The 1,153,433-nt window shown below is 49.7% G+C and overlaps 4 protein-coding genes, 2 long non-coding RNA genes, 4 other non-coding genes and 5 pseudogenes across 12 annotated transcripts; 6 read left to right on the top strand and 9 right to left on the bottom strand.

Annotated features, from left to right (window-relative positions):
* Positions 1 to 23,813: 23,813 nt before the first annotated feature.
* Positions 23,814 to 576,014, top strand: LOC144273992 (uncharacterized). Its single transcript, XM_077832713.1, has 10 exons — positions 23,814 to 23,897; positions 28,605 to 28,731; positions 31,588 to 31,701; positions 32,031 to 32,310; positions 32,470 to 33,720; positions 224,255 to 224,265; positions 573,244 to 573,384; positions 573,467 to 573,874; positions 573,957 to 574,183; positions 574,851 to 576,014. The coding sequence occupies exons 1-10, from the start codon at positions 23,814 to 23,816 to the stop codon at positions 575,124 to 575,126; spliced, it is 2,919 nt and encodes a 972-aa protein (XP_077688839.1). The 3' UTR covers positions 575,127 to 576,014.
* On the top strand, positions 85,766 to 92,126 carry LOC144274242 (C-type lectin domain family 2 member D-like). The gene is made up of 5 exons (XM_077832902.1): positions 85,766 to 85,859; positions 86,448 to 86,546; positions 89,102 to 89,289; positions 90,222 to 90,325; positions 91,973 to 92,126. The coding sequence occupies exons 1-5, from the start codon at positions 85,766 to 85,768 to the stop codon at positions 92,124 to 92,126; spliced, it is 639 nt and encodes a 212-aa protein (XP_077689028.1).
* TRNAN-GUU (transfer RNA asparagine (anticodon GUU)) lies at positions 96,148 to 96,222 on the top strand. Its single transcript has one exon. It is a non-coding gene; the product is annotated as a tRNA-Asn (tRNA).
* LOC144274774 (C-type lectin domain family 2 member D-like) lies at positions 153,690 to 160,748 on the bottom strand (annotated as a pseudogene). The gene is made up of 6 exons (XR_013347953.1): positions 160,725 to 160,748; positions 158,941 to 159,197; positions 157,748 to 157,846; positions 156,420 to 156,610; positions 155,578 to 155,681; positions 153,690 to 153,944 (listed from the first exon to the last, which is right to left on the bottom strand). The product of XR_013347953.1 is annotated as a C-type lectin domain family 2 member D-like (transcript).
* On the bottom strand, positions 165,071 to 184,528 carry LOC144274855 (C-type lectin domain family 2 member D2-like). Its single transcript, XM_077833956.1, has 6 exons — positions 184,435 to 184,528; positions 183,749 to 183,847; positions 181,259 to 181,446; positions 180,393 to 180,496; positions 175,021 to 175,133; positions 165,071 to 165,282 (listed from the first exon to the last, which is right to left on the bottom strand). Exons 1-6 carry the CDS (start codon positions 184,526 to 184,528, stop codon positions 165,071 to 165,073), a joined length of 810 nt encoding a protein of 269 aa, XP_077690082.1.
* LOC144273965 (C-type lectin domain family 2 member D-like) lies at positions 319,137 to 325,511 on the top strand (annotated as a pseudogene).
* On the top strand, positions 329,541 to 329,615 carry TRNAN-GUU (transfer RNA asparagine (anticodon GUU)). The gene has a single exon. It is a non-coding gene; the product is annotated as a tRNA-Asn (tRNA).
* LOC144275080 (C-type lectin domain family 2 member D-like) lies at positions 365,022 to 370,525 on the bottom strand (annotated as a pseudogene).
* LOC144274856 (C-type lectin domain family 2 member D2-like) lies at positions 392,349 to 398,915 on the bottom strand. The gene is made up of 5 exons (XM_077833958.1): positions 398,867 to 398,915; positions 398,431 to 398,529; positions 395,687 to 395,874; positions 394,650 to 394,764; positions 392,349 to 393,002 (listed from the first exon to the last, which is right to left on the bottom strand). Exons 1-5 carry the CDS (start codon positions 398,913 to 398,915, stop codon positions 392,992 to 392,994), a joined length of 462 nt encoding a protein of 153 aa, XP_077690084.1. The 3' UTR covers positions 392,349 to 392,991.
* A 9,756-nt stretch (positions 576,015 to 585,770) lies between the features above and the next one.
* Positions 585,771 to 591,658, bottom strand: LOC144275328 (uncharacterized). The gene is made up of 3 exons (XR_013348012.1): positions 591,515 to 591,658; positions 586,969 to 587,123; positions 585,771 to 585,877 (listed from the first exon to the last, which is right to left on the bottom strand). It is a non-coding gene; the product is annotated as an uncharacterized LOC144275328 (long non-coding RNA).
* Positions 591,659 to 633,444: 41,786 nt separating this feature from the next.
* TRNAN-GUU (transfer RNA asparagine (anticodon GUU)) lies at positions 633,445 to 633,518 on the bottom strand. The gene has a single exon. It is a non-coding gene; the product is annotated as a tRNA-Asn (tRNA).
* A 3,560-nt stretch (positions 633,519 to 637,078) lies between these two features.
* On the bottom strand, positions 637,079 to 643,881 carry LOC144274840 (C-type lectin domain family 2 member D-like; annotated as a pseudogene).
* A 240,465-nt stretch (positions 643,882 to 884,346) lies between these two features.
* On the bottom strand, positions 884,347 to 888,389 carry LOC144274685 (uncharacterized). The gene is made up of 3 exons (XR_013347913.1): positions 888,313 to 888,389; positions 886,229 to 886,310; positions 884,347 to 884,383 (listed from the first exon to the last, which is right to left on the bottom strand). It is a non-coding gene; the product is annotated as an uncharacterized LOC144274685 (long non-coding RNA).
* A 122,682-nt stretch (positions 888,390 to 1,011,071) lies between these two features.
* On the top strand, positions 1,011,072 to 1,011,145 carry TRNAN-GUU (transfer RNA asparagine (anticodon GUU)). Its single transcript has one exon. It is a non-coding gene; the product is annotated as a tRNA-Asn (tRNA).
* A 57,270-nt stretch (positions 1,011,146 to 1,068,415) lies between these two features.
* LOC144274475 (uncharacterized) lies at positions 1,068,416 to 1,096,613 on the bottom strand (annotated as a pseudogene). The gene is made up of 3 exons (XR_013347883.1): positions 1,096,460 to 1,096,613; positions 1,071,890 to 1,072,003; positions 1,068,416 to 1,071,577 (listed from the first exon to the last, which is right to left on the bottom strand). The product of XR_013347883.1 is annotated as an uncharacterized LOC144274475 (transcript).
* Between the last annotated feature and the right edge of the window lie 56,820 nt (positions 1,096,614 to 1,153,433).

Raw genomic sequence — 1,153,433 nt, forward strand, 5'->3', positions numbered from 1 at the left:
TCGCTTTTGGCAGGTTTTACTGTAATTTCTTAAATATTCAGCGGCTGAGGCCCCTCCTCTTGGTGATCTCCTGAACCACTTCCTCTGCTTTGCCTTCCAGGTGCTTGGACATGTTCTTGCCTAGGGGAGAGCAGGGGATGGGGTCGCCAGAGCCATGCCCAGTGCAGTCACCCACTTCAGTCCCCAGCAGCAGCCATAGAGCCACCGCCAACTGTGCCATGTTTAAAGGTCTCAGTGCAACGAGGGAAGCCCAGGCAGCCCAGCCCCTTTGGGGCCCAGCCCAGTGCACACCCCACATGGGGGAGGAGCGCAGAGACCCCCGCTGCTGAGCACACGCTTCACCCAGGGGAGGACAGGGCAGCGGTAGAGGGGACAAGCCAGCCTGGGCTGAGGGAGCAGGTCTGACCCCCAAAATATGCCCCCAAACCATCCAATCACACTGTGCCTATCAAAAAACATCCATCCATGGCACCTCATTACCACCCACCAGGACCCATGGCTCCTCCATACACCCCCACGGCACATTCACCCACACCTATACACTCCCAATTCACACCCACCAGAACCCATAGCTCTAAATAGACCTATTACCTCCCCCTACACCCCAAGTCACACCCACCCTCTGTGTAGCCCCCATTCCCCACGAGAATCCTGGTTCCATTCATACCCCTCCACTCCAGCACCCCTCGCACCCCATGTCCCTCTGCCAACCCATCCACTCCCTGTCCCCTCCCCTCTGCCCCTAAAAGAATTCAATACATCCTAGACACACATCTCAGCCCATCATATAGCTCAGAACCCTGGGCCTCCATAGGCACCCAGACTACAGCCCCTACGCATGTACCCTGCCCATATCCAATCCCCCTCCCCCCCCACTGACTCACAGAGCTTCCACAACCCCTTGGACCCTCCATAACTTACTCTCCCCCCACCTGTCAGGGCAGGTACGGTTAGCCATGGCCCTGAGAGCGGAGCCAAACACGGCTCAAAGACGTCCTGGCAGGAGACTCAGTGTAGCCAACTGCTCCAACGGGATGCACTGACCCTCCCTCCGCTGCCTGATTGGTGCTCCCACTTGTCTATTGCACCTCCCCAGTCTCTGATTGGTGTGCAAGGGAACTTCCAGCCTCCCCCTATTGCACTTGAGCCATCCAAGTCAGAGTGGCTTCCTCCCAGAAAGGGTGTTTAAATGTGCGTCCGCTGGTCGCTGATTGGCCCGTGCAAAGAGCAACTGGTGCTGTGATTAGAGGCCAGACCAGGAGCTACCCTCCTTGCTAGGCTGTGCCATGTGGGTGAGAGTCCTGGATCCCTTGCCATATCCTCAGGTATTCCTCAGCCTCTGTGCAGGAGGTTGAAGTAGGTTGTACATACCCACTGCCAGCAGCCACCGCCCTCTCCACTCTGCCTTCAAAGGTGGGTGGCCGGAAAGGGGTGACTGCTTTGACCTTTGCACTGGGAGGGATGGCTATGGGGGGCTAAGGCAAATTGTGGGGTGGCTACACCTCCCCAATGCTGCCCATGTGTGTGTTGTTTCAGTGTGCTGTCCAGCTCTGCGCAGATAGCTGGTTCAGCAGACATCGATAGCACTAAGTGCTGAAGGCTGTAACGTCGTTGGCTTTGTAATGCTGCTTAGGCTGCCCAGTGTTTCTTCCCCTGGTTATTATTAACAGCAGGTATGGCACCCTGCTCTTTCAGCAGCCTTCGATGTTACTCATCAAGAAAGACCACAGGCCCGGTTCAGTGACAAAGGCACTGGGCCAGATTTGTTGCCCCCTAGGCACGGTCCTAGCACCCTGGCTCCGTGATTACAGGTACACTGACACATGACTGCGTAGTAGCCAGGAACGTCTCAGTCAGTGACCAGACTTTCCACTGCCCCCTCGGCCAAACAAGGATTCAAGGCAAAGTACCCTGACATTTATAGCCTGAAACAAACAACTAGAATACACAATTTATGCCCCACATTATGGGTGTCATGACAGCTGTTCATTACCTCCCCTTCCTCCTGCGCTCTTGGACAAAACATCCCTAACCATTGTTTTGTCAAACCATCCTACCTTGTACTACATTAGGATGTACCTGTACTAGCTGGAATATATTTACATAAATCTCTAGTGCCTAATACATTAGCAACAACTTTGCCAAGTTCATGTACTGGGCAGTGAACTTGTGAGCATCTGCTTTAATACATGGCCTGACTTTGGTTCACAGCCTCTGGTTCAGGCCTCAGCTCTTGCACCAGGCCCAATGCTCCAGGCTCTCTCTCTACTATACCCCATCTGTGGTAATTACTCAGGGCAAAAAGAAAAGGAGTACTTGTGGCACCTTAGAGACTAACCAATTTATTTGAGCATAAGCTTTCGTGAGCTACAGCTCACTTCATCGGATGCATACTGTGGAAACTGCCAGAAGACATTATATACACAGAGACCATGAAACAATACCTCCTCCCACCCCACTCTCCTGCTGGTAATAGCTTATCTAAAGTGATCATCAAGTTGGGCCATTTCCAGCACAAATCCAGGTTTGTCACCCTCCGCCCCCCTACACACAAACTCACTCTCCTGCTGGTAATAGCTTATCCAAAGTGACCACTCTCCTTACAATGTGTATGAAAATCAAGGTGGGCCATTTCCAGCACAAATCCAGGTTTTCTCACACCCCCACCCCATTACACACACAAACTCACTCTCCTGCTAATAATAGCTCATCCAAAGTGACCACTCTCCCTACAATGTGCATGATAATCAAGGTGGGCCATTTCCAGCACAAATCCAGGTTTTCTCACCACCACCCCCCTCCAAAAACCACACACACAAACTCACTCTCCTGCTGGTAATAGCTTATCCAAAGTGACCACTCTCCTTACAATGTGTATGAAAATCAAGGTGGGCCATTTCCAGGACAAATCCAGGTTTTCTCACCCCCCCACCCCCATACACACACAAACTCACTCTCCTGCTAATAATAGCTCATCCAAAGTGACCACTCTCCCTACAATGTGCATGATAATCAAGGTGGGCCATTTCCAGGACAAATCCAGGTTTTCTCAACCCCCCCCCCCCCCCCCCCACACACACACAAACTCACTCTCCTGCTGGCAATAGCTCATCCAAAGTGACCACTCTCCTTACAATGTGTATGATAATCAAGGTGGGCCATTTCCAGCATAAATCCAAGTTTAACCAGAACGGTGGGGGGGGGGGGGCGGGGTAGGAAAAAACAAGGGGAAATAGGCTACCTTGCATAATGACTTAGCCACTCAGTAATTCTTGTCCCAAAATGAGGGAATCTTACATTGTTCAGTAATTAGAGAGGGAACAAATCTGTGAACTTTGAGGAGACTTTACAGCAGCATTTGATAAATAAGGGGAAATGAGGAAAAATATGAGAAGATTTACACAGGGCCGTCCTTAGGCATACGCAGCATACACAGCTGTGTAGGGCACCATGAAATTTGGGGCACCATGAAATTTAGCGCAAGGGCCAGGGCCAGCCCTAGGGGGGTGTGGGGCCCCGGACAACTCCTTCCACCCCACCTCTTACCCTTCCCCCTTGCTCCGCCCCCAGCCCACCTCTTCCCCCAGCGACCCACACTCAGCGGCGGAAGCGGAGTAACCTGGCCCTAGCCTGCTCTACTCCACTAGCTCCCAGCCGCCTTGCTCCGCTTCCCACCACCGGTGAGTGCGGGGAGGCTGGGGAAAGGACACCCCCGCCACTCACCGGCGGCAGGAAGCGGAGCGACGTGGCCCCAGCCCGCTCCACTTTCCTTGCCCTAGCCCCGACCGTGTCGCTCGGGGGGTTAGGGAAAGGGTCCCCACCCCACTGGCGGCGGGAAGCGGAACCCTGCAGCTGGGAGCTGGCGGAGTAGAGCTGGTTGGTCCCGCGTCGCTCCGCTTCCCGCCACCTGTGAGTCGGGGAGGAAACCTTTCCTTAAACTCCCCGCCCCACCCCGAGCGATATGGCTGGGGCTGGGGCGAGGGAAGCAGAACGGGCTGGGGGTGCATCACTCTGCTTCCCGCCGCCTGTGAGTGCGGGGGGGCGTCCTTTCCCCAATCTCCCTGCACTCACTGGCGGTGGGAAGCGGAGCAACGTGGCTGGGAGCTGGCGGAGTAGAGCTGGCTGGGGCCGCGTCGCTCCGCTTCCCGCCGCCGGCCAGTCTGGGGAGAGAATCCCTTCCCCCAAACCCCTTCCCCAAGCGACACACCCAGCCCCCGCTAACCCTCTGGGCCTGTGGGGGCCTCAAAAGTGCCCCCCCAGCACCTGCCTCCCAGACTTGGGGGTGCGGGGCGGGGAGGCCTGGGCACCCGAATGGCTAGGGACGGCCCTGGATTTACACAAATTGGCTAAGCAGACAGGAAAAAGCAAAATCTGAAAGGTCTCATATCAAGTGGGTATTTAAAGCAAAAACACACAATCTTCATGCAGAGATTATATTAGTAACCCATCTACAGAGAGAAAGGGATCAGCCCCTGAGGGGGATGCAGTAAAATTCAGTAAGTGAAGAAAGGGGGAAATCTGTGCAGCAATATTTGATGATTGGAGAGAAAGGGGACAAGATTGGAGGGTAGAATATCTGCATATTAAACAATTATATGGTAGAGCAGGAAAATTGGAGGGGATTTATAACAACTTTACCCTCAAAAAATTACAATAAAAGCATGTTCTTGTTGCCGGCACCCAGTGCCCAGAGGCAAAACAACAGCAGGGGTTCGTTGCCCGGTATGCGTCACCCAATAAACACAACAGGGTGGAGAAGCAGAAAAGTTTATTTGGAATTCCAAAGAAAGGTACAGGGAGAGAAATCTCAAATCCTGCACACCAGAGCAGGTCATTACACACACTTTTATATTCCTTAATGCTACTGCACTACACATCAGCCAATCAAAGCTTTGCACAAATACTCTGCCTTCCTTATATGGGTTACAACAATGTTTATTTCCTACAACCTCTAACAAGCATTCCTAGCAACTTAAACAACCAGCAAATTCTGTCTGGCCTTGTAGCTGTCTCTCCTGTTATCTTTAACTTGGCATCAGCAAACCTTACACTATGAGGCATTTTCTACAACTGCAACATTGTTTTAAGGGCAAAAGAGCTTACTCAAACCAGCCAGGCCTGAGTTCTATTAAGGGGGGTTGAAAAGAAGCCCTTAGGCCTACAGCAGGGAGATTTCCTCGACCCTTATGGCCTTCCATCCCCTCGACTTAACTAGTGGCCATACCCTGGGGTCTCCAACATTCTTAAGGGTGCAAAGTCAAGCAGTCTCAGTTAGGCATTGTCAGAATCAAGGATGTCTGGGCCTTGTTAATTCAGCCCCCTTGTGTCTGTGCCTAATTATACAATCTTTTGTGACATAGGATCACAAACTGCAGCACTCATTAACACAGGTCCTGCCTCTTTCAGGGTATGTGAACACAGCAAAAAAAACCCCAAAAAACAGCCCCAAACCGAAACAAATACCACTGCAGCAGAGTCTCAGAGCCTGAGGGCAGCAGAGTCTCAGAGCCTGGGAGCAGCTGACTCAGGGTGGTGCAGGAGCTCAGGCTGCAGGGCTAAAAATAGCAATGTAGAGGCTCTAGCTGGAGTCTGGGGTCTGAGATCCTTCCCCCTTGCCAGGATTTAAAGCTCAGGCTCCAGCCCAAAGCCAAACATCGACATTGCTACGTATTTAGCCCCAAAGCCCAGTTAATTGCCTTAGTCTCTCAGATGTGTTGTCGTGGGTGTTTATTTGCAGTTGAGAAGAACCCTCAGTCTTTCTAGTCTCTGATGGAGCACACATGTCTCTGAACCATCTCTGTGGAATTCAGCAGCACGCCTTGGCTTGTCCCAGTGGCAGTAATGGGGTTAGATTAAATGGCTAATCACCCCCAAAATAAACATTCTCCCTTCTCCTCTGTGTTACCCTCTCTGGTCTGTCTTAATTACTCTGGGCAAAACACCCTGACTCCCTCAGACAAAACATGTGTGGCATTAGTTACATTTTCTGTCTGCAGGGACATCCCTAGATGGGTGTGGGACCTGGGACATAGGCGTAGCAATGTTGATGTTTGGCTTTGATTATCACTATAAAAGTTTTTTTTTTCTCCTGCTGATAATAGCCCACCTTAATTGATTAGTCTCCTTACAGTTGGTATGGCAACACCCATTTTTTCATGTTCTTTGTGTAGAAAAATCTTCCCACATACAGTGGAAAATACAGTATCCGATGAAGTGGGTTTTAGCCCACAAAAGCTTATGCCCCAATAAATTTGTCAGTCTCTAAGGTGCCACAAGTACTCCTCATTTTTTTTATACTCAATAGAGTCACCTTGGCTATTCAGTGGGCGGGGGGGGGGGGGGGGAGTTGTTAAACCATCAGCTCAACAGGGTGAGTCAGCTCTATTGTATTCAAAAAAAGAAAAGGAGTACTTGTGGCACCTTAGAGACTAACCAATTTATTTGAGCATAAGCTTTCATGAGCTACAGCTCACTTCATCGGATGCATACTGTGGAAAGTATAGAAGATCTTTGTATACACACAAAGCATGAAAAAATGGGTGTTTACCACTACAAAAGGTTTTCTCTCCCCCCACCCCACTCTCCTGCTGGTAATAGCTTATCTAAAGTGATCACTCTCCTTACAATGTGTATGATAATCAAGGTGGGCCATTTCCAGCACAAATCCAGGGTTTAACAAGAACATCTGGGGGGGGGGGAGGAAAAAACAAGGGGAAATAGGTTAGCTTGCACCTATTTCCCCTTGTTTTTTCCTACCCCCCCGCCCCCCTCAGACGTTCTTGTTAAACCCTGGATTTGTGCTGGAAATGGCCCACCTTGATTATCATACACATTGTAAGGAGAGTGATCACTTTAGATAAGGTATTACCAGCAGGAGAGTGGGGTGGGGGGAGAGAAAACCTTTTGTAGTGGTAAACACCCATTTTTTCATGCTTTGTGTGTATAAAAAGATCTTTTATACTTTCCACAGTATGCATCCGATGAAGTGAGCTGTAGCTCACGAAAGCTTATGCTCAGATAAATTGGTTAGTCTCTAAGGTGCCACAAGTACTCCTTTTCTTTTTGCGAATACAGACTAACACGGCTGTTACTCTGAAACCTGTCATTGTATTCAAACACATCTCAAACATCCCAGTTTTTAATAGAAGCCTTTTTTTTGCTTTTATTTTAAACACATTTTTGTGGGGGAGGAGGGTTCCCCACAAGATTCTACTACAGGCATTTCAGCTTTTTTGCTGTAAATGGGTCTCTTTTAGACAAAGACACAAGAGCTAGTTTTTCATGAACTATTTTTTTTATTTAAAAGACATACAGCCCCTTGAAAACAAACCAAGATGCTCCATCAAAACTTTTATGTTACTTAAGGGCCACACAGACCTTCTAACAGAAACACAGATAGTCACAAAGCCCTTTTCAATAGATATTTTTATTTACAGCTACCAAATTTTATATTGCATGTTTGTCCCCTCACCATTCTCTAACTTAATCCTTTTAGAATTCTTACAAATAGTCTTTTTCTTAAGCAGCGTTCTGTAACTTTTTCTGCGGACCAGATGGTCAATATAACGCTGTAAGCAGGCATCTTCCATAGAATATCAGGGTTGGAACGGACCTCAGGAGGTCATCTAGTCCAACCCCCTGCTGAAAGGAGGACCAATCCCAATCTAAATCATCCCAGCCAGGGCTTGGTTAAGCCGGACCTTAAAAACCTCAAAGGAAGGAGATTCCACCACTTCCCTAGGTAACCCATTCCAGTGCTTCACCACCCTCCTAATGAAAAAGTTTTTCCTAATATCCAACCTAAACCTCCCCCACTGCAACTTGAGACCATTACTCCTTGTTCTGTCATCAGCTACCACTGAGAACAGTCTAGATCCATCCTCTTTGGAACCCCCTTTCAGGTAGTTGAAAGCAGCTATCAAATCCCCCCTCATTCTTCTCTTCTGAAGACTAAACAATCCCAGTTCCCTCAGCCTCTCCTCATAGGTCATGTGTTCCAGTACCCTAATCATTTTTGTTGCCCTCCGCTGGACGCTTTCAATTTTTTCACATCCTTCTTGTAGTGTGGGGCCCAAAACTGGACACAGTACTCCAGATGGGGCCTCACCAATGCCGAATAGAGAGAAACGATCACATTGTTGGGGACACTGGGGCATGGCCACTAGGTAACTCGAGGGGATGGAAGACCACAAGTGTTGATGAAAACCCCTCGCACTAGGCCCAGGTGTCCTTGGCCCCCCCTCCCGCCTGGAGGCACTCGCAGCAGCTCTTCATACTAGGCCCAAGTGTCCTTGGCCCCCCCGCCTGGAGGCACACACAGCAGTTATGCTGAGGATCTGCAACAATATGTTGCAGAGACAGATTGCCTGAAACTAAGCAAGGCCAAACAGGGCAGATATGGAAGAACAATGCTGAATAAAGCAGCTTTATTATAGTTTAACAAATGATACAGAGAACCAGGGAACTAGCTGGGAACTGGATTGGCTGTCTGTATGGATACTTAGGGCAGCTTGCTATTGGATAAGTATGCTGGGGAAAAGGATGTATAAAAGCCTGTGTAACTTCCTGCTCTGGGTGCAGGATTTGAGATTTTATTCTCCCTGTACCTTTTTGCAGCTGCAAATAAACTTTTCTGCTTCTCCACCCCGTTGTGATTATTGGGTGTAGCACACCGGGTAATGAACCACTCAAGCTGTTGTTCAGCCTCTCGGCACTGGGTGCCGGCAACAATATCCCTCAATCTGCTAGCAATGCTCTACTTATACAGCCCAAAATGCCATTGGCCTTCTTGGCAACAAGGACACACTGTTGACTCATATCCAGCTTCTCGTCCACTGTAACCCCTAGGTCCTTTTCTGTAGAACGGCTGCCTAGCCATTCGGTCCCTAGTCTGTAGCGGTGCATGGGATTCTTCTGTCCCAAGTGCAGGACTCTGCACTTGTCCTTGTTGAACCTCATCAGATTTCTTTTGGCCCAATCCTCTAATTTGTCTAGGGCCCTCTGTATCCTATCCCTACCCTCCAGCATATCTACCTCTCCTCCCAGTTTAGTGTCATCTGCAAACTTGCTGAGGATGCAATCCACACCATCCTCTAGATCATGAATGAAGATATTAATGAAGAAACTAGGTTCACCGGGAGAAGGAGACCAAAGCCCTGAGGTAAGTGGGGAAGTGCGATACCGGGAGGAAGCACGAGCAGGAGCGTGCTAGAGGGCAGGGGTCTGGCCTCATACTGAGAAAGAGGGACGATCAGCGAGTTATCTCAAGTGCCTATACACACATGCAAGAAGCCTGGGAAGCAATCAGGAAGAACAGGAAGTCCTGGCACAGTCAAGGAATTATGATGTGATTGGAATAACAGAGACTTGGTGGGATAACTCACATGACTGGAGTAGTGTCATGGATGAATATAAACTGTTCAGGAAGGACAGGCAGGGCAGAAAAGGTGGGGGACTTGCACTGTATGTAAGGGAGCAGTATGACTGCTCAGAGCTCAAGTATGAAACTGCAGAAAAACCTGAGAGTCTCTGAATTAAGTTTAGAAGTGTGAGCAACAAGGATGATGTCGTGGTCGGAGTCTGCTATAGACCACCGGACCAGGGGGATGAGGTGGACGAGGCTTTCTTCCGGCAACTCACGGAAGTTACTAGATCACAGGCCCTGATTCTCATGGGAGACTTCAATCACCCTGATATCTGCTGGGAGAGCAATACAGCGGTGCACAGACAATCCAGGAAGATTATGGAAAGTGTAGGGGACAATTTCCTGGTGCAAGTGCTGGAGGAACCAACTAGGGGCAGAGCTCTTCTTGACCTGCTGCTCACAAACCGGGAAGAATTAGTAGGGGAAGCTAAAGTGGATGGGAACCTGGGAGGCAGTGACCATGAGATGGTCGAGTTCAGGATCCTGACACAGGGAAGAAAGGAGAGCAGCAGAATACGGACCCTGGACTTCAGAAAAGCAGACATTGATTCCCTCAGGGAACTGATGGGCAGGATCCCCTGGGAGAATAACATGAGGGGGAAAGGAGTCCAGGAGAGCTGGCTGTATTTTAAAGAATCCTTGTTGAGGTTACAGGGACAAACCATCCCAATGTGTAGAAAGAATAGTAAGTATGGCAGGCGACCAGCTTGGCTTAACAGTGAAATCCTTGCTGATCTTGAACACAAAAAAGAAGCTTACAAAAAGTGGAAGATTGGGCAAATGACTAAGGAGGAGTATAAAAATATTGCTCAGGCATGCAGGAGTGAAATCAGGAAGGCCAAATCACACCTGGAGTTGCAGCTAACAAGAGATGTTAAGAGTAACAAGAAGGGTTTCTTCAGGTATGTTAGCAACAAGAAGAAAGTCAAGGGAAGTGTGGGCCCCTTACTGAATTAGGGAGGCAACCTAGTGACAGAGAATGTGGAAAAAGCTAATGTACTCAATGCTTTTTTTGCCTCTGTCTTCACGAACAGGGTCAGTTCCCAGACTGCTGCACTGAGCAGCACAGTATGGGGAGGAGGTGACCAGCCTTCTGTGGAGAAAGAAGTGGTTCGGGACTATTTAGAAAAGCTGGACGAGCGCAAGTCCGTGGTGCCGGATGTGCTGCATCCAAGAGTGCTAAAGGAGTTGGCGGATGTGATTGCAGAGCCATAGGCCATTATCTTTGAAAACTCAAGGCGATCCGGGGAAGTACCGGCCGACTGGAAAAAGGCTAATGTAGTGCCCATCTTTAAAAAAGGGAAGAAGGAGGATCCGGGAACTACAGGACAGTCAGCCTCACCTCAGTCCCTGGAAAAATCATGGAGCAGGTCCTCAAGGAATCAATTCTGAAGCACTTAAAGGAGAGGAAAGTGATCAGGAACAGTCAGCATGGATTCACCAAGGGCAAGTCGTGCCTCACTAATCTCATTGCCTTCTATGACAAGATAACTGGCTCTGTGGATGAGGGGAAAGCAGTGGATGTGTTGTTCCTTGACTTTAGCAAAGCTTTTCACACGGTCTCCCACAGTATTCTTGCCAGCAAGTTAAAGAAGTATGGGCTGGATGAATGGACTAGAAGATGGATAGAAAGTTGGCTGGATTGTTGGGCTCAACGGGTAGTGATCAATGGCTCCATGTCTAGTTGGCAGCCGGTATCAAGTAGAGTGCCCCAAGGGTCGGTCCTCAGGCCGGTTTTGTTCAATATCTTCATAAATAGAGGATGGTGTGGATTGCACCCTCAGCAAGTTTGCAGATGACACTAAACTGGGAGGAGAGGTAGACATGCTGGAGGGTAGGGATAGGATATAGAGGGACCTAGACAAATTGGAGGATTGGGCCAAAAGAAATCTGATGAGGTTCAACAAGGACAAGTGCAGAGTCTTGCACTTAGGACGGAAGAATCCCATGCAGTGCTACAGACTAGGGACCGAATGGCTCGGCAGCAGTTCTGCAGAAAAGGACCTAGGGGTTACAGTGGACGAGAAGCTGGATATGAGTCAACAGTGTGCCCTTGTTGCCAAGAAGGCCAATGGCATTTTGGGATGTATAGGTAGGGGCATTGCCAGCAGATCGAGGGACGTGATCGTTCCCCTCTATTTGTCACTGGTGAGGCCTCATCTGGAGTGCTGTGTCCAGTTTTGGGCCCCACACTACAAGAAGGATTTGGAAAAATTGGAAAGAGTCCAGCGGAGAGCAACAAAAATGATTAGGGTACTGGAACACAAGACTTATGAGGAGAGGTTGAGGGACCTGGGATTGTTTAGTCTTCAGAAGAGAAGAATGAGGGGGGATTTGATAGCTGCTTTCAACTACCTGAAAGGGGGTTCCAAAGAGGATGGCTCTAGACTGTTCTCAATGGTAGCAGATGACAGAACGAGGAGTAATGGCCTCAAGTTGCAGTGGGGGAGGTTTAGGTTGGATATCAGAAAAAACTTTTTCACTAGAAGGGTGGTAAAACACTGGAATGTGTTACCTAGGGAGGTGGTGGAATCTCCTTCCTTAGAAGTTTTTAAGGTCAGGCTTGACAAAGCCCTGGCTGGGATGATTTAGCTGGGGATTGGTCCTGCTTTGAGCAGGGGGTTGGACTAGATGACCTCCTGAGGTCCCTTCCAACCCTGATATTCTGTGATTCTATATTGAACAAAACCGGCCCCAGGGGCACTCTGCTTGATACTGGCTGCCAACTAGACATGGAGCCATTGATCACTACTCGTTGAGCCCAATAATCTAGCCAGCTTTCTATCCACTTTATAGTCCATTTGTCCTACCCATACTTCTTTAACTTGCTGGCAAGAATACTGTGGGAGATGGTGTCAAAAGCTTTGCTAAAGTCAAGGAACAACACATCCACTGCTTTCCCCTCATCCACAGAGCCAGTTATCTCGTCATAGAAGGCAATTAGATTAGTCAGGCACGACTTGCCCTTGGTGAATCCATGCTGACTATTCCTGATCACTTTCCTCTCCTCTAAGTGCTTCAGAATTGATTCCTTGAGGACCTGCTCCATGATTTTTCCAGGGACTGAGGTGAGGCTGACTGGCCTGTAGTTTCCCAGATCCTCCTCCTTCCCTTTTTTAAAGATGGGCACTACATTAGCCTTTTTCCAGTCATCTGGGACCTCCCCCGATCACCGTGAGTTTTCAAAGATAATGGCCAATGGCTCTGCAATCACATCCGCCAACTCCTTTAGCACTCTCAGATGCAGCGCATCCGGCCCCATGGACTTGTGCTCATCCAACTTTTCTAAATAGTCCCGAACCACTTCCTTCTCCACAGAGGGCTGGTCACCTCCTCCCCATGCTGTGCTGCCGAGTGCAGTAGTCTGGGAGATGACCTTGTTCGTGAAGACAGAGGCAAAGAAAGCATTGAGTACATTAGCTTTTTCCACATCCCCTGTCACTAGGTTGCCTCCCTCATTCAGTAAGAGGCCCACACTTTCTTTGACCTTCTTCTTGTTGCTAACATACCTGTAGAAAACCTTCTTGTTACTCTTAACATCTCTTGCTAGCTGCAACTCCAAGTGTGATTTGGCCTTCCTGATTTCACTCCTGCATGCCTGAGCAATATTTTTATACTCCTCCTTAGTCATTTGTCCAAACTTCCACTTCTTGTAAGCTTCTTTTTTGTGTTTAAGATCAGCAAGGATTTGACTGTTAAGCCAAGCTGGTCGCCTGCCATATTTAGTATTCTTTCTACACATCGGGATGGTTTGTCCCTGTAACTCAGTAAGGATTCCAATTTGGTCATTTCCTTTAAAACACTGTCAGGGTCTCGACCAAATTGCACAGCATTTACCAAGGTCACCTCTTGTGCTAAATTTTCTTGGGTTAGGCACAGACATTGGAAAGCATAACCTATGGCAATGACAGCGTTTAATAAGCTTTCCAAACACAGGTCAGTGCATAGGTCCTGAAGCTTGCAGTTTATATCCTCCGAAGTCCAACTCACACAGAGTGCCGTTGGGCTGGCCCGTCTATGACACAGCCCTCACAATCTTCAAAAAGCTTTTCCCTAAGGCAGTGATTAAGGACAGCATAAAGAGCAACACGTACAATAGAACACATGACTTTTTAACACTCACAATGTGGCACTGTCTCAGTTCCATGCCAAGCCTCCTCCTTAAATCCATATAACCATCATCCTTTGCGTCCTCGTCAACGATTTGTTCCGGCATTGAGCAAAAACAAGATGGGCCCAGTTCATCTTCGTTATCTGATGCAATGCTGTCCAGGGCCTCTGGGTCCTCCAGAAAGGCATCGTTGAGCTGTCGAAACATTTTCAGAAAAGAAACAACTATAAGCCCACACTGCTTGTTTTTAGATTTACGCAGCTACGGGTCAGTTCCTAACCCCATTACAGCCCATCCTTGATCGTCACTTCTTAATCGTTCATTTACCTGAGCGACGTCTTTTCCATTCACCTTGTCCATCGGTGACTCCCATGAGCCGTGGTCACTTTCCTCCATAGGGGTGGTCTTTCTCACTAGTGGTTGGGTTTCGAGGTCAGGTTCCAGCATATCCATCAACGGCTGAGCTAAAGGGCTCCCCATGGTGCTCCCTCCTCCTCGGAACTGTCACTGATGTAGCACTTCCTCCACAGGTGGTCGAAGGACGTTGGAGCTAAAACAATGTCCAAAGTTCTCACGGGGGTGGAGAAGGAGTCCATGTTTCCTCTCAGCCTTTCCACGATTTCTAAATCGCGTTCTTGGAACGAAATGGTCAGAGGAGCCAGAGGGGGTTGGGAGTCGGAAGGGGGATGAAGAGAGGCAGGGGGCTCTGAGAGCCAGAGGGCATTGAGGGGGTGAACGAGGGGAGGAGAAGGGGGGCTGAGGGAATACCCAGGAATCAGGGGGAGGTTTCTGGGGCTCAGGGGAACAGAGCTGGAATAGAGGGAAATGGGAGGGGAGGGGGATAAAGGGAAGGAAAGGGGGGATGTGAGGAGAAGGGTTGTGGGGAGGCTGGAGGGAGAATATGAGAGCAAGCAGAGACCGGCTGGGGAAAGGACATCCAGAGGTAGGGGAAGGGAGAGGGATGGTGAGACATACAGTGGCAGCTCCCCCAGACCATGGGGTAGGAGAGGGGGAGGGGGCTGCCCGCCTAGCAGCTAGTGGTGAATCTTTGTCCTTAAAAATGGTCAAACAAGCATTGGGAGTGGGCAGGGGACTTCCCCCTAAGGGCTCAGCATATACAAGGCAAATACTCCCCCTCCCCCACCACACACACACCCTTCACAATTTAGTTTTTGATTTTCTCAAGACAATCTAATTATTTGGGGGTCTGACTCCTGAATGTTAAATGCTTGTGGCTGACAGAACTGAAGAGGGCCCTGCTCTGATTTCTGTGCAGGATTCTGTGTCAAACCAGAGTCACTGAGAGCAACAGCAGTTAAGAAGTCCAACTGAAACTTTTTTTTCTTCCTCTGTTCAGTTCAGGTTCAGTCAGTAAAACAAAATTAGGGTTCAGGTTCGGTTCCAGTTTAAGGACGAAATCCTGGTTTGAACTGGTTCTCTGGTTCCAGTGTGAATCCAGGTGGGCAAATGAGATCAGCAGCAGTCTGGCTGTCCCTGGCTGGCTGCAGGGGCAGCACAGGGAGACTCAGTCATTAGCTGCCCCCAGCAGAGGGCTCTGGTAATTGCTAAGGCAGAGGAGGCTGGTGTCAGTCTCTCTGTGCTCAGGATACTGCAACCCTAGAGCTAGCTGGGCTTCCTGGGGTAGACGCTGCTGCCTCCATTGTGATCTGGGAGCCTGGGCTGAGAGGCGGCTGCTGCCCAGTGGGGTCTGTGCTGGGATAGACCATCACTAATGCTCCCTTTATGCCCAGCAGAGGGGGGTACTTTCTCCTGTGACTGGAATCAGTGCTCTAGGTCTGCCCCAGGTTCTGCTGTGACCAGCTCCTGAGCTGAAGACTCCAGGTGATGATAGAGAATTTGGAGAAAGTGCTGGGGATGGACAGGAAAGTAACTACTCAAACGGCCCCTCCTCACTCCATCTCTGCTCCTAGCTGTTTTTGAGTCCCAGAGCTGCTGCCCTCGACACACCCAGGCCCACACTCCTGTTAGCAGTGGCAGTAGTTATGGGAGAGGAAACGCCCACAGGCTACAGGAATGGGAGGACAGTAACCAGCTCTTCCATGCAGAAAGGAGACAGGAGAGACTAAATGGGGCAGCAGAAGCAAGAAGTTGGATGGAAGGTTCCTGGCTCTCAGCCTTGCCCAACTCCATTTCCTGCAGCACCCCAGGGCAGATTGACTTACTTGGGGAAAAGGTGAGGAGCAGAGAGAGGAAAAGTGAGTTCCTGCCTCTGCTTATTCCCCATGCTGCTGGGGGGAATGTGCTGCCCTGGCGACAGTGTCAGGGGGATCCACCAAAGTGACTCCTTCAATTCTGCTCTTTTCTAGCATTTGGCTCAGAGATTGTGTTCTTATGGGGTTTAAAGTGTCTTGTGGGTTTAGTCCCGGTGGGAGAGGTCAGGTCCGTGTTGTAATAATGTAACTGAGGGTTTTCTCAGCATGGCAGAGTCTAGAGTGTCTGTCTGCAGGGAAAGAGCCTGGGGGGAATTGGGGTGTGAAGTGGACTAACGGTAATTCAGAAACCTCCCCAATTGTCCTTCTCACCCTGACAGGCTGCAGAATATATATATATGTAACCCTTCTGCCAGGCCAAGTTGATAGCAGCAAGGGCCGGGTTCAGTACACAGGGGCTCCCTCTCATCAAAGCAAATGCAAAACTGGCTCGAGCCCCCACCCAGTGACCTAGGAAAATCTTACATACCCCCTGGGCACCTCAAAGAGGCAATACTTCCCCTCTCGCAAGCACAGAGTCTCGGTGTAGTAGAGAATCTTTAATAACATGAGGTAAACAACATCAGCATTAAATTGGGGAAACACCACAACTAGTGTTCATTAACCAAACCATGAGCAAAGACCCACCCCAGAAAATTGGGCCACATCCTTTCCCTCGGGTTCTTGAGTCCCAGAACCCAAACGTCTCTTGAGTCCAGCAATCCACAAATCACCCAAAGTCCAAAAAAGTCCAGCCCCAGAGTTCAAAAGTTCATCTGCAGAGTGTTACTCCCCAGTCTGGCTAAAATGTGCCTGTGTGTGGGGGAAAGAGGTAAGGGGCACCTTACGTGTCCTGAAGCTGACTGCCCCACAGGGCTCTGCTCTGCTATGCTGTCTCACGAATGGCTCTGCTCCACCACGACCGGCTCTGCTCTGCACAGCTCGCCGTCTCACGAACAGCTCTGCTCAGCTCGCCGTCTCATGAACACACCGCTGTCTCACAAACAGCTCTGCTCTATCACAACCGGCTCCGCTCAGCTCACCGTCTCACGAACACACCGCTGTCTCATGAACAGCTCCGCTCCACCACGACCGGCTCCGCTCTGCACAGCTCGCTGTCTCACGAACACTCCACCAGCCTATCCACGAACAGCACTGCTGCACTCTAGATCTTCCAGTTCCCCACTACTTGACACAGTGCTCAGTGATTTCAGCTCATAGTAGTGGGAGCCTTAGTGCTGGTGCACCATAAGGCCAAAGTGAATGCAGCACAGTACCTGTAGCAAGACTCTTAATAGACCCAAAATTAGCTCTGACGTTCCACAGTGGAGAGAGACAGAGGTGCAATAGGTGTTTTAGGCCCTCACAAAGGGACCCATGCCACCAGGTACTAATACCTGTCTCAAGTCTCTCCCCATTCACAGTTTTGGAACCCAAGTCCCTTGCCTAGCGAGTGCTACTCAGTTGATGGTGAGTCCCTCCATCATAACAAAAGGCCAAGTACAGTTCCAAGCACAGTTCCCATAATCAGGGTAATAACAATTTATTCTTCCCGCCCCAATAACAGAGACACTGGGGTTCCCACAACAGCCAAAGTGACCATATGGGCAGTTATGGCCTCATTCTAGGCGGGGTGGGTGTGCCTATGCAAATGAGATCAGCCCCTGAAGTTCTTTTCCACAACTTGCCACACCTCACCACCAGATATCAGGGTGGAGCCCATCCTGACTCTGCTTACATCTCTATATATACACTATATGTTCCATTCTATGCATCCAATGAAGTGAGCTGTAGCTCACGAAAGCTTATGCTCTAATAAATTGGTTAGTCTCTAAGGTGCCACAAGTACTTCTGTTCTTTTTGCGGATACAGACTAATACGACTGCTACTCTGAAACCTGTCAGAAAAGCTTCAATGACAGATCACAACTCATTACACATCTGAGAACCCACACAGGAAAGAAACCGCATAAATGCTTGGATGATGGGAAAAGCTTCAGTTCCAGCTCATACCATCCCAGAATCCACATGGAACAGAATCTATAAATGCCTTGACAGCTCTTTCCCTCTAATTTTTCCCATACATGTGCAGAATGAATTTTGTTTTGTGCACCAATATGGAGTTGTTGTATGACAGGGGAGGGGTAGCTCAGTGGTTTGAGAGCTGGCCTGCTAAACCCAGGCTTGTGAGTTCAATCCTAGAGGGGGCCATTTAGGGATCTAGGGCAAAAATTGGGGATTGATCCTGTTTTGAGCAGGGGGTTGGACTAGATGACGTCCTGAGGTCCCTTCCAAGCCTGATGACTCACTGGTGTGGTGCCTCCTGCTGGTCATCTTGGGAATTAGCTCTTCACCTGCTCCAGACCCCCCTCTGCAATGCACCTGCCACTGGCCCCATGTCCCTCCTGGACCCTGGTGTCCTTTACCTTGGGGTTCTGCCCCAGCAGTACCCCCATGCTCTGGGTCTCCCCTTCCAGGGGAACCCCCAACCCTCTAAACCCACCTTGTCTCAGTGGCTACTACCAGTCATCATCTAGCCCCTGCTCACCAGGGTGGACTGCAGTCTGTAAACCACTCATCACGAGCAAGGGGGGTCAGACCAGCTGCCTCTGCCTAACCCCGAGCTGCACCTCTGCAACCTCACTACATGTTTTAGCATTTAGCAAGGCCCACAGCCTGGGGATTTGCTATGCTAGAGCTCCCTTTGCCTTTCCCCAGCACAGCTCTGCTTCAGGTACCTTGCTCTCAGGCAGCTAGCCCTTCTCCCTCTAAGGCTAGAGAGAGACTCCCTACCTTCTGGCTCACAGCCCTCTTAGGAGGGCCAGCTAGGGCCTGATTGAGCTGGCCACACCTGTGGTCAGCTAGTCACTCAGGTGTTCTCACTGCTTTTCCCAACCACAGCCACCTCCAGGGCTGCTTTTAACCCCCTACCGACCGGAGTGGGGCAGCTGCCCCACTACACCTTCATATTGGTGAACAAAACAAAAGTCATGTAGCGGGGTGGGATTGAGGGGTTCGGAGTGTGGGAGGGGGCTCAGGGCTAGGGCTGAGGGTTGAGGTGCGGGGGGGGTGAGGGCTCCGGCTGGGGGTTTGGGCTCTGGGGTGTGGCTGGGGATGAGGGGCTCAGGGCTGGGGAAGAGCGTTAGGGTGCAGGGGGTGAGGGCTCTGGGGTAGGGCCAGGTGTCAGGAGTTTGGTGTACAGGAGGATGCTCTGGGGCTACGGCGGGGAGAAAGGACTCTCCTAGCTCCCTCTCCCCACAGCAGCACCTGGGCTGAGGGGGAGAGGTGTCTCTCCCCGACTGCGGCAGGTCAGGCGGGGGCTGCATTTGGGCCACCCCTCCCCTAGCTGCAGCAGGTCCAGCTGGGGCTGCGTTTGGGCTGCCCTTCCCCTGGCCGGGAGGGTTCCCTGAGCACCATCACAGTGTTAAGTAGGCGGCTGCATGTTTGCGCAGCTTACACTGAACTTAGTTAGCATGACAGTAGAAAAAGTTTCATTCAAAGATCAAACTTTGTTTCACATCAGCACAAGGGAGAATCCATAAATATTTGGATTGTGGCAAAAGCTTTAATAACTGCAGAAACAGATAGTCTGAGCTCACACATTACTCCCCATCTGACAATTCACACAAGAAAGAGCTTGAATGTGGGGGAAGCTTCATTTGTTGCTCGCACAGCATCAAGCATCGGCAGATCCACATGGAGAAGACCCCTCTCAGATGTCCTTAGCATGGAAAATGCTTTCCTTGGAGCTAACAACACACTGGACATCAGACACTCCTCCACACAGGAGAGAAATTCTCTCAGTGCCTGACTAGGGCTAGCCATAGTGAAAACTGCATTTCCTAATTCCCACACACAGTAGTGGCATTTGGCTCTCACGTATCCAGCTGCCGATCTCTGGGGGCAGGTTCCAGCAGCAGCTGACCCGGAGATGATCAGTGAGCCTCCGGTTAGCCTGGTCTAAGCAAACTGCTGTCCTCGCTGCTGCAGGCCTGGCTGCTGAACTGATGGGCCTTCCTGCCTCCTGCTAACCTGTGGGGGAAGGAAGAGTGAAACTCCTCCAGAAGCTCCTTCGGCCTGGATGAAGTTCCCCCCTCCCTTCCCTTCCAAGTCATGATGCCCCTTCCGTGGAGACTAGGAGAAGGATACTTGGGCCAAGTCCTTCATTCACTTGGGACACCTGCCCCACCCCCCATTTTTCAGGAACCCCTGGACTGGGCTCCCCCGCTTACCTGGAGCTGGTCCCAGTAGGGTGAGTGTCCCTGGGGGCTAGCAAAACTTTCCCTCCCTAAATCCCCTGAGGTGCTGGGTTACAGGGGATCAAATGTGAATGGACCAGGAGGGATGGGTTTGGGGGAAGAAACTGGGGGATTGAATGGTTGGGTCTGGTGGATGTGGGATACAGAGGGTGCTGAGGAAATCAAGTATTAGGGGATCATGGGGTAAGAGAGGAGAGTACAGGGAAGAGAGGTGCTGCCTCTTATCACTCATCCCCTCTGCCCCTTTTCCCTGCCCCCTCTGCATTCAGAAAGCACCACTGAGAGGGACTGATTTCCACACGGTCTTTTGTGGGAGGTGTAAAGGCTTCAGGATCCCACCTCTGCCTACACAGCACCAGCTTCTGAGGATCTCTCTGTGGTGGGAAAATTGGTTGGGATTAGCTAGCAAATCTCCCCCGACCCTCCTCCACTTTTCTTAGTCAGACTGACCCCAACCATTTTATATAGTCTGATCCCCCCATTAGCAGAGTGATTGTTAAAGTCACTGAGTTGCCCCTTTGGGGAGAGATTGTCTCATTTCCACATAGTCTCACATTGCTCCAGGTTATGCCAAAAACATTTATTTTTTGTACACTGACTCCCTTTGAGACCAGAATTAAATAGATTCTAAAATTGCTGGAGCAGGGATAGGAAAAAGTGGTGTTTGGATTCTGTGTTATTTGAGGATGATGGGATGAGTTGGAGGGATTCTCTCTTCCCCCCTTCACCGTCACGCTCCATCCCAACACAGCAGCGTGTTTCAGCCTTGGATACTTTATCCTCTCCCCATTCTACCTTCCACCTCCCAGCACGGCACTTGCCACAATGTTCTTTATTCTCCATGCTTAGGAATCACACTTTGATTTTTTTGATCCTGACTCAGATTCCTGAGAGCTAGAGATGAAAGTGTCCCGGACTTGGAGGGGGAATTCAAATGAACCTGAAAACTCTGTTTCAGCTTTCTGAGCTTAAATCCCTGTTTCCATCTATTGGTAAAGTGTCTTCTGGCTTTTTCCAGCCAAGGCCAGAACATTTGTAGTTGGATAGATTTTAGCTTTGGTTTGTTTTTGTTTCTTTTTTTGCATTAGGACAATGCTAAAACTTTTGTAAATGACACAACCAAATAATGAGGAGGTGCTGAGTACTGCAGGTTTAGCCAGTTCAGAGGAAAATGGATACATTTGTTTTCCGTTTTTTGAGAGTTACGATTCTGTGGGATTTCACTTTATGAACCTGAAAGTGTTTTGTAGCCCATCTTGTAGTGTTGGCTTTTCTCTCTTCCTGAAGGCTGCTTGGTCACATAGTTTGATTTTAGTTTAGTTTGACAGGATGTAGAACAGTTTTATTGAAGACTTTACGAGACAAACGATCATTTGCCAGAAGAGTCTTTTTTATTTTATTTTAACCTTTCTTTACCCTTTGTCATGAGATTTTTGTGTGTTTGAACAATGAAAATTATCAATATCTCTCATAATGAATACCGAGGGTGAGTGCTAGATTCACACTCCGAGAGGCTGAGACTGAAGAGGGCATGGAGTTACTTTCTGACCCCTGCAGAGATGTGAGATGTAGTCAGGAGCGGGAGAGAGTGGGGAAACAGAGCTGGGAAACTGCAGACTTTTCTCTTGAGAACCAGAGAGCTGATGCCGAGAACTGTGAACTTGCTGTGCCAATGCCAGAGAGACACAGGAATTGCCCTGTGAGTGCTGGGTGAAGCCATCCCTGACATCTAGAGGCTACAGATTATGTCCCTAGATGAAATATGAGGGGAGGGGACAGCGTCTCCCGATTGCTGAGAGGATGAGGCTGGGCAGAGACAAGAAGGAAGTTGGGGAAGCCAACAATTCTGAGCCAGCCTTGAAGCCAGGCTGATCTCCACCATAGAGGCCAGAGGGAGATGAGGAGCCTGATAGCCCAGCTGATCACCCCCTCCCCATCTACCAGTGTCCTGTGTGGAGATGACAAACAGTCTGCTCACACTCTAATCTGAGCTCCTTGGATTCCCTGCTCTCGGAGTGTTTGCTTTATGACTGGGTCCCAGCATCTCTCCTGGATTTTCTGCACTTTTCTACCAGTTTGTAACTGTTGCTGGTGTACGTGGGATTTGGGCGCAGCAATGTGCTGGGTTGCGGATGTAAAGTACCAAGCTGAGCTGGGCTGAGAGTGGGGAAAGGAGTCTTTGTTAGTCCTTTGGAATAATAAAGTAGAATTTAGTTTCTCACACTCCCAAGTGTAGTTTGTCTTGCATTAAATACCCAGCAGATTCAGAGTGGAGATTAACGGTAAAAGCAATGCTAACATGGTCTGGTACGGAAATGCACAGTGAGGCCACCCATACAATCTCAACTCTGCCCTATCATAGCCTCAACTGCAGCCCTATACTCACAAATTTATATATGTATAATGTGGCTAAAGTGATTCTGGTCTCTGAGCTGTGTTTCAGCCCAAGATCCCCACTCTCTAAACTTTACCACCTGCTTAATTCTAGCTGAGACCCATTTAAATCATTGGGGCTATAGGTAGTAGTATAATTAAACCTGTGAATAAGGTCTTGCCACACTGGGAGTTTAGATTGGTAGGTTTGGGAGTCTCTCTCTGTTTATACTTGGCCTGTTCCTCATATCACACTTTCATCCAAATTCATTCTTGTCTGGTTGCAACATAATTGTATCTCAGTTAATATCATGATTATTTGTAATACACCAGCAGGCAGAGGCTCCACAGAAGACTACAGCCGTATTGTGCTAGGTACTGTATATACACATCATGGGAGACAGACAGCTCCTTAGGGAAAGAGTTTACAGTCTAAACATGCAGATCAGCCTATGTAATGATTTTGTAAATTTCAGGAGCAACCCTGAAATCTAAAGGGCTATGAGTGACATCCCAATAGGAATGATGAGGAGAGGGGGCAGCATCTTCTGATTGCTGAGAGAAGGAGGCTCTGCACTTCATTCACTTTCTATTATGTGTAAGAAACACAGATTGTTCTCCCCCAGAATTACAGCGCTTACCCCTAGAGTGCAGAACACATTTTCTGAGCAAAGTCAATCTGTTACTGGCTTTAGCAATAATCATTAACATTGGGCCTGTTCAGACATTTAGCATCGACAGTCAGACCCTGCCTTGTAGTGATACCATTCAAAGCTCCATATTATTCCGATTAAAGTATTTTAGTGCTTATGGGCCCCTATTATATTAAACTGATTTTTAAAGCCCATTAGCTTTTAGATAAGTTTTTCAAAAGCATCTTTCCCAAAATGACTTAGGGTTATATTTTTTAAGGTATTAGGCACCTGAGGATGCAGATAGGGGCTGAGTGGGGTTACCAAAGCAGGTTAGGCACCAGGGGCTAGATGCATAAAAAGATTTAGGTCCCCAGCTGCTACTTTCACTTTAGGTACCTGAATCTGACATTTAGGTGACATCGATCCTCAACTGCCCCCCAACCCCCCAGCCACTCAGCTGTTGCCTAACTCTGATGGTGTCTAAAGATCCTATGCACCTAAATTTCTGTCATTTAAATCATCCAAATGCCTACAAATCTGGTGCTGGGCATGCTCCCACTGGCTCAGGCTAGGCACACAGATCCCTATTTCATACCTAAGCACCAGCACGTGCCTCACACTATGGTTTCCCTGGCCTGCCTCTCATGTGGCTGCCCCCCTGCCCACTCTGCTTTGTCTCAGGCCCATGTCCCATTTCAGGTGGGGGGAGGGGAGGCTAAATTTGGTGTTTTAACTCCATGGCACAATGCCAGTGGCTCAATTTTGACCCCAGATGCTCCCCTGCCTCCCTCTCTTGCAACCAATGTGGGACATTCGGGCCTATCCAGAGTGCGTAGAGCAGCAGCCCTGGAACCAGACCAGCTGGTGCTTCACCACCAGCATCCAGGTGAAGCACGGGGAACTGCTGTCAGTGCCCACAGGGGGAGCCAGCCAGGAGAGGGGCAGAGGGGGACTGGCAGGGGGCAGAAATGGCCAGGTGTTGCCTAGTGCCCAGTGACAGGTTAATCCAGCCCTGCGAATAACCAGAGGAACCTGCAAAGCACTGACAGCTACATGGCCCGAGTTAGGGGAGCAGAGCTTGTAGCTCCGGCCCAGGGCTAGTAGCCAGTGAGCCTGGTATGGAGACAAGAGACCGTCTCTGACAAACTACTCCTTGTGCCAGTCTGTGATCAGAGTGACTCACACACAGAGTCAGTGTCACCGAGAAACGTGTCTCCTGCTGATCCCGGTTCTGGGCAGCCTGTCAAGGACCAGGACCCATATGTATCCCTGTTAATACTGGGGACTCTGTGGAACAACCCCCAGTCTTCATAGAAATGCCCCTTCTCCCCCCATCCTGGGATCTGCACGTCTCCTTTCTGCCCATTGATACAGTGGCTTCTGTACCTGATCCCCCCTTAATGCTGAGAGAAGCTGCCTGTGCCCAGGGGAACTGGGGCCCCGGAGGCAGTGTCTGGGGCAGGGGGCTTCAGTGTAATCCCTTGAACACTAGGACCCAGGAGCAGCTGGGATGCGGCTCTGGGAGCGATCGCTGGGGTCACTCAGTCCAGCAGCAGGAAGTGAATGGCTCTCGCTGCAGTGACTCTGGGGCGTTGTGAGGAGCCCGCGCTCATTGCAAGATCCCCGAGCCTTGGCAGCTGCTGCTGAGGACCCCGGAGCCCCGGCTGCAGCCGGGAGAGGGGAATTTCCAGCAGTAACATTCCCGCTGCTCCCAGGAGCCTCTCCCGGTGCAGAGACCCCAGCCTGGCCAGGACCCCCCTTCCCGGGCCCCAGCCCCTGCTCCCGGGGAGGGCACCGCTTGGAGGGAAGGTAAGAGAGACCTGCCCATCCCCCCAGGAAGAGGTGCCCCCCGATGCCATCCTGGCTGCAGGGGGAGGGTTTGGCCCCAGGCTGCTCCCAGCGGGGCTGGCTGCGATTCCCTGCCCTGGGCCCGGGAAAGCTGCCGCCAGCTCCCGGTGTTTGCAGGGCGGGTGAAGCCAGCGCGCGCCGTGGGGAGGGCTGGGACAGCGACACGTGGGAGGATAAAGGGGGGTGGGAGCCGGAAGGGGGCTGAAGTGGGGCAGGGGGGGATTGAGGCATGAAATGGGATGTGTGAGGGGTAGGAGGGGGCTGAACAGGGATGCAGGGGGCGGGATGGGAGTAGGGGGCAGTGGTTGCGTTGCAGGGAGGATGAGGCAATGCCGGAGAGTCAGGGGGCGGGAGGAGGATCCTGGAGCGGGTGGGAACAGGGGTGGGATAGAAGGAAAATGGTGCGGGGGGGGGCAGTGAGAAGGGGAGAAAGTGGGGGGGGTGAGACTTGGGGGGCTGGAGGGAGAATGGCGGTGCAAGCGGAGACTGGCTGGGGAATGGGGAGAGAGGCTAGTGATAAAGGAGAGCGATCGTGAGAGATACAATGGCAGCTCCCTCACCGCATCGTGCGGGGGGGCTGCCCTTCCCATCAGCCAGCTGGGGATTTTGTTTTCAGAGGAAATGGTCACGCTGGCGGGGGAGCAGGGGACTAACCCCTAAGGGCTCCAAAGTTACAAGGCAAATAGCCCCACAGAACTGGCCCCCAACAGACACACTCTTTCACTATTTTCTTAAGCCAAACTCACGATTTCTGGTCTCTGGCTCCTGACTGGGACCGTCTGGGGTGGCAGGATGGACCAGGGCCCCTCTTGGATTTCTGAGCAGGATTTATGGCTCAGAGTCACCGCCAGAACAGCAGGGGTAGATCCGAGTGAGCTAATGAGATCAGCCTGGGACTGCTGGAGGAGAGTGGGGTACTCAGTCGTCAGCTGCTGCCACCAGAGGGAGGAGAGGCTAGCGTCTGCCTCTCTCTGGCCTGAAGAAGCTATGTTGACTGTTCTCCAGCATATAATGTTTATTTATGTTTCTGATATTTCTGTTCTTTACTATAGATTCAACCAATTCAACTGAATTTAGTCTTACTGGCCTGTAATTGCCAGGATTGCCTCTGGAGATTACCTTAGGTATCGTCCAGTCTTCTGGTACAGATGCTGATTTTAGCAAACTATTACATACCACAGTTAGTAGTTCTGCCATTTCATATTTAATACAGTGTTACTGAAGCTGTGTCAGTCCCAGGATACAAGTCCCAGATACAAGGTGGGTCAGATAATATCTTTTATTGGACCAATTTCACCTTGAATGGTCTCTTGAAATATGTGTTATCTACTAATGCTAAACAATCTGTTCCATTTTGTATTTAGCTATGACACTCTGAGTACATTTCCCAGACCTGAAGAAGAGCTCTGTGTAGCTCAAATGAGTATCTCTTTCCCCAGCAGAAGTTGGTCCAGTAAATATATTACCTTGCCCACCTTGTCTCTCTCAAGACATCTAGACAGACTTATGTGTAGTTCTGGGGAGGAGCCGGTGGTGGTGGTACATGTAGGTACCAATTACATAGGGAAGGATAGGAAAAAGGTCCTGGATGCCAAATTCAGGCTGCTAGGTAAGAGATTGAAGTCCAGGACTTCCATAGTAGTGTTCTCTGAAATGCTTCCAGTTCCATGCACAGGGCCAGTTAGACAGGTAGAACTGCAGGGTCTCAATATGTGGATGAGACAATGGTGTAGGGAGGAGGGGTTTAGATTTATTAGGAAGTGGGGGACCTTTTGGGAAAGGGGGAACCTATACAGGAAGGATGGGCTCCACCTAAACCAAAATGGAACCAGATTGCTGGCACTTACAATTAAAAAGGTCATAGAGCAGTTTTTAAACCAAGAGCTAGGGGAAAGCTGACAGGTGCGGAGGAGCATGTGGTTCAGACAGAGACATCACTTAGGGGAGGATCTATAAATGGAAATTCCCTATGTCCTAGTAAGGAGGAGAGGATGGAAGATGATACAATATGGGAAGGATCAGATGAGAAACAGTCAAATGAAAAAAAAGTCCCATTCAATTACACCACATCATGGCAGACAGCTAGAAAGTGACAATTATTTTGTTTATATGCAAACGCTAGAAGTCTCAATAATAAGGTGGGTGAACTTGAGTGTCTGGTATTAAATGAGGATATTGATACAGTAGGTATCACAGAAACTTGGTGGAATGAGGATAATCAATGGGACACAGTAATACCAGGGTACAAAATATATCAGAATATCAGAACAGGTTGTGCTAGTGGGGCAGTGGCATTATATGTGAGAGAAAGCGTAGAATCAAATGAAGTAAAAATCTTAAATGAACCAAACTATACCATAGAATCGAGTAATTCCATGCTTGAACAACAAGAATATAGCAGTAGGGACCACCTGACCAGGATGGCGATAGTGACTGTGAAATGCTCAGGGAGATAAGAGAGGTTATAAACATAAAAAACTCAATAATAATGACAGGTTTCAGAGTAGCAGCCGTGTTAGTGTGTATTCGCAAAAAGAAAAGGAGTACTTGAGACTTAGAGACTAACAAATTTATTTGAGCATAAGCTTTCGTGAGCTACAGCTCACTGCATCGGATGCAATAATAATGGGGGATTTCAACTATCCCCATATTGACTGGGTACATGTCACCTCAGGACGGGATTCAGAGATAAAGTTTCTTGACACCTTAAATAACTAATTCTTGGAGCAGCTAGTCCTGGAACCCACAAGAGGAGAGGCAATTCTTGATGCAGTCGTCAGTGGAGCAGGTCCAAGAGGTGAATATAGCTGGACCTCTTAGTAATAGTGACCATAATATAATTAAATTTAACATCTCTGTGCGGGGGAAAACACCACAAGCAGCCCAACATGATAGCATTTAATTTCAAAAAGGGGAACTATACAAAAAATGAGGAAGTTAGTTAAACAGAAATAAAAGATACGTGCCACAAGTCAAATCTCTGAAAGCTGCATTGAAACCCTTTAAAAAACACCATAATAGAGGCTCAACTTAAATGCACCCCAAATTTAAAAGACACAATAAAAAGTGCCACAATGGCTAAACAACAAAGTAAAAGAAGAAGTGAGAGGCAAAAAGACATCCTTTAAAAAGTGGAAGTTAAATCCTATTGAGGAAAATAGAAAGGAGTATGAATTCTGGCAAATGAAGTGTAAAAATATAATTCGGAAGGCCAAAAAAGGCCAAATATAGGGTCAGGTAGAGAGGAGGAAAGGTCTGAAAAACCCACTGGGACTTGCTCAGGCTAAGGCCTGATTTATGAACAGGCCCATTGGGAGGTGAACATTCCCCCATTTCTAAAACAGGAACATCCCTCCCTCCCACCAGACAGGGCTGGGAAAACAGACCAGAGTTCCCCACCAAGAGTCTAGGCAGAGACTGCGGGGGAATACAAAGGAAAGGTGCTGGGATTCCTGTCCCTGTCCCCTACCCAAAGCTCTGCTTCCCACATCAGCCTGTGCCTCATAAGTTTGTGGTAAATTAGAAGACTCTGCCCTCCTCTGTCTGCTGGGAGGGACACGGAGCTCTCACTTTCTTGCCAACCCCTGAAGCTTTCTGGCTGCTCTAGCAGAATCTCACCCCCATCCTGCTCAATCTGTTCCTCCTCCCCCTCAGTGAGCTAGCTTGCTTTCTTCCTTCCTTCCCATGAATAGTGGGATTGTGACTGTGGCAGCAGGTGCTGAGTAGGGAACATTTGTTGTTTCAGATGCCGGTGACTTTCGAGGATGTGGCTGTGTATTTCACCAAGGGGCAGGGGGCCCTGCTGGACCCCAGTCAGAGAGCCCTGTACAGGGAAGTCATGGAGGAGAATTACGAGAATGTGACCTCACTGGGTAAGGCTTTCCTGGCCTCTCTCTTATTAGAAGCCATGGGGTCTTGCATTTCCAAATCTGTCAGGTACATCTTTGGTGAGATAGACTGGAGGTGAACGAACCCTATAATCCACAGCTGCTATGTGAGAGAGACTTTCAATGAGATAGGGATGTCAAAACCTAATGGACATTCTATCTCATCCCTACCCCTCCAGCTTTCAAGGGGGCAGAAGTCATACATTGTTTTGTCTGTATTATTTCTCAGGCACACACAGAATCCCTGTGTGACTGGTTCCTCCTGGGGTGCTACCTGGAACTGGGGTACCACTGAGCCCTCTGACCCACAAGGCCTGGGCTCCCTCTCACACTGTGCTACTGTGAGAAGCTGTATACCCACTCCTGGTCCCACACTTCCACCAGCATCCACGCAGGCAGGGACACACCCCGCTGCAGTTACATGCAGGCTCTCTGACCAACCCCTGCATGAACCAACAACAGAAATGCTACAACCAGGATAACTCCCAGCTCCCCAGACATGCACCCCTCTGGACTATGAACCCAAAATTATACCATATTGTGCTGCACAGGGAATTGTACAACATAAGGTCACAGAGTTCGCCTCCCCCCTCAGTGTGGGGAGGAAATGCAACAAACTTGTGTTAAATCAAGCTGAGATTTTTTTCCCAAGACACTTCACTTAAAGGCACACTGGATTTAGATTAAAACGTAAAACAAGTTTATTAACTACAAAAGATAGATTTTAAGGGATTATACGTGATAGCAAACAGATCAAAGCAGATTACCTAGCAAATAAACAAAACACAAACTAAGCTTAATATACTAAATACGTTGGATATGAACATGGGTGCCAGGTTTGTATAATTTTTGGTGGTGCCCAAGCAGAGCCGTCCCGTCCACAGGATGGACCGGGGCAATTGCCCCGCGTCCTGTGCTTTGGGAGGCCCCGTACTTCGGGGGGACGCAGGGTCCAGGGCAGCCTGGGGAGCTAGCGGGGAGCTTGGCACCAGCAGCAACGAGCACGGCCAGGCAGGTCTGCATCTGCAAGCAGGCACCCTGCCTCAGGTGCAGCTCCCATTGGCCGTTGCGGGGGAGGAGGAAGGCAAAGGAGGAGGTTGTAGGGAGCAGGGGAGGCAGTGGGGGAGGGGAGCTGTCTGGCACAAATGGGGGGCTCTCTGGAGAGGGGTGACGGGGGCATAGGTCTTTAGGGGGAGCACAGGGTTGTGTTGGTCTCTGTGGGGTGGGGAGGAGTGATGGACGGAGCCACTGCAGCCTGTGTCTGCTCTGCAGGGATGGGGTTGCTATAGCCCTGCCAGGAAACCCCCTCTGTACTCTGTATTTTATGCCAGCTCCGGGGTGCCCATTGCTGCTCCTTTCCCCCGCCCCCAGCTCTATCTGTCTCTCCTCACAACCCCCCGGCTGTGTCTGTCTGACAGTGACAGACTCCTGCTGCTCTCTCTGCCCGGGGCTAAGAGCCACTGTCTGTGGCTCCCTCCCCCTCCCTGCTGTGGAGGTGCGGCCAGGCAGCTCTGGCGCCGCCCCCAGCAGCTCCTGTTGGCCGGGTCAGCGCTGAGGGAGGAGGAGGGACGGAGGCAGCATGTGGAGCTGCCCTGCCTCTGCTGAGACTCTCCGCACAGGGGATGGGGGGAGCTGCTTGTGGGGAGGCAGGGGAAAGTGAGGTGAGAGTGCCCCATGTTGCCGACCCATGGTGAGGGGACCCCCAAAGGACAAGGCCTGGGGCCCAAACATTGGTGGAGCCGGGCCCACCATCACGAATATTGATGGAGCATGGGCACAGCGAGCCCATATAACTCGTTACCTATGAATATGAATTAGCAGATTCTCACCCTAAATGATGGTACAGGCAGACTTGTAGATTCTTAAGGCACAAGCTGCATTAGCTGTACAGCTTGTGTTTCTCAGGTCTTCATACACAAGCTAGAAATCCCTTTAGCCTGGATCCAGCACTTCCCCCAGTTCAATCTTTGTTCCTCAGGTGTTTCCAGGAGACTTCTTGTATGGGGAGTGCAGAACAGATGAATTCACTCCCTGCCTTATATAGCTTTAGCATACGGTGGAAACCCTTTGTTTCAAAACTTGGTTCCCAGACTGGTTTGTGGACAAATACTGACATCCCAAGATGTCCTTGTAGAGTTATAGCAGCCATTGCTTACTGGCTGGCCAAAATGCCCCCAGGAAGGTTAAGCTATTCCATGGTCCATTGTCTTTGCTGATGGACCATCAGCCTCGCATGGCTTTTTCATTGTTGTACCTGAAAGGCTGGCTGTGGGTGTTTTCCAGAGCAAGCCCATTTGAATTACAGATTCCTAGTCAATAATCAATACTTCAGATACAAAAATGATACATGCATACAAATTGGATATTCATACTCAGCAAATCATAACTTTTCCAATGACATCTTACATGACCCATCTTGCAAAAAAGGAATATTAATTACGCTATAATTATATCATAATAATATCACTATGAAGAATATGCGGTGCAGTGTCGCACCCTCTTCACCTCCTTTCTTGGGACTAGCTCCAGCCATGAGGAGGGGTCTGGGCGCTGCAGGTTTAGAAATAGACGGGGGTTAACTCTAGACCTGTGTGTGTGTCAGCAAGGCCCGCAGAGTGCACAGATCCTGAAAACTCCTATTGAGGGTGTAACAATTCCTCTCACCTCCCCAGACATTTGCCTCTCCCAAGGGGGTTCAATGACCATGTTCCTGTCCTCTTGGATTCCATGTTCCCCCAGCACAGCACAGGCACAGGTTCAACTCCAGGAATGTCCTTCGTGATAAATACTCTCCCTATTCTCCATGCACCCTGATCTTGTCTCTTTTCACCCCCTGAGCAGGATTTCCCATTCCCAAACCTGACCTGATCACCCGGCTGGAACGATGGGAAGAGCCGTGGGTACCCGATCTCCAGACCTGCCAGGAAAGGGAGATTCTGAGAGATACCCACATAGGTAAGGAGTTGGTGAAACTGACACAGAAACCATCTGACGATTGAGGAAAAACATTGAGAATCCCAAAAATGTGGTGTCAGCGAACACATCAGTTCTGCCTCATCTCATCCAGGTCAGGGCTGTACTCAATATATATCATTCATGGCTTTCCACCCGTCCTGCTAGCGGCAGGCATTTCCTTCCCTGTGAGTGTTTGGATGGGATGTGGAGGCAGAATCCAATTGTTCAGTCTTTGAAAATTTATTGTGTTGGATTTTCCCTTTCTGCTATACCTCTTTCTCCCTACCATAGACAATGACTCCTGCCCAGATTGTCTCTCTTTCTCCCAGCAGGTGATGAGCAAGAGAGTGAGAAAGAGGAGGAGACTCAACATCAGGAATTTCCTGGGAAAGTGGAACCACAGGGGACCTTTGGGAGAAGAGCTGAAGGGAATTTCTCGCAGTGCTTGGAACAAGGAAAAGCCTCTGGAAATCAGAACTGGTCAGAGAGGCTATTCAGAAAACAGCCTACCAAGAAAGTGGCTGAATCTATTAAATATGTGGGAGGATGCAAGGATCCTGAGGAAACCACAGCCCAGCAGACAAATCACAAGAAAGAGAGATCCAATCAGTGCCTCAAATGTGGGAAACAATTCATTCTGAGATCACACCTTCTTACACATCAGACAATCCATATGGGAGGGAAACCCCATAAATGCTTTGAGTGTGGGAAGAGCTTTAGCCACAGCTCATACCTCGCTGCACATTGGAGGACCCACACTGGAGAGAGACCCTATATATGCTTGGACTGTGGGAAAAGCTTCAGTAACAGCTCAAACCTCACTAAACATCGGAGAATCCACACAGGAGAAAGACCATATAAATGCCCAGACTGTGGGAAATGTTTCATTCAGAAGTCAAGCCTTGTTACACATCAGACAACCCACACTGGAGAAAGACCCCATAGGTGCTTAGACTGTGGGAAAAGCTTTAGCCACAGCTCATACCTCATTAGACATTGGGGGACCCACCTGGGAGAGAGACCCTATAAATGTCTCGAGTGTGGGAAAAGTTTCATTCGGAGCTCGCACCTTAGTAGACATCAGAGAATTCATACTGGAGATAAACTTCATCAATGCCTCCACTGTAGGAAAAGTTTCATTGAGAGACCAAACCTTATTAGACATCAGGTAATCCACACAGGAGAGAGCCCCCATAGGTGCTTGGAGTGTGGGAAAAGTTTCACACAGAGATCAGCTCTTGTTACACATCAAGCAATCCACACAGGAGAGAGACCTCATAAGTGCTTGGACTGTGGGAAAAGTTTCATTCAGAGAACAAACCTTATTTCACATCAGACAATACACACAGGAGAGAAACCACATAAATGCTTGGATTGTGGGAAAAGTTTTGCTTACAATTCAGGCCTTATTGTGCATCAGAGAATCCACACAGCAGAGAAGCCCTATAAATGTTTGGACTGTGGAAAAAGTTTCAGTCACAAATCAAATCTTACTAAACATCAGAGAATCCACATGGGAGAAAGGCCATATAAATGCCTGGACTGTGGGAAATGTTTCATTCAGAAATCAAGCCTTGTTATACATCAGACAACCCACACTGGAGAGAGACCCCATAAGTGCTTGGTCTGTGGGAAAAACTTTAGCCACAGCTCATACCTCACTAGACATTGGAGGACCCACACGGAGGAGAGACCCTATAAATGCCTTGAGTGTGGGAAAAGCTTCATTCAGAGCTCACACCTTATTAGACACCAGAAAATTCATACTGGAGATAAACCTGATAAATGCCTCCACTGTGGGAAACGTTTCACTGAGAGAACAAACCTTATTAGACATCAGGCAATCCACACAGGAGAGAGCTCCCATAAATGCTTGGAGTGCGGGAAAAGTTTCAATCAGCGATCAAACCTTATTATACATCAAAGAATCCACACAGGCTATAACGTTCATAAATGCCTTGACTGCGGGAAAAGCTTCAATATGAGCTCAGAGCTTACTAAACATCAGAGAATCCACAAGTGTGAGACCCTAGAAATAGCTTGACTGTGGGAAAAGATTCAATCTGAGTTCATGCATCAGTGAACCACACAACAGAGAGACCTTGAAAGTGGGGGAAGCTTCTATTGGTTGCTCCCATAGTATCAGGCATCAGCAAATCCACACAGGGAAGAAACCTCTGAGACGTTCCCAGGGTGGAAAATGCTCCAAGTGTAGATAACACCATATTAGACTGGTCTAAGCAAACCCAAGGCAGAGGATGGGAAGCCCCAATCAGCCCCATCTCTCTGCTGCAGTCTTGGTTGCTGAGCGAATGGGCCACAGGTGGGGGAAGGAAGAGAGAAAAACTTCCCCAGCGGCTCCCTCGGCCTGGCTGAAGTTTCCCCCTCTCCCATCCTTTCCAGATGGGATCCCCCTTCCATGGAGATTAAGAGAAGGACACTTGGGCTTGGCCCTACCTTCTGTCTAGACACCTTTCCCACCCCCGCATCTTCCACCAGCCCCTGGGCTGGGCTACTCCAATTACCTTGAGCTGTTCCCTGGAACAGGGGTGTCCAGAAAGGCTGGTAACGCCTTCCCTCCCCAAATCCCCCAAGGCACTGGGATCTGTGGGATATTGAGGGACCAGGAGGATCGTTTTGTGCAAGGAACTGGGGATTAAATGTTTGAAGCTTCTGGAACTAGGAAGCAGAGCAAGCTGGGTGCTGGGGCTATTGAATGTTTGAGGATCATGGGTTAAGGAGAGAGGGAGAGCACAGGGGATGGATTTCCACAGGGCTTTTTGTAGGAGGCCCAGAGATCCCACCTCTGCCTGCATAGCATCAGCCTCTGAGGTTCTCTTTATGGTAGGAAATGTGGTCGGGATTAGCCAGCGCATCTCTGTGACCCTCCATCAGATTCCTAGTATAAACTGACCCTGAGCATCTTATCCCCCTGTTAGCAGAGTGATGGCCAGTCCCTGAGTTCCCCTTTTGGGGCCAGATTGTCTCATTCTGGGAAATTCTCACATTAGTTCAGGCCGAGGTGAAAACCATTTATTGTTTGTACATTTTCTACCTTATGGACTAGAATTAACTAGATGTTAAAAAATTGGAACAGTGACAGTAAATGTTCTAGCTTCTGTGCTATTCGAGGGTGATGGGGTGAGTTGCAGGGATTCCCTCCTTCCCTCATCACTATCACACTCCACCTTTGGCACAGTAACTCTGTCCAAGCAATAGAGAGTTTTATCCTCTCCCCATTCTACCCCTCCATCTCCCAAAGGGTCACTTACCACAGTGGCCTTGGCTCTCCACGCTTAGGAATCACAGTTTGATTTCTGTGATCCTAAATCAGACTCCTGAAGGCTGGAGAAGAAAGTGTCACAGACCTGGGAGTGGGCAGGGAAATCCCAGTGACCCTCAAAGCACAGTTTGACCTGTCCAGTCTTATAGCCCTGTTTCCATCTATTGATAAAATTGCTTCTGGGCTTTTTCTAGGCTAATCCAGATCATTTGTAGATGGGAAGTTTGGGTGGGGATTTTTTTGTCTTTCTTTTAGCATAATGATGCTATAACTTTTGTAACTAATACACCCAAATAATGAGGCAAGAAGTAAAGCAGGTTTAGCCACTTCAGAAGAACATGGGTACATTTATTTTCCTGATTTTGAGTCTTAAAAGATTTTCTCAGATTTCAGTTTATGAATGTGAAAGTGTTTTATAGCCCAACATGTATTGTGGGTTTTTCTTTCTTTGTGAAGGCCGTTTGGTCACATACTTAAATATTAGTTTAATTTTACATGATGTAGCTCAGATTTGTTGAAGACTTCATGAGACAAATTATCATTGCCAGAAAGCCTTTTTTAAAAAATATTATTTTAACCTGTCTAACCCTTTGTCATGAGATCTTTTGTGTGTTGGAACAATGACAATCATCAATATCTCTCAGCACAAACACTGAAGGTGAGAGCAAGATTCACAGACTGAAACAGGGAAAGAAGTTATTTGCCTTATCCCTGCAGCGATGTGAGAAACAGTCAGGAGGGGGAGAAGGTGGGGGGATCAGAGCTAGGAAGCTGCTGGGTTTGCTCTTCAGAGCCAGACAACTGAGGCTGAGAACTGTGAACTCCCTGCATCAGAGCCAGAGAGAGACAAGAATAGGTCTATGAGTGTCGTGTGAAGCTGCCCCTGAACTCTAAAGGGTCATGAATGACACCGCACAAAGAATGATGGGGGCAGGGGGACAGTCTCTCTCGATTGCTGAAATGATGAAGTTGGGTGCAGGCAAGAAGTGATCTGGGGATGTCAACAGACCTGGCCAGCCTTGAAGCCAGGCTGACCCCAATCATTGAGGCCAGAGAGATATGAGGAGCCCTAAACCTGGCTGGTCATCTGTTAGGATGTCGATATTCAGGCCTGTCTGTAAAGGCCTATACTCTAAGAATTTAGGTGTATTCTTATCACTTAGCTAGTTACAGAGGTATAAAAGAAAGAATCAAAATCACTGTCTCCTGGTGTGAGGGCCTTCTCTCACAGTGACAGTCTGAGGCCCTGTTCTTAGGCTAAGGCCTTTGGCTAAGCAGCAGAGGCAGCCATAAGCTGGGAAGCGAACGGTCACCTCCTCACATTCCAGATTAGTCACACTGAAATAAGGCAATCTGGGGCTGTTAGAAAGGTGATCTGATCTATCACCTCCAGAGAAAAGGAAGAGCCTAGAGGATGTAAAAGGAAGTTCAGTTTGATAGTTTTCTGTTAGTTAAGAACTCACTTCACAATAGACACAGCTGGGAAACCCTTATGTCTTTATAGATGTAGTTGTGAAATCCTCACTTCTGTATTGTTTTGTCATTATAGTTCCCACTTTGCTATTGTTTATTTGCATGGTCTCTGTCTGCTTCTGTAATTGTTTCTGTCTGCTGTATAATTAATTTTGCTGGGTGTAAACTAATTAAGGTGGTAGGATATAATTGGTTAAATAATCATGTTACAGTATGTTAGGATTGGTTAGTTAAATTTCAGTAAAATGATTGGTTAAGGTATAGTGAAGCAGAACTCAAGTTTTACTATATAGTCTGCAGTCAATCAGGAAGTAAGGGGTGGGGGAATGGGAACAAAATGGGGGTGGGGAAATTGGAATCATGTTTTGCTAAGGGGGAGAATGGGAACAGGGACACAGGCAAGGTTCTGTGGTGTCAGAGCTGGGAAGGGGGACACTAAGGATGGAAATTGGAATCATTGCTTGCTGGAAGTTCACCCCAATAAACATCAAATTGTTTGCACCTTTGGACTTCGGGTATTGTTGCTCTCTGTTCATGTGAGCAGGACCAGGGAAGTGAGTGGGTGAAGGAATAAGCCCCTAACATCATCCCTCCCCACTGAATCTACTGCAGTGTCCTGTGTTGGGACAAGAGAGGCTGTCTCTGCCCCACTCACCCCACCCTGCATCCCTCCAACCTCAGCTTTTTGGGTTTCCTGCTTTTGGATTGTTTGCTTTTGTGACTGGGTCCCCGCATCTCTCATGGCTTCTTTGCACTCTTCTACCAGTTTGTAAATGTTGCTGTTGCTGGTGCATGAGGGAGTTGGGTGCAGCAATGTGCTGGGCTGGGACTGAAATGTGCTGAGCTGGGCTGCGGGTGGGGAAGGGAGTCTGTCTTTGTTCCTCCTTTGAAATAATAAAGTAGAATTTTGTTTCTCCCACTCTCAGTGTCCTTTGTTTTGCATTAAATGGCTACCAACTCCAGAGTTAGGTTAAAGTTAAAAACAATACAAACATGGTGTGGGATAGAAATGCACAGTGAGGTCACTCATACAACCTCATCCCTGCCCTGTCATAGGCTAGTCAAACTTCCCTTTGAGCTAAACCTAGCTGAAATCTTGTCCCCCTCTCCCTGACCCCAGCACAAATCAGTAGTAGTATGACTGGGTTCACAGGGTCATTCTCTCCCTCATTCTGGTGTAAACCAGAAGTAATCCCATTGGAACCCCTTAAACTGTCTACAACAGTGTGAAGTTGTTATGAGAGGAGAGTCAGACCACTGGTCTCTAAGCGTGTTAGCAGGAAATATACAGAGAGAGAGAGAGTCTGATCTCTGGAACGGATTTCAGCTCAAGATCCCTGTTGTCATAACCTTACCCTCTGCCTCATTCTAGCTCAAGCCCATTGAAATCAATGGGGCCTTTGGCAGTAGTACTGTGAAATACGTGTAAAATGTTGCAGGATTGGTAATTTAGATCCCTAGGCTGGGGAGTTTCTTCTGCTGATACTTGGCCTATTTCTCATACCACAACTTTCCCCATTTCATTCTTGTCTGACTACACAGTAATTGGACCTATTGATACCAGGATTATTTTTAATACAGTAGCAGCTAGAGGCTACACCCAAGAGTAAGGCCCTATTGTGCTTGGTATTGTATTCTACATACACATCATGAGAGACAACTAAGGGAAAGAGCTTCAAATCTAAATATACAAAACAGACAAAGTAATGATTCTGTAGCTGTCAGGAGCAACTCCATGATTAAGGCCATGCATTTAAAGCAGGTTTCCGATATATGTGAAAAAAAGATTTTTCTTCACCCAAATTATAGCACTTACACTTAGCCACTGGGAATGAGGAAAATGGGCTTCCCTAGCTTCAGTTATCTGTGTATGAGAGAGCTTGGAGGACTCCTCTCTATACAGTCTCTTGGTTCATCTCTATGACCCTGGAGGACTCACATTTACACAGTCTCCTGCAGAGACAACGTACCTGCTGAATCTGGGGCATGGGGGCACAATGTAAAGTGGGAGGGCACGTGACCACCCCACGTATTGCCTCCTGGAGGAATGTTCCAACCCCACCTCCCTGGGCCAGGGCATCCAAGCCCGCTGGCTTCTGTGGGCTGGGAAGCACTTGCCTCCATGCTGGCGGGGGCTCACAACAACACAGTTTCTCCCTGGAGCTCTTCAGCACTCATGGTCGCCTCAGCAGGGGAGGCATGGGATACAGGTGTGACATAGTACCCCATATTCATCATAGTGGTATCATTAGGATATGATTATGACATGATGCATCTTGTACAAAATGTGTCGTGAGGTGTCTATGGAAACGTTATGATTTGCTGAATATGATTATTCTGTTTGTCTGCACTTACCATTTTGTATCTGAAGTTATTAATATTAACTATGTGTCTGTATTTCAAATGTGCTTACTCTGGATAACACCCACAACTAGCCTTTCGGGTACAACAGTGAAAAAGCTAGACAGTGCTAATAGCTCATCAGCAAAGACAATGGACCATGGAAAAGGTTTGCCCTCACCGGGGAACATTTTAACCAGCCTATGAGTAATGGCTGCTATGACTCAGCAAGACATGCAAGGGCATGTGAGCAGACTACATGACACTAAATTCCATTTTGGTACCTACATTTTTCCACGAACAGGGCCTGGAACTTAGCTTGAAACAAAGGGTTCCCTCCATATGGAGAGACTATATAAAGTGGGGAGTGACATCATGATTTGTCTTCACTCCCCCACAACTCAACACCTGAAAGAAGCTCTGGAAGACAAAGGACTGGGATCGGGGAAGGGGAACCCAAGCTGCAAGGCAGATGCAGCTTGTGCCTTAAGAATCTGCAAGCCTGCTTGTATCATCAGTCAGGGTGAGACATTGCTAATTCAAATCCTATCTATCTGGTAATTTCGGCTTAGTTTGCAGTTTTGTTTATTTGCTAGGTAATCTGCTTTGATCTGTTTGCTATCACTTATAATCACTTAAAATCTTTCTGTAGTTAATAAACTTGTTTTTTAAGAACATAAGAATGGCCGTACTGGGTCAGACCAAAGGTCCATCTGGCCTAGTATCCTGTCTTCCAACAGTGGCCAATGCCAGGTGAATGAACACAACAGGTAATCATCAAGTGATCTATGCCCTGTCTCCCATTCTCAGCTTCTGCCAAACAGGCTAGGAACACCATCCCTGCCCATCCTGGCGAATACCATTGATGGATCAATAAGTTAAAGAAGTATGGGCTGGATGAATGGACTATAAGGTGGATAGAAAGCTGGCTAAATTGTTGGGCTCAACAGGTAGTGATCAATGGCTCCATGTCTAGTTGGCAGCCGGTATCAAGTGGAGTGCCCCAAGGGTCAGTCCTCGGGCCGGTTTTGTTCAATATCTTCATTAATGATCTGGAGGATGGTGTGGATTGCACCCTCAGCAAGTTTGCAGGTGACACTAAACTGGAAGGAGAGGTAGACATGCTGGAGGGTAGGGATAGGATACAGAGGGACCTAGAAAAATTAGAGGATTGGGCCAAAAAAAATCTGATGAGGTTCAACAAGGACAAGTGCAGAATCCTGCACTTAGGACAGAAGAATCCCATGCACTGCTACAGACTAGAGAACCAAATGGCTAGGCCGCAGTTCTGCAGAAAAGGACCTAGGGGTTACAGTGGAAGAGAAGCTGGATACGAGTCAACAGTGTGCTCTTGTTGCCAAGAAGGCCAATGGCATTATGGGATATAAAAGTAGGGGCATTGCCAGCAGATCGAGGGACGAGATCGTTCCCCTCTATTTGACATTGGTGAGGCCTTGTCTGGAGTACTGTGTCCAGTTTTGGGCCCCACACTAGAAGAAGGATATGGAAAAATTGGAAAACGTCCAGCAGAGTGCAACAAAAATGATTAGTGGACTGGAACACATGACTTATGAGGAGAGGCTGAGGGAACTGGGATTGTTTAGTCTTCAGAAGAGAAGAATGAGGGGGGATTTGATAGCTGCTTTCAACTACCTGAAAGGGGGTTCCAAAGAGGATGGATCTAGACTGTTCTCGGTGGTAGCAGATGACAGAGCGAGGAGTAATGGTCTCAAGTTGCAGTGGGGGAGGTTTAGGTTGGATATTAGGAAAAACTTTTTCACTAGGAGGGTTGTGAAACACTGGAATGCATTACCTAGGGAGGTGGTAGAATCTCCTTCCTTAGAAATTTTTAAGGTCAGGCTTGACAAAGCCCTGGCTGGGATGATTTAGTTGAGGACTGGTCCTGCTTTGAGCAGGGGGTTGGACTAGATGACCTCCTGAGGTCCCTTCCAACCCTGATATTCTATGATTCTATGATCCTCCATAAATTTATCTAGTTCTTTTCTGAATCCTGTTATAGTCTTGGCCTTCACAACATCCTCTGGCAAAGAGTTCCACAGATTGATTGTGTGTTTTGTGAAGAAATACTTGCTTTTGTTTGTTTTAAACCTGCTGCTTATTAATTTCATTTGGTGACCCCCTAGTTCTTGTGTTATGAGAAAGAGTAAATAACACTTCCTTATTTACTTTCTCCATACCAGTATTATTTTATAGACCTCAATCATATTCCATTTTAATAATCTCTTTTCCAAGATGAAAAGTCTCAGTCTTATTAATCTCTCCTCATACAGAAGCTGTTCCATACCCCTAGTCATTTTTGTTGCTCTTTTCTGAACCTTTTCCAATTCTAATATATCTTTTTTGAGATGGGGTGAACACATCTGCATAAAGTATTCAAGATGTGGGCGTTCCATGGATTTATATAGAGGCAATATGATATTTTCTGTCTTATCTATCCCTTTCTTAATGATTCTCAACATTCCATTTGCTTTTTTGACTTCCGCTGCACATTGAGTGTATGGTTTCAGAGAACTATCCGCAGTGACTCCAAGATCTCTTACTTCAGTGGTAACAGCTAATTTAGACCCCATCATTTTATATGTATAGTTGGGATTATGTTTTCCACTCTGCATTACTTTGCATTTAGCAACATTGAATTTCATCTGCCATTTTGTTGCCCTGTCACTCAGTTTTGAGAGACCCTTTTGTAGCTCTTCACAGTCTGCCTGGGTTACAACTATCTTTAGTAGTTTTGTATCATCTGCAAATTTTGCCACCTCACTGTTTACCCCTTTTTCCAGATCATTTATGAATATGTTGAATAGGACCGGTCCCAGTACTGACTCCTGGAGGACACCACTATTTACCTCTCTCCATTCTGAAAACTGACCATTTATTCCTACCCTTTGTTTCCTATCTTTTAACCAGTTACCAATCCATGAGAGGACCTTCCCTCTTATCCCATGACAGCTTACTTTGCTTAAGAGCCTTTGGTGAGGGACCTGCCAAAGGCTTTCTGAAAATCTAAGTACATTATATTCACTGGATCCCCCTTGTCTACATACTTGTTGACCCCCTAAAAGAATTATAGTAGATTGGTGAGGCATAATTTCCCTTTACAAAAAACATGTTGATTCTTCCTCAACAATTTATGTTCATCCTATGTGTCTGACAATTTTGTTCTTTACTATAGTTTCAACCAATTTGCCTGGTATTGAAGTCAGGCTTACCAGCCTGTAATTGCCAGGATCACCTCTGAAGCTCTTTTTAAAAATTGGCATCACATTAGCTATCCTCCAGTCATTTGGTACAGAAGCTGATTTAAATGATAGGTAACAGACTACTGTTAGTAGTTCTGCAAATTTCACATTTGAGTTCCTTCATAACTCTTGTGTGAATACCATCTGATCCTGGTGACTTATTACTGTTTAGTTTATCAATTTGTTCCAAGACATCCTCTAATGACACCTCAATTTGGGACAATTCCTCAGATTTGTCACCTAAAAAGAATGGCTCAGGTTTGGGAATCTCCCTCACATCCTCAGCCGTGAAGACAGAAGCAAAGAATGCATTTAGTTTCTCTGCAATGGCCTTATGGTCCTTGAGTGCTCCTTTAGCATCTCGATCGTCCAGTGGCCCCACTGGTTATTTAGCAGACTTTCTACTTCTGATGTACTTAAAAAAAAAATTGCTATCACTTGTTGAGTCTTCGGCTAGCTGTTCTTCAAATTCTTTTTTGGCCTTCCTAATTATATTTTTACACTTCATTTGCCAGAGTTTATACTCCTTTCTATTTTCCTCACTAGAATTTAACTTCTACTTTTTAAAGGATGCCTTTTGCCTCTCACTGCTTCTTTTACTTTGTTACTTACTACTTGGCCACGGTGACACTTTTTTGGTCCTCTTACTAAGTTTTTTTTAATTTGGGGTATAAATTTAAGTTGAGCCTCTATTATGGTGTCTTTAAAAAGTTTCCATGCAGCTTGCAGGGATTTCACTTTTTGCACCGTACCTTTTAATTTCTTTTTAACTAACCTCCTCATTTTTGTGTAGTTCCCCTTTGTGAAATTAAAAGCTACAGTGTTTGGCAATGACCCTAACTCAGGCTGAGCAGAGGGAACCTTCTCCGGGCACCTTCCCCGGCTACCGTGCACCCAGCCTAGGGCTGCTGTGCTCTCCTTGACAAAGTTACCTGCGGGGGGGGCTGTCCTTCTCCTGCTGTGCCTACCCCTGGCATGTTCCTGGCTTGCTTAGCCTCTCTTCCTAGCAGCCGGGCCCAAATGTGGAGTGGAGTGGACAAGACAGAGAAGCCTTTCACAGGTGAGGGTGGCCACTCTGGGTCGCTGCCTTTATGTAGACAGCCCCGCTGGGGAGGCAGCAGCCCTCCCCCTCTGATCCCTGCCTGGGCCTGGCTGCCGGGGGGAGGGAGCTGGTTGCAGGACCACAGCCTAGCCTAGTGCTATTGTTTTCACAAGAGCCTCCAGGGCTGTAATGTTACCAGGGGGCTCGTTCCAGCTCAGCAAACAGCAGGAGTCAGTTCCAGGAAGGGAAACACCCAGGTGCTGCTACAGGGGGGGCTTGTTTCTGAGCTCGGGAAAGTGAACCTTACCCTGTTACACTGTCCAGAGGGAGCCATGGCTGCAGGGAGCTCTGTGGAAAGTCTCCAGGATGAAGCTACTTGTCCCATCTGTCTGGAGTATTTCACAGAACCTGTCACTCTGGAGTGTGGGCACAATTTCTGCCGAGCCTGTGTCACCCAGTGCTGGGGAGAATCAGACACAGGCATCACCTGCCCTAAGTGCAGACAAGCTGTGCAACAGAGAAACCTCAGGCCAAACAGGCAGCTGGCGAATGTCCTAGAAATAGCCAAATGGCTGAGTGTCCAGGCAGCGAAGGGATCAGGAGGGGAGAAGGTGTGTATGGAACACCAGGAGGCTCTGACACTGTCCTGTGAAGAGGACTGAACCCCCATCTGTGTGGTTTGCAACATGTCCCGGACTCACTGAGCTCACACTGTGGCTCCCATAGAGGAGGTTGCCCAGGAGTACAAGGTAGGGAATTGCTGTCAAGTTCAATGAGTAACAGCTTTGGATTTTTATGACAGGTGCAAGTTGCCTGTCATAGGGGTGACTGCATCATTCAGCTCTGTAAGGCCTTCATTGCAGTAAATTAGATGGCTGGGTGGCAGGAAACACAAACAATGAAGACTTGAGAGATTTCTAATTTGGGAAACTTTTACCTGAGAAGCTGAATCCTTTTCAAACCCAGTTCCCTCTGGTGAATTAAGGGAACAATCTATGAAACAGATGCTGTTAAATGATTAGTGAGGTTTAAAACACAGTACTTGTAGGCCTGTCTATGTGAGACTGTTGCCTTCAGGCTGGAGAACATCAAGTTAAAAAGTTGGTGTTGTCATTACTGATTTGTATCGTAGCATTTATTATCATTGTTATTATTTGCATCCCAGTAGCCACTACAGATCCCAGATGAGATCTGACCTTGATTCTGCTGGACCCTGCATGAAACAGTGTGAGGGATAATCCCTGCTCTGAGCAAGGCTAATCCAATTTATAGGCTAATCTGAGAAGAAAAATGCAGAGCAGGAGGGGAAACTGAGGCCCAGAGTGGGGAAATTAATTGCCTAAGGTCACCCAGCAGGACAGCGGCAGGGTCAGAAATAGCACAAAGGTCTCTCAAGCCCCACACAAGTGCCCAACCCAAGAGACCATGCTGTTGTGACCCTAGCAGCACCTAGCAGGACTGAAGTCTGTTAGAAGGGAAAGACTCCTTGAGAAAGGTCCCAAGTCCAGCAAGGAGATGAAGTTTCTTCTTCAGACTGTGAATTCCCATGTTGTTCCATGGGTGGTTAAACTGAGATGCACTCTTACCCCTAAAAATAAAAATCAAACCACCCAAATAATTTCTGTCGAATCAAGATAAATCCAGATCTATTTGAAGATTCTGAGGGAAGAAAGAGAAAAGCTCCTGTGATTTAAATTGAGTAGAGATAAGAGAAACCAGGAGTATCTGGTAGGTTCCTCTTGTTATTAACCTGTATTGACAATGGGTGCAAGGTCTGTAGGCAGATTCCTTTGTGGCATTGGGGAATGTTGGCTTTTGTCTGTTACTCCATTATCATGGATGCTCTGTGTGTCTATGCACACACCTCCACACAGATGGCCTGAAAAATCATCTTCTTCTCCATCTTCAGATTCTAAACTTTCATTCTGGTTAATGAATTAATGTCCAGCTTTTGTGGCTTTGATGAAAATCTTGCCAAAATGACCTGAATATATCCAATGCAGAGCCCTGAGCCCGAGTCTGCACTTTTTTGTTGACTGGATTCATTCTTTTTTCCCCCCATCCATCTCTGTCAATGTACTTTGGTGTAGAGCTGGGCAAACAACAGAACTTTTCATTGACTGGAAATTGGGAAAAAATGAGTCAATCAAAAATGATTTTTAAAAAATTCAGCAAATCAATGTTTCGTTTTTTCTTGGGCAAAATGTTTTGTTTCAATTTTGAACATTAAAAAGAAGAACTATTTTTAACAAAATCTAATTTCAGATTGAAAAATAAAAACATTTTCTTGATTTCTTTTCAGGATTTTTTATTTATTAATGTATTTATTCAAAACATTGGGTGAAAATTTACAGGAATTCATGAAATATTTCAGAGACGACAAATCTGCACTTTCCCTGCATAAAAGTTTACTGCAAAAAATTTCACAAGCTCTAGTGCTGAGTCCTGACTCTGGCTACTTTGGATCTGCATTTCTAAAGGCCCTTGGTAATGCAGTGTCCTAACCATGTCAGACATGGGAATATCCCTTTAAGAGAGATAGGGGCCAAACGGGAAGGTGTGAGAAAATCCTCTTTCTAGTAACCACAGGTCACAGGCAAGTATTAGATGTCTGTTAGCCGATGGCCAAGGATGTTTGGTGAGGTGCCAGCTATAACCGTTTTATACCATCCGTGACTTTAACCGCTAGGACGCACTGTCCCTTCGCGGCGGGCAGCCCGGGCTAGGCTGACGGATGCCCCAAGGTCCTAACCACCCGTGACTTTAACCGCTAGAGCTCAGAGCTCCTTCGCAGCGGGCAGTCAACACTGACTGACAGGTGCCCCAATGGCAGCACTAAGAGCCTCTCCACACCCGTGACTTTAACTGCTAGAGCTCAGAGCTCCTTCACAGCGGGCAGTCAGGATTGACTGACAGGCGCCCCAAGAGTTTGCCCCGTGGAGGCGGCACAACTCAACGCTAGGCTCTTAGTACTCTCACCTAATGGCCAGGCTTTAGAGCCAAAACGGCTGAGGTTCTTTAAATGTGTTGGCTGCTTTACAGTAAACCAGAGAAACAAGTCAGGCTTATGCACAAATGGTTACCAAAATTTATTAAACTAGATTCTAATCATGTGGTTACAAAATTGCTAGTGCCTACTTATTTAAATGTAGAGATGTTACACACACAAACAAGTTACAGAGCTGAAGCCACAATCCCAAAGAAAGAAAACAAAGTATAGAGCTCTATTTCAAAATATGTGTACACTAAAGATAGGAGATCAGGTGTGGGTGCTTCTTACCCTCCTTGCATCTCTCGATTCCAGCGGTGCCAAGCCAGGATCGGTCACTCAATTCCGCGGAAAGACGAATAAGGGACAAGGCATAGGGACCCTCTTAGCTGCAGAAGCCTTGGGAGGCTGTCACTTATCTGACCAGCAGATAGATAGTGAAAAGCACTCAAAAATCATGGTGCTGTAGGTCCCCTACTTATACCTCTGTACTCCTTTATTCTCTTTCTCCTTTCTTATGCCAAATTGGGGCTGGTCTGTCTGGGTGACGCCAGCTCTCGCAAGAGTAGTTTACACTTGCAAGGGAGAGAAACAATACGTTTTGACTACTGGACATTCCTTTTATTAGGGTAAATATTTTCCCACCTAGGATGTTGGGGTGTGTGCATCACGCTATTTAGTAGGGGCTAAGAGCCATATCTGTCACAACTTCTCTGTCTGCTGGGAGCCTAATCGTTGTATATGTTCCCAGAGGCACATTGTAGCAGCACAACTGTGCTTCTCACAGCTTAAAGGCTGTGCTGGAATTGATGTTAAGTGCCCTGTTGTTTTGGCTCCCTTGTGTTCGCAGCAATGCTGGTCTGAGAGGGGGGGCTGGCTGTCTGGCTACAGATTGGAATAACTGGAGTAATGTTCCTTTTGCACAGAGTCTCAGCTCTTTGGAACCTCTGCAAACACTTTAGCCACGTGTTTAACTCCATCCGTAGGAGTAGCCTTGGATCGCAGTGGGAGGGCTCAGGTGCGTACGTGTTTGCAGGATGGGCGCTCAGGGCAGTCCCTGACGCCAGGGCAATGTGGATGTGAGGTGCCGCTGTCTGGATTTGGGAGCCTGCCTGCACACCGCACTCACTAGGCGCTGGGTGCATGACTGCAAGGCGCTGGGCCGGGGAAAATCAGCCCTGGGTGGTTATTTTGAGTAGAAAACCAGAGCCACTTCTGGGGTCTTTCAGCTTCTAATGCCCTTTCCCTTCTGCAGCTGGATTTCAGCGTATGATAAAATCCCTCTCAATGCCAAGTCAGTGCCATAAATCACTGGACTGGGTGCAGGAATCAGTAGGCGACATTCTCTGGCCTGGGTTATGCCAGGGCTCAGACTAAATTATTCTTCCCAAAACTTTTAAAAGCTGAGCCCCCTCCTCAAGGCAAAGAAACCAATCTTGCCCCTCACCCGTCAGCAATGTGTTAGCGACCCCACCCCCCATTTTCTTGTATACATCTTCAAACCCCACCCTTCCCACCATGGCTAGCCCTTCCCCACACTTCAGGAGACGCTGGAGTAGATGATCCTAACCATCCCCTCTAACCTTAAGACCTGAGGGACCCCATCCCGGAGCATCTTAAAAATCCCAGTTCCCAGACTCTGGAACATGGGCTGCTTTGCCGGGCTCACCTTTCTCCCTCCGTCAGGTTGGCCGATGGGGATAATGAGCCTGGAGATCTCATTCCCGCTGCTCTGAGTGGTGACCATGTGCACACGACCCAACTCAGCTCTTACTGTATCCCAGGAACGTCTTCATCTTCTGGGAGCCTCATGGCAGCAGTGGGATGATTTAACGGACTCCCTTAGTCATGGGGCCTTTCTCTCTTTTTTGTTTCAGAGCCAGAGTCCTGGAATCGTCTCCTGGTGCGTGGAGTGGTGGCAGTGGTGGGGGTGCTAGTCTCACTATACGAATGTGGGCTTTGGAAAGGTAGAGGGAAAGCGTTTGCCTACTCGCGACTCGTCTTCAGGAAGCTGCTGACTCATCCCTCCCAGCAGCCTGGAAGTCCGCAGGATTCACAGGAATCTGAGCTCCCCGCAGTGTGTGACAGGGACGGGGAACAGGCCCAGGGAACCAGAAACAGGAATCGAGACCCAGCCCTGGAGAATGGGGAAGGAGACCTGCTAATGGAGGACAGACGCTTGACCCAGGAACCCAGAGAAAGGGGTCCATTAGGTGGGGACACGGATGTGGCCCAGGAAACTGGAGTAGCATTGCCAATCCTCCAGGATGACCGGGATTCTGCAAGAATTAAAGATTAATTGTCATGTGATAAAATCTTCAGGAATATGTCCAATTAAAATTGGCAACCCTAAACCGGAGTGGGGGGAGGGACCCATTAAATGGAGACAGACTTGGGCTGGGGAACCAGCTAGAAGAGCTGATCCCTCTTACGATGCCCCTCAACGGTGGGGACTAGACTAGGCGAAACTTTTCATCTAAACCTATTTTAGATTCAGCAGTTTGCGAATTCATATCCGGTCTGCTGAATTGTTCACGTCCAGACCCTCCCCCGAGTTCTTAAAAAGTCGAAGTATTTCGTTTAGACACTTTCCAAACAATCCATTTTGATTTTTCAGTTTGAAACAATTTTTTGTTTAAAAATGTCCTTCAGTTTTATTTTAAAAATTCAAAAAGTTACAAATCTTGAATAGTTCCTGTGGTTTTTTTGGGGTTTTTTTTTAAAGCTTTTTGGTTCATCAAAAATTTGGAAAAATTTTAGTTTTGTTCAACCTGAAACCAGTTTTTTTCCATCTCTTTTTTTTGAATTTTCAGCGAACAAAAAATTCTGTTTGCCCAGCTCTTGGGGCAGGTGAGGATTTTAGTGGTTATATTGTGGGTCTCTGAGTCTCCTTGTTGCTCAAAGTTTTCTTACTGTAACAAATTGATTTGAGATGAGGGCAAGATGGGCAAAAACTTCCTAAAAGTGTGGGAGGGCTGCTGGCACCCAAACTGTGGCCCAGCCCCTGTGCCACCCCTTCTCCTCGAAGTCCGGCCCCCTCAAAACATCCCTTTCCGAAGCCCCCCCTCATGCCGCCTTTCTCCCTGAGCTCCCACTTCACGCTGCCCCTTGCCCCCAAAACACCGCCCCCCTCCCGCTCCCTTCTCTCCCCCCTCATCCAGTCGCTCACACTTATGGCCAGTAAAAACTGGTGGGCCCTGGTCTCCCCTGTTCCAGCACCCCTGGATGAGAGTGGGAGAGGATGAAGAACTCCTTTCAAATATAACTCCCCCCGACCTCAAAAAAGCACAATTTGCCAGCAACAACAAAACGGGCCAGTCATGCTGTGTTGTGTGTCACATTCCCGTCCTGGGGCGGTTTATGTCTTTGAGAATGTGAACCCTGCAGGCCTGGGTGTTTCTCTGCGTAATGTGACCTCAGTGCTCCTCACGAGAGCCATTGTTGTAAATGTTTCAGGAGCAGACATATTTATCATTCATGGACAGACAGACATTTATTCATAATTAGAACTGGTCAAAAATAGCAGGGGTGGAGAGGGTCATGAAAATGGAAGAAGAAACCAATTCCCCCCCGCCCCATATTCTTCAAACTTATTTGCAAATGTTTTTAATGATCAAATTTCTGTTTAGTTTTGGTGGGAAAAACTCCACGTTCTCTCTCAAGTGGGCAGGGAAATCCAAAATGTTTTTTTTAAAAAGGGAACTCTTTTCAAATGATCAAAGTAATCCAAAGTGGCATTTTTAGTTCAAAGGTTGCATTGTGAGGGTAAAACTGTTTTGAACCAGCTCTATTACTGAAGAACAAGATGAGTTTATTTTTCATGATGCATTGTTTGGGCCACGTTCCAAGTGGTATTTCAGTTTTTGCACCGCTCTTCTCTTCTTGTGTCTGCCCCTCTCATAAGCTGTGGCCTTAATCTCAGCCCTGGAAACACTTTAACGTGCATGTTTAACTTTAATTACTGCTGTGATAATTCCATTTCAATGGGACAACTCTGAGGTCGGGTTTACAATATGGCCCTATATCGGTGTAACTACGTCATTTATTTAATTTTCTTTCTTTTATATGTGAAAGTTATTGAGAGCTTAAAGCAGGTAAAATACATGAACAGGTTCGGACAGTCCAAGTTTATCAGTGCACAGTGACAGCAGAGATGAGGTATCTGCTAGTTTTCCATAAGTCTCTCAGGGTTACCCAGGATAACTTTGGGGAATCTCTCTCTTGCATCAGGAATGTTCCCTGAAAGTGTCCAAACAGCTCAGAGATGCAGAACCATTCCCTGGATCCATTCTTATAGCTGTCTTCCCCGGAAAGCAGTCTGGCAAGTGTTCCTGTCAGCTCTTTGCTAAGTTATCTGCCAAAACGCTAGAGTTTTCAGGTGCCGAAGTAGCCCTTTGAATCATGGTGAAATTATCCTCCCTGCCACCACCAAAATTTGAAATGGTGCCCCTGAGTGCACGGTACCCTGCATAAACAGGCAACTCTGCAAGTTCTCTGCATGCCTCTGCAAGAGACCCCCATGCCTCTCCATTTCCTTGGCCACATGTATCCTGTCCCCATGCTGGCGGCTAATCCAGAAAAAGAGGGAAAGAGCTCATCACTGCGACCACCTGAGGGATGTGTTGGGGTGAGGTCAGCTGGTCAAAGCAGGCAATAGGGACAGAATCGGAGACTTGAAGCTCCTCAAGTGACCTCTGACCTTTCCAGACCTGCCCTTCAATCAGACACAGCCATTGTCAAGTTGAATGTGATAGTAACTAGACCCATTTTAAACCCTTCACCACACAAGACAAAGCCTGTAGGATTCATCATGAACTATTTATTTCTCCTCCCCTGGATTCCTGCAGCCACCAGCCACCTTGGAGCTTTCCCTCGTCTCTCCCAGGCTGGGCTCACTTGATTGCAGGAGCTCAGCGGAGGGTCCAGCTTTCCTCTTTCGCTTCCATTCTTCACGTCTTTGAGTGGCTGCATTTGCAACTGAGCAGCCTGATGGAAACACTGAGTCCTCTATCCAAAGACTCCCTGAGAACAGGGGCAGGTTCGCCTGAACTCTCAGGAGTGGAGGCTTGGCCCATAGGGTAGGGTTACCATATTTGAACTTTCAAAAAAGAGGACACTCTGGGGGCGGGGGGGGGAGTTGTAGCCCTGCCCCCTATCTACTCCCTCCCACTTCCTGCCCCCTGACTGCCCCCCACAGAACTGCCAACCCATCTAACCCCTGCAGCTCCTTGTCCCCTGATCGCCCCCCCCAGGACCCCGCCCTCCATCTAAGCCTTCCTTCTCCCTGTCTCCAACTACCCCCTCCTTAGACCCCCCCACCCTAAATGCCCCCCTAGAACTTCCCCCCACCTGGCCCCTGACTGCTCCGACCCCTATTTGCACCCCCGCCCCCTGACAGACCCCTGGGTCTCCCACACCTATCCAACCACTCCCTGTCTCCTGACTGCCTGCGCAGAACCCCCGACCCATCTAACCCCCCCTGCTCCCTGCCCCTGACTTTGCCCCCAAACCTTCGCCCCATCCAACCCCCCCCTGCTCCCTGTCCCTTGTCTCCCCCGACCCCTCTCGATATGCCCACCCCCTGTCAGGCTCCCCCCAGAACCCCTGACCCATCCAACCCCTCCTGCTCCCTGTCCCCTGACTGCCCCTTGGGACCCCATGCCCCTTCTCCAGCCCCCCGGCCCCCCGTACCCTGCTGTTCAGAGCAGTGTGTCTGGGGTGCGGAGCCAGACACAGTGCCGTACTCCCCTGCAGAGCGCACAGCTCCCCACCCCCACCCGCAGAGTGCTGCATTGGGAGGGAAATCCCGGCCCTTTGGAGCGTTTTACAAATTCCTCCCGGAGGGCGATTTAAAACCCCAAAAGCCGGACAGGTCCGGGAAAATCCAGACGCATGGTAACCCGACCACAGGCGACTCCAGGATCTGCAGCTGCTGCCACCTCTATGGTGATTCCTCCAACTCATCACCAACCAGCTCTTCCCCATTCTGCCAGCCGGCCCCACGGTCTGATCGTGCAGAACAGAAACCCTTTGGGACAGCAGGAGAGTCTCCTCAATGCCGCACTCTTTGCATGGCTTCCCGCGGTCGCCGGGAAACACGACTACCCTGCCCGAGGAGTCTCTCAAGGAGCTGCCGGCGCAGTCACTGGGCACCCACTCGTAATGGTCTCGGGCAGTGGCATTGCAGAGGGAGCTGAGCAGACCGTCCCTTCCGTGACTTCCTGAATTGCTGCCAGGACTGATTCTCCTCTGCGCTAGGGAGAGTCCCAGAGGAAAAGCAGCTGTGGTAGGGGAGGGGGCAAGAAAAGCACTCCCCCTGAGCCCTTGAATAGCAGGCAAGCAGGACTCTGGGAGCCAAGGGATCGGGGTGTCTTGCTGGGAGAGCAGAGCTGGAGAGCAGAAAAGGGCACTCGAGGAATTGTAGAAAAGTCAGTGTCATGGCTGGGTCATGGGCAGCCAGACCTAGTGGTCAGAGGCAGAGTCCACACTCACGAGACAGGAGTCGAGAGTCAGCTGGGTCAGGACACGGGAAGAGCAGAAGCAAAAGACCAAATTGTGTTCAGCACCTCAAGTCAGATGAGTCACCCCGAGTGCGGATGCCAGGAAATCAAGCCTGGGGAGTGGGAGCAGGAACAGCTAACACACGGTCCACAGGGGGCGGGGAGGAGCTCGGGTGTTCAGACAGCTTCTTGTTCCTGCTGCTGGTTTAAGGAGGTCCTGGGGGCCGATTAGCTGCTCTGGGACTCTGCCAATAGGAGCCTCAAACTGGGTCTGGACTTCGTCAGTCCTAGGTAAGCAGTTTTTCGTAGGCTTCCAGGTGGCGTGCTGGAGGGTGGCTGCTCCCAGGAACCCTGCACACCCGGGTTAATGACCCATGGGTCATGACAGTGAGTGATCTCTCCCCGCTCAAACCTCCTGCACGAAACAGTCTCCAGAGTCCCAGACGCATCCTCTGAGGATAAAAAACATAGTCATGAGGACAAATAGGCTATGGAACAGGAGCCCCCTCTTCTTTGCAACAGCCCCAAGTGCCCAGAAGAGTGGACGGTTCTTACCTCCAGGAGATGCCTGGGATCTTCCATCTAAGCCTCACTGGGACCCCTGTCTCTTGGTCTGACAGGATGAGATCATCTGTCCCCACTGCTCCCTGCGCTGGGCTGGCTGCAGCACACATCTGTGTAAGAGGCTGGGCCAGAGAGATGTTACAGTCAGGGTCCAGGCAGCCCAGAAGGAGAACAGAGGGTCTGAAACCTGAAGACGAAGCAATCAAAACAGCGGATTCGAGAGAGTGGTTTTGTACCCGACAGGGACATCAAAGAAGGTCTGTTAGGAAAGCTGAGATGTTAGTCTGGAAACTGTTAAGGCAAAGATTGTGACTTGTTAAGGTTCAGTTTAAGTCACTACAAAGTACATTTTGTTTTCTTTGTCTGTTTGAAATTTGTCTTTTTCTCTTGCTTAGTTTCACTTAAATCTCTTCTTTGTTACTGTGCTTCCCAAAGCACCTCAGCGTTGTGTGTTCGAGTGAAGTGTGAGTCTCCAGCCTACCCAACAGGCTGAGCTGTGCCCTGTCTCTCTAAAGGTAGCGAAAAATTTCTGAGCGGTGCTGGGCCCAGAGTCCAAGGGCAGTTCACCAGACATCTCCTGTGAAGCCCAAAGAGACCAAAGGAGCAGGAGAGATTCAGGCCCCACTGATCCATGGGAACTTCCCACAGAAGAGGCTACACAGGGCTCCAGACACAGCCAGCAGGATCCCTCCCACAAGCTGGGCCATGTCCTTCCCCTGCCAGCCCCACAGCTTCCTCCCCACCCCAGCCTCAGGAACCCCTCCCACCCCCCTGCTCTCCCCACCCACTCTCCAATACCAGGCTGTTTCCAGAATGGAAGCAGGTGCGTACCAGAGTTCACTCACCGCTAGATGCTGGCCAGGCCTCGTGTCACCGCTTTCTAGCTGGGCTAGCAACCCCGCTGATACTCACTCTTGCAGTTTGTTGGCTGAGAACTCAGCCCTCCAACCAGATGACTGGCCTTTACTCCACTCCTTCCTGGGTCGTGCTCCTTCCAAACAAAGTCCAAAAATGTCTTGAACACAAACAAGGCCTTCCACCCTCGTGGGGAGTTCTGCCTCGGCCTGATTTCGGCTCGGCCTGCCCTTCTTGGGTTTCCATGGTCTTCTGTGTCCCCTTCCTTAGGGACGGTGAGAGAACCCAGTCCTACCCTGGACTCCAAATCCGGTCCAGCCCGGCTGACAGGTTTGCTGAGGGGATGGGGAAACCCCATTGCTGATCAGAAGGAGGTCAGAGTCTGTTCTCTAGGAGCTGAAGGTCCGTTTGTCCTGCTGTGGGAAGTGGAGCTGGAGAGCGGAGATGTTAGGTGAAAGAGACTGCATGATTGAGTTGGAGACTGAAGGATGGGAGCCTCCTCCCAGAAACGCTTCCAGAGAACAGGTTTGAGGAGTTCTCTGGGGAGCCTCCTGCAAGGAAAAAAACAAGGGTGGCACATTGATGGAGATGTCTCTGTCCCAGGGATGGGGGAAGCTCCCAGCCAGGCTATGCAGCAGGGATCCCATTTCTCCCCCAAGAAACCCATATGTCCAAAGAAGTCAATGGCTTTTACCTCCATGAGGGAACGGGGTCTTCCCTCTCAGCCTCTTTGAGAACTACTCACTGCTTGGTTTCCTCGGACAAGGGACCTGCCCCGACTGCTCCCTGAGGTGGTTCAGCTTCTGACTGCACCCATCTAGGAGGCTGTCACACACCCCAGGGCCTAGAAGACACGGGGGGAGGAGGCTCCTCTTCATGTCAGACTCTGAGAGCCCATAGAGGGGCCAAAGGAATAAAGGGCAGGAGATGAAGCTAGCCCTGAGCCTCTGTCCCATCCTCACCTCCGCAAATGTGGAGCTTCCTGAGCTTCAGTTGGGCAGACAGTCTGTAGCCCTGACCCAAAGGTCCTTCTGCGCCATATGGGGCAGGAAGATCTCTGCCTGGGAGCACGGGGAATGGGATGGGGGTGAGATCAAGGAAAGAGGGGAGGGGTATGGGTGGGAGGGAAAGAGCTCCTGCCCCAGATGAAGGAATTTGGGGGGCCGAGGGAAGGACCAGCTCCACAGAGAGGGGAGAGAATTTCTGTGAGTGCCAGGGGCCTCCATATCCGCTTCCACTAGCCCCGCATTTACAGTGAGACAGAGCAGTACCTGCAGCAGGGAGCGGGACTTGCTGAACAGGGAGGGGAACCTTTAAGAGCATCAGACGAGCCACAGCCCTTGCAGCGCCTCGGGCATCTGGTGCAAGTGCCTGATGATGTGAAGCTGGCCCATGACCTTGGCTGTGACATCCTCATGCTGCAGGGGAACGAGAACGTGTCAGAGACGGAGACACTCCCCAGGAATCAGGGAGGATTAAGGGCACCTGGAACCAGCACCATCATTTCCACCCAGCAACTGCTCATGTCTGAGTGGTGGATTCACCCTCCTGATGCCCAGGATGGAGGCTTGCTGTCCTCTCTAGTGACCTCCAGTGTCAACCCCCCTCCTTGTCGGGTGAGCTCTTGCCACCTCCCCATCAGTGCCCCTGACAGCTGTTCCACCTCCAACCCACCTGGGGACACCGCTCAAGTTCATAGAACCCTCTCCTCCACCCCTACTTCCATCCCCACCCAGGTAGGGCAGGGAGGGGGCTCTAGCAGGGTGGCGGGGGGCAGGAGAGATTCTGGCAGCAGTGAAGTGGGATGGGGAGAGGTTGAGACCTTTCCCCAAGTCACCCCAGTGACAAAAGCTAAAGCCACAGGATGGCAGCCCTGGTGAACGGGGCAGGTCAGCAGCCCCTGCTGACTGAATGCTCCCAATCTCTCTAGAGCGGGACCAGCCCGACCAGCAGCAAGACCAGCTTCCCACGCCCATGTGCCTCAGCCCTTCCTGCTCAGTCGCCAGCACCAGTCAGTCCTTGGCCTCCCAGGCTGCCGGGGAAGGGAACAACTCTCGATGGTGGCTCAGGTGACATAGACACTAGGCTATGGGGAAATGGGTGCAGTTCTGTGGGGAAGGAAAGGTTCCCAGAGGGCTCTTAGGGGACTCTCCTGTCCTTTCCAGGAGTGATAGCAGAACACCACATCCTAAGAAGAGAAGTCCATGAAGTCCAGAAGTCCCCACTAGGCTCCTTGCCACCAGGCCAGCGAAAGGCGATAGGATGGGAATGAGGCCCTGGCCCCCACCCCAAGCTCCTGAGTCGATTGCAGCCGCTTACCGTGACCCCCATCAGTTGCTGGGCTTCCCCCAGGAGGGAGTAGACGAGCACCAGCCCAGCCTGGCTGACACGCAGCACGGGGTCGTGGATAGCCAGCACTGCTGTCTGAAGGAAGGATCTTTTCTGACCGATGGAGAAGAATTTTCCAAAGACCTAAAACCAAGAGGACATGAGGCTCGAGCAGATTGGCCAGAGCCAGCCTCCAAGTCCTGGCGGTACAATGGCGTCTAGTGCCCCAAAGGGCGGGGAAGAGAGCTGCTGTGGCCAAGGCACTTCATTCCCCAGGAGGCTTTCAGGGTCCCAGGGCTCAGGGAAGCCCCTTTATTAAAAGGTCACAGATGCTGAGGGACCAAAGCCTCCAGTGGCTCTTTCGGGAGGGCAATTTCTGGCAGGGGCCAGGATGGGCTGGAAATGGATCTCTAATGTGTGTGAGCACGCCCACTCTGCTGTGCAGGGCACAGAGATGACAGGGGACCCTGTGTTGCTTCCAGCAGAGAGATCTCCTGCACCTCAGCGGCTAGAGGAGTGTGTGTGTGTTGTGGGGGGCGAGGGGGTTGGAGCTGACAGACCAAAGGTCTCTTCACCCCAGCTTAGTGATTTCTCTCGTTGCTGGGAATGGCCTCTGCATCTCCTTGGTTTCTTCACAGGGAATCCAACCTGCAGCCTGACAAGGACAAGGAGACTCATGGCCCAGTCCCCATCCCAGACGCTCCTCGGAGACTTTTCTTCCGCGGCAGCAATTCAGCTTGTGTGAGGCGGGACAAGCTCACACAGTCTCTCTCACGGGGCGTCTGTGGAGCAGCGTTCTGTCGATGCCCTTGTCGATCCAGGAGCCGCTCCAAGGCCTCCTCTGTGATGTTGTGGCAATCACCCATTTCACCTTTGACTCCAGGCTGGGGGCACTGTGTTACGGTGTGTTCGAAGGTTTGGATATTCTCACCACAGTTGTGAGACGGGGCGGGGGGGTGTCTTTGATTTTCTACTTGTGCAGCAAGTGGCTGCAACTTGGGTCAGTGACAATGTGCTTCTTTGGAACAGTGGCTGAGGTCCAGATACTCTGCCATTCCCTGGCCAGGGCTGGAGACATGAGGGGGGTGCATGTGGTCCATATTGGCTCTGGAGCTCACTATGTCCCCTACCCAGTTCCCAGGTTGGGGCATTCTGCTTCCTGACCAGCAATGGAATTGGCCAAAGCCCACCTCCTTTCTCTGCTTCTACAGGGTGCAGGGAATTAAACAAGGGTCTGATCAAGCAATCGTGACTGACTGACTCAGGGCTCTCCTCTCAGACACTTGGGGATCAGCCAGGGGGACAAGGAGCAGAGAGACACCCAGAGCTATAATCCTATATTAACTCACCCACCCGGGGATCTTCCTTATGCCACAGAGCAATGCAGCCATGTAAGACACTCAAATCACGGCAACTAGCGAGGTTCCAATGTGGGACCTTTAGCACCAGCCTGTCTCACTGGTTGCTGGATGAGGAACTCTGAGCTGGAAATAAGGAGTGGGCTCTTTTCCTGTCTCCAGGAGGCATCCACTGCAGGGAACCCAGCCAGCCACACTCCCTGAGCTGTGTCAGACCCTGGCACAGTGCCCTTACCTCCCCCACTCTGGCTGTATTCTTGTAGCCTAAGAGCCTTCTGTCCTGGTGCCAGTCATAGCACCAGAGATCTTCCGCATCAGGTATGGTCAGGCCTGGAAGAGAGAGAGAGAGAGAGACTTTTCTCCTCATTCTGGTTGCAGTTTCTGTGTCCTTCCAATCCCATTGGTGGCTCCACAGTGGAGTGGAGAAGAACAGAGGCAGAGAGAGACTTGTCCTCCAGCTGGGGTCAGTCTGAGAGAAATGGTCTGGGGTCCCATTATCCACCTGTGGTCACTCTCAGTCCCCTATTGGGTTCCGTGTCCCAGCTGGGTTCCTTACCCCTCTGTTGGAGCAGCAGTTGGTAGAGCCGGTAAGTCCCCTCCTTGGCCTGCCGGCTGATGTCCTTGTCTGGATTGCTGACAAATAGAGCCAGCTGGGCCACATGGTGACCCATCCTAGGGAACTCGGCTGAGATCTAATGGAAGGGAGAGGAGAGGGGACTCCATCAGCATTTTCCTGTCAGCTTCCCTGGGCCAGAGGGCTCCTTCCCCTTAGCTCCTCTGCAGGAGATGCTGGGGGAGACGAGCTTGAGATCGACCCTTCATTTGCTCTGCTGCCAAGGGAGCCCGGAGCTGCTTTGGGATACCAAGCAGGGGTGGAGCATGGGCTCCTTAAAGGCCCAGGGACAACACTGAACCAGGACAAGAAGAACTTGACTGAAGCCTAGCTCAGTCCCTGCTCTGACTCTGCCTCCCCATGAAGAACCCTCCTAAGCCACAGCCCTGGCAGCAGCAGATCCTGCAGCCCGCTGGAGCCAGCCCGCCTCCAGCTGGAGCCAGCAAGCTGGGGTCGGAGGTCACTTACGTCAAACTCAGGGAGGGAGACCGTGTATCTCAGCAGGGCTGTGCTGCTCCTGATGGCCCTGGCTCGCTCCTGCGACACCCTGGACACGACCCAGAGGTTGACATGCTGTGGGGAAAGGAGGCAGGTCAGACTCAGTGGCCAGGTGCACCTGCTTTGCAAATGAGCCCCCCACGCCCCCAGCCCCAGGGGCCTGAGACATTCTGCACAGGGGGGAATATCTGAGGCCTTGATGGCAGAACTTTAGAAGGGGATTCTTTCCCCCAGAACACAGCTTGTACCCTGCAGGTCACAACTTGTCAGCGTCTCTCTCGATTGGGACAATGTTCGGGGTAGGGGCTGGTCCTATCCTCCCAGAACTCCTGATTCCTGAACAGTTCACCAGAAAGGAGACTGAACCCTCGGCCCTTCCCTGCTATGAAAATCCTTGCGGGGATGGAGGGAGTGACTGAGAACACAATCCCCCCCAGGAATTTCAGAGCAGATCAGAGGGAAGGGCTGATTCCCTGGGCTCCTCCTGTTTCTCTAGGAAGGAGCGTGTGCCTCTTCTCTGAGAACCATATCCCAAATCTCACGGAGTGTGTGTGTTGGAGGGGTGGGGGAAGGGTTGGTTTTCAGACTCTCACTCCCCAAGACAGCCAGGAGCCCTGTGGTTAGTGCTCAGCAGAACCAGGCAGAGCTCTGGCTTGAAATCCCAGCTCTTTCCTCTGTCCCTCAAGAAGGAAGGACCTGACACTGCATTGCACTGACCTCCCCAACCAAGGACGGCCCACTGGGGACCCAGCTAGGAGGACACAGTAGAAAATGGATCTTCCAGTCTCTCCTTACCAGTCCCCCAAAGAGTTCAGGTGAAATGGGGCTCACCTCCAAGATGAAGTGGAGCCTGTCTGTGTCTGGGGACTCTGCCAGCAGGTTCCCCAGCATGGCATCCAGGACCTCTGGGATGACTTTGTGCAGAGCCTGCAAAGCATGGGTCAGAGTTAGGGAATCTGGGCCTACACCTGCCACAGGATGGGAAGAGGGGTCTCTGGGAAGCACTGGGGAGACTCCAAACACATCTCCTGGCCTCTCTCCTTCACATCCCACGGCAGGCAATTCGCAAGAATTGATGACCCCTGGACCTGTGATCCATGAGCTTAGCAGGTCTCTGCAGAGGGCCTTGTAGGCAGAAGAGTATGAAACAAGTTGCTATGGATGGAAGCTGGGCTTCTGGATAAAACATGGCTTATGAAAGAAAGAAAGAAAGAAAGAAAGAAAGAAAGAAAGAAAGAAAGAAAGAAATCCCCCAGGCAGGTGTAATCTCTTCCCTGCTGGAGGGAAGAATCCAACCCTGCAGCTTGTTCCAACTCTGTTACCCCACCCCTAAATCTGGAGCTCCAGCAAATCAAGGGAGCAGGGACCAAGGACCACTCTGGAAAAGTAAGAGGATGGAGGAGGAGGAGGTACCTGGATGTCGGTGGTGTCCTTCTCCGTGCCCAGGGTGAAGACGGAGTGAAGGGCGGCTCGCAAGAGGTGGGTCTCTAGGGCTGGCTCCAGGGCAGGTTTCATGGTGCTGGCAAGAGAGAGGAGCTGGTATTAGACTGTGCAGTATGGGAGTGGGACTGTCGCCAACAAGGACACCAACCCACAGGGATAGAGGCACAGGCTGGTGAGAATGGAAACTGAGGCACTTAGCTAGGGAATGACAAGGCCAAGGCGTCCCAGACAGACAGTGGCAGGACAGGAATAGCTCCTGTTCCCTGGAGCCTGCTGCCCCTCCTGTATCTGAGCCCAGGAGTGAGCCCCTCCCCAAGGCCCCTGTCATGTTATGGAAGTGAAAAGAAGAGCCCCGCCAGGAGAGAGTGACCCTTCCCACCCCACCATCTCTGCCAGAGGTGCCACTCTTGGGAGGTGACCTGGGAGGGACAGTGACGGTGACTCCCAGCCTTTGGCCTGAGCAGCACTGGGGTAAGGGGAGCCAGCGGGGTGTGGGGGTGGGGCTGTCTCGGTACCAGAGGTTGCCCACTGCAGCCAGGGAGTGGGCGAGGACGGCGCTGGGTGACGAGTCATCGGGAAGCTCCTCGATGAGCTCCTGTGAGACGCGAAGGAGACAAAGGAGCGTGTAAGATTCAGGCCCGACTGACACCTCCCAGTGAGGAGATGACACAGCCAGTGCCCCACATGGCCAGCAGGATCCCCCACCACCTCCCGCTCCTCCGATTCCTTCCTGCCCATCCGACTTGTCCCCCTTCCCGGATTCCTGCCCAGCTCACTCCCAATCCCCTTCTCTCCTCCTCCCTGTCAAAACGTCCCCCATTTAGCCCCATCCCGATGACCGAGCTGGGACCATGTGATTCCTTGTCCCCCACTCTCAGCTGCCCTCTAGTCCCACAATTCCCCCCCTGCCCACTACCCACCAATCTCAGAATTTCTCCCTTCTCTTCTCCCAAGTCTTCAGCGACAGCAATCCCTGCCCCCTGCTGCCCCCTCCAACAGTACCCAGCCCCCACCCATTAGCCTGGCCATACCCTTGCCAATCCCATGTCTCTCTCCTCTCGCCAGCTGCCGTATGGCGTGTCTCACTCACCACGATCCTCTTCACCACAGCCGCCTTGCAGCAGCGCGGCTCCAGCGTGTCCTCCCCTCTCTCCCGTGCAGCCAGACATGCGGGGTAGATGGCCTGAAGGAACAGGAGCTGCTGCCCCTCATCCTGGACCCACCAGGAGTGGGGTATAGCAAGAGAGAACCTGTTAGCGAGGGACCTTCCTGCCCCACCCAAACCAGCTCCAGGGCTCAGGCCTCAATGGGAGATTGTGGGGACCCGCCTATTGTCCAAATCCCCCACCACTCCTACGCAAGCAGGATCAGGAACTGGGACAGTGCCTGTGGGGGGAGACGACCTCGGCTGTTGTGGGACAAAGACCCCCATCTGGGGGTCCCACATCATGGATGTAAAAGGGCCCCATTAGGGGTGGTGGATCAGGAGGGACAAGACCCTCGGCAGGGGGTGGGGATGCTGGGAAGGGACAGGGCAATCTTGGTTCCAGCCCAGGTGGGGAACATTTGTACCTTATCTCTGCACTGGAGCTGCTCTCGGATGAGCTTGAGAGCAGCTTCATCTTTGGCCACGTCCACTCCTTCCTCCTGCTCCGAATCCAGGGGGGTCCCTGCACCAGTGTGGGAAGGACAGGGGCGTGGTGGGCAGAGCAGGATTCAAGACCCCCCTTCCCACCTCAGGCCCCCAGGGCAGATGGGGCCCCAAACCTCCCTCTCAGGGATGCCTTCAGCCCCCAACAGTTGCAGAAGCCCAGAGCAGAGCCCCCCTCCACTGCCCAGGACTCCAGGGGAGGTGCCTGTTCCCGCCGCCCGGAGCAGCAAGGACCAACTGGCAGCAGCTCTTCACGCCCCCACCCCCAGGTCCCCGTGCGGAAGGGGCAGCTGTGTGATGGCTGCTGCTGTCCGTGGGGTTCACGGGGCTCAGGCCAGACACCTGGGCTGGGGACCCCCCCTCCCCCGTATCCCTGGGAGAGCGTCTGGGCCCAGGGTGTTCACATCCCGTCCTCAGCCCTCCCTCAGCCCAGCCTGGCTCCTCACCTGGAACAAAGCAGTGGCGCCCGTCGGCCTGGCTGCTGCCAGAGGCCCAGGTGCTGCCGCTGTCCCAGGCTGAGCTGCCAGTGCTGGGACAGGGACCTTCCCCCTCCTGGCCGGCGGGGACTGGAAGCGCCTCAGAGACCGGGCAGGACGATGCCTCCTGATGGGAAGGAGGGCTGGGCTCCTGGGGCCGCTGCTGCCCACACAACAAGCCCCAGAGCCACCCTGCCCGGCGCCCCTCCTGGGCTGGGTCCTGTCTGCCAAACCGCAGCCTGGGCCAGCTCCACTGGGGCCTGGTCCGGGCCGCTCCCAGCTCGGCGGGAGCTGCTTCCCCGCCAACGAGGACGCAGGGCTTGCTCTGCCCCTTGGGAAGACGGCAGCTGCTTCCCTCAGGCTCTGGAGCCACCTGCAGAGCCTTCCTCCGCAACATCCGCAGGAGCCTGGCCATCCTGGAACCGAGCGGGGAGCAGGGGTGAGTCTGGGCTCAAGGCAGCCTTTCACGCCTGGGCCTTTTCCGTCCCTCCTCCTCCCTCCTCCAACCACAGCCGCCCCCTCTGCCCCCACAGGAGTGCAGGGAGTGCCATCTACACACACGGGCAGGAGTTCATTGCATGATCTGCTCCCAACGTTCCCCCTCGTAATCCCTGCTGCTGCAATAGCCAGGAAGTCTCATCCTTTTCCAGCAATGGGGTCAGTCCCGAAGACCATCGGTTACTCTGGACAAGCAGCCCCCTCCTGTCGTCCCAGGCCACTTTCCCGCCCAGGCTAGAGAAGGAACAGAACCCAGGAGCCCGGACTTCTCCTGCGAAACCATTCTCCACATCAAAGTCACAAAGACCATAAGCACAGGAAGACCAGGGCCCTCCTCGTTCCCCATTGATTTCCAGGCTTAGCAGCTCACAGGGTCTGGCCCAGCTCAGAGACTCTCAGCCTGGGGAACAGTGTCCCACAAGGGAAGGGCTGGGAGCCCCATTGCTGGAACCTTTCCAAACACACTGGAGACGGCTCTGGAGAAGCCTCTGCCTGGCCTAAGAGTGAGGGGCTCTTGCGGGTTGTTTGCAAATGAAATCCCTCTTTGGAGATAGTCTCTCCCCCTGTTTCTGCCTCTCCCCACACAGACAGGGGAAGCCACCGAGGAACCCGAATGCCCCTCACTTGCTCTCAGTGATGGTATGATGGATGGCGGATGTTCAGGGTCAGCAGACGTCCCTCGCCCTCCTCCTCACTCTCCAAGCCCAAGGCAGGCTGGAGAGGGTGGTGACCTCAGGAGTTACCCTGCCCAGCCAGCAGGCAGGGTGATGACACGAGGGCGATCGACTGGCTGTGAAAACAAGAGTCTGTCTGATTGCCAAGGGACGGAGAAACTCAGCCAGCAGCAGGAGGGTGCAGAGCACTGCCCTCATGCTGAGATGACAGCGCCTCCAGGATCCTGACATCCCAGCACTTTACACACCTTCCTGGAGTCTCCCAACCCCACTGGGCTGTAGTGATGGGACCCCAACCCTACTGATGGCAAACGGGCCTCAGCTACTGGCTCAAGGTCACACCGAGTGTCAGAGCCATGGATGGACCCCTTCACTAACCACTGCCGCACACTCCCTCCCACAGCTGGCAATTGCAACCAGGCCCTAATGGCTGGTCCCCTGCCTTTGAGAAGGAGGGTCACTCCTGCTTCCATTGCTGCCTATTGATCTGTGGGACTTTGGGCAAGTTGCTCCCCCTCTCTATGGCTCTCTGGGACTCACATCCCTGAATGGGCTTTAAAAAAGACAATGGTTAAAGTTTGGCCCCAACTAGTTCTTGTTTCTCGAGACGAGCCATTTTAGCAAAGTTTAGAAGTCTTGACATTCAACACCTGGAAACATCCCTTTCTCCTTCTCAGACGGCCTTAACATCCCTTATCTCACCCAGGCTCCCTGCTGCTTGGAGTTAGAGAATTGACCCTGTTCCCATTGGACCTAACCAAGGTGTCACACAGCAAAGCAGTTGACGGAGCCAGAAAGAGAAGACAACAGTCCTGACTCCTGTTCTAACTAACAGACAACAACCCCCCGGAGGCAGGGATAAAGCCCAGGAAATAAGGTGTGAACATTTTCATGGAAACCGTTTTCTGGCAGAAAATCCATTCAGACGAAACCATTTTGTTTCTTGAAATCGTAACAAGTAGGATGAAAATTCTTTCCAAAAATATTTGTTTGCAAAAGAAGAGCATCTCCTGTTTATCATAGTGCATTAAACTGTCTCATCGTACACAAAGGGAAGACACTGTGCTCTAGAAAATTAGATGAGATGCTTCAGTCTGAGCTAAGTAGTTGCTGCTCTTCACAATTTCAAAACAATAAAATACAAATCAAATCAAATATTAGGTCATAATCTGCTATGGCTCAGTGTGATAGGACACCCCCTAGTCTGCACTGCTCCGAGTGACACTCTTCAGTGCATCCCCATCATCCACCCATGGTGAGGTAGGTGGGAGAAGATTGTTATTCGTTCTTGACAGAAGGAGAAATGAAGGCTGAGAAAGGAGCAGTGACTTGTCTTAGCTGATGCAGCCAGTCAGTAGCAGAGTTGCTCTCAAATGAGCTACAGACCAACAATTGTTCCTAGTAATTATTCAGCAATTATTTCAGAAGAATTGGAATGTTCGAGAGGATCATGAACTGCTCCAAGACAATGAATGGAGAGCAGCATCCACATTGGTCAAACATCTAACTGGTTGTGACTTATTTGCTTGGTCATAAAAGAGAACAACAAAGACCAGAGTTTCCTCCCTGTCAATAGCCCCCTCCTCAGCCAATCAAGGTTGGGACTTTGAGGGGTGGGAGGCTAAGGTCTCTCATCAAATAGCCCAAAGAATGGCCCTGGTCACCACCGAGGGGATCACTCTCGGAGCACTAGTCCAGTCTCACCTCTCTGTGAGGGCCTCCCACAACCCCCGTGGCCCCCGCTCCACCCACAGAGCTCCTGGTGGTGGGAGGAGAGCAGGGGAATAGGACAAAGGAAGCAAGAAGAGAAAAGTAGGAGGGACAGAGGAAAAGGGAAAACAAAAAGGAGAAACCCCAATGTCCCCAGTAATTCTAAGGGACAAAGTCCTATGTTGGAAATAAAATACTGCCCCCACAATCTAATGTTTTCTTTTCCTAAAAATCAGCCGGCACCTCATGGATCAGACTGAGCAGGTTCCAAACTTCTCCGAGGCTCTTACCTTCTATACAGGGACGTCTGTTTTCGAGCAAAACCACTAAAAGAATAGGAGAAAACTCCGAAGAGGGTCCTCCTTACGCTCACGTACGTGCAAGTGAATGCTCTCTCAGTCCTCCAGGAGAGACCTCGAGAAGGAGACGTGCTGAAGCAAAGCCACAGGGATCTCCGAGGTTGCCCCTGTCCTGCACCCCTGTCCTGCCTGGCTGATGTCAAGATCTCTCTGTGAGGTCATCGCCTCCCCACCACCTTTGTCCAATAGGCTGAAGTCCTGCCAAAGGCCCTTGTGATGTCACTGCCACACCCACCCCTCCCCTGCAGTGCTGATGTCCTGCCCCTGTCCAACTACATTGGATGTTTGACTTGCTTCCCCTGGATCACCCCTCTCAATGAGCGTTCATTGTGGGCTCAAGCCGAACACAGTAAAACATCAGAGGCTTCTCCCCATGCTATGCTCAGTTTTTCATAAATTAGCAGACTTTATGGACAGAAGAGACAATTAGAGCATGTCATCTGACCCCCTGCACATCACATGCTTTCTGTAGAGCATAGGAGCTAGTTTTTGACTACACACGTTCCAGAAAGGCATCTAGTCTTCATTAGAAGACATCAAGAGGTGGGGAATTCCCACCACTTCCCTTTCTAGTTTGTTCCTTTGGTGATTCATCCTCACGGTTGAATATGTGTGCCCTCTTTCGAATACGAATTGGTCTCTTTTGAGTTTCCAGTCACTGGGTCTTGTTATGCTTTTCTCTGCTAGATTAATGAGCCCTTTAATACCTGATATTTTCTCTCCATGAAGTCACTTCAACACTTCAATGACGTCACCTCCCGATCTTTTTAATCATCTAAACAGGCTGAGCTCTTTCAATAGCTCACTCGCAGGCATTTTTCTCCAACCCTCAAAACGTTTAATTGCTTTTTGCTGCCCCATCTCCAAGATTTCAAAATCTTTTTTCAAAGGTGGAAGCCAAAACTGGATGCAGGATTCCATGATCAGTCTTCCTCATGGTGTTTCACCTCCCTATGTGCCTCACTGCTCTTTTCATACATCTAATGATGGCTTTAGCCCCCTTCACCAGAGCATCACCCTGAGTGCTCATGTTGAATGGCTTGCCCAGCATGGCCCCGAAATCCTCTTCACAGTCAGTGCTTTCCTGGATACACTTCCCCACTCTGTAGGTGTGGCCTGCATGCTTTGTCGCTAGCTATAGGACCCTTCATTTGGTTATTTTCAAACTTTTTTTCTTTGAATGGGTCCAGCTTCTCAAGGGATCCGATTGCTCTGTGTCACTGCCCTGTCCTCATCATTAATTACCACTCTACTTCTATTTTATCACCCACCAATGTTAGCAGCAGTGATTTTTTATTTGGGTTGCAGTTCATTGATATTTATTTTCAAGAATTAGTCCTTGAGAGCCTCTTCATATCCCTAGTGCCCAGAACCTGCTCCACACAGCACAGCGAGAAAAGGCCGCCCAGCCAAGCTGTGCCATAGGGGCTAAGCACAGAACAACCTTAGGAGCTTGTGTCATCCATAGCTTCTGAACAACATGTGGGGGTCATCAGCTTACAAATACACTCTAGACTGGTAGCGTAGACAGGCCCCAAATGTATCTAAGTGTCCCGCCTTGAGAAACAGGAGAGAAAAAAACAGAACCTTGATTAGCTTTATTTTATAGTTATGGAAACTGAGGCACAGAGAAGCAAAGAGATTCACTCATGGTCAAAAAGCCAGGTATAGAAAATTTCCATCCCACCATCAACCTCAGCCTGGACCAGTCCACACAAGAGTTCCACTTCCTGGACACTACGTTGCTAATAAGCGATGGTCACTTAAACACTTAAACACCAAATTTGTTAGTCTCTAAGGTGCCACAAGCCCTCCTTTTCTTTTTGCAGATACAGACTAACACTGCTTCTACTCTGAAACCTGTCATTAATTTCATTTAGTGACCCTTAGTTCTTGTGTTATGAGATGGAATAAATAACACTTCCTTATTTACTTTCTCCACACGTGTCATGATTTTATACACCTCTATCTTATCCCCCATTAGTTGTCTCTTTTCCAAGCTGAAAAGTCCCAGTCTTATTAATCTCTCCTCACAAGGAAGCTGTTCCAGACCCCTAATAATTTTTGTTGCCCTTTTCTGAACCTTTTCCAATTCCAATATCTCTTTTTTGAGTTGGAGCAACCACATCTGCATGCAGTATTCAAGATGTGGGCATACCATGGATTTCTATAGAGGCTGTGGTCTCAACACCCCAGTAACCTAACCAGTGTCAAGTTGATTTCAGATTTCCCGACACAGGAGAGGTTTTGAGGGGTGATTTGAAAGAGGGCAATGCGAAGGCTTTGCAAATGTTGATGGGGAGCTCCTCCTAGGTGTGATAGCGAATGAGAGAGGCCAAGTAGGGTGTGGATTGTGAAGACAAGGCTATGCATCGATCTATGGCACTTATGTCCCCCGCACTCCATCACTGTAGTACGGGAGCATCTCACAGTCTTTGGATGGATTTATCTTCCCAATGTCCCTGTGTATCTAACCTGAATTCTCCCCTTAGGAAAAACTCCACCTGATCCGGCTGGAGAACAGCCAGATGTTCCGCCTCCAAACTGCACCAGAGAACATCTGTACCCTCTCATGTTCATCCCACCCATGTCCTCGCCCTCACGTCCAGCTTCAACAGCGGGTGGCAGGGCCTGCTGCCCCCTGAGCGCCTGAGGAACCCCAGGGGGCCAGTACCGCTGTCCGGCACCACGGCCAGCCGAGGATACTAGTGGGTGGCTCCTCCCTGGAGCCAAAGCAGGGGTGTGTACCTGGCACAGCTCCTCAGCTCCCCCGGTGCCTCTCCGTTTTGTGGAGACAGAGACCCAGGCACACGGCATTTTTGTTGCAACCCCTCTTCTGGCTCCTCCAGAACCTCTCTGCATTTCTCCCTGCACCTCCTGAGCTGCACACATGCCCCGGCCGCCCCACAAAGCCATAAGATCCCCTCTTCAACCACCTCCTGGCGCTGGCCCGACAGCCATCTGTCACTCCAGGAGCAGAAAGCTGGATGGGGTTTGCCCTGCGACTGTGGGGCCTATTTCTGGTCCCTTGTCCGCTCCTGTCTCCGGGCAGAGTTCCTCTGGGCAGTGCCCACTGACTCCTGGACGCCTTGGAGGAGCGGTGGGGGCTGTTGGGGGTTCTCTGCTCGGCATCCCCCTCCGGATCCCTGATTTTCCACCTGAGACCAGGCTCCCATTCCTGTTTTCTCCTTTGTTGTCCCCCACCATCAACTGGAGCCTGGACTTAGTGGTTCCTCCCCCTTTGTCAAGGGACAGGGCCTTTAGTTTTGGGCAGGCCCAGCCCGGCCTGTCCTAATACTTCCCATCGCACAAGAACCCACAGGGAGTGACTCACCCTGGCATTGGCTCCCTTTACCCTGCCCAGGAGAGCGAGGGGCAGCTCTTCTGTGCTGCCTTTTCTCTGCCCCCCTAAAAGGGGATGGACCCCATAGGGAAGGAGTTGAATTCCCCAGAGGTTTCATACTTTGATTCCCCCGGGGTGGCCATAGTTTTGTACCACCAGGCAGAAGCAAACTCCCCCCCATCGTTTGCTCCTCTCTCCCCTCCCTCATGGACATGGAGTTGCCCCCTCCCCAAAATCTGAAATGGTGCCCCTGGATCCTCCCCACCACACCGAGCCTCTCCCTCAGGGCCTTGAACATGCCCCTCCCCCTTAGCCTCTCCCTCCTCCCCCCTCCATTCGGCCTTTCTGTTCATCATGCAGATCACCAGTTTCCCACCTTTTCAGGCTGGCAATCCCCCCTGCACAATAAAAAATGCCCCAACGCCCTGAGGTTTCCTGTCCAAGCCAGAGTAAACCCTGTGTCAGTGCTAACGACGCCAGGAGCCTGCACCCCGGCTACAGCGACGACATCGGATCTCGCCTTCGCCCCAGGGTTTGGCCACCCCAGTTTCACCCTGGAAAATTGTCTTTTCTTCACCTAAGATTGTAATAAAATTTGCAACACCTCACGCCCACACCCCCTCCCTCCGCTCTAGACTCCACCTATGGCGGTGGTGGGGGGGCAGGTGTCCTGTCAAAAAACTGCTCCCTGACAGAATTTGCTGCTTAGATAGTCCTGAGCATGCTCGGTAACATCTGCTGAAGCCGCAGTCCTCAGCCTCCCCTTACTTGGAAACAGATTCTGCTGCCTGCTCTTTACAAGGGCTACAAGGGGGCAAAGGGCAGCAGGGCTCGATCCGGTTTTATAGTGGGGGGTGCTGAAAGCCAGCTCATGCAACTGTGTGTTCAAAAGCAACGTGGAAAGGTGCAATTCCCGTTCCCACCGCATGGGTGGAGCACAGCTCCGGGATTTGAAATAATGCCAGCTTCCCTCTCACAGCCCCAGCAAACTTTTCACAGAGAAAGCTGGGGGCAGGGATTTCCCTACCCCCCACCCCCGAATTTTCCCAACCCCCCCCCCAGTTTTGTGAACTAGTTACCTGCAGCATTGCCACTTTCGTGATTGTTTGGAAATTTGAATTGAAATTTAAACATTAATACCCACTTTAAAAGCATATAGAGTGTATGATAAAATATGTATATCTGAAAAAAATACAATAGATTTGAAAAGTATGAACATGACTAGCTTCCTCATACAGCTGTTGTTTTTGGTGGCGATGTCAGCGCATTCATTTCAGTGAGGTTGGCCAACCTAGTAATTTCAAATGATGATTTGTAAGCAAAGTCTAAATGAGCTCTCCCTGAGAGCTAGTGATGAGCTGGGGACTGGGGGGAAAGGCTTCAGGACCAGATTGTATTTACATTCAAACCTAATCTACCTCGGTATCCAGCAAACAGAGCTGTGTTGCCCAAGTGATAGATTTTGGCTGGGGCTGGGTTACAAATCCCTTGAATGGGGGGGCGGGGGGGATGAAAGGTTGTTGTTCTCATTGCATGAGTAAAGGGCAGCAGAACTGTACTTAGCCTGCGCTGATTGAGGGCATCAAGAGAGAGGGTGGGGACCTGTCCCTCTCCACGGTTTAAAGACAGAGCTGATTAGGCTCCGTAGAGAGTCTTTTGTTCTGTTCAGTGACCACTGCAGCTGAAATCTCTGATAATCCGGTCTAAGTGCTCAGACCTGCTGTGGGACAGTGTTTCTGTGGAAGACACGGCCCAGCCTGCACTAGCAGGGAGGTTCCCCCACTGAGAGCTGGGTGGAACCGCGAGAGACCAACTCACAGAGGTCACAGTGGCAGGTGGCAGCAGACGGTGACAGCGCAGGGCCGTTGGGGCAGAGCAATAGGGTGAACGGTGGCCTGACAAACAACAGCAGCCAGAGCATTGGACTATGTTTTAGTGACCTTTCTCCAGAAGCTAGATTTGTGACTGGGAAACTTACATCAATATATCTTCCCTAGTAGGCCAAAATTTTTAAAATTTGTTATTTGCCAACGTCATTATCTCACATCATCGCTATCTCAAGAGGTCATTATCTTGGGCAGTTTCTGTACTAAACTTTTTTTTTATTATAATTATTTTTTATGTAAGAATGGTGATATTGGGTCAGATCAATGGTCCATATATCCCAGTGTCCTGTCTTCCGACAATGACTATTCCAGGTGCTTCAGAGGGAATTAACAGAGTAGGGAATCTTTGATTGATCCGTCCCCTGTCGTCCACTCCCAGCTTCTGGCGAACAAAGGCTAGAGACACTCAGATCATGATGTTGCATCCCTGCCCATCCTGGCTAATAGCCATTGATGGACCTAGCCTCCATGAACTGATCGAATTCTTTTTTGAACCCTGTTATAATTTTGGCCTTCACAAGATCCCTGGCAAAAAAGTGACTGTGCGTTGTGTGATGAAATACTTCCTTTTGTTTGTTTTAAACGTACTGCCCATTCATGTCATTGGGTGACCCCTGGGTCTTGCGTTAAATGAAGGGGTAATAACACTTCTTTATTCATTTTCTCCACATCAATCAAGATTTTATAAGACTCTATCCTATCCACGCTTTTCCAAGCTGAAAAGGCCCAGTCTTCTCTCCTCATATGGAATCTGTTCCATATCCCTAATCGTTTTTGTTCCCCTTCTCTGTACCTTCTCCAATTCCAATATATCTCTTTTTAGATGGGGTGACCAGAACTACATGCAGTATTTAAGATGTGGGCATGTCATGGATTTATATAGTAGAAGTGGAGGAGCTTGGTTTGCCAGACTGATCAGCTAAGCCAATGCTGACAACCGACATGAAAAGGCTGCCTCTGGACTGCGTCGACATGCACAAAGTCTTCTAAGCCAGTCCCTGTCAAAGCCAATTTTAGAAGAACTTAAGGAGGCTGTTAAGAATGCTGGAGACACAACTCAGTTTATGTGAACCAACATGGCTGTGGCATCATACTTTCTGTTTAAGCACGAGATACCACACACTACAAACTAGAGGCCTATGTTAAGCGCACTGTCACTTGTTAATCCTGAAGTTGGACACTGGTTCTGAACAAGACTGGCAAATGCTCACTATCTTTCTGCAAGAAGCTCATCTGACTCTCTAGAAGCATGCGGTGCAACAGGGAAAGACTCAGGAGCTGAAAAAATGAAGAACTCTCTCACTATATTCAAAATATGTGCATACATGGCTGGCGAATGCACCAATGCAAATAGGCATCAATTATTAAGTCATTGCATATGTTATCTTGATGTCTCTGGTAGGCCAGTAGATGCATTCTAGATGTTCAGGTTATAGAAGACACATCAGCTGCATCTGTGACATTTTAGAAGAGTTAAATGCTTGTCAACTGAACTCCAAAGAGATGGCTGCTTGTGCATTTGGTGGAGCTACAAACTTCTCTGGAAGACATAGTGGAGTACAAGCTCTGCTCAGAGAAAAGTGTCACCCTAATCTCTCTTACACACACTGTAGAGGCCATCTACGCCAACTAGCGCTAGTACAAGCTGCAGAATCTGCAAGACATTAAAAAGCCACAAATTTCACGGCTTTTTTATACTCTTTTTTCAGCAAGAGTCCAAAAGGATTGAACATTTTGGAAACAAATAGAAGATACACTGGGACTGAAGTTCAAATGAGTCCAACCTGGGAAAACCTGCTGGCTTTCTCATGAATGATTCTTGGCAGTTGTCTTAAAATTACTGCAACCGTTATGACTGGCTTTGGAAAGTATCCACCAAGAGAGGACAGATCTAAGTAGTGAGGCTGGGGGACTACTTTTGTTACTGAGGATATGCCTACACTACGAAATTAGGTCACTTTTATAGAAGTCGATTTTTCAGAACCAACTTTATTTCGTCGATTGTGTGTCCCCCCACTAAGCGCATTACATCGGGGAGTGCGTCCACAGTACAGTGGAGAGCATCAATTCTCGGAGCGGTGCACTGTGGGTAGCTACCCCCCAGTCCCCAGAGTCTCCACTGGAATTCTCATTGGAGTCTCCATTGGAATTCTGGGTTAAGCTCCCAATGCCTGATGGGACCAAACATTGTTGCGGGTGGTTTTGGGTACATGACATCAGTGTCCCCTCCCTTCCTCCCTGCCTCCGTGAAAGCAACGGCAGACAATCGTTTCGTGCCTTTTTTCCGGGATTACCCGTGCAGACGCCACAGTACTGCAAGCGTGGAGCCCGTTCAGCTCATCGCTGCAATTGTGAGCATTGTAAACACCTCACGCATTATCCTGCAGTACGTGCAGAACCTGCAAAAGCAGGCAAGGAGGCGACGGCAGCGCGGTGACGAGAGTGATGAGGACATGGACACGCACTTCTCTCAAAGCACGGACCCTGGCAATTTGGACATCATGGTGGCAATGGGGCAGGTTCATGCCGTGGAATGCCGATTCTGGGCCTGGGAAACAAGCACAGACTGGTGGGACCGCATAGTGTTGCAGGTATGGGATGATTCCCAGTGGCTGCAAAACTTTCTCATGCGTAAGGGCACTTTCATGGAACTTTGTGACTTGCTTTCCCCTGCTCTAAAGCGCAAGAATACCAAGATGGGAGGAGCCCTCACAGTTGAGAAACGAGTGGCGATAGCCCTTTGGAATCTTGCAACGCCTGACTGCTACCAGTCAGTTGGGAATTAATTTGGAGTGGGCAAATCAACTTTGGGGGCTGCTGGATCCAAGTAGCCAACGCAATCACTGAGCTGCTGCTATCAAGGGTAGTGACTCTGGGAAATGTGCAGGTCATAGTGGATGGCTTTGCTGCAATGGGGTTCCCCAACTGTGGTGGGGCGGGAGGACTGCATGAGCTCGGAAAACATGTCATCACGAGTGCGGATTTTTTGCCTTCTAATCTGGGATAGCCTCTGGGATGGAGATGATAGGGGGAGCGTAGAAACATTTGCACCTGTGGGAGGAAAAAAAGGGAGAGCAGAATTAAAAAAGATACATTTTAGAGAACAAAGGGGAGACTCTTTCAGAGTGAATCAAGCGATTCAAACCACACAGCACATGTTCTTTCGATACAAGGTCGCGTTTTGCCTGTTATATTGAGTGCCTGCTGGTTTGGTGTGAGACATCACACGCGGCTGGGCACCAGAATTTGGCTTGCAGGTAGCCCTAGTAATCCCAAGGGGCATGCGGAGTTTGGCTTCTTCCGCCTTGATATCATGTGGGAATGCTTTCGAACTGCAGTGCCCTCCTTTCCCATACCAAGCAATGCCTGGTGGGTTGGCCATTTAAAAGGAGAGGCTGCAGTTTTCAGGTGGATGTGCAACACAACACACCCCCCCTCAACCCAATTCTCTGGGATGATCGCTTCACCCCTTGCCCCACCGCGTGGCTGTCATCAGCCACACCCAAACAGCTCAGCAAGAACGGGCACCTCTGAATGTCCCCTTGAACAAATTCCCCTATTTCAACCAGGTGACCATGAATGATATCGCTCTCCTGAGGCTAACACAGAGAGATAATTGACAAATGTTGCTTGAATGCGCCCAAAACCCAGGAGCATTCGCTGCCATGCTCTGTGCTGCAATGATTCCAGACGACTTGCTACTGGCTTGGCGTGGTAAAATGTCCTACCGTGGAGGACGGAATAAGGCTGCCCCACGCAGAAACCTTCTTCTCCAGCAGAGCTTCACTGAGATGTCCCTGGAGGATTCCCGCTCCGTCCCCAGACACATGAACAGACTTTTCCAGTAGCTGTACTGGCCGCGAATGCATTCCAAGTCTTCAGGGCAAATGAATCACTAAACACACTTGCTTTTAAACCCTTATTGTATTTACAAAGGTTCGCTCACCAGAAGTGCCTTCTCTGGCTTCATGGGTCAGGAGCCTGCCTTGGGAGGTTGTGGAGGGTGTTGGTTGGGCCAGGAATCCCCACGTCTGAATCTCCTCCTCCTCCTGTCCCCCCATCTCCTCCACCTCCATCTCCTCATCCCCCCATCTCCTCCACCTCCATCTCCTCCTCCTCCCCTCCCCCCATCTCCTCCACCTCCTTCACGTTGCTGCTGTCGGGGTCCTCCTGGAGCTGGGGCTTCGCTGGGGCACTGCCCCCGTGACCGGCTGCTGCCCCACATTGACCCCCAGCAGCACCTCCCCTTAACACCGCAGCAGGTGCAATCCAAAGGCAGAGCACGGCCAGGGGAGAAGGCAGAGCGCACAGAGACTTGTGCTGCTCGCACGGGCAGGAGCAGGGAGGCGAAACCTCCCCCCAGTGACACTGGGCCTGGCTCTGCTGCCATGAGGAAGCCCCACGGGCTGCGTTGCCTGGGCAGGGGGAGAAGCCGATGGCTCCATCTGCCGCCGGAGTGCCAAAGCAGCCCAAGCATAGACCAACAGAGCCCGCCTCGCACAGGATCGGGGCCCTCGAAGCGGGCTAAAAGCGAGTCCCGCCAGGAGCCTGGCTTCAGCTGAAGCCCGCTGGGCTGCTCTCGCAGCTGGCTCTGTCAGGTCAATGATCCCAGGGCGATCGGTGGGGTCCGTAACGTCGCCTCCAGCTCCCTAGGAGCCGCTCCCATGATCAAATCAGCCCCACTCGCTAAGAGCAATTTAAAATCAGCTTTTCCATTAATACTTCAGTCACTTTCTAGGGGAAAGTGCGCGCTCCCTAGTTGACAGAACCTTTCAAACATCTTCATGTCCTACTAAAGCATTTACAACAAGCTGGGCCCGGCTCCCTAGCAGTGCCGAGCACCGCCCACAGTCGCGGCCCTAGCCTCGTGCGCCGCTCCACCACTGTGACAACGGGCTCAGTGCCAGCACGGGCTGCAGCCCCTTCTGCTAGGGAGGGACTAACTCCACCAGGAGCCAGGCCAGGCTCAAGGTGAATGATGCCAGGCAGCTCTGCATCCCTGGGGGAGTGACAGGGTCCCATAATATCAGTAGAGGTCAGGAGCCCAAATACTTTGTTGATCTGGGCCTGGGAGAAAGGAGACCAGGAGGAGCCTAGAGAGTGGAGTGTGTGAGGCTGATGAGAGATGGGGACAGGTGTGACACTTGTACCGGGACCCGGAGCTCAAAACATCTGTAACTGGGGTGGAATGGAAGGGGTGGGGTTCCAGCAAACATGATGGACCCCAGATTTCTATAGATAGGCATGTAGAGTGCATGTGTGTCAGCAGAAGGAGAGTGGGTGGGAGGGATAGGTCAGTGGTTTGAGCATTGGCCTGCTAAACCCAGAGTTGTGAGTTCAATCCTTGAGGGGGCCATTTACAGATCTGGGGCAAAAATTGGGGATTGGTCCTTCTTTGAGCAGGGGGTTGGACTAGATGAGGTCCCTTCCAACCTTGATATTCTACGTGACCTGATTTCATATTCTTGCAACTGCATCCATGTTTTCTTTAACTGTGGCCTCATAGCAGGTAGGAATTTCCTCCCTCCTGGGAGCGAGTGTAAGTTGGATCTTGCTGGGTAAAGCCAGTTTTTGGCCCCACCCTCCCACACTCCTGCTGCCTAAAGAGAGAACCAGTCTTGCTGCTCCCAGAGCATGAACAAATTCTGAAAAGTCCTCCCAAGGCAAGTTCCTTCCTGACCCTTGTTAGGTTGGATCGTGCCCTGAAGCATGAGGGTTTATAGCCCTTCCCAAATTTTTTAGTGATTGCTAAAACAACCTTTAGTTTCTAACTCTGGATACTCACCTCATCCAAATAAAATTATTCTGGGAATCTTGCCAAGTTCTTGGCCTCAACAACATCCTGGGGCAATGAGTTCCGCAGGCTAATTATGCATTATGTAGCAGAGCATTTCCTTTTATAGCATCATCTGCTTTTCATCTAATCCTTTATTCTACACTGATTTTTAAAACCCGATCCACGGTTTGTTCCTTTCCTGCACAGCTGTGTTCATGGCACACGCTTATGGACCCAGCTACCTTCCTCCTCCAGTCTCACCCACCTCAAAGGGAATGATTCCTACCATCAATCCCGCATGGGGCTAACAGTGCCACTCTCGCACAAGGGGCAGGGACTGGCTTTGTGTTCTGGGTTTGTACAGCACCTAGCACAACCCTGGTCCATGCATGGGGCTCCTAAGAGCTGATGTAATACAAAATCATAATAATAATAAATAGGGGGGCAGAAAAGTCTGATCGGATTCTCTCCTAAGCAGCTGGGAAATATCAGGCTTATTAATGTGCTAAAGAGATTGTGATGGCTTCATCAAACAAATTTAAAAAAAAAACTTTCAGAATGAACCTGTGGGTATTAAAAGGGAGGTGAATGGCTTGGAAAAGTGCTGTAATTTTCACTCAGTGGCAGGTAGTGGGCATGTGGTGCGGTGCCACAAGAACTGCATGCCCCAGACTGTTAGACACTAACTCCAGACACTGCTAGAACGTGATTCACTGTTTATTTAAAGGGGGGGCTTGTTTCTCGCGGGAGGAGACGGGTTAAACAAGAGAGAGACTCAAAATCAGTGTCTGAAATTTAACCCTTTCCGGGCCTTGAAGGAGAGGCAGTTGGGTCTCTTATAAATGACTGTGAGTGTTATGGTAGCACCTAGAGCTCAGCTCTTGAGGTCAGGGCTGCATTGTACTGAGCGCTGCACAGAGACACAGTGAGAGACAGTCCCATCCCCCGCTCGAGATCAGGGGCCCCTTATGCCAGGCTGGGGAGCGGGACCCCTTGCCTCCAAACCCCTCCGCAAATGAGTTGGCAGCGTGTGGAGCTGATTGATCCTTTTTGTTTCTTTTAGAGTAGCAGCCGTGTTAGTCTGTATTCGCAAAAAGAAAAGGAGGACTTGTGGCACCTTAGAGACTAACCAATTTATTTGAGCATAAGCTTTCGTGAGTTACACTCCGATGAAGTGAGCTGTAGCTCACGAAAGCTTATGCTCAAATAAATTGGTTAGTCTCTAAAGTGCCACAAGTCCTCCTTTTTTTTTGTTTGTTTCTTGTTTCAATTCAGTTCCTCCTGTGGGCGGGGGGAGGGAAATGGACAATTCATGAAATGGAGTCAGACTGATCTTTGAAAACAGCGTGAGAAAACTCAAACCCTGTAACCGCCATTTCTGGGTGGGATCTGGGGTCCCTCCCAGCTGAGGGCTAGGGGGCACAGGAGGAGGAGGAGGGGAGGGTGGCGTGGCGTTGATAGCCATGTAAACAGAGTATTAGGGAAGGTTTCTGGCTGTAACAACCATAGCACAAAATATCCACTGGAAACCAAAGGACAGCACATTGCTTACCACAGAGAGCAGGGTTCCCCTTGAAAGCCTCCTATCCCCACACCCAGAGAATGGGCTGCATGCAGAGCAGACTCAGGAAAGGGTTTGGGGAGAACACGGGGGGGGGGGGGGGAGGAGAGAGATTGAAATTGAGGTGAGGAAAGGAAGGAGGGAGGATTGAGAAAAGGGGGAACAGGAGAAACACAGGAAGGGGACGGAGGAGAGAAAGAACTGGGGTAGAAGCAGGAACTGGAGAAGGAAAGAGAGAGAAGAGAGGAGAGAGAAGAAGAAAAACCGAAAGAATCAGGGAGGGAAGGTGGGAGCAGCCCCCAGCGACTGCAATAAAGAAACCCCAGAGCTGGGAATGAACTCCGCAGTCACGGCCCCTGGAATCAATGTGCACCTCTGAGAGGTGAAACACTGATGGGGGGCTGGAGGGTCAGATTGCACCCTTCAGCCTAGCCCCCCTCCATGCACCATGTAACCTAAACCAGCGCCCCACATCTGCCTGGAATCAGGGCCTCAGCCTGCAAGCCCCAGCAGCCTCTCTCGTTCCCCTGCTCCCCACACACTGCCCCCTAGGTCAAGTGGCTGCAACGCGGCTGTAAGCCCATCCTGGGTCTTTGTCCCAGCCCTGCAGCCAGCCATGGGCCCTGCATAATCCAGCAGGTTTTGGTCATTGCCTGACTGCTGTGTATGATCTGCATGCTCTGGTCCTCTTTGGCTTCTGGCAACCAGCAAGCAAGAAGTGGCCATGAGCCAGGAGGCTCCTATCATGGCTTTAAATCATGTGCTTGACCCCCTGGGTCCTTTACTGCCGTGGCAGGTTGTTAGACACTGTAATGGCCCATGCTGTCTGTTCCCTGCTGCACACGTCGGAGGGGTAAACTAAAGAGCTCGGTCCCCTTTAAGGGATTTGGCGCACTTTGTGCTAATCTGATCAGTGTCATTACAAATGTCCCGCCACGCTGGTAAAGTTTCATTCATTTCAACAGCGGATGTAGTTACGGCTCTTGGTGCCTTGTCCAATCCAGGATCAGTATGCTAATATAGTATATGGCCACGCCCCTGTATATATTGCAGTCCCCTTGCGGCTGGCTTTTTTCGCGGGTTTTTCCTTGCACTAGCAATGGGGAAAGACATGATGTGTGTGAAGAGGGGAGTTCGGGCTCCCCCCCTCTGCTAATGCACAGAGAGGGGGACATGGAGCAGGGACCTGACCTGCAAGGAGTGCTGCAGCCATGGAGTCCCTGCACAAGGTAAGCTGTGATCTTCCTACGTAGCAGTGGCTTGTGAAACTGACTCCCAACCCCCTGCTCTGCAAAGGGGGACACGGGCTTGGGTGGAGATCAGAGGTTCTTTGGGAGACCCTGATATTGCAGCAGCCCTATTGTTGTTTTTACAGCCCCCAAAGGTGGGCTAAAGGGCCTCCCAGGACACATGAATGATGTACTATTATTTGCAGATTTAATAATTTTATTAAGATGATGTTTAAGTAAAAAGAAAACGGTACAGAGTTTAAGCATAGAAGTTTCTGGTTATCAGGGAATAAGGTACAGATTATCAAGGGGTGCGAAATTCGGTTTAGGAACAGATGGCGTAAGGAATACATAATCTGCAATGTCCCCGATTGCGGGTAAAAGCTTAACGGGTCAAAGTACAGACATTGAGATATGGGGGTATATTATTCATATAATGGCTATGTTCAGGTGTGGAGTATAATGAGTGGGTACGATGATGAGGATGGATTTACTCTCATTTGGTGGGATTTAATGTTCAGTGATTTATGGTTCCCAGCAGAACAGAGTCCCATTGTGCTCGGTGCTGTATCTGTGTGTAGTAAGAGACTGTCTCTGCCCTGAAGAGCTGTGCTAGGTGCTGTAGAGACACTTAGTTAGAACTGCATGGTCTCTACCCTGAAGCTGGTATGATCCAGTTTCACATGTGTCACCAGGAAAGGGATGAACAAAATACCTGAAAGGAGGATAGGTGTGTTACTGCCTCAGTTTCCATAGATACAGGTTTTTTAGGTCTACTTCTGAGTCCTCAGCTTGCCTAATCCCTATGGTATATCACAGCCCCAGTGCATGAAATGCAGCCACCTCTGGGTTGGGGCAGCTGGCAATAGCCATGCAGCAACGTTGCCCAGGGATTGCTTGCCAAGTACTGAAATATAACTGCCTCTGGGGTTGGGTGCAGCAGCTGGTTGACAGCCATGTCAACAATGCGCAGCGATCGCTCATCCAGTGCCGAAATGCAGCCATCTCTGGGGTGGGACTCATCAAATGTTTAAATGTATATCAACGTTTTTGCAAACATTTTTAGTTGCATTTTTTCACTTAGAACAAACTCAGGTTTTGGGTTAAAGGGGGTGGAGGCATGGAAGAGAGTATGTAGTGAACAAAAGATTGATTTTAAAAGTGTCAGAACAATATTGTGAAACCAGGAAATTCCTATAGTCTTGACAATCTTTCACGAAAAACCCTTGCATTCCAAAAATAGTCCCTTTTCTACAGACAATCCTTCCTTTGGAAAAGATTTCCAACCGTGTCTAGAAATCGCTCCCAGGTCAGTGTCTCTCTGAGTGTGGGGTGCACTCATTTGCCCTCCCCTTCCCCTGAGGATGTGTATGAAGCACTCCTTAGAGGGGTACAGAAGAGGTATAAATAAAGAGGATTAGGTCTTTAGGAATACACATGTGGAGGGTGTGGGGGTCGGGGGGGGCAGAGATATGACTGATTGTATTGTCCTGAAGCAGTGCACAGCTTCCAAAGATTTGGTGAATGCTTCTCTGGGGGAAGCAGTGAAACTGATGACACTGCAGAGTGCTGTCAGTTGCACAAGGATAAAATGGAGAAATGTTGTGTGTGTTTAACCTCTTTCAATCTGTGGGCTCTTAAAGGTTGCAAATAATGTCTAGCTCAACCAGAAGTTAGGGGCTTGAGGTCGGAGTCTCCCAGGCATGGTCTTCACTGCAAAAGTGTGTTTACACGAAGATAGCTAACTTGATGTACAATCCTAGTGGAGACAAGGCACCGGTGGCTTTAACCTCTGTGTCACTTGTCCAGGTAAATTCCAGGCTGAGCATATAGCATTCCTGGACTAGCTACATCCAGGTAAAAGACACCTCTCCCTCACCTCTACTAGTAGTTTACATTGAGTTCGCCAGCTGAATGTAAACACATACTTTTTGAGCTGGGAGGTTGATTTTTTTGTTTTTGTTTTGCTGCTTTTTGGTGGTGGTGGGGGGAAGGCACTGAAGCCATAATAGTGGCATTCTCTAGCCTGTGTTATTTGTATTACTGTAGCACATAGAAGCCCCAGTCATGGATCAGGACCCAATTGTGCTAGGTGCTGTACAAAATAGTACAAAAGACAGTCCCTGCCCCAAAGAGTTGACAATCTAAGTATAAGACAAGAGACAGATGGAGACAGACAGACAGACAGGGGAGTGGAAGGAAATAATGAGACTGTATTAGTCGGTATGATAGGCAGTGGTCTCAGCACCCCAGGAGACAGGCTGTTGAATTTTTGGTAGACCTCAGGGCAAAGAAGAGCTTTGATTTGGGAATTGGAGATGGATAATGAGGTAGGTTTGCAAATGTTTAAGGGGCTCTCCTCCCGAGCATGAAGGGCATGTGGCAGAAAGCACGAATGGGGTTGTCTGAAAATTTAACAAGTGGGTGTTGCTGGCAGCATGGACCAATTAGAGGTGGGAGTCAACCCCTTGGTAGAGTGAATGGGAGATGTCAGGCTGGGAGAGGACAGTACGGGAAGGGCCTTGAAAGCGAAGACAAGCAGCTTCTGTTTGATGCAATAGAGAAGGGGGAGCCAGTGGAGGGATGCAAAGAGGGGTGACATGGTGAAAGCAGTGGACTAGGAGAATGATCTTTGCAGCTTGCAGCAATATTCTGAATGGATCTGAGCTGGGCAAGAGGGAGAAGAGAAGCATGTGGCGGTAACTGAGATGTGATGTGATCAGAGCCTCGATGGGAATTTTAGCTGTGTGGATGGAGAGGAAAGGCTGTATCTTAGAGATGTTATGCAGGAAAACTCCACAAGACTTAAGCACAGCCCTGGATGTGAGGACCTAGAGCAGAGGTGGGCAAAGTACAGCCCGCGGGCCATCTGTCCTGCCCGGCCCCTGAGCTCCGGGCAGGGGAGGCTAGCCCCCGGTCCCTCCCCTGCTGTCCCCCCGCCCCTGCAGCCTCACCTCACTGAGCCGCCAGCGCTCTGGCCCGCTGCTGCTACCGGGCGGTGGGGCTGCGAGCTCCTGCTGCTCTGAGCAGCGTGGTAAGCGGGTGGGGGGGGGGGGGGGGTTGGATAAGGGGCAGTCAGGGGACAGGGGGCAGTTGGATGGGGTGCAGTTTCTGGGGTGGGCGGTCAGGGGATGGGGAACGGGGGGGTTGGATAGGTGTGGGATTCCTGGGGGGGGCTGTCAGGGAGCAGGGGTGTGGATAGGGGTCGGGGCACTCAGGGGACAGGGGTTGGTTAGGGGATGGGGTCCCAGAGGGGGCGGTTGGGGATGGGGGTCAGTCAGGGGGTGGGAAGTGGGAGGGGGTGGATAGGGGGTGGGGGCCAGGCTACTTGGGGAGTCACAGCCTTCCCTACCCAGCCCCCCATGCCGTTTTGCAACCCCGATGTGGCCCTTGGGCCAAAAAGTTTGCCCACCCCTGACCTACAGAGAGGTGTAGTGGAAGATGACAGGTTATGGGCCTGAGTGACAGGCAGGATGCTGGCGTTGTCCACAGCGATGGAGAAAAGAGGCAATAGAAAGGGCTTGGACAGGAGGGGAGAGACAGATTGCTCTGCTTTAGCCATGTTGGGCTTGAGCTGACAGCTAGGTAGGCACAAGGAGATGTCCCAGAGACAGGCTGAGGTGTTCATTTGGCCAGCAGGAGATGGGGCTGGTGCAGAGAGGCAAATGGGTGAGTTGTCAGCATCCAGAGGGGAGTTGAATTTGTGTTTACAGAGGAGACAACCCAGAGAGGAGGGGCAGAGGGAGAAGATAACAGAAGAGGGAGGCTGGCCATAAACCATGTCACATTTACTGGTGGTCTTTTTTTTCAAGACCTCCCCCCTCCTTGTAACACATTGTTATACCGAAAGAAACCATTAAGGACCCTCCCCGCCCTATGTGTTTATATACTATTTGGTCAGCCCCAGGGGACCAAGGACAGAGCCTGTGGAAGGGCCCTGGAGAGCTGGAAGGAGGGGGAAGCAGCGATCAGACGGGTGGGGGGAGCAGGGGAGGGCAGAGGGAGGACAAGGTTTCAGGAGGAGGGCGGGCAGGGCGGGCAGGCCAGGGAGGGCGAGGACTGAGCCCCGATCGGAGCTTTGCCCGGGGGCCGGGCGGACGCTGCTTGGGCACCAGGCCAGCCCGGGAGAGAGGGGGAAGGTTTGTCGGGAGCGGAGTGGCCGGGAGTCCAGTGGTTAAATGGAGCCGGGGCTGAGGGCGGGGATCGGCCGCTGTTGTGACACCCAGGCACTGACGTTTCCGCTGTTCAGACCCAGGTGGGAAACGAAGCTGGTGCAGTCGTCACAGGGAAGCCGGTCGCTCTTCGGCCGCTCTGTGGCTGCGAACTCACCCGGCGCGATCCGGCTGCGAGCCCGCCTGGCTGGTGGGACCTCAGCTCCTTCCCCCGGCTGCGGCACCAGGCGCTGCTCCCGCGGGTGAGACGCTCTGGGTCCCAGGGGTCCCTGCCCCGGCCGCGGCTGGGTGGGTGCTGCCGGCTGCTCGACGGTGGCTCTCTCACTGCGCGGCGGGATTTGCGGGCCGGTTCCAGCCACAGCCGGGCTGGGGCGAGGGGGGACCGCGGGCCCGAATGCGGGGGGGAAGGGGGGGGCTCGGGTGGGAGCCCGGAGGGGGAGGGGCTGGGGAGGGGCTGGGGACAGAATGGGCAGGGGGAGGGCTCGGGACCGGAGGGCTGGGCCTCGGGGCTGGGGCCCGAATGCGGGGCGGGGCTCCGGCCGGGTGGAGGGCAGCGCAGCGGCGGGGCCCGGTTCGTGGCCGAAGGGTGGGGATTCTGGGCAAAAGGGGGGTGATTTGGGGGGCGGGCCCTGGGCCGAAGGGCGGGGGGGGTTCACATGTGTCACCAGTCAAGGGATGAACAAAATACCTGAAAGGAGGATAGGTGCCTCAGTTTGCATAGATACAGTTTTGGAGGTGGGAGTCAACACCTTGGGACGGTGAATGAGAGATGTCCGGTTGGGAGAGGACAGTACGGGAAGGGCCTTGAAAGCGAAGACAAGCAGTTTGTGTCGGATGCAATAGAGAACGGGGAGCCGGGTTAAATGGAGGCGGGACTGAGGGCGGGGACTGGCCCTTGTTCTGATGAAACTTGGGAACCGAAGGCTCAGCTGTTCTCTTAGGTTGGCTCTGATTGGTTGCAAACTTAGCGGGTAACGGGGTCGAGCCTGGCTGGTGGGACCTCAGCTCCTTCCCCTGGCTTCGGCGCCGGGCGCTCTTCCCGCGGAGTGAGACGCTCCCAGTCCCCGGGCCGGTGGGTGCTGCTGGCTGCTCGGCGGTGGCTCGCTCGCTGCGCGGCGGGGTTTGCGGGCTGGTTCCAGCCACAGCCGGGCTGGGGCGAGGGGGGACCGCGGGCCCGAATGGGGAGGGGGCGGGCCGGGGACCCGGGGGGAGGGGGGGGCTGGGGACCGAATGGGGAGGGGCCGGAGGCCCAGAGCGGGAAGGGACCGAATGGGGAGGGCTCGGGGCCAGAGCCCGAATGGGGAGCGGGGCTCAGGGCTGGGGACCGGAGGGGGAGGGGCCGGGGACTGGAGGGGGAAGGGCTGGGGCCCGAATGGGTGGCGGGGCTCGGGCTCGGGGCTGGGGACCACATGGGGGGTGGGGCTCCGAATGGGGGCCGAGCTCGGGCGGGGGCTGGGGACCAAATCGAGGCGGGGCTCCGAATGGGGGGCGGGGCTCGGGCAGTGCCTGGGGACCGCATGGGGAGGGCAGCGCGGCGGCTGGTCCTTGGCCGAAGGGCGGGGATTCTGTGCCAAAGGGGGGCGATTTGGGGGGCGGGCCCCGGGCCGAAGGGGGGGGGTTGGGAGAGCCCCCCCCCGGAAGGGAAAGGAGGGGCTGGGCAGAGGAGCGCAGGACACTGGTTCAAGTCCTGTCCTTCAAGGAGGGGGCTGGGCCAGGGACAGGGCTGTTTTGAGCCCCATCCCCACCCCTTCTGATATCCGACTCACACTTATTTCCAGGAGGATTGTGTGAGTGAGGAGGGTCTTCTCCCCCACCCCCCAGCTGAGTGCCTGTCACGGGTGGGCGGGGCCTGTAGCAGATCAGGTCTCTGAGGCCCTGGGGGGCGGAGGGGCCGATGGGAGTGAAGGGGTTTTAATCATCATGGCACCGCCTCTGGCAGGGGGTTGGGCTGCTGGGCAGGGAACGAGAAACCACAAATCGCCTCCCCCACCCCTGACCTGTCCTGCTTGGTCCGTCTCGGTTTCAGATCGGCTGGAGAGCCTGGAGCAGGGACGGGGAGCCAGAGCCAGGACCTGCGCCTCGGCTTTGCTGCTGCCAAATCGGAATCACTCAGCCCGAGAGGAGCCGACCCCAGCCCAGCACCTGCTGCAGCGTCTGTGGCCTGAGTGTCGCTGAGAGAGACGATGGGGCCAGCAGCTAGGGCTGCTGAGAGTGAAGAGCCGCTGCAGGAGTTGTGTGTTAATGGCAATGGACACCGGGAGACTGGAGAGAACCCAGGTAATGGGGCATCTCTGCCTGGGGGCAGGCTGGAGAGAGACTCTGAGACTGCCCGGGGTGCTGGAAGGGGGCATGGCCCTCCCACTTTTTGTCACTGGCCCTGCCCCTCCCCCTTCTCTTCCCCCTCAGGTCCTCCCCACCCCGCCTCTGGCTGGCAGCTGGAGTCCAGCTGGGGAGTCCAGGCAGTTGCAGGGAGCCGTGGATGACCCTCCACTTGCCTGGGGTGGGGGGCCAAGAGCAGCCCCTGGTCTGTATCCCTCTCCCAGTCTCCCTGCCCAGAGCAGGGGGAGGGTCTGTAGTTCCCCACAGCTGCGGCTCTTACCATGGCCCGGCTGCTGCTCTGAGGCCCTGCTACCCAGCCAGAGCCGGATCTTGGTAACAGCCCCAGGGCAGCTCTGGGGAGCCATGGACCCTCCATCTGCCCTTGGGGGTGGGGGGGGGTCTGCCTGACCCTCCGGGCTCCTCTCCCAGAGCGTCTGAGGGAAGGATCAATCGACAGAACGGTGCATGTTCCAGGGCAGCTCCAGCCCTGGTCCTGTCAGTGAGACGTGTCCTCCCAGCCCTGCCTGACGGGTCTTTCTGTTTCAGACCCTCCTTGGAACTGCCAGAAAAGTCCAACCTGTGGAGTTGTGGCTGCACTGAGAGTTGTATCGTCTGCTTTGATCGCTGCCATCATTGCTCTGGCAGGTGAGTTCCCAGCTTCCGCCCTGCTCCCTTCCCCTCCATCTACGATCTCCGTGCATCCCATTCCCCCGTGACCTACCACGGTCCCTCTCTCCTCCTGACCTGTCTGGCTTCTGCCCCTGGGACAGAGGATTCCTGGGGGATGTTCCTCCACGACCCTCCTCCTGCTCCCTCCCAGACCCCTGCACCTGAGCACTCTCTGTGTCGGGACGATCTGACTGACATTAGCCCCCCCAGCCCACCTCTGAGCACTTTGGGTCCAAGTCACCTTTGCCACGCGCCGTGAAGCTGTCCCTGACCAGGGTGTCCAGTGGGACAGGGTGCAGTGCAACCCTGAGCCCTTTGCCTTCCCTGTGTTGCTCTGAGGTTACCAGCCTGGCCTTCCTGGATCTTCAGGTCACGCCTGTGGCCGGGCGGCAGGTGCTGCCGTGTTATTGAAAGGAGCCGGAGAACTCAGTCTAGACCCCTCCACCAGCACAGTGTGGAAACCCCCCAATCGCTGAGCGTGGCCATGAAGGGTCCCGTAGCACCATTCGCTCCCCCCGGCTGCACAGACGGCGTGTGCTCGTGCAGAGGGCTTCTGTTTGCCGTGAACATGAACCCTGCTGTATCCCCCGTCGTCTGGGGCAGGGGATGCTGGAGACTGTCAGGGATGGGATTTCTCTATTGCCCTGGGATCTGGTCACTAGGCCCCAGGAGGGTTTAGCAGCTGGCAGAGGGGATTGAATCCAGGTCTGTCTGCATTAGGAATCCTCTGTGCCGGTGTCATGACATCCGTGCAGTTGAATTGGGGCAAACCGCTAAAGGAGACGCACCGCACTGGTGCACAAAGCAGCTTGCCTTGGTGCAGTTCGCTGCAGGAAGTTACCAGAGCGAGCCGCACTGCTCCAGCGCATCTCCAGGAGGTGTTTGCCCTGATGTCACTGCGTCACTGTGATTATACCGGTGCAGATTGCTCGGATACAGATGGGCCCTGAATCCCAGCTCCCTGCTGTAATGGCAGGCTGTTGCAATGGGCAGCATTGACTCTCGCTGTGTAAGGTGGGAATCTGTGAGCTTAGGGTTGGTTACACACCTGCAGGTGCAGGGAGCTCTGCAGAACATGTGGCATCTGACCTGGAGATGGATGGTGGAGACAGCCTGTGCCATCAACTGTTAGTCACTGACTTCTCTGCTCAGTTCAGTAGGGGAGGGGTGTGGGCTACCGTGCACTGGACAGTGAAATCTACAGGGTCAGACATGCCTTGTGAGTGAGGTGAACACATGCTCGTTTTCTGATCACCGCTGACACGTTTCCTAACTCTTCCCGACTCAGAGTGTCTGTTCCACGCTGAGCGCCAACCACATGGGAAGGCTTGAAAACCAGCTACCGAGTTACTGTGGTGCAAAGAAAAGTGATGTGCTCAAAAGTGTCTGGAGGGGTTTGAGTCCGACTCCTCTCAACTAGACAGGCCTTTCAAATCCTCTTTGGTGTCACTTATGGGTGACCCCCCTGCTGCTCTTTCATGGCTCTGAAAGGGTTACAGTGCCGTGAGGGCTTCCAGAAAGTGCCTTTCTTGCTGCTGTGTTTGGGGAGAGAAAAGTCCGCAGGTAGGAGGTGAATAAAGTTACATCATTCCTGGCCCACAGTACAACAGGTCACTTCCCGTGGCTGTGGTTTCTGGCACCCCCTTGTGGCTTTCATGTCCCTGAGTGAAAGTTCCCACGTTCTTCTCAGTTGTTCACCTGCTGTTTGTTGCGAGGTTGAAGGTCCAGCTGTTGATCTTGTGCCTGGGGTGAAATGCTCTGAGCTGTGTCAGTCCCTCCCAGGCTGGGAGTGTCCCTGGAATCCTTCTTGCCAGGCAAATTTATTGTGACAAACGCCTCCGTCCCCCTGCGTCTGATTGCCCTGGACCAGCCCCAGCTGGGGATCCCAGTAGGCTTGGCAAGCCGGTCAATTGACTGCCTGTTTGGCCGCAATCAAATGCTCCAGCGAGAGCCCTGGGGGTAGGAGGCAACCTGCCTTTCGGATTGCGCCTTGGAGCCTCACTGGTGTTTTTCAGAACTTGGTTTCAGTGTTTTGCCTTTTTTTTGTAGTTAAAATAACTCAATGAAGTACAGGAGTACTTGTGGCACCTTAGAGTCTAACCAATTTATTTGAGCATGAGCTTTCATGAGCTACAGCTCACTTCATCGGATGCATACCGTGGAATATGCATCCGATGAAGTGAGCTGTAGCTCACGAAAGCTCATGCTCAAATAAATTGGTTAGTCTCTAAGGTGCCACAAGTACTCCTTTTCTTTTGGCGAATACAGACTAACACGGCTATTACTCTGAAACCTGTCAATGAAGTACATTTTTTAAAAAAAATTAGGTAGATCCGTATCTATCTAAAGCTAAACCTACTGGAGACAATGACGTCTTGCTCTTTTTAGTTACTGTTCTGATAAATTTAGTATTTTAAAATATCTGACCACTATCTGACACATTTGACTGGTCAATTGACCAATTTTTGTACCAGTCAAATGCCCAATTCTAGGTGCAACTCTTACCCTCCGTGTGACTGTCTCATTCTCAGTGCTGGCATCTAAGCTTTCATCAGCTGATCTGTGCCCCCCTGCTGGACCCTCGTGCCTGGATGGCTGGATGGGATACCGAGGGAAATGCTACTATCCCTCAGAGAGGGAAGGGAGCTGGACCGACACCCAGAGCCGCTGCTCTGCACCGGGTGCCTCCCTGGCTGGGATCGACAGTGAGCAGGAAATGGTGAGAGACTCTCGAATTGCCAGACACTGGCCTTGGCTCAGCGGCAGCTGCTGCAGTAGGACCTGGGCTCTGCCCCTGCGGGGTGAGGAGCAGCTCTGACACCTCCCGTGGCCGGGGTGAATGAACTTCCAGGATCTGAATCCCAGCCCTGGCTGGGCCCAGGGCCCTACTGTCAGTGTGTGATCACAGGGATTGCCCATTCTCCGCTCCCCCCTCCCCAAATAGGGAGACAGCTTCTGCCTAGGGTAGGGCTGGCTCAGGCATCTCCTGGCCTGCTGGCTGCTGGAGTGGGACCGAGAACCCAGCCAGTGCTCCTGTTGTGGGGATGGGAAAGGAGCAGCCAGCTGAGGAGGCGGGGGAGGAGGGGATCCTCTCACATTGACCCCTCCCACTTCAGCTTGACTTGCTCCCTCCTCCTACCCTGCTGTGGTGAGCGGGGGGCTGATCTGTGAGAAGAGACGTCTCTGCAGAGAGCTCAGAGCCAGCAGCTGCCCCCAGCCCAGGGAGACTTGGGGTGCGGGTGACTGGGAGCACCGGGGTGGGGCTGCTCTGTGCAGGGGGAGGGTTAATACTGCCTGGGTGATCTTGTACTTTGCAAAAGGGAGGGGAAACACCCCCGCCGAAAATAAACTGAGCACCCTTCAATATGGGGGGAGGGATAGCTCAGTGGTTTGAGCACTGGCCTGCTAAACCCAGGGTTGTGAGTTCAATTCTTGAGGGGGCCATTTAGGGATATGGGGCAAACATCTGTTGGATGATTTAATTGGGGATGGGGGTGGGACGAGAAGATCTCCTGAGGTCCCTTCCAACCCTGATACTCTATGAATATGCGACTGGGATTCTCTGCAGCACAGAGCCCTGGGGGGTGGGGGTGGGGGTGGGGAAGCACTGGAGCTGGGGCTGATACCTGCTGTCCCTCGGCTTTCTTTAAGGCGTTCCTGCTGCGCCATAAGGGTATCTATGACCACTGGATCGGCCTCCGGAGGGAGCAGGGTCAGCCCTGGAAATGGACCAACGGCAGCGAATTCAACCACCTGTGAGTCTCTCTCGCCCCTTTGTACTAATTCCCTGGGCTTGGGGATTCTGGTGTCTGAGCTGTTTGAGCTCAGGTAGATCAACCATTCAGTGCTAGTAAAACAACCAGACACGACCCTGGTCCGTTTGCGTCCTGCGTGTATCGGAGACCGATGGGAGCCGGCGTGTCCCTGAACTCTCGGCTCCTCCCCGCAGCACGGAGCTGGGCCGGAGACAGAGCCCGCCATAGCCAGAGGTGCCCTCGCAGCCCGCTGGGATTTCAGCTGGGACACTCGCTGTTCTCCCCCAGCCCTCTTCAGCAAGGTCCCTGGGGTGTCTGACCCCCCCTGCGGAAAGGAGGCAGCAGGGAGCTCAGGTTAACAGTGGCTGCTAGAGAGGGCAGCATGTCGAGCAGTGCATGGCAGGTGCAGGTCCCGCTGGCGATTTCAGCCGGCAGGTTTGAGTGACTTGGCTGGTGAGGCCTCTGAATCCGCAGCAAGGCACCGATGTTAAAGGAGCCTGCGGTTCACAGGTGCTGGACGCCTGGGGCTCCCACTGGAACGGGGTACAGTAGTGATGGTTGCCCAGCCAACACCCTGCGATGGGTTTCAGTGGGCTCCAAGTGTGATCACAAAACCTTGAGCCTGGAGCAGGGTTTGAACCCCGGAATTCAGCACTAGAAGCATGAGCCTCTGCCATAGGAGCGAAAAAATCCACTTCTTTAACTGAAACCCCCCCCGATTGATAAAGCTCTTATGCAGGCCAGCCATTAGAGGGGGATGGAGACCCCCCACTTCCCTGATCTGGGTTACTTCAGTACTTTGAAAACTCAGGCTGTTATGGCGCTGGGTCAGGGCTCCCCAATGGACAGTCCCCATTCTGCTGTATTGGACCCAACCTTTGGATCCCACCTGCTTCCAGCCTCACTGGGTCTGAATAGCCTCCAGACACTGTCCCGAGTTTGGGCCTCTATGGCCCTCTCCTGGGGTACAGACTCCCTGTCTGGTTCCCTCCTTAGGAGGTGGGACCCTGCAGATCAGCTGCTGTAGGACCCAAAACCAGGTCTGAACCCTCCCAAACCTCCCGAGAGGCATGTTGTCCCTAGAGCTCCACCCTCCACTCCAGAGGAACTCTGGGAGGGTCACGTGAGGATTACAAACAAGGCACACATGCTTTCACAAAGGAACTTCTTCAACACTCTCTTTTTCCCCCATCCCCAATGGAAAGCTCAAGAGTTATAGATCAATGGAAAAGGAAACCCCTGAATGCAATTTCCTCTTTCAGTGTCATCTTGGTTCTGCTCCGTGTGTTTCAAGGAAGTGAGATCCCTCCTGCCCCCCGCTTTTCCTGCTTGGTCGTCTGGTTCTGGTTCTGGTCTGCCCCTCTTGTTAGAGGACCGGTCCCTTTTGACAATCAATCTAACGAATTCTCTCCGTCCTGCTGGGGACTTTCCATTCTCCAGCACCCCTGTGGGCTGCTCAGCCTAGAGGGTCACGAACAGTCAGTGGTTCTGCAAAGCCCCCGCTGTCCTGAGCTCTGCTCCTGAGGGGCTGGGAGAATAGCTGCTCCGCACTCAGGCCTGCACTGTGGAGAACGGCTCCCCTGGCTGGGACTGGTGTGAAATGCCCGGCCTCTGCCTGACTGCAGCTCCCTGGCTTCTGTGTTGCAGGTTTCAGATAAGAGGAGGAGGTGACTGCGCGTATCTTAACAACGAGAAAGGGGTCAGCAGCTCACGGTGCTACATGGAAAGACGGTGGATCTGTAGCAAACCTGAGGTGTATGTGATGGGAAAAGAGACTGCACTGGAAGGGGGCTCGAAATGAGACTCCTAGAAGTGACACTGATCCAACTCACACCTACTTGAACGAGCCAAGTCCCCATTCGTCAGCCTGGCCAGGATCTCAAAATCAGGCAGCGGGGCCCTCAAGTATTAAGTGTGTCTCGTTTAAACTGTGGATTCTTCGTATGTGCCTTCTGCTTTTGAACCTTTAAACTCAGGGTCACATTGTCAAGCTTTTCTCTGCAGCTGAGAGGGAGTGATCTCATGAGAAGGAGTCTCAGCCACACGCTGGGGAAATGAGAGAAGGGAAGGCCTTGTTCGTTTAGACTCCAGAACAGCATTTCTCAAATGCAGCCACCAGCTGATTGTTTTGCAGCCACAAGAGCCTCCAAAGTGCCCCAAGAATCGCTGAGATGTTAAGTATTAAAGGTGCCTTCTAAATGCCATAAATCCTAATGCGCGCTCCCTTTTAAATAGTACCATGCCAGCAGAGCTGAGCTACATCGGTGTGGTTTTCTTTGAAGTCACAAAGTGTATTCTTTGGCTAAGAACATAAGAAGGGCCAGACTGGGTCAGAGCAAAGGTCCATCCAGCGTAGTATCCTGTCTGCCGACAGCGGCCAACGCCAGGTGCCCCAGAGGGAGTGAACCTAACAAGCAATGATCAAGTGATCTCTCTCCTGCCATCCATTTTCACCCTCTGACAAACAGAGGCTAGGGACACCATTCCTTACCCATCCTGGCTAATGGCCATTCATGGACTTAACTTCCATGAGTTTATCCAGTTCTCTTTTAAACCCTGTTATAGTCCTAGCCTTCACAACCTCCTCAGGCAAGGAGTTCCACAGGTTGGCTGTGCGCTGTGTAAAGAAGAACTTCCTTTTATTTGTTTTAAACCTGGTGCCCATTAATTTCATTTGGTGGCCCCTAGTTCTTGTGTTATGGGAACAAGTAAATAGCTTTTCCTTAGTCACTTTCTCCGCACCACTCATGATTTTATAGACCTCTAATCACTGTTTACATCTCATGTTACTGTAGCTCTGTAAGTGGCTATGGGCCATCTCACTGCATGCTGTTTGGGTAGGTTGCGATTGTTCATGGGGGGGAGGTGAAAGTTAAAAATGTGACTGGGTATCAGAAAGTATTTCAAATAATCTAGTGCCAGAAAATGACCTTGAATGTGACAGCAGGTGGCTCCTCTGGGACCTTCTGCTAAGAAAAGAAAACAGAGAAAGAAAAAGAAACACTTCAGCACCAGGGGGAAAGGCAGTTTCCTGTGTTTCTGAAGCTATCCGATTCCGTTTCTGAGCAAGTTGCAGGGTGAGAGAGAAATTCATCAAATTGAAATGTATGTTGTGCAACGTCCCTACAGCACTCGTGCAAGGGAAGTTGAACCAAATTACCATGGTGAGCTTCAGAGGCGCAAGCTGTTAAATGATGCAAAAACCAAGCTGAAAAGACAACAGCAATGGCTCAGATTTTGTTGTTGCTATTATCATTATTATTACTGGGCTAGGTTGATTGGGTTTTTTTGTCTGTGAAAGAAATTTTGGACATATTGGCAGATACATTCTTTCATTATTAGTCATTATTCTTTCTATTATGTAAAGGATTTTTAAATTTAGTTCAGAATTTTTGTACAGCCGTCCACCTTTGACCAAAAAAGCAAAAGAACAACAAAAAAGACAAGACTGTGCAAAGCACTGGTTTGTTCTGTGTTTAGGTCCAGTAAAGATAGGACACAACTGTACCTTATATTTATTATTGAGTCTGCAAAAATCCCTATGTAAATATGCACATGTAATTTATTTGTTTGTTTTTCCTACAGTTAGTTAAGTATTGTCAGAGCCGCATGCTGAGGCTGCCAAAAATTTGTGAGAACCCCGGCTCTAGAAAGTGTGAGGATTTGGTTTTCTATGTAACCATTACTTTCCAGTATTTATTTATTCACTCTCGCTTGCATCTCTGTTCTTTGATGATAAACTCATTCCTGTTTTCTGTATATCTAAGTGCTGGGTTCTCAATAGAGTGGTTGGCCTGAATTGAATCTTACAAGCTGCTGTGGGCCGCGCCTGAGGGAAGAGAGTCACAGTTCTGCGTGTGCTCAGTGGAACAGGCTGAGCACTCCCGAGGGACGCTCAGAGGCTTTAGGGGTGTCGATCGCTAACCTGTACACAGAGAGCGAGGCCTGCAGGGGGCTGGAAGGTCAGGCTTGCCCTGGCAGGGGTGGTGGCTTGAGAGAGCTGACCCATGGCAGGCCTGGACAAGGCTCCCCCAAAGGTGCCTCGTTTGCCTGCTATGAATCGCTCAAACGGGCACACGTCCCCGGCTCATTCCACCCCTGCACCCCCAGGTACAACCTGCACAAGGCATTCTGCCAGGGGCGAGGAGAACTCGTGAGCTTCTGCCCTTCTGTCCCATTCCTGCTGCTTGCCCGGAGCTAGGCTGCCTGCGATGGGTTTTCAGTGTTTGCCACTTTCAGGGGGTTTAGTGTGTGAGTGGCTGCGGGAGGGGAAAAGAGAGTCGGAAAGTTGTATCCCGAGGGTTTAGGGAAGCATCAACCTCCACCGTCCCATGAAAGCCGTGGCAAATCAAGTATGTGAGGCGGTGCAGGGCGGTAGTTCACACTCCACCGCGTATGTCAGCCTGCAATGCAAGGAGGGGGGTGCACCAGACGTCTCTCTTTTCCTTGCTCGCCTGGACCCAACCCCAGTGATGATAGGGGGGATTTCTGGTTGACTGTACCGGGCCTGCTACCCAGCAGTGTCTTGAGCCCACTCCCGGTGAAAATTCTCACCCTTCGTCTCACAAATAGGGTGCAGGCCGTATCAGGCCATACTGCGGTTGGCATTAGCTCCGCTCACCCCAGGGCCCTGGGCAGCAGATGGTTCAGATTCTCAGTTGGTTTTAAGAGCCGTGGCAGGAGAGGGGAGGTAGGAGCCCCTTAAAACTATATTGGGCACAGACAGGCTCCTGAGAAGTTTGATTTGTCCCATGGCCCCGTCCCCACTCTGCCCCTTCCCCCAAGGCCTCACCCTCGCGCCCCCTCTTCCTGCGCCCAGGGAGTCAGCGCCCACAGCAGATGTGTAAGACTAAGTGATGCATGTGTGTGTGACAGAGAGGGGGGGGGGGTTAGATAATTTCTGTATTGATAAACACAAGAGTTCAAAATGAGTCAGGCCTCAAAACCGTGAGACCCACTTAAAAATCATGAGACTTAAAATACTAAATGCAGAGTTTTTTTATCTGCTGGTTTGTGAGCCTTTGGCGGTCACGGTGTGGAACCAGGAAGAGTAGTGTCGTCCCCAGGGGGAGCCAGCAGGGCCGGGGCAGAGAAGGGTGTACAGTTCTGAGGGGGGGGGGCATGGCAGGGGGGCCCAGGCCCAGGCCCAGGCGAGTTCAGTTTCAACAGCTGGAGGTGGTGGTGCAGGGTGCGGGGAGACTGAGGCACATGTGCCGGGCTGGGCTACGTACACTCAGAGCCCTGGGTATAAACAGAGAGACTCAGCCTAAGCAATTGCTTGGGGTCCCCAGCAGTTCAAGGGGGGGGGGCCCTAGTCCCTTTTTTTATTATAAGAACTTGTCTGTTTTAGTATTGGGGGAGGGGCCAAAAGGCTACTTGGGGGGAGGGAGAGGAAGGGATGGGGCAGGTCAGAGCCTCTCCGCAAGCTAGGGAGAGAGAGAGAGATACAGACACCCCCCCCCAGTGCCTGTCTTCCCACTTCCACATTGTAAGGTGGGGGGGAGGACCGAGGGGACGGGGCCTCAGGGGAAAGGGTGGTGCAGGGGACGGGGCCCCGGTTCGGGCTCCAGTGGTCCCCCCGCCCCCCCAACACACACACTTTTAGGTACTTCCACTGCCCCGGAAAGCCGAGTGTGGGGGGACTGGGCTGTCGCCCCTCCGCAGCCAGCTGCTGCACACAGGGCCTGCTGGGGAGGGGCTGCGGCTCGCCTGGAAGCTGAGCCCAGGCAGGGATCGGGCTGCTGCTGCCGCCCCTCCCCAGCCAGGCTCTCCCCAGCAGCTGGCTATGGCCACTTGCTCCCTGACTGGGGCCTGGCTGCCCAGTCTCTGTGGCGCAATCGGTTTAGCGCATTCGGCTGTTAACCGAAAGGTTGGTGGTTCGAGCCCACCCAGGGACGCGGATCTGCTTTGGGCGGGGAAGGGATAGCTCAGTGATTTGAGCATTGGCCTGCTAAACCCAAGATTGAGAGTTCAATCCTTGAGGGGGCCATTTGGGATCTGGGGCAAAAAGTGGGGATTGGTCTTGCTTTGAGCAGGGGGTTGGACAAGATGACCGGCTGAGGTCCCTTCCAACCCTGATAGTCTATGAACAGGGGGAGGGGCGGAGCAGCAGGAGGACACAGCCCTGCCCCTCCCATCCACATGTCTGGAAGACGCGCCTAATATGGTATCATACGTCACTGGCCGACAGTCTATAGCGGGGGTGGTCAAACTACAGCCCGCAGGCCAGGGGACCCTCTTGTCCGGCCCCTGAGCTGCTGGCCCGGGAGACTCGCCCACTTCCCTGCAGCCTCAGGCCAGGCGCTCTCCCCGGCAGCTGGCTACGCTGCACTGCGCTGCGTCGGGGGAGGGCGGCTCTATCCCGCTCCCCGATGCACTTCATCATTCCATGTCGGTGTCCCCGGATCTCGTGGCGTGGCGTATTTAAGGAGGACACCCACGCCCAGCCCGAGCCATAAGCCCGGGAGGCAGCCACACAAGAGCGGAGAGCGCTGCGGGATCCTGACCGGCTAGAGCCTCTGCTCTTCGCCCGCTCCCCGGGGACAGACAGCTGGGTGCATTTCCCTTCGGTGTTGCTGACCTGCCCAGCTGAGCGGGGCTGCAGCCGCGGGACCCTCTCCCCGAGCCTGGCGGCTCCCGGCAGGGCAGCCCGTCCCCTCACTGCTCCCTCTGCCTGCCAGCCGGGTTCGCTCTGAGCCCGCTCCAGGGGACACGAGCCTGGGTAAGCTGCGAGCCAGGATCCAGGCGCCAGCTGCCCACGGAGTGATCAGGGGCTGGGGGTCTCCACCAGCAGGTGAGGAGGGGCTGGTGTTGTGCACGGATCGGGGAGGGGGCGAGCAGGGAGGTGCCGGGTGAGGTGGGGGAGGAGAAGACCTGGGCGGGTGCATCGATCACACTGGGGAACCCCGGGTCTATTGGGGAGGGGGCTGTGCGCTGACCAGATGGGGGAGGGGTCGGGCGGAGTCTATTGTGGAGGGGGCTGTGCTCTGATCGGGGGGGGCGGTATTTGGGAGGGGGCTGTGCGCTGACCAGATGGGGACGGGGGTGGGCGGGGTCTATTGGGGAGGGGGCTGTGCGCTGATCAGGCGGGGTCTATTGGGGAGGGGGCTGTGCGCTGACCAGATGGAAGGAGGGTTAAGGGGGGCAAAATAGGCGGGTAAACTGCAGGAGCTGAAGTTGCCTCCCCAGACAAGAACTCCGCTGCTGGGCAGCAAATCACGAGCGCGGATCGTTTTGGTGTGGAAGGGGAAATGATTTTTCTCTGCAGTGAGAGAAGATGTCTCCGTTGGTCCCCAGGGCAGACTTTGTTTCTTTGTCTTTTAACTGATGGGCCAAAGTGTCCTAACACCCGCTCTGAACCGTCGCGTGTCTCAGCCCGCCGTGTGGGGGGGTACGGGGCTGACCCTCACTTGGGGTCCCAAGCGAACCCTGGGGATGAGGCGCTGAAGGACGGGATCTTAGTGGAGGGCAGCTAAAGAGATTTTATTCTAGCAAAGCGCCAGCTCCCTGCCTAAAGCACCGATCTCCTGCCTGCTCTGAAATCCATCCACTGACTTGGAGCCTTGACAGTTTGTTTGCCTCCGGGCGGGGGGCCCACAGGGCCATTTGGACAAGGGATTTCTGAGATCCCCTCCTCCCCCAAACAAAGCCCCCAACCAGCTAAAATTGACCTGCTTTCCTTACAGCCAGGGCTGAGATCACTGCACCAGGGTTTTAAATGCATCCGACGCAGTGAGCTGTAGCTCCTGAAAGCTTATGCTCAGATAAATGTGTTCGTCTCTAAGGTGCCACAAGTCCTCCTGTTCTGTTTTTAGACGGCTGAGAGTTCTCCCAGCAGAGTGCAGGGCATCCCCCAGCCCTTTTGGGGAGATCAAATGACCATGTTATGAACCACTTTGATTCTAGGTTGGCCGGCTGCTCAGCCGGTGTGAGACTCACACGCCAAGCAAATCACGCTGTGCCCGTGCAGGGAGAGAGGGGAAGGAGCTTGAAAGCTAGTTATGACCCCAGGGGGAATGGTCCAGCCATTGAACCGCAGTGGGCACCATGAATTCATGCAGAACAGGTCCATCCATGGCTATGAGCCAAGATGGGCAGGGATGGTGTCCCTAGCCTCTGCCAGACGCTGGGAATGGGCAAGAGGGGATGGATCACTTGATGAGTCCCTGTTCTATTCATTCCCTCTGGGGCACCTGGCCCTGGCCACTGTTGGAAGACAGGACACTGGGCTGGATGGACCTTTGGGCTGACCCAGTGTGGGAGGTCTTATGCTCTTAGGAGTTCAAATCCAAGCCTTGGTAGGAAATCTGTATCTTAAAAAAAGGAGGCATCTTGCTCTAATCTGCCTCTCTCCAAGGGTTTTTATTATTATTATTATTTATTTTGGGGAAACGTAATCCAAATACAGCAGAATACTCAGAAGGTGCTAACCCTGTCTTTGAAATGACAATGAATTCCACATGCAAATGCTTGCTGGGAGCGGAGGATGAGAAGGACGGAATAGTGGCTGGGAATAGGGGCAGATAGGGGTTGAGGTTGGGGGCTAGGTGGGTTGGGGCACTGAGAAGGAAGGAGCGGGGGAGAGGGATGGGGACTGGGGGAGAATAGGAGCAGGGGTGTGTGGGCCGTGATCTGGCACCTCCCAGCCCATATATGGCTGACACCCCCATGGGACCTGGGAGCTGGAAGGCCTTGGCCTGTTCTTGTTGAGTCTGAGCCTGTTTCCCTAAAACTTCCCATGTGTGCCTGTCCCTTGTGCGAGTGGCAGGATCGGGGGGAGGGAGGAGGGCCCTTGCCAACTCTGTAGTTCTGACCCCACCCTCTGTGCCTTCCATCCTCATGTGAGCATGGTTCTGGGGGGCCATTGCTTTTGAGGGAGGGTCCTGTGCCCCTCCCTCCCAGTGATCCTCGACCCCCTCATGTGAGCTGGGCTCTGTGGGTCCCTGCCCCTCTGGGGGTGTCTGAGCACCTCTTCCTGCATCCCCTGTGAGCCAGTATGTGGGGAAGCCCTACCACTGTGGGTGTGGAGCGGAGAACAGGCATACTGGGAGCATGCTCCAACAACACACCGCTGACACCAGGGTGAGGAGCTGAGTCCGGGCACGCTTGGTGCATATCCCAGGCTCTCCAGCAGTGGGGATGAGAATATCCACGGCCATGAATAGAGCAGTTCCAGAATATCGAGTTCAGCAAATCTCAACCACCTAAAAGCCAGGAAATACAGGTACGTGCCCAGGTAGCCGTAACTCCGCCCTCTGAGTGATGTCCCAACAGGTCCATCATACGCTCACACTCGGCCTTTTCACTGTCATGGGCAGGAGCTGCCTCCGCTTGCCCAGTGCTCAAACACTAAGCATAATCCCTGCACAATACTGCACATGTGAAATGTACCAACCACTTCCCACTCACTCACTGGATACCATCTAACCTTAGACTTTCCCTTACCCACCATTCAACCCACAGCCTGCTCTGGCATCCCACCTCACTGCTGCCAATCCCCGTGGCAAGACCCCCCCAGTGCCTTGCTACTGAGACAACATACACAAGTTTGCAACAAAATGAGGCAGACTGGATCCTCAAGGTACAAGGCTTCCGGCGCTTTGATGGGGTGGGGGCAACCCCTGGTTTCCTCGTAGCCCAGTCACAGCTCGGACACTCCTCAAACTAACGCCTATCACCTCTCTCGACCTGCCCCACCCTTCAGTACAGCTACAGGTCCCACAGTGAGTGCAGCTGCTGTACATGCCGATAATCCCAGTGCCTATTGCCTGCTCCAGGGAGCAGCGTTGAGGTTGCCTGGGCATGGACCGTAACTCTGTAATTCCCAGGTTTCTGATGCTTGAGTTTTGCCGATGCCCATGTCCTGGAAGGGAAGGAGCTGTCCCTGCCTGGCAAGCCGGACCTCTGCCTGCATGAAGTCTCTGCTGTTTAACTGATTTCAGATTCCTGCCCCTGGTTGGAGCTGAATTCACACTGCTGCGGGGTGGCGGGGGGGGACAGTCTCTCGGAGCCCCACAAGTCTTGTCCATCCCAGCGGCCTTTCAACCCTCTGGCTCTCTTTCTGTGCATGCTCAGTGTAGTCCAGGGGTTCTCAAACTGGGGGTCATGAGGTTATTATGTGGGGGTTACGAGCTGTCAGCCTCCACCCCCAAACCCTGCTTCATCCCCAGCCATTATAACAGTGTTAAATATATTAAAGTGGTTTTTAATTTATAACGGGGGTCACACTCAGAGGCTTGCTGTGTGGAAGGGGTCACCAGGACAAAAGTTGGAGAACCACTGGATAATCCATTTGGTTCTTGGGCTGGAGGCACAACCCTAAAAGGAGACGCACGCGCTTTTGCTTCTCGTGTTCTCCGTTTTGCTCCGGCTGGTGGGGCTGCAGGGGTAGCTGCTGCCCCTGTCCCAGGCTGGCTAGGGGGAAGGGAGGGACAAGGACCCTGGGCTGGAAGCACTGGGAACGAATTCTCAGCCAATCAGATTGTGGGGCGTGACACCAGGAGCATGGGCGAGGGTATGAAGCCAGAGAACTGGGTGGGGAATGGAGGGGCAACAGCTCCGGAGCCCATTGGGGTGGCATTGGGACAGGGGTGCTTGGGAGAGACACCACTGGTCACAATCCTGTAAGTGGGGAGTGGATGAACACGAGTGAATGTCACCATGTGCCTGAGCGATCCCAGCAGGCCAGGGCCAAGGACTGAAGTGAGATCCCTCCATCTGGTCCCTCCAGGGCGTGGTGAGGGGATATAAGGGGGGAATCCTGATACGGGGACCCCACAACCGGTTCTAAACAATAGAGGCAATGTCGTGACTGACAGGTCTGGGAGGAACTGTCCGAGCTCCCCTTAGAGAGAAGCTTGCCACGTTCAGACAATCTGCATGGGGCCAGGAGGTGACCAGCCCTGCAAACCAGCTGCCCAGCCACCCCAGAGGGGCCTGATCCCAACCCAGCGCTCGCCTGGAGCCCAGATGGATCCAGCAGCTTCTCCCTCTGCCAAGGCACCGCAGCCCACAGGGCATCTTCATGGCAGGGATGGGCCTGGCACAGCCCCAGTTACCGCGCTTCTCTGCCCAGGACAGGGACAGGGAGAGGCTAAACATGACCCTGCAGGGCTGAGCAGCAGCAGGTGCAGCTGGCTGATCCCTGTGCGGATCCCCCCATTGGGATCTGATGCAGCTGCTCTTTGGGGGCAGGGAAGGGGCCCTATGGCCAGGCAGGGGGTGCAGCTGTGTGTGCAATGGGTGCAGGGGATGGAGTTGCGGGGGAGGTTGTGGGAACTGGAGTGGGTGGGATGAGGGATTTCACAACAGCTGTAACGAGTGGACTGAAATGGTTCCATTGATTTTTTTTTTAGGAAAAATTGGGTGTTTGATTCAAGGCAAGTTTTTGTGGAAAGTGTTGGCTTTAATAGAAAACATTCACTGTCTTCCTGGAAAATTCAAAAACCAAAAATTGTTCTGTTTTCAATCATTCTGGACTAATTTTTTCTGATTCTGGTAGAAGATTTTGGCAGGGTTGGCCATTTTTGTCGGAAGTTTTTCTTGTTCTAGCCCTCCTGGCTGGGGAGAAAAGCTTGAAAAGGTGACCCCTAAAGGCTCCACCACCAGGAGATCAAGAACAGAACCCAAAGTTGTTTTCAAAATCTCATCTTGTTTCAGCCAATCTGATGGTTTTGGGGGGCTCTGACTTGTGATTTTTGGTCACTGGGGGTTGGCCACATAGGCTAGAACCAGCTTGGCCAGGATCCAGATGTTAACCCCAGTGTAGAGCGCCCTGGCAGTGGCCCATACCCATCAGCTGTGGGGGACAGGAGAGAGATTTGATGTGTTCCCTGAAGTTCAAATTAGCAAGAGAAGCGGCCAGGGAGAAGCATTATAAACTGGGGGATCAGTGACATTCAGGACGAGGCAACATTGAAAATACTCCGCAGTGTTACAGTTACTTTGCTCTGACGCTCTCAGCCCTGGTGGAGCAGAGCCCCCGGCCCTTCCCTGAACACACCCACAGATACCCCTGCAATGGGGGTCCAGAGCTCGGAGCGGGGCAGGAGGACCCCTGGGCACCAACTCCTCACCGCACTCTCCTCTCCCTGTTCTCTCTCTCTCTCCAGATCCAGCCAGCCGGAGCGGGGTGGAAGCTCCTCCCGCCCCAGGGACCCCTTGCTGCAGCTGTCGTGAGTAAGTGTTGGGGAGCTAACCCCTCTCCCAGGCCGGGATCTCGGTGTCTGGGGGTGGGGGAATTTGCTGGGGGGTGTCTCTGTTCTGCGCTCTCACAGCCCCGGTTTCCTCTCTCTGTTAAATCTCCTGAGGTGGGATCCACCTTCCACCCCTCTGCTGACCTGCCTCTGCCCCTCTCCTCTCTCTGCCAGGCCCCTGCCTTCGCTTGGAGCTCTCGCCGGGGAGGGGCTGCTGCTGCTGACTCTGCTCTGAGCTCTGCCTGAGGCTGGGGGAGATGCACTCTGCTCCTGGAGGGGTCAGGAACCGAAGGTAGAGAGCATCTTGCAGGGGTTCCTGTTTCAAACCGATCGCTGCACCCAGGGCCTGCTGCACTGGGAGAGCCATCGAGGGCCTGATTCTGGGAGCTGCCTCCTCTGAGAATCGGCCCAGAGATGCCTGGGAACTAGTTCATGGTTTGAGATTGTCTAGCTCGGCATTTGTCCAACTGGGAGTCCTGACCCAAAAGGGGGTTGCAAGGCTTTGGCGGGGGGAGGGGGGGTCAAGAGATCACAAAAATATTCTCAGGGGAGGGGGGCAGGAGGGGAAGAGGGCTACAACAGCTGCCCCTCTCCAGCTGCCCAGCTCTGAGGGCAGTGCCCCACCCGTAGCAGCCCAGAAGTAAGGGTGGCAATACCATGCGTATGTTTCTATGAGTCCGTACATTAACTTGCTATGACTGTTTGGGGGTCGGGGGTTGTCATAGCCTGAAATACTTTCAAAGTGGGGCCAGCAAAAACAAAAGTTTGAGAAGCCCGGATCTAGCTTATTCTGATACTTGTTGCTCCCAGCCTTCCCCCAGCTGGTTTTATAGAGCTGGTGAGGCTCTTCCTCCTCATCTAGTGTCCGATGATAGAAAAGCAAGAGGGAAAAAAGTGATCCAGGCAACTACAGACCCATGCATCTAAGCAAAAAGAAAAGGAGGACTTGTGGCACCTTAGAGGCTAACCAATTTAGTAGAGCATAAGCTTTCGTGAGCTATAGCTCACTTCATCGGATGCATTCAGTGGAAAATACAGTGAGGAGATTTATATACACACAGAACGTGAAAAAATGGGTGTTATCATACACACTCACTTCAGATGAGCTATTACCAGCAGGAGAGTGGAGGAGCGGAAAGAAAACCTTTAGTAGTGATAATCAAGGTGGGCCATTTCACTCTCACAAATCTTGGGAGAGAGGCCAGTCCTTGACTACAGACAGCCCCCCAACCTGAAGCAAATACTCACCAGCAACCACACACCACACAACAGAACCACTAACCCAGGAACCTATCCTTGCAACAAAGCCCGTTGCCAACTGTGTCCACATATCTATTCAGGGGACACCATCATCGGGCCTAATCACATCAGCCACACTATCAGAGGCTCGTTCACCTACACATCTACCAATGTGATATATGCCATCATGTGCCAGCAATGCCCCCTGCCATGTGCATTGGCCAAACCGGACAGTCTCTCCGTAAAAGAATAAATGGACACAAATCAGATGTCAAGAATTATAACGTTCATAAACCAGTCGGAGAACACTTCAATCTCTCTGGTCACTCGATCTCTGACCTAAAAGTTGCTATATTACAACAAATGACTTCAAAATGACTTCAACAAAATGACTTCAAAAACAGACTCTAACGAGAGACTGCTGAATTGGAGCTAATTTGCAAACTGCATACAATTAATTTAGGCTTGAATAAAGACTGGGAATGGATGAGTCATTACACAAAGTAAAACTATTTCCCCGTGTTTATTCCCCCACCCCCACCCCCCACTATTCCTCAGAAGTTCTTGTTAACTGCTGGAAATAGCCCACCTTGATTATCACTACAAAAGGTTTTCTTCTCCCCCGCCCCACCACGCTGGTAATAGCTCATCTGAAGTGAGTGTGTATGAGAACACCCATTTTTTCACGTTCTGTGTGTATATAAATCTCCTCACTGTATTTTCCACTGAATGCATCCGATGAAGTGAAGTGAAGTGCATCCAACTATACTCTTAGCCCAGCAGAAGAATCTGTCCTATCTCGGGGCCTCTCCTTCTGCCCCTGCACTTATTCCCTTCACCTGGGGATAGGTTCAGTTCAGCTACTACTCCTTTCATGGCCATCTCACCCTGGGACAGCCTGAAACTGGAAACCTGTGTTCGAACAGAAACTGTTTGCTAGGAAAGGTGCTGAAGACACAATGGAAGAGGAAATCCTTTGGACTGGATTGAAACTATTCCAAAGGAAAGTGAATGAGAGAAAATGTCCAGCGTTACCCTCCTAGCGAAAGAAAAGAATTAAGGTCAGAAAGGACCATTCTGTCCATCTTCTGTGCAACACAGGCCCTAGAACGTCACCGAGTACTTCCTCCAGAAAACCTACGACATGGGACTGAGCCAGAGCACGTCTTCTGGAAAGACATCTCCATGCATTCGAGCCAGCTGGTCAGAAACAATCTTTCTTCTGCAGTGACGTGATGTTAAAGGACATGGAGACGAAGAAAACCTCGACTCGGATTGTTGCTGGAGCTGAAGCAGAGAGGCCAGGACAAACACGGCTAGGGCCCAGGCCTGACTATCAGCAGATCTGCCGTTTTCTATTCCTGGCTTTTTGACCATGAGCGAATCACTTTGCTTCTCTGTGCCTCAGCTTCCATCACTATAAAATAAAGCTAATCAAGGTTCTGTTTTTTTCTCTCCTGTTTTTCAAGGCGGGACACTTAGAAACATTTGGGGCCTGTCAACGCTACCGGACCAGAGTGTATTTGTAAGCTGATGACCCCCACATGTTGTTCAGAAGCTATGGATGACACAAACTCCTCAGGTTGTTCTGTGCTTAGCCCCTATGGCACAGCTGGGCCGGGCGGCCTTTTCTCACTGTGCTGTGTGGAGCAGGTTCTGGGCACTAGGGATATGAAGAGGCTCTCAAGGACTAATTCTTGAAAATAAATATCAATGCACTGCAACCCAAATAAAAAATCACTGCTGCTAACATTGGTGGGTGATGAAATAGTAGTAGCGTGGTAATTAATGATAAGGACAGGGCAGTGACACAGAGCAATCGGATCCCTTGAGAAGCTGGACCCATTCAAAGAAAACACGTTTGAAAATAACCAAAGGAAGGGTCCTATAGCTAGCAACAAAGCATGCAGGCCACACCTACAGAGTGGGGAAGTGTATCCAGGAAAGCACTGACTGTGAAGAGGATTTCGGGGCCATGCTGGGCAAGCCATTCAACATGAGCACCCGGGGCGATGCTGTGGTGAAGGGGGCTAACGCCATCATTAGATGTATGAAAAGAGCAGTGAGGCGCAGAGGGAGGTGACACACCATGAGGAAGACTGATCATGGAATCCTGCATCCAGTTTTGGCTTCCACCTTTGAAAAACGATTTTGAAATCTTGGAGATGGGGCAGCAAAAAGCAATGAAACATTTCGAGGGCTGGAGAAAAATGCCTGCTCGTGAGCCATTGAAAGAGCTCATCCTGTTTAGATGATAAAAAAGATCGGGAGGTGACGTCATTGAAGTGTTGAAGTGACTTCATGGAGAGAAAATATCGGGTATTAAAGGGCTCATTAATCTTGCAGAGAAAAGCATAACAAGACCCAGTGGCTGGAAACTCAAAAGAGACCAATTTGTATTCGAAAGAGGGCACACATATTCAACCGTGAGGATGAGTCACCAAAGCAACAAACTAGAAAGGGAAGTGGTGGGAATTCCCCACCTCTTGATTTCTTCTAATGAAGACTAGATGCCTTTCTGGAATGTGTGTAGTCAAAAACTAGCTCCTATGCTCTACAGAAAGCATGTGATATGCAGGGGGTCAGATGACATGCTCTAATTGTCTCTTCTGTCCATAAAGTCTGCTAATTTATGAAAAACTGAGCGTAGCATGGGGAGAAGCCTCTGATGTTTTACTGTGTGGTTGGTGTCATCCCCACAAGGAAGAGTCATTGAGTGGGGTGATCCAGGGGAAGCAGCTGAAACATCCAATGTGGCTGGACAGGGGCAGGACATCAGCACTGCAGGGGAGGCGTGGGTGTGGCAGTGACATCACAAGGGCCTTTGGCAGGACTTCAGCTTATTGGACAAAGGTGGCGGGGAGGCGATGATCTCACAGAGAGATCTTGACATCAGCCAGGCAGGACAGGGGTGCAGGACAGGGGCAACCTCGGAGATCCCTGTGGCTTTGCTTCAGCACGTCTCCTTCTCGAGGTCTCTCCTGGAGGACTGAGAGAGCATTCACTTGCACGTACGTGAGCGCAAGGAGGACCCTCTTCGGAGTTTTCTCCTTTTCTTTTAGTGGTTTTGCGAGAAAACAGACGTCCGTGTATAGAAGGTAAGAGCCTCGGAGAGGTTTGGAACCTGTTCAGTCTGATCCATGAGGTGCCGGCTGATTTTTAGGAAAGGAAAACACTAGATTGTGGGGGCAGCATTTTATTTCCGACCTAGGACTTTGTCCCTTAGAATTACTGGGGACATTGGGGTTTCTCCTTTTTGTTTTCCCTTTTCCTCTGTCCCTCCTACCTTTCTCTTCTTGCTTCCTTTGTCCTTTTCCTCTGTTCTCCTCCCACCACCAGGAGCTCTGTGGGTGGGGCGGGGGCGAGGGGGGGGTTGTGGGAGGCCCTCACAGAGAGGTGAGACTGGACTAGTGCTCCGAGAGTGATCCCCTCGGTGGTGACCAGGGCCATTCTTTGGGCTATTTGATGAGAACGCTTAGCCTCCCACCCCTCAAAGTCCCAACCTTGATTGGCTGAGGAGGGGGGTATTAACAGGGGGAAAACTCTGGTCTTTGTTGTTCTCTTTTATGACCAAGCAAATAAGTCACAACCAGTTAGATGTTTGACCAATGTGGACGCTGCTCTCCATTCATTGTCTCGGAGAAGTTCGTGATCCTCTCAAACATTCCAGTTCTTCTGAAATAATTGCTGAATAATTACTATGAACAATTGTTGGTCTGTAGCTTATTTGAGAGCAACTCTGCTACTGACTGGCTGCATCAGCTAAGACAAGTCACTGCTCCTTTCTCAGCCTTTGTTTCTCCTTCTGTCAAGTACGAATAACAATCCTCTCCCACCTACCTCACCATGGGTGGATGCTAGGGATCCACTGAAGAGTGTCACTCGGAGCAGTGCAGACTAGGGGGTGTCCTATCGCACTGAGCCATAGCAGATTATGACCTAATATTCGATTTGATTTCTCTTTTATTGTTTTGAAATTGTGAAGAGCAGCAACTACTTAGCTCAGACTGAAGCATCTCATCTAATTTTCTTGAGCACAGTGTCTCCCCTTTGTGTACGATGAGACAGTTTAATGCACTATGATAAACAGGAGATGCTCTTCTTTTGCAAACAAATATTTTTGCAAAGAATTTTACTCCTACTTGTTACGATTTCAAGAAACAAAGTGGTTTCGTCTGAATGGATTTTCTGACAGAAAACGGTTTCCATGCAAATGTTCATACCTTATTTCCTGGGCTTTATCCCTGCCTCCGGGGGGGGGTTGTTGTCTGTTAGTTAGAACAGGAGTTAGGACTGTTGTCTTCTCTTTCTGGCTCCGTCCCCATTTTGCTGAGTGACACCTTGGGTAGGTCCAACAGGAACAGAGTCAATTCTCTAACTCCAGACAGCAGGGAGCCTGGGTGAGATAAGGGATGTAAAGGCCGTCTGCGAAGGAGAAAGGGATGTTTTCAGGTGTTGAATGTCAAGAATTCTAAACTTTGCTAAAATGGCTAGTCTTGGGAAACAAGAACTAGTTGGGGCCAAACTTTAACCATTGTCTTTTTTAAAGCCCATTCAGGGATGTGAGTCCCAGAGAGCCATAGAGAGGGGGAGCAACTTGCCCAAAGTCCCACAGTTCAGTAGGCAGCAGTGGAAGCAGGAGTGACCCTCCCTCTCAAAGGCAGGGGGACCAGCCATTAGGGTCTGGTTGCAATTGCCAGCTGTGGGAGGGAGTGTGCAGCAGTGGTTAGTGAAGGGGTCCATCCATGGCTCTGACACTCAGTGTGACCCTGAGCTGGTAGCTGAGGCCCGTTTGCCGTCAGTAGGGTTGGGGTCCCATCACTACAGCCCAGTGGGGTTGGGAGACTCCAGGAAGGTGTGTAAAGTGCTGGGATGTCAGGATCCTGGAGGCGCTGTCACCTCCGCCCTAGGGCAGTGTTCTGCACCACCCTGCTGCTGGCTGAGTTTCTCCGTCCCTTGGCAATAAGACAAATTCTTGTTTTTACAGCCAGTCAATCGCCCTCGTGTCATCACCCTGCCTGCTGGCTGGGCAGGGTAACTCCTGAGGTCACCACCCTCTCCAGCCTGCCTTGGGCTTGGAGAGTGAGGAGGAGGGCGAGGGACGTCTGCTGACCCTGAACATCCGCCATCCATCATCCCATCACTGAGAGCAAGTGAGTGGCATTCAGGTTCCTAGGTGTCTTCCCCTGTCTGTGTGGGGAGAGGCAGAAACAGGGGAAGAGAATATCTCCAAAGGGGGATTTCATTTGCAAACAGCCCCCAAGAGCCCCTCACTCTTAGGCCAGGCAGGGGCTTCTCCAGAGCCGTCTCCAGTGTGTTTGGAAAGGTTCCAGCAATGGGGCTCCCAGCCCTTCCCTTGTGGGACACTGTTCCCCAGGCTGAGAGTCTCTGAGCTGGGCCAGACCCTGTGAGCTGCTGAGCCTGGAAATCAATGGGGAACGAGGAGGGCTCTGGTCTTCCTGTGCTTATGGTCTTTGTGACTTTGATGTGGAGAAGGTTTTCGCAGGAGAAGTCCGGGCTCCTGGGTTCTGTTCCTTCTCTAGCCTGGGTGGGAGAGTGGCCTGGGACGACAGGAGGAGGCTGCTTGTCCAGAGTAACCGGTGGTCTTTGGGACTGACCCCATTGCTGGAAAAGGATGAGACTTCCTGGTTATTGCAGCAGCAGGGATTACGAGGGGGAACGTTGGGAGCAGATCATGTAATGAACTCCGGCCCGTGTATGTAGATGGCACTCCCTGCACTCCTGTGGGGGCAGAGGGGGCGGCTGTGGTTGGAGCAGGGAGGAGGAGGAATGGAAAAGGGCCAGGAGTGAAAGGCTGCCTTGAGCCCAGACTCACCCGTACTCCCCACTCGGTTCCAGGATGGCCAGGCTCCTGCGGATGTTGCGGAGGAAGGCTCTGCAGGTGGCCCCAGAGCCTGAGGGAAGCAGCTGCCGTCTTCCCAAGGGGCAGAGCAACCCCTGCGTCCCCGCTGGCGGGGAAGCAGCTCCCGTCCAGGCCAGACGGCGGAAGTGCCCGGCCTTCTGGAAAAGGCCCCCGGCTCCCGGCGCAGGCGCCGAGCTGGGAGAGGCCCCGACCAGGCCCCAGTGGAGCTGGCCCAGGCTGCGGTTTGGCAGACAGGACCCAGCCCAGGAGGGGCACCGGGCAGGCTGGCTCTGGGGCTTGTTGTGTGGGCAGCAGCGGGCCCAGGAGCCCAGCCCTCCTTCCCATCAGGAGGCCTCGCCCTGCCTGGTCTCTGAGGCCCTTCCAGCCCCCGCCGGCCAGGAGGGGGAAGGTCCCTGTCCCAGCACCGGCAGCTCAGCAGGGGACAGCGGCAGCACCTGGGCCTCTGGCAGCAGCCAGGCCGACGGGCGCCACTGCTTTGTTCCAGGTGAGGAGCCAGGCTGGGCTGAGGGAGGGCTGAGGACGGGATGTGAACACGCTGGGCCCAGACGCTCTCCCAGGGATACGGGGGGGGGCGTTCCCAGCCCAGGTGTCTGGCCTGAGCCGCGCGAACCCCACGGACAGCAGCAGCCGTCACACAGCTGCCCCTTCCACACGGGGACCTGGGGGTGGGGGCGTGAAGAGCTGCTGCCAGTTGGTCCTTGCTGCTCCGGGCGGGGGGAACAGGCACCTCCCCTGGAGTCCTGGGCAGGGGACGGGGGCTCTGCTCTGGGCTTCGGCAGCTGTTGGGGGCTGAAGGCATCCCTGAGAGGGAGGTTTGGGGCCCCATCTGCCCTGGGGGCCTGAGGTGGGAAGGGGGGTCTTGAATCCTGCTCTTCCCACCACGCCCCTGTCCTTCCCTCCCTGATGCAGGGACCCCCCTGGATTCGGAGCAGGAGGAAGGGGTGGACGTGGCCAAAGATGAAGCTGCTCTCAAGGTCATCCGAGAGCAGCTCCAGTGCAGAGATAAGGTACAAATGTTCCCCACCTGGGCTGGAACCAAGATTGCCCTGTCCCTTCCCAGCATCCCCACCCCCTGCCGAGGGTCTTGTCCCTCCTGATCCACCACCCCTAATGGGGCCCTTTTACATCCATGATGTGGGACCCCCAAGATGGGGGTGTTTATCCCACAACAGCCGAGGTCGTCTCCCCCGACAGGCACTGTCCCAGTTCCTGATCCTGCTTGTGTAGGAGTGGTGGGGGATTTGGATAATCGGCGGGTCACCACAATTCCCCATTGAGGCCTGAGCCCTGGAGCTGGTGTGGGTGGGGCAGGAAGGTCCCTCGCTAACAGGTTCTCTCTCGCTATACCCCACTCCTGGTGGGTCCAGGATGAGGGGCAGCAGCTCCTGTTCCTTCAGGCCATCTACCCCGCATGTCTGGCTGCACGGGAGAGAGGGGAGGACACGCTGGAGCCGCGCTGCTGCAAGGCGGCTGTGGTGAAGAGGATCGTGGTGAGTGAGACACGCCATACGGCAGCTGGCGAGAGGAGTGAGACATGGGATTGGCAGGGGTATGGCCAGGCTAATGGGTGGGGGCTGGGTACTGTTGGAGGGGGCAGCAGAGTGCAGGGATTGCTGGGGCTGAAGACTTGGGAGAAGAGAAGGGAGAAATTCTGAGATTGGTGGGTAGTGGGCAGGGGGGGAATTGTGGGGCTGGAGGGCAGCTGAGAGTGGGGGACAAGGAATCACATGGTCCCAGCTCGGTCATCGGGATGGGGCTGAATGGGGGCAGTTTTGACAGGGAGGAGGAGAGAAGGGGATTGGGAGTGAGCTGGGCAGGAATCCGGGAAGGGGGACAAGTCGGATGGGCAGGAAGGAATCGGAGGAGCGGGAGGTTGTGGGGGATCCTGCTGGCCATGTGGGGCACTGGCTGTGTCATCTCCTCACTGGGAGGTGTCGGTCGGGCCTGAATCTTACACGCTCCTTTGTCTCCTTCGCGTCTCACAGGAGCTCATCGAGGAGCTTCCCGATGACTCGTCACCCAGCGCCGTCCTCGCCCACGCCCTGGCTGCAGTGGGCAACCTCTGGTACCGACACAGCCCCACCCCCGCACCCCGCTGGCTCCCGTCTCCCCAGTGCTGCTCAGGCCAAAGGCTGGGAGTCACCGTCACTGTCCCTCCCCGGTCACCTCCCAAGAGTGGCGCCTCTGGCAAGATGGTGGGGTGGGAAGGTTCACTCTCTCCTGGCAGGGCTCTTCTTTTCACTCCCATAACATGACAGGGGCCTTAGGGAGGGGCTCACTCCCGGGCTCAGATACATGAGGGGCTGTAGGCTCCAGGGAACAGGAGCTATTCCTGTCCTGCCACTGTCTGTCTGGGATGCCTTGGCCTTGCCATTCCCTAGCTCAGTGCCTCAGTTTCCATTCTCACCAGCCTGTGCCTCTATCCCTATGGGTTAGTGTCCGTGTTGGCGACAGTCCCACCCTCGTACTGCACAGTCTAATACCAGCTCCTCTCTCTTGCCAGCACCATGAAACCTGCCCTGGAGCCAGCCCTAGAGACCCACCTCTTGCGAGCTGCCCTTCACTCCGTCTTCACCCTGGGCACGGAGAAGGACACCACCTACATCCAGGTACCTCCTCCTCCTCCATCCTCTTACTTTTCCAGAGTGGTCCTTGGTCCCTGCTCCCTTGATTAGCTGGAGCTCCAGATTTAGGGGTGGGATAGCGGAGTTGGAACAAGCTGCAGGGTTGGATCCTTCCCTCCAGCAGGGAAGAGATTACCCCTCCCTGGGGGATTGATTGATTGATTGATTGATTGATTGATTGATTGATTGATTGATTGATTGATTTCTTTCTTTCTTTCTTTCTTTCTTTCTTTCTTTCTTTCTTTCTTTCTTTCTTTCTTTCTTTCTTTCTTTCATAAGCCATGTTTTACCCAGAAGCCCAGCTTCCATCCATAGCAACTTGGCTGTTTCATACTCTTCTGCCTACAAGGCCCTCTGCAGAGACCTGCTAAGCTCATGGATTAAAGGTCCAGGGGTCATCAATTCTTGCGAATTGCCTGCCGTGGGATGTGAAGGAGAGAGGCCAGGAGATGTGTTTGGAGTCTCCCCAGTGCTTCCCAGAGACCCCTCTTCCCATCCTGTGGCAGGTGTAGGCCCAGATTCCCTAACTCTGACCCATGCTTTGCAGGCTCTGCACAAAGTCATCCCAGAGGTCCTGGATGCCATGCTGGGGAACCTGCTGGCAGAGTCCCCAGACACAGACAGGCTCCACTTCATCTTGGAGGTGAGCCCCATTTCACCTGAACTCTTTGGGGGACTGGTAAGGAGAGACTGGAAGATCCATTTTCTACTGTGTCCTCCTAGCTGGGTCCCCAGTGGGCCGTCCTTGGTTGGGGAGGTCAAGGATCAAGCAATGCAGTGTCAGGTCCTTCCTTCTTGAGGGACAGAGGAAGGAGCTGGGACTTCAAGCCAGAGCTCTGCCTGGTTCTGCTGAGCACTAACCACAGGGCTCCTGGCTGTCTTGGGGAGTGAGAGTCTGAAAACCCACCCTTCCCCCACCCCTCCAACACACACACCCCATGAGATTTGGGAGATGGTTCTCAGAGAAGAGGCACAAGCTCCTTCCTAGGGAAAGAGGAGGAGCCCAGGGAATCAGCCCTTCCCTCTGATCTGCTCTGAAATTCCTGGGGGGATTTTGTTCTCAGTCACTCCCTACATTCCCCCAAGGATTTTCGTAGCAGGGAAGGGTCGAGGGTTCAGTCTCCTTTCTGGTGAACTGTTCAGGAATCAGGAGTTCTGGGAGGATGGGACCAGCCCCGACCCTGAACATTGTCCCAATCTAGAGAGAAGCTGACAAGTTGTGACCTGCAGGGTACAAGCTGCATCCTGGGGGAAAGAATCCCCTTCTAAAGCTCTGCCATCAAGGCCTCAGCTATTCCCCCCTGCGCAGAATGTCTCAGGCCCCTGGGGCTGTGGGCGTGGGGGGCTCATTTGCAAAGCAGGTGCACCTGACCACTGAGTCTGACCTGCCTCCTTTCCCCACAGGATATCAACTTGTGGGTCGTGTCCAGGGTGTCGCAGGAGTGAGCCAGGGCTATCAGGAGCAGCACAGCCCTGCTGAGATACACAGTCACCCTCCCTGAGTTTGATGTAAGTGACCTCCGAGCCCAGCTTGCTGGCTCCAGGCGGAGGTGGGCTGGCTCCAGCGGGCTGCAGGATCTGCTGCTGCCGGAGCTGTGGCTTAGGAGGTTTCTTCATGGGGAGGCAGAGTCAGAGCAGGGACTGAGCTAGGCTTGAGTCAAGTTCTTCTTGTCCTGGTTCAGTGTTGCCCCTGGGCCTTTAAGGAGCTCATGCTCCACCTCTGCTTGGCATCCCAAAGCAGCTCCATGCTCCCTTGGCAGCAGAGTAAATGAAGGGTCGATCTCAAGTTCCTCTCCCCCAGCATCTCCTGAAGAGGAGCTAAGGGGAAGGAGCCCTCTGGCCCAGGGGAGCTGACAGGAAAATGCTGATGGAGTCCCCTCTCCTCTCTCTTCCATTAGATCTCAGCCGAGTTCCCCAGGATGGGTCACCATGTGGCCCAGCTGGCTCTATTTGTCAGCGATCCAGACAAGGACATCAGCCGGCAGGCCAGGGAGGGGACTTACCAGCTCTACCAGCTGCTGCTCCAACAGAGGGGTAAGGAACCCAGCTGGGACACAGAACCCAATAGGGGACTGAGAGTGACCACAGGTGGATAATGGGACCCCAGACCATTTCTCTCCGACTGATCCCAGCTGGAGGACAAGTCTCTCTCTGCCTCTGTTCTTCTCCACTCCACTGTGGAGCCACCAATGGGATTGGAAGGACACAGAAACTGCAACCAGAATGAGGAGAAAAGTCTCTCTCTCTCTCTCTCTCTCTCTTCCAGGGCTGACCATACATGACGCGGAAGATCTCTGGTGCTATGACTGGCACCAGGACAGGAGGCTCTTAGGCTACAAGAATACAGCCAGAGTGGGGGAGGTAAGGGCACTGTGCCAGGGCATGACACAGCTCAGGGAGTGTAGCTGGCTGGGTTCCCTGCAGTGGATGCCTCCTGGAGACAGGAAAAGAGCCCACTCCTTATTTTCAGCTCAGAGTTCCTCATCCAGCAACCAGTGGGACAGGCTGGTGCTAAAGGTCCCACATTGGAACCTCACTAGTTGCCGTGATTTGAGTGTCTTACATGGCTGCATTGCTCTGTGGCATAAGAAGGATCCCCGGGTGGGTGAGTTAATATAGGATTATGGCTCTGAGTGTCTCTCTGCTCCTTGTCCCCCTGGCTGATCCCCAAGTGTCTGAGAGGAGAGCCCTGAGTCAGTCAGTCACGATTGCTTGATCAGACCCTTGTTTAATTCCCTGCACCCTGTAAAAGTAGAGAAAGGAGGTGGGCTTTGCCCAATTCCATTGCCGGTCAGGAAGCAGAATGCCCCAACCTGGGAACTGGGTAGGGGACATAGTTAGCTCCAGAGCCAATATGGACCACATGCGCCCCCGTCATGTCTCCAGCCCTGGCCAGGGAATGGCAGAGTATCTGGATCTCAGCCACTGTTCCAGAGAAGCACATTGTCACTGACCCAAGTTGCGGCTACTTCCTGCACAAGTAGAAAATCAAATACACCCTCCCACCCCCATCTCACAACTGTGGTGAGAATATCCAAACCTTCGAACACACTGTAACACAGTGCCCCCAGCCTGGAGTCAAAGGTGAAATGGGTGATTGCCACAACATCACAGAGGAGGCCTTGGAGTGGCTCCTGGATCGACAAGGGCATCGAAAGAACGCTGCTCCACAGATGCCCCGTGAGAGAGACTGTGTGAGCTTGTCCCGCCTCCCACAAGCTGAATTGCTGCCGCGGAAGAAACGTCTCCGAGGAGCGTCTGTGATGGGGACTGGGCCATGAGTCTCCTTGTCCTTGTCAGGCTGCAGGTTGGATTCCCTGTGAAGAAACCAAGGAGATGCAGAGGCCATTCCCAGCAACGAGAGAAATCACTAAGCTGGGGTGAAGAGACCTTTGGTCTGTCAGCTCCAACCCCCTCGCCCCACACAACACACACACACTCCTCTAGCCGCTGAGGTGCAGGGGATCTCTCTGCTGGAAGCAACACAGGGTCCCCTGTCATCTCTGTGCCCTGCACAGCAGAGTGGGCCTGCTCACACACATTAGAGATCCATTTCCAGCCCATTCTGGCCCCTGCCAGAAATTGCCCTCCCGAAAGAGCCACTGGAGGCTTTGGTCCCTCAGCATCTGCCACCTTTTAATAAAGGGGCTTCCCTGAGCTCTAGAACCCTGAAAGCCTCCTGGGGAATGAAGTGCCTTGGCCACAGCAGCTCTCTTCCCCGCCCTTTGGGGCACTAGACGCCATTGTACCGCCAGGACTTGGAGGCTGGCTCTGGCCAATCTGCTCGAGCCTCATGTCCTCTTGGTTTTAGGTCTTTGGAAAATTCTTCTCCATCGGTCAGAAAAGATCCTTCCTTCAGACAGCAGTGCTGGCCATCCACGACCCCCTGCTGCGTGTCAGCCAGGCTGGGCTGGTGCTCGTCTACTCCCTCCTGGGGGAAGCCCAGCAACTGATGGGGGTCACGGTAAGCAGCTGCAATCGACCCAGGAGCTTGGGGTGGGGGCCAGGGCCTCATTCCCATCATAGATTCATAGATTCATAGATATTTAGGTCAGAAGGGACCATTATGATCATCTAGTCTGACCTCCTGCACAACGCAGGCCACAGAATTTCACCCACCACTCTTACAAAAAAAACCTCACACCTATATCTGTGCTATTGAAGTCCTCAAATTGTAGTTTAAAGACCTCAAGGAGCAGAGAATCCTCCAGCAAGTGACCCGTGCCCCATGCTACAGAGGAAGGCGAAAAACCTCCAGGGCCTCTTCCAATCTGCCCTGGAGGAAAATTCCTTCCCGACCCCAAATATGGCGATCAGCTAAACCCTGAGCATATGGGCAAGATTCATCAGCCAGATACTACAGAAAATTCTTTCCCAGGTAACTTGGATCTTACCCCATCTAAAACCCATCACAGGCCATTGGGCCTATTTACCATGAATATTTAATTACCAAAACCATGTTATCCCATCATACCATCTCCTCCATAAACTTATCGAGTTTAATCTTAAAGCAAGATAGATCTTTTGCCCCCACTACTTCCCTCGGAAGGCTATTCCAAAACTTCACTCCTCTGATGGTTAGAAACCTTCGTCTAATTTCTAATCTAAATTTCCTAGTGGCCAGTTTATATCCATTTGTTCTTGTGTCCACATTGGTACTGAGTTTAAATAATTCCTCTCCCTCTCTGGTATTTATCCCTCTGATATATTTATAGAGAGCAATCATATCTCCCCTCAGCCTTCTTTTAGTTAGGCTAAACAAGCCAAGCTCCCTGAGTCATCCTATCGCCATTCGCTGGCCTGGTGGCAAGGAGCCTAGTGGGGACTTCTGGACTTCATGGACTTCTCTTCTTAGGATGTGGTGCTCTGCTATCACTCCTGGAAAGGACAGGAGAGTCCCCTAAGAGCCCTCTGGGAACCTTTCCTGCCCCACAGAGCTGCCCCCATTTCCCCATAGCCTAGTGTCCATGTCACCTGAGCCACCATCGAGAGTTGCTCCCTTCCCCGGCAGCCTGGGAGGCCAAGGACTGACTGGTGCTGGCGACTGAGCAGGAAGGGCACATGGGCGTGGGAAGCTGGTGTTGCTGCTGGTAGGCCTGGACCCGCTCTCGAGAGATTGGGAGGATACAGTCAGCAGGGGCTGCTGACCTGCCTCGTTCACCAGGGCTCCCATTCTGTGGCTTCAGCTTTTGTCACTAGGGTGACTTGGGGAAAGGTCTCAACCTCTCCCCATCCCACTTCACTGCTGCCAGAATCCCTCCTACCCCCCGCCACACTGCTAGAGCCCCCTCCCTGCCCTACCTGGGTGGGGATGGAGGTAGAGGTGGAGGATAGGGTTCTACGAACTTGAGCGGTGTCCCCAGGTGGGTTGGAGGTGGAACAGCTGTCAGGGGCACTGATGGGGAGGTGGCAGGAGCCCACCCGACAAGGAGGGGGGTTGGCACTGGAGGTCACTAGAGAGGACAGCAAGCCTCCATCCTGGGGTTCGGGAGGGTGAATCCACCACTCAGACATGAGCAGCTGCTGGGTGGAAATGATGGTGCTAGTTCCAGGTGCCCTTCTTCCTCCCTGATTCCTGGGCAGTGTCTCAGTCTCTGACACGTTCTCGTTCCCCTGCAGCACGAGGATGTCACAGCGAAGGTCATGGGCCAGCTTCACATCATCAGGCACTTGCACCAGATGCCCAAGGCGCTGCAAGGGCTGTGGCTCGTCTGATGCTCTTAAAGGTTCCCCTCCCTGTTCAGCAAGTCCCACTCCCTGCTGCAGGTACTGCTCTGTCTCACTGTAAATGCGGGGCTAGTGGAAGCGGAAATGGAGGCCCCTGGCACTCACAGAAATTCTCTCCCCTCTTTGTGAAGCCGGGTCCTTCCCTTGCCCCCCCCAGATTCCTTCATCTGGGGCAGGAGCTCTTTCCCTCCCACCCATACCCCTCCCCTCTTTCCTTGATCTCACCCCCATCCCATTCCCCGTTCTCCCAGGCAGAGATCTTCCTGCCCCATATGGCGCAGAAGGACCTTTGTGTCAGGGCTACAGACTGTCTGCCCAACTGAAGCTCAGGAAGCTCCACATTTGAGGAGGTGAGGATGGGACAGAGGCTCAGGGCTAGCTTCATCTCCTGCCCTTTGTTCTTCTTTGGGCTCTCAGAGTCTGACATGAAGAGGAACCTCCTCCCCCCACGTCTTCTAGGCCCTGGGGTGTGTGACAGCCTCCCAGATGGGTGCAGTCAGAAGCTGAACCACCTCAGGGAGCAGTGGGGGCAGGTCCCTTGTCCGAGGAAACCAAGCAGTGGTAGTTCTCAAAGAGGCTGAGAGGGAAGACCCCACTCCCTCATGGAGGTAAGAGCCATTGACTTCTTTGGGCATCTGGGTTTCTTGGGGGAGAAATGGGATCCCTGCTGCATAGCCTGGCTGGGAGCTTCCCCCATCCCTGGGACAGAGACATCTCCATCAATGTGCCACCCTTGTTTTTTTCCTAGCAAGAGACTCCCCAGAGAACTCCTCAAACCTGTTCTCCTGGGAGCGTTTCTGGGAGGAGGCCCCCGTCCCTCAGGCTCCAACTCCATCATGCAGTCTCTTTCACCTAACTTCTCCGCTCTCCAGCTCCACTTCCCGCAGCAGGACAAACGGACCTTCAGCTCCTAGAGAACAGACTCTGACCTCCTTCTGATCAGCAATGGGGTTTCCCCATCCCCTCAGCAAACCTGTCAGCCGGGCTGGACCAGATTTGAAGGAGGAGGGTATCTAACAGGGTGGCTTGGCCTATGGCTGCCTAGCCTGGGGCTAGGGCAAATTGATGACCAAGTGAGCCCCACCTGAGAGGAAACAAGGGAAAACAGCAGCAAAAGTACAGAAGCAGAGCGACCTGTTCAGTCGACGGCCTTGGGCCAAAACCTGGAGTCCAGGGTAGGACTGGGTTCTCTCACCGTCCCTAAGGAAGGGGACACAGAAGACCATAGAAACCCAAGAAGGGCAGGCCGAGCCGAAATCAGGCAGGGGAAGAACTCCCCACGAGGGTGGAAGGCCTTGTTTCTGTTCAAGACATTTTTGGACTTTGTTTGGAAGGAGCACGACCCAGGAAGGAGTGGAGTAAAGGCCAGTCACCTGGTTGGAGGGCTGAGTTCTCAGCCAACAAACTACAAGAGTGAGTATCAGAGGGGTTGCTAGCCCAGCTAGAAAGCGGTGACACGAGGCCTGGCCAGCATCTAGCGGTGAGCGAACTCTGGTACGCACCTGCTTCCATTCTGGAAACAGCCTGGTATTGGAGAATGGGTGGGGAGAGCAGGTGGGTGGGAGGGGTTCCTGAGGCTGGGGTCGGGAGGAAGCTGTGGGGCTGGGAGGGGAAGGACATGGCCCAGCTTGTGGGAGGGATTCTGCTGGCTGTGTCTGGAGCCCTGTGTAGCCTCTTCTGTGGGAAGTTCCCATGGATCAGTGGGGCCTGAATCTCTCCTGCTCCTTTGGTCTCTTTGGGCTTCACAGGAGATGTCTGGTGAACTGCCCTTGGACTCTGGGCCCAGCACCGCTCAGAAATTATTCGCTACCTTCAGAGAGACAGGGCACAGCTCAGCCTGTTGGGTAGGCTGGAGACTCACACTTCACTGGAACACACAACGCTGAGGTGCTTTGGGAAGCACAGTAACAAAGAAGAGATTTAAGTGAAACTAAGCAAGAGAAAAAGACAAATTTCAAACAGACAAACAAAACACAACACACTTTGTAGTTACTTAAACTGGATGTTAACAAGTCACAATCTTTGCCTTAACTGTTTCCAGACTAACATCTCAGCTTTCCTAACAGACCTTCTTTGATGTCCCTGTAGGGTACAAAAGTTCTCTCTTCAATCCGCGGATTTGATTGCTTCTTCTTCTGGTTTCAGACCCTCTGTTCTCCTTCTGGGCTGCCTGGACCCTGACTGTAACATCTCTCTGGCCCAGCCACTTACACAGATGTGTGCTGCAGCCAGCCCAATGCAGGGGGCAGTGGGGACAGATGATCTCATCCCGTCAGACCAAGCAACAGGGGTCCCAGTGAGGCTTAGATGGAAGATCCCAGGCATCTCCTGGAGGTAAGAACCGTCCACTCTTCTGGGCACTTGGGGCTGTTGCAACAAAGAGGGGGCTCCTGTTCCATAGCCTATTTGTCATCATGACTATGTTTTTTTATTCTCAGGGGATGCGTCCGGGACCCTGGAGACTATTACGTGCAGGAGGTTTGAGCGGGGAGAGATCACTCACTGTCATGACCCATGGGTCATTAACCCGGGTGTGCAGGGTTCCTGGGAGAAGCCACCCTCCAGCACGCCACCTGGAAGCCTACGAAAAACTGCTTACCTAGGACTGACGAAGCCCAGACCCAGTTTGAGGCTTTGTTGGGAGAGTCCCAGAGCAGCTAATCAGCCCCCAAGACCTCCTTAAACCAGCAGCAGGAACAAGAAGCTGTCTGAACACCCGAGCTCCCACCCGCCCCCTCTGAACCGTGTGTTAGCTGTTCCTGCTCCCACTCCCCAGGCTTGATTTCCTGGCATCCAGACTCAGGGTGACTCATCTGACTTGAGGTGCTGAACACAATTTGGTCTTTTGCTTCTGCTCTTCCAGTGTCCTGACCCAGCTGACTCTCGACTCCTCTCTCGTGAGTGTGGACTCTGCCTCTGACCACTAGATCTGGCTGCCCATGACTCGGCCATGACACTGACTTTTCTACAATTCCTCCAGTGCCCTTTTCTGCTCTCCAGCTCTGCTCTCCCAGCAAGACACACCGATCCCTGGCTCCCAGAATCCTGCTTGCCTACTAGTCAAGGTCTCAGGGGGAGAGCTTGTCTTGCTCCCTCCCCCACCACAGCTGCTTTTCCTCTGGGACTCTCCCTAGCGCAGAGGAGAATCAGTCCTGGCAGCAATTCAGGAAGTCACAGAAGGGACGGTCTGCTCAGCTCCCTCTGCAATGCCACTGCCCGAGACCATTACGAGTGGGTGCCCAGTGACTGCGCCGGCAGCTCCTTGAGAGACTCCTGGGGCAGGGTAGTCGTGTTTCCCGGCGACCGCGGGAAGTCATGCAAAGAGTGCGGCATTGAGGAGACTCTCCTGCTGTCCCAAAGGGTTTCTGTTCTCCTGCACGGTTAGACCGTGGGGCCGGCTGGCAGAATGGGGAAGAGCTGGTTGGTGATGAGTTGGAGGAATCACCATAGAGGTGGCAGCAGCTGCAGATCCTGGAGTCCCTGTGGTCGGGTTACCATGTGTCCGGATTTTCCCGGACATGTCCGGCTTTTGGGGTTTTAAATCGCCCTCCGGGAGGAATTTGTAAAACTCTCCAAAGGGCCGGGATTTCCCTCCCAATGCAGCACTCTGGGGGCAGGGGGCGGGGGAGCGCGGCACTGTGTCTGGCTCTGCACCCCAGACACACTGCTCTGAGCAGCAGGGTACGGGGGCCGGGGGGCTGGAGAAGGGGCATGGGGTCCAAGGGACAGTCAGGGGACAGTGAGCAGGAGGGGTTGGATGGGTCAGGGGTTTGGGGGGGAGCCTGTCAGGGGGTGGGCATATGGAGAGGGGTCAGGGGAGACAAGGGACAGGGAGCGGGGGGGTTGGATGGGGCGGAGGTTCGGGGGCAAAGTCAGGGGCAGGGAGCAGGGGGGGTTAGATGGGTCAGGGATTCTGCGGGGGCAGTCAGGGGACAGGGAGTGGTTGGATAGGTGTGGGAGACCTGGGGGTCTGTCACGGGGCGGGGGTGCGGATGGGGGAGGGGCAGTCAGGGGACAGGTACGGGGGGAAGTTCTAGGGGGGCAGTTAGGGTGGGGGGGTTTAAGGAGGAGGTAGTTGGAGACAGGGAGAAGAAAGGCTTAGACAGAGGGCGGGGTCCTGGGGGGGGCGATCAGGGGACAAGGAGCAGCAGGGGTTGGATGGGTTAGCAGTTCTGTGGGGGGCAGTCAGGAGGCAGGAAGTGGAAGAGAGTAGATAGGGGGCAGGGCTACAACTCCCCCCGCTGCCCCTCCTGGAGTGTCCTCTTTTTGGAAAGTTCAGATATGGTAACCCTACCCTATGCCCAGAGATTTATAGAACATCACTGAAGGTGAGACTGTCACTCATTAATTTCATATGTTACTTCCTTGACTTTGTTGCCATTTCAGTGTCATTAAAAAAATTGTTCCCGAAACCTGTGGGTCTGTTTTCCATTGGTGTGGGTATTGAAGCTAAAAGAAAAGGAGTACTTGTGGCACCTTAGAGACTAACCAATTTATTTGAGCATGAGCTTTCGTGAGCTACAGCTCACTTCATCGGATGCATACCGTGGAAACTGCAGCTGACTTTATATACACACAGAGAATATGAAACAATACCTCCTCCCACCCCACTGTCCTGCTGGTAATAGCTTATCTAAAGTGATCATCAAGTTGGGCCATTTCCAGCACAAATCCAGGTTTTCTCACCCTCCACCCCCCCACACACAAATTCACTCTCCTGCTGGTGATAGCCCATCCAAAGTGACAACTCTCTACACAATGTGCATGATAATCAAGCTGGGCCATTTCCTGCACAAATCCAGGTTCTCTCACCCCCTCACCCCCCTCCCAAAAACCACACACACAAACTCACTATCCTGCTGGTAATAGCTCATCCAAAGTGACCACTCTCCCTACAATGTCAAGGCCAGTCCTTGCCTACAGACAGCCCCGCAACCTGAAGCAAATACTCACCAACAACCACACACCACACAACAGAACCACTAACCCAGGAACTTATCCTTGCAACAAAGCCCGTTGCCAACTGTGCCCACATATCTATTCAGGGGACACCATCACAGGGCCTAATAACATCAGCCACACTATCAGAGGCTCGTTCACCTGTACATCCACCAATGTGATATATGCCATCATGTGCCAGCAATGCCCCTCTGCCATATACATTGGTCAAACTGGACAGTCTCTATGTAAAAGAATAAATGGACACAAATCAGATGTCAAGAATTATAACATTCATAAACCAGTCGGAGAACACTTCAATCTCTCTGGTCACGCAATCACAGACATGAAGGTCGCTATCTTAAAACAAAAAAACTTCAAATCCAGACTCCAGCGAGAAACTGCTGAATTGGAATTCATTTGCAAATTGGATACTATTAATTTAGGCTTAAATAGAGACTGGGAGTGGCTAAGTCATTATGCAAGGTAGCCTATTTCCCCTTGTTTTTTCCTACTCCCCCCCCCCAGATGTTCTGGTTTAACTTGGATTTAAACTTGAAGAGTGGTCAGTTTGGATGAGCTACTACCAGCAGGAGAGTGAATTTGTGTGTGTATGGGGGTGGGGGGGGTGAGAAAACCTGGATTTGTGCTGGAAATGGCCCACCTTGATTATCATGCACATTGTAGGAGAGTGGTCACTTTGGATGAGCTATTACCAGCAGGATAGTGAGTTTGTGTGTGTGGTTTTTGGGAGGGGGGTGAGGGGGTGAGAGAACCTGGATTTGTGCAGGAAATGGCCCAGCTTGATTATCATGCACATTGTGTAGAGAGTTGTCACTTTGGATGGGCTATCACCAGCAGGAGAGTGAATTTGTGTGGGGGGGTGGAGGGTGAGAAAACCTGGATTTGTGCTGGAAATGGCCCAACCTGATGATCACTTTAGATAAGCTATTACCAGCAGGACAGTGGGGTGGGAGGAGGTATTGTTTCATATTCTCTGTGTGTATATAAAGTCTGCTGCAGTTTCCACGGTATGCATCCGATGAAGTGAGCTGTAGCTCATGAAAGCTCATGCTCAAATAAATTGGTTAGTCTCTAAGGTGTCACAAGTACTCCTTTTCTTTTTGCGAATACAGACTAACACGGCTGTTACTCTAAAACCTGGTATTGAAGCTGTTTCTCAGCTCCTTTTCACTCTGATGGGGATTCATGGTAAATAAAGCATGAAAAACAATTCTGATTTGTCCCTTTTTAGTTTTCCAGCTGCAATTGTTGGGGGTAGAATTGTGGGATTTGCTTCCCTACTTGGTTGTGTCCCCCCAGCACCAGCAGGCATTATACCAGCATGTCCCCATGATGAGAGCTGGGGTTTTGCTGGGCTATGCTGCTATCCAGCCTGTGCTCTGTCTTGTGCTGTCTATAGCCATGTCAATCAGGAATTCCTCATCTGGGCTCTGTTGAGAGGGGGCTGAACACATGGTGCTGACTCTCCTCTTTGTTTCCAGAGGTGTTGAATTTATTCAGAGGTGGCTAAAGAGAGATGAACTTTGCTGTTCACATTTCTTCTGCCCATCAGCAATTGCTGTGGTGTCCAGGGCAGTGTTCATGGGATGGGACCTGCTCCGAGAGACAGTCTCTGGGGGTTTGTTTACACTAGGGCGCAGGTTTCTCTCTCTCATTGTACAATCGGTGTGTAGACAAGGCAAGTGGTGGTTTCACCTCAGGGTAACTGGTCAAGAAGAATTCTGTGGGTTGGGGGATGTTTGGAAGGGTTATCGGTCACCTTGATTAGCTACACTGAGGTGAAAGCATCACTTGCCTCACCTCCGCTAGGACCGTATAATGAGATCACTGACTCATGTTTGCTATTGCGTTGAAAAAAATACCCTTTCTCCTAGCGTGGACATGAACTAAAAGATGGGATCTAAAGGGAGACACCCCACTCTCGGCCAGGGCTGTGACTTTGTTTTCTGTGAGCTTCTAATTTCAATGACTAGGGGTAGCATCCATGAAGGGACTTAGATGTTGCAACTCTGGGCGTCACTGCACGTCATCTTTAGGTGCCTAAAACATCACAAGAACAACACTATGACCCACAAAGCCTGACTTAGGCACCTAGTCTCCCTATACGATGAACGGAGACAGACAGATACCTTACAATGCCATCCACAAGAGCCGGCATGCTCGGTGGGGAGCCATCTAAACTAGCCAATGGAAGATGCGAACAACAGGGGAGTGTCCTAAGCCCTGCCCCTCTCGCAAAGATAAGTGCCTAAGTCTGCATTGCTGGGGGGCCTCCACCTCTGCTTAGCAATCCACGAATGGGAACCCACCGCGTGAGGCATTTATTCTGGGAACGAGTTAGGCCCCTGCTGCGCTGCACACAACCTGTGGGTGGAGGGAAAGGAGGGGGTTGTTTTGGTGCTGCTGGCCACCTCATAACTTTAAGCCAGTGACAGCACACTTGCCTGGGACGTGGGAGACCCAGGTTCAATGCCCCCATCTTTGCTACAGGAGGAGAAAGGATTTAAACTGGGGTTACTCAGTTTCTAGGTGGGTGCTGTAACCACTGAGCTATGGTACAATCTGAAAGTGGGATTCTTCAGTCTCCCCTATTGCAGCTGGCTCATGGTGGTTAAATAATGAAGGAGCGACTAGAGCTGGGGGACTGGCCCCAGGAGCTCCCGCCCTCAGATGGGCTCCCTGACCACAGGACCCCAGAGTCATTCTCACTTTCTGGCCAGTATCCATTTAAGTGTTTATCTACCATGGAACAGTCACTGGGACAGAGAGAGAAAGAGAATGTCTCTGTAGTCCAATGGTTGGGGCACCCACCTGAGCAGGGGGAGACCCTGGATCCAACCCCTCTGTTCCCATCAGTCTGTCATTATTTATCCCAAGTGGAACACCTATAACAGGAGAGGCTGAAGGATCCTAATACTTGGCTTTTCTTCCCTCCCCTCCACCCCCATATCCCCCAAACAACTTGACACCTGGAGGAACGTTTGAAGAGCAAAGACTTTGAATGCGGGAAGAGGGTCCCGGGCTGGACAGCAATTCCAGCCTGTGTAGTGAGGATTGGTAGCCTGCTTGTACCATCTGTCAGGGTGAGACACTGGTTGACTGAAATCCTATTTAGTTTGTAGAACTCAGACTGCAAATTTATTTTTATTTCTTGAGAAACCAACTTTGATCTCTACACTTGCTACTTATAATCCCTTAAAATAATCTTTCTGTAGCTAATAAATCTCTTTTATATTTCACCTAAAACAGTGTGTTTTAGTTGAAGTGCTTGGGAAATCTCAGGTCAGTTTACAAAGGCTAGTGTGTGTCCTCTCCACATCAAGGGGGGACGGACTGGGTGAAATGAACTGACACTGGCCAGGCTTCTGTGCAAGATGGTAAGTTCTGCGGTGCAAGGCTGAGGAGCTGGGGGAATCAGCTGGAGCCTCTCTATTGTTGGTTCATGAGTTGCTTGCAAAAGCATTCGTGTAACTCGGTTGGGTGAGTCCCTGCCAGTGGATGGCAGAGTAAGGGCAGCACCTGCTAGAGATTTGTAGCTTCTCATCAGCATCACAGTGTAAGGGGAAGCTCAGGTTGGTGGGACAGAGGGCTCAGCAGTCTGGGGACCCCGTCACAGTGATGAACATGCCCGTCTGAGTGGTGGGAGACACACAGTTCAAATACTTCCTGGCAGGGAGGTGGGACTGAACTTGGGTTCCCCATATTCCAGCTCAGAGCTTTAACCACTGGGCTTGAAGTTATAAGGTGGGCACCACCACCTCTTCCATTGGACAGCTGTTTGAATGGGACCCAATCTGGTAGCCATGCTGGGAGGATCAGGCCTCACATGCAAGATCGGCAGCTGAATGCCAATCTTGCCTGGTCCATGGCTCACTTGGGGGCTTAGGTGGGAGATGGGCACCTCACACTCCCAGAATGGGGCAGCGGCATCTGGCCACATTATTTTTTTCCAAGAAAATAGGCTCAGTCCAGTGAGAACAAAGGAGAAAAGTTGCATTTCAAAATTAAGGGGAAAAGTTATCAAGACACCCTAGTTAATGTCTAGCTCTACCCACCATTCCCAGGGAATTCTAACCACACACTAACCTATAGAAAGCTTCCTACCAATAATACAAAAAGATTCTGCGTGGACTCCTCCTGAAGGTCGAAACAACAGACTGGACTTCTACATAGAGTGCTTCCGCTGATGTGCATGGTCTGAAATTGTGGAAAAGCAGCATCACTTGCCCCACAACCTCAGCTGTACCGAACACAACGCCATCCACAGCCTCAGAAACAACTCTGACATAATCAAAAAGGCTGACAAAGGAGGTGCTGTCGTCATCATGAATAGGTCAGAATATGAACAAGAGGCTGCTAGACAAATCTCTGACACCACATTCTACAGGCCATTATCCTCTGACCCCACTGAGGATTACCAAAAGAAACTACACCATCTGCTCAAAAAACTCCCTAAAGAAGCACAGGAACAAATCTACACTGACACACCCCTAGAGCCCTGACCAGGGGGATTCTATCAGCTACCCAAAATCCATAATCCTGGGAATCCTGGATGCCCCATCATCTCAGGCATTGGCACCCTGACAGCACGATTGTTTGGCTCTGTAGACTCTCTCCTCAGGCCCTACGCTACCAACACTCCCAGCTATCTTTGAGACACCACTGACTTCCTGAGGAAACTACAATCCATTGGTAATCTTCCAGAAAACACCATCCCAGCCACGATGGATGTAGAAGCCCTCTACACCAACATTCCACACATAGATGGACTACAAGCCGTCAGGAATAGCATCCCCGATACTATTATGGCAAACCTGGTGGCTGAACTTCGTGACTTTGTCCTCACCCACAACTATTTCAGATTTGGGGACAATTTATACCTTCAAGTCAGCGGGATTGCATTGGGTACCCTCATGGCCCCACAGTATGCCCACATTTTTATGGCTGACTTAGAACAACGCTTCCTCAGCTTCGTCCCCTAATGCCCCTTCTCTACTTGAGCTACACTGATGACATCTTCATCATCTGGACCCATGGAAAAGAAGCCCTTGAGGAATTCCACCATGATTTCAACAATTTCCATTACACCATCAACCTCAGCCTGGACCAGTCCACACAAGAGATCCACTTCCTGGACACTATGGTGCTAATAAGCGATGGTCACATAAACACCACCCTACTGACTGCTATACTTACCTACATGCCTCCAGCTTTCACCCAGATCACACCACACGATCCATTGTCTACAACCAAGCTCTACAATACAACCGCATTTGCTCCAATCCCTCAGGCAGAGACAAACACCTACAAGATCTCTATCAAGCATTCTTACAACCACAATACCCACCTGCTGAAGTAAAGAAACAGATTGACAGAGCCAGAAGAGTACCCAGAAGCCACCTACTACAGGACAGGCCCAACAAAGAAAATAACAGAACGCCACTAGCCATCACCTTCAGCCCCCAACTAAAACCTCTCCAACGCATCATCAAGGATCTACAACCTATCCTGAAGGACGCCCCATCACTCTCACAGATCTTGGGAGACAGGCCAATCCTTGCGTACAGACAGCCCCCCAACCTGAAGCAAATACTCACCAGCAACCACACACCACACAACAGAACCACTAACCCAGGATCCTATCCTTGCAACAAAGCCCGTTGCCAACTGTGTCCACATATCTATTCAGGGGACACCATCATAGGGCCTAATCACATCAGCCACACTATCAGAGGCTCGTTCACCTGCACATCTACCAGTGTGATATATGCCATCATGTGCAAGCAATGCCCCTCTGCCATGTACATTGGTCAAACTGGACAGTCTCTACGTAAAAGAATAAATGGACACAAATCAGACGTCAAGAATTATAACATTCAAAAACCAGTCGGAGAACACTTCAATCTCTCTGGTCACTCGAACTCAGACCTAAAAGTGGCAATTCTTCAACAACAGAAAACTTCAGAAACAGACTCCAAGGAGAGACTGCTGAATTGGAATTAATTTGCAAACTGGATACAATTAATTTAGTCTTGAATAAAGACTGGGCGTGGATGTGTCATTACACAAAGTGAAACTATTTCCCCATGTTTATTCTCCCCCCCCCCCACCCACTGTTCCTCAGCTGTTCTTGTTAACTGCTGAAAATGGCTCACTTTGATTATCACTACAAAAGGTTTTCTCCCCCCCCCCTTTTTTTTTTCTGGTAATAGCTCATCTTAAGTGATCACTTTCCTTACAGTGTGTATGGGAACACCCATTGTTTCATGTTCTGTGTGTATATAAATCTCCCCACTGTATTTGCAACTGAATGCATCCGATGAAGTGAGCTGTAGCTCACGAAATCTTATGCTCAAATAAATTGGTTAGTCTCTAAGGTGCCACAAGCCCTCCTTTTCTTTTGACAGCACTCTGTGTAATCAGTTTCACTGCTTTCCCCAGAGAAGCATTCATCAAATCTTTGGAAGCTGTGCACTGCTTCAGGACAATACAATCAGTCATGTCTCTCTCCCCCCACATCCTCCACATGTGTATTCATCAAGACCTAATCATCTTTATTTATACCTCCTCTGTACCCCTCTAACGAGTGCTTCATACACATCCCCAGGGGAAGGGGAGGGCAAATGAGTGCACCCCACGCTCCGAGAGACACTGACCTGGGAGCGATTTCTAGACACGGTTGAAAATCTTTTCCAAAGGAAGGATTGTCTGTAGAAAAGGGACTATTTTTGGAATGCAAGGGTTTTTCAGGAAAGATTGTCAAGACTGTAGGAATTTCCTGGTTTCACAATATTATTCTGACACTTTTAAAATCACTCTCTTCCATGCCTCCACCCCCTTTGACCCAAAACCTGAGTTTGTTCTAAGTGAAAAAATGCAATTAAAATTTTTTGCAAAAACGTTGATATACATTTAAACATTTGATGAGTCCCACCCCAGAGATGGCTGCGTTTCAGCACTGGACGAGCGATCGCTGCGCATTGTTACTATATGGCTGTCAACCAGCTGCTGCACCCAACCCCAGAGGCAGTTATATTTCAGTACTTGGCAAGCAATCCCTGGGCAACCTTGCTGCATGGCTATTGCCAGCTGCCCCAACCCAGAGGTGGCTGCATTTCATGCACTGGGGCTGTGATATACCATAGGGATTAGGCAAGCTGAGGACTCAGAAGTAGACCTAAAAAACCTGTATCTATGGAAACTGAGGCAGTAACACACCTTTCCTCCTTTCAGGTATTTTGTTCATCCCTTTCCTGGTGCCACATGTGAACCCCGCCCTCCCGCCCTTCGGCCCGGGGCCCGCCCCCCAAATCGCCCCCTTTGGCCCAGAATCCCCGCCCTTTAGCGAAGAACCGGCCACCGCCACCACGCTGCCTTCCCCATGCGGTCCCCAGCCCCCGCCCGAGCCCCGGCTCCCATTCGGGCCCGCGGTGCCCCCTTGCCCCAGCCCACCTGCGGCTGTAACCAGCCCGCAAAACCTGCCGCGCAGCGAGCGAGTCACCGCGGAGCAGCGAGCAGCACCCCCCTCCCACCCACCCACACCCTGGGTGGTCCGGGCAGGGACCCCTGGGACCGGGAGTGTCTCACCCTGCGGGAAGAGCGCCCGGCGCCGCAGCCGGGGGAAAGGAGCTGAGGTCCCGCGCACCAGCCAGACCGGCTCGCAGCCGGATCCCGCCGGGTGAGTTCACAGCCACAGCGCGACCTAAGAGAACAGCTGAGACGCCAGTGCCCGATGTCATCACAACAGCGGCCGATCCACGTGCGCCCCGCCCTCAGCCTCGCCTCCATTTAACCCGGCTCCCCCTTCTCTATTGCATCAAACAGAAGTTGCTTGTCTTCGCTTTCAAGGCCCTTCACGTCCTGTCCTCTCCCAACCGGACATCTCTCATTCACCGTACCAAGGTGTTGACTCCCACCTCCGATCGGTCCATGCTGCCAGCAACACCTACTTGTTAAATTTTCAGACAACCACCTTCATGCTTTCTGCCACATGCCCTACATGCTCGGGAGGAGAGCTCCTTAAACATTCGCAAACCTACCTCATTATCCATCTCCAATTCCCAAATCAAAGCTCTTCTTTGCCCTGGTGTCTATCAAAAATTCAACAGCCTGTCTCCTGGGGTGCTGAGATCACTGCCTATCATACCGACCAATACAGTCTCATTATTTCCTTTCACTCCCCTGTCTGTCTGTCTCCATCTGTCTCTTGTCTTATACTTAGATTGTCAACTCTTTGGGGCAGGGACTGTCTTTTGTACTGTTTTGTACAGCACCTAGCACAATCGGGTCCTGATCCATGACTGGGGCTCCTATGTGCTACAGTAATACAAATAACACAGGCTAGAGAATGTCACTATTATGGCTTCAGTGCCCTCCCCCCACCACCACCAAAAAGCAGCAAAACAAACAAAAAAAATCAGCCTCCCAGCTCAAAAAGTATGTGTTTACACTCAGCTGGTGAACTCAATGTAAAGTACTAGTAGAGGTGAGGGAGAGGTGTCTTTTACCTTGGTGTAGCTAGTCCAGGAATGCTATACGCTCAGCCTGGAATTTACCTGGAAAAGTGACACAGAGGTTAAAGCCACCTGTGCCTTGTCTCCACTCAGATTTTACATCAAGTTAGCTATCTCCATGTAAACCACTTTTGCAGTGAAGACAATGCCTGGGAGACTCCTACCTCAAGACCCGAACTTCTGGTTGAGCTAGAAATTATTTGGAACATTTAAGAGCCCACTGATTGAAAGAGGTTAAACACACACAACATTTCTCCATTTTATCTTTGTGCAACTGACAGCACTCTGTGTAGTCAGGTTTCAGAGTAGCAGCCGTGTTTGTCTGTATTCGCAAAAAGAAAAGGAGGACTTGTGGCACCTTAGAGACTAACCAATTTATTTGAGCATAAGCTTTCGTGAGCTACAGCTCACTTCATTGGATGCATAAAGTGGAAAATACAGTGAGGATGTTTTTATACACACAGATCACGAAAAAATGGGTGTTTATCACTTCAAAAGGTTTTCTCTCCCCCCACCCCACCCTCCTGCTGATAATAGCTTATCTAAAGTGATCACTCTCCTTACACTGTGTATGATAATCAAGGTGGGCCATTTCCAGCACAAATCCAGGGTTTAAGAAGAATGTCTGAGGAACCGGCGGGGGGGGGGGGGGGGAATAAACAAGGGGAAATAGGTTACCTTGTATAATGACTCAACCACTTCCACTCTCTATTCAAGCCTAAGTTAATTGTATCCAATTTGCAAATGAATTCCAATTCAGCAGTCTCTCGTTGGAGTCTGTTTCTGAAGTTTTTCTGTTGTAATATTGCAACTTTGGTCACGCGAGTACAGACATGAGAGAGTGAAGAAGAGTGAAGCCTGTTGATTGTTCTTTAGCCACTTGGATGTGCTGCAGTGCAGCTGCTCACAATGCACATAGAGGCAGGGGTAGGAAAATGGCAGTCCAGCCTTAGAGTTGCTCATGCCAAGCCACTGGCCAGGTGGCCTGGACATGAGGAGGGAGCAGGGCCTTGTCAAATGCACATCTGATGCTCCTGGAAGTTGGTTTGCAGAATCAGACCCCCACAGAAGCATTCACCAAACCTTCGGAAGCTGTGCACTGCTTCACGACAATACAATCAGTCATGTCTCTCTCCCCCGACACCCTCCACATGTGTATTTGTCAAGACCTAATCATCTTTATTTATACCTCTTCTGTACCCCTCTAACTAGTGCTTCATACGCATCCCCAGGGGAAGGGGAGGGCAAATGAGTGCACCCCACACTCAGAGAGACACTGACCTGGGAGCGATTTCTAGACACGGTTGGAAATCTTTTCCAAAGGAAGGATTGTCTGTAGAAAAGGGACTATTTTTGGAATGCAAGGGTTTTTCGTGAAAGATTGTCAAGACTATAGGAATTTCCTGGTTTCACAATATTGTTCTGACACTTTTAAAATCAATCTTTTGTTTGTACTCTCTTCCGTGCCTCTACCCCCTTTGACCCAAAACCTGAGTTTGTTTTGGGTTAAAGTGGGTGGAGGCATGGAAGAGTAGCAGCCGTGTTAGTCTGTATCTGCAAAAAGAAAAGGAGGACTTGTGGCACCTTAGAGACTAACAAATTTGTTTGAGCATAAGCTTTCATGAGCTACAGCTCACTTCATCGGATGCATGCAGTGGAAAATAGAGTGTGGAGATTTTATATACATAGAGAACATGAAAGAATGGGTGTTACCATACAGACTGTAACAAGAGTGATCAGGAAAGGTGAGCTATTACCAGCAGGAGAGCGGGGGCTGGGGGGGGAGGGGGCGAGGGGTGAAGAAAACCTTTTGTAGTGATAATCAAGGTGGGCCATTTCCAGCAGTTGACAAGAACAGTAGGGGGGGAAATAAGGGGAAATAGATTTACTTTGTGCAATGACACATCCACTCCCAGTCTTTATTCAAGCCTAAATTAATTGTCTCCAGTTTGCAAATTAATTCCAATTCAGCAGTCTCTCCTTGGAGTCTGTTTTTGAAGTTTATTGTTGTTGAAGAATTGCCACTTTTAGGTCTGAGTTCGAGTGACCAGAGAGATTGAAGTGTTCTCCGACTGCTTTTTGAATGTTATAATACTTGACGTCTGATTTGTGTCCATTTATTCTTTTACGTAGAGACTGTCCAGTTTGGCCAATGTACATGGCAGAGGGGCATTGCTGGCACATGATGGCATATATCACATTGGTAGATGTGCAGGTGAACTAGCCTCTGATAGTGTGGATGATGTGATTAGGCCCTATGATGGTGTCCCCTGAATAGATATGTGGACACAGTTGGCAACGGGCTTTGTTGCAAGGATAGGATCCTGGGTTAGTGGTTCTGTTGTGTGGTGTGTGGTTGCTGGTGAGTATTTGCTTCAGGTTGGGGGGCTGTCTGTACGCAAGGACTGGCCTGTCTCCCAAGATCTGTGAGAGTGATGGGGCGTCCTTCAGGATAGGTTGTAGATCCTTGATGATGCGTTGGAGAGGTTTTAGTTGGGGGCTGAAGGTGACAGCTAGTGGCGTTTTGTTATTTTCTTTGTTGGGCCTGTCCTGTAGTAGGTAACTTCTGGGTACTCTTTTGGCTCTGTCAGTCTGTTTCTTCACTTCAGCAGGTGTGTACTGTGGTTGTAAGAATGTTTGGTAGAGATCTTGTAGATATTTGTCTCTGCCTGAGGGGTTGGAGCAAATGCGGTTGTATCGTAGAGTTTGGCTGTAGACAATGGATCGTGTGGTGTGTCCTGGATGGAAGCTGGAGGCATGTAGGTAAGTATAGCGGTCAATAGGTTTCCAGTATAGGGTGGTGTTTATGTGACCATCGCTTATTAGCACCATTGTGTCCAGGAAGTGGATCTCTTGTGTGGACTGGTCCAGGCTAAGGATGATGGTGGGATGGAAATTGTTGAAATCATGGTGGAATTCCTCAAGGGCTTCTTTTCCACGGTCCAGATGATGAAGGTGTCATCAATGTAGCACAAGCAGAGTAGGGGCATTAGGGGACGAGAGCTGAGGAAGCGTTATTCTAAGTCAGCCATAAAAATATGGGCATACTGTGAGGCCATGCGGGTACCCAAAGCAGTGCCGCTGGTTTGAAGGTATACATTGTCCCCAAATGTGAAATAGTTATGGGTGACACACCATGAGGAAGACTGATCATGGAATCTTGCATCCAGTTTTGGCGTCCACCTTTGAAAAAAGATTTGGAAATATTGGAGATGGGGCAGCAAAAAGCAATGAAACGTTTTGAGGGCTGGAGAAAAATGCCTGCGAATGAGCTATTGAAAGAGCTCAGCCTGTTTAGATGATAAAAAAGAATGGGAGGTGACGTCATTGAAGTGTTGAAGTGACTTCATGGAGAGAAAATATCGGGTATGAAAGGGCTCATTAATCTAGCAGAGAAAAGAATAACAAGACCCAGTGGCTGGAAACTCAAAAGAGAACAATTCATATTAGAAAGAGGGCACACATATTCAACCGTGAGGATGAACCACCAAAGGAAGAAACTAGAAAGGGAAGTGGTGGGAATTCCCCACCTCTTGATGTCTTCTAATGAAGACTAGATGCCTTTCTGGAACATGTGTAGTCAAAAACTAGCTACTATGCTCTCCAGAAAGCATGTGATAGGCAGGGGGTCAGATGACATGCTTTAATTGTCTCTTCCGTCCATAAAGTCTGCTAATTTATGAAAAACTGAGCATAGCACGGGGAGAAGCCTCTGATGTTTTACTTTGTTCGACTTGAGCCCACAATGAACGCTCATTGCGTGGGGTGATCCAGGGGAAGCGGCTGAAACATCCAGTGTGGCTGGACAGGGGCAGGACATCAGCACTGCAAGGGAGGGGTGGGTGTGGCAGTGACATCACAAGGGCCTTTGGCAGGACCTCAGCTTATTGGACAAAGGTGGTGGGGAGGCGATGATCTCACAGAGAGATCTTGACATCAGCCAGGCAGGACAGGGGTGCAGGACAGGGGCAACCTCGGAGATCCCTGTGGCTTTGCTTCAGCATGTCTCCTTCTCGAGGTCTCTCCTGGAGGACTGAGAGAGCATTCACTTTCACATTCGTGAGTGCAAGGAGGACCCTCTTTGGAGTTTTCTCCTTTTCTTGTAGTGGTTTTGCTCGAAAACAGGCGTCCCTGTATAGAAGGTAAGAGCCTCAGAGAGGTTTGGAACCTGACCAATCTGATCCATCAGGTGCCGGCTGATTTTTAGGAAAGGAAAACACTAGATTGTGGGGGCAGCATTTTATTTCCAACCTAGGACTTTGTCCCTTAGAATCACTGGGGACATTGGGGTTTCTCCTTTTTGTTTTCCCTTTTCCTGTCTCTCCCTCCTTTCTCGTCTTCTCTTGCATCTTTGTCCTTTTCCCCTGCTTTCCTTTCACCACCAGGACCTGTCTGTGCGTGTGGAGTTGGGGATGGAGGGTTGCGCTCCAAATCTCATTGCGGGAGGCCCTCCCAAATCCATGTGGCTGGAATGGTGCTCTAAGAGTGACTCTCTCTGGCGGTGGCCTGGGACATCTGGTGAGGACTCTCAGCTTTCTGCTTCTCAGAGTCTCAGTGCTGATTGGGGGAGCTTGGGGCTATTGTGAGGGAGGAGACTCAGGTCCTCGTTACTCTCTTTTAAGACCAAGGAAATAAGCCATAACCAAACATGTATTTGATTGCTCTTGCCGCTTTTCTCCATTCATTGTCTTGGAGTAATTCATGATTCTCTCTCTAATCGGCTAGTTCTTCTAAAATACTTACTAAATAATTATGTTTTATTAAAGCCAAATGCAACCCCATAGCTTCAGTAACAAAGGAGTCAGGTGGCACCCTACAGAATGGGGGACAATCTGCTGGAAAGCAGTGACCCTGAAAAGGATTTCGGGGCCATAGTGGATGAGCTGCTCAGCATGGTCTGTCAAAGTGAAACTGTGGTAAAAAAGGTTAAAGCCATTCTTGGATGGATAGAGTAGTGAGAATGGAAAGGGAAGTGAAAGAACATTGGTGAGACTGATGCTGGAATGTTGAATCCAGTTCTTGTGTCCACATTTTGAATATTATGTTAAAACAATTGGAGAGGGTACAGAAAAGATTCGTAATTGAGTGATGGGGATGGTGCCTTCTAATGAGACATTGAAAAAGCTCAATCTGTTTAGTATACACAAAAGACAAATGAGAGGTGAATTGCTTGACTTCATGGAGAGAAAATATTGAGTATAAAAGGGCTCTTTTATGTAGCAGAGAAAGGCATGACAAGACCCCATGGATGGAAGCAGAAATCAGAAAAAGTATAATGACAATAAGACCTGGATTTGTAAGAGGGTGATTCGTCATTGGCACAAACTACCAAGAGAAATGGTGGATTCTCCATCTCTTGATCTCTTCAAATAAAGACTAGATGCCTTTCTGGAAAACATTTGAGTAAAAGAAAAGCCCAGCTCTTCTGATATACAGGAGGCCTTAGGATACGCAGGGGATGAGATTAAATGCTCTAACGGTTGCTTCTGGCCATAAAGTCGACTAACTTGTGAAAACCTAATTGCGGCCTGGGGAAGAACCTCTGTGTTCTACTGTGTAGTCGGTGTCACCCCACAAGGAAGAGTCATTGAGTGGGGTGATCCAGGGGAAGCAGCTGAAACATCCAATGTGGCTGGACAGGGGAAGGACATCAGCACTGCAGGGGAGGGGTGGGTGTGGCAGTTACATCACAAGGGCCTTTGGCAGGACCTCAGCCTATTGGACAAAGGTGGTGGGGAGGTGACGATCTCACAGAGAGATCTTGACATCAGCCAGGCAGGACAGGGGTGCAGGACAGGGGCAACCTCGGAGATCCCTGTGGCTTTGCTTCAGCACGTCTCCTTCTCGAGGTCTCTCCTGGAGGACTGAGAGAGCATTCACTTTCACATTCGTGAGCGCAAGGAGGACCCTCTTTGGAGTTTTCTCCTTTTCTTGTAGTGGTTTTGCTCGAAAACAGATGTCCCTGTATAGAAGGTAAGAGCCTCAGAGAGGTTTGCAACCTGTTCAGTCTGATCCATCAGGTGCCGGCTGATTTTTAGGAAAGGACCTAGGACTTTGTCCCTTAGAATTACTGGGGACATTGGGGTTTCTCCTTTTTGTTTTCCCTTTTCCTCTGTCCCTCCTACCTTTCTCTTCTTGCTTCCTTTGTCCTTTTCCTCTGCTCTCCTCCCACCACCAGCTCTGTTTGTGGATCAGGGGCCGGGTGGGTTCTGGGAGGCCCTCACAGAGAGGAGACTGGAATAGGGCTCCGAGAGTGATCGCCTCGGTGGTGATCAGGGCCATTCTTTGGGCTATTTGATGAGAACCCTTAGCCTCCCACCCCTCAAAGTCTCAACCTTGATCAGCTGAGGAGGGGGCTATTGACAGGGAGGAAACTCTGGTCTTTGTTGTTCTCTTTTATGACCAAGCAAATAAGTCACAACCAGTTATATGTCTGACCAATCTGGATGCTGCTCTCCATTCATTGTCTCAGAGCAGTTCATGATCCTCTCGAACATTCCAATTCTTCTCAAATACTTGCTGCATAATTACTAGGAACAATTGCTGGTCTGTAGCTCATTTGAGAGCAATTCTGCTACTGACTGGCTGCATCAGCTAAGACAATTCCCTGCTCCTTTCTCAGCCTTTGTTTCTCCTTCTGTCAAGTACGAAGAACAATCCTCTCCCACCTATCTCGCCATGGGTGGATGCTAGGGATCCACTAAAGAGTGTCACTCGGAGCAGTGCAGACTAGGAGGTGTCCGATCACATTGAGCCATATCCGATTATGACCTAATATTCTCTTTTATTTGTATTTTATTCTTTTGAAATTGTGAAGAGCAGCAACTACTTAGCTCAGACTGAAGCATCTCATCCAATTTTCTAGATCATAGTTGGTTTCAGAGTAGCAGCCATGTTAGTCTGTATTTGCAAAAAGAACAGGAGGACTTGTGGCATCTTAGAGACTAACCAATTTATTTGAGCAGAAGCTTTCGTGAGCTACAGCTGTCGAGAGCTACAGATGTATCCGATGAAGTGAGCTGGAGCTCACGAAAGCTTATGCTCAAATAAATTCGTTAGTCTCTAAGGTGCCACAAGTACTCCTTTTACTTTTTGCTAGATCATGGTGTCTCCCCTTTGTGTACGACGAGATAGTTGAATGCACTGTGACAAACAGGAGATGCTCTTGTTTTGCAAACAAATATTTTTGCAAAGAATTTTACTCCTACCTGTTATGATTTCAAGAAACAAAGTGGTTTTGTCTGAATGGATTTTCTGACAGAAAACGGTTTCCATGAAAATGTTCACACCTTATTTCCTGGGCTTTATCCCTGCCTCCGGGGGGCTGTTGTCTGTTAGTCAGAACAGGAGTCAGGACTGTTGTCTTCTCTTTCTGGCTCCGTCACCGCTTTGCTGTGTGACACCTTGGGTAGGTCCAATGGGAATAGGGTCAATTCTCTAATTCCAGGCAGCAGGGAGCCTGGGTGAGATAAGGGATGTTAAGGCCGTTTGCGAAGGAGAAAGGGATGTTTCCAGGTGTTGAATGTCAAGAATTCTAAACTTTGCTGAAACAAGAACTAGTTGGGGCCAAACTTGAACCATTGTTTTTTTTAAAGCCCATTCAGGGATGTGAGTCCCAGAGAGCCATAGAGAGTGGGAGCAACTTGCCCAAAGTCCCAAAGATCAATAGGCAGCAATGGAAGCAGGAGTGACACTCTCTCTCAAAGGCAGGGGGACCAAACATTAGGGCCTGGTTGCAATTGCCAGCTGTGGGAGGGAGTGTGCGGCAGTGGTTAGTGAAGGGGTCCATCCATGGCTCTGACACTCAGTGTGACCCTGTGCTTGTAGCTGAGGCCCGTTTGCCATCAGTAGGGTTGGGGTCCCATGGCTACAGTCCAGTGGGCTTGGGAGGCTCCAGAAAGGTGTGTAAAGTGCTGGGATGTCAGGATCCTGGAGGCGCTGTCACCTCCGCCCTAGGGCAGTGTTCTGCACGCCCCTGCTGCTGGCTGAGTTTCTCCATCCCTTGTTTTCACAGCCGGTCGATCGCCCTTGTGTCATCACCCTGCCTCCCTTGTTTTCACAGCCGGTCGATCGCCCTCGTGTCATCACCCTGCCTGCTGGCTGGGCAGGGTAACTCCTGAGGTCACCACCCTCTCCAGCCTGCCTTGGGCTTGGAGAGTGAGGAGGAGGGCGAGGGACGTCTGCTGACCCTGAACATCCGCCATCCATCATCCCATCACTGAGAGCAAGTGAGTGGCATTCGGGTTCCTCGGTGGCTTCCTCTGTCTGTCTGGGGAGAGGCAGAAACGGGGAGAGACTATCTCCAAAGGGAGATTTCCTTTGCAAACAGCCCCCAAGAGCCCCTCACTCTTAGGCCAGGCAGGGGCTTCTCCAGAGCCGTCTCCAGTGTGTTTGGAAAGGTTCCAGCAATGGGGCTCCCAGCCCTTCCCTTGTGGGACACTGTTCCCCAGGCTGAGAGTCTCGGAGCTGGGCCAGACCCTGTGAGCTGCTGAGTCTGGAAATCAATGGGGAATGAGGAGGGCCCTGGTCTTCCTGTGCCTAGGGTCTTTGTGTCTTTTTGTGGGGAATGGTTTCCCAGGAAAAGTCCGGACTCCTGGGTTCTGTTCCTTCTCTAGCCTGGGTGGGAGAGTGGCCTGGGACGTCAGGAGGGGGCTGCTTGTCCAGAGGAACCGATGGTCTTTGGGACTGACCTCATTGCTGGAAAAGGATGAGACTTCCTGGATATTGCAGCAGCAGGGATTACGAGGGGGAACGTTGGGAGCGGATCATGCAATGAACTCCTGCCCGTGTGTGTAGATGGCACTCCCTGGACTCCTGTGGGGGCAGAGGGGGCGGCTGTGGTTGGAGCAGGGAGGAGGAGGGATGGAAAAGGGCCAGGAGTGAAAGGCTGCCTTGAGCCCAGATTCACCCCTGCTCCCCGCTCGGTTCCAGGATGGCCAGGCTCCTGCGGATGTTGCGGAGGAAGGCTCTGCAGGTGGCCCCAGAGCCTGAGGGAAGCAGCTGCCGTCTTCCCAAGGGGCAGAGCAACCCCTGCGTCCCCGCTGGCGGGGAAGCAGCTCCCGTCCAGGCCAGACGGCGGAAGTGCCCGGCCTTCTGGAAAAGGACCCCGGCTCCCGGCGCAGGCGCCGAGCTGGGAGAGGCCCCAACCAGGCCCCAGTGGAGCTGGCCCAGGCTGCGGTTTGGCAGACAGGACCCAGCCCAGGAGGGGCACCGGGCAGGGTGGCTCTGGGGCTTGTTGTGTGGGCAGCAGCGGGCCCAGGAGCCCAGCCCTCCTTCCCATCAGGAGGCCTCGCCCTGCCTGGTCTCTGAGGCTCTTCCAGCCCCCGCCGGCCAGGAGGGGGAAGGTCCCTGTCCCAGCACCGGCAGCTCAGCAGGGGACAGCGGCAGCACCTGGGCCTCTGGCAGCAGCCAGGCCGACGGGCGCCACTGCTTTGCTCCAGGTGAGGCGCCAGGCTGGGCTGAGGGAGGGCTGAGGACGGGATGTGAACACGCTGGGCCCAGACGCTCTCCCAGGGATACGGGGGGGGGCGTTCCCAGCCCAGGTGTCTGGCCTAAGCCACGGGAACCCCACTGACAGCAGCAGCAGTCACACAGCTGCCCCTTCCGCACGGGGACCTGGGGGTGGGGCACGAAGAGCTGCTGCCACTTTGGTCCTTGCTGCTCCGGTGCCGGGGGAATCGGCACCTCCCCTGGAGTCCTGGCCAGTGGAGGGGGGCTCTGCTCTGGGCTTCTGCAGCTGTTGGGGGCTGAAGGCATCCCTGAGAGGGAGGTTTGGGGCCCGGTCTGCCCTGGGGGCCTGAGGTGGGAAGGGGGGTCTTGAATCCTGCTCTGCCCACCACGCCCCTGTCCTTCCCTCCCTGGTGCAGGGACCCCCCTGGATTCGGAGCAGGAGGAAGGGGTGGACATGGCCAAAGATGAAGCTGCTCTCAAGGTCATCCGAGAGCAGCTCCAGTGCAGAGATAAGGTACAAATGTTCCCCACTTGGGCTGGAACCAAGATTGCCCTGTCCCTTCCCAGCATCCCCACCCCCTGCCGAGGGTCTTGTCCCTCCTGATCCACCACCCCTAATGGGGCCCTTTTACATCCATGATGTGGGACCCCCAGATGGGGGTCTTTGTCCCACAACAGCCGAGGTCGTCTCCCCCAACAGGCACTGTCCCAGTTCCTGATCCTGCTTGTGTAGGAGTGGTGGGGGATTTGGACAATAGGCGGGTCCCCACAATCTCCCATTGAGGCCTGAGCCCTGGAGCTGGTTTGGGTGGGGCAGGAAGGTCCCTAGCTAACAGGTTCTCTCTCGCTATACCCCACTCCCGGTGGGTCCAGGATGAGGGGCAGCAGCTCCTGTTCCTTCAGGCCATCTACCCCGCATGTCTGGCTGCACAGGAGAGAGGGGAGGACACACTGGAGCCACGCTGCTGCAAGGCGGCTGTGGTGAAGAGGAGCTGGAGGGAGGAGAGAGACATGGGATTGGCAGGGGTATGGCCGGGCTCATGGGTGGGGGCTGGGTGGTGTTGGAGGGGGCAGCAGAGGACAAGGATTGCTGGGGTGAAGACTGGGGAGAAGAGAAAGGAGAAATTGTGAGATTGGTCAGTAGTGGGCAGGGGGGGAATTGTGTGGCTGGAGGGCAGCTGAGAGTGGAGGACAAGGAATCACATGGTCCCAGCTCGGTCATCGGGATGGGGCTGAATGGGGGCAGTTTTGACAGGGAGGAGGAGAGAAGGGGATTGGGAGTGAGCTGTGCAGGAATCCGGGAAGGGGAACAAGTCGGATGGGCAGGAAGGAATCGGAGGAGCGGGAGGTTATGGGGGATCCTGCTGGCCATGTGGGGCACTGGCTGTGTCATCTCCTCACTGGGAGGTGTCAGTCGGGCCTGAATCTTATACGCTCCTTTGTCTCCTTCGCGTCTCACAGGAGCTCATCGAGGAGCTTCCCGATGACTCGTCACCCAGCGCCGTCCTCGCCCACTCCCTGGCTGCAGTGGGCAACCTCTGGTACCGAGACAGCCCCACCCCGCCGGCTCCCCTCACCCCAGTGCTGCTCAGGCCCAAGGCTGGGAGTCACCGTCACTGTCCCACCCAGGTCACCTCCCAAGAGTGGTGCCTCTGGCAGAGATGGTGGGGTGGGGAGGGTCACTCTCTCCTGGCGGGGCTCTTCTCTTCACTCCCATAACATGACAGGGGCCTTGGGGAGGGGCTCACTCCCGGGCTCAGATACAGGAGGAGCAGCTGGCTCCAAGGAACAGGAGCTATTCCTGTCCTGCCACTGTCTGTCTGTGATGCCTTGGCCTTGTCATTCCCTAGCTAAGTGCCTCAGTTTCCATTCTCTCCAGCATGTGCCTCTATCCCTGTGGCTTGGTGTCCGTGTTGGCGACAGTCCCACCCCTGTACTGCACAGTCTAATACCAGCTCCTCTCTCTCGCCAGCACCATGAAACCTGCCCTGGAGCCAGCCCTAGAGACCCACCTCTTGCGAGCTGCCCTTCACTCCGTATTCACCCTGGGCACAGAGAAGGACGCCACCGGCATCCAGGTACCTCCTCCATCCTCCTCCTCTTCCAGAGTAGTCCTTGGTCCCTGCTCCTTTGATTCGCTGGAGCTCCAGATTTAGGGATGGGGTAGCAGAGATGGAACAAGCTGCAGGGTTGGATCCTTCCCTCCAGCAGGGAAGAGATTACCCCTCCCTGGGGGATTGCTTTCTTTCTTTCTTTCTTTCTTTCATAAGCTGTGTTTTGCCCAGAAGCCCAGCTTCCATCCATAGCAACTTGCCTGTTTCATACTCTTCTGCCTACAAGGCCCTCTGCAGAGACCTGCTAAGCTCATGGATCAAAGGTCCAGGGGTCATCAATTCTTGCGAATTGCCTGCAGTGGGATGTGAAGGAGAGAGGCCGGGAGATGTGTTTGGGAGTCTCCCCAGTGCTTCCCAGAGACCCCCTCTTCCCATCCTGTGGCAGGTGTAGGCCCAGGTTCCCTAACTCTGACCCATGCTTTGCAGGCTCTGCACAAAGTCATCCCAGAGGTCCTGGATGCCATGCTGGGGAACCTGCTGGCAGAGTCCCCAGACACAGACAGGCTCCACTTCATCTTGGAGGTGAGCCCCATTTGACCTGAACTCTTTGGGAGACTGGTAAGGGGAGACTGGAAGATGCATTTTCTACTCTGTCCTCCTAGCTGGGTCCCCAGTGGGCCGTCCGTGGTTGGGGAGGTCAGTGCAATGTAGTGTCGGGTCCTTCCTTCTTGAGGGACAGAGGAAGGAGCTGGGACTCCAAGCCAGAGCTCTGCCTGGTTCTGCTGAGCACTAAGCACAGGGCTCCTGGCTGTCTTGGGGAGTGAGAGTCTGAAAATCCACCCTTCCCCCACCCCTCCAACACACAGAGCCCATGAGATTGGGGAGATGGTTCTCAGAGAAGAGGCACATGCTCCTTCCTAGAGAAAGAGGAGGAGCCCAGGGAATCAGCCCTTCCCTCTGATGTGCTCTGAAATTCCTGGGGGGATTGTGCTCTCAGTCACTCCCTACATCCCCCCAAGGATTTGCGTAGCAGGGAAGGGTCGAGGGTTCAGTCTTCTTTCTGGTGAACTGTTCAGGAATCAGGAGTTCTGGGAGGATGGGACCAGCCCCGACCCCGAACATTGTCCCAATCTAGAGAGACGCTGAGAAGTTGTGACCTGCAGGGTACAAGCTGCGTCCTGGGGGAAAGAATCCCCTTCTAAAGCTCTGCCATCAATGACTCAGCTATTCCCCCCTGCGCAGAATGTCTCAGGCCCCTGGGGCTGGGGGCATGGGGCTCATTTGCAAAGCAGGAGCAGCTGGCCACTGAGTCTGACCTGCCTCCTTTCCCCACAGCATGTCAACCTCTGGGTCGTGTCCAGGGTGTCGCAGGAGCGAGCCAGGGCTATCAGGAGCAGCAGAGCCCTGCTGAGATACACGGTCACCCTCCCTGAGTTTGACGTAAGTGAGCTCCGAGCCCAGCTTGCTGGCTCCAGGCGGAGGCGGGCTGGCTCCAGCGGGCTGCAGGATCTGCTGCTGCTGCAGGGGCTGTGGCTTAGGAGGGTTCTTCATGGGGAGGCAGAGTCAGAGCAGAACTGAGCTAGGGTTGAGTCAAGTTCTTCTTGTCCTGGTTCAGTGTTGTCCCTGGGCCTTTAAGGGGACCATGCTCCAGCCCCTGCTTGGCATCCCAAAGCAGCTCCGTGCTCCCTTGGCAGCAGAGCAAATGAAGGGTCGATCTCAAGCTCCTCTCCCCCAGCATCTCCTGCAGAGGGGCTAAGAGGAAGGAGCCCTCTGGCCCAGGAGGGACAGGGAGCTGAGAGGAAAATGCTGATGGAGTGCCCTCTGCTCTCCCTTCCATTAGATCTCAGCCGAGTTCCCTTGGATGGGTCACCATGTGGCCCAGCTGGCTCTATTTGTCAGCGATCCAGACAAGGACATCAGCCGGCAGGCCAGGGAGGGGACTTACAGGCTCTACCAACTGCTGCTCCAACAGCGGGGTAAGGAACCGAGCTGGGACACGGAACCCATAAGGAGTTCTTCATCCTCTCCCATTCTCATCCAGGGGAGACCAGGGCCCACCACTTTTTACTGTCCATTAGTGGGAGCGACTGGATGAGGGGGGAGAGAAAGGAGCGGAGGGGGGGTGTTTTGGGGGCAAGGGGCAGCGTGAAGTGGGAGCTCAGGGAGAAAGACGGTGTGGGGGGGGGCGTCAGGGAAAGGGGCAGTTTGAGGGGGCAGGACCTCGAGGAGAAGGGGTGGCACAGGGACTGGGCCACAGTTTGGCTGCCAGCAGCCCCCACACTTTTAGGAAGCTTTTGCCCATCCTGCCCTCGTCCCAAATACATTTGTTACAGTAAGAAAACTTTGAGCAACAAGGAGACTCAGAGACCCACAATATAACCACTAAAATCCTCAACCGCCCCTAGAGCAGGGTGAACAAAACTAAAATTTTTCCAAGTTTTTGATGAACCAAAAAGCTTTAAAAAAAAAAAAAAGATCCAGGAACATTTCAAGGGTTGTAACTTTTTGAATTTTTAAAATAAAACTGAAGGACATTTTTAAACAAAAAATTGTTTCAAGCTGAAAAATCAAAATGGTTTGTTTGGAAAGTGTCTAAACGAAATGCTTCGACTGTTTAAGAACTGGGGGGAAGGGCTGGATGTGAACAATTCAGCAGACCAGACATGAATTCGCAAACTGCTGAATTGGTATTTTTCACCTAAAAAAGGTTTAGATGAAAAGTTTTGCCGAGTCTAATCCCCACCATTGAGGGGCATCGTAAGAGTGATCAGCTCTTCTAGCTGGTTCCCCAGCCCAAGTCTGTCTCCATTTAATGGGTCCCTCGCCCCACTCCGGTTTAGGGTTGCCAATTTTAATTGGACGTATTCCTGAAGATTTTATCATATGACATAATCGTTAATTAAAAATTAATCTTTAATTCCTGCAGACTCCCAGTCATCCTGGAGAATTGGCAATGCTACTCCAGTTTCCTGGGCCACACCCGTGTCCCCACCTAATGGATCCCTTCCTCTGGGTTCCTGGGTGAAGCATCTGTCCACCATTAGCAGGTCTCCTTCCCCATTCTCCAGGGCTGGGTCTCGATTCCTGTTTCTGGTTCCCTGGGCCTGGGACTCGTCCCTGTCACACACTGCGGGGAGCTCAGATTCCTGAGAATCCTGCGGACTTCCAGGCTGCTGGGAGGAATGAGTCAGCAGCTTCCTGAAGATGAGTCGTGAGTAGGCAAACGCTTTCCCTCTACCTTTCCAAAACCCACATCTGTATAGTGAGACTAGCACCCCCACCACTGCCACCACTGCACGCACCATGAGACGATTCCAGGACGCTGGCTCTGAAACAAAAAAAGAGAGAGAAAGGCCCCATGAATAAGGGACTCCGTTAAATCATCCCACTGCTGCCATGAGGATCCCAGAAGATGAAGACGTTCCTGGGACACAGTAAGAGCTGAGCTGGGTCGCGTGCACATGGTCACCACTCAGAGCAGCGGGAATGAGATCTCCAGGCTCATTATCCCCATCGGCCAACGTGACGGAGGGAGAAAGGTGAGCCCGGCAAAGCAGCCCCTGTTCCAGAGTCTGGGAACTGTGATTTTTAAGATGCTCTGGGATGAGATCCCTCAAGTCTTAAGGTTAGAGGGGACTGTTAGGATCATCTACTCCAGCGTCTCCTGAAGCGTGGGGAAGGGCTAGCCATGGTGGGAAGGGTGGGGTTTGAAGATGTAGACAGGAAAATGGGGGGTGAGGTCGCTAACACATTGCTGACAGGTGAGGGGCACGATTGGTTTCTTTGCCTTGAGGAGGGGGCTCAGCTTTTAAAAGTTTTGGGAAGAATAATTTAGTCTGAGCCCTGGCATAACCCAGGCCAGAGAACGTCACCTACTGATTCCTGCACCCAGTCCAGTGATTTATGGCACTGACTTGGCATTGAGAGGGATTTTATCATACGCTGAAATCCAGCTGCAGAAGGGAAAGGGCATTAGAAGCTGAAAGACCTCAGAAGTGGCTCTGGTTTTCTACTCAAACTAACCACCCAGGGCTGATTTTCCCCAGCCCAGCACCTTGCAGTCATGCACCCTGCACCTAGTGAGTTCGGTGTGCAGGCAGGCTCCCAAATCCAGACAGTGGCTCTTCACATCCCCTTTCCCCTGGCGTCAGGGACTGCCCTGAGCGCCCATCCTGCAAACACTTACGCACCTGAGCCCTCCCACTGCGATCCAAGGCTACTCCTGCTGATGGAGTTAAACACGTGGCTAAAGCGTTTGCAGAGGTTCCAAAGAGCTGAGGCTCTGTGCAAAAGGAACATGACTTCAGTTATTCCAATCTTGGGTTGAGGAGATGCTCCTGCCCACCCCCCCCCCCTTCACAGCTGAGCCTCCCACCCAGTGGAATTCTCCAAGGAACTTCCCACTCCAAGAGACAGAGGTGCCTGAAGTGGCCATTAGCCTTTTAAGTCCCTTTGGGAATCCAGCCCTAACCCTTCATCGGGACAAGTCCTCAGCTCCCTGCAGCTGTCCCGTTACCCAGGTTGCACGGTGCAGGTTCTCTCTCACCCATCAGACTTTGTTTTTAAAGGAAAGCTGAGATGCAGGAGATCAAGGTGGTGCTTCCAATGAACAAGTACCAGGTCACCCACCCCATGAGATTCAGCCTCGTATGGTCCTTGCTCCAGACCCCCTAACTCTGTGGTTCTCAAGCAGGGGTACATGTATCCCTGGGGTACACAGAGCTCTTCCCAGGAGTATGTCAACTCATCTACTTCTTGGCCTAGTTTTACAACGGGCTACATAAAAAGCACTAGCGAAGTCAGTGCAAACTAAAATTTCAGACAGACACTGACTTGTTTACACTCTTCTATATGCTACACCCGGACATGTAAGTACAATACATGTGGAGAAAGAGGTGGTTAGGGACTATTTAGAAAAGCTGGACGTACACAAGTCCATGCAGCAGGACGAGTTGCATCCGAGAGTGCTAAAGGAACTAGCGGCTGTGATTGCAGAGCCATTGGCAATTATCTTTGAAAACTCGTGGCGAATGGGGGAAGTCCCGGATGACTGGAAAAAGGCTAATGTAGTGCCAATCTTTAAAAAAAGGAAGAAGGAGAATCCTGGGAACTACAGGCCAGTCAGCCTCACTTCTGTCCCCAGAAAAATCATGGAGCAGGACCTCAAAGAATCAATCCTGAAGCACTTAGAGGAGAGGAAAGTGATCAGGAACAGTCAGCATGGATTCACCAAGGGAAGGTCATGCCTGACTAATCTAATCACCTTCTATGATGAGATTACTGGTTCTGTGGATGAAGGGAAAGCAGTGGATGTATTGTTTCTTGACTTTAGTAAAGCTTTTGACACGGTCTCCCACAGTATTCTTGTCAGCAAGTTAAAGAAGTACAGGCTGGATGAATGCACTATAAGGTGGGTAGAAAGTTGGCTAGATTGTCGGGCTCAATGGGTAGTGATCAATGGCTCCATGTCTAGTTGGCAGCCGGTGTCAAGTGGAGTGCCCCAGGGGTCGGTCCTGGGGCCAGTTTTGTTCAATATCTTCATAAATGATCTGGAGGATGGTGTGGATTGCACTCTCAGCAAATTTGCAGATGATACTAAACTGGGAGGAGTGGTAGATACGCTGGAGGGCAGGGATAGGATACAGAGGGACCTAGACAAATTGGAGGATTGGGCCAAAAGAAATCTGATGAGGTTCAATAAGGATAAGTGCAGGGTCCTGCACTTAGGACGGAAGAACCCAATGCACAGCTAGACTAGGGACCGAATGGCTAGGCAGCAATTCTGCAGAAAAGGACCTAGGGGTGACAGTGGACGAGAAGCTGGATATGAGTCAGCAGTGTGCCCTTGTTGCCAAGAAGGCCAATGGCATTTTGGGATGTATAAGTAGGGGCATAGCAAGCAGATCGAGGGACGTGATCGTCCCCCTCTATTCGACATTGGTGAGGCCTCATCTGGAGTACTGTGTCCAGTTTTGGGCCCCACACTACAAGAAGGATATGGATAAATTGGAGAGAGTCCAGCGAAGGGCAACAAAAATGATTAGGGGTCTGGAACACATGACTTATGAGGAGAGGCTGAGGGAACTGGGATTGTTTAGTCTGCAGAAGAGAAGAATGAGGGGGGATTTGATAGCTGCTTTCAACTACCTGAGAGGTGGTTCCAGAGAGGATGGTTCTAGACTATTCTCAGTGGTAGAAGAGGACAGGACAAGGAGTAATGGTCTCAAGTTGCAGTGGGGGAGGTATAGGTTGGATATTAGGAAAAACTTTTTCACTAGGAGGGTGGTGAAACACTGGAATGCGTTGCCTAGGGAGGTGGTGGAATCTCCTTCCTTAGAAGTTTTTAAGGTCAGGCTTGACAAAGCCCTGGCTGGGATGATTTAATTGGGGATTGGTCCTGCTTTTGAGCAGGGGGTTGGACTAGATGACCTCCTGAGGTCCCTTCCAACCCTGATATTCTATGATTCTATGAATACTTATTTCCAATGGGTTTATTTTATAATTGTATGGTACAAATGAGAGTCAGCAATTTTTCAGCAATAGTGGCTGTGGCAAAATTTGTATTTTTACGTCTGATTTTCGAAGCAAGTCGTTTTTAAGTCAGGAGAAACTTGGGGTACGGAAGACAAATCAGACTCCTGAAAGGGGTGCAGTGGTCTGGAAAGGTTGAGAGCCACTGCCCTAACTCACCTTACAGCCTGGGACGTCTTCTCGACTCATGCTCTGCAGGGAAGTTGGAGATGAAGGAAAACACCAGAGCCCAGCTTCCCATTAACGGGAGGGGGAGAAAAGACTCATCCCTGGGCCTTTCCTTGTTACAGGGACCCACAGTGACACGAACTCTCTCTCACTCTGCAACTTCTCAGGCTCTGCTGATGGGAACAGCTGTGGGTGGATAAAAGGCAGCCAGGTTCTGTCTGAGACGTGTGCCGCGGATCTCAAATGGATCTGCCAAAAAGAAGCAGCCGTGATAGAAACAGTGCAACTGAGGATCCACATTTGTGTAGCTGTAATGTGAAGTACCCCCTGTTTAGTCTCCTGGGTAGGGCCCTACCAAATTCATCCATCCAGTTTGGTAAATTTCATGGTCATGAGATTTTTAAGTCTTTTAAATTTTACAGTTTTAGCTATTTCAATCTGAAACGTCACCCTGTTGTAACTGTGTGGATCCCATCCCAGAAGAGGATCATGGTGGGGGTCTCAAGGCTATTGGGGGAGGGGTGTCACGGTATTGCGACCCTGACTTCGGCACTGCTCCTGGCAGTGGTGCTACCTTCAGAGCTGGGCTCCCGGCCGGCAGCCATGGAGCTTTCTGCTGCTGGGGGAGGTTCCTGGCGGTGGCTCTGATCTGGCCCTGGGAGCAGCCCATGCAGGGGATGAGGTCCTGTTCCTCCCCAGCCCAGCCCGAACTTGCAGCTAGAGCCTGGCACACGGTAGGAGCCCCTGCCCAGGACACTCCCAGCCCTGCCCCTCCCCCGTTTCAGGGTCCAGCACTCAGAGGTTAAAAGGGCCTGGAGCTGGCGGGTGGCGGGGTTCCCTCCTGACCACCGCGCTTGGGGCAGTTGCCCACATCACCCACCCATAAGGTTGGCCCCTCCCCCCCCAACCTCCCACCCTCACGTCTGCACTGTTGCTGGCAGCAGCGCTGCCTTCAGAGCTGGGCACCAGACCAGCAGCTGCTGCTCTCTGGCCGCCCAGCTCTGAAGGCAGCGTAGACGTAAGGGGGGCAGTACTGGGACATATTCCCCCCCTCCCCCGCCGAGCCAGATTTCACAGGGGAGACCAGATTTCACAGGCTGAGATGCATTTTTCATGGTCATGAATTTGGTAAAGCCCTACTCACGGGGCGGGACTGGGGCTTTAGGCAGAGCAGAACTCTGGGCGGTGCTGGGACTCAGGTGCCCCGCGCAGTCACAGTTCCTCTCCTCGGTCCTCCTCACTGGGCTGGGGCCTTGGGGTGTCATTTTTAACTGCCCCAAACCTTCAGTAAGTTAATACCCTGCAATGCTTCCCAGGGTACCCAGGGCTGGGAGGCACCTCGCCACCACCTGCCCTTTGCCTGAGGGAGCCTTGTCTCTGCCTGCCAGGGGTCAGCTCCCCAACTCCACTGGCCACACGCACTCGCTGCTGGGCCTGCCGTCACTGCAGGGTAGCAATAGGCCCACTCTGCCCTCAAGCCCTCTGAGCATCTGTCTGGAGCGAACAGTCCCTGGTCCCCTGGGCACTGGCAGGATTCACAGATTCACTATTTCCAAAGGAACAGTAACATCCTCGGCCCCAGCTTACCAGGTCCAGCTCCGATCACTGCTCCACTTAACACACAGCGCTGCCATAGGCTCACAGCGAAATCACCCCTCAGTTCAACAAAGCCAAGAGTCAAGTGGAAGTGTTGGAAACAAATGGTTACATATAACAAAGTCATAACATGTGTTCTAGAGCCTAGACCGAACTAATAAGGTATTCTCCTGTCTAACCAAGTACAGCTCACCCGAAATCCTTGCAGCACTTCACAGCCAGGCAGGCTCGGACCCTTCTTTCATGAGACACGTGTATGGTCAGTTTGTCTCCGAGGGGAAGGATCCAGTATGTCTCTGCACACCGAGAGAGATCAGACCGATCCTTTGTCTTTATGCTTCAACACCACAGATGGACACACACACAGCCCCCTGCTCTTAGTTTCTTCCTGTAGATTTCCCTTTTTTGTCGATTTTGCCATCTAATTTTGCACCTGGCTCAGTGCGCAAAGAGACATCCTACATCAGGCACACAATACACAGATGGCCAGGCAGGGAGGTAACCTCAGTTGCCTCCTGTCTGAAAGGAGCATCTGGGGTACATCACCTCCCGTGACCTGCCCTAACTCCAAGACCTTAAGGGCATCATTGTCCGTCTAGAGACACAGCTCCTTACATAGTATCCGCACAGAGGTCTTGCTCCGATTATGGTGACCATTGGGCTACTGGCCCTTGATACAGACCTCACATGCCCCCTTTGGTGAACTATTCCGTAGACCACTGGTTCTCAACCAGGGGAACATGTACTCCTGGCCGTATGCAGACGTCTTCCCGGGGATACATCAACTCATCCAGATATTTACCGAGTTTTAAAACAGGCTACATAAAAAGCACTAGCGAAGTCAGTACAAACTAAAATTTCAGATAGTGACTTGTTTACACTGCTCTATCCCCTATACACTGAAATGTAAGTACAATATTTGTATTTCCATTGATTTATTTTATGATATGGTAACAATGAGAACATCAGCCATTTTTCAGTAATAGTGGCTGTGACGATTCTGTATTTTTTATGTCTGATTTTGTAAGTGAGTAGTTTTTAAGTGAGGTGAAACGGAGTTTCACTTTTTAAGTGAGGTGACAAATCAGACTCCTGCAAGAGGTACAGTCATCTGGAAAGGTTTAAAACTACCGATGTAAAGATCAGACCCAGGGGATTCCTGTAAAACCTTCTGTGCTGCCTGCCACTTGGCACCAAGGGGTCCCTGGGTCACACACATCTTTCCCCCAAACTCCATCTCTGCGCAGGCTCAGCTCCTCTCTCCTGCAAGGACAGAACTGGAGCCAAGGCCGTGCAATAGCGCTGTCTGCAGTGTCTTGAGAGAGTGCGCGCCAACCTCAGGGCAGACTGCTGGAAACCAGGGCACAAATCCAAACTTCTAGACCTAGATTTCACCAACCAAACATGCAGGGTAACCTCCTCTGGCATCCTAACAGCCTAGCCATGCAGTCCCCTTGGGTACTCCGATCTGTCTCGCAACCCAGGTGAGCCTGCCTTTGAGAGACAGACGGTCTCTTACACTCAGAATCACAACAGTATTCAGGTTACTCCCAGTCCCACAGGTCCAGGCACCCCAGGTGAACTGCACCTTAGACATCACACCAAAGACCGCGCATGTAGCCAGTCTTATTATATGACACTTTATTAAAAAGGAAATAAGAATTATTTACAAGGCTAAAGCAGGTGAACATACATACACAACTAAGCTACAAAGTTTCAAAAGGTAACAGAAGCATCTATAGCAGACATGGGGACTTTGGCATGACCTGCCACCTGGTCTGTCTGTGTCACACCTACCCCCTCCCTGCCCTTTTCAAACCCACTGGGCTCCAGGAAGGGAGAGAACAGACATTTCTCCTCTTACTCCTACGTTCCAGGCCCTAGGTATCCCACGAGGAGTGTAACAGGGGTCCTACTCCCTTGGCAGGTGCAGCGCTCTTAAAACTAAAAATGGAAAATTAAAACCAGTTTAAAACGTTCATTCTTTCATCCAAAGCAATATCTGGCAACAAAAACCAGGAACTGGTGTGTAAACCTGCAAACTTCAAAATCAACTGGGTTTTCAAAACACCCCAAAAACTGACCCATAATAAAGTCTTGTTAAAAAGTTCCTTGGGGTGGGGAGGGAATGGAGAACATCCCCCCTCAGCTCTATTCCAGACCATAAAATGGGAATGATGAATATTTTTAAAAGATTCCATAGGTAATTTTCTAGAATAAAAAGCTTCTGTTGGGGAATGTCAGGGCAGTGAAAGCTGAGGCTGGTGCCTTGGCTCAGTTAGGCAGAGTTCCTGGTCCAGCTGAGGTAGGTTAGAAAGGCTGGATTTGAGCCGTTCCACTGGCAGAAAAAGAGACGGCACGGGTGGGGGGACAAGATGTGCAAATAGCATCTCTGGTTTTCACCTGAGTCCACAGTGCTTTGCCCAGTGATGCGCAGAGCATGCCCCGATATTCCGGAATTGCTCAGATGTGATCTTGTAAAGAGATCAGTCCAGCTTTTCCGGGACTAATTCCACAGTGCTCTCCTTACGAGCCCCCTATCACGGCAGCCTCCTGTGCCTCTGTAAATGCATTGGGTTTGGTGCAGATCCAGGGTATCTCACTGGTGTATCGCAAGCTGCTGACCGCACTCAGATCGTTCAGATACGCGCAGTCTCCTCCTCCTCCTATTGGAAACCTGCAAGAGAGAAGCCAGGGAGCTGGTGTCAGGTAGGAGTTGGACATTTCCCATCAGTCACAGGCAGGGAGAGACGCTCTCGCACAGTGCAGGGAGCTGCTGCACTCACAGCCCATCACGATTCCGCTTCCTGCACCTGCCACAGGCCCCAGCTAGAAAGCGGGCAGTGGGGCAGCAAGGCCAGGAAAGTTCTCATATCAACTGACCTCCATGGAGCATTTATGCTGGGAGGGTATTAACCCAGTTCCTACTCCCTCCCCGAGCCCCGCACACCCAGCTGGGTCTGGATGGGCCCCTGCAGGCCCAACCCACCCAAACTGCCCCGGGCGCAGGTTCCAGGTGACTCTCAGCGTGGCAAGGAGCAGCAGTAACTCCGCACAGAAGAGCTGGGTCCAGGGCTCCCTGGACAGTTTACATCAGCTCTCAGGCCAGAGGCCTGTCAGGACAGGCTGTATTGCAGGGGGCTGCTGGAGTGAAATGCCAGCAGCACAAACCCAGCGGCCATGGGGTGACCCCAGCCACTCACACAGAGCTTCCCGTGAGAGCTGGAGGCCAGCGCTTCCCACCTGGGAACAGGGTGGGATCCAGGCCCACAGGCAAATCCTCCCCCATGGTCCCATCCTGGCTACTCACAGTAGTCATGTGCTGGGCTGGGAGGAGGCCCAGCACTACTCTTTGGGCAGGCCAGGATCTCCCTGCCCTCAGGCCACCAGCCTCTGGCTCGGGGTGAGATCTGTCCCAGAGAAGGGAGAGCCCAGCTCACAGCCACCTGAGCAGATGGCTGTGGGTGGCTCCCCCACCAGCATCACCCCAGATGAGCTCTGAGGGGATGGCAATGATGCACCCAGAGCCTTCTGCTGGGGTGGGCGCCCGCAGGGTGGCAGATTTCAGGGTTAACACCCCACTGAGATGCCTGTTTACCCAGTTTGGGTAAATTGGCGTCACAATAGCCATCACGGATGGCGTCTAAAAATCGCATCTCTGCATCCCATCCAGAGGGGACATGTTCCCAGACAATATGGGGATAATTGAAAACCCCCATTATTATTCGGTTTTCTGCTTTTGTAGCCTCTCTAATCTCTGAATTTCACAGTCCCCATCCTGGTCAGTAGTATACTCCTCCTGCTAGATTCTTATTCTTCAAGTGTGGAATTTCTATTCTGAGAGATGCTAGGATACAGTTGGATTTGTTTAAGATTTTTACTCTAATTTACTCTATACTTTCCTGGACATGTAGTGCCACTCCCTGGCCAGTGTGACGTACTCTGCCGTTCTTTCAGTGCTGATGGTCCAGGGTCAAACCCTGCTATCGGCTCAGCTGGGGTTTGGTTATTTGATCACACCCACATCCCACTGAAATCCCTCTTGGGATGTCGTCTGGGCCATCTCTACTGTACCCCCGTTCTCATGGCAGCCCCAGGCACTCAGCGTTTGTGACTATCAGGCGTCTTTAACGCAGATGGCCCCACTAAAGCCAGACAGATCTGAAAGCTTTGGCCAGTCTCCCAGCAGACAACACTTGCTTCCACCCATCACTAATACGCAGAGTACATAGCACTGACTGGTGAGTCGGCTGAACTCGGTATCTCAGACACCAGGGACCCAAAGCCCAGGCAATTCACAGAGGACTTACAGGTTGTTGAATTTGGTGCCATTGGCCCATTTCCAGAGCTGCCCAAGGTCCCTCCGGAGGCCAATCCAGTGGTCAAATCTGCCTTTATAGCGCAGCAGGAAAGTCTAAAAACAGCAGAGGGAGAGGTGGGTTCAGAGCACAGGCTATGTGCACCAGAGACTCACAGGGATACACTGATGGGCTCTGTTTTCAGGGAACGGCTGGGGATTTTTGCCTCCCTCTTGCCCAGCTCTGGGTAATTCAGTATTAACTTTCCCATCCCAAACCCAGGTCCCCCTCACATCAATCCGCCCAGGGCTGGAGCAGCTCTTGGGTCTAAGCTGCCCCCACACCTCTCCATAGAAGGCCACATTCTGTGTCAAAGCCTCGCCTTACAGAACAACTGAGCTCCCCTCCCCATCACAGGGGAAGGGGAAGGGGAAGGAAAGAGCCAAGCTGAGCTCAATAAGGGATGCTGGGAAGGGCCAGGGATGAGAGAAGAGCCACCAAATCCTCAGTCAGAAGGGGCCAGGGCTAAGAGGAGCCCCCCCATCCTCATCTGGCTACCCAAGAGCACTGGCTCTTCAAGTCAATCTGGGATCTCAGTACCCCTTTGGCCCCATGCCACCCAGAAGACACTCAAGGCAGCCTAGCCCGAGAGAGGGGCGGTCTCCTTTTGAGAGGGCTGACAGTGAGTGATCCCTGCAATCAGACACGGACACTAGAGGTGCCCCGGGCCAGCCAGCAAGGCCTGGCATTCAGCAGCTGGAAGCTCATTTACTCAGAGCTGCTCCTCGAGCCCAGGTTCTCCTGCAGCAGCTGCTGAGCCAAGACCAGAACGTTGCAATTCGAGCATCTCTCACCATTTCCTGCTCACTGTTGATCTCAGCCAGGGAGGCACTGAGCACAGAGCAGTGGGTCAGGCTGCAGGTCCAGTTCCTTTCGGCCTCAGAGAAATAGTATCATTTCCCTCGGTATCCGATCCAGCCGTCTGGGCATGCGGGGCCAGCAACGGGCCCCGGTTCAGCTGACGGACACTTAGGTCTCCACACTGAGAATGAGACAGCGACACGTGGTGTGAGCGAGACCCGCCACCTGCCAACGAGGAGAACAGGGGGAGATCAGCCCCTGCGCCCCAGGCTTCTGAGACACCTCGAACCAGGGTGGGTACTGAAAGGCCGTGAGGGAGCCAGGAGGACTCTGGGAATCCAGCCCCAGAGGGGGGTTATCTGACTCTGCTCTCACTCTCTTGGGTTCGCATTCAACAGGGATGCAGCTGACAAACTGCTCATGCCATGAAGCCCAGGACAGAGAGCTGGGCCCAAGCTCAGCGTTACAACACGAAGTGGGCAGAGAGCTGCAGAGGGAGGGGACAGTTACCAGGGGGCCAGCAGGGGGGCAATAATTAATGGGTAGGAGATTAACTTCAACATGATTTGCCAGCTCTAGTACCCCAAGGAGTTCTGCTAGCCTGGACTGCTGCCCCCTCCCCCTGCTCTGCGCTTTGCTTCCCTGAAGAGGCAGTTTGAGATGAAGACGGGAACAAACTCCCTTCCCTTCAGGAGACCGAACGCCCGCTGCCCGGCTTCTCCAGCGCAGCCAGCCAGGTTCATGGTCACCATAAGCAGCTGCCATCTGCGCTCGCACACGCTGTCTGTGCAGGCGGGGACGTCAATAGCGCGACGAGACCCTGCCCTGCAGAGGTCACCAATGGGTGGGTTTCACGCTGCGTTAAGGGAGGTGTCCGTACTGCGTTCCACGGCTCCTTTCAGTGACACGCCAGCACCTGCCCAGCACTGGGCACCACCCGGGGATGCAGGAAGGCCAGGCTGGCACCTCAGGGCGACACGCTGCAGGCAGAGGGCCCAGCTCATTGCTGCCCTGCACTGTCAATCACCCCCACTCTGCATGGGTATCAGTGACCGTGCCTGGGGCCCGGCAACAGTGACTTGGACCCAGAGTGCTCAGAGATGGGCTGCAGGGAGCTAATGTCAGTCCCGACACAGAGAGTGCCTAGGTGCAGGGGTCTGGGAGGGAGCAGGAGGAGGGTCTTGGAGGAACATCCCCCAGGAATCCTCTGTCCCAGGGGCAGAAGCCAGACAGGCCAGGAGGAGAGACTGAGTGTGGTGGCTCCAGGGGGAATGGGATGTGCAGAGAGGGGGAAGGGAAGGGAAGGGCGAGAACTCATCTGCCAGGAGAATGATAAGAACTAAGAACATGATTGCGAGGGCGACTGCGAGCACAATTGTACATGTCTTGTAGTTACATTTCCTGCACTTACGACGAGGGTCTGAAACAGAAAGACCCTTCTGGCAGGGCCGCAAGGACACGTCTCCCCGACAGCCCCAGGGCTGGAGCTGCCTTAGAACAGTGGTTCTCACCCACCGGTTCATGTACCCCTGGGGGTAAGCGGAGCTCTTCCACGGGGCACATCAACTCATTGAGAGATTTGCCTCGTGTTACGACAGGCTACATAAAAAGCACTAAGTCAGTACAAGCTAAAATTTCCTACAGACAATGACTCGTTTATACTGCTTGATAGACTATACACGGAAAGGTACAGCGTTGATAGTCCAATTGATCTATTTCATAATTAAATACGCAACAATGAGAGAGTCAGCAATTTTTCAGGAATAGTGGCTGTGACATGTTTGTATTTCTATGTCCGATTTTGGAAGCAAGTTGTTTTTAAGTGAGATGAAACTTAGGAGAGTGCAAGACAAATCAGCCTCCTGACAGGGCGACAGTCCTCTGGAAAGGCTGAGAGCCACTGGACTCGAGCATGCACCGTTCTGTCGATTGCTCCTTCCCTCAGACGCTCTGGGAGAGGAGCCCGGAGGGCCTGCCAGGCTGGGGCTGGCCCCTCCTTCCCCTCAGCCCAGTGCCCTCCCCTGGGCACTCCCAGCCAGGCTGCCAGGAGGCCTGGTGAGCTCAGGGGCACAGAGATAAGGACCTGCATGTCCTGGTGGCAGTTGCTCCAACTGCCCCCCCACCATCCCCACCCCCATTCTGCCCCCTGCCGAGCGCTGGCTGGGCCCACACTGCCGAGTGCCCCTGTCCCCGCACACTGGGGTCTCACACTGGCCAGACACAGCAGAAGGAGGGAGAACGAACCAGGCAGAGATGGGCCAGGGCTGTCACAGGGGGTCTGACACACCCAGCCCAGGAGGGCCCTGCACAGTCCCACGACCTCCGCTGTGTGCGCCAGACAGCAGCTGTGAGCCAGGGATCGGTGCCCTGAGAGCCCCTGGGGGTGATCCAGTCCCTGCTACCCACAGACGGGGCGTTGCTGGGCACTGGCTGCTGCCATTGAGAGCCTGGCCCCATGTGGGGAAGCCTCAGTGTCTCTCTCCAGCCTGTTCCCAGGCAGCGACACCCCATTACCTGGCTCTCCTCCAGTCTCCAGGTCTCCATTGCCCTCAACAGGCCACTCCTGCAGTGGCTCTTCGCTCCCAGCAGGTCCAGCTGCTGGCCCCATCGTCTCTCTCAGCGACACTCGGGCTGCACACGCTGCTGGAGGCGCTGGGCTGGGGTAGGCTCCTCTCTGTGACTGGGTCCGATTCAGCAGCAGCGAAGCCGAGCTGGGGCGGGGGTCCTGGCCCTGCTTCCCGCCACACCCTGCTCTGGACTCTCCAGCCGATCTGAAAGTCGAGACGGACCCAGCAGGACAGGTCAGTGGGGCGGGGGGGGGAGGGGCGCGATTTGTGGTTTCTCGTTCCCTGCCCAGCAGCCCAACCCCCAGCCAGAGGCTGTGCCATGATGATTGAACCCCCTTAAACGCCATGGCCACTCCATCCCCCAGGGCTTCAGAGACCTGATCTGCTGAGGACCCCACCTGCCAGGCACCACCCACGCGTGGCAGGCACCCAGCTGGGGTTGACAGGAGGGAAAAACCCTCCCTCCCCACACATACCTCTCGCAATCAAGAGCAAGTCGAGAATCCTAACAGGAGTGGGGAGTTGGCGGGCGGGGGGAGAGAACCAGGATGGAATGAGTAAAATCAAGGCAATTAAATCACCAAGTCCAACGCCTCAATTTAAATAATCAATTTTAATCAACTTATCGATTCACACTTCAGTAATTTTCTAAGGCCAAGTGCCCACTCAGTGGGTGACAGAACCATTAAAACTTCATGTCCAAAACTTCCCCCACAGGGTGGGAGGAGGGGCGGGGAAATTGTGTGAGTGGCCCTTTCCTTCCCCCTTTTTCATTGGGAACGCAGGGAAGGGGAGGATGCCCGTGGGAAGCCCGGCCTGGGGCCCCCAAGGTTGGGGGCACAGGGAGCAACAGTGCGCTGATGCCCCCCCCCCCCCACTGGCTTGGGACCATGGGAGGGGAAGGGCCCAGGTAGCTCCATGCTGCACACAGGTGCCCCATCCCCAGCGAGCAGACCGAGGCGTGGGGAGAGCCACCAGACACCTAAGAGAGGCCCTGCCCCCAGAGGAGAAGGAAGGGGGGAAAATGAGAGCCCCCCCCACCAGCCCAGAGAGGAGAAGAAGGGAAGGGAGAGGAGGCACCCCCCCCCCGGAGCCCGGACAGGGGGAGGGGACAGGGGGGCGCGCCCTGTCACAGAGTGTGGGGGAGTCCAGGCCCTGCACCCCTCTTCCTGGGATTCACTGAGACTCTCAGCCAGCCAGTAAAACAGAAGGTTTATTGGACAACAGGAACACAGTCCAAAACAGAGCTTGAGGGGACACCCAGGACCCCTCAGTCAAGTCCTTCTGGGGGAGCAGGGAGCTTGGACCCCAGCCCTGGGGTTCCCTGTGTTCCTCCACCCAGCCCCAAACTGAACTAAACCCCCCCAGCCGGCTCCCTCCTGCAGCCTCTGTCCACATTCCCGGGCAGAGGTGTCACCTCCCCCTCCCCCTGCTAGCTCAGGTGACAGGCTCTCAGGTCTCCCATCCCCAGGGCACATTCCCAGGTCAACACTCCCCCCTCCCTGCTGCCTCACATCCTCACAGGCCTCCCCCCCGAGCCCAGATGAGGGGGGCGCGCCGCCTCCCGCCCGCCCCCCGGAGCCCAGACAGGGGGAAACTTCCCCAGAGTCATAGAATCACAGAATATCAGGGTTGGAAGGGACCCCTGAAGGTCATCTAGTCCAACCCCCTGCTCGAAGCAGGACCAATTCCCAGTTAAATCATCCCAGCCACGGCTTTGTCAAGCCTGACCTTAAAAACTTCCAAGGAAGGAGATTCCACCACCTCCCTGGCTTCACAGGGAGCTGTCCTGCCTGGCTTCACAGGGAGCAGTTCCAGAGCATCGCCCAGGGACTCCGGGACACCCCCCCAGCCCGGAAAGACAGGGGGGAGGGGGAGATTCCAGCCCCTGCCCCCCCTGTGTCCGGGCGCTCCCCCGACGAGCCCGGCGCGGGTGGCACGTTTCTCACCAGCTCAGCAGCGACCGTCACCGTCCGGAGCCTCCCCAGCCTCTGCGACCGCCCCCCGGCTGCGCTTTAAACCTCGCGCTGACTCCGCCCCCGCCCCGCCCCGCCCCGCCCCGTCCTGCCATAAAACATTTGAACATTTTGACCCCTGACTTCACTTGCTGACCCGCTTCCGCCCTCAGCAAAGGCTCGAGGGGGAGGGTCCTCCGGCCTGTCCGGAACCCAGCGCCCCGCCCGCTGGCTGGCTCGGACAGTCCAAAATGACGTGCCTGGTTCTCAGACTTGTCCCAGCTGCTGGGGATCAGCTCTCACAGCGGGGCGCCCCCCCGGCTTTCTCCGGGAGAAGCCCCCCCCGCCCCCCCCAGCTGCCTGCTGCCGGGTTCCCGATCCCTTCCCTCCAAGCAGCCGGGACTGGCCGCTCCCGGAGGCAGAAGACCCCGGGCTGGCCGGACCGAGTCAGACGCGGGACGGTTGTGCCCGAGGGGAGAGCGATAGTAATCCTGAACTTCAGCGAGTAGGAGCCAAGATAGCAATAAACAGGGTCCCACGTCATCGGGGTTGTAGTTGGGTTTGTAACCTCCCCCGCCCCGCCCGCTCCTCCACCCCCAGACAGATTTATTCCCTCTCCCTGGGGGCAGAACTTTATCTCCATGTGCCCAGCTCTTCTCTCCTGCCCACAGACCCCCCATCTCCACTGGTCTCACTGCAGAGCAGGTTGGTTCCTTGCTGGTTTGCCTCCCCCTCTGACTGTGGGCTGCTAAAGTGATCTCGGTTGGGCTGACAGCAAAGGGGGGGGGGCTCAGGCAGTGGGGGGGGGGGGGGCGGGTTGGATCTTAGTCCCAAGAGCTCCAATCTCCAGCTAGAGAAAGTTCCGCCGGGCAGGTGGGTGCTGACCCCCCTCTGCCCGCGCCCCGCTCCACCCCCGCCCCCTTTCCAACCCCTTCCCCAAAGTCTCCGCTTCAACTCCGCCCCCTCCCTGCCCCTATTCCGACTCCTTCCCCAAATCCCTGCCCCGGCACCTGAGCGCCCCACAGTCCCGCTCCTCCCCCTCCCTCCCAGCGCTTGCTACAGCGGTTTGGGGAGGGCAGAGAAGGGGCCGCTGGGAGGGGGAGGAGTGGAGGCGGTTGGGTGCGGGGGCGGGGAGCTTGGTTGCCAGTGGGTGCAGAGCACCCACTAATTTTTCCCCAACGGTGCTCCAGCCCCGGAGCACCCATGGGTGGGCCCAAACCTGCCCCCCGAAATCAAGAGATTAGCTTAAAAATCAGCAAGGTATTAAACAAGGATGCAGCCTGTTTCTCTCCTGTCTGGTTTTACAACCTGTGGGCACGTTTTCAGGCCTTTCTCCATGACGCTGAGGGCTACAAACTTCCTTTAATTTTTAAACCAAAGCTGAGATTCTCCCCCACTCACTTGTCTCTAGGAGCTGGGACTCCACATAAAACATGAAATATCCTCCGAGTTAGTGCTCTGGTCTGCAGGTCACCTGAGGATCAGCCCCCCCAGCACCTCCCCTCTGCCTGTGATCAGCTGTTCACCGGTGTGCAGGAGGTGCTGAGGGGGGAGGACGGGGCAAGCCTGGGGAGGGCGGGGTTGGGAAGAGGCGGGGCCTGAGGCAGAGCAGGGGTCAAGCCCCCTCCCCCCCCCCCCACGAAATCAGTGCCTCGGTTAAAGAGACACTCACGTCCAGCTCTGGCAGAAGCAGGGTGGCTTTGGGGGCATGACCATATGACTCAAAGGGTTGCCAGCTTTTATCTCTGGCACCAATAGCCCAAAGTTACTAGCCCAATCTATTGATGGAAACAGGGTGTTTTTTAAGCAACACTTTGGTCTATTTAACTGCAGCCAGGCTGTTCTGGTTGCCAGCGCTTGTCCCTCGCTCGTTTCCAGCAGGGAGCAAGGGGACTGGACTAGGAACTGTGCTACAGAGAAAGGAGAGGGGAGTGTAATTGTTTGAATTAAGCGTCAAAGCCCAAGCAGATGGTGGAGAGACAGGTGGGCAAAGGACAGAGCCGAATAAATAAGGTGACAGAACAAATAAAAGTGTATTTTTACACCTCAAAATAAAGAAATACATTCGTCTTAAAAGCATCTGGTTCAAAACCCTGGGTTTTCTACAACACAATCCCTTGCTTTCCAGTTTCAAAAATCATCAGAAGAATAGATACGTCTGATATGTAGCAATACTGCACAGACGTACAAATCACAGTGCATTCAGATCCCAATGCCAGGTTTTAATGCCCCTGCTAGGATATATCTTTTAAAACAACGAAGACTGTTAACAGTGTGGCCTCTAGTAGAGCTGGTCAAAATACAAAAAGCCATTTTCATGCACAGTGACAAAGTTGTTTTCATTTCAATGTGTTTGAAACAAACCCACTTTTCTTCATTTTTGTTCGAATGTTTAATCCAAAACAGTTATTTATTTTGTTTGCCAAAATCCACTTTTTCAGCAAACCAGTATTTTTGCTCTGCGTTTTGGAAATTATCAAAAAGTATTAAAATATTTATTTTTGGCAAACAAACAAAAAGGTCAACAACTGTGCATGAAAAATCTCACTGTTGGAAAAAAAAGCTTTTTATTGAAAAAACCATTGAAACATTTCGACCAGCTCTCATCTCCAGTGTTTCAAGAACAAGAATCCACCATTCAAACAGCTTTGCACAGTCAGGAGTGTTTACAGAGATATGTCCACTGTTGCACCCCCATTCCAGCTATTGTAACACCCTCCCTCTAGGGTTCAGCTGGGTAAGCAGATGGCACGGGCAGTGCTGGTTGGAAAAAGTGGGTCCCCCCACCATGGCAAACTGATGAAAATGCGGGGGGGGGGGGGGAAATAATTTTCACTGAAATTTTCTACAGAAAGAAAAGGAGTACTTGTGGCACCTTAGAGACTAACCAATTTATTTGAGCATGAGCTTTCGTGAGCTACAGCTCACTTCATCAGATGTATACCGTGGAAACTGCAGCAGACTTTATATATACACGGTATACATCTGATGAAGTGAGCTGTAGCTCACGAAAGCTCATGCTCAAATAAATTGGTTAGTCTCTAAGGTGCCACAAGTACTCCTTTTCTTTTTGCGAATACAGACTAACACGGCTGTTACTCTGAAACCTTTCTACAGAAAGTTACACTTTTAGGCAAAAAGTTGAAAACCAAAATATTTCAGTTCAATGTAATGCTGCCATGAGGCCACATGGTACCTTGGTAGGATTACATTGAACTGAAATATTTCATGACATGAAACAACATATAACATGGTGCATTTTTCTCAGGAGGCTTGGTGGTTTCTTGATCTGACTGCATCTCCCACAGTGCACCACAGTCTCTCCTCAAGGTGAGGGGAGCCAGCTGTATCGTGGGTATCTCTGACTATGGTGCATCATGGGAGATGTAGTCCAGCCAACCAGAATGAGGAGAGTCCCCCCCAGAGCAGAATGGGGACATGAGACACCTGGACCACAGCTCCCTTGCAGCATCCCAGCAGGCTCTACAGATTGAAATGTTTTTGGTTTAGTGCAAATATTTTGTTTTTCAGACATTGGGGGTGGTGGTAAAAAAAACAACAAAAAGAACTTTCCGCAGAAAACAGCCAATTTGTGAAAAATCTGAAGTCAGTCACATTCTGCCCCATTAAGTAACTCTGGGAGGCAAAGGGGATTTAAAATGGGTGTAAACAGCCCTTGAAAATTCCCCTGCACAAGGCATCTCCCTGGCTGTTGTGAAGGCTCGGCACGTGCTCTGCTCCTGGGCCTATGGGGAGCAGAATGTTACAGCAGCCTCAAGGCTGCTCTGACTCACACCAGGTCAGCACAAAGCCTGCCGGTCGTTCGTCTGCTCTCGGATCACGCTGTCTGGATTGAAGAGATTTGATGCACCTTACCCTACTGTACCCGTATCGTGTCCGAATCCCAGAGCTGTCGACACAGTGACATCACTGGAAACGGAACATTCATTAATCCCCAAATCTGCTCAAAGCTTGTAAGTGCAAAGGAGAACGTAATAATAAAATATATTTTAAAAAATCCCTGAGAGGTTTAGGTCTGTAAACAGTGCCCCTCCTATAGGGGCACATCCTTTGGTCCATACGCACATCCAGCACTATACAGATCAGATTCAGAGCGATGTTCTAATCCACGTCCATCTCCTCGTCCTCTTGTTCTCCCATCTCTTCCACTTCAATCTCCCCCACATCGCTGCTCTTGGGGTCATCCTGGGGCTCTGTCGGGAGCAGGGGACTGGCTCTTTGGCCATCCGCTGCTCTGTAGTGACCCCTAACAGCATCTCCCAATGGCAGCTGCAATGTGATGTTCACAGCAAGGCACGAAGCATGGTTGAAATCTACAATCCAAGCAGAGAGCCCCATGGCTGGGTTAAAGGGCCGAGTGCAGGGAAGTTTGTGCTGCCCACGCAGGCAGACGGATGAAGGCAAAAAGATTGAACAAGGAACCAAATTGGACAACCATGTCAGGCTATGAGCTGTCTCAGTGTAGACAAACACCTCATTGCCCCTCAAGCCCAACCTGCAGCTCCCGGCTATCCCAGGCCTTGGCTCCCTCCACCAGAGATTTGTCAATACTCCTCAATCCCACCTCACCCCCCTGCGGTTATGGCCCTAGGTTACCCCGGACAACTCTTGATTCTCGTCACTCCTTCTGTGGCAGATACAGGATACACAGTGGGGCGGTAAGCGGGTTCCTCTGACACTCACTTGGAGTGATCTCTATGGAGATGGAGTTCATCTGTGAGGCTCCATCACAGCCATTATGCCAATTTTATAGAAATTGCACCCGTCCTAAAGTCTCATAAATGCTTATCAAATTTCTTGCACTGCACAGGCCACAGGGGAAGTATTTTACTCAATATTCTAAGCCATCTAAAAAGTGGGGGAGGTGTGGTTTTGGGGTTTTTGGTTGTTTTTTTTTTCTGCCCCACTAGCCAGGTATCTCCATTCCTCAGGCAGCGATTTTCAGAGCTACCTAAGGGATCTGCATGCCCAGTTCATCATGAGCCATGAAATCCTCTTGAAAATGAACTTCCCAGTGCCCCCTGGCTGGGGGTCGTCTGCTGGGGCTGATCAGTGACCTCTGGAACTGGAAAGCAGGTGCCTCTAACAGAACTGATTAAGGGAGAGATACCCATTTGGTCCCAGCAAAGGATTTGCCCCCCGTACTGCAGAGGAAGGCTAAACACCCCCTAGCTCCCTGCCAATCTGATTTGGAGGAAAATTCCTTCCCAACCCCACATATGGCAATAACTGAGACCCTGAGCATGTGACCCAGCATTAGACCCAGCCACCCAAGCTCCTGAGAGAACGAAAGCTTGGTTCCACTCCAGAGAACTGGCCAACCCCATCCAGTGTCCCACCTCCAGCCAGGGCTAACTCTGATGCTTCAGAGGATGGAAACAAACAACAAACACCGCCCCCAACCCAGAATACATGGGGCGGGGGGGAGAGAAGTCCCTTCCTGACCCCTGCAGGTGACCAGCTGAAGCCCTGAAGCATGAGACTTGGGACTATAAGACATATGCCAGAAAAGACCCCAGAGTTGGCCAGTCCAACCCCCACCACCACAAGCAACCCTGTCTGCAAATCACACTCAAATGTGTCCAAAGCTATCTTAAAACTAATAAAGTTGTTTGCTCCACAACTCCTTTTGGAAGCTGATCCAGAACCTCCCTCCTTGGATGGTTAGAAACCTTCTAATCTCCAGCCTAAACTTCTTCTTGGCCATTTGATCCTCATTTGTTCTTGTGCCTACATTGTCCTTTATGTAGAACAGCTCTTCACCCTCTCTGGTGTCTACCCCCCGATGTATTTATGGAGAGCCATCAGATCCCCTCTCAGCCTTCCTTTTGCTAGACTAAACCAGCCCAGCTCTCCCTTTCTCCTCTCATAGGACAGACCCTCCATTCCAGATGAGGGCCCCCCAGTGCCATATACAATGTCATTAATGCTTCTCTATCTCTACTGGAAAGGCCTCAGCTGATACATCCTAGAGTCACATTTGCCTTCTTCATGGGTCACATCACATTGGTGGCTCCATCATCCTGTAATCGACCAACTCATGAAGGTCTCGCCCTTCCTCTGTCTCCTCCAACTGATGAGCTCCCAGCATACAACAGAAATTCTTACGATTAGACCCTAAGTGCAGGATCTTGCACCCGGTACTATTAAATTTCATCTTTTTTCTGTTACTCCAGTCTACAAGGTCATCCAGATCTTCCTGTGTAAGATTCCGACCCTCCTCTGTACTGACCACATTTCCCAGCTTTTTATCATCAGTAAGTTTTGTTATCACTCTCCTACTTTTCGTGTTAACACCATTAGTAAAGAGATTAATGAAGATGGATCCCAAAACAGATCCTTGAAGAACTCCATTAGGAACCTCCCTCTGGTCCCATAGTTCATCTTTCAGCCTTCTCCCCTTCAGTCGGTTCCTCACCCACCTTACAATTCTTGTGCTGATCCCCACCTTCCTTAATTTAGCTAATTATTTCCCATGTGGTACCATATCAAATGCTTTACTGAAGTCCAAGTATATTAGATCTGCTGCATTTCCCTTGTCTAAACAATCAGTTCTCGTCTCAAAGACAGAACTCGGGTTAGTCTGGCCCCATCTACCTTTGGTTACATCCCCCTTGCCATTTACCTCCATGAATTTCATCATCCTTCCCTCACAGCGTGTTCTACAGCCCCTTGCCTACTACTCAGCTAGGCTTCGATGAATGGGTCTGGAGTTGCTTGGATCAATTTTTTCCCTCTTGCTTTACTAGCATCGGACACTAGATGGGGAAGAAGAGCCTCACCAGCTCTATAAAACCAGCTGGGGGAAGGCTGGGAGCAACAGGTATCAGAATAAGCTAGACCCGGGCTTCTCAAACTTTTGGTTTTGCTGGCCCCACTTTGAAAGTATTTCAGGCTATGACAACCCCCGACCCCCAAACAGTCATAGCAAGTTACTGTACGGACTCATAGAAACATACGCACGGTATTGCCACCCTTACTTCTGGGCTGCTACGGGCGGGGCACTGCCCTCAGAGCTGGGCAGCTGGAGAGGGGCAGCTGTTGTAACCCTCTTCCCCTCCTGCCCCCCTCCCCTGAGAACATTTTTGTGATCACTTGACCCCTCCCTCCCCCCACCATAGCCTTGCAACCCCCTTTTGGGTCAGGACTCCCAGTTGGACAAATGCTGAGCTAGACAATCTCAAACCATGAACTAGTTCCCAGGCAACCCCTGCGAGATGCTCGCTCTACCTTCGGTTCCTGACCCCTCCAGGGGCCGAGTGCATCTCCCCCATCCTCAGGCAGAGCTCAGAGCAGAGTCAGCAGCAGCAGCCCCTCCCTGGCGAGAGCTCCAAGCGAAGGCAGGGGCCTGGCAGAGAGAGGAGAGGGGCACAGGCAGGTCAGCGGAGGGGTGGAAGGTGGATCCCACCCCAGGAGATTTAACAGAGAGAGGAAAGCGGGGCTGTGAAAGCGCAGAACAGCAAGGGGTCCCTGTGGGGCGGGAGGAGCTGCCACCCCGCTCCGGCTGCCTGAATCTGGAGAGAGAGAGAGAACAGGGAGAGGAGAGTGCGGTGAGGAGTTGGTGCCCAGGGATCCCCCTGCCCCGCTCCTAGCTCTGGACCCCCCTTGCAGGGGTATCTGTGGGTGTGTTCAGGGAAGGGCCGGGGGCTCTGCTCCACCAGGGCTGAGAGCGTCAGAGCAAAGCGACTGTAAAACCGCTGAGTATTTTCAATGTTGCCTCACCCTGAATGTCACTGATCCCCCAATTTATAATGTGTCTCCCCGGCCGCTTCTCTTGCTAATTTGAACTTCAGGGAACACATCAAATCTCTCTCCTGTCCCCCACAGCTGATGGGTATGGGCCACTGCCAGGGCGCTCTACACTGAGGTTAACATCTGGATCCTGGCCAAGCTGGTTCGAGTCCATGTGGCCAACCCCCAGTGACCAAAAATCACAAGTCAGAGCCCCCAAAACCATCAGATTGGCTTAAACAAGATGAGATTTTGAAAACAATTTTGGGTTCTGTTCTTGATCTCCTGGTGGGGCAGCCTTTAGGGGTTACCTTTTCAAGCTTTTCTCCCCATCCAGGAGGGCTAGAACAAGAAAAACTTCTGACAAAAATGGCCAACCCTGCCAAAATCTTAAACCAGAATCAGAAAAAATTAGTTCAGAATGATTGAAAACAGAACAATTTTTGGTTTTTGAATTTTCCAAGAAGACCGTGAATGTTTTCTATTAAAGCCGACACTTTCCACAAAAACTTGCCTTGAATCAAACACCCAATTTTTCCTAAAAAAAAAAAAAAAAAAAAAGTCAATGGAACCATTTCAGTCAACTTGTTACAGCTGCTCTGAAATCCCCCATCCCTCCCACCCCAGTTCCCACAACCTCCCCCCCAACTCCAGCCCCTGCACCCATTGCACACACAGCTGCGCCCCCTGCCTGGCCATAGGGCCCCTTCCCTGTCCCCCAAAGAGCAGCTGCAGAAGATCCCAATGGGGGGATCTGCACAGGGACCAGCCAGCTGCACCTGCTGCTGCTCAGCCCTGCAGGGTCTGTGTTTAGCCTCTCCCCGTCCCCGTCCCGGGCAGAGAAGTGCGGTAACTGGGGCTGTGCCAGGCCCATCCCTGCCATGAAGATGCCCTGTGGGCTGCGGTGCCCTGGCAGAGGGAGAAGCTGCTGGATCCATCTGGGCTCCAGGCGAGCGCTGGGTTGGGATCAGGCCCCTCTGGGGTGGCTGGGCAGCTGGTTTGCAGGGCTGGTCACCTCCTGGCCCCATGCAGATTGTCTGAACGGGGCAAGCTTCTCTCTAAGGGGAGCTCGGACAGTTCCTCCCAGACCTGTCAGTCAAGACATTGCCTCTATTGTTTAGAACCGGTTGTGGGGTCCCCATATCAGGATTCCCCCCTTATATCCCCACACCACGCCCTGGAGGGACCAGATGGAGGGATCTCATTTCAGTCCTTGGCCCTGGCCTGCTGGGATCCCTCAGGCACGTGGTGACATTCACTCGTGTTCATCCACTCCCCACTTACAGGATTGTGACCAGTGGTGTCTCTCCCAAGCAGCCCTGTCCCAATGCCACCCCAATGGGCTCCGGAGCTGTTGCCCCTCCATTCCCCACCCAGTTCTCTGGCTTCATGCCCTCGCCCATGCTCCTGGTGTCACGCCCCACAATCTGATTGGCTGAGAATTCGTTCCCAGTGCTTCCAGCCCAGGGTCCTTGTCCCTCCCTTCCCCCTAGCCAGCCTGGGACAGGGGCAGCAGCTACCCCTGCAGCCCCACCAGCCGGAGCAAAACGGAGAACACGAGAGACAAAAGCGCGTGCGTCTCCTTTTAGGGTTGTGCCTCCAGCCCAAGAACCAAATGGATTATCCAGTGGTTCTCCAACTTTTGTCCTGGTGACCCCTTCCACACAGCAAGCCTCTGAGTGTGACCCCCATTATAAATTGAAAACCACTTTAATATATTTAACACTGTTATAATGGCTGGGGATGAAGCAGGGTTTGGGGGTGGAGGCTGACAGCTCGTAACCCCCACATAATAACCTCATGACCCCCAGTTTGAGGACCCCTGGACTACACTGAGCATGCACAGACAGACAGACAGAGGGTTGAAAGGCCGCTGGGATGGACAAGACTCTGGGGCTCTGAGAGACTGCCCCCCCCTCCGCCCCGCCACCCCGCAGCAGTGTGAATTCAGCTCCAACCAGGGGCAGGAATCTGAAATCAGTTAAACAGCAGAGACTTCATGCAGGCAGAGGTCCGGCTTGCCAGGCAGGGACAGCTCCTTCCCTTCCAGAACGTGGGCATCGGCAAAAATCAAGCATCAGAAACCTGGGAATTACAGAGTTACGGTCCATGCCCAGGCAACCTCAACTCTGCTCCCTGGAGCAGGCAATAGGCACTGGGATTATCGGCATGTACAGCAGCTGCACTCACTGTGGGACCTGTAGCTGTACTGAAGGGTGGGGCAGGTCGAGAGAGGTGATAGGCGTTAGTTTGAGGAGTGTCCGAGCTGTGACTGGGCTACAAGGAAACCAGGGGTTGCCCCCACCCCATCAAAGCGCAGGAAGCCTTGTACCTTGAGGACCCAGTCTGCCTCATTTTGTTGCAAACTTGTGTATGTTGTCTCAGTAGCAAGGCACTGGGGGGGTCTTGCCATGGGGATTGGCAGCAGTGAGGTGGGATGCCAGAGCAGGCTGTGGGTTGAATGGTGGGTAAGGGAAAGTCTAAGGTTAGATGGTATCCAGTGAGTGAGTGGGAAGTGGTTGGTACATTTCACATGTGCAGTATTGTGCAGGGATTATGCTTAGTGTTTGAGCACTGGGCAAGCGGAGGCAGCTCCTGCCCATGACAGTGAAAAGGCCGAGTGTGAGCGTATGATGGACCTGTTGGGACATCACTCAGAGGGCGGAGTTACGGCAACCTGGGCACGTATCTGTATTTCCTGGCTTTTAGGTGGTTGAGATTTGCTGAACTCGATATTCTGGAACTGCTCCATTCATGGCCGTGGATATTCTCATCCCCACTGCTGGAGAGCCTGGGATATGCACCAAGCGTGCCCGGACTCAGCTCCTCACCCTGATGTCAGCGGTGTGTTGTTGGAGCATGCTCCCAGTATGCCTGTTCTCCGCTCCACACCCACAGTGGTAGGGCTTCCCCACATACTGGCTCACAGGGGATGCAGGAAGAGGTGCTCAGACACCCCCAGAGGGGCAGGGACCCACAGAGCCCAGCTCACATGAGGGGGTCAAGGATCATTGGGAGGGAGGGGACTCAGGACCCTCCCTCAAAAGCAATGGCCCCCCAGAACCATGCTCACATGAGGATGGAGGGCACAGAGGGTGGGGTCAGAACTACAGAGTTGGCCAGGGCCCTCCCCTCCCCCCCAGATCCTGCCACTCGCACAAGGGACAGGCACACATGGGAAGTTTTAGGGAAACAGGCTCAGACCCCTCAAGGACAGGCCAAGGCCTTCCAGCTCCCAGATCCCATGGGGGTGTCAGCCATATATGGGCTGGAAGGTGCCAGATCATGGCCCACACACCCCTGCTCCTATTCTCCCCCAGTCCCCATCCCTCTCCCCCACTCCTCCCTTCTCAGTGCCCCACCCCACCTAGCCCCTAACCTCAACCCCTCTCTGCCCCTGTTCCCAGCCACTCTTCCGTCCTTCTCACCCTCCGCTCCCAGCAAGCATTTGCATGTGGAATTCATTGTCATTTCAAAGTCAGGGTTAGCACCTTCTGAGTATTCTGCTGTATTTGGATTAAGTTTCCCCAAAATAAATAATAATAATGTAACCCTTCTGCCCGTCAGAGTTGGCAGCAACAAGGGCCGGGTTCAATATCTAGGGGATCCATTCCAATAACACAATGCAAACCGGCTCGAGCCCCCACCCAGTGACCTGGGACAAATATATACCACCCCCGCTGGGCGCCTCCAAGAGGCAATACTTCCCCTCTCGCAAGCACATAGCCTGAGTGTAGCAAAAGCCTTTTAATAACAGAGAGAAACAATGTGGCATTATGTTGGGGAAACACCACCAACAGGATTCATAACACAACCCATGAGCAAAAAAAAACCCACCCCAGGCAAATTGGGGCATGCCCTTTTCCCTTTGGTTCTTGAGTCCAGCAACCCCAAATCACCCAAAGTCCCAAAAGTCCAATGCCCCAAAAGTCTCTGTCCCTGGTCAGGGCAGCCCCAGAGTTCGAAAGTTTATCTGCGGAGCTTTACCTCCCAACCTGGGTGGAAATGGGACGGGGGTAAGAGGCACCTTACATGATCTGAAGCTGACCGCCCCATAGCTCCATAGCGGCGCTCCGCTCCGCCAGCTGCCCCACGAACTCCTTCACTCAGCTCCACGACCCACAAGCAGCTCCTGCCATCCACACACTGCTCCGCGTCGAACTGCTTCACCAGCCGTGCCGCAAACTGCTCCACAATATATCTTCAGGCTCCCCCACTACTTAACACAACACTCAGTGATTTCAGCTCTTAGGTGAATTCAGCTTGTAGTAGGGGAGCCCCAGAGCTGGTGCACTGTCAGCCCAAAGTGAGCTCAGCAGCCTATAACTAGACTTCTAATGAAATCAAAATTAGCTCTGATATTCCACACTGGAGAGAGGAGGAAGTGCAATTAGCATGGAAGGCCCTCACCAAGAGGCCCATGCCACCAAGTATTAATACTTGTCCCCAGCCTCTCTCTATTCACACAGTTTTGGAACCCATGACCCTTGCCTAGCGAGTGCTACTTAGTTGATGGTGAATCCCTCCATCATAACAAAAGGCCACGTACAGTTCCAAGCACAGTTCCCATAATCAGGGTAATAACAATTTATTCTTCCTGCCCCAATAACAGAGACGCTGGGGATCCCACAGTAGCCAAAGTGACCATTTGAGCAGCTATGGTCTCATTCTAGGCGTGGTGGGTGTGCCTATGCAAATGACATCGGCCCCTGAAGTTCTTTTCCACAACTTGCCACACCTCACCACCAGATGTCAGGGTGGAGCTCATCCTGACACTGCTTACAATAATAATAAAAACCCTTGGAGAGAGGCAGATTAGAGCAAGATGCCTCCTTTTTTTAAGATACAGATTTCCTACCAAGGCTTGGATTTGAACTCCTAAGAGCATAAGACCTCCCACACTGGGTCAGCCCAAAGGTCCATCCAGCCCAGTGTCCTGTCTTCTGACAGTGGCCAGGGCCAGGTGCCCCAGAGGGAATGAACAGAACAGGGAACCATCAAGTGATCCATCCCCTCTTGCCCATTCCCAGCGTCTGGCAGAGGCTAGGGACACCATCCCTGCCCATCTTGGCTCATAGCCATGGATGGACCTGGTCTGCATGAATTCATGGTGCCCACTGCGGTTCAATGGCTGGACCATTCCCCCTGGGGTCATAACTAGCTTTCAAGCTCCTTCCCCTCTCTCCCTGCACGGGCACAGCGTGATTTGCTTGGCGTGTGAGTCTCACACCGGCTGAGCAGCCGGCCAACCTAGAATCTAAGTGGTTCATAATGTGGTCATTTGATCTCCCCGAAAGGGCTGGGGGATGCCCTGCACTCTGCTGGGAGAACTCTCAGCCATCTAAAAACAGAACAGGAGGACTTGTGGCACCTTAGAGACGAACACATTTATCTGAGCATCAGCTTTCAGGAGCTACAGCTCACTGCATCGGATGCATTTAAAATCCTGGTGCAGTGATCTCAGCCCTGGCTGTAAGGAAAGCAGGTCAACTTTAGCTGGTTGGGGGCTTTGTTTGGGGGAGGAGGGGATCTCAGAAATCCCTTGTCCAAATGGCCCTGTGGGCCCCCCCCGAGGCAAACAAACTGTCAAGGCTCCAAGTCAGTGGATGGATTTCAGAGCAGGCAGGAGATCGGTGCTTTAGGCAGGGATCTGGCGCTTTGCTAGAATAAAATCTCTTTAGCTGCCCTCCACTAAGATCCCGTCCTTCAGCGCCTCGTCCCCAGGGCTCGCTTGGGACCCCAAGTGAGGGTCAGCCCCGGACCCCCCCCACACAGCGGGCTGAGACACGCGATGGTTCAGAGGGGGTGTTAGGACACTTTGGCCCATCAGTTAAAAGACAAAGAAACAAAGTCTGCCCTGGGGACCAACGGAGACGTCTTCTCTCACTGCAGAGAAAAATCATTTCCCCTTCCACCCCAAAACAATCCGCGCTTGTGATTTGCTGCCCAGCAGCGGAGTTCTTGTCTCGGGAGGCAACTTCAGCTCCTGCAGGTTACCCGCCTATTTTGCCCCCCTTAACCCTCCTTCCATCTGGTCAGCGCACAGCCCCCTCCCCAATAGACCCCGCCCGCCCCTGCCCCATCTGGTCAGCGCACAGCCCCCTCCCCAATACCGCCCCCCCCGATCAGAGCGCAGCCCCCTCCACAATAGACTCCGCCCGACCCCTCCCCCATCTGGTCAGCGCTCAGCCCCCACCCCAATAGACCCGGGGTTCCCCAGTGTGATCGATGCACCCACCCAGGTCTTCTCCCCCCCGCCCACCCGGCACCTCCCTGCTCGCCCCCTCCCCGATCTGTGCACAACACCAGCCCCTCCTCACCTGCTGGTGGAGACCCCCAGCCTCTGATCGCTCCGTGGGCAGCTGGCGCCTGGATCCTGGCTCGCAGCTCGCCCAGGCTCGTGTCCCCTGGAGCGGGCTCAGAGCGAACCTGGCTGGCAGGCAGAGGGAGCAGCGAGGGGCGGGCTGCCCCGCCGGGAGTGGGAGTGGCTAAGTCTTTATGCAAGGTAGCCTATTTCCCCTTGTTTTTCCTACCCCCGCCCCCAGACGTTCTGGTTAAACTTGGATTTAAACTTGGAGAGTGGTCAGTTTGGATGAGCTATTGCCAGCAGGAGAGTGAGTTTGTGTGTGTGTGTGTGTGTCCGGAAAAAAAAAAAAAAGGGGGGGGTGAGAAAGCCTGGATTTGTGCTGGACATGGCCCACCTTGATTATCATGCACATTGTAGGGAGAGTGGTCACTTTGGATGAGCTATTACCAGCAGGATAGTGAGTTTGTGTGTGAGGTTTTTGGAGGGGGGTGAGGGGGTGAGAGAACCTGGATTTGTGCAGGAAATGGCCCACCTTGATTATCATGCACATTGTGAAGAGAGTTGTCACTTTGGATGGGCTATTACCAGCAGGAGAGTGAGTTTGTGTGTGGGACGGGGGTGGAGGGTGAGAAAACCTGGATTTGTGCTGGAAATGGCCCAACTTGATGATCATTTTAGATAAGCTATTACCAGCAGGAGAGTGGGGTGGGAGGCGGTATTGTTTCATGGTCTCTGTGTGTATATAATGTCTGCTGCAGTTTCCACGGTATGCAACCGATGAAGTGAGCTGTAGCTCACAAAAGCTCATGCTCAAATAAATTGGTTAGTCTCTAAGGTGCCACAAGTACTCCTTTTCTTTTTGCCCTGAGTAATTACCACACATACAAACTAACACGGCTGTTACTCTGAAATCCCCCAATACTAAAACAGACAAGTTCTTATAATAAAAAAAAGGACTAGGGCCCCCCCCTTGAACTGCTGGGGGCCCCAAGCAATTGCTTAGGCTGAGTCTCTCTGTTTATACCCAGGGCTCTGAGTGTACGTAGCCCAGCCCGGCACATGTGCCTCAGTCTCCCCTTACCCTGCACCACCACCTCCAGCTGTTGAAACTGAACTCACCTGGGCCTAGGCCTGGGCCTGGGCCTGGGCCTGGGCCCCCCTGCCATGCCCCCCCCCTCAGAACTGTACACCCTTCTCTGCCCCGGCCCCGCTGGCTCCCCCTGGGGACGACACTACTCTTCCTGGTTCCACACCATGACCGCCAAAGGCTCACAAACCAGCAGATAAAAAACTCTGCATTTAGTATTTTAAGTCTCATGATTTTTAAGTGGGTCTCACGGTTTTGAGGCCTGACTCATTTTGAACTCTTGTGTTTATCAATACAGAAATTATCTAACCCCTCTCTCTCTCTCTCTCTGTCACACACACACGCGTAACTTAGTCTTACACACCTGCTGTGGGCGCTGACTCCCTGGGTGCAGGAAGAGGGGGAGCGAGGGTGAGGCCTTAGGGGAAGGGGCAGAGTGGGGACGGGGCCATGGGACAAATCAAACTTCCCAAGAGCCTGTCTGGGCCCAATATAGTTTTAAGGGGCTCCTACCTCCCCTCTCCTGCCATGGCTCTTAAAACCAACTGAGAATCTGAACCATCTGCTGCCCAGGGCCCTGGGGTGAGCGGTGCTAATGCCAACCCCAGTATGGCCTGATACGGCCTGCACCCTATTTGTGAGACGAAGGGTGAGAATTTTCACCGGGAGTGGGCTCAAGACCCTGCTGGGTAGCAGGCCCGGTACAGTCAACCAGAAATCCCCCCTATCATCACTGGGGTTGGGTCCAGGCGAGCAAGGAAAAGAGAGACGTCTGGTGCACCCCCCTCCTTGCATTGCAGGCTGACATACACGGTGGAGTGTGAACTACCGCCCTGCACCGCCTCACATACTTGATTTGCCACGGCTTTCATGGGACGGTGGAGGTTGATGCTTCCCTAAACCCTCGGGATACAACTTTCCGACTCTCTTTTCCCCTCCCGCAGCCACTCACACACTAAACCCCCTGAAAGTAGCAAACACTGAAAACCCATCGCAGGCAGCCTAGCTCCGGGCAAGCAGCAGGAATGGGACAGAAGGGCAGAAGCGCACGAGTTCTCCTCGCCCCTGGCAGAATGCCTTGTGCGGGTTGTACCTGGGGGGTGCAGGGGTGGAATGAGCCGGGGACGTGTGCCCGTTTGAGCAATTCATAGCAGGCAAACGAGGCACCTTTGGGGGAGCCTTGTCCAGGCCTGCCATGGGTCAGCTCTCTCAAACCACCACCCCTGCCAGGGCAGGCCTGACCTTCCAGCCCCCTGCAGGCCTCGCTCTCTGTGTACAGGTTAGCGATCGACACCCCCAAAGCCTCTGAGCGTCCCTCGGGAGTGCTCAGCCCGTTCCACTGAGCACACGCAGAACTGTGACTCTCTTCCCTCAGGCGCGGTCCACAGCAGCTTGTAAGATTCAATTCAGGCCAACCACTCTATTGAGAACCCAGCACTTAGATATACAGAAAACAGGAATGAGTTTATCATCAAAGAACAGAGATGCAAGCGAGAGTGAATAAATAAATACTGGAAAGTAATGGTTACATAGAAAACCAAATCCTCACACTTTCTAGAGCCGGGGTTCTCACAAATTTTTGGCAGCCTCAGCATGCGGCTCTGACAATACTTTACTAACTCTAGGAAAAACAAATAAATAAATTACATGTGCATATTTACATAGGGATTTTTTGCAGACTCAATAATAAATATAAGGTACAGTTGTGTCCTATCTTTACTGGACCTAAACACAGAACAAACCAGTGCTTTGCACAGTCTTGTCTTTTTTGTTGTTCTTTTGCTTTTTTGGTCAAAGGTGGACGGCTGTACAACAATTCTGAACTAAATTTAAAAATCCTTTACATAAGAGAAGTCCAAATATTAATGAGAGAATGTATCTGCCAATATGTCCAAAATTTCTTTCACAGACAAAAAAACCCAATCCACCTAGCCCAGTAATAATAATAATGATAATACTAACAACAAAATCTGAGCCGTTGCTGTTGTCTTTTCAGCTTGGTTTTTGCATCATTTAACAGCTTGCGCCTCTGAAACTCACCATGGTAATTTGGTTCAACTTCCCTTGCACGAGTGCTGTAGGGACGTTGCACGACATACGTTTCAATTTGATGAATTTCTCTCGCACACTGCAACTTGCTCATAAATGGAATCGGATAGCTTCAGAAACATAGGAAACTGCCTTTTCCCCTGGTGCTGAAGTGTTCCTTTTTCTTTCTCTGTTTTGCTTTTCTTAGCAGAAGGTCCCAGAGGAGCCACCTGCTGTCACATTCAAGGTCATTTTCTGGCACTAGATTATTTGAAATACTTTCTGATACCCAGTCACATTTTTAACTCTTTCACCTCCCCCACATGAACAATCGCAACCTACCCAAACAGCACGCAGTGAGATGGCCCATAGCCACTTACAGAGCTACAGTAACATGAGATGTAAACACAGTGATTAGAGGTCTATAAAATCATGAGTGGTGCGGAGAAAGTGACTAAGGAAAAGCTATTTACTTGTTCCCATAACACAAGAACTAGGGGTCACCAAATGAAATTAATGGGCACCAGGTTTAAAACAAATAAAAGGAAGTTCTTCTTTACACAGCGCACAGCCAACCTGTGGAACTCCTTGCCTGAGGGGGTTGTGAAGGCAAGGACTATAACAGGGTTTAAAAGAGAACTGGATAAACTCATGGAAGTTAAGTCCATGAATGGCCATTAGCCAGGATGGGTAAGGAATGGTGTCCCTAGCCTCTGTTCGTCAGAGGGTGGAGATGGATGGCAGGAGAGATATCGCTTGATCATTGCCTGTTAGGTTCACTCCCTCTGGGGCACCTGGTGTTGGCCGCTGTTGGCAGACAGGATACTGGGCTGGATGGACCTTTGCTCTGACCCAGTCTGGCCCTTCTTATGTTCATAGCCAAAGAATACACTTTGTGACTTCAAAGAAAACCACACCTATGTAGCTCAGCTCTGCCGGCATGGTACTATTTAAAAGGGAGCGCGCATTAGGATTTATGGCATTTAGAAGGCACCTTTAATACTTAACATCTCAGCGATTCTTGGGGCACTTTGGAGGCTCTTGTGGCTGCAAAACAATCAGCTGGTGGCTGCATTTGAGAAATGCTGTTCTGGAGTCTAAATGAACAAGGCCTTCCCTTCTCTCATTTCCCCAGCGTGTGGCTGAGACTCCTTCTCATGAGATCACTCTCTCTCAGCTGCAGAGAAAAGCTTGACAATGTGACCCTGAGTTTAAAGGTTCAAGAGCAGAAGGCACATACAAAGAATCCACAGTTTAAACGAGACACACTTATTGCTTGAGGGCTCCACTGCCTGATTTTGAGATCCTGGCCAGGCTGACGAATTGGGACTTGGCTCGTTCAAGTAGGCGTGAGTTGGATCAGTGTCATTTCTAGGAGTCCCATTTCGAGCCCCCTTCCAATGCAGTCTCTTTTCCCATCACATACACTGACCCAGCCCTGACCCAGCGCCATAACAGCCTGAGTTTTCAAAGTACTGAAGTAACCCAGACCAGGGAAGTGGGGGGTCTCCACCCCCCTCTAATGGCTGGCCTGCAGAGCTTTATCAATCGGGTGCGGGGGGGTTCAGTTAAAGAAGTGGATTCTCTCGCTCCTATGGAAGAGGCTCATGCTTCTACTGCTGAATTCCGGGGTTCAAACCCTGCTCCGGGCTCAAGGTTTTGTGATCGCACTTGGAGCCCACTGAAACCCATCGCGGGGTGTTGCCTGGGCAGCCATCACTACTGTACCCCATTCCAGTGGGAGCCCCAGGCGTCCAGCACCTGTGAACCGCAGGCTCCTTTAACATCGGTGCCTTGCTGCGGATTCAGAGGCCTCACCAGCCAAGTCACTCAAACCTGCCGGCTGAAATCCCCAGCGGGACCTGCACCTACCATGCACTGCTCGACATGCTGCCCTCTCTAGCAGCCACTGTTAACCTGAGCTCCCTGCTGCCTCCTTTCCCCAGGGGGAGTCAGACACCCCAGGGACCTTGCTGAAGAGGGCTGGGGGAGAACAGCGAGTGTCCCAGCTGAAATCCCAGTGGGCTGCGAGGGCACCTCTGGCTATGGTGGACTCTGTCTCCGCCCAGCACTGTGCTGCAGGGAGGAGCTGAGAGTTCAGGGACACGCCAGCTCCCATCGGTCTCCGATACACGCAGGACGCGAACGGACCAGGGTCGTGTCTGGTTGTTTCACTAGCACTGAATGGTGGATCTACCTGAGCTCAAACAGCTCAGACACCAGAATCCCCAAGCCCAGGGAATTAGTCCAGAGGGGTGAGAGAGACTCACAGGTCCTTGAATTTGGTGCCGTTGGCCCATGTCCAGGGATGACCCTGCTCCCTCTGGAGGCCGATCCAGTGGTCATAGACACCCATATGGCGCAGCAGGAACACCTTAAAGAAAGCTGAGGGACAGCAGGTATCAGCCCCAGCTCCCGTGCTCCCCCCACCGCCCCTCCAGGGCTCTGTGCTGCAGAGAATCCCAGTTGCATATTGAAGGGCGCTCAGTTTACTTTCAGGGGGGGGATTTTCCCCTCCCTCTTGCAAAGCACAAGACCACCCGGGCAGTCTTAACCCTCCCACCGCACACAGCAGCCCCGCCCCAGTGCTCCCAGTCACCCACACCCCAAGTCCCCCTGGGCTGGGGGCAGCTGCTGGGTCTGAACTCTCTGCAGAGACGTCTCTTCTCACAGAGCAGCCCCCACTCACCACAGCAGGGTAGGAGGAGGGAGCGAGTCAAACTGAAGTGGGAGGGGTCAATGTGACAGGTTCCCACCCCCACCCCACCCCCACCCCACCCCCCACATCCTCACCTGGCTGCTCCTTTCCCTTCCCCCAAACAGGAGCACTGGCTGGGTTCTCAGTCCCACTCCCACAGCCAGTAGATGCCTGAGCCAGCCCTGTCCTTGAGAGGGGCTGTCTCCCTATTTGGGGAGGGGGAAGCTGAGAATGGCCAATCCTCGTGATCACACACAGACAGTAGGGCCCTGGGCCCAGCCAGGGCTGGCGTTCAGCCGCTGGAAGTTCATTCACTCCGGCCTCCCAGCACGGGAGGGGTCAGAGCTGCTCCTCACCCCACAGGGGCAGAGCCCAGGTCCTACCGGAGCAGCCACCACTGTGCCAAGGCCAGTGTCTGGCAATTCGAGAGTCTCTCACCATTTCCTGCTCACTGTCGATCCCAGCCAGGGAGGCACCCAGTGAAGAGCAGCGGCTCTGGCTATCGGTCCAGCTCCTTTCCCTCTCTGAGGGATAGTAGCATTTCCCTCGGTATCCCAACCAGCCATCCAGGCACGAGGGGCCAGCAGGGGGGCACAGATCAGCTGATAAAAGCTTAGATGCCAGCACTGAGAATGAGACAGTCACATGGAGGGTAAGAGTTGCACCTAGAATTGGGCATTTGACTGGTACAAAAATTGGTTAACTGACCAGTCAAATGTGCCAGATAGTGGTCATATATTTTAAAATACCAATTTATCAGAACAGTAACAAAAAAGAGCAAGACGTCATTGTCTCCAGTAGCTTTAGCTTGATATGGATCTACCGAATTTTTTTTAAAAAATGTACTTCATTGAGTTATTTTAACTCAGAAAGCAAAGGCGAAACACTGAAACCAAATTCTGAAAAACACCAGCCAGGCTCCAAGACGCAATCCGAAAGGCAGGCTGCCTCCTGCCCCCAGGGCTCTCGCTGGAGTATTTGACTGCGGCCAAACAGGCAGTCAATTAACCCGCTTGCCAAGCCTACTGGGATCCCCAGCTGGGGCTAGTTCACAGCAATCAGACGCAGGGGGAGGGAGACGTTTGTCACAGTAAATTTGCCTGGCAAGAAGGATTCCAGGGACACTCCCAGCCTGGGAGGGACTGACACAGCTCAAAGCATTTCACCCCAGGCACAAGATCAACAGCTGGACCTTCAACCTCGCAACAAACAGCAGGTGAACAACTGAGAAGAACGTGGGAACTTTCACTCAGGGACATGAAAGCCACAAGGGGGCGCCAGAAACCACAGCCACGGGAAGTGACCTGTTGCACTGTGGGCCAGGAATGATGTAACTTTATTCACTTCCTACCTGCAGACTTTTCTTTCCCCAAACACAGCAGCAAGAAAGGCACTTTCTGGAAGCCCTCAGAGCAGCGTAACCCTTTCAGAGCCATGAAAGAGCAGCAGTGGGTCACCCACAAGTAACACCAAAGAGGATTTGAAAGGCCTGTCTAGTTGAGAGCAGTCGGACTCAAACCCCTCCAGACATTTTTGAGCACATCACTTTTGTTTGCACCACAGTAACTCGGTAGCTGGTTTTCAAGCCTTCCCATGTGGCTGGCGCTCAGCGTGGAACAGACACTCTGAGTCGGGAAGAGTTAGGAAACGTGGCAGCGGTGATCAGAAAACGAGCATGTGTTCACCTCACTCACAAGGCCCTGTAGATTTCACTGTCCAGTGCACGGTAGCCCACACCCCTGCCCTACTGAACTGAGCAGAGAAGTCAGTGACTAACAGTTGATGGCACAGGCTGTCTCCACCATCCATCTCCAGGTCAGATGCCACATGTTCTGCAGAGCTCCCTGCACCTGCAGGTGTGTAACCAACCCTAAGCTCACAGATTCCCACCTTACACAGTGAGAGCCAATGCTGCCCATTGCAACAGCCTGCCATTACAGCAGGGAGCTGGGATTCAGGGTCCATCTGTATCCGAGCAATCTGCACCGGTATAATCACAGTGACACAGTGACATCAGGGCAAACACCTCCTGGAGATGCGCTGGAGCAGTGCGGCTCGCTCTGGTAACTTCCTGCAGCGAACTGCACCAAGGCAAGCTGCTTTGTGCACCAGTGCGGTGCGTCTCCTTTAGCGGTTTGCCCCAATTCAACGGTACGGATGTCATGACATCGGCACAGAGGATTCCTAATGCAGACAGACCTGGATTCAATCCCCTCTGCCAGCTGCTAAACCCTCCTGGGGCCCAGTGATCAGATCCCAGGGCAATAGAGAAATCCCACCCCCAACAGTCTCCAGCAGCCCCTGCCCCAGACGACGGGGGGACACAGCAGGGTTCATGTTCACGGCAAACAGAAGCCCTCTGCACGAGCACACGCCGTCTGTGCAGCCGGGGGGAGTGAATGGTGCTACGGGAGCCTTCATGGCCACGCTCAGCGATTGGGGGGTTTCCACACTGCGCTGGTGGAGGAGTCTAGACTGAGTTCTCCGGCTCCTTTCAATAACACGGCAGCACCTGCCGCCCGACCACAGGCGTGACCTGAAGATCCAGGAAGGCCAGGCTGGTAACCTCAGAGCAGCACAGGGAAGGCAAAGGGCTCAGGGTTGCACTGCACCCTGTCCCACTGGACACCCTGGTCAGGGACTGCTTCACGGCGCGTGGCAAAGGTGACTTGGACCCAAAGTGCTCAGAGATGGGCTGGGGGGGCTAATGTCAGTCAGATCGTCCCGACACAGAGAGTGCCCAGGTGCAGGGGTCTGGGAGGGAGCAGGAGGAGGGTCGGGGAGGAACATCCCCCAGGAATCCTCTGTCCCAGGGGCAGAAGCCAGACAGGCCGGGAGGAGAGAGCGACCGTGGCAGGTCACGGGGAATGGGATGCACGGAGATCGTAGATGGAGGGGAAGGGAGCAGGGCGGAAGCTGGGAACTCACCTGCCAGAGCAATGATGGCAGCGATCAAAGCAGACAATACAACTCTCAGTGCAACCACAACTCCACAGGTTGGACTTTTCTGGCAGTTCCAAGGAGGGTCTGAAACAGAAAGACCCGTGAGGCAGGGCTGGGAGGACACGTCTCACTGACAGGACCAGGGCTGGAGCTGCCCTGGAACATGCACCGTTCTGTCGATTGCTCCTTCCCTCAGACGCTCTGGGAGAGGAGCCCGGAGGGTCAGGCAGACCTCCCCCACCCCCAAGGGCAGAGGGAGGGTCCATGGCTCCCCAGAGCTGCCCTGGGGCTGTTACCAAGATCCGGCTCTGGCTGGGTAGCAGGGCCTCAGAGCAGCAGCCAGGCCATGGTAAGAGCTGCAGCTGTGGGGAACTACAGACCCTCCCCCTGCTCTGGGCAGGGAGACTGGGAGAGGGAAACGGACCAGGGGCTGCTCTTGGCCCCCCACCCCAGGCAAGTGGAGGGTCATCCACGGCTCCCTGCAACTGCCTGGACTCCCCAGCTGGACTCCAGCTGCCAGCCAGAGGCGGGGTGGGGGGGACCTGAGGGGGAAGAGAAGGGGGAGGGGCAGGGCCAGTGACAAAAAGTGGGAGGGCCATGCCCCCTTCCAGCACCCCGGGCAGTCTCAGTGTCTCTCTCCAGCCTGCCCCCAGGCAGAGATGCCCCATTACCTGGGTTCTCTCCAGTCTCCAGGTGTCCATTGCCATTAACACACAACTCCTGCAGCGGCTCTTCGCTCTCAGCAGCCCCAGCTGCTGGCCCCATCGTCTCTCTCAGCGACACTCAGGCCACAGACGCTGCAGCAGGTGCTGGGCTGGGGTCGGCTCCTCTCGGGCTGAGTGGGTCCTATTTGGCAGCAGCAAAGCTGAGGCACAGGTCCTGGCCCTGGCTCCCCGTCCCTGCTCCAGACTCTCCAGCCGATCTGAAACCCAGACGGACCAAGCAGGACAGGTCAGGGGTGGGGGAGGCGATTTGTGGTTTCTCGTTCCCTGCCCAGCAGCCCAACCCCCTGCCAGAGGCGGTGCCATGATGATTAAAACCCCTTCACTCCCATCGGCCCCTCCGCCCCCCAGGGCCTCAGAGACCTGATCTGCTACAGGCCCCGCTCACCCGTGACAGGCACTCAGCTGGGGGGTGGGGGAGAAGACCCTCCTCACACACACAATCCTCCTGGAAGTAAGTGTGAGTCGGATATCAGAAGGGGAGGGGATGGGGCTCAAAACAGCCCTGTCCCTGGCCCAGCCCCCTCCTTGAAGGGCAGGACTTGAACCAGCGTCCTGCGCTCCTCTGCCCAGCCCCGCTCCTTTCCCTTCTGGGGGGGGGCTCTCCCGACCCCCCCCGCCCTTCGGCCCGGGGCCCGCCCCCCAAATCGCCCCCCTTTGGCCCAGAATCCCCGCCCTTCGGCCAAGGACCGCCCCCCCCAGCCGCGCTGCCCTCCCCATGCGGTCCGCAGGCACCGCCTGAGCCCCACCCCCCATTCGGAGCCCCGCCTCCATTTGGTCCCAAGCCCCTGCCCGAGCTCGGCCCCCATTCAGAGCCCTGCCCCCCATGCGGTCCCCAGCCCCGAGCCCGAGCCCCGCCACCCATTCGGGCCCTGGCCCCGAGTCCTCCAGTCCCCGGCCCCTCCCCCTCCCCCTCCCCATTCGGTCCCCGGCCCTGAGCCCCGCTCCCCATTCGGGCTCTGGCCCCGAGCCCTCCGGACTCCGGCCCTCCCCGTCCCCATTCGATCCATCCGGGCCTCCGGCCCCTCCCCCTCCCCATTCGGTCCCCAGCCCCTCCCCCTCTGGGTTCCCGGCCCGCCCCCTCCCCATTCGGGCCCGCGGTCCCCCCTCGCCCCAGCCCGGCTGTGGCTGGAACCAGCCCGCAAACCCCGCCGCGCAGCGAGCGAGCTACCGCCGAGCAGCCAGCAGCACCCACCGGCCCGGGTACCGGGAGCGTCTCACTCCGCGGGAAGAGCGCCCGGCGCTGAAGCCAGGGGAAGGAGCTGAGGTCCCACCAGCCAGGCTCGACCCCGTTACCCGCTAAGTTTGCAGCCAATCAGAGCCGACCTAAGAGAACAGCTGAGCCTTCGGTTCCCAAGTTTCATCACAACAAGGGCCAGTCCCCGCCCTCAGTCCCGCCTCCATTTAACCCGGCTCCCCCTTCTCTATTGCATCCGACACAAACTGCTTGTCTTCGCTTTCAAGGCCCTTCCCGTACTGTCCTCTCCCAACCGGACATCTCTCATTCACCGTCCCAAGGTGTTGACTCCCACCTCCAAAACTGTATCTATGCAAACTGAGGCACCTATCCTCCTTTCAGGTATTTTTTTCATCCCTTGACTGGTGACACATGTGAACCCCCCCCGCCCTTCGGCCCGGGGCCCGCCCCCCAAATCACCCCCCTTTTGCCCAGAATCCCCGCCCTTCGGCCACGAACCGGGCCCCGCCACCGCGCTGCCCTCCCCCCCGCCTGAGCCCCGCCCCGCATTCGGGCCCCAGGCCTGAGCCCTAGCCCTCCGGTCCTGAGCCCTCCCTCTGCCCATTCAGTCCCCAGCCCCTCCCCCTCCGGGCTCCCGCCCGAGCCCCCCCCCCACATTCGGGCCCGCGGTCCCCCCTCGCCCCAGCCCGGCTGTGACTGGAACCGGCCTGCAAACCCTGCCGCGCAGAGAGCGAGCCACCGCCGAGCAGCCAGCAGCACCCACCCACCCGCGGCCCGGGCAGGGACCCCTGGGACCCGGAGCGTCTCACCCGCGGGAACAGCGCCCGGCGCCGCAGCCGGGGGAAGGAGCTGAGGTCCCACCAGCCAGGTGGGCTCGCAGCCAGATCCCGCTAGGTGAGTTCGCAGCCACAGAGTGGCCGAAGAGCGACCGGCTTCCCTGTGACCACTGCACCAGCTTCGTTTCCACGTGGGTCTGAACAGCAGAAACGTCAGTGCCTGGGTGTCACAACAGCGGCCGATCCCCGCCCTCAGCCCCGGCTCCATTTAACCACTGGACTCCCGGCCGCTCCACTCCCCACAAACCTTCCCCCTCTCTCCCGGGCTGGCCTGGTGCCCAAGCAGCGTCCGCCCGGCCCCCGGGCAAAGCTCCGATCGGGGCTCAGTCCTCGCCCTCCCTGGCCTGCCCGCCCTGCCAGCCCTCCTCCTGAAACCTTGTCCTCCCTCTGCCCTCCCCTGCTCCCCCCACCCGTCTGATCGCTGCTTCCCCCTCCTTCCAGCTCTCCAGGGCCCTTCCACAGGCTCTGTCCTTGGTCCCCTGGGGCTGACCAAATAGTATATAAACACATGGGGTGGGGAGGGTCCTGAATGGTTTGTTTCGGTGTAACAATGTGTTACAAGGAGGGGGGAGGTCTTGAGAAAAAAAAAAAGTAAATGTGACATGGTTTATGGCCAGCCTCCCTCTTCTGTTCTCTTCTCCCTCTGTCCCTCCTCTCTGGGTTGTCTCCTCTGTAAACACAAATTGAACTCCCCTCTGGATGGTAACAACTCACCCATTTGCCTCTCTGCACCAGCCCCATCTCCTGCTGGCCAAATGAACACCTCAGCCTGTCTCTGGGACATCTCCTTGTGCCTACCTAGCTGTCAACTCAAGCCCAACATGGCTAAAGCAGAGCTCTCTATCTCTCCCCTCCTAGCCAAGCCCTCTCTATTGCCTCCTTTCTCCATCGCTGTGGACAACGCCAGCATCCTGCCTGTCACTCAGGCCCATAACCTGTCATCTTCCACTACACCTCTCTGTAGGTCAGGGGTGGGCAAACTTTTTGGCCCAAGGGCCACATCGGGGTTGCAAAACGGAATGGGGGGCTGGGTAGGGAAGGTTGTGACTCCCCAAGTAGCCTGACCCCCACCCCCTATCCGCCCCCTCCCACTTCCTACCTCCTGACTGACCCCCATCCCTAACCGCCCCCTCTGGGACCCCATCCCCTAACCAACCCCTGTCCCCTGAGTGCCCCGACCCCTATCCACACCCCTGCTCCCTGACAGCCTCCCCCCCAGGAATCCCACACCTATCCAACCCCCCTGTTCCCCATCCCCTGACCGCCCACCCCAGAAACTGCACCCCATCCAACTGCCCCCTGTCCCCTGACTGCCCCTTATCCAACCCCCCCCACCCCACCCGCTTACCACGCTGCTCAGAGCAGCAGGAGCTCGCAGCCCCACCGCCCGGTAGCAGCAGCGGGCCAGAGCGCTGGCGGCTCAGTGAGGTGAGGCTGCAGGGGCCGGGGGACAGCAGGGGAGGGACCGGGGGCTAGCCTCCCCTGCCCGGAGCTCAGGGCCTGGGCCAGACAGTCCCGCAGGCCGGATGTGGCCCGCGGGCCGTTCTTTGCCCACCTCTGCTCTAGGTCCTCACATCCAGGGCTGTGCTTAAGTCTTGTGGAGTTTTCCTGCATAACATCTCTAAGATACAGCCTTTCCTCTCCATCCACACAGCTAAAATTCCCATCGAGGCTCTGATCACATCACATCTCAGTTACCGCCACATGCTTCTCTTCTCCCTCTTGCCCAGCTCAGATCCATTCAGAATATTGCTGCAAGCTGCAAAGATCATTCTCCTAGTCCACTGCTTTCACCATGTCACCCCTCTTTGCATCCCTCCACTGGCTCCCCCTTCTCTATTGCATCAAACAGAAGCTGCTTGTCTTCGCTTTCAAGGCCCTTCCCGTACTGTCCTCTCCCAGCCTGACATATCTCATTCACTCTACCAAGGGGTTGACTCCCACCTCCAATTGGTCCATGCTGCCAGCAACACCCACTTGTTAAATTTTCAGACAACCCCATTTGTGCTTTCTGCCACATGCCCTTCATGCTCGGGAGGAGAGCCCCTTAAACATTTGCAAACCTACCTCATTATCCATCTCCAATTCCCAAATCAAAGCTCTTCTTTGCCCTGAGGTCTACCAAAAATTCAACAGCCTGTCTCCTGGGGTGCTGAGACCACTGCCTATCATACCAACCAATACAGTCTCATTATTTCCTTCCACTCCCCTGTCTGTCTGTCTGTCTCCATCTGTCTCTTGTCTTATACTTAGATTGTCAACTCTTTGGGGCAGGGACTGTCTTTTGTACTATTTTGTACAGCACCTAGCACAATCGGGTCCTGATCCATGACTGGGGCTCCTACGTGCTACAGTAATACAAATAACACAGGCTAGAGAATGCCACTATTATGGCTTCAGTGCCCTCCCCCCACCACCACCAAAAAGCAGCAAAACAAAAACAAAAACATCAACCTCCCAGCTCAAAAAGTATGTGTTTACACTCAGCTGGCGAACTCAATGTAAACTACTAGTAGAGGTGAGGGAGAGGTGTCTTTTACCTTGATGTAGCTAGTCCAGGAATGCTATACGCTCAGCCTGGAATTTACCTGGACAAGTGACACAGAGGTTAAAGCCACCGGTGCCTTGTCTCCACTAGGATTGTACATCAAGTTAGCTATCTCCGTGTAAACACACTTTTACAGTGACGACAATGCCTGGGAGACTCCGACCCCAAGCCCCTAACTTCTGGTTGAGCTAGACATTATTTGCAACCTTTAAGAGCCCACAGATTGAAAGAGGTTAAAAACACACAACATTTCCCCATTTTATCCTTGTGCAACTGACAGCACTCTGCAGTGTCGTCAGTTTCACTGCTTCCCCCAGAGAAGCATTCACTAAATCTTTGGAAGCTGTGCACTGCTTCAGGACAATACAATCAGTCATGTCTCTCCCCCCCCCGCCGCCACACCCTCCACATGTGTGTTCCTAAAGACCTAATCCTCTTTATTTATACCTCTTCTGTACCCCTCTAATGAGGGCTTCATACACATCCCCAGGGGGAGGGGAGGGCAAATGAGTGCACCCCACACTCAGAGAGACACTGACCTGGGAGCGATTTCTAGACATGGCTGAAAATCTTTTCCAAAGGAAGGATTGTTTGTAGAAAAGTGACTATTTTTGGAATGCAAGGGTTTTCTTGAAAGATTGTCAAGACTATAGGAATTTCCTGGTTTCACAATATTGTTCTGACACTTTTAAAATCAATCTTTTGTTCACTATATATTCTCTTCCATGCCTCCATCTCCTTTAAGCCAAAACCTGAGTTTGTTCTAAGTGAAAAAATGTCCAACTAAAAATGTTTGCAAAAACGTTGATATACATTTAAACATTTGATGAGTCCCACCCCAGAGATGGCTGCATTTCGGCACTGGATGAGCGATCGCTGCGCATTGTTACTATATGCCTGTCAGCCAGCTGCTGCACCCAACCCCAGAGGCAGTTATATTTCAGTACTTGGCAAGCAATCCCTGGGCAACGTTGCTGCACGGTTATTGCCAGCTGCCCCAACCCAGAGGTGGCTGCATTTCATGTACTGGGGCTGTGATATACCATAGGGATTAGGCAAGCTGAGGACTCAGAAGTAGACCTAAGAAACCTGTATCTATGGAAACTGAGGCAGTAACACACCTATCCTCCTTTCAGGTATTTTGTTCATCCCTTTCCTGGTGACACATGTGAAACTGGATCATACCAGCTTCAGGGTAGAGACCATGCAGTTCTAACTAAGTGTCTCTACAGCACCTAGCACAGCTCTTCAGGGCAGAGACAGTCTCTCACTACACACAGATACAGCACCGAGCACACTGGGACTCTGTTCTGCTGGGAGCCATAAATCACTGAACATTAAATCCCACCAAATGAGGGTAAATCTATCCTCATCATCGTATCCGCTCATTATACTCCACACCTGAACATAGCCATTATATGAATAATATACACCCATATCTCAATGTCTGTACTTTGACCCGTTAAACTTTTACCCTCAATCGGGGAGATTGCAGATTACGTATTCCTTACGCCATCTGTTCCTAAACCGAATTTCGCACCCCTTGAGAATCTGTACCTTATTCCCTGATAATTAGAAACTTCTATGCTTAAACTCTGTACCGTTTTCTTTTTACTTCAACATCATCTTAATAAAATTATTAAATCTGCAAATAATAGTACATCATTCATGTGTCCTGGGAAGCCCTTTAGCCCACCTTTGGGGGCCGTAAAAACAACAATAGGGCTGCTGCAATATCAGGGTCTCCCAAATAACCTCTGATCTCCACCCAAGCCCGTGTCCCCCTTTGCAGAGCAGGAGATTGGGAGTCAGTTTCACAAGCCACTGCTACGTAGGAAGATCACAGCTTACCTCGTCCAGGGACTTCATGGCTGCAGCACTCCTTGCAGGTCAGGTCCCTGCTCCATCTCCCCCTCTCTGTGCATTAGCGGAGGGGGAAGCCCGAACTCCCCTCTTCACACACATCATGTCTTCCCCCATTGCTAGTGCAAGGAAAAACCCGCGAAAAAAGCCAGCCGCAAGGGGACTGCAATACACACAGGGGCGTGGCCATACACTCTATTAGCATCCTGATCCTGGATTGGACAAGGCACCAAGAGCCGTAACTACATCCCCTATTGAAATGAGTGCGTGGCGGGACATTTGTAATGACACTGATCAGATTAGCACAAAGCGCGCCAAATCCCTTAAAGGGGACCGAGCCCTTTAGTTTACCCCTCCTACGTGTGCAGCAGGGAACAGACAGCATGGGCCATTGCAGTGTCTAACAACCTGCCACGGCAGTAAAGGACCCAGGGGGTCAAGCACGTGATTTAGAGCCATGATAGGAGCCTCGTGGCTCATGGCCACTTCTTGCTTGCTGGTTGCCAGAAGCCAAAGAGGACCAGAGCATGCAGATCATACACAGCAGTCAGGCAATGACCAAAACCTGCTGGATTATGCAGGGCCCATGGCTGGCTGGCTGCAGGGCTGGGACAAAGACCCAGGATGGGCTAACAGGCGCGGTGCGGTGCAGCCACTTGACCTAGGGGGCAGTGTGCAGGGAACGGGGGAGCGAGAGAGGCTGCTGGGGCTTGCAGGCTGAGGCCCTCATTCCAGGCAGATGTGGGGAGCTGGTTTAGGTTACATGGTGCATGGAGGGGGGCTAGGCTGAAGGGTGCAATCTGACCCTCCAGCCCCCCATCGGTGTTTCACCTCTCAGAGGTGCACATTGATTCCAGAGGCCGTGACTGCGGAGTTCATTCCCAGCTCTGGGGTTTCTTTATTGCAGTCGCTGGGGACTGCTCCCACCTTCCCTCCCTGATTCTTTCAGTTTTTCTTCTTCTCCCTCCTCTCTTCTCTCTCTTTCCTTCTCCAGTTCCTGCTTCTACCCCAGTTCTTTCTCTCCCCCATCCCCTTCCTGTGTTTCTTCTGTTCCCCCTTTTCTCAATCCTCCCTCCTTCCTTTCCTCACCTCAATTTCAATCTCTCTCCTCCCCGCCCCCCCGCCCCAGTGTTCTCCCCAAACCCTTTCCTGAGTCTGCTCTGCATGCAGCCCATTCTCTGGGTGTGGGGATAGGAGGCTTTCAAGGGGAACCCTGCTCTCTGTGATGAGCAATGTGCTGTCCTTTGGTTTCCAGTGGACATTTTGTGCTACGGTTGTTACAGCCAGAAACCTTCCCTAATACTCTGTTTACATGGCTATCAACGCCAGGCCACCCTCCCCTCCTCCTCCTCCTGTGCCCCCTGGCCCTCAGCTGGGAGGGACCCCAGATCCCACCCAGAAATGGCGGTTACAGGGTTTGAGTTTTCTCACGCTGTTTTCAAAGATCAGTCTGACTCCACTTCATGAATTGTCCATTTCCCTCCCCCCGCCCACAGGAGGAACTGAATTGAAACAAGAAACAAACAAAAAAACAGGAGGACTTGTGGCACCTTAGAGACTAACCAATTTATTTGAGCATAAGCTTTCGTGAGCTACAGCTCACTTCATCGGAGTGTAACTCACGAAAGCTTATGCTCAAATAAATTGGTTAGTCTCTAAGGTGCCACAAGTCCTCCTTTTCTTTTTGCGAATACAGACTAACATGGCTGCTACTCTAAAAGAAACAAAAAGGATCAATCAGCTCCACACGCTGCCAACTCATTTGCGGAGGGGTTTGGAGGCAAGGGGACCCGCTCCCCAGCCTGGCATAAGGGGCCCCTGATCTCGAGCGGGGGATGGGACTGTCTCTCACTGTGTCTCTGTGCAGCGCTCAGTACAATGCAGCCCTGACCTCAAGAGCTGAGCTCTAGGCGCTACCATAACACTCACAGTCATTTATAAGTGACCCAACTGCCTCTCCTTCAAGGCCCGGAAAGGGTTAAATTTCACACACTGATTTTGAGTCTCTCTCTTGTTTAACCCGTCTCCTCCCGCGAGAAACAAGCCCCCCCTTTAAATAAACGGTGAAACACGTTCTAGCAGTGTCTGGAGTTAGTGTCTAACAGTCTGGGGCATGCAGTTCTTGTGGCACCGCACCACATGCCCACTGCCTGCCACTGAGTGAAAATTACAGCACTTTTCCAAGCCATTCACCTCCCTTTTAATACCCACAGGTTCATTCTGAAAGGTTTTTTTTTAAATTTGTTTGATGAAGCCATCACAATCTCTTTAGCACATTAATAAGCCTGAAAGTTCCCAGCTGCTTAGGAGAGAATCTGATCAGACTTTCTGCCCCCTTATTTATTATTATTATTATGATTTTGTATTACTTCAGCTCTTAGGAGCCCCATGCATGGACCAGGGTTGTGCTAGGTGCTGTACAAACCCAGAACACAAAGCCAGTCCCTGCCCCTTGTGCAAGAGTGGCACTGTTAGCCCCATGCGGGATTGATGGTAGGAATCATTCCCTTTGAGGTGGGTGAGACTGGAGGAGGAAGGTAGCTGGGTCCATAAGCGTGTGCCATGAACACAGCTGTGCAGGAAAGGAACAAACCGTGGATCAGGGTTTTAAAAATCAGTGTAGAATAAAGGATTAGATGAAAAGCAGATGATGCTATAAAAGGAAATGCTCTGCTACATAATGCATAATTAGCCTGCGGAACTCATTGCCCCAGGATGTTGTTGAGGCCAAGAACTTGGCAAGATTCCCAGAATAATTTTATTTGGATGAGGTGAGTATCCAGAGTTAGATACTAAAGGTTGTTTTAGCAATCACTAAAAAATTTGGGAAGGGCTATAAACCCTCATGCTTCAGGGCACGATCCAACCTAACAAGGGTCAGGAAGGAACTTGCCTTGGGAGGACTTTTCAGAATTTGTTCATGCTCTGGGAGCAGCAAGACTGGTTCTCTCTTTAGGCAGCAGGAGTGTGGGAGGGTGGGGCCAAAAACTGGCTTTACCCAGCAAGATCCAACTTACACTCGCTCCCAGGAGGGAGGAAATTCCTACCTGCTATGAGGCCACAGTTAAAGAAAACATGGATGCAGTTGCAAGAATATGAAATCAGGTCACGTAGAATATCAAGGTTGGAAGGGACCTCATCTAGTCCAACCCCCTGCTCAAAGAAGGACCAATCCCCAATTTTTGCCCCAGGTCTGTAAATGGCCCCCTCAAGGATTGAACTCACAGCTCTGGGTTTAGCAGGCCAATGTTCAAACCACTGACCTATCCCTCCCACCCCCTTGCCTTCTGCTGACACACATGCACTCTACATGCCTGTCTATAGAAATCTGGGGTCCATCATGTTTGCTGGAACCCCACCCCTTCCATTCCACCCCAGTCACAGATGTTTTGAGCTCCGGGTCCCGGTACAAGTGTCACACCTGTCCCCATCTCTCATCAGCCTCACACACTCCACTCTCTAGGCTCCTCCTGGTCTCCTCTCTCCCAGGCCCAGATCAACAAGGTATTTGGGCTCCTGACCTCTACTGATATTATGGGACCCTGTCGCTCCCCCAGGGATGCAGAGCTGCCTGGCATCATTCACCTTCTAGCCTGGCCTGGGTCCTGGTGGAGTTAGTCCCTCCCTAGCAGAAGGGGCCGCGGCCCGTGCTGGCACTGAGCCCGTCGTCACAGTGGTGGAGCGGCCCACGAGGCTAGGGCCGCGACTGCGGGCGGTGCTCGGCGCTCCTAGGGAGCCGGGCCCAGCTTGTTGTAAATGCTTTGGTAGGACATGAGGATGTTTGAAAGGTTCTGTCAGCCAGGGAGTGAGCACTTTCCCCTAGAAAGTGACTGAAGTATTAATGGAAAAGCTGATTTTAAATTGCTCTTAGCGAGTGGGGCTGATTTGATCCTGGGAGCGGCTCCTAGGGAGCTGGACGCGACGTTACGGACCCCGCCGATCGCCCTGGGATCGTTGACCCGACAGAGCCAGCTGCAAGAGCAGCCCAGCGGGCTTCAGCTGAAGCCGGGCTCCTGGCGGGACTCGCTTTTAGCCCGCTTCGAGGGCCCCGATCCTGTGCGAGCCGGGCTCTGTTGGTCTATGCTCGGGCTAGTTTGGCACTCCGGCGGCAGATGGAGCCATCAGCTTCTCCCCCTGCCCAGGCAACGCAGCCCGTGGGGCTTCCTCATGGCAGCAGAGCCAGGCCCAGTGTCACTGGGGGGAGGTTTTCGCCTCCCTGCTCCTGCCCGTGCGAGCAGCACAAGTCTCTGTGCGCTCTGCCTTCTCCCCTGGCCGTGCTCTGCCTTTGGATTGCACCTGCTGCGGTGCTAAGGGGAGGTGCTGCTGGGGGTCAATGTGGGGCAGCAGCCGGTCATGGGGCCAGTGCCTCAGCGAAGCCCCAGCTCCAGGAGGACCCCAACAGCAGCAATGTGAAGGAGGTGGAGGAGATGGGGGGAGGGGAGGAGGAGGAGATGGAGGTGGAGGAGATTGGGGGATGGGGGGAGGAGGAGATGGAGGTGGAGGAGATGGGGGAACAGGAGGAGGAGGAGATTCAGACGTGGGGATTCCTGGCCCAACCAACACCCTCCACAACCTCCCAAGGCGGGCTCCTGACCCATGAAGCCAGAGAAGGCACTTCTGGTGAGCGAACCTTTGTAAATACAATAAGGGTTTAAAAGCAAGTGTGTTTAGTGATTCATTTGCCCTGAAGACTTGGGATGCATTTGCGGCCAGTACAGCTACTGGAAAAGTCTGTTCATGTGTCTGGGGACGGAGCGGGAATCCTCCAGGGACATCTCAGTGAAGCTCTGCTGGAGCTACTCTGAAAGCCTTTGCAGAAGGTTTCTGGGTGGGGCAGCCTTATTCCGTCCTCCACGGTAGGACACTTTACCACGCCAAGCCAGTAGCAAGTCGTCTGGAATCATTGCAGCACAGAGCATGGCAGCGAATGCTCCTGGGTTTTGGGCGCATTCAAGCAACATTTGTCATTTATCTCTCTGTGTTAGCCTCAGGAGAGCGATATCATTCATGGTCACCTGGTTGAAATAGGGGAATTTGTTCAAGGGGACATTCAGAGGTGCCCGTTCTTGCTGAGCTGTTTGCGTGTGGCTGATGATAGCCACGCGGTGGGGCGAGGGGTGAAGCGATCATCCCAGAGAATTGGGTTGAGGGGGGGTGTGTTGTGTTGCACATCCACCTGAAAACTGCAGCCTCTCCTTTTCAGTGGCCAACCCACCAGGCATTGCTTGGTATGGGAAAGGAGGGCACCGCAGTTCGAAAGCATTCCCACATGTTATGAAGGAGGAAGAAACCAAACTCCGCGTGCCCCTTGGGATTACTAGGGCTACCTGCAAGCCAAATTCTGGTGCCCAGCCACGTGTGATGTCTCACACCAAACCAGCAGGCACTCAATATAACAGGCAAAACGCGACCTTGTATCGAAAGAACATGTGCTGTGTGGTTTGAATCGCTTGATTCACTCTGAAAGAGTCTCCCCTTTGTTCTCTAAAATGTATCTTTTTTAATTCTGCTCTCCCTTTTTTTCCTCCCACAGGTGCAAATGTTTCTACGCTCCCCCTATCATCTCCATCCCAGAGGCTATCCCGGATTAGAAGGCAAAAAATCCACTCTCGTGATGACATGTTTTCCGAGCTCATGCAGTCCTCCCGCCCCACCACAGTTGGGGAACCCCATTGCAGCAAAGCCATCCACTATGACCTGCACATTTCCCAGAGTCACTACCGTTGGTAGCAGCAGCTCAGTGATTGCGTTGGCTACTTGGATCCAGCAGCCCCCAAAGTTGATTTGCCCACTCCAAATTAATTCCCAACTGACTGTGTAAGCAGTGTCAGGATGAGCTCCACCCTGACATCTGGTGGTGAGGTGTGGCAAGTTGTGGAAAAGAACTTCAGGGGCCAATCTCATTTGCATAGGCACACCCACCACGCCTAGAATGAGACCATAGCTGCCCAAATGGTCACTTTGGCTGCTGTGGGATCCCCAGTGTCTCTGTTATTGGGGCAGGAAGAATAAATTTTTATTACCCTGATTATGGGAACTGTGCTTGGAACTGTACGTGGCCTTTTGTTATGATGGAGGGATTCACCATCAACTAAGTAGCACTCGCTAGGGAAGGGTCATGGGTTCCAAAACTGTGTGAGAGGAGAGAGGCTGGGGACAAGTATTAATGCTTGGTGGTGTTGGCCCCTTGGTGAGGGCCTTACATGCTAATTGCACTTCCTTCTGTCTCCACTGTGGAATATCAGAGCTAATTTTGATTTCATTAGAAGTCTCGTTATAGGCTGCTGAGCTCACTTTGGGCTGACAGTGCACCAGCACTGGGGTTCTCCTACAAGCTGAATTCACCTAAGAGCTGAAATCACTGAGTGTTGTGTTAAGTGGTGGGGGAGCCTGAAGATATATTGTGGAGCAGTTTGCGGGACGGCTGGTGAAGCAGTTCGATGCAGAGCAGTTTGTGGATGGCAGGAGCTGCTTGTGGGCCGTGGAGCTGAGCGAAGGAGTTTGTGGGGTGGCTGGCGGAGCAGAGTGCAGTTGAGCGAAGGAGTTCGTGGGGCGATTGGCGGAGCGGAGCGCAGCTGAGCGAAGGAGTTCATGGGGCGGCTGGCGGAGCAGAGCGGAGCTGAGCGAAGGAGTTCGTGGGGCGGCTGGCAGAGCGGAGCGCCGCTATGGAGCTATGGGGCGGTCAGCTTCAGAACATGTAAGGTGCCTCTTACCCCCGTCCCATTTCCACCCAGGTTGGGAAGTAAAGCTCCGCAGATAAACTTTTGAACTCTGGGGCTGCCCTGACCAGGGACAGAGACTTTTTGGGGCATTGGACTTTTGGGACTTTGGGTGATTTGGGGTTGCTGAACTCAAGAACCAAGGGGAAAAGGGCATGCCCCAATTTGCTTGGGGTGGGTTTTTTTTGCTCATGGGTTGTGTTGTGTTGTGTGTTTTTTGCTCATGGGTTGTGTTATGGTGGTGTTTCCCCAACATAATGCCACATTGTTTCTCTCTGTTATTAAAAGGCTTTTGCTACACTCAGACTATGTGCTTGCGAGAGGGGAAGTATTGCCTCTTGGAGGCGCCCAGCGGGGGTGGTATATATTTGTCCCAGGTCACTGGGTGGGGGCTCGAGCCGGTTTGCATTGTGTTATTGGAATGGATCCCCTAGATATTGAACCCGGCCCTTGTTGCTGCCAACTCTGACGGGCAGAAGGGTTACAACTGGTAGCAGTCAGGCGTTGCAAGCTTCCAGAGGGCTATCGCCTCTCATTTCTCAACTGTGAGGGCTCCTCCCATCTTGGTATTCTTGTGCTTCAGAGCAGGGGAAAGCAAGTCACAAAGTTCCATGAAAGTGCCCTTATGCATGAGAAAGTTTTGCAGCCACTGGGAATCATCCCATACCTGCAACACTATGCGGTCCCACCAGTCTGTGCTTGTTTCCCAGGCCCAAAATCGGCGTTCCACGGCATGAACCTGCCCCATTGCCACCATGATGTCCAAATTGCCAGGGTCCGTGCTTTGAGAGAAGTGCGTGTCCATGTCCTCATCACTCTCGTCACCGCGCTGCCATCGCCTCCTCGCTTGCTTTTGCAGGTTCTGCACGTACTGCAGGATAATGCGTGAGGTGTTTACAATGCTCACAACTGCAGCGGTGAGCTGAACGGGCTCCACGCTTGCAGTACTGTGGCGTCTGCACGGGTAATCCCGGAAAAAAGGCACAAAACGATTGTCTGCCGTTGCTTTCATGGAGGCAGGGAGGAAGGGAGGGGACACTGACGACATGTACCCAAAACCACCCGCAACAATGTTTGGTCCCATCAGGCATTGGGAGCTTAACCCAGAATTCCAATGGGCAATGGAGACTCCGGGGACTGGGGGATAGCTACCCACAGTGCACCGCTCCAAGAATTGATGCTCCCCACTGTGCTGTGGACGCACTCCCGGATGTAATGCGCTTAGTGGGGGGACACAAAATCGACGAAATAAAGTTGATTCTGAAAAATCGACTTCTGTAAAAGCGACCTAATTTCGTAGTGTAGACATATCCTCAGTAACAAAAGTAGTCCCCCAGCCTCACTACTTAGATCTGTCCTCTCTTGGTGGATACTTTCCAAAGCCAGTCATAACGGTTGCAGTAATTTTAAGACAACTGCCAAGAATCACTCATGAGAAAGCCAGCAGGTTTTCCCAGGTTGGACTCATTTGAACTTCAATCCCAGTGTATCTTCTATTTGTTTCCAAAATGTTCAATCCTTTTGGACTCTTGCTGAAAAAAGAGTATAAAAAAGCCGTGAAATTTGTGGCTTTTTAATGTCTTGGAGATTCTGCAGCTTGTACTAGCGCTAGTTGGCGTAGATGGCCTCTACAGTGTGTGTAGGAGAGATCAGGGTGACACTTTTCTCTGAGCAGAGCTTGTACTCCACTAAGTCTTCCAGAGAAGTTTGTAGCTCCATCAAATGCACAAGCAGCCATCACTTTGGGGTTCAGTTGACAAGCATTTAACTCTTCTAAAATGTCACAGATGCAGCTGATGTGTCTCCTATAAACATCTGAACATCTAGAATGTACCTACTGGCCTACCAGAGACATCAAGATAACATATGCAATGACTTAATAATTGATGCCTATTTGCATTGGTGCATTCGCCAGCCATGTATGCACATATTTTGAATATAGTGAGAGAGTTCTTAACTTTTTCAGTTCCTGAGTCTTTCCCTGTTGCACCGCATGCTTCTAGAGAGTCAGATGAGCTTCTTGCAGAAAGATAGTGAGCATTTGCCAGTCTTGTTCAGGACCAGTGTCCAACTTCAGGATTAACAAGTGACAGTGCGCTTAACATAGGCCTCTAGTTTGTAGTGTGTGGTATCTCATGCTTAAATAGAAAATATGATGCCACAGCCATGTTGGTTCACATAAACTGAGTTGTGTCTCCAGCATTCTTAACAGCCTCCTTAAGTTCTTCTAAAATTGGCTTTGACAGGGACTGGCTTAGAAGGCTTTCTGCATGTCGACGCAGTCCAGAGGCAGCCTTTTCATGTCGGTTGTCAGCATTGGCTTAGCTGATCAGTCTGGCAAACCAAGCTCCTCTACTTCTACTATATAAATCCATGACATGCCCACATCTTAAATACTGCATGTAGTTCTGGTCACCCCATCTAAAAAGAGATATATTGGAATTGGAGAAGGTACAGAGAAGGGGAACAAAAACGATTAGGGATATGGAACAGATTCCATATGAGGAGAGAAGACTGGGCCTTTTCAGCTTGGAAAAGCGTGGATAGGATAGAGTCTTATAAAATCTTGATTGATGTGGAGAAAATGGATAAAGAAGTGTTATTACCCCTTCATTTAACGTAAGACAAGGGGTCACCCAATGACATGAATGGGCAGTACGTTTAAAACAAACAAAAGGAAGCATTTCATCACACAACGCACAGTCACTTTTTTGCCAGGGATCTTGTGAAGGCCAAAATTATAACAGGGTTCAAAAAAGAATTCGATCAGTTCATGGAGGCTAGGTCCATCAATGGCTATTAGCCAGGATGGGCAGGGATGCAACATCATAATCTGAGTGTCTCTAGCCTTTGTTCGCCAGAAGCTGGGAGTGGACGACAGGGGACAGATCAATCAAAGATTCCCTACTCTGTTAATTCCCTCTGAAGCACCTGGAATAGTCATTGTTGGAAGACAGGACACTGGGATAGATGGACCATTGATCTGACCCAATATCACCATTCTTACATAAAAAATAATTATAATAAAAAAAAAAGTTTAGTACAGAAACTGCCCAAGATAATGACCTCTTGAGATAGCGATGATGTGAGATAATGACGTTGGCAAATAACGCATTTTAAAAATCTTGGCCTACTAGGGAACATATATTGATGTAAGTTTCCCAGTCACAAATCTAGCTTCTGGAGAAAGGTCACTAAAACATAGTCCAGTGCTCTGGCTGCTGTTGTTTGTCAGGCCACCGTTCACCCGATTGCTCTGCCCCAACAGCCCTGCGCTGTCACCGTCTGCTGCCACCTGCCACTGTGACCTCTGTGAGTTGGTCTCTCGCGGTTCCACCCAGCTCTCAGTGGGGGAACCTCCCTGCTAGTGCAGGCTGGGCCGTGTCTTCCACAGAAACACTGTCCCACAGCAGGTCTGAGCACTTAGACCGGATTATCAGAGATTTCAGCTGCAGTGGTCACTGAACAGAACAAAAGACTCTCTACGGAGCCTAATCAGCTCTGTCTTTAAACAGTGGAGAGGGACAGGTCCCCACCCTCTCTTTTGATGCCCTCAATCAGCGCAGGCTAAGTACAGTTCTGCTGCCCTTTACTCATGCAATGAGAACAACAACCTTTCATCCCCCCCGCCCCCCCATTAAAGGGATTTGTAACCCAGCCCCAGCCAAAATCTATCACTTGGGCAACACAGCTCTGTTTGCTGGATACGGAGGTAGATTAGGTTTGAATTTAAATACAATCTAGTCCTGAAGCCTTTCCCCCCAGTCCCCAGCTCATCACTAGGTCTCAGGGAGAGCTCATTTAGACTTTGCTTACAAATCATCATTTGAAATTACTAGGTTGGCCAACCTAATTGAAATGAATGCGCTGACATCGCCACCAAAAACAACAGCTGTATGAGGAAGCTAGTCTATGTTCATACTTTTCAAATCTATTATATTTTTTTTCAGATACACGTATTTTCTCATACACTCTATATGCTTTTAGAGTGGGTATTAACGTTTCAATTTCAATTCAAATTTCCAAACAATCACTAAAGTGGCAACGCTGCAGTTCACAAAACTGTGTGTGTGTGTGGGGGGGGTGTTGGGAAAATTCGGGGGTGGGGGTGTAGGGAAATCCCTGCCCCCAGCTTTCTCTGTGAAAAGTTTGCTCGGGCTGTGGGAAGGAAGCTGGCATTATTTTGAATTCCGGAGCTGTGCTCACCCATGCGGTGGGAATGGGAATTGTACCTTTCCACGTTGCTTTTGAACACACAGTTGCATGAGCTCGCTTTCAGCACCTCCCACTATAAAACCTAATCGAGCCCCGCTGCCCTTTGCCCCCTTGTAGCCCCTGTAAAGAGCAGGCAGAAGAATCTGATTCCAAGTAAGGGCAGGCTGAGGACTGCGGCTTCAGCAGATGTTACCGAGCATGCTCAGGACTATCTAAGCAGCAAATTCTGTCAGGGAGCAGTTTTTTGACAGGACACCTACCCCCGCCCTCACCGCCATGGGTGGAGTCTAGAGGGGAGGGAGGGGGTGTGGGCGTGAGGTGTTGCAAATTTTATTACAATCTTAGGCAAAGAAAAGACAATTTCCAGGGTGAAACTGGGATGGCCAAACCCTGGGGCGTTGGCGAGATCCGATGTCGTCGCTGTAGCCGGGGTGCAGGCTCCTGGCGTCGGTAGCACTGACACAAGGTTTACTCTGACTTGGACAGGAAACCTCAGGGCGTTGGGGCATTTTTTATTGTGCAGGGGGGATCGCCAGCCTGAAAAGGTGGGAAACTGGTGGTCTGCATGATGAACAGAAAGGCCGAATGGAGGGGGGAGGAGGGAGCGGTTAATGGGGAGGGGCATGTTCAAGGCCGTGAGGGAGAGACTCGGTGTGGTAGGGAGGATCCAGGGGCACCATTTCAGATTTTGGGGAGGGGCAACTCCAAGTCCATGAGGGAGGGGGGAGAGGAGCAAACGATGGGGGTTTGCTTCTGCCTGGTGGTACAAAACTATGGCCACCCCGGGGGAATCAAAGTATGAAACCTCTGGGGAATTCAACTCCTTCCCTATGGGGTCCGTCCCCTTTTAGGGGGGCCGAGAAAAGGCAGCACAGAAGAGCTGCCCCTCACTCTCCTGGGCAGGGTAAAGGGAGCCGATGCCAGGGTGAGTCACTCCCTGTGGGTTCTTGTGCTGTGGGAAGTATTAGGACAGGCCGGGCTGGGCCTGCCCAAAACTAAAGACCCTGTCCCTTGACAAAGGGGGAGGAACCACTAAGTCCAGGCTCCAGTTGATGGTGGGGGACAACAAAGGAGAAAACAGGAACGGGAGCCTGGTCTCAGGTGGAAAATCAGGGATCTGCAGGGGGATGCCGAGCAGAGAACCCCCAACAGCCCCCACCGCTCCTCCAAGGCATCCAGGAGTCAGTGGGCACCGCCCAGAGGAACTCTGCCCGGAGACAGGAGCGGACAAGGGACCAGAAATAGGCCCCACAGTCGCAGGGCAAACCCCATCCAGCTTTCTGCTCCTGGAGTGACTGATGGCTGTCGGGCCAGCGCCAGGAGGTGGTTGAGGAGGGGATCTTATGGCTTTGTGGGGCGGCCGGGGCATGTGTGCAGCTCAGGAGGTGCAGAGAGAAATGCAGAGAGGTTCTGGAGGAGCCAGAAGAGGGGCTGCAACAAAAGTGCCATGTGCCTGGGTCTCTATCTCCACAAAAGGGAGAGGCACCGGGGGAGCTGGGGAGCTGTGCCAGGTACACACCCCTGCTTTGGCTCCAGGGAGGAGCCACCAACTAGTATCCTCGGCTGGCCGTGGGGCCGGACAGCGGTACTGGCCCCCTAGGATTCCTCATGCTCTCAGGTGGCAGCAGGCCCTGCCACCCGCTGTTGAAGCAGGATGCGAGGGCGAGGACATGGGTGGGGTGAACATGAGAGGGTACAGATGTTCTCTGGTGCAGTTTGGAGGCGGAACATCTGGCTGTTCTCCAGCCGGATCAGGTGGAGTTTTTCCTAAGGGGAGAATTCAGGTTAGATACACAGGGACATGGGGAAGATAAATCCATCCAAAGATTGTGAGATGCTCCCGTACTACAGTGATTGGGTGCGGGGGACATAAGTGCCATAGATCAATGTATAGCCTTCTCTTCACAATCCACACCCTACCTGGCCTCTCTCATTCGCTATCACACCTAGGAGGAGCTCCTCATCAACATTTGCAAAGCCTTCGCATTGCCCTCTTTCAAATTGCCCCTCAAAACCTTTCCTGTGCCGGGAAATCTGAAACCAACTTGACACTGGTTAGGTTACTGGGGTGTTGAGACCACAGCCTCTATAGAAATCCATGGTACGCCCACATCTTGAAAACTGCATGCAGATGTGGTCGCCCCAACTGAAAAAAGAGATATTGGAATTGGAAAAGGTTCAGAAAAGGGCAACAAAAATGATTAGGGGTATGGAACAGCTTCCTTGTGAGGAGAGATTAATAAGACTGGGACTTTTCAGCTTGGAAAAGAGACAACTAATGGGGGATAAGATAGAGGTGTATAAAATCATGACACGTGTGGAGAAAGTAAATAAGGAAGTGTTATTTATTCCATCTCATAACACAAGAACTAATGGTCACCAAATGAAATTAATGACAGGTTTCAGAGTAGCAGCCATGTTAGTCTGTATCCGCAAAAAGAAAAGGAGGGCTTGTGGCACCTTAGAGACTAACAAATTTGCTGTTTAAGTGTTTAAGTGACCATCACTTATTAGCAGCGTAGTGTCCAGGAAATGGATCTCTTGTGTGGACTGGTCCAGGCTGAGGTTGATGGTGGGATGGAAATTTTCTATTTTTGGCTTTTTGACCATGAGCGAATCTCTTTGCTTCTGTGTGCCTCAGTTTCCATGACGATGAAATAAAGCTAATCAAGGTTCTGTTTTTTTCTCTCCTGTTTTTCAAGGCGGGACATTTAGATACATTTGGGGCCTCTCTAAGCTACCAATCTAGAGTGTATTTGTAAGCTGATGACCCCCACATGTTGTTCAGAAGCTATGGATGACACAAGCTCCTAAGGTTGTTCTGTGCTTAGCCCCTATGGCACAGCTGGGCTGGGCGGCCTTGTCTCGCTGTGCTGTGTGGAGCAGGTTCTGGGCACTAGGGATATGAAGAGGTTCTCAAGGACTAATTCTTGAAAATAAATATCAGTGAACTGCAACCCAAATAAAAAATCACTGCTGTTAACATTGGTGGGTGATAAAATAGTAGCAGCATGGTAATTAATGATGAGGACAGGGCAGTGACACAGAGCAATCAGATCCCTTGAGAAGCTGGACCCATTCAAAGAAAACAAGTTTGAAAATAACCAAAGGAAGGGTCCTATAGCTAGCAACAAAGCATGCAGGCCACACCTACAGAGTGGGGAAGTGTATCCAGGAAAGCACTGAATGTGAAGAGGATTTCGGGGCCATGCTGGGCAAGCCATTCAACATGAGCACCCAGGGTGATGCTGTGGTGAAGGGGGCTAAAGCCATCATTAGATGTATGAAAAGAGCAGTGAGGTGCATAGGGAGGTGACACACCATGAGGAAGACTGATCATGGAATACTGCATCCAGTTTTGGCGTCCACCTTTGAAAAAAGATTTTGAAATCTTGGAGATGGGGCAGCAAAAAGCAATGAAACGTTTTGAGGGTTGGAGAAAAATGCCTGTGAGTGAGCTATTGAAAGAGCTCAGCCTGTTTAGATGATTAAAAAGATCGGGAGGTGACGTCATTCAAGTGCTGAAGTGACTTCATGGAGAGAAAATATCAGGTATTAAAGGGCTCATTAATCTAGCAGAGAAAAGCATAACAAGACATAAACATAACATAAACATAACAAGCTCATGCTCAAATAAATTGGTTAGTCTCTAAGGTGCCACAAGTACTCCTTTTCTTTTGCGAATACAGACTAACACGGCTGTTACTCTGAAACATAACAAGACCCAGTGGCTGGAAACTCAAAAGAGACCAATTCATATGAGAAAGAGGGCACACATATTCAACCGTGAGGATGAATCACCAAAGGAACAAACTAAAAAGGGAAGTGGTGGGAATACCCCATCTCTTGATGTCTTCTAATGAAGACTAGATGGCTTTCTGGAACGTGTGTAGTCAAAAACTAGGTCCTATGCTCTACAGAAAGCATGTGATATGCAGGGGGTCAGATGACATGCTCTAATTGTCTTTTCTGTCCATAAAGTCTGCAAATTTATGAAAAACTGAGCATAGCATGGGGAGAAGCCTCTGATGTTTTACTGTGTTCGGCTTGAGCCCAAAATGAATGCTCATTGAGAGGGGTGATCCAGGGGAAGCAGGTCAAACATCCAATGTAGCTGGACAGGGGCAGGACATCAGCACTGCAGGGGAGGGGTGGGTGTGGCAGTGACATCACAAGGGCCTTTGGCAGGACCTCAGCCTATTGGACAAAGGTGGTGGGGAGGCGATGACCTCACAGAGAGATCTTGACATCAGCCAGGCAGGACAGGGGCGCAGGACAGGGGCAACCTCGGAGATCCCTGTGGCTTTGCTTCAGCACGTCTCCTTCTCGAGGTCTCTCCTGGAGGACTGAGAGATCATTCACTTGCACGTATGTGAGCGCAAGGAGGACCCTCTTCGGAGTTTTCTCCTTTTCTTTTAGTGGTTTTGCTAGAAAACAGGCGTCCCTGTATAGAAGGTAAGAGCCTCGGAGAGGTTTGGAACTTGTTCAGTCTGATCCATGAGGTGCCGGCTGAATTCTAGGAATGGAAAACATTAGATTGTGGGGGCAACATTTTATTTCCGACCTAGGACTTTGTCCCTTAGAATTACTGGGGACATTGGGGTTTCTCCTTTTTGTTTTCCCTTTTCCTCTGTCCCTCCTACCTTTCTCTTCCTGCTTCCTTTGTCCTTTTCCTCTGCTCTCCTCCCACCACCAGGAGCTCTGTGTGTGGAGCGGGGGCCGGGGGGGGGGTTGTGGGAGGCCCTCACAGAGAGGTGAGACTGGACTAGTGCTCCGAGAGTGATCCCCTTGGTGGTGACCATGGCCATTCTTTGGGCTATTTCATGAGAACCCTTAGCCTCCCACCCCTCAAAGTCCCAACCTTGATTGGCTGAGGAGGGGGCTATTGACAGGAAGGAAACTCTGGTCTTTGTTGTTCTCTTTTATGACCAAGCAAATAAGTCACAACCAGTTAGATGTTTGACCAATGTGGACGCTGCTCTCCATTCATTGTCTCGGAGCAGTTCATGATCCTCTCGAACATTCCAATTCTTCTGAAATAATTGCTGAATAATTACTAGGAACAATTGTTGGTCTGTAGCTCATTTGAGAGCAACTCTGCTACTGACTGGCTGCATCAGCTAAGACAAGTCCCCGCTCCTTTCTCAGCCTTCGTTTCTCCTTCTGTCAAGTACAAATAACAATCCTCTCCCACCTACCTCTCCATGGGTGGATGCTGCGGATCCACTGAAGAGTGTCACTCGGAGCAGTGCAGACTAAGGGGTGTCCTATCACACTGAGCCATAGCAGATTATGACCTAATATTCAATCTCATTTGTATTTTATTGTTTTGAAATTGTGAAGAACAGCAACTACTTAGCTCAGACTGAAGCATCTCATCTAATTTTCTAGAGCACAGTGTCTCCCCTTTGTGTACGATGAGACAGTTTAATGCGCTGTGACGGACAGGAGATGCTCTTGTTTTGCAAACAAATATTTTTGCGAAGAATTTTCCTCCTACTTGTTACGATTTCAAGAAACAAAGTGGTTTCGTCTGAATGGATTTTCTGACAGAAAACGGTTTCCATGAAAATGTTCACACCTTATTTCCTGAGCTTTATCCCTGCCTCCGGGGGGGTTGTTGTCTGTTAGAACAGGAGTCAGGACTGTTGTCTTCTCTTTCTGGCTCCGTCACCGCTTTGCTGTGTGACACCTTGGGTAGGTCCAATGGGAACAGGGTCAATTCTCTAACTCCAGGCAGCAGGGAACCTGGGTGAGATAAGGGATGTTAAGGCCGTCTGCGAAGGAGAAAGGGATGTTTCCAGGTGCTGAATATCAAGAACTCTAAACTTTGCTAAAATGGCTAGACTCGAGAAACAAGAATTAGTTCGGGCCAAACTTTAACCATTGTCTTTTTTAAAGCCCATTCAGGGATGTGAGTTCCAGAGAGCCATAGAGAGGGGGAGCAACTTGCTCAAAGTCCCACAGATCAAGAGGCAGCAATGGAAGCAGGAGTGACCCTCCCTCTCAAAGGCAGGGGGACCAGCCATTAGGGCCTGGTTGCAATTGCCAGCTGTGGGAGGGAGTGTGCGGCAGTGGTTAGTGAAGGGGTCCATCCATGGCTCTGACACTCAGTGTGACCCTGAGCTGGTAGCTGAGGCCCGTTTGCCGTCAGTCGGGTTGGGGTCCCATCGCTCCAGCCCAGCGGGGTTGGGAGGCTCCAGGAAGGTGTGTAAAGTGCTGGGATGTCAGGATCCTGGAGGTGCTGACACCTCCGCCCTAGGGCCGTGTTCTGCACCCCCCTGCTGCTGGCTGAGTTTCTCCATCCCTTGGCAATAAGACAGACACTTCTTTTCACAGCCCGTCGATCGCCCTCGTGTCATCACCCTGCCTGCTGGCTGGGCAGGGTAACTCCTGAGGTCACCACCCTCTCCAGCCTGCCTTGGGCTTGGAGAGTGAGGAGGAGGGCGAGGGACGTCTGCTCACCCTGAACATCCGCCATCCATCATCCCATCACTGAGAGCAACTGAGTGGGATTCGGGTTCCTCTGTGTCTTCCCCTGTCTATCTGGGGAGAGGAGAAACAGGGGGAGAGACTATCTCCAAAGGGGGATTTCATTTGCAAACAGCCCCCAAGAGCCCCTCACTCTTAGGCCAGGCAAGGGCTTTTCCAGAGCCGTCTCCAGTGTGTTTGGAAAGGTTCCAGCAATGGGGCTCCCAGCCCTTCCCTTGTGGGACACTGTTCCGCAGGCTGAGAGTCTCTGAGCTGGGCCAGACCCTGTGAGCTGCTGAGCCTGGAAATCAATGGAGAATGAGGAGGGCCCTGGTCTTCCTGTGCCTAGGGTCTCTGTGACTTTGACATGGGGAATGGTTTCCCAGGAGAAGTCCAGGCTCCTGGGTTCTGTTCCTTCTCTAGCCTGGGCGGGAGAGTGGCCTGGGACGACAGGAGGGGGCTGCTTGTCCAGAGTAACCGATGGTCTTTGGGACTGACCCCATTGCTGGAAAAGGATGAGACTTCCTGGCTATTGCAGCAGCAGGGATTACGAGGGGGAATGTTGGGAGCAGATCATGCAATGAACTCCTGCCCATGTGTGTAGATGGCACTCCCTGCACTCCTGTGGGGGCAGAGGGGGCAGCTGTGGTTGGAGCAGGGAGGAGGAGGGACGGAAAAGGCCCAGGAGTGAAAGGCTGCCTTGAGCCCAGACTCACCCCTGCTCCCCGCTCGGTTCCAGGATGGCCAGGCTCCTGCGGATGTTGCGGAGGAAGGCTCTGCAGGTGGCTCCAGAGCCTGAGGGAAGCAGCTGCCGTCTTCCCAAGGGGCAGAGCAAGCCCTGCGTCCCCGCTGGCGGGGAAGCAGCTCCCGTCCAGGCCAGACGGCGGAAGTGCCCGGCCTTCTGGAAAAGGCCCCCGGCTCCCGGCGCAGGCGCCGAGCTGGGAGAGGCCCCGACCAGGCCCCGGTGGAGCTGGCCCAGGCTGAGGTTTGGCAGACAGGACCCAGCCCAGGAGGGGCGCCGGGCAGGGTGGCTCTGGGGCTTGTTGTGTGGGCAGCAGCGACCCCAGGAGCCCAGCCCTCCTTTCCATCAGGAGGCATCGCCCTGCCCGCTCTCTGAGGCCCTTCCAGCCCCCGCCGGCCAGAAGGGGGAAGGTCCCTGTCCCAGCACCGGCAGCTCAGCCTGGGACAGCGGCAGCACCTGGGCCTCTGGCAGCAGTCAGGCCGACGGGCGCCACTGCTTTGTTCCAGGTGAGAAGCCAGGCTGGGCTGAGGGAGGGCTGAGGACGGGATGTGAACACCCTGGGCCCAGACGCTCTCCCAGGGATACGGGGTGGGGGGTCCCCAGCCCAGGTGTCTGGCCTGAGCCCCGCGAACCCCACGGACAGCAGCAGCCGTCACACAGCTGCCCCTTCCGCACGGGGTCCTGGGGGTGGGGGCGTGAAGAGCTGCTGCCATGTTGGTCCTTGCTGCTCCGGGCGGGGGGAACAGGCACCTCCCCTGGAGTCCTGGGCAGGGGAGGGGGGCTCTGCTCTGGGCTTCGGCAGCTGTTGGGGGCTGAAGGCATCCCTGAGAGAGAGGTTTGCGGCCCCATGTGCCCGGGGTGCCTGAGGTGGGAAGGGGGGTCTTGAATCCTGCTCTGCCCACCACGCCCCTGTCCTTCCCTCCCTGGTGCAGGGACCCCCCTGGATTCGGAGCAGGAGGAAGGGCTGGACGTGGCCAAAGATGAAGCTGCTCTCAAGGTCATCCGAGAGCAGCTCCAGTGCAGAGATAAGGTACAAATGTTCCCCACCTGGGCTGGAACCAAGATTGCCCTGTCCCTTCCCAGCATCCCCACCCCCTGCCGAGGGTCTTGTCCCTCCTGATCCACCACCCCTAATGGGGCCCTTTTACATCCATGATGTGGGACCCCCAGATGGCGGTGTTTGTCCCACAACAGCCGAGGTCGTCTCCCCTGACAGGCACTGTCCCAGTTCCTGATCCTGCTTGCGTAGGAGTGGTGGGGGATTTGGACAATCGGCGGGTCCCCACAATCTCCCATTGAGGCCTGAGCCCTGGAGCTGGTTTGGGTGGGGAGGAAGGTCCCTCGCTAACAGGTTCTCTCTCGTTATACCCCACTCCTGGTGGGTCCAGGATGAGGGGCAGCAGCTCCTGTTCCTTCAGGCCATCTACCCAGCATGTCTGGCTGCACGGGAGATAGGGGAGGACACGCTGGAGCCGCGATGCTGCAAGGCAGCTGTGGTGAAGAGGATCGTGGTGAGTGAGACACGCCATATGGCAGCTGGCGAGAGGAGAGAGACATGGGATTGGCAGGGGTATGGCCAGGCTAATGGGTGGGGGTGTGGTACTGTTGGAGGGGGCAGCAGAGTGCAGGGATTGCTGTCGCTGAAGACTTGGGAGAAGAGAAGGGAGAAATTGTGAGATTGGTGGGTAGTGGGCAGGGGGGGAATTGTGGGGCTGGAGGGCAGCTGAGAGTGGGGGACAAGGAATCACATGGTCCCAGCTCGGTCATCGGGATGGGGCTAAATGGGGGAAGTTTTGACAGGGAGGAGGAAAGAAGGGGATTGGGAGTGAGCTGGGCAGGAATCCGGGAAGGGGAACAAGTCGGATGGGCAGGAAGGAATCGGAGGAGCGGGAGGTTATGGGGGATCCTGCTGGCCATGTGGGGCACTGGCTGTGTCATCTCCTCACTGGGAGGTGTCAGTCGGGCCTGAATCTTACACGCTCCTTTGTCTCCTTCGCGTCTCACAGGAGCTCATCGAGGAGCTTCCCGATGACTCGTCACCCAGCGCCGTCCTCGCCCACTCCCTGGCTGCAGTGGGAAACCTCTGGTACCGAGACAGCCCCACCCCACCACCCCACCGGCTCCCCTCACCCCAGTGCTGCTCAGGCCCAAGGCTGGGAGTCACCATCACTGTCCCTCCCAGGTCACCTCCCAAGAGTGGCGCCTCTGGCAGAGATGGTGGGGTGGGAAGGGTCACTCTCTCCTGGCAGGGCTCTTCTTTTCACTCCCATAACATGACAGGGGCCTTGGGGAGGGGCTCACTCCTGGGCTCAGATACAGGAGGGGCAGTAGGCTCCAGGGAACAGGAGTTATTTCTGTCCTGCCACTGTCTGTCTGGGATGCCGTGGCCTTGTCATTCCCTAGCTAAGTGCCTCAGTTTCCATTCTCTCCAGCATGTGCCTCTATCCCTGTGGGTTGGTGTCTGTGTTGGCGACAGTCCCACCCCCGTACTGCACAGTCTAATACCAGCTCCTCTCTCTTGCCAGCACCATGAAACCTGCCCTGGAGCCAGCCCTAGAGACCCACCTCTTGCGAGCTGCTCTTTACTCCGTCTTCACCCTGGGCACGGAGAAGGACACCACCGACATCCAGGTACCTCGTCCTCCTCCATCCTTTTACTTTTCCAGAGTGGTCCTTGGCCCCTGCTCCCTTGATTCGCTAGAGCTCCAGATTTAGGGGTGGGGTGACAGAGTTGGAACAAGCTGCAGGGTTGGATTCTTCCCTTCAGCAGGGAAGAGATTACCCCTCCCTGGGGGATTGATTGATTGATTGATTGATTGATTGATTGATTTCTTTCTTTCTTTCTTTCTTTCTTTCTTTCTTTCTTTCTTTCTTTCTTTCATAAGCCATGTTTTATCCAGAAGCCCAGCTTCCATCCATAGCAACTTGGCTGTTTCATACTCTTCTGCCTACAAGGTCCTCTGCAGAGACCTGCTAAGCTCATGGATCAAAGGTCCAGGGGTCATCAATTCTTGAGAATTGCCTGCAGTGGGATGTGAAGGAGAGAGGCCAGGAGATGTGTTTGGAGTCTCCCCAGTGCTTCCCAGAGACCCCTCTTCCCATCCTGTGGCAGGTGTAGGCCCAGGTTCCGTAACTCTGACCCATGCTTTGCAGGCTCTGCACAAAGTCATCCCAGACGTCCTGGATGCCATGCTGGGGAACCTGCTGGCAGAGTCCCCAGACACAGACAGGCTCCACTTCATCTTGGAGGTGAGCCCCATTTCACCTGAACTCTTTGGAGGACTGGTAAGGAGAGACTGGAAGATCCATTTTCTACTGTGTCCTCCTAGCTGGGTCCCCAGTGGGCCGTCCTTGGTTGGGGAGGTCAGTGCAATGCAGTGTCAGGTCCTTCCTTCTTGAGGGATAGAGGAAAGAGCTGGGATTTCAAGCCAGAGCTCTGCCTGGTTCTGCTGAGCACTAACCACAGGGCTCCTGGCTGTCTTGGGGAGTGAGAGTCTGAAAACCCACCCTTCCCCCACCCCTCCAACACACACACCCCGTGAGATTTGGGAGATGGTTCTCAGAGAAGAGGCACACGCTCCTTCCTAGAGAAAGAGGAGGAGCCCAGGGAATCAGCCCTTCCCTCTGATCTGCTCTGAAATTCCTGGGGGGATTGTGTTCTCAGTCACTCCCTGCATCCCCCCAAGGATTTTCGTAGCAGGGAAGGGCCAAGGGTTCAGTCTCCTTTCTGGTGAACTGTTCAGGAATCAGGAGTTCTGGGAGGATGGGACCAGCCCCGACCCCGAACATTGTCCCAATCGAGAGAGACGCTGACAAGTTGTGACCTGCAGGTACAAGCTGTGTCTTGGGGGAAAGAATCCCCTTCTAAAGCTCTCCCATCAAGGCCTCAGATATTCCCCCCTGTGCAGAATGTCTCAGGCCCCTGGGGCTGGGGGCGTGGGGGACTCATTTGCAAAGCAGGTGCACCTGGCCACTGAGTCATAGAATCATAGAATCATAGAATATCAGGGTTGGAAGGGACCCCTGAAGGTCATCTAGTCCAACCCCCTGCTCGAAGCAGGACCAATTCCCAGTTAAATCATCCCAGCCAGGGCTTTGTCAAGCCTGACCTTAGAAACTTCCAAGGAAGGAGATTCCACCACCTCCCTAGGCAACGCATTCCAGTGTTTCACCACCCTCTTCGTGAAAAAGTTTTTCCTAATATCCAATCTAAACCTCCCCCACTGCAACTTGAGACCATTACTCCTCGTTCTGTCATCTGCTACCATTGAGAACAGTCTAGAGCCATCCTCTTTGGAACCCCCTTTCAGGTAGTTGAAAGCAGCTATCAAATCCCCCCTCATTCTTCTCTTCTGCAGGCTAAACAATCCCAGCTCCCTCAGCCTCTCCTCATAAGTCATGTGTTCTAGACCCCTAATCATTTTTGTTGCCCTTCGCTGGACTCTCTCCAATTTATCCACATCCTTCTTGTAGTGTGGGGCCCAAAACTGGACACAGTACTCCAGATGAGGCCTCACCAATGTCGAATAGAGGGGGACGATCACGTCCCTCGATCTGCTCGCTATGCCCCTACGTATACATCCCAAAATGCCATTGGCCTTCTTGGCAACAAGGGCACACTGCTGACTCATATCCAGCTTCTCGTCCACTGTCACCCCTAGGTCCTTTTCCGCAGAACTGCTGCCTAGCCATTCGGTCCCTAGTCTGTAGCGGTGCATTGGATTCTTCCGTCCTAAGTGCAGGACCCTGCACTTATCCTTATTGAACCTCATCAGATTTCTTTTGGCCCAATCCTCCAATTTGTCTAGGTCCCTCTGAATCCTATCCCTCCCCTCCAGCGTATCTACCACTCCTCCCCGTTTAGTATCGTCCGCAAATTTGCTGAGAGTGCAATCCACACCATCCTCCAGATCATTTATGAAGATATTGAACAAAACCGGCCCCAGGACCGACCCCTGGGGCACTCCACTTGACACCGGCTGCCAACTAGACATGGAGCCATTGATCACTACCCGTTGAGCCCGACAATCTAGCCAGCTTTCTACCCACGTTATAGTGCATTCATCCAGCCCATACTTCCTTAACTTGCTGACAAGAATACTGTGGGAGACCGTGTCAAAAGCTTTGCTAAAGTCAAGAAACAATACATCCACTGCTTTCCCTTCATCCACAGAACCAGTAATCTCATGATAAAAGGCGATTAGATTAGTCAGGCATGGCCTTTCCTTGGTGAATCCATGCTGGCTGTTCCTGATCACTTTCCTCTCATGCAAGTACTTCAAGATTGATTCTTTGAGGACCTGCTCCATGATTTTTCCAGGGACTGAGGTGAGGCTGACTGGCCTGTAGTTCCCAGGATCCTCCTTCTTCCCTTTTTTAAAGATTGGCACTACATTAGCCTTTTTCCAGTCATCCAGGACTTCCCCGGTTCGCCACGAGTTTTCAAAGATAATGGCCAATGGCTCTGCAATCACAGCCGCCAATTCCTTTAGCACTCTCAGATGCAACTCATCTGGCCCCATGGACTTGTGCACGTCCAGCTTTTCTAAATAGTCCCTAACCACCTCTATCTCCACAGAGGGCTGGCCATCTCTTCCCCATTTTGTGATGCCCAGCGCAGCAGTCTGGGAGCTGACCTTGTTAGTGAAAACAGAGGCAAAAAAAGCATTGAGTACATTAGCTTTTTCCACATCCTCTGTCACTAGGTTGCCTCCCTCATTCAGTAAGGGGCCCACACTTTCATTGGCTTTCTTCTTGTTGCCAACATACCTGAAAAAACCCTTCTTGTTACTCTTGACATCTCTCGCTAGCTGCAGCTCCAGGTGCGATTTGGCCCTCCTGATTTCATTCCTACGTGCCCGAGCAATATTTTTATACTCTTCCCTGGTCATATGTCCAACCTTCCACTTCTTGTAAGCTTCTTTTTTATGTTTAAGATCCGCTAGGATTTCACCGTTAAGCCAAGCTGGTCGCCTGCCATATTTACTATTTTTTCGACTCATTGGGATGGTTTGTCCCTGTAACCTCAACAGGGATTCCTTGAAATACAGCCAGCTCTCCTGGACTCCTTTCCCCTTCAAGTTAGTCCCCCAGGGGATCCTGGCCATCCGTTCCCTGAGGGAGTCGAAGTCTGCTTTCCTGAAGTCCAGGGTTCGTATGCTGCTGCTTACCTTTCTTCCCTGCGTCAGGATCCTGAACTCAACCAACTCATGGTCACTGCCTCCCAGATTCCCATCCACTTTTGCTTCCTCCACTAATTCTACCCAGTTTGTGAGCAGCAGGTCAAGAAAAGCGCCCCCCCTAGTTGGCTCCTCTAGCACTTGCTCCAGGAAATTGTCCCCTACGCTTTCCAAAAACTTCCTGGATTGTCTATGCACCGCAGTATTGCTCTCCCAGCAGATATCAGGAAAATTAAAGTCACCCATGAGAATCAGGGCATGCGATCTAGTAGCTTCCGTGAGCTGCCGGAAGAAAGCCTCATCTACCTCATCCCCCTAGTCCGGTGGTCTATAGCAGACTCCCACCACTACATCACTCTTGTTGCACACACTTCTAAACTTAATCCAGAGACACTCAGGTTTTTCTACAGTTTCGTACCGGAGCTCTGTACCGGAGTCTGACCTGCCTCCTTTCCCCACAGGATATCAACTTGTGGGTCGTGTCCAGGGTGTCGCAGGAGCGAGCCAGGGCCATCAGGAGCAGCACAGCCCTGCTGAGATACACAGTCTCCCTCCCTGAGTTTGACGTAAGTGACCTCCGACCCCAGCTTGCTGGCTCCAGGTGGAGGCGGGCTGGCTCCAGCGGGCTGCAGGATTTGCTACTGCCGGGGCTGTGGCTTAGGAGGGTTCTTCATGGGGAGGCAGAGTCAGAGCAGGGACTGAGCTAGGCTTGAGTCAAGTTCTTCTTGTCCTGGTTCAGTGTTGTCCCTGGGCCTTTAAGGAGCCCATGCTGCACCCCTGCTTGGCATCCCAAAGCAGCTCCGGGCTCCCTTGGCAGCAGAGCAAATGAAGGGTCGATCTCAAGCTCCTCTCCCCCAGCATCTCCTGCAGAGGAGCTAAGGGGAAGGAGCCCTCTGGCCCAGGGGAGCTGACAGGAAAATGCTGATGGAGTCCCCTCTCCTCTCCCTTCCATTAGATCTCAGCTGAGTTCCCTAGGATGGGTCACCATGTGGCCCAGCTGGCTCTATTTGTCAGCGATCCAGACAAGGACATCAGCCGGCAGGCCAGGGAGGGGACTTACCAGCTCTACCAACTGCTGCTCCAACAGAGGGGTAAGGAACCCAGCTGGGACATGGAACCCAATAGGGGACTGAGAGTGACCACAGGTGGATAATGGGACCCCAGACCATTTCTCTCAGACTGACCCCAGCTGGAGGACAAGTCTCTCTCCGCCTCTGTTCTTCTCCACTCCACTGTGGAGCCACCAATGGGATTGGAAGGACACAGAAACTGCAACCAGAATGAGGAGAAAAGTCTCTCTCTCTCTCTTTCTTCCAGGCCTGACCATACATGATGCGGAAGATCTCTGGTGCTATGACTGGCACCAGGACAGAAGGCTCTTGGGCTACAAGAATACAGCCACAGTCGGGGAGGTAAGGGCACTGTGCCAGGGCATGACACAGCTCAGGGAGTGTGGCTGGCTGGGTTCCCTGCAGTGGACGCCTCCTGGAGACAGGAAAAGAGCCCACTCCTTATTTCCAGTTCAGAGTTCCTCATCCAGCAACCAGTGGGACAGGCTGGTGCTAAAGGTCCCACATTGGAACCTCGCTAGTTGCCGTGATTTGAGTGTCTTACATGGCTGCATTGCTCCGTGGCATAAGGAGGATCCCCGGGTGGGTGAGTTTATATAGGATTATGGCTCTGGGTGTCTCTCTGCTCCTTGTCCCCCTGGCTGATCCCCAAGTGTCTGAGAGGAGAGCCCTGAGTCAGTCATTCATGATTGCTTGATCAGACCCTTGTTTAATTCCCTGCACCCTGTAAAAGCAGAGAAAGGAGGTGGGCTTTGCCCAATTCCATTGCCGGTCAGGAAGTAGAATGCCCCAACCTGTGAACTGGGTAGGTGACATAGTGAGCTCCAGAGCCAATATGGACCACATGCGCCCCCGTCATGTCTCCAGCCCTGGCCAGGGAATGGCAGAGTATCTGGACCTCAGCCACTGTTCCAAAGAAGCACATTGTCACTGACCCAAGTTGCGGCTTCTTGCTGCACAAGTAGAAAATCAAAGACACCCCCCGGCCCCGTCTCACAACTGTGGTGAGAATATCCAAACCTTCGAACACACCGTAACACAGTGCCCCCAGCCTGGAGTCAAAGGTGAAATGGGTGATTGCCACAACATCACAGAGGAGGACCTGGAGCGGCTCCTGGATCGACAAGGGCATCGACAGAACGCTGCTCCACAGACGCCCCGTGAGAGAGACTGTGTGAGCTTGTCCTGCCTCACACAAGCTGAATTGCTGCAGCGGAAGAAAAGTCTCCAAGGAGCATCTGGGATGGGGACTGGGCCATGAGTCTGCTTGTCCTTGTCAGGCTGCAGGTTGGATTCCCCTTGAAGAAACCAAGGAGATGCAGAGGCCATTCCCAGCAATGAGAGAAATCACTAAGCTGGGGTGAAGAGACCTTTGGTCTGTCAGCTCCAACCCCCTCGCCCCACACAACACACACACACTCCTCTAGCCACTGAGGTGCAGGAGATCTCTCTGCTGGAAGCAACACAGGGTCCCATGTCGTCTCGGTGCCCTGCACAGCAGAGTGGGCCTGCTCACACACATTAGAGATCCATTTCCAGCCCATCCTTGCCCCTGCCAGAAATTGCCCTCCCGAAAGAACCACTGGAGGCTTTGGTCCCTCAGCATCTTTTAATAAAGGGGCTTCCCTGAGCCCTGGGACCCTGAAAGCCTCCTGGGGAATGAAGTGCCTTGGCCACAGCAGCTCTCTTCCCCGCCCTTTGGGGCACTAGACTCCATTGTACTGCCGGGACTTGGCCAATTCTGGCCAATCTGCTCGAGCCTCATGTCCTCTTGGTTTTAGGTCTTTGGAAAATTCTTCTCCATCAGTCAGAAAAGATCCTTCCTTCAGACAGCAGCACTGGCTATCCACGACCCCGTGCTACGTGTCAGCCAGGTTGGGCTGGTGCTTGTCTATTCCCTCCTGGGGGAAGCCCAGCAACTGATGGGGGTCACGGTAAGCAGCTGCAATCGACTCAGGAGCTTGGGGTGGGGGCCAGGGCCTCATTCCCATCCTATCGCCTTTCGCTGGCCTGGTGGCAAGAAGCCTAGTGGGGACTTCTGGACTTAATGGACTTCTCTTCTTAGGATGTGGTGCTCTGCTATCACTCCTGGAAAGGACAGGAGAGTCCCCTAAGAGCCCTCTGGGAACCTTTCCTGCCCCACAGGGATGCACCCATTTCCCCATAGCCGAGTGTCCATGTCACCTGAGCCACCATCGAGAGTTGCTCCCTTCCCCAGCAGCCTGGGAGGCCAAGGACTGACTGGTGATGGCAACTGAGCAGGAAGGGCTGAGGCACATGGGCGTGGGAAGCTGGTGTTGCTGCTGGTAGGGCTGGACCCGCTCTTGAGAGATTGGGAGGATTCAGTCAGCAGGGGCTGCTGACCTGCCCCGTTCACCAGGGCTGCCATCCTGTGGCTTCAGCTTTTGTCACTGGGGTGACTTGGGGAAAGGTCTCAACCTCTCCCCATCCCACTTCACTGCTGCCAGAATCCCTCCTGCCCCACGCTACCCTGCTAGAGCCCCCTCCCTGCCCTAAGTCACGGAAGGGACGGTCTGCTCAGCTCCCTCTGCAATGCCACTGCCCGAGACCATTACGAGTGGGTGCCCAGTGACTGCGCCGGCAGCTCCTTGAGAGACTCCTGGGGCAGGGTAGTCGTGTTTCCCGGCGACCGCGGGAAGCCATGCAAAGTGTGCGGCATTGAGGAGACTCTCCTGCTGTCCCAAAGGGTTTCTGTTCTCCTGCACGGTCAGACTGCGGGGCCGGCTGGCAGAATGGGGAAGAGCGGGTTGGTGATGAGTCGGAGGAATCACCATAGAGGTGGCAGCAGCTGCAGATCCTGGAGTCCCTGTGGTCGGGTTACCATGCGTCCAGATTTTCACAGGCATGTCCGGCTTTTTGGGTTTTCAATTGCCCACTCTGAGGGGCTGGGGGGGGAGCTGCGTGCTCTGCGGGGGAGCACGGCACTGTGTCTGGCTCCGCACCCCAGACACACTGCTCTGAGCAGCAGGGTATGGGGGCCGAGGGGCTGGAGAAGGGGCATGGGGTCCCAAGGGACAGTCAGGGGACAGGGAGCAGGAGGGATTGGATGGGTCAGGGGTTCTGGGGGGAGCCTGTTAGGGGGTGGGCATATGGAGAGGGGTCAGAGGAGTCAAGGGACAGGGAGCAGGGGGGGTTAGATGGGTTGGGGGTTCTCTGGGGGCAGTCAGGGGACAGGGAGTGGTTGGATAGGTGTGGGAGACCCAGAGGTCTGTCAGGGGGCGGGGGTGCGGATAGGGGGCAGGGCAGTCAGGGGACAGGTGGGGGGGGAAGTTCTAGGGGGGCAGTTAGGGTGGGGGGGTCTAAGGAGGGGGCAGTTGGAGACAGGGAGAAGGAAGGCTTAAATAGAGGGCAGGGTCCTGGGAGGGGGTGATCACGGGACAAGGAACAGCGGGGGTTGGATGGGTTGGCTGTTCTGGGGGGGGGGCAGTCAGGGGGGCAGGAAGTGGGAGGGAGTAGATAGGGGGCAGGGCTACAACTCCCCCCCGCCGGAGTGTCCTCTTTTTTGAAAGTTCAAATATGGTAACCCTACCCTATGGCCAAGCCTCCACTCCTGAGAGTTCAGGCGAACCTCCCCCTGTTCTCAGGGAGTCTTTGGCTTTCGCGGCTGGGCCTGCCTGCCGAGACAGAGGACTCAGTGTGTCCATCAGGCTGCTCAGCTGCAAATGCAGCCACCCAAAGGCATGAAGAATGGAAGCAAAAGAGCAAAGCTGGACCCTCCGCTGAGCTCCTGCCATCAAGTGAGCACAGCCTGGGAGACAAGGGAAAGCTCCAAGGTGGCTGGTGGCTGCAGGAATCCAGGGGAGGAGAAATAAATAGTTCATGAGGAATCCTACGGGCTTTGTCTTGTGTGGTGAAGGGTTTAAAATGGGTCTAGTTACTATCACATTCAACTTGACAATGGCTGTGTCTGATTGAAGGGCAGGTCTGGAAAGGTCAGAGGTCACTCCAGGAGCTTCAAGTCTCCGATTCTGTCCCTATTGCCTGCTTTGACCAGCTGATCTCACCCCAACACATCCCTCAGGTGGTCACAGTGGTGAGCTCTTTCCCTCTTTTTCTGGATTAGCCGCCAGCATGGGGACAGGATCCATGTGGCCAAGGAAATGGAGAGGCGTGGGGGTCACTTGCAGAGGCATGCAGAGAACTTGCAGAGTTGCCTGTGAATGCAGCTCCTATGGGGGAGCACGGTAGGGCACCGTGCACTCCGGGGCACCATTTCCAATTTTGGTGGTTGCGGGGAGGATAATTTTACCATGATTCAAAGGGCTGCTTCGGCACCTGAAAACTCTAGTGTTTTGGCAGATAACTTAGCAAAGAGCTGACAGGAACACTTGCCATTCTGCTTTCCGGGGAAGACAGCTATAAGAATGGATCCAGGGAATGGTTCTGTATCTCTGAGCTGTTTGGACACTTTCAGAGAACATTCCAGGTGCAAGACAGAGATCCCCAAAGTTATCCTGGGTAACCCTGAGAGACTTATGGAAAACTAGCAGATACCTCATCTCTGCTGTCACTTTGCACTGACAAACTTGGACTGTCCGAACCTGTTCATGTATTTTACCTGCTTTAAGCTCTCAAGAACTTTCATCTATATGTAACCCTTCTGCCAGGCCAAGTTGATAGCAGCAAGGGCCGGGTTCAGTACACAGGGGTTCCCTCTCATTAAAGCAAATGCAAAACTGGCTCGAGCCCCCACCCAGTGACCTGGGAAAATCTTACACACCCCCTGGGCGCCTCAAGGAGGCAATACTTCCCCTCTCGCAAGCACGGCGTCTCGGTGTAGTAGAGAATCTTTAATAACATGAGGTAAACAACATCAGCATTAAATTGGGGAAACACCACAACTAGTGTTCATTAACCAAACCATGAACACCGACCCACCCCAGAAAAATTGGGCCACATCCTTTCCCTTAGGCCCTTGAGTCCCAGAACCCAAACGTCTCTTGAGTCCAGCAATCCACAAATCACCCAAAGTCCAAAAAAGTCCAGCCCCGGAGTTCAAAAGTTCATCTGCAGAGTGTTACTCCCCAGTCTGGCCGGAATGTGCCTGGGGGCGGGGGGAAAGAGGTAAGGGGCACCTTACGTGTCCTGAAGCTGACTGCCCCACAGGGCTCTGCTCCGCTCCACCACGACCGGCTCCGCTCCGCTCAGCTCGCCGTCTCACGAACACACCGCTGTCTCACGACCGGCTCCGCTCAGCTCGCCGTCTCACGAACACACCGCTGTCTCACGACCAGCTCCGCTCAGCTCGCCGGCTCACGACCAGCTCCGCTGCACACTAGATCTTCCGACTCCCCACTACTTGACACAGTGCTCAGTGATTTCAGCTCTCAGTGATTTCAGCTCATAGTAGTGGGAGCCTTAGTGCTGGTGCACCATAAGGCTGAAGTGAATTCAGCACAGTACCTGTAACAAAACTCTTAATAGACCCAAAATTAGCTCTGACATTCCACAGTGGAGAGAGACAGAGGTGCAATTGGTGCTTCAGGCCCTCACAAAGGGGCCTACACCACAAGGCACTAATACCTGTCTCAAGTCTCTCTCAGTTCACAGAGTTTTGGAACCCATGTCCCTTGCCTAGCGAGTGCTACTCAGTTGATGGTGAGTCCTCCATCATAACAAAAAGGCCAAGTACAGTTCCAAGCACAGTTCCCATAATCAGGGTACTAACAATTTATTCTTCCCGCCCCAATAACAGAGACACTGGGGATCCCACAGCAGCCAAAGTGACCATTTGGGCAGTTATGGCCTCATTCTAGGCGGGGTGGGTGTGCCTATGCAAATGAGATCAGCCCCTGAAGTTCTTTTCCACAACTTGCCACACCTCACCACCAGATGTCAGGGTGGAGCCCACCCTGTCTCTGCTTACATATAAAAGAAAGAAAATTAAATAAATGACGTAGTTACACCGATATAGGGCCGTAGCGTAAACCCGACCTCAGAGTTGTCCCATTGAAATGGAATTATCACAGGAGTCATTAAAGTGAAACATGCATGTAAGGGTTTCCAGGGCCGAGATTAAGGCCACAGCGTAGGAGAGGAGCCGATGCAAGAAGAGAAGAGCTGTGCAAAAACTGAAATACCACTTGGAACCTGGCCCAAACAATGCATCATGACAAATAAACTCCTCTTGTTATACAGCAATAGAGCTGGTTCAAAATGGTTTTACACTCACAATGCAACCTTTTAATTAGAAATGCCACTTTGGATTACATTGATCATTTGAAAAAAGTTCCCTTTTTATAAAAAACATTTTGGATTTCTCTGCCCACTTGAGAGAGAACGTGGAGTTTTTCCCACCAAAACTAAACAGAAATTTGATCATTAAAAACATTTGCAAATAAGTTAGAAGAATATCGGGGTGGGGGGGGGAAGTGGTTTCTTCTTCAATTTTCATGACCGTCTCCACCCCCGCTATTTTTGACCAGTTCTAATTATGAATAAATGTCTGTCTGTCCATGAAAGATAAATATGTCTGCTTCTGAAACATTTACAAACAACGGCTCTCATCAGGAGCCCTGAGGTCACATTACGCAGAGAAACACCCAGGCCTGCGGGGTTCACATTCACAAAGACATAAACCGCCCCAGGACGGGAATGTCACACACAACACAGCGTGAGTGGCCCGGGTTGGTGAGGTGCATGTTTTGCTGTTGCTGGCAAATTGTGCTTTTTTGAGGTGGGGGGCGGGGGGGAGTTATATTTGCAAGGAGTTCTTCATCCTCTCCCACTCTCAGCCAGGGGTGCCTGAACAGGGGAGACCAGGGCCCACCACTTTTTACTGGCCATAAGTGTGAGCAACTGGATGAGGGGGGACAGACGGGAGCTGGGGAGGGACGGTGTTTTGGGGGCAAGGGGGGGGCATGAAGTGGCAGCTCAGAGAGAAAGGCGGCATGAGGGGTGGCCTCGGAAAGGGGCGGTTTGAGGGGGCCGGACCTCAAGGAGAAGGGCTGGCACAGGGGCTGGGCCACAGTTTGGGTGACAGCAGCCCCCCTCCCCCTTTTAGGAAGCTTTTGCCCATCTTGCCCTCATCTCAAATCAATTTGTTACAGTAAGAAAACTTTGAGCAACAAGGAGACTCAAAGACCCACAATATAACCGCTAAAATCCTCACCCACCCCTAGAGCTGGGCAAACAGAATTTTTTGGTCGCTGACAATTCCAAAAAAAAGAGATGGAAAAAAACTGGTTTCAGGTTGAACAAAAGTAACGTTTTTCCAAATTTTTGATGAACGAAAAAGCTTTAAAAAACAAAAACAAAAAGACCCAGGAACATTTCCAGGGTGGTAACTTTTTGAATTTTTTAAAAAAAACTAAAGGACATTTTTAAACAAAATATTGTTTCAAACTGAAAAATCAAAATGGTTTGTTTGGAAAGTGTCTAAACGAAATGCTTTGACTTTTTAACAACTGAGGGGAGGGGCTGGACGTGAACAATTCAGCAGAATGCATATGAATTCGCAAACTGCTGAACCTAAAATAGGTTTAGATGAAAGTTTTGCCCAGTTTAGTCCCCACCATTGAGGGGCATCGTAGGAGGGATCAGCTCTTCTAGCTGGTTTCCCAGCCCAAGTCTGTCTCCATTTAATGGGTCCCTCCCCCCCACTCCGGTTTAGGGTTGCCAATTTTAATTGGACCTATTCCTGAAGATTTTATCACGACATAAACTTTAATTAAAAATTAATCTTTAATTCCTGCAGACTCCCGGTCATCCTGGAGGATTGGCAATGCTACTCCAGTTTCCTGGGCCACACCCGTGTCCCCACCTAATGGATCCCTTCCTCTGGGTTCCTGGGTCAAGCGTCTGTCCACCATTAGCAGGTCTCCTTCCCCATTCTCCAGGGCTGGGTCTCGATTCCTGTTTCTAATTCCCTGGGTCTAGTCCCCGTCCCTGTTACACACTGCGGTGAGCTCAGATTCCTGTGAATCCTGCACACTTCCAGGCTGCTGGGAGGGATGAGTCAGCAGCTTCCTGAAGACGAGTCGCGGGTAGGCAAACACTTTCCTTCTACCTTTCCAAAACCCACATAGGTACAGTGAGACCAGCACCCCCACCACCCCCACCACTCCACGCACCATGAGATGATTCCAGGACGCTGGCTCTGAAAAAAAAGAGAGAGAAAGGCCCCATGACTAAGGGAGTCCGTTAAATCATCCCACTGCTGCCATGAGGATCCCAGAAGATGAAGACATTCCTGGGATACAGTAAGAGCTGAGCTGGGTCGCGTGCACATGGTCACCACTCAGAGCAGCGGGAATGAGATCTCCAGGCTCATTATCCCCATCGGCCAACCTGACGGAGGGAGAAAGGTGAGCCCGGCAAAGCAGCCCCTGTTCCAGAGTCTGGGAACTGTAATTTTTAAGATGCTCCAGGATGGGGTCCCTCAGGTCTTAAGGTTAGAGGGGACGGTTATGATCATGTACTCCAGCATCTCCTGAAGCGTGGGGAAGGGCTAGCCATGGTGGGAAGGGTGGGGTTTGAAGACGAGTACATGAAAATGGGGGGGTGGGGTCGCTAACACATTGCTGGTGGGTGAGGGGCACGATTAGTTTCTTTGCCTTGAGGAGGGGGCTCAGCTTTTAAAAGTTTTGGGAAGAATAATTTAGTCTGAGCCCTGGCATAACCCAGGCCAGAGAACGTTGCCTACTGATTCCAGCACCCAGTCCAGTGATTTATGGCACTGACTTGGCATTGAGAGGGATTTTATCATACGCTGAAATCCAGCTGCAGAAGGGAAAGGGCATTAGAAGCTGAAAGACCCCAGAAGTGGCTCTGGTTTTCTAATCAAAATAACCACCCAGGGCTGATTTTCCCTGGCCCAGCGCCTTGCAGTCATGCACCCAGCGCCTAGTGAGTGTGGTGTGCAGGCAGGCTCCCAAATCCAGACAGTGGCACTTCACATCCACTTTGCTCTGGCGTCAGGGACTGCCCTGAGTGCCCATCCTGCAAACACATACGCACCTGAGCCCTCCCACTGCGATCCAAGGCTACTCCTACGGATGGAGTTAAACATGTGGCTAAAGCGTTTGCAGAGGTTCCAAAGAGCTGAGGCTCTGTGAAAAAGGAACATTACTCCAGTTATTCCAATTTTGGGTTGATGAGATGCTCCTGCCTGTCCCCTCCCTTCACAGCTGAGTCTCCCACCCAGTGGAATTCTCCAAGGAACTTCCCACTCCAAGAGACAGAGGTGCCTGAAGTGGCCATTAGCCTCTTAAGTCCCTTTGTGAATCCAGCCCTAACCGTTCATCGGGACAAGTCCTCAGCTCCCTGCAGCTGTCCCGTTACCCAGGTCGCACGGTGCAGGTTTCCTCTCACCCATCAGACTTTGTTTTTAAAGGAAAGCTGAGATGCAGGAGATCAAGGTGGTGCTTCCAATGAACAAGTACCAGGTCACCCACCCCATGAGATTCAGCCTCGTATGGTCCTTGCTCCAGACCCCCTAACTCTCTGGTTCTCAAGCAGGGGTACAGGTATCCCTGGGGTACACAGAGCTCTTCCGAGGAGTAGGTCAACTCATCTAGATATTGGCCTCGTTTTACAACGGGCTACATAAAAAGCACTAGCGAAGTCAGTGCAAACTAAAATTTCAGACAGACACTGACTTGTTTATACTGTTCTATACGCCACACACGGACATGTAAGTACAATACTTATTTCCAAAGGGTTTATTTTATAATTGTATGGTACAAATGAGAGTCAGCAATTTTTCAGCAATAGTGGCTGTGGCAAAATTTGTATTTTTACGTCTGATTTTCGAAGCAAGTTGTTTTTAAGTCAGGAGAAACTTGGGGTACGGAAGACAAATCAGACTCCTGAAAGGGGTGCAGTGGTCTGGAAAGGTTGAGAGCCACTGCCCTAACTCACCTCACAGCCTGGGACGTCTTCTCGACTGACGATCTGCAGTGAAGTTGGAGATGAAGGAGAACACCAGAGCCCAGCTTCCCATTAGTGGGAGGGGGAGGAAAGACTCACCCCTGGGCCTTTCCTTGTTACAGGGACCCACAGTGACATGGACTCTCTCTCACTCTGCAGCTTCTCAGGCTCTGCTGATGGGAACAGCTGCGGGTGGATAAAAGGCAGCCAGGTTCTGTCTGAGACGTGTGCCGCGGAGCTCAAATGGATCTGCCAGAAAGAAGCGGCCGTGATAGAAACAGTGCAACTGAGGATCCACATTTGTGTAGCTGTAATGTGAAGTACCCCCGTTCAGTCTCCTGGGTACGGCCCTACCAAATTCACCCATCCAGTTTGGTAAATTTCATGGTCAGGAGATTTTTAAAAGTCTTTCCCAGGCTGGAGGGGAGGGGCCCTCTGTCCCCCCTCTCCCTTCCCCCACTTTCCCGGGCTGGGGAGGGGCCCCGTGACCCCCTCTCCCTTTCCCAGCTTTCTCAGGCTGGGCGGGGGCCCTGTGTCCCCCCTTCTCCCTTCCCCCCCTTTAATGGGCTTGGGGGGGGCCTGTGTCCCCCCTCTCCCTTCCCCCCCTTTCCCAGGCTGTGGAGGGCCCTGTGTGCCCCTTCCCCCCCTTTCCTGGGATGGGGGGCCCTCTGTCTCCCCATTACCTGGCCCCCTTTCCCGGGCTGGGGGGGGTCTCTGTAAACCCTTTCCCTTTCCCCCCTTTTCCGGGCTGGGGGGGCCTCTGTCCCCCATCTCCCTTCCCCCCCTTTCCCAGGCTGTGGAGGGCCCTGTGTGCCCCTTCCCCCCCTTTTCTGGGATGGGGGGGCCCTCTGTCTCCCCTTTACCTGCCCCCTTTCCCGGGATGGGGGGGACCCTGTGTCCCCCCTCCCTCCCCCCCTTTCCCGGGCTGGGGGGGCCTCTGTCCCCCCCTTTCCCTTCCCCCCCTTTCCCAGGCTTGGGGGGGCCCTCTGTCCCCTTCCCCCATTTACCAGGCTGGGGGGGGCCCTGTGTCCCCCCTCTCCATTCCCCCCTCTCCCTTGCTGGGGCGGTGCCCTCTGTCCCCCCTCTCCCTTCCCCCCTTTTCCCGGGCTGGGGGGGCCCCCTGTTCCCCTTCCCCCCTTTCCCTGGCTGGGGGGAGGCTCTGTGTGCCCCTTCCCCCCCCTTTCGTGGGCTGGGGGGGCCCTCTATCTCCCCTTTACCTGCCCCCCTTTCCCGGGCTGGGGGGCCCTGTGTCCCCCCTCTCCCTTCCCCCCCCTTTTCCGGGCTGGGGGGGCCCTATGTCTCCCTTCCCCCCCTTTCCCGGGCTGGGGAGGGGGGCCCTGTGTCCCCCTTCCCCCCTTTCCCGGGCTGGGGGGGGCCCTCTGTCCCCCTTCCCCTGCTTTCCCGGGCTGGGGGGAGCTCTGTGTCCCCCCTCTCCCTTCCCCCCTTTCTCGGGCTGGGGGGGCCCTCTGTCCCCCTTCCCCCACTTTCCCCGGGCTGGGGGGGGCCCTGTGTCCCCCCTCTCCCTTCCTACCCTTTCCCAGGCTGGGGGGGCCCTGTGTCCTCCCTCTCCCTTTCCCCCTTTCACGGGCTGGGGGGGTCCTCTGTCCCCCCTTTCCCTTTCCCCCCTTTCCCGGGCTGGGGGGAGAACCTGTGTGCCCCTTCCCCCCCTCTCCCGGGATGTGGGGGCCCTCTGTCTCCCCTTTACCTGCCCCCCTTTCCCGGGGGGGGGCTGTGTCCCCCTTCCCCTCCTTTCACAGGCTGAGGGGGCCCTCTGTCCCCCTTTCCCCCTTTCCCGGGCTGGGGGGGCCCTCTGTCCCTCATCTCCCTTCCCCCCCTTTCCCAGACTGGGGGGAGACCTGTGTCTCCCCTTTCCCTTCCCCCCCTTTCCCGAGCTGGGGGGGACCTGTGTCCCCCCCTCCCTTTCCCTCTTTCCCGGGCTGGGGGAGGCCCTGTGTCCCCCCTCTCCCTTCCCCCCCCTTTTTGAGGCTGGGGGGGCCCTATGTCTCCCTTCCCCCCCTTTCCCGGGCTGGGGGGGGCCCTGTTCCCCCTTGCCCCCCTTTCCCGGGCTGGGGGGGGCCCTGTGTCCCCCTCTCCCTTCCCCCCCTTTTCGAGGCTGGGGGGGCACTCTGTCCCCCCTCTGGCTTCCCCCTCTTTCCCGTGCTGGGGGAGGCTCTGTGTCCCCCTTCTCCCTTCCCCCCCTTTTCGAGGCTGGGGGGGCCCTGTGTCCCCCTTCCCCCGCTTTCTTGGGCTGGGGGGGGCCCTGTTCCCCCTTGCCCCCCTTTCCCGGGCTGGGAGGACCCTGTGTCCCCCCTCTCCCTTCCTCCTCTTTCCCATGCTGGGGGAAGCTCTGTGTCCCCCCTCTCCCTTCCCCCCCTTTTCGAGGCTGGGGGGGGCCCTGTGTCTCCCTTCCCCCCCTTTCCTGGGCTGGGGGGCCCTGTGTCCCCCTTTCCCCCTTTTCCTGGCGGGGGGGGGCTGAGTCCCCCTTTCCCGGGATGGGGGGGGGGGCTGTCTCCTGTTGTTTCCACTCCTGTTTTTCAAACAAACATTTTTCCTGTTTAGTTGAAGCCCTTTTGCACAAACACTTCTAAATCATGTTTCCTCTTAGTCATTCCCCAAAGCAACACATCAAATCAAATTCTGCTCCCCATTATATGGGAGTGAATCCAAAATAACTCATTGATCGCTATCCAAATTTACACCAGCGTAAGTGAGAGCAGAATTTGGGCCTATATAGTACAAATTGAAAAATACTGCTGTATTGTCTTGGGAGACAGCGGCTGTTTCTCTTAGAAGAACTATGGTATTGTCTTATGAAAACCTTCACGTGCAGAAGTGGTGAACAAAGATGAATGTGTGAAGCAATGTTTGAACCAAACATGCCAAACCCCCGGAAAAAAACACAGAAATTGGGCTTGTTTTTGGCTTAATTGGCTTGTGAGTTGCTTGTTGGCTAGGTTTTGGCTTGTAGCTTGTTGCCTGTTACTTTTTTTTTTAATCAGCTCCTGGCAATCAGCGGCAAGGAGGGGAAGAGAGTTGTGGACAGCGGGCCCACCACAGTCCCAGACTGCATGCTCGGGGGATCTAATCACATAGAGAGTTGGGATTCTTAAAAAATGGCTTGTTTTGACCTTGTTTTAAAATGGGATTAGCTTGATTTTTGGTTTATTGTGAAAGTTGCGGTGCTTATTTACTACATGAAAGTTGGCAACTGTGGTTTGAACTGATCCAAACAGCGATGACATTTACTCCACTCCCCTCTTCATTAGAAGCTCCAACTTTTCCTCAGTGTTTCCCCCTCCCCCATTTTCTTCCCTGTCATCAGCCATGAGAATGGAGAGTATGGCATGCCCACTTACATACCTATTCTGCCACATGCTATAAGGCTTTGTATGAAGCAGCATCTCCCAAAAAAACATGTTAAACATGCACGGCCAAAATGCAGCAGAACCAGCCAATCTGTTGAAATACTTTATGCCTCTGACATGGCTCATGTCTTGTAGGTAAATGATAATGTTCCCTGCAAATCTGTTCATTCAGTTCTTTGGGACTTAAGCACAGGTAAAGTCGCTATTCTTTTATTATTATTATTTTGTCTTTACAGTCATAAGCAACAAGATTCACTTGGCAGGTTCTTCCACTTTCTGGATCATTTCTGTTTTCACCTGTCTAGTTCCAGTTACTTTTCTGGCAGCATGGCACCACTGCCTGGGCATTACAGTCCAGCTTTATTTTTGGTCCCTGGAGAACATCCCATTTCCTTAAAAGCCTCATGGAATTCTGCCACCAAATTCTCTGTGTTATCTGTTTGTATCATGAGGCTACCTGATGAACATTAGCAATCCACATGCACAAGTGGGTGACTATCTAGTACTATAGCAAAGAGCAGTTTACTCACTTTTAGAGCCCTGGGCGGGTACACAAATGTGTATCCGCCTCCGAGCCGCGATCTGCAAAAATTATCTGTGGATATCCGGGGATTTTCAGGGCTGTACACCGGGGGCCGGACTCAGGCGCCGGGGCACACGCTCCCCTCTGGAGCCCGGTTAAGGAGAGACGCCCTGGCAGTTGTGGGGAGCCGCAGTGGATCCTGAGCAGCCCCCTGCCCAGTGTCCCAGCCCCCCACCCAGGGCAGGTGGAGGGACCCAGGCTCCCCCCAGCTGCCAGCGCTGCTCTCCCTGACCCGGTTCCGGCCCGGCCATGGTAAGAGCCAGGCAGACAGCTGTGTGGAGCTGCGGCAGACCCTCTACCTGCCCTGGGTGTGGGGCCCGAGCAGTCACTGGCCCCTGTCCCGGCCCCCCAGGCACCGCCCAGGGCAGCTCACAGCTGCCCGTCTGCTCTTACCGTCAAAGCCCTGCACGGATACAAAATTTGTATCCGCATCCATGCTCGTATCCGCAGAAATGGTCCATGGATAAAAAGCGGATACCCGCGGATTTGCAGGGCTCTACTCACTTTTTCTCCACTGCACTTTGATCAAGTCCATTCATGTTAAATCAGGCTTCCCTTTAGGGTATTGTAACAGACGTCCCTCTCACCTTGGACAAGCCTGAACCTGACCCCATGTAAACACCATTGGATGGACATTTAGTAAGGTGGGCAGTTGTAGCAACCATGCTACAAGCCTGAAGACCCTTGCTGTAGGTATTCCAATGGTTAGAGCCATGTGTCAGTCATGTCCATCTAACACTCAATGGACTGACCCAAAAATGACGCTCACAATCAGGGATCACAAATTTTAAGGCACCTTTATTCCCAATCTGGCTGAGACACAGCAAAAGATACAGGTTAGTTAGGATGCAGGGTACTTCAATTAAAGGGGTTACACTAAACAATATCAAACAGTGAATAACATGAGGGTATAACACAAGTCGTTCTAAGCCCTGTAGCCCCACATGTTCCGACTGATGACAGATATCTCTGGGTAACACCCAATATGATCCCCAGGAGGGTGAGAAATTAAGTTAATAAAAAGATCTATCTAGAATTTATTTAGCCATCCTGTAGCATTTCATAGCTATTAAATTTCTATTAAATTATATTATATTTCATAGGATGATTCAAACAAACCTGGAGAAAGGTAAAAATTTTCTATTCGATTTTATAGGAGTTCATAATGGGGAAGATGTTGACAAAGAAAAATTAAGGCAGAATATCAGGAAAAACTTGCTGATGGTGGGATACCAGCGTAAAGGATGAGGTGAAAGTCTTGGAACATTTAAAAATAAACCAGCCAAAATGTAAGCAAATGTACAATAGGGAACAATCCTGAAACAACAGTGAGATGGAGTAAATGAGAACTGCTGCATTAAGTCTTTTCCTTCTCGACCTTATCAGTTTATTTAAAGCTTTAGAATACACCCCATTCACAAGTTTGTTTGGGGAGTACATGGACTGCCCTGTATGTATGTCCTCAAGCAACTAAGGAGTACAAGTGTGATGCCTGGCAACTTGGCCAGCACACTAGGAATTGAATCAGGAGCCTCTAGAGGTGGTTCTCGGGCTGCCAGCTGCTTGCAGCCCAATCAACACATGGCTGCAGCCCATGTGATATCCTCAGGGCCATACAGGTAATATATAGTGTGGATGCAGCCCACCTAACACAGAGAGAGTTGCATATGTGGCCCACAATGGTAAATACTTTGAGAACTACTGTGAGCTAAAAGCATGAGCAACTACAGCTTGAGCTAAAGAGCCAGATTTCTGTTACAGACTTCTGTCTTCTGATTGGGCACACAAGGGCGACTGTGATACAGTACACAGTCACCAGTGGGTTACACGAGTTACATGAGTAAAACAAAACAAGCTCAAATTACAATCTGATCATTCATCCTTTTATTACTCTAATATATTTCTCTTAGACCCAGCAAGACAAGAACTGATATGGAACTATGTCCCCTTACATTAGGGTGAAGTAAACAAGTATCATAATGTGCATCACAGCAAAGGTTTAAAGCAAGTTCTAAAATTAACAAAGCAGGACAGAGAAACATGGAACACTTTTCCATGGATACACAAAACCTCTCTTTTTTATCAAGAGATTAGCTTACAAAATGTCTGCTTATCAGCAACAGAGAATGAAACAGCTTCTTTATCTGTGGACTAGGTGATACTGGAAAACAAAACAACAATGGAATTCTTTTTTTAGCACTTTAACTGTCCAATTCATGCCTAACCTAAAACTTGATGACTAGGAGAGTGATTTATCATATTGATTTATTCAATGCTTTTAGGACAACCGCCAGTCTGAACACCAACCTCACTTCATCTGAAATTCCCTTAAATTTACAACACATTGTAAGAAAAAGGAAGGTCATGGACTAATGGACAACTTTCTGTCCAAATAAAAGACTATGCTGTGGATCTAGTGCAGGAGGACCTGTGAACTGTTACATCCAGATGGTATTAAAATGTACTAGAAATATATCTTTTAAAAAAGCATAGAAAAACAGTAGCTTGATTTTCAAATAGTCTCATTCCCAGTCCAATCAAACAGTTTCATGGAGGTACAGATGCTTTCATACTCTGATGCCATAACTTGGATCCCTCAAATGGATTTTGCTGTCAGCCTGAACAAAATTATGGAATAACTACTTTGTAATGAGCTGGCCATTCATGCATTTAGTGAAAGAAATTCTTCCTCTATGAATTGGCAATGGGGAAATAAGCTAGATGTTCACGCTATTGCTATGAGAGAAAATTGGCCGCTTCCCAAACTACTTTGCTTTCAAACTAGACCACTTTAGCAGTCACAATGCACCAGAGAAATGTGCTTGAATACAGTGTGAGAGACTGTCATGTCACTAACCATACATTACTATTAAAAATGTAATACTTCTCTATGAATTATTTAAAATGTTAAAAAGCAAAACAGACTGTGGGCAGGGTGTACCAGGCCTTTGTGGCTCCCTTCTGGAGGCTCCTCTGCTCTGTTGCACCCAGCCTCCGGAGCAGTTCTCTGAGAGGAAAAGAGCAGCAAGTGTTAAACCTCCAGCCTTGCCTCAAGAGACATCCAGAGAGCAGCCATTTTAGGAACCATTGAGAGCTGGTCCTCCAGCAGCTAGAAAGGCTGGGGACCAGTTACAAACAATCAAGGCTCAGCAGGCCAAAATAAAAGGAACTGCCTGGGTTTAGCAATATGGTTCCTGGCTGGAGCCAATGGAGCAAGGTGGGATGTTCCCTATGCCACAGCTAAAGGAACTGGGCTGGGCCAAGCCTGGATCTGTTTCTGGTCACCAATGAGAGTAGGAGTGTGGAAGGAACCCTGCTGAGTTAATTCCACAAAGGGAGTTAAGTCGCAGGTGGGTAAGAAGCCATTTTTGTTATAATTAATCCTGAAGGGCAAGGAACTCTTTCTATTGGAGTTTGTTGTACCCTAGAAGGGGTTGGACAGTGTGAGCCAGCTAGAAGCCTGAGGCCACAGAGGCCAACTGATAGCTTATAGGAGACTGAGGGAGCTTAAGAAAACAGCAACACTCAAAAAGACCACCACACAGACATATGTCCATGTCTTTTTAATGGCAGTTTTCAGAAGTATTCTATATATGCTACAACAGTTGAGGTAATTGAGCTGGATTCTCTCCTGAAGCTGGAAGAAGGAGGAGGTACCAAGGAGGTGGCTCAAGCTGTCTGAATCTCAAGGCCATCTGTAGCCCCAACAAGAGTTGGAGCCACTTCTAGGCAGCTCTTAGTTGCACCACTGATGCACCATCCTTAATGGACCCCATACCAGTGCAGGATTGCTTTGACATGGCCCTTTCTAATGAATCAGCAGGTGCAGGACCTGGATCCAACACATTTTCACTTACAGGCAATTCCCCTCCAACAGAGCCATTTTCCAGCCTCTTTGTAACTCCTGAGTGGTGAAAAGATGCCAGCCCTAAGTAGAGTTTGCAGCCCATTATGTTCAAATTGGATTATTCCAATTCTCTCTGTGTGCAGCTGCACTTGAAAACTGCTGCAAAACTCCAGTTGGTTTTGCTTCTGGAATCATAGACTATCAGGGTTGGAAGGGACCTCAGGAGGTCATCTATTCCAACCCCCTGCTCAAAGCAGGACCAATCCCCAAATAAATCATCCCAGCCAGGGCTTTGTCAAGCCTGACCTTAAAAACCTCTCAGGAAGGAGATTCCACCACCTCCCTAGGTAACCCATTCCAGTACTTCACCACGCTCCTAGTGAAAAAGGTTTTCCTAACATCCAACCTAAACCTCCTCCTCTGCAACTTGAGACCATTACTCCTTGTTCTGTCATCTGCTACCACTGAGAACAGTCTAGATCCATCCTCTTTGGAACCCCCTTTCAGGTAGTTGAAAGTACCTGTCAAATCCCCCCTCATTCTTCTCTTCCACAGACTAAATAATCCCAGTTCCCTAAGCCTCGCCTCATAAGTCATGTGCTCCAGCCCCCTAATCATTTTTGTAGTCCTCTGCTGGACTCTTTCCAATTTTTCCACATCCTTTTAGTGTGGGGCCCAAAACTGGACACAATACTCCAGATGAGGCCGCAACAATGCCAAATAGAGGGGAATGATCACGTCCCTCAATCTGCTGGCAATGCTCCCACTTATACAGACCAAAATGCCGTTAGCCTTCCTGGCAACAAGGGCACACTGTTGACTCTTATCCAGCTTCTCATCCACTGTAACCCCTAAATCCTTTTCTGCAGAACTGCTGCCTAGCCACTTGGTCCCTAGTCTGTAGCAGTGCATGGGATTCTTCCGTCCTAAGTGCAGGATTCTGCACTTGTCCTTGTTGATTCTCATCAGATTTCTTTTGGCCCAATCCTCTAATTTGTCTAGGTCCCTCTGTATCCTATCCCTACCCTCTAGAATATCTTTCATTCCTCCCAGTTTAGTGTCATCTGCAAACTTGCTGAGGGTACAACCATGCCATTCTCCAGATCATTAATGAAGATATTGAACAAAACCAGCCCCAGGATTGACCCTTGGGGCACTTCGCTTGATACCGGCTACCAGCTAGACATGGATCACTAGACATGGATAGACATCACTAGACATGGATAGACATCACTAGACATGGATCAGCCATTGATCACTACCCATTGAGCCAAACGGTCTAGCCAGCTTTCTATCTACCTTACAGTCCATTCATCCAACCCATACTTCTTTAACTTGCTGGCAAGAATACTGGGAAGACTGTATCAAAAGCTTTGTTAAAGTCAAGGAATAACACGTTCCCTGCTGTCACCTCATCCACAGAACCAGTTATCTCGTCATAGAAGGCAATTAGATTAGTCAGGCATGACTTGCCCTTGGTGAATCCATGCTGACTGTTCCTGATCACTTTCCTCTCCTCTAAGTGCTTCAGAATTGATTCCTTGAGGACCTGTTCCATGACATTTCCAGGGACTGAGGTGAGGCTGACTGGCCTGTGATTCCCCAGATCCTCCTTCTTCCCTTTTTTAAAGATGGGCACTACATTAGCCTTTCTCCAGTTATCTGGGACCTCCCACAATCACCATGAGTTTTTAAGATAATGGCCAATTCTCTGCAATCACATCCGCCAACTCCTTTAGCACTCTCAGATGCAGTGCATCCGGCCCCATGGACTTGTGCTCGTCCAGCTTTTCTAAATAGTCCTGAATCTCTTCTTCCTCCACAGAGGACTTGTCACCTCCTCTCCATGTTGTGCTGCCCAGTGCAGTAATCTGGCTGCTGACCTTGTTCGTGAAGACAGAGGGAAAAAAGGCATTGAGTACATTAGCTTCTTCCACATCCTCTGTCACTAGGTTGCCTTCCTCATTCAGTAAGGGGCCCACACTTTCCTTGATCTTTTTCTTGTTGCTAACATACCTGAAGAAACCCTTCTTGTTACTCTTAACATCTCTTGCTAGCTTCAACTCCAAGTGTGATTTAGCCTTCCTGATTTCACTCCTGCATGCCCGAGCAATATTTTTATACTCCTCCCTGGTCATTTGTCCAATCTTCCACTTCTTGTAAGCTTCTTTTTTTGTGTTTAAGATCAGCAAGGATTTCACTGTTAAGCCAAGCTGATCACCTGCCGTATTTACTATTCTTTCTACACATCGGGGTGGTTTGTTCTTCAACCTCAATAAGGATCCTTTAAAATACAGCCAGCTCTCCTAGACTCCTTTCCCCTTCATGTTATTCTCCCAGGGGATCCTGCCCATCAGTTCCCTGAGGGAATCAAAGTCTTCTTTTCTGAAGTCCAGGGTCCGTATTCTGCTGCTCTCCTTTCTTCCTTGCGTCAGGATCCTGAACTCAACCATCTCATGGTCACTGCCTTCCAGGTCCCCATCCACTTGTGCTTCCCCTACTAATTCTTCCTGGTTTGTGAGCACAAGGTCAAGAAGAGCTCTCCCCTAGTTGGTTCCTCCAGCACTTGCACCAGGAAATTGTCCCCTACACTTTCCAAAAACTTCCTGGATTGTCTGTGCATGAGCCTTAGTGGTATCTCCCATAGCAAGTTCATTTGTAATAATGCTCATGGTTATCTGCTGGAAGCTGTTGGGTTTAACCTATATATCTCTGATGGTTTTAATATTGGTGCATTGAGACTACCTCTCATTCTGTGTGACACAACCATAGGTGAGATCTGCTGAGGCCTTTGAGATAACAACACCACAGGTTTAGCACTGGGGTGCTGATGAAAGAGAATTTTCATTGGCGGGACCATCAGTGAAGGGACTCAATCTATTCCTTAGTCCAACAGAGCCTGAATGCATTGAGCTGTGGGGCATGGTGCAAAGCTTATCTCATATCCCAGGCTTCTCATAAATGGGATTATGGGCATAGTGGGGCAGCGGGGGGAGAACTGTTCTGATATGGGAACCAGGCCAGTTGTATTTTTGTACATTGTTTATATATGCACCCAGAGTTGTAAGCCTAACAGGCGATGTCTCTATGCAGGAGTGAGTGAATTAGAGTACATTTCCTGTTCTTTCTGGCCTCTCAGCATGGTTTTATGTGGCAATGAAGTAGTGGTCCTGGCTATGATTTTTATGTGGGTTTTGCAGGTTTGTGCTTCACCAGCTTATGTATAGAGCAGGCAGTTTTGCAAACAGTTATGTTGCTGGCGTGTGAAATTCAGGCAACCATTAATGATGCTCTAGGATTGAGTCCTGCTCCCACTGAAGTCAACAGCATAATCCCTAGAGGATCAAATCCTGCCCTTTTCTCCATGGATGCAGAAGGGACACCTGGGAACAGAATCAATCAGCCCTGTTGAATAGGGGATAGGATATGGAGAACCATGCCGGGTGTGTGCAGACCTTAGCTCTGCTCAGCAGTAGCTCCCTATGTGTGCTAAAAGGAAAAAGAAGCAGTGGGCTAAGGGTGTGCCTGAGGATCCTCTTTTATGTGGATCCTTCTGTTCCCCACGGTCACACTCAGAGGGCGAGCTATGCTTTAGATGCCTTTGCAGTATCTCTTGAGTACACCCCTTCAAGTGACAGATCTAGGCCTGTCTTTTTCTCAGGGTAGAATTCTGCAGTTCACTCTGCTATTAGACTGGGTTTCTTACTGCAGTCCCCTTGTTTCCCAACCATGATAATTCCACACATCCAGCTGTATTTTGAACCTTCAATAACTATCCCTTTGGGAGCTTGTCATCAGTGTCTGATTCAAGCTTCTTCCCAACAAACACATTTGTTCATTAATCCAAAGGTACATAGCAATGAGAGAACAGGGTTTAAAAATCAGAAAAAGCCTATATGCATTTCGCTTTACCTAACTTAGCCTTTCCTTGACGGTTTAAGTAGTTCCACTTAACCCCGTCACTGGGCTGGGTGAGATGCGTTCCCCTGTAACTACTGCTCCTTGGACATCCCAGACAGCATCTCTCCCCTCTTAAGTCTCAGGTTGTCTTTTTAACCATTCTAAAGTCTCTTTGCTTCGTGTTTCTGACTAAAGATCTCCTGGGGTTTTGAGCAGGGCACCAAATTCACTTACGCACGTCTCCAGAGGGTACTGGAGGTGCTCTTCACAGAATGGATTGCTGGTATGGGCCCTCTGAACACCAGGAAATTGAATTCTATCTACTAGTGTTGTGTGTGGTTCCTGCAGGATTATCAACAAACTCACAGAGCTAGACAGAGATAGAAAACATTCAAAAAATTAGTATATATAATGTCCATGTTCTTCACAGCCACCCTCAGAGGAATGAAGTGTATTTGGACCACTGTGGCTAGTGCGTTTTCAGAGCTGCAATAATAGAAAGGTCCAGCAGCTACTTCATAGCCTGAGTATGGAAAACTCTTTTGCCCCAGTCTCAGGGCCAGCTCCAGGCACCAGTGTTCCAAGCTGGTGCTTGGGGCGGCAGTTAGAAAGGGGCGGCAGAGTTTCCGCCGCGGCGGCTATTCGGCAGCAGCTCCTCAGTCCTGCTGTCTGCAGTGGCAATTTGGCGGCAGCTTCTCCCCTTTGCCATCTGTGGCAGCAGTTTTTTTCACTGCTTGCGGCGGCAAAAACTTTAGAGCTGGCCCTGCCCAGTCTGCCATGGAGCTAGCTAGCATCCAGCCCAGCTACTGGGAAGAAGGATTTGGGAACAAAGTCAGATGTGCCACTTACTTCTAGACTCTCAGAATCTGACCCCATGAGTTAAGTTCCTTTGAAAACTAAAATGAATATGGGATGTTCCCCTATCTCCTCCGAGGAAACCCTACCAAGCAGAATCACTTGGTTCAAAAACAAACATAAAAACTCTGATGTGCATGTTCACTATCAGAACTGGACACAAACGCTTATACGAGTGCACATATTAAAACAAAAATTAAATTCAAGTACAAGTAATCTCTACTTTAGTTTACTTGAGTTTGTATTTGAAAAGAGAATTTATAAACTCAAATTACTTGCAAATTTTGAGAGAACCCTTGTCAAGGGCATGCGTAATAGAAACATTGGCCTGCCACTGCCCAGGAATGACTGGCATTGAGCCTAACTCATTATTTTATCAAGGATCTGGCAGTCAATCAATAGGAAATTATCTGTTCTGTATTGACGTAAATCATAGGTGGTTTCCCTTGAATGCTATGCCAAATCCTTGACAGAGTGAGTTATTGTGTGTTCTATGCCAGTTTTCTTTCTATATCAGTTCAACTACAAATTCTTCTTTGAATGCAATCAAATAGCAGTAGAATCCAAAACAGAACTATCTCATGGTAACACAGAAATTGCTATATCTAGTGCATCACCCTGCTTCCAGCTGAGGCCAATACCCAGTGCATCAGAGGTCTAGGAATTGCAGGGAGAAATGCACCTTTTCAGTTATGCAATGTGATGCATAAGAAGGGGCAGAATTCATTGGACCTCCATATTTCACCCTGAAATAGAAGATTAATTATTATTTTTAACTCCTCTACAATTTGTCTGTAGCACCTGTAACCCCAGCATGTAAGTGCCTTTCACCATAATATCTCATTTGGATCCACAAAGCATGATCCATGGGTGGTCTTCATAGTAATTATTACTCTTTGCTTCTCCACAGTTCTAGGGAAGCTCCCCTAGGTAGAGATTGCTTTGATTTAACCCCTTTCTCTCATGCTAGTGTTCACTGCATAGATGTAAAGGTTATTAAAGGTTATGAAATTATACAAGCCTCTTAAATGCTGTTAGTCCCACTCTGCTCTGCTCAGTTGATCAAGCTTCGAAGGAAATGTAGCTCAACACTAAGCCTGCTCTGCTTTGAAGCTCTGCTACACAATCAACGGAGGGATGGAATTTTCTCTGAAGCCAGGCTAATGCCAAGTGATGCCAGCAGATTTTCTTTCAAGCCCTGCTGTCGCTGTGCTGACCAGCACAGGATGGGGCCAGCACCAGCAGCCTGAGTTGCTTGTTCTGTGGAGCTCTGACTCTCTTCAGTTGAAAGGAGTGGGGTTGGCACTGGTGGCTATTCTGAAGTTCTGCTCAAGCCACTGCAGGATGAAAGAAGCGAGGAGGGAGAGAAAAATATGAGGGAGGAGACCACCAGAGAGAGGAGGAAGAGATGGGGGAAACGGAGAGGAGAGAAATGGGTGGGGAAGTATTTTTTTAGAATTGTCATTTACAATTGCCTCACAAACATGAAGCATTTTCACGTGGTCCCTATCTGGTTACAGACAGTGGGCTAGATTCCCTAGATCGCTTGGCTGCTTTGCCTCACTGGAGCTGCTTGTACAAGCTGAAGCATACCTGGCCCTATATAGTTATCCCTGAAAGTATAAACTAAATTCCTGAGTTACACCAGCTTTACACTGAAGTAACTCCACTGACTTCAATGGAGTCCTGCATAAAACTGAACTAACACAGCAGTGAATCACTCCCTGATTTTTATTTACACACTTTTGGTATGATGATATTTTACATACCATTTGATTGAGATTTTTGGTGGATTAACAATCCATAAATTCATTATCAACAGTCAGAAATCACTCGTATTCTTTTTGCAATAAAACATGCTATGAATGCAATGGCACATTCTGGAATGTACTTTTGCTCAACCAATATTAGCATACTCTGCATCTGTTGAGGCATGAGGCACACACCTAAAATTATATTATATTTACAAAATTACAAATACTTACATTATTAACCCACTAACAAACCCACACCCAGGGATAATTCCTTGCCATTCAAGGAGTACACATATTGAGATCCCAGCTGGACAGTTTATTGATTAAAAGCAAGTCAACTAAACCACTTGCAGATGTCTGTACTTTATGCAAAATAATTATTCAGATAGTTTCCCAGATTAAGTGGGGGGAAAACCAGCTCTTTTGCAAACTATCAATTTAGCAAAGAGGTTAAGATTACTACGTTATACACCCCATATTTGTAATATGTTTGTTGAGCTTCACAGATAGCAAAAACACAATGCTGCATAGTCCATTTTATCTTAAATGCTTGTTTTTCCTTGTCCTATTAGCTGGCATCGTCAGTGCAGACCCACAGAGCATGTGTGATTGGCACAACTTTTGCAAACTGGTGAGCCAGGCCTGAGGTTGTTTGAAATCAGTGTTCCTTCTCCTGGGTTCCCTGCCTGCCAGGGCTGACAAACCCCCGCTGCCAGATGGAAGCACAGAGGAGCGAAGTGACTTGCCCAAGGTCACCCAGTGGCAGAGTCGAGAATCTTGAATCCCAATACTTCACACTCTTCCCTGTACCATGCTGCCTTCTCTTGCCCCTCCCTATACACTCACATTTAATCTTAAATATCTTTCCTCGATGTTCATATTTCCCAAAGTTACTCTGGGGTTTAGGAATATGGTGATCACTGCTGCCTATTCTGAGCTCAAATAATGCTTTTAAAATCAGTCAGTTGAACTCTATTTTTCAATTTTTGCAAATTAAAAACAACATTGTTTTTTAACTTTCTAGAGAGCACAAAAAACTCATGCCAGGAAAGTATGCCAGTGTACAAACGAATCAGCTACATGTTCTCATCAAAGAAGTTACCAAGTGTTCAGACGCAATAACACTAGAGTTTTGAGACTATATTAATCACAATGAAGTGTGATGATAACTACAGACAGTAGAATGAAAAGGACGAGTAAAAGCGTGAAAAAGAACAGAAAAGGATTATGAAATACAAGAAAAATGAGATTCCTCACTACAAAATGTGGAACACATTTTCCCTTTCATTCTGCATGAGTACAACTCCCAGGATAGAAGTTATTTAATTTTGAGAGGCTGGTTTATAATAATGACTGTTTAGGAGTTGTAAAAGTTATTGTGAGGGAACCACAGAGCACAAGGAAGGAGTTGGAAGTGGGGTGGAGGGAGGGAGGGAGAAGGAAAGAGAAAAAAATATTAGATATTATAAAATCAGACTAAAGGAAACAGACACAACTCTGGAGGCAGGTTAGTGAGTGACGATCTGTTGAGGTGTGTATATATTCACAAAATAACAGTTACCAGTAATTTGTCTCTTGTCCAGAGACATCCTGCCAGAACAGATACCCAGTCTTGGGTACTAAAATATTCCGGAGAAGTCTTTGAAACAATAAAAATGCAACACTACAAGAGGTACTGTAAGCAGCAACAGGAGGTAATAGAATGTAAAAACACACCTTCCACATAGTGTCAATATCTCACTTGTATATGGAAAGAGATAATATGATTTTCAATGAGGTTTTAATGTCTTCACTGAAAGAAAGAGAGCCTCAAAAACAATACAAACACAGAGTAAAATAAAGCTATGTCCTATCCCCTATTGAAAATTACAGGAGAGGAAAAGTTGAATTACTCCTATTTCCTGAATCCTGCCATGAATGGATGGTTGTATGCTGACAAACGATTATCTGCTGAGTGTAAGCTGGTTAGAAAATAGGTAAAACTTGCATTGGTTATGCAACTGGTTGGCGTTGATATTCAAAAATCAAACGTCAAGGGGGCAGAAAGAGAGAAGCAACAAGACAGGTACTAACAGGGGATGAAAGATAAAGTAAGCCCTGGCTACCGTCTTTTGCACCCTCCTGCTAAGTGTTAGTTGTTTTTTCCTGCCTCCTGCAGGGTGTAAATTATTCATTTTACACAACTCATGAAAGCCAGACCAGTGCAAGTTACATTCATTTATTATTTGCAACTGTTTTCTGACCAATTTACACCTTTATATCCAATGAATGCCACTATTTACACCACTGCATTGACCCCTCTCCTAAGGATGAGCCCAAGAAATGCTTTGTCAAGGTGTGCAGAGAACTCCAAATAGCTGTGTTATGAACCTCCTCGATAGGAACTGATCAGGGATTGGCCACAGAGGCCAACGTTCCTTGGATCACATGAGCCTTGAGATGGCCTTCAGGTTTCACATTTGGCAAGCTGTAGCAATGATAATGACTGTCTGATTTATTTTAGACATGGTTTGCTTAGAAACAGCAAAAACCTAATGTTTTGGGGTCAAACAAAACCAAAAGCTGGGTGGATTTTCTGAAGGAATCAGACTCACTATCCATATTGTGTTCCTGGCTCACACCTGGTAGCTCTGGCAAATATGTGCTGCCAAATCCACACCCGTCCAGTGGTACTCAGACATGCACCAATGCCGAGTGCAGGTGCGGGCAGTGTTGGGCCAAGGCCTGTGCCAGCTAGGATTGCCAACTTCGTAATATTTACAAACTGGACACTCAAGCAGGAGTGCTGGAACCCTCCCCCCCGCCTCTTTCCTGCTGAGGCCCCGCCCCGCCCCTGCCCTGCCCCCTGAGGCTCCTCCCCCCCATTTGCTCCTCTTTCCCCCTCCCTCTGTCATTCCCTACATAGGTTGGGAGGGACTCACCTGCAGAGTGGGGGCTGGGAGCTGCAGCTGCCCGATGCAGGTAGGAGGTGGCCCTGGCTGAGTAGGGGCTGGTGCAGGTGGTGACTTGGCATCTCCCCACCTCTCCCACCTGCAGTGACCGGACTTTGGGTTTCAGATCAGGTCCCCTTTTTGGCCGGACTTTCCAATCAAAAGCCAGGCACCTGACCACCCTAGTGCCAGCAGCTTCACCTCTGATGCATCCATACCCCAGACACCCCTTTCTCCCATCCACACAGAAATCAGTCTGACTTGGGTCAGCAAGCATGCAGGTCCTAGTACTCTGCTAGGGGGTGCGGGTTAAAACCTGAATCTCACTCAGGTCCAAGCCCTGGCATTTTACGGTGTGGATGCCGGTCAAGCCACAGATCCAAATCAGAAGGGCTGCATAGTGCAGAATGGATGCGTTAGCATTGCAGTGAGACCTGGGTCCAGGAATTGTAAACCTGGGTTTGCAGTGCAGTGTGGACACTCAAGCAGGAGCTTGGAAACACTGAGTCCACATGCCCTGGTCCCAAAGACCTAAGCAGAGTGTGCAGTTTAGACATAGTCTCAGAACCAAGCTCCAATCAGTCTAAGACAGCAATTGTGTTTTTTAACTCAGCTAAGCAAAATGGTGGAAGGAGGATAGCTGGATGTACTGTACTTCCAGCTGTTTCTTGGACTTCATATTATGACTGATTGGCACCGATGCATTTGGGGTCTGCACTGCTTACTCCCAGGTAACAAAGGAAGATAAGATGCTGTGTTTAGATTCAAGTGAGTTTTATTAATCCACTTGGAGGGATGATATTGGGGCCTCTGATGAGTTGGCATTAAGCACCCTCTGTTAGCATGTTGAAGCACGGAAGGCATTTTTGATTCATTGTGCTCCGTTCAACTTCTAACACAGCCCGCCAAGGAAAAGCAAGGAAATGCTTAAACATGCCAATCTGCTTATTCCCTACTTGCATTGCACATTCCTTCGTCATTTTCTGCACAACTTCTCAGTTCAGAAGTATAAAATAAACCCATCTGCCTGGTGGAATTCTTAACACTTACTTGAAAGAGACAGTGTTACATGGAAAAAATACTTCATTTCAGAGATTGTCTGTATTCAGTAGATGCCCAAAATGTAGTAAGACCACATAGCAGCTAGCTCCACCTCAGTAATCAGAGCCAGTCGGCATGGCAACACCATCCTAGTTTGTATCTTAGGGTCCTGTATAACCCACCCAACACCACACACAGCGGCAATACTGGGATATTCATATGAGCACAACCTATCGATTACTACACAATCCCAAATAGCATTTGCTGAATGGAGCTTAACAAGCTCTCCTGCAGTTCAACACAAAATGCAGTATGGAAAAGGCTTCCTTTTTAAGGCCGCCCACTGCACCATTATATGCAACGTAGAGCTCCCTGAAGTTTTTAAACATTGAGAGAAAAGCACAATTTGGCAGGAAATGTGTGGTAAACACTGTCTTCCCATAAACTAAATGAATAATTCATAGGAAATAGGTTGTAGAAAAGTAATTTAAAAAGGCATTTTTTCAGCACCTGAGTATTCTGACTTAAGTAATGAATTATTTTGTTTGTATTACTTTAAATTACAGTGTTTGAGGACTGATGGGTTGAAATCAAATCTACTGCATCAAAATCAGTTTCCTTCGTGTGCATTTTTATGCTGAAATGAAGTATTTGCCAAAACAGGTTATTCCACCTCGTAACCTTCTTTTTATATTTTACTCACTCAAATGTTTCTCATTTTTAATATTATTTGTATGTTTTATCAAACCTCCATTTTAATATGTCATCTTCTTAATGGCAAATGGAAACCTTCATTTTCGCTCAACACAGAAAAAAAAAAGGCCAGTGTAGGAGTTTAAGCAATTAGAAAAAAATAGATTATACCCTAGACTCTTATCACCTAAACTAAGCATTTATCCAAACTGTCTTATACTATCTAGAAACACCAGACTACTTTTGGAAGGTTATATATGGTAAAGAAAATAGGATCTAGCCCCTTTTTACTTCACTTCCCCTTTCCCTACTCTTCTTTTATGGGCTCTTCTGTATTGGTATGGTCGCACTACTGCTAACAGAAGTGTAAGGCTGCTTCCAGTGACCTGTGTTGAACTACATCCTATAGAGGCCTACTGCTCAGAGCAACTGGAAGTAAGGCGATCTGAGATTTAGTTTCAGCCCTGCCACTGACTTGCTGTGTGACCTTCAGCAAATCATTTACCATCTCTGTACTTCAGTGTCGCCCCTCTATGAAATGGAGATAATAGTTATCTCTCTCAGAGGAAAAGTTGGGAGGGTTAGTTGTTTTGGTGAGGAAACCAAAAATGAAAAAAATCTAATGTCTTTAAAAGTCAGCCTAATCTAATCTGGAACTACAAACACTATTATGTACTGATTATAACTGTATGGTAGTTCCATAGCATCACTATAGGCAGAGAGGCAGAGTTAAGGTTACTGAGTGCCTTAACTGTGCATTTTCATACCTTGGATATCTTTTAAGTTTTACCTTAAATCTGAATTGCTAGGTTTTTAAAGCTTGATATTTGAGAGAATTACAATGTTCCTGTAATGTTTTTGTTCTTAAATTACCAAGAAATACTCACCCTTAACTCTGGTTTTAGGTATTTTTCATCTGGGGAATTATTTCATATAGCATTCAATAGTGCTAGGTGTCTCCCAACACACAAGTCACGGTCCATGCCCCAGGAATCTTACAAACTAACATCACAAATGATATTAACAAGAGAGTGAGGTTGCGGTTGAGGAAGGAAGGCCAAGGGTTACATCATTAAGAGAATATATTTACTCAGCAAGGGCACAACATAGTGGAGTGATTTCTTGGTAAAAGAAATAAGAAGTCTTAGCTGGCTAACTTTCTGTTGGAGTTGCAGCAGAAGCCAGGTTTAGGAGGAACTTGAAAGAGAAGGGGTCATAGCTTTGAGGACCAGCTCAGGAAGGGAGTGCTGAAAACAAAGCGATAGTTGAGGGACAAGTAGACAAATAGGGTAACATCTTTAGCAGAGGTGAGAGAAAGACAAGTGCAGTTAAGGGGCAAAGTTATGCAGGGCCTTGAAGGTGACAAGAAGAAACTGGATGTTGATGCAGTGAAACTGGGGGAGCCAACGGAAGCAGTCAAAGAAATGATTAGATTGATGCAGCAGGAAAATTACTTTAGGAATGATGTTGTGTATGGAAGACCAGAGAGGAGGAGGTTATCGTAACTGAGATAGGGGAAGTATTTCAGCTGTCTTGTCAGGAAAGAAAGGTCAGATCTTAGATACCAGGAAGGAAGAAATTATAGGGCTTGGAGGTGGCTGGGATGTGGTGGACTAGGGAGAGGAAGGAGCCTCCCTGCTTCCCAGGTTACAGTCATGAATCACCGCAGGAGGGTGGATGGTATCACTGACCAAGAATGGAGAGAGAGGAGGTTCTGGGGAAAGGATCAGCAATTTGGTTTTTGCCATGTTAAATGGCTAATGAGATATCCGAGAGGAGACATCAGAGAGTCAGGCTGAGGTGAATCATGCTCACAAAGCTCTTTGAGTTCATCACATAAAAGACATTATAGTAGTGCAATGTTGTACTACAATGTGATGTACCCTTACTACCTCCTTCTGCACTATGCTTTTACAAACAGCAGAATACCTCACTTACCACAAAGTGGGAAAAGAATAATTAAATTTACTTAGATTTTTCCAATGTGCCTCTGCAGAGTGGAATGGAATTGTACACAGCCAATAAGAGCTTGGATTTTAACTTTAATTGGATTGGCTTTTCATTGCTTATACTGATGGGCAAGATCATGCTTAAGGCCTGGATATTTAAAAATACACACAATTTGTGCCAACAATTATGACAATTCATGTTACCCATGCTGGGAAGGTAGACATCTAACCAGCTTTCTGCTCCTGTATGTATCATGTGTACCCAGGATCACAATAATTATGCACATTATGCATGTGCATATTAAAAATATATATATATTCTAATATATAAATATAACAAAGATTAATATTAAGATCTGGACCTACAATTTGCTGTATACTTTTTGACATAGGTGACAACAACTTGAATATAGGTAAGACACAACTTAGGTAAGATCAGACCAATGATGTATGAAATGCCATTATAATATTTCTATTCTATTTCATATCACTACCACCTCTCCCTGGTCCTCTCCTATGCCTGTCATCTTCCTTACCTGTTTGCTCCCCTGCACCCTATCAGTAATTTTAGTTTTATCTGTGTGTGCATGTGACTGTCCATATTTTCTATTTCTTTGTAATTAACCCCACAATACTGCTTAAATATGACATTTCACTCAAGTAGTTTTTTCTTTGTCTTTTGTTTTTATGCTTTTGCACGAGAAGTGGCCAGGCTACTGAATATTTCAGAGAAAAGCAAAATGTCATAAATGCAAATAACCTACACCAAGCATGTGGAAAATTTCAAATAAGTATAATTTTGTCTTTTTTTTTTGAGGGGGGGGGAGGAACGAGTAGCATTATTGCATAATTCTAGTAAATGCCCTTTTCAATCCAGGTGGACTAGCAATACACCATCTGTTTTAATATTTAATTTACTATATGCCATCCACGACTTTCAGTTTTAGCTTCACTTTAGAATCCATCGATCTGGGCGCCTGGCACACATCCTTTGTGTGTGCTTGCTAACTGGAATCTTCATTTTAATGGCTCTTGTAGAGAATAGCAACTATCTTCTATGTTCAACAGAACGGCTGGTGTGCTTTTGCATCCCTATCCATGGCACTGTTATTACCAGGAATTTGTCTACATCAGATTGAAATCCATTTATTATTTTGTGAGATTAGGAATTTGAAACCCTCCTTGTTTGTTTTTAGCACTTAACTTTGTGACATTTTTTCATGCAAATGCTTTAGAAAATATAAACAACCTATCTTCCAAAGGCAATAGTTGTAAAAGAAAACTAAGTTGTGGATCTGAGACCAATTTCAGTACAGTAGAACTACCCCATAGAAAATTCCACCTATCCAATCAAGAGGTCATCTAGTCCAGCCCCCCTGTGCTGAGGCAGGACCAAGTAAACCTAGACCATTCCTCACAGGTGTTTGTCTAACCTGTTTTTAAAAACCTCCAGTGAAGGAGATTTCCCCCTCAGTTGTCTTTTCTCAAGACTAAACGTGCCCAGTTTTTTTTACCTTTCCTCATAGCTCAGGTTTTCTAAACCTTTTATCATTTTTGTTGTTTTCCTCTGACTCTCTTCAGTTTGTCCACATCTTTCTTACAGTGTGAGAACCGGACATATCACTTGCATATGACACTCCTGTTAATACATCCCAGATTATTAACCTTTTTCACAACTGCATCACATTGCTAACTCATATTCAATTTGTGATCCACTATAACTCCCAGACCCTTATTAGCTGTACCACTGCCTTGCCAGATATTCCTCATTTTGTAGTAGTGCATCTGATTTTTCCTTTCTAAGTGAACTACTTTGCACTTGTCTTTATTGAATTTCATCTTGTTCATTTTCAGACCAATTCTCCAAAGTCATTTTGTATTCTAATCCTGTCCTCCTAAATGCTTGCAACACCTTTCAACTTGGTGTAATCTGGAAATTTTATAAGCATACTCTCCACTCCATTATCCAAAGTGATTAATGAAAATATTGAATAGTACCAGACCCAGGACAGACCAAACTATATATGTCCCCACAATTTGACAGCAAACCGTTGGTAACTACTCTTTGAGTACAGTCTTTCCACCAGTTATACAGCCACTTTTTAGTAATTTCATCTAGACCACATTGTCCGAGTTTATGAGAATGTCATGTGGGACTGTATCAAAAACTTTACTAAAATCAAGATGTATCACGTCTAAAGCTTCCCCCTTTCCTCTAGGCCAGTAACTCTGTCCAAGAAAGAAATTGAGTTGGGTTGGCATGATTTGTTCTTGACAAATCAATGCTAGCTATTCCTTATCACTCTATTATCCTCGAGGTGCTTATAAATTGATTTCTTAATAACTTGTTCCACTATCTTTCCAGTAATTGAAATTAGGCTGTGTCAAGGTTCCTCCCCCACTCTGAATGCTAGGGTACAGATGTAGGGACCTGCATGAAAACCTCCTAAGCTTATCTTTACCAGCTTAGGTCAAAACTTCCCCAAGGTACAAAATATTCCACCCTTTGTCCTTGGATTGGCCGCTACCACCACCAAACAAATACTGGTTACTGGGGAAGAGCTGTTTGGAAACGTTTTTCTCCCCAAATACTTCCCAAAACCTTGCACCCCACTTCCTGGACAAGGTTTGGTAAAAAGCCTCACCAATTTGCCTAAGTGACTACAGACCCAGACCCTTGGATCTTAAGAACAATGAACAATCCTCCCAACACTTGCACCCCCCCCTTTCCTGGGAAATGTTGGATAAAAAGCCTCACCAATTTGCATAGGTGACCACAGACCCAAACCCTGGGATCTGAGAACAATGAAAAAGCATTCCGTTTTCTTACAAGAAGACTTTTAATAGAAATAGGAGTAAATAGAAGTAAAGAAATCCCCTCTATAAAATCAGGATGGTAGATACCTTACAGGGTAATTAGATTCAAAACATAGAGAATCCAGTGAGAGCTTGGTTAAGGCAAGCTGGCCTTAGTATTTTACTTCTATTTAAGTTTAGGCTGGACAAAGCCATTTTATGTTTGGCTTTTTTTTTTTTTTTACATGAATGTTAATCTGAAGGAAGTCTGATTATTGATATATGGGCACCAACTATATCAGTCAGCCATTCCACGCACTTCACCCCAAACATCTTCTGTTTCAATTATTCTGTTTCAATTCAATTATTTCCATGGTTAAAGTTTTATTTTGTTGTTTGCTTATTTGTTGGCAAGAAGAGGACATTTCTGTCCCTTAATACATCTTTGTCTCAGGAGGCAGTGACAGTAATGTTACTTTCTGACCCACATCTTGGCTTCATCAAGAAGAATCAATAAGGAGAGGACTTCCATGGAGGATATCATCCATGCAGCTGCATAGAAACATCATAACTAAACAGATATGTTAGTAACACAGGCCCAGTTTGTACTGGCTTTTCTCAGGTTGAGTGGCACCTTGTCCTGTGACCAGCCCTACTGATTGTGCTCTCTGAGGCTGTTCAAGGGGAAAATATAATGCAATGTTAATGAGGATGTTGCAACTGGAACCACTCAGTTTTTGTCCCTTTATTTATTTTTAGTTAGAAAGCTAAATTGGGACCAATATTCTATGGATGAGATGCGGATTGCTACATTTGGGGCGGGGGAAGAAGAGAAGAAGCCGATAGATGGGAAACAACATCTCAGCTTTAACTAGAGCATTCACCACCAGCATTCCCTCAATTATGTCCAGACTGAGCTTCATTCAATTCATTCTCAGACAAGTACAAGGAAATCAGAGACACTGTCACTCATGTTTAATGTAAGAAGAGAGAGTTGTGTACCAAACGTTCTGATGGTATTACTATCCAAGCTGTAGTTTCCCCCCAGCAGACAATAAGATGGGGACAGAAGAGGCCCCCTACAGAACTCCACACACAAGTGCCCTTTGGACTGATGAATAATTCCATCTTCTGGGACCTGTCTGAAAGGGAAAAGTGGAACCCCCTTAAAACTGAACCTATCTGCCCCTAATAGGGAATGTAGCTGATTCAACTAAACCTTGAGGTCAAAGGTGGCTGACAGATCTAAAAATTAACATAAAGATTTTACTTTTGTCTCACCATAGGTGTAGAACAACAGTTGTCCTGGAGACACCCATGCTTCCTGTGGTTCAAAGCCCTATAGCTGGGGAAATTACAATTGAATATGTAACATGCTGCTGACATATTCAAATAGACAATTTTTGATTGGAGGGTACAGGCACAAGTGGACTTGCAGGGCGTAGAAATGGACAGCAGGACAGATACCTTAAACAGGATATTGACCTACACTGAAAAGTGTAGCTGTCTGACAGTGCGAGTGTATTGGCTTGGTTCTCTCCCATGGCTGAGCAATATTTCAGTATGAGAGAGGTGGGTGTCAGGGACCCAGTTCCTGCTTGTCGGGGCTCTGGCTGCAAAGCCACTTAGAGCTGTTTCCAGGCACTGCTAACTTATGCCACTGATACAGGTTCCTTAATGGGCTCATCCGCTCCCAGCTTCTAACAAGCTCCCTAGGCCAGCAGAGGAGGGGATGGAGGCTCAGGGCCTGTCTGTTGTGCCTATATGCCAGAATGGAGTACCCCTATGCAGAGCATTTTCAGATAGGCCAGGTTTTATAGGTTAGGTTATAGCTCCTTGGCATCAAGCTGGTGGTTCAAGAGGCTGTAATCTAACACCTCTAGGACTAACACAGTTTAATACTCTGTATGCTCATGATGCCTATTTCAAATTATCATAACTTCGATCATTCATTTTTTTCCCAAACCTACCAAAAAGCCACCTTATGCCATGCTTCAGGTTTCAAAGTATTTGGTGTAGTCCATTTTCTTTAAATGAGGATGGTGTATTTGTTTTCCTCCTCACCTAATTTAAAAAGACAATGAAAGGATTTTGCTGAGACTTTCCAGAAAATATAGTGTTTGGACAGAGACCAAGTATGAAAAGTACATTCTGAATAGGTAAATTATTTTAATAACTTACCAGTCTGTGAAAACAGGGGCATATAATTGAAACCATTATGCAGCCTTAGCACTAGCTGCTACCTACGCTCTGACAGGTTTCAGAGTAACAGCCGTGTTAGTCTGTATTTGCAAAAAGAAAAGGAGTACTTGTGGCACCTTAGAGACTAACCAATTTATTTGAGCATGAGCTTTCGTGAGCTACAGCTCACTTCATCGGATGCATACTGTGGAAGTGAGCGGTAGCTCACGAAAGCTTATGCTCAAATAAATTGGTTAGTCTCTAAGGTGCCACAAGTCCTCCTTTTCTTTTTACCTACACTCTGTATATATACACACATTATAAATAAATAAACCATACTTAATGCTACTAAAGTAATTAATTATAGCAAGAATACACACACAGCCACTTTATACCAATGTTAATCTTGTAGAAGCATGTCATTTGGGAAATACATATTTTTTAAAAACAAGTTTGAAATACCTCTATTTCTGAGCCTCCAATGAATCTTCCTGTCTTAATTTTGTGCTCTGGATAAACTGGTAGAACATTTTTATTTTTGCATTTATGTTCAAAATGTGTCTGTCACTGATCAGCGAGGGAATGCATTAATCTTAATTTTTAATGATCAAAGTAAGACAAAGCAGCTTTTATTTCAATTGTAATTGTGCTATACTGAAAGCTGCAGCTGCCTGATACCTTACCACTCTGCCCCATCGGAAGCTGAACAGTTTCCACAACAACACACAATGGAGTTTACTTTTGAAGAAGGCATAGGCATAGGCAGTTCAAGTATATAATCTGCCTCAGAACGATAGCTGTGCTGTTTATTTTAACTCCTGGGGAGAGCTTTTCAATTGCCATCTTCAGGTGCCTTTCTTTGAACCCTTGAAGAAGAAAAATAAATAGGATTTTGTGTTCCAAAATCTCTTAGGTTACATTCTGTGTGTATTTGGTAATAATAATTTCCTATAAAGACGCTTTTACGTCCTACTTTTTTTTCTAAAGGTCTGTTTTATCTCACTCTTAATAATGGTGCCCAACAGGGTAGTTATATTTAAGTGTCCTAGGTTCTTTCAGCATTACTATTAAGAAATGCCTTTTTGAGGGTTTTTTTTTTTTTTTATAATGCTGCCATTTTTATTCACATCGGGCCAAAAGTTGGCAAGCAGGTTCCCACACTAGAAGTGAATTGGCTGTGCGTAATAAAATTGATTGGACTGTTTCTTAGACTGCAGCCCAAAAAAATGAGGTTCTGTGCTCCATTCCCACCACATGAAGGGAGCCATCTCATAGTTGGAGGATGGCTTACAGTTATTTAAACCTCAGGTTGGAAACACCTGGTGCCATTGGCTTAAATCCCACCTTATGATAAACTCTAGACTTAGAACTTAAGAACGGCCATACTGGGTCAGACCAGTGGTCCATCAAACCCAGTATCCTGTCTTCAGACAGTGGCCAATGTCAGATGCTTGAGAGGGAATGAACAGAACAGGGCAATTATCTAGTGATCCTTCCCCTGTTGTCCAGTCCCAGCATCTGGAAATTAGAGGCTTAGGGACATCCAGAGCATGGTGTTGCATCACTGACCATCTTTGCTAATTGCCATTCATGGACCTATCCTCCATGAACTTATTTAACACTTTTTTTTTTTAGCCCAATTATACTTTTGGCCTTCACAACATCCCCAGGTAATAACTTCTGCAGGTTCACTGTGTGAAGAAGTACTTCTTTTGTTTGTTTTAAACCTGTAGCCTATTAATTTCATTGGGCGATTCCTAGTTCTTGTATTACGTGACGGTGTAAATAACACTGCCTTATTCACTTTCTCCACATCGCTGGTGATTAGTTGTTTCTTTTCCAAGCTGAACAATCCCACTCTTTTTAATCTACCCTTATAGGGAAGCTGTTACATACCCCTCATTAATTTTGTTGCCCTTCATTCTTCCTGCTGAAGGAGATTAACTGAGTTCTATGTGACTTATTCTTGAAGGGGAAATGCATCCCCCTATGCCCCAGTAAAAGTCCAGTCTGCTCTGAGTAGCCATCAAAGGGCCTAATTCTCATTTATACTAGTGTACACTTACACCCACTTTATGTATCTCCTTTACAGTATAAAGAACCTTTAGTGCAAATGATAATCAGACCCCAAAGATTCCATGGTAATTGATAAGAGCCAGTTTTGCTATTGTCTTTGGTTAAAACTCTCCTCTTCCTGCACCACTGTGTTGCCTGTCTCCCTCCTTACGCAGGTGCTGTAGATATTTTGCAAAGTACTTTTAAAATACACACTTATTTCCGTAAGTCATCCTGAAGTGTCACCAGCACCCCTGAGTTGGTTGTCAGGAGCTGGGATCAAACATGGGACCACTGGATCTTAATACATGAATCTCTTCTGCTTGAGCTAAAAGACCCACTTGTGTTGGTCCAGGCTGTAGCAGACTCCTTAATCTCTGGTTGGTTTAGCCTCCCTGCCTGGGGCCAGATCATCCCACTGAGTAGGCATAGTTTATATATATTATTTCTCTAAAATCAGACCTCATTTTAAATGCCTCCCACTAAGTTATTTCATGATCAGCCCTCTCCCTGACAGAGTTTGGACTACCCCCTCTTTCAGGGATCAAACAGGAAATGTAGCCCTCGCTTTCCAAACCCCAGAAACACATTAAGTTACCAAAACTTCCAAATGACCATCATTTTCCCCTCCTATAGAGCCCCAGTGGGAACTGGAGTGGGATGAGAGACTCGGAGTGTCCTCAAATGACAGCCTGTTGGAATGTCAGGTCAGCTGAACACTGGTGCAAGAATAAAACATAGATTTATCAGCCTAGAATGGTTCCATATGAAATCAGGCTAGATTTCTTGCAGGAAAGTTTCCAACAGGGGCCCTCTTATATAGTGTAAGGAGGTGAGACAGTGATTAGGTGAAACATGGCCATTTGGCTTACTATGTATCCTGTCGTTCAACTCTTTAAATGTCCCTGATATTTCGGTACAGAACAAGGATGAAGTTACAACGAAATGTCACGGTGACCCAGCCAAATATAATCAAAATAAACCAAGAAAATCCCTGTCAAATATTAAGATTGATAGTTCTTTTCATTGTAATAAGTAGATAAACAAGTTTTACAATTTAGGGTGTAATGTGGAATCTTATATTTGGTCACAGAGCATTCATTATTATGTAACAAATCAGAAGCAAGGGGTGTTGATAAAAGTCTGGTAGTATCTTGGGTATAAAAGAGCATATTGAGACTTGTCTTTGCCTTTGCTGCATATATCCTTGTCTGTAAATACTTGGTCAGCTCACTGGCTGGTCACCCTCAGCTGATCACTGTGGTTTGGGACTTTATGCCTATGCTGAAATAAATCTGTTCTTTGGCTCTGGTTCTGGAGTTAGCCATGGTTTTACCTGCTACAGCAAGCAGTCTGCTTTGCTAGGTTTGTAAGGTAACCCATGGTCCTGAAAACATGCTTACATATGGAAATGTAACTGTGCTTGTCTCTGGATAATGGAGTCTAGAGTGATTAACTGTATTTAAATAACTTCTCTTGGTTCTGTGCAAAGCGTTCCTCTTCCTCTTGAATACATCGGTATCTTGTTCAGGACCTAAAAGTTTTTACATTTGTCCTGCACAATGATTGGCATTGTACAGCCTTCTCCCTCTGAGTGCAAGGCTCTTCTTATGTCCGAGTTCACATCAACAGTCCTTCTCTGCAGGACAGACATGTGCAAGTGCTACCCCACAAATATCTGGGTTAGTGAATTTCCCCATGAAAAATACGGAATCTTTCCATTTTCAATTCCTGGAGAGTTGATCCAGGAATGGGCTTTTTTTTTTTTTTTTTTTTTGCGGGGGGGCGGGGGGGGCGGCACAGGGCGGGTATTGATCATGCTCATTTCAATTTCTTGGAATTTGTCTCAGGTGTCCACTCTGGTTCTTCCTTTTGTAATTCATTCTTTGTATACTTATCCAAAGTTTTTATCACTTCCCTTATACAAATGTTCTCATACTCACAGTCAAAAGTATTTGCCACATCAGGTTGAATTTTTTTACAGATTGACAGAAAATGTCTTTTTTTTTTTCTTTTAAAAAAATCCATTTTTAGTTTAAAAATTCACTTTTGTAGAAAGCTTTTGGGATTTTCATTAAAAATCCCCAAATCAAATATTTTCATCAACTAAAAATTTAGTTTTCAGGTTGTTAATGACAACCCAAAAAAATCTCAGAACATTTTAAAAAAAACAAACAACCCCAGAAAAGTGTTTTCACTGATTTTTTGTTTTCATTGGGAGGGGTAAGGGGGTATAATTTCCCAGCCACCTGTTTTTGACAAAGTGACACCAGCTATGCAAACATACAGCTTTTGACACTCAATTTGTAAGAATTAGCCCATGAGATTTCACTTATGCCTGTTGGGTCACAATCTCTATTTGCATATCGCTTCTATCTTCTTCTTGCTTATCACTCATACAATTTGCAATTACAAATACATTAAACCTTTTTTTCTATTCTTATCCCATGTTGCAGAATGATTATCTTTTGTTCTTGTGCAAGTTGGAAGTACATGCTAGACTGTTTGAGTGACGCAGATCTTCTCCTTCCCTCCCTAATTAATATAAAGCTCACCTGTCAAGCCTTAATGATCTTCAACCCAGTAGGCTAGTACCTCTTCTGTTTAAGTGGAGGCCATCTAATCTCATTGTGAACAACAGAAAACACTCATTCTTATATCATTTAGTCTCGAGTATCAGTCTTCCCCTCGTTTTTGCTTATAAGGTGATACTAGGAAGATCTCAGAAAAGGTTACCAGTGTTAATCTCACCTTCAGCATTTCTCAGAACCCTGAAAACGATTTTCCCCAATTCTTCTTTGTTTCGTCCCACATTAAATGCAATTCACTAGCATTCAGCAAGCAAATGTTGCACGGTGCCACATCAAATGCCTCACAGAACTCAAAATATATATTTCATCAACACCGTTAACTTTATCAGACAGACTTGTAATACCACGAAAAGATAATATCAAGTTGGACAATCTATTTTCCATAAACTTAGTTTGGTTCGTGTTAGTTTCATAATCCTCCTTTTATTTCTTTATTTATCAAGTCCCATATCAGCTGCTCCATTATCTTGCTGAGGATCAACATCAGGCTGATGGGTCTGTAATTACCTGGGTCCTCCTCTTCACCTTTTAAAAATATTGGCACAGCATTTATCTGTCGTCTTTGTTCCAAGACTTACAAAAATCAAAATGTACAGTTCATTGAGCTCCTGGGCCAGCTTTAAAAAAAATAAATAATAATCTTGGATGCAAGTTACCTGGTGGGCTGGGAGCAGAAATAGAAAAATGCACTGGATTTTTCAATATCCTGGCCTATATTTTCTCTCCATACATAGTTTGGTTGGGTAGAGAGGCCATAATCTGTGTGTTCTATTTAATGGGTATCCTTACATATATTCTAAGATGTAAATCAAAACCTTTTTAGCAAAAGGGAGGTGCCCTTCTAAAATATTAGGGTAATTAGGGAGAACTGGTTGGATGTCTTACCTGTTTATTTCAAGACTATTTGACATTTGAATTCATCTTATTAATATGTGGAGTTTTTGCAAAACTTGTCCTGTTGTTAATTACATGGACTCCAGGTTGCAGCTCGCTTTTCAGGTAGGTTACAGAAGTTCTGGAAGGGTGGGGGAAACACCATCATACATGGAGCCCTGAATCAGATTCACACAGTATTGGTCCTGGTTTCCCTTTCCCCTAAAGAGACTCATGTAAACGATGGGCAAGATTCTGCCACCCTTGCTCACTTATTCAAAGAGTCACAGCAATGGGTCTGCTAAGGTGCTATTCACCGTGAGTAGGGCCAGGATCCATTCAGCCTTAACTGTGGAATCAGTCTCACAATGCTATAACCAGCAATCCTAGTTTTTCGTGATTTAAAAAAAAAACAAAATTCTCCAAATAAAAAACCAAAAAAATCCATGTTTTTCAGTGATTCAAATGTAACTCTGAACTTTAATTTCCCTAGCCACTATATATATAATAAAATACTGTTTGATTATACATATGTATAATCAAACACAGTATTTTATTATATATTAGTATATTTATAAAATCAAACACAGTATTTTATTGATATATTTATAATTTTAAGCAAGTTCAAAGCCTACCATAGAATCATAGAATATCAGGGTTGGAAGGGACCTCAGGAAGTCATCTAGTCCAACCCCCTGCTCAAAAGCAGGACCCATCCCCAATTAAATCATCCCAGCCAGGGCTTTGTCAAGCCTGACCTTAAAAACTTCCAAGGAAGGAGATTCCACCACCTCCCTACCAGTGCCATCAATCATAATAAAATTAAATTAATAGTATTTCCCCTTGTTTTTTCCTATTCCCGCCCCCCCCCCCCGACGTTCTTGTTAAACCCTGGATTTGTGTTGGAAATGGCCCACCTTGATTATCATACACATTGTAAGGAGAGTGATCACTTTAGATAAGCTATTACCAGCAGGAGAGTGGGGTGGGAGGAGGTATATTTTCATGCTTTGTGTGTATATATAAAGATCTTCTACACTTTCCACAGAATGCATCCGATGAAGTGAGCTGTAGCTCACGAAAGCTTATGCTCAAATAAATTGGTTAGTCTCTAAGGTGCCACAAGTACTCCTTATTTTTTAAGATATTCTCATTTTAATTCAATCAATTCTGGTAGATCATTGTTTGATGCCTCTTAAACTAGGAATTAATGCTGACTTCTTTCTGGAACTGATTGCAATTTGTGTGCATTGAGGTTTCGTAAGGAAGAAAGTTATGGCCTCCGGACCTCAGTTATACAGTGTTCTAGTACCTGTTCCCACTGTACTATTAAACAAATGTTCAGAGTTGTATTGTTTTTTTAAATCATGAGGCTGACTTCTGCTTTGACTGAAGCACTGAGATGGTTTCGCACACTATGTAGAAATTGAAATATTGCTGAATCATGTCAGTGAAGTTGTCTTTTTATTTGCTGTTGTTTATCAATAAAGTTTCAGGCATTCTCTAGTGTCCTGTTAGCCACGTTCACAAATGAAAGCAGCTCCAGACCTACACTTCTAACAATAAATTGTCTTGAACAACTAAGCTTGTATATTGCTCTATATTCAATTAAGTTGTTCTTTTGCTACCTTAATTGTAAGTGACACTGGCAGTTTTATTTTCTCAGTTGAGCAGTGTTCGCAGCCAGATAAAGTGTGTATGTCCATTATGTATCCAGCTATGTCAAATTGAATGTCTTCTGTGAATTGGCATACCAAATCAATAATTTTTTTTAAATGCACTCAATAGCTTACAATTATTCCTGCTATCTTAACGCTTTTAATATTTTGCTATTTGTACATAGGACTTTTCTTCCTCTATTTATATCACATTGTTTACTAGATTAAGTAAAGTGAATTACCTACTATTTTATTCCAGTTTGTGTGCATTTACATTATTCCTTATGCCATTCAGTAAGTACTGAAAGCAGAAGGAAAAAAAACCTCTAGTAGAAATCTATATGCAATAACACCACTAGAATACTTAGGCTTGATATCTTCCAATTTGCAGCATACTAGACAAAGATATATCTTGAGGGCTTTGTATACCAAAGGCCTGATTCCACCATGTTTACTCCTTGCGTAGTACTTTGCTCCATGAATAGTTCGTATAAGTAAAAGTGGCAGAATTTGAGTTCCAAAATTTATGCTACAGATTCGAATTGTTCATTTCACCCAAAATAGCACAGAAAGTAGATATGGAAAATTCCAATTAGTTTATCTTGGCCACAACTGCGACAGTATAAGATTTTTCCCTACACTTTGTATGCAAGTTTTTTTGTCTCGTTTGATAATGACTGAAATATTGGGGGGCCTTCAACTCCCTGTAGAGACTGTCTAACAGACTAGTAGATCTCACTGTTAGAATGTATTTTCTAGATGCCCAGTTTAATTTTTTCTCTGCTCCACTCATACCATTACCTCTAGCCAATAAACCCTTGTGGGCCACCCAAAACTCTGTTTGACTTTCACTTAGATTCATTGTGGCTTTACAAGGCACAGTATAATGTGTTTTGGGAATCGGGAAGTGCTCAAATGCAAAGTGTATTAGAACCAGTGTGGGCCCCTTACTGAATGAGGGAGGCAACCTAGTGACAGAGGATGTGGAAAAAGCTAATGTACTCAATGCTTTTTTTGCCTCTGTCTTCACAAACAAGGTCAGCTCCCAGACCGCTACACTGGGCAGCACAGCATTGGGAGGAGGTGACCAGCCCACTGTGGAGAAAGAAGTGGTTGGGGACTATTTAGAAAAACTGGACAAGCACAAGTCAATGGGGCCGGATGCGCTGCATCCGAGAGTGCTAAAGGAGTTGGCGGATGTGATTGCAGAGAATTGGCCATTATCTTTGAAAACTCGTGGTGATCGGGGGAGGTCCTGGACGACTGGAAAAAGGCTAATGTAGTGCCCGTGTTTCAAAAAGGGAAGAAGAAGTATCCTGGAAACTACAGGCAAGTCAGCCTCATGTCAGTCCCTGGAAAAATCATGGAGCAGGTCCTCAAGGAATCAATTCTGAAGCACTTAGCGGAGAGGAAAGTGATAAGGAACAGTCAGCATGGATTCACCAAGGGAAAGTCATGCCTGACTAATCTAATTACCTTCTATGACAAGATAGGTTTCAGAGTAACAGCCGTGTTAGTCTGTATTCACAAAAAGAAAAGGAGGACTTGTGGCACCTTAGAGACTAACCAATTTATTTGAGCATGAGCTTTCGTGAGCTACAGCTCCCTTCATCGGATGCATACCGTGGAAACTGCAGCAGACTTTATATACACACAGAGATCATGAAACAATACCTCCTCCCACCCCACTCTCCTGCTGGTAATAGCCCATCCAAAGTGACAACTCTCTACACAATGTGCATGATAATCAAGGTGGGCCATTTCCTGCACAAATCCAGGTTCTCTCACCCCCTCACCCCCCTCCAAAAACCACACACACAAACTCACTATCCTGCTGGTAATAGCTCATCCAAAGTGACCACTCTCCCTACAATGTGCATGATAATCAAGGTGGGCCATTTCCAGCACAAATCCAGGTTTTCTCACCCCCCAACCCCCATACAAACACAAACTCACTCTCTTGCTGGAAATAGCTCATCCAAAGTGACCACTCTCCCTACAATGTGCATGGTAATCAAGGTGGGCCATGAGTGAGTTTGTGTGTGGGGGGGTGGAGGGTGAGAAAACCTGGATTTGTGCTGGAAATGGCCCAACTTGATGATCACTTTAGATAAGCTATTACCAGCAGGATAGTGGGGTGGGAGGAGGTATTGTTTCATGATCTCTGTGTGTATATAAAGTCTGCTGCAGTTTCCATGGTATGCATCCGATGAAGTGAGCTGTAGCTCACGAAAGCTCATGCTCAAATAAATTGGTTAGTCTCTAAGGTGCCACAAGTACTCCTTTTCTTATGACAAGATAATTGGCTCTGTGGATGAGGGGAAAGCAGTGGACGTGTTGTTCCTTGACTTTAGCAAAGCTTTTGACACAGTCTCCCACAGTATTCTTGCCAGCAAGTTAAAGAAGTATGGGCTGGATGAATGGACTATAAGGTGGATAGAAAGCTGGCTAGATTGTCGGGCTCAACGGGTAGTGATCAATGGCTCCATGTCTAGTTGGCAGCCGGTATCAAGTGGAGTGCCCCAAGGGTCGGTCCTCGGGCCGGTTTTGTTCAATATCTTCATTAATGATCTGGAGGATGGTGTAGATTGCACCCTCAGCAAGTTTGCAGATGACACTCAAGTGGGAGGAGAGGTAGATATCCTGGAGGGTAGGGATAGGATACAGAGAGACCTAGACAAATTAGAGGACTGAGCCAAAAGAAATCTGATGAGGTTCAACAAGGACAAGTGCAGAGTCCTGCACTTAGGATGGAAGAATCCCATGCACAGCTACGGACTAGGGACCGAATGGCTAGGCAGCAATTCTGCAGAAAAGGACCTAGGGGTTACAGTGGATGAGAAGCTGGATATGAGTCAGTAGTGTGCCCTTGTTGCCAAGAAGGCCAATGGCATTTTGGGATGTATAAGTAGGGGCATTGCCAGCAGATCAAGGGACGTGATCATTCCCCTCTATTCGACAGTGGTGAGGCCTCATCTGGAGTACTGTGTCTAGTTTTGGGCCCCACACTACAAGAAGGATGTGGAAAAATTGGAAAATGTCCAGCAGAGGGCAACAAAAATGATTAGGGGAGTGGAACACATGACTTATGAGGAGAGCCTGAGAGAACTGGGATCGTTTAGTCTGCGGAAGAGAAGAATGAGGGGGGATTTGATAGCTGCTTTCAACTACCTGAAAAGGGGTTCCAAAGACGATGGATCTAGACTTTTCTCAGTGGTAGCAGATGACAGAATGAGGAGTAATGGTCTCAAGTTGCAGTGGGGGAGGTTTAGGTTGGATATTAGGAAAAACTTTTTCACTAGGAGGGTGGTGAAACACTGGAATGCGTTACCTAGGGAGGTGGTGGAATCTCCTTCCTTCCAAGTTTTTAAGGTCAGGCTTGACAAAGCCCTGGCTGGGATGATTTAGTTGGGGATCGGTCCTGCTTTGAGCAGGGAGTTGGACTAGATGACCTCCTGAGGTCCTTTCCAACCCTGATATTCTATGATTCAGGTTCCGCCCTTCACAGGTGTTTAAAGATGGAGAGAGATTATTTGTGCCTTCTCCCTGCATTGCGCAGGGAGGAGATGTAATCTGGATGTTGATGTAGATGCTCTTCAAATTCTAGTGAATATACAACCCTACTAAAAGACAGGTGGATGTAGAGCTCTTGGGTAAATGTGGGGAGGGTTGAATATTGATCTATTCTAGTTAGCTAGCTACACACAGCAAAAATATCGAAGCTCAAAAATCCCCATGTGAGGTGTGCGAAAACCTCTCTCTCTAAGGCAAATCGTACCTCAGTTTTGTAATTATTGAGCTCAGAGATCTTAGGTGTGTATAGATTCTGTATCCATCACTCTTTCTGGAGGATTGCATGCTCCAGCAGCGCAACAGTTAGAAATTGTTCTCTGGAACACTAGGAAGGAAAAAGAAAAGGAGGACTTGTGGCAAATTTGTTAGTCTCTAAGGTGCCACAAGTCCTCCTTTTTCTTTTTGCGGATACAGACTAACACGGCTGCTACTAGGAAGGAAAATTTTCTGATTCCCTCCTGATGACCTTAATGGTAAATAGGAGGGGAGTGCCCAGTCCAACTAAACAATGTTATGTACCTAGAACATAACACTTTCTGTGTAAATTCATAGGAGCCAGATGTCGTTGAAAACTTTACTCTTCTAGCACAAACTATCCCATCATTTTTTATCTTTCAAATGCTCAGCTTTTTTTAAAAAAAGATAATCCTGTAGATGACCTTAGCGAGAAATACCTGTCTTAAATACTGCAGCATTCTAATTTATTGGGGAGGGGGAACATACTGTCTGTCCCATAAAGTGTTATGACAGGCTCTCCATTAAAGGCTTGCATAAAGGGCCTGCCACAACAGTTCCTACACTTACATAAGAGCAAGGAGCACTCCCTTAGTCCATCCCAGGAGCTCATAGTGTCCCACAGAGTGATAAGTAGGTAAGGCTATGGAAGAGTGGGCCAGCCACACCATTGGGAACAAACTGCACAATACTGAAGGATGGTGCAGACCACCTGCTCACTGAAGTGTTTGGGGAGGAATTGTTCCTCCCAGTGGTGATATACAATGCCTCCCCAAGATTCTGCACCCTCTCTCACTTTAGTTCTGTACCCTTTCCTACTTGGGGCAATGGCTAAATGCCACAATTTAACTCTTAATCATATGCATGCTTCCTATAGTTAGCAAAGAGATTCCATATAGCAACACAGTGGCATATGCTTTTAAGTTATTTCTAAATTAGAATGTCCCTGGCTTTTACAAATGATGTGTTAATTGAGATTCTGCTGAATCAATGTCCTCTCTCTTTGCCAGCAGTAAGCGATAATGAAAACTATACAACACTGATGAATATTTGAATTCAGAAATAATTTATTATTGGGTAGTTCAGATACTTCTGCTATAAAATCACTAATTTCACCACATCTATACTAACAGATTAGAATTAGAGAAATTGTATAGAGAAGATGGCCTGGATAAACTATGAAGTACAGACTGAATTTTGTTTGTAAAGTCATAGATATTAGACTAAAATTTATTTTGGACAGAGAAATTTAAAAGATTGTCACTTTCTCATATGGTTGTTAGATATTAATAATTCACTAATCCAGCCTTGTAGGAAATTGTAGCAGCTTTGGGAAGGTTGACTCAGGCACCACTATAGGAAATATTTAAAAAAGAATTAAGGTTTTCAAGAATATTTTCAAAATGTTAATTTCATTTTTTTGTAATCAGAGGCTTCTAGTAATTCTTGCATCCTATAATATTATTCAAAAGTGATATAAGGTTTAATTGAGATATATATTACACACCAGGGTGCTTTTCAGAAAAGTTTGCCTATTTAAATGAAAAGCACAATTCTAAGTAATTTTTAAGAGGCTGTGGAATAGAAATTCCCAATACTTTAATCTTCCCATAGTTCATTTAAAATCCAGAGTTATCCAAACAAATTGCATACATTAATTCAATGTGGGAGGAAAATAACTGGATTTGTTGGAAATATATATATGTAACCTGCATATTTCATTATTTTATATCCTCAGACATTGTTTTCAATCCTGCAATGTTTTCATCCTCTCTGCTTATGTGAAAAGTGCAACTGAGATGACAAATAATGAAGGCAAGAGGGAACAGCCCTGGCTCTAGATGGGGGAGGGAGGGAAATCCCTCTGAAGCAAATCCACTCAAAATATATTAAATCTTGGGTGTTTACACATACCTTTTCTCTAATCAAGGTACGAGACACTAGGCTGCATATTTTCCAATATGAACTAAATATTTCCACTCCACCCAATCAAAGGCTTTCTTTGCATATGAGGATGGAGCTACTAATGAGGTTTTCTTTTTCAGATTGAATGGAGAACATTCAGGGCTTTTTTGTTGTCAGTATCATATCTACTTTTCATTGCATATAAAGCCCCTTTAATCCTCACTTACTATTTCCTAAAGTGTTTTTCATCCTGGTTGCTTAGATGCTTGCCATTACTTTTATACGGCCCCAATGCAACAAAGCATATATGAGTAGTTCTATTGAAATCACTGCAACCACTTACATGTTACAAGTTCAACATGTGCTAAAAAGTTTTGCTGGATCATGACATGAAAACAAAATAGGTCTCTAAATATGATCTTTGTCTTTTCCATCTGTATGTTCTAATGAAATAGATGCTAACATCATAGGAGGTCCTAATGTCTTGCGCCTCATTTCTGCAAAGCACTTATGCACATGTTTAACTTTATGTAAATGTTTAGCTTCAGTACAAAAGTCCATCACTATACTGCAAAGCACTGAGCCTGAGCTTAATTTTAAGCATGTGTTTAAGTTCTTTGCTAAATAGGGATGGATTTACTCCAGTGCTTAAAGTTGAAGATATATGTAAATGCTCTGCTGAATTGAGGCCTTAGACAACATTAAATATATCTGTCAAATACAGTTCCATATTTTTTCCCTAAATTGTATAGTATAACCATGGCATCATGTTGGGTTATCTAGATGCTCTTTTGTAGGACGGCCAAGTTTTTTGTAAATTAGTAATATTTTCTATGTTACCTAAATTGTCTGACAAATAACTTTTCATAGTGTGTATTATATTGTAAAGCTGTGTCTTTAATTTAATTGAGTTAAATTGTGATCTTTGCATCTGTTCCTTGATCTGGTATGCAAAGCATTTGTTTTTCCTTCCTCCGTTTTTTGCATAAAATTGTGATTTTTTTTTCATCTACCTTTGTATTTTCAGTCATAAGTGCATTTAATTTACATTTTTCATTGTATAATTTTCTACAAGTACAGCATTCTGTTTTTTATTAATTTTTAAAACTCCTTCTGCAGTGATTGTTTTTTTAATGTAAGGTTAATCAAGGCCAATATTATCAAACTTGGGTGCCTAAACTTGGATTTATGCAGCTGACTCTAGACACCCATGCTTAAAAATGTTAGTGCATATTTTCTATTTTGAAAGATCTCTAAGGAGGTAAGGTGACCTCTGTTCACAGACTTAGTGCCCCAATAAGATTGTGCGTGAAGCCAGGTATATTATATATAACTTGTAGCCATGGACAAGGACCATATTGGGACAAGCACTGTACAAATACAGAACAAAAAGACAGTCTATTCATGAAGGGTGAATATTCAGACTGTATGTAAGTGATGCTTAGGTAGGCGAATTACAATAACTGTCGCAGCCCCTTAATCGCAGTTGCCTGGGGCACCAGGGCTCACAGGATCTGTATGAACAAGGATTTTTGACATTATATTATCTCTAGACCATCATTCTGCTCCCTCTACGCTTGTATTATGTCCCCTAAATCCTTTGTCTGTTTTGTCTCTTTGAATTATTTTAGTCTGTTTGTACAGACTATACTACGGGGGCCTGATTTCAGTTGGGGTCCCCAGACATTTTTCTAATACAAATATTATCTATGTCCCTTTCTAGCCCATCCTCAGCCTGTCCAAAAGTGGCCTTCTGTACTAGCCTTACACAGATCTGCAAGGAGATGTAGTGCATATAAAAACGGTTTTAAAATTGTAAGCTATCACTTTAAATGTCAGGGATTTTCCTGGTCCTGCTTGCAGGCTACGAGGATCTATAAGGAAGGGTGTGATCTGAGTCAAATTGGCTGTCTGCATACTGACTGCTATCTAAAGTGAGGTGCTCTGTTTAGGGAGCAGCCTGCTTTGCCTCGCTCTGTTTTGGGATTCCTGTGTTATCATTTTGATTTCTAATAAATAAAGTAGTTATGTTGCAACCTTCCAGCAAGAGTATTTCGTTATTTTTTTATCTGATTTTCTCCACTTGTATGCTGACAAACATAAAAGGAGACCATTTCCCTGGCAAGTAGGATGTGCTCAGCCAGTTGCCCCTTTAACACTAATCCCTCCACAGAGGTGTTCAGAGCTCTGGATAGCAAGCAAAGAAAGAACCATTATAAATAAAATATTTGTCTCCAACATTCACCTAACATTTGCCAACATACCAGTCAGAAAACTTATGAATGCAGGCAAATACAACAAAAGATATTCAAACTGGGATATTTTCACAACACTTTCTCAGATGTACATTATACTTCGCAAACTGGTTAGGTGTCAAAGAAATCAACCGATCATTATACTGTCATTGGTGTAAGATTAATATAAGTACCTTGTTTTATAAAGCATATGTCATATCCAATATCAGCTCAGTACTAGATGTGCATAAGTTAGCAAATATCAAATACTATACAAAGTCATCTTCCAGTTAATTCCTGACCTCCGCCTGTTGCAAAAGATAGTCCAAGCCGTCTATAATATCTGCTCAGCTCAAGGAGAAATTTCATAAACTAGATTTATTTTGGCTCTGAATATCAACGCAACACACTGATTCATACAACAGAGGTTATCCTGAGTCAGAATCTACACATTTCCGAAAAAAGTCAGTGTTACTAAACTAACTCTGAAGTGCAGGGGCGTTGACTATTTTCTGATGTTACTTGATGCTTAGGGCTTGCTTCTAATCTCATGCCACTGTAAACCAGGAGTGACTCCACTGAAATAATGGAGGTAAAGGAGTTTTACACCAGTACAAGAACTACATCAATCACTATTATCTGGGGGGAAATTTCTTTCTATTGTACTCTAGATAGCCTACTTATAACTGCATCTACCTGGTTGTTACATTTTTGGCTTTCAAGTAGTCCTTAAGGATTCTGACAGCTATGCTGTTTTATTCCCATTTTGAAATAAGAAGCAGTACTGGAAATCTAACCCCCATCCAAACCACACTGCTCAGTTATTGCTGGCAACTGTAACAGCATTCTCTCAGATTAAAGTACTAGGTTTTCTCACTGTTCTGTACAGTATAGTATAGTATTGAGTAATCGCTTCTGCCCCTTTTTGGGAGCCCATTGACACCACAAGAGTCATCAGTCACACAAATCTGGAAACAAATCTCCCTATAAATTTTACTATTTTTGCTCTCTTCTCTGTCTTTTAATATTTCCTCGAGACTCTCAAGGGTTTAGTTATGCACCCTTACTTGATAGTTTGGTCTCTCCTTTCCTCTTTTTAAAGAGCATCGCCTCAGCACTGCAGAAGTTCATAGATGCATTCCTCACCACCACAGGTTTTCATTGATGTATTCAGGGAAGTTAAACGACCACATGAGAGAGAGGTGAGGGCTCTTGAAGCTCACATGTGTGGGTCATCCCAGGTGTGAACATCTTTAACATGGGAGTGTTTCATACACAATAAATGTTGCTGTAATCTAGTGGTAAACCAGACAGGCATGCTGCCCTACTGCTTCATTTCTGTCCAAGCATACCGCCAGTGACTGAACAAAGTGAATTTTGAAGTGACTGAGAGCAAGGTGATGAATGTTTCATATTATTAGAGACTAGATGCAAGATCATTTGGATTCTAGTAGCTATTGAGGCCCGGGAAAGAGTCAAAGCTAGGGTCAGTAGCTTTCTTCATTCTCCTAGAAGACCGAGAATAAAACTGTAATCATACTGCTTTTTTAAAATGTGGTGGCCGTAGCTAATGGCCCCAGTAAACAAGCAATTTAATAAAAGTATTTGCTGCTACAATTTGTGCATGTGTTAATTTACAGTGCTGGCAACAGTGGACCGGAAAGGCTGGCTGCTAGAAAAAACAGAACCGAATAGAAAGCAGTCATGTCTTTCTGGCACTGAATCAACTTTCTCCGGGCAACAGGGAGGGTTTCAGACACAGCTGAGCGAAAATGTTTTTGAAGAGTTTGCAAACATTTTATCAAAATAAAAATGGCACTTCCCACAATTATCTGAATCGATCATAGTTTCATCCATTTAATGGCTCAGAAGGAAAACACTCAATTTAACATTATTTTAAGCATGATTCTAAGATATGAAGACCTCTAGTCCACATAAATAAACATCATCCCTCAAAATATGGCCTCATTCTTCCATTAGTTTCCTACTGATATTCATATAAGTGAATGAAATGAAATGGATGAAGTATGCGAATGGACCGTTCACAAATAGCACCATGGAGCGAGTGGTTTGTAAATGAGGATGTAACATAAAATGAGCCCATTGCATATAAATCTATATACATGGCAGGTATATAGGGTTTGGGGGTTTTTTTGTATATAAGAATACACAACTTCCCAAACCCCTCGTCCAGAGGCGTAGCTAGACAAATATCTGAGCAGAACCATCACATCAAATATGACTGCATGTACTTGCAATTATCTGGAGTGACTGTGACACAAGAAAACTGGATGTAAAATAAGCTAGGCAGCTAATGAATTTGGCTCAGTGATTCTTTCCTTCAGAAAGGTCCCCAGCTATTTTTAAGTATTCAGCATAAATTTTCAAAAGTGCCTAAGTTGCATGAAAAAACAGGAAGAGATTTAAAGTGTCCTGAAATTCTCTAGGCCTGCTAGCTCTTTTCCTAAAGTCTTTTCCTCTATCTGTCTATCCCTCTGTTATTTGTTTGGGCAACCCTCCTGCTTATAAAAATTTGGCCATCCAATTAGGGAATGGAAGCTAGGCCATATGATTTAGATCACCACTCACATAAACCAACTACTGAATTCCAATTACCCAATACAGGAAGGAATATTTCTTCAAACAGTTCGAGAAGAAAACCACACCAGTTCCAAGGGGCTTGTTAAAAATGTTCAGCAAACAATTTTAAACAATGAACAATTCTAGGAAAATTCTCATTGATTCACAGATCATTCACAAGCAGGAAAAGAGACCGAAAAGTTTGCTCGTAAGAGGGTTCATACAGCTCTGCATTCAGATGGGCACGTTGCTTTTGGATAAAGAGTGAAATTCAAAGGGGATTCTGGAAGAAGAGTTTGTGTGAGGCACAGAGACCATCTTGAGGCATAATGACGGTCTGTTGTGTCCCCCGAGTTTCTGGGAGTCACACAGCAGACTCCGGACAACCTGATCACAGAGGCAGACTCACTGAGCAAATGAGTTGGAGTAGTGGGTGCCTGTGCCTCACTGGTAACACTTCAGCTGTTACCAGCCTTCCATGCTTTGGGGTTGCATTAAGATATAAAATGACAAGGGGATTTGTAACCCTTCTGCCCGTCACAGTTGGCAGCAACAAGGGCCGGGTTCAGTATCTAGGGGATCCATTCCAATAACACAATGCAAACCGGCTCGAGCCCCCACCCAGTGACCTGGGACAAATATATACCACCCCCGCTGGGCGCCTCCAAGAGGCAATACTTCCCCTCTCGCAAGCACAGAGTCTGTGTGTAGCAAAAAGCCTTTTAATAACAGAGAGAAACAATGTGGCATTATGTTGGGGAAACACCACCAACAGGATTCGTAACACAACCCATGAGCAAAAACCCGCCCCAAGCAAATTGGGGCATGCCCTTTCCCTTTGGTTCTTGAGTCCAGCAACCCCAAATCACCCAAAGTCCCAAAAGTCCAATGACCCAAAAGTCTCTGTCCCTGGTCAGGGCAGCCCCAGATTTCAAAAGTTGATCTGCAGAGCTTTACCTCCCAACCTGGGTGGAGATTGGGGGCAGAAGAGAGGTAAGGGGCACCTTACATGATCTGAAGCTGACCGCCCCACAGATCCATAGGCCTTCACTCCGCTCTGCCAGCCGCCCCACAAACTGCTTCGTTCCGCTCCGCTCCCCACAAGCAACTCCCGCCATCCCACAAACTGCTCCACCAGCCGGTCCGCGAACTGCTCCGAGTCCCACAAGCAGCTTCCACCGTTCTATGAATTGCTCCACCAGCCTGTCCTGTCCTGCTGCGCTATAAAGGCAGACTTGACCACTGGATTGGCCTCTGGAGGGACCCTGGGCAGCTCTGGAAATGGGCCAATGGCACCAAATTCAACAACCTGTAAGTCCTCTGTGAATTCCCTGGGCTTTGGGTCCCTGGCATCTGAGATAGCGAGTTCAGGCCGACGCACCAGTCAGTGCTATGTACTCTGTGTATTAGTGATGGGTGGAAGCAAGTGTTGTCTGCTGGGAGACTGGCCAAAGCTTTCAGATCTGTCTGGCTTTAGTGGGGCCATCTGCGTTAAAGATGCCTGATAGTCACAAATGCTGAGTGCCTGGGGCTGCCGTGAGAACTGGGGTACAGTAGAGATGGCCCAGACGACATCCCAAGAGGGATTTCAGTGGGATGTGGGTGTGATCAAATAACCAAACCTCAGTTGAGCCGATAGCAGGGTTTGACCCTGGACCATCAGCACTGAAAGAACGGCAGAGTAGGTCACGCTGGCGGGGGAGTGGCACTACATGTCCAGGAAAGCATAGAGTAAAGTAGAGTAAAAATCTTAAACAAATGCAACTGTATCCTAGCATCTCTCAGAATAGAAATTCCACACTTGAAGAATAGGAATCTAGCAGCAGGAATATACTACTGACCAGGATGGGGACTGTGAAATTTACGGAGATTAGAGAGGCTACAAAAGCAGAAAACCCAATAATAATGGGGGTTTTCAACTATCCCCATATTGTCTGGGAACATGTCCCCTCTGGATGGGATGCAGAGAAGTGATTTTTAGACACCATCAATGATGGCTTGTTGGAGCAGCTAATCCTGGCACCCACAAGGGAAGGGGCAATTCTTGATTTAGGCCTAAGTGGAGCACAGGGTCCGGTCCAAGTGGGGAATGTAGCTGAACTGCTCGATAATAGTGACCATAATGTAATTAAATTTAACATTTAACAGCTCGCTTCATCGGATACATTCAGTGGAAAATAACAGTGAGTAAATTTATATACACACAGAACATGAAAAAATGAGTGTTTAACATGCATACTGTAAGGAGAGTGATCACTTAAGATGAGCTATTACCAGCAGGGGAGTGGGGTGGGGGGAGAGAGAGAAAACCTTTTGAAGTGATAATCAAGGTGGGCCATTTCCAGCACATTTCCAGGAGTTTACAAGAGCATCTGAGGAACAGTGGTGGGCGGGGGGGGGGGGGGAGAAATAGTTTTAAACACCCATTTTTTCATGTTCTGCGTATATACAAATTTACTCACTGTTATTTTCCACTGAATGCATCCGATGAAGTGAGCTGTAGCTCACGAAAGTTTATGCTCAACTAAATTAGTCTCTAAGGTGCCACAAGTCCTCCTTTTCTCCTTGCGAATACAGACTAACACGGCTGCTACTCTGAAACCTGTCACAATTAAATGAATAGGCAGCAGGTCTGACACAAACAAAAGGATAAAGAAAAAGAGTACTTGTGGCACCTTAGAGACTAACCAATTTATTTGAGCATGAGCTTTCGTGAGCTACAGCTCACTTCATCAGATGCATACTGTGGAAACTGCAGAAGACATTATATACACACAGAGACCATGAAACAATACCTCCTCCCACCCCACTCTCCTGCTGGTAATAGCTTATCTAAAGTGATCATGAAGTTGGGCCATTTCCAGCACAAATCCAGGTTTTCTCACCCTCCGCCCCTCCGCACACAAACTCGCTCTCCTGCTGGTAATAGCCCATCCAAAGTGACCACTCTCCTCACAATGTGCATGATAATCAAGGTGGGCCATTTCCAGCACAGATCCAGGTTTTCTCACCCCCCCGCACCCCCATACACACACAAACTCACTCTCCTGATGGCAATAGCTCATCCAAACTGACCACTCTCCTTACAATGTGCATGATAATCAAGGTGGGTCATTTCCAGCATAAATCCAAGTTTAACCAGAATGTCAGGGGGGGGCGGGGAAGAAAAAAACAAGGGGAAATAGGCTACCTTGCATAATGACTTATCTCTATTTAAGCCTAAATTAATAGTATCCAATTTGCAAATGAATTCCAATTCAGCAGTTTCTCGCTGGAGTCTGGATTTGAAGTTTTTTTGTTGTAAGATAGCGACCTTCATGTCTGTGATTGTGTGACCAGAGAGATTGAAGTGTTCTCCGACTGGTTTATGAATGTTATAATTCTTGACATCTGATTTGTGTCCATTTATTCTTTTACGTAGAGACTGTCCAGTTTGACCAATGCACATGGCAGAGGGGTATTGCTGGCACATGATGGCATATATCACATTGGTGGATGTACAGGTGAACTAGCCTCTGATAGTGTGGCTGATGTTATTAGGAAGTATTTCTTCACACAACACACAGTCAACCTGTGGAGCTTGTTGCCAGGGGATGTTGTGAAGGCCAATAGTATAACTCTGTTCAAACAAGAAGTAGATCAGTTCACAGAGGATAGCTCGACCAGTTCCTATCAGCCAGGATGGTCAGGGATGCAACCCCATGCTCTGAGTGTCCATAAACATCTGACTGCCAGAAGCTGGGTGTGAATGGGATGGATCACTCGATACTGACCCTGTTCTGTTCATTCCCTCAGAAGCACCTACCGCTGGCCAGTATCGGAGGACAGGACACTGGGCTAGATGGGCCATTGGTCTGACCCATGTGGCCAGTCTTAGGTACTTACAGCTGAATGGCATTTTTAAAAGAGCCCTTTGCGGTTGATGGGAAGCTGGAAAATGTGCCCAGAGGAGGCTTAGAAAACAAGTCAGTTGATGACCTGTTTGATCCGGGTCAGATATTTTCACATATTCCAGCAAGGATGCCCTGGTGTCGGCAGCAGTCTGTCTTTGTGATTGCCTCATGAGCCCATCTGTTAGCCGGCCTGTTTGGGGTCTGTCCACACCGCAGCTGGCACCATGCCATTGCAGAGAAACTAAATGAATTCTTTGCAGCAGTCTTCACGGCTGAGCATGTGAGGGAGATTCCCAAACCTGAGCCGTCCTTTTTAGGTGACAAATCTGAGGAACTGTCCCAGATGGAGGTGTCATTAGAGGAGGTTTTGGAACAAATTGAGGAACTAAACAGTAACAAGTCACCAGTCCCAGGAACTCAAATGTGAAATGGCAGGACTACTCACTGTAGTCTGTAACCTACCATTTAAATCCGCTTCTGTACCCGATGACTAGAGGATAGCTAATGTGACGCCAATTTACTGGAACTGGGTAAACAGGCATCTCAGTGGGGTGTTAACCCTGAAATCTGCCACCCTGCGGGCGCCCACCCCAGCAGAAGGCTCTGGGTGCATCATTGCCATCCCCTCAGAGCTCGTCTGGGGTGATGCTGGTGGGGGAGCCACCCACAGCCATCTGCTCAGGTGGCTGTGAGCTGGGCTCTCCCTTCTCTGGGACAGATCTCACCCCGAGCCAGAGGCTGGTGGCCTGAGGGCAGGGAGATCCCGGCCTGCCCAAAGAGTAGTGCTGGTCCTTCTCCTAGCCGAGCACATGTCTACTGTGAGTAGCCAGCATGGGACCATGGGGAAGGATTTGCCTGTGGACCTGGATCCCACCCTGTTCCCAGGTGGGAAGCGCTGGCCTCCAGCTCTGACGGGAAGCTCTGTGTGAGTGGCTGGGGTCACCCCATGGCCGCTGGGTTTGTGCTGCTGGCATTTCACTCCAGCCGCCCCCCGCAATACAGCCTGTCCTGACAGGCCTCTGGCCTGAGAGCTGATGTAAACTGTCCAGGGAGCCCTGGACCCAGCTCTTCTGTGCAGCATTACTCCTGCTCCTCGCCACGCTGAGAGTCACCTGGAACCTGCGCCCAGGGCAGTTTGGGTTGGGTTGGGCCTGCAGGGGCCCATCCAGACCCAGCTGGGTGTGTGTGGGGGGGAGAGTAGGAACTGGGTTAATACCCACCTGGCATAAATGCTCCATGGAGGTCAGTTGATCTTAGAACCTTTCCTGGCCTTGCTGCCCCACTGCCCCCTTTCTAGCTGGGGCCTGTGGCAGGTGCAGGAAGGGGAATTGTGAGGGGCTGTGAGTGCAGCAGCTCCCTGCACTGTGCGAGAGCGTCTCTCCCTGCCTGTGACTGATGGGAAATGTCCAACTCCTACCTGACACCAGCTCCCTGGCTTCTCTCTTGCAGGTTTCCGATCGGAGGAGGAGGAGACTGCGCATATCTGAACGATGTGAATGGGGTCAGCAGCTGGCGATGCACCAGTGAGAGACCCTGGATCTGCACCAAACCCGATGCATTTACAGAGGCACAGGAGGCTGCCGTGGTAGGGGGCTTGTAAGGAGAGTACTGTGGAATTAGTCCCGGAAAAGCCGGACTGATCTCTTTACAAGATCACATCTGAGCAATTCCAGAATATCGGGGAATGCTCTGCGCATCACTGGGCAGAGCACTGTGGACTTAGGTGAAAACCAGAGATGCTATTTGCACATCTTGTCCCCCCACCCATGCCATCTCTTTTTTTGCCAGTGGAACAGCTCAAATCCAGCCTTTCTAACCTACCTCAGCTGGACCAGGAGCTCTGCCTAACTGAGCCAAGGCACCAGCCTCAGCTTTCGCTGCCCTGACATTCCCCCACAGAAGCTTTTTACTGTAGAAAATTATGTATGGAATCTTTGAAAAATATTCATCATTCCCATTCGGTGGTCTGGCATAGAGCTATGGGGGGATGTTCTACATTCCCGCGCCACTGCCCCCCGCCCCCCCCCCGCCCCAGCCCAGGAACTTTTTAACAAAGTTTTTTTTATGGGTCAGTTTTTGGGGTCTTTTGAAAACCCAATTGATTTTGAAGTTTGCAGGTTTACACCACCAGTTCCTTTTTTTTGTTGTTGCCAGATATTGCTTTGGATAAAAGCATGAATGTTTTAAACTGGTTTTAATTTTCCATTTTTAGTTTTAAGAGCGCTGCACCCGCCAAGGGAGTAGACCCCCTGTTACACTCCTCGTGGGACACCTAGGGCCTGGAACGTAGGAGCAAGAGGAGAAATGTCTGTTCTCTCCCTTCCTGGAGCCCAGTGGGTTTGAAAAGGGCAGGGAGGGGGTAGGTGTGACACAGACAGACCAGGTGGCAGGTCATGCCAAAGTCCCCATGTCTGCTATAAATGCTTCTGTTACCTTTTGAAACTTTGTAGCTTCGTTGTGTATGTATGTTTACCCTCTTTAGCCTTGTAAATAAATCTTATTTCCTTTTTAATAAATTGTCATATAATAAGACTGGCTACATGCGCTGTCTTTGGTGTCATGTCTAAGGTGCAGTTCACCTGGGGTGCCTGGGCCTGTGGGACTGGGAGTAACCTGAATACTGTTGTGATTCTGAGTGTAAGAGACCGTCTGTCTCTCAAAGGCAGGCTCACCTGGGTTGCGAGACAGATCGGAGTACCCAAGGGGACTGCATGGCTCGGCTGTTAGGATGCCGGAGGAGGTTACCCTGCATGTTTGGTTGGTGAAATCTAGGTCTAGAATTCTCAGCCAGTTTGGATTTGTGCCCTGGTTCCCAGCAGTCTGCCCTGAGATTGGCGCGCACTCTCTCAAGACACTGCAGACAGCGCTATTGCACGGCCTTGGCTCCAGTTCCCTCCTTGCAGGAGAGAGGAGCTGAGCCTGCGCAGAGATGGAGTTTGGGGGACCGATGTATGTGACACAGGGACCCCTTGGTGCCAAGTGGCAGGCAGCACAGAAGGTTTTACAGGAATCCCCTGGGTCTGATTGTTACATCAGTCGTTTTAAACCTTTCCAGATGACAGTACCTCTTGCAGGAGTCTGATTTGCCACCTCACTTAAAAAGCGAAACTCCAGTTTCACCTCACTTAAAAACTACTCGCTTACAAAATCAGACACAAAAAATACAGAAGCGCCACAGCCACTATTACTGAAAAATGATTGACGTTCTCATTGTTACCGTATAATAAAATAAATCAATGGAAATATAAATATTGTACTTCCATTTCAGTGTATAGGGATAGAGCAGTGTAAACAAGTCACTATCTGAAATTTTAGTTTGTACTGTCTTCGCCAGTGCTTTTTATGTAGCCTGTTTTAAAACTAGGTAAATATCTGGATGAGTTGATGTATCCCCGGGAAGACGTCTACATACGGCCAGGAGTACATGTTCCCCTGGTTGAGAACCAGTGGTCTACGGAATAGTTCACCAAAGGGGGCAAGCGAGGTCTGTATCAAGGGCCAGTAGCCCAATGGTCACCATAATCGGAGCAAGACCTCTGTGCGGATACTATATAAGGAGCTGTGTCTCGAGACTGACAATGATGACTTTAAGGTCTTGGAGTTAAGGCAGGTCACGGGAGGTGATGTATGCCAGATGCTCCTTTCAGACAGGAGGCAACTGAGGTTACCTCCCTGTCTGGCCATCTTTGTATTCTGTGCCTGCCGTAGGATGTCTCTTTGCCACTGAGCCAGGTGTAAAATTAGATTGCAAAATCCACAAAAAAGGGAAATCTACAGGAAGAAACTAACAGCAGGGGGCTGTGTGTGTGTCCATCTGTGGAGTTTAAGCATAAAGACAAAGGATTGGTCTGATCTCTCTCGGTGTGCAGAGACATACTGGATCCTTCCCCTTAGAGACAAACTGACCGTACGCATGTCTCAAGAAAGAAGGGTCCGAGCCTGCCTGGCTGTGAAGTGCTGCAAGGATTTCGGGTGAGCTGTACTTGGTTAGACAGGAGAATACCTTGTTAGTTCGGTCTAGGCTCTAGAACACATGTTATGACTTTGTTATATGTAACCATTTGTTTCCAACACTTCCACTTGACTCTTGGCTTTGTTGAACTGAGGGGTGATTTCACTATGAGCCTATGGCAGCGCTGTGTGTTAAGTGGAGCAGTGATCTGAGCTGGATCTGGTAAGCTGGGGCCGAGGATGTTACTGTTCCTTTGGAAACAGTGAATCTGTGAATCCTGCCAGTGCCCAGGGGACCAGGGACTGTTCGCTCCAGACAGATGCTCAGAGGGGTTGAGGGCAGAGTGGGCCTATTGCTACCCTGCAGTGACGGCAGGCCCAGCAGCGAGTGCGTGTGGCCAGTGGAGTTGGGGAGCTGACCCCTGGCAGGCACAGACAAGGCTCCCTCAGGCAAAGGGCAGGCGGTGGCGAGGTGCCTCCCAGCCCTGGGTACCCTGGGAAGCATTGCAGGGTATTAACTTACTGCAGGTTTGGGGCAGTTAGAAATGACACCCCAAGGCCCCAGCCCAGTGAGGAGGACCGAGGAGAGGAACTGTGACTGCGCGGGGCACCTGAGTCCCAGCACCGCCCAGAGTTCTGCTCTGCCTAAAGCCCCAGTCCCGCCCTGTGAGTAGGGCTTTACCAAATTCATGACCATGAAAAATGCATCACAGCCTGTGAAATCTGGTCTCCCCTGTGAAATCTTTCTGGCAGGGGGGCGGGAAATATGTCCCAGTACTGCCCCCCTTATGTCTACGCTGCCTTCAGAGCTGGGTGGCCAAAGAGCGGCAGCTGCTGGGGGGGGGGGGGGAGGGCCAACCTTATGGGTGGGTGATGTGGGCAACTGCCCCGAGCGCGGTGGTCAGGAGGGAACCCCACCACCCACCAGCTCCAGGCCCTTTTAACCTCTGAGTGCTGGACCCTGGAACGGGGGAGGGGCAGGGCTGGCAGCGTCCCGGGCAGGGGCTCCTACTGTGTGTCCGGCTCTAGATGCAAGTTCGGGCTGGGCTGGGGAGGAACCGGACCTCGTCCCCTGCATGGGCTGCTCCCAGGGCCAGATCAGAGCCACCGCCAGGAACCTCCCCCAGCAGCAGAAAGCTCCGTGGCTGCCAGCCGGGAGCCCAGCTCTGAAGGTAGCACCACTGCCAGGAGCAGTGCCGATGTAAGGGGAGCAATACCGTGACACCCCTCCCCCAATAGCCTTGAGACCCCCCCCCTTGACCCTCTTCTGGGATGGGATCCACACAGTTACAACAGGGTGACATTTCAGATTGAAATAGCTAAAACTGTGAAATTTAAAAGACTTTAAAAAAATCTCATGACCATGAAATTTACCAAACTGGATGGGTGAATTTGGTAGGGCCCTACCCAGGAGACTGAACAGGGGGTACTTCACATTACAGACACACAAATGTGGATCTTCAGTTGCACTGTTTATATCAGGGCCGCTTCTTACTGGCAGATCCATTTGAGCTCCGCGGCACACGTCTCAGACAGAAACTGGCTGCCTTTTATCCACCCGCAGCTGTTCCCATCAGCAGAGCCTGAGAAGCTGCAGAGTGAGAGAGAGTCTGTGTCACTGTGGGTCCCTGTAACAAGGAAAGGCCCAGGGGTGAGTGTTTCCTCCCCCTCACCCTAATGGGAGGCTTGGCTCTGGTGTTGTCCTTCATCTCTAACTTTCCTGTAAAACGAGGCCAATATCTAGATGAGTTGACCTACTCCTCGGAAGACTTCTGTTTACCCCAGGGATACATGTACCCCTACTTGAAAACCACAGAGTTACGGGGTCTGGAGCAAGGACCATACGAGGCTGAATCCCATGGGGTCGGTGACCTGGTACTTGTTCATTGGAAGCGCCACCTTGATCTCCTGCATCTCAGCTTTCCTTTAAAAACAAAGTCTGATGGGTGAGAGGAAACCTGCACCGTGCAACCTGGGTAACAGGACAGCTGCAGGGAGGTGAGGACTTGTCCCGATGAACGGTTAGGGGTGGATTCACAAAGGGACTTAAGAGGCTAATGGCCACTTCAGGCACCTCTGTCTCTTGGAGTGGGAAGTTCCTTGGAGAATTCCACTGGGTGGGAGACTCAGCTGTGAAGGGAGGGGGCAGGCAGCAGCATCTCATCAACCCAAGATTGGAATAACTGAAGTAATGTTCCTTTTACATGGAGCCTCAGCTCTTTGGAACCTCTGCAAATGCTTTAGCCACGTGTTTAACTCCATCAGCAGGAGTAGCCTTGGATCACAGTGGGAGGGCTCAGGTGCGTACGTGTTTGCAGGATGGGCGCTCAGGGCAGTCCCTGACGCCAGGGCAAAGCGGATGTGAAGTGCCGCTGTCTGGATTTGGGAGCCTGCCTGCACACCGAAGTCACTAGGCGCTGGGTGCATGACTGCAAGGCGCTGGGCCGGGGAAAATCAGCCCTGGGTGGTTATTTTGAGTAGAAAACCAGAGCCACATCTGGGGTCTTTCAGCTTCTAATGCCCTTTCCCTTCTGCAGCTGGATTTCAGCCTATGGTAAAATCCCTCTCAATGCCAAGTCAATGCCATAAATCACTGGACTGGGTGCAGGAATCAGTAGGCGACGTTCTCTGGCCTGGGTTATGCCAGGGCTCAGACTAAATTATTCTTCCCAAAACTTTTAAAAGCTGAACCCCCTCCTCAAGGCAAAGAAACCAATCTTGCCCCTCACCCATCAGCAATGTGTTAGCGACCTCACCCCCCATTTTCTTGTATACATCTTCAAACCCCACCCTTCCCACCATGGCTAGCACTTCCCCACGCTTCAGGAGACGCTGGAGTAGATGATCCTAACCATCCCCTCTAACCTTAAGACCTGAGGGAACCCATCCCGGAGCATCTTAAAAATCCCAGTTCCCAGACTCTGGAACAGGGGCTGCTTTGCCAGGCTCACCTTTCTCCCTCCGTGACGTTGGCCATTGAGGATAATGAGCCTGGAGATCTCATTCCCGCTGCTCTGAGTGGTGACCATGTGCACACGACCCAACTCAGCTCTTACTGTGTCCCAGGAACGTCTTCATCTTCTGGGATCCTCATGGCAGCAGTGGGATGGTTTAACGGAGTCCCTTAGTCATGGGGCCTTTCTCTCTCTGTAGTTTCAGAGCCAGCGTCCTGGAATCGTCTCCTGGTGCTTGGAGTGGTGGCAGTGGTGGGGGTGCTAGTCTCACTATACAAATGTGGGTTTTGGAAAGGTAGAGGGAAAGCGTTTGCCTACTCGCGACTCGTCTTCAGGAAGCTGCTGACTCATCCCTCCCAGCAGCCTGGAAGTCCGCAGGATTCACAGGAATCTGAGCTCCCCGCAGTGTGTGACAGGGACAGGGCCCAGGCCCAGGGAACCAGAAACAGGAATCGACACCCAGCCCTGGAGAATGGGGAAGGAGACCTGCTCATGGAGGACAGATGCTTGACCCAGGAACCCAGAGGAAGGGATCCATTAGGTTGGGACACGGATGTGGCCCAGGAAACTGGAGTAGCATTGCCAATCCTCCAGGATGACCGGGAGTCTTCAGGAATTAAAGATTAATTTAATTCAGGCCTGGGTGTTTCTCTGTGTAATGTGACCTCAGTGCTCCTGATGAGAGCCATTGTTTGTAAATGTTTCAGTAGCAGACATAGTTATCATTCATGGACATACAGACATTTATTCATAATTAGAACTGGTCAAAAATAGCGTGGGTGGAGAGGGTCATGAAAATTGAAGAAGAAACCACTTCCCCCCATATTCTTGATACATATTTGCAAATGTTTTTAATGATCAAATTTCTGTTTAGTTTTGGTGGGAAAAATGCCACATTCTCTCTCAAGTGGGCAGAGAAATCCAAAATGTTTTTTTTAAACGGGAACTTTTTTCAAATGATCAATGTAATCCCAAGTGGCATTTCTAGTTAAAAGGTTGCATTGTCAGTGTAAAACCATTTTGAACCAGCTCTATTACTGTATAACAAGATGAGTTTATTTGTCATGCTGCATTGTTTGGGCCAAGTTCCAAGTGGTATTTCAGCTTTTGCACCGCTCTTCTCTTCTTGTGTCTTCCCCTCTCATAAGCTGTGGCCTTAATCTCAGCCCTGGAAACAATTACGTGCATGTTTAACTTTAATGACTGCTGTGAATAATTCCATTTCAATGGGACAACTCTGAGGTCGAGTTTACGCTATGGCCCTATATCGGTGTAAATACGTCATATATTTAATTTTCTTTCTTTTATATGTGAAAGTTATTGAGAGGTGAAAGCAGGTAAAATACATGAACAGGTTGGGACAGTCCAAGTTTGTCAGTGCAAAGTGACAGCAGAGATGTGGTATCTCCTAGTTTTCCATAAGTCTCTCAGGGTTTCCCAGGATAACTTTGGGGATCTCTGTCTTGCATCGGAAATGTTCCCTGAAAGTGTTCAAACAGCTCAGAGATACAGAACCATTCCCTGGATCCATTCTGATAGCTGTCTTCCCCGGAAAGCAGTCTGGCAAGTGTTCCTGTCAGCTCATTGCTAGGTTGTCTGCCAAAACACTAGAGTTTTCAGGTGCCTAAGTATCCCTTTGAATCATGGTGAAATTATTCTCCCCGTCACCACCAAAATTTGAAATGGTACCCCTGAGTGCACAGTACCCTACCGTGCTCCCCTGTAGGAACTGCATGAACAGGCAACTCTGCAAGTTCTCTGCATGCCTCTTCAAGTGACCCCCATGCCTCTCCATTTCCTTGGCCACATGGATCCTGTCCCCACACTGGCGGCTAATCCAGAAAAAGGGGGAAAGAGCTCACCACTGCGACCACCTGAGGGATGTGTTGGGGTGAGCTCAGCTGGTCAAAGCAGGCAATAGGGACAGAATCGGAGACTTGAAGCTCCTCGAGTGATCTCTGACCTTTCCAGACCTGCCCTTCAATCAGACACAGCGATTGTAAAGTTTAATGTGATAGTAACTAGACCCATTTTAAACCCTTCACCACACAAGACAAAGCCCGTAGGATTCATCATGAACTATTTATTTCTCCTCCCCTGGATTCCTGCAGCCACCAGCCACCTTGGAGCTTTCCCTCATCTCTCCCAGGCTGTGCTCACTTGATGGCAGGAGCTCAGCGGAGGATCCAGCTTTGCTCTTTCACTTCCATTCTTCACATCTTTGGGTGGCTGCATTTGCAACTGAGCAACCTGATGGAAACACTGAGTCCTCTGTCTCGGCAGGCAGGCCCAGCCACGAAAGCCAAAGACTCCCTGAGAACAGGGGGAGGTTCGCCTGAACTCTCAGGAGTGGAGGCTTGGCCCATAGGGCAGGGTTACCATATTTGAACTTTCAAAAAAGAGGACACTCCGCGGGGTGGGGGGGGGGAGTTGTAGCCCTACCCCCTATCTACTCTCTCCCACTTCCTGCCCCCTGACTACCCCCCACAGAACTGCTAACCCCTCCAACCCCTGCTGCTCCTTGTCCCCTGATTGCCACCCCCCCGGACCCCGCCCTCTGTCTAAGCCTTCCTTCTCCCTGTCTCCTCCTTAGACACCCCCACCCTAACTGCCCCCATAGAACTTCCCAACGTACCTGTCCACTGACTGCCCCACCCCCTATCCACCCCCCCGCCCCCTGACAGACCCCCAGGTCTCACACACCTATCCAACCACTCCCTGTCCCCTGACTGCCCCCGCAGAACCCCCGACCCATCTAACCCCCCCTGCTCCCTGTCCCTTGTCTCCCCCGACTCCTCTCCATATGCCCACCCCCTGACAGGCTCCCCCCAGAACCCCTGACCCATCCAACCCCTCCTGCTCCCTGTCCCCTGACTGTCCCTTGGGACCCCATGCCCCTTCTACAGCCCCCCGGCCCCCTTACCCTGCTGCTCAGAGCAGTGTGTTTGGGGTGCGGAGCCAGAGACAGTGCCGCGCTCCCCCGCAGAGCGCACAGCTCCCCACCCCCTGCCCCCAGAGTGCTGCATTGGGAGGGAAATCCCGGCCCTCTGGAGAGTTTTACAAATTCCTCCCGGAGGGCGATTTAAAACCCCTAAAGCCGGACATGTCCGGGAAAATCCGGACGCATGGTAACCCGACCACAGGCAACTCCAGGATCTGCAGCTGCTGCCACCTCTATGGTGATTCCTCCAACTCATCACCAACCAGCTCTTCCCCATTCTGCCACCCGGCCCCACGGTCTGATCGTAAAGGAGAACAGAAACCCTTTGGGACAGCAGGAGAGTCTCCTCAATGCCGCACTCTTTGCATGGCTTCCCGCTGTCACCGGGAAACACGACTACCCTGCCCCAGGAGTCTCTCAAGGAGCTGCCGGCGCAGTCACTGGGCACCCACTCATAATGGTCTCGGGCAGTGGCATTGCAGAGGGAGCTGAGCAGACCGTCCCTTCTGTGACTTCCTGAATTGCTGCCAGGACTGATTCTCCTTTGCACTAGGGAGAGTCCCCGAGGAAAAGCAGCTGTGGTGGGGGAGGGGGCAAGACAAGCTCTCCCCCTGAGCCCTTGACTAGCAGGCAAGCAGGACTCTGGGAGCCAGGGATTGGTGTGTCTTGCTGGGAGAGCAGAGCTGGAGAGCAGAAAAGGGCACTGGAGGAATTGTAGAAAAGTCAGTGTCATGGCCGAGTCATGGGCAGCCAGATCTTGTTGTCAGAGGCGAAGTCCACACTCACCAGACAGGAGTCGAGAGTCAGCTGGGTCAGGACACGGGAAGAGCAGAAGCAAAAGACCAAATTGTGTTCAGCACCTCAAGTCAGATGAGTCACCCCGAGTCCGGATGCCAGGAAATCAAGCCTGGGGAGTGGGAGCAGGAACAGCTAACACACGGTCCAGAGGGGGCGGGTGGGAGCTCGGGTGTTCAGGCAGCTTCTTGTTCCTGCTGCTGGTTTAAGGAGGTCCTGGGGGCCGATTAGCTGCTCTGGGACTCTGCCAACAGAGCCTCAAACTGGGTCTGGACTTCATCGGTCCTAGGTAAGCAGTTTTTTGTAGGCTTCCAGGTGGCGTGCTGGAGGGTGGCTGCTCCCAGGAACCCTGCAGACCTGGGTTAATGACCCAGGGGTCATGACAGTGACTGATCTCTCCCCACTCAAACCTCCTGCACGAAACAGTCTCCAGGGTCCCGGATGCATCCTCTGAGAATAAAAAAACACAGTCATGAGGACAAATAGGCTATGGAACAGGAGCCCCCTCTTCTTTGCAACAGCCCCAAGTGCCCAGAAGAGTGGAAGGTTCTTACCTCCAGGACATGCCTGGGATCTTCCATCTAAGCCTCACTGGGACCCCTGTTGCTTGGTCTGACAGGATGAGATCATCTGTCCCCACTGCTCCCTGAGCTGGGCTGGCTGCAGCACACATCTGTGTAAGAGGCTGGGCCAGAGAGATGTTACAGTCAGGGTCCAGGCAGCCCAGAAGGAGAACAGAGGGTCTGAAACCAGAAGACGAAGCAATCAAATCCGCGGATTCGACAGAGAAGTTTTGTACCCTACAGGGACATCAAAGAAGGTGTGTTAGGAAAGCTGAGATGTTAGTCTGGAAACAGCTAAGGCAAAGATTGTGACTTGTTAACGTTCAGTTTAAGTCACTACAAAGTGTGTTGTGTTTTGTTTGTCTGTTTGAAATTTGTCTTTTTCTCTTGCTTAGTTTCACTTAAATCTCTTCTTTGTTACTGTGCTTCCCAAAGCACCTCAGCGTTGTGTGTTCCAGTGAAGTGTGAGTTTCCAGCCTACCCAACAGGCTGAGCTGTGCCCTGTCTCTCTGAAGGTAGCGAATAATTTCTGAGCGGTGCTGGGCCCAGAGTCCAAGGGCAGTTCACCAGACATCTCCTGAGAAGCCCAAAGAGACCAAAGGAGCAGGAGAGATTCAGGCCCCACTGATCCATGGGAACTTCCCCCAGAAGAGGCTACACAGGGCTCCAGACACAGCCAGCAGGATCCCTCCCACAAGCTGGGCCGTGTCCTTCCCCTGCCAGCCCCACAGCTTCCTCCCCACCCCAGCCTCAGGAACCCCTCCCACCTCCCTGCTCTCCCCACTCATTCTCCAATACCAGGCTGTTTCCAGAATGGAAGCAGGTGCGTACCAGAGTTCGCTCACCGCTAGATGCTGGCCAGGCCTCGTGTCACCGCTTTCTAGCTGGGCTAGCAACCCCGCTGATACTCAGTCTTGCAGTTTGTTGGCTGAGAACTCAGCCCTCCAACCAGGTGACTGGCCTTTACTCCACTCCTTCCTGGGTCGTGCTCCTTCCAAACAAAGTCCAAAAATGTCTTGAACAGAAACAAGGCCTTCCACCCTCGTGGGGAGTTCTTCCTCCGCCTGATTTCGGCTCGGCCTGCCCTTCTTGGGTTTCTATGGTCTTCTGTGTCCCCTTCCTTAGGGACAGTGAGAGAACCCAGTCCTACCCTGGACTCCAGGTTTTGGCCCAAGGCCGTCGACTGAACAGCTCGCTCTGCTTCTGGACTTTTGATGCTGTTTTCCCTTGTTTCCTCTCAGGTGGGGCTCACTTGGTCATCAGTTTACCCTAGCCCCAGGCTGGGCAGCCATAGGCCAAGCCACCCTGTTAGATACCCTCCTCCTTCAAATCCGGTCCAGCCCGGCTGACAGGTTTGCTGAGGGGATGGTGAAACCCCATTGCTGATCAGAAGGAGGTCAGAGTCTGTTCTCTAGGAGCTGAAGGTCCGTTTGTCCTGCTGCGGGAAGTGGAGCTGGAGAGCGGAGAAGTTAGGTGAAAGAGACTGCATGATGGAGTTGGAGCCTGAGGGACGGGAGCCTCCTCCCAGAAACGCTCCCAGGAGAACAGGTTTGAGGAGTTCTCTGGGGAGTCTCTTGCTAGGAAAAAAACAAGGGTGGCACATTGATGGAGATGTCTCTGTCCCAGGGATGGGGGAAGCTCCAAGCCAGGCTATGCAGCAGGGATCCCATTTCTCCCCCAAGAAACCCAGATGCCCAAAGAAGTCAATGGCTCTTACCTCCATGAGGGAGTGGGGTCTTCCCTCTCAGCCTCTTTGAGAACTACCACTGCTTGGTTTCCTCGGACAAGGGACCTGCCCCCACTGCTCCCTGAGGTGGTTCAGCTTCTGACTGCAGCCATCTGGGAGGCTGTCACACACCCCAGGGCCTAGAAGACATGGGGGGAGGAGGCTCCTCTTCATGTCAGACTCTGAGAGCCCAAAGAAGAATAAAGGGCAGGAGATGAAGCTAGCCCTGAGCCTCTGTCCCATCCTCACCTCCGCAAATGTGGAGCTTCCTGAGCTTCAGTTGGGCAGACAGTCTGTAGCCCTGACACAAAGGTCCTTCTGCGCCATATGGGGCAGGAAGATCTCTGCCTGGGAGCACGGGGAATGGGATGGGGGTGAGATCAAGGAAAGAGGGGAGGGATATGGGTGGGAGGGAAAGAGCTCCTGCCCCAGATGGAGGAATTTGGGGGGCCAAGGGAAGGCTCCACCGAGAGGGCAGAGAATTTCTGTGAGTGCCAGGGGCCTCCATTTCCGCTTCCACTAGCCCCGCATTTACAGTGAGACAGAGCAGTACCTGCAGCAGGGAGCGGGACTTGCTGAACAGGGAGGGAAACCTTTCAAAGCATCAGATGAGCCACAGCCCTTGCAGCGCCTCGGGCATCTGGTGCAAGTGCCTGATGATGTGAAGCTGGCCCATGACCTTGGCTGTGACATCCTCGTGCTGCAGGGGAACGAGAACATGTCAGAGACTGAGACACTGCCCAGGAATCAGGGAGGATTAAGGGCACCTGGAACCAGCACCATCATTTCCACCCAGCAACTGCTCATGTCTTAGTGGTCGATTCACCCTCCCGACCCCCAGGATGGAGGCTTGCTGTCCTCTCTAGTGACCTCCAGTGACAACCCCCCTCCTTGTCGGGTGAGCTTCTGCCACCTCCCCATAAGTGCCCCTGACAGCTGTTCCACCTCCAACCCACCTGGGGACACCGCTCAAGTTCGTAGAACCCTCTCCTCCACCTCTACCTCCATCCCCACCCAGGTAGGGCAGGGAGGGGGCTCTAGCAGGGTGGCGGGGGGCAGGAGGGATTCTGGCAGCAGTGAAGTCGGATGGGGAGAGGTTGAGACCTTTCCCCAAGTCACCCTAGTGACAAAAGCTGAAGCCACAGAATGGCAGCCCTGGTGAACGAGGCAGGTCAGCAGCCCCTGCTGACTGAATCCTTCCAATCTCTCGAAAGCGGGTCTAGCCCTACCAACAGCAACACCAGCTTCCCACGCCCATGTGCCTCAGCCCTTCCTGCTCGGTCACCATCACGAGTCAGTCCTTGACCTCCCAGGTTGCCGGGGAAGGGAGCAACTCTCGATGGTGGCTCAGGTGACATGGACACTAGGCTATGGGGAAATGGGGGCAGCTCTGTGGGGCAGGAAAGGTTCCCAGAGGGCTCTTAGGGGACTCTCCTGTCCTTTCCAGGAGTGATAGCAGAGCACCACATCCTAAGAAGAGAAGTCCATGAAGTCCAGAAGTCCCCACTAGGCTCCTTGCCACCAGGCCAGCGAAAGGCGATAGGATGGGAATGATGCCCTGGCTCCCACCCCAAGCTCCTGAGTCGATTGCAGCTGCTTACCGTGACCCCCATCAGTTGCTGGGCTTCCCCCAGGAGGGAGTAGACAAGCACCAGCCCAGCCTGGCTGACACGCAGCACGGGGTCGTGGATAGCCAGCACTGCTGTCTGAAGGAAGGATCTTTTCTGACCGATGGAGAAGAATTTTCCAAAGACCTAAAACCAAGAGGACACGGGACTCGAGCAGATTGGCCAGAGCCAGCCTCCAAGTCCTGGCGGTACAATGGCGTCTAGTGCCCCAAAGGGCGGGGAAGAGAGCTGCTGTGGCCAAGGCACTTCATTCCCCAGGAGGCTTTCAGGGTCCCAGGGCTCAGGGAAGCCCCTTTATTAAAAGGTGGCAGATGCTGAGGGACCAAAGCCTCCAGTGGCTCTTTCGGGAGGGCAATTTCTGGCAGGGGCCAGGATGGGCTGGACATGGATCTCTAATGTGTGTGAGCAGGCCCACTCTGCTGTGCAGGGCACAGAGACGACAGGGGACCCTGTGTTGCTTCCAGCAGAGAGATCTCCTGCACCTCAGCGGCTAGAGGAGTGTGTGTGTGTGTGTGGTGTGGGGCGAGGGGGTTGGAGCTGACAGACCAAAGGTCTCTTCACCCCAGCTTAGTGATTTGTCTCGTTGCTGGGAATGGCCTCTGCATCTCCTTGGTTTCTTCACAGGGAATCCAACCTGGAGCCTGACAAGGACAAGGAGACTCATGGCCCAGTCCCCATCCCAGACGCTCCTCGGAGACGTTTCTTCCGCGGCAGCAATTCAGCTTGTGGGAGGCGGGACAAGCTCACACAGTCTCTCTCACGGGGCGTCTGTGGAGCAGCGTTCTGTCGATGCCCTTGTCGATCCAGGAGCCACTCCAAGGCCTCCTCTGTGATGTTGTGGCAATCACCCATTTCACCTTTGACTCCAGGCTGGGGGCACTGTGTTACGGTGTGTTCGAAGGTTTGGATATTCTCACCACAGTTGTGAGACGGGGCCGGGGGGTGTCTTTGATTTTCTACTTGTGCAGCAAGTAGCTGCAACTTGGGTCACTGACAATGTGCTTCTTTGGAACAGTGGCTGAGGTCCAGATACTCTGCCATTCCCTGGCCAGGGCTGGAGACATGAGGGGGGCGCATGTGGTCCATATTGGCTCTGGAGCTCACTATGTCCCCTACCCAGTTCCCAGGTTGGGGCATTCTGCTTCCTGACCGGCAATGGAATTGAGCAAAGCCCACCTCCATTCTCTGCTTCTACAGGGTGCAGGGAATTAAACAAGGGTCTGATCAAGCAATCCTGACTGACTGACTCAGGGCTCTCCTCTCAGACACTTGGGGATCAGCCAGGGGACAAGGAGCAGAGAGACACCCAGAGCCATAATCCTATATTAACTCACCCACCCAGGTATCTTCCTTATGCCACAGAGCAATGCAGCCATGTAAGACACTCAAATCACGGCAACTAGCGAGGTTCCAATGTGGGACCTTTAGCACCAGCCTGTCCCACTGGTTGCTGGATGAGAAACTCTGAGCTGGAAATAAGGAGTGGGCTCTTTTCCTGTCTCCAGGAGGCATCCACTGCAGGGAACCCAGCCAGCCACATTCCCTGAGCTGTGTCATGCCCTGGCACAGTGCCCTTACCTCCCCCACTCTGGCTGTATTCTTGTAGCCCAAGAGCCTTCTGTCCTGGTGCCAGTCATAGCACCAGAGATCTTCGGCGTCATGTATGGTCAGGCCTGGAAGAGAGAGAGAGAAAGAGAGAGAGAGACTTTTCTCCTCATTCTGGTTGCAGTTTCTGTGTCCTTCCAATCCCATTGGTGGCTCCACAGTGGAGTGGAGAAGAACAGAGGTAGAGAGAGACTTGTCCTCCAGCTGGGGTCAGTCGGAGAGAAATGGTCTGGGGTCCCATTATCCACCTGTGGTCACTCTCAGTCCCTTATTGAGTTCCGTGTCCCAGCTGGGTTCCTTACCCCTCTGTTGGAGCAGCAGTTGGTAGAGCCGGTAAGTCCCCTCCCTGGCCTGCCGGCTGATGTCCTTGTCTGGATCGCTGACAAATAGAGCCAGCTGGGCCACATGGTGACCCATCCTAGGGAACTCGGCTGAGATCTAATGGAAGGGAGAGGAGAGGGGACTCCATCAGCATTTTTCTGTCAGCTCCCCTGGGCCAGAGGGCTCCTTCCCCTTAGCTCCTCTGCAGGAGATGCTGGGGGAGAGGAGCTTGAGATCGACCCTTCATTTGCTCTGCTGCCAAGGGAGCCCGGAGCTGCTTTGGGATGCCAAGCAGGGGTGCAGCATGGGCTCCTTAAAGGCCCAGGGACAACACTGAACCAGGACAAGAAGAACTTGACTCAAGCCTAGCTCAGTCCCTGCTCTGACACTGCCTCCCCATGAAGAACCCTCCTAAGCCACAGCCCCGGCAGCAGCAGAACCTGCAGCCCGCTGGAGCCAGCCCGCCTCCGCCTGGAGCCAGAAGCTGGGCTCGGAGGTCACTTACATCAAACTCAGGGAGGGTGACTGTGTATCTCAGCAGGGCTGTGCTGCTCCTGATAGCCCTGGCTCACTCCTGCGACACCCTGGACACGACCCACAAGTTGATATCCTGTGGGGAAAGGAGGCAGGTCAGACTCAGTGGCCAGGTGCACCTGCTTTGCAAATGAGCCCCCCACGCCCCCAGCCCCAGGGGCCTGAGACATTCTCCACAGGGGGGAATATCTGAGGCCTTGATGGCAGAGCTGTAGAAGGGAATTCTTTCCCCCAGGATGCAGCTTGTACCCTGCAGGTCACAACTTGTCAGCGTCTCTCTAGATTGGGACAATGTTCGGGGTCAGGGCTGGTCCCCTCCTCCCAGAACTCCTGATTCCTGAACAGTTCACCAGAAAGGAGACTGAACCCTTGGCCCTTCCCTGCTACGAAAATCCTTGGGGGGATGTAGGGAGTGACTGAGAACACAATCCCCCCAGGAATTTCAGAGCAGATCAGAGGGAAGGGCTGATTCCCTGGGCTCCTCCTCTTTCTCTAGGAAGGAGCGTGTGCCTCTTCTCTGAGAACCATCTTCCAAATCTCATGGAGTGTGTGTGTTGGAGGGGTGGGGGAAGGGTGGGTTTTAAGACACTCACTCCCCAAGACAGCCAGGAGCCCTGTCGTTAGTGCTTAGCAGAACCAGGCAGAGCTCTGGCTTGAAATCCCATCTCTTTCCTCTGTCCCTCAAGAAGGAAGGACCTGACACTGCATTGCACTGACCTCCCCAACCAAGGACGGCCCACTGGGGACCCAGCTAGGAGGACACAGTAGAAAATGGATCTTCCAGTCTCTCCTTACCAGTCCTCCAAAGAGTTCAGGTGAAATGGGGCTCACCTCCAAGATGAAGTGGAGCCTGTCTGTGTCTGGGGACTCTGCCAGCAGGTTCCCCAGCATGGCATCCAGGACCTCTGGGATGACTTTGTGCAGAGCCTGCAAAGCATGGGTCAGAGTTAGGGAACCTGGGCCTACACGTGCCACAGGATGGGAAGAGGGGTCTCTGGGAAGCACTGGGGAGACTCCAAACACATCTCCTGGCCTCTCTCCTTCACATCCCACTGCAGGCAATTCGCAAGAATTGATGACCCCTGGACCTTTGATCCATGAGCTTAGCAGGTCTCTGCAGAGGGCCTTGTAGGCAGAAGAGTATGAAACAGCCAAGTTGCTATGGATAGAAGCTGGGCTTCTGGATAAAACATGGCTTATGAAAGAAAGAAAGAAAGAAAGAAAGAAAGAAAGAAAGAAAGAAAGAAAGAAAGAAAGAAAGAAAGAAAGCAAGCAATCCCCCAGGGAGGGGTAATCTCTTCCCTGCTGGAGGGAAGAATCCAACCCTGCAGCTTGTTCCAACTCTGTTACCCCACCCCTAAATCTGGAGCTCCAGCGAATCAAGGGAGCAGGGACCAAGGACCACTCTGGAAAAGTAAGAGGATGGAGGAGGAGGAGGTACCTGGATGTCGGTGGTGTCCTTCTCCGTGCCCGGGGTGAAGACGGAGTGAAGGGCAGCTCGCAAGAGGTGGGTCTCTAGGGCTGGCTCCAGGGCCGGTTTCATGGTGCTGGCAAGAGAGAGGAGCTGGTATTAGACTGTGCAGTACGGAGGTGGGACTGTCGCCAACATGGACACCAACCCACAGGGATAGAGGCACAGGCTGGCGAGAATGGAAACTGAGGCACTTAGCTAGGGAATGACAAGGCCAAGGTGTCCCAGACAGACAGTGGCAGGACAGGAATAGCTCCTGTTCCCTGGAGCCTGCTGCCCCTCCTGTATCTGAGCCCAGGAGTGAGCCTCTCCCCAAGGCCCCTGTCATGTTATGAAGTGAAAAGAAGAGCCCTGCCAGGAGAGAGTGACCCTTCCCACCCCACCATCTCTGCCAGAGGCGCCACTCTTGGGAGGTGACCTGGGAGGGACAGTGACGGTGACTCCCAGCCTTTGGCCTGAGTAGCACTGGGGTGAGGGGAGCCGGCGGGGTGGGGGGGTGGGGCTGTCTCGGTACCAGAGTTTGCCCACTGCAGCCAGGGAGTGGGCGAGGACGGAGCTGGGTGACGAGTCATCGGGAAGCTCCTCGATGAACTCCTGTGAGACGCGAAGGAGACAAAGGAGCGTGTAAGATTCAGGCCCCACTGACACCTCCTAGTGAGGAGATGACACAGCCAGTGCCCTACATGGCCAGCAGGATCCCCCACAACCTCCCGCTCCCCCGATTCCTTCCTCCCCATCCGACTTGTCCCCCTTCCCGGATTCCTGCCCAGCTCACTCCCAATCCCCTTCTTTCCTCCTCCCTGTCAAAGCTTCCCCCATTTAGCCCCATCCCGATGACCGAGCTGGGACCATGTGATTCCTTGTCCCCCACTCTCAGCTGCCCTCCAGCCCCACAATTCCCCCCCTGCCCACTACCCACCAATCTCACAATTTCTCCCTTCTCTTCTCCCAAGTCTTCAGCGACAGCAATCCCTGCCCTCTGCTGCCCCCTCCAACAGTACCCAGCCCCCACCCATTAGCCTGGCCATACCCTTGCCAATCCCATGTCTCTCTCCTCTCGCCAGCTGCCGTATGGCGTGTCTCACTCACCACGATCCTCTTCACCACAGCCGCCTTGCAGCAGCGCGGCTCCAGCGTGTCCTCCCCTCTCTCCCGTGCAGCCAGACATGCGGGGTAGATGGCCTGAAGGAACAGGAGCTGCTGCCCCTCATCCTGGACCCACCAGGAGTGGGGTATAGCGAGAGAGAACCTGTTAGCAAGGGACCTTCCTGCCCCACCCACACCAGCTCCAGGGCTCAGGCCTCAATGGGGAATTGTGGTGACCCGCCGATTATCCAAATCCCCCACCACTCCTACACAAGCAGGATCAGGAACTGGGACAGTGCCTGTCGGGGGAGACGACCTCGGCTGTTGTGGGATAAACACCCCCATCTTGGGGGTCCCACATCATGGATGTAAAAGGGCCCCATTAGGGGTGGTGGATCAGGAGGGACAAGACCCTCGGCAGGGGGTGGGGATGCTGGGAAGGGACAGGGCAATCTTGGTTCCAGCCCAGGTGGGGAACATTTGTACCTTATCTCTGCACTGGAGCTGCTCTCGGATGACCTTGAGAGCAGCTTCATCTTTGGCCACGTCCACCCATTCCTCCTGCTCCGAATCCAGGGGGGTCCCTGCACCAGGGAGGGAAGGACAGGGGCGTGGTGGGAAGAGCAGGATTCAAGACCCCCCTTCCCACCTCAGGCCCCCAGGGCAGATGGGGCCCCAAACCTCCCTCTCAGGGATGCCTTCAGCCCCCAACAGCTGCCGAAGCCCAGAGCAGAGACCCCGTCCCCTGCCCAGGACTCCAGGGGAGGTGCCTGTTCCCCCCGCCCGGAGCAGCAAGGACCAACTGGCAGCAGCTCTTCACGCCCCCACCCCCAGGTCCCCGTGCGGAAGGGGCAGTTGTGTGACGGCTGCTGCTGTCCGTGGGGTTCGCGCGGCTCAGGCCAGACACCTGGGCTGGGGACCCCCCCCCCCCCGTATCCCTGGGAGAGCGTCTGGGCCCAGGGTGTTCACATCCCGTCCTCAGCCCTCCCTCAGCCCAGCCTGGCTCCTCACCTGGAACAAAGCAGTGGCGCCCGTCGGCCTGGCTGCTGCCAGAGGCCCAGGTGCTGCCGCTGTCCCCTGCTGAGCTGCCGGTGCTGGGACAGGGACCTTCCCCCTCCTGGCCGGCGGGGGCTGGAAGGGCCTCAGAGAGCGGGCAGGGCGAGGCCTCCTGATGGGAAGGAGGGCTGGGCTCCTGGGCCCGCTGCTGCCCACACAACAAGCCCCAGAGCCAGCCTGCCCGGTGCCCCTCCTGGGCTGGGTCCTGTCTGCAAAACCGCAGCCTGGGCCAGCTCCACCGGGGCCTGGTCGGGGCCTCTCCCAGCTCGGCGCCTGCGCCGGGAGCCGGGGTCCTTTTCCAGAAGGCCGGGCACTTCCGCCGTCTGGCCTGGACGGGAGCTGCTTCCCCGCCAGCGGGGACGCAGGGGTTGCTCTGCCCCTTGGGAAGACGGCAGCTGCTTCCCTCAGGCTCTGGGGCAACCTGCAGAGCCTTCCTCCGCAACATCCGCAGGAGCCTGGCCATCCTGGAACCGAGTGGGGAGCAGGGGTGAGTCTGGGCTCAAGGCAGCCTTTCACACCTGGCCCTTTTCCATTCCTCCTCCTCCCTGCTCCAACCACAGCCGCCCCCTCTGCCCCCACAGGAGTGCAGGGAGTGCCATCTACACACACGGGCAGGAGTTCATTGCATGATCTGCTCCCAACGTTCCCCCTCGTAATCCCTGCTGCTGCAATAACCAGGAAGTCTCATCCTTTTCCAGCAATGGGGTCAGTCCCAAAGACCATCGGTTACTCTGGACAAGCAGCTCCCTCCTGTCATCCCAGACCACTCTCCCGCCCAGGCTAGAGAAGGAACAGAAGCCAGGAGTACGGACTTCTCCTGGGAAACCATTCCCCACGTCAAAGTCACAAAAACCCTCGGCACAGGAAGACCAGGGCCCTCCTCGTTCCCCATTGATTTCCAGGCTCAGCACCTCACAGGGTCTGGCCCAGCTCCGAGACTCTTAGCCTGGGGAACAGTGTCCCACAAGGGAAGGGCTGGGAGCCCCATTGCTGGAACCTTTCCAAACACACTGGAGACGGCTCTGGAGAAGCTTCTGCCTGGCCTAAGAGTGAGGGGCTCTTGGGGGCTGTTTGCAAATGAAATCCCCCTTTGGAGATATTCTCTCCCCCTGTTTCTGCCTCTCCCCACACAGACAGGGGAAGACACCGAGGAACCCGAATGCCACCCACTTGCTCTCAGTGATGGTATGATGGATGGCGGATGTTCAGGGTCAGCAGACGTCCCTCGCCCTCCTCCTCACTCTCCAAGCCCAAGGCAGGCTGGAGAGGGTTGTGACCTCAGGAGTTACCCTGCCCAGCCAGCAGGCAGGGTGATGACACGAGGGCGATCGACGGGCTGTGAAAACAAGAGTCTGTCTTATTGCCAAGGGACGGAGAAACTCAGCCAGCAGCAGAAGGGTGCAGAACACTGCCCTCGTGCTGAGATGACAGCGCCTCCAGGATCCTGACATCCCAGCACTTTACACACCTTCCTGGAGTCTCCCAACCCCGCTGGGCTGTAGTGATGGGACCCCAACCCTACTTTAGGCAAACAGGCCTCAGCTACTGGCTCAAGGTCACACCGAGTGTCAGAGCCATGGATGGACCCCTTCTCTAACCACTGCCGCACACTCCCTCCCACAGCTGGCAATTACAACCAGGCCCTAATGGCTGGTCCCCCTGCCTTTGAGAGGGAGGGTCACTCCTGCTTCCATTGCTGCCTCTTGATCTGTGGGACTTTGGGCAAGTTGCTCCCCCTCTCTATGGCTCTCTGGGACTCACATCCCTGAATGGGCTTTAAAAAAGACAATGGTTAAAGTTTGGCCCCAACTAGTTCTTGTTTCTCAAGAGGAGCCATTTTAGCAAAGTTTAGAAGTCTTGACATTCAACACCTGGAAACATCCCTTTCTCCTTCGCAGACGGCCTTAACATCCCTTATCTCACCCAGGCTCCCTGCTGCTTGGAGTTAGAGAATTCACCCTGTTCCCATTGGACCTACCCAAGGTGTCACACAGCAAAGCAGTTGACGGAGCCAGAAAGAGAAGACAACAGTCCTGACTCCTGTTCTAACTAACAGACAACAACCCCCCGGAGGCAGGGATAAAGCCCAGGAAATAAGGTGTGAACATTTGCATGGAAACCGTTTTCTGTCAGAAAATCCATTCAGACGAAACCACTTTGTTTCTTGAAAGCGTAACAAGTAGGAGGAAAATTCTTTGCAAAAATATTTGTTTGCAAAACAAGAGCATCTCCTCTCCGTCACAGTGCATTAAACTGTCTCGTCGTACACAAAGGGAAGACACTGTGCTCTAGAAAATTAGATGAGATGCTTCAGTCTGAGCTAAGTAGTTGCTGTTCTTCACAATTTCAAAACAATAAAATACAAATCAAATCAAATATTAGGTCATAGTCTGCTGTGGCTCAGTGTAATAAGACACCCCCTAGTCTGCACTGCTCCGAGTGACACTCTTCATTGCATCCCCAGCATCCACCCATGGTGAGGTAGGTGGGAGAGGATTGTTATTCGTTCTTGACAGAAGGAGAAACGAAGGCTGAGAAAGGAGCAGTGACTTGTCTTAGCTGATGCAGCCAGTCAGTAGCAGAGTTGCTCTCAAATGAGCTACAGACCAACAATTGTTCCTAGTAATTATTCAGCAATTATTTCAGAAGAATTGGAATGTTCGAGAGGATCATGAACTGCTCCGAGACAATGAATGGAGAGCAGCGTCCACATTAGTCAAACATCTAACTGGTTGTGACTTATTTGCTTAGAATTTTGCTTATTTGCTCATAAAAGAGAACAACAAAGAGCAGAGTTTCCTCCCTGTCAATAGCCCCCTCCTCAGCCAATCAAGGTTGAGACTTTGAGGAGTGGGAGGCTAAGGGCTCTCATCAAATAGCCCAAAGAATGGCCCTGGTCACCACCGAGGGGATCACTCTCGGAGCACTAGTCCAGTCTCACCTCTCTGTGACAGCCTCCCACAACCCCCCTGGCCCCCGCTCCACCCACAGAGCTCCTGGTGGTGGGAGGAGAGCAGAGGAATAGGACAAAGGAAGCAAGAAGAGAAAGGTAGGAGGGACAGAGGAAATGGGAAAACAAAAAGGAGAAACCCCAATGTCCCCAGTAATTCTAAGGGACAAAGTCCTAGGTCAGAAATAAAATACTGCCCCCACAATCTAATGTTTTCCTTTCCTAAAAATCAGCCGGCACCTCATGGATCAGACTGAGCAGGTTCCAAACTTCTCTGAGGCTCTTACCTTCTATACAGGGATGTCTGTTTTCGAGCAAAACCACTAAAAGAATAGGAGAAAACTCCGAAGAGGGTCCTCCTTGCGCTCACGTACGTGCAAGTGAATGCTCTCTCAGTCCTCCAGGAGAGACCTCGAGAAGGAGATGTGCTGAAGCAAAGCCACAGGGATCTCCGAGGTTGCCCCTGTCCTGCACCCCTGTCCTGCCTGGCTGATGTCAAGATCTCTCTGTGAGGTCATCGCCTCCCCACCACCTTTGTCCAAGAGGCTGAGGTCCTGCCAAAGGCCCTTGTGATGTCACTGCCACACCCACCCCTCCCCTGCAGTGCTGATGTCCTGCCCCTGTCCAACTACATTGGATGTTTGACCTGCTTCCCCTGGATCACCCCTCTCAGTGAGCGTTCATTGTGGGCTCAAGCCGAACACAGTAAAACATCAGAGGCTTCTCCCCATGCTATGCTCAGTTTTTCATAAATTAGCAGACTTTATGGACAGAAGAGACAATTAGAGCATGTCATCTGACCCCCTGCACATCACATGCTTTCTGTAGAGCATAGGAGCTAGTTTTTGACTACAAACGTTCCAGAAAGGCATCTAGTCTTCATTAGAAGACATCAAGAGGTGGGGAATTCCCACCACTTCCCTTTCTAGTTTGTTCCTTTGGTGATTCATCCTCACGGTTGAATATGTGTACCCTCTTTCGAATACGAATTGGTCTCTTTTGAGTTTCCAGCCACTGGGTCTTGTTATGCTTTTCTCTGCTAGATTAATGAGCCCTTTAATACCCAATATTTTCTCTCCATGAAGTCACTTCAACACTCAATGACGTCACCTCCCGATCTTTTTTATTATCTAAACAGGCTGAGCTCTTTCAATAGCTCACTCGCAGGCATTTTTCTCCAGCCCTCAAAACGTTTCATTCCTTTTTGCTGCCCCATCTCCAATATTTCAAAATCTTTTTTCAAAGGTGGAAGACAAAACTGGATGCAGGATTCCATGATCAGTCTTCCTCATGGTGTGTCACCTCCCTATGTGCCTCACTGCTCTTTTCATACATCTAATGATGGCTTTAGCCCTGTTCACCACAGCATCACCCTGGATGCTCATGTTGAATGGCTTGCCCAGCATGGCCCCGAAATCCTCTTCACATTCAGTGCTTTCCTGGATACACTTCCCCACTCTGTAGGTGTGGCCTGCATGCGTTGTTGCTAGCTATAGGACCCTTCCTTTGGTTATTTTCAAACTTGTTTTCTTTGAATGGGTCCAGCTTCTCAAGGGATCCGATTGCTCTGTGTCACTGCCCTGTCCTCATCATTAATTACCACTCTGGTACTATTCTATCACCCACCAATGTTAGCAGCAGTGATTTTCTATTTGGGTTGCAGTTCATTGATATTTATTTTCAAGAATTAGTCCTTGAGAACCTCTTCATATCCCTAGTGCCCAGAACCTGCTCCACACAGCACAGCGAGAAAAGGCCGCCCAGCCCAGCTGTGCCATAGGGGCTAAGCACAGAACAACCTTAGGAGCTTGTGTCATCCATAGCTTCTGAACAACATGTGGGGGTCATCAGCTTACAAATACACTCTAGACTGGTAGCGTAGACAGGCCCCAAATGTATCTAAGTGTCCTGCCTTGAGAAACAGGAGAGAAAAAAACAGAACCTTGATTAGCTTTATTTTATAGTTATGGAAACTGAGGCACAGAGAAGCAAAGAGATTCGCTCATGGTCAAAAAGCCAGGTATAGAAAATTTCCATCCCACCATCAACCTCAGCCTGGACCAGTCCACACAAGAGATCCACGTCCTGGACACTACGCTGCTAATAAGCGATGGTCACTTATACACTTAAACACCAAATTTGTTACTCTCTAAGGTGACACAAGCCCTCCTTTTCTTTTTGCAGATACAGACTAACACGGCTTCTACTCTGAAACCTGTCATTAATTTCATTTAGTGACCCTTAGTTCTTGTGTTATGAGATGGAATAAATAACACTTCCTTATTTACTTTCTCCACACGTGTCATGATTTTATACACCTCTATCTTATCCCCCATTAGTTGTCTCTTTTCCAAGCTGAAAAGTCCCAGTCTTATTAATCTCTCCTCACAAGGAAGCTGTTCCAGACCCCTAATCATTTTTGTTGCCCTTTTCTGAACCTTTTCCAATTCCAATATCTCTTTTTTGAGTTGGAGCGACCACATCTGCACGCAGTATTCAAGATGTGGGCGTACCATGGATTTCTGTAGAGGCTGTGGTCTCAACACCCCAGTAACCTAACCAGTGTCAAGTTGGTTTAGATTTCCCGACACAGGAGAGGTTTTGAGGGGTGATTTGAAAGAGGGCAATGCGAAGGCTTTGCAAATGTTGATGGGGAGCTCCTCCTAGGTGTGATAGCGAATGAGAGAGGCCAGGTAGGGTGTGGATTGTGAAGACAAGGCTATACATCGATCTATGGCACTTATGTCCCCCGCACCCCATCACTGTAGTACGGGAGCATCTCACAGTCTTTGGATGGATTTATCTTCCCAATGTCCCTGTGTATCTAACCTGAATTCTCCCCTTAGGAAAAACTCCACCTGATCCGGCTGGAGAACAGCCAGATGTTCCGCCTCCAAACTGCACCAGAGAACATCTGTACCCTCTCATGTTCACCCCACCCATGTCCTCGCCCTCACGTCCAGCTTCAACAGCGGGTGGCAGGGCCTGCTGCCACCTGAGAGCGTGAGGAACCCCAGGGGGCCAGTACCGCTGTCCGGCTGCACGGCCAGCCGAGGATACTAGTGGGTGGCTCCTCCCTGGAGCCAAAGCAGGGGTGTGTACCTGGCACAGCTCCCCAGCTCCCCCGGTGCCTCTCCCTTTTGTGGAGACAGAGACCCAGGCACACGGCATTTTTGTTGCAGCCCCTCTTCCGGCTCCTCCAGAACCTCTCTGCATTTCTCCCTGCACCTCCTGAGCTGCACACATGCCCCGGCCGCCCCACAAAGCCATAAGATCCCTTCCTCAACCACCTCCTGGCGCTGGCCCGACAGCCATCAGTCACTCCAGGAGCAGAAAGCTGGATGGGGTTTGCCCTGCGACTGTGGGGCCTATTTCCGGTCCCTTGTCCGCTCCTGTCTCCGGGCAGAGTTCCTCTGGGCAGTGCCCACTGACTCCTGGACGCCTTGGAGGAGCGGTGGGGGCTGTTGGGGGTTCTCTGCTCGGCGTCCCCCTCCGGATCCCTGATTTTCCACCTGAGACCAGGCTCCCATTCCTGTTTTCTCCTTTGTTGTCCCCCACCATCAACTGGAGCCTGGACTTAGTGGTTCCTCCCCCTTTGTCAAGGGACAGGGCCTTTAGTTTTGGGCAGGCCCAGCCCGGCCTGTCCTAATACTTCCCATAGCACAAGAACCCACAGGGAGTGACTCACCCTGGCATCGGCTCCCTTTACCCTGCCCAGGAGAGCGAGGGGCAGCTCTTCTGTGCTGCCTTTTCTCGGCCCCCCTAAAAGGGGACGGACCCCATAGGGAAGGAGTTGAATTCCCCAGAGGTTTCATACTTTGATTCCCCCGGGGTGGCCATAGTTTTGACCACCAGGAAGAAGCAAACTCCCCCCCATCATTTGCTCCTCTCTCCCCTCCCTCATGGACTTGGAGTTGCCCCCTCCCCAAAATCTGAAATGGTGCCCCTGGATCCTCCCCACCACACTGAGCCTCTCCCTCACAGCCTTGAACATGCCCCTCCCCCTTAGCCTCTCCCTCCTCCCCCCTCCATTTGGCCTTTCCGTTCATCATGCAGACCACCAGTTTCCCACCTTTTCAGGCTGGCAATCCCCCCTGCAAAATAAAAAATGCCCCAACGCCCTGAGGTTTCCTGTCCAAGTCAGAGTAAACCTTGTGTCAGTGCTACCGATGCCAGGAGCCTGCACCCCGGCTACAGCGACGACATCGGATCTCGCCAACGCCCCAGGGTTTGGCCACCCCAGTTTCACCCTGGAAATTGTCTTTTCTTTGCCTAAGATTGTAATAAAATTTGCAACACCTCACGCCCACACCCCCTCCCTCCCCTCTAGACTCCACCCATGCCGGGGGCGGGGGTGTCAGGTGTCCTGTCAAAAAACTGCTCCCTGACAGAATTTGCTGCTTAGATTGTCCTGAGCATGCTCGGTAACATCTGCTGAAGCCGCAGTCCTCAGCCTCCCCTTACTTGGAATCAGATTCTGCTGCCTGCTCTTTACAAGGGCTACAAGGGGGCAAAGGGCAGCGGGGCTCGATCCGGTTTTATAGTGGGGGGTGCTGAAAGCCAGCTCATGCAACTGTGTGTTCAAAAGCAACGTGGAAAGGTGCAATTCCCATTCCCACCGCATGGGTGAGCGCAGCTCCAGGATTTGAAATAATGCCAGCTTCCTTCTCACAGCCCCAGCAAACTTTTCACAGAGAAAGCTGGGGGCAGGGATTTCCCTACACCCCCACCCCCAAATTTTCCCAACACCCCCCCCCACACACACACACACAGTTTTGTGAACTAGTTACCTGCAGCATTGCCATTTTTGTGATTGTTTGGAAATTTGAATTGAAATTGAAACATTAATACCCACTTTAAAAGCATATAGAGTGTATGATAAAATATGTGTATCTGAAAAAAATACAATAGATTTGAAAAGTATGAACATGACTAGCTTCCTTATACAGCTGTTGTTTTTGGTGGCGATGTCAGCGCATTCATTTCAGTGAGGTTGGCCAACCTAGTAATTTCAAATGATGATTTGTAAGCAAAGTCTAAATGAGCTCTCCCTGAGAGCTAGTGATGAGCTGGAGACTGGGGGGAAAGGCTTCAGGACCAGATTATATTTATATTCAAACCTAATCTACCTCGGTATCCAGCAAACAGAGCTCTGTTGCCCAAGTGATAGATTTTGGCTGGGGCTGGGTTACAAATCCCTTGAATGGTGGAGGGGGGGGGAATGAAAGGTTATTGTTCTTATTGCATGAGTAAAGGGCAGCAGAACTGTACTTATCCTGCGCTGATTGAGGGCATCAAAAGAGAGGGTGGGGACCTGTCCCTCTCCACTGTTTAAAGACAGAGCTGATTAGGCTCCGTAGAGAGTCTTTTGTTCTGTTCAGTGACCACTGCAGCTGAAATCTCTGATAATCCGGTCTAAGTGCTCAGACCTGCTGTGGGACAGTGTTTCTGTGGAAGACACGGCCCAGCCTGCACTAGCAGGGAGGTTCCCCCACTGAGAGCTGGGTGGAACCGTGAGAGACCAACTCACAGAAGTCACAGTGGCAGGTGGCAGCAGACGGTGACAGCGCAGGGCTGTTGGGGCAGAGCAATCGGGTGAACGGTGGCCTGACAAACAACAGCAGCCAGAGCACTGGACTATGTTTTAGTGACCTTTCTCCAGAAGCTAGATTTGTGACTGGGAAACTTACATCAATATATGTTCCCTAGTAGGCCAAGATTTTTAAAATGCGTTATTTGCCAACGTCATTATCTCACATCATCGCTATCCCAAGAGGTCATTATCTTGGGCAGTTTCTGTACTAAACTTTTTTTTTTATTATAATTATTTTTTATGTAAGAATGGTGATATTGGGTCAGATCAATGGGACGTCCATCTATCCCAGTGTCCTGTCTTCCGACAATGACTATTCCAGGTGCTTCAGAGGGAATTAACAGAGTAGGGAATCTTTGATTGATCCGTCCCCTGTCGTCCACTCCCAGCTTCTGGCGAACAAAGGCTAGAGACACTCAGATTATGATGTTGCATCCCTGCCCATCCTGGCAAATAGCCATTGATGGACCTAGCCTCCATGAACTGATCGAATTCTTTTTTGAACCCTGTTATAATTTTGGCCTTCACAAGATCCCTAGCAAAAAAGTGACTGTGCGTTTTGTGATGAAATGCTTCCTTTTGTTTGTTTTAAACGTACTGCCCATTCATGTCATTGGGTGACCCCTGGGTCTTGCGTTAAATGAAGGGGTAATAACACTTCTTTATTCATTTTCTCCACATCAATCAAGATTTTATAAGACTCTATCCTATCCATGCTTTTCCAAGCTGAAAAGGCCCAGTCTTCTCTCCTCATATGGAATCTGTTCCATATCCCTAATCATTTTTGTTCCCCTTCTCTGTACCTTCTCCAATTCCAATATATCTCTTTTTAGATGGGGTGACCAGAACTACATGCAGTATTTAAGATGTGGGCATGTCATGGATTTATATAGTAGAAGTGGAGGAGCTTGGTTTGCCAGACTGATCAGCTAAGCCAATGCTGACAACCGACATGAAAAGGCTGCCTCTGGACTGCGTTGACATGCAGAAAGCCTTCTAAGCCAGTCCCTGTCAAAGCCAATTTTAGAAGAACTTAAGGAGGCTGTTAAGAATGCTGGAGACACAACTCAGTTTATGTGAACCAACATGGCTGTGGCATCATATTTTCTATTTAAGCATGAGATACCACACACTACAAACTAGAGGCCTATGTTAAGCGCACTGTCACTTGTTAATCCTGAAGTTGGACACTGGTTCTGAACAAGACTGGCAAATGCTCACTATCTTTCTGCAAGAAGCTCATCTGACTCTCTAGAAGCATGCGGTGCAACAGGGAAAGACTCAGGAGCTGAAAAAATGAAGAACTCTCTCACTATATTCAAAATATGAGCATACATGGCTGGCGAATGCACCAATGTAAATAGGCATCAATTATTAAGTCATTGCATATGTTATCTTGATGTCTCTGGTAGGCCAGTAGGTACATTCTAGATGTTCAGATGTTTATAGGAGACACATCAGCTGCATCTGTGACATTTTAGAAGAGTTAAATGCTTGTCAACTGAACCCCAAAGTGATGGCTGCTTGTGCATTTGATGGAGCTACAAACTTCTCTGGAAGACTTAGTGGAGTACAAGCTCTGCTCAGAGAAAAGTGTCACCCTGATCTCTCCTACACACACTGTAGAGGCCATCTACGCCAACTAGCGCTAGTACAAGCTGCAGAATCTCCAAGACATTAAAAAGCCACAAATTTCACAGCTTTTTTATACTCTTTTTTCAGCAAGAGTCCAAAAGGATTGAACATTTTGGAAACAAATAGAAGATACACTGGGATTGAAGTTCAAATGAGTCCAACCTGGGAAAACCTGCTGGCTTTCTCATGAATGATTCTTGGCAGTTGTCTTAAAATTACTGCAACCGTTATGACTGGCTTTGGAAAGTATCCACCAAGAGAGGACAGATCTAAGTAGTGAGGCTGGGGGACTACTTTTGTTACTGAGGATATGTCTACACTACGAAATTAGGTCGCTTTTACAGAAGTCGATTTTTCAGAATCAACTTTATTTCGTCGATTTTGTGTCCCCCCACTAAGCGCATTACATCGGGGAGTGTGTCCACAGCACAGTGGGGAGCATCAATTCTTGGAGCGGTGCACTGTGGGTAGCTATCCCACAGTCCCCGGAGTCTCCATTGCCCATTGGAATTCTGGGTTAAGCTCCCAATGCCTGATGGGGCAAAAACATTGTTGCGGGTGGTTTTGGGTACATGTCGTCAGTGTCCCCTCCCTTCCTCCCTGCCTCTGTGAAAGCAACGGCAGACAATCGTTTTGTGCCTTTTTTCCGGGATTACCCGTGCAGACGCCACAGTACTGCAAGCGTGGAGCCCGTTCAGCTCACCGCTGCAGTTGTGAGCATTGTAAACACCTCACGCATTATCCTGCAGTACGTGCAGAACCTGCAAAAGCAAGCGAGGAGGCGATGGCAGCGCGGTGATGAGAGTGATGAGGACATGGACACGCACTTCTCTCAAAGCACGGACCCTGGCAATTTGGACATCATGGTGGCAATGGGGCAGGTTCATGCCGTGGAACGCCGTTTCTGGGCCTGGGAAACAAGCACAGACTGGTGGGACCGCATAGTGTTGCAGGTATGGGATGATTCCCAGTGGCTGCAAAACTTTCTCATGCATAAGGGCACTTTCATGGAACTTTGTGACTTGCTTTCCCCTGCTCTGAAGCACAAGAATACCAAGATGGGAGGAGCCCTCACAGTTGAGAAACGAGAGGCGATAGCCCTCTGGAAGCTTGCAACGCCTGACTGCTACCAGTTGTAACCCTTCTGCCCGTCAGAGTTGGCAGCAACAAGGGCCGGGTTCGATATCTAGGGGATCCATTCCAAGAACACAATGCAAACCGGCTCGAGCCCCCACCCAGTGACCTGGGACAAATATATACCACCCCCGCTGGGCGCCTCCAAGAGGCAATACTTCCCCTCTCGCAAGCACATAGTCTGAGTGTAGCAAAAGCCTTTTAATAACAGAGAGAAACAATGTGGCATTATGTTGGGGAAACACCACCAACAGGATTCATAACACAACCCATGAGCAAAAAAAACCCACCCCAAGCAAATTGGGGCATGCCCTTTTCCCCTTGGTTCTTGAGTCCAGCAACCCCAAATCACCCAAAGTCCCAAAAGTCCAATGCCTCAAAAAGTCTCTGTCCCTGGTCAGGGCAGCCCCAGAGTTCGAAAGTTTATCTGCGGAGCTTTACCTCCCAACCTTGGTGGAAATGGGACGGAGGTAAGAGGCACCTTACATGTTCTGAAGCTGACCGCCCCATCGCTCCATAGGGGCGCTCCGCTCTGCCAGCCGCCCCACGAACTCCTTCGCTCAGCTCCGCTCCGCTCCGCCAGCCGCCCCACGAACTCCTTCGCTCAACTGCACTCTGCTCCGCCAGCTGCCCCACGAACTCCTTCGCTCAGCTCCACGGCCCACAAGCAGCTCCTGCCATCCATAAACTGCTCCGCGTCGAACTGCTTCACCAGCTGTCCCGCAAACTGCTCCACAATATATCTTCAGGCTCCCCCACTACTTAACACAACACTCAGTGATTTTAGCTCTTAGATAAATTCAGCTTGTAGTAGAGGAGCCCCAGTGCTGGTGCACTGTCAGCCCAAAGTGAGCTCAGCAGCCTATAACGAGACTTCTAATGAAATCAAAATTAGCTCTGATATTCTACAGTGGAGACAGAAGGAAGTGCAATTAGCATGTAAGGCCCTCACCAAGGGGCCCATGCCACCAAGCATTAATACTTGTCCCCAGCCTCTCTCCTCTCACACAGTTTTGGAACCCATGACCCTTCCCTAGCGAGTGCTACTTAGTTGATGGTGAATCCCTCCATCATAACAACAGGCCACATACAGTTCCAAGCACAGTTCCCATAATCAGGGTAATAACAATTTATTCTTCCTGCCCCAATAACAGAGACACTGGGGATCCCACAGCAGCCAAAGTGACCATTTGGGCAGCTATGGTCTCATTCTAGGCGTGGTGGGTGTGCCTATGCAAATGAGATTGGCCCCTGAAGTTCTTTTCCACAACTTGCCACACCTCACCACCAGATGTCAGGGTGGAGCTCATCCTGACACTGCTTACACAGTCAGTTGGGAATTAATTTGGAGTGGGCAAATCAACTTTGGGGGCTGCTGGATCCAAGTAGCCAACGCAATCACTGAGCTGCTGCTACCAACGGTAGTGACTCTGGGAAATGTGCAGGTCATAGTGGATGGCTTTGCTGCAATGGGGTTCCCCAACTGTGGTGGGGCGGGAGGACTGCATGAGCTCGGAAAACATGTCATCACGAGTGTGGATTTTTTGCCTTCTAATCCGGGATAGCCTCTGGGATGGAGATGATAGGGGGAGCGTAGAAACATTTGCACCTGTGGGAGGAAAAAAAGGGAGAGCAGAATTAAAAAAGATACATTTTAGAGAACAAAGGGGAGACTCTTTCAGAGTAAATCAAGCGATTCAAACCACACAGCACATGTTCTTTCGATACAAGGTCGCATTTTGCCTGTTATATTGAGTGCCTGCTGGTTTGGTGTGAGACATCACACGCGGCTGGGCACCAGAATTTGGCTTGCAGGTAGCCCTAGTAATCCCAAGGGGCACGCGGAGTTTGGCTTCTTCCGCCTTCATAACATGTGGGAATGCTTTCCAACTGCGGTGCCCTCCTTTCCCATACCAAGCAATGCCTGGTGGGTTGGCCACTGAAAAGGAGAGGCTGCAGTTTTCAGGTGGATGTGCAACACAACACACACACCCCCCAACCCAATTCTCTGGGATGATCGCTTCACCCCTCGCCCCACTGCGTGGCTATCATCAGCCACACGCAAACAGCTCAGCAAGAACGGGCACCTCTGAATGTCCCCTTGAACAAATTCCCCTATTTCAACCAGGTGACCATGAATGATATCGCTCTCCTGAGGCTAACACAGAGAGATAAATGACAAATGTTGCTTGAATGCGCCCAAAACCCAGGAGCATTCGCTGCCATGCTCTGTGCTGCAATGATTCCAGACGACTTGCTACTGGCTTGGCGTGGTAAAGTGTCCTACCGTAGAGGATGGAATAAGGCTGCCCCACACAGAAACCTTCTGCAAAGGCTTTCAGAGTAGCTCCAGCAGAGCTTCACTGAGATGTCCCTGGAGGATTCCCGCTCCATCCCCAGACACATGAACAGACTTTTCCAGTAGCTGTACTGGCCGTGAATGCATCCCAAGTCTTCAGGGCAAATGAATCACTAAACACACTTGCTTTTAAACCCTTATTGTATTTACAAAGGTTCGCTCACCAGAAGTGCCTTCTCTGGCTTCATGGGTCAGGAGCCCGCCTTGGGAGGTTGTGGAGGGTGTTGGTTGGGCCAGGAATCCCCACGTCTGAATCTCCTCCTCCTCCTGTTCCCCCATCTCCTCCACCTCCATCTCCTCCTCCCCCCATCCCCCAATCTCCACCACCTCCATCTCCTCCTCCTCCCCTCCCCCCATCTCCTCCACCTCCTTCACGTTGCTGCTGTCGGGGTCCTCCTGGAGCTGGGGCTTCGCTGAGGCACTGGCCCCATGACCGGCTGCTGCCCCACATTGACCCCCAGCAGCACCTCCCCTTAGCACCGCAGCAGGTGCAATCCAAAGGCAGAGCACGGCCAGGGGAGAAGGCAGAGCGCACAGAGACTTGTGCTGCTCGCACGGGCAGGAGCAGGGAGGCGAAAACCTCCCCCAGTGACACTGGGCCTGGCTCTGCTGCCATGAGGAAGCCCCGCGGGCTGCGTTGCCTGGGCAGGGGGAGAAGCCGATGGCTCCATCTGCCGCCGGAGTGCCAAAGCAGCCCGAGCATAGACCAACAAAGCCCGGCTCGCACAGGATCGGGGCCCTCGAAGCGGGCTAAAAGCGAGTCCCGCCAGGAGCCCGGCTTCAGCTGAAGCCCGCTGGGCTGCTCTTGCAGCTGGCTCTGTCGGGTCAACGATCCCAGGGCGATCGGCGGGGTCTGTAACGTCGCCTCCAGCTCCCTAGGAGCCGCTCCCAGGATCAAATCAGCCCCACTCGCTAAGAGCAATTTAAAATCAGCTTTTCCATTAATACTTCAGTCACTTTCTAGGGGAAAGTGCTCACTCCCTGGCTGACAGAACCTTTCAAACATCCTCATGTCCTACCAAAGCATTTACAACAAGCTGGGCCCGGCTCCCTAGGAGCGCCGAGCACCGCCCGCAGTCGCGGCCCTAGCCTCGTGGGCCGCTCCACCACTGTGACGACGGGCTCAGTGCCAGCACGGGCCGCGGCCCCTTCTGCTAGGGAGGGACTAACTCCACCAGGACCCAGGCCAGGCTAGAAGGTGAATGATGCCAGGCAGCTCTGCATCCCTGGGGGAGCGACAGGGTCCCATAATATCAGTAGAGGTCAGGAGCCCAAATACCTTGTTGATCTGGGCCTGGGAGAGAGGAGACCAGGAGGAGCCTAGAGAGTGGAGTGTGTGAGGCTGATGAGAGATGGGGACAGGTGTGACACTTGTACCGGGACCCAGAGCTCAAAACATCTGTGACTGGGGTGGAATGGAAGGGGTGGGGTTCCAGCAAACATGATGGACCCCAGATTTCTATAGACAGGCATGTAGAGTGCATGTGTGTCAGCAGAAGGCAAGGGGGTGGGAGGGATAGGTCAGTGGTTTGAGCATTGGCCTGCTAAACCCAGAGTTGTGAGTTCAATCCTTGAGGGGGCCATTTACAGATCTGGGGCAAAAATTGGGGATTGGTCCTTCTTTGAGCAGGGGTTGGACTAAATGAGGTCCCTTCCAACCTTGATATTCTACCTGACCTGATTTCATATTCTTGCAACTGCATCCATGTTTTCTTTAACTGTGGCCTCATAGCAGGTAGGAATTTCCTCCCTCCTGGGAGCGAGTGTAAGTTGGATCTTGCTGGGTAAAGCCAGTTTTTGGCCCCACCCTCCCACACTCCTGCTGCCTAAAGAGAGAACCAGTCTTGCTGCTCCCAGAGCATGAACAAATTCTGAAAAGTCCTCCCAAGGCAAGTTCCTTCCTGACCCTTGTTAGGTTGGATCGTGCCCTGAAGCATGAGGGGTTATAGCCCTTCCCAAATTTTTTAGTGATTGCTAAAACAACCTTTAGTATCTAACTCTGGATACTCACCTCATCCAAATAAAATTATTCTGGGAATCTTGCCAAGTTCTTGGCCTCAACAACATCCTGGGGCAATGAGTTCCGCAGGCTAATTATGCATTATGTAGCAGAGCATTTCCTTTTATAGCATCATCTGCTTTTCATCTAATCCTTTATTCTACACTGATTTTTAAAACCCTGATCCACGGTTTGTTCCTTTCCTGCACAGCTGTGTTCATGGCACACGCTTCTGGACCCAGCTACCTTCCTCCTCCAGTCTCAGCCACCTCAAAGGGAATGATTCCTACCATCAATCCCGCATGGGGCTAACAGTGCCACTCTCGCACAAGGGGCAGGGACTGGCTTTGTGTTCTGGGTTTGTACAGCACCTAGCACAACCCTGGTCCGTGCATGGGGCTCCTAAGAGCTGAAGAAATACAGAATCATAATAATAATAAATAAGGGGGCAGGAAGTCTGATCAGATTCTCTCCTAAGCAGCTGGGAACTTTCAGGCTTATTAATGTGCTAAAGAGACTGTGATGGCTTCATTAAACAAATTTAAAAAAAAACCTTTCAGAATGAACCTGTGGGTATTAAAAGGGAGGTGAATGGCTTGGAAAAGTGCTGTAATTTTCACTCAGTGGCAGGCAGTGGGCATGTGGTGCGGTGCCACAAGAACCGCATGCCCCAGACTGTTAGACACTAACTCCAGACACTGCTAGAACGTGATTCACCGTTTATTTAAAGGGGGGGCTTGTTTCTCGCGGGAGGAGACGGGTTAAACAAGAGAGAGACTCAAAATCAGTGTCTGAAATTTAACCCTTTCCGGGCCTTCAAGGAGACGCAGTTGGGTCACTTATAAATGACTGTGAGTGTTATGGTAGCACCTAGAGCTCAGCTCTTGAGGTCAGGGCTGCATTGTACTGAGCGCTGCACAGAGACACAGTGAGAGACAGTCCCATCCCCCGCTCGAGATCAGGGGCCCCTTATGCCAGGCTGGGGAGCGGGTCCCCTTGCCTCCAAACCCCTCCGCAAATGAGTTGGCAGCGTGTGGAGCTGATTGATCCTTTTTGTTTCTTTCAGAGTAGCAGCTGTGTTAGTCTGTATTCGCAAAAAGAAAAGGAGGACTTGTGGCACCTTAGAGACTAACCAATTTATTTGAGCATAAGCTTTCGTGAGTTACACTCCGATGAAGTGAGCTGTAGCTCACGAAAGCTTATGCTCAAATAAATTGGTTAGTCTCTAAAGTGCCACAAGTCCTCCTGTTTTTTTGTTTGTTTCTTGTTTCAATTCAGTTCCTCCTGTGGGCGGGGGGAGGGAAATGGACAATTCATGAAGTGGAGTCAGACTGATCTTTGAAAACAGCGTGAGAAAACTCAAACCCTGTAACCGCCATTTCTGGGTGGGATCTGGGGTCCCTCCCAGCTGAGGGCCAGGGGGCACAGGAGGAGGAGGAGGGGAGGGTGGCCTGGCGTTGATAGCCATGTAAACAGAGTATTAGGGAAGGTTTCTGGCTGTAACAACCGTAGCACAAAATGTCCACTGGAAACCAAAGGACAGCACATTGCTCATCACAGAGAGCAGGGTTCCCCTTGAAAGCCTCCTATCCCCACACCCAGAGAATGGGCTGCATGCAGAGCAGACTCAGGAAAGGGTTTGGGGAGAACACTGGGGCGGGGGGGGGGGTGAGGAGAGAGATTGAAATTGAGGTGAGGAAAGGAAGGAGGGAGGATTGAGAAAAGGGGGAACAGGAGAAACACAGGAAGGGGACGGGGGAGAGAAAGAACTGGGGTAGAAGCAGGAACTGGAGAAGGAAAGAGAGAGAAGAGAGGAGGGAGAAGAAGAAAAACCAAAAGAATCAGGGAGGGAAGGTGGGAGCAGCCCCCAGCGACTGCGATAAAGAAACCCCAGAGCTGGGAATGAACTCCGCAGTCACGGCCCCTGGAATCAATATGGACCTCTGAGAGGTGAAACACTGATGGGGGGCTGGAGGGTCAGATTGCACCCTTCAGCCTAGCCCCCCTCCATGCACCATGTAACCTAAACCAGCTCCCCACATCTGCCTGGAATCAGGGCCTCAGCCTGCAAGCCCCAGCAGCCTCTCTAGCTCCCCCATTCCCCGCACACTGCCCCCTAGGTCAAGTGGCTGCAACGCGGCTGTAAGCCCATCCTGGGTCTTTGTCCCAGCCCTGCAGCCAGCCAGCCATGGGCCCTGCATAATCCAGCAGGTTTTGGTCATTGCCTGACTGCTGTGTATAATCTGCATGCTCTGGTCCTCTTTGGCTTCTGGCAACCAGCAAGCAAGAAGTGGCCATGAGCCAGGAGGCTCCTATCATGGCTCTAAATCACGTGCTTGACCCCCTGGGTCCTTTACCGCCGTGGCAGGTTGTTAGACACTGCAATGGCCCATGCTGTCTGTTCCCTGCTGCACACGTCGGAGGGGTAAACTAAAGAGCTCGGTCCCCTTTAAGGGATTTGGCGCGCTTTGTGCTAATCTGATCAGTGTCATTACAAATGTCCCGCCACACCGGTAAAGTTTCATTCATTTCAACAGAGGATGTAGTTACGGCTCTTGGTGCCTTGTCCAATCCAGGATCAGTATGCTAATATAGTATATGGCCACGCCCCTGTGTATATTGCAGTCCCCTTGCGGCTGGCTTTTTTCGCAGGTTTTTCCTTGCACTAGTAATGGGGGAAGACATGATGTGTGTGAAGAGGGGAGTTCGGGCTCCCCCCTCTGCTAATGCACAGAGAGGGGGACATGGAGCAGGGACCTGACCTGCAAGGAGTGCTGCAGCCATGGAGTCCCTGCACAAGGTAAGCTGTGATCTTCCTATGGAGCAGTGGCTTGTGAAACTGACTCCCAACCCCCTGCTCTGCAAAGGGGGACACGGGCTTGGGTGGAGATCAGAGGTTCTTTGGGAGACCCTGATATTGCAGCAGCCCTATTGTTGTTTTTACAGCCCCCAAAGGTGGGCTAAAGGGCCTCCCAGGACACATGAATGATGTACTATTATTTGCAGATTTAATAATTTTATTAAGATGATGTTGAAGTAAAAAGAAAACGGTACAGAGTTTAAGCATAGAAGTTTCTGGTTATCAGGGAATAAGGTACAGATTCTCAAGGGGTGCGAAATTCGGTTTAGGAACAGTTGGCGTAAGGAATACGTAATCTGCAATGTTCCCGATTGGGGGTAAAAGCTTAACGGGTCAAAGTACAGACATTGAGATATGGGTGTATATTATTCATATAATGGCTATGTTCAGGTGTGGAGTATAATGAGCGGATATGATGATGAGGATGGATTTACCCTCATTTGGTGGGATTTAATGTTCAGTGATTTATGGTTCCCAGCAGAACAGAGTCCCATTGTGCTCGGTGCTGTATCTGTGTGTAGTAAGAGACTGTCTCTGCCCTGAAGAGCTGTGCTAGGTGCTGTAGAGACACTTAGTTAGAACTGCATGGTCTCTACCCTGAAGCTGGTATGATCCAGTTTCACATGTGTCACCAGGAAAGGGATGAACAAAATACCTGAAAGGAGGATAGGTGTGTTACTGCCTCACTTTCCATAGATACAGGTTTTTTAGGTCTACTTCTGAGTCCTCAGCTTGCCTAATCCCTATGGTATATCACAGCCCCAGTGCATGAAATGCAGCCACCTCTGGGTTGGGGCAGCTGGCAATAGCCGTGCAGCAACGTTGCCCAGGGATTGCTTGCCAAGTACTGAAATATAACTGCCTCTGGGGTTGGGTGCAGCAGCTGGTTGACAGCCATATAGTAACAATGCGCAGCGATCGCTCATCCAATGCCGAAATGCAGCCATCTCTGGGGTGGGACTCATCAAATGTTTAAATGTATATCAACGTTTTTGCAAACATTTTTAGTTGCATTTTTTCACTTAGAACAAACTCAGGTTTTGGGTTAAAGGGGGTGGAGGCATGGAAGAGAGTATGTAGTGAACAAAAGATTCATTTTAAAAGTGTCAGAACAATATTGTGAAACCAGGAAATTCCTATAGTCTTGACAATCTTTCACGAAAAACCCTTGCATTCCAGAAATAGTCCCTTTTCTACAGACAATCCTTCCTTTGGAAAAGATTTCCAACCGTGTCTAGAAATCGCTCCCAGGTCAGTGTCTCTCTGAGTGTGGGGTGCACTCATTTGCCCTCCCCTTCCCCTGGGGCTGTGTATGAAGCACTCGTTAGAGGGGTACAGAAGAGGTATAAATAAAGAGGATTAGGTCTTTAGGAACACACATGTGGAGGGTGTAGGTGGGGGACAGAGATATGACTGATTGTATTGTCCTGAAGCAGTGCACAGCTTCCAAAGATTTGGTGAATGCTTCTCTGGGGGAAGCAGTGAAACTGACGACACTGCAGAGTGCGGTCAGTTCCACAAGGATAAAATGGAGAAATGTTCTGTGTGTTTAACCTCTTTCAATCAGTGGGCTCTTAAAAGGTTGCAAATAATGTCTAGCTCAACCAGAAGTTAGGGGCTTGAGGTCGGAGTCTCCCAGGCATGGTCTTCACTGCAAAAGTGTGTTTACACGAAGATAGCTAACTTGATGTACAATCCTAGTGGAGACAAGGCACTGGTGGCTTTAACCTCTGTGTCACTTGTCCAGGTAAATTCCAGGCTGAGCGTATAGCATTCCTGGACTAGCTACATCAAGGTAAAAGACACCTCTCCCTCACCTCTACTAGTAGTTTACATTGAGTTCGCCAGCTGAATGTAAACACATACTTTTTGAGCTGGGAGGTTGATTTTTTTGTTTTTGTTTTGCTGCTTTTTGGTGGTGGTGGGGGGAGGGCACTGAAGCCATAATAGTGGCATTCTCTAGCCTGTGTTATTTGTATTACTGTAGCACATAGGAGCCCCAGTCATGGATCAGGACCCGATTGTGCTAGGTGCTGTACGAAATAGTACAAAAGACAGTCCCTGCCCCAAAGAGTTGACAATCTAAGTATAAGACAAGAGACAGATGGAGACAGACAGACAGACAGGGGAGTGGAAGGAAGTAATGAGACTGTATTAGTCGGTATGATAGGCAGTGGTCTCAGCACCCCAGGAGACAGGCTGTTGAATTTTTGGTAGACCTCAGGGCAAAGAAGAGCTTTGATTTGGGAATTGGAGATGGATAATGAGGTAGGTTTGCAAATGTTTAAGGGGCTCTCCTCCTGAGCATGAAGGGCATGTGGCAGAAAGCACAAATGGGGTTGTCTGAAAATTTAACAAGTGGGTGTTGCTGGCAGCATGGACCAATTGGAGGTGGGAGTCAACCCCTTGGTAGAGTGAACGAGAGATGTCAGGCTGGGAGAGGACAGTACGGGAAGGGCCTTGAAAGCGAAGACAAGCAGCTTCTGTTTGATGCAATAGAGAAGGGGGAGCCAGTGGAGGGATGCAAAGAGGGGTGACATGGTGAAAGCAGTGGACTAGGAGAATGATCTTTGCAGCTTGCAGCAATATTCTGAATGGATCTGAGCTGGGCAAGAGGGAGAAGAGAAGCATGTGGCGGTAACTGAGATGTGATGTGATCAGAGCCTCGATGGGAATTTTAGCTGTGTGGATGGAGAGGAAAGGCTGTATCTTAGAGATGTTATGCAGGAAAACTCCACAAGACTTAAGCACAGCCCTGGATGTGAGGACCTAGAGCAGAGGTGGGCAAAGAACGGCCCGCGGGCCACATCCGGCCTGCGGGACTGTCCGGCCCAGGCCCTGAGCTCCGGGCAGGGGAGGCTAGCCCCCGGTCCCTCCCCTGCTGTCCCCCCGCCCCTGCAGCCTCACCTCACTGAGCCGCCAGCGCTCTGGCCCGCTGCTCCTACCGGGCGGTGGGGCTGCGAGCTCCTGCTGCTCTGAGCAGCGTGGTAAGCGGGTGGGGGGGGGGGGGGGGTTGGATAAGGGGCAGTCAGGGGACAGGGGGCAGTTGGATGGGGTGCAGTTTCTGGGGTGGGCGGTCAGGGGATGGGGAACGGGGGGGTTGGATAGGTGTGGGATTCCCGGGGGGGGGCTGTCAGGGAGCAGGGGTGTGGATAGGGGTCGGGGCACTCAGGGGACAGGGGTTGGTTAGGGGATGGGGTCCCAGAGGGGGCGGTTAGGGATGGGGGTCAGTCAGGGGGTGGGAAGTGGGAGGGGGCGGATAGGGGGTGGGGGCCAGGCTACTTGGGGAGTCACAGCCTTCCCTACCCAGCCCCCCATGCCGTTTTGCAACCCCGATGTGGCCCTTGGGCCAAAAAGTTTGCCCACCCCTGACCTACAGAGAGGTGTGAGTGGAAGATGACAGGTTATGGGCCTGAGTGACAGGCAGGATGCTGGCGTTGTCCACAGCGATGGAGAAAGGAGGTAATAGAGAGGGCTTGGACAGAAGGGGAGAGACAGAGAGCTCTGCTTTAGCCATGTTGGGCTTGAGCTGACAGCTCGGTAGGCACAAGGAGATGTCCCAGAGACAGGCTGAGGTGTTCATTTGGCCAGCAGGAGATGGGGCTGGTGCAGAGAGGCAAATAGGTGAGTTGTCAGCATCGAGAGGGGAGTTGAATTTGTGTTTACAGAGGAGACAACCCAGAGAGGAGGGGCAGAGGGAGAAGAGAACAGAAGAGGGAGGCTGGCCATAAACCATGTCACATTTACTGTTTTTTTTTTCAAGACCTCCCCCTTCCTTGTCACACATTGTTATACCGAAACAAACCATTAAGGACCCTCCCCACCCCATGTGTTTATATACTATTTGGTCAGCCCCAGGGGACCAAGGACAGAGCCTGTGGAAGGGCCCCAGAGATGGAAGGAGGGGGAAGCAGCGATCAGAGGGGTGGGGGGAGCAGGGGAGGGCAGAGGGAGGACAAGATTTCAGGAGGAGGGCTGGCAGGGCGGGCAGGCCAGGGAGGGCGAGGACTGAGCCCCCATCGGAGCTTTGCCCGGGGGCCAGGCGGACGCTGCTCGGGCACCAGGCCAGCCCGGGAGGGAGGGGGAAGGTTTGTCGGGAGTGGAGCGGCCGGGAGTCCAGGGATTAAATGGAGCTGGGGCTGAGGGCGGGGATCGGCCGCTGTTGTGGTGACACCCGGGCACAGACGTTTCCGCTGTTCAGACCCAGGTGGGAAACGAAGCTGGCGCAGTGGTCACAGGGAAGCCAGTTGCTCTTCGGTGGCTCTGTGGCTGCGAACTCACCTAGCGGGATCTGGCTGCGAGCCCGCCTGGCTGGTGGGACCTCAGCTCCTTGCCCCGGCTGCGGCGCCGGGCGCTGTTCGCGTGGGTGAGACGCTCCGGGTCCCAGGGGTCCCTGCCCGGGCCGCGGGTGGGTGGGTGCTGCTGGCTGCTCGGAGGTGGCTCGCTTTCTGCGCGGTGGGATTTGCGGGCCAGTTCCAGCCACAGCCGGGCTGGGGCGAGGGGGGACCACGGGCCGGAATGTGGGGGGGGGGGCTCGGGCGGGAGCCCGGAGGGGGAGGGGCTGGGGACCGAATGGGCAGAGGGAGGGCTCAGGACCGGAGGGCTGGGGCTCGGGGCTTGGGCCCGAGTGCGGGGTGGGGCTCGGGCGGGGGGGAGGGCAGCGCGGTGGCGGGGCCCGGTTCGTGGATGAAGGGTGGGGATTCTGGGCAAAAGGGGGGTGATTCGGGGGGCGGGCCCCGGGCTGAAGGGCGGAGGGGGAGGGGGTTCACATGTGTCACCAGTCAAGGGATGAACAACATACCTGAAAGGAGGATAGGTGCCTCAGTTTGCATAGATACAGTTTTGGAGGTGGCAGTCAACACCTTGGGACGGTGAATGAGAGATGTCCGGTTGGGAGAAGACAGTACGGGAAGGGCCTTGAAAGCGAAGACAAGCAGTTTGTGTCGGATGCAATAGAGCAGGGGGAGCCGGGTTAAATGGAGGCGGGACTGAGGGCGGGGACTAGCCCTTGTGGTGATGAAACTTGGGAACCGAAGTCTCAGCTGTTCTCTTAGGTTGGCTCTGATTGGCTGCAAACTTAGCGGGTAACGGGGTCAAGCCTGGCTGGTGGGACCTCAGCTCCTTCCCCCGGCTTTGGCGCCGGGCGCTCTTCCCGCGGAGTGAGACGCTCCCAGTCCCCGGGCCGGTGGGTGCTGCTGGCTGCTCGGCGGTGGCTCGCTCGCTGCGCGGCGGGGTTTGCGGGCTGGTTCCAGCCACAGCTGGGCTGGGGCGAGGGGTGACCGCAGGCCCGAATGGGGAGGGGGCGGGCCAGGTACCCGGAGGGGGGGGGCTGGGGACCGAATGGGGCGGGGCTGGAGGGCCAGAGGGGGAAGGGACCGAATGGGGAGCGGGGCTCAGGGCTGGGGACCGGAGGGGGAGGGGCTGGGGACTGGAGGGGGAGGGGCTGGGGCCCGAATGGGTGGCGGGGCTCGGGCTCGGGGCTGGGGACTGCATGGGGGCGGGGCTCCGAATGGGGGCCGAGCTCGGGCGGGGGCTGGGGACCAAATTGAGGCGGGGCTCCGAATGGGGGGCGGGGCTCGGGCGGTGCCTGGGGACCGCATGGGGAGGGCAGCGCGGCGGCCGGTCCTTGGCCGAAGGGCGCGAATTCTGTGCCAAAGGGGGGCAATTTGGGGGGCGGGCCCCGGGTCGAAGGGCGGGGGGGGTCGGGAGAGCCCCCCCCCCGGAAGGGAAAGGAGGGGCTGGGCAGAGGAGTGCAGGACACTGGTTCAAGTCCTGTCCTTCAAGGAGGGGGCTGGGCCAGGGACAGGGCTGTTTTGAGCCCCATCCCCTCCCCTTCTGATATCCGACTCACACTTACTTCCAGGAGGATTGTGTGTGTGAGGAGGGTCTTCTCCCCCACCCGCCAGCTGAGTGCCTGTCACGGGTGAGCGGGGCCTGTAGCAGATCAGGTCTCTGAGGCCCTGGGGGGCGGAGGGGCCGATGGGAGTGAAGGGGTTTTAATCATCATGGCACCGCCTCTGGCAGGGGGTTGGGCTGCTGGGCAGGGAACGAGAAACCACAAATCGCCTCCCCCACCCCTGACCCGTCCTGCTTGGTCCGTCTGGGTTTCAGATCAGCTGGAGAGCCTGGAGCAGGGACGGGGAGCCAGGGCCAGGACCTGTGCCTCGGCTTTGCTGCTGCCAAATCGGACTCACTCAGACTGAGAGGAGCCGACCCCAGCCCAGCACCTGCTGCAGCGTCTGTGGCCTGAGTGTCGCTGAGAGAGACAATGGGGCCAGCAGCTGGGGCTGCTGAGAGCGAAGAGCCACTGCAGGAGTTGTGTGTTAATGGCAATGGACACCTGGAGACTGGAGGGAACCCAGGTAATGGGGCATCTCTGCCTGGGAGCAGGCTGGAGAGAGACACTGAGACTGCCCGGGGTGCTGGAAGGGGGCATGGCCCTCCCACTTTTTGTCACTGGCCCTGCCCCTCCCCCTTCTCTTCCCCCTCAGGTCCCCCCACCCCGCCTCTGGCTGGCAGCTGGAGTCCAGCTGGGGAGTCCAGGCAGTTGCAGGGAGCTGTGGATGACCCTCCACTTGCCTGGGGTGGGGGACCAAGAGCAGCCTCTGGTCCGTATCCCTCTCCCAGTCTCCCTGCCCAGAGCAGGTGGAGGGTCTGTAGTTCCCCACAGCTGCGGCTCTTACCATGGCCCGGCTGCTGCTCTGAGGCCCTGCTACCCAGCCAGAGCCGGATCTTGGTAACAGCCCCAGGGCAGCTCTGGGGAGCCATGGACCCTCCGTCTGCCCTTGGGGGTGGGGGGGGTCTGCCTGACCCTCCGGGCTCCTCTCCCAGAGCGTCTGAGGGAACGAGCAATCGACAGAACGGTGCATGTTCCAGGGCAGCTCCAGCCCCGGTGCTGTCAGTGAGACGTGTCCTCCCAGCCCTGCCTGACGGGTCTTTCTGTTTCAGACCCTCTTTGGAACTGCCAGAAAAGTCCAACCTGTGGAGTTGTGGTTGCACTGAGAGTTGTATTGTCTGCTTTGATCGCTGCCATCATTGCTCTGGCAGGTGAGTTCCCAGCTTCCGCCCTGCTCCCTTCCCCTCCATCTACGATCTCCGTGCATCCCATTCCCCGTGACCTGCCACGGTCCCTCTCTCCTCCTGGCCTGTCTGGCTTCTGCCCCTGGGACAGAGGATTCCTGGGGGATGTTCCTCCCCGACCCTCCTCCTGCTCCCTCCCAGACCCCTGCACCTGGGCACTCTCTGTGTCGGGACGATCTGACTGACATTAGCCCCCCCAGCCCATCTCTGAGCACTTTGGGTCCAAGTCACCTTTGCCACGCGCCGTGAAGCTGTCCCTGACCAGGGTGTCCAGTGGGACAGGGTGCAGTGCAACCCTGAGCCCTTTGCCTTCCCTGTGTTGCTCTGAGGTTACCAGCCTGGCCTTCCTGGATCTTCAGGTCACGCCTGTGGCCAGGCGGCAGGTGCTGCCGTGTTATTGAAAGGAGCCGTAGAGCTCAGTCTAGACCCCACCACCAGCGCAGTGTGGAAACCCCCCAATCGCTGAGCGTGGCCATGAAGGGTCCCTTAGCACCATTCACTCCCCCCGGCTGCACAGACGGTGTGTGCTCGTGCAGAGGGCTTCTGTTTGCCGTGAACATGAACCCTGCTGTATCCCCCCGTCGTCTGGGGCAGGGGGTGCTGGAGACTGTCAGGGGTGGGATTTCTCTATTGCCCTGGGATCTGGTCACTGGGCCCCAGGAGGGTTTAGCAGCTGGCAGAGGGGATTGAATCCAGGTCTGTCTGCATTAGGAATCCTCTGTGCCGATGTCATGACATCCGTGCCGTTGAATTGGGGCAAACCGCTAAAGGAGACGCACCGCACTGGTGCACAAAGCAGCTTGCCTTGGTGCAGTTCGCTGCAGGAAGTTACCAGAGTGAGCCGCACTGCTCCAGCGCATCTCCAGGAGGTGTTTGCCCTGATGTCACTGTGTCACTGTGATTATACCGGTGCAGATTGCTCGGATACAGATGGGCCCTGAATCCCAGCTCCCTGCTGTAATGGCAGGCTGTTGCAATGGGCAGCATTGACTCTCGCTGTGTAAGGTGGGAATCTGTGAGCTTAGGGTTGGTTACACACCTGCAGGTGCAGGGAGCTCTGCAGAACATGTGGCATCTGACCTGGAGATGGATGGTGGAGACAGCCTGTGCCATCAACTGTTAGTCACTGACTTCTCTGCTCAGTTCAGTAGGGGAGGGGTGTTGGCTACCGAGCACTGGACAGTTAAATCTACAGGGTCAGACATGCCTTGTGAGTGAGGTGAACACATGCTCGTTTTCTGATCACCGCTGCCACGTTTCCTAACTCTTCCTGACTCAGAGTGTCTGTTCCACGCTGAGCGCCAGCCACATGGGAAGGCTTGAAAACCAGCTACCGAGTTACTGTGGTGCAGAGAAAAGTGATGTGCTCAAAAGTGTCTGGAGGGGTTTGAGTCCGACTCCTCTCAACTAGACAGGCCTTTCAAATCCTCTTTGGTGTCACTTATGGGTGACCCCCCTGCTGCTCTTTCATGGCTCTGAAAGGGTTACACTGCCGTGAGGGCTTCCAGAAAGTGCCTTTCTTGCTGCTGTGTTTGGGGAAAGAAAAGTCTGCAGGTAGGAGGTGAATAAAGTTACATCATTCCTGGCCCACAGTGCAACAGGTCACTTCCCGTGGCTGTGGTTTCTGGTGCCCCCTTGTGGCTTTCATGTCCCTGAGTGAAAGTTCCCACGTTCTTCTCAGTTGTTCACCTGCTGTTTGTTGCGAGGTTGAAGGTCCAGCTGTTGATCTTGTGCCTGGGGTGAAATGCTCTGAGCTGTGTCAGTCCCTCCCAGGCTGGGAGTGTCCCTGGAATCCTTCTTGCCAGGCAAATTTACTGTGACAAACGCCTCCGTCCCCCTGCGTCTGATTGCCGTGGACCAGCCCCAGCTGGGGATCCCAGTAGGCTTGGCAAGCTGGTCAATTGACTGCCTGTTTGGCCACAATCAAATGCTCCAGCGAGAGCCCTGGGGGTAGGAGGCAGCCTGCCTTTCGGATTGCGCCTTGGAGCCTCACTGGTGTTTTTCAGAACTTGGTTTCAGTGTTTTGCCTTTTTTTTCTGAGTTAAAATAACTCAATGAAGTACAGGAGTACTTGTGGCACCTTAGAGACTAACCAATTTATTTGAGCATGAGCTTTCGTGAGCTACAGCTCACTTCATTGGATGCATACCGTGGAATATGCATCCGATGAAGTGAGCTGTAGCTCACGAAAGCTCATGCTCAAATAAATTGGTTAGTCTCTAAGGTGCCACAAGTCCTCCTTTTCTCCTTGCGAATACAGACTAACACGGCTGTTACTCTGAAACCTGTCAATGAAGTACATTTTTTAAAAAAAATTAGGTAGATCCGTATCTATCTAAAGCTAAACCTACTGGAGACAATGACGTCTTGCTCTTTTTCGTTACTGTTCTGATAAATTTAGTATTTTAAAATATCTGACCACTATCTGACACATTTGACTGGTCAATTGACCAATTTTTGTACCAGTCAAATGCCCAATTCTAGGTGCAACTCTTACCCTCCGTGTGACTGTCTCATTCTCAGTGCTGGCATCTAAGCTTTCATCAGCTGATCTGTGCCCCCCTGCTGGACCCTCGTGCCCAGACAGCTGGGTCGGATACCAAGGGAAATGCTACTATTTCTCCGAGAGGGAAGGGAGCTGGACCGACAGCTAGAGCCGCTGCTCTGCACCAGGTGCCTCCCTGGCTGGGATCGACAGTGAGCAGGAAATGGTGAGAGACTCTCGAATTGCCAGTCACTGGCCTTGGCTCAGCGGCGGCTGCTGCAGTAGAACCTGGGCTCTGCCCCTGCGGGGTGAGGAGCAGCTCTGACTCCTCCCGTGCTGGGAGGCCGGAGTGAATGAACTTCCAGGATCTGAATCCCAGCCCTGGCTGGGCCCAGGGCCCTACTGTCAGTGTGTGATCACAGGGATTGCCCATTCTGCGCTTCCCGCTCCCCAAATAGGGAGACAGCTTCTGCCTAGGGCAGGGCTGGCTCAGGCATCTCCTGGCCTGCTGGCTGCTGGAGAGGGACCGAGAACCCAGCCAGTGCTCCTGTTGTGGGGATGGAAAAGGAGCAGCCAGCTGAGGAGGCGGGGGAGGAGGGGATCCTCTCACATTGACCCCTCCCACTTCAGCTTGACTCGCTCCCTCCTCCTGCCTTGCTGTGGTGAGCGGGGGCTGATCTGTGAGAAGAGACGTCTCTGCTGAGAGCTCAGACCCAGCAGCTGCCCCCAGGCCAGGGGGACTTGGGGTGCGGGTGACTGGGAGCACCGGGGTGGGGCTGCTCTGTGCAGGGGGAGGATTAATAGTGCCTGGGTGATCTTGTACTTTGCAAAAGGGAGGGGAAACACCCCCCCCCCGCCGAAAATAAACTGAGCACCCTTCAATATGGAGGGAGGGATATCTCAGTGGTTTGAGCACTGGCCTGCTGAACCCAGGGTTGTGAGTTCAATTCTTGAGGGGGCCATTTAGGGATATGGGGCAAACATCTGTTGGATGATTTAATTGGGGATGGGGGTGGGACTAGAAGATCTCCTGAGGTCCCTTCCAACCCTGAGGTCCCTTCCAACTCTATGAATATGCAACTGGGATTCTCTGCAGCACAGAGCCCTGGGGGGTGGGGGTGGGGAAGCACTGGAGCTGGGGCTGATACCTGCTGTCCCTCAGCTTTCTTTAAGGCATTCCTGCTGTGCCATAAGGGTGTCTATGACCACTGGATCGGCCTCCAGAGGGAGCAGGGTCAGCCCTGGACATGGGCCAACGGCACCGAATTCAACCACCTGTGAGTCTCTCTCGCCCCTTTGGACTAATTCCCTGGGCTTGGGGATTCTGGTGTCTGAGCTGTTTGAGCTCAGGTAGATCCACCATTCAGTGCTAGTGAAACAACCAGACACAACCCTGGTCCATTTGCATCCTGCGTGTATCAGAGACCGATGGGAGCCGGCGTGTCCCTGAACTCTCGGCTCCTCCCCACAGCACGGTGCTGGGCCGGAGACAGAGCCCGCCATAGCCAGAGGTGCCCTCGCAGCGCCCTGGGATTTCAGCTAGGACACTCGCTGTTCTCCCCCAGCCCTCTTCAGCAAGGTCCCTGGGGTGTCTGACCCCCCCTGCGGAAAGGAGGCAGCAGGGAGCTCAGGTTAACAGTGGCTGCTAGAGAGGGCAGCATGTCGAGCAGTGCATGGCAGGTGCAGGTCCCGCTGGGGATTTCAGCCGGCAGGTTTGAGTGACTTGGCTGGTGAGGCCTCTGAATCCGCAGCAAGGCACCAATGTTAAAGGAGCCTGCGGTTCACAGGTGCTGGACGCCTGGGGCTCCCACTGGAACGGGGTACAGTAGTGATGGTTGCCCAGCCAACACCCTGCGATGGGTTTCAGTGGGCTCCAAGTGTGATCACAAAACCTTGAGCCTGGAGCAGGGTTTGAACCCCGGAATTCAGCACTAGAAGCATGAGCCTCTGCCATAGGAGCGAAAGAATCCCACTTCTTTAACTGAAACCCCCCCCCCCCCCGATTGATAAAGCTCTTTTGCAGGCCAGCCATTAGAGGGGGTGGAGACCCCCCACTTCCCTGGTCTGGGTTACTTCAGTACTTTGAAAACTCAGGCTGTTATGGCGCTGGGTCAGGGCTCCCCAATGGACAGTCCCCATTCTGCTGTATTGGACCCAACCTTTGGATCCCACCTGCTTCCAGCCTCACTGGGTCTGAATAGCCTCCAGACACTGTCCCGAATTTGGGCCTCTATGGCCCTCTCCTGGGGTACAGACTCCCTGTCTGGTTCCCTCCTTAGGAGGTGGGACCCTGCAGATCAGCTGCTGTAGGACCCAAAACCAGGTCTGAACCCTCCCAAACCTCCCGAGAGGCATGTTGTCCCTAGAGCTCCACCCTCCACTCCAGAGGAACTCTGGGAGGGTCACGTGAGGATTACAAACAAGGCACACATGCTTTCATAAAGGAACTTCTTCAACACTCTCTTTTTCCCCCATTCCCAATGGAAAGCTCAAGAGTTATAGATCAATGGAAAAGGAAACCCCTGAATGCAATTTCCTCTTTCAGTGTCATCTTGGTTCTGCTCCGTGTGTTTCAAGGAAGTGAGATCCCTCCTGCCCCCCGCTTTTCCTGCTTGGTCGTCTGGTTCTGGTCTGCCCCTCTTGTTAGAGGACCGGTCCCTTTTGACAATCAGTCTAACAAATTCTCTCCGTCCTGCTGGGGACTTTCCATTCTCCAGCACCCCTGTGGGCTGCTCAGCCTAGAGGGTCAGGAACAGTCAGCGGTTCTGCAAAGCCCCCGCTGTCCTGAGCTCTGCTCCTGAGGGGCTGGGAGAGTAGCTGCTCCGCACTCAGGCCTGCACTGTGGAGAACGGCTCCCCTGGCTGGGACTGGTGTGAAATGCCCGGCCTCTGCCTGACTGCAGCTCCCTGGCTTCTGTGTTGCAGGTTTCAGATAAGAGGAGGAGGTGACTGCGCGTATCTTAACAACGAGAAAGGGGTCAGCAGCTCACGGTGCTACATGGAAAGATGGTGGATCTGTAGCAAACCTGAGGTGTATGTGATGGGAAAAGAGACTGCACTGGAAGGGGGCTCAAAATGAAACTCCTAGAAGTGACACTGATCCAACTCACACCTACTTGAACAAGCCAAGTCCCCATTCGTCAACCTGGCCAGGATCTCAAAATCAGGCAGCGGGGCCCTCAAGCATTAAGTGTGTCTCGTTTAAACTGTGGATTCTTCATATGTGCCTTCTGCTTTTGAACCTTTAAACTCAGGGTCACATTGTCAAGCTTTTCTCTGCAGCTGAGAGGGAGTGATCTCACGAGAAGGAGTCTCAGCCACACGCTGGGGAAATGAGAGAAGGGAAGGCCTTGTTCCTTTAGATTCCAGAACAGCATTTCTCAAATGCAGCCACCAGCTGATTGTTTTGCAGCCACAAGAGCCTCCAAAGTGCCCCAAGAATCGCTGAGATGTTAAGTATTAAAGGTGCCTTCTAAATGCCATAAATCCTAATGCGCACTCCCTTTTAAATAGTACCATGCCAGCAGAGCTGAGCTACATTGGTGTGGTTTTCTTTGAAGTCGCAAAGTGTATTCTTTGGCTAAGAACATAAGAAGGGCCAGACTGGATCAGAGCAAAGGTCCATCCAGCGCAGTATCCTGTCTGCCGACAGCGGCCAATGCCAGGTGCCCCAGAGGGAGTGAACCTAACAAGCAATGATCCAATGATCTCTCTCCTGCCATCCATCTTCACCCTCTGACAAACAGAGGCTAGGGGCACCATTCCTTACCCATCCTGGCTAATGGCCATTCATGGACTTAACTTCCATGAGTTTATCCAGTTCTCTTTTAAACCCTGTTATAGTCCTTGCCTTCACAACCCCCTCAGGCAAGGAGTTCCACAGGTTGGCTGTGCGCTGTGTAAAGAAGAACTTCCTTTTATTTGTTTTAAACCTGGTGCCCATTAATTTCATTTGGTGGCCCCTAGTTCTTGTTTTATGGGAACAAGTAAATAGCTTTTCCTCAGTCACTTTCTCCGCACCACTCATGATTTTATAGACCTCTAATCACTGTGTTTACATCTCATGTTACCGTGGCTCTGTAAGTGGCTATGGGCCATCTCACTGTGTGATGTTTGGGTAGGTTGTGATTGTTCATGGGCGGGGGAGGTGAAATTTAAAAATGTGACTGGGTATCAGAAAGTATTTCAAATAATCTAGTGCCAGAAAATGACCTTGAATGTGACAGCAGGTGGCTCCTCTGGGACCTTCTGCTAAGAAAAGCAAAACAGAGAAAGAAAAAGGAACACTTCAGCACCAGGGGGAAAGGCAGTTTCCTGTGTTTCTGAAGCTATCCGATTCTGTTTCTGAGCAAGTTGCAGTGTGAGAGAGAAATTCATGAAATTGAAATGTATGTCGTGCTACATCCCTACAGCACTCGTGCAAGGGAAGTTGAACCAAATTACCATGGTGAGCTTCAGAGGCGCAAGCTGTTAAATGATGCAAAAACCAAGCTGAAAAGACAACAGCAATGGCTCAGATTTTGTTGTTGCTATTATCATTATTATTACTGGGCTAGGTTGATTGGGTTTTTTTGTCTGTGAAAGAAATTTTGGACATATTGGCAGATACATTCTTTCATTATTAGTCATTATTCTTTCTATTATGTAAAGCATTTTTAAATTTAGTTCAGAATTGTTGTACAGCCCTCCACCTTTGACCAAAAAAGCAAAAGAACAACAAAAAAGACAAGACTGCGCAAAGCACTGGTTTGTTCTGTGTTTAGGTCCAGTAAAGATAGGACACAACTGTACCTTATATTTATTATTGAGTCTGCAAAAAATCCCTATGTAAATATGCACATGTAATTTATTTGTTTGTTTTTCCTACAGTTAGTAAAGTATTGTCAGAGCTGCATGCTGAGGCTGCCAAAAATTTGTGAGAACCCCGGCTCTAGAAAGTGTGAGGATTTGGTTTTCTATGTAACCATTACTTTCCAGTATTTATTTATTCACTCTCGCTTGCATCTCTGTTCTTTGATGATAAACTCATTCCTGTTTTCTGTATATCTAAGTGCTGGGTTCTCAATAGAGTGGTTGGCCTGAATTGAATCTTACAAGCTGCTGTGGACCGCGCCTGAGGGAAGAGAGTCACAGTTCTGCGTGTGCTCAGTGGAACGGGCTGAGCACTCCCGAGGGACGCTCAGAGGCTTTGGGGGTGTCGATCGCTAACCTGTACACAGAGAGCGAGGCCTGCAGGGGGCTGGAAGGTCAGGCTTGCCCTGCCAGGGGTGGTGGCTTGAGAGAGCTGACCCATGGCAGGCCTGGACAAGGCTCCCCCAAAGGTGCCTCGTTTGCCTGCTATGAATCGCTCAAACGGGCACACGTCCCCGGCTCATTCCACCCCTGCACCCCCCAGGTACAACCCGCACAAGGCATTCTGCCAGGGGCGAGGAGAACTCGTGAGCTTCTGCCCTTCTGTCCCATTCTTGCTGCTTGCCCGGAGCTAGGCTGCCTGCGATGGGTTTTCAGTGTTTGCTACTTTCAGGGGGTTTAGTGTGTGAGTGGATGCGGGAGGGGAAAAGAGAGTCGGAAAGTTGTATCCCGAGGGTTTAGGGAAGCATCAACCTCCACCGTCCCATGAAAGCCGTGGCAAATCAAGTATGTGAGGCGGTGCAGGGCGGTAGTTCACACTCCACCGCGTATGTCAGCCTGCAATCCAAGGAGGGGGGTGCACCAGATGTCTCTCTTTTCCTTGCTCGCCTGGACCCAACCCCAGTGATGATAGGGGGGATTTCTGGTTGGCTGTACCGGGCCTGCTACCCTGCAGTGTCTTGAGCCCACTCCCGGTGAAAATTCTCACCCTTAGTCTCACAAATAGGGTGCAGGCCGTATCAGGCCATACTGGGGTTGGCATTAGCTCCGCTCACCCCAGGGCCCTGGGCAGCAGATGGTTCAGATTCTCAGTTGGTTTTAAGAGCCATGGCAGGAGAGGGGAGGTAGGAGCCCCTTAAAACTATATTGGGCACAGACAGGCTCCTGAGAAGTTTGATTTGTCCCATGGCCCCGTCCCCACTCTGCCCCTTCCCCCAAGGCCTCACCCTCGCGCCCCCTCTTCCTGCGCCCAGGGCGTCAGCGCCCACAGCAGGTGTGTAAGACTAAGTGACGCGTGTGTGTGTGACAGAGAGAGAGAGAGAGAGAGGGGTTAGATAATTTCTGTATTGATAAACGAAAGAGTTCAAAATGAGTCAGGCCTCAAAACTGTGAGACCCACTTAAAAATCATGAGACTTAAAATACTAAATGCAGAGTTTTTTATCTGCTGGTTTGTGAGCCTTTGGCGGTCATGGTGTGGAACCAGGAAGAGTAGTGTCGTCCCCAGGGGGAGCCAGCGGGGCCGGGGCAGAGAAGGGTGTACAGTTCTCGGGGGGGGGGGGGCATGGCAGGGGGGCCCAGGCCAAGGTGAGTTCAGTTTTGACAGCTGGAGGTGGTGGTGCAGGGTGCGGGGAGACTGAGGGACATGTGCCGGGCTGGGCTACGTACACTCAGAGCCCTGGGTATAAACAGAGAGACTCAGCCTAAGCAATTGCTTGGGGCCCCCAGCAGTTCAAGGGGGGGGGGGGCTAGTCCCTTTTTTTATTATAAGAACTTGTCTGTTTTAGTATTGGGGGAGGGGCCAAAAGGCAACTTGGGGGGAGGGAGAGGAAGGGATGGGGCGGGTCAGAGCCTCTCCGCAAGCTGGGGAGAGAGAGAGAGATACAGACACCCCCCCCCAGTGCCTGTCTTCCCACTTCCACATTGTAAGGTGTGGGGGAGGAGCGAGGGGTTGGGGCCTCCGGGGAAAGGGTGGTGCAGGGGGCAGTGCCCCGGTTCGAGCGCCAGTGGTCCCATCCCCCCCCAACACACACACTTTTAGGTACTTCCACTGCCCCGGAAAGCCGAGTGTGGGGGGACTGGGCTGTCGCCCCTCCGCAGCCAGCTGCTGCACACAGGGCCTGCCGGGGAGGGGCTGCGGCTCACCGGGAAGCTGAGCCCGGGCAGGGATCGGGCTGCTGCTGCCGCCCCTCCCCAGCCAGGCTCTCCCCAGCAGCTGGCTATGGCCACTTGCTCCCTGACTGGGGCCTGGCTGCCCAGTCTCTGTGGCGCAATCGGTTTAGCGCATTCGGCTGTTAACCGAAAGGTTGGTGGTTCGAGCCCACCCAGGGACGCAGACCTGCTTTGGCGGGGTAGGGATAGCTCAGTGGTTTGAGCATTGGCCTGCTAAACCCAAGATTGAGAGTTCAATCCTTGAGGGGGCCATTTGGGATCTGGGGCAAAAAGTGGGGATTGGTCTTGCTTTCAGCAGGGGGTTGGACAAGATGACCGTCTGAGGTCCCTTCCAACCCTGATAGTCTATGAACAGGGGGAGGGGCGGAGCAGCAGGAGGACACAGCCCTGCCCCTCCCATCCACATGTCTGGAAGACGCGCCTAATATGGTATCATACGTCACTGGCCGACAGTCTATAGCGGGGGTGGTCAAACTACAGCCCGCAGGCCAGGGGACCCTCCTGTCCGGCCCCTGAGCTGCTGGCCCGGGAGACTCGCCCACTTCCCCGCAGCCATAATCCGGCATAATCCCTGCACAATACTGCACATGTGAAATGTACCAACCACTTCCCACTCACTCACTGGATACCATCTAACCTTAGACTTTCCCTTACCCACCATTAAACCCACAGCCTGCTCTGGCATCCCACCTCACTGCTGCCAATCCCCATGGCATTTTGGGATGTATAAGTAGGGGCATAGCGAACAGATCGAGGGACGTGATCGTCCCCCTCTATTCGACATTGGTGAGGCCTCATCTGGAGTACTGTGTCCAGTTTTGGGCCCCACACTACAAGAAGGATGTGGATAAATTGGAGAGAGTCCAGCGAAGGACAACAAAAATGATTAGGGGTCTGGAACACCTGACTTATGAGGAGAGGCTGAGGGAGCTGGGATTGTTTAGCCTGCAGAAGAGAAGATTGAGGGGGGATTTGATAGCTGCTTTCAACTACCTGAAAGGGGGTTCCAAAGAGGATGGCTCTAGACTGTTCTCAATGGTAGCAGATGACAGAACGAGGAGTAATGGTCTCAAGTTGCAGTGGGGGAGGTTTAGATTGGATATTAGGAAAAACTTTTTCACTAGGAGGGTGGTGAAACACTGGAATGCATTGCCTAGGGAGGTGGTGGAATCTCCTTCCTTGGAAGTTTTTAAGGTCAGGCTTGACAAAGCCCTGGCTGGGACGATTTAACTGGGAATTGGTCCTGCTTCGAGCAGGGGGTTGGACTAGATGACCTTCTGGGGTCCCTTCCAACCCTGATATTCTATGATTCTATGATTCTATGGCAAGACCCCCCCAGTGCCTTGCTACTGAGACAACATACACAAGTTTATGAGACACATACACAACAAAATGAGGCAGACTGGATCCTCAAGGTACAAGGCTTCCTGCACTTTGATGGGGTGGGGGCAACCCCTGGTTTCCTCGTAGCCCAGTCACAGCTCGGACACTCCTCAAACTAACGCCTATCACCTCTCTCGACCTGCCCCACCCTTCTGTACAGCTACAGGTCCCACAGTGAGTGCAGCTGCTGTACATGCCGATAATCCCAGTGCCTATTACCTGCTCCAGGGAGCAGAGTTGAGGTTGCCTGGGCATGGACCGTAACTCTGTAATTCCCAGGTTTCTGATGCTTGAGTTTTGCCGATGCCCACGTTCTGGAAGGGAAGGAGCTGTCCCTGCCTGGCAAGCTGGACCTCTGCCTGCATGAAGTCTTTGCTGTTTCACTGATTTCAGATTCCTGCCCCTGGTTGGAGCTGAATTCACACTGCTGCAGGGTGGCGGGGCGGAGGGGGGGGCAGTCTCTCAGAGCCCCAGAGTCTTGTCCATCCCAGCGGCCTTTCAACCCTCTGTCTGTCTGTCTGTGCATGCTCAGTGTAGTCCAGGGGTCCTCAAACTGGGGGTCATGAGGTTATTATGTGGGGGTTACGAGCTGTCAGCCTCCACCCCCAAACCCTGCTTCATCCCCAGCCATTATAACAGTGTTAAATATATTAAAGTGGTTTTCAATTTATAACGGGGGTCACACTCAGAGGCTTGCTGTGTGGAAGGGGTCACCAGGACAAAAGTTGGAGAACCACTGGATAATCCATTTGGTTCTTGGGCTGGAGGCACAACCCTAAAAGGAGACGCACGCGCTTTTGCTTCTCCTGTTCTCCGTTTTGCTCCGGCTGGTGGGGCTGCAGGGGTAGCTGCTGCCCCTGTCCCAGGCTGCCTAGGGGGAAGGGAGGGACAAGGACCCTGGGCTGGAAGCACTGGGAACGAATTCTCAGCCAATCAGATTGTGGGGCGTGACACCAGGAGCATGGGCGAGGGCATGAAGCCAGAGAACTGGGTGGGGAATGGAGGGGCAACAGCTCCAGAGCCCATTGGGGTGGCATTGGGACAGGGGTGCTTGGGAGAGACACCACTGGTCACAATCCTGTAAGTGGGGAGTGGATGAACACGAGTGAATGTCACCACGTGCCTGAGGGATCCCAGCAGGCCAGGGCCAAGGACTGAAGTGAGATCCCTCCATCTGGTCCCTCCAGGGCGTGGTGAGGGGATATAAGGGGGGAATCCTGATACGGGGACCCCACAACCGGTTCTAAACAATGGAGGCAATGTCGTGACTGACAGGTCTGGGAGGAACTGTCCGAGCTCCCCTTAGAGAGAAGCTTGCCACGTTCAGACAATCTGCATGGGGCCAGGAGGTGACCAGCCCTGCAAACCAGCTGCCCAGCCACCCCAGAGGGACCTGATCCCAACCCAGTTCTCGCCCGGAGACCAGATGGATCCAGCAGCTTCTCCCTCTGCTGAGGCACCGCAACCCACAGGGCATCTTCATGGCAGGGATGGGCCTGGCACAGCCCCAGGTACCGCGCTTCTCTGCCCGGGACACGGACGGGGAGAGGCTAAACACAACCCTGCAGGGCTGAGCAGCAGCAGGTGCAGCTGGCTGGTCCCTGTGCAGATCCCCCCATTGGGATCTGCTGCAGCTGCTCTTTGGGGGCAGGGAAGGGGCCCTATGGCCAGGCAGGGGGTGCAGCTGTGTGTGCAATGGGTGCAGGGGATGGAGTTGTGGGGTAGGTTGTGGGAACTGGGGTGGGTGGGATGAGGGATTTCACCACAGCTGTAACGAGTGGACTGAAATGGTTCCATTGACTTTTTTTTTAGGAAAAATTGGGTGTTTGATTCAAGGCAAGTTTTTGTGGAAAGTGTTGGCTTTAATAGAAAACATTCACTGTCTTCCTGGAAAATTCAAAAACCAAAAATTGTTCTGTTTTCAATCATTCTGGACTAATTTTTTCTGATTCTGGTGGAAGATTTTTGCGGGGTTGGCCATTTTTGACAGAAGTTTTTCTTGTTCTAGCCCTCCTGGCTGGGGAGAAAAGCTTGAAAAGGTGACCCCTAAAGGCTCCACCACCAGGAGATCAAGAACAGAACCCAAAGTTGTTTTCAAAATCTCATCTTGTTTCAGCCAATCTGATGGTTTTGGGGGGCTCTGACTTGTGATTTTTGGGCACTGGGGGTTGGCCACATGGGCTAGAACCAGCTTGGCCAGGATCCAGATGTTAACCCCAGTGTAGAGGGCCCTGGCAGTGGCCCATACCCATCAGCTGTGGGGGACAGGAGAGAGATTTGATGTGTTCCCTGAAGTTCAAATTAGCAAGAGAAGCGGCCGGGAAGATGCATTATAAACTGAGGGATCAGTGACATTCAGGACGAGGCAACATTGAAAATACTCAGCAGTGTTACAGTTACTTTGCTCTGACGCTCTCAGCCCTGGTGGTGCCGAGCCCCCGGCCCTTCCCTGAAAACACCCACAGATACCCCTGCAATTGGGGTCCAGAGCTAGGAGCGGGGCAGGAGGACCTCTGGGCACCAACTCCTCACCGCACTCTCCTCTCCCTGTTCTCTCTCTCTCTCCAGATCCAGCCAGCCGGAGCAGGGTGGAAGCTCCTTCCGCCCCACAGGGACCCCTTGCTGCAGCTGTCGTGAGTAAGTATTGGGGAGCGAACCCCGCTCCCAGGCCGGGATCTCGGTGTCTGGAGGTGGGGGGATTTGCTGGGGGGTGTCTCTGTTCTGCGCTCTCACATCCCCGCTTTCATCTCTCTGTTAAATCTCCTGGGTGGGATCCACCTTCCACCCCTCTGCAGACCTGCTTGTGCCCCTCTCCTCTCTCTGCCAGGCCCCTGCCTTCGCTTGGAGCTCTCGCTGGGGAGGGGCTGCTGCTGCTGACTCTGCTCTGAGCTCTGCCTGAGGCTGGGGGAGATGCACTCGGCTCCTGGAGGGGTCAGGAACCGAAGGTAGAGAGCATCTTGCAGGAGTTCCTGTTTCAAACGGATCACTGCACCCAGGGCCTGCTGCACTGGGAGAGCCATCGAGGGCCTGATTCTGGGAGCTGCCTCCTCTGAGAATTGGCCCAGAGACGCCTGGGAACTAGTTCATGGTTTGAGATTGTCTAGCTCGGCATTTGTCCAACTGGGAGTCCTGACCCAAAAGGGGGTTGCAAGGCTTTGGCGGGGGGAGGGGGGTCAAGAGATCACAAAAATATTCTCAGGGGAGGGGGGCAGGAGGGGAAGAGGGCTACAACAGCTGCCCCTCTCCAGCTGCCCAGCTCTGAGGGCAGTGCCCCGCCCGTAGCAGCCCAGAAGTAAGGATGGCAATACCGTGCGTATGTTTCTATGAGTCCGTACAGTAACTTGCTATGACTGTTTGGGGGTCGGGGGTTGTCATAGCCTGAAATACTTTCAAAGTGGGGCCAGCAAAACCAAAAGTTTGAGAAGCCCGGGTCTAGCTTATTCTGATACCTGTTGCTCCCAGCCTTCCCCCAGCTGGTTTTATAGAGCTGGTGAGGCTCTTCCTCCCCATCTAGTGTCCGATGATAGTAAAGCAAGAGGGAAAAAAGTGATCCAGGCAACTACAGACCCATGCATCTAAGCAAAAAGAAAAGGAGTACTTGTGGCACCTTAGAGACTAACCAATTTAGTTGAGCATAAGCTTTCGTGAGCTACAGCTCACTTCATCGGATGCATTCAGTGGAAAATACAGTGAGGAGATTTATACACATACAGAACGTGAAAAAATGGGTGTTCTCATACACACTCACTTCAGATGAGCTATTACCAGCAGGAGAGTGGAGGAGGGGAAAGAAAACCTTTTGTAGTGATAATCAAGGTGGGCCATTTCACTCTCACAAATCTTGGGAGACAGGCCAGTCCTTGACTACAGACAGCCTCCAACCTGAAGCAAATACTCACCAGCAACCACACACCACACAACAGAACCACTAACCCAGGAACCTATCCTTGCAACAAAGCCCGTTGCCAACTGTGTCCACATATCTATTCAGGGGACACCATCATCGGGCCTAATCACATCAGCCACACTATCAGAGGCTCGTTCACCTACACATCTACCAATGTGATCTATGCCATCATGTGCCAGCAATGCCCCCTGCCATGTACATTGGCCAAACCGGACAGTCTCTACGTAAAAGAATAAATGGACACAAATCAGATGTCAAGAATTATAACGTTCATAAACCAGTCGGAAAACACTTCAATCTCTCTGGTCACTCGATCTCTGACCTAAAAGTTGCTATATTACAACAAAATGACTTCAAAAACAGACTCCAACGAGAGACTGCTGAATTGGAGCTAATTTGCAAACTGCATGCAATTAATTTAGGTTTGAATAAAGACTGGGAATGGATGAGTCATTACACAAAGTAAAACTATTTCCCCATGTTTATTCCCCCACCCCCACCCCCACCCCCACCCCCCACTATTCCTCAGACGTTCTTGTTAACTGCTGGAAATAGCCCACCTTGATTATCACTACAAAAGGTTTTCTTCCCCCCCCCTCCCCCCCCCCGCTGGTAATAGCTCATCTGAAGTGAGTGTGTATGAGAACACCCATTTTTTCACGTTCTGTGTGTATATAAATCTCCTCACTGTATTTTCCACTGAATGCATCCGATGAAGTGAAGTGAAGTGCATCCAACTATACTCTTAGCCCAGCAGAAGAATCTGTCCTATCTCGGGGCCTCTCCTTCTGCCCCTGCACTTATTCCCTTCACCTGGGGATAGGTTCAGTTCAGCTACTACTCCTTTCATGGCCATCTCACCCTGGGACAGCCTGAAACTGGAAACCTGTGCTCGAACAGGAACTGTTTGCTAGGAAAGGTGCTGAAGACACAATGGAAGAGGAAATCCTTTGGACTGGATTGAAACTATTCCAAAGGAAAGTGAATGAGAGAAAATGTCCAGCGTTACCCTCCCAGCGAAAGAAAAGAATTAAGGTCAGAAAGGACCATTCTGTCCATCTTCTGTGCAACACAGGCCCTAGAACGTCACCGAGTACTTCCTCCAGAAAACCTACGACATGGGACTGAGCCAGAGCACGTCTTCTGGAAAGACATCTCCATGCATTAGAGCCAGCTGGTCAGAAACAATCTTTCTTCTGCAGTGACGTGAAGTTAAAGGACGTGGAGACGAAGAAAACCTCGACTTGGGTTCTTGCTGGAGCTGAAGCATAGAGGCCAGGACAAACACGGCTAGGGCCCAGGCCTGACTATCAGCAGATCTGCCGTTTTCTATTCCTGGCTTTTTGACCATGAGCGAATCTCTTTGCTTCTCTGTGCCTCAGCTTCCATCACTATAAAATAAAGCTAATCAAGGTTATGTTTTTTTCTCTCCTCTTTTTCAAGGCGGGACACTTAGAAACATTTGGGGCCTGTCAACGCTACCGGTCCAGAATGTATTTGTAAGCTGATGACCCCCACATGTTGTTCAGAAGCTATGGATGACACAAACTCCTCAGGTTGTTATGTGCTTAGCCCCTATGGCACAGCTGGGCCAGGCGGCCTTTTCTCACTGTGCTGTGTGGAGCAGGTTCTGGGCACTAGGGAGATGAAGAGGCTCTCGGGGACTAATTCTTGAAAATAAATATCAATGAACTGCAACCCAAATAAAAAATCACTGCTGCTAACATTGGTGGGTGATAAAATAGTAGCAGAGTGGTAATTAATGATGAGGACAGGGCAGTGATACAGAGCAATCGGATCCCTTGAGAAGCTGGACCCATTCAAAGAAAACAAGTTTGAAAATAACCAAAGGAAGGGTCCTATAGCTAGCAACAAAGCATGCAGGCCACACCTACAGAGTGGGGAAGTGTATCCAGGAAAGCACTGACTGTGAAGAGGATTTCGGGGCCATGCTGGGCAAGCCATTCAACATGAGCACCCAGGGTGATGCTGTGGTGAAGGGGGCTAAAGCCATCATTAGATGTATGAAAAGAGCAGTGAGGTGCATAGGGAGGTGACACACCCTGAGGAAGACTGATCATGGAATCCTGCATCCACCTTTGAAAAAAGATGTTGAAATCTTGGAGATGGGGCAGGAAAAAGCAATGAAAACTTTCGAGGGCTGGAGAAAAATGCCTGCGAATGAGCTATTGAAAGAGCTCAGCCTGTTTAGATGATTAAAAAGATCGGGAGGTGATGTCATTGAAGTATTGAAGTGACTTCATGGAGAGAAAATATCGGGTATTAAAGGGCTCATTAATCTAGCAGAGAAAAGCATAACAAGACCCAGTGGCTGGAAACTCAAAAGAGACCAATTCGTATTCGAAAGAGGGCACACATATTCAACCGTGAGGATGAGTCACCAAAGGAACAAACTAGAAAGGGAAGTGGTGGGAATTCCCCATCTCTTGATGTCTTCTAATGAAGACTAGATGGCTTTCTGGAACGTGTGTAGTCAAAAACTAGGTCCTATGCTCTACAGAAAGCATGTGATATGCAGGGAGTCAGATGACATGCTCTAATTGTCTCTTCTGTCCATAAAGTCTGCTAATTTATGAAAAACTGAGCATAGTATGGGGAGAAGCCTCTGATGTTTTACTGTGTGTTTGGTGTCATCCCCACAAGGAAAAGTCATTGAGTGGGGTAATCCAGGGGAAGCAGCTCAAACATCCAATGTAGCTGGACAGGGGCAGGACATCAGCACTGCAGGGGAGGGGTAGGTGTGGCAGTGACATCACAAGGGCCTTTGGCAGGACCTCAGCCTATTGGACAAAGGTGGTGGGGAGGCGATGACCTCACAGAGAGATCTTGACATCAGCCAGGCAGGACAGGGGCGCAGGACAGGGGCAACCTCGGAGATCCCTGTGGCTTTGCTTCAGCACGTCTCCTTCTCGAGGTCTCTCCTAGAGGACTGAGAGAGCATTCACTTGCAGGTACGTGAGCGCAAGGAGGACCCTCTTCGGAGTTTTCTCCTTTTCTTTTTGTGGTTTTGCTAGAAAACAGACGTCCCTGTATAGAAGGTAAGAGCCTCGGAGAGGTTTGGAACTTGTTCAGTCTGATCCATCAGGTGCCGGCTGATTTTTAGGAAAGGAAAACACTAGATTGTGGGGGCAGCATTTTATTTCCGACCTAGGACTTTGTCCCTTAAAATTACTGGGGACATTGGGGTTTCTCCTTTTCGTTTTCCCTTTTCCTCTGTCCCTCCTACCTTTCGCTTCTTGCTTCCTTTGTCCTTTTCCTCTCCTCCCACCACCAGGAGCTCTGTGGGTGGGGCGGGGGCGGGGGGGGGTGTTGTGAGAGGCCCTCACAGAGAGGTGAGACTGGACTAGTGCTCCGAGAGTGATCCCCTCGGTGGTGACCAGGGCCATTCTTTGGGCCATTTGATGTGAACTCTTAGCCTCCCACCCCTCAAAGTCCCAACCTTGATTGGCTGAGGAGGGGGGTATTAACAGGGAGGAAACTCTGGTCTTTGTTGTTCTCTTTTATGACCAAGCAAATAAGTCACAACCAGTTAGATGTTTGACCAATGTGGACGCTGCTCTCCATTCATTGTCTCGGAGCAGTTCATGATCCTCTCGAACATTCCAATTCTTCTGAAATAATTGCTGAATAATTACTAGGAACAATTGTTGGTCTGTAGCTCATTTGAGAGCAACTCTGCTACTGACTGGCTGCATCAGCTAAGACAAGTCACTGCTCCTTTCTCAGCCTTCGTTTCTCCTTCTGTCAAGTACGAATAACAATCCTCTCCCACCTACCTCGCCATGGGTGGATGCTGGGGATGCACTGAAGAGTGTCATTCGGAGCAGTGCAGACTAGGGGGTGTCCTATCACACTGAGCCATAGCAGATTATGACCTAATATTCGATTGGATTTGTATTTTATTGTTTTGAAATTGTGGAGAGCAGCAACTACTTAGCTCAGACTGAAGCATCTCATCTAATTTTCTAGAGCACAGTGTCTCCCCTTTGTGTACGATGAGACAGTTTAATGCACTATGATAAACAGGAGATGCTCTTGTTTTGCAAACAAATATTTTTGCAAAGAATTTTCCTCCTACTTGTTACGCTTTCAAGAAACAAAGTGGTTTCGTCTGAATGGATTTTCTGACAGAAAACAGTTTCCATGCAAATGTTCACACCTTATTTCCTGGGCTTTATCCCTGCCTCCGGGGGGGTTGTTGTCTGTTAGTTAGAACAGGAGTTAGGACTATTGTCTTCTCTTTCTGGCTCTGTCACCACTTTGCTGTGTGACACCTTGGTTAGGTCCAATGGGAATAGAGTCAATTCTCTAATTCCAGGCAGCAGGGAGCCTGGGTGAGGTAAGGGATGTTAAGGCTGTCTGCGAAGGAGGAAGGGATGTTTCCAGGTGTTGAATGTCAAGAATTCTAAACTTTGCTAAAATGGCTAGTCTCGAGAAACAAGAACTAGTTGGGGCCAAACTTTAACCATTGTCTTTTTTAAAGCCCATTCAGGGATGTGAGTCCCAGAGAGCCATAGATAGGGGGAGCAACTTGCCCAAAGTCCCACAGTTCAGTAGGCAGCAGTGGAAGCAGGAGTGACCCTCCCTCTCAAAGGCAGGGGGACCAGCCATTAGGGCCTGGTTGCAATTGCCAGCTGTGGAAGGGAGTGTGCGGCAGTGGTTAGAGAAGAGGTCCACCAAGGCTCTGACACTCGATGTGACCTTGAGCCAGTAGCTGAGGTCTGTTTGCCTAAAGTAGGGTTGGGGTCCCATCATTACAGCCCAGCGGGGTTGGGAGACTCCAGGAAGGTGTGTAAAGTGCTGGGATGTCAGGATCCTGGAGGCACTGTCATCTCAGCACGAGGGCAGTGTTCTGCACCCTTCTGCTGCTGGCTGAGTTTCTCCGTCCCTTGACAATAAGACAGACTCTTGTTTTCACAGCCCGTCGATCGCCCTCGTGTCATCACCCTGCCTGCTGGCTGGGCAGGGTAACTCCTGAGGTCACAACCCTCTCCAGCCTGCCTTGGGCTTGGAGCGTGAGGAGGAGGGCGAGGGACGTCTGCTGACCCTGAACATCCGCCATCCATCATACCATCACTGAGAGCAAGTGAGTGGCATTCGGGTTCCTCGGTGTCTTCCCCTGTCTGTGTGGGGAGAGGCAGAAACAGGGGGAGAGAATATCTCCAAAGGGGGATTTCATTTGCAAACAGCCCCCAAGAGCCCCTCACTCTTAGGCCAGGCAGAAGCTTCTCCAGAGCCATCTCCAGTGTGTTTGGAAAGGTTCCAGCAATGGGGCTCCCAGCCCTTCCCTTGTGGGACACTGTTCCCCAGGCTAAGAGTCTCTGAGCTGGGCCAGATCCTGTGAGGTGCTGAGCCTGGAAATCAATGGGGAACGAGGAGGGCCCTGGTCTTCCTGTGCCTAGGGTTTTTGTGACTTTGACGTGGGGAATGGTTTCCCAGGAGAAGTCCGTACTCCTGGCTTCTGTTCCTTCTCTAGCCTGGGCGGGAGAGTGGTCTGGGATGACAGGAGGGGGCTCCTTGTCCAGAGTAACCGATGGTCTTTGGGACTGACCCCATTGCTGGAAAAGGATGAGATTTCCTAGCTATTGCAGCAGCAGGGATTACGAGGGGGAACGTTGGGAGCAGATCACGCAATGAACTCCTGCCCATGTGTGTAGATGGCACTCCCTGCACTCCTGTGGGTGCAGAGGGGGCAGCTGTGGTTGGAGCAGGGAGGAGGAGGGACGGAAAAGGCCCAGGAGTGAAAGGCTGCCTTGAGCCCAGACTCACCCCTGCTCCCCGCTCGGTTCCAGGATGGCCAGGTTCCTGCGGATGTTGCGGAGGAAGGCTCTGCAGGTGGCCCCAGAGCCTGAGGGAAGCAGCTGCCGTCTTCCCAAGGGGCAGAGCAAGCCCTGCGTCCCCGCTGGCGGGGAAGCAGCTCCCGTCCAGGCCAGACGGCGGAAGTGCCCGGCCTTCTGGAAAAGGACCCCGGCTCCCGGTGCAGGCGCCGAGCTGGGAGAGGCCCCGACCAGGCCCCAGTGGAGCTGGCCCAGGCTGCGGTTTGGCAGACAGGACCCAGCCCAGGAGGGGCGCCGGGCAGGGTGGCTCTGGGGCTTGTTGTGTGGGCAGCAGCGGCCCCAGGAGCCCAGCCCTCCTTCCCATCAGGAGGCCTCGCCCTGCCTGGTCTCTGAGACCCTTCCAGCCCCTGCCGGCCAGGAGGTGGAAGGTCCCTGTCCCAGCACCGGCAGCTCAGCCTGGGACAGCGGCAGCACCTGGGCCTCTGGCAGCAGCCAGGCCGACGGGCGCCACTGCTTTGTTCCAGGTGAGGAGCCAGGCTGGGCTGAGGGAGGGCTGAGGACGGGTTGTGAACACCCTGGGCCCAGACGCTCTCCCAGGGATACGCGGCGAGGGGGGGTTCCCCAGCCCAGGTGTCTGGCCTGACCCTCGCAAACCCCACGGACAGCAGCAGCCGTCACACAGCTGCCCCTTCCGCACGGGGACCTCGGGGTGGGGGCATGAAGAGCTGCTGCCAGTTGGTCTTTGCTGCTCCGGGCGGGGGGAACAGGCACCTCCCCTGGACTCCTGGGCAGGGGAGGGGGGCTCTGCTCTGGGCTTCGGCAGCTGTTGGGGGCTGAAGGCATCCCTGAGAGGGAGGTTTGGGGCCCCATGTGCCCTGGGCGCCTGAGGTGGGAAGGGGGGTTTTGAATCCTGCTCTGCCCACCACGCCCCTGTCCTTCCCTCCCTGGTGCAGGGACCCCCCTGGATTCGGAGCAGGAGGAAGGGGTGGACGTGGCCAAAGATGAAGCTGCTCTCAAGGTCATCCGAGAGCAGCTCCAGTGCAGAGATAAGGTACAAATGTTCCCCACCTGGGCTGGAACCAAGATTGCCCTGTCTCTTCCCAGCATCCCCACCCCCTGCCGAGGGTCTTGTCCCTCCTGATCCACCACCCCTAATGGGGCCCTTTTACATCCATGATTTGGGACCCCCAAGATGGGGGTGTTTATCCCACAACAGCCGAGGTCGTCTCCCCCAACAGGCACTGCCCCAGTTCCTGATCCTGCTTGTGTAGGAGTGGTGGGGGATTTGGACAATCGGCGGGTCCCCACAATCTCCCATTGAGGCCTGAGCCCTGGAGCTGGTGTGGGTGGGGCAGGAAGGTCCCTCGCTAACAGGTTCTCTCTCGCTATACCCCACTCCTGGTGGGTCCAGGATGAGGGGCAGCAGCTCCTGTTCCTTCAGGCAATCTACCCCGCATGTCTGGCTGCACGGGAGAGAGGGGAGGACACGCTGGAGCCGCGCTGCTGCAAGGCGGCTGTGGTGAAGAGGATCGTGGTGAGTGAGACACGCCATACGGCAGCTGGCGAGAGGAGTGAGACATGGGATTGGCAGGGGTATGGCCAGGCTAATGGGTGGGGGCTGGGTACTGTTGGAGGGGGCAGCAGAGTGCAGGGATTGCTGTCGCTGAAGACTTGGGAGAAGAGAAGGGAGAAATTCTGAGATTGGTGGGTAGTGGGCAGGGGGGGAATTGTGGGGCTGGAGGGCAGCTGAGAGTGGGGGACAAGGAATCACATGGTCCCAGCTCGGTCATCAGGATGGGGCTAAATGGGGGAAATTTTGACAGGGAGGAGGAAAGAAGGGGATTGGGAGTGAGCTGGGCAGGAATCCGGGAAGGGGAACAAGTCGGATGGGCAGGAAGGAATCGGAGGAGCGGGAGGTTGTGGGGGATCCTGCTGGCCATGTGGGGCACTGGCTGTGTCATCTCCTCACTGGGAGGTGTCGGTCGGGCCTGAATCTTACACGCTCCTTTGTCTCCTTCGCATCTCACAGGAGCTCATCGAGGAGCTTCCCGATGACTCGTCACCCAGCGCCGTCCTCGCCCACTCCCTGGCTGCAGTGGGAAACCTCTGGTACTGAATCAGCCCCACCCCCCAACCCCGCCGGCTCCCCTCACCCCAGTGCTGCTCAGGCCCAAGGCTGGGAGTCACCGTCACTGTCCCTCCCAGGTCACCTCCCAAGAGTGGCGCCTCTGGCAGAGATGGTGGGGTAGGAAGGTTCACTCTCTCCTGGCAGGGCTCTTCTTTTCACTCCCATAACATGACAGGGGCTTTGGGGAGGGGCTCACTCCCGGGCTCAGATACATGAGGGGCAGTAGGCTCCAGGGAACAGGAGCTATTCCTGTCCTGCCACTGTCTGTCTGGGACACCTTGGCCTTGTCATTCCCTAGCTAAGTGCCTCAGTTTCCATTCTCGCCAGCCTGTGCCTCTATCCCTGTGGGTTGGTGTCCGTGTTGGCGACTGTCCCACTCCCGTACTGCACAGTCTGACACCAGCTCCTCTCTCCTGCCAGCACCATGAAACCTGCCCTGGAGCCAGCCCTAGAGACCCACCTCTTGCGAGCTGCCCTTCACTCCGTCTTCACCCTGGGCACGGAGAAGGACACCACCGACACCCAGGTACCTCCTCCTCCTCCATCCTCTTACTTTTCCAGAGTGGTCCTTGGTCCCTGCTCCCTTGATTCGCTGGAGCTCCAGATTTAGGGGTGGGATAGCGGAGTTGGAACAATCTGCAGGGTTGGATCCTTCCCTCCAGCAGGGAAGAGATTACCCCTCCCTGGGGGATTGATTGATTGATTGATTGATTGATTGATTGATTGATTGATTGATTTCTTTCTTTCTTTCTTTCTTTCTTTCTTTCTTTCTTTCTTTCATAAGCCATGTTTTACCCAGAAGCCCAGCTTCCATCCATAGCAACTTGGCTGTTTCATACTCTTCTGCCTACAAGGCCCTCTGCAGAGACCTGCTAAGCTCATGGATCAAAGGTCCAGGGGTCATCAATTCTTGCGAATTGCCTGCCATGGGATGTGAAGGAGAGAGGCCAAGAGATGTGTTTGGAGTCTCCCCAGTGCTTTCCAGAGACCCCTCTTCCCATCCTGTGGCAGGTGTAGGCCCAGGTTCCCTAACTCTGACCCATGCTTTGCAGGCTCTGCACAAAGTCATCCCAGAGGTCCTGGATGCCATGCTGGGGAACCTGCTGGCAGAGTCCCCAGACACAGACAGGCTCCACTTCATCTTGGAGGTGAGCCCCATTTCACCTGAACTCTTTGGGGGACTGGTAAGGAGAGACTGGAAAATCCATTTTCTACTGTGTCCTCCTAGCTGGGTTTCCAGTGGGCCATACTTGGCTGGGGAGGTCAGTGCAATGCACTGTCAGGTCCTTCCTTCTTGAAGGACAGAGGAAGGAGCTGGGACTTCAAGCCAGAGCTTCTCCCTGGTTCTGCTGAGCACTAACCACAGGGCTCCTGGCTGTCTTGGGGAGTGAGAGTCTGAAAACCCACCCTTCCCCCACCCCTCCAACACACACACCCCATGAGATTTGGGAGATGGTTCTCAGAGAAGAGGCACAAGCTCCTTCCTAGAGAAAGAGGAGGAGCCCAGGGAATCAGCCCTTCCCTCTGATCTGCTCTGAAATTCCTGGGGGGATTGTGTTCTCAGTCACTCCCTACATCCCCCAAAGGATTTTCGTAGCAGGGAAGGGCCAAGGGTTCAGTCTCCTTTCTGATGAACTCTTCAGGAATCAGGAGTTCTGGGAGGATGGGACCAGCCCCGACCCTGAACATCGTCCCAATCTAGAGAGAAGCTGACAAGTTGTGACCTGCAGGGTACAAGCTGCGTCCTGGGGGAAAGAATCCCCTTCTACAGCTCTGCCATCAAGGCCTCAGATATTCCCCCCTGTGCAGAATGTCTCAGGCTCCTGGGGCTGGGGGCGTGGGGGGCTCATTTGCAAAGCAGGTACACCTGGCCACTGAGTCTGACCTGCCTCCTTTCCCCACAGGATATCAACTTGTGGGTCGTGTCCAGGGTGTCGCAGGAGCGAGCCAGGGCTATCAGGAGCAGCACAGCCCTGCTGAGATACACAGTCACCCTCCCTGAGTTTGATGTAAGTGACCTCCAACCCCAGCTTGCTGGCTCCAGGCGGAGGCGGGCTGGCTCGGGCTGCAGGATCTGCTGCTGCCGGGGCTGTGGCTTAGGAGGGTTCTTCATGGGGAGGCAGTCAGACCAGGGAGTGAGCTAGGCTTGAGTCAAGTTCTTCTTGTCCTGGTTCAGTGTTGTCCCTGGGCCTTTAAGGAGCCCATGCTCCACCCCTGCTTGGCATCCCAAAGCAGCTCCGGGCTCCCTTAGCAGCAGAGCAAATGAAGGGTCAATCTCAAGCTCCTCTCCCCCAGCATCTCCTGCAGAGGAGCTAAGGGGAAGGAGCCCTCTGGACCAGGGGAGCTGACAGGAAAATGCTGATGGAGTCCCCTCTCCTCTCCCTTCCATTAGATCTCAGCCGAGTTCCCTAGGATGGGTCACCATGTGGCCCAGCTGGCTCTATTTGTCAGCGATCCAGACAAGGACATCAGCCGGCAGGCCAGGGAGGGGACTTACCGGCTCTACCAACTGCTGCTCCAACAGAGAGGTAAGGAACCCAGCTGGGGCACGGAACCCAATAGGGGACTGAGAGTGACCACAGGTGGATAATGGATCCCCAGACCATTTCTCTCAGACTGACCCCAGCTGTAGGACAAGTCTCTCTCTGCCTCTGTTCTCCACTCCACTGTGGAGCCACCAATGGGATTGGAAGAACACAGAAACTGCAACCAGAATGAGGAGAAAAGTCTCTCTCTCTCTCTCTCTCTCTTACAGGGCTGACCATACATGACGCGGAAGATCTCTGGTGCTATGACTGGCACCAGGACAGAAGGCTCTTGGGCTACAAGAATACAGCCAGAGTGGGGGAGGTAAGGGCACTGTGCCAGGGTCTGACACAGCTCAGGGGGTGTGGCTTGCTGGGTTCCCTGCAGTGGATGCCTCCTGGAGACAGGAAAAGAGCCCACTCCTTATTTCCAGCTCAGAGTTCCTCATCCAGCAACCAGTGAGACAGGCTGGTGCTAAAGGTCCCACATTGGAACCTCGCTAGTTGCCGTGATTTGAGTGTCTTACATGGCTGCATTGCTCCGTGGCATAAGGAGGATCCCCGGGTGGGTGAGTTAATATAGGATTATGGCTCTGGGTGTCTCTCTGCTCCTTGTCCCCCTGGCTGATCCCCAAGTGTCTGAGAGGAGCCCTGAGTCAGTCAGTCACGATTGCTTGATCAGACCCTTGTTTAATTCCCTGCACCCTCTAGAAGCAGAGAAAGGAGGTGGGCTTTGCCCAATTCCATTGCTGGTCAGGAAGCAGAATGCCCCAACCTGGGAACTGGGTAGGGGACATAGTGAGCTCCAGAGCCAATATGGACCACATGCGCCCCCCTCATGTCTCCAGCCTTGGTCAGGGAATGGCAGAGTATCTGGATCTCAGCCACTCTTCCAGAGAAGCACATTGTCACTGACCCAAGTTGCGGCTACTTCCTGCACAAGTAGAAAATCAAATACACCCCCCACCCCCATCTCACAACTGTGGTGAGAATATCCAAACCTTCGAACACACTATAACACAGTGCCCCCAGCCTGGAGTCAAAGGTGAAATGGGTGATTGCCACAACATCACAGAGGAGGCCTTGGAGTGGCTCCTGGATCGACAAGGGCATCGACAGAACGCTGCTCCACAGACGCCTCGTGAGAGAGACTGTGTGAGCTTGTCCCGCCTCCCACAAGCTGAATTGCTGCCGCGGAAGAAAAGTCTCCAAGGAGCGTCTGGGATGGGGACTGGGCCATCAGTCTCCTTGTCCTTGTCAGGCTGCAGGTTGGATTCCCTGTGAAGAAACCAAGGAGATGCAGAGGCCATTCCCAGCAACGAGACAAATCACTAAGCTGGGGTGAAGAGACCTTTGGTCTGTCAGCTCCAACCCCCTCGCCCCCCACAACACACACACACTCCTCTAGCCACGGAGGTGCAGGAGATCTCTCTGCTGGAAGCAACACAGGGTCCCCTGTCATCTCTGTGCCCTGCACAGCAGAGTGGGCCTGCTCACACACATTAGAGATCCATGTCCAGCCCATCCTGGCCCCTGCCAGAAATTGCCCTCCCGAAAGAGCCACTGGAGTCTTTGGTCCCTCAGCATCTGCGACCTTTTAATAAAGGGGCTTCCCTGAGCCCTGGGACCCTGAAAGCCTCCTGGGGAATGAACTGCCTTGGCCACACCAGCTCTCTTCCCCGCCCTTTGGGGCACTAGACGCCATTGTACTGCCAGGACTTGGAGGCTGGCTCTGGCCAATCTGCTCGAGCCTCATGTCCTCTTGGTTTTAGGTCTTTGGAAAATTCTTCTCCATCGGTCAGAAAAGATCCTTCCTTCAGACAGCAGTGCTGGCTATCCACGACCCTGTGCTGCGTGTCAGCCAGGCTGGGCTGGTGCTCATCTACTCCCTCCTGGGGGAAGCCCAGCAACTGATGGGGGTCACGGTAAGCAGCTGCAATCGACTCAGGAGCTTGGGGTGGGAGCCAGGGCCTCATTCCCATCCTATCGCCTTTCGCTGGCCTGGTGGCAAGGAGCCTAGTGGGGACTTCTGGACTTCATGGACTTCTCTTCTTAGGATGTGGTGCTCTGCTATCACTCCTGGAAAGGACAGGAGAGTCCCCTAAGAGCCCTCTGGGAACCTTTCCTGCCCCACAGAGCTGCCCCATTTCCCCATAGCCTAGTGTCCATGTCACCTGAGCCACCATCGAGAGTTGCTCCCTTCCCCGGCAGCCTGGGAGGCCAAGGACTGACTGATGATGGCGACCGAGCAGGAAGGGCTGAGGCACATGGGCGTGGGAAGCTGGTGTTGCTGCTGGTAGGGCTGGACCCGCTCTCGAGAGATTGGGGGGATTCAGTCAGCAGGGGCTGCTGACCTGCCTCGTTCACCAGGGCTGCCATTCTGTGGCTTCAGCTTTTGTCACTAGGGTGACTTGGGGAAAAGTCTCAACCTCTCCCCATCCCACTTCACTGCTGCCAGAATCCCTCCTGCCCCCCGCCACCCTGCTAGAGCCCCCTCCCTGCCCTACCTGGGTGGGGATGGAAGTAGGGGTGGAGGAGAGGGTTCTACGAACTTGAGCGGTGTCCCCAGCTGGGTTGGAGGTGGAACAGCTGTCAGGGGCACTGATGGGGAGGTGGCAGGAGCCCACCCGACAAGGAGGGGGGTTGGCACTGGAGGTCACTAGAGAGGACAGCAAACCTCCATCCTGGGGGTCGGGAGGGTGAATCCACCACTAAGACATGAGCAGTTGCTGGGTGGAAATGATGGTGCTAGTTCTAGGTGCCCTTAATCCTCCCTGATTCCTGGGCAGTGTCTCAGTCTCTGACATGTTCTCGTTCCCCTGCAGCACGAGGATGTCACAGCCAAGGTCATGGGCCAGCTTCACATCATCAGGCACTTGCACCAGATGCCCGAGGCGCTGCAAGGGCTGTGGCTCTTCTGATGCTCTTAAAGGTTCCCCTCCCTGTTCAGCAAGTCCCGCTCTCTGCTGCAGGTACTGCTCTGTCTCACTGTAAATGGGGGGCTAGTGGAAGCGGAAATGGAGGCCCCTGGCACTCACAGAAATTCTCTGCCCTCTCGGTGGAGCCGGGTCCTTCCCTTGGCCTCCCAAATTCCTCCATCTGGGCAGGAGCTCTTTCCCTCCCACTCATACCCCTCCCCTCTTTCCTTGATCTCACCCCCATCCCATTCCCCGTTCTCCCAGGCAGAGATCTTCCTGCCCCATATGGCGCAGAAGGACCTTTGTGTCAGGGCTACAGACTGTCTGCCCAACTGAAGCTCAGAAAGCTCCACATTTGCGGAGGTGAGGATGGGAGAGAGGCTCAGGGCTAGCTTCGTCTCCTGCCCTTTATTCTTCTTTGGGCTCTCAGAGTCTGTCATAAAGATGAGCCTCCTCCCCCCACGTCTTCTAGGCCCTGGGGTGTGTGACAGCCTCCCAGATGGCTGCAGTCAGAAGCTGAACCACCTCAGGGAGCAGTGAGGGCAGGTCCCTTGTCCGAGGAAACCAAGCAGTGGTAGTTCTCAAAGAGGCTGAGAGGGAAGACCCCACTCCCTCATGGAGGTAAGAGCCATTGACTACTTTGGGCATATTGGTTTCTTGGGGCAGAAATGGGATCCTTGCTGCCTAGCCTGGCTGGGAGCTTCCCCCATCCCTGGGACAGAGACATCTCCATCAATGTGCCACCCTTGTTTTTTTCCTAGCAAGAGACTCCCCAGAGAACTCCTCAAACCTGTTCTCCTGGGAACGTTTCTGGGAGGAGGCTCCCTTCCCTCAGTCGCCAACTCCATCATGCAGTCTCTTTCACCTAACTTGTCCGCTCTCCAGCTCCACTTCCCACAGCAGGACAAACGGACCTTCAGCTCCTAGAGAACAGACTCTGACCTCCTTCTGATCAGCAATGGGGTTTCACCATCCCCTCAGCAAACCTGTCAGCCGGGCTGGACCGGATTTGAAGGAGGAGGGTATCTAACAGGGTGGCTTGGCCTATGGCTGCCTAGCCTGGGGCTAGGCCAAATTGATGACCAAGTGAGCCCCACCTGAGAGGAAACAAGGGAAAACAGCATCAAAAGTCCAGAAGCAGAGCGAGCTGTTCAGTCGACGGCCTTGGGCCAAAACCTGGAGTCCAGGGTAGGACTGGGTTCTCTCACCATCCGTAAGGAAGGGGACACAGAAGACCATAGAAACCCAAGAAGGGCAGGCCGAGCCGAAATCAGGCGGAGGAAGAACTCCCCACGAGGGTGGAAGGCCTTGTTTCTGTTCAAGACATTTTTGGACTTTGTTTGGAAGGAGCACGACCCAGGAAGGAGTGGAGTAAAGGCCAGTCACCTGGTTGGAGGCTTGAGTTCTCAGCCAACAAACTGCAAGAGTGAGTATCAGCGGGGTTGCTAGCCCAGCTAGAAAGCGGTGACACGAGGCCTGGCCAGCATCTAGCGGTGAGTGAACTCTGGTACGCACCTGCTTCCATTCTGGAAACAGCCTGGTATTGGAGAATGGGTGGGGAGAGCAGGGAGGTGGGAGGGGTTCCTGAGGCTGGGGTGGGGAGGAAGCTGTGGGGCTGGGAGGGGAAGGACATGGCCCAGCTTGTGGGAGGGATCCTGCTGGCTGTGTCTGGAGCCCTGTGTAGCCTCTTCTGGGGGAAGTTCCCATGGATCAGTGGGGCCTGAATCTCTCCTGCTCCTTTGGTCTCTTTGGGCTTCTCAGGAGATGTCTGGTGAACTGCCCTTGGACTCTGGGCCCAGCACCGCTCAGAAATTATTCGCTACCTTCAGAGAGACAGGGCACAGCTCAGCCTGTTGGGTAGGCTGGAGACTCACACTTCACTCGAACACACAACGCTGAGGTGCTTTGGGAAGCACAGTAACAAAGAAGAAATTTAAATGAAACTAAGCAAGAGAAAAAGACAAATTTCAAACAGACAAACAAAACACACTTTGTAGTGACTTAAACTGAACGTTAACAAGTCACAATCTTTGCCTTAGCAGTTTCCAGACTAACATCTCAGCTTTCCTAACACACCTTCTTTGATGTCCCTGTAGGGTACAAAACTTCTCTGTCGAATCCGCGGATTTGATTGCTTCTTCTTCTGGTTTCAGACCTTCTGTTCTCCTTCTGGGCTGCCTGGACCCTGACTGTAACATCTCTCTGGCCCAGCCGCTTACACAGATGTGTGCTGCAGCCAGCCAATGCAGGGAGCAGTGGGGACAGATGATCTCATCCCGTCAGACCAAGCAACAGGGGTCCCAGTGAGGCTTAGATGGAAGATCCCAGGCATGTGCTGGAGGTAAGAACCGTCCACTCTTCTGGGCACTTGGGGTTGTTGCAACGAAGAGGGGGCTCCTGTTCCATCGCCTATTTGTCCTCATGACTGTGGTTTTTTATTCTCAGAGGATGCGTCCGGGACCCTGGAGACTGTTTCGTGCAGGAGGTTTGAGCGGGGAGAGATCAGTCACTGTCATGACCCATGGCTCATTAACCCGGGTCTGCAGGGTTCCTGGGAGCAGCCACCCTCCAGCATGCCACCTGGAAGCCTACGAAAAACTGCTTACCTAGGACTGACGAAGCCCAGACACAGTTTGAGGCTCTGTTGGCAGAGTCCCAGAGCAGCTAATCGGCCCCCAGGACCTCCTTAAACCAGCAGCAGGAACAAGAAGCTGTCTGAACACCCGAGCTCCCACCCGTCCCCTCTGGACCGTGTGTTAGCTGTTCCTGCTTCCACTCCCCAGGCTTGATTTCCTGGCATCCGGACTCGGGGTGACTCACCTGACTTGAGGTGCTGAACACAATTTGGTCTTTTGCTTCTGCTCTTCCAGTGTCCTGACCCAGCTGACTCTCGACTCCTGTCTCGTGAGTGTGGACTCTGCCTCTGACCACTAGATCTGGCTGCCCATGACTCGGCCATGACACTGACTTTTCTACAATTCCTCCAGTGCCCTTTTCTGCTCTCCAGCTCTGCTCTCCCAGCAAGACACACCGATCCCTGGCTCCCAGAGTCCTGCTTGCCTGCTAGTCAAGGGCTCAGGGGGAGAGCTTGTCTTGCCCCCTCCCCTACCACAGCTGCTTTTCCTCTGGGACTCTCCCTAGCGCAGAGGAGAATCAGTCCTGGCAGCAATTCAGGAAGTCACGGAAGGGACGGTCTGCTCAGCTCCCTCTGCAATGCCACTGCCCGAGATCATTACGAGTGGGTGCCCAGTGACTGCGCCGGCAGCTCCTTGAGATCCTCCTGGGGGCAGGGCAGTCGTGTTTCCCGGTGACCACGGGAAGCCATGCAAAGAGTGCGGCATTAAGGAGACTCGCCTGCTGTCCCAAAGGGTTTCTGTTCTCCTGCATGGTCAGACCGTGGGGCCGGCTGGCAGAATGGGGAAGAGCTGGTTGGTGATGAGTTGGAGGAATCACCATAGAGGTGGCAGCAGCTGCAGATCCTGGAGTCGCCTGTGGTCGGGTTACCATGCGTCCGGATTTTCCCGGACATGTCCGGCTTTTGGCGTTTTAAATCGCCCTCCGGGAGGATTTTGTAAAACTCTCCAAAGGGCCGGGATTTCCCTCCCAATGCAGCACTCTGGGGGCAGGGGGTGGGGACCTGTGTGCTCTGCGGGGGAGAGCGACACTGTCTGGCTCCGCACCCCAGACACACTGATCTGAGCAGCAGGGTAAGGGGGCCAGGGGGCTGGAGAAGGGGCATGGGGTCCCAAGGGACAGTCAGGGGACAGTGAGCATAGAATCATAGAATCATAGAATATCAGGGTTGGAAGGGACCCCTGAAGGTCATCTAGTCCAACCCCCTGCTCGAAGCAGGACCAATTCCCAGTTAAATCATCCCAGCCAGGGCTTTGTCAAGCCTGACCTTAAAAACTTCCAAGGAAGGAGATTCCACCACCTCCCTAGGCAACGCATTCCAGTGTTTCACCACCCTCTTAGTGAAAAAGTTTTTGCTAATATCCAATCTAAACCTCCCCCACTGCAACTTGAGGCCATTACTCCTCGTTCTGTCATCTGCTACCATTGAGAACAGTCTAGAGCCATCCTCTTTGGAACCCCCTTTCAGGTAGTTGAAAGCAGCTATCAAATCCCCCCTCATTCTTCTCTTCTGCAGGCTAAACAATCCCAGCTCCCTCAGCCTCTCCATGTGTTCTAGACCCCTAATCATTTTTGTTGTCCTTCGCTGGACTCTCTCCAATTTATCCACATCCTTCTTGTAGTGTGGGGCCCAAAACTGGACACAGTACTCCAGATGAGGCCTCACCAATGTCGAATAGAGGGGGACGATCACGTCCCTCGATCTGCTCGCTATGCCCCTACGTATACATCCCAAAATGCCATTGGCCTTCTTGGCAACAAGGGCACACTGCTGACTCATATCCAGCTTCTCGTCCACTGTCACCCCTAGGTCCTTTTCCGCAGAACTGCTGCCTAGCCATTCGGTCCCTAGTCTGTAGCGGTGCATTGGATTCTTCCGTCCTAAGTGCAGGACCCTGCACTTATCCTTATTGAACCTCATCAGATTTCTTTTGGCCCAATCCTCCAATTTGTCTAGGTCCTTCTGTATCCTATCCCTTCCCTCCAGCGTATCTACCACTCCTCCCAGTTTAGTATCGTCCACAAATTTGCTGAGAGTGCAATCCACACCATCCTCCAGATCATTTATGAAGATATTGAACAAAACCGGCCCCAGGACCGACCCCTGGGGCACTCTACTTGACACCGGCTGCCAACTAGACATGGAGCCATTGATCACTACCCGTTGAGCCCGACAATCTAGCCAGCTTTCTACCCACCCTATAGTGCATTCATCCAGCCCATACTTCCTTAACTTGCTGACAAGAATACTGTGGGAGACCGTGTCAAAAGCTTTGCTAAAGTCAAGAAACAATACATCCACTGCTTTCCCTTCATCCACAGAACCAGTAATCTCATGATAAAAGGCGATTAGATTAGTCAGGCATGACCTTCCCTTGGTGAATCCATGCTGGTTGTTCCTGATCACTTTCCTCTCATGCAAGTACTTCAAGATTGATTCTTTGAGGACCTGCTCCATGATTTTTCCAGGGACTGAGGTGAGGCTGACTGGCCTGTAGTTCCCAGGATCCTCCTTCTTCCCTTTTTTAAAGATTGGCACTACATTAGCCTTTTTCCAGTCATCCGGGACTTCCCCGGTTCGCCACGAGTTTTCAAAGATAATGGCCAATGGCTCTGCAATCACAGCCGCCAATTCCTTCAGCACTCTCGGATGCAACTCGTCCGGCCCCATGGACTTGTGCACGTCCAGCTTTTCTAAATAGTCCCTAACCACCTCTATCTCCACAGAGGGCTGGCCATCTCTTCCCCATTTTGTGATGCCCAGCGCAGCAGTCTGGGAGCTGACCTTGTTAGTGAAAACAGAGGCAAAAAAAGCATTGAGTACATTAGCTTTTTCCACATCCTCTGTCACTAGGTTGCCTCCCTCATTCAGTAAGGGGCCCACACTTTCCTTGGCTTTCTTCTTGTTGCCAACATACCTGAAGAAACCCTTCTTGTTACTCTTGACATCTCTCGCTAGCTGCAGCTCCAGGTGCGATTTGGCCCTCCTGATTTCATTCCTACATGCCCGAGCAATATTTTTATACTCTTCCCTGGTCATATGTCCAACCTTCCACTTCTTGTAAGCTTCTTTTTTATGTTTAAGATCCGCTAGGATTTCACCGTTAAGCCAAGCCGGTCGCCTGCCATATTTACTATTCTTTCGACTCATCGGGATGGTTTGTCCCTGTAACCTCAACAGGGATTCCTTGAAATACAGCCAGCTCTCCTGGACTCCTTTCCCCTTCAAGTTAGTCCCCCAGGGGATCCTGGCCATCCGTTCCCTGAGGGAGTCGGTTCCCTGAGGGAGCAGGAGGGGTTGGATGGGTCAGGGGTTGTGGAGGGAGCCTGTCAGGGGGTGGGTATATGGAGAGGGGTCAGGGGAGACAAGGGACAGGGAGCGGGGAGGTTGAATGGGGCGGAAGTTCGGGGGCAAAGTCAGGGGCAGGGTGTAGGGGGGGTTAGATGGTCGGGGATTCTGCGGGGGCAGTCAGGGGACAGGGAGTGGTTGGATAGGTGTGGGAGACCTGGGGGTCTGTCAGGGGGCGGGGGTGCGGATAGGGGGAGGGGCAGTCAGGGGACAGGTACGGGGGTAAGTTCTAGGGGGGCAGTTAGGGTGGGGGGTCTAAGGAGGAGGTAGTTGGAGACAGGGAGAAGGAAGGCTTAGACAGAGGGCGGGGTCCTGGGGGGAGCGATCAGGGGACAAGGAGCAGCAGGGGTTGGATGGGTTAGCAGTTCTGTGTGGGGCAGTCAGGAGGCAGGAAGTGGGAGAGAGTAGATAGGGGGCAGGGCTACAACTCCCCCCGCTCCCCCCCCGGAGTGTCCTCTTTTTGGAAAGTTCAAATATGGTAACCCTACCCTATGGACCAAGCCTCCACTCCTGAGAGTTCAGGCGAACCTCCCCCTGTTCTCAGGGAGTCTTTGGCTTTCGTGGCTGGGCCTGCCTGCCGAGACAGAGGACTCAGTGTTTCCATCAGGCTGCTCAGCTGCAAATGCAGCCACCCAAAGAGGTGAAGAATGGAAGCGAAAAAGCAAAGCTGGACCCTCCGCTGAGCTCCTGCTATCAAGTGAGCCCAGCCTGGGAGAGATGAGGGAAAGCTGCAAGGTGGCTGGTGGCTGCAGGAATCCAGGGGAGGAGAAATAAATAGTTCATGATGAATCCTACGGGCTTTGTCTTGTGTGGTGAAGGGTTTAAAATGGGTCTAGTTACTATCACATTCAACTTGACAATGGCTGTGTCTGATTGAAGGGCAGGTCTGGAAAGGTCAGAGGTCACTTGAAGAGCTTCAAGTCTCCGATTCTGTCCCTATTGCCTGCTTTGACCAGCTGATCTCAGCCCAACACATCCCTCAGGTGGTCGCAGTGGTGAGCTTTTTCCCCCTTTTTCTGGATTAGCCACCAGCATGGGGACTGGATACATGTGGCCAAGGAAATGGAGAGGCATGGAGGTCACTTGCAGAGGCATGCAGAGAACTTGCAGAGTTGCCTGTTAATGCAGCTCCTATAGGGGAGCACGGTAGGGTACCGTGCACTCAGGGCACCGTTTCAAATTTTGGTGGTTGGGGGGGAGAATAATTTCACCATGATTCCAGGGGCTATTTAGGCACCTGAAACCTCTAGTGTTTTGGCAGATAACATAGCAATGAGCTGACAGGAACACTTGCTAGACTGCTTTCCGGGGAAGACAGCTATAAGAATGGATCCAGGGAATGGTTCTGTATCTCTGAGCTGTTTGGACACTTTCAGGGAACATTCCAGATGCAAGACAGAGATCCCCAAAGTTATCCTGGGTACCCCTGAGAGACTTATGGAAAACTAGCAGATACCACATCTCTGCTGTCACTTTGCACTGACAAACTTGGACTGTCCCAACCTGTTCATGTATTTTACCTGCTTTAAGCTCTCAAGAACTTTCACAAATAAAAGAAAGAAAATTAAATAAATGACGTAGTTACACTGATATAGGGCCGTAGCATAAACTCAACCTCAGAGTTGTCCCATTGAAATGGAATTATTCACAGCAGTCATTAAAGTTAAACATGCACGTAAGTGTTTCCAGGGCCGAGATTAAGGCCACAGCTTATGAGAGGGGCAGACGCAAGAAGAGAAGAGCGGTGCAAAAACTGAAATACCACTTGCAACTTGGCCCAAACAATGCAGCATGACAAATAAACTCATCTTGTTATACAGTAATAGAGCTGGTTCAAAATGGTTTTACACTCACAATGCAACCTTTGAACTAGAAATGCCACTTGGGATTACATTGATCATTTGAAAAAAGTTCCCGTTTAAAAACAACATTTTGGATTTCTCTGCCCACTTGAGAGAGAACGTGGAGTTTTTCCCACCAAAACTAAACAAAAATTTGATCATTAAAAACATTTGCAAATAAGTTTGAAGAATTTCGGGGGGGGGGGGGGGAGTGGTTTCTTCTTCAATTTTCATGACCCTCCCCACCCCCACTATTTTTGACCAGTTCTAATTATGAATAAATGTCTGTCTCTCCATGAATGATAACTATGTCTGCTACTGAAACATTTACAAACAATGGCTCTCATCAGGAGCACTGAGGTCACATTACGTAGAGAAACACCCAGGTCTGCAGGGTTCACATTCTCAAAGACATAAACCGCCCCAGGACGGGAATGTCACACACAACACAGTGTGACTGGCCCGGGTTGGTTAGGTGCATGTTTTGCTGTTGCTGGTGAATTGTGCTTTTTTGAGGTGGGGGGGAGTTATATTTGAAAGGAGTTCTTCATCCTCTCCCATTCTCATCCGGGGGAGACCAGGGCCCACCACTTTTTACTGTCCATAAGTGTGAGCGACTGGATGACGGGGGAGAGAAAGGAGCAGAGGGGGGCGTGTTTTGGGGGCAAGAGGCAGCGTGAAGTGGGAGCTCAGGGAGAAAGACGGCGTGGGGGGGGGCATCAGGGAAAGGGGCAGTTTGAGGGGGCAGGACCTCGAGGAGAAGGGGTGGCACAGGGACTGGGCCACAGTTTGGCTGCCAACAGCCCCCCCACTTTTAGGAAGCTTTTGCCCATCCTGCCCTCATTCCAAATACATTTGTTACAGTAAGAAAACTTTGAGCAACAAGGAGACTCAGAGACCGACAATATAACCACTAAAATCCTCACCCGCCCCTAGAACAGGGTGAACAAAACTAAAATTTTTCCAAGTTTTTGATGAACCGAAAAGCTTTAAAAAAAAAAAAAAAGACCCAGGAACATTTCAAGGGTTGTAACTTTTTGAATTTTTAAAATAAAACTGAAGGACATTTTTAAACAAAAAATTGTTTCAAGCTGAAAAATCAAAATGGTTTGTTTGGAAAGTGTCTAAACGAAATGCTTCGACTTTTTAAGAACTGGGGGGAAGGGCTGGATGTGAACAATTCAGCAGACCAGACATGAATTCGCAAACTGCTGAATTGGCATTTTTCACCTAAAAAAGGTTTAGATGAAAAGTTTTGCTGAGTCTAATCCCCACCATTGAGGGGCATCGTAAGAGTGATCAGCTCTTCTAGCTGGTTTCCCAGCCCAAGTCTGTCTCCATTTAATGGGTCCCTCGCCCCACTCCGGTTTAGGGTTGCCAATTTTAATTGGACGTATTCCTGAAGATTTTATCGCAAGACATAACCTTTAATTAAAAATTAATCTTTAATTCCTGCAGACTCCCAGTCATCCTGGAGAATTGGCAATGCTACTCCAGTTTCCTGGGCCACACCCGTGTCCCCACCTAATGGATCCCTTCCTCTGGGTTCCTGGGTGAAGCGTCTGTCCACCATTAGCAGGTCTCCTTCCCCATTCTCCAGGGCTGGGTCTCGATTCCTGTTTCTGGTTCCCTGGGCCTGGGACTCGTCCCTGTCACACACTGCGGGGAGCTCAGATTCCTGAGAATCCTGCGGACTTCCAGGCTGCTGGGAGGGATGAGTCAGCAGCTTCCTGAAGATGAGTCGTGAGTAGGCAAACGCTTTCCCTCTACCTTTCCAAAACCCACATCGGTATAGTGAGACTAGCACCCCCACCACTGCCACCACTGCACGCACCATGAGACGATTCCAGGACGCTGGCTCTGAAACAAAAAAAAAAAAAAGAGAGAGAAAGGCCCCATGACTAAGGGACTCTGTTAAATCATCCCACTGCTGCCATGAGGATCCCAGAAGATGAAGACATTCCTGGGATACAGTAAGAGCTGAGTTGGGTCATGTGCACATGGTCACCACTCAGAGCAGTGGGAATGAGATCTCCAGGCTCATTATCCCCATCGGCCAACGTGACGGAGGGAGAAAGGTGAGCCCGGCAAAGCAGCCCCTGTTCCAGAGTCTGGGAACTGTAATTTTTAAGATGCTCCTGGATGAGATCCCTCAAGTCTTAAGGTTAGAGGGGACGGTTAGGATCATCTACTCCAGCGTCTCCTGAAGCGTGGGGAAGGGCTAGCCATGGTGGGAAGGGTGGGGTTTGAAGATGTAGACAGGAAAATGGGGGGTGAGGTCGCTAACACATTGCTGACAGGTGAGGGGCACGATTGGTTTCTTTGCCTTGAGGAGGGGGCTCAGCTTTTAAAAGTTTTGGGAAGAATAATTTAGTCTGAGCCCTGGCATAACCCAGGCCAGAGAACGTCACCTACTGATTCCTGCACCCAGTCCAGTGATTTATGGCACTGACCTGGCATTGAGAGGGATTTTATCATACGCTGAAATCCAGCTGCAGAAGGGAAAGGGCATTAGAAGCTGAAAGACCCCAGAAGTGGCTCTGGTTTTCTACTCAAAATAACCACCCAGGGCTGATTTTCCCCAGCCCAGCACCTTGCAGTCATGCACCCTGCGCCTAATGAGTTCGGTGTGCAGGCAGGCTCCCAAATCCAGACAGTGGCTCTTCACATCCCCTTTCCCCTGGCATCAGGGACTGCCCTGAGCGCCCATCCTGCAAACACTTACGCACCTGAGCCCTCCCACTGCGATCCAAGGCTACTCCTGCTGATGGAGTTAAACACGTGGCTAAAGCGTTTGCAGAGGTTCCAAAGAGCTGAGGCTCTGTGCAAAAGGAACATTACTTCAGTTATTCCAATCTTGGGTTGAGGAGATGCTCCTGCCCGCCCGCCCGCCCCCCCCCCCCTTCACAGCTGAGCCTCCCACCCAGTGGAATTCTCCAAGGAACTTCGCACTCCAAGAGACAGAGGTGCCTGAAGTGGCCATTAGCCTTTTAAGTCCCTTTGGGAATCCAGCCCTAACCGTTCATCGGGACAAGTCCTCAGCTCCCTGCAGCTGTCCCGTTACCCAGGTTGCACGGTGCAGGTTCTCTCTCACCCATCAGACTTTGTTTTTAAAGGAAAGCTGAGATGCAGGAGATCAAGGTGGTGCTTCCAATGAACAAGTACCAGGTCACCCACCCCATGAGATTCAGGCTCGTATGGTCCTTGCTCCAGACCCCCTAACTCTCTGGTTCTCAAGCAGGGATACATGTATCCCTGGGGTACACAGAGCTCTTCCCAGGAGTATGTCAACTCATCTACTTCTTGGCCTAGTTTTACAACGGGCTACATAAAAAGCACTAGCGAAGTCAGTGCAAACTAAAATTTCAGACAGACACTGACTTGTTTACACTCTTCTATATGCTACACCCGGACATGTAAGTACAATACATGTGGAGAAAGAGGTGGTTAGGGACTATTTAGAAAAGCTGGACGTACACAAGTCCATGGGGCAGGACGAGTTGCATCCGAGAGTGCTAAAGGAACTGACGGCTGTGATTGCAGAGCCATTGGCAATTATCTTTGAAAACTTGTGGCGAATGGGGGAAGTCCCGGATGACTGGAAAAAGTCTAATGTAGTGCCAATCTTTAAAAAAGAGAAGAAGGAGGATCCTGGGAACTACAGGCCAGTCAGCCTCACTTCTATCCCCAGAAAAATCATGGAGCAGGACCTCAAAGAATCAATCCTGAAGCACTTAGAGGAGAGGAAAGTGATCAGGAACAGTCAGCATGGATTCACCAAGGGAAGGTCATGCCTGACTAATCTAATCACCTTCTATGATGAGATTACTGGTTCTGTGGATGAAGGGAAAGCAGTGGATGTATTGTTTCTTGACTTTAGCAAAGCTTTTGACACGGTCTCCCACAGTATTCTTGTCAGCAAGTTAAAGAAGTACGGGCTGGATGAATGCACTATAAGGTGGGTAGAAAGTTGGCTAGATTGTCGGGCTCAATGGGTAGTGATCAATGGCTCCATGTCTAGTTGGCAGCCGGTGTCAAGTGGAGTGCCCCAGGGGTCGGTCCTGGGGCCGGTTTTGTTCAATATCTTCATAAATGATCTGGAGGATGGTGTGGATTGCACTCTCAGCAAATTTGCAGATGATACTAAACTGGGAGGAGTGGTAGATAACGCTGGAGGGCAGGGATAGGATACAGAGGGACCTAGACAAATTGGAGGATTGGGCCAAAAGAAATCTGATGAGGTTCAATAAGGATAAGTGCAGGGTCCTGCACTTAGGATGGAAGAACCCAATGCACAGCTACAGACTAGGGACCGAATGGCTAGGCAGCAATTCTGCAGAAAAGGACCTAGGGGTGACAGTGGACGAGAAGCTGGATATGAATCAGCAGTGTGCCCTTGTTGCCAAGAAGGCCAATGGCATTTTGGGATGTATAAGTAGGGGCATAGCAAGCAGATCGAGGGACGTGATCGTCCCCCTCTATTCGACATTGGTGAGGCCTCATCTGGAGTACTGTGTCCAGTTTTGGGCCCCACACTACAAGAAGGATGTGGATAAATTGGAAAGAGTCCAGCGAAGGGCAACAAAAATGATTAGGGGTCTGGAACACATGACTTATGAGGAGAGGCTGAGGGAACTGGGATTGTTTAGTCTGCAGAAGAGAAGAATGAGGGGGGATTTGATAGCTGCTTTCAACTACCTGAGAGGTGGTTCCAGAGAGGATGGTTCTAGACTATTCTCAGTGGTAGAAGAGGACAGGACAAGGAGTAATGGTCTCAAGTTGCAGTGGGGGAGGTATAGGTTGGATATTAGGAAAAACTTTTTCACTAGGAGGGTGGTGAAACACTGGAATGTGTTGCCTAGGGAGGTGGTGGAATCTCCTTCCTTAGAAGTTTAAGGTCAGGCTTGACAAAGCCCTGGCTGGGATGATTTAATTGGGGATTGGTCCTGCTTTTGAGAAGGGGGTTGGACTAGATGACCTCCTGAGGTCCCTTCCAACCCTGATATTCTATGATTCCATGAATACTTATTTCCAATGGGTTTATTTTATAATTGTATGGTACAAATGAGAGTCAGCAATTTTTCAGCAATAGTGGCTGTGGCAAAATTTGTATTTTTACGTCTGATTTTCGAAGCAAGTCGTTTTTAAGTCAGGAGAAACTTGGGGTACGCAAGACAAATCAGACTCCTGAAAGGGGTGCAGTGGTCTGGAAAGGTTGAGAGCCACTGCCCTAACTCACCTTACAGCCTGGGACGTCTTCTCGACTCATGCTCTGCAGGGAAGTTGGAGATGAAGGAAAACACCAGAGCCCAGCTTCCCATTAACGGGAGGGGGAGGAAAGACTCACCCCTGGGCCTTTCCTTGTTACAGGGACCCACAGTGACACGAACTCTCTCTCACTCTGCAACTTCTCAGGCTCTGCTGATGGGAACAGCTGTGGGTGGATAAAAGGCAGCCAGGTTCTGTCTGAGACGTGTGCCGCGGATCTCAAATGGATCTGCCAAAAAGAAGCGGCCGTGATAGAAACAGTGCAACTGAAGATCCACATTTGTGTAGCTGTAATGTGAAGTACCCCCTGTTTAGTCTCCTGGGTAGGGCCCTACCAAATTCATCCATCCAGTTTGGTAAATTTCATGGTCATGAGATTTTTAAGTCTTTTAAATTTTACAGTTTCAGCTATTTCAATCTGAAACGTCACCCTGTTGTAACTGTGTGGATCCCATCCCAGAAGAGGATCATGGTGGGGGTCTCAAGGCTATTGGGGGAGGGGTGTCACGGTATTGCGACCCTGACTTCGGCACTGCTCCTGGCAGTGGTGCTACCTTCAGAGCTGGGCTCCCGGCCGGCAGCCATGGAGCTTTCTGCTGCTGGGGGAGGTTCCTGGCGGTGGCTCTGATCTGGCCCTGGGAGCAGCCCATGCAGGGGACGAGGTCCTGTTCCTCCCCAGCCCAGCCCGAACTTGCAGCTAGAGCCTGGCACACGGTAGGAGCCCCTGCCCAGGATGCTCCCAGCCCTGCCCCTCCCCCGTTTCAGGGTCCAGCACTCAGAGGTTAAAAGGGCCTGGAGCTGGCGGGTGGCGGGGTTCCCTCCTGACCACCGCGCTTGGGGCAGTTGCCCACATCACCCACCCATAAGGTTGGCCCCTCCCCCCCCAACCTCCCACCCTCACGTCTGTACTGTTGCTGGCAGCAGCGCTGCCTTCAGAGCTGGGCACCAGACCAGCAGCTGCTGCTCTCTGGCCGCCCAGCTCTGAAGGCAGCATAGACGTAAGGGGGGCAGTACTGGGACATATTCCCCCCCTCCCCCGCCGAGCCAGATTTCACAGGGGAGACCAGATTTCACAGGCTGTGATGCATTTTTCATGGTCATGAATTTGGTAAAGCCCTACTCACGGGGCGGGACTGGGGCTTTAGGCAGAGCAGAACTCTGGGCGGTGCTGGGACTCAGGTGCCCCGCGCAGTCACAGTTCCTCTCCTCGGTCCTCCTCACTGGGCTGGGGCCTTGGGGTGTAATTTTTAACTGCCCAAAACCTGCAGTAAGTTAATACCCTGCAATGCTTCCCAGGGTACCCAGGGCTGGGAGGCACCTCGCCACCACCTGCCCTTTGCCTGAGGGAGCCTTGTCTGTGCCTGCCAGGGGTCAGCTCCCCAACTCCACTGGCCACACGCACTCGCTGCTGGGCCTGCTGTCACTGCAGGGTAGCAATAGGCCCACTCTGCCCTCAAGCCCTCTGAGCATCTGTCCGGAGCGAACAGTCCCTGGTCCCCTGGGCACTGGCAGGATTCACAGATTCACTATTTCCAAAGGAACAGTAACATCCTCGGCCCCAGCTTACCAGGTCCAGCTCCGATCACTGCTCCACTTAACACACAGCGCTGCCATAGGCTCACAGCGAAATCACCCCTCAGTTCAACAAAGCCAAGAGTCAAGTGGAAGTGTTGGAAACAAATGGTTACATATAACAAAGTCATAACATGTGTTCTAGAGCCTAGACCGAACTAACATGGTATTCTCCTGTCTATCCAAGTACAGCTCACCCGAAATCCTTGCAGCACTTCACAGCCAGGCAGGCTCGGACTCTTCTTTCATGAGACACGTGTATGGTCAGTTTGTCTCCGAGGGGAAGGATCCAGTAGGTCTCTGCGCACCGAGAGAGATCAGACCGATCCTTTGTCTTTATGCTTAAACACCACAGATGGACACACACACACAGCCCCCTGCTGTATGTTTCTTCCTGTAGATTTCCCTTTTTTGTGGATTTTGCCATCTAATTTTGCACCTGGCTCAGTGCGCAAAGAGACATCCTACATCAGGCACACAATACACAGATGGCCAGGCAGGGAGGTAACCTCAGTTGCCTCCTGTCTGAAAGGAGCATCTGAGGTACGTCACCTCCTGTGACCTGCCTTAACTCCAAGACCTTAAGGGCATCATTGTCAGTCTAAAGACACAGCTCCTTACATAGTATCCGCACAGAGGTCTTGCTCCGATTATGGTGACCATTGGGCTACTGGCCCTTGATACAGACCTCGCTTGCCCCCTTTGGTGAACTATTCCGTAGACCACTGGTTCTCAACCAGGGGAACATGTACTCCTGGCCGTATGCAGACGTCTTCCCGGGGATACATCAACTCATCCAGATATTTACCGAGTTTTAAAACAGGCTACATAAAAAGCACTAGCGAAGTCAGTACAAACTAAAATTTCAGATAGTGACTTGTTTACACTGCTCTATCCCCTATACACTGAAATGGAAGTACAATATCCGTATTTCCATTGATTTATTTCATGATATGGTAACAATGAGAACGTCAGCCATTTTTCAGTAATAGTGGCTGTGACGATTCTGTATTTTTTATGTCTGATTTTGTAAGTGAGTAGTTTTTAAGTGAGGTGAAACTGGAGTTTCACTTTTTAAGTGAGGTGACAAATCAGACTCCTGCAAGAGGTACAGTCATCTGGAAAGGTTTAAAACTACCGATGTAAAGATCGGACCCAGGGGATTCCTGTAAAACCTTCTGTGCTGCCTGCCACTTGGCACCAAGGGGTCCCTGGGTCACATACATCTTTCCCCCAAACTCCATCTCTGGGCAGGCTCAGCTCCTCTCTCCTGCAAGGAGGGAACTGGAGCCAAGGCCGTGCAATAGCGCTGTCTGCAGTGTCTTGAGAGAGTGCGCGCCAACCTCAGGGCAGACTGCTGGAAACCAGGGCACAAATCCAAACTTCTAGACCTAGATTTCACCAACCAAACATGCAGGGTAACCTCCTCCGGCATCCTAACAGCCTAGCCATGCAGTCCCCTTGGGTACTCCGATCTGTCTCGCAACCCAGGTGAGCCTGCCTTTGAGAGACAGATGGTCTCTTACACTCAGAATCACAACAGTATTCAGGTTACTCCCAGTCCCACAGGCCCAGGCACCCCAGGTGAACTGCACCTTAGACATCACACCAAAGACCGCGCATGTAGCCAGTCTTATTATATGACAATTTATTAAAAAGGAAATAAGAATTATTTACAAGGCTAAAGCAGGTGAACATACATACACAACTGAGCTACAAAGTTTCAAAAGGTAACAGAAGCATCTATAGCAGACATGGGGACTTTGGCATGACCTGGCACCTGGTCTGTCTGTGTCACACCTACCCCCTCCCTGCCCTTTTCAAACCCACTGGGCTCCAGGAAGGGAGAGAACAGACATTTCTCCTCTTACTCCTACGTTCCAGGCCCTAGGTATCCCACGAGGAGTGTAACAGGGGTCCTACTCCCTTGGCAGGTGCAGCGCTCTAAAAAATAAAAATGGAAAATTAAAACCAGTTTAAAACGTTCATTCTTTCATCCAAAGCAATATCTGGCAACAAAAACCAGGAACTGGTGTGTAAACCTGCAAACTTCAAAATCAACTGGGTTTTCAAAACACCCCGAAAACTGACCCATAATAAAGTCTTGTTAAAAAGTTCCTTGGGTGGGGAGGGAATGGAGAACATCCCCCCTCAGCTCTATTCCAGACCATAAAATGGGAATGATGAATATTTTTAAAAGATTCCATAGGTAATTTTCTAGAATAAAAAGCTTCTGTTGGGGAATGTCAGGGCAGTGAAAGCTGAGGCTGGTGCCTTGGCTCAGTTAGGCAGAGCTCCTGGTCCAGCTGAGGAGGGGTAGGAAAGGCTGGATTTGAGCCATTCCACTGGCAGAAAAAGAGACGGCACGGGTGGGGGGACAAGATGTGCAAATAGCATCTCTGGTTTTCACCTGAGTCCACAGTGCTTTGCCCAGTGATGCGCAGAGCATTCCCCGATATTCCGGAATTGCTCAGATGTGATCTTGTAAAGAGATCAGTCCAGCTTTTCCAGGACTAATTCCACAGTGCTCTCCTTACGAGCCCCCTACCACGGCAGCCTCCTGTGCCTCTGTAAATGCATTGGGTTTGGTGCAGATCCAGGGTCTCTCACTGGTGTATTGCAAGCTGCTGACCGCACTCAGATCGTTCAGATACGTGCAGTCTCCTCCTCCTCCTATTGGAAACCTGCAAGAGAGAAGCCAGGGAGCTGGTGTCAGGTAGGAGTTGGACATTTCCCATCAGTCACAGGCAGGGAGAGACGCTCTCGCACAGTGCAGGGAGCTGCTGCACTCACAGCCCCTCACAATTCCCCTTCCTGCACCTGCCACAGGCCCCAGCTAGAAAGGGGGCAGTGGGGCAGCAAGGCCAGGAAAGTTCTCATATCAACTGACCTCCATGGAGCATTTATGCTGGGAGGGTATTAACCCAGTTCCTACTCCCTCCCCCAGCCCCGCACACCCAGCTGGGTCTGGATGGGCCCCTGCAGGACCAACCCACCCAAACTGCCCTGGGCGCAGGTTCCAGGTGACTCTCAGCGTGGCGAGGAGCAGGAGTAATGCTGCACAGAAGAGCTGGGTCCAGGGCTCCCTGGACAGTTTACATCAGCTCTCAGGCCAGAGGCCTGTCAGGACAGGCTGTATTGCGGGGGGCGGCTGGAGTGAAATGCCAGCAGCACAAACCCAGCGGCCATGGGGTGACCCCAGCCACTCACACAGAGCTTCCCGTGAGAGCTGGAGGCCAGCGCTTCCCACCTGGGAACAGGGTGGGATCCAGGCCCAGAGGCAAATCCTCCCCCATGGTCCCATCCTGGCTACTCACAGTAGACATGTGCTGGGCTGGGAGGAGGCCCAGCACTACTCTTTGGGCAGGCCGGGATCTCCCTGCCCTCAGGCCACCAGCCTCTGGCTCGGGGTGAGATCTGTCCCAGAGAAGGGAGAGCCCAGCTCACAGCCACCTGAGCAGATGGCTGTGGGTGGCTCCCCCACCAGCATCACCCCAGACGAGCTCTGAGGGGATGGCAATGATGCACCCAGAGCCTTCTGCTGGGGTGGGCGCCTGCAGGGTGGCAGATTTCAGGGTTAACACCCCACTGAGATGCCTGTTTACCCAGTTTGGGTAAATTGGCGTCACAATAGCCATCACGGATGGTGTCTAAAAATCGCATCTCTGCATCCCATCCAGAGGGGACATGTTCCCAGACAATATAGGGATAATTGAAAACCCCCATTATTATTCGGTTTTCTGCTTTTGTAGCCTCTCTAATCTCTGAATTTCACAGTCCCCATCCTGGTCAGTAGTATACTCCTCCTGCTAGATTCTTATTCTTCAAGTGTGGAATTTCTATTCTTAGAGATGCAAGGATACAGTTGGATTTGTTTAAGATTTTTACTCTAATTTACTCTATACTTTCCTGGACATGTAGTGCCACTCCCTGGCCAGTGTGACGTACTCTGCCGTTCTTTCAGTGCTGATGGTCCAGGGTCAAACCCTGCTATCGGCTCAGCTGGGGTTTGGTTATTTGATCACACCCACATCCCACTGAAATCCCTCTTGGGATGTCGTCTGGGCCATCTCTACTGTACCCCCCTTCTCATGGCAGCCCCAGGCACTCAGCGTTTGTGACTATCAGGCGTCTTTAACGCAGATGGCCCCACTAAAGCCAGACAGATCTGAAAGCTTTGGCCAGTCTCCCAGCAGACAACACTTGCTTCCACCCATCACTAATACGCAGAGTACATAGCACTGACTGGTGAGTCGGCTGAACTCGGTATCTCAGACACCAGGGACCCAAAGCCCAGGGAATTCACAGAGGACTTACAGGTTGTTGAATTTGGTGCCATTGGCCCATTTCCAAAGCTGCCCAGGGTCCCTCCGGAGGCCAATCCAGTGGTCAAATCTGCCTTTATAGCGCAGCAGGAAAGTCTAAAAACAGCAGAGGGAGAGGTGGGTTCAGAGCACAGGCTATGTGCACCAGAGACTCACAGGGATACACTGATGGGCTCTGTTTTCAGGGAACGGCTGGGGATTTTTGCCTCCCTCTTGCCCAGCTCTGGGTAATTCAGTATTAACTTTCCCATCCCAAACCCAGGTCCCCCTCACATCAATCCGCCCAGGGCTGGAGCAGCTCTTGGGTCTAAGCTGTCCCCACACCTCTCCATAGAAGGCCACATTCTGTGTCAAAGCCTCGCCTTACAGAACAACTGAGCTCCCCTCCCCATCACAGGGGAAGGGGAAGGGGAAGGAAAGAGCCCAGCTGAGCTCAATAAGGGATGCTGGGAAGGGCCAGGGATGAGAGAAGAGCCACCAAATCCTCAGCTAGAAGGGGCTAGGGCTAAGAGGAGCCCCCCCATCCTCATCTGGCTACCCAAGAGCACTGGCTCTTCAAATCAATCTGGGATCTCAGTACCCCTTTGGCCCCATGCCACCCAGAAGACACTCAAGGCAGCCTAGCCCGAGAGAGGGGCGGTCTCCTTTTGAGAGGGCTGACAGTGAGTGATCCCTGCAATCAGACACGGACACTAGAGGTGCCCCGGGCCAGCCAGCAAGGCCTGGCATTCAGAAGCTGGAAGCTCATTTCCTCAGAGCTGCTCCTCGAGCCCAGGTTCTCCTGCAGCAGCTGCTGAGCCAAGACCAGAACGTTGCAATTCGAGCATCTCTCACCATTTCCTGCTCACTGTTGATCTCAGCCAGGGAGGCGCTGAGCACAGAGCAGTGGGTCAGGCTGCAGGTCCAGTTCCTTTCGGCCTCAGAGAAATAGTATCATTTCCCTCGGTATCCGATCCAGCCGTCTGGGCATGCGGGGCCAGCAACGGGCCCCGGTTCAGCTGACGGACACTTAGGTCTCCACATTGAGAATGAGACAGCGACACGTGGTGTGAGCGAGACCCGCCACCTGCCAACGAGGAGAACAGGGGGAGATCAGCCCCTGCGCCCCAGGCTTCTGAGACACCTCGAACCAGGGTGGGTACTGAAAGGCCGTGAGGGAGCCAGGAGGACTCTGGGAATCCAGCCCCAGAGGGGGGTTATCTGACTCTGCTCTCACTCTCTTGGGTTCGCATTCAACAGGGATGCAGCTGACAAACTGCTCATGCCATGAAGCCCAGGATAGAGAGCTGGGCCCAAGCTCAGCATTACAACATGGAGTGGGCAGAGAGCTGCAGAGGGAGGGGACAGTTACCAGGGGGCCAGCAGGGGGGCAATAATTAATGGTAGGAGATTAACTTCAACATGATTTGCCAGCTCTAGTACCCCAAGGAGTTCTGCTAGCCTGGACTGCTGCCCCCTCCCCCTGCTCTGCGCTTTGCTTCCCTGGAGAGGCAGGTTGAGATGAAGACGGGAACAAACTCCCTTCCCTTCAGGAGACCGAACGCCCGCTGCCCGGCTTGTCCAGCGCAGCCAGCCAGGTTCACGGTCACCATAAGCAGCTGCCATCTGCGCTCGCACACGCTGTCTGTGCAGGCGGGGACGTCAATAGCGTGACAAGACCCTGCCCTGCCGAGGTCACCAATGGGTGGGTTTCACGCTGCGTTAAGGGAGGTGTCCGTACTGCGTTCCACGGCTCCTTTCAGTGACATGCCAGCACCTGCCCAGCACTGGGCACCACCCGGGGATGCAGGAAGGCCAGGCTGGCACCTCAGGGCGACACGCTACAGGCAGAGGGCCCAGCTCATTGCTGCCCTGCACTGTCAATCACCCCCACTCTGCACGGGTATCAGTGACCGTGCCTGGGGCCCGGCAACAGTGACTTGGACCCAGAGTGCTCAGAGATGGGCTGCAGGGAGCTAATGTCAGTCCCGACACAGAGAGTGCCCAGGTGCAGGGGTCTGCGAGGGAGCAGGAGGAGGGTCTTGGAGGAACATCCCCCAGGAATCCTCTGTCCCAGGGGCAGAAGCCAGACAGGCCAGGAGGAGAGACTGAGTGTGGTGGCTCCAGGGGGAATGGGATGTGCAGAGAGGGGGAAGGGAAGGGCGAGAACTCACCTGCCAGGAGAATGATAAGAACTAAGAACATGATTGCGAGGGCGACTGCGAGCACAATTGTACATGTCTTGTAGTTACATTTCCTGCACTTACGACGAGGGTCTGAAAGAGAAAGACCCTTCTGGCAGGGCCGCAAGGACACGTCTCCCCGACAGCCCCAGGGCTGGAGCTGCCTTAGAACAGTGGTTCTCACCCACCGGTTCATGTACCCCTGGGGGTAAGCAGAGCTCTTCCATGGGGCACATCAACTCATTGAGAGATTTGCCTTGTGTTACGACAGGCTACATAAAAAGCACTAAGTCAGTACAAGCTAAAATTTCCTACAGACAATGACTCGTTTATACTGCTTGATAGACTATACACGGAAAGGAACAGCGTTGATAGTCCAATTGATCTATTTCATAATTAAATACGCAACAATGAGAGAGTCAGCAATTTTTCAGGAATAGTGGCTGTGACATGTTTGTATTTCTATGTCCGATTTTGGAAGCAAGTTGTTTTTAAGTGAGATGAAACTTAGGAGAGTGCAAGACAAATCAGCCTCCTGACAGGGCGACAGTCCTCTGGAAAGGCTGAGAGCCACTGGACTCGAGCATGCACCGTTCTGTCGATTGCTCCTTCCCTCAGACGCTCTGGGAGAGGAGCCCGGAGGGCCAGCCAGGCTGGGGCTGGCCCCTCCTTCCCCTCAGTCCAGTGCCCTCCCCGCCAGGAGGCCTGGTGAGCTCAGGGGCACAGAGATAAGGACCTGCATGTCCTGGTGGCAGTTGCTCCAACTGCCCCCCCACCATCCCCACCCCCATTCTGCCCCCTGCCGAGCGCTGGCTGGGCCCACACTGCCGAGTGCCCCTGTCCCCGCACACTGGGGTCTCACACTGGCCAGACACAGCAGAAGGAGGGAGAACGAACCAGGCAGAGATGGGCCAGGGCTGTCACAGGGGGTCTGACACACCCAGCCCAGGAGGGCCCTGCACAGTCCCACGACCTCCGCTGTGTGCGCCAGACAGCAGCTGTGAGCCAGGGATCGGTGCCCTGAGAGCCCCTGGGGGTGATCCAGTCCCTGCTACCCACAGACGGGGCGTTGCTGGGCACTGGCTGCTGCCATTGAGAGCCTGGCCCCATGTGGGGAAGCCTCAGTGTCTCTCTCCAGCCTGTTCCCAGGCAGCGACACCCCATTACCTGGCTCTCCTCCAGTCTCCAGGTCTCCATTGCCCTCAACAGGCCACTCCTGCAGTGGCTCTTCGCTCCCAGCAGGTCCAGCTGCTGGCCCCATCGTCTCTCTCAGCGACACTCGGGCTGCACACGCTGCTGGAGGCGCTGGGCTGGGGTAGGCTCCTCTCTGTGACTGGGTCCGATTCAGCAGCAGCGAAGCCGAGCTGGGGCGGGGGTCCTGGCCCTGCTTCCCGCCACACCCTGCTCTGGACTCTCCAGCCGATCTGAAAGTCGAGACGGACCCAGCAGGACAGGTCAGTGGGGCGGGGGGGGAGGGGCGCGATTTGTGGTTTCTCGTTCCCTGCCCAGCAGCCCAACCCCCAGCCAGAGGCTGTGCCATGATGATTGAACCCCCTTAAACGCCATGGCCACTCCATCCCCCAGGGCTTCAGAGACCTGATCTGCTGAGGACCCCACCTGCCAGGCACCACCCACGCGTGGCAGGCACCCAGCTGGGGTTGACAGGAGGGAAAAACCCTCCCTCCCCACACATACCTCTCGCAATCAAGAGCAAGTCGAGAATCCTAACAGGAGTGGGGAGCTGGCGGGCGGGGGGAGAGAACCAGGATGGAATGAGTAAAATCAAGGCAATTAAATCACCAAGTCCAACGCCTCAATTTAAATAATCAATTTTAATCAACTTATCGATTCACACTTCAGTAATTTTCTAAGGCCAAGTGCCCACTCAGTGGGTGACAGAACCATTAAAACTTCATGTCCAAAACTTCCCCCACAGGGTGGGAGGAGGGGCGGGGAAATTGTGTGAGTGGCCCTTTCCTTCCCCCTTTTTCATTGGGAACGCAGGGAAGGGGAGGATGCCTGTGGGAAGCCCGGCCTGGGGCCCCCAAGGTTGGGGGCACAGGGAGCAACAGTGCGCTGATGCCCCCCCCCCCCACTGGCTTGGGACCATGGGAGGGGAAGGGCCCAGGTAGCTCCATGCTGCACACAGGTGCCCCATCCCCAGCGAGCAGACCGAGGCGTGGGGAGAGCCACCAGACACCTAAGAGAGGCCCTGCCCCCAGAGGAGAAGGAAGGGGGGAAAATGAGAGCCCCCCCCACCAGCCCAGAGAGGAGAAGAAGGGAAGGGAGAGGAGGCACCCCCCCCCCGGAGCCCGGACAGGGGGAGGGGACAGGGGGGCGCGCCCTGTCACAGAGTGTGGGGGAGTCCAGGCCCTGCACCCCTCTTCCTGGGATTCACTGAGACTCTCAGCCAGCCAGTAAAACAGAAGGTTTATTGGACAACAGGAACACAGTCCAAAACAGAGCTTGAGGGGACACCCAGGACCCCTCAGTCAAGTCCTTCTGGGGGAGCAGGGAGCTTGGACCCCTGCCCTGGGGTTCCCTGTGTTCCTCCACCCAGCCCCAAACTGAACTAAACCCCCCCAGCCGGCTCCCTCCTGCAGCCTCTGTCCACATTCCCGGGCAGAGGTGTCACCTCCCCCTCCCCCTGCTAGCTCAGGTGACAGGCTCTCAGGTCTCCCATCCCCAGGGCACATTCCCAGGTCAACACTCCCCCCTCCCTGCTGCCTCACATCCTCACAGGCCTCCCCCCGAGCCCAGATGAGGGGGGCGCGCCGCCTCCCGCCCGCCCCCCGGAGCCCAGACAGGGGGAAACTTCCCCAGAGTCATAGAATCATAGAATATCAGGGTTGGAAGGGACCCCTGAAGGTCATCTAGTCCAACCCCCTGCTCGAAGCAGGACCAATTCCCAGTTAAATCATCCCAGCCAGGGCTTTGTCAAGCCTGACCTTAAAAACTTCCAAGGAAGGAGATTCCACCACCTCCCTGGCTTCACAGGGAGCTGTCCTGCCTGGCTTCACAGGGAGCAGTTCCAGAGCATCGCCCAGGGACTCCGGGACACCCCCCCAGCCCGGAGAGACAGGGGGGAGGGGGAGATTCCAGCCCCTGCCCCCCCTGTGTCCCGGCGCTCCCCCCACGAGCCCGGCGCGGGTGGCACGTTTCTCACCAGCTCAGCAGCGACCGTCACCGTCCGGAGCCTCCCCAGCCTCTGCGACCGCCCCCCCCCCCCGGCTGCGCTTTAAACCTCGCGCTGACTCCGCCCCCGCCCCGCCCCGCCCAGTCCTGCCATAAAACATTTGAACATTTTGACCCCTGACTTCACTTGCTGACCCGCTTCTGCCCACAGCAAAGGCTCGAGGGGGAGGGTCCTCCGGCCTGTCCGGAACCCAGCGCCCCGCCCGCTGGCTGGCTCGGACAGTCCAAAATGACGTGCCTGGTTCTCAGACTTGTCCCAGCTGCTGGGGATCAGCTCTCACAGCGGGGCGCCCCCCCCGGCTTTCTCCGGGAGAAGCCCCCCCCGGCTGCCTGCTGCCGGGTTCCCGGTCCCTTCCCTCCAAGCAGCCGGGACTGGCCGCTCCCGGAGGCAGAAGACCCCGGGCTGGCCGGACCGAGTCAGACGCGGGACGGTTGTGCCCGAGGGGAGAGCGATAGTAATCCTGAACTTCAGCGAGGAGGAGCCAAGATGGCAATAAAGAGGGTCCCACGTCATCGGGGTTGTAGTTGGGTTAGTCCCAAGAGCTCCAATCTCCAGCTAGGGAAAGTTCCGCCGGGCAGGTGGGTGCTGACCCCCCTCTGCCCGCGCCCCGCTCCACCCCCGCCCCCTTTCCAACCCCTTCCCCAAAGTCTCCGCTTCAACTCCGCCCCCTCCCTGCCCCTATTCCGACTCCTTCCCCAAATCCCTGCCCCGGCACCTGAGCGCCCCACAGTCCCGCTCCTCCCCCTCCCTCCCAGCGCTTGCTACAGCGGTTTGGGGAGGGCAGAGAAGGGGCCGCTGGGAGGGGGAGGAGTGGAGGCGGTTGGGTGCGGGGGCGGGGAGCTTGGTTGCCAGTGGGTGCAGAGCACCCACTAATTTTTCCCCAACGGTGCTCCAGCCCCGGAGCACCCATGGGTGGGCCCAAACCTGCCCCCCGAAATCAAGAGATTAGCTTAAAAATCAGCAAGGTATTAAACAAGGATGCAGCCTGTTTCTCTCCTGTCTGGTTTTACAACCTGTGGGCACGTTTTCAGGCCTTTCTCCATGACGCTGAGGGCTACAAACTTCCTTTAATTTTTAAACCAAAGCTGAGATTCTCCCCCACTCACTTGTCTCTAGGAGCTGGGACTCCACATAAAACATGAAATATCCTCCGAGTTAGTGCTCTGGTCTGCAGGTCACCTGAGGATCAGCCCCCCCAGCACCTCCCCTCTGCCTGTGATCAGCTGTTCACCGGTGTGCAGGAGGTGCTGAGGGGGGAGGACGGGGCAAGCCTGGGGAGGGCGGGGTTGGGAAGAGGCGGGGCCTGAGGCAGAGCAGGGGTCAAGCCCCCTCCCCCCCCCCCCACGAAATCAGTGCCTCGGTTAAAGAGACACTCACGTCCAGCTCTGGCAGAAGCAGGGTGGCTTTGGGGGCATGACCATATGACTCAAAGGGTTGCCAGCTTTTATCTCTGGCACCAATAGCCCAAAGTTACTAGCCCAATCTATTGATGGAAACAGGGTGTTTTTTAAGCAACACTTTGGTCTATTTAACTGCAGCCAGGCTGTTCTGGTTGCCAGCGCTTGTCCCTCGCTCGTTTCCAGCAGGGAGCAAGGGGACTGGACTAGGAACTGTGCTACAGAGAAAGGAGAGGGGAGTGTAATTGTTTGAATTAAGCGTCAAAGCCCAAGCAGATGGTGGAGAGACAGGTGGGCAAAGGACAGAGCCGAATAAATAAGGTGACAGAACAAATAAAAGTGTATTTTTACACCTCAAAATAAAGAAATACATTCGTCTTAAAAGCATCTGGTTCAAAACCCTGGGTTTTCTACAACACAATCCCTTGCTTTCCAGTTTCAAAAATCATCAGAAGAATAGATACGTCTGATATGTAGCAATACTGCACAGACGTACAAATCACAGTGCATTCAGATCCCAATGCCAGGTTTTAATGCCCCTGCTAGGATATATCTTTTAAAACAACGAAGACTGTTAACAGTGTGGCCTCTAGTAGAGCTGGTCAAAATACAAAAAGCCATTTTCATGCACAGTGACAAAGTTGTTTTCATTTCAATGTGTTTGAAACAAACCCACTTTTCTTCATTTTTGTTCGAATGTTTAATCCAAAACAGTTATTTATTTTGTTTGCCAAAATCCACTTTTTCAGCAAACCAGTATTTTTGCTCTGCGTTTTGGAAATTATCAAAAAGTATTAAAATATTTATTTTTGGCAAACAAACAAAAAGAATCATAGAATCATAGAATCATAGAATATCAGGGTTGGAAGGGACCCCTGAAGGTCATCTAGTCCAACCCCCTGCTCGAAGCAGGACCACAACTGTCGACAACTGTGCATGAAAAATCTCACTGTTGGAAAAAAAAGCTTTTTATTGAAAAAACCATTGAAACATTTCGACCAGCTCTCATCTCCAGTGTTTCAAGAACAAGAATCCACCATTCAAACAGCTTTGCACAGTCAGGAGTGTTTACAGAGATATGTCCACTGTTGCACCCCCATTCCAGCTATTGTAACACCCTCCCTCTAGGGTTCAGCTGGGTAAGCAGATGGCACGGGCAGTGCTGGTTGGAAAAAGTGGGTCCCCCCACCATGGCAAACTGATGAAAATGCGGGGGGGGGGGAATAATTTTCACTGAAATTTTCTACAGAAAGTTACACTTTTAGGCAAAAAGTTGAAAACCAAAATATTTCAGTTCAATGTAATGCTGCCATGAGGCCACATGGTACCTTGGTAGGATTACATTGAACTGAAATATTTCATGACATGAAACAACATATAACATGGTGCATTTTTCTCAGGAGGCTTGGTGGTTTCTTGATCTGACTGCATCTCCCACAGTGCACCACAGTCTCTCCTCAAGGTGAGGGGAGCCAGCTGTATCGTGGGTATCTCTGACTATGGTGCATCATGGGAGATGTAGTCCAGCCAACCAGAATGAGGAGAGTCCCCCCCCCAGAGCAGAATGGTGACATGAGACACCTGGACCACAGCTCCCTTGCAGCATCCCAGCAGGCTCTACAGATTGAAATGTTTTTGGTTTAGTGCAAATATTTTGTTTTTCAGACATTGGGGGTGGTGGTAAAAAAAACAACAAAAAGAACTTTCCGCAGAAAACAGCCAATTTGTGAAAAATCTGAAGTCAGTCACATTCTGCCCCATTAAGTAACTCTGGGAGGCAAAGGGGATTTAAAATTGGTGTAAACAGCCCTTGAAAATTCCCCTGCACAAGGCATCTCCCTGGCTGTTGTGAAGGCTCGGCACGTGCTCTGCTCCTGGGCGTATGGGGAGCAGAATGTTACAGCAGCCTCAAGGCTGCTCTGACTCACACCAGGTCAGCACAAAGCCTGCCGGTCGTTCATCTGCTCTCGGATCACGCTGTCTGGATTGAAGAGATTTGATGCACCTTACCCTACTGTACCCGTATCGTGTCCGAATCCCAGAGCTGTCGACACAGTGACATCACTGGAAACGGAACATTCATTAATCCCCAAATCTGCTCAAAGCTTGTAAGTGCAAAGGAGAACGTAATAATAAAATATATTTTAAAAAATCCCTGAGAGGTTTAGGTCTGTAAACAGTGCCCCTCCTATAGGGGCACATCCTATGGTCCATATGCACATCCAGCACTATACAGATCAGATTCAGAGCGATGTTCTAATCCACATCCATCTCCTCGTCCTCTTGTTCTCCCATCTCTTCCACTTCAATCTCCCCCACATCGCTGCTCTTGGGGTCATCCTGGGGCTCTGTCGGGAGCAGGGGACTGGCTCTTTGGCCATCCGCTGCTCTGTAGTGACCCCTAACAGCATCTCCCAATGGCAGCTGCAATGTGATGTTCACAGCAAGGCACGAAGCATGGTTGAAATCTACAATCCAAGCAGAGAGCCCCATGGCTGGGTTAAAGGGCCGAGTGCAGGGAAGTTTGTGCTGCCCATGCAGGCAGACGGATGAAGGCAAAAAGATTGAACAAGGAACCAAATTGGACAACCATGTCAGGCTATGAGCTGTCTCAGTGTAGACAAACACCTCATTGCCCCTCAAGCCCAACCTGCAGCTCCCGGCTATCCCAGGCCTTGGCTCCCTCCACCAGAGATTTGTCAATACTCCTCAATCCCACCTCACCCCCCTGTGGTTATGGCCCTAGGTTACCCCGGACAACTCTTGATTCTCGTCACTCCTTCTGTGGCAGATACAGGATACACAGTGGGGCGGTAAGCTGGTTCCTTTGACACTCACTTGGAGTGATCTCTATGGAGATGGAGTTCATCTGTGAGGCTCCATCACAGCCATTATGCCAATTTCATAGAAATTGCACCCGTCCTAAAGTCTCATAAATGCTTATCAAATTTCTTGCACTGCACAGGCCACAGGGGAAGTATTTTACTCAATATTTTAAGCCATCAAAAAAGTGGGGGAGGTGTGGTTTTGGGGATTTTGGTTTTTTTTTTTTTTCTGCCCCACTAGCCAGGTATCTCCATTCCCCAGGCAGCGATTTTCAGAGCTACCTAAAGGATCTGCATGCCCAGTTCATCATGAGCCATGAAATCCTCTTGAAAATGAACTTCCCAGTGCCCCCTGGCTGGGGATTGTCTGCTGGGGCTGATCAGTGACCTCTGGAACTGGAAAGCAGGTGCCTCTAACAGAACTGATTAAGGGAGAGATACCCAGTTGGTCCCAGCAAAGGATTTGCCCCCCGCACTACAGAGGAAGGCTAAACACCCCCTAGCTCCCTGCCAATCTGATTTGGAGGAAAATTCCTTCCCAACCCCACATATGGCAATAACTGAGACCCTGAGCATGTGACCCAGCATTAGACCCAGCCACCCAAGCTCCTGAGAGAACGAAAGCTTGGTTCCACTCCAGAGAACTGGCCAACCCCATCCAGTGTCCCACCTCCAGCCAGGGCTAACTCTGATGCTTCAGAGGATGGAAACAAACAACAAACACCGCCCCCAACCCAGAATACATGGGGCAGGGGGGGGGAGAGAAGTCCCTTCCTGACCCCTGCAGGTGACCAGCTGAAGCCCTGAAGCATGAGACTTGGGACTATAAGACATATGCCAGAAAAGACCCCAGAGTTGGCCAGTCCAACCCCCACCACCACAAGCAACCCTGTCTGCAAATCACACTCAAATGTGTCCAAAGCTATCTTAAAACTAATAACGTTGTTTGCTCCACAACTCCTTTTGGAAGCTGATCCAGAACCTCCCTCCTTGGATGGTTAGAAACCTTCTAATCTCCAGCCTAAACTTCTTCTTGGCCACTTGATCCTCATTTGTTCTTGTGCCTACATTGTCCTTTATGTAGAACAGCTCTTCACCCTCTCTGGTGTCTACCCCCCGATGTATTTATGGAGAGCCATCAGATCCCCTCTCAGCCTTCCTTTTGCTAGACTAAACCAGCCCAGCTCTCCCTTTCTCCTCTCATAGGACAGACCCTCCATTCCAGATGAGGGCCCCCCAGTGCCATATACAATGTCATTAATGCTTCTCTATCTCTATTGGAAAGGCCTCAGCTGATACATCCTAGAGTCACATTTGCCTTCTTCATGGGTCACATCACATTGGTGGCTCCATCATCCTGTAATCGACCAACTCATGAAGGTCTCACCCTTCCTCTGTCTCCTCCAACTGATGAGCTCCCAGCATACAACAGAAATTCTTACGATTAGACCCTAAGTGCAGGATCTTGCACCCGGTACTATTAAATTTCATCTTTTTTCTGTTACTCCAGTCTACAAGGTCATCCAGATCTTCCTGTGTAAGATTCCGACCCTCCTCTGTACTGACCACATTTCCCAGCTTTTTATCATCAGTAAGTTTTGTTATCACTCTCCTACTTTTCGTGTTAACACCATTAGTAAAGAGATTAATGAAGATGGATCCCAAAACAGATCCTTGAAGAACTCCATTAGGAACCTCCCTCTGGTCCCATAGTTCATCTTTCAGCCTTCTCCCCTTCAGTCGGTTCCTCACCCACCTTACAATTCTTGTGCTGATCCCCACCTTCCTTAATTTAGCTAATTATTTCCCATGTGGTACCATATCAAATGCTTTACTGAAGTCCAAGTATATTAGATCTGCTGCATTTCCCTTGTCTAAACAATCAGTTCTCGTCTCAAAGACAGAACTCGGGTTAGTCTGGCCCCATCTACCTTTGGTTACATCCCCCTTGCCATTTACCTCCATGAATTTCATCATCCTTCCCTCACAGCGTGTTCTACAGCCCCTTGCCTACTACTCAGCTAGGCTTCGATGAATGGGTCTGGAGTTGCTTGGATCAATTTTTTCCCTCTTGCTTTACTAGCATCGGACACTAGATGGGGAAGAAGAGCCTCACCAGCTCTATAAAACCAGCTGGGGGAAGGCTGGGAGCAACAGGTATCAGAATAAGCTAGACCCGGGCTTCTCAAACTTTTGGTTTTGCTGGCCCCACTTTGAAAGTATTTCAGGCTATGACAACCCCCGACCCCCAAACAGTCATAGCAAGTTACTGTACGGACTCATAGAAACATACGCACGGTATTGCCACCCTTACTTCTGGGCTGCTACGGGCGGGGCACTGCCCTCAGAGCTGGGCAGCTGGAGAGGGGCAGCTGTTGTAACCCTCTTCCCCTCCTGCCCCCCTCCCCTGAGAACATTTTTGTGATCACTTGACCCCTCCCTCCCCCCACCATAGCCTTGCAACCCCCTTTTGGGTCAGGACTCCCAGTTGGACAAATGCTGAGCTAGACAATCTCAAACCATGAACTAGTTCCCAGGCAACCCCTGCGAGATGCTCGCTCTACCTTCGGTTCCTGACCCCTCCAGGGGCCGAGTGCATCTCCCCCATCCTCAGGCAGAGCTCAGAGCAGAGTCAGCAGCAGCAGCCCCTCCCTGGCGAGAGCTCCAAGCGAAGGCAGGGGCCTGGCAGAGAGAGGAGAGGGGCACAGGCAGGTCAGCGGAGGGGTGGAAGGTGGATCCCACCCCAGGAGATTTAACAGAGAGAGGAAAGCGGGGCTGTGAAAGCGCAGAACAGCAAGGGGTCCCTGTGGGGTGGGAGGAGCTGCCACCCCGCTCCGGCTGCCTGAATCTGGAGAGAGAGAGAGAACAGGGAGAGGAGAGTGCGGTGAGGAGTTGGTGCCCAGGGATCCCCCTGCCCCGCTCCTAGCTCTGGACCCCCCTTGCAGGGGTATCTGTGGGTGTGTTCAGGGAAGGGCCGGGGGCTCTGCTCCACCAGGGCTGAGAGCGTCAGAGCAAAGCGACTGTAAAACCGCTGAGTATTTTCAATGTTGCCTCACCCTGAATGTCACTGATCCCCCAATTTATAATGTGTCTCCCCGGCCGCTTCTCTTGCTAATTTGAACTTCAGGGAACACATCAAATCTCTCTCCTGTCCCCCACAGCTGATGGGTATGGGCCACTGCCAGGGCGCTCTACACTGAGGTTAACATCTGGATCCTGGCCAAGCTGGTTCGAGTCCATGTGGCCAACCCCCAGTGACCAAAAATCACAAGTCAGAGCCCCCAAAACCATCAGATTGGCTTAAACAAGATGAGATTTTGAAAACAATTTTGGGTTCTGTTCTTGATCTCCTGGTGGGGCAGCCTTTAGGGGTTACCTTTTCAAGCTTTTCTCCCCATCCAGGAGGGCTAGAACAAGAAAAACTTCTGACAAAAATGGCCAACCCTGCCAAAAATCTTAAACCAGAATCAGAAAAAATTAGTTCAGAATGATTGAAAACAGAACAATTTTTGGTTTTTGAATTTTCCAAGAAGACCGTGAATGTTTTCTATTAAAGCCGACACTTTCCACAAAAACTTGCCTTGAATCAAACACCCAATTTTTCCTAAAAAAAAAAAAAAAAAAAAAAAGTCAATGGAACCATTTCAGTCAACTTGTTACAGCTGCTCTGAAATCCCCCATCCCTCCCACCCCAGTTTCCATAACCTCCCCCGCAACTCCAGCCCCTGCACCCATTGCACACACAGCTGCGCCCCCTGCCTGGCCATAGGGCCCCTTCCCTGTCCCCCAAAGAGCAGCTGCAGAAGATCCCAATGGGGGGATCTGCACAGGGACCAGCCAGCTGCACCTGCTGCTGCTCAGCCCTGCAGGGTCTGTGTTTAGCCTCTCCCCGTCCCCGTCCCGGGCAGAGAAGCGCGGTAACTGGGGCTGTGCCAGGCCCATCCCTGCCATGAAGATGCCCTGTGGGCTGCGGTGCCCCGGCAGAGGGAGAAGCTGCTGGATCCATCTGGGCTCCGGGCGAGCGCTGGGTTGGGATCAGGCCCTTCTGGGGTGGCTGGGCAGCTGGTTTGCAGGGCTGGTCACCTCCTGGCCCCATGCAGATTGTCTGAACGGGGCAAGCTTCTCTCTAAGGGGAGCTCGGACAGTTCCTCCCAGACCTGTCAGTCAAGACATTGCCTCTATTGTTTAGAACCGGTTGTGGGGTCCCCATATCAGGATTCCCCCCTTATATCCCCACACCACGCCCTGGAGGGACCAGATGGAGGGATCTCACTTCAGTCCTTGGCCCTGGCCTGCTGGGATCCCTCAGGCACGTGGTGACATTCACTCGTGTTCATCCACTCCCCACTTACAGGATTGTGACCAGTGGTGTCTCTCCCAAGTACCCCTGTCCCAATGCCACCCCAATGGGCTCCGGAGCTGTTGCCCCTCCATTCCCCACCCAGTTCTCTGGCTTCATACCCTCGCCCATGCTCCTGGTGTCACGCCCCACAATCTGATTGGCTGAGAATTCATTCCCAGTGCTTCCAGCCCAGGGTCCTTGTCCCTCCCTTCCCCCTAGCCAGCCTGGGACAGGGGCAGCAGCTACCCCTGCAGCCCCACCAGCCGGAGCAAAACGGAGAACACAAGAGACAAAAGCGCGTGCGTCTCCTTTTAGGGTTGTGCCTCCAGCCCAAGAACCAAATGGATTATCCAGTGGTTCTCCAACTTTTGTCCTGGTGACCCCTTCCACACAGCAAGCCTCTGAGTGTGACCCCCGTTATAAACTGAAAACCACTTTAATATATTTAACACTGTTATAATGGCTGGGGATGAAGCAGGGTTTGGGGGTGGAGGCTGACAGCTCATGACCCCCACATAATAACCTCACGACCCCCAGTTTGAGAACCCCTGGACTACACTGAGCATGCACAGACAGACAGCCAGAGGGTTGAAAGGCCGCTGGGATGGACAAAACTCTGGGGCTCTGAGAGACTGCCCCCCCCTCCGCCCCGCCACCCCGCAGCAGTGTGAATTCAGCTCCAACCAGGGGCAGGAATCTGAAATCAGTGAAACAGCAGAGACTTCATGCAGGCAGAGGTCCGGCTTGCCAGGCAGGGACAGCTCCTTCCCTTCCAGAACGTGGGCATCGGCAAAACTCAAGCATCAGAAACTTGGGAATTACAGAGTTACGGTCCATGCCCAGGCAACCTCAACTCTGCTCCCTGGAGCAGGTAATAGGCACTGGGATTATCGGCATGTACAGCAGCTGCACTCTCTGTGGGACCTGTAGCTGTACTGAAGGGTGGGGCCGGTCGAGAGAGGTGATAGGCGTTAGTTTGAGGAGTGTCCGAGCTGTGACTGGGCTACGAGGAAACCAGGGGTTGCCCCCACCCCATCAAAGCGCAGGAAGCCTTGTACCTTGAGGATCCAGTCTGCCTCATTTTGTTGCAAACTTGTGTATGTTGTCTCAGTAGCAAGGCACTGGGGGGGTCTTGCCACGGGGATTGGCAGCAGTGAGGTGGGATGCCAGAGCAGGCTGTGGGTTGAATGGTGGGTAAGGGAAAGTCTAAGGTTAGATGGTATCCAGTGAGTGAGTGGGAAGTGGTTGGTACATTTCACATGTGCAGTATTGTGCAGGGATTATGCTTAGTGTTTGAGCACTGGGCAAGCGGAGGCAGCTCCTGTCCATGACAGTGAAAAGGCCGAGTGTGAGCGTATGATGGACCTGTTGGGACATCACTCAGAGGGCGGAGTTACGGCAACCTGGGCACGTATCTGTATTTCCTGGCTTTTAGGTGGTTGAGATTTGCTGAACTCGATATTCTGGAACTGCTCCATTCATGGCCGTGGATATTCTCATCCCCACTGCTGGAGAGCCTGGGATATGCACCAAGCGTGCCCGGACTCAGCTCCTCACCCTGATGTCAGCGGTGTGTTCTTGGTGCATGCTCCCAGTATGCCTGTTCTCCGCTCCACACCCACAGTGGTAGGGCTTTCCCACATACTGGCTCACAGGGGATGCAGGAAGAGGTGCTCAGACACCCCCAGAGGGGCAGGGACCCACAGAGCCCAGCTCACATGAGGGGGTCGAGGATCATTGGGAGGGAGGGGACTCAGGACCCTCCCTCAAAAGCAATGGCCCCCCAGAACCATGCTCACATGAGGATGGAGGGCACAGAGGGTGGGGTCAGAACTACAGAGTTGGCCAGGGCCCTCCCCCCTCCCCCAGATCCTGCCACTCGCACAAGGGACAGGCACACATGGGAAGTTTTAGGGAAACAGGCTCAGAACCCTCAAGGACAGGCCAAGGCCTTCCAGCTCCCAGATCCCATGGGGGTGTCAGCCATATATGGGCTGGAAGGTGCCAGATCATGGCCCACACACCCCTGCTCCTATTCTCCCCCAGTCCCCATCCCACACCCCCACTCCTCCCTTCTCAGTGCCCCACCCCACCTAGCCCCCAACCTCAACCCCTCTCTGCCCCTATTCCCAGCCACTCTTCCGTCCTTCTCACCCTCCGCTCCCAGCAAGCATTTGCATGTGGAATTCATTGTCATTTCAAAGACAGGGTTAGCACCTTCTGAGTATTCTGCTGTATTTGGATTAAGTTTCCCCAAAATAAATAATAATAATAATAAAAACCCTTGGAGAGAGGCAGATTAGAGCAAGATGCCTCCTTTTTTTAAGATACAGATTTCCTACCAAGGCTTGGATTTGAACTCCTAAGAGCATAAGACCTCCCACACTGGGTCAGCCCAAAGGTCCATCCAGCCCAGTGTCCTGTCTTCCAACAATGGCCAGGGCCAGGTGCCCCAGAGGGAATGAACAGAACAGGGAATCATCAAGTGATCCATCCCCTCTTGCCCATTCCCAGCGTCTGGCAGAGGCTAGGGACACCATCCCTGCCCATCTTGGCTCATAGCCATGGATGGACCTGTTCTGCATGAATTCATGGTGCCCACTGCGGTTCAATGGCTGGACCATTCCCCCTGGGGTCATAACTAGCTTTCAAGCTCCTTCCCCTCTCTCCCTGCACGGGCACAGCGTGATTTGCTTGGCGTGTGAGTATCACACCGGCTGAGCAGCCGGCCAACCTAGAATCTAAGTGGTTCATAACGTGGTCATTTGATCTCCCCGAAAGGGCTGCGGGATGCCCTGCACTCTGCTGGGAGAACTCTCAGCCGTCTAAAAACAGAACAGGAGGACTTGTGGCACCTTACAGACGAACACATTTATCTGAGCATCAGCTTTCAGGAGCTACAGCTCACTGCATCGGATGCATTTAAAATCCTGGTGCAGTGATCTCAGCCCTGGCTGTAAGGAAAGCAGGTCAACTTTAGCTGGTTGGGGGCTTTGTTTGGGGGAGGAGGGGATCTCAGAAATCCCTTGTCCAAATGGCCCTGTGGGCCCCCCCCCCGAGGCAAACAAACTGTCAAGGCTCCAAGTCAGTGGATGGATTTCAGAGCAGGCAGGAGATCGGTGCTTTAGGCAGGGATCTGGCGCTTTGCTAGAATAAAATCTCTTTAGCTGCCCTCCGCTAAGATCCCGTCCTTCAGCGCCTCGTCCCCAGGGCTCGCTTGGGACCCCAAGTGAGGGTCAGCCCTTGACCCCCCACACGGCGGGCTGAGACACGCGATGGTTCAGAGGGGGTGTTAGGACACTTTGGCCCATCAGTTAAAAGACAAAGAAACAAAGTCTGCCCTGGGGACCAACGGAGACGTCTTCTCTCACTGCAGAGAAAAATCATTTCCCCTTCCACCCCAAAACAATCTGCGCTTGTGATTTGCTGCCCAGCAGCGGAGTTCTTGTCTCGGGAGGCAACTTCAGCTCCTGCAGGTTACCCGCCTATTTTGCCCCCCTTAACCCTCCTTCCATCTGGTCAGCGCACAGCCCCCTCCCCAATAGACCCCGTCCGCCCCTGCCCCATCTGGTCAGTGCACAGCCCCCTCCCCAATACCGCCCCCCCCGATCAGAGCACAGCCCCCTCCACAATAGACTCCGCCCGACCCCTCCCCCATCTGGTCAGCGCTCAGCCCCCTCCCCAATAGACCCGGGGTTCCCCAGTGTGATCGATGCACCCACCCAGGTCTTCTCCCCCCCGCCCACACGGCACCTCCCTGCTCGCCCCCTCCCCGATCTGTGCACAACACCAGCCCCTCCTCACCTGCTGGTGGAGACCCCCAGCCTCTGATCGCTCCGTGGGCAGCTGGCGCCTGGATCCTGGCTCGCAGCTCGCCCAGGCTCGTGTCCCCTGGAGCGGGCTCAGAGCGAACCTGGCTGGCAGGAAGAGGGAGCAGCGAGGGGACGGGCTGCCCTGCCGGGAGTGGGAGTGGCTAAGTCTTTATGCAAGGTAGCCTATTTCCCCTTGTTTTTCCTACCCCCGCCACCAGACATTCTGGTTAAACTTGGATTTAAACTTGGAGAGTGGTCAGTTTGGATGAGCTATTGCCAGCAGGAGAGTGAGTTTGTGTGTGTGTGTGTGTGTCCAGAAAAAAAAAAAAAGGGCGGGGGGGTGAGAAAGCCTGGATTTGTGCTGGACATGGCCCACCTTGATTACCATGCACATTGTAGGGAGAGTGGTCACTTTGGATGAGCTATTACCAGCAGGAGAATGAGTTTGTGTGTGTATGGGGGTGGGGGGGTGAGAAAACCTGGATTTGTGCTGGAAATGGCCCACCTTGATTATCATGCACATTGTAGGGAGAGTGGTCACTTTGGATGAGCTATTACCAGCAGGATAGTGAGTTTGTGTGTGTCATTTTTGGAGGGGGGTGAGGGGGTGAGAGAACCTGGATTTGTGCAGGAAATGGCCCACCTTGATTATCATGCACATTGTGAAGAGAGTTGTCACTTTGGATGGGCTATTACCAGCAGGAGAGTGAGTTTGTGTGTGGGGGGGGTGTGGAGGGTGAGAAAACCTGGATTTGTGCTGAAAATGGCCCAACTTGATGATCATTTTAGATAAGCTATTACCAGCAGGACAGTGGGGTGGGAGGAGGTATTGTTTCATGGTCTCTGTGTGTATATAATGTCTGCTGCAGTTTCCACGGTATGCATCCGATGAAGTGAGCTGTAGCTCACGAAAGCTCATGCTCAAATAAATTGGTTAGTCTCTAAGGTGCCACAAGTACTCCTTTTCTTTTTGCCCTGAGTAATTACCACACATACAAACTAACACGGCTGTTACTCTGAAATCCCCCAATACTAAAACAGACAAGTTCTTATAATAAAAAAAAGGACTAGGCCCCCCCCCTTGAACTGCTGGGGGCCCCAAGCAATTGCTTAGGCTGAGTCTCTCTGTTTATACCCAGGGCTCTGAGTGTACGTAGCCCAGCCCGGCACATGTGCCTCAGTCTCCCCGTACCCTGCACCACCACCTCCAGCTGTTGAAACTGAACTCACCTGGGCCTAGGCCTGGGCCTGGGCCTGGGCCTGGGTCCCCCTGCCATGCCCCCCCCCCTCAGAACTGTACACCCTTCTCTGCCCCGGCCCCGCTGGCTCCCCCTGGGGACGACACTACTCTTCCTGGTTCCACACCATGACCGCCAAAGGCTCACAAACCAGCAGATAAAAAACTCTGCATTTATTATTTTAAGTGGGTCTCACGGTTTTGAGGCCCGACTCATTTTGAACTCTTGTGTTTATCAATACAGAAATTATCTAACCCCTCTCTCTCTCTCTCTCTGTCACACACACACGCGTAACTTAGTCTTACACACCTGCTGTGGGCGCTGACTCCCTGGGTGCAGGAAGAGGGGGAGCGAGGGTGAGGCCTTGGGGGAAGGGGCAGAGTGGGGACGGGGCCATGGGACAAATCAAACTTCCCAAGAGCCTGTCTGGGCCCAATATAGTTTTAAGGGGCTCCTACCTCCCCTCTCCTGCCATGGCTCTTAAAACCAACTGAGAATCTGAACCATCTGCTGCCCAGGGCCCTGGGGTGAGCGGTGCTAATGCCAACCCCAGTATGGCCTAATATGGCCTGCACCCTATTTGTGAGACGAAGGGTGAGAATTTTCACCGGGAGTGGGCTCAAGACACTGCTGGGTAGCAGGCCCGGTACAGCCAACCAGAAATCCCCCCTATCATCACTGGGGTTGGGTCCAGGCGAGCAAGGAAAAGAGAGACGTCTGGTGCACCCCCCTCCTTGCATTGCAGGCTGACATACGCGGTGGAGTGTGAACTACCGCCCTGCACCGCCTCACATACTTGATTTGCCACGGCTTTCATGGGACGGTGGAGGTTGATGCTTCCCTAAACCCTCGGGATACAACTTTCCGACTCTCTTTTCCCCTCCCGCAGCCACTCACACGTTAAACCCCCTGAAAGTAGCAAACACTGAAAACCCATCGCAGGCAGCCTAGCTCCGGGCAAGCAGCAGGAATGGGACAGAAGGGCAGAAGCTCACGTGTTCTCCTCGCCCCTGGCAGAATGCCTTGTGCGGGTTGTACCTGGGGGGTGCAGGGGTGGAATGAGCCGGGGACGTGTGCCCGTTTGAGCGATTCATAGCAGGCAAACGAGGCACCTTTGGGGGAGCCTTGTCCAGGCCTGCCATGGGTCAGCTCTCTCAAACCACCACCCCTGGCAGCGCAGGCCTGACCTTCCAGCCCCCTGCAGGCCTCGCTCTCTGTGTACAGGTTAGCGATCGACACCCCCAAAGCCTCTGAGCGTCCCTCGGGAGTGCTCAGCCCGTTCCACTGAGCACACGCAGAACTGTGACTCTCTTCCCTCAGGCGCGGTCCACAGCAGCTTGTAAGATTCAATTCAGGCCAACCACTCTATTGAGAACCCAGCACTTAGATATAGAGAAAACAGGAACGAGTTTATCATCAAAGAACAGAGATGCAAGCGAGAGTGAATAAATACTGGAAAGTAATGGTTACATAGAAAACCAAATCCTCACACTTTCTAGAGCCGGGGTTCTCACAAATTTTTGGCAGCCTCAGCATGCGGCTCTGACAATACTTAACTAACTGTAGGAAAAACAAACAAATAAATTACATGTGCATATTTACAGAGGGATTTTTTGCAGACTCCATAATAAATATAAGGTACAGTTGTGTCCTATCTTTACTGGACCTAAACACAGAACAAACCAGTGCTTTGCACAGTCTTGTCTTTTTTGTTGTTCTTTTGCTTTTTTGGTCAAAGGTGGAGGGCTGTACAACAATTATGAACTAAATTTAAAAATGCTTTACATAATAGAAAGAATAATGACTAATAATGAGAGAATGTATCTGCCAATATGTCCAAAATTTCTTTCACAGACAAAAAAAACCCAATCAACCTAGCCCAGTAATAATAATGATAATAGCAACAACAAAATCTGAGCCATTGCTGTTGTCTTTTCAGCTTGGTTTTTGCATCATTTAACAGCTTGCGCCTCTGAAGCTCACCATGGTAATTTGGTTCAACTTTTGCATGAGTGCTGTAGGGACGTTGCACGACATAAGTTTCAATTTGATGAATTTCTCTCTCACCCTGCAACTTGCTCAGAAACGGAATCGGATAGCTTCAGAAACAGAGGAAACTGCCTTTCTCCCTGGTGCTGAAGTGTTCCTTTTTCTTTCTCTGTTTTGGTTTTCTTAGCAGAAGGTCCCAGAGGAGCCACCTGCTGTCACATTCAAGGTCATTTTCTGGCACTAGATTATTTGAAATACTTTCTGATACCCAGTCACATTTTTAACTTTCACCTCCCCCCCCATGAACAATCACAACCTACCCAAACATCACACAGTGAGATGGCCCATAGCCACTTACAGAGCTACAGTAACATGAGATGTAAACAGTGATTAGAGGTCTATAAAATCATGAGTGGTGCGGAGAAAGTGACTAAGGAAAAGCTATTGACTTGTTCCCATAACACAAGAATTAGGGGCCACCAGATGAAATTAATGGGCACCAGGTTTAAAACAAATAAAAGGAAGTTCTTCTTTACACAGCGCACAGCCAACCTGTGGAACTCCTTGCCTGAGGAGGTTGTGAAGGCTAGGACTATAACAGGGTTTAAAAGAGAACTGGATAAACTCATGGAAGTTAAGTCCATGAATGGCCATTAGCCAGGATGGGTAAGGAATGGTGTCCCTAGCCTCTGTTTCTCAGAGGGTGAAGATGGATGGCAGGAGAGAGATCACTTGATCATTGCTTGTTAGGTTCACTCCCTCTGGGGCACCTGGCGTTGGCCGCTGTCGGCAGACAGGATACTGGGCTGGATGGACCTTTGCTCTGACCCAGTCTGGCCCTTCTTATGTTCTTAGGCAAAGAATACACTTTGCGACTTCAAAGAAAACCACACCGATGTAGCTCAGCTCTGCTGAGCCGAGAAGTCTGCTGCTTGCCGGGGGCTAAGATTCGCGATGTGACGGAGAGACTGCCGAGACTCATCAAGCCCTCGGATCGCTACCCCTTCCTGCTTCTCCACGTGGGCACCAATGATACTGCCAAGAATGACCTTGAGCGGATCACTGCGGACTACGTGGCTCTGGGAAGAAGGATAAAGGAGTTTGAGGCGCAAGTGGTGTTCTCGTCCATCCTCCCCGTGGAAGGAAAAGGCCTGGGTAGGGGCCGTCGAATCGTGGAAGTCAACGATTGGCTACGCAGGTGGTGTCGGAGAGAAGGCTTTGGATTCTTTGACCATGGGATGGTGTTCCATGAAGGAGGAGTGCTGGGCAGAGACGGGCTCCATCTTACGAAGAGAGGGAAGAGCATCTTTGCCAGCAGGCTGGCTAACCTAGTGAGGAGGGCTTTAAACTAGGTTCACCAGGGGAAGGAGACCAAAGCCCTGAGGTAAGTGGGAAAGCGGGATACCGGGAGGAAGCACAGGCAGAAATGTCTGTGAGGGGAGGGCTCCTGCCTCATACTGGGAATGAGGGGCGATCAACAGGTTATCTCAAGTGCTTATATACGAATGCACAAAGCCTTGGAAACAAGCAGGGAGAACTGGAGGTCCTGGTGATGTCAAGGAACTATGATGTGATTGGAATCACAGAGACTTGGTGGGATAACTCACATGACTGGAGTACTGTCATGGATGGTTATAAACTGTTCAGGAAGGACAGGCAGGGCAGAAAAGGTGGGGGAGTAGCACTGTATGTAAGAGAGCAGTATGACTGCTCAGAGCTCCGGTACGAAACTGTAGAAAAACCTGAGTGTCTCTGGATTAAGTTTAGAAGTGTGTGCAACAAGGGTGATGTAGTGGTGGGAGTCTGCTATAGACCACCGGACCAGGGGGATGAGGTAGATCAGGCTTTCTTCCGGTAGCTCACGGAAGCTACTAGATCGCATGCCCTGATTCTCATGGGTGACTTTAATTTTCCTGATATCTGCTGGGAGAGCAATACTGCGGTGCATAGACAATCCAGGAAATTTTTGGAAAGCGTAGGGGACAATTTCCTGGCGCAAGTGCTAGAGGAGCCAACTAGGGGGGGCGCTTTTCTTGACCTGCTGCTCACAAACCGGGTAGAATTAGTGGGGGAAGCAAAAGTGGATGGGAACCTGGGAGGCAGTGACCATGAGTTGGTTGAGTTCAGGATCCTGACGCAGGGAAGAAAGGTAAGCAGCAGGATACGGACCCTGGACTTCAGGAAAGCAGACTTCGACTCCCTCAGGGAACGGATGGCCAGGATCCCCTGGGGGACTAACTTGAAGGGGAAAGGAGTCCAGGAGAGCTGGCTGTATTTCAAGGAAACCCTGTTGAGGTTACAGGGACAAACCATCCCAATGAGTCGAAAGAATAGTAAATATGGCAGGCGACCAGCTTGGCTTAACGGTGAAATCCTAGCGGATCTTAAACATAAAAAAGAAGCTTACAAGAAGTGGAAGGTTGGACATATGACCAGGGAAGAGTATAAAAATATAGCTCGGGCATGTAGGAATGAAATCAGGATGGCCAAATCGCACCTGGAGCTGCAGCTAGCGAGAGATGTCAAGAGTAACAAGAAGGGTTTCTTCAGGTATGTTGGCAACAAGAAGAAAGCCAAGGAAAGTGTGGGCCCCTTACTGAATGAGGGAGGCAACCTAGTGACAGAGGATGTGGAAAAAGCTAATGTACTCAATGCTTTTTTTGCCTCTGTTTTCACTAACAAGGTCAGCTCCCAGACTGCTGCGCTGGGCATCACAAAATGGGGAAGAGATGGCCAGCCCTCTGTGGAGATAGAGGTGGTTAGGGACTATTTAGAAAAGCTGGACGTGCACAAGTCCATGGGGCCGGACGAGTTGCATCCGAGAGTGCTGAAGGAATTGGCGGCTGTGATTGCAGAGCCATTGGCCATTATCTTTGAAAACTCGTGGCGAACGGGGGAAGTCCCGGATGACTGGAAAAAGGCTAATGTAGTGCCAATCTTTAAAAAAGGGAAGAAGGAGGATCCTGGGAACTACAGGCCAGTCAGCCTCACCTCAGTCCCTGGAAAAATCATGGAGCAGGTCCTCAAAGAATCAATCCTGAAGCACTTACATGAGAGGAAAGTGATCAGGAACAGCCAGCATGGATTCACCAAGGGAAGGTCATGCCTGACTAATCTAATCGCCTTTTATCATGAGATTACTGGTTCTGTGGATGAAGGGAAAGCAGTGGATGTATTGTTTCTTGACTTTAGCAAAGCTTTTGACACGGTCTCCCACAGTATTCTTGTCAGCAAGTTAAGGAAGTATGGGCTGGATGAATGCACTATAAGGTGGGTAGAAAGCTGGCTAGATTGTCGGGCTCAACGGGTAGTGATCAATGGCTCCATGTCTAGTTGGCAGCCGGTGTCAAGTGGAGTGCCCCAGGGGTTGGTCCTGGGGCCGGTTTTGTTCAATATCTTCATAAATGATCTGGAGGATGGTGTGGATTGCACTCTCAGCAAATTTGCGGACGATACTAAACTGGGAGGAGTGGTAGATACGCTGGAGGGGAGGGATAGGATACAGAAGGACCTAGACAAATTGGAGGATTGGGCCAAAAGAAATCTGATGAGGTTCAATAAGGATAAGTGCAGGGTCCTGCACTTAGGACGGAAGAATCCAATGCACCGCTACAGACTAGGGACCGAATGGCTAGGCAGCAGTTCTGCGGAAAAGGACCTAGGGGTGACAGTCGACGAGAAGCTGGATATGAGTCAGCAGTGTGCCCTTGTTGCCAAGAAGGCCAATGGCATTTTGGGATGTATAAGTAGGGGCATAGTGAGCAGATCGAGGGACGTGATCGTCCCCCTCTATTCGACATTGGTGAGGCCTCATCTGGAGTACTGTGTCCAGTTTTGGGCCCCACACTACAAGAAGGATGTGGATAAATTGGAGAGAGTCCAGCGAAGGGCAACAAAAATGATTAGGGGTCTAGAACACATGACTTATGAGGAGAGGCTGAGGGAGCTGGGATTGTTTAGCCTGCAGAAGAGAAGAATGAGGGGGGATTTGATAGCTGCTTTCAACTACCTGAAAGGGGGTTCCAAAGAGGATGGCTCTAGACTGTTCTCAATGGTAGCAGATGACAGAACGAGGAGTAATGGTCTCAAGTTGCAGTGGGGGAGGTTTAGATTGGATATTAGGAAAAACTTTTTCACTAAGAGGGTGGTGAAACACTGGAATGCGTTGCCTAGGGAGGTGGTGGAATCTCCTTCCTTGGAAGTTTTTAAGGTCAGGCTTGACAAAGCCCTGGCTGGGATGATTTAACTGGGAATTGGTCCTGCTTCGAGCAGGGGGTTGGACTAGATGACTTTCAGGGGTCCCTTCCAACCCTGATATTCTATGATTCTATGATTCTATGCTGGCATGGTACTATTTAAAAGGGAGCGCGCATTAGGATTTATGGCATTTAGAAGGCACCTTTAATACTTAACATCTCAGCGATTCTTGGGGCACTTTGGAGGCTCTTGTGGCTGCAAAACAATCAGCTGGTGGCTGCATTTGAGAAATGCTGTTCTGGAGTCTAAACGAACAAGGCCTTCCCTTCTCTCATTTCCCCAGCGTGTGGCTGAGACTCCTACTCATGAGATCACTCCCTCTCAGCTGCAGAGAAAAGCTTGACAATGTGACCCTGAGTTTAAAGGTTCAAAAGCAGAAGGCACATACGAAGAATCCACAGTTTAAACGAGACACACTTAATGCTTGAGGGCCCCGCTGCCTGATTTTGAGATCCTGGCCAGGCTGACGAATGGGGACTTGGCTCGTTCAAGTAGGTGTGAGTTGGATCAGTGTCACTTCTAGGAATCTCATTTCGAGCCCCCTTCCAGTGCAGTCTCTTTTCCCATCACATACACCTCAGGTTTGCTACAGATCCACCGTCTTTCCATGTAGCACGGTGAGCTGCTGACCCCTTTCTCGTTGTTAAGATACGCCCAGTCACCTCCTCCTCTTATCTGAAACCTGCAACACAGAAGCCAGGGAGCTGCAGTCAGGCAGAGGCCGGGCATTTCACACCAGTCCCAGCCAGGGGAGCCGTTCTCCACAGTGCAGGCCTGAGTGCGGAGCAGCTACTCTCCCAGCCCCTCAGGAGCAGAGCTCAGGACAGCGGGGGCTTTGCAGAACCGCTGACCGTTCGTGACCCTCTAGGCTGAGCAGCCCACAGGGGTGCTGGAGAATGGAAAGTCCCCAGCAGGACGGAGAGAATTTGTTAGACTGATTGTCAAAAGGGACCGGTCCTCTAACAAGAGGGGCAGACCAGAACCAGACGACCAAGCAGGAAAAGCGGGGGGCAGGAGGGATCTCACTTCCTTGAAACACACGGAGCAGAACCAAGATGACACTGAAAGAGGAAATTGCATTCAGGGGTTTCCTTTTCCATTGATCTATAACTCTTGAGCTTTCCATTGGGAATGGGGGAAAAAGAGAGTGTTGAAGAAGTTCCTTTGTGAAAGCATGTGTGCCTTGTTTGTAATCCTCACGTGACCCTCCCAGAGTTCATCTGGAGTGGAGGGTGGAGCTCTAGGGACAACATGCCTCTCGGGAGGTTTGGGAGGGTTCAGACCTGGTTTTGGGTCCTACAGCAGATGATCTGCAGGGTCCCACCTCCTAAGGAGGGAACCAGACAGGGAGTCTGTACCCCAGGAGAGGGCCATAGAGGCCCAAACTCGGGACAGTGTCTGGAGGCTATTCAGACCCAGTGAGGCTGGAAGCAGGTGGGATCCAAAGGTTGGGTCCAATACAGCAGAATGGGGACTGTCCATTGGGGAGCCCTGACCCAGCGCCATAACAGCCTGAGTTTTCAAAGTACTGAAGTAACCCAGACCAGGGAAGTGGGGGGTCTCCATCCCCCTCTAATGGCTGGCCTGCATAAGAGCTTTATCAGTCGGGGGGGGAGGGGGGTTCAGTTAAAGAAGTGGATTCTTTCGCTCCTATGGCAGAGGCTCATGCTTCTAGTGCTGAATTCCGGGGTTCAAACCCTGCTCCGGGCTCAAGGTTTTGTGATCACACTTGGAGCCCACTGAAACCCATCGCGGGGTGTTGGCTGGGCAACCATCACTACTGTACCCCGTTCCAGTGGGAGCCCCAGGCGTCCAGCACCTGTGAACCGCAGGCTCCTTTAACATCGGTGCCTTGCTGCAGATTCAGAGGCCTCACCAGCCAAGTCACTCAAACCTGCCGGCTGAAATCCCCAGCGGGACCTGCACCTGCCATGCACTGCTCGACATGCTGCCCTCTCTAGCAGCCACTGTTAACCTGAGCTCCCTGCTGCCTCCTTTCCGCAGGGGGGGTCAGACACCCCAGGGACCTTGCTGAAGAGGGCTGGGGGAGAACAGCGAGTGTCCCAGCTGAAATCCCAGCGGGCTGCGAGGGCACCTCTGGCTATGGCGGGCTCTGTCTCCGGCCCAGCTCCGTGCTGCGGGGAGGAGCCGAGAGTTCAGGGACACGCCGGCTCCCATCGGTCTCTGATACACGCAGGATGCAAATGGACCAGGGTTGTGTCTGGTTGTTTCACTAGCACTGAATGGTGGATCTACCTGAGCTCAAACAGCTCAGACACCAGAATCCCCAAGCCCAGGGAATTAGTAAAAAGGGGCGAGAGAGACTCACAGGTGGTTGAATTCGGGGCCGTTGGTCCATTTCCAGGGCTGACCCTGCTCCCTCCGGAGGCCGATCCAGTGGTCACGAAAATCCTTATGGTGCAGCAGGAACGCCTTAAAGAAAGCTGAGGGACAGCAGGTATCAGCCCCAGCTCCAGTGCTTCCCCACCCCCACCCCCAGGGCTCTGTGCTGCAGAGAATCCCAGTCGCATATTCATAGAATATCAGGGTTGGAAGGGACCTCAGGAGATCTTCTTGTCCCACCTCCATCCCCAATTAGATCATCCAACAGATGTTTGCCCCATATCCCTAAATGGCCCCCTCAGGAATTGAACTCACAACCCTGGGTTTAGCAGGCCAGTGCTCAAACCACTGAGCTATCCCTCCCCCCATATTGAAGGGTGCTCAGTTTATTTTCGGTGGGGGGGCGGTGTTTCCCCTCCCTTTTGCAAAGTACAAGATCACCCAGGCAGTATTAACCCTCCCCCTGCACAGAGCAGCCCCACCCCGGTGCTCCCAGTCACCCGCACCCCAAGCCCCCTGGGCTGGGGGCAGCTGCTGGGTCTGAGATCTCTGCAGAGAGTCTCTTCTCACAGATCAGCCCCCGCTCACCACAGCAAGGCAGGAGGAGGGAGCGAGTCAAGCTGAAGTGGGAGGGGTCAATGTGAGAGGATCCCCTCCTCCCCCGCCTCCTCAGCTGGCTGCTCCTTTCCCATCCCCACAACAGGAGCACTGGCTGGGTTCTCAGTCCCCCTCCAGCAGCCAGCAGGCCAGGAGATGCCTGAGCCAGCCCTACCCTAGGCAGAAGCTGTCTCCCTATTTGGGGAGCGGGGAGTGGAGAATGGGCAATCCCTGTGATCACACACTGACAGTAGGGCCCTGGGCCCAGCCAGGGCTGGGATTCAGATCCTGGAAGTTCATTCACCCCGGCCTCCCAGCACGGGAGGGGGCAGAGCTGCTCCTCACCCCGCACGGGCAGAGCCCAGGTCCTACTGCAGCAGCCGCCGCTGAGACAAGGCCAGTGTCTGGCAATTCGAGATCTCTCACCATTTCCTGCTCACTGTCGATCCCAGCCAGGGAGGCACCCGGGGCAGAGCAGCGGCTCTGGCTGTCGGTCCAGCTCCCTTCCCTCTCGGAGAAATAGTAGCATTTCCCTCGGTATCCGACCCAGCTGTCTGGGCACGAGGGTCCAGCAGGGGGGCACAGATCAGCTGATGAAAGCTTAGATGCCAGCACTGAGAATGAGACAGTCACACGGAGGGTAAGAGTTGCACCTAGAATTGGGCATTTGACTGGTACAAAAATTGGTCAATTGACCAGTCAAATGTGTCAGATAGTGGTCAGATATTTTAAAATACTAAATTTATCAGAACAGTAACTAAAAAGAGCAAGACGTCATTGTCTCCAGTAGGTTTAGCTTTAGATAGATACGGATCTATCTAATTTTTTTAAAAAAATGTACTTCATTGACAGGTTTCAGAGTAATAGCCGTGTTAGTCTGTATTCGCCAAAAGAAAAGGAGGACTTGTGGCACCTTAGAGACTAACCAATTTATTTGAGCATGAGCTTTCGTGAGCTACAGCTCACTTCATTGGATGCATATTCCACGGTATGCATCCGATGAAGTGAGCTGTAGCTCACGAAAGTTCATGCACAAATAAATTGGTTAGTCTCTAAGGTGCCACAAGTACTCCTGTACTTCATTGAGTTATTTTAACTCAGAAAAAAAAGGCAAAACACTGAAACCAAGTTCTGAAAAACACCAGTGAGGCTCCAAGGCGCAATCCGAAAGGCAGGCTGCCTCCTACAACCAGGGCTCTCGCTGGAGCATTTGATTGCGGCCAAACAGGCAGTCAATTGACCGGCTTGCCAAGCCTACTGGGATCCCCAGCTGGGGCTGGTCCAGGGCAATCAGACGCAGGGGGACGGAGGCGTTTGTCACAGTAAATTTGCCTGGCAAGAAGGATTCCAGGGACACTCCCAGCCTGGGAGGGACTGACACAGCTCAGAGCATTTCACCCCAGGCACAAGATCAACAGCTGGACCTTCAACCTCGCAACAAACAGCAGGTGAACAACTGAGAAGAACGTGGGCACTTTCATTCCGGGACATGAAAGCCACAAGGGGGTGCCAGAAACCACAGCCACGGGAAGTGACCTGTTGCACTGTGGGCCAGGAATGATGTAACTTTATTCACCTCCTACCTGCAGACTTTTCTTTCCCCAAACACAGCAGCAAGAAAGGCACTTTCTGGAAGCCCTCACGGCAGTGTAACCCTTTCAGAGCCATGAAAGAGCAGCAGTGGGGTCACCCATAAGTGACACCAAAGAGGATTTGAAAGGCCTGTCTAGTTGAGAGGAGTCGGACTCAAACCCCTCCAGACATTTTTGAGCACATCACTTTTCTTTGCACCACAGTAACTCGGTAGCTGGTTTTCAAGCCTTCCCATGTGGCTGGCGCTCAGAGTGGAACAGACACTCTGAGTCGGGAAGAGTTAGGAAACGTGGCAGCGGTGATCAGAAAACGAGCATGTGTTCACCTCACGCACAAGGCATGTCTGACCCTGGAGATTTCACTGTCCAGTGTACGGTAGCCAACAGCCCTCCCCTACTGAACTGAGCAGAGAAGTCAGTGATTAACAGTTGATGGCACAGGCTGTCTCCACCATCCATCTCCAGGTCAGATGCCACATGTTCTGCAGAGCTCCCTGCACCTGCAGGTGTATAACCAACCCTAAGCTCACAGATTCCCACCTTACACAGCGAGAGTCAATGCTGCCCATTGCAACAGCCTGCCATTACAGCAGGGAGCTGGGATTCAGGGCCCATCTGTATCCGAGCAATCTGCACCGGTATAATCACAGTGACACAGTGATATCAGGACAAACACCTCCTGGAGATGCGCTGGAGCAGTGCGGCTCGCTCTGGTAACTTCCTGCAGCGAACTGCACCAAGGCAAGCTGCTTTGTGCACCAGTGCAGTGCGTCTCCTTTAGCGGTTTGCACCAATTCAACTGCACGGATGTCATGACATCGGCACAGAGGATTCCTAATGCAGACAGACCTGGATTCAATCCCCTCTGCCAGCTGCTAAACCCTCCTTGGGCCTAGTGACCAGATCCCAGGGCAGTAGAGAAATCCCTCCCCCGACAGTCTCCAGCACCCCCTGCCCCAGACGATGAGGGGATACAGCAGGGTTCATGTTCACGGCAAACAGAAGCCCTCTGCACGAGCACACGCCGTCTGTGCAGCTGGGGGGAGCGAATGGTGCTACGGGAGCCTTCATGGCCACGCTCAGCGATTGGGGGGTTTCCACACTGCGCTGGTGGAGGGGTCTAGACTGAGTTCTCCGGCTCCTTTCAATAACACGGCAGCACCTGCCGCCCGGCCACAGGCGTGACCTGAAGATCCAGGAAGGCCAGGCTGGTAACCTCAGAGCAACACAGGGAAGGCAAAGGGCTCAGGGTTGCACTGCACCCTGTCCCACTGGACACCCTGGTCAGGGACTGCTTCACGGCGCGTGGCAAACGTGACTTGGACCCAAAGTGCTCAGAGATGGGCTGGGGGGGCTAATGTCAGTCAGATCATCCCGACACAGAGAGTGCCCAGGTGCAGGGGTCTGGGAGGGAGCAGGAGGAGGGTTGGGGAGGAACATCCCCCAGGAATCCTCTGTCCCAGGAGCAGAAGCCAGACAGGCCGGGAGGAGAGAGGGACCGTGGCAGGCCACGGGGAATGGGATGCACGGAGATCGTAGATGGAGGGGAAGGGAGCAGGGCGGAAGCTGGGAACTCACCTGCCAGAGCAATGATGGCAGCGATCAAAGCAGACGATACAACTCTCAGTGCAACCACAACTCCACAGGTTGGGCTTTTCTGGCAGTTCCAAGGAGGGTCTGAAACAGAAAGACCCGTCAGGCAGGGCTGGGAGGACACGTCTCACTGACAGCACCAGGGCTGGAGCTGCCCTGGAACAGGCACCGTTCTGTCGATTGCTCCTTCCCTCAGACGCTCTGGGAGAGGAGCCCAGAGGGTCAGGCAGACCCCCCCCCACCCCCAAGGGCAGATGGAGGGTCCATGGCTCCCCAGAGCTGCCCTGGGGCTGTTACCAAGATCCGGCTCTGGGTGGGTAGCAGGGCCTCAGAGCAGCAGCCGGGCCATGGTAAGAGCCGCAGCTGTGGGAACTACAGACCCTCCCCCTGCTCTGGGCAGGGAGCCTGCGGGGAGGGATACGGACCAGGGGCTGCTCTCGGCCCCTCACCCCAGGCAAGTGGAGGGTCATCCACGGCTCCCTGCAACTGCTTGGACTCCAGCTGCCAGCCAGAGACGGGGTGGGGAGGACCTCAGGGGGAAGAGAACGGGGAGGGGCAGGGCCAGTGACAAAAAGTGGGAGGGCCATGCCCCCTTCCAGCACCCCGGGCAGTCTCAGTGTCTCTCTCCAGCCTGCTCCCAGGCAGAGATGCCCCATTACCTGGGTTCCCTCCAGTCTCCCGATGTCCATTGCCATTAAACACAACTCCTGCAGCGGGTCTTCGCTCTCAGCAGCCCCAGCTGCTGGCCCCATCGTCTCTCTCAGCGACACTCAGGCCACAGACGCTGCAGCAGGTGCTGGGCTGGGGTCGGCTCCTCTCGGTCTGAGTGAGTCCGATTTGGCAGCAGCAAAGCTGAGGCGCAGGTCCTGGCCCTGGCTCCCCGTCCCTGCTCCAGGCTCTCCAGCCGATCTGAAACCGAGACGGACCAAGCAGGACAGGTCAGGGGTCGGGGAGGCGATTTGTGGTTTCTCGTTCCCTGCCCAGCAGCCCAACCCCCTGCCAGAGGCGGTGCCATGATGATTAAAACTCCTTCACTCCCATGGGCCCCTCCGCCCCCCAGGGCCTCAGAGACCTGATCTGCTACAGGCCCCGCTCACCCGTGACAGGCACTCAGCTTGGGGGTGGGGGAGAAGACCCTCCTCTCTCACACAATCCTCCTGGAAGTAAGTGTGAGTCGGATATCAGAAGGGGTGGGGATGGGGCTCAAAACAGCCCTGTCCCTAACCCAGCCCCCTCCTTGAAGGACAGGACTTGAACCAGTGTCCTGCGCTCCTCTGCCCAGCCCCTCCTTTCCCTTCTGGGGGGGGGCTCTCCCGAACCCCCCGCCCTTCGGCCTGGGGCCCGCCCCCCAAATCGCCCCCCTTTGGCACAGAATCCCCGCCCTTCGGCCAAGGACCAGCCGCCGCGCTGCCCTCCCCATGCGGTCCCCAGGCACTGCCCGAGCCCCGCCCCCCATTCGGATCCCCACCTCGATTTGGTCCCCAGCCCCCGCCCGAGCTCGGCCCCCATTTGGAGCCCCGCCCCCCATGCGGTCCCCAGCCCCAAGCCCGAGCCCCTCCACCCATTCGGGCCCCAGCCCCTCCCCCTCCAGTCCCTGGCCCCTCCCCCTACGGTCCCCAGCCCTGAGCCCCGCTCCCCATTCGGGCTCTGGCCCCGAGCCCTCCCCATTCGGTCCCTTCCCCCTCTGGGCCTCCGATCCCGCCCCATTCGGTCCCCAGCCCCTCCCCCTCCGGGTCCCCGGCCCGCCCCCTCCCCATTCGGGCCCGTGGTCCCCCCTCGCCCCAGCCCGGCTGTGGCTGGAACCAGCCCGCAAACCCCGCCGCGTGGTGAGCGAGCCACCGCCGAGCAGCCAGCAGCACCCACCGGCCCGGGGACCGGGAGCGTCTCACTCCGCAGGAAGAGCGCCCGGCGCCGAAGCAGGGGGAAGGAGCTGAGGTCCCACCAGCCAGGCTCGACCCCGTTACCCGCTAAGTTTGCAGCCAATCAGAGCCGACCTAAGAGAACAGCTGAGCCTTCGGTTCCCAAGTTTCATCACAACAAGGGCCAGTCCCCGCCCTCAGTCCCGCCTCCATTTAACCCAGCTCCCCCTGCTCTATTGCATCCGACACAAACTGCTTGTCTTCGCTTTCAAGGCCCTTCCCGTACTGTCCTCTCCCAACCGGACATCTCTCATTCACCGTCCCAAGGTGTTGACTCCCACCTCCAAAACTGTATCTATGCAAACTGAGGCACCTATCCTCCTTTCAGGTATTTTGTTCATCCCTTGACTGGTGACACATGTGAACCACCCCCCGCCCTTCGGCCCGGGGCCCGCCCCCCGAATCACCCCCCTTTTGCCCAGAATCCCCGCCCTTCGGCCACGAACTGGGCCCCGCCGCCGCGCTGCCCTCCCCCCCCGAGCCCCGCCCCGCATTCGGGCCCCAGCCCCGAGCCCCAGCCCTCCGGTCCTGAGCCCTCCCCCTGCCCATTCGGTCCCCAGCCCCTCCCCCTCCGGGCTCCCGCCCGAGCCCCCCCGCCCCCGCATTCGGGCCCGCAGTCCCCCCTCGCCCCAGCCCGGCTGTGGCTGGAACCGGCCCGCAAATCCCACCGCGCAGCGAGCGAGCCACCGCCGAGCAGCCAGCAGCACCCACCCACCCGCGGCCGGGGCAGGGAACCCTGGGACCCGGAGCGTCTCACCCACGGGAACAGTGCCCGGCGCCACAGCCGGGGGAAGGAGCTGAGGTCCCACCAGCCAGGCGGGCTCGCAGCCGGATCGCGCCGGGTGAGTTCGCAGCCACAGAGCGGCCGAAGAGCAACCGGCGTCCCTGTGACCACTGCACCAGCTTTGTTTCCACGTGGGTCTGAAGAGCGGAAACGTCAGTGCCTGGGTGTCACAACAGCGGCCGATCCCCGCCCTCAGCCCAGGCTCCATTTAACCACTGGACTCCCGGCCGCTCCACTCCCCACAAATCTTCCCCCTCTCTCCCGGGCTGGCCTGGTGCCCGAGCGGCGTCCCGCCGCACCAGGCAAAGCTCCAATCGGGGCTCACTCCTCGCCCTTCCTGGCCTGCCCGCCCTGCCCGCCCTCCTCCTGAAACCTTGTCCTCCTCTGCCCTCCCCTGCTCCCCCCACCCCTCTGATCGCTGCTTCCCCCTCCTTCCAGCTCTCCGGGGCCCTTCCACAGGCTCTGTCCTTGGTCCCCTGGGGCTGACCAAATAGTATATAAACACATAGGGCGGGGAGGGTCCTCAATGGTTTGTTTCAGTGTAACAATGTGTTACAAGGAGCGGGGAGGTCTTGAAAAAAAAAAAACACCAGTAAATGTGACATGGTTTATGGCCAGCCTCCCTCTTCTGTTCTCTTCTCCCTCTGCCCCTCCTCTCTGGGTTGTCTCCTCTGTAAACACAAATTCAACTCCCCTCTGGATGCTGACAACTCACCCATTTGCCTCTCTGCACCAGCCCCATCTCCTGCTGGCCAAATGAACACCTCAGCCTGTCTCTGGGACATCTCCTTGTGCCTACCTAGCTGTCAGCTCAAGCCCAACATGGCTAAAGCAGAGCTCTCTGTCTCTCCCCTCCTGTCCAAGCCCTCTCTATTACCTCCTTTCTCCATCGCTGTGGACAACGCCAGCATCCTGCCTGTCACTCAGGCTCATAACCTGTCATCTTCCACTTACACCTCTCTCTAGGTCAGGGGTGGGCAAACTTTTTGGCCCAAGGGCCACATCAGGGTTGCAAAACAGCATGGGGGGCTGGGTAGGGAAGGCTGTGACTCCCCAAGTAGCCTGGCCCCCACCCCCTATCCACCCCCTCCCACTTCCCACCCCCTGACTGACCCCCATCCCTAACCGCCCCCTCTGGGACCCCAACCCCTAACCAACCCCTGTCCCCTGAGTGCCCCGACCCCTATCCACACCCCTGCTCCCTGACAGCCTCCCCCCCAGGAATCCCACACCTATCCAACCCCCCCGTTCCCCATCCCCTGACCGCCCAACCCAGAAACTGCACCCCATCCAACCCCCCCCCCCACCCGCTTACCACGCTGCTCAGAGCAGCAGGAGCTCGCAGCCCCACCGCCCGGTAGGAGCAGCGGGCCAGAGCGCTGGCGGCTCAGTGAGGTGAGGCTGCAGGGGCGGGGGGACAGCAGGGGAGGGACCGGGGGCTAGCCTCCCCTGCCGGGAGCTCAGGGCCCGGGCCGGACAGTCCCGCAGGCCGGATGTGGCCCGCGGGCCGTTCTTTGCCCACCTCTGCTCTAGGTCCTCACATCCAGGGCTGTGCTTAAGTCTTGTGGAGTTTTCCTGCATAACATCTCTAAGATACAGCCTTTCCTCTCCATCCACACAGCTAAAATTCCCATCGAGGCTCTGATCACATCACATCTCAGTTACCGCCACATGCTTCTCTTCTCCCTCTTGCCCAGCTCAGATCCATTCAGAATATTGCTGCAAGCTGCAAAGATCATTCTCCTAGTCCACTGCTTTCACCATGTCACCGCTCTTTGCATCCCTCCACTGGCTCCCCCTTCTCTATTGCATCAAACAGAAGCTGCTTGTCTTCGCTTTCAAGGCCCTTCCTGTACTGTCCTCTCCCAGCCTGACATATCTCATTCACTCTACCAAGGGGTTGACTCCCACCTCCAATCGGTCCATGCTGCCAGCAACACCCACTTGTTAAATTTTCAGACAACCCCATTCGTGCTTTCTGCCACATGCCCTTCATGCTCGGGAGGAGAGCCCCTTAAACATTTGCAAACCTACCTCATTATCCATCTCCAATTCCCAAATCAAAGCTCTTCTTTGCCCTGAGGTCTACCAAAAATTCAACAGCCTGTCTCCTGGGGTGCTGAGACCACTGCCTATCATACCGACTAATACAGTCTCATTATTTCCTTCCACTCCCCTGTCTGTCTGTCTGTCTGTCTCCATCTCTCTCTTGTCTTATACTTAGATTGTCAACTCTTTGGGGCAGGGACTGTCTTTTGTACTATTTTGTACAGCACCTAGCACAATCGGGTCCTGATCCATGACTGGGGCTTCTTTGTGCTACAGTAATACAAATAACACAGGCTAGAGAATGCCACTATTATGGCTTCAGTGCCCTCCCCCCACCACCACCAAAAAGCAGCAAAACAAAAACAAAAAAATCAACCTCCCAGCTCAAAAAGTATGTGTTTACATTCAGCTGGCGAACTCAATGTAAACTACTAGTAGAGGTGAGGGAGAGGTGTCTTTTACCTGGATGTAGCTAGTCCGGGAATGCTATATGCTCAGCCTGGAATTTACCTGGACAAGTGACACAGAGGTTAAAGCCACCGGTGCCTTGTCTCCACTAGGATTGTACATCAAGTTAGCTATCTTCGTGTAAACACACTTTTGCAGTGAAGACCATGCCTGGGAGACTCCGACCTCAAGCCCCTAACTTCTGGTTGAGCTAGACATTATTTGCAACCTTTTAAGAGCCCACTGATTGAAAGAGGTTAAACACACACAACATTTCTCCATTTTATCCTTGTGCAACTGACAGCACTCTGCAGTGTCGTCAGTTTCACTGCTTCCCCCAGAGAAGCATTCACCAAATCTTTGGAAGCTGTGCACTGCTTCAGGACAATACAATCAGTCATATCTCTGACCCCCCACACCCTCCACATGTGTATTCCTAAAGACCTAATCCTCTTTATTTATACCTCTTCTGTACCCCTCTAAGGAGTGCTTCATACACAGCCCCAGGGGAAGGGGAGGGCAAATGAGTGCACCCCACACTCAGAGAGACACTGACCTGGGAGCGATTTCTAGACACGGTTGGAAATCTTTTCCAAAGGAAGGATTGTCTGTAGAAAAGGGACTATTTTTGGAATGCAAGGGTTTTTCGTGAAAGATTGTCAAGACTATAGGAATTTCCTGGTTTCACAATATTGTTCTGACACTTTTAAAATCAATCTTTTGTTCACTACATACTCTCTTCCATGCCTCCACCCCCTTTAACCCAAAACCTGAGTTTGTTCTAAGTGAAAAAATGCAACTAAAAATGTTTGCAAAAACGTTGATATACATTTAAACATTTGATGAGTCCCACCCCAGAGATGGCTGCATTTCGGCACTGGATGAGCGATCGCTGCGCTTTGTTACTATATGGCTGTCAACCAGCTGCTGCACCCAACCCCAGAGGCAGTTATATTTCAGTACTTGGCAAGCAATCCCTGGGCAACCTTGCTGCATGGCTATTGCCAGCTGCCCCAACCCAGAGGTGGCTGCATTTCATGCACTGGGGCTGTGATATACCATAGGGATTAGGCAAGCTGAGGACTCAGAAGTAGACCTAAAAAACCTGTATCTATGGAAACTGAGGCAGTAACACACCTATCCTCCTTTCAGGTATTTTGTTCATCCCTTTCCTGGTGACACATGTGAAACTGGATCATACCAGCTTCAGTGTAGAGACCATGCAGTTCTAACTAAGTGTCTCTACAGCACCTAGCACAGCTCTTCAGGGCAGAGACAGTCTCTTACTACACACAGATACAGCACCGAGCACAATGGGACTCTGTTCTGCTGGGAACCATAAATCACTGAACATTAAATCCCACCAAATGAGGGTAAATCCATCCTCATCATCGTATCCACTCATTATACTCCACACCTGAACATAGCCATTATATGAATAATATACACCCATATCTCAATGTCTGTACTTTGACCCGTTAAGCTTTTACCCCCAATCGGGGACATTGCAGATTATGTATTCCTTACGCCATCTGTTCCTAAACCAAATTTCGCACCCCTTGAGAATCTGTACCTTATTCCCTGATAACCAGAAACTTCTGTGCTTAAACTCTGTACCGTTTTCTTTTTACTTCAACATCATCTTAATAAAATTATTAAATCTGCAAATAATAGTACATCATTCATGTGTCCTGGGAGGCCCTTTAGCCCACCTTTGGGGGCTGCAAAAACAACAATAGGGCTGCTGCAATATCAGGGTCTCCCAAATAACCTCTGATCTCCACCCAAGCCCGTGTCCCCCTTTGCAGAGCAGGGGGTTGGGAGTCAGTTTCTCAAGCCACTGCTACGTAGGAAGATCACAGCTTACCTCGTGCAGGGACTCCATGGCTGCAGCACTCCTTGCAGGTCAGGTCCCTGCTCCATGTCCCCCTCTCTGTGCATTAGCAGAGGGGGGAGCCCAAACTCCCCTCTTCACACACATCATGTCTTCCCCCATTGCTAGTGCAAGGAAAAACCTGCGAAAAAAGCCAGCCGCAAGGGGACTGCAATATACACAGGGGCGTGGCCATATACTATATTAGCATACTGATCCTGGATTGGACAAGGCACCAAGAGCCATAACTACATCCGCTGTTGAAATGAATGAAACTTTACCGGCGTGGCGGGACATTTGTAATGACACTGATCAGATTAGCACAAAGTGCGCCAAATCCCTTAAAGGGGACCGAGCTCTTTAATTTACCCCTCCTACGTGTGCAGCAGGGAACAGACAGCATGGGCCATTGCAGTGTCTAACAACCTGCCACAGTGGTAAAGGACCCAGGGGGTCAAGCACGTGATTTAGAGCCATGATAGGAGCCTCCTGGCTCATGGCCACTTCTTGCTTGCTGGTTGCCAGAAGCCAAAGAGGACCAGAGCATGCAGATTATACACTGCAGTCAGGCAATGACCAAAACCTGCTGGATTATGCAGGGCCCATGGCTGGCTGGCTGCAGGGCTGGGACAAAGACCCAGGCTGGGCTTACAGCCGCGTTGCAGCCACTTGACCTAGGGGGCAGTGTGTGGGAAGCGGGGGAGCGAGAGAGGCTGCTGGGGCTTGCAGGCTGAGGCCCTGATTCCAGGCAGATGTGGGGCGCTGGTTTAGGTTACATGGTGCATGGAGGGGGGCTAGGCTGAAGGGTGCAATCTGACCCTCCAGCCCCCCATCAGTGTTTCACCTCTCAGAGGTCCATATTGATTCCAGGGGCCGTGACTGCGGAGTTCATTCCCAGCTCTGGGGTTTCTTTATCACAGTCGCTGGGGGCTGCTCCCACCTTCCCTCCCTGATTCTTTCGGTTTTTCTTCTTCTCCCTCCTCTCTTCTCTCTCTTTCCTTCTCCAGTTCCTGCTTCTACCCCAGTTCTTTCTCTCCCCCGTCCCCTTCCTGTGTTTCTCCTGTTCCCCCTTTTCTCAATCCTCCCTCCTTCCTTTCCTCACCTCAATGTCAATCTCTCTCCTCCCCCACACTCTGCCCCAGTGTTCTCCCCAAACCCTTTCCTGAGTCTGCTCTGCATGCAGCCCATTCTCTGGGTGTGGGGATAGGAGGCTTTCAAGGGGAACCCTGCTCTCTGTGATGAGCAGTGTGCTGTCCTTTGGTTTCCAGTGGACATTTTGTGCTACGGTTGTTACAGCCAGAAACCTTCCCTAATACTCTGTTTACATGGCTATCAACGCCACACCACCCTCCCCTCCTCCTCCTCCTGTGCCCCCTGGCCCTGAGCTGGGAGGGACCCCAGATCCCACCCAGAAATGGCGGTTACAGGGTTTGAGTTTTCTCACGCTGTTTTCAAAGATCAGTCTGACTCCACTTCATGAATTGTCCATTTCCCTCCCCCCGCCCACAGGAGGAACTGAATTGAAACAAGAAACAAACAAAAAAACAGGAGGACTTGTGGCACCTTAGAGACTAACCAATTTATTTGAGCATAAGCTTTCGTGAGCTACAGCTCACTTCATCGGAGTGTAACTCACGAAAGCTCATGCTCAAATAAATTGGTTAGTCTCTAAGGTGCCACAAGTCCTCCTTTTCTTTTTGCGAATACAGACTAACACGGCTGCTACTCTAAAAGAAACAAAAAGGATCAATCAGCTCCACACGCTGCCAACTCATTTGCGGAGGGGTTTGGAGGCAAGGGGACCCGCTCCCCAGCCTGGCATAAGGGGCCCCTGATCTCGAGCGGGGGATGGGTCTGTCTCTCACTGTGTCTCTGTGCAGCGCTCAGTACAATGCAGCCCTGACCTCAAGAGCTGAGCTCTAGGTGCTACCATAACACTCACAGTCATTTATAAGTGAACCAACTGCCTCTCCTTCAAGGCCCGGAAAGGGTTAAATTTCACACACTGATTTTGAGTCTCTCTCTTGTTTAACCCGTCTCCTCCCGCGAGAAACAAACCCCCCCTCCCCCTTAAATAAACGGTGAATCACGTTCTAGCAGTGTCTGGAGTTAGTGTCTAACAGTCTGGGGCATGCAGTTCTTGTGGCACCGCACCACATGCCCACTGCCTGCCACTGAGTGAAAATTACAGCACTTTTCCAAGCCATTCACCTCCCTTTTAATACCCACAGGTTCATTCTGAAAGTTTTTTTTTTTTAAATTTGTTTAATGAAGCCATCACAGTCTCTTTAGCACATTAATAAGCCTGATATTTCCCAGCTGCTTAGGAGAGAATCTGATCAGACTTTCTGCCCCCTTATTTATTATTATGATGATTTTGTATTACATCAGCTCTTAGGAGCCCCATGCATGGACCAGGGTTGTGCAAGGTGCTGTACAAACCCAGAACACAAAGCCAGTCCCTGCCCCTTGTGCGAGAGTGGCACTGTTAGCCCCATGTGGGATTGATGGTAGGAATCATTCCCTTTGAGGTGGGTGAGACTGGAGGAGGAAGGTAGCTGGGTCCATAAGCGTGTGCCATGAACACAGCTGTGCAGGAAAGGAACAAACCGTGGATCAGGGTTTTAAAAATCAGTGTAGAATAAAGGATTAGATGAAAAGCAGATGATGCTATAAAAGGAAATGCTCTGCTATATAATGCATAATTAGCCTGCGGAACTCATTGCCCCAGGATGTTGTTGAGGCCAAGAACTTGGCAAGATTCCCAGAATAATTTTATTTGGATGAGGTGAGTATCCAGAGTTAGACACTAAAGGTTGTTTTGTAATCACTAAAAAATTTGGGAAGGGCTATAAACCCTCATGCTTCAGGGCACGATCCAACCTAACAAGGGTCAGGAAGGAACTTGCCTTGGGAGCACTTTTCAGAATTTGTTCATGCTCTGGGAGCAGCAAGGCTGGTTCTCTCTTTAGGCAGCAGGAGTGTGGGAGGGTGGGGCCAAAAACTGGCTTTACCCAGCAAGATCCAACTTACACTCGCTCCCAGGAGGGAGGAAATTCCTACCTGCTATGAGGCCACAGTTAAAGAAAACATGGATGCAGTTGCAAGAATATGAAATCAGGTCACGTAGAATATCAAGGTTGGAAGGGACCTCATCTAATCCAACCCCCTGCTCAAAGCAGGACCTATCCCCAATTTTTGCCCCAGGTCTGTAAATGGCCCCCTCAAGGATTGAACTCACAACTCTGGGTTTAGCAGGCCAATGTTCAAACCACTGACCTATCCCTCCCCCCCGTTGCCTTCTGCTGACTCACATGCACTCTACATGCCTGTCTATAGAAATCTGGGGTACATCATGTTTGCTGGAACCCCACCCCTTCCATTCCACCCCAGTTACAGATGTTTTGAGCTCCGGGTCCCGGTACAAGTGTCACACCTGTCCCCATCTCTCATCAGCCTCACGCACTCCACTCTCTAGGCTCCTCCTGGTCTCCTCTCTCCCAGGCCCAGATCAACAAGGTATTTGGGCTCCTGGCCTCTACTGATATTATGGGACCCTGTTGCTCCCCCAGGGATGCAGAGCTGCCTGGCATCATTCACCTTCTCGCCTGACCTGGCTCCTGGTGGAGTTAGTCCCTCCCTAGCAGAAGGGGCCGCGGCCCGTGCTGGCACTGAGCCCGTCGTCACAGTGGTGGAGCGGCCCACGAGGCTAGGGCCGCGACTGCGGGCGGTGCTCGGCGCTGCTAGGGAGCCGGGCCCAGCTTGTTGTAAATGCTTTAGTAGGACATGAGGATATTTGAAAGGTTCTGTCAGGCAGGGAGTGCGCACTTTCCCCTAGAAAGTGACTGAAGTATTAATGGAAAAGCTGATTTTAAATTGATTAATGGAAAAGCTGATTGTAAATTGCTCTTAGTGAGTGGGGCTGATTTGATCCTGGGAGCGGCTCCTAGGGAGCTGGAGGCGACGTTACGGACCCCGCCGATCGCCTTGGGATCATTGACCCGACAGAGCCAGCTGCAAGAGCAGCCCAGCGGGCTTCAGCCGAAGCCGGGCTCTTGGCGGGACTCGCTTTTAGCCCGCTTCAAGGGCCCCCGATCCTGTGCGAGCCCGGCTCTGTTGGCCTAGGCTCGGGCTGCTTTGGCACTCCGGAGGCAGATGGAGCCATCAGCTTCTCCCCCTGCCGGGGCATGATGGACAGAGGCTACTCCAGGGACACACAGCAGTGCCACATGAAAATTAAGGCGCTCAGGCAAGCCTGCCAAAAAACAAAGGAGGCAAACGGATGCTCCTGGTCAGAGCCTCAGACATGCCGCTACTGTGATGAGCTACATGCACTTCTACGGGGGGACCCGACCACTGCCCCACCCCTGTCTGTGGACACCCGCAAGGGGGAGTCTCACAGAACAGGGAGGAGGATTTTGTGGAGGAGGAGGAGGAGGAGGAGGAGGAGAGCGCACAGCAAGCAAGTGGTGAATCCGTTCTCCCGGCTGCCAGGAACTGTTCATCACTCTGGAGCCAACACCCTCCACAACCCCGCAAGGCGGGCTCCTGACCCATGAAGCCGGAAAAGGCACTTCTGGTGAGCGAACCTTTGTGAATACAATAAGGGTTTAAAAGCAAGTGTGTTTAGTGATTCATTTGCCCTGAAGACTTGGGATGGATTCACGGCCAGTACAGCTACTGGAAAAGTCTGTTCATGTGTCTTGGGACGGAGCGGGAATCCTCCAGGGACATCTCAGTGAAGCTCTGCTGGAGCTACTCTGAAAGCCTTTGCAGAAGGTTTCTGGGTGGGGCAGCCTTATTCCGTCCTCCACGGTAGGACACTTTACCACGCCAAGCCAGTAGCAAGTCGTCTGGAATCATTGCAGCACAGAGCATGGCAGCGAATGCTCCTGGGTTTTGGGCGCATTCAAGCAACATTCGTCGTTTATCTCTCTGTGTTAGCCTCAGGAGAGCGATATCATTCATGGTCACCTGGTTGAAATAGGGGAATTTGTTCAAGGGGACATTCAGAGGTGCCCGTTCTTGCTGAGCTGTTTGCGTGTGGCTGATGATAGCCACGCGGTGGGGCGAGGGGTGAAGCGATCATCCCAGAGAATTGGGTTGGGGGGTGTGTGTGTTGTGTTGCACATCCACCTGAAAACTGCAGCCTCTCCTTTTCAATGGCCAACCCACCAGGCATTGCTTGGTATGGGAAAGGAGGGCACCGCAGTTTGAAAGCATTCCCACATGTTATGAAGGCGGAAGAAGCCAAACTCTGCGTGCCCCTTGGGATTACTAGGGCTACCTGCAAGCCAAATTCTGGTGCCCAGCCGCGTGTGATGTCTCACACCAAACCAGCAGGCACTCAATATAACAGGCAAAACACGACCTTGTATCGAAAGAACATGTGCTGTGTGGTTTGAATCGCTTGATTCACTCTGAAAGAGTCTCCCCTTTGTTCTCTAAAATGTATCTTTTTTAATTCTGCTCTCCCTTTTTTTCCTCCCACAAGTGCAAATGTTTCTACGCTCCCCCTATCATCTCCATCCCAGAGGCTATCCCAGATTAGAAGGCAAAAAATCCGCACTCGTGATGACATGTTTTCCGAGCTCATGCAGTCCTCCCGCCCCACCACAGTTGGGGAATCCCATTGCAGCAAAGCCATCCACTATGACCTGCACATTTCCCAGAGTCACTACCCTTGGTAGCAGCAGCTCAGTGATTGCGTTGGCTACTTGGATCCAGCAGCCCCCAAAGTTGATTTGCCCACTCCAAATTAATTCCCAACTGACTGGTAGCAGTCAGGCGTTGCAAGATTCCAAAGGGCTATCGCCACTCGTTTCTCAGCTGTGAGGGCTCCTCCCATCTTGGTATTCTTGCGCTTCAGAGCAGGGGAAAGCAAGTCACAAAGTTCCATGAAAGTGCCCTTACGCATGAGAAAGTTTTGCAGCCACTGGGAATCATCCCAGACCTGCAACACTATGCGGTCCCACCAGTCTGTGCTTGTTTCCCAGGCCCAGAATCGGCGTTCCACGGCATGAACCTGCCCCATTGCCACCATGATGTCCAAATTGCCAGGGTCCGTGCTTTGAGAGAAGTGCGTGTCCATGTCCTCATCACTCTCATCACCGCGCTGCCGTCGCCTCCTCGCCTGCTTTTGCAGGTTCTGCACGTACTGCAGGATAATGCGTGAGGTGTTTACAATGCTCACAACTGCAGCGATGAGCTGAACGGGCTCCACGCTTGCAGTACTGTGGCGTCTGCACAGGTAATCCCGGAAAAAAGGCACGAAACGATTGTCTGCCGTTGCTTTCACGGAGGCAGGGAGGAAGGGAGGGGACACTGACGACATGTACCCAAAACCACCCGCAACAATGTTTTTGCCCCATCAGGCATTGGGAGCTTAACCCAGAATTCCAATGGGCAGTGGAGACTCCGGGGACTGGGGGATAGCTACCCACAGTGCACCGCTCCGAGAATTGATGCTCCCCATGGTACTGTGGACGCACTCCCCGATGTAATGCTCTTAGTGGGGGGACACACAATCGACGAAATAAAGTTGGTTCTGAAAAATCGACTTCTATAAAAGCGACCTAATTTCGTAGTGTAGGCATATCCTCAGTAACAAAAGTAGTCCCCCAGCCTCACTACTTAGATCTGTCCTCTCTTGGTGGATACTTTCCAAAGCCAGTCATAACGGTTGCAGTAATTTTAAGACAACTGCCAAGAATCACTCATGAGAAAGCCAGCAGGTTTTCCCAGGTTGGACTCATTTGAACTTCAATCCCAGTGTATCTTCTATTTGTTTCCAAAATGTTCAATCCTTTTGGACTCTTGCTGAAAAAAGAGTATAAAAAAGCCGTGAAATTTGTGGCTTTTTAATGTCTTGGAGATTCTGCAGCTTGTACTAGCGCTAGTTGGAGTAGATGGCCTCTACAGTGTGCGTAGGAGAGATTAGGGTGACACTTTTCTCTGAGCAGAGCTTGTACTCCACTAAGTCTTCCAGAGAAGTTTGTAGCTCCATCAAATGCACAAGCAGCCAACTCTTTGGGGTTCAACTGACAAGCATTTAACTCTTCTAAAATGTCACAGATGCAGCTGATGTGTCTCCTATAACCTGAACATCTAGAATGCATCTACTGGCCCACCACAGACATCAAGATAACATACGCAATGACTTAGTACTTGATGCCTATTTGCATTGGTGCATTCGCCGGCCATGTATGCTCATATTTTGAATATGGTGAGAGAGTTCTTCACTTTTTCAGCTCCTGAGTCTTTCACTTTTGCACCGCATGTTTCTAGAGAGCCAGCTGAGCTTTTTGCAGAAAGATAGTGAGCATTTGCCAGTCTTGTTCAGAACCAGTGTCCAACTTCAGGATTAACAAGTGACAGTGCGCTTAACATAGGCCTCTAGTTTGTAGTGTGTGGTATCTTGTGCTTAAATAGAAAGTATGATGCCACAGCCATGTTGGTTCACATAAACTGAGTTGTGTCTCCAGCATTCTTAACAGCCTCCTTAAGTTCTTCTAAAATTGGCTTTGACAGTGACTGGCTTAGAAGGCTTTCTGCATGTCAACGCAGTCCAGAGGCAGCTTTTCATGTCGGTTGTCAGCATTGGCTTAGCTGATCAGTCTGGCAAACCAAGCTCTTCCACTTCTACTATGTAAATCCATGACATGCCCACATCTTAAATACTGCATGTAGTTCTGGTCACCCCATCTAAAAAAAAGATATATTGGAATTGGAAAAGGTACAGAGAAGGGGAACAAAAATTATTAGGGATATGGAACAGATTCCATACGAGGAGAGAAGACTGGGCCTTTTCAGCTTGGAAAAGACACAACTAAGTGTGGATATGATAGAGTCTTACAAAATCTTGATTGGTGTGGAGAAAATGAATGAAGAAGTGCTATTACCCCTTCACTTAACACAAGAACCAGATAATGACATTGGCAAATAACGCATTTTAAAAATCTTGGCCTACTAGGGAACATATATTTATGTAAGTTTCCCAGTCACAAATCTAGCTTCTGGAGAAAAGTCACTAAAACATAGTCCAGTGCTCTGGCTGCTGTTGTTTGTCAGGCCACCGTTCACTCTATTGCTCTGCCCTAATAGCCCTGCGCTGTCACCTTCTGCTGCCACCTGCCACTGGGACCTCTGTGAGCTGGTCTCTCGCGGTTCCCACCCAGCTCTCAGTGGGGGAACCTCCCTGCTAGTGCAGGCTGGGCCAAAGTGTCTTCCACAGAAACACTGTCCCACAGCAGGTCTGAGCACTTAGACCGGATTATCAGAGATTTCAGCTGCAGTGGTCACTGAACAGAACAAAAGACTCTCTATGGAGCCTAATCAGCTCTGTCTTTAAACAGTGGAGAGGGACAGGTCCCCACCCTCTCTTTTGATGCCCTCAATCAGCACAGGCTAAGTACAGTTCTGCTGCCCTTTACTCATGCAATAAGAACAACAACCTTTCATCCCCCACCCCCACCCCAACGCATTCAAGTGATTTGTAACCCAGCCCCAGCCAAAATCTATCACTTGGGCAACGCAGCTCTGTTTGCTGGATACCGAGGTAGATTAGGTGTGAATGTAAATACAATCTAGTCCTGAAGCCTTTCCCCCCAAGTCCCCAGCTCATCACTAGCTCTCAGGGAGAGCTCATTTAGACTTTGCTTACAAATCATCATTTGAAATTACTAGGTTGGCCAACCTCATTGAAATGAATGCACTGATATCGCCACCAAAAACAACAGCTGTATGAGGAAGCTAGTCTATGTTCATACTTTTCAAATCTATTATATTTTTTTCAGATACACGTATTTTCTCATACACTCTATATGCTTTTAGAGTGGGTATTAACTTTTCAATTTCAATTCAAATTTCCAAACAATCACTAAAGTGGCAACGCTGCAGGTAACTAGTTCACAAAACTGTGGGGGGGCGGTGTTGGGAAAATTCAGGGGGTGGGGGTGTAGGGAAATCCCTGCCCCCAGCTTTCTCTGTGAAAAGTTTGCTGGGGCTGTGAGAAGGAAGCTGGCATTATTTCAAATCCTGGAGCTGTGCTCACCCATGCGGTGGGAACGGGAATTGCACCTTTCCACGTTGCTTTTGAACACACAGTTGCATGAGCTGGCTTTCAGCACCCCCCACTATACAACCGGATCGAGCCCCGCTGCCCTTTGCCCCCTTGTAGCCCCTGTAAAGAGCAGGCAGAAGAATTTGATTCCAAGTAAGGGGAGGCTGAGGACTGCAGCTTCAGCAGATGTTACCGAGCATGCTCAGGACAATCTAAGCAGCAAATTCTGTCAGGGAGCAGTTTTTTGACAGGACACCTGCCCCCCCCCCACCACCGCCATGGGTGGAGTCTAGAGGGGAGGGAGGGGGTGTGGGCATGAGGTGTTGCAAATTTTATTACAATCTTAGGCGAAGAAAAGACAATTTCCAGGGTGAAACTGGGGTGGCCAAACCCTGGGGCGTTGGCGAGATCCGATGTCGTCGCTGTAGCCGGGTTGCAGGCTCCTGGCGTCGTTAGCACTGACACAGGGTTTACTCTGACTTGGACAGGAAACCTCAGGGCGTTGGGGCATTTTTTATTGTGCAGGGGGGATCGCCAGCCTGAAGAGCGGGAAACTGGTGGTCTGCATGATGAACAGAAAGGCTGAATGGAGTGGGGAGGAGGGAGAGGCTAATGGGGAGGGGCATGTTCAAGGCCATGAGGGAGAGGCTCACTGTGGTGGGGAGGATCCAGGGGCACCATTTCAGATTTTGGGGAGGGGGCAACTCCAAGTCCATGAGGGAGGGGGGAGAGGAGCAAACGATGGGGGGGAGTTTGCTTCTGCCTGGTGGTACAAAACTATGGCCACCCCGGGGGAATCAAAGTATGAAACCTCTGGGGAATTCAACTCCTTCCCTATGGGGTCCGTCCCCTTTTAGGGGGGCCAAGAAAAGGCAGCACAGAAGAGCTACCCCTCGCTCTCCTGGGCAGGGTAAAGGGAGCCGATGCCAGGGTGAGTCACTCCCTGTAGGTTCTTGTGCTATGGGAAGTATTAGGACAGGCCGGGCTGGGCCTGCCCAAAACTAAAGGCCCTGTCCCTTGACAAAGGAGGAGGAACCACTAAGTCCAGGCTCCAGTTGATGGTGGGGGACAACAAAGGAGAAAACAGGAACGGGAGCCTGGTCTCAGGCGGAAAATCAGAGATCCGGAGGGGGACGCCGAGCAGAGAACCCCCGACAGCCCCCACCGCTTCTCCAAGGCGTCCAGGAGTCAGTGGGCCCAGAGGAACTCTGCCCGGAGACAGGAGCGGACAAGGGACTGGAAATAGGCCACAGTCGCAGGGCAAACCCCATCCAGCTTTCTGCTCCTGGAGTGACAGATGGCCGTCAGGCCAGCGCCAGGAGGTGGGTGAGGCTTTGTGGGGCGGCTGGACCATGTGTGCAGCTCAGGAGGTGCAGGGAGAAATGCAGAGAGGTTCTGGAGGAGCCAGAAGAGGGGCTGCAACAAAAGTGCCATGTGCCTGGGTCTCTGTCTCCACAAAAGGGAGAGGCACCGGGGGAGATGAGGAGCTGTGCCAGGTACACACCCCTGCTTTGGCTCCAGGGAGGAGCCACCAACTAGTATCCTCAGCTGGCCGTGGTGCCGGACAGCGGTACTGGCCCCCCAGGGTTCCTCACGCTCTCAGGTGGCAGCAGGCCCTGCCACCCGCTGTTGAAGCAGGACGCGAGGGCGAGGACATGGATGGGGTGAACATGAGAGGGTACAGATGTTCTCTGGTGCAGTTTGGAGGCGGAACATCTGGCTGTTCTCCAGCCAGATCAGGTGGAGTTTTTCCTAAGGGGAGAATTCAGGTTAGATACACAGGGACATTGGGAAGATAAATCCATCCAAAGATTGTGAGATGCTCCCATACTACAGTGATGGGGTGCGGGGGACATAAGTGCCATAGATCAATGTATAGCTTTCTCTTCACAATCCACACCCTACCTGGCCTCTCTCATTCGCTATCACCCCTGGGAGGAGCTCCTCATCAACATTTGCAAAGCCTTCGCATTGCCCTCTTTCAAATTGCCCCTCAAAACCTCTCCTGTGCCAGGAAATCTGAAACCAACTTGACACTGGTTAGGTTACTGGGGTGTTGAGACCACAGCCTCTATAGAAATCCATGGTACGCCCACATCTTGAGTACTGCATGCAGATGTGGTCGCCCCAACTCAAAAAAGAGATATTGGAATTGGAAAAGGTTCAGAAAAGGGCAACAAAAATGATTAGGGGTCTGGAACAGCTTCCTTGTGAGGAGCGATTAATAAGACTGGGACTTTTCAGCTTCGAAAAGAGACAACTAATGGGGGATAAGATAGAGGTGTATAAAATCATGACACGTGTGGAGAAAGTAAATAAGGAAGTGTTATTTATTCCATCTCATAACACAAGAACTAATGGTCACCAAATGAAATTAATGACAGGTTTCAGAGTAGCAGCCGTGTTAGTCTGTATCTGCAAAAAGAAAAGGAGGGCTTCTGGCACCTTAGAGACAAACAAATTTGGTGTTTAAGTGTTTAAGTGACCATCACTTATTAGCAGCATAGTGTCCAGGAAGTGGATCTCTTGTGTGGACTGGTCCAGGCTGAGGTTGATGGTGGGATGGAAATTTTCTATTTTTGGCTTTTTGACCATGAGCGAATCTCTTTGCTTCCCCGTGCCTCAGTTTCCATGACGATGAAATAAAGCTAATCAAGGTTAAGTTTTTTTTTTTTCTTTCCTGTTTTTCAAGGCGGGACACTTAGATACATTTGGGGCCTGTCTAAGCTACCAATCTAGAGTGTATTTGTAAGCTGATGACCCCCACATGTTGTTCAGAAGCTATGGATGACACAAGCTCCTAAGGTTGTTCTGTGCTTAGCCCCTATGGCACAGCTGGGCTGGGCGGCCTTGTCTCGCTGTGCTGTGTGGAGCAGGTTCTGGGCACTAGGGATATGAAGAGGTTCTCAAGGACTAATTCTTGAAAATAAATATCAGTGAACTGCAACCCAAATAAAAAATCACTGCTGTTAACATTGGTGGGTGATAAAATAGTAGCAGCATGGTAAGTAATGATAAGGACAGGGCAGTGACACAGAGCAATCGGATCCCTTGAGAAGCTGGACCCATTCAAAGAAAACACGTTTGAAAATAACCAAAGGAAGGGTCCTATAGCTAGCAACAAAGCATGCAGGCCACACCTACAGAGTGGGGAAGTGTATCCAGGAAAGCACTGACTGTGAAGAGGATTTCGGGGCCATGCTGGGCAAGCCATTCAACATGAGCACCCAGGGGTGATGCTGTGGTGAAGGGGGCTAACGCCATCATTAGATGTATGAAAAGAGCAGTGAGGCGCAGAGGGAGGTGACACACCATGAGGAAGACTGATCGTGGAATCCTGCATCCAGTTTTGGCTTCCACCTTTGAAAAAAGATTTTGAAATCTTGGAGATGGGGCAGCAAAAAGCAATGAAACGTTTTGTGGGCTGGAGAAAAATGCCTGTAAATGAGCTATTGAAAGAGCTCAGCCTGTTTAGATGATTAAAAAGATCGGGAGGTGACGTCATTGAAGTGTTGAAGTGACTTCATGGAGAGAAAATATCAGGTATTAAAGGGCTCATTAATCTAGCAGAGAAAAGCATAACAAGACCCAGTGGCTGGAAACTCAAAAGAGACCAATTCATATTCGAAAGAGGGTGCACATATTCAACCGTGAGGCTGAATCACCAAAGGAACAAACTAGAAAGGGAAGTGGTGGGAATTCCCCACCTCTTGATGTCTTCTAATGAAGACTAGATGCCTTTCTGGAACGTGTGTAGTCAAAAACTAGGTCCTATGCTCTACAGAAAGCATGTGATATGCAGGGGGTCAGATGACATGCTCTAATTGTCTTTTCTGTCCATAAAGTCTGCTAATTTATGAAAAACTGAGCATAGCATGGGGAGAAGCCTCTGATGTTTTAATGTGTTCGGCTTGAGCCCACAATGAACGCTCATTGAGTGGGGTGATCCAGGGGAAGCAGGTCAAACATCCAATGTAGCTGGACAGCGGCAGGACATCAGCACTGCAGGGGAGGGGTGGGTGTGGCAGTGACATCACAAGGGCCTTTGGCAGGACCTCAGCCTATTGGACAAAGGTGGTGGGGAGGCGATGACCTCACAGAGAGATCTTGACATCAGCCAGGCAGGACAGGGGTGCAGGACAGGGGCAACCTCGGAGATCCCTGTGGCTTTGCTTCAGCACGTCTCCTTCTCGAGGTCTCTCCTGGAGGACTGAGAGAGCATTCACTTTCACATTCGTGAGCGCAAGGAGGACCCTCTTCGGAGTTTTCTCCTTTTCTTTTAGTGGTTTTGCTCGAAAACAGGCGTCCCTGTATAGAAGGTAAGAGCCTCGGAGAGGTTTGGAACCTGTTCAGTCTGATCTATGAGCTGCCGGCTGAATTCTAGGAATGGAAAACATTAGATTGTGGGGGCAGCATTTTATTTCCGACCTAGGACTTTGTCCCTTAGAATTACTGGGGACATTGGGATTTCTCCTTTTTGTTTTCCCTTTTCCTGTCTCTCCCTCCTTTCTCTCTTCTCTTGCATCTTTGTCCTTTTCCCCTGCTTTCCTTTCACCACCAGGACCTGTCTGTGCGTGTGGAGTTGGGGACGGAGGGCGGGCGGGGGGGCGGGCGGTGTTGCACTCCAACTCTCATTGCGGGAGGCCCTCCCAAAGTCATGTGGCTGGAATGGTGCTCTAAGAGTGACTCCCTCCGGTGGTGACCCGGGACATCTGGTGAGAACTCTCAGCTTTCTGCTTCTCAGAGTCTCAATGCTGATTGGGGGAGCTTGGGGCTATTGTGAGGGAGGAGGCTCAGGTCCTTGTTACCCTCTTTTAAGACCAAGGAAATAGGCCATAACCAAACATGTATTTGATTGCTCTTGCCGCTTTTCTCCATTCATTGTCTTTGAGTAATTCACGATTCTCTTTCTAATGGGCTAGTTCTTCTAAAATACTTACGAAAGAATTAGGTTTTAATCAAGCCAAATGCAACCCCATACCTCCAGTAACAAAGGAGTCAGACGGCACCCTACAGAATTGAGGACAATCCGCTGGAAAGCAGTGACCCTGAAAAGGATTTTAGGGCCATAGTGGACGAGCTGCTCAATGTGATCTGTCAATGTGAAACTGTGTTAAAAAAGGTTAAAGCCATTCTTGGATGGATAGAGTAGTGAGGATGGAAAGGGAATTGAAACAGCATTGGTGAGACTGATGTTGGAATGTTGAATCCAGTTCTTGTGTCCACATTTTGAATATTATGTTAAAACAATTGGAGAGGGTGCAGAAAAGATTCATAACTGAGTGATGGGGATGATGCCCTATAATGAGACACTGAAAAAGCTCAATCTGTTTAGTATATACAAGAGAAGAATGAGAAGTGAGTTGCTTGACTTCATGGAGAGAAAATGTTGAGTATAAAAGGGCTCTTTTATGTCGAAGAGAAAGGTATGACAAGACCCCGTGGATGGAAGCAGAAATCAGAAAAAGTATAATGACAATAAGACCCAGATTTGAAAGAGGGTGGTTCATCATTGGCACAAAGAACCAAGAGAAATGATGGCTTCTCCATCTCTTCATCTCTTCGAATAAAGACTAGATGCCTTTCTGGAAAATGTTTGAGTAAAAGAAAAGCCCAGCTCTTCTGACATACAGGAGGCCTTAGGATACGCAGGGGATCAGATTAAATGCTCGAACGGTTCCTTCTGGCCATAAAGTCGACTAACTTGTGAAACCTAATTGCGGCCTGGGGAAGAACCTCTGTGTTCTACTGTGTAGTCGGTGTCATCCCCACAAGGAAGAGTCATTGAGTGGGGTGATGCAGGGGAAGCAGCTCAAACATCCAATGTAGCTGGACAGGGGCAGGACATCAGCACTGCAGGGGAGGGGTGGGTGTGGCAGTGACATCACAAGGGCCTTTGGCAGGACCTCAGCCTATTGGACAAAGGTGGTGGGGAGGCGATGACCTCACAGAGAGATCTTGACATCAGCCAGGCAGGACAGGGGTGCAGGACAGGGGCAACCTCGGAGATCCCTGTGGCTTTGCTTCAGCACGTCTCCTTCTCGAGGTCTCTCCTGGAGGACTGAGAGAGCATTCACTTGCACGTACATGAGAACAAGGAGGACCCTCTTTGGAGTTTTCTCCTTTTCTTTTAGTGGTTTTGCTCAAAAACAGACGTCCCTGTAGAGAAGGTAAGAGCCTCGGAGAGGTTTGGAACCTGTTCAGTCTGATCCATCAGGTGCTGGCTGATTTTTAGGAAAGGAAAACATTAGATTGTGGGGGCAGTATTTTATTTCCGACCTAGGACTTTGTCCCTTAGAATTACTGGGGACATTGGGGTTTCTCCTTTTTGTTTTCCCTTTTCCTCTGTCCCTCCTACCTTTCTCTTCTTGCTTCCTTTGTCCTTTTCCTCTGCTCTCCTCCCACCAACAGGAGCTCTGCGTGTGGAGTGGGGGTCGGGGGGGGGTTGTGAGAGGCCCTCACAGAGAGGTGAGACTGGACTAGTGCTCCGAGAGTGATCCCCTCGGTGGTGACCAGGGCCATTCTTTGGGCTATTTGATGAGAGCGCTTAGCCTCCCACCCCTCAAAGTCCCAACCTTGATTGGCTGAGGAGGGGGCTATTGACAGGAAGGAAACTCTGGTCTTTGTTGTTCTCTTTTATGACCAAGCAAATAAGTCACAACCAGTTAGATGTTTGACCAATGTGGACGCTGCTCTCCATTCATTGTCTCAGAGCAGTTCATGATCCTCTCGAACATTCCAATTCTTCCGAAATAATTGCTGAATAATTACTAGGAACAATTGTTGGTCTGTAGCTTATTTGGGAGCAACTCTGCTACTGACTGGCTGCATCAGCTAAGACAAGTCACTGCTCCTTTCTCAGCCTTCGTTTCTCCTTCTGTCAAGTACAAATAACAATCCTCTCCCACCTACCTCGCCATGGGTGGATGCTGCGGATCCACTGAAGAGTGTCACTCGGAGCAGTGCAGACTAGGGGGTGTCCTATCACACTGAGCCATAGCAGATTATGACCTAATATTCAATCTCATTTGTATTTTATTGTTTTGAAATTGTGAAGAGCAGCAACTACTTAGCTCAGACTGAAGCATCTCATCTAATTTTCTAGAGCATAGTGTCTCCATTTGTGTACGATGAGACAGTTTAATGCGCTGTGACGGACAGGAGATGCTCTTGTTTTGCAAACAAATATTTTTGCAAAGAATTTTCCTCCTACTTGTTACGATTTCAAGAAACAAAGTGGTTTCGTCTGAATGGATTTTCTGACAGAAAACGGTTTCCATGAAAATGTTCACACCTTATTTCCTGGGCTTTATCCCTGTCTCCGGGGGGTTGTTGTCTGTTAGAACAGGAGTCAGGACTGTTGTCTTCTCTTTCTGGCTCTGTCACCGCTTTGCTGTGTGACACCTTGGTTAGGTCCAATGGAAACAGGGTCAATTCTCTAAGTCCAGGCAGTAGTGAGCCTGGGTGAGATAAGGGATGTTAAGGCCGTCTGCGAAGGAGAAAGGGATGTTTCCAGGTGCTGAATATCAAGAACTCTAAACTTTGCTAAAATGGCTAGACTCGAGAAACAAGAATTAGTTGGGGCCAAACTTAAACCATTGTCTTTTTTAAAGCCCATTCAGGGATGTGAGTCCCAGAGAGCCATAGAGAGGGGGAGCAACTTGCTCAAAGTCCCACAGATCAAGAGGCAGCAATGGAAGCAGGAGTGACCCTTCCTCTCAAAGGCAGGGGGACCAGCCATTAGGGCCTGGTTGCAATTGCCAGCTGTGGAAGGGAGTGTGCGGCAATGGTTAGTGAAGGGGTCCATCCATGGCTCTGACTCTCAGTGTGACCCTGAGCTGGTAGCTGAGGCCCGTTTGCCGTCAGTCGGGTTGGGGTCCCATCACTACAGCCCAGCAGGGTTGGGAGGCTCCAGGAAGGTGTGTAAAGTGCTGGGATGTCAGGATCCTGGAGGCGCTGTCACCTCTGCCCTAGGGCAGTGTTCTGCACCCCCCTGCTGCTGGCTGAGTTTCTCCATCCCTTGGCAATAAGACAGACTCTTTTTTTCACAGCCAGTCGATCGCCCTCGTGTCATCACCCTGCCTGCTGGCTGGGCAGGGTAACTCCTGAGGTCACCACCCTCTCCAGCCTGCTTTGGGCTTGGAGAGTGAGGAGGAGGGCGAGGGACGTCTGCTGACCCTGAACATCAGCCATCCATCATACCATCACTGAGAGCAAGTGAGTGGGATTCGGGTTCATCCGTGTCTTCCCCTGTCTGTCTGGGGAGAGGAGAAACAGGGGGAGAGACTATCTCCAAAGCGGGATTTCATTTGCAAACAGCCCCCAAGAGCCCCTCACTCTTAGGCCAGGCAGGGGCTTCTCCAGAGCCGTCTCCAGTGTGTTTGGAAAGGTTCCAGCAATGGTGCTCCCAGCCCTTCCCTTGTGGGACACTGTTCCGCAGGCTGAGAGTCTCTGAGCTGGGCCAGACCCTGTGAGCTGCTGAGCCTGGAAATCAATGGGGAAGAAGGAGGGCCCTGGTCTTCCTATGCCTAGGGTCTCTGTGACTTTGACATGGGGAATGGTTTCGCAGGAGAAGTCCGGGCTCCTGGGTTCTGTTCCTTCTCTAGCCTGGGCGGGAGAGTGGTCTGGGATGACAGGAGGGGGCTGCTTGTCCAGAGTAACCGATGGTCTTTGGGACTGACCCCATTGCTGGAAAAGGATGAGACTTCCTGGCTATTGCAGCAGCAGGGATTACGAGGGGGAACAGATCATGCAATGAACTCCTGCCCGTGTGTGTAGATGGCACTCCCTGCACTCCTGTGGGGGCAGAGGGGGCGGCTGTGGTTGGAGCAGGGAGGAGGAGGGACGGAAAAGGGCCAGGAGTGAAAGGCTGCCTTGAGCCCAGACTCACCCCTGCTCCCCGCTCGGTTCCAGGATGGCCAGGTTCCTGCGGATGTTGCGGAGGAAGGCTCTGCAGGTGGCCCCAGAGCCTGAGGGAAGCAGCTGCCGTCTTCCCAAGGGGCAGAGCAACCCCTGCGTCCCCGCTGGCGGGGAAGCAGCTCCCGTCCAGGCCAGACGGCGGAAGTGCCCGGCCTTCTGGAAAAGGACCCCGGCTCCCGGCGCAGGCGCCGAGCTGGGAGAGGCCCCGACCAGGCCCCAGTGGAGCTGGCCCAGGCTGCGGTTTGGCAGACAGGACCCAGCCCAGGAGGGGCGCCGGGCAGGCTGGCTCTGGGGCTTGTTGTGTGGGCAGCAGCGGCCCCAGGAGCCCAGCCCTCCTTCCCATCAGGAGGCATCGCCCTGCCCGCTCTCTGAGGCCCTTCCAGCCCCCGCTGGCCAGGAGGGGGAAGGTCCCTGTCCCAGCACCGGCAGCTCAGCCTGGGACAGTGGCAGCACCTGGGCCTCTGGCAGCAGCCAGGCCGACGGGCGCCACTGCTTTGTTCCAGGTGAGGAGTCAGGCTGGGCTCCGGGAGGGCTGAGGACGGGATGTGAACACCCTGGGCCCAGACGCTCTCCCAGGGATACGGGGGGGGGGGGTCCCCAGCCCAGGTGTCTGGCCTGAGCCCCGCGTACCCCACGGACAGCAGCAGCCATCACACAGCTGCCCCTTCCGCACAGGGACCTGGGGGTGGGGGCGTGAAGAGCTGCTGCCGGTTGGTCTTTGCTGCTCCGGGCGGGGGGAACAGGCACCTCCCCTGGAGTCCTGGGCAGGGGAGGGGGGCTCTGCTCTGGGCTTCGGCAGCTGTTGGGGGCTGAAGGCATCCCTGAGAGGGAGGTTTGGGGCCCCATGTGACCTGGGCGCCTGAGGTGGGAAGGGGGGTTTTGAATCCTGCTCTGCCCACCACGCCCCTGTCCTTCCCTCCCTGGTGCAGGGACCCCCCTGGATTCGGAGCAGGAGGAAGGGGTGGACGTGGCCAAAGAAGAAGCTGCTCTCAAGGTCATCCGAGAGCAGCTCCAGTGCAGAGATAAGGTACAAATGTTCCCCACCTGGGCGAGAACCAAGATTGCCCTGTCCCTTGCCAGCATCCCCACCCCCTGCCGAGGGTCTTGTCCCTCCTGATCCACCACCCCTAATGGGTCCCTTTTACATCCATGATGTGGGACGCCCAAGATGGGGGTCTTTGTCCCACAAGAGCAGAGGTCGTCTCCCCCGACAGGCACTGTCCCAGTTCCTGATCCTGCTTGCGTAGGAGTGGTGGGGGATTTGGACAATCGGCGGGTCCCCACAATCTCCCATTGAGGCCTGAGCCCTGGAGCTGGTTTGGGTGGGGAAGGAAGGTCCCTCGCTAACAGGTTCTCTCTCGTTATACCCCACTCCTGGTGGGTCCAGGATGAGGGGCAGCAGCTCCTGTTCCTTCAGGCCATCTACCCCGCATGTCTGGCTGCACGGGAGAGAGGGGAGGACACGCTGGAGCCGCGCTGCTGCAAGGCGGCTGTGGTGAAGAGGATCGTGGTGAGTGAGACACGCCATACGGTAGCTGGTGAGAGGAGAGAGACATGGGATTGGCAAGGGTATGGCCAGGCTAATGGGTGGGGGCTGGGTATTGCTGGAGGGGGCAGCAGAGGGCAGGGATTGCTGTCGTTGAAGACTTGGGAGAAGAGAAGGGAGAAATTCGGAGATTGGTGGGTAGTGGGCAGGGGGGGAATTGTGGGGCTGGAGGGCAGCTGAGAGTGGGGGACAAGGAATCACATGGTCCCAGCTCGGTCATCGGGATGGGGCTAAATGGGGGAAGTTTTGAAAGGGAGGAGGAAAGAAGGGGATTGGGAGTGAGCTGGGCAGGAATCCGGGAAGGGGGACAAGTCGGATGGGCAGGAAGGAATCGGAGGAGTGGGAGGTTGTGGGGGATCCTGCTGGCCATGTGGGGCACTGGCTGTGTCATCTCCTCACTGGGAGGTGTCAGTCGGGCCTGAATCTCACATGCTCCTTTGTCTCCTTCGCGTCTTACAGGAGCTCATCGAGGAGCTTCCCGATGACTCGTCACCCAGCGCCGTCCTCGCCCACGCCCTGGCTGCAGTGGGCAACCTCTGGTACCGAGACAGTCCCACCCCCCCACCCCTCTGGCTCCCCTCACCCCAGTGCTGCTCAGGCCAAAGGCTGGGAGTCACCGTCACTCTCCCTCCCAGGTCACCTCCCAAGAGTGGTGCCTCTGGGAGAGATGGTGGGGTGGGAAGGTTCACTCTCTCCTGGCAGGGCTCTTCTTTTCGCTTCCATAACATGACAGGGGCCTTGGGGAGGGGCTCACTCCCGGGCTCAGATACAGGAGGGGCAGTAGGCTCCAGGGAACAGGAGTTATTCCTGTCCTGCCACTGTCTGTATGGGACGCCGTGGCCTTGTCATTCCCTAGCTAAGTGCCTCAGTTTCCATTCTCTCCAGCATGTGCCTCTATCCCTGTGTGTTGGTGTCTGTGTTGGCGACAGTCTCACCCCCATACTGCACAGTCTAATACGAGCTCCTCTCTCTTGCCAGCACCATGAAACCTGCCCTGGAGCCAGCCCTAGAGACCCACCTCTTGCGAGCTGCTCTTCACTCCGTCTTCACCCTGGGCACGGAGAAGGACACCACCGACATCCAGGTACCTCCTCCTCCTCCATCCTTTTACTTTTCCAGAGTGGTCCTTGGCCCCTGCTCCCTTGATTCGCTAGAGCTCCAGATTTATGGGTGGGGTAACAGAGTTGGAACAAGCTGCAGGGTTGGATTCTTCCCTTCAGCAGGGAAGAGATTACCCCTCCCTGGGGGATTTCTTTCTTTCTTTCTTTCTTTCTTTCTTTCTTTCTTTCTTTCTTTCTTTCTTTCTTTCTTTCTTTCTTTCATAAGCCATGTTTTATCCAGAAGACCAGCTTCCATCCATAGCAACTTGGCTGTTTCATACTCTTCTGCCTACAAGGTCCTCTGGAGAGACCTGCTAAGCTCATGGATCAAAGGTCCAGGGGTCATCAATTCTTGCGAATTGCCTGCAGTGGGATGTGAAGGAGAGAGGCCAGGAGATGTGTTTGGGAGTCTCCCCAGTGCTTCCCAGAGACCCCTCTTCCCATCCTGTGGCACGTGTAGGCCCAGGTTCCCTAACTCTGACCCATGCTTTGCAGGCTCTGCACAAAGTCATCCCAGAGGTCCTGGATGCCATGCTGGGGAACCTGCTGGCAGAGTCCCCAGACACAGACAGGCTCCACTTCATCTTGGAGGTGAGCCCCATTTCACCTGAACTCTTTGGGGGACTGGTAAGGAGAGACTGGAAGATCCATTTTCTATTGTGTCCTCCTAGCTGGGTCCCCAGTGGGCCGTCCTTGGTTGGGGAGGTCAGTGCAATGCAGTGTCAGGTCCTTCCTTCTTGAGGGACAGAGGAAAGAGCTGGGATTTCAAGCCAGACCTCTGCCTAGTTCTGCTGAGCACTAACCACAGGGCTCCTGGCTGTCTTGGGGAGTGAGAGTCTGAAAACCCACCCTTCCCCCACCCCTCCAACACACACACCCCATGAGATTTGGGAGATGGTTCTCAGAGAAGAGGCACACGCTCCTTCCTAGAGAAAGAGGAGGAGCCCAGGGAATCAGCCTTTCCCTCTGATCTGCTCTGAAATTCCTGGGGGAATTGTGTTCTCAGTCACTCCCTGCATCCCCCCAAGGATTTTCGTAGCAGGGGAGGGCCGAGGGTTCAGTCTCCTTTCTGGTGAACTCTTCAGGATTCAGGAGTTCTGGGAGGATGGGACCAGCCCCGACCCCGAACATTGTCCCAATCGAGAGAGACGCTGACAAGTTGTGATCTGCAGGGTACAAGCTGTGTTTTGGGGGAAAGAATTCCCTTCTAAAGCTCTGCCATCAAGGCCTCAGATATTCCCCCCTGCACAGAATGTCTCAGGCCCCTGGCGCTGGGGGCGTGGGGGGCTCATTTGCAAAGCAGGTGCACCTGGCCACTGAGTCTGACCTGCCTCCTTTCCTCACAGGATATCAACTTGTGGGTCGTCTCCAGGGTGTCGCAGGAGCGAGCCAGGGCCATCAGGAGCAGCACAGCCCTGCTGAGATACACAGTCTCCCTCCCTGAGTTTGATGTAAGTGATCTCCGACCCCAGCTTGCTGGCTCCAGGCGGAGGCGGGCTGGCTCCAGCGGGCTGCAGGATTTGCTACTGCCAGGGCTGTGGCTTAGGAGGGTTCTTCATGGGGAGGCAGAGTCAGAGCAGGGAGTGAGCTCGGCTTGAGTCAAGTTCTTCTTGTCCTGGTTCAGTGTTGTCCCTGGGCCTTTAAGGAGCCCATGCTGCACCCCTGCTTGGCTCCCTTGGCAGCAGAGCAAATGAAGGGTCGATCTCAAGCTCCTCTCCCCCAGCATCTCCTGCAGAGGAGCTAAGGGGAAGGAGCCCTCTGGCACAGGGGAGCTGACAGGAAAATGCTGATGGAGTCCCCTCTCCTCTCCCTTCCATTAGATCTCAGCCGAGTTCCCTAGGATGGGTCACCATGTGGCCCAGCTGGCTCTATTTGTCAGCGATCCAGACAAGGACATCAGCCGGCAGGCCAGGGAGGGGACTTACCGGCTCTACCAACTGCTGCTCCAACAGAGGGGTAAGGAACCCAGCTGGGACACAGAACCCAATAGGGGACTGAGAGTGACCACAGGTGGATAATGGGACCCCAGACCATTTCTCTCCGACTGACCCCAGCTGGAGGACAAGTCTCTCTCTGCCTCTGTTCTTCTCCACTCCACTGTGGAGCCACCAATGGGATTGGAAGGACACAGAAACTGCAACCAGAATGAGGAGAAAAGTCTCTCTCTCTCTCTCTCTCTCTCTCTCTCTCTCTCTTCCAGGGCTGACCATACATGACGCAGAAGATCTCTGGTGCTATGACTGGCACCAGGACAGAAGGCTCTTAGGCTACAAGAATACAGCCAGAGTGGGGGAGGTAAGGGCACTGTGCCAGGGCATGACACAGCTCAGGGAGTGTGGCTGGCTGGGTTCCTTGCAGTGGATGCCTCCTGGAGACAGGAAAAGAGCCCACTCCTTATTTCCAGCTCAGAATTCCTCATCCAGCAACCAGTGGGACAGGCTGGTGCTAAAGGTCCCACATTGGAACCTCGCTAGTTGCCATGATTTGAGTGTCTTACATGGCTGCATTGCTCCGTGGCATAAGGAGGATCCCCGGGTGGGTGAGTTAATATAGGATTATGGCTCTGGGTGTCTCTCTGCTCCTTGTCCCCCTGGCTGATCCCCAAGTGTCTGAGAGGAGAGCCCTGAGTCAGTCAGTCACGATTGCTTGATCAGACCCTTGTTTAATTCCCTGCACCTTATAGAAGCAGAGAAAGGAGGTGGGCTTTGCCCAATTCCATTGCCGGTCAGGAAGCAGAATGCCCCAACCTGGGAACTGGGTAGGGACATAGTGAGCTCCAGAGCCAATATGGACCACATGCGCCCGTCTCATGTCTCCAGCCCTGGCCAGGGAATGGCAGAGTATCTGGACCTCAGCCACTGTTCCAAAGAAGCACATTGTCATTGACCCAAGTTGCGGCTTCTTGCTGCGCAAGTAGAAAATCAAAGACACCCCCGTGCCCCCGTCTCACAACTGTGGTGAGAATATCCAAACCTTCCAACACACCGTAACACAGTGCCCCCAGCCTGGAGTCAAAGGTGAAATGGGTGATTGCCACAACATCACAGAGGAGGCCCTGGAGCGGCTCCTGGATCGACAAGGGCATCGACAGAACGCTGCTCCACAGACGCCCCGTGAGAGAGACTGTGTGAGCTTGTCCCGCCTCCCACAAGCTGAATTGCTGCCACGGAAGAAAAGTCTCCGAGGAGCGTCTGGGATGGGGACTGGGCCATGAGTCTCCTTGTCCTTGTCAGGCTGCAGGTTGGATTCCCCTTGAAGAAACCAAGGAGATGCAGAGGCCATTCCCAGCAATGAGAGAAATCACTAAGCTGGGGTGAAGAGACTTTTGGTCTGTCAGCTCCAACCCCCTCGCCCCACACAACACACACACACACTCCTCTAGCCGCTGAGGTGCAGGAGATCTCTCTGCTGGAAGCAACACAGGGTCCCCTGTCGTCTCGGTGCCCTGCACAGCAGAGTGGGCCTGCTCACACACATTAGAGATCCATTTCCAGCCCATCCTGGCCCCTGCCAGAAATTGCCCTCCCGAAAGAGCCACTGGAGGCTTTGGTCCCTCAGCATTTGCCACCTTTTAATAAAGGGGCTTCCCTGAGCCCTGGGACCCTGAAAGCCTCCTGGGGAATGAAGTGCCTTGGCCACAGCAGCTCTCTTCCCCGCCCTTTGGGGCACTAGATGCCATTGTACTGCCAGGACTTGGAGGCTGGCTCTGGCCAACCTGCTCGAGCCTCATGTCCTCTTGGTTTTAGGTCTTTGGAAAATTCTTCTCCATCGGTCAGAAAAGATCCTTCCTTCAGACAGCAGTGCTGGCTATCCACGACCCCGTGCTACGTGTCAGCCAGGCTGGGCTGGTGCTCGTCTACTCCCTCCTGGGGGAAGCACAGCAACTGATGGGGGTCACGGTAAGCAGCTGCAATCGACTCAGGAGCCTGGGGTGGGGGCCAGGGCCTCATTCCCATCGTATCGACATTCGCTGGCCTGGTGGCAAGGAGCCTAGTGGGGACTTCTGGACTTCATGGACTTCTGGACTTCATGGACTTCTCTTCTTAGGATGTGGTGCTCTGCTATCACTCCTGGAAAGGACAGGAGAGTCCCCTACGAGCCCTCTGGGAACCTTTCCTGCCCCACAGAGCTGCACCCATTTCCCTATAGCCAAGTGTTCATGTCACCTGAGCCACCATCGAGAGTTGCTCCCTTCCCCGGCAGCCTGGGAGGCCAAGGACTGACTGGTGATGGCAACTGAGCAGGAAGGGCTGAGGCACATGGGCGTGGGAAACTGGTGTTGCTGCTGGTAGGGCTGGACCCGCTCTTGAGAGATTGGGAGGATTCAGTCAGCAGGGGCTGCTGACCTGCCTCGTTCACCAGGGCTGCCATCCTGTGGCTTCAGCTTTTGTCACTGGGGTGACTTGGGGAAAGGTCTCAACCTCTCCCCATCCCACTTCACTGCTGCCAGAATCCCTTCTGCCCCCCGCCACCCTGCTAGAGCCCCCTCCCTGCCCTACATGGGTGGGGATGGAGGTAGGGGTGGAGGAGAGGGTTCTACGAACTTGAGCGGTGTCCCCAGGTGGGTTGGAGGTGGAACAGCTGTCAGGGGCACTGATGGGGAGGTGGCAGGAGCTCACCTGACAAGGAGGGGGGTTGGCACTGGAGGTCACTAGAGAGGACAGCAAGCCTCCATCCTGGGCGTCAGGAGGGTGAAACCACCACTCAGACATGAGCAGTTGCTGGGTGGAAATGATGGTGCTAGTTCCAGGTGCCCTTAATCCTCCCTGATTCCTGGGCAGTGTCTCAGTCTCTGACATGTTCTCATTCCCCTGCAGCACGAGGATGTCACAGCCAAGGTCATGGGCCAGCTTCACATCATCAGGCACTTGCACCAGATGCCCGAGGTGCTGCAAGGGCTGTGGCTCGTCTGATGCTCTTAAAGGTTCCCCTCCCCGTTCAGCAAGTCCCGCTCTCTGCTGCAGGTACTGCTCTGTCTCACTGTAAATGCGGGGCTAGTGGAAGCGGAAAGGGAGGCCCCTGGCACTCACAGAAATTCTCTGCCCTCTCTGTGGAGCTGGGTCCTTCCCTCAGCCCCCCAAATTCCTCCATCTGGGGCAGGAGCTCTTTCCCTCCCACCCATACCCCTCCCCTCTTTGCTTGATCTCACCCCCATCCCATTCCCCGTGCTCCCAGGCAGAGATCTTCCTGCCCCATATGGCGCAGAAGGACCTTTGTGTCAGGGCGACAGACTGTCTGCCCAACTGAAGCTCAGGAAGCTCCACATTTGCGGAGGTGAGGATGGGACAGAGGCTCAGGGCTAGCTTCATCTCCTGCCCTTTATTCTTCTTTGGGCTCTCAGAGTCTGACATGAAGAGGAGCCTCCTCCCCCCGCCACGTCTTCTAGGCCCTGGGGTGTGTGACACCCTGCCAGATGGCTGCAGTCAGAAGCTGAACCACCTCAGGGAGCAGTGGGGGCAGGTCCCTTGTCCGAGGAAACCAAGCAGTGGTAGTTCTCAAAGAGGCTGAGAGGGAAGACCCCGTTCCCTCATGGAGGTAAGAGCCATTGACTTCTTTGGGCATCTGGGTTTCTTGGGGGAGAAATGGGATCCCTGCTGCATAGCCTGGCTGGGAGCTTTCCCCGTCCCTGGGACAGAGACATCTCCATCAACGTGCCACCCTTGTTTTTTTCCTAGCAAGAGACTCCCCAGAGAACTCCTCAAACCTGTTCTCCTGGGAGCGTTTCTGGGAGGAGGCTCCCATCCCTCAGTCTCCAACTCCATCATGCAGTCTCTTTCACCTAACTTCTCCGCTCTCCAGCTCCACTTCCCGCAGCAGGACAAACGGACCTTCAGCTCCTAGAGAACAGACTCTGACCTCCTTCTGATCAGCAATGGGGTTTCATGATCCCTGCAGCAAACCTGTCAGCCGGGCTGGACCGGATTTGAAGGAGGAGGGTATCTAACAGGGTGGCTTGGCCTATGGCTGCCTAGCCTGGGGCTAGGCCAAATTGATGACCAAGTGAGCCCCACCTGAGAGGAAACAAGGGAAAACAGCATCAAAAGTCCAGAAGCAGAGCGAGCTGTTCAGTAGATGGCCTTGGGCCAAACCCTGGAGTCCAGGGTAGGACTGGGTTCTCTCACCGTCCCTAAGGAAGGGGACACAGAAGACCATAGAAACCCAAGAAGGGCAGGCCGAGCCGAAATCAGGCGGAGGAAGAACTCCCCACGAGGGTGGAAGGCCTTGTTTCTGTTCAAGACATTTTTGGACTTTGTTTGGAAGGAGAACAACCCAGGAAGGAGTGGAGTAAAGGCCAGTCACCTGGTTGGAGGGCTGAGTTCTCAGCCAACAAACTGCAAGAGTGAGTATCAGCGGGGTTGCTAGCCCAGCTAGAAAGCGGTGAGACGAGGCCTGGCCAGCATCTAGCAGTGAGTGAACTCTGGTACGCACCTGCTTCCATTCTGGAAACAGCCTGGTATTGGAGAATGGGTGGGGAGAGCAGGGAGGTGGGAGGGGTTCCTGAGTCTGGGGTGGGGAGGAAGCTGTGGGGTGGGAGGGGAAGGACATGGCTCAGCTTGTGGGAGGGATCCTGCTGGCTGTGTCAGGAGCCCTGTGTAGCCTCTTCTGTGGGAAGTTCCCATGGATCAGTGGGGCCTGAATCTCTCCTGCTCCTTTGGTCTCTTTGGGCTTCACAGGAGATGTCTGGTGAACTGCCCTTGGACTCTGAGCCCAGCACCACTCAGAAATTATTCGCTACCTTCAGAGAGACAGGGCACAGCTCAGCCTGTTGGGTAGGCTGGAGACTCACACTTCACTCGAACACACAACGCTGAGGTGCTTTGGGAAGCACAGTAACAAAGAAGAGATTTAAGTGAAACTAAGCAAGAGAAAGACAAATTTCAAACAGACAAAGAAAACAAAACACACTTTGTAGTGACGTAAACTGAACCTTAACACGTCACAATCTTTGCCTTAGCAGTTTCCAGACTAACATCTCAGCTTTCCTAACAGACCTTCTTTGAAGTCCCTGTAGGGTGCAAAACCTCTCTGTCGAATCCGCGGATTTGATTGCTTCGTCTTGTGGTTTCAGACCCTCTGTTCTCCTTCTGGGCTGCCTGGACCCTGACTGTAACATCTCTCTGGCCCAGCCTCTTACACAGACGTGTGCTGCAGCCAGCCCAGCTCAGGGAGCAGTGGGGACAGATGATCTCATCCTGTCAGACCAAGAAACAGGGGTCCCAGTGAGACTTACATGGAAGATCCCAGGCATGTCCTGGAGGTAAGAACCATCCACTCTTCTGGGCACTTGGGGCTGTTGCAACAAAGAGGGGGCTCCTGTTCCATAGCCTATTTGTCCTCATGACTGTGTTTTTTTATTCTCAGAGGATGCGTCCGGGACCCTGGAGACTGTTTCATGCAGGAGGTTTGAGCGGGGAGAGATCAGTCACTGTCATGACCCATGGGTCATTAACCCGGGTGTGCAGGGTTCCTGGGAGCAGCCACCCTCCAGGACGCCACCTGGAAGTCTACGAAAACCCACTTACCTGCTTACCTAGGACTGACGAAGTCCAGACCCAGTTTGAGGCTCCTATTGGCAGAGTCCCAGAGCAGCTAATCGGCCCCCAGCACCTCCTTAAACCAGGAGCAGGAACAAGAAGCTGTCTGAACACCCGAGCTCCTCCCCGCCCCCTCTGGACCGTGTGTTAGCTGTTCCTGCTCCCACTCCTCAGGCTTGATTTCCTGGCATCCTGACTCGGGGTGACTCATCTGACTTGAGGTGCTGAACACAATTTGGTCTTTTGCTTCTGCTCTTCCAGTGTCCTGACCCAGCTGACTCTCGACTCCTCTCTCGTGAGTGTGGACTCTGCCTCTGACCACTAGATCTGGCTGCCCATGACTCGGCCATGACACTGACTTTTCTACAATTCCTCCAGTGCCCTTTTCTGCTCTCCAGCTCTGCTTTCCCAGCAAGACACACCGATCCCTGGCTCCCAGAGTCCTGCTTGCCTGCTAGTCAAGGGCTCAGGGGGAGAGCTTGTCTTGCCCCCTCCCCCACCACACCTGCTTTTCCTCTGGGACTCTCTCTAGCGCAGATGAGAATCCATCCTGGCAGCAATTCAGGAAGTCACGGAAGGGACGGTCTGCTCAGCTCCCTCTGCAATGCCACTGCCCGAGACCATTACGAGTGGGTGCCCAGTGACTGCGCCGGCAGCTCCTTGAGAGACTCCTGGGGCAGGGTAGTCATGTTTCAAGGTGACCGCGGGAAGCCATGCAAAGAGTGCGGCATTGAGGAGACTCTCCTGCTGTCCCAAAGGGTTTCTGTTCTCCGGCACGGTCAGACCGTGGGGCCGGGTGGCAGAATGGGGAAGAGCTGGTTGGTGATGAGTCGGAGGAATCACCATAGAGGTGGCAGCAGGTGCAGATCCTGGAGTCCCTGTGGTCGGGTTACCATGTGTCCAGATTTTCACGGACATGTCTGGCTTTTTGGGTTTTCAATTGCCCACTCTGGGGGCTGGGGGGGGAGCTGCGCGCTCTGCGGGGAGCACGGCACTGTGTCTGGCTCCGCACCCCAGACACACTGCTCTGAGCAGCAGGGTAAGAGGGCCGGGGGGCTGGAGAAAGGGCATGGGGTCCCAAGGGACAGTCAGGGGACAGGGAGCACGAGGGATTGGATGGGTCAGGGGTTCTGGGGGGAGCCTGTTAGGGGGTGGGCATATGGAGAGGCGTCAGGGGAGTCAAGGGACAGGGAGCAGGGGGGGTTGGATGGGGCGGAGGTTCAGGGGGGGAAGTCAGGGGCAGGGATCAGTGGGGGTTAGATGGGTTGGGGGTTCTTTGGGGGCAGTCAGGGGACAGGGAGTGGTTGGATAGGTGTGGGAGACCCAGGGGTCTGTCAGGGGGCGGGGGTGCGGATAGGGGGCAGGGCAGTCAGGGGACAGGTAGAGGGGGAAGTTCTAGGGGGGCAGTTAGGGTGGGGGGGTCTAAGGAGGGGGTAGTTGGAGACAGGGAGAAGGAAGGCTTAGATAGAGGGCAGGGTCCTGGGAGGGGGTGATCACGGGACAAGGAGCAGAGGGGGTTGGATGGGTTGGCTGTTCTGGGGGGCGGGGGCAGTCAGGGGGAAGGAAGTGGGAGGGAGTAGATAGGGGGCAGGGCTACAATTCCCCCCCCGCCCCAGAGTGTCCTCTTTTTTGAAAGTTCAAATATGGTAACCCTGCCCTATGGCCAAGCCTCCACTCCTGAGAGTTCAGGCGAACCTCCCCCTGTTCTCAGGGAGTCTTTGGCTTTCGCGGCTGGGCCTGCCTGCCGAGACAGAGGACTCAGTGTTTCCATCAGGCTGCTCAGCTGCAAATGCAGCCACCCAAAGGCGTGAAGAATGGAAGCGAAAGAGCAAAGCTGGACCCTCCGCTGAGCTCCTGCCATCAAGTGAGCACAGCCTGGGAGACGAGGGAAAGCTCCAAGGTGGCTGGTGGCTGCAGGAATCCAGGGGAGGAGAAATAAATAGTTCATGATGAATCCTACGGGCTTTGTCTTGTGTGGTGAAGGGTTTAAAATGGGTCTAGTTACTATCACATTCAACTTTACAATGGCTGTGTCTGATTGAAGGGCAGGTCTGGAAAGGTCAGAGGTCACTCGAGGAGCTTCATGTCTCCGATTCTGTCCCTATTGCCTGCTTTGACCAGCTGATCTCACCCCAACACATCCCTCAGTTGGTCGCAGTGGTGAGCTCTTTCCCTCTTTTTCTGGATTAGCCGCCAGCATGGGGACGGGATCCATGTGGCCAAGGAAATGGAGAGGCATGGGGGTCACTTGCAGAGGCATGCAGAGAACTTGCAGAGTTGCCTGTTAATACAGTTCCTATGGGGGAAGCACGGTAGGGTACCGTGCACTCAGGGGCACCATTTCCAATTTTGGTGGTGGCTGGGAGAATAATTTTACCATGATTCAAAGGGCTACTTAGGCTCCTGAAAACTAGTGTTTTGGCAGATAACTTAGCAAAGAGCTGACAGGACCACTTGCCAGACTGCTTTCCAGAGAAGACAGCTATCAGAATGGATCCAGGGAATGGTTCTGTATCTCTGAGCTGTTTGGACACTTTCAGGGAACATTCCAGGTGCAAGACAGAGATCCCCAAAGTTATCCTGGGTAACCCTGAGAGACTTATGGAAAACTAGCAGATACCTCATCTCTGCTGTCACTTTGCACTGACAAACTTGGACTGTCCGAACCTGTTCATGTATTTTACCTGCTTTAACCTCTCAAGAACTTTCACATATAAAAGAAAGAAAATTAAATAAATGACGTAGTTACACCGATATAGGGCCGTAGCGTAAACCCGACCTCAGAGTTGTCCCATTGAAATGGAATTATCACAGGAGTCATTAAAGTGAAACATGCATGTAAGGGTTTCCAGGGCCGAGATTAAGGCCACAGCGTAGGAGAGGAGCCGATGCAAGAAGAGAAGAGCTGTGCAAAAACTGAAATACCACTTGGAACCTGGCCCAAACAATGCATCATGACAAATAAACTCCTCTTGTTATACAGTAATAGAGCTGGTTCAAAATGGTTTTACACTCACAATGCAACCTTTTAATTAGAAATGCCACATTGGATTACATTGATCATTTGAAAAAAGTTCCCTTTTAAAAAAAAACATTTTGGATTTCTCTGCCCACTTGAGAGAGAACGTGGAGTTTTTCCCACCAAAACTAAACAGAAATTTGATCATTAAAAACATTTGCAAATAAGTTAGAAGAATATTGTGGGGGGGAGTGGTTTCTTCTTCAATTTTCATGACCGTCTCCACCCCCGCTATTTTTGACCAGTTCTAATTATGAATAAATGTCTGTCTGTCCATGAAAGATAAATATGTCTGCTTCTGAAACATTTACAAACAATGGCTCTCATCAGGAGCCCTGAGGTCACATTACGCAGAGAAACACCCAGGCCTGCGGGGTTCACATTCACAAAGATGTAAACCGCCCCAGGATGGGAATGTCACACACAACACAGCGTGAGTGGCCCGGGTTGGTGAGGTGCATGTTTTGCTGTTGCTGGCAAATTGTGCTTTTTTGAGGTGGGGGGCGGGGGGGAGTTATATTTGCAAGGAGTTCTTCATCCTCTCCCACTCTCAGCCAGGGGTGCTGGAACAGGGGAGACCAGGGCCCACCACTTTTTACTGGCCATAAGTGTGAGCAACTGGATGAGGGGGGACAGACGGGAGCCGGGGGGGGGCAGTGTTTTGGGGTCAAGGGGGGGGGCATGAAGTGGCAGCTCAGAGAGAAAGGCGGCATGAGGGGTGGCCTCGGAAAGGGGGCGGTTTGAGGGGGCCGGACCTCAAGGAGAAGGGGTGGCACAGGGGCTGGGCCACAGTTTGGGTGACAGCAGCCCCCCTCCCCCTTTTAGGAAGCTTTTGCCCATCTTGCCCTCATCTCAAATCAATTTGTTACAGTAAGAAAACTTTGAGCAACAAGGAGACTCAAAGACCCACAATATAACTGCTAAAATCCTCACCCACCCCTAGAGCTGGGCAAACAGAATTTTTTGGTCACTGACAATTCCAAAAAAAAGAGATGGAAAAAAACTGGTTTCAGGTTGAACAAAAGTAACGTTTTTCCAAATTTTTGATGAACGAAAAAGCTTTAAAAAACAAAAACAAAAAGACCCAGGAACATTTCCAGGATGGTAACTTTTTGAATTTTTTAAAAAAAACTAAAGGACATTTTTAAACAAAAAATTGTTTCAAACTGAAAAATCAAAATGGTTTGTTTGGAAAGTGTCTAAACGAAATGCTTTGACTTTTTAACAACTGAGGGGAGGGGCTGGACGTGAACAATTCAGCAGAATGCATATGAATTCGCAAACTGCTGAACCTAAAATAGGTTTAGATGAAAGTTTTGCCCAGTTTAGTCCCCACCATTGAGGGGCATCGTAGGAGGGATCAGCTCTTCTAGCTGGTTTCCCAGCCCAAGTCTGTCTCCATTTAATGGGTCCCTCCCCCCCACTCCGGTTTAGGGTTGCCAATTTTAATTGGACCTATTCCTGAAGATTTTATCACGACATAATCTTTAATTAAAAATTAATCTTTAATTCCTGCAGACTCCCGGTCATCCTGGAGGATTGGCAATGCTACTCCAGTTTCCTGGGCCACACCCGTGTCCCCACCTAATGGATCCCTTCCTCTGGGTTCCTGGGTGAAGCGTCTGTCCACCATTAGCAGGTCTCCTTCCCCATTCTCCAGGGCTGGGTCTCGATTCCTGTTTCTAATTCCCTGGGCCTAGTCCCCGTCCCTGTCACACACTGCGGTGAGCTCAGATTCCTGTGAATCCTGCAGACTTCCAGGCTGCTGGGAGGGATGAGTCAGCAGCTTCCTGAAGACGAGTCGCAGGTAGGCAAACACTTTCCCTCTACCTTTCCAAAACCCACATAGGTACAGTGAGACCAGCACCCCCACCACCCCCACCACTCCACGCACCATGAGATGATTCCAGGACGCTGGCTCTGAAACTAAAGAGAGAGAAAGGCCCCATGACTAAGGGAGTCCGTTAAATCATCCCACTGCTGCCATGAGGATCCCAGAAGATGAAGACATTCCTGGGATACAGTAAGAGCTGAGTTGGGTCATGTGCACATGGTCACCACTCAGAGCAGCGGGAATGAGATCTCCAGGCTCATTATCCCCATCGGCCACCCTGACGGAGGGAGAAAGGTGAGCCCGGCAAAGCAGCCCCTGTTCCAGAGTCTGGGAACTGGGATTTTAAGATGCTCCAGGATGGGGTCCCTCAGGTCTTAAGGTTAGAGGGGACGGTTAGGATCATCTACTCCAGCGTCTCCTGAAGCGTGGGGAAGGGCTAGCCATGGTGGGAAGAGTGGGGTTTGAAGACGAGTACATGAAAATGGCGGGGTGGGGTCGCTAACACATTGCTGGCGGGTGAGGGGCATGATCGGTTTCTTTGCCTTGAGGAGGGGGCTCAGCTTTTAAAAGTTTTGGGAAGAATAATTTAGTCTGAGCCCTGGCATAACCCAGGCCAGAGAACGTTGCCTACTGATTCCTGCACCCAGCCCAGTGATTTATGGCACTGACTTGGCATTGAGAGGGATTTTATCATACGCTGAAATCCAGCTGCAGAAGGGAAAGGGCATTAGAAGCTGAAAGACCCCAGAAGTGGCTCTGGTTTTCTACTCAAAATAACCACCCAGGGCTGATTTTCCCCAGCCCAGCGCCTTGCAGTCATGCACCCAGCGCCTAGTGACTTCGGTGTGCAGGCAGGCTCCCAAATCCAGACAGCGGCACTTCACATCCACTTTGCTCTGGCGTCAGGGACTGCCCTGAGTGCCCATCCTGCAAACACGTACGCACCTGAGCCCTCCCACTGCGATCCAAGGCTACTCCTATGGATGGAGTTAAACATGTGGCTAAAGCGTTTGCAGAGGTTCCAAAGAGCTGAGGCTCTGTGCAAAAGGAACATTACTCCAGTTATTCCAATTTTGGGTTGATGAGATGCTCCTGCCCGCCCACCCCCTTCACAGCTGAGTCTCCCACCCAGTGGAATTCTCCAAGGAACTTCCCACTCCAAGAGACAGAGGTGCCTGAAGTGGCCATTAGCCTCTTAAGTGCCTTTGGGAATCCAGCCCTAACCGTTCATCGGGACAAGTCCTCAGCTCCCTGCAGCTGTCCCGTTACCCAGGTCGCACGGTGCAGGTTTCCTCTCACCCATGAGACTTTGTTTTCAAAGGAAAGCTGAGATGCAGGAGATCAAGGTGGTACTTCCAATGAACAAGTACCAGGTCACCCACCCCATGGGATTCAGCCTCGTATGGTCCTTGTTCCAGACCCCCTAAGTCTGTGGTTCTCAAGCAGGGGTACAGGTATCCCTGGGGTACACAGAGCTCTTCCAAGGAGTAGGTCAACTCATCTAGATATTGGCCTCGTTTTACAACGGGCTACATAAAAAGCACTAGCGAAGTCAGTGCAAACTAAAATTTCAGACAGACACTGACTTGTTTATACTGTTCTATACGCCACACACGGACATGTAAGTACAATACTTATTTCCAAAGGGTTTATTTTATAATTGTATGGTACAAATGAGAGTCAGCAATTTTTCATCAATAGTGGCTGTGGCAACATTTGTATTTTTAGGTCTGATTTTCGAAGCAAGTTGTTTTTAAGTCAGGAGAAACTTGGGGTACGCAAGAGAAATCAGACTCCTGAAAGGGGTGCAGTGGTCTGGAAAGGTTGAGAGCCACTGCCCTAACTCACCTCACAGCCTGGGACGTCTTCTCGACTGATGCTCTGCAGTGAAGTTGGAGATGAAGGAGAACACCAGAGACCAGCTTCCCATTAGCGGGAGGGGGAGGAAAGACTCACCCCTGGGCATTTCCTTGTTACAGGGACCCACAGTGACACGGACTCTCTCTCACTCTGCAGCTTCTCAGGCTCTGCTGATGGGAACAGCTGCGGGTGGATAAAAGGCAGCCAGGTTCTGTCTGAGACGTGTGCCGCGGAGCTCAAATGGATCTGCCAGAAAGAAGCGGCCATGATAGAAACAGTGCAACTGAGGATCCACATTCGTGTAGCTGTAATGTGAAGTACCCCCTGTTCAGTCTCCTGGGTAGGGCCCTACCAAATTCACCCATCCAATTTGGTAAATTTCATGGTCAGGAGATTTTTAAAAGTCTTTCCCGGGCTGGAGGGGAGGGGCCTTCTGTCCCCCCTCTCCCTTCCCCCCCTTTCCCGGGCTGGGGGGGCCCTCTGTCCCCCCTCTCCCTTCCCCCCCTTTCCCAGGCTGGGGGGGCCCTCTGTCAACCCTCTCCCTTCCCCCGCTTTCCCGGGCTGGGGAGGGGCCCTGTGTCCTCCCTCTCCCTTCCCCCTCTTTCCCATGCTGGGGGAGGCTCTGTGTCCCCCCTCTCCCTTCCCCCCCTTTTCAGGGCTGGGGGGGACCCTCTGTCCCCCCTCTGGTTTCCCCCTCTTTCCCGTGCTGGGGGAGGCCCTGTGTCCCCCTTCTCCCTTCCCCCCCTTTTTGAGGCTGGGGGGGCCCTGTGTCCCCCTTCCCCCCCTTTCCCGGGCTGGGAGGCCCTGTGTCCCCGTTCACCCCCTTTCTCGGGCTTGGGGGGGCCCTGTTTCCCCCTTCCCTCCTTTTCCTGGCGGGGGGGGCTGTGTCCCCCTTTCCCGGGATGGGGGGGGGCCCTGTCTCCTGTTGTTTCCACTCCTGTTTTTCAAACAAACATTTTTCCTGTTTAGTTGAAGCCCTTTTGCACAAACACTTCTAAATCATGCTTCCTCTTAGTCATTCCCCAAAGTAACACATCAAATCAAATTCTGCTCCCCATTATATGGGAGTGAATCCAAAATAACTCATTGATCGCTATCCAAATTTACACCAGTGTAAGTGAGAGCCGAATTTGGGCCTATATAGTACAAATTGAAAAATACTGCTGTATTGTCTTGGGAGACAGCGGCTGTTTCTCTTAGAAGAACTATGGTATTGTCTTATGAAAACCTTCACGTGCAGAAGTGGTGAGAAAAGATGAATGTGTGAAGCAATGTTTGAACCAAACATGCCAAACCCACGGAAAAATACACAGAAATTGGGCTTGTTTTTGGCTTAATTGGCTTGTGAGTTGCTTGTTGGCTAGGTTTTGGCTTGTAGCTTGTTGCCTGTTACTTCTTTTTTTTTTATCAGCTCCTGGCAATCAGCGGCAAGGAGGGGAAGAGAGTCGTGGACAGCGGGCCCACCACAGTCCCAGACTGCATGCTCGGGGGATCTAATAACATAGAGAGTTGGGGTTCTTAAAAAATGGCTTGTTTTGACCTTGTTTTAAAATGGGATTAGCTTGATTTTTGGCTTATTGTGACAGTTGGAGTGCTTATTTACTACATGAAAGTTGGCAACTGTGGTTTGAACTGATCCAAACAGCGATGACATTTACTCCACTCCCCTCTTCATTAGAAGCTCCAACTTTTCCTCAGTGTTTCCCCCTCCCCCATTTTCTTCCCTGTCATCAGCCATGAGAATGGAGAGTATGGCATGCCCACTTACGTACCTATTCTGCCACATGCCATAAGGCTTTGTATGAAGCAGCATCTCCCAAAAAAAACATGTTAAACATGCACGGCCAAAATGCAGCAGAACCAGCCAATCTGTTGAAATACTTTATGCCTCTGACATCGCTCATGTCTTGTAGGTAAATGATAATGTTCCCTGCAAATCTGTTCATTCAGTGCTTTGGGACTTAAGCACAGGTAAAGTCGCCATTCTTTTATTATTATTATTTTGTCTTTACAGTCATAAGCAACAAGATTCACTTGGCAGGTTCTTCCACTTTCTGGATCATTTCTGTTTTCACCTGTCTAGTTCCAGTTATTTTTCTGGCAGCATGGCACCACTGCCTGGGCATTACAGTCCAGCTTTATTTTTGGTCCCTGGAGAACATCCCATTTCCTTAAAAGCCTCATGGAATTCTGCCACCAAATTCTCTGTGTTATCTGTTTGTATCATGAGGCTACCTGATGAACATTAGCAATCCACATGCACAAGTGGGTGACTATCTAGTACTATAGCAAAGAGCAGTTTACTCACTTTTAGAGCCCTGGGCGGGTACACAAATGTGTATCCGCCTCCGAGCTGCGATCTGCAAAAATTATCTGCGGATATCCGGGGATTTTCAGGGCTGTACACTGGGGGCCGGACTCAGGCCCCGGGGCACACGCTCCCCTCTGGAGCCCGGTTAAGGAGAGATGCCCTGGCAGTTGTGGGGAGCCGCAGTGGATCCTGAGCAGCCCCCTGCCCAGTGTCCCAGCCCCCGACCCAGGGCAGGTGGAGGGACCCAGGCTCCCCCCAGCTGCCAGCGTTGCTCTCCCTGACCCAGTTCCGGCCCGGCCATGGTAAGAGCCAGGCGGACAGCTGTGTGGAGCTGCGGCAGACCCTCTACCTGCCCTGGGTGTGGGGCCCGAACAGTCACTGGCCCCTGTCCCGGCCCCCCAGGCACCGCCCAGGGCAGCTCACAGCTGCCCGTCTGCTCTTACCGTCAAAGCCCTGCACGGATACAAAATTTGTATCCGCATCCATGCTCGTATCCGCAGAAATGGTCCATGGATAAAAAGCGGATACCCGCGGATTTGCAGGGCTCTACTCACTTTTTCTCCACTGCACTTTGATCAAGTCCATTCATGTTAAATCAGGCTTCCCTTTAGGGTATTGTAACAGACGTCCCTCTCACCTTGGCCAAGCCTGAACCTGACCCCATGTAAACACCATTGGTTGGACATTTAGTAATGCGGGCAGTTGTAGCAACCATGCTACAAGCCTGAAGACCCTTGCTGTAGGTATTCCAATGGTTAGAGCCATGTGTCAGTCATGTCCATCTAACACTCAATGGACTGACCCAAAAATGACGCTCACAATCAGGGATCACAAATTTTAAGGCACCTTTATTCCCAATCTGGCTGAGACACAGCAAAAGATACAGGTTAGTTAGGATGCAGGGTACTTCAATTAAAGGGGTTACACTAAACAATATCAAACAGTGAATAACATGAGGGTATAACACAAGTCGTTCTAAGCCCTGTAGCCCCACATGTTCCGACTGACGACAGATATCTCTGGGTAACACCCAATATAATCCCCAGGAGGGTCAGAAATTAAGTTAATAAAACGATCTATCTAGAATTTATTTAACCATCCTGTAGCATTTCATAGCTATTAAATTTCTATTAAATTATATTAAATTTCATAGGATGATTCAAACAAACCTGGAGAGAGGTAAAAATTTTCTATTCGATTTTATAGGAGTTCATAATGGGGAAGATGTTGACAAAGAAAAATTAAGGCAGAATATCAGGAAAAACTTGCTGATGGTGGGATACCAGCCTAAAGGATGAGGTGAAAGTCTTGGAACATTTAAAAATAAACCAGCCAAAATGTAAGCAAATGTACAATAGGGAACAATCCTGAAACAACAGTGAGATGGAGTAAATGAGAACTGCTGCATTAAGTCTTTTCCTTCTCGATCTTATCAGTTTATTTAAAGCTTTAGAATACACCCCATTCACAAGTTTGTTTGGGGAGTACATGGACTGCCCTGTATGTATGTCCTCAAGCAACTAAGGAGTACAAGTGTGATGCCTGGCAACTTGGCCAACACACTAGGAATTGAATCAGGAGCCTCTAGAGGTGGTTCTCGGGCTGCCAGCTGCTTGCAGCCCAATCAACACATGGCTGCAGCCCATGTGATATCCTCAGGGCCATACAGGTAATATATAGTGTGGATGCAGCCCACCTAACACAGAGAGAGTTGCATATGTGGCCCACAATGGTAAATACTTTGAGAACTACTGTGAGTTAAAAGCATGAGCAACTACAGCTTGAGCTAAAGAGCCAAATTTCTGTTACAGACTTCTATCTTCTGATTGGGCACACAAGGGCAACTGTGATATAGTACACAGTCACCAGTGGGTTACACGAGTTACATGAGTAAAACAAAACAAGCTCAAATTACAATCTGATCATTCATCCTTTTATTACTCTAATACATTTCTCTTAGACCCAGCAAGACAAGAACTGATATGGAACTATGTCCCCATTAATTCACATTAGGGTGAAGTAAACAAGTATGATAATGTGCATCACAGCAAAGGATGCACATTATGATAAAGCAAGTTCTAAAATTAACAAAGCAGGACAGAGAAACATGGAACACTTTTCCATGGATACACAAAACCTCTCTTTTTTATCAAGAGATTAGCTTACAAAATGTCTGCTTATCAGCAACAGAGAATGAAACAGCTTCTTTATCTGTGGACTAGGTGATACTGGAAAACAAAACAACAATGGAATTCTTTTTTTAGCACTTTAACTGTCCAATTCATGCCTAACCTAAAACTTGATGACTAGGAGAGTGATTTATCATATTGATTTATTCAATGCTTTTAGGAAAACCGCCAGTCTGAACACCAACCTCACCTCATCTGAGCTTCCCTTAAATTTACAACACATTGTAAGAAAAAGGAAGGTCATGGACTAATGGACAACTTCCTGTCCAAATAAAAGACTATGCTGTGGATCTAGTGCAGGAGGACCTGTGAACTGTTACATCCAGACAGTATTAAAATGTACTAGAACTATATCTTTTAAAAAAGCATAGAAAAACAGTAGCTTGATTTTCAAATAGTCTCATTCCCAGTCCAATCAAACAGTTTCATGGAGGTACAGATGCTTTCATACTCTGATGCCACAACTTGGATCCCTCAAATGGATTTTGCTGTCAGCCTGAACAAAATTATGGAATAACTACTTTGTAATGAGCTGGCCATTCATGCATTTAGTGAAAGAAATTCTTCCTCTATGAATTGGCAATGGGGAAATAAGCTAGATGTTCACACTATTGCTATGGGAGAAAATTGGCTGCTTCCCAAACTACTTTGCTTTCAAACTAGACCACTTTAGCAGTCACAATGCACCAGAGAAATGTGCTTGAATACAGTGTGAGAGACTGTCATGTCACTAACCATACATTACTATTAAAAATGTAATACTTCTCTATGAATTATTTAAAATGTTAAAAAGCAAAACAGACTGTGGGCAGGGTGTACCAGGCCTTTGTGGCTCCCTTCTGGAGGCTCCTCTGCTCTGCTGCACCCAGCCTCCGGAGCAGTTCTCTGAGAGGAAAAGAGCAGCAAGAGTTAAACCTCCAGCCTTGCCTAAAGAGACATCCAGAGAGCAGCCATTTTAGGAACCATTGAGAGCTGGTCCTCCAGCAGCTAGAAAGGCTGGGGACCAGTTACAAACAATCAAGGCTCAGCAGGACAAAATAAAAGGAGCTGCCTGGGTTTAGCAATATGGTTCCTGGCTGGAGCCAATGGAGCAAGGTGGGATGTTCCCTATGCCACAGCTAAAGGAACTGGGCTGGGCTGGGCCGGGCTGGGCTGGGCCAAGCCTGGATCTGTTTCTGGTCACCAATGAGAGTAGGAGTGTGGAAGGAACCCTGCTGAGTTAATTGCACAAAGGGAGTTAAGTCGCAGGTGGGTAAGAAGCCATTTTTGTTATAATTAATCCTGAAGGGCAAGGAACTCTTTCTATTGGAATTTGTTGTACCCTAGAAGGGGTTGGACAGTGTGAGCCAGCTAGAAGCCTGAGGCCACAGAGGCCAACTGATAGCTTATAGGAGACTGAGGGAGCTTAAGAAAACAGCAACACTCAAAAAGACCACCACACAGACATATGTCCATGTCTTTTTAATGGCAGTTTTCAGAAGTATTCTATATATGCTACATCAGTTGAGGTAATTGAGCTGGATTCTCTCCTGAAGCTGGAAGAAGGAGGAGGTACCAAGGAGATGGCTCAAGCTCTCTGAATCTCAAGGCCATCTGTAGCCCCAACAAGAGTTGGAGCCACTTCTAGGCAGCTCTTAGTTGCACCACTGATGCACCATCCTTAATGGACCCCATACCAGTGCAGGATTGCTTTGACATGGCCCTTTCTAATGAATCAGCAGGTGCAGGACCTGGATCCAACACATTTTCACTTACAGGCAATTCCCCTCCAACAGAGCCATTTTCCAGCCTCTTTGTAACTCCTGAGTGGTGAAAAGATGCCAGCCCTAAGTAGAGTTTGCAGCCCATTATGTTCAAATTGGATTATTCCAATTCTCTCTGTGTGCAGCTGCACTTGAAGACTGCTGCAAAATTCCAGTTGGTTTTGCTTCTGGAATCATAGACTATCAGGGTTGGAAGGGACCTCAGGAGGTCATCTAGTCCAACCCCCTGCTCGAAGCAGGACCAATCCCCAACTAAATCATCCCAGCCAGGGCTTTGTCAAGCCTGACCTTAAAAATCTCTCAGGAAGGAGATTCCACCACCTCCCTAGGTAACCCATTCCAGTGCTTCACCACGCTCCTAGTGAAAAAGGTTTTCCTCACATCCAACCTAAACCTCCCCCTCTGCAACTTGAGACCATTACTCCTTGTTCTGTCATCTGCTACCACTGAGAACAGTCTAGATCCATCCTCTTTGGAACCCCCTTTCAGGTAGTTGAAAGTACCTGTCAAATCCCCCCTCATTCTTCTCTTCCACAGACTAAATAATCCCAGTTCCCTCAGCTTCGCTTCATAAGTCATGTGCTCCAGCCCCCTAATCATTTTTGTTGTCCTCTGCTGGACTCTTTCCAATTTTTCCACATCCTTTTAGTGTGGGGCCCAAAACTGGACACAATACTCCAGATGAGGCCGCAGCAATGCCAAATAGAGGGGAATGATCACGTCCCTCAATCTGCTGGCAATGCTCCCACTTATACAGACCAAAATGCCGTTAGCCTTCCTGGCAACAAGGGCACACTGTTGATTCTTATCCAGCTTCTCATCCACTGTAACCCCTAGATCCTTTTCTGCAGAACTGCTGCCTAGCCACTTGGTCCCTAGTCTGTAGCAGTGCATGGGATTCTTCCGTCCTAAGTGCAGGATTCTGCACTTGTCCTTGTTGATTCTCATCAGATTTCTTTTGGCCCAATCCTCTAATTTGTCTAGGTCCCTCTGTATCCTATCCCTACCCTCTAGAATATCTTTCATTCCTCCCAGTTTAGTGTCATCTGCAAACTTGCTGAGGGTACAACCATGCCATTCTCCAGATCATTAATGAAGATATTGAACAAAACCAGCCCCAGGATTGACCCTTGGGGCACTCCGCTTGATACCGGCTACCAGCTAGACATGGAGCCATTGATCACTACCCATTGAGCCAAACGGTCTAGCCAGCTTTCTATCCACCTTACAGTCCATTCATCCAACCCATACTTCTTTAACTTGCTGGCAAGAATACTGGGAAGACCGTATCAAAAACTCAGGATATGCTTCTAGGGGCACAAAGCTCTAAAGATATAGAGCAGGTTGCACAGAGGAGCCAAGAGGCCAGTGAAGAAGCTTGGCAACATGTGACCTCCAGAAGAGGTAAGCGGAATGTCCGGGTTCCAGTAACACAGACACAGGTAACTAACTACTTTCATGTTCTCTCCACAGGTACCGTTGCGGAGAGTGGACCAGATGATATGTCTGGGGCGAGAAAGCAGAAGGAGACTCCACTGGTTAGAAGGCATAAGATGCGATGTCCTGAGGTTGGGGGTTCCACGACCACCACTCCCAAGAGGAGAAGGCGGGTGGTGGTGGTCGGGGACTCTCTCCTCCGGGGGACTGAGTCATCTATCTGCCGCCCTGACCGGGAAAACCGAGAAGTCTGCTGCTTGCCAGGGGCTAGGATTCGCGATGTGACGAAGAGACTGCCGAGACTCATCAAGCCCTCAGATCGCTACCCCTTCCTGCTTCTCCACGTGGGCACCAATGATACTGCCAAGAATGAACTTGAGCGGATCACTGCGGACTACGTGGCTCTGGGAAGAAGGATAAAGGAGTTGGAGGTGCAAGTGGTGTTCTCGTCCATCCTTCCCGTGGAAGGAAAAGGCCTGGGTAGGGACCGTCGAATCGTCGAAGTCAACGAATGGCTACGCAGGTGGTGTCGGAGAGAAGGCTTTGGATTCTTTGACCATGGGATGGTGTTCCATGAAGGAGGAGTGCTGGGCAGAGACGGGCTCCATCTTACGAAGAGAGGGAAGAGCATCTTTGCCAGCAGGCTGGCTAACCTAGTGAGGCGGGCTTTAAACTAGGTTCACCGGGGGAAGGAGACCAAAGCCCTGAGGTAAGTGGGAAAGCGGGATACCGGGAGGAAGCACAGGCAGGAATGTCTGTGAGGGGAGGGCTCCTGCCTCATACTGGGAATGAGGGGCGATCAGCAGGTTATCTCAAGTGCTTATATACGAATGCACAAAGCCTTGGAAACAAGCAGGGAGAACTGGAGGTCCTGGTGATGTCAAGGAACTATGACGTGATTGGAACAACAGAGACTTGGTGGGATAACTCACATGACTGGAGTACTGTCATGGATGGTTATAAACTGTTTAGGAAGGACAGGCAGGGCAGAAAAGGTGGGGGAGTAGCACTGTATGTAAGGGAGCAGTATGACTGCTCAGAGCTCCGGTACGAAACTGTAGAAAAACCTGAGTGTCTCTGGATTAAGTTTAGAAGTGTGTGCAACAAGAGTGATGTAGTGGTGGGAGTCTGCTATAGACCACCGGACCAGGGGGATGAGGTAGATGAGGCTTTCTTCTGGCAGCTTACGGAAGCTACTAGATCGCATGCCCTGATTCTCATGGGTGACTTTAATTTTCCTGATATCTGCTGGGAGAGCAATACAGCGGTGCATAGACAATCCAGGAAGTTTTTGGAAAGCGTAGGGGACAATTTCCTGGCGCAAGTGCTAGAGGAGCCAACTGGGGGGGGGGTGCTTTTCTTGACCTGCTGCTCACAAACCGGGTAGAATTAGTGGGGGAAGCAAAAGTGGATGGGAATCTGGGAGGCAGTGACCATGAGATGGTTGCGTTCAGGATCCTGACGCAGGGAAGAAAGGTAAGCAGCAGGATACGGACCCTGGACTTCAGGAAAGCAGACTTCGACTCCCTCAGGGAACGGACGGCCAGGATCCCCTGGGGGACTAACATGAAGGGGAAAGGAGTCCAGGAGAGCTGGCTGTATTTCAAGGAATCCCTGTTGAGGTTACAGGGACAAACCATCCCGATGAGTCGAAAGAATAGTAAATATGGCAGGCGACCAGCTTGGCTTAATGGTGAAATCCTAGAGGATCTTAAACATAAAAAAGAAGCTTACAAGAAGTGGAAAGTTGGACATATGACCAGGGAAGAGTATAAAAATATTGCTCGGACATGTAGGAATGAAATCAGGATGGCCAAATCGCACGTGGAGCTGCAGGTAACAAGAGATGTCAAGAGTAACAAGAAGGGTTTCTTCAGGTATGTTGGCAACAAGAAGAAAGCCAAGGAAAGTGTGGGCCCCTTACTGAATGAGGGAGGCAACCTAGTGACAGAGGATATGGAAAAAGCTAATGTACTCAATGCTTTTTTTGCCTCTGTCTTCACTAACAAGGTCAGCTCCCAGACTGCTGCGCTGGGCATCACAAAATGGGGAAGAGATGGCCAGCCCTCTGTGGAGATAGAGGTGGTTAGGGACTATTTAGAAAAGCTGGACGTGCACAAGTCCATGGGGCCGGACGAGTTGCATCCGAGAGTGCTGAAGGAATTGGCGGCTGTGATTGCAGAGCCATTGGCCATTATCTTTGAAAACTCGTGGCGAACGGGGGAAGTCCCGGATGACTGGAAAAAGGCTAATGTAGTGCCCATCTTTAAAAAAGGGAAGAAGGAGGATCCTGGGAACTACAGGCCAGTCAGCCTCACCTCAGTCCCTGGAAAAATCATGGAGCAGGTCCTCAAAGAATCAATCCTGAAGCACTTGCATGAGAGGAAAGTGATCAGGAACAGCCAGCATGGATTCACCAAGGGAAGGTCATGCCTGACTAATCTAATCGCCTTTTATGATGAGATTACTGGTTCTGTGGATGAAGGGAAAGCAGTGGATGTATTGTTTCTTGACTTTAGCAAAGCTTTTGGCACGGTCTCCCACAGTATTCTTGTCAGCAAGTTAAGGAAGTATGGGCTGGATGAATGCACTATAAGGTGGGTAGAAAGCTGGCTAGATTGTCGGGCTCAACGGGTAGTGATCAATGGCTCCATGTCTAGTTGGCAGCCGGTGTCAAGTGGAGTGCCCCAGGGGTCGGTCCTGGGGCCGGTTTTGTTCAATATCTTCATAAATGATCTGGAGGATGGTGTAGATTGCACTCTCAGTAAATTTGCGGATGATACTAAACTGGGAGGAGTGGTAGATACGCTGGAGGGGAGGGATAGGATACAGAAGGACCTAGACAAATTGGAGGATTGGGCCAAAAGAAATCTGATGAGGTTCAATAAGGATAAGTGCAGGGTCCTGCACTTAGGACGGAAGAATCCAATGCACGCTACAGACTAGGGGCCGAATGGCTAGGCAGCAGTTCTGCAGAAAAGGACCTAGGGGTGACAGTGGATGAGAAGCTGGATATAAGTCAGCAGTGTGCCCTTGTTGCCAAGAAAGCCAATGGCATTTTGGGATGTATAAGTAGGGGCATAGCGAGCAGATCGAGGGACGTGATCATTCCCCTCTATTCGACATTAGTGAGGCCTCATCTGGAGTACTGTGTCCAGTTTTGGGCCCCACACTACAAGAAGGATGTGGATAAATTGGAGAGAGTCCAGCGAAGGGCAACAAAAATGATTAGGGGTCTAGAACACATGACTTATGAGGAGAGGCTGAGGGAGCTGGGATTGTTTAGTCTGCAGAAGAGAAGAATGAGGGGGGATTTGATAGCTGCTTTCAACTACCTGAAAGGGGGTTCCAAAGAGGATGGCTCTCGACTGTTCTCAATGGTAGCAGATGACAGAACAAGGAGTAATGGTCTCAAGTTGCAGGGGGGGGAGGTTTAGATTGGTTATTAGGAAAAACTTTTTCACTATGAGGGTGGTGAAACACTGGAATGCGTTACCTAGGGAGGTGGTAGAATCTCCTTCCTTAGGGGTTTTTAAGGTCAGGCTTGACAAAGCCCTGGCTGGGATGATTTAACTGGGATTTGGTCCTGCTTCGAGCAGGGGGTTGGACTAGATGACCTTCTGGGGTCCCTTCCAACCCTGATATTCTATGATTCTATGATTCTTTGTTAAAGTCAAGGAATAACACGTTCCCTGCTGTCCCCTCATCCACAGAACCAGTTATCTCGTCATAGAAGGCAATTAGATTAGTCAGGCATGACTTGCCCTTGGTGAATCCATGCTGACTGTTCCTGATCACTTTCCTTTCCTCTAAGTGCTTCAGAATTGATTCCTTGAGGACCTGCTCCATGATTTTTCCAGGGACTGAGGTGAGGCTGACTGGCCTGTGATTCCCCAGATCCTCCTTCTTCCCTTTTTTAAAGATGGGCACTACATTAGCCTTTTTCCAGTTATCTGGGACCTTCCACAATCACCATGAGTTTTTAAAGATAATGGCCAATTCTCTGCAATCACATCTGCCAACTCCTTTAGCACCCTCAGATGCAGTGCATCCGGCCCCAGGGACTTGTGCTCGTCCAGCTTTTCTAAATAGTCCTGAACCTCTTCTTTCTCCTCAGAGGGCTTGTCACCTCCTCTCCATGCTGTGCTGCCCAGTGCAGTAATCTGGCTGCTGACCTTGTTCGTGAAGACAGAGGGAAAAAAGGCATTGAGTACATTAGCTTTTTCCACATCCTCTGTCACTAGGTTGCCTTCCTTCTTCAGTAAGGGGCCCACACTTTCCTTGATCTTTTTCTTGTTGCTAACATACCTGAAGAAACCCTTCTTGTTACTCTTAACATCTCTTGCTAGCTGCAACTCCAAGTGTGATTTAGCCTTCCTGATTTCACTCCTGCATGCCCGAGCAATATTTTTATACTCCTCCCTGGTCATTTGTCCAATCTTCCACTTTTTGTAAGCTTCTTTTTTTGTGTTTAAGATCAGCAAGGATTTCACTGTTAAGCCAAGCTGATCACCTGCCGTATTTACTATTCTTTCTACACATCGGGGTGGTTTGTTCTTCAACCTCAAGAAGGATCCTTTAAAATACAGCCAGCTCTCCTAGACTCCTTTCCCCTTCATGTTATTCTCCCAGGGGATCCTGCCCATCAGTTCCCTGAGGGAATCAAAGTCTTCTTTTCTGAAGTCCAGGGTCCGTAGTCTGCTGCTCTCCTTTCTTCCTTGCGTCAGGATCCTGAACTCAACCATCTCATGGTCACTGCCTCCCAGGTTCCCATCCACTTGTGCTTCCCCTACTAATTCTTCCTGGTTTGTGAGCATAAGGTCAAGAAGAGCTGTGCCCCTAGTTGGTTCCTCCAGCACTTGCACCAGGAAATTGTCCCCTACGATTTCCAAAAGCTTCCTGGATTGTCTGTGCATGAGCCTTAGTGGTATCTCCCATAGCAAGTGCATTTGTAATAATGATCATGGTTATCTGCTGGAAGCTGTTGGGTTTAACCTATATATCTCTGATGGTTTTAATATTGGTGCATTGAGACTACCTCTCATTCTGTGTGACACAACCATAGGTGAGATCTGCTGAGGCCTTTGAGATAACAACACCACAGGTTTAGCACTGGGGTGCTGATGAAAGAGAATTTTCATTGGCGGGACCATCAGTGAAGGGACTCAATCTATTCCTTAGTCCAGCAGAGCCTGAATGCATTGAGCTGTGGGGCATGGTGCAAAGCTTATCTCATATCCCACGCTTCTCATAAATGGGATTATGGGCATAGTGGGGCAGCGGGGGGAGAACTGTTCTGATATGGGAACCAGGCCAGTTGTATTTTTGTACATTGTTTATATATGCACCCTGAGTTGTAAGCCTAACAGGCGATGTCTCTATGCAGGAGTGAGTGAATTAGAGTACATTTCCTGTTCTTTGTGGCCTCTCAGCATGGTTTTATGTGGCAATGAAGTAGTGGTCCTGGCTATGATTTTTATGTGGGTTTTGCAGGTTCGTGCTTCACCAGCTTATGTATAGAGCAGGCAGTTTTGCAAACAGTTATGTTGCTGGCGTGTGAAATTCAGGCAACCATTAATGATGCTCTAGGATTGAGTCCTGCTCCCACTGGAGTCAACAGCATAATCCCTAGAGGGTCAAATCCTGCCCTTTCCTCCATGGATGCAGAAGGGACACCTGGGAACAGAATCAATCAGCCCTGTTGAATAGGGGATAGGATATGGAGAGCCATGCCGGGTGTGTGCAGACCTTAGCTCTGCTCAGCAGTAGCTCCCTATGTGTGCTAAAAGGGAAAAGAAGCAATGGGCTAAGGGTGTGCCTGAGGATCCTCTTTTATGTGGATCCTTCTGTTCCCCACTGTCACACTCAGAGGGCGAACTATGCTTTAGATGCCTTTGCAGTATCTCTTGAGTACACCCCTTCAAGTGACAGATCTAGGCCTGTCTTTTTCTCAGGGTAGAATTCTGCAGTTCACTCTGCTATTAGACTGGGTTTCTTACTGCAGTCCCCTTGTTTCCCAACCATGATAATTCCACACATCCAGCTGTATTTTGAACCTTCAATAACTATCCCTTTGGGAGCTTGTCATCAGTGTCTGATTCAAGCTTCTTCCAAACAAACACATTTGTTCATTAATCCAAAGGTACATAGCAATGAGAGAACAGGGTTTAAAAATCACAAAAAGCCTATATGCATTTCACTTTACCTAACTTAGCCTTTCCTTGACGGTTTAAGTAGGTTCCACTTAACCCCGTCACTGGGCTGGGTGAGATGCGTTCCCCTGTAACTACTGCTCCTTGGACATCCCAGACAGCATCTCTCCCCTCTTAAGTCTCAGGTTGTCTTTTTAACCATTCTAAAGTCTCTTTGCTTCGTGTTTCTGACTAAAGATCTCCTGGGGTTTTGAGCAGGGCGCCAAATTCACTTATGAACGTCTCCAGAGGGTACTGGAGGTGCTCTTCACAGAATGGATTGCTGGTATGGGCCCTCTGAACACCAGGAAATTGAATTCTATCTACTAGTGTTGTGTGTGGTTCCTTCAGGATTATCAACAAACTCACAGAGCTAGACAGAGATACAAAACATTCAAAAAATTAGTATATATAATGTCCATGTTCTTCACAGCCACCCTCAGAGGAATGAAGTGTTTTTGGACCACTGTGGCTAGTGCGTTTTCAGAGCTGCAATAATAGAAAGGTCCAGCAGCTACTTCATAGCCTGAGTATGGAAAACTCTTTTGCCCCAGTCTCAGGGCCAGCTCCCGGCACCAGTGTTCCAAGCTGGTGCTTGGGGCGGCAGTTAGAAAGGGGCGGCAGAGTTTCCGCCGTGGCGGCTATTCGGCAGCAGCTCCTCAGTCCCGCCGTCTGCAGTGGCAATTTGGCGACAGCTTCTTCCCTTTGCCATCTGTGGCAGCAGTTTTTTTCACTGCTTGCGGCGGCAAAAACTTTAGAGCTGGCCCTGCCCAGTCTGCCATGGAGCTAGCTAGCATCCAGCCCAGCTACTGGGACGAAGGATTTGGGAACAAAGTCAGATGTGCCACTTACTGCTAGACTCTCAGAATCTGACCCCATGAGTTAAGTTCCTTTGAAAACTAAAATGAATATGGGATGTTCCCCGATCTCCTCCGAGGAAACCCTACCAAGCAGAATCACTTGGTTCAAAAACAAACATAAAAACTCTGATGTGCATGTTCACTATCACAACTGGACACAAACGCTTATACGAGTGCACATATTAAAACAAAAATTAAATTCAAGTACAAGTAATCTCTACTTTAGTTTACTTGCGTTTGTATTTGAAAAGAGAATTTATAAACTCAAATTACTTGCAAATTTTGAGAGAACCCTTGTCAAGGGCATGCGTAATAGAAACATTGGCCTGCCACTGCCCAGGAATGACTGGCATTGAGCCTAACTCATTATTTTATCAAGGATCTGGCAGTCAATAAATAGGAAATTATCTGTTCTGTATTGACGTAAATCATAGTTGGTTTCCCTTGAATGCTATGCCAAATCCTTGACAGAGTGAGTTATTGGGTGTTCTATGCCGGTTTTCTTTCTATATCAGTTCAACTACAAATTCTTCTTTGAATGCAATCAAATAGCAGTAGAATCCAAACCAGAACTATCTCATGGGAACACAGAAATTGCTATATCTAGTGCATCACCCTGCTTCCAGCTGAGGCCAATACCCAGTGCATCAGAGGTCTAGGAATTGCAGGGAGAAATGCACCTTTTCAGTTATGCAATGTGATGCATAGGAAGGGGCAGAATTCATTGGACCTCCATATTTCACCCTGAAATAGAAGATTAATTATTATTTTTAACTCCTCTACAATTTGTCTGTAGCACCTGTAACCCCAGCATGTAAGTGCCTATCACCATAATATCTCATTTGGATCCACAAAGCATGATCCATGGGTGGTCTCCATAGTAATTATTACTCTTTGCTTCTCCACAGTTCTAGGGAAGCTCCCCTAAGTAGAGATTGCTTTGATTTAACCCCTTTCTCTCATGCTAGTGTTCACTGCATAGATGTAAAGGTTATTAAAGGTTATGAAATTATACAAGCCTCTTAAATGCTGTTAGTCCCACTCTGCTCTGCTCAGTTGATCAAGCTTCGAAGGAAATGTAGCTCAACACTAAGCCTGCTCTGCTTTGAAGCTCCGCTACACAATCAATGGAGGGATGGAATTTTCTCTGAAGCCAGGCTAATGCCAAGTGATGCCAGCAGATTTTCTTTCAAGCCCTGCTGTCGCTGTGCTGACCAGCACAGGATGGGGCCAGCACCAGCAGCCTGAGTTGCTTGTTCTGTGGAGCTCTGACTCTCCTCAGTTGAAAGGAGTGGGGTTGGCACTGGTGGCTATTCTGAAGTTCTGCTCAAGCCACTGCAGGATGAAAGAAGCGAGGAGGGAGAGAAAAATACGAGGGAGGAGACCACCAGAGAGAGGAGGAAGAGATGGGGGAAACGGAGAGGAGAGAAATGGGTGGGGAAGTATTTTTTAGAATTGTCATTTACAATTGCCTCACAAACATGAAGCATTTTCATGTGGTCCCTATCTGGTTACAGGACAGTGGGCTAGATTCCCTAGATCGCTTGGCTGCTTTGCCTCACTGGAGCTGCTTGTTCAAGCTGAAGCATACCTGGCCCTATATAGTTATCCCTGAAAGTATAAACTAAATTCCTGAGTTACACCAGCTTTACACTGAAGTAACTCCACTGACTTCAATGGAGTCCTGCATAAAACTGAACTAACACAGCAGTGAATCACTCCCTGATTTTTATTTACACACTTTTGGTATGATGATATTTTACATACCATTTGATTGAGATTTTTGGTGGATTAACAATCCATAAATTCATTATCAACAGTCAGAAATCACTTGTATTCTTTTTGCAATAAAACATGCTATGAATGCAATGGCACATTCTGGAATGTACTTTTGCTCAACCAATATTAGCATACTTTGCATCTGCTGAGGCATGAGGCACACACCTAAAATTATATTATATTTACAAACTTACCAATACTTACATTATTAACCCACTAACAAACCCACACCCAGGGATAATTCCTTGCCATTCAAGGAGTATACATATTGAGATCCCAGCTGGACGGTTTATTGATTAAAAGCAAGTCAACTAAACCACTTGCAGATGTCTGTACTTTATGCGAAATAATTATTCAGATAGTTTCCCAGATTAAGTGGGGGGAAAACCAGCTCTTTTGCAAAATATCAATTTAGCAAAGAGGTTAAGATTACTACGTTATACACCCCATATTTGTAATATGTTTGTTGAGCTTCACAGATAGCAAAAACACAATGCTGCATAGTCCATTTTATCTTAAATGCTTGCTTCTCCTTGTCCTATTAGCTGGCAGCGTCAGTGCAGACCCACAGAGCATGTGTGATTGGCACAACTTTTACAAACTAGTGAGCCAGGCCTGAGGTTTTTTGAAATCAGTGTTCCTTCTCCTGGGTTCCCTGCCTGCCAGGGCTGACAAACCCCCGCTGCCAGATGGAAGCACAGAGGAGCGAAGTGACTTGCCCAAGGTCACCCCAGTGGCAGAGTCGAGAATCTTGAATCCCAATACTTCACACTCTTCAGTGTACCATGCTGCCTTCTCTTGCCCCTCCCTATACACTCACATTTAATCTTAAATATCTTTCCTCGATGTTCATATTTCCCAAAGTTACTCTGGGGTTTAGGAATATGGTGATCACTGCTGCCTATTCTGAGCTCAAATAATGCTTCTAAAATCAGTCAGTTGAACTCTATTTTTCAATTTTTGCAAATTAAAAACAACATTGTTTTTTAACTTTCTAGAGAGCACAAAAAACTCATGCCAGGAAAGTATGCCAGTGTACAAACGAATCAGCTACATGTTCTCATCAAAGAAGTTACCAAGTGTTCGGACACAATAACACTAGAGTTTTGAGACTATATTAATCACAATGAAGTGTGATGATAACTACAGACAGTAGAATGAAAAGGAGAAGTAAAAGCATGAAAAAGAACAGAAAAGGATTATGAAATACAAGAAAAATGAGATTCCTCACTACAAAATGTGGAACACATTTTCCCTTTCATTCTGCATGAGTAAAACTCCCAGGATAGAAGTTATTTAATTTTGAGAGGCTGGTTTATAATAATGACTGTTTAGGAGATGTAAAAGTTATTGTGAGGAAACCACAGAGCACAAGGAAGGAGTTGGAAGTGGGGTGAAGGGAGGGAGGGAGAAGGAAAGAGAAAAAAATATTAGATATTATAAAATCAGACTAAAGGAAACAGACACAACTCTGGAGGCAGGTTAGTGAGTGACGATCTGTTGTGGTGTATATATTCACAAAATAACAGTTACCAGTAATTTGTCTCTTGTCCAGAGACATCCTGCCAGAACAGATACCCAGTCTTGGGTACTAAAATATTCCAGAGAAGTCTTTGAAACAATAAAAATGCAACACTACAAGAGGTACTGTAAGCAGCAACAGGAGGTAATAGAATGTAAAAACACACCTTCCACATAGTGTCAATATCTCACTTTTATATGGAAAGAGATAATATGATTTTCAATGAGGTTTTAATGTCTTCACTGAAAGAAAGAGAGCCTCAAAAACAATACAAACACAGAGTAAAATAAAGCCATGTCCTATCCCCTATTGAAAATTACAGGAGAGGAAAAGTTGAATTACTCCTATTTCCTGAATCCTGCCACGAATGGATGGTTGTATGCTGACCAACGATTATCTGCTGAGTGTAAGCTGGTTAGAAAATAGATAAAACTTGCATTGGTTATGCAATTGGTTGGCATTGATATTCAAAAATCAAAGGTCAAGGGGGCAGAAAGAGAGAAGCAACAAGACAGGTACGAACAGGGGATGAAAGATAAAGTAAGCCCTGGCTACCATCTTTTGCACCCTCCTGCTAAGTGTTAGTTGTTTTTTCCTGCCTCCTGCAGGGTGTAAATTATTCATTTTACACAACTCACGAAAGCCAGACCAGTGCAAGTTACATTCATTTATTATTTGCAACTGTTTTCTGACCAATTTACACCTTTATATCCAATGAATGCCACTATTTACACCACTGCATTGACCCCTCTCCTAAGGATGAGCCCAAGAAATGCTTTGTCAAGGTGTGCAGAGAACGCCAAATAGCTGTGTTACGAACCTCCTCGATAGGAACTGATCAGGGATTGGCCACAGAGGCCAACGTTCCTTGGATCACATGAGCCTTGGGGTGGCCTTCAGGTTTCACATTTGGCAAGCTGTAGCAATGATAATGACTGTCTGATTTATTTTAGACATGGTTTGCTTAGAAACAGCAAAAACCTAATGTTTTGGGGTCAAACAAAACCAAAAGCTGGGTGGATTTTCTGAAGGAATCAGACTCACTATCCATATTGTGTTCCTGGCTCACACCTGGTAGCTCTGGCAAATATGTGCTGCCAAATCCACACCCGTCCAGTGGTACTCAGACATGCACCAATGCCGAGTGCAGGTGTGGGCAGTGTTGGGCCAAGGCCTATGCCAGCTAGGATTGCCAACTTCGTAATATTTACAAACTGGACACTCAAGCAGGAGTGCTGGAACCCCCCCCCGCCTCTTTCCTGCTGAGGCCCCGCCCTGCCCTGCCCCCTGAGGCCCCTCCCCCCCATTTGCTCCTCTTTCCCCCTCCCTCTGTCATTCCCTACGTAGGTTGGGAGGGACTCACCTGCAGGGTGGGGGCTGGGAGCTGCAGCTGCCCGATGCAGGTAGGAGGTGGCCCTAGCTGAGTAGGGGCTGGTGCAGGTGGTGACTTGGCATCTCCCCACCTCTCCCACCTGCAGTGACCGGACTTTGGGTTTCAGATCAGGTCCCCTTTTTGGCGGGACTTTCCAATCAAAAGCCAGGCACCTGACCACCCTAGTGCCAGCAGCTTCACCTCTGATGCATCCATACCCCAGACACCCCTTTCTCCCATCCACACAGAAATCAGTCTGACTTGGGTCAGCAAGCATGCAGGTCCTAGTACTCTGCTAGGGGGTGCGGGTTAAAACCTGAATCTCACTCAGGTCCAAGCCCTGGCATTTTACGGTGTGGATGCCGGTCAAGCCACAGATCCAAATCAGAAGGGCTGCATAGTGCAGAATGGATGCGTTAGCATTGCAGTGAGACCTGGGTCCAGGAATTGTAAACCTGGGTTTGCAGTGCAGTGTGGACACTCAAGCAGGAGCTTGGAAACACTGAGTCCACATGCCCTGGTCCCAAAGACCTAAGCAGAGTGTGCAGTTTAGACATAGTCTCAGAACCAAGCTCCAATCAGTCTAAGACAGCAATTGTGTTTTTTAACTCAGCTAAGCAAAATGGTGGAAGGAGGATAGCTGGATGTACGGTACTTCCAGCTGTTTCTTGGACTTCATATTATGACTGATTGGCACCGATGCATTTGCGGTCTGCACTGCTTACTCCCAGGTAACAAAGGAAGATAAGATGCTGTGTTTAGATTCAAGTGAGTTTTATTAATCCACTTGGAGGGATGATATTGGGGCCTCTGATGAGTTGGCATTAAGCACCCTCTGTTAGCATGTTGAAGCACGAAAGGCATTTTTGATTCATTGTGCTCCGTTCAACTTCTAACACAGCCCGCCAAGGAAAAGCAAGGAAATGCTTAAACATGCCAATCTGCTTATTCCCTACTTGCAGTGCACATTTTTTCGTCATTTTCTGCACAACTTCTCAGTTCAGAAGTATAAAATAAACCCATCTGCCTGGTGGAATTCTTAACACTTACTTGAAAGAGACAGTGTTACATGGAAAAAATACTTCATTTCAGAGATTGTCTGTATTCAGTAGATGCTCAAAATGTAGTAAGAGCACATAGCAGCTAGCTCCACCTCAGTAATCAGAGCCAGTCGGCATGGCAACACCATCCTAGTTTGTATCTTAGGGTCCTGTATAACCCACCCAACACCACACACAGCGGCAATACTGGAATATTCATATGAGCACAACCTATCGATTACTACACAATCCCAAATAGCATTTGCTGAATGGAGCTTAACAAGCTCTCCTGCAGTTCAACACAAAATGCAGTATGGAAAAGGCTTCCTTTTTAAGGCCGCCCACTGCACCATTATATGCAATGTAGAGCTCCCTGAAGTTTTTAAACATTGAGAGAAAAGCACAATTTGGCAGGAAATGTGTGGTAAACACTGTCTTCCCATAAACTAAATGAATAATTCATAGGAAATAGGTTGTAGAAAAGTAATTTAAAAAGGCATTTTTTCAGCACCCGAGTATTCTGACTTAAGTAATGAATTATTTTGTTTGTATTACTTTAAATTACAGTGTTTGAGGACTGATGGGTTGAAATCAAATCTACTGCATCAAAATCAGTTTCCTTCGTGTGCATTTTTATGCTGAAATGAAGTATTTGCCAAAACAGGTTATTCTACCTCGTAACCTTCTTTTTATATTTTACTCACTCAAATGTTTCTCATTTTTAATATTATTTGTATGTTTTATCAAGCCTCCATTTTAATATATCATCTTCTTAATGGCAAATGGAAACCTTCATTTTCGCTCAACACAGAAAAAAAAAAAAGGCCAGTGTAGGAGTTTAAGCAATTAGAAAAAAATAGATTATACCCTAGACCTCTTATCACCTAAACTAAGCATTTATCCAAACTGTCTTATACTATCTAGAAACACCAGACTAATTTTGGAAGGTTATATATGGTAAAGAAAATTAAAATAGGATCTAGCCCCTTTTTACTTCACTTCCCCTTTCCCTACTCTTCTTTTATGGGCTCTTCTGTTTTGGTATGGTCGCACTACTGCTAGCAGAAGTGTAAGGCTGCTTCCAGTGACCTGTGTTGAACTACATCCTATAGAGGCCTACTGCTCAGAGCAACTGGAAGTAAGGCGATCTGAGATTTAGTTTCAGCCCTGCCACTGACTTGCTGTGTGACCTTCAGCAAATCATTTACCATCTCTGTACTTCAGTGTCGCTCCTCCATGAAATGGAGACAATAGTTACCTCTCTCAGAGGAAAAGTTGGGAGGGTTAGTTGTTTTGGTGAGGAAACCAAAAATGAAAAAAATCTAATGTCTTTAAAAGTCAGCCTAATCTAATCTGGAACTACAAACACTATTATGTACTGATTATAACTGTATGGTAGTTCCATAGCATCACTATAGGCAGAGAGGCAGAGTTAAGGTTACTGAGTGCCTTAACTGTGCATTTTCATACCGTGTATATCTTTTAAGTTTTACCTTAAATCTGAATTGCTAGGTTTCTAAAGCTTGATATTTGAGATAATTACAATGTTCCTGTAATGTTTTTGTTCTTAAATTACCAAGAAATACTCACCCTTAACTCTGGTTTTAGGTATTTTTCATCTGGGGAATTATTTCATATAGCATTCAATAGTGCTAGGTGTCTCCCAACACACAAGTCACGGTCCATGCCCCAGGAATCTTACAAACTAACATCACAAATGATATTAACAAGAGAGTGAGGTTGCAGTTGAGGAAGGAAGGCCAAGGGTTACATCATTAAGAGAATATATTTACTCAGCAAGGGCACAACATAGTGGAGTGATTTCTTGGTAAAAGAAATAAGAAGTCTTAGCTGGCTAACTTTCTGTTGGAGTTGCAGCAGAAGCCAGGTTTAGGAGGAACTTGAAAGAGAAGGGGTCATAGCTTTGAGGACCAGCTCAGGAAGAGAGTGCTGAAAACAAAGCGATAGTTGAGGGACAAGTAGACAAATAGGGTAACATCTTTAGCAGAGGTGAGAGAAAGACAAGTGCAGTTAAGGGGCAAAGTTATGCAGGGCCTTGAAGGTGACAAGAAGAAACTGGATGTTGATGCAGTGAAACTGGGGGAGCCAACGGAAGCAGTCAAAGAAATGATTAGATTGATGCAGCAGGAAAATTACTTTAGCAACGATGTTGTGTATGGAAGACCAGAGAGGAGGAGGTTATCGTAACTGAGATAGGGGAAGTATTTCAGCTGTCTTGTCAGGAAAGAAAGGTCAGATCTTAGATACCAGGAAGGAAGAAATTATAGGGCTTGGAGGTGGCTGAGATGTGATGGACTAGGGAGAGGAAGGAGCCTCCCTGCTTCCCAGATTACAGTCATGAATCAACGCAGGAGGGTGGATGGTATCACTGACCAAGAATGGAGAGAGAGGAGGTTCTGGGGAAAGGATCAGCAATTTGGTTTTTGCCATGTTAAATGGCTAATGAGATATCCGAGAGGAGACATCAGAGAGTCAGGCTGAGGTGAATCATGCTCAGAAAGCTCTTTGAGTTCATCACATATGTAAGCAGAGTCAGGATGAGCTCCACCCTGACATCTGGTGGTGAGGTGTGGCAAGTTGTGGAAAAGAACTTCAGGGGCCGATCTCATTTGCATAGGCACACCCACCCCGCCTAGAATGAGACCATAGCTGCCCAAATGGTCACTTTGGCTGCTGTGGGATCCCCAGTGTCTCTGTTATTGGGGCAGGAAGAATAAATTGTTATTACCCTGATTATGGGAACTGTGCTTGGAACTGTACGTGGCCTTTTGTTATGATGGAGGGATTCACCATCAACTAAGTAGCACTCGCTAGGCAAGGGTCATGGGTTCCAAAACTGTGTGAATGGAGAGAGGCTGGGGACAAGTATTAATACTTGGTGCTATGGGCCCCTTGGTGAGGGCCTTACATGCTAATTGCATTTTCTCCTCTCTCCACTGTGGAATATCAGAGTAATTTTGATTTCATTAGAAGTCTAGTTATAGGCTGCTGAGCTCGCTTTGGGCTGACAGTGTACCAGCACTGGGGCTCCCCTACTACAAGCTGAATTCACCTAAGAGCTGAAATCACTGAGTGTTGTGTTAAGTAGTGGGGGAGCCTGAAGATATATTGTGGAGCAGTTTGCGGGATGGCTGGTGAAGCAGTTCGACGCGGAGCAGTGTGTGGATGGCAGGAGCTGCTTGTGGGTCGTGGAGCTGAGCGAAGGAGTTCGTGGGGCAGCTGGCGGAGCGGAGCACAGCTGAGCGAAGGAGTTCGTGGGGCGGCTGGCCGAGCGGAGCGGAGCGCAGCGGGGCGAAGGAGTTTGTGGGGCGGCTGGCGGAGCGGAGCGCAGCGGAGCGAAGGAGTTTGTGGGGCGGCTGGCGGAGCGGAGCGCCGCTATGGGGCGGTCAGCTTCAGATCATGTAAGGTGCCCCTTACCCCCGTCCCATTTCCACCCAGGTTGGGAGGTAAAGCTCCGCAGATAAACTTTCGAACTCTGGGGCTGCCCTGACCAGGGACAGAGACTTTTGGGGCATTGGACTTTTGGGACTTTGGGTGATTTGGGGTTGCTGGACTCAAGAACCAAAGGGAAAAGGGCATGCCCCAATTTGCCTGGGGTGGGTTTTTTTTGCTCATGGGTTGTGTTATGAATCCTGTTGGTGGTGTTTCCCCAACATAATGCCACATCGTTTCTCTCTGTTATTAAAAGGCTTTTGCTATACTCAGACTATGTGCTTGCGAGAGGGGAAGTATTGCCTCTTGGAGGCGCCCAGCGGGGGTGGTATATATTTGTCCCAGGTCACTGGGTGGGGGCTCGAGCCGGTTTTCATTGTGTTATTGGAATGGAACCCCTAGATATTGAACCCGGCCCTTGTTGCTGCCAACTCTGACGGGCAGAAGGGTTACACATAAAAGACATTATAGTAGAGCAAAGTTGTACTACAATGTGATGTACCCTTACTACCTCCTTCTGCACTATGCTTTTACAAACAGCAGAATACCTCACTTACCACAAAGTGGGAAAAGAATAATTAAATTTACTTAGATTTTTCAACTGTGCCTCTGCAGAGTGGAATGGAATTGTACACAGCCAATAAGAGCTTAGATTTTAACTTTAATTGGATTGGCTTTTCATTGCTTATACTGATAGGCAAGATCATGTTTAAGGCCTGGATATTTAAAAATACACACAATTTGTGCCAACAATTATGACAATTCATGTTACCCATGCTGGGAAGGTAGACATCTAACCAGCTTTCTGCTCCTGTATGTATCATGTGTACCCAGGATCACAATAATTATGCACATTATGCATGTGCATATTAAAAAAAATTATATATTCTAACATATAAATATAACAAAGATTAATCTTAACATCTGGACCTAGAATTTGCTGTATACTTTTTGACATAGGTGACCACAACTTGAATGTAGGTAAGACACAACTTAGGTAAGATCAGACCAATAATGTATGAAATGCATTATAATATTTCTATTCTATTTCATATCACTTCCACATCCTAGTACATTGTTTTTCCATCATCCAGGGAGACACCTTAACAACAAATCCAGAAGACACTGTCCAAAATGCCAAACATCCCCCACAACCACAACTTCATTGGTGTGAAGATATATCAATACAACAGGTTGGATGAACACTTCATGGCAAGTCTGAACCTGTTTGTGGAGCAAACCAGATACCTCCAAGTGAGCTGGAATCAACAGTACATTAAAAAGACAGACCTCTTCCCAGGATGAGAGTGAATATAAGGATGCCAGAACTGTATACAACAACCTGTATAATCTACAATGCTACATACACATTGATCCCTCAGTTGTTAACAATTGTTTATGTGGAAGCCAGGCCTTTTAAACCTTCTGTACATCCAGATACTTTTTTTTCATCTGGATTTTATCTAAGGTCAGGGGAAGTATATCTTTGATTTTCCATAGATGAATACATATCTTCCAGTCTAAACACTTTAAAAAGGCCACTGCACACTTCATCTGGCTTCATACTTGCAAATAGAAACTCCTTACATTCCTCATCTGTACCTGAATTCTATATAACGCCAAAAAAAAATCTAGCATCTCTATTGTAAAAAGCCAGAGAAGAAGGATCGTCTTGCGGTCAAGTGATTAGATGAGCACTCGGGAGACTTGAATTCAATTCCCAGCTCTGTCATCGATTCCATATGTGATTTTGGGCAAATCACTTTGTCTGTGCCTCAGTTCTCCATCTGTATAATTACATTAGATAGCATTTGAAATAACCAAATAGATGGGATAGCGTAGTGCTAAGACATGGTTCTTTGTACTTGCTGATTTCTTTTCATTAAAGACTACAGGCATGACTGAAAAACAGATAAGATTGCTCAAATGAGTCAAATGGCTGAGGGGCAGCCAGGTGATTATATTCTGCAGCAATTTCTATTCACAGTATATGCACAGTCCAGAGAGTCTTCCAGAGCCATAACAATTTCTTACAACCAAAACTGAGCCACTGACTTGGCTGCTTTCTCTTGTGAGCATCTTCTGGGTTTACTGTGCAGTGTATACAATACCCATTGAAGGGTTAACTTAAATTTCCTGGAACAAGTGTGTCACGATCAGGGCATGGACAGACATGCCTAATGGAGATAGCAGGAGTCATGCCTGTTGGTCAGAGCTGGAGTCAGCAGCTAAGAAAATGGGTGCTAGTCAGAGCCAAGAGTCAGACCTGGAACCCAGAGCCAAGGGTCAAAGACCAGCCAGGAGAGCAGGTCAGGAACAAGGCAGGAACAGGAGCAATCACAGTGCAGGGATAAGCACTGAGCAGCTGGCGACCTGCTGCTGAGCTTAAATGCAGCCCTGCTGGTTCCCTTCAGGCTATAAAACAATCCTACCACAATCCAGCTAAACTCATTAATCTGCCTGGAGGGTGGGCCTGCTAGTCATCAAACTCAGGTGAAGATGCTCAATCCTGACAGTGTCCTAACATCAGAGTGTGACTAGCCAATCAATAATTGATACTTTCCTGAAGAACTGAGGTGGGGCTGGTGTTCTGTGGAACCAGACAGAACTGGAATTCTCCCGGTCTCTGGATTGCTTGTGCAGATTCAGTTATTTTCTCCCGTTCAGTTAAACCCGCATGTTTAAAAAAGCAATTGTTATCTTTCTAACTTCACTCTGGAGTCTTCCTTACTTTCACTCCAAGCACAACTGTTTAGTGATGGATGGCATTTTAGAAAAGAGAGGAGAACGTAGAAAGTCTGGGGAAAATCAAAAAAGAAAAACAGAAACAAAATGTTAATATTAATCATTATGAGAATGCCTGTGGGCCGCACATGAGAGTGGGGTTCTATTGTGCTAGGACCCATAGAGACCTATAGCAAGAAACAGTCCCAGCACTGAATTGCTTGCAGCCTAACCTGACAAGACAGACAAAGGGTTGGAGAAAGGAAGTATTATCATCCCCGTTATACAGATGGAGAGCTGACAAAAAATGACTTGCCCCAAATCACACATGGAATCTATGACAGAAGTAGGAATTGAATTCAGGATAGAACTGCCTGGAGGGGCTGGGTGGGGAAGAGGGGAAGAGGCAGTTAGCCCCTGGCCTCCCTTTTGAAAGGGCCCTCAAATGGAGAGGTAGTGCAACCTGGCAATGGGGTCACAATGCCGCTCATTGGAATCTGGCCCAGCAGCTCCTCCATCATGACAGAGAAGCCATCAGGCCATACCTGAGTGGTCACAACACCTGAAGTGGGGAGCTGGGCCCAGCCCCATTGGACAGAAGCCACTGTTGCAGAGTGAGTTCAAGGTGGGCTCGTTCTCCAATTGACCCTTTCAGCCTTGCCTCAGCGCTAATTTTTTTGAGCCTGTTTCACATTTTGCTCTGGGCCACAGAAAACCTCCATGTCGCTCTGAAACTAACAAGCAATATCTGCAAGATTAACTCTTTCAGCATTACTTAAAACAATCTATAAATAGTGGTGAAGTGATAACATTTTCCACTCGGTGGCAGATATTGCTTTTTAAAAATAAACATCTAACTTGAGGCTTGAAAGAAGCAGCTTTCATAGATAAAGGGTTCAGTTATTCCTGTTAGGCACAGCCCTGCCTCATGGGCTCAGCCAAGCCACACAGTTCCAGGGAAAGCATCAAAAGGTACAATGCCTCAGGGAGGCACATATTGAGAGGCAGCAGGCCCACAGCTGTACCTCTTCAGTGGAAGCAGGTTACTGCTCCCTCCTGCCTGAGGCCAACCGGCTCTGTGAGTGGAGGGAGGACAGATACATGGTCTCCCCTCATAATGGCTTTTGCTCGTTCTTTTAACAGTATTAGGCACCCTGCAGAAGCCGGAAGCAAGCAGGCCCTGAGTACAGGGATTTCAACTGTGGCTGGTCTTTATGTGGGTAATGGAGGGAGACAGTTCTTTGCACCCTCCCCTTCACCACCAACCCTACATAAATGCCAGGCCCATTCTGGCCCCAAATGGGCATTTCTGATAATGGAACCATCTCCCTGTTGTCTTTTGACATTGTGCCACTGAGGAGGAGCCTTGTGTGATAATGTTTATAATATTTTAGGTAGAATGTATGCTTTCATTTTCTTCTTAGACTCTACCTTGGAAGAAAAGCAATAAATGAGCTGTATCCTAATAACCAGTAATGAAAATCTCAGGATCTCTTGAACCATTACTGGTAGGTAGAACTAGTTATGCATCTGGAAGATTACTGAATAGAAATAGATGTATTGCCCGAACCAGCAGACAGTCAATTAATTTAATACTATGAATGCTCAGTCTTAAGTGCAAAATATTTCGAATAAAAATGTAAATCATTCAGAATCTGCCTCCTTGGTGTCCACAGAGGGTTTTTTTCTTTCTTTCTTTTTTTGAAAATTCACAGAAAAATGTTGCAAGTGCCATTTGCCATTCAATCGGACTATAGAAATGTTTTAAGTATTATACAACTGTGGATATTTTTGCAAAAAAACCCATCTGAACTGGAAAAATTCAGTGCAATACTGTCTAGTGTGTGTGTGTGAGGGGGTGTCCCAGCATTCTGAAAAAAATATTACAATGTTCATTCCCTCAGGGGGGTAGGAGGACTGTATGTACTAGGTATCCTCAATTCTTACATATAACAATGGTTTCCATTTCAATTTTAATTGTTTTACCTAATACAATTATTTTGAACATGGTTGACAAAAGCTTTGGTGGCACAATAAGATCACCATAGATGGCGATAAACTGACTCTCTGTTCAGATTATGTTAAGGATCTAGTTAGAGATTGCAGATAGAGTTCTACCTTGATCAAAGAGGCTACATCCATTGGGGATTTGTGATGAAGATGTACTAATTAAACATTTTATTGGGATTTCTTAAAACTGTAACAAACAAGACTCCAGTAACGAATCCCCTCTTAGTATGCTATAAGCCCTCCAAAGATCCCTTCTCTTCTCGAGATGTAGTGCTTTAGTCTAATTACTCTTATCATTTTACTGTCAGGTGAGCCAGAGGAAGCGGAGGAGCTGGTGGGTCACTGCCTTTGCTTCAGTAGTGTGTTGCTTGGTGGTGGCATAACTTGTTGGCACTGCATATTCAGCACTTCCTCCTGGACTTGTGACCACATAAAGTGAGCAGTGCAGAGCCACAGATCTTTCCCATCTAGCCATGCACTCTTTGTGCCTAGGTTTGGCTCCCCTGCTACTGTCCCATCTTATTGCAACTGAGCCACATCCCACTGCAAATGATTCAGAGCAGTGTATGCGGCATGATAGCTCCCTGTGACCTCTCTTATGTGAGCCATCAGTTGGTGCCACCAGGCTGTCAGGAGCCCAATCCTGCTGCTGGTGCAGCCTTCTTCTGCTACTGTCTCCCAGGGAAAATGATTATGTATTCTTATCTCTGATGCTTTTGCAGCTATCCCCCTTTTTGCTACCACCACCTGTGCTCCAAAGCTTGGCAAAGGTGGACCTTTCTCCTTTGACCATAGGGTGAGGCATTCTGTGAGCCCAGGAAGAATGATGATTCTTTACATGGTCTACCAAAAAGCTGAGGTCCCGAGCTACTTCCTCAAACCAAAACTGACCTGTCTTTCACACTCCAAGCTGCATGCATAATGCTTTCTCTGTACACGTCCAGCTGGGAAATCACTCCACACAGGGGACAACTTTTTTCCCCTCTGGACCATCTTTTCACCATTTTTGACCATGATGCAGCAGCCTCATCTTCACCCCACTCATTGCTTCTCTCCCTGGTCCTCTTCTATGCCTGTCATCTTCCTCACCTGTTTGCCCTCCTGCACACTATCAGTAATTTTAATTTTATCTGTGTGTGCATGTGACTGTCCATATTTTCTATTTCTTTGTAATTAACCCCACAATACTGCTTAAATGTGACATTTCACTCAAGTAGTTTTTCCTTTGTCTTCTGTTTTTATGCTTTTGCACGAGAAATGGCCAGGCTACTGAATATTTCAGAGAAAAGCAAAATGTCATAAATGCAAATAACCTACACCAAGCAAATGGAAAATTTCAAATAAGTATAATTTTGTCTTTTTTTTTGAGGGGGGGGAACGAGTAGCATTATTGCATAATTCTAGTAAATGCCCTTTTCAATCCAGGTGGACTAGCAACACACCATCTGTTTTAATATTTAATTTACTATATGCCATCCACGACCTTCAGTTTTAGCTTCACTTTAGAATCCATCGATCTGGGCACCTGGCACACATCCTTTGTGCGTGCTTGATAACTGGAATCTTCATTTTAATGGCTCTTGTAGAGAATAGCAACTATCTTCTATGTTCAACAGAATGGCTGGTGTGCTTTTGCATCCCTATCCATGGCACTGTTATTACCAGGAATTTGTCTACATCAGATTGAAATCCATTTATTATTTTGTGAGATTAGGAATTTGAAACCCTCCTTGTTTGTTTTTAGCACTTAACTTTGTGACATTTTTTCATGCAAATGCTTTAGAAAATATAAACAACCTATCTTCCAAAGGGAATAGTTGTAAAAGAAAACTAAGTTGTGGATCTGAGACCAATTTCAGTACAGTAGAACTACCCCATAGAAAATTCCACCTATCCAATCAAGAGGTCATCTAGTCCAGCCCCCCCCTGTGCTGAGGCAGGACCAAGTAAACCTAGACCATTCCTCACAGGTGTTTGTCTAACCTCTTTTTCAAAACCTCCAGTGAAGGAGATTTCCCCCTCAGTTGTCTTTTCTCAAGACTAAACGTACCCAGTTTTTTTTTACCTTTCCTCATAGCTCAGGTTTTCTAAACCTTTTATCATTTGTTGTTTTCCTCTGACTCTCTTCGGTTTGTCCACATCTTTCTTACAGTGTGAGAACCGGACATATCACTTGCATATGACACTCCTGTTAATACATCCCAGATTATTAACCTTTTTCACAACTGCATCACATTGCTAACTCATATTCAATTTGTGATCCACTATAACTCCCAGACCCTTATTAGCTGTACCTCTGATTTGCCAGATATTCCTCATTTTGTAGTAGTGCATCTGATTTTTCCTTTCTAAGTGAACTACTTTGCACTTGTCTTTATTGAATTTCATCTTGTTCATTTTCAGACCAATTCTCCAAAGTCATTTTGTATTCTAATCCTGTCCTCCTCTTAGAATCATAGAATATCAGGGTTGGAAGGGACCTTGGGAGGTCATCTAGTCCAACCCCCTGCTCAAAGCAGGACCAATCCCCAATTTTTGCCCCAGATCCCTAAATGGCCCCCTCAAGGACTGAACTCACAACCCTGGGTTTAGCAGGCCAATGCTCAAACCACTTGCAACACCTTTCAACTTGGTGTAATCTGGAAATTTTATAAGCATACTCTCCACTCCATTATCCAAAGTGATTAATGAAAATATTGAATAGTACCAGACCCAGGACGGACCAAACTATATATGTCCCCACAATTTGACAGCAAACCGTTGGTAACTACTCTTTGAGTACAGTCTTTCCACCAGTTATACAGCCACTTTTTAGTAATTTCATCTAGACCACATTGTCCGAGTTTGTTTATGAGAATGTCATGTGGGACTGTATCAAAAACTTTACTAAAATCAAGATGTATCATGTCTAAAGCTTCCCCCTTTCCTCTAGGCCAGTAACTCTGTCCAAGAAAGAAATTGAGTTGGGTTGGCATGATTTGTTCTTGACAAATCAATGCTAGCTATTCCTTATCACTCTATTATCCTCCAGGTGCTTATAAATTGATTTCTTAATAACTTGTTCCACTATCTTTCCAGTAATTGAAATTAGGCTGTGTCAAGGTTCCTCCCCCACTCTGAATGCTAGGGTACAGATGTGGGGACCTGCATGAAAACCTCCTAAGTTGATCTTTACCAGCTTAGGTCAAAACTTCCCCAAGGTACAAAATATTCCACCCTTTGTCCTTGGATTGGCCGCTACCACCACCAAACAAATGCTGGTTACTGGGGAAGAGCTGTTTGGGAACGTCTTTCCCCCCAAATACTTCCCAAAACCTTGCACCCCACTTCCTGGACAAGGTTTGGTAAAAAGCCTCACCAATTTGCCTAAGTGACTACAGACCCCGACCCTTGGATCTTAAGAACAATGAACAATCCTCCCAACACTTGCACCCCCCCTTTCCTGGGAAATGTTGGATAAAAAGCCTCACCAATTTGCATAGGTGACCACAGACCCAAACCCTGGGATCTGAGAACAATGAAAAAGCATTCAGTTTTCTTACAAGAAGACTTTTAATAGAAATAGGAGTAAATAGAAGTAAAGAAATCCCCTCTGTAAAATCAGGATGGTCGATACCTTACAGGGTAATTAGATTCAAAATATAGAGGCAAAACCTTAAGTTACAAAGGTTTAAAACCTAATCTAGGCAAAACCTTAAGTTACAAAAAAGGTACACAAACAGAAATAGTTATTCTATTCAGCACAGTTCTTTTCTCAGCCATTTAAAGAAATCATAATCTAACACATACCTAGCTAGATTACTTACTAAAAGTTCTAAGACTCCATTCCTGGTCTATCCCCAACAAAAACAGCATATAGAAAGACACACAGACCCTTTGTTTCTCTCCCTCCTCCCACCTTTTGAAAGTATCTTGTCTCCTCATTGGTCATTTTGGTCAGATGCCAGCGAGGTTACCTTTAGCTTCTTAACCCTTTACAGGTGAGAGGAGTTTTCCTCTGGCCAGGAGGGATTTTAAAGGGGTTTACCCTTCCCTTTATATTTATGACAGGCTGACTTGCCTATAATTCCCTAGATTCTCTTAGTACCTATCTTTAAGAAGGGGAACAATGTTTGCCCTTCTCCAGTCTTCTGGGACCTCATCTATCTTCCATGAGTTCCCAAAAGATAATCATTTACAGTTCTGAGATTGTAAGTACCTTAGAATGAATTTCATCAGCCCCTGCCAACTTGAAAACATCCAACTCATCTAAATATTTCTTTAGCGTGTTCTTTCCTTATTTTTGGTTTACATTCCATCTCCCTTGTTGTTAATGTTAATTGTGTTAAGTATCTGGTCACAATTTACAATTTTTGTGAAGAATGACATAAAGTAAGTATTGAACACCTGGGTTTTTGTGATGTCATTTTTTATTAGTTCTTCTTCCTTCCTAAGTAGAGAACTTACAGTTTCCTTCATCATTCTCTTGTTCCTAATGTATGCATTAAACTTCTTCTTATTGCCTTTTATTTCTTTCGGTAGGTGTATCTCATCTTGTGCCTTAACCTCTCTGATTTTGTCCCTACATGCTTGTCCTGTTCTTTTGCACTCATTCTTAGCCACGTGTCCATTTTCCTATTTTTGGAGGATTCCTTTTTGAGTTTCAGGTGATTAAGGACCTGGAGCCATACTGTCCGCTTACTATTCTTCCTGTCTTTCCTTCACATTGGGGTAGTTCTACTGTTGCACCTTTAATATTGTTTCTTTTGAGAAACTGCCAGCTCTCCTGAAGTCCTTTTCTCCTTAGATTTTCTTCCCATGGGACATTAACAAACTCAAGGGAGTGATAGGTAAGGTCACCTTTTGGAAGTCCATTGTCCTTATTCTTCTTTCACTCCTTCCCTTCCTTAGGATCATGATCATGAAATGAGATTTCACTTTCATCCCAATTGCCTTCAGCCTTCATCTTCAAAAGCCATTCATCCCTGTTGGTCAGAATCAAGTCTAAAAGAGCTGTCCCCCTGGTTACCTTCATCACCTTCTTAAACAAAAGGTTGTACCCAATATAACCCAAGAATATACTGGACATCTTGTTTTGCAAACTACTTTTCTAACAGATGTCTGAGTTAAAGTCCCCCATTATTACCAGGGTTTAATGTTTTTATATCAGTTGGGTCCTATTTAATCTTTAACTGTATTGTTCAAACCTGTTCTTGGCTTAATACTCAAACACTTTCTGGACACAGCTATGGCTCTTGCAAGCCCTAGCCATGCTGGTGTTGGGCAGGAGGCAGTAGTAGACTTTAGACTTTTCTGGAGGTATTTTTGCTGGAATTTTCAAAGGGGTTTTGAAGGTCACAATGGCCTACTGAGTGATGCAAATCAGGCTCAGTGGAGGTTAATCCATTTAGTGCATTTTGTGGAGAAGTTGTTAGTCATGACCTAGAGCTGCCAGGAGTCCAGCGTTTTCAAAAGCATTCTGTGTTTCCTCTCCCTTCCCATCCTCAGCCTGATACTGCTGACCTAAAGCTTGCCAGGCGTATGACTCTATCAGAAGGTACAACCCACTCACTACCAGCTTGTTTGGCACAGAACACAACGAGGGAGCCAACTCTTAAAATAATAAAAAGAAAAGAAACACATAGGGAAATGGCATGTTTTCAGATGGATAAAGAAAGACAGAGCAATGGCCTCATAGACTTATTCAGTAATATAGGGGAGAAGACTGAGCCTTGTGATTTGTCACAAATGCGGGCTTTGGAGGTGGAGGAACAGTTGCCCATAACATCCCGTTAGGTGTGGTTTGACAGGCAGGACATCAGTCATTTCCCTGCATTTCTCATTCGCCGTGTACTTTATTGATGTTGGGACAGAACTAGTTACTGACTGAATGTATCTATAGGGAGGAGTGCTGGCAGAATGAGTATGGAAGTGCTTCCCGTGTCTAAGGGAATGAGGAGGCCATTGAAATTTGACTCAGTGAAATCCAGGAATCAGCAGCTAACAGTTGGCATTAGAGAACGTCATCTGTCATTCACCTGCCTTTGTTAGGTCCCTCTGAAATACCTCACAATCCTTTCTAGTCTCACCTAAACCTAAATAAATGTTGTGTCATCTACAAATGTTGCCACCTCACTGGTCATACCCTTTTTATTTTAATTTTTAGGGGCAGTTTGTTAGCACAGGATTTGTGCTAAGACAAGAAAGATTTGGCATTATGCACGACTGGCAGCTAAGCTCAGTAGAGTCTAGCCAGTACAACTCCCTCTTGTAGGGAATCTTTTTGATAATTTCTATACCTTTCTTTTACCCAAGGCAATTGGGTCCATATGTGGTGGGGGGGGAATTAATTTTGTGCCCATCAAAGAAGATATCCTTCTTGGATCTTACAATTTTTAGCAATCCACCTTTATACCTGAGGAAGACATAATAAAATTCCCATATTTGTGGATAGGAAATGACCACTTTTATTTACGGTGGATGTGTCTTTGTCTTTCTCTCCATAAACAAGCTGCAGGAGAATACTCAGGACAAAGGCAATCAGATCCATGCCTTTTTGTCTGCAAAAACCTCAACTGGATATTTTTGGATTTCACTTGATTCTGCAGAACTTCTCTACCACTCTCTATCTCTCTATCTCTGCAGGGATCTGATCATAGCAAATGAATAATTTTCAATGTCACATATAACTTCTCATTGACCTCACCTGGATTCAGCTTGAGCTGTGCTTTCCTCTACTCTTGCTATCCAGGCGATCAGATTATATGTTTGAGACACCATGTTTCTGATATTGTTTCCACCAAAGTTATGGCAATTGCCACACATGGCCAGAATTTGATGCCATTATTTATGCTGTGGTTTCTTTGACTTCAGTAGGCCCATTGATAAAGTAAGCTACTACTTAACATAGGAGTAAAGGTGTCAGAATGTGGCCTACAAACACGTTCATCATACAGACTTTCATTATATGAGCTCCTGTTAGTGAGCAACTACTCATGCATTTGCAGTGGGACAACATGGGTGAGCCACTATTCATCAAAGAACTGTATCCTTATCTGGCAGTATAACAACTTTGATAAATTAGACTGATTTGGCGAGACTGAAGGCTGGGCTGCCCACAACACTGAGCTTCGGGGAAGTTTTAAAAATATCTCCTTTATTTTTGCCCAGGAGGCTTTTCACCAGAAAAATCAAGGTCTCCACTTTCAGCTGGTTCTCCTGCTGTGTTGCTCATGATCTTACTGTGTTTTTAATAGCAGGAACTCAATGTAGTTGAGCCCAGGTTATGGATCTTCTCTCATGCATATTCTTTCATTCCCTTGCCAGATTCTTTGCCCTCTGTGAAAGAAGGATTGTACTTCTTCCTTAATCTTTCCTTGAGTTTGGATATTTCAATGGTTGGATGGTACTAATTATTCCTGTAAAAAACAGCAAAATCTCAAGGGTTTTCATTCCCCTAAAAGCTGGCAAGTGCTGTATAAATTGTCTGTACTTTTTTTGTTTATTTTATTAAATGTCTTGTTTTGGATTGTTCTCCCACTTTCCAGCACAATACCAAAATCTACAAGTTCCCTCCTAAACTACCCTGTGCCAAATTTTCCAGGAAGTATTGTGTGGTAATGAGTCCCTTAAGGTATCTGCTGTTCCCAAAGCAAACATCTGCATTGAGAAAGGCCACATAAGGAGAGATGATTAAGAACTGTGTAGATCTAATGAGCTTCACATCTGTTTGGTTATAACTTATTTAATTACCAAATTTCATAGCTTCTGCTTGGATTTTTAATTTAATCAAGAACCAGGTGTTTGCTACATCTAGGAATCATTTACTCTACAAGTGCACAGAAATCATTTCCCTGAGTAATAAGCTGAAGCCTGGCTTAATACTACAGGTTGACATTGTACCTCAGGTTACAGTGCATTCAGGGTAATTTATTGTTCAATGTCTAACCCTAAACTATACTCCTTTGTTAGGTCTTTAAGACAAACTGCAGATTGTTTTTAAAAACTTTACCTTGCAGGTAATGAAAGTCTATAGCTGTGACTTCCTGTAAGATACATTGTTAAATACGTATTTTAGCATAAATATGTTAATTAAATGAAAAGATTTTGGATTTTCTGCCCAAGAGCTGCTGGAAAGTCTTATGTTAAAAAAAAATCACAAAAATTCAGGATAGAACAAACTTAATTTCAAAGGTTATTAGTAAAAAAGAAGGCATTGTTTAGCCTTAAAGGAATCCTTCTCCCAGGATGACACACACATCTATAAAACATCATGATTTCATTTGAGTTGTAAAAAATCATCAACTCTATTTTTCCCTGATGCAAAAGAAAAGAGATTAGTTATTCTAACTGTATTAGGTAATTCAACAATGGCCAGATTGTCTCTGGCCATTGCGTGGGTGTGCAGGGCAGTGAGGAGACAAAAGACCATTATCCTCATGCAAAAGTTAAGGACAAACAAAGTCCCTGTGCTCCCTACATCTCCAGAGATACAATGTAACCCATATGGGGCAGGTAAGAGATAGGGCTATGGCCTCACCTATGCCAGCCTACACAGAAAGAACAATCATGCTAAACAGTGGTGCAGTGTGTAAATTGCCCCTTGTGCCCGGAGCATTGAGAGATGCATTGTATTTCCTGAACACAATACCTCCTAGTGCTTTTCCTGAGATACTGCAGCTCTGAACCATTTGCACTGCCCCAAATGCAGGCCAACCATTAAAAGCCACAATGTGGTCCAAATAGTATGAATTTAACTGGTTCTCTAGGATGGCTCTCTCATGTAACTTCAATTATATCCTGTAATTTCCCAGTAATAAACTGGAACTACATCATACAAACTCAACCCACAGTGGCGAACAGTCTCAAAAGCCAATGGGTCAATTCCTGTGAGTGAGTATGCAGTAGTGTGAGTGAAGGTTGCACAATCTAGCCGTTGGTGACTCTATGGAACAGGAGCTTTTCCCAACCTGACAGCATGCTACAGAGCCTGTGGAAAAACTCTCACTGAACTCAATGAGTCAAATCCTTAAGTTCTTATTCAGTTGTTACTCAGTCCTAACTTGGGTAAAATCCTCAATCACTGAGTTACTGAATTAGTGAGTTGTCTTAGACAATGAGTGCAGTGTTGGAATAGATACTAGGATGCTGTACCATACAGTGCTAGAGATTGAGAAGCAGAGAGTTGCTACCTAGGAAATGTCACAGATTTGAGATGGGCCAATTTGACATTAAGCTAAACCCATTAATGATTCTTGGTGTGATGATGAGAATCGGAATGTGGTTGTAATGCAAATTATCTCCCAAGTAAGTTTAACCCTCTCGTTTTTTGTTGTTGTTGTTGTTTTCTTCAAGGTTCTTTTTTCCCTTTTTTTACTATTATTGAAATTAACAAACAGCCCATGAAAAATCTCCCACAGCATAAAACAGGAAATAATGGAGTTTGTACTCCAGCTATAATAACTTGAATGGAGCTGAAAGCTAAACTAAATAAGGTCCAGCAAGCATAATTAGATTTCTTCTCTTCATGGCTCCTTGCATACTCAGGGCATTTACTGTTGTGAAATATGCAAACCAATTTTCATATATAAAGCTGAATATTTTCTTTCTTTTAAATAGTTTTTAACCACAGTTTGATAAATGGTTCTTAAATAACTGATAATAAACACTGACAGCTCTGTTTTTTCTAGGCATAGGACTTCTTTTGGGACAGTGCAAAGATAGCATTCTGGAAGGCATCGAACCTCCAGAAGACACGTTGCCTCGGGAAGCTTCCCAGCTTGTAGGAGGAGCATAGTTGCTATTACATCTCCACTGCTTCTCAGCTTGGCTGGCCCATATGAGAAATGGACAGAGCTGTAGTCCCACCTTTCCCTCACCATTCTCGGTCATCTTTTGGAGCTAGCTCCATTAGCCCTCAGTATTCCTTGTATTAACGTAGCTAGAGAGACTACAACTGTGCCCAGCACTTGCATAGGAGCTCCCTGCAGCCTCCTCCCCTTACTCATCTGTATGGGGGAGGAAACACAATTGAACTCAACTTCTTCTAGGACTGAGATTGTGCTCTTTTGCATCACCCCAAGCAAGGGTCAATGTCTAAACTGAACCTCGCCCAAAACAGAGCTGGGAGGCAATGTGCCTCAGGGACTTCCCCCCCACACTTTCATTATTGCCGGGGGTTCAAAATGGACCCATTTTCATTCACCTTTCCATTACAGTGTTCACCAAAAGTTGCAGCCAAATGCTAATGGTAATAATTTGGTTTGAAATATTTTGGAGGGTTGGGGCTTTATTTGGGAGGGTGTAACATTTTTCAACAAAAAAAGTGAAAAGTGGTGACCCACTGTAAAATATGCATCAAAAAATATCTTCAGAACTAAAAAATAGAAAAACAAGTAAAGCTGATGGAAAGTCTTATACTGAAAATAATAACAGGCTGCGCTGCTTTCAATTAAAATTGTTTTCTGGTGACTGGACTGAGGGGTGGTCGAGGATAGTGGATTTATTTATTTTGAAAAATACTTTTAAACAATGTGAATTCAGACACTGTTCACTCAGATTCTTAGAAAAGTGCTGGAAAGGTTGTTGCAAATGCAAGCTTCCTTTCTATTTCTGTATCTACTTAATTCAAGTTAAAGTGTCAAACGTGTTTGGTGGTACTGGGTTAGGAAATTATCAGCAAGCACTTTTGAAAAGTTGCAGGGAAACAGCATGTCATAATTTCTCAGTACTGTTACAGCAGAATGTCCTGCTTCATAAAGACATATCTTTCAAAGCTGATGTAAAATGTACGGGTTATACAAATGGAGTACCTACATGTCACGTTAAATTTTCTTGTAGTAGACCTAAGAGGTTTTAGCATACAGCTGCATCCATCTTATCTCCTTTCAGATCTCCCCAGGTTCTCTTCACTCCTGCAATGGTGCCTGTCTTGAACCTCCATATGTCCATTTCTCCCACCAATGACTCAGTGCTTTTTCCCCAGCACCCCTTGTGTATGAACTCCCTGAACTAATTCATAAGGCTACCACCCTCTCCTTCAAATCTCTCCTCACTCCTCATTTTTGCTGTGATGTCGCCCATAATTCAATCATCTAATGATGACTGGACTGAGGGGTGGTCGGGGATAGCTGATTTATTTATTTTGAAAAATACGTTTAAACAATGTGGAGCCGTCAGGCTGTGCCTATATTTAGCCTATATATACGTGTGATGATCCTGTTACTGTTGCCCTATTCTCTTTCCACCCCCTTCCTCTTGTTACTTGTTTGTTGTGTCTTGTATTTTAACAAAGCAAAGAAACTATATAAAACCTCCCAAGCCATGAGTAAGTTTTGGAGAAGGCAAAGGAGAAAAGCCAGGTGAACTGCAAAGTGGAAAAGAGGATGCAGACTGGTGGTTTCCAATGACTTAGACCAAATAAAGCACCGTAGTCCTGGAAACCCATGTACTCGCAATTGCTTTTGAGATCAGGTAACATCCACTAAGAAATCCACTTCTATTAGGGAAAAAATCCAATGTAAAGCTATGGGTAAAGAAAACAAGAAACTGAATGGGCCAATCCCACAAACTCTGACTCATACAAAAGTAGTCCTCACTGAGGTGAATAGTCTCATTAAAGTCAATGGGCTAGATTCTGGCCAGCCTCTGCATGAGTGTTCAAGTAGGACCAGGGCACAAGAAGCTTCCCACCTTGCCCAGCTCCTACCTTTAGTCCCTCTCCACATGTGATGGCCAAAATCCTGTTATGATTCTGTCTGCAGCACTAAAGCTTTGATTTTCAGAAGTGATGAGGATCTACTCTTCCCACTGACTTCAGCTGACAATTCAGGTGGTCAGTACCACTGAAAATGAGACACTAGCTCTCTGGACTTGTGTATATACATAGGGGTCTTGACCTAATCCTTTGCTAGCCAGCAAAGATGTCTCAGCACTAAGCAGGAAACATAATGCACCATCTCTCAGGGTGACAGAGAGCTACTGTTCTAGTAGATGCACCCTGGAAGTTTGAGGCATTTTGATTGAAGTCAGCCAGATCTTCCTTGCAATGTGGCCCCTCTGTAACTTGCTCTAGCGCATCCTCAGCGTTCAGGACAGAATCTTGCCCAGTGGCACTGCTGACTTAAGCAAAGACCACACACGTCTGAGAAGTCATTCAATCCCTACAGAGCAGGTGAAAAGGAGGAGAGATGGGATATAGGGAAGAATTCAATTGTGGCACATGGACAATAAGTTACTAAATCACAGAAATGTAAACAGGGCTGGAGTTAGGAGGTAGCAAGCAGGGCAATTGTCCAGGGCCGCATGCCACAGGGGGCCCCGTGCCACAGGGGGTCCCATGAAGCAAAGTTACGGGCACATGGTTCAGGCTTCAGCCATGGGCAGCAGAGCTCAGACTTTGGCTTCCGCTGCATTGCCTGGGGCTGAAGCCCAAGCCCTGCCACGCGGAGCTGAAGCCGAAGCCTGAGGGGGCCTGAAGTTGAAGCTGAAGAAGTCGCCCATCTGTTAGTCATGGAATCCATTACCTCCATGACTAAATCACATCCTTAGATATAGATGAAGAAAAAGAGGAAATGCAATAAGGGACATTACAAGATTGCACTGCCAAAGAACGGGTGATCTAGACCACCATGCCATAGCCTTGAGGTCACTCCAGCTATCAAAGGGCATGTCAAATATTCCAGCTCACATCAGCCCTACTACAGCCAGTAACAGAAAAGTGCAAAGGGGACATCAGAAGAACTCACTTTAAACTTTTCTTGTTTTTCACTTGTCAGGTGAGCCAAGATCCAGAGATGAATCAGAAATGACACTTCTAAACTGGGTAGGATCCTTCTGATAGAGGGGATCGCGTAAAAGACATTTTTCTTGGATATTTGTTCTATTGCTCACATCTATAATTTTAAATTTTAATTTGAGTGAGTCTTTGCATTTAGGGCCTGATCTAAAGCCTATTGGAGTCAATTGGGAATCTTTTCATTGGCTTCAGTGGTCTTTGAATCAGGACCCTGTCACCTAAAAGAAAGAATTGTCTGGAGGAAAATTATTTGTTTTGCCTTACTAACTGTGGGCACATTAATTCTGTAACTGAAAAAAAATGTTTTAACCAGCTGCAGGGTAGATGACAGTTATGAATTATGATATGCTTATGTACATTCGGAAGGCAATTTTCATACAATAATTCTACATTGTATTTTTGTGACCATTATTTTGGTGGGAGGAGAATGAATAGTGTTTAAGGAGCCTGAAATTGAGATAATAATTCAGTAATAAGGTTGGTAAGTATAGCGTTCCTTCACATACATCCTCAAATTTCTATTTCCTACACATTTCACTCAAAAGAGCTTTATTTTGCAGTTGTAGTGTAATAATACATACTGGGGTGGAATCCTGGCCCTCTTGAACTCAATAGAAGTTTGCCATTGACTTCAGTAGGGCTAGGACTTCACCTTGATGTATGCTTATCACCTTATCAATAGAGCTGGTTATGCATCATTTATAATGACAGAAGGAAAATGGACTGATAAAAGATGCCTGACAGCATGTGCATAATTTTGCACCTGGGCTACTTATTTTTGTACAAGTTTCTGAAAACCATTGGGAAGCCAACAGGTTGAGAGAACAAGACCTGAAAAGGAAAATATTATCGGTCAGTAACATTATCTCCTAAATGAAACCTAAAATGCAGGGATGGATTAAGGCCTAGGCACTACCGCCCTGCACTAAGGGTCTAATTCCTACAGTCACATAATGAGATTTAAAGAAAATTATTCTCATGTGAGTGCAAAGAAGAGCTTGAAAACATAAACCAAGTGTAGGTGATCCCTGCATGAATCTGCAGACAGCCTGATAGAGTAGGTCCAACATGTGTGAACTGCTCCATCCATCCTAACTCCAAAACCTGCTATCACCTGAAGGTGAGGCAGAGTCACTGTTCGGGAGTGGGACCATGGTTTGAGGCTGAGCCGAGGCCCAAGGTTGTCCTAATTCAGTCCTGCTAAAATGTAAATAAAAGAAAAAAAAAACATAATACTTACCACACTCTTAAAGCAAAGGTACATTTAAGAAAGAAGTCGAATTAAATGACTCATGCTAAATACAAATATCTGTTTCAAGTTCAGGGCATACTCCTGCAACCAGAGCTGCTTAAATAGTGTAGTAAAAACTGATTTTCAATTTTTTTTTCAGATAAAAGCACAGACTTCATTTCACCAGGATTTGTGAGCTCATATTATTCAATATTCACAAGTATTCAGATGACTGCCATGTATTTATGAAAATATTTGCAACCCTTAAAACTTAGCAAATATTACTTAACTAAAAATCCATATCAGGAGTTCATTATTGTCCTGTTTAAATAGTTTAGATCATGCATCCAGGATGCAGAATCAATACTATGTGCCTTATGTCACTAATTGCCCAGTAGAATAACAAATTGGAAAAATTTACCCTTAGGATCCTAAGTTCCATTGACTTTCAGTGAAACTTAGGATTCTGAGTCCCATTGTCAAAAGCGACCTAGGTACATAGAAGCCTAAGTATCTTAGGTGCTTTGAAAATTTCTTCCTTATGTACTTAGGATCCTAAGTCTTATTTAAAGTCACTTTTTAAAATGGAACTTAAGCCCCTAACTCACTTTGGAGGGCTTTTGAAAAATGTACCCAAAGTGAATACTTTGCAAACAATTGACAATCTAAACATTATTTGACAACTAGTTGGAAATAAAAACTACACTTGCAGAAATCATGATCAGCCTCTCCAAGACACAAGTTCACAAATTGTTGGTCAGGTTTATAAAAAGAAAACTCATACAATATTCTTTGCTTAATTTTTTTTAAATCCTATAACAATGGGCACCCAGCCCTGGCCACCTAAAATAACAAATAGGCATTCAGCTAAGCTATTTCTAAAATTCTGGCCATTCTTCTTTACCTATACATTATATAAAATATCAGCCATTCTTCTATGCTACAATGTTATATATGAGAACAACATATATATATATATAGGAGGAGGAAATGAGTTTGACCTACATGAAATAGTGAAGCATATGGGTCTTGGTTATTCCCAAATATTTACTGGAGAACAGATATCAGATTTCAAAGTTGCTTTTGACCAATTAGAGCAGGTGTTGTAAATGAATCAAGTTTTAAAAGGCTGTTTTCAAACCAGGTTTTCATGATCCCTCACTGCAAAGAATTAATCAATTCAACATGTGAGTGGGCAGATGGTCACTGCTGAGACCACAAAACTTATACATAAAAATAAGGTTGGTTGTTTTTGTTTCAAAGAACAAAACTTTGTTGTCTTATTAACAAGTGCAATTCATAATTCTTCCCAAACGGGAAAAAAAACCTGTGTTCTTAGCATGTATTTGTTTTTCTTGGGTGGTAAGCTATGAACAACAAAGCCTACAAATGCATCGTGATCCTTCTAAAACCTGCCTTTAAAAGTGTAAAGCTTTAGCCAGCAATCAGTGTTGTCAATAATTAAGTTTTATAATGTCATGGTTACACTGGAAGTATTCCAGCTAAGCCAGTTGACTAGAATGACTAATTGCTACAGCAAAACATTATGACTATTAACAAATTGTATGTCAGTGTAATGAATTATGCCCATTTATTATAGCTAATTATTAATGCTTGGTTTGGGGAGGTGAAATTGATCATTTTGATTACTCATTATAATTTTCTAATTGTTGGCAGTCAAACATTTTTCCATTTCCCAAATAACAGCTAATGGGTTAAAATGTGTCTGAGCAGATCTCCTATGTGCTTTTACATAATTTGAAGTGTGGCGATCAGATCATATTACCAAAGGAATTACTGGGTGTAGAACATTCAGTTCTGTTTCAAGCTGCAATCATACATTTAGTTGAATGCTTTTCTACGTGTCTTTTCTCCTTCATTCCCCACAGGAGCTGCTCATCCACGTAGCCTTACAGGGATTTTTCTTCTAGGAAGGAAGAACAGGAAGAAAGTGTGAGTTTGTTTTAGCCAGTGTTAATCACCAGCTGCTCCAGATAAGTATAGTAGTTTTGGGAATACACTGAATTCTTCTGCAAGTTTTAAAAAACACAATATTATGATTACACAAGAAAAGTTGTGTGGAGAGGACTTACCCAGCTTTCCCATTTTCTACCCTTGTTGATGGTGAGGACAACTATTATCCCAACAGTATAAGGCCATCAGCATTACACAGCTTCTACTACAGGAATAGTGACTCCCCAGGACAGGTAACATCCTCTGTGATTGCCTGGGAGCCCAGGAGAGATGGATTTGAGCTGGACAGAGCCTTAATTAAGGAGCAAAATCAATAAATTATAGAGATTAAAAGAGATGCACTTGCTGAAGAGAAAGGTTAAAGGAGTTCAAAGGCCAGCTCCAGCACACAATGAGGAGGCTACTTTGTAGGATTTGCTAGAAGTGTCCTTGGAGAAGTAGCTGAGTCCCAAGTAGTGTTTCCCACTGGCTTTCTGTGGTGAGAACCACTGTGTGGGGTTTTTTTTCCCTTTTTCCCTGTACAGTCTGATTCCTGGTGTTCAGACCCCAAGTATGGTCAGGATCAGCCCCTATAATTCTTGCTCAGACATCATTGTGTAGGTTCTTGGTGCTGTAGCAATTGTCTGTGGCTCAGTGAGACTGGGATCTTCAGTATTGCAACTGACAGTTGCTCCTCCCATTAACAGTCACTGTACTTTGCCTCTTCTCTCAGGGAGAACTCTCCCCACCTTACCCCACACCAGTGAACAAAGGGTCAACAGAAGTGTAAACTCAGTTCACCCACTTTGCTGCACCTGAAGGGTGTGTCAGCCTTGATGTATTCTTAGACTATCTGGAGAGGAGATAAAAGAAGGCAGTGTAGGCTTGAGGGCACATGCAATGAGTCCAGGACAGAAGAGGTCGGGACTTCCTGGGAAAGAAAGACTGAAGAAGGCCATAGGGGTGGAATAATCTCTTTGGTGCATCCTGGAAAGGGGTGGCACACAGGGGTAATCCTGAAGCGAAGAAAGAAGGAGCTGGGAGGACCTACGGAACAGCTAGAGGCTTGGGAATCAGAGGAGAGGCTGTGTTATGTGCAGGTCAAAGCAGCACAAGGGTCTCAGAGGTAGAAAGTGGTCCAGGGAAACAGCAGTGCATCTGAAGAAGCAGACTTACTGGTTAATACAGGATCCCTGTGCACAGCGTGGGACTGGGTTCCCCTACTGTCTGTGAGGAAGGGATGTGTAAGCCTGATATAAAGACTATTGAGCCCAGGATAGGACTGAAGATGGTCTCAAGGATGGGGTGAGAAATGACCCAAGGAAGGAGCGAAAGGATCTCGTGTGTTGGGATGTTTTGGACTCTTAATTGTATACTTCTTACCCTAGAAGGGGTGGAACTTAATCATGGCCTGGCCAGAGGGCTGAGTCTTGAAGAGACATACGGCCATAGGCCTGCAGTGACTATCAGCAGAAGACACTACACAGGAGAGAGCCTGCTATGTCAGACTCAGCCATGAGGAGGTGCTCCAGTGTGGAATCTACTCTTCCATGCTTACTTCATCATGTCCAGATTTTTTTTTTAACTATTTAGATTTTTGAAAAATTGGCTATTGCAAGACAAGGCACTGTAGTTTCCTTTGGGGCTAGCATTAGTCACTTCATTAATACTCCTTCAGATTTAACTATCATCTAGCAAAGCTTTTTGTGTTGGAATGTAATCACATTACAGTGCTAGTTATGTAAGGTAAAATTTTCAAAAGTGCTTAAGGGCCAAAGGTGTCTAGGTTCCTAAAGATGCAGATAGGCACTTTTGAAAATCTCACTAGGTGCCTAAGCATGTTAGACATTTAATTCCCCCCTTAAAAAATTTGTCCCCGAGTGATTTAGGAGCTTGAGTTTCATTGAAAGTTATTGGGACTTAAGCTCCTAAGTCACAATTGAAAATGGAACTTGAGCTTCTAAGTAATTTAGGCAGTTACGAAAGCCTTATTTTTAAAGGGGTAAGGGATTAAACATGCCTCAGTTTCCTGACTTTCAGATGTTTGGTCTCTTTAAACAGACCTACAGGGTTTGAAGAACATTGTTTAAATAAACTAATATTTGTTTATACCTTTTGTGCTAAATTAAAGCAACTTTACTCTGAGAACATTTACAAGAGTAAAATCTGCCCTTTAAGGATTAAAAAAAGTAGAATAATATCACTAATATGTAATCTTAAAGACTTCATACCCTCTAAGGGGTATGTTTTATTATTACTATGGTAACCCCTGTATCAGCTAATTTACTCTATTGTACCTGCTCAACAGACCCGTGTAGTTTACGGAGCTGTAATCATTGAGGAACTGATGCAGGTAGCACTTAAGTACACAAATAACTTTACATATGCAAATAATCCCACAGACAAGTCCCATGAAACTAGTCAACACTTAAATGTTTGTAAGACTGGGGCCTTAGTTGGGTTCCTGCATTTAAAAATATATTGGTTCAATTTTAAAATAATTATACTTTAGCAATTATTGCCTATAGACCTCAGAGTTGAGGACAGTTTCATGGAATGTGAAAACAAGCCACTTGGTACTCAAGAAATCAGTTCATAACCTTTGCAAACATAGCACAAATGCATCTCAGTGGAAGATGTTTCAATTGGTGTTTTTCAGACAGATAATCTGTTTGTACAGGAGACAGTTTGTGTTTCTCGTGTGTACTACTATGTCAAAGAACACTAAAAATCCATTTTTTTAATTCAAATTTTTTTAGCAGGACTGTTGGAAAGTTGGACAAATGTTGCAAACTTTGAAGAGAACCAGGAGGGCAATAAGTAAAAAGGTATGAGTTTCTCATGGCCAGAGAAATGCTTGAGAACTGTATGATATAACCTGCAGTCTCTCTCTAGCCAGGTTCATAGAATATCAGGGTTGGAAGGGACCTCAGGTGGTCATCTAGTCCAACCCCCTGCTCAAAGCAGGACAAGGTTGAGCAGAAAGCCGTCATCCACCACGAAATCAAGGTGTCTGTGAGTGTGTGTATTGATAATACATATCCTAGAGAATCAGAAAAAGTTCTCTGAACTCAGAGACTTTGACTCAAATGAAGGCTTTGACATAACAGATAACAGTAACTGTATGGCTGTCCTTCATATCCAACAATATCACAGTATCTTGTGTGTTTGTGGCTGTATAGTCCAATCTGTGAGGAGCAATGTCACAAGGAGATGTCACATAAGAAGGTGCAGGCTCCCAGTGAAGACTTGGTATGACACTTGGCCCTTTTATCAATCAGTCTTTCAAATCTGTTTTGGTGTTTACAGCCTTAACTGATAGTTGGTCTCCATTCAAGTCTCCCCTTAGCTGTGTTTTCAGTTATCGATATTTGTGTCATACAAGTTGAGAAATTGCTTAAGGGTATCTTTGAAGCATGAACTATGACTGCCTTCCTGTGCTTTCTGACTCTGAGCTCACCATAAAGGACTCTTTTCAGGAGTCTATCACCACCCATTCTGATAACATGACCTGTCCATCTAAGCTGAACTTTAATTATCATTGCCTCATTGCTGGTTTGTTTTGCTTTTTTTTTTTTTTTTCAAGGATGCTAATGTTTGACACTTTAGAGTAGAGTGAAGACAGCACGAGAAACTTTTTAAGTTGCTTGGTGTGTCTGGTAAACTGTCCACGTTTCACACACACATAAAAAGAATGCTATCCACTGTTGCTTTATATATCCTCAGTTTTGTTTGCCAGTTTGATGGTAGGCTGGTTGAGTTTCTTACAGTGACGTCTTCCTGGCTTGCCTTGACAGAGAGCAACCCAAACCAGAAGGAAAAGAGTCATAACAACCTATCTCTTGTTTTCCTTGCCCCCATACTATTTAACCTAGATCATGATGACCATCTGCCACCATCTTCACGCTGCACTCACACACTTGCATATCTAGTAACTGACTGGGTTACTACAACTAAGTTTTAAGCCAACTAGCACTCAGAGTAAAACAGAGCTTCTAACAGGAAGTTCCTGAAGTCCACGTGGAGTCTGAAAGCATGTAGGTGGTGGTGTTTGTTTGTTTATTACTATGCCTCATAGAACCAGAAAGGAACCATGGGACTTTGAAGTTTTGCATTCATCTTATCTGATCATGCCAAAAATCTAGCCACTAGCTTTCCATAAATAATCAAAGGGGATACAGGCCTTTCCAAGGCCAACAGATTAATATGAAATTAAAGTTCTAGGACGTGTCCTTTTTGAGATAGTAAGAGACAAAAACATTAGGAAACTTTTTAGGAAGCTCAAACATCACTTTTATTTTTAACTTTCATAACTTCAAAATGCCTTGTCTAATTTGCCTCAATGTTTTCACCAAAAAAGTACCCTGACATAAGACTACATATATGAAACTTCAAGATGAGTTGAGTAATTTTTGGTGAAATTATATCAAGCTTGTAATGGAAAGGTAACTTCAACCTTGTCTATGAAGGCACTGTCTGGAAAAGCGAGTCAAATCTGTGCAAATGGAGTGATTAGGTTCCCTTTGTCCCTCTTGTGACTTCACACGGAGTGTACAAACCCAGAAACTTGGTTTTGAAAGAGTTACACTGAGAATCTGTGTTAAAACTTGAGTGTGGGTCAAATGGAGAGGGCTGATTGGCCAGGACCTATTTGGGGTAAAACTAAGGAAATATATTGCTTGCTCTATCCCTGAAGTGCAGTGTAATCTGATAAATCAATCTAGGTAGAAGCTTGCTCTAGTCCCAAGGCAATGTAGATTGTAAGCTCTGAGGCTGAACCCTGCTCCAGCATGAGGGTTTTACTCCATGTGGAAGATGTCGTTTCGTTTAGGACTTTACTCAAATTTTAAGAAATTTATTCTACTCTGGGTAGCTGGGAGACTTTAGCAAGGTTGCAGTTAGGTGTCTTTATTCCCTCCTGAGGGGAATGTATAAAAGAGAATTCCCTATTAAATTTACTGGAGTTATTGCAATTTGAATGATCTTCCTACTTATTGGATCTTAAAATAAGTCATATATTCTACTATATTTTAGTGAATGTGTTTGGGGTTTTTTGTGTCTTGCTTTTTTCTCTCTTATTTTCCCTTCCTTCTTTCACCACTGCAAAAAGGTGGAGAAAGAATGAAGGAGAGGGCTTAAAAACAAAAGTATACATGTCATGGTTTAGACTTTGTTGGAAAAAACAAAACATTCATGTAATGTGGGGTTGTTGTTGTTTTTTAATTCTGTGGGAAATTTTAAAAAATCAACTCTTTTCTGGACCAGTTTTGCTGTTAAAAGATCCAGTGAGAGCTTGGTTAAGGGAAGCTGGCCTTAATATTTTACTTCTATTTAAGTTTAGGCTGGACAAAGCCATTTTATGTTTGGCTTTTTTTTTTTTTACATGAATGTTAATCTGAAGGAAGTCTGATTATTGATATATGGGCACCAACTATATCAGTCAGCCATTCCACGCACTTCACCCCAAACATCTTCTGTTTCAATTATTCTGTTTCAATTCAATTATTTCCATGCTGCACCATTTGTAGGACTTCCTGCATAATTCTGAATTGCAGAAATAAACAGGAAAGCTGAAAACACCTTGAGGACTAAGCTTGTATGCAGCTTGATTCCACCCCCCCCCCTTGCAAATTGCATCGTTTTATGAACAAGACTACACATTTTCAAGTGCAGATGGGGAAAAAATGACCAATTCAGCTTTTATTCAATAATTAGAATAAGAAGAATAACCAATATGCCATTTGGAATTGTCTCATTGTTATATATAAGTGCCATAACTACCTAAGTCTAGCACTATGTGCTAAACATATAAAGATGTGCTACTGCTTGAAAATTTTATGATAAATCAAAGAAACAGTGTTTTCAAAATGCAAAATATCTTATTTATTAGCTAAAATTCCTAGTAATGTGTTGCAGGCAGAGCTATTTAGCAGGAATTTTAATAACTGCATTTCATCTTCAATTACTTAAAAATATGAATTAAATTCACAATTTTGTCTGCATAATTGTGTTTACCCCTTCAAAGTATAGAGCACTATATTGAAAAGTTCCTTTGTAGCACTATGGGATTGAACTTTTTGCATATTAATGAGTTGAAAGGGCATCACTAAGGACAGAATTTGGCCCACTAACTCTGAATTGTTTGTGTTATCTTCAATATTAAGATAATTTAGGGTAGATTAGGACATGGTTTACATAATTGCTGTCTTTCCCTCACCCCCCTAGGGCAGATAAGTGGGGAGAGCTAACAACTTGGTTCTCGCCATCCCCTACCTGATGTGAGGTCAGCATAGATGAGCTGGTGAAGGGGATATCCTAACTTGCTGTTGACATAAGCCAACAACTATAAGCCAAGGTAGAAGCAGGGAGGAAACTTTCTTGTAGTTGTGGGTCTGAGTTGCAGTGCTGCTCCTGAGGTGAAGCTGTTTGTGCTCCACCCCTTACCCAGAGCCCAAAAGCACGGTTGAGCGCATAATGTACAGCAGTGGTTTTCAACCTTTTTTCATTTGCAGACCCCTAAAAATTTTCAAATTGAGGTGTGAACCCCTTGGGAATCTTAGACATAGTCTGCAGAGGTCTAGGGGTCCGCGGACCACAGGTTGAAAATCACTGATGTATAGTAAACTATGTGAGTGAACTACTGTCTTCCAAAGGAGTGTTCGGCAGGGGAACTAGTGACAGAGATAAAGGGAAGCTGTTTTAGCACCACTGAGCTGCTTCAGCTGAATTCTTGACTGGACTTGACAAGACATTGTTGCCAGGATGGTTAACAGTGCTGCAAATCTGACTCTAGAATCTGCCATGTTCCATTTTAGTCAAATAGGAAAAAAGCAGGTTTAGGGAGAAGCAATAGACAGGAGTTGTAGCCAGTGTTAGTTAATACTGAAAGAATGTGCTGTACTCTGTTAGGAATGGGCAAAAATGTTCTAATAAATAAGAACTTCCATGAACTCTCACCCATTTCTTGACCCAACACAGTTTTGTGCCATTTATCAGCTTCTGTACTTACATGGTTAAAATATCACTGGGAGGATCCTCAGCAGGTATAAATTGTCATAGCTTCAGTGACTTGAAAGGAGCTATGAGATTTATGCCACCTGGGGATCTGCATTATCATGAAAGAAACTGTTTTGATAGGGCCAGATTCCATAACTCTTACTAACATTCAGCAGTACCATGCTCCGTGGGTTGAAATCAATGGGGCTAACTCCTAGAGTAAGGTACTATATAGCATGAGTAAAGGACGCAGAATCTACCCTGTAACACTTGTGATAAAGCTGGAACCATGAAGAGATGGGAAATCGTCTGGGGAAAGCCTGTTCTCATGAGATTCCCAGAGTGATTTTTTTTTCCCCGGTGGCCACTTCCCTCCCAGGAAGGAAAGAAGGGAAGATGTGTCCTACGTGATGTGAATGAATACAACTGAGAAAAAATTGAAAAAGAAAGGAAAGTTTAAAAAAAGAAACAGAACATGCCGCTGCCTCATAGAACACACGAAGAGTTGTCTCAAGAGTATGGGCGTTCACAGTGGAAACCCACCCTTCCCTGCACCAGTCCTGAGTAACTGGGCTAGGGGTAAAGATATAGGCGGGTGTCCTTCATCTCCCCACAGCTGGGCCACAGCTGCTGTTTCAGGTTTTGAGCCTCCCCATGCAGCCCATGTTTGAGCTTTTGGATCCACATAGTGAAAGATCCTGAAGCCTTTCCCCCAACTGCTCCTCACCTCCTCCATTGAGCAGCAAGCCTAATCAGAGAAGACTTGGATCCTCCTCTTTAGTACTCAAGATCCAGATAGTCCCTGTGTACCTTCCCTTCTGTCCCCCCACCCCACTTCCACCCACACACAACTCAATTTCATTAATAGTGGAAATGCCCTGAACACCTAGGTAAGTGACATTTACCTGAAAATCACCTGGTTTTGATCCTATTTTCCTCCTCTCTGAATTTTTCATCATCACACGTTGAGGTCTCTCTTTGCTGGGAGTCTAAAGACAGTGACTTTTCTGCTTTTTTTTTCTCTGAAGGAAGCTATTTATTTGAATTATGTTGGCATCTTTAGGCCCAAACTGAGACTAGGCCCCCATTGTGTTAAGTGCTGTATGCATGCATATTTAAAGTTCCTGCCCCTAAAAGCTTACAGACTATGTAGAGGAGACCTATTGTCCCCATTTTACAGATGGGGGAACTGAGACACAGAGATTAAGTAACTTTCCCAAAATAAGTTTGTGGCAGAGCCAGGAACTGGAAACCAGATCTCCTGAGGCCTGGCCCAACAATCCTTCTAGTCCAATATACAACCTTTGACAGTAAGCAGTAGATGTTTCAGAGGAAGAGACAGAAATTCCTGAAATGAGCAATTATGGAATAACTTCCCTAAAACAGAAGTTTCTTCCTAACTCCCATCAGTTCATGTTGCCTTATGCTCTGAAACTTGGGGGTTTATATCCCTTTGAAACCTTATATTATCCAGCTAATGTAATTGTGGATGATCACATTATCCATATACAACTCTATTCCTATGTGCAAGTACTAATATGACTGAGTGAAGAGGCCAAATCAATTCAAAGAGATGATCCTTTTAAGCTTCCCATGGTAAACTGAAAACTACCATTCTCATTCTTGACCTGTTTTCCAGAACAATAACTTTTTGCATTTATTGAAATTTCTGAGAATTTTGTGAAGCCTTGTGAAAGTTAGCTGAATCTTCCCCTCCCATATGGATAGCCTGCCTTTTGCTTCATTCACCTGCACATTACATTTTTGTAAACTATTATCGATCGTGGCTATATCCCCGAACAGCTTTTAAAGCATGGTTAAAGTTTTATTTTGTTGTTTGCTTATTTGTTGGCAAGAAGAGGACATTTCTGTCCCTTAATGCATCTTTGTCTCAGGAGGCAGTGACAGTAATGTTACTTTCTGACCCACATCTTGGCTTCATCAAGAAGAATCAATAAGGAGAGGACTTCCATGGAGGATATCATCCATGCAGCTGCATAGAAACATCATAGCTAAACAGATATGTTAGTAACACAGGCCCAGTTTGTACTGGCTTTTCTCAGGTTGAGTGGTACCTTGTCCTGTGACCAGCCCTACTGATTGTGCTCTCTGAGGCTGTTCAAGGGGAAAATATAATGCAATGTTAATGAGGATGTTGCAACTGGGACCATTCAGTTTTTGTCCCTTTATTTATTTTTAGTTAGAAAGCTAAATTGGGACCAATATTCTATGGATGAGATGCGGATTGCTACATTTGGGGCGGGGGAAGAAGAGAAGAAGCCGATAGATGGGAAACAACATCTCAGCTTTAACTAGAGCATTCACCACCAGCATTCCCTCAATTATGTCCAGACTGAGCTTCATTTAATTCATTCTCAGACAAGTACAAGGAAATCAGAGACACTGTCACTCATGTTTAATGTAAGAAGAGAGAGTTGTGTACCAAAACTGAACCTATCTGCCCCTAATAGGGAATGTAGCTGATTCAACTAAACCTTGAGGTCAAAGGTGGCTGACAGATCTAAAAATTAACATAAAGATTTTACTTTTGTCCCACCATAGGTGCAGAACAACAGTTGTCCTGGAGACACCCATGCTTCCTGTGGTTCAAAGCCCTATAACTGGGGAAATTACAATTGAATATGTAACATGCTGCTGACATATTCAAATAGACAATTTTTGATTGGAGGGTACAGGCACAAGTGGACTTGCAGGGCGTAGAAATGGACAGCAGGACAGATACCTTAAACAGGATATTGACCTACACTGAAAAGTGTAGCTGTCTGACAGTGCGAGTGTATTGGCTTGGTTCTCTCCCATGGCTGAGCAATATTTCAGTATGAGAGAGGTGGGTGTCAGGGACCCAGTTCCTGCTTGTCGGGGCTCTGGCTGCAAAGCCACTTAGAGCTGTTTCCAGGCACTGCTAACTTATGCCACTGATACAGGTTCCTTAATGGGCTCATCCGCTCCCAGCTTCTAACAAGCTCCCTAGGCCAGCAGAGGAGGGGATGGAGGCTCAGGGCCTGTCTGTTGTGCCTATGTGCCAGAATGGAGTACCCCATGCCGAGCATTTTCAGATAGGCCAGGTTTTATAGGTTAGGTTATAGCTCCTTGGCATCAAGCTGGTGGTTCAAGAGGCTGTAATCTAACACCTCTAGGACTAACACAGTTTAATACTCTGTATGCTCATGATGCCTATTTCAAATTATCATAACTTTGATCATTCATTTTTTCCCAAACCTACCAAAAAGCCACATTAATGCCATGCTTCAGGTTTCAAAGTATTTGGTGTAGTCCACTTTCTTTAAATGAGGATGGTGTATTTGTTTTCCTCCTCACCTAATTTAAAAAGACAATGAAAGGATTTTGCTGAGACTTTCCAGAAAATATAGTGTTTGGACAGAGACCAAGTATGAAAAGTACATTCTGAATAGGTAAATTATTTTAATAACTTACCAGTCTGTGAAAACAGGGGCATATAATTGAAACCATTATGCAGCCTTAGCACTAGCTGCTACCTACGCTCTGACAGGTTTCAGAGTAACAGCCGTGTTAGTCTGTATTTGCAAAAAGAAAAGGAGTCCTTGTGGCACCTTAGAGACTAACCCATTTATTTGAGCATAAGCTTTCGTGAGCTACAGCTCACTTCATCGGATGCATACTGTGTAAGTGAGCGGTAGCTCACGAAAGCTTATGCTCAAATAAATGGGTTAGTCTCTAAGGTGCCACAAGGACTCCTTTTCTTTTTACCTACACTCTGTATATATACACACATTATAAATAAATAAACCATACTTAATGCTACTAAAGTAATTAATTATAGCAAGAATACACACACAGCCACTTTATACCAATGTTAATCTTGTAGAAGCATGTCATTTGGGAAATACATATTTTTTAAAAACAAGTTTGAAATACCTCTATTTCTGAGCCTCCAGTGAATCTTCCTGTCTTAATTTTGTGCTCTGGATAAACTGGTAGAACATTTTTATTTTTGCATTTATGTTCAAAATGTGTCTGTCACTGATCAGCGAGGGAATGCATTAATCTTAATTTTTAATGATCAAAGTAAGACAAAGCAGCTTTTATTTCAATTCTAATTGTGCTATACTGAAAGCTGCAGCTGCCTGATACCTTACCACTCTGCCCCATCGGAAGCTGAACAGTTTCCACAACAACACACAATGGAGTTTACTTTTGAAGAAAGTCATAGGCAGTTCAAGTATATAATCTGCCTCAGAACAATAGCTTTGCTGTTTATTTTAACTCCTGGGGAGAGCTTTTCAATTGCCATCTTCAGGTGCCTTTCTTTGAACCCTTGAAGAAGAAAAATAAATAGGATTTTGTGTTCCAAAATCTCTTAGGTTACATTCTGTGTGTATTTGGTAATAATAATTTCCTATAAAGACGCTTTTACGTCCTACTTTATTTTTCTAAAGGTCTGTTTTATCTCACTCTTAATAATGCTGCCCAACAGGGTAGTTATATTTAAGTGTCCTAGGTTCTTTCAGCATTACTATTAAGAAATGCCTTTTTGAGGGTTTTTTTTTTTTATAATGCTGCCATTTTTATTCACATCAGGCCAAAAGTTGGTAAGCAGATTCCCACACTAGAAGTGAATTGGCTGTGCATAATAAAATTGATTGGACTGTTTCTTAGACTGCAGCCCAAAAAAATGAGGTTCTGTGCTCCATTCCCACCACATGAAGGGAGCCATCTCATAGTTGGAGGATGGCTTACAGTTATTTAAACCTCAGGTTGGAAACACCTGGTGCCATTGGCTTAAATCCCACCTTATGATAAACTCTAGACTTAGAATTTAAGAACGGCCATACTGGGTCAGACCAGTGGTCCATCAAACCCAGTATCCTGTCTTCCGACAGTGGCCAATGTCAGATGCTTGAGAGGGAATGAACAGAACAGGGCAATTATCTAGTGATCCTTCCCCTGTTGTCCAGTCCCAGCATCTGGCAATTAGAGCCTTAGGGACATCCAGAGCATGGTGTTGCATCACTGACCATCTTTGCTAATTGCCATTCATGGACCTATCCTCCATGAACTTATTTAACACTTTTTTTTTTTTTAGCCCAATTATACTTTTGGCCTTCACAATATCCCCAGGTAATAACTTCTGCAGGTTCACTGTGTGAAGAAGTACTTCTTTTGTTTGTCTTAAACCTGTAGCCTATTAATTTCATTGGGCGATTCCCAGTTCTTATATTACGTGAAGGTGTAAATAACACTGCCTTATTCATTTTCTCCACATCGCTGGTGATTAGTTGTTTCTTTTCCAAGCTGAACAATCCCAGTCTTTTTAATCTACCCTTATAGGGAAGCTGTTACATACCCCTCATTAATTTTGTTGCCCTTCATTCTTCCTGCTGAAGGAGATTAACTGAGTTCTATGTGACTTATTCTTGAAGGGGAAATGCATCCCCCTATGCCCCAGTAAAAGTCCAGTCTGCTCTGAGTAGCCATCAAAGGGCCTAATTCTCATTTATACTAGTGTACACTTACACCCACTTTATGTATCTCCTTTACAGTATAAAGAACCTTTAGTGCAAATGATAATCAGACCCCAAAGATTCCATGGTAATTGATAAGAGCCAGTTTTGCTATTGTCTTTGGTTAAAACTCTCCTCTTCCTGCACCACTGTGTTGCCTGTCTCCCTCCTTACGTAGGTGCTGTAGATATTTTGCAAAGTACTTTTAAAATACACACTTATTTCCGTAAGTCATTCTGAAGTGTCACCAGCACCCCTGAGTTGGTTGTCAGGAGCTGGGATCAAACATGGGACCACTGGATCTTAATACATGAATCTCTTCTGCTTGAGCTAAAAGACCCACTTGTGTTGGTCCAGGCTGTAGCAGACTCCTTAATCTCTGGTTGGTTTAGCCTCCCTGCCTGGGGCCAGATCATCCACTGAGTAGGCATAGTTTATATATATTATTTCTCTAAAATCAGACCTCATTTTAAATGCCTCCCACTAAGTTATTTCATGATCAGCCCTCTCCCTGACAGAGTTTGGACTACCCCCTCTTTCAGGGATCAAACAGGAAATGTAGCCCTCGCTTTCCAATCCCTGAAACACATTAAGTTACCAAAACTTCCAAATGACCATCATTTCCCCCTCCTATAGAGCCCCAGTGGGAACTGGAGTGGGATGACAACTCAGAGTGTCCTCAAATGACAGCCTGTTGGAGTGTCAGGTCAGCTGAACACTGGTGCAAGAATAATAAAACATAGATTTATCAGCCTAGAATGGTTCCATATGAAATCCAGGCTAGATTTCTTGCAGGAAAGTTTCCAACAGGGGCCCTCTTATATAGTATAAGGAGGTGAGACAGTGATTAGGTGAAACATGGCCATTTGGCTTACTATGTATCCTGTCGTTCAACTCTTTAAATGTCCCTGATATTTTGGTACAGAACAAGGATGAAGTTACAACGAAATGTCACGGTGACCCAGCCAAATATAATCAAAATAAACCAAGAAAATCCCTGTCAGGTATTAAGATTGGTAGTTCTTTTCATTGTAATAAGTAGATAAACAAGTTTTATAATTTAGGGTGTAATATGGAATCTTGTATTTGGTCACAGAGCATTCATTATTATGTAACAAGTCAGAAGCAAGGGGTGTTGATAAAAGTCTGGTAGTATCTTGGGTATAAAAGAGCATACTGAGACTTGTCTTTGCCTTTGCTGCATATATCCTTGTCTGTAAATACTTGGTCAGCTCACTGGCTGGTCACCCTCAGCTGATCACTGTGGTTTGGGACTTTATGCCTATGCTGAAATAAATCTGTTCTTTGGCTCTGGTTCTGGAGTTAGCCATTGTTTTGCCTGCTACAGCAAGCAGCCTGCTTTGCTAGGTTTGTAAGGTAACCCGTGGTCCTGAAAACATGCTTACATATGGAAATGTAACTGTGCTTGTCTCTGGATAATGGAGTCTAGAATGATTAACTGTATTTAAATAACTTCTCTTGGTTCTGTGCAAAGCGTTCCTCTTCCTCTTGAATACATCGGTATCTTGTTCAGGACCTAAAAGTTTTTACATTTGTCCTGCACAATGATTGGCATTGTACAGCCTTCTCCCTCTGAGTGCGAGGCTCTTCTTATGTCCGAGTTCACATCAACAGTCCTTCTCTGCAGGACAGACATGTGCAAGTGCTACCCCACAAATATCTGGGTTAGTGAATTTCCCCATGAAAAATACGGAATCTTTCCATTTTCAATTCCTGGAGAGTTGATCCAGGAATGGGCTTTTTTTTTTTTTTGCGGGGGGGCACAGGGCAGGTATTGATCATGCTCATTTCAATTTCTTGGAATTTGTCTCAGGTGTCCACTCTGGTTCTTCCTTTTGTAATTCATTCTTTGTATACTTATCCAAAGTTTTTATCACTTCCCTTATACAAATGTTCTCATACTCACAGTCAAAAGTATTTGCCACATCAGGTTGAATTTTTTTACAGATTGACAGAAAATGTCTTTTTTTTTTCTTTTAAAAAAATCCATTTTTAGTTAAAAAATTCACTTTTGTAGAAAGCTTTTGGGCTTTTCATTAAAAATCCCCAAATCAAAATATTTTCATCAGCTAAAAATTTAGTCTTCAGGTTGTCAATGAGAACCCAAAAAAATCTCAGAAAATTTTAAAAAAAACAAACAACCCCAGAAAAGTGTTTTCACTGATTTTTTGTTTTCGTTGGGAGGGGTAAGGGGGTATAATTTCCCAGCCACCTGTTTTTGACAAAGTGACACCAGCTATGCAAACATACAGCTTTTGACACTCAATTTGTAAGAATTAGCCCATGAGATTTCACTTATGCCTGTTGGGTCACAATCTCTATTTGCATATCGCTTCTATCTTCTTCTTGCTTATCACTCATACAATTTGCAATTACAAATACATTAAACCTTTTTTCTATTCTTATCCCATGTTGCAGAATGATTATCTTTTGTTCTTGTGCAAGTTGGAAGTACATGCTAGACTGTTTGAGTGACGCAGATCTTCTCCTTCCCTCTCTAATTAATATAAAGCTCACATGTGAAGCCTGAATGATCTACAACCCAGTAGGCTAGTACCTCTTCTGTTTAAGTGGAGGCCATCTAATCTCGTTATGAAGAACAGAAAACACTCATTCTTATATCATTTAGTCTCGAGTATCAGTCTTCCCCTTGTTTTTGCTTATAAGGTGATACTAGGAAGATCTCAGAAAAGGTTACCAGTGTTAATCTCACCTTCAGCATTTCTCAGAACCCTGAAAACGATTTTCCCCAATTCTTCTTTGTTTCGTCCCATATTAGATGCAATTCACAAGCATTCAGCAAGCAAATGTTGCACGGTGCCACATCAAATGCCTCACAGAACTCAATATATATATTTCATCAACACCGTTAACTTTATCAGACAGACTTGTAATACCATGAAGAGTTGGACAATCTATTTTCCATAAACTTTGGTTGGTGTTAGTTTCATAATCCTCCTTTTATTTCTTTATTTATCAAATCCCATATCAGCTGCTCCATTATCTTGCTGAGGATCAACATCAGGCTGACGGGTCTGCAATTACCTGGGTCCTCCTCTTCACCTTTTAAAAATATTGGCACAGCATTTATCTGTCGTCTTTGTTCCAAGACTTACAAAAATCAAAATGTACAGTTCATTGAGCTCCAGGGCCAGCTTTAAAAAAAATAAATAATAATCTTGGATGCAAGTTACCTGGTAGGCTGGGAGCAGAAATAGAAAAATGCACTGGATTTTTCAATATCCTGGCCTATATTTTCTCTCCATTCATAGTTTGGTTGGGTAGAGAGGCCATAATCTGTGTGTTCTATTTAATGGGTATCCTTACATATATTCTAAGATGTAAATCAAAACCTTTTTAGCAAAAGGGAGGTGCCCTTCTAAAATATTAGGGTAATTAGGGAGAACTGGTTGGATGTCTTACCTGTTTATTTCAAGACTATTTGACATTTGAATTCATCTTATTAATATGTGGAGTTTTTGCAAAACTTGTCCTGTTGTTAATTACATGGACTCCAGGTTGCAGCTCGCTTTTCAGGTAGGTTACAGAAGTTTTGGAAGGGTGGGGGAAACACCATCATCCATGGAGCCCTGAATCAGATTCACACAGTATTGGTCCTGGTTTCCCTTTCCCCTAAAGAGACTCATGTAAACGATGGGCAAGATTCTGCCACCCTTGCTCACTTATTCAAAGAGTCACAGCAATGGGCCTGCTAAAGTGCTATTCACCGTGAGTAGGGCCAGGATCCATTCAGCCTTAACTGTGGAATCAGTCTCACAATGCTATAACCAGCGATCCTAGTTTTTCGTGATTTTAAAAAAAACCCAAAATTCTCCAAATAAAAAACCAAAAAAATCCATGTTTTTCAGTGATTCAAATGTAACTCTGAACTTTAATTTCCCTAACCACTATATATCTAATAAAATACTGTTTGATTATACATATGTATAATCAAACACAGTATTTTATTATATATTAGTATATTTATAAAATCAAACACAGTATTTTATTGATATATTTATAATTTTAAGCAAGTTCAAAGCCTACCATAGAATCATAGAATATCAGGGTTGGAAGGGAACTCAGGAGGTCATCTAGTCCAACCCCCTGCTCAAAAGCAGGACCCATCCCCAATTAAATCACCCCAGCCAGGGCTTTGTCAAGCCTGACCTTAAAAACTTCGAAGGAAGGAGATTCCACCACCTCCCTACCAGTGCCATCAATCATAATAAAATTAAATTAATAGTATTTCCCCTTGTTTTTTCCTATCTCCCCCCCACACACGTTCTTGTTAAACCCTGGATTTGTGTTGGAAATGGCCCACCTTGATTATCATACACATTGTAAGGAGAGTGGTTACTTTAGATAAGCTATTACCAGCAGGAGAGTGGGTTTGTGTGGGGGCGGGGGGGTGAGAAAACCTGGATTTGTGCTGGGAATGGCCCAACTTGATTATCATACACATTGTAAGGAGAGTGATCACTTTAGATAAGCTATTACCAGCAGGACAGTGGGGTGGGAGGAGGTATTTTTTCATGCTTTGTGTGTATATAAAAAGATCTTCTACACTTTCCACAGCATCCGATGAAGTGAGCTGTAGCTCACGAAAGCTTATGCTCAGATAAATTGGTTAGTCTCTAAGGTGCCACAAGTACTCCTTATTTTTTAACATATTCTCATTTTAATTCAATCAATTCTGGTAAATCATTGTTTGATGCCTCTTAAACTAGGAATTAATGCTGACTTCTTTCTGTAACTGATTGCAATTTGTGTGCATTGAGGTTTCGTAAGGAAGAAAGTTATGGCCTCCGACCTCAGTTATACAATGTTCTAGTACCTGTTCCCACTGTACTATTAAACAAATGTTCAGAGTTGTATTGTTTTTTTAAATCATGAGGCTGACTTCTGCTTTGACTGAAGCACTGAGATGGTTTTGCACACCATGTAGAAATTGAAATATTGCTGAATCATGTCAGTGAAGTTGTCTTTTTATTTGCTGTTGTTTATCAATAAAGTTTCAGACATTCTCTAGTGTCCTGTTAGCCATGTTCACAAACGAAAGCAGCTCCAGACCTACACTTCTAACAATAAATTGACTTGAACAACTAAGCTTGTATATTGCTCTGTATTCAATTAAGTTGTTCTTTTGCTACCTTAATTGTAAGTGACACTGACAGTTTTATTTTCCCAGTTGAGCAGTGTTAGCAGCCAGATAAAGTGTGTATGTCCGTTATGTATCCAGCTATGTCAAATTGAAAGTCTTCTGTGAATGGGCATATTAAATCAATATTTTTTTTTTAAATGCACTCAATAGCTTACAATTATTCCTGCTATCTTAACGCTTTTAACATTTTCCTATTTGTACATAGGACTTTTCTTCCTCTATTTATATCACATTGTTTACTAGATTAAGTAAAGTGAATTACCTACTATTTTATTCCAGTTTGTGTGCATTTACATTGTTCCTTATGCCATTCAGTAAGTACTGAAAGCAGAAGGAAAAAAAACCTCTAGTAGAAATCTATATGCAATAACACCACTAGAATACTTAGGCTTGATATCTTCCAATTTGCAGCATACTAGACAAAGATATATCTTGAGGGCTTTGTATATCAAGAGCCTGATTCCACCATGTTTACTCCTTGCGTAGTACTTTGCTCCATGAATAGTCCGTATAAATAAAAGTGGCAGAGTTTGAGTTCCAAAATTTATGCTACAGATTCGAATTGTTCATTTCACCCAAAATAGCACAGAAAGTAGATATGGAAAATTCTAATTAGTTTATCTTGGCCACAACTGCGACAGTATAAGATTTTTCCCTACACTATGTGTGCAAGTTTTTTTGTCTCATTTGATAATGACTGAAATATTGGGGGCCTTCAACTCCCTGTAGAGACTGTCTAACAGACTAGTAGATCTCACTGTTAGAATGTATTTTCTAGATGCCCAGTTTAATTTTTTCTCTGCTCCACTCATACCATTACCTCTAGCCAATAAACCTTTGTGGGCCACCCAAAACACTGTTTGACTTTCACTTAGATCCATTGTGGCAGTATAATGTGTTTTGGGAATCGGGAAGTGCTCAAATGCAAAGTGTATTAGAACCAGTGTGGGCCCCTTATTGAATGAGGGAGGCAACCTAGTGACAGAGGATGTGGAAAATTTTCTGATTCCCTCCTGATGACCTTAATGGTAAATAGGAGGGGAGTGCCCAGTCCAACTAAACAATGTTATGTACCTAGAACATAACACTTTCTGTGTAAATTCATAGGAGCCAGATGTCGTTGAAAACTTTACTCTCCTAGCACAAACTATCCCATCACTTTTTATCTTTCAAATACTTAGCTTTATTTAAAAAAAAGATAATCCTGTAGATGACCTTAGCGAGAAATACCTGTCTTAAATACTGCAGCATTCTAATTTATTGGGGAGGGGGAACATACTGTCTGTCCCATAAAGTGTTATGACAGGCTCTCCATTAAAGGCTTGCATAAAGGGCCTGTCACAACAGTTCCTACACTTACATAAGAGCAAGGAGCACTCCCTTAGTCCATCGCAGGAGCGCATAGGGTCCCACAGAGTGATAAGTAGGTAAGGCTATGGAGGAGTGGGCCAGCCACACCACTGGAAACAAACTGCACAATACTGAAGGATGGTGCAGACCACCTGCTCACTGAAGTGTTTGGGGAGGAATTGTTCCTCCCAGTGGTGATATACAATGCCTCCCCAAGATTCTGCACCCTCTCTCACTTTAGTTCTGTACCCTTTCCTACTTGGGGCAACGGCTAAATGCCACAATTTAACTCTTAATCATATGCATGCTTCCTATAGTTAGCAAAGAGATTCCATATAGCAACACAGTGGCATAGGTGTGGCATATGCTTTTAAGCTATTTCTAAATTAGAATGTCCCTGGCTTTTACAAATGATGTGTTAATCGAGATTCTGCTGAATCAATGTCCTCTCTCTTTGCCAGCAGTAAGCGATAATGAAAACTATACAACACTGATGAATATTTGAATTCAGAAATAATTTATTATTGGGTAGTTCAGATACTTCTGCTATAAAATCACTAATTTCATGACATCTATACTAACAGATTAGAATTAGAGAAATGGTATAGAGAAGATGGCCTGGATAAACTATGAAGTACAGACTGAATTTTGTTTGTAGAGTCATAGATATTAGACTAAAATTTATTTTGGACAGAGAAATTTAAAAGATTGTCACTTTCTCATATGGTTGGTAGAGGTTGGTTAGATATTATTAATTCACTAATCCAGCCTTGTAGGAAATTGTAGCAGCTTTGGGAAGGTTGACTCAGGCACCACTATAGGAAATATTTTAAAAAGAATTAAGGTTTGCAAGAATATTTTCAAAATGTTAATTTCATTTTTTTGTAATCAGAGGCTTCTAGTAATTCTTGCATCCTAGAATATTATTCAAAAGTGATATAAGGTTTAATTGAGATATATATTACACACCAGGGTGCTTTTCAGAAAAGTTTGCCTATTTAAATGAAAAGCACAATTCTAAGTAATTTTTAAGAGGCTGTGGAATAGAGATTCCCAATACTTTAATCTTCCCATAGTTCATTTAAAATCCAGAGTTATCCAAACAAATTGCATACATTAATTCAATGTGGGAGGATAATAACTGGATTTATTGGAAATATATATATATGTAACCTGCATATTTCATTATTTTATATCCACTCAAAATATATTAAATCTTGGGTGTTTACACATACCTTTTCTCCAATCAAGGTATGAGACACTAGGCTGCATATTTTCCAAGTATGAACTAAATATTTCCACTCCACCCAATCAAAGGCTTTCTTTGCATATGAGGATGGAGCTACTAATGAGGTTTTCTTTTTCAGATTGAATGGAAAACATTCAGGGCTTTTTTGTTGTCAGTATCATATCTACTTTTCATTGCATATAAAGCCCCTTTAATCCTCACTTACTATTTCCTAAAGTGTTTTTCATCCTGGTTGCTTGGATGCTTGCCATTACTTTTATACGGCCCCAATGCAACAAAGCATATATGAGTAGTTCTGTTGAAATCACTGCAACCATTTACATGTTTGAAGTTCAACATGTGCTAAAAAGTTTTGCTGGATCATTACATGAAAACAAAATAGGTCTCTAAATATGATCCTTGTCTTTTCCATCTGTATGTTCTAATGAAATAGATGCTAACATCATAGGAGGTCCTAATGTCTTGCGCCTCATTTCTGCAAAGCACTTATGCACATGTTTAACTTTATGTAAATGTTTAGCTTCAGTACAAAAATCCATCACTATACTGCAAAGCACTGAGCCTGAGCTTAATTTTAAGCATGTGTTTAAGTTCTTTGCTAAATAGGGATGGATTTACTCCAGTGCTTAAAGTTGAAGATATATGTAAATGCTCTGCTGAATTGAGGCCTTAGACAACATTAAATATGTCTGTCAAATACGGTTCCATATTTTTTCCCTAAATTGTATAGTATAACCATGGCATCGTGTTGGGTTATCTAGATGCTCCTTTGTAGGATAGCCAAGTTTTTTGTAAATTAGGAATATTTTCTATGTTACCTAAATTGTCTGACAAATAACTTTTCATAGTGTGTATTATATTGTAAAGCTGTGTCTTTAATTTAATTGAGCAAAATTGTGATCTTTGCATCTGTTCCTTGATCTGGTATGCAAAGCATTTGTTTTTCCTTCCTCCTTTTTTTTTCATAAAATTGTGATTTTTTTCATCTACCTTTGTATTTTCAGTCATAAGTGCATTTAATTTACATTTTTCATTGTATAATTTTCTACAAGTATAGCATTCTGTTTTTTATTAATTTTTAAAACTCCTTCTGCAGTGATTGTTTTTTTAATGTAAGGTTAATCAAGGCCAATATTATCAAACTTGGGTGCCTAAACTTGGATTTATGCACCTGACTCTAGACACCCATGCTTAAAAATGTTAGTGCATATTTTCTATTTTGAAAGATCTCTAAGGAGGTAAGGTGACCTCTGTTCACAGACTTAGTGCCCCAATAAGATTGTGCGTGAAGCCAGGTATATTATATATAACTTGTAGCCATGGACAAGGACCATATTGGGACAAGCACTGTACAACTACAGAACAAAAAGACGGTCTATTCATGAAGGGTGAATATTCAGACTGTATGTAAGTGATGCTTAGGTAGTCGAATTACGATAACTGTCGCAGCCCCTTAATCGCAGTTGCCTGGGGCACCAGGGCTCACAGGATCTGTATGAACAAGGATTTTTGACATTATATTATCTCTAGACCATCATTCTGCTCACTCTACGCTTGTATTATGTCCCCTAAATCATTTGTCTGTTTTGTCTCTTTGAATTATTTTAGTCTGTTTGTACAGACTATACTACAGGGGCCTGATTTCAGTTGGGGTCCCCAGACATTTTTCTAATACAAATATTATCAATGTCCCTTTCTAGCCCATCCTCAGCCTGTCCAAAAGTGGCCTTCTGTACTAGCCTCACACAGACCTGCAAGGAGATGTAGTGCATATAAAAACGGTTTTAAAATTGTAAGCTATCACTTTAAATGTCAGGGATTTTCCTGGTCCTGCTTGCAGGCTACGAGGATCTGTAAGGAAGGGTGTGATCTGAGTCAAATTGGCTGTCTGCATACTGACTGCTATCTAAAGTGAGGTGCTCTGTTTAGGGAGCAGCCTGCTTTGCCTCGCTCTGTTTTGGGATTCCTGTGTTATTATTTTGATTTCTAATAAATAAAGTAGTTAAGTTGCAACCTTCCAGCAAGAGTATTTTGTTATTTTTTTATCTGATTTTCTCCACTTGTATGCTGTCAAACATAAAAGGAGACCATTTCCCTGGCAAGTAGGGTGTGCTCAGCCAGTTGCCCCTTTAACACTAATCCCTCCACAGAGGTGTTCAGAGCTCTGGATAGCAAGCAAAGAAAGAACAATTATAAATAAAATATTTGTCTCCAACATTCACCTAACATTTGCCAACATACCAGTCAGAAAACTTATGAATGCAGGCAAATACAACAAAAGATATTCAAACTGGGATATTTTCACAACACTTTCTCAGATGTACGTTATACTTCGCAAACTGGTTAGATGTCAAAGAAATCAACCGATCATTATACTGTCATTGGTGTAAGATTGAATATAAGTACCTTGTTTTATAAAGCATATGTCATATCCAATATCAGCTCAGTACTAGATGTGCATAAGTTAGCAAATATCAAATACTATACAAATTCATCTTCCAGTTAATTCCTGACCTCTGCCTGTTGCAAGAGATAGTCCAAGCCGTCTGTAATATCTGCTCAGCTCAAGGAGAATTTCATAAACTAGATTTATTTTGGCTTTGAATATCAACGCAACACACTGATTCATACAACAGAGGTTATCCTGAGTCAGAATCTACACATTTCCAAAAAAAGTCAGTGTTACTAAACTGACTCTGAAGTGCAGGGGCGTTGACTATTTTCTGATGTTACTTTATGCTTAGGGCTTGCTTCTAATCTCATGCCACCGTAAACCAGGAGTGACTCCACTGAAATAATGGAGGTAAAGGAGTTTTACACCAGTACAAGAACTACATCAATCCCTATTATCGGGGGGGAAATTTCTTTCTATTGTATTCTAGATAGCCTACTTATAACTGCATCTACCTGGTTGTTACATTTTTGGCTTTCAAGTAGTCCTTAAGGATTCTGACAGCTATGCTGTTTTATTCCCATTTTGAAATAAGAAGTAGTACTGGAAATCTAACCCCCATCCAAACCACACTGCTCAGTTATTGCTGGCAACTGTAACAGCATCCTCTCAGATTAAAGTACTAGGTTTTCTCACTGTTCTGTACAGTATAGTATAGTATTGAGTAATCGCTTCTGCCCTTTTTTGGGAGCCCATTGACACCACAAGAGTCATCAGTCACCCAAATCTGGAAACAAATCTCTATCTAGCTATTGAGGCCCGGGAAAGAGTCAAAGCTAGGGTCAGTAGCTTTCTTCATTCTCCTAGAAGACCGAGAATAAAACTGTAATCATACTGCTTTTTTAAAATGTGGTGGCTGTAGCTAATGGCCCCAGTAAACAAGCAATTTAATAAAAGTATCTGCTGCTACAATTTGTGCATGTGTTAATTTACAGTACTGGCGACAGTGGACCGGAAAGGCTGGCTGCTAGAAAAAACAGAACCGAGTAGAAAGCAGTCATGTCTTTCTGGCACTGAATCAACTTTCTCCGGGCAACAGGGAGGGTTTCAGACACAGCTGAGCGAAAATGTTTTTGAAGAGTTTGCAAACATTTTATCAAAATAAAAATGGCACTTCCCACAATTATCTGAATCGATCATAGTTTCATCCATTTAATGGCTCAGAAGGAAAACACTCAATTCAACATTATTTTAAGCATGATTCTAAGATATGAAGGCCTCTGGTCCACATAAATAAACATCATCCCTCAAAATATGGCCTCATTCTTCCATTAGTTTCCTACTGATATTCATATAAGTGAATGAAATGTAATGGATCAAGTATGCAAATGGACCTTTCACAAATAGCACCATGGAGCGAGTGGTTAGTAAATGAGGATGTAACATAAAATGAGCCCATTGTGTATAAATCTATATACATGGCAGGCATATAGGGTTTGGGGTTTTTTTTGTATATAAGAATACACAACTTCCCAAACCCCTCGTCCAGAGGCGTAGCTAGACAAATACCTGAGCAGAACCATCACATCAAATATGACTGCATGTACTTGCAATTATCTGGAGTGACTGTGACACAAGAAAACTGGATGTAAAATAAGCTAGGCAGCTAATAAATTTGGCTCAGTGATTCTTTCCTTCAGAAAGGTCCCCAGCTATTTTTAAGTATTCAGCATAAATTTTCAAAAGTGCCTAAGTTGCATGAAAAAACAGGAAGAGATTTAAAGTGTCCTGAAATTCTCTAGGCCTGCTAGCTCTTTTCCTAAAGTCTTTTCCTCTATCTGTCTATCCCTCTGTTATTTGTTTGGGCAACCCTCCTGCTTATAAAAATTTGGCCATCCAATTAGGGAATGGAAGCTAAGCCATATGATTTAGATCACCACTCACATAAACCAACTACTGAATTCCAATTACCCAATACAGGAAGGAATATTCCTTCAAACAGTTAGAGAAGAAAACCACACCAGTTCCAAGGGGCTTGTTAAAAATGTTCAGCAAACAATTTTAAACAATGAACAATTCTAGGAAAATTCTCATTGATTCACAGACCATTCACAAGCAGGAAAAGAGACCGAAAAGTTTGCTCGTAAGAGGGTTCATACAGATCTGCATTCAGATGGGCATGTTGCTTTTGGATAAAGAGTGAAATTCAAAGGGGATTCTGGAAGAAGAGTTTGTGTGAGGCACAGAGACCATCTTGAGGCATAATGACGGTCTGTTGTGTCCCCCGAGTTTCTGGGAGTCACACAGCAGACTCCGGACAACCTGATCACAGAGGCAGACTCACTGAGCAAATGAGTTGGAGTAGTGGGTGCCTGTGCCTCACTGGTAACACTTCAGCTGTTACCAGCCTTCCATGCTTTGGGGTTGCATTAAGATATAAAATGACAAGGGGATTTGTAACCCTTCTGCCCGTCACAGTTGGCAGCAACAAGGGCCGGGTTCAGTATCTAGGGGATCTATTCCAATAACACAATGCAAACTGGCTCGAGCCCCCACCCAGTGACCTGGGACAAATATATACCACCCCCGCTGGGTGCCTCCAAGAGGCAATACTTCCCCTCTCGCAAGCACAGAGTCTGTGTGTAGCAAAAAGCCTTTTAATAACAGAGAGAAACAATGTGGCATTATGTTGGGGAAACACCACCAACAGGATTCGTAACACAACCCCTGAGCAAAAAACCCGCCCCAAGCAAATTGGGGCATGCTCTTTCCCTTTGGTTCTTGAGTCCAGCAACCCGAAATCACCCAAAGTCCCAAAACTCCAATGACCCAAAAGTCTCTGTCCCTGGTCAGGGCAGCCCCAGATTTCAAAAGTTTATCTGCAGAGCTTTACCTCCTAACCTGGGTGGAGATGGGGGAGAGAAGAGAGGTAAGGGGCACCTTACATGATCTGAAGCTGACCGCCCCACAGCTCCATAGGCCTTCACTCCGCTCTGCCAGCCGCCCCACAAACTGCTCCGCTCCGCTCCCCACAAGCAACTCCCGCCATCCCACAAACTGCTCCACCAGCCGGTCCACGAACTGCTCCGAGTCCCACAAGCAGCTTCCACCGTTCTATGAATTGCTCCACCAGCCTGTCCTGTCCTGCTGCGCTATAAAGGCAGACTTGACCACTGGATTGGCCTCTGGAGGGACCCTGGGCAGTTCTGGAAATGGGCCAATGGCACCAAATTCAACAAACTGTAAGTCCTCTGTGAATTCCCTGGGCTTTGGGTCCCTGGCATCTGAGATAACGAGTTCAGGCCGACGCAAGAGCCAGTGCTATGTACTCTGTGTATTAGTGATGGGTGGAAGCAAGTGTTGTCTGCTGGGAGACTGGCCAAAGCTTTCAGATCTGTCTGGCTTTAGTGGGGCCATCTGCTTTAAAGATGCCTGATAGTCACAAACGCTGAGTGCCTGGGGCTGCCGTGAGAACTGGGGTACAATAGAGATGGCCCAGACGACATCCCAAGAGGGATTTCAGTGGGATGTGGGTGTGATCAAATAACCAAACCCCAGTTGATCCGATAGCAGGGTTTGACCCTGGACCATCAGCGCTGAAAGAACGGCAGAGTAGGTCACGCTGGGGGGGAGTGGCACTACATATCCAGGAAAGCATAGAGTAAATTAGAGTAAAAATCTTAAACAAATGCAACTGTATCCTAGCATCTCTCAGAATAGAAATTCCACACTTGAAGAATAGGAATCTAGCAGCAGGAATATACTACTGACCAGGATGGGGACTGTGAAATTTACGGAGATTAGAGAGGCTACAAAAGCAGAAAACCCAATAATAATGGGGGTTTTCAACTATCCCCATATTGTCTGGGAACATGTCCCCTCTGGATGGGATGCAGAGAAGTGATTTTTAGACACCATCAATGATGGCTTGTTGGAGCAGCTAATCCTGGCACCCACAAGGGAAGGGGCAATTCTTGATTTAGGCCTAAGTGGAGCACAGGGTCCGGTCCAAGTGGGGAATGTAGCTGAACTGCTCGATAATAGTGACCATAATGTAATTAAATTTAACATTTAACAGCTCACTTCATCGGATGTACATATATACACACAGAACATGAAAAAATGAGTGTTTAACACGCATACTGTAAGGAGAGTGATCACTTAAGATGAGCTATTACCAGCAGGGGAGTGGGGTGGGGGGAGAGAGAGAAAACCTTTTGAAGTGATAATCAAGGTGGGCCATTTCCAGCACATTTCTAGGAGTTTACAAGAGCATGTGAGGAACAGTGGTGGTGGGGGGGGGGTGGGTGGGATAAATAATTTTAAACACCCATTTTTTCATGTTCTGTGTATATATAAATTTACTCACTGTTATTTTCCACTGAATGCATCTGATGAAGTGAGCTGTAGCTCACGAAAGCTTCTGCTCAACTAAATTGGTTAGTCTCTAAGGTTGTTACTCTGAAACCTGTCTCCTTACAATGTGCATGATAATCAAGGTGGGTCATTTCCAGCATAAATACAAGTTTAACCAGAACGTCGCGGGGGTGGTGGGGGAAAGAAAAAAACAAGGGGAAATAGGCTACCTTGCATAATGACTTAGCCACTCCCAGTCTCTATTTAAGCCTAAATTAATAGTATCCAATTTGCAAATGAATTCCAATTCAGCAGTTTCTCGCTGGAGTCTGGATTTGAAGTTTTTTTGTTGTAAGATAGCGACCTTCATGTCTGTGATTGCGTGACCAGAGAGATTGAAGTGTTCTCCGACTGGTTTATGAATGTTATAATTCTTGACATCTGATTTGTGTCCATTTCTTCTTTTACGTAGAGACTGTCCAGTTTGACCAATGCACATGGCAGAGGGGCATTGCTGGCACATGATGGCATATATCACATTGGTGGATGTACAGGTGAACTAGCCTCTGATAGTGTGGCTGATGTTATTAGGAAGTATTTCTTCACACAACACACAGTCAACCTATGGAGCTTGTTGCCAGGGGATGTTGTGAAGGCCAATAGTATAACTCTGTTCAAACAAGAAGTAGATCAGTTCACAGAGGATAGCTCGACCAGTTCCTATCAGCCAGGATGGTCAGGGATGCAACCCCATGTTCTGAGTGTCCATAAACATCTGACTGCCAGAAGCTGGGTGTGAATGGGATGGATCACTCGATACTGACCCTGTTCTGTTCATTCCCTCGGAAGCACCTACCGCTGGCCAGTATCGGAGGACAGGACACTGGGCTAGATGGGCCATTGGTCTGACCCATGTGGCCAGTCTTAGGTACTTACAGCTGAATGGCATTTTTAAAAGAGCCCTTTGCGGTTGATGGGAAGCTGGAAAATGTGCCCAGAGGAGGCTTAGAAAACAAGTCAGTTGATGACCTGTTTGATCCCAGTCAGATATTTTCACATATTCCAGCAAGGATGCCCTGGTGTCGGCAGCAGTCTGTCTTTGTGATTGCCTCATGAGCCCATCTGTTAGCCGGCCTGTTTGGGGGTCTGTCCACACCGCAGCTGGCACCATGCCATTGCAGAGAAACTAAATAAATTCTTTGCAGCAGTCTTCACGGCTGAGCATGTGAGGGAGATTCCCAAACCTGAGCCGTCCTTTTTAGGTGACAAATCTGAGGAACTGTCCCAGATGGAGGTGTCATTAGAGGAGGTTTTGGAACAAATTGAGAAACTAAACAGTAACAAGTCACCAGGACCAGGAACTCAAATGTGAAATGGCAGGACTACTCACTGTAGTCTGTAACCTACCATTTAAATCCGCTTCTGTACCCGATGACTGGAGGATAGCTAATGTGACGCCAATTTACCGGAACTGGGTAAACAGGCATCTCAGTGGGGTGTTAACCCTGAAATCTGCCACCCTGCGGGCGCCCACCCCAGCAGAAGGCTCTGGGTGCATCATTGCCATCCCCTCAGAGCTCGTCTGGGGTGATGCTGGTGGGGGAGCCACCCACAGCCATCTGCTCAGGTGGCTGTGAGCTGGGCTCTCCCTTCTCTGGGGCAGATCTCACCCCGAGCCAGAGGCTGGTGGCCTGAGGGCAGGGAGATCCCGGCCTGCCCAAAGAGTATTTTTGGGCCTTCTCCTAGCCGAGCACATGTCTACTGTGAGTAGCCAGGATGGGACCATGGGGGAGGATTTGCCTGTGGGCCTGGATCCCACCCTGTTCCCAGGTGGGAAGCGCCGGCCTCCAGCTCTGACGGGAAGCTCTGTGTGAGTGGCTGGGGTCACCCCATGGCCGCTGGGTTTGTGCTGCTGGCATTTCACTCCAGCCGCCCCCTGCAATACAGCCTGTCCTGAGGTCAGTTGATCTTCAAACCTTTCCTGGCCTTGCTGCCCCACTGCCCCCTTTCTAGCTGGGGCCTGTGGCAGGTGCAGGAAGGGGAATTGTGAGGGGCTGTGAGTGCAGCAGCTCCCTGCACTGTGCGAGAGCGTCTCTCCCTGCCTGTGACTGATGGGAAATGTCCAACTCCTACCTGACACCAGCTCCCTGGCTTCTGTCTTGCAGGTTTCCGATAGGAGGAGGAGGAGACTGCGCGTATCTGAACGATGTGAATGGGGTCAGCAGCTGGCGATGTACCAGTGAGAGACCCTGGATCTGCACCAAACCCGATGCATTTACAGAGGAACAGGAGGCTGCCGTGGTAGGGGGCTTGTAAGGAGAGTACTGTGGAATTAGTCCTGGAAAAGCCGGACTGATCTCTTTACAAGATCACATCTGAGCAATTCCAGAATATCAGGGAATGCTCTGCGCATCACTGGGCAGAGCACTGTGGACTTAGGTGAAAACCAGAGATGCTATTTGCACATCTTGTCCCCCCACCCATGCCATCTCTTTTTCCGCCAGTGGAACGGCTCAAATCCAGCCTTTCTAACCTACCTCAGCAGGACCAGGAGCTCTGCCTAACTGAGCCAAGGCACCAGCCTCAGCTTTCGCTGCCCTGAAATTCCCCCACAGAAGCTTTTTACTCTAGAAAACTATGTATGGAATCTTTGAAAAATATTCATCATTCCCATTTTATGGTCTGGCATAGAGCTATGGGGGGATGTTCTACATTCCCGCGCCACTGCCCCCGCCCCCCCCGCCCCAGCCCAGGAACTTTTGAACAAAGTTTTTTTTATGGGTCAGTTTTTGGGGTCTTTTGAAAACCCAACTGATTTTGAAGTTTGCAGGTTTACACCACCAGTTCCTTTTTTTTGTTGTTGCCAGATATTGCTTTGGATAAAAGCATGAATGTTTTAAACTGGTTTTAATTTTCCATTTTTAGTTTTAAGAGCACTGTACCTGCCAAGGGAGTAGACCCCCTGTTACACTCCTTGTGGGACACCTAGGGCCTGGAACGTAGGAGCAAGAGGAGAAATGTCTGTTCTCTCCCTTCCTGGAGCCCAGTGGGTTTGAAAAGGGCAGGGAGGGGGTAGGTGTGACACAGACAGACCAGGTGGCAGGTCATGCCAAAGTCCCCATGTCTGCTATAGATGCTTCTGTTACCTTTTGAAACTTTGTAGCTTCGTTGTGTATGTATGTTTACCCTCTTTAGCCTTGTAAATAAATCTTATTTCCTTTTTAATAAATTGTCATATAATAAGACTGGCTACATGCGCTGTCTTTGGTGTGATGTCTAAGGTGCAGTTCACCTGGGGTGCCTGGGCCTGTGGGACTGGGAGTAACCTGAATACTGTTGTGATTCTGAGTGTGAGAGACCATCTGTCTCTCAAAGGCAGGCTCACCTGGGTTGCGAGACAGATCGGAGTACCCAAGGGGACTGCATGGCTAGGCTGTAAGGATGCCGGAGGAGGTTACCCTGCATGTTTGGTTGGTGAAATCTAGGTCTAGAATTCTCAGCCAGTTTGGATTTGTGCCCTGGTTCCCAGCAGTCTGCCCTGAGGTTGGCGCGCACTCTCTCAAGACACTGCAGACAGCGCTATTGCATGGCCTTGGCTTCAGTTCCCTCCTTGCAGGAGAGAGGAGCTGAGCCTGCGCAGAGATGGAGTTTGGGGGAAAGATGTATGTGACCCAGGGACCCCTTGGTGCCAAGTGGCAGGCAGCACAGAAGGTTTTCCAGGAATCCCTTGGGTCTGATTGTTACATCAGTCGTTTTAAACCTTTCCAGATGACTGTACCTCTTTCAGGAGTCTGATTTGCCACCTCACTTAAAAAGCGAAACTCCAGTTTCACCTCACTTAAAAACTACTCGCTTACAAAATCAGACACAAAAAATACAGAAGCGTCACAGCCACTATTACTGAGAAATGGCTCACGTTCTCATTGTTACCGTATAATAAAATAAATCAATGGAAATATAAATCTTCCATTTCAATGTATAGGGATAGAGCAGTGTAAACAAGTCACTATCTGAAATTTTAGTTTGTACTGACTTCACTAGTGCTTTTTATGTAGCCTGTTGTAAACCTAGGTAAATATCTGGATGAGTTGATGTCTCCCCGGGAAGACCTCTGCATACGACCAGCAGTACACGTTCCCCTGGTTGGGAACCAGTGCTCTACAGAATAGTTCACCAAAGGGGGCATGTGAGGTCTGTATCAAGGGCCAGTAGCCCAGTGGTCACCATAATTGGAGCAAGACCTCTGTACGGATACTATATAAGGAGCTGTGTCTCTAGACTGACAATGATGCCTTTAAGGCCTTGGAGTTAAGGCAGGTCACGGGAGGTGATGTATGCCAGATGCTCCTTTCAGACAGGAGGCAACTGAGGTTACCTCCCTGTCTGGCCATCTGTGTATTCTGTGCCTGCCGTAGGATGTCTCTTTGCCACTGAGCCAGGTGCAAAATTAGATGGCAAAATCAAAAAAAAAAGGGAAATCTACAGGAAGAAACTAACAGCAGGGGGCTGTGTGTGTGTCCATCGGTGGTGTTGAAGCATAAAGACAAAGGATCGGTCTGATCTCTCTCGGTGTGCAGAGACATACTGGATCCTTCCCCTTGGAGACAAACTGACTGTACGCATGTCTCAAAAAAGAAGGGTCCGAGGCTGCCTGGCTGTGAAGCGCTGCAAGGATTTCGGGTGAGCTGTACTTGGTTAGACAGGAGAATACCTTGTTAGTTCGGTCTAGGCTCTAGAACACATGTTATGACTTTGTTATATGTAACCATTTGTTTCCAACACTTCCACTTGACTCTTGGCTTTGTTGAACTGAGGGGTGATTTCACTATGAGCCTATGGCAGCGCTGTGTGTTAAGTGGAGCAGTGATCTGAGCTGGACCTGGTAAGCTGGGGCCGAGGATGTTACTGTTCCTTTGGAAACAGTGAATCTGTGAATCCTGCCAGTGCCCAGGGGACCAGGGACTGGATGCTCCAGACAGATGCTCAGAGGGCTTGAGGCAGAGTGGGCCTATTGCTACCCTGCAGTGACGGCAGGCCCAGCAGCGAGTGCGTGTGGCCAGTGGAGTGGGGGAGCTGACCCCTGGCAGGCACAGACAAGGCTCCCTCAGGCAAAGGGCAGGTGGTGGCGAGGTGCCTCCCAGCCCTGGGTACCCTGGGAAGCATTGCAGGGTATTAACTTACTGCAGGTTTGGGGCAGTTAAAAATTACACCCCAAGGCCCCAGCCCAGTGAGGAGGACCGAGGAGAGGAACTGTGACTGCGCGGGGCACCTGAGTCCCAGCACCGCCCAGAGTTCTGCTCTGCCTAAAGCCCCAGTCCCGCCCCGTGAGTAGGGCTTTACCAAATTCATGACCATGAAAAATGCATCTCAGCCTGTGAAATCTGGTCTCCCCTGTGAAATCTGTCTGGGGGGGCGGGAAATATGTCCCAGTACTGCCCCCTTTTTGTCTACCCTGCCTTCAGAGCTGGGCGGCCAAAGAACAGCAGCTGCTGGGGGTGGGGGGAGGGCCAACCTTATGGGTGGGTGACGTGGGCAACTGCTCCGAGCGCGATGGTCAGGAGGGAACCCCGCCACCCGCCAGCTCCAGGCCCTTTTAACCTCTGAGTCCTGGACCCTGGAACGGGGGAGGGGCAGGGCTGGCAGCCTCCCGGGCAGGGGCTCCTATTGTGTGCCACGCTCTAGATGCAAGTTCGGACTGGGCTGGGGAGGAACAGGACCTCGTCCCCTGCATGGGCTGCTCCCAGGGCCAGATCAGAGCCACCGCCAGGAACCTCCCCCAGCAGCAGAAAGCTCCGTGGCTGCCGGCTGGGAGCCCAGCTCTGAAGGTCGCACCACTGCCAGGAGCAGTGCCGAAGTCAGGGTTGCAATACCGTGACACCCCTCCCCCAATAGCCTTGAGACCCCCCCCCCCCCCGCCCCGACCCTCTTCTGGGATGGGATCCACACAGTTACAACAGGGTGACATTTCAGATTGAAATAGGTAAAACTGTGAAATTTAAAAGACTTTAAAAAAATCTCCTGACCATGAAATTTACCAAACTGGATGGGTGAATATGGTAGGGCCCTACCCAGGAGACTAAACAGGGGGTACTTCACATTACAGCTACACAAATGTGGATCTTCAGTTGCACTGTTTATATCAGGGCCGCTTCTTACTGGCAGATCCATTTGGGATCCGCGGCACACGTCTCAGACAGAACCTGGCTGCCTTTTATCCACCCGCAGCTGTTCCCAGCAGCAGAGCCTGAGAAGCTGCAGAGTGAGAGAGAGTCCGTGTCACTGTGGGTCCCTGTAACAAGGAAAGGCCCATGGGTGAGTGTTTCCTCCCCCTCACCCTAATGGGAGGCTTGGCTCTGGTGTTGTCCTTCATCTCTAACTTTCCTGTAAAACAAGGCCAATATCTAGATGAGTTGACCTACTCCTTGGAAGACTTCTGTTTACCCCAGGGATACATGTACCCCTGCTTGAGAACCACAGAGTTGGGGGGTCTGGAGCAAGGACCATACGAGGCTGAATCCCATGGGGTCGGTAACCTGGTACTTGTTCATTGGAAGCGCCACCTTGATCTCCTGCATCTCAGCTTTCCTTTAAAAACAAAGTCTGATGGGTGAGAGGAAACCTGCACTGTGCAACCTGGGTAACAGGACAGCTGCAGGGAGCTGAGGACTTGTCCCGATGAACGGTTAGGGCTGGATTCCCAAAGGGACTTAAGAGGCTAATGGCAACTTCAGGCACCTCTGTCTCTTGGAGTGCGAAGTTCCTTGGAGAATTCCACTGGGTGGGAGACTCAGCTGTGAGGGGAGGGGGCAGGCAGCAGCATCTCATCAACCCAAGATAGGAATAACTGAAGTAATGTTCCTTTTACATGGAGCCTCAGCTCTTTGGAACCTCTGCAAACGCTTTAGCCACGTGTTTAACTCCATCAGCAGGAGTAGCCTTGGATCACAGTGGGAGGGCTCAGTTGCGTACGTGTTTGCAGGATGGGCGCTCAGGGCAGTCCCTGACACCAGGGCAAAGCAGATGTGAAGTGCCGCTGTCTGGATTTGGGAGCCTGCCTGCACACCGAACTCACTAGGCGCTGGGTGCATGACTGCAAGGCACTGGGCCAGGGAAAGTCAGCCCCGTGTGGTTATTTTGAGTAGAAAACCAGAGCCACTTCTGGGGTCTTTCAGCTTCTAATGCCCTTTCCCTTCTGCAGCTGGATTTCAGCCTATGGTAAAATCCCTCTCAATGCCAAGTCAGTGCCATAAATCACTGGACTGGGTGCAGGAATCAGTAGGCGACGTTCTCTGGCCTGGGTTATGCCAGGGCTCAGACTAAATTATTGTTCCCAAAACTTTTAAAAGCTGAACCCCCTCCTCAAGGCAAAGAAACCAATCGTACCCCTCACCCATCAGCAATGTGTTAGCGACCCCACCCCCCATTTTCTTGTATACGTCTTCAAACCCCAACCTTTCCACCATGGCTAGTCCTTTCCCATGCTTCAGGAGACGCTGGAGTAGATGATCATAACCATCCCCTCTAACCTTAAGACCTGAGGGACCCCATCCCGGAGCATCTTAAAAATCACAGTTCCCAGACTCTGGAACAGGGGCTGCTTTGCCGGGCTCACCTTTCTCCCTCTATCACGTTAGCCGATGGGGATAATGAGCCTGGAGATCTCATTCCCGCTGCTCTGAGTGGTGACCATGTGCACACGACCCAACTCAGCTCTTACTGTGTCCCAGGAACGTCTTCATCTTCTGGGATCCTCATGGCAGCAGTGGGATGATTTAACGGACTCCCTTAGTCATGGGGCCTTTCTCTCTCTTTAGTTTCAGAGCCAGCGTCCTGGAATCGTCTCCTGGTGCGTGGAGTGGTGGCAGTGGTGGGGGTGCTAGTCTCACTGTACCTATGTGGGTTTGGGAAAGGTAGAGGGAAAGTGTTTCCCTACTCGCTACTCGTCTTCAGGAAGCTGCTGACTCATCCCTCCCAGCAGCCTGGAAGTCCACAGGATTCACAGGAATCTGAGCTCCCCATAGTGTGTGACAGGGACAGGGCCCAGGCCCAGGGAACCAGAAACAGGAATCGAGACCCAGCCCTGGAGAATGGGGAAGGAGACCTGCTCATGGAGGACAGACGCTTGACCCAGGAACCCAGAGGAAGGGATCCATTAGGTGGGGACACGGGTGTGGCCCAGGAAATTGGAGTAGCATTGCCAATCCTCCAGGATGACCGGGAGTCTGCAGGAATTAAAGATTAATTTAATTCAGGCCTGGGTGTTTCTCTACGTAATGTGACCTCAGTGCTCCTGATGAGAGCAATTGTTTGTAAATGTTTCAGTAGCAGACATAGTTATCATTCATGGACATACAGACATTTATTCATAATTAGAACTGGTCAAAAATAGCGGGGGTGGAGAGGGTCATGAAAATTGAAGAAGAAACCACTTCCCCCCATATTCTTGAAACTTATTTGCAAATGTTTTTAATGATCAAATTTCTGTTTAGTTTTGGTGGGAAAAATGCCACATTCTCTCTCAAGTGGGCAGAAAAATCCAAAATGTTTTTTTTGAACGGGAACTTTTTTCAAATGATCAATGTAATCCCAAGTTGCATTTCTAGTTAAAAGGTTGCATTGTCAGTGTAAAACCATTTTGAACCAGCTCTATTACTGTATAACAAGATGAGTTTATTTTTCATTCTGCATTGTTTGGGCCAAGTTCCAAGTGGTATTTCAGCTTTTGCACCGCTCTTCTCTTCTTGCGTCTGCCCCTCTCATAAACTGTGGCCTTAATCTCAGCCCTGGAAACAATTACGTGCATGTTTAACTTTAATGACTGCTGTGAATAATTCCATTTCAATGGGACAACTCGGAGGTCGGGTTTGCGCTACGGCTCTATATCGGTGTAACTACATCATATATTTAATTTTCTTTCTTTTATATGTGAAAGTTATTGAGAGGTGAAAGCAGGTAAAATACATGAACAGGTTCAGACAGTCCAAGTCTGTCAGTGCAAAGTGACAGCAGAGATGTGGTATCTGCTAGTTTTCCATAAGTCTCTCAGGGTTTCCCAGGATAACTTTGGGGATCTCTGTCTTGCATCGGAAATGTTCCCTCAAAGTGTCCAAACAGCTCAGAGATACAGAACCATTCCCTGGATCCATTCTTATAGCTGTCTTCCCCGGAAAGCAGTCTGGCAAGTGTTCCTGTCAGCACATGGCTAGGTTATCTGCCAAAACACTAGAGTTTTCAGGTGCCTAAGTAGCTCTTTGAATCATGGTGAAATTATTCTCCCCGTCACCACCAAAATTTGAAATGGTGCCCCTGAGTGCACAGTACCCTACTGTGCTCCCCTGTAGCAGCTGCATTAACAGGCAACTCTGCAAGTTCTCTGCATGCCTCTGCAAGTGACCCCCATGCCTCTCCATTTCCTTGGCCACATGGATCCTGTCCCCATGCTGGCGGCTAATCCAGAAAAAGGGGGAAAGAGCTCACCACTGCGACCACCTGAGGGATGTGTTGGGGTGAGCTCAGCTGGTCAAAGCAGGCAATAGGGACAGAATCGGAGACTTGAAGCTCCTCGAGTGACCTCTGACCTTTCCAGACCTGCCCTTCAATCAGACACAGTGATTCTAAAGTTTAATGTGATAGTAACTAGACCCATTTTAAACCCTTCACCACACAAGACAAAGCCCGTAGGATTCATCATGATCTATTTATTTGTCCTCCCCTGGATTCCTGCAGCCACCAGCCACCTTGGAGCTTTCCCTCGTCTCTCCCAGGCTGTGCTCACTTGATGGCAGGAGCTCAGCGGAGGGTCCAGCTTTGCTCTTTCGCTTCCATTCTTCACATCTTTGGGTGGCTGCATTTGCAACTGAGCAACCTGATGGAAACATAAGTCCTCTGTCTCAGCAGGCAGGCCCAGCTGCGAAAGCCAAAGACTCCCTGAGAACAGGGGGAGGTTCGCCTGAACTCTCAGGAGTGGAGGCTTGGCCCATAGGGCAGGGTGACCATATTTGAACTTTCAAAAAAGAGGACACTCTGGGGGAGGGGGGGAGTTGTAGCCCTACCCCCTATCTACTCTCTCCCACTTCCTGCCCCCTGACTGCCCCCCACAGAACTGCTAACCCCTCCAACCCCTGCTGCTCCTTGTCCCCTGATCGCCACCCCCCCCGGGACCCCGCCCTCTGTCTAAGCCTTCCTTCTCCCTGTCTCCTCCTTAGACCCCCCCACCCTAACTGCTCCCCTAGAACTTCCCCCCGTACCTGTCCCCTGACTGCCCCGCCCCCTATCCGCACCCCCGCACCCTGACAGACCCCCAGGTCTCCCACACCTATCCAACCACTCCCTGTCCCCTGACTGCCCCCGCAGAACCCCTGACCCATCTAACCCCCCCTGCTCCCTGTCCCTTGTCTCCCCTGACCCCTCTCCATATGCCCACCCCCTGACAGGCTCCCCCCAGAACCCCTGACCCATCCAACCCCTCCTGCTCCCTGTCCCCTGACTGTCCCTTGGGACCCCATGCCCCTTCTCCAGCCCCCCAGCCCCCTTACCCTGCTGCTCAGAGCAGTGTTTCTGGGGTGCGGAGCCAGACACAGTGCCGTGCTCCCCTGCAGAGCGCACAGCTCCCCACCCCCTGCCCCCAGAGTGCTGCATTGGGAGGGAAATCCCAGCCCTTTGGAGAGTTTTACAAATTCCTCCCAGAGGGCGATTTAAAACCCCAAAAGCCGGACATGTCCGGGAAAATCCGGACGCATGGTAACCCAACCACAGGCGACTCCAGGATCTGCAGCTGCTGCCACCTCTATGGTGATTCCTCCAACTCATCACCAACCAGCTCTTCCCCATTCTGCCACCCTGCCCCACGGTCTGACCGTGCCGGAGAACAGAAACCCTTTGGGACAGCAGGAGAGTCTCCTTAATGCCGCACTCTTTGCATGGCTTCCCGCGGTCACCAGGAAACACGACTACCCTGCCCCAGGAGTCTCTCAAGGAGCTGCCGGCACAGTCACTGGGCATCCACTCGAAATGGTCTCGGGCAGTGGCATTGCAGAGGGAGCTGAGCAGACCGTCCCTTCTGTGACTTCCTGAATTGCTGCCAGGACTGATTCTCCTCTGCGCTAGGGAGAGTCCCAGAGGAAAAGCAGCTGTGGTGGGGGAGGGGGCAAGACAAGCTCTCCTCCTGAGCCCTTGACGAGCAGGCAAGCAGGACTCTGGGAGCCAGGGATCGGTGTGTCTTGCTGGGAGAGCAGAGCTGGAGAGCAGAAAAGGGCACTGGAGGAATTGTAGAAAAGTCAGCGTCATGGCCAAGTCATGGGCAGCCAGATCTAGTGGTCAGAGGCAGAGTCCACACTCACGAGACAGGAGTCGAGAGTCAGCTGGGTCAGGACACTGGAAGAGCAGAAGCAAAAGACCAAATTGTGTTCAGCACCTCAAGTCAGATGAGTCACCCCGAGTGCGGATGCCAGGAAATCAAGCCTGGGGAGTGGGAGCAGGAACAGCTAACACACGGTCCAGAGGAGGTGGGTGGGAGCTCGGGTGTTCAGGCAGCTTCTTGTTCCTGCTGCTGGTTTAAGGAGGTCCTGGGGGCCGATTAGCTGCTCTGGGACTCTGCCAACACAGCCTCAAACTGGGTCTGGACTTTGTCAGTCCTAGGTAAGCAGTTTTTCGTAGGCTTCCAGGTGGCGTGCTGGAGGGTGGCTGCTCCCAGGAACCCTGCACACCCGCGTTAATGACCCATGGGTCATGACAGTGACTGATCTCTCCCCGCTCAAACCTCCTGCACGAAACAGTCTCCAGGGTCCCGGACGCATCCTCTGAGAATAAAAAAACACAGTCAGGATGACAAATAGGCTATGGAACAGGAGCCCCCTCTTTGTTGCAACAGCCCCAAGTGCCCAGAAGAGTGGACAGTTCTTACCTCCAGGACATGCCTGGAATCTTCCATCTAAACCTCATTGGGACCCCTGTTTCTTGGTCTGACAGGATGAGATCATCTGTCCCCACTGCTCCCTGCGCTGGGCTGACTGCAGCACACATCTGTGTAAGCAGCTGGGCCAGAGAGATGTTACAGTCAGGGTCCAGGCAGCCCAGAAGGAGAACAGAGAGTCTGAAACCACAAGACGAAGCAATCAAATCCGCGGATTCGACAGAGCAGTTTTGTACCCTACAGGGACATCAAAGAAGCTCTGTTAGGAAAGCTGAGATGTTAGTCTGGAAACAGCTAAGGCAAAGATTGTGACTTGTTAAGGTTCAGTTTAAGTCACTACAAAGTGTGTTGTGTTTTCTTTGTCTGTTTGAAATTTTTCTTTTTCTCTTGTTTAGTTTCACTTAAATCTCTTCTTTGTTACTGTGCTTCCCAAAGCACCTCAGCGTTGTGTGTTCGAGTGAAGTGTGAGTCTCCAGCCTACCCAACAGGCTGAGCTGTGCCCTGTCTCTCGAAAGATAGCGAATAATTTCTGAGCGGTGCTGGGCCCAGAGTCCAAGGGCAGTTCACCAGACATCTCCTGTGAAGGCCAAAGAGACCAAAGGAGCAGAAGAGATTCAGGCCCCACTGATCCATGGGAACTTCCCACAGAAGAGGCTACACAGGGCTCCTGACACAGCCAGCAGGATCCCTCCCACAAGCTGGGCGGTGTCCTTCCCCTCCCAGCCCCACAGCTTCCTCCCCACCCCAGCCTCAGGAACCCCTCCCACCTCCCTGCTCTCCCCACCCATTCTCCAATACCAGGCTGTTTCCAGAATGGAAGCAGGTGCGTACCAGAGTTCACTCACCGCTAGATGCTGGCCAGGCCTCGTCTCACCGCTTTCTAGCTGGGCTAGCAACCCCGCTGATACTCACTCTTGCAGTTTGTTGGCTGAGAACTCAGCCCTCCAACCAGGTGACTGGCCTTTACTCCACTCCTTCCTGGGTCGTGCTCCTTCCAAACAAAGTCCAAAAATGTCTTGAACACAAACAAGGCCTTCCACCCTCGTGGGGAGTTCTTCCTCCGCCTGATTTCGGCTCGGCCTGCCCTTCTTGGGTTTCTATGGTCTTCTGTGTCCCCTTCCTTAGGGACGGTGAGAGAACCCAGTCCTACCCTGGACTCCAGGTTTTGGCCCAAGGCCGTCGACTGAACAGCTCGCTCTGTTTCTGTACTTCTGATGCTGTTTTCCCTTGTTTCCTCTCAGGTGGGGCTCACTTGGTCATCAATTTGGCCTAGCCCCAGGCTAGGCAGCCATAGGCCAAGCCACCCTGTTAGATACCCTCCTCCTTCAAATCCGGTCCAGCCCGGCTGACAGGTTTGCTGAGGGGATGGTGAAACCCCATTGCTGATCAGAAGGAGGTCAGAGTCTGTTCTTTAGGAGCTGAAGGTCCGTTTGTCCTGCTGCGGGCAGTGGAGCTGGAGAGTGGAGAAGTTAGGTGAAAGAGACTGCATGATGGAGTTGGAGACTGAGGGATGGGAGCCTCCTCCCAGAAACGCTCCCAGGAGAACAGGTTTGAGGAGTTCTCTGGGGAGTCACTTGCTAGGAAAAAAACAAGGGTGGCGCATTGATGGCGATGTCTCTGTTCCAGGGATGGGGGAAGCTCCCAGCCAGGCTATGCAGCAGGGATCCCATTTCTCCCCCAAGAAACCCAGATGCCCAAAGAAATCAATGGCTCTTACCTCCATGAGGGAACGGGGTCTTCCCTCTCAGCCTCTTTGAGAACTACCACTGCTTGGTTTCCTCGGACAAGGGACCTGCCCCCACTGCTCCCTGAGGTGGTTCAGCTTCTGACTGCAGCCATCTGGGAGGCTGTCACACACCCCAGGGCCTAGAAGACGTGGGGGGAGGAGGCTCCTCTTCATGTCAGACTCTGAGAGCCCAAAGAAGAATAAAGGGCAGGAGATGAAGCTAGCCCTGAGCCTCTGTCCCATCCTCACCTCCTCAAATGTGGAGCTTCCTGAGCTTCAGTTGGGCAGACAGTCTGTAGCCCTGACACAAAGGTCTTTCTGCGCCATATGGGGCAGGAAAATCTCTGCCTGGGAGCACGGGGAATGGGATGGGGGTGAGATCAAGGAAAGAGGGGAGGGATATGGGTGGGAGGGAAAGAGCTCCTGCCCCAGATGGAGGAATTTGGGGGGCCAAGGGAAGGACCCGGCTCCACAGAGAGGGCAGAGAATTTCTGTGAGTGCCAGGGGCCTCCATTTCCGCTTCCACTAGCCCCGCATTTACAGTGAGACAGAGCAGTACCTGCAGCAGGGAGCGGGACTTGCTGAACAGGGAGGGGAACCTTTAAGAGCATCAGACGAGCCACAGCCCATGCAGCGCCTCGGGCATCTGGTGCAAGTGCCTGATGATGGGAAGCTGGCCCATGACCTTGGCTGTGACATCCTCGTGCTGCAGGGGAACGAGAACATGTCAGAGACTGAGACACTGCCCAGGAATCAGGGAGAATTAAGGGCACCTGGAACCAGCACCATCATTTCCACCCAGCAGCTGCTCATGTCTGAGTGGTGGATTCACCCTCCTGATGCCCAGGATGGAGGCTTTCTGTCCTCTCTAGTGACCTCCAGTGCCAACCCCCCTCCTTGTCGGGTGAGCTCCTGCCACCTCCCCATCAATGCCCCTGACAGCTGTTCCACCTCCAACCCACCTGGGGACACCACTCAAGTTCGTAGAACCCTCTCCTCCACCCCTACCTCCATCCCCACCCAGGTAGGGCAGGGAGGGGGCTCTAGCAGGGTGGTGGGGGGCAGGAGGGATTCTGGCAGCAGTGAAGTGGGATGGGGAAAGGTTGAGACCTTTCCCCAAGTCACCCTAGTGACAAAAGCTGAAGCCACAGAATGGCAGCCCTGGTGAACGAGGCAGGTCAGCAGCCCCTGCTGACTGAATCCTCCCAATCTCTCGAAAGCAGGTCTAGCCCTACCAGCAGCAACACCAGCTTCCCACGCCCATGTGCCTCAGCCCTTCCTGCTCGGTCACCATCACCAGTCAGTCCTTGGCCTCCCAGGCTGCCGGGGAAGGGAGCAACTCTCGATGGTGGCTCAGGTGACATGGACACTAGGCTATGGGGAAATGGGGGCAGCTCTGTGGGGCACGAAAGGTTCCCAGAGGGCTCTTAGGGGACTCTCCTGCCCTTCCCAGGAGTGATAGCAGAGCACCACATCCTAAGAAGAGAAGTCCATGAAGTCCAGAAGTCCCCACTAGGCTCCTTGCCACCAGGCCAGCGAAAGGCGATAGGATGGGAATGAGGCCCTGGCCCCCACCCCAAGCTCCTGAGTCGATTGCAGCTGCTTACCGTGACCCCCATCAGTTGCTGTGCTTCCCCCAGGAGGGAGTAGACGAGCACCAGCCCAGCCTGGCTGACACGCAGCACGGGGTCGTGGATAGCCAGCACTGCTGTCTGAAGGAAGGATCTTTTCTGACCGATGGAGAAGAATTTTCCAAAGACCTAAAACGAAGAGGACACGGGACTCGAGCAGATTGGCCAGAGCCAGCCTCCAAGTCCTGGCGGTACAATGGCCTCTAGTGCCCCAAAGGGCGGGGAAGAGAGCTGCTGTGGCCAAGGCACTTCATTCCCCAAGAGGCTTTCAGGGTCCCAGGGCTCAGGGAAGCCCCTTTATTAAAATATCGCAGATGGTGAGGGACCAAAGACTCCAGTGGCTCTTTCGGAAGGGCAATTTCTGGCAGGGGCCAGAATGGGCTGGAAATGGATCTCTAATGTGTGTGAGCAGGCCCACTCTGCTGTGCAGGGCACAGAGATGACAGGGGACCCTGTGTTGCTTCCAGCAGAGAGATCTCCTGCACCACAGCGGCTAGAGGAGTGTGTGTGTGTGTTGTGGGGGGTGAGGGGGTTGGAGCTGACAGACCAAAGGTCTCTTCACCCCAGCTTAGTGATTTCTCTCGTTGCTGGGAATGGCCTCTGCATCTCCTTGGTTTCTTCACAGGGAATCCAACCTGCAGCGTGACAAGGACAAGGAGACTCATGGCCCAGTCCCCATCACAGACGCTCCTCGGAGACGTTTCTTCCGTGGCAGCAATTCAGCTTGTGTGAGGCGGGACAAGCTCACACAGTCTCTCTCACGGGGCGTCTGTGGAGCAGCGTTCTGTCAATGCCCTTGTCGATCCAGGAGCCACTCCAAGGCCTCCTCTGTGATGTTGTGGCAATCACCCATTTCACCTTTGACTCCAGGCTGGGGGCACTGTGTTACGGTGTGTTCGAAGGCTTGGATATTCTCACCACAGTTGTGAGACGGGGCCGGGGGGTGTCTTTGGTTTTCTACTTGTACAGCAAGTAGCCTTAACTTGGGTCAGTAACAATGTGCTTCTTTGGAACAGTGGCTGAGGTCCAGATACTCTGCCATTCCCTGGCCAGGGCTGGAGACATGAGGGGGGCGCATGTGGTCCATATTGGCTCTGGAGCTCACTATGTCCCCTACCCACTTCCCAGGTTGGGGCATTCTGCTTCCTGACCGCCAATGGAATTGGGCAAAGCCCACCTCCTTTCTCTGCTTCTACAGGGTGCAGGGAATTAAACAAGGGTCTGATCAAGCAATCGTGACTGACTGACTCAGGGCTCTCCTCTCAGACACTTGGGGATCAGCCAGGGGGACGAGGAGCAGAGAGACACTCAGAGCCATAATCCTATATTAACTCACCCACCCGGGGATCTTCCTTATACCACAGAGCAATGCAGCCATGTAAGACACTCAAATCACGGCAACTAGCGAGGTTCCAATGTGGGACCTTTAGCACCAGCCTGTCCCCCTGGTTCCTGGATGAGGAACTCTGAACTGGAAATAAGGAGTGGGCTCTTTTCCTGTCTCCAGGAGGCATCCACTACAGGGAACCCAGCCAGCCACACTCCCTGAGCTGTGTCATGCCCTGGCACAGTGCCCTTACCTCCCCCACTCTGGCTGTATTCTTGTAGCCCAAGAGCCTTCTGTCCTGGTGCCAGTCATAGCACCAGAGATCTTCCGCGTCATGTATGGTCAAGCCTCGAAGAAAGAGAGAGAGAGAGAGACTTTTCTCCTCATTCTGGTTGCAGTTTCTGTGTCCTTCCAATCCCATTGGTGGCTCCACAGTGGAGTGGAGAAGAACAGAGGCAGAGAGAGACTTGTCCTCCAGCTGGGGTCAGTCGGAGAGAAATGGTCTGGGGTCCCATTATCCACCTGTGGTCACTCTCAGTCCCCTATTGGGTTCTGTGTCCCAGCTGGGTTCCTTACCCCTCTGTTGGAGCAGCAGTTGGTAGAGCCGGTAAGTCCCCTCCCTGGCCTGCCGGCTGATGTCCTTGTCTGGATCGCTGACAAATACAGCCAGCTGGGCCACATGGTGACCCATCCTAGGGAACTCGGCTGAGATCTAATGGAAGGGAGAGGAGAGGGGACTCCATCAGCATTTTCCTGTCAGCTCCCCTGGTCCAGAGGGCTCCTTCCCCTTAGCTCCTCTGCAGGAGATGCTGGGGGAGAGGAGCTTGAGATCGACCCTTCATTTGCTCTGCTGCCAAGGGAGCCCGGAGCTGCTTTGGGATGCCAAGCAGGGGTGCAGCATGGGCTCCTTAAAGGCCCAGGGACAACACTGAACCAGGACAAGAAGAACTTGACTCAAGCCTAGCTCAGTCCCTGCTCTGACTCTGCCTCCCCATGAAGAACCCTCCTAAACCACAGCCCGGCAGCAGCAGATCCTACAGTCCGCTGGAGCCAGCCCGCCTCCGCCTGGAGCCAGCAAACTGGGGTCGGAGGTCACTTACTTCAAACTCAGGGAGGGAGACTGTGTATCTCAGCAGGGCTGTGCTGTTCCTGATGGCCCTGGCTCGCTCCTGCGACACCCTGGACACGACCCACAAGTTGATATCCTGTGGGGAAAGGAGGCAGGTCAGACTCAGTGGCCAGGTGCACCTGCTTTGCAAATGAGCCCCCCACGCCCCCAGCCCCAGGGGCCTGAGACATTCTGCACAGGGGGGAATATCTGAGGCCTTGATGGCAGAGCTTTAGAAGGGAATTCTTTCCCCCAGGACACAGTTTGTACCCTGCAGGTCACAACTTGTCAGCGTCTCTCTAGATTGGGACAATGTTCGGGGTCGGGGCTGGTCCCCTCCTCCCAGAACTCCTGATTCCTGAACAGTTCACCAGAAAGGAGACTGAACCCTCAGCCCTTCCCTGCTACGAAAATCCTTGGGGGGATGGAGGGAGTGACAGAACACAATCCCCCCAGGAATTTCAGAGCAGATCAGATGGAACGGCTGATTCCCTGGGCTCCTCCTCTTTCTCTAGGAAGGAGCGTGTGCCTCTTCTCTGAGAACCATCTCCCAAATCTCATGGAGTGTGTGTGTTGGAGGGGTGGGGGAAGGGTGGGTTTTCAGACCCTCACTCCCCAAGACAGCCAGGAGCCCTGTGGTTAGTGCTCAGCAGAACCAGGCAGAGCTCTGGCTTGAAATCCCAGCTCTTTCCTCTGTCCCTCAAGAAGGAAGGACCTGACACGGCATTGCACTGACCTCCCCAACCAAGGATGGCCCACTGGGGACCCAGCTAGGAGCACACAGTAGAAAATGGATCTTCCAGTCTCTCCTTACCAGTCCCCCAAAGAGTTCAGGTGAAATGGGGCTCACCTCCAAGATGAAGTGGAGCCTGTCTGTGTCTGGGGACTCTGCCAGCAGGTTCCCCAGCATGGCATCCAGGACCTCTGGGATGACTTTGTGCAGAGCCTGCAAAGCATGGGTCAGAGTTAGGGAACCTGGGCCTACACCTGCCACAGGATGGAAGAGGGGTCTCTGGGAAGCACTGGGGAGACTCCAAACACATCTCCTGGCCTCTCTCCTTCACATCCCACGACAGGCAATTCGCAAGAATTGATGACTCCTGGACCTTTGATCCATGAGTTTAGCAGGTCTCTGCAGAGGGCCTTGTAGGCAGAACAGTATGAAACAGCCAAGTTGCTATGGATGGAAGCTGGGCTTCTGGATAAAACATGGCTTATGAAAGAAAGAAAGAAAGAAAGAAAGAAAGAAAGAAAGAAAGAAAGAAAGAAAGAAAGAAAGAAAGAAATCCCCAGGGAGGGGTAATCTCTTCCCTGCTGGAGGGAAGAATCCAACCCTGCAACTTGTTCCAACTCTGTTACCCCACCCCTAAATCTGGAGCTCCAGCGAATCAAGGGAGCAGGGACCAAGGACCACTCTGGAAAAGTAAGAGGATGGAGGAGGAGGAGGTACCTGGATGTCGGTGGTGTCCTTCTCCGTGCCCAGGGTGAAGACGGAGTGAAGGGCAGCTCGCAAGAGGTGGGTCTCTAGGGCTGGCTCCAGGGCAGGTTTCATGGTGCTGGCAAGAGAGAGGAGCTGGTATTAGACTGTGCAGTACGGGGGTGGGACTGTCGCCAACACGGACACCAACCCACAGGGATAGAGGCACAGGCTGGCGAGAATGGAAACTGAGGCACTTAGCTGGGGAATGACAAGGCCAAGGCATCACAGACAGACAGTGGCAGGACAGGAATAGCTCCTGTTCCCTGGAGCCTGCTGCCCCTCCTGTATCTGAGCCCGGGAGTGAGCCTCTCCCCAAGGCCCCTGTCATGTTATGGAAGTGAAAAGAAGAGCCCTGCCAGGAGAGAGTGACCCTTCCCACCCCACCATCTCTGCCAGAGGCACCACTCTTGGGAGGTGACCTGGGAGGGACAGTGACGGTGACTCCCAGCCTTGGGCCTGAGCAGCACTGGGGTGAGGGGAGCCGGCAGGGTCGGGGGGTGGGGCTGTCTCGGTACCAGAGGTTGCCCACTGCAGCCAGGGAGTGGGCGAGGACGGCGCTGGGTGACGAGTCATCGGGAAGCTCCTCTATGAGCTCCTGTGAGATGCGAAGGAGACAAAGGAGCATGTGAGATTCAGGCCCGACTGACACCTCCCAGTGAGGAGATGACACAGCCAGTACCCCACATGGCCAGCAGGATCCCCCACAACCTCCCACTCCCCCGATTCCTTCCTGCCCATCCGACTTGTCCCCCTTCCCGGATTCCTGCCCAGCTCACTCCCAATCCCCTTCTCTCCTCCTCCCTGTCAAAACTTCCCCCATTTAGCCCCATCCCAATGACCGAGCTGGGACCATGTGATTCCTTTTCCCCCACTCTCAGCTGCCTTCCAGCCCCACAATTACCCCCCTTGCCCACTACCCACCAATCTGAGAATTTCTCCCTTCTCTTCTCCCAAGTCTTCAGCGACAGCAATCCCTGTCCTCTGCTGCCCCCTCCAACAGTACCCAGCCCCCACCCGTTAGCCCGGCCATACCCCTGCCAATCCCATGTCTCTCTCCTCTCGCCAGCTGCCGTATGGTGTGTCTCACTCACCACGATCCTCTTCACCACAGCCGCCTTGCAGCAGCGCGACTCCAGCGTGTCCTCCCCTCTCTCCCGTGCAGCCAGACATGCGGGGTAGATGGCCTGAAGGAACAGGAGCTGCTGCCCCTCATCCTGGACCCACCAGGAGTGGGGTATAGCGAGAGAGAACCTGTTAGTGAGGGACCTTCCTGCCCCACCCACACCAGCTCCAGGGCTCAGGCCTCAATGGGAGATTGTGGGGACCCACCTATTGTCCAAATCCCCCACCACCCCTACGCAAGCAGGATCAGGAACTGGGACAGTGCCTGTCGGGGGAGACGACCTTGGCTGTTGTGGGACAAAGACCCCCATTTGGGGATCCCACATCATGGATGTAAAAGGGCCCCATTAGGGGTGGTGGATCAGGAGGGACAAGACCCTCGGCAGGGGGTGGGGATGCTGGGAAGGGACAGGGCAATCTTGGTTCCAGCCCAAGTGGGGAACATTTGTACCTTATGTCTGCACTGGAGCTGCTCTCGGATGACCTTGAGAGCAGCTTCATCTTTGGCCACGTCCACCCCTTCCTTCTGCTCCAAATCCAGGGGGGTCCCTGCACCAGGGAGGGAAGGACAGGGGCGTGGTGGGAAGAGCAGGATTCAAGACCCCCCTTCCCACCTCAGGCTCCCAGGGCAGATGGGGCCCCAAACCTCCCTCTCAGGGATGCCTTCAGCCCCCAACAGCTGCCGAAGCCCAGAGCAGAGCCCCCCTCCCCTGCCCAGGACTCCAGAGCAGGTGCCTGTTCCCCCCGCCCGGAGCAGCAAGCACCAACTCGCAGCAGCTCTTCACGCCCCCACCCCCAGGTCCCCGTGCGGAAGGGGCAGCTGTGTGATGGCTGCTGCTGTCCGTGGGGTTCACGGGGCTCAGGCCAGACACCTGGGCTGGGGACCCCCCCCCCCCGTATCCCTGGGAGAGCGTCTGGGCCCAGCGTGTTCACATCCCGTCCTCAGCCCTCCCTCAGCCCAGCCTGGCTCCTCACCTGGAACAAAGCAGTGGCGCCCGTCGGCCTGGCTGCTGCCAGAGGCCCAGGTGCTGCCGCTGTCCCAGGCTGAGCTGCCGGTGCTGGGACAGGGACCTTCCCCCTCCTGGCCGGCAGGGGCTGGAAGGGCCTCAGAGAACGGGCAGGGCGAGGTCTCCTGATGGGAAGGAGGGCTGGGCTCCTGGGGCTGCTGCTGCCCACACAACAAGCCCCAGAGCCACCCTGCCCGGTGCCCCTCCTGGGCTGGGTCCTGTCTGCCAAACCGCAGCCTGGGCCAGCTCCACTGGGGCCTGGTCGGGGCCTCTCCCAGCTCGGCGCCTGCGCCGGGAGCCGGGGTCCTTTTCCAGAAGGCCGGGCACTTCCGCCGTCTGGCCTGGACGGGAGCTGCTTCCCCGCCAGCGGGGACGCAGGGCTTGCTCTGCCCCTTGGGAAGACGGTAGCTGCTTCCCTCAGGCTCTGGGGCCACCTGCAGAACCTTCCTCCACAACATCCGCAGGAGCCTGGCCATCCTGGAAGTGAGTGGGGAGCAGGGATGAGTCTGGGCTCAAGGCAGCCTTTCACTCCTGGGCCTTTTCCGTCCCTCCTCCTCCCTGCTCCAACCACAGCCGCCCCCTCTGCCCCCACAGGAGTGCAGGGCGTGCCATCTACACACACGAGCAGGAGTTCATTGCATGATCTGCTCCCAGCTTTCCCCCTCGTAATCCGTGCAGCTGCAATAGCCAGGAAGTCTCATCCATGGGGTCAGTCCCAAAGACCATTGGTTACTCTGGACAAGCAGCCCCCTCCTGTCATCCCAGGCCACTCTCCCACCCAGGCTAGAGAAGGAACAGAACCCAGGAGTCCGGACTTCTCCTGGGAAACCATTCCCCACCTCAAAGTCACAGAGACCCTAGGCACAGGAAGACCAGGGCCCTCCTCATTCCCCATTGATTTCCAGGCTCAGCAGCTCACAGGGTCTGGCCCAGCTCAGAGACTGTCAGCCTGGGGAACAGTGTCCCACAAGGGAAGGGCTGGGAGCCCCATTGCTGGAACCTTTCCAAACACACTGGAGACGTCTCTGGAGAAGCCCCTGCCCGGTCTAAGAGTGAGGGGCTCTTGGGGGCTGTTTGCAAATGAAATCCCCCTTTGGAGATATTCTCTTCCCCTGTTTCTGCCTCTCCCAAGACAGAGAGGGGAAGACACCGAGGAACCCGAATGTCACTCACTTGCTCTCAGTGATGGTATGATGGATGGCGGATGTTCAGGGTCAGCAGACGTCCCTCGCCCTCCTCCTCACTCTCTCCAAGCCCAAGGCAGGCTGGAGAGGGTGGTGACCTCAGGAGTTACCCTGCCCAGCCAGCAGGCAGGGTGATGACACGAGGGCGATTGACTGGCTGTGAAAACAAGAGTCTGTCTTATTGCTAAGGGACGGAGAAACTCAGCCAGCAGCAGGGGGGTGCCGAACACTGCCCTAGGGCGGAGGTGACAGCGCCTCCAGGATCCTGACATCCCAGCACTTTACATACCTTCCTGGAGCCTCCCAACCTCGCTGGGCTGGAGCGATGGGACCCCAACCCTACTGATAGCAAACGGGCCTCAGCTACCGGCTCAGGGTCACATCAAGTGTCAGAGCCATGGATGGACCCCTTCACTAACCACTGCCGCACACTCCCTCCCACAGCTGGCAATTGCAACCAGGCCCTAATGTCTGGTCCCCTGCCTTTGAGAGGGAGGGTCACTCCTGCTTCCATTGCTGCCTATTGATCTGTGGGACTTTGGGCAAGTTGCTCCCCCTCTCTATGGCTCTCTGGGACTCACATCCCTGAATGGGCTTTACAAAAGACAATGGTTAAAGTTTGCCCCAACTAGTTCTTGTTTCTCGAGACGAGCCATTTTAGCAAAGTTTAGAAGTCTTGACATTCAACACCTGGAAACATCCCTTTCTCCTTCGCAGACGGCCTTAACATCCCTTATCTCACCCAGGCTCCCTGCTGCCTGGAGTTAGAGAATTGACCCTGTTCCCATTGGACCTACCCAAGGTGTCACACAGCAAAGCAGTTGACGGAGCCAGAAAGAGAAGACAACAGTCCTGACTCCTGTTCTAACTAACAGACAACAACCCCCTGGAGGCAGGGATAAAGCCCAGGAAATCAGTTCTGAACATTTGCATGGAAACCGTTTTCTGTCAGAAAATCCATTCAGACGAAACCACTTTGTTTCTTGAAATCGTAACAAGTAGGAGGAAAATTCTTTGCAAAAATATTTGTTTGCAAAAGAAGAGCATCTCCTGTTCATCATGGTGCATTAAACTGTCTCATCGTACACAAAGGAGAGACACTGTGGTCTAGAAAATTAGATGAGATGCTTCAGTCTGAGCTAAGTAGTTGCTGCTCTTCACAATTTCAAAACAATAAAATACAAATCCAATCGAATATTAGGTCATAATCTGCTACGGCTCAGTGTGATAGGACACCCCCTAGTCTGCACTGCTCCGAGTGACACTCTTCAGTGGATCCCCAGCATCCACCCATGCCGAGGTAGGTGGGAGAGGATTGTTATTCGTCCTTGACAGAAGGAGAAATGAAGTCTGAGAAAGGAGCAGTGACTTGTCTTAGCTGATGCAGCCAGTCAGTCGCAGAGTTGCTCTCAAATGAGCTACAGACCAACAATTGTTCCTAGTAATTATTCAGCAATTATTTCAGAAGAATTGGAATGTTCGAGAGGATCATGAACTGCTCTGAGACAATGAATGGAGAGCAGCGTCCACATTGGTCAAACATCTAACTGGTTGTGACTTATTTGCTTGGTCATAAAAGAGAACAACAAAGACCAGAGTTTCCTCCCTGTTAATACCCCCCTCCTCAGCCAATCAAGGTTGGGACTTTGAGGGGTGGGAGGCTAAGAGTTCACATCAAATAGCCCAAAGAATGGCCCTGGTCACCACCGAGGGGATCACTCTCGGAGCACTAGTCCAGTCTCACCTCTCTGTGAGGGCCTCCCACAACCACCCCCCCGGACCCCGCCCCACCCACAGAGCTCCTGGTGGTGGCAGGAGAGCAGAGGAAAAGGACAAAGGAAGCAAGAAGAGAAAGGTAGGAGGGACAGAGGAAAAGGGAAAACAAAAAGGAGAAACCCCAATGTCCCCAGTAATTCTAAGGGACAAAGTCCTAGGTCGGAAATAAAATGCTGCCCCCACAAACTAGTGGTTTCCTTTCCTAAAAATCAGCCGGCACCTCATGGATCAGACTGAGCAGGTTCCAAACTTCTCCGAGGCTCTTACCTTCTATACAGGGACGTCTGTTTTCGAGCAAAACCACTAAAAGAATAGGAGAAAACTCCGAAGAGGGTCCTCCTTGCGCTCACGTACGTGCAAGTGAATGCTCTCTCAGTCCTCCAGGAGAGACCTCGAGAAGGAGACGTGCTGAAGCAAAGCCACAGGGATCTCCGAGGTTGCCCCTGTCCTGCAACCCTGTCCTGCCTGGCTGATGTCAAGATCTCTCTGTGAGGTCATCGCCTCCCCACCACCTTTGTCCAATTGGCTGAGGTCCTGCCAAAGGCCCTTGTGATGTCACTGCCACACCCACCCCTCCCCTGCAGTGCTGATGTCCTGCCCCTGTCCAGCCACAGTGGATGTTTGAGCTGCTTCCCCTGCATCACCCCACTCAATGACTCTTCCTTGTGGGGATGACACCAAACACACAGTAAAACATCAGAGGCTTCTCCCCATGCTATGCTCAGTTTTTCATAAATTAGCAGACTTTATGGACAGAAGAGACAATTAGAGCATGTCATCTGACCCTCTGCATATCACATGCTTTCTGTAGCGCAAAGGAGCTAGTTTTTGACTACACACGTTCCAGAAAGGCATCTAGTCTTCATTAGAAGACATCAAGAGGTGGGGAATTCCCACCACTTCCCTTTCTAGTTTGTTCCTTTGGTGACTCATCCTCACGGTTGAATATGTGTGCCCTCTTTCGAATACGAATTGGTCTCTTTTGAGTTTCCAGCCACTGGGTCTTGTTATGCTTTTCTCTGCTAGATTAATGAGCCCTTTAATACCTGATATTTTCTCTCCATGAAGTCACTTCAACACTTCAATGACGTCACCTCCCAATCTTTTTAATCATCTAAACAGGCTGAGCTCTTTCAATAGCTCACTCGCAGGCATTTTTCTCCAGCCCTCGAAATGTTTCATTGCTTTTTGCTGCCCCACCTCCAAGATTTCAAAATCGTTTTTCAAAGGTGGAAGCCAAAACTGGATGCAGGATTCCATGATCCGTCTTCCTCATGGTGTGTCACCTTCCTCTGCGCCTCACTGCTCTTTTCATACATCTAATGATGGCGTTAGCCCTGTTCACCGCAGCATCACCCTGGGTGCTCATTTTGAATGGCTTGCCCAGCATGGCCCCGAAATCCTCTTCACAGTCAGTGCTTTCCTGGATACACTTCCCCACTCTGTAGGTGTGGCCTGCATGCTTTGTTGCTAGCTATAGGACCCTTCCTTTGGTTATTTTCAAATGTGTTTTCTTTGAATGGGTCGAGCTTCTCAAGGGATCCAATTGCTCTGTGTCACTGCCCTGTCCTCATCATTAGTTACCAGTCTACTACTATTTCATCACCCACCAATGTTAGCAGCAGTGATTTTTTATTTGGGTTGCAGTTCATTGATATTTATTTTCAAGAATTAGTCCTTGAGAGCCTCTTCATATCCCTAGTGCCCAGAACCTGCTCCACACAGCACAGTAAGAAAAGGCCGCCCGGCCCAGCTGTGCCATAGGGGCTAAGCACAGAACAACCTTAGGTGCTTGTGTCATCCATAGCTTCTGAACAACATGTGGGGGTCATCAGCTTACAAATACACTCTGGACTGGTAGCGTAGACAGGCCCCAAATGTTTCTAAGTGTCCCGCCTTGAAAAAGAGGAGAGAAAAAAACAGAATTTGATTAGCTTTATTTTATAGTGATGGAAACTGAGGCACAGAGAAGCAAAGAGATTCGCTCATGGTCAAAAAGCCAGCAATAGAAAACGGCAGATCTGCTGATAGTCAGTCCTGGGCCCTAGCCGTGTTTGTCCTGGCCTCTCTGCTTCAGCTCCAGCAACAACCCGAGTCGAGGTTTTCTTCGTCTCCATGTCCTTTAACTTCACGTCACTGCAGAAGAAAGATTGTTTCTGACCAGCTGGCTCGAATGCATGGAGATGTCTTTCCAGAAGACGTGCTCTGGCTCAGTCCCATGTCGTAGGTTTTCTGGAGGAAGCACTCGGTGACGTTCTAGGGCCTGTGTTGCACAGAAGATGGACAGAATGGTCCTTTCTGACCTTAATTCTTTTCTTTCGCTAGGAGGGTAACGCTGGACATTTTCTCTCATTCACTTTCCTTTGGAATAGTTTCAATCCAGTCCAAAGGATTTCCTCTTCCATTGTGTCTTCAGCACCTTTCCTAGCAAACAGTTCCTGTTCGAGCACAGGTTTCCAGTTTCAGGCTGTCCCAGGGTGAGATGGCCATGAAAGGGGTAGTAGCTCAACTGAACCTATCCCCAGGTGAAGGGAATAAGTGCAGGGGCAGAAGGAGAGGCCCCGAGATAGGACAGATTCTTCTGCTGGGCTAAGAGTATAGTTGGATGCACTTCACTTCACTTCATCGGATGCATTCAGTGGAAAATACAGTGAGGAGATTTATATAGGTTTCAGAGTAACAGCCATGTTAGTCTGTATTCGCAAAAAGAAAAGGAGTACTTTTGGCACCTTAGAGAGTAACCAATTTATTCGAGCATGAGCTTTCGTGAGCTACAGCTCACTTCATCGGATGCATACCATGGAAATATACACACATATATATACACACAGAACTTGAAAAAATGGGTGTTCTCATACACACTCACTTCAGATGAGCTATTACCAGCCGGGGGTGGGGGGGGGGAGAAAACCTTTTGTAGTGATAATCAAGGTTGGCTATTTCCAGCAGTTAACAAGAACGTCTGAGGAATATTGGGGGTGGGGGTGGGGGAATAAACATGAGGAAATAGTTTTACTTTGTCTAATGACTCATCCATTCCCAGTCTTTATTCAAGCCTAAATTAATTGTATGCAGTTTGCAAATTAGCTCCAATTCAGCAGTCTCTCGTTGGAGTCTGTTTTTGAAGTCATTTTGTTGTAATATAGCAACTTTTAGGTCAGAGATCGAGTGACCAGATAGATTGAAGTGTTCTCCGACTGGTTTATGAACGTTATAATTCTTGACATCTGATTTGTGTCCATTTATTCTTTTACGGAGAGACTGTCCGGTTTGGCCAATGTACATGGCAGGGGGCATTGCTGGCACATGATGGCATATATCACATTGGTAGATGTGTAGGTGAACGAGCCTCTGATAGTGTTGCTGATGTGATTAGGCCCTATGATGGTGTCCCCTGAATAGATATGTGGACACAGTTGGCAATGGGCTTTGTTGCAAGGATAGGTTCCTGGGTTAGTGGTTCTGTTGTGTGGTGTGTGTTTGCTGGTGAGTATTTGCTTCAGGTTGGGGGGCTGTCTGTAGTCAAGGACTGGCCTGTCTCCCAAGATTTGTGAGAGTGAAATGGCCCACCTTGATTATCACTACAAAAGGTTTTCTTTCCCCTCCTCCACTCTCCTGCTGGTAATAGCTCATCTGAAGTGAGTGTGTATGATAACACACATTTTTTCACATTCTGTATGTATATAAATCTCCTCACTGTATTTTCCACTGAATGCATCCGATGAAGTGAGCTGTAGCTCACAAAAGCTTATGCTCAACTAAATTGGTTAGTCTCTAAGGTGCCACAAGTCCTCCTTTTCTTTTTGCTTAGATGAATGGGTCTGTAGTGGCCTGGATCACTTTTTTCCCTCTTGCTTTACTATCATCGGACACTAGATGGGGAGGAAGAGCCTCACCAGCTCTATAAAACCAGCTCGGGGAAGGCTGGGAGCAACAGGTATCAGAATAAGCTAGACCCGGGCTTCTCAAACTTTTGGTTTTGCTGGCCCCACTTTGAAAGGCTATGACAAACCCCAACACCCAAACAGTCAAAGCAAGTTACTGTACGGACTCATAGAAATATACGCATGGTATTGCCACCCTTACTTCTGGGCTGCTACGGGCGGGGCACTGCCCTCAGAGCTGGGCAGCTGGAGAGGGGCAGCTGTGGTAGCCCTCTTCCCCTCCTGCCCCCCTCCCCTGAGAATATTTTTGTGATCTCTTGACCCTTCCTCCCCCCTCCAAAGCCTTGCAACTCCCTTTTGGGTCAGGACTCCCAGTTGGACAAATGCCGAGCTAGACAATCTCAAACCATGAACTAGTTCCCAGGCGTCTCTGGGCCGATTCTCAGAGGAGGCAGCTCCCAGAATCAGGCCCTCGATGGCTCTCCCAGTGCAGCAGGCCCTGGGTGCAGTGATCCATTTGAAACAGGAACCCCTGCAAGATGCTCTCTACCTTCAGTTCCTGACCCCTCCAGGGGCCGAGTGCATCTCCCCCATCCTCAGGCAGAGCTCAGAGCAGAGTTAGCAGCAGCAGCCCCTCCCCGGCGAGACCTCCAAGCGAAGGCAGGGGCCTGGCAGAGAGAGGAGAGGGGCACAGGCAGGTCAGCGGAGGGGTGGAAGGTGGATCCCACCTCAGGAGATTTAACAGAGAGAGGAAAGTGGGGCTGTGAGTGTGCAGAACAGAGACACCCCCCAGGAAATCCCCCCACCCCAGACACCGAGATCCCGGCCTGGCAGAGGGGTTCGCTCCCCAACACTTACTCACGACAGCTGCAGCAAGGGGTCCCTGTGGGGCGGGAGGAGCTTCCACCCCGCTCCGGCTGGCTGGATCTGGAAAGAGAGAGAGAGAACAGGGAGAGGAGAGTGTGGTGAGGAGTTGGTGCCCAAGGGTCCCCCTGCCCCGCTCCTAGCTCTGTAGCCCCATTGCAGGGGTATCTGTGGGTGTGTTCAGGGAAGGGCCGGGGGCTCTGCTCCACCAGGGCTGAGAGTGTCAGAGCAAAGTAACTGTAACACTGCTGAGTCCCCCACAGCTGCTGGGTTTGGGCCACTGCCAGGGCCCTCTACACTGGGGTTAACATCTGGATCCTGGCCAAGCTGGTTCTAGCCCATGTGGCCAACTCCCAGTGACCAAAAATCACAAGTCAGAGCCCCCCAAAACCATGAGATTGGCTTAAACAAGATGAGATTTTGAAAACAACTGTGGGTTCTGTTCTTGATCTCCTGGTGGTGCAGCCTTTAGGGGTCACCTTTTCAAGCTTTTCTCCCCATCCAGGAGGGCTAGAACAAGAAAAACTTCTGACAAAAAAGGCCAACCCCGCAAAAATCTTCTACCAGAATCAGAAAAAATTAGTCCAGAATGATTGAAAACAGAACAATTTTTGTTTTTTTCCAAGAAGACAGTGAATGGTTTTTATTAAAGCCGACACTTTCCACAAAAGGTTGCCTTGAATCAAACACCCAATTTTTCCAAAAAAAAAAAAATAAAATAATTGAACCATTTCAGTGGTTCTCAAACTTTTGTCCTGGTGACCCCTTCCACACAGCAAGCCTCTGAATGCAACCCCCCCGTTATAAATTAAAAACCACTTTAATATATTTAACACTGTTATAATGGCTGGGGATGAAGCAGGGTTTGGGGGTGGAGGTTGACAGCTCATGACCCCCAGTTTGAGGACCCCTGGACTACACTGAGCATGCACAGACAGAGAGCCAGAGGGTTGAAAGGCTGCTGGGATGGACAAGACTTGTGGGGCTCTGAGAGACTGTCCCCCCCGCCACCCCACAGCAGTGTGAATTCAGCTCCAACCAGGGGCAGGAATCTGAAATCAGTTAAACAGCAGAGACTTCATGCAGGCAGAGGTCCGGCTTGCCGGGAAGGGACAGCTCCTTCCCTTCCAGAACGTGGGCATCAGCAAAACTCAAGCATCAGAAACCTGGGAATTAGAGGCGAGGGACAGAGGGCCCCCCCGCCCTCCCAGCCCGGAGAGGGGGAAGGGGAGGGGAGAGGGGAGACAGAGGCCCCTCCCAGCTCGAAGAGGGGGAGGGGGCCCCTTAGTGGGAGCGGTCGCCAAACGGCGATGCCCAGCCCATGAGTCGGGGTTCCGGCGGGGGGGGACTCTGGAGGGGGAGGTTCCAGCCCCTGCCCCCCAGTGTCCCGGAGCTCCCCCAGCAAGCCCGGCGTGGGTTGCACGTTTCTCACTGGCTCAAGACCCTGAGGGGAAAAGGACCCTGCCAGATTTACTTGGGGGTGGGTCTTTTGCTCATGGGTTGTGTTATGAATCCTGTGGGTGGTGTTTCCCCAGCACAATGCCGCATTGTTTCCCTCCTTTATTAAAAGGCTTTTGCTACACTCAGACTCTGTGCTTGCGAGAGGGGAAGTATTGCCTCTTGGAGGCACCCGGGGGTGGTTTGTAATTCTCCCAGGTCTCTGGGTGGGGGCTCGAGCTGGTTTTGTATTGCGTTATTGAAACCCCTAGATACTCAACCTGGCCCTTGTTGCTGCTAACTCTGACGTGCAGAAGGGTTACAGTTACATAGGAATTAGATACAGTGCTCCTGTCAGCTAATTTCCAAGTTATCTGCAAAAAACCCTAGATTTTTCAGATGCCTAAGTAGTACCTGTTAAAGTTGCCCCCCCCATCTCAAATGGCACCCCAGCACCCCCCCCAGCATGTACTGAAAGTTGTTCAGTCCCTGTCCCAACACATAACACCCCCCCCATGTATCTCTACTTTTCTCCAGCTCCCTCCATCCTACCCCCATTTTCCCTGCACCCCTGGGTCTCTCCCTGCCCCCAGATGTCTATGGGGCTGTCTCTCCGAGGCCCCATTCCGGAGAGAAGCATGTGGCAGAGTTGAGAATGAATGCCAAGTGATAGTTACATTCCACAATTTCCAGGGAAACTTTGTTCCCTTGGGTTTGTGGCTGGCTGCTTCTTGGCTCTGTTCCCAGCACTGACATGCTCCCTGGGCTGCTTTTCTGGCCCCCCTGGCTGGCATGACCCTGTTCCCCAGCTCAGTTTGGACCCCTGCTTTCTCCTTAGCTCGGCCCCTCTCTCTCTGACCCAGGCAATTCTGGCTCACACAGAGGATGGGACCCCCCTGGCCTCCTGACTCCCTGAGTAACCTGCCCGCCCTGTCAATCAGGCTGACCTGGTGCATTGGCCTCTCCCCATTGTTCCTGGGGACTGGCAGTCTCAGGGTCCTGATTTCCCATTGACCCTTCCCCTTCCTTTTGGTACTGGGAGCTAGCTAACCCAAACACCCCCACTGAGTTTTAGGAAGTGGACAACAGTCGCCTTACATCAGGGAGACTTGTACCCCCAAAGGGAGCAATGTACCCCCAACTTCCTTAAACTGATGTGGCTCTCAGCCACTGTTGTAAAAGCAGGAGGGTTTATTAGCTGTCTGGAACACAGCGTAGAGAGTCCTTGGTTCGAACTGAGAGTTCCGGCATGGTCCATCCGCATCAACCGAGAGCCCTTTGACCCCTTTGTTGTCCCAGTTCAGGAGAGCGTCCCTGATTCCAGTGGCCCCACACTGAACAACCCCCAACGTGGCTCCTCTTCAGCCCTTTCTTTTTGTTCCTGGGCAAACCTTGTCCCCTGGCCTTCCTCCTCAGCCCTTTGTTCTCCAGCTGGTCCCATCCCACTGGCTTCCTGCAGAGGATGGGCCATCCATGATCGTTAGTTGCTGGGTGCCAAATGTCTGGGCAATTGGAGTGGCCATTGTCTTCTGGGGGGCTCCATAGGCATGGGGCCCCAGGGCCCAGGCATCTAGGCGTCGGCCACGTCTGTATCTCTGGGTCTCTACAAAGGATAAACAACCTTTTCCCACCACCTACTTAACCATGCAGCACATAGGGGAAACTGAGGCACATAGTATTCATACAAAATAGTACAGAAAATTCCCACTCTGTCACAGTTCCAACCCTCCCCCAGTCTGTGCCCGGGGCAGAGAGGCCCTTCTTTGCCCCTTCTCCCCCCGTCCCACCAGTCTCTGCCCCTGCTCGCCCAAGGATTGCAGTGGCTCTCAACTTTTCCATACTACTGTACCCCTTTCAGGAGTCTGATTTACAGACCCCAAGTTACACCTCACTTAAAAACCATTCTATTACAAAGCCGGACATAAAAATACAAAAGTGTCACACAGCCACTATTATGGAAAAATTGCTGACTCTCTCCTTGTTACCATATAATTATAAAAGAAATCAGCTGGAAATGTACATGTCGGTGTACACTCCATAGAGCAAGATGAAGACGTCACTGTCTGGAATGTTGGTTTGCACTGACGTCACCAGTGCTTTTAGGCAGCCCCTTGTAAAACTAGGCCAATAGCGAGATGAGCAGAGGCGGAGGGGGGTTTCCTGGGGCCGTGGGCCAGAGCAAGTGGACCCTCCTCCCCCTCCGGGGCTCCCGCCCCTTGTCCAATCAGAAGCAATATGCTAATAAGGCGTATGATCTCCCCCCTGCTGTGTAGTTTCATTCTCCTGGGGGCTGGCTTTTTCGGGCGCTTTCCCTTGCAAGAGCCATGGGGGAAGACATGATGTGTGTGAAGGGGGGAGTTGGGGTTCCCCCCTTCAGCTAATGCACAGAGAGGGGGAGATGGAACAGGGACCTGCCTTGCAAAGGCTGCTGCAGCCATGGAGTCCCTGGAGGAGGTAAGCTGTGATCTTCCTCCAGAGCAGTGCCCTGGGAACCTGACTCCCACCCCCGCTCTGCAATGGAGGGACTGGGGTTAGGGTGGAGACGGGGGTTTATTCTGAAGATCCCAGTGTCATCACAGCCCTGTGATTATTGTTACAGCCCCCACAGGCAGGCTGCAGGGCCCCGCAGTGTCTGTGGATGACATATGATTTGTACTGCAGCCGCTGTTGAATTGTGTGTCCATTCTTCAACCACAAACTGAGATCGAATATTTTTGTTTCCCCCAAAGTGAGGTGTTGGGTTAAGGGGAGATTGGGGGCGGGGGGGTTTCCAGGAAATGAACAGCAGCTTTTAGATGTGCCAGAAAACCCAGTAAAAAACCCAGAATTGCTCCCAAGTCGGCGAGACGTCCTGCCTTTCAGAAAGGGCTCCTGTTCTCTGGGAAATCCTCCCTTCGGGGGACAAATCAACCCCGTGTGCAGACGTCACTTCTCCCTTCCCGAGGAGCCTGGCCCAGAGCGCGGCGCGCATCGCTTGGCCTCCTGCCCCGGCCCCTCCAACCTCTGGGGTCCCATGCTCGTGGCTGGGGGCGGGGGTGTTACGGCAGCTGGGGGGAGCAGGCTCCTGGGGGACAGGGTAGCTGGGGTCTTTGCAGGAGCCTTCGCGAGAGAAGCTCACCCCTGAGCAACCCGACAACTGTGCTCGCCCCTCGGGGGCTGCGAGCAGGAGCCGCGAACAGGCCGTGTGGCCGAGGAGCTCTCCGGGTGAAGGGCAGACGGTGTCTGACCCTGCATTGGCCTGGCTGGGGCGGGCGGGCTCGCTCTGCTCGTAACTACAGCGGGAGAACAATGTTCCGCCACCAGGGTGATGTTTAAGTTGGGGGGGGGCGGGGGGAGAGACACCTTTAAATCTGCTTGAATGCTCTGGGTGCCGTTGTGATGCGCTGTACACCCCCAGCACCCCTGTCTTCTTTCACTTCATCTCTCCCAGGTGGTGGGTGCAAGACCCAGGCTGTGGCTGCTTTTGTCTGTACCCCGATGGCCGGGTTCCTCTCCCTTCTCGGGGGCAGCGGTGTTGTGGCCGGGCTGGTCCCAGAATGTGAGAGAGACAAGGCGGGGAGCTGATAGCTTTTCTTGGACCAACTTCTGGTGGTGAAAGGTACAAACTCTGGAGCTCCACAGAGCTCTTCTTCGGGTTTCCTCTGATGTCCTCCCCCAGCCCTGAAGACGAGCTCTGTGGAGCTCCGAGTTTGTATCTTCCACCAGTGGAAGTTAGTCCAGGAACAGGAATTACCCGGCTGGTCTCTCTCTTGCCTTGTTGCCGTCCTACTCTTTCTCTCCACCCGTTTCACATCTGATGTTCAGGCTGGGAGCTCTTTGTGGCAGAGATTGTCTTACTATCTGTGCGCAGCATCCCCAGACCAACCCCTAACCCGATCCAGGACAGGAACCTCTCAGCTCTACCCTATTTCTTTCCACTGCAGTCCTGCCTCAGGGATGGAAGCCCCATTGTGCCAGATGCCATAAAAAACATATCACAAAAAGACAATTCTTTCCCCAGGGAGTGTGCAGGCGAAGCACAATAAGTAATTCTCAGCCGCTTGTGCAGAGGAGCAGCCGTGACCTCTAGTGGGAAGAGGAATTTCCATTGCTCGAGCACAGACAATCATGACAATAGTGTAATAAAGAATACAACTGCTCTAGAGGTTGGATCCCAAAGTGCTTTACCAACCACACCGTACTTATGGGACTCCTTTCCCCCCACTACTGACATGCAGCCACCTCTGGGGTGAAACTCCACAACTGTTCAGCAGCACACAACACGGGCAGACGATGTCTTAGGGGAATGGATGAAGCAGAATCCACTCACCTATTGGAATTTCACAGGGCATTTGAGGGAGGCAAATTGTAGTCCCCCGAACTGTCATTTGAACCGACTCAGGTCTCCCCCATTAAAGAGGAGCCATAGGATTTGTAACGACCATAATGGGACCTTGCTTTTAACTCCCAGCTGAATCCTGACACCAGCAGAGGTAACAGCACCCCCAGCGGCCAGGTTGAGTCTCTGAATCATAGAATCATAGAATATCAGGGTTGGAAGGGACCTCAGGTCATCTAGTCCAACCCCCTGCTCAAGCAGGACCAATCCCCAACTAAATCATCACAGCCAGGGCTTTGTCAAGCCTGACTTTAAAATCTTCTGAGGAAGGAGATTCTACCACCTCCCTAGGTACATTTGTATGCACCAAGCCAGAGATTCCTCCCAGCCAGTGATTCCTACATCGAGCCCAGAACTTGTGACTGAGTTAGAGCAGATCATTCGTAAGAGAGCAACTCCGTGTAAAGACTTGGAGTGAATTCTCTCCTCTCCGGCCTCCCAGCACCTTGCTTTCCTGACCTACAGCGTGCCCGGCTGTTTGAGTGCTGACCCTGAGAAAAGCCCTCACTAGTACATTGGGCCTGAAGGCTTTTTACTAGGGCTGGCAAGCGATTAAAAAAAATAATTGCGCTTAATCGCACTGTTAAACAAAAAGAGACTATCATTTATTTAAATATTTTTGGATGGTTTCTACATTTTCAAATATATTGATTTCAATTACAACAGAATACAAAGTGTACGGTGCTCACTTTATATTTTTGGTTACAAATATTTGCACTGTAAAAAACAAAAGAAAGAGAATATTTCAATTCACCTAATACAAGTACTGGAGTGCAATCTCTTTATCATGAATGTTGAACTTACAAATGTAGCATTATGTACAAAAAATAACTGCATTCAAAAATAAAACAATGTAAAACTTTCAAGCCTACAAGTCCACTCAGTCCTACTTCAGCCAATCGCTCAGACAAACAAGTTTGGTTACATTTTGCAGGAGATAATGTTGCCCACTTCTTATTTACAATATGACCTGAAAGTGGGAACAGACATTTGCATGGCACTGTTGTAGCCGGCATCACAAGATATTTATGTGCCAGATGCGCTAAAGATTCATATGTCACTTCATGCTTAAACCACCATTCCAGAGGCCATGCGTCCATGCTGATGACGGGTTCTGCTTGATAACGATCCATGGCAGAGCGGACTGAGGCATGTTCATTTTCATCATCTGAATCAGATGCCACCAGCAGAGGGTTGATTTTCTTTTTTGGTGGTTTGGGTTCTGTAGTTTCCGTATCAGAGTGTTGCTCTTTGAAGACATCTGACAGCATGCTCCCCGCCTGTTAGCCGACGGCCAAGGATGTTTGGTGTGGTGCCAGCTATGCCCGTTTATACCATCCGTGACTTTAACCGCTAGGACGCACTGTCCCTTCGCGGCGGGCAGCCCGGGCTAGGCTGACGGATGCCCCAAGGTCCTAACCACCCGTGACTTTAACTGCTAGAGCTCAGAGCTCCTTCGCAGCGGGCAGTCAATACTGACTGACAGGTGCCCCAATGGCAGCACTAAGAGCCTCTCCACACCCGTGACTTTAACTGCTAGAGCTCAGAGCTCCTTCGCAGCGGGCAGCCAGGATTGACTGACAGGTGCCCCAAGAGTTTGCCCCGTGGAGGCAGCACAACTCAACGCTAGGCTCTTAGTACTCTCACCTAATGGCCAGGCTTTAGAGCCAAAACGGCTGAGGTTCTTTAATTGTGTTGGCTGCTTTACAGTAAACCAGAGAAAACAAGTCAGGCTTATGCATAAATGGTTACCAAAATTTATTATGCTAGATTCTAATCATGTGGTTACAAAATTACTAGTGCCTACTTATTTAAATGTAGAGATGTTACACACACAAACAAATTACAAAACTGAAGCCACAATCCCAAAGAAAGAAAACAAAGTATAGAGCTCTATTTCAAAATATGTGTACACTAAAGATAGGAGATCAGGTGTGGGTGCTTCTTACCCTCCTTGCATCTCTCGATTCCAGCGGTGCCAAGCCAGGATCGGTCACTCAATTCCACGGAAAAACGAATAAGGGACAAGGCTTAGGGACCCTCTTAGCTGCATAAGCCTTGGGAGGCTGTCACTTATCTGACCAGCAGATAGATAGTGAAAAGCACTCAAAAATCATGGTGCTGTAGGTCCCCTACTTATACCTCTGTACTCCTTTATTCTCTTTCTCCTTTCTTATGCCAAATTGAGGCTGGTCTGTCTGGGTGACGCCAGATTTCGCAAGAGTAGTTTACACTTGCAAGGGAGAGAAACAATAAGTGTTGACTACTGGACATTTCTTTTATCAGGGTAAATATTTTCCCAAGTAGGATGTTGGTGTGTGTGCATCACGCTATTTAGTAGGGGCTAAGAGCCATGTCTGTCACAGGGCCTCTGCCTGCTGTGAGCTTAATCGTTGTATCTGTTCCCAGAGGCACATTGTAGCAGCACACCTGTGCTTTTCACAGCTTCAAAGGCTGTGCTGCAATATATGTTAAGTGCCCTGTTCCGGCTTCCTCCTGTGTTTCCAGCAATGCTGTTCTAGGGTGGGGGGGGCTGTCTGTCTGGCTACATTCCACCCCCTGATGCACCACACTACATCCCAGATTGCAAGGTGGCAGTGATGCCAGCACCTCTTGCCCTCCTTGGGGAAATCTAGAAATACCCAACAACCAAATTAGAGGATGAGGGTTCGCGGAATTGGTTAGGATCCCTTTTTAGCTCTAGGTATCTGATTTGTGTGGAGGAAAGAGCAGTTTGAATCAAACGCTTCATAATACATAAAGTTACACAAAAAACAATTACAATAATTAAAATGGTTAAAACAATATTCACAACCGAATGTAAAAACGGGGAGAGGGAAAATCCCAAGTGTTGAGCTAACCATTGCATCCATGAGGTTTGTCCATTCTCAGCCACTGCATGTAAAATTTTAACTGCACCTTTAATAGCAAGTGGTACAAATTCAATTCCCAGTCCATTGGTTGAATCTAGCAAGGTGCACATCCAGCAATTTGTAGCACCAGCAGCTGAGGCGATGGTTTGGATTGCTCCCCGAAGAGGATGTTCTGGTATTGCCAAGGTGACTGGAGCCAACAGAAGGATCATGAGGGCTTGCAGGAACATATCTCTGGTGGGTCGTGTTCTAGCTAAAAAAACTTATTTTAACACTAAAAGCAAAAATTACACCTGCTATTATAAGTAATGACAAATATATCAACAGTCCATAGTAGTCTCTAGTGATCAGACAGGTCTGCTGCATGGTCCATTTTGCTGACAGGTTAGCTGGCAGGTTGCTCGGAACCATGGGACCATTCCTGCAATAAATCACATGGTCAGCCAGTCTTGGATGCGATCCAATCCTCTGTAATGGTTATTAGCCTTTTATCAGCATTTAAGGCACTCCATACACCTTCTCTTTATAGGCGTGCAAAACACAGGTAAAGGTTCCCAGGGCTGGGTGTTTAATCACAACAGTATCTCCGGGAGCATACTTGGAACTGTGCAGTGGTGTTCTGGCAGGGGAGATAGCTTTCCCTGTAGGGAAGAATCCCCTGCTGATTGGACTTCCTGTAGGAGTCTGTCTGTTGTTTAATCTCTGCACCACTTCGTCCAGTCTGTCTCCCCATGTGCCATCAGTAGGCTTCAAGTGATTCTTTAGCAACCCATTCCAGCGCTCGACCCTGCCATTAGATTGAGGTCGATATGGAAGGTGGAAGGTCCATTGGACTCCATGGTTAAGGGTCCATTCCCTTACAAGTTTATTCTTAAAATGCGAACCATTATCTGATTGGATTTCTTGAGGCATTGGGACAATTGCTGTTAAGCGGTTTAGTCCCATAACTGTGGACAACCCTGTTGCCAATCGGGTTGGATATGCAAAACCAATCCCTGAAACAATTTCTACCCCAGTCAAGATGTATTTCCACCTCTGCCTTGTAGTGGGCAGTGGTCCGACATAGTCGACCTGCCAGGTTGCCCATAGTGTTTTTCCATCTCTTAGCCTGGCAAACCTTTGTCCTTCTGCTATATGTTTTCTAGTCTCAGCACAAATCGTGCAGGCTTGCACCAGGTCTCTAGCCTGTCTGTGGGTGATAGGCCACCCCCTGATATGTGCTTGCCGCACTAACTCATCACTTCCTGTGTGTCCTAAATTATCATGTAACCATGAATATAAGCGTTCCCATTCTACTTGTGTGGTAAAGAGCTGGACAGCTGCATCAGCTAAATTGTTTAACTGTGCAGGTGGGGTATTATTCCTCTGATGAGCTGAGACATGTCCTATAGACAGGGGTTGTTGCAGGGCATGCTGATATAACCACTTCCAGTAGTCCAGTCCCCAGACTGGTTTACCTCCTATTTCCCAGTGGTTATTTTTCCAGTTAGTGATCCACTGAGTGGCACCTGCCCAGACCGCATAGGAGTCCGTATATACTGCGGTGGCTCCTGCTTCACAGGCCAGTTTAATTGCAGCCAATTCTGCAAGTTGTGCTGACCCATCAATTTCAGCAGTTAGGGGTGCTGCAGAGGTGTCTGCAGGCACTGCTGCAGCTTTTCCCTTCCATTTTCCTTTGACCAGCCTGGCACTGCCATCAGTGAACCATACTCCCTCAGGCTTAGAAGGATCAAATGGGGCAGCATCCTTAATGGGAGACTGCTGTGGAGGTAGGCGGTATTCATCAGGCATTCCTACTTTCCACAGGGATTCCTGAATCATAGTGGGGTTTTGAGCAGTGTCTGCACTACCTACCCTGTGGTGTATGTAAAGTGCCCATCTTTGGATAGTCATCTTTTGTGCTACACCAGGTGGTAACTCTTTCCCTTCCAATATAGGTTTAATGATTGGAAGAGGAGTGTGAATTGTGATGTCCTTATCCTGAGTTAATTCCTCAGTTTCTCTCAAGGCTGTGTAAGCTGCCAGAAGCACCTTCTCATAAGGCGCGTAGTTAGCCTGTGACCCTTGCCATGACTTGGAACCAAACTGAATTGGTCGTCTGGGAGCAGTGTCACTTTCTTGCCAGAGAGCATAAGACATTCCAGTGGCTCCCACAGTTAGGTACAAATGGAATGGGGCTTCAGGATGTATGGGACCCAGAGCCTGATAGGTGTGTATGTCCCCTATCAGTTGCCTGAGGGCTTCCTCATGGGCAGGAGCCCATTCCCAGGCAGCACTTTTCTTTAACAAATTGTACAATGGTCTGGCTGTAATGGCAAAGCCAGGTACATGTTTTCTCCAAAAACCCAGGGTTCCCAAAATCTGTCTCAATTGATCTTTACTTTCAGGGGAGGGTGCCTGATTTAGCTCTTGCACAGTGTCAAAGGCACAGACCTCCAACCTCCCATCCATACAGTACCTAAGAATTTTATCTCTTGGGAGGGACCTTGGCATTTCTCAGCTGGTAACTCTAAATTAAGGGCTTCTAGTGCTCCTTTGATTTGATTCATAGCCTCCTGTACCTCTTCTGAGGTTTTCCCACCTATTAAGATGTCATCAATGTATTGCACAGTTTGTACATTGGGTGGCAGTATAAGGTCATCTAGGACCTTTGCCAGTGCCCCATGATGGCAAATAGTGGGTGAGTGTTTAAACCCTTGTGGCATTCGGGTAAAAGTGTATTGTACACCTTTCCAAGTAAAAGCAAATCTTTCCTGGTCAGCTGGTTGCAAAGGGACCATGAAGAACATGTCCTTTACATCTAATACTGCTAGCCAGGGTTTATCCCAGGTTTGTATGGTGTTTACAATATCTGTTATGCTAGGGACTGCTGCAGTTAATGGTCCAGTGTTACTGTTTAGCTTCCTATAGTCTATAGTGAGTCTCCATTTGCCATTTGGTTTCTTGATGGGCCACACAGGAGAATTAAAGCGAGAGTGGGTACGAATTAAAATTCCTCGCTGTTCCAAATCTTTGATCAGGTCAGTAACAGGGCTTATGGCCTCAGCTGGAACATTATACTGCTTTATGTTTGTTACTGTTGAGGGCGGGAGAGCAGGCGCGCTGCTAAGTAAGTTTACAGAATAGTGGGGAGGGCTTTCCTCTTCCAGGTGGGTGGCATGAGGAACAGAACTGACTCCAAAAGCCCATCTTTCCCCATTAATCCTTCCCTTCTTTCCTCTTAAAACGTCCATGCCCAGTATGTTGGCATTGCCCAAAATCACCTCATATTTTCGGGGCTGATGGTGGGGTTGCAAGGGGATATCCAGTTTTATCTTAACTAATGGGTAAGTTATGGTACTGCCATTTACTCCTGTAACAAGTACCTGCTTTCCGCCAGTAGGTGGCGAGCCCTGAAAACTTTCTCGTTTAATCATGGACCTTTGAGCCCCTGTGTCCATTAAGAAAGGAATAATGTGTTTGTCATTTACAGTTACATGTATCCGGGGGTCTTTTGCTGTTGTTTTCTCCTCTTTGGATTTAAGCTGGTTTATTAGGAGAGGAGACTGACCCCCGCAAGCTAGTTTCCCTGCTCTGGTAACTCTTGCAGTTGCTGCAGCAATGGAGTATACCGGGTGTCTGCAGGTGGGGAAAGAGGAGAGAGCTGCAGAGGTGCACTGGGAGTAGCATTAGTTGTCTCCCAGTCAGCTCTTTTAAAGGTGGTGAATAATTTTAGCCGCTCTGTGGGCAGTCCATTTATCACATCTCTGGGATAACCTAAAGCCAGACATTGTCTCCACAACTTGGCTCTAAGCTCCTTTTCCTCTTGGGTTGGCTCTCGCTTGTTTTTATGTCCTTTAGATGGTGCCCCCTTGTTTCCCTGAAGGGAACGTATCTTAGCTTTGCCTGTCAGTGCTCTGATGTCTCCGAATTCTCTAAAGTATGACACCAGAAGGTTTAGCAGTGCCCGAAAGGTACTGTTATGTGCTGCAGCTTCTGATCTAAGGGACAGTGCCATAGCCCTGTGGTTACTTGGAACTCCCTTAAGCAGGGGTCTGAGATCATCTACATCTACCTGACCCTCCCATGGGCTTTCATAGGCTAACTCTTGAGGGTTTTGGCCAAGCATGCTAATAACAGCCACAGTTAATAGAGCTGTTAACCTGATGATCACTTTAGATAAGCTATTACCAGCAGGACAGTGGGGTGGGAGGAGGTATTGTTTCATATTCTCTGTGTATATATAAAGTCTGCTGCAGTTTCCACTGTATGCATCTGATGAAGTGAGCTGTAGCTCACGAAAGCTCATGCTCAAATAAATTGGTTAGTCTCTAAGGTGCCACAAGGACTCCTTTTCTTTTTGCGAATACAGACTAACACGGCTGTTACTCTGAAACCTGTCATTATGCAAGGCACTGCATTTAGCCGTATGGAGTGGAAATCTATCAACTGCATGAAAAAACTTGCACAGATACAGACAGACATCATCTTCCTTTCCAAATGCAAACAGATGGACATCGTACCAAAAGGACTGAAGGTAAAAAATCCATTACAATCTACATACCACACAGACTATGCTGACAGCTTGTGCCACACGCTCTCAAAGAAACTGCGGAATCACCTGATCAACATCCTCTACAGCAAACAGGGAAAGATTAAGAATGAGCTCTCAAAAATGGATACTCTCATAAAAAAACAACCTTCCACACAAACTTCCTCGTGGCTGGATTTTACTAAAACTAGACAAGCCATTTACAACGCACACTTTGCTTCTCTACAAAAGAAAAAGGACACTAAACTTTCTAAACTACTACATGCTACAAGGGGCCACAGCAATGGTTCCCTCAACCCACCTAGCAATATTGTTAACCTATCCAACTATACTCTCAGCCCAGCAGAAGCAGCTGTTCTATCTCAGGGCCTCTCCTTCTGCCCCTCCACCCCCACGAACATGATACAGTTCTGTGGTGACCTAGAATCCTATTTTCGACGTCTCCGACTCAAGGAATATTTCCAAAATACCTCTGAACAACATACTAATCCACAGAGGTCTCCCTACCAACACTACAGAAAGAAGGATTCTAGGTGGACTCCTCCTGAAGGTCGAAACAGCAGACTGGACTTCTACATAGAGTGCTTCCGCCGACGTGCACGGGCTGAAATTGTGGAAAAGCAGCATCATTTGCCCCATAACCTCAGCCATGCGGAACGCAATGCCATCCACAGCCTCAGAAACAACTCTGACATCATAATCAAAAAGGCTGACAAAGGAGGTGCTGTTGTCATCATGAATAGGTCGGAATATGAACAAGAGGCTGCTCGGCAGCTCTCCAACACGAGTTTCTACAAGCCATTACCCTATGATCCCACTGAGAGTTACCAAAAGCAACTACAGCATTTGCTCTGGCTATGTAGACTCCCTCCTCAGGCCCTATGCTACCAGCACTCCCAGCTACCTTCGAGACACCACTGACTTCCTGAGGAAACTTCAATCCATCGGTGATCTTCCTGATAACACCATCCTGGCCACTATGGATGTAGAAGCCCTCTACACCAACATTCCACACAAAGATGGACTACAAGCCGTCAGGAACAGTATCCCCGATAATGTCACAGCAAACCTGGTGGCTGAACTTTGTGACTTTGTCCTTACCCATAACTATTTCACATTTGGGGACAATGTATACCTTCAGATCAGCGGCACTGCTATGGGTACCCGCATGGCCCCACAGTATGCCAACATTTTTATGGCTGATTTAGAACAACGCTTCCTCAGCTCTCGTCCCCTAAAGCCCCTACTCTACTTGCGCTATATTGATGACATCTTCATCATCTGGACCCATGGAAAAGAAGCCCTTGAAGAATTCCACCATGATTTCAACAATTTCCATCCCACCACCAACCTCAGCCTGGTCCAGTCCACACAAGAGATCCACTTCCTGGACACTACAGTGCTAATAAACAATGGTCACATAAACACCACCCTATACCGGAAACCTACTGACCGCTATTCCTACCTGCATGCCTCCAGCTTTCACCCTGACCACACCACACGATCCATCGTCTACAGCCAAGCTCTGCGATACAACCGCATTTGCTCCAACCCCTCAGACAGAGACAAACACCTACAAGATCTCTGTCAAGCTTTCTTACAACTACAATACCCACCTGCGGAAGTAAAGAAACAGATTGATAGAGCCAGAAGAGTTCCCAGAAGTTACCTACTACAGGACAGGCCTAACAAAGAAAATAACAGAACTCCACTAGCCGTCACCTTCAGCCCCCAACTAAAACCCCTCCAACGCATTATTAAGGATCTACAACCTATCCTAAAGGATGACCCAACACTCTCACAAATCTTGGGAGACAGGCCAGTCCTTGCCTACAGACAGCCCCGCAACCTGAAGCAAATACTCACCAACAACCACATACCACACAACAGAACCACTAACCCAGGAACTTATCCTTGCAACAAAGCCCGTTGCCAATTGTGCCCACATATCTATTCAGGGGACACCATCACAGGGCCTAATAACATCAGCCACACTATCAGAGGCTCGTTCACCTGCACATCCACCAATGTGATTTATGCCATCATGTGCCAGCAATGCCCCTCTGCCATGTACATTGGTCAGACTGGACAGTCTCTACGTAAAAGAATAAATGGACACAAATCAGATGTCAAGAATTATAACATTCATAAACCAGTCGGAGAACACTTCAATCTCTCTGGTCACGCAATCACAGACATGAAGGTCGCTATCTTAAAACAAAGAAACTTCAAATCCAGACTCCAGCGAGAAACTGCTGAATTGGAATTCATTTGCAAATTGGATACTATTAATTTAGGCTTAAATAGAGACTGGGAGTGGCTAAGTCATTATGCAAGGTAGCCTATTTCCTCTTGTTTTTTCCTACCCCCCCCCCCAGATGTTCTGGTTTAACTTGGTTTTAAACTTGGAGAGTGGTCAGTTTGGATGAGCTATTACCAGCAGGAGAGTGAGTCTGTGTGTGTATGGGGGTAGGTTTTTGGAGGGGGGTGAGGGAGTGAGAGAACCTGGATTTGTGCAGGAAATGGCCTAACTTCATTATCATGCACATTGTGTAAAGAGTTGTCTCTTTGGATGGGCTATCACCAGCAGGAGAGTGAATTTGTGTGGGGGGGGTGGAGGGTGAGAAAACCTGGATTTGTGCTGGAAATGGCCTAACCTGATGCTCACTTTAGATAAGCTATTACCAGCAGGACAGTGGGGTGGGAGGAGGTATTGTTTCATATTCTCTGTGTATATATAAAGTCTGCTGCAGTTTCCACGGTATGCATCTGATGAAGTGAGCTGTAGCTCACGAAAGCTCATGCTCAAATAAATTGGTTAGTCTCTAAGGTGCCACAAGGACTCCTTTTCTTTTTACCTCATCTATGTTGGTCCAGTGCATTACTGTGGGTTCATCTCGGTCTGCTGGCTAAATTCCTCTTGCCCATCGACAAGCCAGAGACCAAAGTGTTTTAGGGGTGTTCCCCTCTGAATGTTCCAGGAATATTCCTGCACCTAAGTTAAGGCGCTCAGTTTCTTGGGATGTCAGGCGTATATATCCACCCCCAGTGTCCCAGAGGCAGACCAGCCACTCTATTATACCTTCCTCAGGCTTTTTAGCAAAATCTCCCTGGATTGTTTTTAACTCCATGGGAGTATATTGGCGGGTGGTAATTTTGGTAAAGTGTGTTGGAGCTTTTCTCCCTTTTCCCTTTTTACCTCCCTTCTTTGTTTTTGAAGAGGTGGATGGATAATTGTCATCCCCTTCTTCATCCAGCTCTGCCCCACTCAAATTTTCCTCATGTTCTTCTGATTTGTGATGTGTGATAGCTGGTCTTAATTTTACAGAGGGACCTTCCTCCTCAGAGGAGGGGGACTCATCTGCTGAATCCCAAATGTCTCCATCCCATTCCTCAGGGTCTAGCCAGAGAGCAGTCTCAACTTTAGCCCGGTTGATTCTGCGTGTTTTAGTCTCCAGCTTTTCCCTTCGTTCTGTCCCTTCTTTCTCAATTAAGGGAAGTAATCTTTTCTGAAGATGTTCCATATCCCTATTCAGTGTTCTTACTCTGGTATCTAAATACTGGCATTCCTTGCGCAGTGTGTCCCTTTCCTGTTGTAGCCTATTAAATTCTATTGCCAGACTATGATAATCCTTACAGGCAGCTTGCCAAATGTTAGTAAGCAGCCATATACAAGCACCTTTTCCTTTCCCTTTCTTCATCTTGCAGGCAGTTCTCCAGTTACAGAAATGCTGCCAGATCTCTGCTGGTTTTCCCCAATATTTCTCCAGCAGTTCTTTGCTCCACAGAGGATTTCCCCATCCCTCTTGGGTCAAACTTTTCTCTAGCTCAGGGAATTCTGTGGTGTTTATCATGACTGGTTTCATTGTGTTACTGTAGTGCAGCCTATATCACAATCCTGTTCGTGACGCCAATTTCTGTTAGCCGACGGCCAAGGATGTTTGGTGAGGTGCCAGCTATGCCCGTTTATACCATCCGTGACTTTAACCGCTAGGACGCACTGTCCCTTCGCGGCGGGCAGCCCGGGCTAGGCTGACGGATGCCCCAAGGTCCTAACCACCCGTGACTTTAACTGCTAGAGCTCAGAGCTCCTTCGCAGCGGGCAGCCAGGATTGACTGACAGGTGCCCCAAGAGTTTGCCCCGTGGAGGCGGCACAACTCAACGCTAGGCTCTTAGTACTCTCACCTAATGGCCAGGCTTTAGAGCCAAAACGGCTGAGGTTCTTTAATTGTGTTGGCTGCTTTACAGTAAACCAGAGAAAACAAGTCAGGCTTATGCACAAATGGTTACCAAAATTTATTAAGCTAGATTCTAATCATATGGTTACAAAATTGCTAGTGCCTACTTATTTAAATGTAGAGATGTTACACACACAAACAAGTTACAAAACTGAAGCCACAATCCCAAAGAAAGAAAACAAAGTATAGAGCTCTATTTCAAAATATGTGTACACTAAAGATAGGAGATCAGGTGTGGGTGCTTCTTACCCTCCTTGCATCTCTCGATTCCAGCGGTGCCAAGCCAGGATCGGTCACTCAATTCCGCGGAAAGACGAATAAGGGACAAGGCTTAGGGACCCTCTTAGCTGCATAAGCCTTGGGAGGCTGTCACTTATCTGACCAGCAGATAGATAGTGAAAAGCACTCAAAAATCATGGTGCTGTAGGTCCCCTACTTATACCTCTGTACTCCTTTATTCTCTTTCTCCTTTCTTATGCCAAATTGAGGCTGGTCTGTCTGGGTGACGCCAGCTTTCGCAAGAGTAGTTTACACTTGCAAGGGAGAGAAACAATAAGTGTCGACTACTGGACATTTCTTTTATCAGGGTAAATATTTTCCCAAGTAGGATGTTGGTGTGTGTGCATCACGCTATTTAGTAGGGGCTAAGAGCCATGTCTGTCATAGGGCCTCTGCCTACTGTGAGCTTAATCGTTGTATCTGCTCCCAGAGGCACATTGTAGCAGCACACCTGTGCTTTTCACAGCTTCAAAGGCTGTGCTGGAATATATGTTAAGTGCCCTGTTTCGGCTTCCTCCTGTGTTTCCAGCAATGCTGGTCTGGGGGGGGGGGGGCTGGCTGTCTGGCTACAGGATGGCACAGTTCACGGCGACGTCCCCCAGGTGCACTGCGATGGCTTTCACCAGGCGGTTCTGGATGGCGTTGTGGTGCAGCTGCTAGGCTCTGGAGTGGGGCTTGCAGCTGCACAGGACATGGGGCAGGGTCTTGTTGGAGTAGCCGCACTTCCTGCAATGCTTGTCTCGGTTCCTGTGGTGGATGGCTCCGTTGAGTGGGACACAGTTGAGCCGGGCATGGTGGATGAACCGCCAGTCAGTGAAATGGGTGAAGCCACCCCCGGTGAGGAAGTAGTTGGTGGTGTCCCATTTGCTGGTCAGCTCAAAGGCTTTACCCTGGTCCAGTTTACGCTTCAGGGTTTCCACATACAGTGAGTGGATGGCTGTCCCTTGGGGTGATGATGGTGTTGTCATCAGATCTCATCTGCAGCACCAGGACTCCCAGCTCCTGGCGCTCCTCGCACCACTCTGAGTGGCAGCCGATGCGCTTCCCCAGGTGACACGTGGCGTTGCAAGCGTGGGACCATAGTGAAGCAATGTCGCACCCATCCCGTCCAAATTCGCCATCCAGGGAGCCATTCAGGAAGGTGACAATGTCTTGGTTGGAGGGGGCTCTGCTGATCTGCTTCTTTGTCACATCACGGAGGGCATTCACTGCAATGTTCCTTACTGTGGAGTCGGGACACGTCAGCAGGTGGAAGGTGTGGGTGATCATCGGAACGTTGCACAGGTCACCCTTAAGGGGGACGTTGGCACCTCCATGCCTGTGGGCTATGTAGACTAGCTCGTTGCTGGCTCTCTGGGGACGGAAAAGCCACTTCTTCACCAGCTGCCAGATGATCTTGTCTGCCTTGTTGAGGGGTACCTTCGCCACGGCAGATTCACTTAGGACAAACGAGATGCAGGGGATCAGAAAGGTGTTCAGCGTGTTTATCTTCTGCCACAGTGCCAGCAGGGAGGTGTCTATCTTGGCGGCATTCTGCAAGATCTCCTGGATGGCGTCCTCGGGTGTCTGCCGGATAGGGAAACCCGTCGGCAAGCCGAGGTGCTGGTATGGCTGCCCATCTACCAGGGGGATGACAGCCTCACCCTGGATCTGGAAACCCATCTCCCTTTTGCTGTCATTGATGTGGAGAGTTGTGCACTTCTTTGCATTGAAGTGGAGCCCCATCCAGTCAGCAGCTCGACTGGTGGCATCTAGCATACCGTGGAGGCTCTCTGGATTGTCTGCGGTCAGGATCGGGTCATCCGTGTAAGCCAGGATGCTCACCCTCTCACGGTGGAGGTTGAAGCCATCTGTACCATTGGAGATCGCTCACAGCAACGGCTCCATGTGAGGTTAAAGATGATGGGGCTGAGGGGACAGCCGTGCTTAACTCCACTCCAGATCAGGATCTCGGTGGTCTCCCCTTCGACTGAGCAAATGGTGGTGCTGCATCCCTCGTACAGCTCTCGGATCACATGAAGGAAGTTCTCTGGCATCCCAAATTCCTGGAGTGTGGCAAAGTTGTGATGGTGGGGCATGGACCCAAAGGTGTTAGCCAGGTCAAGCCACTCTACTGCGCACTGCCTCCACTGCCTTCTGGCCGTTTGGATGCAGTTTGGAGGATGAAGTTGTGTTCATAGCAGCCCTCGCAGGACATGAAGGCTTTCTGGATGGAGCTGATGGGTCCCCTGCCCACCGACCACTCCATGATCCTCGATGCCAGGCAACTGGCATACAGCTTGTACATTGTGGAGCAGAGGGAGATGGGCCTCCAGTTGCTGGGGTCATCCGGCTCGCCCTTCTTGTACACCAGCACCATCATGGCCTTCTTCCAGGTGCTGGGAGTCCAGCAGAATCGCTTGCACTGGTTGAAGAGCGTGGCGAGGACCAGGCAGCCAGAATCTTGCTTTTTCAGGAGGCTGTAGGGGACGCCGTCTTTCCCAGGAGTCGTGTTTTTTGTTTTGAGAGTCTGGCCATCACTTCCTTGGGCGTACGGTCAGTCTGCAGGACGCCTGCTTCGTCGACACGGGGCAGGGGGCAGAGGCACTCTGGGTGCTGCGTGTCACTCCGGGCTGTGCGTCAAACACATCACTGAAGTCGCTGTAGAGACGCTCAGATGGGATCGTGCAGTAGGGCGAGGGCCCATCTAAGATCTCCCTCATGGCCTTGGAGTGGTTCGCCCGGTACAGCTTTCGGATCCTGGAAGCCGCTTCTGGATCGTAGCGACGGCTGGTGTCTCTCCTTCTGGCTCCCCTGGTGGTGGTGGTGTTGTGGTTCACAGCTGGCATTCTGTGGGCAGGCGAGGCGTTCTCCTGGTTCATACTCCTCCCTGGGATCAATTTCCAAGGACAGTTCTCAGGTGAGCCTGTCTACAAGGAGGTCAAAGCCGTCAAAGGAAGCCGTTGCTTGTAGCTCCTCGGTCCAGGCAGTCTCCCATAGCGTGGCAGCCCTCACCATTGACCGCTGGTCCTCAGGGTCCTCGACCTCGTTCGGTGCAGGCTTTGAGCCTGCTGCATGGTTGGCCTGCGGTCTCTCTTGTGGGTCAGGATTCCCATCGGTTGGGTGCTGGGGCAGGATCTCTGGCGGGATACTGGTGTTGGTAGTGGTCAGAGAGATGCGGTCCGACTCGGGGGTTGCTGGGACACCGCCGGTCCTTCTATGAGTGGCTGCTGCCTGGGTGGTTGCTGCTGGAGCGTGAGATCTCCTGTAGGCCGTGTCCCGCAGAATAGACTTGGGGCCGTGCTGGTCCGTCTGCAATGAAGACCTGGTGCTTTGGTGTGGCGGTGGGGCTGGTTCCTCCAGTGATGCCTGGAGTTTGTAGGGCAATCTGGGGCATGGCGCTGGCTCCTCCAGTGGCTGGAGTTCAAAGGGTGGTCTTAGACGTGGCGCTGGCTCCTCTCTCTGATGGCTAGAGTTGGCAGGGCGGTCTGGGGGGGTGCTGGCTCCTCTGCCTGCTGGAGCTCAGGGCAGTCTGAGGCATGGCTCTGGCTGCTCCGGTGGTTGGAATTCACAGCGTGGTCCGAGGGGCGGCGCTGGCTCTTCCAGCGACAAGATCTCGAGCAGCTATGCGTGGTGGGGCGCTGATCCTTCTGGGGACGGAGACATACTGGACAGGTGGCGAGGCAGCACTGAGTCGTCTTAGCATGGAGATCTGCTTGGCGATATGCAAGGGTGAGACAGGCCTCCTGCTGGCAAGGACCTGGGTGATGTTCCCCGAGGCAGCAGGTACTTTCTCAATCACAGCATCCCGTTCTGTGGGCCTGGCGATGGGGCTTCTTGATGGCAGCTTATGAGGTTGGCTTTCTTTGTTGAGGCTCAGGAGAAGCGGGTCAGCAGGCAACAGGAGGGCTGGGAGCTGGGGCAGGAGACTGTGTTCCCTTGAGGTGTTTCCTGCAGGTGACTTGGTGCATCTTGCATTGCTTCTGCGTCTCAAAGGGCAGGCTGCAGAGGGTACAGCTGAAGGCGACCCGCTTGCTGTGGCATCTCTTCAGGTACCTGGTGACGCCACCAAGGAGGTGGAAGCTTCAGGGCAGAGAGCAGATGGGGCAGATGAGCATGTCCGCAGCAAGGGGGTACAACAGGTAGATGGGGTGCTCAAAGTAGCAGTAGCTCCAGAGTAGCAGCAGTGGAATACATCTTCACAGCAACATCAGTCTTTTCAAAAATGGCAGCAGCAGAATCCATCTTCAGAGCAGGTGTTGTAGACATCCATCAAATAAAAAATTAAACTGATAAGAGCAGGTACTACACTCGATCTGAGCTCCAAGGAGCCGAGAAGCTTGAGAGAGGAGGTAGGCAGCCTGCCAGTGTATGCTCATATATTACACTCCCACCATACCCTGTAAAACTTTAGTTTTATCTCTTACCTCTTTCCATTATACTAACAAACCCATCTGGCCAGGCAGAAGCAACACACACAAGTGTCTTGTCCTTTGGTCAAACATATTAGTATAATATAAGAATATCTAGATAAGAGTATCTAAAATCAAATGGGCAAACAAGATGCAAAATTCTATCTCAGGCAGGGCTGGCCTTACCATGAGGTGAACTGAGGTGGCCACCTCAGGTGCCAGACTGTGGGGGGAAGGGGGGAGCGCCACAAGGACCCAGAGTGTAGAAAATTGTCTGCTGCTGGTGCATCTGTATTCTCTCTGCTCTAGATGCACAGAGATGGTGGAGTGCTGTGCTGGGGGAAGGACGGCACAAGAGACATAACAGGCAGGTAGGAGAAAAGGTGAGACGGAATAACAGAAAGCAGCAGGGGCTGCAGGGAGAGAGAGGAGGGGGAGCAGGCTTGTCCCCTTGTCTGCCCCGGCCCAGCGCCTGGAGCAACAGCTTGGATGTACTTCCCTCACTACCTGATCCTGCACCGCAACCAGCACTATGGGGAAACTTTGGTTCCTGAGTTCCTACTAGCGCTATATTGCCTTCAAAATCAACTACACACGGGTTACAATTTAGCTGCATTTCAACTTTTTTATTTAACTGCATCAGTTTAATTAAGCATCACTCAATCTAATCTGAATCCCAAATAATCTAGAGCAATTCATTTGTGTATCTGGCCGGTGGTCTTATTACTCTATCTTCAGAGGCAGTCCCTGGCCCCATGCTATTGTTGTTTTCCGACTGACCACTTGAGATTCAGTTGTGGCGTCTGGTATTGTTAGCGTTTCTGGGTTGGATGTTGACACTCTTGCTGTTTGTATTGTCTTTTCAGGTTTTAGACCTTCTTCTGTCAAGTGATGCACCACATATTTTATCTCTGTTAGAGCCAATTTGCATTTCCTTTTGTTCAGTTTCAGGTTCCTTTCACAACGCTTGTCAAGTAGTCTCTTGAGTCTTTCATCACGTTCTCATATGGTGTTCCCCCACACCAGAATGGCATCTGTATTATAACATTCAACACCCTCCAGATCTTCACAGGTCTGTTGGGTCACTGTTGGGTATTCTTCAGGAGCGGAACAGATGCCAGAAAGGAATTTTGGTAAATCTGTACATGTCAAATGGTATGTCAAACATACAAAGTCTAGAACATTTTTTCATCCAGCTGTACTTGTCGAAATCTATTATGGCATCTAAAATAGTGAAAACGGTAGCTTTTACTAGCTTGCTGGCAATTTCTTCTACTTTAGGGAATTGAAAATGTTCCCTTCTTATTGTTTTGTTCATATCTACATGTCTACAACCCCCCGCCTCTTTCCCGATGCTCCCCGCACAAGCCGCCCCAGCAGCGCCAGGGGCGCGTTTCTCAGGGACTGTCTCGGCTTCGGTCACGCCGGGGGTGTCACTGGGCTCCGGACGGGGAGCAGGGCGAGGCTTGTGGCTGGTCTCTGGCAGCGGAGGGGTTAACCCTGTGGCTCGCTGCTGAGGGCGGGGAAGTTGCTCTGGCTCTTGCTGCTCCGCAGCTCCGGGGCTGAACTTCCCGGGTCAGACGCTGCCGCCGCCTCCATCGTGAGCCGGAGCCCGGGCTGAGCCGCTGCTGCTCCCCAGCGGGGTGTGTGCGGGGAGAGCCTTTCCCCAGCGCCCCTCGGGGCCCAGCCGGGGGGACTTTCTGCGGGGGCTGGAAGCAGCCCCGGGCTCCGCCGACACCAGCCCCTGAGCCGGAGCCTGCAGGGGCGGGTGCAGGGCGGGTGGGATGTTACAGAAGCACAGAATCCCCGATCAGCTTGTGTGTCCGCACAAAGCGGCCTCAGATGTGCCCGAGCTGCTGTTCTCATGGCCTGGCTTGCGCTGCCTTCTTGTCCTGAGCCCTGTAAAGTCGTTTCGCTCCTTAAGTCATTTACTTTTCAAACTGTTTTTATTGCTCTGAGACCTTCATCCTTTCCCTTCGTTAACATTGTGCAGAGGGCTGTTCTTATGCATCATTCTGTGTATTTTTAATAGCAAGAGATCACTGAAAATATTCTGGTGCTGGTCGTTACAGCAATCCCATCACACACTGTTTCTAGTGTAGCACTTCCTGTTGGTACTGCAATTGTAGTTTTTCATTATAATTTTTTGTTCTTTTTTTTCCTACACAAGTTTATTCTTTGGGACCATGTGATATCAAGGCTGACAGATTTCTTGGGTTAGTGTCAGAACACTTCCCCCCCCCCCCCCCCCGCTGATAATAGCTCACCTAAGCTCACTGATCACTCTCTTTATAGTGGGTATGGCAACACCCATTTTTTCATGTTCTTTGTGTGTGAATCATAGAATATCAGGGTTGGAAGGGACCTCAGGAGGTCATCTAGTCCAACCCCCTGCTCAAAGCAGGACCAATCCCCAACTAAATCATCTCAGCTAGGGCTTTGTTAAGCCTGACCTTAAAAACCTCTAAGGAAGGAGATTCCACCACCTCCCTAGGTAACGCATTCCAGTGTTTCACCACCCTTCTAGTGTGGGAAAAGTTTTTCCTAATAGCCAACCTAAACCATCCCCACTGCAACTTGAGACCATTACTCCTCGTTCTGTCATCTGCTACCACTGAGAACAGTCTAGACCCATCCTCTTTGGAACCCCCTTTCAGATAGTTGAAAGCAGCTATCAAATCCCCCCTCATTCTTCTCTTCTGCAGACTAAACAATCCCAGTTTGCTCAGCCTCTCCTCATAAGTCATGTGTTCCAGTCCCCTAATCATTTTTGTTACCCTACGCTGGACTCTTTCCAATTTTTCCACGTCCTTCTTTTAGTGTGGGGCCCAAAACTGGACACAGTACTCCAGAGGAGGCCCCACCAATGTCAAATAGAGGGGAACGATCATGTCCCTCGATCTGCTGGCAGTGCCCCTACTCATACATCCCAAAATGCCATTGGTCTTCTTGGCAACAAGGGCACACTGACTCATATCCAGCTTCTCGTCCACTGTAACCCCTAGGTCCTTTTCTGCAGAACTGCTGCCGAGCCATTCGGTCCCTAGTCTGTAGCGGTGCACTGGATTCTTCCACCCTAAGTGCAGGACTCTGCACTTGTCCTTGTTGAACCTCATCAGATTTCTTTTGGCCCAATCCTCTAATTTGTCTAGGGCCCTCTGTATCCTATCTCTACCCTCCAGCGTATCTACCTCTCCTCCCAGTTTAGTGTCATCTACAAACTTGCTGAGAGTGCAATCCACACCATCCTCCAGATCATTAATGAAGATATTGAACAAAACCAGCCCGAGGACTGACCCTTGGGGCACTCCATTTGATACCGGCTGCCAACTAGACATGGAGCCATTGATCACTACCCGTTAAGCCCGACAATCTAGCCAGCTTTCTATCCACCTTATAGTCCATTCATCCAGCCTTTCTTTAACTTGCTGACAAGAATACTGTGGAGACCATGTCAAAAGCTTTGCTAAAGTCAAGGAACAATACGTCCACCGCTTTCCCCTCATCCACAGAGCCAGCTATCTTGTCATACAAGGCAATTAGATTAGTCAGGCGTGACTTGCCCTTGGTGAATCCATGCTGACCGTTCCTGATCACTTTCCTCTCCTCTAAGTGCTTCAGAATTGATTCCTTGAGGACCTGCTCCATGATTTTTCCAGGGACTGAGGTGAGGCTGACTGGCCTGTAGTTCCCAGGATCCTCCTTCTTCCCTTTTTTAAAGATGGGCACTACATTAGCCTTTTTCCAGTCATCTGGGACTTCCCCCAATCGCCATGAGTTTTCAAAGATAATGGCCAATGGCTCTGCAATCACAGCCGCCAACTCCTTTAGCACTCTCGGATGCAGCGCATCCAGCCCCATGGACTTGTGCTCATTCAGCTTTTCTAAATAGTCCTGAACCACTTCTTTCTCCACAGAGGGCTGGTCACCTCCTCCCCATGCTGTGCTGCCCAGCACAGCAGTCTGGGAGCTGACCTTGTTCATGAAGACAGAGGCAAAAAAAGCATAGAGTACATTAGCTTTTTCCACATCCTCTGTCACTAGGTCGCCTTCCTCATTCAGTAAGGGGCCCACACTTTCCTTGACTTTCTTCTTGTTGCTAATATACCTGAAGAAACCCTTCTTGTTACTCTTAACATCTCTTACTAGCTGCAACTCCAGGTGTGATTTGGCCTTCCTGATTTCACTCCTGCATGTCCGAGCAATATTTTTATACTCCTCCCTGGTCATTTGTCTAAGCTTCCACTTCATATAAACTTCTTTTTTGTGTTTAAGATCAGCAAGGTTTCACTGTTAAGCCAAGCTGGTCGCCTGCCATATTTACTATTCCATCTACACATTGGGATGGTTTGTCCCTGTAACCTCAATGAGGATTCTTTAAAATACAGCCGGCTCTCCTGGACTCCTTTCCCTCTCATGCTAGTCTCCCAGGGGATCCTGCCCATCAGTTCCCTGAGGGAGTCAAAGTCTGCTTTTCTGAAGTCCAGGGTCCGTATTCTGCTGCTCTCCTTTCTCCCTTGTGTCAGGATCCTGAACTCGACCATCTCATGGGCACTGCCTCCCAGGCCTCCATTTGAGAAGCATTTCCAGCTGGGGGCAAGCCAACAGACAGTCTGTGCAGATGGAAACTACAGGCTTTTTCTTTGCCAGGATGTAGATTTTTGTCCCGCCCTGTTTCTTGCCAAAGAATGGCCATGTAGCAGGTAATGATCCATCAGCCTTGTTTTCACCTGGCGGAGGCATCAGTTTGCTCTTTGTCTCTGAGGAACTGGTTTGGCCATTTCAGACTTACTTGTAAAGCATATTTTTAGTTATGATTGCAGCTTATGTTTATAACTTCACATACAATGCAGCTACTTGCATTTTGCCATGATGATATTGGTCAGCAAATGATGAGTTTTTCAATGATACCTCACAAGGCATGCCTTGTCGTCAGTTGTTGGCTACGTGTATGTTCTCTCTGTGTGCTGCACCAGCTCTGTGCAGATATCTGACGCAGGAGACCTCGCTGAAACTGCCCAAAAACATCACAGACTCAGGTCATGGGAAGGTGCTCAGCCAGGTTTATTGCCAACAAAGCACTGTAGTATTGCCCTGGTTACATGTACACTAATACATGAATGCCCGTGACAATGGACCAGCTCAGTGAGTGTTGGGACTTTCTGCTTTCCCCTTGGCCAAAAACACCCCTTCTGTGACCTCTCTTTTATACACTGAGACAAACAAGCTATGTATTGCCCCTCTGCCATGGTTAGTTACCACCCTTTACCTGGCATCTGTAGGCTCAATCAAAACATCCCTATCCATCACCTTGTCATGCTGACCTTATTCTTAGGAGGGGTCAGTGTGTCCCTGTATCATCTTCAGGGAGTGTGTTTACACCATAACCTTGTATCTGAGCAGCAATAGTGAGTGCCAACTCCTCAGGGCTTGGAGGTCCCTCTTCTCCAGCAGCAGGGAGAGCACAGCCCACCTGCATGACAGGAGGAGCACCATGCTGCCCAGGGGCTCTGCCCAGATGATGGCAAGGTCTGCGGCAAGGACATCCCAGAATGTGCAGTAAAACTGCATGGTCAGCCATTGATGCCTGCAGATTTGTTAGTGGGCATCAAACAGAGGGCTTCTGAGAGCTTGGCCAGAGTGAGAGGAAGCTGTAGTCAGTCTCGGTCACACAGGCCGACCTTCAGGAGCTCATCCCACAGGGCCACTCCAATGTCAGTATTGGTTGATCCAGAGAGAAAATGTTGGTGTAGAAAGCTCTCACCCTTTATCACATGTGCTCCAGATCCACAAGAGGGGTGCCATCTTCTGCTAGGAGATAGGTGATGTGGTTTTTTTGCTCTTCTGCTCTTCTCCAGAGCACAGAAGAAGCAGGAGCCACAATACATCTCCTAAAGGGGTCCGATACATGACCAGACAAAAGCAACTTGGACCTAGTGTTTCTCCCAACACACACTGTGCAGGGACAGATTTTCAGGGTTGGTAGCCATGCATCTCTCCACCTCCATGACCTTCCGTTCCAACTTATCAATCACGGCTTCCATCACTGCTCCATCCCTCCTTCAGCTGCTTGTCAGTGGACCAGTTCATAGAAGGTCAGACCTTGTGGTCGGAATGGGAGTCAGGCCTAGTCATTGGAATCCAGAATCCAAATGCCAGAGCCAAAGGTCGAGACGGTTGGAGTGAGGAATCAGAGCCGAGGGTTGGAACTGGATTACCAGGAGTCAGGGAAGGCAGGGCCAGGGCTGGTTCTGATCAGGAGAGGAACAAGACTGGGTGCAGGGTAGGAGATGGACTGGAGCTGTGGAGGAGTGAAGCAGGAGTAGGGCTTGGAGAGATGAGCACAAGGAGGCAGACAGTCCATGGCCATGTGCCTTGAGCAGCGAGTGAGATACTACTGCTGCTGTGCTTCAGAACCGGCTTTCTAGCTTCCTCAGCCAGTCAGGCAGGGCAGGTCATCAGGCAGCCTAGCCAACTCGTTAGGGTGTCAGGAGCACAGAGCAAGTGCAGCTGCAGGGCCCTACTCCTGACACTGGTCTGGTGGGGTAGTCTCAGCAAAACAGCTTGACACTCACCTTGACCACTTCCCAACATCTCCGTGCCTCTACAGTCACCAGTCCAGCCAAACCTCCCGGAAGGACTCCACAAAGCCAGCATCCTCTTACATGGTATTATTACATTGCCAGCAAGCCGGCCTGAGCTGCTCAGCTACGAGGGGGTGTCACAGTGCCTCAGTGGGTCACAACTGAGAATACCAAATTCAGGACAAACGGCTAAGCAATAGGGCAGACACACCCCAAAACTGGTGATTATTCTTCCATAAGATATACCAAACCAGCAACGAAAGTAAACTTCTGTCTCACCATGCTGGCTAACAAGAAGTCAGAAATGCAGCCTCCTTTGATATTCCAGTCCTTTTTTCAACACGCAGACTCTAGACTTATTGATGAGTGCTTATTTAAAACCAATTTAATCAACCAGAGGGTTCTTCTGATTCCCAAGGACAAGCCATGTACCCAGGTCAATATATAACTCAGATCTTACCCAAAAATCATGCTGTTGCCAATCCTTTAGTATCTAATATCTAAAGGTTTATTTATCAGAGAAGAGAAAGAGGGGAGAATTAAAATCGGTTAAAGGAATCAAATACATATGCACATTGCAAAGTTTTTGTATCAGGTTTGAGGCAGTAATGACATAAACTACTGGCTTGTTAAGTCTCTGCTTCCTTCCAAAAGATTGGAAGGTCAGAATGCTCCCATTAGTATAAGTCTATAGTCCAGAGATCAGAGCAGGGAAGACGCAAAATGGAGATGTTTCCATTGTGTTTGTTGATGGGCCATCAATTGAATACTCCATTCACAATGTGCAGGCTAGACTAGATGTAAACTACCTTGAGGGTGTTACCACAGGAGCAAACATATTTGAAATACAGGTACATAGTCAATATTAATAACTGGAAATACAAAAAATGATATACACATACAAACAGGATAAACATAGTCAGCAAATCATAACTTTTCCCTTGATACCTCACATGACATTTTGCACAAGATTTGGTAGCAACAATGATGTACATGGTCCTATTTTAATCATGTAATGTCACAGGGGGACCTTCCCAAGGACTAAATGATGGTCCAAGAAGGGGTCTGGCTGAATGTGTGAGGAATGGGCCCACAAGATATAAAAATGTGAAAGGTAGATTCTTTCCAACCGAGGGGTGTGACTGAGCCACCTGCACCCAGAAAAAGGTGAAGGAGGTGGAGGACTGGGCACCCGAGGAAGGTTGGGAAACAACATAAAGAGGCTGCTGCTGGCAGAGTAGAACCAAGGCAGCAGAAGGAGAGCTCAGCTGTAGCCATAGCCACACACGCCCCCGGAGGATCAGCACAGCCAAATGCCACCATGGCCAGCTGCAGGAGCAGAAGCTAATTTGGGCAGCCTGAAGGCCCGCATAGGCAGTAAGGTATCAGGAGCGTCGGAAGGGCCTGAAGCAGCCAACCAAGGATTCACCTAGTTGCTCAGAGAACTTTCTCTGTCTCCTTCTGGATTAAGTAGTGCATCCAAGCCAAATAGTAAGGTTAGCCGTCGCCCCCACTCAGGAGCTTTGTGAACAGAGCCCTTGGGGAGCTACAACTCTGCTAGATCCTTTCTCTACAAGCTCTAAGTGACCTGCCAGGCAGCAGCTGCAATCTGAGCACTGCCTCTGGGCCTCGGTTTCAGACCTGCAAGCCCTCACAAGAGCTCACGTTTTAAGTAATGTGTTCCTGTTCTGGCGTGGGATGCAGGGAATGGAACTGGCCATGATGGAGTTTTAGTTGTACCCTGGAGAGTGAAGCAGAATGCTCAACTCCCCTGGGCAATAATCTGGGCCATTCCCGAGGCAGAGGTAATGCACCTTTACTCCAGATGAGTGTCATGGGATCTTGTATGGTCTATAGCCCAGTCTCTGTAAGATTGGGAAGAAGCCTCTCTGGGTGGGTGTCAGGGTTCCCTCTCCATTCTGAACTCTAGGGTACAGATGTGGGGACCTGCATGAAAGACCCCCTAAGATTATTTCTACCAGCTTAGGTTAAAAACTTCCTCAAGGCACAAATCCTTCCTTGGACAGGTACTGCCGCCACCACCAAGTGATTTAACAAAGAATCAGGGAAAGGACCACTTGGAGTTCCTATTCCCACAAAATATCCCCCTAAGCCCTTACAACCCCCTTTCCTGGGGAGGCTTGAGAATAATATCCTAACCAATTGGTTACAAAGTGATCACAGACCCAAACCCCTGGGTCTTAGGACAATAGAGAAATCAGTCAGGTTCTTAAAAGAAGGATTTTATTTTATTTTCTTTAAAAGGTAAAAATCCCCTCTGTAAAATCAGGAGGGAAAATAACTTTACAGGGTAACAAAAGATTCAAAAACACAGCAGAACTTCCTCTAGGCTTAGTTTCAAAGTTACAAAAAACAGGAATATACCTCCCTCTAGCAAAGGAAAAATTCACAAGCAAAACAAAAGATAATCTAAGACGCCTTGCCTTGCTTTTACTTACAATTTTTGTCATATGAGAGCCTTTTAGGATGGTTTATAGGAGAAGGAGTTTTCTGACCTGATGCTTCTCTGCTTCCCAAGAGAACACGCACCACAAAGCCTTCCCCCACCAAGATTTGAAAGTATCTTCTTTCCCCATTGGTCCTTTTGGTCAGGTGTCAGCCAGGTTATTTGAGCTTCTTAATCCCTTACAGGTAAGGAGGAATTCTAGGCTACCCTTAGCTGTATTGTTATGAGAGTGGGTGACTCAGATCCTGGGTCCTGAAGTAGTAATAGGGCTGACCTTAATAAACAAGATCAACACATGATAAATTGTTTCCCAAGCAGGATTTCCAATTTCCAAACCTAATGTGAACTCCTGGATGAAGCGAGGGGAGGAGCTGCACATCCCGAATCTCCAAGGCTATGAGGAAGAGGCGATCATCAGCGACACCCACACAGGTGAGGAATCAGCTAAACTGACTCAGAAACCAATTACTGTATCCTCATAGCAGATGTCACTTAGACTTGATGAAAATGCCCATCTGACCCTTCAGCCTGTCTTCATCTCCAGTGAGAGGATGTGGAGGAAGGATGGATTCTCTCTTCTGGGGAGGGGTTGTGAGGAAGGAGGATGAACTCAGCTCATGATATTTCAACTTCCCCAGCTATTATATGGGTGTGTTTTCCCCTTTTCCTGTTCCCCTTTCAGAGTTTTCCTTTCCCCCCAGCACAGAGAATGACTCCTGTCTGGATTATCTCTCTATCCCACAGGGGATGGGACGGTGAGTGAGAACAGCGAGAAGAGTTTTCAGCAGGAAGGTCCTGAGCAAATGGCACCACATGGGATGTTATGGGGAAGATCTGAAGGGAATGTTTCCCAGAATCCTGAGCAGAGAGAAACTTGTGAGAGTCAGCACAGGCCAGATAGGCAGCAGGGAAACCATCCAGGAGAGGGACATGGTAAATCCACCCACAGGAGCAGAGTGGTCAAAAGAAACAAAGAAACTGATCAACAGAGAATACACGATCAAGAGGGAGCCTACACTTGCAGTGACTGTGGGAAAAGCTTCCAATGGAGACCAGTCCTTATCTTACACCATAGAATCAACACAGGCAAGAAACCCTTCAACTGCTGTGATTGTGGGAAGAACTTCAATGAGAACTCAAATCTTATCATCCATCAGGGAATACATACAACTGAGAATCTGTAACTGCCCTGACTGCGGGAAAAGCTTCCCTTGGTGCTTAAGTCTTATTGAACATCAGAGAATCCACACAGGAGAGAAGCCCTTCAACTGCTGTGACTGTGGGAAAAGCTTCAATCGGTGCTCAAATCTTAACATTCATCATGGAATCCACACAGGAGAAAAACTCTTTAACTACTCTGACTGCAGGAAATGCTTCAGGGAAAGCTCACACCTTGTCACACATCAGAGAATTCATACAGGAAAGAAACCCTGTAAGTGCTCTAACTGCGGGAAAAGCTGCAGTCAGAGCTCAGACCTTATTAAACATACAAGAAAGAGACCCTATAACTGCTCTGATTGCGGAAAAAGCTTCCATCGGCGCTCAAGGCTTATTGATCATCAGAGAATCCACACAGGAGAGAAGCCCTTCAACTGCTCTGACTGCAGGAAAAGATTCAGTCAGAGTTCATACCTTATTAAACATCAGATACTACAAACGAGAGACACCCTATAACTGCCCTGAATGCAGGAAAAGCTTCCGTCAGAGCTCAGACCTTGTTAGACATAGGAGAATCCACACAGGAGAGAAACCCTTCAACTGCTCTGATTGCAGGAAAAGCTTCAGGGAATGCTCAAACCTTAATGCACATCAGAGAATTCACACAGGAGAGAAACCCTATAACTGCTCTGACTGCGGGAAAAGTTCGGTCAGAGTTCATACCTGTGACAAAGTGGGACTGTTCTTAATGTTTCCTCTGAATAGTGTGGGGGTGCCTCAGTTTCCCCTAGGCAGCTCTTAAGTATCTAGGTGGTGGGATAAGGGTGTATGATCATTGCAGAGCCCTAGAGGGCACGTGTGTGCAGGGGTCTGGACACAGAGAATGGCCGACACCCTGTTTCCTGGCAACTGATGGCCTGGGCCCTTTCCCCCCTGCAAGGTGAGAGCTAAAGGGTTGGAGAACAAAGGAATCAGGTGACCTCATGGCCCGGGAAAGGGACAAAGCCCAAGGGAGGAGGGGCTGGAGGGAGTTTCAGTTTTGGGGCTGGCTGGAGACATGGAGTGAAGGGCAGATGTGGTTGTCTGGCTCACAGCCCCCCAAAATGGACCCAGCTGAGGGGTCCGGTTCTCTGCACCTACAAGCTCTGTGTTAGACCATGTTCCTGTTGTCTAATAAACCTTCTGTTTTACTGGCTGGCTGAGAGTCACGTCTGACTGCGAAGTTGGGGTGCAGGACCCTCTGCCTTCCCCAGGAGCCCCGCCTGAGTGGACTTGCTGTGGGAAGCGCATGGAGAAGCAGAGGATGCTGAATGCCCCGAGGTCAGACCAAGGAAGGTGGAAGCTGTGTGAGCTTTGTGTCCTGAAGACAGGCTGTTCACAGAAAGGCAACTGCCCCAGAGTCCTGACTGGCTTCATAGGGAGCAGTTCCGGAGCATCGCCCAGGGACTCCGTGACAATACCTTATTAAACATCAGATACTACATGCAAGAGAGAGACCCTATAATTGCTCTGACTGTGGGAAAAGCTTCCCTCGGCACTCAAATCTTCACAATCATCATAGAATCCACACAGGAGAGAAACTCTTTAACTGCTCTGACTGCGGGAAGAGCTTCAGGGATCGCTCATACCTTATTGCACATCAGAGAATTCACACAGGACAGAAACGCTATAACTGCCCTGACTGCAGGAAAAGCTTCAATCAGAGCTTACACATTCTATCAGATCAGAGAACCTAAAGGGGAGAGAGACCCCATAAATTCCCAAGGACAAGAAAAGCCTCAGTTGGAAGTCAATCCTTGTTGCCCATCAGAGAATCCACCCAGGGAAGAACGCTTTAAATGCCCAGAATTTGGGAAATGTTCAATGAGAGCTCAGCCCTTAATAAACCTCAGAGAAGCTATGGGGAAGAGTGCCCAAGAGCAGAAATGCCTTTCAGCACAACTCATCTTCCATGAGATGTAAGAGAATCCACCCAGGATACACTCCGTAAAAGTGTGCTGGCTAGGGATGGGCAAAGAGAATAACATTTTTGCTTATTCCTACAAATCTTAGCGGGTCCAGCATGGCTACAGTGGCCATGTAGTGAGGACATACAACCTTATTGAAGCAGAGAATGAAATCTCCTCCCTAGAACAGAGCCATGCAGAACAAGAGGCTGAGATAAGATTCCCACATTATGATGGGACTTGATTATGACTTCTTGGCAAATGTGAATGTTTTGTGTTCAGCCACTTCACTTCATTTAAGTGTGATGTTATACACCTAACCCCCTTTTTTTCTTGTCTGCTGTGACTTCTCATTCATCCCTGATAATGATTTTAGGCTAGAATCCATCAAAGGACTTAAGAGTTGTGACAAAGTGTTCCAAATGCCAAACTTTTGGGTACATAGACTATCAGAGGAACAGCAGTGGGATCCACAAAGACTGAGTTATGTGACCAAGCCCCTTATAAAATGAATGAGGAGAGATGGGTGCCTTAGAATGGAATCCCCAAATCCCCACACATTACATGGGGAGCCATGTAAGCTACCTAGTGTGGCATCCTGACAAGAGTGTATGACCTAAGCCCGTTCCTTTTATGGGAATAGGCGTATATCTCTGCTTCCAGTTCATGAGTCATGGAAGTGAGACGATGCTATGATGATAGGGCCCAATCCAATAGACATTTTCAGAGGCTGCCTAACTCTGCAGTGAGGGAATCTCCCTCATAATCTTTTGGTCAGAGGTTAGGGTACTCACCTAGGATGTGGGAGACCAATTCAAGTCCCCTCCGCACCTAATAAAGCCAAGAGTTTAGAACAGGGATCTGCCACCTCTCAGGGGAGTGCCCTAGCCTCTCAGCTCTCAGATATTCTGAGGTGGGTGTCTCAATATATCCTAGAACCAAGAGTTGGGTCAAGACAGAGAGTGAAAATGACCATATAGACTGGTGGTTAGGGCACCCATGTGTGAGGTGGATATCTCTGAGTCCAGTCCCCTGGCTCCAATTACTCTTTAAGTGTGCCTGAAGACAAAATCCTAAATCCTGCCACGAAGAAGATTGTGAACTTCATGGCAGCTGGAATTTCTGTAAAGGTTTAAGAAATCAATTGTTGTTGCTAAAATTCTATAGGGAATTTCTGTTCTTCAGGGAAGTTGGAATTTGGCCTTGGAGAGCATAATTATTGCTTCCCATTGGAGTTCAGTTCTGTTCCCTAAAACTGGACTCTTGGGCTGGTAGGTGCTGCTAACTGAAAAGTACCCAGTTCATATAAACCCAACAACTTCCATCCAATTCTGAAAAAGATCCTAATTTCAAATGGTATGAAAGAAAAGAATTCTGCTAGAAATAGTAAAAAGTAAGCCTTAAAACTGCTTCAGAGTGCGGAAAATTCTTCTAAAACAAAACTGGAATGGGTTATAGGATTTGAATGTGACACTATTGTAACTAAAACTGACTTAGTGCTGATTGAAACTGCATGCTTTCACATGTAACGTCCACATCCTGGATAAGCACCCTAACCACTGGGCTAAAAGCTATGAGGGAAACCATCTCCTTTCACCCTCCCCCAGCCTCCTGCCTGTTTTGTGTGGAGCAAGGCAGCCTCTGATCATGCTTACCAGATTGGGCCTCCACCTACCTTCCCCTGGTTTGTGAGTTGCACTGGGGCTTAGAGGAGAGACAAGGGCTTGGGTGCCTAGAATGAGGCAGCTGGGTGCATGCCTAGAAGCAGGAACATAGGCATCTAGAGGATTTTTACCACAAAAACGTAGGTGCTGAGTGAGGTTAAGAGCCTACAGGGATAGATGGAACCTGAGTGGGAGTGCTGTTACCACAGGGGTGCCTAGTAAGGAGTCTAAGAACCTTTGTGAATCCCCCACCCCACCCCACCCCACCCTTAGTACAATGGATACATACAGATAAAGAGATGGGCTCCTTTGGATTGTCAGTGTGATGTCCTGACATGTCTCTGGGCACTGAGGTAGGAGAATGGTTTATTTGTGACTTTCTTGCTTTGAACCAGGAAGAATTGGTGATTCATGTACCCCAACTTTTGTATGTATTATTCTAACCATTTTCAGCTAGAGACATGTCTAAATGCTGCTGCATTTCAAGCTGTAGTAATCATATGACTCTGAATTTAATTAAGAATCATGCTATGCCTAAGATTGATTCTTTCTTAAGACAAAGTAAGAGAAGTATTAAAGATTTTGCTAGATTTTGTTAATTTGACACTGATTTAAACTTGATTGTCCCATCCAACCTATTAGATTTGTCTAATTTCATTTTTTGTTTGAAAGTTTTAATACCAAGTCAAATTATAGTTTTAAATCGAGTTACTACATTGAATTTATAGTTGGTCATTTGATACTAAAGCCATGTTTACATTAAAAACTTTCATAAGTGCAAGTTAAATCAACAGAAAGATGCCCCAGTTAGCATATCACTTGCACACATGCAAACTTGGCTCCCTGCATCAGTGCTGCACATATTCACCAACATGGCACTTTTCACTATCCACCATCTTTGACAGAAGCATGCAGCTTGCACAGCTCCGCACTGTTGTCATGAATGTTGCAAGCACAGGATGAATAATCCTATAGTATTTGCAGACCCACAAGAAGAACTGCAGCAATGGGGGCCATGACGATTTCCAATACCTCCTGTCTACTCTAGGCAGGATCATGTCTAGTTTATGTAATTAGCATGAGCAGTTGCATACAACGACTGAGAGCTGCTAGGAGTGTTTATCAATCTGGGCAATTAGAAAAAAGCATTTCAAAAATATGTGGGGTTTTAAAAGGTTATGTCTGGCATCTGGTCTCCAAGATTCCTGGGCCGTGGAGTTCACAACTGTGACCAGAGAAGTCAGTGTTGGACATTATGGGATTGCTGATGGAGGACTCTTAGGATGGACATGGGTAACACGGTGTCTACACTCGCACTGCATCGACCAAACCGGGTCGCCCATGGCTCAACACCATACAAGGAGATGGTGTTATTGTGTCCCTGTAATTACTCCTGGGGGAATTCTGTGCTACTGCGCATGCGTATAATTATTGAGTCGCACATATTTTTAATTTTTTAAGCAGAAAAAAGCTTCTGCTAGAAGCTGCCATAATCGGAGCAAGACCTCTGTATGGATACTATGTAAGGAGCTGTGTCTCCAGACTGACAATGATGCCCTTAAGGTCTTGGAGTCAAGGCAGGTCACGGGAGGTGATGTACCTCAGATCCTCCTTTCAGACAGGAGGCAACTGAGGTTACCTCCCTGTCTGGCCATCTGTGTATTGTGTGCCTGATGTTGGATGTCTCTTTGCGCACTGAGCCAGGTGCAAAATTAGATTGCAAAATCCACAAAAAAGGGAAATCTACAGGAAGAAACTAACAGCAGGGGGCTGTGTGTGTGTGTCCATCTGTCGTGTTTAAGCATAAAGACAAAGGATTGGTCTGATCTCTCTCGGTGTGCAGAGACATACTGGATCCTTCCCCTTGGAGACAAACTGACAGTATGCATGTCTCATGAAAGAAGGGTCCGAGCCTGCCTGGCTCTGAAGTGCTGCAAGGATTTTGGGTGAGCTGTACTTGGTTAGACAGGAGAATATCTTGTTAGTTCAGTCTCGGCTCTAGAATGCATGTTATGACTTTGTTATATGTAACCATTTGTTTCCAACAGTTCCACTTGACTCTTGGCTTTGTTGAACCGAGGCATGATTTCGCTGTGAGCCTATGGAAGCGCTGTGTGTTAAGTGGAGCAGTGATCTGAGCTGGACCTGGTAAGCTGGGGCAGAGGATGTTAACTGTTCCTTTGGAAATAGTGAATCTGTGAATCCTGCCAGTGCCTAGGGGACCAGGGGCTGGAAGCTCCAGACTGATGCTCAGAGGGCTTGAGGGCAGAGTGGGCCTATTGCTACCCTGCAGTGACGGCAGGCCCAGCAGCAAGTGCGTGTGGCCAGTGGAATTGGGGAGCTGACCCCTGGCAGGCACAGACAAGGCTCCCTCAGGCAAAGGGCAGGTGGTGGCGAGGTGCCTCCCAGCCCTGGGTACCCTGGGAAGCATTGCAGGGTATTAACTTACTGCAGGTTTCGGGCAGTTAAAAATTACACCCCAAGGCCCCAGCCCAGTGAGAAGGACCAAGGAGAGGAACTGTGACTGTGCGGGGCACCTGAGTCCCAGCACCGCCCAGAGTTCTGCTCTGCCTAAAGCCACAGTCCCGCCCCGTGAGTAGGGCTTTACCAAATTCATGACCATGAAAAATGCATCACAGCCTGTGAAATCTGGTCTCCCCTGTGAAATCTGGCCGGGGGAGGAGGGGATATGTCCCAGAACTGCCCCCCTTACGTCTACCCCGCCTTCAGAGCTGGGCGGCCAGAGAGCAGCAGCTGCTGGTCTGGTGCCCAGCTCTGAAGGCAGCGCTGCTGCCAGCAACAGTGCAGAAGTGAGAGTGGCATGGTGGATTGGTGGGGGGGGAGGGCCAACCTTATGCGTGGGTGATGCGGGCAACTGCCCCGAGAGCGGTGGTCAGGAGGGAACCCCACCACCCACCAGCTCCAGGCCCTTTTAACCTCTGAGTGCTGGACCCTGGAATGGGGGAGGGGCAGGGCTGGGAGTGTCCCGGGCAGGGGCTCCTACCGTGTGCCAGGCTCTAGCTGCAAGTTCGGGCTGGGCTGGGGAGGAACAGGACCTCGTCCCCTGCATGGGCTGCTCCCAGGGCCAGATCAGAACCTCCCCCAGCAGCAGAAAGCTCCGTGGCTGTCGGCCGGGAGCCCAGCTCTGAAGGTCGCACCACTGCCAGGAGCAGTGCCGAAGTCAGGGTCGCAATACCGTGACACCCCTCCCCCAATAGCCTTGAGACCCCCCATGACCCTCTTCTGGGATGGGATCCACACAGTTACAACAGGGTGACATTTCAGATTGAAATAGCTAAAACTGTGAAATTTAAAAGACTTTTAAAAATCTCATGACCATGAAATTTACCAAACTGGATGGCTGAATTTGATAGGGCCGTACCCAGGAGACTAAACAGGGGGTACTTCACATTACAGATACACAAATGTGGATCCTCAGTTGCACTGTTTCTATCACGGCCGCTTCTTTCTGGCAGATCCATTTGAGCTCCGCGGCACACGTCTCAGACAGAACCTGGCTGCCTTTTATCCACCCGCAGCTGTTCCCAGCAGCAGAGCCTGAGAAGCTGCAGAGTGAGAGAGAGTCCGTGTCACTGTGGGTCCCTGTAACAAGGAAAGGCCCAGGGGTGAGTCTTTCCTCCCCCTCCCCATAATGGGAAGCTGGGCTCTGGTGTTGTCCTTCATCTCTAACTTCCCTGCGGAGCGTCAGTCGAGAAGACGTCCCAGGCTGTGAGATGACTTAGGGCAGTGGCTCTCAACCTTTCCAGACCACTGCACCCCTTTCAGGAGTCTGATTTGTCTTGCGTACCCCAAGTTTCTCCTGACTTAAAAATGACTTGCTTAGGGTATGTCTATACTATGGAATAAGGTCGAATTTACAGAAGTCGGTTTTTTAGAAATCGGTTTTATATATTCGAGTGTGTGTGTCCCCACAGAAAATGCTCTAAGTGCATTAAGTGCATTAACGCGGCGGAGTGCTTCCACAGTACCGAGGCTAGAGTCGACTTCCGGAGCGTTGCACTGTGGGTAGCTATCCCACAGTCCCCGCAGTCTCCGCTGCCCATTGGAATTCTGGGTTGAGATCCCAATGCCTGATGGGGCTAAAACATTGTCGCGGGTGGTTCTGGGTACATATCGTCAGGCCCCCGTTCCCTCCCTCTCTCCGTGAAAGCAAGGGCAGACAATCGTTTCGCGCCTTTTTTCCTGAGTTACCTGTGCAGACGCCATACCACGGCAAGCATGGAGCCCGCTCAGGTAACCGTCACCATATTTCTCCTGGGTGCTGGCAGACGCGGTACGGCATTGCTACACAGTAGCAGCAACCCATTGCCTTATGGCAGCAGACGGTACAGTACGACTGGTAGCCGTCCTCATCATGTCCGAGGTGCTCCTGGCCACGTCGGCTGGGAGTGCCTGGGCAGACATGGGCACAGGGACTAAATTTGGAGTGACTTGACCAGGTCATTCTCTTTAGTCCTGCAGTCAGTCCTATTGAACTGTCTTATGGTGAGCAGGCAGGTGATACGGATTGCTAGCAGTCCTAGTGCATCATCTTTTGCCGGGCAGGCAAGAGAAGAGGATGGCTAGCAGTCCTACTGCACCATCTTCTGCTGAGCAGCCATGAGATGTGGCTGGCATGCAGTCCTTCTCCACCGTCTGCTGCCAGCCAAAGATGTAAAAGATAGATGGAGCGGATCAAAACAAGAAATAGACCAGATTTGTTTTGTACTCATTGCTTCCCCCCCTTCTCTGTCTAGGGGACTCATTCCTCTAGGTCACACTGCAGTCACTCACAGAGAAGGTGCAGCGAGGTAAATCTAGCCATGTATCAATCAGAGGCTAGGCTAACCTCCTTGTTACAAGAACAATAACTTAGGTGCACCATTTCTTATTGGAACCCTCCGTGAAGTCCTGCCTGAAATACTCCTTGATGTAAAGCCACCCCCTTTGTTGATTTTAGCTCCCTGAAGCCAACCCTGTAAGCCGTGTCGTCAGTCGCCCCTCCCTCCGTCAGAGCAACGGCAGACAATCGTTCCGCACCTTTTTTCTGTGCGGACGCCATACCAAGGCAAGCATGGAAGCCGCTCAGCTCACTTTGGCAATTAGGAGCACATTAAACACCACACGCATTATCCAGCAGTATATGCAGCACCAGAACCTGGCAAAGCGATACCGGGCAAGGAGGCGATGTCAGCGCGGTCACGTGAGTGATCAGGACATGGACACAGATTTCTCTGAAAGCATGGGCCCTGCCAATGCATGCGTCATGGTGCTAATGGGGCAGGTTCATGCTGTGGAATGCCGATTCTGGGCTCGGGAAACAAGCACAGACTGGTGGGACCGCATAGTGTTGCAGGTCTGGGACGATTCCCAGTGGCTGCAAAACTTTCACATGCGTAAGGGCACTTTCATGGAACTTTGTGACTTGCTTTCCCCTGCCCTGAGGTGCATGAATACCAAGATGAGAGCAGCCCTCACAGTTGAGAAGCGAGTGGCGATAGCCCTGTGGAAGCTTGCAACGCCAGACAGCTACCGGTCAGTTGGGAATCAATTTGGAGTGGGCAAATCTACTGTTGGGGCTGCTGTGATGCAAGTAGCCCACGCAATCAAAGATCTGCTGATATCAAGGGTAGTGACCCTGGGAAAAGTGCAGGTCATAGTGGATGGTTTTGCTGCAATGGGATTCCCTAACTGTGGTGGGGCCATAGACAGAACCCATATCCCTATCTTGGCACCGGAGCACCAAGCCGCCGAGTACATAAACCGCAAGGGGTACTTTTCAATAGTGCTGCAAGCTCTGGTGGATCACAAGGGACATTTCACCAACATCAACGTGGGATGGCCGGGAAAGGTACATGACGCTCGCATCTTCAGGAACTCTGGTCTGTTTCAAAAGCTGCAGGAAGGGACTTTATTCCCAGACCAGAAAATAACTGTTGGGGATGTTGAAATGCCTATATGTATCCTTGGGGACCCAGCCTACCCCTTAATGCCATGGCTCATGAAGCCATACACAGGCAGCCTGGACAGTAGTCAGGAGCTGTTCAACTACAGGCTGAGCAAGTGCAGAATGGTGGTAGAATGTGCATTTGGATGTTTAAAGGCGCGCTGGCGCAGTTTACTGACTCGCTTAGACCTCAGCGAAACCAATATTCCCACTGTTATTACTGCTTGCTGTGTGCTCCACGATATCTGTGAGAGTAAGGGGGAGACGTTTATGGCGAGGTGGGAGGTTGAGGCAAATCGCCTGGCTTCTGGTTACGCGCAGCCAGACACCAGGGTGGTTAGAAGAGTACAGGAGGGCGCGGTACGCATCAGAGAAGCTTTGAAAACCAGTTTCATGACTGGCCAGGCTACTGTGTGAAAGTTCTGTTTGTTTCTCCTTGATGAAACCCCCCACCCCTTGGTTCACTCTACTTCCCTGTAAGCTAACCACCCTCCCCTCCTCCCTTCGATCACCGCTTGCAGAGGCAATAAAGTCACTGATGCTTCACATTCATGCATTCTTTATTCATTCATCACACAAATAGGGGGATGACTACCAAGGTAGCCCAGGAGGGGTGGTGGAGGAGGGAAGGAAAATGCCACACAGCACTTTAAAAGTTTACAACTTTAAAATTTATTGAAGGCCAGCCTTCTTTTTTTTGGGCAATCTTCTGTGGCGGAGTGGCTGGTTGGCCGGTGGCCCCCCCACCCGCGTTCTTGGGTGTCTGGGTGTGGAGGCTATGGAACTTGGGGAGGAGGGCGGTTGGTTACACAGGGGCTATAGTGGCAGTCTGTGCTCCAGCTGCCTTTGCTGCAGCTCAACCATACACTGGAGCATACTGGTTTGGTCCTCCAGCAGCCTCAGCATTGAATCCTGCCTCCTCTCATCACGCTGCCGCCACATTTGAGCTTCAGCCCTGTCTTCAGCCCGCCACTTACTCTCTTCAGCCCGCCTCCTCTCCTCCCGGTCATTTTGTGCTTTCCTGCACTCTGACATTATTTGCCTCCATGCATTTGTCTGTGCTCTATCAGTGTGGGAGGACAGCATGAGCTCGGAGAACATTTCATCTCGAGTGTGTTTTTTTTTTTCTTTCTAAGCTTCACTAGCCTCTGGGAAGGAGAAGATCCTGTGATCATTGAAACACATGCAGCTGGTGGAGAAAAAAAAAGGGACAGCGGTATTTAAAAAGACACATTTTATAAAACAGTGGCTACACTCTTTCAGGGTAAACCTTGCTGTTAACATTACATACATAGCACATGTGCTTTCGTTACAAGGTCGCATTTTGCCTCCTCCGACTGCATGGCTACCCTCTCAACCCTCCCCACTCCCTGTGGCTAACAGCAGGGAACATTTCTGTTTAGCCACAGGCAAACAGCCCAGCAGGAATGGGCTCCTCTGAGTGTCCCCTGAAGAAAAGCACTCTATTTCAACCAGGTGACCATGAATGATATCTCACTCTCCTGAGGATAACACAGAGAGATAAAGAACGGATGTTGTCTGAACGCCAGCAAACATACACTGCAATGCTTTGTTGTACAATGATTCCCGAGTACATGTTATTGGCCTGGAGTGGTAAAGTGTCCTACCATGAAGGACGCAATAAGGCTGCCCTCCCCAGAAACCTTTTGCAAAGGCTTTGGGAGTACATCCAGGAGGACCGTGAATGCCAGGGCAAAGTAATCCTTTCACATGCTTGCTTTTAAACCATGTATAGTATTTTAAAAGGTACACTCACTGGAGGTCCCTTCTCCACCTGCTGGGTCCAGGAGGCAACCTTGGGTGGGTTCAGAGGGTACTGGCTCCAGGTCCAGAGTGAGAAACAGTTCCTGGCTGTCGGAAAACCGGTTTCTCCGCTTGCTTGCTGTGAGCTATTTACAATCTCATCATCATCATCTTCTTCGTCCCCAAAACCTGCTTCCATATTGCCTCCATCTCCGTTGAAGGAGTCAAACAACACGGCTGGGGTAGTGGTGGCTGAACCCCCTAAAATGGCATGCAGCTCATCATAGAAGCGGCATGTTTGGGGCTCTGACCTGGAGCGGCCGTTCGCCTCTCTGGTTTTCTGGTAGGCTTGCCTCAGCTCCTTCAGTTTCACGTGGCACTGCTTCGGGCCTCTGTCCTTCGTGCCCTGGGAGATTTTGACAAAGGTTTTGGCATTTCGAAAACTGGAACAGAGTTCTGATAGCACGGATTCCTCTCCCCAAACAGCGATCAGATCCCGTACCTCCCGTTCGGTCCATGCTGGAGCTCTTTTGCGATTCTGGGACTCCATCATGGTCACCTCTGCTAATGAGCTCTGCATGGTCACCTGCAGCTTGCCACGCTGGCCAAACAGGAAATGAGATTCAAAAGTTTGCGGTTCTTTTCCTGTCTACCTGGCCAGTGCATCTGAGTTGAGAGTGCTGTCCAGAGCGGTCACAATGGAGCACTCTGGGATAGCTCCCGGAGCCCAATACCGTCGAATTGTGTCCACAGTACCCCAAATTCGAGCCGGCAAGGCCGATTTAAGCACTAATCCACTTGTCAGGGGTGGAGTAAGGAAATCGATTTTAAGAGCCCTTTAAGTCGAAATAAAGGGCTTCATCGTGTGGACGGGTGCAGGTTTACATTGATTTAATGCTGCTAAATTCGACCTAAAGTCCTAGTGTAGACCAGGGCTAAGACATTTCAGTGTAGACCAGGCCTCGAACAGACGTTGGACATTTAACATGAGCAAGTTATACAATGGGAGCTTTTCCCAAACATCTCAAAGAGTAAACGTCAAGCAGCACTCACCGCACTGGATCTAATGGGGAACCGTCCACCCAGGTCCATTTCCCCCCTGGGGGTGTCACTTTAAGGCCAATCCAGATGTAGTTTGCATCTTGTACAACATCTTGTATGAAATCCTGTGATGTGCAAAGCAGAGGGGGTGGGGATGAGTATCCTGTAACATGCTAGAATTCCCTTAGTGATCCCTGTCACGGAGTGTGGGGAAGTCCAGGCCCTGCACCCCTCTTCTTGGGATTCACTGAGACTCTCAGCCAGCCAGTAAAACAGAAGGTTTATTGGACAACAGGAACACAGTCCAAAACAGAGCTTGTGGGTACAACTAGGACCCCTCAGTCAAGTCCTTCTGGGGGAGCAGGGAGCTTTGACCCCAGCCCTGGGGTTCCCTGTGTTCCTCCACCCAGCCCCAAACTGAAAACTAAACCCTCCCAGCAGCTCTCTCCTGCAGCCTGTCTTCCCATTCCTGGGCAGAGGTGTTACCTCCCCCACACACTCCTGGCTCAGGTTACAGGCTCTCAGGTCTCCCATCCCCAGGGCACATTCCCAGGTCAACACTTCACCCCTCCCTGCTGCGTCACATCCTCACAATCCCATGAAGTGCCTGCTCTCTCCTTCAGTAGCTCCGCCCATAATGCCAGCAGGAGACCCCACCAGCCCCTGAGTTAGTTCACCCTCTCCCCTGGGTGGGCAGGGTCCCAGTGCAGGTAAACATGGCTCTCTCTATGCAGACATGGTAACATCAGCACCAGTCCTTGGTGGCACAGGGTGAGCTGGCCCTTTAAGGGAGTCCTGGATTGAGCCTCACCTGTGACTAGGTGCCCCTGGACTCAGAGGCAAAGGTGATGGAAGCAGGTGACCAGGAGCCAGGCCTGGTGGGGCTACAAGGGCAGTCAGGCTGGGCAGGGAGAGATTTGATGGGGTAGGAGGTTTGTGTGAGTAGCTCTATGCAGAAGGGCTCTGCTGAGCTCTCAGACAGAGAGCCTGAGAGTGAAACGCCTACAGGAGCCAGCTGGGCAGAATGGGGTGGGAAAGCTGTGGGGTTCTTGTTCTGAACTGTATGTTAATAAGCCAGACCCCTAGAAGGGGAGAAAACACCCCAGTGTGGAGTTTCATTTGCGGGGGGGTGGTAGAGTCAGGCTACACTGGGATTGTAACTAGTGACACACGTCTTTCTCCAGCTGGAGTTGGATGAGCCTGTATTTTATGTTACCATCTCCTCCCGGTTCTGGATCACGAGCATGCGAGAGCTCTTCCCCGAGCAGTCGTCACGGCTCCCAGTCCAGTCTTTACGCTCCTTAGACAGCCAGTAGCACTTGTCCCCATGCAGCAGCCAGTCCCTGGGGCAGAGTTTGCACCCGGATCCCTCTGGAGGGAGAGATGGGAACCGAGGTGTCATTAATTCTGAACCTTCAAACTACAGCTGGATGAAAACTCTTGTTCAAAGTTGTTTTTTAATGGAAAATGCCATTTTGAGCCAAATGAAAGGTTTTATTTTGATTGCCATTTTTCATTTTTTGATGGGGGAGTGGAGTTAGAATGGAAATACTGGTTTTGAGGGTGGGAGGGAGGATTTCATTCAGTTTTGGAGGGGAAATAAACATTTACTCTTAACAGTTCCCTCCATTTGAAAAGTGGGAGAGGACTTTCACTTTTCTACTTCCTTCAAAGGACATCAAACTGTCATTTCTTTTCACCTTTTTCATGACCTAGGCTTACACTGTATCAGCTCTAGTTCTAGACATTGCTGAAGTTTCCCCTACAGTTGTGTAAAAAGCAGGGCTGTCAATTAATCGCCGTTAACTCACGTGATTAACTGAAAAAATTAACTGTGATTAAAAAAATTAATCGTGATTAATCACACTGTTAAACAATAGAATACCAATTGAAATTGATTAAATATTTTTGGGTGTTTTTCTACATTTGCAAATATATTGATTGCTATTACAACACAGAACACAAAGGGCACAGTGCTCACTTTACATGATTATTTTTGATTACAAATATTTGCACTGTAAAAATGATAAAAGAAATAGTATTTTTCAATTCACCTCATACAAGTCCTGTAGTGCAATCTCTTTATCGTGAAAGTGTAACTTACAGATGTAGATTTTTTTCTTACATAACTGCACTCAAAAACGAAACAATGTAAAACTTTAGAGCCTACAAGTCCAGTCTGTCCTACTTCTTGTTCAGCCAATCGCTAAGACAAACAAGTTTTGTTTACGTTGACGGGAGATACTGCTGCCCCCTTCTTATTTACAATGTCATCTGAAAGTGAGAACAGGCATTCGCATGGCACTTTTGTAGCTGGCATTGCAAGGTATTTATGTGCCAGATATGCTAAACATTCATCTGCCCCTTCATGCTTCGGCCACCATTCCAGAGGACATGCTTCCATGCTGATAATGCTCGTTAAAAAAAATAAACGCGTTAATTACATTTGTGACTGAACTCCTTGGGGGAGAATTGTAGGTCTCCTGTTCTGTTTTACCCACATTCTGCCCTATATTTCATGCTATAGCAGTCTCGGATGATGATCCAACACATGTTCATTTTAAGAACACTTTCACAGCAGATTTGACAAAACCCAAGGTTTAAGAATCTGAAGTACCTTCCAAAATCTGATCGGGACGGGGTGTGGAGCATGCTGTCAGATGTCTTCAAAGAGCAACACTCTGATACGGAAACTACAGAACCCAAACCACCAAAAAAGAAAATCAACCCTCTGCTGGTGGCACCTGACTCAGATGATGAAAATGAACATGCCTCGTCCGCTCTGCCATGGATCGTTATTGAGCAGAACCCGTCATTAGCATGGACGCATGGCCTCCGGAATGGTGGTTTAAGCATGGAGGGACATATGAATCTTTAGCGCATCTGGCACATAAATATCTTGTGATGCCGGCTGCAACAGTGCCATGTGAACGTCTGTTCCCACTTTCAGGTCATATTGTAAATAAGAAGTGGGCAACATTATCTCCTGCAAATTGTAACCAAACTTGTTTGTCTGAGCGATTGGCTGAAGTAGGACTGAGTGGACTTGTAGGCTTGAAAGTTTTACATTGTTTTATTTTTGAATGCAGTTATTTTTTGTACATAATGCTACATTTGTAAGTTCAACTTTCATGATAAAGAGATTGCACTCCAGTACTTGTATTAGGTGAATTGAAATATTCTCTTTCTTTTGTTTTTTACAGTACAAATATTTATAACCAAAAATATGAAGTGAGCACCGTACACTTTGTATTCTGTTGTAATTGAAATCAATATATTTGAAAATGTAGAAACCATCCAAAAACATTTAAATAAATGATATTCTCTTATTGTTTAACAGTGCGATTAAGCGCGATTATTTTTTTTAATCACTTGCCAGCCCTAGTAAAAAGCCTTCAGGCTCAATGTACTAGTGAGGGCTTTTCTCAGGGTCAGCACTCAAACAGCCGGGCATGCTGTAGGTCAGGAAAGCAAGGTGCTGGGAGGCCAGAGAGGAGAGAATTCACTCCAAGTCTTTACATGGAGTTGCTCTCTTACGAATGATCTGCTCTAACTCAGTCACAAGTTCTGGGCTCGATGTAGGAATCACTGGCGGGAGAAATCTCTGGCTTGGTGCATTCCAATGTAATTCCTTGAGGTTTGACGGTGTGAGCTTATAAAAGCTGAACAGGGACAGACCCAGGCTGTTTCCCAATGGGAAACCTCAAGGGAAACTCAGTGTTGAAACAAATAAGACGGATGACACCCCCGACTAAGGCAGAACTGAACCCAGAGACTCAACCTGGCCGCTGGGGACGCTGTACCTCTGCTGGTGTCAGGATTCAGCTGGGAGTTAAAAGCAAGGTCCCATTATGGTCATTACAAATCCTATGGCTCTTCTTTAATGGGGGAGATCTGAGTCGGTTCAAATGACAGTTCGGGGGACTACAATTTGCCTCCCTCAAATGCCCTGTGAAATTCCAATAGGTGAGTGGATTCTGCTTCAACCATTCCCCTAAGACATCGTCTGCCCGTGTTGTGTGCTGCTGAACAGTTGTGGAGTTTCACTCCAGAGGTGGCTGCATGTCAGTAGTGGGGGGAAAGGATTCCCATAAGTACGACGTGGTTGGTAAAGACCTTTGGGATCCAACCTCTAGAGCAGTTGTATTCTTTATTACACTATTGTCATGATTGTCTGTGCTCCAGCAATGGGAATTCCTCTTCCCACTAGAGGTCACTGCTGGTCCTCTGCACAAGCGGCTGAGAATTACTTATTGTGCTTCGCCTGCACACTCCCTAGGGAAAGGATTGTCTTTTTGTGATGTGTTTTTTATGGCATCTGGCACAATGCGGCCTCCATCCCTGAGGCAGGACTGCAGTGGAAAGAAATAGGGTAGAGCTGAGAGGTTCCTGTCCTGGATCGGGTTAGGGGTTGGTCTAGGGATGCTGCACACAGATAGTAAGACAATCTCTGCTGTGAAACGGGTGGAGAGAAAGAGGAGGACGGCAACAAGGAAAGAGAGAGACCAGCTGGGTAATTCCTGTTCCTGGACTAACTTCCACTGGTGGAAGATACAAACTTGGAGCTCCACAGAGCTCGTCTTCAGGGCTGAGGGAGGACATCAGAGGAAACCCGAAGAAGAGCTCTGTGGAGCTCCAGAGTTTGTACCTTTCACCACCAGAAGTTGGTCCAAGAAAAGCTATCCGCTCCCTGCCTTGTCTCTCTCACATTCTGGGACCAGCCCGGCCACAACACCGCTGCCCCCGAGAAGGGAGAGGAACCCGGCCATCGGGGTACAGACAAAGGCAGCCACAGCCTGAGTCTTGCACCCACCACCTGGAAGAGATGAAGTGAAAGAAGACAGGGGCGCTGGGGGTGTACAGCGCATCACAACGGCACCCAGAGCATTCAAGCAGATTTAAAGGTGTCTCTCCCCCCGCCCCCCCACCTCAACTTTAACATCACCCTGGCGGCGGAACATTGTTCTCCCGCTGGAGTTACGAGCCGAGCGAGCCCCCCCGCCCCAGCCAAGCCAATGCAGGGTCAGACACCGTCTGCCCTTCACCCGGAGAGCTCCCCGGCCACACGGCCTGTTCGCGGCTCCTGCTCGCAGCCCCCGAGGGGCTGAGCTTCTCTCGCGAAGGCTCCTGCAAAGACCCCGGCTACCCTGTCCCCCAGGAGCCTGCCCCCCCCAGCTGCCGTAACACCCCCGCCCCCAGCCACGAGCATGGGACCCCAGAGGTTGGAGGGGCCGGGGCAGGAGGCCAAGCGATGCGCGCCGCGCTCTGGGCCAGGCTCCTCGGGAAGGGAGAAGTGACGTCTGCACACGGGGTTGATTTGTCCCCCGAAGGGAGGATTTCCCAGAGAACAGGAGCCCTTTCTGAAAGGCAGGACGTCTCGCCGACTTGGGAACAATTCTGTGTGTTTTACTGGGTTTTCTGGCACGTCTAAAAGCTACTGTTCATTTCCTGGACCCCCCCCCCCGTCTCTCCTTTACCCAACACCCCATTTTGGGGGAAACGAAAATATTCAAGCTCAATTTGTGGCCGAAGAATGGACACACAATTCAACAGCGGCTGCTGTACAAATCGTACGTCATTCACAGACATTGAGACGCCCTGCAGCCTGCCTGTGGGGGCTGTAACAATAATCACAGGGCTGCGATGACACTGGGATCTTCAGAATAACCCCCCGTCTCCACCCTAACCCCAGTCCCCCATTGCAGAGCCGGGGTGGGAGTCAGGTTCTCAGGGCACTGCTCTGGAGGAAGATCACAGCTTACCTCCTCCAGGGACTCCAAGGCTGCAGCATCCTTTGCAAGGCAGGTCCCTGCTCCATCTCCCCCTCTCTGCGCATTAGCTGAGCGGGGAGCCCCAACTCCCCCCTTCACACACATCATGTCTTCCCCCATTGCTCGTGCAAGGGAAAGCGCCCGAAAAAGCCAGCCCCCAGGAGAATGAAACTACACAGCAGGGGGGAGATCATACGCCTTATTAGCATATTGCTTCTGATTGGACAAGGGGCGGGAGCCCCGGAGTGGGAGGAGGGTCCACTTGCTCTGGCCCACGGCCCCAGGAAACCCTCGTCCGCCTCTGCTCATCTCGCTATTGGCCTAGTTTTACAAGGGGCTGCCTGAAAGCACTGGTGACCTCAGTGCAAACCAACATTCCAGACAGTGACGTCTTCATCTTGCTCTATGGAGTGTACACCGACATGTATATTTCCAGCTGATTTCTTTTATAATTATATGGTAACAAGGAGAGAGTCAGCAATTTTTGCATAATAGTGGCTGTGTGACACTTGTATTTTTATGTCCGGCTTTGTAAGCGAATGGTTTTTAAGTGAGGTGTAACTTGGGGTCTGTAAATCAGACTCCTGAAAGGAGTACAGCAGTATGGAAAAGTTGAGAGCTACTGCAATCCTTGGGCGAGCAGGGGCAGAGACTGGTGGGACGGGGGGAGAAGGGGCAAAGAAGAGCCTCTCTGCCCCGGGCACAGACTGGGGGAGGGTTGGAACTGTGACAGAGTGGGAATTTTCTGTACTATTTTGTATGAATACTGTGTGCCTCAGTTTCCCCTATGTGCTGCATGGTTAAGTAGGTGGTGGGAAAAGGTTGTTTATCCTTTGTAGAGACCCAGAGATACAGACGTGGCCGACGCCTAGATGCCTGGGCCCTGGGGCCCCAGGGCCCCATGCCCATGGAGACCCCCAGAAGACAATGGCCACTCCAATTGCCCAGACATTTGGCACCCAGCAACTGACGATCATGGATGGCCCACCCTCTGCAGGAAGCCAGTGGGATGGGACCAGCTGGAGAACAAAGGGCTGAGGATGAAGGCCAGGGGACAAGGTTTGCCCAAGAACAAAAAGGAAGGGCTGAAGAGGAGCCACGTTGGGGGTTGTTCAGTGTGGGGCCACTGGAATTGGGGACACTCTCCTGAACTGGGACAACAAAGGGGTCAAAGAGCTCTCGGTTGACGCGGATGGACCATGCTGGAACTCTCTGTTCTAACCAGGGACTCTCTACGCTGTGTTCCAGACAGCTAATAAACCCTCCTGCTTTTACAACAGTGGCTGAGAGCCACATCAGTTTAAGGAAGTTGGGGGTACATTGCTCCCTTTGGGGGTACAAGTCTCCCTGATGTAAGGCAACTGTTGTCCACTTCCTAAAACTCAGTGGGGGTGTTTGGGTTAGCCTAGCTCCCAGTACCAAAAGGAAGGGGAAGGGTCAATGGGAAATCAGGACCTTGAGACTGCCAGTCCCCAGGAACAATGGGGAGAGGCCAATGCGCCAGGTCAGCCTGATTGACAGGGCGGGCAGGCTAATCCGGGAGTCAGGAGGCCAGGGGGGTCCCATCCTCTGTGTAAGCCAGAATTGCCTAGGTCAGAGAGAGAAGGGCCGAGCTAAGGAGAAAGCAAGGGTCCAAGCTGAGCTGGGGAACAGGGTCGTGCCATCCAGGGGGGCCAGAAAAGCAGCCCAGGGAGCACGTCAGTGCTGGGAACAGAGCCAAGAAGCAGCCAGCCACAAACCCAAGGGAACAAAGTTTTCCTGGAAAATTGTGGAATGTAACTATCACTTGCCATTCATTCTCAACTCTGCCACACGCTTCTCTCCGGAATGGGGCCTCGGAGAGACAGCCCCATAGACATCTGGGGGCAGGGAGAGACCCAGGGGTGCAGGGAAAATGGGGGTAGGATGGAGGGAGCTGGAGAAAAGTAGAGATACATGGGTGGGTGGATGTTATGTGTTGGGACAGGGACTGACCAACTCTCAGTACATGCTGCGGGGGGGTGCTGGGGTGCCATTTCAGATAGGGGGGCAACTTTAACAGGTACTACTTAGGCATCTGAAAAATCTAGGGGTTTTTTTGCAGATAACTTGGAAATTAGCTGACAGGAGCACTGTATCTAATACCTATGTAACTGTAACCCTTCTGCATGTCAGAGTTAGCAGCAACAAGGGCCAGGTTGAGTATCTAGGGGTTTCAATAACGCAATACAAAACCAGCTGGAGCCCCCACCCAGAGACCAGGGACAATTACAAACCACCCCCGGGTGCCTCCAAGAGGCAATACTTCGCCTCTCGCAAGCACAGAGTCTGAATGTAGCAAAAGCCTTTTAATAAAGGAGGGAAACAATGCGGCATTATGCTGGGGAAACACCACCCACGGGATTCATAACACAACCCATGAGCAAAAGACCCACCCCCAAGTAAATCTGGCAGGGTCCTTTTCCCCTCAGGGTCTTGAGCCAGTGAGAAACATGCAACCCACACCGGGCTCGCTGGGGGAGCTCCGGGACACTGGGGGGCAGGGGCTGGAACACCCCTCCAGAGCCCCCCCGCCGGAACCCCGACTCATGGGCTGGGCATTGCTGTTTGGTGACCGCTCCCCCTAAGGGGTCCCTTCCCCCTCTCCGAGCTGCGGGGGTCCCCCGTTCCTTCCCCCTCTCCAGGCTGGGGGGCGGCGGGCCCTCTGTCCCTCGCCTCTAATTTCCAGGTTTCTGATGCTTGAGTTTTGCTGATGCCCACATTCTGGAAGGGAAGGAGCTGTCCCTGCCCGGCAAGCCGGACCTCTGCCTGCATGAAGTCTCTGCTGTTTAACTGAGTTCAGATTCCTGCCCCTGGTTGGAGCTGAATTCACTCTGCTGCGGGGTGGCGGGGGGGGGGGGACAGTCTCTCAGAGCCCCACAAGTCTTGTCCATCCCAGCGGCCTTTCAACCCTCTGGCTCTCTTTCTGTGCATGCTCAGTGTAGTCCAGGGGTCCTCAAACTGGGGGACATGAGGTTATTATGTGGGGGTCATGAGCTATCAGCCTCCACCCCCAAACCCTGCTTCATCCCCAGCCATTATAACAGTGTTAAATATATTAAAGTGGTTTTTAATTTATAACGGGGGGTTGCACTCAGAAGCTTGCTGTGTGGAAGGGGTCACCAGGACAAAAGTTTGAGAACCACTGAAATGGTTCAATTATTTTTTTTTTTTTCCAGAAAAATTGGGTGTTTGATTCAAGGCAACCTTTTGTGGAAAGTGTCGGCTTTAATAGAAAACATTCACTGTCTTCTTGGAAAATTCAAAAACCAAAAATTGTTCTGTTTTCAATCATTCTGGACTAATTTTTTCTGATTCTGGTAAAAGATTTTTGCGGGGCTGGCCATTTTTGACAGAAGTTTTTCTTGTTCTAGCCCTCCTGGATGGGGAGAAAAACTTGAAAAGGTGACCCCTAAAGGCTGCACCACCAGGAGATCAAGAGCAGAACCTACAGTTGTTTTCAAAATCTCATCTTGTTTAAGCCAATCTGATGGTTTTGGGGGGCTCTGACTTGTGATTTTTGGTCACTGGGGGTTGGCCACATGGGCTAGAACCAGCTTGGCCAGGATCCAGATGTTAACCCCAGTGTAGAGGGCCCTGGCAGTGGCCCAAACCCAGCAGCTGTGGGGGACAGGAGAGAGATTTGATGTGTTCCCTGAGGTTCAAATTAGCAAGAGAAGCGGCCGGGGAGACGCATTCTAAACTGGGGGATCGTGACATTCAGGGTGAGGCAACATTGAAAATACTCCGCAGTGTTACAGTTACTTTGCTCTGACACTCTCAGCCCTGGTGGAGCAGAGCCCCCGGCCCTTCCCTGAACACACCCACAGATACCCCTGCAATGGGGGTCCAGAGCTAGGAGCGGGGCAGGGGGACCCCTGGGCACCAACTCCTCACCGCACTCTCCTCTCCCTGTTCTCTCTCTCTCTTTCCAGATCCAGCCAGCCGGAGCGGGGTGGAAGCTCCTCCCGCCCCACAGGGACCCCTTGCTGCAGCTGTGGTGAGTAAGTGTTGGGGAGCGAACCCCTCTCCCAGGCCGGGATCTCGGTGTCTGGGGTTGGGGGATTTGCTGGGGGGTGTCTCTGTTCTGCGCTCTCACAGCCCCGCTTTCCTCTCTCTGTTAAATCTCCTGGGGTGGGATCCACCTTCCACCCCTCCGCTGACCTGCTTGTGCCCCTCTCCTCTCTCTGCCAGGCCCCTGCCTTCGCTGGGAGCTCTCGCTGGGGAGGGGCTGCTGCTGCTGACTCTGCTCTGAGCTCTGCCTGAGGATGGGGGAGATGCACTTGGCCCCTGGAGGGGTCAGGAACCGAAGGTAGAGAGCATAGAATCATAGAATCATAGAATATCAGGGTTGGAAGGGACCCCTGAAGGTCATCTAGTCCAACCCCCTGCTCAAAGCAGGACCAATTCCCAGTTAAATCATCCCAGCCAGGGCTTTGTCAAGCCTGACCTTAAAAACCTCTAAGGAAGGAGATTCCACCACCTCCCTAGGTAACGCATTCCAGTGTTTCACCACCCTCTTAGTGAAAAAGTTTTTCCTAATATCCAATCTAAACCTCCCCCACGGCTACTTGAGACCCTTACTCCTCGTTCTGTCATCTGCTACCATTGAGAACAGTCTAGAGCCATCCTCTTTGGAACCCCCTTTCAGGTAGTTGAAAGCAGCTATCAAATCCCCCCTCATTCTTCTCTTCTGCAGGCTAAACAATCCCAGCTCCCTCAGCCTCTCCTCATAAGTCATGTGTTCTAGACCCCTAATCATTTTTGTTGCCCTTCGCTGGACTCTCTCCAATTTATCCACAATTGGATAAATTTTGCATCTTGCAGGGGTTCCTGTTTCAAACGGATCGCTGCACCCAGGGCCTGCTGCACTGGGAGAGCCATCGAGGGCCTGATTCTGGGAGCTGCCTGTTAGCCGACGGCCAAGGATGTTTGGTGAGGTGCCAGCTATGCCCGTTTATACCATCCGTGACTTTAACCGCTGGGACGCATTGTCCCTTCACGGCGGGCAGCCCGGGCTAGGCTGATGGATGCCCCAAGGTCCTAACCACCCGTGACTTTAACTGCTAGAGCTCAGAGCTCCTTCGCAGCGGGCAGTCAATACTGACTGACAGGTGCCCCAATGGCAGCACTAAGAGCTTCTCCACACCCGTGACTTTAACTGCTAGAGCTCAGAGCTCCTTCACAGCGGGCAGCCAGGATTGACTGACAGGTGCGCCAAGAGTTTGCCCCATGGAGGCGGCACAACTCAACGCTAGGCTCTTCGTACTCTCACCTAATGGCCAGGCTTTAGAGCCAAAACGGCTGAGGTTCTTTAATTGTGTTGGCTGCTTTACAGTAAACCAGAGAAAACAAGTCAGGCTTATGCACAAATGGTTACCAAAATTTTATTAAGCTAGATTCTAATCATGTGGTTACAAAATTGCTAGTGCCTACTTATTTAAATGTAGAGATGTTACACACACAAACAAGTTACAAAACTGAAGCCACAATCCCAAAGAAAGAAAACAAAGTATAGAGCTCTATTTCAAAATATGTGTACACTAAAGATAGGAGATCAGGTGTGGGTGCTTCTTACCCTCCTTGCATCTCTCGATTCCAGCGGTGCCAAGCCAGGATCGGTCACTCAATGCCACGTAAAGACGAATAAGGGACAAGGCTTAGGGACCCTCTTAGCTGCAGAAGCCTTGGGAGGCTGTCACTTATCTGACCAGCAGATAGATAGTGAAAAGCACTCAAAAATCATGGTGCTGTAGGTCCCCTACTTATACCTCTGTACTCCTTTATTCTCTTTCTCCTTTCTTATGCCAAACTGAGGCTGGTCTGTCTGGGTGACGCCAGCTTTCGCAAGAGTAGTTTACACTTGCAAGGGAGAGAAACAATAAATGTCGACTACTGGACATTTCTTTTATCAGGGTAAATATTTTCCCACCTAGGATGTTGGTGTGTGTGCATCACGCTATTTAGTAGGGGCTAAGAGCCATGTCTGTCACAGGGCCTCTGCCTGCTGTGAGCTTAATCGTTGTATATGTTCCCAGAGGCACATATTAGCAGCACACCTGTGCTTTTCACAGCTTCAAAGGCTGTGCTGGAATATATATTAAGTGCCCTGTTCCGGCTTCCTCCTGTGTTTCCAGCAATGCTGGTCTGGGGGGGGGGGGGGGCTGTCTGTCTGGCTACATTCCACCCCCTGATGCACCACACTACGTCCCAGTTTGCAAGGTGGCGGTGATGCCAGCACCTCTTGCCCTCCTTGGGAAAATCTAGAAATACCCAACAACCAAATTAGAGGATGAGGGTTCGCGGAATTGGTTAGGATCCCTTTTTAGCTCTAGGTATCTGATTTGCGTGGAGGAAAGAGCAGTTTGAATCAAACGCTTCATAATACATAAAGTTACACAAAAAACAATCACAATAATTAAAATGGTTAAAACAATATTTACAACCGAATGTAAAAACGGGGAGAGGGAAAATCCCAAGTGTTGAGCTAACCATTGCATCCATGAGGTTTGTCCATTCTCAGCCACTGCATGTAGTGGTACAAATTCAATTCCCAGTCCATTGGTTGAATCTAGCAAGGTGCACATCCAGCAATTTGTAGCACCAGCAGCTGAGGCGATGGTTTGGATAGCTCCCCGAAGAGGATGTTCTGGTACTGCCAAGGTGACTGGAGCCAACAGAAGGATCATGAGGGCTTGCAGGAACATATCTCTGGTGGGTCGTGTTGTAGCTAAAAAACTTATTTTAACACTAAAAGCAAAAATTACATCTGCTATTATAAGTAATGGCAAACATATCAACAGTCCATAGTAGTCTCTAGTGATCAAACAGGTCTGCTGCATGGTCCATTTTGCTGACAGGTTAGCTGGCAGGTTGCTCGGAACCATGGGACCATTCCTGCAATAAATCACATGGTCAGCCAGTCTTGGATGCGATCCAAGCCTCTGTAATGGTTATTAGCCTTTTATCAGCATTTAAGGCACTCCATACACCTTTCTCTTTATAGGCGTGCAAAACACAGGTAAAGGTTCCCAGGGCTGGGTGTTTAATCACAACAGTATCTCCGGGAGCATACTTGGAACTGTGCAGTGGTGTTCTGGCAGGGGAGATAGCTTTCCCTGTAGGGAAGAATCCCCTGCTGATTGGACTTCCTGTAGGAGTCTGTCTGTTGTTTAATCTCTGCACCACTTCGTCCAGTCTGTCTCCCCATGTGCCATCAGTAGGCTTCAAGTGATTCTTTAGCAATCCATTCCAGCGCTCGACCCTGCCATTAGATTGAGGTCGATATGGAAGGTGGAAGGTCCATTGGACTCCATGGTTAAGGGTCCATTCCCTTACAAGTTTATTCTTAAAATGCGAACCATTATCTGATTGGATTTCTTGAGGCATTGGGACAATTGCTGTTCAGCGGTTTAGTCCCATAACTGTGGACAACCCTGTTGCCAATCGGGTTGGATATGCAAAACCAATCCCTGAAACAATTTCTACCCCACTCAAGATGTATTTCCACCTCTGCCTTGTAGTGGGCAGTGGTCCGACATAGTCCACCTGCCAGGTTGCCCATAGTGTTGTTCCATCTCTTAGCCTGGCAAACCTTTGTCCTTCTGCTATATGTTTTCTAGTCTCAGCACAAATAGTGCAGGCTTGCACCAGGTCTCTAGCCTGTCTGTGGGTGATAGGCCACCCCCTGATATGTGCTTGCCGCACTAACTCATCACTTCCTGTGTGTCCTAAATTATCATGTAACCATGAATATAAGCGTTCCCATTCTACTTGTGTGGTAAAGAGCTGGGCAGCTGCATCGGCTAAATTGTTTAACTGTGCAGCTGGGGTATTATTCCTCTGATGAGCTGAGACATGTCCTATAGACAGGGGTTGTTGCAGGGCATGCTGATATAACCACTTCCAGTATTCCAGTCCCCAGACTGGTTTACCTCCTATTTCCCAGTGGTTATTTTTCCAGTTAGTGATCCACTGAGTGGCACCTGCCCAGACCGCATAGGAGTCCGTATATACTGCGGTGGCTCCTGCTTCACAGGCCAGTTTAATTGCAGCCAATTCTGCAAGTTGTGCTGACCCATCAATTTCAGCAGTTAGGGGTGCTGCAGAGGTGTCTGCAGGCACTGCTGCAGATTTTCCCTTCCATTTTCCTTTAACCAGCCTGGCACTGCCATCAGTGAACCACACTCCCTCAGGCTTAGAAGGATCAAATGGGGCAGCATCCTTAATGGGAGACTGCTGTGGAGATAGGCGATATTCATCAGGCATTCCTACTTTCCACAGGGATTCCTGAATCATAGTGGGGTTTTGTGCAGTGTCTGCACTCCCTACCCTGTGGTGTATGTAAAGTGCCCATCTTTGGATAGTCCACCAGGTGGTAACTCTTTCCCTTCCAATATAGGTTTAATGATTGGAAGAGGAGTGTGAATTGTGATGTCCTTATCCTGAGTTAATTCCTCAGTTTCTCTCAAGGCTGTGTAAGCTGCCAGAAGCACCTTCTCATAAGGTGTGTAGTTATCCAGGAGGGGAAGAGGGCTACAACAGCTGCCCCTCTCCAGCTGCCCAGCTCTGAGGGCAGTGCCCCACCCGTAGCAGCCCAGAAGTAAGGGTGGCAATACCATGTGTATGTTTCTATGAGTCCGTACAGTAACTTGCTATGACTGTTTGGGTGTTGGGGTTTGTCATAGCCTTTCAAAGTGGGCCAGCAAAACCAAAAGTTTGAGAAGCCCGGGTCTAGCTTATTCTGATACCTGTTGCTCCCAGCCTTCCCTCAGCTGGTTTTATAGAGCTGGTGAGGCTCTTCCTCCCCATCTAGTGTCCGATGATAGTAAAGCAAGAGGGAAAAAAGTGATCCAGGCCACTACAGATCCATTCATCTAAGCAAAAAGAAAAGGAGGACTTGTGGCACCTTAGAGACGAACCAATTTAGTTGTGCATAAGCTTTCGTGAGCTACAGCTCACTTCATCGGATGCATTCAGTGGAAAATACAGTGAGGAGATTTATATACACACAGAACGTGAAAAAATGGGTGTTATCATACACACTCACTTCAGATGAGCTATTACCAGCAGGAGTGGAGGAAGGGAAAGAAAACCTTTTGTAGTGATAATCAAGGTGGGCCATTTCACTCTCACAAATCTTGGGAGACAGGCCAGTCCTTGACTACAGACAGCCCCCCAACCTGAAGCAAATACTCACCAGCAACCACACACCACACAACAGAACCACTAACCCAGGAACCTATCCTTGCAACAAAGCCCGTTGCCAACTGTGTCCACATATCTATTCAGGGGACACCATCATTGGACCTAATCACATCAGCCACACTATCAGAGGCTCGTTCACCTGCACAGCTACCAATGTGATATATGCCATCATGTGCCAGCAATACCCCCTGCCATGTACATTGGCCAAACCGGACAGTCTCTACGTAAAAGAATAAATGGACACAAATCAGATGTCAAGAATTATAACGTTCATAAACCAGTCGGAGAACACTTCAATCTCTCTGGTCACTCGATCTCTGACCTAAAAGTTGCTATATTGCAAGAAAAAGACTTCAAAAACAGACTCCAATGAGAGACTGCTGAATTGGAGTTAATTTGCAAACTGGATACAATTAATTTAGGCTTGAATAAAGACTGGGAATGGATGAGTCATTACACAAAGGAAAACTATTTCCCCATGTTTATTCCCCCACCCCCACCCTCCACTGTTCCTCAGACGTTCTTGTTAACTGCAGGAAATGGCCCACCTTGATTATCACTACAAAAGGTTTTCTTCCTCCCCCCCCCCCCCCCCCGCTGGTAATAGCTCATCTGAAGTGAGTGTGTATGATAACACCCATTTTTTCACATTCTGTGCGTATATACATCTCCTCACTGTATTTTCCACTGAATGCATCCGATGAAGTGAAGTGAAGTGCATCCAACTATACTCTTAGCCCAGCAGAAGAATCTGTCCTATCTCGGGGCCTCTCCTTCTGCCCCTGCACTTATTCCCTTCACCTGGGGATAGGTTCAGTTCAGCTACTACCCCTTTCATGGCCATCTCACCCTGGGACAGCCTGAAACTGGAAACCTGTGCTCGAACAGGAACTGTTTGCTAGGAAAGGTGCTGAAGACACAATGGAAGAAGAAATCCTTTGGACTGGATTGAAATTATTCCAAAGGAAAGTGAATGAGAGAAAATGTCCAGCGTTACCCTCCTAGCGAAAGAAAAGAATTAAGGTCAGAAAGGACCATTCTGTCCATCTTCTGTGTAACACAGGCCCTAGAACGTCACCGAGCACTTCCTCCAGAAAACCTACGGCATGGGACTGAGCCAGAGCACGTCTTCTGGAAAGACATCTCCGTGCATTAGAGCCAGCTGGTCAGAAACAATCTTTCTTCCGTAGTGATGTGAAGTTAAAGGACATGGAGACGAAGAAAACCTTGACTCGGGTTGTTGCTGGAGCTGAAGCAGAGAGGCCAGGACAAACACGGCTAGGGCCCAGGACTGACTATCAGCAGATCTGCCGTTTTCTATTCCTGGCTTTTTAACCATGAGCGAATCTCTTTGCTTCTCCGTGCCTCAGTTTCCACGACTATAAAATAAAGCTAATCAAGGTTCTGTTTTTTTCTCTCCTCCTTTTCAAGGTGGGACACTTAGATATGTTTGGGGCCTGTCTACGCTACCGGTCTAGAATGTATTTGTAAGCTGATGACCCCCACATGTTGTTCAGAAGCTATGGATGACACAAGCTCCTAAGGTTGTTCTGTGCTTAGCCCCTATGGCACAGCTGGGCTGGGCGGCCTTTTCTCACTGTGCTGTGTGGAGCAGGTTCTAGGCACTAGGGATATGAAGAGGCTCTCAAGGACTAATTCTTGAAAATCAATATCAATGTACTGCAACCCAAATAAAAAAATCACTGCTGCTAACATTGGTGGGTGATAAAATAGTAGCAGAGTGGTAACTAATGATGAGGACAGGGCAGTGACACAGAGCAATTGGATCCCCTGATAAGCTGGACCCATTCAAAGAAAACAAGTTTGAAAATAACCAAAGGAAGGGTCCTATAGCTAGCAACAAAGCATTCAGGCCACACCTACAGAGTGGGGAAGTGTATCCAGGAAAGCACTGACTGTGAAGAGGATTTCGGGGCCATGCTGGGCAAGCCATTCAACATGAGCACCCAGGGTGATGCTGTGGTGAAGGGGGCTAAAGCCATCATTAGATGTATGAAAAGAGCAGTGAGGAGCATAGGGAGGTGACACACCATGAGGAAGACTGATCATGGAATACTGCATCCAGTTTTGGCTTCCACCTTTGAAAAAAGATTTTGAAATATTGGAGATGGGGCAGCAAAAAGCAATGAAACATATCGAGGGCTGGAGAAAAATGCCTGCGAATGAGCTATTGAAAGAGCTCAGCCTGTTTAGATGATAAAAAAGATCGGGAGGTGATGTCATTGAAGTGTTGAAGTGACTTCATGGAGAGAAAATATCGGGTATTAAAGGGCTCATTAATCTAGCAGAGAAAAGCATAACAAGACCCAGTGGCTGGAAACTCAAAAGAGACCAATTCATATTCGAAAGAGGGCACACATATTCAACCGTGAGGATGAATCACCAAAGGAACAAACTAGAAAGGGAAGTGGTGGGAATTCCGCACCTCTTGATGTCTTGTAATGAAGACTAGATGCCTTTCTGGAACGTGTGTAGTCAAATATAATTGTATAAGTAGGGGCATAGCGAGCAGATCGAGGGACGTGATCGTCCCCCTCTATTCGACATTGGTGAGGCCTCATCTGGAGTACTGTGTCCAGTTTTGGGCCCCACACTACAAGAAGGATGTGGATAAATTGGAGAGAGTCCAGCGAAGGACAACAAAAATGATTAGGGGTCTGGAACACATGACTTATGAGGAGAGGCTGAGGGAACTGGGATTGTTTAGTCTGCAGAAGAGAAGAATGAGGGGGGATTTGATAGCTGCTTTCAACTACCTGAGAGGCGGTTCCAGAAAGGATGGTTCTAGACTATTCTCAGTGGTAGAAGAGGACAGGACAAGGAGTAATGGTCTCAAGTTGCAGTGGGGGAGGTTTAGGTTGGATATTAGGAAAAACTTTTTCACTAGGAGGATGGTGAAACTCTGGAATGTGTTACCTAGGGAGGTGGTAGAATCTCCTTCCTTAGAAGTTTTTAAGGTCAGGCTTGACAAAGCCCTGGCTGGGATGATTTAATTGGGGATTGGTCCTGCTTTGAGCAGGGGGTTGGACTAGATGATCTCCTGAGGTCCCTTCCAACCCTGATATTCTATGATTCTATGAAAAACTAGGTCGTATGCTCTACAGAAAGCATGTGATATGCAGGGGGTCGGATGACATGCTCTAATTGTGTCTTCTGTCCATAAAGTCTGCTAATTTATGAAAAACTGAGCGTAGCATGGGGAGAAGCCTCTGATGTTTTACTGTGTTCGGCTTGAGACCAGAATGAACACTCATTGAGAGGGGTGATCCAGGGGAAGCAGCTCAAACATCCAATGTAGCTGGACAGGGGCAGGACATCAGCACTGCAGGGGAGGGGTGGGTGTGGCAGTGACATCACAAGGGCCTTTGGCAGGACCTCAGCCAATTGGACAAAGGTGGTGGGGAGGCGATGACCTCACAGAGAAATCTTGACATCAGCCAGGCAGGACAGGGGTGCAGGACAGGGTCAACCTCGGAGATCCCTGTGGCTTTGCATCAGCACGTCTCCTTCTCGAGGTCTCTCCTGGAGGACTGAGAGAGCATTTACTTTCACATTCGTGAGCGCAAGGAGGACCCTCTTCGGAGTTTTCTCCTTTTCTTTTTGGTGGTTTTGCTTGAAAACAGACGTCCCTGTATAGAAGGTAAGATCCTCGGAGAGGTTTGGAACCTGTTCAGTCTGATCCATCAGGTGCCGGCTGATTTTTAGGAATGGAAAACACTAGATTGTGGGGGCAGCATTTTATTTCCAACCTAGGACTTTGTCCCTTAGAATTACTGGGGACATTGGGGTTTCTCCTTTTTGTTTTCCCTTTCCTGTCTCTTCCTCCTTTCTTGTCTTCTCTTGACTCTTTGTCCTTTTCCCCTGCTTTCCTTTCACCACCAGGACCTGTCTGTGCGTCTCGAGTTGGGGACGGAGGGGGGGCGGGGTGGGGTTGCACTCCAACTCTCATTGCGGGAGGCCCTCCCAAAGACATGTGGCTGGAATGGTGCTCTAAGAGTGACTTCTTCCGGTGGTGACCCAGGACATCTGGTGAGAACTCTTAGCTTTCTGCTTCTCAGAGTCTCAATGATGATTGGGGGAGCTTGGGGCTATTGTGAGGGAGGAGGCTCAGGTCCTTGTTACCCTCTTTTAAGACCAAGGAAATAGGCCGTAACCAAATATGTATTTGATTGCTCTTGCCGCTTTTCTCCATTCGTTGTCTTTGAGTAATTCACGATTCTCTCTCTAATGGGCTAGTTCTTCTAAAATACTTTCTAAAGAATTAGGTTTTAATCAAGCCAAATGCAACCCCATACTTCCAGTAACAAAGGATTCAGGCGGCACCCTATAGAATGGGGGACAATCCGCTGGAAAGCAGTGACCCTGAAAAGGATTTTGGGGCCATAGTGGATGAGCTGCTCAACATGAGCTGTCAATGTGAAACTGTGTTAAAAAAGGTTAAAGCCATTCTTGACTGGATAGAGTAGTGAGGATGGAAAGGGAAGTGAAAGAGCATTGGTGAGACTGTTGTTGGAATGTTGAATCCAGTTCTTGTGTCCACATTTTGAATATTATGTTAAAACAATTGGAGAGGGTGCAGAAAAGATTCATAAGTGAGTGATGGGGATGATGCCCTATAATGAGACATTGAAAAAGCTCAATCTGTTTAATATATACAAGAGAAGAATGAGAAGTGAGTTGCTTGACTTCATGGAGAGAAAATGTTGAGTATAAAAGGGCTCTTTTATGTCGCAGAGAAAGGTATGACAAGACCCCATGGATGGAAGCAGAAATCAGAAAAAGTATAGTGACAATAAGACCCAGATTTGTAAGAGGGTGGTTCATCATTGGCACAAAGAACCAAGAGAAATGATGGCTTCTCCATCTCTTGATCTCTTTGAATAAAGACTAGATGCCTTTCTGGAAAATGTTTGAGTAAAAGAAAAGCCCAGCTCTTCTGACATACAGGAGGCCTTAGGATACGCAGGGGATCAGATTAAATGCTCGAACGGTTCCTTCTGGCCATAAAGTCGACTAACTTGTGAAACCTAATTGCGGCCTGGGAAAGAACCTCTGTGTTCTACTGTGTAGTCGGTGTCATCCCCACAAGGAAGAGTCATTGAGTGGGGTGATGCAGGGGAAGCAGCTCAAACATCCAATGTAGCTGGACAGGGGCAGGACATCAGCACTGCAGGGGAGGGGTGGGTGTGGCAGTGACATCACAAGGGCCTTTGGCAGGACCTCAGCCTATTGGACAAAGGTGGTGGGGAGGCGATGACCTCACAGAGATCTTGACATCAGCCAGGCAGGACAGGGGCGCAGGATAGGGGCAACCTCGGAGATCCCTGTGGCTTTGCTTAAGCACGTCTCCTTCTCAAGGTCTCTCCTGGTGGACTGAGAGAGCATTCACTTGCACGTACGTGAGCGTGAGGAGGACCCTCTTCGGAGTTTTCTCCTTTTGTTTTAGTAGTTTTGCTAGAAAACAGACGTCCCTGTATAGAAGGTAAGAGCCTCGGAGAGGTTTGGAACCTCTTCAGTCTGATCCATCAGGTGCCGGCTGATTTTTAGGAAAGGAAAACATTAGATTGTGGGGGCAGTATTTTATTTCCGACCTAGGACTTTGTCCCTTCGAATTACTGGGGACACTGGGGTTTCTCCTTTTTGTTTTCCCTTTTCCTCTGTCCCTCCTACCTTTCTCTTCTTGCTTCCTTTGTCCTTTTCCTCTGCTCTCCTCCCACCACCAGAAGCTCTGTGGGTGGAGCGGGGGCCGGGGTGGGGGGGTGGGAGGCCCTCACAGAGACGTGAGACTGGACTAGTGCTCCGAGAGTGATCCCCTCGGTGGTGACCAGGGCCATTCTTTGGGCTATTTGATGAGAACCCTTAGCCTCCCACCCCTCAAAGTCTCAACCTTGATTGGCTGAGGAGAGGGCTATTGACAGGGAGGAAACTCTGGTCTTTGTTGTTCTCTTTTGTGACCAAGCAAATAAGTCACAACCAGTTAGATGTCTGACCAATGTTGATGCTGCTCTCCATTCATTGTCGCGGAGTAGTTCATGATCCTCTCGAACATTCCAATTCTTCTGAAATAATTGCTGAATAATTTCTATGAACAATCGTAGGTGTGTTGCTCATTTGACAGCAACTCTGCCACTGACTGGCTGCATCAGCTAAGACAAGTCACTGCTCCTTTCTAGCCTTCGTTTCTCCTTCGGTCAAGTATGAATAACAATCCTCTCCCACCTACCTCGCCATGGGTAGATGCTGGGGATCCACTGAAGAGTGTCATTCAGAGCAGTGCAGACTAGGGGGTGTCCTATCACAATGAGTCATAGCAGATTATGACCTAATATTCTATTTGATTTGTATTTTATTGTTTTGAAATTGTGAAGAGCAGCAACTACTTAGCTCAGACTGAAGCATCTTGTCTAATTTTCTAGAGCACAGTGTCTCCCCTTTGTGTACGACGAGACAGTTTAATGCACTGTGATGGACAGGAGATGCTCTTTTTTTGCAAACAAATATTTTTGCAAAGAATTTTCATCCTACTTATTATGATTTCAAGAAACAAAGTGGTTTCGTCTGAATGGATTTTCTGACAGAAAATGGTTTCCATGCAAATGTTCACACCTTATTTCCTGGGCTTTATCCCTGCCTCCAGGGGGTTGTTGTCTGTTAGTTAGAACAGGAGTCAGGACTGTTGTCTTCTCTTTCTGGCTCCATCACCGTTTTGCTGTGTGACATCTTGGGTAGGTCCAATGGGAACAGGGTCAATTCTCTAACTCCAGGCAGCAGGGAGCCTGGGTGAGATAAGGGATGTTAAGGCTGTCTGCGAAGGAGAAAGGGATGTTTCCAGGTGCTGAATGTCAAGAACTCTAAACTTTGCTAAAATGGCTAGACTCGAGAAACAAGAATTAGTTGGGGCCAAACTTTAACCATTGTCTTTTTTAAAGCCCATTCAGGGATGTGAGTCCCAGAGAGCCATAGAGAGGGGGAGCAACTTACCCAAAGTCCCACAGATCAACAGGCAGCAATGGAAGCAGGAGTGACCCTCCCTCTCAAAGGCAGGGGGACCAGACATTAGGGCCTGGTTGCAATTGCCAGCTGTGGGAGGGAGTGTGCGGCAGTGGTTAGTGAAGGGGTCTATCCATGACTCTGACACCCAGTGTGACCCTGAGCTGGTAGCTGAGTCCCGTTTGCTGTCAGTAGGGTTGGGGTCCCATGGCTACAGCCCAGCGGGGTTGGGAGGCTCCAGGAAGGTGTGTAAAGTGCTGGGATGTCAGGATCCTGGAGGCGCTGTCACCTCCGCCCTAGGGCAGTGTTCGGCACCCCCTGCTGCTGGCTGAGTTTCTCCATCCCTTGGCAATCAGACAGACTTGTTTTCACAGCCAGTCGATCGCCCTCGTGTCATCACCCTGCCTGCTGGCTGGGCAGGGTAACTCCTGAGGTCACCACCCTCTCCAGCCTGCCTTGGGCTTGGAGAGTGAGGAGGAGGGCGAGGGACGTCTGCTGACCCTGAACATCCGCCATCCATCATCCCATCACTGAGAGCAAGTGAGTGGGATTCGGGTTCCTCGGTGTCTTCCCCTGTCTGTCTGGGGAGAGGCAGAAACAGGGGGAGAGACTTTCTCCAAAGGGGGATTTCATTTGCAAACAGCCCCCAAGAGCCCCTCACTCTTAGACCGGGCAGGGGCTTCTCCAGAGCCGTCTCCAGTGTGTTTGGAAAGGTTCCAGCAATGGGGCTCCCAGCCCTTCCCTTGTGGAACACTGTTCACCAGGCTGAGAGTCTCTGAGCTGGGCCAGACCCTGTGAGCTGCTGAGCCTGGAAATCAATCGGGAACGAGGAGGGCCCTGGTCTTCCTGTGCCTAGGGTCTCTGTGACTTTGACATGGGGAATGGTTTCCCAGGAGAAGTCTGGGCTCCTGGGTTCTGTTCCTTCTCTAGCCTGGGCGGGAGAGTGGCCTGGGAGAACAGGAGGGTGCTGCTTGTCCAGAGTAACCAATGGTCTTTGGGACTGACCCCATTGCTGGAAAAGGATGAGACTTCCTGGCTATTTCCGCAGCAGGGATTACGAGGGGGAACGTTGGGAGCAGATCATGCAATGAACTCCTGCCCGTGTGTGTAGATGGCACTCCCTGCACTCCTGTGGGGGCAGAGGGGGCGGCTGTGGTTGGAGCAGGGAGGAGGAGGGACGGAAAAGGCCCAGGAGTGAAAGGCTGCCTTGAGCCCAGACTCACCCCTGCTCCCCGCTCGGTTCCAGGATGGCCAGGCTCCTGCGGATGTTGCGGAGGAAGGCTCTGCAGGTGGCCCCAGAGCCTGAGGGAAGCAGCTGCCGTCTTCCCAAGGGGCAGAGCAAGCCCTGCGTCCCCGCTGGCGGGGAAGCAGCTCCCGTCCAGGCCAGACAGCGGAAGTGCCCGGCCTTCTGGAAAAGGACCCCGGCTCCCGGCGCAGGCGCCGAGCTGGGAGAGGCCCCGACCAGGCCCCAGTGGAGCTGGCCCAGGCTGTGGTTTGGCAGACAGGACCCAGCCCAGGAGGGGCGCCGGGCAGGGTGGCTCTGGGGCTTGTTGTGTGGGCAGCAGCGGCCCCAGGAGCCCAGCCCTCCTTCCCATCAGGAGGCCTCGCCCTGCCCGTTCTCTGAGGCCCTTCCAGCCCCCGCCGGCCAGGAGGGGGAAGGTCCCTGTCCCAGCACCGGCAGCTCAGCCTGGGACAGCGGCAGCACCTGGGCCTCTGGCAGCACCTGGGCCTCTGGCAGCAGCCAGGCCGACGGGCGCCACTGCTTTGTTCCAGGTGAGGAGCCAGGCTCGGCTGAGGGAGGGCTGAGGACGGGATGTGAACACCCTGGGCCCAGACGCTCTCCCAGGGATACAGGGGAGGGGGGGTCCCCAGCCCAGGTGTCTGGCCTGAGCCCCGCGAACCCCACGGACAGCAGCAGCCGTCACACAGCTGCCCCTTCCGCACGGGGACCTGGGGGTGGGGGCGTGAAGAGCTGCTGCGAGTTGGTGCTTGCTGCTCCGGGCGGGGGGAACAGGCACCACCCCTGGAGTCCTAGGCAGGGGAGGGGGCTCTTCTCTGGGCTTCGGCAGCTGTTGGGGGCTGAAGGCATCCCTGAGTGGGAGGTTTGGGGCCCGATCTGCCCTGGGGGCCTGAGGTGGGAAGGGGGGTCTTGAATCCTGCTCTGCCCACCACGCCCCTGTCCTTCCCTCCCTGGTGCAGGGACCCCCCTGGATTCGGAGCAGAAGGAAGGGGTGGACATGGCCAAAGATGAAGCTGCTCTCAAGCTCATCCGAGAGCAGCTCCAGTGCAGAGATAAGGTACAAATGTTCCCCACCTGGGCTGGAACCAAGATTGCCCTGTCCCTTCCCAGCATCCCCACCCCCTCCCGAGGGTCTTGTCCCTCCTGATCCACCAACCCTAATGGGGCCCTTTTACATCCATTATGTGGGAACCCCAAGATGGGGGTGTTTATCCCACAACAGCCGAGGTCGTCTCCCCCGACAGGCACTGTCCCAGTTCCTGATCCTGCTTGTGTAGGAGGGGTGGGGGATTTGGAGAATAGGCGGGTCCCCACAATCCCCCATTGAGGCCTGAGCCCTGGAGCTGGTGTGGGTGGGGCAGGAAGGTCCCTCACTAACAGGTTCTCTCTCGCTATACCCTACTGCTGGTGGGTCCAGGATGAGGGGCAGCAGCTCCTGTTCCTTCAGGCCATCTACCCCGCATGTCTGGCTGCACGGGAGAGAGGGGAGGACACGCTGGAGCCGCACTGCTGCAAGGTGGCTGTGGTGAAGAGGATCGTGGTGAGTGAGACACGCCATACGGCAGCTGGAGGGAGAGGGGGAATTGTGGGGCTGGGGGGCAGCTGAGAGTGGGGGACAAGGAATCACATGGTCCCAGCTCGGTCGTCGGGATGGGGCTGAATGGGGACAGTTTTAACAGGGAGGAGGAGAGAAGGGGATTGGGAGTGAGCTGGGCTGGAATCCGGGAAGGGGGACAAGTCGGATGGGCAGGAAGGAATCGGGGGAGTGGGAGGTGGTGGGGGATCCTGCTGGCCATGTGGGGCACTGGCTGTGTCATCTCCTCACTGGGAGGTGTCAGTCGGGCCTGAATCTCACATGCTCCTTTGTCTCCTTTGCGTCTCACAGGAGCTCATCGAGGAGCTTCCCGATGACTCGTCACCCAGCGCCGTCCTCGCCCACTCCCTGGCTGCAGTGGGCAACCTCTGGTACCGAAACAGCCCCACCCCCCACCCCGCCGGCTCCCCTCAAACCAGTGCTGCTCAGGCCCGAGGCTGGGAGTCACCGTCCCTGTCCCTCCCAGGTCACCTCCCAAAAGTGGTGCCTCTGGCAGAGATGGTGGGGTGGGAAGGGTCACTCTCTCCTGGCAGGGCTCTTCTTTTCACTCCCATAACATGACAGGGGCCTTTGGGAGGGGCTCACTCCCGGGCTCAGATACAGGAGGGGCAGCAGGCTCCAGGGAACAGGAGCTATTCCTGTCCTGCCACTGTCTGTCTGGGACACCTTGGCCTTGTCATTCCCAAGCTCAGTGCCTCAGTTTCCATTCTCGCCAGCCTGTGCCTCTATCCCTGTGGCTTGGTGTCTGTGTTGGCGATAGTCCCACCCCCGTACTTCACAGTCTAATACCAGCTCCTCTCTCTTGCCAGCACCATGAAACCTGCCCTGGAGCCAGCCCTAGAGTCCCACCTCTTGCGAGCTGCTCTTCACTCCGTCTTCACCCTGGGCACGGAGAAGGACACCACCGACATCCAGGTACCTCCTCCTCCTCCATCCTCTTACTTTTCCAGAGTGGTCCTTGGTCCCTGCTCCCTTGATTCGCTGGAGCTCCAGATTTAGGGGTGGGGTAACAGAGTTGGAACAAGCTGCAGGGTTGGATCCTTGCCTCCAGCAGGGAAGAGATTGCCCCTGCCTGGAGGATTTCTTTCTTTCTTTCTTTCTTTCTTTCTTTCTTTCTTTCTTTCTTTCTTTCTTTCTTTCTTTCTTTCTTTCTTTCTTTCTTTCATAAGCCCTGTTTTGCCCAGAAGCCCAGCTTCCATCCATAGCAACTTGGCTGTTTCATACTCTTCTGCCTACAAGGCCCTCTGCAGAGACCTGCTAAGCTCATGGATCAAAGGTCCAGGGGTCATCAATTCTTGCGAATTGCCTGCAGTGGGATGTGAAGGAGAGAGGCCAGGAGATGTGTTTGGGAGTCTCCCCAGTGCTTCCCAGAGACCCCTCTTCCATCCTGTGGCAGGTGTAGGCCCAGGTTCCCTAACTCTGACCCATGCTTTGCAGGCTCTGCACAAAGTCATCCCAGAGGTCCTGGATGCCATGCTGGGGAACCTGCTGGCAGAGTCCCCAGACACAGACAGGCTCCACTTCATCTTGGAGGTGAGCCCCATTTCACCTGAACTCTTTGGAGGACTGGTAAGGAGAGACTGGAAGATCCATTTTCTACTGTGTCCTCCTAGCTGGGTCCCCAGTGGGCCGTCCTTGGTTGGGGAGGTCAGTGCAAGCAGTATCAGGTCCTTCCTTCTTGAGGGACAGAGGAAAGAGCTGGGACTTCAAGCCTGAGCTCTGCCTGGTTCTGCTGAGCACTAACCACACGGCTCCTGGCTGTCTTGGGGAGTGAGAGTCTGAAAACCCACCTTTCCCCCACCCCTCCAACACACAGACTCCATGAGATTTGGGAGATGGTTCTGAGAGAAGAGGCACACACTCCTTCCGAGAGAAACAGGAGGATCCCAGGGAATCAGCCCTTCCCTCTGATCTGCTCTGAAATTCCTGGGGGGATTGTGTTCTCAGTCACTCCCTCCATCCCCGCAAGGATTTTCGTAGCAGGGAAGGGCTGAGGGTTCAGTCTCCTTTCTGGTGAACTGTTCAGGAATCAGGAGTTCTGGGAGGAGGGGACCAGCCCCGACCCCGAACATTGTCCCAATCTAGAGAAACGCTGACAAGTTGTGACCTGCAGGGTACAAGCTGTATCCTGGAGGAAAGAATCCCCTTCTAAAGCTCTGCCATCAATGCCTCAGATATTCCCCCCTGCGCAGAATGTCTGAGGCCCCTGGGGCTGGGGGCATGGGGAGCTCATTTGCAAAGCAGGTACACCTGGCCACTGAGTCTGACCTGCCTCCTTTCCCCGCAGAATATCAACTTGTGGGTCGTGTCCAGGGTGTCGCAGGAGCGAGCCAGGGCCATCAGGAGCAGCACAGCCCTGCTGAGATACACAGTCACCCTCCCTCAGTTTGACGTAAGTGACCTCCAACCACAGCTTGCTGGCTCCAGGCGGAGGCGGGCTGGCTCCAGCGGGCTGCAGGATCTGCTGCTGCCGGGGATGTGGGTTAGGAGGGTTCTTCATAGGGAGGCAGAGTCAGAGCAGGGACTGAGCAAGGCTTGAGTCAAGTTCTTCTTGTCCTGGTTCAGTGTTGCCCCTGGGCCTTTAAGGGGCCCATGCTCCAGCCCCTGCTTGGCATCCCAAAGCAGCTCTGGGCTCCCTTGGCAGCAGAGCAAATGAAGGGTCGATCTCAAGCTCCTCTCCCCCAGCATCTCCTGCAGAGGAGCTAAGGGGAAGGAGCCCTCTGGCCCAGGGGAGCTGACAGGAAAATGCTGATGGAGTCCCCTCTCCCCTCTCTTCCATTAGATCTCTGCCGAGTTCCCCAGAATGGGTCACCATGTGGCCCAGCTGGCTCTATTTGTCAGCGATCCAGACAAGGACATCAGCCGGCAGGCCAGGGAGGGGACTTACCGGCTCTACCAGCTGCTGCTCCACCAGAGGGGTAAGGAACCCAGCTAGGACACGGAACCCAATAGGGGACTGAGAGTGACCACAGGTGGATAATGGGACCCCAGACCATTTCTCTCAGACTGACCCCAGCTGGAGGACAAGTCTCTCTCCGCCTGTGTTCTTCTCCACTCCACTGTGGAGCCACCAATGGGATTGGAAGGACACAGAAACTGCAACCAGAAGGAGGAGAAAAGTCTCTCTTTCTCTCTCTCTTCCAGGGCTGACCATACATGACGCAGAAGATCTCTGGTGCTATGACTGGCACCAGGACAGAAGGCTCTTAGGCTACAAGAATACAGCCAGAGTGGGGGAGGTAAGGGCACTGTGCCAGGGTCTGACACAGCTCAGGGGGTGTGGCTGGCTGGGTTCCCTGCAGTGGATGCCTCCTGGAGACAGGAAAAGAGCCCAGTCCTTATTTCCAGATCAGAGTTCCTCATCCAGCAACCAGTGGGACAGGCTGGTGCTAAAGGTCCCACATTGGAACCTCGCTAGTTGCCGTCATTTGAGTGTCTTACGTGGCTGCATTGCTCCGTGGCATAAGGAGGATCCCCGGGTGGGTGAGTTAATATAGGATTATGGCTCTGGGTGTCTCTCTGCTCCTTGTCCCCCTGGCTGATCCCCAAGTGTCTGAGAGGAGAGCCCTGAGTCAGTCAGTCACAATTGCTTGATCAGACCCTTGTTTAATTCCCTGCACCCTGTAGAAGCAGAGAAAGGAGGTGGGCTTTGCCCAATTCCATTGCCGGTCAGGAAGCAGAATGCCCCAACCTGGGAACTGGGTAGGGGACATAGTGAGCTCCAGAGCCAATATGGACCACATGCGCCCCCCTCATGTCTCCAGACCCGGCCAGGGAATGGCAGAGTATCTGGACCTCAGCCACTGTTCCAAAGAAGCACATTGTCACTGACCCAAGTTGCGGCTACTTGCTGCACAAGGAGAAAATCAAAGACACGCCCCCCCCCGCCCCCGTCTCACAACTGTGGTGAGAATATCCAATCCTTCGAACACACCGTAACACAGTGCCCCCAGCCTGGAGTCAAAGGTGAAATGGGTGATTGCCACAACATCACAGAGGAGGCCCTGGAGCGGCTCCTGGATCGACAAGGGCATCGACAGAACGCCGCTCCACAGACGCCCCGTGAGAGAGACTGTGTGAGCTTGTCCCGCCTCCCACATGCTGAATTGCTGCCGCGGAAGAAAAGTCTCTGAGGAGTGTCTGGGATGGGGACTGGGCCATGAGTCTCCTTGTCCTTGTGAGGCTGCAGGTTGGATTCCCTGTGAAGAAACCAAGGAGATGCAGAGGCCATTCCCAGCAACGAGAGAAATCACTAAGCTGCGGGGAAGAGACCTTTGGTCTGTCAGCTCCAACCCCCTCCATACCTCCCCCCATATACACTCCTCTAGCCGCTGAGATGCAGGAGATCTCTCTGCTGGAAGCAACACAGGGTCCCCTGTCGTCTCTGTGCCCTGCACAGCAGAGTGGGCCTGCTCACACACATTAAAGATCCATTTCCAGCCCATCCTGGCCCCTGCCAGAAATTGCCCTTCCGAAAGAGCCACTGGAGGCTTTGGTCCCTAAGCATCTGCGACCTTTTAATAAAGGGGCTTCCCTGAGCCCTGGGACCCTGAAAGCCTCCTGGGGAATGAACTGCCTTGGCCACAGCAGCTCTCTTCCCCGCCCTTTGGGGCACTAGACGCCATTGTACCGCCAGGACTTGGAGGCTGGCTCTGGCCAATCTGCTCGAGCCTCATGTCCTCTTGGTTTTAGGTCTTTGGAAAATTCTTCTCCATTGGTCAGAAGAGATCCTTCCTGCAGACAGCAGTGCTGGCTATCCACGACCCTGTGCTGCGTGTCAGCCAGGCTGGGCTGGTGCTCGTCTCCTCCCTCCTGGGGGAAGCCCAGCGACTGATGGGGGTCACGGTAAGCAACTGCAATCGACACAGGAGCTTGGGGTGGGGGCCAGGGCCTCATTCCCATCCTATTGCCATTCACTGGCCCGTTCAGCAGGGCTGCCATCCTGTGGCTTTAGCTTTTGTCACTGGGGTTACTTGGGGAAAGGTCTCAACCTCTCCCCATCACACTTCACTGCTGCCAGAATCCCTTCTGCCCCCCGCCACCCTGATAGAGCCCCCTCCCTGCCGTATCTGGGTGGGGATGGAGGTAGGGGTGGAGGAGAGGGTTCTAGAAACTTGAGCGGTCTCCCCAAGTGGGTTGGAGGTGGAACAGCTGTCAGGGGCACGGATGGGGCGGTGGCAAGAGCCCACCCGACAAGGACGGGGGTTGGTACTGGAGGTCACTAGAGAGGACAGCAAGCCTTCATCCTGGGCGTCTGGAGGGTGAATCCACCACTCAGACATGAGCAGTTGCTGGGTGGAAATGATGGTGCTGGTTCCAGGTGCCCTTAATCCTCCCTGATTCCTGGGGAGTGTCTCCGTCTCTGACATGTTCTCGTTCCCCTGCAGCACGAGGATGTCACAGCCAAGGTCATGGGCCAGCTTCACATCATCAGGCACTTGCACCAGATGCCCGAGGCGCTGCAAGGGCTGTGGCTCGTCTGATGCTCTTAAAGGTTCCCCTCCCTGTTCAGCAAGTCCCGCTCCCTGCTGCAGGTACTGCTCTGTCTCACTGTAAATGCGGGGCTAGTGGAAGCGGATATGGAGGCCCCTGGCACTCATAGAAATTCTCTGCCCTCTCTGTGGAGCTGGTCCTTCCTTCGGCCCCACAAATTCCTTCATCTAGGGCAGGAGCTCTTTCCCTCCCACCCATACCCCTCCCCTCTTTCCTTGATCTCACCCCCATCCCATTCCCCGTGCTCCCAGGCAGAGATCTTCCTGCCCCATATGGCGCAGAAGGACCTTTGTGTCAGGGCGACAGACTGTCTGCCCAACTGAAGCTCAGGAAGCTCCACATTTGAGGAGGTGAGGATGGGACAGAGGCTCAGGGCTAGCTTCAGCTCCTGCCCTTTAGTCTTCCTTTGGCCCCTCTATGGGCTCTCAGAGTCTGACATGAAGAGGAGCCTCCTCCCCCGTGTCTTCTAGGCCCTGGGGTGTGTGACAGCCTCCCAGATGGCTGCAGTCAGAAGCTGAACCACCTCAGGGAGCAGTGGGGGCAGGTCCCTTGTCGGAGGAAACCAAGTAGTGGTAGTTCTCAAAGAGGCTGAGAGGGAAGACCCCATTCCCTCATGGAGGTAAGAGCCATTGACTTCTTTGGGCATCTGGGTTTCTTGGGGGAGAAATGGGATCCCTGCTTCATAGCCTGGCTGGGAGCTTCCCCCATCCCTGGGACAGAGACATCTCCATCAATGTGCCATCCTTGTTTTTTTCCTAGCAGGAGGCTCCCCAGTGAACTCCTCAAACCTGCTGTCTGGGAGCGTTTCTGGGAGGAGGCTCCCATCCCTCAGTCTCCAACTCAATCATGCAGTCTCTTTCACCTAACATCTCCGCTCTCCTGCTCCACTTCCCGCAGCAGGACAAACGGACCTTCAGCTCCTAAAGAACAGACTCTGACCTCATTCTGATCAGCAATGGGTTTCACCATCCCCTCAGCAAACCTGTCAGCCGGGCTGGACCGGATTTGGAGTCCAGGGTAGGACTGGGTTCTCTCACCGTCCCTAAGGAAGGGGACACAGAAGACCATGGAAACCCAAGAAGGGCAGGCCGAGCCGAAATCAGGCTGAGGCAGAACTCCCCACGAGGGTGGAAGACCTTGTTTCTGTTCAAGACATTTTTGGACTTTGTTTGGAAGGAGCACGTCCCAGGAAGGAGTGGAGTAAAGGCCAGTCACCTGGTTGGAGGGCTGAGTTCCCAGCCAACAAACTGCAAGAGTGAGTATCAGCGGGGTTGCTAGCCCAGCTAGAAAGCGGTGAGACGAGGCCTGGCCAGCATCTAGCGGTGAGTGAACTCTGGTACGCACCTGCTTCCATTCTGGAAACAGCCTGGTATTGGAGAGTGGGTGGGGAGAGCAGGGGGGTGGGAGGGGTTCCTGAGGCTGGGGTGGGGAGGAAGCTGTGGGGCTGAGAGGGGAAGGACATGGCCCAGCTTGTGGGAGGGATCCTGCTGGCTGTGTCTGGAGCCCTGTGTAGCCTCTTCTGTGGGAAGTTCCCATGGATCAGTGGGGCCTGAATCTCTCCTGCTCCTTTGGTCTCTTTGGCCTTCACAGGAGATGTCTGGTGAACTGCCCTTGGACTCTGAGCCCAGCACCGCTAAGAAATTTTTCGCTACCTTCAGAGAGACAGGGCACAGCTCAGCCTGTTGGGTAGGCTGGAGACTCACACTTCACTCAAACACACAATGCTGAGGTGCTTTGGGAAGCACAGTAACAAAGAAGAGATTTAAGTGAAACTAAGCAGGAGAAAGAGACAAATTTCAAACAGACAAAGAAAACAAAATATACTTTGTAGTGACTTCAACTGAATCTTAACAAGTCACAATCTTTGCCTTAGCAGTTTCCAGACTAACATCTCAGCTTTCCTAACAGACCTTCTTTGATGTCCCTGTAGGGTACAAAACCACTCTCTCGAATCCGCTGTTTTGATTGCTTCGTCTTGTGGTTTCAGACCCTCTGTTCTCCTTCTGGGCTGCCTGGACCCTGACTGTAACATCTCTCTGGCCCAGCCTCTTACACAGATGTGTGCTGCAGCCAGCCCAGCGCAGGGAGCAGTGGGGACAGATGATCTCATCCTGTCAGACCAAGAAACAGGGGTCCCATTGAGGCTCAGATGGAAGATTCCAGGCATGTCCTGGAGGAAAGAACCGTCCACTCTTCTGGGCACTTGGGGTTGTTGCAACGAAGAGGGGGCTCCTGTTCCATAGCCTATTTGTCCTCATGACTGTGTTTTTTTATTCTCAGAGGATGCGTCCGGGACCCTGGATACTGTTTCGTGGAGGAGGTTTGAGCGGGCAGAGATCACTCACTGTCATGACCCCTGAGTCATTAACCCGGGTGTGCAGGGTTCCTGGGAGCAGCCACCCTCCAGCACGCCACCTGGAAGCCTACGAAAAACTGCTTACCTAGGACTGATGAAGTCCGGACCCCGTTTGAGGCTCCTATTGGCAGAGTCCCAGAACAGCTAATCGGCCCCAGGACCTCCTTAAACCAGCAGCAGGAACAAGAAGCTGTCTGAACACCCGAGCTCCTCCCCGCCCCCTCTGGACCGTGTGTTGGCTGTTCCTGCTCCCACTCCCCAGGCTTGATTTCCTGGCATCCGCACTCGGGGTGACTCATCTGACTTGAGGTGCTGAACACAATTTGGTCTTTTGCTTCTGCTCTTCCAGTGTCCTGACCCAGCTGACTCTCGACTCCTGTCTCGTGAGTGTGGACTCTTCCTCTGACCACTAGATCTGGCTGCCCATGACTCGGCCATGACACTGACTTTTCTACAATTCCTCCAGTGCACTTTTCTGCTCTCCAGCTCTGCTCTCCCAGCAAGACACACGGATCCCTTGGTTCCCAGAGTCCTGCTTGCCTGCTAGTCAAGGGCTCAGGGGGAGAGCTTGTCTTGCCCCCTCCCCCACCACAGCTGCTTTTCCTCTGGGACTCTCTCTAGCGCAGAGGAGAATCTGTCCAGGCAGCAATTCAGGAAGTCACAGAAGGGATGGTCTGCTCAGCTCCCTCTGCAATGCCACTGCCCGAGACCATTACGAGTGGGTGCCCAGTGACTGCGCCGGCAGCTCCTTGAGAGACTCCTGGGGCAGGGTAGTCGTGTTTCCCGGTGACCGCGGGAAGCCATGCAAAGAGTGCGGCATTGAGGAGACTCTCCTGCTGTCCCAAAGGGTTTCTGTTCTCCTGCATGGTCAGACCGTGGGGCCGTCTGGCAGAAAGGGGAAGAGCTGGTTGGTGATGAGTTGGAGGATTCACCATAGAGTTGGCAGCAGCTGCAAATCCTGGAGTCGCCTGTGGTCGGGTTACCATGTGTCCGGATTTTCCCGGACATGTCCGGCTTTTTGGGTTTTAAATCGCCCTCCGGGAGGAATTTGTAAAACTCTCCAAAGGGCCGGGATTTCCCTCCCAATGCAGCACTCTGGGGGCTGGGGAGGGGAGCTGCGCGCTCTGCGGGGGAGCGCGGCACTGTGTCTGGCTCCGCACCCCAGACACACTGCTCTGAGCAGCAGGGTACGGGGGCCGGGGGGCTGGAGAAGGGCATGGGGTCCCAAGGGGCAGTCAGGGGACAGGGAGCAGGAGGGGTTAGATGGGTCAGGGGTTCTGGGGGGAGCCTGTCAGGGGGTGGGCATATAGAGTGGGGTCGGGGAGACAAGGGACAGGGAGCAGGGGGGTTAGATGGGTCGGGGGTTCTGCGGGGGCAGTCAGGGGACAGGTAGTGGTTGGATAGGTGTGGGAGACCCAGGGGTCTGTCAGGGGGCGGGGGTGCGGATAGGGGGCAGGGCAGTCAGGGAACAGGTGGGGGAGAAGTTCTAGGGGGGCAGTTAGGGTGGGGGAGGTCTAAGGAGGGGGCAGTTGGAGACAGGGAGAAGGAAGGCTTAGATAGAGGGCAGGGTCCTGGGGGGGCGCGATCAGAGGGCAAGGAGCTGCGGGGGTTGGATGGGTTGGCAGTTCTGTGGGGGGCAGTCAGGGGGCAGGAAGTGGGAGGGAGTATATAGGGGGCAGGGCTACAACTCCACCCCCCGCCCCTATAGTGTCCTCTTTTTTGAAAGTTCAAATATGGTAACCCTACCCTATGGGCCAAGCCTCCACTCCTGAGAGTTCAGGCGAACCTCCCCCTGTTCTCAGGGAGTCTTTGGACAGAGGACTCAGTGTTTCCATCAGGCTGCTCAGTTGCAAATGCAGCCACCCAAAGGTGTGAAGAATGGAAGTGAAAGAGCAAAACTGGACCCTCCGCTGAGCTCCTGCAATCAAGTGAGCCCAGCCTGGGAGAGACGAGGGAAAGCTCAAAGGTGTCTGCAGGAATCCAGGGGAGGAGAAATAAATAGTTCATGATGAATCCTACGGGCTTTGTCTTGTGTGGTGAAGGGTTTAAAATGGGTCTAGTTACTATCACATTAAACTTTACAATGGCTGTGTCTGATTGAAGGGCAGGTCTGGAAAGGTCAGAGGTCACTCGAGGAGCTTCAAGTCTCAGATTCTGTCCCTATTGCCTGCTTTGACCAGCTGAGCTCACACCAGCACATCCCTCAGGTGGTTGCAGTGGTGAGCTCTTTCCCCCTTTTTCTGGATTAGCCGCCAACATGGGGACAGGATACATGTGGCCAAGGAAATGGAGAGGTGTGGGGGTCTCTTGCAGAGGCATGCAGAGAACTTGCAGAGTTGCCTGTTTATGCAGCTCCTCTTGGGGGAGCATGGTAGGGTACCGTTCACGGAGGGGCAACATTTCAAATTTTGGTGGTGGCTGGGAGGATAATTTCACCATGATTCAAAGGGCTACTTCAGCACCTGAAAACTCTAGTGTTTTGTCAGATAACTTAACAAAGAGCTGACAGGAACACTTGCCAGACCGCTTTCTGGGGAAGACAGCTATAAGAATGGATCCAGGGAATGGTTCTGCATCTCTGAGCTGTTTGGACACTTTCAGGGAACATTCCAGATGCAAGAGAGAGATTCCCCAAAGTTATCCTGGGTAACCCTGAGAGACTTATGGAAAATTAGCAGATACCTCATCTCTGCTGTCACTTTGCACTGATAAACTTGGACTGTCCGAACCTGTTCATGTATTTTACCTGCTTTCACCTCTCAATAACTTTCACAAATAAAAGAAAGAAAATTAAATAAATGACGTAGTTACACTGATATAGAGCCGTAGCGCAAACCCGACCTCCGAGTTGTCCCATTGAAATGGAATTATTCACAGCAGTCATTAAAGTTAAACATGCACGTTAAAGTGTTTCCAGGGCCAATATTAAGGCCACAGCTTATGAGAAGGGCAGACGCAAGAAGAGAAGAGCGGTGCAAAAACTGAAATACCACTTGGAACGTGTCCCAAACAATGCATCATGACAAATAAACTCATCTTGTTATATAGTAATAGAGCTGGTTCAAAACGGTTTTACACTCACAATGCAACCTTTGAACTAAAAATGCCACTTTGGATTACATTGATCATTTGAAAAAAGTTCCCTTTTTAAAAAAAACATTTTGGATTTCCCTGCCCACTTGAGAGAGAACGTGGAGGTTTTCCCACCAAAACTAAACAAAAATGTGATCATTAAAAACATTTGCAAATAAGTTTGAAGAATATGGGGCGGGCGGGAATTGGTTTCTTCTTCAATTTTCATGACCCTCCCCACCCCTGCTATTTTTGACCAGTTCTAATTATGAATAAATGTCTGTCTGTCCATGAATGATAAATATGTCTGCTACTGAAACATTTACAAACAATGGCTCTCATGAGGAGCACTGAGGTCACATTACGCAGAAAAACACCCAGGCCTGCAGGGTTCACATTCTCAAAGACATAAACCGCCCCAGGACGGGAATGTAACACACAACACAGCGTGACTGGCCCGTTTGTTGTTGCTGGCAAACTGTGCTTTTTTGAGGTGGGGGGCGGGGGGGAGTTATATTTGCAAGGAGTTCTTCATCCTCTCCCACTCTCATCCAGGGGTGCTGGAACAGGGGAGACCAGGGCCCACCAGTTTTTACTGGCCATAAGTGTGAGCGACTGGATGAGGGGGGAGAGAAGGGAGAGGGAGGGGGCGGTGTTTTGGGGGCAAGGGGCAGTGTGAAGTGGGAGCTCAGGGAGAAAGGCGGCATGAGGGGGGGCCTCGGAAAGGGACGTTTTGAGGGGGCCGGACTTCGAGGAGAAGGGGTGGCACAGGGGCTGGGCCACAGTTTGGGTGCCAGCAGCCCTCCCACACTTTTAGGAAGCTTTTGCCCATCTTGCCCTCATCTCAAATAAATTTGTTACAGTAAGAAAACTTTGAGCAACAAGGAGACTCAGAGACCCACAATATAACCACTAAAATCCTCACCCGCCCCAAGAGCTGGGCAAACAGAATTTTTTGGTCGCTGACAATTCCAAAAAAAGAGATGGAAAAAAACTGGTTTCAGGTTGAACAAAACTAATTTTTTTCCACATTTTTGATGAACCAAAAAGCTTTAAAAAAAAAATAAAAACACAGGAACATTTCAAGGGTTGTAACTTTTTGAATTTTTAAAATAAAACTGAAGGACATTTTTTAACAAAAAATTGTTTCAAACTGAAAAATAAAAATGGATTGTTTGGAAAGAGTCTAAACTAAATGCTTCGACTTTTTAAGAACTCGGGGGAGGGTCTGGACGTGAACAATTCAGCAGACCGGATATGAATTCGCAAACTGCTGAATCTAAAATAGGTTTAGATGAAAAGTTTTGCCTAGTCTAGTCCCCACCGTTGAGGGGCATCGTAAGAGGGATCAGCTCTTCTAGCTGGTTTCCCAGCCCAAGTCTGTCTCCATTTAATGGGTCCCTCCCCCCACTCTGGCTTAGGGTTGCCAATTTTATTTGGACATATTCCTGAAGATTTAATCACATGACAATTAATCTTTAATTACTGCAGACTCCCGGTCATCCTGGAGGATTGGCAATGCTACTCCAGTTTCCTGGGCCACATCCGTGTCCCCACCTAATGGATCCCTTCCTCTGGGTTCCTGGGTCAAGCGTCTGTCCTCCATTAGCAGGTCTCCTTCCCCATTCTCCAGGGCTGGGTCTCGATTCCTGTTTCTGGTTCCCTGGGCCTGGTCTCCGTCCCTGTCACGCACTGCGGGGAGCTCAGATTCCTGTGAATCCTGCACACTTCCAGGCTGCTGGGAGGGATGAGTCAGCAGCTTCCTAAAGACGAGTCGCGAGTAGGCAAACGCTTTCCCTCTACCTTTCCAAAACCCACATTCGTATAGTGAGACTAGCACCCCCACCACTGCCACCACTCCACGCACCAGGAGACGATTCCAGGATGCTGGCTCTGAAACTAAAGAGAGAGAAAGGCCCCATGACTAAGGGAGTCCGTTAAATCATCCCACTGCTGCCATGAGGATCCCAGAAGATGAAGACGTTCCTGGGACACAGTAAGAGCTGAGTTGGGTCGTGTGCACATGGTCACCACTCAGAGCAGCGGGAATGAGATCTCCAGGCTCATTATCCTCAACGGCCAACGTGACGGAGGGAGAAAGGTGAGCCCGGTAAAGCAGCCCCTGTTCCAGAGTCTGGGAACTGTGATTTTTAAAATGCTCTGGGATGGGGTCCCTCAGGTCTTAAGGTTAGAGGGGACGGTTAGGATCATCTACTCCAGCGTCTCCTGAAGCGTGGGGAAGGGCTAGCCATGGTGGGAAGGGTGGGGTTTGAAGATGTATACAAGAAAATGGGGGGTGGGGTCGCTAACACATTGCTGACAGGTGAGGGGCACAATTGGTTTCTTTGCCTTGAGGAGGGGGCTCAGCTTTCAAAAGTTTTGGGAAGAATAATTTAGTCTGAGCCCTGGCATAACCCAGGCCAGAGAACGTCGCCTACTGATTCCTGCACCCAGCCCAGTGATTTATGGCACTGACTTGGCATTGAGAGGGATTTTATCATACGCTGAAATCCAGCTGCAGAAGGGAAAGGGCATTAGAAGCTGAAAGACCCCAGAAGTGGCTCTGGTTTTCTACTCAAAATAACCACCCAGGGCTGATTTTCCCCAGCCCAGCACCTTGCAGTCATGCACCCAGCGACTAGTGACTTCGGTGTGCAGGCAGGCTCCCAAATCCAGACAGTGGCACTTCACATCCCCTTTCCCCTGGCGTCAGGGACTGCCCTGAGTTCCCATCCTGCAAACACGTACGCACCTGAGCCCTCCCACTGCGATCCAAGGCTACTCCTACGGATGGAGTTAAACACGTGGCTAAAGCATTTGCAGAGGTTCCAAAGAGCTGAGGCTCTGTGCAAAAGGAACATTACTTCAGTTATTCCAATCTTGGGTTTATGAGATGCTCCTGCCCGCCCCCCCGCTTCACAGCTGAGTCTCCCACCCAGTGGAATTCTCCAAGGAACTTCGCACTCCAAGAGACAGCGGTGCCTGAAGTGGCCATTAGCCTCTTAAGTCCCTTTGGGAATCCAGCCCTAATCAGGACAAGTCCTCAGCTCCCTGCAGCTCTTCCGTTACCAGGGTCGCACGGTGCAGGTTTCCTCTCACCTATCAGACTTTGTTTTTAAAGGAAAGCTGAGATGCAGGAGATCAAGGTGGTGCTTCCAATGAACAAGTACCAGGTCACCCACCCCATGGGATTCAGCCTCGTATGGTCCTTGCTCCAGACCCCCAACTCTGTGGGTCTCAAGCAGGGGTACAGGTATGCCTGGCGCACACAGAGCTCTTCCGAGGAGTAGGTCAACTCATCTAGATATTGGCCTAGTTTTACAACGGGCTACATAAAAAACACTAGCGAAGTCAGTGCAAACTAAAATTTCAGACAGACACTGACTTGTTCATACTGTTCTGTACGCCACACACGGACATGTAAGTACAATACTTATTTCCAATGGGTTTATTTTATAATTATTTGGTACAAATGAGTCAGCAATTTTTCAGCAATAGTGGCTGTGGCAACATTTGTATTTTCATGTCGGATTTTCTAAGCAAGTCCTTTTTAAGTCAGGAGAAACTTGGGGTACGCAAGACAAATCAGACTCCTGAAAGGGGTGCAGTGGTCTGGAAAGGTTGAGAGCCACTGCCCTAACTCACCTCACAGCCTGGGACGTCTTCTCGACTGACGCTCCGCAGGGAAGTTAGAGATGAAGGACAACACCAGAGCCCAGCTTCCCATTACGGGGAGGGGGAGGAAAGACTCACCTCTGGGCCTTTCCTTGTTACAGGGACCCACAGTGACACGGACTCTCTCTCACTCTGCAGCTTCTCAGGCTCTGCTGCTGGGAACAGCTGCGGGTGGATAAAAGGCAGCCAGGTTCTGTCTGAGACGTGTGCCGCGGATCTCAAATGGATCTGCCAGAAAGAAGCGGACCTGATATAAACAGTGCAACTGAGGATCCACATTTGTGTAGCTGTAATGTGAAGTACCCCCTGTTTAGTCTCCTGGGTAGGGCCCTACCAAATTCACCCATCCAGTTTGGTAAATTTCATGCTCATGAGATTTTTAAAAGTCCTTTAAATTTCACAGTTTTAGCTATTTCAATCTGAAATGTCACCCTGTTGTAACTGTGTGGATCCCATCCCAGAAGAGGGTCAAGGGGGGTGGTCTCAGGGCTATTGGGGGAGGGGTGTCACGGTATTGCGACCCTGACTTCGGCACTGCTCCTGGCAGTGGTGCGACCTTCAGAGCTGGGCTCCACGCCGGCAGCCACGGAGCTTTCTGCTGCTGGGGGAGGTTCCTGGAGGTGGCTCTGGTCTGGCCCTGGGAGCAGTCCATGCAGGGGACGAGGTCCGGTTCCTCCCCAGCCCAGCCCAAACTTGCAGCTAGAGCCTGGCACACGGTAGGAGCCCCTGCCCTGGATGCTCCCAGCCCTGCCCCTCCCCCGTTCCAGGGTCCAGCACTCAGAGGTTAAAAGGGCCTGGAGCTGGCGGGTGGCGGGGTTCCCTCCTGACCACCGCGCTCGGGGCAGTTGCCCAGAGCACCCACCCGTAAGATTGGCCCTTCCCCTCCCCCTCCCCCACCATGCCACCCTCAATTCTGCACTGTTGCTGGCAGCAGCGCTGCCTTCAGAGCTGGGCACCAGACCAGCAGCTGCTGCTCTCTGGCCGCTCAGCTCTGAAGGCAGCGTAGACATAAGGGGGGCAGTACTGGGACATATTCCCCCCCTCCCCCGCCGAGCCAGATTTCACAGTCTGTGATGCATTTTTCATGGTCATGAATTTGGTAAAGCCCTTCTCATGGGGCGGGACTGGGGCTTTAGGCAGAGCAGAACTCTGGGCGGTGCTGGGACTCAGGGGCCCCGCGCAGTCACAGTTCCTCTCCTCGGTCCTCCTCACCGGGCTGGGGCCTTGGGGTGTAATTTTTAACTGCCCCAAACCTGCAGTAAGTTAATACCCTGTAATGCTTGCCAGGGTACCCAGGGCTGGGAGGCACCTCGCCACCACCTGCCCTTTGCCTGAGGGAGCCTTGTCTGTGCCTGCCAGGGGTCAGCTCCCCAACTCCACTGGCCACACGCACTCGCTGCTGGGCCTGCCGTCACTGCAGGGTAGCAATAGGCCCACTCTGCCCTCAAGCCCTCTGAGCATCTGTCTGGAGCGTCCAGTCCCTGGTCCCCTGGGCACTGGCAGGATTCACAGATTCACTATTTCCAAAGGAACAGTTAACATCCTCTGCCCCAGCTTACCAGGTCCAGCTCAGATCACTGCTCCACTTAACACACAGTGCTGCCATAGGCTCACAGCGAAATCATGCCTCAGTTCAACAAAGCCAAGAGTCAAGTGGAAGTGTTGGAAACAAATGGTTACATATAACATAGTCATAACATGCGTTCTAGAGCCTAGACCTAACTAACAAGGTATTCTCCTGTCTAACCAAGTACAGCTCACCCGAAATCCTTGCAGCACTTCACAGCCAGGCAGCCTCGGACCCTTCTTTCTTGAGACATGCGTACAGTCAGTTTGTCTCCAAGGGGAAGGATCCAGTATGTCTCTGCACACCGAGAGAGATCAGACCGATCCTTTGTCTTTATGCTTAAACACCACAGATGGACACACACACAGCCCCCTGCTGTTAGTTTCTTCCTGTAGATTTCCCTTTTTTGTGGATTTTGCAATCTAATTTTGCACCTGGCTCAGTGCGCAAAGAGACATCCAACATCAGGCACACAATACACAGAGGGCCAGACAGGGCGGTAACTTCAGTTGTCTCCTGTCTGAAAGGAGTATCTGGGGTACATCACCTCCCGTGACCTGCCTTAACTCCAAGACCTTAAGGGCATCATTGTCCGTCTAGAGACACAGCTCCTTATATAGTATCCGTACAGAGGTCTTGCTCCGATTATGGTGACCATTGGGCTACTGGCTCTTGACACAGAGCTGGCATACCCGCTCTTGTGAACTATTCTGTAGACCATGTGACGATCAGGCATCTCAATCAGGGGTACATGTACTCCTGGCGATACGCAGAGACCTTCCAGGTGATACATCAACTCATCCAGATATTTGCCTAGTTTTAAAACAGGCTACATAAAAAGCACTAGCGAAGTCAGTACAAACTAAAATTTCAGATCGTGACTTGTTTACACTGCTCCTGAAAGAGGTACAGTCATCTGGAAAGGTTTAAAACGACTGATGTAAAGATCAGACCCAGGGGATTCCTGGAAAACCTTCTGTGCTGCCTGCCACTTGGCACCAAGTGGTCCCTGGGTCACATACATCTTTCCCCCAAACTCCATCTCTGGGCAGGCTCAGCTCCTCTCTCCTGCAAGGAGGGAACTGAAGCCAAGGCCGTGCAATAGCGCTGTCTGCAGTGTCTTGAGAGAGTGCGTGCCAACCTCAGGGCAGAGTGCTGGGAACCAGGGCACAAATCCAAACTGGCTGAGAATTCTAGACATAGATTTCACCAACCAAACATGCAGGGTAACCTCCTCCGGCATCCTTACAGCCTAGCCATGCAGTCCCCTTGGGTACTCCGATCTGTCTCGCAACCTAGGTGAGCCTGCCTTTGAGAGACAGATGGTCTCTCACACTCAGAATCACAACAGTATTCAGGTTACTCCCAGTCCCACAGGTCCAGGCACCCCAGGTGAACTGCACCTTAGACGTCACACCAAAGACTGCGCACGTAGCCAGTCTTATTATATGACAATTTATTCAAAAGGAAATAAGATTTATTTACAAGGCTAAAGCAGGTGAACATACATACCTTTTGAAACTTTGTAGCTTAGTTGTGTAACAGAAGCATCTATAGCAGACATGGGGACTTTGGCATGACCTGCCACCTGGTCTGTCTGTGTCACACCTACCCTCTCCCTGCCCTTTTCAAACCCACTGGGCTCCAGGAAGGGAGAGAACAGACATTTCTCCTCTTACTCCTACGTTCCAGGCCCTAGGTGTCCCAAAAGGAGTGTAACAGGAGTCCTACTCCCTTGGCAGGTGCAGCGCTCTTAAAAAATGGAAAATTAAAGCTAGTTTAAAATGTTCATTCTTTCATCCAAAGCAATATCTGGCAACAAAAACCAGGAACTGGTGGTGTAAACCTGCAAACTTCAAAATCAATTGGGTTTTCAAAACACCCCAAAAACTGACCCATAAAAAAATCTTGTTAAAAAGTTGCTGGGGGGGGGGGAATGGAGAACATCCCCCCTCAGCTCTATTCCAGACCATAAAATGGGAATGAGGAATATTTTTAAAAGATTCCATAGATAATTTTCTGTAGTAAAAAGCTTCTGTGCGGGAATGTCAGGGCAGTGAAAGCTGAGGCTGGTGCCTTGGCTCGGTTAGGCAGAGTTCCTGGTGCAGCTGAGGAGGGGTAGGAAAGGCTGGATTTGAGCCGTTCCACTGGCAGAAAAAGAGACGGCATGGGTGGGGGGACAAGATGTGCAAATAGCATCTCTGGTTTTCACCTGAGTCCACAGTGCTCTGCCCAGTGATGCGCAGAGCATTCCCCGATATTCCGGAATTGCTCAGATGTGATGGTCACAAGAAATCACACTCCGGCTTTTCCAGGGCTAGATTCCATAATACTCTTGTTACCAGCCCCCGTCCACGGCAGCCTCCTGTGCCTGTGTAAATGCATCGGGTTTGGTGCAGATCCAGGGTCTCTCACTGGTGCATCGCAAGCTGCTGTCTGCACTCAGACCGTTCAGATACGCGCAGTCTCCTCCTCCTCCGATCGGAAACCTGCAAGACAGAAGCCAGGGAGCTGGTGTCAGGTAGGAGTTGGACATTTCCCATCAGTCACAGGCAGGGAGAGACGCTCTCGCACAGTGCAGGGAGCTGCTGCACTCACAGCCCCTCACGATTCCCCTTCCTGCACCTGCCACAGGCCCCAGCTAGAAAGGGGGCAGTGGGGCAGCAAGGCCAGGAAAGGTGCAAAGATCAACTGACCTCCATGGAGCATTTATGCTGGGTGGGTATTAACCCAGGTCCTACTCTCCCCCCGACACACACCCAGCTGGGTCTGGATGGGCCCCTGCAGGCCCAACCCACCCAAACTGCCCCGGGTGCAGGTTCCAGGTGACTCTCAGCGTGGCGAGGAGCAGCCGTAACGCCGCACAGAAGAGCTGGGTCCAGGGCTCCCTGGACAGTTTACATCAGCTCTCAGGCCAGAGGCCTGTCAGGACAGGCTGTATTGCAGGGGGTGGCTGGAGCGAAATGCCAGCAGCACAAACCCAGCGGCCATGGGGTGACCCCAGCCACACACACAGAGCTTCCCGTCAGAGCTGGAGGCCAGCGCTTCCCACCTGGGAACAGGGTGGGATCCAGGCCCACAGGCAAATCCTCCCCCATGGTCCCATCCTGGCTACTCACAGTAGTCATGTGCTGGGCTGGGAGGAGGCCCAGCACTACTCTTTGGGCAGGCCGGGATCTCCCTGCCCTCAGGCCACCAGCCTCTGCCTCGGGGTGAGATCTGTCCCAGAGAAGGGAGAACCCAGCTCACAGCCACCTGAGCAGATGGCTGTGGATGGCTCCCCCACCAGCATCACCCCGGAAGAGCTCTAAGGGGATGGCAATGATGCACCCAGAGCCTTCTGCTGGGGTGGGTGCCCACAGGGTGGCAGATTTCAGGGTTAACACCCCACTGAGATGCCTGTTTACCCAGTTTGGGTAAATTGGCATCACATTAGCTATCCTCTAGTCATCGGGTACAGAAGCGGATTTAAATGATAGGTTACAGATGGGATATGCACCAAGCGTGTCCGGACTCAGCTCCTCACCCTGGTGTCAGCGGTGTGTTCTTGGTGCATGCTCCCAGTATGCCTGTTCTCCGCTCCACACCCACAGTGGTAGGGCTTCCCCACATACTGGCTCACAGGGGGTGCAGGAAGAGGTGCTCAGACATCCCCAGAGGGGCAGGGACCCACAGAGCCCAGCTCACATGAGGGGGTCGAGGATCATTGGGAGCGAGGGGGCTCAGGAGCCTCCCTCAAAAGCAATGGCCCCCCAGAACCATGCTCACATGAGGATGGAGGGCACAGAGGGTGGGGTCAGAACTACAGAGTTGGCCAGGGCCCTCTCCCCTCCCCCAGATCCTGCCACTCGCACAAGGGACAGGCACACATGGGAAGTTTTAGGGAAACAGGCTCAGACTCCACAAGAACAGGCCAAGGCCTTCCAGCTCCCAGATCCCATGGGGGTGTCAGCCATATATGGGCTGGGAGGTGCCAGATCACGACCCACACACCCCTGCTCCTATTCTCCCCCAGTCCCCATCCCTCTCCCCCACTCCTCCCTTCTCAGTGCCCCACCACACCTAGCCCCTAACCTCAACCCCTCTCTGCCCCTATTCCTAGCCACTCTTCCGTCCTTCTCACCCTCCGCTCCCAGCAAGCATTTGCATGTGGAATTCATTGTCATTTCAAAGACAGGGTTAGCACCTTCTGAGTATTCTGCTGTATTTGGATTAAGTTTCCCCAAAATAAATAATAACAATAATAATAAAAACCCTTGGAGAGAGGCAGATTAGAGCAAGATGCCTCCTTTTTTTAAGATACAGATTTCCTACCAAGGCTTGGATTTGAACTCCTAAGAGCATAAGACCTCCCACACTGGGTCAGCCCAAAGGTCCATCCAGCCCAGTGTCCTGTCTTCCAACAATGGCCAGAGCCAGGTGCCCCAGAGGGAATGAACAGAACAGGGACTCATCAAGTGATCCATCCCCTCTTGCCCATTCCCAGCGTCTGGCAGAGGCTAGGGACACCATCGCTGCCCATCTTGGCTCATAGCCATGGATGGACCTGTTCTGCATGAATTCATGGTGCCCACTGCGGTTCAATGGCTGGACCATTCCCCCTGGGGTCATAACTAGTTTTCAAGCTCCTTCCCCTCTCTCCCTGCACGGGCACAGCGTGATCTGCTTGGCGTGTGAGTCTCACACCGGCTGAGCAGCCGGCCAACCTAGAATCAAAGTGGTTCATAACGTGGTCATTTGATCTCCCCGAAAGGGCTGGGGGACGCCCTGCACTCTGCTGGGAGAACTCTCAGCCGCCTAAAAACAGAACAGGAGGACTTGTGGCACCTTAGAGATGAACACATTTATCTGAGCATAAGCTTTCAGGAGCTACAGCTCACTGCGTCGGATGCATTTAAAACCCTGGTGCAGTGATCTCAGCCCTGGCTGTAAGGAAAGCAGGTCAATTTTAGCTGGTTGGGGGCTTTGTTTGTGGGAGGAGGGGATCTCAGAAATCCCTTGTCCAAATGGCCCTGTGCGCCCCCCCCCCCAACCCCCCCCAAAACACACAAACTGTCAAGGCTCCAAGTCAGTGGATGGATTTCAGAGCAGGCAGGAGATCGGTGCGTCAGGCAGAGAGCTGGCGCTTTGCTAGAATAAAATCTCTTTGGCTGCCCTCCACTAAGATCCCGTCCTTCAGCGCCTCGTCCCCAGGGCTCACTTGGGACCCCAAGTGAGTGTCAGCCCCAGACCCTCCCCCCCGCCACGGCGGGCTGAGACACGCGACGCTGCCGGGACGGCAGTTCAGAGGGGGTGTTAGGACACTTTGGCCCATCAGTTAAAAGACAAAGAAACAAAGTCTGCCCTGGGGACCAACGGAGACGTCTTCCCTCATGACAGGGAAAAACCAGTTCCCCTTCTCACCCCAAAACGATCCGCGCTCATGATTTGCTGCCCAGCAGCGGAGCTCTTGTCTCGGGAGGCAACTTCAGCTCCTGCAGGTTACCCGCCTATTTTGCCCCCCTTAACCCTCCTTCCATCTGGTCAGCGCACAGCCCCCTCCCCAATAGACCCCGCCCGCCCCCTCCCCAATACCCCCACCCGATCAGAGCACAGCCCCCTCCCCAATAGACTCTGCCCAACCCCTCCCCCATCTGGTCAGCGCACAGCCCCCTCCCCAATGGATCCGGGGTTCCCCAGTGTGATCCATGCACCCACCCAGGTCTTCTCCTCCCCCCCAACCCGGCACCTCCCTGCTCGCCCCCTCCCCGATCCGTGCACAACACCAGCCCCTCCTCACCTGCTGGTGGAGATCCCCAGCCCCTGATCGCTCCGTGGGCAGCCAGCGCCTGGATCCTGGCTCGCAACTCGCCTAGGCTCGTGTCCCCTGGAGAGGGCTCAGAGCGAACCCGGCTGGCAGGCAGAGGGAGCAGCGAGGGGACGGGCTGCCCCGCTGGGAGCTGCCAGGCTCGGGGAGAGGGTCCCGCGGCTGCAGCCGCGCTCAGCTGGGCAGGTCAGCAACACCGAAGGGAAACGCACCCAGCTGTCTGTCCCCAGGGAGCGGGCGAAGAGCAGAGGCTCCAGCCGGTCAGGATGCCGCAGCGCTCCCCGCTCTTGTGTCGCTGCCTCCCGGGCTTATGGCTCGGGCTGGGCATGGGTGTCCTCCTTAAATACGCCACGCCACGAGATCCGGGGACACCGACATGGAATGATCCATATGAGGCGCATCGGGGAGCGGGATGGAGCCGCCCCCGCTGCGGCTCAATGCAGCATAGCCAGCTGCCGGGGAGAGCGCCTGGCCTGAGGCTGTGGGGAAGTGGGCGAGTCGCCCGGGTCAGCAGCTTAGGGGCCGGGCAGGAGGGTCCCCTGGCCCGCGGGCCGTAGTTTGACCACCCCCGCTATAGACTGTCGGGGAAACCGGCCCAAAGTGACGTATGATACCTTATTAGGCGCGTCTTCCAGACATGTGGGTGGGAGGGGCGGGGCTGTGTCCTCCTGCTGCTCCGCCCCTCCCCCTGTTCATAGACTATCAGGGTTGGAAGGGACCTCAGCCGGTCATCTTGTCCAACCCCCTGCTCAAAGCAAGACCAATCCCCACTTTTTGCCCCAAATCCCAAATGGCCCCCTCCAGGATTGAACTCACAACCTTGGGTTTAGCAGGCCAATGCTCAAATCACTGAGCTATCCCTACCCCCCCAAAGCAGGTCTGCATCCCTGGGTGGGCTCGAACCACCAACCTTTCGGTTAACAGCCGAATGCGCTAACCGATTGCACCACAGAGACTGGGCAGCCAGGCCCCAGGCAGGGAGCAAGTGGCCATAGCCAGCTGCTGGGCAGAGCCTGGCTGGGGAGGGGCGGCAGCAGCAGCCCGATCCCTGCCTGGGCTCAGCTTCCCGGCGAGCCGCAGCCCCTCCCCAGCAGGCCCTGTGTGCAGCAGCTGGCTGCGGAGGGGCGACAGCCCAGTCCCCCCACACTCGGCTTTCCGGGGCAGTGGAAGTACCTAAAAGTGTGGGGGACCACCACAGGAGCCTGAACCGGGGCCCCGCCCCCTGCACCACCCTTTCCCCTGAGGCCCCGCCCCTCGGTCCTCCCCCCCACCTTACAATGTGGAAGTGGGAAGACAGGCACTGGGGGGGGGGTGTCTGTATCTCTCTCTCTCTCCCCAGCTTGCGGAGAGGCTCTGACCCGCCCCATCCCGTCCTCTCCCTCCCCGCAAGTTGCCTTTTGGCCCCTCCCCCAATACTAAAACAGACAAGTTCTTATAATAAAAAAAGGGACTAGCCGCCCCCCCCCTTGAACTGCTGGGGGCCCCAAGCAATTGCTTAGGCTGAGTCTCTCTGTTTATACCCAGGGCTCTGAGTGTACGTAGCCCAGCCCGGCACATGTCCCTCAGTCTCCCCGCACCCTGCACCACCACCTCCAGCTGTCAAAACTGAACTCACCTGGGCCTGGGCCCCCCTGCCATGCCCCCCCCCCCCGAGAACTGTACACCCTTCTCTGCCCCGGCCCTGCTGGCTCCCCCTGGGGACGACACTACTCTTCCTGGTTCCACACCATGACCGCCAAAGGCTCACAAACCAGCAGATAAAAAACTCTGCATTTAGTATTTTAAGTCTCATGATTTTTAAGTGGGTCTCACGGTTTTGAGGCCTGACTCATTTTGAACTCTTGCGTTTATCAATACAGAAATTATCTAACCCCTCTCTCTCTCTCTCTCTCTCTGTCACACACACACGCGTCACTTAGTCTTACACACCTGCTGTGGGCACTGACGCTCTGGGCGCAGGAAGAGGGGGCGCAAGGGTGAGGCCTTGGGGGAAGGGGCAGAGTGGGGAAGGGGCCATGGGACAAATCAAACTTCTCAGGAGCCTGTCTGTGACCAATATAGTTTTAAGGGGCTCCTACCTCCCCTCTCCTGCCATGGCTCTTAAAACCAACTGAGTATCTGAACTGTCTGCTGCCCAGGGCCCTGGGGTGAGCGGAGCTAACGCCAACCGCAGTATGGCCTGATACGGCCTGCACCCTATTTGTGAGACGAAGGGTGAGAATTTTCACCGGGAGTGGGCTCAAGACACTGCTGGGTAGCAGGCCCGGTACAGCCAACCAGAAATCCCCCCTATCATCACTGGGCTTGGGTCCAGGCGAGCAAGGAAAAGAGAGACGTCTGGTGCACCCCCCTCCTTGCATTGCAGGCTGACATACTCGGTGGAGTGTGAACTACCGCCCTGCACCGCCTCACATACTTGATTTGCCACGGCTTTCATGGGACGGTGGAGGTTGATGCTTCCCTAAACCCTCGGGATACAACTTTCCGACTCTCTTTTCCCCTCCCGCACCCACTCACACGTTAAACCCCCTGAAAGTAGCAAACACTGAAAACCCATCGCAGGCAGCCTAGCTCCGGGCAAGCAGCAGGAATGGGACAGAAGGGCAGAAGCTCACGTGTTCTCCTCGCCCCTGGCAGAATGCCTTGTGCGGGTTGTACCTGGGGGGTGCAGGGGTGGAATGAGCCGGGGACGTGTGCCCGTTTGAGCGATTCATAGCAGGCAAACGAGGCACCTTTGGGGGAGCCTTGTCCAGGCCTGCCATGGGTCAGCTCTCTCAAACCACCACCCCTGGCAGCGCAGGCCTGACCTTCCAGCCCCCTGCAGGCCTCGCTCTCTGTGTACAGGTTAGCGATCGACACCCCCAAAGCCTCTGAGCGTCCCTCAGGAGTGCTCAGCCCGTTCCACTGAGCACACGCAGAACTGTGACTCTCTTCTCTCAGGTGCGGTCCACAGCAGCTTGTAAGATTCAATTCAGGCCAACCACTCTATTGAGAACCTAGCACTTAGATATACAGAAAACAGGAACGAGTTTATCATCAAAGAACAGAGATGCAAGCGAGAGTGAATAAATACTGGAAAGTAATGGTTACATAGAAAACCAAATCCTCACACTTTCTAGAGCCGGGGTTCTCACAAATTTTTGGCAGCCTCAGCATGCGGCTCTGACAATACTTTACTAACTCTAGGAAAAACAAACAAATAAATTACATGTGCATATTTACATAGGGATTTTTTGCAGACTCAATAATAAATATAAGGTACAGTTGTGTCCTATCTTTACTGGACCTAAACACAGAACAAACCAGTGCTTTGCACAGTCTTGTCTTTTTTGTTGTTCTTTTGCTTTTTTGGTCAAAGGTGGAGGGCTGTACAAAAATTCTGAACTAAATTTAAAAATGCTTTACATAATAGAAAGAATAATGACTAATAATGAGAGAATGTATCTGCCAATATGTCCAAAATTTCTTTCACAGACAAAAAAAACCCAATCAACCTAGCCCAGTAATAATAATGATAATAGCAACAACAAAATCTGAGCCATTGCTGTTGTCTTTTCAGCTTGGTTTTTCCATCATTTAACAGCTTGCGCCTCTGAAGTTCACCATGGTAATTTGGTTCAACTTTTGCATGAGTGCTGTAGGGACGTTGCACGACATAAGTTTCAATTTGATGAATTTCTCTCTCACCCTGCAACTTGCTCAGAAACGGAATCGGATATCTTCAGAAACACAGGAAACTGCCTTTCTCCCTGGTGCTGAAGTGTTCCTTTTTCTTTCTCTGTTTTGCTTTTCTTAGCAGAAGGTCCCAGAGGAGCCACCTCCTGTCACATTCAAGGTCATTTTCTGGCACTAGATTATTTGAAATACTTTCTGATACCCAGTCACATTTTTAACTTTCACCTCCCCCCCCATGAACAATCACAACCTACCCAAACATCACACAGTGAGATGGCCCATAGCCACTTACAGAGCTACAGTAACATGAGATGTAAACAGTGATTAGAGGTCTATAAAATCATGAGTGGTGCAGAGAAAGTGACTAAGGAAAAGCTATTTACTTGTTCCCATAACACAAGAACTAGGGGCCACCAAATGAAATTAATGGGCACCAGGTTTAAAACAAATAAAAGGAAGTTCTTCTTTACACAGCGCACAGCCAACCTGTGGAACTCCTTGCCTGAGGAGGTTGTGAAGGCTAGGACTATAACAGGGTTTAAAAGAGAACTGGATAAACTCATGGAAGTTAAGTCCATGAATGGCCATTAGCCAGGATGGGTAAGGAATGGTGTCCCTAGCCTCTGTTTGTCAGAGGGTGAAGATGGATGGCAGGAGAGAGATCACTTGATCATTGCTTGTTAGGTTCACTCCCTCTGGGGCACCTGGCGTTGGCCGCTGTCGGCAGACAGGATACTGGGCTGGATGGACCTTTGCTCTGACCCAGTCTGGCCCTTCTTATGTTCTTAGCCAAAGAATACACTTTGCGACTTCAAAGAAAACCACACCGATGTAGCTCAGCTCTGCTGGCATGGTACTATTTAAAAGGGAGCGCGCATTAGGATTTATGGCATTTAGAAGGCACCTTTAATACTTAATATCTCAGCGATTCTTGGGGCACTTTGGAGGCTCTTGTGGCTGCAAAACAATCAGCTGGTGGCTGCATTTGAGAAATGCTGTTCTGGAGTCTAAACGAACAAGGCCTTCCCTTCTCTCATTTCCCCAGCGTGTGGCTGAGACTCCTACTCATGAGATCACTCCCTCTCAGCTGCAGAGAAAAGCTTGACAATGTGACCCTGAGTTTAAAGGTTCAAAAGCAGAAGGCACATACGAAGAATCCACAGTTTAAACGAGACACACTTAATGCTTGAGGGCCCCGCTGCCTGATTTTGAGATCCTGGCCAGGCTGACGAATGGGGACTTGACTCGTTCAAGTAGGTGTGAGTTGGATCAGTGTCACTTCTAGGAATCTCATTTCGAGCCCCCTTCCAGTGCAGTCTCTTTTCCCATCACATACACCTCAGGTTTGCTACAGATCCACCGTCTTTCCATGTAGCACGGTGAGCTGCTGACCCCTTTCTCGTTGTTAAGATATGCGCAGTCACCTCCTCCTCTTATCTGAAACCTGCAACACAGAAGCCAGGGAGCTGCAGTCAGGCAGAGGCCGGGCATTTCACACCAGTCCCAGCCAGGGGAGCCGTTCTCCACAGTGCAGGCCTGAGTGCGGAGCAGCTACTCTCCCAGCCCCTCAGGAGCAGAGCTCAGGACAGCGGGGGCTTTGCAGAACCGCTGACTGTTCGTGACCCTCTAGGCTAAGCAGCCCACAGGGGTGCTGGAGAATGGAAAGTCCCCAGCAGGACGGAGAGAATTTGTTAGACTGATTGTCAAAAGGGACCGGTCCTCTAACGAGAGGGGCAGACCAGAACCAGAACCAGACGACCGAGCAGGAAAAGCGGGGGGCAGGAGGGATCTCACTTCCTTGAAACACACGGAGCAGAACCAAGATGACACTGAAAGAGGAAATTGCATTCAGGGGTTTCCTTTTCCATTGATCTATAACTCTTGAGCTTTCCATTGGGGACGGAGGAAAAAGAGAGTGTTGAAGAAGTTCCTTTGTGAAAGCATGTGTGCCTTGTTTGTAATCCTCACGTGACCCTCCCAGAGTTCATCTGGAGTGGAGGGTGGAGCTCTAGGGACAACATGCCTCTCGGGAGGTTTGGGAGGGTTCAGACCTGGTTTTGGGTCCTACAGCAGATGATCTGCAGGGTCCCACCTCCTAAGGAGGGAACCAGACAGGGAGTCTGTACCCCAGGAGAGGGCCATAGAGGCCCAAACTCGGGACAGTGTCTGGAGGCTATTCAGACCCAGTGAGGCTGGAAGCAGGTGGGATCCAAAGGTTGGGTCCAATACAGCAGAATGGGGACTGTCCATTGGGGAGCCCTGACCCAGCGCCATAACAGCCTGAGTTTTCAAAGTACTGAAGTAACCCAGACCAGGGAAGTGGGGGGTCTCCATCCCCCTCTAATGGCTGGCCTGCATAAGAGCTTTATCAGTCGGGGGGGGGGTGTTCAGTTAAAGAAGTGGATTCTTTCGCTCCTATGGCAGAGGCTCATGCTTCTAGTGCTGAATTCCGGGGTTCAAACCCTGCTCCGGGCTCAAGGTTTTGTGATCACACTTGGAGCCCACTGAAACCCATCGCGGGGTGTTGGCTGGGCAGCCATCACTACTGTACCCCGTTCCAGTGGGAGCCCCAGGTGTCCAGCACCTGTGAACCGCAGGCTCCTTTAACATCGGTGCCTTGCTGCAGATTCAGAGGCCTCACCAGCCAAGTCACTCAAACCTGCTGGCTGAAATCCCCAGCGGGACCTGCACCTGCCATGCACTGCTCGACATGCTGCCCTCTCTAGCAGCCACTGTTAACCTGAGCTCCCTGCTGCCTCCTTTCCGCAGGGGGGGTCAGACACCCCAGGGACCTTGCTGAAGAGGGCTGGGGGAGAACAGCGAGTGTCCCAGCTGAAATCCCAGCGGGCTGCGAGGGCACCTCTGGCTGTGGCGGGCTCTGTCTCCGGCCCAGCTCCGTGCTGCGGGGAGGAGCCGAGAGTTCAGGGACACGCCGGCTCCCATCGGTCTCCGATACACGCAGGACGCAAGCGGACCAGGGTTGTGTCTGGTTGTTTCACTAGCACTGAATGGTGGATCTACCTGAGCTCAAACAGCTCAGACACCAGAATCCCCAAGCCCAGGGAATTAGTACAAAGGGGCGAGAGAGACTCACATGTGGTTGAATTCGGGGCCGTTGGTCCATTTCCAGGGCTGACCCTGCTCCCTCCGGAGGCCGATCCAGTGGTCACGAAAATCCTTATGGTGCAGCAGGAACGCCTTAAAGAAAGCTGAGGGACAGCAGGTATCAGCCCCAGCTCCAGTGCTTCCCCACCCCCACCCCCAGGGCTCTGTGCTGCAGAGAATCCCAGTAGCATATTCATAGAGTATCAGGGTTGGAAGGGACCTCAGGAGATCTTCTAGTCCCACCTCCATCCCCAATTAGATCATCCAACAGATGTTTGCCCCGTATCCCTAAATGGCTCCCTCAAGAATTGAACTCACAACCCTGGGTTTAGCAGGCCAGTGCTCAAACCACTGAGCTATCCCTCCCCCCATATTGAAGGGTGCTCAGTTTATTTTCGGTGGGGGGGTGGTGTTTCCCCTCCCTTTTGCAAAGTACAAGATCACCCAGGCAGTATTAACCCTCCCCCTGCACAGAGCAGCCCCACCCCGGTGCTCCCAGTCACCCGCACCCCAAGTCCCCCTGGGCTGGGGGCAGCTGCTGGGTCTGAGCTCTCTGCAGAGAGTCTCTTCTCACAGATCAGCCCCCGCTCACCACAGCAAGGCAGGAGGAGGGAGCGAGTCAAGCTGAAGTGGGAGGGGTCAATGTGAGAGGATCCCCTCCTCCCCCGCCTCCTCAGCTGGCTGCTCCTTTCCCATCCCCACAACAGGAGCACTGGCTGGGTTCTCAGTCCCCCTCCAGCAGCCAGCAGGCCAGGAGATGCTTGAGCCAGCCCTGCCCTAGGCAGAAGCTGTCTCCCTATTTGGGGAGGGGGGAGTGGAGAATGGGCAATCCCTGTGATCACACACTGACAGTAGGGCCCTGGGCCCAGCCAGGGCTGGGATTCAGATCCTGGAAGTTCATTCACTCCGGCCTCCCAGCACGGGAGGGGGCAGAGCTGCTCCTCACCCCGCAGGGGCAGAGCCCAGGTCCTACTGCAGCAGCCGCCGCTGAGCCAAGGCCAGTGTCTGGCAATTCGAGATCTCTCACCATTTCCTGCTCACTGTCGATCCCAGCCAGGGAGGCACCTGGGGCAGAGCAGCGGCTCTGGCTGTTGGTCCAGCTCCCTTTCCTCTCGGAGAAATAGTAGCATTTCCCTTGGTATCCGACCCAGCTGTCTGGGCACGAGGGTCCAGCAGGGGGGCACAGATCAGCTGATGAAAGCTTAGATGCCAGCACTGAGAATGAGACAGTCACACGGAGGGTAAGAGTTGCACCTAGAATTGGGCATTTGACTGGTACAAAAATTGGTCAATTGACCAGTCAAATGTGTCAAATAGTGGTCAGATATTTTAAAATACTAAATTTATCAGAACAGTAACTAAAAAGAGCAAGACGTCATTGTCTCCAGTAGGTTTAGCTTTAGATAGATACGGATCTACCTAATTTTTTTAAAAAAATGTACTTCATTGACAGGTTTCAGAGTAACAGCCGTGTAAGTCTGTATTCGCCAAAGGAAAAGGAGGACTTGTGGCACCTTAGAGACTAACCAATTTATTTGAGCATAAGCTTTCGTGAGCTACAGCTCACTTCATTGGATGCATATTCCACGGTATGCATCCGATGAAGTGAACTGTAGCTCACGAAAGCTCATGCACAAATAAATTGGTTAGTCTCTAAGGTGCCACAAGTACTCCTGTACTTCATTGAGTTATTTTAACTCAGAAAAAAAAGGCAAAACACTGAAACCAAGTTCTGAAAAACACCAGTGAGGCTCCAAGGCGCAATCCGAAAGGCAGGCTGCCTCCTACAACCAGGGCTCTCGCTGGAGCATTTGATTGCGGCCAAACAGGCAGTCAATTGACCGGCTTGCCAAGCCTACTGGGATCCCCAGCTGGGGCTGGTCCAGGGCAATCAGACGCAGGGGGACGGAGGCGTTTGTCACAGTAAATTTGCCTGGCAAGAAGGATTCCAGGGACACTCCCAGCCTGGGAGGGACTGACACAGCTCAGAGCATTTCACCCCAGGCACAAGATCAACAGCTGGATCTTCAACCTCGCAACAAACAGCAGGTGAACAACTGAGAAGAACGTGGGAACTTTCATTCCGGGACATGAAAGGCACAAGGGGGTGCCAGAAACCACAGCCACGGGAAGTGACCTGTTGCACTGTGGGCCAGGAATGATGTAACTTTATTCACCTCCTACCTGCAGACTTTTCTTTCCCCAAACACAGCAGCAAGAAAGGCACTTTCTGGAAGCCCTCACGGCAGTGTAACCCTTTCAGAGCCATGAAAGAGCAGCAGTGGGGTCACCCATAAGTGACACCAAAGAGGATTTGAAAGGCCTGTCTAGTTGAGAGGAGTCGGACTCAAACCCCTCCAGACACTTTTGAGCACATCACTTTTCTTTGCACCACAGTAACTCGGTATCTGGTTTTCAAGCCTTCCCATGTGGCTGGCGCTCAGCGTGGAACAGACACTCTAAGTCGGGAAGAGTTAGGAAACGTGGCAGCGGTGATCAGAAAACGAGCATGTGTTCACCTCACTCACAAGGCATGTCTGACCCTGTAGATTTAACTGTCCAGTGCACGGTAGCCCACACCCCTCCCCTACTGAACTGAGCAGAGAAGTCAGTGACTAACAGTTGATGGCACAGGCTGTCTCCACCATCCATCTCCAGGTCAGATGCCACACGTTCTGCAGAGCTCCCTGCACCTGCAGGTGTGTAACCAACCCTAAGCTCACAGATTCCCACCTTACACAGCGAGAGTCAATGCTGCCCATTGCAACAGCCTGCCATTACAGCAGGGAGCTGGGATTCAGGGCCCATCTGTATCTGAGCAATCTGCACCGGTATAATCACAGTGACGCAGTGACATCAGGGCAAACACCTCCTGGAGATGCGCTGGAACAGTGCGGCTCGCTCTGGTAACTTCCTGCAGCAAACTGCACCAAGGCAAGCTGCTTTGTGCACCAGTGCGGTGCGTCTCCTTTAGCGGTTTGCCCCAATTCAATGGCACGGATTTCATGACATCGGCACAGAGGATTCCTAATGCAGACAGACCTGGATTCAATCCCCTTTGCCAGCTGCTAAACCCTCCTGGGGCCCAGTGATCAGATCCCAGGGCAGTAGAGAAATCCCTCCCCCGACAGTCTCCAGCACCCCCTGCCCCAGACGACAGGGGGATACAGCAGGGTTCATGTTCACGGCAAACAGAAGCCCTCTGCACGAGCACACGCCGTCTGTGCAGCCGGGAGGAGTGAATGGTGCTACGGGACCCTTCATGGCCATGCTCAGCGATTGGGGGGTTTCCACACTGCGCTGGTGGAGGGGTCTAGGCTGAGTTCTCCGGCTCCTTTCAATAACACGGCAGCACCTGCCGCCCGGCCACAGGCGTGACCTGAAGATCCAGGAAGGCCAGGCTGGTAACCTCAGAGCAACACAGGGAAGGCAAAGGGCTCAGGGTTGCACTGCACCCTGTCCCACTGGATACCCTGGACAGGGACTGCTTCACGGTGCGTGGCAAACGTGACTTGGACCCAAAGTGCTCAGAGATGGGCTGTGGGGGGCTAATGTCAGTCAGATCGTCCCGACACAGAGAGTGCCCAGGTGCAGGGGTCTGGGAGGGAGCAGGAGGAGGGTCGGGGAGGAACATCCCCAAGGAATCCTCTGTCCCAGGGGCAGAAGCCAGACAGGCCGGGAGGAGAGAGGGACCGTGGCAGGTCACGGGGAATGGGATGCACGGAGATTGTAGATGGAGGGGAAGGGAGCGGGGCGGAAGCTGGGAACTCACCTGCCAGAGCAATGATGGCAGCAATCAAAGCAGATGATACAACTCTCAGTGCAACCACAACTCCACAGGTTGGGCTTTTCTGGCAGTTCCAAGGAGGGTCTGAAACAGAAAGACCCGTCAGGCAGGGCTGGGAGGACACGTCTCACTGACAGCACCAGGGCTGGAGCTGCCCTGGAACAGGCACCGTTCTGTCGATTGCTCCTTCCCTCAGACGCTCTGGGAGAGGAGCCCAGAGGGTCAGGCAGACCCCCCCCACCCCCAAGGGCAGATGGAGGGTCCATGGCTCCCCAGAGCTGCCCTGGGGCTGTTACCAAGATCCGGCTCTGGGTGGGTAGCAGGGCCTCAGAGCAGCAGCCGGGCCATGGTAAGAGCCGCAGCTGTGGGGAACTACAGACCCTCCCCCTGCTCTGGGCAGGGAGCCTGTGGGGAGGGATACGGACCAGGGGCTGCTCTCGGCCCCTCACCCCAGGCAAGTGAAGGGTCATCCACGGCTCCCTGCAACTGCTTGGACTCCAGCTGCCAGCCAGAGACGGGGTGGGGGGGACCTCAGGGGGAAGAGAACGGGGAGGGGCAGGGCCAGTGACAAAAAGTGGGAGGGCCATGCCCCCTTCCAGCACCCCGGGCAGTCTCAGTGTCTCTCTCCAGCCTGCTCCCAGGCAGAGATGCCCCATTACCTGGGTTCCCTCCAGTCTCCCGATGTCCATTGCCATTAAACACAACTCCTGCAGCGGGTCTTCGCTCTCAGCAGCCCCAGCTGCTGGCCCCATCGTCTCTCTCAGCGACACTCAGGCCACAGACGCTGCAGCAGGTGCTGGGCTGGGGTCGGCTCCTCTCGGTCTGAGTGAGTCCGATTTGGCAGCAGCAAAGCTGAGGCGCAGGTCCTGGCCCTGGCTCCCCGTCCCTGCTCCAGGCTCTCCAGCTGATCTGAAACCGAGACGGAACAAGCAGGACAGGTCAGGGGTGGGGGAGGCGATTTGTGGTTTCTCGTTCCCTGCCCAGCAGCCCAACCCCCTGCCAGAGGCGGTGCCATGATGATTAAAACCCCTTCACTCCCATCGGCCCCTCCGCCCCCCAGGGCCTCAGAGACCTGATCTGCTACAGGCCCCGCTCACCCGTGACAGGCACTCAGCTTGGGGGTGGGGGAGAAGACCCTCCTCTCTCACACAATCCTCCTGGAAGTAAGTGTGAGTCGGATATCAGAAGGGGTGGGGATGGGGCTCAAAACAGCCCTGTCCCTGACCCAGCCCCCTCCTTGAAGGACAGGACTTGAACCAGTGTCCTGCGCTCCTCTGCCCAGCCCCTCCTTTCCCTTCTGGGGGGGGGCTCTCCCGACACCCCCCCGCCCTTCGGCCCGGGGCCCGCCCCCCAAATCGCCCCCCTTTGGCACAAAATCCCCGCCCTTCGGCCAAGGACCAGCCGCCGCGCTGCCATCCCCATGCGGTCCCCAGGCATCGCCCGAGCCCCGCCCCCCATTCGGAGCTCCGCCTCGATTTGGTCCCCAGCCCCCGCCCGAGCTCGGTCCCCATTCGGAGCCCCGCCCCCCATGCGGTCCCCAGCCCCAAGCCCGAGCCCCTCCACCCATTCGGTCCCCAGCCCCTCCCCCTCCAGTCCCTGGCCCCTCCCCCTACGGTCCCCAGCCCTAAGCCCCGCTCCCCATTCGGGCTCTGGCCCCGAGCCCTCCCCATTCGGTCCCTTCCCCCTCTGGGCCTCCGATCCCGCCCCATTCGGTCCCCAGCCCCTCCCCCTCCGGGTCCCCGGCCCGCCCCCTCCCCATTCGGGCCCGCGGTCCCCCCTCGCCCCAGCCCGGCTGTGGCTGGAACCAGCCCGCAAACCCCACCGCGCAGCGAGCGAGCCACCGCTGAGCAGCCAGCAGCACACACCGGCCCGGGGACCGGGAGCGTCTCACTCCGCGGGAAGAGCGCCCGGCGCCGAAGCAGGGGGAAGGAGCTGAGGTCCCACCAGCCAGGCTCGACCCTGTTACCCGCTAAGTTTGCAGCCAATCAGAGCCGACCTAAGAGAACAGCTGAGCCTTCGGTTCCCAAGTTTCATCACAACAAGGGCCAGTCCCCGCCCTCAGTCCCGCCTCCATTTAACCCGGCTCCCCCTGCTCTATTGCATCCGACACAAACTGCTTGTCTTCGCTTTCAAGGCCCTTCCCGTACTGTCCTCTCCCAACCGGACATCTCTCATTCACCGTCCCAAGGTGTTGACTCCCACCTCCAAAACTGTATCTATGCAAACTGAGGCACCTATCCTCCTTTCAGGTATTTTGTTCATCCCTTGACTGGTGACACATGTGAACCCCCCCTGCCCTTCGGCCCGGGGTCCGCCCCCCGAATCACCCCCCTTTTGCCCAGAATCCCCGCCCTTCGGCCACGAACTGGGCCCCGCCGCCGCGCTGCCCTCCCCCCCCGAGCCCCGCCCCGCATTCGGGCCCCAGCCCCGAGCCCCAGCCCTCCGGTCCTGAGCCCTCCCCCTGCTCATTCGGTCCCCAGCCCCTCCCCCTCCGGGCTCCCGCCCGAGCCCCCCCGCCCCCGCATTCGGGCCCGCAGTCCCCCCTCGCCCCAGCCCGGCTGTGGCTGGAACCGGCCCGCAAATCCCACCGCGCAGCGAGCGAGCCACCGCCGAGCAGCCAGCAGCACCCACCCACCCGCGGCCGGGGCAGGGACCCCTGGGACCCGAAGCGTCTCACCCACGGGAACAGTGCCCGGCGCCACAGCCAGGGGAAGGAGCTGAGGTCCCACCAGCCAGGCGGGCTCGCAGCCGGATCGCGCCGGGTGAGTTCGCAGCCACAGAGCGGCCGAAGAGCAACCGGCGTCCCTGTGACCACTGCACCAGCTTCGTTTCCACGTGGGTCTGAAGAGCGGAAACGTCAGTGCCTGGGTGTCACAACAGCGGCCGATCCCCGCCCTCAGCCCCGGCTCCATTTAACCACTGGACTCCCGGCCACTCCGCTCCCGACAAACCTTCCCCCTCTCTCCCGGGCTGGCCTGGTGCCCGAGCGGCGTCCCGCCGCACCAGGCAAAGCTCCGATCGGGGCTCAGTCCTCGCCCTTCCTGGCCTGCCCGCCCTGCCCGCCCTCCTCCTGAAACCTTGTCCTCCCTCTGCCCTCCCCTGCTCCCCCGACCCCTCTGATCGCTGCTTCCCCCTCCTTCCATCTCTGGGGCCCTTCCACAGGCTCTGTCCTTGGTCCCCTGGGGCTGACCAAATAGTATATAAACACATAGGGCGGGGAGGGTCCTCAATGGTTTGTTTCGGTGTAACAATGTGTGACAAGGAGGGGGGAGGTCTTGAAAAAAAAAAAAAACACCAGTAAATGTGACATGGTTTATGGCCAGCCTCCCTCTTCTGTTCTCTTCTCCCTCTGCCCCTCCTCTCTAGGTTGTCTCCTCTGTAAACACAAATTCAACTCCCCTCTGGATGCTAACAACTCACCCATTTGCCTCTCTGCACCAGCCCCATCTCCTGCTGGCCAAATGAACACCTCAGCCTGTCTCTGGGACATCTCCTTGTGCCTACCTAGCTGTCAGCTCAAGCCCAACATGGCTAAAGCAGAGCTCTCTGTCTCTCCCCTCCTGTCCAAGCCCTCTCTATTACCTCCTTTCTCCATCACTGTGGACAACGCCAGCATCCTGCCTGTCACTCAGGCCCATAACCTGTCATCTTCCACTCACACCTCTCTAGGTCAGGGGTGGGCAAACTTTTTGGCCCAAGGGCCACATCAGGGTTGCAAAACAGCATGGGGGGCTGGGTAGGGAAGGCTGTGACTCCCCAAGTAGCCTGGCCCCCACCCCCTATCCGCCCCCTCCCACTTCCCACCCCCTGACTGACCCCCATCCCTAACCGCCCCCTCTGGGACCCCATCCCCTAACCAACCCCTGTCCCCTGAGTGCCCCGACCCCTATCCACACCCCTGCTCCCTGACAGCCTCCCCCCCAGGAATCCCACACCTATCCAACCCCCCCGTTCCCCATCCCCTGACCGCCCAACCCAGAAACTGCACCCCATCCAACTGCCCCCTGTCCCCTGACTGCCCCTTATCCAACCCCCCCCCACCCCACCCGCTTACCACGCTGCTCAGAGCAGCAGGAGCTCGCAGCCCCACCGCCCGGTAGGAGCAGCGGGCCAGAGCGCTGGCGGCTCAGTGAGGTGAGGCTGCAGGGGCGGGGGGACAGCAGGGGAGGGACCGGGGGCTAGCCTCCCCTGCCTGGAGCTCAAGGCCCGGGCTGGACAGTCCCGCAGGCCGGATGTGGCCCGTGGGCCGTTCTTTGCCCACCTCTGCTCTAGGTCCTCACATCCAGGGCTGTGCTTAAGTCTTGTGGAGTTTTCCTGCATAACATCTCTAAGATACAGCCTTTCCTCTCCATCCACACAGCTAAAATTCCCATCGAGGCTCTGATCACATCACATCTCAGTTACCGCCACATGCTTCTCTTCTCCCTCTTGCCCAGCTCAGATCCATTCAGAATATTGCTGCAAGCTGCAAAGATCATTCTCCTAGTCCACTGCTTTCACCATGTCACCCCTCTTTGCATCCCTCCACTGGCTCCCCCTTCTCTATTGCATCAAACAGAAGCTGCTTCTCTTCGCTTTCAAGGCCCTTCCCGTACTGTCCTCTCCCAGCCTGACATATCTCATTCACTCTACCAAGGGGTTGACTCCCACCTCCAATCGGTCCATGCTGCCAGCAACACCCACTTGTTAAATTTTCAGACAACCCCATTCGTGCTTTCTGCCACATGCCCTTCATGCTCGGGAGGAGAGCCCCTTAAACATTTGCAAACCTACCTCATTATCCATCTCCAATTCCCAAATCAAAGCTCTTCTTTGCCCTGAGGTCTACCAAAAATTCAACAGCCTGTCTCCTGGGGTGCTGAGACCACTGCCTATCATACCGACTAATACAGTCTCATTATTTCCTTCCACTCCCCTGTCTGTCTGTCTGTCTGTCTCCATCTCTCTCTTGTCTTATACTTAGATTGTCAACTCTTTGGGGCAGGGACTGTCTTTTGTACTATTTTGTACAGCACCTAGCACAATCGGGTCCTGATCCATGACTGGGGCTTCTATGTGCTACAGTAATACAAATAACACAGGCTAGAGAATGCCACTATTATGGCTTCAGTGCCCTCCCCCCACCACCACCAAAAAGCAGCAAAACAAAAACAAAAAAATCAACCTCCCAGCTCAAAAAGTATGTGTTTACATTCAGCTGGCGAACTCAATGTAAACTACTAGTAGAGGTGAGGGAGAGGTGTCTTTTACCTGGATGTAGCTAGTCCGGGAATGCTATATGCTCAGCCTGGAATTTACCTGGACAAGTGACACAGAGGTTAAAGCCACCGGTGCCTTGTCTCCACTAGGATTGTACATCAAGTTAGCTATCTTCGTGTAAACACACTTTTGCAGTGAAGACCATGCCTGGGAGACTCCGACCTCAAGCCCCTAACTTCTGGTTGAGCTAGACATTATTTGCAACCTTTAAGAGCCCACTGATTGAAAGAGGTTAAACACACACAACATTTCTCCATTTTATCCTTGTGCAACTGACAGCACTCTGCAGTGTCGTCAGTTTCACTGCTTCCCCCAGAGAAGCATTCACCAAATCTTTGGAAGCTGTGCACTGCTTCAGGACAATACAATCAGTCATATCTCTGACCCCCCACACCCTCCACATGTGTATTCCTAAAGACCTAATCCTCTTTATTTATACCTCTTCTGTACCCCTCTAAGGAGTGCTTCATACACAGCCCCAGGGGAAGGGGAGGGCAAATGAGTGCACCCCACACTCAGAGAGACACTGACCTGGGAGCAATTTCTAGACACGGTTGGAAATCTTTTCCAAAGGAAGGATTGTCTGTAGAAAAGGGACTATTTTTGGAATGCAAGGGTTTTTCGTGAAAGATTGTCAAGACTATAGGAATTTCCTGGTTTCACAATATTGTTCTGACACTTTTAAAATCAATCTTTTGTTCACTACATACTCTCTTCCATGCCTCCACCCCCTTTAACCCAAAACCTGAGTTTCTTCTAAGTGAAAAAATGCAACTAAAAATGTTTGCAAAAACGTTGATATACATTTAAACATTTGATGAGTCCCACCCCAGAGATGGCTGCATTTCGGCACTGGATGAGCGATCGCTGCGCTTTGTTACTATATGGCTGTCAACCAGCTGCTGCACCCAACCCCAGAGGCAGTTATATTTCAGTACTTGGCAAGCAATCCCTGGGCAACCTTGCTGCATGGCTATTGCCAGCTGCCCCAACCCAGAGGTGGCTGCATTTCATGCACTGGGGCTGTGATATACCATAGGGATTAGGCAAGCTGAGGACTCAGAAGTAGACCTAAAAAACCTGTATCTATGGAAACTGAGGCAGTAACACACCTATCCTCCTTTCAGGTATTTTGTTCATCCCTTTCCTGGTGACACATGTGAAACTGGATCATACCAGCTTCAGGGTAGAGACCATGCAGTTCTAACTAAGTGTCTCTACAGCACCTAGCACAGCTCTTCAGGGCAGAGACAGTCTCTTACTACACACAGATACAGCACCGAGCACAATGGGACTCTGTTCTGCTGGGAACCATAAATCACTGAACATTAAATCCCACCAAATGAGGGTAAATCCATCCTCATCATCGTATCCACTCATTATACTCCACACCTGAACATAGCCATTATATGAATAATATACCCCCATATCTCAATGTCTGTACTTTGACCCGTTAAGCTTTTACCCCCAATCGGGGACATTGCAGATTATGTATTCCTTACGCCATCTGTTCCTAAACCAAATTTCGCACCCCTTGAGAATCTGTACCTTATTCCCTGATCACCAGAAACTTCTATGCTTAAACTCTGTACCGTTTTCTTTTTACTTCAACATCATCTTAATAAAATTATTAAATCTGCAAATAATAGTACATCATTCATGTGTCCTGGGAGGCCCTTTAGCCCACCTTTGGGGGCTGTAAAAACAACAATAGGGCTGCTGCAATATCAGGGTCTCCCAAAGAACCTCTGATCTCCACCCAAGCCCGTGTCCCCCTTTGCAGAGCAGGGGGTTGGGAGTCAGTTTCACAAGCCACTGCTACGTAGGAAGATCACAGCTTACCTTGTGCAGGGACTCCATGGCTGCAGCACTCCTTGCAGGTCAGGTCCCTGCTCCATGTCCCCCTCTCTGTGCATTAGCAGAGGGGGGAGCCCAAACTCCCCTCTTCACACACATCATGTCTTCCCCCATTGCTAGTGCAAGGAAAAACCCGCGAAAAAAACCAGCCGCAAGGGGACTGCAATATACACAGGGGCGTGGCCATATACTATATTAGCATACTGATCCTGGATTGGACAAGGCACCAAGAGCCGTAACTACATCCGCTGTTGAAATGAATGAAACTTTACCGGCATGGCGGGACATTTGTAATGACACTGATCAGATTAGCACAAAGCACGCCAAATCCCTTAAAGGGGACCGAGCTCTTTAATTTACCCCTCCGACGTGTGCGGCAGGGAACAGACAGCATGGGCCATTGCAGTGTCTAACAACCTGCCACGGCAGTAAAGGACCCAGGGGGTCAAGCACGTGATTTAGAGCCATGATAGGAGCCTCCTGGCTCATGGCCACTTCTTGCTTGCTGGTTGCTGTTAGAGGGCTTATTCCTTCACCCACTTACTTCCCTGGTCCTTCTCGCATGAACAGAGAGCAACAATACCCGAAGTCCAAAGGTGCAAACAATTCGATGTTTATTGGGGTGAACTTCCAGCAAGCATGATTCCAGTTTCCTTCCTTAGTATCCTCCTTCCCAGCTCTGACACCACAGAGCCTTACACCTGTGTCCCTGTTCCCATTCCTACCCTTAGCCAAACATGATTCCAACTTCCTTACTCCCATTCCCTTCTCCCATTTCCCCCTTTAGCAAAACATGATTCCAATTTTCTTACCCCCATTCCCTGTTCCCATCTCACACACTCACATGCCCACCCACACCCACATGCTCACCCACACCCACACCCAGTCACTTCCTCATTGACTACAGATTATATAGTAAAACTTGAGTTCTGCTTAGCTATACCTTAACCAATCATTTTCCTGAAATTTAACTAACCAATCCTAACATATTGTAACATGATTATGTAACCAATTATATCCCACCACCTCAATTAGTTTACACCCAGCAAAATTAATTATACAGCAGACAGGAACAATCACAGAACCAGACAGAGATTATACAGACAAACAATAGCAAAGTGGGAACTACAATGACAAGACAACACAGAAGTGAGGATTTCACATCCCAGCTATTGATAAGTGAGTTCTTGCCAGACAGGATGCTATCAAACTAAGTTTCCTTTTACATTTTCTAGGCACTTCCCTTTCTCTGGAGGTGATAGGAATACAATCCTGTCCTGATAGTGCCTAACAGCCCAATAGCACCTTATTTCAATGTGACTAGTTTGGAATGTGAGGATGTGACCATTCGCTTCCCAGCTTATGGCTGCCTCTGCTGCTTAGCCAAAGGCCTGAGCCTAAGCACAGGGCCACAAACTGTCACAGTAAGAGAAGGCCCTTACACTGGCAGACAGTGGTTTTGATTCTTTCTTTTATACCTCTATCACTAGCCAAGTGATAAGAATACACCTAAATTCTTAGAGTACAGGCCTTTGCAGACAGGCCTGAATATCTATATCCTAACAGTTGCCAGAAGCCAAAGAGGACCAGAGCATGCAGATCATACACAGCAGTCAGGCAATGACCAAAACCTGCTGGATTATGCAGGGCCCATGGCTGGCTGGCTGCAGGGCTGGGACAAAGACCCAGGCTGGGCTTACAGCCGCATTGCAGCCACTTGACCTAGGGGACAGTGTGTGGGAAGCGGGGGAGCGAGAGAGGCTGCTGGGGCTTGCAGGCTGAGGCCCTGATTCCAGGCAGATGTGGGGCGCTGGTTTAGGTTACATGGTGCATGGAGGGGGGCTAGGCTGAAGGGTGCAATCTGACCCTCCAGCCCCCCATCAGTGTTTCACCTCTCAGAGGTCCATATTGATTCCAGGGGCCGTGACTGCGGAGTTCATTCCCAGCTCTGGGGTTTCTTTATCACAGTCGCTGGGGGCTGCTCCCACCTTCCCTCCCTGATTCTTTCGGTTTTTCTTCTTCTCCCTCCTCTCTTCTCTCTCTTTCCTTCTCCAGTTCCTGCTTCTACCCCAGTTCTTTCTCTCCCCCGTCCCCTTCCTGTGTTTCTCCTGTTCCCCCTTTTCTCAATCCTCCCTCCTTCCTTTCCTCACCTCAATGTCAATCTCTCTCCTCCCCCACACTCTGCCCCAGTGTTCTCCCCAAACCCTTTCCTGAGTCTGCTCTGCATGCAGCCCATTCTCTGGGTGTGGGGATAGGAGGCTTTCAAGGGGAACCCTGCTCTCTGTGATGAGCAGTGTGCTGTCCTTTGGTTTCCAGTGGACATTTTGTGCTACAGTTGTTACAGCCAGAAACCTTCCCTAATACTCTGTTTACATGGCTATCAACGCCACACCACCCTCCCCTCCTCCTCCTCCTGTGCCCCCTGGCCCTGAGCTGGGAGGGACCCCAGATCCCACCCAGAAATGGCGGTTACAGGGTTTGAGTTTTCTCACGCTGTTTTCAAAGATCAGTCTGACTCCACTTCATGAATTGTCCATTTCCCTCCCCCCGCCCACAGGAGGAACGGAATTGAAACAAGAAACAAACAAAAAAACAGGAGGACTTGTGGCACCTTAGAGACTAACCAATTTATTTGAGCATAAGCTTTCGTGAGCTACAGCTCACTTCATCGGAGTGTAACTCACGAAAGCTCATGCTCAAATAAATTGGTTAGTCTCTAAGGTGCCACAAGTCCTCCTTTTCTTTTTGCGAATACAGACTAACACGGCTGCTACTCTAAAAGAAACAAAAAGGATCAATCAGCTCCACACGCTGCCAACTCATTTGCGGAGGGGTTTGGAGGCAAGGGGACCCGCTCCCCAGCCTGGCATAAGGGGCCCCTGATCTCGAGCGGGGGATGGGTCTGTCTCTCACTGTGTCTCTGTGCAGCGCTCAGTACAATGCAGCCCTGACCTCAAGAGCTGAGCTCTAGGTGCTACCATAACACTCACAGTCATTTATAAGTGAACCAACTGCCTCTCCTTCAAGGCCCGGAAAGGGTTAAATTTCACACACTGATTTTGAGTCTCTCTCTTGTTTAACCCGTCTCCTCCCGCGAGAAACAAACCCCCCCTCCCCCTTAAATAAACGGTGAATCACGTTCTAGCAGTGTCTGGAGTTAGTGTCTAACAGTCTGGGGCATGCAGTTCTTGTGGCACCGCACCACATGCCCACTGCCTGCCACTGAGTGAAAATTACAGCACTTTTCCAAGCCATTCACCTCCCTTTTAATACCCACAGGTTCATTCTGAAAGTTTTTTTTTTTTAAATTTGTTTAATGAAGCCATCACAGTCTCTTTAGCACATTAATAAGCCTGATATTTCCCAGCTGCTTAGGAGAGAATCTGATCAGACTTTCTGCCCCCTTATTTATTATTATGATGATTTTGTATTACATCAGCTCTTAGGAGCCCCATGCATGGACCAGGGTTGTGCAAGGTGCTGTACAAACCCAGAACACAAAGCCAGTCCCTGCCCCTTGTGCGAGAGTGGCACTGTTAGCCCCATGTGGGATTGATGGTAGGAATCATTCCCTTTGAGGTGGGTGAGACTGGAGGAGGAAGGTAGCTGGGTCCATAAGCGTGTGCCATGAACACAGCTGTGCAGGAAAGGAACAAACCGTGGATCAGGGTTTTAAAAATCAGTGTAGAATAAAGGATTAGATGAAAAGCAGATGATGCTATAAAAGGAAATGCTCTGCTATATAATGCATAATTAGCCTGCGGAACTCATTGCCCCAGGATGTTGTTGAGGCCAAGAACTTGGCAAGATTCCCAGAATAATTTTATTTGGATGAGGTGAGTATCCAGAGTTAGACACTAAAGGTTGTTTTGTAATCACTAAAAAATTTGGGAAGGGCTATAAACCCTCATGCTTCAGGGCACGATCCAACCTAACAAGGGTCAGGAAGGAACTTGCCTTGGGAGCACTTTTCAGAATTTGTTCATGCTCTGGGAGCAGCAAGGCTGGTTCTCTCTTTAGGCAGCAGGAGTGTGGGAGGGTGGGGCCAAAAACTGGCTTTACCCAGCAAGATCCAACTTACACTCGCTCCCAGGAGGGAGGAAATTCCTACCTGCTATGAGGCCACAGTTAAAGAAAACATGGATGCAGTTGCAAGAATATGAAATCAGGTCACGTAGAATATCTAGGTTGGAAGGGACCTCATCTAATCCAACCCCCTGCTCAAAGCAGGACCTATCCCCAATTTTTGCCCCAGATCTGTAAATGGCCCCCTCAAGGATTGAACTCACAACTCTGGGTTTAGCAGGCCAATGTTCAAACCACTGACCTATCCCTCCCCCCCCTTGCCTTCTGCTGACTCACATGCACTCTACATGCCTGTCTATAGAAATCTGGGGTACATCATGTTTGCTGGAACCCCACCCCTTCCATTCCACCCCAGTTACAGATGTTTTGAGCTCCGGGTCCCGGTACAAGTGTCACACCTGTCCCCATCTCTCATCAGCCTCACGCACTCCACTCTCTAGGCTCCTCCTGGTCTCCTCTCTCCCAGGCCCAGATCAACAAGGTATTTGGGCTCCTGACCTCTACTGATATTATGGGACCCTGTTGCTCCCCCAGGGATGCAGAGCTGCCTGGCATCATTCACCTTCTCGCCTGGCCTGGCTCCTGGTGGAGTTAGTCCCTCCCTAGCAGAAGGGGCCGCGGCCCGTGCTGGCACTGAGCCCGTCGTCACAGTGGTGGAGCGGCCCACGAGGCTAGGGCCGCGACTGTGGGTGGTGCTCGGCGCTGCTAGGGAGCCGGGCCCAGCTTGTTGTAAATGCTTTAGTAGGACATGAGGATGTTTGAAAGGTTCTGTCAGGCAGGGAGTGCGCACTTTCCCCTAGAAAGTGACTGAAGTATTAATGGAAAAGCTGATTTTAAATTGCTCTTAGTGAGTGGGGCTGATTTGATCCTGGGAGCGGCTCCTAGGGAGCTGGAGGCGACGTTACGGACCCCGCCGATCGCCTTGGGATCATTGACCCGACAGAGCCAGCTGCAAGAGCAGCCCAGCAGGCTTCAGCCGAAGCCGGGCTCTTGGCGGGACTCGCTTTTAGCCCGCTTCAAGGGCCCCCGATCCTGTGCGAGCCCGGCTCTGTTGGCCTAGGCTCGGGCTGCTTTGGCACTCCGGAGGCAGATGGAGCCATCAGCTTCTCCCCCTGCCGGGGCATGATGGACAGAGGCTACTCCAGGGACACACAGCAGTGCCACATGAAAATTAAGGCGCTCAGGCAAGCCTGCCAAAAAACAAAGGAGGCAAACGGATGCTCCTGGTCAGAGCCTCAGACATGCCGCTACTGTGATGAGCTACATGCACTTCTACGGGGGGACCCGACCACTGCCCCACCCCTGTCTGTGGACGCCCGCAAGGGGGAGTCTCACAGAACAGGGAGGAGGATTTTGTGGAGGAGGAGGAGGAGGAGGAGGAGGAGAGCGCACAGCAAGCAAGTGGTGAATCCGTTCTCCCGGCTGCCAGGAACTGTTCATCACTCTGGAGCCAACACCCTCCACAACCCCGCAAGGCGGGCTCCTGACCCATGAAGCCGGAAAAGGCACTTCTGGTGAGCGAACCTTTGTGAATACAATAAGGGTTTAAAAGCAAGTGTGTTTAGTGATTCATTTGCCCTGAAGACTTGGGATGGATTCACGGCCAGTACAGCTACTGGAAAAGTCTGTTCATGTGTCTTGGGACGGAGCGGGAATCCTCCAGGGACATCTCAGTGAAGCTCTGCTGGAGCTACTCTGAAAGCCTTTGCAGAAGGTTTCTGGGTGGGGCAGCCTTATTCCGTCCTCCACGGTAGGACACTTTACCACGCCAAGCCAGTAGCAAGTCGTCTGGAATCATTGCAGCACAGAGCATGGCAGCGAATGCTCCTGGGTTTTGGGCGCATTCAAGCAACATTCGTCGTTTATCTCTCTGTGTTAGCCTCAGGAGAGCGATATCATTCATGGTCACCTGGTTGAAATAGGGGAATTTGTTCAAGGGGACATTCAGAGGTGCCCGTTCTTGCTGAGCTGTTTGCGTGTGGCTGATGATAGCCACGCGGTGGGGCGAGGGGTGAAGCGATCATCCCAGAGAATTGGGTTGGGGGGTGTGTGTGTTGTGTTGCACATCCACCTGAAAACTGCAGCCTCTCCTTTTCAATGGCCAACCCACCAGGCATTGCTTGGTATGGGAAAGGAGGGCACCGCAGTTCGAAAGCATTCCCACATGTTATGAAGGCGGAAGAAGCCAAACTCCGCGTGCCCCTTGGGATTACTAGGGCTACCTGCAAGCCAAATTCTGGTGCCCAGCCGCGTGTGATGTCTCACACCAAACCAGCAGGCACTCAATATAACAGGCAAAACGCGACCTTGTATCGAAAGAACATGTGCTGTGTGGTTTGAATCACTTGATTCACTCTGAAAGAGTCTCCCCTTTGTTCTCTAACATGTATCTTTTTTAATTCTGCTCTCCCTTTTTTTCCTCCCACAAGTGCAAATGTTTCTACGCTCCCCCTATCATCTCCATCCCAGAGGCTATCCCAGATTAGAAGGCAAAAAATCCGCACTTGTGATGACATGTTTTCCGAGCTCATGCAGTCCTCCCGCCCCACCACAGTTGGGGAATCCCATTGCAGCAAAGCCATCCACTATGACCTGCACATTTCCCAGAGTCACTACCCTTGGTAGCAGCAGCTCAGTGATTGCGTTGGCTACTTGGATCCAGCAGCCCCCAAAGTTGATTTGCCCACTCCAAATTAATTCCCAACTGACTGGTAGCAGTCAGGCGTTGCAAGATTCCAAAGGGCTATCGCCACTCGTTTCTCAGCTGTGAGGGCTCCTCCCATCTTGGTATTCTTGCGCTTTAGAGCAGGGGAAAGCAAGTCACAAAGTTCCATGAAAGTGCCCTTACGCATGAGAAAGTTTTGCAGCCACTGGGAATCATCCCAGACCTGCAACACTATGTGGTCCCACCAGTCTGTCCTTGTTTCCCAGGCCCAGAATCGGCGTTCCACGGCATGAACCTGCCCCATTGCCACCATGATGTCCAAATTGCCAGGGTCCGTGCTTTGAGAGAAGTGCGTGTCCATGTCCTCATCACTCTCATCACCGCGCTGCCGTCGCCTCCTCGCCTGCTTTTGCAGGTTCTGCACGTACTGCAGGATAATGCGTGAGGTGTTTACAATGCTCACAACTGCAGCGATGAGCTGAATGGGCTCCACGCTTGCAGTACTGTGGCGTCTGCACAGGTAATCCCGAAAAAAAGGCACGAAACGATCGTCTGCCGTTGCTTTCACGGAGGCAGGGAGGAAGGGAGGGGACACTGACGACATGTACCCAAAACCACCCGCAACAATGTTTTTGCCCCATCAGGCATTGGGAGCTTAACCCAGAATTCCAATGGGCAGTGGAGACTCCGGGGACTGGGGGATAGCTACCCACAGTGCACCGCTCCGAGAATTGATGCTCCCCATGGTACTGTGGACGCACTCCCCGATGTAATGCGCTTAGTGGGGGGACACACAATCGACGAAATAAAGTTGGTTCTGAAAAATCGACTTCTATAAAAGCGACCTAATTTCGTAGTGTAGGCATATCCTCAGTAACAAAAGTAGTCCCCCAGCCTCACTACTTAGATCTGTCCTCTCTTGGTGGATACTTTCCAAAGCCAGTCATAACGGTTGCAGTAATTTTAAGACAACTGCCAAGAATCACTCATGAGAAAGCCAGCAGGTTTTCCCAGGTTGGACTCATTTGAACTTCAATCCCAGTGTATCTTCTATTTGTTTCCAAAATGTTCAATCCTTTTGGACTCTTGCTGAAAAAAGAGTATAAAAAAGCCGTGAAATTTGTGGCTTTTTAATGTCTTGGAGATTCTGCAGCTTGTACTAGCGCTAGTTGGAGTAGATGGCCTCTACAGTGTGTGTAGGAGAGATTAGGGTGACACTTTTCTCTGAGCAGAGCTTGTACTCCACTAAGTCTTCCAGAGAAGTTTGTAGCTCCATCAAATGCACAAGCAGCCATCACTTTGGGGTTCAGTTGACAAGCATTTAACTCTTCTAAAATGTCACAGATGCAGCTGATGTGTCTCCTATAACCTGAACATCTAGAATGAATCTACTGGCCCACCACAGACATCAAGATAACATATGCAATGACTTAGTATTTGATGCCTATTTGCATTGGTGCATTCGCCGGCCATGTATGCTCATATTTTGAATATGGTGAGAGAGTTCTTCACTTTTTCAGCTCCTGAGTCTTTCACTTTTGCACCGCATGTTTCTAGAGAGCCAGCTGAGCTTTTTGCAGAAAGATAGTGAGCATTTGCCAGTCTTGTTCAGAACCAGTGTCCAACTTCAGGATTAACAAGTGACAGTGCGCTTAACATAGGCCTCTAGTTTGTAGTGTGTGGTATCTTGTGCTTAAATAGAAAGTATGATGCCACAGCCATGTTGGTTCACATAAACTGAGTTGTGTCTCCAGCATTCTTAACAGCCTCCTTAAGTTCTTCTAAAATTGGCTTTGACAGTGACTGGCTTGGAAGGCTTTCTGCATGTCAACGCAGTCCAGAGGCAGCTTTTCATGTCGGTTGTCAGCATTGGCTTAGCTGATCAGTCTGGCAAACCAAGCTCTTCCACTTCTACTATGTAAATCCATGACATGCCCACATCTTAAATACTGCATGTAGTTCTGGTCACCCCATCTAAAAAAAGATATATTGGAATTGGAAAAGGTACAGAGAAGGGGAACAAAAATTATTAGGGATATGGAACAGATTCCATACGAGGAGAGAAGACTGGGCCTTTTCAGCTTGGAAAAGACACAACTAAGTGTGGATATGATAGAGTCTTACAAAATCTTGATTGGTGTGGAGAAAATGAATGAAGAAGTGCTATTACCCCTTCACTTAACACAAGAACCAGATAATGACATTGGCAAATAACGCATTTTAAAAATCTTGGCCTACTAGGGAACATATATTTATGTAAGTTTCCCAGTCACAAATCTAGCTTCTGGAGAAAAGTCACTAAAACATAGTCCAGTGCTCTGGCTGCTGTTGTTTGTCAGGCCACCGTTCACTCTATTGCTCTGCCCTAATAGCCCTGCGCTGTCACCTTCTGCTGCCACCTGCCACTGGGACCTCTGTGAGCTGGTCTCTCGCGGTTCCCACCCAGCTCTCAGTGGGGGAACCTCCCTGCTAGTGCAGGCTGGGCCAAAGTGTCTTCCACAGAAACACTGTCCCACAGCAGGTCTGAGCACTTAGACCGGATTATCAGAGATTTCAGCTGCAGTGGTCACTGAACAGAACAAAAGACTCTCTATGGAGCCTAATCAGCTCTGTCTTTAAACAGTGGAGAGGGACAGGTCCCCACCCTCTCTTTTGATGCCCTCAATCAGCACAGGCTAAGTACAGTTCTGCTGCCCTTTACTCATGCAATAAGAACAACAACCTTTCATCCCCCACCCCCACCCCAACGCATTCAAGTGATTTGTAACCCAGCCCCAGCCAAAATCTATCACTTGGGCAACACAGCTCTGTTTGCTGGATACCGAGGTAGATTAGGTGTGAATGTAAATACAATCTAGTCCTGAAGCCTTTCCCCCCAAGTCCCCAGCTCATCACTAGCTCTCAGGGAGAGCTCATTTAGACTTTGCTTACAAATCATCATTTGAAATTACTAGGTTGGCCAACCTCATTGAAATGAATGCACTGATATCGCCACCAAAAACAACAGCTGTATGAGGAAGCTAGTCTATGTTCATACTTTTCAAATCTATTATATTTTTTTCAGATACACGTATTTTCTCATACACTCTATATGCTTTTAGAGTGGGTATTAACTTTTCAATTTCAATTCAAATTTCCAAACAATCACTAAAGTGGCAACGATGCAGGTAACTAGTTCACAAAACTGTGTGTGTGTGTGTGTGTGGGGAGTGTTGGGAAAATTTGGGGGGGGGGTGTAGGGAAATCCCTGCCCCCAGCTTTCTCTGTGAAAAGTTTGCTCGGGCTGTGGGAAGGAAGCTGGCATTATTTCGAATTCCGGAGCTGTGCTCACCCATGCGGTGGGAACGGGAATTGCACCTTTCCACGTTGCTTTTGAACACACAGTTGCATGAGCTGGCTTTCAGCACCCCCCACTATACAACCGGATCGAGCCCCGCTGCCCTTTGCCCCCTTGTAGCCCCTGTAAAGAGCAGGCAGAAGAATCTGATTCCAAGTAAGGGGAGGCTGAGGACTGCGGCTTCAGCAGATGTTACCGAGCATGCTCAGGACAATCTAAGCAGCAAATTCTGTCAGGGAGCAGTTTTTTGACAGGACACCTGCCCCCCCCCCCCACCGCCATGGGTGGAGTCTAGAGGGGAGGGAGGGGGTGTGGGCATGAGGTGTTGCAAATTTTATTACAATCTTAGGCGAAGAAAAGACAATTTCCAGGGTGAAACTGGGGTGGCCAAACCCTGGGGCGTTGGCGAGATCCGATGTCGTTGCTGTAGCCGGGTTGCAGGCTCCTGGCGTCGTTAGCACTGACACAGGGTTTACTCTGACTTGGACAGGAAACCTCAGGGCGTTGGGGCATTTTTTATTGTGCAGGGGGGATCGCCAGCCTGAAGAGCGGGAAACTGGTGGTCTGCATGATGAACAGAAAGGCCGAATGGAGGGGGGAGGAGGGAGAGGCTAATGGGGAGGGGCATGTTCAAGGCCATGAGGGAGAGGCTCACTGTGGTGGGGAGGATCCAGGGGCACCATTTCAGATTTTGGGGAGGGGGCAACTCCAAGTCCATGAGGGAGGGGGGAGAGGAGCAAACGATGGGGGGAGTTTGCTTCTGCCTGGTGGTTCAAAACTATGGCCACCCCGGGGGAATCAAAGTATGAAACCTCTGGGGAATTCAACTCCTTCCCTATGGGGTCCGTCCCCTTTTAGGGGGGCCGAGAAAAGGCAGCACAGAAGAGCTGCCCCTCGCTCTCCTGGGCAGGGTAAAGGGAGCCGATGCCAGGGTGAGTCACTCCCTGTAGGTTCTTGTGCTATGGGAAGTATTAGGACAGGCCAGGCTGGGCCTGCCCAAAACTAAAGGCCCTGTCCCTTGACAAAGGAGGAGGAACCACTAAGTCCAGGCTCCAGTTGATGGTGGGGGACAACAAAGGAGAAAACAGGAACGGGAGCCTGGTCTCAGGCGGAAAATCAGAGATCCGGAGGGGGACGCCGAGCAGAGAACCCCCGACAGCCCCCACCGCTTCTCCAAGGCGTCCAGGAGTCAGTGGGCCCAGAGGAACTCTGCCCAGAGACAGGAGCGGACAAGGGACTGGAAATAGGCCACAGTCGCAGGGCAAACCCCATCCAGCTTTCTGCTCCTGGAGTGACAGATGGCCGTCAGGCCAGCGCCAGGAGGTGGGTGAGGCTTTGTGGGGCGGCCGGGCCATGTGTGCAGCTCAGGAGGTGCAGGGAGAAATGCAGAGAGGTTCTGGAGGAGCCAGAAGAGGGGCTGCAACAAAAGTGCCATGTGCCTGGGTCTCTGTCTCCACAAAAGGGAGAGGCACCGGGGGAGCTGAGGAGCTGTGCCAGGTACACACCCCTGCTTTGGCTCCAGGGAGGAGCCACCAACTAGTATCCTCGGCTGGCCGTGGTGCCGGACAGCGGTACTGGCCCCCCAGGGTTCCTCACGCTCTCAGGTGGCAGCAGGCCCTGCCACCCGCTGTTGAAGCAGGACGCGAGGGCGAGGACATGGGTGGGGTGAACATGAGAGGGTACAGATGTTCTCTGGTGCAGTTTGGAGGCGGAACATCTGGCTGTTCTCCAGCCGGATCAGGTGGAGTTTTTCCTAAGGGGAGAATTCAGGTTAGATACACAGGGACATTGGGAAGATAAATCCATCCAAAGATTGTGAGATGCTCCCATACTACAGTGATGGGGTGCGGGGGACATAAGTGCCATAGATCAATGTATAGCTTTCTCTTCACAATGCACACCCTACCTGGCCTCTCTCATTCGCTATCACCCCTAGGAGGAGCTCCTCATCAACATTTGCAAAGCCTTCGCATTGCCCTCTTTCAAATTGCCCCTCAAAACCTCTCCTGTGCCGGGAAATCTGAAACCAACTTGACACTGGTTAGGTTACTGGGGTGTTGAGACCACAGCCTCTATAGAAATCCATGGTACGCCCACATCTTGAGTACTGCATGCAGATGTGGTCGCCCCAACTCAAAAAAGAGATATTGGAATTGGAAAAGGTTCAGAAAAGGGCAACAAAAATGATTAGGGGTATGGAACAGCTTCCTTGTGAGGAGAGATTAATAAGACTGGGACTTTTCAGCTTGGAAAAGAGACAACTAATGGGGGATAAGATAGAGGTGTATAAAATCATGACACGTGTGGAGAAAGTAAATAAGGAAGTGTTATTTATTCCATCTCATAACACAAGAACTAATGGTCACCAAATGAAATTAATGACAGGTTTCAGAGTAGCAGCCGTGTTAGTCTGTATCCGCAAAAAGAAAAGGAGGGCTTCTGGCACCTTAGAGACAAACAAATTTGGTGTTTAAGTGTTTAAGTGACCATCACTTATTAGCAGCGTAGTGTCCAGGAAGTGGATCTCTTGTGTGGACTGGTCCAGGCTGAGGTTGATGGTGGGATGGAAATTTTCTATTTTTGGCTTTTTGACCATGAGCGAATCTCTTTGCTTCCCTGTGCCTCAGTTTCCATGACGATGAAATAAAGCTAATCAAGGTTAAGTTTTTTTTTTTCTCTCCTGTTTTTCAAGGCGGGACACTTAGATACATTTGGGGCCTGTCTAAGCTACCAATCTAGAGTGTATTTGTAAGCTGATGACCCCCACATGTTGTTCAGAAGCTATGGATGACACAAGCTCCTAAGGTTGTTCTGTGCTTAGCCCCTATGGCACAGCTGGGCTGGGCGGCCTTGTCTCGCTGTGCTGTGTGGAGCAGGTTCTGGGCACTAGGGATATGAAGAGGTTCTCAAGGACTAATTCTTGAAAATAAATATCAGTGAACTGCAACCCAAATAAAAAATCACTGCTGTTAACATTGGTGGGTGATAAAATAGTAGCAGCGTGGTAATTAATGATAAGGACAGGGCAGTGACACAGAGCAATCGGATCCCTTGAGAAGCTGGACCCATTCAAAGAAAACACGTTTGAAAATAACCAAAGGAAGGGTCCTATAGCTAGCAACAAAGCATGCAGGCCACACCTACAGAATGGGGAAGTGTATCCAGGAAAGCACTGACTGTGAAGAGGATTTCGGGGCCATGCTGGGCAAGCCATTCAACATGAGCACCCAGGGTGATGCTGTGGTGAAGGGGGCTAACGCCATCATTAGATGTATGAAAAGAGCAGTGAGGCGCAGAGGGAGGTGACACACCATGAGGAAGACTGATCATGGAATCCTGCATCCAGTTTTGGCTTCCACCTTTGAAAAAAGATTTTGAAATCTTGGAGATGGGGCAGCAAAAAGCAATGAAACGTTTTGAGGGTTGGAGAAAAATGCCTGCGAGTGAGCTATTGAAAGAGCTCAGCCTGTTTAGATGATAAAAAAGATCGGGAGGTGACGTCATTGAAGTGTTGAAGTGACTTCATGGAGAGAAAATATCAGGTATTAAAGGGCTCATTAATCTAGCAGAGAAAAGCATAACAAGACCCAGTGGCTGGAAACTCAAAAGAGACCAATTCATATTCGAAAGAGGGTGCACATATTCAACCGTGAGGCTGAATCACCAAAGGAACAAACTAGAAAGGGAAGTGGTGGGAATTCCCCACCTCTTGATGTCTTCTAATGAAGACTAGATGCCTTTCTGGAACGTGTGTAGTCAAAAACTAGGTCCTATGCTCTACAGAAAGCATGTGATATGCAGGGGGTCAGATGACATGCTCTAATTGTCTTTTCTGTCCATAAAGTCTGCTAATTTATGAAAAACTGAGCATAGCATGGGGAGAAGCCTCTGATGTTTTAATGTGTTCGGCTTGAGCCCACAATGAACGCTCATTGAGTGGGGTGATCCAGGGGAAGCAGGTCAAACATCCAATGTAGCTGGACAGCGGCAGGACATCAGCACTGCAGGGGAGGGGTGGGTGTGGCAGTGACATCACAAGGGCCTTTGGCAGGACCTCAGCCTATTGGACAAAGGTGGTGGGGAGGCGATGACCTCACAGAGAGATCTTGACATCAGCCAGGCAGGACAGGGGTGCAGGACAGGGGCAACCTCGGAGATCCCTGTGGCTTTGCTTCAGCACGTCTCCTTCTCGAGGTCTCTCCTGGAGGACTGAGAGAGCATTCACTTTCACATTCGTGAGCGCAAGGAGGACCCTCTTCGGAGTTTTCTCCTTTTCTTTTAGTGGTTTTGCTCGAAAAAAGGCGTCCCTATACAGAAGGTAAGAGCCTCGGAGAGGTTTGGAACCTGTTCAGTCTGATCTATGAGCTGCCGGCTGAATTCTAGGAATGGAAAACATTAGATTGTGGGGGCAGCATTTTATTTCCGACCTAGGACTTTGTCCCTTAGAATTACTGGGGACATTGGGATTTCTCCTTTTTGTTTTCCCTTTTCCTGTCTCTCCCTCCTTTCTCTCTTCTCTTGCATCTTTGTCCTTTTCCCCTGCTTTCCTTTCACCACCAGGACCTGTCTGTGCGTGTGGAGTTGGGGACGGAGGGCGGGCGGGGGGGCGGGCGGTGTTGCACTCCAACTCTCATTGCGGGAGGCCCTCCCAAAGTCATGTGGCTGGAATGGTGCTCTAAGAGTGACTCCCTCCGGTGGTGACCCGGGACATCTGGTGAGAACTCTCAGCTTTCTGCTTCTCAGAGTCTCAATGCTGATTGGGGGAGCTTGGGGCTATTGTGAGGGAGGAGGCTCAGGTCCTTGTTACCCTCTTTTAACACCAAGGAAATAGGCCATAACCAAACATGTATTTGATTGCTCTTGCCGCTTTTCTCCATTCATTGTCTTTGAGTAATTCACGATTCTCTTTCTAATGGGCTAGTTCTTCTAAAATACTTACTAAATAATTAGGTTTTAATCAAGCCAAATGCAACCCCATACCTCCAGTAACAAAGGAGTCAGACGGCACCCTACAGAATTGAGGACAATCCGCTGAAAAGCAGTGACCCTGAAAAGGATTTTAGGGCCATAGTGGACGAGCTGCTCAATGTGATCTGTGAAACTGTGTTAAAAAAGGTTAAAGCCATTCTTGGATGGATAGAGTAGTGAGGATGGAAAGGAATTGAAACAGCATTGGTGAGACTGATGTTGGAATGTTGAATCCAGTTCTTGTGTCCACATTTTGAATATTATGTTAAAACAATTGGAGAGGGTGCAGAAAAGATTCATAACTGAGTGATGGGGATGATGCCCTATAATGAGACACTGAAAAAGCTCAATCTGTTTAGTATATACAAGAGAAGAATGAGAAGTGAGTTGCTTGACTTCATGGAGAGAAAATGTTGAGTATAAAAGGGCTCTTTTATGTCGAAGAGAAAGGTATGACAAGACCCCGTGGATGGAAGCAGAAATCAGAAAAAGTATAATGACAATAAGACCCAGATTTGTAAGAGGGTGGTTCATCATTGGCACAAAGAACCAAGAGAAATGATGGCTTTTCCATCTCTTGATCTCTTCGAATGAAGACTAGATGCCTTTCTGGAAAATGTTTGAGTAAAAGAAAAGCCCAGCTCTTCTGACATACAGGAGGCCTTAGGATACGCAGGGGATCAGATTAAATGCTCGAACGGTTCCTTCTGGCCATAAAGTGGACTAACTTGTGAAACCTAATTGCGGCCTGGGGAAGAACCTCTGTGTTTACTGTGTAGTCGGTGTCATCCCCACAAGGAAGAGTCATTGAGTGGGGTGATGCAGGGGAAGCAGCTCAAACATCCAATGTAGCTGGACAGGGGCAGGACATCAGCACTGCAGGGGAGGGGTGGGTGTGGCAGTGACATCACAAGGGCCTTTGGCAGGACCTCAGCCTATTGGACAAAGTTGGTGGGGAGGCGATGACCTCACAGAGATCTTGACATCAGCCAGGCAGGACAGGGGCGCAGGATAGGGGAACCTCGGAGATCCCTGTGGCTTTGCTTCAGCACGTCTCCTTCTCGAGGTCTCTCCTGGAGGACTGAGAGAGCATTCACTTGCACGTACATGAGAACAAGGAGGACCCTCTTCGGAGTTTTCTCCTTTTCTTTTAGTGGTTTTACTCAAAAACAGACGTCCCTGTAGAGAAGGTAAGAGCCTCAGAGAGGTTTGGAACCTGTTCAGTCTGATCCATGAGGTGCTGGCTGATTTTTAGGAAAGGAAAACATTAGATTGTGGGGGCAGTATTTTATTTCCGACCTAGGACTTTCTCCCTTAGAATTACTGGGGACATTGGGGTTTCTCCTTTTTGTTTTCCCTTTTCCTCTGTCCCTCCTACCTTTCTCTTCTTGCTTCCTTTGTCCTTTTCCTCTGCTCTCCTCCCACCAACAGGAGTTCTGTGTTTGGAGTGGGGGTCAGGGGGGGGGTTGTGAGAGGCCCTCACAGAGAGGTGAGACTGGACTAGTGCTCCGAGAGTGATCCCCTCGGTGGTGACCAGGGCCATTCTTTGGGCTATTTGATGAGAGCGCTTAGCCTCCCACCCCTCAAAGTCCCAACCTTGATTGGCTGAGGAGGGGGCTATTGACAGGAAGGAAAATCTGGTCTTTGTTGTTCTCTTTTATGACCAAGCAAATAAGTCACAACCACTTAGATGTTTGACCAATGTGGACGCTGCTCTCCATTCATTGTCTCGGAGCAGTTCATGATCCTCTCGAACATTCCAATTCTTCTGAAATAATTGCTGAATAATTACTAGGAACAATTGTTGGTCTGTAGCTTATTTGAGAGCAACTCTGCTACTGACTGGCTGCATCAGCTAAGACAAGTCACTGCTCCTTTCTCAGCCTTCGTTTCTCCTTCTGTCAAGTACAAATAACAATCCTCTCCCACCTACCTCGCCATGGGTGGATGCTGCGGATCCACTGAAGAGTGTCACTCGGAGCAGTGCAGACTAGGGGGTGTCCTATCTCACTGAGCCATAGCAGATTATGACCTAATATTCAATCTCATTTGTATTTTATTGTTTTGAAATTGTGAAGAGCAGCAACTACTTAGCTCAGACTGAAGCTGTCAGAAAATCTGACAGAAAATCCATTCAGACAAAACCACTTTGTTTCTTGAAATCGTAACAAGTAGGAGGAAAATTCTTTGCAAAAATATTTGTTTGCAAAACAAGAACATCTCCTGTCCGTCACAGCGCATTAAACTGTCTCATCTAATTTTCTAGAGCATAGTGTCTCCATTTGTGTACGATGAGACAGTTTAATGCGCTGTGACGGACAGGAGATGTTCTTGTTTTGCAAACAAATATTTTTGCAAAGAATTTTCCTCCTACTTGTTACGATTTCAAAAAACAAAGTGGTTTTGTCTGAATGGATTTTCTGACAGAAAACGGTTTCCATGAAAATGTTCACACCTTATTTCCTGGGCTTTATCCCTGTCTCCGGGGGGTTGTTGTCTGTTAGAACAGGAGTCAGGACTGTTGTCTTCTCTTTCTGGCTCTGTAACCGCTTTGCTGTGTGACACCTTGAGTAGGTCCAATGGGAACAGGGTCAATTCTCTAACTCCAGGCAGTAGTGAGCCTCGGTGAGATAAGGGATGTTAAGGCCGTCTGCGAAGGAGAAAGGGATGTTTCCAGGTGCTGAATATCAAGAACTCTAAACTTTGCTAAAATGGCTAGACTCGAGAAACAAGAATTAGTTGGGGCCAAACTTAAACCATTGTCTTTTTTAAAGCCCATTCAGGGAAGTGAGTCCCAGAGAGCCATAGAGAGGGGGAGCAACTTGCTCAAAGTCCCACAGATCAAGAGGCAGCAATGGAAGCAGGAGTGACCCTCCCTCTCAAAGGCAGGGGGACCAGCCATTAGGGTCTGGTTGCAATTGCCAGCTGTGGGAGGGAGTGTGCGGCAATGGTTAGTGAAGGGGTCCATCCATGGCTCTGACTCTCAGTGTGACCCTGAGCTGGTAGCTGAGGCCCGTTTGCCGTCAGTCGGGTTGGGGTCCCATCACTACAGCCCAGCAGGGTTGGGAGGCTCCAGGAAGGTGTGTAAAGTGCTGGGATGTCAGGATCCTGGAGGCGCTGTCACCTCTGCCCTACGGCAGTGTTCTGCACCCTTCTGCTGCTGGCTGAGTTTCTCCATCCCTTGGCAATAAGACAGACTCTTCTTTTCACAGCCAGTCGATCGCCCTCGTGTCATCACCCTGCCTGCTGGCTGGGCAGGGTAACTCCTGAGGTCACCACCCTCTCCAGCCTGCTTTGGGCTTGGAGAGTGAGGAGGAGGGCGAGGGACGTCTGCTGACCCTGAACATCCGCCATCCATCATACCATCACTGAGAGCAAGTGAGTGGGATTCGGGTTCATCCGTGTCTTCCCCTGTCTGTCTGGGGAGAGGAGGAACAGGGGGAGAGACTATCTCCAAAGCGGGATTTCATTTGCAAACAGCCCCCAAGAGCCCCTCACTCTTAGGCCAGGCAGGGGCTTCTCCAGAGCCGTCTCCAGTGTGTTTGGAAAGGTTCCAGCAATGGTGCTCCCAGCCCTTCCCTTGTGGGACACTGTTCCGCAGGCTGAGAGTCTCTGAGCTGGGCCAGACCCTGTGAGCTGCTGAGCCTGGAAATCAATGGGGAAGAAGGAGGGCCCTGGTCTTCCTATGCCTAGGGTCTCTGTGACTTTGACATGGGGAATGGTTTCGCAGGAGAAGTCCGGGCTCCTGGGTTCTGTTCCTTCTCTAGCCTGGGCGGGAGAGTGGCCTGGGACGACAGGAGGGGGCTGCTTGTCCAGAGTAACCGATGGTCTTTGGGACTGACCCCATTGCTGGAAAAGGATGAGACTTCCTGGCTATTTCCGCAGCAGGGATTACGAGGGGGAACGCTGGGAGCAGATCATGCAATGAACTCCTGCCCGTGTGTGTAGATGGCACTCCCTGCACTCCTGTGGGGGCAGAGGGGGCGGCTGTGGTTGGAGCAGGGAGGAGGAGGGACGGAAAAGGGCCAGGAGTGAAAGGCTGCCTTGAGCCCAGACTCACCCCTGCTCCCCGCTCGGTTCCAGGATGGCCAGGCTCCTGCGGATGTTGCGGAGGAAGGCTCTGCAGGTGGCCCCAGAGCCTGAGGGAAGCAGCTGCCGTCTTCCCAAGGGGCAGAGCAAGCCCTGCGTCCCCGCTGGCGGGGAAGCAGCTCCCGTCCAGGCCAGACGGCGGAAGTGCCCGGCCTTCTGGAAAAGGCCCCCGGCTCCCGGCGCAGGCGCCGAGCTGGGAGAGGCCCCGACCAGGCCCCAGTGGAGCTGGCCCAGGCTGAGGCTTTGCAGACAGGACCCAGCCCAGGAGGGGCGCCGGGCAGGGTGGCTCTGGGGCTTGTTGTGTGGGCAGCAGCGGCCCCAGGAGCCCAGCCCTCCTTCCCATCAGGAGGCATCGCCCTGCCCGCTCTCTGAGGCCCTTCCAGCCCCCACCGGCCAGGAGGGGGAAGGTCCCTGTCCCAGCACCGGCAGCTCAGCCTGGGACAGTGGCAGCACCTGGGCCCCTGGCAGCAGCCAGGCCGACGGGCGCCACTGCTTTGTTCCAGGTGAGGAGTCAGGCTGGGCTCCGGGAGGGCTGAGGACGGGATGTGAACACCCTGGGCCCAGACGCTCTCCCATGGATACGGGGGGGGGTCCCCAGCCCAGGTGTCTGGCCTGAGCCCCGCGTACCCCACGGACAGCAGCAGCCGTCACACAGCTGCCCCTTCCGCACGGGGTCCTGGGGGTGGGGGCGTGAAGAGCTGCTGCCAGTTGGTCCTTGCTGCTCCGGGCGGGGGGAACAGGCACCTCCCCTGGAGTCCTGGGCAGGGGAGGGGGGCTCTGCTCTGGGCTTCGGCAGCTGTTGGGGGCTGAAGGCATCCCTGAGAGGGAGGTTTGGGGCCCCATCTGCCCTGGGCGCCTGAGGTGGGAAGGGGGGTCTTGAATCCTGCTCTGCCCACCACGCCCCTGTCCTTCCCTCCCTGGTGCAGGGACCCCCCTGGATTCGGAGCAGGAGGAAGGGGTGGACGTGGCCAAAGAAGAAGCTGCTCTCAAGGTCATCCGAGAGCAGCTCCAGTGCAGAGATAAGGTACAAATGTTCCCCACCTGGGCTGGAACCAAGATTGCCCTGTCCCTTGCCAGCATCCCCACCCCCTGCCGAGGGTCTTGTCCCTCCTGATCCACCACCCCTAATGGGTCCCTTTTACATCCATGATGTGGGACGCCCAAGATGGGGGTCTTTGTCCCACAACAGCCGAGGTCGTCTCCCCCGACAGGCACTGTCCCAGGTCCTGATCCTGCTTGCTTAGGAGTGGTGGGGGATTTGGACAATCGGCGGGTCCCCACAATCTCCCATTGAGGCCTGAGCCCTGGAGCTGGTTTGGGTGGGGAAGGAAGGTCCCTCGCTAACAGGTTCTCTCTCGTTATACCCCACTCCTGGTGGGTCCAGGATGAGGGGCAGCAGCTCCTGTTCCTTCAGGCCATCTACCCCGCATGTCTGGCTGCACGGGAGAGAGGGGAGGACACGCTGGAGCCGCGCTGCTGCAAGGCGGCTGTGGTGAAGAGGATCGTGGTGAGTGAGACACGCCATACGGTAGCTGGTGAGAGGAGAGAGACATGGGATTGGCAAGGGTATGGCCAGGCTAATGGGTGGGGGCTGGGTATTGTTGGAGGGGGCAGCAGAGGGCAGGGATTGCTGTCGTTGAAGACTTGGGAGAAGAGAAGGGAGAAATTCTGAGATTGGTGGGTAGTGGGCAGGGGGGGAATTGTGGGGCTGGAGGGCAGCTGAGAGTGGGGGACAAGGAATCACATGGTCCCAGCTCGGTCATTGGGATGGGGCTAAATGGGGGAAGTTTTGACAGGGAGGAGGAAAGAAGGGGATTGGGAGGGAGCTGGGCAGGAATCCGGGAAGGGGGACAAGTCGGATGGGCAGGAAGGAATCGGAGGAGTGGGAGGTTGTGGGGGATCCTGCTGGCCATGTGGGGCACTGGCTGTGTCATCTCCTCACTGGGAGGTGTCAGTCGGGCCTGAATCTCACATGCTCCTTTGTCTCCTTCGCGTCTCACAGGAGCTCATCGAGGAGCTTCCCGATGACTCGTCACCCAGCGCCGTCCTCGCCCACGCCCTGGCTGCAGTGGGCAACCTCTGGTACCGAGACAGTCCCACCCCCCCACCCCTCTGGCTCCCCTCACCCCAGTGCTGCTCAGGCCAAAGGCTGGGAGTCACCGTCACTCTCCCTCCCAGGTCACCTCCCAAGAGTGGTGCCTCTGGGAGAGATGGTGGGGTGGGAAGGTTCACTCTCTCCTGGCAGGGCTCTTCTTTTCACTTCCATAACATGACAGGGGCCTTGGGGAGGGGCTCACTCCCGGGCTCAGATACAGGAGGGGCAGTAGGCTCCAGGGAACAGGAGTTATTCCTGTCCTGCCACTGTCTGTATGGGACGCCGTGGCCTTGTCATTCCCTAGCTAAGTGCCTCAGTTTCCATTCTCTCCAGCATGTGCCTCTATGCCTGTGGGTTGGTGTCTGTGTTGGCGACAGTCTCACCCCCATACTGCACAGTCTAATACCAGCTCCTCTCTCTTGCCAGCACCATGAAACCTGCCCTGGAGCCAGCCCTAGAGACCCACCTCTTGCGAGCTGCTCTTCACTCCGTCTTCACCCTGGGCACGGAGAAGGACACCACCGACATCCAGGTACCTCCTCCTCCTCCATCCTTTTACTTTTCCAGAGTGGTCCTTGGCCCCTGCTCCCTTGATTCGCTAGAGCTCCAGATTTAGGGGTGGGGTAACAGAGTTGGAACAAGCTGCAGGGTTGGATTCTTCCCTTCAGCAGGGAAGAGATTACCCCTCCCTGGGGGATTTCTTTCTTTCTTTCTTTCTTTCTTTCTTTCTTTCTTTCTTTCTTTCTTTCTTTCTTTCTTTCTTTCATAAGCCATGTTTTATCCAGAAGCCCAGCTTCCATCCATAGCAACTTGGCTGTTTCATACTCTTCTGCCTACAAGGTCCTCTGGAGAGACCTGCTAAGCTCATGGATCAAAGGTCCAGGGGTCATCAATTCTTGCGAATTGCCTGCAGTGGGATGTGAAGGAGAGAGGCCAGGAGATGTGTTTGGGAGTCTCCCCAGTGCTTCCCAGAGACCCCTCTTCCCATCCTGTGGCACGTGTAGGCCCAGGTTCCCTAACTCTGACCCATGCTTTGCAGGCTCTGCACAAAGTCATCCCAGAGGTCCTGGATGCCATGCTGGGGAACCTGCTGGCAGAGTCCCCAGACACAGACAGGCTCCACTTCATCTTGGAGGTGAGCCCCATTTCACCTGAACTCTTTGGGGGACTGGTAAGGAGAGACTGGAAGATCCATTTTCCACTGTGTCCTCCTAGCTGGGTCCCCAGTGGGCCGTCCTTGGTTGGGGAGGTCAGTGCAATGCAGTGTCAGGTCCTTCCTTCTTGAGGGACAGAGGAAAGAGCTGGGATTTCAAGCCAGAGCTCTGCCTAGTTCTGCTGAGCACTAACCACAGGGCTCCTGGCTGTCTTGGGGAGTGAGAGTCTGAAAACCCACCCTTCCCCCACCCCTCCAACACACACACCCCATGAGATTTGGGAGATGGTTCTCAGAGAAGAGGCACACGCTCCTTCCTAGAGAAAGAGGAGGAGCCCAGGGAATCAGCCCTTCCCTCTGATCTGCTCTGAAATTCCTGGGGGAATTGTGTTCTCAGTCACTCCCTGCATCCCCCCAAGGATTTTCGTAGCAGGGAAGGGCCGAGGGTTCAGTCTCCTTTCTGGTGAACTGTTCAGGATTCAGGAGTTCTGGGAGGATGGGACCAGCCCCGACCCCGAACATTGTCCCATTCGAGAGAGACGCTGACAAGTTGTGATCTGCAGGGTACAAGCTGTGTCCTGGGGGAAAGAATTCCCTTCTAAAGCTCTGCCATCAAGGCCTCAGATATTCCCCCCTGCGCAGAATGTCTCAGGCCCCTGGGGCTGGTGGCGTGGGGGGCTCATTTGCAAAGCAGGTGCACCTGGCCACTGAGTCTGACCTGCCTCTTTTCCTCACAGGATATCAACTTGTGGGTCATGTCCAGGGTGTCGCAGGAGCGAGCCAGGGCCATCAGGAGCAGCACAGCCCTGCTGAGATACACAGTCTCCCTCCCTGAGTTTGACGTAAGTGATCTCCGACCCCAGCTTGCTGGCTCCAGGCGGAGGCGGGCTGGCTCCAGCGGACTGCAGGATTTGCTACTGCCAGGGCTGTGGCTTAGGAGGGTTCTTCATGGGGAGGCAGAGTCAGAGCAGGGAGTGAGCTCGGCTTGAGTCAAGTTCTTCTTGTCCTGGTTCAGTGTTGTCCCTGGGCCTTTAAGGAGCCCATGCTGCACCCCTGCTTGGCATCCCAAAGCAGCTCCGGGCTCCCTTGGCAGCAGAGCAAATGAAGGGTCGATCTCAAGCTCCTCTCCCCTAGCATCTCCTGCAGAGGAGCTAAGGGGAAGGAGCCCTCTGGCCCAGGGGAGCTGACAGGAAAATGCTGATGGAGTCCCCTCTCCTCTCCCTTCCATTAGATCTCAGCCGAGTTCCCTAGGATGGGTCACCATGTGGCCCAGCTGGCTCTATTTGTCAGCGATCCAGACAAGGACATCAGCCGGCAGGCCAGGGAGGGGACTTACCGGCTCTACCAACTGCTGCTCCAACAGAGGGGTAAGGAACCCAGCTGGGACACAGAACCCAATAGGGGACTGAGAGTGACCACAGGTGGATAATGGGACCCCAGACCATTTCTCTCAGACTGACCCCAGCTGGAGGACAAGTCTCTCTCTGCCTCTGTTCTTCTCCACTCCACTGTGGAGCCACCAATGGGATTGGAAGGACACAGAAACTGCAACCAGAATGAGGAGAAAAGTCTCTCTCTCTCTCTCTCTCTCTCTCTTCCAGGCCTGACCATACATGACGCAGAAGATCTCTGGTGCTATGACTGGCACCAGGACAGAAGGCTCTTAGGCTACAAGAATACAGCCAGAGTGGGGGAGGTAAGGGCACTGTGCCAGGGCATGAGACAGCTCAGGGAGTGTGGCTGGCTGGGTTCCTTGCAGTGGATGCCTCCTGGAGACAGGAAAAGAGCCCACTCCTTATTTCCAGCTCAGAATTTCTCATCCAGCAACCAGTGGGACAGGCTGGTGCTAAAGGTCCCACATTGGAACCTCGCTAGTTGCCATGATTTGAGTGTCTTACATGGCTGCATTGCTCCGTGGCATAAGGAGGATCCCCGGGTGGGTGAGTTAATATAGGATTATGGCTCTGGGTGTCTCTCTGCTCCTTGTCCCCCTGGCTGATCCCCAAGTGTCTGAGAGGAGAGCCCTGAGTCAGTCAGTCACGATTGCTTGATCAGACCCTTGTGTAATTCCCTGCACCTTATAGAAGCAGAGAAAGGAGGTGGGCTTTGCCCAATTCCATTGCCGGTCAGGAAGCAGAATGCCCCAACCTGGGAACTGGGTAGGGACATAGTGAGCTCCAGAGCCAATATGGATCACATGCGCCCCCCTCATGTCTCCAGCCCTGGCCAGGGAATGGCAGAGTATCTGGACCTCAGCCACTGTTCCAAAGAAGCACATTGTCACTGACCCAAGTTGCGGCTTCTTGCTGCACAAGTAGAAAATCAAAGACACCCCCGTGCCCCCGTCTCACAACTGTGGTGAGAATATCCAAACCTTCCAACATACCGTAACACAGTGCCCCCAGCCTGGAGTCAAAGGTGAAATGGGTGATTGCCACAACATCACAGAGGAGGCCCTGGAGCGGCTCCTGGATCGACAAGGGCATCGATAGAACGCTGCTCCACAGACGCCCCGTGAGAGAGACTGTGTGAGCTTGTCCCGCCTCCCACAAGCTGAATTGCTGCCGCGGAAGAAAAGTCTCCGAGGAGCGTCTGGGATGGGGACTGGGCCATGAGTCTCCTTGTCCTTGTCAGGCTGCAGGTTGGATTCCCCTTGAAGAAACCAAGGAGATGCAGAGGCCATTCCCAGCAATGAGAGAAATCACTAAGCTGGGGTGAAGAGACTTTTGGTCTGTCAGCTCCAACCCCCTCGCCCCACACAACACACACACACTCTCCTCTAGCCGCTGAGGTGCAGGAGATCTCTCTGCTGGAAGCAACACAGGGTCCCCTGTCGTCTCGGTGCCCTGCACAGCAGAGTGGGCCTGCTCACACACATTAGAGATCCATTTCCAGCCCATCCTGGCCCCTGCCAGAAATTGCCCTCCCGAAAGAGCCACTGGAGGCTTTGGTCCCTCAGCATCTGCCACCTTTTAATAAAGGGGCTTCCCTGAGCCCTGGGACCCTGAAAGCCTCCTGGGGAATGAAGTGCCTTGGCCACAGCAGCTCTTTTCCCCGCCCTTTGGGGCACTAGATGCCATTGTACTGCCAGGACTTGGAGGCTGGCTCTGGCCAATCTGCTCGAGCCTCATGTCCTCTTGGTTTTAGGTCTTTGGAAAATTCTTCTCCATCAGTCAGAAAAGATCCTTCCTTCAGACAGCAGTGCTGGCTATCCACGACCCCGTGCTACGTGTCAGCCAGGCTGGGCTGGTGCTCGTCTACTCCCTCCTGGGGGAAGCACAGCAACTGATGGGGGTCACGGTAAGCAGCTGCAATCGACTCAGGAGCTTGGGGTGGGGGCCAGGGCCTCATTCCCATCGTATCGCCATTCGCTGGCCTGGTGGCAAGGAGCCTAGTGGGGACTTCTGGACTTCATGGACTTCTGGACTTCATGGACTTCTCTTCTTAGGATGTGGTGCTCTGTTATCACTCCTGGAAAGGACAGGAGAGTCCCCTAAGAGCCCTCTGGGAACCTTTCCTGCCCCACAGAGCTGCACCCATTTCGCTATAGCCAAGTGTTCATGTCACCTGAGCCACCATCGAGAGTTGCTCCCTTCCCCGGCAGCCTGGGAGGCCAAGGAATGACTGGTGATGGCAACTGAGCAGGAAGGGCTGAGGCACATGGGCGTGGGAAACTGGTGTTGCTGCTGGTAGGGCTGGACCCGCTCTTGAGAGATTGGGAGGATTCAGTCAGCAGGGGCTGCTGACCTGCCTCGTTCACCAGGACTGCCATCCTGTGGCTTCAGCTTTTGTCACTGGGGTGACTTGGGGAAAGGTCTCAACCTCTCCCCATCCCACTTCACTGCTGCCAGAATCCCTTCTGCCCCCCGCCACCCTGCTAGAGCCCCCTCCCTGCCCTACCTGGGTGGGGATGGAGGTAGGGGTGGAGGAGAGGGTTCTACGAACTTGAGCGGTGTCCCCAGGTGGGTTGGAGGTGGAACAGCTGTCAGGGGCACTGATGGGGAGGTGGCAGGAGCTCACCTGACAAGGAGGGGGGTTGGCACTGGAGGTCACTAGAGAGGACAGCAAGCCTCCATCCTGGGCGTCAGGAGGGTGAAACCACCACTCAGACATGAGCAGTTGCTGGGTGGAAATGATGGTGCTAGTTCCAGGTGCCCTTCATCCTCCCTGATTCCTGGGCAGTGTCTCAGTCTCTGACATGTTCTCGTTCCCCTGCAGCACGAGGATGTCACAGCAAAGGTCATGGGCCAGCTTCACATCATCAGGCACTTGCACCAGATGCCCGAGGTGCTGCAAGGGCTGTGGCTCGTCTGATGCTCTTAAAGGTTCCCCTCCCCGTTCAGCAAGTCCCGCTCTCTGCTGCAGGTACTGCTCTGTCTCACTGTAAATGCGGGGCTAGTGGAAGCGGAAATGGAGGCCCCTGGCACTCACAGAAATTCTCTGCCTTCTCTGTGGAGCTGGGTCCTTCCCTCAGCCCCCCAAATTCCTCCATCTGGGGCAGGAGCTCTTTCCCTCCCACCCATACCCCTCCCCTCTTTGCTTGATCTCACCCCCATCCCATTCCCCGTGCTCCCAGGCAGAGATCTTCCTGCCCCATATGGCGCAGAAGGACCTTTGTGTCAGGGCGACAGACTGTCTGCCCAACTGAAGCTCAGGAAGCTCCACATTTGCGGAGGTGAGGATGGGACAGAGGCTCAGGGCTAGCTTCATCTCCTGCCCTTTATTCTTCTTTGGGCTCTCAGAGTCTGACATGAAGAGGAGCCTCCTCCCCCCTCCACGTCTTCTAGGCCCTGGGGTGTGTGACAACCTCCCCGATGGCTGCAGTCAGAAGCTGAACCACCTCAGGGAGCAGTGGGGGCAGGTCCCTTGTCCGAGGAAACCAAGCAGTGGTAGTTCTCAAAGAGGCTGAGAGGGAAGACCCCACTCCCTCATGGAGGTAAGAGCCATTGACTTCTTTGGGCATCTGGGTTTCTTGGGGGAGAAATGGGATCCCTGCTGCATAGCCTGGCTGGGAGCTTCCCCCATCCCTGGGACAGAGACATCTCCATCAATGTGCCACCCTTGTTTTTTTCCTAGCAAGAGACTCCCCAGAGAACTCCTCAAACCTGTTCTCCTGGGAGCATTTCTGGGAGGAGGCTCCCATCCCTCAGTCTCCAACTCCATCATGCAGTCTCTTTCACCTAACTTCTCCGCTCTCCAGCTCCACTTCCCGCAGCAGGACAAACGGACCTTCAGCTCCTAGAGAACAGACTCTGACCTCCTTCTGATCAGCAATGGGGTTTCATGATCCCTGCAGCAAACCTGTCAGCCGGGCTGGACCGGATTTGAAGGAGGAGGGTATCTAACAGGGTGGCTTGGCCTATGGCTGCCTAGCCTGGGGCTAGGCCAAATTGATGACCAAGTGAGCCCCACCTGAGAGGAAACAAGGGAAAACAGCAGCAAAAGTCCAGAAGCAGAGCGAGCTGTTCAGTAGATGGCCTTGGGCCAAACCCTGGAGTCCAGGGTAGGACTGGCTTCTCTCACCGTCCCTAAGGAAGGGGACACAGAAGACCATAGAAACCCAAGAAGGGCAGGCCGAGCCAAAATCAGGTGGAGGAAGAACTCCCCATGAGGGTGGAAGGCCTTGTTTCTGTTCAAGACATTTTTGGACTTTGTTTGGAAGGAGAACGACCCAGGAAGGAGTGGAGTAAAGGCCAGTCACCTGGTTGGAGGGCTGAGTTCTCAGCCAACAAACTGCAAGAGTGAGTATCAGCGGGGTTGCTAGCCCAGCTAGAAAGCGGTGAGACGAGGCCTGGCCAGCATCTAGCAGTGAGTGAACTCTGGTACGCACCTGCTTCCATTCTGGAAACAGCCTGGTATTGGAGAATGGGTGGGGAGAGCAGGGAGGTGGGAGGGGTTCCTGAGGCTGGGGTGGGGAGGAAGCTGTGGGGTGGGAGGGGAAGGACATGGCTCAGCTTGTGGGAGGGATCCTGCTGGCTGTGTCAGGAGCCCTGTGTAGCCTCTTCTGTGGGAAGTTCCCATGGATCAGTGGGGCCTGAATCTCTCCTGCTCCTTTGGTCTCTTTGGGCTTCACAGGAGATGTCTGGTGAACTGCCCTTGGACTCTGAGCCCAGCACCACTCAGAAATTATTCGCTACCTTCAGAGAGACAGGGCACAGCTCAGCCTGTTGGGTAGGCTGGAGACTCACACTTCACTCGAACACACAACGCTGAGGTGCTTTGGGAAGCACAGTAACAAAGAAGAGATTTAAGTGAAACTAAGCAAGAGAAAGACAAATTTCAAACAGACAAAGAAAACAAAACACACTTTGTAGTGACGTAAACTGAACCTTAACAAGTCACAATCTTCGCCTTAGCAGTTTCCAGACTAACATCTCAGCTTTCCTAACAGACCTTCTTTGAAGTCCCTGTAGGGTGCAAAACCTCTCTGTCGAATCCGTGGATTTGATTGCTTCGTCTTGTGGTTTCAGACCCTCTGTTCTCCTTCTGGGCTGCCTGGACCCTGACTGTAACATCTCTCTGGCCCAGCCTCTTACACAGACGTGTGCTGCAGCCAGCCCAGCGCAGGGAGCAGTGGGGACAGATGATCTCATCCTGTCAGACCAAGAAACAGGGGTCCCAGTGAGACTTACATGGAAGATCCCATGCATGTCCTGGAGGTAAGAACCATCCACTCTTCCGGGCACTTGGGGCTGTTGCAACAAAGAGGGGGCTCCTGTTCCATAGCCTATTTGTCCTCATGACTGTGTTTTTTTATTCTCAGAGGATGCGTCCGGGACCCTGGAGACTGTTTCTTGCAGGAGGTTTGAGCGGGGAGAGATCAGTCACTGTCATGACCCATGGGTCATTAACCCGGGTGTGCAGGGTTCCTGGGAGCAGCCACCCTCCAGGACGCCACCTGGAAGTCTACGAAAACCCACTTACCTGCTTACCTAGGACTGACGAAGTCCAGACCCAGTTTGAGGCTCCTATTGGGAGAGTCCCAGAGCAGCTAATCGGCCCCCAGCACCTCCTTAAACCAGGAGCAGGAACAAGAAGCTGTCTGAACACCCGAGCTCCTCCCCGTCCCCTCTGGACCATGTGTTGGCTGTTCCTGCTCCCACTCCTCAGGCTTGATTTCCTGGCATCCTGACTCGGGGTGACTCATCTGACTTGAGGTGCTGAACACAATTTGGTCTTTTGCTTCTGCTCTTCCAGTGTCCTGACCCAGCTGACTCTCGACTCCTCTCTCGTGAGTGTGGACTCTGCCTCTGACCACTAGATCTGGCTGCCCATGACTCGGCCATGACACTGACTTTTCTACAATTCCTCCAGTGCCCTTTTCTGCTCTCCAGCTCTGCTCTCCCAGCAAGACACACCGATCCCTGGCTCCCAGAGTCCTGCTTGCCTGCTAGTCAAGGGCTCAGGGGGAGAGCTTGTCTTGCCCCCTCCCCCACCACAGCTGCTTTTCCTCTGGGACTCTCTCTAGCGCAGATGAGAATCCATCCTGGCAGCAATTCAGGAAGTCACGGAAAGGACGGTCTGCTCAGCTCCCTCTGCAATGCCACTGCCCGAGACCATTTCGAGTGGATGCCCAGTGACTGTGCCGGCAGCTCCTTGAGAGACTCCTGGGGCAGGGTAGTCATGTTTCAAGGTGACCGCGGGAAGCCATGCAAAGAGTGCGGCATTGAGGAGACTCTCCTGCTGTCCCAAAGGGTTTCTGTTCTCCGGCACGGTCAGACCGTGGGGCCGGCTGGCAGAATGGGGAAGAGCTGGTTGGTGATGAGTCGGAGGAATCACCATAGAGGTGGCAGCAGCTGCAGATCCTGGAGTCCCTGTGGTCGGGTTACCATGTGTCCAGATTTTCACGGACATGTCTGGCTTTTTGGGTTTTCAATTGCCCACTCTGGGGGCTGGGGGGGAGCTGCGCGCTCTGCGGGGAGCACGGCACTGTGTCTGGCTCCGCACCCCAGACACACTGCTCTGAGCAGCAGGGTAAGAGGGCCGGGGGGCTGGAGAAGGGGCATGGGGTCCCAAGGCACAGTCGGGACAGGGAGCACGAGGGATTGGATGGGTCAGGGGTTCTGGGGGGAGCCTGTTAGGGGGTGGGCATATGGAGAGGCGTCAGGGGAGTCAAGGGACAGGGAGCAGGGGGGGTTGGATGGGGCGGAGGTTCAGGGGGGGAAGTCAGGGGCAGGGATCAGTGGGGGTTAGATGGGTTGGGGGTTCTTTGGGGGCAGTCAGGGGACAGGGAGTGGTTGGATAGGTGTGGGAGACCCAGGGGTCTGTCAGGGGGCGGGGGTGCGGATAGGGGGCAGGGCAGTCAGGGGACAGGTAGGGGGGGAAGTTCTAGGGGGGCAGTTAGGGTGGGGGGGTCTAAGGAGGGGGTAGTTGGAGACAGGGAGAAGGAAGGCTTAGATAGAGGGCAGGGTCCTGGGAGGGGGTGATCACGGGACAAGGAGCAGAGGGGGTTGGATGGGTTGGCTGTTCCGGGGGGGGGCAGTCAGGGGGAAGGAAGTGGGAGGGAGTAGATAGGGGGCAGGGCTGCAATTCCCCCCCCCCCCCCGAGTGTCCTCTTTTTTGAAAGTTCAAATATGGTAACCCTGCCCTATGGCCAAGCCTCCACTCCTGAGAGTTCAGGCGAACCTCCCCCTGTTCTCAGGGAGTCTTTGGCTTTCGCGGCTGGGCCTGCCTGCCGAGACAGAGGACTCAGTGTTTCCATCAGGCTGCTCAGCTGCAAATGCAGCCACCCAAAGGCGTGAAGAATGGAAGCGAAAGAGCAAAGCTGGACCCTCCGCTGAGCTCCTGCCATCAAGTGAGCACAGCCTGGGAGACGAGGGAAAGCTCCAAGGTGGCTGGTGGCTGCAGGAATCCAGGGGAGGAGAAATAAATAGTTCATGATGAATCCTACGGGCTTTGTCTTGTGTGGTGAAGGGTTTAAAATGGGTCTAGTTACTATCACATTAAACTTTACAATCGCTGTGTCTGATTGAAGGGCAGGTCTGGAAAGGTCAGAGGTCACTCTAGGAGCTTCATGTCTCCGATTCTGTCCCTATTGCCTGCTTTGACCAGCTGATCTCACCCCAACACATCCCTCACTTGGTCGCAGTGGTGAGCTCTTTCGCTCTTTTTCTGGATTAGCCGCCAGCATGGGGACAGGATCCATGTGGCCAAGGAAATGGAGAGGCATGGGGGTCACTTGCAGAGGCATGCAGAGAACTTGCAGAGTTGCCTGTTAATGCAGTTCCTATGGGGGAAGCACGGTAGGGTACCGTGCACTCAGGGGCACCATTTCCAATTTTGGTGGTGGCTGGGAGAATAAGTTTACCATGATTCAAAGGGCTACTTAGGCTCCTGAAAACTAGTGTTTTGGCAGATAACTTAGCAAAGAGCTGACAGGACCACTTGCCAGACTGCTTTCCAAGGAAGACAGCTATCAGAATGGATCCAGGGAATGGTTCTGTATCTCTGAGCTGTTTGGACACTTTCAAGGAACATTCCAGGTGCAAGACAGAGATCCCCAAAGTTATCCTGGGTAACCCTGAGAGACTTATGGAAAACTAGCAGATACCTCATCTCTGCTGTCACTTTGCACTGACAAACTTGGACTGTCTGAACCTGTTCATGTATTTTACCTGCTTTAACCTCTCAAGAACTTTCACATATAAAAGAAAGAAAATTAAATAAATGACGTAGTTACACCGATATAGGGCCGTAGCGTAAACCCGACCTCAGAGTTGTCCCATTGAAATGGAATTATCACAGCAGTCATTAAAGTGAAACATGCATGTAAGGGTTTCCAGGGCCGAGATTAAGGCCACAGCGTAGGAGAGGAGCCGATGCAAGAAGAGAAGAGCTGTGCAAAAACTGAAATACCACTTGGAACGTGTCCCAAACAATGCATCATGACAAATAAACTCCTCTTGTTATACAGTAATAGAGCTGGTTCAAAATGGTTTTACACTCACAATGCAACCTTTTAATTAGAAATGCCACTTTGGATTACATTGATCATTTGAAAAAAGTTCCCGTTTAAAAAAAAACATTTTGGATTTCTCTGCCCACTTGAGAGAGAACGTGGAGTTTTTCCCACCAAAACTAAACAGAAATTTGATCATTAAAAACATTTGCAAATAAGTTAGAAGAATATTGGGGTGGGGGGGGGAAGTGGTTTCTTCTTCAATTTTCATGACCGTCTCCACCCCCGCTATTTTTGACCAGTTCTAATTATGAATAAATGTTTGTCTGTCCATGAAAGATAAATATGTCTGCTTCTGAAACATTTACAAACAATGGCTCTCATCAGGAGCCCTGAGGTCACATTACGCAGAGAAACACCCAGGCCTGAAGGGTTCACATTCACAAAGATGTAAACCGCCCCAGGATGGGAATGTCACACACAACACAGCGTGAGTGGCCCGGGTTGGTGAGGTGCATGTTTTGCTGTTGCTGGCAAATTGTGCTTTTTTGAGGTGGGGGGCGGGGGGGAGTTATATTTGCAAGGAGTTCTTCATCCTCTCCCACTCTCAGCCAGGGGTGCTGGAACAGGGGAGACCAGGGCCCACCACTTTTTACTGGCCATAAGTGTGAGCAACTGGATGAGGGGGGACAGACGGGAGCCGGGGGGGGGCGGTGTTTTGGGGTCAAGGGGGGGGCATGAAGTGGCAGCTCAGAGAGAAAGGCGGCATGAGGGGTGGCCTCGGAAAGGGGGCGGTTTGAGGGGGCCGGACCTCAAGGAGAAGGGGTGGCACAGGGGCTGGGCCACAGTTTGGGTGAAAGCAGCCCCCCTCCCCCTTTTAGGAAGCTTTTGCCCATCTTGCCCTCATCTCAAATCAGTTTGTTACAGTAAGAAAACTTTGAGCAACAAGGAGACTCAAAGACCCACAATATAACAGCTAAAATCCTCACCCACCCCTAGAGCTGGGCAAACAGAATTTTTTGGTCCCTGACAATTCCAAAAAAAAGAGATGGAAAAACACTGGTTTCAGGTTGAACAAAAGTAACGTTTTTCCAAATTTTTGATGAACGAAAAAGCTTTAAAAAACAAAAACAAAAAGACCCAGGAACATTTCCAGGATGGTAACTTTTTGAATTTTTTAAAAAAAACTAAAGGACATTTTTAAACAAAAAATTGTTTCAAACTGAAAAATCAAAATGGTTTGTTTGGAAAGTGTCTAAACAAAATGCTTTGACTTTTTAACAACTGAGGGGAGGGGCTGGACGTGAACAATTCAGCAGAATGCATATGAATTCGCAAACTGCTGAACCTAAAATAGGTTTAGATGAAAGTTTTGCCCAGTTTAGTCCCCACCATTGAGGGGCATCGTAGGAGGGATCAGCTCTTCTAGCTGGTTTCCCAGCCCAAGTCTGTCTCCATTTAATGGGTCCCTCCCCCCCACTCCGGTTTAGGGTTGCCAATTTTAATTGGACCTATTCCTGAAGATTTTATCACGACATAATCTTTAATTAAAAATTAATCTTTAATTCCTGCAGACTCCCGGTCATCCTGGAGGATTGGCAATGCTACTCCAGTTTCCTGGGCCACACCTGTGTCCCCACCTAATGGATCCCTTCCTCTGGGTTCCTGGGTGAAGCGTCTGTCCACCATTAGCAGGTCTCCTTCCCCATTCTCCAGGGCTGGGTCTCGATTCCTGTTTCTAATTCCCTGGGCCTAGTCCCCGTCCCTGTCACACACTGCGGTGAGCTCAGATTCCTGTGAATCCTGCAGACTTCCAGGCTGCTGGGAGGGATGAGTCAGCAGCTTCCTGAAGACGAGTCGCGGGTAGGCAAACACTTTCCCTCTACCTTTCCAAAACCCACATAGGTACAGTGAGACCAGCACCCCCACCACCCCCACCACTCCACGCACCATGAGATGATTCCAGGACGCTGGCTCTGAAAAAAAAGAGAGAGAAAGGCCCCATGACTAAGGGAGTCCGTTAAATCATCCCACTGCTGCCATGAGGATCCCAGAAGATGAAGACATTCCTGGGATACAGTAAGAGCTGAGTTGGGTCATGTGCACATGGTCACCACTCAGAGCAGCGGGAATGAGATCTCCAGGCTCATTATCCCCATCGGCCACCCTGATGGAGGGAGAAAGGTGAGCCCGGCAAAGCAGCCCCTGTTCCAGAGTCTGGAAACTGGGATTTTTAAGATGCTCCAAGATGGGGTCCCTCAGGTCTTAAGGTTAGAGGGGACGGTTAGGATCATCTACTCCAGCGTCTCCTGAAGCGTGGGGAAGGGCTAGCCATGGTGGGAAGGGTGGGGTTTGAAGACGAGTACATGAAAATGGCGGGGTGGGGTCACTAACACATTGCTGGGGGGTGAGGGGCATGATCGGTTTCTTTGCCTTGAGGAGGGGGCTCAGCTTTTAAAAGTTTTGGGAAGAATAATTTAGTCTGAGCCCTGGCATAACCCAGGCCAGAGAACGTTGCCTACTGATTCCTGCACCCAGCCCAGTGATTTATGGCACTGACTTGGCATTGAGAGGGATTTTATCATACGCTGAAATCCAGCTGCAGAAGGGAAAGGGCATTAGAAGCTGAAAGACCCCAGAAGTGGCTCTGGTTTTCTACTCAAAATAACCACACAGGGCTGATTTTCCCCGGCCCAGCGCCTTGCAGTCATGCACCCAGCGACTAGTGACTTCGGTGTGCAGGCAGGCTCCCAAATCCAGACAGTGGCACTTCACATCCACTTTGCTCTGGCGTCAGGGACTGCCCTGAGTGCCCATCCTGCAAACACGTAAGCACCTGAGCCCTCCCACTGCGATCCAAGGCTACTCCTATGGATGGAGTTAAACATGTGGCTAAAGCATTTGCAGAGGTTCCAAAGAGCTGAGGCTCTGTGCAAAAGGAACATTACTCCAGTTATTCCAATTTTGGGTTGATGAGATGCTCCTGCCCGCCCACCCCCTTCACAGCTGAGTCTCCCACCCAGTGGAATTCTCCAAGGACCTTCCCACTCCAAGAGACAGAGGTGCCTGAAGTGGCCATTAGCCTCTTAAGTCCCTTTGTGAATCCAGCCCTAACCGTTCATCGGGACAAGTCCTCAGCTCCCTGCAGCTGTCCCGTTACCCAGGTCGCACGGTGCAGGTTTCCTCTCACCCATCAGACTTTGTTTTTAAAGGAAAGCTGAGATGCAGGAGATCAAGGTGGCGCTTCCAATGAACAAGTACCAGGTCACCCACCCCATGGGATTCAGCCTCGTATGGTCCTTGCTCCAGACCCCCTAAGTCTGTGGTTCTCAAGCAGGGGTACAGGTATCCCTGGGGTACACAGAGCTCTTCCGAGGAGTATGTCAACTCATCTAGATATTGGCCTCGTTTTACAACGGGCTACATAAAAAGCACTAGTGAAGTCAGTGCAAACTAAAATTTCAGACAGACACTGACTTTTTTATACTGTTCTATACGCCACACACGGACATGTAAGTACAATACTTATTTCCAAAGGGTTTATTTTATAATTGTATGGTACAAATGAGAGTCAGCAATTTTTCAGCAATAGTGGCTGTGGCAACATTTGTATTTTTAGGTCTGATTTTCGAAGCAAGTTGTTTTTAAGTCAGGAGAAACTTGGGGTACGCAAGACAAATCAGACTCCTGAAAGGGGTGCAGTGGTCTGGAAAGGTTGAGAGCCACTGCCCTAACTCACCTCACAGCCTGGGACGTCTTCTCGACTGATGCTCTGCAGTGAAGTTGGAGATGAAGGACAACACCAGAGACCAGCTTCCCATTAGCGGGAGGGGGAGGAAAGACTCACCCCTGGGCCTTTCCTTGTTACAGGGACCCACAGTGACACGGACTCTCTCTCACTCTGCAGCTTCTCAGGCTCTGCTGATGGGAACAGCTGCGGGTGGATAAAAGGCAGCCAGGTTCTGTCTGAGACGTGTGCCGCGGAGCTCAAATGGATCTGCCAGAAAGAAGCGGCCATGATATAAACAGTGCAACTGAGGATCCACATTTGTGTAGCTGTAATGTGAAGTACCCCCCTGTTCAGTCTCCTGGGTAGGGCCCTACCAAATTCACCCATCCAGTTTGGTAAATTTCATGGTCAGGAGATTTTTAAAAGTCTTTCCGGGGCTGGAGGGGAGGGGCCTTCTGTCCCCCCTCTCCCTTCCCCCCCTTTCCCAGGCTGGGGGGGCCCTCTGTCAACCCTCTCCCTTCCCCCGCTTTCCTGGGCTGGGGAGGGGCCCTGTGTCCTCCCTCTCCCTTCCCCCTCTTTCCCATGCTGGGGGAGGCTCTGTGTCCCCCCTCTCCCTTCCCCCCCTTTTCAGGGCTGGGGGGGACCCTCTGTCCCCCCTCTGGTTTCCCCCTCTTTCCCGTGCTGGGGGAGGCCCTGTGTCCCCCTTCTCCCTTCCCCCCCTTTTCGAGGCTGGGGGGGCCCTGTGTCCCCCTTCCCCCCCTTTCCCGGGCTGGGGGGCCCTGTGTCCCCGTTCACCCCCTTTCTCGGGCTTGGGGGGGCCCTGTTTCCCCCTTCCCCCTTTTTCCTGGCGGGGGGGGCTGTGTCCCCCTTTCCCGGGATGGGGGGGGCCCTGTCTTCTGTTGTTTCCACTCCTGTTTTTCAAACAAACATTTTTCCTGTTTAGTTGAAGCCCTTTTGCACAAACACTTCTAAATCATGCTTCCTCTTAGTCATTCCCCAAAGTAACACATCAAATCAAATTCTGCTCCCCATTATATGGGAGTGAATCCAAAATAACTCATTGATCGCTATCCAAATTTACACCAGTGTAAGTGAGAGCAGAATTTGGGCCTATATAGTACAAATTGAAAAATACTGCTGTATTGTCTTGGGAGACAGCGGCTGTTTCTCTTAGAAGAACTATGGTATTGTCTTATGAAAACCTTCACGTGCAGAAGTGGTGAGAAAAGATGAATGTGTGAAGCAATGTTTGAACCAAACATGCCAAACCCCTGGAAAAATACACAGAAATTGGGCTTGTTTTTGGCTTAATTGGCTTGTGAGTTGCTTGTTGGCTAGGTTTTGGCTTGTAGCTTGTTGCCTGTTACTTCTTTTTTTTTTATCAGCTCCTGGCAATCAGCGGCAAGGAGGGGAAGAGAGTCGTGGACAGCGGGCCCACCACAGTCCCAGACTGCATGCTCGGGGGATCTAATCACATAGAGAGTTGGGGTTCTTAAAAAATGGCTTGTTTTGACCTTGTTTTAAAATGGGATTAGCTTGATTTTTGGCTTATTGTGACAGTTGGGGTGCTTATTTACTACATGAAAGTTGGCAACTGTGGTTTGAACTGATCCAAACAGCGATGACATTTACTCCACTCCCCTCTTCATTAGAAGCTCCAACTTTTCCTCAGTGTTTCCCCCTCCCCCATTTTCTTCCCTGTCATCAGCCATGAGAATGGAGAGTATGGCATGCCCACTTACGTACCTATTCTGCCACATGCCATAAGGCTTTGTATGAAGCAGCATCTCCCAAAAAAAACATGTTAAACATGCACGGCCAAAATGCAGCAGAACCAGCCAATCTGTTGAAATACTTTATGCCTCTGACAGCTCTTAGTTGCACCACTGATGCACCATCCTTAATGGACCCCATACCAGTGCAGGATTGCTTTGACATGGCCCTTTCTAATGAATCAGCAGGTGCAGGACCTGGATCCAACACATTTTCACTTACAGGCAATTCCCCTCCAACAGAGCCATTTTCCAGCCTCTTTGTAACTCCTGAGTGGTGAAAAGATGCCAGCCCTAAGTAGAGTTTGCAGCCCATTATGTTCAAATTGGATTATTCCAATTCTCTCTGTGTGCAGCTGCACTTGAAGACTGCTGCAAAATTCCAGTTGGTTTTGCTTCTGGAATCATAGACGATCAGGGTTGGAAGGGACCTCAGGAGGTCATCTAGTCCAACCCCCTGCTCGAAGCAGGACCAATCCCCAACTAAATCATCCCAGCCAGGGCTTTGTCAAGCCTGACCTTAAAAATCTCTCAGGAAGGAGATTCCACCACCTCCCTAGGTAACCCATTCCAGTGCTTCACCACGCTCCTAGTGAAAAAGGTTTTCCTCACATCCAACCTAAACCTCCCCCTCTGCAACTTGAGACCATTACTCCTTGTTCTGTCATCTGCTACCACTGAGAACAGTCTAGATCCATCCTCTTTGGAACCCCCTTTCAGGTAGTTGAAAGTACCTGTCAAATCCCCCCCTCATTCTTCTCTTCCACAGACTAAATAATCCCAGTTCCCTCAACTTCGCCTCATAAGTCATGTGCTCCAGCCCCCTAATCATTTTTGTTGTCCTCTGCTGGACTCTTTCCAATTTTTCCACATCCTTTTAGTGTGGGGCCCAAAACTGGACACAATACTCCAGATGAGGCCGCAGCAATGCCAAATAGAGGGGAATGATCACGTCCCTCAATCTGCTGGCAATGCTCCCACTTATACAGACCAAAATGCCGTTAGCCTTCCTGGCAACAAGGGCACACTGTTGATTCTTATCCAGCTTCTCATCCACTGTAACCCCTAGATCCTTTTCTGCAGAACTGCTGCCTAGCCACTTGGTCCCTAGTCTGTAGCAGTGCATGGGATTCTTCCGTCCTAAGTGCAGGATTCTGCACTTGTCCTTGTTGATTCTCATCAGATTTCTTTTGGCCCAATCCTCTAATTTGTCTAGGTCCCTCTGTATCCTATCCCTACCCTCTAGAATATCTTTCATTCCTCCCAGTTTAGTGTCATCTGCAAACTTGCTGAGGGTACAACCATGCCATTCTCCAGATCATTAATGAAGATATTGAACAAAACCAGCCCCAGGATTGACCCTTGGGGCACTCCGCTTGATACCGGCTACCAGCTAGACATGGAGCCATTGATCACTACCCATTGAGCCAAACAGTCTAGCCAGCTTTCTATCCACCTTACAGTCCATTCATCCAACCCATACTTCTTTAACTTGCTGGCAAGAATACTGGGAAGACCGTATCAAAAACTCAGGATATGCTTCTAGGGGCACAAAGCTCTAAAGATATAGAGCAGGTTGCACAGAGGAGCCAAGAGGCCAGTGAAGAAGCTTGGCAACATGTGACCTCCAGAAGAGGTAAGCGGAATGTCCGGGTTCCAGTAACACAGACACAGGTAACTAACTACTTTCATGTTCTCTCCACAGGTACCGTTGCGGAGAGTGGACCAGATGATATGTCTGGGGCGAGAAAGCAGAAGGAGACTCCGCTGGTTGGAAGGCATAAGATGCGATGTCCTGAGGTTGGGGGTTCCACGACCACCACTCCCAAGAGGAGAAGGCGGGTGGTGGTGGTCGGGGACTCTCTCCTCCGGGGGACTGAGTCATCTATCTGCCACCCTGACCGGGAAAACCGAGAAGTCTGCTGCTTGCCAGGGGCTAGGATTCGCGATGTGACGAAGAGACTGCCGAGACTCATCAAGCCCTCAGATCGCTACCCCTTCCTGCTTCTCCACGTGGGCACCAATGATACTGCCAAGAATGACCTTGAGCGGATCACTGCGGACTACGTGGCTCTGGGAAGAAGGATAAAGGAGTTGGAGGTGCAAGTGGTGTTCTCGTCGATCCTTCCCGTGGAAGGAAAAGGCCTGGGTAGGGACCGTTGAATCGTCGAAGTCAACGAATGGCTACGCAGGTGGTGTCGGAGAGAAGGCTTTGGATTCTTTGACCATGGGATGGTGTTCCATGAAGGAGGAGTGCTGGGCAGAGACGGGCTCCATCTTACGAAGAGAGGGAAGAGCATCTTTGCCAGCAGGCTGGCTAACCTAGTGAGGAGAGCTTTAAACTAGGTTCACCGGGGGAAGGAGACCAAAGCCCTGAGGTAAGTGGGAAAGCGGGATACCGGGAGGAAGCACAGGCAGGAATGTCTGTGGGGGAGGGCTCCTGCCTCATACTGGGAATGAGGGGCGATCAGCAGGTTATCTCAAGTGCTTATATACGAATGCACAAAGCCTTGGAAACAAGCAGGGAGAACTGAAGGTCCTGGTGATGTCAAGGAACTATGACGTGATTGGAATAAGAGAGACTTGGTGGGATAACTCACATGACTGGAGTACTGTCATGGATGGTTATAAACTGTTCAGGAAGGACAGGCAGGGCAGAAAAGGTGGGGGAGTAGCACTGTATGTAAGGGAGCAGTATGACTGCTCAGAGCTCCGGTACGAAACTGCAGAAAAACCTGAGTGTCTCTGGATTAAGTTTAGAAGTGTGTGCAACAAGAGTGATGTAGTGGTGGGAGTCTGCTATAGACCACCGGACCAGGGGGATGAGGTAGATGAGGCTTTCTTCTGGCAGCTCATGGAAGCTACTAGATCGCATGCCCTGATTCTCATGGGTGACTTTAATTTTCCTGATATCTGCTGGGAGAGCAATACAGCGGTGCATAGACAATCCAGGAAGTTTTTGGAAAGCGTAGGGGACAATTTCCTGGCGCAAGTGCTAGAGGAGCCAACTAGGGGGGCGGCACTTTTCTTGACCTGCTGCTCACAAACCGGGTAGAATTAGTGGGGGAAGCAAAAGTGGATGGGAATCTGGGAGGCAGTGACCATGAGATGGTTGCGTTCAGGATCCTGACGCAGGGAAGAAAGGCAAGCAGCAGGATACGGACCCTGGACTTCAGGAAAGCAGACTTCGACTCCCTCAGGGAACGGATGGCCAGGATCCCCTGGGGGACTAACATGAAGGGGAAAGGAGTCCAGGAGAGCTGGCTGTATTTCAAGGAATCCCTGTTGAGGTTACAGGGACAAACCATCCCGATGAGTCGAAAGAATAGTAAATATGGCAGGCGACCAGCTTGGCTTAATGGTGAAATCCTAGCGGATCTTAAACATAAAAAAGAAGCTTACAAGAAGTGGAAGGTTGGACATATGACCAGGGAAGAGTATAAAAATATTGCTCGGACATGTAGGAATGATATCAGGAGGGCCAAATCGCACGTGGAGCTGCAGGTAGCAAGAGATGTCAAGAGTAACAAGAAGGGTTTCTTCAGGTATGTTGGCAACAAGAAGAAAGCCAAAGAAAGTGTGGGCCCCTTACTGAATGAGGGAGGCAACCTAGTGACAGAGGATATGGAAAAAGCTAATGTACTCAATGCTTTTTTTGCCTCTGTCTTCACTAACAAGGTCAGCTCCCAGACTGCTGCGCTGGGCATCACAAAATGGGGAAGAGATGGCCAGCCCTCTGTGGAGATAGAGGTGGTTAGGGACTATTTAGAAAAGCTGGACGTGCACACAAGTCCATGGGGCCGGACGAGTTGCATCCGAGAGTGCTGAAGGAATTGGCGGCTGTGATTGCAGAGCCATTGGCCATTATCTTTGAAAACTCGTGGTGAACGGGGGAAGTCCCGGATGACTGGAAAAAGGCTAATGTAGTGCCAATCTTTAAAAAAGGGAAGAAGGAGGATCCTGAGAACTACAGGCCAGTCAGTCTCACCTCAGTCCCTGGAAAAATCATGGAGCAGGTCCTCAAAGAATCAATCCTGAAGCACTTGCATGAGAGGAAAGTGATCAGGAACAGCCAGCATGGATTCACCAAGGGAAGGTCATGCCTCACTAATCTAATCGCCTTTTATGATGAGATTACTGGTTCTGTGGATGAAGGGAAAGCAGTGGATGTATTGTTTCTTGACTTTAGCAAAGCTTTTGGCACGGTCTCCCACAGTATTCTTGTCAGCAAGTTAAGGAAGTATGGGCTGGATGAATGCACTATAAGGTGGGTAGAAAGCTGGCTAGATTGTCGGGCTCAACGGGTAGTGATCAATGGCTCCATGTCTAGTTGGCAGCCGGTGTCAAGTGGAGTGCCCCAGGGGTCGGTCCTGGGGCCGGTTTTGTTCAATATCTTCATAAATGATCTGGAGGATGGTGTGGATTGCACTCTCAGTAAATTTGCGGATGATACTAAACTGGGAGGAGAGGTAGATACGCTGGAGGGGAGGGATAGGATACAGAAGGACCTAGACAAATTGGAGGATTGGGCCAAAAGAAATCTGATGAGGTTCAATAAGGATAAGTGCAGGGTCCTGCACTTAGGATGGAAGAATCCAATGCACCGCTACAGACTAGGGACCGAATGGCTAGGCAGCAGTTCTGCGGATAAGGACCTAGGGGTGACAGTGGACGAGAAGCTGGATATGAGTCAGTAGTGTGCCCTTGTTGCCAAGAAGGCCAATAGCATTTTGGGATGTATACGTAGGGGCATAGTGAGCAGATCGAGGGACGTGATCGTTCCCCTCTATTCGACATTGTTGAGGCCTCATCTGGAGTACTGTGTCCAGTTTCAGGCCCCACACTACAAGAAGGATGTGGATAAATTGGAGAGAGTCCAGCGAAGGGCAACAAAAATGATTAGGGGTCTAGAACACATGACTTATGAGGAGAGGCTGAGGGAGCTGGGATTGTTTAGCCTGCAGAAGAGAAGAATGAGGGGGGATTTGATAGCTGCTTTCAACTACCTGAAAGGGGGTTCCAAAGAGGATGGCTCTAGACTGTTCTCAATGGTAGCAGATGACAGAACGAGGAGTAATGGTCTCAAGTTGCAGTGGGGGAGGTGTAGATTGGATATTAGGAAAAACTTTTTCACTAAGAGGGTGGTGAAACACTGGAATGCGTTACTTAGGGAGGTGGTAGAATCTCCTTCCTTAGAGGTTTTTAAGGTCAGGCTTGACAAAGCCCTGGCTGGGATGATTTAACTGGGAATTGGTCCTGCTTCGAGCAGGGGGTTGGACTAGATGACCTTCAGGGGTCCCTTCCAACCCTGATATTCTATGATTCTATGATCTTATCCTTAGCTGTCTAAACAAAGGAACATCAAGCAAGAGTAAGTAGGTTATATTACCTTTGTATTTAGCATTGGTGCAACCACTACTGGAATACTGTGTCCAGTTCTGGTGAACTCAATTCACGAAGGGTGTTGATAAACTGGAAAGGGTTCAGAGAAGAGCCATGAGAATGATTAAAAGATTGGAAAACATACCTTATAGTGAGAGACTTGAGCAGCTCAATCTATTTAACTCAAAGAGAAAGTGAAGGGGTCACACCTTATCACGCAAGAGAATGTGATCTACCTACCTGATCACACAAAAGAATGTGCTTAAGGAGCTGATAAGCCTACCTATAGTATATAGGAAAAGCATCTGCAATATCTTGGGAGACTAATCTGAGAGACATACAGTCACATTCCAGGGTGCAGTCCAGACCAGAGAAGGGTTGTGTCACTGCCTGCCCTGCAGCCTTGGGTCCCTCACAATGCTTTGCTGTTGTAGCTCCCCCACTGGGCTGCTCTCAACTAGCCTACCAGCATGCAGGACACACCCTGAGTGTTTCTATGTTGCTTCAGCCCTGGTCTAGTATCTCTGACCCCAACAGCCTCTCAGTAACTTGCCAGCCACACTCCGGCTTCCACCAGCCTTGGTTACTACTTGCAGGGTGACCCTACCATATTCCCAGTCCTGAATTTTCCCCAAAACATGTGCTCTGCAATGTCCAACCCTCTCCTGAACAGTTCAGATATTAAGGTTCATTGCTCTTGTACAAAGTAATTATTCAACAATTTGCTACTTTAACTGGAGTTGCCAAACAGTTCAGTTTAAACACAGCACTGGATTGGTCTAGATTAAAAAACAAACAAAACAAAAGATGATAGGATTTAAATTAACTCACAGATAAGAGAGAAAATTAGAAGTGGTTTTAAGCAAATAGAAGTAAAAACATGCATCTAGAAGTCTAAAACAATCTAGCAAGTTTTGGTTCAAGGTTTTGTTCAAGAGGGACTTTCTCAGTCACAGTCTTCCAGGCAAGATTATGACTGTCCCTTTCCTTGGTCAGGATCTCTCCCAGAGGCCCAAAGATGTGTTGTTTTAGGTGAAAGAGAGTCTGTGTGGGGTTTTCTGCCCCCCTCTTTTATGTGCAGTGTTGTTGTAGCCCAGGATATTAGAGAGACAAGGTGGATGCATGGACTTCTATTGGTGAGAGAGACAAGCTTTCAACCTTACATAGAGCTGTTCTTCAGCTTAAAAGCTTGACTCTCTCATGAACAGAAGTTGGTCCAATAAAAGACACTACCTCATCCACCTTGTCTCTCTCTCTTTTATAGTCCACGTGAACCTTTGAAATGAATAGGTACCTTGATGAAGAAAAGAAATTTGACAGTAAAGGGCTCTTTAGTTTAGCAGACAAAGGAATATGAAGATACAATGACTGGAAGTTGAAGCTGGGTAAATTCAAAAAACATAAGGCTCGTATTTTTAACAGTGAGGATAATTTACCCATGGAACACCTTACAAAGGTTTGTTGTGGATTCTTCATCACCAGAAATTTTAAAATCAAAATTGGATTTTTTTTTTTTTTTGGAAATATATGCCCTAGTTCAACCGCAGCTATTGGGCATGGGACAGGAATTAATTCAGGTGAGTCCCAGAGCTTGTTGTACAGGAGGTCAGATTAGACAATCACAGTGTTTCCTTTGGGCTTAAAAAAAAATCTATGAATTTATGAATTAATTTTAATTAAGTTGAAAAATTAAGTCCACATTATTCCATTGTTGAGATCATTTTATACAAAGACTGCAACACAGGGTCAATTTCTTAAAGGGCCCAGTTTGTAATTAAGTTTGATTTATAGGCTAATTAACAAATTTGTGAATTCTCAGAAAATTAATTCTTCCCTCGAAGACTAAGTGCTGTAAATGTGGGGAGGGTAATGTATGGTTTCTCAGACATAACAAAGAGGTGGAATTCTCTGATTGAGGTGCCAAACAGAACTCTGCCTGAACAATGATGTGACTACTAGTGTCTGTATAGTGGAGATAGCATTCCTGAAGAAAGATTATTACCCTGGTCCCTGTACATTGGGTAAAGGGTCCAGAGTAGAGTAAATGGGGTTCTAAGAACCTCTGATCCAGCTGTGGGAGGACTGCCCTGGTGCAGCCTCAGGTTGTCCTGAGAACGCCTTTGCAGACCCTGGTGTAGGGGGCAAGCCAGGGGCATGGCTATTGGTACTCCTAATAGCGCAGCACAAAATCTCACCCCAGTCAACATATAGCAGTAGAAATACTGCTTTTCTTGCAGAATGGACTATTTTCAATAGCCATTCTTTAGTCTTCTGGGTATTTTTGACGTCAGGTGATGTCTCTACTTATTGGCATTTGTTAACATCAAGCCATTTCTGTTTCTCCTGCTACGACAATTTTTCTTGCTATTCTCAGGGGTTGCTGGGTTGTGGCTATTATACCTGATTCAGCTGTGTCCCCGTCTTTACCAAGAAAGACTCAAAACCTCGTCTTCACACCCAGACTCCACACAGCGCTTAAAAAAAAGAAAAAAAAAAGAGGGAGACTGGTGTCAAAGTTTGACTCAGACTCACAATTTATCAGACCACTCTGTTTTATTAGCAAAGCTGCTCTGCTAATACATTTAGAAGTGAGCCCCCCGGGTGGGGCTTGTGTCTTTTAATTTATACAGTTTTTTGGAGAACAAGTTACAGAGAAGTTACAGACAAAAGAAGAAAAAGATTTTAGTCACCATCCTTCGAGATCCTTGAGACCACTCACGTATCTTCAATTACCTGCCACCCTTAACAATCTCCTTTAACAGCTTCCAGTTAACTTAACTAATTGCCCTTCACACCTTCCATTCTGATGCCTGCTTCTTAGACGTGCTGGCTCTATCTTAATTGCTTCTCCATTCAAAAGCTAACTGTCCCTATGTGTGCTCCCTCAGATACTTTGTAACATGTTTTGGCATGCCCTCTCATATACAATGTATCCAGCATGTCCCCTTATACAATGTTATACTTCCACACTGGTTTAAAAAAACAGCACACCAAGAAGCTCTTATTTTCAGTCTTTCACTTCTGACAAAGTGCAGTTTCTATAGCTGCTTCAGTACAATTACAGAAATCATTCCCACTCCTGAACCCTAATTTGCTGCCAGAAAATCAGGGTTGTTCTATGTACTCTGTATACTTCAGTTTAATGAACCCCACCCCACAAGATTACTGAGTGGTAGTGAGGAATGGGTTGTGGTGGATTTGCAAGAAAAGTCAGAGGCCTTAATGGGGTGTACCACCACAGTTTACCATTGTGGAAATATCCAAAAGAATTGAATAGCAAATGATAAGCTTTCTATAGTTTCTTGAACCATTCTGGAGAACATAATGGAGAATGATGTCCCTGTTACAAAATTGTACTGTTTGGTTTCGAAAACACATAGGAAGGATGTGAATTCTATAGTTTTTTAGAGCAGTGGTTTTCAACTTGTGATCTGTGGACCCCCGGGGTCCACAGACTATGTCTAAGATTTCCAAAGGGGTTTGCACCTCCATGTGAATAGTGTTAGGGGTTCCGCAAATGAAAAAAGTTGAAAACTACCATTTTGGAGTAATTCTTACAGAATGCTTACATTTCTATAGACCCCTATTGGTTTAATAGCTGTTAACTTTATGGGACTAACATAGGGTGGTTACCTCCAGGGACAACCCCTCATGGCCTCACGGTGGCCCTGCAAGAGGCCTCTTTTTCAATTTCCTTCTTCCAGACTCCCCCACTCACTCCAAGCATAAATAGCCCTTTGTGGGGCTAGTACCAAAGTCCCACAACCATAATCCCGAATTCCCCAGCACAGTCAAAACAGTACATTCAATCTCCAGCAGCCCATCAACAGCTCTGGCATCTCTGATCATGTTCTGGATCTCCAGTATAGCTCCATCCCTGACAGGTGTTTGTCCAACCTGTTCTTAAAAAGCTTCCCATGATGGGGATTCTACAAACTCCTTTGGAAGCCTATTCCGGAGCTTAAATGTCCTTATATTCAGAAAGTTTTTCATGCTATCTAACCTAAATCGCCCTTGCTGCAGATTAAGCCCATTACTTCTTGTCCTACCTTCAGTGGACATGGAGAACAGTTGATCACTGTCCTCTTTGTTTCAGAGTAACAGCCGTGTTAGTCTGTATTCGCAAAAAGAAAAGGAGTACTTGTGGCACCTTAGAGACTAACCAATTTATTAGAGCATGAGCTTTCGTGAGCTACAGCTCACTTCATTTCCACGGTATGCATCCGATGAAGTGAGCTGTAGCTCACGAAAGCTCATGCTCAAATAAATTGGTTAGTCTCTAAGGTGCCACAAGTACTCCTTTTCTTTTTGTCCTCTTTGTAATGTCCCACCTCAGTCTTCCTTTCTCAAGACGAAATAGGCCCAGTTTTTTTTAACATTTCCTCATAGGTTTTCTAAACCTTTTATCATTTTTGTTGCTCTCCTCTGAACTCTCTTCAATTTGTTCACATCCTTCCTAAATTGCAGAGTCCAGAATTGGACACAGTACTCCAGCTGAGGCCTCATCAGTGCTGAGTAGAGCGGGACAATTACCGCCCATATCTTACCTACGACACTCTTGATAATACATTGCAGAATGATATTAGCCTTTTTTGCAACTGCATCCCATTGTTGACTCATTCAACCTGTTATCCACTATAGCTCCCAGTTCCTTTTCAGCAGTACTACCATACAGTTTGTTATTCCCCATTTTGTATTTGTGGATTTAGTTTTTCCCTCCTTAGTAAAATACTTTGCATTTGTCTTTCTTGAATTTCAGATCCATTCTTTAATCTGTTAAGGTCATTTTGAATTCTAGTCCTGTCCTGCACAGTGCTTGTAATCCCTCCCAGGTGACATCCTCCACAGATTTTATAAGTACACTCTCCACTTCATTATCCAAGTCATTAATGAAAATATTGACTAGCATGGGACGTAGGACTGACCCCTCTGGGACTCCACTTGATACATCTCCCATTGTGACAGCCAGAGAGATAACTACTCTTTGAACTACTTTTTCAACCAGATGTATCCCTACCTTATAGTAATTTCATCTAGACCACATTTCCCTAGTTTGCTTATGAAAATGTCATGTGGAATGATGTCAGAGACTTACTAAAATCAAGATAAATCAAAGAAGGAAATTAAGTTGGATTGGAATGATTTGTTCTTAACAAATCCATGCTGGCTACTCTTCATAAACACTGATTTGCTAGGGGCTTACAAATTGATTGTATAATAATTTGTTTCAGTATCTTTCCAGGTATCGAAGTTAGGCTGACTGGCCTATAATTCCCAGCGTCTTCTTTGTTGTCATTTTTTTTTTTAAATAGATAATACACCTGCCCTTATCCTGTCCTCTGAGATCTCATCTGTCCTCTGAGAGTTCTTGAAGGTAATTGCTCATGGTTTCAAGATTGCTTCAGCTATTTCCCTAAGTACCCTAGGATGAATTTCATCAGGCCCTGCCAGCTTGAATACACTTATCTTAATATTCTTTAACCTGTTCTTTCCCTATTTGGGCTTGTATAACATGTACCCTGCAGAGGAAGATTGGGGCCTGCATAGTATAATCTATTTGCACTGCAATTTAGTGGCAGAGGCCCCAATCCTGCAAACACTCATGCACATAACTTTATGCTTACGAGTGGGCTCATTGACTTCAATGGCATTTTTCATGTGCATAAAATTAAGCAAATGTGTGCCTGTTTGCAGGATTGGGACCAGAGTTTGTAGTAATTTATACACTGGCTCTAATGTGGTTTAGAATCCCCGTTGTGAAGAAGGTTCCTGGAACAGTTGTAAAAGAGCTTCTTGTGGCACAGTTCCTGTGGGAGATCCAGTATTTAGTAGCGATATCTTTGGCAAGGGGGTTAAATCCCACTCTTCCTCCTGCATAAGGCTGGGAAAATTCATAACTCCTCTTTGTAATTATTCTTGCATCAGGGAGAATGCTTCCCATACTTGTGTCCAAACCTAGGCCTTGAATCTAGAAGGTACTTGCACATATGATTGACTTAAAGCGTGTGAGTAGTCCCCTTGCATTTAGTGGGACTACTCTCATGATTAAAGTTAGGCATGAGTTTAAGAACTCCTATGAATCACAGCCCTAATGAACACTTGAGAACAGGCACAGCTCTCTGCACCAAATGAAAACAAACTACATTGACAAAGGGTGTTTCATGACTAACTTAAAAAAACAAAGCATTTTATTTGGAATTTATTAATTTGTTTTGTCTTTCAATAATTAAAGGGGACTGATTACCATTCAAAAAAAAAAATAACAGATTGGCTATTCACCTTTGAAAGATGGTATTTGTAGTGCTATAATAGCAGACAAGAACTTGGAAAATAATGAAGAAGCATAAAAATGCAAGTTACTGCAGCTAATTGGCTGTGTCTTCTTACGCCTTCTGAATTATTAAATTATGATAGAGTAAATCTGCCACATTTAAATATATATGAGGAACATAGTTGTGTTCTGCGCTGTAGAGCAAGACTTATAATATGCTACTATTTGTTCCCTAATTTGATGGTAAACTGTTCTTTTTCTTTGCATTTGCAAGATACTTGCAATGTTCTAAAAATTTACACGGTATATGGAACTCAGATCATGCAAAATGGCACCATTACATTTCCTATTTCTAGTCCTGATTAAAAAGAAATGATGCAATTATTACAATAATGATAATAAGAGCTTGTGCTGTTGGCCCTAACATTTAATCTGAATGTATTGAGTCTAATCCTGTAGACTCTGATGTATGTGACTATTTTACTCACATGAGTAATTCTGTTGACTTCAGTGGGGTTATTCAGATGCATAAATGATTGCAAGCTTGAGGCTGAGAAGGATAAAATTAAATAAATAGGCTTGGCTTGAATTATTTTTTTCTTTTAACTTCAACAGAATTTGCACAATAACCTTCCTAATAGCAATTCTCTAATTGTGATTTATATCCCATCCAAAATCTTCATATGAGGTACTAATAAAATGCTAAAAATATGACTTTGGGGCTGAAATTTCTCATGCTTAGTTTCAGCCCGGAAATGATTTTTTTTTTTTTAAAGTTTGAACAGAATAGGTTTTCAGCTATTTTTGAGTTTTGTGATTGTGAAATAAGTTTTGTTACACTGATTGTGTGTTACATATAAAACAGAAGTGCATGATGCTTTATGAAACAAATTAGGATGAAACCCCTATCCTGAGAAGTTTATAAGTCCCAAGCCTGCAAACATTTGTTTGCACATTGACCTGCGTGGAACTACTTAAAGTTATGTTCTTGTCTAAGTGTTTGCAGGATCGGGTCTTGTGTTATGGCGACAGTAGGAGATGGCAAACACAAATGATGACTGGCATGTGAGGTAGGGGGAACAAAGGTGAAAAAATAAGTTCATGTGGTAACTTGTTTTAATTTTTCTCGACATTTTGTACTCAGAATACTCACAAATCTAACACTGATTGACATGGCCCTCATCACTAGTATCTGAGCGCCTCAAAATTAATATATTTTATAGTCACAACAATGCGATGAGGTAGAGTGGTATTATCTCCATTTTACCAATGGAGAATTAAGGCCCAGGGTAGGTTAAGTGTCTTCCCCAAGATCACACAGGAAGTCAGTGGTTGAGCTGGGAACTGAACCAATGTCTCCTGAGGTCACTGGACTACCCTTGCTATCCAAGCAGCCTTGTTTGCACCATGGATGTGCATGGGATTCTCATGATATTTTCTAAGTTTAAAAAAAACCTGATTTTTTAAAAAAACATCAGCGACTCTAGCTGTCAGAGTCAAAGCCTAAGGGGCCACTAACTCATTCCGTCTGAATTGATCATAAACCTCCAACACCACTCAGAAACTGCACACTAAACCCAATAACTGGAATTAGAAAATATTAAAGTTCACAGGAGACAAAACTATTGTCTGCCACAGGTAGAGAACAGAGGGAGCATTGTGCACCAGTGCCCCAGGTCCCTGTAAATGTTAGGGAAATGATTAAATGAGATATTCCCAGATAATCCTGGCAAGCAACCAATGCCCCATATTGCAAAAAGAGAGGCAAAAATCAGCTAGTGTAACTGCCAATTTGATATGGGGGAAAATGCCTTCTCAGTCCACAAAAGGCAATCAGTTAGACCTTGTGCCTGTGAACAAGAACCAACCAGACAGCCAAGCATGTGAGAAATAATTATCCACCCCACCTCAGAGCCCTGGCCCACCCTGTGCAGTGTCCCATCTCCAGCTGTGGACATCCCTCATGCTTCAGAGAAAGGAAACAACCATCCCCTCCCTCCCTCCTTCAGTATACATTTGGGGGAAAATCCCTTCCTGACCCTCGCAGGTGACCTACTGAAGGCCTGAAGCATGAGATTTAAGGAACATAAAACATGATCCAGAAGAGACCTTCAGGGCTGTTGAGCCCCGGTCACCCCCACCACAAGTAACCCAGTCATAAAGTCCCACTCAGACAAAAAATTGGAACTTATGGTAAACTCAGGAGTTTAGTGTGGAAGATGAGGATTGGCAGAAATATATTGAAAGACCGGGCTATTATTTTCTTGCAAATGAGATTATAGGATAGGACAAAAAGAAAGCAAATTTCCTCAATTTTGTGGCAGTAAAACCTGCTCTCTCATAAAGAGTTTGTTAAAGCCTCAGAAACCAGGAGATAAAAGTTTAGGAGACCTGAAAAAGATCTTAACAGAGCACTACACAAAGCCAAACATTACTGTGGAACGTTTCAAGTTTCATAGTCGGATGAGAAGACAAGATGAAAGCATACCTGTGTATGTTGCAGAGCTGAAATGATTAATGGAATATTGTTCCTTCAGAAATGTCCTAGAAGATATGCTCTGGGACAGATTTGTTTGTGGTATAAGTATTCAAAGACAATTGCTGGTGGAGATGAATTTAATCTGTCCCAAAGCAGTAGAACTGGTAACAGCAATGGAAGCAAACAGTGAAAAATTTGCAAGATTTGCACTTACAATGCAGGGGAACTCAAACTGACTCAGTTAAATGGGGAGTCTCTGTAAATTGAAGGCTTTAAATCAAGATTTGAGGACTTTGGTTATTCAGCCAGAGGTTGTATGTCACTGAGGTTCTGTGGCCTATGATATCCAGGAGGTAAGGCTAGATGGTCAGGATGGTCCCTTCTGGCCTTAAAGTCTATGAGTATAAAAAAGGCAAAGCAAGCTGAAAGGGACTCAGGCTCCAAAGGGTGTTTCTGCTGTGGAGAAGCTCATTTTTAATCTGTTTGTAAATTTAAAAAGGCCTAGTAACTCAAGATTGCACACTTAGTCAGAAAATGCAAAGGTGACTATCAAACAGTATCTCAAACTCAGGAGGGTAGACTCCAAATGTCCAGAGGAAAAGAACAAAAACAGAGGACTCTTTTCCTCAAGGGGGAGGAGGTACATACTATGTATTGTCTGAAAGGAAAGAAAGTCAGTCCTTATGAAGTAATGGTAGAGGTAAACAGTCAGTCAGTATCTCTTGGCGAGGGATAGCTCAGTGGTTTGAGCAGTGGCCTGCTAAACCCAGGGTTCTGAGTTCAATCCTTGAGAGGGCCATTTAGGGATCTGGGGCAAAAATTGGGGATTGGTCCTGCTTTGAGCAGGGGGTTGGATTAGATGACCTCCTGTGGTCCCTTCCAACCCTGATATTCTATGATTCTATGAGTACAAATGGAAATAAACAAAGGGACTTCAGCTAGTGTGATCAATGAACATACATATCAGCAGTGTAAAGCAGGACTGAGACCTCTAGTTAATGCAGGAGTGATCCTGCATACCTAAACCAGGAACCTGTCCTGGTAGTAGGTTCTGTGCTTGTCCCTGTAAAATATAAGAGCCAAAAGAAAAGGTTACCAGCCCTAATAAACTAGGGAGAAAGTCAGAATCAGTTAGGCAAAGATTGCTTGCAAGAACTGAATCTGAACTGGGAGGAAATTTTCAAATGAGACCCTAACAAAACACCAGCATTCTAGGAAGTCTTGAATGTTCACCCAGCTATTTTAAAAGAAGGGTCAGAGGCTCTGGATAGAGTAAGAGTCAGGATTTATGTCCAGGATGGGGTCAAACCAAAATTACTTAAAGCAAAACCAGTTTCTTATGCCCTCAGAGAAAAGACAGACTGAGTTAGACAGGCTGGGGGAAAGGGAATCATGTCACCATCATTTCTGAATGTGCCACACCTATCACACCCAGGGTTAAACCAGATAAGACCATCCACAACTGTGTGGATTATAAAGCCATGGTGAATCAGGTCTCCAGGTTAGACAATTACTCCATTCCAAGGACAGAGGACTTACTGGCAGTGTTAGGTGGGGGTTGAAAAATTTAGTAAGTTAGAAATGTTGCAGGCTTATCAGAAGATGAGGCTGAAGGAGGACTGTAAAAAAAAAGAAAGAAAGAAAAAGAAAAGAAAAAAGTACCACTATAAAACACTCAAGGGATTATATCAGTACCATCAATTACCATATGGAATATTAGCAGCACCTGGAATTTTCCAGAGGGCTGTAAAAATTTGTTGAACCCACATGTTGTAGTGAGGATCGATGACATCCTCATCATAGTTGGAAGTGATGCTGAGCATCTGTCAACACCGGAGAAGGTGCTTCACAGATTGTAGGCAACAGGACTTCACTTAAAACAAAGTAAGTGCTTTTTTGTAAGACCGGAAGTGATGCACCTGGGTAATAGGATGGATTAGAAGGGATTCATGGAGCTCCAGTCGGTATGGAAGAGCACATTCATTGCCCTCCACAGCCTGCCATCCACTAATATGCATTTCCATCTGGCATCTAGGGCCCCCGACTGACCACCCCAAGTAAAGGAACAAGTACATGAAAATATCTGGAATGTAAGTAAATAAATATTTGACTGCTGTGAGCTTTGCAAGTGGCCAAAAGACAAGGAGAACGGAGACCCGACTCTATCTCCCTCTCCCCTCCGAACAAGATGGCTGATGTGGGCACGGCAGATGCATCAGATATCAAGGCCATAGCACAGCTGACTTACTTCAATTGACTCCTCTCTGGAAGCGCTGACAGGATGCATGAATGAAACAGAAGGGTGAATATCAACGGTGGAAATTCAGGTACAAGGGCTCTCTGCCCAGGTGCAGAGAAGCCTCACAGACTAATCTTCTCTTAAATCAAAAGTGGCAGACATTGAGCAGAGGTCTTGCTGCAATGATTTGGGCATTATAGGAGTACCTGAAAGAGAGAGAAAGAATTTGTTTCCCATCTCCTTGCAGAAGTGCTCAGTCTGCCGGAGGATTTTAAATTTGATTTAGAGAGAGCACATAGGTCCCTCGCTCCTAAGCCCACCTCAAATGCCAAATCTCACACATAGATTGTCAATTTTCTCAGATTTACTGTAGAATAAAAATACTACAGCTAGTTTGTGGGGAAAAAAACTGTCTGGGGGAGACCATAAGAATGATTTTTCAAGATTGTGCAAAAGATGTGGTTGAACAGAGATCAGCCTTCAGAAGAGCAAGGGTACTTGCCAAGCACTGAGGGCTCAAATATTTTATGAAATTTACAGCTCAGTTCCCTGTCAAGGTGAGGAAGTGAATCTGTTCCAAGAGCCCCAAGAAGCAGAATGTTTTTAAATAGCCTGCAGTGAACTGAGTAGTTGTTCTGTTTTACAACAAGTTTACTTCTTATTTGTTATGTCTGCCCTACTCGGATACATAAGCTTGTCTAGTGACTGGGACGAACTTACTTGGGTTATCTTTTGCTGCAAGCTTTTACTCTCAACTTTTGGGACATGTAGATCAATTCTCAAATGGCTGAATGTGAAACACCCTAGCAGGGGAGTTGAGGGAATACCTCATCCCAAACTGATACCATCAGAATGATGTATGAGCAAGATTAAGTGCCTTTGTTTCTGTATTTGTGTTGGGGGAACTGGTGAAACATTTGACAACATCATTATCAAGGCAGAACACCTTCTATGTGTTTTCGATTATATAAAGGTCTGTATATTAGCTAGGTACTGACATACACTAAAGGAATCACCAGAGTGTGGTGCAGCTCCTGTTGCTCTGTAGAAAATTGAAAGCTCTGGTTCCACTTTTTAAAATTGGTGCCAGTGGCAGATCCTGCTGTATCACCCATCTCACTGGGGGTTCTCAAATCCTGGCAGCTTTACATTCCACATACTGGAATTGCAAGAGACAGCTCTCCTCCCTGCAAGATGTACGATATCTGGCAGCTCATATGCCTAACAGATGGGGACTATTCATACTTTTCCCCTCTCTGTGAGTTCATTTCAATTTACTTTTGATCTCTAGGGATGTGGTAAATTCTGTAACTGACTCCTCCATTGATGCAATTGCTGTCTCTGCTGATGATCCTCTACTTCTTTGAAGAGCAACAGTTTTGGGCCAGAAAGAACCATGTAGATGAAGTTTGAATTCCTCACTTTTAGTACATCCCCATTTCAAAATTTTTATTGAAAAATAAATTAGCCTGTTCATGAAGACAAATGACCCCCAAACATCTTCTAACAGGCTCAAGCAGGGTGGCAGTACTTAAAATTAAAACACTTACTAACAGATCACTTTAGATTGGATGCACCAAGACTGCCAGAGGCTCCAGAACTATGGAGAAATGCTTCATAAACTCCCCAGGTCCACGTCCGCCATGCTTTTCAGAACCCAAAACCATGACTATGATCCAGAGACAGAGACTTGGGCACAAAGGACCTGGTCTATACTAAAAGTTTCAATAGTGATCAGCCAACATGGATTCCAGGTACTGTCCTAGAGCAAACTGCCCCCTTGTCTTTTAAAGTCGGTTTAAGTGATGTTTGAGTCGTAAGATGGCATTGAATGATATCCGTTTACAGGGTGACATGTGGGTGCCAGAGCCTTTGCTCTTGGGTGATGAGTCTGGAGGAGCTGAAGCCAAGAGGATGCAGTTTTGCCAGGAATGCCGGAGAGCTCAAGAGGAGGGTATTTGCAAAACTGCTGGAGCAGGAGAGTGGAGGCAGTGGGCCTCTGCCCCTAGAGAAGGCCATGGCTGCCATGGAGAGGCACTACCCTGTGTAAAAGAGAACATTCCCAAGGTTTTTAGAAGACTAACTCAGGGCTGCAGATTGAAAGGTGAGCAATGTAGCTAAGTGGTCATCAAGGACTTAACTGGGTTACTCAGAGTATTATGGGTTGGAGCCACGCTCTATCCCCTCCCTTACCTCCTATTGAGTTAGTGGGTGTTTTACCCCACTCTTTTTGTGTATAGTTGAATAAAGCAGCATGTTCCCAGCCTGCAGTATTGGAAGTAAAGTGTGATTCTTGTGCTCAGAGTGGTTCTTTTTAGGGCTGTCAAGCAATTAAAAACATTGCAATTAATCACTCAATTAAAATTTTTCTATCACGATTAACCGTGGCATTAAACAATAATAGAATACCACCTATTTAATTTTTGGAGGCTTTTTACATTTTCAAATATATTTATTTCAATTATAACACAGAATACAAAGTGTACAGTGCTCACTTTATATTATTTTTAAAAGCAAATATTTGCACTGTAAAAAAAGTCCCAACTGTAACATGATACTGTAGACCCAATTGTTTAATAGACCCAATACTGTTTACAGTATTATGTAAAGTTTACCCAAGTTTACATTTAAATTGTAATACAAAGTGAGCACTGTACACTTTATTTTCTGTATTGTAATTGAAATCAACATATTTGAAAATGTAGAAAAACATCCAAAAATATTTAATAGATTTCAATTGGTATTATATTGTTTGACAGTGTGATTAAATCTGCGATTAATCACAATTTTTTAAATCACCATTAATTTGTGTGTTAATTGTGTGATTTATTTGAACGCATTAAACTAAGTTTTTCTCTCCTCTCAGATGTGAGCATTGCCATTTCTGTGCACAATTCCATCAGCTATCCTGCCTTCATGTTCATGTTCTATATTATCATCCTTATTGCAAACTGAGTCAAAGTAGTCATTTAGTTTTTGGACAATGCCTAGATTTTCTCTTTCCCATCCACCTGGGCAGCCCAACCTCATAATTCCATATTGAAACTGTGGCCAGTGGGAGCTGCGGGGGTGGTACGCTGCTTCTGCCTGCAAGCGTGGAGCTACATACCCTTCCCCAGGGGACACAGGAGCATGCTGGCTGGTTCTGGGAGTGGTGTGGGGCCAGGGAAGGCAGGAAACCTGCCTTAGCCCCCCTGTGCCACCACCTGGGAGCTGTCTGAGGTAAGTGCCGCCTGGTGGGAGCCCACACCCTAATCCTGAGCCCCCTCCCAGAACCTTCACCCCGCACCACCTCCTGCACCCAAACTCTCTCCCAGAACTTGCATCTCTACCCCAGGCTCAGCCAGGAGCCCCCTCCCAAACTCTGAGCCGCTTGGCCGCAGCCCAATGAAAGTGAGTGAGGATGGGGGCGGGGGAAAACAAAGGGGAGTGAGCGGGGCAGGGGTGGGGTAAATCCTGGGTTGCACTTAAATTCAAAAAGTGAGCTTGTGAGTAAAAAGGTTGGAGACCACTGATTTATATAAATTAGAAATCCTCTTACTAGGTGTTTTGTCTTCAGTGGGAGTTACAGGTATTCAGTACTTCTCATGTAGCCACATCATGCCATTGAATGTTACACAGAACTTCCCATTGATTTTATTGAGGTATTCTACTTCAAATATCCATGGCATATTATGGTCCAGGATCAGGTTCCAAGTTTGGAAATGGCATACTGAGCACGTGGCATAAATCATTTTGGCTACTTTTAAAATATTAATTATGCATTTAATCATTGTTAGATTAACACCAACAAAAGAAATGGAAAATACACCCTGAATATGAATCATGTGAATGAGAAAAAACAAAAAGGGAAGCAGAGCATACACCTGGGATCATTCTGCCAATAAGAGTCCATAGCTGATAATTAAAGCAAACCACAGAAATTTTAATTAAAGAGTGCCTTGCTATACTGGTAGAAGTGAGTCAGACTCAATCGGTAAAGAGAAAAAGAGCAGAAAAATATCAGGTGTCCATTTTTGAGGTAAATAACAAGGTTTTTTTTCTTAATTAAAAGGCCCATGAGAAATGCATCCATTTGTAATATGAAATTCCAACAAAATCCAGTAGCCTTACATAAGCAGGGCCTGAATGAGCTCTCCCCTGACATCTAGTGATGAACTGGGGAAAGACTTCAGGAGCAGATACTCCTGCTCTGCCTAGGTGTTCACCAGACAGACCTGCTTTGCCAGAGTGATGAGTTTTGGGTTAAAATTCACTTCAGTATTGAGTGCAGGGGTAATAAAATTGTGATGCTTTGGGGTTTCACTCAGACCAGTAAGAGTTTGGGTCACCACCTGCCCAGTAACCCTGACTATTTCTGTGCTGTGCAGCTTCGGCTCAGCGCCCAAGTAGCCTGCTCACAGCACAATGACCTCACCCAGCAGCTTCCAGCAACCAGCAACACACCAACTGCCCCTCCAGTCCCGAGTCACCCCAAAACTATCTCCCTGGTAGTATCCAGTCCCTCTCACTGGACCCTCACAGAAGTTATCCAGTTAGCTGCCTCCAAAGGGAAAGAATACACACCAGCCTGCTAGATTAGCTGAGGATTTTGCCCTTTAGTTTAACATACAACACTGAGATAGTTTTGTAAAAGGTAAAACAAGTTTATTACCAATAGAACCTGGATTTAAGAGATACCAAGTAGAAAGAATAGGGATAGAAGTGGTTACAAACAAGTAAAAATAAGGCTTCTAAGGCTAAAATCTAACTTACACTTTAGATTTTTATTCAAGGTAGTTTGCTCACCACAGTCATTCTTCCAGCATGACTGGCCAGTCTTTAGCCAGGATCCAACATGGAGCCTAAAACACTTCATTTCTTGGTCTTCTCAGGGGAACGATGACAAATGGCTTTCCCCCTCTACTTATATCTTCCAAAGTCCATTGACCCTGTTTCAAGAAGCAGGAAAGCATCCTTGGGGAGGTGGGTGCAGGGGTGCAGTCTCCATCCCCCACCAACATTGTTAAGTGGTTGTCTTCCCCCACTTACTGCCTGATGGCTTTGTCTAACCTTGCTCATAAATGTGCTTTTCATGGTCTTTGGTCACACCTTACGGAATTTACATTGGAGCCACACTCAAGCCTGTGAAGCATTCCTTTGCCTAGGACAGGCTGTGCTTAGGTACTGCATGCCAAACACATTTGAGGAACATATTTCCAGCACACATCTATAATTCTTTATACACTTCCGGTACATACATCATGCGCGAATATTAATGGCCAGTATATTACCAGTTTGCATGTGACACCTTCCATGGCACGTTATAGATACAGATGACAACAGAGAGTTGGGGCAATGTGCTAGGCCTGATGAGCATTATAGGGTATCCTCTGCAAGTCAGCATTGAGGGGCTCCCCGGGACACAAATGTTATCCTGATTGTATAAGTAAAGGTACTTAACATGCCCCGGTTGAACCTAAATTTAACCTCACTCACTAAGCAGGCGGTAAGGGTGCTGTGTTCTGAGGTTCCACTATTTAGCCCAGTTCTTAATGATTGGAGTGCTTAATGATTGCACCAGGTAGCAAAGCAGTGGGGTTGGGGACAGGTGTTCCTACCTGGGGGTGTAGGCTCTTTAAATAGAGTCATAGACACCATTTGAACCTCCCCCTCTATGTTTAAAGACAAAGCTGATCATACTCATTTAAGAGTCTTTGTTTCTGCTCAGTGATGACTAGAGCTGAAGTCACTGGTGACCGGGTCTGGGGGCTAAGTCTTTGACTTGGTATGAGGACAGTGTTGGAGTGAAAGACAATGCAGAGGTTTCAGTTGCAGAGAGGTTCCCCCCTCCGTGGTGAAGTCACTAAGAACAGGACTAGGTGATGGAACCCCAGAAAACGTTATCACAGAGGCAGCAAGCAGTGCCAGCAGTGGCAAAGGTGGCAGCAGGGACAGTGGGCAGTGGCAACTACAGAGGGATTGCTAGACCTTCCCTTTGAGATGTGGGAGGTGAACCCACATGAACACACCCCTGAATGCTGGGACTTCACTGACTACGGACAACCAACTCTGAGCAGAGCGCAGTGGAGGGGAAAGGAATAGTATGATAAAGGGTCATTTGTCCCTCAGACTTTTGTACTACAAGGGAGGGAAACTGAGGCAAGGGGGAAACTGAGGCAACACACGGTGAGGTGTTGATTTGTGGTTTGCATACTTTTGCATCATTCTTGTGCTGTTTTTCCAAATTAATGCTGAGTTCCCCCTTCCTTTTAATACAAGTTTTCTTGTGTTGTACACAGATTCAGTGCTTATAAGTGGAGAACTTTCACTTCTTAGAGGTGCCTAGGGTGGTGGTAAGTTTTCCCAGATTGAGTGAGGCTTGAGCCAGTTCTGTTTTGTAATGTTAACAGGAACTTCTGAATATTGAACCTGGCCTTTGTTGTTCCTGATACCACCTGGCAGAAGAGTTGCCTCTAGAAGACCCAATTTTATAAGCATGCAGAATGCAGCTAGCTAAACTCTAACCTGAGCCAAGGTTCCAGTCGCCATCTAGGCTGATTTCCTAGATGCTGGAGACTAGCTGTATACTTACTCGACTCCTTCGTTTTGCTTCAGCCAGCAAGCCCCCTTCACATTTTCCTGCTGCATTCCTAGCATTTGATGGTGCTATATTAGGGTATAAATAGAAGCAATCAGATGCTCCATCACATGACCTAAAATGACAGGTTTCAGAGTAACAGCCGTGTTAGTATATCTTCGCAAAAAGAAAAGGAGAATCTGTGGCACCTTAGAGACTAACCAATTTATTTGAGCATGAGCTTTCGTGAGCTACAGCTCACTTCATCGGATGCATACCATGGAAACTGCAGAAGACATTATATACACAGAGACCATGAAACAATACCTCCTCCCACCCCACTGTCCTGCTGGTAATAGCTTATCTAAAGTGATCATCAAGGTGGGCCATTTCCAGCACAAATCCAGGTTCTCACCCCCCCACACAAATTCACTCTCCTGCTGGTAATAGCCCATCCAAAGTGACCACTGTCCCTACAATGTATTGTTTCATGGTCTCTGTGTGTTTATAATGTTTTCTGCAGTTTCCACAGTATGCATCCGATGAAGTGAGCTGTAGCTCACGAAAGCTTATGCTCAAATAAATTGATTAGTCTCTAAGGTGCCACAAGTCCTCCTTTTCTTTTTGCGATGACCTATAATGGAGTTCAACAGCTATCAGAAAGTACAGTTGGTGCCACTTAGTTTTGAAACAAAAACAAGCCTCTCCCCTACTTTAAAAGGTCTCAGGTCTCTGCTGTTGGAAAGGGAAAATAGTGCTGTACCCTGTACGCTGCGGTTGGCTTCTTCTTTATCTTTGCTCTTGAGGCTTTATATACAGTTGCAGCAATTTTTAAAAATAGAGTCAGAATACCTCTTGATATTAACCTATTAATAGATCTACCCCTTGCATTCTCATTCTCCAGTGGGGGCTTGACCAGGCATAGAAAGATGAGTGGGAAATATGGAATTTATTCCAAGACCTGTCTATCACTATAATATCTGCTCACCTGGAATTTGCTTTTATCTTCACTAAAAAGGAGAAGACTAACAGATGCATTTATGCAGCAGTGGTTAATGAAAGGGAGAAAAGACAATCATCATCTCTGGCTCCATGGAGAGCTATAACGTGTACAGGGAGCAATCTCTCATTTATCAACAGACCAAAATGTAAAGGGGAGAGTCTGCAGCAAATTAGGTTAAATACAAAGAAAAAAAAAGAGTATAAATATTAGTCATGCAGGGGATATTGCAGAATCAACATCAGTGACTATTCAAGTTTAGTCTTCATAACCATCTACTGAGGATGATTAAGGATTAATTAAATAACTCCTATCACAATGCAGGCAGATGGACTGGAGAACTCCTGAGGGGGCTAGATCCTGAGGCTCAGAACTTCTCACAATCAGGTGACAGAAGTCCCACCCAGCCCAAATCATATTATTCTGCCTAGTGCCTGAGTCAACTGAATGTAAGCCAATTGCAAAGTGAGATTCCAGTGGTGAAAACAAAAACAAAACTTAAACCCCCACCCCAGCAACATGCTTTAGCCCAGAGGTTCTCAAGCCTGTTTTTGCTGGAACCCCCTTTGAAAAGGTTTCGGGTTGTGATGACATCCCCTACCACCATGCCACCCTTGCTTCTATGCTGCCGCTGGTGGCGGCGCCTTCAGAGCTTGGTGCAGCAATCTTCTACTTCCAAAACCTCCAAACACACTACAAAAGAGTCTACTACAATGACCACGTTATTTGGGATGCGCTGCAGAACTCACTCACACCGTCACCATGTGTGTAAGCTGGCCATCTAGAAAAGCCTTTATGCCATCTCACCATGTATTCTCTCTAAATATACCTTTGTTACAGTGAATATATAAAGAGTGGTACTTTCACTCAAGAAAAATACATTTGGTTTGAATTCTTACACTGCTCTTCAGTGGTAGAGATAGAACAGTAAGCAGCCTAAAGCAATGTTATGTTAGTGCAAGAGTGTCCTCCAGTGGTGACAGTGTTATGTAACTCAAAGGATGCCTACTATAGAAGGATCCAACATGGCTGCCTCCTGAATGTAACATGGATCATGCCTGTCACAATGGTGAGGCTGAATGAACATAAAATACAGGGTTGGATTCTTCATTGCATTTTGTGTAGTCATTTACCCCTATGCAAAGTGACCTCAAATTGGGTATAAACCACCACCATTTTCATTTTGTGGTATTGTATATCTATTTTACATTAACTTTTCACAGGGGTAATTTCCTACACAAGGAACAAAGCAATAGAGAATAACATCTATATTTTTACTTATTGACTTTAAAAAAAATCTCTTATATGTGCTTCACTTCTGAGGGGGATGCAAGTAGAATTTTGCAAAAAACCCACTGCAGTCTATAGAACATAATAGCCAAATCTATACTGGCCTCCTGGTCCTTTCTGGAGATCGCACAGCTGTGCACAGATGGGACCTCATCACCACAAAGACAAGAATCTCTCTACCTGGAATGTTGAAAGGGGTACAAAGAATAAACTATGAGGAAAGATTTCTCTCTATTCTCCTCACCCTCCATTTCCTTTCCACTATCATTTAACTTTGTGGGTGATGGGAGTTTCCCTTTTAAAATGTTACAAAGGCTGCCAAAACTTACAATTCTCTTCATCGCCAGCTGGCTTCTTGTGCCAAACCACAGCTTTCCACCTCTTTCCCCACTCTTTCCTAAATTTGTATGAGTGAAACGAGATCCCTAAATCAACTCCTTAATTCAGGTCCAGTTTAGGTTTATTGTTCCCAATTGTGAAAAAACCTATCGACAGCAGCCAGGGTAAAGGAAAACTACGAGGTTCTCTTCGGAGTTTATGAATTCTTCTGTTAGGGGGAAGTTCAGGGTTTGGCCTGCCCTTCACTTGTGTTTAAGGTGTCCTCATCTACTTTCAAGCAACTGTTTGCTTTCATGAGCTCAAGTAAAAGGGGAATCTTACAACCTGGGGCTCTGATTTTAGGGGGCTATGTTAGCCACCAACAGCTATATTGAAGTAGCTTCTAGGTCTTGCTTTTAAGTGTTAGGGTTTCACACAGGGAATGTGGGATATGGACATGTAAGGTAAACTCAAATCAAACAAGAAAATTGATAGTTTTTGTTTGTCAGCTGAGGGTTGTGAGTCTGTACAATTACATTATTCAAGTTTAAGGGTATTTGCCTGTATTAAAAGCAATGTTATCCAGATGACTGAAGGAGATATTGATAAAATTGCATTAAGCCTTTCTCTCGTTTTGCTGAGATATCTTGAATTTGACAATCTAGTCATTCCGGTTATCTCAAATGTCTCAGTTTTGTGACTGAAGACTTACTTGCAGGAGCCACCATCAAGGGAAAAAAAATGCTTCTATTGTGATGTGCAGGTCCTCAGCTGATGTAAATTGTCTTGAAGTCAATGGAACTAGACAGTTGACACCAGCTGTTTATACTGAAATATACCTCTGATGTTCATGTGAGCTTATCAGGAGGCATTTTCTGGCTTTCAAACTAGGTTTAGATAAATCCCTAGGTTTATTTTGATAAAGTAAATGCCTTTAAACGGGTCATTTCCGCTTTCATTACATATTTTAGATGCATCAGAACCAATCTAATAAAATGGGCTAGATTCCTTGAAGGTTGCAAGAACAAGGCGAGTGTCACCAAAAATGGGATATATTAATAATGATTATTAATGTGCAACATCACATTTTTAGTATTGAGTTAAAGTGCATAATCTTTCATCCAGTTTTGGGAACAGCTAAAATGCATATTGGAGTAACAAGTTATTTAAAATAGGGAAGTGAAACTGTTCCATTGACTTTGGTACAGAGCCATGCTAGACACTGTCTGTTGAACCAAGACATAGGCCCCAACGTAAACCAAACAATTTACTGGAATAATGGACATTAACCTAATGATTTACTGGAATACTTAATTGGGAATATTAGGATGGGCTTCTGAAGATATTTATCATGTCTAGCCCCAGAAATGTTACAAACGCTCATGACTGGTGAAATATTGAGATGTGCTCACTGGGCCTGCCAATTGGGAAGACCCATAACTGTTAGGAAAATGGGCTGCATTTGATTGTGTCAAATGACTTGAAATTGAGCTCAATGTTGATTCATCGAGGGACCCTGGAGGAGGTGCAAGTGGGAGGAGCAACAGATCCTCAGAGAATGACTGCTTCCAATGCAAAACACTGCATCTGAAACCAGAATTCTAGGATCTGGTCTACAGCCACACTAGTACTTCTGAGCCAACTCACACCTGAGTTTGAGAAAGAAATTGGAGATAGGACATAAAAGGCTGTCCAACTTGCAAGGACCAAACGATCTATGAAGCATTTAACATTCCATCTCTCAGAGGCCTGTTTCAAGAGAACTCCCTTGCCAAGATCCAGGAACAACAAAGAGTTATACATATCATTGCGGAAGAAACTTGAACTGTCCTTCCCTATCTGAAGACCCAGTCACTGCCAGCTGTCAAACTGAGCTGGGGAATCCAGCTCCATGAGGCATCTACCTAATAAGTACCAGAGACATTGTTAATTCATTTTCTTTTGAGTAATGGCTCAATTAATTGAAGTTAAGTGTTTTCCAGATGTATTCCTGTGAATATTTATAAGAAAGATTTATTTAGATCACCAATGCCATAACTGGACTTTGTGAGATAAGTGTCAGCAATGACTTGTACTCTGGGAGAGGTAGTTTTGAATTGAATTGGCATCTTCAGTAAATAAGTTATTGGCTGGAGACCTCAGTTCTTCAACTTGTTGCTTGTGGGCAGATTCTGGAGCCCACATGGAGCCCCACTGATGTCAGTGGGGCACAGGTCAGCCCATGTGCACCAAATTGCAGAATGGAGACCTAAGCTTCTTTGGAGTTATTTGGATGACTTGGCGCAAAGAAGGGCCATAGCTTGGAACTGGCATATTAAATTGGAGTGGCAAATTAGAAAAGGACTTGTATTAAGGATCCATGATTTTATATTGATATTGAAATTACTGACCTGAATAGGTTATGTTTTAGCTGCAATAAGGTACTGCTATCTCAAAAGGTTTGTGATAAAATGTTTATGGAGTCTACATAAAGTTCTAGTACTTCATATTCCATTCATTATTTTAAAACTCTATAAACTCATTTAACTATTTTTATTTTCCATTCTTTAAGTTAATACTGTAATATTTTGTTTTACAAGATTTATAAATTTAGAAGAATTTTTGAGTCTGTACTTTAGATTGGATTAACCAAACAAACAGCCATGAAAATTAGGATATGGATAATTGGTTAATTCAAGTTACTTAACCGATGTGTGTCTAATCCCATATGTAGTCTATTGGTCTTATCTGGGTAAGATGGAATTTAAAAAATAATTTAAAACAGCTACTGCTATTCACTTTCAAACTGAAAGTGTTTATAACAGCTATTAAATTTCTGTATTTATAGAAAAAAACACTTGATAAATATCAAACTATACATTTATAAATATGCCAGTCTTACAGAACTATAGAAATATGGCAAATGCCACAAAAACTATTCATTAAGGTTCAAAAATAAATAATGAATAGGCATATCCTGTCACCAAAATTGAGTGACAGATTAACGAATCCAGGCAAACAGCTCAATTTATTTGTAATACTGTATATTTTCACTGAACACCTACTCATGACATTTGTGTAGGATGCATATTTGAAGACATGAGTCTAGCAAAGACTAACTTGCAGAGTAATAAACCTATTGGATTGACCATTGGTCCATCTAGTCTTGTATCCTGTCTCTAGCAAAGTCTAGAACTTAATGCTTCTGAATAAGGTGCAAAAAACCCATAGTGGACAATTATGGGATAAGCTACCTACTGAAATTTCTTCATAAGACCCATCAGTTAGATGTTTTATTCTCAGGAGGTAGAAGAGTTTCTCTTAAAAATAACCTTACATAATGCAATTATAGATGCTTCCATTGCCAATATATTTTTATTTGTTTCATATAAGCTGATAAAAAGGACATATCTAAGACTCTGGGCACCTTAGCACATTAACTATATAATACAGTTGTCAAGGTTCCTTCCCCACTCTGAACTCTAGGGTACAGATGTGGGGACCTGCATGAAAGACCCCCTAAGCTTATTCTTACCAGCTTAGGTTAAAAACTTCCCCAAGGTACAAACTTTGCCTTGTCCTTGAACCGTATGCTGCCATCACCAAGCGTTTTAAACAAAGAACAGGGAAAGAGCCCACTTGGAGACATCTTCCCCCAAAATATCCCTCCAAGCCCTACACCCCCTTTCCTGGGGAAGGCTTGATAAGAATCATTACCAATTTGTACAGGTGAACACAGATCCAAACCCTTGGATCTTAAGAACAATGAAAAAATCAATCAGGTTCCTAAAAGAAGAATTTTAATTAAAGAAAAGGTAAAAGAATTACCTCTGTAAAAATCAGGATGGTAAATACCTTACAGGGTAATCAGATTCAAAACATAGAGAATCCCTCTAGGCAAAACCTTAAGTTACAAAAGACACAAAAATAGGAATATACATTCCATCCAGCACAGCTTATTTTATCAGCCATTAAACAAAAGAAAATCTAATGCATTTTCTAGCTAGATTACATACTAACTTTCCAGGAGTTGTAAGGCTGCATTCCCGATCTGTTCCCGGCAAAAGCATCACACAGATGGACCAAAACCTTTGTCCCCCTCCTCCAGATTTGAAAGAATCTTGTCCCCTCATTGGCCATTTTGGGTCAGGTGCCAGTGGGATTACCTTAGCTTCTTAACCCTTTACAGGTGAAAGGGTTTAGCCTCTGGCCAGGAGGGATTTTATAGCACTGTATACAGAAAGGTGGTTACCCTTCTCTTTATATTTGTGGCAACAGTAATCCCAGCATCATCAAAATAACCATTCCAACAGGAACTCAGCCATTCAGAGCTTACAAGGAGTGGGACTCCCCTCTACCCCTTGAGTATTGTGGGGTAACATATACCTCTCTGAATGTTATTGAAACTCTTGGTCTTATGATATCTAGTGGCAATGAGTTTTACAGTTTAGTTATGCACGGTGTAAAAAAGTATTTCCTTTGATAAAGTTATTTATCCCCTTACAATTTCATTGAGTGTCCCTTGTTCTGTTAGAGAGGAATCTTCTCTGTACATTTAATTATTTTATACCTCTATCATATCCACTTATTCATGTAAAATAACTTTTAATTTAAATCCAGATTTTCAGGCTCTCTTCCTGTTGAAATCTAAGCTTCTAATCATTTATGTTGCTCATCTCTGAGCCTCCCCACACCATTTCTGATTTTTTTTTAAGACAGGGTGATGAGAAATGAATATAATGGGTGAAATCCTGGCCCAGTTGAAATCAATGGGAAGTCTATTATTGACTTCCATGGGACCAGGATTTCATTCATTTGTTCAAGGGGGTGTACTAATGATTTGTAAAACAGTATTACCATAGCTTCAGTATTATGTTCCTTATGAATTCTTACATTGTGTTTGCTGTTTCAGCAGCCCTTGCACGTTGAGCAGAGGTTTTAGTCTAGCTGTTCACACCACCACTTTGGTCTTTTTCCAGACTGGCTGAAATGAATGTAGAACCCAGTAATTATTTAAATTATTCTTTCCAATGTGAACTACCTTGCATTTGTTAACATAGAATTTTAGCTTCTATCATGCTGTCCTTTAATTTAGCTTGGTTAGGTCCCTCTGAAGTTTCTCAGTCTTCTCTAACCTGAATCATTTTGGGTCATCTGAACATTTTTCACCTTACTTTTAACCTTCTTTTCCAGATCATTAACATATTAAGCACCATTTTTAGTGCAGAATCTCGGGGCATCTCTGTTAATCTTTGGACAAACTGAAAATTGATCATTTAATCCTACTCTGTTTTTTTATCTTAGCATCTGCACAATATTTCACCTCTCATTCTGTAATTCCTTAGTTTCCTTAGTATTTTCTCATGCAGGTGACGCACTGTGTCAAAGGCTTTTTGAAAGTTCAAATAAAAGGTCATCTCACTCTCCTTTACTAGCTATTTTGCTGACATGCTCAAAGAATTACCTAGATGAGTCACAATATTTCTTTATAGACGCATTCTTTGTAGGAGTCCATTGTGGTCTTAAATCTATTGATATCTTTTCCTCTCAGCATTTCTTGTGTCAGAACCTCCAACTTAGACAATACCTCATCTTTATTACTGCTAAGAATAGGTTTGAGGAAGGTATTCCCCACAACAGTAGCCTCTGTTGTGAAAAATGGATACAAATAAATCCTTTATCTTCCTGCAATGCCATTATTCTCCTTAATTATGGATAGTCCAGCAAACATACTGGTTTCCTTACAACTTTCCTGCTTCTATTGTATTGAAATTTTTTTTTTTATTTTTATAACTTTGGCTACTTGCTCTACAAATTCCATCAGTATTATACTTTTTCATCTTCTTACCTGATCCTTTCTATTACCTTCATTTAAGTTAGAGTTCCATTTTCTGAAGCCTGTTTGGCTAGAACAGTCACTTAGGCTTTGCCATTCAGCTATACTTTTTTTCTTGCCTTTCTTCTTCGTTTCTTTTTAAAAGGTATGCATGTACCTTCTGTGACTCTATTTTGCAGTACTTACATGACCGCCATAGTAATTCTAAGGCTTTTAATTTCTTTGTAGTTGTCTATAGAGACGTTTTGACTAGCTTCCTTATTATCTGAAATATACCTTTCTAAAGTTTAGTGTCTTGTTGACAATTCTTTGTAATATGGTTTTGGTGTCTCATGTATTAGTATTAATTTACTGCTTGGGAACTTGCACCAAGATTTTTAAAAAATGGGTGCCTAAATTTAGGCTTCTGAATAAGTAGGTTGATTTTCTAAAGGGCTGAACACCCAGTCATTTCCACTGGAGTCCATGCTGGGGCTCAGCATCTTTCAAAGTCAGGCCACTTCAGATACCTGTTTTTGAAAATATTGGCCTCAAATATGTTGACAGAGGAAATAAAAGCTTTGCAAAAGTTGTGTTTCAAAAGCAGTATTTTGCTTATAAACTTTTCACTTTGCAGTTCATATAACAATAGAGACTTTTATTCTTTTCAAGACATTGTCTAGCCTGTGGGATATACTGTACAGTTAGCAACCAAAACAAACCACTTCATTGGTTATGAGGAGAGGCTTGTGATAGCACCATTTGTTCAAATACAAAAAATAAAATGAAGTAATTAATCTAAGGAGTAGTGACAGACAAAATGCAATAATCGCTAAATTTCAATCCTAGTCTTAAAAACCCTAGCAAAGGTACCAGTCTTCAGAGATCAAGCAGCATCAAGAGCAGACTGCAGTCTCATTACTCGCTAAAGCTTTTTGCCTTCTTTAGGGGCCTGCCTCTGATTCAGTATTCCATCTCAATTCAGCCAAGCACATAAGCATGTGCTTAATTCTCATTGATGTCAACGGGACTTACACACACGCTTAATGATTTGCTGAACAGCGGCCTACATGTAGCTGTGAGAAGATTTCTGTTTGTTCCCAGTTTCATATCGGAACCGCAGCAGCAAAGGCCAGGAGAGAGTCACTGTAGTTTATATTTCAGAATAGAGGAAAACATTTGTAGCTTACTCTGTTCAGTATTACAAACTTCGCATATTGTTCACATGTGCTAGCAGCCCTATCAGCGCTTTTATTATTGTTTCACTTGCACACTTGAACCATCCCATCCAATATTGGAGATCGGATCAAGAGTCCTGTCTTTCTGATGGGAGAGCCATCCAACCAACGTTCAGAGAAGGAAGTAAGGACTGCTTTAAAAGTCTATCCCCCACAATCCTTATATGCCAGCAGCAACAGCAACTTGAGCCCAGGGGCTACTGGTCTGCTGCTGTTCCATTTCATTGATAACTTGCTATTTATCCAACAACCAAAAACATAACCACAGTCCTCATACTGATTTTACTCTGCTGTCTCCACATCCTAGTTCTAGGACTTTATCATCAGTGCGGATATATTGGGCTATTGAATAATAAATAATTTTATGTATATATTTTTCTCCCACAGTAATGGATTATTTATCACAACCTACAAGAATATTATTGAGTATTTAGAGGTTGTTCTGCTGATCAGCTTGATTGAAAACAAAGAAAGTTAATCAGCTAACACTCAGCAGACCACAGTTTAAAATCTTTTTAAAAAAAGACTTCACCATGACCCACTGATCAGCACTGTTGTGACTAAACATATTTAGCTATTTTTATCTAACACCTGGCAACAACTTGTGCATCACTACTGAAGTCATCAATTGAGCTATTAAGAATGAGGACATTCGCAGTTCTCATAAAAAGCAGGGCAAGGGGTAATGGTGATGTAGTTCTTAACACCAGCACTGAATTCTGGTATAAATCATCATCTTGTCCATTATTTTTCCATAGTTAGAATCTGCAGCAGGCTTACAAAACATACACTTGCCACTACAAATATGAGAGGTTTCCCAGTTGGCAGGAGTGGTCATAAGTCAGTATAATAATCTTCTCAGGGAGTAGAGAGAGAAAAAAGTCTATGAGACTGTAAAACATGAGGTGGCTACAGGACCTACAGAGAAAATAATGGAGGCAGTCTCTTCCACCGAGCATGACAATGGAACCTAACAGTGGCATGAGACACCTTCTCAGTGGCGTTGGAACTTCTATAGTCGGCACGCTGAAAGCCCTGTATACAATGGCAAGTACTTCATGCCAAGGGGTGCTGCCCCAGTATCACTCCAGTATCCCTAGTTCCAACACCCCTGCAACTTCTTCCCCTGGTGTAAGCAGCTGGAGAGGATTGCCATGTTCAGCAGGAAAACAAAAGTCTTTTGATGAGGGAGTCTTTTATCCAAGGCTTTAATCTGGCTCTGTTATGTATAGAAACAACAAAATATTCTTACTTAAAAAACATTCAGCTTGGGGTTATGTGCAACTGCCAGGTTATCAGGAACACCCGGAACTGTTTGTTCGTAGAGGAAAAGCAAGTAAGCAAGATTTTACTAGGGAGGGCTGAGTCCATGCCCCTCAAGGAAAAAAACCCATGAATTTGGTCCCACCTCTTTCTCCCACTTCCAGATGCCCTCACTTACTTGATGATCCACTGTGTTAAGCTTGATGGGACCCACTGTGTTAAGCCAACATATTTATCAACGTTTCCAAAGATGATGGCAAGACAAAGGTTCACACGGTACACTGGATCTTGACAAGAGCCTATAGGGCAGGCATGTATTGCTGGTGCAGATCAGATGCTTGGGTATCTCGGGGGATGCTGTCTGCAGGGACTGATGGAAATGGTTGTGCGAGGAGTACGTGACTGAGATCAGGTGGTTGCAGACCATATTATGCAAGCTGTTTGGTCAACTTGCAGTATTGCCAACCCCAAGCATTTAAAAATCATGACTCAAGCCCTGAAAAAACAAAAAACCCAACCCTCCAACCCCAAATCCCACAAGATTAAAGCTCAATTTTAAACTAAAAAAAGAAAAGGTTTGGGTGCTTTTTATGTGCTATCTGATTCCGGAGTTTTTGGGTACACTTGTTCCACATTAAGCTTCTCTGCCATCGTAAGGGCTAGAAACTTATTTTTTAAAGAAAGTAAAGCTGAGGTTCTCAAAATCATTTGGCCTTAGGAGCTAAAAATAAAGTTGTTGGTGTGGCAACACTGATTTTAGAGGAGTCCTTGTGGCACCTTAGAGACTAACAAATTTATTTGGGCATAAGCTTTTGTGGGCTAGAACCCACTTCATCAGATGCATGGAGTGGAAAATACAGTAGCAGGTATATATACACAGTACATGAAAAGATGGGAGTTGCCTTACCAAGTGGGGGGTCAGTACTAACGAGATAATTCAATTAACAGTAGAATACCAAGGGAGGAAAAATCACTTTTGTAGTGGTAATGAGGATGGCCCATTTCAAACAGTTGACAAGAACGTGTGACTGTTAATTGAATTGTCTTGTTAGTATTGACCCCCACTTGGTAAGGCAACTCCCATCTTTTCATGTACTGTGTTTATATACCTGCTACTGTATTTTCTCCTTGTTGTTTTTGCCGATACAGACTAACACGGCTACCACTTCTGAAAACTGATTTTAGAGATATCAGGGATAAGGCAAGACAGGAAAAGGGCTCTCCTCCAAAGGAAGGCAGCCTGTGAGGTCGGGCCTGTGGTGAAAAGGCCTATGAAGAAACTCAGGAGGAGGTCTTACAGATAAGCAGGGGAAGAAAAAGGACCTCCAAGGAAGAGTAACAAACACTTGAAGGAAAGATCTTGGGGCATCACAATAATGGTGTTCGCTTGAAGCCTGGTGTTAGCATGTATGCTTGTTTAGGGGCACCAGACTGGAGTTTCCAGAGTTCTGTTGCCAGCTCAGCTATAGACAAAGATGTGAGGATACTTTTTATCCAGAGTGTTTGGAAGAAGTCCTTTGTTATTCTCCCTGCAACAACTGCAGTGAAACTGTAGCCCAGGATGGGACAAGGAAGGAACTGTTTATCCTGGAGAGGGCCAAGATACCGTTTAGCAGTGCTTTCACAGGGCAAGAGATTATTTAGCCTGTGAGGGAATTGCTTAGCTTTGTTTCAGTGGTAAGAGACTGTTGAGCCTGGAGAGAGCTGAAGGACTATTGAGCTGAGGGAAGGGAAAATTTGAAACAGTCTCAAGGTTATGAACATTTACATTTCGCTACTGCTATTTTTTAAAAATATCTACTGAAACCTAGCATGTTGAAAGCTGTGAAAGGTCTTAGGTTTGAATGAGTCTTACTTTAGCTGTTGAATGCTTCAGAATTAAGTGCAAAAGAGGAGAAAAGATTGACTTTTGGTGAAGACATGGCACTAAGCTAGGAAATGAGAGTTCCACTGCCAGCTCACCCATAGACAAGGGGGTGAGCATACTTTGCTTATAAAATTGATATACCATAGAGAGAAATGTGTACTTTCAATGACTTTTCAAAGTCCATCATGGAGCAAAGAAAGAGCAGCGCCTCCCAGGCCCAATACAAAACTATCTTCTCCACCTCAGTAAAAGTCACAAAAATACCATTGTTACTAAGAAAACACAACCACTCTCCAAACAAATGTTCTAATTAAAAATTTAATCAAACTCAGGAAAGACGCTTCTGCTTAGTCTCAGAGAATGTCAGAGGAACAGTGTTCCACTTGCAGAGAAAAGAACAAACTTAAAAAAATGCCTTTCACACATGTTATCTATTTAACTTTCACTATACTTACTTCTATAGTTATCAAATTCCTTGTTCCACAGCAAACATCATGTGAGAACCAAGACTAATTAGGAGACTAATCACGCTTTTATGTTGATTGGCTGTTTTGCCCCCAACTCTTCAAAGGTTGTGACCCTACACTGGTTATTTAAAGAAATGAGATTCATAGTGGGGTTTTCAAGAGCACCTACATACCTAATCCCCATTGGGTGTGAGGTGCCCAGGCACTTTTGAAAACCCCACTAACTATCAGTTTTATAAAAACACTTGAACTAATATAAAAATCAAGAAAACATATCACCAAGACCAAGCTATTATTAATGTTAAACTAAAGTAAAAACGGAACATTACAAAAACTGAATTAAAATCAAATTGGCAAATTAGTCTCAAAATTTGCTTGAAATTAAATAATCATATAAATAAAAGTCATAAAATTAATCCACTTAATACCAAATGTAATCAACATAATCAATTCTAAAGAGGATTTTAAGTAGGTAGCTGTCTGTTTAGTTATAAAACCCAACTAAAGAATTTTACCAAAGTTAATCAAATCTATGATTTACAGCTGGTCACAGGATTGATACTGAAAACAAGTTATCTAATGTCTAAGGCCTGGTCTACACTACATGGTTAGGTCAACATCAGCTGCCTTGCATCAACCTAGCTGTGGAAGTGTCTTCACTTAAATTTGGCTCCCATTGATGCAAGTGCCTCTCTGCACTGATTTAGTAACATCACCTCCCCAAGTGGCGTAGAGCTCCAGTTGATGTAATTAGGTCAACACAGAGACAGTGTAGACACTGCGTTGCTTACATTGACTATTACTGGCTTTCAGGAGCTGTCCCACAATGCCCCACATTGGCAATACAATCAATACCAGCACTCCTAGTGAGGACACGCACCACCGACACAAGGAGCCAAGTGTATGCACACACACGTGATTTAAAAGTGCAGGGGGTGTATGCTGATGTAAATTAGGTTGGCATAATTTTGTAGTGTAGACATGGCCTAAGGCACATCCTCAGAGCCAATTATAAAGCTTCCTTAGAATTCTATTCTTGAGAGATGGGTAACCCTTTCCTCCCTCTTCCCATCAGAGAGATTATGGTCTAGACTTTAGCAGACTACTTAAGCAGAAGTTAGACAGCTTTTATTTACCAGAAATTACAGATGACGATCTCAAGCCTCTTAAGACAAACAACCACAGAACAGACTTTAGTGAATAATTTTATGAGACAATATTTTAAGCTACTAAACAGAGAACTTTGTCACCTTTCTGAGGTGGACTTTATGGTTATTCATACCCACACATGTACACAACCACGCTTTCAAACCCTAACGTTAAAAAGAATATAAAAAGGCTGCTATGTCTCCTAGCTACAAAAATATTCAGAAAAGAAAAACAAAATACTTAACAGAAGCTTTGCAAACTCTTCAACTGATGTCTGTGACACATCCCCTCAAAATATAATAAATTCAATTACATAAGACCACTTTTGAATAAGCTGGTACTGTCTTATTTGTGTGAAAGTTCTTAAGAGGACATTGTGTTATCAGTTTAAGGAAAGTTCAACAACAAAATCCTTTAAAAATATTTGACTGAAAAAAACAAACAAAAACAAAACACCCTAACAGTCACTCAACATTCATCCATCAGTAAAATTAAAAATAAGTTCAAACAAATAATCAATTTCATCACTTCAGTTTCCTCAGAAAGAATAGAGTAAATGCCTCATTTCTATTTTAGAACTGGGCTATAAGTCAAACAGCTTGTCTTCTGCAATCTTCATCTTGAAGGATAAAAGTTATTGTAAAGCCTCTGAAGATGAAACCCATCTAAAACATAAATACCTTTATATGAAATTTAAGGTAACTATACCCATGAAGCTATTCTTCTCACAACTGTATTCCAGTCCTGTGATTTTTCCATTTTGTGGTTTCAGGAACTCTATTTTTTATCCCCTTGATCAGAAAGTTTGTATGTGTCAGAGTCATTGTCAGAGGACCAGGAAAAAACAAAAATAATCCTGATTCTTGTTTGCAGAATAATAATTCTACACACCACTTCAAATATAGATTGATAAAAAATTCCAAGGTGTACAACAGAATTTTAAAATTTATTTTATTCTGTGACTGGATGATTTTTGTGTATCAATGGATTGAGGTGTCAACACACCTAACGTTGGGAGTACATAACACCCACCCACACCATGCTTATAGTTATACTTCTGGCCACAAGCTTTCTGTTTGACGTTGGGCAAGTTATTTAGCATATTTGACTCAGTGTCCTCTCGCTGTATAACAAGAACAACAATATTGACTTATCCACAGCCGTACTTTAAAGCTTACTTTGTTAATATTTGCAAATCCCTCTGAAATCCTCTGATTCAAGATGCTATACAAGTACAACATTCAAAGTAATGAATTCAAAAATATTAGATAATAAATTTATCTTAGTGAGGATATGTGTAATGTTTCTTTAAAACTGTAGCAGGAAGCCAGAAGGAAAGGGCCCTGGAGAAGTTTGTAGGAAAAGCTCTACAGTGAACCAGAAAGACAGAATAGTTTCAGGGAATAACAGTCTAATAAAGTTCCCTTTTCAGTGTTAAAAAAGATGTACTTTACCATTTTCACATGACAATGCCTCAGTTAAGGTCAAGCCTGTAAAAGACAAGCCTACCTTCAAGGAAATCATATAACTAACATTAATTGTATGAACATTTTACATTAAGCAAGTTGAAATATTTAATTTCATTTATGATTGAATCAGAACTAGCGTGGGGTAGAACATTGGACAGTTTCAAACTCCAGCACATCTCAAATTCAGGATTGCCTCAAACTCTGGATCATTTAAATAACTTCTCCAGTGGGAGAGCACTTGAAACTGGAACACATAAAAAAACCTCTGAGATTATTACAATCTATGGACCAGCTCAATTTGGGACCAGCTCAAAATCCAGGCCATCAATTTGAAACTTCATTACTTTAAAAGTACTGAACTGATTTTCTTCACATTTGGCTTGTTTTGTAGATATAATTGAAAAAACAAGCAAGGCTGAAGGTTATAAGTACTACACTGTGATTTACTGTATGCAAGTATAAGAAATTTCAGCTGTGTATCATATTAAATTTTAAAATAACTAGAATTCTATAAGGGACAATACTTAAATATAAGTGAGGGGAAGGAGTTAAATTTGAGACTTAAGCTCATCATTTCTTGATTATATTTCTCCTGTTGCAGATTACAGGCAGTTCAGAGAAGAGTGACAAATGATAATAAAGCACCTGGAAAACTTCATCTGTGGAGAGATTGAAAAGATTGGGATGGTTTATTTAGAAAGGAAATATGAGAAAAGTATAATACAATGAATGGTTTAGAGAAGGTACATTTGGGAACTTCTGTTCTCCCAGTATCATTACTCAGGAACACAGAGCCATTCACTGCAATTAAAGGACATGAAATTTAAAACTGATAAAAGGAAATACTTTTTCACACAATGTTTGATTAAACAGTGGAACTTTCAAAGATTAAAAAAGATCTTACAGAAAAATGCATCACTCTTTCCCTCAAGTGTGGATTCTTCACCCCCTCGTCTGCAAAAGTTACACTGGTCCATGATCAAGGATGGGCCTTACACAGCTGTAATTCCCATGGATGAGGCAGATCAAAGCACAGTGCAGAGGTCAGAGTTCAGGTAAGGATCTGATAGCCTGGAGATCCAATCCAAGGGGACAGTTCAGCAAGGCAGCAGAAGGGTCCAAGTAGCAACAAGCAGGCAATGGCTTGTTGGTCAGACAAGGACAGAAAGGAAGCAGGAAGTTTATATAGGGTCACTAGCCAATCAAGGTCAAGATCATGTTGCCACTCAGGGAGTAGGCTGCAAAACCCTGGATGTTGACCCACTCAACTCTGTAAAGTCCCCAATAGCCTGGTGCATGGCTGTGGTGTGATGGGTAAGGCTGTTTTCTGAGCTTCTAAAGGGCTTTGGTTTGAGACTAGATTCCTGACAACAGCCCCATTCCAGTGATAGATTAAGGTCCAATATCTTATATATCTTCTTGGATAGAAATGTGAGTTCAGCCCTTAAACAGAGGATATTATGGCTTTTCCAAAGGAACACATAACACTTTCTTCCACTTCTCTGAACATACCTGGACTTACAAAGTATATCATTTAAATGCATAAAATAGCTACTTTAAGTTATTTTCAGAGATTTCTAAAATGTATTAGAAATTGTATTACAATTTTTTATTAAGGTACATTTCTGCTCTTCCGCTGATCACTGTACAGTTGGATTTGTCATACAAAAGCAATCTGGCTTTTTAGACAGGGGGATACAAAAAATAATCCTCTCTTTTTAAACAACTCTCTAAAATACTTTTCCTGTTAAGTATGTGGCGTAAAATCAACCCTGGTTATATGCATCTATATTATATCATATGTACACACAAAACAGGACAAAGTTCATATAACATCAACATCTTACTATATCCACCCCTATCTTTCCTTTTCCATAAATGTGACTATTCAGTTGTAAAAGTGAGATGTTCCTGTATTTGCTTATTTAACTTTCCTTTTCTGTTTTTGATGTAACTAACAACCAACCTCTCTACTTTAAGCAGACCTTTACTCAAAAAAGTAGACATGCCAGTAATTCCATGCACTCCAGGAGGATTTTATTTATGTTTCCAATTTACATGGAAGATGCTCAGATACTACACTGATGGGCAACTCTGTAAACCCTACAATGGACAGAGAGATAGATATAATAATTAACCAGATCATCTGTCCACCTTCTGGGAAATGTATAGTTATTATTAGTGTAATACTCTTTCCCAAAGTGACATAAAGGGGTTGCTGATTAATAAAAAAGGCAACACATTGAAAAGAAATATGTTTTAACATTTTTCGAAACCTAACAACAACAAAAAGGTATCTTGTAAGGCTTTCATTTTCTAATTACTACTGATTTGAGACTCTTTTTCTGTAATTATATTTATGTAACCTGTTTTAATAACTGCTAAATCACAATAGCAGCTGCCTCCTATGACTGTGAAGACTACTCAGAATGCTTTCTTTCCATCAAAACAATAATTCCAATAATTTTAATCACCAGATTTCTGCAGATGTTTATTGCAATACAAGTGCCTGATGCATTGAAGTGAATGGCAGAACTCCTATTGACTTCTGTAGGAGCAAGATTGGGCCCTTGATTTTCACTATTGAGATATTTCTTCCGCCATTCAGTTTAAGCAGCATTTCAAGACAAGCATCCTTTGATCAAACTGTTTTGAATCTTTCCCAGAATTACAAGTGAAGCAAGTCTGGTCATCTCATACTTCATTTTATCCCATGCTATATAGATGGTTCTCAGATCCTTCTGATCATATTTTAAAGAATGACAAAAGATTCTCACAACAGTTTTTCTCAATATCCCTTTACGAAAAGTTTACACACCAAATTCATGAACATCTTCTTGTTTGGGTCATAGAATCATAGAATATCAGGGTTCGAAGGGACCTCAGGAGGTCATCTAGTCCAACCCCCTGCTCAAAGCAGGACCATTCCCCAATTAAATCATCCCAGCCAGGGCTTTGTTAAGCCTGACCTTAAAAACTTCTAAGGAAGGAGATTCTACCACCTCCCTAGGCAACGCATTCCAGTGTTTCACCACCCTCCTAGTGAAAAATTTTTTCCTAATATCCAACCTAAACCTCCCCCACTGCAACTTGAGACCATTACTCCTTGTCCTGTCCTCTTCTACCACTGAGAATAGTCTAAAACCATCCTCTCTGGAACCACCTCTCAGTTAGTTGAGAGCAGCTATCAAATCCCCCCTCATTCTTCTCTTCTGCAGACTAAACAATCCCAGTTCCCTCAGCCTCTTCTCATAAGTCATGTGTTCCAGACCCCTAATCATTTTTGTTGCCCTTCGCTGGACTCTCTCCAATTTATCCACATCCTTCTTGTAGTGTGGGGCCCAAAACTGGACACAGTACTCCAGATGAGGCCTCACCAATGTCGAATAGAGGGGGATGATCACGTCCCTCGATCTGCTCGCTATGCCCCTACTTATACATCCCAAAATGCTATTGGCCTTCTTGGCAACAAGGGCACACTGCTGACTCATGTCCAGCTTCTCGTCCACTGTCACCCCTAGGTCCTTTTCTGCAGAACTGCTGCCTAGCCATTCGGTCCCTAGTCTGTAGCGGTGCATTGGGTTCTTCCGTCCTAAGTGCAGGACCCTACACTTGTCCTTGTTGAACCTCATCAGATTTCTTTTGGCCCAATCCTCCAACTTGTCTAGGTCCCTCTGTATCCTATCCCTGCCCTCCAGTGTATCTACCACTCCTCCTAGTTTAGTATCATCCGCAAATTTGCTGAGAGTGCAATCCACACCATCCTCCAGATCATTTATGAAGATATTGAACAAAACCGGCCCTAGAACCGACCCCTGGGGCACTCTACTTGACACCGGCTGCCAACTAGACATGGAGCCATTGATCACTACCCGTTGAGCCCGACAATCTAGCCAACTATCTACCCACCTTATAGTGCATTCATCCAGCCCATACTTCTTTAACTTGCTGACAAGAATGCTGTGGGAGACCGTGTCAAAAGCTTTGCTAAAGTCAAGAAACAATACATCCACTGCTTTCCCTTCATCCACAGAACCAGTAATCTCATCATAGAAGGCGATTAGATTAGTCAGGCATGACCTTCCCTTGGTGAATCCATGCTGACTGTTCCTGATCACTTTCCTCTCATGTAAGTGCTTCAGGATTGATTCCTTGAGGACCTGCTCCATGATTTTTCCAGGGACTGAGGTGAGGCTGACTGGCCTGTAGTTCCCAGGATCCTCCTTCTTCCCTTTTTTAAAGATTGGCACTACATTAGCCTTTTTCCATTCATCCGGGACTTCCCCCGTTTGCCAATCACAGCCGCCAATTCCTTTAGCACTCTCGGATGCAACGCGTCTGGCCCCATGGACTTGTGCACGTCCAGCTTTTCTAAATAGTCCCTAACCACCTCTTTCTCCACAGAGGGCTGGCCATCTACTCCCCATGCTGTGATGCCCAGTGCAGCAGTCTGGGAGCTGACCTTGTTAGTGAAGACAGAGGCAAAAAAAGCATTGAGTACATTAGCTTTTTCCACATCCTCTGTCACTAGGTTGCCTCCCTCATTCAGTAAGGGGCCCACACTTTCCTTGGCTTTCTTCTTGTTGCCAACATACCTGAAGAAACCCTTCTTGTTACTCTTGACATCTCTTGCTAGCTCCAGCTCCAGGTGTGATTTGGCCCTCCTGATTTCATTCTTACATGCCCGAGCAATATTTTTATACTCTTCCCTGGTCATATGTCCAACCTTCCACTTCTTGTAAGCTTCTTTTTTATGTTTAAGATCCGCTAGGATTTCACCGTTAAGCCAAGCTGGTCGCCTGCCATATTTACTATTCTTTCGACACATCGGGATGGTTTGTCCCTGTAACCTCAACAGGGATTCCTTGAAATACAGCCAGCTCTCTGGACTCCTTTCCCCTTCATGTTAGTCCCCCAGGGGATCCTACCCATCTGTTCCCTGAGGGAGTCAAAGTCTGCTTTCCTGAAGTCCAAGGTCCGTATCCTGCTGCTTACCTTTCTTCCTTGTGTCAGGATCCTGAACTCAACCAACTCATGGTCACTGCCTCCCAGATTCCCATCCACTTTTGCTTCCCCCACTAATTCTTCCCAGTTTGTGAGCAGCAGGTCAAGAAAAGCTCCCCCCCTAGTTGGCTCCTCTAGCACTTGCACCAGGAAATTGTCCCCTACATTTTCCAAAAACTTCCTGGATTGTCTATGCACCGCTGTATTGCTCTCCCAGCAGATATCAGGAAAATTAAAATCACCCATGAGAACCAGGGCATGCGATCTAGTAGCTTCTGCGAGTTGCCGGAAGAAAGCCTCATCCACCTCATCCCCCTGGTCCGGTGGTCTGTAGCAGACTCCCACCACTACATCACTCTTGTTGCTCACACTTCTAAACTTAATCCAGAGACACTCAGGTTTTTCTGCATTTTCGTACCGGAGCTCTGAGCAGTCATACTGCTCCCTTACATACAGTGCTACTCCCCCACCTTTTCTGCCCTGCCTGTTCTTCCTGAACAGTTTATAACCATCCATGACAGTACTCCAGTCATGTGAGTTATCCCACCAAGTCTGTTATTCTAAACACATCATAATTCCTTGACATCATATATGTCAGCGAATGCTATTGTCACTTTATGAACTGCTCCTATTCGTAAAATTACATCTATTGTTACAGACTAACAAACTACTCAATGAGAGCAAAAAATTACCAGACACACTGGCTAATTCAGCTGCTTTATGTGGCATTTCACCCCTCACCTCACCCTGGCATGATTACTGGCATATTTTTTTCACTGATTGTTAAAATACTGGCTAATTATATATTATCAAAACTGCACATAATAGCTGAGTTTGCCTCACTGCTTATGTCTATAAAAACAAGCTGGCTGAGTCAGAGAGTCAGGCTAGTGATGAATGTGTTGCATAGGTCACGCCTGTGCTAGCATTTATTTTTGCCTCCCTTTTGTGTTGCGCTCCTATTGCATTGTCCTGCTGCACAGCAAGAATGAAAGCATCTGCAAAAGGTCATGTGTTCTTCTCCGGAATAAGTGCCCAATACTTCAGAACCTTGAGTCCTGGGTTATTTGAACTTTAACGACTGTGATAGAGATAATGGGGTGCTAACTCAGTTTTTTATTGGTGGCTGCTCAGCCAGTTACTTCCAAAAAAATGGCAAATCCCTGCCTCTCCCTCCATGTTGGAATGGGTTCAGCAGGCCTGGAACATTGTGATACCAATCTGCAAAGCTAGACTTTGAGAAGTCAGATAAGTCTGCACACACACGGTCTTCTTTGGCAACCGATTTATGGAAGTACAGCTCATTGAATAGCAGTGTAGCTGGGGCAGCCCCGGTACTGGCATGGATGGAGGCACAGCTGAGCCCTGTCCATACAAACCTGCCTGAAAGCCACGGACAGGTACTGGGCAGGGCTCAGCCGCCCCGCTGCTGCTGCTGCTCACGCTCCCACGACTGTCCTGCTGTTGACACACCCGCTCCCACGAGGAGAGCTGGTGCCAGCATGTGTACGTGAGCAGGGGAATTGCACGCCTGGCTTGTAGGGTACAGATAGCCCCATTTTCACTTTTGTGTCTAGTTAGAGTGGAGTGACCAGATGTCCCTATTGTATAGGGACTGTCCTGATATTTGGGGATTTTTCTTCTATTGGCGCCTATCCGGCCAGGGCCGTCACTCTCCGGGGCAGCGGGGAACCAGACCGCCTTGCTGCTTCTGTCAGGTGTGTCGAGGAACTAGCCTGCCTGAGCAAAGAGTTCAATAGCAAAGCCCCGGCCCTGGGTCAGGGTAGGGCAACAAACAGTCAGTAGCTCAAGGCCCTCAGGCGGGGGCTGAGCAAAGTTCAACAGCAAACCCAGGCTCCTGGCTCCGAGTGGCCTGGGAGAGGGGGAGACTGCCACCCGCAAGATGGGTGGCAGGGGGGACGCAGGCCCTCCCACTCCACTGCGCCCCAGTCCAGGGCCCTAGCAGCGGCAGAAGACCCGCTGCTGTGTCAGTGGGGTTCCTGGCCGCAACACACTGACAAAGGCTCTGGCGGTGTTGCAGCCTGACTAGGGTCGGCTGCCCCCGGGCTACTTCCTACCTCCCCCTCCAGAGGTACCTGGGTCTGGCTGGCGTCCTCTAAGGGGTCACACACCATGGGCTCTTCGGGGTAACTGGCGCTTGGTTGGCTTGGCGGCTCCTCGGGGTAACTGGCGAATGGCAAGCTGGCAGCGTCTCTGGGTTCGGGCTAGCATCAGGCTAGTCTGGTCTGGCCAGTCCTCGGGTCAGCCGCCGATCGCCATGGTCTCCCAGATGGGAGCTCCGCCACATGTGTCTGGCCTCTCCGATGGCTGTGTTTCAACTGAGCTCTGGCGTTGAGCTTTTATACTTCCGGTCCTGCACCTTGACCTCTGAGGGGCGGGCGCAGGTTTGCTGGCTCCGCCCACTTTGGCATCCAGAGAGGCTCGTCCCTCTCTGGGGCAGCGGGGAACCAGACCGCCTCGCTACAGTGCCTATTACCCCCCATCCCCTGTCCCTATTTTTCACAGTTGCTACCTGGTCACCCTAAGTTAGCATCACTCCCCACGTTTTAGTATCTTGCTGCAGCACAGACCAGTTTCAACACAGTTTCCGTTCCTAGTGAAAGGGTTTATGTACAAAATGTCCTACTACTTCCTGGCTGCAGCCTGCAACTGCCCAGTCCTGGGTTCCTTTGTTTCTGCTCCCCAGCAGGAAGTGTGTCCCAGGAAACCCAAACACTGAGTGAAGAATGTACATGAAGTGTGGCATCTCTACATGTCCTGGAGGACAAATAGCACATGTATCTCATGCACGTGCATAATGCTGCAATGCTTGGGTTGCTGGCGTTGCAAGCAAATTCTTCTTTTCCCTTAAAAAGCTGTTTCCATCTTAATTTTTTAATTAAAAGGAAACATTTCTATTGGCCTTCTGTTTTGTACAAGCTGGGTGAAACAAACCCTAAAATCAGGAGTTAATGGGACATGACAGTGTTCCTATTAACTGTTTCATTGTATTTATTTAATAGTTCGTAATTAGAGTAATATGCAACATCCCAAGAGGGTGGAAATTATCCATTCTCTGGCAGCAGGCTGGGAATTGTTTAAACATGTTGGCTTTTATATTCAGCTATCACTATTCAGAGAGAGATATAGTACTTCCAAAAGCGCACAACCTATAATTACCAGACCTGACAGTTTTGTTTTCTGCTTTGAACAAATTGAAAAAAATGTAGAAAAACTAAAAATTCAAAGAGCTCAGATTATGGATACTCTTTCAGAGAATGGCTTATTCCATGTGACAAGGCGCTTATTTTACCAACTATAGTATTTGAAATAAATATTGGATATTTCTTCTGAATCTACTATGAACAGATTTTACACCTGAATCTGAAACTATTGTTAGCTTTTAAGTAACTTAGTGCATCCTTAATGTTAGAAAGATTAACGATTGCTGCCATGTGATAGGTTTTTCGTTGCCCACAGCGGCAGAGGAAGTTGCATGGGTTTTCCCTTAATATCCTGCCCTAATTCTGTGGAAGCCAATTGTTCTTTTTGTGTGTTTAAAGGAGATTGACACACTTTGTGAGTGCAAGTAATGCACTACACAACTACCACAAACATGGCCTGGTTGTTAGGCCTCAGGAAATTCACCTTGCAGTCAAAGATTTAAAACCTTTGGAACTGTTCTTTGTAGTAAATGACATGGGGGACCTATTTAAACAATCAAGTTTGTCCTTACACAGTCTTCCTGTTAGCTGTTAATGTGAAAGAAAAGAATTGTAATTTTTTATCTGTGCCATCCCTGTTTTCCCTATTATTGTAGATTTGCATTAAAATGGAATATATTATATTCCATACAAAACCACTGTTCAAATGATATTTGTTAAGTGAAGTACTAAAGTAAGGAAATGTCATATTTAAGGTTACGTATAAAACTGTAACTCTGCCTCCTTGTGTATCAGGATTGCAACACAAACAAAGGAAAATAGGAATTGCCATACCCTATCAGATTAGTACCTTGTCTTTGAAAGTGGGCGGTACCAGATACTTCAGAAGAAGATGCAAGAAACCTCATAATAGACAATTTAATAAACAGACCTAATAAACTAATTTATCATTGAGTGATTGGCTTGTGCCGTAAGCAAATGGGTTTGTATCCTTAATTATTTTTAATCCTATATAATGTTGTGGATGTTCTCACTGTCTGTACAAACATCTAATCTTTTTCCAAATCCTCTACTAAGTTGTTGTCCCCCATGGTGTCTTGTGGCAATGTCTCCTTGCTTTTGCATTCTGAGAGATAGTAAATAGAAATTCCTGACTTATCTTCTCCCTACCATTCATTATTGTATATACTTCTTATGTCTCCTCTTATTCACTCTCCTCTCTAAATTAAACAGATCCAATCTTTAAAAACTGTCTTCATATGGATTTTTTCCCATACTTTCAATCTGTTTTTGAACTCCTCTATCTCTGCTTTATTTTAACAGTGATTTATATAATGACATCATAACATTGTCAGCTTTATTTTCATCCCATTCTTTATACATCTCACATTTGTATGCTTTTATGACTGCCACTGTGCGTTAGGCAGAGGCGTTTATTTAACAACATGCAATGACATTGATGTCTTTTTCCTGAGTAGTGACAGTTAATTTAGGTCCCAGCATTTGCAAATATGAAAATCTACGGCTGGGTCCAGAAATTAAAAATAAAGAAATAAACCTAGATATATTAATTGACCAGAGAATATTAAAAAATACATAACAAAAAGAGACTTTTCTGTGATTCATGGCTCTGAAATAAAAGTAAATTAGCACTGGAGAAAAATAGAGCCATAACTTCAGTTGAAATAAATCTGTGTAGCGCTGTTGAAGTCAGTGACTGAGGATCTGGACAGTAATGTGCATTCAAAGTAGCCACTTACAACTCCATTCATCTGGAAGCAGTCTGGAGAGCAATAGATCTGCACGATAAAAACAAGACACAGTTCATTAATAACAACATCTAGGTCTTCTATAGTGCTTTTCATCATTCGATCCTAAAGCACTGTACAAAGGACGGTCAATATTTTTATTGCCATTTTTGTCTACAATAATAACACACTGAATACAGTAACTGAGGAAAATAATGCTCACCTCTATTAACTCTTACATGACTTGACATTTGTATAGTGATGGAGCTTCAGCTAACGGGCTAAACCTAACCCCTTAGATTAGAGGTCTGGGTTGGAGGAGTCTGGCCCCCACTGCCTTGCACCCAGGAACTTGAATATAATAAACAATAGTCTCAGCATTTCAGCCTGCTAATGGGAAAATTCACATATGAAAATCAACCCTCTAATTGATGTCTAAAATACAAACACAGCATGTAATGTTTAATAAAGAGTAAGGTCCCGATGCAGCAAAGCACTGAAGCACATGCTTGACTTTAAGCATGAGTAGCCCCACTGAACCCCTGGTGACTAAAGTCAATGGGGCTACCCACATGCTCAAAGATTAGCACACACTTAAGTGCTGTGCTGGCTCAGGCCCTGAAAGAGCATGTGGAAGTGTCTGTAATGGGCTTTACAGGCAGTCAGGCTGATCATATCCCCACACAACCGCCGGAACTGACAGGGGTGGAGGCATGCACCCAGAGCTGTGATCAATAAAGAGAATAAGCTTAGCTATAAAGGAGGCAGAAAGGCTTGGAATAGCAGACGGACAATAGCGCCATGTAAGGCTGCCTCTAAGAAACTGACAAGCAGAAAAAAGATAACTGTGAGCCCTGGAGTGTAAGGGCTGATAGACTCAATTCAGGTTAAGAATGTATGGACCGGTCTAATTGTAGGTGGATTGAAGGGGACCGGTTAGGAGAAAGCTGGGAACCCTAGAGAGACCGCACCAAGAATAGCTGACAGCGTCTTTCCTCTCCTGTCAATGCAACCCAGTGACTCCCCTTTTCTTCAACTTCTATTGTCTGCCTTTGTCGGGTAGATACTTTGCTGTTAGGAAAAGTGGCATGCCAGTATCCTCTGCAGTCACCACGCACGTCTGCTTTGGTGTGAAGGTGTAGTACTGGTGCATGGGAGTGTAGGAGGCTCACGCTGGGCCAACAGACGGATAGCTGAAACACACTCTCCTAGACCCTGCATTGCAGAGAAAATTTAATTCAGGAAATCACCCATTAAAGACATTCCTCCTGGGCCAAACAGAGTGTCAGCAAGTATTATAATAATGGTCTCCGTCACTTGTATACACTTTATGCTTGGAGAAAAGGAGGACTTGTGGCATCTTAGAGACTAACACATTTATCTGAGCCTAAGCTTTTGTGAGCTACAGCTCACTTCATCGGCTGCATGCAGTGGGTAACGGTTGACACTGAACTGATACTCTCTCTGGGTTTTCAGTAGATGATGGGAGTCAAGGAGCTGTTCCCCCAGCTGTTGATGGAGAAGTAGCGGCGTAAGTGTACACATATTGCCCATGCAGTGTGGATGTGTTAATGTGCTTTTTCCTCCGTCCCTGGAGCACTGTAGCAAAAGAATGGGGCCATTGATGGGACTCATGTGCCTAATACAATTCAGGAACCCTAACCATGCAAATCCCTCAATAATTTCCTGTGCATTGTCAAGCTTTATGACCCATGATACCAGCAGCTTCTTTATTGCACCGCACACACCTCCATGATGACAGTTAATCTACCAATACCAAACTGGTTAGTTACTAACTGTTGGCAACCGGGAGAGTGAGTTTCCAGATGACAATGGCTACACGCTTCTCTATATCCAGGGGAGCTCTCATGCTGGTATTCCCTTGCTGCAGCTCCGGAGGGAGGTCCGTGCAGATCTCTAGGGAAGTGCCTTTTGTCATCATTCTTGTGCCAATGCTGGCATCCCAGGACTACTGCATCACTATCTTTTTCCCACCAGTCGGTGCTAGTTGCCTGAGTCCAGAAACAGCGCTCTGTGGGGTGAAGCTACCCCAGGAAAAGTTACCCAAAAGTAGCTGCTTGATTTCCTCCTCCTCCTCTATTGAAATTGGCTCAGCAGCATCTCGGCTGGCTTCCAAAGCCAAAGCCACATAGATGTGTGATTGCAGCCTCTGTATATTAGTGATTGTCAGGGTTGTGGGGTACATCAATAGCTCGTCCCTCCACGCTGGCTGACAGTAGTTTAAAAATGGCATTGGCTCACAAAAGACAAATGAACTACTGGGGTGTCAGGAGAGGAATCATGGGAATTTATTAGTTTGACCCCAAATCCCAGAATTACAGTGGCTTCCAGTACCTACCTTGGGATACCCACCCCACAATGCACTGTGAGAAAAACCTGAGAAAGTAAAGATCCCAGTCCAGAATGCCATGGAATTCATGCATGCTGAGGGTTTATTATGAAAAAAGACAGTGCCTTATGTATGCACTGATTCAGAGGGAAGGAGGTACAAGCTGGCCGTGTGGATGCAATTATTTGGAATAGCTATTCTGCAACATTTGTACATACGTCCCCCGCACAGACAAGCCTTAAGTGCCTTCCAAGTGTTTATGGATTTATCCTCACAACACTTCCCGCTTCCTGCCCCCTGCCCCCGGTTAGGCAAGAAAAGTGTTAACCTCCATTGTACGGAGAGAAAGCTCTGATAGAGTGATTAAGGGACTTGCCCAAGGTCACAGGGGAAGTCTGTGATAGAGCAGAAAATTGAACCCAACCTCCTGAGATTCAGTCCAGTGCCTTACTCATAAAGCCATCCTTCCTGTCTGTGCAAGATGATACAGACTATTCTGACACCATGCACAGTTCTGTATTACAGCACACAATGAAAAGGCACAACTTGCTGGAAGAACTGTTTTATTCCCACTGCCTGACAGCACTCACTGGGAACTGAATCCTCTTCTTAGTTATACTGGGAAAACTCCATAATACCATTGATCTACACCAGTCTAACTGAGAAAAGAATCTGGACCACAGAGCCTTGAAAGCAGGGATATTGCTCAAGAATGAATGAAAATCAACATATAAAAGCCCTAACCAGATCAGTACAAAAAGACTGCTGGCATATTTCAGGCATAAAGTTCTGGATGTCACGTTTCAGGAAAGATGTGGACAAATTGGAGGAAGTCCAGAGAAGAGGAACAAAAATGATTATGGGTTTAGAAAACATGACCTATGAGGGAAGATTGAAAAAAATTGTGTTTGTTTAGTCTGGAAAAGAGAAGACTGAGAGGGAACATGACAACAGTTTTCAAGTACATAAAAGGTTGTTACAAAGAGGAGGAGGAGAAAAATTGTTCTTAACTTCTGAGAATAGGCCAAGAAGCAATGGGCTTAAATTGCAGCAAGGGAGGTTTAGGTTGAACATTAGGAAAAGCTTCCTAACTGTCAGGGTGGTTAATAACTGGAATTAATTGCCCAGGAAAGTTGTGGAATCTCCATCATTGGAGATTTTTAAGAGCAGGTTAGACAAACACCTGTCAGGGATGGTCTAAATAATACTAATTTCCAGTCCCCTGCACTCATGGTAGAACTAGATGACCTCTCAAGGTCCCTTCCAGTCCTATTATTCTATGATAAAGCCACCTTTGCCATATTCTCCCAGGCACTGTTTCTCTATTAAGCAGAATTCAGTCAGAATAGAGAGGATGCCTCTTCCAGTTAGGAAAAGAAGAAAACACAGTTGAGCCCTGAATGAGAAAAAAGGGATGCTCATTCTATCTAGTGCTAACACCCTGAAGTTTCCTCCTAGTGGCTAGAATCCTCAACCCACCCCCACCCAATGCACAAATCCCCCTCCTCTGTGTTAATACCTCTTCTTAAAACACCCAAGTCCCATATTCCTGTTACCATACTCTCCCTCTGTCTTCTGACAGCTGCTATAGTGCATTGTGTTGTCAATATTAAGTTTGATTGAATGCTTTTCCATTTCTTTAACACAGACAGAGGTTATTGCTTAATTAGATAATTAACAGAATCAATACAGCATTGATTGGTATTCACATTAATATTTAATTAAATAATAGCTTATTTCTTTCTGATTGTTCCATGATGGTGTGGCACATCCAATTTGGTTCACAGTTCAGAGCTGGTGTGATGCAGAAAACATAAAATTTAGGCCCAGCATGCTGCAGAATAACTGGCATGGGGCCTTGCTTCTAGTGGATAAAATAAACTGAGATTACAGTTATAATTTGTGTAGTTTTTAAAATAGGGATTTATTATTTATCTACTGCAGGGTGATCGTTAGGTCACATAAAACCATCCACACAGCTCACTGTTAAAAACTTTTTGGTGTGTGTATGTGCACCTGAGTATCAAGGCAATAACTTGTTTTAGTAACCACAGCAAGAAAATGCATTCATATTATCAATATTAAAATTCCAACCCATTCATCAGCATACTCAAGTAATTGAGTGAGACTCTTACCAACACAAAACTAATGCATCTGAAGTTTGCCAGTGTGTTTTCTTAGAGAGGATTTTATGCAAATAAATAAATAAAGAAATAAATAAAAAATCCAAAATAGGGCTCATATAAATGGGAAGTTCATCTTGGGAATGGCTTGGCAAGTTGGCAGGGAAAAAATAATAATAGGGATGAAATTTACTTTCATAATTCGTTTTAAATTAAAGCATAAAAGCTTGGGACATGCACTTTCAAACAAATCTGCCACAGGAGCTGATTAGCATCTTTGGAGGAAAAAACCCCTTTTCTTCGATAATTCAGTCAATGCATGATAATTAATGTATTTAAATGTGTGCCTTTCCTTAAGGGCGGATTCTATGTTAGCAATTAAGGCTTTTGCAATTTCTGCAAAGGAAGCTGCATCTCATTACATAGTATTCTAGAATCACATTAGCCTTTCATAAAGAAACTAGTTATCTTGTTTATGGATTCTTGAGGGTACAGAGCTGGGAGCATTAAGTATTTATGCAAACACTTGAAAGTACAATGCTGGGAACGTGAGTTGCTTTTTTTGCCATTTTCATGAAACAAAGTGGTTTTGGTTCATACACAATGATATAAATGTCTGATGAAAGCAAACTAATGCTCCATTTACAAAAATAATTTCCTGACTACCAGATCCTGCCACCCTTAGTGAGTCTTAACTCAGGCACAACTCTAGCACTTAGTATATGTCCCTGAACCAATATTTTGCTGCTCAGGGTTCACCATAAGTAAATGTCAATCACTGAAAAAAAGCAAGTCATTGACATGAGACAAAATTAAAGTTAAAAATTAATATCATGGATCTGAAATCTTCACTTTAAAGGAAGGGTGGAAAGAATACAATTACATTACAATGTTCAAAGAGCGTTAAGCATCTCACTTCAGTTCACAAAAATAATGGAAATTCAGATGAGATTTTCAAAAGGCTTCACAACGGGCCTAACTCTACTCTGAGTCAAGGAAATAGGATTCAGAGTAACAGCCGTGTTAGTCTGTATTCGCAAAAAGAAAAGGAGTACTTGTGGCACCTTAGAGACTAACCAATTTATTTGAGCATGAGCTTTCGTGAGCTACAGCTCACTTCGAAGTGAGCTGTAGCTCACGAAAGCTCATGCTCAAATAAATTGGTTAGTCTCTAAGGTGCCACAAGTACTCCTTTTCTTTAAGGAAATAGGAGTTTTACTGTTGACTCCAGTGGGGGAAGATTTAGATCAGTGTTGAGACCAGTAGCAATCTCAACCTCAGAGTTTTGTCTTTAGTTCACCCATGCACACTGCAGATCTCTTAGAACTGTATCTGAATGATATCAAGCAGGAAAATACGACTGTGAAAATAATTGATACAGAATGGCCAAATCCATCCTAATTTAGACTGGGGTTGGGTTTTTATGTGCTCACAAACATCAGCACAAGTTTATGAATGATTAACAAACCTGGGCTACGGATTGTGTATGTACACTTCTCCTGCTCCTTCCATTTGCCACAGGTATCTTCTGTGGTGCCCGTCAATCCTTGTAAGCAATCCCGCACCACAGAGTTGTGAGAACACAGAAATTATACTATGGTTGCAGCTGGATGCTACAAGCCGGGACCAAGAGACACTCCGTAATTCCTAGTGTGGTGGCTAGGGGATCTCTGCTCAAGGGTGACACAGGCAGGATTAGGGGACATGTGCCCTATTGTGCAGTTCCTAGGGAACTAATCAGGGTTTTCGAGCTACTATGATAGGGATTTATGGAAGACCTCTCATATAGTGCCTGATCCACCATCCATTGATGATATAATGTTGGCATTTCCTGATTTTAGGTACGTCACAGTTTAAGATTCTTTTAAGGTTTTTTTTTAAATGAAGTTTTCAATATTTTAAAAGCAAATAACAAAAAACCGAAATTTTTTGAAGTGGAACAATTTGTTAGACATCCTCAGATCACTGTGCCCTGAACCAGATGCACATTCAGTGATCTGGGATTTCCTATTCAAGGAGACAAGGACTCCTTTCCTCATTCCATGTATTAAGAGTTTTGTCTCATTCCACGCGCAACTTCAGAGACTGAAAATTTCAATTCTCTTAATCATGCTTGTGCAGTGCCGATAGAATGTTGGGAGCACAAAACTCAGCTCTTTTGACCTCAATCAAATAATCCTTCAAAATCAGTGGAGAGACTCCCATTAACTTCAATGGGCTTTGAATCAGGCCTGTTTTGGAGAGTGAGAATGTGTTTTTTATATCCTTATAAAGTGGCCAAATTAAAGGAGATTTTTACCAAATCACTGAATGGCATGTATCGAACTCAGATGCCTTCTCTGTATCAATTTTTAACCTTTAATCCCATCCTTCCAATGGGCTAGAATTGTTTGGGTTTTTTTTAACCCGTCTCACTTTTTTAAAAATAATGCAAGGTATATTTTTTCCATTCTCTTTGTACTTAAAAAAAGTGATGGAACAATTTTTTTTTCAAATTATCTATTAACTCTCCCCCTCACCCTTTCTATTTTGACAAACTTATATGCAACTGTGAAAGGGAATGCTTAGGGCAAAAAAACCTGAAGTTGATGATGTACTCTCCTGATAGAATATATCTCTCTTCTGAAAAAAACAGTCATCTTTAGTTCAAAATATACTTTTTTATTTAAAAAAAGCTTCTTAAAATTCAAGTAAAATGTTTTTGTAATCTGCAACACATCAGGAGAGAAATAATAGTAACTGGAGTTGGCAGAATAATAAAAATAGGATTTCATGAATAAAAATGCCAAATTCAGTTCAGTGTAATTTGTTATTGGCCAAATATTCATTAACAAGGATAGGTATATGTGATGTTTTTGTCAATCATGAAACTTTAACAAATTTCAGCACGAATAATTATTTTGTCTGCAAGTTCAAAATGGAAGTACCTAATTCCCTGTTTGCTACTTGTCACTCTGTTGTTTAAAAAGTTTCAAAGCTGTCCTATCAGGGTGGAGAAGAAATAGTACATTTGGATGAAGTTAATGGGACATCACAAATAATGAAGAGTAAACACTAAATAGTCCAAGTGACATATCTGGAACAACCCAAAGATGAAAATGTGTTTGTTCAAACTATTTATAAGTAGGTGGTATACTTGGTCCTGCCTCAGCCAGGGGGTTGATCTGGATGACCAAGGTCCAGCCCTACCTTTTCTTTAATTCTATGATTCTATTCAAATAATACTTATGAATAACAAATACATCAGCAGAAATCAGCATCAGTTTGTGGACCACATAAAAATAGGAAAAAAGAAAAGAAAAGTATGAGGCCCTGATCCTGCAAACAGTTAAGCACATAAATAATTTTATCCATGGAAAGAAGCCTGTTGACATCAACTTTACATGTGTAAAGTTATTCAAGTGCTTAAATGTTTGCAAGACCGGGTTCTAAATTTGCAATAAATATTCACAACAAAGAACCAACTCTGATGATATTACTTTATTCTATAGTTCACAAATATATAAATTCCATATTCCTTACACAGCACAGTTGGTTTTCCTGCATAGATATCCTGGGTCAGTTCTCCTAAGATTTGAGAGAAATGCATAAGAGGAGGGTTTCTCTTAGTTACGATGAAGTAATTTTCATATTGTATATAATTGCGTTTTGTGCCTGTATTTGCTTTTCCCTTTTACAGTATGTAATCAATTTACTTTTTATAGTCAGATATTTTTATTTAGTAAATGGGAACTTTATCATTATATAGCCGCTGTGTATCAGACCTTACTTTCCTAGGAGGTCAGAGCAGTTGCTGGTTTTCCCTGGGAAAAGCTGATGGCAGATGGCTATTGATTTGGGTATTTGCCTGCTTTTGCCTCTGCTTACAAAAAGCCAAGTAATTTTCAGCATTCACTCCTTTGCTTCCTCATCCACAAACACTTGCTTGTCACCCAGGGAAGGTGAGGGTAGACATGGATTCTCATCCGTTACCAGGGAGATCAGTGGTGCTATGTACTGCAGTTCACACACCCTACTGTAGATTGACACCTCCTTATCACCATGGAAACAAACAATCATCCACATCCCTTTTAACCTGCAAAAGTCTGTCCATAATGAGAACTGGCAATGCATGATTTCTGGTGGATGGTACATTTTAACTTCACCTAATCACTGAAAAATCAAACTGATTAATCAGCATGGATTCCCACTGGGATGATGATGTGAGGTAAAGGACGAGATGATGCCTGTTGCTCATTGGTATTCTGAGTGACTTTACATAGACTGAATAATCCACTTTGACAGGCTACTTCACATATTATGGGCTGGCAGCAGCCATTTTAACTGCATCGCTGCAGTATAATAAAAGACTGTTATTGACTTGCAACCAGTGTATTCTCTTTCTGTGACAGTCTTCTTACGTTCCAAACCCAGGACTGGAGAAATCAGCTGCCCATCTAGCTGTGGTGCTTAACATGGGGAGCATTATACTGGTATTCCATGGACAGCGGGGGCTTCCAGTTCAATCCCAGTGCAATCCAACGTGTTTGTTTTAACCGACAAAGCCCTTTGTGATTTAGATTCTGTGGCCTAAATTTTCAGATCTGACTAACCATTTTGGATGCCTACATTTTTGACTGTGCAATCTGAGCCATCTTAAAGGGGTCTGGTTTTCAGAAGTGCTGCATACCAACCTGTGGACTCTCAGGCCCCCTTAAAGGTGTGTCAATTTTGTGAACCCCAAAATGGAGGTGCCCAAGAACCACGCATCACTGCTGAAGATGTAGCCCATTGCATCTGGGAAACTGTCTTTCCCTCTGAGATGAGCTGGAACACTTGAGCTGACAGTCCTTAGTCTGGTATGTATGTGGGCTGTGGACAGTGCATTCTGACTGAAGGGACCTTGGTCCTGGATTTTAGTTGCAGCCTTGTGCCCTATGCTGTACTATAAATTCCAAAATCTGCCTCTGGGCAGAATAAAGGAACTACTAGCCCTTTGGATGTATTAATACAAACAAAGAATCTTTACAATAAGAATAATTCTACATTCATAGAATTGGTTTGTTTAGAAACCTGGAAATCCAAGACCAGTATTGGGACTGTTGGGCTTCCAGTTGGTTTTCTTGTTGGGCTGTTGCTGGTCTCACAACTGCATAGGGCATTAAATTCTTGCCAGCAAATTAAAAAGGTATGGATTGGATGAATGGACCATAAGGTGGATAGAAAGCTGGCCAGATTGTCGGGCTCAACGGGTAATGCTCAATGGCTCGATGTCTAGTTGGCAGCCGGTATCAAGCGGAGTGCCCCAGGGGTTGGTCCTGGGGCCGGTTTTGTTCAACATCTTTATTAATTATCTGGTTTCAGAGTAACAGCCGTGTTAGTCTGTATTCGCAAAAAGAAAAGGAGTACTTGTGGCACCTTAGAGACTAACCAATTTATTTGAGCATGAGCCTTCGTGAGCTACAGCTCACTTCATCAGATGCATACCGTGGAAACTGCAGCAGACTTTATATATACACAGAGAATATGAAACAATACCTCCTCCCACCCCACTGTCCTGCTGGTAATAGCTTATCTAAAGTAATCTTCAGGTTAGGCCATTTCCAGCACAAATCCAGGTTTTCTCACCCTCCACCCCCCCACACAAATTCACTCTCCTGCTGGTGATAGCCCATCCAAAGTGACAACTCTTTACACAATGTGCATGATAATGAAGTTAGGCCATTTCCTGCACAAATCCAGGTTCTCTCACTCCCTCACCCCCCTCCAAAAACCCACCCCCATACACACACAAACTCACTCTCCTGCTGGTAATAGCTCATCCAAACTGACCATTCTCCAAGTTTAAATCCAAGTTAAACCAGAACATCTGGGGGGGGGGGTAGGAAAAAACAAGAGGAAATAGGCTACCTTGCATAATGACTTAGCCACTCCCAGTCTCTATTTAAGCCTAAATTAATAGTATCCAATTTGCAAATGAATTCCAATTCAGCAGTTTCTCACTGGAGTCTGGATTTGAAGTTTTTTTGTTTTAAGATAGCGACCTTCATGTCTGTGATTGCGTGACCAGAGAGATTGAAGTGTTCTCCGACTGGTTTATGAATGTTATAATTCTTGACATCTGATTTGTGTCCATTTATTCTTTTACGTAGAGACTGTCCAGTTTGACCAATGTACATAGCAGAGGGGCATTGCTGGCACATGATGGCATAAATCACATTGGTGGATGTGCAGGTGAACGAGCCTCTGATAGTGTGGCTGATGTTATTAGGCCCTGTGATGGTGTCCCCTGAATAGATATGTGGGCACAATTGGCAACGGGCTTTGTTGCAAGGATAAGTTCCTGGGTTAGTGGTTCTGTTGTGTGGTATGTGGTTGTTGGTGAGTATTTGCTTCAGGTTGCGGGGCTGTCTGTAGGCAAGGACTGGTCTGTCTCCCAAGATTTGTGAGAGTGTTGGGTCATCCTTTAGGATAGGTTGTAGATCCTTAATAATGCGTTGGAGGGGTTTTAGTTGGGGGCTGAAGGTGACGGCTAGTGGCGTTCTGTTATTTTCTTTGTTAGGCCTGTCCTGTAGTAGGTAACTTCTGGGAACTCTTCTGGCTCTATCAATCTGTTTCTTTACTTCCGCAGGTGGGTATTGTAGTTGTAAGAAAGCTTGACAGAGATCTTGTAGGTGTTTGTCTCTGTCTGAGGGGTTGGAGCAAATGCGGTTGTATCGCAGAGCTTGGCTGTAGATGATGGATAGTGTGGTGTGGTCAGGGTGAAAGCTGGAGGCATGCAGGTAGGAATAGCGGTCAGTAGGTTTCCGGTATAGGGTGGTGTTTATGTGACCATTGTTTATTAGCACTGTAGTGTCCAGGAAGTGGATCTCTTGTGTGGACTGGACCAGGCTGAGGTTGGTGGTGGGATGGAAATTGTTGAAATCATGGTGGAATTCCTCAAGGGCTTCTTTTCCATGGGTCCAGATGATGAAGATGTCATCAATATAGCGCAAGTAGAGTAGGGGCTTTAGGGGACGAGAGCTGAGGAAGCGTTGTTCTAAATCAGCCATAAAAATGTTGGCATACTGTGGGGCCATGCGGGTACCCATAGCAGTGCCGCTGATCTGAAGGTATACATTGTCCCCAAATGTGAAATAGTTATGGGTAAGGACAAAGTCACAAAGTTCAGCCACCAGGTTAGCCGTGACATTATCGGGGATAGTGTTCCTGACGGCTTGTAGTCCATCTTTGTGTGGAATGTTGGTGTAGAGGGCTTCTACATCCATAGTGGCCAGGATGGTGTTATCAGGAAGATCACCGATGGATTGAAGTTTCCTCAGGAAGTCACTGGTGTCTCGAAGGTAGCTGGGAGTGCTGGTAGCGTAGGGCCTGAGGAGGGAGTCTACATAGCCAGACAATCCTGCTGTCAGGGTGCCAATGCCTGAAATGATGGGGCGCCCAGGAGTTCCAGGTTTATGGATCTTGGGTAGTAGATAGAATATCCCAGGTCGGGGTTCCAGGGGTGTGTCTGTGCGGATTTGATCTTGTGCTTTTTCAGGAAGTTTCTTGAGCAAATGCTGTAGTTGCTTTTGGTAACTCTCAGTGGGATCATAGGGTAATGGCTTGTAGAAACTCGTGTTGGAGAGCTGCCGAGCAGCCTCTTGTTCATATTCCGACCTATTCATGATGACAACAGCACCTCCTTTGTCAGCCTTTTTGATTATGATGTCAGAGTTGTTTCTGAGGCTATGGATGGCATTGCGTTCCGCATGGCTGAGGTTATGGGGCAAGTGATGCTGCTTTTCCACAATTTCAGCCCGTGCACGTCGGCGGAAGCACTCTATGTAGAAGTCCAGTCTGCTGTTTCAACCTTCAGGAGGAGTCCACCTAGAATCCTTCTTTCTGTAGTGTTGGTAGGGAGACCTCTGGATGATGGGATTAATTGCACCCTCAGCAAATTTGCAGATGACACTAAAATGGGGGAGAGGTAGATACGCTGGAGGGTAGGGATAGGGTCCAGAGCGACCTAGACAAATTGGAGGATTCGGCCAAAAGAAATCTGATGAGGTTCAGCAAGGACAAGTGCAGAGTTCTGCACTTAGGGATCCCATTCCCATGCACTGCTACAAGCTGGGGACCGACTGGCTAAGCAGCAGTTCTGAAGAAAAGGACCTGGGGATTACAGTGGATGAGAAGCTGGATATGAGTCAGCAGTGTGTCCTTGTTGCCAAGAAGGCCAATGGCATATTGGGGGTGTATTAGTAGGAGCATTGCCAGCAGATCAAGGGAAATGATTATTCCCCTCTATTCGGCCCTGGTGAGGCCACATCTGGAGTATTGCATCCAGTTTTGGTCCCCGTACTACAGAAGGGATGTGGACAAATTGGAGAGAGTCCAGTGGAAGGCAACGAAAATGATTGGGAACTGGAACACATGATTTACGAGGAGAGGCTGAGTGAACTGGGATTATTTAGTCTGCAGAAGAGAGGAGTGAGGTGGGATTTGATAGCAGCCTTCAATTACCTGAAGCGGGGTTCCAAAGAGGATGAAGCTAGACTGTTCTCAGTGGTGGCAGATGACAGAACAAGAAGCAATGGTCTGAAGTTGCAGTGTGGGAGGTCTAGGTTGGATATTTGGAAACATTATTTCACTAGGAGGGTTGTGAAGCACTGGAATCGGTTACCTAGGGAGGTGGTGGAATCTCCATCCTTAGGGGTTTTAAAGGCCTGGCTTGACAAAGCTTTGGCTGGGATGATTTAGTTGGTGTTGGTCCTGTTTTGAGTAGGGGATTGAACTAGATGACCTCCTGAGATCTCTTCCAACCCCAATATTCTATGATTCTATGATTGCTTGACTGTTTAATGGATGGAAACAGCTTCATGGAGAGTTTAGAAGATGGAGTACTATGTAGTTACATGTACTTGCTCCACTTAAGTTAACAGTTTTACTCCGGCATTATGCTGATGTATCTAAACATAACTGTCTGTTTAATGAATTGTAAAGTATCTTCCAGTGCAAAGTGCTGGCTAGTCATGTAAGCAATAAAGACAGAACATTAGTACACTTATTGGACTGTAGTTGCTGTTCTCTAATGGTATGTCTACACTACACACTCACTTACGGTGGCGCGTAGAGTATGTACACCGAGCCTGGGTATAAATAGCAGTATAGATGGTGAGGTATTCCTTAGGAAAGGAGAGTAAAGACACATCAGAACCTTAGGTTATATATCTCACTCAGCTCTCTGCATGCCCAAGTGGTGTCTGCTCCATCGACACTGCTAGTTTTATCAGTTTAGTGTTCCGCTGCATCCTTGCTGCCAAAGGCTCTCTCAGCTGCAGGGAGCCTTTCTCTGCCATGTGTAGCTACACATGGAGGTGTGGATGCAACCTGATTTTCAGTGTGGCGTGTAGCTACACATACCCTACACACTACCAATATAGGCAAAGATTGTCCTGTGATTCATAATTCAAACAGGGAGAAGTGTGCTACAGGCAAAGACTGGTTACCTGATCCGCAATGTGATATGAAGAGATGAAAGCACCTCTAAGCTGCAACATTGTTAGAACATGTGCTGTCAGAAACAAGAAACAATACATGAAAACACTAGTAAAACATACACAGGAAATTCCTACGAGGACCAACATCTCACAGAAGGAAATGGTTCATGTTTGTACTTTAGGGTAAAGAATCTTAGGGGCTTCTGAGTTTCCTCTAACCCAATCTATCTCAGCTGTTCAGCCACATACTCTACTGAATCAATGTGTCTCATCTTTCTATATTGTGGAAATTATGAAGTCACATTTATTTGAAGGATCACATACTAAACCGGACACAATCTATTTATTTGTGAGTTAGGATTGCATCATTCCTTTTTAAGGTGCACCATAAGTGATTGAAAAAAAAATAAACTAGGTAGGGGACGTCCCTACTTGATATATTTAATTTGTTTATCTTTTATTATTTGGACTTTATATCTCTGGAAAATGACCCAAAGAATACTTCTGCCATAAAATCCATTGAGAATGAAGGAATAAATAGCAAAGATTTTAGAAGACTGTAGTGTTTATTTTAACATTGCTTCTGGGATGAAAAGTCGAAATTTCCCATGCAATGAAAATTCTGAAATATTTTGTTTTGGACACATCAAAACAGTCTTATCAAAGAGTGTTGTTTCAATCAGATTGAAATGTTATGATGTAAATTATATAGAGAAATGGTTTTAACATTAAAAGTTACAAAAATTTTAGTCAAAATGAAAAAGAAGAGAAAGCAGAAACCAAACGAAAGAAGGAAGTCAAAGTGAAATTCTAATTGAAATGTGGTATCTTTCTGCAATGTTTTCCCTAGAAAATTTAGTTGAAACTGGCACACTCTTGTGAAACATTTCAATTGTGAAGAAACAGCATTTTTGGAAAGAAAAATATTTTGTTTAAATTAATTTTGACCATTTCTACTCTGTAGGTCTGTAGCAGGCATTGAGATTAATGCCACAAAGACATCTGGTGGTGAGTTGTGGCAAGTTGTGGAAAAGAACTTCAGGGGCTGATCTCATTTGCATAAGCACACCCATCCCACCTAGAATGAGGCCACAGCTGCCCAAATGGTCACTTTGGCTGCTGTGGGATCCCCAGTGTCTCTGTTATTGGGGCAGAAAGAATAAATTGTTATTACCCTGATTATGGGAACTGTGCTTGGAACTGTACTTGGCCTTTTGTTATGATGGAGGGACTCACCATCAACTAAGTAGCACTCGCTAGGCAAGGGTCATGGGTTCCAAAACTCTGAATTGAGAGAGGTTGAGGACAAGTATTAATACTTGGTGGCATGGGCCCTTTGGTGAGGCCTTACATGCTAATTGCACTTCCTCCTCTCTCCACTGTGGAATATCAGAGCTAATTTTGATTCCATTAGGAGTCTAGGTACAGGCTGATGAGCTCACTTTGGGCTAATGGGGCACCAGCACTGAGGCTTCCCTACTACAAGCTGAATTCACCAAAGAGCTGAACTGACTAAGAGCTGAAATCATTGAGCATTGTGTTAAGTAGTGGTGGGGAGCCTGAAGATATATTGTGGAGCAGTTTGTGGGCCGGCTGGAGTGCCTTGTGGACAGGCTGGTGGAGCAATTCATAGGATGGTGGAAGCTGCTTGTGAGACTCGGAGCAGTTTGTGGACCGACTGGTGGAGCAGTTTGTGGGATGGCAGGAGTTGCTTGTGGGGAGCGGAGCGGAGCAAAGCAGTTTGTGGGGCGGCTGGCAGAGCACAGTGAAGGCCTATGGGCATGTCCTTTCCCTTTGGTTCTTGAGTCCAGCAACCCGAAATCACCCAAAGTCCCAAAAGTCCAATGACCCAAAAGTCTCTGTCCCTGGTCAGGGCAGCCCCAGAGTTCGAAAGTTTATCTGCAGAGCTTTACCTCCTAACCTGGGTGGAGCTGTGGGGCGGTCAGCTTCAGATCATGTAAGGTGCCCCTTACCTCTCTTCTCCCCCCCATCTCCACCCAGGTTAGGGGGTAAAGCTCTGCAGATAAACTTTCGAACTCTGGGGCTGCCCTGACCAGGGACAGAGACTTTTGGGGCATTGGACTTTTGGGACTTTGGGTGATTTCGGGTTGCTGGACTCAAGAACCAAAGGGAAAGGACATGCCCCAATTTGCTTGGGGTGCGTTTTTTGCTCATGGGTTGTGTTACGAATCCTGTTGGTGGTGTTTCCCCAACATAATGCCACATGGTTTCTCTCTGTTATTAAAAGGCTTTTTGCTACACTCAGACTAGGTGCTTGCGAGAGGGGAAGTATTGCCTCTTGGAGGCGCCCGGCGGGGATGGTATATATTTGTCCCAGGTCACTGGGTGGGGGCTCGAGCCAGTTTGCATTGTGTTATTGGAGTGAATCCCCTAGATATTGAACCCGGCCCTTGTTGCTGCCAACTGTGATGGGCAGAAGGGTTACAAATCCCCTTGTCATTTTATATCTTAATGCAACCCCAAAGCATGGAAGGCTGGTAACAGCTGAAGTGTTACCAGTGAGGCACAGGCACCTACTGCTCCAACTCATTTGCTCAGTGAGTCTGCCTCTGTGCTCAGTTTGTCCGGAGTCTGCTGTGTGACTCCCAGAAACTCGGGGGACACAACAGACCGTCATTATGCCTCAAGATAGTCTCTGTGCCTCACACAAACTCTTCTTCCAGAATCCCCTTTGAATTTCACTCTTTATCCAAAAGCAACGTGCCCATCTGAATGCAGAGCTGTATGAACCCTCTTACGAGCAAACTTTTCGGTCTCTTTTCCTGCTTGTGAATGGTCAGTGAATCAATGAGAATTTTCCTAGAATTGTTCATTGTTTAAAATTGTTTGCTGAACATTTTTAACAAGCCCCTTGGAACTGGTGTGGTTTTCTTCTCTAACTGTTTGAAGAAATATTCCTTCCTGTATTGGGTAATTGGAATTCAGTAGCTGGTTTATGTGAGTGGTGATCTAAATCATATGGCCTAGCTTCCATTCCCTAATTGGATGGCCAAATTTTTATAAGCAGGAGGGTTGCCCAAACAAATAACAGAGGGATAGACAGATAGAGGAAAAGACTTTAGGAAAAGAGCTAGCAGACCTAGAGAATTTCAGGACACTTTAAATCTCTTCCTGTTTTTTCATGCAACTTAGGCACTTTTGAAAATTTATGCTGAATACTTAAAAATAGCTGGGGACTTTTCTGAAGGAAAGAATCACTGAGCCAAATTTATTAGCTGCCTAGCTTATTTTACATCCAGTTTTCTTGTGTCACAGTCACTCCAGATAATTGCAAGTACATGCAGTCATATTTGATGTGATGGTTCTGCTCAGCTATTTGTCTAGCTATGCCTCTGGACGAGGGGTTTGGGAAGTTGTGTATTCTTATATACAAAAAAAAACCCCAAACCCTATATGCCTGCCATGTATATAGATTTATATGCAATGGGCTCATTTTATGTTACATCCTCATTTACAAACCACTCACTCCATGGTGCTATTTGTGAAAGGTCCATTCGCATACTTGATTCATTTCATTTCATTCACTTATATGAATATCAGTAGGAAACTAATGGAAGAATGAGGCCATATTTTGAGGGATGATGTTTATTTATGTGGACTAGAGGTCTTCATATCTTAGAAGCATGCTTAAAATAATGTTGAATTGAGTGTTTTCCTTCTGAGCCATTAAATGGATGAAACTATGATCGATTCAGATAATTGTGGGAAGTGCCATTTTTATTTTGATAAAATGTTTGCAAACTCTTCAAAAACATTTTCACTCAGCTGTGTCTGAAACCCTCCCTGTTGCCCGGAGAAAGTTGATTCAGTGCCAGAAAGACATGACTGCTTTCTACTCGGTTCTGTTTTTTCTAGCAGCCAGCCACTGTCGCCAGCACTGTAAATTAACACATGCACAAATTGTAGCAGCAGATACTTTTATTAAATTGCTTGTTTACTGGGGCCATTAGCTACGGCCACCACATTTTAAAAAAGCAGTATGATTACAGTTTTATTCTCGGTCTTCTAGGAGAATGAAGAAAGCTACTGACCCTAGCTTTGACTCTTTCCCGGGCCTCAATAGCTACTAGAATCCAAATGATCTTGCATCTAGTCCCTAATAATATGAAACATTCATCACCTTGCTCTCAGTCACTTCAAAATTCACTTTGTTCAGTCACTGGCGGTATGCTTGGACAGAAATGAAGCAGTAGGGCAGCATGCCTGTCTGGTTTACCACTAGATTACAGCAACATTTATTGTGTATGAAACACTCCCATGTTAAAGATGTTCACACCTGGGATGACCCACACATGTGAGCTTCAAGAGCCCTCACCTCTCTCTCATGTGGTCATTTAACTTCCCTGAATACATCAATGAAAATCTGTGGTGGTGAGGAATGCATCTATGAACTTCTGCAGTGCTGAGGTGATGCTCTTTAAAAAGAGGAAAGGACAGACCAAACTATCAAGTAAGGGTTCATAACTAAACCCTTGAGAGTCTCGAGGAAATATTAAAAGACAGAGAAGAGAGCAAAAATAGTAAAACTTATAGGGAGATTTGTTTCCAGATTTGGGTGACTGATGACTCTTGTGGTGTCAATGGGCTCCCAAAAAAGGGCAGAAGCGATTACTGAATACTATACTATACTGTACAGAACAGTGAGAAAACCTAGTACTTTAATCTGAGAGGATGCTGTTACAGTTGCCAGCAATAACTGAGCAGTATGGTTTGGATGGGGGTTAGATTTCCAGTACTGCTTCTTATTTCAAAATGGGAATAAAACAGCATAGCTGTCAGAATCCTTAAGGACTACTTGAAAGCCAAAAATCTAACAGCCAAGTAGATGCAGTTATAAGTAGGCTATCTAGAGTACAATAGAAAGAAATTTCCCCCCAGATACTAGGGATTGATGTAGTTCTTGTACTGGTGTAAAACTCCTTTACCTCCATTATTTCAGTGGAGTCACTCCTGGTTTACAGTGGCATGAGATTAGAAGCAAGCCCTAAGCATCAAGTAACATCAGAAAATAGTCAACGCCCCTGCACTTCAGAGTTAGTTTAGTAACACTGACTTTTTTTGGAAATGTGTAGATTCTGACTCGGGATAACCTCTGTTGTATGAATCAGTGTGTTGCGTTGATATTCAGAGCCAAAATAAATCTAGTTTATGAAATTCTCCTTGAGCTGAGCAGATATTATAGACGGCTTGGACTATCTCTTGCAACAGGCAGAGGTCAGGAATTAACTGGAAGATGAATTTGTATAGTATTTGATATTTGCTAACTTATGCACATCTAGTACTGAGCTGATATTGGATATGACATATGCTTTATAAAACAAGGTACTTATATTAATCTTACACCAATGACAGTATAATGATCGGTTGATTTCTTTGACACCTAACCAGTTTGCAAAGTATAATGTACATCTGAGAAAGTGTTGTGAAAATATCCCAGTTTGAATATATTTTGTTGTATTTGCCTGCATTCATAAGTTTTCTGACTGGTATGTTGGCAAATGTTAGGTGAATGTTGGAGACAAATATTTTATTTATAATGGTTCTTTCTTTGCTTGCTATCCAGAGCTCTGAACACCTCTGTGGAGGGATTAGTGTTAAAGGGGCAACTGGCTGAGCACACCCTACTTGCCAGGGAAATGGTCTCCTTTTATGTTTGACAGCATACAAGTGGAGAAAACCAGATAAAAAAATAACAAAATACTCATGCTGGAAGGTTGCAACATAACTACTTTATTTATTAGAAATCAAAATGATAACACAGGAATCCCAAAACAGAGCGAGGCAAAGCAGGCTGCTCCCTAAACAGAGCACCTCACTTTAGATAGCAGTCAGTATGCAGACAGCCAGTTTGACTCAGATCAAACCCTTCCTTACAGATCCTCATAGCCTGCAAGCAGGACCAGGAAAATCCCTGACATTTAAAGGGATAGCTTACAATTTTAAAACCGTTTTTATATGCACTACATCTCCTTGCACGTCTGTGTAAGGCTAGTACAGAAGGCCACTTTTGGACAGGCTGAGGATGGGCTAGAAAGGGACATTGATAATATTTGTATTAGAAAAATGTCTGGGGACCCCAACTGAAATCAGGCCCCCATAGTATAGTCTGTACAAACAGACTAAAATAATTCAAAGAGACAAAACAGACAAAGGATTTAGGGGACATAATACAAGCGTAGAGTGAGCAGAATGATGGTCTAGAGATAATATAATGTCAAAGATCCTTGTTCATACAGATCCTGTGAGCCCTGGTGCCCCAGGCAACTGCGATTAAGGGGCTGCAACAGTTATCGTAATTCGCCTACCTAAGCATCACTTACATACAGTCTGAATATTCACCCTTCATGAATAGACCGTCTTTCTGTTCTGTATTTGTACAGTGCTTGTCCCAATATGGTCCTTGTCCATGGCTACAAGTTATATATAATATACCTGGCTTCACGCACAATCTTATTGGGGCACTAAGTCTGTGAACAGAGGTCACCTTACCTCCTTAGAGATCTTTCAAAACAGAAAATATGCACTAAAATTTTTAAGCATGGGTGTCTAGAGTCAAGTGCATAAATCCAAGTTTAGGCACCCAAGTTTGATAATATTGGCCTTGATTAACCATACATTAAAAAACCAATCACTGCAGAAGGAGTTTTAAAAATTAATAAAAAACAGAATGCTATATTTGTAGAAAATTATACAATGAAAAATGTAAATTAAATGCACTTATGACTGAAAATACAAAGGTAGATGAAAAAAAAATCACAATTTTATGAAAAAAAGGAGGAAGGAAAAACAAATGCTTTGCATACCAGATCAAGGAACAGATGCAAAGATCACAATTTAGCTCAATTAAATTAAAGACACAGCTTTACAATATAATACACACTATGAAAAGTTATTTGTCAGACAATTTAGGTAACATAGAAAATATTACTAATTTACAAAAAACTTGGCCATCCTACAAAGGAGCATCTAGATAACCCAACATGATGCCATGGTTATACTATACAATTTAGGGAAAAAATATGGAACCGTATTTGACAGATATATTTAATGCTGTCTAAGGCCTCAATTCAGCAGAGCATTTACATATATCTTCAACTTTAAGCACTGGAGTAAATCCATCCCTATTTAGCAAAGAACTTAAACACATGCTTAAAATTAAGCTCAGGCTCAGTGCTTTGCAGTATAGTGATGGACTTTTGTACTGAAGCTAAACATTTACATAAAGTTAAACATGTGCATAAGTGCTTTGCAGAAATGAGGCACAAGACATTAGGACCTCCTATGATGTTAGCATCTATTTCATTAGAACATACAGATGGAAAAGACAAAGATCATATTTAGAGACCTATTTTGTTTTCATGTCATGATCCAGCAAAACTTTTTAGCACATGTTGAACTTCAAACATGTAAGTGGTTGCAGTGATTTCAATAGAACTACTCATATATGCTTTGTTGCATTGGGGCCGTATAAAAGTAATGGCAAGCATCTAAGCAACCAGGATGAAAAACACTTTAGGAAATAGTAAGTGAGGATTAAAGGGGCTTTATATGCAATGAAAAGTAGATATGATACTGACAACAAAAAAGCCCTGAATGTTCTCCATTCAATCTGAAAAAGAAAACCTCATTAGTAGCTCCATCCTCATATGCAAAGAAAGCCTTTGATTGGGTGGAGTGGAAATATTTCGTTCATACTTGGAAAATATGCAGCCTAGTGTCTCGTAACTTGATTGGAGAACAGGTATGTGTAAACACCCAAGATTTAATATATTTTGAGTGGATTTGCTTCAGAGGGATTTCCCTCCCTCCCCCATCTAGAGCCAGAGCTGTTCCCTCTTGCCTTCATTATTTGTCATCTCAGTTGCACTTTTCACATAAGCAGAGAGGATGAAAACATTGCAGGATTGAAAACAATGTCAGAGGATATAAAATAATGAAATATGCAGGTTACATATATATATTTCCAACAAATCCAGTTATTTTCCTCCCACATTAAATTAATGTATGCAATTTGTTTGGATAACTCTGGATTTTAAATGAACTATGGGAAGATTAAAGTATTGGGAATCTCTATTCCACAGCCTCTTAAAAATTATTTAGAATTGTGCTTTTCATTTAACTAGGCAAACTTTTCTGAAAAGCACCCTGGTGTGTAATATATATCTCAATTAAACCTTATATCACTTTTGAATAATATTATAGGATGCAAGAATTACTAGAAGCCTCTGATTACAAAAAAATAAAATTAACATTTTGAAAGTATTCTTGCAAACCTTAATTCTTTTTAAAATATTTCCTATAGTGGTGCCTGAGTCAACCTTCCCAAAGCTGCTACAATTTCCTACAAGGCTGGATTAGTGAATTATTAATATCTAACCAACCTCTACCAACCATATGAGAGAGTGACAATCTTTTAAATTTCTCTGTCCAAAATAAATTTTAGTCTAATATCTATGACGCTACAAACAAAATTCAGTCTGTACTTCATAGTTTATCCAGGCCATCTTCTCTATACAATTTCTCTAATTCTAATCTGTTAGTATAGATGTGGTGAAATTAGTGATTTTATAGCAGAAGTATCTGAACTACCCAATAATAAATTATTTCTGAATTGAAATATTCATCAGTGTTGTATAGTTTTCATTATCGCTTACTGCTGGCAAAGAGAGAGGACATTGATTCAGCAGAATCTCGATTAACACATCATTTGTAAAAGCCAGGGACATTCTAATTTAGAAATAACTTAAAAGCATATGCCACACCTATGCCACTGTGTTGCTATATGGAATCCCTTTGCTAACTCTAGGAAGCATGCATATGATTAAGAGTTAAATTGTGGCATTTAGCCATTGCCCCAAGTAGGAAAGGGTACAGAACTAAAGTGAGAGAGGGTGCAGAATCTTGGGAAGGCATTGTATATCACCACTGGGAGGAACAATTCCTCCCCAAACACTTCAGTGAGCAGGTGGTCTGCACCATCCTTCAGTATTGTGCAGTTTGTTCCCAATGGTGTGGCTGGCCCACTCTTCCATAGCCTTATCTACTTGTCACTCTGTGGGACACTATGCGCTCCTGGGATGGACTAAGGGAGTGCTCCTTGCTCTTATGTAAGTGTAGGAACTGTTGTGACAGGCCCTTTATGCAAGCCTTTAATGGAGAGCCTGTCATAACACTTTATGGGACAGACAGTATGTTCCCCCTCCCCAATAAATTAGAATGTTGCAGTATTTAAGACAGGTATTTCTCGCTAAGGTCAGCTACAGGATTATCTTTTTTAAAAAAAAGCTAAGTATTTGAAAGATAAAAAATGATGGGATAGTTTGTGCTAGGAGAGTAAAGTTTTCAACGACATCTGGCTCCTATGAATTTACACAGAAAGTGTTATGTTCTAGGTACGTAACATTGTTTAGTTGGACTCGGCACTCCCCTCCTATTTACCATTAAGGTCATCAGGGGGGAATCAGAAAATTTTCCTTCCTAGTAGCAGCCGTGTTAGTCTGTATCCGCAAAAAGAAAAGGAGGACTTGTGGCATCTTAGATACTAACAAATTTGCCACAAGTCCTCCTTTTCTTTTTCCTTCCTAGTGTTCCAGAGAACAATTTCTAACTGTTGCGCTGCTGGAGCATGCAATCCTCCAGAAAGAGTGATGGATACAGAATCTATACACACCTAAGATCTCTGAGCTCAATAATTACAAAACTGAGGTACTATTTGCCTTAGAGAGAGAGGTTTTCGCACACCTCACATGGGGATTTTTGAGCTTCGATATTCTTGCTCTGTGTAGCTAGCTAACTAGAATAGATCAATATTCAACCCTCCCCACATTTACCCAAGAGCTCTACATCCACCTGTCTTTTAGTAGGGTTGTATATTCAATAGAATTTGAAGAGCATCTACATCAACATCCAGATTACATCTCCTCCCTGCACAATGCAGGGAGAAGGCACAAATAATCTCTCTCCATCTTTAAACACCTGTGAAGGGCGGAACCTGAATCATAGAATATCAGGGTTGGAAGGGACTTCAGGAGGTCATCTAGTCCAACCCCCTGCTCAAAGCAGGACCGATCCCCAACTAAATCATCCCAGCCAGGGCTTTGTCAAGCCTGACCTTAAAAACCTCTAAGGAAGGAGATTCCACCACCTCCCTAGGTAACACATCCAGTGTTTCACCACCCTCCTAGTGAAAAAGTTTTTCCTAATATCCAACCTAAACCTTCCCCACTGCAACTTGAGACCATTACTCCTCGTTCTGTCATCTGCTACCACTGAGAACAGTCTAGATCCATCGTCTTTGGAACCCCTTTTCAGGTAGTTGAAAGCAGCTATCAAATCCCCTCTCATTCTTCTCTTCCGCAGACTAAACGATCCCAGTTCTCTCAGGCTCTCCTCATAAGTCATGTGTTCCAGTCCCCTAATCATTTTTGTTGCCGTCTGCTGGACATTTTCCAATTTTTCCACATCCTTCTTGTAGTGTGGGGCCCAAAACTAGCCACAGTACTCCAGATGAGGCCTCACCAATGTCGAATAGAGGGGAATGATCACGTCCCTTGATCTGCTGGCAATGCCCCTACTTATACATCCCAAAATGCCATTGGCCTTCTTGGCAACAAGGGCACACTGTTGACTCATATCCAGCTTCTCATCCATTGTTACCCCTAGGTCCTTTTCTGCAGAATTGCTGCCTAGCCATTCGGTCCCTAGTCCGTAGCGGTGCATGGAATTCTTCCAATCTAAGTGCAGGACTCTGCACTTGTCCTTGTTGAACCTCATCAGTTTTCTTTTGGCTCAGTCCTCTAATTTGTCTAGGTCCCTCTGTATCCTATCCCTACTCTCCAGCATATCTACCTCTCCTCCCACTTTAGTGTCATCTGCAAACTTGCTGAGGGTGCAATCTACACCATCCTCCAGATCATTAATGAAGATATTGAACAAAACCAGCCCGAGGACCGACCCTTGGGGCACTCCACTTGATACCGGCTGCCAACTAGACATGGAGCCATTGATCACTACCCGTTGAGCCCGACAATCTAGCCAGCTTTCTATCCACCTTATAGTCCATTCATCCAGCCCATACTTCTTTAACTTGCTGGCAAGAATACTGGGAAGACCGTATCAAAAGCTTTGTTAAAGTCAAGGAATAACACGTTCCCTGCTGTCCCCTCATCCACAGAACCAGTTATCTCGTCATAGAAGGTAATTAGATTCATCAGGCATGACTTTCCCTTGGTGAATCCATGCTGACTGTTCCTTATCACTTTCCTCTCCGCTAAGTGCTTCAGAATTGATTCCTTGAGGACCTGCTCCATGATTTTTCCAGGGACTGACATGAGGCTGACTGGCCTGTAGTTTCCAGGAACCTTCTTCTTCCGTTTTTTAAAGATGGGCACTACATTAGCCTTTTTCCAGTCGTCCAGGACCTCCCCCGATCGCCACGAGTTTTCAAAGATAATGGCCTATTCTCTGCAATCACATCCGCCAACTCCTTTAGCACTCTCAGATGCAACGGATCCGGCCCCATGGACTTGTGCTTGTCCAGTTTTTCTAAATAGTCCCCAACCACTTCTTTCTTCACAGAGGGCTGGTCACCTCCTTCCCATGCTGTGCTGCCCAGTGCAGTAGTCTGGGAGCTGACCTTGTTTGTGAAGACAGAGGCAAAAAAAGCATTGAGTACATTAGCTTTTTCCACATCCTCTGTCACTAGGTTGCCTCCCTCATTCAGTAAGGGGCCCACACTGGTTCTAATACACTTTGCATTTGAGCACTTCCCGATTCCCAAAACACATTATACTGTGCCTTGTAAAGCCACAATGGATCTAAGTGAAAGTCAAACAGTGTTTTGGGTGGCCCACAAAGGTTTATTGGCTAGAGGTAATGGTATGAGTGGAGCAGAGAAAAAATTAAACTGGGCATCTAGAAAATACATTCTAACAGTGAGATCTACTAGTCTGTTAGACAGTCTCTACAGGGAGTTGAAGGCCCCCAATATTTCAGTCATTATCAAATGAGACAAAAAAACTTGCATACAGAGTGTAGGGAAAAATCTTATACTGTCGCAGTTGTGGCCAAGATAAACTAATTGGAATTTTCCATATCTACTTTCTGTGCTATTTTGGGTGAAATGAACAATTCGAATCTGTAGCATAAATTTTGGAACTCAAACTCTGCCACTTTTACTTATAAGGACTATTCATGGAGCAAAGTACTACGCAAGGAGTAAACATGGTGGAATCAGGCCCTTGATATACAAAGCCCTCAAGATATATCTTTGTCTAGTATGCTGCAAATTGGAAGATATCAAGCCTAAGTATTCTAGTGGTGTTATTGCATATAGATTTCTACTAGAGGTTTTTTTCCTTCTGCTTTCAGTACTTACTGAATGGCATAAGGAACAATGTAAATGCACACAAACTGGAATAAAATAGTAGGTAATTCACTTTACTTAATCTAGTAAACAATGTGATATAAATAGAGGAAGAAAAGTCCTATGTACAAATAGCAAAATGTTAAAAGCGTTAAGATAGCAGGAATAATTGTAAGCTATTGAGTGCATTTAAAACAAAAATTATTGATTTAATAAGCCAATTCACAGAAGACATTCAATTTGACATAGCTGGATACATAACGGACATACACACTTTATCTGGCTGCTAACACTGCTCAACTGGGAAAATAAAACTGCCAGTGTCACTTACAATTAAGGTAGCAAAAGAACAACTTAATTGAATACAGAGCAATATACAAGCTTAGTTGTTCAAGACAATTTATTGTTAGAAGTGTAGGTCTGGAGCTGCTTTCGTTTGTGAACATGGCTAACAGGACACTAGAGAATGCCTGAAACTTTATTGATAAACAACAGCAAATAAAAAGACAACTTCACTGACATGATTCAGCAATATTTCAATTTCTACATGGTGTGCAAAACCATCTCAGTGCTTCAGTCAAAGCAGAAGTCAGCCTCATGATTTAAAAAAACAATACAACTCTGAACATTTGTTTAATAGTACAGTGGGAACAGGTACTAGAACATTGTATAACTGAGGTCCGGAGGCCATAACTTTCTTCCTTACGAAACTTCAATGCACACAAATTGCAATCAGTTACAGAAAGAAGTCAGCATTAATTCCTAGTTTAAGAGGCATCAAACAATGATCTACCAGAATTGATTGAATTAAAATGAGAATATGTTAAAAAATAAGGAGCACTTGTGGCATCTTAGAGACTAACCAATTTATTTGAGCATAAGCTTTCGTGAGCTACAGCTCACTTCATCGGATGCATACTGTGGAAAGTGTAGAAGATCTTTTTATATACACACAAAGCATGAAAAAATACCTCCTCCCACCCCACTGTCCTGCTGGTAATAGCTTATCTAAAGTGATCACTCTCCTTACAATGTGTATGATAATCAAGTTGGGCCATTCCCAGCACAAATCCAGGTTTTCTCACTCCCCCGCCCCCACACAAACCCACTCTCCTGCTGGTAATAGCTTATCTAAAGTAACCACTCTCCTTACAATGTGTATGATAATCAAGGTGGGCCATTTCCAACACAAATCCAGGGTTTAACAAGAACGTCGGGGGGGGGGGGGGGAGGAGGGATAGGAAAAAACAAGGGGAAATACTATTAATTTAATTTTATTATGATTGATGGCACTGGTAGGCTTTGAACTTGCTTAAAATTATAAATATATCAATAAAATACTGTGTTTGATTTTATAAATATACTAATATATAATAAAATACTGTGTTTGATTATACATATGTATAATCAAACAGTATTTTATTATATATATAGTGGCTAGGGAAATTAAAGTTCAGAGTTACATTTGAATCACTGGAAAACATGGATTTTTTTGGTTTTTTATTTGGAGAATTTTGGTTTTTTTTTAAGATCACGAAAAAACTAGGATCACTGGTTATAGCATTGTGAGACTGATTCCACAGTTAAGGCTGAATGGATCCTGGCCCTACTCATAGTGAATAGCACCTTAGCAGGCCCATTGCTGTGACTCTTTGAATAAGTGAGCAAGGGTGGCAGAATCTTGCCCATCGTTTACATGAGTCCCTTTAGGGGAAAGGGAAACCAGGACCAATACTATGTGAATCTGATTCAGGGCTCCATGTATGATGGTGTTTCCCCCACCCTTCCAGAACTTCTGTAACCAACCTGAAAAGCGAGCTGCAACCTGGAGTCCATGTAATTAACAACAGGACAAGTTTTGCAAAAACTCCACATATTAATAAGATGAATTCAAATGTCAAATAGTCTTGAAATAAACAGGTAAGACATCCAACCAGTTCTCCCTAATTACCCTAATATTTTAGAAGGGCACCTCCCTTTTGCTAAAAAGGTTTTGATTTACATCTTAGAATATATGTAAGGATACCCATTAAATAGAACACACAGATTATGGCCTCTCTACGCAACCAAACTATGTATGGAGAGAAAATATAGGCCAGGATATTGAAAAATCCAGTGCATTTTTCTATTTCTGCTCCCAGCCTACCAGGTAACTTGCATCCAAGATTATTATTTATTTTTTTTAAAGCTGGCCCAGGAGCTCAATGAACTGTACATTTTGATTTCTGTAAGTCTTGGAACAAAGACGACAGATAAATGCTGTGCCAATATTTTTAAAAGGTGAAGAGGAGGACCCAGGTAATTGCAGACCCGTCAGCATCCTCAGCAAGATAATGGAGCAGCTGATATGGGACTTGATAAATAAAGAAATAAAAGGAGGATTATAAAACTAACACCAACCAAACTAAGTTTATGGAAAATAGATTGTCCAACTTGATATTATCTTTTCATGGTATTACAAGTCTGTCTGATAAAGTTAACGGTGTTGATGAAATATATATTTTGAGTTCTGTGAGGCATTTGATGTGGCACCGTGCAACATTTGCTTGCTGAATGCTAGTGAATTGCATCTAATGTGGGACGAAACAAAGAAGAATTGGGGAAAATCATTTTCAGGGTTCTGAGAAATGCTGAAGGTGAGATTAACACTGGTAACCTTTTCTGAGATCTTCCTAGTATCACCTTATAAGCAAAAACAAGGGGAAGACTGATACTCAAGACTAAATGATATAAGAATGAGTGTTTTCTGTTGTTCACAACGAGATTAGATGGCCTCCACTTAAACAGAAGAGGTACTAGCCTACTGGGTTGAAGATCATTAAGGCTTGACAGGTGAGCTTTATATTAATTAGGGAGGGAAGGAGAAGATCTGCGTCACTCAAACAGTCTAGCATGTACTTCCAACTTGCACAAGAACAAAAGATAATCATTCTGCAACATGGGATAAGAATAGAAAAAAAGGTTTAATGTATTTGTAATTGCAAATTGTATGAGTGATAAGCAAGAAGAAGATAGAAGCGATATGCAAATAGAGATTGTGACCCAACAGGCATAAGTGAAATCTCATGGGCTAATTCTTACAAATTGAGTGTCAAAAGCTGTATGTTTGCATAGCTGGTGTCACTTTGTCAAAAACAGGTGGCTGGGAAATTATACCCCCTAACCCCTCCCAATGAAAACAAAAAATCAGTGAAAACACTTTTCTGGGGTTGTTTGTTTTTTTAAAAATGTTCTGAGATTTTTTGGGTTGTCATTGACAACCTGAAGACTAAATTTTTAGTTGATGAAAATATTTTGATTTAGGGATTTTTAATGAAAATCCCAAAAGCTTTCTACAAAAGTGAATTTTTTAACTAAAAATGGATTTTTTAAAAGAAAAAAAAAGACATTTTCTGTCAATCTGTAAAAAAATTCAACCTGATGTGGCAAATACTTTTGACTGTAAGTATGAGAACATTTGTATAAGGGAAGTGATAAAAACTTTGGATAAGTATACAAAGAATGAATTATAAAAGGAAGAACCAGAGTGGACACCTGAGACAAATTCCAAGAAATTGAAATGAGCATGATCAATACCCGCCCTGTGCCGCCCCCCCCCCCCCCGCAAAAAAAAAAAAAAAAAAAAGCCCATTCCTGGATCAACTCTCCAGGAATTGAAAATGGAAAGATTCCGTATTTTTCATGGGGAAATTCACTAACCCAGATATTTGTGGGGTAGCACTTGCACATGTCTGTCCTGCAGAGAAGGACTGTTGATGTGAACTCGGACATAAGAAGAGCCTTGCACTCAGAGGGAGAAGGCTGTACAATGCCAATCATTGTGCAGGACAAATGTAAAAACTTTTAGGTCCTGAACAAGATACCGATGTATTCAGGAGGAAGAGGAACGCTTTGCACAGAACCAAGAGAAGTTATTTAAATACAGTTAACCATTCTAGACTCCATTATCCAGAGACAAGCACAGTTACATTTCCATATGTAAGCATGTTTTCAGGACCACGGGTTACCTTACAAACCTAGCAAAGCAGACTGCTTGCTGTAGCAGGCAAAACAATGGCTAACTCCAGAACCAGAGCCAAAGAACAGATTTATTTCAGCATAGGCATAAAGTCCCAAACCACAGTGATCAGCTGAGGGTGACCAGCCAGTGAGCTGACCAAGTATTTACAGACAAGGATATATGCAGCAAAGGCAAAGACAAGTCTCAGTATGCTCTTTTATACCCAAGATACTACCAGACTTTTATCAACACCCCTTGCTTCTGACTTGTTACATAATAATGGATGCTCTGTGACCAAATATAAGATTCCACATTACACCCTAAATTATAAAACTTGTTTATCTACTTATTACAATGAAAAGAACTATCAATCTTAATATTTGACAGGGATTTTCTTGGTTTATTTTGATTATATTTGGCTGGGTCACCGTGACATTTCATTGTAACTTCATCCTTGTTCTGTACCAAAATATCAGGGACATTTAAAGAGTTGAACGACAGGATACATAGTAAGCCAAATGGCCATGTTTCACCTAATCACTGTCTCACCTCCTTACACTATATAAGAGGACCCCTGTTGGAAACTTTCCTGCAAGAAATCTAGCCTGGATTTCATATGGAACCATTCTAGGCTGATAAATCTATGTTTTATTATTCTTGCACCAGTGTTCAGCTGACCTGACACTCCAACAGGCTGTCATTTGAGGACACTCCGAGACTCTCATCCCACTCCAGTTCCCACTGGGGCTCTATAGGAGGGGAAAATGATGGTCATTTGGAAGTTTTGGTAACTTAATGTGTTTCTGGGGTTTGGAAAGCAAGGGCTACATTTCCTGTTTGATCCCTGAAAGAGGGGGTAGTCCAAACTCTGTCAGGGAGAGGGCTGATCATGAAATAACTTAGTGGGAGGCATTTAAAATGAGGTCTGATTTTAGAGAAATTATATATATAAACTATGCCTACTCAGTGGGATGATCTGGCCCCAGGCAGGGAGGCTAAACCAACCAGAGATTAAGGAGTCTGCTACAGCTTGGACCAACACAAGTGGGTCTTTTAGCTCAAGCAGAAGAGATTCATGTATTAAGATCCAGTGGTCCCATGTTTGATCCCAGCTCCTGACAACCAACTCAGGGGTGCTGGTGACACTTCAGGATGACTTACGGAAATAAGTGTGTATTTTAAAAGTACTTTGCAAAATATCTACAGCACCTGCGTAAGGAGGGAGACAGGCAACACAGTGGTGCAGGAAGAGGAGAGTTTTGACCAAAGACAATAGCAAAACTGGCTCTTATCAATTACCATGGAATCTTTGGGGTCTGATTATCATTTGCACTAAAGGTTCTTTTTACTGTAAAGGAGATACATAAAGTGGGTGTAAGTGTACACTAGTATAAATGAGAATTAGGCCCTTTGATGGCTACTCAGAGCAGACTGGACTTTTACTGGGGCATAGGGGATGCATTTCCCCTTCAAGAATAAGTCACATAGAACTCAGTTAATCTCCTTCAGCAGGAAGAATGAAGGGCAACAAAATTAATGAGGGGTATGTAACAGCTTCCCTATAAGGGTAGATTAAAAAGACTGGGATTGTTCATCTTGGAAAAGAAACAACTAATCACCAGCGATGTGGAGAAAGTGAATAAGGCAGTGTTATTTACACCTTCATGTAATACAAGAACTAGGAATCGCCCAATGAAATTAATAGGCTACAGGTTTAAAACAAACAAAAGAAGTACTTCTTCACACAGTGAACCTGCAGAAGTTATTACCTGGGGATGTTGTGAAGGCCAAAAGTATAATTGGGCTAAAAAAAAAAAAAGTGTTAAATAAGTTCATGGAGGATAGGTCCATGAATGGCAATTAGCAAAGATGGTCAGTGATGCAACACCATGCTCTGGATGTCCCTAAGCCTCTAATTGCCAGATGCTGGGACTGGACAACAGGGGAAGGATCACTAGATAATTGCCCTTTTCTGTTCATTCCCTCTCAAGCATCTGACATTGGCCACTGTCGGAAGACAGGATACTGGGTTTGATGGACCACTGGTCTGACCCAATATGGCCGTTCTTAAGTTCTAAGTCTAGAGTTTATCATAAGGTGGGATTTAAGCCAATGGCACCAGGCTTTTCCAGCCTGAGGTTTAAATAACTGTAAGCCATCCTCCAACTATGAGATGGCTCCCTTCATGTGGTGGGAATGGAGCACAGAACCTCATTTTTTGGGCTGCAGTCTAAGAAACAGTCCAATCAATTTTATTATGCACAGCCAATTCACTTCTAGTGTGGGAACCTGCTTGCCAACTTTTGGCCTGATGTGAATAAAAATGGCAGCATTATATAAAAAAAAAACCTCAAAAAGGCATTTCTTAATAGTAATGCTGAAAGAACCTAGGACACTTAAATATAACTATCCTGTTGGGCACCATTATTAAGAGTGAGATAAAACAGACCTTTAGAAAAAAAAGTAGGACATAAAAGCGTCTTTATAGGAAATTATTATTACAAAATACACACAGAATATAACCTAAGAGATTTTGGAACACAAAATCCTATTTATTTTTCTTCTTCAAGGGTTCAAAGAAAGGCACCTGAAGATGGCAATTGAAAAGCTCTCCCCAGGAGTTAAAATAAACAGCACAGTTATTGTTCTGAGGCAGATTATATACTTGAACTGCCTATGACTTTCTTCAAAAGTAAACTCCATTGTGTGTTGTTGTGGAAACTGTTCAGCTTCCAATGGGGCAGAGTGGTAAGGTATCAGGCAGCTGCAGCTTTCAGTATAGCACAATTCCAATTGAAATAAAAGCTGCTTTGTCTTACTTTGATCATTAAAAATTAAGATTAATGCATTCCCTCGCTGATCAGTGACAGACACATTTTGAACATAAATGCAAAAATAAAAATGTTCTACCAGTTTATCCAGAGCACAAAATTAAGACAGGAAGATTCATTGGAGGCTCAGAAATAGAGGTATTTCAAACTTGTTTTTAAAAAATATGTATTTCCCAAATGACATGCTTCTACAAGATTAACATTGGTATAAAGTGACTGTGTGTGTATTATTGCTATAATTACTTTAGTAGCATTAAGTATGGTTTATTTATTTATAATGTGTGTATATATACAGAGTGTAGGTAAAAAGAAAAGGAGTCCTTGTGGCACCTTAGAGATAGGATGCATCCGATGAAGTGAGCTGTAGCTCACGAAAGCTTATGCTCAAATAAATTGGTTAGTCTCTAAGGTGCCACAAGTACTCCTTTTCTTTTTGCGAATACAGACTAACACGGCTGTTACTCTGAAACCTGTCAGAGCGTAGGTAACAGCTAGTGCTAAGCTGCATAATGGTTTCAATTATATGCCCCTGTTTTCACAGACTGGTAAGTTATTAAAATAATTTACCTATTCAGAATGTACTTTTCATACTTGGTCTCTGTCCAAACACTATATTTTCTGGAAAGTCTCAGCAAAATACTTTCATTGTCTTTTTAAATTAGGTGAGGAGGAAAACAAATACACCATCCTCATTTAAAGAAAATGGACTACACCAAATACTTTGAAACCTGAAGCATGGCATTAATGTTGCTTTTTGGTAGGTTTGGGAAAAAAATGAATGATCAAAGTTATGATAATTTGAAATAGGCATCATGAGCATACAGAGTATTAAACTGTGTTAGTCCTAGAGGTGTTAGATTACAGCCTCTTGAACCACCAGCTTGATGCCAAGGAGCTATAACCTAACCTATAAAACCTGGCCTATCTGAAAATGCTCTGCATAGGGGTACTCCATTCTGGCACATAGGCACAACAGACAGGCCCTGAGCCTCCATCCCCTCCTCTGCTGGCCTAGGGAGCTTGTTAGAAGCTGGGAGCGGATGAGCCCATTAAGGAACCTGTATCAGTGGCATAAGTTAGCAGTGCCTGGAAACAGCTCTAAGTGGCTTTGCACCCAGAGCCCCGACAAGCAGGAACTGGGTGCCTGACACCCACCTCTCTCATACTGAAATATTGCTCAGCCATGGGAGAGAACCAAGCCCATACACTCGCACTGTCAGACAGGTACACTTTTCAGTGTAGGTCAATATCCTGTTTAAGGTATCTGTCCTGCTGTCCATTTCTACGCCCTGCAAGTCCACTTGTGCCTGTACCCTCCAATCAAAAATTGTCTATTTGAATATGTCAGCAGCATGTTACATATTCAATTGTAATTTCCCCATCTATAGGGCTTTGAACCACAGGAAGCATGGGTGTCTCCAGGACAACTGTTGTTCTACACCTATGGTGGGACAAAAGTAAAATCTTTATGTTAATTTTTAGATCTGTCAGCCACCTTTGACCTCAAGGTTTAGTTGAATCAGCTACATTCCCTATTAGGGGCAGATAGGTTCAGTTTTAAGGGGGTTCCACTTTTCCCTTTCAGACAGGTCCCAGAAGATGGAATTATTCATCAGTCCAAAGGGCACTTGTGTGTGGAGTTCTGTAGGGGGCCTCTTCCGTCCCCATCTTATTGTCTGCTGGGGGGAAACTACAGCTTGGATAGTAATACCATCAGAACGTTTGGTACACAACTCTCTCTTCTTACATTAAACATGAGTGACAGTGTCTCTGATTTCCTTGTACTTGTCTGAGAATGAATTGAATGAAGCTCAGTCTGGACATAATTGAGGGAATGCTGGTGGTGAATGCTCTAGTTAAAGCTGAGATGTTGTTTCCCATCTATCGGCTTCTTCTCTTCTTCCCCCGCCCCAAATGTAGCAATCCGCATCTCATCCATAGAATATTGGTCCCAATTTAGCTTTCTAACTAAAAATAAATAAAGGGACAAAAACTGAATGGTCCCAGTTGCAACATCCTCATTAACATTGCATTATATTTTCCCCTTGAACAGCCTCAGAGAGCACAATCAGTAGGGCTGGTCACAGGACAAGGTACCACTCAACCTGAGAAAAGCCAGTACAAACTGGGCCTGTGTTACTAACATATCTGTTTAGCTATGATGTTTCTATGCAGCTGCATGGATGATATCCTCCATGGAAGTCCTCTCCTTATTGATTCTTCTTGATGAAGCCAAGATGTGGGTCAGAAAGTAACATTACTGTCACTGCCTCCTAAGACAAAGATGTATTAAGGGACAGAAATGTCCTCTTCTTGCCAACAAATAAGCAAACAACAAAATAAAACTTTAACCATGGAAATAATTGAATTGAAACAGAATAATTGAAACAGAAGATGTTTGGGGTGAAGTGCGTGGAATGGCTGACTGATATAGTTGGTGCCCATATATCAATAATCAGACTTCCTTCAGATTAACATTCATGTAAAAAAAAAAAAAAAGCCAAACATAAAATGGCTTTGTCCAGCCTAAACTTAAATAGAAGTAAAATATTAAGGCCAGCTTGCCTTAACCAAGCTCTCACTGGATTCTCTATGTTTTGAATCTAATTACCCTGTAAGGTATTGTAGCCAGACAGACAGCCCCCCCCCCCCCCCCCCCCGCCTCAGACCAGCATTGCTGGAAACACAGGAGGAAGCCGGAACAGGGCACTTAACATATATTCCAGCACAGCCTTTGAAGCTGTGAAAGCACAGGTGTGCTGCTACAGTGTGCCTCTGGGAGCAGATACAAAGATTAAGCTCACAGCAGGCAGAGGCCCTGTGACAGACATGGCTTTTAGCCCCTACTAACTAGCGTGATGCACACACACCAACATCCTAGTTGGGAAAATATTTACCCTGATAAAAGAAATGTCCAGTAGTCAACACTTATTGTTTCTCTCCCTTGCAAGTGTAAACTACTCTTGCGAAAGCTGGAGTCTCCCAGACAGACCAGCCTCAATTTGGCATAAGAAAGGAGAAAGAGAATAAAGGAGTACAGAGGTATAAGGAGGGGACCTACAGCACCATGATTTTTGAGTGCTTTTCACTATCTATCTGCTGGTCAGATAAGTGACAGCCTCCCAAGGCTTCTGCAGCTAAGAGGGTCCCTACGCCTTGACCCTTATTCGTCTTTCCGCGGAATTGAGTGACCGATCCTGGCTTGGCACCGCTGGAATCGAGAGATGCAAGGAGGGTAAGAAGCACCCACACCTGATCTCCTATCTTTAGTGTACACATATTTTGAAATAGAGCTCTATACTTTGTTTTCTTTCTTTGGGATTGTGGCTTCAGTTTTGTAACTTGTTTGTGTGTGTAACATCTCTACATTTAAATAAGTAGGCACTAGCAATTTTGTAACCACATGATTAGAATCTAGCTTAATAAATTTTGGTAACCATTTGTGCATAAGCCTGACTTGTTTTCTCTGGTTTACTGTAAAGCAGCCAACACAATTAAAGAACCTCAGCCGTTTTGGCTCTAAAGCCTGGCCATTAGGTGAGAGTACTAAGAGCCTAGCGTTGAGTTGTGCCGCCTCCATGGGGCAAACTCTTGGGGCACCTGTCAGTCAATCCTGGCTGCCCACTGCGAAGGAGCTCTGAGCTTTAGCAGTTAAAGTCACGGGTGTGGAGAGGCTCTTAGTGCTGCCATTGGGGCACCTGTCAGTCAGTATTGACTGCCCGCTGCGAAGGAGCTCTGAGCTCTAGCAGTTAAAGTCACGGGTGGTATAAACCTTGGGGCATCCGTCAGCCTAGCCCGGGCTGCCCGCCGCGAAGGGACAGAGCGTCCTAGCGGTTAAAGTCACGGATGGTATAAACGGGCATAGCTGGCACCTCACCAAACATCCTTGGCCGTCGGCTAACAGAAATTGGCATCACGAACAGGATTGTGATATAGGCTGCACTACAGTAACACAATGAAACCAGTCATGATAAACACCACAGAATTCCCTGAGCTAGAGAAAAGTTTGACCCAAGAGGGATGGGGAAATCCTCTGTGGAGCAAAGAACTGCTGGAGAAATATTGGGGAAAACCAGCAGAGATCTGGCAGCATTTCTGTAACTGGAGAACTGCCTGCAAGATGAAGAAAGGGAAAGGAAAAGGTGCTTGTATATGGCTGCTTACTAACATTTGGCAAGCTGCCTGTAAGGATTATCATAGTCTGGCAATAGAATTTCATAGGCTACAACAGGAAAGGGACACACTGCGCAAGGAATGCCAGAATTTAGATACCAGAGTAAGAACACTGAATAGGGATATGGAACATCTTCAGAAAAGATTACTTCCCTTAATTGAGAAAGAAGGGATAGAACGAAGGGAAAAGCTGGAGACTAAAACACGCAGTATCAACCGGGCTAAAGTTGAGACTGCTCTCTGGCTAGACCCTGAGGAATGGGATGGAGACATTTGGGATTCAGCAGATGAGTCCCCCTCCTCTGAGGAGGAAGGTCCCTCTCTAAAATTAAGACCAGCTATCACACATCACAAATCAGAAGAACATGAGGAAAATTTGAGTGGGGCAGAGCTGGATGAAGAAGGGGATGACAATTATCCATCCACCTCTTCAAAAACAAAGAAGGGAGGTAAAAAGGGAAAAGGGAGTAAAGCTCCAACACACTTTACCAAAATTACCACCCGCCAATAGACTCCCTTGGAGTTAAAAACAATCCAGGGAGATTTTGCTAAAAATCCTGAGGAAGGTATAATAGAGTGGCTGGTCCGCCTCTGGGACACTGGGGGTGGATATATACGCCTGACAGCCCAAGAAACTGAGCGCCTTAACTTAGGTGCAGGAATATTCCTGGAACATTCAGAGGGGAACACCCCTAAAACACTTTGGTCTCTGGCTTGTCGATGGGCAAGAGGAATTTACCCAGCAGACCGAGATGAACCCACAGTAATGCACTGGACCAACATAGATGAGGTAAAAACAGCTCTATTAACTGTGGCTGTTATTAGCATGCTTGGCCAAAACCCTCAAGAGTTAGCCTATGAAAGCCCATGGGAGGGTCAGGTAGATGTAGATGATCTCAGACCCCTGCTTAAGGGAGTTCCGAGTAACCACAGGGCTACGGCACTGTCCCTTAGATCAGAAGCTGCAGCACATAACAGTACCTTTCGGGCACTGCTAAACCTTCTGGTGTCATACTTTAGAGAATTCGGAGACATCAGAGCACTGACAGGCAAAGCTAAGATACGTTCCCTTCAGGGAAACAAGGGGGCACCATCTAAAGGACATAAAAACAAGCGAGAGCCAACCCAAGAGGAAAAGGAGCTTAGAGCCAAGTTGTGGAGACAATGTCTGGCTTTAGGTTATCCCAGAGATGTGATAAATGGACTGCCCACAGAGCGGCTAAAATTATTCACCACCTTTAAAAGAGCTGACTGGGAGACAACTAATGCTACTCCCAGTGCACTTCTGCAGCTCTCTCCTCTTTCCCCACCTGCAGACACCCGGTATACTCCATTGCTGCAGCAACTGCAAGAGTTACCAGAGCAGGGAAACTAGCTTGCGGGGGTCAGTCTCCTCTCCTAATAAACCAGCTTAAATCCAAAGAGGAGAAAACAACAGCAAAAGACCCCCGGATACATGTAACTGTAAATGACAAACACATTATTCCTTTCTTAATGGACACAGGGGCTCAAAGGTCCATGATTAAGCGAGAAAGTTTTCAGGGCTCGCCACCTACTGGCGGAAAACAGGTACTTGTTACAGGAGTAAATGGCAGTACCATAACTTACCCATTAGTTAAGATAAAACTGGATATCCCCTTGCAACCCCACCATCAGCCCCGAAAATATGAGGTGATTTTGGGCAATGCCAACATACTGGGCATGGACGTTTTAAGAGGAAAGAAGGGAAGGATTAATGGGGAAAGATGGGCTTTTGGAGTCAGTTCTGTTCCTCATGCCACCCACCTGGAAGAGGAAAGCCCTCCCCACTATTCTGTAAACTTACTTAGCAGCGCGCCTGCTCTCCCGCCCTCAACAGTAACAAACATAAAGCAGTATAATGTTCCAGCTGAGGCCATAAGCCCTGTTACTGACCTGATCAAAGATTTGGAACAGCAAGGAATTTTAATTCGTACCCACTCTCGCTTTAATTCTCCTGTGTGGCCCATCAAGAAACCAAATGGCAAATGGAGACTTACTATAGACTATAGGAAGCTAAACAGTAACACTGGACCATTAACTGCAGCAGTCCCTAGCATAACACATATTGTAAACACCATACAAACCTGGGATAAACCCTGGCTAGCAGTATTAGATGTAAAGGACATGTTCTTCATGGTCCCTTTGCAACCAGCTGACCAGGAAAGATTTGCTTTTACTTGGAAAGGTGTACAATACACTTTTACCCGAATCCCACAAGGGTTTAAACACTCACCCACTGTTTGCCATGGGGCACTGGCAAAGGTCCTAGATAACCTTATACTGCCACCAAATGTACAAACTGTGCAATACATTGATGACATCTTAATAGGTGGGAAAACCTCAGAAGAGGTACAGGAGGCTATGAATCAAATCAAAGGAGCACTAGAAGCCCTTAATTTAGAGTTACCAGCTGAGAAATGCCAAGGTCCCTCCCAAGAGATAAAATTCTTAGGTACTGTATGGATGGGAGGTAGGAGGTCTGTGCCTAATGACACTGTGGAAGAGCTAAATCAGGCACCCTCCCCTGAAAGTAAAGATCAATTAAGACAGATTTTGGGAACCCTGGGGTTTTGGAGAAAACATGTACCTGGCTTTGCCATTATAGCCAGACCATTGTACAATTTGTTAAAGAAAAGTGCTGCCTGGGAATGGGCTCCTACCCATGAGGAAGCCCTCAGGCAACTGATAGGGGAGATACACACCTATCAGGCTCTGGGTCCCATACATCCTGAAGCCCCATTCCATTTGTACCTAACTGTGGGAGCCACTGGAATGTCTTATGCTCTCTGGCAAGAAAGTGACACTGCTCCCAGACGACCAATTCAGTTTGGTTCCAAGTCATGGCAAGGGTCACAGGCTAACTACACACCTTATGAGAAGGTGCTTCTGGCAGCTTACACAGCCTTGAGAGAAACTGAGGAATTAACTCAGGATAAGGACATCACAATTCACACTCCTCTTCCAATCATTAAACCTATATTGGAAGGGAAAGAGTTACCACCTGGTGTAGCACAAAAGATGACTATCCAAAGATGGGCACTTTACATACACCACAGGGTAGGTAGTGCAGACACTGCACAAAACCCCACTATGATTCAGGAATCCCTATGGAAAGTAGGAATGCCTGATGAATACCGCCTACCTCCACAGCAGTCTCCCATTAAGGATGCTGCCCCATTTGATCCTTCTAAGCCTGAGGGAGTATGGTTCACTGATGGCAGTGCCAGGCTGGTCAAAGGAAAATGGAAGGGAAAAGCTGCAGCAGTGCCTGCAGACACCTCTGCAGCACCCCTAACTGCTGAAATTGATGGGTCAGCACAACTTGCAGAATTGGCTGCAATTAAACTGGCCTGTGAAGCAGGAGCCACCGCAGTATATACGGACTCCTATGCGGTATGGGCAGGTGCCACTCAGTGGATCACTAACTGGAAAAATAACCACTGGGAAATAGGAGGTAAACCAGTCTGGGGACTGGAATACTGGAAGTGGTTATATCAGCATGCCCTGCAACAACCCCTGTCTATAGGACATGTCTCAGCTCATCAGAGGAATAATACCCCAGCTGCACAGTTAAACAATTTAGCCGATGCAGCTGCCCAGCTCTTTACCGCACAAGTAGAATGGGAACGCTTATATTCATGGTTACATGATAATTTAGGACACACAGGAAGTGATGAGTTAGTGCGGCAAGCACATATCAGGGGGTGGCCTATCACCCACAGACAGGCTAGAGACCTGGTGCAAGCCTGCACTATTTGTGCTGAGACTAGAAAACATATAGCAGAAGGACAACGGTTTGCCAGGCTAAGAGATGGAAAAACACTATGGGCAACCTGGCAGGTGGACTATGTCGGACCACTGCCCACTACAAGGCAGAGGTGGAAATACATCTTGACTGCGGTAGAAATTGTTTCAGGGATTGGTTTTGCATATCCAACCCGATTGGCAACAGGGTTGTCCACAGTTATGGGACTAAACCGCTTAACAGCAATTGTCCCAATGCCTCAAGAAATCCAATCAGATAATGGTTCGCATTTTAAGAATAAACTTGTAAGGGAATGGACCCTTAACCATGGAGTCCAATGGACCTTCCACCTTCCATATCGACCTCAATCTAATGGCATGGTCGAGCGCTGGAATGGGTTGCTAAAGAATCACTTGAAGCCTACTGATGGCACATGGGGAGACAGACTGGACGAAGTGGTGCAGAGATTAAACAACAGACAGACTCCTACAGGAAGTCCAATCAGCAGGGGATTCTTCCCTACAGGGAAAGCTATCTCCCCTGCCAGAACACCACTGCACAGTTCCAAGTATGCTCCCGGAGACACTGTTGTGATTAAACACCCAGCCCTGGGAACCTTTACCTGCGTTTTGTACGCCTATAAAGAGAAAGGTGTATGGAGTGCTTTAAATGCTGATAAAAGGCTAATAACCATTACAGAGGCTTGGATCGCATCCAAGACCGGCTGACCATGTGATTTATTGCAGGAATGGTCCCACGGTTCCGAGCAACCTGCCAGCTAACCTGTCAGCAAAATGGACCATGCAGCAGACCTGTTTGATCACTAGAGACTACTATGGACTGTTGATATATTTGCCATTACTTATAATAGCAGGTGTAATTTTTGCTTTTGGTTTTAAAATAAGTTTTTTAGCTAGAACACGACCCACCAGAGATATGTTCCTGCAAGCCCTCATGATCCTTCTGTTGGCTCCAGTCACCTTGGCAATACCAGAACATCCTCTTCAGGGAGCAATCCAAACCATCGCCTCAGCTGCTGGTGCTACAAATTGCTGGATGTGCACCTTGCTAGATTCAACCAATGGACTGGGAATTGAATTTGTACCACTACATGCAGTGGCTGAGAATGGACAAACCTCATGGATGCAATGGTTAGCTCAACACTTGGGATTTTCCCTCTCCCCGTTTTTACATTCGGTTGTGAATACTGTTTTAACCATTTTTAATTATTGTAATTGTTTTTTGTGTAACTTTATGTATTATGAAGCGTTTGATTCAAACTGCTCTTTCCTCCACGCAAATCAGATACCTAGAGCTAAAAAGGGATCCTAACCAATTCCACGAACCCTCATCCTCTAATTTGGTTGTTGGGTATTTCTAGATTTCCCCAAGGAGGGCAAGAGGTGCTGGCATCACCGCCACCTTGCAATCTGGGATGTAGTGTGGTGCATCAGGGGGTGGAATGTAGCCAGACAGCCAGCCCCCCCCTCCCCCCCCCCCTCAGACCAGCATTGCTGGAAACACAGGAGGAAGCCGGAACAGGGCACTTAACATATATTCCAGCACAGCCTTTGAAGCTGTGAAAGCACAGGTGTGCTGCTACAGTGTGCCTCTGGGAGCAGATACAACGATTAAGCTCACAGCAGGCAGAGGCCCTGTGACAGACATGGCTTTTAGCCCCTACTAACTAGCGTGATGCACACACACCAACATCCTAGTTGGGAAAATATTTACCCTGATAAAAGAAATGTCCAGTAGTCAACACTTATTGTTTCTCTCCCTTGCAAGTGTAAACTACTCTTGCGAAAGCTGGAGTCACCCAGACAGACCAGCCTCAATTTGGCATAAGAAAGGAGAAAGAGAATAAAGGAGTACAGAGGTATAAGGAGGGGACCTACAGCACCATGATTTTTGAGTGCTTTTCACTATCTATCTGCTGGTCAGATAAGTGACAGCCTCCCAAGGCTTCTGCAGCTAAGAGGGTCCCTACGCCTTGACCCTTATTCGTCTTTCCGCGGAATTGAGTGACCGATCCTGGCTTGGCACCGCTGGAATCGAGAGATGCAAGGAGGGTAAGAAGCACCCACACCTGATCTCCTATCTTTAGTGTACACATATTTTGAAATAGAGCTCTATACTTTGTTTTCTTTCTTTGGGATTGTGGCTTCAGTTTTGTAACTTGTTTGTGTGTGTAACATCTCTACATTTAAATAAGTAGGCACTAGCAATTTTTGTAACCACATGATTAGAATCTAGCTTAATAAATTTTGGTAACCACTTATGCATAAGCCTGACTTGTTTTCTCTGGTTTACTGTAAAGCAGCCAACACAATTAAAGAACCTCAGCCGTTTTGGCTCTAAAGCCTGGCCATTAGGTGAGAGTACTAAGAGCCTAGCGTTGAGTTGTGCCGCCTCCATGGGGCAAACTCTTGGGGCACCTGTCAGTCAATCCTGGCTGCCCGCTGCAACGGAGCTCTGAGCTCTAGCAGTTAAAGTCACGGGTGTGGAGAGGCTCTTAGTGCTGCCATTGGGGCACCTGTCAGTCAGTATTGACTGCCCGCTGCGAAGGAGCTCTGAGCTCTAGCAGTTAAAGTCACGGGTGGTTAGGACCTTGGGGCATCCGTCAGCCTAGCCCGGGCTGCCCGCCGCGAAGGGACAGTGCGTCCTAGCGGTTAAAGTCACGGATGGTATAAACGGGCATAGCTGGCACCTCACCAAACATCCTTGGCCGTCGGCTAACAGGTATCTACCATCCTGATTTTACAGAGGGGATTTCTTTACTTCTATTTACTCCTATTTCTATTAAAAGTCTTCTTGTAAGAAAACTGAATGCTTTTTCATTGTTCTCAGATCCCAGGGTTTGGGTCTGTGGTCACCTATGCAAATTGGTGAGGCTTTTTATCCAACATTTCCCAGGAAAGGGGGGGGTGCAAGTGTTGGGAGGATTGTTCATTGTTCTTAAGATCCAAGGGTCGGGGTCTGTAGTCACTTAGGCAAATTGGTGAGGCTTTTTACCAAACCTTGTCCAGGAAGTGGGGTGCAAGGTTTTGGGAAGTATTTGGGGGGAAAGACGTTTCCAAACAGCTCTTCCCCAGTAACCAGTATTTGTTTGGTGGTGGTAGTGGCCAATCCAAGGACAAAGGGTGGAATATTTTGTACCTTGGGGAAGTTTTGACCTAAGCTGGTAAAGATAAACTTAGGAGGTTTTCATGCAGGTCCTCACATCTGTACCCTAGCATTCAGAGTGGGGGAGGAACCTTGACACAGCCTAATTTCAATTACTGGAAAGATAGTGGAAAAAGTTATTAAGAAATCAATTTATAAGCACCTGGAGGATAATAGAGTGATAAGGAATAGCTAGCATTGATTTGTCAAGAACAAATCATGCCAACCCAACTCAATTTCTTTCTTGGACAGAGTTACTGGCCTAGAGGAAAGGGGGAAGCTTTAGACATGATACATCTTGATTTTAGTAAAGTTTTTGATACAGTCCCACATGACATTCTCATAAACAAACTCGGACAATGTGGTCTAGATGAAATTACTAAAAAGTGGCTGTATAACTGGTGGAAAGACTGTACTCAAAGAGTAGTTACCAACGGTTTGCTGTCAAATTGTGGGGACATATATAGTTTGGTCTGTCCTGGGTCTGGTACTATTCAATATTTTCATTAATCACTTTGGATAATGGAGTGGAGAGTATGCTTATAAAATTTCCAGATTACACCAAGTTGAAAGGTGTTGCAAGCATTTAGGAGGACAGGATTAGAATACAAAATGACTTTGGAGAATTGGTCTGAAAATGAACAAGATGAAATTCAATAAAGACAAGTGCAAAGTAGTTCACTTAGAAAGGAAAAATCAGATGCACTACTACAAAATGAGGAATATCTGGCAAGGCAGTGGTACAGCTAATAAGGGTCTGGGAGTTATAGTGGATCACAAATTGAATATGAGTTAGCAATGTGATGCAGTTGTGAAAAAGGTTAATAATCTGGGATGTATTAACAGGAGTGTCATATGCAAGTGATATGTCCGGTTCTCACACTGTAAGAAAGATGTGGACCAACTGAAGAGAGTCAGAGGAAAACAACAAAAATGATAAAAGGTTTAGAAAACCTGAGCTATGAGGAAAGGTAAAAAAAAACTGGGCACGTTTAGTCTTGAGAAAAGACAACTGAGGGGGAAATCTCCTTCACTGGAGGTTTTGAAAAACAGGTTAGACAAACACCTGTGAGGAATGGTCTAGGTTTACTTGGTCCTGCCTCAGCACAGGGGGGCTGGACTAGATGACCTCTTGATTGGATAGGTGGAATTTTCTATGGGGTAGTTCTACTGTACTGAAATTGGTCTCAGATCCACAACTTAGTTTTCTTTTACAACTATTCCCTTTGGAAGATAGGTTGTTTATATTTTCTAAAGCATTTGCATGAAAAAATGTCACAAAGTTAAGTGCTAAAAACAAACAAGGAGGGTTTCAAATTCCTAATCTCACAAAATAATAAATGGATTTCAATCTGATGTAGACAAATTCCTGGTAATAACAGTGCCATGGATAGGGATGCAAAAGCACACCAGCTGTTCTGTCGAACATAGAAGATAGTTGCTATTCTCTACAAGAGCCATTAAAATGAAGATTCCAGTTAGCAAGCACACACAAAGGATGTGTGCCAGGTGCCCAGATCGATGGATTCTAAAGTGAAGCTAAAACTGAAGGTCGTGGATGGCATATAGTAAATTAGATATTAAAACAGATGGTGTATTGCTAGTCCACCTGGATTGAAAAGGGCATTTACTAGAATTATGCAATAATGCTACTCGTTCCTCCCCCCCCTCCCAAAAAAAAGACAAAATTATACTTATTTGAAATTTTCCACATGCTTTGTGTAGGATATTTGCATTTATGACATTTTGCTTTTCTCTGAAATATTCAGTAGCCTGGCCATTTCTCGTGCAAAAGCATAAAAACAAAAGACAAAGAAAAAACTACTTGAGTGAAATGTCACATTTAAGCAGTATTGTGGGGTTAATTACAAAGAAATAGAAAATATGGACAGTCACATGCACACACAGATAAAACTAAAATTGCTGATAGGGTGCAGGGGGGCAAACAGGTAAGGAAGATGACAGGCATAGGAGAGGACCAGGGAGAGGTGGTAGTGATATGAAATAGAATAGAAATATTATAATGGCATTTCATACATCATTGGTCTGATCTTACCTAAGTCGTGTCTTACCTATATTCAAGTTGTGGTCACCTATGTCAAAAAAACAATTGCTGTCTTAGCCTGATTGGAGCTTGGTTCTGAGACTTGCTTTTCCTTGGCGGGCTGTGTTAGAAGTTGAACGGAGCACAATGAATCAAAAATGCCTTCCGTGCTTCAACATGCTAACAGAGGGTGCTTAATGCCAACTCATCAGAGGCCCCAATATCATCCCTCCAAGTGGATTAATAAAACTCACTTGAATCTAAACACAGCATCTTATCTTCCTTTGTTACCTGGGAGTAAGCAGTGCAGACCCCAAATGCATCGGTGCCAATCAGTCATAATATGAAGTCCAAGAAACAGCTGGAAGTACAGTACATCCAGCTATCCTCCTTCCACCATTTTGCTTAGCTGAGTTAAAAAACACAATTGCTGTCTTAGCCTGATTGGAGCTTGGTTCTGAGACTATGTCTAAACTGCACACTCTGCTTAGGTCTTTTGGGACCAGGGCATGTGGACTCAGTGTTTCCAAGCTCCTGCTTGAGTGTCCACACTGCACTGCAAACCCAGGTTTACAATTCCTGGACCCAGGTCTCACTGCAATGCTAACGCATCCATTCTGCACTATGCAGCCCTTCTGATTTGGATCTGTGGCTTGACCGGCATCCACACCGTAAAATGCCAGGGCTTGGACCTGAGTGAGATTCAGGTTTTAACCCGCACCCCCTAGCAGAGTACTAGGACCTGCATGCTTGCTGACCCAAGTCAGACTGATTTCTGTGTGGATGGGAGAAAGGGGTGTCTGGGGTATGGATGCATCAGAGGTGAAGCTGCTGGCACTAGGGTGGTCAGGTGCCTGGCTTTTGATTGGAAAGTCCGGCCAAAAAGGGGACCTGATCTGAAACCCAAAGTCCGGTCACTGCAGGTGGGAGAGGTGGGGAGATGCCAAGTCACCACCTGCACCAGCCCCTACTCAGCCAGGGCCACCTCCTACCTGCATCGGGCAGCTGCAGCTCCCAGCCCCCACTCTGCAGGTGAGTCCCTCCCAACCTATGTAGGGAATGACAGAGGGAGGGGGAAAGAGGAGCAAATGGAGGGGAGGGGCCTCAGGGGGCAGGGCAGGGGCGGGGCCTCAGCAGGAAAGAGGCAGGGAAGGTGGGGGGGGTTCCAGCACTCCTGCTTGAGTGTCCAGTTTGTAAATATTACGAAGTTGGCAATCCTAGCTGGCACAGGCCTTGGCCCAACACTGCCCGCACCTGCACTCGGCATTGGTGCATGTCTGAGTACCACTGGACGGGTGTGGATTTGGCAGCACATATTTGCCAGAGCTACCAGGTGTGAGCCAGGAACACAATATGGATAGTGAGTCTGATTCCTTCAGAAAATCCACCCAGCTTTTGGTTTTGTTTGACCCAAAAACATTAAGTTTTTGCTGTTTCTAAGCAAACCATGTCTAAAATAAATCAGACAGTCATTATCATTGCTACAGCTTGCCAAATGTGAAACCTGAAGGCCATCTCAAGGCTCATGTCATCCAAGGAACGTTGGCCTCTGTGGCCAATCCCTGATCAGATCCTATCGAGGAGGTTCGTAACACAGCTATTTGGAGTTCTCTGCACACCTTGACAAAGCATTTCTTGGGCTCATCCTTAGGAGAGGGGTCAATGCAGTGGTGTAAATAGTGGCATTCATTGGATATAAAGGTGTAAATTGGTCAGAAAACAGTTGCAAATAATAAATGAATGTAACTTGCACTGGTCTGGCTTTCATGAGTTGTGTAAAATGAATAATTTACACCCTGCAGGAGGCAGGAAAAAACAACTAACACTTAGCAGGAGGGTGCAAAAGACGGTAGCCAGGGCTTACTTTATCTTTCATCCCCTGTTAGTACCTGTCTTGTTGCTTCTCTCTTTCTGCCCCCTTGACCTTTGATTTTTGAATATCAACGCCAACCAATTGCATAACCAATGCAAGTTTTACCTATTTTCTAACCAGCTTACACTCAGCAGATAATCGTTTGTCAGCATACAACCATCCATTCGTGGCAGGATTCAGGAAATAGGAGTAATTCAACTTTTCCTCTCCTGTAATTTTCAATAGGGGATAAGACATGGCTTTATTTTACTCTGTGTTTGTATTGTTTTTGAGGCTCTCTTTCTTTCAGTGAAGACATTAAAACCTCATTGAAAATCATATTATCTCTTTCCATATACAAGTGAGATATTGACACTATGTGGAAGGTGTGTTTTTACATTCTATTACCTCCTGTTGCTGCTTACAGTACCTCTTGTAGTGTTGCATTTTTATTGTTTCAAAGACTTCTCTGGAATATTTTAGTACCCAAGACTGGATATCTGTTCTGGCAGGATGGCTCTGGACAAGAGACAAATTACTGGTAACTGTTATTTTGTGAATATATACACACACCTCAACAGATCGTCACTCACTAACCTGCCTCCAGAGTTGTGTTTAGTCTGATTTTATAATATCTAATATTTTTTTCTCTTTCCTTCTCCCTCCCTCCCTCCACCCCACTTCCAACTCCTTCCTTGTGCTCTGTGGTTTCCTCACAATAACTTTTACAACTCCTAAATAGTCATTATTATAAACCAGCCTCTCAAAATTAAATAACTTCTATCCTGGGAGTTGTACTCATGCAGAATGAAAGGGAAAATGTGTTCCACATTTTGTAGTGAGGAATCTCATTTTTCTTGTATTTCATAATCCTTTTCTGTTCTTTTTCACGCTTTTACTCGTCCTTTTCATTCTACTGTCTGTAGTATTCATCACACTTCACTGTGATTAATATAGTCTCAAAACTCTAGTGTTATTGCATCTGAACACTTGGTAACTTCTTTGATGAGAACATGTAGCTGATTCGTTTGTACACTGGCATACTTTCCTGGCATGAGTTTTTTGTGCTCTCTAGAAAGTTAAAAAACAATGTTGTTTTTAATTTGCAAAAATTGAAAAATAGAGTTCAACTGACTGATTTTAAAAGCATTATTTGAGCTCAGAATAGGCAGCAGTGATCACCATATTCCTAAACCCCAGAGTAACTTTGGGAAATATGAACATCGAGGAAAGATATTTAAGATTAAATGTGAGTGTATAGGGAGGGACAAGAGAAGGCAGCATGGTACAGTGAAGAGTGTGAAGTATTGGGATTCAAGATTCTCGACTCTGCCACTGGGGTGACCTTGGGCAAGTCACTTCGCTCCTCTGTGCTTCCATCTGGCAGCAGGGGTTTGTCAGCCCTGGCAGGCAGGGAATCCAGGAGAAGGAACACTGATTTCAAAAAACCTCAGGCCTGGCTCACCAGTTTGTAAGAGTTGTGCCAATCACACATGCTCTGTGGGTCTGCACTGACGCTGCCAGCTAATAGGACAAGGAGAAGCAAGCATTTAAGATAAAATGGACTATGCAGCATTGTGTTTTTGCTATCTGTGAAGCTCAACAAACATATTACAAATATGGGGTGTATAACGTAGTAATCTTAACCTCTTTGCTAAATTGATATTTTGCAAAGGAGCTGGTTTCCCCCCACTTAATCTGGGAAACTATCTGAATAATTATTTCGCATAAAGTACAGACATCTGCAAGTGGTTTAGTTGACTTGCTTTTAATCAATAAACTGTCCAGCTGGGATCTCAATATGTATACTCCTTGAATGGCAAGGAATTATCCCTGGGTGTGGGTTTGTTAGTGGGTTAATAATGTAAGTAGGTTTGTAAATATAATATAATTTTAGGTGTGTGCCTCATGCCTCAACAGATGCAAAGTATGCTAATATTGGTTGAGCAAAAGTACATTCCAGAATGTGCCATTGCATTCATAGCATGTTTTATTGCAAAAAGAATACAAGTGATTTCTGACTGTTGATAATGAATTTATGGATTGTTAATCCACCAAAAATCTCAATCAAATGGTATGTAAAATATCATCATACCAAAAGCATGTAAATAAAAATCAGGGAGTGATTCACTGCTGTGTTAGTTCAGTTTTATGCAGGACTCCATTGAAGTCAGTGGAGTTACTTCAGTGTAAAGCTGGTGTAACTCAGGAATTTAGTTTATACTTTCAGGGATAACTATATAGGGCCAGGTATGCTTCAGCTTGAACAAGCAGCTCCAGTGAGGCAAAGCAGCCAAGCGATCTAGGGAATCTAGCCCACTGTCTGTAACCAGATAGGGACCACGTGAAAATGCTTCATGTTTGTGAGGCAATTGTAAATGACAATTCTAAAAAATACTTCCCCACCCATTTCTCTCCTCTCCATTTCCCCCATCTCTTCCTCCTCTCTCTGGTGGTCTCCTCCCTCGTATTTTTCTCTCCCTCCTCGCTTCTTTCATCCTGCAGTGGCTTGAGCAGAACTTCAGAATAGCCACCAGTGCCAACCCCACTCCTTTCAACTGAAGAGAGTCAGAGCTCCACAGAACAAGCAACTCAGGCTGCTGGTGCTGGCCCCATCCTGTGCTGGTCAGCACAGCGACAGCAGGGCTTGAAAGAATATCTGCTGGCATCACTTGGCATTAGCCTGGCTTCAGAGAAAATTCCATCCCTCCGTTGATTGTGTAGCGGAGCTTCAAAGCAGAGCAGGCTTAGTGTTGAGCTACATTTCCTTTGAAGCTTGATCAACTGAGCAGAGCAGTGTGGGACTAACAGCATTTAAGAGGCTTGTATAATTTCATAACCTTTAATAACCTTTACATCTATGCAGTGAACACTAGCATGAGAGAAAGGGGTTAAATCAAAGCAATCTCTACCTAGGGGAGCTTCCCTAGAACTGTGGAGAAGCAAAGAGTAATAATTACTATGAAGACCACCCATGGATCATGCTTTGTGGATCCAAATGAGATATTATGGTGATAGGCAATTACATGCTGGGGTCACAGGTGCTACAGACAAATTGTAGAGGAGTTAAAAATAATAATTAATCTTCTATTTCAGGGTGAAATATGGAGGTCCAATGAATTCTGCCCCTTCCTATGCATCACATTGCATAACTGAAAAGGTGCATTTCTCCCTGCAATTCCTAGACCTCTGATGCAGTGGGTATTGGCCTCAGCTGGAAGCAGGGTGATGCACTAGATATAGCAATTTCTGTGTTCCCATGAGATAGTTCTGGTTTGGATTCTACTGCTATTTGATTGCATTCAAAGAAGAATTTGTAGTTGAACTGATATAGAAAGAAAACTGGCATAGAACACCCAATAACTCACTCTGTCAAGGATTTGGCATAGCATTCAAGGGAAACCAACTATGATTTACGTCAATACAGAACAGACAATTTCCTATTGATTGACTGCCAGATCCTTGATAAAATAATGAGTTAGGCTCAATGCCAGTCATTCCTGGGCAGTGGCAGGCCAATGTTTCTATTACGCATGCCCTTGACAAGGGTTCTCTCAAAATTTGCAAGTAATTTGAGTTTATAAATTCTCTTTTCAAATACAAACTCAAGTAAACTAAAGTAGAGATTACTTGTACTTGAATTTAATTTTTGTTTTAATATGTGCACTCGTATAAGCGTTTGTGTCCAGTTGTGATAGTGAACATGCACATCAGAGTTTTTATGTTTGTTTTTGAACCAAGTGATTCTGCTTGGTAGGGTTTCCTCAGAGGAGATAGGGGAACATCCCATATTCATTTTAGTTTTCAAAGGAACTTAACTCATGGGGTCAGATTCTGAGAGTCTAGCAGTAAGTGGCACATCTGACTTTGTTCCCAAATCCTTCGTCCCAGTAGCTGGGCTGGATGCTAGCTAGCTCCATGGCAGACTGGGCAGGGCCGGCTCTAAAGTTTTTGCCGCCGCAAGCAGTGAAAAAAACTGCTGCCACAGATGGCAAAGGGGAGAAGCTGCCACCAAATTGCCACTGCAGACGGCGGGACTGAGGAGCTGCTGCCGAATAGCCGCCGCGGCGGAAACTCTGCCGCCCCAAGCACCAGCTTGGAACATTGGTGCCTGGAGCTGGCCCTGAGACTGGGGCAAAAGTTTTCCATACTCAGGCTATGAAGTAGCTGCTGGACCTTTCTATTATTGCAGCTCTGAAAACGCACTAGCCACAGTGGTCCAAAAACACTTCATTCCTCTGAGGGTGGCTGTGAAGAACATGGACATTATATATACTAATTTTTTGAATGTTTTGTATCTCTGTCTAGCTCTGTGAGTTTATTGATAATCCTGAAGGAACCACACACAACACTAGTAGATAGAATTCAATTTCCTGGTGTTCAGAGGGCCCATACCAGCAATCCATTCTGTGAAGAGCACCTCCAGTACCCTCTGGAGACGTGCGTAAGTGAATTTGGTGCCCTGCTCAAAACCCCAGGAGATCTTTAGTCAGAAACACGAAGCAAAGAGACTTTAGAATGGTTAAAAGGACACCTGAGACTTAAGAGGGGAGAGATGCTGTCTGGGATGTCCAAGGAGCAGTAGTTACAGGGGAACGCATCTCACCCAGCCCAGTGACGGGGTTAAGTGGAACCTAGTTAAACCGTCAAGAAAAGGCTAAGTTAGGTAAAGCAAAATGCATATAGGCTTTTTGTGATTTTTAAACCCTGTTCTCTCATTGCTATGTACCTTTGGATTAATGAACAAATGTGTTTGTTTGGAAGAAGCTTGAATCAGACACTGATGACAAGCTCCCAAAGGGATAATTATTGAAGGTTCAAAATACAGCTGGATGTGTGGAATTATCATGGTTGGGAAACAAGGGGACTGCAGTAAGAAACCCAGTCTAATAGAGTGAACTGCAGAATTCTACCCTGAGAAAAAGACAGGCCTAGATCTGTCACTTGAAGGGGTGTACTCAAGAGATACTGCAAAGGCATCTAAAGCATAGCTCGCCCTCTGAGTGCGACAGTGGGAAACAGAAGGATCCACATAAAAGAGGATCCTCAGGCACACCCTTAGCCCACTGCTTCTTTTCCCTTTTAGCACACATAGGGAGCTACTGCTGAGCAGAGCTAAGGTCTGCACACACCCGGCATGGCTCTCCATATCCTATCCCCTATTCAACAGGGCTGATTGATTCTGTTCCCAGGTGTCCCTTCTGCATCCATGGAGAAAAGGGCAGGATTTGACCCTCTAGGGATTATGCTGTTGACTTCAGTGGGAGCAGGACTCAATCCTAGAGCATCATTAATGGTTGCCTGAATTTCACACGCCAGCAACATAACTGTTTGCAAAACTGCCTGCTCTATACATAAGCTGGTGAAGCACGAACCTGCAAAACTCACATAAAAATCATAGCCAGGACCACTACTTCATTGCCACATAAAACCATGCTGAGAGGCCAGAAAGAACAGGAAATGTACTCTAATTCACTCACTCCTGCACAGAGACATCACCTGTTAGGCTTACAACTCTGGGTGCATATATAAACAATGTACAAAAATACAACTGGCCTGGTTCCCATATCAGAACAGTTCTCCCCCCGCCGCCCCACTATGCCCATAATCCCATTTATGAGAAGCCTGGGATATGAGATAAGCTTTGAACCATGCCCCACAGCTCAATGCATTCAGGCTCTGTGGACTAAGGAATAGATTGAGTCCCTTCACTGATGGTCCCGCCAATGAAAATTCTCTTTCATCAGCACCCCAGTGCTAAACCTGTGGTGTTGTTATCTCAAAGGCCTCAGCAGATCTCACCTATGATTGTGTCACACAGAATGAGAGGTAGTCTCAATGCACCAATATTAAAACCATCAGTGATATATAGGTTAAACCCAACAGCTTCCAGCAGATAACCATGAGCATTATTAAAAAAGGAATTGCTATGGGAGATACCACTAAGGCTCATGCACAGACAATCCAGGAAGTTTTTGGAAAGTGTAGGGGACAATTTCCTGGTGCAAGTGCTGGAGGAACCAACTAGGGGAACAGCTCTTCTTGACCTTATGCTCACAAACCAGGAAGAATTAGTAGGGGAAGCACAAGTGGATGGGAACCTGGGAGGCAGTGACCATGAGATGGTTGAGTTCAGGATCCTGACGCAAGGAAGAAAGGAGAGCAGCAGACTACGGACCCTGGACTTCAGAAAAGAAGACTTTGATTCCCTCAGGGAACTGATGGGCAGGATCCCCTGGGAGAATAACATGAAGGGGAAAGGAGTCTAGGAGAGCTGGCTGTATTTTAAAGGATCCTTCTTGAGGTTGAAGAACAAACCACCCCGATGTGTAGAAAGAATAGTAAATACGGCAGATGATCAGCTTGGCTTAACAGTGAAATCCTTGCTGATCTTAAACACAAAAAAAAGAAGCTTACAAGAAGTGGAAGATTGGACAAATGACCAGGGAGGAGTATAAAAATATTGCTCGGGCATGCAGGAGTGAAATCAGGAAGGCTAAATCACACTTGGAGTTGCAGCTAGCAAGAGATGTTAAGAGTAACAAGAAGGGTTTCTTCAGGTATGTTAGCAACAAGAAAAAGATCAAGGAAAGTGTGGGCCCCTTACTGAATAAGGAAGGCAACCTAGTGACAGAGGATGTGGAAGAAGCTAATGTACTCAATGCCTTTTTTCCCCTCTGTCTTCACGAACAAGGTCAGCAGCCAGATTACTGCACTGGGCAGCACAGCATGGAGAGGAGGTGACAAGCCCTCTGTGGAGAAAGAAGAGGTTCAGGACTATTTAGAAAAGCTGAACGAGCACAAGTCCCTGGGGCCGGATGCACTGCATCTGAGGGTGCTAAAGGAGTTGGCGGATGTGATTGCAGAGAATTGGTCATTATCTTTAAAAACTCATGGTGATTGTGGGAGGTCCCAGATAACAGGAAAAAGGCTAATGTAGTGCCCATCTTTAAAAAAGGGAAGAAGGAGGATCTGGGGAATCACAGGCCAGTCAGCCTCACCTCAGTCCTTGGAAAAATCATGGAGCAGGTCCTCAAGGAATCAATTCTGAAGCACTTACATGAGAGGAAAGTGATCAGGAACAGTCAGCATGGATTCACCAAGGGCAAGTCATGCCTGACGAATCTAATTGCCTTCTATGACGAGATAACTGGTTCTGTGGATGAGGGGACAGCAGGGAACGTGTTATTCCTTGACTTTAACAAAGCTTTTGATACGGTCTTCCCAGTATTCTTGCCAGCAAGTTAAAGAAGTATGGGTTGGATGAATGGACTGTAAGATGGATAGAAAGCTGGCTAGACCGTTTGGCTCAATGGGTAGTGATCAATGGCTCCATGTCTAGCTGGTAGCCGGTATCAAGCAGAGTGCCCCAAGGGTCAATCCTGGGGCTGGTTTTGTTCAATATCTTCATTAATGATCTGGAGAATGGCATGGATTGTACCCTCAGCAAGTTTGCAGATGACACTAAACTGGGAGGAATGATAGATATTCTAGAGGGTAGAGATAGGATACAGAGGGACCTAGACAAATTAGAGGATTGGGCCAAAAGAAATCTGATGAGAATCAACAAGAACAAGTGCAGAATCCTGCACTTAGGACGGAAGAATCCCATGCACTGCTACAGACTAGGGACCAAGTGGCTAGGTAGCAGTTCTGCAGAAAAGGATCTAGGGGTTACAGTGGATGAGAAGCTGGATAGGAGTCAACAGTGTGCCCTTGTTGCCAGGAAGGCTAACGGCATTTTGGTCTGTATAAGTGGGAGCATTGCCAGCAGATTGAGGGACGTGATCATTCCCCTCTATTTGGCATTGTTGCGGCCTCATCTGGAGTATTGTGTCCAGTTTTGGGCCCCACACTAAAAGGATGTGGAAAAATTGGAAAGAGTCCAGCAGAGGACAACAAAAATGATTAGGGGGCTGGAGCACATGACTTATGAGGCGAGGCTGAGGGAACTGGGATTATTTAGTCTGTGGAAGAGAAGAATGAGGGAGGATTTGACAGGTACTTTCAAACTACCTGAAAGGGGGTTCCAAAGAGGATGGATCTAGACTGTTCTCAGAGGTAGCAGATGACAGAACAAGGAGTAATGGTCTCAAGTTGCAGAGGGGGAGGTTTAGGTTGGATGTTAGGAAAACCTTTTTCACTAGGAGCGTGGTGAAGCACTGGAATGGGTTATCTAGGGAGGTGGTGGAATCTCCTTCCTGAGAGGTTTTTAAGGTCAGGCTTGACAAAGCCCTGGCTGGGATGATTTAGTTGGGGATTGGTCCTGCTTTGAGCAGGGGGTTGGACTAGATCACCTCCTGAGGTCCCTTCCAACCCTGATAGTCTATGATTCCAGAAGCAAAACCAACTGGAGTTTTGCAGCAGTTTTCAAGTGCAGCTGCACACAGAGAGAATTGGAATAATCCAATTTGAACATAATGGGCTGCAAACTCTACTTAGGGCTGGCATCTTTTCACCACTCAGGAGTTACAAAGAGGCTGGAAAATGGCTCTGTTGGAGGGGAATTGCCTGTAAGTGAAAATGTGTTGGCTCCAGGTCCTGCACCTGCTGATTCATTAGAAAGGGCCATGTCAAAGCAATCCTGCACTGGTATGGGGTCCATTAAGGATGGTGCATCAGTGGTGCAACTAAGAGCTGCCTAGAAGTGGCTCCAACTCTTGTTGGGGCTACAGATGGCCTTGAGATTCAGAGAGCTTGAGCCATCTCCTTGGTACCTCCTCCTTCTTCCAGCTTCAGGAGAGAATCCAGCTCAATTACCTCAACTGATGTAGCATATATAGAATACTTCTGAAAACTGCCATTAAAAAGACATGGACATATGTCTGTGTGGTGGTCTTTTTGAGTGTTGCTGTTTTCTTAAGCTCCCTCAGTCTCCTATAAGCTATCAGTTGGCCTCTGTGGCCTCAGGCTTCTAGCTGGCTCACACTGTCCAACCCCTTCTAGGGTACAACAAATTCCAATAGAAAGAGTTCCTTGCCCTTCAGGATTAATTATAACAAAAATGGCTTCTTACCCACCTGCGACTTAACTCCCTTTGTGGAATTAACTCAGCAGGGTTCCTTCCACACTCCTACTCTCATTGGTGACCAGAAACAGATCCAGGCTTGGCCTGGCCTGGCCCGGCCCAGTTCCTTTAGCTGTGGCATAGGGAACATCCCACCTTGCTCCATTGGCTCCAGCCAGGAACCATATTGCTAAACCCAGGCAGCTCCTTTTATTTTGGCCTGCTGAGCCTTGATTGTTTGTAACTGGTCCCCAGCCTTTCTAGCTGCTGGAGGACCAGCTCTCAATGGTTCCTAAAATGGCTGCTCTCTGGATGTCTCTTTAGGCAAGGCTGGAGGTTTAACACTTGCTGCCCTTTTCCTCTCAGAGAACTGCTCCGGAGGCTGGGTGCAGCAGAGCAGAGGAGTCTCCAGAAGGGAGCCACAAAGGCCTGGTACACCCTGCCCACAGTCTGTTTTGCTTTTTAACATTTTAAATAATTCATAGAGAAGTATTACATTTTTAATAGTAATGTATGGTTAGTGACATGACAGTCTCTCACACTGTATTCAAGCACATTTCTCTGGTGCATTGTGACTGCTAAAGTGGTCTAGTTTGAAAGCAAAGCAGTTTGGGAAGCGGCCAATTTTCTCCCATAGCAATAGCGTGAACATCTAGCTTATTTCCCCATTGCCAATTCATAGAGGAAGAATTTCTTTCACTAAATGCATGAATGGCCAGCTCATTACAAAGTAGTTATTCCATAATTTTGTTTAGGCTGACAGCAAAATCCATTTGAGGGATCCAAGTTATGGCATCAGAGTATGAAAGCATCTGTACCTCCATGAAACTGTTTGATTGGACTGGGAATGAGACTATTTGAAAATCAAGCTACTGTTTTTCTATGCTTTTTTAAAAGATATATTTCTAGTACATTTTAATACCGTCTGGATGTAACAGTTCACAGGTCCTCCTGCACTAGATCCACAGCATAGTCTTTTATTTGGACAGGAAGTTGTCCATTAGTCCATGACCTTCCTTTTTCTTACAATGTGTTGTAAATTTAAGGGAAGCTCAGATGAAGTGAGGTTGGTGTTCAGACTGGCGGTTTTCCTAAAAGCATTGAATAAATCAATATGATAAATCACTCTCCTAGTCATCAAGTTTTAGGTTAGGCATGAATTGGACAGTTAAAGTGCTAAAAAAAGAATTCCATTGTTGTTTTGTTTTCCGGTATCACCTAGTCCACAGATAAAGAAGCTGTTTCATTCTCTGTTGCTGATAAGCAGACATTTTGTAAGCTAATCTCTTGATAAAAAAGAGAGGTTTTGTGTATCCATGGAAAAGTGTTCCATGTTTCTCTTACTGCTTTGTTAATTTTAGAACTTGCTTTATCATAATGTGCATCCTTTGCTGTGATGCACATTATCATACTTGTTTACTTCACCCTAATGTGAATTAATGGGGACATAGTTCCATATCAGTTCTTGTCTTGCTGGGTCTAAGAGAAATGTATTAGAGTAATAAAAGGATGAATGATCAGATTGTAATTTGAGCTTGTTTTGTTTTACTCATGTAACTCGTGTAACCCACTGGTGACTGTGTACTGTATCACAGTTGCCCTTGTGTGCCCAATCAGAAGATAGAAGTCTGTAACAGAAATCTGGCTCTTTAGCTCAAGCTGTAGTTGCTCATGCTTTTAGCTCACAGTAGTTCTCAAAGTATTTACCATTGTGGGCCACATATGCAACTCTCTCTGTGTTAGGTGGGCTGCATCCACACTATATATTACCTGTATGGCCCTGAGGATATCACATGGGCTGCAGCCATGTGTTGATTGGGCTGCAAGCAGCTGGCAGCCCGAGAACCACCTCTAGAGGCTCCTGATTCAATTCCTAGTGTGTTGGCCAAGTTGCCAGGCATCACACTTGTACTCCTTAGTTGCTTGAGGACATACATACAGGGCAGTCCATGTACTCCCCAAACAAACTTGTGAATGGGGTGTATTCTGAAGCTTTAAATAAACTGATAAGGTCGAGAAGGAAAAGACTTAATGCAGCAGTTCTCATTTACTCCATCTCACTGTTGTTTCAGGATTGTTCCCTATTGTACATTTGCTTACATTTTGGCTGGTTTATTTTTAAATGTTCCAAGACTTTCACCTCATCCTTTAGGCTGGTATCCCACCATCAGCAAGTTTTTCCTGATATTCTGCCTTAATTTTTCTTTGTCAACATCTTCCCCATTGTGAACTCCTATAAAATCAAATAGAAAATTTTTACCTCTCTCCAGGTTTGTTTGAATCATCCTATGAAATATAATATAATTTAATAGAAATGTAATAGCTATGAAATGCTACAGGATGGTTAAATAAATTCTAGATAGATCTTTTTATTAACTTAATTTCTCACCCTCCTGGGGATTATATTGGGTGTTACCCAGAGATATCTGTCATCAGTCGGAACATGTGGGGCTACAGGGCTTAGAACTACTTGTGTTATACCCTCATGTTATTCACTGTTTGACATTGTTTAGTGTAACCCCTTTAATTGAAGTACCCTGCATCCTAACTAACCTGTATCTTTTGCTGTGTCTCAGCCAGATTGGGAATAAAGGTGCCTTAAAATTTGTGATCCCTGATTGTGAGCATCATTTTTGGGTCAGTCCATTGAGTGTGAGATGGACATGACTGACACATGGCTCTAACCATTGGAATACCTACAGCAAGGGTCTTCAGGCTTGTAGCATGGTTGCTGCAACTGCCCGCATTACTAAATGTCCATCCAATGGTGTTTACATGGGGTCAGGTTCAGGCTTGTCCAAGGTGAGAGGGACGTCTGTTACAATACCCTAAAGGGAAGCCTGATTTAACATGAATGGACTTGATTAAAGTGCAGTGGAGAAAAAGTGAGTAGAGCCCTGCAAATCCGCGGGTATCCGCTTTTTATCCATGGACCATTTCTGCGGATACGAGCATGGATGCGGATACAAATTTTGTATCCGTGCAGGGCTTTGACGGTAAGAGCAGACGGGCAGCTGTGAGCTGCCCTGGGCGGTGCCTGGGGAGCCGGGACAGGGGCCAGTGACTGTTCAGGCCCCACACCCAGGGCAGGTAGAGGGTCTGCCGCAGCTCCACACAGCTGTCCGCCTGGCTCTTACCATGGCCGGGCCGGAACTGGGTCAGGGAGAGCAACGCTGGCAGCTGGGGGGAGCCTGGGTCCCTCCACCTGCCCTGGGTGGGGGGCTGGGACACTGGGCAGGGGGCTGCTCATGATCCACTGCGGCTTCCCACAACTGCCAGGGCGTCTCTCCTTAACCGGACTCCAGAGGGGAGCGTGTGCCCCGGCGCCTGAGTCCGGCCCCCGGTGTACAGCCCTGAAAATCCCCGGATATCCGCAGATAATTTTTGCAGATCGCGGCTCGGAGGCGGATACACATTTGCGTACCCGCCCAGGGCTCTAAAAGTGAGTAAACTGCTCTTTGCTATAGTACTAGATAGTCACCCACTTGTGCATGTGGATTGCTAATGTTCATCAGGTAGCCTCATGATACAAACAGATAACACAGAGAATTTGGTGGCAGAATTCCATGAGGCTTTTAAGGAAATGGGATGTTCTCCAGGAATCAAAAATAAAGCTGGACTGTAATGCCCAGGCAGTGGTGCCATGCTGCCAGAAAAATAACTGGAACTAGACAGGTGAAAACAGAAATGATCCAGAAAGTGGAAGAACCTGCCAAGTGAATCTTGTTGCTTATGACTGTAAAGACAAAATAATAATAATAAAAGAATGGCGACTTTACCTGTGCTTAAGTCCCAAAGCACTGAATGAACAGATTTGCAGGGAACATTATCATTTACCTACAAGACATGAGCGATGTCAGAGTCATAAAGTATTTCAATAGATTGGCTGGTTCTGCTGCATTTTGGCCGTGCATGTTTAACATGTTTTTTTGGGAGATGCTGCTTCATACAAAGCCTTATGGCATGTGGCAGAACAGGTACGTAAGTGGGCATGCCATACTCTCCATTCTCATGGCTGATGACAGGGAAGAAAATGGGGGAGGGGGAAACACTGAGGAAAAGTTGGAGCTTCTAATGAAGAGGGGAGTGGAGTAAATGTCATCGCTGTTTGGATCAGTTCAAACCACAGTTGCCAACTTTCATGTAGTAAATAAGCACCCCAACTGTCACAATAAGCCAAAAATCAAGCTAATCCCATTTTAAAACAAGGTCAAAACAAGCCATTTTTTAAGAACCCCAACTCTCTATGTGATTAGATCCCCCGAGCATGCAGTCTGGGACTGTGGTGGGCCCGCTGTCCACGACTCTCTTCCCCTCCTTGCCGCTGATTGCCAGGAGCTGATAAAAAAAAAAGAAGTAACAGGCAACAAGCTACAAGCCAAAACCTAGCCAACAAGCAACTCACAAGCCAATTAAGCCAAAAACAAGCCCAATTTCTGTGTATTTTTCCAGGGGTTTGGCATGTTTGGTTCAAACATTGCTTCACACATTCATCTTTTCTCACCACTTCTGCACGTGAAGGTTTTCATAAGACAATACCATAGTTCTTCTAAGAGAAACAGCCGCTGTCTCCCAAGACAATACAGCAGTATTTTTCAATTTGTACTATATAGGCCCAAATTCTGCTCTCACTTACACTGGTGTAAATTTGGATAGCGATCAATGAGTTATTTTGGATTCACTCCCATATAATGGGGAGCAGAATTTGATTTGATGTGTTACTTTGGGGAATGACTAAGAGGAAGCATGATTTAGAAGTGTTTGTGCAAAAGGGCTTCAACTAAACAGGAAAAATGTTTGTTTGAAAAACAGGAGTGGAAACAACAGGAGACAGGGCCCCCCCCATCCCGGGAAAGGGGGACACAGCCCCCCCTGCCAGGAAAAGGGGGGAGGGGGAAACAGGGCCCCCCCAAGCCCGAGAAAGGGGGACACAGGGCCCCCCAGCCCGGGAAAGGGGGGGAAGGGGGACACAGGGCCCCCCCAGCCTCGAAAAGGGGGGGAAGGGAGAAGGGGGACACAGGGCCTCCCCCAGCACGGGAAAGAGGGGGAAACCAGAGGGGGGACAGAGGGTCCCCCCCAGCCCTGAAAAGGGGGGGAAGGGAGAGGGGGGACACAGAGCCTCCCCCAGCATGGGAAAGAGGGGGAAGGGAGAGGGAGGACACAGGGCCCCTCCCCAGCCCAGGAAAGCGGGGGAAGGGAGAGGGTTGACAGAGGGCCCCCCCAGCCTGGGAAAGGGGGGGAAGGGAGAGGGGGGACAGAGGGCCCCCCCAGCCCGGGAAAGGGGGGGAAGGGAGAGGGGGGACAGAGGGCCCCTCCCCTCCAGCCCGGGAAAGACTTTTAAAAATCTCCTGACCATGAAATTTACCAAACTGGATGGGTGAATTTGGTAGGGCCCTACCCGGGAGACTAAACAGGGGGGTACTTCACATTACAGCTACACGAATGTGGATCCTCAGTTGCACTGTTTATATCAGGGCCGCTTCTTTCTGGCAGATCCATTTGAGCTCCGCGGCACACGTCTCAGACAGAACCTGGCTGCCTTTTATCCACCCGCAGCTGTTCCCAGCAGCAGAGCCTGAGAAGCTGCAGAGTGAGAGAGAGTCCGTGTCACTGTGGGTCCCTGTAACAAGAAAAGGCCCAGGGGTGAGTCTTTCCTCCCCCTCCCGCTAATGGGAAGCTGGGCTCTAGTGTTCTCCTTCATCTCCAACTTCACTGCAGAGCGTCAGTCGAGAAGACGTCCCAGGCTGTGAGGTGAGTTAGGGCAGTGGCTCTCAACCTTTCCAGACCACTGCACCCCTTTCCGGAGTCTGATTTCTCTTGCGTACCCCAAGTTTCTCCTGACTTAAAAACAACTTGCTTCGAAAATCAGACCTAAAAATACAAATGTTGCCACAGCCACTATTGCTGAAAAATTGCTGACTCTCATTTGTACCATACAATTATAAAATAAACCCTTTGGAAATAAGTATTGTACTTACATGTCCGTGTGTGGCGTATAGAACAGTATAAAAAAGTCAGTGTCTGTCTGAAATTTTAGTTTGCACTGACTTCGCTAGTGCTTTTTATGTAGCCCGTTGTAAAACGAGGCCAATATCTAGATGAATTGACCTACTCCTCGGAAGAGCTCTGTGTACCCCAGGGATACCTGTACCCCTGCTTGAGAACCACAGAGTTAGGGGGTCTGGAGCAAGGACCATACGAGGCTGAATCCCATGGGGTGGGTGACCTGGTACTTGTTCATTGGAAGCGCCACCTTGATCTCCTGCATCTCAGCTTTCCTTTAAAAACAAAGTCTGATGGGTGAGAGGAAACCTGCACCGTGCGACCTGGGTAACGGGACAGCTGCAGGGAGCTGAGGACTTGTCCCGATGAACGGTTAGGGCTGGATTCACAAAGGGACTTAAGAGGCTAATGGCCACTTCAGGCACCTCTGTCTCTTGGAGTGGGAAGTTCCTTGGAGAATTCCACTGGGTGGGAGACTCAGCTGTGAAGGGGGTGGGCGGGCAGGAGCATCTCATCAACCCAAAATTGGAATAACTGGAGTAATGTTCCTTTTGCACAGAGCCTCAGCTCTTTGGAACCTCTGTAAACGCTTTAGCCACGTGTTTAACTCCATCCATAGGAGTAGCCTTGGATCGCAGTGGGAGGGCTCAGGTGCGTACGTGTTTGCAGGATGGGCACTCAGGGCAGTCCCTGACACCAGAGCAAAGTGGATGTGAAGTGCAACTGTCTGGATTTGGGAGCCTGCCTGCACACCGAAGTCACTAGTCGCTGGGTGCATGACTGCAAGGCGCTGGGCCGGGGAAAATCAGCCCTGGGTGGTTATTTTGAGTAGAAAACCAGAGCCACTTCTGGGGTCTTTCAGCTTCTAATGCCCTTTCCCTTCTGCAGCTGGATTTCAGCGTATGATAAAATCCCTCTCAATGCCAAGTCAGTGCCATAAATCACTGGACTGGGTGCAGGAATCAGTAGGCAACGTTCTCTGGCCTGGGTTATGCCAGGGCTCAGACTAAATTATTCTTCCCAAAACTTTTAAAAGCTGAGCCCCCCTCCTCAAGGCAAAGAAACCGATCATGCCCCTCACCCGCCAGCAATGTGTTAGCAACCCCACCCCGCCATTTTCATGTACTCGTCTTCAAACGCCACTCTTCCCACCATGGCTAGCCCTTCCCCACGCTTCAGGAGACGCTGGAGTAGATGATCCTAACCGTCCCCTCTAACCTTAAGACCTGAGGGACCCCATCCTGGAGCATCTTAAAAATCACGGTTCCCAGACTCTGGAACAGGGGCTGCTTTGCCGGGCTCACCTTTCTCCCTCCGTCACATTGGCCGATGGGGATAATGAGCCTGGAGATCTCGTTCCCGCTGCTCTGAGTGGTGACCATGTGCACACGACCCAACTCAGCTCTTACTGTATCCCAGGAATGTCTTCATCTTCTGGGATCCTCATGGCAGCAGTGGGATGATTTAACGGACTCCCTTAGTCATGGGGCCTTTCTCTCTCTTTTTTTTCAGAGCCAGCGTCCTGGAATCATCTCATGGTGCGTGGAGTGGTGGGGGTGGTGAGGGTGCTGGTCTCACTGTACCTATGTGGGTTTTGGAAAGGTAGAGGGAAAGTGTTTGCCTACCCGCGACTCGTCTTCAGGAAGCTGCTGACTCATCCCTCCCAGCAGCCTGGAAGTCTGCAGGATTCACAGGAATCTGAGCTCACCGCAGTGTGTGACAGGGACGAGGACTAGGCCCAGGGAATTAGAAACAGGAATCGAGACCCAGCCCTGGAGAATGGGGAAGGAGACCTGCTAATGGAGGACAGACGCTTGACCCAGGAACCCAGAGGAAGGGATCCATTAGGTGGGGACACAGGTGTGGCCCAGGAAACTGGAGTAGCATTGCCAATCCTCCAGGATGACCGGGAGTCTGCAGGAATTAAAGATTAATTTTTAATTAAAGATTATGTCGTGATAAAATCTTCAGGAATAGGTCCAATTAAAATTGGCAACCCTAAACCGGAGTGCGGGGGAGGGACCCATTAAATGGAGACAGACTTGGGCTGGGAAACCAGCTAGAAGAGCTGATCCCTCCTACGATGCCCCTCAATGGTGGGGACTAAACTGGGCAAAACTTTCATCTAAACCTATTTTAGGTTCAGCAGTTTGCGAATTCATATGCATTCTGCTGAATTGTTCACGTCCAGCCCCTCCCCTCAGTTGTTAAAAAGTCAAAGCATTTCGTTTAGACACTTTCCAAACAAACCATTTTGATTTTTCAGTTTGAAACAATGTTTTGTTTAAAAATGTCCTTTAGTTTTTTTAAAAAAATTCAAAAAGTTACCATCCTGGAAATGTTCCTGGGTCTTTTTGTTTTTGTTTTTTAAAGCTTTTTTGTTCATCAAAAATTTGGAAAAACGTTACTTTTGTTCAACCTGAAACCAGTTTTTTTCCATCTCTTTTTTTTGGAATTGTCAGCGACCAAAAAATTCTGTTTGCCCAGCTCTAGGGGTGGGTGAGGATTTTAGCGGATATATTGTGGGTCTTTGAGTCTCCTTGTTGCTCAAAGTTTTCTTACTGTAACAAATTGATTTGAGATGAGGGCAAGATGGGCAAAACCTTCCTAAAAGGGGGAGGGGGGCTGCTGTCACCCAAACTGTGGCCCAGCCCCTGTGCCACCCCTTCTCCTCGAGGTCCGCCCCCCTCAAACCGCCCCTTTCCGAGGCCACCCCTCATGCCACCTTTCTCTCTGAGCTGCCACTTCATGCCCCCCCCCTTGCCCCCAAAACACCACCCCCCCCAGCTCCCGTCTGTCCCCCCTCATCCAGTTGCTCACACTTATGGCCAGTAAAAAGTGGTGGGCCCTGGTCTCCCCTGTTCCAGCACCCCTGGCTGAGAGTGGGAGAGGATGAAGAACTCCTTGCAAATATAACTCCCCCCCGCCCCCCACCTCAAAAAAGCACAATTTGCCAGCAACAGCAAAACATGCACCTCACCAACCCGGGCCACTCACGCTGTGTTGTGTGTGACATTCCCATCCTGGGGCGGTTTACATCTTTGTGAATGTGAACCCCGCAGGCCTGGGTGTTTCTCTGCGTAATGTGACCTCACGGCTCCTGATGAGAGCCGTTGTTTGTAAATGTTTCAGAAGCAGACATATTTATCTTTCATGGACAGACAGACATTTATTCATATTTTGAACTGGTCAAAAATAGCGGGGGTGGAGACGGTCATGAAAATTGAAGAAGAAACCACTTCCCCCCCCACCCCAATATTCTTCTAACTTATTTGCAGATGTTTTTAATGATCAAATTTCTGTTTAGTTTTGGTGGGAAAAACTCCACGTTCTCTCTCAAGTGGGCAGAGAAATCCAAAATGTTTTTTTTTAAAAGGGAACTTTTTTCAAATGATCAATGTAATCCAAAGTGGCATTTCTAATTAAAAGGTTGCATTGTGAGTGTAAAACCATTTTGAACCAGCTCTATTACTGTATAACAAGAGGAGTTTATTTGTCATGATGCATTGTTTGGGCCAGGTTCCAAGTGGTATTTCAGTTTTTGCACAGCTCTTCTCTTCTTGCATCGGCTCCTCTCCTACGCTGTGGCCTTAATCTCGGCCCTGGAAACCCTTACATGCATGTTTCACTTTAATGACTGCTGTGATAATTCCATTTCAATGGGACAACTCTGAGGTCGGGTTTACGCTATGGCCCTATATCGGTGTAACTACGTCATTTATTTAATTTTCTTTCTTTTATATGTGAAAGTTCTTGAGAGGTTAAAGCAGGTAAAATACATGAACAGGTTCGGACAGTCCAAGTTTGTCAGTGCAAAGTGACAGCAGAGATGAGGTATCTGCTAGTTTTCCATAAGTCTCTCAGGGTTACCCAGGATAACTTTGGGGATCTCTGTCTTGCACCTGGAATGTTCCCTGAAAGTGTCCAAACAGCTCAGAGATACAGAACCATTCCCTGGATCCATTCTGATAGCTGTCTTCTCTGGAAAGCAGTCTGGCAAGTGGTCCTGTCAGCTCTTTGCTAAGTTATCTGCCAAAACACTAGTTTTCAGGAGCCTAAGTAGCCCTTTGAATCATGGTAAAATTATGCTCCCAGCCACCACCAAAATTGGAAATGGTGCCCCTGAGTGCACGGTACCCTACCGTGCTTCCCCCATAGGAGCTGCATTAACAGGCAACTCTGCAAGTTCTCTGCATGCCTCTGCAAGTGACCCCCATGCCTCTCCATTTCCTTGGCCACATGTATCCCGTCCCCATGCTGGCGGCTAATCCAGAAAAAGAGCGAAAGAGCTCACCACTGCGACCAAGTGAGGGATGTGTTGGGGTGAGATCAGCTGGTCAAAGCAGGCAATAGGGACAGAATCGGAGACATGAAGCTCCTAGAGTGACCTCTGACCTTTCCAGACCTGCCCTTCAATCAGACACAGCCATTGTAAAGTTTAATGTGATAGTAACTAGACCCATTTTAAACCCTTCACCACACAAGACAAAGCCCGTAGGATTCATCATGAACTATTTATTTCTCCTCCCCTGGATTCCTGCAGCCACCAGCCACCTTGGAGCTTTCCCTCGTCTCCCAGGCTGTGCTCACTTGATGGCAGGAGCTCAGCGGAGGGTCCAGCTTTGCTCTTTCGCTTCCATTCTTCACGCCTTTGGGTGGCTGCATTTGCAGCTGAGCAGCCTGATGGAAACACTGAGTCCTCTGTCTCGGCAGGCAGGCCCAGCCGCGAAAGCCAAAGACTCCCTGAGAACAGGGGGAGGTTCGCCTGAACTCTCAGGAGTGGAGGCTTGGCCATAGGGCAGGGTTACCATATTTGAACTTTCAAAAAAGAGGACACTCTGGGGGGGACGGGGGGAGGAATTGTAGCCCTGCCCCCTATCTACTCCCTCCCACTTCCTGCCCGCTGACTGTCCCCCCCAGAACAGCCAACCAATCCAACCCCCTCTGCTCCTTGTCCCGTGATCACCCCCTCCCAGGACCCTGCCCTCTATCTAAGCCTTCCTTCTCCCTGTCTCCAACTACCCCCTCCTTAGACCCCCCCACCCTAACTGCCCCCCTAGAACTTCCCCCCCTACCTGTCCCCTGACTGCCCTGCCCCCTATCCGCACCCCCGCCCCCTGACAGACCCCTGGGTCTCCCACACCTATCCAACCACTCCCTGTCCCCTGACTGCCCCCAGAGAACCCCCAACCCATCTAACCCCCACTGATCCCTGCCCCTGACTTCCCCCCCGAACCTCCGCCCCATCCAACCCCCCCTGCTCCCTGTCCCTTGACTCCCCTGACGCCTCTCCATATGCCCACCCCCTAACAGGCTCCCCCCAGAACCCCTGACCCATCCAATCCCTCGTGCTCCCTGTCCCCTGAATGTCCCTTGGGACCCCATGCCCCTTCTCCAGCCCCCCGGCCCCCTTACCCTGCTGCTCAGAGCAGTGTGTCTGGGGTGCGGAGCCAGACACAGTGCCGTGCTCCCCGCAGAGCGCGCAGCTCCCCCCCAGCCCCCAGAGTGGGCAATTGAAAACCCAAAAAGCCAGACATGTCCGTGAAAATCTGGACACATGGTAACCCGACCACAGGGACTCCAGGATCTGCAGCTGCTGCCACCTCTATGGTGATTCCTCCGACTCATCACCAACCAGCTCTTCCCCATTCTGCCAGCCGGCCCCACGGTCTGACCGTGCAGGAGAACAGAAACCCTTTGGGACAGCAGGAGAGTCTCCTCAATGCCGCACTCTTTGCATGGCTTCCCGCGGTCACCGGGAAACACGACTACCCTGCCCCAGGAGTCTCTCAAGGAGCTGCCGGCGCAGTCACTGGGCACCCACTCGTAATGGTCTCGGGCAGTGGCATTGCAGAGGGAGCTGAGCAGACCGTCCCTTCTGTGACTTCCTGAATTGCTGCCAGGACGGATTCTCCTCTGCTCTAGAGAGAGTCCCAGAGGAAAAGCAGCTGTGGTGGGGGAGGGGGCAAAACAAGCTCTCCCCCTGAGCCCTTGACTAGCAGGCAAGCAGGACTCTGGGAGCCAGGGATCGGTGTGTCTTGCTGGGAGAGCAGAGCTGGAGAGCAGAAAAGGGCACTGGAGGAATTGTAGAAAAGTCAGTGTCATGGCCGAGTCATGGGCAGCCAGATCTAGTGGTCAGAGGCAGAGTCCACACTCACGAGAGAGGAGTCGAGAGTCAGCTGGGTCAGGACACTGGAAGAGCAGAAGCAAAAGACCAAATTGTGTTCAGCACCTCAAGTCAGATGAGTCACCCCGAGTCAGGATGCCAGGAAATCAAGCCTGGGGAGTGGGAGCAGGAACAGCCAACACACGGTCCAGAGGGGGCGGGGAGGAGCTCGGGTGTTCAGACAGCTTCTTGTTCCTGCTCCTGGTTTAAGGAGGTGCTGGGGGCCGATTAGCTGCTCTGGGACTCTGCCAATAGGAGCCTCAAACTGGGTCTGGACTTCGTCAGTCCTAGGTAAGCAGGTAAGTGGGTTTTCGTAGACTTCCAGGTGGCGTCCTGGAGGGTGGCTGCTCCCAGGAACCCTGCACACCCGGGTTAATGACCCATGGGTCATGACAGTGACTGATCTCTCCCCGCTCAAACCTCCTGCACGAAACAGTCTCCAGGGTCCCGGACGCATCCTCTGAGAATAAAAAAACACAGTCATGAGGACAAATAGGCTATGGAACAGGAGCCCCCTCTTTGTTGCAACAGCCCCAAGTGCCCAGAAGAGTGGATGGTTCTTACCTCCAGGACATGCCTGGGATCTTCCATGTAAGTCTCACTGGGACCCCTGTTTCTTGGTCTGACAGGATGAGATCATCTGTCCCCACTGCTCCCTGCGCTGGGCTGGCTGCAGCAGACGTCTGTGTAAGAGGCTGGGCCAGAGAGATGTTACAGTCAGGGTCCAGGCAGCCCAGAAGGAGAACAGAGGGTCTGAAACCAGAAGACGAAGCAATCAAATCCACGGATTCGACAGAGAGGTTTTGCACCCTACAGGGACATCAAAGAAGGTCTGTTAGGAAAGCTGAGATGTTAGTCTGGAAACTGCTAAGGCAAAGATTGTGACTTGTTAAGGTTTAGTTTACGTCACTACAAAGCGTGTTTTGTTTTCTTTGTCTGTTTGAAATTTGTCTCTTTCTCTTCCTTAGTTTCACTTAAATCTCTTCTTTGTTACTGTGCTTCCCAAAGCACCTCAGCGTTGTGTGTTCGAGTGAAGTGTGAGTCTCCAGCCTACCCAACAGGCTGAGCTGTGCCCTGTCTCTCTGAAGGTAGCGAATAATTTCTGAGCGGTGCTGGGCTCAGAGTCCAAGGGCAGTTCACCAGACATCTCCTGTGAAGCCCAAAGAGACCAAAGGAGCAGGAGAGATTCAGGCCCCACTGATCCATGGGAACTTCCCACAGAAGAGACTACACAGGGCTCCAGACACAGCCAGCAGGATCCCTCCCACAAGCTGAGCCATGTCCTTCCCCTCCCAGCCCCACAGCTTCCTCCCCACCCCAGCCTCAGGAACCCCTCCCACCTCCCTGCTCTCCCCACCCACTCTCCAATACCAGGCTGTTTCCAGAATGGAAGCAGGTGCGTACCAGAGTTCACTCACTGCTAGATGCTGGCCAGGCCTCGTGTCACCGCTTTCTAGCTGGGCTAGCAACCCCACTGATACTCACTCTTGCAGTTTGTTGGCTGAGAACTCAGCCCTCCAACCAGGTGACTGGCCTTTACTCCACTCCTTCCTGGGTCATGCTCCTTCCAAACAAAGTCCAAAAATGTCTTGAAGAGAAACAAGGCCTTCCACCCTCGTGGGGAGTTCTTCCTCCGCCTGATTTCGGCTCGGCCTGCCCTTCTTGGGTTTCTATGTCCCCTTCCTTAGGGACGGTGAGAGAAGCCAGTCCTACCCTGGACTCCAGGGTTTGGCCCAAGGCCATCTACTGAACAGCTCGCTCTGCTTCTGGACTTTTGCTGCTGTTTTCCCTTGTTTCCTCTCAGGTGGGGCTCACTTGGTCATCAATTTGGCCTAGCCCCAGGCTAGGCAGCCATAGGCCAAGCCACCCTGTTAGATACCCTCCTCCTTCAAATCCGGTCCAGCCCGGCTGACAGGTTTGCTGCAGGGATCATGAAACCCCATTGCTGATCAGAAGGAGGTCAGAGTCTGTTCTCTAGGAGCTGAAGGTCCGTTTGTCCTGCTGCGGGAAGTGGAGCTGGAGAGCGGAGAAGTTAGGTGAAAGAGACTGCATGATGGAGTTGGAGACTGAGGGATGGGAGCCTCCTCCCAGAAACGTTCACAGGAGAACAGGTTTGAGGAGTTCTCTGGGGAGTCTCTTGCTAGGAAAAAAACAAGGGTGGCACATTGATGGAGATGTCTCTGTCCCAGGGATGGGGGAAGCTCCCACCCAGGCTATGCAGCAGGGATCCCATTTCTCCCCCAAGAAAACCAGATGCCCAAAGAAGTCAATGGCTCTTACCTCCATGAGGGAACGGGGTCTTCCCTCTCAGCCTCTTTGAGAACTACCACTGCTTGGTTTCCTCGGACAAGGGACCTGCCCCCACTGCTCCCTGAGGTGGTTCAGCTTCTGACTGCAGCCATCTGGGAGGCTGTCACACACCCCAGGGCCTAGAAGACGTGGCGGGGGGAGGAGGCTCCTCTTCATGGCAGACTCTGAGAGCCCAAAGAAGAATAAAGGGCAGGAGATGAAGCTAGCCCTGAGCCTCTGTCCCATCCTCACCTCCTCAAATGTGGAGCTTCCTGAGCTTCAGTTGGGCAGACAGTCTGTTGCCCTGACACAAAGGTCCTTCTGCGCCATATGGGGCAGGAAGATCTCTGCCTGGGAGCACGGGGAATGGGATGGGGGTCAGATCAAGCAAAGAGGGGAGGGGAATGGGTGGGAGGGAAAGAGCTCCTGCCCCAGATGGAGGAATTTGGGGGGCTGAGGGAAGGACCCAGCTCCACAGAGAGGGCAGAGAATTTCTGTGAGTGCCAGGGGCCTCCCTTTCCGCTTCCACTAGCCCCGCATTTACAGTGAGACAGAGCAGTACTTGCAGCAGAGAGCGGGACTTGCTGAACAGGGAGGGGAACCTTTAAGAGCATCAGACGAGCCACAGCCGTTGCAGCACCTCGGGCATCTGGTGCAAGTGCCTGATGATGTGAAGCTGGCCCATGACCTTTGCTGTGACATCCTCGTGCTGCAGGGGAACGAGAACATGCCAGAGACGGAGACACTGCCCAGGAATCAGGGAGAATTAAGGGCACCTGGAACTAGCACCATCATTTCCACCCAGCAACTGCTCATGTCTGAGTGGTGGATTCACCCTCCTGACCCCCAGGATGGAGGCTTGCTGTCCTCTCTAGTGACCTCCAGTGCCAACCCCCCTCCTTGTCGGGTGAGCTCCTGCCACCTCCCCATCAGTGCCCCTGACAGCTGTTCCACCTCCAACCCACCTGGGGACACCGCTCAAGTTCGTAGAACCCTCTCCTCCACCCCTACCTCCATCCCCACCCAGGTAGGGCAGGGAGGGGGCTCTAGCAGGGTGGCGGGGGGCAGGAGGGATTCTGGCAGCAGTGAAGTGGGATGAGGAGAGGTTGAGACCTTTCCCCAAGTCACCCCAGTGACAAAAGCTGAAGCCACAGGATGGCAGCCCTGGTGAACGAGGGAGGTCAGCAGCCCCTGCTGACTGAATCCTCCCAATCTCTCAAGAGCGGGTCCAGCCCTACCAGCAGCAACACCAGTTTCCCACTCCCATGTGCCTCAGCCCTTCCTGGTCAGTTGCCATCACCAGTCAGTCCTTGGCCTCCCAGGCTGCCGGGGAAGGGAGCAACTCTCGATGGTGGCTCAGGTGACATGAACACTTGGCTATAGGGAAATGGGTGCAGCTCTGTGGGGCAGGAAAGGTTCCCAGAGGGCTCTTAGGGGACTCTCCTGTCCTTTCCAGGAGTGATAGCAGAGCACCACATCCTAAGAAGAGAAGTCCATGAAGTCCAGAAGTCAACACTAGGCTCCTTGGCACCAGGCCAGCGAATGGCGATAGGATGGGAATGAGGCCCTGGCCCCCACCCCAAGCTCCTGAGTTGATTACAGCTGCTTACCGTGACCCCCATCAGTTGCTGTGCTTCCCCCAGGAGGGAGTAGACGAGCACCAGCCCAGCCTGGCTGACACGTAGCACGGGGTCGTGGATAGCCAGCACTGCTGTCTGAAGGAAGGATCTTTTCTGACCGATGGAGAAGAATTTTCCAAAGACCTAAAACCAAGAGGACATGAGGCTCGAGCAGATTGGCCAGAGCCAGCCTCCAAGTCCTGGCGGTACAATGGCCTCTAGTGCCCCAAAGGGCGGGGAAGAGAGCTGCTGTGGCCAAGGCACTTCATTCCCCAGGAGGCTTTCAGGGTCCCAGGGCTGAGGGAAGCCCCTTTATTAAAAGGTGGCAGAAGCTGAGGGACCAAAGACTCCAGTGGCTCTTTCGGGAGGGCAATTTCTGGCAGGGGCGAGGATGGGCTGGAAATGGATCTCTAATGTGTGTGAGCAGGCCCACTCTGCTGTGCAGGGCACCGAGACGACAGGGGACCCTGTGTTGCTTCCAGCAGAGAGATCTCCTGCACCTCAGCGGCTAGAGGAGTGTGTGTGTGTGTTGTGTGGGGCGAGGGGGTTGGAGCTGACAGACCAAAAGTCTCTTCACCCCAGCTTAATGAATTCTCTCGTTGCTGGGAATGGCCTCTGCATCTCCTTGGTTTCTTCAAGGAGAATCCAACCTGCAGCCTGACAAGGACAAGGAGACTCATGGCCCAGTCCCCATCCCAGACGCTCCTCGGAGACTTTCCTTCCGCGGCAGCAATTCAGCTTGTGGGAGGCGGGACAAGCTCACACAGTCTCTCTCACGGGGCGTCTGTGGAGCAGCGTTCTGTAGATGCCCTTGTCGATCCAGGAGCCGCTCCAGGGCCTCCTCTGTGACGTTGTGGCAATCACCCATTTCACCTTTGACTCCAGGCTGGGGGCACTGTGTTACGGTGTGTTGGAAGGTTTGGATATTCTCACCACAGTTGTGAGATGGGGGCACGGGGGTGTCTTTGATTTTCTACTTGTGCAGCAAGAAGCCGCAACTTGGGTCAGTGACAATGTGCTTCTTTGGAACAGTGGCTGAGGTCCAGATACTCTGCCATTCCCTGGCCAGGGCTGGAGACATGACGGGGGTGCATGTGGTCCATATTGGCTCTGGAGCTCACTATGTCCCTACCCAGTTCCCAGGTTGGGGCATTCTGCTTCCTGACCGCCAATGGAATTGGGCAAAGCCCACCTCCTTTCTCTGCTTCTATAAGGTGCAGGGAATTAAACAAGGGTCTGATCAAGCAATCGTGACTGACTGACTCAGGGCTCTCCTCTCAGACACTTGGGGATCAGCCAGGGGGACAAGGAGCAGAGAGACACCCAGAGCCATAATCCTATATTAACTCACCCACCCGGGGATCCTCCTTATGCCACGGAGCAATGCAGCCATGTAAGACACTCAAATCACGGCAACTAGCGAGGTTCCAATGTGGGACCTTTAGCACCAGCCTGTCCCACTGGTTGCTGGATGAGGAATTCTGAACTGGAAATAAGGAGTGGGCTCTTTTCCTGTCTCCAGGAGGCATCCACTGCAAGGAACCCAGCCAGCCACACTCCCTGAGCTGTGTCATGCCCTGGCACAGTGCCCTTACCTCCCCCACTCTGGCTGTATTCTTGTAGCCTAAGAGCCTTCTGTCCTGGTGCCAGTCATAGCACCAGAGATCTTCTGCGTCATGTATGGTCAGGCCTGGAAGAGAGAGAAAGAGAGAGAGAGAGAGAGACTTTTCTCCTCATTCTGGTTGCAGTTTCTGTGTCCTTCCAATCCCATTGGTGGCTCCACAGTGGAGTGGAGAAGAACAGAGGCAGAGAGAGACTTGTCCTCCAGCTGGGGTCAGTCTGAGAGAAATGGTGTGGGGTCCCATTATCCACCTGTGGTCACTCTCAGTCCCCTATTGGGTTCTGTGTCCCAGCTGGGTTCCTTACCCCTCTGTTGGAGCAGCAGTTGGTAGAGCCGGTAAGTCCCCTCCCTGGCCTGCCGGCTGATGTCCTTGTCTGGATCGCTGACAAATAGAGCCAGCTGGGCCACATGGTGACCCATCCTAGGGAACTCGGCTGAGATCTAATGGAAGGGAGAGGAGAGGGGACTCCATCAGCATTTTCCTGTCAGCTCCCCTGGGCCAGAGGGCTCCTTCCCCTTAGCTCCTCTGCAGGAGATGCTAGGGGAGAGGAGCTTGAGATCGACCCTTCATTTGCTCTGCTGCCAAAGGAGCCCGGAGCTGCTTTGGGATGCCAAGCAGGGGTGCAGCATGGGCTCCTTAAAGGCCCAGGGACAACACTGAACCAGGACAAGAAGAACTTGACTCAAGCCTAGCTCAGTCCCTGCTCTGACTCTGCCTCCCCATGAAGAACCCTCCTAAGCCACAGCCCTGGCAGTAGCAAATCCTGCAGCCCGCTGGAGCCAGCCCGCCTCCGCCTGGAGCCAGCAAGCTGGGGTCGGAGATCACTTACGTCAAACTCAGGGAGGGAGACTGTGTATCTCAGCAGGGCTGTGCTGCTCCTGATGGCCCTGGCTCGCTCCTGCGACACCCTGGACACGACCCACAAGTTGATATCCTGTGAGGAAAGGAGGCAGGTCAGACTCAGTGGCCAGGTGCACCTGCTTTGCAAATGAGCCCCCCACGCCCCCAGCCCCAGGGGCCTGAGACATTCTGCGCAGGGGGGAATATCTGAGGCCTTGATGGCAGAGCTTTAGAAGGGAATTCTTTCCCCCAGGACACAGCTTGTACCCTGCAGATCACAACTTGTCAGCGTCTCTCTTGATTGGGACAATGTTCGGGGTCGGGGCTGGTCCCATCCTCCCAGAACTCCTGATTCCTGAACAGTTCACCAGAAAGGAGACTGAACCCTCGGCCCTTCCCTGCTACGAAAATCCTTGGGGGGATGCAGGGAGTGACTGAGAACACAATTCCCCCAGGAATTTCAGAGCAGATCAGAGGGAAGGGCTGATTCCCTGGGCTCCTGCTGTTTCTCTAGGAAGGAGCGTGTGCCTCTTCTCTGAGAACCATCTCCCAAATCTCATGGGGTGTGTGTGTTGGACGGGTGGGGGAAGGGTGGGTTTTCAGACTCTCACTCCCCAAGACAGCCAGGAGCCCTGTGGTTAGTGCTCAGCAGAACTAGGCAGAGCTCTGGCTTGAAATCCCAGCTCTTTCCTCTGTCCCTCAAGAAGGAAGGACCTGACACTGCATTGCACTGACCTCCCCAACCAAGGACGGCCCACTGGGGACCCCGCTAGGAGGACACAGTAGAAAATGGATCTTCCACTCTCTCCTTACCAGTCTCCCAAAGAGTTCAGGTGAAATGGGGCTCACCTCCAAGATGAAGTGGAGCCTGTCTGTGTCTGGGGACTCTGCCAGCAGGTTCCCCAGCATGGCATCCAGGACCTCTGGGATGACTTTCTGCAGAGCCTGCAAAGCATGGGTCAGAGTTAGGGAACCTGGGCCTACACCTGCCACAGGATGGGAAGAGGGGTCTCTGGGAAGCACTGGGGAGACTCCAAACACATCTCCTGGCCTCTCTCCTTCACATCCCACGGCAGGCAATTCGCAAGAATTGATGACCCCGGGACCTTTGATCCATGAGCTTAGCAGGTCTCTCCAGAGGACCTTGTAGGCAGAAGAGTATGAAACAGCCAAGTTGCTATGGATGGAAGCTGGGCTTCTGGATAAAACATGGCTTATGAAAGAAAGAAAGAAAGAAAGAAAGAAAGAAAGAAAGAAAGAAAGAAAGAAAGAAAGAAAGAAAGAAAGAAAGAAAGAAAGAAAGAAAGAAATCCCCCAGGGAGGGGTAATCTCTTCCCTGCTGAAGGGAAGAATCCAACCCTGCAGCTTGTTCCAACTCTGTTACCCCACCCCTAAATCTGGAGCTCTAGCGAATCAAGGGAGCAGGGGCCAAGAACCACTCTGGAAAAGTAAGAGGATGGAGGAGGAGGAGGTACCTGGATGTCGGTGGTGTCCTTCTCCGTGCCCAGGGTGAAGACGGAGTGAAGAGCAGCTCGCAAGAGGTGGGTCTCTAGGGCTGGCTCCAGGGCAGGTTTTATGGTGCTGGCAAGAGAGAGGAGCTGGTATTAGACTGTGCAGTACGGGGGTGAGACTGTCGCCAACACAGACACCAACCCAAAGGGATAGAGGCACATGCTGGAGAGAATGGAAACTGAGGCACTGAGCGAGGGAATGACAAGGCCACGGCGTCCCATACAGACAGTGGCAGGACAGGAATAACTCCTGTTCCCTGGAGCCTACTGCCCCTCCTGTATCTGAGCCCGGGAGTGAGCCCCTCCCCAAGGCCCCTGTCATGTTATGGAAGTGAAAAGAAGAGCCCTGCCAGGAGAGAGTGAACCTTCCCACCCCACCATCTCTGCCAGAGGCGCCACTCTTGGGAGGTGACCTGGGAGGGAGAGTGACGGTGACTCCCAGCCTTTGGCCTGAGCAGCACTGGGGTGAGGGGAGCCGGCGGGGTGGGGGGGTGGGACTGTCTCGGTACCAGAGGTTGCCCACTGCAGCCAGGGAGTGGGCGAGGACGGCGCTGGGTGACGAGTCATCGGGAAGCTCCTCGATGAGCTCCTGTGAGACGCGAAGGAGACAAAGGAGCATGTGAGATTCAGGCCCGACTGACACCTCCCAGTGAGGAGATGACACAGCCAGTGCCCCACATGGCCAGCAGGATCCCCCACAACCTCCCACTCCTCTGATTCCTTCCTGCCCATCTGACTTGTCCCCCTTCCCGGATTCCTGCCCAGCTCACTCCCAATCCCCTTCTTTCCTCCTCCCTGTCAAAACTTCCCCCATTTAGCCCCATCCCGATGACCGAGCTGGGACCATGTGATTCCTTGTCCCCCACTCTCAGCTGCCCTCCAGCCCCACAATTCCCACCCTGCCCACTACCCACCAATCTCAGAATTTCTCCCTTCTCTTCTCCCAAGTCTTCAGCGACAGCAATCCCTGCCCTCTGCTGCCCCCTCCAACAATACCCAGCCCCCACCCATTAGCCTGGCCATACCCTTGCCAATCCCATGTCTCTCTCCTCTCGCCAGCTGCCGTATGGCGTGTCTCACTCACCACGATCCTCTTCACCACAGCCGCCTTGCAGCAGCGCGGCTCCAGCGTGTCCTCCCCTCTCTCCCGTGCAGCCAGACATGCGGGGTAGATGGCCTGAAGGAACAGGAGCTGCTGCCCCTCATCCTGGACCCACAAGGAGTGGGGTATAACGAGAGAGAACCTGTTAGCGAGGGACCTTCCTTCCCCACCCAAACTAGCTCCAGGGCTCAGGCCTCAATGGGAGATTGTGGGGACCCGCCGATTGTCCAAATCCCCCACCACTCCTAAGCAAGCAGGATCAGGACCTGGGACAGTGCCTGTCGGGGGAGACGACCTCGGCTGTTGTGGGACAAAGACCCCCATCTTGGGCGTCCCACATCATGGATGTAAAAGGGACCCATTAGGGGTGGTGGATCAGGAGGGACAAGACCCTCGGCAGGGGGTGGGGATGCTGGCAAGGGACAGGGCAATCTTGGTTCTAGCCCAGGTGGTGAACATTTGTACCTTATCTCTGCACTGGAGCTGCTCTCGGATGACCTTGAGAGCAGCTTCATCTTTGGCCACGTCCACCCCTTCCTCCTGCTCCGAATCCAGGGGGGTCCCTGCACCAGGGAGGGAAGGACAGGGGCGTGGTGGGCAGAGCAGGATTCAAGATCCCCCTTCCCACCTCAGGCGCCCAGGGCAGATGGGTCCCCAAACCTCCCTCTCAGGGATGCCTTCAGCCTCCAACAGCTGCCGAAGCCCAGAGCAGAGCCCCCCTCCCCTGCCCAGGACTACAGGGGAGGTGCCTGTTCCCCCCGCCCGGAGCAGCAAGGACCAACTGGCAGCAGCTCTTCACGCCCCCACCCCCAGGTCCCCGTGCGGAAGGGGCAGCTGTGTGACAGCTGCTGCTGTCCGTGGGGTTCGCGCGGCTCAGGCCAGACACCTGGGCTGGGGACCCCCCCGTATCCCTGGGAGAGCGTCTGGGCCCAGGGTGCTCACATCCCGTCCTCACCCCTCCCGGAGCCCAGCCTGGCTCCTCACCTGGAATAAAGCAGTGGCGCCCGTCGGCCTGGCTGCTGCCAGAGGCCCAGGTGCTGCCGCTGTCCCAGGCTGAGCTGCCGGTGCTGGGACAGGGACCTTCCCCCTCCTGGCCGGCGGGGGCTGGAAGGGCCTCAGAGAGCGGGCAGGGCGAGGCCTCCTGATGGGAAGGAGGGCTGGGCTCCTGGGGCCGCTGCTGCCCACACAACAAGCCCCAGAGCCACCCTGCCCGCCGCCCCTCCTGGGCTGGGTCCTGTCTGCCAAACCGCAGCCTGGGCCAGCTCCACTGGGGCCTGGTCGGGGCCTCTCCCAGCTCGGCGCCTGCACTGGGAGCTGGGGTCCTTTTCCAGAAGGCCGGGCACTTCCGCCGTCTGGCCTGGACGGGAGCTGCTTCCCCGCCAGCGGGGACGCAGGGCTTGCTCTGCCCCTTGGGAAGACGGCAGCTGCTTCCCTCAGGCTCTGGGGCCACCTGCAGAGCCTTCCTCCGCAACATCCGCAGGAACCTGGCCATCCTGGAACCGAGCGGGGAGCAGGGGTGAGTCTGGGCTCAAGGCAGCCTTTCACTCCTGGGCCTTTTCCGTCCCTCCTCCTCCCTGCTCCAACCACAGCCGCCCCTTCTGCCCCCACAGGAGTGCAGGGAGTGCCATCTACACACACGGGCAGGAGTTCATTGCCTGATCTGCTCCCAACGTTCCCCCTCGTAATCCCTGCTGCTGCAATAGCCAGGAAGTCTCATCCTTTTCCAGCAAGGGGGTCAGTCCCAAAGACCATCGGTTACTCTGGACAAGCAGCCCCCTCCTGTCGTCCCAGGCCACTCTCCCGCCCAGGCTAGAGAAGGAACAGAACCCAGGAGCCCGGACTTCTCCTGCGAAACCATTCCCCATGTCAAAGTCACAGAGACCCTAGGCATAGGAAGACCAGGGCCCTCCTCATTCTCCATTGATTTCCAGGCTCAGCAGCTCACAGGGTCTGGCCCAGCTCAGAGACTCTCATCCTGGTGAACAGTGTCCCACAAGGGAAGGGCTGGGAGCACCATTGCTGGAACCTTTCCAAACACACTGTAGACGGCTCTGGAGAAGCCCCTGCCTGGCCTAAGAGTGAGGGGCTCTTGGGGGCTGTTTGCAAATGAAATCCCCCTTTGGAGATATTCTCTCCCCCTGTTTCTCCTCTCCCCAGACAGACAGGGGAAGACACGGATGAACCCGAATCCCACTCACTTGCTCTCAGTGATGGTATGATGGATGGCGGATGTTCAGGGTCAGCAGACGTCCCTCGCCCTCCTCCTCACTCTCCAAGCCCAAAGCAGGCTGGAGAGGGTGGTGACCTCAGGAGTTACCCTGCCCAGCCAGCAGGCAGGGTGATGACACGAGGGCGATCGACTGGCTGTGAAAAGAAGAGTCTGTCTTATTGCCAAGGGATGGAGAAACTCAGCCAGCAGCAGGGGGGTGCAGAACACTGCCCTAGGGCGGAGGTGACAGCGCCTCCAGGATCCTGACATCCCAGCACTTTAGACACCTTCCTGGAGCCTCCCAACCCTGCTGGGCTGTAGTGATGGGACCCCAACCCGACTGACGGCAAACGGGCCTCAGCTACCAGCTCAGGGTCACACTGAGAGTCAGAGCCATGGATGGACCCCTTCACTAACCATTGCCGCACACTCCCTCCCACAGCTGGCAATTGCAACCAGGCCCTAATGGCTGGTCCCCCTGCCTTTGAGAGGGAGGGTCACTCCTGCTTCCATTGCTGCCTCTTGATCTGTGGGACTTTGAGCAAGTTGCTCCCCCTCTCTATGGCTCTCTGGGACTCACATCCCTGAATGGGCTTTAAAAAAGACAATGGTTTAAGTTTGGCCCCAACTAATTTTTGTTTCTCGAGTCTAGCCATTTTAGCAAAGTTTAGAGTTCTTGATATTCAGCACCTGGAAACATCCCTTTCTCCTTCGCAAACGGCCTTAACATCCCTTATCTCACCCAGGCTCCCTGCTGCCTGGACTTAGAGAATTGACCCTGTTCCCATTGGACCTACCCAAGGTGTCACACAGCAAAGCGGTCACGGAGCCAGAAAGAGAAGACAACAGTCCTGACTCCTGTTCTAACAGACAACAACCCCCCGGAGGCAGGGATAAAGCCCAGGAAATAAGGTGTGAACATTTTCATGGAAACCGTTTTCTCTGAGAAAATCCATTCAGACGAAACCACTTTGTTTCTTGAAATCGTAACAAGTAGGAGGAAAATTCTTTGCAAAAATATTTGTTTGCAAAACAAGAGCATCTCCTGTCCATCACAGCGCATTAAACTGTCTCATCGTACACAAATGAAGACACTATGCTCTAGAAAATTAGATGAGATGCTTCAGTCTGAGCTAAGTAGTTGCTGCTCTTCACAATTTCAAAACAATAAAATACAAATCCAATCGAATATTAGGTCATAATCTGCTATGGCTCAGTGTGATAGGACACCCCCTAGTCTGCACTGCTCCGAGTGACACTCTTCAGTGGATCCCCAGCATCCACCCATGGCGAGGTAGGTGGGAGAGGATTGTTATTCGTACTTGACAGAAGGAGAAACGAAGGCTGAGAAAGGAGCAGTGACTTGTCTTAGCTGATGCAGCCAGTCAGTAGCAGAGTTGCTCTCAAATAAGCTACAGACCAACAATTGTTCATAGTAATTATTCAGCAATTATTTCAGAAGAATTGGAATGTTCGAGAGGATCATGAACTGCTCCGAGACAATGAATGGAGAGCAGCGTCCACATTGGTCACACATCTAACTGGTTGTGACTTATTTGCTTGGTCATAAAAGAGAACAACAAAGACCAGAGTTTCCTTCCTGTCAATAGCCCCCTCCTCAGCCAATCAAGGTTGGGACTTTGAGGGGTGGGAGGCTAAGCGTTCTCATCAAATAGCCCAAAGAATGGCCCTGGTCACCACCGAGGGGATCACTCTCGGAGCACTAGTCCAGTCTCACCTCTCTGTGAGGGCCTCTCACAACCCCCCCCCCGGCCCCCACTCCACACACAGAGCTCCTGTTGGTGGGAGGAGAGCAGAGGAAAAGGACAAAGGAAGCAAGAAGAGAAAGGTAGGAGGGACAGAGGAAAAGGGAAAACAAAAAGGAGAAACCCCAATGTCCCCAGTAATTCTAAGGGACAAAGTCCTAGGTCGGAAATAAAATACTGCCCCCACAATCTAATGTTTTCCTTTCCTAAAAATCAGCCAGCACCTCATGGATCAGACTGAACAGGTTCCAAACCTCTCCGAGGCTCTTACCTTCTATACAGGGACGTCTGTTTTTGAGCAAAACCACTAAAAGAAAAGGAGAAAACTCCAAAGAGGGTCCTCCTTGCGCTCATGTACGTGCAAGTGAATGCTCTCTCAGTCCTCCAGGAGAGACCTCGAGAAGGAGACGTGCTGAAGCAAAGCCACAGGGATCTCCAAGGTTGACCCTGTCCTGCACCCCTGTCCTGCCTGGCTGATGTCAAGATCTCTCTGTGAGATCATCGCCTCCCCACCACCTTTGTCCAATAGGCTGAGGTCCTGCCAAAGGCCCTTGTGATGTCACTGCCATACCCACCCCTCCCCTGCAGTGTTGATGTCCTGCCCCTGTCCAGCCACACTGGATGTTTCAGCTGCTTCCCCTGGATCACCCCACTCAATGACTCTTCCTTGTGGGGATGACACCAACTACACAGTGGAACACAGAGGTTCTTCCCCAGGCCGCAATTAGGTTTCACAAGTTAGTCCACTTTATGGCCAGAAGGAACCGTTCGAGCATTTAATCTGATCCCCTGCGTATCCTAAGGCCTCCTGTATGTCAGAAGAGCTGGGCTTTTCTTTTACTCAAACATTTTCCAGAAAGGCATCTAGTCTTTATTCGAAGAGATCAAGAGATGGAGAAGCCATCATTTCTCTTGGTTCTTTGTGCCAATGATGAACCACCCTCTTACAAATCTGGGTCTTATTGTCATTATACTTTTTCTGATTTCTGCTTCCATCCACGGGGTCTTGTCATACCTTTCTCTTCGACATAAAAGAGCCCTTTTATACTCAACATTTTCTCTCCATGAAGTCAAGCAACTCACTTCTCATTCTTCTCTTGTATATATTAAACAGATTGAGCTTTTTCAGTGTCTCATTATAGGGCATCATCCCCATCACTCAGTTATGAATCTTTTCTGCACCCTCTCCAATTGTTTTAACATAATATTCAAAATGTGGACACAAGAACTGGATTCAACATTCCAACATCAGTCTCACCAATGCTGTTTCAATTCCCTTTCCATCCTCACTACTCTATCCATCCAAGAATGGCTTTAACCTTTTTTAACACAGTTTCACATTGACAGATCACATTGAGCAGCTCGTCCACTATGGCCCTAAAATCCTTTTCAGGGTCACTGCTTTCCAGCGGATTGTCCTCAATTCTGTAGGGTGCCGTCTGACTCCTTTGTTACTGGAGGTATGGGGTTGCATTTGGCTTGATTAAAACCTAATTCTTTCGTAAGTATTTTAGAAGAACTAGCCCATTAGAAAGAGAATCGTGAATTACTCAAAGACAATGAATGGAGAAAAGCGGCAAGAGCAATCAAATACATGTTTGGTTATGGCCTATTTCCTTGGTCTTAAAAGAGGGTAACAAGGACCTGAGCCTCCTCCCTCACAATAGCCCCAAGCTCCCCCAATCAGCATTGAGACTCTGAGAAGCAGAAAGCTGAGAGTTCTCACCAGATGTCCCGGGTCACCACCGGAGGGAGTCACTCTTAGAGCACCATTCCAGCCACATGACTTTGGGAGGGCATCCCGCAATGAGAGTTGGAGTGCAACACCGCCCCCCCCGGCCCGCCCTCCGTCCCCAACTCCACACGCACAGACAGGTCCTGGTGGTGAAAGGAAAGCAGGGGAAAAGGACAAAGATGCAAGAGAAGAGAGAAAGGAGGGAGAGACAGGAAAAGGGAAAACAAAAAGGAGAAACCCCAATGTCCCCAGTAATTCTAAGGGACAAAGTCCTAGGTCGGAAATAAAATGCTGCCCCCACAATCTAATGTTTTCCATTCCTAGAATTCAGCCGGCAGCTCATAGATCAGACTGAACAGGTTCCAAACCTCTCCGAGGCTCTTACCTTCTATACAGGGACGTCTGTTTTCGAGCAAAACCACTAAAAGAAAAGGAGAAAACTCCGAAGAGGGTCCTCCTTGCGCTCACGAATGTGAAAGTGAATGCTCTCTCAGTCCTCCAGGAGAGACCTCGAGAAGGAGACGTGCGGAAGCAAAGCCACAGGGATCTCCAAGGTTGCCCCTGTCCTGCACCCCTGTCCTGCCTGGCTGATGTCAAGATCTCTCTGTGAGGTCATCGCCTCCCCACCACCTTTGTCCAATAGGCTGAGGTCCTGCCAAAGGCCCTTGTGATGTCACTGCCACACCCACCCCTCCCCTGCAGTGCTGATGTCCTGCCGCTGTCCAGCTACATTGGATGTTTGACCTGCTTCCCCTGGATCATCCGACTCAATGAGCATTCATTGTGGGCTCAAGCCGAACACATTAAAACATCAGAGGCTTCTCCCCATGCTATGCTCAGTTTTTCATAAATTAGCAGACTTTATGGACAGAAAAGACAATTAGAGCATGTCATCTGACCCCCTGCATATCACATGCTTTCTGTAGAGCATAGGACCTAGTTTTTGACTACACACGTTCCAGAAAGGCATCTAGTCTTCATTAGAAGACATCAAGAGGTGGGGAATTCCCACCACTTCCCTTTCTAGTTTGTTCCTTTGGTGATTCAGCCTCACGGTTGAATATGTGTGCCCTCTTTCTCATATGAATTGGTCTCTTTTGAGTTTCCTGCCACTGGGTCTTGTTATGCTTTTCTCTGCTAGATTAATGAGCCCTTTAATACCTGATATTTTCTCTCCATGAAGTCACTTCAACATTTCAATGACGTCACCTCCCGATCTTTTTAATCATCTAAACAGGCTGAGCTCTTTCAGTAGCTCACTCGCAGGTATTTTTCTCCAACCCTCAAAACGTTTCGTTGCTTTTTGCTGCCCCATCTCCAAGATTTCAAAATCTTTTTTCAAAGGTGGAAGCCAAAACTGGATGCAGGATTCCACGATCAGTCTTCCTCATGGTGTGTCACCTCCCTCTGCGCCTCACTGCTCTTTTCATACATCTAATGATGGCTTTAGCCCTGTTCACCACAGCATCACCCTGGGTGCTCATGTTGAATGGCTTGCCCAGCATGGCCCCGAAATCCTCTTCACAGTCAGTGCTTTCCTGGATACACTTCCCCACTCTGTAGGTGTGGCCTGCATGCTTTGTTGCTAGCTATAGGACCCTTCCTTTGGTTATTTTCAAACTTGTTTTTTTGAATGGGTCCAGCTTCTCAAGGGATCCGATTACTCTGTGTCACTGCCCTGTCCTTATCATTAATTACCACTCTGCTACTATTTGATCACCCACCAATGTTAACAGCATGTCATCTGACCCCCTGCATATCACATGCTTTCTGTAGAGCATAGGACCTAGTTTTTGACTACACACGTTCCAGAAAGGCATCTAGTCTTCATTAGAAGACATCAAGAGGTGGGGAATTCCCACCACTTCCCTTTCTAGTTTGTTCCTTTGGTGATTCAGCCTCACGGTTGAATATGTGCACCCTCTTTCGAATATGAATTCGTCTCTTTTGAGTTTCCAGCCACTGGGTCTTGTTATGCTTTTCTCTGCTAGATTAATGAGCCCTTTAATACCTGATATTTTCTCTCCATGAAGTCACTTCAACACTTCAATGACGTCACCTCCCGATCTTTTTTATCATCTAAACAGGCTGAGCTCTTTCAATAGCTCACTCGCAGGCATTTTTCTCCAACCCTCAAAACGTTTCATTGCTTTTTGCTGCCCCATCTCCAAGATTTCAAAATCTTTTTTCAAAGGTGGAAGCCAAAACTGGATGCAGGATTCCATGATCAGTCTTCCTCATGGTGTGTCACCTCCCTCTGCGCCTCACTGCTCTTTTCATACATCTAATGATGGCGTTAGCCCCCTTCACCACAGCATCACCCTGGGTGCTCATGTTGAATGGCTTGCCCAGCATGGCCCCGAAATCCTCTTCACAGTCAGTGCTTTCCTGGATACACTTCCCCATTCTGTAGGTGTGGCCTGCATGCTTTGTTGCTAGCTATAGGACCCTTCCTTTGGTTATTTTCAAACGTGTTTTCTTTGAATGGGTCCAGCTTCTCAAGGGATCCGATTGCTCTGTGTCACTGCCCTGTCCTTATCATTAATTACCACGCTGCTACTATTTTATCACCCACCAATGTTAACAGCAGTGATTTTTTATTTGGGTTGCAGTTCACTGATATTTATTTTCAAGAATTAGTCCTTGAGAACCTCTTCATATCCCTAGTGCCCAGAACCTGCTCCACACAGCACAGCGAGACAAGGCCGCCCAGCCCAGCTGTGCCATAGGGGCTAAGCACAGAACAACCTTAGGAGCTTGTGTCATCCATAGCTTCTGAACAACATGTGGGGGTCATCAGCTTACAAATACACTCTAGATTGGTAGCTTAGACAGGCCCCAAATGTATCTAAGTGTCCCGCCTTGAAAAACAGGAGAGAAAAAAAAAAACTTAACCTTGATTAGCTTTATTTCATCGTCATGGAAACTGAGGCACAGGGAAGCAAAGAGATTCGCTCATGGTCAAAAAGCCAAAAATAGAAAATTTCCATCCCACCATCAACCTCAGCCTGGACCAGTCCACACAAGAGATCCACTTCCTGGACACTACGCTGCTAATAAGTGATGGTCACTTAAACACTTAAACACCAAATTTGTTTGTCTCTAAGGTGCCAGAAGCCCTCCTTTTCTTTTTGCGGATACAGACTAACACGGCTGCTACTCTGAAACCTGTCATTAATTTCATTTGGTGACCATTAGTTCTTGTGTTATGAGATGGAATAAATAACACTTCCTTATTTACTTTCTCCACACGTGTCATGATTTTATACACCTCTATCTTATCCCCCATTAGTTGTCTCTTTTCCAAGCTGAAAAGTCCCAGTCTTATTAATCTCTCCTCACAAGGAAGCTGTTCCATACCCCTAATCATTTTTGTTGCCCTTTTCTGAACCTTTTCCAATTCCAATATCTCTTTTTTGAGTTGGGGCGACCACATCTGCATGCAGTACTCAAGATGTGGGCGTACCATGGATTTCTATAGAGGCTGTGGTCTCAACACCCCAGTAACCTAACCAGTGTCAAGTTGGTTTCAGACTTCCCGGCACAGGAGAGGTTTTGAGGGGCAATTTGAAAGAGGGCAATGCGAAGGCTTTGCAAATGTTGATGAGGAGCTCCTCCTAGGGGTGATAGCGAATGAGAGAGGCCAGGTAGGGTGTGCATTGTGAAGAGAATGCTATACATTGATCTATGGCACTTATGTCCCCCGCACCCCATCACTGTAGTATGGGAGCATCTCACAATCTTTGGATGGATTTATCTTCCCAATGTCCCTGTGTATCTAACCTGAATTCTCCCCTTAGGAAAAACTCCACCTGATCCGGCTGGAGAACAGCCAGATGTTCCGCCTCCAAACTGCACCAGAGAACATCTGTACCCTCTCATGTTCACCCCACCCATGTCCTCGCCCTCGCGTCCTGCTTCAACAGCGGGTGGCAGGGCCTGCTGCCACCTGAGAGCGTGAGGAACCCTGGGGGGCCAGTACCGCTGTCCGGCACCACGGCCAGCCGAGGATACTAGTTGGTGGCTCCTCCCTGGAGCCAAAGCAGGGGTGTGTACCTGGCACAGCTCCTCAGCTCCCCCGGTGCCTCTCCCTTTTGTGGAGACAGAGATACAGGCACATGTCACTTTTGTTGCAGCCCCTCTTCTGGCTCCTCCAGAACCTCTCTGCATTTCTCCCTGCACCTCCTGAGCTGCACACATGCCCCGGCCGCCCCACAAAGCCTCACCCACCTCCTGGCGCTGGCCTGACGGCCATCTGTCACTCCAGGAGCAGAAAGCTGGATGGGGTTTGCCCTGCGACTGTGGCCTATTTCCAGTCCCTTGTCCGCTCCTGTCTCCGGGCAGAGTTCCTCTGGGTCCACTGACTCCTGGACGCCTTGGAGAAGCGGTGGGGGCTGTCGGGGGTTCTCTGCTCGGCGTCCCCCTCCGGATCCCTGATTTTCCGCCTGAGACCAGGCTCCCGTTCCTGTTTTCTCCTTTGTTGTCCCCCACCATCAACTGGAGCCTGGACTTAGTGGTTCCTCCCCCTTTGTCAAGGGACAGGGCCTTTAGTTTTGGGCAGGCCCAGCCCGGCCTGTCCTAATACTTCCCATAGCACAAGAACCCACAGGGAGTGACTCACCCTGGCATTGGCTCCCTTTACCCTGCCCAGGAGAGCGAGGGGCAGCTCTTCTGTGCTGCCTTTTCTCTGCCCCCCTAAAAGGGGATGGACCCCATAGGGAAGGAGTTGAATTCCCCAGAGGTTTCATACTTTGATTCCCCCGGGGTGGTCATAGTTTTGTACCACCAGGCAGAAGCAAACTCCCCCCATCGTTTGCTCCTCTCCCCGCTCCCTCATGGACTTGGAGTTGCCCCCTCCCCAAAATCTGAAATGGTGCCCCTGGATCCTCCCCACCACAGTGAGCCTCTCCCTCATGGCCTTGAACATACCCCTCCCCATTAGCCTCTCCCTCCTCCCCCCTCCATTCGGCCTTTCTGTTCATCATGCAGACCACCAGTTTCCCGCTCTTCAGGCTGGCGATCCCCCCTGCACAATAAAAAATGCCCCAACGCCCTGAGGTTTCCTGTCCAAGTCAGAGTAAACCCTGTGTCAGTGCTAACGACGCCAGGAGCCTGCAACCCGGCTACAGCGACGACATCGGATCTCGCCAACGCCCCAGGGTTTGGCCACCCCAGGTTCACCCTGGAAATTGTCTTTTCTTCGCCTAAGATTGTAATAAAATTTGCAACACCTCATGCCCACACCCCCTCCCTCCCCTCTAGACTCCACCCATGGCGGTGGGGGGGGGGGGCAGGTGTCCTGTCAAAAAACTGCTCCCTGACAGAATTTGCTGCTTAGATTGTCCTGAGCATGCTCGGTAACATCTGCTGAAGCCGCAGTCCTCAGCCTGCCCTTACTTGGAATCAGATTCTTCTGCCTGCTCTTTACAGGGGCTACAAGGGGGCAAAGGGCAGCAGGGCTCGATCCGGTTGTATAGTGGGGGGTGCTGAAAGCCAGCTCATGCAACTGTGTGTTCAAAAGCAACGTGGAAAGGTGCAATTCCCGTTCCCACCACATGGGTGAGCACAGCTCCGGAATTCGAAATAATGCCAGCTTCCTTCCCACAGCCCGAGCAAACTTTTCACAGAGAAAGCTGGGGGCAGGGATTTCCCTACACCCCCCCCCCCGAATTTTCCCAACACCCCCCCCCCCACACACACACACACACAGTTTTGTGAACTAGTTACCTGCAGCGTTGCCACTTTAGTGATTGTTTGGAAATTTGAATTGAAATTGAAAAGTTAATACCCACTCTAAAAGCATATAGAGTGTATGAGAAAATACGTGTACCTGAAAAAAATATAATAGATTTGAAAAGTATGAACATAGACTAGCTTCCTCATACAGCTGTTGTTTTTGGTGGCGATATCAGTGCATTCATTTCAATGAGGTTGGCCAACCTAGTAATTTCAAATGATGATTTGTAAGCAAAGTCTAAATGAGCTCTCCCTGAGAGCTAGTGATGAGCTGGGGACTTGGGGGGAAAGGCTTCAGGACTAGATTGTATTTACATTCACACCTAATCTACCTCGGTATCGAGCAAACAGAGCTCTGTTGCCCAAGTGATAGATTTTGGCTGGGGCTGGGTTACAAATCACTTGAATGCGTTGGGGTGGGGGGGGGATGAAAGGTTGTTGTTCTTATTGCATGAGTAAAGGGCAGCAGAACTGTATTTAGCCTGTGCTGATTGAGGGCATCAAAAGAGAGGGTGGGGACCTGTCCCTCTCCACTGTTTAAAGACAGAGCTGATTAGGCTCCATAGAGAGTCTTTTGTTCTGTTCAGTGACCACTGCAGCTGAAATCTCTGATAATCAGGTCTAAGTGCTCAGACCTGCTGTGGGACAGTGTTTCTGTGGAAGACACTTTGGCCCAGCCTGCACTAGCAGGGAGGTTCCCCCACTGAGAGCTGGGTGGGAACCGCGAGAGACCAGCTCACAGAGGTCCCAGTGGCAGGTGGCAGCAGAAGGTGACAGCACAGGGCTATTAGGGCAGAGCAATAGAGTGAACGGTGGCCTGACAAACAACAGCAGCCAGAGCACTGGACTATGTTTTAGTGACTTTTCTCCAGAAGCTAGATTTGTGACTGGGAAACTTACATAAATATATGTTCCCTAGTAGGCCAAGATTTTTAAAATGCGTTATTTGCCAATGTCATTATCTGGTTCTTGTGTTAAGTGAAGGGGTAATAGCACTTCCTCATTCATTTTCTCCACACCAATCAAGATTTTATAAGACTCTATCATATCCACGCTTAGTTGTGTCTTTTCCAAGCTGAAAAGGCCCAGTCTTCTCTCCTCATATGGAATCTGTTCCATATCCCTAATCATTTTTGTTCCCCTTCTCTGTACCTTTTCCAATTCCAATATATCTTTTTTTTAGATGGGGTGACCAGAACTACATGCAGTATTTAAGATGTGGGCATGTCATGGATTTATATAGTAGAAGTGGAGGAGCTTGGTTTGCCAGACTGATCAGCTAAGCCAATGCTGACAACCGACATGAAAAGCTGCCTCTGGACTGCGTTGACATGCAGAAAGCCTTCTAAGCCAGTCACTGTCAAAACCAATTTTAGAAGAACTTAAGGAGGCTGTTAAGAATGCTGGAGACACAACTCAGTTTATGTGAACCAACATGGCTGTGGCATCATACTTTCTATTTAAGCACAAGATACCACACACTACAAACTAGAGGCCTATGTTAAGTGCATTGTCACTTGTTAATCCTGAAGTTGGACACTGGTTCTGAACAAGACTGGCAAATGCTCACTATCTTTCTGCAAAAAGCTCAGCTGGCTCTCTAGAAACATGCGGTGCAAAAGTGAAAGACTCAGGAGCTGAAAAAGTGAAGAACTCTCTCACCAAATTCAAAATATGAGCATACATGGCTGGCGAATGCACCAATGCAAATAGGCATCAAGTACTAAGTCATTGCGTATGTTATCTTGATGTCTGTGGTGGGCCAGTAGATGCATTCTAGATGTTCAGGTTATAGGAGACACATCAGCTGCATCTGTGACATTTTAGAAGAGTTAAATGCTTGTCAGTTGAACTCCAAAGAGTTGGCTGCTTGTGCATTTGAAGGAGCTACAAACTTCTCTGGAAGACATAGTGGAGTACAAGCTTTGCTCAGAGAAAAGTGTCACCCTAATCTTTCCTACACACACTGTAGAGGCCATCTACGCCAACTAGCGCTAGTACAAGCTGCAGAATCTCCAAGACATTAAAAAGCCACAAATTTCATGGCTTTTTTATGACTCTTTTTTCAGCAAGAGTCCAAAAGAATTGAACATTTTGGAAACAAATAGAAGATACACTGGGATTGAAGTTCAAATGAGTCCAACCTGGGAAAACCTGCTGGCTTTCTCATGACTGATTCTTGGCAGTTGTCTTAAAATTACTGCAACCATTATGACTGGCTTTGGAAAGTATCCACCAAGAGAGGACAGATCTAAGTAGTGAGGCTGGGGGACTACTTTTGTTACTGAGGATATGTCTACACTACGAAATTAGGTTGCTTTAATAGAAGTCGATTTTTCAGAACCAACTTTATTTCGTCGATTGTGTGTCCCCCCACTAAGCGCATTACATCGGGGAGTGCGTCCACAGTACAGTGGAGAGCATCAATTCTCGGAGCGGTGCACTGTGGGTAGCTATCCCCCAGTCCCCGGAGTCTCCACTGCCCGTTGGAATTCTGGGTTAAGCTCCCAATGCCTGATGGGGCAAAAACATTGTTGCGGGTGGTTTTGGGTACATGTCGTCAGTGTCCCCTCCCTTCCTCCCTGCCTCCGTGAAAGCAATGGCAGACGATCGTTTCGTGCCTTTTTTCCGGGATTACCCATGCAGACGCCACAGTACTGCAAGCGTGGAGCCCGTTCAGCTCACCGCTGCAGTTGTGAGCATTGTAAACACCTCACGCATTATCCTGCAGTACGTACAGAACCTGCAAAAGCAGGCGAGGAGGCGACGGCAGCGCGGTGATGAGAGTGATGAGGACATGGACGTGCACTTCTCTCAAAGCACGGACCCTGGCAATTTGGACATCATGGTGGCAATGGGGCAGGTTCATGCCATGGAACGCCGATTCTGGGCCTGGGAAACAAGCACAGACTGGTGGGACCGCATAGTGTTGCAGGTATGGGATGATTCCCAGTGGCTGCAAAACTTTCTAATGCGTAAGGGCACTTTCATGGAACTTTGTGACTTGCTTTCCCCTGCTCTGAAGCGCAAGAATACCAAGATGGGAGGAGCCCTCACAGTTGAGAAACGAGTGGCGATAGCCCTCTGGAAGCTTGCAACGCCTGACTGCTACCAGTCAGTTGGGAATTAATTTGGAGTGGGCAAATCAACTTTGGGGGCTACTGGATCCAAGTAGCCAACGCAATCACTGAGCTGCTGCTACCAAGGGTAGTGACTCTGGGAAATGTGCAGGTCATAGTGGATGGCTTTGCTGCAATGGGGTTCCCCAACTGTGGTGGGGCGGGAGGACTGCATGAGCTCGGAAAACATGTCATCACGAGTGCGGATTTTTTGCCTTCTAATCTGGGATAACCTCTGGGATGGAGATGATGGGGGGAGCGTAGAAACATTTGCACCTGTGGGAGGAAAAAAAGGGAGAGCAGAATTAAAAAAGATACATTTTAGAGAACAAAGGGGAGACTCTTTCAGAGTGAATCAAGCGATTCAAACCACACAGCACATGTTCTTTCGATACAAGGTCGCGTTTTGCCTGTTATATTGAGTGCCTGCTGGTTTGGTGTGAGACATCACACGCGGCTGGGCACCAGAATTTGGCTTGCAGGTAGCCCTAGTAATCCCAAGGCGCACGCGGAGTTTGGTTTCTTCCGCCTTCATAACATGTGGGAATGCTTTCGAACTGCGGTGCCCTCCTTTCCCATACCAAGCAATGCCTGGTGGGTTGGCCATTTAAAAGGAGAGGCTGCAGTTTTCAGGTGGATGTGCAACACAACACACCCCCCCTCAACCCAATTCTCTGGGATGATCACTTCACCCCTCACCCCACCGCATGGCTATCATCAGCCACACCCAAACAGCTCAGCAAGAACGGGCACTTCTGAATGTCCCCTTGAACAAATTCCCCTATTTCAACCAGGTGACCGTGAATGATAATACTCTCCTGAGGCTAACACAGAGAGATAAATGACAAATGTTGCTTGAATGCGCCCAAAACCCAGGAGCATTCGCTGCCATGCTCTGTGCTGCAGTGATTCCAGACGACTTGCTACTGGCTTGGCGTGGTAAAGTGTCCTACCGTGGAGGACGGAATAAGGCTGCCCCACCCAGAAACCTTCTGCAAAGGCTTTCAGAGTAGCTCCAGCAGAGCTTCACTGAGATGTCCCTGGAGGATTCCCGCTCCGTCCCCAGACACATGAACAGACTTTTCCAGTAGCTGTACTGGCCGCGAATCCATCCCAAGTCTTCAGGGCAAATGAATCACTAAACACACTTGCTTTTAAACCCTTATTGTATTTACAAAGGTTCGCTCACCAGAAGTGCCTTCTCTGGCTTCATGGGTCAGGAGCCCGCCTTGGGAGGTTGTGGAGGGTGTTGGTTGGGCCAGGAATCCCCACGTCTGAATCTCCTCCTCCTCCTGTCCCCCCATCTCCTCCACCTCCATCTCCTCCTCCCCCCATCCCCCCATCTCCTCCACCTCCATCTCCTCCTCCTCCTTCACGTTGCTGCTGTCGGGGTCCTCCTGGAGCTGGGGCTTCTCTGGGGCACTGGCCCCATGACCAGCTGCTGCCCCACATTGACCCCCAGCAGCACCTCCCCTTAGCACCACAGCAGGTGCAATCCAAAGGCAGAGCACGGCCAGGGGAGAAGGCAGAGCGCACAGAGACTTGTGCTGCTCGCACAGGCAGGAGCAGGGAGGCAAAAACCTCCCCCCAGTGACAATGGGCATGGCTCTGCTGCCATGAGGAAGCCCCGCGGGCTGCGTTGCCTGGGCAGGGGGAGAAGCCGATGGCTCCATCTGCCGCCGGAGTGCCAAAGCAGCCCGAGCATAGGCCAACAGAGCCCGGCTCGCACAGGATCGGGGCCCTCGAGGTGGGCTAAAAGCGAGTCCCGCCAGGAGCCTGGCTTCAGCTGAAGCCCGCTGGGCTGCTCTCGCAGCTGGCTCTGTCGGGTCAACGATCCCAAGGCGATCGGCGGGGTCCGTAACGTTGCCTCCAGCTCCCTAGGAGCCGCTCCCACGATCAAATCAGCCCCACTCGCTAAGAGCAATTTAAAATCAGCTTTTCTATTAATACTTCAGTCACTTTCTAGGGGAAAGTGCGCACTCCCTGGCTGACAGAACCATTCAAACATCCTCATGTCCTACTAAAGCATTTACAACAAGCTGGGCCCGGCTCCCTAGCAGCGCCGAGCAGCACCCACAGTCGCGGCCCTAGCCTCGTGGGCCGCTCCACCACTGTGACGACGGGCTCAGTGCCAGGACGGGCCGCAGCCCCTTCTGCTAGGGAGGGACTAACTCCACCAGGAGCCAGGCCAGGCGAGAAGGTGAATGATGCCAGGCAGCTCTGCATCCCTGGGGGAGCGACAGGGTCCCATAATATCAGTAGAGGTCAGGAGCCCAAATACCTTGTTGATCTGGGCCTGGGAGAGAGGGGACCAGGATGAGCCTAGAGAGTGGAGTGTGTGAGGCTGATGAGAGATGGGGACAGGTGTGACACTTGTACCGGGACCCGGAGCTCAAAACATCTGTAACTGGGGTGGAATGGAAGGGGTGGGGTTCCAGCAAACATGATGTACCCCAGATTTCTATAGACAGGCATGTAGAGTGCATGTGTGTCAGCAGAAGGCAAGGGGGTGGGAGGGATAGGTCAGTGGTTTGAGCATTGGCCTGCTAAACCCAGAGTTGTGAGTTCAATCCTTGAGGGGGCCATTTACAGACCTGGGGCAAAAATTGGGGATTGGTCCTTCTTTGAGCAGGGGGTTGGACTAGATGAGGTCCCTTCCAACCTTGATATTCTACGTGACCTGATTTCATATTCTTGCAACTGCATCCATGTTTTCTTTAACTGTGGCCTCATAGCAGGTAGGAATTTCCTCCCTCCTGGGAGCGAGTGTAAGTTGGATCTTGCTGGGTAAAGCCATTTTTTGGCCCCACCCTCCCACACTCCTGCTGCCTAAAGAGAGAACCAGTCTTGCTGCTCCCAGAGCATGAACAAATTCTGAAAAGTCCTCCCAAGGCAAGTTCCTTCCTGACCCTTGTTAGGTTGGATCATACCCTGAAGCATGAGGGTTTATAGCCCTTCCCAAATTTTTTAGTGATTGCTAAAACAACCTTTAGTATCTAACTCTGGATACTCACCTCATCCAAATAAAATTATTCTGGGAATCTTGCCAAGTTCTAGGCCTCAACAACATCCTGGGGCAATGAGTTCCGCAGGCTAATTATGCATTATGTAGCAGAGCATTTCCTTTTATAGCATCATCTGCTTTTCATCTAATCCTTTATTCTACACTGATTTTTAAAACCCTGATCCACGGTTTGTTCCTTTCCTGCACAGCTGTGTTCATGGCACACGCTTATGGACCCAGCTACCTTCCTCCTCCAGTCTCACCCACCTCAAAGGGAATGATTCCTACCATCAATCCCGCATGGGGCTAACAGTGCCACTCTCGCACAAGGGGCAGGGACTGGCTTTGTGTTCTGGGTTTGTACAGCACCTAGCACAATCCTGGTCCATGCATGGGGCTCCTAAGAGCTGATGTAATACAAAATCATAATAATAATAAATAGGGGGGCAGAAAAGTCTGATTGGATTCTCTCCTAAGCAGCTGGGAAATATCAGGCTTATTAATGTGCTAAAGAGACTGTGATGGCTTCATTAAACAAATTAAAAAAAAAAACTTTCAGAATGAACCTGTGGGTATTAAAAGGGAGGTGAATGGCTTGGAAAAGTGCTGTGATTTTCACTCAGTGGCAGGCAGTGGGCATGTGGTGCGGTGCCACAAGAACTGCATGCCCCAGACTGTTAGACACTAACTCCAGACACTGCTAGAACGCGATTCACCGTTTATTTAGGGGGGGCGGGGCTTGTTTCTCGCGGGAGGAGACGGGTTAAGCAAAAGAGAGACTCAAAATCAGTGTCTGAAATTTAACCCTTTCCGGGCCTTGAAGGAGAGGCAGTTGGGTCACTTATAAATGACTGTGAGTGTTAGGGTAGCACCTAGAGCTCAGCTCTTGAGGTCAGGGCTGCATTGTACTGAGCGCTGCACAGAGACACAGTGAGAGACAGTCCCATCCCCCGCTCGAGATCATGGGCCCCTTATGCCAGGCTGGGGAGCGGGACCCCTTGCCTCCAAACCCCTCCGCAAATGAGTTGGCAGCGTGTGGAGCTGATTGATCCTTTTTGTTTCTTTTAGAGTAGCAGCCGTGTTAGTCTGTATTCACAAAAAGAAAAGGAGGACTTGTGGCACCTTAGAGACTAACCAATTTATTTGAGCATAAGCTTTCGTGAGTTACACTCCGATGAAGTGAGCTGTAGCTCACGAAAGCTTATGCTCAAATAAATTGGTTAGTCTCTAAGGTGCCACAAGTCCTCCTATTTTTTTGTTTGTTTCTTGTTTCAATTCAGTTCCTCCTGTGGGCGGGGGGAGGGAAATGGACAATTCATGAAGTGGAGTCAGACTGATCTTTGAAAACAGCGTGAGAAAACTCAAACCTGTAACTGCCATTTCTGGGTGGGATCTGGGGTCCTTCCCAGCTCAGGGCCAGGGGGCACAGGAGGAGGAGGAGGGGAGGGTGGTGTGGCATTGATAGCCATGTAAACAGAGTATTAGGGAAGGTTTCTGGCTGTAACAACCATAGCACAAAATGTCCACTGGAAACCAAAGGACAGCACATTGCTCATCACAGAGAGCAGGGTTCCCCTTGAAAGCCTCCTATCCCCACACCCAGAGAATGGGCTGCATGCAGAGCAGACTCAGGAAAGGGTTTGGGGAGAACACGGGGGGGGGGGCGGGAGGAGAGAGATTGAAATTGAGGTGAGGAAAGGAAGGAGGGAGGATTGAGAAAAGGGGGAACAGGAGAAACACAGGAAGGGGACGGGGGAGAGAAAGAACTGGGGTAGAAGCAGGAACTGGAGAAGGAAAGAGAGAGGAAGGAGAAGAAGAAAAACCGAAAGAATCAGGGAGGGAAGGTGGGAGCAGCCCCCAGCGACTGCGATAAAGAAACCCCAGAGCTGGGAATGAACTCCACAGTCACAGCCCCTGGAATCAATGTGCACCTCTGAGAGGTGAAACACTGATGGGGGGCTGGAGGGTCAGATTGCACCCTTCAGCCTAGCCCCCCTCCATGCACCATGTAACCTAAACCAGCACCCCACATCTGCCTGGAATCAGGACCTCAGCCTCCAAGCCCCAGCAGCCTCTCTCGCTCCCCCGCTTCCCACACACTGCCCCCTAGGTCAAGTGGCTGCAACACAGCTGTAAGCCCATCCTGGGTCTTTGTCCCAGCCCTGCAGCCAGCCAGCCATGGGCCCTGCATAATCCAGCAGGTTTTGGTCATTGCCTGACTGCTGTGTATGATCTGCATGCTCTGGTCCTCTTTGGCTTCTGGCAACCAGCAAGCAAGAAGTGGCCATGAGCCAGGAGGCTCCTATCATGGCTCTAAATCACGTGCTTGACCCCCTGGGTCCTTTACTGCCGTGGCAGGTTGTTAGACACTGCAATGGCCCATGCTGTCTGTTCCCTGCTGCACACGTAGGAGGGGTAAATTAAAGAGCTCGGTCCCCTTTAAGGGATTTGGCATGCTTTGTGCTAATCTGATCAGTGTCATTACAAATGTCCCGCCATTCCGGTAAAGTTTCATTCATTTCAACAGCGGATGTAGTTACGGCTCTTGGTGCCTTGTCCAATCCAGGATCAGGATGCTAATAGAGTATATGTCCACGCCCCTGTGTATATTGCAGTCCCCTTGCGGCTGGCTTTTTTCGCGGGTTTTTCCTTGCACTAGCAATGGGGGAAGACATGATGTGTGTGAAGAGGGGAGTTTGGGCTCCCCCCTCTGCTAATGCACAGAGAGGGGGACATGGAGCAGGGACCTGACCTGCAAGGAGTGCTGCAGCCATGGAGTCCCTGCACGAGGTAAGCTGTGATCTTCCTACGTAGCAGTGGCTTATGAAACTGACTCTCAACCCCCTGCTCTGCAAAGGGGGACACGGGCTTGGGTGGAGATCAGAGGTTCTTTGGGAGACCCTGATATTGCAGCAGCCCTATTGTTGTTTTTACAGCCCCCAAAGGTGGGCTAAAGGGCCTCCCAGGACACATGAATGATGTACTATTATTTGCAGATTTAATAATTTTATTAAGATGATGTTGAAGTAAAAAGAAAACGGTACAGAGTTTAAGCATAGAAGTTTCTGGTGATCAGGGAATAAGATACAGATTCTCAAGGGGTGCGAAATTTGGTTTAGGAACAGATGGCGTAAGGAATACATAATCTGCAATGTCCCCGATTGTGGGTAAAAGCTTAACGGGTCAAAGTACAGACATTGAGATATGGGGGTATATTATTCATATAATGGCTATGTTCAGGTGTGGAGTATAATGAGTGGATACGATGATGAGGATGGATTTACCCTCATTTGGTGGGATTTAATGTTCAGTGATTTATGGTTACCAGCAGAACAGTGTCCCATTGTGCTCGGTGCTGTATCTGTGTGTAGTAAGAGACTGTCTCTGCCCTGAAGAGCTGTGCTAGGTGCTGTAGAGACACTTAGTTAGAACTGCATGGTCTCTACCCTGAAGCTGGTATGATCCAGTTTCACATGTGTCACCAGGAAAGGGATGAACAAAATACCTGAAAGGAGGATAGGTGTGTTACTGCCTCAGTTTCCATAGATACAGGTTTTTTAGGTCTACTTCTGAGTCCTCAGCTTGCCTAATCCCTGTGGTGTATCACAGCCCCAGTGCATGAAATGCAGCCACCTCTGGGTTGGGGCAGCTGGCAATAGCCATGCAGCAACGTTGCCCAGGGATTGCTTGCCAAGTACTGAAATATAACTGCCTCTGGGGTTGGGTGCAGCAGCTGGTTGACAGCCATATAGTAACAAAGCGCAGCGATCGCTCATCCAGTGCCGAAATGCAGCCATCTCTGGGGTGGGACTCATCAAATGTTTAAATGTATATCAACGTTTTTGCAAACATTTTTAGTTGCATTTTTTCACTTAGAAGAAACTCAGGTTTTGGGTTAAAGGGGGTGGAGGCATGGAAGAGAGTATGTAGTGAACAAAAGATTGATTTTAAAAGTGTCAGAACAATATTGTGAAACCAGGAAATTCCTATAGTCTTGACAATCTTTCACGAAAAACCCTTGCATTCCAAAAATAGTCCCTTTTCTACAGACAATCCTTCCTTTGGAAAAGATTTCCAACCGTGTCTAGAAATCGCTCCCAGGTCAGTGTCTCTCTGAGTGTGGGGTGCACTCATTTGCCCTCCCCTTCCCCTGGGGCTGTGTATGAAGCACTCGTTAGAGGGGTACAGAAGAGGGATAAATAAAGAGGATTAGGTCTTTAGGAATACACATGTGGAGGGTGTGGGGGGACAGAGATATAACTGATTGTATTGTCCTGAAGCAGTGCACAGCTTCCAAAGATTTGGTGAATGCTTCTCTGGGGGAAGCAGTGAAACTGACGACACTGCAGAGTGCTGTCAGTTGCACAAGGATAAAATGGGGAAATGTTGTGTGTGTTTAACCTCTTTCAATCAGTGGGCTCTTAAAGGTTGCAAATAATGTCTAGCTCAACCAGAAGTTTGGGGCTTGAGGTCAGAGTCTCCCAGGCATGGTCTTCACTGCAAAAGTGTGTTTACACGAAGATAGCTAACTTGATGTACAATCCTAGTGGAGACAAGGCACCGGTGGCTTTAACCTCTGTGTCACTTGTCCAGGTAAATTCCAGGCTGAGCATATAGCATTCCTGGACTAGCTACATCAAGGTAAAAGACACCTCTCCCTCACCTCTACTAGTAGTTTACATTGAGTTCGCCAGCTGAATGTAAACACATACTTTTTGAGCTGGGAGGTTGATTTTTTTGTTTTTGTTTTGCTGCTTTTTGGTGGTGGTGGGGGGAGGGCACTGAAGCCATAATAGTGGCGGAGAGTTGAATTTGTGTTTACAGAGGAGACAACCCAGAGAGGAGGGGCAGAGGGAGAAGAGAACAGAAGAGGGAGGCTGGCCATAAACCATGTCACATTTACTGGTGTTTTTTTTTTTTTCAAGACCTCCCCCCTCCTTGTAACACATTGTTACACTGAAACAAACCATTGAGGACCCTCCCCGCCCTATGTGTTTATATACTATTTGGTCAGCCCCAGGGGACCAAGGACAGAGCCTGTGGAAGGGCCCCGGAGAGCTGGAAGGAGGGGGAAGCAGCGATCAGAGGGGTCGGGGGAGCAGGGGAGGGCAGAGGGAGGACAAGGTTTCAGGAGGAGGGCGGGCAGGGTGGGCAGGCCAGGAAGGGCGAGGAGTGAGCCCCGATCGGAGCTTTGCCTGGTGCGGCGGGACGCCGCTCGGGCACCAGGCCAGCCCGGGAGAGAGGGGGAAGGTTTGTCGGGAGCGGAGTGGCCGGGAGTCCAGTGGTTAAATGGAGCCGGGGCTGAGGGCGGGAATCGGCCGCTGTTGTGACACCCAGGCACTGACGTTTCCGCTCTTCAGACCCACGTGGAAACAAAGCTGGTGCAGTGGTCACAGGGACGCCGGTTGCTCTTCGGCCGCTCTGTGGCTGCGAACTCACCCGGCGCGATCCGGCTGCGAGCCCGCCTGGCTGGTGGGACCTCAGCTCCTTCCCCCGGCTGCGGCGCCGGGCACTGTTTCCGCGGGTGAGACTCTCTGGGTCCCAGGGGTCCCTGCCCCGGCCGCTGGTGGGTGGGTGCTGCTGGCTGCTCGGCGGCGGCTCGCTCGCTGCGCGGTGGGATTTGCGGGCCGGTTCCAGTCACAGCCGGGCTGGGGCGAGGGGGGACCGCGGGCCCGAATGTGGGGGGGGGCTCGGGCGGGAGCCCGGTGGGGGAGGGGCTGGGGAGGGGCTGGGGACCGAATGGGCAGAGGGAGGGCTCGGGACCGGAGGGCTGGGGCTCGGGGCTGGGGCCCGAATGCGGGGCGGGGCTCAGGCGGGGGGGAGGGCAGCGCGGCGGCGGGGCCCGGTTTGTGGCCGAAGGACGGGGATTCTGGAAAAAAGGGTGGTGATTCGGGGGGCGGGCCCCGGGCCGAAGTGTGCGGGGGGAAGGTTCACATGTGTCACCAGTCAAGGGATGAACAAAATACCTGAAAGGAGGATAGGTGCCTCAGTTTGCATAGATACAGTTTTGGAGGTGGGAGTCAACACCTTGGGACGGTGAATGAGAGATGTCCGGTTGGGAGAGGACAGTACGGGAAGGGCCTTGAAAGCGAAGACAAGCAGTTTGTGTCGGATGCAATAGAGAAGGGGGAGCGGGGTTAAATGGAGGCGGGACTGAGGGCGGGGACTGGCCCTTGTTGTGATGAAACTTGGGAACCGAAGGCTCAGCTGTTCTCTTAGGTCGGCTCTGATTGGCTGCAAACTTAGCGGGTAACGGGGTCGAGCCTGGCTGGTGGGACCTCAGCTCCTTCCCCCGGCTTCGGCGCCGGGCGCTCTTCCCGCAGAGTGAGACGCTCCCGGTCCCCGGGCCGGTGGGTGCTGCTGGCTGCTCGGCGGTGGCTTGCTCGCTGCGCGGCGGGGTTTGCGGGCTGGTTCCAGCCACAGCTGGGCTGGGGCGAGGGGTGACCGCAGGCCCGAATGGGGAGGGGGCGGGCCGGGGACCCGGAGGGGGGGGGCTGGGGACCGAATAGGGCGGGGCCGGAGGCCCAGAGGGGGAATGGACCGAATGGGGAGGGCTCGGGGCCGGATCCCGAATGGGGAGCGGGGCTCAGGGCTGGGGACCGGAGGGGGAGGGGCCAGGGACTGGAGGGGGAGGGGCTGGGGACCGCATGGGGGGCGGGGCTCCGAATGGGGGCCGAGCTCGGGCGGGGGCTGGGGACCAAATCGAGGTGGGGATCTGAATGGGGGGCGGGGCTCGGGCAGTGCCTGGGGACCGCATGGGGAGGGCAGCGCGGCGGCTGGTCCTTGGCCGAAGGGCGGGGATTCTGTGCCAAAGGGGGGCGATTTGGGGGGCGGGCCCCGGGCCGAAGGGTGGGGGGGGGTCGGGAGAGCCCCCCCCCAGAAGGGAAAGGAGGGGCTGGGCAGAGAAGCGCAGGACACTGGTTCAAGTCCTGTCCTTCAAGGAGGGGGCTGGGTCAGGGACAGGGCTGTTTTGAGCCCCATCCCCACCCCTTCTGATATCCGACTCACACTTACTTCCAGGAGGATTGTGTGAGTGAGGAGGGTCTTCTCCCCCACCCCCAAGCTGAGTGCCTGTCACGGGTGAGCGGGGCCTGTAGCAGATCAGGTCTCTGAGGCCCTGGGGGGCGGAGGGGCCGATGGGAGTGAAGGGGTTTTAATCATCATGGCACCGCCTCTGGCAGGGGGTTGGGCTGCTGGGCAAGGAACGAGAAACCACAAATCGCCTCCCCCACCCCTGACCTGTCCTGCTTGGTCCGTCTCGGTTTCAGATCGGCTGGAGAGCCTGGAGCAGGGACGGGGAGCCAGGGCCAGGACCTGCGCCTCGGCTTTGCTGCTGCCAAATCGGATTCACTCAGACCGAGAGGAGCCGACCCCAGCCCAGCACCTGTTGCAGCGTCTGTGGCCTGAGTGTCACTGAGAGAGACGATGGGGCCAGCAGCTGGGGCTGCTGAGAGCGAAGAGCCGCTGCAGGAGTTGTGGTTAATGGCAATGGACATCGGGAGACTGGAGGGAACCCAGGTAATGGGGCATCTCTGCCTGGGAGCAGGCTGGAGAGAGACACTGAGACTGCCCGGGGTGCTGGAAGGGGGCATGGCCCTCCCACTTTTTGTCACTGGCCCTGCCCCTCCCCGTTCTCTTCCCCCTGAGGTCCCCCCCACCCCGTCTCTGGCTGGCAGCTGGAGTCCAAGCAGTTGCAGGGAGCCGTGGATGACCCTCCACTTGCCTGGGGTGAGGGGCCGAGAGCAGCCCCTGGTCCGTATCCCTCCCCACAGGCTCCCTGCCCAGAGCAGGTGGAGGGTCTGTAGTTCCCCACAGCTGCGGCTCTTACCATGGCCCGGCTGCTGCTCTGAGGCCCTGCTACCCAGTCAGAGCCGGATCTTGGTAACAGCCCCAGGGCAGCTCTGGGGAGCCATGGACCCTCCATCTGCCCTTGGGGGTGGGGGGGGTCTGCCTGACCCTCCGGGCTCCTCTCCCAGAGCATCTGAGGGAAGGAGCAATCGACAGAACGGTGCATGTTCCAGGGCAGCTCCAGCCCCGGTGCTGTCAGTGAGACGTGTCCTCCCAGCCCTGCCTGACGGGTCTTTCTGTTTCAGACCCTCCTTGGAACTGCCAGAAAAGTCCAACCTGTGGAGTTGTGGTTGCACTGAGAGTTGTATTGTCTGCTTTGATCGCTGCCATCATTGCTCTGGCAGGTGAGTTCCCAGCTTCCGCCCTGCTCCCTTCCCCTCCATCTACGATCTCCGTGCATCCCATTCCCCCGTGACCTACCACGGTCCCTCTCTCCTCCCGGCCTGTCTGGCTTCTGCCCCTGGGACAGAGGATTCCTGGGGGATTTCCTCCCCGACCCTCCTCCTGCTCCCTCCCAGACCCCTGCACCTGGGCACTCTCTGTGTCGGGACGATCTGACTGACATTAGCCCCCCCAGCCCATCTCTGAGCACTTTGGACCCAAGTCACGTTTGCCACGTGCCGTGAAGCAGTCCCTGTCCAGGGTATCCAGTGGGAGAGGGTGCAGTGCAACCCTGAGCCCTTTGCCTTCCCTGTGTTGCTCTGAGGTTACCAGCCTGGCCTTCCTGGATCTTCAGGTCACGCCTGTGGCCAGGCGGCAGGTGCTGCCGTGTTATTGAAAGGAGCCGTAGAGCTCAGTCTAGACCCCACCACCAGCGCAGTGTGGAAACCCCCCAATCGCTGAGCGTGGCCATGAAGGGTCCCTTAGCACCATTCACTCCCCCGGGCTGCACAGACGGCGTGTGCTCGTGCAGAGGGCTTCTGTTTGCCGTGAACATGAACCCTGCTGTATCCCCCCGTCATCTGAGGCAGGGGATGCTGGAGACTGTCGGGGGTGGGATTTCTCTATTGCCCTGGGATCTGATCACTAGGCCCCAGGAGGGTTTAGCAGCTGGCAGAGGGGATTGAATCCAGGTCTGTCTGCATTAGGAATCCTCTGTGCCGATGTCATCACATCCGTGCCGTTGAATTGGGGCAAACCGCTAAAGGAGACGCACCGCACCGGTGCACAAAGCAGCTTGCCTTGGTGCAGTTCGCTGCAGGAAGTTACCAGAGCGAGCCGCACTGTTCCAGCGCATCTCCAGGAGGTGTTTGCCCTGATGTCACTGCGTCACTGTGATTATACCGGTGCAGATTGCTCGGATACAGATGGGCCCTGAATCCCAGCTCCCTGCTGTAATGGCAGGCTGTTGCAATGGGCAGCATTGACTCTCGCTGTGTAAGGTGGGAATCTGTGAGCTTAGGGTTGGTTACACACCTGCAGGTGCAGGGAGCTCTGCAGAACATGTGGCATCTGACCTGGAGATGGATGGTGGAGACAGCCTGTGCCATCAACTGTTAGTCACTGACTTCTCTGCTCAGTTCAGTAGGGGAGGGGTGTTGGCTACCGTGCACTGGACAGTTAAATCTACAGGGTCAGACATGCCTTGTGAGTGAGGTGAACACATGCTCGTTTTCTGATCACCGCTGCCACGTTTCCTAACTCTTCCCGACTCAGAGTGTCTGTTCCACGCTGAGCACCAAACACATGGGAAGGCTTGAAAACCAGCTACCGAGTTACTGTGGTGCAAAGAAAAGTGATGTGCTCAAAAGTGTCTGGAGGGGTTTGAGTCCGACTCCTCTCAACTAGACAGGCCTTTCAAATCCTCTTTGGTGTCACTTATGGGTGACCCCCCTGCTGCTCTTTCATGGCTCTGAAAGGGTTACAGTGCCGTGAGGGCTTCCAGAAAGTGCCTTTCTTGCTGCTGTGTTTGGGGAAAGAAAAGTCTGCAGGTAGGAGGTGAATAAATTTACATCATTCCTGGCCCACAGTGCAACAGGTCACTGCCCCCTTGTGGCTTTCATGTCCCGGAATGAAAGTGCCCACGTTCTTCTCAGTTGTTCACCTGCTGTTTGTTGCGAGGTTGAAGGTCCAGCTGTTGATCTTGTGCCTGGGGTGAAATGCTCTGAGCTGTGTCAGTCCCTCCCAGGCTGGGAGTGTCCCTGGAATCCTTCTTGCCAGGCAAATTTACTGTGACAAACGCCTCCGTCCCCCTGCGTCTGATTGCCCTGGACCAGCCTCAGCTGGGGATCCCAGTAGGCTTGGCAAGCCGGTCAATTGACTGCCTGTTTGGCCACAATCAAATGCTCCAGCGAGAGCCCTGGGGGTAGGAGGCAGCCTGCCTTTCAGATTGCGCCTTGGAGCCTCACTGGTGTTTTTCAGAACTTGGTTTCAGTGTTTTGCCTTTTTTTTCTGAGTTAAAATAACTCAATGAAGTACAGGAGTACTTGTGGCACCTTAGAGACTAACCAATTTATTTGAGCATGAGCTTTCGTGAGCTACAGCTCACTTCATTGGATGCATACCGTGGAATATGCATCCGATGAAGTGAGCTGTAGCTCACGAAAGCTCATGCTCAAATAAATTGGTTAGTCTCTAAGGTGCCACAAGTCCTCCTTTTCTCCTTGCGAATACAGACTAACACGGCTATTACTCTGAAACCTGTCAATGAAGTACATTTTTTAAAAAAAATTAGGTAGATCCGTATCTATCTAAAGCTAAACCTACTGGAGACAATGACATCTTGCTCTTTTTAGTTACTGTTCTGATAAATTTAGTATTTTAAAATATCTGACCACTATCTGACACATTTGACTGGTCAATTGACCAATTTTTGTACCAGTCAAATGCCCAATTCTAGGTGCAACTCTTACCCTCCGTGTGACTGTCTCATTCTCAATGCTGGCATCTAAGCTTTCATCAGCTGATCTGTGCCCCCCTGCTGGACCCTCGTGCCCAGACAGCTGGGTCGGATACCGAGGGAAATGCTACTATTTCTCCGAGAGGGAAGGGAGCTGGACCGACAGCCAGAGCCGCTGCTCTGCCCCGGGTGCCTCCCTGGCTGGGATCAACAGTGAGCAGGAAATGGTGAGAGACTCTCGAATTGCCCAACACTGGCCTTGGCTCAGCGGGGGCTGCTGCAGTAGGACCTGGTCTCTGCCCCTGCGGGGTGAGGAGCAGCTCTGATCCCTCCCGTGCTGGGAGGCCGGAGTGAATGAACTTCCAGGATCTGAATCCCAGCCCTGGCTGGGCCCAGGGCCCTACTGTCAGTGTGTGATCACAGGGATTGCCCATTCTCCGCTCCCCCCTCTCCAAATAGGGAGACAGCTTCTGCCTAGGGCAGGGCTGGCTCAGGCATCTCCTGGCCTGCTGGCTGCTGGAGTGGGACCGAGAACCCAGCCAGTGCTCCTGTTGTGGGGATGGGAAAGGAGCAGCCAGATGAGGAGGCGGGGGAGGAGGGGATCCTCTCACATTGACCCCTCCCACTTCAGCTTGACTCGCTCCCTCCTCCTGCCTTGCTGTGGTGAGCGGGGGCTGATCTGTGAGAAGAGACATCTCTGCAGAGAGCTCAGACCCAGCAGCTGCCCCCAGCCCAGGGGGACTTGGGGTGCGGGTGACTGGGAGCACCGGGGTGGGGCTGCTCTGTGCAGGGGGAGGGTTAATACTGCCTGGGTGATCTTGTACTTTGCAAAAGGGAGGGGAAACACCCCACCCCCCCCCCCCGCCGAAAATAAACTGAGCACCCTTCAATATGGGGGGAGGGATAGCTCAGTGGTTTGAGCACTGGCCTGCTAAACCCAGGGTTGTGAGTTCAATTCTTGAGGGGGCCATTTAGGGATATGGGGCAAACATTTGTTGGATGATTTAATTGGGGATGGGGGTGGGACTAGAAGATCTCCTGAGGTCCCTTCCAACCCTGATACTCTATGAATATGCGACTGGGATTCTCTGCAGCACAGAGCCCTGGGGGGTGGGGGTGGGGAAGCACTGGAGCTGGGGCTGATACCTGCTGTCCCTCAGCTTTCTTTAAGGCGTTCCTGCTGCACCATGAGGATGTCTATGACCACTGGATCGGCCTCCGGAGGGAGCAGGGTCAGCCCTGGAAATGGACCAACGGCAGCGAATTCAACCACCTGTGAGTCTCTCTCGCCCCTTTGTACTAATTCTCTGGGCTTGGGGATTCTGGTGTCTGAGCTGTTTGAGCTCAGGTAGATCCACCATTCAGTGCTAGTGAAACAACCAGACACGACCCTGGTCCGTTCGCGTCCTGTGTGTATCGGAGACCGATGGGAGCCGGCGTGTCCCTGAACTTTTGGCTCCTCCCTGCAGCATGTGGAGACAGAGCCCGCCATAGCCAGAGGTGCCCTCGCAGCGTGCTGGGATTTCAGCTGGGACACTCGCTGTTCTCCCCTAGCCCTCTTCAGCAAGGTCCCTGGGGTGTCTGACCCCCCCTGGGGAAAGGAGGTAGCAGGGAGCTCAGGTTAACAGTGGCTGCTAGAGAGGGCAGCATGTCAAGCAGTGCATGGCAGGTGCAGGTCCCGCTGGGGATTTCAGCCGGCAGGTTTGAGTGACTTGGCTAGTGAGGCCTCTGAATCCGCAGCAAGGCACCGATGCTAAAGGAGCCTGCGGTTCACAGGTGCTGGACACCTGGGGCTCCCACTGGAACGGGGTACAGTAGTGATGCTGCCCAGCCAACACCCCGCAATGGGTTTCAGTGGGCTCCAAGTGTGATCACAAAACCTTGAGCCCGGAGCAGGGTTTGAACCCCGGAATTCAGCACTAGAAGCATGAGCCTCTGCCATAGGAGCGAAAGAATCCACTTCTTTAACTGAAACCCCCCCCGATTGATAAAGCTCTTATGCAGGCCAGCCATTAGAGGGGGATGGAGACCCCCCACTTCCCTGGTCTGGGTTACTTCAGTACTTTGAAAACTCAGGCTGTTATGGCGCTGGGTCAGGGCTCCCCAATGGACAGTCCCCATTCTGCTGTATTGGACCCAACCTTTGGATCCCACCTGCTTCCAGCCTCACTGGGTCTGAATAGCCTCCAGACACTGTCCCGAGTTTGGGCCTCTATGGCCCTCTCCTGGGGTACAGACTCCCTCTCTGGTTCCCTCTTTAGGATGTGGGACCCTGCAGAACATCTGCTGTAGGACCCAAAACCAGGTCTGAACCCTCCCAAAGCTCCCGAGAGGCATGTTGTCCCTAGAGCTCCTCCCTCCACTCCAGAGGAACTCTGGGAGGGTCACGCGAGGATTACAAACAAGGCACACATGCTTTCACAAAGGAACTTCTTCAACACTCTCTTTTTCCCCCATCCCCAATGGAAAGCTCAAGAGTTATAGATCAATGGAAAAGGAAACCCCTGAATGCAATTTCCTCTTTCAGTGTCATCTTGGTTCTGCTCCGTGTGTTTCAAGGAAGTGAGATCCCTCCTGCCCCCCGCTTTTCCTGCTTGGTCGTCTGGTTCTGGTTCTGGTCTGCCCCTCTTGTTAGAGGACCGGTCCCTTTTGACAATCAGTCTAACAAATTCTCTCCATCCTGCTGGGGACTTTCCATTCTCCAGCACCCCTGTGGGCTGCTTAGCCTAGAGGGTCACGAACAGTCAGCGGTTCTGCAAAGCCCCCGCTGTCCTGAGCTCTGCTCCTGAGGGGCTGGGAGAGTAGCTGCTCCGCACTCAGGCCTGCACTGTGGAGAACGGCTCCCCTGGCTGGGACTGGTGTGAAATGCCCGGCCTCTGCCTGACTGCAGCTCCCTGGCTTCTGTGTTGCAGGTTTCAGATAAGAGGAGGAGGTGACTGCGCGTATCTTAACAAGGAGAAAGGGGTCAGCAGGTCACCGTGCTACATGGAAAGATGGTGGATCTGTAGCAAACCTGAGGTGTATGTGATGGGAAAAGAGACTGCACTGGAAGGGGGCTCAAAATGAGACTCCTAGAAGTGACACTGATCCAACTCACACCTACTTGAACGAGTCAAGTCCCCATTCGTCAGCCTGGCCAGAATCTCAAAATCAGGCAGCGGGGCCCTCAAGCATTAAGTGTGTCTCGTTTAAACTGTGGATTCTTCGTATGTGCCTTCTGCTTTTGAACCTTTAAACTCAGGGTCACATTGTCAAGCTTTTCTCTGCAGCTGAGAGGGAGTGATCTCATGAGAAGGAGTCTCAGCCACACGCTGGGGAAATGAGAGAAGGGAAGGCCTTGTTCGTTTAGATTCCAGAACAGCATTTCTCAAATGCAGCCACCAGCTGATTGTTTTGCAGCCACAAGAGCCTCCAAAGTGCCCCAAGAATCGCTGAGATATTAAGTATTAAAGGTGCCTTCTAAATGCCATAAATCCTAATGCGCGCTCTCTTTTAAATAGTACCATGCCAGCAGAGCTGAGCTACATCGGTGTGATTTTCTTTGAAGTCGCAAAGTGTATTCTTTGGCTAAGAACATAAGAAGGGCCAGACTGGGTCAGAGCAAAGGTCCATCCAGCGCAGTATCCTGTCTGCCGACAGCGGCCAATACCAGGTGCCCCAGAGGGAGTGAACCTAACAAGCAATGATCAAGTGATCTCTCTCCTGCCATCCATCTTCACCCTCTGACAAACAGAGGCTAGGGACACCATTCCTTACCCATCCTGGCTAATGGCCATTCATGGACTTAACTTCCATGAGTTTATCCAGTTCTCTTTTAAACCCCATTATAGTCCTAGCCTTCACAACCTCCTCAGGCAAGGAGTTCCACAGGTTGGCTGTGCGCTGTGTAAAGAAGAACTTCCTTTTATTTGTTTTAAACCTGGTGCCCATTAATTTCATTTGGTGGCCCCTAGTTCTTGTGTTATGGGAACAAGTAAATAGCTTTTCCTTAGTCACTTTCTCCGCACCACTCATGATTTTATAGACCTCTAATCACTGTTTACATCTCATGTTACTGTAGCTCTGTAAGTGGCTATGGGCCATCTCACTGTGTGGTGTTTGGGTAGGTTGTGATTGTTCATGAGGGGGGAGGTGAAAGTTAAAAATGTGACTGGGTATCAGAAAGTATTTCAAATAATCTAGTGCCAGAAAATGACCTTGAATGTGACAGCAGGTGGCTCCTCTGGGACCTTCTGCTAAGAAAAACAAAACAGAGAAAGAAAAAGGAACACTTCAGCATCAGGGGGAAAGGCAGTTTCCTGTGTTTCTGAAGCTATCCGATTCCGTTTCTAAGCAAGTTGCAGTGTGAGAGAGAAATTAATCAAATTGAAACGTATGTCATGCTACGTCCCTACAGCACTCGTGCAAGGGAAGTTGAACCAAATTACCATGGTGAGCTTCAGAGGCGCAAGCTGTTAAATGATGCAAAAACCAAGCTGAAAAGACAACAGCAATGGCTCAGATTTTGTTGTTGCTATTATCATTATTATTACTGGGCTAGGTTGATTGGGTTTTTTTGTCTGTGAAAGAAATTTTGGACATATTGGCAGACACATTCTCTCATTATTAGTCATTATTCTTTCTATTATGTAAAGCATTTTTAAATTTAGTTCAGAATTGTTGTACAGCCCTCCACCTTTGACCAAAAAAGCAAAAGAACAACAAAAAAGACAAGACTTCGCAAAGCACTGGTTTGTTCTGTGTTTAGGTCCAGTAAAGATAGGACACAACTGTACCTTATATTTATTACTGAGTCTGCAAAAAATTCCTATGTAAATATGCACATGTAATTTGTTTGTTTGTTTTTCCTACAGTTAGTTAAGTATTGTCAGAGCCGCATGCTGAGGCTGCCAAAAATTTGTGAGAACCCCGGCTCTAGAAAGTGTGAGGATTTGGTTTTCTATGTAACCATTACTTTCCAGTATTTATTCACTCTCGCTTGCATCTCTGTTCTTTGATGACAAACTCATTCCTGTTTTCTGTATATCTAAGTGCTGGGTTCTCAATAGAGTGGTTGGCCTGAATTGAATCTTACAAGCTGCTGTGGACCGCGCCTGAGGGAAGAGAGTCACAGTTCTGCGTGTGCTCAGTGGAACGGGCTGAGCACTCCCGAGGGACGCTCAGAGGCTTTGGGGGTGTCGATCGCTAACCTGTACACAGAGAGCGAGGCCTGCAGGGGGCTGGAAGGTCAGGCCTGCGCTGCCAGGGGTGGTGGTTTGAGAGAGCTGACCCATGGCAGGCCTGGACAAGGCTCCCCCAAAGGTGCCTCGTTTGCCTGCTATGAATCGCTCAAACGGGCACACGTCCCCGGCTCATTCCACCCCTCCACCCCCAGGTACAACCCGCACAAGGCATTCTGCCAGGGGCGAGGAGAACTCGTGAGCTTCTGCCCTTCTGTCCCATTCCTGCTGCTTGCCCGGAGCTAGGCTGCCTGCGATGGGTTTTCAGTGTTTGCTACTTTCAGGGGGTTTAGCGTGTGAGTGGCTGCGGGAGGGGAAAAGAGAGTCGGAAAGTTGTATCCCGAGGGTTTAGGGAAGCATCAACCTCCACCGTCCCATGAAAGCCGTGGCAAATCAAGTATGTGAGGCGGTGCAGGGCGGTAGTTCACACTCCACCGCGTATGTCAGCCTGCAATGCAAGGAGGGGGGTGCACCAGACGTCTCTCTTTTCCTTGCTCGCCTGGACCCAACCCCAGTGATGATAGGGGGGATTTCTGGTTGGCTGTACCGGGCCTGCTACCCAGCAGTGTCTTGAGCCCACTCCCAGTGAAAATTCTCACCCTTAGTCTCACAAATAGGGTGCAGGCCGTATCAGGCCATACTGCGGTCGGCATTAGCTCCGCTCACCACAGGGCCCTGGGCAGCAGATGGTTCAGATTCTCAGTTGGTTTTAAGAGCCATGGCAGGAGAGGGGAGGTAGGAGCCCCTTAAAACTATATTGGGCACAGACAGGCTCTTGAGAAGTTTGATTTGTCCCATGGCCCCGTCCCCACTCTGCCCCTTCTCCCAAGGCCTCACCCTCGCGCCCCCTCTTCCTGCACCCAGGGCGTCAGCGCCCACAGCAGGTGTGTAAGACTAAGTGACGCGTGTGTGTGTGACAGAGAGAGAGAGAGAGAGAGAGGGGTTAGATAATTTCTGTATTGATAAACACAAGAGTTCAAAATGAGTCGGGCCTCAAAACCGTGAGACCCACTTAAAAATCATGTTTTGTGAGCCTTTGGCGGTCACGGTGTGGAACCAGGAAGAGTAGTGTCATCCCCAGGCGGAGACAGCAGGGCCGGGGCAGAGAAGGATGTACAGTTCTGGGGGGGCGGGGGGGGCACGGCATGGGGGCCCAGGCCCAGGTGAGTTCAGTTTCAACAGCTGGAGGTGGTAGTGCAGGGTACGGGGAGACTGAGGCACATGTGCCAGGCTGGGCTACGTACACTCAGACCCCTGGGTATAAACAGAGAGACTCAGCCTAAGCAATTGCTTGGGGCCCCCAGCAGTTCAAGGGGGGGGGGCCCTAGTCCCTTTTTTTATTATAAGAACTTGTCTGTTTTAGTATTGGGGGATTTCAGAGTAACAGCCGTGTTAGTCTGTATGCGCAAAAAGAAAAGGAGTACTTGTGGCACCTTAGAGACGAACCAATTTATTTGAGCATGAGCTTTCGTGAGCTACAGCTCACTTCATCGGATGCATACCGTGGAAACTGCAGCAGACATTATATACACACAGAGACCATGAAACAATACCTCCTCCCACCCCACTCTCCTGCTGGTAATAGCTTATCTAAAATGATCATCAAGTTGGGCCATTTCCAGCACAAATCCAGGTTTTCTCACCCTCCACCCCCCCACACACAAACTCACTCTCCTGCTGGTAATAGCCCATCCAAAGTGACCACTCTCTTCACAATGTGCATGATAATCAAGGTGGGCCATTTCCTGCACAAATCCAGGTTCTCTCACCCCCTCACCCCCCTCCAAAAACCACACACACAAACTCACTATCCTGCTGGTAATAGCTCATCCAAAGTGACCACTCTCCCTACAATGTGCATGATAATCAAGGTGGGCCATTTCCAGCACAAATCCAGGTTTTCTCACCCCCCCACCCCCATACACACACAAACTCACTCTCCTGCTGGTAATAGCTCATCCAAAGTGACCACTCTCCCTACAATGTGCATGGTAATCAAGGTGGGCCATGTCCAGCACAAATCCAGGCTTTCTCACCCCCGCCCCCGCTTTTTTTTTTTCCGGACACACACACACACACACAAACTCACTCTCCTGCTGGCAATAGCTCATCCAAACTGACCACTCTCCAAGTTTAAATCCAAGTTTAACCAGAACGTCTGGGGGGGGCGGGTAGGAAAAAACAAGGGGAAATAGGCTACCTTGCATAATGACTTAGCCACTCCCAGTCTCTATTTAAGCCTAAATTAATAGTATCCAATTTGCAAATGAATTCCAATTCAGCAGTTTCTCGCTGGAGTCTGGATTTGAAGTTTTTTTGTTTTAAGATAGCGACCTTCATGTCTGTGATTGCGTGACCAGAGAGATTGAAGTGTTCTCCGACTGGTTTATGAATGTTATAATTCTTGACATCTGATTTGTGTCCATGTATTGGGGGAGGGGCCAAAAGGCAACTTGGGGGGAGGGAGAGGACGGGATGGGGCGGGTCAGAGCCTCTCTGCAAGCTGGAGAGAGAGAGAGAGAGAGAGAGAGACACACACACCCCCAGCGCCTGTCTTCCCACTGCCACATTGTAAGGTGTGGGGGAGGAGCGAGGGGATGGGGCCTCAGGGGAAAGGGTGGTGCAGGGGGCAGTCCCCGGTTCGGGCGCCAGTGGTCCCGTCCCCCCCCCAGCACACTCACTTTAAGGTACTTCCACTGCCCCGGAAAGCCGAGTGTGGGGGGACTGGGCTGTCGCCCCTCCACAGCCAGCTGCTGCACACAGGGCCTGCCGGGGAGGGGCTGCGGCTCGCCGGGAAGCTGAGTCCGGGCAGGGATCAGGCTGCTGCTGCCGCCCCTCCCCAGCCAGGCTCTCCCCAGCAGCTGGCTATGGCCGCTTGCTCCCTGCCTGGGGCCTGGCTGCCCAGTCTCTGTGGCACAATCGGTTTAGCGCATTCGGCTGTTAACCGAAAGGTTGGTGGTTCGAGCCCACCCAGGGATGCAGATCTGCTTTGGGCGGGGAAGGGATAGCTCAGTGGTTTGAGCATTGGCCTGCTAAACCCAAGGTTGAGAGTTCAATCCTGGAGGGTGCCATTTGGGATCTGGGGCAAAAAGTGGGGATTGGTCTTGCTTTGAGCAGGGGGTTGGACAAGATGACCGGCTGAGGTCCCTTCCAACCCTGATAGTCTATGAACAGGGGGAGGGGCGGAGCAGCAGGAGGACACAGCCCCGCCCCTCCCACCCACATGTCTGGAAGACACACCTAATATGGTATCATACGTCACTGGCCGACAGTCTATAGCGGGGGTGGTCAAACTACAGCCCGCGGGCCAGGGGACCCTCCTGCCCGGCCCCTAAGCTGCTGACCCGGGCGACTCACCCACTTCCCCGCAGCCTCAGGCCAGGCGCTCTCCCCGGCAGCTGGCTACGCTGCATTGAGCCGCATCGGGTGGGGGGGGCTCTATCCCGCTACCCGATGCGCCTCATATGGATCATTCCGTGTCGGTGTCCCCGGATCTCGCGGCGTGGCGTATTTAAGGACGACACCCACGCCCAGCCCGAGCCATAAGCCCAGGAGCCAGCCACACAATAGCGGGGAGCGCTGCGGGATCCTGACCGGCTGGAGCCTCTGCTCTTCGTCCGCTCCCTGGGGACAGACAGCTGGGTGCGTTTCCCTTCGGTGTTGCTGACCTGCCCAGCTGAGCGGGGCTGTAGCCGCGGGACCCTCTCCCCAAGCCTGTGCCCTCGCTGCTCCCTCTGCCTGCCAGCCGGGTTCGCTCTGAGCCCGCTCCAGGGGACACGAGCCTTGGCGAGCTGCGAGCCAGGATCCAGGCGCCGGCTGCCCACGGAGCGATCAGGGGCTGGGGGTCTCCACCAGCAGGTGAGGAGGGGCTGGTGTTGTGCACGGATCGGGGAGGGGGCGAGCAGGGAGGTGCCAGGTGGGCGGGGGGGAGAAGACCTGGGTGGGTGCATCGATCACACTGGGGAACCCCGGGTCTATTGGGGAAGGGGCTGTGCGCTGACCAGATGGGGGAGGGGTCGGGTGGAGTCTATTGTGGAGGGGGCTGTGCTGTGATCGGAGGGGGCGGTATTGGGGAGGGGGCTGTGCGCTGACCAGATGGAAGGAGGGTTAAGGGGGGCAAAATAGGCGGGTAACCTGCAGGAGCTGAAGTTGCCTCCCGAGACAAGAACTCCGCTGCTGGGCAGCAAATCACGAGCGCGGATCGTTTTGGGGTGGAAGGGGAAATGATTTTTCTCTGCAGTGAGAGAAGATGTCTCCGTTGGTCCCCAGGGCAGACTTTGTTTCTTTTTCTTTTAACTGATGGGCCAAAGTGTCCTAACACCCCCTCTGAACTGCCGTCCCGGCAGCGTCGCGTGTCTCAGCCTGCCGTGTGGGGGGGTCTGGGGCTGACCCTCACTTGGGGTCCCAAGCGAGCCCTGGGGACGAGGCGCTGAAGGACGGAATCTTAGTGGAGGGCAGCTAAAGAGATTTTATTCTAGCAAAGCGCCAGCTCCCTGCCTAAAGCACCGATCTCCTGCCTGCTCTGAAATCCATCCACTGACTTGGAGCCTTGACAGTTTGTATGCCTCGGGGGGGGGCCCACAGGGCCATTTGGACAAGGGATTTCTAAGATCCCCTCCTCCCCCAAACAAAGCCCCCAACCAGCTAAAGTTGACCTGCTTTCCTTACAGCCAGGGCTGAGATCAGTGCACCAGGATTTTAAATGCATCCGATGCAGTGAGCTGTAGCTCCTGAAAGCTTATGCTCAGATAAATGTGTTCGTCTCTAAGGTGCCACAAGTCCTCCTGTTCTTTTTTTAGATGGCTGAAAGTTCTCCCAGCAGAGTGCAGGGCATCCCCCAGCCCTTTCGGGGAGATCAAATGACCACGTTATGAACCACTTTGATTCTAGGTTGGCCGGCTGCTGAGCCGGTGTGAGACTCACACGCCAAGCAGATCACGCTTTGCCCGTGCAGGGAGAGAGGGGAAGGAGCGTGAAAGCTAGTTATGACCCCAGGGGGAATGGTCCAGCCATTGAACCGCAGCGGGCACCATGAATTCACGCAGGACAGGTCTATCCATGGCTATGAGCCAAGATGGGCAGGGATGGAGTCCCTAGCCTCTGCCAGACGCTGGGAATGGGCAAGAGGGGATGGATCACTTGATGATTCCCTGTTCTGTTCATTCCCTCTGGGGCACCTGGCCCTGGCCACTGTCGGAAGACAGGACACTGGGCTGGATGGACCTTTGGGCTAACCCAGAGTGGGAGGTCTTATGCTCTTAGGAGTTCAAATCCAAGCCTTGGTAGGAAATCTGTATCTTAAAAAAAGGAGGCATCTTGCTCTAATCTGCCTCTCTCCAAGGGTTTTTATTATTATTATTGTTATTTATTTCGGGGAAACTTAATCCAAATACAGCAGAATACTCAGAAGGTGCTAACCCTGTCTTTGAAATGACAATGAATTCCACATGCAAATGCTTGCTGGGAGCGGAGGGTGAGAAGGACGGAAGAGTGGCTGGGAATAGGGGCAGAGAGGGGTTGAGGTTGGGGGCTAGGTGGGGTGGGGCACTGAGAAGGGAGGAGTGGGGGTGAGGGATGGAGACTGGGGGAGAATAGGAGCAGGGGTGTGTGGGTCGTGATCTGGCACCTCCAAGCCCATATATGGCTGACACCTCCATGGGATCTGGGAGCTGGAAGGCCTTGGCCTGTCCTTGAGGAGTCTGAGCCTGTTTCCCTAAAACTTCCCATGTGTGCCTGTCCCTTGTGCGAGTGGCAGGATCTGGGGGAGGGGGGAGGGCCCTGGCCAACTCTGTAGTTCTGACCCCACCCTCTGTGCCCTCCATCCTCATGTGAGCATGGTTCTGGGGGGCCATTGCTTTTGAGGGAGGGTCCTGTGCCTCCTCCCTCCCAATGATCCTCGACCCCCTCATGTGAGCTGGGCTCTGTGGGTCCCTGCCCCTCTGGGGGTGTCTGAGCACCTCTTCCTGCACCCCCTGTAAGCCAGTATGTGGGGAAGCCCTACCACTGTGGGTGTGGAGCGGAGAACAGGCATACTGGGAGCATGCTCCAACAACACACCGCTAACACCAGGGTGAGGAGCTGAGTCCGGGCACGCTTGATGCATATCCCAGGCTCTCCAGCAGTGGGGATGAGAATATCCACAGCCATGAATGGAGCAGTTCCAGAATATCGAGTTCAGCAAATCTCAACCACCTAAAAGCCAGGAAATACAGATACGTGCCCAGGTTGCCGTAACTCCGCCCTCTGAGTGATGTCCCAACAGGTCCATCATACGCTCACACTCGGCCTTTTCACTGTCATGGGCAGGAGCTGCCTCCGCTTGCCCAGTGCTCAAACACTAAGCATAATCCCTGCACAATACTGCACATGTGAAATGTACCAACCACTTCCCACTCACTCACTGGATACCATCTAACCTTAGACTTTCCCTTACCCACCATTCAACCCACAGCCTGCTCTGGCATCCCACCTCACTGCTGCCAATCCCCGTGGCAAGACCCCCCCAGTGCCTTGCTACTGAGACAACATACACAAGTTTGCAACAAAATGAGGCAGACTGGATCCTCAAGGTACAAGGCTTCCGGCGCTTTGATGGGGTGGGGGCAACCCCTGGTTTCCTCGTAGCCCAGTCACAGCTCGGACACTCCTCAAACTAATGCCTATCACCTCTCTCGACCTGCCCCACCCTTCAGTACAGCTACAGGTCCCACAGTGAGTGCAGCCGCTGTACATGCCGATAATCCCAGTGCCTATTGCCTTCTCCAGGGAGCAGAGTTGAGGTTGCCTGGGCATGGACCGTAACTCTGTAATTCCCAGGTTTCAGATGCTTGAGTTTTGCTGATGCCCACGTTCTGGAAGGGAAGGAGCTGTCCCTGCCTGGCAAGCCGGACCTCTGCCTGCATGAAGTCTTTGCTGTTTCACTGATTTCAGATTCCTGCCCCTGGTTGGAGCTGAATTCACACTGCTGCGGGGTGGCGGGGGGGGACAGTCTCTCGGAGCCCCACAAGTCTTGTCCATCCCAGCGGCCTTTCAACCCTCTGGCTCTCTTTCTGTGCATGCTCAGTGTAGTCCAGGGGTTCTCAAACTGGGGGTCGTGAGGTTATTATGTGGGGGTCATGAGCTGTCAGCCTCCACCCCCAAACCCTGCTTCATCCCCAGCCATTATAACAGTGTTAAATATATTAAAGTGGTTTTCAATTTATAACGGGGGGTCACACTCAGAGGCTTGCTGTGTGGAAGGGGTCACCAGGACAAAAGTTGGAGAACCACTGGATAATCCATTTGGTTCTTGGGCTGGAGGCACAACCCTAAAAGGAGACGCACGCGCTTTTGCTTCTCCTGTTCTCCGTTTTGCTCCAGCTGGTGCGGCTGCAGGAGTAGCTGCTGCCCCTGTCCCAGGCTGGCTAGGGGGAAGGGAGGGACAAGGACCCTGGGCTGGAAGCACTGGGAATGAATTCTCAGCCAATCAGATTGTGGGGCGTGACACCAGGAGCATGGGCGAGGGTATGAAGCCAGAGAACTGGGTGGGGAATGGAGGGGCAACAGCTCCGGAGCCCACTGGGGTGGCATTGGGACAGGGGTGCTTGGGAGAGACACCACTGGTCACAATCCTGTAAGTGGGGAGTGGATGAACACGAGTGAAGGTCACCACGTGCCTGAGGGATCCCAGCAGGCCAGGGCCAAGGACTGAAGTGAGATCCCTCCATCTGGTCCCTCCAGGGCGTGGTGAGGGGATATAAGGAGGGAATCCTGATACGGGGACCCCACAACCGGTTCTAAACAATGGAGGCAATGTCGTGACTGACAGGTCTGGGAGGAACTGCCCGAGCTCCCCTTAGAGAGAAGCTTGCCACGTTCAGACAATCTGCAAGTGGCCAGGAGGTGACCAGCCCTGTAAACCAGCTGCCCAGCCACCCCAGAGGGGCCTGATCCCAACCCAGCACTCACCCAGAGCCCAGATGGATCCAGCAGCTTCTCCCTCTGCCGGGGCACCGCAGCCCACAGGGCATCTTCATGGCAGGTAGGGCCTGGCACAGCCCCAGGTACCGCGCTTCTCTGCCCGGGACGGGGACGGGGAGAGGCTAAACACAGACCCTGCAGGGCTGAGCAGCAGCAGGTGCAGCTGGCTGGTCCCTGTGTGGATCCCCCCATTGGGATCTGCTGCAGTTGCTCTTTGGGGGGCAGGGAAGGGGCCCTATGGCCAGGCAGGGGGCGCAGCTGTGTGTGCAATGGGTGCAGGGGCTGGAGTTGCGGGGGAGGTTGTGGGAACTGGGGTGGGTGAGATGGGGGATTTCACAGCAGCTGTAACGAGTGGACTGAAATGGTTCCATTGACTTTTTTTTTAGGAAAAGTTGGGTGTTTGATTCAAGGCAAGTTTTTGTGGAAAGTGTCGGCTTTAATAGAAAACATTCACTGTCTTCCTGGAAAATTCAAAAACCAAAAATTGTTCTGTTTTCAATCATTCTGGACTAATTTTTTCTGATTCTGGTAGAAGATTTTGGCGGGGTTGGCCATTTTTGTTGGAAATTTTTCTTATTCTAGCCCTCCTGGCTGGGGAGAAAAGCTTGAAAAGGTGACCCCTAAAGGCTCCACCACCAGGAGATCAAGAACAGAACCCAAAGTTGTTTTCAAAATCTCATCTTGTTTCAGCCAATCTGATGGTTTTGGGGGGCTCTGACTTGTGATTTTTGGTCACTGGGGGTTAGCCACATGGGCTAGAACCAGCTTGGCCAGAATCCAGATGTTAACCCCCGTGTAGAGGCCCTGGCCATGGCCCATACCCAGCAGCTGTGGGGGACAGGAGAGAGATTTGATGTGTTCCCTGAAGTTCAAATTAGCAAGAGAAGCGGCCGGGGAGACACATTATAAACTGGGGGATCAGTGACATTCAGGACCAGGCAACATTGAAAATACTCAGCAGTGTTACAGTTACTTTGCTCTGACGCTCTCAGCCCTGGTGGAGCAGAGCCCCTGGCCCTTCCCTGAACACACCCACAGATACCCCTGCAATGGGGGTCCAGAGCTAGGAGCAGGGCAGGGGGACCCCTGGGCACCAACTCCTCACCGCACTCTCCTCTCCCTGTTCTCTCTCTCCAGATCCAGCCAGCCGGAGTGGGGTGTCAGCTCTTCCCGCCCCACAGGGACCCCTTGCTGCAGCTGTCATGAGTAAGTGTTGGGGAGTGAACCCCTCTCCCAGGCCGGGATCTCGGTGTCTGGGGGCAGGGGGATTTGCTGGGGGGTGTCTCTGTTCTGCACTCTCACAGCCCCGCTTTCCTCTCTCTGTTAAATCTCCTGGGGTGGGACCCACCTTCCACCCCTCTGCTGACCTGCCTGTGCCCCTCTCCTCTCTCTGCCAGGCCCCTGCCTTCGCTTGGAACTCTCGCCGGGGAGGGGCTGCTGCTGCTGACTCTGCTCTGAGCTCTGCCTGAGGATGGGGGAGATGCACTCGTCCCCTGGAGGGGTCAGGAACCGAAGGTAGAGAGCATCTTGCAGGGGTTCCTGTTTCAAACCGATCGCTGCACCCTGGGCCTGCTGCACTAGGAGAGCCATCGAGGGCCTGATTCTGGGAGCTGCCTCCTCTGAGAATCGGCCCAGAGACGCCTGGGAACTAGTTCATGGTTTGAGATTGTCTAGCTCGGCATTTGTCCAACTGGGAGTCCTGACCCAAAAAGGGGTTGCAAGGCTTTGGCAGGGGGAGGGGGAGTCAAGAGATCACAGAAATATTCTCAGGGGAGGGGGGCAGGAGGGGAAGAGGGCTACAACAGCTGCCCCTCTCCAGCTGCCCAGCTCTGAGGGCAGTGCCCCGCCCGTAGCAGCCCAGAAGTAAGGGTGGCAATACCATGCGTATGTTTTTATGAGTCCGTACAGTAACTTGCTATGACTGTTTGGGGGTCGGGGTTTGTCATAGCCTGAAATACTTTCAAAGTGGGGCCAGCAAAACCAAAAGTTTGAGAAGCCCGGGTCTAGCTTATTCTGATACCTGTTGCTCCCAGCCTTCCCCCAGCTGGTTTTATAGAGCTGGTGAGGCTCTTCCTCCTCATTTAGTGTCCGATGATAGTAAAGCAAGAGGGAAAAAAGTGATCCAGGACACTACAGACCCATTCATCTAAGCAAAAAGAAAAGGAGGACTTGTGGCACCTTAGAGATGAACCAATTTAGTTGAGCATAAGCTTTCGTGAGCTACAGCTCACTTCATCGGATGCATTCAGTGGAAAATACAGTGAGGAGATTTATATACACACAGAACGTGAAAAAATGGGTGTTATCATACACACTCACTTCAGATGAGCTATTACCAGCAGGAGAGTGGAGGAGGGGAAAGAAAACCGTTTGTAGTGATAATCAAGGTGGGCCATTTCACTCTCACAAATCTTGGGAGACAGGCCAGTCCTTGACTACAGACAGCCCCCCAACCTGAAGCAAATACTCACCAGCAACCACACACCACACAACAGAACCACTAACCCAGGAACCTATCCTTGCAACAAAGCCCGTTGCCAACTGTGTCCACATATCTATTCAGGGCCTAATCACATCAGCCACACTATCAGAGGCTCGTTCACCTGCACATCTACCAATGTGATATATGCCATCATGTGCCAGCAATGCCCCCTGCCATGTACATTGGCCAAACCGGACAGTCTCTACGTAAAAGAATAAATGGACACAAATCAGATGTCAAGAATTATAACATTCATAAACCAGTCGGAGAACACTTCAATCTCTCTGGTCACTCCATCTCTGACCTAAAAGTTGCTATATTACAACAAAATGACTTCAAAAACAGACTCCAATGAGAGACTGCTGAATTGGAGCTAATTTGCAAACTGCATACAGTTAATTTAGGCTTGAATAAAGACTGGGAATGGATGAGTCATTACACAAAGTAAAACTATTTCCCCATGTTTATTCCTCCACCCCCACCCTCCACTGTTCCTCAGATGTTCTTGTTAACTGCTGGAAATAGCCCATCTTGATTATCACTTCAAAAGGTTTTCTTCCCCCCCCGCCCCCCCCGCTGGTAATTGCTCATCTGAAGTGAGTGTGTATGAGAACACCCATTTTTTCACGTTCTATGTGTATATAAATCTCCTCACTGTATTTTCCACTGAATGCATCCGATGAAGTGAAGTGAAGTGCATCCAACTATACTCTTAACCCAGCAGAAGAATCTGTCCTGTCTCGGGGCCTCTCCTTCTGCCCCTGCGCTTATTCCCTTCACCTGGGGATAGGTTCAGTTGAGCTACTACCCCTTTCATGGCCATCTCACCCTGGGACAGCCTGAAACTGGAAACCTGTGCTCGAACAGGAACTGTTTGCTAGGAAAGGTGCTGAAGACACAATGGAAGAAGAAATCCTTTGGACTGGATTGAAATTATTCCAAAGGAAAGTGAATGAGAGAAAATGTCCAGCCTTACCCTCCTAGCGAAAAAAAAAAAGAATTAAGATCAGAAAGGACCATTCTGTCCATCTTCTGTGCAACACAGGCCCTAGAATGTCACCGAGCGCTTCCTCCAGAAAACCTATGACATGGGACTGAGGCAGAGCACGTCTTCTGGAAAGACATCTCCATGCATTATAGCCAGCTGGTCAGAAACAATCTTTCTTTTGCAGTGACGTGAAGTTAAAGGACATGGAGACGAAGAAAACCTCGACTCGAGTTGTTGCTGGAGCTGAAGCAGAGACGCCAGGACAAACACGTCTAGGGCCCAGGCCTGACTATCAGCAGATCTGCTGTTTTCTATTCCTGGCTTTTTGACCATGAGCGAATCTCTTTGCTTCTCCTTGCCTCAGTTTCCATAACTATAAAATAAAGCTAATAAAGGTTATGGTTTTTTTCTCTCCTCTTTTTCAAGGCGGGACACTTAGAAACATTTGGGACCTGTCAACGCTACCGGTCCAGAATGTATTTGTAAGCTGATGACCCCGACATGTTGTTCAGAAGCTATGGATGACACAAGCTCCTAAGGTTGTTCTGTGCTTAGCCCCTATGGCACAGCTGGGCTGGGCGGCCTTTTCTCGCTGTGCTGTGTGGAGCAGGTTCTGGGCACTAGGGATATGAAGAGGCTCTCCGGGACTAATTCTTGAAAATAAATATTAATGAACTGCAACCCAAATAAAAAATCACTACTGCTAACATTGGTGGGTGATCAAATAGTAGCAGAGTGGTAATTAATGATGAGGACAGGGCAGTGACACAGAGCAATCGGATCCCTTGAGAAGCTGGACCCATTCAAAGAAAACAAGTTTGAAAATAACCAAAGGAAGGGTCCTATAGCTAGCAACAAAGCATGGAGGCCACACCTACAGAGTGGGGAAGTGTATCCAGGAAAGCACTGACTGTGAAGAGGATTTCGGGGCCATGCTGGGCAAGCCATTCAACATGAGCACCCAGGGGTGATGCTGTGGTGAACAGGGCTAAAGCCATCATTAGATGTATGAAAAGAGGAGTGAGGCGCAGAGGGAGGTGACACACCATGAGGAAGACTGATCATGGAATCCTGCATCCAGTTTTGGCTTCCAACTTTGAAAAAAGATTTTGAAATCTTGGAGATGGGGCAGCAAAAAGCAATGAAACATTTCGAGGGCTGGAGAAAAATGCCTCCTCGTGAGCCATTGAAAGAGCTCATCCTGTTTAGATGATAAAAAAGATCGGGAGGTGACGTCATTGAAGTGTTGAAGTGACTTCATGGAGAGAAAATATCGCGTATTAAAGGGCTCATTAATCAAGCAGAGAAAAGCATAACAAGACCCAGTGGCTGGAAACTCAAAAGAGACCAATTCATATGAGAAAGAGGGCACACATATTCAACCGTGAGGCTGAATCACCAAAGGAACAAACTAGAAAGGGAAGAAGTGGGAATTCCCCATCTCTTGATGTCTTCTAATGAAGACTAGATGCCTTTCTGGAACGTGTGTAGTCAAAAACTAGCTCCTACGCTCTACAGAAGCATGTGATATGCAGGGGGTCAGATGACATGCTCTAATTGTCTCTTCTGTCCATAAAGTCTGCTAATTTATGAAAAACTGAGCATAGCATGTGGAGAAGCCTCTGATGTTTTACTGTGTGGTTGGTGTCATCCCCACAAGGAAGAGTCATTGAGAGGGGTGATCCAGGGGAAGCAGCTGAAACATCCAGTGTGGCTGGACAGGGGCAGGACATCAGCACTGCAGGGGAGGGGTGGGTGTGGCAGTGACATCACAAGGGCCTTTGGCAGGACCTCAGCCTATTGGACAAAGGTGGTGGGGAGGCGATGATCTCACAGAGAGATCTTGACATCAGCCAGGCAGGACAGGGGTGCAGGACAGGGTCAACCTTGGAGATCCCTGTGGCTTTGCTTCAGCACGTCTCCTTCTCGAGGTCTCTCCTGGAGGACTGAGAGAGCATTCACTTGCACGTACGTGAGCGCAAGGAGGACCCTCTTCGGAGTTTTCTCCTTTTCTTTTAGTAGTTTTGCTCGAAAACAGACGTCCCTGTAGAGAAGGTAAGAGCCTCGGAGAGGTTTGGAACCTGTTCAGTCTGATCCATCAGGTGCCGGCTGATTTTTAGGAAAGGAAAACACTAGATTCTGGGGGCAGCATTTTATTTCCGACCTAGGACTTTGTCCCTTAGAATTACTGGGGACATTGGGGTTTCTCCTTTTTGTTTTCCCTTTTCCTTTGTCCCTCCTACCTTTCTCTTCTTGCTTCCTTTGTCCTTTTCCTCTGTTCTCCTCCCACCACCAGGAGCTCTGTGTGTGGAGCAGGGGCCGGGGGGGGGGGTGCGGGCTGTGGGAGGCCCTCACAGAGAGGTGAGACTGGACTAGTGCTCCGAGAGTGATCCCCTCGGTGGTGACCAGGGCCGTTCTTTGGGCTATTTGATGAGAATCCTTAGCCTCCCACCACTCAAAGTCCCAACCTTGACTGGCTGAGGAGGGGGGTGTTAACAGGGAGGAAACTCTGGTCTTTGTTGTTCTCTTTTATGACCAAGCAAATAAGTCACAACCAGTTAGATGTTTGACCAATCTGGACGCTGCTCTCCATTTATTGTCTTGGAGCAGTTCATGATCCTCTCGAACATTCCAATTCTTCTGAAATAATTGCTGAATGATTACTAGGAACAATTATTGGTCTGTAGCTTATTTGAGAGCAACTCTGCTACTGACTGGCTGCATCAGCTAAGACAAGTCACTGCTCCTTTCTCAGCCTTCGTTTCTCCTTCTGTCAAGTACGAATAACAATCCTCTCCCACCTACCTCGCCATGGGTGGATGCTGGGGATCCACTGAAGAGTGTCACTCGGAGCAGTGCAGACTAGGGGGTGTCCTATCACACTGAGCCATAGCAGATTATGACCTAATATTCGATTGGATTTGTATTTTATTGTTTTGAAATTGTGAAGAGCAGCAACTACTGAGCTCAGCCTGAAGCATCTCATCTAATTTTCTAGAGCATAGTGTCTCCCCTTTGTGTACAATGAGACAGTTTAATGCGCTGTGATGGACAGGAGATTCTCTTGTTTTGCAAACAAATAGTTTTGCAAAGAATTTTCATCCTACTTGTTACGATTTCAAGAAACAAAGTGATTTTGTCTGAATGCATTTTCTGACAGAAAACGTTTTCCATGCAAATGTTCACACCTTATTTCCTGGACTTTATCACTGCCTCCGGGGGGGGGGGGGGTTGTTGTCTGTTCGTTAGAACAGGAGTCAGGACTGTTGTCTTCTCTTTCTGGCTCCGTGACCGCTTTGCTGTGTGACACCTTGGGTAGGTCCAATGGGAACAGGGTCAATTCTCTAACTCCAGGCAGTAGTGAGCATGGGTGAGATAAGGGATGTTAAGGCCATCTGCGAAGGAGAAAGGGATGTTTCCAGGGGCTGAATGTCAAGAACTCTAAACTTTGCTAAAATGGCTAGTCTCGAGAAACAAGAACTAGTTGGAGCCAAACTTTAACCATTGTCTTTTTTAAAGCCCATTCAGGGATGTGAGTCCCAGAGAGCCATAGAGAGGGGGAGCAACTTGCCCAAAGTCCCACAGGTCAATAGGCAGCAATGGAAGCAGGAGTGACCCTCCCTCTCAAAGGCAGGGGGACCAGCCATTAGGGCCTGGTTGCAATTGCCAGCTGTGGAAGGGAGTGTGCAGCAGTGATTAGTGAAGGGGTCCATCCATGGCTCTGACACTCAGTGTGACCCTGAGCTGGTAGCTGAGGCCCGTTTGCCGTCAGTTGGGTTGGGGTCCGATTGCTACAGCCCAGCGGGGTTGGGAGACTCCAGGAAGGTGCATAAAGAGCTGGGATGTCAGGATCCTGGAGGTGCTGACATCTCCGCCCTAAGGCAGTGTTCTGCACCCCCCTGCTGCTGGCTGAGTTTCTCCGTCCCTTGGCAATAAGACAGACTTGTTTTCACAGCCAGTCGATCGCCCTCGTATCATCACCCTGCCTGCTGGCTGGGCAGCGTAACTCCTGAGGTCACCACCCTCTCCAGCCTGCCTTGGGCTTGGAGAGTGAGGAGGAGGGCGAGGGACGTCTGCTGACCCTGAACATCCGCCATCCATCATACCATCACTGAGAGCAAGTGAGTGGCATTTGGGTTCCTCGGTGGCTTCCCCTGTCTGTCTGGGGAGAGGAGAAACAGGGGGAGAGACTATCTCCAAAGGGGGATTTCATTTGCAAACAGCCCCCAAGAGCCCCTCACTCTTAGACCGGGCAGGGGCTTCTCCAGAGCCGTCTCCAGTGTGTTTGGAAAGGTTCCAGCAATGGGGCTCCCAGCCCTTCCCTTGTGGGACACTGTTCCCCAGGTTGGGAGTCTCTGAGCTGGGCCAGACCCTGTGAGGTGCTGAGCCTGGAAATCAATGGGGAACAAGGAGGGCCCTGGTCTTCCTGTGCTTAGGGTCTTTGTGACTTTGACATGGAGAATGGTTTCGCAGGAGAAGTCTGGGCTCCTGGGTTCTGTTCCTTCTCTAGCCTGGGCGGGAGAGTGGCCTGGGATGACAGGAGGGGGCTGCATGTCCAGAGTAACCGATGGTCTTTGGGACTGACCCCCTCACTGGAAAAGGATGAGACTTCCTGGCTATTGCAGCAGCTGGGATTACGAGGGGGAACGTTGGGAGCAGATCATGCAATGAACTCCTGCCCGTGTGTGTAGATGGCACGCCCTGCGCTCCTGTGGGGGCAGAGGGGGCGGCTGTGGTTGGAGCAGGGAGGAGGTGGGACCGAAAAGGGCCAGGAGTGAAAGGCTGCCTTGAGCCCAGACTCACCCCTGCTCCCCGCTCGGTTCCAGGATGGCCAGGCTCCTGCGGATGTTGTGGAGGAAGGCTCTGCAGGTGGCCCCAGAGCCTGAGGGAAGCAGCTGCCGTCTTCCCAAGGGGCAGAGCAAGCCCTGCGTCCCCGCTGGCGGGGAAGCAGCTCCCGTCCAGGCCAGACGGCGGAAGTGTCCGGCTTTCTGGAAAAGGATCCCGGCTCCCGGTGCAGGCGCCGAGCTGGGAGAGGCCCCGACCAGGCCCCAGTGGAGCTGGCCCAGGCTGCGGTTTGGCAGACAGGACCCAGCCCAGGAGGGGCGGTGGGCAGGGTGGCTCTGGGGCTTGTTGTGTGGGCAGCAGCGGCCCCAGGAGCCCAGCCCTCCTTCCCATCAGGAGGCCTCGCCCTGCCCGCTCTCTGAGGCCCTTCCAGCCCCCGCCGGCCAGGAGGGGGAAGGTCCCTGTCCCAGCACCGGCAGCTCAGCCTGGGACAGCGGCAGCACCTGGGCCTCTGGCAGCAGCCAGGCCCACGGGCGCCACTCCTTTGTTCCAGGTGAGGAGCCAGGCTGGGCTGAGGGAGGGCTGAGGACAGGATGTGAACACCCTGGACCCAGACGCTCTCCCAGGGATACGGGGGGGGTCCCCAGCCCAGGTGTCTGGCCTGAGCCCCGTGTACCCCACGGACAGCAGCAGCCGTCACACAGCTGCCCCTTCCGCACGGGGACCTGGGGGTGGGGGCGTGAAGAGCTGCTGCCAGTTGGTCCTTGCTGCTCCGGGCGGGGGGAACAGGCACCTCCCCTGGAGTCCTAGGCAGGGGAGGGGGGCTCTGCTCTGGGCTTCGGCAGCTGTTGGGGGCAGAAGGCATCCCTGAGAGGGAGGTTTGGGGCCCGATCTGCCCTGGGTGCCTGAAGCGGGAAGGGGGGTCTTGAATCCTGCTCTGCCCACCACGCCCCTGTCCTTCCCTCCCTGGTGCAGGGACCCCCCTGGATTCGGAGCAGGAGGAAGGGGTGGATGTGGCCAAAGATGAAGCTGCTCTCAAGGTCATCCGAGAGCAGCTCCAGTGCAGAGATAAGGTACAAATGTTCCCCACCTGGGCTGGAACCAAGATTGCCCTGTCTCTTCCCAGAATCCCCCCCACCCCCGGCCAAGGGTCTTTTCCCTCCTGATCCACCACCCCTAATGGGTTCCTTTTACATCCATGATGTGGGACCCCCAGATGGGGGTGTTTGTCCCCCAACAGCTGATGTCATCTCCCCCCACAGGCACTGTCCCAGTTCCTGATCCTGCTTGCGTAGGAGTGGTGGGGGATTTGGACAATAGGCGCGTCCCCACAATCTCCCATTGAGGTCTGAGCCCTGGAGCTGGTGTGGGTGGGGCAGGAAGGTTCTAGCTAAGAGGTTCTCTCTCTCTATACCCCACTCCTGGTGGGTCCAGGATGAGGGGCAGCAGCTCCTGTTCCTTCAGGCCATCTACCCCGCATGTCTGGCTGCACGGGAGAGAGGGGAGGACACGCTTGAGCCGCGCTGCTGCAAGGCGGCTGTGGTGAAGAGGATCGTGGTGAGTGAGACACGCCATACGGCAGCTGGCGAGAGGAGAGAGACATGGGATTGGCAAGGGTATGGCCAAGCTATTGGGTGGGGGCTGGGTACTGTTGGAGGGGGCAGCAGAGGGCAGAGATTGCTGTCGCTGAAGACTTGGGAGAAGAGAAGGGAGAAATTCTGAGATTGGTGGGTAGTGGGCAGGGGGGGAATTGTGGGGCTGGAGGGCAGCTGAGAGTAGGGGACAAGGAATCACATGATCCCAGCTCGGTCATCGGGATGGGGCTAAATGGGGGAAGTTTTGACAGGGAGGAGGAGAGAAGGGTATTGGGGGTGAGCTGGGCAGGAATCCGGGAAGGGGGACAAGTCGGATGGGCAGGAAGGAATCGGGGGAGCGGGAGGTTGTGGGGGATCCTGCTGGGCAGGTGGGGCACTGGCTGTGTCATCTCCTCACTAGGAGGTGTCAGTCGGGCATGAATCTTACACGCTCCTTTGTCTCCTTCGCGTCTCACAGGAGCTCATCGAGGAGCTTCCCGATGACTCGTCACCCAGCGCCGTCCTCGCCCACTCCCTGGCTGCAGTGGGCAACCTCTGGTACCGAGACAGCCCCACCCCCACACCCCGCCGGCTCCCCTCACCCCAGTGCTGCTCAGGCCAAAGGCTGGGAGTCACCATCACTGTCCCTCCCAGGTCACCTCCCAAGAGTGGCGCCTCTGGCAGAGATGGTGGGGTGGGAAGGGTCACTCTCTCCTGGCAGGGCTCTTCTTTTCACTTCCATAACATGACAGGGGCCTTGGGGAGAGGCTCACTCCCGGGCTCAGATACAGGAGGGGGAGCAGGCTCCAGGGAACAGGAGCTATTCCTGTCCTACCACTGTCTGTCTGTGATGCCTTGGCCTTGTCATTCCCTAGCTAAATGCCTCAGTTTCCATTCTCACCAGCCTGTGCCTCTATCCCTGTGGGTTGGTGTCCGTGTTGGCGACAGTCCCACCCCATACTGCACAGTCTAATACCAGCTCCTCTCTCTTGCCAGCACCATGAAACCTGCCCTGGAGCCAGCCCTAGAGACCCACCTCTTGCGAGCTGCCCTTCACTCCGTCTTCACCCTGGGCACGGAGAAGGACTCCAACGACATCCAGGTACCTCCTCCTCCTCCATCCTCTTACTTTTCCTTGGTCCCTGCTCCCTTGATTAGCTGGAGCTCCAGATTTAGGGGTGGGGTAGCAGAGTTGGAACAAGCTGCAGGGTTGGATTCTTCCCTCCAGCAGGGAAGAGATTACCCCTCCCTGGGGGATTTCTTTCTTTCTTTCTTTCTTTCTTTCTTTCTTTCTTTCTTTCTTTCTTTCTTTCTTTCATAAGCCATGTTTTATCCAGAAGCCCAGCTTCCATCCATAGCAACTTGGCTGTTTCATACTCTTCTGCCAACAAGGCCCTCTGCACAGACCTGCTAAGCTCATGGATCAAAGGTCCCGGGGTCATCAATTCTTGCGAATTGCCTGCCGTGGGATGTGAAGGAGAGAGGCCAGGAGATGTGTTTGGAGTCTCCCCAGTGCTTCCCAGAGACCCCTCTTCCCATCCTGTGGCACGTGTAGGCCCAGGTTCCCTAACTCTGACCCATGCTTTACAGGCTCTGCAGAAAGTCATCCCAGAGGTCCTGGATGCCATGCTGGGGAACCTGCTGGCAGAGTCCCCAGACACAGACAGGCTCCACTTCATCTTGGAGGTGAGCCCCATTTCACCTGAACTCTTTGGGGGACTGGTAAGGAGAGACTGGAAGATCCATTTTCTACTGTGTCCTCCTAGCTCGGTCCCCAGTGGGCCGTCCTTGGTTGGGGAGGTCAGTGCAATGCAGTGTCAGGTCCTTCCTTCTTGAGGGACAGAGGAAAGAGCTGGGATTTCAAGCCTGAGCTCTGCCTGGTTCTGCTGAGCACTAACCACAAGGCTCCTGGCTGTCTTGGGGAGTGAGTGTCTGAAAACCCACCCTTCCCCCACCTCTCCAACACACACACTCCATGAGATTTGGGAGATGGTTCTGAGAGAAGAGGCACACGCTCCTTCCTAGAGAAACAGGAGGAGCCGAGGGAATCAGCCCTTCCCTCTGATCTGCTCTGAAATTCCTGGGGGGATTGTGTTCTCAGTCACTCCCTCCATCCCCGCAAGGATTTTCGTAGCAGGGAAAGGCCGAGGGTTCAGTCTCCTTTCTGGTGAACTGTTCAGGAATCAGGAGTTCTGGGAGGATGGGACCAGCCCCGACCCCGAACATTATCCCAATCGAGAGAGACACTGACAAGTTGTGACCTGCAGGGTACAAGCTGTGTCCTGGGGAAAAGAATTCCCTTCTAAAGCTCTCCCATCAAGGCCTCAGCTATTCCCCCCTGTGCAGAATGTCTCAGGCCCCTGGGGCTGGGGGCGTGAGAGGCTCATTTGCATAGCAGGTGCATCTGGCCACTGATTCTGACCTGCCTCCTTTCCCCGCAGAATATCAACTTGTGGGTCGTGTCCAGGGTGTCGCAGGAGCGAGCCAGGGCCATCAGGAGCAGCACAGCCCTGCTGAGATACACAGTCTCCCTCCCTGAGTTTGACGTAAGTGACCTCCGACCCCAGCTTGATTTCTCCAGCTGGAGGTGGGCTGGCTCCCGTGGGCTGCAGGATCTGCTGCTGCCGGGCTGTGGCTTAGGAGGGTTCTTCATGGGGAGGCAGAGACAGAGCAGGGAGTGAGCTAGGCTTGAGTCAAGTTGTACTTGTCCTGGTTCAGTGTTGTCCCTGGGCCTTTAAGTAGCCCATGCTCCACCCCTGCTTGGCATCCCAAAGCAGCTCCGGGCTCCCTTGGCAGCAGAGCAAATGAAGGGTCGATCTCAAGCTCCTCTCCCCCAACATCTCCTGCAGAGGAGCTAAGGGGAAGGAGCCCTCTGGCCCAGGGGAGCTGACAGGAAAATGCTGATGGAGTCCCCTCTCCTCTCCCTTCCATTAGATCTCAGCCGAGTTCCCTAGGATGGGTCACCATGTGGCCCAGCTGGCTCTATTTGTCAGCGATCCAGACAAGGACATCAGCCGGCAGGCCAGGGAGGGGACATACCGGCTCTACCAACTGCTGCTCCAACAGAGGGGTAAGGAACCCAGCTGGGACACGGAACTCAATAGGGGACTGAGAGTGACCACAGGTGGATAATGGGACCCCAGACCATTTCTCTCAGACTGACCCCAGCTGGAGGACAAGTCTCTCTCTGCCTCTGTTCTTCTCCACTCCACTGTGGAGCCACCAATGGGATTGGAAGTGCACAGAAACTGCAATCAGAATGAGGAGAAAAGTCTCTCTCTCTCTCTCTCTCTATCTCTCTCTCTTCCAGGGCTGACCATACATGACGCGGAAGATCTCTGGTGCTATGACTGGCACCAGGACAGAAGGCTCTTAAGCTACAAGAATACAGCCAGAGTGGGGGAGGTAAGGGCACTGTGCCAGGGCATGACACAGCTCAGGGAATGTGGCTGGCTGGGTTCCCTTCAGTGGATGCCTCCTGGAGACAGGAAAAGAGCCCACTCCTTATTTCCAGTTCAGAGTTCCTCATCCAGCAACCAGTGGGACAGGCTGGTGCTAAAGGTCCCACATTGGAACCTCGCTAGTTGCCGTGATTTGAGTGTCTTACATGGCTGCATTGCTCTGTGGCATAAGGAAGATCCCCGGGTGGGTGAGTTAATATAGGATTATGGCTCTGGGTGTCTCTCTGCTCCTTGTCCCCCTGGCTGATCCCCAAGTGTCTGAGAGGAGAGCCCTGAGTCAGTCAGTCACGATTGCTTGATCAGACCCTTGTTTAATTCCCTGCACCCAGTAGAAGCAGAGAAAGGAGGTGGGCTTTGCCCAATTCCATTGGCGGTCAGGAAGCAGAATGCCCCAACCTGGGAAGTGGGTAGGGGACATAGTGAGCTGCAGAGCAAATATGGACCACATGCGCCCCGCTCATGTCTCCAGACCCGGCCAGGGAATGGCAGAGTATCTGGACCTCAGCCACTGTTCCAAAGAAGCACATTGTCACTGACCCAAGTTGCGTCTACTTGCTGCACAAGGAGAAAATCAAAGACACCCCCCCGCCCCATCTCACAACTGTGGTGAGAATATCCAAACCTTCGAACACACCGTAACACAGTGCCCCCAGCCTGGAGTCAAAGGTGAAATGGGTGATTGCCACAACATCACAGAGGAGGCCTTGGAGGGGCTCCTGGATCGACAAGGGCATCGACAGAACGCCGCTCCACAGATGCCCCGTGAGAGAGACTGTGTGAGCTTGTCCCGCCTCACACAAGCTGAATTGCTGCCGCGGAAGAAACGTCTCCGAGGAGCGTCTGGGATGGGGACTGGGCCATGAGTCTCCTTGTCCTTTTCAGGCTGCAGGTTGGATTCCCTGTGAAGAAACCAAGGAGATGCAGAGGCCATTCCCAGCAACGAGACAAATCACTAAGCTGGGGTGAAGAGACCTTTGGTCTGTCAGCTCCAACCCCCTCGCCCCACACAACACACACACACACTCCTCTAGCCGCTGAGGTGCAGGAGATCTCTCTGCTGGAAGCAACACAGGGTCCCCTGTCATCTCTGTGCCCTGCACAGCAGAGTGGGCCTGCTCAAACACATTAGAGATCCATTTCCAGCCCATCCTTGCCCCTGCCAGAAATTGCCCTCCCGAAAGAGCCACTGGAGGCTTTGGTCCCTCAGCATCTGCCACCTTTTAATAAAGGGGCTTCCCTGAGCCCTGGGAGCCTGAAAGCCTCCTGGGGAATGAAGTGCCTTGGCCACAGCAGCTCTCTTCCCCGCCCTTTGGGGCACTAGACGCCATTGTACCGCCAGGACTTGGAGGCTGGCTCTGGCCAATCTGCTCGAGTCCCGTGTCCTCTTGGTTTTAGGTCTTTGGAAAATTCTTCTCCATCGGTCAGAAAAGATCCTTCCTTCAGACAGCAGTGCTGGCTATCCACGACCCCGTGCTACGTGTCAGCCAGGCTGGGCTGGTGCTCGTCTACTCCCTCCTGGGGGAAGCTCAGCAACTGATGGGGGTCACGGTAAGCAGCTGCAATCGACTCAGGAGCTTGGGGTGGGGGCCAGGGCCTCATTCCCATCCTATCGCCTTTCGCTGGCCTGGTGGCAAGGAGCCTAGTGGGGACTTCTGGACTTCACGGACTTCTCTTCTTAGGATGTGGTGCTCTGCTATCACTCCTGGAAAGGACAGGAGAGTCCCCTAAGAGCCCTCTGGGAACCTTTCCTGCCCCACAGAGCTGCCCCCATTTCTCCATAGCCTAGTGTCCATGCCACCTGAGCCACCATCGAGAGTTGCTCCCTTCCCCGGCAGCCTGGGAGGCCAAGGACTGACTGGTGATGGTGACCGAGCAGGAAGGGCTGAGGCACATGGGCGTGGGAAGCTGGTGTTGCTGCTGGTAGGGCTGGACCCGCTTTCGAGAGATTGGGAGGATTCAGTCAGCAGGGGCTGCTGACCTGCCTCATTCACCAGGGCTGCCATCATGTGGCTTCAGCTTTTGTCACTAGGGTGACTTGGGGAAAGGTCTCAACCTTTCCCCATCCCACTTCACTGCTGCCAGAATCCCTCCTGCCCCCCGCCACCCTGCTAGAGCCCCCTCCCTGCCCTACCTGGGTGGGGATGGAGGTAGGGGTGGAGGAGAGGGTTCTACGAACTTGAGCGGTGTCCCCAGGTGGGTTGGAGGTGGAACAGCTGTCAGGGGCACTGATGGGGAGGTGGCAGAAGCTCACCCGACAAGGAGGGGGGTTGGCACTGGAGGTCACTAGAGAGGACAGCAAGCCTCCATCCTGGGGGTCAGGAGGGTGAATCCACCACTCAGACATGAGCAGTTGCTGGGTGGAAATGATGGTGCTAGTTCCAGGTGCCCTTAATCCTCCCTGATTCCTGGGGAGTGTCTCCGTCTCTGACATGTTCTCATTCCCCTGCAGCACGAGGATGTCACAGCCAAGGTCATGGGCCAGCTTCACATCATCAGGCACTTGCACCAGATGCCCGAGCCGCTGCAAGGGCTGTGGCTCGTCTGATGCTCTTAAAGGTTCCCCTCCCTGTTCAGCAAGTCCCGCTCCCTGCTGCAGGTACTGCTCTCTCTCACTGTAAATGGGGGGCTAGTGGAAGCGGAAATGGAGGCCCCTGGCACTCACAGAAATTCTCTGCCCTCTCTGTGGAGCTGGGTCCTTCCCTCAGCCCCCCAAATTCCTCCATCTGGGGCAGGAGCTCTTTCCCTCACACCCATACCCCTCCCCTCTTTCCTTGATCTTACCCCCATCCCATTCCCCGTGCTCCCAGGCAGAGATCTTCCTGCCCCATATGGCGCAGAAGGACCTTTGTGTCAGGGCTACAGACTGTCTGCCCAACTGAAGCTCAGGAAGCTCCACATTTGAGGAGGTGAGGATGGGACAGAGGCTCAGGACTAGCTTCATCTCCTGCCCTTTGTTCTTCTTTGGGCTCTCAGAGTCTGACATGAAGAGGAGCCTCCTCCCCCCACGTCTTCTAGGCCCTGGGGTGTGTGACAGACTCCCAGATGGCTGCAGTCAGAAGCTGAACCACCTCAGGGAGCAGTGGGGGCAGGTCCCTTGTCTGAGGAAACCAAGTAGTGGTAGTTCTCAAAGAGGCTGAGAGGGAAGACCCACTCTCTCATGGAGGTAAGAGCCATTGACTTCTTTGGACATCTGGGTTTCTTGGGGGAGAAATGGGATCCCTGTTGCATAGCCTGGCTGGGAGCTTCCCCCATCCCTGGGACAGAGACATCTCCATCAATGTGCCACCCTTGTTTTTTTCCTAGCAAGAGACTCCCCAGAAAACTCCTCAAACCTGTTCTCCTGGGAGCATTTCTGGGAGGAGGCTCCCATCCCTCAGTCTCCAACTCCATCATGCAGTCTCTTTCACCTAACTTCTCCGCTCTCCAGCTCCACTTCCCGCAGCAGGACAAACGGACATTCAGCTCCTAGAGAACAGACTCTGACCTCCTTCTGATCAGCAATGGACCATCCCCTCAGCAAACCTGTCAGCCGGGCTGGACCGGATTTGAAGGAGGAGGGTATCTAACAGGGTGGCTTGGCCTATGGCTGCCTAGCCTGGGGCTAGGCCAAATTGATGACCAAGTGAGCCCCACCTGAGAGGAAACAAGGGAAAACAGCAGCAAAAGTCCAGAAGCAGAGCGAGCTGTTCAGTCGACGGCCTTGGGCCAAAACCTGGAGTCCAGGGTAGGACTGGGTTCTCTCACAGTCCCTAAGGAAGGGGACACAGAAGACCACAGAAACCCAAGAAGGGCAGGCCGAGCCAAAATCAGGCGGAGGAAGAACTCCCCACGAGGGTGGAAGGCCTTGTTTGTGTTCAAGACATTTTTGGACTTTGTTTGGAAGGAGCACGACCCAGGAAGGAGTGGAGTAAAGGACAGTCACCTGGTTGGAGGGCTGAGTTCTCAGCCAAAAAACTGCAAGAGTGAGTATCAGTGGGGTTGCTAGCCCAGCTAGAAAGCGGTGAGACGAGGCCTGGCCAGCATCTAGCGGATAGTGAACTCTTTTACGCACCTGCTTCCATTCTGGAAACAGCCTGGTATTGGAGAATGAGTGGGGAGAGCAGGGAGGTGGGAGGGGTTCCTGAGGCTGGGGTGGGGAGGAAGCTGTGGGGCTGGGAGGGGAAGGACACGGCCCAGCTTGTGGGAGGGATCCTGCTGGCTGTGTCTGGAGTCCTGTGTAGCCTCTTCTGTGGGAAGTTCCCATGGATCAGTGGGGCCTGAGTCTCTCCTGCTCCTTTGGTCTCTTTGGGCTTCACAGGAGATGTCTGGTGAACTGTCCTTGGACTCTGGGGCCAGCACCGCTCAGAAATTATTCGCTATCTTTCGAGAGACAGGGCGCAGCTCAGCCTGTTGGGTAGGCTGGAGACTCACACTTCACTCGAACACACAACGCTGAGGTGCTTTGGGAAGCACAGTAACAAAGAAGAGATTTAAGTGAAACTAAGCAAGAGAAAAAGACAAATTTCAATCAGACAAACAAAACACAACACACTTTGTAGTGACTTAAACTGAACATTAACAAGTCACAATCTTTGCCTTAGCTGTTTCCAGACTAACATCTCAGCTTTCCTAACAGACCTTCTTTGATGTCCCTGTAGGGTACAAAACTTCTCTGTCGAATCCGCGGATTTGATTGCTTCGTCTTGTGGTTTCAGACCCTCTGTTCTCCTTCTGGGCTGCCTGGACCCTGACTGTAAGATCTCTCTGGCCCAGCCTCTTACACAGATGTGTGCTGCAGCCAGCCCAGTGCAGGGAGCAGTGGGGACAGATGATCTCATCCTGTCAGACCAAGAAACAGGGGTCCCAGTGAGGCTTAGATGGAAGATCCCAGGCGTGTCCTGGAGGTAAGAACCGTCCACTCTTCTGGGCACTTGGGGCTGTTGCAACAAAGAGGGGGCTCCTGTTCCATAGCCTATTTGTCCTCATGACTGTGTTTTTTTATTCTCAGAGGATGCGTCCGGGACCCTGGAGACTGTTTCGTGCAGGAGGTTTGAGCGGGGAGAGATCAGTCACTGTCATGACCCATGGGTCATTAACCCGGGTGTGCAGGGTTCCTGGGAGCAGCCACCCTCCAGCACGCCACCTGGAAGCCTACAAAAAACTGCTTACCTAGGACTGATGAAGTCCAGACCCAGTTTGAGGCTCTGTTGGCAGAGTCCCAGAGCAGCTAATTGGCCCCCAGGACCTCCTTAAACCAGCAGCAGGAACAAGAAGCTGCCTGAACACCCGAGCTCCCACCCGCCCCCTTTGGACCGTGTGTTGGCTGTTCCTGCTCCCACTCCCCAGGCTTGATTTCCTGGCATCCGGACTCGGGGTGACTCATCTGACTTGAGGTGCTGAACACAATTTGGTCTTTTGCTTCTGCTCTTCCAGTGTCCTGACCCAGCTGACTCTCGACTCCTGTCTCGTGAGTGTGGACTCTGCCTCTGACCACTAGATCTGGCTGCCCATGACTCGGCCATGACACTGACTTTTCTACAATTCCTCCAGTGCCCTTTTCTGCTCTCCAGCTCTGCTCTCCCAGCAAGACACACCGATCCCTGGCTCCCAGAGTCCTGCTTGCCTGCTCGTCAAGGGCTCAGGGGGAGAGCTTGTCTTGCCCCCTCCCCCACCACAGCTGCTTTTCCTCAGGGACTCTCCCTAGCGCAAAGGAGAATCAGTCCTGGCAGCAATTCAGGAAGTCACGGAAGGGACGGTCTGCTCAGCTCCCTCTGCAATGCCACTGCCTGAGACCATTACGAGTGGGTGCCCACTGACTGCGCCGGCAGCTCCTTGAGAGACTCCTGGGGGCAGAGGAGTCGTGTTTCCTGTTGACCGTGGGAAGACATGCAAAGAGTGCGGCATTGAGGAGACTCTCCTGATGTCCCAAAGGGTTTCTGTTCTGCACGATCAGACCGTGGGGCCGGGTGGCAGAATGGGGAAGAGCTGGTTGGTGATGAGTTGGAGGAATCACCATAGAGGTGGCAGCAGCTGCAGATTCTGGAGTTGCCTGTGGTCGGGTTACCATGCGTCCGGATTTTCCCGGACATGTCCGGCTTTTGGGGTTTTAATTCGCCCTCCGGGAGAAATTTGTAAAACTCTCCAAAGGGCCGGGATTTCCCTCCCAATGCAGCACTCTGGGGGCAGGGGGTGGGGAGCTGTGCGCTCTGCGGGGGAGCGCGGCACTGTGTCTGGCTCCGCACCCCAGACACAGTGCTCTGAGCAGCAGGGTAAGGGGTCCGGGGGGCTGGAGAAGGGGCATGGGGTCCCAAGGGACAGTCAGGGGACAGGGAGCAGGAGGGGTTGGATGGGTCAGGGGTTCTGGGGGGAGCCTGTCAGGGGGTGGGCATATGGAGAGGGGTCGGGGGAGACAAGGGACAGGGAGCAGGGGGGGTTAGATGGGTCGGGGGTTCTGCGGGGGCAGTCAGGGGACAGGGAGTGGTTGGATAGGTGTGGGAGACCTGGGGGTCTGTCAGGGGGCGGGGGTGCGGATAGGGGGCGGGGCAGTCAGGGAACAGGTACGGGGGGAAGTTCTAGGGGGGCAGTTAGGGTGGGGGGGTCTAAGGAGGAGACAGGGAGAAGGAAGGCTTAGACAGAGGGCGGGGTCCGGGGGGGGTGGTGATCAGGGGACAAGGAGCAGCAGGGGTTGGAGGGGTTAGCAGTACTGTGGGGGGCAGTCAGGGGGCAGGAAGTGGGAGGGAGTAGATAGGGGGTAGGGCTACATCTCCCCCCGCCCCCCCGGAGTGTCCTCTTTTTTGAAAGTTCAAATATGGTAACCCTGCCCTATGGGCCAAGCCTCCACTCCTGAGAGTTCAGGCGAACCTCCCCCTGTTCTCAGGGAGTCTTTGGCTTTCGTGGCTGGGCCTGCCTGCCGAGACAGAGGACTCAGTGTTTCCATCAGGTTGCTCAGTTGCAAATGCAGCCACCCAAAGATGTGAAGAATGGAAGCGAAAGAGCAAAGCTGGATCCTCTGCTGAGCTCCTGCCATCAAGTGAACACAGCCTGGGAGAGACGAGGGAAATCTCCAAGGTGGCTGGTGGCTGCAGGAATCCAGGGGAGGAGAAATAAATAGTTCATGATGAATCCTACGGGCTTTGTCTTGTGTGGTGAAGGGTTTAAAATGGGTCTAGTTACTATCACATTAAACTTTAGAATCACTGTGTCTGATTGAAGGGCAGGTCTGGAAAGGTCAGAGGTCACTCGAGGAGCTTCAAGTCTCAGATTCTGTCCCTATTGCCTGCTTTGACCAGCTGATCTCACCCCAACACATCCCTCAGGTGGTCGCAGTGGTGAGCTCTTTCCCCCTTTTTCTGGATTAGCCGCCAGCATGGGGACAGGATCCATGTGGCCAAGGAAATGGAGAGGCATGGGAGTCACTTGCAGAGGCATGCAGAGAACTTGCAGAGTTGCCTGTTAATGCAGCTCCTACAGGGGAGCACGGTAGGGTACTGTGCACTCAGGGGCACCATTTCAAATTTTGGTGGTGACGGGGAGAATAATTTCACCATGATTCAAAGGGCTACTTACGCACCTGAAAACTCTAGTGTTTTGGCAGATAACCTAGCAATGAGCTGACAGGACCACTTGCCAGACTGCTTTCGGGGGAAGACAGCTATAAGAATGGATCCAGGGAATGGTTCTGTATCTCTGAGCTGTTTGGACACTTTCAGGGAACATTTCCGATGCAAGACAGAGATCCCCAAATTTATCTTGGGTAACCCTGAGAGACTTATGGAAAACTAGCAGATACCACATCTCTGCTGTCACTTTGCACTGACAAACTTGGACTGTCCGAACCTGTTCATGTATTTTACCTGCTTTCACCTCTCAATAACTTTCACATATAAAAGAAAGAAAATTAAATATATGACGTAGTTACACCGATATAGGGCCGTAGCGTAAACTCGACCTCAGAGTTGTCCCATTGAAATGGAATTATTCACAGCAGTTATTAAAGTTAAACATGCACGTAATTGTTTCCCGGGCTGGGATTAAGGCCACAGCTTATGAGAGGGGCAGACGCAAGAAGAGAAGAGCGGTGCAAAAGCTGAAATACCACTTGGAACTTGGCCCAAACAATGCAGCATGACAAATAAACTCCTCTTGTTATACAGTAATAGAGCTGGTTCAAAATGGTTTTACACTGACAATGCAACCTTTGAACTAGAAATGCCACTTGGGATTACATTGATCATTTGAAAAAAGTTCCCGTTTAAAAAAAAACATTTTGGATTTCTCTGCCCACTTGAGAGAGAATGTGGCATTTTTCCCACCAAAACTAAACAGAAATTTGATCATTAAAAACATTTGCAAATAAGTTTCAAGAATATGGGGGAAAGTGGTTTCTTCTTCAATTTTCATGACCCTCTCCACCCCCGCTATTTTTGACCAGTTCTAATTATGAATAAATGTCTGTATGTCCATGAATGATAACTATGTCTGCTACTGAAACATTTACAAACAATGGCTCTCATCAGGAGCACTGAGGTCACATTACACAGAGAAACACCCAGGCCTGAATTAAATTAATCTTTAATTCCTGCAGACTCCCGGTCATCCTGGAGGATTGGCAATGCTCCTCCAGTTTCCTGGGCCACATCCGTGTCCCCACCTAATTGATCCCTTCCTCTGGGTTCCTGGGGGAAGCGTCTGTCCTCCATGAGCAGGTCTCCTTCCCCATTCTCCAGGGCTGGGTCTCAATTCCTGTTTCTGGTTCCCTGGGCCTGGGCCCTGTCCCTGTCACGCACTGCGGGGAGCACAGATTCCTGTGAATCCTGCGGACTTCCAGGCTGCAGGGAGGGATGAGTCAGCAGCTTCCTGAAGACGAGTCGCGAGTAGGCAAACGCTTTCCCTCTACCTTTCCCAAACCCACATTCGTATAGTGAGACTAGCACCCCCACCACTGCCACCACTCCACGCACCATGAGACGATTCCAGGACGCTGGCTCTGAAACTAAAGAGAGAGAAAGGCCCCATGACTAAGGGAGTCCATTAAATCATCCCACTGCTGCCATGAGGATCCCAGAAGATGAAGACATTCCTGGGATACAGTAAGAGCTGAGTTGGGTCGTGTGCACATGGTCACCACTCAGAGCAGAGGGAATGAGATCTCCAGGCTCATTATCCCCATCGGCTAACGTGATGGAGGGAGAAAGGTGAGCCCGGCAAAGCAGCCCCTGTTCCAGAGTCTGGGAACTGTGATTTTTAAGATGCTCCGGGATGGGGTCCCTCAGGTCTTAAGGTTAGAGGGGATGGTTAGGATCATCTACTCCAGCGTCTCCTGAAGCGTGGGGAAGGGCTAGCCATGGTGGGAAGGGTGGGGTTTGAAGATGTATACAAGAAAATGGGGGGTGGGGTCGCTAACACATTGCTGATGGGTGAGGGGTACGATTGGTTTCTTTGCCTTGAGGAGGGGGTTCAGCTTTTACAAGTTTTGGGAAGAATAATTTAGTCTGAGCCCTGGCATAACCCAGGCCAGAGAACGTCGCCTTCTGATTCCTGCACCCAGTCCAGTGATTTATGGCACTGACTTGGCATTGAGAGGGATTTTACCATAGGCTGAAATCCAGCTGCAGAAGGGAAAGGGCATTAGAAGCTGAAAGACCCCAGAAGTGGCTCTGGTTTTCTGCTCAAAATAACCACCCAGGGCTGACTTTCCCCGGCCAATGCCTTGCAGTCATGCACCCAGCGCCTAGTGAGTTCGGTGTGCAGGCAGGCTCCCAAATCCAGACAGCGGGCACTTCACATCCGCTTTGCCCTGGCATCAGGGACTGCCCTGAGCGCCCATCCTGCAAACACGTACGCACCTGAGCCCTCCCACTGCGATCCAAGGCTACTCCTGCTGATGGAGTTAAACACGTGGCTAAAGCGTTTGCAGAGGTTCCAAAGAGCTAAGGCTCCATGTAAAATGAACATTACTTCAGTTATTCCTATCTGGGGTTGATGAGATGCTGCTGCCTGCCCCCTCCCTTCACAGCTGAGTCTCCCACCCAGTGGAATTCTCCAAGGAACTTCCCACTCCAAGAGACAGAGGTGCCTGAAGTGGCCATTAGCCTCTTAAGTCCCTTTGTGAATCCAGCCCTAACCGTTCTTCGGGACAAGTCCTCAGCTCCCTGCAGCTGTCCTGTTACCCAGGTTGCACGGTGCAGGTTTCCTCTCACCCATCAGACTTTGTTTTTAAAGGAAAGCTGAGATGCAGGAGATCAAGGTGGCGCTTCCAATGAACAAGTACCAGGTCACCGACCCCATGGGATTCAGCCTCGTATGGTCCTTGCTCCAGACCCCCTAACTCTGTGGTTCTCAAGCAGGGGTACATGTATCCCTGGGGTAAACAGAAGTCTTCCAAGGAGTAGGTCAACTCATCTAGATATTGGCCTCGTTTTACAGGAAAGTTAGAGATGAAGGACAACACCAGAGCCAAGCCTCCCATTAGGGTGAGGGGGAGGAAACACTCACCCATGGGCCTTTCCTTGTTACAGGGACCCACAGTGACACGGGCTCTCTCTCACTCTGCAGCTTCTCAGGCTCTGCTGATGGGAACAGCTGCGGGTGGATAAAAGGCAGCCAGGTTCTGTCTGAGACGTGTGCCGCGGAGCTCAAATGGATCTGCCAGAAAGAAGCGGCCCTGATATAAACAGTGCAACTGAAGATCCACATTTGTGTGTCTGTAATGTGAAGTACCCGCTGTTCAGTCTCCTGGGTAGGGCCCTACCAAATTCACCCATCCAGTTTGGTAAATTTCATGCTCATGAGATTTTTTTAAAGTCTTTTAAATTTCACAGTTTTAGCTATTTCAATCTGAAATGTCACCCTGTTGTAACTGTGTGGATCCCATCCCAGAAGAGGGTCGGGGGAGGGGAGTCTCAAGGCTATTGGGGGAGGGGTGTCACGGTATTGCTCCCCTTACATCGGCACTGCTCCTGGCAGTGGTGCGACCTTCAGAGCTGGGCTCCCGGCCGGCAGCCACGGAGCTTTCTGCTGCTGGGGGAGGTTCCTGGCGGTGGCTCTGATCTGGCCCTGGGAGCAGCCCATGCAGGGGACGAGGTCCTGTTCCTCCCCAGCCCAGCCCGAACTTGCATCTAGAGCCTGGTACATGGTAGGAGCCCCTGCCCGGGATGCTGCCAGCCCTGCCCCTCCCCCGTTCCAGGGTCCAGCACTCAGAGGTTAAAAGGGCCTGGAGCTGGCAGGTGGCAGGATTCCCTCCTGACCATCGCGCTCTGGGCAGTTGCCCACGTCACCCACCCATAAGGTTGGCCCTCCCCCGCCCCCCCAGCAGCTGCTGCTCTTTTGCCGCCCAGCTCTGAAGGCAGCGTAGACATAAGGGGGGCAGTACTGGGACATATTTCCCGCCCCCCCCAGACAGATTTCACAGGGGAGACCAGATTTCACAGTCTGTGATGCATTTTTCATGGTCATGAATTTGGTAAAGCCCTACTCACGGGGCGGGACTGGGGCTTTAGGCAGAGCAGAACTCTGGGCGGTGCTGGGACTCAGGTGCCCCGCGCAGTCACAGTTCCTCTTCTCGGTCCTCCTCACTGGGCTGGGGCCTTGGGGTGTAATTTTTAACTGCCCCAAACCTGCAGTAAGTTAATACCCTGCAATGCTTCCCAGGGTACCCAGGGCTGGGAGGCACCTCGCCACCACCTGCCCTTTGCCTGAGGGAGCCTTGTCGGTGCCTGCCAGGGGTCAGCTCCCCCACTCCACTGGCCACACGCACTCGCTGCTGGGCCTGCCGTCACTGCAGGGTAGCAATAGGCCCACTCTGCCCTCAAGCCCTCTGAGCATCTGTCTGGAGCGTCCAGTCCCTGGTCCCCTGTGCACTGGCAGGATTCACAGACTCACTGTTTCCAAAGGAACAGTAACATCCTCAGCCCCAGCTTACCAGGTCCAGCTCAGATCACTGCTCCACTTAACACACAGCGCTGCCATAGGCTCATAGTGAAATCACCCCTCAGTTCAACAAAGCCAAGAGTCAAGTGGAAGTGTTGGAAACAAATGGTTACATATAACAAAGTCATAACATGTGTTCTAGAGCCTAGACCGAACTAACAAGGTATTCTCCTCTCTAACCAAGTACAGCTTATCCGAAATCCTTGCAGCACTTCACAGCCAGGCAGGCTCGGACCCTTCTTTCTTGAGACATGCGTGCGGTCAGTTTGTCTCCAAGGGGAAGGATCCAGTATGTCTCTGCACACCGAGAGAGATCAGACCAATCCTTTGTCTTTATGCTTAAACACCACAGATGGACACACACACAGCCCCCTGCTGTTAGTTTCTTCCTGTAGATTTCCCTTTTTTGTGGATTTTGCACTCTAATTTTACACCTGGCTCAGTGGCAAAGAGACATCCTACGGCAGGCACAGAATACACAGAGGGCCAGACAGGGAGGTAACCTCAGTTGCCTCCTGTCTGAAAGGAGCATCTGGCATACATCACCTCCCATGACCTGCCTTGACTCCAAGTCCTTAAAGGCATCATTGTCAGTCTAGAGACACAGCTCCTTATATAGTATCCGTACAGAGGTCTTGCTCCGATTATGGTGACCATTGGGCTACTGGCCCTTGATACAGACCTCACATGCCCCCTTTGGTGAACTATTCTGTAGACCACTGGTTCTCAACCAGGGGAACATGTACTCCTGGCCGTATGCAGAGGTCTTCCCGGGGAGACATCAACTCATCCAGATATTTACCAAGTTTTAAAACAGGCTACATAAAAAGCACTAGCGAAGTCAGTACAAACTAAAATTTCAGATAGTGACTTGTTTACACTGCTCTATCCCTATACACTGAAATGGAAGTACAAGATTTATATTTCCATTGATTTATTTTATTATACGGTAACAATGAGAACGTCAAACATTTTTCAGTAATAGTGGCTGTGACGCTTCTGTATTTTTTGTGTCTGATTTTGTAAGCGAGTAGTTTTTAAGTGAGGTGAAACTGGAGTTTCGCTTTTTAAGTGAGGTGGCAAATCAGACTCCTGAAAGAGGTACAGTCATCTGGAAAGGTTAAAGCGACTGATGTAACAATCAGACCCAGGGGATTCCTGGAAAACCTTCTGTGCTGCCTGCCACTTGGCACCAAGGGGTCCCTGGGTCACATACATCGGTCCCCCAAACTCCATCTCTGGGCAGGCTCAGTTCCTCTCTCCTGCAAGGAGGGAACTGAAGCCAAGGCCGTGCAATAGCGCTGTCTGCAGTGTCTTGAGAGAGTGCGCGCCAACCTCAGGGCAGACTGCTGGGAACCAGGGCACAAATCCAAACTGGCTGAGAATTCTAGACCTAGATTTCACCAACCAAACATGCAGGGTAACCTCCTCCGGCATCCTTACAGCCTAGCCATGCAGTCCCCTTGGGTACTCCGATCTGTCTCGCAACCCAGGTGAGCCTGCCTTTGAGAGACAGATGGTCTCTCACACTCAGAATCACAACAGTATTCAGGTTACTCCCAGTCCCACAGGCCCAGGCACCCCAGGTGAACTGCACCTTAGACATCACACCAAAGACAGCGCATGTAGCCAGTCTTATTATATGACAATTTATTAAAAAGGAAATAAGATTTATTTACAAGGCTAAAGAGGGTAAACATACATACACAATGAAGCTACAAAGTTTCAAAAGGTAACAGAAGCATCTATAGCAGACATGGGGACTTTGGCATGACCTGCCACCTGGTCTGTCTGTGTCACACCTACCCCCTCCCTGCCCTTTTCAAACCCACTGGGCTCCAGGAAGGGAGAGAACAGACATTTCTCCTCTTGCTCCTACGTTCCAGGCCCTAGGTGTCCCACGAGGAGTGTAACAGGGGGTCTACTCCCTTGGCAGGTACAGCGCTCTTAAAACTAAAAATGGAAAATTAAAACCAGTTTAAAACATTCATGCTTTTATCCAAAGCAATATCTGGCAACAGCAAAAAAAAGGAACTGGTGGTGTAAACCTGCAAACTTCAAAATCAATTGGGTTTTCAAAAGACCCCAAAAACTGACCCATAAAAAAAACTTTGTTAAAAAGTTCCTGGGCTGGGGGGGGGGAGGCAGTGGCGCGGGAATGTAGAACATCCCCCCATAGCTCTATTCCAGACCACCAAATGGGAATGATGAATATTTTTCAAAGATTCCATACATAATTTTCTAGAGTAAAAAGCTTCTGTGGGGGAATGTCAGGGCAGCAAAAGCTGAGGCTGGTGCCTTGGCTCAGTTAGGTAGAGCTCCTGGTCCAGCTGAGGTAGGTTAGAAAGGCTGGATTTGAGCCGTTCCACTGGCGGAAAAAGAGATGGCATGGGTGGGGGGACAAGATGTGCAAATAGCATCTCTGGTTTTCACCTAAGTCCACAGTGCTCTGCCCAGTGATGCACAGAGCATTCCCCGATATTCTGGAATTGCTCAGATGTGATCTTGTAAAGAGATCAGCCCGGCTTTTCCGGGACTAATTCCACAGTGCTCTCCTTACGAGCCCCCTACCACGGCAGCCTCCTGTGCCTCTGTAAATGCATCAGGTTTGGTGCAGATCCAGGGTCTCTCACTGCTGCATCGCCAGCTGCTGACCCCATTCACATCGTTCAGATACGCGCAGTCTCCTCCTCCTCCGATCGGAAACCTGCAAGACAGAAGCCAGGGAGCTGGTGTCAGGTAGGAGTTGGACATTTCCCATCAGTCACAGGCAGGGAGAGACGCTCTCGCACTCACAGCCCCTGCACTCACTGCTGCACTCACAGCCCCTCACGATTCCCCTTCCTGCACCTGCCACAGGCCCCAGCTAGAAAGGGGGCAGTGGGGCAGCAAGGCCAGGAAAGGTTCGAAGATCAACTGACCTCCATGGAGCATTTATGCCGGGTGGGTATTAACCTAGTTCCTACTCTCCCCCCCACACACACCCAGCTGGGTCTGGGTGGGCCCCTGCAGGCCCAACCCACCCAAACTGCCCCGGGTGCAGGTTCCAGGTGACTCTCAGCGTGGCGAGGAGCAGGAGTAATGCTGCACAGAAGAGCTGGGTCCAGGGCTCCCTGGACAGTTTACATTAGCTCTCAGGCCAGAGGCCTGTCAGGACAGGCTGTATTGCAGGGGGCGGCTGGAGTGAAATGCCAGCAGCACAAACCCAGCGGCCATGGGGTGACCCCAGCCACTCACACAGAGCTTCCCGTCAGAGCTGGAGGCCAGCGCTTCCCACCTGGGAACAGGGTGGGATCCAGGTCCACAGGCAAATCCTTCCCCATGGTCCCATCCTGGCTACTCACAGTAGACATGTGCTCGGCTAGGAGAAGGACCAGCACTACTCTTTGGGCAGGCCGGGATCTCCCTGCCCTCAGGCCACCAGCCTCTGGCTCGGGGTGAGATCTGTCCCAGAGAAGGGAGAGCCCAGCTCACAGCCACCTGAGCAGATGGCTGTGGGTGGCTCCCCCACCAGCATCACCCCAGACGAGCTCTGAGGGGATGGCAATGATGCACCCAGAGCCTTCTGCTGGGGCGGGCGCCCGCAGGGTGGCAGATTTCAGGGTTAACACCCCACTGAGATGCCTGTTTACCCAGTTCCGGTAAATTGGCGTCACATTAGCTATCCTCCAGTCATCGGGTACAGAAGCGGATTTAAATGGTAGGTTACAGACTACAGTGAGTAGTCCTGCAATTTCACATTAGAGTTCCTGGGACTGGTGACTTGTTACTGTTTAGTTCCTCAATTTGTTCCAAAACCTCCTCTAATGACACCTCCATCTGGGACAGTTCCTCAGATTTGTCACCTAAAAAGGACGGCTCAGGTTTGGGAATCTCCCTCACATGCTCAGCCGTGAAGACTGCTGCAAAGAATTCATTTAGTTTCTCTTCAATGGCATGGTGTCAGCTGCGGTGTGGACAGACCCCAAACAGGCCGGCTAACAGATGGGCTCATGAGGCAATCACAAAGACAGACTGCTGCCGACACCAGGGCATCCTTGCTGGAATATGTGAAAATATCTGACTGGGATCAAACAGGTCATCAACTGACTTGTTTCCTAAGCCTCCTCTGGGCACATTTTCCAGCTTCCCATCAACCGCAAAGGGCTCTTTTAAAAATGCCATTCAGCTGTAAGTACCTAAGACTGGCCACATGGGTCAGACCAATGGCCCATCTAGCCCAGTGTCCTGTCCTCCGATACTGGCCAGCGGTAGGTGCTTCCGAGGGAATGAACAGAACAGGGTCAGTATCGAGTGATCCATCCCATTCACACCCAGCTTCTGGCAGTCAGATGTTTATGGACACTCAGAACATGGGGTTGCATCCCTGACCATCCTGGCTGATAGGAACTGGTCGAGCTATCCTCTGTGAACTGATCTACTTCTTGTTTGAACAGAGTTATACTATTGGCCTTCACAACATCCCCTGGCAACAAGCTCCACAGGTTGACTGTGTGTTGTGTGAAGAAATACTTCCTAATAACGTCAGCCACACTATCAGAGGCTAGTTCACCTGTACATCCACCAATGTGATATATGCCATCATGTGCCAGCAATGCCCCTCTGCCATGTGCATTGGTCAAACTGGACAGTCTCTACGTAAAAGAATAAATGGACACAAATCAGATGTCAAGAACTATAACATTCATAAACCAGTCGGAGAACACTTCAATCTCTCTGGTCACGCAATCACAGACATGAAGGTCGCTATCTTAAAACAAAAAAACTTCAAATCCAGACTCCAGCGAGAAACTGCTGAATTGGAATTCATTTGCAAATTGGATACTATTAATTTAGGCTTAAATAGAGACTGGGAGTGGCTAAGTCATTATGCAAGGTAGCCTATTTCCCCTTGTTTTTTTCTTTCCCCCACCACCCCCGCGACGTTCTGGTTAAACTTGTATTTATGCTGGAAATGACCCACCTTGATTATCATGCACATTGTAAGGAGAGTGGTCAGTTTGGATGAGCTATTGCCAGCAGGAGAGTGAGTTTGTGTGTGTATGGGGGTGGGGGGTGAGAAAACCTGGATTTGTGCTGGAAATGGCCCAACTTGATGATCACTTTAGATAAGCTATTACCAGCAGGAGAGTGGAGTGGGAGGAGGTATTGTTTCATGGTCTCTGTGTGTATATAATGTCTTCTGCAGTTTCCATAGTATGCATCCGATGAAGTGAGCTGTAGCTCACGAAAGCTCATGCTCAAATAAATTGGTTAGTCTCTAAGGTGCCACAAGTACTCTTTTTCTTTTTCCTTTTGTTTGTGTCAGACCTGCTGCCTATTCATTTAATTGTGACAGGTTTCAGAGTAGCAGCCGTGTTAGTCTGTATTCGCAAGGAGAAAAGGAGGACTTGTGGCACCTTAGAGACTAACCAATTTAGTTGAGCAGAAGCTTTCGTGAGCTACAGCTCACTTCATCGGATGCATTCAGTGGAAAATAACAGTGAGTAAATTTATATATACACAGAACATGAAAAAATGGGTGTTTAAAACTATTTATCCCCCCCACCCCCCCACCACCACCACTGTTCCTCACATGCTCTTGTAAACTCCTAGAAATGTGCTGGAAATGGCCCACCTTGATTATCACTTCAAAAGATTTTCTCTCTCTCCCCCCACCCCACTCCCCTGCTGGTAATAGCTCATCTTAAGTGATCACTCTCCTTACAGTATGCGTGTTAAACACTCATTTTTTCATGTTCTGTGTGTATATAAATTTACTCACGGTTATTTTCCACTGAATGTATCCGATGAAGTGAGCTGTTAAATGTTAAATTTAATTACATTATGGTCACTATTATCGAGCAGTTCAGCTACATTCCCCACTTGGACCGGACCCTGTGCTCCACTTAGGCCTAAATCAAGAATTGCCCCTTCCCTTGTGGGTGCCAGGATTAGCTGCTCCAACAAGCCGTCATTGATGGTGTCTAAAAATCACTTCTCTGCATCCCATCCAGAGGGGACATGTTCCCAGACAATATGGGGATAGTTGAAAACCCCCATTATTATTGGGTTTTCTGCTTTTGTAGCCTCTCTAATCTCCGTAAATTTCACAGTCCCCATCCTGGTCAGTAGTATATTCCTGCTGCTAGATTCCTATTCTTCAAGTGTGGAATTTCTATTCTGAGAGATGCTAGGATACAGTTGCATTTGTTTAAGATTTTTACTCTAATTTACTCTATGCTTTCCTGGATATGTAGTGCCACTCCCCCGCCAGCGTGACCTACTCTGCCGTTCTTTCAGCGCTGATGGTCCAGGGTCAAACCCTGCTATCGGATCAACTGGGGTTTGGTTATTTGATCACACCCACATCCCACTGAAATCCCTCTTGGGATGTCGTCTGGGCCATCTCTATTGTACCCCAGTTCTCACGGCAGCCCCAGGCACTCAGCGTTTGTGACTATCAGGCATCTTTAAAGCAGATGGCCCCACTAAAGCCAGACAGATCTGAAAGCTTTGGCCAGTCTCCCAGCAGACAACACTTGCTTCCACCCATCACTAATACACAGAGTACATAGCACTGGCTCTTGCGTCGGCCTGAACTCGCTATCTCAGATGCCAGGGACCCAAAGCCCAGGGAATTCACAGAGGACTTACAGGTTGTTGAATTTGGTGCCATTGGCCCATTTCCAGAGCTGCCCAGGGTCCCTCCAGAGGCCAATCCAGTGGTCAAGTCTGCCTTTATAGCGCAGCAGGACAGGACAGGCTGGTGGAGCAATTCATAGAACGGTGGAAGCTGCTTGTGGGACTCGGAGCGGTTCGTGGACCGGCTGGTGGAGCAGTTTGTGGGATGGCGGGAGTTGCTTGTGGGGAGCGGAGCGGAGCGGAGCAGTTTGTGGGGCGGCTGGCAGAGCGGAGTGAAGGCCTATGGAGCTGTGGGGCGGTCAGCTTCAGATCATGTAAGGTGCCCCTTACCTCTCTTCTCTCCCCCATCTCCACCCAGGTTAGGAGGTAAAGCTCTGCAGATAAACTTTTGAAATCTGGGGCTGCCCTGACCAGGGACAGAGACTTTTGGGTCATTGGACTTTTGGGACTTTGGGTGATTTCGGGTTGCTGGACTCAAGAACCAAAGGGAAAGAGCATGCCCCAATTTGCTTGGGGCGGGTTTTTTGCTCATGGGTTGTGTTACGAATCCTGTTGGTGGTGTTTCCCCAACATAATGCCACATTGTTTCTCTCTGTTATTAAAAGGCTTTTTGCTACACACAGACTATGTGCTTGCGAGAGGGGAAGTATTGCCTCTTGGAGGCACCCAGCGGGGGTGGTATATATTTGTCCCAGGTCACTGGGTGGGGGCTCGAGCCAGTTTGCATTGTGTTATTGGAATGGATCCCCTAGATACTGAACCCGGCCCTTGTTGCTGCCAACTGTGACGGGCAGAAGGGTTACAAATCCCCTTGTCATTTTATATCTTAATGCAACCCCAAAGCATGGAAGGCTGGTAACAGCTGAAGTGTTACCAGTGAGGCACAGGCACCCACTACTCCAACTCATTTGCTCAGTGAGTCTGCCTCTGTGATCAGGTTGTCCGGAGTCTGCTGTGTGACTCCCAGAAACTCGGGGGACACAACAGACCGTCATTATGCCTCAAGATGGTCTCTGTGCCTCACACAAACTCTTCTTCCAGAATCCCCTTTGAATTTCACTCTTTATCCAAAAGCAACATGCCCATCTGAATGCAGATCTGTATGAACCCTCTTACGAGCAAACTTTTCGGTCTCTTTTCCTGCTTGTGAATGGTCTGTGAATCAATGAGAATTTTCCTAGAATTGTTCATTGTTTAAAATTGTTTGCTGAACATTTTTAACAAGCCCCTTGGAACTGGTGTGGTTTTCTTCTCTAACTGTTTGAAGGAATATTCCTTCCTGTATTGGGTAATTGGAATTCAGTAGTTGGTTTATGTGAGTGGTGATCTAAATCATATGGCTTAGCTTCCATTCCCTAATTGGATGGCCAAATTTTTATAAGCAGGAGGGTTGCCCAAACAAATAACAGAGGGATAGACAGATAGAGGAAAAGAATTTAGGAAAAGAGCTAGCAGGCCTAGAGAATTTCAGGACACTTTAAATCTCTTCCTGTTTTTTCATGCAACTTAGGCACTTTTGAAAATTTATGCTGAATACTTAAAAATAGCTGGGGACCTTTCTGAAGGAAAGAATCACTGAGCCAAATTTATTAGCTGCCTAGCTTATTTTACATCCAGTTTTCTTGTGTCACAGTCACTCCAGATAATTGCAAGTACATGCAGTCATATTTGATGTGATGGTTCTGCTCAGGTATTTGTCTAGCTACGCCTCTGGACGAGGGGTTTGGGAAGTTGTGTATTCTTATATACAAAAAAAACCCCAAACCCTATATGCCTGCCATGTATAGAGATTTATATGCAATGGGCTCATTTTATGTTACATCCTCATTTACTAACCACTCGCTCCATGGTGCTATTTGTGAAAGGTCCATTTGCATACTTGATCCATTTCATTTCATTCACTTATATGAATATCAGTAGGAAACTAATGGAAGAATGAGGCCATATTTTGAGGGATGATGTTTATTTATGTGGACCAGAGGCCTTCATATCTTAGAATCATGCTTAAAATAATGTTGAATTGAGTGTTTTCCTTCTGAGCCATTAAATGGATGAAACTATGATCGATTCAGATAATTGTGGGAAGTGCCATTTTTATTTTGATAAAATGTTTGCAAACTCTTCAAAAACATTTTCGCTCAGCTGTGTCTGAAACCCTCCCTGTTGCCCGGAGAAAGTTGATTCAGTGCCAGAAAGACATGACTGCTTTCTACTCGGTTCTGTTTTTTCTAGCAGCCAGCCTTTCCGGTCCACTGTCGCCAGTACTGTAAATTAACACATGCACAAATTGTAGCAGCAGATACTTTTATTAAATTGCTTGTTTACTGGGGCCATTAGCTACAGCCACCACATTTTAAAAAAGCAGTATGATTACAGTTTTATTCTCGGTCTTCTAGGAGAATGAAGAAAGCTACTGACCCTAGCTTTGACTCTTTCCCAGGCCTCAATAGCTACTAGAATCCAAATGATCTTGCATCTAGTCCCTAATAATATGAAACATTCATCACCTTGCTCTCAGTCACTTCAAAATTCACTTTGTTCAGTCACTGGCGGTATACTTGGACAGAAATGAAGCAGTAGGGCAGCATGCCTGTCTGGTTTACCACTAGATTACAGCAACATTTATTGTGTATGAAACACTCCCATGTTAAAGATGTTCACACCTGGGATGACCCACACATGTGAGCTTCAAGAGCCCTCACCTCTCTCTCATGTGGTCGTTTAACTTCCCTGAATACATCAATGAAAACCTGTGGTGGTGAGGAATGCATCTATGAACTTCTGCAGTGCTGAGGCAATGCTCTTTAAAAAGAGGAAAGGAGAGACCAAACTATCAAGTAAGGGTGCATAACTAAACCCTTGAGAGTCCCGAGGAAATATTAAAAGACAGAGAAGAGAGCAAAAATAGTAAAACTTATAGGGAGATTTGTTTCCAGATTTGGGTGACTGATGACTCTTGTGGTGTCAATGGGCTCCCAAAAGAGGGCAGAAGCGATTACTCAATACTATACTATACTGTACAGAACAGTGAGAAAACCTAGTACTTTAATCTGAGAGGATGCTGTTACAGTTGCCAGCAATAACTGAGCAGTGTGGTTTGGATGGGGGTTAGATTTCCAGTACTGCTTCTTATTTCAAAATGGGAATAAAACAGCATAGCTGTCAGAATCCTTAAGGACTACTTGAAAGCCAAAAATGTAACAACCAGGTAGATGCAGTTATAAGTAGGCTATCTAGAATACAATAGAAAGAAATTTCCCCCCAGATAATAGGGATTGATGTAGTTCTTGTACTGGTGTAAAACTCCTTTACCTCCATTATTTCAGTGGAGTCACTCCTGGTTTACGGTGGCATGAGATTAGAAGCAAGCCCTAAGCATAAAGTAACATCAGAAAATAGTCAACGCCCCTGCACTTCAGAGTCAGTTTAGTAACACTGACTTTTTTTGGAAATGTGTAGATTCTGACTCAGGATAACCTCTGTTGTATGAATCAGTGTGTTGCGTTGATATTCAGAGCCAAAATAAATCTAGTTTATGAAATTCTCCTTGAGCTGAGCAGATATTACAGACGGCTTGGACTATCTCTTGCAACAGGCAGAGGTCAGGAATTAACTGGAAGATGACTTTGTATAGTATTTGATATTTGCTAACTTATGCACATCTAGTACTGAGCTGATATTGGATATGACATATGCTTTATAAAACAAGGTACTTATATTCAATCTTACACCAATGACAGTATAATGATCGGTTGATTTCTTTGACATCTAACCAGTTTGCGAAGTATAACGTACATCTGAGAAAGTGTTGTGAAAATATCCCAGTTTGAATATCTTTTGTTGTATTTGCCTGCATTCATAAGTTTTCTGACTGGTATGTTGGCAAATGTTAGGTGAATGTTGGAGACAAATATTTTATTTATAATGGTTCTTTCTTTGCTTGCTATCTAGAGCTCTGAACACCTCTGTGGAGGGATTAGTGTTAAAGGGGCAACTGGCTGAGCACACCCTACTTGCCAGGGAAATGGTCTCCTTTTATGTTTGACAGCATACAAGTGGAGAAAATCAGATAAAAAAATAACAAAATACTCTTGCTGGAAGGTTGCAACATAACTACTTTATTTATTAGAAATCAAAATGATAACACAGGAATCCCAAAACAGAGCGAGGCAAAGCAGGCTGCTCCCTAAACAGAGCACCTCACTTTAGATAGCAGTCAGTATGCAGACAGCCAATTTGACTCAGATCACACCCTTCCTTACAGATCCTCGTAGCCTGCAAGCAGGACCAGGAAAATCCCTGACATTTAAAGTGATAGCTTACAATTTTAAAACCGTTTTTATATGCACTACATCTCCTTGCAGGTCTGTGTAAGGCTAGTACAGAAGGCCACTTTTGGACAGGCTGAGGATGGGCTAGAAAGGGACATTGATAATATTTGTATTAGAAAAATGTCTGGGGACCCCAACTGAAATCAGGCCCCCGTAGTATAGTCTGTACAAACAGACTAAAATAATTCAAAGAGACAAAACAGACAAAGGATTTAGGGGACATAATACAAGCGTAGAGGGAGCAGAATGATGGTCTAGAGATAATATAATGTCAAAAATCCTTGTTCATACAGATCCTGTGAGCCCTGGTGCCCCAGGCAACTGCGATTAAGGGGCTGCGACAGTTATCGTAATTCGCCTACCTAAGCATCACTTACATACAGTCTGAATATTCACCCTTCATGAATAGACCGTCTTTTTGTTCTGTAGTTGTACAGTGCTTGTCCCAATATGGTCCTTGTCCATGGCTACAAGTTATATATAATATACCTGGCTTCACGCACAATCTTATTGGGGCACTAAGTCTGTGAACAGAGGTCACCTTACCTCCTTAGAGATCTTTCAAAATAGAAAATATGCACTAACATTTTTAAGCATGGGTGTCTAGAGTCAGGTGCATAAATCCAAGTTTAGGCACCCAAGTTTGATAATATTGGCCTTGATTAACCTTACATTAAAAAAACAATCACTGCAGAAGGAGTTTTAAAAATTAATAAAAAACAGAATGCTATACTTGTAGAAAATTATACAATGAAAAATGTAAATTAAATGCACTTATGACTGAAAATACAAAGGTAGATGAAAAAAAAATCACAATTTTATGAAAAAAAAAGGAGGAAGGAAAAACAAATGCTTTGCATACCAGATCAAGGAACAGATGCAAAGATCACAATTTAGCTCAATTAAATTAAAGACACAGCTTTACAATATAATACACACTATGAAAAGTTATTTGTCAGACAATTTAGGTAACATAGAAAATATTGCTAATTTACAAAAAACTTGGCCATCCTACAAAGGAGCATCTAGATAACCCAACATGATGCCATGGTTATACTATACAATTTAGGGAAAAAATATGGAACCGTATTTGACAGACATATTTAATGTTGTCTAAGGCCTCAATTCAGCAGAGCATTTACATATATCTTCAACTTTAAGCACTGGAGTAAATCCATCCCTATTTAGCAAAGAACTTAAACACATGCTTAAAATTAAGCTCAGGCTCAGTGCTTTGCAGTATAGTGATGGACTTTTGTACTGAAGCTAAACATTTACATAAAGTTAAACATGTGCATAAGTGCTTTGCAGAAATGAGGCGCAAGACATTAGGACCTCCTATGATGTTAGCATCTATTTCATTAGAACATACAGATGGAAAAGACAAGGATCATATTTAGAGACCTATTTTGTTTTCATGTCATGATCCAGCAAAACTTTTTAGCACATGTTGAACTTCAAACATGTAAATGGTTGCAGTGATTTCAACAGAACTACTCATATATGCTTTGTTGCATTGGGGCCGTATAAAAGTAATGGCAAGCATCTAAGCAACCAGGATAAAAAACACTTTAGGAAATAGTACGTGAGGATTAAAGGGGCTTTATATGCAATGAAAAGTAGATATGATACTGACAACAAAAAAGCCCTGAATGTTTTCCATTCAATCTGAAAAAGAAAACCTCATTAGTAGCTCCATCCTCATATGCAAAGAAAGCCTTTGATTGGGTGGAGTGGAAATATTTAGTTCATACTTGGAAAATATGCAGCCTAGTGTCTCATACCTTGATTGGAGAAAAGGTATGTGTAAACACCCAAGATTTAATATATTTTGAGTGGATATAAAATAATGAAATATGCAGGTTACATATATATATTTCCAATAAATCCAGTTATTATCCTCCCACATTGAATTAATGTATGCAATTTGTTTGGATAACTCTGGATTTTAAATGAACTATGGGAAGATTAAAGTATTGGGAATCTCTATTCCACAGCCTCTTAAAAATTACTTAGAATTGTGCTTTTCATTTAAATAGGCAAACTTTTCTGAAAAGCACCCTGGTGTGTAATATATATCTCAATTAAACCTTATATCACTTTTGAATAATATTCTAGGATGCAAGAATTACTAGAAGCCTCTGATTACAAAAAAAATGAAATTAACATTTTGAAAATGTTCTTGCAAACCTTAATTCTTTTTAAAATATTTCCTATAGTGGTGCCTGAGTCAACCTTCCCAAAGCTGCTACAATTTCCTACAAGGCTGGATTAGTGAATTAATAATATCTAACCAACCTCTACCAACCATATGAGAAAGTGACAATCTTTTAAATTTCTCTGTCCAAAATAAATTTTAGTCTAATATCTATGACTCTACAAACAAAATTCAGTCTGTACTTCATACTTTATCCAGGCCATCTTCTCTATACAATTTCTCTAATTCTAATCTGTTAGTATAGATGTCATGAAATTAGTGATTTTATAGCAGAAGTATCTGAACTACCCAATAATAAATTATTTCTGAATTCAAATATTCATCAGTGTTGTATAGTTTTCATTATCGCTTACTGCTGGCAAAGAGAGAGGACATTGATTCAGCAGAATCTCGATTAACACATCATTTGTAAAAGCCAGGGACATTCTAATTTAGAAATAGCTTAAAAGCATATGCCACACCTATGCCACTGTGTTGCTATATGGAATCTCTTTGCTAACTATAGGAAGCATGCATATGATTAAGAGTTAAATTGTGGCATTTAGCCGTTGCCCCAAGTAGGAAAGGGTACAGAACTAAAGTGAGAGAGGGTGCAGAATCTTGGGGAGGCATTGTATATCACCACTGGGAGGAACAATTCCTCCCCAAACACTTCAGTGAGCAGGTGGTCTGCACCATCCTTCAGTATTGTGCAGTTTGTTCCCAGTGGTGTGGCTGGCCCACTCCTCCATAGCCTTACCTACTTATCACTCTGTGGGACCCTATGCGCTCCTGCGATGGACTAAGGGAGTGCTCCTTGCTCTTATGTAAGTGTAGGAACTGTTGTGACAGGCCCTTTATGCAAGCCTTTAATGGAGAGCCTGTCATAACACTTTATGGGACAGACAGTATGTTCCCCCTCCCCAATAAATTAGAATGCTGCAGTATTTAAGACAGGTATTTCTCGCTAAGGTCATCTACAGGATTATCTTTTTTTTAAATAAAGCTAAGTATTTGAAAGATAAAAAGTGATGGGATAGTTTGTGCTAGGAGAGTAAAGTTTTCAACGACATCTGGCTCCTATGAATTTACACAGAAAGTGTTATGTTCTAGGTACATAACATTGTTTAGTTGGACTGGGCACTCCCCTCCTATTTACCATTAAGGTCATCAGGAGGGAATCAGAAAATTTTCCACATCCTCTGTCACTAGGTTGCCTCCCTCATTCAATAAGGGGCCCACACTGGTTCTAATACACTTTGCATTTGAGCACTTCCCGATTCCCAAAACACATTATACTGCCACAATGGATCTAAGTGAAAGTCAAACAGTGTTTTGGGTGGCCCACAAAGGTTTATTGGCTAGAGGTAATGGTATGAGTGGAGCAGAGAAAAAATTAAACTGGGCGTCTAGAAAATACATTCTAACAGTGAGATCTACTAGTCTGTTAGACAGTCTCTACAGGGAGTTGAAGGCCCCCAATATTTCAGTCATTATCAAATGAGACAAAAAAAACTTGCACACATAGTGTAGGGAAAAATCTTATACTGTCGCAGTTGTGGCCAAGATAAACTAATTAGAATTTTCCATATCTACTTTCTGTGCTATTTTGGGTGAAATGAACAATTCGAATCTGTAGCATAAATTTTGGAACTCAAACTCTGCCACTTTTATTTATACGGACTATTCATGGAGCAAAGTACTACGCAAGGAGTAAACATGGTGGAATCAGGCCCTTGATATACAAAGCCCTCAAGATATATCTTTGTCTAGTATGCTGCAAATTGGAAGATATCAAGCCTAAGTATTCTAGTGGTGTTATTGCATATAGATTTCTACTAGAGGTTTTTTTTCCTTCTGCTTTCAGTACTTACTGAATGGCATAAGGAACAATGTAAATGCACACAAACTGGAATAAAATAATAGGTAATTCACTTTACTTAATCTAGTAAACAATGTGATATAAATAGAGGAAGAAAAGTCCTATGTACAAATAGGAAAATGTTAAAAGCGTTAAGATAGCAGGAATAATTGTAAGCTATTGAGTGCATTTAAAAAAAAAATATTGATTTAATATGCCCATTCACAGAAGACTTTCAATTTGACATAGCTGGATACATAACGGACATACACACTTTATCTGGCTGCTAACACTGCTCAACTGGGAAAATAAAACTGTCAGTGTCACTTACAATTAAGGTAGCAAAAGAACAACTTAATTGAATACAGAGCAATATACAAGCTTAGTTGTTCAAGTCAATTTATTGTTAGAAGTGTAGGTCTGGAGCTGCTTTCGTTTGTGAACATGGCTAACAGGACACTAGAGAATGTCTGAAACTTTATTGATAAACAACAGCAAATAAAAAGACAACTTCACTGACATGATTCAGCAATATTTCAATTTCTACATGGTGTGCAAAACCATCTCAGTGCTTCAGTCAAAGCAGAAGTCAGCCTCATGATTTAAAAAAACAATACAACTCTGAACATTTGTTTAATAGTACAGTGGGAACAGGTACTAGAACATTGTATAACTGAGGTCCGGAGGCCATAACTTTCTTCCTTACGAAACCTCAATGCACACAAATTGCAATCAGTTACAGAAAGAAGTCAGCATTAATTCCTAGTTTAAGAGGCATCAAACAATGATTTACCAGAATTGATTGAATTAAAATGAGAATATGTTAAAAAATAAGGAGTACTTGTGGCACCTTAGAGACTAACCAATTTATCTGAGCATAAGCTTTCGTGAGCTACAGCTCACTTCATCGGATGCTGTGGAAAGTGTAGAAGATCTTTTTATATACACACAAAGCATGAAAAAATACCTCCTCCCACCCCACTGTCCTGCTGGTAATAGCTTATCTAAAGTGATCACTCTCCTTACAATGTGTATGATAATCAAGTTGGGCCATTCCCAGCACAAATCCAGGTTTTCTCACCCCCCCCCCGCCCCCACACAAACCCACTCTCCTGCTGGTAATAGCTTATCTAAAGTAACCACTCTCCTTACAATGTGTATGATAATCAAGGTGGGCCATTTCCAACACAAATCCAGGGTTTAACAAGAACGTGGGGGGGGGGGATAGGAAAAAACAAGGGGAAATACTATTAATTTTATTTTATTATGATTGATGGCACTGGTAGGGAGGTGGTGGAATCTCCTTCCTTGGAAGTTTTTAAGGTCAGGCTTGACAAAGCCCTGGCTGGGGTGATTTAATTGGGGATGGGTCCTTCTTTTGAGCAGGGGGTTGGACTAGATGACCTCCTGAGGTCCCTTCCAACCCTGATATTCTATGATTCTATGGTAGGCTTTGAACTTGCTTAAAATTATAAATATATCAATAAAATACTGTGTTTGATTTTATAAATATACTAATATATAATAAAATACTGTGTTTGATTATACATATGTATAATCAAACAGTATTTTATTATATATATAGTGGCTAGGGAAATTAAAGTTCAGAGTTACATTTGAATCACTGAAAAACATGGATTTTTTTGGTTTTTTATTTGGAGAATTTTGGGTTTTTTTTAAAATCACGAAAAACTAGGATCGCTGGTTATAGCATTGTGAGACTGATTCCACAGTTAAGGCTGAATGGATCCTGGCCCTACTCACGGTGAATAGCACCTTAGCAGGCCCATTGCTGTGACTCTTTGAATAAGTGAGCAAGGGTGGCAGAATCTTGCCCATCGTTTACATGAGTCTCTTTAGGGGAAAGGGAAACCAGGACCAATACTGTGTGAATCTGATTCAGGGCTCCATGGATGATGGTGTTTCCCCCACCCTTCCAGAACTTCTGTAACCTACCTGAAAAGCGAGCTGCAACCTGGAGTCCATGTAATTAACAACAGGACAAGTTTTGCAAAAACTCCACATATTAATAAGATGAATTCAAATGTCAAATAGTCTTGAAATAAACAGGTAAGACATCCAACCAGTTCTCCCTAATTATCCTAATATTTTAGAAGGGCACCTCCCTTTTGCTAAAAAGGTTTTGATTTACATCTTAGAATATATGTAAGGATACCCATTAAATAGAACACACAGATTATGGCCTCTCTACCCAACCAAACTATGAATGGAGAGAAAATATAGGCCAGGATATTGAAAAATCCAGCGCATTTTTCTATTTCTGCTCCCAGCCTACCAGGTAACTTGCATCCAAGATTATTATTTATTTTTTTTAAAGCTGGCCCAGGAGCTCAATGAACTGTACATTTTGATTTCTGTAAGTCTTGGAACAAAGACGACAGATAAATGCTGTGCCAATATTTTTAAAAGGTGAAGAGGAGGACCCAGGTAATTGCAGACCTGTCAGCCTGATGTTGATCCTCAGCAAGATAATGGAGCAGCTGATATGGGACTTGATAAATAAAGAAATAAAAGGAGGATTATGAAACTAACACCAACCAAACTAAGTTTATGGAAAATAGATTGTCCAACTCTTTTCATGGTATTACAAGTCTGTCTGATAAAGTTAACGGTGTTGATGAAAGATATATTTTGAGTTCTGTGAGGCATTTGATGTGGCACCGTGCAACATTTGCTTGCTGAATGCTAGTGAATTGCATCTAATGTGGGACGAAACAAAGAAGAATTGGGGAAAATCGTTTTCAGGGTTCTGAGAAATGCTGAAGGTGAGATTAACACTGGTAACCTTTTCTGAGATCTTCCTAGTATCACCTTATAAGCAAAAACAAGGGGAAGACTGATACTCGAGACTAAATGATATAAGAATGAGTGTTTTCTGTTCTTCATAACGAGATTAGATGGCCTCCACTTAAACAGAAGAGGTACTAGCCTACTGGGTTGTAGATCATTAAGGCTTGACAGGTGAGCTTTATATTAATTAGAGAGGGAAGGAGAAGATCTGCGTCACTCAAACAGTCTAGCATGTACTTCCAACTTGCACAAGAACAAAAGATAATCATTCTGCAACATGGGATAAGAATAGAAAAAAGGTTTAATGTATTTGTAATTGCAAATTGTATGAGTGATAAGCAAGAAGAAGATAGAAGCGATATGCAAATAGAGATTGTGACCCAACAGGCATAAGTGAAATCTCATGGGCTAATTCTTACAAATTGAGTGTCAAAAGCTGTATGTTTGCATAGCTGGTGTCACTTTGTCAAAAACAGGTGGCTGGGAAATTATACCCCCTTACCCCTCCCAATGAAAACAAAAAATCAGTGAAAACACTTTTCTGGGGTTGTTTGTTTTTTTAAAAATGTTCTGAGATTTTTTTGGGTTGTCATTGACAACCTGAAGACTAAATTTTTAGCTGATGAAAATATTTTGATTTGGGGATTTTTAATGAAAATCCCAAAAGCTTTCTACAAAAGTGAATTTTTTAACTAAAAATGGATTTTTTTAAAAGAAAAAAAAAAGACATTTTCTGTCAATCTGTAAAAAAATTCAACCTGATGTGGCAAATACTTTTGACTGTAAGTATGAGAACATTTGTATAAGGGAAGTGATAAAAACTTTGGATAAGTATACAAAGAATGAATTACAAAAGGAAGAACCAGAGTGGATACCTGAGACAAATTCCAAGAAATTGAAATGAGCATGATCAATACCCACCCTGTGCCCCGCCGGCAAAAAAAAAAAAAAAGCCCATTCCTGGATCAACTCTCCAGGAATTGAAAATGGAAAGATTCCGTATTTTTCATGGGGAAATTCACTAACCCAGATATTTGTGGGGTAGCACTTGCACATGTCTGTCCTGCAGAGAAGGACTGTTGATGTGAACTCGGACATAAGAAGAGCCTTGCACTCAGAGGGAGAAGGCTGTACAATGCCAATCATTGTGCAGGACAAATGTAAAAACTTTTAGGTCCTGAACAAGATACCGATGTATTCAGGAGGAAGAGGAACGCTTTGCACAGAACCAAGAGAAGTTATTTAAATACACTTAATCATTCTAGACTCCATTATCCAGAGACAAGCACAGTTACATTTCCATATGTAAGCATGTTTTCAGGACCACGGGTTACCTTACAAACCTAGCAAAGCAGACTGCTTGCTGTAGCAGGCAAAACAATGGCTAACTCCAGAACCAGAGCCAAAGAACAGATTTATTTCAGCATAGGCATAAAGTCCCAAACCACAGTGATCAGCTGAGGGTGACCAGCCAGTGAGCTGACCAAGTATTTACAGACAAGGATATATGCAGCAAAGGCAAAGACAAGTCTCAGTATGCTCTTTTATACCCAAGATACTACCAGACTTTTATCAACACCCCTTGCTTCTGACTTGTTACATAATAATGAATGCTCTGTGACCAAATATAAGATTCCACATTACAACCTAAATTATAAAACTTGTTTATCTACTTATTACAATGAAAAGAACTACCAATCTTAATATTTGACAGGGATTTTCTTGGTTTATTTTGATTATATTTGGCTGGGTCACCGTGACATTTCGTTGTAACTTCATCCTTGTTCTGTACCGAAATATCAGGGACATTTAAAGAGTTGAACGACAGGATACATAGTAAGCCAAATGGCCATGTTTCACCTAATCACTGTCTCACCTCCTTACACTATATAAGAGGGCCCCTGTTGGAAACTTTCCTGCAAGAAATCTAGCCTGGATTTCATATGGAACCATTCTAGGCTGATAAATCTATGTTTTATTCTTGCACCAGTGTTCAGCTGACCTGACACTCCAAGAGGCTGTCATTTGAGGACACTCCGAGTCTCTCATCCCACTCCAGTTCCCACTGGGGCTCTATAGGAGGGGAAAATGATGGTCATTTGGAAGTTTTGGTAACTTAATGTGTTTCAGGGATTGGAAAGCGAGGGCTACATTTCCTGTTTGATCCCAGAAAGAGGGGGTAGTCCAAACTCTGTCAGGGAGAGGGCTGATCATGAAATAACTTAGTGGGAGGCATTTAAAATGAGGTCTGATTTTAGAGAAATAATATATATAAACTATGCCTACTCAGTGGGATGATCTGGCCCCAAGCAGGGAGGCTAAACCAACCAGAGATTAAGGAGTCTGCTACAGCCTGGACCAACACAAGTGGGTCTTTTAGCTCAAGCAGAAGAGATTCATGTTTTAAGATCCAGTGGTCCCATGTTTGATCCCAGCTCCTGACAACCAACTCAGGGGTGCTGGTGACACTTCAGAATGACTTACGGAAATAAGAGTGTATTTTAAAAGTACTTTGCAAAATATCTACAGCACCTACGTAAGGAGGGAGACAGGCAACACAGTGGTGCAGGAAGAGGAGAGTTTTAACCAAAGACAATAGCAAAACTGGCTCTTATCAATTACCATGGAATCTTTGGGGTCTGATTATCATTTGCACTAAAGGTTCTTTACACTGTAAAGGAGATACATAAAGTGGGTGTAAGTGTACACTAGTATAAATGAGAATTAGGCCCTTTGATGGCTACTCAGAGCAGACTGGACTTTTACTGGGGCATAGGGGGATGCATTTCCCCTTCAAGAATAAGTCACATAGAACTCAGTTAATCTCCTTCAGCAGGAAGAATGAAGGGCAACAAAATTAATGAGGGGTATGTAACAGCTTCCCTATAAGGGTAGATTAAACAGACTGGGATTGTTCAGCTTGGAAAAGAAACAACTAATCACCAGCGATGTGGAGAAAGTGAATAAGGCAGTGTTATTTACACCTTCACGTAATATAAGAACTGGGAATCGCCCAATGAAATTAATAGGCTACAGGTTTAAAACAAACAAAAGAAGTACTTCTTCACACAGTGAACCTGCAGAAGTTATTACCTGGGGATGTTGTGAAGGCCAAAAGTATAATTGGGCTAAAAAAAAAAAAAAAAAGTGTTAAATAAGTTCATGGAGGATAGGTCCATGAATGGCAATTAGCAAAGATGGTCAGTGATGCAACACCATGCTCTGGATGTCCCTAAGCCTCTAATTGCCAGATGCTGGGACTGGACAACAGGGGAAGGATCACTAGATAATTGCCCTGTTCTGTTCATTCCCTCTCAAGCATCTGACATTGGCCACTGTCGGAAGACAGGATACTGGGTTTGATGGACCACTGGTCTGACCCAGTATGGCCGTTCTTAAATTCTAAGTCTAGAGTTTATCATAAGGTGGGATTTAAGCCAATGGCACCAGGTGTTTCCAACCTGAGGTTTAAATAACTGTAAGCCATCCTCCAACTATGAGATGGCTCCCTTCATGTGGTGGGAATGGAGCACAGAACCTCATTTTTTTGGGCTGCAGTCTAAGAAACAGTCCAATCAATTTTATTACGCACAGCCAATTCACTTCTAGTGTGGGAATCTGCTTACCAACTTTTGGCCTGATGTGAATAAAAATGGCAGCATTATAAAAAAAAAAAAAAAAAAAAACCCTCAAAAAGGCATTTCTTAATAGTAATGCTGAAAGAACCTAGGACACTTAAATATAACTACCCTGTTGGGCACCATTATTAAGAGTGAGATAAAACAGACCTTTAGAAAAATAAAGTAGGACGTAAAAGTGTCTTTATAGGAAATTATTATTACCAAATACACACAGAATGTAACCTAAGAGATTTTGGAACACAAAATCCTATTTATTTTTCTTCAGGGTTCAAAGAAAGGCACCTGAAGATGGCAATTGAAAAGCTCTCCCCAGGAGTTAAAATAAACAGCAAAGCTATTGTTCTGAGGCAGATTATATACTTGAACTGCCTATGACTTTCTTCAAAAGTAAACTCCATTGTGTGTTGTTGTGGAAACTGTTCAGCTTCCGATGGGGCAGAGTGGTAAGGTATCAAGCAGCTGCAGCTTTCAGTATAGCACAATTAGAATTGAAATAAAAGCTGCTTTGTCTTACTTTGATCATTAAAAATTAAGATTAATGCATTCCCTCGCTGATCAGTGACAGACACATTTTGAACATAAATGCAAAAAGAAAAATGTTCTACCAGTTTATCCAGAGCACAAAATTAAGACAGGAAGATTCATTGGAGGCTCAGAAATAGAGGTATTTCAAACTTGTTTTTAAAAAATATGTATTTCCCAAATGTATTTCCCAAATGCTTCTACAAGATTAACATTGGTATAAAGTGGCTGTGTGTGTGTATTATTGCTATAATTACTTTAGTAGCATTAAGTATGGTTTATTTATTTATAATGTGTGTATATATACAGAGTGTAGGTAAAAAGAAAAGGAGTCCTTGTGGCACCTTAGAGACTAACCCATTTATTTGAGCATAAGCTTTCATGAGCTACAGCTCACTTCATCGGATGCATCCGATGAAGTGAGCTGTAGCTCACGAAAGCTTATGCTCAAATAAATGGGTTAGTCTCTAAGGTGCCACAAGGACTCCTTTTCTTTTTGCAAATACAGACTAACACGGCTGTTACTCTGAAACCTGTCAGAGCGTAGGTAGCAGCTAGTGCTAAGGCTGCATAATGGTTTCAATTATATGCCCCTGTTTTCACAGACTGGTAAGTTATTAAAATAATTTACCTATTCAGAATGTACTTTTCATACTTGGTCTCTGTCCAAACACTATATTTTCTGGAAAGTCTCAGCAAAATCCTTTCATTGTCTTTTTAAATTAGGTGAGGAGGAAAACAAATACACCATCCTCATTTAAAGAAAATGGACTACACCAAATACTTTGAAACCTGAAGCATGGCATTAATGTGGCTTTTTGGTAGGTTTGGGGAAAAAATGAATGATCAAAGTTATGATAATTTGAAATAGGCATCATGAGCATACAGAGTATTAAACTGTGTTAGTCCTAGAGGTGTTAGATTACAGCCTCTTGAACCACCAGCTTGATGCCAAGGAGCTATAACCTAACCTATAAAACCTGACCTATCTGAAAATGCTCGGCATAGGGGTACTCCATTCTGGCACATAGGCACAACAGACAGGCCCTGAGCCTCCATCCCCTCCTCTGCTGGCCTAGGGAGCTTGTTAGAAGCTGGGAGCGGATGAGCCCATTAAGGAACCTGTATCAGTGGCATAAGTTAGCAGTGCCTGGAAACAGCTCTAAGTGGCTTTGCAGCCAGAGCCCCGACAAGCAGGAACTGGGTCCCTGACACCCACCTCTCTCATACTGAAATATTGCTCAGCCATGGGAGAGAACCAAGCCCATACACTCACACTGTCAGACAGCTACACTTTTCAGTGTAGGTCAATATCCTGTTTAAGGTATCTGTCCTGCTGTCCATTTCTACGCCCTGCAAGTCCACTTGTGCCTGTACCCTCCAATCAAAAATTGTCTATTTGAATATGTCAGCAGCATGTTACATATTCAATTGTAATTTCCCCAGTTATAGGGCTTTGAACCACAGGAAGCATGGGTGTCTCCAGGACAACTGTTGTTCTGCACCTATGGTGAGACAAAAGTAAAATCTTTATGTTAATTTTTAGATCTGTCAGCCACCTTTGACCTCAAGGTTTAGTTGAATCAGCTACATTCCCTATTAGGGGCAGATAGGTTCAGTTTTAAGGGGGTTCCACTTTTCCCTTTCAGACAGGTCCCAGAAGATGGAATTATTCATCAGTCCAAAGGGCACTTGTGTGTGGAGTTCTGTAGGGGGCCTCTTCTGTCCCCATCTTATTGTCTGCTGGGGGGAAACTACAGCTTGGATAGTAATACCATCAGAACGTTTGGTACACAACTCTCTCTTCTTACATTAAACATGAGTGACAGTGTCTCTGATTTCCTTGTACTTGTCTGAGAATGAATTGAATGAAGCTCAGTCTGGACATAATTGAGGGAATGCTGGTGGTGAATGCTCTAGTTAAAGCTGAGATGTTGTTTCCCATCTATCGGCTTCTTCTCTTCTTCCCCCGCCCCAAATGTAGCAATCCGCATCTCATCCATAGAATATTGGTCCCAATTTAGCTTTCTAACTAAAAATAAATAAAGGGACAAAAACTGAATGGTCCCAGTTGCAACATCCTCATTAACATTGCATTATATTTTCCCCTTGAACAGCCTCAGAGAGCACAATCAGTAGGGCTGGTCACAGGACAAGGTACCACTCAACCTGAGAAAAGCCAGTACAAACTGGGCCTGTGTTACTAACATATCTGTTTAGCTATGATGTTTCTATGCAGCTGCATGGATGATATCCTCCATGGAAGTCCTCTCCTTATTGATTCTTCTTGATGAAGCCAAGATGTGGGTCAGAAAGTAACATTACTGTCACTGCCTCCTGAGACAAAGATGCATTAAGGGACAGAAATGTCCTCTTCTTGCCAACAAATAAGCAAACAACAAAATAAAACTTTAACCATGCTTTAAAAGCTGTTCGGGGATATAGCCACGATCGATAATAGTTTACAAAAATGTAATGTGCAGGTGAATGAAGCAAAAGGCAGGCTATCCATATGGGAGGGGAAGATTCAGCTAACTTTCACAAGGCTTCACAAAATTCTCAGAAATTTCAATAAATGCAAAAAGTTATTGTTCTGGAAAACAGGTCAAGAATGAGAATGGTAGTTTTCAGTTTACCATGGGAAGCTTAAAAGGATCATCTCTTTGAATTGATTTGGCCTCTTCACTCGGTCATATTAGTACTTGCACATAGGAATAGAGTTGTATATGGATAATGTGATCATCCACAATTACATTAGCTGGATAATATAAGGTTTCAAAGGGATATAAACCCCCAAGTTTCAGAGCATAAGGCAACATGAACTGATGGGAGTTAGGAAGAAACTTCTGTTTTAGGGAAGTTATTCCATAATTGCTCATTTCAGGAATTTCTGTCTCTTCCTCTGAAACATCTACTGCTTACTGTCAAAGGTTGTATATTGGACTAGAAGGATTGTTGGGCCAGGCCTCAGGAGATCTGGTTTCCAGTTCCTGGCTCTGCCACAAACTTATTTTGGGAAAGTTACTTAATCTCTGTGTCTCAGTTCCCCCATCTGTAAAATGGGGACAATAGGTCTCCTCTACATAGTCTGTAAGCTTTTAGGGGCAGGAACTTTAAATATGCATGCATACAGCACTTAACACAATGGGGGCCTAGTCTCAGTTTGGGCCTAAAGATGCCAACATAATTCAAATAAATAGCTTCCTTCAGAGAAAAAAAAAGCAGAAAAGTCACTGTCTTTAGACTCCCAGCAAAGAGAGACCTCAACGTGTGATGATGAAAAATTCAGAGAGGAGGAAAATAGGATCAAAACCAGGTGATTTTCAGGTAAATGTCACTTACCTAGGTGTTCAGGGCATTTCCACTATTAATGAAATTGAGTTGTGTGTGGGTGGAAGTGGGGTGGGGGGACAGAAGGGAAGGTACACAGGGACTATCTGGATCTTGAGTACTAAAGAGGAGGATCCAAGTCTTCTCTGATTAGGCTTGCTGCTCAATGGAGGAGGTGAGGAGCAGTTGGGGGAAAGGCTTCAGGATCTTTCACTATGTGGATCCAAAAGCTCAAACATGGGCTGCATGGGGAGGCTCAAAACCTGAAACAGCAGCTGTGGCCCAGCTGTGGGGAGATGAAGGACACCCGCCTATATCTTTACCCCTAGCCCAGTTACTCAGGACTGGTGCAGGGAAGGGTGGGTTTCCACTGTGAACGCCCATACTCTTGAGACAACTCTTCGTGTGTTCTATGAGGCAGCGGCATGTTCTGTTTCTTTTTTTAAACTTTCCTTTCTTTTTCAATTTTTTCTCAGTTGTATTCATTCACATCACGTAGGACACATCTTCCCTTCTTTCCTTCCTGGGAGGGAAGTGGCCACCGGGGAAAAAAAAATCACTCTGGGAATCTCATGAGAACAGGCTTTCCCCAGACGATTTCCCATCTCTTCATGGTTCCAGCTTTATCACAAGTGTTACAGGGTAGATTCTGCATCCTTTACTCATGCTATATAGTACCTTACTCTAGGAGTTAGCCCCATTGATTTCAACCCACGGAGCATGGTACTGCTGAATGTTAGTAAGAGTTATGGAATCTGGCCCTATCAAAACAGTTTCTTTCATGATAATGCAGATCCCCAGGTGGCATAAATCTCATAGCTCCTTTCAAGTCACTGAAGCTATGACAATTTATACCTGCTGAGGATCCTCCCAGTGATATTTTAACCATGTAAGTACAGAAGCTGATAAATGGCACAAAACTGTGTTGGGTCAAGAAATGGGTGAGAGTTCATGGAAGTTCTTATTTATTAGAACATTTTTGCCCATTCCTAACAGAGTACAGCACATTCTTTCAGTATTAACTAACACTGGCTACAACTCCTGTCTATTGCTTCTCCCTAAACCTGCTTTTTTCCTATTTGACTAAAATGGAACATGGCAGATTCTAGAGTCAGATTTGCAGCACTGTTAACCATCCTGGCAACAATGTCTTGTCAAGTCCAGTCAAGAATTCAGCTGAAGCAGCTCAGTGGTGCTAAAACAGCTTCCCTTTATCTCTGTCACTAGTTCCCCTGCCGAACACTCCTTTGGAAGACAGTAGTTCACTCACATAGTTTACTATACATCAGTGATTTTCAACCTGTGGTCCGCGGACCCCTAGACCTCTGCAGACTATGTCTAAGATTCCCAAGGGGTTCACACCTCAATTTGAAAATTTTTAGGGGTCTGCAAATGAAAAAAGGTTGAAAACCACTGCTGTACATTATGCGCTCAACCGTGCTTTTGGGCTCTGGGTAAGGGGTGGAGCACAAACAGCTTCACCTCAGGAGCAGCACTGCAACTCAGACCCACAACTACAAGAAAGTTTCCTCCCTGCTTCTACCTTGGCTTATAGTTGTTGGCTTATGTCAACAGCAAGTTAGGATATCCCCTTCACCAGCTCATCTATGCTGACCTCACATCAGGTAGGGGATGGCGAGAACCAAGTTGTTAGCTCTCCCCACTTATCTGCCCTAGGGGGGTGAGGGAAAGACAGCAATTATGTAAACCATGTCCTAATCTACCCTAAATTATCTTAATATTGAAGATAACACAAACAATTCAGAGTTAGTGGGCCAAATTCTGTCCTTAGTGATGCCCTTTCAACTCATTAATATGCAAAAAGTTCAATCCCATAGTGCTACAAAGGAACTTTTCAATATAGTGCTCTATACTTTGAAGGGGTAAACACAATTATGCAGACAAAATTGTGAATTTAATTCATATTTTTAAGTAATTGAAGATGAAATGCAGTTATTAAAATTCCTGCTAAATAGCTCTGCCTGCAACACATTACTAGGAATTTTAGCTAATAAATAAGATATTTTGCATTTTGAAAACACTGTTTCTTTGATTTATCATAAAATTTTCAAGCAGTAGCACATCTTTATATGTTTAGCACATAGTGCTAGACTTAGGTAGTTATGGCACTTATATATAACAATGAGACAATTCCAAATGGCATATTGGTTATTCTTCTTATTCTAATTATTGAATAAAAGCTGAATTGGTCATTTTTTCCCCATCTGCACTTGAAAATGTGTAGTCTTGTTCATAAAACGATGCAATTTGCAAGGTGGGGGGGGTGGAATCAAGCTGCATACAAGCTTAGTCCTCAAGGTGTTTTCAGCTTTCCTGTTTATTTCTGCAATTCAGAATTATGCAGGAAGTCCTACAAATGGTGCAGCATGGAAATAATTGAATTGAAACAGAATAATTGAAACAGAAGATGTTTGGGGTGAAGTGCGTGGAATGGCTGACTGATATAGTTGGTGCCCATATATCAATAATCAGACTTCCTTCAGATTAACATTCATGTAAAAAAAAAAAAGCCAAACATAAAATGGCTTTGTCCAGCCTAAACTTAAATAGAAGTAAAATATTAAGGCCAGCTTCCCTTAACCAAGCTCTCACTGGATCTTTTAACAGCAAAACTGGTCCAGAAAAGAGTTGATTTTTTAAAATTTCCCACAGAATTAAAAAACAACAACAACCCCACATTACATGAATGTTTTGTTTTTTCCAACAAAGTCTAAACCATGACATGTATACTTTTGTTTTTAAGCCCTCTCCTTCATTCTTTCTCCACCCTTTTGCAGTGGTGAAAGAAGGAAGGGAAAATAAGAGAGAAAAAAGCAAGACACAAAAAACCCCAAACACATTCACTAAAATATAGTAGAATATATGACTTATTTTAAGATCCAATAAGTAGGAAGATCATTCAAATTGCAATAACTCCAGTAAATTTAATAGGGAATTCTCTTTTATACATTCCCCTCAGGAGGGAATAAAGACACCTAACTGCAACCTTGCTAAAGTCTCCCAGCTACCCAGAGTAGAATAAATTTCTTAAAATTTGAGTAAAGTCCTAAACGAAACGACATCTTCCACATGGAGTAAAACCCTCATGCTGGAGCAGGGTTCAGCCTCAGAGCTTACAATCTACATTGCCTTGGGACTAGAGCAAGCTTCTACCTAGATTGATTTATCAGATTACACTGCACTTCAGGGATAGAGCAAGCAATATATTTCCTTAGTTTTACCCCAAATAGGTCCTGGCCAATCAGCCCTCTCCATTTGACCCACACTCAAGTTTTAACACAGATTCTCAGTGTAACTCTTTCAAAACCAAGTTTCTGGGTTTGTACACTCCGTGTGAAGTCACAAGAGGGACAAAGGGAACCTAATCACTCCATTTGCACAGATTTGACTCGCTTTTCCAGACAGTGCCTTCATAGACAAGGTTGAAGTTACCTTTCCATTACAAGCTTGATATAATTTCACCAAAAATTACTCAACTCATCTTGAAGTTTCATATATGTAGTCTTATGTCAGGGTACTTTTTTGGTGAAAACATTGAGGCAAATTAGACAAGGCATTTTGAAGTTATGAAAGTTAAAAATAAAAGTGATGTTTGAGCTTCCTAAAAAGTTTCCTAATGTTTTTGTCTCTTACTATCTCAAAAAGGACACGTCCTAGAACTTTAATTTCATATTAATCTGTTGGCCTTGGAAAGGCCTGTATCCCCTTTGATTATTTATGGAAAGCTAGTGGCTAGATTTTTGGCATGATCAGATAAGATGAATGCAAAACTTCAAAGTCCCATGGTTCCTTTCTGGTTCTATGAGGCATAGTAATAAACAAACAAACACCACCACCTACATGCTTTCAGACTCCACGTGGACTTCAGGAACTTCCTGTTAGAAGCTCTGTTTTACTCTGAGTGCTAGTTGGCTTAAAACTTAGTTGTAGTAACCCAGTCAGTTACTAGATATGCAAGTGTGTGAGTGCAGCGTGAAGATGGTGGCAGATGGTCATCATGATCTAGGTTAAATAGTATGGGGGCAAGGAAAACAAGAGATAGGTTGTTATGACTCTTTTCCTTCTGGTTTGGGTTGCTCTCTGTCAAGGCAAGCCAGGAAGACGTCACTGTAAGAAACTCAACCAGCCTACCATCAAACTGGCAAACAAAACTGAGGATATATAAAGCAACAGTGGATAGCATTCTTTTTATGTGTGTGTGAAACGTGGACAGTTTACCAGACACACCAAGCAACTTAAAAAGTTTCTCGTGCTGTCTTCACTCTACTCTAAAGTGTCAAACATTAGCATCCTTGAAAAAAAAAAAAAAAGCAAAACAAACCAGCAATGAGGCAATGATAATTAAAGTTCAGCTTAGATGGACAGGTCATGTTATCAGAATGGGTGGTGATAGACTCCTGAAAAGAGTCCTTTATGGTGAGCTCAGAGTCAGAAAGCACAGGAAGGCAGTCATAGTTCATGCTTCAAAGATACCCTTAAGCAATTTCTCAACTTGTATGACACAAATATCGATAACTGAAAACACAGCTAAGGGGAGACTTGAATGGAGACCAACTATCAGTTAAGGCTGTAAACACTAAAACAGATTTGAAAGACTGATTGATAAAAGGGCCAAGTGTCATACCAAGTCTTCACTGGGAGCCTGCACCTTCTTATGTGACATCTCCTTGTGACATTGCTCCTCACAGATTGGACTATACAGCCACAAACACACAAGATACTGTGATATTGTTGGATATGAAGGACAGCCATACAGTTACTGTTATCTGTTATGTCAAAGCCTTCATTTGAGTCAAAGTCTCTGAGTTCAGAGAACTTTTTCTGATTCTCTAGGATATGTATTATCAATACACACACTCACAGACACCTTGATTTCGTGGTGGATGACTGCTTTCTGCTCAACCTTGTCCTGCTTTGAGCAGGGGGTTGGACTAGATGACCACCTGAGGTCCCTTCCAACCCTGATATTCTATGAACCTGACTAGAGAGAGACTGCAGGTTATATCATACAGTTCTCAAGCATTTCTCTGGCCATGAGAAACTCATACCTTTTTACTTATTGCCCTCCTGGTTCTCTTCAAAGTTTGCAACATTTGTCCAACTTTCCAACAGTCCTGCTAAAAAAATTTGAATTAAAAAAATGGATTTTTAGTGTTCTTTGATATAGTAGTACACCCGAGAAACACAAACTGTCTCCTGTACAAACAGATTATCTGTCTGAAAAACACCAATTGAATCATCTTCCACTGAGATGCATTTGTGCTATGTTTGCAAAGGTTATGAACTGATTTCTTGAGTACCAAGTGGCTTGTTTTCACATTCCATGAAACTGTCCTCAACTCTGAGGTCTATAGGCAATAATTGCTAAAGTATAATTATTTTAAAATTGAACCAATATATTTTTAAATGCAGGAACCCAACTAAGGCCCCAGTCTTACAAACATTTAAGTGTTGACTAGTTTCATGGGACTAGTCTGTGGGATTATTTGCATATGTAAAGTTATTTGTGTACTTAAGTGCTACCTGCATCAGTCCCTCAATGGTTACAGCTCCGTAAACTACACGGGTCTGTTGAGCAGGTACAATAGAGTAAATCAGCTGATACAGGGGTTACCATAGTAATAATAAAACATACCCCTTAGAAGGTAGGAAGTCTTTAAGATTACACATTAGTGATATTATTCTACTTTTTTTAATCCTTAAAGGGCAGATTTTACTCTTGTAAATGTTCTCAGAGTAAAGTTGCTTTAATTTAGCACAAAAGGTATAAACAAATATTAGTTTATTTAAACAATGTTCTTCAAACCCTGTAGTTCTGTTTAAAGAGACCAAACATCTGAAAGTCAGGAAACTGAGGCATGTTTAATCCCTTACCCCTTTAAAAATAAGGCTTTCATAACTGCCTAAATTACTTAGAAGCTCAAGTTCCATTTTCAATTGTGACTTAGGAGCTTAAGTCCCAATAACTTTCAATGAAACTCAAGCTCCTAAATCACTCGGGGACAAATTTTTTAAGGGGGGAATTAAATGTCTAACATGCTTAGGCACCTAGGCACTTTTGAAAATCTCACTATCTGCATCTTTAGGAACCTAGACACCTTTGGCCCTTAAGCACTTTTGAAAATTTTACCTTACATAACTAGCACTGTAATGTGATTACATTCCAACACAAAAAGCTTTGCTAGATGATAGTTAAATCTGAAGGAGTATTAATGAAGTGACTAATGCTAGCCCCAAAGGAAACTACAGTGCCTTGTCTTGCAATAGCCAATTTTTCAAAAATCTAAATAGTTAAAAAAAAAAAATCTGGACATGATGAAGTAAGCATGGAAGAGTAGATTCCACACTGGAGCACCTCCTCATGGCTGGGTCTGACATAGCAGGCTCTCTCCTCTGTAGTGTCTTCTGCTGATAGTCACTGCAGGCCTATGGCCGTATGTCTCTTCAAGACTCAGCCCTCTGGCCAGGCCATGATTAAGTTCCACCCCTTCTAGGGTAAGAAGTATACAATTAAGAGTCCAACACATCCCAACACACGAGATCCTTTCGTTCCTTCCTTGGGCCATTTCTCACCCCATCCTTGAGACTATCTTCAGTCCTATCCTGGGCTCAATAGTCTTTATATCAGACTTACACATCCCTTCCTCACAGACAGTAGGGGAACCCAGTCCCATGCTCTGCACAGGGATCCTGTATTAACCAGTAAGTCTGCTTCTTCAGATGCACTGCTGTTTCCCTGGACCACTTTCTACCTCTGAGACCCTTGTGCTGCTTTGACCTGCACATAACACAGCCTCTCCTCTGATTCCCAAGCCTCTAGCTGTTCCGTAGGTCCTCCCAGCTCCTTCTTTCTTCGCTTCAGGATTACCCCTGTGTGCCACCCCTTTCCAGGATGCACCAAAGAGATTATTCCACCCCTATGGCCTTCTTCAATCTTTCTTTCCCAGGAAGTCCCGACCTCTTCTGTCCTGGACTCATTGCATGTGCCCTCAAGCCTACACTGCCTTCTTTTATCTCCTCTCCAGATAGTCTAATAATACATCAAGGCTGACACACCCTTCAGGTGCAGCAAAGTGGGTGAACTGAGTTTACACTTCTGTTGACCCTTTGTTCACTGGTGTGGGGTAAGGTGGGGAGTGTTCTCCCTGAGAGAAGAGGCAAAGTACAGTGACTGTTAATGGGAGGAGCAACTGTCAGTTGCAATACTGAAGGTCCCAGTCTCACTGAGCCACAGACAATTGCTACAGCACTAAGAACCTACACAATGATGTCTGAGCAAGAATTATAGGGGCTGATCCTGACCATACTTGGGGTCTGAATACCAGGAATCAGACTGTACAGGGAAAAAGGGAAAAAAAAACCCACACAGTGGGTCTCACCTCAGAAAGCCAGTGGGAAACACTACTTGGGACTCAGCTACTGCTCCAAGGACACTTCTAGCAAATCCTACAAAGTAGCCTCCTCATTGTGTGCTGGAGCTGGCCTTTGAACTCCTTTAACCTTTCTCTTCAGCAAGTGCATCTCTTTTAATCTCTATAATTTATTGATTTTGCTCCTTAATTAAGGCTCTGTCCAGCTCAAATCCATCTCTCCTGGGCTCCCAGGCAATCACAGAGGATGTTACCTGTCCTGGGGAGTCACTATTTCTGTAGTAGAAGCTGTGTAATGCTGATGGCCTTATACTGTTGGGATAATAGTTGTCCTCACCATCAACAAGGGTAGAAAATGGGAAAGCTGGGTAAGTCCTCTCCACACAACTTTTCTTGTGTAATCATAATATTGTATTTTTTAAAACTTGCAGAAGAATTCAGTGTATTCCCAAAACTACTATACTTATCTGGAGCAGCTGGTGATTAACACTGGCTAAAACAAACTCACACTTTCTTCCTGTTCTTCCTTCCTAGAAGAAAAATCCCTGTAAGGCTACGTGGATGAGCAGCTCCTGTGGGGAATGAAGGAGAAAAGACACGTAGAAAAGCATTCAACTAAATGTATGATTGCAGCATGAAACAGAACTGAATGTTCTACACCCAGTAATTGCTTTGGTAATATGATCTGATCGCCACACTTCAAATTATGTAAAAGCACATAGGAGATCTGCTCAGACACATTTTAACCCATTAGCTGTTATTTGGGAAATGGAAAAATGTTTGACTGCCAACAATTAGAAAATTATAATGAGTAATCAAAATGATCAATTTCACCTCCCCAAAACAAGCATTAATAATTAGCTATAATAAATGGACATAATTCATTACACTGACATATCATTTGTTAATAGTCATAATGTTTTGCTGTAGCAATTAGTCATTCTAGTCAACTGGCTTAGCTGGAATACTTCCAGTGTAACCATGACATTATAAAACTTAATTATTGACAACACTGATTGCTGGCTAAAGCTTTACACTTTTAAAGGCAGGTTTTAGAAGGATCACGATGCATTTATAGGCTTTGTTGTTCATAGCTTACCACCCAAGAAAAACAAATACATGCTAAGAACACAGGTTTTTTTTCCCGTTTGGAAAGAATTATGAATTGCACTTGTTAATAAGACAACAAAGTTTTGTTCTTTGAAACAAAAACAACCAACCTTATTTTTATGTATAAGTTTTGCGGTCTCAGCAGTGACCATCTGCCCACTCACATGTTGAATTGATTAATTCTTTGCAGTGAGGGATCATGAAAACCTGGTTTGAAAACAGCCTTTTAAAACTTGATTCATTTACAACACCTGCTCTAATTGGTCAAAAGCAACTTTGAAATCTGATATCTGTTCTCCAGTAAATATTTGGGAATAACCAAGACCCATATGCTTTACTACTTTATGTAGGTCAAACGCATTTCCTCCTCCTATATATATATATATGTTGTTCTCATATATAACATTGTAGCATAGAAGAATGGCTGATATTTTATATAATGTATAGGTAAAGAAGAATGGTCAGAATTTTAGAAATAGCTTAGCTGAATGCCTATTTGTTATTTTAGGTGGCCAGGGCTGGGTGCCCATTGTTATAGGATTTAAAAAAAATTAAGCAAAGAATATTGTATGAGTTTTCTTTTTATAAACCTGACCAACAATTTGTGAACTTGTGTCTTGGACAGGCTGATCATGATTTCTGCAAGTGTAGTTTTTATTTCCAACTAGTTGTCAAATAATGTTTAGATTGTCAATTGTTTGCAAAGTATTCACTTTGGGTACATTTTTCAAAAGCCCTCCAAAGTGAGTTAGGGGCTTAAGTTCCATTTTAAAAAGTGACTTTAAATAAGACTTAGGATCCTAAGTACATAAGGAAGAAATTTTCAAAGCACCTAAGATACTTAGGCTTCTATGTACCTAGGTCGCTTTTGACAATGGGACTCAGAATCCTAAGTTTCACTGAAAGTCAATGGAACTTAGGATCCTAAGGGTAAATTTTTCCAATTTGTTATTCTACTGGGCAATTAGTGACATAAGACACATAGTATTGATTCTGCATCCTGGATGCATGATCTAAACTATTTAAACAGGACAATAATGAACTCCTGATATGGATTTTTAGTTAAGTAATATTTGCTAAGTTTTAAGGGTTGCAAATATTTTCATAAATACATGGCAGTCATCTGAATACTTGTGAATATTGAATAATATGAGCTCACAAATCCTGGTGAAATGAAGTCTGTGCTTTTATCTGAAAAAAAAATTGAAAATCAGTTTTTACTACACTATTTAAGCAGCTCTGGTTGCAGGAGTATGCCCTGAACTTGAAACAGATATTTGTATTTAGCATGAGTCATTTAATTCGGCTTCTTTCTTAAATGTACCTTTGCTTTAAGAGTGTGGTAAGTATTATGTTTTTTTTTCTTTTATTTACATTTTAGCAGGACTGAATTAGGACAACCTGGGGCCTCGGCTCAGCCTCAAACCATGGTCCCACTCCCGAACAGTGACTCTGCCTCACCTTCAGGTGATAGCAGGTTTTGGAGTTAGGATGGATGGAGCAGTTCACACATGTTGGAGCTACTGTTTCAGGCTGTCTGCAGATTCATGCAGGGATCACCTACACTTGGTTTATGTTTTCAAGCTCTTCTTTGCACTCACATGAGCATAATTTTCTTTAAATCTCATTATGTGACTGTAAGAATTAGACCCTTAGTGCAGGGCCGTAGTGCCTAGGCCTTAATCCATCCCTGCATTTTAGGTTTCATTTAGGAGATAATGTTACTGAACGACAATAGTTTCCTTTTCAGGTCTTGTTCTCTCAACCTGTTGGCTTCCCAATGGTTTTCAGAAACTTGTACAAAAATAAGTAGCCCAGGTGCAAAATTATGCACATGCTGTCAGGCATCTTTTATCAGTCCATTTTCCTTCTCTCATTATAAATGATGCATAACCAGCTCTATTGATAAGGTGATAAGCATACATCAAGGTGAAGTCCTAGCCCTATTGAAGTCAATGGCAAACTTCTATTGAGTTCAAGAGGGCCAGGATTCCACGCCAGTATGTATTATTACACTACAACTGCAAAATAAAGCTCTTTTGAGTGAAATGTGTAGGAAATAGAAATTTGAGGATGTATGTGAAGGAACGCTATACTTACCAACCTTATTACTGAATTATTATCTCAATTTCAGGCTCCTTAAACACTATTCATTCTCCTCCCACCAAAATAATGGTCACAAAAATACAATGTAGAATTATTGTATGAAAATTGCCTTCCGAATGTACATAAGCATATCATAATTCATAACTGTCATCTACCCTGCAGCTGGTTAAAACATTTTTTTTCAGTTACAGAATTAATGTGCCCACAGTTAGTAAGGCAAAACAAATAATTTTCCTCCAGACAATTCTTTCTTTTAGGTGACAGGGTCCTGATTCAAAGACCACTGAAGCCAATGAAAAGATTCCCAATTGACTCCAATAGGCTTTAGATCAGGCCCTAAATGCAAAAACTCACTCAAATTAAAATTTAAAATTATAGATGTGAGCAATAGAACAAATATCCAAGAAAAATATCTTTTACACGATCCCCTCTGTCAGAAGGATCCTACCCAGTTTAGAAGTGTCATTTCTGATTCATCTCTGGATCTTGGCTCACCTGACAACTGAAAAACAAGAAAAGTTTAAAGTGAGTTCTTCTGATGTCCCCTTTGCACTTTTCTGTTACTGGCTGTAGTAGGGCTGATGTGAGCTGGAATATTTGACATGCCCTTTGATAGCTGGAGTGACCTCAAGGCTATGGCATGGTGGTCTAGATCACCCGTTCTTTGGCAGTGCAATCTTGTAATGTCCCTTATTGCATTTCCTCTTTTTCTTCATCTATATCTAAGGATGTGATTTAGTCATGGAGGTCATGGATTCCATGACTAACAGATGGGCGACTTCTTCAGCTTCAACTTCAGCCCCCCTCAGGCTTCGGCTTCAGCTCCGCGTGGCAGGGCTTGGGCTTCAGCCCCAGGCAATGCAGCGGAAGCCAAAGTCTGAGCTCTGCTGCCCATGGCTGAAGCCTGAACCATGTGCCCGTAACTTTGCTTCATGGGCCCCGCTGTGGCACGGGGCCCCCTGTGGCATGCGGCCCTGGACAATTGCCCTGCTTGCTACCTCCTAACTCCAGCCCTGTTTACATTTCTGTGATTTAGTAACTTATTGTCCATGTGCCACAATTGAATTCTTCCCTATATCCCATCTCTCCTGCTTTTCACCTGCTCTGTAGTGATTGAATGACTTCTCAGACGTGTGTGGTCTTTGCTTAAGTCAGCAGTGCCACTGGGCAAGATTCTGTCCTGAACGCTGAGGATGCGCTAGAGCAAGTTACAGAGGGGCCACATTGCAAGGAAGATCTGGCTGACTTCAATCAAAATGCCTCAAACTTCCAGGGTGCATCTACTAGAACAGTAGCTCTCTGTCACCCTGAGAGATGGTGCATTATGTTTCCTGCTTAGTGCTGAGACATCTTTGCTGGCTAGCAAAGGATTAGGTCAGGACCCCTATGTATATACACAAGTCCAGAGAGCTAGTGTCTCATTTTCAGTGGTACTGACCACCTGAATTGTCAGCTGAAGTTAGTGGGAAGAGTAGATCCTCATCACTTCTGAAAGTCAAAGCTTTAGTGCTGCAGACAGAATCATAACAGGATTCCGGCCATCACATGTGGAGAGGGACTAAAGGTAGGAGCTGGGCAAGGTGGGAAGCTTCTTGTGCCCTGGCCCTACTTGAACACTCATGCAGAGGCTGGCCAGAATCTAGCCCATTGACTTCAATGAGACTATTCACCTCAGTGAGGACTACTTTTGTATGAGTTAGAGTTTGTGGGATTGGCCCATTCAGTTTCTTGTTTTCTTTACCCATAGCTTTACATTGGATTTTTTCCCTAATAGAAGTGGATTTCTTAGTGGATGTTACCTGATCTCAAAAGCAATTGCGAGTACATGGGTTTCCAGGACTACGGTGCTTTATTTGGTCTAAGTCATTGGAAACCACCAGTCTGCATCCTCTTTTCCACTTTGCAGTTCACCTGGCTTTTCTCCTTTGCCTTCTCCAAAACTTACTCATGGCTTGGGAGGTTTTATATAGTTTCTTTGCTTTGTTAAAATACAAGACACAACAAACAAGTAACAAGAGGAAGGGGGTGGAAAGAGAATAGGGCAACAGTAACAGGATCATCACACGTTTACATAGGCTAAATATAGGCACAGCCTGACGGCTCCACATTGTTTAAACGTATTTTTCAAAATAAATAAATCAACTATCCCCGACCACCCCTCAGTCCAGTCATCATTAGATGATTGACTTATGGGCGACATCACAGCAAAAATGAGGAGTGAGGAGAGATTTGAAGGAGAGGGTGGTAGCCTTATGAATTAGTTCAGGGAGTTCATACACAAGGGGTGCTGGGGAAAAAGCACTGAGTCATTGGTGGGAGAAATGGACATATGGGGGTTCAAGACAGGCACCATTGCAGGAGTGAAGAGAACTGGGGAGATCTGAAAGGAGATAAGATGGATGCAGCTGTATGCTAAAACCTCTTGGGTCTACTACAAGAAAATTTAACATGACATGTAGGTACTCCATTTGTATAACCCATACATTTTACATCAGCTTTGAAAGATATGTCTTGATGAAGCAGGACATTCTGCTGTAACAGTACTGAGAAATTATGACATGCTGTTTCCCTGCAACTTTTCAAAAGTGCTTGCTGATAATTTCCTAACCCAGTACCACCAAACACGTTTGACACTTTAACTTGAATTAAGTAGATACAGAAATAGAAAGGAAGCTTGCATTTGCAACAACCTTTCCAGCACTTTTCTAAGAATCTGAGTGAACAGTGTCTGAATTCACATTGTTTAAAAGTATTTTTCAAAATAAATAAATCCACTATCCTCGACCACCCCTCAGTCCAGTCACCAGAAAACAATTTTAATTGAAAGCAGCGCAGCCTGTTATTATTTTCAGTATAAGACTTTCCATCAGCTTTACTTGTTTTTCTATTTTTAGTTCTGAAGATATTTTTTGAGGCATATTTTACAGTGGGTCACCACTTTTCACTTTTTTTGTTGAAAAATGTTACACCCTCCCAAAAAAAGCCCCAACCCTCCAAAATATTTCACACCAAATTATTACCATTAGCATTTGGCTGCAACTTTTGGTGAACACTGTAATGGAAAGGTGAATGAAAATGGGTCCATTTTGAACCCCTGGCAATAATGAAAGTGGGGGGGGGGGAAGTCCCTGAGGCACATTGCCTCCCAGCTCTGTTTTGGGCGAGGTTCAGTTTAGACATTGACCCTTGCTTGGGGTGATGCAAAAGAGCACAATCTCAGTCCTAGAAGAAGTTGAGTTCAATTGTGTTTCCTCCCCCATACAGATGAGTAAGGGGAGGAGGCTGCAGGGAGCTCCTATGCAAGTGCTGGGCACAGTTGTAGTCTCTCTACCTACGTTAATACAAGGAATACTGAGGGCTAATGGAGCTAGCTCCAAAAGATGACCGAGAATGGTGAGGGAAAGGTGGGACTACAGCTCTGTCCATTTCTCATATGGGCCAGCCAAGCTGAGAAGCAGCGAAGATGTAATAGCAACTATGCTCCTCCTACAAGCTGGGAAGCTTCCTGAGGCAATGTGTCTTCTGGAGGTTCGATGCCTTCCAGAATGCCATCTTTGCACTGTCCCAAAAGAAGTCCTATGCCTAGAAAAAACAGAGCTGTCAGTGTTTATTATCAGTTATTTAAGAACCATTTATCAAACTGTGGTTAAAAACTATTTAAAAGAAAGAAAATATTCAGCTTTATATATGAAAATTGGTTTGCATATTTCACAACAGTAAATGCCCTGAGTATGCAAGGAGCCGTGAAGAGAAGAAATCTAATTATGCTTGTTGGACCTTATTTAGTTTAGCTTTCAGCTCATATTCAAGTTATTATAGCTGGAGCACAAACTCCATTATTTCCTGTTTTATGCTGTGGGAGATTTTTTAAGGGCTGTTTGTTAATTTCAATAATAGTAAAAAAAAAGGAAAAAAAGAACCTTGAAGAAAAAAACAACAACAACAACAAACGAGAGGGTTAAACTTACTTGGGAGATAATTTGCATTACAACCACATTCCGATTCTCATCATCACACCAAGAATCATTAATGGGTTTAGCTTAATGTCAAATTGGCCCATCTCAAATCTGTGACATTTCCTAGGTAGCAACTCTCTGCTTCTCAGTCTCTAGCACTGTATGGTACAGCATCCTAGTATCTATTCCAACACTGCACTCATTGTCTAAGACAACTCACTAATTCAGTAACTCAGTGATTAATCAATAGGTTTCTGAGTCTGAAGACAGAAGTTTAGAGTGGAGGGATTGTAAGGGAGGTCTTCAGCTTCTGTTCCTCCTTTCTGGGATAGTAGGAAGTGTTTGTGGCAAATTAAAAATGAAGCTCAATTAGTACACAAGTCAACAAGCCCAGCCCTTAATTGAGGATTTTACCCAAGTTAGGACTGAGTAACAACTGAATAAGAACTTAAGGATTTGACTCATTGAGTTCAGTGAGAGTTTTTCCACAGGCTCTGTAGCATGCTGTCAGGTTGGGAAAAGCTCCTGTTCCATAGAGTCACCAACGGCTAGATTGTGCAACCTTCACTCACACTACTGCACACTCACTCACAGGAATTGACCCATTGGCTTTTGAGACTGTTCGCCACTGTGGGTTGAGTTTGTATGATGTAGTTCCAGTTTATTACTGGGAAATTACAGGATATAATTGAAGTTACATGAGAGAGCCATCCTAGAGAACCAGTTAAATTCATACTATTTGGACCACATTGTGGCTTTTAATGGTTGGCCTGCATTTGGGGCAGTGCAAATGGTTCAGAGCTGCAGTATCTCAGGAAAAACACTAGGAGGTATTGTGTTCAGGAAATACAATGCATCTCTCAATGCTCCGGGCACAAGGGGCAATTTACACACTGCACCACTGTTTAGCATGATTGTTCTTTCTGTGTAGGCTGGCATAGGTGAGGCCATAGCCCTATCTCTTGCCTGCCCCATATGGGTTACATTGTATCTCTGGAGATGTAGGGAGCACAGGGACTTTGTTTGTCCTTAACTTTTGCATGAGGATAATGGTCTTTTGTCTCCTCACTGCCCTGCACACCCACGCAATGGCCAGAGACAATCTGGCCATTGTTGAATTACCTAATACAGTTAGAATAACTAATCTCTTTTCTTTTGCATCAGGGAAAAATAGAGTTGATGATTTTTTACAACTCAAATGAAATCATGATGTTTTATAGATGTGTGTGTCATCCTGGGAGAAGGATTCCTTTAAGGCTGAACAATGCCTTCTTTTTTACTAATAACCTTTGAAATTAAGTTTGTTCTATCCTGAATTTTTGTGATTTTTTTTTAACATAAGACTTTCCAGCAGCTCTTGGGCAGAAAATCCAAAATCATTTCATTTAATTAACATATTTATGCTAAAATACGTATTTAACAATGTATCTTACAGGAAGTCACAGCTATAGACTTTCATTACCTGCAAGGTAAAGTTTTTAAAAACAATCTGCAGTTTGTCTTAAAGACCTAACAAAGGAGTATAGTTTAGGGTTAGACATTGAACAATAAATTACCCTGAATGCACTAAGAAAAGGAGTACTTGTGGTACCTTAGAGACTAACCAATTTATTTGAGCAGGAGCTTTCGTGAGCCACAGCTCACTTCATCTGATGAAGTGAGCTGTGGCTCACGAAAGCTCATGCTCAAATAAATTGGTTAGTCTCTAAGGTGCCACAAGTACTCCTTTTCTTTTTGCGAATACAGACTAACACGGCTGTTACTCTGAAACCTGAATGCACTGCAACCTGAGGTACAATGTCAACCTGTAGTATTAAGCCAGGCTTCAGCTTATTACTCAGGGAAATGATTTCTGTGCACTTGTAGAGTAAATAATTCCTAGATGTAGCAAACACCTGGTTCTTGATTAAATTAAAAATCCAAGCAGAAGCTATGAAATTTGGTAATTAAATAAGTTACAACCAAAAGATGTGAAGCACATTAGATCTACACAGTTCTTAATCATCTCTCCTTATGTGGCTGTTCTCAATGCAGATGTTTGCTTTGGGAACAGCAGATACCTTAAGGGACTCATTACCACACAATACTTCCTGGAAAATTTGGCACAGGGTAGTTTAGGAGGGAACTTGTAGATTTTGGTATTGTGCTGGAAAGTGGGAGAACAATCCAAAACAAGACATTTAATAAAATAAACAAAAAAAGTACAGACAATTTATACAGCACTTGCCAGCTTTTAGGGGAATGAAAACCCTTGAGATTTTGCTGTTTTTTACAGGAATAATTAGTACCATCTAACCATTGAAATATCCAAACTCAAGGAAAGATTAAGGAAGAAGTACAATCCTTCTTTCACAGAGGGCAAAGAATCTGGCAAGGGAATGAAAGAATATGCATGAGAGAAGATCCATAACCTGGGCTCAACTACATTGAGTTCCTGCTATTAAAAACACAGTAAGATCATGAGCAACACAGCAGGAGAACCAGCTGAAAGTGGAGACCTTGATTTTTCTGGTGAAAAGCCTCCTGGGCAAAAATAAAGGAGATATTTTTAAAACTTCCCTGAAGCTCAGTGTTGTGGGCAGCCCAGCCTTCAGTCTCGCCAAATCAGTCTAATTTATCAAAGTTGTTATACTGCCAGATAAGGATACAGTTCTTTGATGAATAGTGGCTCACCCATGTTGTCCCACTGCAAATGCATGAGTAGTTGCTCACTAACAGGAGCTCATATAATGAAAGTCTGTATGATGAACGTGTTTGTAGGCCACATTCTGACACCTTTACTCCTATGTTAAGTAGTAGCTTACTTTATCAATGGGCCTACTGAAGTCAAAGAAACCACAGCGTAAATAATGGCATCAAATTCTGGCCATGTGTGGCAATTGCCATAACTTTGGTGGAAACAATATCAGAAACATGGTGTCTCAAACATATAATCTGATCGCCTGGATAGCAAGAGTAGAGGAAAGCACAGCTCAAGCTGAATCCAGGTGAGGTCAATGAGAAGTTATATGTGACATTGAAAATTATTCATTTGCTATGATCAGATCCCTGCAGAGATAGAGAGATAGAGAGTGGTAGAGAAGTTCTGCAGAATCAAGTGAAATCCAAAAATATCCAGTTGAGGTTTTTGCAGACAAAAAGGCATGGATCTGATTGCCTTTGTCCTGAGTATTCTCCTGCAGCTTGTTTATGGAGAGAAAGACAAAGACACATCCACCGTAAATAAAAGTGGTCATTTCCTATCCACAAATATGGGAATTTTATTATGTCTTCCTCAGGTATAAAGGTGGATTGCTAAAAATTGTAAGATCCAAGAAGGATATCTTCTTTGATGGGCACAAAATTAATTCCCCCCCCACCACCACATATGGACCCAATTGCCTTGGGTAAAAGAAAGGTATAGAAATTATCAAAAAGATTCCCTACAAGAGGGAGTTGTACTGGCTAGACTCTACTGAGCTTAGCTGCCAGTCGTGCATAATGCCAAATCTTTCTTGTCTTAGCACAAATCCTGTGCTAACAAACTGCCCCTAAAAATTAAAATAAAAAGGGTATGACCAGTGAGGTGGCAACATTTGTAGATGACACAACATTTATTTAGGTTTAGGTGAGACTAGAAAGGATTGTGAGGTATTTCAGAGGGACCTAACAAAGGCAGGTGAATGACAGATGACGTTCTCTAATGCCAACTGTTAGCTGCTGATTCCTGGATTTCACTGAGTCAAATTTCAATGGCCTCCTCATTCCCTTAGACACGGGAAGCACTTCCATACTCATTCTGCCAGCACTCCTCCCTATAGGTACATTCAATCAGTAACTAGTTCTGTCCCAACATCAATAAAGTACACGGCGAATGAGAAATGCAGGGAAATGACTGATGTCCTGCCTGTCAAACCACACCTAGCGGGATGTTATGGGCAACTGTTCCTCCACCTCCAAAGCCCGCATTTGTGACAAATCACAAGGCTCAGTCTTCTCCCCTATATTACTGAATAAGTCTATGAGGCCATTGCTCTGTCTTTCTTTATCCATCTGAAAACATGCCATTTCCCTATGTGTTTCTTTTCTTTTTATTATTTTAAGAGTTGGCTCCCTCATTGTGTTCTGTGCCAAGCAGGCTGGTAGTGAGTGGGTTGTACCTTCTGATAGAGTCATACGCCTGGCAAGCTTTAGGTCAGCAGTATTGGGCTGAGGATGGGAAGGGAGAGGAAACACAGAATGCTTTTGAAAACGCTGGACTCCTGGCCGCTCTAGGTCATGACTAACAACTTCTTCACAAAATGCACTAAATGGATTAACCTCCACTGAGCCTGATTTGCATCACTCAGTAGGCCATTGTGACCTTCAAAACCCCTTTGAAAATTCCAGCAAAAATACCTCCAGAAAAGTCTAAAGTCTACTACTGCCTCCTGCCCAACACCAGCATGGCTAGGGCTTGCAAGAGCCATAGCTGTGTCCAGAAAGTGTTTGAGTACTAAGCCAAGAACAGGTTTGAACAATACAGTTAAAGATTAAATAGGACCCAACTGATATAAAAACATTAAACCCCGGTAATAATGGGGGACTTTAACTCAGACATCTGTTAGAAAAGTAGTTTGCAAAACAAGATGTCCAGTATATTCTTGGGTTATATTGGGTACAACCTTTTGTTTAAGAAGGTGATGAAGGTAACCAGGGGGACAGCTCTTTTAGACTTGATTCTGACCAACAGGGATGAATGGCTTTTGAAGATGAAGGCTGAAGGCAATTGGGATGAAAGTGAAATCTCATTTCATGATCATGATCCTAAGGAAGGGAAGGAGTGAAAGAAGAATAAGGACAATGGACTTCCAAAAGGTGACCTTACCTATCATTCCCTTGAGTTTGTTAATGTCCCATGGGAAGAAAATCTAAGGAGAAAAGGACTTCAGGAGAGCTGGCAGTTTCTCAAAAGAAACAATATTAAAGGTGCAACAGTAGAACTACCCCAATGTGAAGGAAAGACAGGAAGAATAGTAAGCGGACAGTATGGCTCCAGGTCCTTAATCACCTGAAACTCAAAAAGGAATCCTCCAAAAATAGGAAAATGGACACGTGGCTAAGAATGAGTGCAAAAGAACAGGACAAGCATGTAGGGACAAAATCAGAGAGGTTAAGGCACAAGATGAGATACACCTAGCGAGAGAAATAAAAGGCAATAAGAAGAAGTTTAATGCATACATTAGGAACAAGAGAATGATAAAGGAAAATGTAAGTTCTCTACTTAGGAAGGAAGAAGAACTAATAAAAAATGACATCACAAAAACCCAGGTGTTCAATACTTACTTTATGTCATTCTTCACAAAAATTGTAAATTGTGACCAGATACTTAACACAATTAACATTAACAACAAGGGAGATGGAATGTAAACCAAAAATAAGGAAAGAACACGCTAAAGAAATATTTAGATGAGTTGGATGTTTTCAAGTTGGCAGGGGCTGATGAAATTCATTCTAAGGTACTTACAATCTCAGAACTGTAAATGATTATCTTTTGGGAACTCATGGAAGATAGATGAGGACCCAGAAGACTGGAGAAGGGCAAACATTGTTCCCCTTCTTAAAGATAGGTACTAAGAGAATCTAGGGAATTATAGGCAAGTCAGCCTGTCATAAATATAAAGGGAAGGGTAAACCCCTTTAAAATCCCTCCTGGCCAGAGGAAAACTCCTCTCACCTGTAAAGGGTTAAGAAGCTAAAGGTAACCTCGCTGGCATCTGACCAAAATGACCAATGAGGAGACAAGATACTTTCAAAAGCTGGGAGGAGGGAGAGAAACAAAGGGTCTGTGTGTCTTTCTATGTGCTGTTTTTGTCGGAGATAGACCAGGAATGGAGTCTTAGAACTTTTAGTAAGTAATCTAGCTAGGTATGTGTTAGATTATGATTTCTTTAAATGGCTGAGAAAAGAACTGTGCTGAATAGAATAACTATTTCTGTTTGTGTATCTTTTTTGTAACTTAAGGTTTTGCCTAGAGGGATTCTCTATGTTTTGAATCTAATTACCCTGTAAGGTATCTACCATCCTGATTTTACAGAGGGGATTTCTTTACTTCTATTTACTCCTATTTCTATTAAAAGTCTTCTTGTAAGAAAACTGAATGCTTTTTCATTGTTCTCAGATCCCAGGGTTTGGGTCTGTGGTCACCTATGCAAATTGGTGAGGCTTTTTATCCAACATTTCCCAGGAAAGGGGGGGTGCAAGTGTTGGGAGGATTGTTCATTGTTCTTAAGATCCAAGGGTCGGGGTCTGTAGTCACTTAGGCAAATTGGTGAGGCTTTTTACCAAACCTTGTCCAGGAAGTGGGGTGCAAGGTTTTGGGAAGTATTTGGGGGGAAAGACGTTTCCAAACAGCTCTTCCCCAGTAACCAGTATTTGTTTGGTGGTGGTAGCGGCCAATCCAAGGACAAAGGGTGGAATATTTTGTACCTTGGGGAAGTTTTGACATAAGCTGGTAAAGATCAACTTAGGAGGTTTTCATGCAGGTCCCCACATCTGTACCCTAGCATTCAGAGTGGGGGAGGAACCTTGACACAGCCTAATTTCAATTACTGGAAAGATAGTGGAACAAGTTATTAAGAAATCAATTTATAAGCACCTCGAGGATAATAGAGTGATAAGGAATAGCTAGCATTGATTTGTCAAGAACAAATCATGCCAACCCAACTCAATTTCTTTCTTGGCCTAGAGGAAAGGGGGAAGCTTTAGACATGATACATCTTGATTTTAGTAAAGTTTTTGATACAGTCCCACATGACATTCTCATAAACAAACTCGGACAATGTGGTCTAGATGAAATTACTAAAAAGTGGCTGTATAACTGGTGGAAAGAATGTACTCAAAGAGTAGTTACCAACGGTTTGCTGTCAAATTGTGGGGACATATATAGTTTGGTCTGTCCTGGGTCTGGTACTATTCAATATTTTCATTAATCACTTTGGATAATGGAGTGGAGAGTATGCTTATAAAATTTCCAGATTACACCAAGTTGAAAGGTGTTGCAAGCATTTAGGAGGACAGGATTAGAATACAAAATGACTTTGGAGAATTGGTCTGAAAATGAACAAGATGAAATTCAATAAAGACAAGTGCAAAGTAGTTCACTTAGAAAGGAAAAATCAGATGCACTACTACAAAATGAGGAATATCTGGCAAGGCAGTGGTACAGCTAATAAGGGTCTGGGTGTTATAGTGGATCAAAAATTGAATATGAGTTAGCAATGTGATGCAGTCGTGAAAAAGGTTAATAATCTGGGATGTATTAACAGGAGTGTCATATGCAAGTGATATGTCCGGTTCTCACACTGTAAGAAAGATGTGGACAAACCGAAGAGAGTCAGAGGAAAACAACAAATGATAAAAGGTTTAGAAAACCTGAGCTATGAGGAAAGGTAAAAAAAAAACTGGGTACGTTTAGTCTTGAGAAAAGACAACTGAGGGGGAAATCTCCTTCACTGGAGGTTTTGAAAAACAGGTTAGACAAACACCTGTGAGGAATGGTCTAGGTTTACTTGGTCCTGCCTCAGCACAGGGGGGCTGGACTAGATGACCTCTTGATTGGATAGGTGGAATTTTCTATGGGGTAGTTCTACTGTACTGAAATTGGTCTCAGATCCACAACTTAGTTTTCTTTTACAACTATTCCCATTGGAAGATAGGTTGTTTATATTTTCTAAAGCATTTGCATGAAAAAATGTCACAAAGTTAAGTGCTAAAAACAAACAAGGAGGGTTTCAAATTCCTAATCTCACAAAATAATAAATGGATTTCAATCTGATGTAGACAAATTCCTGGTAATAACAGTGCCATGGATAGGGATGCAAAAGCACACCAGCCATTCTGTTGAACATAGAAGATAGTTGCTATTCTCTACAAGAGCTATTAAAATGAAGACTCCAGTTATCAAGCACACACAAAGGATGTGTGCCAGGTGCCCAGATCGATGGATTCTAAAGTGAAGCTAAAACTGAAGGTCGTGGATGGCGTATAGTAAATTAAATATTAAAACAGATGGTGTATTGCTAGTCCACCTGGATTGAAAAGGGCATTTACTAGAATTATGCAATAATGCTACTCGTTCCCCCCCCCTCAAAAAAAAAAGACAAAATTATACTTATTTGAAATTTTCCACATGCTTGGTGTAGGTTATTTGCATTTATGACATTTTGCTTTTCTCTGAAATATTCAGTAGCCTGGCCATTTCTCGTGCAAAAGCATAAAAACAGAAGACAAAGGAAAAACTACTTGAGTGAAATGTCACATTTAAGCAGTATTGTGGGGTTAATTACAAAGAAATAGAAAATATGGACAGTCACATGCACACACAGATAAAACTAAAATTACTGATAGGGTGCAGGAGGGCAAACAGGTGAGGAAGATGACAGGCATAGAAGAGGACCAGGGAGAGAAGCAATGAGTGGGGTGAAGATGAGGCTGCTGCATCATGGTCAAAAATGGTGAAAAGATGGTCCAGAGGGGAAAAAAGTTGTCCCCTGTGTGGAGTGATTTCCCAGCTGGACGTGTACAGAGAAAGCATTATGCATGCAGCTTGGAGTGTGAAAGACAGGTCAGTTTTGGTTTGAGGAAGTACCTCGGGACCTCAGCTTTTTGGTAGACCATGTAAAGAATCATCATTCTTCCTGGGCTCACAGAATGCCTCACCCTATGGTCAAAGGAGAAAGGTCCACCTTTGCCAAGCTTTGGAGCACAGGTGGTGGTAGCAAAAAGGGGGATAGCTGCAAAAGCATCAGAGATAAGAATACATAATCATTTTCACTGGGAGACAGTAGCAGAAGAAGGCTGCACCAGCAGCAGGATTGGGCTCCTGACAGCCTGGTGGCACCAACTGATGGCTCACATAAGAGAGGTCACAGGGAGCTATCATGCCGCATACACTGCTCTGAATCATTTGCAGTGGGATGTGGCTCAGTTGCAATAAGATGGGACAGTAGCAGGGGAGCCAAACCTAGGCACAAAGAGTGCACGGCTAGATGGGAAAGATCTGTGGCTCTGCACTGCTCACTTTATGTGGTCACAAGTCCAGGAGGAAGTGCTGAATATGCAGTGCCAACAAGTTATGCCACCACCAAGCAACACGCTACTGAAGCAAAGGCAGTGACCCACCAGCTCCTCCGCTTCCTCTGGCTCACCTGACAGTAAAATGATAAGAGTAATTAGACTAAAGCACTACATCTAGAGAAGAGAAGGGATCTTTGGAGGGCTTATAGCATACTAAGAGGGGATTCGTTACTGGAGTCTTGTTTATTACAGTTTTAAGAAATCCCAATAAAATGTTTAATTAGTACATCTTCATCACAAATCCCCAATGGATGTAGCCTCTTTGATCAAGGTAGAACTCTATCTGCAATCTCTAACTAGATCCTTAACATAATCTGAACAGAGAGTCAGTTTATCGCCATCTATGGTGATCTTATTGTGCCACCAAAGCTTTTGTCAACCATGTTCAAAATAATTGTATTAGGTAAAACAATTAAAACTGAAATGGAAACCATTGTTATATGTAAGAATTGAGGATACCTAGTACATACAGTCCTCCTACCCCCCTGAGGGAATGAACATTGTAATATTTTTTTCAGAATGCTGGGACACCCCCTCACACACACACACTAGACAGTATTGCACTGAATTTTTCCAGTTCAGATGGGTTTTTTTGCAAAAATATCCACAGTTGTATAATACTTAAAACATTTCTATAGTCCGATTGAATGGCAAATGGCACTTGCAACATTTTTCTGTGAATTTTCAAAAAAAGAAAGAAAGAAAAAAACCCTCTGTGGACACCAAGGAGGCAGATTCTGAATGATTTACATTTTTATTCGAAATATTTTGCACTTAAGACTGAGCATTCATAGTATTAAATTAATTGACTGTCTGCTGGTTCGGGCAATACATCTATTTCTATTCAGTAATCTTCCAGATGCATAACTAGTTCTACCTACCAGTAATGGTTCAAGAGATCCTGAGATTTTCATTACTGGTTATTAGGATACAGCTCATTTATTGCTTTTCTTCCAAGGTAGAGTCTAAGAAGAAAATGAAAGCATACATTCTACCTAAAATATTATAAACATTACCACACAAGGCTCCTCCTCAGTGGCACAATGTCAAAAGACAACAGGGAGATGGTTCCATTATCAGAAATGCCCATTTGGGGCCAGAATGGGCCTGGCATTTATGTAGGGTTGGTGGTGAAGGGGAGGGTGCAAAGAACTGTCTCCCTCCATTACCCACATAAAGACCAGCCACAGTTGAAATCCCTGTACTCAGGGCCTGCTTGCTTCCGGCTTCTCCAGGGTGCCTAATACTGTTAAAAGAAGGAGCAAAAGCCATTATGAGGGGAGACCATGTATCTGTCCTCCCTCCACTCACAGAGCCGGTTGGCCTCAGGCAGGAGGGAGCAGTAACCTGCTTCCACTGAAGAGGTACAGCTGTGGGCCTGCTGCCTCTGAATATGTGCCTCCCTGAGGCATTGTACCTCTTGATGCTTTCCCTGGAACTGTGTGGCTTGGCTGAGCCCATGAGGCAGGGCTGTGCCTAACAGGAATAACTGAACCCTTTATCTATGAAAGCTGCTTCTTTCAAGCCTCAAGTTAGATGTTTATTTTTAAAAAGCAATATCTGCCACAGAGTGGAAAATGTTATCACTTCACCACTATTTATAGATTGTTTTAAGTAATGCTGAAAGAGATAATCTTGCAGATATTGCTTGTTAGTTTCAGAGCGACATGGAGGTTTTCTGTGGCCCAGAGCAAAATGTGAAACAGGCTCAAAAAAATTAGCGCTGAGGCAAGGCTGAAAGGGTCAGTTGGAGAACGAGCCCACCCTGAACTCACTCTGCAACACTGGCTTCTGTCCAATGGGGCTGGGCCCAGCTCCCCACTTCAGGTGTTGTGACCACTCAGGTATGGCCTGATGGCTTCTCTGTCATGATGGAGGAGCTGCTGGGCCAGATTCCAATGAGCGGCATTGTGACCCCATTGCCAGGTTGCACTACCTCTCCATTTGAGGGCCCTTTCAAAAGGGAGGCCAGGGGCTAACTGCCTCTTCCCCTCTTCCCCACCCAGCCCCTCCAGGCAGTTCTATCCTGAATTCAATTCCTACTTCTGTCATAGATTCCATGTGTGATTTGGGGCAAGTCATTTTTTGTCAACTCTCCATCTGTATAATGGGGATGATAATACTTCCTTTCTCCAACCCTTTGTCTGTCTTGTCAGGTTAGGCTGCAAGCAATTCAGTGCTGGGACTGTTTCTTGCTATAGGTCTCTATGGGTCCTAGCACAATAGAACCCCACTCTCATGTGCGGCCCACAGGCATTCTCATAATGATTAATATTAACATTTTGTTTCTGTTTTTCTTTTTTGATTTTCCCCAGACTTTCTACGTTCTCCTCTCTTTTCTAAAATGCCATCCATCACTAAACAGTTGTGCTTGGAGTGAAAGTAAGGAAGACTCCAGAGTGAAGTTAGAAAGATAACAATTGCTTTTTTAAACATGCGGGTTTAACTGAACGGGAGAAAATAACTGAATCTGCACAAGCAATCCAGAGACCGGGAGAATTCCAGTTCTGTCTGGTTCCACAGAACACCAGCCCCACCTCAGTTCTTCAGGAAAGTATCAATTATTGATTGGCTAGTCACACTCTGATGTTAGGACACTGTCAGGATTGAGCATCTTCACCTGAGTTTGAAGACTAGCAGGCCCACCCTCCAGGCAGATTAATGAGTTTAGCTGGATTGTGGTAGGATTGTTTTATAGCCTGAAGGGAACCAGCAGGCCTGCATTTAAGCTCAGCAGCAGGTCGCCAGCTGCTCAGTGCTTATCCCTGCACTGTGATTGCTCCTGTTCCTACCTTGTTCCTGACCTGCTCTCCTGGCTGGTCCTTGACCCTTCGCTCTGGGTTCTAGGTCTGACTCTTGGCTCTGACTAGCACCCATTTTCTTAGCTGCTGACTCCAGCTCTGACCAACAGGCATGACTCCTGCTATCTCCATTAGGCATGTCTGTCCATGCCCTGATCATGACACACTTGTTCCAGGAAATTTAAGTTAACCCTTCAATGGGTATTATATACACTGCACAGTAAACCCAGAAGATGCTCACAAGAGAAAGCAGCCAAGTCAGTGGCTCAGATTTGGTTGTAAGAAATTGTTATGGCTCTGGAAGACTCTCTGGACTGTGCATATACTGTGAATAGAAATTGCTGCAGAATATAATCACCTGGCTGCCCCTCAGCCATTTGACTCATTTGAGCAATCTGATCTATTTTTCAATCATGCCTGTAGTCTTTAATGAAAAGAAATCAGCAAGTACAAAGAACCATGTCTTAGCACTACGCTATCCCATCTATTTGGTTATTTCAAATGCTATCTAATGTAATTATACAGATGGAGAACTGAGGCACAGACAAAGTGATTTGCCCAAAATCACATATGGAATCGATGACAGAGCTGGGAATTGAATTCAAGTCTCCCGAGTGCTCATCTAATCACTTGACCACAAGACGATCCTTCTTCTCTGGCTTTTTACAATAGAGATGCTAGATTTTTTTTTGGCGTTATATAGAATTCAGGTACAGATGAGGAATGTAAGGAGTTTCTATTTGCAAGTATGAAGCCAGATGAAGTGTGCAGTGGCCTTTTTAAAGTGTTTAGACTGGAAGATATGTATTCATCTATGGAAAATCAAAGATATACTTCCCCTGACCTTAGATAAAATCCAGATGAAAAAAAAGTATCTGGATGTACAGAAGGTTTAAAAGGCCTGGCTTCCACATAAACAATTGTTAACAACTGAGGGATCAATGTGTATGTAGCATTGTAGATTATACAGGTTGTTGTATACAGTTCTGGCATCCTTATATTCACTCTCATCCTGGGAAGAGGTCTGTCTTTTTAATGTACTGTTGATTCCAGCTCACTTGGAGGTATCTGGTTTGCTCCACAAACAGGTTCAGACTTGCCATGAAGTGTTCATCCAACCTGTTGTATTGATATATCTTCACACCAATGAAGTTGTGGTTGTGGGGGATGTTTGGCATTTTGGACAGTGTCTTCTGGATTTGTTGTTAAGGTGTCTCCCTGGATGATGGAAAAACAATGTACTAGGATGTGGAAGTGATATGAAATAGAATAGAAATATTATAATGGCATTTCATACATTATTGGTCTGATCTTACCTAAGTTGTGTCTTACCTATATTCAAGTTGTGGTCACCTATGTCAAAAAGTATACAGCAAATTGTAGGTCCAGATGTTAAGATTAATCTTTGTTATATTTATATGTTAGAATATATAATTTTTTTTAATATGCACATGCATAATGTGCATAATTATTGTGATCCTGGGTACACATGATACATACAGGAGCAGAAAGCTGGTTAGATGTCTACCTTCCCAGCATGGGTAACATGAATTGTCATAATTGTTGGCACAAATTGTGTGTATTTTTAAATATCCAGGCCTTAAGCATGATCTTGCCTATCAGTATAAGCAATGAAAAGCCAATCCAATTAAAGTTAAAATCTAAGCTCTTATTGGCTGTGTACAATTCCATTCCACTCTGCAGAGGCACATTTGAAAAATCTAAGTAAATTTAATGATTCTTTTCCCACTTTGTGGTAAGTGAGGTATTCTGCTGTTTGTAAAAGCATAGTGCAGAAGGAGGTAGTAAGGGTACATCACATTGTAGTACAACATTGCACTACTATAATGTCTTTTATGTGTAACCCTTCTGCCCGTCAGAGTTGGCAGCAACAAGGGCCGGGTTCAATATCTAGGGGTTCCATTCCAATAACACAATGCAAACCGGCTCGAGCCCCCACCCAGTGACCTGGGACAAATATATACCACCCCCGCTGGGCGCCTCCAAGAGGCAATACTTCCCCTCTCGCAAGCACATAGCCTGAGTGTAGCAAAAGCCTTTTAATAACAGAGAGAAACGATGTGGCATTATGTTGGGGAAACACCACCAACAGGATTCATAACACAACCCATGAGCAAAAAAAACCCACCCCAGGCAAATTGGGGCATGCCCTTTTCCCTTTGGTTCTTGAGTCCAGCAACCCCAAATCACCCAAAGTCCCAAAAGTCCAATGCCCCAAAAGTCTCTGTCCCTAGTCAGGGCAGCCCCAGAGTTCGAAAGTTTATCTGCGGAGCTTTACCTCCCAACCTGGGTGGAAATGGGACGGGGGTAAGAGGCACCTTACATGATCTGAAGCTGCCCGCCCCATAGCGGCGCTCCGCTCCGCCAGCCGCCCCACAAACTCCTTCGCTCCGCTGCACTCCGCTCCGCCAGCCGCCCCACGAACTCCTTCGCTCCGCTGCGCTCCGCTCCGCCAGCCACCCCACGAACTCCTTCGCTCAGCTGCGCTCCGCCAGCTGCCCCACGAACTCCTTCGCTCAGCTCCACGACCCACAAGCAGCTCCTGCCATCCACACACTGCTCCGCGTCGAACTGCTTCACCAGCCATCCCGCAAACTGCTCCACAATATATCTTCAGGCTCCCCCACTACTTAACACAACACTCAGTGATTTCAGCTCTTAGGTGAATTCAGCTTGTAGTAAGGGAGCCCCAGTGCTGGTGCACTGTCAGCCCAAAGTGAGCTCAGCAGCCTATAACTAGACTTCTAATGAAATCAAAATTAGCTCTGATATTCCACAGTGGAGAGAGAAGGAAATGCAATTAGCATATAAGGCCCTCACCAAAGGGCCCATGGCACCAAGTATTAATACTTGTCCCCAGCCTCTCTCCATTCACACAGTTTTGGAACCCATGACCCTTGCCTAGCGAGTGCTACTTAGTTGATGGTGAATCCCTCCATCATAACAAAAGGCCACGTACAGTTCCAAGCACAGTTCCCATAATCAGGGTAATAACAATTTATTCTTCCTGCCCCAATAACAGAGACACTGGGGATCCCACAGCAGCCAAAGTGACCATTTGGGCAGCTATGGTCTCATTCTAGGCGGGGTGGGTGTGCCTATGCAAATGAGATCGGCCCCTGAAGTTCTTTTCCACAACTTGCCACACCTCACCACCAGATGTCAGGGTGGAGCTCATCCTGACTCTGCTTACATATGTGATGAACTCAAAGAGCTTTCTGAGCATGATTCACCTCAGCCTGACTCTCTGATGTCTCCTCTCGGATATCTCATTAGCCATTTAACATGGCAAAAAACAAATTGCTGATCCTTTCCCCAGAACCTCCTCTCTCTCCATTCTTGGTCAGTGATACCATCCACCCTCCTGCGGTGATTCATGACTGTAACCTGGGAAGCAGGGAGGCTCCTTCCTCTCCCTAGTCCATCACATCTCAGCCACCTCCAAGCCCTATAATTTCTTCCTTCCTGGTATCTAAGATCTGACCTTTCTTTCCTGACAAGACAGCTGAAATACTTCCCCTATCTCAGTTACGATAACCTCCTCCTCTCTGGTCTTCCATACACAACATCGTTGCTAAAGTAATTTTCCTGCTGCATCAATCTAATCATTTCTTTGACTGCTTCCGTTGGCTCCCCCAGTTTCACTGCATCAACATCCAGTTTCTTCTTGTCACCTTCAAGGCCCTGCATAACTTTGCCCCTTAACTGCACTTGTCTTTCTCTCACCTCTGCTAAAGATGTTACCCTATTTGTCTACTTGTCCCTCAACTATCGCTTTGTTTTCAGCACTCTCTTCCTGAGCTGGTCCTCAAAGCTATGACTCCTTCTCTTTCAAGTTCCTCCTAAACCTGGCTTCTGCTGCAACTCCAACAGAAAGTTAGCCAGCTAAGACTTCTTATTTCTTTTACCAAGAAATCACTCCACTATGTTGTGCCCTTGCTGAGTAAATATATTCTCTTAATGATGTAACCCTTGGCCTTCCTTCCTCAACCGCAACCTCACTCTCTTGTTAATATCATTTGTGATGTTAGTTTGTAAGATTCCTGGGGCATGGACCGTGACTTGTGTGTTGGGAGACACCTAGCACTATTGAATGCTATATGAAATAATTCCCCAGATGAAAAATACCTAAAACCAGAGTTAAGGGTGAGTATTTCTTGGTAATTTAAGAACAAAAACATTACAGGAACATTGTAATTATCTCAAATATCAAGCTTTAGAAACCTAGCAATTCAGATTTAAGGTAAAACTTAAAATATATCCAAGGTATGAAAATGCACAGTTAAGGCACTCAGTAACCTTAACTCTGCCTCTCTGCCTATAGTGATGCTATGGAACTACCATACAGTTATAATCAGTACATAATAGTGTTTGTAGTTCCAGATTAGATTAGGCTGACTTTTAAAGACATTAGATTTTTTTCATTTTTGGTTTCCTCACCAAAACAACTAACCCTCCCAACTTTTCCTCTGAGAGAGATAACTATTATCTCCATTTCATAGAGGGGCGACACTGAAGTACAGAGATGGTAAATGATTTGCTGAAGGTCACACAGCAAGTCAGTGGCAGGGCTGAAACTAAATCTCAGATCGCCTTACTTCCAGTTGCTCTGAGCAGTAGGCCTCTATAGGATGTAGTTCAACACAGGTCACTGGAAGCAGCCTTACACTTCTGCTAGCCGTAGTGCGACCATACCAAAACAGAAGAGCCCATAAAAGAAGAGTAGGGAAAGGGGAAGTGAAGTAAAAAGGGGCTAGATCCTATTTTAATTTTCTTTACCATATATAACCTTTCAAAATTAGTCTGGTGTTTCTAGATAGTATAAGACAGTTTGGATAAATGCTTAGTTTAGGTGATAAGAGGTCTAGGGTATAATCTATTTTTTTCTAATTGCTTAAACTCCTACACTGGCCTTTTTTTTTTTTCTGTGTTGAGCGAAAATGAAGGTTTCCATTTGCCATTAAGAAGATGATATATTAAAATGGAGGCTTGATAAAACATACAAATAATATTAAAAATGAGAAACATTTGAGTGAGTAAAATATAAAAAGAAGGTTACGAGGTAGAATAACCTGTTTTGGCAAATACTTCATTTCAGCATAAAAATGCACACGAAGGAAACTGATTTTGATGCAGTAGATTTGATTTCAACCCATCAGTCCTCAAACACTGTAATTTAAAGTAATACAAACAAAATAATTCATTACTTAAGTCAGAATACTCGGGTGCTGAAAAAATGCCTTTTTAAATTACTTTTCTACAACCTATTTCCTATGAATTATTCATTTAGTTTATGGGAAGACAGTGTTTACCACACATTTCCTGCCAAATTGTGCTTTTCTCTCAATGTTTAAAAACTTCAGGGAGCTCTACATTGCATATAATGGTGCAGTGGGCGGCCTTAAAAAGGAAGCCTTTTCCATACTGCATTTTGTGTTGAACTGCAGGAGAGCTTGTTAAGCTCCATTCAGCAAATGCTATTTGGGATTGTGTAGTAATCGATAGGTTGTGCTCATATGAATATTCCAGTATTGCCGCTGTGTGTGGTGTTGGGTGGGTTATACAGGACCCTAAGATACAAACTAGGATGGTGTTGCCATGCCGACTGGCTCTGATTACTGAGGTGGAGCTAGCTGCTATGTGCTCTTACTACATTTTGGGCATCTACTGAATACAGACAATCTCTGAAATGAAGTATTTTTTCCATGTAACACTGTCTCTTTCAAGTAAGTGTTAAGAATTCCACCAGGCAGATGGGTTTATTTTATACTTCTGAACTGAGAAGTTGTGCAGAAAATGACGAAGGAATGTGCAGTGCAAGTAGGGAATAAGCAGATTGGCATGTTTAAACATTTCCTTGCTTTTCCTTGGCGGGCTGTGTTAGAAGTTGAACGGAGCACAATGAATCAAAAATGCCTTCCGTGCTTCAACATGCTAACAGAGGGTGCTTAATGCCAACTCATCAGAGGCCCCAATATCATCCCTCCAAGTGGATTAATAAAACTCACTTGAATCTAAACACAGCATCTTATCTTCCTTTGTTACCTGGGAGTAAGCAGTGCAGACCCCAAATGCATCGGTGCCAATCAGTCATAATATGAAGTCCAAGAAACAGCTGGAAGTACAGTACATCCAGCTATCCTCCTTCCACCATTTTGCTTAGCTGAGTTAAAAAACACAATTGCTGTCTTAGACTGATTGGAGCTTGGTTCTGAGACTATGTCTAAACTGCACACTCTGCTTAGGTCTTTGGGACCAGGGCATGTGGACTCAGTGTTTCCAAGGTCCTGCTTGAGTGTCCACACTGCACTGCAAACCCAGGTTTACAATTCCTGGACCCAGGTCTCACTGCAATGAGACCCAGGTCTCAATGCAATCCATTCTGCACTATGCAGCCCTTCTGATTTGGATCTGTGGCTTGACCGGCATCCACACCGTAAAATGCCAGGGCTTGGACCTGAGTGAGATTCAGGTTTTAACCCGCACCCCCTAGCAGAGTACTAGGACCTGCATGCTTGCTGACCCAAGTCAGACTGATTTCTGTGTGGATGGGAGAAAGGGGTGTCTGGGGTATGGATGCATCAGAGGTGAAGCTGCTGGCACTAGGGTGGTCAGGTGCCTGGCTTTTGATTGGAAAGTCCGGCCAAAAAGGGGACCTGATCTGAAACCCAAAGTCCGATCACTGCAGGTGGGAGAGGTGGGGAGATGCCAAGTCACCACCTGCACCAGCCCCTACTCAGCCAGGGCCACCTCCTACCTGCATCGGGCAGCTGCAGCTCCCAGCCCCCACTCTGCAGGTGAGTCCCTCCCAACCTACGTAGGGAATAACAGAGGGAGGGGGAAAGAGGAGCAAATGGGGGGGAGGGGCCTCAGGGGGCAGGGCAGGGGCGGGGCCTCAGCAGGAAAGAGGCGGGGGGGGGGTTCCAGCACTCCTGCTTGAGTGTCCAGTTTGTAAATATTACGAAGTTGGCAATCCTAGCTGGCATAGGCCTTGGCCCAACACTGCCCACACCTGCACTCGGCATTGGTGCATGTCTGAGTACCACTGGACGGGTGTGGATTTGGCAGCACATATTTGCCAGAGCTACCAGGTGTGAGCCAGGAACACAATATGGATAGTGAGTCTGATTCCTTCAGAAAATCCACCCAGCTTTTGGTTTTGTTTGACCCCAAAACATTAGGTTTTTGCTGTTTCTAAGCAAACCATGTCTAAAATAAATCAGACAGTCATTATCATTGCTACAGCTTGCCAAATGTGAAACCTGAAGGCCACCTCAAGGCTCATGTGATCCAAGGAACGTTGGCCTCTGTGGCCAATCCCTGATCAGTTCCTATCGAGGAGGTTCATAACACAGCTATTTGGCGTTCTCTGCACACCTTGACAAAGCATTTCTTAGGCTCATCCTTAGGAGAGGGGTCAATGCAGTGGTGTAAATAGTGGCATTCATTGGCTATAAAGGTGTAAATTGGTCAGAAAACAGTTGCAAATAATAAATGAATGTAACTTGCACTGGTCTGGCTTTCGTGAGTTGTGTAAAATGAATAATTTACACCCTGCAGGAGGCAGGAAAAAACAACTAACACTTAGCAGGAGGGTGCAAAAGACGGTAGCCAGGGCTTACTTTATCTTTCATCCCCTGTTAGTACCTGTCTTGTTGCTTCTCTCTTTCTGCCCCCTTGACCTTTGATTTTTGAATATCAATGCCAACCAATTGCATAACCAATGCAAGTTTTATCTATTTTCTAACCAGCTTACACTCAGCAGATAATCGTTGGTCAGCATACAACCATCCATTCATGGCAGGATTCAGGAAATAGGAGTAATTCAACTTTTCCTCTCCTGTAATTTTCAATAGGGGATAGGACATGGCTTTATTTTACTCTGTGTTTGTATTGTTTTTGAGGCTCTCTTTCTTTCAGTGAAGACATTAAAACCTCATTGAAAATCATATTATCTCTTTCCATATAAAAGTGAGATATTGACACTATGTGGAAGGTGTGTTTTTACATTCTATTACCTCCTGTTGCTGCTTACAGTACCTCTTGTAGTGTTGCATTTTTATTGTTTCAAAGACTTCTCTGGAATATTTTAGTACCCAAGACTGGGTATCTGTTCTGGCAGGATGTCTCTGGACAAGAGACAAATTACTGGTAACTGTTATTTTGTGAATATATACACCACAACAGATCGTCACTCACTAACCTGCCTCCAGAGTTGTGTCTGTTTCCTTTAGTCTGATTTTATAATATCTAATATTTTTTTCTCTTTCCTTCTCCCTCCCTCCCTTCACCCCACTTCCAACTCCTTCCTTGTGCTCTGTGGTTTCCTCACAATAACTTTTACATCTCCTAAACAGTCATTATTATAAACCAGCCTCTCAAAATTAAATAACTTCTATCCTGGGAGTTTTACTCATGCAGAATGAAAGGGAAAATGTGTTCCACATTTTGTAGTGAGGAATCTCATTTTTCTTGTATTTCATAATCCTTTTCTGTTCTTTTTCATGCTTTTACTCGTCCTTTTCATTCTACTGTCTGTAGTTATCACACTTCATTGTGATTAATATAGTCTCAAAACTCTAGTGTTATTGCGTCTGAACACTTGGTAACTTCTTTGATGAGAACATGTAGCTGATTCGTTTGTACACTGGCATACTTTCCTGGCATGAGTTTTTTGTGCTCTCTAGAAAGTTAAAAACAATGTTGTTTTTAATTTGCAAAAATTGAAAAATAGAGTTCAACTGACTGATTTTAAAAGCATTATTTGAGCTCAGAATAGGCAGCAGTGATCACCATATTCCTAAACCCCAGAGTAACTTTGGGAAATATGAACATCGAGGAAAGATATTTAAGATTAAATGTGAGTGTATAGGGAGGGGCAAGAGAAGGCAGCATGGTACAGTGAAGAGTGTGAAGTATTGGGATTCAAGATTCTCGACTCTGCCACTGGGGTGACCTTGGGCAAGTCACTTCGCTCCTCTGTGCTTCCATCTGGCAGCGGGGGTTTGTCAGCCCTGGCAGGCAGGGAACCCAGGAGAAGGAACACTGATTTCAAAAAACCTCAGGCCTGGCTCACTAGTTTGTAAAAGTTGTGCCAATCACACATGCTCTGTGGGTCTGCACTGACGCTGCCAGCTAATAGGACAAGGAAAAGCAAGCATTTAAGATAAAATGGACTATGCAGCATTGTGTTTTTGCTATCTGTGAAGCTCAACAAACATATTACAAATATGGGGTGTATAACGTAGTAATCTTAACCTCTTTGCTAAATTGATATTTTGCAAAAGAGCTGGTTTTCCCCCCACTTAATCTGGGAAACTATCTGAATAATTATTTCGCATAAAGTACAGACATCTGCAAGTGGTTTAGTTGACTTGCTTTTAATCAATAAACCATCCAGCTGGGATCTCAATATGTATACTCCTTGAATGGCAAGGAATTATCCCTGGGTGTGGGTTTGTTAGTGGGTTATTAATGTAAGTATTTGTAAGTTTGTAAATATAATATAATTTTAGGTGTGTGCCTCATGCCTCAACAGATGCAAAGTATGCTAATATTGGTTGAGCAAAAGTACATTCCAGAATGTGCCATTGCATTCATAGCATGTTTTATTGCAAAAAGAATACAAGTGATTTCTGACTGTTGATAATGAATTTATGGATTGTTAATCCACCAAAAATCTCAATCAAATGGTATGTAAAATATCATCATACCAAAAGCGTGTAAATAAAAATCAGGGAGTGATTCACTGCTGTGTTAGTTCAGTTTTATGCAGGACTCCATTGAAGTCAGTGGAGTTACTTCAGTGTAAAGCTGGTGTAACTCAGGAATTTAGTTTATACTTTCAGGGATAACTATATAGGGCCAGGTATGCTTCAGCTTGAACAAGCAGCTCCAGTGAGGCAAAGCAGCCAAGCGATCTAGGGAATCTAGCCCACTGTCCTGTAACCAGATAGGGACCACATGAAAATGCTTCATGTTTGTGAGGCAATTGTAAATGACAATTCTAAAAAATACTTCCCCACCCATTTCTCTCCTCTCCGTTTCCCCCATCTCTTCCTCCTCTCTCTGGTGGTCTCCTCCCTCGTATTTTTCTCTCCCTCCTCGCTTCTTTCATCCTGCAGTGGCTTGAGCAGAACTTCAGAATAGCCACCAGTGCCAACCCCACTCCTTTCAACTGAGGAGAGTCAGAGCTCCACAGAACAAGCAACTCAGGCTGCTGGTGCTGGCCCCATCCTGTGCTGGTCAGCACAGCGACAGCAGGGCTTGAAAGAAAATCTGCTGGCATCACTTGGCATTAGCCTGGCTTCAGAGAAAATTCCATCCCTCCGTTGATTGTGTAGCGGAGCTTCAAAGCAGAGCAGGCTTAGTGTTGAGCTACATTTCCTTCGAAGCTTGATCAACTGAGCAGAGCAGAGTGGGACTAACAGCATTTAAGAGGCTTGTATAATTTCATAACCTTTAATAACCTTTACATCTATGCAGTGAACACTAGCATGAGAGAAAGGGGTTAAATCAAAGCAATCTCTACTTAGGGGAGCTTCCCTAGAACTGTGGAGAAGCAAAGAGTAATAATTACTATGAAGACCACCCATGGATCATGCTTTGTGGATCCAAATGAGATATTATGGTGATAGGCACTTACATGCTGGGGTTACAGGTGCTACAGACAAATTGTAGAGGAGTTAAAAATAATAATTAATCTTCTATTTCAGGGTGAAATATGGAGGTCCAATGAATTCTGCCCCTTCCTATGCATCACATTGCATAACTGAAAAGGTGCATTTCTCCCTGCAATTCCTAGACCTCTGATGCAGTGGGTATTGGCCTCAGCTGGAAGCAGGGTGATGCACTAGATATAGCAATTTCTGTGTTCCCATGAGATAGTTCTGTTTTGGATTCTACTGCTATTTGATTGCATTCAAAGAAGAATTTGTAGTTGAACTGATATAGAAAGAAAACCGGCATAAAACACCCAATAACTCACTCTGTCAAGGATTTGGCATAGCATTCAAGGGAAACCAACTATGATTTACGTCAATACAGAACAGATAATTTCCTATTGATTGACTGCCAGATCCTTGATAAAATAATGAGTTAGGCTCAATGCCAGTCATTCCTGGGCAGTGGCAGGCCAATGTTTCTATTACGCATGCCCTTGACAAGGGTTCTCTCAAAATTTGCAAGTAATTTGAGTTTATAAATTCTCTTTTCAAATACAAACTCACGTAAACTAAAGTAGAGATTACTTGTACTTGAATTTAATTTTTGTTTTAATATGTGCACTCGTATAAGCGTTTGTGTCCAGTTCTGATAGTGAACATGCACATCAGAGTTTTTATGTTTGTTTTTGAACCAAGTGATTCTGCTTGGTAGGGTTTCCTCGGAGGAGATAGGGGAACATCCCATATTCATTTTAGTTTTCAAAGGAACTTAACTCATGGGGTCAGATTCTGAGAGTCTAGCAGTAAGTGGCACATCTGACTTTGTTCCCAAATCCTTCGTCCCAGTAGCTGGGCTGGATGCTAGCTAGCTCCATGGCAGACTGGGCAGGGCCGGCTCTAAAGTTTTTGCCGCCGCAAGCAGTGAAAAAAATTGCTGCCACAGATGGCAAAGGGAAGAAGCTGTCGCCAAATTGCCACTGCAGACGGCGGGACTGAGGAGCTGCTGCCGAATAGCCGCCGCGGCGGAAACTCTGCCGCACCTTTCTAACTGCCGCCCCAAGCACCAGCTTGGAACACTGGTGCCTGGAGCTGGCCCTGAGACTGGGGCAAAAAAGTTTTCCATACTCAGGCTATGAAGTAGCTGCTGGACCTTTCTATTATTGCAGCTCTGAAAACACACTAGCCACAGTGGTCCAAAAACACTTCATTCCTCTGAGGGTGGCTGTGAAGAACATGGACATTATATATACTAATTTTTTGAATGTTTTGTATCTCTGTCTAGCTCTGTGAGTTTGTTGATAATCCTGAAGGAATCACACACAACACTAGTAGATAGAATTCAATTTCCTGGTGTTCAGAGGGCCCATACCAGCAATCCATTCTGTGAAGAGCACCTCCAGTACCCTCTGGAGACGTGCATAAGTGAATTTGGTGCCCTGCTCAAAACCCCAGGAGATCTTTAGTCAGAAACATGAAGCAAAGAGACTTTAGAATGGTTAAAAAGACAACCTGAGACTTAAGAGGGGAGAGATGCTGTCTGGGATGTCCAAGGAGCAGTAGTTACAGGGGAACGCATCTCACCCAGCCCAGTGACGGGGTTAAGTGGAACCTACTTAAACCGTCAAGGAAAGGCTAAGTTAGGTAAAGTGAAATGCATATAGGCTTTTTGTGATTTTTAAACCCTGTTCTCTCATTGCTATGTACCTTTGGATTAATGAACAAATTTGTTTGTTTGGAAGAAGCTTGAATCAGACACTGATGACAAGCTCCCAAAGGGATAGTTATTGAAGGTTCAAAATACAGCTGGATGTGTGGAATTATCATGGTTGGGAAACAAGGGGACTGCAGTAAGAAACCCAGTCTAATAGCAGAGTGAACTTCAGAATTCTACCCTGAGAAAAAGACAGGCCTAGATCTGTCACTTGAAGGGGTGTACTCAAGAGATACTGCAAAGGCATCTAAAGCATAGTTCGCCCTCTGAGTGTGACAGTGGGGAACAGAAGGATCCACATAAAAGAGGATCCTCAGGCACACCCTTAGCCCACTGCTTCTTTTCCCTTTTAGCACACATAGAGAGCTACTGCTGAGCAGAGCTAAGGTCTGCACACACGCGGCATGGCTCTCCATATCCTATCCCCTATTCAACAGGGCTGATTGATTCTGTTCCCAGGTGTCCCTTCTGCATCCATGGAGAAAAGGGCAGGATTTGACCCTCTAGGGATTATGCTGTTGACTCCAGTGGGAGCAGGACTCAATCCTAGAGCATCATTAATGGTTGCCTGAATTTCACACGCCAGCAACATAACTGTTTGCAAAACTGCCTGCTCTATACATAAGCTGGTGAAGCACGAACCTGCAAAACCCACATAAAAATCATAGCCAGGACCACTACTTCATTGCCACATAAAACCATGCTGAGAGGCCACAAAGAACAGGAAATGTACTCTAATTCACTCACTCCTGCACAGAGACATCGCCTGTTAGGCTTACAACTCTGGGTGCATATATAAACAATGTACAAAAATACAACTGGCCTGGTTCCCATATCAGAACAGTTCTCCCCCCGCTGCCCCACTATGCCCATAATCCCATTTATGAGAAGCCTGGGATATGAGATAAGCTTTGCACCATGCCCCACAGCTCAATGCATTCAGGCTCTGTTGGACTAAGGAATAGATTGAGTCCCTTCACTGATGGTCCCGCCAATGAAAATTCTCTTTCATCAGCACCCCAGTGCTAAACCTGTGGTGTTGTTATCTCAAAGGCCTCAGCAGATCTCACCTATGGTTGTGTCACACAGAATCAGAGGTAGTCTCAATGCACCAATATTAAAACCATCAGAGATATATAGGTTAAACCCAACAGCTTCCAGCAGATAACCATGATCATTATTACAAATGCACTTGCTATGGGAGATACCACTAAGGCTCATGCACAGACAATCCAGGAAGTTTTTGGAAAGCGTAGGGGACAATTTCCTGGTGCAAGTGCTGGAGGAACCAACTAGGGGCACAGCTCTTCTTGACCTTATGCTCACAAACCAGGAAGAATTAGTAGGGGAAGCACAAGTGGATGGGAACCTGGGAGGCAGTGACCATGAGATGGTTGAGTTCAGGATCCTGACGCAAGGAAGAAAGGAGAGCAGCAGACTACGGACCCTGGACTTCAGAAAAGAAGACTTTGATTCCCTCAGGGAACTGATGGGCAGGATCCCCTGGGAGAATAACATGAAGGGGAAAGGAGTCCAGGAGAGCTGGCTGTATTTTAAAGGATCCTTCTTGAGGTTGAAGAACAAACCACCCCGATGTGTAGAAAGAATAGTAAATACGGCAGGTGATCAGCTTGGCTTAACAGTGAAATCCTTGCTGATCTTAAACACAAAAAAAGAAGCTTACAAGAAGTGGAAGATTGGACAAATGACCAGGGAGGAGTATAAAAATATTGCTCGGGCATGCAGGAGTGAAATCAGGAAGGCTAAATCACACTTGGAGTTGCAGCTAGCAAGAGATGTTAAGAGTAACAAGAAGGGTTTCTTCAGGTATGTTAGCAACAAGAAAAAGATCAAGGAAAGTGTGGGCCCCTTACTGAATAAGGAAGGCAACCTAGTGACAGAGGATGTGGAAAAAGCTAATGTACTCAATGCCTTTTTTCCCTCTGTCTTCACGAACAAGGTCAGCAGCCAGATTACTGCACTGGGCAGCACAGCATGGAGAGGAGGTGACAAGCCCTCTGAGGAGAAAGAAGAGGTTCAGGACTATTTAGAAAAGCTGGACGAGCACAAGTCCCTGGGGCCGGATGCACTGCATCTGAGGGTGCTAAAGGAGTTGGCAGATGTGATTGCAGAGAATTGGCCATTATCTTTAAAAACTCATGGTGATTGTGGGAGGTCCCAGATAACTGGAAAAAGGCTAATGTAGTGCCCATCTTTAAAAAAGGGAAGAAGGAGGATCTGGGGAATCACAGGCCAGTCAGCCTCACCTCAGTCCCTGGAAAAATCATGGAGCAGGTCCTCAAGGAATCAATTCTGAAGCACTTAGAGGAAAGGAAAGTGATCAGGAACAGTCAGCATGGATTCACCAAGGGCAAGTCATGCCTGACTAATCTAATTGCCTTCTATGACGAGATAACTGGTTCTGTGGATGAGGGGACAGCAGGGAACGTGTTATTCCTTGACTTTAACAAAGAATCATAGAATATCAGGGTTGGAAGGGACCCCAGAAGGTCATCTAGTCCAACCCCCTGCTCGAAGCAGGACCAATTCCCAGTTAAATCATCCCAGCCAGGGCTTTGTCAAGCCTGACCTTAAAAACCTCTAAGGAAGGAGATTCTACCACCTCCCTAGGTAACGCATTCCAGTGTTTCACCACCCTCATAGTGAAAAAGTTTTTCCTAATATCCAATCTAAACCTCCCCCCCCCTGCAACTTGAGACCATTACTCCTTGTTCTGTCATCTGCTACCATTGAGAACAGTCGAGAGCCATCCTCTTTGGAACCCCCTTTCAGGTAGTTGAAAGCAGCTATCAAATCCCCCCTCATTCTTCTCTTCTGCAGACTAAACAATCCCAGCTCCCTCAGCCTCTCCTCATAAGTCATGTGTTCTAGACCCCTAATCATTTTTGTTGCCCTTCGCTGGACTCTCTCCAATTTATCCACATCCTTCTTGTAGTGTGGGGCCCAAAACTGGACACAGTACTCCAGATGAGGCCTCACCAATGTCGAATAGAGGGGAACGATCACGTCCCTCGATCTGCTCGCTATGACCCTACTTATACATCCCAAAATGCCATTGGCTTTCTTGGCAACAAGGGCACACTGCTGACTTACATCCAGCTTCTCATCCACTGTCACCCCTAGGTCCTTTTCCGCAGAACTGCTGCCTAGCCATTCGGTCCCTAGTCTGTAGCGGTGCATTGGATTCTTCCGTCCTAAGTGCAGGACCCTGCACTTATCCTTATTGAACCTCATCAGATTTCTTTTGGCCCAATCCTCCAATTTGTCTAGGTCCTTCTGTATCCTATCCCTCCCCTCCAGCATATCTACCTCTCCTCCCAGTTTAGTATCATCCGCAAATTTACTGAGAGTGCAATCTACACCATCCTCCAGATCATTTATGAAGATATTGAACAAAACCGGCCCCAGGACCGACCCCTGGGGCACTCCACTTGACACCGGCTGCCAACTAGACATGGAGCCATTGATCACTACCCGTTGAGCCCGACAATCTAGCCAGCTTTCTACCCACCTTATAGTGCATTCATCCAGCCCATACTTCCTTAACTTGCTGACAAGAATACTGTGGGAGACCGTGCCAAAAGCTTTGCTAAAGTCAAGAAACAATACATCCACTGCTTTCCCTTCATCCACAGAACCAGTAATCTCATCATAAAAGGCGATTAGATTAGTCAGGCATGACCTTCCCTTGGTGAATCCATGCTGGCTGTTCCTGATCACTTTCCTCTCATGCAAGTGCTTCAGGATTGATTCTTTGAGGACCTGCTCCATGATTTTTCCAGGGACTGAGGTGAGACTGACTGGCCTGTAGTTCCCAGGATCCTCCTTCTTCCCTTTTTTAAAGATTGGCACTACATTAGCCTTTTTCCAGTCATCCGGGACTTCCCCGGTTCGCCACGAGTTTTCAAAGATAATGGCCAATGGCTCTGCAATCACAGCCGCCAATTCCTTCAGCACTCTCGGATGCAACTCGTCCGGCCCCATGGACTTGTGCACGTCCAGCTTTTCTAAATAGTCCCTAACCACCTCTATCTCCACAGAGGGCTGGCCATCTCTTCCCCATTTTGTGATGCCCAGCGTAGCAGTCTGGGAGCTGACCTTGTTAGTGAAAACAGAGGCAAAAAAAGCATTGAGTACATTAGCTTTTTCCACATCCTCTGTCACTAGGTTGCCTCCCTCATTCAGTAAGGGGCCCACACTTTCCTTGGCTTTCTTCTTGTTGCCAACATACCTGAAGAAACCCTTCTTGTTACTCTTGACATCTCTTGCTACCTGCAGCTCCACGTGCGATTTGGCCCTCCTGATATCATTCCTACATGTCCGAGCAATATTTTTATACTCTTCCCTGGTCATATGTCCAACCTTCCACTTCTTGTAAGCTTCTTTTATATGTTTAAGATCCGCTAGGATTTCACCATTAAGCCAAGCTGGTCGCCTGCCATATTTATTATTCTTTCGACTCATCGGGATGGTTTGTCCCTGTAACCTCAACAGGGATTCCTTGAAATACAGCCAGCTCTCCTGGACTCCTTTCCCCTTCATGTTAGTCCCCCAGGGGATCCTGGCCATCCGTTCCCTGAGGGAGTCGAAGTCTGCTTTCCTGAAGTCCAGGGTCCGTATCCTGCTGCTTGCCTTTCTTCCCTGCGTCAGGATCCTGAACGCAACCATCTCATGGTCACTGCCTCCCAGATTCCCATCCACTTTTGCTTCCCCCACTAATTCTACCCGGTTTGTGAGCAGCAGGTCAAGAAAAGCGCCCCCCCCAGTTGGCTCCTCTAGCACTTGCGCCAGGAAATTGTCCCCTACGCTTTCCAAAAACTTCCTGGATTGTCTATGCACTGCTGTATTGCTCTCCCAGCAGATATCAGGAAAATTAAAGTCACCCATGAGAATCAGGGCATGCGATCTAGTAGCTTCCGTGAGCTGCCAGAAGAAAGCCTCATCTACCTCATCCCCCTGGTCCGGTGGTCTATAGCAGACTCCCACCACTACATCACTCTTGTTGCACACACTTCTAAACTTAATCCAGAGACACTCAGGTTTTTCTGCAGTTTCGTACCAGAGCTCTGAGCAGTCATACTGCTCCCTTACATACAGTGCTACTCCCCCACCTTTTCTGCCCTGCCTGTCCTTCCTGAACAGTTTATAACCATCCATGACAGTACTCCAGTCATGTGAGTTATCCCACCAAGTCTCTGTTATTCCAATCACGTCATAGTTCCTTGACATCACCAGGACCTCCAGTTCTCCCTGCTTGTTTCCAAGGCTTTGTGCATTCGTATATAAGCACTTGAGATAACCTGCTGATCGCCCCTCATTCCCAGTATGAGGCAGGAGCCCTCCCCTCACAGACATTCCTGCCTGTGCTTCCTCCCGGTATCCCACTTTCCCACTTACCTCAGGGCTTTGGTCTCCTTCCCCCGGTGAACCTAGTTTAAAGCCCTCCTCACTAGGTTAGCCAGCCTGCTGGCAAAGATGCTCTTCCCTCTCTTCGTAAGATGGAGCCCGTCTCTGCCCAGCACTCCTCCTTCATGGAACACCATCCCATGGTCAAAGAATCCAAAGCCTTCTCTCCGACACCACCTGCGTAGCCATTCGTTGACTTCGACGATTCGACGGTCCCTACCCAGGCCTTTTCCTTCCACGGGAAGGATGGACGAGAACACCACTTGCACCTCCAACTCCTTTATCCTTCTTCCCAGAGCCACGTAGTCCGCAGTGATCCGCTCAAGGTCATTCTTGGCAGTATCATTGGTGCCCACGTGGAGAAGCAGGAAGGGGTAGCGATCTGAGGGCTTGATGAGTCTCGGCAGTCTCTTCGTCACATCGCAAATCCTAGCCCCTGGCAAGCAGCAGACTTCTCGGTTTTCCCGGTCAGGGCGGCAGATAGATGACTCAGTCCCCCGGAGAAGAGAGTCCCCAACCACCACCACCCGCCTTCTCCTCTTGGGAGTGGTGGTCGTGGAACCCCCAACCTCAGGACATCGCATCATATGCCTTCCAACCAGCGGAGTCTCCTTCTGCTTTCTCGCCCCAGACATATCATCTGGTCCACTCTCCGCAACGGTACCTGTGGAGAGAACATGAAAGTAGTTAGTTACCTGTGTCTGTGTTACTGGAACCCGGACATTCCGCTTACCTCTTCTGGAGGTCACATGTTGCCAAGCTTCTTCACTGGCCTCTTGGCTCCTCTGTGCAACCTGCTCTATATCTTTAGAGCTTTGTGCCCCTAGAAGCATATCCTGAGTTTTTGATACGGTCTTCCCAGTATTCTTGCTAGCAAGTTAAAGAAGTATGGGTTGGATGAATGGACTGTAAGGTGGATAGAAAGCTGGCTAGACCGTTTGGCTCAATGGGTAGTGATCAATGGCTCCATGTCTAGCTGGTAGCCGGTATCAAGCGGAGTGCCCCAAGGGTCAATCCTGGGGCTGGTTTTGTTCAATATCTTCATTAATGATCTGGAGAATGGCATGGTTGTACCCTCAGCAAGTTTGCAGATGACACTAAACTGGGAGGAATGAAAGATATTCTAGAGGGTAGGGATAGGATACAGAGGGACCTAGACAAATTAGAGGATTGGGCCAAAAGAAATCTGATGAGAATCAACAAGGACAAGTGCAGAATCCTGCACTTAGGACGGAAGAATCCCATGCACTGCTACAGACTAGGGACCAAGTGGCTAGGCAGCAGTTCTGCAGAAAAGGATCTAGGGGTTACAGTGGATGAGAAGCTGGATAAGAATCAACAGTGTGCCCTTGTTGCCAGGAAGGCTAACAGCATTTTGGTCTGTATAAGTGGGAGCATTCCCAGCAGATTGAGGGACGTGATCATTCCCCTCTATTTGGCATTGCTGCGGCCTCATCTGGAGTATTGTGTCCAGTTTTGGGCCCCACACTAAAAGGATGTGGAAAAATTGGAAAGAGTCCAGCAGAGGACAACAAAAATGATTAGGGGGCTGGAGCACATGACTTATGAGGCGAAGCTGAGGGAACTGGGATTATTTAGTCTGTGGAAGAGAAGAATGAGGGGGGATTTGACAGGTACTTTCAACTACCTGAAAGGGGGTTCCAAAGAGGATGGATCTAGACTGTTCTCAGTGGTAGCAGATGACAGAACAAGGAGTAATGGTCTCAAGTTGCAGAGGGGGAGGTTTAGGTTGGATGTGAGGAAAACCTTTTTCACTAGGAGCGTGGTGAAGCACTGGAATGGGTTACCTAGGGAGGTGGTGGAATCTCCTTCCTGAGAGATTTTTAAGGTCAGGCTTGACAAAGCCCTGGCTGGGATGATTTAGTTGGGGATTGGTCCTGCTTCGAGCAGGGGGTTGGACTAGATGACCTCCTGAGGTCCCTTCCAACCCTGATAGTCTATGATTCCAGAAGCAAAACCAACTGGAATTTTGCAGCAGTCTTCAAGTGCAGCTGCACACATAGAGAATTGGAATAATCCAATTTGAACATAATGGGCTGCAAACTCTACTTAGGGCTGGCATCTTTTCACCACTCAGGAGTTACAAAGAGGCTGGAAAATGGCTCTGTTGGAGGGGAATTGCCTGTAAGTGAAAATGTGTTGGATCCAGGTCCTGCACCTCCTGATTCATTAGAAAGGGCCATGTCAAAGCAATCCTGCACTGGTATGGGGTCCATTAAGGATGGTGCATCAGTGGTGCAACTAAGAGCTGCCTAGAAGTGGCTCCAACTCTTGTTGGGGCTACAGATGGCCTTGAGATTCAGAGAGCTTGAGCCATCTCCTTGGTACCTCCTCCTTCTTCCAGCTTCAGGAGAGAATCCAGCTCAATTACCTCAACTGATGTAGCATATATAGAATACTTCTGAAAACTGCCATTAAAAAGACATGGACATATGTCTGTGTGGTGGTCTTTTTGAGTGTTGCTGTTTTCTTAAGCTCCCTCAGTCTCCTATAAGCTATCAGTTGGCCTCTGTGGCCTCAGGCTTCTAGCTGGCTCACACTGTCCAACCCCTTCTAGGGTACAACAAATTCCAATAGAAAGAGTTCCTTGCCCTTCAGGATTAATTATAACAAAAATGGCTTCTTACCCACCTGCGACTTAACTCCCTTTGTGGAATTAACTCAGCAGGGTTCCTTCCACACTCCTACTCTCATTGGTGACCAGGAACAGATCCAGGCTTGGCCCATCCCATCCCATCCCATCCCGGCCCGGCCCAGCCCAGTTCCTTTAGCTGTGGCATAGGGAACATCCCACCTTACTCCATTGGCTCCAGCCAGGAACCATATTGCTAAACCCAGACAGCTCCTTTTATTTTGGCCTGCTGAGCCTTGATTGTTTGTAACTGGTCCCCAGCCTTTCTAGCTTCTGGAGGACCAGCTCTCAATGGTTCCTAAAATGGCTGCTCTCTGGATGTCTCTTCAGGCAAGGCTGGAGGTTTAACACTTGCTGCTCTTTTCCTCTCAGAGAACTGCTCCGGAGGCTGGGTGCAGCAGAGCAGAGGAGCCTCCAGAAGGGAGCCACAAAGGCCTGGTACACCCTGCCCACAGTCTGTTTTGCTTTTTAACATTTTAAATAATTCATAGAGAAGTATTACATTTTTAATAGTAATGTATGGTTAGTGACATGACAGTCTCTCACACTGTATTCAAGCACATTTCTCTGGTGCATTGTGACTGCTAAAGTGGTCTAGTTTGAAAGCAAAGTAGTTTGGGAAGCAGCCAATTTTCTCCCATAGCAATAGTGTGAACATCTAGCTTATTTCCCCATTGCCAATTCATAGAGGAAGAATTTCTTTCACTAAATGCATGAATGGCCAGCTCATTACAAAGTAGTTATTCCATAATTTTGTTCAGGCTGACAGCAAAATCCATTTGAGGGATCCAAGTTATGGCATCAGAGTATGAAAGCATCTGTACCTCCATGAAACTGTTTGATTGGACTGGGAATGAGACTATTTGAAAATCAAGCTACTGTTTTTCTATGCTTTTTTAAAAGATATATTTCTAGTACATTTTAATACTGTCTGGATGTAACAGTTCACAGGTCCTCCTGCACTAGATCCACAGCATAGTCTTTTATTTGGACAGGAAGTTGTCCATTAGTCCATGACCTTCCTTTTTCTTACAATGTGTTGTAAATTTAAGGGAAGCTCAGATGAGGTGAGGTTGGTGTTCAGACTGGCGGTTTTCCTAAAAGCATTGAATAAATCAATATGATAAATCACTCTCCTAGTCATCAAGTTTTAGGTTAGGCATGAATTGGACAGTTAAAGTGCTAAAAAAAGAATTCCATTGTTGTTTTGTTTTCCAGTATCACCTAGTCCACAGATAAAGAAGCTGTTTCATTCTCTGTTGCTGATAAGCAGACATTTTGTAAGCTAATCTCTTGATAAAAAAGAGAGGTTTTGTGTATCCATGGAAAAGTGTTCCATGTTTCTCTGTCCTGCTTTGTTAATTTTAGAACTTGCTTTATCATAATGTGCATCCTTTGCTGTGATGCACATTATCATACTTGTTTACTTCACCCTAATGTGAATTAATGGGGACATAGTTCCATATCAGTTCTTGTCTTGCTGGGTCTAAGAGAAATGTATTAGAGTAATAAAAGGATGAATGATCAGATTGTAATTTGAGCTTGTTTTGTTTTACTCATGTAACTCGTGTAACCCACTGGTGACTGTGTACTGTATCACAGTTGCCCTTGTGTGCCCAATCAGAAGATAGAAGTCTGTAACAGAAATCTGGCTCTTTAGCTCAAGCTGTAGTTGCTCATGCTTTTAGCTCACAGTAGTTCTCAAAGTATTTACCATTGTGGGCCACATATGCAACTCTCTCTGTGTTAGGTGGGCTGCATCCACACTATATATTACCTGTATGGCCCTGAGGATATCACATGGGCTGCAGCCATGTGTTGATTGGGCTGCAAGTAGCTGGCAGCCTGAGAACCACGTCTAGAGGCTCCTGATTCAATTCCTAGTGTGTTGGCCAAGTTGCCAGGCATCACACTTGTACTCCTTAGTTGCTTGAGGACATACATACAGGGCAGTCCATGTACTCCCCAAACAAACTTGTGAATGGGGTGTATTCTAAAGCTTTAAATAAACTGATAAGATCGAGAAGGAAAAGACTTAATGCAGCAGTTCTCATTTACTCCATCTCACTGTTGTTTCAGGATTGTTCCCTATTGTACATTTGCTTACATTTTGGCTGGTTTATTTTTAAATGTTCCAAGACTTTCACCTCATCCTTTAGGCTGGTATCCCACCATCAGCAAGTTTTTCCTGATATTCTGCCTTAATTTTTCTTTGTCAACATCTTCCCCATTATGAACTCCTATACAATCGAATAGAAAATTTTTACCTCTCTCCAGGTTTGTTTGAATCATCCTATGAAATTTAATATAATTTAATAGAAATTTAATAGCTATGAAATGCTACAGGATGGTTAAATAAATTCTAGATAGATCTTTTTATTAACTTAATTTCTGACCCTCCTGGGGATTATATTGGGTGTTACCCAGAGATATCTGTCGTCAGTCGGAACATGTGGGGCTACAGGGCTTAGAACGACTTGTGTTATACCCTCATGTTATTCACTGTTTGATATTGTTTAGTGTAACCCCTTTAATTGAAGTACCCTGCATCCTAACTAACCTGTATCTTTTGCTGTGTCTCAGCCAGATTGGGAATAAAGGTGCCTTAAAATTTGTGATCCCTGATTGTGAGCGTCATTTTTGGGTCAGTCCATTGAGTGTTAGATGGACATGACTGACACATGGCTCTAACCATTGGAATACCTACAGCAAGGGTCTTCAGGCTTGTAGCATGGTTGCTACAACTGCCCGCATTCCTAAATGTCCATCCAATGGTGTTTACATGGGGTCAGGTTCAGGCTTGTCCAAGGTGAGAGGGACGTCTGTTACAATACCCTAAAGGGAAGCCTGATTTAACATGAATGGACTTGATCAAAGTGCAGTGGAGAAAAAGTTAGTAGAGCCCTGCAAATCCGCGGGTATCCGCTTTTTATCCATGGACCATTTCTGCGGATACGAGCATGGATGCGGATACAAATTTTGTATCCATGCAGGGCTTTGACGGTAAGAGCAGACGGGCAGCTGTGAGCTGCCCTGGGCGGTGCCTGGGGGGCCGGGACAGGGGCCAGTGACTGTTCGGGCACCACACCCAGGGCAGGTAGAGGGTCTGCCGCAGCTCCACACAGCTGTCCGCATGGCTCTTACCATGGCCGGGCCGGAACTGGGTCAGGGAGAGCAACGCTGGCAGCTGGGGGGAGCCTGGGTCCCTCCACCTGCCCTGGGTCGGGGGCTGGGACACTGGGCAGGGGGCTGCTCAGGATCCACTGCGGCTCCCCACAACTGCCAGGGCATCTCTCCTTAACCGGGCTCCAGAGGGGAGCGTGTGCCCCGGCGCCTGAGTCCGGCCCCCGGTGTACAGCCCTGAAAATCCCCGGATATCCGCAGATAATTTTTGCAGATCGCGGCTCGGAGGCGGATACACATTTGCGTACCCGCCCAGGGCTCTAAAAGTGAGTAAACTGCTCTTTGCTATAGTACTAGATAGTCACCCACTTGTGCATGTGGATTGCTAATGTTCATCAGGTAGCCTCATGATACAAACAGATAACACAGAGAATTTGGTGTCAGAATTCCATGAGGCTTTTAAGGAAATGGGATGTTCTCCAGGGACTAAAAATAAAGCTGGACTGTAATGCCCAGGCAGTGGTGCCATGCTACTAGAAAAATAACTGGAACTAGACAGGTGAAAACAGAAATGATCCAGAAAGTGGAAGAACCTGCCAAGTGAATCTTGTTGCTTATGACTGTAAAGACAAAATAATAATAATAAAAGAATGGCGACTTTACCTGTGCTTAAGTCCCAAAGCACTGAATGAACAGATTTGCAGGGAACATTATCATTTACCTACAAGACATGAGCGATGTCAGGGGCATAAAGTATTTCAACAGATTGGCTGTTCTGCTGCATTTTGGCCGTGCATGTTTAACATGTTTTTTTTGGGAGATGCTGCTTCATACAAAGCCTTATGGCATGTGGCAGAATAGGTATGTAAGTGGGCATGCCATACTCTCCATTCTCATGGCTGATGACAGGGAAGAAAATGGGGGAGGGGGAAACACTGAGGAAAAGTTGGAGCTTCTAATGAAGAGGGGAGTGGAGTAAATGTCATCGCTGTTTGGACCAGTTCAAACCACAGTTGCCAACTTTCATGTAGTAAATAAGCACCCCAACTGTCACAATAAGCCAAAAATCAAGCTAATCCCATTTTAAAACAAGGTCAAAACAAGCCATTTTTTAAGAACCCCAACTCTCTATGTGATTAGATCCCCCGAGCATGCAGTCTGGGACTGTGGTGGGCCCGCTGTCCACGACTCTCTTCCCCTCCTTGCCGCTGATTGCCAGGAGCTGATAAAAAAAAAAGAAGTAACAGGCAACAAGCTACAAGCCAAAACCTAGCCAACAAGCAACTCACAAGCCAATTAAGCCAAAAACAAGCCCAATTTCTGTGTATTTTTCCAGGGGTTTGGCATGTTTGGTTCAAACATTGCTTCACACATTCATCTTTTCTCACCACTTCTGCACGTGAAGGTTTTCATAAGACAATACCATAGTTCTTCTAAGAGAAACAGCCGCTGTCTCCCAAGACAATACAGCAGTATTTTTCAATTTGTACTATATAGGCCCAAATTCTGCTCTCACTTACACTGGTGTAAATTTGGATAGCGATCAATGAGTTATTTTGGATTCACTCCCATATAATGGGGAGCAGAATTTGATTTGATGTGTTACTTTGGGGAATGACTAAGAGGAAGCATGATTTAGAAGTGTTTGTGCAAAAGGGCTTCAACTAAACAGGAAAAATGTTTGTTTGAAAAACAGGAGTGGAAACAACAGGAGACAGGGCCCCCCCCCCATCCCGGGAAAGGGGGACACAGCCCCCCCCGCCAGGAAAAGGGGGGAAGGGGGAAACAGGGCCCCCCCAAGCCCGAGAAAGGGGGTGAACGGGGACACAGGGCCCCCCAGCCCGGGAAAGGGGGAGAAGGGGGACACAGGGCCCCCCCAGCCTTGAAAAGGGGGGGAAGGGAGAAGGGGGACACAGGGCCTCCCCCAGCACGGGAAAGAGGGGGAAACCAGAGGGGGGACAGAGGGTCCCCCCCAGCCCTGAAAAGGGGGGGAAGGGAGAGGGGGGACACAGAGCCTCCCCCAGCATGGGAAAGAGGGGGAAGGGAGAGGGAGGACACAGGGCCCCTCCCCAGCCCGGGAAAGCGGGGGAAGGGAGAGGGTTGACAGAGGGCCCCCCCAGCCTGGGAAAGGGGGGGAAGGGAGAGGGGGGACAGAGGGCCCCCCCAGCCCGGGAAAGGGGGGGAAGGGAGAGGGGGGACAGAAGGCCCCTCCCCTCCAGCCCGGGAAAGACTTTTAAAAATCTCCTGACCATGAAATTTACCAAACTGGATGGGTGAATTTGGTAGGGCCCTACCCAGGAGACTGAACAGGGGGGTACTTCACATTACAGCTACACAAATGTGGATCCTCAGTTGCACTGTTTCTATCATGGCCGCTTCTTTCTGGCAGATCCATTTGAGCTCCGCGGCACACGTCTCAGACAGAACCTGGCTGCCTTTTATCCACCCGCAGCTGTTCCCATCAGCAGAGCCTGAGAAGCTGCTGAGTGAGAGAGAGTCCGTGTCACTGTGGGTCCCTGTAACAAGGAAAGGCCCAGGGGTGAGTCTTTCCTCCCCCTCCCGCTAATGGGAAGCTGGTCTCTGGTGTTGTCCTTCATCTCCAACTTCACTGCAGAGCATCAGTCGAGAAGACGTCCCAGGCTGTGAGGTGAGTTAGGGCAGTGGCTCTCAACCTTTCCAGACCACTGCACCCCTTTCAGGAGTCTGATTTGTCTTGCGTACCCCAAGTTTCTCCTGACTTAAAAACAACTTGCTTCGAAAATCAGACCTAAAAATACAAATGTTGCCACAGCCACTATTGCTGAAAAATTGCTGACTCTCATTTGTACCATACAATTATAAAATAAACCCTTTGGAAATAAGTATTGTACTTACATGTCCGTGTGTGGCGTATAGAACAGTATAAACAAGTCAGTGTCTGTCTGAAATTTTAGTTTGCACTGACTTCGCTAGTGCTTTTTATGTAGCCCGTTGTAAAACGAGGCCAATATCTAGATGAGTTGACCTACTCCTCGGAAGAGCTCTGTGTACCCCAGGGATACCTGTACCCCTGCTTGAGAACCACAGACTTAGGGGGTCTGGAGCAAGGACCATATGAGGCTGAATCCCATGGGGTGGGTGACCTGGTACTTGTTCATTGGAAGCGCCACCTTGATCTCCTGCATCTCAGCTTTCCTTTAAAAACGAAGTCTGATGGGTGAGAGGAAACCTGCACCGTGCGACCTGGGTAACGGGACAGCTGCAGGGAGCTGAGGACTTGTCCCGATGAAAGGTTAGGGCTAGATTCACAAAGGGACTTAAGAGGCTAATGGCCACTTCAGGCACCTCTGTCTCTTGGAGTGGGAAGTTCCTTGGAGAATTCCACTGGGTGGGAGACTCAGCTGTGAAGGGGGTGGGCGGGCAGGAGCATCTCATCAACCCAAAATTGGAATAACTGGAGTAATGTTCCTTTTGCACAGAGCCTCAGCTCTTTGGAACCTCTGCAAACGCTTTAGCCACATGTTTAACTCCATCCGTAGGAGTAGCCTTGGATCGCAGTGGGAGGGCTCAGGTGCGTACGTGTTTGCAGGATGGGCACTCAGGGCAGTCCCTGACGCCAGAGCAAAGTGGATGTGAAGTGCCACTGTCTGGATTTGGGAGCCTGCCTGCACACCGAAGTCACTAGGCGCTGGGTGCATGACTGCAAGGCGCTGGGCCGGGGAAAATCAGCCCTGGGTGGTTATTTTGAGTAGAAAACCAGAGCCACTTCTGGGGTCTTTCAGCTTCTAATGCCCTTTCCCTTCTGCAGCTGGATTTCAGCGTATGATAAAATCCCTCTCAATGCCAAGTCAGTGCCATAAATCACTGGACTGGGTGCAGGAATCAGTAGGCAACGTTCTCTGGCCTGGGTTATGCCAGGGCTCAGACTAAATTATTCTTCCCAAAACTTTTAAAAGCTGAGCCCCCTCCTCAAGACAAAGAAACCGATCACGCCCCTCACCCGCCAGCAATGTGTTAGCGACCCCACCCCGCCATATTCATGTACTCGTCTTCAAACCCCACCCTTCCCACCATGGCTAGCCCTTCCCCACGCTTCAGGAGACGCTGGAGTAGATGATCCTAACCGTCCCCTCTAACCTTAAGACCTGAGGGACCCCATCTTGGAGCATCTTAAAAATCCCAGTTCCCAGACTCTGGAACAGGGGCTGCTTTGCCGGGCTCACCTTTCTCCCTCCATCAGGGTGGCCGATGGGGATAATGAGCCTGGAGATCTCATTCCCGCTGCTCTGAGTGGTGACCATGTGCACATGACCCAACTCAGCTCTTACTGTATCCCAGGAATGTCTTCATCTTCTGGGATCCTCATGGCAGCAGTGGGATGATTTAACGGACTCCCTTAGTCATGGGGCCTTTCTCTCTCTTTTTTTCAGAGCCAGCGTCCTGGAATCATCTCATGGTGCGTGGAGTGGTGGGGGTGGTGGGGGTGCTGGTCTCACTGTACCTATGTGGGTTTTGGAAAGGTAGAGGGAAAGTGTTTGCCTACCCGCGACTCGTCTTCAGGAAGCTGCTGACTCATCCCTCCCAGCAGCCTGGAAGTCTGCAGGATTCACAGGAATCTGAGCTCACCGCAGTGTGTGACAGGGACTGGGACTAGGCCCAGGGAATTAGAAACAGGAATCGAGACCCAGCCCTGGAGAATGGGGAAGGAGACCTGCTAATGGTGGACAGACGCTTCACCCAGGAACCCAGAGGAAGGGATCCATTAGGTGGGGACACGGGTGTGGCCCAGGAAACTGGAGGAGCATTGCCAATCCTCCAGGATGACCGGGAGTCTGCAGGAATTAAAGATTAATTTTTAATTAAAGATTATGTCGTGATAAAATCTTCAGGAATAGGTCCAATTAAAATTGGCAACCCTAAACCGGAGTGTGGGGAGGGACCCATTAAATGGAGACAGACTTGGGCTGGGAAACCAGCTAGAAGAGCTGATCCCTCCTACGATGCCCCTCAATGGTGGGGACTAAACTGGGCAAAACTTTCATCTAAACCTATTTTAGGTTCAGCAGTTTGCGAATTCATATGCATTCTGCTGAATTGTTCACGTCCAGCCCCTCCCCTCAGTTGTTAAAAAGTCAAAGCATTTTGTTTAAACACTTTCCAAACAAACCATTTTGATTTTTCAGTTTGAAACAATTTTTTGTTTAAAAATGTCCTTTAGTTTTTTTTAAAAAATTCAAAAAGTTACCATCCTGGAAATGTTCCTGGGTCTTTTTGTTTTTGTTTTTTAAAGCTTTTTCGTTCATCAAAAATTTGGAAAAACGTTACTTTTGTTCAACCTGAAACCAGTTTTTTTCCATCTCTTTTTTTTGGAATTGTCAGCGACCAAAAAATTCTGTTTGCCCAGCTCTAGGGGTGGGTGAGGATTTTCGCGGTTATATTGTGGGTCTTTGAGTCTCCTTGTTGCTCAAAGTTTTCTTACTGTAACAAATTGATTTGAGATGAGGGCAAGATGGGCAAAAGCTTCCTAAAAGGGGGAGGGGGGCTGCTGTCACCCAAACTGTGGCCCAGCCCCTGTGCCACCCCTTCTCCTTGAGGTCCGGCCCCCTCAAACCGCCCCCTTTCCGAGGCCACCCCTCATGCCGCCTTTCTCTCTGAGCTGCCACTTCATGCCCCCCCCCTTGCCCCCAAAACACCGCCCCCCCCGGCTCCCGTCTGTCCCCCCTCATCCAGTTGCTCACACTTATGGCCAGTAAAAAGTGGTGGGCCCTGGTCTCCCCTGTTCCAGCACCCCTGGCTGAGAGTGGGAGAGGATGAAGAACTCCTTGCAAATATAACTCCCCCCGCCCCCCACCTCAAAAAAGCACAATTTGCCAGCAACAGCAAAACATGCACCTCACCAACCCGGGCCACTCACGCTGTGTTGTGTGTGACATTCCCATCCTGGGGCGGTTTACATCTTTGTGAATGTGAACCCTGCAGGCCTGGGTGTTTCTCTGCGTAATGTGACCTCAGGGCTCCTGATGAGAGCCATTGTTTGTAAATGTTTCAGAAGCAGACATATTTATCTTTCATGGACAGACAGACATTTATTCATAATTAGAACTGGTCAAAAATAGCGGGGGTGGAGACGGTCATGAAAATTGAAGAAGAAATCACTTCCCCCCCCACACCCCAATATTCTTCTAACTTATTTGCAAATGTTTTTAATGATCAAATTTCTGTTTAGTTTTGGTGGGAAAAACTCCACGTTCTCTCTCAAGTGGGCAGAGAAATCCAAAATGCTTTTTTTTAAAAGGGAACTTTTTTCAAATGATCAATGTAATCCAAAGTGGCATTTCTAATTAAAAGGTTGCATTGTGAGTGTAAAACCATTTTGAACCAGCTCTATTACTGTATAACAAGAGGAGTTTATTTGTCATGATGCATTGTTTGGGCCAGGTTCCAAGTGGTATTTCAGTTTTTGCACAGCTCTTCTCTTCTTGCATCGGCTCCTCTCCTACGCTGTGGCCTTAATCTCGGCCCTGGAAACCCTTACATGCATGTTTCACTTTAATGACTGCTGTGATAATTCCATTTCAATGGGACAACTCTGAGATCTGGTTTACGCTACGGCCCTATATCGGTGTAACTACGTCATTTATTTAATTTTCTTTCTTTTATATGTGAAAGTTCTTGAGAGGTTAAAGCAGGTAAAATACATGAACAGGTTCGGACAGTCCAAGTTTGTCAGTGCAAAGTGACAGCAGAGATGAGGTATCTGCTAGTTTTCCATAAGTCTCTCAGGGTTACCCAGGATAACTTTGGGGATCTCTGTCTTGCACCTGGAATGTTCCCTGAAAGTGTCCAAACAGCTCAGAGATACAGAACCATTCCCTGGATCCATTCTGATAGCTGTCTTCCCTGGAAAGCAGTCTGGCAAGTGGTCCTGTCAGCTCTTTGCTAAGTTATCTGCCAAAACACTAGTTTTCAGGAGCCTAAGTAGCCCTTTGAATCATGGTAAAATTATTCTCCCAGCCACCACCAAAATTGGAAATGGTGCCCCTGAGTGCACGGTACCCTACCGTGCTTCCCCCATAGGAACTGCATTAACAGGCAACTCTGCAAGTTCTCTGCATGCCTCTGCAAGTGACCCCCATGCCTCTCCATTTCCTTGGCCACATGTATCCTGTCCCCATGCTGGCGGCTAATCCAGAAAAAGAGGGAAAGAGCTCACCACTGCGACCAACTGAGGGATGTGTTGGGGTGAGATCAGCTGGTCAAAGCAGGCAATAGGGACAGAATCAGAGACATGAAGCTCCTAGAGTGACCTCTGACCTTTCCAGACCTGCCCTTCAATCAGACACAGCGATTGTAAAGTTTAATGTGATAGTAACTAGACCCATTTTAAACCCTTCACCACACAAGACAAAGCCCGTAGGATTCATCATGAACTATTTATTTCTCCTCCCCTGGATTCCTGCAGCCACCAGCCACCTTGGAGCTTTCCCTCGTCTCCCAGGCTGTGCTCACTTGATGGCAGGAGCTCAGCGGAGGGTCCAGCTTTGCTCTTTCGCTTCCATTCTTCACGCCTTTGGGTGGCTGCATTTGCAGCTGAGCAGCCTGATGGAAACACTGAGTCCTCTGTCTCGGCAGGCAGGCCCAGCCGCGAAAGCCAAAGACTCCCTGAGAACAGGGGGAGGTTGGCCTGAACTCTCAGGAGTGGAGGCTTGGCCATAGGGCAGGGTTACCATATTTGAACTTTCAAAAAAGAGGACACTCTGGGGGGGGGGGGGGGGAATTGTAGCCCTGCCCCCTATCTACTCCCTCCCACTTCCTTCCCCCTGACTGCCCCCCCCCAGAACAGCCAACCCATCCAACCCCCTCTGCTCCTTGTCCCGTGATCACCCCCTCCCAGGACCCTGCCCTCTATCTAAGCCTTCCTTCTCCCTGTCTCCAACTACCCCCTCCTTAGACCCCCCCACCCTAACTGCCTCCCTAGAACTTCCCCCCCTACCTGTCCCCTGACTGCCCTGCCCCCTATCCGCACCCCCGCCCCCTGACAGACCCCTGGGTCTCCCACACCTATCCAACCACTCCCTGTCCCCTGACTGCCCCCAAAGAACCCCCAACCCATCTAACCCCCACTGATCCCTGCCCCTGACTTCCCCCCCTGAACCTCCGCCCCATCCAACCCCCCCTGCTCCCTGTCCCTTGACTCCCCTGACGCCTCTCCATATGCCCACCCCCTAACAGGCTCCCCCCAGAATCCCTGACCCATCCAATCCCTCGTGCTCCCTGTCCCGACTGTCCCTTGGGACCCCATGCCCCTTCTCCAGCCCCCCGGCCCTCTTACCCTGCTGCTCAGAGCAGTGTGTCTGGGGTGCGGAGCCAGACACAGTGCCGTGCTCCCCACAGAGCGCGCAGCTCCCCCCCAGTCCCCAGAGTGGGCAATTGAAAACCCAAAAAGCCAGACATGTCCGTGAAAATCTGGACACATGGTAACCCGACCACAGGGACTCCAGGATCTGCAGCTGCTGCCACCTCTATGGTGATTCCTCCGACTCATCACCAACCAGCTCTTCCCCATTCTGCCACCCGGCCCCACGGTCTGACCGTGCCGGAGAACAGAAACCCTTTGGGACAGCAGGAGAGTCTCCTCAATGCCGCACTCTTTGCATGGCTTCCCGCGGTCACCTTGAAACATGACTACCCTGCCCCAGGAGTCTCTCAAGGAGCTGCCGGCGCAGTCACTGGGCACCCACTCGTAATGGTCTCGGGCAGTGGCATTGCAGAGGGAGCTGAGCAGACCGTCCCTTCCGTGACTTCCTGAATTGCTGCCAAGATGGATTCTCATCTGCGCTAGAGAGAGTCCCAGAGGAAAAGCAGGTGTGGTGGGGGAGGGGGCAAGACAAGCTCTCCCCCTGAGCCCTTGACTAGCAGGCAAGCAGGACTCTGGGAGCCAGGGATCGGTGTGTCTTGCTGGGAGAGCAGAGCTGGAGAGCAGAAAAGGGCACTGGAGGAATTGTAGAAAAGTCAGTGTCATGGCCGAGTCATGGGCAGCCAGATCTAGTGGTCAGAGGCAGAGTCCACACTCACGAGAGACGAGTCGAGAGTCAGCTGGGTCAGGACACTGGAAGAGCAGAAGCAAAAGACCAAATTCTGTTCAGCACCTCAAGTCAGATGAGTCACCCCGAGTCAGGATGCCAGGAAATCAAGCCTGAGGAGTGGGAGCAGGAACAGCCAACACACGGTCCAGAGGGGACGGGGAGGAGCTCGGGTGTTCAGACAGCTTCTTGTTCCTGCTCCTGGTTTAAGGAGGTGCTGGGGGCCGATTAGCTGCTCTGGGACTCTGCCAATAGGAGCCTCAAACTGGGTCTGGACTTCGTCAGTCCTAGGTAAGCAGGTAAGTGGGTTTTTGTAGACTTCCAGGTGGCGTCCTGGAGGGTGGCTGCTCCCAGGAACCCTGCACACCCGGGTTAATGACCCATGGGTCATGACAGTGACTGATCTCTCCCCGCTCAAACCTCCTGCACGAAACAGTCTCCAGGGTCCCGGACGCATCCTCTGAGAATAAAAAAACACAGTCATGAGGACAAATAGGCTATGGAACAGGAGCCCCCTCTTTGTTGCAACAGCCCCAAGTGCCCAGAAGGGTGGATGGTTCTTACCTCCAGGACATGCCTGGGATCTTCCATGTAAGTCTCACTGGGACCCCTGTTTCTTGGTCTGACAGGATGAGATCATCTGTCCCCACTGCTCCCTGCGCTGGGCTGGCTTCAGCACACGTCTGTGTAAGAGGCTGGGCCAGAGAGATGTTACAGTCAGGGTCCAGGCAGCCCAGAAGGAGAACAGAGGGTCTGAAACCAGAAGACGAAGCAATCAAATCCGTGGATTCGACAGAGAGGTTTTGCACCCTACAGGGACTTCAAAGAAGGTCTGTTAGGAAAGCTGAGATGTTAGTCTGGAAACTGCTAAGGCAAAGATTGTGACTTGTTAAGGTTCAGTTTACGTCACTACAAAGTGTGTTTTGTTTTCTTTGTCTGTTTGAAATTTGTCTTTCTCTTGCTTAGTTTCACTTAAATCTCTTCTTTGTTACTGTGCTTCCCAAAGCACCTCAGCGTTGTGTGTTCGAGTGAAGTGTGAGTCTCCAGCCTACCCAACAGGCTGAGCTGTGCCCTGTCTCTCTGAAGGTAGCGAATAATTTCTGAGTGGTGCTGGGCTCAGAGTCCAAGAGCAGTTCACCAGACATCTCCTGTGAAGCCCAAAGAGACCAAAGGAGCAGGAGAGATTCAGGCCCCACTGATCCATGGGAACTTCCCACAGAAGAGGCTACACAGGGCTCCTGACACAGCCAGCAGGATCCCTCCCACAAGCTGAGCCATGTCCTTCCCCTCCCACCCCACAGCTTCCTCCCCACCCCAGCCTCAGGAACCCCTCCCACCTCCCTGCTCTCCCCACCCATTCTCCAATACCAGGCTGTTTCCAGAATGGAAGCAGGTGCATACCAGAGTTCACTCACTGCTAGATGCTGGCCAGGCCTCGTGTCACTGCTTTCTAGCTGGGCTAGCAACCCCGCTGATACTCACTCTTGCAGTTTGTTGGCTGAGAACTCAGCCCTCCAACCAGGTGACTGGCCTTTACTCCACTCCTTCCTGGGTCGTTCTCCTTCCAAACAAAGTACAAAAATGTCTTGAACAGAAACAAGGCCTTCCACCCTCGTGGGGAGTTCTTCCTCCACCTGATTTCGGCTCGGCCTGCCCTTCTTGGGTTTCTATGGTCTTCTGTGTCCCCTTCCTTAGGGACGGTGAGAGAAGCCAGTCCTACCCTGGATTCCAGGGTTTGGCCCAAGGCCATCTACTGAACAGCTCACTCTGCTTCTGGACTTTTGATGCTGTTTTCCCTTGTTTCCTCTCAGGTGGGGCTCACTTGGTCATCAATTTGGCCTAGCCCCAGGCTAGGCAGCCATAGGCCAAGCCACCCTGTTAGATACCCTCCTCCTTCAAATCCGGTCCAGCCCGGCTGACAGGTTTGCTGCAGGGATCATGAAACCCCATTGCTGATCAGAAGGAGGTCAGAGTCTGTTCTCTAGGAGCTGAAGGTCCGTTTGTCCTGCTGCGGGAAGTGGAGCTGGAGAGCGGAGAAGTTAGGTGAAAGAGACTGCATGATGGAGTTGGAGACTGAGGGATGGGAGCCTCCTCCCAGAAACGCTCCCAGGAGAACAGGTTTGAGGAGTTCTCTGGGGAGTCTCTTGCTAGGAAAAAAACAAGGGTGGCACATTGATGGAGATGTCTCTGTCCCAGGGATGGGGGAAGCTCCCAGCCAGGCTATGCAGCAGGGATCCCATTTCTCCCCCAAGAAACCCAGATGCCCAAAGAAGTCAATGGTTCTTACCTCCATGAGGGAACGGGGTCTTCCCTCTCAGCCTCTTTGAGAACTACCACTGCTTGGTTTCCTCGGACAAGGGACCTGCCCCCACTGCTCCCTGAGGTGGTTCAGCTTCTGACTGCAGCCATCGGGGAGGCTGTCACACACCCCAGGGCCTAGAAGACATGGCGGGGGGAGGAGGCTCCTCTTCATGTCAGACTCTGAGAGCCCAAAGAAGAATAAAGGGCAGGAGATGAAGCTAGCCCTGAGCCTCTGTCCCATCCTCACCTCCGCAAATGTGGAGCTTCCTGAGCTTCAGTTGGGCAGACAGTCTGTCGCCCTGACACAAAGGTCCTTCTGCGCCATATGGGGCAGGAAGATCTCTGCCTGGGAGCACGGGGAATGGGATGGGGGTCAGATCAAGCAAAGAGGGGAGGGGTATGGGTGGGAGGGAAAGAGCTCCTGCCCCAGATGGAGGAATTTGGGGGGCTGAGGGAAGGACCCAGCTCCACAGAGAAGGCAGAGAATTTATGTGAATGCCAGGGGCCTCCCTTTCCGCTTCCACTAGCCCCGCATTTACAGTGAGACAGAGCAGTACCTGCAGCAGAGAGCGGGACTTGCTGAACGGGGAGGGGAACCTTTAAGAGCATCAGACGAGCCACAGCCCTTGCAGCACCTCGGGCATCTGGTGCAAGTGCCTGATGATGTGAAGCTGGCCCATGACCTTGGCTGTGACATCCTCGTGCTGCAGGGGAACGAGAACATGTCAGAGACTGAGACACTGCCCAGGAATCAGGGAGGATTAAGGGCACCTGGAACTAGCACCATCATTTCCACCCAGCAGCTGCTCATGTCTGAGTGGTGGATTCACCCTCCTGACCCCCAGGATGGAGGTTTGCTGTCCTCTCTAGTGACCTCCAGTGCCAACCCCCCTCCTTGTCGGGTGAGCTCCTGCCACCTCCCCATCAGTGCCCCTGACAGCTGTTCCACCTCCAACCCACCTGGGGACACTGCTCAAGTTCGTAGAACCCTCTCCTCCACCCCTACCTCCATCCCCACCCAGGTAGGGCAGGGAGGGGGCTCTAGCAGGGTGGCGGGGGGCAGAAGGGATTCTGGCAGCAGTGAAGTGGGATGGGGAGAGGTTGAGACCTTTCCCCAAGTCACCCCAGTGACAAAAGCTGAAGCCACAGGATGGCAGTCCTGGTGAACGAGGCAGGTCAGCAGCCCCTGCTGACTGAATCCTCCCAATCTCTCAAGAGCGGGTCCAGCCCTACCAGCAGCAACACCAGTTTCCCACGCCCATGTGCCTCAGCCCTTCCTGCTCAGTTGCCATCACCAGTCAGTCCTTGGCCTCCCAGGCTGCCGGGGAAGGGAGCAACTCTCGATGGTGGCTCAGGTGACATAAACACTTGGCTATAGGGAAATGGGTGCAGCTCTGTGGGGCAGGAAAGGTTCCCAGAGGGCTCTTAGGGGACTCTCCTGTCCTTTCCAGGAGTGATAGCAGAGCACCACATCCTAAGAAGAGAAGTCCATGAAGTCCAGAAGTCCATGAAGTCCAGAAGTCCCCACTAGGCTCCTTGCCACCAGGCCAGCGAATGGCGATACGATGGGAATGAGGCCCTGGCCCCCACCCCAAGCTCCTGAGTCGATTGCAGCTGCTTACCGTGACCCCCATCAGTTGCTGTGCTTCCCCCAGGAGGGAGTAGACGAGCACCAGCCCAGCCTGGCTGACACGTAGCACGGGGTCGTGGATAGCCAGCACTGCTGTCTGAAGGAAGGATCTTTTCTGACTGATGGAGAAGAATTTTCCAAAGACCTAAAACCAAGAGGACATGAGGCTCGAGCAGATTGGCCAGAGCCAGCCTGCAAGTCCTGGCAGTACAATGGAATCTAGTGCCCCACAGGGCGGGGAAGAGAGCTGCTGTGGCCAAGGCACTTCATTCCCCAGGAGGCTTTCAGGGTCCCAGGGCTCAGGGAAGCCCCTTTATTCAAAGGTGGCAGATGCTGAGGGACCAAAGCCTCCAGTGGCTCTTTCGGGAGGGCAATTTCTGGCAGGGGCCAGGATGGGCTGGAAATGGATCTCTAATGTGTGTGAGCAGGCCCACTCTGCTGTGCAGGGCACCGAGACGACAGGGGACCCTGTGTTGCTTCCAGCAGAGAGATCTCCTGCACCTCAGCGGCTAGAGGAGTGTGTGTGTGTGTTGTGTGGGGCGAGGGGGTTGGAGCTGACAGACCAAAAGTCTCTTCACCCCAGCTTAGTGATTTCTCTCATTCCTGGGAATGGCCTCTGCATCTCCTTGGTTTCTTCAAGGGGAATCCAACCTGCAGCCTGACAAGGACAAGGAGACTCATGGCCCAGTCCCCATCCCAGACGCTCCTCGGAGACTTTTCTTCCGCGGCAGCAATTCAGCTTGTGGGAGGCGGGACAAGCTCACACAGTCTCTCTCACGGGGCGTCTGTGGAGCAGCGTTCTGTCGATGCCCTTGTCGATCCAGGAGCCGCTCCAGGGCCTCCTCTGTGATGTTGTGGCAATCACCCATTTCACCTTTGACTCCAGGCTGGGGGCACTGTGTTACGGTGTGTTGGAAGGTTTGGATATTCTCACCACAGTTGTGAGACGGGGGCACGGGGGTGTCTTTGATTTTCTACTTGTGCAGCAAGAAGCCGCAACTTGGGTCAGTGACAATGTGCTTCTTTGGAACAGTGGCTGAGGTCCAGATACTCTGCCATTCCCTGGCCAGGGCTGGAGACATGAGGGGGGCGCATTTGGTCCATATTGGCTCTGGAGCTCACTATGTCCCTACCCAGTTCCCAGGTTGGGGCATTCTGCTTCCTGACCGCCAATGGAATTCGGCAAAGCCCACCTCCTTTCTCTGCTTCTACAGGGTGCAGGGAATTAAACAAGGGTCTGATCAAGCAATCGTGACTGACTGACTCAGGGCTCTCCTCTCAGACACTTGGGGATCAGCCAGGGGGACAAGGAGCAGAGAGACACCCAGAGCCATAATCCTATATTAACTCACCCACCCGGGGATCCTCCTTATGCCACGGAGCAATGCAGCCATGTAAGACACTCAAATCATGGCAACTAGCGAGGTTCCAATGTGGGACCTTTAGCACCAGCCTGTCCCACTGGTTGCTGGATGAGGAATTCTGAGCTGGAAATAAGGAGTGGGCTCTTTTCCTGTCTCCAGGAGGCATCCACTGCAAGGAACCCAGCCAGCCACACTCCCTGAGCTGTTTCATGCCCTGGCACAGTGCCCTTACCTCCCCCACTCTGGCTGTATTCTTGTAGCCTAAGAGCCTTCTGTCCTGGTGCCAGTCATAGCACCAGAGATCTTCTGCGTCATGTATGGTCAGCCCTGGAAGAGAGAGAGAGAGAGAGAGAGAGAGACTTTTCTCCTCATTCTGGTTGCAGTTTCTGTGTCCTTCCAATCCCATTGGTGGCTCCACAGTGGAGTGGAGAAGAACAGAGGCAGAGAGAGACTTGTCCTCCAGCTGGGGTCAGTCTGAGAGAAATGGTCTGGGGTCCCATTATCCACCTGTGGTCACTCTCAGTCCCCTATTGGGTTCTGTGTCCCAGCTGGGTTCCTTACCCCTCTGTTGGAGCAGCAGTTGGTAGAGCCGGTAAGTCCCCTCCCTGGCCTGCCGGCTGATGTCCTTGTCTGGATCGCTGACAAATAGAGCCAGCTGGGCCACATGGTGACCCATCCTAGGGAACTCGGCTGAGATCTAATGGAAGGGAGAGGAGAGGGGACTCCATCAGCATTTTCCTGTCAGCTCCCCTGTGCCAGAGGGCTCCTTCCCCTTAGCTCCTCTGCAGGAGATGCTGGGGGAGAGGAGCTTGAGATCGACCCTTCATTTGCTCTGCTGCCAAGGGAGCCCGGAGCTGCTTTGGGATGCCAAGCAGGGGTGCAGCATGGGCTCCTTAAAGGCCCAGGGACAACACTGAACCAGGACAAGAAGAACTTGACTCAAGCCTAGCTCACTCCCTGCTCTGACTCTGCCTCCCCATGAAGAACCCTCCTAAGCCACAGCCCTGGCAGTAGCAAATCCTGCAGCCCGCTGGAGCCAGCCCGCCTCCGCCTGGAGCCAGCAAGCTGGGGTCGGAGATCACTTACGTCAAACTCAGGGAGGGAGACTGTGTATCTCAGCAGGGCTGTGCTGCTCCTGATGGCCCTGGCTCGCTCCTGCGACACCCTGGAGACGACCCACAAGTTGATATCCTGTGAGGAAAGGAGGCAGGTCAGACTCAGTGGCCAGGTGCACCTGCTTTGCAAATGAGCCCCCCACGCCCCCAGCCCCAGGGGCCTGAGACATTCTGCGCCGGGGGGAATATCTGAGGCCTTGATGGCAGAGCTTTAGAAGGGAATTCTTTCCCCCAAAACACAGCTTGTACCCTGCAGATCACAACTTGTCAGCGTCTCTCTCGATTGGGACAATGTTCGGGGTCGGGGCTGGTCCCATCCTCCCAGAACTCCTGAATCCTGAACAGTTCACCAGAAAGGAGACTGAACCCTTGGCCCTTCCCTGCTATGAAAATCCTTGGGGGGATGCAGGGATTGACTGAGAACACAATTCCCCCAGGAATTTCAGAGCAGATCAGAGGGAAGGGCTGATTCCCTGGGCTCCTCCTCTTTCTCTAGGAAGGAGCGTGTGCCTCTTCTCTGAGAACCATCTCCCAAATCTCATGGGGTGTGTGTGTTGGAGGGGTGGGGGAAGGGTGGGTTTTCAGACTCTCACTCCCCAAGACAGCCAGGAGCCCTGTGGTTAGTGCTCAGCAGAACTAGGCAGAGCTCTGGCTTGAAATCCCAGCTCTTTCCTCTGTCCCTCAAGAAGGAAGGACCTGACACTGCATTGCACTGACCTCCCCAACCAAGGACGGCCCACTGGGGACCCAGCTAGGAGGACACAGTAGAAAATGGATCTTCCAGTCTCTCCTTACCAGTCCCCCAAAGAGTTCAGGTGAAATGGGGCTCACCTCCAAGATGAAGTGGAGCCTGTCTGTGTCTGGGGACTCTGCCAGCAGGTTCCCCAGCATGGCATCCAGGACCTCTGGGATGACTTTCTGCAGAGCCTGCAAAGCATTGGTCAGAGTTAGGGAACCTGGGCCTACACGTGCCACAGGATGGGAAGAGGGGTCTCTGGGAAGCACTGGGGAGACTCCCAAACACATCTCCTGGCCTCTCTCCTTCACATCCCACTGCAGGCAATTCACAAGAATTGATGACCCCTGGACCTTTGATCCATGAGCTTAGCAGGTCTCTCCAGAGGACCTTGTAGGCAGAAGAGTATGAAATAGCCAAGTTGCTATGGATGGAAGCTGGGCTTCTGGATAAAACATGGCTTATGAAAGAAAGAAAGAAAGAAAGAAAGAAAGAAAGAAAGAAAGAAAGAAAGAAAGAAAGAAAGAAAGAAAGAAAGAAAGAAAGAAAGAAAGAAAGAAATCCCCCAGGGAGGGGTAATCTCTTCCCTGCTGAAGGGAAGAATCCAACCCTGCAGCTTGTTCCAACTCTGTTACCCCACCCCTAAATCTGGAGCTCTAGCGAATCAAGGGAGCAGGGGCCAAGGACCACTCTGGAAAAGTAAAAGGATGGAGGAGGAGGAGGTACCTGGATGTCGGTGGTGTCCTTCTCCGTGCCCAGGGTGAAGACGGAGTGAAGGGCAGTTCGCAAGAGGTGGGTCTCTAGGGCTGGCTCCAGGGCAGGTTTCATGGTGCTGGCAAGAGAGAGGAGCTGGTATTAGACTGTGCAGTATGGCGGTGAGACTGTCGCCAACACAGACACCAACCCACAGGGATAGAGGCACATGCTGGAGAGAATGGAAACTGAGGCACTTAGCTAGGGAATGACAAGGCCACGGCGTCCCATACAGACAGTGGCAGGACAGGAATAACTCCTGTTCCCTGGAGCCTACTGCCCCTCTTGTATCTGAGCCCGGGAGTGAGCCCCTCCCCAAGGCCCCTGTCATGTTATGGAAGTGAAAAGAAGAGCCCTGCCAGGAGAGAGTGAACCTTCCCACCCCACCATCTCTCCCAGAGGCACCACTCTTGGGAGGTGACCTGGGAGGGAGAGTGACGGTGACTCCCAGCCTTTGGCCTGAGCAGCACTGGGGTGAGGGGAACCAGAGGGGTGGGGGGGTGGGACTGTCTCGGTACCAGAGGTTGCCCACTGCAGCCAGGGAGTGGGCGAGGACGGCGCTGGGTGACGAGTCATCGGGAAGGTCCTCGATGAGCTCCTGTGAGACGCAAAGGAGACAAAGGAGCATGTGAGATTCAGGCCCGACTGACACCTCCCAGTGAGGAGATGACACAGCCAGTGCCCCACATGGCCAGCAGGATCCCCCACAACCTCCCACTCCTCCGATTCCTTCCTGCCCATACGACTTGTCCCCCTTCCCGGATTCCTGCCCAGCTCACTCCCTATCCCCTTCTTTCCTCCTCCCTGTCAAAACTTCCCCCATTTACCCCATCCCGATGACCGAGCTGGGACCATGTGATTCCTTGTCCTCCACTCTCAGCTACCCTCCAGCCCCACAATTCCCCCCCTGCCCACTACCCACCAATCTCAGAATTTCTCCCTTCTCTTCTCCCAATTCTTCAACGACAGCAATCCCTGCCCTCTGCTGCCCCCTCCAACAATACCCAGCCCCCACCCATTAGCCTGGCCATACCCTTGCCAATCCCATGTCTCTCTACTCTCACCAGCTACCGTATGGCGTGTCTCACTCACCACGATCCTCTTCACCACAGCTGCCTTGCAGCAGCGCGGCTCCAGCGTGTCCTCCCCTCTCTCCCGTGCAGCCAGACATGCAGGGTAGATGGCCTGAAGGAACAGGAGCTGCTGCCCCTCATCCTGGACCCACCAGGAGTGGGGTATAATGAGAGAGAACCTGTTAGCGAGGGACCTTCCTTCCCCACCCAAACCAGCTCCAGGGCTCAGGCCTCAATGGGAGATTGTGGGGACCCGCCGATTGTCCAAATCCCCCACCACTCCTACGCAAGCAGGATCAGGAACTGGGACAGTGCCTGTCGGGGGAGACGACCTCGGCTGTTGTGGGACAAAGACCCCCATCTTGGGCGTCCCACATCATGGATGTAAAAGGGACCCATTAGGGGTGGTGGATCAGGAGGGACAAGACCCTCGGCAGGGGGTGGGGATGCTGGCAAGGGACAGGGCAATCTTGGTTCTAGCCCAGGTGGGGAACATTTGTACCTTATCTCTGCACTGGAGCTGCTCTCGGATGACCTTGAGAGCAGCTTCTTCTTTGGCCACGTCCACCCCTTCCTCCTGCTCCGAATCCAGGGGGGTCCCTGCACCAAGGAGGGAAGGACAGGGGCGTAGTGGGCAGAGCAGGATTCAAGACCCCCTTTCCCACCTCAGGCGCCCAGGGCAGATGGGGCCCCAAACCTCCCTCTCAGGGATGCCTTCAGCCCCCAACAGCTGCCGAAGCCCAGCGCAGAGCCCCCCTCCCCTGCCCAGGACTCCAGGGGAGGTGCCTGTTCCCCCCGCCCGGAGCAGCAAGGACCAACTGGCAGCAGCTCTTCACGCCCCCACCCCCAGGTCCCCGTGTGGAAGGGGCAGCTGTGTGATGGCTGCTGCTCTCCGTGGGGTACGCGGGGCTCAGGCCAGACACCTGGGCTGGGGACCACCCCCCCGTATCCCTGGGAGAGCGTCTGGGCCCAGGGTGTTCACATCCCGTCCTCAGCCCTCCCGGAGCCCAGCCTGACTCCTCACCTGGAACAAAGCAGTGGCGCCCGTCGGCCTGGCTGCTGCCAGAGGCCCAGGTGCTGCCACTGTCCCAGGCTGAGCTGCCGGTGCTGGGACAGGGACCTTCCCCCTCCTGGCCGGTGGGGGCTGGAAGGGCCTCAGAGAGCGGGCAGGGCGATGCCTCCTGATGGGAAAGAGGGCTGGGCTCCTGGGGCCGCTGCTGCCCACACAACAAGCCCCAGAGCCACCCTGCCCGGCGCCCCTCCTGGGCTGGGTCCTGTCTGCAAAGCCTCAGCCTGGGCCAGCTCCACTGGGGCCTGGTCGGGGCCTCTCCCAGCTCGGCGCCTGCGCCGGGAGCCGGGGGCCTTTTCCAGAAGGCCGGGCACTTCCGCCGTCTGGCCTGGACGGGAGCTGCTTCCCCGCCAGCGGGGACGCAGGGCTTGCTCTGCCCCTTGGGAAGACGGCAGCTGCTTCCCTCAGGCTCTGGGGCCACCTGCAGAGCCTTCCTCCGCAACATCCGCAGGAGCCTGGCCATCCTGGAACCGAGCGGGGAGCAGGGGTGAGTCTGGGCTCAAGGCAGCCTTTCACTCCTGGCCCTTTTCCATCCCTCCTCCTCCCTGCTCCAACCACAGCCGCCCCCTCTGCCCCCACAGGAGTGCAGGGAGTGCCATCTACACACACGGGTAGGAGTTCATTGCATGATCTGCTCCCAACGTTCCCCCTCGTAATCCCTGCTGCTGCAATAGCCAGGAAGTCTCATCCTTTTCCAGCAATGGGGTCAGTCCCAAAGACCATCGGTTACTCTGGACAAGCAGCACCCTCCTGTCATCCCAGGCCACTCTCCCGCCCAGGCTAGAGAAGGAACAGAACCCAGGAGCCCGGACTTCTCCTGCGAAACCATTCCCCATGTCAAAGTCACAGAGACCCTAGGCATAGGAAGACCAGGGCCCTCCTTCTTCCCCATTGATTTCCAGGCTCAGCAGCTCACAGGGTCTGGCCCAGCTCAGAGACTCTCATCCTGGTGAACAGTGTCCCACAAGGGAAGGGCTGGGAGCACCATTGCTGGAACCTTTCCAAACACACTGGAGACGGCTCTGGAGAAGCCCCTGCCTGGCCTAAGAGTGAGGGGCTCTTGGGGGCTGTTTGCAAATGAAATCCCGCTTTGGAGATAGTCTCTCCCCTTGTTTCTCCTCTCCCCAGACAGACAGGGGAAGAGACGGATGAACCCGAATGCCACTCACTTGCTCTCAGTGATGGTATGATGGATGGCGGATGTTCAGGGTCAGCAGACGTCCCTCGCCCTCCTCCTCACTCTCCAAGCCCAAAGCAGGCTGGAGAGGGTGGTGACCTCAGGAGTTACCCTGCCCAGCCAGCAGGCAGGGTGATGACACGAGGGCGATCGACTGGCTGTGAAAAGAAGAGTCTGTCTTATTGCCAAGGGATGGAGAAACTCAGCCAGCAGCAGGGGGGTGCAGAACACTGCCCTAGGGCGGAGGTGACAGCGCCTCCAGGATCCTGACATCCCAGCACTTTAGACACCTTCCTGGAGCCTCCCAACCCTGCTGGGCTGTAGTGATGGGACCCCAACCCGACTGACGGCAAACGGGCCTCAGCTACCAGCTCAGGGTCACACTGAGAGTCAGAGCCATGGATGGACCGCTTTACTAACCAATGCCGCACACTCCCTCCCACAGCTGGCAATTGCAACCAGGCCCTAATGGCTGGTCCCCCTGCCTTTGAGAGGGAGGGTCACTCCTGCTTCCATTGCTGCCTCTTGATCTGTGGGACTTTGAGCAAGTTGCTCCCCCTCTCTATGGCTCTCTGGGACTCACATCCCTGAATGGGCTTTAAAAAAGACAATGGTTTAAGTTTGGCCCCAACTAATTCTTGTTTCTCGAGTCTAGCCATTTTAGCAAAGTTTAGAGTTCTTGATATTCAGCACCTGGAAACATCCCTTTCTCCTTCGCAGACGGCCTTAACATCCCTTATCTCACCCAGGCTCACTACTGCCTGGACTTAGAGAATTGACCCTGTTCCCATTGGACCTACCCAAGGTGTCACACAGCAAAGCGGTGACAGAGCCAGAAAGAGAAGACAACAGTCCTGACTCCTGTTCTAACAGACAACAACCCCCCGGAGACAGGGATAAAGCCCAGGAAATAAGGTGTGAACATTTTCATGGAAACCGTTTTCTGTCAGAAAATCCATTCAGACGAAACCACTTTGTTTCTTGAAATCGTAACAAGTAGGAGGAAAATTCTTTGCAAAAATATTTGTTTGCAAAACAAGAGCATCTCCTGTCCGTCACAGCGCATTAAACTGTCTCATCATACACAAATGGAGACACTATGCTCTAGAAAATTAGATGAGATGCTTCAGTCTGAGCTAAGTAGTTGCTGCTCTTCACAATTTCAAAACAATAAAATACAAATGAGATTGAATATTAGGTCACAATCTGCTATGGCTCAGTGTGATAGGACACCCCCTAGTCTGCACTGCTCCGAGTGACACTCTTCAGTGGATCCGCAGCATCCACCCATGGCGAGGTAGGTGGGAGAGGATTGTTATTTGTACTTGACAGAAGGAGAAACGAAGGCTGAGAAAGGAGCAGTGACTTGTCTTAGCTGATGCAGCCAGTCAGTAGCAGAGTTGCTCTCAAATAAGCTACAGACCAACAATTGTTCATAGTAATTATTCAGCAATTATTTCAGAAGAATTGGAATGTTCGAGAGGATCATGAACTGCTCCGAGACAATGAATGGAGAGCAGCGTCCACATTGGTCAAACATCTAACTGGTTGTGACTTATTTCCTTGGTCATAAAAGAGAACAACAAAGACCAGAGTTTCCTTCCTGTCAATAGCCCCCTCCTCAGCCAATCAAGGTTGGGACTTTGAGGGGTGGGAGGCTAAGCGCTCTCATCAAATAGCCCAAAGAATGGCCCTGGTCACCACCGAGGGGATCACTCTGGGAGCACTAGTCCAGTCTCACCTCTCTGTGAGGGCCTCTCACAACCCTCCCCCCCCGACCCCCACTCCACACACAGAGCTCCTGTTGGTGGGAGGAGAGCAGAGGAAAAGGACAAAGGAAGCAAGAAGAGAAAGGTAGGAGGGACAGAGGAAAAGGGAAAACAAAAAGGAGAAACCCCAATGTCCCCAGTAATTCTAAGGAACAAAGTCCTAGGTCGGAAATAAAATACTGCCCCCACAATCTAATGTTTTCCTTTCCTAAAAATCAGCCAGCACCTCATGGATCAGACTGAACAGGTTCCAAACCTCTCCGAGGCTCTTACCTTCTCTACAGGGACGTCTGTTTTTGAGCAAAACCACTAAAAGAAAAGGAGAAAACTCCAAAGAGGGTCCTCCTTGTTCTCATGTACGTGCAAGTGAATGCTCTTTCAGTCCTCCAGGAGAGACCTCGAGAAGGAGACGTGCTGAAGCAAAGCCACAGGGATCTCCGAGGTTGCCCCTATCCTGCGCCCCTGTCCTGCCTGGCTGATGTCAAGATCTCTGTGAGGTCATCGCCTCCCCACCACCTTTGTCCAATAGGCTGAGGTCCTGCCAAAGGCCCTTGTGATGTCACTGCCACACCCACCCCTCCCCTGCAGTGCTGATGTCCTGCCCCTGTCCAGCCACACTGGATGTTTGAGCTGCTTCCCCTGCATCACCCCACTCAATGACTCTTCCTTGTGGGGATGACACCGACTACACAGTAGAACACAGAGGTTCTTCCCCAGGCCGCAGTTAGGTTTCACAAGTTAGTCGACTTTATGGCCAGAAGGAACCGTTCGAGCATTTAATCTGATCCCCTGCGTATCCTAAGGCCTCCTGTATGTCAGAAGAGCTGGGCTTTTCTTTTACTCAAACATTTTCCAGAAAGGCATCTAGTCTTTATTCAAAGAGATCAAGAGATGGAGAAGCCATCATTTCTCTTGGTTCTTTGTGCCAATGATGAACCACCCTCTTTCAAATCTGGGTCTTATTGTCATTATACTTTTTCTGATTTCTGCTTCCATCCATGGGGTCTTGTCATACCTTTCTCTTCGACATAAAAGAGCCCTTTTATACTCAACATTTTCTCTCCATGAAGTCAAGCAACTCACTTCTCATTCTTCTCTTGTATATACTAAACAGATTGAGCTTTTTCAGTGTCTCATTATAGGGCATCATCCCCATCACTCAGTTATGAATCTTTTCTGCACCCTCTCCAATTGTTTTAACATAATATTCAAAATGTGGACACAAGAACTGGATTCAACATTCCAACATCAGTCTCACCAATGCTGTTTCAATTCCTTTCCATCCTCACTACTCTATCCATCCAAGAATGGCTTTAACCTTTTTTAACACAGTTTCACATTGACAGATCACATTGAGCAGCTCGTCCACTATGGCCCTAAAATCCTTTTCAGGGTCACTGCTTTCCAGCGGATTGTCCTCAATTCTGTAGGGTGCCGTCTGACTCCTTTGTTACTGGAGGTATGGGGTTGCATTCGGCTTGATTAAAACCTAATTATTTAGTAAGTATTTTAGAAGAACTAGCCCATTAGAAAGAGAATCGTGAATTACTCAAAGACAATGAATGGAGAAAAGCGGCAAGAGCAATCAAATACATGTTTGGTTATGGCCTATTTCCTTGGTCTTAAAAGAGGGTAACAAGGACCTGAGCCTCCTCCCTCACAATAGCTCCCCCAATCAGCATTGAGACTCTGAGAAGCAGAAAGCTGAGAGTTCTCACCAGATGTCCCGGGTCACCACCGGAGGGAGTCACTCTTAGAGCACCATTCCAGCCACATGACTTTGGGAGGGCCTCCCGCAATGAGAGTTGGAGTGCAACACCGCCCGCCCCCCCGCCCGCCCTCCGTCCCCAACTCCACACGCACAGACAGGTCCTGGTGGTGAAAGGAAAGCAGGGGAAAAGGACAAAGATGCAAGAGAAGAGAGAAAGGAGGGAGAGACAGGAAAAGGGAAAACAAAAAGGAGAAATCCCAATGTCCCCAGTAATTCTAAGGGACAAAGTCCTAGGTCGGAAATAAAATGCTGCCCCCACAATCTAATGTTTTCCATTCCTAGAATTCAGCCGGCAGCTCATAGATCAGACTGAACAGGTTCCAAACCTCTCTGGGGCTCTTACCTTCTATATAGGGACGCCGGTTTTCGAGCAAAACCACTAAAAGAAAAGGAGAAAACTCCAAAGAGGGTCCTCCTTGCGCTCACGAATGTGAAAGTGAATGCTCTCTCAGTCCTCCAGGAGAGACCTCGAGAAGGAGACGTGCTGAAGCAAAGCCACAGGGATCTCCGAGGTTGACCCTGTCCTGCACCCCTGTCCTGCCTGGCTGATGTCAAGATCTCTCTGTGAGGTCATCGCCTCCCCACCACCTTTGTCCAATAGGCTGAGGTCCTGCCAAAGGCCCTTGTGATGTCACTGCCACACCCACCCCTCCCCTGCAGTGCTGATGTCCTGCCGCTGTCCAGCTACATTGGATGTTTGACCTGCTTCCCCTGGATCACCCCACTCAATGAGCGTTCATTGTGGGCTCAAGCCGAACACATTAAAACATCAGAGGCTTCTCCCCATGCTATGCTCAGTTTTTCATAAATTAGCAGACTTTATGGACAGAAAAGACAATTAGAGCATGTCATCTGACCCCCTGCATATCACATGCTTTCTGTAGAGCATAGGACCTAGTTTTTGACTACACATGTTCCAGAAAGGCATCTAGTCTTCATTAGAAGACATCAAGAGGTGGGGAATTCCCACCACTTCCCTTTCTAGTTTGTTCCTTTGGTGACTCATCCTCACGGTTGAATATGTGCACCCTCTTTCGAATATGAATTGGTCTCTTTTGAGTTTCCAGCCACTGGGTCTTGTTATGCTTTTCTCTGCTAGATTAATGAGCCCTTTAATACCTGATATTTTCTCTCCATGAAGTCACTTCAACACTTCAATGACGTCACCTCCCGATCTTTTTTATCATCTAAACAGGCTGAGCTCCTTCACCACAGCATCGCCCTGGGTGCTCATGTTGAATGGCTTGCCCAGCATGGCCCCGAAATCCTCTTCACATTCAGTGCTTTCCTGGATACACTTCAACATTCTGTAGGTGTGGCCTGCATGCTTTGTTGCTAGCTATAGGACCCTTCCTTTGGTTATTTTCAAATGTGTTTTCTTTGAATGGGTCCAGCTTCTCAAGGGATCCGATTGCTCTGTGTCACTGCCCTGTCCTCATCATTAATTACCATGCTGCTACTATTTTATCACCCACCAATGTTAACAGCAGTGATTTTTTATTTGGGTTGCAGTTCACTGTTATTTATTTTCAAGAATTAGTCCTTGAGAACCTCTTCATATCCCTAGTGCCCAGAACCTGCTCCACACAGCACAGCGAGACAAGGCCGCCCAGCCCAGCTGTGCCATAGGGGCTAAGCACAGAACAACCTTAGGAGCTTGTGTCATCCATAGCTTCTGAACAACATGTGGGGGTCATCAGCTTACAAATACACTCTAGATTGGTAGCTTAGACAGGCCCCAAATGTATCTAAGTGTCCCGCCTTGAAAAACAGGAGAGAAAAAAAAAAAACTTAACCTTGATTAGCTTTATTTCATCGTCATGGAAACTGAGGCACGGGGAAGCAAAGAGATTCGCTCATGGTCAAAAAGCCAAAAATAGAAAATTTCCATCCCACCATCAACCTCAGCCTGGACCAGTCCACACAAGAGATCCACTTCCTGGACACTACGCTGCTAATAAGTGATGGTCACTTAAACACTTAAACACCAAATTTGTTTGTCTCTAAGGTGCCAGAAGCCCTCCTTTTCTTTTTGCGGATACAGACTAACACGGCTGCTACTCTGAAACCTGTCATTAATTTCATTTGGTGACCATTAGTTCTTGTGTTATGAGATGGAATAAATAACACTTCCTTATTTACTTTCTCCACACGTGTCATGATTTTATACACCTCTATCTTATCCCCCATTAGTTGTCTCTTTTCCAAGCTGAAAAGTCCCAGTCTTATTAATCTCTCCTCACAAGGAAGCTGTTCCATACCCCTAATCATTTTTGTTGCCCTTTTCTGAACCTTTTCCAATTCCAATATCTCTTTTTTGAGTTGGGGCGACCACATCTGCATGCAGTACTCAAGATGTGGGCGTACCATGGATTTCTATAGAGGCTGTGGTCTCAACACCCCAGTAACCTAACCAGTGTCAAGTTGGTTTCAGATTTCCCGGCACAGGAGAGGTTTTGAGGGGCAATTTGAAAGAGGGCAATGCGAAGGCTTTGCAAATGTTGATGAGGAGCTCCTCCTAGGGGTGATAGCGAATGAGAGAGGCCAGGTAGGGTGTGGATTGTGAAGAGAAAGCTATACATTGATCTATGGCACTTATGTCCCCCGCACCCCATCACTGTAGTATGGGAGCATCTCACAATCTTTGGATGGATTTATCTTCCCAATGTCCCTGTGTATCTAACCTGAATTCTCCCCTTAGGAAAAACTCCACCTGATCCGGCTGGAGAACAGCCAGATGTTCCGCCTCCAAACTGCACCAGAGAACATCTGTACCCTCTCATGTTCACCCCACCCATGTCCTCGCCCTCGCGTCCTGCTTCAACAGTGGGTGGCAGGGCCTGCTGCCACCTGAGAGCGTGAGGAACCCTGGGGGGCCAGTACCGCTGTCCGGCACCACGGCCAGCCAAGGATACTAGTTGGTGGCTCCTCCCTGGAGCCAAAGCAGGGGTGTGTACCTGGCACAGCTCCTCAGCTCCCCCGGTGCCTCTCCCTTTTGTGGAGACAGAGACCAAGGCACATGGCACTTTTGTTGCAGCCCCTCTTCTGGCTCCTCCAGAACCTCTCTGCATTTCTCCCTGCACCTCCTGAACTGCACACATGGCCTGGCCGCCCCACAAAGCCTCACCCACCTCCTGGCGCTGGCCTGACGGCCATCTGTCACTCCAGGAGCAGAAAGCTGGATGGGGTTTGCCCTGCGACTGTGGCCTATTTCCAGTCCCTTGTCCGCTCCTGTCTCCGGGCAGAGTTCCTCTGGGCCCACTGACTCCTGGACGCCTTGGAGAAGCGGTGGGGGCTGTCGGGGGTTCTCTGCTCGGCGTCCCCCTCCGGATCTCTGATTTTCCGCCTGAGACCAGGCTCCTGTTCCTGTTTTCTCCTTTGTTGTCCCCCACCATCAACTGGAGCCTGGACTTAGTGGTTCCTCCTCCTTTGTCAAGGGACAGGGCCTTTAGTTTTGGGCAGGCCCAGCCCGGCCTGTCCTAATACTTCCCATAGCACAAGAACCTACAGGGAGTGACTCACCCTGGCATCGGCTCCCTTTACCCTGCCCAGGAGAGCGAGGGGCAGCTCTTCTGTGCTGCCTTTTCTTGGCCCCCCTAAAAGGGGACGGACCCCATAGGGAAGGAGTTGAATTCCCCAGAGGTTTCATACTTTGATTCCCCCGGGGTGGCCATAGTTTTGTACCACCAGGCAGAAGCAAATTCCCCCCCATCGTTTGCTCCTCTCCCCCCTCCCTCATGGACTTGGAGTTGCCCCCTCCCCAAACTCTGAAATGGTGCCCCTGGATCCTCCCCACCACAGTGAGCCTCTCCCTCATGGCCTTGAACATGCCCCTCCCCATTAGCCTCTCCCTCCTCCCCCCTCCATTCGGCCTTTCTGTTCATCATGCAGACCACCAGTTTCCCGCTCTTCAGGCTGGCGATCCCCCCGCACAATAAAAAATGCCCCAACGCCCTGAGGTTTCCTGTCCAAGTCAGAGTAAACCCTGTGTCAGTGCTAACGACGCCAGGAGCCTGCAACCCGGCTACAGCGACGACATCGGATCTCGCCAACGCCCCAGGGTTTGGCCACCCCAGTTTCACCCTGGAAATTGTCTTTTCTTCGCCTAAGATTGTAATAAAATTTGCAACACCTCATGCCCACACCCCCTCCCTCCCCTCTAGACTCCACCCATGGCGGTGGGGGGGGGGTGGGGGCAGATGTCCTGTCAAAAAACTGCTCCCTGACAGAATTTGCTGCTTAGATTGTCCTGAGCATGCTCGGTAACATCTGCTGAAGCCGCAGTCCTCAGCCTCCCCTTACTTGGAATCAGATTCTTCTGCCTGCTCTTTACAGGGGCTACAAGGGGGCAAAGGGCAGCAGGGCTCGATCCGGTTGTATAGTGGGGGGTGCTGAAAGCCAGCTCATGCAACTGTGTGTTCAAAAGCAACGTGGAAAGGTGCAATTCCCATTCCCACCGCATGGGTGAGCACAGCTCCGGAATTCGAAATAATGCCAGCTTCCTTCCCACAGCCCGAGCAAACTTTTCACAGAGAAAGCTGGGGGCAGGGATTTCCCTACACCCCCCCCCGAATTTTCCCAACACCCCCCCCACACACACACACACACAGTTTTGTGAACTAGTTACCTGCAGCATTGCCACTTTAGTGATTGTTTGGAAATTTGAATTGAAATTGAAAAGTTAATACCCATTCTAAAAGCATATAGAGTGTATGAGAAAATATGTGTATCTGAAAAAAATATAATAGATTTGAAAAGTATGAACATAGACTAGCTTCCTCATACAGCTGTTGTTTTTGGTGGCGATATCAGTGCATTCATTTCAATGAGGTTGGCCAACCTAGTAATTTCAAATGATGATTTGTAAGCAAAGTCTAAATGAGCTCTCCCTGAGAGCTAGTGATGAGCTGGGGACTTGGGGGGAAAGGCTTCAGGACTAGATTGTATTTACATTCACACCTAATCTACCTCGGTATCCAGCAAACAGAGCTCTGTTGCCCAAGTGATAGATTTTGGCTGGGGCTGGGTTACAAATCACTTGAATGCGTTGGGGTGGGGGTGGGGGATGAAAGGTTGTTGTTCTTATTGCATGAGTAAAGGGCAGCAGAACTGTACTTAGCCTGTGCTGATTGAGGGCATCAAAAGAGAGGGTGGGGACCTGTCCCTCTCCACTGTTTAAAGACAGAGCTGATTAGGCTCCATGGAGAGTCTTTTGTTCTGTTCAGTGACCACTGCAGCTGAAATCTCTGATAATCAGGTCTAAGTGCTCAGACCTGCTGTGGGACAGTGTTTCTGTGGAAGACACTTTGGCCCAGCCTGCACTAGCAGGGAGGTTCCCCCACTGAGAGCTGGGTGGGAACCGCAAGAGACCAGCTCACAGAGGTCCCAGTGGCAGGTGGCAGCAGAAGGTGACAGCGCAGGGCTATTAGGGCAGAGCAATAGAGTGAACGGTGGCCTGACAAACAACAGCAGCCAGAGCACTGGACTATGTTTTAGTGACTTTTCTCCAGAAGCTAGATTTGTGACTGGGAAACTTACATAAATATATGTTCCCTAGTAGGCCAAGATTTTTAAAATGCGTTATTTGCCAATGTCATTATCTGGTTCTTGTGTTAAGTGAAGGGGTAATAGCACTTCTTCATTCATTTTCTCCACACCAATCAAGATTTTGTAAGACTCTATCATATCCACACTTAGTTGTGTCTTTTCCAAGCTGAAAAGGCCCAGTCTTCTCTCCTCGTATGGAATCTGTTCCATATCCCTAATAATTTTTGTTCCCCTTCTCTGTACCTTTTCCAATTCCAATATATCTTTTTTTAGATGGGGTGACCAGAACTACATGCAGTATTTAAGATGTGGGCATGTCATGGATTTACATAGTAGAAGTGGAAGAGCTTGGTTTGCCAGACTGATCAGCTAAGCCAATGCTGACAACCGACATGAAAAGCTGCCTCTGGACTGCGTTGACATGCAGAAAGCCTTCTAAGCCAGTCACTGTCAAAGCCAATTTTAGAAGAACTTAAGGAGGCTGTTAAGAATGCTGGAGACACAACTCAGTTTATGTGAACCAACATGGCTGTGGCATCATACTTTCTATTTAAGCACAAGATACCACACACTACAAACTAGAGGCCTATGTTAAGCGCACTGTCACTTGTTAATCCTGAAGTTGGACACTGGTTCTGAACAAGACTGGCAAATGCTCACTATCTTTCTGCAAAAAGCTCAGCTGGCTCTCTAGAAACATGCGGTGCAAAAGTGAAAGACTCAGGAGCTGAAAAAGTGAAGAACTCTCTCACCATATTCAAAATATGAGCATACATGGCCGGCGAATGCACCAATGCAAATAGGCATCAAGTACTAAGTCATTGCGTATGTTATCTTGATGTCTGTGGCGGGCCAGTAGATGCATTCTAGATGTTCAGGTTATAGGAGACACATCAGCTGCATCTGTGACATTTTAGAAGAGTTAAATGCTTGTCAGTTGAACCCCAAAGAGTTGGCTGCTGTGCATTTGATGGAGCTACAAACTTCTCTGGAAGACTTAGTGGAGTACAAGCTCTGCTCAGAGAAAAGTGTCACCCTAATCTCTCCTACACACACTGTAGAGGCCATCTACTCCAACTAGCGCTAGTACAAGCTGCAGAATCTCCAAGACATTAAAAAGCCACAAATTTCACGGCTTTTTTATACTCTTTTTTCAGCAAGAGTCCAAAAGGATTGAACATTTTGGAAACAAATAGAAGATACACTGGGATTGAAGTTCAAATGAGTCCAACCTGGGAAAACCTGCTGGCTTTCTCATGAGTGATTCTTGGCAGTTGTCTTAAAATTACTGCAACCGTTATGACTGGCTTTGGAAAGTATCCACCAAGAGAGGACAGATCTAAGTAGTGAGGCTGGGGGACTACTTTTGTTACTGAGGATATGCCTACACTACGAAATTAGGTCGCTTTTATAGAAGTCGATTTTTCAGAACCAACTTTATTTCGTCGATTGTGTGTCCCCCCACTCAGCGCATTACATCGGGGAGTGCGTCCACAGTACCATGGGGAGCATCAATTCTCGGAGCGGTGCACTGTGGGTAGCTATCCCCCAGTCCCCGGAGTCTCCACTGCCCATTGGAATTCTGGGTTAAGCTCCCAATGCCTGATGGGGCAAAAACATTGTTGCGGGTGGTTTTGGGTACATGTCGTCAGTGTCCCCTCCCTTCCTCCCTGCCTCCATGAAAGCAACGGCAGACGATCGTTTCGTGCCTTTTTTCCGGGATTACCTGTGCAGACGCCACAGTACTGCAAGCGTGGAGCCCATTCAGCTCATCGCTGCAGTTGTGAGCATTGTAAACACCTCACGCATTATCCTGCAGTACGTGCAGAACCTGCAAAAGCAGGCGAGGAGGCGACGGCAGCGCGGTGACGAGAGTGATGAGGACATGGACACGCACTTCTCTCAAAGCACGGACCCTGGCAATTTGGACATCATGGTGGCAATGGGGCAGGTTCATGCCATGGAACGCCGATTCTGGGCCTGGGAAACAAGCACAGACTGGTGCGACCACATAGTGTTGCAGGTCTGGGATGATTCCCAGTGGCTGCAAAACTTTCTCATGCGTAAGGGCACTTTCATGGAACTTTGTGACTTGCTTTCCCCTGCTCTAAAGCGCAAGAATACCAAGATGGGAGGAGCCCTCACAGCTGAGAAACGAGTGGCAATAGCCCTTTGGAATCTTGCAACGCCTGACTGCTACCAGTCAGTTGGGAATTAATTTGGAGTGGGCAAATCAACTTTGGGGGCTGCTGGATCCAAGTACCCAACGCAATCACTGAGCTGCTGCTACCAAGGGTAGTGACTCTGGGAAATGTGCAGGTCATAGTGGATGGCTTTGCTGCAATGGGATTCCCCAACTGTGGTGGGGCGGGAGGACTGCATGAGCTCGGAAAACATGTCATCATAAGTGCGGATTTTTTGCCTTCTAATCTGGGATAGCCTCTGGGATGGAGATGATAGGGGGAGCGTAGAAACATTTGCACCTGTGGGAGGAAAAAGAGGGAGAGCAGAATTAAAAAAGATACATTTTAGAGAACAAAGGGGAGACTCTTTCAGAGTGAATCAAGCGATTCAAACCACACAGCACATGTTCTTTCGATACAAGGTCGCGTTTTGCCTGTTATATTGAGTGCCTGCTGGTTTGGTGTGAGACATCACACGCGGCTGGGCACCAGAATTTGGCTTGCAGGTAGCCCTAGTAATCCCAAGGGGCACGCGGAGTTTGGCTTCTTCCGCCTTCATAACATGTGGGAATGCTTTCGAACTGCGGTGCCCTCCTTTCCCATACCAAGCAATGCCTGGTGGGTTGGCCATTGAAAAGGAGAGGCTGCAGTTTTCAGGTGGATGTGCAACACAACACACCCCCCCTCAACCCAATTCTCTGGGATGATCGCTTCACCCCTCGCCCCACCGCGTGGCTATCATCAGCCACACCCAAACAGCTCAGCAAGAACGGGCACCTCTGAATGTCCCCTTGAACAAATTCCCCTATTTCAAGCAGGTGACCATGAATGATGTCGCTCTCCTGAGGCTAACACAGAGAGATAAACGACGAATGTTGCTTGAATGCGCCCAAAACCCAGGAGCATTCGCTGCCATGCTCTGTGCTGCAATGATTCCAGACGACTTGCTACTGGCTTGGCGTGGTAAAGTGTCCTACCGTGGAGGACGGAATAAGGCTGCCCCACCCAGAAACCTTCTGCAAAGGCTTTCAGAGTAGCTCCAGCAGAGCTTCACTGAGATGTCCCTGGAGGATTCCCGCTCCGTCCCAAGACACATGAACAGACTTTTCCAGTAGCTGTACTGGCCGTGAATCCATCCCAAGTCTTCAGGGCAAATGAATCACTAAACACACTTGCTTTTAAACCCTTATTGTATTCACAAAGGTTCGCTCACCAGAAGTGCCTTTTCCGGCTTCATGGGTCAGGAGCCCGCCTTGCGGGGTTGTGGAGGGTGTTGGCTCCAGAGTGATGAACAGTTCCTGGCAGCCGGGAGAACGGATTCACCACTTGCTTGCTGTGCGCTCTCCTCCTCCTCCTCCTCCTCCTCCTCCACAAAATCCTCCTCCCTGTTCTGTGAGACTCCCCCTTGCGGGCGTCCACAGACAGGGGCGGGGCAGTGGTCGGGTCCCCCCGTAGAAGTGCATGTAGCTCATCACAGTAGCGGCATGTCTGAGGCTCTGACCAGGAGCATCCGTTTGCCTCCTTTGTTTTTTGGCAGGCTTGCCTGAGCGCCTTAATTTTCATGTGGCACTGCTGTGTGTCCCTGGAGTAGCCTCTGTCCATCATGCCCCGGCAGGGGGAGAAGCTGATGGCTCCATCTGCCTCCGGAGTGCCAAAGCAGCCCGAGCCTAGGCCAACAGAGCCGGGCTCGCACAGGATCGGGGGCCCTTGAAGCGGGCTAAAAGCGAGTCCCGCCAAGAGCCCGGCTTCGGCTGAAGCCCGCTGGGCTGCTCTTGCAGCTGGCTCTGTCGGGTCAATGATCCCAAGGCGATCGGCGGGGTCCGTAACGTTGCCTCCAGCTCCCTAGGAGCCGCTCCCAGGATCAAATCAGCCCCACTCACTAAGAGCAATTTACAATCAGCTTTTCCATTAATCAATTTAAAATCAGCTTTTCCATTAATACTTCAGTCACTTTCTAGGGGAAAGTGCGCACTCCCTGCCTGACAGAACCTTTCAAACATCCTCATGTCCTACTAAAGCATTTACAACAAGCTGGGCCCGGCTCCCTAGCAGCGCCGAGCACCACCCACAGTCGCGGCCCTAGCCTCGTGGGCCGCTCCACCACTGTGACGACGGGCTCAGTGCCAGCACGGGCCGCGGCCCCTTCTGCTAGGGAGGGACTAACTCCACCAGGAGCCAGGCCAGGCGAGAAGGTGAATGATGCCAGGCAGCTCTGCATCCCTGGGGGAGCAACAGGGTCCCATAATATCAGTAGAGGTCAGGAGCCCAAATACCTTGTTGATCTGGGCCTGGGAGAGAGGAGACCAGGAGGAGCCTAGAGAGTGGAGTGCGTGAGGCTGATGAGAGATGGGGACAGGTGTGACACTTGTACCGGGACCCGGAGCTCAAAACATCTGTAACTGGGGTGGAATGGAAGGGGTGGGGTTCCAGCAAACATGATGTACCCCAGATTTCTATAGACAGGCATGTAGAGTGCATGTGAGTCAGCAGAAGGCAAGGGGGGGGAGGGATAGGTCAGTGGTTTGAACATTGGCCTGCTAAACCCAGAGTTGTGAGTTCAATCCTTGAGGGGGCCATTTACAGACCTGGGGCAAAAATTGGGGATAGGTCCTGCTTTGAGCAGGGGGTTGGATTAGATGAGGTCCCTTCCAACCTTGATATTCTACGTGACCTGATTTCATATTCTTGCAACTGCATCCATGTTTTCTTTAACTGTGGCCTCATAGCAGGTAGGAATTTCCTCCCTCCTGGGAGTGAGTGTAAGTTGGATCTTGCTGGGTAAAGCCAGTTTTTGGCCCCACCCTCCCACACTCCTGCTGCCTAAAGAGAGAACCAGTCTTGCTGCTCCCAGAGCATGAACAAATTCTGAAAAGTGCTCCCAAGGCAAGTTCCTTCCTGACCCTTGTTAGGTTGGATCGTGCCCTGAAGCATGAGGGTTTATAGCCCTTCCCAAATTTTTTAGTGATTACAAAACAACCTTTAGTATCTAACTCTGGATACTCACCTCATCCAAATAAAATTATTCTGGGAATCTTGCCAAGTTCTTGGCCTCAACAACATCCTGGGGCAATGAGTTCCGCAGGCTAATTATGCATTATGTAGCAGAGCATTTCCTTTTATAGCATCATCTGCTTTTCATCTAATCCTTTATTCTACACTGATTTTTAAAACCCTGATCCACGGTTTGTTCCTTTCCTGCACAGCTGTGTTCATGGCACACGCTTATGGACCCAGCTACCTTCCTCCTCCAGTCTCACCCACCTCAAAGGGAATGATTCCTACCATCAATCCCACATGGGGCTAACAGTGCCACTCTCACACAAGGGGCAGGGACTGGCTTTGTGTTCTGGGTTTGTACAGCACCTTGCACAACCCTGGTCCATGCATGGGGCTCCTAAGAGCTGATGTAATACAAAATCATCATAATAATAAATAAGGGGGCAGAAAGTCTGATCAGATTCTCTCCTAAGCAGCTGGGAAATATCAGGCTTATTAATGTGCTAAAGAGACTGTGATGGCTTCATTAAACAAATTTAAAAAAAAAAAAAACTTTCAGAATGAACCTGTGGGTATTAAAAGGGAGGTGAATGGCTTGGAAAAGTGCTGTGATTTTCACTCAGTGGCAGGCAGTGGGCATGTGGTGCGGTGCCACAAGAACTGCATGCCCCAGACTGTTAGACACTAACTCCAGACACTGCTAGAACGTGATTCACCGTTTATTTAAAGGGGGGGGGTTGTTTCTCGCGGGAGGAGACGGGTTAAACAAGAGAGAGACTCAAAATCAGTGTGTGAAATTTAACCCTTTCCGGGCCTTGAAGGAGACGCAGTTGGGTCACTTATAAATGACTGTGAGTGTTATGGTAGCACCTAGAGCTCAGCTCTTGAGGTCAGGGCTGCATTGTACTGAGCGCTGCACAGAGACACAGTGAGAGACAGTCCCATCCCCCGCTCGAGATCAGGGGCCCCTTATGCCAGGCTGGGGAGCGGGTCCCCTTGCCTCCAAACCCCTCCGCAAATGAGTTGGCAGCGTGTGGAGCTGATTGATCCTTTTTGTTTCTTTTAGAGTAGCAGCCGTGTTAGTCTGTATTCGCAAAAAGAAAAGGAGGACTTGTGGCACCTTAGAGACTAACCAATTTATTTGAGCATAAGCTTTCGTGAGTTACACTCCGATGAAGTGAGCTGTAGCTCACGAAAGCTTATGCTCAAATAAATTGGTTAGTCTCTAAGGTGCCACAAGTCCTCCTGTTTTTTTGTTTGTTTCTTGTTTCAATTCAGTTCCTCCTGTGGGCGGGGGGAAGGAAATGGACAATTCATGAAGTGGAGTCAGACTGATCTTTGAAAACAGCGTGAGAAAACTCAAACCCTGTAACCGCCATTTCTGGGTGGGATCTGGGGTCCCTCCCAGCTCAGGGCCAGGGGGCACAGGAGGAGGAGGAGGGGAGGGTGGTGTGGCGTTGATAGCCATGTAAACAGAGTATTAGGGAAGGTTTCTGGCTGTAACAACCGTAGCACAAAATGTCCACTGGAAACCAAAGGACAGCACATTGCTCATCACAGAGAGCAGGGTTCCCCTTGAAAGCCTCCTATCCCCACACCCAGAGAATGGGCTGCATGCAGAGCAGACTCAGGAAAGGGTTTGGGGAGAACACTGGGGCGGGGGGGGCGGGAGGAGAGAGATTGAAATTGAGGTGAGGAAAGGAAGGAGGGAGGATTGAGAAAAGGGGGAACAGAAGAAACACAGGAAGGGGACGGGGGAGAGAAAGAACTGGGGTAGAAGCAGGAACTGGAGAAGGAAAGAGAGAGAAGAGAGGAGGGAGAAGAAGAAAAACCGAAAGAATCAGGGAGGGATGGTGGGAGCAGCCCCCAGCGACTGTGATAAAGAAACCCCAGAGCTGGGAATGAACTCCGCAGTCACGGCCCCTGGAATCAATATGGACCTCTGAGAGGTGAAACACTGATGGGGGGCTGGAGGGTCAGATTGCACCCTTCAGCCTAGCCCCCCTCCATGCACCATGTAACCTAAACCAGCGCCCCACATCTGCCTGGAATCAGGGCCTCAGCCTGCAAGCCCCAGCAGCCTCTCTCGCTCCCCCGCTTCCCACACACTGCCCCCTAGGTCAAGTGGCTGCAACGCGGCTGTAAGCCCAGCCTGGGTCTTTGTCCCAGCCCTGCAGCCAGCCAGCCATGGGCCCTGCATAATCCAGCAGGTTTTGGTCATTGCCTGACTGCTGTGTATGATCTGCATGCTCTGGTCCTCTTTGGCTTCTGGCAACCAGCAAGCAAGAAGTGGCCATGAGCCAGGAGGCTCCTATCATGGCTCTAAATCACGTGCTTGACCCCCTGGGTCCTTTACTGCCGTGGCAGGTTGTTAGACACTGCAATGGCCCATGCTGTCTGTTCCCTGCTGCACACGTAGGAGGGGTAAATTAAAGAGCTCTGTCCCCTTTAAGGGATTTGGCGCGCTTTGTGCTAATCTGATCAGTGTCATTACAAATGTCCCTCCATGCCGGTAAAGTTTCATTCATTTCAACAGCGGATGTAGTTACGGCTCTTGGTGCCTTGTCCAATCCAGGATCAGTATGCTAATATAGTATATGGCCACGCCCCTGTGTATATTGCAGTCCCCTTGCGGCTGGCTTTTTTCGCGGGTTTTTCCTTGCACTAGCAATGGGGGAAGACATGATGTGTGTGAAGAGAGGAGTTTGGGCTCCCCCCTCTGCTAATGCACAGAGAGGGGGACATGGAGCAGGGACCTGACCTGCAAGGAGTGCTGCAGCCATGAAGTCCCTGCACGAGGTAAGCTGTGATCTTCCTACGTAGCAGTGGCTTGTGAAACTGACTCCCAACCCCCTGCTCTGCAAAGGGGGACACGGGCTTGGGTGGAGATCAGAGGTTCTTTGGGAGACCCTGATATTGCAGCAGCCCTATTGTTGTTTTTACAGCCCCCAAAGGTGGGCTAAAGGGCCTCCCAGGACACATGAATGATGTACTATTATTTGCAGATTTAATAATTTTATTAAGATGATGTTGAAGTAAAAAGAAAACGGTACAGAGTTTAAGCATAGAAGTTTCTGGTGATCAGGGAATAAGGTACAGATTCTCAAGGGGTGCGAAATTTGGTTTAGGAACAGATGGCGTAAGGAATACATAATCTGCAATGTCCCCGATTGGGGGTAAAAGCTTAACGGGTCAAAGTACAGACATTGAGATATGGGGGTATATTATTCATATAATGGCTATGTTCAGGTGTGGAGTATAATGAGTGGATACGATGATGAGGATGGATTTACCCTCATTTGGTGGGATTTAATGTTCAGTGATTTATGGTCCCCAGCAGAACAGAGTCCCATTGTGCTCGGTGCTGTATCTGTGTGTAGTAAGAGACTGTCTCTGCCCTGAAGAGCTGTGCTAGGTGCTGTAGAGACACTTAGTTAGAACTGCATGGTCTCTACCCTGAAGCTGGTATGATCCAGTTTCACATGTGTCACCAGGAAAGGGATGAACAAAATACCTGAAAGGAGGATAGGTGTGTTACTGCCTCAGTTTCCATAGATACAGGTTTTTTAGGTCTACTTCTGAGTCCTCAGCTTGCCTAATCCCTATGGTATATCACAGCCCCAGTGCATGAAATGCAGCCACCTCTGGGTTGGGGCAGCTGGCAATAGCCATGCAGCAACGTTGCCCAGGGATTGCTTGCCAAGTACTGAAATATAACTGCCTCTGGGGTTGGGTGCAGCAGCTGGTTGACAGCCATATAGTAACAAAGCGCAGCGATCGCTCATCCAGTGCCGAAATGCAGCCATCTCTGGGGTGGGACTCATCAAATGTTTAAATGTATATCAACGTTTTTGCAAACATTTTTAGTTGCATTTTTTCACTTAGAAGAAACTCAGGTTTTGGGTTAAAGGGGGTGGAGGCATGGAAGAGAGTATGTAGTGAACAAAAGATTGATTTTAAAAGTGTCAGAACAATATTGTGAAACCAGGAAATTCCTATAGTCTTGACAATCTTTCACGAAAAACCCTTGCATTCCAAAAATAGTCCCTTTTCTACAGACAATCCTTCCCTTGGAAAAGATTTCCAACCGTGTCTAGAAATCGCTCCCAGGTCAGTGTCTCTCTGAGTGTGGGGTGCACTCATTTGCCCTCCCCTTCCCCTGGGGCTGTGTATGAAGCACTCGTTAGAGGGGTACAGAAGAGGTATAAATAAAGAGGATTAGGTCTTTAGGAATACACATGTGGAGGGTGTGGGGGGACAGAGATATGACTGATTGTATTGTCCTGAAGCAGTGCACAGCTTCCAAAGATTTGGTGAATGCTTCTCTGGGGGAAGCAGTGAAACTGACGACACTGCAGAGTGCTGTCAGTTGCACAAGGATAAAATGGAGAAATGTTGTGTGTGTTTAACCTCTTTCAATCAGTGGGCTCTTAAAGGTTGCAAATAATGTCTAGCTCAACCAGAAGTTAGGGGCTTGAGGTCGGAGTCTCCCAGGCATGGTCTTCACTGCAAAAGTGTGTTTACACGAAGATAGCTAACTTGATGTACAATCCTAGTGGAGACAAGGCACCGGTGGCTTTAACCTCTGTGTCACTTGTCCAGGTAAATTCCAGGCTGAGCATATAGCATTCCCGGACTAGCTACATCCAGGTAAAAGACACCTCTCCCTCACCTCTACTAGTAGTTTACATTGAGTTCGCCAGCTGAATGTAAACACATACTTTTTGAGCTGGGAGGTTGATTTTTTTGTTTTTGTTTTGCTGCTTTTTGGTGGTGGTGGGGGGAGGGCACTGAAGCCATAATAGTGGCATTCTCTAGCCTGTGTTATTTGTATTACTGTAGCACATAGAAGCCCCAGTCATGGATCAGGACCCGATTGTGCTAGGTGCTGTACAAAATAGTACAAAAGACAGTCCCTGCCCCAAAGAGTTGACAATCTAAGTATAAGACAAGCGACAGATGGAGACAGACAGACAGACAGGGGAGTGGAAGGAAATAATGAGACTGTATTAGTTGGTATGATAGGCAGTGGTCTCAGCACCCCAGGAGACAGGCTGTTGAATTTTTGGTAGACCTCAGGGCAAAGAAGAGCTTTGATTTGGGAATTGGAGATGGATAATGAGGTAGGTTTGCAAATGTTTAAGGGGCTCTCCTCCCGAGCATGAAGGGCATGTGGCAGAAAGCACGAATGGGGTTGTCTGAAAATTTAACAAGTGGGTGTTGCTGGCAGCATGGACCGATTGGAGGTGGGAGTCAACCCCTTGGTAGAGTGAATGAGATATGTCAGGCTGGGAGAGGACAGTACGGGAAGGGCCTTGAAAGCGAAGACAAGCAGCTTCTGTTTGATGCAATAGAGAAGGGGGAGCCAGTGGAGGGATGCAAAGAGGGGTGACATGGTGAAAGCAGTGGACTAGGAGAATGATCTTTGCAGCTTGCAGCAATATTCTGAATGGATCTGAGCTGGGCAAGAGGGAGAAGAGAAGCATGTGGCGGTAACTGAGATGTGATGTGATCAGAGCCTCGATGGGAATTTTAGCTGTGTGGATGGAGAGGAAAGGCTGTATCTTAGAGATGTTATGCAGGAAAACTCCACAAGACTTAAGCACAGCCGTGGATGTGAGGACCTAGAGCAGAGGTGGGCAAAGAACGGCCCGCGGGCCACATCCGGCCTGCGGGACTGTCCGGCCCAGGCCCTGAGCTCCCGGCAGGGGAGGCTAGCCCCCGGTCCCTCCCCTGCTGTCCCCCCGCCCCTGCAGCCTCACCTCACTGCGCCGCCAGCGCTCTGGCCCGCTGCTCCTACCGGGCGGTGGGGCTGCGAGCTCCTGCTGCTCTGAGCAGCGTGGTAAGCGGGTGGGGGTGGGGGGGGGTTGGATAAGGGGCAGTCAGGGGACAGGGGGCAGTTGGATGGGGTGCAGTTTCTGGGTTGGGCGGTCAGGGGATGGGGAACGGGGGGGTTGGATAGGTGTGGGATTCCTGGGGGGGGGGCTGTCAGGGAGCAGGGGTGTGGATAGGGGTCGGGGCACTCAGGGGACAGGGGTTGGTTAGGGGATGGGGTCCCAGAGGGGGCGGTTGGGGATGGGGGTCAGTCAGGGGGTGGGAAGTGGGAGGGGGCGGATAGGGGGTGGGGGCCAGGCTACTTGGGGAGTCACAGCCTTCCCTACCCAGCCCCCCATGCTGTTTTGCAACCCTGATGTGGCCCTTGGGCCAAAAAGTTTGCCCACCCCTGACCTAGAGAGAGGTGTGAGTGGAAGATGACAGGTTATGAGCCTGAGTGACAGGCAGGATGCTGGCATTGTCCACAGCGATGGAGAAAGGAGGTAATAGAGAGGGCTTGGACAGGAGGGGAGAGATAGAGAGCTCTGCTTTAGCCATGTTGGGCTTGAGCTGACAGCTAGGTAGGCACAAGGAGATGTCCCAGAGACAGGCTGAGGTGTTCATTTGGCCAGCAGGAGATGGGGCTGGTGCAGAGAGGCAAATGGGTGAGTTGTTAGCATCCAGAGGGGAGTTGAATTTGTGTTTACAGAGGAGACAACCCAGAGAGGAGGGGCAGAGGGAGAAGAGAACAGAAGAGGGAGGCTGGCCATAAACCATGTCACATTTACTGGTGTTTTTTTTTTTTTTTCAAGACCTCCCCCCTCCTTGTAACACATTGTTACACCGAAACAAACCATTGAGGACCCTCCCCGCCCTATGTGTTTATATACTATTTGGTCAGCCCCAGGGGACCAAGGACAGAGCCTGTGGAAGGGCCCCAGAGATGAAAGGAGGGGGAAGCAGCGATCAGAGGGGTCGGGGGAGCAGGGGAGGGCAGAGGGAGGACAAGGTTTCAGGAGGAGGGCGGGCAGGGCGGGCAGGCCAGGAAGGGCGAGGACTGAGCCCCGATCGGAGCTTTGCCTGGTGCGGCGGGACGCCGCTCGGGCACCAGGCCAGCCCGGGAGAGAGGGGGAAGGTTTGTCGGGAGCGGAGTGGCCGGGAGTCCAGTGGTTAAATGGAGCCGGGGCTGAGGGCGGGGATCGGCCGCTGTTGTGACACCCAGGCACTGACGTTTCCGCTCTTCAGACCCACGTGGAAACAAAGCTGGTGCAGTGGTCACAGGGACGCCGGTTGCTCTTCGGCCGCTCTGTGGCTGCGAACTCACCCGGCGCGATCCGGCTGCGAGCCCGCCTGGCTGGTGGGACCTCAGCTCCTTCCCCCGGCTGCGGCGCCGGGCACTGTTCCCGCGGGTGAGACGCTCCGGGTCCCAGGGGTCCCTGCCCCGGCCGCGGGTGGGTGGGTGCTGCTGGCTGCTCGGCGGTGGCTCGCTCGCTGCGCGGCGGGATTTGCGGGCCGGTTCCAGCCACAGCCGGGCTGGGGCGAGGGGGGACTGCGGGCCCGAATGCGGGGGCGGGGGGGCTCGGGCGGGAGCCCGGAGGGGGAGGGGATGGGGACCGAATGGGCAGGGGGAGGGCTCAGGACCGGAGGGCTGGGGCTCGGGGCTGGGGCCCGAATGCGGGGCGGGGCTCGGGGGGGGGAGGGCAGCACGGCGGCGGGGCCCAGTTCGTGGCCGAAGGGCGGGGATTCTGGGCAAAAGGGGGGTGATTCAGGGGGCGGGCCCCGGGCCGAAGGGCGGGGGGGGGTTCACATGTGTCACCAGTCAAGGGATGAACAAAATACCTGAAAGGAGGATAGGTGCCTCAGTTTGCATAGATACAGTTTTGGAGGTGGGAGTCAACACCTTGGGACGGTGAATGAGAGATGTCCGGTTGGGAGAGGACAGTACAGGAAGGGCCTTGAAAGCGAAGACAAGCAGTTTGTGTCGGATGCAATAGAGCAGGGGGAGCCGGGTTAAATGGAGGCGGGACTGAGGGCGGGGACTGGCCCTTGTTGTGATGAAACTTGGGAACCGAAGGCTCAGCTGTTCTCTTAGGTCGGCTCTGATTGGCTGCAAACTTAGCGGGTAACGGGGTCGAGCCTGGCTGGTGGGACCTCAGCTCCTTCCCCCGGCCTCGGCGCCGGGCGCTCTTCCCGCGGAGTGAGACGCTCCCGGTCCCCGGGCCGGTGGGTGCTGCTGGCTGCTCGGCGGTGGCTCGCTCGCTGCGCGGCGGGGTTTGCGGGCTGGTTCCAGCCACAGCCGGGCTGGGGCGAGGGGGGACCGCGGGCCCGAATGGGGAGGGGGCGGGCCGGGGACCCGGAGGGGGAGGGGCTGGGGACCGAATGGGGCGGGATCGGAGGCCCAGAGGGGGAAGGGACCGAATGGAGAGGGCTCGGGGCCAGAGCCCGAATGGGGAGCGGGGCTCAGGGCTGGGGACCGGAGGGGGAGGGGCCAGGGACTGGAGGGGGAGGGGCTGGGGACCGCATGGGGGGCGGGGCTCCGAATGGGGGCCGAGCTCGGGCGGGGGCTGGGGACCAAATCGAGGTGGGGATCCGAATGGGGGGCGGGGCTCGGGCGGTGCCTGGGGACCGCATGGGGAGGGCAGCGCGGCGGCTGGTCCTTGGCCGAAGGGCGGGGATTCTGTGCCAAAGGGGGGCGATTTGGGGGGCGGGCCCCGGGCCGAAGGGCGGGGGGGGGGTCGGGAGAGCCCCCTCCCAGAAGGGAAAGGAGGGGCTGGGCAGAGGAGCGCAGGACACTGGTTCAAGTCCTGTCCTTCAAGGAGGGGGCTGGGTCAGGGACAGGGCTGTTTTGAGCCCCATCCCCACCCCTTCTGATATCCGACTCACACTTACTTCCAGGAGGATTGTGTGAGTGAGGAGGGTCTTCTCCCCCACCCCCAAGCTGAGTGCCTGTCACGGGTGAGCGGGGCCTGTAGCAGATCAGGTCTCTGAGGCCCTGGGGGGCGGAGGGGCCGATGGGAGTGAAGGGGTTTTAATCATCATGGCACCGCCTCTGGCAGGGGGTTGGGCTGCTGGGCAGGGAACGAGAAACCACAAATCGCCTCCCCCACCCCTGACCTGTCCTGCTTGGTCCGTCTCGGTTTCAGATCGGCTGGAGAGCCTGGAGCAGGGACGGGGAGCCAGGGCCAGGACCTGCGCCTCAGCTTTGCTGCTGCCAAATCGGACTCACTCAGACCGAGAGGAGCCGACCCCAGCCCAGCACCTGCTGCAGCGTCTGTGGCCTGAGTGTCGCTGAGAGAGACGATGGGGCCAGCAGCTGGGGCTGCTGAGAGCGAAGACCCGCTGCAGGAGTTGTGTTTAATGGCAATGGACATCGGGAGACTGGAGGGAACCCAGGTAATGGGGCATCTCTGCCTGGGAGCAGGCTGGAGAGAGACACTGAGACTGCCCGGGGTGCTGGAAGGGGGCATGGCCCTCCCACTTTTTGTCACTGGCCCTGCCCCTCCCCGTTCTCTTCCCCCTGAGGTCCCCCCCACCCCGTCTCTGGCTGGCAGCTGGAGTCCAAGCAGTTGCAGGGAGCCGTGGATGACCCTCCACTTGCCTGGGGTGAGGGGCCGAGAGCAGCCCCTGGTCCGTATCCCTCCCCGCAGGCTCCCTGCCCAGAGCAGGGGGAGGGTCTGTAGTTCCCACAGCTGCGGCTCTTACCATGGCCCGGCTGCTGCTCTGAGGCCCTGCTACCCAGTCAGAGCCGGATCTTGGTAACAGCCCCAGGGCAGCTCTGGGGAGCCATGGACCCTCCCTCCGCCCTTGGGGGTGGGGGGGGGGTCTGCCTGACCCTCTGGGCTCCTCTCCCAGAGCGTCTGAGGGAAGGAGCAATCGACAGAACGGTGCATGTTCCAGGGCAGCTCCAGCCCTGGTGCTGTCAGTGAGACGTGTCCTCCCAGCCCTGCCTGACGGGTCTTTCTGTTTCAGACCCTCCTTGGAACTGCCAGAAAAGCCCAACCTGTGGAGTTGTGGTTGCACTGAGAGTTGTATCGTCTGCTTTGATCGCTGCCATCATTGCTCTGGCAGGTGAGTTCCCAGCTTCCGCCCTGCTCCCTTCCCCTCCATCTACGATCTCCGTGCATCCCATTCCCCGTGACCTGCCACGGTCCCTCTCTCCTCCTGGCCTGTCTGGCTTCTGCCCCTGGGACAGAGGATTCCTGGGGGATGTTCCTCCACGACCCTCCTCCTGCTCCCTCCCAGACCCCTGCACCTGGGCACTCTCTGTGTCGGGACGATCTGACTGACATTAGCCCCCCACAGCCCATCTCTGAGCACTTTGGGTCCAAGTCACCTTTGCCACGCACCGTGAAGCAGTCCCTGTCCAGGGTATCCAGTGGGACAGGGTGCAGTGCAACCCTGAGCCCTTTGCCTTCCCTGTGTTGCTCTGAGGTTACCAGCCTGGCCTTCCTGGATCTTCAGGTCACGCCTGTGGCCGGGCGGCAGGTGCTGCCATGTTATTGAAAGGAGCCGGAGAACTCAGTCTAGACCCCTCCACCAGCACAGTGTGGAAACCCCCCAATCGCTGAGCGTGGCCATGAAGGGTCCCGTAGCACCATTCACTCCTCCCGGCTGCACAGACGGCGTGTGCTCGTGCAGAGGGCTTCTGTTTGCCGTGAACATGAACCCTGCTGTATCCCCCTGTCGTCTGGGGCAGGGGATGCTGGAGACTGTCGGGGGAGGGATTTCTCTACTGCCCTGGGATCTGATCACTGGGCCCCAGGAGGGTTTAGCAGCTGGCAAAGGGGATTGAATCCAGGTCTGTCTGCATTAGGAATCCTCTGTGCCGATGTCATGACATCCGTGCCGTTGAATTGGGGCAAACCGCTAAAGGAGACGCACCGCACTGGTGCACAAAGCAGCTTGCCTTGGTGCAGTTCGCTGCAGGAAGTTACCAGAGCGAGCCGCACTGTTCCAGCGCATCTCCAGGAGGTGTTTGCCCTGATGTCACTGCGTCACTGTGATTATACCGGTGCAGATTGCTCGGATACAGATGGGCCCTGAATCCCAGCTCCCTGCTGTAATGGCAGGCTGTTGCAATGGGCAGCATTGACTCTCGCTGTGTAAGGTGGGAATCTGTGAGCTTAGGGTTGGTTACACACCTGCAGGTGCAGGGAGCTCTGCAGAACATGTGGCATCTGACCTGGAGATGGATGGTGGAGACAGCCTGTGCCATCAACTGTTAGTCACTGACTTCTCTGCTCAGTTCAGTAGGGGAGGGGTGTGGGCTACCGTGCACTGGACAGTTAAATCTACAGGGTCAGACATGCCTTGTGAGTGAGGCGAACACATGCTCGTTTTCTGATCACCGCTGCCACGTTTCCTAACTCTTCCCGACTTAGAGTGTCTGTTCCACGCTGAGCGCCAGCCACATGGGAAGGCTTGAAAACCAGCTACCGAGTTACTGTGGTGCAAAGAAAAGTGATGTGCTCAAAAGTGTCTGGAGGGGTTTGAGTCCGACTCCTCTCAACTAGACAGGCCTTTCAAATCCTCTTTGGTGTCACTTATGGGTGACCCCCCTGCTGCTCTTTCATGGCTCTGAAAGGGTTACACTGCCGTGAGGGCTTCCAGAAAGTGCCTTTCTTGCTGCTGTGTTTGGGGAAAGAAATGTCTGCAGGTAGGAGGTGAATAAAGTTACATCATTCCTGGCCCACAGTGCAACAGGTCACTTCCCGTGGCTGTGGTTTCTGGCACCCCCTTGTGGCTTTCATGTCCCGGAATGAAAGTTCCCACGTTCTTCTCAGTTGTTCACCTGCTGTTTGTTGCGAGGTTGAAGGTCCAGCTGTTGATCTTGTGCCTGGGGTGAAATGCTCTGAGCTGTGTCAGTCCCTCCCAGGCTGGGAGTGTCCCTGGAATCCTTCTTGCCAGGCAAATTTACTGTGACAAACGCCTCCGTCCCCCTGCGTCTGATTGCCCTGGACCAGCCCCAGCTGGGGATCCCAGTAGGCTTGGCAAGCCGGTCAATTGACTGCCTGTTTGGCCACAATCAAATGCTCCAGCGAGAGCCCTGGTTGTAGGAGGCAGCCTGCCTTTCGGATTGCGCCTTGGAGCCTCACTGGTGTTTTTCAGAACTTGGTTTCAGTGTTTTGCCTTTTTTTTCTGAGTTAAAATAACTCAATGAAGTACAGGAGTACTTGTGGCACCTTAGAGACTAACCAATTTATTTGTGCATGAGCTTTCGTGAGCTACAGCTCACTTCATCGGATGCATACCGTGGAATATGCATCCAATGAAGTGAGCTGTAGCTCACGAAAGCTTATGCTCAAATAAATTGGTTAGTCTCTAAGGTGCCACAAGTCCTCCTTTTCCTTTGGCGAATACAGACTTACACGGCTGTTACTCTGAAACCTGTCAATGAAGTACATTTTTTTAAAAAAATTAGGTAGATCCGTATCTATCTAAAGCTAAACCTACTGGAGACAATGACGTCTTGCTCTTTTTAGTTACTGTTCTGATAAATTTAGTATTTTAAAATATCTGACCACTATTTGACACATTTGACTGGTCAATTGACCAATTTTTGTACCAGTCAAATGCCCAATTCTAGGTGTAACTCTTACCCTCCGTGTGACTGTCTCATTCTCAGTGGTGGCATCTAAGCTTTCATCAGCTGATCTGTGCCCCCCTGCTGGACCCTCGTGCCCAGACAGCTGGGTCGGATACCGAGGGAAATGCTACTATTTCTCCGAGAGGGAAGGGAGCTGGACCAACAGCCAGAGCCGCTGCTCTGCCCCGGGTGCCTCCCTGGCTGGGATCAACAGTGAGCAGGAAATGGTGAGAGATCTCGAATTGCCAGACACTGGCCTTGGCTCAGCGGTGGCTGCTGCAGTAGGACCTGGGCTCTGCCCCTGCGGGGTGAGGAGCAGCTCTGCCCCCTCCCGTGCTGGGAGGCCGGAGTGAATGAACTTCCAGGATCTGAATCCCAGCCCTGGCTGGGCCCAGGGCCCTACTGTCAGTGTGTGATCACAGGGATTGCCCATTCTCCACTCCCCCCTCCCCAAATAGGGAGACAGCTTCTGCCTAGGGCAGGGCTGGCTCAGGCATCTCCTGGCCTGCTGGCTGCTGGAGGGGGACTGAGAACCCAGCCAGTGCTCCTGTTGTGGGGATGGGAAAGGAGCAGCCAGCTGAGGAGGCGGGGGAGGAGGGGATCCTCTCACATTGACCCCTCCCACTTCAGCTTGACTCGCTCCCTCCTCCTGCCTTGCTGTGGTGAGCGGGGGCTGATCTGTGAGAAGAGACTCTCTGCAGAGAGCTCAGACCCAGCAGCTGCCCCCAGCCCAGGGGGACTTGGGGTGCGGGTGACTGGGAGCACCGGGGTGGGGCTGCTCTGTGCAGGGGGAGGGTTAATACTGCCTGGGTGATCTTGTACTTTGCAAAAGGGAGGGGAAACACCACCCCCCCACCGAAAATAAACTGAGCACCCTTCAATATGGGGGGAGGGATAGCTCAGTGGTTTGAGCACTGGCCTGCTAAACCCAGGGTTGTGAGTTCAATTCTTGAGGGAGCCATTTAGGGATACGGGGCAAACATCTGTTGGATGATCTAATTGGGGATGGAGGTGGGACTAGAAGATCTCCTGAGGTCCCTTCCAACCCTGATACTCTATGAATATGCTACTGGGATTCTCTGCAGCACAGAGCCCTGGGGGGTGGGGGTGGGGAAGCACTGGAGCTGGGGCTGATACCTGCTGTCCCTCAGCTTTCTTTAAGGCGTTCCTGCTGCACCATAAGGATTTTCGTGACCACTGGATCGGCCTCCGGAGGGAGCAGGGTCAGCCCTGGAAATGGACCAACGGCCCCGAATTCAACCACATGTGAGTCTCTCTCGCCCCTTTGTACTAATTCCCTGGGCTTGGGGATTCTGGTGTCTGAGCTGTCTGAGCTCAGGTAGATCCACCATTCAGTGCTAGTGAAACAACCAGACACAACCCTGGTCCGTTTGCGTCCTGCGTGTATCGGAGACCGATGGGAGCCGGCGTGTCCCTGAACTCTCGGCTCCTCCCCGCAGCACGGAGCTGGGCCGGAGACAGAGCCCGCCACAGCCAGAGGTGCCCTCGCAGCCCGCTGGGATTTCAGCTGGGACACTCGCTGTTCTCCCCCAGCCCTCTTCAGCAAGGTCCCTGGGGTGTCTGACCCCCCCTGCGGAAAGGAGGCAGCAGGGAGCTCAGGTTAACAGTGGCTGCTAGAGAGGGCAGCATGTCGAGCAGTGCATGGCAGGTGCAGGTCCCGCTGGGGATTTCAGCCGGCAGGTTTGAGTGACTTGGCTGGTGAGGCCTCTGAATCTGCAGCAAGGCACCGATGTTAAAGGAGCCTGCGGTTCACAGGTGCTGGACGCCTGGGGCTCCCACTGGAACGGGGTACAGTAGTGATGCTGCCCAGCCAACACCCCGCGATGGGTTTCAGTGGGCTCCAAGTGTGATCACAAAACCTTGAGCCCGGAGCAGGGTTTGAACCCCGGAATTCAGCACTAGAAGCATGAGCCTCTGCCATAGGAGCGAAAGAATCCACTTCTTTAACTGAACCCCCCCCCCGACTGATAAAGCTCTTATGCAGGCCAGCCATTAGAGGGGGATGGAGACCCCCCACTTCCCTGGTCTGGGTTACTTCAGTACTTTGAAAACTCAGGCTGTTATGGCGCTGGGTCAGGGCTCCCCAATGGACAGTCCCCATTCTGCTGTATTGGACCCAACCTTTGGATCCCACCTGCTTCCAGCCTCACTGGGTCTGAATAGCCTCCAGACACTGTCCCGAGTTTGGGCCTCTATGGCCCTCTCCTGGGGTACAGACTCCCTGTCTGGTTCCCTCCTTAGGAGGTGGGACCCTGCAGATCATCTGCTGTAGGACCCAAAACCAGGTCTGAACCCTCCCAAACCTCCCGAGAGGCATGTTATCCCTAGAGCTCCACCCTCCACTCCAGATGAACTCTGGGAGGGTCACGTGAGGATTACAAACAAGGCACACATGGTTTCACAAAGGAACTTCTTCAACACTCTCTTTTTCCCCCATCCCCAATGGAAAGCTCAAGAGTTATAGATCAATGGAAAAGGAAACCCCTGAATGCAATTTCCTCTTTCAGTGTCATCTTGGTTCTGCTCCGTGTGTTTCAAGGAAGTGAGTGAGATCCCTCCTGCCCCCCGCTTTTCCTGCTCGGTCGTCTCGTTCTGGTGATGGTCTGCCCCTCTCGTTAGAGGACCGGTCCCTTTTGACAATCAGTCTAACAAATTCTCTCCGTCCTGCTGGGGACTTTCCATTCTCCAGCACCCCTGTGGGCTGCTCAGCCTAGAGGGTCAGGAACAGTCAGCGGTTCTGCAAAGCCCCCGCTGTCCTGAGCTCTGCTCCTGAGGGGCTGGGAGAGTAGCTGCTCCGCACTCAGGCCTGCACTGTGGAGAACGGCTCCCCTGGCTGGGACTGGTGTGAAATGCCCGGCCTCTGCCTGACTGCAGCTCCCTGGCTTCTGTGTTGCAGGTTTCAGATAAGAGGAGGAGGTGACTGCGCGTATCTTAACAACGAGAAAGGGGTCAGCAGCTCACCGTGCTACATGGAAAGACGGTGGATCTGTAGCAAACCTGAGGTGTATGTGATGGGAAAAGAGACTGCACTGGAAGGGGGCTCGAAATGAGATTCCTAGAAGTGACACTGATCCAACTCACACCTACTTGAACGAGCCAAGTCCCCATTCGTCAGCCTGGCCAGGATCTCAAAATCAGGCAGCGGGGCCCTCAAGCATTAAGTGTGTCTCGTTTAAACTGTGGATTCTTCGTATGTGCCTTCTGCTTTTGAACCTTTAAACTCAGGGTCACATTGTCAAGCTTTTCTCTGCAGCTGAGAGGGAGTGATCTCATGAGTAGGAGTCTCAGCCACACGCTGGGGAAATGAGAGAAGGGAAGGCCTTGTTCGTTTAGACTCCAGTACAGCATTTCTCAAATGCAGCCACCAGCTGATTGTTTTGCAGCCACAAGAGCCTCCAAAGTGCCCCAAGAATCGCTGAGATATTAAGTATTAAAGGTGCCTTCTAAATGCCATAAATCCTAATGCGCGCTCCCTTTTAAATAGTACCATGCCAGCAGAGCTGAGCTACATCGGTGTGGTTTTCTTTGAAGTCGCAAAGTGTATTCTTTGGCTAAGAACATAAGAAGGGCCAGACTGGGTCAGAGCAAAGGTCCATCCAGCCCAGTATCCTGTCTGCCGACAGCGGCCAACACCAGGTGCCCCAGAGGGAGTGAACCTAACAAGCAATGATCAAGTGATCTCTCTCCTGCCATCCATCTTCACCCTCTGACAAACAGAGGCTAGGGACACCATTCCTTACCCATCCTGGCTAATGGCCATTCATGGACTTAACTTCCATGAGTTTATCCAGTTCTCTTTTAAACCCTGTTATAGTCCTAGCCTTCACAACCTCCTCAGGCAAGGAGTTCCACAGGTTGGCTGTGCGCTGTGTAAAGAAGAACTTCCTTTTATTTGTTTTAAACCTGGTGCCCATTAATTTCATTTGGTGGCCCCTAGTTCTTGTGTTATGGGAACAAGTAAATAGCTTTTCCTTAGTCACTTTCTCCGCACCACTCATGATTTTATAGACCTCTAATCACTGTTTACATCTCATGTTACTGTAGCTCTGTAAGTGGCTATGGGCCATCTCACTGTGTGATGTTTGGGTAGGTTGTGATTGTTCATGGGTGGGGAGGTGAAAGTTAAAAATGTGACTGGGTATCAGAAAGTATTTCAAATAATCTAGTGCCAGAAAATGACCTTGAATGTGACAGCAGGTGGCTCCTCTGGGACCTTCTGCTAAGAAAAGCAAAACAGAGAAAGAAAAAGGAACACTTCAGCACCAGGGAGAAAGGCAGTTTCCTGTGTTTCTGAAGATATCCGATTCCGTTTCTGAGCAAGTTGCAGGGTGAGAGAGAAATTCATCAAATTGAAACTTATGTCGTGCAACGTCCCTACAGCACTCATGCAAAAGTTGAACCAAATTACCATGGTGAGCTTCAGAGGCGCAAGCTGTTAAATGATGCAAAAACCAAGCTGAAAAGACAACAGCAATGGCTCAGATTTTGTTGTTGCTATTATCATTATTATTACTGGGCTAGGTTGATTGGGTTTTTTTTGTCTGTGAAAGAAATTTTGGACATATTGGCAGATACATTCTCTCATTATTAGTCATTATTCTTTCTATTATGTAAAGCATTTTTAAATTTAGTTCAGAATTGTTGTACAGCCCTCCACCTTTGACCAAAAAAGCAAAAGAACAACAAAAAAGACAAGACTGTGCAAAGCACTGGTTTGTTCTGTGTTTAGGTCCAGTAAAGATAGGACACAACTGTACCTTATATTTATTATTGAGTCTGCAAAAAATCCCTATGTAAATATGCACATGTAATTTATTTGTTTGTTTTTCCTAGAGTTAGTAAAGTATTGTCAGAGCCGCATGCTGAGGCTGCCAAAAATTTGTGAGAACCCCGGCTCTAGAAAGTGTGAGGATTTGGTTTTCTATGTAACCATTACTTTCCAGTATTTATTCACTCTCGCTTGCATCTCTGTTCTTTGATGATAAACTCGTTCCTGTTTTCTCTATATCTAAGTGCTGGGTTCTCAATAGAGTGGTTGGCCTGAATTGAATCTTACAAGCTGCTGTGGACCGCACCTGAGAGAAGAGAGTCACAGTTCTGCGTGTGCTCAGTGGAACGGGCTGAGCACTCCCGAGGGACGCTCAGAGGCTTTGGGGGTGTCGATCGCTAACCTGTACACAGAGAGCGAGGCCTGCAGGGGGCTGGAAGGTCAGGCCTGCGCTGCCAGGGGTGGTGGTTTGAGAGAGCTGACCCATGGCAGGCCTGGACAAGGCTCCCCCAAAGGTGCCTCATTTGCCTGCTATGAATCGCTCAAACGGGCACACGTCCCCGGCTCATTCCACCCCTGCACCCCCCAGGTACAACCCGCACAAGGCATTCTGCCAGGGGCGAGGAGAACACGTGAGCTTCTGCCCTTCTGTCCCATTCCTGCTGCTTGCCCGGAGCTAGGCTGCCTGCGATGGGTTTTCAGTGTTTGCTACTTTCAGGGGGTTTAACGTGTGAGTGGGTGCGGGAGGGGAAAAGAGAGTCGGAAAGTTGTATCCCGAGGGTTTAGGGAAGCATCAACCTCCACCGTCCCATGAAAACCGTAGCAAATCAAGTATGTGAGGCGGTGCAGGGCGGTAGTTCACACTCCACCGCGTATGTCAGCCTGCAATGCAAGGAGGGGGGTGCACCAGACGTCTCTCTTTTCCTTGCTCGCCTGGACCCAACCCCAGTGATGATAGGGGGGATTTCTGGTTGGCTGTACCGGGCCTGCTACCCAGCAGTGTCTTGAGCCCACTCCCGGTGAAAATTCTCACCCTTCGTCTCACAAATAGGGTGCAGGCCGTATCAGGCCATACTGCGGTTGGCGTTAGCTCCGCTCACCCCAGGGCCCTGGGCAGCAGACGGTTCAGATACTCAGTTGGTTTTAAGAGCCATGGCAGGAGAGGGGAGGTAGGAGCCCCTTAAAACTATATTGGGCACAGACAGGCTCCTGAGAAGTTTGATTTGTCCCATGGCCCCTTCCCCACTCTGCCCCTTCCCCCAAGGCCTCACCCTTGCGCCCCCTCTTCCTGCACCCAGGGAGTCAGCGCCCACAGCAGGTGTGTAAGACTAAGTGACGCGTGTGTGTGTGACAGAGAGAGAGAGAGGGGTTAGATAATTTCTGTATTGATAAACGCAAGAGTTCAAAATGAGTCAGGCCTCAAAACCGTGAGACCCACTTAAAAATCATGAGACTTAAAATACTAAATGCAGAGTTTTTTATCTGCTGGTTTGTGAGCCTTTGGCGGTCATGGTGTGGAACCAGGAGGAGTAGTGTCATCCCCAGGGGGAGCCAGCAGGGCCGGGGCAGAGAAGGGTGTACAGTTTTCGGGGGGGGGGCATGGCAGGGGGGCCCAGGCCCAGGTGAGTTCAGTTTTGACAGCTGGAGGTGGTGGTGCAGGGTGCGGGGAGACTGAGGGACATGTGCCGGGGTGGGCTACGTACACTCAGAGCCCTGGGTATAAACAGAGAGACTCAGCCTAAGCAATTGCTTGGGGCCCCCAGCAGTTCAGGGGGGGGGGGGCGGCTAGTCCCTTTTTTTATGATAAGAACTTGTCTGTTTTAGTATTGGGGGAGGGGCCAAAAGGCAACTTGCGGGGAGGGAGAGGACGGGATGGGGCGGGTCAGAGCCTCTCCGCAAGCTGGGGAGAGAGAGAGAGATACAGACACACACCCCCCAGCGCCTGTCTTCCCACTGCCACATTGTAAGGTGGGGGGGAGGACCGAGGGGCGGGGCCTCAGGGGAAAGGGTGGTGCAGGGGGCGGGGCCCCGGTTCAGGCTCCTGTGGTGGTCCCCCACACTTTTAGGTACTTCCACTGCCCCGGAAAGCCGAGTGTGGGGGGACTGGGCTGTCGCCCCTCCGCAGCCAGCTGCTGCACACAGGGCCTGCCGGGGAGGGGCTGCAGCTCGCCGGGAAGCTGAGCCCAGGCAGGGATCGGGCTGCTGCTGCCGCCCCTCCCCAGCCAGGCTTTCCCCAGCAGCTGGCTATGGCCACTTGCTCCCTGCCTGGGGCCTGGCTGCCCAGTCTCTGTGGTGCAATCGGTTAGCGCATTCGGCTGTTAACCGAAAGGTTGGTGGTTCGAGCCCACCCAGGGATGCAGACCTGCTTCGGGGGGGTAGGGATAGCTCAGTGATTTGAGCATTGGCCTGCTAAACCCAAGGTTGTGAGTTCAATCCTGGAGGGGGCCATTTGGGATTTGGGGCAAAAAGTGGGGATTGGTCTTGCTTTGAGCAGGGGGTTGGACAAGATGACCGGCTGAGGTCCCTTCCAACCCTGATAGTCTATGAACAGGGGGAGGGGCGGAGCAGCAGGAGGACACAGCCCTGCCCCTCCCATCCACATGTCTGGAAGACGCGCCTAATAAGGTATCATACGTCACTTTGGGCCGGTTTCCCCGACAGTCTATAGCGGGGGTGGTCAAACTACGGCCCGCGGGCCAGGGGACCCTCCTGCCCGGCCCCTAAGCTGCTGACCCGGGCGACTCGCCCACTTCCCCACAGCCTCAGGCCAGGCGCTCTCCCCGGCAGCTGGCTACGCTGCATTGAGCCGCAGCGGGGGCGGCTCCATCCCGCTCCCCGATGCGCCTCATATGGATCATTCCATGTCGGTGTCCCCGGATCTCGTGGCGTGGCGTATTTAAGGAGGACACCCATGCCCAGCCCGAGCCATAAGCCCGGGAGGCAGCGACACAAGAGCGGGGAGCGCTGCGGCATCCTGACCGGCTGGAGCCTCTGCTCTTCGCCCGCTCCCTGGGGACAGACAGCTGGGTGCATTTCCCTTCGGTGTTGCTGACCTGCCCAGCTGAGCGCGGCTGCAGCCGCGGGACCCTCTCCCCGAGCCTGGCAGCTCCCAGCGGGGCAGCCCGTCCCCTCGCTGCTCCCTCTGCCTGCCAGCCGGGTTCGCTCTGAGCCCGCTCCAGGGGACACGAGCCTAGGTGAATTGCGAGCCAGGATCCAGGCGCTGGCTGCCCACGGAGCGATCAGGGGCTGGGGATCTCCACCAGCAGGTGAGGAGGGGCTGGTGTTGTGCACGGATCGGGGAGGGGGCGAGCAGGGAGGTGCCGGGTTGGGGGGGAGGAGAAGACCTGGGTGGGTGCATGGATCACACTGGGGAACCCCGGATCCATTGGGGAGGGGGCTGTGCACTGACCAGATGGGGGAGGGGTTGGGCAGAGTCTATTGGGGAGGGGGCTGTGCTCTGATCGGGTGGGGGTATTGGGGAGGGGGCGGGCGGGGTCTATTGGGGAGGGGGCTGTGCGCTGACCAGATGGAAGCAGGGTTAAGGGGGGCAAAATAGGCGGGTAACCTGCAGGAGCTGAAGTTGCCTCCCGAGACAAGAGCTCCGCTGCTGGGCAGCAAATCATGAGCGCGGATCGTTTTTGGGTGAGAAGGGGAACTGGTTTTTCCCTGTCATGAGGGAAGACGTCTCCGTTGGTCCCCAGGGCAGACTTTGTTTCTTTGTCTTTTAACTGATGGGCCAAAGTGTCCTAACACCCCCTCTGAACTGCCGTCCCGGCAGCGTCGCGTGTCTCAGCCCGCCGTGGGGTGGGGGGGGAGGGTCTGGGGCTGACACTCACTTGGGGTCCCAAGTGAGCCCTGGGGACGAGGCGCTGAAGGACGGGATCTTAGTGGAGGGCAGCCAAAGAGATTTTATTCTAGCAAAGCGCCAGCTCTCTGCCTGACACACCGATCTCCTGCCTGCTCTGAAATCCATCCACTGACTTGGAGCCTTGACAGTTTGTGTGCCTTGCGGGGCGGGGGGCACAGGGCCATTTGGACAAGGGATTTCTGAGATCCCCTCCTCCCACAAACAAAGCCCCCAACCAGCTAAAATTGACCTGCTTTCCTTACAGCCAGGGCTGAGATCACTGCACCAGGGTTTTAAATGCATCCGACGCAGTGAGCTGTAGCTCCTGAAAGCTTATGCTCAGATAAATGTGTTCATCTCTAAGGTGCCACAAGTCCTCCTGTTCTGTTTTTAGGCGGCTGAGAGTTCTCCCAGCAGAGTGCAGGGCGTCCCCCAGCCCTTTCGGGGAGATCAAATGACCACGTTATGAACCACTTTGATTCTAGGTTGGCCGGCTGCTCAGCCGGTGTGAGACTCACACGCCAAGCAGATCACGCTGTGCCCGTGCAGGGAGAGAGGGGAAGGAGCTTGAAAACTAGTTATGACCCCAGGGGGAATGGTCCAGCCATTGAACCGCAGTGGGCACCATGAATTCATGCAGAACAGGTCCATCCATGGCTATGAGCCAAGATGGGCAGCGATGGTGTCCCTAGCCTCTGCCAGACGCTGGGAATGGGCAAGAGGGGATGGATCACTTGATGAGTCCCTGTTCTGTTCATTCCCTCTGGGGCACCTGGCCCTGGCCATTGTTGGAAGACAGGACACTGGGCTGAATGGACCTTTGGGCTGACCCAGTGTGGGAGGTCTTATGCTCTTAGGAGTTCAAATCCAAGCCTTGGTAGGAAATCTGTATCTTAAAAAAAGGAGGCATCTTGCTCTAATCTGCCTCTCTCCAAGGGTTTTTATTATTATTGTTATTATTTATTTTGGGGAAACTTAATCCAAATACAGCAGAATACTCAGAAGGTGCTAACCCTGTCTTTGAAATGACAATGAATTCCACATGCAAATGCTTGCTGGGAGCGGAGAGTGAGAAGGACGGAAGAGTGGCTGGGAATAGGGGCAGAGAGGGGTTGAGGTTAGGGGCTAGGTGGGGTGGGGCACTGAGAAGGGAGGAGTGGGGGAGAGGGATGGGGACTGGGGGAGAATAGGAGCAGGGGTGTGTGGGTCATGATCTGGCACCTCCCAGCCCATATATGGCTGACAACCCCATGGGATCTGGGAGCTGGAAGGCCTTGGCCTGTTCTTGTGGAGTCTGAGCCTGTTTCCCTAAAACTTCCCATGTGTGCCTGTCCCTTGTGCGAGTGGCAGGATCTGGGGGAGGGGAGAGGGCCCTGGCCAACTCTGTAGTTCTGACCCCACCCTCTGTGCCCTCCATCCTCATGTGAGCATGGTTCTGGGGGGCCATTGCTTTTGAGGGAGGCTCCTGAGCCCCCTCGCTCCCAATGATCCTCGACCCCCTCATGTGAGCTGGGCTCTGTGGGTCCCTGCCCCTCTGGGGATGTCTGAGCACCTCTTCCTGCACCCCCTGTGAGCCAGTATGTGGGGAAGCCCTACCACTGTGGGTGTGGAGCGGAGAACAGGCATACTGGGAGCATGCACCAAGAACACACCGCTGACACCAGGGTGAGGAGCTGAGTCCGGGCACGCTTGGTGCATATCCCATCTGTAACCTATCATTTAAATCCGCTTCTGTACCCGATGACTAGAGGATAGCTAATGTGATGCCAATTTACCCAAACTGGGTAAACAGGCATCTCAGTGGGGTGTTAACCCTGAAATCTGCCACCCTGTGGGCGCCCACCCCAGCAGAAGGCTCTGGGTGCATCATTGCCATCCCCTTAGAGCTCTTCCGGGGTGATGCTGGTGGGGGAGCCATCCACAGCCATCTGCTCAGGTGGCTGTGAGCTGGGTTCTCCCTTCTCTGGGACAGATCTCACCCCGAGCCAGAGGCTGGTGGCCTGAGGGCAGGGAGATCCCGGCCTGCCCAAAGAGTAGTGCTGGGCCTCCTCCCAGCCCAGCACATGACTACTGTGAGTAGCCAGGATGGGACCATGGGGGAGGATTTGCCTGTGGGCCTGGATCCCACCCTGTTCCCAGGTGGGAAGCGCTGGCCTCCAGCTCTGACGGGAAGCTCTGTGTGTGTGGCTGGGGTCACCCCATGGCCGCTGGGTTTGTGCTGCTGGCATTTCGCTCCAGCCACCCCCTGCAATACAGCCTGTCCTGACAGGCCTCTGGCCTGAGAGCTGATGTAAACTGTCCAGGGAGCCCTGGACCCAGCTCTTCTGTGCGGCGTTACGGCTGCTCCTCGCCACGCTGAGAGTCACCTGGAACCTGCACCCGGGGCAGTTTGGGTGGGTTGGGCCTGCAGGGGCCCATCCAGACCCAGCTGGGTGTGTGTGGGGGGGAGAGTAGGACCTGGGTTAATACCCACCCAGCATAAATGCTCCATGGAGGTCAGTTGATCTTTGAACCTTTCCTGGCCTTGCTGCCCCACTGCCCCCTTTCTAGCTGGGGCCTGTGGCAGGTGCAGGAAGGGGAATCGTGAGGGGCTGTGAGTGCAGCAGCTCCCTGCACTGTGCGAGAGCGTCTCTCCCTGCCTGTGACTGATGGGAAATGTCCAACTCCTACCTGACACCAGCTCCCTGGCTTCTGTCTTGCAGGTTTCCGATCGGAGGAGGAGGAGACTGCGCGTATCTGAACGGTCTGAGTGCAGACAGCAGCTTGCGATGCACCAGTGAGAGACCCTGGATCTGCACCAAACCCGATGCATTTACACAGGCACAGGAGGCTGCCGTGGACGGGGGCTGGTAACAAGAGTATTATGGAATCTAGCCCTGGAAAAGCCGGAGTGTGATTTCTTGTGACCATCACATCTGAGCAATTCCGGAATATCGGGGAATGCTCTGCGCATCACTGGGCAGAGCACTGTGGACTCAGGTGAAAACCAGAGATGCTATTTGCACATCTTGTCCCCCCACCCATGCCGTCTCTTTTTCTGCCAGTGGAACAGCTCAAATCCAGCCTTTCCTACCCCTCCTCAGCTGCACCAGGAACTCTGCCTAACTGAGCCAAGGCACCAGCCTCAGCTTTCACTGCCCTGACATTCCCGCACAGAAGCTTTTTACTACAGAAAATTATCTATGGAATCTTTTAAAAATATTCCTCATTCCCATTTTATGGTCTGGAATAGAGCTGAGGGGGGATGTTCTCCATTCCCCCCCCCCCAGCAACTTTTTAACAAGATTTTTTTATGGGTCAGTTTTTGGGGTGTTTTGAAAACCCAATTGATTTTGAAGTTTGCAGGTTTACACCACCAGTTCCTGGTTTTTGTTGCCAGATATTGCTTTGGATGAAAGAATGAACGTTTTAAACTAGTTTTAATTTTCCATTTTTTAAGAGCGCTGCACCTGCCAAGGGAGTAGGACTCCTGTTACACTCCTTTTGGGACACCTAGGGCCTGGAACGTAGGAGTAAGAGGAGAAATGTCTGTTCTCTCCCTTCCTGGAGCCCAGTGGGTTTGAAAAGGGCAGGGAGAGGGTAGGTGTGACACAGACAGACCAGGTGGCAGGTCATGCCAAAGTCCCCATGTCTGCTATAGATGCTTCTGTTACACAACTAAGCTACAAAGTTTCAAAAGGTATGTATGTTCACCTGCTTTAGCCTTGTAAATAAATCTTATTTCCTTTTGAATAAATTGTCATATAATAAGACTGGCTACGTGCGCAGTCTTTGGTGTGACGTCTAAGGTGCAGTTCACCTGGGGTGCCTGGACCTGTGGGACTGGGAGTAACCTGAATACTGTTGTGATTCTGAGTGTGAGAGACCATCTGTCTCTCAAAGGCAGGCTCACCTAGGTTGCGAGACAGATCGGAGTACCCAAGGGGACTGCATGGCTAGGCTGTAAGGATGCCGGAGGAGGTTACCCTGCATGTTTGGTTGGTGAAATCTATGTCTAGAATTCTCAGCCAGTTTGGATTTGTGCCCTGGTTCCCAGCAGTCTGCCCTGAGGTTGGCGCGCACTCTCTCAAGACACTGCAGACAGCGCTATTGCACGGCCTTGGCTTCAGTTCCCTCCTTGCAGGAGAGAGGAGCTGAGCCTGCCCAGAGATGGAGTTTGGGGGAAAGATGTATGTGACCCAGGGACCACTTGGTGCCAAGTGGCAGGCAGCACAGAAGGTTTTCCAGGAATCCCCTGGGTCTGATCTTTACATCAGTCGTTTTAAACCTTTCCAGATGACTGTACCTCTTTCAGGAGCAGTGTAAACAAGTCACGATCTGAAATTTTAGTTTGTACTGACTTCGCTAGTGCTTTTTATGTAGCCTGTTTTAAAACTAGGTAAATATCTGGATGAGTTGATGTATCCCCTGGAAGGTCTCTGCGTATCGCCAGGAGTACATGTACCCCTGATTGAGATGCCTGATCGTCACAGGTGTCTACATAATAGTTCACCAAAGCGGGTGTGCCAGCTCTGTGTCAAGAGCCAGTCGCCCAATGGTCACCATAATCGGAGCAAGACCTCTGTACCGATACTATATAAGGAGCTGTGTCTCTAGACGGACAATGATGCCCTTAAGGTCTCGGAGTTAAGGCAGATCACGGGAGGTGATGTACCTCAGATCCTCCTTTCAGACAGGAGGCAATTGAGGTTACCTCCCTGTCTGGCCATCTGTGTATTGTGTGCCTGATGTTGGATGTCTCTTTGCGCACTGAGCCAGGTGCAAAATTAGATTGCAAAATCCACAAAAAAGGGAAATCTACAGGAAGAAACATACAGCAGGGGGCTCTGTGTGTGTGTCCATCTGTGGTGTTTAAGCATAAAGACAAAGGATCGGCCTGATCTCTCTCGGTGTGCAGAGACATACTGGATCCGTCCCCTCGGAGACAAACTGACAGTATGCATGTCTCATGAAAGAAGGGTCCGAGGCTGCCTGGCTGTGAAGTGCTGCAAGGATTTTGGGTGAGCTGTACTTGGTTAGACAGGAGAATACCTTGTTAGTTAGGTCTAAGCTCTAGAACACATGTTATGACTATGTTATATGTAACCATTTGTTTCCAACACTTCCACTTGACTCTTGGCTTTGTTGAACTGAGGCATGATTTCGCTGTGAGCCTATGGCAGCACTGTGTGTTAAGTGGAGCAGTGATCTGAGCTGGACCTGGTAAGCTGGGGCCGAGGATGTTACTGTTCCTTTGGAAACAGTGAATCTGTGAATCCTGCCAGTGCCCAGGGGACCAGGGACTGGACGCTCCAGACAGATGCTCAGAGGGCTTGAGGGCAGAGTGGGCCTATTGCTACCCTGCAGTGACGGCAGGCCCAGCAGCGAGTGCGTGTGGCCAGTGGAGTTGGGGAGCTGACCCCTGGCAGGCACAGACAAGGCTCCCTCAGGCAAAGGGCAGGTGGTGGCGAGGTGCCTCCCAGCCCTGGGTACCCTGGGAAGCATTGCAGGGTATTAACTTACTGCAGGTTTGGGGCAGTTAAAAATTACACCCCAAGGCCCCAGCCCAGTGAGGAGGACCGAGAAGAGGAACTGTGACTGCGCGGGGCACCTGAGTCCCAGCACCGCCCAGAGTTCTGCTCTGCCTAAAGCCCCAATCCCGCCCCGTGAGAAGGGCTTTACCAAATTCATGACCATGAAAAATGCATCACAGACTGTGAAATCTGGCTCGGCGGGGGAGGGGGGGAATATGTCCCAGTACTGCCCCCCTTATGTCTATGCTGCCTTCAGAGCTGAGCGGCCAGAGAGCAGCAGCTGCTGGTCTGGTGCCCAGCTCTGAAGGCAGCGCTGCTGCCAGCAACAGTGCAGAATTGAGGGTGGTATGGTGGGGGAGGGGGAGGGGAAGGGCCGATCTTACGGATGGGTGCTGTGGACAACTGCCCCGAGCGCGGTGGTCAGGAGAGAACCCCGCCACCCGCCAGCTCCAGGCCCTTTTAACCTCTGAGTGCTGGACCCTGGAACGGGGGAGGGGCAGGGCTGGGAGCATCCCGGGCAGGGGCTCCTACCGTGTGCCAGGCTCTAGCTGCAAGTTCGGGCTGGGCTGGGGAGGAACCGGACCTCGTCCCCTGCATGGACTGCTCCCAGGGCCAGACCAGAGCCACCTCCAGGAACCTCCCCCAGCAGCAGAAAGCTCCGTGGCTGCCGGCCGGGAGCCCAGCTCTGAAGGTAGCACCACTGCCAGGAGCAGTGCCGAAGTCAGGGTCGCAATACCGTGACACCCCTCCCCCAATAGCCCTGAGACCCCCCCCTTGACCCTCTTCTGGGATGGGATCCACACAGTTACAACAGGGTGATATTTCAGATTGAAATAGCTAAAACTGTGAAATTTAAAGGACTTTTAAAAATCTCATGACCATGAAATTTACCAAACTGGATGGGTGAATTTGGTAGGGCCCTACCCAGGAGACTAAACAGGGGGTACTTCACATTACAGCTACACAAATGTGGATCCTCAGTTGCACTGTTTCTATCACGGCCGCTTCTTTCTGGCAGATCCATTTGAGCTCCGCGGCACACGTCTCAGACAGAACCTGGCTGCCTTTTATCCACCCGCAGCTGTTCCCAGCAGCAGAGCCTGAGAAGCTGCAGAGTGAGAGAGAGTCCGTGTCACTGTGGGTCCCTGTTACAAGGAAAGGCCCAGGGGTGAGTCTTTCCTACCCCTCCCCGTAATGGGAAGCTGGGTTCTGGTGTTGTCCTTCATCTCTAACTTCCCTGCGGAGCGTCAGTCGAGAAGACGTCCCAGGCTGTGAGGTGAGTTAGGGCAGTGGCTCTCAACCTTTCCAGACCACTGCACCCCTTTCAGGAGTCTGATTTGTCTTGCGTACCCCAAGTTTCTCCTGACTTAAAAAGGACTTGCTTAGAAAATCCGACATGAAAATACAAATGTTGCCATAACCACTATTGCTGAAAAATTGCTGACTCATTTGTACCAAATAATTATAAAATAAACCCATTAGAAATAAGTATTGTACTTACATGTCCATGTGTGGCGTACAGAACAGTATGAACAAGTCAGTGTCTGTCTGAAATTTTAGTTTGCACTGACTTCGCTAGTGCTTTTTATGTAGCCCGTTGTAAAACTAGGCCAATATCTAGATGAGTTGACCTACTCCTCGGAAGAGCTCTGTGTGCCCCAGGCATACCTGTACCCCTGCTTGAGACCCACAGACTTAGGGGGTCTGGAGCAAGGACCATACGAGGCTGAATCCCATGGGGTGGGTGACCTGGTACTTGTTCATTGGAAGCACCACCTTGATCTCCTGCATCTCAGCTTTCCTTTGAAAACAAAGTCTCATGGGTGAGAGGAAACCTGCACCGTGCGACCCTGGTAACGGAAGAGCTGCAGGGAGCTGAGGACTTGTCCTGATTAGGGCTGGATTCCCAAAGGGACTTAAGAGGCTAATGGCCACTTCAGGCACCGCTGTCTCTTGGAGTGCGAAGTTCCTTGGAGAATTCCACTGGGTGGGAGACTGAGCTGTGAAGCAGGGGGGCAGGCAGGAGCATCTCATAAACCCAAGATTGGAATAACTGAAGTAATGTTCCTTTTGCACAGAGCCTCAGCTCTTTGGAACCTCTGCAAACGCTTTAGCCACGTGTTTAATTCCATCTGTAGGAGTAGCCTTGGATCGCAGTGGGAGGGCTCAGGTGTGTATGTGTTTGCAGGATGGGCGCTCAGGGCAGTCCCTGACGCCAGGGGAAAGGGGATGTGAAGTGCCACTGTCTGGATTTGGGAGCCTGCCTGCACACCACACTCACTAGGCGCTGGGTGCATGACTGCAAGGTGCTGGGCTGGGGAAAATCAGCCCTGGGTGGTTATTTCGAGTAGAAAACCAGAGCCACTTCTGGGGTCTTTCAGCTTCTAATGCCCTTTCCCTTCTGCAGCTGGATTTCAGCGTATGATAAAATCCCTCTCAATGCCAAGTCAGTGCCATAAATCACTGGACTGGGTGCAGGAATCAGTAGGCGACGTTCTCTTGCCTGGGTTATGCCAGGGCTCAGACTAAATTATTCTTCCCAAAACTTTTAAAAGCTGAGCCCCCTCCTCAAGGCAAAGAAACCAATCATGCCCCTCACCCGTCAGCAATGTGTTAGTGACTCCACCCCCCATTTTCTTGTATACATCTTCAAACCCCACCCTTCCCACCATGGCTAGCCCTTCCCCACGCTTCAGGAGACGCTGAAGTAGATGATCCTAACCGTCCCCTCTAACCTTAAGACCTGAGGGACCCCATCCTGGAGCATTTTAAAAATCACAGTTCCCAGACTCTGGAACAGGGGCTGCTTTGCCGGGCTTACCTTTCTCCCTCCGTCACGTTGGCTGTTGAGGATAATGAGCCTGGAGATCTCATTCCCGCTGCTCTGAGTGGTGACCATGTGCACACGACCCAACTCAGCTCTTACTGTGTCCCAGGAATGTCTTCATCTTCTGGGAGCCTCATGGCAGCAGTGGGATGATTTAACGGACTCCCTTAGTCATGGGGCCTTTCTCTCTCTTTAGTTTCAGAGCCAGCGTCCTGGAATCGTCTCCTGGTGCGTGGAGTGGTGGCAGTGGTGGGGGTGCTAGTCTCACTATACGAATGTGGGTTTTGGAAAAGTAGAGGGAAAGTGTTTGCCTACTCGCGACTCGTCTTCAGGAAGCTGCTGACTCATCCCTCCCAGCAGCCTGGAAGTCCACAGGATTCACAAGAATCTGAGCTCCCCACAGTGTGTGACAGGGACGGAGACCAGGCCCAGGAAACCAGAAACAGGAATCGAGACCCAGCCCTGGAGAATGGGGAAGGAGACCTGCTAATGGAGGACAGACGCTTGACCCAGGAACCCAGAGGAAGGGATCCATTAGGTGGGGACACGGGTGTGGCCCAGGAAACTGGAGTAGCATTGCCAATCCTCCAGGATGACCGGGAGTCTGCAAGAATTAAAGATTAATTGTCATGTGATAAAATCTTCAGGAATATGTCCAATTAAAATTGGCAACCCTAAACCGGAGTGGGGGGAGGGACCCATTAAATGGAGACAGACTTGGGCTGGGGAACCAGCTAGAAGAGCTGATCCCTCTTACGATGCCCCTCAATGGTGAGGACTAGACTAGGCGAAACTTTTCATCTAAACCTATTTTAGATTCAGCAGTTTGCGAATTCATATCCGGTCTGCTGAATTGTTCACATCCAGACCCTTCCCCGAGTTCTTAAAAAGTCGAAGCATTTCGTTTAGACACTTTCCAAACAATCCATTTTGATTTTTCAGTTTGAAACATTTTTTGTTAAAAAATGTCCTTCAGTTTTATTTTAAAAATTCAAAAAGTTACAACCCTTGAAATGTTCCTGTGTTTTTGGGCTTTTTTTAAAGCTTTTTGGTTCATCAAAAATTTGGAAAAAAATTAGTTTTGTTCAACCTGAAACCAGTTTTTTTCCATCTCTTTTTTTGGAATTGTCAGCGACCAAAAAATTCTGTTTGCCCAGCTCTTGGGGTGGGTGAGGATTTTAGTGATTATATTGTGGGTCTCTGAGTCTCCTTGTTGCTCAAAGTTTTCTTACTGTAACAAATTTATTTGAGATGAGGGCAAGATGGGCAAAAGCTTCCTAAAAGTGTGGGAGGGCTGCTGGCACCCAAACTGTGGCCCTGCCCCTGTGCCACCCCTTCTCCTCGAAGTCCGACCCCCTCAAAACGTCCCTTTCCGAGGCCCCACCTCATGCCGCCTTTCTCCCTGAGCTCCCACTTCACACTGCCCCTTGCCCCCAAAACACCGCCCCCGTCCCGCTCCCTTCTCTCCCCCCTCATCCAGTCGCTCACACTTATGGCCAGGAAAAACTGGTGGGCCCTGGTCTCCCCTGTTCCAGCACCCCTGGATGAGAGTGGGAGAGGATGAAGAACTCATTTCAAATATAACTCCCCCCCACCTCAAAAAAGCACAATTTGCCAGAAACAACAAAACGGGCCAGTCACGCTGGGTTGTGTGTTACATTCCCGTCCTGGGGCGGTTTATGTCTTTGAGAATGTGAACCCTGCAGGCCTCGGTGTTTTTCTGCGTAATGTGACCCCAATGCTCCTCATGAGAGCCATTGTTTGTAAATGTTTCAGTAGCAGACATATTTATCATTCATGGACAGACAGACATTTATTCATAATTAGAACTGGTCAAAAATAGCAGGGGTGGGGAGGGTCATGAAAATTGAAGAAGAAACCAATTCCCCCCCGCCCCATATTCTTCAAACTTATTTGCAAATGTTTTTAATGATCACATTTTTGTTTAGTTTTGGTGGGAAAACCTCCACGTTCTCTCTCAAGTGGGCAGGGAAATCCAAAATGTTTTTTTTAAAAAGGGAACTCTTTTCAAATGATCAATGTAATCCAAAGTGGCATTTTTAGTTCAAAGGTTGCATTGTGAGTGTAAAACCGTTTTGAACCAGCTCTATTACTATATAACAAGATGAGTTTATTTGTCATGATGCATTGTTTGGGACACGTTCCAAGTGGTATTTCAGTTTTTGCACCGCTCTTCTCTTCTTGCGTCTGCCCCTCTCATAAGCTGTGGCCTTAATATTGGCCCTGGAAACACTTTAACGTGCATATTTAACTTTAATGACTGCTGTGAATAATTCCATTTCAATGGGACAACTCGGAGGTCGGGTTTGCGCTACGGCTCTATATCAGTGTAACTACGTCATTTATTTAATTTTCTTTCTTTTATTTGTGAAAGTTATTGAGAGGTGAAAGCAGGTAAAATACATGAACAGGTTCGGACAGTCCAAGTTTATCAGTGCAAAGTGACAGCAGAGATGAGGTATCTGCTAGTTTTCCATAAGTCTCTCAGGGTTACCCAGGATAACTTTGGGGAATCTCTCTCTTGCATCTGGAATGTTCCCTGAAAGTGTCCAAACAGCTCAGAGATGCAGAACCATTCCCTGGATCCATTCTTATAGCTGTCTTCCCCAGAAAGCAGTCTGGCAAGTGTTCCTGTCAGCTCTTTGTTAAGTTATCTGCCAAAACACTAGAGTTTTCAGGTGCTGAAGTAGCCCTTTGAATCGTGGTGAAATTATCCTCCCCGCCACCACCAACATTTGAAATGTTGCCCCTGCGTGAACGGTACCCTACCGTGCTCCCCCAAGAGGAGCTGCATAAACAGGCAACTCTGCAAGTTCTCTGCATGCGTCTGCAAGAGACCCCCACGCCTCTCCATTTCCTTGGCCACATCTATCCTGTCCCCATGTTGGCGGCTAATCCAGAAAAAGGGGGAAAGAGCTCACCACTGCGACCAACTGAGGGATGTGCTGGGGTGAGCTCAGCTGGTCAAAGCAGGCAATAGGGACAGAATCGGAGACTTGAAGCTCCTCGAGTGACCTCTGACCTTTCCAGACCTGCCCTTCAATCAGACACAGCCATTGTAAAGTTGAATGTGATAGTAACTAGACCCATTTTAAACCCTTCACCACACAAGACAAAGCCCGTAGGATTCATCATGAACTATTTATTTCTCCTCCCCTGGATTCCTGCAGACACCTTGGAGCTTTCCCTCATCTCTCCCAGGCTGGGCTCACTTGATTGCAGGAGCTCAGCGGAGGGTCCAGTTTTGCTCTTTCGCTTCCATTCTTCACACCTTTGGGTGGCTGCATTTGCAACTGAGCAGCCTGATGGAAACACTGAGTCCTCTGTCCAAAGACTCCCTGAGAACAGGGGGAGGTTCGCCTGAACTCTCAGGAGTGGAGGCTTGGCCCATAGGGTAGGGTTAACATATTTGAACTTTCAAAAAAGAGGACACTCTGGGGGCGGGGGGCGGAGTTGTAGCCCTGCCCCCTATATACTCCCTCCCACTTCCTGCCCCCTGACTGCCCCCCACAGAACTGCCAACCCATCCAACCCCCGCAGCTCCTTGTCCTCTGATTGCCCCCCCCAGGACCCCGCCCTCTATCTAAGCCTTCCTTCTCCCTGTCTCCAACTGCCCCCTCCTTAGACCCCCCCACCCTAACTGCCCCCCTAGAACTTCTCCCCCACCTGTTCCCTGACTGCCCTGCCCCCTATCCGCACCCCCGCCCCCTGACAGACCCCTGGGTCTCCCACACCTATCCAACCACTACCTGTCCCCTGACTGCCCCCGCAGAACCCCCGACCCATCTAACCCCCCTGCTCCCTGTCCCTTGTCTCCCCGACCCCACTCTATATGCCCACCCCCTGACAGGCTCCCCCCAGAACCCCTGACCCATTTAACCCCTCCTGCTCCCTGTCCCCTGACTGCCCCTTGGGACCCCATGCCCTTCTCCAGCCCCCTAGCCCCCGTACCCTGCTGCTCAGAGCAGTGTGTCTGGGGTGCGGAGCCAGACACAGTGCCGCGCTCCCCCGCAGAGCGCGCAGCTCCCCTCCCCAGCCCCCAGAGTGCTGCATTGGGAGGGAAATCCTGGCCCTTTGGAGAGTTTTACAAATTCCTCCCGGAGGGCGATTTAAAACCCAAAAAGCCGGACATGTCCGGGAAAATCCGGACACATGGTAACCCGACCACAGGCGACTCCAGGATTTGCAGCTGCTGCCAACTCTATGGCAAATCCTCCAACTCATCACCAACCAGCTCTTCCCCATTCTGCCAGCCGGCCCCATGGTCTGACCATGCAGGAGAACAGAAACCCTTTGGGACAGCAGGAGAGTCTCCTCAATGCCGCACTCTTTGCATCGCTTCCCGCGGTCACCAGGAAACACGACTACCCTGCCCCAGGAGTCTCTCAAGGAGCTGCCGGCGCAGTCACTGGGCACCCACTCGTAATGGTCTCGGGCAGTGGCATTGCAGAGGGAGCTGAGCAGACCATCCCTTCTGTGACTTCCTGAATTGCTGCCTGGACAGATTCTCCTCTGCGCTAGAGAGAGTCCCAGAGGAAAAGCAGCTGTGGTGGGGGAGGGGGCAAGACAAGCTCTCCCCCTGAGCCCTTGACTAGCAGGCAAGCAGGACTCTGGGAGCCAAGGGATCAGTGTGTCTTGCTGGGAGAGCAGAGCTGGAGAGCAGAAAAGGGCATTGGAGGAATTGTAGAAAAGTCAGTGTCATGGCCGAGTCATGGGCAGCCAGATCTAGTGGTCAGAGGAAGAGTTCACACTCACGAGACAGGAGTCGAGAGTCAGCTGGGTCAGGACACTGGAAGAGCAGAAGCAAAAGACCAAATTGTGTTCAGCACCTCAAGTCAGATGAGTCACCCCGAGTCCGGATGCCAGGAAATCAAGCCTGGGGAGTGGGAGCAGGAACAGCTAACACATGGTCCAGAGGGGGCGGGGAGGAGCTCGGGTGTTCAGACAGCTTCTTGTTCCTGCTGCTGGTTTAAGGAGGTCCCGGGGGCCGATTAGCTGTTCTGGGACTCTGCCAATAGGAGCCTCAAACGGGGTCTGGACTTCATCAGTCCTAGGTAAGCAGTTTTTCGTAGGCTTCCAGGTGGCGTGCTGGAGGGTGGCTGCTCCCAGGAACCCTGCACACCCGGGTTAATGAGCCATGGGTCATGACAGTGAGTGATCTCTGCCCGCTCAAACCTCCTGCACGAAACAGTCTCCAGGGTCCCGGACGCATCCTCTGAGAATAAAAAAACACAGTCATGAGGACAAATAGGCTATGGAACAGGAGCCCCCTCTTCGTTGCAACAACCCCAAGTGCCCAGAAGAGTGGACGGTTCTTACCTCCAGGACATGCCTGGAATCTTCCATCTGAGCCTCAATGGGACCCCTGTTTCTTGGTCTGACAGGATGAGATCATCTGTCCCCACTGCTCCCTGCGCTGGGCTGGCTGCAGCACACATCTGTGTAAGAGGCTGGGCCAGAGAGATGTTACAGTCAGGGTCCAGGCAGCCCAGAAGGAGAACAGAGGGTCTGAAACCACAAGACGAAGCAATCAAAACAGCGGATTCGAGAGAGTGGTTTTGTACCCTACAGGGACATCAAAGAAGGTCTGTTAGGAAAGCTGAGATGTTAGTCTGGAAACTGCTAAGGCAAAGATTGTGACTTGTTAAGATTCAGTTTAAGTCACTACAAAGTATGTTTTGTTTTCTTTGTCTGTTTGAAATTTGTCTCTTTCTCCTGCTTAGTTTCACTTAAATCTCTTCTTTGTTACTGTGCTTCCCAAAGCACCTCAGCATTGTGTGTTTGAGTGAAGTGTGAGTCTCCAGCCTACCCAACAGGCTGAGCTGTGCCCTGTCTCTCTGAAGGTAGCGAAAAATTTCTGAGCGGTGCTGGGCCCAGAGTCCAAGGGCAGTTCACCAGACATCTCCTGTGAAGGCCAAAGAGACCAAAGGAGCAGGAGAGATTCAGGCCCCACTGATCCATGGGAACTTCCCACAGAAGAGGCTACACAGGGCTCCTGACACAGCCAGCAGGATCCCTCCCACAAGCTGGGCCATGTCCTTCCCCTCTCAGCCCCACAGCTTCCTCCCCACCCCAGCCTCAGGAACCCCTCCCACCCCCCTGCTCTCCCCACCCACTCTCCAATACCAGGCTGTTTCCAGAATGGAAGCAGGTGCGTACCAGAGTTCACTCACCGCTAGATTCTGGCCAGGCCTCGTGTCACTGCTTTCTAGCTGGGCTAGCAACCACGCTGATACTCACTCTTGCAGTTTGTTGGCTGGGAACTCAGCCCTCCAACCAGGTGACTGGCCTTTACTCCACTCCTTCCTGGGTCGTGCTCCTTCCAAACAAAGTCCAAAAATGTCTTGAACAGAAACAAGGTCTTCCACCCTCGTGGGGAGTTCTGCCTCAGCCTGATTTCGGCTCGGCCTGCCCTTCTTGGGTTTCCATGGTCTTCTGTGTCCCCTTCCTTAGGGACGGTGAGAGAAGCCAGTCCTACCCTGGACTCCAAATCCGGTCCAGCCCGGCTGACAGGTTTGCTGAGGGGATGGTGAAACCCCATTGCTGATCAGAAGGTGGTCAGAGTCTGTTCTTTAGGAGCTGAAGGTCCGTTTGTCCTGCTGCAGGAAGTGGAGCTGGAGAGCGGAGATGTTAGGTGAAAGAGACTGCATGATTGAGTTGGAGACTGAGGGATGGGAGCCTCCTCCCAGAAACGCTCCCAGACAGCAGGTTTGAGGAGTTCTCTGGGGAGCCTCCTGCTAGGAAAAAAACAAGGATGGCACATTGATGGAGATGTCTCTGTCCCAGGGATGGGGGAAGCTCCCAGCCAGGCTATGGAGCAGGGATCCCATTTCTCCCCCAAGAAACCCAGATGCCCAAAGAAGTCAATGGCTCTTACCTCCATGAGGGAATGGGGTCTTCCCTCTCAGCCTCTTTGAGAACTACCACTACTTGGTTTCCTCAGACAAGGGACCTGCCCCCACTGCTCCCTGAGGTGGTTCAGCTTCTGACTGCAGCCATCTGGGAGGCTGTCACACACCCCAGGGCCTAGAAGACACGGGGGGAGGAGGCTCCTCTTCATGTCAGACTCTGAGAGCCCATAGAAGGGCCAAAGGAAGAATAAAGGGCAGGAGATGCAGCTAGCCCTGAGCCTCTGTCCCATCCTCACCTCCTCAAATGTGGAGCTTCCTGAGCTTCAGTTGGGCAGACAGTCTGTCGCCCTGACACAAAGGTCCTTCTGCGCCATATGGGGCAGGAAGATCTCTGCCTGGGAGCACGGGGAATGGGATGGGGGTGAGATCAAGGAAAGAGGGGAGGGGTATGGGTGGGAGGGAAAGAGCTCCTGCCCTAGATGAAGGAATTTGTGGGGCCGAAGGAAGGACCAGCTCCACAGAGAGGGCAGAGAATTTCTGTGAGTGCCAGGGGCCTCCATATCCGCTTCCACTAGCCCCACATTTACAGTGAGAAAGAGCAGTACCTGCAGCAGGGAGGGGGACTTGCTGAACAGGGAGGGGAACCTTTAAGAGCATCAGACGAGCCACAGCCCTTGCAGCGCCTCGGGCATCTGGTGCAAGTGCCTGATGATGTGAAGCTGGCCCATGACCTTGGCTGTGACATCCTCGTGCTGCAGGGGAACGAGAACATGTCAGAGACGGAGACACTCCCCAGGAATCAGGGAGAATGAAGGGCACCTGGAACCAGCACCATCATTTCCACCCAGCAACTGCTCATGTCTGAGTGGTGGATTCACCCTCCGGACGCCCAGGATGAAGGCTTGCTGTCCTCTCTAGTGACCTCCAGTACCAACCCCCGTCCTTGTCGGGTGGGCTCTTGCCACCGCCCCATCCGTGCCCCTGACAGCTGTTCCACCTCCAACCCACCTGGAGAGACCGCTCAAGTTCCTAGAACCCTCTCCTCCACCCCTACCTCCATCCCCACCCAGATACGGCAGGGAGGGGGCTCTAGCAGGGTGGCGGGGGGCAGGAGGGATTCTGGCAGCAGTGAAGTGGGATGAGGAGAGGTTGAGACCTTTCCCCAAGTCACCCCAGTGACAAAAGCTAAAGCCACAGGATGGCAGCCCTGCTGAACGGGCCAGTGAATGGCAATAGGATGGGAATGAGGCCCTGGCCCCCACCCCAAGCTCCTGTGTTGATTTCAGTTGCTTACCATGACCCCCATCAGTCGCTGGGCTTCCCCCAGGAGGGAGAAGACGAGCACCAGCCCAGCCTGGCTGACACGCAGCACAGGGTCGTGGATAGCCAGCACTGCTGTCTGCAGGAAGGATCTCTTCTGACCAATGGAGAAGAATTTTCCAAAGACCTAAAACCAAGAGGACATGAGGCTCGAGCAGATTGGCCAGAGCCAGCCTCCAAGTCCCGGCGGTACAATGGCGTCTAGTGCCCCAAAGGGCGGGGAAGAGAGCTGCTGTGGCCAAGGCAGTTCATTCCCCAGGAGGCTTTCAGGGTCCCAGGGCTCAGGGAAGCCCCTTTATTAAAAGGTCGCAGATGCTTAGGGACCAAAGCCTCCAGTGGCTCTTTCGGAAGGGCAATTTCTGGCAGGGGCCAGGATGGGCTGGAAATGGATCTTTAATGTGTGTGAGCAGGCCCACTCTGCTGTGCAGGGCACAGAGACGACAGGGGACCCTGTGTTGCTTCCAGCAGAGAGATCTCCTGCATCTCAGCGGCTAGAGGAGTGTATATGGGGGGAGGTAGGGAGGGGGTTGGAGCTGACAGACCAAAGGTCTCTTCCCCGCAGCTTAGTGATTTCTCTCGTTGCTGGGAATGGCCTCTGCATCTCCTTGGTTTCTTCAAGGGGAATCCAACCTGCAGCCTGACAAGGACAAGGAGACTCATGGCCCAGTCCCCATCCCAGACGCTCCTCGGAGACTTTTCTTCCGCGGCAGCAATTCAGCTTGTGGGAGGCGGGACAAGCTCACACAGTCTCTCTCACGGGCCGTCTGTGGAGCAGCGTTCTGTCGATGCCCTTGTCGATCCAGGAGCCGCTCCAGGGCCTCCTCTGTGATGTTGTGGCAATCACCCATTTCACCTTTGACTCCAGGCTCGGGACACTGTGTTACGGTGTGTTCGAAGGATTGGATATTCTCACCACAGTTGTGAGACGGGGGCGGGGGGGGCGTGTCTTTGATTTTCTCCTTGTGCAGCAAGTAGCCGCAACTTGGGTGAGTGACAATGTGCTTCTTTGGAACAGTGGCTGAGGTCCAGATACTCTGCCATTCCCTGGCCGGGTCTGGAGACATGAGCGGGGCGCATGTGGTCCATATTGGCTCTGGAGCTCACAATGTCCCCTACCCAGTTCCCAGGTTGGGGCATTCTGCTTCCTGACCGCCAATGGAATTGGGCAAAGCCCACCTCCTTTCTCTGCTTCTACAGGGTGCAGTGAATTAAACAAGGGTCTGATCAAGCAATCGTGACTGACTGACTCAGGGCTCTCCTCTCAGACACTTGGGGATCAGCCAGGGGGACAAGGAGCAGAGAGACACCCAGAGCCATAATCCTATATTAACTCACCCACCCGGGGATCCTCCTTATGCCACGGAGCAATGCAGCCACGTAAGACACTCAAATGACGGCAACTAGCGAGGTTCCAATGTGGGACCTTTAGCACCAGCCTGTCCCACTGGTTGCTGGATGAGGAACTCTGAGCTGGAAATAAGGAGTGGGCTCTTTTCCTGTCTCCAGGAGGCATCCACTGCAGGGAACCCAGCCAGCCACACCCCCTGAGCTGTGTCAGACCCTGGCACAGTGCCCTTACCTCCCCCACTCTGGCTGTATTCTTGTAGCCCAAGAGCCTTCTGTCCTGGTGCCAGTCATAGCACCAGAGATCTTCTGCGTCATGTATGGTCAGCCCTGGAAGAGAGAGAGAGAGAGAGACTTTTCTCCTCCTTCTGGTTGCAGTTTCTGTGTCCTTCCAATCCCATTGGTGGCTCTACAGTGGAGTGGAGAAGAACACAGGCAGAGAGAGACTTGTCCTCCAGCTGGGGTCAGTCTGAGAGAAATGGTCTGGGGTCCCATTATCCACCTGTGGTCACTCTCAGTCCCCTATTGGGCTCCGTGTCCTAGCTGGGTTCCTTACCCCTCTGTTGGAGCAGCAGCTGGTAGAGCCGGTAAGTCCCCTCCCTGGCCTGCCGGCTGATGTCCTTGTCTGGATCACTGACAAACAGAGCCAGCTGGGCCACATGGTGACCCATTCTGGGGAACTCGGCAGAGATCTAATGGAAGAGAGAGGAGAGGGGACTCCATCAGCATTTTCCTGTCAGCTCCCCTGTGCCAGAGGGCTCCTTCCCCTTAGCTCCTCTGCAGGAGATGCTGGGGGAGAGGAGCTTGAGATCGACCCTTCATTTGCTCTGCTGCCAAGGGAGCCCGGAGCTGCTTTGGGATGCCAAGCAGAGGCTGGAGCATGGGCCCCTTCAAGGCCCAGGGGCAACACTGAACCAGGACAAGAAGAACTTGACTCAAGCCTCACTCAGTCCCTGCTCTGACTCTGCCTCCCTATGAAGAACCCTCCTAACCCACAGCGCCAGCAGCAGCAGATCCTGCAGCCTGCTGGAGCCAGCCCACCTCCGCCTGGAGCCAGCAAGCTGTGGTTGGAGGTCACTTACGTCAAACTCAGGGAGGGTGATTGTGTATCTCAGCAGGGCTGTGCTGCTCCTGATGGCCCTGGCTCGCTCCTGCGACACCCTGGACACGATCCACAAGTTGATATTCTGCGGGGAAAGGAGGCAGGTCAGACTCAGTGGCCAGGTGTACCTGCTTTGCAAATGAGCTCCCCACACCCCCAGCCCCAGTGGCCTGAGACATTCTGCGCAGGGGGGAATATCTGAGGCATTGATGGCAGAGCTTTAGAAGGGGATTCTTTCCCCCAGGATACAGCTTGTACCCTGCAGGTCACAACTTGTCAGCGTTTCTCTAGATTGGGACAATGTTCGGGGTCGGGGCTGGTCCCCTCCTCCCAGAACTCCTGATTCCTGAACAGTTCACCAGAAAGGAGACTGAACCCTCAGCCCTTCCCTGCTACGAAAATCCTTGGGGGGATGGAGGGAGTGACTGAGAACACAATCCCCCCAGGAATTTCAGAGCAGATCAGAGGGAAGGGCTGATTCCCTGGGATCCTCCTGTTTCTCTAGGAAGGAGTGTGTGCCTCTTCTCTCAGAACCATCTCCCAAATCTCATGGAGTCTGTGTGTTGGAGGGGTGGGGGAAAGGTGGGTTTTCAGACTCTCACTCCCCAAGACAGCCAAGAGCCGTGTGGTTAGTGCTCAGCAGAACCAGGCAGAGCTCTGGCTTGAAGTCCCAGCTCTTTCCTCTGTCCCTCAAGAAGGAAGGACCTGACACTGCATTGCACTGACCTCCCCAACCAAGGACGGCCCACTGGGGACCGAGCTAGGAGGACATAGTAGAAAATGGATCTTCCAGTCTCTCCTTACCAGTCCCCCAAAGAGTTCAGGTGAAATGGGGCTCACCTCCAAGATGAAGTGGAGCCTGTCTGTGTCTGGGGACTCTGCCAGCAGGTTCCCCAGCATGGCATCCAGGACCTCTGGGATGACTTTCTGCAGAGCCTGTAAAGCATGGGTCAGAGTTAGGGAACCTGGGCCTACACGTGCCACAGGATGGGAAGAGGGGTCTCTGGGAAGCACTGGGGAGACTCCAAACACATCTCCTGGCCTCTCTCCTTCACATCCCACGTCAGGCAATTCGCAAGAATTGATGACCCTGGGACCTTTGATCCATGAGCTTAGCAGGTCTCTGCAGAGGGCCTTGTTGGCAGAAGAGTATGAAACAGCCAAGTTGCTATGGATGGAAGCTGGGCTTCTGGATGAAACATGGCTTATGAAAGAAAGAAAGAAAGAAAGAAAGAAAGAAAGAAAGAAAGAAAGAAAGAAAGAAAGAAAGAAAGAAAGAAAGAAAGAAAGAAAGAAAGAAAGAAATCCCCCAGGGAGGGGTAATCTCTTCCCTGCTGGAGGGAAGAATCCAACCCTGCAGCTTGTTCCAACTCTGCTACCCCACCCCTAAATCTGGAGCTCCAGCGAATCAAGGGAGCAGGGACGAAGGACCACTCTGGAAAAGTAAGAGGATGGAGGAGGAGGAGGTACCTGGATGTCGGTGGTGTCCTTCTCCGTGCCCAGGGTGAAGACGGAGTGAAGGGCAGCTCGCAAGAGGTGGGTCTCTAGGGCTGGCTCCAGGGCAGGTTTCATGGTGCTGGCAAGAGAGAGGAGCTGGTATTAGACTGTGCAGTACGGGAGTGGGACTGTCGCCAACACAGACACCAAGCCACAGGGATAGAGGCACAGGCTGGCGAGAATGGAAACTGAGGCACTGAGCTTGGGAATGACAAGGCCAAGGCGTCCCAGACAGACAGTGGCAGGACAGGAATAGCTCCTGTTCCCTGGAGCCTGCTGCCCCTCCTGTATCTGAGCCCGGGAGTGAGCCCCTCCCCAAGGCCCCTGTCATGTTATGGGAGTGAAAAGAAGAGCCCTGCCAGGAGAGAGTGACCCTTCCCACCCCACCATCTCTGCCAGAGGCACCACTTTTGGGAGGTGACCTGGGAGGGACAGGGACAGTGACTCCCAGCCTTGGGCCTGAGCAGCACTGGGGTGAGGGGAGCCGGCGGGGTGGGGGGTGGGGCTGTTTCGGTACCAGAGGTTGCCCACTGCAGCCAGGGAGTGGGCGAGGACGGCGCTGGGTGACGAGTCATCGGGAAGCTCCTCGATGAGCTCCTGTGAGACGCAAAGGAGACAAAGGAGCATGTGAGATTCAGGCCCGACTGACACCTCCCAGTGAGGAGATGACACAGCCAGTGCCCCACATGGCCAGCAGGATCCCCCACCACCTCCCACTCCCCCGATTCCTTCCTGCCCATCCGACTTGTCCCCCTTCCCGGATTCCTGCCCAGCTCACTCCCAATCCCCTTTTCTCCTCCTCCCTGTTAAAACTGTCCCCATTCAGCCCCATCCCGACGACCGAGCTGGGACCATGTGATTCCTTGTCCCCCACTCTCAGCTGCCCCCCAGCCCCACAATTCCCCCTCTCCCTCCAGCTGCCGTATGGCGTGTCTCACTCACCATGATCCTCTTCACCACAGCCGCCTTGCAGCAGCGCGGCTCCAGCGTGTCCTCCCCTCTCTCCCGTGCAGCCAGACATGCGGGGTAGATGGCCTGAAGGAACAGGAGCTGCTGCCCCTCATCCTGGACCCACCAGGAGTAGGGTATAGCGAGAGAGAACCTCTTAGTGAGGGACCTTCCTGCCCCACCCACACTAGCTCCAGGGCTCAGTCCTCAATGGGGGATTGTGGGGACCCGCTGATTGTCCAAATCCCCCACCCCTCCTACACAAGCAGGATCAGGAACTGGGACAGTGCCTGTCGGGGGAGACGACCTCAGCTGTTGTGGGATAAACACCCCCATCTTGGGGGTCCCACATAATGGATGTAAAAGGGCCCCATTAGGGTTGGTGGATCAGGAGGGACAAGACCCTCGGCAGGGGGTGGGGATGCTGGGAAGGGACAGGGCAATCTTGGTTCCAGCCCAGGTGGGGAACATTTGTACCTTATCTCTGCACTGGAGCTGCTCTCGGATGACCTTGAGAGCAGCTTCATCTTTGGCCATGTCCACCCCTTCCTTCTGCTCCGAATCCAGGGGGGTCCCTGCACCAGGGAGGGAAGGACAGGGGCGTGGTGGGCAGAGCAGGATTCAAGACTCCCCTTCCCACCTCAGGCCCCCAGGGCAGATCGGGCCCCAAACCTCCCACTCAGGGATGCCTTCAGCCCCCAACAGCTGCCGAAGCCCAGAGAAGAGCCCCCTCCCCTGCCTAGGACTCCAGGGGAGGTGCCTTTTCCCCCCGCCCGGAGCAGCAAGGACCAAAGTGGCAGCAGCTCTTCACGCCCCCACCCCCAGGTCCCCGTGTGGAAGGGGCAGCTGTGTGACGGCTGCTGCTGTCCGTGGGGTTCGCGGGGCTCAGGCCAGACACCTGGGCTGGGGACCCCCCCTCCCCCGTATCCCTGGGAGAGCGTCTGGGCCCAGGGTGTTCACATCCCGTCCTCAGCCCTCCCTCAGCCCAGCCTGGCTCCTCACCTGGAACAAAGCAGTGGCGCCCGTCGGCCTGGCTGCTGCCAGAGGCCCAGGTGCTGCCGCTGTCCCAGGCTGAGCTGCCGGTGCTGGGACAGGGACCTTCCCCCTCCTGGCCGGTGGGGGCTGGAAGGGCCTCAGAGAGCGGGCAGGGCGATGCCTCCTGATGGGAAGGAGGGCTGGGCTCCTGGGGCCGCTGCTGCCCACACAACAAGCCCCAGAGCCACCCTGCCCGGCGCCCCTCCTGGGCTGGGTCCTGTCTGCCAAACCGCAGCCTGGGCCAGCTCCACTGGGGCCTGGTCGGGGCCTCTCCCAGCTCGGCGCCTGCGCCGGGAGCCGGGGTCCTTTTCCAGAAGGCCGGGCACTTCCGCCGTCTGGCCTGGACGGGAGCTGCTTCCCCGCCAGCGGGGACGCAGGGCTTGCTCTGCCCCTTGGGAAGACGGCAGCTGCTTCCCTCAGGCTCTGGGGCCACCTGCAGAGCCTTCCTCCGCAACATCCACAGGAGCCTGGCCATCCTGGAACCGAGCGGGGAGCAGGGGTGAGTCTGGGCTCAAGGCAGCCTTTCACTCCTGGCCCTTTTCCGTCCCTCCTCCTCCCTGCTCCAACCACAGCCGCCCCCTCTGCCCCCACAGGAGTGCAGGGAGTGCCATCTACACACACGAGCAGGAGTTCATTGCATGATCTGCTCCCAACGTTCCCCCTCGTAATCCCTGCTGCTGCAATAGCCAGGAAGTCTCATCCTTTTCCAGCAATGGGGTCAGTCCCAAAGACCATTGGTTACTCTGGACAAGCAGCCCCCTCCTGTTGTCCCAGGCCACTCTGACGCCCAGGCTAGAGAAGGAACAGAACCCAGGAGCCCGGACTTCTCCTGGGAAACCATTCCCCATGTCAAAGTCACAGAGACCCTAGGCACAGGAAGACCAGGGCCCTCCTCGTTCCCCATTGATTTCCAGGCTCAGCACCTCACAGGGTCTGGCCCAGCTCAGAGACTCTCAGCCTGGTGAACAGTGTTCCACAAGGGAAGGGCAGGGAGCTCCATTGCTGGAACCTTTCCAAACACACTGGAGACGGCTCTGGAGAAGCCCCTGCCCGGTCTAAGAGTGAGGGGCTCTTGGGGGCTGTTTGCAAATGAAATCCCCCTTTCGAGAAAGTCTCTCCACCTGTTTCTGCCTCTCCCCAGACAGACAGGGGAAGCCACCGAGGAACCCGAATGCCACTCACTTGCTCTCCGTGATGGTATGATGGATGGCGGATGTTCAGGGTCAGCAGACGTCCCTCGCCCTCCTCCTCACTCTCCAAGCCCAAGGCAGGCTGGAGAGGGTGGTGACCTCAGGAGTTACCCTGCCCAGCCAGCAGGCAGGGTGATGACACGAGGGCGATCGACTGGCTGTGAAAACAAGTCTGTCTGATTGCCAAGGGATGGAGAAACTCAGCCAGCAGCAGGGGGTGCAGAACACTGCCCTAGGGCGGAGGTGACAGCGCCTCCAGGATCCTGACATCCCAGAACTTTACACACCTTCCTGGAGCCTCCCAACCCCGCTGGGCTGTAGCAATGGGACCCCAACCCTACTGACAGCAAACGGGACTCAGCTACCAGCTCAGGGTCACACTGGGTGTCAGAGTCATGGATGGACCCCTTCACTAACCACTGCCGCACACTCCCTCCCACAGCTGGCAATTGCAACCAGGCCCTAATGGCTGGTCCCCCTGCCTTTGAGAGGGAGGGTTACTCCTGCTTCCATTGCTGCCTATTGATCTGTGGGACTTTGGGTAAGTTGCTCCCCCTCTCTATGGCTCTCTGGGACTCACATCCCTGAATGGGCTTTAAAAAAGACAATGGTTAAAGTTTGGCCCCAACTAATTCTTGTTTCTCTTGACTAGCCATTTTAGCAAAGTTTAGAGTTCTTGACATTCAGCACCTGGAAACATCCCTTTCTCCTTCACAGACAGCCTTAACATCCCTTATCTCACCTGCCTGGAGTTAGAGAATTGACCCTGTTCCCATTGGACCTACCCAAGATGTCACACAGCAAAACGGGGATGGAGCCAGAAAGAGAAGACAACAGTCCTGACTCCTGTTCTAACTAACAGACAACAACCCCCTTGAGGCAGGGATAAAGCCCAGGAAATAAGGTGTGAACATTTGCATGGAAACCGTTTTCTGTCAGAAAATCCATTCAGACGAAACCACTTTGTTTCTTGAAATCATAATAAGTAGGATGAAAATTCTTTGCAAAAATATTTGTTTGCAAAAAAGGAGCATCTCCTGTCCATCACAGTGCATTAAACTGTCTCGTCGTACACAAAGGGGAGACACTGTGCTCTAGAAAATTAGACAACATGCTTCAGTCTGAGCTAAGTAGTTGCTGCTCTTCACAATTTCAAAACAATAAAATACAAATCAAACAGAATATTAGGTCATAATCTGCTATGGCTCAGTGTGATAGGACACCCCCTTGTCTGCACTGCTCTGAATGACACTCTTCAGTGGATCCCCAGCATCTACCCATGGCGAGGTAGGTGGGAGAGGATTGTTATTCATACTTGACCGAAGGAGAAACGAAGGCTAGAAAGGAGCAGTGTCTTGTCTTAGCTGATGCAGCCAGTCAGTGGCAGAGTTGCTGTCAAATGAGCTACACACCTACGATTGTTCATAGAAATTATTCAGCAATTATTTCAGAAGAATTGGAATGTTCGAGAGGATCATGAACTACTCCGCGACAATGAATGGAGAGCAGCATCAACATTGGTCAGACATCTAACTGGTTGTGACTTATTTGCTTGGTCACAAAAGAGAACAACAAAGACCAGAGTTTCCTCCCTGTCAATAGCCCTCTCCTCAGCCAATCAAGGTTGAGACTTTGAGGGGTGGGAGGCTAAGGGTTCTCATCAAATAGCCCAAAGAATGGCCCTGGTCACCACCGATGGGATCACTCTCGGAGCACTAGTCCAGTCTCACGTCTCTGTGAGGGCCTCCCACCCCCCCACCCCGGCCCCCGCTCCACCCACAGAGCTTCTGGTGGTGGGAGGAGAGCAGAGGAAAAGGACAAAGGAAGCAAGAAGAGAAAGGTAGGAGGGACAGAGGAAAAGGGAAAACAAAAAGGAGAAGCCCCAATGTCCCCAGTAATTCGAAGGGACAAAGTCCTAGGTCGGAAATAAAATACTGCCCCCACAATCTAATGTTTTCCTTTCCTAAAAATCAGCCGGCACCTGATGGATCAGACTGAAGAGGTTCCAAACCTCTCCGAGGCTCTTACCTTCTATACAGGGACGTCTGTTTTCTAGCAAAACTACTAAAAGAAAAGGAGAAAACTCCGAAGAGGGTCCTCCTCACGCTCACGTACGTGCAAGTGAATGCTCTCTCAGTCCACCAGGAGAGACCTCGAGAAGGAGACGTGCTGAAGCAAAGCCACAGGGATCTCCGAGGTTGCCCCTATCCTGCGCCCCTGTCCTGCCTGGCTGATGTCAAGATCTCTGTGAGGTCATCGCCTCCCCACCACCTTTGTCCAATAGGCTGAGGTCCTGCCAAAGGCCCTTGTGATGTCACTGCCACACCCACCCCTCCCCTGCAGTGCTGATGTCCTGCCCCTATCCAGCTACATTGGATGTTTGAGCTGCTTCCCCTGCATCACCCCACTCAATGACTCTTCCTTGTGGGGATGACACCGACTACACAGTAGAACACAGAGGTTCTTCCCCAGGCCGCAATTAGGTTTCACAAGTTAGTCGACTTTATGGCCAGAAGGAACCGTTCGAGCATTTAATCTGATCCCCTGCGTATCCTAAGGCCTCCTGTATGTCAGAAGAGCTGGGCTTTTCTTTTACTCAAACATTTTCCAGAAAGGCATCTAGTCTTTATTCGAAGAGATCAAGAGATGGAGAAGCCATCATTTCTCTTGGTTCTTTGTGCCAATGATGAACCACCCTCTTACAAATTTGGGTCTTATTGTCATTATACTTTTTCTGATTTCTGCTTCCATCCATGGGGTCTTGTCATACCTTTCTCTGCGACATAAAAGAGCCCTTTTATACTCAACATTTTCTCTCCATGAAGTCAAGCAACTCACTTCTCATTCTTCTCTTGTATATATTAAACAGATTGAGCTTTTTCAATGTCTCATTATAGGGCATCATCCCCATCACTCACTTATGAATCTTTTCTGCACCCTCTCCAATTGTTTTAACATAATATTCAAAATGTGGACACAAGAACTGGATTCAACATTCCAACATCAGTCTCACCAATGCTCTTTCACTTCCCTTTCCATCCTCACTACTCTATCCAGTCAAGAATGGCTTTAACCTTTTTTAACACAGTTTCACATTGACAGCTCATGTTGAGCAGCTCATCCACTATGGCCCCAAAATCCTTTTCAGGGTCACTGCTTTCCAGCGGATTGTCCCCCATTCTATAGGGTGCCGCCTGAATCCTTTGTTACTGGAAGTATGGGGTTGCACTTGGCTTGATTAAAACCTAATTCTTTAGAAAGTATTTTAGAAGAACTAGCCCATTAGAGAGAGAATCGTGAATTACTCAAAGACAATGAATGGAGAAAAGCGGCAAGAGCAATCAAATACATATTTGGTTACGGCCTATTTCCTTGGTCTTAAAAGAGGGTAACAAGGACCTGAGCCTCCTCCCTCACAATAGCCCCAAGCTCCCCCAATCAGCATTGAGACTCTGAGAAGCAGAAAGCTAAGAGTTCTCACCAGATGTCCTGGGTCACCACCGGAAGGAGTCACTCTTAGAGCACCATTCCAGCCACATGTCTTTGGGAGGGCCTCCCGCAATGAGAGTTGGAGTGCAACCCCCCCCGCCCCCCCTCCGTCCCCAACTCGAGACGCACAGACAGGTCCTGGTGGTGAAAGGAAAGCAGGGGAAAAGGACAAAGATTCAAGAGAAGACAAGAAAGGAGGAAGAGACAGGAAAGGGAAAACAAAAAGGAGAAACCCCAATGTCCCCAGTAATTCTAAGGGAGAAAGTCCTAGGTCGGAAATAAAATGCTGCCCCCACAATCTAGTGTTTTCCATTCCTAAAAATCAGCCGGCACCTGATGGATCAGACTGAACAGGTTCCAAACCTCTCCGAGGATCTTACCTTCTATACAGGGACGTCTGTTTTCAAGCAAAACCACCAAAAGAAAAGGAGAAAACTCCGAAGAGGGTCCTCCTTGCGCTCACGAATGTGAAAGTGAATGCTCTCTCAGTCCTCCAGGAGAGACCTCGAGAAGGAGACGTGCTGAAGCAAAGCCACAGGGATCTCCGAGGTTGCCCCTGTCCTGCACCCTGTCCTGCCTGGCTGATGTCAAGATTTCTCTGTGAGGTCATCGCCTCCCCACCACCTTTGTCCAATAGGCTGAGGTCCTGCCAAAGGCCCTTGTGATGTCACTGCCACACCCACCCCTCCCCTGCAGTGCTGATGTCCTGCCCCTGTCCAGCTACATTGGATGTTTGAGCTGCTTCCCCTGGATCACCCCTCTCAAGGAGTGTTCATTCTGGTCTCAAGCCGAACACAGTAAAACATCAGAGGCTTCTCCCCATGCTACACTCAGTTTTTCATAAATTAGCAGACTTTATGGACAGAAGACACAATTAGAGCATGTCATCCGACCCCCTGCATATCACATGCTTTCTGTAGAGCATAGGACCTAGTTTTTCATAGAATCATAGAATATCAGGGTTGGAAGGGACCTCAGGAGATCATCTAGTCCAACCCCCTGCTCAAAGCAGGACCAATCCCCAATTAAATCATCCCAGCCAGGGCTTTGTCAAGCCTGACCTTAAAAACTTCTAAGGAAGGAGATTCTACCACCTCCCTAGGTAACGCATTCCAGAGTTTCACCATCCTCCTAGTGAAAAAGTTTTTCCTAATATCCAACCTAAACCTCCCCCACTGCAACTTGAGACCATTACTCCTTGTCCTGTCCTCTTCTACCACTGAGAATAGTCTAGAACCATCCTTTCTGGAACCACCTCTCAGGTAGTTGAAAGCAGCTATCAAATCCCCCCTCATTCTTCTCTTCTGCACACTAAACAATCCCAGTTCCCTCAGCCTCTCCTCATAAGTCATGTGCTCCAGACCCCTAATCATTTTTGTTGTCCTTCGCTGGACTCTCTCCAATTTATCCACATCCTTCTTGTAGTGTGGGGCCCAAAACTGGACACAGTACTCCAGATGAGGCCTCACCAATGTCGAATAGAGGGGGACGATCACGTCCCTCGATCTGCTCGCTATGCCCCTACTTATACAATTATATTTGACTACACACGTTCCAGAAAGGCATCTAGTCTTCATTAGAAGACATCAAGAGGTGGGGAATTCCCACCACTTCCCTTTCTAGTTTGTTCCTTTGGTGATTCATCCTCACGGTTGAATATGTGTGCCCTCTTTCGAATATGAATTGGTCTCTTTTGAGTTTCCAGCCACTGGGTCTTGTTATGCTTTTCTCTGCTAGATTTATGAGTCCTTTAATACCCGATATTTTCTCTCCATGAAGTCACTTCAACACTTCAATGACATCACCTCCCGATCTTTTTTATCATCTAAACAGGCTGAGCTCTTTCAATAGCTCATTCGCAGGCATTTTTCTCCAGCCCTCGATATGTTTCATTGCTTTTTGCTGCCCCATCTCCAAGATTTCAAAATCTTTTTTCAAAGGTGGACGCCAAAACTGGATGCAGTATTCCATGATCAGTCTTCCTCATGGTGTGTCACCTCCCTATGCTCCTCACTGCTCTTTTCATACATCTAATGATGGCTTTATCCCCCTTCACCACAGCATCACCCTGGGTGCTCATGTTGAATGGCTTGCCCAGCATGGCCCCGAAATCCTCTTCACAGTCAGTGCTTTCCTGGATACACTTCCCCACTCTGTAGGTGTGGCCTGAATGCTTTGTTGCTAGCTATAGGACCCTTCCTTTGGTTATTTTCAAACTTGTTTTCTTTGAATGGGTCCAGCTTATCGGGGATCCAATTGCTCTGTGTCACTGCCCTGTCCTCATCATTAGTTACCACTCTGCTACTATTTTATCACCCACCAATGTTAGCAGCAGTGATTTTTTATTTGGGTTGCAGTACATTGATATTGATTTTCAAGAATTAGTCCTTGAGATCCTCTTCATATCCCTAGTGCCTAGAACCTGCTCCACACAGCACAGTGAGAAAAGGCCGCCCAGCCCAGCTGTGCCATAGGGGCTAAGCACAGAACAACCTTAGGAGCTTGTGTCATCCATAGCTTCTGAACAACATGTGGGGGTCATCAGCTTACAAATACATTCTAGACCGGTAGCGTAGACAGGCCCCAAACATATCTAAGTGTCCCACCTTGAAAAAGAGGAGAGAAAAAAACAGAACCTTGATTAGCTTTATTTTATAGTCGTGGAAACTGAGGCACGGAGAAGCAAAGAGATTCGCTCATGGTCAAAAAGCCAGGAATAGAAAACGGCAGATCTGCTGATAGTCAGTCCTGGGCCCTAGCCGTGTTTGTCCTGGCCTCTCTGCTTCAGCTCCAGCAACAACCCGAGTCGAGGTTTTCTTCGTCTCCATGTCCTTTAACTTCACATCACTACAGAAGAAAGATTGTTTCTGACCAGCTGGCTCTAATGCACGGAGATGTCTTTCCAGAAGACGTGCTCTGGCTCAGTCCCATGCCGTAGGTTTTCTGGAGGAAGTGCTCGGTGACGTTCTAGGGCCTGTGTTACATAGAAGATGGACAGAATGGTCCTTTCTGACCCTTAATTCTTTTCTTTCGCTAGGAGGGTAACGCTGGACATTTTCTCTCATTCACTTTCCTTTGGAATAATTTCAATCCAGTCCAAAGGATTTCCTCTTCCATTGTGTCTTCAGCACCTTTCCTTGCAAACAGTTCCTGTTCGAGCACAGGTTTCCAGTTTCAGGCTGTCCCAGGGTGAGATGGCCATGAAAGGGGTAGTAGCTCAACTGAACCTATCCCCAGGTGAAGGGAATAAGTGCAGGGGCAGAAGGAGAGGCCCCGAGATAGGACAGATTCTTCTGCTGGGCTAAGAGTATAGTTGGATGCACTTCACTTCACTTCATCGGATGCATTCAGTGGAAAATACAGTGAGGAGATTTATATAGGCACAGAATGTGAAAAAATGGGTGTTATCATACACACTCACTTCAGATGAGCTATTACCAGCGGGGGGGGGGGGAGGAAGAAAACCTTTTGTAGTGATAATCAAGGTGGGCCATTTCCTGCAGTTAACAAGAACGTCTGAGGAACAGTGGGGGGTGGGGGTGGGGGAATAAACATGGGGAAATAGTTTTACTTTGTGTAATGACTCATCCATTCCCAGTCTTTATTCAAGCCTAAATTAATTGTATCCAGTTTGCAAATTAACTCCAATTCAGCAGTCTCTCATTGGAGTCTGTTTTTGAAGTCTTTTTCTTGCAATATAGCAACTTTTAGGTCAGAGATCGAGTGACCAGAGATATTGAAGTGTTCTCCGACTGGTTTATGAATGTTATAATTCTTGACATCTGATTTGTGTCCATTTATTCTTTTACGTAGAGACTGTCCGGTTTGGCCAATGTACATGGCAGGGGGTATTGCTGGCACATGATGGCATAGATCACATTGGTAGCTGTGCAGGTGAACGAGCCTCTGATAGTGTGGCTGATGTGATTAGGTCCAATGATGGTGTCCCCTGAATAGATATGTGGACACAGTTGGCAACGGGCTTTGTTGCAAGGATAGGTTCCTGGGTTAGTGGTTCTGTTGTGTGGTGTGTGGTTGCTGGTCAGTATTTGCTTCAGGTTGGGGGGCTGTCTGTAGTCAAGGACTGGCCTGTCTCCCAAGATTTGTGAGAGTGAAATGGCCCACCTTGATTATCACTACAAAAGGTTTTCTTTCCCTTCCTCCACTCTCCTGCTGGTAATAGCTCATCTGAAGTGAGTGTGTATGATAACACCCATTTTTTCACGTTCTGTGTGTATATAAATCTCCTCACTGTATTTTCCACTGAATGCATCCGATGAAGTGAGCTGTAGCTCACGAAAGCTTATGCTCAACTAAATTGGTTCGTCTCTAAGGTGCCACAAGTCCTCCTTTTCTTTTTGCTTAGATGAATGGGTCTGTAGTGGCCTGGATCACTTTTTTCCCTCTTGCTTTACTATCATCGGACACTAGATGGGGAGGAAGAGCCTCACCAGCTCTATAAAACCAGCTGAGGGAAGGCTGGGAGCAACAGGTATCAGAATAAGCTAGACTCGGGCTTCTCAAACTTTTGGTTTTGCTGGCCCACTTTGAAAGGCTATGACAAACCCCAACACCCAAACAGTCATAGCAAGTTACTGTACGGACTCATAGAAACATACACATGGTATTGCCACCCTTACTTCTGGGCTGCTACGGGCGGGGCACTGCCCTCAGAGCTGGGCAGCTGGAGAGGGGCAGCTGTTGTAGCCCTCTTCCCCTCCTGGCTAACTACACACCTTATGAGAAGGTGCTTCTGGCAGCTTACACAGCCTTGAGAGAAACTGAGGAATTAACTCAGGATAAGGACATCACAATTCACACTCCTCTTCCAATCATTAAACCTATATTGGAAGGGAAAGAGTTACCACCTGGTGGACTATCCAAAGATGGGCACTTTACATACACCACAGGGTAGGGAGTGCAGACACTGCACAAAACCCCACTATGATTCAGGAATCCCTGTGGAAAGTAGGAATGCCTGATGAATACCGCCTATCTCCACAGCAGTCTCCCATTAAGGATGCTGCCCCATTTGATCCTTCTAAGCCTGAGGGAGTATGGTTCACTGACGGCAGTGCCAGGCTGGTTAAAGGAAAATGGAAGGGAAAAGCTGCAGCAGTGCCTGCAGACACCTCTGCAGCACCCCTAACTGCTGAAATTGATGGGTCAGCACAACTTGCAGAATTGGCTGCAATTAAACTGGCCTGTGAAGCAGGAGCCACCGCAGTATATACGGACTCCTATGCGGTATGGGCAGGTGCCACTCAGTGGATCGCTAACTGGAAAAATAACCACTGGGAAATAGGAGGTAAACCAGTCTGGGGACTGGAATACTGGAAGTGGTTATATCAGCATGCCCTGCAACAACCCCTGTCTATAGGACATGTCTCAGCTCATCAGAGGAATAATACCCCAGCTGCACAGTTAAACAATTTAGCCGATGCAGCTGCCCAGCTCTTTACCACACAAGTAGAATGGGAACGCTTATATTCATGGTTACATGATAATTTAGGACACACAGGAAGTGATGAGTTAGTGCAGCAAGCACATATCAGGGGGTGGCCTATCACCCACAGACAGGCTAGAGACCTGGTGCAAGCCTGCACTATTTGTGCTGAGACTAGAAAACATATAGCAGAAGGACAAAGGTTTGCCAGGCTAAGAGATGGAACAACACTATGGGCAACCTGGCAGGTGGACTATGTCGGACCACTGCCCACTACAAGGCAGAGGTGGAAATGCATCTTGACTGGGGTAGAAATTGTTTCAGGGATTGGTTTTGCATATCCAACCCGATTGGCAACAGGGTTGTCCACAGTTATGGGACTAAACCGCTTAACAGCAATTGTCCCAATGCCTCAAGAAATCCAATCAGATAATGGTTCACATTTTAAGAATAAACTTGTAAGGGAATGGACCCTTAACCATGCAGTCCAATGGACCTTCCACCTTCCATATCGACCTCAATCTAATGGCAGGGTCGAGCGCTGGAATGGATTGCTAAAGAATCACTTGAAGCCTACTGATGGCACATGGGGAGACAGACTGGACGAAGTGGTGCAGAGATTAAACAACAGACAGACTCCTACAGGAAGTCCAATCAGCAGGGGATTCTTCCCTACAGGGAAAGCTATCTCCCCTGCCAGAACACCACTGCACAGTTCCAAGTATGCTCCCGGAGATACTGTTGTGATTAAACACCCAGCCCTGGGAACCTTTACCTGTGTTTTGCACGCCTATAAAGAGAAAGGTGTATGGAGTGCCTTAAATGCTGATAAAAGGCTAATAACCATTACAGAGGCTTGGATCACATCCAAGACCGGCTGACCATGTGATTTATTGCAGGAATGGTCCCATGGTTCCGAGCAACCTGCCAGCTAACCTGTCAGCAAAATGGACCATGCAGCAGACCTGTTTGATCACTAGAGACTACTATGGACTGTTGATATGTTTGCCATTACTTATAATAGCAGATGTAATTTTTGCTTTTAGTGTTAAAATAAGTTTTTTAGCTAGAACACGACCCACCAGAGATATGTTCCTGCAAGCCCTCATGATCCTTCTGTTGGCTCCAGTCACCTTGGCAGTACCAGAACATCCTCTTCGGGGAGCTATCCAAACCATCGCCTCAGCTGCTGGTGCTACAAATTGCTGGATGTGCACCTTGCTAGATTCAACCAATGGACTGGGAATTGAATTTGTACCACTACATGCAGTGGCTGAGAATGGACAAACCTCATGGATGCAATGGTTAGCTCAACACTTGGGATTTTCCCTCTCCCCGTTTTTACATTCGGTTGTAAATATTGTTTTAACCATTTTAATTATTGTAATTGTTTTTTGTGTAACTTTATGTATTATCAAGCGTTTGATTCAAACTGCTCTTTCCTCCACGCAAATCAGATACCTAGAGCTAAAAAGGGATCCTAACCAATTCCGCGAACCCTCATCCTCTAATTTGGTTGTTGGGTATTTCTAGATTTCCCCAAGGAGGGCAAGAGGTGCTGGCATCACCGCCACCTTGCAAACTGGGACGTAGTGTGGTGCATCAGGGGGTGGAATGTAGCCAGACAGCCCCCCCCCCCCCCCCTCAGACCAGCATTGCTGGAAACACAGGAGGAAGCCGGAACAGGGCACTTAACATATATTCCAGCACAGCCTTTGAAGCTGTGAAAAGCACAGGTGTGCTGTTAATATGTGCCTCTGGGAACATATACAACGATTAAGCTCACAGCAGGCAGAGGCCCTGTGACAGACATGGCTCTTAGCCCCTACTAAATAGCGTGATGCACACACACCAACATCCTAGGTGGGAAAATATTTACCCTGATAAAAGAAATGTCCAGTAGTCGACACTTATTGTTTCTCTCCCTTGCAAGTGTAAACTACTCTTGCGAAAGCTGGCGTCACCCAGACAGACCAGCCTCAATTTGGCATAAGAAAGGAGAAAGAGAATAAAGGAGTACAGAGGTATAAGTAGGGGACCTACAGCACCATGATTTTTGAGTGCTTTTCACTATCTATCTGCTGGTCAGATAAGTGACAGTCTCCCAAGGCTTCTGCAGCTAAGAGGGTCCCTAAGCCTTGTCCCTTATTCATCTTTACGTGGAATTGAGTGACCGATCCTGGCTTGGCACCGCTGGAATCGAGAGATGCAAGGAGGGTAAGAAGCACCCACACCTGATCTCCTGTCTTTAGTGTACACATATTTTGAAATAGAGCTCTATACTTTGTTTTCTTTCTTTGGGATTGTGGCTTCAGTTTTGTAACTTGTTTGTGTGTGTAACATCTCTACATTTAAATAAGTAGGCACTAGCAATTTTGTAACCACATGATTAGAATCTAGCTTAATAAAATTTTGGTAACCATTTATGCATAAGCCTCACTTGTTTTCTCTGGTTTACTGTAAAGCAGCCAACACAATTAAAGAACCTCAGCCATTTTGGCTCTAAAGCCTCGCCATTAGGTGAGAGTACGAAGAGCCTAGCGTTGAGTTGTGCCGCCTCCACGGGGCAAACTCTTGGGGCACCTGTCAGTCAATCCTGGCTGCCCGCTGCGAAGGAGCTCTGAGCTCTAGCAGTTAAAGTCACGGGTGTGGAGAAGCTCTTAGTGCTGCCATTGGGGCACCTGTCAGTCAGTATTGACTGCCCGCTGCGAAGGAGCTCTGAGCTCTAGCAGTTAAAGTCACGGGTGGTTAGGACCTTGGGGCATCCGTCAGCCTAGCCCGGGCTGCCCGCCGTGAAGGGACAATGCGTCCTAGCGGTTAAAGTCACGGATGGTATAAACGGGCATAGCTGGCACCTCACCAAACATCCTTGGCCGTCGGCTAACAGGCAGCTCCCAGAATCAGGCCCTCGATGGCTCTCCCAGTGCAGCAGGCCCTGGGTGCAGCGATCGGTTTGAAACAGGAACCCCTGCAAGATGCAAAATTTATCCAATTGTGGATGAATTGGAGAGAGTCCAGCGAAGGGCAACAAAAATGATTAGGGGTCTAGAACACATGACTTATGAGGAGAGGCTGAGGGAGCTGGGATTGTTTAGCCTGCAGAAGAGAAGAATGAGGGGGGATTTGATTGCTGCTTTCAACTACCTGAAAGGGGGTTCCAAAGAGGATGGCTCTAGACTGTTCTCAATGGTAGCAGATGACAGAACGAGGAGTAATGGTCTCAAGTTGCAGTGGGGGAGGTTTAGATTGGATATTAGGAAAAACTTTTTCACTAAGAGGGTGGTGAAACACTGGAATACGTTACCTAGGGAGGTGGTAGAATCTCCTTCCTTAGAGGTTTTTAAGGTCAGGCTTGACAAAGCCCTGGCTGGGATGATTTAACTGGGAATTCGTCCTGCTTCGAGCAGGGGGTTGGACTAGATGACCTTCAGGGGTCCCTTCCAACCCTGATATTCTATGATTCTATGATTCTATGCTCTCTACCTTCGGTTCCTGACCCCTCCAGGGGCCAAGTGCATCTCCCCCATCCTCAGGCAGAGCTCAGAGCAGAGTCAGCAGCAGCAGCCCCTCCCCAGCGAGAGCTCCCAGCGAAGGCAGGGGCCTGGCAGAGAGAGGAGAGGGGCACAAGCAGGTCAGCGGAGGGGTGGAAGGTGGATCCCACCCCAGGAGGTTTAACAGAGAGAGGAAAGCGGGGCTGTGAGAGCGCAGAACAGAGACACCCCCCAGCAAATCCCCCAACCCCAGACACCGAGATCCCGGCCTGGGAGAGGGGTTCGCTCCCCAACACTTACTCACGACAGCTGCAGCAAGGGGTCCCTGTGGGGCGGGAGGAGCTTCCACCCCGCTCCGGCTGGCTGGATCTGGAAAGAGAGAGAGAGAACAGGGAGAGGAGAGTGCGGTGAGGAGTTGGTGCCCAGGGGTCCCCCTGCCCCGCTCCTAGCTCTGGACCCCCATTGCAGGGGTATCTGTGGGTGTGTTCAGGGAAGGGCCGGGGGCTCTGCTCCACTAGGGCTGAGAGTGTCAGAGCAAAGTAACTGTAACACTGCGGAGTATTTTCAATGTTGCCTCACCCTGAATGTCACTGATCCCCCAGTTTAGAATGCGTCTCCCCGGCCGCTTCTCTTGCTAATTTGAACCTCAGGGAACACATCAAATCTCTCTCCTGTCCCCCACAGCTGCTGGGTTTGGGCCACTGCCAGGGCCCTCTACACTGGGGTTAACATCTGGATCCTGGCCAAGCTGGTTCTAGCCCATGTGGCCAACCCCCAGTGACCAAAAATCACAAGTCAGAGCCCCCCAAAACCATCAGATTGGCTTAAACAAGATGAGATTTTGAAAACAACTGTAGGTTCTGCTCTTGATCTCCTGGTGGTGGAGCCTTTAGGGGGTCACCTTTTCAAGTTTTTCTCCCCATCCAGGAGGGCTAGAACAAGAAAAACTTCTGTCAAAAATGGCCAACCCCGCGAAAATCTTTTACCAGAATCAGAAAAAATTAGTCCAGAATGATTGAAAACAGAACAATTTTTGGTTTTTGAATTTTCCAAGAAGACAGTGAATGTTTTCTATTAAAGCCGACACTTTCCACAAAAGGTTGCCTTGAATCAAACACCCAATTTTTCTGGAAAAAAAAAAAAAAAAATTGAACCATTTCGGTGGTTCTCAAACTTTTGTCCTGGTGACCCCTTCCACACAGCAAGCTTCTGAGTGCAACCCCCCGTTATAAATTAAAAACCACTTTAATATATTTAACACTGTTATAATGGCTGGGGATGAAGCAGGGTTTGGGGGTGGAGGCTGACAGCTCATGACCCCCACATAATAACTTCATGACCCCCAGTTTGAGGACCCCTGGACTACACTGAGCATGCACAGAAAGAGAGCCAGAGGGTTGAAAGGCCGTTGGGATGGACAAGACTTGTGGGGCTCTGAGAGACTGTCCCCCCCCGCCCCGCTACCCCGCAGCAGTGTGAATTCAGCTCCAACCAGGGGCAGGAATCTGAACTCAGTTAAACAGCAGAGACTTCATGCAGGCTGAGGTCCGGCTTGCCGGGCAGGGACAGCTCCTTCCCTTCCAGAATGTGGGCATCAGCAAAACTCAAGCATCAGAAACCTGGAAATTAGAGGCGAGGGACAGAGGGCCCGCCGCCCCCCAGCCTGGAGAGGGGGAAGGAACGGGGGACCCCCGCAGCCTGGAGAGGGGGAAGGGACCCCTTAGGGGGAGCGGTCACCAAACGGCGATGCCCAGCCCATGAGTCGGGGTTCCGGCGGGGGGGGCTCTGGAGGGGTGTTCCAGCCCCTGCCCCGCAGTGTCCCGGAGCTCCCCCAGCAAGCCCGGTGTGGGTTGCATGTTTCTCACTGGCTCAAGACCCTGAGGGGAAAAGGACCCTGCCAGATTTACTTGGGGGTGGGTCTTTTGCTCATGGGTTGTGTTATGAATCCCGTGGGTGGTGTTTCCCCAGCATAATGCCGCATTGTTTCCCTCCTTTATTAAAAGGCTTTTGCTACATTCAGACTCTGTGCTTGCGAGAGGTGAAGTATTGCCTCTTGGAGGCACCCGGGGGTGGTTTGTAATTGTCCCTGGTCTCTGGGTGGGGGCTCGAGCTGGTTTTGTATTGAGTTATTGAAACCCCTAGATACTCAACCTGGCCCTTGTTGCTGCTAACTCTGACATGCAGAAGGGTTACAGTTACATAGGTATTAGATACAGTGCTCCTGTCAGCTAATTTCCAAGTTATCTGCAAAAAAAACCTGAGATTTTTCAGATGCCTAAGTAGTACCTGTTAAAGTTGCCCCCCTATCTGAAATGGCACCCCAGCACCCCCCCCAGCATGTACTGAGAGTTGGTCAGTCCCTGTCCCAACACATAACACCCACCCACCCATGTATCTCTACTTTTCTCCAGCTCCCTCCATCCTACCCCCATTTTCCCTGCACCCCTGGGTCTCTCCCTGCCCCCAGATGTCTATGGGGCTGTCTCTCCGAGGCCCCATTCCGGAGAGAAGCGTGTGGCAGAGTTGAGAATGAATGGCAAGTGATAGTTACATTCCACAATTTTCCAGGAAAACTTTGTTCCCTTGGGTTTGTGGCTGGCTGCTTCTTGGCTCTGTTCCCAGCACTGACGTGCTCCCTGGGCTGCTTTTCTGGCCCCCCTGGCTGGCACGACCCTGTTCCCCAGCACAGCTTGGACCCTTGCTTTCTCCTTAGCTCGGCCCTTCTCTCTCTGACCTAGGCAATTCTGGCTTACACAGAGGATGGGACCCCCCTGGCCTCCTGACTCCCGGATTAGCCTGCCCGCCCTGTCAATCAGGCTGACCTGGCGCATTGGCCTCTCCCCATTGTTCCTGGGGACTGGCAGTCTCAAGGTCCTGATTTCCCATTGACCCTTCCCCTTCCTTTTGGTACTGGGAGCTAGCTAACCCAAACACCCCCACTGAGTTTTAGGAAGTGGACAACAGTTGCCTTACATCAGGGAGACTTGTACCCCCAAAGGGAGCAATGTACCCCCAACTTCCTTAAACTGATGTGTCTCTCAGCCACTGTTGTAAAAGCAGGAGGGTTTATCAGCTGTCTGGAACACAGCGTAGAGAGTCCTTGGTTCGAACTGAGAGTTCCGGCATGGTCCAACCGCATCAACCGAGAGCCCTTTGACCCCTTTGTTGTCCCAGTTCAGGAGAGCATCCCCGATTCCAGTGGTCCCACACTGAACAACCCCCAACGTGGCTCCTCTTCAGCCCTTCCTTTTTGTTCCTGGGCAAACCTTGTCCCCTGGCCTTCATCCTCAGCCCTTTGTTCTCCAGCTGGTCCCATCCCACTGGCTTCCTGCAGAGGGTGGGCCATCCATGATCGTCAGTTGCTGGGTGCCAAATGTCTGGGCAATTGGAGTGGCCATTGTCTTCTGGGGGTCTCCATTGGCATGGGGCCCTGGGGCCCCAGGGCCCAGGCATCTAGGCGTCGGCCACATCTGTATCTCTGGGTCTCTACAAAGGATAAACAACCTTTTCCCACCACCTACTTAACCATGCAGCACATAGGGGAAACTGAGGCACACAGTATTCATACAAAATAGTACAGAAAATTCCCACTCTGTCACAGTTCCAACCCTCCCCCAGTCTGTGCCCGGGGCAGAGAGGCCCTTCTTTGCCCCTTCTCCCCCCGTCCCACCAGTCTCTGCCCCTGCTCGCCCAAGGATTGCAGTGGCTCTCAACTTTTCCATGCTGCTGTACTCCTTTCAGGAGTCTGATTTACAGACCCCAAGTTACACCTCACTTAAAAACCATTCGCTTACAAAGCCGGACATAAAAATACAAAAGTGTCACACAGCCACTATTATGCAAAAATTGCTGACTCTCTCCTTGTTACCATATAATTATAAAAGAAATCAGCTGGAAATGTACATGTCGGTGTACGCTCCATAGAGCAAGACGAAGACGTCACTGTCTGGAATGTTGGTTTGCACTTAGGTCACCAGTGCTTTCAGGCAGCCCCTGGTAAAACTAGGCCAATAGCGAGATGAGCAGAGGCGGACGAGGGTTTCCTGGGGCCCAGGGCCAGAGCAAGTGGACCCTCCTCCCCCTCCGGGGCTCCCGCCCCTTGTCCAATCAGAAGCAATATGCTAATAAGGCGTATGATCTCCCCCCTGCTGTGTAGTTTCATTCTCCTGGGGGCTGGCTTTTTCGGGCGCTTTCCCTTGCACGAGCAATGGGGGAAGACATGATGTGTGTGAAGGGGGGAGTTGGGGCTCCCCGCTCAGCTAATGCGCAGAGGGGGGGAGATGGAGCAGGGACCTGCCTTGCTAAGGATGCTGCAGCCTTGGAGTCCCTGGAGGAGGTAAGCTGTGATCTTCCTCCAGAGCAGTGCCCTGGGAACCTGACTCCCACCCCCGCTCTGCAATGGGGGACTGGGGTTAGGGTGGAGACGGGGGGTTATTCTGAAGATCCCAGTGTCATCGCAGCCCTGTGATTATTGTTACAGCCCCCACAGGCAGGCTGCAGGGCCTCACAGTGTCTGTGAATGACGTACGATTTGTACAGCAGCCGCTGTTGAATTGTGTGTCCATTCTTCGGCCACAAATTGAGCTTGAATATTTTCGTTTCCCCCAAAATGAGGTGTTGGGTAAAGGAGAGACGGGGGGGGGGTCCAGGAAATGAACAGTAACTTTTAGACGTGCCAGAAAACCCAGTAAAACACACAGAATTGTTCCCAAGTCGGCGAGACGTCCTGCCTTTCAGAAAGGGCTCCTGTTCTCTGGGAAATCCTCCCTTCGGGGGACAAATCAACCCCGTGTGCAGACGTCACTTCTCCCTTCCCGAGGAGCCTGGCCCAGAGCGCGGCGCGCATCGCTTGGCCTCCTGCCCCGGTCCCTCCAACCTCTGGGGTCCCATGCTCGTGGCTGGGGGGAGGTCTTACGGCAGCTGGGGGGGGCAGGCTCCTGGGGGACAGGGTAGCCGGGGTCTTTGCAGGAGCCTTCGCGAGAGAAGCTCAGCCCCTCGGGGGCTGCGAGCAGAAGCCGCGAACAGGCCGTGTGGCAGGGGAGCTCTCCGGGTGAAGGGCAGACGGTGTCTGACCCTGCATTGGCTTGGCTGGGGCGGGGGGGCTCGCTCGGCTCGTAACTCCAGCGGGAGAACAATGTTCCGCCGCCAGGGTGATGTTAAAGTTGAGGTGGGGGGGCGGGGGGAGAGACACCTTTAAATCTGCTTGAATGCTCTGGGTGCCGTTGTGATGCGCTGTACACCCCCAGCGCCCCTGTCTTCTTTCACTTCATCTCTTCCAGGTGGTGGGTGCAAGACCCAGGCTGTGGCTGCCTTTGTCTGTACCCTGATGGCCGGGTTCCTCTCCCTTCTCGGGGGCAGCGGTGTTGTGGCCGGGCTGGTCCCAGAATGTGAGAGAGACAAGGCGGGGAGCTGATAGCTTTTCTTGGACCAACTTCTGGTGGTGAAAGGTACAAACTCTGGAGCTCCACAGAGCTCTTCTTCGGGTTTCCTCTGATGTCCTCCCTCAGCCCTGAAGACGAGCTCTGTGGAGCTCCAAGTTTGTATCTTCCACCAGTGGAAGTTAGTCCAGGAACAGGAATTACCCAGCTGGTCTCTCTCTTTCCTTGTTGCCGTCCTCCTCTTTCTCTCCACCCGTTTCACAGCAGAGATTGTCTTACTATCTGTGTGCAGCATCCCTAGACCAACCCCTAACCCGATCCAGGACAGGAACCTCTCAGCTCTACCCTATTTCTTTCCACTGCAGTGCTGCCTCAGGGATGGAGGCCCCATTGTGCCAGATGCCATAAAAAACACATCAAAAAAAGACAATCCTTTCCCTAGGGAGTGTGCAGGCGAAGCACAATAAGTAATTCTCAGCCGCTTGTGCAGAGGACCAGCAGTGACCTCTAGTGGGAAGAGGAATTCCCATTCCTGAAGCACAGACAATCATGACAATAGTGTAATAAAGAATACAACTGCTCTAGAGGTTGGATCCCAAAGGTCTTTACCAACCACGTCGTACTTATGGGAATCCTTTCCCCCCACTACTGACATGCAGCCACCTCTGGAGTGAAACTCCACAACTGTTCAGCAGCACACAATACGGGCAGACGATGTCTTAGGGGAATGGTTGAAGCAGAATCCACTCACCTATTGGAATTTCACAGGGCATTTGAGGGAGGCAAATTGTAGTCTCCCGAACTGTCATTTGAACCGACTCAGATCTCCCCCATTAAAGAAGAGCCATAGGATTTGTAATGACCATAATGGGACCTTGCTTTTAACTCCCAGCTGAATCCTGACACCAGCAGAGGTACAGCGTCCCCAGCGGCCAGGTTGAGTCTCTGGGTTCAGTTCTGCCTTAGTCGGGGGTGTCATCCGTCTTATTTGTTTCAACACTGAGTTTCCCTTGAGGTTTCCCATTGGGAAACAGCCTGGGTCTGTCCCTGTTCAGCTTTTATAAGCTCACACCGTCAAACCTCAAGGAATTACATTGGAATGCACCAAGCCAGAGATTTCTCCCAGCCAGTGATTCCTACATCGAGCCCAGAACTTGTGACTGAGTTAGAGCAGATCATTCGTAAGAGAGCAAATCCATGTAAAGACTTGGAGTGAATTCTCTCCTTTCTGGCCTCCCAGCACCTTGCTTTCCTGACCTACAGCATGCCCGGCTGTTTGAGTGCTGACCCTGAGAAAAGCCCTCACTAGTACATTGAGCCTGAAGGCTTTTTACTAGGGCTGGCAAGTGATTAAAAAAAATAATCGCGCTTAATCGCACTGTTAAACAATAAGAGAATATCATTTATTTAAATGTTTTTGGATGGTTTCTACATTTTCAAATATATTGATTTCAACTACAACAGAATACAAAGTGTACGGTGCTCACTTCATATTTTTGGTTATAAATATTTGTACTGTAAAAAACAAAAGAAAGAGAATATTTCAATTCACCTAATACAAGTACTGGAGTGCAATCTCTTTATCATGAAAGTTGAACTTACAAATGTAGCATTATGTACAAAAAATAACTGCATTCAAAAATAAAACAATGTAAAACTTTCAAGCCTACAAGTCCACTCAGTCCTACTTCAGCCAATCGCTCAGACAAACAAGTTTGGTTACAATTTGCAGGAGATAATGTTCCCCACTTCTTATTTACAATATGACCTGAAAGTGGGAACAGACGTTCACATGGCACCGTTGTAGCCGGCATCACAAGATAATTATGTGCCAGATGCGCTAAAGATTCATATGTCCCTCCATGCTTAAACCACCATTCCGGAGGCCATGCGTCCATGCTGATGACGGGTTCTGCTCAATAACGATCCATGGCAGAGCGGACCGAGGCATGTTCATTTTCATCATCTGAGTCAGGTGCCACCAGCAGAGGGTTGATTTTCTTTTTTGGTGGTTTGGGTTCTGTAGTTTCCGTATCAGAGTGTTGCTCTTTGAAGACATCTGACAGCATGCTCCACACCCCGTCCCGATCAGATTTTGGAAGGTACTTCAGATTCTTAAACCTTGGGTTTTGTCAAATCTGCTGTGAAAGTGTTCTTAAAATGAACATGTGTTGGATCATCATCCGAGACTGCTATAGCATGAAATATAGGGCAGAATGTGGGTAAAACAGAACAGGAGACCTACAATTCTCCCCCAAGGAGTTCAGTCACAAATGTAATTTACGCGTTTATTTTTTTTAACGAGCATTATCAGCATGGAAGCATGTCCTCTGGAATGGTGGCCGAAGCATGAAGGGGCAGATGAATGTTTAGCATATCTGGCACATAAATACCTTGCAATGCCAGCTACAAAAGTGCCATGCGAATGCCTGTTCTCACTTTCAGATGACATTGTAAATAAGAAGGGGGCAGCAGTATCTCCCGTCAACGTAAACAAAACTTGTTTGTCTTAGCGATTGGCTGAACAAGAATAGGACTGACTGGACTTATAGACTCTAAAGTTTTACATTGTTTCGTTTTTGAGTGCAGTTATGTAAGAAAAAAATCTACATCTGTAAGTTACACTTTCACGATAAAGGGATTGCACTACAGGACTTGTATGAGGTGAATTGAAAAATACTATTTCTTTTATCATTTTTACAGTGCAAATATTTGTAATCAAAAATAATCATGTAAAGTGAGCACTGTGCCCTTTGTGTTCTGTGTTGTAATAGCAATCAATATATTTGCAAATGTAGAAAAACACCCAAAAATATTTAATCAATTTCAATTGGTATTCTATTGTTTAACAGTGTGATTAATCACGATTAATTTTTTTAATCACAGTTAATTTTTTCAGTTAATCACGTGAGTTAACGGCGATTAATTGACAGCCCTGCGTTTTACACAACTGTAGGGGAAACTTCAGCAATGTCTAGAACTAGAGCTGATACAGTGTAAGCCTAGGTCATGAAAAAGGTGAAAAGAAATGACAGTTTGATGTCCTTTGAAGGAAGTAGAAAAGTGAAAGTCCTCCCCCACTTTTCAAATGGAGGGAACTGTTAAGAGTAAATGTTTATTTCCCCTCCAAAACTGAATGAAATCCTCCCTCCCACCCTCAAAACCAGTATTTCCATTCTAACTCCACTCCCCCATCAAAAAATGAAAAATGGCAATCAAAATAAAACCTTTCATTTGGCTCAAAATGGCATTTTCCATTAAAAAACAACTTTGAACAAGAGTTTTCATCCAGCTGTAGTTTGAAGGTTCAGAATTAATGACACCTCGGTTCCCATCTCTCCCTCCAGAGGGATCCGGGTGCAAACTCTGCCCCAGGGACTGGCTGCTGCATGGGGACAAGTGCTACTGGCTGTCTAAGGAGCGTAAAGACTGGACTGGGAGCCGTGACGACTGCTCGGGGAAGAGCTCTCGCATGCTCGTGATCCAGAACCGGGAGGAGATGGTAACATAAAATACAGGCTCATCCAACTCCAGCTGGAGAAAGACGTGTGTCACTAGTTACAATCCCAGTGTAGCCTGACTCTACCACCCCCCCCCCCCGCAAATCAAACTCCACACTGGGGTGTTTTCTCCCCTTCTAGGGGTCTGGCTTATTAACATACAGCTCAGAACAAGAACCCCACAGCTTTCCCACCCCATTCTGCCCAGCTGGCTCCTGTAGGCGTTTCACTCTCAGGCTCTCTGTCTGAGAGCTCAGCAGAGCCCTTCTGCATAGAGCTACTCACACAAACCTCCTACCCCATCAAATCTCTCCCTGCCCAGCCTGACTGCCCTTGTAGCCCCACCAGGCCTGGCTCCTGGTCACCTGCTTCCATCACCTTTGCCTCTGAGTCCAGGGGCACCTAGTCACAGGTGAGGCTCAATCCAGGACTCCCTTAAAGGGCCAGCTCACCCTGTGCCACCAAGGACTGGTGCTGATGTTACCATGTCTGCATAGAGAGAGCCATGTTTACCTGCACTGGGACCCTGCCCACCCAGGGGAGAGGGTGAACTAACTCAGGGGCTGGTGGGGTCTCCTGCTGGCATTATGGGCGGAGCTACTGAAGGAGAGAGCAGGCACTTCATGGGATTGTGAGGATGTGACGCAGCAGGGAGGGGTGAAGTGTTGACCTGGGAATGTGCCCTGGGGATGGGAGACCTGAGAGCCTGTAACCTGAGCCAGGAGTGTGAGGGGGAGGTAAGACCTCTGCCCAGGAATGGGAAGACAGGCTGCAGGAGAGAGCTGCTGGGAGGGTTTAGTTTTCAGTTTGGGGCTGGGTGGAGGAACACAGGGAACCCCAGGGCTGGGGTCGAAGCTCCCTGCTCCCCCAGAAGGACTTGACTGAGGGGTCCTAGTTGTACCCACAAGCTCTGTTTTGGACTGTGTTCCTGTTGTCCAATAAACCTTCTGTTTTGTTGGCTGGCTGAGAGTCTCAGTGAATCCCAAGAAGAGGGGTGCAGGGCCTGGACTCCCCCACACTCCGTGACAGGGATCACTAAGGGAATTCTAGCATGTTACAGGATACTCATCCCCACCCCCTCTGCTTTGCACATCACAGGATTTCATACAAGATGTTGTACAAGATGCAAACTACATCTGGATTGGCCTTAAAGTGACACCCCCAGGGGGGAAATGGACCTGGGTGGACGGTTCCCCATTAGATCCAGTGCAGTGAGTGCTGCTTGACGTTTACTCTTTGAGATGTTTGGGAAAAGCTCCCATTGTATAACTTGCTCATGTTAAATGTCCAACGTCTGTTCGAGGCCTGGTCTACACTGAAATGTCTTAGCCCTGGTCTACACTAGGACTTTAGGTCGAATTTAGCAGCATTAAATCAATGTAAACCTGCACCCGTCCACACGATGAAGCCCTTTATTTCGACTTAAAGGGCTCTTAAAATCGATTTCCTTACTCCACCCCTGACAAGTGGATTAGTGCTTAAATCGGCCTTGCCGGCTCGAATTTGGGGTACTGTGGACACAATTCGACGGTATTGGGCTCCGGGAGCTATCCCAGAGTGTTCCATTGTGACCGCTCTGGACAGCACTCTCAACTCAGATGCACTGGCCAGGTAGACAGGAAAAGAACCGCAAACTTTTGAATCTCATTTCCTGTTTGGCCAGCGTGGCAAGCTGCAGGTGACTATGCAGAGCTCATCAGCAGAGGTGACCATGATGGAGTCCCAGAATCGCAAAAGAGCTCCAGCATGGACCGAACGGGAGGTACGGGATCTGATCGCTGTTTGGGGAGAGGAATCCGTGCTATCAGAACTCCGTTCCAGTTTTCGAAATGCCAAAACCTTTGTCAAAATCTCCCAGGGCACGAAGGACAGAGGCCCGAAGCAGTGCCACGTGAAACTGAAGGAGCTGAGGCAAGCCTACCAGAAAACCAGAGAGGCGAACGGGCTCCAGGTCAGAGCCCCAAACATGCCGCTTCTATGATGAGCTGCATGCCATGTTAGGGGGTTCAGCCACCACTACCCCAGCCGTGTTGTTTGACTCCTTCAACGGAGATGGAGGCAATACGGAAGCAGGTTTTGGGGACGAAGAAGATGATGATGATGAGGTTGTAGATAGCTCACAGCAAGCAAGCGGAGAAACCGGTTTTCCGACAGCCAGGAACTGTTTCTCACCCTGGACCTGGAGCCAGTACCCTCTGAACCCACCCAAGGTTGCCTCCTGGACCCAGCAGGTGGAGAAGGGACCTCCGGTGAGTGTACCTTTTAAAATACTATACATGGTTTAAAAGCAAGCATGTGAAAAGATTACTTTGCCCTGGCATTCACGGTCCTCCTGGATGTACTCCCAAAGCCTTTGCAAAAGGTTTCTGGGGAGGGCAGCCTTATTGCGTCCTTCATGGTAGGACACTTTACCACTCCAGGCCAATAACACGTACTCGGGAATCATTGTACAACAAAGCATTGCAGTGTATGTTTGCTGGCGTTCAGACAACATCCGTTCTTTATCTCTCTGTGTTATCCTCAGGAGAGTGAGATATCATTCATGGTCACCTGGTTGAAATAGAGTGCTTTTCTTCAGGGGACACTCAGAGGAGCCCATTCCTGCTGGGCTGTTTGCCTGTGGCTAAACAGAAATGTTCCCTGCTGTTAGTCACAGGGATGGGGGAGGGTTGAGAGGGTAGCCATGCAGTCGGAGGAGGCAAAATGCGACCTTGTAACGAAAGCACATGTGCTATGTATGTAATGTTAACAGCAAGGTTTACCCTGAAAGAGTGTAGCCACTGTTTTATAAAATGTGTCTTTTTAAATACCACTGTCCCTTTTTTTTTCTCCACCAGCTGCATGTGTTTCAATGATCACAGGATCTTCTCCTTCCCAGAGGCTAGTGAAGCTTAGAAAGAAAAAAAAAAACACACTCGAGATGAAATGTTCTCCAAGCTCATGCTGTCCTCCCACACTGATAGAGCACAGACGAATGCATGGAGGCAAATAATGTCAGAGTGCAGGAAAGCACAAAATGACCGGGAGGAGAGGTGGCGGGCTGAAGAGAGTAAGTGGCGGGCTGAAGACAGGGCTGAAGCTCAAATGTGGCGGCAGCATGATGAGAGGAGGCAGGATTCAATGCTGAGGCTGCTGGAGGACCAAACCAGTATGCTCCAGTGTATGGTTGAGCTGCAGCAAAGGCAGCTGGAGCACAGACTGCCACTACAGCCCCTGTGTAACCAACCGCCCTCCTCTCCAAGTTCCATAGCCTCCACACCCAGACGCCCAAGAACGCGGTGGGAGGGCCACCGGCCAACCAGCCACTCCGTCACAGAAGATTGCCCAAAAAAAAAGAAGGCTGGCCTTCAATAAATTTTAAAGTTGTAAACTTTTAAAGTGCTGTGTGGCATTTTCCTTCCCTCCTCCACCACCCCTCCTGGGCTACCTTGGTAGTCATCCCCCTATTTGTGTGATGAATGAATAAAGAATGCATGAATGTGAAGCATCAATGACTTTATTGCCTCTGCGAGCGGTGATCGAAGGGAGGAGGGGAGGGTGGTTAGCTTACAGGGAAGTAGAGTGAACCAAGGGGCGGGGGGTTTCATCAAGGAGAAACAAAGAGAACTTTCACACAGTAGCCTAGCCAGTCATGAAACTGGTTTTCAAAGCTTCTCTGATGCGTACTGCGCCCTCCTGTACTCTTCTAACCGCCCTGGTGTCTGGCTGCGCGTAACCAGAAGCCAGGCGATTTGCCTCAACCTCCCACCTCACCATAAACGTCTCCCCCTTACTCTCACAGATATCGTGGAGCACACAGCAAGCAGTAATAACAGTGGGAATATTGGTTTCGCTGAGGTCTAAGCGAGTCAGTAAACTGCGCCAGCGCGCCTTTAAACATCCAAATGCACATTCTACCACCATTCTGCACTTGCTCAGCCTGTAGTTGAACAGCTCCTGACTACTGTCCAGGCTGCCTGTGTATGGCTTCATGAGCCATGGCATTAAGGGGTAGGCTGGGTCCCCAAGGATACATATAGGCATTTCAACATCCCCAACAGTTATTTTCTGGTCTGGGAATAAAGTCCCTTCCTGCAGCTTTTGAAACAGACCAGAGTTCCTGAAGATGCGAGCGTCATGTACCTTTCCCGGCCATCCCACGTTGATGGTGGTGAAATGTCCCTTGTGATCCACCAGAGCTTGCAGCACTATTGAAAAGTACCCCTTGAGGTTTATGTACTCGGCGGCTTGGTGCTCCGGTGCCAAGATAGGGATATGGGTTCTGTCTATGGCCCCACCACAGTTAGGGAATCCCATTGCAGCAAAACCATCCACTATGACCTGCACTTTTCCCAGGGTCACTACCCTTGATATCAGCAGATCTTTGATTGCGTGGGCTACTTGCATCACAGCAGCCCCAACAGTAGATTTGCCCACTCCAAATTGATTCCCAACTGACCGGTAGCTGTCTGGCGTTGCAAGCTTCCACCGGGCTATCGCCACTCGCTTCTCAACTGTGAGAGCTGCTCTCATCTTGGTATTCATGCACCTCAGGGCAGGGGAAAGCAAGTCACAAAGTTCCATGAAAGTGCCCTTACGCATGTGAAAGTTTTGCAGCCACTGGGAATCGTCCCAGACCTGCAACACTATGCGGTCCCACCAGTCTGTGCTTGTTTCCCGAGCCCAGAATCGGCGTTCCACAGCATGAACCTGCCCCATTAGCACCATGATGCATGCATTGGCAGGGCCCATGCTTTCAGAGAAATCTGTGTCCATGTCCTGATCACTCACGTGACCGCGCTGACATCGCCTCCTCACCCGGTATCGCTTTGCCAGGTTCTGGTGCTGCATATACTGCTGGATAATGCGTGTGGTGTTTAATGTGCTCCTAATTGCCAAAGTGAGCTGAGCGGCCTCCATGCTTGCCTTGGTATGGCGTCCGCACAGAAAAAAGGCGCGGAACGATTGTCTGCCGTTGCTCTGAAGGAGGGAGGACGACTGACGACACGGCTTACAGGGTTGGCTTCAGGGAGCTAAAATCAACAAAGGGGGTGGCTTTACATCAAGGAGTATTTCAGGCAGGACTTCACGGAGGGTTCCAATAAGAAATGGTGCACCTAAGTTATTGTTCTTGTAACAAGGAGGTTAGCCTAGCCTCTGATTGATACATGGCTAGATTTACCTCGCTGCACCTTCTCTGTGAGTGACTGCAGTGTGACCTAGAGGAATGAGTCCCCTAGACAGAGGAGGGGGGGAAGCAATGAGTACAAAACAAATCTGGTCTATTTCTTGTTTTGATCCACTCCATCTATCTTTTACATCTTTGGCTGGCAGCAGACGGTGCAGAAGGACTGCATGCCAGCCACATCTCATGGCTGCTCAGCAGAAGATGGTGCAGTAGGACTGCTAGCCATCCTCTTCTCTTGCCTGCCTGGCACAAGATGATGCAATAGGACTGCTAGCAATCCATATCGCCTGCCTGCTCACCATAAGACAGTTCAATAGGACTGACTGCAGGACTAAAGAGAATGACCTGGTCAAGTCACTCCAAATTTAGTCCCTGCGCCCATGTCTGCCCAGGCACTCCCAGCCGACGTGGCCAGGAGCACCTCGGACATGATGAGGACGGCTACCAGTCGTACTGTACTGTCTGCTGCCATAAGGCAATGGGTTGCTGCTACTGTGTAGCAATGCCGTACCGCGTCTGCCAGCACCCAGGAGAAATATGGTGACGGTTACCTGAGCGGGCTCCATGCTTGCCGTGGTATGGCGTCTGCACAGGTAACTCAGGAAAAAAGGCGCGAAACGATTGTCTGCCCTTGCTTTCACGGAGAGAGGGAGGGAAGGGGGCCTGACGATATGTACCCAGAACCACCCGCGACAATGTTTTAGCCCCATCAGGCATTGGGATCTCAACCCAGAATTCCAATGGGCAGCAGAGACTGCGGGAACTGTGGGATAGCTACCCACAGTGCAACGCTCCGGAAGTCAACTCTAGCCTCGGTACTGTGGAAGCGCTCCGCCGCATTACTGCACTTAATGCACTTAGAGCATTTTCTGTGGGGACACACACACTCGAATATATAAAACCAATTTCTAAAAAACCGACTTCTGTAAATTCGACCTTATTCCATAGTATAGACATACCCTAAGCAAGTCATTTTTAAGTCAGGAGAAACTTGGGGTACGCAAGACAAATCAGACTCCTGAAAGGGGTGCAGTGGTCTGGAAAGGTTGAGAGCCACTGCCCTAAGTCATCTCACAGCCTGGGACGTCTTCTCGACTGACGCTTCGCAGGGAAGTTAGAGATGAAGGACAACACCAGAGCCCAGCTTCCCATTACGGGGAGGGGGAGGAAAGACTCACCCCTGGGCCTTTCCTTGTTACAGGGACCCACAGTGACACGGACTCTCTCTCACTCTGCAGCTTCTCAGGCTCTGCTGCTGGGAACAGCTGCGGGTGGATAAAAGGCAGCCAGGTTCTGTCTGAGACGTGTGCCGCGGAGCTCAAATGGATCTGCCAGAAAGAAGCGGCCGTGATAGAAACAGTGCAACTGAGGATCCACATTTGTGTATCTGTAATGTGAAGTACCCCCTGTTTAGTCTCCTGGGTACGGCCCTATCAAATTCAGCCATCCAGTTTGGTAAATTTCATGGTCATGAGATTTTTTAAAGTCTTTTAAATTTCACAGTTTTAGCTATTTCAATCTGAAATGTCACCCTGTTGTAACTGTGTGGATCCCATCCCAGAAGAGGGTCATGGGGGGTCTCAAGGCTATTGGGGGAGGGGTGTCACGGTATTGCGACCCTGACTTCGGCACTGCTCCTGGCAGTGGTGCGACCTTCAGAGTTGGGCTCCCGGCCGACAGCCACGGAGCTTTCTGCTGCTGGGGGAGGTTCTGATCTGGCCCTGGGAGCAGCCCATGCAGGGGACGAGGTCCTGTTCCTCCCCAGCCCAGCCCGAACTTGCAGCTAGAGCCTGGCACACGGTAGGAGCCCCTGCCCGGGACACTCCCAGCCCTGCCCCTCCCCCGTTCCAGGGTCCAGCACTCAGAGGTTAAAAGGGCCTGGAGCTGGTGGGTGGCGGGGTTCCCTCCTGACGACCGCTCTCGGGGCAGTTGCCCGCATCACCCACGCATAAGGTTGGCCCTCCCCCCCGCCAATCCACCATGCCACCCTCACTTCTGCACTGTTGCTGGCAGCAGCGCTGCCTTCAGAGCTGGGCACCAGACCAGCAGCTGCTGCTCTCTGGCCGCCCAGCTCTGAAGGCGGGGTAGACGTAAGGGGGGCAGTTCTGGGACATATCCCCTCCTCCCCCGGCCAGATTTCACAGGGGAGACCAGATTTCACAGGCTGTGATGCATTTTTCATGGTCATGAATTTGGTAAAGCCCTACTCACGGGGCGGGACTGTGGCTTTAGGCAGAGCCAACTCTGGGCGGTGCTGGGACTCAGGTGCCCCGCGCAGTCACAGTTCCTCTCTTTGGTCCTTCTCACTGGGCTGGGGCCTTGGGGTGTAATTTTTAACTGCCCGAAACCTGTAGTAAGTTAATACCCTGCAATGCTTCCCAGGATACCCAGGGCTGGGAGGCACCTCGCCACCACCTGCCCTTTGCCTGAGGGAGCCTTGTCTGTGCCTGCCAGGGGTCAGCTCCCCAATTCCACTGGCCACACGCACTTGCTGCTGGGCCTGCAGTCACTGCAGGGTAGGAACAGGCCCACTCTGCCCTCAAGCCCTCTGAGCATCAGTCTGGAGCTTCCAGCCCCTGGTCCCCTGGGCACTGGCAGGATTCACAGATTCACTATTTCCAAAGGAACAGTAACATCCTCTGCCCCAGCTTACCAGGTCCAGCTCAGATCACTGCTCCACTTAACACACAGCGCTGCCATAGGCTCACAGCGAAATCATGCCTCGGTTCAACAAAGCCAAGAGTCAAGTGGAAGTGTTGGAAACAAATGGTTACATATAACAAAGTCATAACATGCATTCTAGAGCCGAGACTGAACTAACAAGATATTCTCCTGTCTAACCAAGTATAGCTCACCCGAAATCCTTGCAGCACTTCAGAGCCAGGCAGGCTCGGACCCTTCTTTCATGAGACATGCATACTGTCAGTTTGTCTCCAAGGGCAAGGATCCAGTATGTCTCTGCACACCGAGAGAGATCAGACCAATCCTTTGTCTTTATGCTTAAACACGACAGATGGACACACACACACAGCCCCCTGCTGTTAGTTTCTTCCTGTAGATTTCCCTTTTTTGTGGATTTTGCAATCTAATTTTGCACCTGGCTCAGCGCGCAAAGAGACATCCAACATCAGGCACACAATACACAGATGGCCAGACAGGGAGGTAACCTCAATTGCCTCCTGTCTGAAAGGAGGATCTGAGGTACATCACCTCCCGTGACCTGCCTTGACTCCAAGACCTTAAGGGCATCATTGTCAGTCTGGAGACACAGCTCCTTACATAGTATCCATACAGAGGTCTTGCTCCGATTATGGCAGCTTCTAGCAGAAGCTTTTTTCTGCTTAAAATATTAAAAATATGTGCAACTCAATAATTATACGCATGCGCAGTAGCACAGAATTCCCCCAGGAGTAATTACAGGGACACAATAACACCATCTCCTTGTATGGTGTTGAGCCATGGGCGACCCGGTTTGGTCGATGCAGTGCGAGTGTAGACACCGTGTTACCCATGTCCATCCTAAGAGTCCTCCATCAGCAATCCCATAATGTCCAACACTGACTTCTCTGGTCACAGTTGTGAACTCCACGGCCCAGGAATCTTGGAGACCAGATGCCAGACATAACCTTTTAAAACCCCACATATTTTTGAAATGCTTTTTTCTAATTGCCCAGATTGATAAACACTCCTAGCAGCTCTCAGTCGTTGTATGCAACTGCTCATGCTAATTACATAAACTAGACATGATCCTGCCTAGAGTAGACAGGAGGTATTGGAAATCGTCATGGCCCCCATTGCTGCAGTTCTTCTTGTGGGTCTGCAAATACTATAGGATTATTCATCCTGTGCTTGCAACATTCATGACAGCAGTGCGGAGCTGTGCAAGCTCCATGCTTCTGTCAAAGATGGTGGATAGTGAAAAGTGCCATGTTGGTGAATATGTGCAGCACTGATGCAGGGAGCCAAGTTTGCATGTGTGCAAGTGATATGCTAACTGGGGCATCTTTCTGTTGATTTAACTTGCACTGATGAAAGTTTTTAATGTAAACATGGCTTTAGTATCAAATGACCAACTATAAATTCAATGTAGTAACTCGATTTAAAACTATAATTTGACTTGGTATTAAAACTTTCAAACAAAAAATGAAATTAGACAAATCTAATAGGTTGGATGGGACAATCAAGTTTAAATCAGTGTCAAATTAACAAAATCTAGCAAAATCTTTAATACTTCTCTTACTTTGTCTTAAGAAAGAATCAATCTTAGGCATAGCATGATTCTTAATTAAATTCAGAGTCATACGATTACTACAGCTTGAAATGCAGCAGCATTTAGACATGTCTCTAGCTGAAAATGGTTAGAATAATACATACAAAAGTTGGGGTACATGAATCACCAATTCTTCCTGGTTCAAAGCAAGAAAGTCACAAATAAACCATTCTCCTACCTCAGTGCCCAGAGACAAGTCAGGACATCATACTGACAATCCAAAGGAGCCCATCTCTTTATCTGTATGTATCCATTGTACTAAGGGTGGGGTGGGGTGGGGTGGGGGATTCACAAAGGTTCTTAGACTCCTTACTAGGCACCCCTGTGGTAACAGCACTCCCACTCAGGTTCCATCTATCCCTGTAGGCTCTTAACCTCACTCAGCACCTACGTTTTTGTGGTAAAAATCCTCTAGATGCCTATGTTCCTGCTTCTAGGCATGCACCCAGCTGCCTCATTCTAGGCACCCAAGCCCTTGTCTCTCCTCTAAGCCCCAGTGCAACTCACAAACCAGGGGAAGGTAGGTGGAGGCCCAATCTGGTAAGCATGATCAGAGGCTGCCTTGCTCCACACAAAACAGGCAGGAGGCTGGGGGAGGGTGAAAGGAGATGGTTTCCCTCATAGCTTTTAGCCCAGTGGTTAGGGTGCTTACCCAGGATGTGGACGTTACATGTGAACGCATGCAGTTTCAATCAGCACTAAGTCAGTTTTAGTTACAATAGTGTCACATTCAAATCCTATAACCCATTCCAGTTTTGTTTTAGAAGAATTTTCCGCAATCTGAAGCAGTTTTAAGGCTTACTTTTTACTATTTCTAGCAGAATTCTTTTCTTTCATACCATTTGAAATTAGGATCTTTTTCAGAATTGGATGGAAGTTGTTGGGTTTATATGAACTGGGTACTTTTCAGTTAGCAGCACCTACCAGCCCAAGAGTCCAGTTTTAGGGAACAGAACTGAACTCCAATGGGAAGCAATAATTAAGCTCTCCAAGGCCAAATTCCAACTTCCCTGAAGAACAGAAATTCCCTATAGAATTTTAGCAACAACAATTGATTTCTTAAACCTTTACAGAAATTCCAGCTGCCATGAAGTTCACAATCTTCTTCGTGGCAGGATTTAGGATTTTGTCTTCAGGCACACTTAAAGAGTAATTGGAGCCAGGGGACTGGACTCAGAGATATCCACCTCACACATGGGTGCCCTAACCACCAGTCTATATGGTCATTTTCACTCTCTGTCTTGACCCAACTCTTGGTTCTAGGATATATTGAGACACCCACCTCAGAATATCTGAGAGCTGAGAGGCTAGGGCACTCCCCTGAGAGGTGGCAGATCCCTGTTCTAAACTCTTGGCTTTATTAGGTGCGGAGGGGACTTGAATTGGTCTCCCACATCCTAGGTGAGTACCCTAATCTCTGACCAAAAGATTATGAGGGAGATTCCCTCACTGCAGAGTTAGGCAGCCTCTGAAAATGTCTATTGGACTGGGCCCTATCATCATAGCATCGTCTCACTTCCATGACTCATGAACTGGAAGCAGAGATATACGCCTATTCCCATAAAAGGAACGGGCTTAGGTCATACACTCTTGTCAGGATGCCACACTAGGTAGCTTACATGGCTCCCCATGTAATGTGTGGGGATTTGGGGATTCCATTCTAAGGCACCCATCTCTCCTCATTCATTTTATAAGGGGCTTGGTCACATAACTCAGTCTTTGTGGATCCCACTGCTGTTCCTCTGATAGTCTATGTACCCAAAAGTTTGGCATTTGGAACACTTTGTCACAACTCTTAAGTCCTTTGATGGATTCTAGCCTAAAAACATTATCAGGGATGAATGAGAAGTCACAGCAGACAAGAAAAAGAGGGGGTTAGGTGTATAACATCACACTTAAATGAAGTGAAGTGGCTGAACACAAAACATTCCCATTTGCCAAGAAGTCATAATCAAGTCCCATCATAATGTGGGAATCTTATCTCAGCCTCTTGTTCTGCATGGCTCTGTTCTAGGGAGGAGATTTCATTCTCTGCTTCAATAAGGTTGTATGTCCTCACTACATGGCCACTGTAGCCATGCTGGACCCGCTAAGATTTGTAGGAATAAGCAAAAATGTTATTCTCTTTGCCCATCCCTAGCCAGCACACTTTTACGGGGCATATCCTGGGTGGATTCTCTTACATCTCATGGAAGATGAGTTGTGCTGAAAGGCATTTCTGCTCTCGGGCACTCTTCCCCATAGCTTCTCTGAGGTTTATTAAGGGCTGAGCTCTCATTGAACATTTCCCAAATTCTGGGCATTTAAAGCGTTCTTCCCTGGGTGGATTCTCTGATGGGCAACAAGGATTGACTTCCAACTGAGGCTTTTCTTGTCCTTGGGAATTTATGGGGTCTCTCTCCCCTTTAGGTTCTCTGATCTGATAGAATGTGTAAGCTCTGATTGAAGCTTTTCCTGCAGTCAGGGCAGTTATAGCGTTTCTGTCCTGTGTGAATTCTCTGATGTGCAATAAGGTATGAGCGATCCCTGAAGCTCTTCTCGCAGTCAGAGCAGTTAGAGTTTCTCTCCTGTGTGGATTCTATGATGATTGTGAAGTTTTGAGTGCCGAGGGAAGCTTTTCCCACAGTCAGAGCAATTATAGGGTCTCTCTCTTGCATGTAGTATCTGATGTTTAATAAGGTATTGTCACGGAGTCCCTGGGTGATGCTCCGGAACTGCTCCCTATGAAGCCAGTCAGGACTCTGGGGCAGTTGCCTTTCTGTGAACAGCCTGTCTTCAGGACACAAAGCTCACACAGCTTCCACCTTCCTTGGTCTGACCTCGGGGCATTCAGCATCCTCTGCCTCTCCGTGCGCTTCCCACAGCAAGTCCACTCAGGCAGGGCTCCTGGGGAAGGCAGAGGGTCCTGCACCCCAACTTCGCAGTCAGACGTGACTCTCAGCCAGCCAGTAAAACAGAAGGTTTATTAGACAACAGGAACATGGTCTAACACAGAGCTTGTAGGTGCAGAGAACCGGACCCCTCAGCTGGGTCCATTTTGGGGGGCTGTGAGCCAGACAACCACGTCTGCCCTTCACTCCATGTCTCCAGCCAGCCCCAAAACTGAAACTCCCTCCAGCCCCTCCTCCCCTGGGCTTTGTCCCTTTCCCGGGCCACGAGGTCACCTGATTCCTTTGTTCTCCAACCCTTTAGCTCTCACCTTGCAGGGGGGAAAGGGCCCAGGCCATCAGTTGCCAGGAAACAGGGTGTTGGCCATTCTCTGTGTTCAAACCCCTGCACACACGTGCTCTCCAGGGCTCTGCAATGATCATACACCCTTATCCCACCACCTAGATACTTAAGAGCTGCCTAGGGGAAACTGAGGCACCCCCACACTATTCAGAGGAAACATTAAGAACAGTCCCACTTCGTCACAGGTATGAACTCTGACCGAACTTTTCCCGCAGTCAGAGCAGTTATAGGGTTTCTCTCCTGTGTGAATTCTCTGATGTGCATTAAGGTTTGAGCATTCCCTGAAGCTTTTCCTGCAATCAGAGCAGTTGAAGGGTTTCTCTCCTGTGTGGATTCTCCTATGTCTAACAAGGTCTGAGCTCTGACAGAAGCTTTTCCTGCATTCAGGGCAGTTATAGGGTGTCTCTCGTTTGTAGTATCTGATGTTTAATAAGGTATGAACTCTGACTGAATCTTTTCCTGCAGTCAGAGCAGTTGAAGGGCTTCTCTCCTGTGTGGATTCTCTGATGATCAATAAGCCTTGAGCGCCGATGGAAGCTTTTTCCGCAATCAGAGCAGTTATAGGGTCTCTTTCTTGTATGTTTAATAAGGTCTGAGCTCTGACTGAAGCTGTTCCCGCAGTTAGAGCACTTACAGGGTTTCTTTCCTGTATGAATTCTCTGATGTGTGATAAGGTGTGAGCTTTCCCTGAAGCATTTCCTGCAGTCAGAGTAGTTAAAGAGTTTTTCTCCTGTGTGGATTCCATGATGAATGTTAAGATTTGAGCACCGATTGAAGCTTTTCCCACAGTCACAGCAGTTGAAGGGCTTCTCTCCTGTGTGGATTCTCTGATGTTCAATAAGACTTAAGCACGAAGGGAAGCTTTTCCCGCAGTCAGGGCAGTTACAGATTCTCAGTTGTATGTATTCCCTGATGGATAATAAGATTTGAGTTCTCATTGAAGTTCTTCCTACAATCACAGCAGTTGAAGGGTTTCTTGCCTGTGTTGATTCTATGGTGTAAGATAAGGACTGGTCTGCATTGGAAGCTTTTCCCACAGTCACTGCAAGTGTAGGCTCCCTCTTGATCGTGTATTCTCTGTTGATCAGTTTCTTTGTTTCTTTTGACCACTCTGCTCCTGTGGGTGGATTTACCATGTCCCTCTCCTGGATGGTTTCCCTGCTGCCTATCTGGCCTGTGCTGACTCTCACAAGTTTCTCTCTGCTCAGGATTCTGGGAAACATTCCCTTCAGATCTTCCCCATAACATCCCATGTGGTGCCATTTGCTCAGGACCTTCCTGCTGAAGACTCTTCTCGCTGTTCTCACTCACCGTCCCATCCCCTGTGGGATAGAGAGATAATCCAGACAGGAGTCATTCTCTGTGCTGGGGGGAAAGGAAAACTCTGAAAGGGGAACAGGAAAAGGGGAAAACACACCCATATAATAGCTGGGGAAGTTGAAATATCATGAGCTGAGTTCATCCTCCTTCCTCACAACCCCTCCCCAGAAGAGAGAATCCATCCTTCCTCCACATCCTCTCACTGGAGATGAAGACAGGCTGAAGGGTCAGATGGGCATTTTCATCAAGTCTAAGTGACATCTGCTATGAGGATACAGTAATTGGTTTCTGAGTCAGTTTAGCTGATTCCTCACCTGTGTGGGTGTCGCTGATGATCGCCTCTTCCTCATAGCCTTGGAGATTCGGGATGTGCAGCTCCTCCCCTCGCTTCATCCAGGAGTTCACATTAGGTTTGGAAATTGGAAATCCTGCTTGGGAAACAATTTATCATGTGTTGATCTTGTTTATTAAGGTCAGCCCTATTACTACTTCAGGACCCAGGATCTGAGTCACCCACTCTCATAACAATACAGCTAAGGGTAGCCTAGAATTCCTCCTTACCTGTAAGGGATTAAGAAGCTCAAATAACCTGGCTGACACCTGACCAAAAGGACCAATGGGGAAAGAAGATACTTTCAAATCTTGGTGGGGGAAGGCTTTGTGGTGCGTGTTCTCTTGGGAAGCAGAGAAGCATCAGGTCAGAAAACTCCTTCTCCTATAAACCATCCTAAAAGGCTCTCATATGACAAAAATTGTAAGTAAAAGCAAGGCAAGGCATCTTAGATTATCTTTTGTTTTGCTTGTGAATTTTTCCTTTGCTAGAGGGAGGTATATTCCTGTTTTTTGTAACTTTGAAACTAAGCCTAGAGGAAGTTCTGCTGTGTTTTTGAATCTTTTGTTACCCTGTAAAGTTATTTTCCATCCTGATTTTACAGAGGGGATTTTTACCTTTTAAAGAAAATAAAATAAAATCCTTCTTTTAAGAACCTGACTGATTTCTCTATTGTCCTAAGACCCAGGGGTTTGGGTCTGTGATCAGTTTGTAACCAATTGGTTAGGATATTATTCTCAAGCCTCCCCAGGAAAGGGGGTTGTAAGGGCTTAGGGAGATATTTTGTGGGAATAGGAACTCCAAGTGGTCCTTTCCCTGATTCTTTGTTAAATCACTTGGTGGTGGCGGCAGTACCTGTCCAAGGAAGGATTTGTGCCTTGAGGAAGTTTTTAACCTAAGCTGGTAGAAATAATCTTAGGGGGTCTTTCATGCAGGTCCCCACATCTGTACCCTAGAGTTCAGAATGGAGAGGGAACCCTGACACCCACCCAGAGAGGCTTCTTCCCAATCTTACAGAGACTGGGCTATAGACCATACAAGATCCCATGACACTCATCTGGAGTAAAGGTGCATTACCTCTGCCTCGGGAATGGCCCAGCTTATTGCCCAGGGGAGTTGAGCATTCTGCTTCACTCTCCAGGGTACAACTAAATCTCCATCATGGCCAGTCCCATTCCCCGCATCCCACGCCAGAACAGGAACACATTACTTAAAACGTGAGCTCTTGTGAGGGCTTGCAGGTCTGAAACCGAGGCCCAGAGGCAGTGCTCAGATTGCAGCTGCTGCCTGGCAGGTCACTTAGAGCTTGTAGAGAAAGGATCTAGCAGAGTTGTAGCTCCCCAAGGGCTCTGTTCACAAAGCTCCTGAGTGGGGGCGACGGCTAACCTTACTATTTGGCTTGGATGCACTACTTAATCCAGAAGGAGACAGAGAAAGTTCTCTGAGCAACTAGGTGAATCCTTGGTTGGCTGCTTCAGGCCCTTCCGACGCTCCTGATACCTTACTGCCTATGCGGGCCTTCAGGCTGCCCAAATTAGCTTCTGCTCCTGCAGCTGGCCATGGTGGCATTTGGCTGTGCTGATCCTCCGGGGGCGTGTGTGGCTATGGCTACAGCTGAGCTCTCCTTCTGCTGCCTTGGTTCTACTCTGCCAGCAGCAGCCTCTTTATGTTGTTTCCCAACCTTCCTCGGGTGCCCAGTCCTCCACCTCCTTCACCTTTTTCTGGGTGCAGGTGGCTCAGTCACACCCCTCGGTTGGAAAGAATCTACCTTTCACATTTTTATATCTTGTGGGCCCATTCCTCACACATTCAGCCAGACCCCTTCTTGGACCATCATTTAGTCCTTGGGAAGGTCCCCCTGTGACATTACATGATTAAAATAGGACCATGTACATCATTGTTGCTACCAAATCTTGTGCAAAATGTCATGTGAGGTATCAAGGGAAAAGTTATGATTTGCTGACTATGTTTATCCTGTTTGTATGTGTATATCATTTTTTGTATTTCTAGTTATTAATATTGACTATGTACCTGTATTTCAAATATGTTTGCTCCTGTGGTAACACCCTCAAGGTAGTTTACATCTAATCTAGCCTGCACATTGTGAATGGAGTATTCAATTGATGGCCCATCAACAAACACAATGGAAACATCTCCATTTTGCGTCTTCCCTGCTCTGATCTCTGGACTATAGACTTATACTAATGGGAGCATTCTGACCTTCCAATCTTTTGGAAGGAAGCAGAGACTTAACAAGCCAGTAGTTTATGTCATTACTGCCTCAAACCTGATACAAAAACTTTGCAATGTGCATATGTATTTGATTCCTTTAACCGATTTTAATTCTCCCCTCTTTCTCTTCTCTGATAAATAAACCTTTAGATATTAGATACTAAAGGATTGGCAACAGCATGATTATTGGGTAAGATCTGAGTTATATATTGACCTGGGTACATGGCTTGTCCTTGGGAATCAGAAGAACCCTCTGGTTGATTAAATTGGTTTTAAATAAGCACTCATCAATAAGTCTAGAGTCTGCGTGTTGAAAAAAGGACTGGAATATCAAAGGAGGCTGCATTTCTGACTTCTTGTTAGCCAGCATGGTGAGACAGAAGTTTACTTTCGTTGCTGGTTTGGTATATCTTATGGAAGAATAATCACCAGTTTTGGGGTGTGTCTGCCCTATTGCTTAGCCGTTTGTCCTGAATTTGGTATTCTCAGTTGTGACCCCCTGAGGCACGGTGACACCCCCTCGTAGCTGAGCAGCTCAGGCCGGCTTGCTGGCATTGTAATAATACCATGTAAGAGGATGCTGGCTTTGTGGAGTCCTTCCGGGAGGTTTGGCTGGACTGGTGACTGTAGAGGCACGGAGATGTTGGGAAGTGGTCAAGGTGAGTGTCAAGCTGTTTTGCTGAGACTACCCCACCAGACCAGTGTCAGGAGTAGGGCCCTGCAGCTGCACTTGCTCTGTGCTCCTGACACCCTAACGAGTTGGCTAGGCTGCCTGATGACCTGCCCTGCCTGACTGGCTGAGGAAGCTAGAAAGCCGGTTCTGAAGCACAGCAGCAGTAGTATCTCACTCGCTGCTCAAGGCACATGGCCATGGACTGTCTGCCTCCTTGTGCTCATCTCTCCAAGCCCTACTCCTGCTTCACTCCTCCACAGCTCCAGTCCAGCTTTTACCCTGCACCCAGTCTTGTTCCTCTCCTGATCAGAACCAGCCCTAGTCCTGCCTTCCCTGACTCCTGGTAATCCAGTTCCAACCCTCAGCTCTGATTCCTCACTCCAACCGTCTCGACCTTTGGCTCTGGCATTTGGATTCCAATGACTAGGCCTGACTCCCATTCCGACCACAAGGTCTGACCTTCTATGAACTGGTCCACTGACAAGCAGCTGAAAGAGGGATGGAGCAGTGATGGAAGCCGTGATTGATAAGTTGGAATGGAAGGTCATGGAGGTGGAGAGATGCATGGCTACCAACCCTGAAAATCTGTCCCTGCACAGTGTGTGTTGGGAGAAACACTAGGTCCAAGTTGCTTTTGTCTGGTCATGTATCGGACCCCTTTAGGAGATGTATTGTGGCTCCTGCTTCTTCTGTGCTCTTTAAAAGAGCAGAAGAGCAAAAAAACCACATCACCTATCTCCTAGCAGAAGATGGCACCCCTCTTGTGGATCTGGAGCACATGTGATAAAGGGTGAGAGCTTTCTACACCAACATTTTCTCTCTGGATCAACCAATACTGACATTGGAGTGGCCCTGTGGGATGAGCTCCCGAAGGTCAGCCTGGGTGACCGAGACTGACTACAGCTTCCTCTCACTCTGGCCAAGCTCTCAGAAGCCCTCTGTTTGATGCCCACTAACAAATCTGCAGGCATCAATGGCTGACCATGCAGTTTTACTGCACATTCTGGGATGTCCTTGCTGCAGACCTTGCCATCATCTGGGCAGAGCCCCTGGGCAGCATGGTGCTCCTCCTGTCATGCAGGTGGGCTGTGCTCTCCCTGCTGCTGGAGAAGAGGGACCTCCAAGCCCTGAGGAGTTGGCACTCACTATTGCTGCTCAGATACAAGGTTATGGTGTGAACACACTCCCTGAAGATGATACAGGGACACACTGACCCCTCCTAAGAATAAGGTCAGCATGACAAGGTGATGGATAGGGATGTTTTGATTGAGCCTACAGATGCCAGGTAAAGGGTGGTAACTAACCATGTCAGAGGGGCAATACATAGCTTGTTCGTCTCAGTGTATAAAAGAGAGGTCACAGAAGGGGTGTTTTTGGCCAAGGGGAAAGCAGAAAGTCCCAACACTCACTGAGCTGGTCCATTGTCACGGGCATTCATGTATTAGTGTACATGTAACCAGGGCAATACTACAGTGCTTTGTTGGCAATAAACCTGGCTGAGCACCTTCCCATGACCTGAGTCTGTGATGTTTTTGGGCAGTTTCAGCGAGGTCTCCTGCGTCAGATATCTGCACAGAGCTGGTGCAGCACACAGAGAGAACATACACGTAGCCAACAACTGACGACAAGGCGTGCCTTGTGAGGTATCATTGAAAAACTCATCATTTGCTGACCAATATCATCATGGCAAAATGCAAGTAGCTGCATTGTATGTGAAGTTATAAACATAAGCTGCAATCATAACTAAAAATATGCTTTACAAGTAAGTCTGAAATGGCCAAACCAGTTCCTCAGAGGCAAAGAGCAAACTGATGCCTCCGCCAGGTGAAAACAAGGCTGATGGATCATTACCTGCTACATGGCCATTCTTTGGCAAGAAACAGGGCGGGACAAAAATCTACATCCTGGCAAAGAAAAAGCCTGTAGTTTCCATCTGCACAGACTGTCTGTTGGCTTGCCCCCAGCTGGAAATGCTTCTCAAATGGAGGCCTGGGAGGCAGTGACCATGAGATGGTCGAGTTCAGGATCCTGACACAAGGGAGAAAGGAGAGCAGCAGAATACGGACCCTGGACTTCAGAAAAGCAGACTTTGACTCCCTCAGGGAACTGATGGGCAGGATCCCCTGGGAGACTAGCATGAGAGGGAAAGGAGTCCAGGAGAGCCGGCTGTATTTTAAAGAATCCTCATTGAGGTTACAGGGACAAACCATCCCAATGTGTAGATGGAATAGTAAATATGGCAGGCGACCAGCTTGGCTTAACAGTGAAATCCTTGCTGATCTTAAACACAAAAAAGAAGTTTATATGAAGTGGAAGCTTAGACAAATGACCAGGGAGGAGTATAAAAATATTGCTCGGACATGCAGGAGTGAAATCAGGAAGGCCAAATCACACCTGGAGTTGCAGCTAGTAAGAGATGTTAAGAGTAACAAGAAGGGTTTCTTCAGGTATATTAGCAACAAGAAGAAAGTCAAGGAAAGTGTGGGCCCCTTACTGAATGAGGAAGGCGACCTAGTGACAGAGGATGTGGAAAAAGCTAATGTACTCTATGCTTTTTTTGCCTCTGTCTTCACGAACAAGGTCAGCTCCCAGACTGCTGTGCTGGGCAGCACAGCATGGGGAGGAGGTGACCAGCCCTCTGTGGAGAAAGAAGTGGTTCAGGACTATTTAGAAAAGCTGAATGAGCACAAGTCCATGGCGCTGGATGCGCTGCATCTGAGAGTGCTAAAGGAGTTGGCGGCTGTGATTGCAGAGCCATTGGCCATTATCTTTGAAAACTCATGGTGATTGGGGGAAGTCCCGGATGACTGGAAAAAGGCTAATGTAGTGCCCATCTTTAAAAAAGGGAAGAAGGAGGATCCTGGGAACTACAGGCCAGTCAGCCTCACCTCAGTCCCTGGAAAAATCATGGAGCAGGTCCTCAAGGAATCAATTCTGAAGCACTTAGAGGAGAGGAAAGTGATCAGGAACAGTCAGCATGGATTCACCAAGGGCAAGTCACGCCTGACTAATCTAATTGCCTTGTATGACAAGATAACTGGCTCTGTGGATGAGGGGAAAGCGGTGGACGTATTGTTCCTTGACTTTAGCAAAGCTTTTGACATGGTCTCCACAGTATTCTTGTCAGCAAGTTAAAGAAAGGCTGGATGAATGGACTATAAGGTGGATAGAAAGCTGGCTAGATTGTCGGGCTCAACGGGTAGTGATCAATGGCTCCATGTCTAGTTGGCAGCCAGTATCAAATGGAGTGCCCCAAGGGTCAGTCCTCGGGCTGGTTTTGTTCAATATCTTCATTAATGATCTGGAGGATGGTGTGGATTGCACTCTCAGCAAGTTTGTAGATGACACTAAACTGGGAGGAGAGGTAGATACGCTGGAGGGTAGAGATAGGATACAGAGGGCCCTAGACAAATTAGAGGATTGGGCCAAAAGAAATCTGATGAGGTTCAACAAGGACAAGTGCAGAGTCCTGCACTTAGGATGGAAGAATCCAGTGCACCGCTACAGACTAGGGACCGAATGGCTCGGCAGCAGTTCTGCAGAAAAGGACCTAGGGGTTACAGTGGACGAGAAGCTGGATATGAGTCAGTGTGCCCTTGTTGCCAAGAAGACCAATGGCATTTTGGGATGTATGAGTAGGGGCACTGCCAGCAGATCGAGGGACATGATCGTTCCCCTCTATTTGACATTGGTGGGGCCTCCTCTGGAGTACTGTGTCCAGTTTTGGGCCCCACACTAAAAGAAGGACGTGGAAAAATTGGAAAGAGTCCAGCGGAGGGTAACAAAAATGATTAGGGGACTGGAACACATGACTTATGAGGAGAGGCTGAGCGAACTGGGATTGTTTAGTCTGCGGAAGAGAAGAATGAGGGGGGGATTTGATAGCTGCTTTCAACTATCTGAAAGGGGGTTCCAAAGAGGATGGGTCTAGACTGTTCTCAGTGGTAGCAGATGACAGAACGAGGAGTAATGGTCTCAAGTTGCAGTGGGGACGGTTTAGGTTGGATATTAGGAAAAACTTTTCCCACACTAGAAGGGTGGTGAAACACTGGAATGCGTTACCTAGGGAGGTGGTGGAATCTCCTTCCTTAGAGGTTTTTAAGGTCAGGCTTAACAAAGCCCTAGCTGAAATGATTTAGTTGGGGATTGGTCCTGCTTTGAGCAGGGGGTTGGACTAGATGACCTCCTGAGGTCCCTTCCAACCCTGATAGTCTATGATTCACACACAGAGAACATGAAAAAATGGGTGTTGCCATACCCACTATAAAGAGAGTGATCAGTGAGCTAAGGTGAGCTATTATCAGCGGAGGGGGGGAGGGGAAGTGTTCTGACACTAACCCAAGAAATCTGTCAGCCTTGATATCACGTGGTCCCAAAGAATAAACTTGTGTAGGTAAAAGAAGAACAAAAAATTATAATGAAAAACTACAATTGCAGTACCAACAGGAAGTGCTACACTAGAAACAGTGTGTGATGGGATTGCTGTAACGACCAGCACCAGAATATTTTCAGTGATCTCTTGCTATTAAAAATACACAGAATGATGCATAAGAACAGCCCTCTGCACAATGTTAATGAAGGGAAAGGATGAAGGTCTCAGAGCAATAAAAACAGTTTGAAAAGTAAATGACTTAAGGAGCGAAACGACTTTACAGGGCTCAGGACAAGAAGGCAGCGCAAGCCAGGCCATGAGAACAGCAGCTCGGGCACATCTGAGGCCGCTTTGTGCGGACACACAAGCTGATCGGGGATTCTGTGCTTCTGTAACATCCCACCCGCCCTGCACCCGCCCTGCACCCGCCCCTGCAGGCTCCGGCTCAGGGGCTGGTGTCGGCAGAGCCCGGGGCTGCCCAGGGGCTGCTTCCAGCCCCCGGAGAAAGTCCCCCCGGCTGGGCCCCGAGGGGCGCTGGGGAAGGGCTCTCCCCGCACACACCCCGCTGGGAGCAGCAGCGGCTCAGCCCGGGCTCCGGCTCACGATGGAGGCGGCGGAGGCGTCTGACCGGGGAAGCTCAGCCCCGGAGCAGCGGAGCAGCAAGAGCCAGAGCAACTTCCCCGCCCTCAGCAGCGAGCCACAGGGTTAACCCCTCCGCTGCCAGAGACCAGCCACAAGCCTCGCCCTGCTCCCCGTCCGGAGCCCAGTGACACCCCCGGCGTGACCGAAGCCGAGAGAGTCCCCGAGAAACGCGCCCCTGGCGCTGCTGGGGCGGCTTGTGGGGGGAGCATCGGGAAAGAGGCGGGGGGTTGTAGACATGTAGATATGAACAAAACAATAAGAAGGGAACATTTTCAATTCCCTAAAGTCGAAGAAATTGCCAGCAAGCTAGTAAAAGCTACCGTTTTCACTATTTTAGATGCCGTAGTAGATTTCGACAAGTACAGCTGGATGAAAAAATGTTCTAGACTTTGTATATTTGACATACCATTTGACAGGTACAGATTTACCAAAATTCCTTTCTGGCATCTGTTCTGCTCCTGAAGAATACCCAACAGTGACCCAACAGACCTGTGAAGATCTGGAGGGTGTTGAATGTTATAATACAGATGCCATTCTGGTGTGGGGGAACACCATATGAGAACGTGGTGAAAGACTCAAGAGACTACTTGACAAGCGTTGTGAAAGGAACCTGAAACTGAACAAAAGGAAATGCAAATTGGCTCTAACAGAGATAAAATATGTGGTGCATCACTTGACAGAAGAAGGTCTAAAACCTGAAAAGACAATACAAACAGCAAGAGTGTCAACATCCAACCCAGAGACGCTAACAATACCAGACGCCACAACTGAATCTCAAGTGGTCAGTCGGAAAACAACAATAGCATGGGGCCAGGGACTGCCTCTGAAGATGGAGTAATAAGACCACCGGCCAGATACACAAATGAATTGCTCTAGATTAGATTGAGTGATGCTTAATTAAACTGATGCAGTTAAATAAAAAAGTTGAAATGCAGCTAAATTGTAACCCGTGTGTAGTTGATTTTGAAGGCAATATAGCGCTAGTAGGAACTCAGGAACCAAAGTTTCCCCATAGTGCTGGTTGCGGTGCAGGATCAGGTAGTGAGAGAAGTACATCCAAGCTGTTGCTCCAGGCGCTGGGCCGGGGCAGACAAGGGGACAAGCCTGCTCCCCCTCCTCTCTCTCCCTGCAGCCCCTGCTGCTTTCTGTTATTCCGTCTCACCTTTTCTCCTACCTGCCTGTTATGTCTCTTGTGCCGTCCTTCCCCCAGCACAGCACTCCACCATCTCTGTGCATCTAGAGCAGAGAGAATACAGATGCACCAGCAGCAGACAATTTTCTACACTCTGGGTCCTTGTGGCGCTCCCCCCCTCCCCCCACAGTCTGGCACCTGAGGTGGCCACCTCAGTTCACCTCATGGTAAGGCCAGCCCTGCCTGAGATAGAATTTTGCATCTTGTTTGCCCATTTGATTTTAGATACTCTTATCTAGATATTCTTATATTATACTAATATGTTTGACCAAAGGACAAGACACTTGTGTGTGTTGCTTCTGCCTGGCCAGATGGGTTTGTTAGTATAATGGAAAGAGGTAAGAGATAAAACTAAAGTTTTACAGGGTATGGTGGGAGTGTAATATATGAGCATACACTGGCAGGCTGCCTACCTCCTCTCTCAAGCTTCTCGGCTCCTTGGAGCTCAGATCGAGTGTAGTACCTGCTCTTATCAGTTTAATTTTTTATTTGATGGAGTCTACAACACCTGCTCTGAAGATGGATTCTGCTGCTGCCATTTTTGAAAAGACTGATGTTGCTGTGAAGATGTATTCCACTGCTGCTACTCTGGAGCTACTGCTACTTTGAGCACCCCATCTACCTGTTGTACCCCCTTGCTGCGGACATGCTCATCTGCCCCATCTGCTCTCTGCCCTGAAGCTTCCACCTCCTTGGTGGCGTCACCAGGTACCTGAAGAGATGCCACAGCAAGCGGGTCGCCTTCAGCTGTACCCTCTGCAGCCTGCCCTTTGAGACGCAGAAGCAATGCAAGATGCACCAAGTCACCTGCAGGAAACACCTCAAGGGAACACAGTCTCCTGCCCCAGCTCCCAGCCCTCCTGTTGCCTGCTGACCCGCTTCTCCTGAGCCTCAACAAAGAAAGCCAACCTCATAAGCTGCCACCAAGAAACCCCATCGCCAGGCCCACAGAACGGGATGCTGTGATTGAGAAAGTACCTGCTGCCTTGGGGAACATCACCCAGGTCCTTGCCAGCAGGAGGCCTGTCTCACCCTTGCATATCGCCAAGCAGATCTCCATGCTAAGACGACTCAGTGCTGCCTCGCCACCTGTCCAGTATGTCTCCGTCCCCAGAAGGATCAGCGCCCCACCACGCATAGCTGCTCGAGATCTTGTCGCTGGAAGAGCCAGCGCCGCCCCTCGGACCACGCTGTGAATTCCAACCACCGGAGCAGCCAGAGCCACGCCTCAGACTGCCCTGAGCTCCAGCAGGCAGAGGAGCCAGCACCCCCCCAGACCGCCCTGCCAACTCTAGCCATCAGAGAGAGGAGCCAGCGCCACGCCTAAGACCACCCTTTGAACTCCAGCCACTGGAGGAGCCAGCGCCATGCCCCAGATTGCCCTACAAACTCCAGGCATCACTGGAGGAACCAGCCCCATCGCCACACCAAAGCACCAGGTCTTCATTGCAGACGGACCAGCACGGCCCCAAGTCTATTCTGCGGGACACGGCCTACAGGAGATCTCACGCTCCAGCAGCAACCACCCAGGCAGCAGCCACTCATAGAAGGACCGGCGGTGTCCCAGCAACCCCCGAGTCGGACCGCATCTCTCTGATCACTACCAACACCAGTATCCCGCCAGAGATCCTGCCCCAGCACCCAACCGATGGGAATCCTGACCCACAAGAGAGACCGCAGGCCAACCATGCAGCAGGCTCAAAGCCTGCACCGGAAGAGGTCGAGGACCCTGAGGACCAGCGGTCAATGGTGAGGGCTGCCACGCTATGGGAGACTGCCTGGACCGAGGAGCTACAAGCAACGGCTTCCTTTGACGGCTTTGACCTCCTTGTAGACAGGCTCACCTGAGAACTGTCCTTGGAAATTGATCCCAGGGAGGAGTATGAACCAGGAGAACGCCTCGCCTGCCCACAGAATGCCAGCTGTGAACCACAACACCACCACCACCAGGGGAGCCAGAAGTAGAGACACCAGCCGCCGCTACGATCCAGAAGCGGCTTCCAGGATCCGAAAGCTGTACCGGGCGAACCACTCCAAGGCCATGAGGGAGATCTTAGATGGGCCCTCGCCCTACTGCACGATCCCATCTGAGCGTCTCTACAGCTACTTCAATGATGTGTTTGACCGCACAGCCCGGAGTGACACGCAGCACCCAGAGTGCCTCTGCCCCCTGCCCCGTGTCGACGAAGCAGGCGTCCTGCAGACTGACCGTACGCCCAAGGAAGTGATGGCCAGACTCTCAAAAACAAAAAACACGACTCCTGGGAAAGACGGCGTCCCCTACAGCCTCCTGAAAAAGCAAGATTCTGGCTGCCTGGTCCTCGCCACGCTCTTCAACCAGTGCAAGCGATTCTGCTGGACTCCCAGCACCTGGAAGAAGGCCATGATGGTGCTGGTGTACAAGAAGGGCGAGCCGGATGACCCCAGCAACTGGAGGCCCATCTCCCTCTGCTCCACAATGTACAAGCTGTATGCCAGTTGCCTGGCATCGAGGATCATGGAGTGGTCGGTGGGCAGGGGACCCATCAGCTCCATCCAGAAAGCCTTCATGTCCTGCGAGGGCTGCTATGAACACAACTTCATCCTCCAAACTGCCATCCAAACGGCCAGAAGGGAGTGGAGGCAGTGCGCAGTAGAGTGGCTTGACCTGGCTAACACCTTTGGGTCCATGCCCCACCATCACAACTTTGCCACGCTCCAGGAATTTGGGATGCCAGAGAACTTCCTTCATGTGATCCGAGAGCTGTACGAGGGATGCAGCACCACCATTTGCTCAGTCGAAGGGGAGACCACCGAGATCCTGATCTGGAGTGGAGTTAAGCACGGCTGTCCCCTCAGCCCCATCATCTTTAACCTCACATGGAGCCGTTGCTGTGAGCGATCTCCAATGGTACAGATGGCTTCAACCTCCACCGTGAGAGGGTGAGCATCCTGGCTTACACGGATGACCCGGTCCTGACCACAGACAATCCAGAGAGCCTCCACGGTATGCTAGATGCCAGCAGTCGAGCTGCTGACTGGATGGGGCTCCACTTCAATGCAAAGAAGTGCACAACTCTCCACATCGATGACAGCAAAAGGGAGATGGGTTTCCAGATCCAGGGTGAGGCTGTCATCCCCCTGGTAGATGGGCAGCCATACCAGCACCTCGGCTTGCCGACGGGTTTCCCTATCCGGCAGACACCCGAGGACGCCATCCAGGAGATCTTGCAGAATGCCGCCAAGATAGACACCTCCCTGCTGGCACTGTGGCAGAAGATAAACACGCTGAACACCTTTCTGATCCCCTGCATCTCGTTTGTCCTAAGTGAATCTGCCGTGGCGAAGGTACCCCTCAACAAGGCAGACAAGATCATCTGGCAGCTGGTGAAGAAGTGGCTTTTCCGTCCCCAGAGAGCCAGCAACGAGCTAGTCTACATAGCCCACAGGCATGGAGGTGCCAACGTCCCCCTTAAGGGTGACCTGTGCGACGTTCCGATGATCACCCACACCTTCCACCTGCTGACGTGTCCCGACTCCACAGTAAGGAACATTGCAGTGAACGCCCTCCGTGACGTGACAAAGAAGCAGATCAGCAGAGCCCCCTCCAACCAAGACATTGTCACCTTCCTGAATGGCTCCCTGGATGGCGAATTTGGACGGGATGGGTGCGACATTGCTTCACTGTGGTCCCACGCTTGCAACGCCACGTGTCACCTGGGGAAGCGCATCGGCTGCCACTCAGAGTGGTGCGAGGAGCGCCAGGAGCTGGGAGTCCTGGTGCTGCAGATGAGGTCTGATGACAACACCATCATCACCCCAAGGGACAGCCATCCACTCACTGTATGTGGAAACCCTGAAGCGTAAACTGGACCAGGGTAAAGCCTTTGAGCTGACCAGCAAATGGGACACCACCAACTACTTCCTCACCGGGGGTGGCTTCACCCATTTCACTGACTGGCGGTTCATCCACCATGCCCGGCTCAACTGCGTCCCACTCAACGGAGCCATCCACCACAGGAACCGAGACAAGCATTGCAGGAAGTGCGGCTACTCCAACAAGACCCTGCCCCATGTCCTGTGCAGCTGCAAGCCCCACTCCAGAGCCTAGCAGCTGCACCACAACGCCATCCAGAACCGCCTGGTGAAAGCCATCGCAGTGCACCTGGGGGACGTCGCCGTGAACTGTGCCATCCTGTAGCCAGACAGCCAGCCCCCCCCCCCCCCCCCCCAGACCAGCATTGCTGGAAACACAGGAGGAAGCCGGAACAGGGCACTTAACATATATTCCAGCACAGCCTTTGAAGCTGTGAAAGCACAGGTGTGCTGCTACAATGTGCCTCTGGGAGCAGATACAACGATTAAGCTCACAGTAGGCAGAGGCCCTGTGACAGACATGGCTCTTAGCCCCTACTAAATAGCGTGATGCACACACACCAACATCCTAGTTGGGAAAATATTTACCCTGATAAAAGAAATGTCCAGTAGTCGACACTTATTGTTTCTCTCCCTTGCAAGTGTAAACTACTCTTGCGAAAGCTGGCGTCACCCAGACAGACCAGCCTCAATTTGGCATAAGAAAGGAGAAAGAGAATAAAGGAGTACAGAAGTATAAGTAGGGGACCTACAGCACCATGATTTTTGAGTGCTTTTCACTATCTATCTGCTGGTCAGATAAGTGACAGCCTCCCAAGGCTTCTGCAGCTAAGAGGGTCCCTAAGCCTTGTCCCTTATTCGTCTTTCCGCGGAATTGAGTGACCAATCCTGGCTTGGCACCGCTGGAATCGAGAGATGCAAGGAGGGTAAGAAGCACCCACACCTGATCTCCTATCTTTAGTGTACACATATTTTGAAATAGAGCTCTATACTTTGTTTTCTTTCTTTGGGATTGTGGCTTCAGTTTTGTAACTTGTTTGTGTGTGTAACATCTCTACATTTAAATAAGTAGGCACTAGCAATTTTGTAACCATATGATTAGAATGTAGCTTAATAAATTTTGGTAACCATTTATGCATAAGCCTGACTTGTTTTCTCTGGTTTACTGTAAAGCAGCCAACACAATTAAAGAACCTCAGCCGTTTTGGCTCTAAAGCCTGGCCATTAGGTGAGAGTACGAAGAGCCTAGCGTTGAGTTGTGCCGCCTCCACAGGGCAAACTCTTGGGGCACCTGTCAGTCAATCCTGGCTGCCCGCTGCGAAGGAGCTCTGAGCTCTAGCAGTTAAAGTCACGGGTGTGGAGAGGCTCTTAGTGCTGCCATTGGGGCACCTGTCAGTCAGTATTGACTGCCCGCTGCGAAGGAGCTCTGAGCTCTAGCAGTTAAAGTCACGGGTGGTTAGGACCTTGGGGCATCCGTCAGCCTAGCCCGGGCTGCCCGCCACGAAGGGACAGTGCGTCCTAGCGGTTAAAGTCACGGATGGTATAAACGGGCATAGCTGGCACCTCACCAAACATCCTTGGCCGTCGGCTAACAGAAATTGGCGTCACGAACAGGATTGTGATATAGGCTGCACTACAGTAACACAATGAAACCAGTCATGATAAACACCACAGAATTCCCTGAGCTAGAGAAAAGTTTGACCCAAGAGGGATGGGGAAATCCTCTGTGGAGCAAAGAACTGCTGGAGAAATATTGGGGAAAACCAGCAGAGATCTGGCAGCATTTCTGTAACTGGAGAACTGCCTGCAAGATGAAGAAAGGGAAAGGAAAAGGTGCTTGTATATGGCTGCTTACTAACATTTGGCAAGCTGCCTGTAAGGATTATCATAGTCTGGCAATAGAATTTCATAGGCTACAACAGGAAAGGGACACACTGCGCAAGGAATGCCAGAATTTAGATACCAGAGTAAGAACACTGAATAGGGATATGGAACATCTTCAGAAAAGATTACTTCCCTTAATTGAGAAAGAAGGGATAGAATGAAGGGAAAAGCTGGAGACTAAAACACGCAGAATCAACCGGGCTAAAGTTGAGACTGCTCTCTGGCTAGACCCTGAGGAATGGGATGGAGACATTTGGGATTCAGCAGATGAGTCCCCCTCCTCTGAGGAGGAAGGTCCCTCTGTAAAATTAAGACCAGCTATCACACATCACAAATCAGAAGAACATGAGGAAAATTTGAGTGGGGCAGAGCTGGATGAAGAAGGGGATGACAATTATCCATCCACCTCTTCAAAAACAAAGAAGGGAGGTAAAAAGGGAAAAGGGAGTAAAGCTCCAATACACTTTACCAAAATTACCACCCGCCAATATACTCCCATGGAGTTAAAAACAATCCAGGGAGATTTTGCTAAAAAGCCTGAGGAAGGTATAATAGAGTGGCTGGTCCGCCTCTGGGACACTGGGGGTGGATATATACGCCTGACAGCCCAAGAAACTGAGCGCCTTAACTTAGGTGCAGGAATATTCCTGGAACATTCAGAGGGGAACACCCCTAAAACACTTTGGTCTCTGGCTTGTCGATGGGCAAGAGGAATTTACCCAGCAGACCGAGATGAACCCACAGTAATGCACTGGACCAACATAGATGAGGTAAAAACAGCTCTATTAACTGTGGCTGTTATTAGCATGCTTGGCCAAAACCCTCAAGAGTTAGCCTATGAAAGCCCATGGGAGGGTCAGGTAGATGTAGATGATCTCAGACCCCTGCTTAAGGGAGTTCCAAGTAACCACAGGGCTATGGCACTGTCCCTTAGATCAGAAGCTGCAGCACATAACAGTACCTTTCGGGCACTGCTAAACCTTCTGGTGTCATACTTTAGAGAATTCAGAGACATCAGAGCACTGACAGGCAAAGCTAAGATACGTTCCCTTCAGGGAAACAAGGGGGCACCATCTAAAGGACATAAAAACAAGCGAGAGCCAACCCAAGAGGAAAAGGAGCTTAGAGCCAAGTTGTGGAGACAATGTCTGGCTTTAGGTTATCCCAGAGATGTGATAAATGGACTGCCCACAGAGCGGCTAAAATTATTCACCACCTTTAAAAGAGCTGACTGGGAGACAACTAATGCTACTCCCAGTGCATCTCTGCAGCTCTCTCCTCTTTCCCCACCTGCAGACACCCGGTATACTCCATTGCTGCAGCAACTGCAAGAGTTACCAGAGCAGGGAAACTAGCTTGCGGGGGTCAGTCTCCTCTCCTAATATACCAGCTTAAATCCAAAGAGGAGAAAACAACAGCAAAAGACCCCCGGATACATGTAACTGTAAATGACAAACACATTATTCCTTTCTTAATGGACACAGGGGCTCAAAGGTCCATGATTAAACGAGAAAGTTTTCAGGGCTCGCCACCTACTGGCGGAAAGCAGGTACTTGTTACAAGAGTAAATGGCAGTACCATAACTTACCCATTAGTTAAGATAAAACTGGATATCCCCTTGCAACCCCACCATCAGCCCCGAAAATATGAGGTGATTTTGGGCAATGCCAACATACTGGGCATGGACGTTTTAAGAGGAAAGAAGGGAAGGATTAATGGGGAAAGATGGGCTTTTGGAGTCAGTTCTGTTCCTCATGCCACCCACCTGGAAGAGGAAAGCCCTCCCCACTATTCTGTAAACTTACTTAGCAGCGCGCCTGCTCTCCCGCCCTCAACAGTAACAAACATAAAGCAGTATAATGTCCCAGCTGAGGCCATAAGCCCTGTTACTGACCTGATCAAAGATTTGGAACAGCAAGGAATTTTAATTCGTACCCACTCTCGCTTTAATTCTCCTGTGTGGCCCATCAAGAAACCAAATGGCAAATGGAGACTCACTATAGACTATAGGAAGCTAAACAGTAACACTGGACCATTAACTGCAGCAGTCCCTAGCATAACAGATATTGTAAACACCATACAAACCTGGGATAAACCCTGGCTAGCAGTATTAGATGTAAAGGACATGTTCTTCATGGTCCCTTTGCAACCAGCTGACCAGGAAAGATTTGCTTTTACTTGGAAAGGTGTACAATACACTTTTACCCGAATGCCACAAGGGTTTAAACACTCACCCACTATTTGCCATGGGGCACTGGCAAAGGTCCTAGATGACCATATATTGCCACCCAATGTACAAACTGTGCAATACATTGATGACATCTTAATAGGTGAGAAAACCTCAGAAGAGGTACAGGAGGCTATGAATCAAATCAAAGGAGCACTAGAAGCCCTTAATTTAGAGTTACCAGCTGAGAAATGCCAAGGTCCCTCCCAAGAGATAAAATTCTTAGGTACTGTATGGATGGGAGGTAGGAGGTCTGTGCCTAATGACACTGTGCAAGAGCTAAATCAGGCACCCTCCCCTGAAAGTAAAGATCAATTGAGACAGATTTTGGGAACCCTGGGGTTTTGGAGAAAACATGTACCTGGCTTTGCCATTATAGCCAGACCATTGTACAATTTGTTAAAGAAAAGTGCTGCCTGGGAATGGGCTCCTGCCCATGAGGAAGCCCTCAGGCAACTGATAGGGGAGATACACACCTATCAGGCTCTGGGTCCCATACATCCTGAAGCCCCATTCCATTTGTACCTAACTGTGGGAGCCACTGGAATGTCTTATGCTCTCTGGCAAGAAAGTGACACTGCTCCCAGACGACCAATTCAGTTTGGTTCCAAGTCATGGCAAGGGTCACAGGCTAACTACACGCCTTATGAGAAGGTGCTTCTGGCAGCTTACACAGCCTTGAGGAATTAACTCAGGATAAGGACATCACAATTCACACTCCTCTTCCAATCATTAAACCTATATTGGAAGGGAAAGAGTTACCACCTGGTGTAGCACAAAAGATGACTATCCAAAGATGGGCACTTTACATACACCACAGGGTAGGTAGTGCAGACACTGCACAAAACCCCACTATGATTCAGGAATCCCTACGGAAAGTAGGAATGCCTGATGAATACCGCCTACCTCCACAGCAGTCTCCCATTAAGGATGCTGCCCCATTTGATTCTTCTAAGCCTGAGGGAGTATGGTTCACTGATGGCAGTGCCAGGCTGGTTAAAGGAAAATGGAAGGGAAAAGCTGCAGCAGTGCCTGCAGACACCTCTGCAGCACCCCTAACTGCTGAAATTGATGGGTCAGCACAACTTGCAGAATTGGCTGCAATTAAACTGGCCTGTGAAGCAGGAGCCACCGCAGTATATACGGACTCCTATGCGGTATGGGCAGGTGCCACTCAGTGGATCACTAACTGGAAAAATAACCACTGGGAAATAGGAGGTAAACCAGTCTGGGGACTGGAATACTGGAAGTGGTTATATCAGCATGCCCTGCAACAACCCCTGTCTATAGGACATGTCTCAGCTCATCAGAGGAATAATACCCCAGCTGCACAGTTAAACAATTTAGCCGATGCAGCTGCCCAGCTCTTTACCACACAAGTAGAATGGGAACGCTTATATTCATGGTTACATGATAATTTAGGACACACAGGAAGTGATGAGTTAGTGCGGCAAGCACATATCAGGGGGTGGCCTATCACCCACAGACAGGCTAGAGACCTGGTGCAAGCCTGCACTATTTGTGCTGAGACTAGAAAACATATAGCAGAAGGACAAAGGTTTGCCAGGCTAAGAGATGGAAAAACACTATGGGCAACCTGGCAGGTGGACTATGTCGGACCACTGCCCACTACAAGGCAGAGGTGGAAATACATCTTGACTGGGGTAGAAATTGTTTCAGGGATTGGTTTTGCATATCCAACCCGATTGGCAACAGGGTTGTCCACAGTTATGGGACTAAACCGCTTAACAGCAATTGTCCCAATGCCTCAAGAAATCCAATCAGATAATGGTTCGCATTTTAAGAATAAACTTGTAAGGGAATGGACCCTTAACCATGCAGTCCAATGGACCTTCCACCTTCCATATCGACCTCAATCTAATGGCATGGTCGAGCGCTGGAATGGGTTGCTAAAGAATCACTTGAAGCCTACTGATGGCACATGGGGAAACAGACTGGACGAAGTGGTGCAGAGATTAAACAACAGACAGACTCCTACAGGAAGTCCAATCAGCAGGGGATTCTTCCCTACAGGGAAAGCTATCTCCCCTGCCAGAACACCACTGCACAGTTCCAAGTATGCTCCCGGAGATACTGTTGTGATTAAACACCCAGCCCTGGGAACCTTTACCTGTGTTTTGCACACCTATAAAGAGAAAGGTGTATGGAGTGCCTTAAATGCTGATAAAAGGCTAATAACCATTACAGAGGCTTGGATCGCATCCAAGACCGGCTGACCATGTGATTTATTGCAGGAATGGTCCCATGGTTCCGAGCAACCTGCCAGCTAACCTGTCAGCAAAATGGACCATGCAGCAGACCTGTTTGATCACTAGAGACTACTATGGACTGTTGATATATTTGTCATTACTTATAATAGCAGGTGTAATTTTTGCTTTTAGTGTTAAAATAAGTTTTTTTAGCTAGAACACGACCCACCAGAGATATGTTCCTGCGAGCCCTCATGATCCTTCTGTTGGCTCCAGTCACCTTGGCAATACCAGAACATCCTCTTCGGGGAGCAATCCAAACCATCGCCTCAGCTGCTGGTGCTACAAATTGCTGGATGTGCACCTTGCTAGATTCAACCAATGGACTGGGAATTGAATTTGTACCACTTGCTATTAAAGGTGCAGTTAAAATTTTACATGCAGTGGCTGAGAATGGACAAACCTCATGGATGCAAAGGTTAGCTCAACACTTGGGATTTTCCCTCTCCCCGTTTTTACATTTGGTTGTGAATATTGTTTTAACCATTTTAATTATTGTAATTGTTTTTTGTGTAACTTTATGTATTATGAAGCGTTTGATTCAAACTGCTCTTTCCTCCACACAAATCAGATACCTAGAGCTAAAAAGGGATCCTAACCAATTCCGCGAACCCTCATCCTCTAATTTGGTTGTTGGGTATTTCTAGATTTCCCCAAGGAGGGCAAGAGGTGCTGGCATCACTACCACCTTGCAATCTGGAATGTAGTGTGGTGCATCAGGGGCTAGAATGTAGCCAGACAGACAGCCCCCCCCCCGCCCCCCGTCAGACCAGCATTGCTGGAAACACAGGAGGAAGCCGGAACAGGGCACTTAACATATATTCCAGCACAGCCTTTGAAGCTGTGAAAAGCACAGGTGTGCTGCTACAATGTGCCTCTGGGAACAGATACAACGATTAAGCTCACAGTAGGCAGAGGCCCTGTGACAGACATGGCTCTTAGCCCCTACTAAATAGCGTGATGCACACACACCAACATCCTAGTTGGGAAAATATTTACCCTGATAAAAGAAATGTCCAGTAGTCGACACTTATTGTTTCTCTCCCTTGCAAGTGTAAACTACTCTTGCGAAAGCTGGTGTCACCCAGACAGACCAGCCTCAATTTGGCATAAGAAAGGAGAAAGAGAATAAAGGAGTACAGAGGTATAAGTAGGGGACCTACAGCACCATGATTTTTGAGTGCTTTTCACTATCTATCTGCTGGTCAGATAAGTGACAGCCTCCCAAGGCTTCTGCAGCTAAGAGGGTCCCTAAGCCTTGTCCCTTATTCGTCTTTCCGCGGAATTGAGTGACCGATCCTGGCTTGGCACCGCTGGAATCGAGAGATGCAAGGAGGGTAAGAAGCACCCACACCTGATCTCCTATCTTTAGTGTACACATATTTTGAAATAGAGCTCTATACTTTGTTTTCTTTCTTTGGGATTGTGGCTTCAGTTTTGTAACTTGTTTGTGTGTGTAACATCTCTACATTTAAATAAGTAGGCACTAGCAATTTTGTAACCACATGATTAGAATCTAGCTTAATAAATTTTGGTAACCATTTATGCATAAGCCTGACTTGTTTTCTCTGGTTTACTGTAAAGCAGCCAACACAATTAAAGAACCTCAGCCGTTTTGGCTCTAAAGCCTGGCCATTAGGTGAGAGTACTAAGAGCCTAGCGTTGAGTTGTGCTGCCTCCACGGGGCAAACTCTTGGGGCACCTGTCAGTCAATCCTGGCTGCCCGCTACGAAGGAGCTCCGAGCTCTAGCAGTTAAAGTCACGGGTGTGGAGAGGCTCTTAGTGCTGCCATTGGGGCACCTGTCAGTCAGTATTGACTGCCCGCTGCGAAGGAGCTCTGAGCTCTAGCAGTTAAAGTCACGGGTGGTTAGGACCTTGGGGCATCCGTCAGCCTAGCCCGGGCTGCCCGCCGCGAAGGGACAGTGCGTCCTAGCGGTTAAAGTCACGGATGATATAAACGGGCATAGCTGGCACCACACCAAACATCCTTGGCCGTCGGCTAACAGGCTTGGAGCATGCTGTCAGATGTCTTCAAAGAGCAACACTCTGATACGGAAACTACAGAACCCAAACCACCAAAAAAGAAAATCAACCCTCTGCTGGTGGCATCTGATTCAGATGATGAAAATGAACATGCCTCAGTCCGCTCTGCCATGGATCGTTATCGAGCAGAACCCGTCATCAGCATGGACGCATGGCCTCCGGAATGGTGGTTTAAGCATGGAGTGACATATGAATCTTTAGCGCATCTGGCACATAAATATCTTGTGATGCCGGCTACAACAGTGCCATGCAAATGTCTGTTCCCACTTTCAGGTCATATTGTAAATAAGAAGTGGGCAACATTATCTCCTGCAAAATGTAACCAAACTTGTTTGTCTGAGCGATTGGCTGAAGTAGGACTGAGTGGACTTGTAGGCTTGAAAGTTTTACATTGTTTTATTTTTGAATGCAGTTATTTTTTGTACATAATGCTACATTTGTAAGTTCAACATTCATGATAAAGAGATTGCACTCCAGTACTTGTATTAGGTGAATTGAAATATTCTCTTTCTTTTGTTTTTTACAGTGCAAATATTTGTAACCAAAAATATAAAGTGAGCACCGTACACTTTGTATTCTGTTGTAATTGAAATCAATATATTTGAAAATGTAGAAACCATCCAAAAATATTTAAATAAATGATAGTCTCTTTTTGTTTAACAGTGCGATTAAGTGCAATTATTTTTTTTAATCGCTTGCCAGCCCTAGTAAAAAGCCTTCAGGCCCAATGTACTAGTGAGGGCTTTTCTCAGGGTCAGCACTCAAACAGCCGGGCACGCTGTAGGTCAGGAAAGCAAGGTGCTGGGAGGCCGGAGAGGAGAGAATTCACTCAAAGTCTTTACATGGAGTTGCTCTCTTACGAATGATCTGCTCTAACTCAGTCACAAGTTCTGGGCTCGATGTAGGAATCACTGGCTGGGAGGAATCTCTGGCTTGGTGCATTCAAATGTACCTAGGGAGGTGGTAGAATCTCCTTCCTCAGAAGATTTTAAAGTCAGGCTTGACAAAGCCCTGGCTGTGATGATTTAGTTGGGGATTGGTCCTGCTTGAGCAGGGGGTTGGACTAGATGACCTCCTGAGGTCCCTTCCAACCCTGATATTCCATGATTCTATGATTCAGAGACTCAACCTGGCCGCTGGGGGTGCTGTTACCTCTGCTGGTGTCAGGATTCAGCTGGGAGTTAAAAGCAAGGTCCCATTATGGTCGTTACAAATCCTATGGCTCCTCTTTAATGGGGGAGACCTGAGTCGGTTCAAATGACAGTTCGGGGGACTACAATTTGCCTCCCTCAAATGCCCTGTGAAATTCCAATAGGTGAGTGGATTCTGCTTCATCCATTCCCCTAAGACATCGTCTGCCCATGTTGTGTGCTGCTGAACAGTTGTGGAGTTTCACCCCAGAGGTGGCTGCATGTCAGTAGTGGGGGGAAAGGAGTCCCATAAGTACGGTGTGGTTGGTAAAGCACTTTGGGATCCAACCTCTCGAGCAGTTGTATTCTTTATTACACTATTGTTATGATTGTCTGTGCTCGAGCAATGGAAATTCCTCTTCCCACTAGAGGTCACGGCTGCTCCTCTGCACAAGCGGCTGAGAATTACTTATTGTGCTTCGCCTGCACACTCCCTGGGGAAAGAATTGTCTTTTTGTGATATGTTTTTTATGGCATCTGGCACAATGGGGCTTCCATCCCTGAGGCAGGACTGCAGTGGAAAGAAATAGGGTAGAGCTGAGAGGTTCCTGTCCTGGATCGGGTTAGGGGTTAGTCTGGGGATGCTGCGCACAGATAGTAAGACAATCTCTGCCACAAAGAGCTCCCAGCCTGAACATCAGATGTGAAACGGGTGGAGAGAAAGAGTAGGACGGCAACAAGGCAAGAGAGAGACCAGCCGGGTAATTCCTGTTCCTGGACTAACTTCCACTGGTGGAAGATACAAACTCGGAGCTCCACAGAGCTCGCCTTCAGGGCTGGGGGAGGACATCAGAGGAAACCCGAAGAAGAGCTCTGTGGCGCTCCAGAGTTTGTACCTTTCACCACCAGAAGTTGGTCCAAGAAAAGCTATCAGCTCCCCGCCTTGTCTCTCTCACATTCTGGGACCAGCCCGGCCACAACACCCCTGCCCCCGAGAAGGGAGAGGAACCCGGCCATCGGGGTACAGACAAAGGCAGCCACAGCCTGGGTCTTGCACCCACCACCTGGGAGAGATGAAGTGAAAGAAGACAGGGGCGCTGGGGGTGACAACGGCACCCAGAGCATTCAAGCAGATTTAAAGGTGTCTCTCCCCCCGCCCCCCCCCCTCAACTTAAACATCACCCTGGTGGCGGAACTTTGTTCTCCCGCTGTAGTTACGAGCAGAGCGAGCCCGCCCGCCCCAGCCAGGCCAATGCAGGGTCAGACACCGTCTGCCCTTCACCCGGAGAGCTCCTCGGCCACACGGCCTGTTCGCAGCTCCTGCTCGCAGCCCCCGAGGGGCGAGCACAGCTGTCGGGTTGCTCAGGGGTGAGCTTCTCTCGCGAAGGCTCCTGCAAAGACCCCAGCTATCCTGTCCCCCAGGAGCCTGCCCCCCCGCAGCTGCCGTAACACCCCCGCCCCCAGCCACGAGCATGGGACCCCAGAGGTTGGAGGGGCCGGGGCAGGAGGCCAAGCGATGCGCGCCGCGCTCTGGGCCAGGCTCCTCGGGAAGGGAGAAGTGACGTCTGCACACGGGGTTGATTTGTCCCCCGAAGGGAGGATTTCCCAGAGAACAGGAGCCCTTTCTGAAAGGCAGGACGTCTCGCCGACTTGGGAGCAATTCTGGGTTTTTTACTGGGTTTTCTGGCACGTCTAAAAGCTACTGTTCATTTCCTGGAAACCCCCCCTCCCCCAATCTCCCCTTAACCCAACACCTCACTTTGGGGGAAACAAAAATATTCGATCTCAGTTTGTGGCTGAAGAATGGACACACAATTCAACAGCGGCTGCAGTACAAATCATATGTCATCCACAGACACTGCGGGGCCCTGCAGCCTGCCTGTGGGGGCTGTAACAATAATCACAGGGCTGTGATGACACTGGGATCTTCAGAATAAACCCCCGTCTCCACCCTAACCCCAGTCCCTCCATTGCAGAGCGGGGGTGGGAGTAAGGTTCCCAGGGCACTGCTCTGGAGGAAGATCACAGCTTACCTCCTCCAGGGACTCCATGGCTGCAGCAGCCTTTGCAAGGCAGGTCCCTGCTCCATCTCCCCCTCTCTGTGCATTAGCTGAAGGGGGAAACCCCAACTCCCCCCTTCACACACATCATGTCTTCCCCCATGGCTCTTGCAAGGGAAAGCGCCCGAAAAAGCCAGCCCCCAGGAGAATGAAACTACACAGCAGGGGGGAGATCATACGCCTTATTAGCATATTGCTTCTGATTGGACAAGGGGCGGGAGCCCCGGAGGGGGAGGAGGGTCCACTTGCTCTGGCCCACGGCCCCAGGAAACCCTCATCCGCCTCTGCTCGTCTCGCTATTGGCCTAGTTTTACCAGGGGCTGCCTAAAAGCACTGGTGACGTCAGTGCAAACCAACATTCCAGACAGTGACGTCTTCATCTTGCTCTATGGAGTGTACACCGACATGTACATTTCCAGCTGATTTCTTTTATAATTATATGGTAACAAGGAGAGAGTCAGCAATTTTTCCATAATAGTGGCTGTGTGACACTTTTGTATTTTTATGTCCGGCTTTGTAAGCGAATGGTTTTTAAGTGAGGTGTAACTTGGGGTCTGTAAATCAGACTCCTGAAAGGGGTACAGTAGTATGAAAAAGTTGAGAGCCACTGCAATCCTTGGGCGAGCAGGGGCAGAGACTGGTGGGACGGGGGGAGAAGGGGCAAAGAAGGGCCTCTCTGCCCCGGGCACAGACTGGGGGAGGGTTGGAACTGTGACAGAGTGGGAATTTTCTGTACTATTTTGTATGAATACAGTGTGCCTCAGTTTCCCCTATGTGCTGCATGGTTAAGTAGGTGGTGGGAAAAGGTTGTTTATCCTTTGTAGAGACCCAGAGATACAGACGTGGCCGACGCCTAGATGCCTGGGCCCTGGGGCCCCAGGGCCCCATGCCCATGGAGACCCCCAGAAGACAATGGCCACTCCAATTGCCCAGACATTTGGCACCCAGCAACTAACGATCATGGATGGCCCATCCTCTGCAGGAAACCAGTGGGATGGGACCAGCTGGAGAACAAAGGGCTGAGGAGGAAGGCCAGGGGACAAGGTTTGCCCAGGAACAAAAAGAAAGGGCTGAAGAGGAGCCACGTTGGGGGTTGTTCAGTGTGGGACCACTGGAATCGGGGACGCTCTCCTGAACTGGGACAACAAAGGGGTCAAAGGGCTCTCGGTTGACGCGGATGGACCATGCCGGAACTCTCAGTTCGAACCAAGGACTCTCTACGCTGTGTTCCAGACAGCTGATAAACCCTCCTGCTTTTACAACAGTGGCTGAGAGCCACATCAGTTTAAGGAAGTTGGGGGTACATTGCTCCCTTTGGGGGTACAAGTCTCCCTGATGTAAGGCGACTGTTGTCCACTTCCTAAAACTCAGTGGGGGTGTTTGGGTTAGCTAGCTCCCAGTACCAAAAGGAAGGGGAAGGGTCAATGGGAAATCAGGACCCTGAGACTGCCAGTCCCCAGGAACAATGGGGAGAGGCCAATGCGCCAGGTCAGCCTGATTGACAGGGCGGGCAGGTTACTCAGGGAGTCAGGAGGCCAGGGGGGTCCCATCCTCTGTGTGAGCCAGAATTGCCTGGGTCAGAGAGAGAGGGGCCGAGCTAAGGAGAAAGCAGGGGTCCAAACTGAGCTGGGGAACAGGGTCATGCCAGCCAGGGGGGCCAGAAAAGCAGCCCAGGGAGCATGTCAGTGCTGGGAACAGAGCCAAGAAGCAGCCAGCCACAAACCCAAGGGAACAAAGTTTCCCTGGAAATTGTGGAATGTAACTATCACTTGGTATTCATTCTCAACTCTGCCACATGCTTCTCTCCGGAATGGGGCCTCGGAGAGACAGCCCCATAGACATCTGGGGGCAGGGAGAGACCCAGGGGTGCAGGGAAAATGGGGGTAGGATGGAGGGAGCTGGAGAAAAGTAGAGATACATGTGGGGGGGGTGTTATGTGTTGGGACAGGGACTGAACAATTTTCAGTACATGCTGCGGGGGGGTGCTGGGGTGCCATTTGAGATGGGGGGGGACTTTAACAGGTACTACTTAGGCATCTGAAAAATCTAGGGTTTTTTTGCAGATAACTTGGAAATTAGCTGACAGGAGCACTGTATCTAATTCCTATGTAACTGTAACCCTTCTGCACGTCAGAGTTAGCAGCAACAAGGGCCAGGTTGAGTATCTAGGGGTTTCAATAATGCAATACAAAACCAGCTCGAGCCCCCACCCAGAGACCTGGGAGAATTACAAACCACCCCCGGGTGCCTCCAAGAGGCAATACTTCCCCTCTCGCAAGCACAGAGTCTGAGTGTAGCAAAAGCCTTTTAATAAAGGAGGGAAACAATGCGGCATTGTGCTGGGGAAACACCACCCACAGGATTCATAACACAACCCATGAGCAAAAGACCCACCCCCAAGTAAATCTGGCAGGGTCCTTTTCCCCTCAGGGTCTTGAGCCAGTGAGAAACATGCAACCCACGCCAGGCTTGCTGGGGGAGCTCCGAGACACTGGGGGGCAGGGGCTGGAACCCCCCCCTCCAGAGCCCCCCCCGCTGGAACCCCGACTCATGGGCTGGGCATCGCCGTTTGGCGACCGCTCCCACTAAGGGGCCCCCTCCCCCTCTTCGAGCTGGGAGGGGCCTCTGTCTCCCCTCTCCCCTCCCCTTCCCCCTCTCCGGGCTGGGGGAGCGGGGGAGCCCTCTGTCCCTCGCCTCTAATTCCCAGGTTTCTGATGCTTGAGTTTTGCTGATGCCCATGTTCTGGAAGGGAAGGAGCTGTCCCTGCCCGGCAAGCCGGACCTCTGCCTGCATGAAGTCTCTGCTGTTTAACTGATTTCAGATTCCTGCCCCTGGTTGGAGCTGAATTCACACTGCTGTGGGGTGGCGGGGGGGACAGTCTCTCAGAGCCCCACAAGTCTTGTCCATCCCAGCAGCCTTTCAACCCTCTGGCTCTCTGTCTGTGCATGCTCAGTGTAGTCCAGGGGTCCTCAAACTGGGGGTCATGAGCTGTCAACCTCCACCCCCAAACCCTGCTTCATCCCCAGCCATTATAACAGTGTTAAATATATTAAAGTGGTTTTTAATTTATAACGGGGGGGTTGCATTCAGAGGCTTGCTGTGTGGAAGGGGTCATCAGGACAAAAGTTTGAGAACCACTGAAATGGTTCAATTATTTTTTTTTTTTTTTTTGGAAAAATTGGGTGTTTGATTCAAGGCAACCTTTTGTGGAAAGTGTCGGCTTTAATAAAAAACATTCACTGTCTTCTTGGAAAAAAACAAAAATTGTTCTGTTTTCAATCATTCTGGACTAATTTTTTCTGATTCTGGTAGAAGATTTTTGCGGGGTTGGCCATTTTTGTCAGAAGTTTTTCTTGTTCTAGCCCTCCTGGATGGGGAGAAAAGCTTGAAAAGGTGACCCCTAAAGGCTGCACCACCAGGAGATCAAGAACAGAACCCACAGTTGTTTTCAAAATCTCATCTTGTTTAAGCCAATCTCATGGTTTTGGGGGGCTCTGACTTGTGATTTTTGGTCACTGGGGGTTGGCCACATGGGCTAGAACCAGCTTGGCCAGGATCCAGATGTTAACCCCAGTGTAGAGGGCCCTGGCAGTGGCCCAAACCCAGCAGCTGTGGGGGACTCAGCAGTGTTACAGTTACTTTGCTCTGACACTCTCAGCCCTGGTGGAGCAGAGCCCCCGGCCCTTCCCAGAACACACCCACAGATACCCCTGCAATGGGGCTACAGAGCTAGGAGCGGGGCAGGGGGACCCTTGGGCACCAACTCCTCACCACACTCTCCTCTCCCTGTTCTCTCTCTCTCTTTCCAGATCCAGCCAGCCGGAGCGGGGTGGAAGCTCCTCCCGCCCCACAGGGACCCCTTGCTGCAGCTGTCATGAGTAAGTGTTGGGGAGCGAACCCCTCTGCCAGGCCGGGATCTCGGTGTCTGGGGTGGGGGGATTTCCTGGGGGGTGTCTCTGTTCTGTGTGCTCACAGCCCCACTTTCCTCTCTCTGTTAAATCTCCTGAGGTGGGATCCACCTTCCACCCCTCTGCTGACCTGCCTGTGCCCCTCTCCTCTCTCTGCCAGGCCCCTGCCTTCGCTTGGAGCTCTCGCCGGGGAGGGGCTGCTGCTGCTAACTCTGCTCTGAGCTCTGCCTGAGGATGGGGGAGATGCATTCGGCCCCTGGAGGGGTCAGGAACTGAAGGTAGAGAGCATCTTGCAGGGGTTCCTGTTTCAAATGGATCGCTGCACCCAGGGCCTGCTGCACTGGGAGAGCCATCGAGGGCCTGATTCTTGGAGCTGCCTCCTCTGAGAATCGGCCCAGAGACGCCTGGGAACTAGTTCATGGTTTGAGATTGTCTAGCTCGGCATTTGTCCAACTGGGAGTCCTGACCCAAAAGGGGGTTGCAAGGCTTTGGAGGGGGGAGGAGGGGTCAAGAGATCAAAAAAATATTCTCAGGGGAGGGGGGCAGGAGGGGAAGAGGGCTACCACAGCTGCCCCTCTCCAGCTGCCCAGCTCTAAGGGCAGTGCCCCGCCCGTAGCAGCCCAGAAGTAAGGGTGGCAATACCATGCGTATATTTCTATGAGTCCGTACAGTAACTTGCTATGACTGTTTGGGTGTTGGGGTTTGTCATAGCCTTTCAAAGTGGGGCCAGCAAAACCAAAAGTTTGAGAAGCCCGGGTCTAGCTTATTCTGATACCTGTTGCTCCCAGCCTTCCCCCAGCTGGTTTTATAGAGCTGGTGAGGCTCTTCCTCCCCATCTAGTGTCCGATGATAGTAAAGCAAGAGGGAAAAAAGTGATCCAGGCAACTACAGACCCATTCATCTAAGCAAAAAGAAAAGGAGGACTTGTGGCACCTTAGAGACTAACCAATTTAGTTGAGCATAAGCTTTTGTGAGCTACAGCTCACTTCATCGGATGCATTCAGTGGAAAATACAGTGAGGAGATTTATATACATACAGAATGTGAAAAAATGGGTGTTATCATACACACTCACTTCAGATGAGCTATTACCAGCAGGAGAGTGGAGGAGGGGAAAGAAAACCGTTTGTAGTGATAATCAAGGTGGGCCATTTCACTCTCACAAATCTTGGGAGACAGGCCAGTCCTTGACTACAGACAGCCCCCCAACCTGAAGCAAATACTCACCAGCAAACACACACCACACAACAGAACCACTAACCCAGGAACCTATCCTTGCAACAAAGCCCATTGCCAACTGTGTCCACATATCTATTCAGGGGACACCATCATAGGGCCTAATCACATCAGCCACACTATCAGAGGCTCGTTCACCTGCACATCTACCAATGTGATGTATGCCATCATGTGCCAGCAATGCCCCCTGCCATGTACATTGGCCAAACCGGACAGTCTCTCCGTAAAAGAATAACTGGACACAAATCAGATGTCAAGAATTATAACGTTCATAAACCAGTCGGAGAACACTTCAAATCTCTCTGGTCACTCGATCTCTGACCTAAAAGTTGCTATATTACAACAAAATGACTTCAAAAACAGACTCCAACGAGAGACTGCTGAATTGGAGCTAATTTGCAAACTGCATACAATTAATTTAGGCTTGAATAAAGACTGGGAATGGATGAGTCATTAGACAAAGTAAAACTATTTCCTCATGTTTATTCCCCCACCCCCACCCCCCACTATTCCTCAGACGTTCTTGTTAACTGCTGGAAATAGCCCACCTTGATTATCACTACAAAAGGTTTTCTCCCCCCCCCCCCCCCCCGCTGGTAATAGCTCATCTGAAGTGAGTGTGTATGATAACACCCATTTTTTCACATTCTGTGCGTATATACATCTCCTCACTGTATTTTCCACTGAATGCATCCGATGAAGTGAAGTGAAGTGCATCCAACTATACTCTTAGCCCAGCAGAAGAATCTGTCCTATCTCGGGGCCTCTCCTTCTGCCCCTGCACTTATTCCCTTCACCTGGGGATAGGTTCAGTTGAGCTACTACCCCTTTCATGGCCATCTCACCCTGGGACAGCCTGAAACTGGAAACCTGTGCTCGAACAGGAACTGTTTGCTAGGAAAGGTGCTGAAGACAAATGGAAGAGGAAATCCTTTGGACTGGATTGAAATTATTCCAAAGGAAAGTGAATGAGAGAAAATGTCCAGCGTTACCCTCCTAGCGAAAGAAAAGAATTAAGGTCAGAAGGGACCATTCTGTCCATCTTCTGTGCAACACAGGCCCTAGAACGTCACTGAGTGCTTCCTCGAGAAAACCTACGACATGGGACTGAGCCAGAGCACGTCTTCTGGAAAGACATCTCCATGCATTAGAGCCAGCTGGTCAGAAACAATCTTTCTTCTGCAGTGACGTGAAGTTAAAGGACATGGAGACGAAGAAAACCTCGACTCGGGTTCTTGCTGGAGCTGAAGCAGAGAGGCCAGGACAAACACGGCTAGGGCCCAGGACTGACAATCAGCAGATCTGCCGTTTTCTATTGCTGGCTTTTTGACCATGAGCGAATCTCTTTGCTTCTCTGTGCCTCAGTTTCCATCACTATAAAATAAAGCTAATCAAGGTTCTGTTTTTTTCTCTCCTCTTTTTCAAGGCGGGACACTTAGAAACATTTGGGGCCTGTCTACGCTACCAGTCCAGAGTGTATTTGTAAGCTGATGACCCCCACATGTTGTTCAGAAGCTATGGATGACACAAGCTCCTAAGTTTGTTCTGTGCTTAGCCCCTATGGCACAGCTGGGCCGGGCGGCCTTTTCTTACTGTGCTGTGTGGAGCAGGTTCTGGGCACTAGGGATATGAAGAGGCTCTCGGGGACTAATTCTTGAAAATAAATATCAATGAACTGCAACCCAAATAAAAAATCACTGCTGCTAACATTGGTGGGTGATGAAATAGTAGTAGCGTGGTAATTAATGATGAGGACAGGGCAGTGACACAGAGCAATTGGATCCCTTGAGAAGCTGGACCCATTCAAAGAAAACACATTTGAAAATAACCAAAGGAAGGGTCGTATAGCTAGCAACAAAGCATGCAGGCCACACCTACAGAGTGGGGAAGTGTATCCAGGAAAGCACTGACTGTGAAGAGGATTTCGGGGCCATGCTGGGCAAGCCATTCAAAATGAGCACCCAGGGTGATGCTGCGGTGAACAGGGCTAACACCATCATTAGATGTATGAAAAGAGCAGTGAGGCGCATACGGAGGTGACACACCATGAGGAAGACTGATCATGGAATACTGCATCCAGTTTTGGCTTCCACCTTTGAAAAACAATTTTGAAATCTTGGAGATGGGGCAGCAAAAAGCAATGAAGCATTTCAAGGGCTGGAGAAAAATGCCTGCTCGTGAGCCATTGAAAGAGCTCAGCCTGTTTAGATGATAAAAAAGATCGGGAGGTGACGTCATTGAAGTGTTGAAGTGACTTCATGGAGAGAAAATATCAGGTATTAAAGGACTCATAAATCTAGCAGAGAAAAGCATAACAAGACCCAGTGGCTGGAAACTCAAAAGAGACCAATTCGTATTCGAAAGAGGGTACACATATTCAACCGTGAGGATGAGTCACCAAAGGAACAAACTAGAAAGGGAAGTGGTGGGAATTCCCCACCTCTTGATGTCTTCTAATGAAGACTAGATGCCTTTCTGGAATGTGTGTAGTCAAAAACTAGCTCCTTTGCGCTACAGAAAGCATGTGATATGCAGAGGGTCAGATGACATGCTCTAATTGTCTCTTCTGTCCATAAAGTCTGCTAATTTATGAAAAACTGAGCATAGCATGGGGAGAAGCCTCTGATGTTTTACTGTGTGGTTGGTGTCATCCCCACAAGGAAGAGTCATTGAGTGGGGTGATCCAGGGGAAGCAGCTCAAATATCCAGTGTGGCTGGACAGGGGCAGGACATCAGCACTGCAGGGGAGGGGTGGGTGTGGCAGTGACATCACAAGGGCCTTTGGCAGGACCTCAGCCTATTGGACAGAGGTGGTGGGGAGGCGATGACCTCACAGAGAGATCTTGACATCAGCCAGGCAGGGCAGGGGTGCAGGACAGGGGCAACCTCGGAGATCCCTGTGGCTTTGCTTCAGCACGTCTCCTTCTCGAGGTCTCTCCTGGAGGACTGAGAGAGCATTCACTTGCACGTACGTGAGCGCAAGGAGGACCCTCTTCGGAGTTTTCTCCTATTCTTTTAGTGGTTTTGCTCAAAAACAGACGTCCCTGTATAGAAGGTAAGAGCCTCGGAGAAGTTTGGAACCTGCTCAGTCTGATCCATGAGGTGCCGGCTGATTTTTAGGAAAGGAAACCACTAGTTTGTGGGGGCAGCATTTTATTTCCGACCTAGGACTTTGTCCCTTAGAATTACTGGGGACATTGGGGTTTCTCCTTTTTGTTTTCCCTTTTCCTCTGTCCCTCCTACCTTTCTCTTCTTGCTTCCTTTGTCCTTTTCCTCTGCTCTCCTGCCACCACCAGGAGCTCTGTGGGTGGGGCAGGGTCCGGGGGGGTGGTTGTGGGAGGCCCTCACAGAGAGGTGAGACTGGACTAGTGCTCCGAGAGTGATCCCCTCGGTGGTGACCAGGGCCATTCTTTGGGCTATTTGATGTGAACTCTTAGCCTCCCACCCCTCAAAGTCCCAACCTTGATTGGCTGAGGAGGGGGGTATTAACAGGGAGGAAACTCTGGTCTTTGTTGTTCTCTTTTATGACCAAGCAAATAAGTCACAACCAGTTAGATGTTTGACCAATGTGGACGCTGCTCTCCATTCATTGTCTCGGAGCAGTTCATGATCCTCTCGAACATTCCAATTCTTCTGAAATAATTGCTGAAAAATTACTAGGAACAATTGTTGGTCTGTAGCTCATTTGAGAGCAACTCTGCTACTGACTGGCTGCATCAGCTAAGACAAGTCACTGCTCCTTTCTCAGACTTCGTTTCTCCTTCTGTCAAGGACGAATAACAATCCTCTCCCACCTACCTCGCCATGGGTGGATGCTGGGGATCCACTGAAGAGTGTCACTCGGAGCAGTGCAGACTAGGGGGTGTCCTATCACACTGAGCCATAGCAGATTATGACCTAATATTCGATTGGATTTGTATTTTATTGTTTTGAAATTGTGAAGAGCAGCAACTACTTAGCTCAGACTGAAGCATCTCATCTAATTTTCTAGACCACAGTGTCTCTCCTTTGTGTACGATGAGACAGTTTAATGCACCATGATAAACAGGAGATGCTCTTGTTTTGCAAACAAATATTTTTGCAAAGAATTTTCCTCCTTCTTGTTATGATTTCAAGAAACAAAGTGGTTTCGTCTGAATGGATTTTCTGACAGAAAACGGTTTCCATGCAAATGTTCAGACCTTATTTCCTGGGCTTTATCCCTGCCTCCGGGGGGTTGTTGTCTGTTAGTTAGAACAGGAGTCAGGACTGTTGTCTTCTCTTTCTCGCTCCGTCAACTGCTTTGCTGTGTGACACCTTGGGTAGGTCCAATGGGAACAGGGTCAATTCTCTAACTCCAGGCAGTAGTGAGCCTGGGTGAGATAAGGGATGTTAAGGCCGTCTGCGAAGGAGAAAGGGATGTTTCCAGGTGTTGAATGTCAAGACTTCTAAACTTTGCTAAAATGGCTCATCTCGAGAAACAAGAACTAGTTGGGGCCAAACTTTAACCATTGTCTTTTTTAAAGCCCATTCAGGGATGTGAGTCCCAGAGAGCCATAGAGAGGGGGAGCAACTTGCCCAAAGTCCCACAGATCAATAGGCAGCAATGGAAGCAGGAGTGACCCTCCCTCTCAAAGGCAGGGGGACCAGCCATTAGGGCCTGGTTGCAATTGCCAGCTGTGGGAGGGAGTGTGCGGCAGTGGTTAGTGAAGGGGTCCATCCATGGCTCTGACACTTGATGTGACCCTGAGCCGGTAGCTGAGGCCCGTTTGCTATCAGTAGGGTTGGGGTCCCATCGCTCCAGCCCAGCGAGGTTGAGAGGCTCCAGGAAGGTGTGTAAAGTGCTGGGATGTCAGGATCCTGGAGGCGCTGTCACCTCCGCCCTAGGGCAGTGTTCGGCTCACCCCTGCTGCTGGCTGAGTTTCTCCGTCCCTTGGCAATAAGACAGACTCTTGTTTTCACAGCCAGTCAATCGCCCTCGTGTCATCACCCTGCCTGCTGGCTGGGCAGGGTAACTCCTGAGGTCACCACCCTCTCCAGCCTGCCTTGGGCTTGGAGAGAGTGAGGAGGAGGGCGAGGGACGTCTGCTGACCCTGAACATCCGCCATCCATCATCCCATCACTGAGAGCAAGTGAGTGGCATTCGGGTTCCTCGGTGTCTTCCCCTGTCTGTCTTGGGAGAGGCAGAAACAGGGGAAGAGAATATCTCCAAAGGGGGATTTCATTTGCAAACAGCCCCCAAGAGCCCCTCACTCTTAGACCGGGCAGGGGCTTCTCCAGAGCCGTCTCCAGTGTGTTTGGAAAGGTTCCAGCAATGGGGCTCCCAGCCCTTCCCTTGTGGGACACTGTTCTCCAGGCTGACAGTCTCTGAGCTGGGCCAGACCCTGTGAGCTGCTGAGCCTGGAAATCAATGGGGAACGAGGAGGGCCCTGGTCTTCCTGTGCCTAGGGTCTCTGTGACTTTGAGGTGGGGAATGGTTTCCCAGGAGAAGTCCGGACTCCTGGGTTCTGTTCCTTCTCTAGCCTGGGTGGGAGAGTGGCCTGGGATGACAGGAGGGGGCTGCTTGTCCAGAGTAACCGATGGTCTTTGGGACTGACCCTATGGATGAGACTTCCTGGCTATTGCAGCTGCACGGATTACGAGGGGGAAAGCTGGGAGCAGATCATGCAATGAACTCCTGCCCGTGTGTGTAGATGGCACTCCCTGCACTCCTGTGGGGGCAGAGGGGGCGGCTGTGGTTGGAGCAGGGAGGAGGAGGGACGGAAATGGCCCAGGAGTGAAAGGCTGCCTTGAGCCCAGACTCACCCCTGCTCCCCGCTCGGTTCCAGGATGGCCAGGCTCCTGCGGATGTTGTGGAGGAAGGTTCTGCAGGTGGCCCCAGAGCCTGAGGGAAGCAGCTGCCGTCTTCCCAAGGGGCAGAGCAACCCCTGCGTCCTCGCTGGCGGGGAAGCAGCTCCCGTCCAGGCCAGACGGCGGAAGTGCCCGGCCTTCTGGAAAAGGACCCCGTCTCCCGGCGCAGGCGCCGAGCTGGGAGAGGCCCCGACCAGGCCCCAGTGGAGCTGGCCCAGGCTGCGGTTTGACAGACAGGACCCAGCCCAGGAGGGGCGCCGGGCAGGGTGGCTCTGGGGCTTGTTGTGTGGGCAGCAGCAGCCCCAGGAGCCCAGCCCTCCTTCCCATCAGGAGGCCTCGCCCTGCCCGTTCTCTGAGGCCCTTCCAGCCCCTGCCGGCCAGGAGGGGGAAGGTCCCTGTCCCAGCACCGGCAGCTCAGCCTGGGACAGCGGCAGCACCTGGGCCTCTGGCAGCAGCCAGGCCGACGGGCGCCACTGCTTTGTTCCAGGTGAGGAGCCAGGCTGGGCTGAGGGAGGGCTGAGGACGGGATGTGAACACCCTCGGCCCAGACGCTCTCCCAGGGATATGGGCGGGGGGGTCCCCAGCCCAGATGTCTGGCCTGAGCCCCGCGAACCCCACGGACAGCAGCAGCCGTCACACAGCTGCCCCTTCTGCACGGGGACCTGGGGGTGGAGGCGTGAAGAGCTGCTGCCAATTGGTCCTTGCTGCTCCGGGGCTAGGGGAATCGGCACCTCCCCTGGAGTCCTGGGCAGGGGAGGGGGGCTCTGCTCTGGGCTTCGGCAGCTGTTGGGGGCTGAAGGCATCCCTGAGAGGGAGGTTTGGGGCCCCATCTGCCCTGGGTGCCTGAGGTGGGAAGGGGGGTCTTGAATCCTGCTCTGCCCAACACGCCCCTGTCCTTCCCTCCCTGGTGCAGGGACCCCCCTGGATTCGGAGCAGGAGGAAGGGGTGGACGTTGCCAAAGATGAAGCTGCTCTCAAGGTCATCCGAGAGCAGCTCCAGTGCAGAGATAAGGTACAAATGTTCCCCACCTGGGCTGGAACCAAGATTGCCCTGTCCCTTCCCAGTATCCCCACCCCCTACCAAGGGTCTTGTCCTTTCTGATCCACCACCCCTAATGGGGCCCTTTTACATCCATGGTGTGGGACCCCCAGATGGGGGTCTTTGTCCCACAACAGCCGAGGTCGTCTCCCCCCACAGGCACTGTCCCAGTTCCTGATCCTGCTTGCGTACGAGTGGTGGGGGATTTGGACAATCGGCGGGTCCCCACAATCTCCCATTGAGGCCTGAGCCCTGGAGCTGGTTTGGGTGGGGCAGGAAGGTCCCTTGCTAACAGGTTGTCTCTCGCTATACCCCACTCCTGGTGGGTCCAGGATGAGGGGCAGCAGCTCCTGTTCCTTCAGGCCATCTACCCTGCATGTCTGGCTGCACGGGAGAGAGGGGAAGACACGCTGGAGCCGCGCTGCTGCAAGGCGGCTGTGGTGAAGAGGATCGTGGTGAGTGAGACACACCATACGGCAGCTGGCGAGAGGAGAGAGACATGGGATTGGCAAGGGTATGGCCAGGCTAATGGGTGGGGGCTGGGTACTATTCGAGGTGGCAGCAGAGGACAGGGATTGCTGTCGCTGAAGACTTGGGAGAAGAGAAGGGAGAAATTCGGAGATTGGTGGGTAGTGGGCAGGGAGGGAATTGTGGGGCTGGAGGGCAGCTGAGAGTGGGGGACAAGGAATTACATGGTCCCAGATTGGTCATCGGGATGGGGCTGAATGGGGGCAGTTTTGAGAGGGAGGAGGAGAGAAGGGGATTGGGGGTGAGCTGGGCAGGAATCCGGGAAGTGGGACAAGTCGGATGGGCAGGAAGCAATCGGGGGAGCGGGTGGTGGTGGGGGATCCTGCTGGCCATGTGGGGCACTGGCTGTGTCATCTCCTCACTAGGAGGTGTCAGTCGGGCCTGAATCTTACACCCTCCTTTGTCTCCTTCGCGTTTCACAGGAGCTCATCGAGGAGCTTCCCGATGACTCGTCACCCAGCGCCGTCCTCGCCCACTCCCTGGCTGCAGTGGGCAACCTCTGGTACCGAGACAGCCCCACCCCCCCACCCCGCCGGCTCCCCTCACCCCAGTGCTGCTCAGGCCCAAGGCTGGGAGTCACCGTCACTCTCCCTCCCAGGTCACCTCCCAAGAGTGGCACCTCTGGCTGAGATGGTGGGGTGGGAAGGTTCACTCTCTCCTGGCAGGGCTCTTCTTTTCACTCCCATAACATGACAGGGGCCTTGGGGAGGGGCTCACTCCCGGGCTCAGATACAGGAGGGGCAGCAGGCTCCAGGGAACAGGAGCTATTCCTGTCCTGCCACTGTCTGTCTGGGATGCCTTGGCCTTGTCATTCCCTAGCTAAGTGCCTCAGTTTCCATTCTCACCAGCCTGTGCCTCTATCCCTGTGGCTTGGTGTCCGTGTTGGCGACAGTCCCACTCCCGTACTGCACAGTCTAATACCAGCTCCTCTCTCTTGCCAGCACCATGAAACCTGCCCTGGAGCCAGCCCTAGAGACCCACCTCTTGCGAGCTGCCCTTCACTCCGTCTTCACCCTGGGCACGCAGAAGGACACCACCGACATCCAGGTACCTCCTCCTCCTCCATCCTCTTACTTTTCCAGAGTGGTCCTTTGTCCCTGCTCCCTTGATTCGCTGGAGCTCCAGATTTAGGGGTGGGGTAGCGGAGTTGGAACAAGCTGCAGGGTTGGATCCTTCCCTCCAGCAGGGAAGAGATTACCCCTCCTTGGGGGATATCTTTCTTTCTTTCTTTCTTTCTTTCTTTCTTTCTTTCTTTCTTTCTTTCTTTCTTTCTTTCTTTCTTTCATAAGCTGTGTTTTACCCAGAAGCCCAGCTTCCATCCATAGCAACTTGGCTGTTTCATACTCTTCTGCCGACAAGGCCCTCTGCAGAGACCTGCTAAGCTCATGGATCAAAGGTCCAGGGTCATCAATTCTTGCGAATTGCCTGCAGTGGGATGTGAAGGAGAGAGGACAGGATATGTGTTTCGAGTCTCCCCAGTGCTTCCCAGAGACCCCTCTTCCCATCCAATGGCAGGTGTAGACCCAGGTTCCCTAACTCTGACCCATGCTTTGCAGGCTCTGCACAAAGTCATCCCAGAGGTCCTGGATGCCATGCTGGGGAATCTGCTGGCAGAGTCCCCAGACACAGACAGGCTCCACTTCATCTTGGAGGTGAGCCCCATTTCACCTGAACTCTTTGGAGGACTGGTAAGGAGAGACTGGAAGATCCATTTTCTACTGTGTTCTCCTAGCTGGGTCCCCAGTGGGCCGTCCTTGGTTGGGGAGGTCAGTGCAATGCAGTGTCAGGTCCTTCCTTCTTGAGGGACAGAGGAAAGAGCTGGGATTTCAAGCCAGAGCTCTGCCTGGTTCTGCTGAGCACTAACCACAGGGCTCCTGGCTGTCTTGGGGAGTGAGAGTCTGAAAACCCACCCTTCCCCCACCCCTCCAACACACACACCCCACGAGATTTGGGAGATGGTTCTCAGAGAAGAGGCACACGCTCATTTCCTAGAGAAACAGGAGGAGCCCAGGGAATCAGCCCTTCCCTCTGATCTGCTCTGAAATTCCTGGGGGGATTGTGTTCTCAGTCACTCCCTACATCCCCCCAAGGATTTTCATAGCAGGGAAGGGCCGAGAGTTCAGTCTCCTTTCTGGTGAACTGTTCAGGAATCAGGAGTTCTGGGAGGATGGGACCAGCCCCGACCCCGAACATTGTCCCAATCTAGAGAGACGCTGACAAGTTGTGACCCGCAGGGTACAAGCTGTGTCCTGGGGGAAAGAATCCCCTTCTAAAGCTCTGCCATCAAGGCCTCAGCTATTCCCCCCTGAGCAGAATGTCTCAGGCCCCTGGGGCTGGGGGCGTGGGGGGCTCATTTGCAAAGCAGGTGCACCTGGCCACTGAGTCTGACCTGCCTCCTTTCCCCACAGAATATCAACTTGTGGGTCGTGTCCAGGGTGTCGCAGGAGCGAGCCAGGGCCATCAGGAGCAGCACAGCCCTGCTGAGATACACAGTCTCCCTCCCTGAGTTTGACGTAAGTTACCTCCGACCCCAGCTTGCTGGCTCCCGGCGGAGGCAGGCTGGCTCCAGCGGGCTGCAGGATCGGCTGCTGCCGGGGCTGTGGCTTAGGAGGGTTCTCCATAGGGAGGCAGAGTCAGAGCAGGGACTGAGCTCGGCTTGAGTCAAGTTCTTCTTGTCCTGGTTCAGTGTTGTCCCTGGGCCTTTAAGGAGCCCATGCTCCACCCCTGCTTGGCATCCCAAAGCAGCTCCGTGCTCTCTTGGCAGCAGAGCAAATGAAGGGTTGATCTCAAGCTCCTCTCCCCCAACATCTCCTGCAGAGGAGCTAAGGGGAAGGAGCCCTCTGGCCCAGGGGAGCTGACAGGAAAATGCTGATGGAGTCCCCTCTCCTCTCCCTTCCATTAGATCTCAGCCGAGTTCCCTAGGATGGGGCACCATGTGGCCCAGCTGGCTCTATTTGTCAGCGATCCAGACAAGGACATCAGCCGGCAGGCCAGGCAGGGGACTTACCGGCTCTACCAGCTGCTGCTCCAACAGAGGGGTAAGGAACCCAGCTGGGACACGGAACCCAATAGGGGACTGAGAGTGACCACAGGTGGATAATGGGACCCCAGACCATTTCTCTCAGACTGACCCCAGCTGGAGGACAAGCCTCTCTCTGCCTCTGTTCTTCTCCACTCCACTGTGGAGCCACCAATGGGATTGGAAGGACACAGAAACTGCAACCAGAAGGAGAAAAGTCTCTCTCTCTCTCTCTCTTCCAGGGCTGACCATACATGACGCGGAAGATCTCTGGTGCTATGACTGGCACCAGGACAGAAGGCTTTTGGGCTACAAGAATACAGCCAGAGTGGGGGAGGTAAGGGCACTGTGCCAGGGCATGACACAGCTCAGAGGGTGTGGCTGGCTGGGTTCCCTGCAGTGGATGCCTCCTGGAGACAGGAAAAGAGCCCACTCCTTATTTCCAGTTCAGAGTTCCTCATCCAGCAACCAGTGGGACAGGCTGGTGCTAAAGGTCCCACATTGGAACCTCGCTAGTTGCCGTGATTTGAGTGTCTTACATGGCTGCATTGCTCTGTGGCATAAGGAAGATCCCCGGGTGGGTGAGTTAATATAGGACTATGGCTCTGGGTGTCTCTCTGTTCCTGTCCCCCTGGCTGATCCCCAAGTGTCTGAGAGGAGAGCCCTGAGTCAGTCAGTCACGATTGCTTGATCAGACCCTTGTTTAATTCCCTGCACCCTGTAGAAGCAGAGAAAGGAGGTGGGCTTTGCCCAATTCCATTGCCGGTAAGGAAGCAGAATGCCCCAACCTGGGAAGTGGGTAGGGGACATAGTGAGCTCCAGAGCCAATATGGACCACATGCGCCACCCTCATGTCTCCAGCCCTGGCCAGGGAATGGCAGAGTATCTGGACCTCAGCCACTGTTCCAAAGAAGCACATTGTCACTGAGCCAAGTTGCGGCTACTTGCTGCACAAGTAGAAAATCAGAGACACCCCCCGGCCCTGTCTCACAACTGTGGTGAGAATATCCAAACCTTCGAACACACCGTAACACAGTGCCCTCAGCCTGGAGTCAAAGGTGAAATGGGTGATTGCCACAACATCACAGAGGAGGCCCTGGAGCGGCTCCTGGATCGACAAGGGCATTGACAGAACGCTGCTCCACAGACGCCCCGTGAGAGAGACTGTGTGAGCTTGTCCCGCCTCCCACAAGCTGAATTGCTGCAGCGGAAGAAAAGTCTCCGAGGAGCGTCTGGGATGGGGACTGGGCCATGAGTCACCTTGTCCTTGTGAGGCTGCAGGTTGGATTCCCCTTGAAGAAACCAAGGAGATGCAGAGGCCATTCCCAGCAATGAGAGAAATCACTAAGCTGGGGTGAAGAGACCTTTGGTCCGTCAGCTCCAATCCCTTCGCCCCACACAACACACACACACACTCATCTAGCCGCTGAGGTGCAGGAGATTTCTCTGCTGGAAGCAACACAGGGTCCCCTGTCGTCTCTGTGCCCTGCACAGCAGAGTGGGCCTGCTCACACACATTAGAGATCCATTTCCAGCCCATCCTGGCCCCTGCCAGAAATTGCCCTCCTGAAAGAGCCACTGGAGGCGTTGGTCCCTCAGCATCTGCCACCTTTTTATAAAGGGGCTTCCCTGAGCCCTGGGAGCCTGAAAGCCTCCTGGGGAATGAAGTGCCTTGGCCACAGCAGCTCTCTTCCCCGCCCTTTGGGGCACTAGACGCCATTGTACCGCCAGGACTTGGAGGCTGGCTCTGGCCAATCTGCTCGAGTCCCGTGTCCTCTTGGTTTTAGGTCTTTGGAAAATTCTTCTCCATCGGTCAGAAAAGATCCTTCCTGCAGACAGCAGTGCTGGCTATCCATGACCCTGTGCTGCGTGTCAGCCAGGCTGGGCTGGTGCTCGTCTACTCCCTCCTGGGAGAAACCCAGCAACTGATGGGGGTCACGGTAAGCAGCTGCAATCGACTCAGGAGCTTGGGGTGGGGGCCAGGGTCTCATTCCCATCCTATCGCCATTCGCTGGCCTGGTGGCAAGGAGCCTAGTGGGGACTTCTGGACTTCATGGACTTCTCTTCTTAGGATGTGGTGCTCAGCTATCACTCCTGGGAAGGACAGGAGAGTCCCCTAAGAGCCCTCTGGGAACCTTTCCTGCCCCACAGAGCTGCCCCCATTTCCCCATAGCCTAGTGTCCATGTCACCTGAGCCACCATCGAGAGTTGCTCCCTTCCCCGGCAGCCTGGGAGGCCAAGGACGACTGGTGATGGCGACTGAGCAGGAAGGGCTGAGGCACATGGGCGTGGGAAGCTGGTGTTGCTGCTGGTAGGGCTGGACCCGCTCTCGAGAGATTGGGAGGATTCAGTCAGCAGGGGCTGCTGACCTGCCTCATTCACCAGGGCTGCCATCCTGTGGTTTCAGCTTTTGTCACTGGGGTGACTTGGGGAAAGGTCTCAACCTCTCCCCATCCCACTTCACTGCTGCCAGAATCCCTCCTGCCCCCGCCACTCTGCTAGAGCCCCCTCCCTGCCGTACCTGGGTGGGGATGGAGGTAGGGCTGGAGGAGAGGGTTCTACGAACTTGAGCGGTGTCCCCAGATGGGTTGGAGATGGAACAGCTGTCAGGGGCACTGATGGGGAGGTGGCAGGAGCTCACCCGACAAGGAGGGGGGTTGGCACTGGAGGTCACTAGAGAGGACAGCAAGCCTCCATCCTGGGGGTCGGGAGGGTGAATCCACCACTCAGACATGAGCAGCTGCTGGATGGAAATGATGGTGCTAGTTCCAGGTGCCCTTAATCCTCCCTGATTCCTGGGGAGTGTCTCCCTCTCTGACATGTTCTCGTTCCCCTGCAGCACGAGGATGTCACAGCCAAGGTCATGGGCCAGCTTCACATCATCAGGCACTTGCACCAGATGCCCGAGGCGCTGCAACGGCTGTGGCTCGTCTGATGCTCTTAAAGGTTCCCCTCCCTGTTCAGCAAGTCCCGCTCCCTGCTGCAGGTACTGCTCTGTCTCACTGTAAATGGGGGGCTAGTGGAAGCAGAAATGGAGGCCCCTGGCACTCACAGAAATTCTCTGCCCTCTCTGTGGAGCCGGGTCCTTCCCTTGGCCCCCCAAATTCCTTCATCTGGGGCAGAAGCTCTTTCCCTCCCACCCATACCCCTCCCCTCTTTCCTTGATCTCACCCCCATCCCATTCCCAGTGCTCCCAGGCAGAGATCTTCCTGCCCCATATGGCGCAGAAGGACCTTTGTGTCAGGGCTACAGACTGTCTGCCCAACTAAAGCTCAGGAAGCTCCACATTTGAGGAGGTGAGGATGGGACAGAGGCTCAGGGCTAGCTTCCTCTCCTGCCCTTTATTCTTCCTTTGGCCCTTCTATGGGCTCTCAGAGTCTGACATGAAGAGGAGCCTCCTCCCCCCATGTCTTCTAGGCCCTGGGGTGTGTGACAGCCTCCCAGATGGCTGCAGTCAGAAGCTGAACCACCTCAGGGAGCAGTGGGGGCAGGTCCCTTGTCTGAGGAAACCAAGTAGTGGTAGTTCTCAAAGAGGCTGAGAGGGAAATCCCGTTCCTTCATGGAGGTAAGAGCCATTGACTTCTTTGGACATCTGGGTTTCTTGGGGGAGAAATGGGATCCCTGCTGCACAGCCTGGCTGGGAGCTTCCCCCATCCCTGAGATAGAGACATCTCCATCAATGTGCCACCCTTGTTTTTTTCCTAGCAGGAGGCTCCCCAGAGAACTCCTCAAACCTGTTCTCCTGGGAGCGTTTCTGGGAGGAGGCTCCCATCCCTCAGTCTCCAACTCCATCATGCAGTCTCTTTCACCTAACTTCTCCACTCTCCAGCTCCACTTCCCGCAGCACGACAAACGGACCTTCAGATCCTAAAGAACAGACTCTGACCTCCTTTTGATCAGCAATGGGGTTTCACCATCCCCTCAGGAAACCTGTCAGCCAGGCTGGACCGGATTGGAAGGAGAAGGGTATCTAACAGGGTGGCTTGGCCTATGGCTGCCTAGCCTGGGGCTAGGCCAAACTGATGAGCAAGTGAGCCCCACCTGAGAGGAAACAAGGGAAAACAGCATCAAAAGTACAGAAGCAGAGCGAGCTGTTCAGTAGACGGCCTTGGGCCAAAACCTGGAGTCCAGGGTAGGACTGGGTTCTCTCACCGTCCCTAAGGAAGGGGACACAGAAGACCATAGAAACCCAAGAAGGGCAGGCCGAGCTGAAATCAGGCTGAGGCAGAACTCCCCACGAGGGTGGAAGGCCTTGTTTCTGTTCAAGACATTTTTGGACTTCTTTTGCAAGGAGCACGTCTCAGGAAGGAGTGGACTAGAGTACCGTCACCTGGTTGGAGGGCTGAGTTCCCAGCCAGCAAACTGCAAGAGTGAGTATCAACAGGGTTGCTAGCCCAGCGAGAAAGCGGTGAGACGAGGCCTGGCCAGCATCTAGCGGTGAGTGAACTCTGGTACGCACCTGCTTCCATTCTGGAAACAGCCTGGTATTGGAGAGTGGGTGGGGAGAGCAGGGAGGTGGGAGGGGTTCCTGAGGCTGGGGTGGGGAGGAAGCTATGGGGCTGGGAGGGGAAGGACACGGCCCAGCTTGTGGGAGGGATCCTGCTGGCTGTGTCTGGAGCCCTGTGTAGCCTCTTCTGTGGGAAGTTCCCATGGATCAGTGGGGCCTGAATCTCTCCTGCTCTTTGGGCTTCACACGAGATGTCTGGTGAACTGCCCTTGGACTCTGGGCCCAGCACCGCTCAGAAATTATTCGCTACCTTCAGAGAGACAGGGCACAGCTCAGCCTGTTGGGAGGCTGGAGACTCACACTTCACTCGAACACACAACGCTGAGGTGCTTTGGGAAGCACAGTAACAAAGAAGAGATTTAAGTGAAAGTAAGCAAGAGAAAATGACAAATTTCAAACAGACAAACAAAATACAACACACTTTGTAGTGACTTCAACTGAATCTTAACAAGTCACAATCTTTGCCTTAGCAGTTTCCAGACTAACACCTCAGCTTTCCTAACAGACCTACTTTGATCTCCCTGTAGGGTTCAAAACTTCTCTGTCGAATCCGCGGATTTGATTGCTTCGTCTTCTGGTTTCAGATCCTCTGTTCTTCTTCTGGGCTGCCTGGACCCTGACTGTAATATCTCTCTGGCCCAGCCTCTTACACAGATGTGTGCTGCAGCCAGCCCAGCGCAGGGAGCAGTGGGGACAGATGATCTCATCCTGTCAGACCAAGAAACAGGGGTCCCAAAGAGGCTTAGATGGAAGATCCCAGGCATCTCCTGGAGGTAAGAACCGTCCACTCTTCTGGGCACTTGGGGCTGTTCCATAGCCTATTTGTCCTCATGACTGTGTTTTTTTTATTCTCAGAGTTTGCGTCCGGGACCCTGGAGACTGTTTCGTGCAGGAGGTTTGAGCTGGGAGAGATCAGTCACTGTCATGACCCCTGGGTCATTAACCCAGGTCTGCAGAGTTCCTGGGAGCAGTCACCCTCCAGCACGCCACCTGGAAGCCTACGAAAAACTGCTTAGCTAGGACTGATGAAGTCCAGACCCAGTTTGAGGCTCCATCCCTGAGGCCCATTGGCAGAGTCCCAGAGCAGCTAATCGGCCCCCGGGACCTCCTTAAACCAGCAGCAGGAACAAGAAGCTGTCTGAACACCCGAGCTCCCACCTGCCTCCTCTGGACCGTGTGTTGGCTGTTCCTGCTCCCACTCCCCAGGCTTGATTTCCTGGCATCCGCACTCGGGGTGACTCATCTGACTTGAGGTGCTGAACACAATTTGGTCTTTTGCTTCTGCTCTTCCAGTGTCCTGACCCAGCTGACTCTCGACTCCTGTCTTGTGAGTGTGGACTCTGCCTCTGACCACTAGATCTGGCTGCCCATGACCCGGCCATGACACTGACTTTTCTACAATTCCTCCAGTGCCCTTTTCTGCTCTCCAGCTCTGCTCTCCCAGTAAGACACACCGATCCCTGGCTCCCAGAGTCCTGCTTGCCTGCTCGTCAAGGGCTTAGGGGGAGAGCTTGTCTTGCCCCCTCCCCCACCATGGCTGCTTTTCCTCGGGTCTGTCCCTAGCGCAGAGGAGAATCAGTCCTGGCAGCAATTCAGGAAGTCACAGAAGGGACGGTCTGCTCAGCTCCCTCTGCAATGCCACTGCCCGAGACCATTACGAGTGGGTGCCCAGTGACTGCGCCGGCAGCTCCTTGAGAGACTCCTGGGGCAGGGTAGTCGTGTTTCCCGGTGACCGCGGGAAGCCATGCAAAGAGTGCGGCATTGAGGAGACTCTCCTGCTGTCCCAAAGGATTTCTGTTCTCCATGGTCAGACCGTGGGGCCGGCTGGCAGAATGGGGAAGAGCTGGTTGGTGATGAGTCGGAGGATTCACCATAGAGGTGGCAGCAGCTGCAGATCCTGGAGTCCCTGTGGTCGGGTTACCATGCGTCCTGATTTTCCCAGACATGTCCGGCTTTTGGGGTTTTCAATCGTCCTCCGGGAGGAATTTGTAAAACTCTCAAAAGGTCCGGGATTTCCCTCCCAATGCAGCATTCTCGGGGCGGGAGGGGAGCTGCATGCTCTGCCGGGGAGCAGGGCACTGTGTCTGGCTCCGCACCCCAGACACACTGCTCTGATCAGCAGGGTACGGGGGGTTGGAGAAGGGGCATGGGGTCCCAAGGGACAGTCAGGGGACAGGGGGGGTTGGATGGGTCAGCGGTTCTGGGGGAGCCTGTCAGGGGGTGGGCATACGGAGAGGGGTCGGGGGAGTCAAGGGACAGGGAGCAGGGGAGTTTAGATGGGTCGACGGTTCTGCGGGGGCAGTCAGGGGACAGGGAGTGGTTGGATAGGTGTGGGAGACCCAGGGGTCTGTCAGGGGGCAGGGGTGCGGATAGGGGGCGGGGCAGTGGGGGACAGGTGGGGGGATCTAAGGAGGGGGCAATTGGAGACAGGGAGAAGGAAGACTTAGATAGAGGGCAGGGTCCTGGGAGGGGGCGATCAGGGGACAAGGAGCAGCGGGGGTTGGATGGGTTGGTGGTTCTGTGGGGAGCAGTCAGGGGGCAGGAAGTGGGAGGGAGTAGATAGGGGGCAAGGCTACAACTCCCCCCCCCCGCCCCCGGAGTGTCCTCTTTTTTGAAAGTTCAAATATGGTAACCCTACCCTATGGGCCCAGCCTCCACTCCTGAGAGTTGAGGCGAACCTCCCCCTGTTCTCAGGGAGTCTTTGGCTTTCGCGGCTGGGCCTGCCTGCCGAGACAGAGGACTCAGTGTTTCGATCAGGTTGCTCAGTTGCAAATGCAGCCACCCAAAGACGGGAAGAATGGAAGCGAAAGAGCAAAGCTTGACCCTCCGCTGAGCTCCTGCCATCAAGTGAGCCCAGCCTGGGAGAGACGAGGGAAAGCTCCAAGGTGGCTGGTGGCTGTAGGGAGCCAGGGGAGGAGAATTAAATAGTTAATGATGAATTCTACGGGCTTTGTCTTTTGTGGTGAAGGGTTTAAAATGGGTCTAGTTACTATCACATTCAACTTTACAATCGCTGTGTCTGATTGAAGGGCAGGTCTGGAAAGGTCAGAGGTCACTCGAGGAGCTTCAAGTCTCCGATTCTGTCCCTATTGCCTGCTTTGACCAGCTGATCTCACCCCAACACATCCCTCAGGTGGTAGCAGTGGTGAGCTCTTTCCCTCTTTTTCTGGATGAGCCGCCAGCATGGGGACAGGATCCATGTGGCCAAGGAAATGGAGAGGCATGGGGGTCACTTGCAGAGGCATGCAGAGAACTTGCAGAGTTGCCTGTTAATGCAGCTCCTCTGGGGGAGAACGCTAGGGTACCGTGCACTAAGGGGCACCATTTCAAATTTTGGTGGTGACGGGGAGGATAATTTCACCATGATTCAAAGGGCTACTTAGGCACCTGAAAACTCTAGTGTGTTGGCAGATAACCTAGCAATGACCTGACAGGAACACTTGCCAGACTGCTTTCCGGGGAAGACAGCTATAAGAATGGATCCAGGGAATGGTTCTGTATCTCTGAGCTGTTTGGACACTTTCAGGGAACATTCCCGATGCAAGACAGAGATCCCCAAAGTTATCCTGTGTAACCCTGAGAGACTTATGGAAAATTAGCAGATACCACATTTCTGCTGTCACTTTGCACTGACAAACTTGGACTGTCCGAACCTGTCCATTTATTTTACCTGCTTTAAGCTCTCAACAACTTTCACATATAAAAGAAAGAAAATTAAATAAATGACGTAGTTACACCGATATAGGGCCGTAGCCTAAACCCGACCTCAGAGCTGTCCCATTGAAATGGAATTATTCACAGCACTCATTAAAGTTAAACATGCACGTAAGCGTTTCCAGGGCTGAGATTAAGGCCACAGTTTATGAGAGGTGCCGACACAAGAAGAGAAGAGCGGTTCAAAAACTGAAATACCACTTGGAACTTGGCCCAAACAATGCAGCATGACAAATAAACTCCTCTTGTTATACAGTAATAGAGCTGGTTCAAAATGGTTTTACACTCACAATGCAACCTTTGAACTAAAAATGCCACTTAGGATTGCATTGATCATTTGAAAAAAGTTCCCGTTTAAAAAAAAGCATTTTGGATTTCTCTGCCCACTTGAGAGAGAATGTGGCGTTTTTCCCACCAAAACTAAACAGAAATTTGATAATTTAAAATATTTGCAAATAAGTTTGAATATGGGGGGGAAGTGGTTTCTTCTTCAATTTTCATGACCCTCCCCACCCCTGCTATTTTTGACCAGTTCTAATTATGAATAAATGTCTGTCTGTCCATGAATGATAAATATGTCTGCTACTGAAACATTTACAAACAACGGCTCTCATCAGGAGCACTAATGTCACATTACGCAGAGAAACACCCAGGCCTGCATGGTTCACATTCTCAGAGACATAAACCGCCCCAGGATGGGAATGTCACACACAACACAGCGTGACTGGCCCGGGTTGGTTAGGTGCATGTTTTGCTGTTGTGAATCCAGCCCTAACCATTCATCGGGACAAGTCCTCAGCTCCCTGCAGCTGTCCTGTTACCCAGGTCACACGGTGCAGGTTTCCTCTCACCCATCAGACTTTGTTTTTAAAGGAAAGCTGAGATGCAGGAGATCAAGGTGGCGCTTCCAATGAACAAGTACCAGGTCACCTACCCCATAGGATTCAGCCTCATATGGTCCTTGCTCTAGACCCCCTAACTCTGTGGTTCTCAAGCAGGGGTACAGGTATCCCTGGGGTACACAGAGCTCTTCCGAGGAGTAGGTCAACTCATCTAGATACTGGCCTAGTTTTCCAAGGGGCTACATAAAAAGCACTAGCGAAGTCAGTGCAAACTAAAATTTCAGACAGACACTGACTTGTTTAAACTGTTCTATACGCCACACACGGACATGTAAGTACAATACTTATTTCCAATGGGTTTATTTTATAATTATTTGGTAAAAATGAGTCAGCAATTTTTCAGCAATAGTGGCTGTGGCAACATTTGTATTTTTAGGTCTGATTTTCGAAGCAAGTTGTTTTTAAGTCAGGAGAAACTTGGGGTACGCAAGAGAAATCAGACTCCTGAAAGGGGTGCAGTGGTCTGGAAAGGATGAGAGCCACTGCCCTAACTCACCTCACAGCCTGGGACGTCTTCTCGACTGATGCTCTGCAGTGAAGTTGGAGATGAAGGAGAACACCAGAGCCCAGCTTCCCAATAGCGGGAGGGGGAGGAAAGACTCACCCCTGGGCCTTTCCTTGTTACAGGGACCCACAGTGACACGGACTCTCTCTCACTCTGCAGCTTCTCAGGCTCTGCTGATGGGAACAGCTGCGGGTGGATAAAAGGCAGCCAGGTTCTGTCTGAGACGTGTGCCGCGGAGCTCAAATGGATCTGCCAGAAAGAAGCGGCTGTGATAGAAACAGTGCAACTGAGGATCCACATTTGTGTAGCTGTAATGTGAAGTACCCCCTGTTTAGTCTCCTGGGTAGGGCCCTACCAAATTCACAAATCCAGTTTGGTAAATTTCATGGTCACGAGATTTTTAAAAGTCTTTCCTGGGCTGGAGGGGGGGGGCCCTCTATCCCCCCTCTCCCTTCCCCCCCTTTCCCAGGCTGGGGGGGCCCTCTGTCCCCTTCCCCCATTTACCGGGCTGGGGGGGGCCCTGTGTCCCCCCTCTCCATTCCCCCCCTTTCCCTTGCTGGGGGGGTGCCCTCTGTCCCCCCCTCTCCCTTCCCCCCCTTTCCCGGGCTGGGGGGGTGCCCTCTCTCCCCCTTTCCACCCTTTCCTGGGCTGGGGGGGGGACTTTGTCCCCCTTCCCGCCCTTTTCCTGGCTGAGGGGAGGCTCTGTGTGCCACTTCCCTCCCCTTTCACGGGCTGGGGGGGCCCTCTGACTCCCCTTTACCTGCCCCCCTTTCCCGGGCTGGGGGGTGCCCTCTGTCCCCCCCTCCCTTCCCCCCTTTTCCCGGGCTGGGGGGGCCCTATGTCTCCCTTCCCCCCCTTTCCCGGGCTGGGGAGGGGGGCCCTGTGTCCCCCTTCCCCCGCTTTCTCGGGCTGGGGGGGCCCTGTGTCTCCCTTCCCCCCCTTTCCTGGGCTGGGGGGGCCCTGTGTCTCCCTTCAGCCCCTTTCACGGGCTGGGGGCCCTGTGTCCCCCTTTTCCCCCTTTCCCGGGCTGGCGGGGGCCCTCTGTCCCCCTTCCCCCATTTCCCAGGCTTGGGGGGGCCCTCTGTCCCCCTTCCCCCCTTTCCCGGGCTGGGGGGGCCCTCTGTCCCCCCTCTCCCTTCTCCCCTTTTCCCTGGCTGGGGGGGGCCCTGTGTCCATCCTCTCCTTTCCCCCCTTTCCCGGGCTGGGGGGGCCCTGTGTCTCCCTTCAGCCCCTTTCACGGGCTGGGGGGGACCCTCTGTCCCCCTTCTACCCTTTCCCGGGCTGGGGGGGGGCCCTCTGTCCCCCTTCCCCTCTTTCCAAAGCTTGGGGGGCCCTCTGTCCCCCCTTTCCCTTCCCCCCCTTTCCCGGGCTGGGTGGGGCCCTGTTTCCCCCCTCTCCCTTCCCGCCCCATTCCCCGGCTGGGGGGGGCCTTTGTCCCCCTTCCCCCGTTTCCCAGACTGGGGGGGCCCTGTGTCCCCCCTCTCCCTTCTCCCCTTTTCCCTGGCTGGGGGGGGCCCTGTGTCCCCCCTCTCCTTTCCCCCCTTTCCTGGTCTGGGAGGCCCTGTGTCCTTCTTCCCCCCCTTTCCCAGGCTGGGGGGGCCCTCTGTCCCCTTCCTCCCTTTCCCATTCTGGGGGGGGCCCTCTGTCCCCCCTCTCCCTTCCCCCCCTTTCACGGGCTGCGGAGGGCCCTCTGTCCCCCTTTCCACCCTTTCCTGGGCTGGGGGGGGACTTTGTCCCCCTTTCCGCCCTTTTCCTGGCTGAGGGGAGGCTCTGTGTGCCCCTTCCCCTCCCTTTCCCGGGCTGGGGGGTGCCCTCTGTCCCTCCTCTCCCTTCCCCCCTTTTCCCGGGCTGGGGGGGCCCTCTGTCCCCCTTTCCACCTTTTCCTGGGCTGGGGGGGCCCTCTGTCCCCCCTCTCCCTTCCCCCCCTTTCCCAGACTGGGGGGAGCCCTGTGTCCCCCCTTTCCCTTCCCCCCCTTTCCCGTGCTGGGGGAGGCCCTGTGTCCCCCCTCTCCCTTCCCCCCCTTTTCGAGGCTGGGGGGGCCCTATGTCTCCCTTCCCCCCCTTTCCTGGGCTGGGGAGGGGGGCCCTGTGTCCCCCTTCCCCCGCTTTCTCGGGCTGGGGGGGCCCTGTGTCCCCCTTTCCCCCCTTTCCCGGGCTGGCGGGGACCCTCTGTCCCCCTTCCACCATTTCCCAGGCTTGGGGGGGCCCTCTGTCCCCCTTCCCCCCTTTCCCAGGCTTCGGGGGGCCCTCTGTCCCCCCTCTCCCTTCTCCCCCTTTCCCTGGCTGGGTGGGGCCCTGTTACCCCCTCTCCCCTCCCCCCCTTTCCCCGGCTGGGGGGGGCCTTTGTCCCCCTTCCCCCGTTTCCCTTACTGGGGGGGCCCTGTGTCCCCCCTCTCCCTTCTCCCCTTTTCCCTGGCTGGGGGGGGACCCTGTGTCCCCCCTCTCCTTTCCCCCCCTTTCCCAGGCAGAGGGGGTTCTGTTCCCCCTCTCCCTTCCCCCCCTTTCCCTGGCTGGGGGGGCCCTGTGTCCCCCTTCCCCCTTCTCCCCCTTACCCAGGTTGGGGGGCCCTGTGTCCTTCTTCCCCCCCTTTCCCAGGCTGGGGGGGCCCTCTGTCCCCTTCCCCCCTTTCCCATTCTGGGGGGGCCCTCTGTCCCCCCTCTCCCTTCCCCCCCTTTCCCGGGCTGGGGGCCCTGTATCCCCCTTCACCCCCTTTCTCGGGCTGGGGGGGGCCCTGTTTCCCCCTTCCCTCCTTTTCCCGGCTGGGGGGGGCCCTATGTCCCCCTTTCCCAGGATGGGGGGGCCCTGTCTCCTGTTGTTTCCACTCCTGTTTTTCAAACAAACATTTTTCCTGTTTAGTTGAAGCCCTTTTGCACAAACACTTCTAAATCATGTTTCCTCTTAGTCATTCCCCAAAGCAACACATCAAATCAAATTCTGCTCCCCATTATATGGGAGTGAATCCAAAATAACTCATTGATCGCTATCCAAATTTACACCAGTGTAAGTGAGAGCCGAATTTGGGCCTATATAGTACAAATTGAAAAATACTGCTGTATTGTCTTGGGAGACAGCGGCTGTTTCTCTTAGAAGAACTATGGTATTGTCTTATGAAAACCTTCACGTGCAGAAGTGGTGAGAAAAGATGAAGCAATGTTTGAACCAAACATGCCAAACCCACGGAAAAATACACAGAAATTGGGCTTGTTTTTGGCATAATTGGCTTGTGAGTTGCTTGTTGGCTAGGTTTTGGCTTATAGCTTGTTGCCTGTTACTTTTTTTTTTTTTATCAGCTCCTGGCAATCAGCGGCAAGGAGGGGAAGAGAGTCGTGGACAGCGGGCCCACCACAGTCCCAGACTGCATGCTCGGGGGATCTAATCACATAGAGAGTTGGGGTTCTTAAAAAATGGCTTGTTTTGACCTTGTTTTAAAATGGGATTAGCTTGATTTTTGGCTTATTGTGACAGTTGGGGTGCTTATTTACTACATGAAAGTTGGCAACTGTGGTTTGAACTGATCCAAACAGCGATGACATTTACTCCACTCCCCTCTTCATTAGAAGCTCCAACTTTTCCTCAGTGTTTCCCCCTCCCCCATTTTCTTCCCTGTCATCAGCCATGAGAATGGAGAGTATGGCATGCCCACTTACGTACCTATTCTGCCACATGCCATAAGGCTTTGTATGAAGCAGCATCTCCCAAAAAAACATGTTAAACATGCACGGCCAAAATGCAGCAGAACCAGCCAATCTGTTGAAATACTTTATGCCTCTGACATCGCTCATGTCTTGTAGGTAAATGATAATGTTCCCTGCAAATCTGTTCATTCAGTTCTTTGGGACTTAAGCACAGGTAAAGTCGCCATTCTTTTATTATTATTATTTTGTCTTTACAGTCATAAGCAACAAGATTCACTTGGCAGGTTCTTCCACTTTCTGGATCATTTCTGTTTTCACCTGTCTAGTTCCAGTTATTTTTCTAGCAGCATGGCACCACTGCCTGGGCATTACAATCCAGCTTTATTTTTGGTCCCTGGAGAACATCCCATTTCCTTAAAAGCCTCATGGAATTCTGCCACCAAATTCTCTGTGTTATCTGTTTGTATCATGAGGCTACCTGATGAACATTAGCAATCCACATGCACAAGTGGGTGACTATCTAGTACTATAGCAAAGAGCAGTTTACTCACTTTTAGAGCCCTGGGCGAGTACACAAATGTGTATCCGCCTCCGAGCCGCGATCTGCAAAAATTATCTGCGGATATCCGGGGATTTTCAGGGCTGTACACTGGGGGCCGGACTCAGGCCCCGGGGCACACGCTCCCCTCTGGAGCCCGGTTAAGGAGAGACGCCCTGGCAGTTGTGGGGAGCCGCAGTGGATCCTGAGCAGCCCCCTGCCCAGTGTCCCAGCCCCCGACCCAGGGCAGATGGAGGGACCCAGGCTCCCCTCAGCTGCCAGCGCTGCTCTCCCTGACCCGGTTCTGGCCCGGCCATGGTAAGAGCCAGGCGGACAACTGTGTGGAGCTGCGGCAGACCCTCTACCTGCCCTGGGTGTGGGGCCCGAGCAGTCGCTGGCCCCTGTCCCGGCCCCCCAGGCACCGCCCAGGGCAGCTCACAGCTGCCCGTCTGCTCTTACCGTCAAAGCCCTGCATGGATACAAAATTTGTATCCGCATCCATGCTTATATCCGCAGAAATGGTCCATGGATAAAAAGCGGATACCTGCGGATTTGCAGGGCTCTACTCACTTTTTCTCCACTGCACTTTGATCAAGTCCATTCATGTTAAATCAGGCTTCCCTTTAGGGTATTGTAACAGACGTCCCTCTCATCTTGGACAAGCCTGAACCTGACCCCATGTAAACACCATTGGATGGACATTTAGTAATGCGGGCAGTTGTAGCAACCATGCTACAAGCCTGAAGACCCTTGCTGTAGGTATTCCAATGGTTAGAGCCATGTGTCAGTCATGTCCATCTAACACTCAATGGACTGACCCAAAAATGACGTTCACAATCAGGGATCACAAATTTTAAGGCACCTTTATTCCCAATCTGGCTGAGACACAGCAAAAGATACAGGTTAGTTAGGATACAGGGTACTTCAATTAAAGGGGTCACACTAAACAATATCAAACAGTGAATAACATGAGGGTATAACACAAGTAGTTCTAAGCCCTGTAGCCCCACATGTTCCGACTGATGACAGATATCTCTGGGTAACACCCAATATAATCCCCAGGAGGGTGAGAAATTAAGTTAATAAAAAGATCTATCTAGAATTTATTTAACCATCCTGTAGCATTTCATAGCTATTAAATTTCTGTTAAATTATATTATATTTCATAGGATGATTCAAACAAACCTGGAGAAAGGTAAACATTTTCTATTCGATTTTATAGGAGTTCATAATGGGGAAGATGTTGACAAAGAAAAATTAAGGCAGAATATCAGGAAAAACTTGCTGATGGTGGGATACCAGCCTAAAGGATGAGGTGAAAGTCTTGGAACATTTAAAAATAAACCAGCCAAAATGTAATCAAATGTACAATAGGGAACAATCCTGAAACAACAGTGAGATGGAGTAAATGAGAACTGCTGCATTAAGTCTTTTCCTTCTCGACCTTATCAGTTTATTTAAAGCTTCAGAATACACCCCATTCACAAGTTTGTTTGGGGAGTACATGGACTGCCCTGTATGTATGTCCTCAAGCAACTAAGGAGTACAAGTGTGATGCCTGGCAACTTGGCCAAGACACTAGGAATTGAATCAGGAGCCTCTAGAGGTGGTTCTCGGGCTGCCAGCTGCTTGCAGCCCAATCAACACATGGCTGCAGCCCATGTGATATCCTCAGGGCCATACAGGTAATATATAGTGTGGATGCAGCCCACCTAACACAGAGAGAGTTGCATATGTGGCCCACAATGGTAAATACTTTGAGAACTACTGTGAGCTAAAAGCATGAGCAACTACAGCTTGAGCTAAAGAGCCAGATTTCTGTTACAGACTTCTATCTTCTGATTGGGCACACAAGGGCAACTGTGATACAGTACACAGTCACCAGTGGGTTACACGAGTTACATGAGTAAAACAAAACAAGCTCAAATTACAATCTGATCATTCATCCTTTTATTACTCTAATACATTTCTCTTAGACCCAGCAAGACAAGAACTGATATGGAACTATGTCCCCTTACATTAGGGTGAAGTAAACAAGTATCATAATGTGCATCACAGCAAAGGTTTAAAGCAAGTTCTAAAATTAACAAAGCAGGACAGAGAAACATGGAACACTTTTTCATGGATACACAAAACCTCTCTTTTTTATCAAGAGATTAGCTTACAAAATGTCTGCTTATCAGCAGCAGAGAATGAAACAGCTTCTTTATCTGTGGACTAGGTGATACTGGAAAACAAAACAACAATGGAATTCTTTTTTTAGCACTTTAACTGTCCAATTCATGCCTAACCTAAAACTTGATGACTAGGAGAGTGATTTATCATATTGATTTATTCAATGCTTTTAGGACAACCGCCAGTCTGAACACCAACCTCACTTCATCTGAGCTTCCCTTAAATTTACAACACATTGTAAGAAAAAGGAAGGTCATGGACTAATGGACAACTTCCTGTCCAAATAAAAGACTATGCTGTGGATCTAGTGCAGGAGGACCTGTGAACTGTTACATCCAGACGGTATTAAAATGTACTAGAAATATATCTTTTAAAAAAGCATAGAAAAACAGTAGCTTGATTTTCAAATAGTCTCATTCCCAGTCCAATCAAACAGTTTCATGGAGGTACAGATGCTTTCATACTGTGATGACATAACTTGGATCCCTCAAATGGATTTTGCTGTCAGCCTGAACAAAATTATGGAATAACTACTTTGTAATGAGCTGGCCATTCATGCATTTAGTGAAAGAAATTCTTCCTCTATGAATTGGCAATGGGGAAATAAGCTAGATGTTCACGCTATTGCTATGGGAGAAAATTGGCCGCTTCCCAAACTGCTTTGCTTTCAAACTAGACCACTTTAGCAGTCACAATGCACCAGAGAAATGTGCTTGAATACAGTGTGAGAGACTGTCATGTCACTGACCATACATTACTATTAAAAATGTAATACTTCTCTATGAATTATTTAAAATGTTAAAAAGCAAAACAGACTGTGGGCAGGGTGTACCAGGCTTTTGTGGCTCCCTTCTGGAGGCTGCTCTGCTGCACTCAGCCTCCGGAGCAGTTCTCTGAGAGGAAAAGAGCAGCAAGTGTTAAACCTCCAGCCTTGCCTGAAGAGACATCCAGAGAGCAGCCATTTTAGGAACCATTGAGAGCTAGTCCTCCAGCAGCTAGAAAGGCTGGGGACCAGTTACAAACAATCAAGGCTCAGCAGGCCAAAATAAAAGGAGCTGTCTGGGTTTAGCAATATGGTTCCTGGCTGGAGCCAATGGAGCAAGGTGGGATGTTCCCTACACCACAACTAAAGGGGCCGGGCTGGGCCGGGCTGGGCCGGGCCAGGCCAGGCCTGGATCTATTTCTGATCACCAATGAGAGTAGGAGTGTGGAAGGAACCCTGCTGAGTTAATTCCACAAAGGGAGTTAAGTCGCAGGTGGGTAAGAAGCCATTTTTGTTATAATTAATCCTGAAGGGCAAGGAACTCTTTCTATTGGAGTTTGTTGTACCCTAGAAGGGGTTGGACAGTGTGAGCCAGCTAGAAGCCTGAGGCCACAGAGGCCAACTGATAGCTTATAGGAGACTGAGGGAGCTTAAGAAAACAGCAACACTCAAAAAGACCACCACACAGACATATGTCCATGTCTTTTTAATGGCAGTTTTCAGAAGTATTCTATATATGCTACATCAGTTGAGGTAATTGAGCTGGATTCTCTCCTGAAGCTGGAAGAAGGAGGAGGTACCAAGGAGATGGCTCAAACTCTCTGAATCTCAAGGCCATCTGTAGCCCCAACAAGAGTTGGAGCCACTTCTAGGCAGCTCTTAGTTGCACCACTGATGCACCATCCTGAATGGACCCCATACCAGTGCAGGATTGCTTTGACATGGCCCTTTCTAATGAATCAGCAGATGCAGGACCTGGAGCCAACACATTTTCACTTACAGGCAATTCCCCTCCAACAGAGCCATTTTCCAGCCTCTTTGTAACTCCTGAGTCGTGAAAAGATGCCAGCCCTAAGTAGAGTTTGCAGCCCATTATGTTCAAATTGGACTATTCCAATTCTCTCTGTGTGCAGCTGCACTTGAAGACTGCTGCAAAACTCCAGTTGGTTTTGCTTCTGGAATCATAGACTATCAGGGTTGGAAGGGACCTCAGGAGGTCATCTAGTCCAACCCCCTGCTCGAAGCAGGACCAATCCCCAACTAAATCATCCCAGCCAGGGCTTTGTCAAGCCTGACCTTAAAAACCTCTCAGGAAGGAGATTCCACCACCTCCCCAGGTAACCCATTCCAGTGCTTCACCACGCTCCTAGTGAAAAAGGTTTTCCTAACATCCAACCTAAACCTCCCCCTCTGCAACTTGAGACCATTACTCCTTGTTCTGTCATCTGCTACCACTGAGAACAGTCTAGATCCATCCTCTTTGGAACCCCCTTTCAGGTCGTTGAAAGTACCTGTCAAATCCCCCCTCATTCTTCTCTTCCACAGACTAAATAATCCCAGTTCCCTCAGCCTCACCTCAAAGTCATGTGCTCCAGCCCCCTAATCATTTTTGTTGTCCTCTGCTGGACTCTTTCCAATTTTTCCACATCCTTTTAGTGTGGGGCCCAAAACTGGACACAATACTCCAGATGAGGCCGCAGCAATGCCAAATAGAGGGGAATGATCACGTCCCTCAATCTGCTGGCAATGCTCCCACTTATACAGACCAAAATGCCGTTAGCCTTCCTGGCAACAAGGGCTCACTGTTGATTCTTATCCAGCTTCTCATCCACTGTAACCCCTAGATCCTTTTCTGCAGAACTGCTGCCTAGCCACTTGGTCCCTAGTCTGTAGCAGTGCATGGGATTCTTCCGTCCTAAGTGCAGGATTCTGCACTTGTCCTTGTTGATTCTCATCAGATTTCTTTTGGCCCAATCCTCTAATTTGTCTAGGTCCCTCTGTATCCTATCCCTACCCTCTAGAATATCTTTCATTCCTCCCAGTTTAGTGTCATCTGCAAAGTTGCTGAGGGTACAATCCATGCCATTCTCCAGATCATTAATGAAGATATTGAACAAAACCGGCACCAGGATTGACCCTTGGGGCACTCTGCTTGATACCGGCTACCAGCTAGACATGGAGCCATTGATCACTATCCATTGAGCCAAACGGTCTAGCCAGCTTTCTATCCATCTTACAGTCTATTCATCCAACCCATACTTCTTTAACTTGCTGGCAAGAATACTGGGAAGACCGTATCAAAAGCTTTGTTAAAGTCAAGGAATAACACGTTCCCTGCTGTCCCCTCATCCACAGAACCAGTTATCTCGTCATAGAAGGCAATTAGGTTCGTCAGGCATGACTTGCCCTTGGTGAATCCATGCTGACTGTTCCTGATCACTTTCCTCTCCTCTAAGTGCTTCAGAATTGATTCCTTGAGGACCTGCTCCATGATTTTTCCAGGGAGTGAGGTGAGGCTGACTGGCCTGTGGTTTCCCAGATCATCCTTCTTCCCTTTTTTAAAGATGGGCACTACATTAGCCTTTTTCCAGTTATCTGGGACCTCCCACAATCACCATGAGTTTTTAAAGATAATGGCCAATTCTCTGCAATCACATCCGCCAACTCCTTTAGCACCCTCAGATGCAGTGCATCCGGCCCCAGGGACTTGTGCTAGTCCAGCTTTTCTAAATAGTCCTGAACCTCTTCTTTCTCCACAGAGGGCTGGTCACCTCCTCTCCATGATGTGCTGCCCAGTGCAGTAATCTGGCTGCTGACCTTGTTCGTGAAGACAGAGGGGAAAAAAGGCATTGAGTACATTAGCTTTTTCCACATCCTCTGTCACTAGGTTGCCTTCCTCATTCAGTAAGGGGCCCACACTTTCCTTGATCTTTTTCTTGTTGCTAACATACCTGAAGAAACCCTTCTTGTTACTCTTAACATGTCTTGCTAGCTGCAACTCCAAGTGTGATTTAGCCTTCCTGATTTCACTCCTGCATGCCTGAGCAATATTTTTATACTCCTCTCTGGTCATTTGTCCAATTTTCCATTTCTTGTAAGCTTCTTTTTTTGTGTTTAAGATCAGCAAGGATTTCACTGTTAAGCCAAGCTGATCACCTGCCGTATTTACTATTCTTTCTACACATCGGGATGGTTTGTTCTTCAACCTCAAGAAGGATCCTTTAAAATACAGCCAGCTCTCCTAGACTCCTTTCCCCTTCATGTTATTCTCCCAGGGGATCCTGGCCATCCGTTCCCTGAGGGAGTCAAAGTCTGCTTTTCTGAAGTCCAGGGTCCATATTCTGCTGCTCTCCTTTCTTCCTTGTGTCAGGATCCTGAACTCAACCATCTCATGGACACTGCCTCCCAGGTTCCCATCCATTTGTGCTTCCCCTACGAATTCTTCCTGGTTTGTGAGCATAAGGTCAAGAAGAGCTCTGCCCCTAGTTGATTCCTCCAACACTTGCACCAGGAAATTGTCCCGTACACTTTCCAAAAACTTCCTGGATTGTCTGTGCATGAGCCTTAGTGGTATCTCCCATAGCAAGTGCATTTGTAAAAATGCTCATGGTTATCTGCTGGAAGCTGTTGGGTTTAACCTATATATCTCTGATGGTTTTAATATTGGTGCATTGAGACTACCTCTCATTCTGTGTGATACAACCATAGGTGAGATCTGCTGAGGCCTTTGAGATAACAACACCACAGTTTTAGCACTGGGGTGCTGATGAAAGAGAATTTTCATTGGCGGGACCATCAGTGAAGGGACTCAATCTATTCCTTAGTCCAACAGAACCTGAATGCATTGAGCTGTGGGGCATGGTGCAAAGCTTATCTCATATCCCAGGCTTCTCATAAATGGGATTATGGGCATAGTGGGGCAGCGGGGGGAGAACTGTTCTGATATGGGAACCAGGCCAGTTGTATTTTTGTACATTGTTTATATATGCACCCGGAGTTGTAAGCCTAACAGGCGATGTCTCTGTGCAGGAGTGAGTGAATTAGAGTACATTTCCTGTTCTTTCTGGCCTCTCAGCATGGTTTTAAGTGGCAATGAAGTAGTGGTCCTGGCTATGATTTTTATGTGGGTTTTGCAGGTTCGTGCTTCACCAGCTTATGTATAGAGCAGGCAATTTTGCAAACAGTTATGTTGCTGGCGTGTGAAATTCAGGCAACCATTAATGATGCTCTAGGATTGAGTCCTGCTCCCACTGAAGTCAACAGCATAATCCCTAGAGTGTCAAATCCTGCCCTTTCCTCCATGGATGCAGAAGGGACACCTGGGAACAGAATCAATCAGCCCTGTTGAATAGGGGATAGGATATGGAGAGCCATGCCGGGTGTGTGCAGACCTTAGCTCTGCTCAGCAGTAGCTCTCTATGTGTGCTAAAAGGGAAAAGAAGCAGTGGGCTAAGGGTGTGCCTGAGGATCCTCTTTTATGTGGATCCTTCTGCTCCCCACTGTCACACTCAGAGGGCGAGCTATGCTTTAGATGCCTTTGCAGTATCTCTTGAGTACACCCCTTCAAGTGACAGATCTAGGCCTGTCTTTTTCTCAGGGTAGAATTCTGCAGTTCACTCTGCTATTAGACTGGGTTTCTTACTGCAGTCCCCTTGTTTCCCAACCATGATAATTCCACACATCCAGCTGTATTTTGAACCTTCAATAACTATCCCTTTGGGAGCTTGTCATCAGTGTCTGATTCAAGCTTCTTCCCAACAAACACATTTGTTCATTAATCCAAAGGTACATAGCAATGAGAGAACAGGGTTTAAAAATCACAAAAAGCCTATATGCATTTCGCTTTACCTAACTTAGCCTTTCCTTGACGGTTTAAGTAGGTTCCACTTAACCCCGTCACTGGGCTGGGTGAGATGCGTTCCCCTGTAACTACTGCTCCTTGGACATCCCAGACAGCATCTCTCCCCTCTTAAGTCTCAGGTTGTCTTTTTAACCATTCTAAAGTCTCTTTGCTTCGTGTTTCTGACTAAAGATCTCCTGGGGTTTTGAGCAGGGCGCCAAATTCACTTATGCACGTCTCCAGAGGGTACTGGAGGTGCTCTTCACAGAATGGATTGCTGGTATGGGCCCTCTGAACACCAGGAAATTGAATTCTATCTACTAGTGTTGTGTGTGGTTCCTGCAGTATTATCAACAAACTCACAGAGCTAGACAGAGATACTAATTTTTTGAATGTTTTGTATATATAATGTCCATGTTCTTCACAGCCACCCTCAGAGGAATGAAGTGTTTTTGAACCATTGTGGCTAGTGCGTTTTCAGAGCTGCAATAATAGAAAGGTCCAGCAGCTACTCCATAGCCTGAGTATGGAAAACTCTTTTGCCCCAGTCTCAGGGCCAGCTCCAGGCACCAGTGTTCCAAGCTGGTGCTTGGGGCGGCAGAGTTTCCGCCGCGGCGGCTATTCGGCAGCAGCTCCTCAGTCCCGCCGTCTGCAGTGGCAATTTGGCGGCAGCTTCTCCCCTTTGCCATCTGTGGCAGCAGTTTTTTTCACTGCTTGCGGCGGCAAAAACTTTAGAGCCGGCCCTGCCCAGTCTGCCATGGAGCTAGCTAGCATCCAGCCCAGCTACTGGGACGAAGGATTTGGGAACAAAGTCAGATGTGCCACTTACTGCTAGACTCTCAGAATCTGACCCCATGAGTTAAGTTCCTTTGAAAACTAAAATGAATATGGGATGTTCCCCTATCTCCTCCGAGGAAACCCTACCAAGCAGAATCACTTGGTTCAAAAACAAACATAAAAACTCTGATGTGCATGTTCACTATCACAACTGGACACAAACGCTTATACGAGTGCACATATTAAAACAAAAATTAAATTCAAGTACAAGTAATCTCTACTTTAGTTTACTGAGTTTGTATTTGAAAAGAGAATTTATAAACTCAAATTACTTGCAAATTTTGAGAGAACCCTTGTCAAGGGCATGCATAATAGAAACATTGGCCTGCCACTGCCCAGGAATGACTGGCATTGAGCCTAACTCATTATTTTATCAAGGATCTGGCAGTCAATCAATAGGAAATTATCTGTTCTGTATTGACGTAAATCATAGTTGGTTTCCCTTGAATGCTATGCCAAATCCTTGACAGAGTGAGTTATTGGGTGTTCTATGCCATTTTTCTTTCTATATCAGTTCAACTACAAATTCTTCTTTGAATGCAATCAAATAGCAGTAGAATCCAAAACAGAACTATCTCATGGGAACACATAAATTGCTATATCTAGTGCATCACCCTGCTTCCAGCTGAGGCCAATACCCGCTGCATCAGAGGTCTAGGAATTGCAGGGAGAAATGCACCTTTTCAGTTATGCAATGTGATGCATAGGAAGGGGCAGAATTCATTGGACCTCCATATTTCACCCTGAAATAGAAGATTAATTATTATTTTTAACTCCTCTACAATTTGTCTGTAGCACCTGTAACCCCAGCATGTAAGTGCCTATCACCATAATATCTCATTTGGATCCACAAAGCATGATCCATGGGTGGTCTTCATAGTAATTATTACTCTTTGCTTCTCCACAGTTCTAGGGAAGCTCCTCTAGGTAGAGATTGCTTTGATTTAACCCCTTTCTCTCATGCTAGTGTTCACTGCATAGATGTAAAGGTTATTAAAGGTTACGAAATTATACAAGCCTCTTAAATGTTGTTAGTCCCACACTGCTCTGCTCAGTTGATCAAGCTTCGAAGGAAATGTAGCTCAACACTAAGCCTGCTCTGCTTTGAAGCTCCGCTACACAATCAACAGAGGGATGGAATTTTCTCTGAAGCCAGGCTAATGCCAAGTAATGCCAGCAGATTTTCTTTCAAGCCCTGCTGTCTCTGTGCTGACCAGCACAGGATGGGGCCAGCACCAGCAGCCTGAGTTGCTTGTTCTGTGGAGCTCTGACTCTCTTCAGTTGAAAGGAGTGGGGTTGGCACTGGTGGCTATTCTGAAGTTCTGCTCAAGCCACTGCAGGATGAAAGAAGCGAGGAGGGAGAGAAAAATATGAGGGAGGAGACCACCAGAGAGAGGAGGAAGAGATGGGGGAAACGGAGAGGAGAGAAATGGGTGGGGAAGTATTTTTTAGAATTGTCATTTACAATTGCCTCACAAACATGAAGCATTTTCACGTGGTCCCTATCTGGTTACAGACAGTGGGCTAGATTCCCTAGATCGCTTGGCTGCTTTGCCTCACTGGAGCTGCTTGTACAAGCTGAAGCATACCTGGCCCTATATAGTTATCCCTGAAAGTATAAACTAAATTCCTGAGTTACACCAGCTTTACACTGAAGTAACTCTACTGACTTCAATGGAGTCCTGCATAAAACTGAACTAACACAGCAGTGAATCACTCCCTGATTTTTATTTACACACTTTTGGTATGATGATATTTTACATACCATTTGATTGAGATTTTTGGTGGATTAACAATCCATAAATTCATTATCAACAGTCAGAAATCACTTGTATTCTTTTTGCAATAAAACATGCTATGAATGCAATGGCACATTCTGGAATGTACTTTTGCTCAACCAATATTAGCATACTTTGCATCTGTTGAGGCATGAGGCACACACCTAAAATTATATTATATTTACAAACTTACAAATACTTACATTATTAACCCACTAACAAACCCACACCCAGGGATAATTCCTTGCCATTCAAGGAGTATACATATTGAGATCCCAGCTGGACAGTTTATTGATTAAAAGCAAGTCAACTAAACCACTTGCAGATGTCTGTACTTTATGCGAAATAATTATTCAGATAGTTTCCCAGATTAAGTGGGGGGAAAACCAGCTCTTTTGCAAAATATCAATTTAGCAAAGAGGTTAAGATTACTACGTTATACACCCCATATTTGTAATATGTTTGTTGAGCTTCACGGATAGCAAAAACACAATGCTGCATAGTCCATTTTATCTTAAATGCTTGCTTCTCCTTGTCCTATTAGCTGGCAGCGTCAGTGCAGACCCACAGAGCATGTGTGATTGGCACAACTTTTACAAACTGGTGAGCCAGGCCTGAGGTTTTTTGAAATCAGCGTTCCTTCTCCTGGGTTCCCTGCCTGCCAGGGCTGACAAACCCCCGCTGCCAGATGGAAGCACAGAGGAGCGAAGTGACTTGCCCAAGGTCACCCCAGTGGCAGAGTCGAGAATCTTGAATCCCAATACTTCACACTCTTCACTGTACCATGCTGCCTTCTCTTGCTCCTCCCTATACACTCACATTTAATCTTAAATATCTTTCCTCGATGTTCATATTTCCCAAAGTTACTCTGGGGTTTAGGAATATGGTGATCACTGCTGCCTATTCTGAGCTCAAATAATGCTTTTAAAATCAGTCAGTTGAACTCTATTTTTCAATTTTTGCAAATTAAAAACAACATTGTTTTTAACTTCCTAGAGAGCACAAAAAACTCATGCCAGGAAAGTATGCCAGTGTACAAACGAATCAGCTACATGTTCTCATCAAAGAAGTTACCAAGTGTTCAGACGCAATAACACTAGAGTTTTGAGACTATATTAATCACAATGAAGTGTGATGATAACTACAGACAGTAGAATGAAAAGGACGAGTAAAAGCATGAAAAAGAACAGAAAAGGATTATGAAATACAAGAAAAATGAGATTCCTCACTACAAAATGTGGAACACATTTTCCCTTTCATTCTGCATGAGTAAAACTCCCAGGATAGAAGTTATTTAATTTTGAGAGGCTGGTTTATAATAATGACTGTTTAGGAGATGTAAAAGTTATTGTGAGGAAACCACAGAGCACAAGGAAGGAGTTGGAAGTGGGGTGGAGGGAGAAGGAAAGAGAAAAAAATATTAGATATTATAAAATCAGACTAAAGGAAACAGACACAACTCTGGAGGCAGGTTAGTGAGTGACGATCTGTTGTGGTGTATATATTCACAAAATAACAGTTACCAGTAATTTGTCTCTTGTCCAGAGACATCCTGCCAGAACAGATACCCAGTCTTGGGTACTAAAATATTCCAGAGAAGTCTTTGAAACAATAAAAATGCAACACTACAAGAGGTACTGTAAGCAGCAACAGGAGGTAATAGAATGTAAAAACACACCTTCCACATAGTGTCAATATCTCACTTTTATATGGAAAGAGATAATATGATTTTCAATGGGGTTTTAATGTCTTCACTGAAAGAAAGAGAGCCTCAAAAACAATACAAACACCGAGTAAAATAAAGCCATGTCCTATCCCCTATTGAAAATTACAGGAGAGGAAAAGCTGAATTACTCCTATTTCCTGAATCCTGCCACGAATGGATGGTTGTATGCTGACCAACGATTATCTGCTGAGTGTAAGCTGGTTAGAAAATAGATAAAACTTGCATTGGTTATGCAATTGGTTGGCGTTGATATTCAAAAATCAAAGGTCAAGGGGGCAGAAAGAGAGAAGCAACAAGACAGGTACTAACAGGGGATGAAAGATAAAGTAAGCCCTGGCTACCGTCTTTTGCACCCTCCTGCTAAGTGTTAGTTGTTTTTTCCTGCCTCCTGCAGGGTGTAAATTATTCATTTTACACAACTCACGAAAGCCAGACCACTGCAAGTTACATTCATTTATTATTTGCAACTGTTTTCTGACCAATTTACACCTTTATATCCAATGAATGCCACTATTTACACCACTGCATTGACCCCTCTCCTAAGGATGAGCCCAAGAAATGCTTTGTCAAGGTGTGCAGAGAATGCCAAATAGCTGTGTTACGAACCTCCTCGATAGGAACTGATCAGGGATTGGCCACAGAGGCCAACGTTCCTTGGATCACATGAGCCTTGAGATGGCCTTCAGGTTTCACATTTGGCAAGCTGTAGCAATGATAATGACTGTCTGATTTATTTTAGACATGGTTTGCTTAGAAACAGCAAAAACCTAATGTTTTGGGGTCAAACAAAACCAAAAGCTGGGTGGATTTTCTGAAGGAATCAGACTCACTATCCATATTGTGTTCCTGGCTCACACCTGGTAGCTCTGGCAAATATGTGCTGCCAAATCCACACCCGTCCAGTGGTACTCAGACATGCACCAATGCCGAGTGCAGGTGCGGGCAGTGTTGGGCCAAGGCCTGTGCCAGCTAGGATTGCCAACTTCGTAATATTTAAAATCTGGACACTCAAGCAGGAGTGCTGGAACCCCCCCCTCCCTGTCTCTTTCCTGCTGAGGCCCCGCCCCTGCCCTGCCCCCTGAGGCCCCTCCCCCCCATTTGCTCCTCTTTCCCCCTCCCTCTGTCATTCCCTACGTAGGTTGGGAGGGACTCACCTGCAGAGTGGGGGCTGGGAGCTGCAGCTGCCCGATGCAGGTAGGAGGTGGCCCTGGCTGAGTAGGGGCTGGTACAGGTGGTGACTTGGCATCTCCCCACCTCTCCCACCTGCAGTGACCGGACTTTGGGTTTCAGATCAGGTCCCCTTTTTGGCCGGACTTTCCAATCAAAAGCCAGGCACCTGACCACCCTAGTGCCATCAGCTTCACCTCTGATGCATCCATACCCCAGACACCCCTTTCTCCCATCCACACAGAAATCAGTCTGACTTGGGTCAGCAAGCATGCAGGTCCTAGTACTCTGCTAGGGGGTGTGGGTTAAAACCTGAATCTCACCCAGGTCCAAGCCCTGGCATTTTACGGTGTGGATGCCGGTCAAGCCACAGATCCAAATCAGAAGGGCTGCATAGTGCAGAATGGATGCGTTAGCATTGCAGTGAGACCTGGGTCCAGGAATTGTAAACCTGGGTTTGCAGTGCAGTGTGGACACTCAAGCAGGAGCTTGGAAACACTGAGTCCACATGCCCTGGTCCCAAAGACCTAAGCAGAGTGTGCAGTTTAGACAGTCTCAGAACCAAGCTCCAATCAGTCTAAGACAGCAATTGTGTTTTTTAACTCAGCTAAGCAAAATGGTGGAAGGAGGATAGCTGGATGTACTGTACTTCCAGCTGTTTCTTGGACTTCATATTATGACTGATTGGCACCGATGCATTTGGGGTCTGCACTGCTTACTCCCAGGTAACAAAGGAAGATAAGATGCTGTGTTTAGATTCAAGTGAGTTTTATTAATCCACTTGGAGGGATGATATTGGGGCCTCTGATGAGTTGGCATTAAGCACCCTCTGTTAGCATGTTGAAGCACGGAAGGCATTTTTGATTCATTGTGCTCCGTTCAACTTCTAACACAGCCCGCCAAGGAAAAGCAAGGAAATGTTTAAACATGCCAATCTGCTTATTCCCTACTTGCACTGCACATTCCTTCGTCATTTTCTGCACAACTTCTCAGTTCAGAAGTATAAAATAAACCCATCTGCCTGGTGGAATTCTTAACACTTACTTGAAAGAGACAGTGTTACATGGAAAAAATACTTCATTTCAGAGATTGTCTGTATTCAGTAGATGCCCAAAATGTAGTAAGAGCACATAGCAGCTAGCTCCACCTCAGTAATCAGAGCCAGTCGGCATGGCAACACCATCCTAGTTTGTATCTTAGGGTCCTGTATAACCCACCCAACACCACACACAGCGGCAATACTGGGATATTCATATGAGCACAACCTATCGATTACTACACAATCCCAAATAGCATTTGCTGAATGGAGCTTAACAAGCTCTCCTGCAGTTCAACACAAAATGCAGTATGGAAAAGGCTTCCTTTTTAAGGCCGCCCACTGCACCATTATATGCAATGTAGAGCTCACTGAAGTTTTTAAACATTGAGAGAAAAGCACAATTTGGCAGGAAATGTGTGGTAAACACTGTCTTCCCATAAACTAAATGAATAATTCATAGGAAATAGGTTGTAGAAAAGTAATTTAAAAAGGCATTTTTTCAGCACCCGAGTATTCTGACTTAAGTAATGAATTATTTTGTTTGTATTACTTTAAATTACAGTGTTTGAGGACTGATGGGTTGAAATCAAATCTACTGCATCAAAATCAGTTTCCTTCGTGTGCATTTTTATGCTGAAATGAAGTATTTGCCAAAACAGGTTATTCCACCTCTTAACCTTCTTTTTATATTTTACTCACTCAAATGTTTCTCATTTTTAATATTATTTGTATGTTTTATCAAGCCTCCATTTTAATATATCATCTTCTTAATGGCAAATGGAAACCTTCATTTTCGCTCAACACAGAAAAAAAAAAGGCCAGTGTAGGAGTTTAAGCAATTAGAAAAAAATAGATTAGACCCTAGACCTCTTATCACCTAAACTAAGCATTTATCCAAACTGTCTTATACTATCTAGAAACATCAGACTAATTTTGGAAGGTTATATATGGTAAAGAAAATTAAAATAGGATCTAGCCCCTTTTTACTTTACTTCCCCTTTCCCTACTCTTCTTTTATAGGCTCTTCTGTTTTGGTATGGTTGCACTACTGCTAGCAGAAGTGTAAGGCTGCTTCCAGTGACCTGTGTTGAACTACATCCTATAGAGGCCTACTGCTCAGAGCAACTGGAAGTAAGGCGATCTGAGATTTAGTTTCAGCCCTGCCACTGACTTGCTGTGTGACCTTCAGCAAATCATTTACCATCTCTGTACTTCAGTGTCGCTCCTCCATGAAATGGAGACAATAGTTACCTCTCTCAGAGGAAAAGTTGGGAGGGTTAGTTGTTTTGGTGAGGAAACCAAAAATGAAAAAAATCTAATGTCTTTAAAAGTCAGCCTAATCTAATCTGGAACTACAAATACTATTATGTACTGATTATAACTGTACGGTAGTTCCATAGCATCACTATAGGCAGAGGCAGAGTTAAGGTTACTGAGTGCCTTAACTGTGCATTTTCATACCTTGGATATCTTTTAAGTTTTACCTTAAATCTGAATTGCTAGGTTTCTAAAGCTTGATATTTGAGATAATTACAATGTTCCTGTAATGTTTTTGTTCTTAAATTACTAAGAAATACTCACCCTTAACTCTGGTTTTAGGTATTTTTCATCTGGGGAATTATTTCATATAGCATTCAATAGTGCTAGGTGTCTCCCAACACACAAGTCACGGTCCATGCCCCAGGAATCTTACAAACTAACATCACAAATGATATTAACACGAGAGTGAGGTTGCGGTTGAGGAAGGAAGGCCAAGGGTTACATCATTAAGAGAATATATTTACTCAGCAAGGGCACAACATAGTGGAGTGATTTCTTGGTAAAAGAAATAAGAAGTCTTAGCTGGCTAACTTTCTGTTGGAGTTGCAGCAGAAGCCAGGTTTAGGAGGAACTTGAAAGAGAAGGGGTCATAGCTTTGAGGACCAGCTCAGGAAGAGAGTGCTGAAAACAAAGCGATAGTTGAGGGACAAGTAGACAAATAGGGTAACATCTTTAGCAGAGGTGAGAGAAAGACAAGTGCAGTTAAGGGGCAAAGTTATGCAGGGCCTTGAAGGTGACAAGAAGAAACTGGATGTTGATGCAGTGAAACTGGGGGAGCCAACGGAAGCAGTCAAAGAAATGATTAGATTGATGCAGCAGGAAAATTACTTTAGCAACGACCAGAGAGGAGGAGGTTATCGTAACTGAGATAGGGGAAGTATTTCAGCTGTCTTGTCAGGAAAGAAAGGTCAGATCTTAGATACCAGGAAGGAAGAAATTATAGGGCTTGGAGGTGGCTGGGATGTGATGGACTAGGGAGAGGAAGGAGCCTCCCTGCTTCCCAGGTTTCAGTCATGAATCACCGCAGGAGGGTGGATGGTATCACTGACCAAGAATGGAGAGAGAGGAGGCTCTGGGGAAAGGATCAGCAATTTGGTTTTTGCCATGTTAAATGGCTAATGAGATATCCGAGAGGAGACATCAGAGAGTCAGGCTGAGGTGAATCATGCTCACAAAGCTCTTTGAGTTCATCACATAAAAGACATTATAGTAGTGCAATGTTGTACTACAATGTGATGTACCCTTACTACCTCCTTCTGAACTATTCTTTTACAAACACCAGAATACCTCACTGACCACAAAGTGGGAAAAGAATAATTAAATTTATTTAGATTTTTCAAATGTGCCTCTGCAGAGTGGAATGGAATTGTACACAGCGAATAAGAGCTTAGATTTTAACTTTAATTGGATTGGCTTTTCATTGCTTATACTGATAGGCAAGATCATGCTTAAGGCCTGGATATTTAAAAATACACACAATTTGTGCCAACAAGTATGACAATTCATGTTACCCATGCTGAGAAGGTAGACATCTAACCAGCTTTCTGCTCCTGTATGTATCATGTGTACCCAGGATCACAATAATTATGCACATTATGCATGTGCATATTAAAAAAAATTATATATTCTAACATATAAATATAACAAAGATTAATCTTAACATCTGGACCTACAATTTGCTGTATACTTTTTGACATAGGTGACCACAACTTGAATATAGGTAAGACACAACTTAGGTAAGATCAGACCAATAATGTATGAAATGCCATTATAGTATTTCTATTCTATTTCATATCACTTCCACATCCTAGTACATTGTTTTTCCATCATCCAGGGAGACACCTTAACAACAAATCCAGAAGACACTGTCCAAAATGCCAAACATCCCCCACAACCACAACTTCATTGGTGTGAAGATATATCAATACAACAGGTTGGATGAACACTTCATGGCAAGTCTGAACCTGTTTGTGGAGCAAATCAGATACCTCCAAGTGATCTGGAATCAACAGTACATTAAAAAGACAGACCTCTTCCCAGGATGAGAGTGAATATAAGGATGCCAGAACTGTATACAACAACCTGTATAATCTACAATGCTACATACACATTGATCCCTCAGTTGTTAACAATTGTTTATGTGGAAGCCAGGCCTTTTAAACCTTCTGTACATCCAGATACTTTTTTTTCATCTGGATTTTATCTAAGGTCAGGGGAAGTATATCTTTGATTTTCCATAGATGAATACATATCTTCCAGTCTAAACACTTTAAAAAGGCCACTGCACACTTCATCTGGCTTTATACTTGCAAATAGAAACTCCTTACATTCCTCATCTGTACCTGAATTCTATATAACGCCAAAAAAAAATCTAGCATCTCTATTGTAAAAAGCCAGAGAAGAAGGATCGTCTTGCGGTCAAGTGATTAGATGAGCTCTCGGGAGACTTGAATTCAATTCCCAGCTCTGTCATCGATTCCATATGTGATTTTGGGCAAATCACTTTGTCTGTGCCTCAGTTCTCCATCTGTATAATTACATTAGATAGCATTTGAAATAACCAAATAGATGGGATAGCATAGTGCTAAGACATGGTTCTTTGTACTTGCTGATTTCTTTTCATTAAAGACTACAGGCATGACTGAAAAATAGATCAGATTGCTCAAATGAGTCAAATGGCTGAGGGGCAGCCAGGTGATTATATTCTGCAGCAATTTCTATTCACAGTATATGCACAGTCCAGAGAGTCTTCCAGAGCCATAACAATTTCTTACAACCAAATCTGAGCCACTGACTTGGCTGCTTTCTCTTGTGAGCATCTTCTGGGTTTACTGTGCAGTGTATACAATACCCACTGAAGGGTTAACTTAAATTTCCTGGAACAAGTGTGTCACGATCAGGGCATGGACAGACATGCCTAATGGAGATAGCAGGAGTCATGCCTGTTGGTCAGAGCTGGAGTCAGCAGCTAAGAAAATGGGTGCTAGTTAGAGCCAAGAGTCAGACCTGGAACCCAGAGCGAAGGGTCAAGGACCAGCTAGGAGAGCAGGTCAGGAACAAGGCAGGAACAGGAGCAATCACAGTGCAGGGATAAGCACTGAGCAGCTGGCGACCTGCTTCTGAGCTTAAATACAGGCCTGCTGGTTCCCTTCAGGCTATAAAACAATCCTACCACAATCCAGCTAAACTCATTAATCTGCCTGGAGGGTGGGCCTGCTAGTCTTCAAACTCAGGTGAAGATGCTCAATCCTGACAGTGTCCTAACATCAGAGTGTGACTAGCCAATCAATAATTGATACTTTCCTGAAGAACTGAGGTGGGGCTGGTGTTCTGTGGAACAAGACAGAACTGGAATTCTCCCGGTCTCTGGATTGCTTGTGCAGATTCAGTTATTTTCTCCCGTTCAGTTAAACCCGCATGTTTAAAAAAGCAATTATTATCTTTCTAACTTCACTCTGGAGTCTTCCTTACTTTCACTCCAAGCACAACTGTTTAGTGATGGATGGCATTTTAGAAAAGAGAGGAGAACGTAGAAAGTCTGGGGAAAATCAAAAAAGAAAAACAGAAACAAAATGTTAATATTAATCATTATGAGAATGCCTGTGGGCCGCACATGAAGAGTGGGGTTCTATTGTGCTAGGACCCATAGAGCCCTATAGCAAGAAACAGTCCCAGCACTGAATTGCTTGCAGCCTAACCTGACAAGACAGACAAAGGGTTGGAGAAAGGAAGTATTATCATCCCCATTATACAGATGGAGAGCTGACAAAAAATGACTTGCCCCAAATCACACATGGAATCTATGACAGAAGTAGGAATTGAATTCAGGATAGAACTGCCCGGAGGGGCTGGGTGGGGAACAGGGGAAGAGGCAGTTAGCCCCTGGCCTCCCTTTTGAAAGGGCCCTCAAATGGAGAGGTAGTGCAACCTGGCAATGGGGTCACAATGCCGCTCATTGGAATCTGGCCCAGCAGCTCCTCCATCATGACAGAGAAGCCATCAGGCCATACCTGAGTGGTCACAACACCTGAAGTGGGGAGGTGGGCCCAGCCCCATTGGACAGAAGCCACTGTTGCAGAGTGAGTTCTCCAATTGACCCTTTCAGCCTTGCCTCAGCGCTAATTTTTTTGAGCCTGTTTCACATTTTGCTCTGGGCCACAGAAAACCTCCATGTCGCTCTGAAACTAACAAGCAATATCTGCAAGATTAACTCTTTCAGCATTACTTAAAACAATCTATAAATAGTGGTGAAGTGATAACATTTTCCACTCGGTGGCAGATATTGCTTTTTAAAAATAAACATCTAACTTGAGACTTGAAAGAAGCAGCTTTCATAGATAAAGGGTTCAGTTATTCCTGTTAGGCACAGCCCTGCCTCATGGGCTCAGCCAAGCCACACAGTTCCAGGGAAAGCATCAAGAGGTACAATGCCTCAGGGAGGCACATATTCAGAGGCAGCAGGCCCACAGCTGTACCTCTTCAGTGGAAGCAGGTTACTGCTCCCTCCTGCCTGAGGCCAACCAGCTCTGTGAGTGGAGGGAGGACAGATACATGGTCTCCCCTCATAATGGCTTTTGCTCGTTCTTTTAACAGTATTAGGCACCCTGGAGAACCTGGAAGCAAGCAGGCCCTGAGTACAGGGATTTCAACTGTGGCTGGTCTTTATGTGGGTAATGGAGGGAGACAGTTCTTTGCACCCTCCCCTTCACCACCAACCCTACATAAATGCCAGGCCCATTCTGGCCCCAAATGGGCATTTCTGATAATGGAACCATCTCCCTGTTGTCTTTTGACATTGTGCCACTGAGGAGGAGCCTTGTGTGATAATGTTTATAATATTTAAGGTAGAATGTATGCTTTCATTTTCTTCTTAGACTCTACCTTGGAAGAAAAGCAATAAATGAGCTGTATCCTAATAACCAGTAATGAAAATCTCAGGATCTCTTGAACCATTACTGGTAGGTAGAACTAGTTATGCATCTGGAAGATTACTGAATAGAAATAGATGTATTGCCCGAACCAGCAGACAGTCAATTAATTTAATACTATGAATGCTCAGTCTTAAGTGCAAAATATTTCGAATAAAAATGTAAATCATTCAGAATCTGCCTCCTTGGTGTCCACAGAGGGTTTTTTTCTTTCTTTCTTTTTTTGAAAATTCACAGAAAAATGTTGCAAGTGCCATTTGCCATTCAATCGGACTATAGAAATGTTTTAAGTATTATACAACTGTGGATATTTTTGCAAAAAAACCCATCTGAACTGGAAAAATTCAGTGCAATACTGTCTAGTGTGTGTGTGTGAGGGGGTGTCCCAGCATTCTGAAAAAAATATTACAATGTTCATTCCCTCAGGGGGGGTAGGAGGACTGTATGTACTAGGTATCCTCAATTCTTACATATAACAATGGTTTCCATTTCAGTTTTAATTGTTTTACCTAATACAATTATTTTGAACATGGTTGACAAAAGCTTTGGTGGCACTATAAGATCACGATAGATGGCGATAAACTGACTCTCTGTTCAGATTATGTTAAGGATCTAGTTAGAGATTGCAGATAGAGTTCTACCTTGATCAAAGAGGCTACATCCATTGGGGATTTGTGATGAAGATGTACTAATTAAACATTTTATTGGGATTTCGTAAAACTTTAACAAACAAGACTCCAGTAACGAATCCCCTCTTAGTATGCTATAAGCCCTCCAAAGATCCCTTCTCTTCTCGAGATGTAGTGCTTTAGTCTAATTACTCTTATCATTTTACTATCAGGTGAGCCAGAGGAAGCGGAGGAGCTGGTGGGTCACTGCCTTTGCTTCAGTAGCGTGTTGCTTGGTGGTGGCATAACTTGTTGGCACTGCATATTCAGCACTTCCTCCTGGACTTGTGACCACATAAAGTGAGCAGTGCAGAGCCACAGATCTTTCCCATCTAGCCGTGCACTCTTTGTGCCTAGGTTTGGCTCCCCTTCTACTGTCCCATCTTATTGCAACTGAGCCACATCCCACTGCAAATGATTCAGAGCAGTGTATGCGGCATGATAGCTCCCTGTGACCTCTCTTATGTGAGCCATCAGTTGGTGCCACCAGGCTGTCAGGAGCCCAATCCTGCTGCTGGTGCAGCCTTCTTCTGCTACTGTCTCCCAGTGAAAATGATTATGTATTCTGATCTCTGATGCTTTTGCAGCTATCCCCCTTTCTGCTACCACCACCTGTGCTCCAAAGCTTGGCAAAGGTGGACCTTTCTCCTTTGACCATAGGGTGAGGCATTCTGTGAGCCCAGGAAGAATGATGATTCTTTACATGGTCTACCAAAAAGCTGAGGTCCCGAGGTACTTCCTCAAACCAAAACTGACCTGTCTTTCACACTCCAAGCTGCATGCATAATGCTTTCTCTGTACACGTCCAGCTGGGAAATCACTCCACACAGGGGACAACTTTTTTCCCCTCTGGACCATCTTTTCACCATTTTTGACCATGATGCAGCAGCCTCATCTTCACCCCACTCATTGCTTCTCTCCCTGGTCCTCTTCTATGCCTGTCATCTTCCTCACCTGTTTGCCCGCCTGCACCCTATCAGTAATTTTATTTTTATCTATGTGTGCATGTGACTGTCCATATTTTCTATTTCTTTGTAATTAACCCCACAATACTGCTTAAATGTGACATTTCACTCAAGTAGTTTTTCCTTTGTCTTCTGTTTTTATGCTTTTGCACGAGAAATGGCCAGGCTACTGAATATTTCAGAGAAAAGCAAAATGTCATAAATGCAAATAACCTACACCAAGCATGTGGAAAATTTCAAATAAGTATAATTTTGTCTTTTTTTTGAGGCGGGGAGAGGAACGAGTAGCATTATTGCATAATTCTAGTAAATGCCCTTTTCAATCCAGGTGGACTAGCAATACACCATCTGTTTTAATATTTAATTTACTATATGCTATCCACGACCTTCAGTTTTAGCTTCACTTTAGAATCCATCGATCTGGGCACCTGGCACACATCCTTTGTGTGTGCTTGCTAACTGGAATCTTCATTTTAATGGCTCTTGTAGAGAATAGCAACTATCTTCTATGTTCAACAGAATGGCTGGTGTGCTTTTGCATCCCTATCCATGGCACTGTTATTACCAGGAATTTGTCTACATCAGATTGAAATCCATTTATTATTTTGTGAGATTAGGAATTTGAAACCCTCCTTGTTTGTTTTTAGCACTTAACTTTGTGACATTTTTTCATGCAAATGCTTTAGAAAATATAAACAACCTATCTTCCTAAGGGAATAGTTGTAAAAGAAAACTGAGTTGTGGATCTGAGACCAATTTCAGTACAGTAGAACTACCCCATAGAAAATTCCACCTATCCAATCAAGAGGTCATCTAATCCAGCCCCCCTGTGCTGAGGCAGGACCAAGTAAACCTAGACCATTCCTCACAGGTGTTTGTCTAACCTGTTTTTCAAAACCTCCAGTGAAGGAGATTTCCCCCTCAGTTGTCTTTTCTCAAGACTAAACGTGCCCAGGTTTTTTTTACCTTTCCTCATAGCTCAGGTTTTCTAAACCTTTTATCATTTGTTGTTTTCCTCTGACTCTCTTCGGTTTGTCCACATCTTTCTTACAGTGTGAGAACCGGACATATCACTTGCATATGACACTCCTGTTAATACATCCCAGATTATTAACCTTTTTCACAACTGCATCACATTGCTAACTCATATTCAATTTGTGATCCACTATAACTCCCAGACCCTTATTAGCTGTACCACTGCCTTGCCAGATATTCCTCATTTTGTAGTAGTACATCTGATTTTTCCTTTCTAAGTGAACTACTTTGCACTTGTCTTTATTGAATTTCATCTTGTTCATTTTCAGACCAATTCTCCAAAGTCATTTTGTATTCTAATCCTGTCCTCCTAAATGCTTGCAACGCCTTTCAACTTGGTGTAATCTGGAAATTTTATAAGCATACTCTCCACTCCATTATCCAAAGTGATTAATGAAAATATTGAATAGTACCAGACCCAGGACAGACCAAACTATATATGTCCCCACAATTTGACAGCAAACCGTTGGTAACTACTCTTTGAGTACAGTCTTTCCACCAGTTATACAGCCACTTTTTAGTAATTTCATCTAGACCACATTGTCCGAGTTTGTTTATGAGAATGTCATGTGGGACTGTATCAAAAACTTTACTAAAATCAAGATGTATCATGTCTAAAGCTTCCCCCTTTCCTCTAGGCCAGTAACTCTGTCCAAGAAAGAAATTGAGTTGGGTTGGCATGATTTGTTCTTGACAAATCAATGCTAGCTATTCCTTATCACTCTATTATCCTCCAGGTGCTTATAAATTGATTTCTTCATAACTTTTTCCACTATCTTTCCAGTAATTGAAATTAGGCTGTGTCAAGGTTCCTCCCCCACTCTGAATGCTAGGGTACAGATGTGGGGACCTGCATGAAAACCTCCTAAGTTGATCTTTACCAGCTTAGGTCAAAACTTCCCCAAGGTACAAAATATTCCACCCTTTGTCCTTGGATTGGCCGCTACCACCACCAAACAAATACTGGTTACTGGGGAAGAGGTGTTTGGAAACGTCTTTCCCCCCAAATACTTCCCAAAACCTTGCACCCCACTTCCTGGACAAGGTTTGGTAAAAAGCCTCACCAATTTGCCTAAGTGACTACAGACCCCGATCCTTGGATCTTAAGAACAATGAACAATCCTCCCAACACTTGCACCCCCCCTTTCCTGGGAAATGTTGGATAAAAAGCCTCACCAATTAGCATAGGTGACCACAGACCCAAACCCTGGGATCTGAGAACAATGAAAAAGCATTCAGTTTTCTTACAAGAAGACTTTTAATAGAAATAGGAGTAAATAGAAGTAAAGAAATCCCCTCTGTAAAATCAGGATGGTAGATACCTTACAGGGTAATTAGATTCAAAACATAGAGAATCCCTCTAGGCAAAACCTTAAGTTACAAAAAAGATACACAAACAGAAATAGTTATTCTATTCAGCACAGTTCTTTTCTCAGCCATTTAAAGAAATCATAATCTAACACATACCTAGCTAGATTACTTACTAAAAGTTCTAAGACTCCATTCCTGGTCTATCCCCGACAAAAACAGCACATAGAAAGACACACAGACCCTTTGTTTCTCTCCCTCCTCCCAGCTTTTGAAAGTATCTTGTCTCCTCATTGGTCATTTTGGTCAGATGCCAGCGAGGTTACCTTTAGCTTCTTAACCCTTTACAGGTGAGAGGAGTTTTCCTCTGGCCAGGAGGGATTTTAAAGGGGTTTACCTTTCCCTTTATATTTATGACAGGCTGACTTGCCTATAATTCCCTAGATTCTCTTAGTACCTATCTTTAAGAAGGGGAACAATGTTTGCCCTTCTCCAGTCTTCTGGGACCTCATTTATCTTCCATGAGTTCCCAAAAGATAATCATTTACAGTTCTGAGATTGTAAGTACCCTAGAATGAATTTCATCAGCCCCTGCCAACTTGAAAACATCCAACTCATCTAAATATTTCTTTAGCGTGTTCTTTCCTTATTTTTGGTTTGCATTCCATCTCCCTTGTTGTTAATGTTAATTATGTTAAGTATCTGGTCACAATTTACATTTTTTGTGAAGAATGACATAAAGTAAGTATTGAACACCTGGGTTTTTGTGATGTCATCTTTCATTAGTTCTCCTTCCTTCCTAAGTAGAGAACTTACAGTTTCTTTCATCATTCTCTTGTTCCTAATGTATGCATTAAACTTCTTCTTATTGCCTTTTATTTCTCTTGCTAGGTGTATCTCATCTTGTGCCTTAACCTCTCTGATTTTGTCCCTACATGCTTGTCCTGTTCTTTTGCACTCATTCTTAGCCACGTGTCCATTTTCCTATTTTTGGAGGATTCCTTTTTGAGTTTCAGGTGATTAAGGACCTGGAGCCATACTGTCCGCTTACTATTCTTCCTGTCTTTCCTTCACATTGGGGTAGTTCTACTGTTGCACCTTTAATATTGTTTCTTTTGAGAAACTGCCAGCTCTCCTGAAGTCCTTTTCTCCTTAGATTTTCTTCCCATGGGACATTAACAAACTCAAGGGAGTGATAGGTAAGGTCACCTTTTGGAAGTCCATTGTCCTTATTCTTCTTTCACTCCTTCCCTTCCTTAGGATCATGATCATGAAATGAGATTTCACTTTCATCCCAATTGCCTTTAGCCTTCATCTTCAAAAGCCATTCATCCCTGTTGGTCAGAATCAAGTCTAAAAGAGCTGTCCCCCTGGTTACCTTCATCACCTTCTTAAACAAAAGGTTGTACCCAATATAACCCAAGAATATACTGGACATCTTGTTTTGCAAACTACTTTTCTAACAGATGTCTGAGTTAAAGTCCCCCATTATTACCGGGGTTTAATGTTTTTATATCAGTTGGGTCCTATTTAATCTTTAATTGTATTGTTCAAACCTGTTCTTGGCTTAGTACTCAAACACTTTCTGGACACAGCTATGGCTCTTGCAAGCCCTAGCCATGCTGGTGTTGGGCAGGAGGCAGTAGTAGACTTTACACTTTTCTGGAGGTATTTTTGCTGGAATTTTCAAAGGGGTTTTGAAGGTCACAATGGCCTACTGAGTGATGCAAATCAGGCTCAGTGGAGGTTAATCCATTTAGTGCATTTTGTGAAGAAGTTGTTAGTCATGACCTAGAGCGGCCAGGAGTCCAGCGTTTTCAAAAGCATTCTGTGTTTCCTCTCCCTTCCCATCCTCAGTCCGATACTGCTGACCTAAAGCTTGCCAGGCGTATGACTCTATCAGAAGGTACAACCCACTCACTACCAGCCTGCTTGGCACAGAACACAACGAGGGAGCCAACTCTTAAAATAATAAAAAGAAAAGAAACACATAGGGAAATGGCATGTTTTCAGATGGATAAAGAAAGACAGAGCAATGGCCTCATAGACATATTCAGTAATATAGGGGAGAAGACTGAGTCTTGTGATTTGTCACAAATGCGGGCTTTGGAGGTGGAGGAACAGTTGCCCATAACATCCCGCTAGGTGCGGTTTGACAGGCAGGACATCAGTCATTTCCCTGCATTTCTCATTCGCCGTGTACTTTATTGATGTTGGGACAGAACTAGTTACTGATTGAATGTACCTATAGGGAGGAGTGCTGGCAGAATGAGTAATTTTTAGGGGCAGTTTGTTAGCACAGGATTTGTGCTAAGACAAGAAAGATTTGGCATTATGCACGACTGGCAGCTAAGCTCAGTAGAGTCTAGCCAGTACAACTCCCTCTTGTAGGGAATCTTTTTGATAATTTCTATACCTTTCTTTTACCCAAGGCAATTGGGTCCATATGTGGTGGGGGGGGGAATTAATTTTGTGCCCATCAAAGAAGATATCCTTCTTGGATCTTACAATTTTTAGCAATCCACCTTTATACCTGAGGAAGACATAATAAAATTCCCATATTTGTGGATAGGAAATGACCACTTTTATTTACGGTGGATGTGTCTTTGTCTTTCTCTCCATAAACAAGCTGCAGGAGAATACTCAGGACAAAGGCAATCACATCCATGCCTTTTTGTCTGCAAAAACCTCAACTGGATATTTTTGGATTTCACTTGATTCTGCAGAACTTCTCTACCTCTCTCTATCTCTGCAGGGATCTGATCATAGCAAATGAATAATTTTCAATGTCACATATAACTTCTCATTGACCTCACCTGGATTCAGCTTGAGCTGTGCTTTCCTCTACTCTTGCTATCCAGGCGATCAGATTATATGTTTGAGACACCATGTTTCTGATATTGTTTCCACCAAAGTTAGGGCAATTGCCACACATGGCCAGAATTTGATGCCATTATTTACGCTGTGGTTTCTTTGACTTCAGTAGGCCCATTGATAAAGTAAGCTACTACTTAACATAGGAGTAAAGGTGTCAGAATGT

Source organism: Eretmochelys imbricata, chromosome 14, assembly GCF_965152235.1.
Source record: "Eretmochelys imbricata isolate rEreImb1 chromosome 14, rEreImb1.hap1, whole genome shotgun sequence".
NCBI classification, from domain to species: domain Eukaryota; kingdom Metazoa; phylum Chordata; order Testudines; family Cheloniidae; genus Eretmochelys; species Eretmochelys imbricata.

Bases quoted from the DNA above. Each gene is read 5' to 3' on its own strand.
- LOC144273992 (XM_077832713.1), top strand. From the start codon at position 23,814: ATGTGGGACATTCGGGCCTATCCAGAGTGCGTAGAGCAGCAGCCCTGG. The intron at 23,898-28,604 runs GTGAAGCACGGG...TTGTTGTTTCAG, and splicing joins GCTTCACCACCAGCATCCAG to ATGCCGGTGACTTTCGAGGA. The intron at 32,311-32,469 runs GTGCCTCAAATG...CACTGGAGAGAG, and splicing joins AAGAAAGAGAGATCCAATCA to ACCCTATATATGCTTGGACT.
- LOC144274242 (XM_077832902.1), top strand. From the start codon at position 85,766: ATGGGGCCAGCAGCTAGGGCTGCTGAGAGTGAAGAGCCGCTGCAGGAG. The intron at 86,547-89,101 runs GTGAGTTCCCAG...TCTCATTCTCAG, and splicing joins TGCCATCATTGCTCTGGCAG to TGCTGGCATCTAAGCTTTCA. The intron at 89,290-90,221 runs GTGAGAGACTCT...GCTTTCTTTAAG, and splicing joins TCGACAGTGAGCAGGAAATG to GCGTTCCTGCTGCGCCATAA.
- LOC144274855 (XM_077833956.1), bottom strand. From the start codon at position 184,528: ATGGGGCCAGCAGCTGGGGCTGCTGAGAGCGAAGAGCCGCTGCAGGAG. The intron at 180,497-181,258 runs GTGAGAGACTCT...GCTTTCTTTAAG, and splicing joins TCGACAGTGAGCAGGAAATG to GTGTTCCTGCTGCGCCATAT. The intron at 165,283-175,020 runs GTGAGGAGGGGC...CTTGGATTGTAG, and splicing joins CTGGGGGTCTCCACCAGCAG to ATTTCAACCATGCTTCGTGC.
- LOC144274856 (XM_077833958.1), bottom strand. From the start codon at position 398,915: ATGACCCTCCACTTGCCTGGGGTGAGGGGCCGAGAGCAGCCCCTGGTC. The intron at 398,530-398,866 runs GTATCCCTCCCC...TTTCTGTTTCAG, and splicing joins CCGAGAGCAGCCCCTGGTCC to ACCCTCCTTGGAACTGCCAG. The intron at 395,875-398,430 runs GTGAGTTCCCAG...TCTCATTCTCAG, and splicing joins TGCCATCATTGCTCTGGCAG to TGCTGGCATCTAAGCTTTCA.